The following is a 1,080,861-nucleotide window of genomic DNA, read 5'->3' on the forward strand; positions in this document are numbered from 1 at the left end:
ACTGCAGCGGGCATGCTGACACTGGGGAGAACTGACCTGGTGTCACTGACATCCCCAGTGACACCAATACAATGATCAGTGCTAATAAAAAGCTGGCACTGTACTAATGGCACTGGGAAGGAAGGGGTTAACATCTGGGGCGAACAAAGGGTTAACTGTGTGCTATTTCACTATGTGGGCTGTGTGTGTGCTTCACTGTAAGCATACTATGCAGAGCTATACAAAGCAGTGTGTAGGAGCTGACAGGGGAGAGATCTGTGTTGTTTATACACAGGTCTCTTCCCCGTTGGTAATACTTGGCGACCACTGGCCGGGACTCGGTGGTTGACAGCCAAGGCCGTAAATGGCCATACGAGTAGGGCTCGCAGTCGCCCCCTACCCAGAAATGCAAAAACACGTATATATACATGATTTTGCACACCCCTGCCATCCTGAAGCAGTATTTCTGCTATAGGGCGGAGTGGAATAGAGGATGAATTGTTTTTTTACAGTCACTCATACTTGGAATGATCACAGGCTGATATGTGTATGACCAGATAAAGCTGTAAGGAGCCAATCAATTGGCAAAGAGAGGCATAAGAGAATCTCCTGTATATAGATACATGAAATTATAACGCACATATATCAATACAAACATTTATTTTTTCAATTGAATTGACTAACAGTTGTAAACAACAGACTAAAGTTTGATCGACTTAGTGAGCATTCGAACAAATGTGATGCTTGTGGTGGCTAGTCAGTCAGCGTGTGGTAATTATATTGATCCTTTCTGATCAATCAAAAAAATATCCTAATGTGTGTCAAACAATCAATCATAATAAAGTTCAAATAAATAATAATTTCTAACAGATCCTTTCTGATAGATCGTATTTTTAATCAATACCATATATATTGCATGATTTGATATTTTAATTGATGATGAATTGCTTGTTATTGATTGGTTGTACATAGAGGAGATATCGCTCCTGCACAAATTAATATGTGAATGGCCACCTACAGAGATGAGCAAATAGATTGACAAATAAAGAGGATCTGCAAAATTATATATAAAAATCGTGAACCACAGACCCTCCGTTCAATCATTTTGCTGAGTTCAAATTCAATTTCCATACTGGCGAGTCAATCAAATGTGGACGCTGTTGCCATTGTTTGATTGATTGAACAAATATCTACAGACACCTGATCTTAACACAGATTGAGTAGAAGAGCAAATTGATTGGCAAATCGAGAGAATCGACAAATAGTTTAATTCTCCTGAATACAGTTGTGTGAAATTATCACACACACACATATTGATATGACCATTCAGTCGATCATTCAATGTAACTAAAATGATCAAATTTAATAGCAATCTCTTTGTGTTCGCTCACAAACCTGGGTCGATCACAAATCAATACGTGTAAGACCACCTTTGAGTAGGAAACACATTTTGGGCTCCATCATCGTGTTGTGACTTCTGAATATTCTTCTAAATGGACAGCTGAGACCTCTGTCACCATGAAAATGGTAGAGTGGACTTCAGGTAGGTTGGCTATGCTTGCTAGCTGGGAGCTGCAGAATTCTGTGTTATGTACTGGTTTTGGAACATGTTGCTTTAATCATAGCAAAATAATAAAGAAATCACGCAGGAAAACTTGTGAAAATATTTTTTAGCTTGTTTGTATAATAGGCAACTGACAACCCAAAATATTTTTTATTTGTTATAGGCTACACTCAACAGCCACTTTATTAGGTATATCTGTTCAATTGCTTGGTAACACAAATTGCTAATCAGCCAATCATATAGCAGCAACTAAATGCATTTAGGCATCTAGACGTGGTGAAGACGACTTGCTGAAGTTCAGGTCAATCAGAATGGGGAAGAAAGGGGCTGGTCTGAGTATTAAAAATCTGTTAATCTATTGGGATTTTCATGCACAACCATCTCTAGGGTTTACAGGAATGGTCAGAAAAAGAGAAAATATCCAGTGATCGGCAGTTGTGTGGACTAAATGCCTGGTTGATGTTAGAGGTCAGAGGAGAATGGGAGGGCTGGTTCGAGATGATAGAAAGGCAACATTAACCCAAATAACTCATTACAACCAAGGTATGCGGAATACCATCTCTGTACGTACAAGTTGAACCTTGAAGCAGATGGGCTACAGCAGCAGAGGACCACACCAGGTACCAAGGTGTACCTAATAAAGTGACTGGTGAGTTTAGGTAAAGTAACACCAAGACGGTGCAACCCAGTGTGTGTTTCAGTGTTTTTTTTCTCATGTGTTCTACAGGTGAAACTCAAAAAATTAGAATATCGTGCAAAAGTTCATTTATTTTAGTAATGCAACTTAAAAGGTGAAACTAATATATGACTAATATGGTGTTATGGCTTAATTAGCTGATTAGAGTGGGACACTTTGAGCCGCGAATATTGCACCTTTTCACAATATTTTAATTTTCTGAGATTGTGGATTTGGGGTCACAATCATCACAATTATGACAAATCACAGCTTGAACTATCTTGGTTTGCATGTAATGAGTCTATCTCATATATTAGTTTCACCTTTTAAGTTGCATTACTGAAATAAATGAACTTTTGCACGATATTCTAATTTTTTCGAGTTTCACCTGTACATGTAGAGCAGCCTATTCATTTCAATGGGCTGCCCTACCTGTGAGAAACACAGAGAAATGAGTCCCCAACCCTTTTGTAAAATTGTACCACACCAAAACCGCATAATGCTGCAGCACCATGTAGTTTGGCACACATGAAAACTTGTTCATTTGTCAATGGGGGGGGATAAGAATTATTTTTGTGCATGTTCCTGACACTGATCTGAACCAAGCCAAACCAAGAGATCCTATTGGTTGATTGAGAGATCCTATGTCCCAGCATGACTTTGACTGATTTAAATGCAAAGGAAACATTTTTTAGTCTTTTGGGTCAAAGGATCTAATTGATTGATGCACAAAACATTTTTTTTTTTTTACTAAAACCTGGTTAAATCAATGCAGGCAAAATTACAGTTAATCTCATACCAGATGATACTTGACATCCAATCCAGTGTAGGTGTAGTCAAAACATCTTTGGTGATTTTATATAGCACGGGGAAGGCTCATAACCCTTATTATGTTTTTATGGCTGACTGTATCCCCACTGAGGAGTACCATCCATCACCACCGAGACAGAAAGTGATGGGAAATTCAAAATATTAAAGCTGTTACTAGAACTGAAGGTGAGGGGAAATCTTCCAATGGAAACACCTGTTCTGGTGACAACCACCTAAGGACCCATTCAGACCTTGGTGCATTGGGGAGTTTTTTATGCGTTAATGTGCTTTACATTGAGGCATACCTGGGCAAATTTTGCCCTTTGGCTGCCCCCTTCCAGCCCTCGATGCCTCCATTGTAGGCAAGTCTCTTCAGGCCTGTCATTTTCCCCACTAAAGGAAGTTGACAGGCTTAGGGAGGCACATGGACAGATATCAATGTGGAGAGCTGCAAGAACTGGAGAGAACTTGAGGAGCCAAACATACAGCAAAGAAGCTTCGCTCTGGCCAGAGAGCACTGCTTAGGTCCTAGGAGATCTCCCGATGTTCTCCAGCCACTCTGCTAGGGTCTACACGCTGCAAACCTCAGGAGATGTGAACCAGTTCTTCAGTTCAAGTCAGGATCTGCAGAAATCTCCGCTGTACTGATCTCAGGCTTTCTCCTTCCACTCACAGTGTTCTTCAGAGGGCAATTTGACAGGCAGTGAGGTGATGTTATATCGCCTATCCACCACCTGACTTGCCCTATAATTTTGCACTACCTCACTACATTGCACACGGTTGCAGCGCAGCCCTGTTGAACCCAATGTTGGGTTTGACAAGAGGTGCTGTTTGGCAGACTCTACAGCCCAAGTCAAAAATGTCACAGCCACAGCATGTGAACAGCCCTGCCAGGCTCAGTGTTTATCACCCCCGACTGCCCATCTGAAAGAGACCTATTTCATAAGCCTTTATACCCATTATTGCTGGTGTCAGGTGTTTGTTTTTTATCAACCCCACCAATTTAACAGTTTAAAAAAACAGTTACATTCCCGGCATGCCAGGAATACTAACTGTCACAACTGCTCCCAACCAAACTGTCAAGCCATCAAAAGGCTGGAGTCATAATTGATCTCGTGCAGAACCATGGCATTTGCAGGTCAGAGGCTAAGATGGCAGCTTCCTTGGCTAAAAAGGATAGGAGGGTTTAGTTTCGCTTTAAGTTCGGCCCTCCACAACAGTCCCAGTTTCTCATGTGGCTGCCTGGGAAAGTGAATTGTCCACCCCTGAATTAAGGCACCCTATTCAAATGAAACATCCAAAACCAGTGTATTCACCATTCTTTAGAAACACAATGCACTGCAGCTAGTGTGTTACTGTGTATTGTGGCATGCTGCAATGCATGTGTATTGGAGCTGCTTTGACTTAATGTGTTGGTGTGCCATTCAAAATTAATGGCACTGCAATGCAATAACGCCTGTAATGTTTTTTTTTTAACCACTCCCTGTCCTTGGGACGTACCTGAATATCCTCAGATGGGAGCAACGATATCTGGGTCATAGCTGCTGCTGCAGCCTTATACAGATATTGTTTTGTTCAGCAGGCTATTCCCTACAATTTAAAAGTGATACGAGAGACTATATACCTGCATGATCACTTTTACAGGTGGTGGCTGCCTCCAGTCACCTTTACCAGGCTCTCCCCTCCCACCGGGGAGACCCGGCATCAGATGCCCTAGACCGAGTGAGAAGAACAGAACTTTCATTGTTCCTACACCTCTGTCATGACAGAAACTAGGATTTCTTCACTTCTGGATTTCGTTTATAAAGCATATGATCAAACCAATCTTTGATTGATCAGATGTTTTGGAGGACAGAGGAGAGATCTGGGGTCTAACAGACCCCAAATCTCTCCATGAAGAGGAAACTGTCATGCTATCACAAGGGTTGTTCATCCCTTGTGATTGCAATACATTAAAAAGAAAATTAAAGGTATAGTCAAAAAATTGATCAGAACAAACTAAATAGTAAAATAAGAAAAAAATTATTTTAAAGTACCCCTGTTCCCCTGTGCTCATGCACAAATGCAAAAGCGCACATAGGCCCCGCACCAATTGTAAACAGTGAACACAAACTTCTGAGTGAGGGCAATATTTCTAGCAGCAGACCTCCTATGTAACTCTGAACTGGTAACCTGTAAAGGCTTTTAAAGGATATGGATAATTTTATGTTCCATAGTTTGTTGCCATTCCACAGGCATGCACAATTTTAAAAGCATTAAATGTTTGAAATCTATTTACTCAGTATAACATTATCTTTTATATTTTACCAAAATATTGGGTATTATATTGTGTTTGTATGTACTAAAATTCAGTAAAGTGTATTTTTACCTGAAAATTTGTTTTTATAAACCTCTGTGCAAATATTGTGCAACATAACAAATTGCAATAACAACCATTTTTTCTCCAGGGCCTCTGCTTAAAAAGATATAAATAATTTCTAGGGGTTCTAAGTAATTTTCTAGCAAAAAAATGCAGATTTTACATGTCAACATTGGCCCTGAATGGAGGTGGTTAAAATGAAAGAATATCTCCCCAGTGGAACACAGACATCAAAAAATAATCTGACAGGGATTTTAACTCTCAATTCAAAACCTAAAAAAAAAAAAAAAGAAAGTTTGGGTTATACATGCACTTCAAAGCTGAACTCCAATCAGGTATACAACATACAAATGAATACAACTCTGTGACCATTAGTACATCATTAAATGTATTCTTTGCAAGTAGTATGTGTAACTGAATTAGACTGTATTAGTGTGTTTCAATATCTGCACAACAGAGTTTAGCATTTAAGAGTAAAAAGCAACTCAGTATTGAAGCTATGTGTATGTGCTGATAAGGAACATGCTGGTAGGAGGAGAGAGCAGAGTGACAGAGAAATTAGTTCATCAGGCTTCTGCTTCTCCTTTTACTGTCCATTCACAGGCAGGGGGAGGGACAAGGCCTGAAAGTGTTACTGAACTGGAGCAAGTCGTTTGGTAGGTAAAAATGCTTCAATATAGGTATTTCATCTGTGTGTTTAGCTATTTGCCTGGAGCTCAGCCTTAAAGGATAAGTTCATCTTTCATAACACGCTGATATATTCATAACAAAATAACTAAAGAATTTAGTGTGCTTAGTGTGTTTGACACCAAAGGCAGGGTATTACTAACAACTCTGTGTTATACAGGATCATGCAATTAAAATCAATCAAATGTAATAATGAAATGAAAATTAGAGCGTGAAAATTGTAATGTAGTGCCCCCTGACCTCCAGGAGCAGGTAGTGGACCCCCCAGAGATAGGGATGGTTGACTTTTCACCTCAGGGTGTAGTTTTCAGGCAATGATGGAAAATGTGAACAGACGGACAGCAGTGACACCTGGAAGAGAGAGGTAGAGAACTGAGAACACCCATTACTTACCTACAGACTCAGTAACACAACAATAGGCTTCAGCACAGCAAAAGGGCCTTTAAGCTGAAGCCAGCAACCTGTACCGTCTTAGATGTAGCAGCAGTCTTCAATAGCAACCATACCTTCTTCACTAGCAGCTGACTTGGTGGTTCCAGCTTGATGCTTTTGTAGTATCAGGACCTGGATCTGAACCTGGGACCTCTGCAGTGTTTGGCAGTATTCTTGCCGAGCGACCTGAGATGCTGGACAGCACCCTACCTGATCCACTGCTGAACTTTGCATACCTTGTTCCTCTCATGAACTTATTATTTAAGCTATGCCTTTGCACTTCCTGTTTGCCAGATTGTTGTGTTTTCTCCAGCCAATATCAGACTCGTGTCACTCCTGCTGCCACCCGTATCTTCCTTACCACTTGTTACCAACCTTTGGCTTGTTCCTTGACTACACCTCTACATGATCCCTACCTGCCATATCTACTACTGGAACCCAAGTCACTCACCTCCTGGTGGGGCGATTGTGAGGATCGTGACCTGGTACTAACATGCAGCAAAACCCATCTCCACCATGAGGAGCTCTGGTAAACACTGGTAAGTGCCTAGACTTCGCACCATGGGTGAGCCTATCTCATCTGCCAGGGTGACCTGCTGCTGCACGTATCCAGCTAGTAGGTGGGAGCCTTTCTACTGCTATAGCTACTGGACTCCGATCCTGACCCCTGACCGTGACACCCAGCCTCTAAATGAGTTTCTCCTCCATAGGACCTCAAGCAGAGTCACCTCTGGTACTTCATCTCAAACTCATCTTGTCCTCTCCTGTCCTGTTTGTGGTTCCCTGACCCCGGGGTCTCAAGCAACAAGACCCTGTGGACCAGCAGGCTCCTTCTGCTCCCAAGTCTCTACTCAAAGCACATGCATAAGTCTCAGCTCAGCTGCTCCACACACACCCTCCCCAGGCCAGAGCCCAGGTGGAAGCGAGTGAGATCACATGGCCCTCCCCAAATATTTATACTACCCCCAGCATGCACAAGTGGCAATAATCATCCTACTGGTTGGCTAGGGTAAACATAAATATTCATAACTCAGTTTTACTGTAGCATCTCATACTTTTGCCAGAGGTACCACTGTCATCTACTGGCAGTAAAGAAACACGACAGCTCCCCTGAATTTAGAGGAAAACCAAATGAACAAATAGACTGAATGAATAAATCTGAGCTGACTACACCCAACAAGACTACATTTAGAGAATAGCCCCTGTTTAGGTCAGACTGCTACAGTAATGCTTGTTCACATTAGAGGTCAGTGGATAAGGGCCTTCCCTTACACGGGTGGTCAGTAGAATTGTGCATCTTATATTGATGGACAGTGGAGGGGGACATAAAAGTGAAGAGGGGGGCTGTGTTAGGGAAGGAAGTCAAATTTGCGAACAATTTCAGAGGCACATTGCAGGTGAAAAACAAATCAATTATGGAAAGAAAATACTGCAAGTAAGCATTTAAAAACAATTTTCTATGCTTTAACCTGCATGGTTTTTAAGTTGATGACAGAGTCTCTTTAGGCTTATTATACACATTAAATCTGATAGTACAATCACTTTTAGGGATTCACCAACAGCTATGCAATGCAAAGACCTTCCTTTCTGACTGGAAATTTAATGGATTGGAAACATGGCCACAACTGGAAGTTAGAAGAAATCTCCCAAAGTGAGGGGTATTCCACTCTTAGTTTTCTATTTGTCCCTGGAATAGGTGGCCCAATTAGAGGTTTTCCTGTTACCTCTTGCTTTGGATTTGCCTTCACTTTCTTCCTTGGTAATATTTACATAGTCGGTAAGTTGATAAGGCTGATTAAAGACACCAGTCCATCCAGTTTAACCAGAGTGTATGTTTTTGTATTTATGACACTACTATATCCTTCCTATGGACTGGTGACCAAAACTGGATAATATACTTAAGATGTGTTTTGGTAAAGGATAAAATTATAGTTTTATCTTTTGGAAAAATAGAGGGGTACGTGAGGATGGCAAAAGAAAAAGAATATGTAGGGTCTAACTCTTCCCCAATCTAAAACGTGAAAAAAAATCAAAACATTTTAACCACTTCCCCACCACGCATCTATAGACATCCTTCCAGAACCATGCCCCCTTGGGCACGCATCCAGCTTGCTCTGTGATCGTTGTGTTGTTTGGACACAGCGTGAGGAGAGGAGAATCGGTAACTGGCAATTCTGATAAGGGACATTTATACTGATAATCAGGGCACTGATTATCATTGCAGCCCAATCAGTGCTGCCTATCAGTACCCATCACTGCTGCCTATCAGTGCCCATCAGTGCAGCTTCATCAGTGCACACCAGTGAAGGAGAAAAATCTATTTTTTGCAAAAATGTTAGAAAAGAAACTAAGAAAACTTTTTTTCAATATTTTCTGTCTTTTTTCATTTTTTTAGTAAAAAATAAAAAACCCAGTGGTGATTAAATACCACCAAAATAAAGCTCTATCTGTTTTTAAACAAATGATAAAAGTTTCATTTGGGCACAGTGTTGCACGAGTCATTCAAAATGCAACGGCACTGAAAGCTGAAAATTGGCCTGGGCAGGAAGGGGGTGAAAGTGCCCAGCATTGTAGTAGTTAAAGTGGATCTTCGCCTCTCCAAGAATTCCTTTCCCCACATGTACAACGCTTTACACCATTGGATATTTAAGTTTTTTTTTCTCCAGTTTAAATAAAATTATGTTTTTTGAGGGTCCCAGCTCTGCAGATATCCCCCATCTACCTAAAGCTGTTAGGAATACTTACGTCATGCACCGCAGGAGGCATTGGGGCAATCTCTACTATATTGTGCATGTACCGCAGTATGGTGACTGCTGTCTCCTGATGACATAAGAAGAGAAGATGGTTGTGCCAGACCAGATGGGTAGGAGCAGAGCTGCAGATTACACCAGACAACGCTAGACTCACTGGGCATGTACGTTTTTGTTTGCTGTTTTTTTAATTGTCTATTTGTTGTTTTCAACTTTTACAACAGATAAACAATCCACAATTGCTCTCCATGGGAGAAATTGTTTGGCGGACAAGCAAGAAAAAAATGGCCATTAAACAGAGCATGTATTGTGAGAGAAATACATGCTCTGGTCAATGGAAAGGGGACTGTAAAGAGATTGTAAAGATTGCAATTTCTATGGCCAGTACAAATAAGCAAACTTCTTTTAAAATGTTTTTAAAATCAGTTGTGTTTTTGCACAAATATGCAAACCTGAAGAATTTTGGAAATCAATTTTTTAAATCAATGGGAATCCATGCTAGACTTCAGAAAATTGTGTAGTAGGTCTCATTCACACAGGTGTACCTATGCGTACACCCTTGCAAAGGTCGTCTTTGCCCGCACGTTATGTCCAGATGTTAGGTGTATACATGTGCAGGCAGTCCCATTCTTGTCTATTGGCCGCTGGTCCCAATTTGACAACCATGCGGCTACGTGTCCCTGAATGCACGCACACTACTCACAAAGTAGCAAATGATGCAAAACTGTGCAGAATGGTTTGGAAAGCTCCTGGCAGCTCTGCTAGTGAGATGATGGAGCTAAAAAATCAGGCGCAGACTCTTTAAAAATTCTACCAGAGATACCAAGATAGAAGGACAAGATCTGGTGGCACTGGCAGTCAAGTTAAGGGTGCTCAGACAGCAGCAGAAGCAAAAATAAGACATCAACAGCCTTTGGAGTCTTTATTCTGAATTGCCAAAATAACGTTGGGTACACACAAATGTTCAAACAAAATTTTACACTTGTGTACCCAGCTTAACGCTGAGATTCAGATTTGGCAATCTAAATCTGTGAAATTCTGTCCCAATTGAATGTGGTCCAAAATTTGGGATCAACTCTAATGCCCAGCTTCAGGCAGATCCAGGAATTCCCTGTCAAGAGACCTGTTTGCACAGCCTCTCCATCGAACGGGATATTTTTCTCTGCCTCCGAAATCTCAACTCCGCCAAAGAGACACCAGAGACCTGTGTTGTGAATTTATCATTTTCTTCATAACTGACCATCATGCAAGAGTCATTGAACCTGACTTTTTTTTCTGGCAACCCTCCAGACTTAAATATATTCTGTATACCCAGCTTGTTCCTGCATCATTTATAGGTTTTCACAAGACAAGCCGGGAGAAGGCAGGGATGGGGGTTACCATGGCAACCCATCAATTCTGGTCCAGATTCCAAAAACTGTGATTACTCCCTTCACCGTTTTGCAGCTTCGTTTGGGAGGGAAAGGTAGGGAGGGGGTCAGAGAGACAGGGAGAGGAGGGCAGGTTTTGTACAAAGGATTCATCCCCTTGTGACACGCAGAACACACACTGCTGGAAATAGATGCAGTCACTCCTAGGGAGAAGCAGCCGTGTATTAATTATCCTCTGAGTCAGAAGATCTTAACTGTTTCATTACTGCCATGTACACACGACATGTATTTTTATTTTCTTTATTGATATGGTATATGACTAATGGACCTGTAATAAAAAATTAACGTATATCTAAACCCAAGAACCCAAGAAATCTAATATATTGCAGCTTACCAGCCTTTAGATGTGATGGCTGCATTAGATTTCTGTTTTCAGGTTTTTTATTTTCACCTGGTGATCCTGCCAGTAATCTACTTCCTGTATGGATGAGGATCAGGTTTGCTGCTGTATGGGTGCGAGGCGAACCCTGCGTGTTTGAGGTTTATGGTACCAGAAAAACAATGCAATCACTTCATAAGAGTGAATTCTTAATAGCCATAATGCAGTGCATGGTCTTTGAACTTAGGTCAGCTGTCCTAGAGTGACAACGTCCAATGTATTATATCTATGGAGGACTTGCAGTGTGTTAGAACTACAGAACACCTTGACCCCTCATGATCTCCATAACATGAGGGTGTTCTGTAGTTTACAGAGGAAACAATGCAACTGCTAACAGTCAACACGGGAAGAGAACATAGGAAGTTATCAGCTCACTAGGTTTCTGGCAGGATCAATATGTACTTTTTGTACTTACTGAACTGACAGGAAAACAAAACTCTTTCAGTGGTTTATTTAAAGTGTTACTAAACCCACAACAATAAAATCAGCCTGTATATGCAGTAAAGCATGCTTGTTATACTCACTGTGGAACCACTGTGGACGGGGTTAATCCTCTGTATTGTGTAAAACTCTGATCCTGACTTCTCTGATCCTCCCCTTCTTCCAGTGCTCCCCTCTTATCTCCTGATAAGACATATTGTGTGGAGACACTGCACATGCTCAGTTTGGTGTGTATTGCTATAGAAGGTTTTTTTTTTTCTTGGGAGAGGGCATATGATCAGCACAGGGCCAATAAGCACTGTCCAGACAGAGGTCAGGGGTTCTGCTTCCTCCTAGAGCAGGGGTATCCAAACTGTTCAAACAAAGGGCGAGCTGACAGCTGATTATAACAGGGTGTTACTTAACAAAGAAAACTCCTCCCATTTCATGCTGTCAGCAATGGCACCACATGGAAGAGAAATGTCACAAGGCCTGAGAAAGAAAATCATTTCTTTACACAAGTAAACCTTTGCTGATCTTCTTGTAGCCTTCACCTTTCTTGTGTAAAGAAAGCTGTCTATTGGCTATTAGTCTGCCCATCTGAATTCTCTCTTTCAGTTTTCATACACAAGGCTTTAACTTTTCATCCTATATTATTAATAGTGCCAAAGTCAAGCGTGCTTACATATATTAGGAAGGCATTTGCTTTATTAACCGGTTGCCGACCAGTCACAGTACATTTACTGCGGCAAGGCAGCACCGCTGCGCAAAATCACGTATATATACGTGATTTTGCATTTTGGGTAGGGGGTGCATGACCACCCTACCCGCGCTGCCGATCGTGGCCGCGGGTGTCAATCACCGGGTCCCGGACGGTGATTACCCACTGGAGCCCAGCGATTACCAGTAAACACTGACAGGGAGGATGGCTGGCTCCTCCCTGTCAGTTTTCAGCACACTGTTCCCCCAGCAAAATATCTGCGTTGATAAGTCCCTCATTCATTTTTCTGGCTGCCTTGCATTCAAACAATTTCTCCCCAGCAAGCGTGCCAGATATGGGGTCAAGATGTATAAGACCTGTAGAAGGGCAACAGGCTATACTTATAGGTTTCTGATTTACGAGGGAATAGATAGTCATGTGGAGCCCCCCAGATGCCCAGACTACTTGGGGAGCAGTGGCAAGATAGTTTGGGACTTGGTGTCATCCTTTTTCCATAAGAGGTACCACTTATACATGGACAATTTTTATTTAAGCATGCCACTATTTAGACATTTGTACAATCTTGGAACTGGCGCATGTGGCACCGTGTGACCTAATGTGTGCCCACCGTTAGAAGTGGGTGGATGCAGGGCAGTATATTCTAATGGTGGGCATACCATACACTTTTTCTGGCAGAGATTTCTTCTCTTTTTTTCATTCAGTCCACAGGCTGCATACAAAAAAAAAAATACAGATGTTTTTGATGTGAACAAAAAGCGTCAGAAAAGTCTTGATCTTCAGGTGGTTAGAAGAGTGAGTGATGTGTGGCATAAACTTCTAATGTGGGACATAAAAGGGCTTTTAAAGGGCTTTATTTCCTCATTACACTTCCTCACAGTTTTGGAGGCCCTGAAATGCCAGAATAGCACCAACCCCCCCCCAAATGACCCCTTTTTGGAAATTAGACACTCCAAGGAATTTGATAAGAAGCATGGTGAGTATTTTGCAGATCTTGTTTGTTGCTTTGTGGGGTGTTTGTACTATCCTGGAATTTTAGCACCTCAAGAAATGTGATAAGCAGTCAGAAAGTAAAAGCTGTGTAAATTGCAGTATCTATACCATAGCTTGTAGATGCTTGGATTTTTTTTCCAAAAACATGTAGCAGAATACATTTTGGCCTAAATTTATGACAACATTTTAGTTTTTTTGGATATTTTTATGACTGAAATGAGAAAATATTGTTTTTTAAAAAAAAAGTTTTTTTCATCAAAAGTTTTTTGTTTATAGCACCAAAAATAAAAAGCGCACAGGTGATAAAATGCCACCAAAAGAAAATCCTATTTGTGTGAAAAAAAGGACATAAATTTCATTTATGTACTGTGTTGCATGACTGCACAATTGTCAGTAGTGCAGCACTGTATAGCAAAAAAATGGCGTAAATTGCAGTATCTATACCATAGTTTGTAGACGCTATAACGTTCACACAAAGCAATCAATATACACTTACTAAGATTTTTTTTTACCAAAAACATGTAGCAGAATACATTTTGGTCTAAATGTATAAATAACTTTGAGTTTATTATATATTTTTTATAGCCGAAAGTAAAAAATATTGTTTTTCTTCAAAATTTTTGGTCTTTTTTTGTTTATAGCGTGAAAAATAAAAAGTGCACAGGTAATCAAATACCACAGAAAGAAAGCCCTATTTGTTTGAAAAAAAGGACGTAGATTTAGTTTGGGTGCAGCATTGCATGACCACGCAATTATCAGTTGAATTAGTGCAGCGCCCAGTAGCAAAAAGAGGCCTGGTCATTAAGGGGGGTAAATCCTCAGGAGGGCAAGTGGTTAAGATTGCTTCGTTGAGGTCATTCACTTAGTGATGGAGAGGTCAATATAATAGTGCAAATTATATATGGTGACATTAGAAATTTACAGCTTCTTAACTGGCTGACACAAGCTGAGTGCTGGACATAAAGGAGGTGTGGGTAATGCATGAGCCCACTGACAAGACAGGAGATCATTAGCCTCTACCTTGGTGATAATCAATGTGTCCACAGTGCAGATATGTAGACAGCACCATAGGGGTTAAAGGGATGGAACAGAACACATTCTAATCCAATGGAAATTGCCGAAATGAAAGTGTATCTAAACCAAGAACAACAATGCAATATATTACAGCTTTACACTCCTTAGATATAATGGCTGCCTTATTTTTCTTAGTGCCAGTTCACACTAGAACATTGTGCAAGAAAGCCGCATTATGTGTGTGTGTTTCCCACACAACGATCAAAACGCACTGCAGTTGCGATCTGCAGCAGGTGTCAATGTTACGTTAAAGAGGCCCCAAACACAGGTCACAAACTCACTGTAAAGGATCGAAGAGTGGTGTTGTCAACCTAGAAAGGGAAGTGTGCTAGTACTACAGAACAACCCCCATCTCTCCTCATCTCCATAAAATGAGGGGAGATGTTCTGTATTCCCAATATACTTCTTGATAATTGTTTGAAAAAGGACTGCATAGTGTACAGAACAGAGGGCAGCACTTGATTTCTGGCAGGATCAACTGCTATTTTTTCTTCGCTCTTATAATACATAAAAGAAATACATTTTCAATGGTATATTTTATAGATCAAAAGGAATCAAACTAAAGCTTATACATACTTTTCAGCGAAACTCTACTTTTGCACTCTAAAAAATTTAGCCATCTCATTCACAGATGTTGCAAGGATACAAGCTGTTTCTGACCTCCTGAGCTGCATCAAGATGTTTTATTGGGGAAGCACAATTCTGTTGTAAGCAAATGCATGTGTTCACAAGCTCTGACACAGCAGGTTGGTGGAATTGACAATCCTTTTGGTGACATTTCCAACATTATGATCAATAATATGAATAATGCCCACTTTATGGGTTGGTCCCTCCCAGATCCTGCCTCTAAATACATGCAGAAACCACCCATCACACACACTTTACATGTTGGTCCTCCCCAATTTCCCACAATTATTGCCTATCTGCGTTTCTGTGCATTTGCAGTAATTCAAATAAGGTTGGGAACCCAGGACACAGCCGAGAATACAACATCAGCAGAAAAGAGGACAAAGATGCTGGACTGTCCCAGAAAATCTGGTACAGCTGATCTCAATATGACTGGTGTCCCCAGGAAAAATAACCCAGCATGTGATTTAGCTTGCCAACAGACACCAAAACCTGACTTGCCCATGTTATATTTAATTTATTATTGTGTAGCGCTCACCCCTGAAGGAGCCGCTGGAATTAACGGGCACTTCTGTCCTTACTTCAGTGATGAACCATATATATATTGGATCCACAGCACACCAGTACACCTTGTGGGAAGTTTTATAACAGGTTTAATAAGAGAGGTAAAACTCTGCAAATAGACTGCAAATTAACCTCCTTAGCGGTTTTCCCGAGTGTAGCTCGGGGTAAAATTTCAATACCAAGAGCGGTAACACCAAGCTACACTCGGGCTTACCATGCGGCGTTGCTCAGGGGGTCCCTGCAGCACTTACCTTGTCCTTCGCTCCCGCGATGTGTCCCCTGCAGCGTCCCCGGCCATCTCCTCCGGCCGATGCCGGCATCCGGCTTCCGTGTTCTGGTCCCTGTGACGTCGGGACGTATGGGCGCCGGAAGGTGGGAAATTTGAAATTTTTAAAAAATGTCATTTTTGCTGTCATTGCTGTTTCAATGCATTTCACATATATTTTGTCCCTACTGCTTTGTCCTGTGCCCTGCCTGCATTTTGACTGTTCTTTCTGCCTGGAAACTTAGAAAAGTCCATGGCGTCCAAAAAGCGTCCCTTTGCGTCAAAAGCGGTTTTAAACAGCGATAGTAAATCAGAACCACTTGCAGAATTGAGTGATAATGATTTGTGGGGAAATTTGTCATCAGACACTGAAAACCATTTTGCGACTTTGCTCAGCGATGTGCGAATTTGCCTCTGTATTTCAAATTTCAGTGTTTATGGTTTAATTATATTATTGAATCAAATTTATTATTATTATTATATTATTATTTTTTATGATTATTTATTAAATTATAATTTATGATTTTGTGTTTCAAGTTTTATCATATCTGGAATGTTTACTAGACTCTTGTTCGGACAGATTTCAGTGAATTATTCCTAAAAATTACAGCCTACAATAAAAAACTACATATTTCCATGCAAAAAAATGGTACCGCTTTCAGCACAAAAAATCGGAAAGAATCATACCGCCGAGGAGGTTAACTTGGAAAATAGCAGTTAAATGCACTGAATACATAAACCTTCTAGAATTGACACAATAACATCAATAAACACAATATTCATGTATATACGTATATACCGGTATAGCTATAGATCAGAACTAAGCCCCTGAAACTATAGCAGCAATATTTTCCCATCTAAACTGACATCTCTTTAGGCTCAGTCCCAAGTTCACTTGTATACTGTAGGGTTGTAACGCTGTGTGAGTCTATGTGTTGCACAGGCCTGTGTTAGTGGATCGGTGGAGCACTCTTAAGGGCTGACATGTCACTGGTTAGCAGTTGCTTCCCACATCCATGAAGAACAGTCTCCAAGGGTTAACTCCTTGAAGGGATGATGACTGGGGCTCTGTCTCTCTGCTAGTTTATTTCTGTTGTCAATTGTCGGTGCTGCACAATCTCTGAGGTGCCTCACCTGGGATGGTCACACGCCCCCTCTGCGATTTCCAACATTCTGACCTCTCTCTTTGCGGTGGGAGATGTCGTTGCTGTTGGTAACTGCCGTCGCGGGTAACTGGTACCAATGATCACAGTTGCTGCTGACTTCAGCTGCTGTAGATAACCGTTGTCCTTAGCAATCTCTGCTGTACTGGAAACAGTGTCAGTGCACTTCAACAGTAGGGGCTGCACACTAGCTCCCACATGTCCTCTGCAAAGGCACACGTGGCTCACCCACCTCCTTCCTCCTTGCAAAGCATTCTGGTCCTGTAGTCCTGTGCAGTATAAAGTTACATTGTCTGCCTCTGTAATGAAACTGCAACTCCCACAAACACTCTAGTACTACTGAGAGCTGAGCCAATCAAACCCTTTCTGACAACATGCAGTCTTAAAAGGGAAACAGTTTTTTAAAAGGGAAACAGCAATGGCCCCACTACAATTGTTTTACAAATGGGCATCTGAAAAAAAAGGCTATTTTATGGTGCACCACTAGCTTTAACAGCTAGGTACATGTGGAGAAATGTGTATTGTTGTTACGGCACTTGACTACTCCAAGCAGATCTACCCCAGGAAATAAATGTTAGTAGTGGAGTTTCTTGTCTACACATACCATAATGGGGAGTTATTGAAAAAGATACAGAAGAAGCATTTATGATGGTTAAAGGTTTTCTATTGTCACAGCATACACTTTTATTTTATAACATCAACATTGTAATACCAGTACAAACAATGGATATATGTGATGTAGCACTTACTCCCTTAGGAGCTGCTGGAAATTTGCCCAGGTTATTCCCCACTGGATTGCCCCACAGCCAGACACATGAACACATTCGATTCCTCAATAACCAGTCTAGAGATGTTTTTGTTGTTTTTATTTTTTGGAGAACTTGGATAGGGATGAGGGAATTGAGTAGGATACTCCAAAAAACAGAAACTAAGTACAAATTGAGGATTTCTGTAAGGCTGAAGCAGAAGTCCTTGCATATAACAAACTGTGAACTTGGCTTGTAGAAGAACAGTAAAAGCATACAGGCTTCTTTCTTTAGATCAAACAAGAGCAGAGTCCCTTCACAGAAAACTAGGCAGACTAAGCTCGTCAGGACATAAGCCAATGTTGCCTTTAGCAAACACACAGCTGACTCTCTAGCACCAGGCGTGTTGGTGGCAGCAGCCCAAAAAAAGTCTCAAAGTTCTCTCAGCAGTCTGTACTCACAAAAGATACAGGAACAGCTCTTGCCTCCTTCCAAGCGACACTTTCCTCCAGTGATACCAGACTAGATCTTCAGCAGACGCCCCCTCAGTCAGCTCTCAGTAACTTCAGCATCCAAGTCCTCAGGTCTCCCACCTGAGGCCTCTCGAACAGCAACCACATGGCAGGATATCCCAGGGGAGCAAACAACCCCCCTTTCTCAGTTTGTGTTACCCAAACTCAGAGAATATATATAGTTACCCAGCATCCTTCAGCTCCCTGGGATTGGCCAGGGCTGTATAAATATTCATACTGAAGTCCGCATAGCTCCACACCTATGATCCAGAAAGTTGCTGCTGTTTACGTTCAATTTCTAAGGACTACATATCCCATGGTACCTTGCTGCCTGAAAGCAGTGATTCCTGTCCTGACTCCGCCTCCTGAAACTCCTCCTCTCAGCACCTCTGTAGTTCAGAAGGCAGCCTCTGTGAAATGCGTAACACAGCAATGCTACACACTGGCCAAAGTTAATAGGTGTCACAGAATTCAAGAAAGTATATGTGTGGGGATCTTCACAAGGTAAATTTACAAAATTAAAGTCTGTTCAGATTATTAGGAGTAGGCTAGAATTAACTGAAACATAATTGACAATAGATACACCTTAAAGCATATCCAAACCCAAAAAAATAAAATTTTACACTGATTAGCCAAAACGTTATGACCACTACCACCTAATATTGAGTAGGTTCAAGTTTTGCTGCCAAAACAGCCCTGACCATCAAAGCATGGATGCCACTAGACCTTTGAAGATATTCTGTGGTATCTGACACCAAGCCAGCAGCAGCACACCGTTTAAGTCCTGTAAGTTGTGAGGTGACACCTCCATGGATCAGACTTGTTTTTCCAGCACACTCTACAGATGCTTGATTGAATTGAGATCTGGAGAATTTGAAGGCCAATTCAACACCTCCAACTTGTTTGTAGTGTCCCTCAAACCATTCTTGAATCATTTTTGCAGTGTTGGCAAGACACATCCTGCTAAAAGAGGCCACTGCCATCAATACAGTTTCCATGAAGGGGTGTACTTAGTCACAAACAATATTTATGTAGGTGGTAGCTGTCAAGTAACATCCACATGAATGGCAGAATCCAGAAAGATTGCACAAAGCACCACACCAGCTTGTCTTCTTCACTTAGTACATACTGGTAATGTCACCTCCTCAGGTAAGCATCCATATTCTCATCTCAAACATTCCTGGAATGTGCTCTCAAAAGTACTGGGTGCTGTAGACACCAGCTTGTCTTCTTCACTTAGTACATACTGGTAATGTCACCTCCTCAGGTAAGCATCCATATTCTCATCTCAAACATTCCTGGAATGTGCTCTCAAAAGTACTGGGTGCTGTAGCAACCACCAGCTCGATACTAGAACATGCACAACACAATGTAAATACTCGCCAGCAGACCCTGGATCTTCAAATAAGTCTGAACGTTTTTTGTTGAAGAAAGATGACATCACAAACAGAGTAGTGCAATGTTTTGGAGCCACACAGGACCCCATCGTCAGGCATATGATGATCGCGAGGAAGCTGATGGTCCATTGCCCTAGCATAGGGTGCACTGTCTACAGGTGGAGTGGAGGATCAGGTAAGTAAAAGTACTGTGTTTTTACTGTACACTAGACAGATCCCAGCATTTAACCGTTACAGCACAGGGGTGCATTTAACCCCAACTGCAAGGGAGGACTTTTACGTTTCCTAGAGTTGAGCTTTAAAGAGTTTGTAAAGCCAACATTTCATATTCCTGATATGTGCTTGCTGTACCACGTATTTGTATGAAAATGTGTCCTATTCTCTTTGTATTGCTTCCTTTGTGTGAAATCCCTGGTGTTCTTGTCAGTCCCTCTGCTTTCCTATAAAAACTGACTACACTAGACATAAGAGCACAGTGTAGTCAGTTCTCCAGCTGTGCTGGGAACTCAGCCTGCTCTCCTCCAATGATCAGACTTGTGCTGATATGCCCCTCTGCTGCACAGCCATTCACTGGGAAGTTCAGTGTGTTGCTGTTTCTCCTCCCCTAGCCTTTATGTAGCTGAGAACAGAGGAAATGTGATCACTTAGATAAAATAAAAGGGGGGGGGGGGTGTTTATAATTTTTTGTATACACTGCTCAAAAAAATTAAAGGAACACTTTGAAAACACATCAGATCTCAATGGGGAAAAATATGCTGGATATCTATACTGATATGAGAAAAAGGAGAGAAGCGCCTCTAAGTGCAATAAGTCTTTTAATTCAAGTCTAAATGTAGAAACACTCACATGTGTGAAGTAATCATAAGCATAAAAACCGTGGTTAACAATAGTTAACGGTGGGGTGGTAACCCGGGTGAAGAGCCGTCATCTCTCTGCGATGTGGGGAGGTTAGCTCTCGGCTGGAACAGCGTGCACTAGCAGTGCACCCTGGGATCTGACGTCATCACGGCCACGCCGCCGCTACATTCCAGCGTGCGTTCCATCCGGCTTTGAGGGAGGACGTGCATGAAGGCTGGCCTCACCACTGTTCCCCCTCCAGCCACCACGCTGTTCCAGCCGAGAGCTGACCTCCCCACATCGCAGAGAGATGACGGCTCTTCACCCGGGTTACCACCCCACCGTTAACTATTGTTAACCACGGTTTTTATGCTTATGATTACTTCACACATGTGAGTGTTTCTACATTTAGACTTGAATTAAAAGACTTATTGCACTTAGAGGCGCTTCTCTCCTTTTTCTCATCTACAGAAGTTGCTACAGCTTATTTGGAAGCCTTGCCCTCAGTGCCACACGGAATCCTACGCTCTTCATACAGTAGCCACTAATACCACCATCACCCATACTACCATTTCCCAGGACTTTGCAGTGTTTGCGCTGTTACAACCCTTCCTCATTTTTTCTGAATCTATACTGATATGGACTGGGTAATAGTTTGATGGAAATGAAAATTATCAACCTACAAAGGACTGGATTCAAAGACACCCCAAAAATCAAAGTGAAAAAATTGATGCAGCAGACTAGTCCATTTTGCTGAAATATTGCAGCAACTCATAATGGTACTCAGTAGTTTGTATGGCCCCCACGTGCTTGTATGCATGCCTCACAATGTCGGGGCATGTGTATTTCCTCCCAGATCTGGACCAGGGCATCACTGAGCCCCTGGACAGTCTGAGGTGCAACCTGGCGGATAGACCAAAACATGATATACCGAGGTGTTCTATTGGATTTAGGTCAGGCGAGCGTGGGGGACATTCAATGGTATCAATTCCTTCATCCTCCAGGAACTGCATTGTCGTGCACCCTGGAGGAACCCAGGACCCACTGCACCAGCGTAGGATCTGACCATGGGTCCAAGGATTTCATCACAATACCTAATGGCAGTCAGGGTGCCATTGTCTAGCCTGTAGAGGTCTGTGTGTCCCTCCATAGATTTTCCTCTCCAGACCATCACTGATCCCACCACCAAAATGGTCATGCTGAACGATGTTACAGGCAGCATAACATTCTCCACGACTTTGCCAGACCTTTTCACCTGTGTCACATGTGCTCAGGATGAACCTGCTCTCATCTGTGAAAAGCACAAGGCGCCAGTGGCAGACCTGCCAATTCTGGTATTCAATGGCAAATGCCAATCGAGCTCTATGGTGCCGGGCAGTGAGCACTCATGAAATCTTTTTCTGATTGTTTGGTCAGAGAGATTCACACCAGTGGGCTGCTGGAGGTCATTTTGTAGGGCTTTGGCAGTGCTCATCCTGTTCCTCCTCACACAAAGGAGCAGATACCAGTCCTGCTGATGGGTTAAGAACCTTCTACAGCCCTGTCCAGCTCTCCTAGAGTAACTGCCTGTCTCCTAGAATCTCCTCCATGTTCCTGAGACTGTGCTGGGAGACACAGCAAACTTTCTGGCAATAGCACGTATTGATGTGCCATCCTGGAGCACTTGGCCTGTGCAACCTCTGTAGGGTCCAGGTATCACCTCATGTTACCAATAGTGACATTGACCCTAGCCAAATGCAAAACTAGTGAAAAACAGTCAGAAAATATGTGTAGGGAAAATAATATCAGTGGCTTCTACCTGTAGAACCATTCCTGTTTTGGGGGTTGTCTCACTGTTGCCCATCTAGTGCACATATTGTTAATTTCATTACTTAACTGACCAGATCAATATCCCAGAAATTTAATTGACTTGATGCTATACTAATTAAAGAGTGTTCCTTTAATTTTTTTGAAATGCATATCTATACACAAATGTTTTGCCTTTCATTTCTGTAAACTGAATGGGTTGTTTTACAAGGTGAGGGATTAAATATATTTTAACCTTCCCTGGCTGTCCTTCCATGAATATGACTAAGGGGACAGTTGCCCCCTTTCTTCTCCTGCTAGCCCTTACAACAACCACATATTACTGCTTTTTGCATCTGTTCCAGCAGGGCACTAGAATCCAGAGGATCTGAGCCTTCTGTTGCAAATCACTGTGATTCTATTGATTGATCAAGGGTTTCCTCCTTTTCATATGATCTATGCAACATGCATGTAGACACATTAGGGAGCAGTAAAAACAGGCAGATCAATACATCTGTAGTTTACCTTCTGCTGAATGGACGTGTCCCTCGCTTACCGGCACTCACACTGCGGTTATATCATGGTAATATGACAAGGCCAATTAAAACTATTCAACCTTGGGCGAGTTAATGGAGGCAAACCAACTGCTGACTCTGCGGTGCCCAAAGATCAGAACTCAGTTTTTGCTTCCCAATAAGGCAAAGTATATGTTCAGCACATATTAATAGTCTCAATTTTATCTTTATAAGAGCGAATGGACCTGCTCTGCCACTGATGTCCATGTGACAAATGTGCTGTCAGACTTTGGCCACCTTTACAAACTTGTGACAAATGGCTGGTCAAAGTCACCGATATGTGACAATGACACTCTCAGCCTCACACTGCAGAAAGATTTTCCAGCTTACGGAACCACAGTCTAAGTGCCAGCAGACTGAGATCAATCGTCACTGGGTTTAGACTTTTTAAACTGCCACCAGATAGCTTGTTGGTTTATCAATCATTCACAATAACATATATGACATTTAATAAATGTAGGAAATACACACTGTCACCACAGACAGCAACTTTCCATAGATTCATAGTATAGTAGTGCTCTTCAAAGATACAAGTACATCGCTTTGCTCTTACAGATTTAGAGCGTGCATGCGTGCCCCCCCCACTGACCCCCGCTGTCATTCGTTGTAGGAGGTGTATGTCAGCAGGTCTCAGCCAGTGATTTTGGCCGGGACTCTAACGATCTCTAACAGCAAACGGAGATGCAGAGCTGTGCCTGTATGTGTAAATACAGGCACAGGATCTGGCTGGTTCTTCTCTCCCTGGAACCATTTTATTCCAGAGAGAGAAGAAATACATCACACATGAGTAAAAGCAGCATACTGCACCCACACACATTAGATAGAGACATTTTAACCCCTTGACTGCCACATTTAACCCTTTGAGTGCCATTAGTACAGTGTCAGTGTACAGCATTTTTCACTGATCACTGTATTAGTGCCACCAGCGACATCAGATAGCATCAGGGTCAGTAAGTGTCCCTCCCAGCTAGGGTCAGCTAGCGTTAGATTGCCTGCACTCACGCTATAGGTCGCTGATCACAGCCATTACTAGTATAGTGTTTGTATGGATCAATATATTAATCACGAACTAAACTATACCAATTCCCGCTATTAGTGTCCCCAAAAACGCAGTGTTAGCATCCCCGTTCACTGCCAGCACTAGCGTTTAGCCCCAATGCTCCCCCCACCCCTAACAAGAAGTGCAGTGTCAGTATAATTTCTGATCACTGTCACCTGTAATACACTGCACGCAAAACCACAGCGTTCGCAGAATCAGGCCTGATCTCTGCAAGCACTAGCAAGTCAATTTTATTGGTAGCGGTTCAAGCAGTCCCTGACAGCCAGGTGCTCTTTTTCCCACACTAGATACCTGTAAATTTAGAGTCCAAACTGTCCAACGAAAGGTACACTAGTGAAGAGGCCTACAGGATTCTGAGCATGTCAGTCGAGAGCAAAGGGGAAGACTCCCTGACACAATCCGCCTCAGAATATGAACCTGTAGACAGCAGTGGCACCCTGACAGGTAGCTCGGACGATGGGGAAGAGGTCCCTGTTAAGATGAGGCGTACCCAACCCCATGAAGCTGAAGTGCTAGGATCGCATGACTTGTCTCATATGCAGCAGAGTGCCAGTACTAGTGCCACACTACATTTTAGTGAACTGGTGAGCACCAGCGGCCTAGTATATCCTGGTCTTTTTTATACCAGCACTGCAGTATCACTTGGTGACATGGTGAGTCCCATAAGTGCAGTACAAGCTGGTGCGGTGGTGAGCACAAGTAGTGTCCCGCAGCCACCAAGAATTTGCACAAAGGCCCATAGAGCCCCTAGTATCCTTCTGGATGTGCTTGCAAATCCTGATTGGCAGCCCACAGATTCTGCAGCACCTGTACTTCCCCCATTCACTGCCCAACCCGGAATTCAGCTGAAAACAGCAAATTTAACTCCCCTTGATTTTATGGAGCTTTTTTTCACAGAAGATTTGTACAATTAGACTGTGGGCCAAAGCAATTTATATGCTCAACAATATATCTCTGCAAACCCAATTTCAAACCTTGCCAGACCATTTGCATGGAAACCCATTACGGTTTCCAAATTTAAAACTTTTTTGGGCCTAACCCTCAAAATGGGCATTACAAAAAAGAATGAGCTGTGGTTGTATTGGTCCATAGACCTGATTCATTATATGCCTGTGTTATCTGCTGCCATGACCAGGCATAGATATGAGACGATAATGCGCTTCATGCATTTCAGTGATAACACACTCTGTCATCCTCGGGGTGATCCTGAACATGACAGGATATCCAAAATTTGACCCCTCATAAGCCACCTCACTGAGAAATACACCCCAGCAAAACATCTGCGTGGATGAGTCCCTCATTCACTTTACTGGCCGCCTTGCATTCAAACAGTGTCTCCCCAGCAAGCATGCCAGATATGGGGTGAAATTGTATAACCTCTGTGAGAGGGCCACAGGCTATATGTGCAAATTTAGGGTTTATGAGGGAAGACACAGCAAAGTAGAGCCCCCCGAATGCCCAGACTACATGGGGAGCAGTGGCAAGATAGTTTGGGACGTGGTGTCGTGTTTGTTCCATAAGGGGTATTATTTATACGTGTACAATTTGTGTACAAGCGTGCCACTATTTAGACATTTGTACAATCTTGGAATTGGCTCATGTGGCACCGTGCGACCTAATCACTGGGTTTCCCACAACGGTTGGTAAATACCCGACTTAGAAAGGAGGAGAAAGCCTGCTTGAGGAATGATGAATTCCTATTTACACAGGGTCTCAAAAGATGTTAGGTAGTCAGGAAACTGGCTATCACATTTTGAGAGACCCTACAATCTGTTTTAAAAAGTTAAAGTTAAAAATAAATAAATAAATTAATTAAATAAATAAATAAAAAGTACAAATCCCCCCTCCAAAAAAATTTTAATTTTAAAAGCCAAAAATAGTTATAGTTTTTGTTGTTGTTACTGTTCTACTGTTACACTTTTACTGTTTTATTGTTACTGTTTTATTGTTAACCATTGCTGTTTTCTTTGCAGGTGTATTTTCAGCTGCAGCACAGACCTGTTTACTCAGGTTCAAATACCACAGAAAGAAAGCTCTATTTGTGTGAAAAAAAGAACATAAATTTCATTTGGGTACAGCATTGCATGACCATGCAATTACCAGTTGAAATAGTGCAGTGCTGTATAGCAAAAAGAGGCCTGGTCAGGAAGGGGGTAAATCCTCAGGAGGACAAGTGGTTAATAAGAAAAGCAATGCAAACAAAATATTTACAGAAAAAGGGTGTTACAAAGGAAAAGAAGACAATAATGCAACAGAAGGCAAAAAGGGTTGGTGTGAACTAGTCCTTAAAGCGAAAATACAAAGTCCTGGTTCTGTGAGTTCTGCAAAGTCCAGTCAATGAATATAAGATGGATCAGTGTGGCTCTTATAACTCTTGGCTGATATTCCTTGTTTGATGGTAAAGGGGAGCTCTAGACTGCCAATGCAGTCTCTCTTTTCTGGTCCCTGAGAAAGGTGTGGACAGATTTGACTTGACCAGTGAGAAGTTCTGAGGAGTGGTCAATGGGATGTCACGGTCTTTATGATCATATGGCTGCCAAGCCTTCAGATACAATTTACTAAATGTATTATTATTTCAAGTCTACCACATGTCATGATCTGGTAAAGCACATATTATCATGCAGTATGCAACTGCCATTCCAGAAATACTAAATATGATATACCTTAGATAGGCAGGTCATCCAGGAGGTGGAGGATGTCTTAGTCTTCTGTGACCTTGATCGGTTCAGTATTTTTTTTCCACATTCAAATACTAGGGGCGTTCAAGTCAAACCAGGAAATTTGAGTTGATATAATAAAAGAACAAATTTCAAGGGGTGGAAACTGCATTTATTTTTCTGGCACACTAATGATATAAAAATCGAACGACCAAGAATTTCTGCTTGGTTTTCAACCCATCTATTGCCTGCCTATGACATTTTATTGCACATCATGTACTCTAAACAGGTTTAATAACCCTGAGGTCCATAGCGTGGCAAAACTGAAATGTTTTACAGCTTTAAAGTGATAGTAAACTGCAGGAAAAAAAAAAAGTCTCCTGCAGGGTAATGTCATAATGTGCTAGTATGCATACAAGCACATTATGTAAAACTTACCTTAAAACAAGCCCTCCAGTAGTGCGCTATCACCGCCGCAGAGGCTTCCATCTTCACCCGGTCTCCCTTCTGGGTTCCTGAGCTCCGTCGATCTGACAGGCCAGACCATGATGATGTCCCAGGCCATGGCACAGTACTCTAAAGGAATGGCATGAGTATTTCAGAGCACATGTGTCGACTCTAAAAAAAGAGAGAATTTGTCCTAAACAATGTTTAGGAGATATTCATTTTACCTACGGGTAAGCTTTATTAGAAGCTTACCTGTAGGTAACAGTAAAAAAACAAGTCCACTACCACTTTAAGATGCCTGACCCCAGTACCTTCAATGGAAAGTGCTATCAACCTTTCTAGATGTTTATGGCTAACACTTGCCCTCCTGAGGATTTGCCCCCCTTCCTGACCAGACCATTTTTTGTGTTTCGGCGCTGCGTTATTTTAACTGACAATTGCACGGTCGTGCAATGCTGCACCCAAATTAAATTTACGTCCTTTTTTCCCATGAATTGAGCTTTCTTTTGGTGTTTTTTGATTGCCTGTGCGTTTTAAATTTTTTGCACTATGAAAAAAAAGGCCAACAATATTGAGAGAACAAAACAGTATTTTTTACTTTTTGCTATTAAACAGGAAAACAATTTAAAAAAATCAAATTTCATCATAAATTTAGGCCAAAATTTATTCTGCTACATGTCTTTGCTAAAATAAATCCCAATACATGTAAATTAATTGGTATATATACTGGGATTTAAAAAAAACATTCTAGTAATGGCAGCAATCAGCGACTTATAGCGGGACTGCAGGACTGCGGCGGGCCTTCTGACACTGGGAGGACCTGACTTGGTGTCACTGACATCCCCAGTGACACAAAAAAACACTGAAATTGTACTAATGGCACTGGGCAGGAAGTGGTTAACATGAGGGGTGATCAAAGAGTTAACTGTGTGCTGTGTCCGTGTGCATCACTGTGTTGTGCACAGCCATCCAAAGCAGTGTGCATGAGCTGACAGGGAGGATAACTGTTTTGTTTACAGTGCTGCCTATCAGTGCACATCAGTGCCGCCTATCAGTGCCCGTCAGTGCTGCCTATCAGTGCCGCCTAACTGTGCCACCTAACAGTGCCAGTCAGTGCCGCCTAACAGTGCCAGTCATTGCCACCTATCAGTGCCAGTCAGTGCTGCCTATCAGTGCTGCCTATCAGTGCAATATATGAGTGCTGCCTTTCAGTGCCCATCAGTGATGCCTGTCAATGCCCATCAGTGCCACCCACCAGTGCCTCCTCATCAGTGCCCATCAGTGCCACCTATCAGTGGCCATCAGTGCAGCCTATCAGGGCCCATCACTGCAGCCTCATTAGTGCACATCAATGAAGGAAAAAAATCACTTATTTACAAACTTTTATAACAAAAACTAAGAAAAAACATTTTTTTTTTCAAAATTTTCAGTGGTTTTTGGTTTTTTTAGCATAAAATAAAAAACCCAGAGGTGATTAAATGCCACCAAAAGAAAGTCTCAATAAAATTATAAAAATTTCATATGGTTACAGTGTTGCATGACCGCGCAATTGTCATTCAAAGTGAAACAGCACTGAAAGCTGAAAATTGGCCTGGGCAGGAAGAGGTTATAAGTGCCCTGTAGGCAAGTGGGTAAAATGCGCAAACTAAAAATGCAAAAATAGCTCTGGCGGGGTAAAGGTTTGGAACTAGATGCACCTCTCTAATAACAAAGTTTTAAGATAGGTACTTTTATCCCATTCCTGAGCCTAAATTAAAACATCAAAACAGCACCTTGCTTGTAATGGTAGATTTCTTTTTTGAAAGGAGTGTTTCCCCTTAATTAGTGTAGAGTGATGTGAGACAACAGACATAATGCAGATTAGTCACTCCTCTGTGTCAGTGTAGAGTGGATTGAAGAGCTGCACATAGTCCGCGGTGCATACTGTGTATAAACAATGCGTCACCTACATCTGTTCTGTACGCTTGCAGCGTAAATAGTGTGACTGGCTCTGGCTCACAACACCAGTCTAGAAGAGGAATTAGGAAATCTTGGCAAACACTTGATATGAGGGCGAAGCAGAAAATGTGAAAGTATAATTTAAGTTTTTGCATCAATATTCGAGGGTTTTGCCAATCGGCTGCTCTCGATCTGGATGCGGAGTCAGGCTGTGTACTCACAGATGTTTTTCTTTTCTGTTTTTTCAAAACAAGATCAACAGAAAAAATGAAAAATATGAGTGCTCCTATTGCTTTGGATCAATCATATTTTATTTCATGCAAATAATGGGTCTGGTCCCAAGGACTCTTGGCATTTGAGACTTTTGGTGATTTGGGAAGTCATGCCCAAAGGAATCCATAGGGTATGTATAAAGGTCTGCATTGAGAATGGCCAATACCACTCTCTGGGCCAATAGTTCTCTGGAATGCTTGTGTTTGATAGTTTATACAGGAATACGCAGAACAGCAAATGGAAGAGCAAGCAACACTTACGGCTGACAAAGGCTTTATGGTTCATGTACACTGCAGCTGATAAACTGACGTTCAGGAGCTTTTCTGTGTTTTTTTTCAGCAGCCCCTGAACTCTCCCTAATGTTTTCCTATGTGTCCATGTACACATCGTCGTTCACAGTTGTTTACAGGCAGTTGAGTTTACAGTCGTTTTTTTGAACACACCAAACTTGCGTTCAGGAGTAGATTTTATCAGTGTTTCAAATGCCAAATGCTTGTAAACGCGGCCAACCGTGTTTATGAGCATTTGTGTTTAGAAGCGTTTTTAACTGTTCCATATCCAGATGCTGCCCAGAGCCTTTTTTCATCATCAGAAATGCATACAAAGCGTTTTCCATGTATTCAAATGGACCTAGAACACCAGCACAGTCAGTTCCAGGTTTTGCGTGAAGGAAAAAATGGTAGAACGTGCTGCATTATGTTCATGATGGGATCCATAGTGAATACAACCAGAAAAGACAGGTCATCTCAACACATACTGCTTGATCTGCTTCTGCTCTCTCTATTTCTCTCAAAATGTCTGAAATAGTTAATTTTTTACTGTTTTTCAGTGCATTCTGGGCATTTGGGAAGGTCTCCTGAGGTTATCTTTAAAAAATGCTTCTAAACGCAAACACGTATAAATGCGGTATGCAAACGCGTCTAAACTGACATTTTTTAACCTACGCTTTCCAGTACTCAGTTTCCATGATTCATAAGTGTTTTCCAAACATCCCGTGTACATGGAGCCTTAAAGTTGAAGTTTATTCTGCTTATATTTTTCTTTCCTGGTTCCACCTTTCTTCCCTATCAGCATGCTAAGAAAATTTATAAATAAAATCCTGTACCTCATTCTGGACCCAGTAATATCATTACTGGGTCTGTGTTCTCTATGCAATGCAGGCAAATCATGGCTGGTGGGAGGGGACAGCATGGTACTGTACAAAGCTTCCTGAAAACATCACAGAATCCTGCCTCAGTACTCTTGGGAAGAGTTATACAAATATTGAAATGACATCAGGGTGGATGTCAGTCCGGAGGAGTGGGTGTTCCTAGGCACACCATGCTAAGCAATGCTGCAGCTCCATGATTAAAAGAAAGAAATCCAATGAATGAAAGGGGCAATCAGAGATAGGCTGAGGAGGAAAAGGCTAGACGATGCTGAATGTCATCCAACCAGAAAATGACTATCTGACTTGTTCCAGGTTTAAATGCACATTGGGAGAAACTCACAGAGTGCAGTGAAATCAAAATAAGCTATTTCTTTGCAGGAGAGGAGCCTGTATAACTGTGCAAAACTGAAGGGAAGGCTGGAGATCAACTTCAAGATGTGTCTAGGCCTTTAGTCTTGTTCGCGCTTGACTAAATTTCGAACTCTTCAAAAAGCATTTTACAAGTGTTAAAAATGCTCACCAAACGCCCTATGCGTGGTTTTGAGGTGTTTTATAAGCTTTAAAACTGTACCACAAACACCTAAAATGAACTCTTATGGTAATTAACGAGCCACAACCACACTGCAAACGCCTGCCAGGGTGTTTGAGGAGCGTCACCATAGATTTGAATGGGAGTCGTTGAAAGGCTTCAATCTCCTTCAGACTCCACATGAGGCTTAAATTTTGAAGCGACAAGACGCTAACGCTTCATGTTTTGATAATGTGTACAGCACTGTGTGCTGCCCATAGTATCATTTCCATAGGTGTTTGAGGAGCGTTATAAACGCCCCTCAAAAGCCAGTGTGAACTAGGCCTTAACTTCAGGGAAAAAGTTAAGTACATAGCTACAATGCACACATATGTAGTGTCCTCTCTGCCAAGTGATTTCTCATTATGGTTGGCTGCTTTTGTGATTCCTTCACTTCTGTCTGTCTTCTGTCCAGCTTTTGTTCACCTCACTTCCAGTGATAGAGTAGGGCCTCGCTGTGTAACAATCAAGGGCCTCCTACATACACAGCTCAACTACCTTAACTGCTCCTGTACCTGCAGCTAGGTCCCTGAGGTCTCCACTACATGATTGCAGTCCTTAGTATTTGATGCCACTGACCTCTAGGGAAGGAATCAGAGATGCGATCCTCTTGCTAAACAGAGAACCCGTCAACCATGCTGGCACAGTCCTGTCATGTCATTTCCTTAGCACAGGTTGATTTTGGTAACCACATGTATTCCTCCTCACCCATGTACAGTGGGGATCGAAAGTTTGGGCACCCCAGCTAAAAATTTGTATTAATGTGCATAAAGAAGCCAAGGAAAGATGGAAAAATCTCCAAAAGGCATCAAATTACAGATTAGACATTCTTATAATATGTCAACAAAAGTTAGATTTTATTTCCATCATTTACACTTTCAAAATAACAGAAAACAAAAAAATGGCGTCTGCAAAAGTTTGGACACCCTGCAGAGTTAATATCTTGTACTGCCCCCTTTGGCAAGTATCACAGCTTGTAAACGCTTTTTGTAGCCAGCCAAGAGTCTTTCAATTCTTGTTTGAGGTATCTTTGTCCATTCTTCCTTACAAAAGTCTTCCAGTTCTTTGAGATTTCTGGGCTGTCTGTCACGCACTGCTCTTTTAAGGTCTATCCATAGGTTTTCAATGATGTTGAGGTCAGGAGATTGTGAAGGCCATGGCCAAACCTTCAGTTTACGCCTCTTGATGTTGATGGATTTCGAGGTGTGTTTAGGATCATTATCCATTTGTAGAAGCCATCCTCTCTTTAACTTCAGCTTTTTCACAGATGGCATCAAGTTACCATCCAAAATTTGCTGAAATTTTATTGAATCCATTTTTCCTTCTACTCGCGAGATGTTCCCTGTGCCACTGGCTGCAACACAACCCCAAAGCATGATTGATCCAACCCCATGCTTAACAGTTGGACAGAGGTTCTTTTCATTAAATTCTGTGCCCCTTCTTCTCCAAACAAACCTTTTCTCATTCCGGCCAAAAAGTTCAATTTTAACCTCATCTGTCCACAGAACTTGTTTCCAAAATGCATCAGGCTTGTCTATATGTTCATTTGCAAAGTTCAAACGATGATTTTTGTGGTGAGGACGTAGAAGAGGTTTTCTTCTCTTGTATCATTTGTATTTCTTCTGTCTTCTTTTTCTTCTTCCCACCCAGCTGTCTCCATTCTTTGCAAGTTCAGTCTATCACAAAAATCTCTTATATCCTCCGGAAATCTCAGATACGCTGTGACCCCATTTTTCCAGCCAATTAGAGATGCTGAGGTACCCCATCTATACTGCACATTCTGTTTTCTCATTTGCTCCAACAAGGGTTTCAGGGATCTCCTTCTCCTTAGGGTCTCTACTGTTAAATCCACATAGATTTGGATAGTCAAGTCTCCAAACTTAATTAATGATTTTCCCTTAGTCTTCTTCCAAATCTCATCCTTGACCCCAAAATTTTGGAACTGGACAATTATGTCTCTCGGTCTTTCCTTCTCAGTAGCCTGTTTGAACTTTCCTATTCTAAACACTCCATCTAACTTGATCCCGTCTGTTTCAGGTCTATCTCTTATGGAGTTTAGGGTTTTTTTAACTAATTCATATAGTATTCCCCCTTTAGCAGTCTCTGGGATTCCTCGTATTCTAAGATTACACCTTCTTTCTTTATTTTCTTGATCTTCCATCCTATAGATCATTTTTTTCTGGTTATTTTCTAATTGGCTTATTTTTTCCCTTAGATTATCTATGTTCTGGGCCTGGATTTTAACTTTCTCCTCCATTTCTTCTAATCTTGATAGCAGATATCCTAAGTCGTTTCGAATACCTGTCATTTCATGTTTTATCATCTCCTTCTTATTTGGTATTTGTAGTTCACCGTCAGATTCTTTTTTTCCCAAGCCATCCACTGTTTGTTGGCCGCCACTGCTATTCATGCCCAATGATAATCTAGGGCTAGATCCTGAACTAGTGTCCATTTCTCCCTTTGCGCTTTGGGCCCTTTCTGGCGTAATAATTCCATATGATGTAAGTTTCTTTATTGTTCCTGTTTGGGACCCTTTGGGCCCTGCTCCCTTGGGACCTTTGTTCTTCATATCCTCTATATAACTTAATAGACTTGCAATTTTTCCTATATCCTTTATTCTCTTGGGGCACCTGGGTCTCCTCTCTTCTTCTCTTCTAACCCCTGGGAATCCACCCCTCCTTCACCCCTTGGTCGCCTGTGTCGCTCAGGGTTCCACACCACAATAGGCCCCCAACAGCTTTCACTCACCCTTCCCTTCACCGACGGAGAGTCAAGACTTGTTTGGAGGGCCTTCACTGCTGCTCAGTCCTGGGGGGGGGGATTCCTCAGGGATTCAGGATCAAACAGTCGGCCAGGAGGTACAAACAGCTACGAGCCGGCATCCCCCTGTCACATCAGATCAGCCACCCTCTAGCGGCACGAATTTCCAGCCATGTAGGGCAGGGGAAGCCAGCGTGTCACTGCCTCCCTGTCAGGAAACCGGCCAGCATCTCCACTTCCCAGTAGTCCTTTGCGGCGAGCGGCGTGCTCACACCGCCCTGCATCGATTCCCCGGCAACCCGACAGCTGCACTGGGATCTCTGCAGCGTGTTCACCTCCCGGAGGTCCGTGCCCGCTCTCCACTGCCTTCACCGTGCTAGCCTCTCCTCCCTTGGAGCCCACCTCAGTCAGGTAGGGCTTCGCACCATGAGGGTCTCGGGATGGTCAGTTTGGAGGTTACCGGAGAGCACTCACATCGTGCTCTCCGTCGCCGCCATGTTTAGGCTCCACCCCCCAGCTAGAAGAGGTTTTCTTCTGATGACTCTTCCATGAAGACCATATTTGTACAAGTATCTCTTTATAGTGGAATAGTGTACCACAACTCCAGTGTCTGCCAGATCTTTCTGGAGGGATCGTGCAGTCAAACGTGGGTTTTGAATTGTTTTTCTCACAATCCTGCGAGCTGTTCTGTCTGATATTTTTCTTGGTCTTCCAGATCTTGCTTTAACTTCCACTGTTCCTGATGACTGCCATTTCTTAATTACATTCCGAACAGAGGATATTGACATCTGAAAACGCTTTGCTATCTACTTATAACCTTCTCCAGCTTTGTGAGCGTCAACTATTTTCAGTTTCAGTTTTCTAGACAACTGTTTAGAAGAACCCATGGTGCTGATTGTTGGGGCAAGGTCAGATGAGTCTGGGCATTTAAAACCTTTGAGCTTGACATCACCTGGTCTTCCCAGACGATGATTGAGAACAATCCATGACACTGGCAGGTCTCAGCTTGGCAAAGGGGGCAGTGCATGCCATAAATTCTGCAGGGTGCCCAAACTTTTGCAGACGCCATTTTTTTGTTTTCTGTTATTTTGAAAGTGTAAATGATGGAAATAAAATCTAACTTTTGTCGACATATTATACGAATGTCTAATCTGTAATTTGATGCCTTTTGGAGATTTTTCCATCTTTCCTTGGCTTCTTTATGCACATTAATACAAATTTTTAGCTGGGGTGCCCAAACTTTCGATCCCCACTGTATGTGTAACAGGCCCTCTCCTTTAGTATAGGCCATACACCACCATGCACCCCTTTGCAGTCCCTTTAGACCAGGCATAAAACAGTTAAATAACTTTTACTGTATGTTCATGGAGTCCTCAGAGCCCATAACTTCAGCAGTGTCCTATCTCCAGGTATGGTTCCCCTTGGGGTTGCTTTGTTGGTTGCTGAGGGTCTACATGGCTCCCTCTGCCTGTTTCTGCAGTTCCTATCCAGGCAGTGGACAAAAGGCATCTTCCTTAGGGCCTCCCCCTTTTCATACTAGCACAGTATGGAGGGCAGAGCCCAAAAATGCTGGGAAAGTGCTGAGCAGAGCTTAACCCCTTCCCAACCTGGGCAGGCCAAAAACCCAGCTAACTCCAACATGCACAAACAAAAACAGCTTGTAAGCACCTGCTTGTATGTTGGTTGGACAATAAAAGTGCAGCAATACCCTCATATCTGATCATTTCTGCTAACTCTGCTCTTTCCTCCTGTCTACATGTTCAAAATCAACAGACCTCATTGGGTCCTTATGCTGCTCCCCTCTCTCCCAGTCTGTTACTGTAAGTGCTGACAGGATGCTGGTATAAAGACAGATTCAGGTGCTTATGCTGTACAAAAATAGATTGAATTATATTTGCCAAGAAATATACAACTTGGGTTAACTTGTAGCCACTTTGCCTGAATATTCTTGTGCAAGGTGTCACTAATAACCTGTAAAATTGTTTTTGCAGGTTGAGAAGTCCCAGTTTCAGCTCTTACCCCATCTCCTACTTTTTAATGTCACCCCAGTTATCTATTAACCACTTGACCTTCAGAAGGTTTTACCCCCTTCGTGACCAGAGCATTTTTTTGCTATTCAGCAATGCTCTGCTTTAACTGGCAATTGCTCGGTCATGCAACACTGTTCCCAAATGAAATGTATGTAATTTTTTTTCTCATGAATAGTGCTTTCTTTTGGTGGTATTTCATCACCACTGGGATTGTTTATATATATATTTATATATATATATATATATATGTATATATATATATATATATATATATATGAAAAAACAAAAATCTTGAAAAAAAAAGATATTTTCTACTTCCTGTTATAAAACATACCCAATATAAAAAATAAAAAAGAATAACATTTCTTCTTAAATGTAGGCACAAAATGTATTCTGCTACATTTCTTTGGTATAAAAAAGTGTATATTAATTAGTTTGTGTGAAAGTTATAGCATTCACCAACTTTGGTATATATACTGGAATTTACACAGCTATGACCTTTTACTGGTAATGGCAATGATCTGCGAATTATAGTTTTGACTGTGATAGTGTACACTGTCACTGTACTAATGACACTGGCTGAGAAGGGGTTAACATGAAGAGGAAATCAAGAGGTTAACTGTGTGCCTACCAATTATAATGTGTGTAATATGTGCTGCTTTTTCTAACAGACCTGGCTGTTTTTTCTCCCCTTAAAAATCCTCCACCAGTTAGCGTGCGTGCTCACCTCCCATCCTATAGAGTATAGGTCAAGTGCTTTTTAATATCAACCCGAAATCCAACCAGCTCTCCCCTGTAAGCGTACTTCTCCTGGCTCCTTCTTCAATTCCTCATCAGAAATCCATGTTCTCCCATTTTGACCTACAATGAATATAGGTCAAGTGCGCTTTAACCTCCCTAGCGGTATGATTATTTCAGATTTTTGGTGCTGAAAGCGGTACCATTATTTTGCATGGAAATATGTAGTTTTTTTATTGTAGGGTGTAATTTTTAGTAATAACTCACTGAAATCTGCCCGAACAAGAGTCTAGTAAACATCCCGGGTATGATAAAATTTGAAACACGAAATCATAAATTATAATTTAATAAATAATCATAAAAAATAATAATATAATAATAATAATAAATTTAATTCAATAATATAATCAAACCAAAAACACTGAAATTTGAAATAGAGCGCCAAGTTCGCACATCACTGAGCAAAGTCGCAAAATCGTTTTTGATGACGAATTTCCCCACGAATCATTATCACTCAATTCTGCAAGTGGTTCTGATTTACTATCGCTGTTCTCTAGCTGATCTAAAACCGCTTTTGACCAAAAGGGACACTTTTTGGACGCCATGGACATGTCTCAGTTTCCAGGCAGAAAGAACAGACAAAATGCAGGCAGGGCACAGGACAAAGCAGTAGGGACAAAATGTATGTGAAATGGGTTGAAACAGCAATGTTTTACTATGTAAAATTTGTTTGGAAAAAAATGACATTTTTTAAAATTTTCTAATTTCCCACCGCTGGCGGCGCCCGTACGTCCCGACATCACAGGGACCGGAACACAGAAACCGGATGCCGGCATCGGCCGGAGGAGATGGCCGGGGACGCTGCAGGGGACACATCGCGGGAGCGCAGCACAAGGTAAGCTCTGCAGGGAATCCCTATGCAGCGCCGCATGGTAAGCCCGAGTGTAGCTCAGGGTTACCGCTTTTGGTACTGACATTTTACCCCGAGCTACACTCGGGAATACCGCCAGGGAGGTTAATATCAACCCGAAATCCAACCAGCTCTCCTCTGTAAGCGTACTTTACTGGCTCCTTCTCCAGCTCCTCCTCAGAAATTCATGTTCAAAAAAACATCAAAGGACATCTCATAGTGTAATATGTCCAGGTTTAACCACTTGCCTACTGGGCACTTCTACCCCCTTCCTGTCCAGGCAAATTTTCAGCTTTCAGCGCTGTTACACTTTGAATGACAATTGCACGATCATGCAACACTGTACCCATATGAACTTTTTATCATTTTTTTCACACACATAGAGCTTTTTTTGGTGATATTTAATCGGCACTGGGTGTTTTATTTTTTGCACTATAAATGAAGAAAAAAAAAAAGTTTGAAAAAAAAAAGTTTTTCTTTGTTTCTATTATAAAATTTTACAAACTGGTCATTTTTATCCTTCACTGATGTGCATTGATGAAGCTGCACTGATAGGCAGCAGTGTAGGGCACTGATAGGCAGCACTGATGGGCACTGATGAGGTGGCACTGATAGGTAGTACTGATGAGGCGCCACTGGTGGGCATTGATGAGCAGGCACTGATGATGCACTGATGTGCAGCAATGGTGTGCACTGATAGGCAGCACTGATGGGCACTGATATGCAGCAATGATGGGCACTGATAGGCGCCACTGATGGGCACTGATAGTGGACACTTATGGGTGGCACTGACTGGTGGCACTGACTAGTAGCACCGACTGGAGGCACTGACAGAAGGCAACTGACCGGCGGCACTGCTGGGCACTGATGAGCGACACTGCTGGGCAGCACTGATGGACGACACTGCTGGGCACTGACAGGCGGCACTGATGGACAACACTGCTGGGCACTGATGGGTGACACTGCTGGGCACCGATGGGTGACACTGCTGGGCACAGATGGGCGACACTGCTGGGCACAGATGGGCGGCACTGATAATCAGTGCCCTGATTATCAGTGCATATCTCCTCTGTCACATCTGCTGTTAATTCATATGTAAAACATTATATATAACTGTGAAAATATAAATCAATAAATAGTATACATTTGGTACTGATAAACTGAATGTCCGAATCCACAAGCTTTTTTTTTTAAGTCCCAAAAGTTAAAGTAGTGATGAGCAGTGTACCACTCCAAATGACTGCTATAATATGGGAATATCTCCCAGAAAGTAGAAGGGTCCTCCACCAGGTAACACCATGCAAGGCTTCCCAGAAATGTATGACCTTCTGATTAAAGAAAGGTCAACATGCACATTATATAGAGGCCATTATGGCAATCATCTATGATGGAGTCAGAGAGTAGAAGAAACCATGTTCATCACAGAATACGCTTGGGAGAAATTCCTCAATTACGTATCCATCCTGCTGTTACCGTATCAAAGATAAAAGCAAAGAGCTGCACAAAGTGTGTACCATTCAAACTACCCCTTTATTATAAAAGTAGAATGTTCACATTAAACTGAAATAAAATCGTTTTTAAACAAACATCAGCCGGTAACATCAAAATGGCTTCCCTCAGACTTCCGGTTGCACGATGACCTCACTGCAAGCTCCATCCAATGCATTTCATCATGCCTAATGTCCTCTGGGGCACGGACGCCATGCTGCACTACTGCAACTTAAAGAGGAAGTGGGAAGCCAAGTTCACTAGAAGCTGACATCAATGCACTTTTTAATTGGGAAACTATGAGGTTTAATGTTGATAAATGTAAGGTTCTGCACTTGGGGACTAAGAATATGCATGCATCATACATACTAGGGGGGTACGACTGGGGGAATCAATGGTGGAGAAGGATCTGGGGGTTCTGGTAGATCACAAGCTTAATAATGGCATGCAATGCCAAGCTGCGGTTTCCAAAGCGAGCAAAATCCTCTCTTGTATTAAAAGAAATATAGACTCCAGATAGAGAGATATCATATTACCCCTGTACAAATCATTAGTAAGACCTCATCTGGAATATGCAGTTAAATTTTGGGCACCAATTCACAAAAAGAACATCGGGGAACTGGAGAAAGTACAGAGAAGGGCAACCAAACTGATAAGAGGCAAGGAGGGGCTCAGCTATGAGGAAAGATTAGAGGAACTGAATTTATTGTCTCTTGAGAAGAGGAGATTAACCACTTGCCTGGCACTTATACCCCCTTATTTACCAGGCCAATTTTCAGCTTTCAGCGCTGCCGCATTTTGATTGACAATTGCGCGGTCATGCAACATTGTACCCATATGAAATTTTGATCATTTTTTTCTCACAAATAGAGCTTTCTTTTGGTGGTATTTATTCGCCACTGGGCGCTTTACTTTTTGCGCTATAAATAAAAAAGTTGCAAAAAATTTGAAAAAAAAAAAGTTTCTTTGTTTCTATTATAAAATTTTTCAAACAGGTAATTTTTCTCCTTCACTGATGTGCGATGATGAGGCAGCACTGATGGGCACTGATAGGCGGCACTGATGGGCACTGATAGGCAGCACTAAAGGGCACTGATAGGCAGTACTAATGAGGTGGCACGGATAGGGGGCACTGATAGACAGCACTAATGAGGTGTCACGGATAGGCGGCACTAATATGCAGCACTGATAGGCGGCACTGATAGGTGACACTGATGATGGGTACTGATAGACGGCACTGACTGGCATCACTGCTGGGTACTGACTGGCGGCACTGACTGGCACAACCGCTGGGCACTGACTGGTGGCACTGACTGGCAGCACTGCTAGGCTGCACTGGTGGGTGGCACTGGTGGGCAGCACTGGTGGGTGGGCACAGGTGGGTGGCACTGGTGGGCACAGGTGAGTGGCACTGGTGGGCGCAGGTGGGTGGGCACAGGTGGGTGGCACTGCTGGGCACAGGTAGGTGGCACTTCTGGGCACAGGTGTGTGACACTGCAGAGTGGCACAGGTGGATGCACTGCTGGGCACAGGTGCGTGCACTGCTGGGCACAGGTGGGTGATCTGCTGGGCACAGGTGGGCGGAGTTAGTGGGCGCACTGCTGGGCACAGGTGGGCGGAACTTGCGGGTGTCACTGCTGGGCACCGATCATCAGGGCACTGATCATCAGTGCCCTGATGATCGGTGCCGATCCTCGCTCTGACAACTGCCGATTCTCGGCAGTACTTTCCTCACGATCTGACAGCGTGAGGAAAGTGCAGCCGAGAACCGGCACTTGCATTTCCCTCTGATCAGCGTGTCATTGGACACCGCTGATCAGGTGGTAAAAAGGCCGCTGTGATTGGCCTTTTACCACATCACGTGATCAGCTGTGTCCGTAGGACACAGCGATTACGGAGATCGCCGGGTGCCCCCTGGGGCGCGCAGGAGAGCGCGTTCTGGGGGGACGTCATATCACGTCCACTCAGAACTGGCCGGCCGCAGTGCAGCCGTCATTCGGCTATCTGTGGTCGGGTACTAGTTAAGGGGGGATATGATCACCATGTATAAATAAATCAGTGGTTCATATAGTGAACTCGGTGTAGAGCTATTCACCCTGATGTCATCACAGAGGACAAGGGAGCACTCTCTACGTCTGGAGGAAAAGAAACCTAATTTCCAAACATTTCTTCTTTTGTCTTTTTTCAGCCAGACTAACTATGTATCTATAATTCACCCCCATGACAAAAACGAAACATTGGCTTGGAAAAAAAAAATATGGGGCTTCTCCATTAATAGAGAGTTGTAATCCATATCCCTAATGGTGGTAACGGCTTCATCTAAAAGGCCATCCTCATCCTTGTACCCTTTTTCTAGGAACCTTTCTTTTAGAATGTCTGCCTGTCCTGTAATGAGGTACAATTGACTATAATCGCAAAATTTGCATTTCGGGACAGAATGTAGCCAAGATCGATGGTGGCAACTATGAGTTGGGATAAAGGAATTGCGGTCTGTAGTCTTAAAATAGGTAGAGGTAATAAAGTTGTTCTCGTCATGGGTTGTTTTTTTAATGATCAAGTTTACTACCGCTTTAATAAACACATTATGTTGTGAGATTGTTCATGGGTGGGTGGGAAAATGGCCTTTTACAGGACAAGTATTGTGGGTAAAAATCTTGCCTTGTGTACCTGGGTATGACCTCAACTGAGGCACATTGGCATTATTCTTTCTATATAATGTACATCATATATTCAAAACATATCAAAAATTTATTCTATGGAGTTTATAGCTGAGCTCCCAGCAAACCACTTTACATGTGGTTAAATTATAAAAAAGACAGTTATTTTATCTACCAAAGGATTTCTATTGCTGTCCATCCAGTCTTGGAATTTACACAGCAGAGCCAGGTTGGTGACCTGATTTTCTCTTCTGCAGATGCAGCCTGGTCATCTCCCTTCCTCTAGCCTGTGATTGGGCTCTAGTTAAGTAAAATATATTTTTTTTTTACTGCACTCATTGCTGTTTGTTTTTTTCCTGTCTGAAGTTAGACGTTACCATATTTTTCTATCCCCTCTTACCCTGCATTTATATCAAATACTCATCCCACACCAGTGAAAAGTCAAATCCCATTTACTGGAGAACCATACACACTGTTCTCAGCAGTTTATCTTTTCCCCATTTATCTGAAGCTTGTATACATGCCCAGGCTCTGGCATTCGGACAGACCTTGCGTTGGATGGCAATGTGGGCGATGCTGGCTAAGCTTCTTCAAACAGGAGGCAGTTGCTCTAATTCGTGTTGAATATCTTGATTTAAAGGGGAACCTTCTCTGAAGTCTTAAAAATGGGTTCCAGGGAGGACTAAACAAAACAAATTATACTAAAAAGGACAGTGATCACCAAGAAAAATAGACAGGGTAACCCTCACCAGTAGGGACAGTAATAAAAACCTGACAGATGGTCTAACCCTGTTACACTCTGTTTAAACCCAAAAAATAAAATGGTTTTGGGTTCATATATGGGTCCACTTAAAGTGACATGTAAACTACCTAGGCTTGTAATTTGTTCCTAAATAAACTGTTTGTAAAAGAAAACAATACATTTTAAATAGGCATGAGTCTGAACACAAGCTTCGCTTGTTTGGGCATTCATCCAAATGCTGGACTTTTACCTCATTCGGCAGGAACCAAATGTCATATATATAGTAACAATTTTCCAGAACTTTGCTTGTTAGAGCCATTTACCAGCAGCCGAACCTCATATATATTAGTGGGTTTTCCTTCGCTTCCTGTCAAGGTTGTTAGGGAAGCAGTGGGTGTCTGCGTCCTTAGCAACCAGTGACCTCATCCACCCGTATGCATTTACTGGCCTGGAATACTCAGCCATATAAACAAAGTGGATGGGATAGTTTTTAAAAAAAGTGTGGGGTTCCCCCACAATTTATACTGGGCTCTTTGGGCCTAGTTTGAATTTTACGAAGGACCCCAAACTCTATACCAGAATCTATAGAGGGACCCCAAACTCTGACCTAAGCAAAATAATAAATCAATGTATTTTTTGTCTACTCAGTATTGATGAGGATAAATAGAGAATCATGCTGAGGATAAATAGAGAATCATGCTGAAAATGCTGATCAAGGCGTACCTTGAGAGAGACCCTTGTAGCTGCATTTCAGTTGAAATGCACAAAGTACAAGTATGTGATGATAACAAACATTGGTTGTCAGAGATGCATCTCAAATAGAAAATGACGTCTGTCAAGAGCCAAGAAAAGATGGAGTGTATGGTATATTTTCAGGCAATTTAAGTCACTTTAAACCAAGATTTATTTACAATGACAGAACAGACCCAGGCAGCATGGAGCACATTGTGAAAGGGCAGAGGTTAAAGCAGAATGTCAGCCAAAAGGGGAAGTTCCTCGTTTGCCTCCTCCCCCCTCCACTGCCACATTTGGCACTTTTTGGGGGGGAGCGGGTACCTGGTTTTGACAGGTACCTGCTGTCACTTCTGGTCAGAAGCACCGCGGCGATGTGAGCCAAAGGTTTGCTCTCCCCTTCCCCTGCAGCCTTCTGGGACACTTCACAGGTCAGCTCGCTTTGCGCATACACAGTTGGAAACCAGCTGTGAAGCTGCAAGGCTTCACTGTCGGTTTCCCTTACTGAAGATACCTGCACCCAAAGCTGACTGAAGAATTGGTTTGGGTGAGGACATCGCTGGATCCCTGCACAGGTAAGTGTCCTTGTCATGTTTCACATGACTGTCATATTGACAGTCATATGCCTTTAAGTGTTTCTATATATTGTCTCTGCTCCTCCCTTTCCTTTGGTTTAGTTAATGCTGTATAGATAGCCCTCCCCCTTTCCCAGGAATGCATTGCAGCTCTTGCTTCATGTCATGAAGCAGGACATATTATGATTTTTTGACCTATCGAATGTTCATTTTTGTAAGATTCTCTCAGTTTATGGAATAAACTTCACAAGATCTACAAGATGTCTTATCGATTGAGTCACTGACTGTGGTATCCAGCTGAGGTTGAAGTTATCGCTATCTCATCACAACTGTACGTTACAGAGATCACACTATCAATGCTTAGATTGGTGAGACAGAACAGTCCTTATATTAAAAGTCAGCAGCTACAGGATTGGCTTGTAATTTTTTGAGGGGTGCCTGGAGCTCCACTTTAAAATCAATCCATTTTGTTATTCATGTTCAGTCTGATACTTTCAGGGGTTTATTTACTAAGGACAAACAGGCTGTTCACTTTGCAAAGAAATTTGCACTTTGAAAAACAGTTTGCCCCAAAGATTAGTGAATCAGGTGAAGATCTGCTGACTTCCACCATCCAACTGTGTACAATCTAAAATGCTGTTTTTTTTTCTTGCACTTAATTGGGTATACTTTGCAAAGTGAAACTGCACCACATTCACAAATCTCTGGGGCAAATTTTCTTGCATGTGTAACACCCTGCTGCAATGTCAGTTGCAGGATGTTGAAACAGACACAAGATGGCAGTGTCCTACAGCTCAGTGGCACTCACACTTTGCGAGGAGAAAAAGCCTCTTGGACTTTGTATGGTGCATTGCAGGACTTTGTTAGTGAGGGGAGTGTCAGATGACTACATTTCCCGAGGAGCTGGCGTGGGACAGAGACTAATATATACAGAAGCCTGGGATATTAAACGGGGAGAGAGAGGGGAGAGAGCAGGAGAGCAGAAATGGAGAGAGAGAAAGCTGTGTGGGCCGCCAGAGTACAGGACCAGACCACAGAGGAAGAGAGAAGAGGAGCCAGGAGGGATTGTTGACCATCAGCATTGCCAGCCTAGAGAGAGAGACATCCTGTCGGCAGGCGACTCAGAGTGTTGTGACTGGACCGAGCAGGAATCAGGGAACCGCAGGGGGCCTCCATCCACTGAAAGAGAGAGACCGCCAGGATCTGCTGGAAGCCACTGATGGTGTGAGAGTGTCCCATACACCAGCCAAACAAGTGAACACCAACACTCCTTTCCAATCTATCACTTTCCTGCACACAGATGCAGACATTGCATATAGTTAACATGTGTTGCGGCCTAGTTCCCCAGGGACGCTACTATTGAACTCATTTGCAACATAGTTCAATCATCAGAGCTAACCGCAGTGCACACCTTCTGCAGGCCAAACCACATCATTGTTCCTTTAACCATCGGCCCACCCTCTTAAAGGAACATCTACCACCATTGCCATTAGTTACTGCAGCCCAAAGAGGAGTTGCCCTTTGCCAGCAAGTTCTTCTGCCAACTTCTGACACCTTTTTGCCTAAAGTTTTCAACCTGCTGAGTGCATTAAAGGGACGCCACGCAAGTCAAGTGCCACTTAAAGGGACAGTGTCTGTTCTTCCTTTTTCCCTTGCAGTAAATCTTTGAGGGACTTCCACTTTCATCTCTTCCCACTTAAAAAGTCTGGATCATTATAGTGCACCAGCTGGGCCCAAATGAGAGCGCAGAAGATTCCTCACTGCATTTAAAGGGATGTTGACTATCCTAATTAAAGGCACTCCTTTCTATTTCAGAGTTAAACCTTGCCATCTGATCCTGAGCGCCCAAAGTCAGCTAGTTCCACCATTGATAGTTTCCTTGCTCACTTGGCACTAGAAGTACCACAGGTTTTGAGTTAACTTCTGAATAGTAGGCCTGCCAACACTGATTGAGATTTTGCTGTATGTGTTGTTTTCTTTCCTTAGAGTTACTAAGAGTGGTAATTGCCATTACATACACATATACCACTTCATGCTGTTTGACGGAGCTTACATCCAAGTTTATTTAAACATCCTATTAGTTGACTCCAATCTGTGTGTGAGTCTATTTTCTGGTGATCAATTACTCTGGTCAGAAGAGTACTGTGGTGTAAGCAGGGGTTGGGCTTTCAGGGAGGGGTCCAGAGCAACAGGAAGCCTGAAAATAACTCAATTATCCCTAAGGGGGTAGTGCTACACAAGTGCAACTTCCCTTGCAAAGTGGACAGCCTATTTGCTCCTAGTAAATTCATCTCAAAGCGTAGAGTGCCTTAAAAAGTATTTATACCCCTTGCAATTTTATACATTTTGTCATGTTACAACCAAAAACGTAAATGTATTTCATTGGGATTTTATGTGATAGACCAACACAAAGTTGCATATAATTGTGAAGTGCAAGGAAAATGATAAATGGTTTTCAAACTTTTTAACAAATAAATATTTGAAAAGTGTGGCGTGCATTTGTATACAGCCCCCCCAAATCAATACTTTGTAGAACCACCTTTCGCTGCAATTACAGCTGCAAGTATTTTTGGGGATGTCTTTACCAGCTTTGCACATCTAGAGAGTGAAATTTTTGCTCATTCCTCTTTGCAAAATAGCTCAAGCTCTGTCAGATTGGATGCAGAGCATCTGTGAACAGCAATTTTCAAGTCTTGCCTCAGATTCTCAAATGAATTTAGGCCTGGACTTTGACTGGGCCATTCTAACTTATGAATATGCTTTGATGTAAACAATTCCATTGTCGCTCTGGCTTTATATTTAGGGTCATTGTCCTGCTGGAAGGTGAATCTCCACTCCAGGCTCAAGTCTTTTGCAGACTCTAACAGGTTTTCTTCTAAGATTGCCATGTATTTGGCTCCATCCATCTTCCCATCAACTCTGAACAGCTTCCCTGTCCATGCTGAAGAAAAGCATACAAATAACAATAAGCTGCCACCACCATGTTTCACAGTGGGGATGGTGTGTTCAGGGTGATCTGCAGTGTTACTTTTCCGCCACACATAGTGTTTTGCTTTTAGGCAAAAAAGTAAAATTTTGGTCTTCTGACCAGAGCACCTTCTTCCACATGTTTGCTGTGTCCCCCACATGGTTTCGCACAAACTGGAATTCTTATGGCATTCTTTCAACAATGGCTTTCTTTTTGCCACTGTTCCATAAAGGCCAGATTTGTGGAGTGCACGACTAATAGTTGTCCTGTGGACAGATTCTCCCACCTGAGCTGTGGATCTGTGCAGCTCCTCCAGAGTTACCATAGGCCTCTTGGCTGCTTCTCTGATTAATGCTCTCCTTGCCCGGCCTGTCAGTTTAGGTGGATGGCCATGTCTTGGTAGGTTTGCAGTTGTGCCATACTCTTTCCATTTTTGGATGATGGGTTGAACAGTGCTCCATGAGATGTTCAAAGCTTGGGATATTTTTTTATAACCTAAACCTGCTCTAAACTTCTCCATAACTTTATCCCTAACCAGTCTGGTGTGTTCCTTGGCCTTCATGATGTGCTTTGTTCATCAATGTTGTCTAACAAACCTCTGAGGGCTTCACAGAACAGCTGTATTTATGCTGAGATTAAATAACACACAGGTGAACTCTATTTATTAATTAGATGATTTCTGAAGGCAATTGGTTCCACTAGATTTAGTTTACCCCCAGATATCCCTCTCCCCCTCTAAATCATGTCCCAGTGCTATTTTTTTTTTTTCATTTACCTTGTTCATGTAGCAAGAAGTAGCATTTTGTATGCCCTGTGACATCATTAGTACACTTATAAAATTCTTGCAGGGGCAGCTGGTTGGAGGGCAGTTTCTACTGGCATGCTCTCCAGAGCTTCATCTTCCAAGAGCTCTTTCCATACACACAGTGGCTTTGTTATTTGAGAAAGAAATCAATGTAAGGAGAAGAAGGACAAATAGAGGCAGGCATAGGCAGAGTTCTGTAGTCTGGCAGCCGGGGCTGATAATGCTGGTTGGGATTTCAGTGCAGTAGAGCAGGGGCAGACTGACAACTCATGGGGCCCCCGGGCAATAGGGGATCATGGGGCCCCTGTGTCCTTGCCCAAACTCAAAAAAGCCTATGAAAGGTACCAGGTGCATCTCATGGGACCCCCTACTGGCCCCGGGCCCTTGGGCAGTGCCCGAGTTCCCAAATGGTTAGTCCGCCCCTGCAATAGAGTCACTGTGCTGTCAGCCCAAAAACAGGAAGTTAGGAGGTCACCAGATTTACATAAGATTAACTAGTATTTTTGAATACTTGCAGCATGTTTAAAGGGATAAAACGAGGAGAAATATGCACGCATTTCAATGCAGATCTTTTTTTTCCAGACCTACACTTTAAGGAAGTGGTGATCAACCTGTGGCCTGTGGGCCATATGTGGCCCTTGGAACCCTTTCATGTGACCCTCAACCTCAAACCAGGGCAGTGTACTTTTTTTATATCCTGCGGGTTTGGTGCACTTCCTGAAAGTGCACCAAAACTTCTGAATACAGGAGTTTTGGTGTACTTTCAGAAAGTGTGCCACACCTGTAAGATATAATAGAAGTCTATGGCATGGGCTTTATAGGAGGCTTAGGACAGTAAGGGCTCCATTACATTTGAGGTTTGGGAGGTGGTAAAAACCCACAGATGTGTTTTTTCTACAACCCCTAAACCACTGGTGTAGCATCAGGGGTCCCAATGGTGACCCAGCCCCATGCTCCTGGGGGCCTTTGTGGCCTCCCTGTCACATTCTACATTACACTTGGACAGGCGGGGCAGCAGGGGCAGCATATACAGGAAGCGATCCTCCCCATTTTCCTCCTGCAACTGCTGAAAGCCAGCTTCTCTTCCTCTCCCTCCCGCCGGCAGGAGGGAAATGTTCATTATGCTATTAAAAATGAAAGATTCAAAATTTGGAACCATTTCATGTCATTGTGGCCGGTGACCGTTACCAAGTCACTTTGCTCTTCAAAAGGTTGAGCATCACTGGTTTAAGGGGTGTATTTATAGAGCAGTGAGTGTGGCATTTACCAAACATTCACCGCAGGTCAATCAATCACTGTAATTTAAATAATGTGCATCAGGAAAATTCCCCCGCAGTGAGTAATTGGTGATCACTGCTTAATTAATACGTCCTTAATGGTTATAAATATTTTTTTTATTTTCATGCCATAATTTCTAACATTTCTTACTTTTTATACATACATTTTGCTGCATGCTTCCTTGCTCCCATATATGAATGTATTTCCATCACGGCCTAATGCAGAGCTTGTGTGTGATGTATTCATTCATTAGGCTGATGTTACCATAACCATGTTGTACTGGCCGCAGTGAGTCAATTCTCCACCATTCACTCTAATTTGTTTTGCTATCCATCCAGAATTTCCCTAGGGACTTTTGTCATATGACCTCTGCAGGCTGCTCAGAGAGGAGTCCTCTCCACCATAGCCTCTATGGGTCATTAATGAAAGAAGAGAAGTGCAGATCTCAGTGAACTTGCTAGTACAATCCTTCCAGCTCAACCATACTTAATGTACAGCAAATGTGCAGCTTGGGGCCGTCAAAAGTTGTCAGTACGTCACTGAGCAACTGGATGCATGTCTTTCTATACACTTATCCAGTTAGATCACAGCTTTCATCTTTGCAATTTCAGAGCTTCATTTGTAAAGTGTATCTCTAAACGAAACATGTCTTTTTAGGTTTGAATAGGGAATAGAAAGAGATTTCAATGCTTCACCACCATCCAAAAGAAAAAAAAACTGTTACACTTTTGCAAAGCACAGGTCTGCTAGTTTATCTAAACTCAAGAACAAATATGTAATATATTGCAGCTTACCAGTCCTTAGATGCGGTGGCTGCATTCATTGTCCTTTATTTTCACCTGGTGATCCTGACACTAACACTCCCTTCCCTAGGATGACAACACTTGTATTGTATCTGGATGTTAGGTGGGTGCAGCATGATGCAGTGGCAGTGAACACCCAGAGTCCCGGATAGCAGCAAACAATGTATTGTAGAACTTGGAACACATCCCACTAAGGAACTCGCAACAATCAGAGTGGAGAGTCAGCAGGGAATAGGCCCGAGAAGGAGACAGCACCTGTCAAGTGTGGCCAGGTTGGTCCAACCCAAAGGGAGCTTGGTCAGATGTAGATATAAGCTTTTCCTCCTCTTCTGGATCCTCTCCCTGCCACCAGTGTTGTCTCTGACAGACGGGTATGCTGTCCCTACACTAGTCAACTCGCAATAGTGCGCCAAAACCTGGGGGCAGTGACTTAAAAAGACTGTGTGTGAACCAAGATGGCCACCAGGGTCACCTTGATGTAGCGTAGCCAACCGAAACGCTGCCCCAGGAGACCAAGGGAATCATAGACAACCCCAGTTTCTCATGACTTCCTCCCCAGCTGCATTGCCATTCCAGATGGGTGCCACCTGCTGTGGAGAATGCAAACTGCACCTGCCTACAAGGACAACAGAAACAGGACTAAACCTTCCCCTTCTGTTCTTCCCGAAATAAGGAGGGGGAGGGTTTCTGTAGTCTTCAGAGATTGCTGGGAACAATGTATCTGGGGCAGCACAGTGGGTAAATGGTTAGCATTTCCACCTTGCAGTACTAGGGTGATTGGTTCAAATCCCAACCATGGCACCACCTGCCTGGAGTTTGTATTTTCTCTCTGTGCCTGCGTGGGTTTCCTCTGAATACTCCGGTTTTCTCCCAGAGTCCAAAGACATGCCGGTAGGTAATTGGCTCCTGTCTAAATTGGCCCAGTATGTGTATGAATGTAACTTAGGGACTTTAGATTGTACACCCCTTGAGGGCAGAGACTAATGTGAATGTACAATATATATGTAAATTGACAGCACCATATAAGTACCTGTAATAAATAAATAAATAATAAAATGCAGCACAGGAACTTATCAGCAGACAAGATTTCTAGCAGGATCAGCAGGTAGTTTTGCACTTATTGAACAGATATCACAAAAACACTTCTTTGATATATTTAATTGGCCAAAATGGAGCAAGTTAAGGGTGTTCTTTGCTTCGGTGCATGGGACAACAATTCTGCAGAAATTAGCAACAGGCTTGAAGATGAACAGATGTGTAATATCCATTCGTTCTCAATGAAACATATGTCACTATAAATGCCATGTATTCCTAAATTATAAAGCCGTGCAAGCAAAACCTTCATTTCAGCAAGTCAATATCACTGTGTAAATCCAGTGGCGTTGTTGTTGTTTATTACTGTAATTATTACCTTTGCTGTAAATGTTACATTGCCCTCTATGAAGGCTTTCTACATTGATTATTTTTTTTAGTGTTCATTGTATTTTTCTTATCCTTTTCTGTGTATTTGTTCATTGTTTGTGTACTGTCACTTTGAATTTTTTAAATTTACTTTTATTTCACAGCTTTTTCTTACCGTGAAAAGAACATAAAATAACAAATTTAGAAAGGGGCTATATTGGCATAAGAACAGGTCCAGGGTAGTGAAGAGGTGCTTCTGTAACCCTCAGGAACCCATTAAAGTACATTGAACCCTTAAAGCTGAATCCCAGACAAACAGCCAAATACACAGATGAAACATATATCTGGGAGCTGTTTATCTGCCAAAAGATTTGTATTTCTATCCATCCTGTCCTGAGATTTTCACAGCTCTTCCACATAGCATAGCTCTGTCTAGCAGGCGAGAGGACCAGATCCTTGCTCCAGGAGAGAAGAAGCTGGTGAAACTAGCCATGGTGAGGACACCGCTGGACCGAGGGACAGGTAAGTGTCTGTATTTTAAAAGTCAGCAGCAACTTTAATTTTTTTTTTCAGGTGGAACTCCGCTTTAAGGATTCTCAAAACACAGTAATATGAACATTAACCATGACTATGCATTGTATTATATTTTTACACAAGTGTAACAGCACAGGTACTTTTACTGCTTGTATTTGAAAAAAAAAAACAAAACACGCAATCATGCATTAATGACAACGCTACATTAAGATGTGCCTTTTATATCTGCTTTCAGTTCAGCTGAAAGACAACCAAAAAACACCTTAAAGGAGAAGTATGGGTTTAAAAATTAAACTTCCATACTCACTTCTATGAGTGCCACCTCGGCACTAAGACCAAAAACTGAGTGGTCATGTGACCACTGATCACTCAGCTCTCAGTCTGCTCTGAGTGGCAGTTACTGCTCTCCTTTCTGCTCCTCCAGCGTTCCCTGAAGCTCGGGGCGGGGGTTAGGTGCTAGGTTAGGTGTTAGGCTCCAGATCTCAGCTGTGCTCAAGAGAAGTGGAGCCAGATGTCAATCAGGCAGATGGGTGGATCCAGACAATATTGTCAGGATCTTTCTATAGCCTGGAGTGGCTCTGTTCCATGAACTGATAATGGGCAATAACTCACTATATTCTGACTCTCACTCACAGGAGAATGGAAGTATGAGTACTCTTGTGACCCACAACAAGAGAAGTATGGCCAAAAAAGGTTTGATCATATTTCTATTTTAAAGTGGTACTCAACCCCCAATTTTTTTCTCAGTTAACTGTGGTGCTACATTCTCTTCCTGCACAGTAAATCCAGCATTGGCTCACTGGGATCCGCTGGTTGTAGGACATACACCAGGTCTTACACCATCAACATGGTGCTCTTCAGCTGGCTGCTTCTTCAGTCAAGCATCCAGCCTGCCCCTCAATCTCTCTGTGTGCCTGATCATGCAGCCTCCTGGTCTCTGTGATGTAAGTATGCCAAGAGGCTGCAAAACCAGGTACACATCATTCTGTCCTAAACACACAAAAAAAAGAAAATCCTTCTGCCTTGCAGTTGTTTAAATCGAATTGGCTCCTTTTTGGGAGTTAAGTTCCACTATAATTAAGCCTTCCCAATTGGTTCCAAAGTAATTAGCCAGAATGGTGTAATTTTTTGCAAATTCTCACGTTTCAGTTCTGGAGAGATGAAAACTCGCAGTTTCCTTTATTCCTGTGTGTGAAAGCCTATGTCTTCCATACAAACCTCTCCGCTATAGGCAGACCCCCCTCCCCCAACCTATGCTCTCCTCCCCGAAATATTCCACAGTGCTGGACTAATTTGATAAAGATGGTTCATTTCAATGAAGTGTTTACTTGAAGCGGTCACAAACACGTAAATAGGATAATGGAGGTGCTCCACTCGCTTGAAAAGCCAACGCCGATTGCTGCCAACGCGGGGGAGGGGATAAAGCCTGAAATAACACAGGAATGGGAATCTCTGTTAATTAGTAATGACTGTTTTGTAGGGGACTGAACTGAATCCCAGTGTTAAATGTCTGAGGCCCAATCCACAGTGCGGTCATTCAATGGACAATGGTGGAGGTGGACTGTTCCTGGGAGAACACAGATGAATGTACAGTGTATCTGGATTGGATTGGCAGCGTTAAATGTTTATTATGCGGTAATATATGATAACAACTGATAGGCAATAGAATCTGTCTGTGATTACAGCCAAAAGTGTTCTCAGAATAACCTGATTTATTATTAATGTTGCTCATTAAGCCCTGGCACTGGAGGCTAATTCATTATTCAGCCCAGAGAGGAGTCAGATCTCCCACAGAGCTCCATACCAGGGGTGGCATGCAGATGTGACGGGTTATGACAGGTGCACTTAAAAGGGAAAGAAAAAACATCTCTGTCCTTGATATGAAAATACACATTATTACCATTATGTTCAACATAATGCTTGCAGAAGTGTTCCCCGAAACAGTAAAATGTAGAAAAAGAAGTAAAACTGTGTAAGAAAATAAAAACCGTAAGTGTCTGAAAAATTGAAATGCAACAAAAAAAAAGCTAGCATTCTGCTTTAGGTCTCATTCACATGGCTGCAGAAGTCCATACAACATATAAAGGAGCGATTTCTGTGCGCAGAAGTCACAGGTTTGTGTACAGCTGTGGGCAGCAGCCTATACGAATCAATGACAGGCTGACAGTGCCTTCCTATGCCTTTCTCTTCTGAAGGATGGTGCCATCTTTGTTCAGGTGTCATCCAGAATCTCTATCCACTTCCTGGACTGAGATATCAGCTCCGAGATAATATGCATCTGTAAATCTGGTGCCTGGGCAGTTCTTGGTTGTGTTCACAAATGTCAGAAACAGATCTTCCACTGCTGCAGCTACTCAACTGCAAAGTTGAAATGTTACAGTCTGATCACTGGGGAGAGGAGGAAATGTTTAGTTCTGACTACAGCAGACAAGCCACTGGACTGGAGTCTAAGGATAACTTTATATTGATAAAAGGTGGAGCTTTTCTGAAAAATAATATTGTTGCTGTATTTTGTGACCTGTTAAGAATGTATTCATTATTCATGCAAACTTGTAAAGTTCCTAAAAGGACAGCTTTAAAGATGCAGGTTCTATGGTTGGCATCTTGATCATCCCTCACTACCTAGTAACAAGCCACTGACCAGTAACAAGCATGTAGCTAGTAAAGTCTAAAGCTGTCTATACACAGATCGGCATTCGGTCAGTGTCAGTGGTGTAAGTAGACTTTGTGCTGCACTAGGCAACACAAACATTTTGCGCCCCCCCATGAGAGAGCGAGAGTCAATAAGTGTGTGTGTATATACTGTATATATATATATATATATATATGATTCTCTCTCTCTCTCTCTTCCCTCTCTCCTTCTCCCTCTCTTCCCCCTCTCTCGCCCCCCTCTCTTCCTTCTCTCTCTCTTCCACCTATCTCTCTCCTCTCTCTCTCTTCCCCCCTCTCTCTCCCCTCACTCTTGCCCCCCCACCTCTCTTCCCTCTCTCTCTCTCTTTCCCCCTCTCTCTCCCCCTTCTCTCTCTCTCTCTTTGTTCCCTCGCTCTTCCCCCTCTCTCTTCCCTCTCTTTCTCTCCGTTCCCTCTCTCTTCCCTCTCTCTCTTCTCTCTCTCTTCTCTCTCTCCCCTCTCTCTCCCCCCTCTTCTCTCTCCTTCTCTCTATTCCCCCTCCCCTCTCTCTCTTCCCTCTCTCTTCACTCCACTCTGTCTCTCTTCCCCCCCCTCTTCCCTCTCTCTCTCTTCATTCCCTCTCTCTTCCCTCTCCCTCTCTCCCCTCTCCCCCCCCCCTCTATCTCTTCCCTCTCTCTCTCTCTTCCCTATCTCTCTCTCCCTCCCTCTCCCCCCCTCTCTTCTCTCTCTCTCCCCCTCTCTCTGTCTTCCCTCACTCTCTTCTATCTCCCCCATCTCTCCCTCCCGCCCCTCTCCCCCCCCCCCTCTCTCCCTCCCTCCCTCTCCTCTCTCTCTCTCTTCTCCCCCTCCCTCACTCTTCTCTCTCTCTTCCCTCTCTCTCTTCTCTCTCTCTCTACACCCCCACTCTCTCTCCCCCTCTCTTACCCCCCTTTCCTCTCTCTTCCCTCTCTCTCTTCCCCCTCTCTCTTCCTCTCTCTCTCTCTTTCCTCTTCCCTCTCTCTTCCCCCCCTCTCTCTCTTCTCTCTCTCTTCCCTCCTCTCTTCCCTCTCTCTCTCTTCGTTTCTCAGATCGTATGGGACTGCACACACACACTTCCTCCAAGGGCTGCTGATCTCCGTGCAGCAGGAAGGGGGGGGGGGGGGGGCGGGGGAGGTGTGTGCAGTCCCATAAGATCTGTCAGTGTAGGGAGGGAGGCAGGGAGATCCCACAGAACACAGCATAGTTCACCTCCTCCGGGTTCTCTCCTCTCCCTGCTCCAGGCTGTCCCCTGGTACTGGCTCGTCAGCTGCTGGAGGGAGAGGTACGAGCATCGCTCTGCAACTGCCCTCCCCTGCATCGATCCTCCTGCTGTCCGGGCCACTGCAAGAGTACTGAAGGTACCCCTCTGATGGCGGCACTGCACGGCTCTGTCTGCCGCTTCTCAAAAGGTCCCTTCTTCCGGAGGGTGGTGCTGCCCCCTAAAATTGCCGCCCTAGGCAAATGCCTTGTTTGCCTCACGGTAGATACGCCCCTGGTCATTGTGTGGCAGTCCTTGCTCAGCACAAGTTGACCATTTGATCAACTTCTGTCAAAGGGACATGTTGAAATTTGATTCCTCCATCCAAGTGTATGGGCAGCTTAAGAAGTTTAAAATCCCATCCTGTCAATTTGTTGCAGCTCAGTGACTCTCTAGGCAATGATGCAAGGACAAGGTTGGACCTCCTGGAGCCTGTACGTTTACAATCAAGTCATCAGTGAATGTTCCCATATTTCCATCCACAGGTAGTAATGACTTCATGTATTGCCCTTTAAAGTGATTGTAAACCCTCACCTTGTAAAAACAGACCATTAAGATTACAAAATAAAAATGGAAGATAACACAATTGTGTATAGATATGTAGCACTATCCCCTTAGGGATTGCTGAGTAATTTTTGGGGTTCCCTGTCAATCTGGACCTCTAGTTCAAAGCCCAACCTCTGATGACACCACCATGCTCTGGTGACCCAGATAAATCACTCCGGTAAAATGGAGTCAGATGGACACACAGAGTAGTATAGACCAAAATGAAGTTTATATTGGATTTGGAGGTAACGGAGTCAAGAATAACAAAACAACACTGGTATTGGCAGCAAATCTGATCACTCTTGCAGTTGTGAGCAAAAGTAACACCATTCATGATTAAAACAACTGTATCTGTTAGCAGGCCTGCTTTCAGAAATAATCCACTGCTTCCAGTCTGAGGGGACTTTTTGAATCCCCAGTGAACAGGAATGACTATCAATAACAGATAAGCTCACTGTGGGTCCTCAGAACCAGATAACAAGGATATGTGAAATAGAGAGAATTCTCAGTTATAATTGAAAGTGTCCCTATTAAGAGCTCTATTATGTCTTCTGCATGACTGTTGGGGCCCAATTGGTGTGAAATTGCGTAAAGGGGGGAGTGACTCAGGGTGGTCACATAAAAGATAGTGAGGGAAAAGGAGAGGATTCAACACTTCCCTGATTGATGGTAAAGAATTAGTGCAAGGTTCCCTTTAAGAGCTCTAATCATGAATTGAGCTTGAAGTAATAAATAGCAACAATTGACATAAATGTCTATGGATAAAGACAACTCCTCTGAACTTCAAAGGCAAAAGGTGAACAGTAGTAGGAATCCTGCTCTGCAGAGAGGGAAATGGACTTGTTGATTTAGTTGGCACTGCTGTATCTTGGTCTGTAATTGTATGTTTTGCAGTCAGCTTGAATGATAACTGTACTGCAGATATATTCCAACAATGGCGCTGGTGCAACTGGGGCAACTGTATGTAATGTTCATAGCTATGTGCAGGCAGATAACTGAGGTGAAGAACTATCAATGTTCACTTTGTTAGTAGATGCTTGGGCCTCTCTCACCTGATCAATGTGGTTCGGTGGATTGCCGCTATCCATCTTTTCCCGATGGATAAAGACAGTCCACGGGCCCTCTGGTTCAGACTTGGCATCCTGCTCTATCTCCTGCTGCCAGAGTGGCTTGCTTAGCAGCTTGGCAAGCTCTCTCCAATCCTGGCTATATAATACAGCCTAGTTGAGCGCTTCAGGCATCAGCACACGTCCTTCCCCCTTCAATCTCCCTCCACACTCCCCACGCCAATCTCCTGAGCTTTGATATTTATATGCCCCAGCCCACATGCTACTTCTTCTGGAAAATGTAGTCCGAGGCACTCTGCTTATCAGCCAAGTCTTGCTGTTTAGAAACACAAGTTCCAGAGAGCTGTTCTGTCAATGTTAGTAACCCTGAATAACAGGTCACCACCATCTAATGTCCACTTTATTGTATTGCAAGTGATAACATTTCAATGGATTACAGATATATAAAAATATTATAAATACATTAAATACCTTTTTTCCCCTTTTTTTATAAATAATCACATACCCACTGTTCTCAGCAGCATAAGAGCTGGGGAAAGAGAAACAACAACACACTGATATTCCCAGTGAAAGGCTGTGAGGGAAAGGGGGGGGGGGGGGGTATCAGGTGTCAGAATAAGTCTATCATTGGAAGAGAGCAGGCTGAGTTCCCAGCACAGCCAGAGAACTGACCATGCTGTGCCTAGCATGGTCAGTCTTGAAAACTCTCAGGAACACCAGGGGTTTCACACAAAGGAAGCAATACAAAGAGAACAGGATACTTTTTCCTACATGTACATGGTACAGCAGGCACATATCAGGTACAGCAGGCACATATCAGGAATATGAAATGTTGGGTTTACATATTCTTTAAATAGAATCCTTCAATATCTGTAATAAAGTTTCTAAAGCTTGGTTCCTGCATACTTTCCCGTAACCACAGCATTGAGGAAGACGTGTGATTGCCAATAGGAATGCACAGCATGATCTGTATTTCTAATCCTTTCTTCCCTCCTATACTCTCAGGGGAGTATTTATTGATGTAACCATTTACATAATTACTGTGTATTGATGGTGGTGGCAGAGTCACTGAACGGCATTAGAAAAAATGCTGGAATCTGCTGTGCTGTCCTGAGACTTCCTAGTGGTTCTTAGTGACAAAGAGACCTAATACTGCTACTGTGGTTATTATATCCAAACAAGATATAGAACAAGTCTGCTGGTCTGTGCATTCATCAAGGACTAAACTGTAATTAGGTAGTGTACTGTTCCTCTCTAAGGCTTTGTATTAGTCACTTAAATTATAGGAAATTAACTCTAGGATTTTGGTTTATTACAACATTTCTCAACCAGGGTTCCTCCAGAGGTTGCTAGGGATTCTACCATTTTACTGTTCTTACCATATTCACCAGTTGTTCCATTTAGGGGTGGTAGATTGACCTCAAGCCTTAGGGTGCCTGCTTAGTTCTGGGGACAAGGTCACTTGGCAGAGCCATTGGAGAAGGACCAGTGGAGCCTCTCCTCTTGTGTCTTAGATAAGTAACTAAGAGACAAGCGGCTGGTCCGGTATTTCTGCCGCCACCATCTCAGAATACCGGGCCGGCCGCTCAGCTGCTCTATGCGGCAGGAACTCACAGCGCTGTAGTCTTCCCGCGCCAGCTTCTTCCCACCCCGGCATCTGTGACTGCGCATGCGCGAGAAGCACTGCGCTTTGTGAATGGTCCGGTGTCTTCTGGGACACATGACAGGTCCCAAAAGAAGCTGGACCATTCACAAAGCGCAGCGCTTCTCGCGCATGCGCAGTGGGCACCCGGCAGTCAAAGTCGAGTGCCCACAGTATAGGAAGGAGAACTCCGCAGAAGAGGGTACCTGTCAAATTCAGGTACCCGCTCCCCCTCCCTCCCTAAAGGTCCGCAGTGTCTGGTCATGCCCTGTACTGTCTGCAGTCTCTGGTCATCCCCTGTACTGTCTGCAGTCTCTGGTCATCCCATGTACTGTCTGCAGTCTCTGGTCATCTCCTGTACTGTGTCCGCAGTCTCTGGTCCATCTCCTGTACTATGTCCGCAGTCTCTGGTCATCTCCTGTACTGTGTCCGCAGTCTCTGGTCATCTCCTGTACTATGCCCACAGTCTCTGTTCATCTCCTGTACTATGTCCGCAGTCTCTGGTCATCTCCTGTACTATGTCCGCAGTCTCTGGTCATCTCCTGTACTATGTCCGCAGTCTCTGGTCATCTCCTTTACTATGTCCGCAGTCTCTGGTCATCTCATGTACTATGTCTGCAGTCTCTGGTCCATCTCCTGTACTGTGTCCGCAGTTTCTGGTCATCTCCTGTACTATATCCGCAGTCTCTGGTCATCTCCTGTACTATGTCCGCAGTCTCTGGTCATCTCCTGTACTGTGTCCGCAGTCTCTGGTCCTTCTCCTATACTGTGTCCACAGTCTTTGGCCATCTCTTGTATTGTCTGCAGTCTCTGGTCATCTCCTGTACTGTGTCTGCAGTGTCTGGTCACTTCCTGTACTATGTCTGCAGTCTCTGGTCATCTCCTGTACTGTGTCTGCAGTGTCTGGTCACTTCCTGTACTATGTCTGCAGTCCATTATTTCAGAATATTTTTTTTCTTGTTTTTCTCCTCTAAAACCTAGGCGCGTCTTATGGTCAGGTGCGTCTTATGGAGCGAAAAATATGGTAATCTTCCTCCTCACATGAATGTAAGGGGCGTTCTTCACTCTCTGGCACCAGTAGAAAAGTCATTGTTCCCACCACTTACTACCAATTTAAGGGATATACTTCCCTCCCTGGTACCAAATTAATTCTTCATCGTCCAATAGTAACATAGGTGTCAGAGTAATTAACTACAATGTGTGAGCATAGGGGGGAGGGGGAACACAGGCATCTGACGATCTCAGGAATCCGATGGAAGACTGTAGCGCATAAACTGAGCAAAGATGGTGGCACATATAATGCCCCCTCTATTACATGAGATTGTGTATAGCTTGTTTTGGTTTTTACAGTGTCATGTTAAAACCTAACAGATGTTCTAATAACGACCCGATCTATTGAAAACTAAAAAAAAAAAGGAACTGAAGTTGCAGATCACTCCTTATACAATCCCTCATAGGCAGGTGCACCTACTTCTGCTACTAGGACAGGGTTTCAGGGGTTTTTTTGGCCAGTTTAAACTATTTATTCTAGATAGATATCTACTGAAATAACAAAAAGAAACAGTGAATCTCAAGGCAAGTTCTTTTTGTTAAACATTGTAATTCTCAAGAATGAATATTTCAAAGCCTGTCAGGGAAAGTTCATATGTTTTTATTAACCTGGCAGGCTGTTTTACTTCTCCACAGGCCTTCCACATTAGATTTACAAGCATGATATTAAAACTCAGTTCCTTGCTGTGAATTAAATTATTTGAAATACAGAGGAGGGAATTCAAATACCCAAATTCTGTGCAATAGCTGCAAAAATAGGAGCATGAAAATTCCTGTCTAATCATCAGGTGGGGGTGGGAGATACAATTCACCTAGGATACATTGCAAAGTTGAACACTGCCATCCAGTGGAAACTGTAGGAATTGCCATGATACACTCCATGTCCAAAAATATGTTGATACAGCTCCAAATGAGCGTTTCTAGTGAAGTGTACTGAAAGCGGTAGTGAACCACCACAAACAAATTAGCCCCTGTGCAGGTTTAAAGTGGTAGTAAACTCATTAAAAAAAAGTTTCCTGCTGCAAGGTGAGCATACTAGCACATTATGAAAGACTAACCTTAGAACTAAACCCTCCAACGGCGTGCTGTTACCGCTGCAGAAGGCTTCCATCTTCGACCGGTCTTCCTTCTGGGTTCGTGGGCTGTGGATGCTTGAATAGCCGAGCTGCTGTATGCCGTCCCTTCAGAGCACATGCGCTGGTGACGTCACCGGCTGCATCCTGATCCTGTGTGAATACCTCCTAAAGGGTGCAAGTTGAGGAGATATTCACTGTACCTACAGGTAAGTCCTATTATAGGCCTACATGTAGGTAAAAGTTAAAAAGTAGACATTACTTCCACTTTAATGCTACAGTAAACAAGACATATTAGACAATTGTGCACTTCCAACCTTGTGACAACAGTTGGGGGAAGGCCCTTTGCTCTTCCAGCATAACTGTACCACTGTTCACAAAACCAGTGTCATATAGACATGGCTGGACTAGTTTGGTGTGGAGGAACTTGGGTGATCTGCATAGAGCCCTGACCTCAACCCTACTGAATATCTTTGGAATTAATTAAAATACTGACTGCAAGCTAGGTGTTTTCTTCCAACATCAGTACCTAACCTCACAAGGCTGAATAGACACAAATTCCCACAGGCAAACTCCAAAATCTTGTGGAAAGTTTCTCAAAGGAGTGGAGGTTGTTATAGCCTCAAAGCGGGCACCAACTCAGTATCAATCTCCATGGTTTTGGAAGGGGATGGGGATGTCCATCAAGCTCCTGAAAGAGGAGTGGTGGCCAGAAGCTAGAGCAGTGAGCCTTAAGGGGATGACACTGGAAATCAGATGAGTCTAGCAGTTGTAGCTACATTTTAAATTTAAGGAGCTCTGGGCGACCTATTACTAATTTTTTGGTCAAAGTAGAACTGGCTTTATACAGTAGTTAAAGAAATGAGATGCACTTTTGGACTACAAAGCTTCCAGCTATTACTAAAAGGGAACATCCCCTTTCCTTTACTTTTTTCCTACATTATAGTAGGTGGGTAGTTTGAGTTCAGGACATAACACGTAGATCATTGCTATGCTTTCATTGATTTTGCGAAGTCAAAGGATCACTGACCTGAAATGTATGAACTTGGAGATGGAGATTTTTAGAATTTTGCAATCCTTGATTCTGGTTTGGGTGTGCGTATTGGTGAGAGAGATGGGGTCATCATCCACAGCTGCTGATAGTTGTGGTTTCCTGATGTCTAATACTTTTATATCATTACTAGGAAAGAGCAAATCTGCCTGGTTCTAGTTCAAAGACCATTTTGTAAAGTTTGGAAACTATGTGGTGAACCCTATTGAAGTCTAGGGGCAAACCTTGTTATTTACTGCCTCCTATGTTTGACTTCTATATGCCTGTGCAGACAGGAGGAGAGCATTGGATATAAATAAACAAGGGAGGCTGCAGAATTCAGATCTCAGCCTACATCTGTGGAGGGGGAGAGTGGGATTGGTTAGCTCAGGGCAAAGGGGTAAAAAGAATAAGTGCACTTTTTCTTTAAAAAAAAAAAAAAAAAAACAATCTTTTTCTTTAAAATCAAATACATCTGTAAGTTTTACAAACCTTGATGATCTGTATTACTCAGAAAAGCCACAAGATTTCTACTGATTTCACACATTAGTACACTCTAAAAAATAATGTTTTGGCTCAACAAAAAAAATTAACGCAACAGTTTGCATCAAGCTTTTTAAGTTATGACAATGTCTGGTAAAATTAAGTTGAAGCAACAAACTACATTGCATTGAGGTAATTAGCTTTTCTGATAGAAATGAATGCATTTTTATTTACCGCCAACTTAATGACTGGCATTATAAACACATGTTTTTAAGTTGAGTACTTAAACATATTAAGTTAATTCAAATAGTTTTTCCAGTTTTTATAAGAAACCTTCAAGTCACGTGTACTTAATTGCTACAATTATGAGCACGTTTTTTAAAGTTAAAAAGCAGTTAAAAATCAAGTTGATCCAAATTGATTTTCTGTATTAGTTTTTAGCTTTGTTTTTTTTATACTAGCTTTCAAAAATGAATTAATCAGTTTAGGCTTACACTAGAATGTGTTGCAGAAACCCCGCAATCTGTGTGCATTTCGCGCACCGCATTCAAATCGCACTACCCTTGCAGTCTGCAGTGGATATCAGTGTTGCAAACACAGTGCATTTGCCGGCATCAGATTGCATGGTACAAAACACAACATGCAATCTGGTTGCACTGTGGTTCAAAAATTGGTGCATGCATGTCTTTGGTGCGATGTGGTGTGATTTGAGCTCATTCAAAATGAATGGGCTCAAATTGCATTACACTGAACCACATGTGAATTGCACAGGAATGTGTTGCAGTTCCTTGTGATTCACATGCACTTCATTGTGTGAACCAAGGGCCAACAATCCAATTGTTAAACAATTGACATTTTTTGCACGCCAAAATCAAATCCTTAAAGTTGTACTGATGAATGAGTAAGCACTTTGCAGTAAGATTTTTTTAATATTGTCTGTCTGGTGCAGAAACTGTTTCTCTACAAGACCTTTGCTATATTGTGCAACAAATTGTGGCAATATAGTGAAGCTATTGGAGGATATTGAAAGTTGATATTTTGTGAGCTTTCTTACAATTTGCTATATTCTTTCCTCATTACCCTGCGACAACCATTTTGTGAACTGAAATAAAAGTGAAAAATGTCATCTGAGTATGACTGTGCTATGGAACACATACGTTCTTCAGAGAATACTGTACTTGAGACCCATTACTTTAGCACTGGCTTTCAGTCCATCAAGTTCAAGGAACAGTTTTTGAAACAACTGAGACTTGATTTGTGTTAAGTGAATGGGGTGGAGACTTGCAATGCAGCTCTCAATGTAGAGCAAAATTAAGTTACCAAGTCAAATTTATTAAGGTACCTTAACTTAAATTTCATTGTACAACAATGAATGCAGAAATGTAACTGTACATGACACACAATATTAAGTTGATGTAATTTCCAACATTATCATTTCAACACAACTCATGAAAGTAGGTTTTTAAATGAAAAAGTTTATTTAAACCAATAAATTAGGATTTTTATCTTGGAAATACACATTTAATTAAGTGGTGGTAACAGGTCGCTTGAGTTATTGTTTAGAGTGTAATCTTAAATATGTATCATCATTGAACTTCCCTAATCTGCAAACTACTGAAAAAAGAACAGTGAATTGAATGTTTATTGCATTGACCATAGGGATTTCAAGATATTTTAGTCATTTGCTTAGTTATCTAATTAATTAGATGGAAAAAAATCCATAACAAAGGGTGAAGGAACTGATTTGTGAATAATAACTTTGGAAAATTGCACTTTGAGAAGCTTCTGAATGGTGTGATCAGTCATTTAGCGCCTAGGGCAAACACGCCAAACTATACCCCACCAGGATGTATGAGCATTAGGTGTCAGCAAAAATGCCCCCCCCAAAAAAAAAAATATTGAGCACTAATCTGCATGCTAAGCATAAATTCTCCCTCCTCTCAGTACAAATCAGCGCCCTGCTAAAACCCCTCCTCCCAGCAGAAATCTTTGCCCCCCCCTCCCAGTTCAAATCCTCTCTCCCTCAAAATTCCCCCAGCAAAAATCCCCCCCAAACAAAATCACTCCACTTTGCACAATTCCTCTACCCCTCAAATTTCCCCTCTGAGCACAAATCCTTTCCTCCCTTCCTAACATAAACTTCCCCAATCCACTCTTCTGGCACAAATCCCACCCCCAATCCCCCCTCCTAGTACAAATTCCCTCCTAACACAAATTCCCCCCCCCCCAAAATAATTCCCCTCCTAGCACAAACACCCCCAATCATCCCTCCTAAAACAAACCCCCCAAAAAAAAATTCCCTCCTAGCACAAATACCCCCAATCATCCCTCCTAACACAAATCCCTCCCCCCAAGTTTCCCCTCTTACCACAAATACCCCCCAATCATCCCTATTAGCACAAATCCCCCCCCCAAAAAAAAATCCCCTCCTAGGACAAATCCCCTCCCTCCTCTACCATATGTCCTCTTCCAGAACAAACCCCCCAAATCCTCCCTCCTAACACAAACCATCTTCTCCCATCCCCCCTCCCAACAGAAATCCTCCCAAATCACCACTCCTAGAACCTCCCCAAATTTCCCCTCCTAGAACAATTCTTACCCTTTGTTGTGCCCCAAATTCCCCCTGCCAACAAAAATTCCCTCCCCCCAATTTCCTTTCAGCGCCCCCCCCCACACCTCACATGATACCACAGTATCCAGGGCAGCTGCCCCTCCTGCCCACCCATTTTCCCGGCCCTGCCTACAGAAAACCATTGCACCCAGGGCAGCCGGCCCTTTCTCCCACCTCTTGTCCCAGCCCTGGGTGTGATTTCTGGAGGTTCTCTGCATGTAATAATATATCCTGCAATTATAACTTTAAAATGACCTACCTTATCATTTCAATAGCCTGGCACATCTTAGTTAACCTGCTTCTTATTTATTTGACATGGAAAATCACAGAACCTGCAACTCTCAATTTTTCTTCTACTCAGTTGACTCTACATTGTATCAATGTACCGAAAAAGTGGCAGTAGCCAACCCCCATTAGTACGCAGAGCAATATTAAACCCAAAAGCAAACGTTTATTATACTGCTGCTTATCATTTCTTAAGTGGAGGCACTCTAATACAGGAGGTGTGGTACTGACCAGATCACCAGATGAAAACAGAGGGGGGATAAAGCCTAAAAAAAGAAAACTAATGCAGCTACCACATCTAGGGATTTGGTAAGCAGCAACATATTGCATTGTTGGTTTTGGGTTTAAACGTTACTTTATATTGTAGAAATTGACTGATCACAGAAATAAGCTAGTTTACAGAAATGGCACAACATACGTTATACTGCCACTTGGATCCCCAAAGTCTTTGCAGATTTTCTGGCTGATGGTGGGAGACAGTTCCAAGAAGCTGGCAGAAGGGATAGCTTGGAAGGAGAAACCTACTCTTTCCCTCTTCATCAGGTACCTTTACCTAATACTGCTCCTACTCTATCTTTAACAAATAGGGCTTTATCTCTTATCTGCTCTTATCCTCCAGGCACACAAAATGAAGCAGAAACTGTTACTTAGCAACTTCTGTGTCAGTATGGCTTCCGAAATCTTGCAGGATTTCGCCGCCATTATGCAAAAATCTGTCTCTTCTTTGAGAGCACTCCTGCTCTCCAGTGTACCTCCTCAGATCCCAGATGAATCCTTCTCTTCACCCAGCAGTACTAAGGGTATTCCATGGGAAAGGGATCCAGAAACTGCCCAAACTCAAGCAGTCCCAGCTGAGAAGCTAGTTGAGTTCTCCACCTGACTCCCCTTATCCAGCCCAGGGGATTCATGGTTACTCACACTATCCTTACTGATAGTTTTATGGGTTGTTGGCTACCTTCAGGCCTTCTGCTGGGCTGGCTCCTTCCCTGATAGATGGTGGCACATTTGAGGCCCCCTTTTCAAGCATCTGCCTGTAGGTAGGCTCATTCCCAGGGCCTCCTCCTAGGCTCCACACTCCAGCCACCTACTCCATCTTCCACCCAACACACTCTGACTCACTTCCTGACAATCAGGCCCATTTATATCTAAAGGCAGTCCTGACCCCAGGTGACCTGGCTGACTCATGCTCAGGCTGACTCATGCCCCGGCTGCTATTCAGCCTCAAACCTCGTCTATCTCTCCCTGGCTAACTGGAGGGGCGCTACACTTACATCACTGTAAAAAGGACAAAGAAAACCTTCATAGGTTTTAGAGGAAGTTAGCCTGTATATTAGATGATTTATAACTGAAGACTACAACATATGTAATTGTTTAGATTATCAAAAATTGCAAAACAAGACATTTTAAAATTATTTTAAGTCAGATTTCTGTTCCAATATTTTCCTAAAACCGACAAACAATTCAAAAATTGCTTCATAGAGGGTGTGATAACAAGGTTTGGGGGGCAGTTTGTGGACAGAATGCCCCCTGGAAATGAATTTCCTGCTTGTATAATTGGCTTTATTGGCTAAATTCCCTTATTTTCACCTGATAATCATGTGAATAGCACATTTCCTGCCCCTTGGTGGCTATGCATACTCATTCACTGGACCTGTGGAAGGAGCCATGGTTGTTAGCCTGTCTGGACTTCAAACATGTCTGCCTTTGTTCATTAGATAAGATTAGTAATCTGCAGAAGAAAGATAACTTGGTTTTTGTTAACAGAAAGTGACAGGGAACTGCATTTTGGGAAGATCAATAGGTATTTTCTTTACTTGATGAAAATATTTTAAACCTGAAAAAAGCGAATTAATGTAGCCAATGTTAGGACTAGAATAACCCAACGGTTCAGTTCAAATCCCCCTGACAAGGCACACCCCTCGTAAGGGAATGTAACCTGTTATGGTTCAAGGAGGATGGGCCGGATGCATGCTTTATGCCCCCTTTCCTGGCCAGCCAGGCTGCATGCTCAGATTAAGGGTCTTGAATTAATTTTTAGGGGGACCTCAGTTTTTTTTTTTTCATGGAGCCCCCCATAAAATTCATACCAAACCCGATTTTTTTTTCTTGCTGTAAAATATGCTACACTTACTAAAAATAGCATTTTAATTGCAATATTATTTATTTATTTATTTATTTTTAAACAGCACTCAAACCCCTCCAAATGTCCCTAAAAATACATAGCAGGCCCTTTGAGGGATCTGTGTGCTATATAAAAAAAATAGGATCACCCATTGCCTCCCACTGATATCCATCAGGCACTCTTTAATGAGGGAGACACAGACTCACAATACCACAGGACAGCTGGACACTCTTTTCACAACTTCCACCAGGTATGCTTCAGCAAGATCTCCACACCATAAAAATCCCAGACTAGATTTCTTGGAAGTACCCCCCCCCCCCAGCTCAAGCTACAGCTGGGGCCTTGATGACCTTCAGGCAGCATTTCCAGTAGACTGCCCTTAGGGTCAGAGCCCCTAGGCAGGGGACTTCTCTTGTAGGACTAGACCCACCACACACTGCTTCAAGCCTCAAACTATTTATGGGCTCTCCAGCTATGTACTGGACACATCTCCCCAGTGATTGGCTGGACCCACATTAATAGTAAGCCTGCCTCTCTGTCTTTTTTCCCACTGGGATTCTAAAATCCTCTAGAATGCATGGGGAAATAATCAGAGCAGCACCCTGTGAAACATGGAGCAGACTAAAGTAATCAACCAAAGCTCCACTGGTTACAGAGAAGCTAATTAAAATTTGCCTAGCAAATAGGAGGGTACTATACTGGTAACACAGGAAGTGAGTACTGGATAAAGGGCAATTCTGAATTTCTGATATGATCATTGGGTATTTTTTGGTATATTGTAAACTGCCATAGTACACAACATAGCAATGGCAAATGGAGGACAAATCTGGCACTTGAGTCAATGATTTGAGCACATATGCCTCATTCTTCCAGAAACTTATATCTTGGTGGGAAATCTCTGTGTAGTCTAGATAAACTGATGTTGGACTACTCTTGTCCATCAGCATGTCTTATGATACAGAGTGACAAGCCTACTGCTCGAGAGAACTGAATATGTTTCCCTATCAATCATTCTTAGCTAGACTTTTACCTGCCTTTGGTCAGTTAAAGCAGTGCTTCTCAACCTTTTTTCAGTCAAGGCACACTTTAAAATTCTGCCCAATCTTGCGGCACCCAATTCTAAAACATAAAAATTAAACTAATCATTTTACATATCACGGCAACATCCACACACATAGGATACCCAACATTAGAGGTGATTTATTCTTTCAAAGCAAATACACCTTTGCACACTGTTACTGGCTAGTATTTCAATTTTTCTCCTCTCCTTCAATTGCCCTCATTCAGTTAATGTGAACTTCTGATCAAGAAGGGCAGGGGCAAACAAGGATGCTATGCAGTTGCTCAGACGTTCTCCTTATCAACTGATGAAGTCATTGTTTTTTAGGACACCGATGGCTAGATGGTTGTAATGATGTACAATGAAAACCTGTGACTTTGTGGAAATAAAAGGCAGGCTTGATCTACCCACTGGCTTGTATACAATTTTTAGGCAATTTATATGCATTTTTGCCAAGGCATCCCTGAAGAAACCTGAAGGCACCTCAGGGTGCCTGGGCACCCTGGTTGAAAAAAAAACTGGGTTAAAGTTAAATGATAACTAATAGTTATCATTGGTTACGTAAAGTACATTAAGGGTTAATAACTAAAACTAAAGGGTGCAAAATCTGGTGCAACTCTGCATAGAAACCAATGAGCTTCCAGGGCTATTTGCCAAAACATAATTGAGCAAGCTGAAGTTAGAAGCTGATTGGCTACTGTGCACAGCTGCATCAGATTCTGAATGCTCCAGTTTTGTTAACCACTTGAGCCCCAGAGGATTTACCCCCCTTAATGACCAGGCCTTTTTTTGCTGTTTGGCGCTGCACTAATTCAAATGATAATTGCGCGGTCATGCAATGCTGTACCCAAACAAAATTTACGTCCTTTTCTTCACACAAATGGAGCTTTCTTTTGGTGGTATTTGATCACCTGTGCGCTTTTTATTTTCGGCGCTATAAACAAAAAAAACACGAAAATCTTGAAAAAAAACCAATTTTTTCTACTTTCAGCTATAAAAAATATATCGTAAACTCAAAGTTAGTCATAAATTTCAGCCAAAATGTATTCTGCTACATGTTTTTGGTAAAAAAAATCCCAATAAGTGTATATTGATTGCTTTGTGTGAACGTTATAGCGTCTACAAACTATGGTATAGATACTGTAATTTATGCCTTTTTTTGCTATACAGCGCTGCACTAATTCAAATGATAATTGCGCGGTCATGCAATGCTGTACCCAATCGAAATTTACGTCCTTTTTTTCACACAAATAGAGCTTTCTTTTGGTGGTATTTGATCACCTGTGCGCTTTTTATTTTTGGCGCTATAAACAAAAAAACACGAAAATCTTGAAAAAAAAACAATTTTTTCTACTTTCAGCTATAAAAAATATATCGTAAACTCAAAGTTAGTCATAAATTTCAGCCAAAATGTATTCTGCTACATGTTTTTGGTAAAAGAAATCCCAATAAGTGTATATTGATTGCTTTGTGTGAACGTTATAGCGTCTACAAACTATGGTATAGATACTGTAATTTATGCCTTTTTTTGCTATACAGCGCTGCACTAATTCAAATGATAATTGCGCGGTCATGCAATGCTGTAACCAATCGAAATTTACGTCCTTTTTTTCACACAAATAGAGCTTTCTTTTGGTGGTATTTGATCACCTGTGCGCTTTTTATTTTTGGCGCTATAAACAAAAAAACACGAAAATCTTGAAAAAAAAAACAATTTTTTCTACTTTCAGCTATAAAAAATATATCGTAAACTCAAAGTTAGTCATAAATTTCAGCCAAAATGTATTCTGCTACATGTTTTTGGTAAAAAAAATCCCAATAAGTGTATATTGATTGCTTTGTGTGAACGTTATAGCGTCTACAAACTATGGTATAGATACTGTAATTTATGCCTTTTTTTGCTATACAGCGCTGCACTAATTCAAATGATAATTGCGCGGTCATGCAATGCTGTACCCAATCGAAATTTACGTCCTTTTTTTCACACAAATAGAGCTTTCTTTTGGTGGTATTTGATCACCTGTGCGCTTTTTATTTTTGGCGCTATAAACAAAAAAACACGAAAATCTTGAAAAAAAAACAATTTTTTCTACTTTCAGCTATAAAAAATATATCGTAAACTCAAAGTTAGTCATAAATTTCAGCCAAAATGTATTCTGCTACATGTTTTTGGTAAAAAAAATCCCAATAAGTGTATATTGATTGCTTTGTGTGAACGTTATAGCGTCTACAAACTATGGTATAGATACTGTAATTTATGCCTTTTTTTGCTATACAGCGCTGCACTAATTCAAATGATAATTGCGCGGTCATGCAATGCTGTACCCAATCGAAATTTACGTCCTTTTTTTCACACAAATAGAGCTTTCTTTTGGTGGTATTTGATCACCTGTGCGCTTTTTATTTTTGGCGCTATAAACAAAAAAACACGAAAATCTTGAAAAAAAAACAATTTTTTCTACTTTCAGCTATAAAAAATATATCGTAAACTCAAAGTTAGTCATAAATTTAAGCCAAAATGTATTCTGCTACATGTTTTTGGTAAAAAAAATCCCAATAAGTGTATATTGATTGCTTTGTGTGAACGTTATAGCGTCTACAAACTATGGTATAGATACTGTAATTTATGCCTTTTTTTGCTATACAGCGCTGCACTAATTCAAATGATAATTGCGCGGTCATGCAATGCTGTACCCAATCGAAATTTACGTCCTTTTTTTCACACAAATAGAGCTTTCTTTTGGTGGTATTTGATCACCTGTGCGCTTTTTATTTTTGGCGCTATAAACAAAAAAACACGAAAATCTGGAAAAAAAAACAATTTTTTCTACTTTCAGCTATAAAAAATATATCGTAAACTCAAAGTTAGTCATAAATTTCAGCCAAAATGTATTCTGCTACATGTTTTTGGTAAAAAAAAATCCCAATAAGTGTATATTGATTGCTTTGTGTGAACGTTATAGCGTCTACAAACTATGGTATAGATACTGTAATTTATGCCTTTTTTTGCTATACAGCGCTGCACTAATTCAAATGATAATTGCGCGGTCATGCAATGCTGTACCCAATCGAAATTTACGTCCTTTTTTTCACACAAATAGAGCTTTCTTTTGGTGGTATTTGATCACCTGTGCGCTTTTTATTTTTGGCGCTATAAACAAAAAAACACGAAAATCTTGAAAAAAAAACAATTTTTTCTACTTTCAGCTATAAAAAATATATATCGTAAACTCAAAGTTAGTCATAAATTTAAGCCAAAATGTATTCTGCTACATGTTTTTGGTAAAAAAAAATCCCAATAAGTGTATATTGATTGCTTTGTGTGAAAGTTATAGCGTCTACAAACTATGGTATAGATAATTTGAAATTTACACAGCTTTTACTTTCTGACCGCCCATCACATCTCTTGAGGTGCTAAAATACCAGGATAGAACAAACACCCCCAAATGACCCCTTTTTGGAAAGCAAATCTCAGGGAGGGGGAGGGGGGGCCATTTTCTCCCGCTGCTTGTAAAGGCAATTCTGCAGCTAATTAACCACTAGGAATGCTTTTACATGAAAGCCCATTTCCGGCTGAAAAAAATAAAACCAGGATGATGCCTGCAGCTGCAGGCATCACCCTGGTATAACCATTCAAAGTCCAGTGATGTACCAGTACGTCACTGGTCCTTGTTGGGTGTATATGCTATGTTCTTTTTTTCTTTATGCAGCCTGTGGGCTGAATGAAAAAAAAGAGAAGAAATCTCTGCCAGAAAAAGTGTGTGGTATGCCCACCATTAGAAACCTCCCTCAATCCACCCACTTCTAATGGTGGGCACATATGAAATGTGCCAACAAATATAAAATATATATGCCGAAGCATGGGGGCCATCCACCCACTGGCCACCCCAGGCCCCCATGCTTTGGCATATATTTTCTTTTTTTTAACTGCGGATGAAAAATCTCATCCGACAGCACTGTACACACCTACTTATGTCTATTCTGAAAGCAAGACCCTGTTGCTGTCAGAATAAACAGGTCAGTGCTGCAGTTTGACGTTCCTGCAAAGAAATCAACAAGGGTTAACAATAAAACATAAACTCAACAACTTTATAATGAAAAGTGTGTGGTGGTATGCCCACCATTAGAAACCTCCCTCAATCCACCCACTCCTAATGGTGGGCACATATGAAATGTGCCAACAAATATAAAATATATATGCCGAAGCATAGGGGCCATCCACCCAGTGGCCACCCCAGGCCCCCATGCTTTGGCATATATTCTCTTTTTTTTAACTGCGGATGAAAAATCTCATCCGACAGCACTGCACACACCTACTTATGTCTATTCTGAAAGCAAGACCCTGTTGCTGTCAGAATAAAAAGGTCAGTGCTGCAGTTTGACGTTCCTGCAAAGAAATCAACAAGGGTTAACAATAAAACATAAACTCAACAACTTTATAATGAACAGTGTGTGGTGGTATGCCCACCATTAGAAACCTCCCTCAATCCACCCACTTCTAATGGTGGGCACATATGAAATGTGCCAACAAATATAAAATATATATGCCGAAGCATAGGGGCCATCCACCCAGTGGCCACCCCAGGCCCCCATGCTTTGGCATATATTCTCTTTTTTTTAACTGCGGATGAAAAATCTCATCCGACAGCACTGCACACACCTACTTATGTCTATTCTGAAAGCAAGACCCTGTTGCTGTCAGAATAAACAGGTCAGTGCTGCAGTTTGACGTTCCTGCAAAAAAATCAACAATGGTTAACAATAAAACATAAACTCAATAAAACAACTTTATAAGGAAAAGTGTGTGGTGGTATGCCCACCATTAGAAACCTCCCTCAATCCACCCACTTCTAATGGTGGGCACACATGAAATGTGCCAACAAATATAAAATATATATGCCGAAGCATAGGGGCCATCCACCCACAGGCCACCCCAGGCCCCCATGCTTTGGCATATATTCTGTTTTTTATAACTGCGGATGAAAAATCTCATCCAACAGCGCTGCTCACGCTGACTTATGTCTATTCTGAGAGCAAGTTCCTGTTGCTGTCAGAATAAACAGGTCAGCGCTGCAGCTGAAAGCATTCCTGCAAACAGAAATGGTTAACAATAAAACAACAATAAACCAGTGAAAGTCGAACAATCACAAAAATGACAACAACAAAAAAAAACTATAACTATTTTTGGTTTTTACATTTTTTTATTTTTTTGGGGGGTATTTGTACTTTTATTTATTTTTTTTATTTTTTTAAACTTTTTTTTCCAAACTTCAAACATTTAAACAGCTGGTAGGGTCTCTCCAAATGCGATAGCCAGTTTCCTGACTACCGAACATCTTTTGAGACCCTGTGTAAATGTGCCCTGATCTGTGCCGTGCTGTACCCTATACTAATAGTTCACTAGTGTATGGTAGAGGCGGAAGCAGGGCTTGATGCAGAGGCCAGGTTGGCCAGGACAGGAGGGACAACAATAGCGGCTGTCACGCCTAATTCCACGTTTGCTGCAGACACGACATCTTTTTTGGGGTCTTCTTTGGGTTGGGGTACCAGGAATGGTATCGAGAAAATGTCTCTCATGCAGACGGCTAACTGCATCTGGGAGAGGGATTTGGGCACAGCACCTTCTGGATACAAAAGGGCCCTGATGTTCTCTAACTGGAAATTTAGGTATGATCCACTATGTCCAGTTGCTTTATAGAGAACAAAAGCATTATATAGAGCCAATTGAAATAAATAAACTGACACTTTTATGTACCAGCGTTTGGATTTTCGGGAAACTAAATACGGCTGCATCATCTGGTCATTGAAGTCCACCCCTCCCATGTTAAGGTTATAATCGTGGACACAGAGGGGCTTCTCAACAACACCAGTTGCCGTGGTAATTTGGACGGTCGTATCTGCATGAATGGAAGACAGGAGGTAAACATCCCGTTTGTCCTTCCACTTCACTGCGAGCAATTCTTCATTTCTCAAGCAGGCTTTTTCCCCCTTTTTAAGACGGGTATTTACAAGCCGTTGGGGGAAGCCTCGGCGATTAGATCGCACAGTGCCACATGTGCAAATTCCCAAATTGAACAAATGTCTAAATAGTGGCACGCTTGAATAAAAATTGTCCACGTATAAGTGGTACCCCATGTGGAAATAGGATGACGCCAAGTCCCAAACTATCTTGCCACTGCTCCCCATGTAGTCTGGGCATCCGGGGGGCTCCAAGTAACTATCTTTTCCCTCGTAAATCCGAAACTTACATGTATAGCCTGTTGCCCTCTCACAGGTCTTATACATCTTGATCCCATATCTGGCACGCTTGCTGGGGAGATATTGTTTGATTACAAGGCGGCCAGAATATTGAATGAGGGACTCATCGATGCAGATGTTTTTCTGGGGAGTATACACATCTGCAAATTTTTGGTTAAAGTGATTTACGAGGGGCCGAATTTTGTGGAGCCGGTCAAATTCAGGGTCACCCCGAGGACGACTGAGTGAGTTGTCGTAGAAGTGCATAAAACGCATTATACTCTCATATCTATGCCTGGCCATGGCAGCAGAGAACACGGGCATGTGAACAAGAGGGTCGGTGGACCAATACAACCGCAATTGATTTTTATCATTAATGCCCATGTTGAGGGTTAGGCCCAAAAAAACTTTAAATTCGGAAACCGTAATGGGTTTCCATGCGAATGGTCTGGCAAGGTTTGAATTTGGGTTGGCGGCGATAAATTGGCGTGCATATAAATTGCTTTGATCCACAATCAATGCATAAAGATCTTCTGTGAAAAACAGCTCAAAAAAATTAAGGGGAGTATTTAAATTTGCTGTTTCCACCTGAATTCCGGGTTGGGCAGTGAATGGGGGAAGTACGGGTGCTGCAGAATTTGTGGGCTGCCAATCGGGATTTGCAAGCACATCCGGAAGGACACTAGGGGCTCTACGGGCCTGTCTGCGAATTCTTGGTGGCCGCGGGACACTACTTGTGCTCGCCACCGCACCAGCTTGTACTGCACTTATGGGACTCGCCACGTCACCAAGTGATACTGCAGTGCTGGTATGCCTACGACCAGGACGTACTAGGCCGCTGGTGCTCGCCAGTTCACCAAAAGATACTGCGGCACTAGTACTGGCACTCTGCTGCATATGAGAGTCATCATGCATTTGTACCACCTCAGCAACCTGTGAATGGGATCGGGTACGCCTGACCTTAGCAGGGACCACTTCCTCGTCGCCTGAGCTAGCTGTCAGGGTGCCGCTGCTGTCTATAGGTTCGTATTCTGAGCCTGATTCTGCCAGTGAGTCTTCCCCTTCGCTCTCACTTGACATGCTCAGAATCCTATAGGCCTCTTCACTAGTGTACCTTTGCTTAGACATTTTGGCCACTAAATTTACAGGTACCTAGTGCGACTCACGGGAAAAAGAGCGCCTGGCTGTCAGGGACTGCTTGAACCGCTACAAAAAATTTACCGACAAGTGCTAACAGATATCAGGCCTGATTCTGTGAACACTGCGGTTTTGTGTGTAATATGTATCAAGTGACAGTTATCTACTGACACTGCACTTGCCGGGGGAGAAGGGGGGGGCGTAGGGGCTAAACGCAGGTGCTGGCAGGTGTTGGGGCTGATCCCGCTAACACTGCGTTTTTGGGGATACTAAAGTAATGTGAATGCTGGTATAGCGCTGATCTGATCAAAGATATTGATCCAATCAGACACTATACTAGCAATGAAGGTTTAGCGTGCAAGTAAGCGTGTTCCTGGCAATCAAGGGGTCAAATGTGATTATCTGTGTACTAGCGGGCAAACTGATGCTATCTGGGAGGGGCGCTAACACTATTGGAAGTCGCTAGCGACACTGATACAGTGATCAGTAAAAATTGGTTCACTGAGCAGTGACACTGGTGACAGGGCAGTGAAGGGGTCAACTCAGGGGGGAGGGGGGGGGGGCGATCAAGGGGTTAGACGGGATCACTGGTGTATTAGCGGGCAATCTGGCGCTATCTGGGAGGGGCGCTAACACTAACGGAAGTCGCCAGCGACACTGATACAGTGATCAGTAAAAATTGGTTCACTGATCAGTGACACTGGTGACAGGGCAGTGAAGGGGTCAACTCGGGGGGGGGGGGCGATCAAGGGGTTAGACGGGACTACTGGTGTATTAGCGGGCAATCTGGCGCTATCTGGGAGGGGCGCTAACACTAACGGAAGTCGCCAGCGACACTGATACAGTGATCAGTAAAAATTGGTTCACTGATCAGTGACACTGGTGAGAGGGCAGTGAAGGGGTCAACTCAGGGGGGGGGGGGGCGATCAAGGGGTTAGACGGGACTACTGGTGTATTAGTGGGCAATCTGGCGCTATCTGGGAGGGGCGCTAACACTATCGGAAGTCGCCAGCGACACTGATACAGTGATCAGTAAAAATCGCTTCACTGATCAGTGACACTGGTGACAGGGCAGTTAAGGGGTTAACTGGGGGGGTGGGGGGGGAAATTAAGGGGTTAAATGGCTTTATTGGTGTACTGGGGGGCAAACTGGCGCTATCTGGGAGGGGCGCTAGCACTATTGGAAGTCGCCAGCGACACTGATACAGTGATCAATAAAAATCGCTTCACTGATCAGGTACACTGGTGACAGGGCAGTGAAGGGTTAACTGGGGGGGGCAATCAGGGGGTTAAATGTGTCCTAGAGTGTGTTCTAACTGTTAGTGTAGTGTTTTACTCACGTTTAAATGTCTCTTCTTCTCTGTCTGGAACGGAATGTGTCCAGGCAGAGAAGAATGACATCATATCCTGCCCTGTGTAAATATCAACACAGGACAGGATAGGACAGGGACCGATCATCCGATTTCAGCCAGAAATCACTGGCTGAAATCTAATGATTGATCCCTCCTGGATCGAATCGGATCACCCGCGGGTCGGCGGGCGCGTGCGCGCGCGCCCCCTGCCCGCGAAAGTGTCGGGAGCGCGGAACCCGTTTTTAAACGTGGTTTTGCGCTCCACTGCCGCCCTGCACACGTATAAACACAGTGGCAGGGCGGCAAGCGGTTAAATCGGTCCCATTGTGTTATTGATCCAGGGAGTAAATACAACTACAATTCTTGAAGTCAGGAATGGAATTTATGTTCCCCTATGCAAAAACATTACCATTGCAAAGTTATTTTTATTAACTTTTTTTATTACCAGTCTATTTATAGCTAATTTTAAATGCATATTTTTATTTTTAAAAAAGTTAATTTTTTTATATTTTTTCCTCTTTTCACACTTGCTAAAAATACAAACGCTGACAGTAATACTAACCAACCACTAAAGAGTTAACAAGCATTTTTTTATGTGTTTAAGGCCTGTTAAAAAAAGAAATCCAAGACACTCTCCATTTTTTTTCCACTGATATTCCACCTTCCACCTCATTGATATTTGATTACCGCTTCTCAAATGCACTGTTAACATGCTGCAAACACTACAGGGGCATTTATGGTGCATTACCATTGACTTGAATGGAAGGGTTCAACAGATTCAACATACAGTACACTGTATATCTTCATTTCTGCTATATAGCAGCTTGAAGCGACGCAAAGGCAATAGGTTTTTTAAAATGTGAACAGCTCTGTCTGCTGTCCTTATTATCCAGTGCAGGCTGCGTTTGAGGAAACTCCCAAAGTGAACTTCATATTTTAGCAGTGGTTACAATTTAGAACTTTTGCATGCATTTCCTCTTTTAAAAAGTAGGTTCCTCTTTTTTATAAAGTAGGCTTTGAACTTCTTTAATAAAGAAAAGCATGTTTTAGACCATCTATTGAGCAGTTTGAGGTAAAGATACCCAACATACAGGCTTGTCTATTCAACCATGGATTTGTTCAGCATAGCCGTGGCATGGCTTCTCTGCTTGTTTTCTGGTGGATTGTTCTGCCGGGGCCTACTAAGGAGGAAGTGCCAAGTGCTGGAAAAAAAAAAATTTGAACCATTTATGGATCTAAAGTTCAATAAGTGTGAAGAATTTGAGGATCTGAATTTCACCATTGCAGTAAATTGTGACATGGTAGACAGTCTTAGTACAACCCTAAAGGAGATACCCTTGGACACAGACTGGCTTTGCATGACAAACTGCCAAGGAGTGATAATGGAAGCAGAAGTCTTCAAACAGTTCAAAAGCTTGAAATTTCTTTATATCACTGGAAATATTGAACTTCTGCGAGGAGCCTTCATTGATCTATTTGGACTTACCACTCTCTGGATAAAAGTGGAAAACACTCACTTCACTTTTTATGAAGACACTTTCTATGGTTTAAACTCACTTCAAGAACTAAAATTATCTAGTATAAATTTTTCATTAATCAACTTTTCAATATTTAACCATCTGCATCAGCTGGAGCATCTGATACTCTACAACAACAGCATAATGCATCTGTCTAAAGTAACAAAATCTCTAGGAAAATGTAACAATTTACATAATTTACGAAAACTATCAGTCATTTTCAATGACATTGGTTATCTGACAGAAGATGATTGCTTTACGTCACCATATCCTGCCAGTGATGGACAAACTGCACAGTATATAGATTTTAATATTAGTTATCTAGATTTAAGCTTAAACAGGTTGGAGAAAATTGATAAGCATTCTCTCTGCAACTTTCCACATTTGGAGCTGTTCCAATTAAAACTTAGTATTCATCACATTGGAGATATCCTGACATCAGGAATTAAAACAAGTAAGACCATTGTACTGTCGTCTACTGCATATCACATATTTGACGTCTGCCTGTATGCATCCCACTTTAAAGCAGAAGAGCTTCTAGTGACAGTGTCCACCATGAATGGAATTACCACTTCCAATGGCTCATGCGAAAATTTAAGAAAATTAGATTTAACGTTCCATTATATAAACAATATCAGCTTAGACCAATTCCAGAGCCTAAACAAGTTATTGGAACTAAATTTATCAATTAATAAATTAATAAATTTGAAGATTTGTGCAAATAAATCTTCACTGATAATGGAGTTGGTTTCTCTAAATGTATCTTATAACTATTTAACTAATCTTCATAAAGGTCAGTTTGCATGCTTAAAAAAGCTTCAGATCCTGGTTTTAGAAAACAACAAGATTAATCACATTGAAGATTTTGCATTTGATGGATTATCCAAGTTAGAGGTATTGAATCTCCAAAATAATAATTTGTTCCACATAAGTGAGTTTACATTTGCCAATCTATTTTCTTTAAGACATTTAAATTTATACAAAAATAAGATAGAAGAATGTCATGAGAAAGCTTTTCGTTGTCTTGGGAATCTTACTGAACTCCAATTTTCATATGATGAAAGAAGTGACATTTTTATGTGGAAGACGGTTCTGACATCTCTGACACATCTCTCAGTAAATTCTCTACTTTTCGTAACTGAGGAAATATTTTCCTACAATTTTCCACAGCTGCAGGTTTTGGAATTGGATGCACCCTTTGCAATTTTGAAATGTCCATATTCTCAGTTTAGCAAAGTTAATGAACTGCACTTGAGAAACATTATCCATTTTGAGTTTTATTGTCTTGAGAAACCATGGAACCCTCTCTTCAATTTCACTAATCTTGAAAAACTGTACTACATTGCAAACCCACATGATTATACAGACCTCACACTTAACAACTCATTGAAAAATACACCATTAAAATTTCTTTATCTCCAAGATATGGAGAAACTCATTAAGAACAGTAGGATAAATATTTATAAGATTTTTCAAGGGTTGTCACATCTCATGGTTTTACATTTAAAGAATTCTGGAATAGAGAATTTGGATTCCAAAGATATTTTTAAAGATTTACGTGAACTGGAAATTCTTATCATTGAAGATCAGAACATTCAAGAAATGAATGAGAATGTATTCACTTATATGACTAATTTAAAGTATGTTTATTTAATACAAACCACATTTCCATGTAGCTGTAAGTTCAGTGGTTTGTTATCCTGGCTAGAATCTGGCACAAGGGTTTCCATTAATTTTCCCAATCAGGAGTGTCAGATTAATCAACAATCCTTCAAACTTGTTTCATTTATTCACAGTACCTGTCACAGTGATATGGATCTGATCATCTTTATAGTTACCTTTGTGTTCACACTGCTATTCATATGTATGTCTCTCCTCTATGAAAGTATCTGGTGGTATATCCTCTACTTAATCTTCACAGTTAAATGCTGGATGAATCACAGCCACCAGGATGGAGAGCATTATGAATATGATGCATTTGTCTCTTACAATACACACAATGAATTGTGGGTTACTGAGCAGCTTCTTCCCAACCTGGAGCAGAACGGTCCTCCTTTCTTTCGAGTGTGCATCCATAACCGGGATTTTGAGGTTGGTAGAGACATTATGGACAATATCATGGACAGCATCTACAACAGCAGATGGACATTGTGTGTTATCACCCGTACTTACCTGCACAGTAACTGGTGCTCCCTGGAGATGAGGATGGCCACGTATAGGCTTCTAGCAGAAAGTGAGGACTCCCTTATTCTGGTGTTCCTTGATAGGATCTCTAGAGAAGAACTCCAACATTACCATAGATTGACTAAGCTGGTAGACAAGAAGACCTACCTGGACTGGCCAAGCGATGAGAGAGGACAGCTGCTCTTCTGGGCCAGACTACGGAAAGTCCTTGCTAAGTCTGGTAGACGGATCTCAATAAGGTAGTCCTGAGTTTGGAATCGCAGACTTACAGTGGGATGAAGTATGAAATCTGTATAAACAGAAGACATTTAAAGTGGAACTATGGCTTTATAGCAACATACTAGAAAAATATTTCTAAAGTTCCTTTCTTGTAGAATGTTCATTATTCAGTGACCTTTGAGAGATTATAAGAGATAAAGATGTAATTGTGCCACCAGCTTCCTTTACAACAATACAGTCTTGGACAAAATAATTTACCCTAAATCTATTTTGCAGTAGGTTTGGCATCAATGCAGTTTTTGTAAACAAATTGTGTTTTGTGAATCTGTTGCAAACTTTCTAAGTTGGACTTCATGCCAGTAAAAGCACTTCAAGTTGCAGGTGGACAAAGCAAAGCCACTGATTTAATTAGCAGCATTATTTTTTGACTGTCATGCAAGACCCTTTATTTGGCCTTTGTGTTGCCTATCTGATGGACAGTCCAATAGCCAACTTAAGGAGTACACACAGTATGCTGACAACCCTGCTGCTAATTCTCAGTCAGTGGCTTCATGTTGTCAAGCTGCAAAATGAAGTGCTGTTACTGGCTAAATCTCCAGGTAAACAGATTTACAAAAAACTATTTATGGAATAAAACTAAATACAGTGAGGCGCCAAGGCAGTGCAAACAGTAATAATATAAGTACAATTCATAGAACTCAGAAAATATCAGTTCATGTATAGACTGTAAACTGCAACACAGATAACTATTCTTAATTACGACAGTTAATGACATTTAGTAGAAGATGAGTTGAAATTGAAGAACCAAACCACTGCTAAGAGGTCCAGAAATAACTTTGTCTGCAATGATGTCTGCATATATGTTTACATTCATGTTTATGATCGCATGTAAGAACAGCTCATGTGACGTCAGTCTCTGCCTCTGGTGCAACCGGGGATGGCCCACATGTGTTTTTAGAATCTGCATTAGCTAGCATATATAATAGAAGTACAGACTGTCAGTTTGTTGGCTCTGAGGAAGAGGCTGAGCCCTCTAAACGCGTTAGTCTGTTTGAAGTCCAGGGATCCATTTTTGGACTTATATGCAATGTGGATTGGATACCACTGTTTAGTGTGATATGCCTTTGACCTGTTTGTCAATTATGAGCATGATACTTACTTTTTATCCTTCCAATTAATATTGTTCATGATAATGCACTAGGTCGGTGCGCCCTCTGTTTGTTTTTCTTTGTATCCAGTGACATTGGACTACCCCGGTCTGTTGAGGTCAGCAAAGATTGCATTTTCCAGGATATCTGAGATGTTACAATAACCCAAGTCGAGTCCATCCCTAAGTGCAGGAGTACAGAGTTTGCTGTGTTTTTGTATATTTTGAAAGAATGTCAAAAGCTCCTGCGTCATGGGTGGGCTAGGATCAGAAATATTCGGTGGAACTCAGATGTGTGAGAAACTCCAAAAGGTGGGCCAAGCCTTGCACCTCTCATATGAGACAGGGGGAGTCCAGATCTGCAACTGCAGAACGAATAAAAGAAGAGTGCACTGGCCTAGCACATTATTCCAAATAACGGTTTATGAAAACGTGGATAAAATATTATACTCACAAACAAGTGGTGATAGATCACATATAGATAGACAGCCACAATGAGCCAAAGACCCTGACGTCAATGAAGTGCCATCTAGGGGCCAAATCCGGCTGACGCATTTCGAGGGTAACCCTCTTCCTCAGTACCTGTGATTAATGCATCTTGTGACTGTCTATCTTTATGCGATCTGTCACCACTTGTTTGTGAGTATAATATGTTAGTCATGTTTTAATAAACAGGTATCTAGGACGAATCACTAGGCCAGTTCGCTCTTGTTTTATTCCTTCTGCAGTATGATTTGAAAAGTAGCCAACGTGTTTCGGGGGTCTAAGTGCCCCAGTCATCAGGGCTAGAAAGAACATAAGAAAATTTTCATCAACCTGACATCAAGACAATGTCCCCTCCTCCACAGGGTCATAATTACATAAAAATGAGAACATGAGTGTTGAACAAAAATGAGAATATGGGTGGCAAAAAACAAACCTATATATATATATATATATAAATAATATATATATATATATATACACATATACAATATATTACCAAGGGTATTGGGACGCCTGCCTTTATACACACTTTCATGTCATCCCGGGCTTAGTCTGCAGGGTTCAATATTGAGTTGACCCACCCTTTGCAGCTATAACTTCTTCAACTCTTCTGGGAAGGCTGTCCACAAGGTTTAGGAGGGTGTCTATGGGAATGTTTGACCATTCTTCTAGAAGTGCATTTGTGAGGTCAGGCACTGATGCCGGACAAGAAGGCCTGGCTCGCAGTCTCCATTCTAAATTAGGTGTTTTTTTTCGGGTTGAGGTCAGGACTCTGTGCAGGCCAGTCAAGTTCCTCCACCCCAAACTTGCTTTGTGCTCTGGTGCACAGTCATGTTGGAACAAGAAGGGACCATCCCCAAACTGTTCCCACAAAGTTGTGAGCATGAAATTGACATGTCCATCGGATTGCCAGACAGAGAAACGTGATTCATCACTCCAGAGAGCACGCCTCCACTGGTCTAGAGTCCAGTGGCAACATGCTTTACACCACTGCATCTGATGCTTTGCATTGCACCTGGTGATGTAAGACTTGGATGCAGCTGCTCGGCCATGGAAACCCATTCCTTGAAGCTCTCTACACGCTGTTGCTGTGCTAAACTGAAGGCCACATGAAGTTTGGAGGAATTTAGATATTGACTCTGCAGACAGTTGCCGATTTCTGCTTCCACTTTGTTATAATACCACTAACAGTTGACTGTGGAATATTTAGTAGCAAGGAAATTTTAAGGATGGACTTATTTTACAAGTGGCAGCCTATCACAGTACCACGCTTGAATTCACTGAGCTCCTGAGAGCGACCCATTCTTTCACAAATGTTTGTAGAAGCAGTCTGCATGCCTAGGTGCTTGATTTTATACACCTGTGGCCATGGAGGTTATTATTATTATACAGTATTTATATAGCGCTAAAAGCTTTGCTCAGCGCTGTACATTATAGTGGGGGACAGAACATGAGACAATACAGTAACAAAACAATACATGAGGGGTTCGAGGGCCCTACTCTTTCGAGCTTACAATCTAGGAGGGAGGGGATAGTGGTACAGGAGGAAGTGGCTGTGGGGATGGAGTGGTAGGAGCAGTGGAGGAGATCGGCTGTTAGGTGAGGGTGGGGTAGGCTTCCCTGAAGAGATGGGTTTTCAGGGTGCGCCTGAAGGTGAGGAGGGTAGGTGACAGTTTGATGGATTGGGATAGTGAGTTCCAGAGGATGGGGGAAGTCCTGGAGAAGTCCTGCAGTCGGGCGTGGGAGGTGGAGACCAGGGAGCTAGAAAGTAGGAGGTCTTGTGAGGAGCGAAGATTATGGGTAGGGTGGTATTTGGGTATCAGGTCGGTGAGGTAGTTTGGGGCAGCATTATGAATGGCTTTGTATGTCTGTGTTAGTAGTTTGAATTTAATGCATTGGGCAATCGGGAGCCAGTGGAGGGAATGACAGAGGGGGGTGGCAGAAGCGGAGCGGTTGGTAAGGTGGATGAGTCTAGCTGCTGAGCTCAGGATAGACTGAAGTGGGGATAGTCTGCGATGAGGAAGGCCGGTGAGAAGGGAGTTGCAGTAGTCCAGACGTGAGATAATAAGGGAGTGAACGAGTTGTTTAGTAGTGTCTGGGGTTAGGAACGAACGTATTTTGGAGATGTTGCGAAGATGGAGCCTGCATGAGTTTGCCAACGATTGGACATGGGGTTGGAAGGACAGGTTTGAGTCTAGAGTGACACCTAGGACATTGGCTTGTGGGGTGGGACTGATGGTGGCATTATTGGTCATGATGGAGAGGGTGGGGGGGGGGCACAGGCTGGGGGGAATATCAGGAGCTCTGTTTTGGAAAGGTTCAATTTGAGGAAATGGAGCGACATCCAGTCTGATATGTCGTTCAGTAGGTGGGTGATACGGGCGGAGACTGAAGGGGTGAGGCGAGGGGTGGAGAGGTAAATTTGCGTGTCATCAGCGTAGAGGTGATAGTTGAAGCCGTGGGAGTGTATCAGTTTGCCGAGGGAGGAGGTGTAGATGGAGAAGAGAAGGGGCCCGAGGACCGAGCCTGGGGGGACCCCAACAGAGAGGGGGAGAGAGGGGGAGGTGGTAACATTACAGGTAATGGAGCGTTGGGATAGATAGGAGGAGAGACAGGAGAGAGCGGAGTCTCTGATGCCAAGGGAGTGTAGTTTGTTAAGGAGGAGGGGGTGGTCAACTGTGTCGAAGGCCGCGGAGAGGTCGAGGAGTAAGAGGACTGAGTAGTGGCCATTAGCTTTGGCGGTTAGCAGGTCATTAGTGATTTTGAGTAGGGCGGATTCGGTGGAGTGTAGGGGACGGAAGCCAGACTGTAGTGGATCGAGGAGGTTGTTGTCAGTGAGGTGGGCACTTAGGCGATTGTAGACTAAGCGCTCAAGAAGTTTGGAAGTAAATGGCAGCAGGGAGATGGGTCTAAGGTTGTTCAGGTCGGTGGGGTCCAGGGTGGGTTTTTTGAGTATGGGGGTGATGTGCGCGTGCTTTAGGGGGGAGGGGAATGCGCCAGTAGAGAGGGAGAGATTGAAGATGTGGGTGAGGGAGCGTAGGATGGAGGAGAAGGGTGACTGGAGGAGTTGTGTGGGGACGGGGTCAAGGGGGCAAGTGGTGAGGCGGGCTTCTGAAAAAACCTTAGTGACCTCCTCAGTGGTAGCAAGGCTGAAGGAGCGGAGTGTTGGGGAGGTTATAGTGTGTGGGACGTTAGGTGTGGTGAGGGGTAGGGCAGTTGTGAGGTCAGAGGAGGGAAGAGTTGGTGGGGTTATGGTGGGAGGGAGGCTAGGTGGGGAGGTAGAATGAGCATTGTCGATGTCCTTACGGATTGCGTCGATCTTATTTTGGAAGTGATTGGCAATCTCGTGGGTGGTGAGTGAGGTACTGGGTGGGGGGGGGGGGGAGTAGGGAGTTCAAAGTGGAGAAGAGCCGACGAGGACAGGTGGAGAGGGTGTTGATGAGGGTTACGAAGTAGGCTTGTTTGGCGGCATAGACGGAGCAGGAGTAGGTGAGGAAGGCGGATTTGTAGAGGGAGAAAGCTCGAGGGGATCTGGTTTTACGCCATAATCGCTCCAGCGCATGACTGCGTCGTTAAGATTTTTAGTGTGGTCGTTCTGCCAGGGTTGAAGCGGTCGGGGTCTAATGCTACGTGTGGTTAGGGGAGCTAAAGAGTCTAAGGCAGCTGACAGCGAGTCGTTATACACAGTAGTAGCCAGTTTAGGGCATGACAGTGGAAGGATACTGTCGTACAGACGGTCAGCTGCAGAGTGGAGAGGGGCCGGGTTCAGGTTGTGGAGGTTACGGCTGGTGATGGTTTGACGTTTGGAGGGGAGGCGTTATAGGACGGGGAGATGGAGAACGTAATGAGGTTGTGGTCAGAGAAAGGGGTGTTTGTGAGGTTGTGGAGGGTGCAGAGATGGGAGAAAACAAGGTCCAGGGTATTCCCATTGGTGTGGGTGGAGGACTGTGTGCACTGTGTGAGTGCAAAAGAAGAGGTTAAGTGGAGTAGTTGGGATGTAGCTGAGTTGTTGACATTGATAGGGATATTGAAGTCTCCAAGGATGATGGTGGGTAGCTCAGAGGAGAGGAAGAAGGGCAGCCAGGCAGAAAAGTCGTCAAGGAAGCGGGATACGGGTCCAGGAGGCCGATAGATTACTGCAATCCTCAGAGGGGTGGGAGAGAAGAATCGGATGCAGTGGGCCTCGAAGGAGGAGAAGGATAGAGAGGGGGGGTTTGGGAGGACCTGGAAGGTGGTCAGCGGTGACAAGAGCACGCCGACCCCACCACTTCTACGGCCGCTCGGTCTGGGTGAATGGGACCAGACGAGACCTCCATAGGAGAGTGCCACAGGGGAGGCGGAGTCAGTGGCTTGGATCCAGGTTTCGGTGACTGCTAGGAGGTTGAGGGTGATTGGAACACCTAAATTCAATGGTTTGGAGGGGTGACCAAATGTCTATTAATAAAATTATATATTGTGGGGGATAGGTTAATCTAATAAAAAGTAACATTAAATAAATAAATAAATGATAGGTGAATAAAAAAAAATAATTCTTTAAAATTAATTATTTACCTTTTATTTATAATTTCTTTATTTTTTAACATTTTACGATTCTACAATCAGATTGTATAATGTATGGTTCAATTTATAGACCTACCAGTTTTAAGAGTTCACCCAATTTTTTTTCTTCTCTTTTTTATTATGCTAAAACAAAGTCTTTACTGCATGTTGGTAATATGTTCCCATTTTAAAAAATATCTCCCAGCTGCATCATGTTAAAATGTAGTTTTACAGTGTATACAGTGCTTAACTGAATATATTGTAATGTATGTACTGCTTAAATGCATATTGCATTGTACTTGAGTATTTATCATTTCTGTTTGCAAGCTGCTGACTGCCAGTAAGTTAATAAAGTGAATATTTTATGTTGATAATAGTCTTTTCTTCTGATATTACTTTTCAGTGGCCTAGGTGCAAAACTCAAGTATGATGTCTGTGGAAGCCCCCTTTCTCCAAAACTTTAATTTACTCAGCTCTATCAGCTGCACTCTGGTCTGTTACTTATGATCTAATTCAATCTAACAAACCAGAAATCACATTCAAAATAGTCCAAGAAGAAAATCCTCAAAACAGCATCTTGTGGCTTTCACATGTAGTGGCCCTTTTCATGCCTACATTTCTATAGGCTTGGTTTCTTAAGCATGGTATATATTTTCGCTCTTTATTTACTGTATATTAGTGCGTTCTAAAATTAAAATTAAAAATAGATTTTCTTTACTATTAAATCAAACATTGCAGAACAGTTTGTAAAACAACATTTTTATATGTGTACAAAAATAGTTATGAAATATCAGTTTAAAAATATATAAACTAAAAAAAAGAAAAAAAAACCCAAAGGGGAAAATACTTATCTTTGAATTTAATCATTGGATTTGCACTTTAACCACCTCTTGCTTGGCCATTAGTCAAATGACAGTGAGAAACCTCTTATTCTGGTAGGATGTCATATGATGCCCTCCCAGACGTGCTCCTTGTGCACCCTAGGGGCTGCTCTGCAGTGTGAAATGTCATTTGGTGTGTCCCCTGGACACGGGGAAGGCTGATCGTTGTACCGGGCTGGCCCCAGCACCATGTGATCAATGTGACCAATCACAGTGATCACATCAGTTGTACGCAATTAATGTCATGCATAGCCATTGTGTACTATTGTGATGATCTCTGTGATCGATCACACTGATCACATGGTACAGAAAGGGCTAATCACAATCACAGCAATCACAATAGTACACAATACCAATGAATGAATGCCGTTCATAAAAATGATTGCTTATAACAGTAACCATCACTGTTATAAGCAATCATAGTGTAAAAAAGTAACAATCCTGGTCACCTCCCCAGAGTAGTACAGTGCCACTTTGATAACACTGCAGTGCTCTGATCACAGTATGTATAATTTAAAAAAAAATGTGAAAAAAGAAAAATGTTTTAAAAAACATTGTACGTTCTCCCTAAGATGGCGTCTGGTACACTGAGGCACAACGTTGGCGTGATGACGTCAGGGACCAGCATTCATTGTGATGCATTTCGGAGCATGCGCTGGCCTCTATTGGCGGAAAGCGCGCTCCTTTGTCAAGCTGGGCCCGTGCTGGTCGGCTTTCTCTTCCGTCTTCCTCCTGTCACCACACTTGTTTGGGCGCAGACGCGGATGTCAGCCACCTGCATACAGCCGTTCCTTACTGGATATTTTCTCTCATACATGCTTCCACGTGTGAGTGTTTATACATTTGTGAATTATTAAAGTGGTTCTGCTGCACTTAGAGGTGCCTCTTTTTTTCCCCTTTTATTACCCAGAGTTCTGCTACAGCACTATATGAAGCCTGCCCAAAGTGCCCTACAGACTTTTATCCACTTATATTTCATTATAATTTATTGGACTTTATGGACCTTTTTGGTATTTGGTGTTAGGGTTTGCAGTGATCATCATTTTTTCTTGTCATCTAAAGCAGTGTGCTGGAGCTGACAGGGGAGAGAACTGTATTGTTTACATACAGTTCTCTCCCCCATCGGTATTACTTGGTGATCACCGGGTGGCGGCAAGTAATCACCGGGCAGGACAACACGGTGACTGACAGCCTAGGCCGCGAATGGCGCCCCCTACCCGGAAATGCAAAATCATGTACATACAAGTGATTTTGCGCACCCCTGTAGCAGTATTTCTGCTATAGGGCAGTGGTAAAGTGGTTAAAAATCAGCTACAGTCCAAGTAGAAGAGCCTGTCTCCTGACAGCATGCTGCAGAGAAGGGCCCTAGCTCTCTGTGTGGAAGCAGTGGTATCTCTGCAGGGGCCTGGCACACCCCTGGTGCAAACCTGGTGGCCAACTACAGGAAACGTCTGACCTCTGTGCTTGCCAACAAGGGATTTGCCACCAAGTACTAAGTCATGTTTTGTGAAGGGGGAAATACTTATTTCCCTCATGAACATGCAAATCAGTGCATAATTTGTTAGATATGCATTTCTTTTGAATTTTTTGTTGCTATTCTGTCTCTCGGTGTTACAGTACATAGTTGGCAATCACAGAGGTCAGACATTTCCTGTAGTTGGCCACCAGGTTTGCACACATCTCAGGAGGGATTTTGGCCCACTCCTCTTGGCAGATCCTCTCCAAGTCATTAAAGTTTGGTGGCTGACGTTTGACAACTCAAACGTTCAGCTCCCTCCACATATTTTTAATCGGATTAAGGTCTGGAGACTCCAGGACCTTAATGTGCTTCTTCTTGAGCCACTCCTTTGTTGCCTTGACCGTGTGTTTAGGGTCATTGTCATGCTGGAACACCCATCCATGACCCATTTTCAGTGCCCTGGCTGAAGGAAGAAGGTTCTCACCCATGATTTGATGGTACATTGCCCGTCCATTGTCCCTTTGATGCTGTGCTGTTGTCCTGTCCCCTTAGCAGAAAAACACTCCCAAAGCAGAATGTTTCCACCACAATCGATTTTGGTCTCATCTGACCACAACACTTTCTACCAGTCCTCCTCTGCATCATTCAGATGTTCAGTGGCAAACTTCAGACGAGCCTGGACATGTGCTTTCTTGAGCAGAGGGACCTTGCGGGCACTGCAGGATTTCAATCCTTGTAGGCGTAGTGTGTTACCAATTGTTTTCTCGGTGACTGTGGTCCCAGCTGCCTGGAGATCATTGACAAGATCCTCACATGTAGTTCTGGGATGATTCCTCACTGTTCTCCTGATCATTGACCCTCCACGAGGTGAGATCTTGCATGGTGCACCAGACCTAGGGAGACTGACAGTTGTGTAGGTCTACAGTCTTGTCCCTGACATCCTTGGACAGCTCTTTGGTCTTTGCCATGGTGGAGAGTTTGGAATCTGATTGTTTGATTGCTCCTGTGGACAGGTGTCTTTTATACAGGTAACAAAATGAGATTAGAAGCACTCCCTTTAAGAGACTGCTTCTAATCTCAGCTTGTTACCTTTATGAAAGACACCTGGTAGCCAGAAATCCTTCTGAATGATAGGGGATCAAATACTTATTTCCCTCATAAACATGCAAATCAGTTCATAACTTGTTAGACATGGATTTCTTTTGAATTTTTTGTTGCTATTCTGTCTCTTAGTGTTACAACACACCTACCATTAGATTTTTAGCCTGATCATTTATTTGTGAGTAGGCAAACAAGTCAGCAGGGGATCAAATACTTATTTCCTTCACTGTAAGTCTATGTGTGTGTGTATTTTTGGGATGTTGTAGTGAAGAGCAAAATTGCATGGGGGGGGTTCAAGAAAATGTTTGCCCAGGGTCTAATCCATGTTAAAGTTAGTCCTATCCCTACTTGGGCTGCTTTATGGAATAGAACAGAAAATAATAGAATACAACAGAATAGAATACAGTAGAAAAAAACTGAATAGAATAAAGAAGTAAATAATAGAATAAAACAGAAAAGCATAGAATAGAAAAGAATTGAATTGATTAAAGTAAAACAAAATAGAATAGAAAATAAAAGAATAGAATACAATATAGCGCCGGGCATAAGAGGGGAGGGAGCAGCTGGCTCAGGCTGTCAGCAGAGACATTATTGTCAGGATCCCTTTAGAGCAGGGGTGGGCAAACTTTTTGACTTGAGGGCCGCAATGGGTTCATATATTGGACCCGGGGGCCGGACCAAGAGTAGATGAATGATGTGTATGTGTCATCCATAGTAAGTATAGTAATATTCCCCCATAGTAAGCATAGTAATTAATCCCCCATATAGTAATTCATCCCCCATAGTAATTCATCCCCCATATAGTAATTCATCCCCCATATAGTAATTCATCCCCCATAGTAATTCATCTCCCATAGTAATTCATCTCCCATATAGTAATTCATCCCCCATAGTAATTCATCCCCCATAGTAATTCATCCCCCATATAGTAATTCATCCCCCATAGTAATTCATCCCCCATAGTAATTCATCCCCCATATAGTAATTCATCCCCCATAGTAATTCATCCCCCATAGTAATTCATCCCCCATATAGTAATTCATCCCCCATATAGTAATTCATCCCCCATAGTAATTCATCCCCCATATAGTAATTCATCCCCCATAATAATTCATCCCCCATATAGTAATTCATCCCCCATATAGTAATTCATCCCCCATAGTAATTCATCCCCCATATAGTAATTCATCCCCCCTATAGTAATTCATCCCCCCTATAGTAATTCATTCCCCATATTAATTCATCCCCCATATTAAGTCCCCAAGTCCCCCCTGTGTCAATTCACTTACCTTTGCTCCGCGCGTTCCTCTCGCCGTGTTCCCGCGCCGTTCTGGTGTAGCATGAAAATCTGTCTCCTATGAGGATCTGTCCCCCTCGACGTATCTGCGCATGTGACAGTTTCAGGCATTAGCAGCCGATCGGCGATCTCCGGCACATGCGCAGATACGTCGAGGGGGACAGATCCACATAGGAGACAGATTTTCATGCTACACCGGTCTTCAGGGCAGACTGTGAGAGGAGCCTAGCGGGAGCCTAGCTCCGCGGGCTGGATTAAAAGGTCCGCCGGGCCGTAGTTTGCCCATTGCTGCTTTAGAGTCTGGAGCAGGTATGTGATGTCAACCAATAGCAAACTTTAGCCCGCTGTCAGCTGATTCTGGGTCACAGGAGAGCATAAGTTAGTGCACTGCTATGACCCACATGACCACAGGAGCTTTAGCCATGACTAGGGTAACCCATATGTCTCCAAGTCCTTCTACATTTTACTAAAGATACCCTTCCCAACTTATACTAATTAAGAAATGACCAAAGACACAATCTGGATAAAATTGGCCAGCTTGGGCATTTACTAACAAATAAACCAAAATAACATTCCTTAAAACAGAAAACATATTCATAAACCAATTACCAACACATACAGGGTGCCGGTCTTGGGAGGCACTTGAGAACCAACATCAGGTTGTGTATCTGCGTTACTACTTCACGATCCCCAGCCACAAACCCACTTCTCTGCAGATACCAACTGGCTACCACTTCTCAGATAATACTCTATTAACTGGGATCCAACAGAGGACACCATACCTTAGATGGGTCACTGCTATGAACTTTTCCGAAAATGTTAACACCTCCAAAGTCCCCTACAGCCAAAGGCCCTAAAACCCAAACGAAAACAAACAACAGGAGGGCGGGAAGATTCCTTCACGCCCACTGCTTCCAAGGATTTTACCTCTCTTTGTGTCTCCTTCTCGTGTACCTCCCAGCAGCTCCACCTACTCTCCGCAAACTCTCCAATCTGGTAAGTGACCGCCTTTCTGACCAAATGTAACCTAACCCTATCCTGCCTTGTATCCCCTGACCCCTAGTCATGTAACCTTTCGCCTATATTTTTTTTTTTTGGCTTTGGACTTATCTTACTTCTTTTTTAAATAAATCATAAAATGCAAGAGGACAAAAGCATTTAAAGTAGACCTGCAAAGTACTAAACATTTTGTAGCCTTTCAATTCCTCTCTTCACCTTTTTTTTAAAGTATAAAGGGTTGAAAATTGATGGTCTTATTAATTTATGTGAATAACATTTATATATGAAGGACATTAGAGTAAATATTTTGTAATTATTAAGGATTATTTTTTGTTTCTTTCATCATTTCTTTTATATCAGTCTACTGATTTCATCAGTGTAGTAAGTTTTACTGAATTGATTCAAACAAGACCTCAATTTGAAAATGCTTCAACTCTTTAAACATACCGAAAGTTGTATTAGTCAGAAAAGCAGAAATTCTTACTGATTTTACAAATTGGTAATCTAAAAAATGGATCATCTTTAAACTTCCTTCATCTGTGAGATACTGGCAGAAATTAATCAGATAACAATGTGCATAATGTATGAAAGGTCAGAGTCTTACACTTAAAAAAAGTATCATTCTATTTATAAAATAGCAATCCAAACAACTGAATACATGAACAACTGAGATAGAACACTAGGCTAACACATTCAAGTAGCAAACAAGAGATTTAAACAGCTTTGCAACAAAGCACAGGCTTGAAGGGTGGGGAGAAGGCCTTACTTTGTTCTCCTGCAGCTCAGTAACACTTACAGGTCTAGTCCCTCCCCCAGCCTGTGACTGGACAGTGAAAGGGAAATCAGCAGTCTGATAAGCTCATTGCTCTGCACTCTGTCCTCTCCTATCCGCATTCTATTACATGTTCCTTGTTGGCATATAAGCACTGCAGCACAACTGACTACCTACTTGTGCTGTTTCTCCCTTCCCCAATCTGAGCTCCTCTGTACAGGGACTGCAAGAGATTGATACCAAGTCATAATTAAATACTTACAAAGAACTGTCCCTCACCTTGGACTCCTAGGAGAACACTGCGGAGAGCAGAGCTATGGCATGACATGGGTGTAATAGGAAGAAGACTGAACCCAGAGTTGGACTTTAATGCATGTCTTTTATATCTTCCTGGAGTTAGGATTTCAACGTACTGAGAGTGGAGTCCATCTGTAAGTTGTAAAAACTTGAATATCTGTACTAGTCAAAAAGCCACAAAATGTTGTACTGATTTCACACGTTAGTAATCTACAAAATGCGTCATTAAAATTCCTGCATCTGCTAGAAACTGATAACAAACACATAAACATGTTTATGAGATGTTTTAAAGGTCATTTCATCTTACATTTGACTTCTAAGAATTCTGGAACAGACCACAGCATTCCAAGTCATATGCACCAACCTTGCGCATTACCTCAGTAACCAAAAATTTATTGATAAAGGAATGGTACTCACAAACAGCGAATAATAACTGGACTAGAGAGTGTTCGCTCCCATTTATGCCCACAGACTGAAATTTGGCCCTCCCCTCTGGGTTGGGCAGTCTCAGGCTGGGAGGAGGGGCTAAGATGTCAACAAGGTATAATAACTCATTCAAAGAATCAGATACAAAATCTAAAATATATATATATATACTGTATATACAATATCACATCGAATTAAAATGCATAAAACCGTGCAATGCTAAAACTAGTGGTAAAAAACACACTAACAAGAGAAAGATGAGAAAGAAAAAATTAGAAGCTCAATAAATGACAATTGAAAAATATATTGAATGGGCAATTCATCCAGAGTGCTTTGCTAAAAAAACTAGAAAAGACTAGAAAAAGGACAGATATTACATCGATTTATCATAATTGGGTGTAAAAAAATGTATAAACATTTATATATCTGAAAAGGAAAAGTATATATTCACATACATTACCAAGCAAGGCGTGCCTAATATAGGTAGGAGGGTGGAGATATGATATTTCAAAAAGATCGGCTGGATCAATCATACTTCTTAATCGGCAGCAGAGGGAGATCTTGTGTCATATAGTATGACTGCAGCCTGATCCTAGCCATGGAACGCACACCAGTGTTTTTTACCACTAGTTTCAGCATTGCACGGTTTTATGCATTTAATTCGATGTGATATTGTATATACCGTATTTGCCGGCGTATAAGACGACTTTTTACCCCTTGAAAATTTTCTCAAAAGTCGGGGGTCGTCTTATACGCCGGTATACGGCATACTGACACTTTTTAGGGGGGCGGCGCGTTGCCACCGCCGCCCCCCCCTTCCCCCAATGGAAGGGACACTAAGTACAGGGGTGGGCAGCGGCTGTTTCTTACCTGGTTCCGGTCCCACGACGATCCGGTCCAGGAAGCGCGGCTGCGCCTTCAGTTCGGCCACTGGATGTTCGTGCGGCTGCTCGGCTCCGCCTCCTCACCAGTGATTGGCCGCCAGAACTGTAGCTCAGGAAAGGCACACAGGCGGCCAATCACTGGCGAGGGGGTGGAGCGGAGCGGCCCCGCGAAAATCGAGTGCAGGACCAGCAGGTAAGTGGTCAGTGTAGAGGTGCTGCTGCAACCACATATGCTGGCTGCAGCAGCACCATATGAGAACAGGGTCAGCAAGTGTCAGTGGGAGGAATAGTGCCCCATCATTGGTGTCACTGATACCAATGATGGAGCACTATTCCTCCCACTGATACCAATGATGGGGCACTATTCCTCCCACTGACACCAACGATGGGGCACTATTCCTCCCACTGACACCAACGATGGGGCACTATTCCCCCCCCCCCACTGACACCAACGATGGGGCACTATTCCTCCCCCCCACTGACACCAACGATGGGGCACTATTCCTCCCCCCACTGACATCAACGATGGGGCACTATTCCCCCCCCCCACTGACAACAATGATGGGGCACTATTCCACCCCCCACTGACACCAATGATGGGACACCATTCCTCCCACTGACACCAATGTTGGGACACCATTCCTCCCACTGACACCAATGATGGGGCACTATTCCCCCCACTGATACTAATGATGGGGCACTATTCCTGCCACTGATACCAATGATGGGGCACTATTCCCCCCACTGATACTAATGATGGGGCACTATTCCTCCCACTGATACTAATGATGGGGCACTATTCCTGCCACTAATGCCAATGATGGGGCACTATTCCTGCCACTGATACCAATGATGGGGCACTATTCCTGCCACTGATACCAATGATGGGGCACTATTCCTCCCACTGATACCAATGATGGGGCACTATTCCTGCCACTGATACCAATGATGGGGCACTATTCCTGCCACTGATACCAATGATGGGGCACTATTCCTGCCACTGATACCAATGATGGGGCACTATTCCTGCCACTGATACCAATGATGGGGCACTATTCCTGCCACTGATACCAATGATGGGGCACTATTCCTCCCACTGGTGTGCATTGGAAGAGGGGTAGTCTTATACGGCGAGTATAGCTCAAACACTAAATTTTAGCAGGAAAAGTAGGGGGGTCATCTTATACGCCGGCAAATACGGTATATATATATATATTTTGTATCTGATTCTTTGAATGAGTTATTATACCTTGTTGACATCTTAGCCCCTCCTCCCAGCCTGAGACTGCCCAACCCAGAGGGGAGGGCCAAATTTCAGTCTGTGGGCATAAATGGGAGCGAACACTCTCAGTCTAGCTAGCTCTGATGAAGAAGGCACAGCCTTCGAAATGTGTCAGCTTTACTGAGTGTCTACCCCCATGATGGGATTCGCGCTGGCTCCCTGTCTCTGAAGTCCCCCAGAGGACTTACATGCCTGTTTTTATGCGCTGTTTGTGAGTACCATTCCTTTATCAATACATTTTTGGTTACTGAGGTAATGCGCAAGGTTGGTGCGCTTCTCATTTTTTGTTTCACTTTGCAGTATTGGTCGGGCTTCCCTAGCTTTGTTTGGAGCTGCACAAGCTTTTATACACTGGTGGTCGTTCTTCTGATTTTGGTTCTATCCACTTGCCACCAGCCTGGGTCCTGGAGTGCAGGAGAAATCGCATTTGGTCTATTCCAAGTCATATATAGTGATCAATTTATTATTGTTTTTTGCCAATATTTACATAACTTTCACCCAGGATTCATACATTTTTCTGATGAAATCCTATGATGGAATGGATAGATTTTGGGTGAAAGTTGTTTGGGTAAAAACATTGATAAACAGATCATTATACTGTATATGATTTGGAATCACTGTGGGTGTGCTGTAGTTCTCTTGTGCTAACAAGGAACACGCTGGTAGGATAAGAGGGCAGAGTAACAAACAAGCTTACTCTGCTGCTTCTCCTTTCACTGTCCAGTCATAGGCTGGGGGAATGATAGGACCTAAATGTAGGTGCCATAGTGAAATAGCTAACCAATAGAAAAAAAGACTCTTGACTTTTAAAAGAGAAGTATGGGTTTGTAAAAAAAAAAAAAAATATATATATATATATATATATATATATATATATATATATATATATACTTAACTAGGTGGATACTGCATCTGTCCCCCGTCAGCTCCAAGACTGAGAGCTGAGCGATCAAAGACTGCTGATCACTCAGTTCTCAGTGTTCAGTGAGCAAAGAGCTTGTGACTGTCAGTCACTGGCTTTCTGCTCTGCCCTTCCAGCGCCCTGTGGAGCGCCAGGCTATGTAGAGGGTGGGAGCGGCTGGCTAAGCTCTCAGCGGCTCACTGAGAGGCTTACCCTGTTGCCAGTCCAGACATCTGGGTGAATTCTAACCATATAATAGAATATTTTCACAGCTCGGACCAGCTGTGTGATGTCAGTCGACAGTGCAGAACAAGCAGCATTCCTGTGAAGAAGTATAGCCAAAAGAGCTTTGGCCATACTTCTCCTTTAAGTACACCCTTTGAACTGTAATTTTGTGTCATTAAAACCCAGAACAGAAGATGAAGAAAATGGTCAGTAAATCTGATCACTTTGGTAAATCACACTGTAAGAAAAGGCTTACTGATATAAAAGTCAGTGTTATTACTATGTAGCACTGCCCCCTTAGGAGTCGCTAAGTTTTTGGGTCCCCCCTATCTTCCTGCACAGCCAGGCAACACGCATCTTTTTCCTCCACACTTGCACACTGAGACAGTAGCCAGTTCTTAGGCTTGCTTTTGTGATTTTATTAAGAGGTATTGAATTTGGATGGGGTTGAGGGAATGATTGCGATGCCCAAGGAAATGTGACTGCGAGGACAAACTGCTTATCAACTATGTACAAGTCTATGGTCAAAAATATGTCTTTTGGAGAGCCCTCCAGCTCCCCAGTGTACCTCCTCAGACCCCAGATGAAGCCTCCTGTTCACTCAGCAGTACTAAGGGTATTCCCTGGGCAAGGGGATCCAGAAGCTGCCAAAGATTAAACAGTCCCGGCCGATGAGCTGGTTGGGTTCTTCACCTGACTGACCTCTCCCCTTATCCAGCCCAGGGGGTGTAAGGTTACTCACACTGTCCTTCCTGATAGCTTTATGGGTGTAACTGCCTTCAGGCCTTCTGCTGGGCTGGCTCCTTCCCTGCTGCTCAGGCTGTCCCTCCTAATAGACGGTGGTACATTGGAGATCCCCTCTTCCAGAACCGGCCTGTAGGAAGGCCTCTTCCTGGGGCCCCCTTCCCAGGCTCCAAACTCCAGCTTCCTACTTCATCTTCCACCTGACACGCACTGACTTCTTCCTGCTGATCAGGCTCAATCATATCTGAGGGCTGTCCTGACTGCATGCCAAACCTTCTGCTTGGGGATTGATCAAGATCCCTTAGACATGCAGATCAGCCACTCCTCACCCCCACCCACTGCCGTTTAGAAACTTCTCAAGCTTCTAGAGCAGGTGCAGGTATCAGGGAACTGACCTGCAGAGCCCTCAGCCCTGACCCAGAGTAACCTGTTTGACCCATCTCAGGCTGCTATTCAGCCTCTGCCTAAAAAATTGTGGCTAGCTTCCACTGGCTAACTAGAGGGGCACTACAACTACATTGGAAAAAAAATCTATAAAACAAAATAGAGCCCTTCAATGGTCATACAGTCTGATTTTAATGTAGTGCTACCCTTGTGAGGGCCACTGTGCAATGAGTATCACTAAGCTTCCCACTGCACAGCCATCCAACAGGTATTTTTCACACAGACTTGTATCGAAAGACAATGACCAGCCCATGGGCTTGGTTTTGTTATCTTATTAGGGGAATTCAACTTGGATAGGGAATTAGGGATTATAGGATGCCCAGTTGGGCTTGAATCAATGGAAGGGGGGACATTTCCTATATACAAAGGCAGATCCTGGACTATTATTTTCCTGAAAGCAGTCAGTCGTGGATCAGTAGCAGCTGCCCTTTATGGATGAGGAACTAGTAACCCCTCAAAAATCAACTCAACTTCTCGTAGCTACATGCAGAGACATCTTCTCTCCCTCTAAAGCTGCTCCCAGCTCCACAGCTTGCAAGCACTACCAGCCCCCCTGGCTTCTCAGAAGATCTCCTGGGACAAGGATAAATGATTGAGCTTAGCACTGTCCTTAGAAAGCTTGCTATGTGTGGCAGTCTTTGCCCTTGTAGATTACAAAGAGTGCTGCTGTACTCACACTGTGCTCTTTGTTCCCTGCTGCTCCAGGTCTCGATCCCATTCATGCCTCATTGCTGAATGTATCTTCCTGAGCTAGCCTCAGCCCAGCCTGGAGGCCCCCCCCCAGACTCGGGGGACCCCTCCTAGACACCGACAGTCTCCTCAGCACTCCATCTTCCACACGACTCCTCTGTCAGCCTGACTCTCCCATATTTGTGGGCCAGTCCACCATTCTATCAGGGCCCCCAAACTTGAACATGCATATCAGTTCTCCACCCCTTCCTGCTTACCAACTTCTGGAAGGTTCTATGGTCCTCCAGAGTCAGGAGGAGGTGATAGAGCCACAATCTGTTGAGACTGCTAGCTGACCTGCAATAACCCGATCTCAATCACAGACTCACACAACTACCATGAGTCATACACAATGATTTTACCTACAGTACACTACACTATTCTAGTAGTACGTTAGAGGGTGCTACGCTAGTTAGACTGTTTCTTTTTTTCTTCCAGCAATATCATTATTTTAAAACAGAAAACCCCAACATTTTCAAATGTTATGATTTTGTAAATTCCATGGTTACTGTTGTGCTATGTATATATAAAGCTGCTTATTTAAAGCAGAACTCCAGGCAAACAGCTACATACAAAGGTTAAATATGTGGGGTTATTTTACTTGCCAAAGATTTTGTGTTTCTGTCTGTTCAGTTATACAATTTGCACAGCTCTGCCCCATAGCACAGTTCTAACTGGCAGGGCAGGAGGATTCATTTTTCTCTGCTGCAGTTCAGTAAAGCTTACTAGGAACATCACAATCTGATTGTACAATTTCCTTTTGATCTAGCAACAACTATGTAGTGCAAGGGTAACCATACAGTCAGATTGCATCTTATTTGGTGCTGCTAACACTTACAGGTCCTGTTGCTCTCCCAACCTGTGACTGAACAGTGAAAAGAGAAGCAGCCAACTAATGAGCTCATCCCTCTTTCACTCTGCTCTCTCTTCCTGTGAGCATGCTGCTTATATTGCAACAAAACACACTGATTCCTTGTGCTTGTAGCAGAGGCTTAATACCCTGTTAGTGTGCCCCGCCTTTCAGGGTGATGTAGTCTCTTGTCTCTCTGGCAGAGGGACCTACAGTGGGGATCGAAAGTTTGGGCACCCCAGCTAAAAAGTTGTATTAATGTGCATAAAGAAGCCAAGGAAAGATGGAAAAATCTCCAAAAGGCATCAAATTACAAATTAGACATTCTTATAATATGTCAACAAAAGTTAGATTTTATTTCCATCATTTACACTTTCAAAATAACAGAAAACAAAAAAATGGCGTCTGCAAAAGTTTGGGCACCCTGCAGAATTTATAGCATGCACTGCCCCCTTTGCCAAGTTGAGACCTGCCAGTGTCATGGATTGTTCTCAATCATCGTCTGGGAAGACCAGGTGATGTCAATCTCAAAGGTTTTAAATGCCCAGACTCATCTGACCTTGCCCCAACAATCAGCACCATGGGTTCTTCTAAGCAGTTGTCTAGAAAACTGAAACTGAAAATAGTTGACGCTCACAAAGCTGGAGAAGGCTATAAGAAGATAGCAAAGCGTTTTCAGATGTCAATATCCTCTGTTTGGAATGTAATTAAGAAATGGCAGTCATCGGGAACAGTGGAAGTTAAAGCAAGATCTGGAAGACCAAGAAAAATATCAGACAGAACAGCTCGCAGGATTGTGAGAAAAACAATTCAAAACCCACGTTTGACTGCACGATCCCTCCAGAAAGATCTGGCAGACACTGGAGTTGTGGTACACTATTCCACTATAAAGAGATACTTGTACAAATATGGTCTTCATTAGAGATGAGCGAATCGAACTAGGCGAACCGGAATTCGAGTCGAATTTCAGGAAATATTCGATTCGTGTCGAAACCGAAATTTTGCCTACTTCGGGTGCGCGAATCGAACATTTCCCGATCAGCCGGCAAAAGTGTCCCTGCAGTGAGCTCCGCTATTTCTGACAGTTCTCTGACAGAAGGAACACATGTTTAGCGGTTGAAACATTGTATCTATTAGTTTACATTTAGGATACAGATGTTTCAACCACTGTACATGTGAAGAAGTTGTGAGAGAACTGTCAGAAATAGAGGAACTCTGCACATACACTTTTTGCCGGCTTGGAATTATTCTTCTTTTCATCCTACTTCTTCTTCTTCTTCATCCTCAGAAGAAGAGGATGAGGATGAGGATGAAGAAGAAGAAGAAGAAGAAGAAGAAGAAGAAGAAGAAGAAGAAGAAGAAGTAGGATGAAAAGAAGAATAATTCCAAGCCGGCAAAAAGTGTATGTGCAGAGTTCCTCTATTTCTGACAGTTCTCTCACAGCTTCTTCACATGTACAGCGGTTGAAACATCTGTATCCTAAATGGAAACTAATAGATACAATTTGTATCTATTAGTTTCCATTTAGGATACAGATATTTCAACCGCTGTACATGTGAAGAAGCTGTGAGAGAACTGTCAGAAATAGAGGAACTCTGCACATACACTTTTTGCCGGCTTGGAATTATTCTTCTTTTCATTCTTCTTCTTCTTCCTCATCCTCATCCTCATCCTCATCCTCTTCTTCTGAGGATGAGGATGAAGAAGAAGAAGAAGAAGAAGTAGGATGAAAAGAAGAATAATTCCAAGCCGGCAAAAAGTGTATGTGCAGAGTTCCTCTATTCTGCAGATACACTTAGAGGAGCTCTGCAGATACACTTAGAGGAGCTCTGCACATACACTTTTTGCCGGCTTGGAATTAATCTTATTTTCATCCTACTTCTTCTTCTTCTTCTTCTTCTTCTTCTTCATCCTCATCCTCAGAAGAAGAAGAGGATGAGGATGAGGATGAAGAAGAAGAAGAAGAAGAAGTAGGATGAAAATAAGAATAATTCCAAACCGGAAAAAAGTGTATGTGCAGAGCTCCTCTAAGTGTATCTGCAGAGCTCCTCTAAGTGTATCTGCAGAATAGAGGAACTCTGCACATACACTTTTTGCCGGAAACCGCTGTATGGAGTGAATGTCCCAGAACTGTCAGAAATAGACTATTTATGACAGTTCTGGGACATTCACTGCATACAGCTGTTTTAACCGCTGTATGGAGGGAATGTCATGGAACTGTCAGAAATAGACTATTAATGACAGTTCTGGGACTGTCCTTCAATGCAGCGGTTGAAACATTGTATGTATTTGTTTCCATAAATGGATCCATTTATGGAAACAAATACATACAATGTTTCAACCGCTGTATGGAAGGACAGTCCCACAACTGTCATTAATAGTCTATTTCTGACAGTTCCATGACATTCCCTCCATACAGCGGTTAAAACAGCTGTATGGAGTGAATGTCCCAGATCTATCAGAAATAGACTATTTATGACAGTTCTGGGACATTCACTGCATACAGCTGTTTTAACCGCTGTATGGAGGGAATGTCATGGAACTGTCAGAAATAGACTATTAATGACAGTTGTGGGACTGTCCTTCAATGCAGCGGTTGAAACATTGTATGTATTTGTTTCCATAAATGGATCCATTTATGGAAACAAATACATACAATGTTTCAACCGCTGCATGGAAGGACAGTCCCAGAACTGTCATTAATAGTCTATTTCTGACAGTTCCATGACATTCCCTCCATACAGCGGTTAAAACAGCTGTATGAAGTGAATGTCCCAGATCTATCAGAAATAGACTATTTATGACAGTTCTGGGACATTCACTCCATACAGCTGTTTTAACCGTTGTATGGAGGGAATGTCATGGAACTGTCAGAAATAGACTATTAATGACAGTTGTGGGACTGTCCTTCCATACAGCGGTTGAAACATTGTATGTATTTGTTTCCATAAATGGATCCATTTATGGAAACAAATACATACAATGTTTCAACCGCTGTATGGAAGGACAGTCCCACAACTGTCATTAATAGTCTATTTCTGACAGTTCCATGACATTCCCTCCATACAGCGGTTAAAACAGCTGTATGGAGTGAATGTCCCAGATCTATCAGAAATAGACTATTTATGACAGTTCTGGGACATTCACTGCATACAGCTGTTTTAACCGCTGTATGGAGGGAATGTCATGGAACTGTCAGAAATAGACTATTAATGACAGTTCTGGGACTGTCCTTCAATGCAGCGGTTGAAACATTGTATGTATTTGTTTCCATAAATGGATCCATTTATGGAAACAAATACATACAATGTTTCAACCGCTGCATGGAAGGACAGTCCCAGAACTGTCATTAATAGTCTATTTCTGACAGTTCCATGACATTCCCTCCATACAGCGGTTAAAACAGCTGTATGGAGTGAATGTCCCAGATCTATCAGAAATAGACTATTTATGACAGTTCTGGGACATTCACTGCATACAGCTGTTTTAACCGCTGTATGGAGGGAATGTCATGGAACTGTCAGAAATAGACTATTAATGACAGTTCTGGGACTGTCCTTCAATGCAGCGGTTGAAACATTGTATGTATTTGTTTCCATAAATGGATCCATTTATGGAAACAAATACATACAATGTTTCAACCGCTGCATGGAAGGACAGTCCCAGAACTGTCATTAATAGTCTATTTCTGACAGTTCCATGACATTCCCTCCATACAGCGGTTAAAACAGCTGTATGGAGTGAATGTCCCAGATCTATCAGAAATAGACTATTTATGACAGTTCTGGGACATTCACTGCATACAGCTGTTTTAACCGCTGTATGGAGGGAATGTCATGGAACTGTCAGAAATAGACTATTAATGACAGTTCTGGGACTGTCCTTCCATGCAGCGGTTGAAACATTGTATGTATTTGTTTCCATAAATGGATCCATTTATGGAAACAAATACATACAATGTTTCAACCGCTGTATGGAAGGACAGTCCCACAACTGTCATTAATAGTCTATTTCTGACAGTTCCATGACATTCCCTCCATACAGCGGTTAAAACAGCTGTATGGAGTGAATGTCCCAGATCTATCAGAAATAGACTATTTATGACAGTTCTGGGACATTCACTGCATACAGCTGTTTTAACCGCTGTATGGAGGGAATGTCATGGAACTGTCAGAAATAGACTATTAATGACAGTTCTGGGACTGTCCTTCAATGCAGCGGTTGAAACATTGTATGTATTTGTTTCCATAAATGGATCCATTTATGGAAACAAATACATACAATGTTTCAACCGCTGTATGGAAGGACAGTCCCACAACTGTCATTAATAGTCTATTTCTGACAGTTCCATGACATTCCCTCCATACAGCGGTTAAAACAGCTGTATGGAGTGAATGTCCCAGATCTATCAGAAATAGACTATTTATGACAGTTCTGGGACATTCACTGCATACAGCTGTTTTAACCGCTGTATGGAGGGAATGTCATGGAACTGTCAGAAATAGACTATTAATGACAGTTCTGGGACTGTCCTTCCATGCAGCGGTTGAAACATTGTATGTATTTGTTTCCATAAATGGATCCATTTATGGAAACAAATACATACAATGTTTCAACCGCTGCATGGAAGGACAGTCCCAGAACTGTCATTAATAGTCTATTTCTGACAGTTCTATGACATTCCCTCCATACAGCGGTTGAAACCGCTGTATGGAGTGAATGTCCCAGAACTGTCAGAAATAGACAGAAACTGTCACAGAACTGTCCTTCTTCTCATCCTTCTCCTTCTTCTCATCCTTCTTCTCATCCTTCTTCTCATCCTTCTCCTTCTTCTCATCCTTCTCCTTCTTCTCATCCTTCTCCTTCTGCTCATCCTTCTTCTCATCCTTCTCCTTCTTCTCATCCTTCTCCTTCTCCTTCTTCTCATCCTTCTCCTTCTCCTTCTTCTCATCCTTCTCCTTCTCATCCTTCTCCTTCTCCTTCTCATCCTTCTCCTTCTTCTCATCCTTCTCCTTCTTCTCATCCTTCTCCTTCTCCTTCTTCTCATCCTTCTCCTTCTCCTTCTCATCCTTCTCCTTCTTCTCATCCTTCTCCTTCTCCTCATCCTTTTTCTTCTCATCCTTCTCCTTCTCCTTCTTCTCATCCTTCTCCTTCTTCTCATCCTTCTCCTTCTTCTCATCCTTCTCCTTCTTCTCATCCTTCTCCTTCTTCTCCTTCTTCTCATCATTCTCCTTCTTCTCATCCTTCTCCTTCTTCTCATCCTTCTCATCCTTCTTCTCATCCTTCTTCTTCTCATCCTTCTCCTTCTTCTCATCCTTCTCCTTCTCCTTCTTCTCATCCTTCTCCTTCTTCTCATCCTTCTCCTTCTTCTCATCCTTCTCCTTCTCATCCTTCTCCTTCTCCTTCTTCTCTTCCTTCTCCTTCTTCTCATCCTTCTCCTTCTTCTCATCCTTCTTCTTCTCATCCTTCTCCTCCTTCTTCTCATCCTTCTTCTCATCCTTCTTCTTCTCATCCTTCTCCTTCTTCTCATCCTTCTCCTTCTCCTTCTTCTCATCCTTCTCCTTCTTCTCATCCTTCTCCTTCTTCTCATCCTTCTCCTTCTTCTCATCCTTCTCCTTCTTCTCATCCTTCTCCTTCTTCTCATCCTTCTCCTTCTCCTTCTTCTCTTCCTTCTCCTTCTTATCATCCTTCTCCTTCTTCTCATCATTCTCCTTCTTCTCATCCTTCTCCTTCTTCTCATCCTTCTTCTTCTCATCCTTTTCCTTCTTCTCATCCTTCTTCTTCTCATCCTTCTTCTTCTCATCCTTCTCCTTCTCATCCTTCTCTTTCTTCTCATCCTTCTCCTTCTCCTTCTTCTCATCCTTCTCCTTCTTCTCATCCTTCTCCTTCTCCTTCTTCTCATCCTTCTCCTTCTTCTCATCCTTCTTCTTCTCATCCTTCTCCTTCTCATCCTTCTCCTTCTCATCCTTCTCCTTCTTCTCATCCTTCTCCTTCTCCTTCTTCTCATCCTTCTCCTTCTCCTTCTTCTCATCCTTCTCCTTCTTCTCATCCTTCTCCTTCTTCTCATCCTTCTCCTTCTCCTTCTTCTCATCCTTCTCCTTATCCTTCTTCTCATCCTTCTCCTTCTCCTTCTCCTTCCTCATCTCCAAGGGCATTTAAATTAAAGGTACAGTGTTCTGCACTAATTTAAAGGCTCTCTGAAGCCTAGAAACCCTTTAAATAAGTCATCTTCGTAGCGGAGAAATTCGCATCGAATCGAATTTCACACTGGAATTCGCCGAATCAGCCGAATCGAATTTTTCATTTCTTCGCTCATCTCTAGTCTTCATGGAAGAGTCATCAGAAGAAAACCTCTTCTACGTCCTCACCACAAAAATCATCGTTTGAACTTTGCAAATGAACATATAGACAAGCCTGATGCATTTTGGAAACAAGTTCTGTGGACCGATGAGGTTAAAATGGAACTTTTTGGCCGGAATGAGCAAAGGTACGTTTGGAGAAGAAGGGGCACAGAATTTAATGAAAAGAACCTCTGTCCAACTGTTAAGCATGGGGTTGGATCAATCATGCTTTGGGGTTGTGTTGCAGCCAGTGGCACAGGGAACATCTCACGAGTAGAAGGAAAAATGGATTCAATAAAATTTCAGCAAATTTTGGATGGTAACTTGATGCCATCTGTGAAAAAGCTGAAGTTAAAGAGAGGATGGCTTCTACAAATAGATAATGATCCTAAACACACCTCGAAATCCACGGGGGATTACATCAAGAGGCGTAAACTGAAGGTTTTGCCATGGCCTTCACAATCTCCTGACCTCAACATAATTGAAAATCTATGGATAGACCTTAAAAGAGCCGTGCGTGACAGACAGTCCAGAAATCTCAAAGAACTGGAAGACTTTTGTAAGGAAGAATGGGCAAAGATACCTCAAACAAGAATTGAAAGACTCTTGGCTGGCTACAAAAAGCGTTTACAAGCTGTGATACTTGCCAAAGGGGGCAGTACAAGATATTAACTCTGCAGGGTGCCCAAACTTTTGCAGATGCAATTTTTTTGTTTTCTGTTATTTTGAAAGTGTAAATGATGGAAATAAAATCTAACTTTTGTTGACATATTATAAGAATGTCTAATCTGTAATTTGATGCCTTTTGGAGATTTTTCCATCTTTCCTTGGCTTCTTTATGCACATTAATACAAATTTTTAGCTGGGGTGCCCAAACTTTCGATCCCCACTGTATCTATTATCTATATAAGGGTAGGGAGGTTCTAAATTGAGGGTGGTTCAGCAAAAAATGCAAGAGAAATGCAACTGTAAGGCTCATGCAAGCTTTTCTTTTGGGGGACAAGCAAATAGGATTTATACCTGAGTCCGGGAAAGGAGAGCAGATGTAATCAGGACTATCACCTTTGCACAGCATTGTGAGCACCACAGCACCCCTCTAACGATACCAGCAATTGGGAATGGTTAGGTAGAGTTGACTGCCATATTTTTGGACATAGTTAATCCATGTTTTTGGACTGTAATTCATAGTTGTTGTAATCTGCTTATTTGTTCAGTAAAAAGCATAACACTAGAAAGTGATGTTTTCATTGAAGACAATCAGCATATAAAGTGAAACGTGACTTAGTAATAGTCTTTTAGCAGCCAAATCTGGTGACACTGCTAGTAAATATGGTAGACTGGTCACGTGGTCTCTTTGACAAAGGCAAAGAACAGTCAATATCTGGGGAGAGTGACATTTAGCAGCCAACCAGATCAGATCAAGTGGTGATTTAATGACAGAAGGTTTGTCAGTGGTGTCTGGGAAGGTTTCCCCTTGGGTACGTGTCTCCCATCTAGGCCCCATTCTTATTGGTCTTAAGCAGCACCTCCTATGCACTAAACCTAGAACTACTGATTAGTCGATGCCTCATGAGCAAAGTGTATGTCATGACTACTGATCAGGCCTAGTGCAGCAGTGACGTGAAACCTACGTGTGTTTGGAGCCGGCGGGATGGTGTCAGAGTCTCAGTTTGCCACCTTTGCAAAGCTGAACCTTGGGATCCTGTACTAGCAACTGGCTTAAAAAACCCAGATGCCAGGTGGCTTTTTTGCGTAATGCTTCTCCCTCCCCCAGTCTGAACTCTACCGTACAGGGACTGCAAGACGCCATTACCAATTCAAACTTAGGTACTTATACTTCTTGCGTTTAACAAAGAAAAAAAAATACTTTGTATTAATGACTACAGAGCTACATGAATTTGTACATGTTATATTTGCCTGGAATTTAGCTTCAAGGTGACCCTTTCCATTCCTCAAGTATGTAAACATGATGGTATCCTCATAATGTGCATCCTCAGATTTTGGCTTTCCCCATAAATGTGCAGTCTAAGCAAACAAAATAGAGATTATGCGCAGGTACAAACAGATTTCCAGCCTGTTTATGTTTTGGTGAGCTGCCAAACAAACTGGCTGGCAATTTGTAGCAAATATACAATGTGACAGACCCAACCAGGATAGGGACTTTTGGAGGGGACTAGGGGCTAGCCTTCTACCCACTGATCATGGACCATGGAGGAGACTGGGGATTTTGTCTGCATCTCCTAGTCAGAGCATGGAAAAGAGCTCAGTTTAGCCTCTGATCCCATGGAGAGAGCAGATTATTCTCTAATGATGGACAACAACGTGATGAATGCTGAGAGTGATGCTTTGATTAATTCTCTGAATAAAAGACGATAAAGCTTTCCTTCTAGAGTGGATGGAGAGGTGTAATATTAATCTCGGACAGGTTAATGGTGAGAGGAAATATGGGGCCCTCCTGTAGTCTGGGTTGGAGAAGCTCCTTCACTTGTGACAGAAATATTTATCAACAATCTCCCTCAAGAAATCTATAAAGATAAAAATCATTCCACTTTTTCAGACTGCTGGAACATTGTATTAGTTTTGTCTAATGATGACTTTTCTAGTGTCCAGATTGCACAAGTGGGAGCCAAGCACCTGAAAGACAGCAAGTGTACTGTACTTTGTGTATTCATTGTTGTTGTTGTTGGACTGTCTGGGGTGGGCTCCTGGCTGGCCTGGGTGCTTGGCTGTTGATTAGCTTACTGTTAATTAGATAACTGTTAGCTGCTAGCTGGCTAGCTAATTAGATCACTGCTAAATGTACTCATGATATTACTGTTTAAAGTTTGCATCATTTAGGATCATGTGATCAAGCTTATATCTGATCTTGTGAGGTATAAAGTCTTTGTAAATTTTCTGTTGCAATATTTTTATTGTTATATAGCATAACGAAGAAACAGTTATAGAACAATAGCCCTTGTAGGCCCTCCGAAGGCTCACAATATACCTCGCAAGGCAGGCGAAGTGCGTAGTTACAAACACTCTACATATAATAACATAGAAAATACAGATGAAAACACAATCCAGTATCTCAGACTACCTGTGCAAGAGGAGTCCGCAAAGTGGGTTTCCAGAAGACTCAAGGAGGCAAAAGACTGGGACCATAAAAACAAGCCCAAGGTACCAAGCTACAAATTCTCCTACAGCAGGTATAAAGAAAAACACCATACCATTCAATGTAACTATAGCCTGCAATAAGACAGTAATCCATCAGAGGGCCAAGTGATCAAAAATAGCAAAAGACTAGGAAAAAAAAAAGGGCAGAGAGTGAAATAAAAAAGAATAGGAAAGAACAGAGGCCACCCACGCTACCAGCCCCATAGAACCCAAACACAACACCTGTCAAAATTAGAACCCAGTTTGCAGGTAATCAATCCATGGGTTCCAGACCCGTTCGAACCTAGCAGAAGTGTCCCGCAGGATGCTGACCATTTTCTCATTGACCACAATCCAAGAGAGTTTACATTTCATCTACGCCAAATCAACCACTGGATCCTTCCACGCAGTAGCAATTGCAATTTAACCGCTAGGAACATAAAATAAAGTAAGCTCTGAGCGGACCTGGAAACACCAATAATAATAGATTCATTAAGCAGAGCAGTTCTGGGATCTTTAGGAACATTAATCATGGTCACCGTAAAAATCAAGGAGTGAACTCGAATCCAGAATATTCTAACCTTAGGGCATGACCACCAGATATGGAATATCGTGCCAACTTGCCCACACCCCCGAAAACAGAGTGGGGAGGAGCCAGGGTACATCCATGATAATCGATCCAGGACTAAATACCAATGAGAAAGTCTGTGTGAATTTTCAGTAAAGGAAGTTAGAGTTTCTGTTGCACCTAAGCTAGTATCGTCTAGTCCTTGGGTGCAATACCCAGCTATAATACCATGGTCCTGTGTCCAAATGGCAAGGATGCAGTTCTCTGACGGAAGCACTCAGGCAGGGTGCTAGGCGATCATCACATACAGTATATACAGTAAATATATATATATAGATAGAGAGAAAGAGAAAGTACAGTTTAGGGGGCCAGGGATTACCAGCACAGCCATTTATTTCCCCAAAATGGCCTTTCTTCAGCACAATGACAAAATAAAGTCTGCTATCACAACACAGCAGGGGCATATTTACAAAAAGGCAAACAAAGCATTTGCCATATTTTAGGGGGGCAGCACTGATCTGAGAGAGGCTGTGGGCTGCTTGATGGTGTATGCAGAGCCCAACTGTTGTTCCTGGGGATGCCCAGAGCTGTGAAGGTGAATGTCTTTCTCTGTCACCGGGGGGGAGGGGGTTTGGGGGTGTTAGTGAAACGCTCTCCTGGGTGGGGGGGAATGATGGAGCAGGGGTGTTGTTGGTCACTGTCAGGCTCTTTTCGCTGGGGCGAAAGGGGGTCTGGTGTTGGTCGGTGTCTCTACGCTAGGGAGGAGGGGCGTCCGATTTTTGTGTTGCCTAGAGCAGCATAAAAACTAAATACACCACTGCAGCACAGTACTGAGAAAGATTTACTAAAACTGGTGCACTCAGAATCTGGTGCAGCTGTGCATGGTAGCCAATCAACTTCTAACTTCAGCTTGTTCAATTATGTTTTGACACTTGAGTCTAAGAACAACAGTCAACAGTGGTAAGCAGTTCAGCAGCTCCATGTACTCTGTGGAGATATCTGCATATACACTACCCCTGTAGTTCCATTAACTTCCTGCTACCCCCTAAAAAGATCATAATCCAAAAAAAAAGGGAGGTATAGATCCTGTCCAGGACCTATCCCTGGTGTCCTATACAAACCGGAGGTGGTGAAGGTTCCAAGAGATATCCTACAGTGGACATGAGAGAGGGTATCAGCATTTTGATGCTGTTTCCTGGGTCTGTGCACAAAATGATATTCCTGGAGAGACAGGAATCACCAGTTCACTCTGGCAATTGCATCCTTGTTTTTCCTCATTCAGGTGAACAGGGTATGATCTGACACCAGGAGGAATCTCTGGTCCAGAGCCCAATTAATGACTAGGTATTCTTGCTGCACCACAGCAGAGTTTAGTGGCCATCAGCTTTCTACTGAGCAAAAAACACCAGTTGCTATTTCCCATTGATCTCTTGAGACAAGACTGTTCCCATAACCCCATTCAAAAGCCCTCTGTCTGTACAATAAACTACCTGGAAAAATCGCGAGCAGCCATCACTGGATGTTTGCATAATGCAGCTTTAAGCTTCAGAAAAGCTTCCTTGGCATCACCTTTTAACTGCAACATCTCTGTCTTCTGGCCCTTTGTCAGGGTGTTTGGTGACGCTACTACGGAGAAAAAGTTGGGTACAAACTACTAGCAATACCCAACTATGCCCAAGAATGCTCGGATATGTTTCTTCGTTAGGGGATGAAGCCAATCCTGTATGGTTTCTATCTTACTGAATTGGGACATCACCAGACCCCTTGCCACAATGTACCCCTGGTACCTTGCTTCCTACATCCCAATCACACATTTCACAGGCTTAACAGTAAAGCCTTCTCTTTTTAAAGAATCTAACACTGCTTGTACCTAATAAAGATGAGACTCCCATTCTGTGCTGAAAATAGGCAATCCTACTCATGCAGTTTAACTTGCCCTTGGGAGTGAAGAATGCTGTTTTCTCCCTATCTCCCTGGGCCAAGGGTATCTGTCAGCACTCCTTGGTGTATTGGACTTGTTCCATTCTCTCTATTAACTCTTCCACCATGGGGATGGGATAATTATCAAACTTAGAAACCTTATTATGGTTTTCCAAAGTCATCGCAGATTCACATGTGCGATTGTTCTTCAGTACAAACGCAAATGTGCTGCTTATTCATTCTAGGATTCCTCAGTGACACTAGCATTTTCCTAAATTCCACCAATACTGTCTTTCTATGAGATTCCAAAATGCAATATGGTTTTACATGAACCTCTGCACTGGGTTCCATGACAATGTCATGTTCAAGGACATTCATGAGACTTGGCAGATCGGCAAAAATCTCCATGTCTCTATATAATAGCACACCATCCCTTTAAATGTCAGTTTTGACAATTTAAACTGCTTTCCAGGCTGTAGTGCTGTTGTCTGCATCTGAGCATCAAATGTAAACCTCACAGGTCATGGATCACTAGCACAGCCATATAACAACAGAAACTGGCTTTATTTTTCCCAAAAAGACAAAGAAACAATGTTTCCAGCAGCAAACAGAAAATAGATTTTCTTCAGCAAAATGACTAAACAAAGTTCACTTGTCTTAAACATAATAACACAATATAGTGTCTCACCAACTCAAGGCTTTCACTAACATATTACAGTCCCAGAACATTTGGGTATTTTAAAGCAGAGAGTCAGACAGTGCTCAGCAGTTCCACTACTCAAACTGTTTTTTAGACACCTGTATCACGCCCAGTTTCTATTAACACATTTACTCTGAAGTTATCGGCATATACTGTACACCCCTTCTGCAGGTTCAATAGCCCTCTGCTGCCCCTTAAAGAGACCATAACTCAAATAAAGGGGAGTTTTAGCAGTCATTGCAGGACCAATCCCCGGCGTCCTTTACAATTTTCATCTCCAATTCCAAAAAAGTTGGCATGCTGTGTAAAATCTACATAAAAACAGAATGCAATAATTTGCAAATCTCACAAACCCATATTGTATTCACATTTTATTTATCCCTATGTCACTATATGTAGCACTCTCTAGTGTGCTACTAGGGTAGTGTAGGTAAATTTATTGTGTATGACTCATGGTAACTGTGTCAGTCTGTAATTAGGCTGGGTTACTGCAGGTCACGCTGGATGGCTTAACAGGTTGGGACTCTATCGCCTCCACCTGGCTCTGGAGGACCATGGAACCTTCCAGAAGCCAGTGGGTGGAAAGGGGTGGAGGCCTAATCTACATGTTTATGGGAGTCTAACCAATCACAGGTTTGCAGGCAATGGTAGAGTGGTGAGACCAGCTCATACCAATGGGAGAGTCAGGCTGGCATGGAATTTGGGTGGAAGATGGAGTGCTAAGGAGACTGTCAGTGGCCTGGGCAGGGTCCCTTAGGGCTAGGGGGGCTGGCCTCCAGTCTGGGCTCAGGCAGACTCAAGAAGGTCCATTCAGCATCACGGCATGAACAGGATCAATGCCTGGGAGCAGTGGGAGCAAGGACAGAGTGAGTACATCAGCACATCCAGGGATTCACAAGGTGAGAGATTGCCACATGTAGCAAGTGTTCAAAGGACAGTGTTGTGCTTAATCCTTTATCCTTGTCCTGGGAAATCTTCAGAGCAGCCAGGAGGGCTGATAGTGTCTGCAGGCTGTGGAGCAGTTCTACAGGGGAGAGGAGACATATCTGTATGTAGTTTGCAACAAGGTAAGCTAACTTTCAGAGGGGCTGCGAGTCCCTAACCTATAAGTGGCTGTTGCTACTGATCCGCAAAGACTGATGGTTTTCAAGGAAAAGAACAATCCAGGAAAAGTTTCTGTAAATAGGAAGGAAGTTGTCCCCATGAATTGATAAAGTCAAGTTGGGCATCACATAATCCATTTTACCCTATCCAAGTTATTTCCCCTAATAAAATAACAAAAACCAAGCTCATGGACTGTCCATTTACTTTGGAGTGTGGAAAATGCGTGTATATATACACACCACTCATCCATAAAATTATGACCACTTACAGGTTAAGTGAATAACATTAATTATCTTGTGACAATAGCATCTGAAAGTGGGTGGGATATATTAGGCAGCAAGTGAATATGTTGTCCCTGAAGTTGATGTGTTGAAAGTAGAAAAATCGACAAGTGTGAGGAATTGAGCAGCTTTGAAAAGGACCGAATTGCAATGGTTAGACGACAGGATGAGAGCATCTCCAAAACTGCAGGGCACGTTCCCAGTCTGCAGTGGTCATTATCTACCAAAAGCGATGCAAGGAATACAATGGACATGCAAACATCAGAACTGGACCATGAACCAATGGAAGAAGGTGGCCTGGTTTGCTGAATCACATTTTTTTTTCACATTATGTGGATGGCCAGGTGCATGTGCATTGCCTACACTTCTATTTCTGAAAGCCCTTCATATTTACAGCAATTTTTCACAACTGCTTATACCTTTTACACAATACTATGTGTAACATTATGACCACCCACCTATAAAAGGAGTAGGTCCCCCTTTTGCCACCAAAACAGCCTTGACCCATTGAGGCATGGACTCTACTCGTCACAGCTTCGCACTGCATTTGGCTTGCCTTCTTCCAATAGTGCATCTTGATGTCATCAGGCCTTCTGGGCCAGTTATGGATTCCATCCTTCCTGCCTGCTGGATACCATACTTGAAGCTTCAGTACCCGAAGTACAAGACAGACTTACCTTTGTACAAGACAATTATCAAGCTCTCCAAGAGTCTGTACAAAAGGCTCAGGCAGACTATAAAAAGTACTTTTAGAGGAAACGAATGGGAAACCCTTCTCTGAAGGCTGGAGACAAAGTTTGTCTGTCAACAGTCTACTTGAAACTTGCCTGTCACGGATGTTGGGACCAAGGTACATTGTTCCTTTTCAAATCAAACGGTGAACAGTTGTGTTCAAAATAATAGCAGTGTGTTGATAAAAGTGAATAAAGCTCAAAATCCTTCTAATAGCTTTTATTTCCATACACACAAATGCATTGGGAACACTACACATTCTATTCCAAATCAAAACATGAAGAAAAATATATCAAATTTGTGTTGTTCCTCTAAACAAAATTGAAGAAAAGTGAATATTAGACTGTTCAAATAAATAGCAGTGTTTGTATTCTTCTTTACAAACTCAAACATTCACTATATAAACTGAAAAAAGTTTGAAGATTTTGCTTTCTTTTGAATCACTTAATTAATATTTAGTTGTATAAGCACTGTTTCTGAGAACTGCTGTACATCTGTGTTGCATGGAGTCAACCAACTTCTGGCACCTGTGATCAGGTATTCCAGCCCAGGATGATTGGACTACATTCCACAGTCCTTCTCTATTTCTTGGTTTTGCCTCAGAAATTGCATTTTTGATGTCACCCCACAAGTTTTCTATTGGATTAAGATCCGGGGATTGGGTGGGCCACTCCAAAACGTCAATCTTGTTGGTCTGGAACCAAGATGTTGCACATTTACTGGTGTGTTTGGGGTCGTTGTCTTGTTGGAACACCCATTTCAAGGGCATTTCCTCTTCAGCATAAGGCAGCATGACCTCTTCAAGTATTCTGATGTATTCAAACTGATCCATGATCCCTGGTATTCGATAAATAGGCCCAACACCGTAGTATGAGAAACATCCCCATATCATGATGCTTGCGCAACCATGCTTCACTGTCTTCACAGTGTACTGTGGCTTGAATTCAGTGTTTGGGGGTCGTCTGACAAACTGTCTCCGGCCACTAGACCCAAAAAGAACAATCTTACTTTCATCAGTCCACAAAATGTTGCGCCATTTCTCTTTAGGCCAGTCAATGTTTTCTTTGGCAGATCGTAACCTCTTCAGCACATGTCTTTTTTTCAACAGTGGGACTTTTCGGGGGCTTCTTGCAGATAGCTTGGCTTCACATAGGTGTCTTCTAATTGTAACAGTACTCACAGGGAACTTTAGACCTTCTTTGATCTTCCTGGAGCTGATTGTTGGCTGAGTCCTTGCCATTTTGGCTATTCTTCTATCCATTCGAATGGTAGTTTTTCGCTCTCTTCCACGTCTTTCAGGTTTTGGTTGCCATTTTAAGGCATTTGCGATCATTTTAGCTGAGCAGCCTATCATTTTATGCACTTCTTTATATGTTTTCCCCTCTCCAATCAACTTTTTAATCAAGGTACGCTGTTCTTCTGAACAATGTCTGGAACGACCCATTTTTCTCAAAATTTCAGAGAGAAATGCACTGTAACCAGCATGTACAACATTTGCTGCCTACCTTCCTTAAATAAAGGCAATAATTGCCACCTGTTTTTCAAAGAATGAATGACCTCACTAATAGAACTCCACACTGCTATTATTTTGAACATACCCCTTTCAATTAGTGATTCAATTACACAGAATCAGCAGCATGCATGTCATGACTGTTGGGTCTGTTGGTTTTCTATTACTCTACTACACCTGCTACTAAATTATTTGCCATGTAGAAATATCATTTCTACCAAAAACAGTGATTGATAAGGTTAGTGAAGTCTGACTGCTATTATTTTGAACACAACTGTATGTGATATCATCGTACAGTCTTTTAAGTTTGTGATGAACAAACAATAAGAGTATATGATCAACACATTTTGCTGCATTTTCTTCCTCAGGATCCATGCTTGTGATACAACACTAAGCCATATCAGATCACCTAGCATGAAAAGATTTAAACAGTATACATCCTTGTGGGGGAGAAGAGGATCACATTACCCAAACGGAATCAAATGGGAGATATTAAGCAAAGAGCAGGATCAAACTCTGATCTGGCTCTAAACGAGGAAGTGCAGGGATCAGCTTGAAATTAGGTCCATAACATTCCAGGCTGTTCTCATACGGCTCGTATCCTAGACCAAATCACACACTGCTCATATACGCATGGCCGTCCAAAACTCTCCACGATGTTATCCACAAGTATAGGATCAAACCAATAGTTGGTAACAGCCAAAACTGCTTAGACCATCATCCAAAAAGGGTTGATGGTCTATGCAGTTTAGTTTAGTAAAGTTGAAAAACTGTACTATATTGCAAATCTTCAGGAGTCTTCAGATCTCACCCCTAACTTACTGAAAAATGTACCATTAGATTTTCTTTATCTGCAGAATACAAAAAATCGGGTAACATAAATGTCAATAAGATGTTTCAGGGGTTGTTACATCTCAAAATTTTACATTTAAATAATTCTGAAATAAATAATTTTTTCAAATATATAATCAAACCTGTATACAAACTGGAATATCTTGTCACTGGAAACAGAACATTCAAGGAGTGGAGGAAAGTGTATTTGATTTGACCCCAAATTTGATAAATGTTTCCATTTTTTATTTATTTTTCCATTTTTTTCCATATTTTTGTGTACATTCATTTTTTTACGGACGTTTCCCTGTAGTTGTAAACATATTGGGTTATTATGGCTGAAATCTAGAACAGGTGTGTCCATCAATAAATTCCACAACCAGAAATGTAAGATTAATCAAACAAATATCAATCTGGTTTCATACTTACAGACTAGTTGCACAGTGGCAGCTCCTGCCATTAGCTGCTGGCAGCATTTGCCACCACTTGTCAAACTTCAAATGATTTAAAGCCTAACTTTAGTCATTTTTAAAATCTGTCAAGGATTTATTTCTGTCTGACACCACTCCCCAATTCCTGTCCCTCCCTGTGTCACCACCTGTACAAAAAACTGTGAAGAGCAGTTCTCAACAAAACAGGAAGGCACAGACAGCAACACAAACGCTACCAGAAATGTAAACCCTTCCTCATTCTGCTAAAACAAAATTTCTGTTCTGTGTTCTATTAAAAGAGTTTAAGCCAGGCAGCAAGATCTTTAAGCAGATCAGCAGTAGCAACCTCTGTATTTCATTTTTGAAAGTTTACCAAGGTGCTGGATGAATTCCACTAATTGGCTGGTTGGGTCTGTCCTAGTTTATCCTTGGATAAGGGAATCTAAAGTGTTCTTTGGCTCAAAGCAACAGTTCCTGTAGATGTGCAACCTACAATATACAGACAAACAATGATTCATGGAACAAAATTTTCTACATGTAAAAGGAAACCATTTTTTTCAGCAAGGGCTAGAAAACATGATAAAGTGAATTTGTGCAGAAACTTGGAAAATTTCAAATTAATATTTTTTAATATTCTTGGTGCTGTCATGTAGGCTGCAAATTACTACTTTGATGTACAAAAAATATTATTCTATCTTGGAAAGGCATGGCACCATCTAGTGGTTTGCGACCATAGTGCAAGAGACTTGCCTATTGTGAGTAACATCTTCCAGGTTGGCTTTACCAAATCACCCTGTTGTCATTACGGAGTCACTTTCTGCCCTGAAATCTCTCCAACAAGGATATAGATGGCAATAAAATAAACTGACAGATTCTATCAGGCTCCACTTTATATTAAAGTATACTAATTGTTTATTAAGAACACATACACTCATACAAATGAAACAAAACAATATACACTATATTGCCAAAAGTATTGGTCGGCCTGCCTCTACACGCACATCATCTTTAATGGCATCCCAGTCTTAGTCCGTAGGGTTCAATATTGAGTTGGCCCACCCTTTGCAGATATAACAGCTTCAACTCTTCTGGGAAGGCTGTCCACAAGGTTTAGGAGTGTGTCTATGGGAATGTTTGACCATTCTTCCAGAAGTGCATTTGTGAGGTCAGGCACTGATGTCTGAGACTGGCTCGCAGTCTCCGCTCAAATTCTTCCCAAAGGTGTTCTATCAGGTTGAGGTCAGGGCTTTGCTTTGTGCACTGATGTGCAGTTATGTTGGAACAGGAGGGGGCCATCCCCAAACTTTTCCCACAAAGTTGGGAGCATGAAATTGTCCAAAATGTCTTGGTATGCTGACGCCTTAAGAGTTCCCTTCACTGGAACTAAGGGGCCAAGCCCAACCATTGAAGAACAACCCCACACCATAATCCCCCCTCCATTAAACTTTACACTTGGCACAATGCAGTCAGGCAAGTACCGTTCTCCTGGCAACCGCCAAACCCAGACATGTCCATTGGATTGCCAGACAGAGAAACGTGATTCATCACTCCAGAGAACACATCTCCACTGCTCTAGAGTCCACTGCATCGGAGTTTGAAGTTCTTTAGCTATTGACTCTGAAGACAATTGGTGACTTCTGCTCTTCAGCATGCGCTGACCCCGCTCTGTCATTTTTCATGGCTGAGTTCCTGTTGTTCCCAGTTGCTTCCACTTGTTATAATACCATTAACAGTTGGCCGTGGAATATTTAGTAGCAAGGAAATTTCATGGATGGACTTATTTTACAAGTGGCAGCCAATCACAGTACCACGCTTGAATTCACTGAGCTCCTGAGAGCGACCCATTCTTTCACAAATGTTTGTAGAAGCAGTTTGCATGCCTAGGTGCTTGATTTTATACATCTATGGCCATGGATGTGATTGGAACACCTGAATGCAATGATTTGGAGGAGTGGCCCAATACTTTTGGCAATATAGTGTATATTACAAGAGTATTTCATGTACAATATAATGAATATAGCGCAGGAGTCTGAAATGTACAATATAGTATATATACAGTAGTGCAGGAGTCTGTTAAGCTGGCCATAGACGGTTAGTCTTTTCTTGTTCAGATAGTGGGCTGAATGAAAAAAAAAAGCAGAAAATTAGGTGGATGGCGGAATTCCTCCCATCAGCACATTTTCTGTCCTCCTCCCAGGGAATACAATCTTCCCCAGGTCAGTCTATCCCTCAGTACAATACACCCAGGTCAGTTTGTCCCCGAATACAACCTCTAGGTTAGACTTTCCCTCAGAACAATCTTCCCCTCAGTACAATTCCCCCCAGGGCAGTCTTTCCCTTAGAATAATATCCCCAGGTCAATCTGTCCCTCAGTACGATTTCCCTTCCTAGGTCAGTATGTCTGCCAGAACAATCTCCCCAGGTCAGTCTTTTCTATAGTACAATCCCCACCCACCAGGTCTTTTTGTCCACCAGCCTCCAGTACAATATCCTCCCCAGGTCAGTCTATCTCCCAAGACAATCATTACACACACGCCAAGATCAGTCCCCTAGTATAATCATTACACCACCCGATCAGTCCCCCTGTACAATCATTACACACCCCCCCGATCAGTCGCCAATACAATCATTACACCCCCCAGATCAGTCCCCCAAAACATTCATTATACCTTCCCCCAGCTCAGTCCCCCAATACAATTATTATACTGCCCAGGGATGTCCCTCAATACAATCGTTACACGCCCCAGATCAGTCCCCCAGTACAATTATTACACTTCCCCAGATCAGTCCTCCACAGGGGCGGACTGACCATTTGGAAACTTGGGCACTGCCCAAGGGCCTGGGGTCAGAAGGGGGCCCCATGAGATGCTCCTGCTAGGCTTTTTTGAGTTTGGGCAAGGATACAGTGGCCCCATGATCCCCTATTGCCCGGGGGCCCCATGATCCCCTATTGCCCGGGGGCCCCATGAGTTGTCAGTCCACCCCTGGTCCTACCATACAAAAAATACACCCCCCAGATCAATCCTCCAATACAATCATCACACTTACCCAGATCAGTCCTCCAATACAATCATTACACCCCCTCCCCAGATCAGTCCTGCTGTACAATCATTACACCCCCCAGATCAGTCTACCAATACAATCACTACACCCCTCCCCCAGAGCAGTCCCCCAGTACGATCATTACATCTTCCCCAGGTAACTTTGCACAGTCTCCCATTCCCCCCTTTCAATTCACAGACTTCTCAATGGGAAATTTCCTTTTCCCCAGGCTCCCGGTGGTTAGGATAACAACACCAGTGTTCTGCCCCCCCCCCCCAGTAATGCCAAACCCACCCCCAGACAGCTAGAGGATATGTGTGTGAGTGTGGGAGCACAGTATGCTCCACTTTTCTCGGGGCCCATGTGTACTGCACACATGGATGATATGCCAATGTCCTTCCTGCCTATGACAAGCACAGCTGCAGTTTAGACAGAAAGGGTAATATTGTTTCTCCACACTTGCTATGCAAATGTTTGAGGGTACAATGGGCCCCACCCGCTGTGGGCCCCCTGTGCACCGCACACACTGCTCACATGGAGGATACTGCACTGCCTAGCAAGCAAATCTACTGGCAGCTATAAGTGAAGCTCTGCTTTACTCCAGATTTTATCAATCTGGAGGAACAAAGTGAAACTCTGCCAAAATTCTGCAAACTCTACTCTCCTTGAGTATGCTATCTTGTGGTATACTGGAATGATCTAATAGTTTTTTTTTTTAAGTTTAATAATTTCTTCCATCAATCTCCTGTGGATTGATGACAAGAAAGTCACAAGAAAGTAGATTAATCAGTGAGGGTGATGGTAGTACTATCAGTGTTGATGGCAAGAATAGTGAATGGCGATCCAATGCTTGATATCACAGGCTGGCCTGTCAGAACATGCACCCTTGAATCATTTGGATTAAATTATGTCCACAGGTTAGCCCACAGCAAGAGGAATTTCTTTTCAAAATGAAAGTAATACCCCTCTTATACAATTGTCATCAGAACAGTGGAACCCATTGGAAAATTCTTTTCTATTCCTCTTCTTCCTCAATGACAACTGTAAGATTTTAGTTTTCCTATTACTTTCAGTCCTAGTTACCATCAGAAAAATAAAGGGTGAATGTCCCCAGTGGGGATGAGACAGCAACTTGGCTGGGGTATCTAAAACTTAAAAACAAACAAAAAAAACTTTAAAAATTCAGACCTGGGAATCCATAGGAGCTTTCACTTTATACGTATAATTGCTGGTGTCACACTGAAAGGAACAGCGACTCTCACTAGTACCATACATGAGAAAAAAAAAGTACAATTAATTCCGAGCCACAAACTTTATTAATGAATATCTACCAATTAATCCATAGATAATATATTCCTTCTAAAAAGAGTTTCAAAAACATATTAAAACACTAAGCCCCTATGATAATGTTGGCTTGAGAATCTGGGGTCCTCAGGGTTAAAATACGCTGAAGTCAGAATAATATGTGAAGTGAAACTGCAAAATCAGTATAATACAGTATTATTATTTATAGACAAGGGGAAGAAACACATTCAACACAATAGGAAATACTATTGCATACACCATAATTTTCAAAACCATACCCTAAACAACTAAAGTGATCTTAAAGAGAAAAACTAGTTAGTGTGGCTGAAAAAAGACAAAAGTCCATCCAGTTCAACCATTAAAAAAAAAAAGTTATAATCCTACACCCACAGAGGAAGACAGAAAAACCCAGCAAACCATGATCCAGTTTGCTTCTGCAGGGAAAAAAATCCTTCCTGATCCCCTGAGAGGCAATCAGATATTCCCTGGATCAACTTTAACTATAAATGTTAGTATCCAGTTATATTCTGTGTATCTAAGAAAGAATCCAGGTCTTTTTTAAAGCAATCCACTGAGCTAGACAGAACCAACTCTTGAGGGAGTCCATTCCACATTTTCACAGCTCTCACTGTGAAGAAACCTTTCCATATTTGCATTTCAATAATTTTTATTAATTTTAAACAGTTTAACACAGGAGCAACAAATCACGCCCACGCAGGGGCTATCAATTGCACATCAACACCACATCATTGCAGACCAACAGAGCAAAAGGTGCGCCACGCAGGGGCTATCAATGGCACTTAAATGACAAAACATTAGTATAACACTGATAGTAACTCAAACTAAAGGCAGCTATCCACTGCCACACCAAAAAAAAAAAAAAAAAAAAAAAGGAAGTAGGAGTACAAAAGAAAAAAGATAACAAAACCAAGAGCAGGGGTCCAAGAACGCCAATACCGAACAACATCACATCCCCAGACTAGCCGGGGGGAGCGTGGGAAAGGCATATTGCAACCACGGAAACCTTTCCATATTTGGAGATTAAATTTCTTTTCCTCCAGATGTAAAGAGTGCCCCCTTGTCCTCTGTGATGACCTCAGGGTGAATAGCTCTACACCGAGTTCACTATATGAACCAATGATGTACTTATACATGTTCATCATATTCCCCCTTAATCTCCTCTTCTCAAGAGAGAATAAATTCAGTTCCTCTAATCTTTCCTCATAGCTGAGCTCCTCCATGCCTCTTATCAGTTTGGTTGCCCTTCTCTGTACTTTCTCCAGTTCTTCAATGTTCTTTTTGTGAATTGCTGCCCAAAACTGAACTGCATATTCCAGATGAGGTGTTACTAATGATTTGTACTGGGGTAACATGATATCTCTCTCTCTGGAGTCTATACCTCTTTTAATACAAGAGAGGATTTTGCTTGCTTTGAAACCGCAGCTTGGCATTGCATGCCATTATTAAGCTTGTGATCTACCAGAACTCCCAGATCCTTCTCCACCATTGATTCCCCCAGTTGTACCCCCCCCCAGTATGTATGATGCATGCATATTCTTAGCCCCCAAGTGCATAACCTTACATTTATCAACATTAAACCTCATTTGCCACATGGGGCCCTCCTAACCCTCTGCTATTGAACTGTATTGATGCTGTATTGTCTCCCTTTATATTGTAAAGCGCTGAGCAAACTGTTGGCTCTAATCCTATATAATAATGATAATAATCATTTTCCACATAGTTGCCCAATTAAACAGTGCATTGAGATCGGCTTGTAAGTAAGCAAAGGTTGGTGTCATCTGCAAAGACTGAAATGGTATTTTTAATCCCAGACCCTATATTGTTTATAAACATATTAAAAAGTAAGGGTCCCCACACTGAACCTTGGGGTATACCACTAACAACCCTAGACCATTCAGAGTATGAATAATTAACCACTAATCTCTGAATACAATCTTTTAGCCAGTTTTCTATCCATTTACATACGGATTTTTACAGCCGTGTATGGGGAACTGTGTCAAACGCTTTTGCAAAATCCAAGTATACGACGTCCACCGCCACCCCTCTGTCCAAGGTTTTGTTCACCTCCTCATAAAAAAAATCAGATTTGTTTAACAACTTCTATCTTTCATGAAACCATGTTGTCTGTTGCTTAAAATATTTTTTTCCAGCATGAACTCATCTATGTGGTCTTTTATTAAATTTGCAGTATCTTCCCAACTATAGATGTTAAACTAACAGGTCTATAATTACTTGGTAAAGATTTTGACCCCTTTTTAAATATTGGCACCACTTTGGCCTTACGCCAATCCAGTGGTACTATGCCAGCCATTAAAGAGTCCCTAAAAATGAAAAACAATGGCTTTGAAATTACAGAGCTCAATTCTTTAAGGACCCATGGGTGTATGCCATCCTATCTAGGTGCTTTATTCACCTTTATTCTGTCTAAATATTTCTGGATATTATCAACTGTGAGCCAATGTGTATCATCTGGAGCTGTGTCCATACCATGCCCATTATGGACAAGTGCTCCCCCATGCTCCTTTGTATACACAGAGCTGATGAAGGTATTTAATAAATTTGCCTTTTCTTTGTCCCTAGTCACCCACTCTAGATTATTTTATAAAGGGCCTACGTGCTCGAACCGGATCTTTTTACTATTAATATATTTGAAGAATTTTTTGGGGTTGGTCCTGCTATTTTTTGCAATCTGTTGTTCGTTTTCAATTTTTGCGGCCTTTATTTCCTTTTTGCATATTCTTTTATATTCTTTGTAATGTTTAAACGATGATAGCATTCCTTCATTTTTATATTTAATAAAAGCTCTTTTCTTATTATGTATAGCTTTTTTAACTTTGGCCGTAAGCCACATAGGTTTAATTTTTAGCCTTTTAAACTTGTTGCCCATGTAAATATATTCTCATACAGCCTTTTTAAAGAACTCAAATTTTTGTGTTGTGTTCATCTATGCCAATATTCCCTCTCAGGCTTAGCCTTTGTGTCCTTTGGACCTGAACTTGGGTTTGGAGGTTTTGCAAAAGCCACCATTTGAACCTATTAGAGAGATTCAACTGGTCATGTTGACTTGTAAGGTGTTGTTTCTAGTGTCAATCACTTCTACAAGAAGGGTGTTTGAGCTGGCAGCTCTATCTTGCAGAGAACCATTTCTGGTTTTGCATCATGAAAGCGTGGTGTTGGGACCTCATGCATGCTTTTTACCCAAGGTGGTTTCTGGTTTTCATCTCAATCAAGACACACTGTAGTTCTGCTTTCATTCTTTCCTAGGCCTCAGTCAGAAAGAGAACAATCTCTGCATACCTTAGATGTGGTTCGTGCTGTAAGGGTCTTCTTGAAGGAGACAGCACAGGTCAGGAGGTCAGATGCTCAATGTGTGTTGCCAGAGGGGCCTAAGAAGGGGCAGGCAGCATCCAAGACAAATATTTCTCATTGCCAATTGATCATTCAAGCCTATGGTTTGAAAGGTAAAGTCCCACCCTTTTGGGTGAAGGTACACTCCATAAGGAGTGTGGGGGCATCTTGGGCAATCCACCATCAGGCATCAGTGGCTCAGGTTTGCAAGGCCGCTACATGGTCTTCGGTACACACATTCACAAAATTCTACCAGGTGGAAGTCAGAGCCACATAGGATTCTGTCTTTGGCCGCAGTGTTTTACAGATGGCTGAGTAGGTCCTAAGGGATTATTGATAGTGGCTATCATGGTGTCACCCTCCCCTCAAATTTCTTATTGCTTTGGGACATCCCACATAGTCATGAATAGCCTGCTCTGTGTCCCATGATGTACGATAAAGAAAATTGGATTTTATTCTACATACTTACCAGTAAAATCCATTTCTTGGAGTACATCATGGGACTCAGAGGTCCCTCCCCACTTTCTGGAATGTCATTGCTTGTTACAAAAACTGAGGTACTTCCTGTATAGGAGGTGTTATATAGAGGAGGACTTCCTCTCTGATTGGTTGGCCAGTGTCTATTCACCTATAGGTGGCCTATAACTCACAGTCATGAATAGTCTGCTCTATGTCCTGTGATGTACTCCAAGAAATGGATTTTACAGGTAAGTATGTAGAAAAAAATCCAATTTTTATTCACAATAGAAAATAGAAAACACATCAAATGTCTAAAACTGAGAAAATGTACCATTTTAAGAAAAAAATAAGGTAATTTTGAAATTGACGGCAACAACATGTCTTGTCTCAAAGAAGTTGGGACAGTGCCATGTTACTATGGTGTAGCACCCCCTCTTCTTTTCAGAGTTGCATTGTCAGAATTCCTTCCCCCACCCCAGCAGCTGCACATAATCATCTTTTCTGTCCATCCTTACTTCTCCATTCAGTCACCGGTGTCATAGAATTCAGTACACCCTCTGTGTTTGCCTGGAGCAATAACTGACAACACACAGGACAGATGCTAGAAAAGTGTAAGTCCTCAGATAGAGGATCAGAGCAAATGGCAGATAGTTAGTAGGCTTAAAGCAGAACGGAAGACCTATTTAGAACAGACTGCGATGAGGCAAGGTATTATCACAGAAGAGACATGCAATACACCTACCTGCCTGTTTACAGTCTTCTGTGTCAAGTAAACATGTTGGCTCACATTGCTGGCATTGGTCCCTATGTGCAGGGGTGACTGACACCTGCAGATATACAAGAGTTACGTCATCCTGCACCAGGTATTGAAGATGCCAGAAGATTGGCACCTGGGGAGAGGACGCAGAGTACAAACTCAATCCAAACAGTTCACAAGTAAATCCAAGACATGAACATAGACAGCAGTCAGAGACAGACAGACAGACCTCTATACAGAACATGAGCACACAGTCAAACCTATTGATCAGGTATGGCCTTGAAGCTATGTCCTTGCCTTAAAGTACACTAATGATGCCATGTGTGCAAAGCAGATACCTGAAACGTAGTGCTAAGTAATGAACTGCAGATGACAACATTTCAAGGCTGACTGTTATAAATTCTAAATTTGAAACAAACCTTTACTCACCTTAAACCCTTTATGAGCGGAGGTCATTAAAGGATAAGTGCACCTTTTGTAACATGTTACATGTTACACCTGTATTCAGCGTGTAACATGTTCCTGTTGCGGAAGCCCACCCACTCTCCACCCTGATCCCTTGTTGTAACAGCGAGCTGGGGATTCTTTCCCCGCACCTGCTGTCACAATTTGAAATAAAATGTGCCCACCCAGTCGCTTTGTTCATTCACAGAGTTCTGAGAATGGGAGAACTACAAGTACTGACAGCCTTTGTGTCAGGGATCCTACAGCGGTAGCCTCTAGCACTCCACAGACCGGACTCCCCCAAGGCGAGGAATCTAAGCTCCGACCTGCTTGTTCACCAGGGCCCCTGATGGTGGGGATGGACTTGGAGCAGGCCGAGACCAGGTCGCAGCCCCTGGGTTCACCCAGCTGTGGTAGAAGCACCGCTGGAGGTGTATAGCAGGTGAGAGTCTGATGTGAGGAGGTAACAAGAGCAGCGTTAGGCAGGCCGGGTCGGTAACAGTGGTGGCGGCGTAGTACAAAATCAGCAGGCAGAGGGATAAACAGGTCACAAGCCGGGTTCAGTAATAGGAGATCAGAATGTGCAGGGTTAAGCAGGAGAATGGTCAGACAAGCCAGGGATCAGAGCAGGAGACGGACAGCAAATCAGGGTCAGGCAGGGTCGGCAACAAGACAATCTACTAATCAGGAACTCAGGAAACAGGTAAGACCATACGGCAATTTAATGCAGTCCTAACCTGTTTTATTCTTCTATTGTTGTGACTTAGATGATGTTCAGAGCACATTTTATGCCCAATTCATGCAAAAATCCACGTAATCCCAAGGGGTTCACATACTTTTTCTTGCAACTGTAAGTCTCTCATATTCCAAGATATGAGACATAGGGGAAAAATGGATTTGAGAAGTGTTTATCTGATTCTATCACCAATGCTGAGCTAGGTTTATTAGCTTGGAATCTCAGCTTCTGGGAAGGTTTGCCTTATCTCTCCCGAGGTGTGAAATGGCACAGGTTCTTGGGACAGTGGGGTACCACTTGGCTCCCTGCTGGGATCTCAGGAAGGGAGGGGGGAAGGAGAATAAGGGAGAAATGGATACTCTTAACAAAATGGAGTCTGCATCCTTCACTGTGTGTTGCGCACGTTTGCGACACAAGGTATGAGCAGACTGCATACACTGAAAGTCTGCAGGAGCTTCGCATTACACCCGCTATCTGCTTGTTGCAGGTGCAATGCTTTGCAGGCTGCTATTAAAAAAAAAAAAAATAAATGTACATTTTTTTTTACCTGCAAAAAAATTGTGCATTCATTATTTTTTTTACAAATGTTAACTTATCCTTTAAAGGCTAGATACTGAAATCAAAAGTAGCATGCATTGGTTCAACTGAAAATAGCTCTATTAATGATTGCCACCGAAATAGTTTTTATGTTTGATTTTTTTTAGGACAGATAACTTTCTTATTTGATATGCAGTTTTAATAATTTACCCTGCTACTGCCCTGAAAATGTTTTTTTGTTTTGCTAAGAGCTGACAAATGGACAAAAATATAGGGAGAACATTGCATTTTGGTTATTTACAGGCAACAGTTTGAATCAAATTGACCTGTGTGTGTTTTTTATCAGTGTAGCACCCTGAGTGTTACTAAGTATAGGTAAATTTAGTTTGGCTCCTCTGCAGGCAGAGGAGCAGGGGTTAATTTGTGCTTTGACTGCAGTGCTTCAAGGCTGTGGCTTTGTTACCTCCCGCTGGCTTCTTCAGGTACTGGATAGTACTAGAGTCTAGTGGGTGGAGGAGCAGAGACTGCAACCTGAATACAGTTCCCACAAATCCCTGTGGGTGGCCAGTCTCAGAAGGGGTGGAAACAACCCATAATTATTTATACGTTTGCTATGTTTCTGCACCTGTTTAAACATAAACCCTACAAGTTCCATGCTGCTATTCAGAATAGTTTCCATGCCTGCTTCCCCCCCCCCTCACCCCCGTTAGATTTTTATAATTTTCCTACATAAAATATATATATATTAGTAAAAATATTGCCACCTTTTAAACGGCATAGTTGAGCTATGTTCCCTGCTTTTGGAAACAGTCTGGTGGTTGGGTCAAGTATACATTATTGTAAATCAACGGAGCATGGCAGTTTTGTCACAAGCCTTTTATAAGAAATTTTTTTTATTGCTAAAATCTAAAGAATACAACCACTTAGGACCAGAGAGATCTATGTGACTGGATCAATTGTTGAGCAATGTACTACAGAGGTTGTTGAAAACACTGTGAAAACAAAAGTTTTATCTCAATTTTCTTCATAGGTCAAGAGTATGTTTAGAGAAGTGTTATCCAAATGTTGGTCATTTTAAGGGGTTGTTTGTGTTCTAGTTTTCATCGCCTCCATTTGTTTTAGTAAAAAAAAGTGTGGTTGGGAACTGAATGGAATAGCAGAGATATGTGTATTTTGAAGGAATGTACACATGGGGGTTCACTACTGAACTTTTCCTTTTTGTTTCTCTCTTTTATTTCTCTATTATTTTGACAAAATGTGAAAGGGGGAGAGAGAGTGCATTAAATTGCCTTAAACTCTGGTTAAAATAAACCTGTGCTGTGAAAATACCTAGGCTGTCATTGCCAAACTCTCATTTTGTAAGTACTAGTTTCCTAACATCTGCTATGGTGTTTTCGGTCATTTTGACTGGCTTTACTGGCTGCATGCTAGTTCCAGGACAGTGACTTGGTAAGTGTTTTAAGGTCAGAGCAACAAAAGGCATATTTTGAATTTCTGTCAGTACAGATTTCCTTTAAAACCCAGGTCCAGCTCAAGATAAAAAATAATTGCTGTGCAGAAATCAAAATAAAGAACTCCGGCTATATACTTGCCATACTTGACCCATGCTCCCTGCAGACTCTGCAGTACAACACTAGCCCTTTCTCAGGTTGAATGTTGCCCAATGTCATTTTACCCACTTCCTTGGCGCCTAGGGCATCAACAACCTGCTCTTTAAGGGTGCTTTATGAAGGCGTTCTGGGCTCACAGGAGAACAGTGTAAGAACTGGCACCACTTCAGTTCATTTCACTCCCTAATGCAGTATTCAGGACCCCCTGGCTGCAGAAGGAAGAAAGAACTCATGATGTCACACCAGATCTATAACTAGGATTTTAATTGTGTATTCTTTGTTATCCAAGTCATGGCATAACTAGTTGGTCACATTCCAACGGTACTTGTTCTGCAGAGTTAGATAATTCATACCTTCTCAAAGCCTCTTCAGCTCCAATGATGTCCCAGAAATTATATCCACACAAATTAATCATTCCCTCTTGTATTGAACTGTATTGTTGCTGTATTGTCTCCCTTTATATTGTAAAGCGCTGAGCAAACTGTTGGCGCTATATAAATCCTGTATAATAATAATAATAATAATAATAAATATTCAGAAGCCTGGCAGTCTGGGAGCAGAGTTCAGGGTCCAGTCACCTGGAGGGGACCTTTGGGTAGAAGGAAGGTCAGAAGAGAGAGAGAGTGAAAGGGACAAAGAGAGAAGAAGCAGCTGGAAGCCTCACATCCTTTACCAGCCTCAGTTAGGCTTAGCTGAAGACCCCCTGAAAACAAATCCAGGCCTGTACAGCAGTATGCCACTACAGCAGCCTCTTGGATTCCAGGATTTACTTATAGGGACTGAGTGAGTAACCTCCACTTCTATCTACCCCAAACCTGTATAGAGAAGAAAGTAAGGCGGCAATACATGCTTGGTTAGAGATGTAAACATTCTGGAAATTTTAAAGCCATGGGAAAAAAATGTCAGTGCATAGTAGTTTTACAAATTTAAAATAATTTTGTTACACTGAGAAAGTGAAATGCAGTGCATATAAAAGTATTATGCTTGAAATAAAGTACAGCTTATTCAGTAAATTATCTAAACTTGCTTTTTAAAATCAAATTTTTTATTAGAAATGGAGTAACAAGGACTGTATATGTTAAGAACATTTCAACTATACATGAAAACTGGTAACCATCCCCCTTTCCTTCAAATCAACATAAAAGCAAGAAACCATCAACATAAAAAAAAAAATCAGAATTTCCCCTTAGCAGCAATAGCAGAAAATATTTTTGGAATGAGAACTCTGGAGGGAAATGTTATTTGAACTTTCATTATGTTTCTCATCATTTAATTCCATAAAGTATTTTTTAATGTCTTTAGGGAAATTCTGTCATGCACGGATGTGTTAATTCATAATTGTAGCATTTGGCAAAGAATATTTCTTCTTGCAATATTTACATATTGCTGCTTTGCTCTCAGCAGAAATTGCACTGTGGAAATATTTCCAAACTCTAGACCAGGGGTGTCAGACTCAAATTCATTGCGGGCCGCATCAGAATTATGGTTGCCCTATAAGGGCCAGTTGTATCTGTAAGACTAGATGTCAAGTGCACACCACCCTTTCTTACATCAGATGTCAAGAGCCCCCCACTCTCCCTGATATCACAGTACTCCACCCTTACGTTTTGCTGTTGCTGGGGGTGGAGCTGGGAAGCAGAAAGTGCAGGATCTGGAGAAGGACTAGAAGGGGGCTGGAGTCAGCTGATGGAGTCTGTTGAATGCTGAGACCAGGGGAGGCACAGACAAGGAGGTGCTGCAGCTGCACAGAGAGGTGTAGGATCTGCAGGCGAAGTTCTGTACTCCTCTCTGCTGCTGACTAGTGAGACAGGGGAAGGCAGAGATGAGCCTCTCTGCTTCTGCACAGAGAATCACAGGATCTGTAGGAGGAGTTCTGTCCTCCACTCTGCTGCTGACTGCTGAGACAAGATGGGGGCAGAGATGAGGGGGTGCCAAAGCTGCAGGAAAGGTGTGAGGGACACATGAAATGTTCTGATGGGCCAGATTTGGCCTGGGGGCCTTGTGTCCGACACATGTGCTTTAAATGTTGGTCTTACCATTTTACTGAGAGGAGGAAAATCAAAAACAATTTACTGACCAGACTATAGGTAAACATTATGCTGTGATGGTGGAGAACATTAATAAGAATCATTTAAAGGTTATAAAGATGAACTAATTTGTTAAAATAAAATTACCCTCTTACCTGTCAATTAAGGCATGAGAGCTGGACAGAAACTATCATCTACTGTATCCCAACAGTCAACCAACTGTAGGAGGCACAAGATGGAGCCCACAAGGAAACTGAACTGGAGCCTATTTCCCATGCAGTGCCCCTTGTATCAGAAATGCATGTTTATCTTGTTTGAGAACTGCATTGAGAAGTACAGTGTTACTTGCATTGTATTCCAGGGTTTGCTTGTCTTCAGCTGAGAGAACTTGCAATAATTTAGGGCTTTAATTTACATAAAGTCTCAGAAATCTTTCATTCAAGGTCGTCATTTTGTATAGTTTGAATACAATGTAATATATACACTGCTCAAAATAATTAAAGTAACACTTTTTAATCAGAGTATAGCATCAAGACAATTAAACTCCTGGGATATTGATCTGGTCAGTTACGTAGCAGAGGGGGTTGTTAATCAGTTTGAGCTGCTTTGGTGTTAATAAAATTAACAACAGGTGCACTAGATGGGCAACAATGAGTCGACCCCCAAAACGGGAATGGTTTTACAGGTGAAGGCCAATGCCATTTTTTTCCCTACTTATCTTTCCCGACTGTTTTTCACTAGTTTTGCATTTTGCTAGGGTCAGTGTCACTACTGGTAGCATGAGGTGACATATGGATGCTACAGAGGTTGCACAGGCAATCCAACTACTCCAGGAAGGCACATCAATATGTGCCATTGCCAGAAGGTTTGCTGTGTCTCCGAGCACAGGTGACACATGGATGCTACAGAGGTTTTACAGGCAGTCCAACTCCTCCAGGATGGTCCTCCAGAAGATTTGCTATGTCTCCCAGCACAGTCTCAAGAAGAGTATGGAGGAAATTCAGGCAGTTACTCTAGGAGAGCTGGACAGGGCCATAGAAGGTCTTTAACCCATCAGCAGGACCAGTATGTGCTCCTTTGTGCAAGGACGAACAGGATGAGCACTGCCAGAGCCCTACAAAATGACCTCTAGCAAGCCACTGGTGTGAATGTCTCTGACCGAACAATCAAAAACAGACTTCATGAGGGTTGCCTGAGGGCCCGTCATCCTCTAGTGGGCCCTGTACTCACTGCTCGGCACCAAAGAGCTCGATTGGCATTTGCCATTGTACACAAAAATTGTCAGGTCCGCCACTGGCGCCCTGTGCTTTTCACAGAAGAGTGCAGGTTCACCCTGAGCACATGTGACAGACATAACCTCATTCAGCATGACCATTTTGGTGGTGGGTCAGTGATGGTCTCGGGAGGCATATCCATGAAGGGATGCACAGACCTCTACAGAGTAGACAATGGCACCCTGACTGTCATTAGGCATCGGGATGAAATCTTTGGACCCATTGTCAGACCCTGCGCTGGTGCAGTGGGTCCTGGGTTCCTCCTGGTGCACGACAATGTCCGGCCTCATGTGGCGAGAGTGTGCAGGCAATTCCTGGAGGATGAAGAAATTGATACCATTGGATAGCTCGCAGGCTCACCTGACCTAAATTCAATAGAACACCTCTGGGATATCATGTTTTGGTCCATCCGACACAGCCAGGTTGCACCTCAGACTGTCCAGGAGCTCAGTGATGTCCTGGTCCAGATCCGGGAGGAAATACCCCAGGACACCATCCATTGTCTCATTAGGAGCATGCCCCGATGTTGTCAGACATGCATACAAGCATGTGGGGGCCATACAAACTACTGAGTACCATTTTGAGTACTGCTGCATCATTTTTCACTTTGATTTTTAGGGTGTCTTTGAATTCAGTCCTCTCTAGGTTGATCATCTTCATTTCCAAACGATGGGGCATCCCTACGTTCCTAACACATGTTCCTTTCATTTTTTTTTAGTAGTGTATATTATTTATCATTGTAGAACATTTTCCACGTTCTTTTTTTGTTAAATTTTTCTGTTTTTTTTCCAGGCTTTCCCATCTCTAGTCCAGGTCCAGGAGACAGCTTAGTGCAAGTGCAAAGCAGCCAGAGTTTGGTACAGTTGTAGCCAGGTGCTTTGGCATTCCTGCAAGGAGCAGCACCTCCATCTTCAGTTTAGGAACTTTTACTTGTTAGTGGTTTGTTGCACCATCACTCCCGTGGGTGAACAGCACATTTAAAGTCAGTTTGCAGTAGCCAGAGACATTAGCAAGTCCTCAAGATTTATCCAAGTTCTTCAGTTCTGGGCATCCCATGCATCCCTTTTCCCTATCAAAGTTCTACACAAAAATAAAAAAACAAAAAACCCATAGACTGTTTTCTGGAGCCTTTTGGATTGTTTGGAAAATTCTTCCTGCCTTGCTGTGTCTTGGAAATTCACTTTAACGAATTTCTCCTTACCGTGAGTACTCGCAGTTGGATGCGCAGAAATCCCCCATAAAGCTGTGCGAATCTCGCTTACCACGACTGCAGCTAAACTACACGATTCCTGCCCATCCAAATGGGTTAGCTTCTGTTGAAATGTGGGTGATTGGAGCTCCGTTACCCTAGAATCATCACACGACACTCTAAGGCTAGTGTTGGAATTCACATAAGGGTCGGCTTCAGACTCAGCCCCCGGTTTTATTACAAACACACACGCCCCCCACATGAATAAAGTCAATCCCCTCGCACCGAACAATGCAATGGGGAGTGCCTATACACAGGATATACATTCCGATTGGAGCATAGCCTTTCCTATTATCGATCACTGGTCCTCCCCCATGAGCCTTCTGAGGTCAGCAGACTTCCTCCCCTTCCCCCCATGAGCCCTCTGTGGAGAGCATATCTCCTCCCCTTCCTCCCATGAGCCCTCTGTGGAGAGCATATCTCCTCCCCTTCCTCCCATGAGCCCTCTATGGAGAGCATATCTCCTCCCCTTCCCCCCATGAGCCCTCTATGGAGAGCATATTTCTTGTTCCAGCTCCTAGCAGTATGTTCATTCTCTGTACAAGCATCCCCCAGGCTAAATACCAGTCTGTACCCGGATGGGCCCGATACGATCTTTATTAAAACACATCCATCCGGATACAGTTTCAGGTTGGTAATGGGTTGTAAGATATGCATAAGCCTACACGCGGAGTTCGTACCGCTTGGCGCCTTGCGTTATGAAGTCCATGTGGTACTATGCTGCTGATATGTGGATACAGGCCCGCGGTCTACTGCCAGCGGAATTCGCATCGAATGCCGTGGTGGTATACACGCCGGTCTATAAGCGCAGATCTGCCATCTCATCCATTACCGAGCTGAGTACTGTAATACATACATTGTACATGCGCATGGCCCAATTGCAGCCTTCAGAGCTTTAATTAAGCCACACGAGAGACATATGAATAACACTCATATATGACACATTTAAAGTTCGACCAACAATACAAAATTTCCATGACATTCCCTCCTGTTTTATCATATTCTCCTCGTGTCCCTTCTTGATCTTCTTCAGCTTGATGGGTGTAGTCTCAAAACCTCAAAGAGTTCCTGTAGTTGTCCCTGAGAATAAAGCTCCACGGGGTACCTGAAACAACAAGACCCGACGCAGACTCGACGCAAACAGGCTTGATTGAAGCAATGATCCTCAAGAGCGTTGGAACCCTCACTACAGGAAGGTTCTTGCAAAAACCACAAACAGACTTGTAATATGAATAAGGCTTGTGATCCCACGGTGGTCTGGGGAGATCCAGCAGCAGATTCTCAAATTGCCCCTGCAGACGGGGCCACACAAGGCTGGTCTCGACCCAGACAGTTTTCCAAATCGCAGACACAAACCATGATGAGGCTTGAAGCTTGCTTGGAGGTCTTGGAGAATGTGGTCTTCAGGGAGATAAATTAGAGGGAAGCCAGGACGTAATCTGTAGAGAAGGTGGTTGGTTGGTGAGGTCTTCCTCCGATCAGTGGTTGGAGTGGGATCCCAGGAGCGGGCATGGAGATGTGGTCGTCTGCCCGAGCTTGGCTTACACGGTCGATGAGGCAACAGGAACATCTCACCGCGGCATATAAGAGGCAGAGGAAAAAGAGAAGCATCAGGACATACACTCCCACTTCCTTCAACCAAGATCCGATGGAGAACAAGAAATCTCCCAATCCTCCCAAACCCTTGAACGGATTCCAACCCTCACTAGCTATAGCTCTAGCTTTTCCCTGTAGTTCACTAACTTTGTCCATATGGGCCTGGACCTTGTCATCGGTGTCTTCTATCCAAGTACAACAATCCTCTCCGATGAACTCACAGAACCCCCCTTTGGCGGCTAAAAGATAATCAAGGGCCATCTTCTCCTGAATCACTAAAATTCCCATCTGCCGTTGTTCTTGGGCAATTTCTCTGCCAGCCTCTACGGTCTCGTTAAACATACTATCCACAATGACAGAAAAATTGTTCAGGCGCTTCATAAGTTCTATTCCCCAACCTGTCCATGAGGGGAACCAAGCCCATGCCTGGTCGCCCTCAGAGAACAGCTCCCTGCGAACTCTCCCTGCCATCCTTACCTTCTTGTGGACCATCAACTCTTCATGATCCATCACTACATAGGATGCGGGGACTAGCTTTATGAGGGCACACGAACCTTTCGCGTTCTGGGGAAATGTTCTATAGGCTGCCGAACCACACAGAAAATAGTATGGACCTGTCAGAGCAGAGCAGGAGGAGTTCCTCGTTCGGCCTCTGGCACTGAGCAACAGTTGCACAGACTGGGGGATTGCTCCCTCAGTCTGCACATCACATCCGTCCTTCCAACACACGTGGTCTGGTCGGTCAGTGTGGTTACTCAAAAGGGAAGTCTGGTTAGTCAGATTGACAGTTATACCTCCCTCACAGGTGGTAGTCCCAACAAACTTGTTACCTGTACCAAAGCTGATGTTAAAGCACACCTGAGGGCTGCCTAGCTGTCTAGTTACCCATAATGGACTGGTGAGGGCCCTACAGGAGCTAGAGCTAATATTGGTGCTAAAACTGATGTTACCTGCTAAAAATGTGTCATTAAGTTCTACAGACAAATGTCTACGTGGGGGCTGACCAGGGGTCCCTTGCTTTTTCATGCCGACGCGGATGTCATATAGGGCATGAACAGCGGCCATTGCAGACATGTGATGACTGGGTGGGGGCTTAGAGCATACCCAACAGTTGGTTTTGTTGGCGGTTCTGGCTAAACGCAGATGCATTTTAAATAAAAGGTTGGGGTATCTGCCGTCTTTTCCTCCGTTCACACACATGTAGGACATACAAACAAAAAGAAAAAGGAAAATGACACCCCTCATTCTCTGGTGTAGCTGAAAAGCTTCTTGCAGTGGCTTGCGTGCACCCAGTTGTCTCGTCCCTCGAGCTTGAGTGAGATAGGTGTCGTCAGCTGGACTTGGTATGGTCCGGTGAACCGTGGCTCGAGTCCGGTTCTTTGATGTTTCTTTAGGATGACCCAATCACCTGGCTCAATAGAAAGAACACCTGTTATTGCATTTGGATCGGGGAGCGATTTGCGAACCCGATGGTGTATCTTCTGCAGCTCCCGTTGCAGAGATTGCACATAACCTGTAAGCTGTGAATACAAAGACGACAACTGTTGAGGAAAGTACAACCCTGTTTTGGGAGGTCCCCCAAACAACACCTCGTAGGGTGACAGCCCATGTGGTTGCCGAGGGGCATTCCGGATGGAATAGGGGGCAATGGGGAGACACTCAGGCCAAGGTTTTTGGGTATCGGCCGTGATGTTGGAGATCCTGTTTTTAAGGATTCCGTTGAGACGTTCAACCTTACCGCTACTCTCGGGGTGATATGGGGTGTGTCGTCGCTGACTCCAGTTCCACCAAAGAAATGCAGTCGTGTCCTTTGGAAGAGAGGTTAGTAGTGGACAAAGAAGACGTTAGCAGAAGAGGTGTTAGTATTGTTAGTCGGGTTGCAAAATTCAGCACTGTCGTTGCTGTCCCCCCCCCCCTTCTCATCTTCCAACACAGGAAGAAGAGAAGCTGGGTTAAGAATAGTGCATCGTTTGATAGTGAGGTTAGTAGGGGTTAGGAGGGCTTTCCCCTGAGAGGGGTACCTTGCCTTGGATGTCCTGTTTTCGCAAGACCGTTCTTGCTGCACTGGTGTCGGTGAGGCAAGGGAGGGGATATTTTAATTCCTCTAGAAAAAGATGGATCTGGGCCGACACCGATTTGTCAACTTCCTATGAGGATTCATAGGAGTTACTTACCATAGTGGTCACTGGGGCGGAGGACTCATCAGGAATGAACTGCCACCGACCTTTAGGTAATTGGGGACAGCTCCTCCTCATGTGCCCCATTTGGTGGCACTGGAAGCACCTGGGTGGGGGCCTATCCTTCCTGTGACCCAGATCCCTTGGTTTTTCGTGTGGGGTCTGGGACATAAGAACTTTGGCCTTGTCCTGTTTTCTTCTATCCATTTCCCTCTCTATTGCCGCAAGAGTGGAAAGGATAGCAGGGATAGACATCTCATTATATTCGGGTCGGGCCAGAACCAGCCTTTCCCGAATTTTAATATTGATGCCTTCCAAAAATTTGGCCCGCAACAGAATGTGCGTCGCGGTCACCTTTACCCCTTCAGTTGGAGCATCAGGTCCAACTTCCAGATCCGCATCCAGTGCCATCTGCTTGAGACGGCGCCAGAAGCAGGCGCTTTCCTCATTAGGACCCTGGGTGAGCTTCATCATGTCCGTAGTAGAGGTAGCACCATACATTTCTGGAAGCTTTGCCTTTAGCTGTGTACAGAACTCTTTGCCCCCTGAAGTCATCTCCTCATGAGTGGTTATAGAGCACCCTGCAATCACTGTAATGTCCACTTCCATGCCCACCTTCGCCCGCAGGATCTGCGCACAATCTGACCCGCTCATACCATAGCTGAACTGGTTTTGTCCAAACATTCGAGCAAATCCTCTCGGATTGACTCGATAGTCCGGGAGCTCAGCCAGAATAGTGCGGATCTCTGCCGGGGTGAAGGGGACATGCCAAACTACCCGTTCCCCTAAAGTCCATTCCCCCTGTGCATTGGGAGGACCTTCAAATTGCTGCACCCTGACTGGATAGGCCTCGGTCCGGGAAGAGTGCAAGGGCTGACCCAGCTTCATCGGTGGGCTTAGATTAACCACCTCGCTTACTGCACCTTCAGGTTTGAGGTCCCTCAGATCAGGGTATAGCTGGGGGGCAGGGGTCTGATCAGTGGTTCGTAGCGCTTTGATGCAATCCGCCCTGTTTCTTAACCGGGTGTCTATTCCCTTTGATTCACAGATAGTCTGCAAATCGGTTGTTGAGAAGGCTTCATAGTTGGAAACAGAAGGAGCTGGGGTGAAGCAGGGAGAAGGGAGAGGTAGAGGTAGAGGCTGAGGCATAGAGACAGAAGACACGGAAGGTACGTCAAGAGTGACGTCACTAACAGAAGAGACGGGTGCAGTTATACTTCTCTCAGCCACTGTTGGTTGTTCGGGAACCCCAGCAGACCCTGATCCTGCCTGCCTTAGTAGAGTCAGCCCTGAAAGAGCTTCCTCCACCTCTGACACCGGATCCTCCTGTTTTATTCCCTCTGGAGGCCAGGTATACATCACCTGGTTCTTCCGGACAGACACCAGTTTCTGTATGCCCTGCTTCCCTAATTGGATTGACCTGTGAAGCCATAGCTGTGCGATCTCTAGTTCTGACGCCTGCATCCGTGGTTCAAATTCAGAGATTAATTTTTCCCACCTCCATGCGTCAAATGTACCTTCCCGGGGAATTTCCCATCTGGTACCCTTCGACCATTTATTCCACCTTTTGAGGGGTTCTGTAGACTTCCCCCCCAAACTCACCTTCATCAGTTGTGCAGCTGTCCTTACCCTGAAGAGGGCTGGTTCCCCCTCTCTCTTCATGGACTGACTACTGCCCATCGTGACTAGTCACTGGTATATATCCCGCGTCCAGGTACCTGTTTACCCCCTGGAGCACTCGGTGGGATCCTACCGAGAGGCCTGATTCCACCACTTTCCCAGCACAGCGTAATTTATGTGATACTTATCGATCACCCGAAGCGCATCAAGTGGCGGTCAGACTGAGAGCACACCTCCCACAGTGCAATTTATGTGATCCTGACCACCCGAAGTGTTTGTGGTAACCAGGCTAAGCGTTACACTTCCCTGGACCGCCCACTCACACAGCGTAATTTATGTGGTTCTCATCACCCACTGTGTTTGGCAGGCCACACCGCACAATGATGAAAGTGGCTTTTTTCTCCCTGCACACAGTAGCTAACACAAGTCAAAACAAAAAGAGGGGTTCTTGGATGTTACTTAGGGGTCACTGGTTGGCCGGAAAGCTGCTAACTGACCTTTAGGAAATTTGTGTAAAGGAAAAAAACTTTCCTAATACACACAGAAAAACCCCTTTTCAACCTGAAAAACCGTTAAGGACAAAGTGGATCCTTAACGGGAAAAACACGGGACGTTTTGCAGTAAAACAATTACACAGAGGTAAACCGAAAAACTGCTCCAAGAATAACCCGTTGCTGACGCGAAAATCAATCCTATCAGCGGCGCTAAACGATCTGCGCTACACACGCAATCTTCGCTGCAACCACCTAAAACCGTTTACACAAAAAGTCTGCTGGACGCGAAACACGCAACGCAGCAGCTTTAAAACAAACCCGCTTTACAATAAGGAACTACTTTTAACAGGAAAAACACAAGAAAAACATAATCACTATACAAGAAATCTATGTGCAAAAACCCAGACTTCACCGCGCTCACTAAATGTGGAACACGTGAGGGGAAAACTCGCTTAACACACTTTAAATTGGCTGGCAATACGCAAATTTAAAGCTAAAAGCAAACAACTTAAACTGTAAAAATTTGGATTAAAAACATAAAATGGGTCAAATGCATATAGGAAACTTCATGCACATTGCATAGAGATTACTGCACATGTGGTAGTCAACAAAATGGCCACCCTACAGGGAACACATGTGGTAGTCAACAAAATGGCCACCAACAGGTAAAGCACATGTGGTAGTCAACAAAATGGCCACCAACAGGTAACACATGTGGTAGTCAACAAAATGGCCACCAACAGGTAAAGCACATGTGGTAGTCAACAAAATGGCCACCAACAGGTAAAGCACATGGGAACACTAGCCTCAAAATTGCCTCTAACCTCTTACATAAAACAGACTTTTGGACAGAACATACACTGGACAATTACACAACAATATACAGCACACATACAATACAATTTGGCACAATCACAGGACAGACATAAAACACCAACATATCACACTAACATGCACATGTAACAGAGAGGACCCCCTGCTGCATGCTTGCTGGGAGCAGTAGTACCACAAAACATTGCACAGACTACATACACACAAAGATCTTACAACAGTTAACAACCTAAACCTTTCAGCACTGTAATAATTACCTCACGTGGAGGGGGGTAAAGCAATCACCACAGTACCTACAACCCACAAATACTTACCTAACACTATGCAACAACTTTTACCCACTAAAACATATACCCGTTTAATTTTTGGTTGGAAGATTTTTAAACTTAACCAAATCCAGCCAACCAAACCCACCCCTCTGCTGCTCTCCGCAGAGACAAACCCTTGTCTTTCACCCACAAATCAAGATTTTAGGACAAAACTAGGTCCTTGCTAAGCGGTAATTCTTGTTAGCTAACAGAGAGCGAAATCAGCCACACGAACACGCAAAAAGCGATCCTCCTAATGGCAGAGAGACCTGAAATGTGCCGGCATACTTTTTGCTAGTTCATGATGGCTCATTCCCCCCTTGTGCTCGGTTAGCTATCCCAGAATACGCGTTAGTATCCACCAGGCTCGCCAAACTGTCTTGGAAATTCGCTTTAACGAATTTCTCCTTACCGTGAGTACTCGCAGTTGGATGCGCAGAAATCCCCCATAAAGCTGTGCGAATCTCGCTTACCACAACTGCAGCTAAACTACACGATCCCTGCCCATCCAAATGGGTTAGCTTCTGTTGAAATGTGGGTGATTGGAGCTCCGTTACCCTAGAATCATCACACGACACTCTAAGGCTAGTGTTGGAATTCACATAAGGGCCGGCTTCAGACTCAGCCCCCGGTTTTATTACAAACACACACGCCCCCCCACATGAATAAAGTCAATCCCCTCCCACCGAACAATGCAATGGGGAGTGCCTATACACAGGATATACATTCCGATTGGAGCATAGCCTTTCCTATTATCTATCACTGGTCCTCCCCCATGAGCCTTCTGAGGTCAGCAGACTTCCTCCCCTTCCCCCCATGAGCCCTCTGTGGAGAGCATATCTCCTCCCCTTCCTCCCATGAGCCCTCTGTGGAGAACATATCTCCTCCCCTTCCCCCCATGAGCCCTCTATGGAGAGCATATTTCTTGTTCCAGCTCCTAGCAGTATGTTCATTCTCTGTACAAGCATCCCCCAGGCTAAATACCAGTCTGTACCCGGATGGGCCCAATACGATCTTTATTAAAACACATCCATCCGGATACAGTTTCAGGTTGGTAATGGGTTGTAAGATATGCATAAGCCTACACGCGGAGTTCGTACCGCTTGGCGCCTTGCGTTATGAAGTCCATGTGGTACTATGCTGCTGATATGTGGATACAGGCCCGCGGTCTACTGCCAGCGGCATTCGCATCGAATGCCGTGGTGGTATACACGCCGGTCTATAAGCGCAGATCTGCCATCTCATCCATTACCGAGCTGAGTACTGTAATACATACATTGTACATGCGCATGGCCCAATTGCAGCCTTCAGAGCTTTAATTAAGCCACACGAGAGACATATGAATAACACTCATATATGACACATTTAAAGTTCGACCAACAATACAAAATTTCCATGACAGCTGTGGGTGCTGTGTGGGGGAAAAGGCCTGAAATCCAGGGGTTCCTACGGGATTGAGCACCACATCAGTCTAACCGATGTATGTAAAGAGGTTGCACATTTAGAAAAATTATATTAATCACCTATATTTTTTGCATGGGTTTTCTTCCTTAATTATCCTTTACCGCATGTTTCTATTTTTCCTTTAGTTCTACTTTGCTGTTTTAAAAGGGAAGTATGCCAGTAGAAAAATTCCTCTTTTGAAAAATGTGTATACAGTTTGATGTAGAGAGAAAACTTTGTACACTGACTTGTCAACTTAACCATGGATCTATTCTGCATGAAAGTGGCATTGCTCCTTTATTTAGTTTCTTCTGGCATATCATTCTGCTTGTGCCTGCTAAGACGGAAATGCAAAGTGCTTGAAAAGAAATATTATGCACCATTTCTGGATCTAAACTTCAATAATTGCGATGAATTTGAGGAGCTGAATTTTACCATAGCAGTGCATTGTGACATGGTGGACAATCTTACTTTAACCCTGAAGGAGATACCTCTGGAAACAGACTGGCTTTGCCTGACTCATTACCAGGGGTTGGCTGTACAGGCAGAAGCATTCTCCCAACTCACAAGCTTGAAATCCCTCTCTATCTCTGGAAATGCTGAGTTCTTACCTGGGGCCTTCACTGGTCTTTCTCAACTCTCTGTCCTTTGGATAGAATCAGAAACTTTTCGTGCTGACAACACTTTTCACAAGGACACATTCCATGGTTTAAGATCACTACGTATACTGAAAATCTCTGGAATAAATTTATCATCATTCAGCTTTTTAATATTTAACCACCTCTCTCAACTGGATCATCTGATACTGGAAAACAACAACATGACACATTTGTCTAAACTAACAACTTCGCTCGGAAAATCCAGAAATTTGCCCAATTTACGGAAACTATCAGTATTCAATAACATTGATGATCTAAGAAAAGAAGATTGCTTTAGACCACCATATCCAATGACTGATGGGCAGATTGCACAGTATGTAGATCTCAATATTACTTTTCTAGACTTTGAGAAAAAACAATTAGGACAAGTTGAAACAAATTCTTTGTGCAATTTCCATCATCTGGAGGTGTTTCAAGTGACAATGCTTGATGACATCGAAAAAATCTATAAGTCAGGTATTAGAACAAGCAAAGTTATTTCCCTGTTAAAATACTTGAATGATTCAATTGAAATTTGCAAATGTGCATTGCAGTTTAAAGTTGAAGAACTTCTTGTAGTAACCTCTGGCTTACATGAAATCGATACTTTTACTGGCTCATGTGAAACCCTAAGAAATTTAGATCTTTCATATAATTTTATACAACAATTCAGTTTAAAGCAATTCCAAAGGTTAAACAACTTACTGTCACTAAATTTACCATGCAATGATTTAGAAAATCTAAACATTTGTCAGGATGAATCCACACCAAGGATGGAATTAGTTTACCTCAATGTATCTAACAACATGTTAACTAGACTTTATAAAGGACAGTTTGCCTGCTTAAAAAAACTTCAGATCTTGTCCTTAGAAAAGAACAACATTAATGTTATCGAAGATTTGTCATTTGATGGATTATCTAATTTGGGTGTGTTAAATCTTCAATATAATAACTTATTTATGATTAGCAGTTCCACATTTGCCAATCTGTTTTTATTAACATATCTAAACTTGTATGGGAATATGATATACAAGCAGGGCTCCCATGTTTTCAAAGATCTGGAGAAACTCCAAGAACTAATGATGACATGTGATGTAGACAATTACATGGAGTGGTTTAATCTGTTTCGTTTACCTTTGACACATCTGATGGTAAAGACAAAATATATGATACTTGACAGTGATTTTTACACTGGCTTTTCACAATTACAGGTTTTTGAAATGGATGTATTAGAGATATTTCCAAACTGTTCATCTCAGTATGTGTTTCGTAAAGTTAATGAGCTGCACTTAAAAAACATTAGAAATTATGAATGTTTTATGCCTGAAACACACCCCCTCCTATCATTTACTAATCTTGAAAGACTGTACTACATTGGAAGTTCACAAGATTTTTCAGACACCACACTGAACTCACTTAAGGATGTACCCTTAAAGTTCCTTTATCTGCAAGATACTGAGAGATTAATTAAATATGGTAAGGTGATTGTTCATAAGATGTTTCAAGGGTTGTCACAGCTCAAGGTTTTACATCTACAGAATTCTGGAATAAATAATTTGGATTCCATAGACATGTTTATGGATCTACATCAACTGGAATTTCTTGTGATTGAAAACCAGGACATTCAAGAAGTGAAGGGAGTTGTTTTTGAGACAATGCCTAACTTGAAGTACATTTATTTTTTGCAAACAACATTTTCTTGTAACTGTAAGTTTAAGGGGTTATTAGATTGGCTGGAATCTGACACTAGGATATCCATTATTAATTTTCACAGTCAGTTATGTCAGATGAACCAAAACACCTCAAACCTGGTTTCCTTCCTTCGCAGTAACTGTCACACTGACCTGGATCTGATCATGTTTGCAATAACGTTTGTGATCACAATGCTGTTTATGTGTATATCCCTCCTCTATGAAAGTATCTGGTGGTATATTCTCTACCTGCTCTACATAGTGAAATGTTGGCTGAACCACAGACACAGGGTTAAAGAGCATTATGAATATGATGTTTTTGTCTCTTACAATACACACAACGAACCATGGGTTACTGAGCAGCTTCTTCCCAGTCTGGAGCAGAACGGCCCTCCTTTCTTCCGAGTGTGCATCCATAACCGGGACTTTGAGGTTGGTAGAGACATTGTGGAGAACATCATTGATAGCATCTATAACAGTAGATGGACGGTGTGTGTTATCACCCGCTCATACCTGCACAGTCACTGGTGCTCCCTGGAGATGAGGATGGCCACTTACAGGCTATTTGATGAAAGTAAGGACTCCCTCATTCTGGTGTTCCTTGATGAGATCTCTAGAGAAGAATTGCAGCATTACCATAGACTGACTAAGCTCATGCACAAGCAGACCTACCTGGATTGGCCAGATGATGAGAATGGACAGCAACTCTTTTGGGCCAGACTACGGAAAGTAATTGCTAAGTCTGGTAGAAGGACTTCAGTGAAGAAATATTGAGATGACAAATATTGACTTGCAGCAAAGATGAGATCTCAAAAAAGAGCAAAAAAGACTGCAGTAAGAGTGGAGCTGTGGCACATAGTACAGTCATAGCAAACCACCCCACAGATTACAGATACTTATTTTTCTGTAAACATTTGTAGTAGTAATACTTTTTTGAACATAATCATTCTTTGCTATTTCACCCTGGCACCATGCAGCTCATATCGTTATACACATCCAAGGCAGCACAAAGAATAATGATGAGGATGTGCAAAATAACCCATAGCAATCACATAGAAGGTACCCCCAATCTACCCACTGTAAACTGCAATGTGATTGGTTGCAAGAGGTTCCTGCACTACATAATAATTACGCTTTATTGAATAAACCAGTAACTTTTGAAGGAATATGTAGTAATGCAGGATTTAGACGTGGTTGTCCTTGAGATAAAGTCGGAGGAAGTAAATTTTGACTATAAAAATACTGTTGGATTTATATATATGGCTGCAAAGCACAAGGGCACTGCAAAGGTTTTACATTTAAAGAGAACACAATAATTCCAGATTTGCTTTGGGGGACCTTTTATATTGCCTAAAGCCGAAATGATGTCACAGTAATGAATATGTACTCAGGCACTGCAGTAACAACTTCCTTTTTTTAACATTACTCTTGTGGCAGCAGTTGTGCAGAGTGTCTGAAAATAGCTGTGCAGTCCAAATGGCACAAGAGTAAGGCTCCTTTCACATGGGATAGACCCATCAATGGATACACTTGCTCAGTGGGGGATCTCTCCGCTGATCCCCGCTGAGCAAGTGGATGATAGATCCGTGTCCGCTTTGCTGCTGTAGAGTGGACACAGACACAGCCTGCTGTCCTCTATGGGCGTTTGGTTAGAAATGGACCACCTGTCATCCCATCCGATCTGATGGACAGAAGGGTAATGGATTCCCATCCATCTCTCGGATTGGATGTTGGGGGGTGTAAACAGACACATATCCATTTACACCAGCTGCTCCATAGAGGAGAATAGAGGTTCTGATCGGGTCTGTAAGGAATTCCCCCTTTCCTGGAATCCTTATATTCTTATTTCTATATTTTCTCTGTGCTGCGCAGCGTCTGGGTGTGGCACGGGCTCGATCGCGATCGGGCAATCAACATAACCAACACTCAAGTAGGATACAGGAAGATTGCAAAGTTTATTACGTACACAACAGTTTATAAAGGTAAAAACCCCAAACCCAAATTATCCAATAGTAAGACAAACTCAAATTATCCAATAGTAAAGCGTACCTTTAACTTCTACCCAGATACTAGACAAGGTGCACCTTTACTTAAACTGTTAAAATGTTAACCTCAGTCAGTACATCCTGCCATTTTGGCTGTGTTCCCAGATCTCTTATCTGAACATCTATCTATGTTTTGTTACGATATTTTGCAGACACCTGCAGTCTAGGCGTCCACCCTGTCACTTTGCGGTTGTACTTGTTACATACATATACCATTTAAAATTTCCCTTTAAGCTTGAAAATAATGCTGGCATTTCTTATAACATTTACTTAAGACATAATAATTTCATCTATTTAAAGCATCACTCTAACTCTTATCACAATGCAAGCATAATGAATACAGAAATGGTATACCTGAAGCAATAGCCCTAGCTCAGGGTCAGTAGGGGGCCCCATGAGATGCCCCTGGTACCTTTTTCATAGGCTTTTTTTAGTTTGGGCAAGGACACAGGGGCCAAATGATTCCCTATTGCCCGGGGGGTTGTCAGTCCACCCCTGGATGTGGCTGTTAATGAGCTCTGCAGTGAAAAGCCAGGAGGCAACATTTTCACTAAGAAAATGTTTTTCTAAGGCATTTCCAAGAAAATAATGGACTCAAGTGAAAACATGCGGGGGTAAAGTATTATATGGAGATATAAAGGTGTTAGAGTTAGGCTTTTAAAACACCAGCTTATAATATGTGTTATATATAATGTGTTACCTTTGCACAATACTGTATATCACACAATTGCTATATGTGTAAACAGTTGTGGACACTGGATATAATATACATGGCCAAAAATACTTCATTGAAGTACACAGGGTGTGTATAGTATGTCCTGTCCTTATGCCCTGCCAACGGACTCCCTCTCACACTTGTCAACAGTTCCGACTGTCAAAGTGACAGTCAGGAGTTGCTGTAGCTGTAATAGCTACTGCCAGGGCCGTGGATAAGGGGGTACCACTAGTACTCCAGTACGGGGCCCAGGCCAGCAGGGGGGCCCAGGCAGCTGGGTGAATCGGATGTGGGCAGGGAGGGTGATCAATATGGTGGGGAAGGGGCAATTACTGGAACTGATTCCCTGTATGGCTCTTTCTGCAACAGCTGAGCGCTTCTTCTCCTCTCCCTCCTGCTTGCTTCAGCTGCTGCAGAGAAAGCCATACAGGGGATTGGTTCCAGTAATTTCCCCCTCGCCACACCCATCACCCTCCCTGTGCACCATACATTTTACCCTGCCAGTTTCCCCTGTATGCCCTCACCTCTGCAGCGCTGACGGCTTCCCTCCTTGCCTTCCCACTGGCAGCTGCAAGCACATAATAGGATCATTCAGGATGGAGAGTGTGAGAAGGGTCAGGTAACCAAGTCACATTTACCAGCCCCTTCCTTTTCTGAACGAACACAATGAGTGATCGTTACCAATTACTCACTGTGTTCATTCATAATTAAAGCATAGTCAAGTTAGCTGTCTGGGGCCCCATGGTTTCTAACAGCAGCCCTGGCTACTGCTGTCAGAAAACACAGTGACATAGTGTTTATAAACATTTTTCAGGCAGAAAGAGGCTGCATTCACATTTTCACATAGCGGGAATGCCGATTTCGACAGGTGATTTTGTGTGTTGCATACGGCAGCCCATTCACTTGAACAGGCTGCCCTATAAGTGTTTCTTGCCTGAAAAGAAGCTCCTGATTCTTTTCAGGCCACAAGCTCCTGCTTCTTTTCAGGAAACAAGCTCCTGATTCTTTTCAGGCAACAAGCTCCTGCTTCTTTTCAGGCAACAAGCTCCTGCTTCTTTTCAGGCAACACGCTCCTGCTTCTTTTCAGGCAACAAGCTCCTGCTTCTTTTCAGGCAACAAGCTCCTGCTTCTTTTCAGGCAACAAGCTCCTGCTTCTTTTCAGGAAACAAGCTTTATGCAGTTTTGAAAGGTGTGGTTTGCCGCGATTACAGTGCGATCCTGACAATCATGGCAGAGTGGCATCACGTTTCGGGTGCCATTGAGAGACAATGGCACCCAACATATGCAGCACAATGTTACCATTCAAATTGGAATCCCAGCGATTCTGCCCTCAATCTGAAATTGCAAGATGTGAATGGGGCCAACATTGTTACTTTTGTATTTTCTGGTTCATTCTTCTGCAGATCAAAGGGATAAGCTTCGATCTGCATGCAATGTCAGTTAAAGCAACCACGCAACCTGACAAGTGACAAAAAAAAAGGTTCCTATTTAAAGGATAAGTTCACCTTTTTTGACAAAAATAATAAAAGCACATATTTTTGCAGGTAAAAAATGTGCATTTTTTATTTTTGTCTGCAGGAGCCTGGAAAGCTTTGCATTAGTGGTCAGTAGATCTCTGATGCCATGCAGGTCTCCTGCAGACCTGTCAGAATATCTGCTTGCCGGGCGGGTTGTATGAGCAAGCAGATATTCTGACAGGAAGAATGAACGAACTATCGCGGGGCTCCACAGCACCGCGGTAGTTCATTGAAAACTACAAGCCAACGGGCGCTAAGGTTGTCGGAGCTTGTAGGCACCCATTCACAGAACTCTGTGAATGAGTGACATGGCCGTGTGGGCGAATGCCCCGCACAGCCGTGCTCTTTGAAATCTGACAGTACGGGTAAACTTCTGTATTATCTGTCAGAGGGGGGGGGGCAGCGGACGCGGCTGCAGCTATGGGAACATGTTACATGTTCCACCCAATAAATGAGTGGAACATGTAACATGTTCCCAAAGGTGAACTTATCCCTTAACCACTTATTAACTCACAGTTTACCCTAATCAGCCCAAATTAATGAATTTCCATTTCTGACTTAAAAAAAAATGTTTTACTTGAAAGTAAACTTTGTTTTGTTTTTGCTAACTTTGTGTATTAATTATTTTGGTGTCAAATTAAAAAAGTGCAAAATTAAAAACATTAAAACGTTTATATCATTTGTAAATACCTTTGCAATGCTTTGCACCAGAATCATAATTTAGTGTAATTTTAAACAGGGAAAATTATAAAACAAAACGTTCTTTATAAAACAAAATATATACTTATTTCTATTTTCTAGTTTATTTCTGTTTTTCTAACCATTAATATTTAACTTTTTTCATTTTTGCATGTTAATTTGTTAGTTGAAAAATTGAAAAACAAAACAAAACATTACTTCATTTGTAAATTATTTTGCAATGTCTTGTACCAGAATCATAATTGTAGTGTTATTTTAAACAGGGCAAATGATAAAATAAACTGATCATTTTTATGTACAGTAACAATATATTTTTTAAGATTAACACTGATCAAAGTAGAAATGAAGAGTTATTTCAATTGTACTACTTTTTTTTTTTGTGGATTACATTAAAAAATCATATTTGCAAGACAATATTAACGAAATAAAGTCTTGATTGTCCTAAAAACATTATATGCAAACAATAAAATATATGAATTACTGTGTTATCTTAAGTAATGACAATGCTATTGCTGAATAAAAAGGCCCTTAGCAGATGTTTAAAATTTACTCACTCCATATACAGTAAAGATGTGAGTGCTGAAGTGGTTAAAGTGCACCTCGAGCCAAAAACAATTTTTCTAGTTTTGGATGGAGCAAGGAAGGCTGAGAACTCATCCAGAACCTCATTAGAGAAACTTATCCTCACTTCCTGCCCTGCTGACAACAGGTAAAAAGCTGTCCCAAGAACAGGAAGTGAGGGAAAATCTATCTAATGAAGTTCAGGAGGATAGCAATAAACATAAATCCCCTGACGGGTTCTAATCCTCCCCCGCTCTAGTTTACATTGCGGACTGCCAGCAGTACATTTACTGCTGGTGGGAGGCTCCCCATGCAGCCCTCAGTGAACATCCATGCGCACCCTGCTGATCTGTGCTGTGATTGGACACAGCACAAGTTTTTCAGCAGGTTGCAGCCAATGATTTTGGCTGTATACCTGCTGATAGGCTGTGGCCAATCACAGCACAGAGATCTGTGTGTTTGTAAACACAACACACAGGTTCTGGCTGGATTTCTCCCTGCTATCAGTTACATAGTTGCTAACTGTCACGAATTGCCAGGACACTCATGGATTTTTGAAAGCTGTTCCGATAGGTCCTTGTCCCTGGCAGTGTCCTGAAAGTCAGAGCAGGCTACAGACAGTAATGTGCTGGGGGTGCCTCATGCACACATGTCAAAGCAACAGACACATCAGGAAAGCTGTGACTGTGTGCTCCGTGCACACTTCCTAGAGGAGTTTGCTTTCATGCTGACCCAGGTCCTGAAACAACCTCCCCCCCCCCCCCCCCCGCATTTATGCAGAGAGAGGACAAAAGTTTCTTTCTCTCCATCCTTCAGGTGGCACATAACGTAAGACCCACCACCATACTTTCAGCATTCCTTTCTGCACATGCATCCATACCTTCCATGCCCCTTTCCTGTATATAATTGGCTTAACATCTTACCCATAACTTTCCTCACTTCCTTACTCTTAGCATTCTTCTCTTTCACTTATTGCCTTCTTTCATACCCTCCACACCCCTATCCTGTACATACTGCCCACTGTCATACCCTCCACACCCCTCTCCTGTACATACTGCCCACTGTCATACCCTCCACGCTCCTCTCCTGTGCATACTGCCCACTGTCATACCCTCCACACTCCTCTCCTGTACATAATGCCCACTGTCATACCCTCCACACCCCTCTCCTGTACATACTGCCCACTGTCATACCCTCCACACCCCTCTCCTGTACATACTGCCCACTGTCACACCCTCCACACTAATCTCCTGTACATAATACCCACTGTCATACCCTCCACACTCCTCTCCTGTACAAATTGCCCACTGTCATACCCTCCACACCCCTCTCCTGTACATACTGCCCACTGTCATACCCTCCACACTCCTCTCTTGTGCATACTGCCCACTGTCCCACCCTCCACACTAATCTCCTGTACATACTACCCACTGTCATACCCTCCACACTCCTCTCCTGTATAAATTTCCCACTGTCATACCCTCCACACTCCTCTCCTGTACATACTGTCCACTGTCACACCCTCCACACTCCTCTACTGTACATACTGCCCACTGTCATACCTTCCACACTCCTCTCCTGTACGTACTGTCCACTGGCATACCCGCCACACTCCTCTACTGTACATACTGCCCACTGTCATACCTTCCACACTTCTCTCCTGTACATACTAACCTCTGTTATAGCCCCACACTCCTTTTCCTTACATACTGTCACCAATATACCCTCCACACTCCTCTTCTGTACATACTGCCCACTGTCATACCTTCCAGACTCCTCTCCTGTACATACTAACCTCTGTTATAGCCCCACACTCCTTTTCCTTACATACTGTCACCAATATACCCTCCACACTCCTCTCCTGTACATACTGCTCTCTGTCATACCTTCCACACTCCTCTCCTGCACTCACTGCCCTCTGTTATATCCTCCACACTCCTCTTCCTTACATACTGCCACCATCATACCCTTCACACACCTCTCCTGTACATACTGCCCACTGTCATACTCTCCACACTGCTCTCCTGTACATACTGCCTACTGTCATATCCTCCATACTCCTGTTCATACTGCTCACTGTCATACCCTTCACACACCTCTCCTGTACATACTGCCCACTGTCATACTCTCCACACTCCTCTCCTGTACATACTGCCTACTGTCATATCTTCCATACGCCTGTTCATACTGCTAACTGTCATACCCTCCACACTTCTCTCCTGTACATACTGTGCATTGTCATATCCTCCACACTCCTCTCCTGTACATACTGCTCACTGTCATATCCTCCACACTCCTCTCCTCTACATACTGCCCATTGTCATATCCTCCACACTCCTCTCCTCTACATATTGCCCACTGTCATATTGTCCACACTCCTAATAACACTGTTCAACAAATTTTTATTTTTTGCCAGTTTTGGAAACAAAAGGATCCATTTCTTAATGAATTTCACATTCTGAGTTCAAATATAACAATGAAATTTGTCAATTGGCTCTAGTTTTTCTGTAAACGGAAAGTTTTCTACTATAGGCGTAATGACTACATAATGCACAATAATTATATAGATAGATGTCTTTCCACAAATATAAAGCAAGTGATATTGACTACATAACAAAGCCTAAATGGCATAATATATTGCATAGGATTACCAAGAAAAATTATAGCCATAAGCTAAGTTGAATCATTTTAATACTTAGGATTCTCACTAGTTTTGTCTTCAGTTTGTGTCGGTTTTGCTTCTCTTGGCTTTTCTCTTGTATTCGAGGAAAGGGCTATCTCTTACAACTGTCCAGCAATAGTCAGCAAGCATTGATGGGCTCCATTTACCTTGATATCTTCTTTCCATAGCTGCAATGTCTTGATGGAAGCGCTCTCCGTGTTCATCACTCACTGCTCCACAGTTTGGTGGGAAAAAATCCAGATGCGAATGTAGAAAATGAATTTTTAGAGACATGTTGCAACCCAGATTTCTGTAAGTCTGGATGAGTTTTTCTACCACTTTCTTGTAGTCTGGTGTTTTATTGTTTCCAAGAAAATTTGATGTTACTGATACAAATGCTGTCCAGGCAGCCTTTTCCTTTCCACGCAACAGAGAAAGAAACTCATCATCATGAATAAGTTTACGAATCTGTGGCCCAACAAAGACTCCTTCATTTATTTTTGCAGCACTAAGTGCTGGAAATTTGCTAATCAGGTACTTGAAACCTGCTTTATTCTTGTCCATTGCCTTAACAAAGTTTTTCATTAATCCCAACTTGATGTGTAATGGAGGTAATAAGATCTTATTGCTGTCTACAAGTGCTGGATAGTTAACATTTTTTTCTCCAGGCTGCAATGACTGGCGTAATGGCCAGTCACTTTTGGCATAGTGCATTTCTCTCGCACAACTGTCCCACTCACAGAGGAAGCAGGAGTACTTAGTATATTCACCTTGAAGTCCAAGGAGGATAGCAATCACCTTCAGGTCACCACAAATCGACCATTGTTGTTCATCATAGTTGATGCACCTTAAAAGCTCTTTCAAGTTTTCATACGTTTCTTTCATTGAAACTGCGTAAGCAACTGGAACTGACGGCAGCTGATTGCCATTATGGAGCAAAACAGCTTTAAGACTCGCCTTTGAAGCATCAATGAACAACCTCCACTCATCGGGATCATAGCATACGCCGATGGCTGAGATTAAACCATGAACATTGTTACATACAGCAATATCACCTTCCTGGACGAAGAATGGGATCAGATCTTTCTGACGATGACGGTAGAAAGACGTACGAACATCACTTGCTAGGAGAATCCACTGTTGTAGTCTTGACCCCAAAAGCTCTGCCTTGTTCTTCGGAAGATCCAGGTCTCTGATAAGATCGCTCAATTCCACTTGTGTAATGAGGTGTGGTTCAGTGGGTGTGGATGGAAGAAAGTCTGGGTCATGTGAGGTTGACGGTTGATGACTACACGCTTCAGGTTCTTCCTCACTTGACTCAACCACGAAGGATTCTGGTGCTTTAGGAATTGGTACCCCTCTCCATGAGGAACTGGACGTATTGCCGATGGAATATTTGGATAGTGCACAGATAACTTTTTCTTCTTATTTAGCCCTTTTACAATTGGAGGCAGCATACAAAAGTAACAATTACTAACATGATCTGTTGGCTCTCTCCAAATCATTGGCACAGCGAAAGGCATAGATGCCTTTTTTCCATTCAACCATTGCTCCAGTGCCGTCCCACAAGAATTGCAGCATATATGTGGTGCCCAGCTCTTGTCCTGGTCTCCTATCTTGCAGCCAAAATACAAGTTGTAGGCTTTCTTAATCATTCCTGTTATCCTCCTTTTTTGTGAGATAAACGTTATTTCACCGCAGATATAGCAGAAATTATCTGCTTTATTCACACAAGTTCGAGGCATTACTGAGTAGCCTATATAAGCATAAAACCAAATGTAAAGACGAACTCCAATCAGCTACAGATACTGCAGCTTTTATGCAGTGAAGTGATGCAATTAAAGGCTAATATTGCATCATCTCAGTATACATGCAATTTTCTATTGGTCACCAGTATCAATTGCGCAATATGCAGCTGAAGTTGCATCATAATTTTGAATGGCTTACGTCATTAGATGGGTGAATATATCATGGAAACTAGAGCCAATCAACATTTTTTAGGGTCATTTTCGTTTTCAGCACCCCAAAATTATGTAAGATTAGCTAATTTTATGCCCAAAACTTTTTACCTGTTGAACAGTGTAATGAATACAGAGCTGCACTCATTTGTCTTTTATATCTTCCTGGAGTTAAGCTGTAAAGAGATTTCCTTTTTCTTCATGTTGTAAGATGGGATGAAGTACCAATGGGTCTGGTAGAGTGCATCTTAACAGGGAAGGGAGAAACCCTCTGAAACCAGAGCACAGTCATGAATGATGACTTGTCTAATCCACCCAGCAGTGGTGGAGCGAGAAGCAGGGAACCCTTTGCAGGAGCCTTCAGGAAGGACAAAGATAGAATCTAATTGTAAAAAGAAGGCTGTAGCTAAGAGTTAAAGTCTCATGGCATGTACATTGAGATGGGAGACTGAAGGGTCTCATTTGCAAGCCTTGTGATCTTAGGTCTCCAATAGCACTGCGGTCTTGTGCATAAAGTCAAACATGGTGACAGAAATCTTCTATCTACATAGGTATGAGGGGTGTGTAGCCAAGGGAGCTGCAGAGTTTCCAGAGGAAGGCACAGTATCAGACAGGGGCAGTGGTCAGAAGATAAAATAGTAGGGCCCTTCAGAGAGAGGCTTTCCCACCAAGCTGTCAACTGTATCTGAGCTGACAAGGTTCTCTGACTCCTATTCCCTGCATTTATGATCTTCCATGTGCAGTGCTAGGTGCCTCCAACAGTGTACTTCTGCAGAGAAGAAGGGTAAAGCCTTTTGTGCCAGGAACTGTAGGCTAGTGGAAACCAGAAAGCATCCAAGGATTGCTGTACTGTACTGAGGGAGTCTGGAGCAGAGTTGCCGACTGCAGTGCAAGAAGAGGAAGAAAATGGTGTGGGAATGTGCAGTAGGCCCGGAAGATGAGGCTGCACAGGTGCAAAGTAGACAAAATACGATTCCTCCTGCGCTCCAGGACCCAGGCTGGTGGCGAGTAGGTGAAATCAAACCCAAAGGAAATGACCACCAGAGCATAGAAGGTCGTGCAGCTCCAAAACAAGGCTGGGGAAGCCCGAACAATACTGCAAAGTGAAAAAAACAAGAAGCGCACCAACCTTGCGCATTACCTCAGTAACCAAAATTTATTAGTAAAAGAATGGTACTCACAAACAGCGAATAAAAACAGGCATATAAGTCCTCCAAGGGACTTCGTAAACAGGAGGCCAGTGCGAATCCCATCATGGGGATAGACACTCAGTACAGCTGACGCGTTTCGAAGGACGTACCTCTGAGGAAGAAGGTACATCCTTCGAAACGCGTCAACTGTACTGAGTGTCTACCCCCATGATGGGATTCGCGCTGGCCTCCTTTTTCTGAAGTCCCTTGGAGGACTTACATGCCTGTTTTTATTTGCTGTTTGTGAGTACCATTCTTTTACTAATAAATTTTGGTTACTGAGGTAATGCGCAAGGTTGGTGCGCTTCTTGTTTTTTTCACTTTGCAGGTGCAAAGTAGCCCAGACTTAAACCAAAATGGTGCCACAAATTGCAACAATTTTAAAAATGCTCCCACTCTAGCAGAGATTGGAGCGCTAGCACATTGGGACCAGAAAAAGGCAAAAAGCCCATGACTTACAATAGCATGTTTTCAACACTAAAGCAGGATGTTAGAGAAAAGCTCCATCTCCACGATGCGCATACCCCTGAAGGGGTCCTTAAGGACAGGGCTCCACCACTGATGAACTACGGTCCAGGACTTGTATAGCACCCTATAGCTAACTTAACAAGATGCACCATGTTTTTACAAGGTGAGATCCAGGGCTTGAAGCAATGGAACAAGCTGACCCTGTATCTTCTTTCAGATGGGGTCCACCTCTAGTCCCCCAGGGTTCAATCAAGGAAATACAAATCCTGTGACAGATTAAACAGCTCCATCAAAGTATTTCATCTGTGTATTTACCTGTTTGCCAGAAGTTTAGTTGTTTCATGGTACCATGCAATCTTACAAGTTAAAAACTATTACTTTTCCTTGGAAGGTTTTGTTTTATTCTTGAAAGGAAAGTCTGCCATCTGCTGGGTTTGGAGATGGAATGCAGTATTCCTACCTACAAGCAAATTCCTAGTTGGCTTTCTAGGTTTTCTTTATTGGGTCTGATTTTAAAAATATGCACATACGTCATCATATCAGTGCACCCGCAAAACAGGCCAAACAACAAGATGAACATAGAGAAGCATACAAATGGATTTTCAGGTATGAATCACAATCATGTGATGCATACAGATATCCCTAAATGTGACTGTAAAAAAAACACAGAGAAAAGACTTCAGTACATGCCTCCTGGGGTATCACAATGTGCAGCACGTGCATATCATAGCCACAGCAATACACACGTACATCATTTCATTCACTGCAATTTGCAGTCAAATTTGAAAAACCTTCGCTATATGTCCGTTTTGTGTTCCCATTCACATAGCAAACCTAAAGAAATATTATTAACTTTTACAGTTGTTTCTTCGGAGCTTGATTCTACATAGGACTCTATGGTAGGGTGACCAAATGTCCTAGTTTTAGGGGACAGTCCCCAATTTGAAGAGGCTGTCCCTCCATAAGAGGTTTCCCCGAACTCACCCCACTTCTCCAATTGCACCCCTGGCTCACAGACTGCAGAATAAAACAAAAAATGTGCTAGGTAGATTACAGTAATCTACCTGGCAACATATTGGCTGATTTTGGTATTTGGCTGCCTATGCCTGTATGATGTTGAAGGGAAGGTTCAATCTACAGTAGCTCCCAGGGCACTGATGTGTCCTGGTCAGATGTTGTGAATTTTTACCAGTGGGAGGTGAAGAGGTGGAAGAAATACCATCTTGCTCCTGCAGTACAGTGGAACACCTGGACAATTGTTTGTCCCTGGGAGTTACACCAGGTGACTGAGGTAATATATAGACTAGAGTTTACTAAAGTGACACTAAACTCTGGTTTTAAAAAATAAAATCTATTCAACAATGCATTCTTTTTTTGTTTAAATCCAAACAACTTTTATTGCCAAGGTAATAAAAATAAATGGAACATAACTTACAGAATCTACAATGACATTACTGCATCAACAGGATTACAAATAAATAGAGCAATGTGGATACGCAGATGCCGTAATGGACAGAATAACAGAAATAGTAATCAATCAAAACAAAGACCACAAGGATCCAAGGCCTTCTAGACAATACCTTGTTCCTTTTTACCTTTTATTCCTTCCCGTTCAGATGTAAACATAAATGGGGGAAAGGGAGAAAGCCAAAAACATGCCTTCAAACAATAAAAAATCAACAACAAAAACTACTGGTTCACCCGAGACATCTCATCAGAGAAAATGGGGGAAGCACATGATCTCTCCTAAGGGGAGAAGTGGAGCAACACACCTGATATAAAATGTTACACCTGCAAAAGTCGCTATCAATTGAAGAGGGGCAAGACCAGGTGTATTCAGCCAACCCTGCCATACCTGCTGGAACTTCTGATAAGCATTTCGATGTTGGTGAGTTTTTCCCGTGGGAGTAACAAAGTAACATAATCTATCCATTGCTTACTAGTTGGCGGAGCCGACAATAACCAATACCTTGCTATCAACTTCCTAGCCAGATCTAAGTCTAGATACCATAATATACACTCCTGGTTGGAACAGTTCTTGGGTCAGTGCCCCCAGCAGACATTGCAAGGGATCCTGGGGAACAGTATATTGCGATACTAGAGAAATATACTGGAGAACCTCACTCCAATATCTATGTAACTTTGGGTAGTAACAGAGCATGTGAATGAAATCGCCCTGTTGGACCCTACACCTCGGACAATCAGGTGAATTACGCCTGCACCACCAGTACAGTTGCACAGGGGTCCTATACGCTCGATGGAGAATAAACAATTGAGACAATTTATGAGAGGGAGAAAGAGAAATCACCGGAACAGATTCCAGGGCAGCATCCCAGACATCTCCAGCAAACTCTCCAATATCTCGGGACCACTGCGCCCTGCTCCGGAGACTAGCTTGATACTGTACTGTGGACAGCAGCTGGGAGTATACACGAGAAATCATGCCCTTCTTGTGGGTTGCCTGAGTTACATCCTTAAGAAAAACTGAGTCTGTCAATGTGAGATTAGAGAGCGAAGACTGAGGCTGTACCGCATGCCGTAGCTGAAGATATCAATAAAAATGCTTATGTGTAAATGTAAATTCCATTTGCAGTTGTGAAAAGGACTTTAGGATTACCCCCAAATATGCTGAGATATAAATTTCAGGCCTCGATCCCTCCAGTTGTGAAAACCCTCCAGTTTAGCCAGTTCTATATAATGCGGATTGTTCCACAAGGAAGTACAGGAAATATGAAAGGATGCTTTTACCGCACTCCAGACGCGCTGCAAGAGGTCCACGGTTGGAGCCGTGGATGGAAGGACTGATAAAGCCATCTCAAGATGAGAAAGAGCCGAAATGGTGGAATCAGGAAGGGAAATCAAACTTATAATGGGATCAGTATTATCAGATGAATCCCAACCAACCAGTTGCTGCAATTGGGCCACCAGGAAATAAAGTCTAGGCTCAGGAACCGCCAGCCTCCCCAACTCCTGGACAATTTTATCCTAGCTGTCTGTTTTTTCCAAATGAAACTCCTAAACTGGGTCTCTATGTGATTAAACTATTTCTTAGGAATCCATATGGGAGAATTATGAAAGATATAAAGAAGTTGCGGGGCCCAAATCATTTTAATTAAACTGACCCTACCCACCACCGACAGAGGGAGTTTGCACCAACTGTTACACTTCAATTTCTGCTGATGGAGTAGAGGTGAAAGATTGAGAAAAATATACTGTTTAGGATCAGAAGAGACTACCACCCCCAAATACTTAAATGTAGGCACTACTTGGATGTGTTGTGCGAGGGGGTGATCTACAGGATCCACGTGCATCAACACCAATTTATGCCAATTAATTTTAAAGCTGGAAAATCTACCAAAACATTCAATAAGGGACATAACAGCATCTAAGGATGTGGAAGTATCGCCCAAATATAACAGTGTGTCATCCGCATAAAGGCATATTTTTTCCGAGAGAACACCCCTTGTAAAACCGTACGATGTCCGGAGATTGTCGCACCAAAATCGCCAAGGGTTCTAATGCCAAAGCGAACAAAAGGGGCAAGAGAGGGCAACCCTAACTTTTCCCCCTCTGCAGGCTGAATGAATCTGACAAATCCCTGTTAATCCAGATTCGGGCACTAGGGGCTGCATAGAAAAGACATACCAATAAATAAACTTGGAGCCAAAGCCGAATCTAGACAATACGTCCCATAGATAAGGCCATTCCACACTATCAAATGCCTTAGCCACATCCAAAGATAAAATTGCCCTCCCCCCAGGATTGTCCACCGGAATTTGCAAATTCAAAATTAAGTCTGCGAATGTTATTAGCCGTCGCTCTAAAAGGAACAAACCCCGACTGATCTTTATGTATGATATTACCAATTTCCAGTCTAGTGGCTAGAACCTGGGCCAACAATTTAGTGTCCGTATTCAGAAGAGAAATAGGTCGTTAGGAGTCAGGCTTTAACCGATCTTTTCCAGGCTTCAATAGTACTTTAATAACAGCTGCATTCATGGAGGGGGCAAACCATTTCCATCCATGGCGGCATTCAGGGCATTGAGCAAGGCCGGGAGGAGTTGTACACCGTATCTATTATAAATTTTGAATGGCGATCTGTCTGAGTCCGGGGATTTATTACTGGGGGTGCCTGCTAAAGCTTTGGATAGCTCCTCAACAGTAATTGGCATATCTACTGGAAATAATGATGTTGTATGGGAAATAAACAGGAGCGGTGGGTACCGGCAGTGTCACATTTCAAATGGGTTTCCTGCAAACCTACTACAGATGGTTTTAAATGTTTAAGTATATGGAAGATAGCGCCCCGTTTGGTTTTATCACCCAAGCCCCCGTACATTCCAGGATAAAAACATCAATTCTTTATGGGAGACAGACATAATACATATGGAGATAATAGGAAGGATAACACAGTCATGGACAGATATAACGCCCCTCGAGGGGAGCGGTGAGCGTATAGGCAGTAGGAGGGACCCAGATCACATGGGTCCGGGTGGCCATGAGGACAGCCGCAGGAAGCAGGGAAGACAGACCCAGCAACATGTACCCCACTAAATATAGACATCCCAGGTGAACCATAAACAAAACCAGGGGGATTACTGAAATTATTACCGACATGTAGGCCAACAGCCATAATAATAGTAACTGAAGACACTGGCAGGAGGCCAAAAGGTCCCTTCAGGACCAAAAACAGGTTGGGGTTTACACAATGTCTCCTGGACAAGCACACAGCAGGTAAATGTAAGGAAATCCCAAGAGGGGAGAAGCCCCAGCTTAAGCTGGAAAAAAGGTCAGAAACAAAAAGGGAGGAAATGTGAGAGCAATACCCCGCTGTTCTGCTCAGCTGAGTTTAAGGCACTAAGGATCGACCAGGTCCCCAAGGTCAGGTTCCAGGGGAGCTTGCCAGGCGATGTTCCGCTCCATCCAACCACTGCAAGGCTGCATTAGGACTATCAAAGAAGTGAAAAGCGTCATCCACAATCACTCGAAGTTTAGCTGGATATAGCATGGCATATTGAATGCCCAAAGAGAAGTTTTTTGACATCCAGGAATTTTGCTTGTTGCTTTTGAACTTCCAAGGAAAAATCTGGAAAGGATACTTGAACATTATCAACTGACAGGTTACCCTTGCTTCTGGCCCTGGAGAGAATGGTATCTCTGTCCCGATAATTGAGGAGTCTGGACAAAAAGGGTCGAGGAGGAGCGTCGACCGGAGGAGCACGTGCTGGGATTCTGTTCATACGTTCTACTGCAAACATGGGGGAGAATGTATCACTGCCAAAGGTAGAGGTCAGCCAAGCTTCAATAAAGGCTACAGAATTTTTACCCTCAGCGCACTACGGGATACCCACTGCACGCACATTGTTGCGGCGTAACCGACTTTCCAAATCTTCCAATCTAGAGGTATTAATAGAAACGATCGATTGCACATATCGCACATCCTTGTGTAATGGTTGCCAATCATCTTCCAGGGTACTCACTCTCCCCTCCAAGGCCACAGTGCGATCCCGCAATTTCTGCATATCTTGACCCACCAGGGTCAATTCCATCCTAATCCCCTTCACCTCCCCGGTAAGAACTGCTACAGATGAGGTGCATGTAGTGACTGCGGACAGAATTTCTCTAAGGGTGGGTTCAGGATGATCTTCAATGGAAACAGCTGGCTGTGTCACATGAGACTGGTTTGGAGGGATACTCAGTGCAGGATGGGATCTCTCGGTCTGCCAGTACAAGAGGGATCTGTGTACAGCCTGTACAGTCTAAGTCTGGATCGGTAGCGGAGTCCAAAAGTAGTTTCTGGGAAGTTTCCCCGTGAGTGGCCTGGCAAAGAACTTTTGAGCAGCCTCTCTCTGTTTCTCCTTGGATGCACGGATCGGGGTACTGCCAGCTTGTCCAGCCGACTCAGGCAGGGCCCGAGTTTCTTTCCCCCTTTTAGCCATCTCAGATCAGGATAAACGGGACACCAAGTGACAGCAGGGGGGTCGGAGCACACCTTGGGGACCCGAGATGCCATTGTAGCCGGAGAACGAGGTGTCAATCAGTTGCATCACGTTGCATCACTTACTACTGACCTCTGAACCCTGCAACACTTACCACTGACCTCTGAACCCTGCATCACTTACTACTGACCTCTGAACCCTGCATCACTTACTACTGACCTCTGAACCCTGCATCACTTACTACTGACCTCTGAACCCTGCAACACTTACCACTGACCTCTGAACCCTGTAACACTTACTACTGACCTTTGTACGTTGCATCACTTTCTACTGACCTCTGATTGTACAATCTCCTTTAGATCTACCATCAACTATGTAATGCAAGGGCCTGCCTGATTGCATAGATAGTGAATGGATAGGTAGGTGGGCCCTCCTATGCCATGGTTCTGGTAAATCTAAAGGACATTTTACAGGAATTGTACAATCAGTTTGCATAGTGTATGACCAACTTTTTACTAGTACCTAGGAGGGAGTGTCCGGAGACACTCAGCTCTCAGTCCCTGTTCAAATCCCTGTGTAGTGGGAACTCACATTCCTGCATGCGATTGTTTTGGGTTTTCTGGAGCGTTTTCGCTTTTCACGCATAGTTTATCCCGGGTGGGAGTGATCTCCTGCAGTAGGAAGGCAGAAGCAGGGTGTGTGTTAATGAGTTCAGCTAGTGAACTACTTCTTGTGTCTAAGGCTAGGTTCACACCTATGCAGTTTGCGTTTGATCCATTTCTGTAGTGCGTTTTGCGCTACGGTTTGCACATGCGATTTTGCCGAGTTTTTTTTTCTTGTTGCTAGGCAGATTTGAAATGCAAAATGCACCAAAAATGTATCAAATATGCTGTAAAAACACATAAAATGCAGCAAAAATGCACTACATGCTTTTCTGCAGTGTTTCCATTGAAGTCTATAGAACCAAAAACACAACTTTTTGCATTTAAAAAAGTCCTTGATCCTTTCCAAAAAGCGCACCGGATGAAAATGCGGAGATATGAACCTTTCGCATAGGAAATCATGTTAAATGGACTATAGTGCGTTTCTTCAAAACGCTGCATAAAACGCATAGGTGTGAACCTAGGGTAAGGCTGCTCAAAGCTCCAAAAAAGCTCAAACTTAACTAGTTGCCGACCGCAGATAGCCGAATGACGGCTGCACTGCGGACGGCCAGTTCTGGGTGGACGTCATATGACGTCCCCCCAGAACGCGCCCCAGGGGGCGCGCACCCGGCGATCTCCGTGATCGCTGTGTCCTGCGGACACAGCTGATCACGAGATGTGGTAAAAGGCCAATCATACCGGCCTTTTACCACGTGATCAGCGGTGTCCAATGACACGCTGATCACAGGGAAATGCAAGTGCCGGTTCTCGGCTGCACTTTCCTCACGCTGTCAGATCGTGAGGAAAGTACTGCCGAGAACCGGCAGTTGTCAGAGCGAGGATCCGCACCGATCATCAGGGCACTGATGATCAGTGCCCTGATGATCGGTGCCCAGCAGTGCCACCCACAAGTTCCGCCCACCTGTGCCCAGCAGTGCGCCCACTAGCTCCGCCCACCTGTGCCCAGCAGTGCACCCACCTGTGCCCAGCAGTGCACCCACCTGTGCCACTCTGCAGTGTCACACACCTGTGCCCAGAAGTGCCACCTACCTGTGCCCAGCAGTGCCACCCACTTGTGCCCACCCACCTGTGCCCACCAGTGCCACCCACCTGTGCCCACCAGTGCCACCCACCTGTGCCCACCCACCAGTGCCACCCACCAGTGCAGCCCAGCAGTGCTGCCAGTCAGTGCCACCAGTCAGTGCCCAGCGGTTGTGCCAGTCAGTGCCACCAGTCAGTGCCCAGCAGTGATGCCAGTCAGTGCCGTCTATCAGTACCCATCATCAGTGTCACCTATCAGTGCTGCCTATCAGTGCTGCATATTAGTGCCGCCTATCCGTGACACCTCATTAGTGCTGCCTATCAGTGCCGCCTATCCGTGCCACCTCATTAGTACTGCCTATCAATGCCCTTTAGTGCTGCCTATCAGTGCCCATCAGTGCCGCCTATCAGTGCCCATCAGTGCTGCCTCATCAACGCACATCAGTGAAGGAGAAAAATTACCTGTTTGAAAAAAGAAAGCTCTATTTGTGAGAAAAAAATGATCAAAATTTCATATGGGTACAATGTTGCATGACCGCGCAATTGTCAATCAAAGTGCGGCAGCGCTGAAAGCTGAAAATTGGCCTGGTAATAATAAGGGGGTATAAGTGCCTGGTAGGCAAGTGGTTAAAAAATCAATTGTTCTCTATGGTGCCTGTTTGCGTGATCAGGTTTGAACATTTTGATTGAGGAAAGAACAAACAGAGGGTGCACAGGCCTAGTGCATTACCATAAAAAATGTTTAATAAAAAATAAAGTAGGTGTTGTACTCACAAACGACAATGAAGTCAAGGCACATCATAAAAGAACAGCTGGGACAACACCGCGCTGAGCAACCGTCCGCAATAGGGAGTGTAGACATCCAATAGGCTGACGCGTTTCCAGGACTTGCCTCTTCCTCAGAGCCTTGACTATATTGTAGTTTGTGAGTACAACACATACTTTATTTCTTATTAAACATTTTTATGGTAATGCACTAGGCCTGTGCGCCCTCTGTTTGTTCTTTCCTCATTCAGTATATTTGGATTTCCCTGGTCTATTGAGGGCAGCAAGGTGTGCATGTTCTAGGACATTCTTAATGTGGTTGTAGCCTGCATCGAGTCCATCCTCAAGTGCAGGAGCATTTGTGTTTGCTGGTTCTTTGTGAACATTTTGATTGACCACTAAAGCAGGATGAGAAGAAGTTTTGCGGTAGGGACATTTTCGCTGTGACAACTGAGAGGGTATTTCCCTCACATTGTAGAGATTTGCTCTCATTTCTTGATGTGTCTACAGGATGGGAAGTGAAGGAAAATCTCCCCACTGGGACACAAATGGCAAGGAGGTGACAACTGAGAGGGTATTTCCCTTACATTGTAGAGATTTGCTCTCATTTCATGATATGTTTAAAGGATGGGAAGTGAAGGAAAATCTCCCCACTGGGACACAAATGGCAAGGAGGCAAGGAAGTGACAACTGAGAGGGTATTTCCTTCACATTGTAGAGATTTGCTCTCATTTCTTGATGTGTCTACAGGATGGGAAATTAAGGAAAATCTCCCCACTGGGACACAAATGGCAAGGAGGTGACAACTGAGAGGGTATTTCCTTCACATTGTAGAGATTTGCTTTCATTTCTAGATGTGTCTACAGAATGGGAAGTGAAGGAAAATCTCTCCACTGGGACACAAATGGCAAGGAGGTGACAACTAAGAGGGTATTTCCTTCACATTGTAGAGATTTGCTTTTATTTCTAGATGTGTCTACAGGATGGGAAGTGAAGGAAAATCTCCCCACTGGGACACAAATGATAAGGAGGTGACAACTGAGAGGGTATTTTCTTCACATTGTAGAGATGTGCTTTCATTTCCTGATGTGTCTACAGGATGGGAAGTGAAGAAAAATCTCCCCACTGAGACACAAATGGCAAGGAGGTGACAACTGAGAGAGTATTTTCCTCACATTGTAGAGATTTTCTCTCATTTCCTGATGTGTCTATAGGATGGGAAGTGAAGGAAGTCTCTCAAAGGGATGCAAATGGCAAGGAGGTGGCCACCTTGGCTACTTCAGCAGGATGGGGGACCTGCAACCTATGCTAGAGAGTAGTTCAATGCTCATAGGTGGGTGGTGCTCTTTAGCCTTTTCACCATGGGTGCTAAAGGACCTTGTCTCACCTTACAGGTTTTAACAATTCCCTACTCTATTCCCTTCATAATCAAACATGTCAGAATAACCAAAACACTTTCAATCTGGTTTTCTTCTTTCACTGTCGCTCTGACCTGGATATGATCATGTTTGCAGTGACCTTTGTGTTCTTGCGTATATTGCTCTTCTGAGAAAAGTATGGTGGTACATCCTCTACCTAGTCTACAGGCTTAAATGTTGACTGAACCAGATATCAGGATGAAGAGCATTATGAATATGATGTTTTTGCCTCTTACAATACACTCAATGAACTATGGGTGAGCAGCCTCTTCCCAGCCAGGAGCAGAACGGTCCTCCTTTCCTCCGAGTATGTGTGTCCATAACCAGGACTTTTAGGTCAACAGAAGCATTGTGAAGAACATCATGGACAGTATCTGTAACAGCAGATGGATGGTCTGTGTTATCACTTACCTGCACAGTACCTGATGCTTCCTGGAGATGAGATGGCCATGTACAGGCTTCTAGGCGAGAGTAAGGACTCCCTCATTCTGATGTACACTGGTAATCTCTCCAGAGAAGAGCATGACTAACATAGACTGACTAAACTGCTGGGAAAAGAAGACCTGCCCAGTCCAGGACTGACCCAACTCAAAAGCAGGCAACTGTTTGTTTTTGGAAAGAATACAGAAGATCATTGCCCAGTCTGGTAAAAAGACACAGAGAAGGAGCTTTGAGTTAAGGAATTCAGACTATTGTGAAATATTTTTTTAAATGCACCAAAACAAATGGAGAAGAAAGTGGAGCTGTTGTCCTTAAAGTGTTACTAAACCTGAAACAGTAAAATCAGTCTGTATATGCAGAAAAGCATGCTTATTATACTCACTGAGAAACCTAAGGGGTTAATTATCTGCATTGTGTAAAATCGCTGATCTTAACTTCTCTGATCCTCCCCTTCTTCATCTCTTGATAAGACATATGCACATGCTCAGTTTGGTGTGTATTGCTAGAGGGTTTTTTTTTTCTTGGGAGAATGCATGTGATCAGCACAGGGCCAATCAGACAGAATGAAAACTCCTCCATGATGTTCTGCTCGGCTGGACACTGATAGAAGTCACAAGGCTCCAACTGCTGATAAGAAAAGGTATTTAGCAGTTTATATTTACTAAAATAATTGCACTTCCATGTTCTGTGTACTGTCGGAGACCGGATAGAGTGAATGCAGGGTCCTGGATTGAGTAACACTTTAAAATGATTAGCTCTTTGACTGGTACTATCAGTGTCAGCTCCACTTCACTCCAGATTTATTAAATCCACCCATGCAGAGAGGAACAATATGAACTACAAAACTCTTTCTAATGACTAATCAGAGGTTACAGAGGCTCTGTTTTGCTACAAGCTTTCCTTGCACACCACTTTAAAGCCCATCTCCACCCAAAATATTTCTACTTCTTGTACTCAGTTTTAATTGCTGTCTCTGTGTAATTTAGTGGTCTTATCCATGATACTTTATAGCATTCACATCTGCTATGTAAGGACAACTAAGGACATTAAAGCAATGAAGATATGAAAAATGCAATGAGCCAACACAGTCAATCAGAAAATATCCCTGATAGTATTGAGAGGTGACATTTGACTGATTGCTCTGGGGGCTGATCTACATACATTATTGCTATTTACTGAACAAGCTGCAAAAACTAGGGGAATATATAGTCACTCAGGAATGTAGATTTTGCTTTCTTTGGGTCAATTCAGAAAATTTGATTACACAGCTCCTGATGTATATCTTCATTCTGCCAAATTACAGAAGATCTCTTTATATCTATCTATCTATCTATCTATCTATCTATCTATCTATCTATCTATCTATCTATATATATTTACAACTTACCTTTGGGTTATTACATTATTTAAAATACTGGTCTATGGTGATATGGGCAGTGAAATTGCATGAAGAGTATTCCCAGGTTTATCATGACAGGTTCCCGTTAAACGATATAAGTTCACCTTTTGCTCAAATATAATAATTGCACATTTTTTTGCAGGTAAAAAATGTGCATTTATTATTTTTGGTTGCAGGAGCCTATAAAGCGTTGCACCAGCAATCAGCAGATCACTGATACCATACAGATATCCTACAGACGGGATGTACGGACAAATAGATATACTGACAGGAAGATTCAATGAACTACCACAGCACCATGGTAGCTCATTGATAACTACAATTTCACAACTCTAAGGCTTGTAGGGACTTGTAGTTCATTCATTCAGAAAACACTGTGAATGAATAATGCGGACGTGTGGGCGGAGCCCCGCATGCCCACAGTTTTTAAAAAGTGAGTTAGTACGGGAAACTTCTCCCTATACTGCAGTCACAAGGGGTCAGGGGTGGGAATCAGCCAGTGGCTGCAGCATTGCAAGGAAGTTACATGTTCCACCCTAAAAACAGATGTAACATGCTCCCAAAGGTGAACTTATCCTTTAACCGCTTCCCGACCGCCTTATGGCAGAAATACTACTACAGGGCGGCACGGTTGTGCAAGATCATGTAACTTTGCATTCCCGGGAAGGCGGCGCGCGCAAGTCCTACCCTCGCTGTCATTCGCAGTCAATCATCGGGTCCCAGCTGGTAATTACTTGCCGTCGCCCAGTGATTTCCGAAGTTCTCTGACGGGGAGGAGGACTGTTTCGTTTACTAACAGTCCTCCCTGTCAGCTCAGGCACACAACTCTGGATGGCTATGCACAGCACAGCCATCCAAAGCAGTGTGATTACAGTGAAGCACACTAACACGGCCCCCTAGTAAAACACTCCCTGCACACAGTTAACCCTTTGATTGCCCCTCATGTTAACCCCTTCCTGCCCAGTGCCATTTAGCACTGATCACTGTATTGGTGTCACTGGTGATGTCAGTAACACCAAGTCAGTTCCCACCAGTGTCAGAATGTCTGCCGCAGTTTCACTATAAGTCGCTGATCGCTGCCATTACTAGTGGGAAAAAAAAATCCCAGTACATATACTGCCATTTGTAAACGCTATAACTTTCACGTAAACAAATTATTTTACACATATTGGGATTTTGTTTTAGCGAAGACATGTAACAGAATACATTTTGGCCTAAATTTATGACGAAATTTGATTTTTTCTATTTTTTTACTGGACATGTTTAATAGCAAATAGTCAAAAATATTGTTTTTATTCTCAAAATTGTCAGCCTTTTTTTTTATAGTGCAAAAAATAAAAACCGCACAGACGATCAAATACCACTGAAAGACAGCTCAATTCATGGGAAAAAAGGATGCAAATTTAATTTAGGTGCAGTGTTGCATGACCGCGCAATCATCAGTTAAAGTAATGCAGCACCTCAATGCCAAAAATGACCTGGTCAGGAAGGGGGGTAGGTTGTCAGGAGGGCAAGTGGTTAAACACAAATAAACACTGATTCAATAAACAAGAAACACACAGTTATTTCACAATTTTATTGCACAACTGAAAATAAACAAATTTTCCTTTAACTTATGCACAACCTTTAGAAACCCATAAAACACACAGTGTCTCTCTTCTCATCCATGCAGCATTGGAGAATAATACATAATGGTTACTCCCCCCCCCCCCCAAAAAAAAAGAAAAACAAAATGGTGTAGCTTTAACCACATGCTCCAATTTAGTATAGCCAAAAAGGATTTGTGATTGGACATTCTGGGTTACAGCCCTACGTATGTCATCACTGTTGTTTGCTGTCCCTGACGGTAAAATTCTTATAAACGCCAGCTGTGTATTTAATATAGATAAAAACTCAATTTATACAATCTCATAAATTTAGCATGTTGTAATTTCAAATGAAATTTTCAATCTTTTTAAATCAGCTTTCATTAAAAGAAACCCAGGGGATCCTGTTATGAAGGTCCCTGTTCAGACACTTCCAGTTATAGGGAAGAGGCTGGACACTGAAATGGAAATAATGGATGAAAAAATATGAAAATACATATGAAAAATGTATCAACAAAATGGTATCCTGGTTTACAGAACGAAGCAAAATAAATGCCACCCAGTTAGGAAGTACATCTTCTTTAATTCCAGCCCCAGAAGAACTGCCATATTGTGAGAAATACATAGATATATCTATATCTATCTATATATATATATATACCGTATTTTTCGCCGTATAAGACGCACTTTTTCTTCCCCAAAACTGGGGGGGAAAGTTGGTGCGTCTTATACGACGAATAGAGAGAGAATCCGTCAGGCGCGGCCACGGCCGTAGGAAAGGCTGCGGCTTTGGCCTATCTCTGGAGCGGTCGGCCATCTTAGTACACCCGGCGGTGCGCGCTGACGTCATCACCCCCTCTGCTCGTGGATCAGCCCTGAAGACCGGAACGGCGCGGGAACACGGCGAGAGGAACGCGCGGAGCAAAGGTAAGTGAATTGACACAATATGGGGAATGAATTACTATAGGGGGAATTAATTACTTTAGGGGGGATGAATTACTATAGGGGGGATGAATTACTATATGGGGGATGAATTACTATGGGGGATGAATTACTATATGGGGGATGAATTACTATGGGGGATGAATTACTATGGGGGGGATGAATTACTATAGGGGGGATGAATTACTATATGGGGGATGAATTACTATAGGGGGGATGAATTACTATATGGGGGATGAATTACTATGGGGCATGAATTACTATATGGGGGATGAATTACTATGGGGGATGAATTACTATATGAGGGATGAATTACTATATGTATTGGGTTCAGAATCTTTTTTTTCTAGATTTTCCTCCTTTAAAATTGGGTGCGTCTTATATTCCGGAGCGCCTTATATGGCGAAAAATACGGTATATATATATATATATATATATATGTGCACCTTTTTTCTTGGGCAATAGCAATTATCCATTTGCCATGCAGTGCCTATATTCTTCATAATGGAACTCAAAGGAGATGCAGTCAGTGCAGAGCTTGTCAATCAGTACGGTAAAGAAGTCAATAGCAATTATCAAATGAGGGGAATGAGCAATTTTCTGATTTTCTAGACTCATTATTTCCAAACTGTCAGATCTGTGGAGATTCACACAACTCTGGAACCCATTATACTTTGCTTCATTAACCCAAAAATGGGACAATTCGGCATGCATAAATTCAGGTGGACGAAAAAAAGTGCCATTCATTGTTTCATTTGAAATTAGAAATTGGCAATTAACAAAAAAAACAAAATCTGCAAGCCAACGTAACAGCAGCACAAAAAACAATCCAGAAATGGGAAATAGGCATATTGTATGATATTCATGTGCCAATTGTGAGACTAAATATGTTTTTGCTAAAGGGTTGGAGCTCATGCTTACAGAACAAACTCTTCATGATGAAATGACTTCCGACTGCTGAAAAAAAAAACCTACATTAAAAACAGATTCAGTGAGAAATTCACACATTGAATGAGTGAGAATGCCATCTGCAGTGGAGTGTAAAGTTCACTGACAATTGCCAATATGCCTGAATCTTCTCAACATTTTTTAGACAGCTGCCAGAATTGCCCCAGGCAATGCACAAGCAATAGCAGGAATTTTTTTTATCTAAACCCAAAAATAAAGATGTATAACGCAGCTTGTTGTAGTGTAGTGACTACATTAATTATCTTTTTTTCAGGCTTATTTTACCTTTATTTTTACCTGGTGATCCTGAAAAATAACAAACTTACGGTCCCTTCATATCTATGCTTTTCTAATCCACTGTATCTATGTGGGCAGCCATGATTGTCACACGCCTTTGTAATCTCAATTACATGGTGAATCGATGGGTTTAAAAAAGAAAATATAACAGTGATTTTGTGTCCAGTTCAGCTCACATGAACATACAAAAACACTGTATTTATGACAATATCAACTGGTATGTTCTGTACGTGCAGAAAATGTTAATTGCCAAAAAAGTGAAAACTAATACAGCCACTACATCCAAGGACTGATGAACTGCAATACTTTTAATTTTAGTTTTTTTGGTTTAGATATGCTTTAAAAAGAGACTGTGAAATAGCAAAACATGTCCTCAGAAACTTCTGATGGAACCAAACTCCTGGGCTGAGACAATGAACCTGCTCAGGACTCTGTGAGGAAGACATGGCCCTGGATGTAGAATAAAGCCTTGAAAATGAAGAACTGTTTCTATCAAAAGCTTGGACACATGTAGGACTATGAATATTTCATCTTATTTACCTCAGACCTATGAGCGACTGACATTTGTTCCTTATTGGTTTTTATGATGCTGAGGCACCTTGCCTTCTGAAAACTCCCTCTCAACTCTGACTACCGGGGCCAAAGGAGGCCTTGTTCACTTCCCGACTTTGTGACGGTAAAACAAAATGTCTCCCAGCTCCAGAGTTTAGATGTGCTGTGATTCCCAAGGCCAAGAGTTGTCCAGCAGCTGCTTGAATTCATGATGGTAACACAACGTGTCTCTCCACTTCTGGGTTTGGATAGCTCCCTGACTCTAAAGCTGGCCATATATTACTTTGCTTACATTCAAGGTGGATGGAAAAATCCTCCCTGCTGTATCTTTGCATTCTGATAGTGGGACTTCCCTGCCAGCAGGACACACTGATCAGCACTGCAACCCATTGACTGCATTCACTGATTGAGCGGAGATTTTCAAACAAGCCCCTTCATGAAAAGTCGATTGATAGATTGACTTCTCATGAATGGAAACCGCCATACTTGAATCGAAATGCTGAACCGGCCAAATTTCAATTCGTATATGTCCAGCTTTAGAAGTCAAGGGCTGTCCTGTTAACCACCTGTAAATAAGCAATAAAGCCTAGTTAAAGCCTCACTCTAAGCAGTGATTGGACAAGAAAGGAGCAGACGTCCACCAGGGAGACCATCGTTCTACTCAATCCTCCTCTTGGCAAGCTTCCAGTGTTTGACTGTATATAGGAAACAAAAAGAGGGCGCACGGGCCTAGTGTATTACCCTTAAAAATGAGATTTACAATCTTGAAACTCGTCAGCCACCAGCTATCTAGAGGTCTACAGTCCCCCACCAGACCACCTTCAGGGGTTTTGGACCACATTGCATCCCTTATGACATGTTTCCATTTGATTTTATTTCTCTTGTATTTTACTTTTTATAAATAAATCTAATTTTTAACGGTAATGCACTAGGCTTTTGCGCCTTCTTTTTTGTTTCCTATATACAGTCAAACACTGGAAGCTTGCCAAGAGGAGGATTGAGTAGAACGATGGTCTCACTGGTGGGTGTCTGCTCCTTTCTTGCCCAATCACTGCCTAGAGTGAGGCTTTAACTAGGCTTTATTGCTTATTTACAGGTGGTTAACAGGACAGCCCTTGACTTCTAAAGCTGGCCATATATGAATTGAAATTCGGTCGGTTCAGCATTTCGATCCAAGTATGGTGGTTCTCATTCATGAGAAGTCAATCTATCAATTGATTTTTCATGAAGGGGCTTGTTTGAAAATCTTTGGATTTCCCTGGACTGATGAGGGCAGCAAGGCTTGCATTCCTTTCCTACTCATGTGGGGATATTGACATTGTGGAGTTCAATGTCCAGCGCAGGAGTACACGCATTTGGTTGCTTTTTTCTTCTTTCCAGTGTTTGAATGGCTTTCCCGCTCTTACTCCATGCTGTTCTGCGGAGAAAATTACAGGACACCATTATTAAGTCAGTAAGCTATCTATGCTAGCTTCCAAAAAAACAAAAACCTTTTTATTGAATCTGGTTAAATGGCATTATTTTAATATTTGACTGCACTTTTAATCAGTTCAGTCGCTAAAAGCAAACTGCTATTAAAACAATTTCCTGTAAATAAGATAGTAAATATTTACCCCCCGATGGCTGTGCCACCAAACGCCACTGTTATAAAGACAAATCAGTACCCGGAGACTTTTTTGGAGTCAACACTTGTGGGAGTGTTGATTTCCTGGTCCCCCCACTGCACTTAGTGGTTTGATCTGCTGCCCTTACATCACTTTTGTATCCCATAGAGATGGAGGGGTTGGTGGGAGAAACCCACAGATTCAGAAGGGAACCAGGAATTCGTCTTAAGGTAGTGATTTCTCTTCATTACAGTAGAGATTGTTGCCGTGGGCAGCAAAAGAGGGAAGTATTTACTAGCTATTTTAATGGGACAGCTTTTTTGACAGTGTGATTTTAGCAATAGAATTGCTTTAATAGTACGCATAACTGGGGCATATCAAGTATTTATCCTGTGTTCTTTGATGTGTCAATATCACTTTTGAATAGGTATACCTTCAATGTACCGCACTTATCTTTCTTTGAAAAAAAAGAAATCCTTTATATCTTTGATAGGCCCTCATAGGATCAGAGGACAAGATTCTTGTAAGAGATTTTCTTCAAACAGTGTAAATGCCTTTAAAGTGGTCTCAGTAGATGTTCATTGTTCTGCTTTGCTCTCCTTATACATGTTGATGAAAAATGCAGAAAACTGTTTATTAAAGTAAAAGGATAGAAATCAATTACACAAAGGGCCTTACTGATTAGATGATGAGGTGAGGCAAGCTGAGTTCACACATCCAATGGTTCAGAAAGATACAGAGCCTCTCCTTTCAAGACTAGGGTGTTATATTTCACCTCAACTCGCACGTTAGTACATTAGACCTACATTTCCCAGATATGTGTAGCTTCAAAAAATGTAACCAAGTCCAGTTTTTAATGCTTGCAATTGTGCTCCAAAGTGCCAAAACAAAGGGTTAAATGCAAGTGTTTAGGTTTTCTGATCCTGAGTGAAAAAATTACGGACATATAATTTCAATCAGGGGTAGGCAACCCTAAAAAAGGTAGAAATCTATCTAAACAACATGGAAGAGATCAAAGGTTACCAGGGTGCAAGGAGGAGATAACCTATCAAGGTCCCATTAAAAAGTAAGGGAGATTTAGAGAGTTCTGGAGTCAGTAGTAAGTACATCAGAGTGCAAGGGTCAGGAGTAAGTAAAGCAGAGTTCAGTAGTATGTAATGAAGAGTGCAGGGGTCAGGAGTAAATAAAGCAGAAGTCATTATTCAGTGGTAATGCAATGTGCAGAAGTCAATGGTAATGCAATGTGCAGGTAACTGTAGAAATACAGAGTTCAAAAGTCTGTAGTAAATATGGCAGAGAGCAGGGGTCAGGAACAAATAATCTAGAGGTCATTAGTATGTGACACATAGTACAGAGGTCAGGATTAAGTGATGCAGACTTCAGAGGCCAGTAGTATGCAACGCAGAGTGAAGGGATCAGATGTAACTAGTGCAGAGGTCAGTATTATGGTATACACAGTGCAGGGGTCATGAGTAAGCAATGCAGAGGTCAGTAGTATGCAGTGAACAGTGCAGGTATTAGGAGAAATTTACACAGATCTCAGTAGTATGAAACATAGAGTTCAGAGGTCATTAACGTAGACAGCACGATTTCCCCCTCCTTCTGTGAAATTCTGTCACCAGACCTCAGATGTAACAGTGCCTGGCAGAGTGAGGAAAGTCTCCCCTCAGATGTATCATGTGACAGGAGTCACTTTGGGTGGGGGGCCCATGGAACCCAGCTCACTTTGGAGAGGTGGGGAGACCCCTGACTCAGCTCCCCATATCCCTCTTATGTGTAAATCACCCTGTGCCAGTTAGGGGTACAGGGTGATCTGTACTAAAATTGTGTAGACATGTATAGGTGGGGTGGGGGTTGTAGATTGTTTAATGCCATGTGGTTGTATCCCATTGTTCTATTGTGTGTCTTGCTTGGGAGCAAACTATTATGGGATGTATGTGTTTATGTGTATTAGCTTGGTGGGGGGTATCCCCAGCAGCCCTCCCTCCTGATGGGACTGTCTGTTGGTGTGTCTCTTGTTACTAAATGTAGATTGCCCCGCCCTGTGTCATTATGCAGGGAGGGGGATAGTTCCCTTGAGTGTATATATCTTGTATCTGTGTTAAAATAAACTAGTCTATGTTCTGGATTACTTTAAGATTGGTGTTGTCTAGTCTTGTATGGTCAGCTGTGGTGTCTGTTGTCGGTGTTCGGACGGGGAAGCGGCAGTCTAATGGAAGTACCCAAGTGCAGTCTGGGGTCGGTTCCGTTACATATCATATGATATGTCAGATCCAGGAAGGCCTAGGACTCCCCTTCTCTCTGCAATGCCTATTGCCACTATGATATAAGGTCTGAGAGGGCACAGGCAGGGATATGAGCTGGCGGCACTGCTATCTACCCATCACAGCGCCACAATCAACAGGTAGATCACGATTAACCCATAACCATCCCCCAAATTAAAGTGTGTATAAAGTCAAAATTTGGATACGGTATGAAAGGGTGAAATCCCTATCAAGTTTGTTTTAGCTACCTGTGTCCCACTTGGGAGATTGGATCCACTTCCTGTCCTGTAGATGCCACAGGAAATTAAAGGAGATCTTACCACAGTGAAAGAAATTCTCATCTTTGAGATTTAGGAAAGACCAGAAGCTTAGAGACAGGTGTGCCAAATGTAGGATTTTCCCTTGTTTCTTGCTCTGGTGACAACTCTAAATTTTAGTCTCAGTGACTATGGTTACCAGGAAAAATGGAGAGTGAATCTCCCCAGGAAGGACACAAACAACAAGTACCTGACAGAAGGTCCAACAGAGCTGTGAACATGGTGTTGGGATGGTAGGAAGCTTGCAAAATAGACACAACAGGTGTGTAGACCTGGGAACTTAGGACTGGGATGGTGGGTGCCACTCACAATGGGCACAGCAGGTGTACAGACTTGGGGACCACAGTTCTATCTCTTCTACCACAGTTAGAAGAGATAGAAGAGACTGCCATGTTCCCTCTCCAGCATCTACCACTGAAATATCTGTTTTGCATGAACTGTTTAAATAATACAGAAAAAACTGTAAAAACAATCTGTGCAGTTATTAATAAAGGTCCACAAACACATGAAAAATAAAATAAGACAAAAAAATCAAAAGTGATTGCTGCTAACACATAAATTAGTGCTTTTCACCACACTTCAACATAATATATAACATCCTCCACGATGCAGTGCAATCCCATCAAATAATGTGACGGTCCTTAATTCAAAACAATATAATAGACCTTCAATATCCAATAAAGCTGTAATTCCTCTACCACCGTGATATGATTTATCTCTTCCTTCCTCTCTTCTCAAGCTACATTTAAAAAGCACCCATAGTGTTATGTATGTCAGCATGAATAAACATGGGTTACAGTGACAAGTACAGCCCGTGTACTCATACCCACAGTACACGTTACGCTCCTGTACCAGGGCTTCCTCAGCAGGCCGCTGAGGAAGCACTGGTACACCATGAGTGCTTTTTAAATATAAGTGTTGATTTTAATAAATTGTTACTATTCAGAGAGCACTATTGTGGTTCCATTCTATTTTTGCATGTCATGTATCCGTGGTGATGAATACTGAGGAAGGAGAAAGAGGAATAGCTGATAACACATATGCCCAAGGCACGGCAACAAGTGTGTTATGACCTTGATCTGTAGTGAGGTCCATTGCACAAGGTGAGCGCATATTATCACTGGGTGTCTGCATGTGTCACATAGCTTGAGAAAAGAGGAAGGAAGAGATAAATCACATCACAGTGGTGGAGGAAATACAGCTTTCTTGGATATTGAAAGACTATTATATTTTTTTGGAATTAAGGACTGTCACATTATTTGATGGCATTGCACTGCATCATGGAGGATGTTATATGTTTAAATAATATATGTTTTAAATGATATAGTAGTGTTTTTTCATAAATCATTCTGTTTACTTATGTCTCATTGAACCTCACTGCTTTGAATTGATGTGAACACCATCAAACCAGAAAACAATGCAGGTAATTAAGGACCTAAACTGAATGAAAACAAGTATCACAATTTATTCCTGATGCTGCAAATGAGTGAGAAGAGGACCCGGTGTGTTTTCTTACCTCTGAGCACAAATTTTCATTTTTCAACAAAAAGCCCATCGGCTTGACTAGTGCATTAGACTTAACGTTCCCTTTGTAAACATGACAAATAATACTGAATAGTATAAAAAAAAACAGTGGTAAAGTCCTTTTAGGTTAAGCCTCCCAGTTTCACAAATAAAAAGGCGATCGATCATCTCTTGGGCGGGATGTAACCTCTGGTAGTCAATACAGCGGTCAAGATTTTGTTTGCGTTTCCACTTTTTTTTTTTTTTTGGGGGGAGGGGGGAGGGTTATAGATAACAATTATGTGAATCATTCCATTCTTTACTATCGAACTGACCAGAACTGATCGTAACAAATCTTGTTTTTCCAGGAAAACATTGCATAGTAATGTTACTCTGGGCTGTCTGGACGGGAAGGGTTACAATTTCACAAGCAGAAAGTGAACATGTCACAGTATAGATGGCGATGGCCTCATATGTCCAACCTCATCAATGTTCTGTGAGCGCTGGCCTGCTCGCAGTCCCATCTCTAATTATAGAAAAGCAGACCTGACAGCAGGACAAGGAGTAGCCAGCTTTTCCCACTGCAAACGTTTTTTTTATCTTGTGGGTGAAGTTAGCCCTCCGTCACTTCCCAAGGCGATTTGGGGAATGTCAGCTTTCGGAGACATCCCTAATTCTCAGATCACTGCACCATGTTCACTTTCCAGAGGGATTCCACAGGTGGCTAACATCAGTCGGGCCACTGCGGTCATGCGTCAGCTCTTATCGTCAACAGTAAGTTTGTTGAACAGCTAGTGTATAGATAACAAGGCATGTCTTTAATTCTTTTATACAGGGGGTGAATAAAATACAAAAATAGAAAGAAATGCCCTTTGGATCTTTACAAGGTGAACACTGCTATTATGTATATATTTATTTGTCTTTTGCATTAAGCATTAGAAACACAAGTAGTCCTTCGGGTTTGGCCACCTGCAGGCCAGCAGCAAAAGCGCATTTGCTGCCTGAACTTTAGTGCTACACTGCTCTCACACAGTCTGCTTTGGCTCTGCAGGAAAATGAGAAACAATTCATTTTCTCTCTGCGATCAGAGGCTGTTATGGCAATTTGATGGAAACTGAGAGCTTGGCCAAAGTTTTGAAGGATTGGGCAGCACTGGCACAAGCTGCCCAGTAGATCTTCAGGCCAAATCCGTCATCTGTCCCTTCTGCGTTTGTTGTTAGTCTCCTGGAGCCAAGTCTGAGAAAGTGGTTCTAATCCTTACTCCACGTGAAACCTTTGACATTTAATGGAAGGTTAAGTTGGCTGCCCTGTTAGTGACTCTCACAATAAGACAGGCGATGCTAGGTTCCTTCTTAGAAGACCATGAAAACATAAGCCTTGATTGCCAGATCCTGTGCAAAGGCAAATGTCTCAAGCCCCAGAACGTTGCTCCACAGTGATTCCCAGCTGCCTAAGCTCCATTTCAATCATCTCACCTGGGAGAGAAGGGACAGAACCTAAAGGTTCTTGAAACCCTAAATAAACAATCCAGGGTTTCAATTAAAAATGGCAACCTCCAGCCAACATGGCCGACATAATGCCCTCCAGTTCTTCATTGCAGACATCAGGCACAAAAAATCTCCTCTTCCCCAGTCTTATTAGCTGTTGTTCTCAGCAGTGAGGTATTTGAGAGCTGTGAAGCCATAACGACGGGACATGTCCTGCTGAAACTCCTCCTTTAGTGTCTTCAAACAGATTCTGTATTGCTTGTTGGAGCGGAACTTGGTGATATCGAAGCTCGGAGCATGTGGCATATGGATCATGTAGGCATTGGGCAGCACTGTGAATTCATATTCCTACAAGTGTATAGAGGAGCATTATTATTAAGTGTCAACATCTTGATCAGAGCTTTATAATCACAAATAACAAAAGATGAACTTTAGACATAGATAGAAAACAAATATATGCTCATAAAATACAATAATGCATTTGTTTATAAATACAGCTACTGCGAATTCTGGCTTTTGACTTGGTATTGACATCTTTTAATCCTTTGTACATCAGCACTAAGAGAGGGAGAGACTACTGGAAAATCAAATAAAAGGTTTAAATTAAAAAAAGAGAGAGAGAGGGAAAGCACTGGGAGCAAATTAGGTGTTTAAAGTGAGCACAAGGATAACTCATCACTGCACTGCTGCTGAGTCTTCAGTGTCCAATCACATGCTGGGGGGTGGGGAGGTGACCAGGCTGTATTGCTTAAAGTGGAATTCCACCTGAAAAAAAAAATCAGCAGCTACAAAAACTGTAGCTGCTGACTTTTAAAATACAGCAACTTACCTGTTCCTCGGTCCAGCGGTGTCCTCACCACCGCTGGTTTCACCAGCCGTCTTCTCTCCCTGACACCGGCACCTTCAGTGTGGGCACTAAGCTGTGACAGCTTGCGGCCGGGTGCCCACTGCACATGCGTGAGAAGCGCTGCACTTTGTGAATGGCCCCGTAGTCTTCTGGGACCTGTCACATGTCCCAGAAGACTACAGGAAGGGAGGACAACTTCCACTTCCAATCGCCTAGGCCATAGGTATCAAACTGGTGGCCCTCCAGCTGTTGCCAAACTATAAGTCCCATGAGGCATTGCAAGATTGACAGCTACAAGCATGACTCCCAAAGGCAGAGGCATGATGGGACTTGTAGTTTTGCAACAGCTGGAGGGCCACCAGTTTGACACCTCACAGCGAAAGTGGGAGTGGGTATCTGTCAAATTCGGGTACCTGCTCCCCAAAGGTGCCAATCCTTAAAGGGGAGGGGGGTACAAAGGCTTAAAGCGGAACTTCCCCTTTTGGGTGGAGCTCCGCTTTAACAGCATTACAGAAACGTAAGGTCACCAACTTGACTCTGCAGTCTGGTTTGGCGGTTTATGTTAGGACTGGATGGACAGAAATACAAAACCTTTTCAGGCAAAACAGCTCCCACATATGTATTTCAAAAATAGATTGAATTGTTTATTTTAGTTTTAAAGTGGAAGTTCAGACAAAACCTAACCAAGGCTAAACCTATGCCCACCCCCATTCTAAGGCTATGCTATGTAACCTTGTAAATAAAAAAGATCTATCTACTTAATACCTCTCTACTGGCTCATTCCCCTCCCCCTAAAGCACGCGCACATCACCCCCCTACTCAAAAAACCCTCCCTGGACCCCACCGACCTGAACAACCTTAGACCCATCTCCCTGCTGCCATTCACTTCCAAGATCCTTGAGCGCTTAGTCTACAATCGCCTAAGCGCCCACCTCACTGACAACAACCTCCTCCATCCACTACAGTCTGGCTTCCGTCCCCTACACTCCACCGAAACCGCCCTACTCAAAATCTCCACCCCTCACCTCACCCCTTCAGTCTCCACCCATGTCACCCACCTGCCGAACGACATATCAAACTGGATGTCACTCCATTTCCTCAAACTGAACCTTTCCAAAACCGAGCTCCTAATCTTCCCCCCAGCCCGCGTCCCCCCCCACCCTCTCCATCATGACCAACAACACCACCATCAGTCCCAGCCCACAAGCCAAAGTCCTATGTGTCACTCTAGACTCAAACCTGTCCTTCCAAACCCATGTCCAATCGTTGGCAAACTCATGCAGACTCCACCTCAGCAACATCTCCAAAATACATACGTTCCTAACCCTAGACACTACTAAACAACTCGTTCACTCCCTCATTATTTGACGTTTGGACTACTGCAACTCCCTTCTCACCGGCCTACCTCATCACAGACTATCCCCGCTTAAGTCTATCCTGAGCTCAGCAGCCAGACTCATCCACCTTACCAACAGCTCCTCTTCTGCCACCCCCCTCTGTCATTCCCTCCACTGGCTCCCGATCGCCCAACGCATTAAATTCAAACTACTAACACTGACATACAAAGCCATTCACAACGCTGCCCCAAACTACCTCACCGACTTGATACCCAAATACCACCCAACCCGTACTCTTCGCTCCTCACAAGACCTCCTACTTTCTAGCTCCCTGGTCTCCACCTCCCATGCCCGACTGCAGGACTTCTCCAGGACTTCCCCCATCCTCTGGAACTCACTGTCCCAATCCATCAAACTGTCACCTACCCTCCTCAGCTTTAGGTGCACCCTGAAAACCCATCTCTTCAGGAAAGCCTACCCCACCCTCACCTAACAGCCGATCTCCTCCACTCCTCCTACCACTCCATCCCCCACAGCCACTTCCTCTTGTACCACTTTCCCCTCCCTCCTAGATTGTAAGCTCGAAAGAGCAGGGCCCTCGAACGCTTCGTGTATTGTATTGTTACTGTATTGTCTCATGTTCTGTCCCCCACTATAATGTACAGCGCTGAGCAAACCTTTCTGGTGCTATATAAATACTGTATAATAATAATAATCTACTTGCCTATTATGAAGCTGCTTTGGTAATAGGTAAGCATACAGATCTTTTCTTCACAAGGTTAGATCGAATAGCCTTAGAATGGGGGTGGGAAAGATTTAGCCTTGGTTAGGTTTTGCCTGAACTTCCACTTTAAGTAAAAAACACGGACTACAGGTAGGACACTTTTCTCTGTAGGATCTTGTGTTCTAATGGAAATGTTGGGAAGTGAACAAGATGCTGAATGACAAGCAGTAGAAACAACACAAATAATGTTTATACCTCAACACATATACATACACTTATACAATACCAGCTTTGTTATAGGTGCACATTGTTGTACTGTAAATATTTTGCGTTAATTTTTCATTTTATTATTATTATTATTTTTATTATTATACAGTATTCATATAGTGTCAAAAAGGTTTGCTCAGCGCTGTACATTATAGTGGGTGACAGAACATGAGACAATACAGCAATAAACAATACACGAGGGGTTTGAGGACCCTGCTCTTTCGAGCTTACAATCTAGGTTTTAAAACCAATTAATTTAAAGTCCACTATATTTATAGCAAACCTATGTTTTTCCCATGCAAAGTAAGAAGTTCACTTTATTTGTGGCTTCACTTGCTGCTTTTGTTACTCTTCCTTTCTCACTCCCTGCAATTTGAGGCTTAGGGCTGAGGAGTGTATACCTCATACCTAGAACCACCATCTATGTTTTTGGATCTTAGTTCAAGGGGAGCAAAAGAAAAGGTTCCAACTGATAGGATTGCTTGGGGAAAGAGCATGTTCACTTTAAAGATTAATCAAAGCATACATTTTGCTTGAATTATGTGTAAATATATGCAAAGAAATTCCCCTGGCATACCCAACAACAATAATAATACTAATTCGCTATAGGTGTCAATTTCAGCTGCCTACATTTTTTTTTTTTTTTTTTTTTTTTTTAGCACTCCAAAATCACTCCACGGTCTCTGTACGTGATATGAGTAATAAAATCGAGACTTCCCCAAAAGCAAGGAAAAGATGTTTGGTGTTACCTGTGCATCCAGCTCCATAATATGAGCCACTTTGTTCCACCCAAACCCAACAAATCTTCGGTCATACTCTGGGCAGTTCCGCCTGACGACCACGTATGGTTCAAAATCTGCTTCCCATTCCACCCGGTAAGGGGTTGTCGCAGTCCGCCATTTGGCAAAGTTGGTGGGAGCGTGGCCTTTTGTCCATACATGGTACCTATGGAAGAAATCACAAATTTTGTAATATCAATAGAAAGAAGTTTAAAGTCCCACACTGGGCTGTGACCCATGATAAATGTTTAGTGGCCCTCGCTCAGGCTAACAAGATCTGATGAACTGGATGCCGCTGACTAGTGAGGGTGCAGTCTTGGGAAATGTTCATCCAGACCCAAAGCACTCTGTAGAAATATGAAGAGATAACCCAGCTGCCACACACCTTGCCTGGCCAAGTGGTTAGCAGGCTCAGCCCGATTCATCCAAGCCATGCCCCCAACATGTTTCGCCCCACCCCGGGCTTAAATGAAAGTGGGAGTTTGCTGGTAGTAGGGGAATGAATACCATTATCAGCCACCTCAATATTAGTGTGATTACACCACTGAAAAATGTAAATTTCTAGAGTGGTTTAATCACATTAATATTGAGGTGGTTGATGATGTTGGGGGCATGGCTTGGATGAATCTAGCTGAGGCTGCTTTTACCTGCTAACCACTCTGGCCTGGTGAGGTGTGCGACAGCCAGACTGTCTCTTCCTATTCCCACACTGGGCTACTGTTAAATTTACCCATGCAATGGGATTCTCGAGGTACTACATGAGTTAAATGTTTATTTGACTTGGAAGGAATAAGAATGTGTAGCTAGTCTATGCCAACGTTCTACCATATATGTAAAATAAAACAAAGATAAGAGAGCCTCAGCTTAGATGCCCCGATGCCATGCATACTAAAAGGACAGATTAGCCAGAAGGAAGGAGCCAGATGTGATTGACCAGGGTCCAAGCATGGCTGGCAATACAATAATGCCCCCTGGTGGAACGTTATTGGCAATATAGCAGCACCCCTGGTGGAGACGACCTACTTCCGGAAGTAATCCTACACTTTCTAATGAATAAGGAGGGCAGCCCCTTATGAGTTATGGACGCTTGCTCATTGGATGGAGAACTACACCAGGCGGGTCAAGAGTGTGTGTGTGTGTGGGAGTGCTTGAGAGGGCCTTTAAATATAGTGTGGGCCATGTTTTTGCTCTCTTTCCGCTCTGACGTGGGACCAGCTAAGAGATACTCAGCTTTGAGGACGACCAGTGTTCATTAGGGTTGAGTATTGGACTTTGTGCATGATACTCAAGTTCCTTCACACCAAACTTAGCTCTGGAAACACCTAAACTCGTTAATTTGGAAGGATGACCACTAACCTTTGTCCACATACAGTACATCTCCCCAATACAATTCTTAAGATTCAAATGTAATCACCAATTAATTAAACATGGCAACACCTACCTTAAAGAGCTTAAAGTGATAGAAAAGTTAGGAGCAGACTAACCCTTTTTTTTAAAAATAATTCAGGCACTTTCTGTTTTGTTCCATTGAGGGAAGTAAAAATTGCAGCTTCTGCTTTTTTCCCCTGTAATATTCTCTTAGACTTTTGCCAGATGTTGGAGGGAAGCAGCTAAGCTTTAATTTGTATCAGATTTTGACAACAGCATCTTGCTGAGTTGTGCGAAGAACCTGGCTGTACATCAAGGTCTAGGGAAGTAAATTGTAACTCTGTCACCTCTTCCCGCCATGCCCTGTAGAGAGCTCTGCTAATTACACACAGTGCCAGACTTACCAGCTGTAGCCCATGCAACAGAGACATTCACTGGACACACTTCGACCCGACAACATCAGGAGGGATTGAAATTTGTGACATACAACATAACAGTTTGTGCCTTCTGGGCTGTAGCTTAAGAAGGGGAAGATGTTTTGGAAGCAAAGCTTGAGAAATGTTTATCCAGAGCCAGGAATAAATGACAGCATCTGCTGCAAATATGTAAAAGTCCCAGATATTTTCCTAAGGCAAACACATTTTAGCACTGTCACTCAAAGACACTGCTGAAGTCTTAGTACTCTATGCAAGTTTCCTAATCAGTGTGACAGCATGGCTTGGATTTTGACCTTACTTAGCTTTGTGCCACTTCCTATAAAATAAAACAAGACTCGGTTAAAGGCCACCTCCACCCACAACTTATTTTAAAGTGGTAGCTGTGGGTTCAGTCCTGTAGATATTTTATCTCTTAAACTTCAGAGGTAATACTTTCCTGCTGCGGTTTGTATCCCTTCTCAACACATAGGAGGACAATAGTGAAGGTGTCAATCTCAATAATCTGATATTTCAGTTTTATGGGATTGCTGATTAATTTGGTCACATTCTAGTTTCCTGTTTCTCCAAGAAGCTTTTGTATTGAAAGCATCAACAGATTGCCATAACACCCAACTCTGTTTATGTCCACCTGGGAGTTTGGGCAGTTCCCATCTATCTTTGTGTGTGCTATTCTTCTCCCCTTACAATCCCCTTAAGTGGAAACAAGAAAAGATTTATGAAGGATGACGAGAGCCCCTTATAATGGACACAGCAGTTATACAATTTTGTTATCTTAGTGCAGAGATCACACCAACAGAGTCAACAGGACATAGAAGAGACTGTTAAGTGGTTTAACCCTCCAGCATTTACCAAACACTGAAATATCAGTTATGGCTAGAATGACATTCAAAATATGCTAAATGTCCAAAAACTTGTGCACCCTCCCCCAAAATTATTGAGTTCAGGTACACAAAGCCAGGTCCATAAAAGTAGATTGGTGTGGAGGAAAGTGTGTGGCCAACACAAAACCCTGACTTCAAACCTATGCAACATAATTGGGATTAATTGAAATGTCGATTAAAAGCCAGATCTTCTTATCCAACATCAGTACCTACCTCACAAATGTTCTTTTGGCTGAATGGGCACACATTTCCCCACATACACTTCAAAATCATGTAGAAAGCTTTTATAGAAGAGTGGAAGCTGTTATAGCCACATGAGGGGGATGTGGAGGACAACTTCATATTAATGTTCATGATTTGCGAATGGGATGTCCATCATGCTTATATATGTATGATAGTCAGGTGTCCACAAACATTTGGCCATATAGTTTACCCCCACCAAAATTCCCAGTTCAGTCTAACAGGTACTTGCCAGTACAAACTTATATTATGATGGCATTCTTGCCTGATATATTAAAGAAAACAAAAACTTTGGTATACTCGTTATCAGATGGTGACATTTCTGTTATGGTCATGAGCAAGAGACAGGGATATAAATTATAGCAATTAAATCTATCATCAAATAAAATAACATCTCCAACAAAAATAATAAACCAGCAGGTACCTAAAGAGCTAAACTTTTAGTTCACTGACCTCCAAAGAAGAATAAAGAGCAGAGTTGTTAGCCAAGCTTAGAAGGACTTCTTGTTAGGGAGAAGGGCTTCCCGTGCAGAGACGTAGCTCCTGCATGGCCACTGGGGCCCTTGGTGCTGAATATTGAGCCGGCTCTCGCAGCCCTGACGGTGGGTGCGTGGTATGATATTTGTAATGTACTATATGCTTGGTTTGTTTTTGCATCATTGTATGCAGGGCCTATTATGGATCCTGCTTGTTTAGTTTGCTTCTGTAATTAAGCGTACTGGATGTTGCTTTATCTTCTGTTTTGAAAATCTTTAATAAAGAAATATTATACAAAAAAAAAAAGAAGGAATGCTTCCACAGGATCTTATTCAGTTTTATGTATATCTACTGCAGTTCCTCCCCTAACAACCACTCAGTCCTTCTTCAGGCACCCTTAAAGCTGAACAACTTTAAGCTGTATATTGCCGAACATTCCCTCTTTTAGACTAATGCCAGCCATAGGGAATCAAGCATTTGTCTTTCTTCCAACCTGTGGCCTACCTTAGTTTAGTGGAGCGTAAGTATTGCTTTTTATAGAAGAACCTTTTTAGAGCCATATACTAACCTAAAGGTGAATAGAGTTCCCATATCCAACATGGACAATAGTTCTGCCTTAGACTTCGGGAACGAGAGCCGGTAGCGAAGTGTTTCAAAGGCTGGGATGATCAAAGCTTTCTTGGTATTCGCCATATCTAGCTGCACAATGGATTTCCTGCAATAGAGTTGAATAAAAACTTAATATGCAGCACAAGGAACTTTCACACATGATGCAACCCAACTTTTGTCATTGCTGTTATCTCATTGGACTTTAGATACTAGTGTATCAGATCCCTCTCCCACATTATAGAGCTTTTGGAAGTTTGATCATGCTTAATAGGAAGAGCTGCTGCTTGGGGCTGAATTTTGCTTGTTTGGAGGATCTGCAAATGGCTAAACTAAAGTCAAACCTCCAATGGCAGCGAGAAGTGGCACATTTAGCAGCAGTATTACTACCATTGCTTAATGTGACAGCCTCTCCTCTGGCTGGCAACCGCCAGAATCCTAACAACCATGACCCAATCCCCTCCTATCCCATCAGAAGGGGATTCCCAGCTGACACTGGTATATAAACAACAGGGCAGGGAAAAATGGTGTGTGGTCCCCCGCGATCCACAAATCAGACACTACAGGTCTGGTAAGGATTTTAAAGGGGAACTCTAAGAAAAAAAACAATTAAAAAAACCCAGTGTATTCCCTCCCACCACACCATACACTGATCTGAGCATGGAGTCTGCCTGGGGGGGGGGGTACCTTGTTGATGAGGACAAAGTCCTTTTCCCAAAAAAAATCACCTGGCAGTTGTGGGGTCTGTGGGCTAGCAGTTCATCTGAATATGGAAGCCCCCTTTAACAATAAAGGGCGTGCCCAGATACTGGCAACCCTCCTATGTGAATGAGTAAACAGTACATAGTACCCATACTCAATCTTACAAAAATAGTGAAAAGAAAAGAAAAATAAGCACAAGTTTTCTATTAAAAAAAACAATCCATAAAATGTAGATTCATCGTCATTCAAGGCATCCCATGAAGTAAATTGACAGGAATCATGATGAACAAGTCCATATGAAAGAGGAAAAATACTGTGGCACAATCTAGGATTCCCATGACATCACTAACCAAATGTGGTCATGACCATATTTGGTGAATGAAGTCACCCAAGGGCCCCTGCCCCTTTGTTTACATTTAGCATCAGGGATTGGGAGATGTAAATCAGGACGAATGGGTGACAGTGGATTGTGTCGGTGGTCTTTCTTTAGGGTGGGCATCGTTCATGTTGATTCACATAGATCTGCATTGCCGGATGGCATGACTGATAATGGATTTACATCACAGGACAATTTCATTTTTTATTTTGGTATGAAATTCATGAAGGACCCCACACTTTTGTTGGGATCCCCCTTAAAATCTATACGAGACCTAAATGGCCTGGTATTAATTTGGGAGGGACCCCACACTTTTCTTCACATTGACTGATAGCTGAATGAGTGGGGATATGTCACTTGTTGCTAGGACGCTGGCAGCTGCCAGCTCCCTAGCAACCAGGAGCCCTGAGCAGCAGTAATGCCACTGCCAAATGTTCCACTTCCCTCTACAGGTGGAGGTTTGGCTGAACACCAGTTTAGTTTGGCTGTTCGCCATACCTCTAAACCAGGGTTTGTACCAAACCAGCAGCTACTTCATACCACAGACGCATGATTTTTTTTTTTAGTGTTGTCATCCTAGTAAAGGAAGATCCTCAATAGCGGGATCAATAGGTGAAAAAACATGTCCCTCAATTGCATAGACAGAGGTTAGTACAAGAATCTTTCTTTGGAAGGTTACATACCTCAGCCAGCCACCCCCACACACAATATTCCGGACATTATTTAAGATCAGAATATATTGTAAAATCGATTAATCTGACTGAAAGTGCCGTCACCTTTACTGTACAGACTATGAAGAAATCACTAAAAATAAATTGTGATTCACCGGAGACACGCAGTTCAGGTCTATGCCCACTAGTGGGCACTCTGAGTTAATGGTATGCACAATATTGGCATACAGTTTACTTGTGCTAGACACATCGTTATATAATTATATTTTTCCCAAAGGGGTGAAGATCAAAGACAAACTGTGCCGAATAGCGTAGGACTGGCCCGAGACAATATTCAGAGGATGTGTTTTGTCTGTTCTAACTGTGATTTCAATATGTGTTTACAGACAAATTACTGCAAGTGGAAAACATCAATTTCCAAGATAATCCTTCACTAATACATTATTACAATCATTTTTTTCTGCCTACAAAGTCCCAAATCATCCTCTCTCAAGCTACTCTACATCATTGCTCTTTCTTTGAATTTCTAAGAAGGAATTGGAATGCAAGAAATAATAATGATTCACGCCACTGCAGTGCAGTTCAGCGCAGCGCATGTTGCATTTTTCCACACCGCAAATGAGCAAAACGGCATGCAAACGCACTGCAACGCACATAGAAGCCCAAGGAAAACAGAAGAAGGGAGTAGCCTCACAGGTCAAATGCAGTTAGAAAAGCGCTTGTCAATTGCATGTAAATGTGCGTCAACTGCATATAAAATGCACATCAACTGCATGCATAGGTACATGGAAAAAATGCGCAGTTACATGCAGTTTCTGGTGTGAATGGGCCCTTACTGCTTTGTAGCTTGCCCTCAGAAAAACAGGGCTGTGTGAGGTCAACACCTAGAATTGCAAACAGGACAGATGGCTGTGTGAGGTCCACACCCAGAACTGCAACCTAAGCAGAGAGCTGTACGAGGCCTGCCTTATACCGAGAACTGCAACTTGGGCAAAGGGCTGTCCATACCCTTACCTACAACCTAAGCAGATTGCTGTGTGAGATCCACACCCAGAACTGCAACCTAAGCAGTGAGCTGTACGAGGCCTGCCTTATACTGGGAACTGCAACTTGGGCAAAGGGCTGTCCATACCCTGACCTACAACCTAGGCAGATTGCTGTTTGAGATCCACACCCAGAACTGCAACCTAAGCAGAGAGCTGTACAAGGCCTGCCTTATACCGAGAACTGCAACTTGGGCAAAAGGCTGTCCATACCCTGACCTACAACCTAAGCAGATTGCTGTGTGAGATCCACACCCACAACTGCAACCTAAGCAGAGAGCTGTACGAGGCCTGCCTTATACCGAGAACTGCAACTTGGGCAAAGGGCTGTCTATACGCTGACCTACAACCTAACCAGATTGCTATGTGAGGTCTATACCTAAAACTGCAACCTGGGGAAATGGCTGTACCTAAAACTGCAACCTGGCCTTTATACAGGGTAAAAGGGCAAAGTGACAGGGTGTCTATCCTATATGAGGAAGACTGTTTTGTTATGGAATTTTATGGTAGCATCTGAGCACTGGCCTATTTTTTTTTCAACTCAGGGAAAAAGTTTAATAATAAACGTCTGTCCATTACAGTCTAGTGTATACATACGTTATTACACAATACATCCAGCCATCAAATACAACAATAGTAACAATACATACTACAACCCACAATACATGTTTACCATGTAACAGCCATTATGTTGGTATATTAGTCTTTCATATAGTAAGGTAACACCTATATGTTCAATCCATGCTTGTGGTGTGTGAGGAGTTGGGGCCCTCCAATGAATGAGGACCAGTTTGCATGCCTGAAATAGGGATCTAGAGACTGCTTCCCTTGTATATTGATCACTGACCACCTCATCAATATTTCCTAGAATACACTGCTTTTGATCCAAAGCAATCTTAGTTTGGAAACCCAGGTTAATAGTGGTGACCACTGTGTCCCAATATCTATGTAACTTAGGGAAGCTCCAAATCATATGGATCAGGTCCCCATGGTCCCTACTATATTTGCAACAAATCTGGTGTTGTCGGAGCCCATATTATACAGCTTAAGAGGGGTATAGTGCACCCTCAACAAAAGGTACAGTTGTGACAGCCTCTGGGATAAATAAAGCGAGCTGGAGCACACTGACTCCATGGCTTCCTCCCACCAATCACCGGTCAGCTTTCCTACATCCCCCTCCCATTTAGCCAGAGCTCTACAAGGGTGATTCTCATAATAACTAGTCAGCAGCATACCATACCAACTAGAAATAAACCCCTTTGTTGTGCCTGATTGCCACATCATGTTAAAAGTAGGAGTAAGAGACAGTTGCAAGGCACCAGCTTTGGTTTGGCCTTCGTTGCATGTTGGCGGTGTGTATAATAAAAGTACATGCTCTGTGGGGACTGAACCAATTTAAAGATGCAAAATGTATACCAAAAATTAAGGGAAAGTTTGTTCACACCGATACCTTATCCCCTGCTGACTATTGAGTACTAACATGCAGGCTGTTGATGCATTTAGTCTGTATTACCTGAGGCTCTCGTAGAGTCCGTACATTGGTAGAAAGTCTATGTCCGATAGGAACATATACGGAGTGCTGACGTGTTTCATGGCTACATTCCGCAAGAGGTTGACTGGATAGAATTGTCCCTCTTTGTAAACAATATGGTAGCCCACATTTCGCCGGTTGAGCAGCACCTCAGAACCCTGTGCGTAGCGGAGGAACTGCTGGGCCTCTGCGTCCGAAAGGTACAGAGCCAGGCTGATGGGACCCTCCCAGTGTTTGCAGATGGCTTCCAACATTTGAAGTCTACAAAGATAGATGAAAGAAAGAGTTAAAATATACTGGGCAGTTAAACTGTCTAAACACTTCCTGTCCTAGGGTGACAACACTTATTCTCTGTACCATAACTCTGGAGGAGTAGTAATGTCACCCTAGTACAGGAAGTGTGTTAGCACTGTAGAACTCATCCCCTTCCCTTTTCTTTGCAATATAACAGATACAGTAGGTGTTCTATAGCCCTAAGAAACTTCTTGACAACAATATTCTGGGGGGCATCCTCAAACAGAAGGTGGAGGAGCGCAAGGTCTCTAACATCCACTAGCTGCATGATGTCATCATGGAGGAGTGGAAGAGGACTCCAGGGGCAACCTGTGAAGCTCTGGTGAACTCCATGCCCAAGAGGGTTAAGGCAGTGCTGGAAAATAATGGTGGCCACACAAAATATTGACACTTTGGGCCCAATTTGGACATTTTCACTTAGGGGTGTACTCACTTTTGTTACCAGCGGTTTGGACATTAATGGCTGTGTGTTGAGTTATTTTGAGGTGACAGCAAATTTACACTGTTATACAAGCTGTACGCTCACTACTTTACATTGCAGCAAAGTGTCATTTCTGCAGTGTTGTCACATGAAAAGATATAATAAAATATTTACAAAAATGTGAGGGTGTACTCACTTCTGTGAGATACTGTGTATAGAGGGTAAGGTGCATGACCTGAAGGGGAATGGTGGAGCACTATTGGTGGTGTGATATCAAAGGTTGATGGTCACTGACACATGTGAGATTAATAGAGAAGACACTTACATTGATGTTGTGCATGAAATTTGTGAAGGAGGGTAAGAGTAAATATTATTAATGGTGATTGATGAAAAGCACAATATTCGGAATACACTATATTCTGAGAGATTGAGCACATTTTATACGTTGAGGACATACTACACTATATTTGTTTTCCTTTATTTGGAAGCACAAACAGAAGAGTAGATAGAAGAAGAGTGGAGGAAAGGGGGATTTATTTGTATACAATGCTTGATTATCAGAGGAATCTGGTGAGAGCATAAGAAGATTGAATGTCTTATATGGATTTTGAGGATTGATATTGTGCTAATCTGATAGTGAAAATACCTAAAATGTGTAATGTTTGTTTTCATACACTTGCACACCTGAAATGAATAAGGAGGAAGGAGATTCACAGCTCTGAACCTGGAAGTGATCAGAGCTGATATTTTCCAGGTTCATTCTTCACAAGGCTGACTAGTGAATCGATATTCACTTATCTTCCATTGCTCTCCATCCTGACATCTGCCTTTGAAGTTTCAGGGTGCCCAGGAGGGACAGATAAGCACCGAATACATGGCAGGGGCTGGGAGGGGGACGGGACATTACTGTGCATGAAGAAGTAATCAAGCAGCCATCCGAATCATTACTATAAGAAAAGGGTCAGTGAAAAGGTAAGCAATCTCCCGGCTGGTTGTCTGTTTACATGTTGGCGCGGTCATGGATACAGAAAGGGTTAAAGGTAGTTCTGTGATTCTCCCCAAAAGAATGATCCACCCCTAACAATGTGCTATCCTACTACGATAACTAGCACTTCTAGACACCGATACGCTTTACAGACCAATACTGACCTGTCCATGGAGAGCTGTGCCACCAGTGTAACATCTGTGTTGTCTGGGGTTGGCTCGTATTCATAGTGCAGAAAGTAGAGGTGAGTGCGGTGGACTGTGAATCTCTCTCGCCTGAACTCATAGCACAAGTCATCCTCATCCAGCTCAGACAGCTGTTTCTGGAGCTGCAGACAGAATATTTGTAAAAAAAGGATCATCATCGGTCAAAATAAGATTCTCAGAGAAGTGGTCAAATCTTATTAAGTCGTTCCGTAAGAGCTTTCCATAGTCGCCATTATTGTCCCCTATGGGAGGCCTGCACTGCCTATTGCCTGGTCTCCACCTGGCCAGTGCTTGAGTTGAGACTACCATACCAATGATTGCACTGTGTATGATATCCTCAATAATGCTGGTTCTCTGTTTGACTAGATTTAGTCAATGCCTCACCTGAATCAAAGCAAAAAACAGACTAAACAAATATTGTCTAAATACAAGAGCCATGTATATTCATGCATATTCCGAGTCAGCGACCCAGAAAGTGTGAAGATCAGAAAAGAAGTAGAGAAGTCATAAGTACGTATCTGTATATTTGCTCCGAGACAGTGATTAAAAGTATTGAAGGCAGTGGGTCAGCATAACAACCAGGCAAAATGCTTTTTCAGAAGTAATTCTGCAATTGCAACCCTAACATTTCTCTAGATAAGTTTACTGTTTAGCCCTGGTTCACACTGCTGTGACTTTAGGTGCAACATGCGATTTGCAAATCACACCTGAAGTCGCATCTAATGTATTTCTATGGCACTGTCTTAATAGATGCAATTTCAAGTAGCACAATTTGAAAAATAGTTCCTGCATTACTTTTTCACCACTTCAGTGCGATTTAACTTTCATAGATTATAAGGTAAATGGCACTGAAATCTCAGCTGTGTCTATATCAGTAAAACTTTGAAGTTGCGCTATATATGGGACCAAATCGCATCCCTTTGAAATCACATTTGGTGTGAACTAGGGCTAATACTCCAGGGATTAAAACTTTCTGTTAAATATCTTCCTCAGCAGATACAAAGTATATATACAATCCCAAATCAAAAACAAATTGGGACCCTGTGTAAAATCTACATAAAAAATGCAATGACTTACAAATCTCATAAACCCACATTTTATTCACCACAGAAAATAGAAAACATCAAATGTTTAAATTGAGAAAATGTACCATTTTTAGAAAAAATAATGTCATATTGAAATTGATGGCAGCAACACGTCTCAAAAAAATGGGACAAGGCAACTAAAAACTGGCAAAGTAAGTGATACTAACAAGAAAGAGCTGAGGTGATACCTGGACCCTACAGAGGTTGCACAGGTAGTCCAACTCCTCCAGGATGGCACATCAATACGTGTCATTGCCAGAAGGTTTGCTGTGTCTCCCAACACAGTCTCAAGAGCATGGAGGAGATTCCAGGAGACAGGCAGTTACTCTAGAAGAGCTGGAAAGGGCTGTAGAAGGTCCTTAAACCATCAGCAGAACCGGTATCTGCTTCTTTGTGCAAGGTGGAACAGGATGAGCACTGCCAGAGCCCTACAAAATGACGTCCAGCAGGCCACTGGTGTGAATGTCTCTGACCAAAAATTCAGAAACAGACTTTATGAGGGTGGCCTGAGGACCTGACATCCTCTAGTGGACCCTGTGCTTGATTGGCATTTGCCATTGAACACCAGAATTGACAGGTCCACCATTGGCGTCCTGTGCTTTTCACAGAAGAGAGCAGGTTCACCCTGAGCACATGTGGCAGACGTAAAAGGGTCTGGAGAAGCCGCGGAGAACATTTGGCTGCCTGTACCATCATTCAGCATGACCGTTTTAGTGGTGGGTCAGTGACTGTCCAGTGAGGCATATCCATGGAAGGATGCACAGATCTCTACAGGCTAGATAATGGCACCCTGACTGCCATAGGTATCGGGGTGAAATCCTTGGACTCATTGTCAGACCCTACGCTGGCGCAGTGGGTCCTGGGTTCCTCCGGGTGCACGACAGTGCCCGGCCTCAAGTGGTGAGAGTATGCAGGCAGTTCCTGGAGGATGAAGGAATTGACACCATTAAATGGCCCCCACGCTCACCTGACCAAAATCCAATAGAACACTTCTGGGATATCATGTTTCGGTCCATCTGACATCGCTCAGGAAGCACCTCAAACTGTCCAGGAGCTCAGTGATGCCCAGGTACAGATCTGGGAGGAAATACCCCAGGACACCATCCGTGGTCTCATTAGGAGAATGCCCTGACGTTGTCAGGCATGCATACAAGCACGTGGGGGCCATATAAACTACTGAGTACCATTTTGAGTTGCTGCAATGATATTTCAGCAAAATGGACTAGCCTGCTGCATAATTTTTTCACTTTGATTTTTGGGATGTCTTTGTATTCAGTCCTCTGTAGGTTGATAATTTTCATTTCCATCAAATGATGAGGAATTCTTACGTTCCTAACACATTACCCAGTCCACATTAGTATAGATATCCAGCAAGGTATTTTTCCCCATTGAGATCTGATGTGTTTTCAAAGTGTTCATTTATTTTTTTTTGAGCAGTGTACTTTACAATTCCAGATTTAGTCCCAAGCTGGTCTGACTCTTCCACACCTTCCTACTGGCCAGCATGGTCACCTAGCACAGTTACAGGCCAATAGGTTGGGTTAGCTTGGAACTTGATCAGGAAATGTCAGAGTTTTGAATCTGAACATTAGGATTTGATGCACCCAGGGTATTGATGAAGATGTCCAGTGGTATGTTGGTCTACTATTTTGACCAAATTAGCAGTTTTTTTTGTGATAGGTACACTTTAAATAAATATTATTGCAAAACTGAAATTAATGTCATTGCTGTATAAGCCATTTTTGTAATTCATAATAAAAGTAATCTTAATACTTCCAGCTGCTGTGAGCTGTGAATTTCTCACTTTGAGGGAAAATTTTGACAATTTTGCTCCCTTTATAACGGTGGCCACAGAATACTCATCCCTCTGCTAATGTAACTGGTGCACTCCATTTCCTAACAGTCTGCACTGAGGTTTAGATATATTTTTAGGCATCTCTGAGATAATCTTAGGTTTAATTAGTAAATCTTTCTCCCAGGTGCGGGTAACAGGTCATATACATGTATTTTGACTGTGTATTTAAGCTGTTTCCTCCAAGTTTAGCTTTAAATTGTCATCAAAGTTCTTCACAGTTCTTAACTTGTGGCCAACCAACCATCTCTCTTCTTTGATGTTTTATGCATGGAGAAAGATCTGCTTAAAACTGCAATAACACATACAGGCAATGCATTAATAGCTGTTCGGACCCAGAAATATCTTTCGCTCCACTTCTGTACAATTATAGGAGAAGACTTACATGAGGACATTTTTTTTTTATGTTGCGTAAGTCAGCAATTAAACTCCTCTGAACTTTACTACATCAGCTCTGGGCAATGTTTCGATCGGTCTTCATCACACACTGAAAGCAACACATAAAAATCATCTCCCACTTACAGAAACCTGTTTACATACATCTGAAATTGTTACACCTTAGTTTTTTTTATCTTTAGTATATCTAAAGCCAAAACCTTTATGGAGTGTGGAAGGGTTAAAACCTCTGTCAGGTTTGATCAGGTTTGATCACTAAGCACCAGACACAGGGTCTAAGAGTCCAAAACCTCTTAATGTTAATTACATTTTAAAACAACAAAACAAAGAATATCCAACGTGTCTTGGTTTCTTAAAGCTGAACTCCAGGCAGAAATTTCATGACATTTGTGTCATTTCTTTCCTTTAAACAATTTCTTATTGCTTTCATTACCAGACACTAAGAAGTCACTAGTTGACTCATTTTTTCGGCAAGACCAGCAGTTTTTACTCCCGCCACACCATTATTCACCAGGAAGGCTGCCACCTACTGAAGCAGAGGAGGATGCCACCTACTGGAGCTTTTTTATCAATTCGGCTTTAAACCAATGAATATGAGAGTGCAATATTGGTTTTAATTTAAAAAAAAAAATTTCAATAAATGCTACACTCAGAGTGGCGCTCTCTCTCTTTTTTGTTTTATTATTTGTACATAACTACATTGATGCTCACTGTAGTGGGAAGATCCAGGTGTCTGAACTGACCACTCTCATGGTGTTATTTGATCAACAAGCCAGGAATCTTCTAGGCTGTTGCACCCACCATGAGTCCTGTAGGCTGTCCAAATCACCAACCCAACCACAATCATGCCCATTGAAAACTACAATTCTCTTTGCATGATGATTCCTCCTTTGGTTGTCTAGGAACAGCTGCAATTTATGAATAAAACTGATGATCTCATGCATTCACAAAAGGTACCGTACTTTTTTCATAAACTGTGGAATTAAAAAAAGGTTTTTAATTGACTGAGTAGCAGGGACTTATGGTCAGAATTGCTAACTATCCTGGAGTTCAACTTTAAATATATCCCCTTTTTTCCAGGGCTATAAAAAAACAGAGAAATGGCTGTAAACATATACATTCCTAAAATAGTTCAAATCATATTAAAATTCACCCATTTATATTTAAAATAAATTTATATATTGGGCAAATTCTTAGTAAATAGAAAACTTTAATAAAAACTATTAGGCTATAGCCAATTGTAAAAAAAAACCCACAATAATTTTAGCAATAAAATGCATTGAGATTGTTTATTACTAAAAACATTATGTTTATTTCTATTTTTAATCACTTGACCTTTGGAAGGTTTTACCCCATTCATGACCAGGGCATTTTTTGCTATTCAACACGGTGCTACTTTAATTGGCAATTGCTTGGTCATGCAACACTGTACACAAATGAAGTTTTTATCTCAAGACTGGACAGACTGAAATCCAATCTTTTTGCATGTAAAACATTTAATCTCTGCATTAGACTGTTTGCCTGGAAGTCACATCCACTAAAGCAAAAAAAAAAAAAGTTTGTTTGGCAAGAAGCAGCAATTTTCATAATGCTTAAAGTGTAACATTACAAATGCTAAATTGCAATAAATAACATGTTTGGGGGTGCCCCAACTCTGCCTGTGAAATAGCACAACTTTTCGATTTATACAACTTATACGCTTCAGCAAAACTGACATTTTCAAAGAAAAAAGTGTGTTTAAATTGTCAGAAAAATGACAGTTCCCGGCCCTTTATTTTGTTTGTAAACAAAGCGGCTGGGGATTCCCTTCATCTATGCCAGAAGCAGATCTTAATGAGAATTTGTAAAAAACTCCATGTGTGTCTTTTTACTGTTTACAATTTTTTTGTGAATTCATAGGGGTACTTATATATTTCAATAGTCCCCGTTCGCCTGGCATGAATTTTTGGGATGGACCTCACACTTTTTTTCCTGATTTTTTGCTTGGGGTTCCCCTTTAAAATCCATTTGGGTCTGGTATAGATTTTTTTTTGGAAGGGGGAGTGAATTAGAAAGCGCGAGTAATCTATGGACAGCACCAAAGATGCTTTCCATTTCATAATAATCATCTTTCTTGCATAAAACAAGAGAAGGCCAAGTAGAGTTCTGGTTGCCAGGAATTAGCTAGTGGTTCTACCAAGCCTAAAAGGCAAACTCGAGATTGTACTTGAACAGGAATAGTGGTAAGATGGATAATAAACTGTACTACAGCAGTCTAATATTGGTAAAGATGAGGACACGCCCAAAGCATGTGAATATAAATAGCCAATTCCTTCCTACAACGCCAACAGGTAGGGGAAATACTCGGATAAATTCTATGAAGTCTTGGGTGCAAAAGGTAGATTATATGTAAAAGCTTGAATTGAATCTGTCGATTCCTTGCCGATACTAGTTGAAGGAAAGGGTATTCCCAAGCCTCTGACCAAACTTCATCATCCAGGTCTGAAACCTCCTGCTGTCATTTAGAGTTCAGGGACTCCAATCTTGTATGTACAGAAGGTTGGAGGGCTTTATAGATATTAGAGAGTGGTTTGGGAAGATCAGGATCTCTCGGCAGTTCCTCCAAGGGGGAGGAGAGTAAGGTAGGTGGAGACCCCCAAACGGCTAAGAATAGGCATGGCGGATCTGTGAGTCACAAATGTTCTCCAAAGTTTTGATACCTCTAACAGCCCAAATGGAGCACAGTCGGAAATTCAGATAACATGGGAAAAAGCCATAGTGGAGTAGAACGGGATCAGCAGGGCATAGTATTATTCCATTTTGGATTAGCCAATAGCAAAGCTCTAACCATTGAATGGGTGAGGGAGTGGGGAGACTTAAGGCCAAGATGGTGAAGGGCCTCATATGAACCAAGGGAAGCCGCTTCTATCACAACTGCCTCATTTGAATCATCTGAGATTAACCAGTAGTGGGCAAGGGAGAGGAGGGCAGCTAGGTAGTAAAAGTGCAAATCAGGGCATGCCAAGCCTCCATGAGTTCAAGATCTACAGAGAATTTCCATGCGAAACCTAGGAGAATACATCCCTCACAGGAAAGTGGATAAGTGGGAGTTTAATTATTGGAAAACCGATTTTGGGATCCATACTAGGGAATGATGAAGGACATATAAGAGGCCTGGTAGGATTTTCATTTTGACTAGATTGATTCTACCAATCAGCGACAAAGGCAGGCTACTCCATGCCTTTAGCATTTGCTTCATGGTTGCGAGAAGAGGGTTGAGATTCAGAGAGCAGTACTGTTGAATATCAGGGGACATACTGATACCAAGGTACTTAAGAGAATCTGTCCATTGATGGGGAGCTTTATAAGCAGCCAAACTCATTCCGGAACCAGTGGGTAGGATTACAGACTTTTCCCAATTCACTTGAAGGCCCGACACAGTAGCAAAATGGGAAAGGAGATAAAGAGTTTCTGGCAATGAGGTATTGGGGTCATTTAGGAAAAGGACTAAATTATCTGCAGAGAAACACTTTTTCAGTAATGGTAGCCACATGAAGCCCCGCTATGTTAACAAATGCTCTCAAGGCGGTGGCTAGGGGCTCCGTGACCACAGCAAAAAGGGCTAGTGAGAGCAGGCGGCCCTGTCTCATGCTTCTACCAATAGGAAGGAGGCTGAACAAACAGCCCCCCAACTTTATTTAGATTTATATAAGATCTCAGTCCAATTTCTGAAAATAGGGTTGAACCCTAGGACTGTCAGAACTGAGTTCATGTATTGCCAAGAAACAGAATCAAAAAGCCTTCCCTATATCGATTGCATACCACTTTTTTTAAAACTATCCCTGGCTCCTTTGCTTACATGGTCAGCCTTGCCCTTTGCTTACATGGATTCCTGGCCAGGTAAATGAATGGGGCTGTAGATGTCACTGATTTTTAAAGACTCAGTGTCCTTACCAACCCCTGATAGCAGGAAGCTGTTATGTATAACAGCGGTAGCAATACTCAGGAGTTCATGCTCGGGAGCCGAACAGGTAAAATGTTCAATCACAACTTGTGTTCAGATGGAACCTCAAGCACATCATTACCCCTCACCTTCACCCATTCCACTTTCAATCTACTTTTATTCTGTGTTGACTAGTCTTTTCCCATTCCAGCTCCCAGTACCTGCAATATGTTAGGTCATCAGCACTGTGCACAAAATAAATGTGTGTCCCTGACCCTATTGCAGGTGTACAGGGGATTATCGGTAGTTAGTATACTGTATAGGTTTGATTACAGGCAATAGCTTAAGCAGTTTTTAACAACATTGGCAAATGTGTCCCAGTTCATGGACAGATTAATTTAGACTGAATAGTTCTTGATCAGCTGTGCGTTGTGCGCGGTGCCCCGTCTGCTGCGCACAGCGACAGGAAGCAGAGTATAAAATCACCCTGTCATGAATATGCATTCTTGCCATGTTGCTGAGATGCCGGGGGGGGGGGGGGGCATGGCAAGCAGATGGCATCATGCAGACTCGACTCCGTCTTTGTGTAATAAAATTTCAGACGTTGCAGCTGGTCAGAAGGTGCATTTGTTAAGGCAGAGATTTGTCTGATGGCCTCGGGGGGGCTGGACAGTGGCAGGAAATTCACAGCATGTTCGGGGCAACCTGAGAGACAAATGTGATCAGCTACAAGCGCTGCTTAATTAAATTGTTACAGCAGAGGAATATCATTAAGATGGATACTCGGGCATTCTCACCTTCAGAATAATGCTGGCAGTGGCATGGCCAGTGAATGGCCTGTAATAACGAAATGCTAAATTGCATTTCTAAGTGTATATTAAGGCAAAATGTTTTCTTTAGTTAAAGTGTGGAAGAGTTGGAACCCCTGTTGAGTTTTTATTGCCGGGTGTGCAGGAAGAAAAAAAAAAGGCAAAAACCTAACCTATCAAGTCCAGAATTTATTTGTTTTAGGTTCTTGTATCATACAAACACACTTCCCTTCCTAACAAAAGTTTGAACCATTACCTGCTACCTATTATTCCCAAATTTCCCTATTAACCTTGTATACCTAATGCAGCTGCAAATCTTAGAGTGTCTTCTCAGCGAAAACCTTATTAGATTAGATAACAAGCCAGAGTTAAAAGAAGTTGGAATTAATTATACAGTATTTTCTGCACGGTGCTGATGACCTAACATATTGCAGGTAATGAGAGCTGGAATAGGAAAAGACTAAGTAGCACAGAAGAGGAGTAGATTGAAAAGGAAAGGGTGGAGATAAGGGGTAGTGATGAGCTTAAAGTATATGTAAACACTCACCTTGTGAAACAACGAATTCAGTTTAAAATGAATAAAAAAATGTTTATAGATGTAAAAAATATTACAAATACCTTTTACCTCTTTTTTTTTTTTATAGCGCATCACATTCCCTCTCAGCTGCATCAGAGCTGAGGGAGGAGAAACAGCAGTACACTGAATTTCCCAGTGAAAGGCTGTGCAGGGTAGGAAGGTGTGTCAGGACAAGTCTGATCTTTGAAGAACAGCAGGCTGAATACTGACCATGATGTGCTCTCCTGCCTAGTGTGATCAGTTTTTACTAGGAAACCAGAGGGACTGGCAGGAACACCAGGGATTTCACACAAAGGAAGCAATAAAAAGAGAACAGGATATTTTTTCATGCAAGTACATGGTACAGCAGGCACATAGGTAAATTAAATGTTGGGTTTACATATTCTTTAACACTTAATGGCACCCCCATGCACTGAAAAATGCAGTACAGTTTCCTGCAAATGTAAATCACATGGTGCAATTTACGTGCGGCCGCATTTTGAAAAAAGGTGCAGGGACCTTTTCCCAACAGAAAACACAGGCACAGCAGCCTATTCAACGGAATGCCTGCAACCCCACAGCATGATATATTATTGATCACACCCAAGGTAGATACCTCACCATTCTCCCAAACAAACAGGTATAGTGTTGAAAACCCTTTGAGGACCAAGGGACGTATTTGTCCCATGTTTTTAATTGCGTGTATCATCTGATTAAGAACTTAAAACTCTTTTTTTTTTTGGTTTGAGTCAAAATATTAGTTCTTATCAACAAACAACAAATGGATCTAGCTTTTTGCCAATTATTTCATGAAATGGCTTAGTTACAGCAACTGAAGTGTACGAACTTTAAAAACAAAAAAATTGATTCTTTTGGCGTTTCAAAATCTTACGGTCCTCAAAGGGTTAAGAAATATAAATAAAGTAGAATTTCTGACAAAACCTAACTAATTTTAAAAATGCTCCCTCACCCCTTTCCCAACACCTACTGTATGCTGGTTAATCAGTGATGTGATCCCCCCTGTGTCAACCAGCGGCAGCTGCGGGGGAAAAGAGAGAATACTCGTCAACAACTGGTAATGCATGGGATTGTTGACTGTTGGCACATCCCCCTCTCCCCTGCAGCCACCGCAGGCTGACACCGGGGAGTTGGATCACGTGACTGGCTGAAAATAGGTAAGTATACATCTTTCTTACACAGGTTAGCCAGCATAGCTGTTAGGAGGGGGGAGGGAGCATTTTTAATAAAAATCATTGACGCATATTGAGACAGTTGCCACTGGCAGCTGCTCCAGAGATATGTCGCCAGGAAAGGAGGGTATATTAAAATCCTGTTATAGTTACACATCTGACTTTCAATTTAAATTTCTACTTACATTTTCGCTGTTGACATCAGCTTCACTGGGGCAGCCGAAGAGCTCCCTCCGCAGGAGGTTCCCGTCATACTCCAGGAAGGTCAGGTAGAGGTTGCGGAAGAACTCCACATGCTTGTTTTTCACCCGTAGCTTTTTCGGAGAGTTCCAGTGGATGACCTGTGACAGTAAAATGAAAACTCAAGAACTGCAGGCACGATGCTGCTTGTCCCTAGCTGAGCATTCATAAGTGTGCACCATAAACCGATAGCATACTTTCTCCACGCCACACATACACAAAATGAATCCTATTTATGGGTGACCAGCAAGAGTTTCTGTTTCAGCACATTTTGATTGACATTTTTCAACCACTTCCAGTCCGGACACTTTTACCCCCTTCCTGTCCAGGCCAATTTTCAGCTTTCAGTGCTATCACACTTTGCATGACAATTGCGTGGTCATGCAACACTGTACCCATATGAATTTTTTTAGCATTTGTTGGAGACAGATAAAGCTTTATTTTGGTGGAATTCATTGACCACTGGGATTTTTATTTTTTTTTGCTATGTAAATGAAAAAGTCCAAAAATTTTGAAAAAAAGTGTTTTTCTTATAAAATTTTGCAAATAAATAGTATTTCATCATAAATCTTGGCCAAAATGTATTCCATTATATTTTTAGTAAAAGAAAAAAATAACCCAAATTAGTTTATAACCAAAAATTATAATTTTTAAACATTTTTTTGTAATTTTTTTTATATTTTTTTATATTATTTTTTATTTTTTTTACATACTGTCACCCTAGCAGTTTTTTACACTGATTGCTTTTATACCCATAAAGGCTGTAAAAGCAATCATTCCTCCTTCTCTCTAGCTGCATTCTTGCAGCCATTGAGAACTACTGTGTGAGCTGTGATTGGTCACAGCTTGTCACATAGTACAAGGCTGTTGTGAATAGCCTTGTACCATGTGATCTCTGTGATCATTCACAGATTTCACACGTAGTAAGCAATGATGTCAGAAGTGACATCTTGCTTACTACTCTGCATGTGATCACTGATTGACCAATCAGTGATCACATGATCGGGACCTCGCACAGAGGTCCCGTATGACGATCAGTGTTCCACTGTGTCCGGAAGACACAGCGGGCACCGGATCGCGGTGCTGCGTGCTTCCAGGGAGCATGCACAAGCAGGGTGCGGGGAGGCCGTTTATAAATGGCTACCCAACCCTGCACTGCCACCGTCCGACCGTTTATATACATGGGCCAGACGGGAGGTGGTTAAAAGACATGTTCACCTTTTGTATCATGTTACCTGATACGCCCTTATTCAGGGTGTAACATGTTACTGTACGATCGGCCCTTGCATTCCCCGATCCCCCCATTGTGACTGCTAGTGGGGGATCTTCTTCCCTAGCTAGCTTTCACGGCCGCATCATCCTGCTCCCCCCCATGCTGCGAAGGCAACAGTTGGGGGTGTACACATGCTGTGGCCTTGATATTTTGTGGACGCCGCAGAAATTAAACCCTCTGCCACTTTGGATGAATTCAATTCATTGCATTTGTGCAGTTTTAGTGCAGCATTTATGGGGTGAAAACAGGCGGTTGTGGAGGCAACATATCACTTCCTCATCACCTTTCAAATGCCTCTGAAAAGTGATCCAAATTTCAATAGTTACATTAATCCATGGCCCTATGGTCTTCCCTCCCTGCTGATTTCAGTTGCAATGCATGGTTCTTCAAAGCTGCTCTTGTCAGCAACCCTTTCACTGATGTCATCACTTAGCCCTGGTTCATTCTGATGCGGTACGGAATTCATAGCATTTTCAGTGCGAATTCCGCATCAGAATCGCACCCCGTTCATGCGAACCGCTGCGGGTGTGTATGTTAACAACACCCCGAAAGCGGTCCGCAAAATGCTGTGCAATGTGAACAATCAGATCGCATGGGTGTGAATACCCATGCAATCCAATTCTACAGTAGTGCAGACCCAAAAAAGGGTCCTGCCCATTTTTGGTGCGGGTGCGATGCGAATAGAGCCATACAAAATGTATGGCTCCAATCGCACTACACACAAATCGCATGTTATTTGCACAGGAATGCGCTGCGGTTCCTGTGGGAATCACATGCGATATACGGAGCCGCATGTAGTTGAACCCAGGCTTAATGCTGAACCACCAGCAAAAACCTCAAGAAAATTGTATAATGTATGGCCAGCCTAAGGCTGGCCACACATTATACAATTTTCCAGAGATTTTTGCTTTAGATTTACCAAAAACCATACAATATGAGGTCAAACATAAACAACACTTTCAAGTAACCTCCAAGGAGCAGGGCCCTTGAACCCCTCGTGCATTGTATTGTTACTGTACTGTCTTGTGTACTGTCTCCCATTATAATGTACAGCGCTGAGCAAATCGTTGGCGCTATATAAATCCTGTATAATAATAATACTATAATAATTGTATCCAATTAGGCAGGCCCTTGCACTACATAGTGGAAGGTAAATCTAAAGGAAATTGGGCAGAAATTGGTCAGAAAACTAAGAAAATTGCATAGCAAATGGCCAGCCTAAGACATTGGGGGCGATTCAATAACAACTCATTTTTGAGCAGTGTGGTTTTATTAGTCAGAAACCTTGCACCACATTCATGAAATCGCTGTGACATTTTCACTGTTAGACCGGCCATACATTATACAATTTTCTAGAAAATTGCTTTAGATTTACCAAAAACCATATAATATGAAGTCAAACCTGAACAACACTTTCAGTTGTATCCAATTATGCAGGCCCTTGTACTACATAGCTGAAGGTAAATCTAAAGGAAATTAGGCAGAAATTGAACAGAAAATTGTATTGTGTATGTACCAACGCTTTCAGGTAGTTCTTATTTTCAAAAATGTTACTTTATGGTGCTATGTTTGTTAGAAATTCATAAAGAAATACAATAAGGATGAGGAATAAGGAACGTGGAGGCAAGTAAGACCTCTTTCATGTTGGAGTAAATGGTCGATGGTGTAGTTGTAGAAGGTGTAGTTGTAGAAGGTGACTCCTTGTCTTGCACTGTGATTACATCTATAGTCAAGGAGCTGCATTTCCTGCATAATACAGAATAACCTTTCTGTAAGTAGAATTCAGCTGTTATGTCATTAAGGGATATTTTGCACATTCGACTTGTTACACTCGATTGTTCTGCTATCCCCCTTTGCTGACTCGAGCCAAATGGTCCTGCTGCACGGAATTTTATGGGATGCAATGACATCTTGGCAAGGAGGAAGATAGAGATGCTTGTCTTGTGATCAATTGCTAGGGCCTGCGCGGGGAGCACCTGGGACAGATTCCAATGCAGGACTTTGGGAAGGTTTCCGCTACAATTAGAATAATGATGTGGCAGAGAATGTGCTCAGCCAGCAGTGCCGTGATCTACAAGCTCTTTCGGATCAGCACTGCTCTTTCTGAAATGAACCTGCTGTCTGACAATCACTGTCACAATGATAGTGGAACTGTGAGCAACATAGAAATTCAAGGGCTTATTCACATGGGGCATCCAGAGGGTGGTAAATGCAGGATGTTGAAGCACAGATTTACCACCTCCTAACCACTCACCTAAGCAAGGGCATGCAGCCACTCATGGTGCAGCCACTCATGCAAAATCTATCTAGCTATCCATTCAGTCGTATCTGACCCTTGGCGATTGCATGGACTGTCACTCATAAGCAACTTTTTCCATGAATTCTCTTAGCAATTATTTTACAGGGTAGGTTGCCAGGTCTTTCCCCAACCCCTACCATGCAGGAGATCCCACATAGCCAGGGATGAAACTAGGACAATTTAGACAGGAGCCAATTAACCTACCAGCAGGTCTTTAGAGTGTGGGAGGAAACCAGAGTACCCGGAGGAAACCCACGCAAGCACAGGGAGAACATGCAAACTCCATGCAGGAGGCACCATGGTTGGGAATCGAACCCATCACCCATTTACTTCATGGCAGACGTGCTAACCACTAAGACACTGTGCCGCCCTCATGCAAAATATGGCATGTCACATTCTGCTGGCAGTATCACCACCGAATGCAAGTCATTTAAGTACGGTATTTGCAGCAGGTTGCACCGCATTGGGTCAGCTGCTTACGTTTGGCTGAAATCTGTGCAAATGTTTTGTAAGAGCTTGCTGTAGTCACTGATCTCATAGAAGCTGAAGCCTATGTGTTCAAGCATGCCTTGTACACACTGGCTTCAACTTGTATAAGCACAGTGTGTACAGCAAGCTTAGGCTTTCTGCATGCTTCAAGCAGCTTTGTTTGAGCCTTTAAAGAATACTTCAAATCAAATGTAAGGAGGTTAAACACAGATGTTAGCGTGAGTGCTGTCACTTTAAACAAGCTGTGCATGATATAAGCGGCTCTCCTGGGGCTCTCCTTTCTCATTGGCTGGAACACTGCCTTCTCATTGGCAGCTGGAGTCGGGGAGGGAGGGGGAGGCAAGTCGCACTCTGTGTCTCATAGACACAGAGGCAGCTCGGGGGGCACTCAGCAGGGGCGAGGGTCCAGGAGTGTCGGCAGGGCCCCAAGAATAGGAGGATCAGGGTTGCAATTATTAGTGTCACTTTAAGATCTGAGTTTAACCTCCCCGAACAATCTTACCACAGGCTTATATGTGCATTTAAGGTGTTACTAAACCCAGGACCCTGCATTCACTATATCCGCTCTCCCACAGTACACACAACATGGAAATGAAACTATTTTAGTAAAAATAAACTGCTAAATACCTTTTCTCATAAACAGTATATAGCAGTCGTGTGACTTCTATCAGTGCCCAGCAGAGCACTGGTTAAAGCTTGTAGGAGTTTTCTGCTCTGCCTGTCCTACAAAGCTGCATAACCCCTGACCCTCTGTCTGGGCAGTGCTGATTGGCCCTGTGCTGATCACATGCACCCTCCCAAAGAAAAAAAAAAGTATGGATTGGGGACAGTGAAAGAAGGGGAGGATCAGAGAAGACAGGATCAAACAGCCTTTTTACACAATGCAGAGGATTAACCCCTTAGGTTCCACAATAAGTATAACACGCATGCTTTACTGCATATACAGACTGATTTTACTGTTGTGGGTTTAGTAACACTTTAACATATTTCAGGCATGTTCTGTACCTGTAAGTTTTTGTTTATTATAAATCTTACAAACAAAATAATAAACATATTTACATATATGCAGAATAAATAAAATAAATACGTATATACAATTAAACAAAAATAGCTCACTTCAGCATAGAAAACAGGAACGGATTTTTTTTGCCGGGAAAAACAAACAAAACAAATCAAATTTTCCTATTATTTTCCTATTATTATCATCTTTATATTGCATCTCAGAAAACCCGACCATCACTGAAACACCCCCTGAGGCTAAGAAACAATTAAACATTTATGCCATGCATGCAGCCTTTTTTAAAAAATCTGATCTTACAAAAATCTAGGGGACGTGAGAGGACAGAAAGAGAAGCCACGCCCCCAGAGCCTGACAGAAAGCAGCTACAGGGACCTGACATTCCTCCACGCCTTTATCCAGGCTCCCAGCCACTACCCGTCCTTCTCAAGATGCCGAATCTTCCCAACCTCACCCAGAATGTTGTTCACCACATCAACAGGAAGGACTTCTTTGCGAATGGAAACCTGACACCGTGCATTCCACGTGTAGTAACGGACTACTAAGCTAACTAGAAAAAGTGTCTCAAAATCAAAGTCCCGGTGAGTTTGAAAGGCACCATAAGACCACTCCGCATAACTCAAGCAGGAAAGGAAAGGGATCCCCAGAGCCCCACCCACCCGCTTGCAGACTTCTATATTGAAGGGGATGGCATGTTCTGTACCTGTAAAGGCCTCCCTTGTGTAGACATCCAAAGGTCCTAAGATGTCTGTTGGATGCCATCATCTGGAATGTGATGTCAGCAGCCCCATCAGACTTAGAGCCGTCACTCAGGTGACACTATATTATTCCTCTTCACTCCTCTTCTGGCAACTACATTATATAGTTATGTAGAGTAAAGGACAGAGGAAGGTCACTGCAGGCAGTAATTAGACACTCTCAGAAGAGCAGAGGGCTATGCTAGGGAACTGACTCAGATTGTAGTAATATTTTTTTTTTAGAAAGTTGAAAGGTATACTGCAAATAAATATTGTTAATGGAAAGGAAAAATACTGCAAATAAGCATTTAAAACACTTTCCTCTGTTATTCTCTGCAGGGTGGTGGGAACCCCTAATAATGTGCACAGCAGGTGTGCAGACCCAGGAACTCAGCACAGGGATGGTGGGAACCCTTCATAATGTGCACAGCAGGTGTGCAGACCCAGGAACTCATCACAGGGATGGTGGGAACCCTTTATAATGTGCACAGCAGGCGTGCAGACCCAGGATCTCAGCACAGGGATGGTGGGAACCCCTCATAATGGGCACAGCAGGTGTGTAAATCCAGAACCGCTTAGAAAAGGCTGCGCAGATGTTTTACGTTGGTGACAGGGCCTCTTTAAAGGTTCAACTAAGCTGACTAAAGTTTACTCAGATCTTTGCAAATCTTTTCATTTCATAGCTGTACACACTGCTCCTAGACAAGATGAAGCCTGTGTGAACAAGGTCTCAGCAATGCTGAAACCAACAAGTTCTTATATATATTCTGTATTTAAGTTACAGGCCCACCATGCAGGCTTTTCGGATGCCTTGATCTGCAAGTGTCATTCCTGTCAATTCAAGGAGATCCTTGTAAAACATTGCACATTTAAAGACACTTGGTGATGTCTCATGCGTCAATGTGAATGAAGGCTGAAGCGAGGTAAAATTCACTTTCATTTATTTAGGTGGCTTTTTATTTGTAAAGAAAAAAAGATTTTCCAACATACAACAGAACTGTGGGCTTTCGAGCTGCTACAAAGCAAAAACATTGGCTGTCATAATACGTCAGGCCTCTGGATGGCAGAAGCGCTCCCTGTACGGCACACGTTCCCCTGAATCTTGAAAAAAGAAATTCAACTAACCTTCAAATCTCCCTCATTTATCTGTAAGTCACTATTATACAGAGCTGTCAACCTCAAGCTGCAAGACTGGAATCGGAGAGATTTGGGCTGTTTGACCAAGAAAATTAAAGTCATTTAACCTCTTCATGGCTGGAAGCCGAGAGGAGTTTGATTGAACGTGGTTATTTGATCAGTCAGCTCTTGGCAGCCTGTATTGATGGCTTGTAATTAGTACAAGCTGATGGTCGGTCAAATGTTCGACTGAAAAAAAAAAAATTGAGTATGCCGAGTGTTCCAGGAATTGCGTGGCTGGGTTTCACACTATCTGACTTTTTCGATAGCTGGTTTCTTGAGACCTCTGTTGTTTCTGTACAGAGAAAATTTCTGTTTTGCTTATAAAAAACATACTGAAAACTTGACAAGATACAAGATTCTACTTAACAAGTGCTCCTCTACCTTGTACAATGGGCATTATCACTTTCTTCAAAGAACACGCTGTACAGTGCGTGATTAACAGGATACCAGCAGATGCAGGCAGAGTGGCGTGCAATGTGTGTTAACCTATGGCAATGCTGCCGTTAAAGTGTATCTAAAGCAAAGCAGCTCCTAGCTTGTTATAGGTCTATACTTCCCTGCCATAATTCCCACCCATCTTGGAGTTTTGTGTGTTCTGCCCACCTTTGTGTATTCTAGCTCCCCTTTTTATTTTCTCTATAATGTAAAATACATACAAAATCCAGCAGGGATGGTGGGAACCCTCATAAGGGGCACAGCAGGTGTAAAGACCCATGAACTCACTGCATGGATGGTAGGAACCATTCATAATGGACACAGCAGGTGTAAAGGCCCAGAAACTCAGTGCATGGATGGTGGGAACCCCTTATAATGGACAGAGTAGGTGTAAGGACCCAGGAACTCAGTGCACGGATGGTAGGAACCCCACATAATGGACACAGTAGGTGTAAGGACCCAGGAACTCAGTGCACGGATGGTGGGAACCCTGCATAATGGGCACAGTAGGTGTGCAGACCCAGGAACTCACTGCATGGATGGTAGGAACCATTCATAATGGACACAGCAGGTGTAAAGGCCCAGAAACTCAGTGCATGGATGGTGGGAACCCCTTATAATGGACAGAGTAGGTGTAAGGACCCAGGAACTCAGTGCACGGATGGTGGGAACCCCACATAATGGACACAGTGTAAGGACCCAGGAACTCATTGCACGGATGGTGGGAACCCCTTATAATGGACAGAGTAGGTGTAAGGACCCAGGAACTCAGTGCACGGATGAAAGGAACCCCACATAATGGACACAGTAGGTGTAAGGACCCAGGAACTTAGTGCACGGATGGTGGGAACCCCGCATAATGGGCACAGTAGGTGTGCAGACCCAGGAACTCAATGCAAGATTGGTGGGAACCCATCATAATGGGCACAGCAGGTGTGCAGACCCAGGAACTCAATGCAAGATTGGTGGGAACCCATCATAATGGGCACAGCAGGTGTAAAGACCCAGGAACTGAGAGCATGGATGGTAGGAACCCTTCATAATGGACACAGCAGGTGTAAAGACCCATTAACCCACTGCATGGATGGTAGGAACCCTACATAATGGACACAGCAGGTGTAAAGACCCAGAAACTCAGTGCATAGATGGTGGGAACCCCTCATAATGGACACAGTAGGTGTAAGGACCAAGGAACTCAATGCATGGATGGTGGGAACCCATCATAATGGGCACAGTAGGTGTAAAGACCCAGTAACTCAGTGCATGAATGGTAGGAAACCCTCATAATGGGCACAGCATGTGTGCAGACCCAGGAACCCATCATAATGGGCACAGTAGGTGTAAGTACCCAGGAACTCAGTGCAGGGATGGTGGGAACCCCTCATAATTGGCACAGTGGGTGTCAAGACCCAGGAACTCAGTGCATGGATGACAGAAACCTCGCATGATGGACACAGCAGGTGTGCAGACCCAGGAAATGCCTTCCTGGCTGGAAGAACACAGTAACTACTGCTAGTGGCTATAGCGGCTGGCAGTAATCCAATATAAAAAAAATCTGACAGTCTGGTTTTACCCAAATTGATCGATGGATCGATTTGGGTACAATCAGCCTGCCCATACAAGGATCGAATATCAGCCAGCCCATGCTGAGCCGGACAAATTTCGATCCATGTATGGCCGGCTTTTTAATGAGAGCTGTAGATTTAAAATAATTGAAAACAACCTTTGAAATGAACTTGCTAAAACCTGAATTAGATTTTAGTGATGTTTACATCTTCTTACATTTTGGGATTGTGATATAAGTGAGACAAGTAGATATGTAGATACCTTCTGTTTTTCTGTCCTTGAGACAGTTCTACTAGCAGCATTTCAAAATGCTTTTCATGAGTCAATGAATATATAATTGCAATAAAGGAATTTTTATATTTATTATCCATATTCATTGCCACTTGCAGTAATTACCTCTTCTCTGCATTTTCACTAAACTGGAGTCTTCCCTAGATTCACAATGAAGGCCACAGAACAATGCTTAAGACTTCTATTCTTGCTGAGCCAAAACCGTGAGGTTGGCGGATGGTGCCAGACTCACCTGAAAGCGCCCCGCAGCTGGCAGGATCAGGGAAACGGTTCATGGTGTACTTGTGTGTTTGTTCATCCTGCTTCTTGTAATTACTTGAGGCTTTTAGGCAGAAACTAGTAAAGCAATTAGGCTGCCTTCTTAGCGCTGAAAAATAGGTGTCTCCAATGTGTCATTGAACGCTCTCTGTGTGACACGACGGTGACAACGAACGTCTCAGCACCTCTTAACGGGGAACTGAACCCAAAAAAAACATTTTGGGTTCATTAACTGCTTAATTTGGTACGATTACCAAGGTGAGTAATGTCTATAAAGTTGATTTTGTTTTTTTGTTATGGGATTTGTTGTATTTTAGGCTTGAATTGTGTCAAAACGGTGTGACGTCTCTGCAGATCAATACACATCCATTAAACAGAAACAATTCCACTTTCAGGACGCCCAGGTTTCTTCAATAGCTTCTATGTGGTCAGAAGACAATTATGTTTTGGAAATTGTTTTTGTGCATGTTAAGTATATATAGGACACAGCATTATGTAATGTGTTACAAGACTAAATTAGGTGACATCATTTTCGGCATGGTGGCCTAGTGGTGAGCATGCCTGCCTTGCAGCACTACGGTCTACTTTTGAACTCTTTTTACAAACTATTATGCAGGATTTCCAAGGATCAGGCCCTCCTATCCCTCCTGTATTGAACTGTATTGTTGCTGTATTGTCTCCCGTTATATTGTAAAGTGCTGAGCAAACTGTTGGCGCTATATAAATCCTGTATAATAATAATAACTTGTATAACATCCACAGTTTGCACAATACAAAAGGACAGTACTGTTACAATACAATACAAGAGAACGGTTAGAAGGACGCTGCCCATAAGAGCTAACACTCTATAGGGAGGGGCTATATAAATACTGTATAATAATAATAATTTATATAGCATCAACAGTTTGCACAATACAAAAGGACAGTACTGTTACAATACAATACAAGAGAACGGTTAGAAGGACACTGCCCATAAGAGCTAACACTCTATAGGGAGGGGCAAGTATGGAGGATGAGCTGATGGAAGAATCAAAAGTTCTGTAGTTAGGTGGAGGTGGGATAGGCATCCCTGTAGAGCCCAGTTTTCAGGGATTGCCTAATGCAGCAGTGCTCAACCTTTTTTAAGAGGCAGGGCCACTTAAGTGATTTGTTAACTTGGGCCACAATTAAATGAAATGGTTCCAAATTTCAAATTTTGAATAGCATAATGAACATTTTCCTCCTGTATCTGCAAAATGCCTATGGGAGGGAGAAGAGGAGAAGCTGTCTTTCAGCGGTTGCAGGAGGAAAATGGAGGGGATGGTTCCTGTATATGCCGCCCCCGATGCTCCTCCTGTCCAAGTATAAAACAGAATGTGATAGGGAGGCCATACGGGCCCCCTTGAGCATGGGGCGGGGTCACCATTGCAGCTCCTGGCACTACACCAGTGGTTGGGGGTGTGTTGTAAAAACACGTCTCAACTATTCAATTTTACCCCATAGTTGCCTCTCTCCTGCAGGTTAGCTGCACTTTGCCATAGACTTCTATTATATCTTGTGAGTATGGTGCACTTTTAGAAAGCTCACCAAACCTGCAGGATATAATAGAAGTGTGCTTCCCTGGTTTGAGTTTGAGGGCCACATGAGAGGGCTCTGAAGGCCACTAGTGACTTGTAGGCCACAGGTTGAGCACCCCTGGCCTAACGGTAGACAAAGTAGGAATGCAATGTAGGAGACAGATTGGGGTAGGAAGTTAAAGAGGATGAGAGAGGCTCTGGAGAAATCCCGAAGACGAGACTGGGAGGAGGATACTGCGGGTTAGAGAGTAGGAGGTCTTTAAGAGGAGCAGAGGACAGTTTGGATGATATATTGAAACAAGACTGGAGATGTAGCCTGAGGCAGAGTTGTGATGTTTGAATGTGTTAGGATTTTACATTTTATTTGTGGGATTGGCAGAGAAGGTAGACGGATAATGAGCAGTTGGTAAGGTAGATGAGTCTGTCAGCAGCAATCATAGTAGAATGCTAGGAGTCTGGCTGTCAATATTTTCTAAACCAGTGACCTGTATCAAGAATGCAAATCAGGACAAGCAGGATGAACTCTAAACTCCTGAACGGTGTATTTGGCCCTAGTCATTGCCTTTGACAACTGTCAATGGACTAGGTGTCCCCAGTGCCATGGATAAGGGGGTACCACCAGTCCTCCTGTACAGGGCCCAGGCCAGCGGGGGGGTCCAGACAGCTGGGTGAATTGGATGTGGGCATGGAGGGTGATCAGTACGGCGGGTGGAGGAAATTACTGTAACCGATGCCCTGTATGGCTCTCTCTGCAGTAGTTAAAAGCTGGCTTCTTCTCCTCTCTCTCCTCCCCTTACAGCTGCTGCAAAGAGCCATACAGGGGATCGCTTACAGTAATTGCCCCCCCGCACCCATCACCTCCATGTGCACCATACGATCACCCCTGCTGCACAGGCCCCCCTGTGTGCTCTCACCCCTGCAATGCTGCCGGCTTCCCTCCTCTCTTTTCCACCGGCAAGCACACAATAGAGTCCTTCAGGATGGAGAGTGGGAGAAGGATCCGGTAAATATCACATTTACTAACCCCTTTCTTTCCTGAATGAACACAATTAGTGATCGCTACCAATCACTTGCTGTGTTCATTTATAACTAAAGCATATAAAGCATAGTAAACAGAGTGGTGTGGTTTTTTTTCGGGAGGGGCCCTGTCAGGTTGGCTATATGGGGCCCCATGGTTTCTAACAGCAGTCCTGGGTGTCCCTACTGGATGTTTTTCCCTGATCTAATGTTCCATTGACAACTTTCACTTTTGGACAGCTGTCACCAGGACAGGAAGTAAAGGAAATTCAACCTAATGGGAACACACAAGGAATTAAAACCTTGACAGAGGATCTCAGCCTTCACAAATCTGAAGAAATACATTTTGTCCTCCTTATCTCCTCAGGCAGAGAACAGGAAGTTTTCAGCTCAAATCATTTCTGGCAAAAATGAACAGGAATTTTTTGCACATGGGCCTCTTCCAGGTGCCAGTTTTTTTGACTGGCCTGCTAGACTCCACCCTCATTTTTTCTGAAAGCTCATATATAAGCGGACTGACCCTTTAAATCTTTTATATCTAATACATAGGGACACATGCTGAGCCTCTGTGTGAAATCCAATTACTGGTTGGGTTTCATTTCACATATCTATTTATTAAGTTGCGAGTGAAACTATTCATGCTCCCCCTCATTAATCCTGCCTGAGCGTTTCATTATGCTGCTTATTAATTGCATAATATCCCTTATTAGCTGATAAAGTGTAGACTGAAGGCAGTGAAACCTACTTTAGGTGTAATAAGTCTGCTTGTTAATGGGGAGAGGTGGCATTAACATTAAAAGTGCAGATTTTCTTTTGTGCCAGGGTGTCCTAACACCAATAAAACACCTTCTAATTGGAGCCGTGCAGTCATCTCGTATTCCTTCATACCTTATTATTCTGCAATGTATGTAAATACCCAGCTAAAATGAGCCTTGTGTATGCTGTGCTATAAACACTGCAGAATTAATGACCTGGATCTGTAGTAATAAGCTTGCATCCTGATCAACTTTCTGGAATTACAATAATAAGATCTCACCTCTACAACCTGTTCGGAGCTGTAGATGGACTTATCTCAGAGACTCTATCAGGGCAGGACAGCGGCTGCTGGTATCTGGGGTCCAGAAAAAACAGACCGGGGATCTGGCTTTCAAAGATTCCCAACTACCTGGCTGGCTTGAGGGACAGACCGAAAACATGCCTTCAGGTCACTGTTCCAGGCTGCAGCTGTGCCAGGTCTCTGGGGGCAGCCTTTTCCATTAAAAAAAAAAATGTCCAAAACTATATTGGCTGGCTATGGTCACATGGTGAAGTGCAATTATGTCAACAGGGGCCAGGGTTTTTAAGGTACAGGCAGAATAGCAGCTGAGACTGATCTTTTAGGGCTCATTCACACTGGCAGCCAGTGGGCAGTAAAAGCAGGCAGTTGGGCCACGGTTTTACCGCAAACCCCACCTGCAAAAGCAGGGAGAAAAGACAGTCACATCTCTTAGTGAAAGCAGCACACAATAAACACCTTACACATTGCTAGACAAACAGTTAACCTTTTGATTGCTCCTAGATCTTAACTCCTTCCCAACCAGTGTCATTAGTATATTGACAGTGTATAGTATTATCACTGATCACTGTATTAGTGTCACTGGTGATATCAGTGTCAGTTGGTCAGTTTCCACCCAGTGTCAGTGTCAGATTGCCCACACCGTCCCACTATAAGATGCTGCCATTACTAGAATAAAAAAAACGAAAAACAAAAAAAACTCCAGTGATATATACCATCATCTGTAAATGCTAAAACTTTCACACAAACCAATCAATAGTTTACCAAAAGACATGTAGCAGAATACATTTTGACATTTTGTCCTAAATTTTTGAGGACATTTTATTTTATTTGTTTATTTATTTATATGTTTTATAGTAGAAAGTAAACAATATTGTTTTTTTTCTTCAAAAAGTTTGGTCTTTGTGTTGTTTACATAATAAAAAAAACAGTGGTGGTCAAATACCATCAAAATAAAGCTTTATTTGTGTGAAAAAACTGATTTAAATTTAATTTGGATATTGTGTCGTATGACCATGCAATTGCTAGTTAAAGTAGTGCAGTGCTGAATAGCAAAAATGCCCTGGTCATGAAAGGAGTAAAAGCTTTTGGAGCTTAAGTGGTTAAACTAAACAGACCATGTCAGGGGCGGACTGACAACTCATGGGGCCCCCAGGCAATAGGAGATCATGGGGCCCCTGTGTCCTTGCCCAAACTCAAAAAAGCCTATGAAAAAGGTACCGGAGGCATCACATGGGGCCCCCTACGGACCCTGGGCCCTCTGGCAGTGCCCGAGTTTCCAAATGGTCAGTCCGCCCCTGGACCATGTGGATACCCTTTGTTGATACACTTACCGGCCACTTTATGAGGTCCACCTTGCTAGTACTGGGTTGGATCCATTTTTGCCTTCAGAACTGCCTTAATTCTTCATAGTATAGATTTAACAAGGTGTTGGAAACATTCCTCAAAGATTTTGGTCCATATTGACATGAGTTACTGTTGCCTTTCTATCATCTCAAACCAGTCTGCCTATCTCCTCTGACCTCTGACATCAACAAGGCATTTTCGTTCACACAACTGCCGCTCACTGGATATTTTCTCTTTTCTGGACCATTCTCTGTAAACCCTAGAGATGGTTGTGCAGGAAAATCCCAGTAAATCAGCAGTTTTTGAAATACTCAGACCAGTCCGCCTGGCACCAACATCCATGCCACGGTCATAGTCACCTACATCCCCTTTCTTCCCCATTCTGATGCTCAGTTTGAATTTCAGCAAGTCGTCTTCACCACGTCCAAATGCCTAAATACAATGAGTTGCTGCCATGTGATTGGCTGATTAGCAATTTGTGTTACCAAGCAATTGAACAGGTGGACCTAATAAAGTGGCTGGAGAGTGTATATTACTACTACTGGGTCTATTTATCAATATTTTCCCCCAAGAATCACCCAACTTTTATCAAACATTTATTCATTTTTCTCAGTGAATAGTATGTGAAAAATGTGTGACTCTTGGGTAAAAGTCAGGAGATTTGGGTGAAACCACTAAGGACCCATTGAAACTTGTGCATAAATGCACATTGCCACAACACATGTCAATGCTCAATGTGTGTGTGATGTGTTGTGGTGCCATTCATTGTGAATATCACCCCAACACATTTTACAGTAAAGCAAAACACACAATGAACCGCACCACCATATATTGTGTTTCGAAAAAAGGGCCATGTTTTATCCACCTGTTGTGTTGTTTTGGCAGCCCACTCATAATGAACAAGCTGCCTTAATGCAATCCACATTAACACACGCCATAATGCACTTTTAATGCATGTGTATTAATGTATCAAAATTTCCGCCTGGCAGTACTAGCGAAATTGGTTCGAATCCCAATCACGGCACTACCTGCTTGGAGTTCGCATGTTCTCCCTGTGCCTGTGTGGGTTTCTGCAAAGAGAAACCAAAAGAAAGCACGCCAACCTTGCACATTACCTCAGTAAACTGTGATTTTATTAAATTGAGAATAATACTCACAAACAGTAGCTCTGATGAAGAAGGGACCCCCTTCGAAACATGTCAGACTTACTTTGAGAGTCTACCCCTGCGATGTGATTCGCACTGGTTCTACACTCCTAAAGTTCCTTTGAGGACCTATATGCTTGATTTACTTTGTTGTTTGTGAGTATTATTCTCAATTTAATAAAATCGCAGTTTACTGAAGTAATGCGCAAGGTTGATGCGCTTTCTTTTTGTTTCACTTTGCAGTACTGGCCGGGCTTCCCCTGCCTTGTATTGAACCGCACAACCTTCTATGCATTGGTGGTCAAGTTCTGTTTCCATCCATCCACCCTTGCTCTGGGTCATAGAGCGCAGAAGATGTTGTTTCTGTTTCCACCTGCGTGGGTTTCCTCTGGGTGATCTGGTTTCCTCCCACACTCCAAAGACATGGTTAATTGGCTCCTGTCTAAATTGTCCCTAGTATGTGTATACATGAATGTAAATTAGGGACCTTAGATTGTACACCCCTTGAGGGTTAGGGACTGATGTGAATGTACAATATATATGTAAAGTGCTGCGTAAATTGACTGCGCTATATAAGTACCTGAAATAAATAAAAGTAAATAAAACAGAACACTTTAGTGTGAATGGACCCTGTTAAACAGACTCCATTCTTTATGCCTCAGAGAAGTGTCTGGACCATGTGGAAGAAAATAGTTCTAAAACACAATAGTTTTTGTTACAGCGGGGTCACGGCTTTTTGTTAATGCAGTATAACACGGAAAAGCACTTTGCACTCACAGCAACACCTCAGCCAGTGACTGGAGTGCTCATAACACAGCAGCAGCATCCTCCTCCTCATTGCATTCACACCTCACCTTCAGATCGGAGACGTCTCGGTAACATTGCTCGGAGCGGGTGTGATCTGACAGCTGCACGTTCCAGAAACAAGGGAGCTGATGCACCAGGAAAGGGTTCTGCTTTATGACAGCGTTGAAGATGTCCTGGGGAGAGAAGACAGCTCAGCCCTCCACGCTCACAGCGCAAGCAGTGCAAATTCCAAGCTACAAATGTCTGTCTGATGTTGTCAGGATGAAAGAAATTCAGAAAGCTCTTAGCTGTTCATTTATGGTGTGCTGGACCAGGGTAAACTGTTCACTTTTTTTCAAATAAGCTGAAGGATCTTAACCCTGTGCAGACTGAAGAGCTGAATAAATGCGCAAAACTCAGACCGCATGCCTGTGCTAAAGTAGATGTGACCCCAACTGGAGGACATTCAGTTTGCTTTGTACACTATGGGGGTTATTTACTAAAGCTGGAGAGTGCAAACATCAGGATCACTTCTGCATAGAAACCAATCAGATCCAAGTTTCATTGCCAAAGCTTAATTGAACAAGCTGAGGTTAGAAGCTGATTGGTTTCTATGCAGACGTGAGCCTGATTTTTGCACTCTCCAGCTTTAGTAAATAAACCCCTATGTTTTAGACACAAATGTCATATTTTTCTAATAAAACACAAATTCTCTTCAGTTTTGCACAGCTATACAGGCCTCTTCTGTACTGAAACTGTCACTCTGATTTCACCGCACACTGTGAACTTCTCACAAGATGCATTAAAAGCTTCAGCAAGTCAGATAGAGCCTGCCTCATTTCCTGGCTGGAGGATGTCCAGCATCATCTATCGCCTCCCCAGCCTGGCCGTAGGTTCACATATGTGCGGGTGGTGCCGCTGCAGATCCGCACGAAAATCCGTTCAGCCGCACCACCCGCACAGAGAAATGTGGACCCGCGGGTGGGTGTCATTAATGCTAATGGCATGCCGCCCGCACTGGAAAACGCAACCGTACTGGGAACCGAGGTTCCAGTGTGGACTGCGTTTTCCAAAGAAGTGCAGGGACTTATTCCCTGCGTGTCATGGGCACGGGAGTCCATTCAAATGAATGGGCTCTCGTGCCTGTGCAAATCGCGGCCTGCATGCCGCATATATGTGAACCGGGGGTTACTGTGCCTGGTTTGCCCCTTTCATTCATTGGATTTCAGTTCTTCCACTCATGGAAGCTCAGCATCTTGTGCAGATGTTACCTAGGTTGGTCTGCATGCAAATACACTGTACTTAGGAATGCCCACACCACCCATCAAGGTATTTTAATGTTTGCATAATTCCTCCCAAGAGCCATCTCACTGCTAGCATCAGGGCTGGGGGCACTTTAGAGGAGAAGCAGGGTGTTGTGATGATTAAAGTGTTACTAAACCCAGGACACTGTGTTCTCTATATCTGGTCTCCCACAGCACACACAAAAAATATATATAAACTGTTAAATACCTTTTCTCCTCAGCAGTATATAGCAGTCTTTTGAGTTCTATTAGTGTTTAGCAGAGCACTAGTTAAAGCTTATAAGAGGAGTTTTCATTCTCCCCTGACTGTCCCATGAGGCTGCATAGCTCCTGACCCTCAGTCTGGCCCGTGTTGATTGGCCCTGTGCTGATCACCTGCACCCACCCAAAGAAAAAAAACCTCTCTAGCCATACACACTAAACTGAGCATGTGCAGAGTGACTACAAGAGCTCTGTACTATCAGTAGATGGTTTGGGGAAAGTAGAAGAAGAAAAGGATCAGAGAAGACAGGGTCAGATAGCCTTTTTACACAGTGCAGAGGATTAACCCCTTAGGTTCCACAGTGAGTATAACATGCATGCTTTACTGCATATACAGACTGATTTTACTGTTGTGGGTTTAGTAGTACTTTAAAGCAGTATTAAATCCAAAGGCAAACATTTATTACATTGCAGCTTACCAATTCATAGATGTAGTGGCTGCATTCATTTTCTTTTTAAGGCTTTCTTTCTAGCAGCCTTTCTCCCAAAAATGTTATACGCCTTTTGGTTACATTTTATTATAGTTTTTGGAGCAAGTCATTCCTATGTGACCAGAGGATCCCCATTACGTTCTAAGTGAATGCAGCTCAGAGTGCCATATGTTGCCATAGTTTGTTAGGAAAACCAAGCATGGCAGAGCGTTCATCCAATGTTGCATATTTTACGCCTTTCTGCGCATAATCCTAGACAAAATAATTAGTACGCCTCTTCCAAACTGCCACTTACACATCTGTGCTCCTACAGGAGCGTCTGGAGTACTCACGCTGGAACTCAAAATGAAGTTTTAAAAATTAAGCTCTAGAAATGTCTGCCTTCCCTGTTCATGGATATCAGGATAACTTTAACCTCTTAACGCCGGTGCCTCCCGGCCCTTTAAGAGGTTTCTGATTATGGGAGGTGGGGTTTCTGATCATGTGACTGCCATGATTGGCTGTCACAGCAGTCACATGATCGGAAGGTTCGCGATTGCAGGCAGAGATAGGGAATTTTTCGTTAGCCAGCGGTAACTGTGCACACACTCGGCACAGCTCAGTTTACATTCTGGTATGCATATATACTGCCTCTCGGCATTGAGGCCCATCTGCTGAGAGGCCACATATATGTGTACTGTTGGTGCAAAGAGGGTAATGGCTTCTGACGGTTAGTAAGAACTTTCAAACCCACAGAGGCCACAATCAACCCTCATGGCTCATGGCTGAGGGTACAGGTCCTTCCTATTCACTGCTCATTGAGTTTGCAGCATTGTACTTTGACTTTATTCACATTAAATATTAAATTGTTGGTTATTTTAAATCAGAACTCCAGCCAAAATAAGATAAAAATGAACAGCCCAGCAAAAAAAAAAATAAAACACCATATCAGCTTTTGTTACAATATTTACCTGCAATCCAGAGATTTCCCCTGCTGTACTTTTTTTCTGCCGCTAGGTGGCCTCAGTCTGATGTTCAGAATAATTCAACCTTCTTCCTCTGAGCCCAGCCCTTCCTCTGGACCTACCCACACCCTGAGACTGGACAGTGAAGAAGCACAGTGATGAGCTCATCTCTCTGTCACTCTACCCTCTCCTCCTATTGGCATTACACGTGTAGTAATGAATAAAGAGCTGCATTCATTGTGTTTTTTGGAGCTCAATGGAGTTCAGCATTGTACACCTTCTGATGTTTTGGTTGTTTTAACAAGGTATTAGTGTAGTTATTTTGCCTGTGTTGTTTGTTTGCCTTACCTTGTAATGATGGGCTCACATGTTGTGGTTGCTGTTTGTAGTATCATGGCTGACCAACTCCCTTATGCTCACATAGTAAATCCTCCTGCTAGTCTCTATTCACCAAAAGGACAGGCAACCTTTTTCTCTAGGTCACAATTCATCCAGTGCATGCCTCCTCATTTTTTCCTGTGTTGCATCACAAATGCTGTGAGCTCTGTTAATTGCTCTGCCTGCCTGTGTCAGTATCAGATCTAATTACTGTCTAGCTTTCACCTGCTGAACACTAGACTCAAACACCCAGATATTGTGGGATATGTAGTTTCTTCACAGGACCTGTCAGTTCTTACACTACAGACTGAGGTCGTGCACTAACCTGTGCAGCATGCTTCATGTTTGAACTTAAAGAGAACCTTCTGACACAGGAATGTGAAGATTTACTCTACCATAGGCTGTGTACAGAGCAACAAATGACACCATTAAACTATATAAGGTGCAGGTAGGAACATTTATAATGGTGGGATTTTCAAGGCACAGACAAAACCAATGACTTCATAGAGAAGATAAAAACTTAACAGATTATGTTTTATTTATACAAAATGTTAAAAAGTACATATAAAAACAAATAATGTGCCGGTAATACATAGATGAGAGAAACAGAGAGCGATTCATGCATGCACTTGACGTGTTTCTAGACAAACAATAATCTCTTCTTCAGAAGTGCTTAAAACACGCATGATACCTGTAATAAACATATAGTTGTTATCGCATCTTCATATATCTCCAAACAGGAGTTACAATTTCAAAATGTATGGATTTCACTTACATGGCCTCACATAGGGGCAGAGAACAATACAAAACCGCCAATTGGCTAAAACCATAGAAAAAGTGGATGTGGTCAATATTTCCAAAGTCCTCCCAGGCAGATGAAGAATTAGGACTTTGGACTGGGAGGACTTTGGAAATATTAGCCACATCTTGACACTCGTCAACTGCATGCATGAATCACTCTCTGTTTCTCACATCTATGTATTTATTGTGACAGCTACATAATGTATGACCGCCACATTATTTGTGTTTATATGTTTTTTTTAACATTCTGTATAAATAAAACATGGTCTGTTAAGTTTTTATCTTCTCTATGAAGTCATTGGTTTTGTCTGTGCCTTGTATATCCCACAAAAAGAGGGTGTTTCCATATATATATATATATATATATATATATATATATATATATATATATATATATTGCTGTGATGTGAAAATGCACTTTATATAATGGTGCATGAGCACAGCTCGTTTGCCACTTGCCTTAAAGAGTATTTCAAGCCAACTTGTTTTTAGTTTTGAATTTCATAGTTAAAAGTTAAAACCCACTAGTTCTTTTTTTGCTGTCTGTGTCTCACAGGAAGTGAGAAGAAATTCTGGAGTGTCTCCATTTAAAAATGTCCCCTCTATTCCTGTTCTGTAAAATTTTAAATTTCCCATCATTTTCATATGTAGAATCTTCTCACCAGGGACACAGAGAGCAATATAAACATGACAGTGTTTCTAATCCTTCCGAAAAAAAAAGTGACTATTGGTACATTTTCAAGGTCAGCTCTAGGTAAATACTGTGTAACAGGCATAAATAAATGCAACTCTGTAATCATTAATACATTAATAAATGTATTTTTTGTTAAGTCAAAAAGTGTAAGAATCAGACCTGATATAGGCCTCTTGCAGTCCTAAAGCTGGCCATAGATGGACTGAAATTTAACTGGTTCAGCAGGGACTGGCTGGACTTTGATCCATGTATTGCCGCCATCTCTCGACAGAAGTTGATCCTTAGATTGACTTCTGTCAAACAGGAATGTTGGAAACTTTTTCTTGATCAGCTGCTGCAGCCATTTGGCATGCAGCTCCTGATAATTGTATTCTGGCAGCAGAGAGTCCCACTGTCAAACTACAATGTCTCAGCGGGAGGGAATTCCTCCATCCACCTCACTTGAGTGGATGGAGGAATTTGTTCTTTTTTTCTGCTTTATTTGCAGATATAACTAAACACGTGTCCATCTGTCTCAGTCTTTGTCTGTCAAAGTGTGTTAGAATCATATTGTGCTCACAGTCACAGTCTGGTGTAAGTTATCCCACATCCAGCACTGGCGCTCTTACCTGATCAGCCAAGGAGGTAGACAGCATGCTCATTAGTTCCCGTTCAGCAGTCAGACGCCACATCTGCTCCCATTTCATCTTGCGCAGCTTGTCCAGAAGAAGAAGAATCACCCCTACAACACAAAGAAGAGAAACATGAACACTTACAGCCTCTCTCACTTATTCAGTATTAGACTGTGATCTATTATAAAGCAGGATCCTTTAATACGTATCTAAAAGACAAAACTTTTTTTTTTTATAGCTTTGGATAGTGTATGATAGTATATCTGTCTCCAATGGGGAGATTCACCCTCTCTATTTGTCTTGGTGACAATTGTCAGAAAGTGATAGGAAATTTTGCACTTGTCTGAAAAAGATTCAATGAAAACAAAGTTCAGGAGGGGATTTCCTCTCCCATCCTGTTTTGTCTCTGGGACAGGAAGTAAAGAAATCAGTCCACAAAAGGATGCAGAGAGCAAAAAACTAAAAAAGGAACACCTTTTGGCTTTAGATATACTTTGATAATACAGTATGTTTCAATTTGTGATGACTACCTACCTGTCTAGTGCACAGCACCATGGAATATGTTGGCACATTAAGGGCCCATTCCCATGTCTCAGTAATACAAGTAATGTGCTGCTGCATTGTGATGCCATTTATTTCAAATAGCTCCCTGAGACACCCTGCGTTGTAAGGCACAGCAACTCACCACAATACATGGCAGTGCATTGCGGGGTCTTCACAAAGGGCCGTATGTGATTTGTAGCACATTAATGGTGCGTTGTCACCTTAACGCAATGTACATTAACACATGACATCACACACAATAAGAAACCGCAAATAAGTAAATGAGCCCTAAAGGGAATTTGTAGCTGTCTTTTATGTACTACTGTATGGACATTTACTAACCAAAATACTAACCACAGCTTACAAAGCCATCCATAACACTACCCCTATCTACATCACCGACCTCATCCACAGATACTGCCCAAATCGCTCACTCCGCTTCTCCCATGATATCCTCCTCTCTAGCTCCCTCATCACCTCCTCCCACGCTCTCATCCAGGACTTCTCCAGAGCCTCTCCCATCCTCTGGAACTCCCTACCACAGCATGTCTGGTCAGCCCCCACCCTGTCTGCCTTTAGGCGATCTCTGAAAACTCACTTCTTCAGGGAAGCCTACCCCACCTCCACCTAAGAACTGTACTTGAATGACCTCCGCCAGATCATCCCCCGCAGCTATCACCTTTTGTATCATCTCCCCCTTCCTTTAGATTGTAAACTCCACGAGCAGGGCCCTCCTGTTCCTTCTGTACTCAAATGTATTGTAATTGTACGGTCTCCCTTATATTGTAAAGCGCTGCGCAAACTGTTGGCGCTATATAAATCCTGTATAATAATAATAATTTTAAACGTTTTTTTTCTTTTTTTTAACTGCTTGACTCTCTCAATACTGGCCAACTAGTCTGACTGCTTGAAATGACCACACATTTGATATGGCTAATTTTAGTAGGAGTTCAGCAGAGATGCTGACCACACTGCTTGATATATAGGCTACTATTAAAGCAAGCACCCACAAATCTCTATATAGTATAATCTGGAACAAAAAGTGTGTTAAAATGGAAAAGTCACATGAAAAATTGCTCCTAAGTGAACGTTAACTCAAACTGTGGAAACACATTATAGCTGCACTTAATGGAGAGAGCACAGAATGTTCCAGCATTGCCGCAAACACAAACACACCATAAACATCTGCAGAGAAAATACAAAGGAGAAAAGAAATGTTCTTTTTTGCCTGAACACTGACGGATTACCTGCATTCAAACATTTGGGTTTTATGATGTGCACAGTCCTCTATACATGCCATGCTTAACTGTGCCTACAGCGGAGGCTAGCTCCATGCTGATAGGTCACCATGGCAGAGAAATACCAAAAACAGCTTTGCTGTAGACAATTTCAAAGTAAAAAATTTATATTTACAGCTTCGTACACAGATATTCAAAAACTCAAGTAAATACATTGCTCAACATAAGCTTTTAAAGGTCAGCTTCCCTTTTAAAGAAAACTGTGCTAAAAAAAAGCCAAAATATCTCTACATAAAATCAATAATAATTCATTTTTAAACCATGCTATATAAAAATATACACTTTCCTAGTTTTTGACTGCATAAAAGGATAATTGGTGTATAAAAGCATTAATGGTTTTACCTCTTCCTGACCACAATCAGTACTTTAAAATTCACAGGCACTGTATGCCCTATGCTAAGTGAGCGTTGATCTAGGTTCCATTTTAAAAACTAGAAAAATGCACAAGTGTGTGCTCCTAGGTCAGAGACTACTCTGTTACTGACAGCTACTGGTCTTGAACTAGCAACTGGGACCCAGTCAGTGTGGTTCTTCATAATACTGTTGGCGCTATATAAATCCTGCATAATAATAATAATAATAGAATCACCATAACGGGATCACATGGGAAGCGTTTGCACGAAAAAGCCAGCTGCAGCTGTCACTGTTCCACTCTCTCTACCTGGCAGCACTAGTGTCATCTGTTTGAACCCCAACTACAGCACTACTGCATGGAGTTTGTATGTTCTCCCTGTGCCTGTGTGGGTTTCCTCCAGGTACTCTGGTTTCCTCCAAAGATGGAGCATTGTTTACTCCCACTGATGCCAGAACATTTTCAACTCCCTCTGGCCACAATCTCGCCCTCCTAAAGCCTGAAGGACAGTAAACTGGTTAGTGGTTAGCACTTCTGCCTAGCAGCACTAGGGTCAAATGTTTTTTAACTCTTCCATTTCCAAATGCTGTCCAGAGCATGAAAAATGCATGCAAAGCATTTTCCCGGTATTCAAATGGACCTAGCACACCATACTGTGAGGTTTTGCATAAAAGAAAATATGTTAGACACTGCTGCAATAATTTCTGCACAGAAATGAGTTGGAACACATCCAAACACCACAAAAAAAAGGGACAGCTAATCTCAACACATACTGGTCTCTCTGCTTCTGCTCTCTCTATTTATCTCAAAATGTCTAAAATAATTAATTTTTTACTGTTTTTCAATGCTTTCTTGGCATTTTGGAAGGTCTCCTGAAGTTATCTTTAAAAAATGCTTCTAAATGCAAACGCGCATAAATGCGGTATGCAAACACGGCTAAACAGACGTGTTTTAACCTACGTTTTCTAGCAGTCATTTTCCATCTTTAGGAAGTGTCCCGTGTACATGGAGCCTTATATGCTGGGTTTAGATGTGCTGTAAAGTAATTGTAAACCCTTGCATATACCCATTGAAGTGACTGACCTCACATGATACACAGAGATGAAACAAACCCTTCTACATAAGTTGTACCTGTTTATCTGCAGTCTTCTCCTCTCTAAATCTATTCACAGTACAGAATTTATAAAGCTTGTCTAAGCATTCAGAAAAAGGGGAGAGAGCTGAAATTACACTCTGTAGAGCTCAGTAAAGAGAGTTCTGAGAACGAATCTGTAGGAAGATCACAGTTCACAGGAACAGAACTGAGTCTGTCAATCAGCTGGAGCTCCTTCCCCTGTCACCTTTTTTCTCTTGATGTCAGGAAAACTTGTCAGAAGTGATTTAAGCTGATCGTAAAGGTTAGTTTTTAACTTTCAGTTATAGAATGCATGAACGTAAAAAACCTTCTGGGTGCAGAAGTCCCCCTAATACTTACCTGAGCCCCCTCTTGATCCAGGGATGTGCACGAGATCAGCGCCTCTCCTGGACTCTCCCTCCTTATTGGCTGAGACAACAGTGGGAGCTATTGTCTCCCACTACTGTCAATCACAGTCAGTGAGCCAATAAAGAGAAAGTTGGGGGCAGGGCCAAGTCACGCTCTATGTGCAAATGGACATACAAAGCAGCGGCTCAGGAGCAAGCCAGCTTGGGTCTCCCCAAGCTGCTTTCTCTGGGGGCACTAGGCAGGAGGGAGGGGCCAGAAGCAGAAGAGAAGGATCAGGGCTGTTCTGTGCAAAACCATTACACAGAGCAGGTAAGTGTGACATTTTTGTTATTTAAAAACAATTGCCTTTAATATCACATTAATTGATAGAAGTACATACTATAGAGGGGTATGCTTTGGATATATTTAATTTCTGAGGTTTACAACCACTTTAAAGGAGAAGTTTGGGGTCAACTCTGTGAATGAGAACTGAGCAATCACATGACTGCTGATCACTCAGTTCTTGGCCTGCTCCAAGCAGAGCAGCAGACACTGTTCTACGTTCTGCTTCTCCAGTGCTCACTGGAATGCCGGGCTGGAGAGGAGGTGGTTACAGCTGACAATATTGTTGGATCGTTCTAGAGCCTGGAGCAACTCTGCCCTGTCAGCTGATAGCAGGCAATAACCTGCTATCAGCTGACTGTAGGTCATGGTACCGGTAGGACAAAAGTAAGTGCACTCCTGTGACCCACAAGAGAGGTGTGGCCAAAAAAACACCTTAGCCACACTTCTCTTTTAAACAGATGTAAACCCTAACCTTAACTCAAAGGTCTTACAACAGTTGTAAAAAATAGACACGCATGACAAAAAATGATGGTTTCATTGTATACATTGAAAATACATATGTATAGAGGATCCGCCATTTAAGGGTCCCCTGACATCATAGGCCCAGGAGCAGTTGCTCCTCTGTAGTTATGCCCTGATAAATTACCCAGAATCCTCGGTGTTAAAGAAAATTTTGCAAATGAACTCGGAGTTTGACTTTACTGGTAGAAAATAATGACCCCTAATCAGCATTACAGTTACTCCTTATAATACCCGGCCGTGGTGTATATTCATTCTACATTACGTCTCTGTATTGATCCCTCCTGACACTTTTCTTAAGTCTGACTGCTGCTCATTCCGATAAATTCCCGTACAACCATTCAGCCCGTTACAAGTGTCATTATTATGCGCGAGGCGCTGTAAAGCTGCAGACAGAATTCCGCTCGATATCTCTAGACATTAGTCTGAGATTCTAATCTTTAACCTAATCACCAATGGGGTGATGTGGAGTATACATTGACAAACAAACAAAAAAAAAAGTTTGCTCATACAGTCGCAGAGATATTGAAATTCATTTTTGAATTCATTATTCATTAAGAGTCCTGTGTTGGAAAGCTAGCCCAGACGTAGGAAGATCTTTCATCCAACATGAAAGGTAAAAACTCATCTAATCGTTCTCCAACTGATTGAAATACACTAAAAACGGTAGCAGTTGCCCCTTTGACTTAGGTTCAGTGCAGTGCTGCCCTAAAGGAGGAAAAAAAAGAAAAGTGCTACAAATTTTATGGACTGTAATGAGTTGGGAAATGATGAAATGAATCGTTTTCTCTCACACTCAGTGAAAGTTCATCCCATTTCTGCCTTCCCATCCCATTTTCAGGGCAGCTGCATGTTCGTGGAGTAAAAAGAGCCCAGCTCCTCTATGGCATCATCAAAAGGGTATTCATGTTATCCATAGCACACACTGGCTAGAATGGTCATAAATCCTATCAAGTGATGAGGCATCTTCCTGTTCTTGAACGTCTCAAAAGCCACCTCAACCTGCAGTGACCTTCTATCTTATAAAAAAATGTCATGACTGGGGCTCAAGGACATATTTTTTAATGATAAAATGTAGACCTATTCCAGAAAATGATACTGTTGGGCCCCTTCACATGGGGCAGACCTATTCCAAAAAATGATACTGTTGGGCCCAGGGGCGGACTGGCAACTCATGGGGCAATAGGGGATCATGGGGCCCCTGTGTCCTCACCGACACTCAAACCACACCCAAAAAGCCTATGAAGGGTACCAGGGGCATCTCATGGGGCCCTCTACTGACCCCAGGCCCTCGGGCAGTCCGCCCCTGGTTGGGCCCCTTTCACAACGGCCAGACTGTGGCAGCCGATCTGCCTGTTCAGCAGGAAATTTGTCCACTGATAGCCACTGAGAAGGCGGATGACAGGTCTGTGTCCACTCCACTGATGCAGAATGGACACAGACACAGCCCTGTTCTCTATGGGGTGGTTGGATGGAAACGGACTGCCTTCCATCCGATCCTCCAGGATCCCCATCTGTCTGTTTTTAGCAGAAAAGATCAGATCAGATGTCAGAGGTTGTCAACGGACAATAGATGGCGAGCAATAGAGGGTCAGATGGGGTCCACCTAAAAAACTGACAGGTGGACCCTATCGGTTCACCTGTGTGAAAGGGGCCTTGCTGTATATTGTGACATCTCAAGAGCTTACTCTGGCAGATCTGTAAAGTTACTAAAAGGTCAACTAACACAGTCAAAGCTTAGGTTCACACAGATGGAACATAATATTCCTGCCAGTTTCAGTGTGATTTCAGGGGGTAGTTGTGCGATTTTGATTTGGCAGTGTTCTCAGTCAGTCTCTCTCCTGACATGGACCATGGATAGGAAATAAGGAACAAAGCAAAGACTTGCAGAAAGTGTACTGGAATTGTGTTAACTTAGGACAGATAAGAGATTTCCATTCAAGTCTATGTAGCTACAAATGTAGCTACACCACACTTCACTAAAGTTGCACAGGACCCTTTTTAAAAATCGCATAAGAACTGAACTGCATATATGTGAATGACCTCCATAGAAACTTATGTTACATCATTTGTTATGCAGCTGCATGTGTTCCGGAACGCATCAGAAATCGCATCAGTGTGAACTAAAGCTAAAGTGGATCTTTCGCGAAAACTGAAGGCCCATTCTATTGAAAGCCCTCACCTCCAATGTCAAATCACCTACAAATAAAAGTTAAAAATTAATAAATAAAACAATTTCATGGACCTGGCTTTCAAGACATGTGGGTGACATCATCGACACTGATCACTTTCCTTGGGGTAGCTGGAAGCCCAAAATCCCACAATAATTTGCACCTACAATGGGCTGGAGTGTATTCTAGTGTGGTTTCAAGTCTCCAGCTATCCCAGGAGGCACATTAACACCACTTATGCCTGACAGGAAGTGTTGGAAGCCACTGTGTTTTTTTTTTTAGCAACAGCTTTATTTTTCAATCGCCTTTGCAGGCGAGTTGACTTTGGGGGAGCAGAGACCTTTTAATAGAACAGACTCCCCCATTTTCAAGGGAGATCCAAATTAACCTGCTGTAGAACAATCAGGCCGTGCCAGATAAAGGCTGCCTAAAGCCGGGTCAGAGGTTCATAGAGTACATTTGACTTCAAGCGTACATACACTTTGATGAAAACTGCTTATTTCAAATCATTTGCTTCTTTAAACAAACTTGAAAAGAATAATTTCAAATGTAATATCATTTCAGCACATATGCTGAGGATGCACTTTCTACTGTATGCAGAAAGAAATGAAGTTTCTGTAAAGCAAACCTTTAATCTCTGAAATGAGGGGGAGATATTGAGAGAAGAATCCTTTCATCTATAGACTAAGATTGTATTATTTGTTAACCATGGTGGTCATTAATCAGAAATATATACAAACGCAGAACAAGCTTGGGTGTATATATGATGAAGGATCCCATATAAAATATGCAATACCACTAAAGCTGGCCGTAAACTATGCAAATTCAATTTGTCGGTGGTCCTGTTGGACCCTTTACTGCCTGACATCCTTCGACTGAAAAATCAAAGGAACCAGGTGGAAAGTGGTCAGCCAAACAGCAGCTGATAATTGGGAACTGAAGAAGCCAATTGGATAAGTGGTGAAATATCTTCAACCATAGGCTTATGTGACATGGACAACTCTACCACTAGCAACACATTACCAGCAGCAGTCACGTGGGACCTACCTCAGTGGAACATCCCCTGCTTGGCCCTGAACATAGCTCAATCTTGTTCACTAGTGCGGGGCAGTGAAAGAATGACATCTCCATAGACTTGGTAGTGCCGGAGCAAATCTATAAATAATGGCAGGCAGTCTTTTGGATACCTTGGTCACCACAGTCAAGGACACCCATTTGACACATTACTACTAGCTATACCATGACCTGCGTGAATCAAAACTTCACAGACATATTGAGAAGGAAAAAAGTGATTCAAGTATCATTCAGTTGTCGATCGTGATGACCTCGCCAGCTGTTTGTACCTTTTTATGAATTACGGTAACACAGAGAAGTCCTTCTGTTTTCGTGTTTTGCTAAGCTTTTGTGTTTTGCTAAGGTTGAGAGACACCTGCAATGCCACCTGCTGGTGAAAACAAGTACTATGAAATGGCTATGTGAACATAATCGGGGAGATTTACTAAAACTGGTGCAATCAGAATCTGGTGTAGCTGTGCATAGTAGCCAGTCAGCTTCTAACTTCAGCTTGTTCAATTTAGCTTTGGAAATAAAACCTGGAAGCTGATTGGTTTCCATGCATAGTTGCACCAGATTTTCCACTCTCTGGTTTTAGCCCCCACTGGGGGCTCTATGATGACCCCTGAATTTGAACAAGAAAATAGACCTAAACCCTAACTTGATGTCATTTAGTTTGCTAGAGCACCATTTGTCATAAACAATTGTTTTTTGTTCCCATACCATATTCACCATTTTTTCATTTTAGTACTGCTGATCTATAGCCTCTTTTAGTCTACATGCACTTGCGTCAACGTCGGCTGAACATCAATACTCTGGGCCAGCTATCTGACAGAGATAACAATGGACCATGTCTGCCCCATGTATGCTGGCATGACCACTTGTAATCTCTACTGGGAGTGCAAGTGACAGGGTGACAACACTGGAGAACAACTGGGAGACAGTTGCCACCCCAAAACCTGAACAAGAAGCTTCTTGGCAGAACCAGTATTGTTTTAATAAAAGCTTCAAGTTTAAAGAAGATCTCTGGGGTAGGCTAAAAAATGACCCATTATTATTAATATTATACAGGATTTATATAGCGCCAGCAGTTTACTCAGTGCTTTACAACATAGGGGCAGACAGTACAATTACAATACAAATTAATACATGAGGGATCAGAGGGCTAGTTCACCCACCTACACAAAACACTAAACAGTTAATACGATTTTGAAAATCCTTACCATTTAGGAGAAAAGTCTAATTGAATTTTCTTAACCTCATCTCTGTAATTCAAAAGATAAAGCATCTGCTTTGCAAAGGGGGAGGTGTAACAGCAGGGATTACGTCATATCCTCTCCTCTCTCTCGGCAGTAAAAGGAGACTACAGTTCCCATCAACCACAGGGAAGTGTAGTGAATGTGGGTGGGTACTCTAGGTCTGTACATGTTGAATGTGTCTGAGAGCCTCAGTTCGCCCACCACTGCAAGTGGGGCTGAATTACATCACTGCTTCCTGGAGAAAGAACTACAGAAGGGATGTGCCAAGACTGGTGGCTGGGGGATAAGGAAGCATAGCAGCCACCGTTCTTACAAAAAGGAAATCAAAGAGAATTAACGGTTTGATTTAAAAATGAATAAGCTCTATCAGAGGAACTAATGAGTGAACCAGAAGATAGATGACATATTCCGTGATGGTAAGGGATCAGCAACAAGGACATGTCAAGACGTTTTTTGCCTGGAGTTCTGCTTTAAAAACATTAAAAACAACTTTTAAAATGACATTATTATGTTACAGTTTCCATGCGATTTTAGTGGTTACATTTGCTTCAAGTATTTAATCTTTCAAGCAATACTGCATAGAAGAAGATATTGACTAAATATAAGAAACATGTGTATTCTTACTCCTTGGTGTGCTTTGTGTATTTCTTCTAGATCTATTCAGTAATTCAGTATGACACTTTTCCTCTGTGCAGGAACTTCCTGTAATAAAGACCGGTCACTGCTGCTCTCTCTCTTTGTGCAGGGTGACTGGTCTAGTCTCCACCCCTTCCTGTAGTTTTCTGTAATGAGTGGAGCCTGCTGGGTCCCTCTGCAGGCACAGTGATTATGTCATTGCTTCTTTTACAAGGTAACATCTGGGTTGGCAAAGGCATTTGATACAAACAATGAGGATTTATATCATTTTCAACTATTGAAGAATATATTTAATTGAAAATGTTTGTGCCTGGAATTCGGCATTAGGAGTATCACTTCTGCTTTCTATTTTCAGAGAGGGATCTGTGGATACATCTTGAGTTCCACCTGGAAAATCTCTTTAATCAATATAGCCTTTGTCATTACTGTCTGACCACGTTTAATCAGAACAAGACACTGCGCCTGCTGCAATTTACATGTCACTGAGCCAAGACATCAGAAAAAAGACAGAAGGAATATGCACTTGTTGCTTAGTCAAAGTGAATTCTTAACAGAGAATTCACTTATTAATAAAGCCGCAGGAGGCGAGGGATCTGCATTTTAAGAACAAGCTGTCCCTCTGCCTTCCATCATTAAAACCCAGAAGAGAATGATCTGTTAGGAATGATAATAGGTCAAAGGGATGTGCTATAGTGTATCTACTGCTGGAGTGCACTTAAAGGGTAACTCCACCTTTATATACTTTTATAACTAACCTGATATGCTTAGCCATGGTAGCAAAAAATATTATAAATTGTTATACCAAAAAATCAAGATAATACACTTTATGAAGTTTCTCACTTCAGCACCTTAAGCTAAACTCCAGGTACGATCTTAAAACAGTATTAAACCCAACAGCAAACATTTATTATATTGCAGTTTACCAAGTCTTAGATGTGATGGCTGCATTACTTTTCTTTTTTTAGACTTTCTTCTATTTTTATCTGGTGATCCAGCCAGTAAGTCTGTATTTCAAAAGAAAAAGCTCTCTTCCAGATGTAGTTTACAGGGATGAGACAAATCATTTAACACTGATCAACTTTTAAAAAAATGGGCGTACCCCTGACGAAGTGCGTGTGCACGAAACGCATTGGCTGGAGCTTACGTGCTGACGTCACACCGTGTCCGTGACCCCAAGCAACGGCCATCTTGATCATTCCCTGGGCTCTGTGTGGTGAGCTTTTTTCCCTCAGGACCTAATCTGACTGGTTAAGCTGCTGGAATGTGGATGACATAGACCTCATGATATACATGCTACTGACCATGTAGCTTTCTGGTGAGTGCATAGCGGTGGAGGACCTTGCACTGGATACAGAGCACTTTGTGGGACTGAGCACTATTGCTCGTGATTGACATCACAGTTCTATATATTTTTACTGGAAGAACTTTACTGTCTACAATTATGTTTGTTACACCTGTGACACATTTATTTTGTTTTATTTACTGATTTGTTTCACTTTGTCAGTTTTTTTTTCTTTATGTGCTGCACTGTTTTGTATTTACAATGATCAACTTTTGTTTGTTTATGTAAAACCTTCATTCCAAAAGGAAAAAAACAGTTTGCTGTAACGGATAAAAAGTGTGAGCTGGAGCTTGGCTTCATTTTGTTAGTGTATCTAAATCTGCTGGTACATCTAGTACTGCCCACCTCCCAGACTGACAATGCTGCTATCTGCTATGCCTCCTGTGGTCTTTTATCCAGAGTGGGGGCACTCTAACGCAGGAGGTGTGTTACTGGTCAGATCACCAGGTGAAAACAGAGAAAAAAAGCCTAAAAAAAGAAAACAAATGCAGCCACCACATCTAATGATTTGTAAGCTGCAATATATTACATTTTTGGCTTTGGGTTTAATAACACTTTCATTTCATAGTTACGGTGGGGATCGAAAGTTTGGGCACCCCAGCTAAAAATTTGTATTAATGTGCATAAAGAAGCCAAGGAAAGATGGAAAAATCTCCAAAAGGCATCAAATTACAGATTAGACATTCTTATAATATGTCAACAAAAGTTAGATTTTATTTCCATCATTTACACTTTCAAAATAACAGAAAACAAAAAAATGGCGTCTGCAAAGGTTTGGGCACCCTGCAGAGTTAATATCTTGTGCTGCCCCCTTTGGCAAGTATCACAGCTTGTAAACACTTTTTGTAGCCAGCCAAGAGTCTTTCAATTCTTGTTTGAGGTATCTTTGCCCATTCTTCCTTACAAAAGTCTTCCAGTTCTTTGAGATTTCTGGGCTGTCTGTCACGCACTGCTCTTTTAAGGTCTATCCATAGATTTTCAATTATGTTGAGGTCAGGAGATTGTGAAGGCCATGGCAAAACCTTCAGTTTACGCCTCTTGATGTAATCCCCCGTGGATTTCGAGGTGTGTTTAGGATCATTATCCATTTGTAGAAGCCATCCCCTCTTTAACTTCAGCTTTTTCACAGATGGCATCAAGTTACCATCCAAAATTTGCTGAAATTTTTTTGAATCCATATTTCCTTCTACTCGTGAGATGTTCCCTGTGCCACTGGCTGCAACACAACCCCAAAGCATGATTGATCCAACCCCATGCTTAACAGTTGGACAGAGGTTATTTTCATTAAATTCTGTGCCCCTTCTTCTCCAAACGTACCTTTGCTCATTCCGGCCAAAAGTTCAATTTTAACCTCATCGGTCCACAGAACTTGTGTTCATTTGCAAAGTTCAAACGATGATTTTTGTGGTGAGGACGTAGAAGAGGTTTTCTTCTGATGACTCTTCCATGAAGACCATATTTGTACAAGTATCTCTTTATAATGGAATAGTGTACCACAACTCCAGTGTCTGCCTGATCTTTCTGGAGGGATCGTGCAGTCAAACGTGGGTTTTGAATTGTTTTTCTCACAATCCTGCAAGCTGTTCTGTCTGATATTTTTCTTGGTCTTCCAGATCTTGCTTTAACTTCCACTGTTCCTGATGACTGCCATTTCTTAATTACATTCCGAACAGAGGATATTGACACCTGAAAACGCTTTGCTATCTTCTTATAGCCTTCTCCAGCTTTGTGAGCGTCAACTATTTTCAGTTTCAGTTTTCTAGACAACTGCTTAGAAGAACCCATGGTGCTGATTGTTGGGGCAAGGTCAGATGAGTCTGGGCATTTAAAACCTTTGAGCTTGACATCACCTGGTCTTCCCAGACGATGATTGAGAACAATCCATGACACTGGCAGGTCTCAGCTTGGCAAAGGGGGCAGTGCATGCTATAAATTCTGCAGGGTGCCCAAACTTTTGCAGACGCCATTTTTTTGTTTTCTGTTATTTTGAAAGTGTAAATGATGGAAATAAAATCTAACTTTTGTTGACATATTATAAGAATGTCTAATCTGTAATTTGATGCCTTTTGGAGATTTTTCCATCTTTCCTTGGCTTCTTTATGCACATTAATACAAATTTTTAGCTGGGGTGCCCAAACTTTCGATCCCCACTGTACATTGGTCCAGCTTGGACCAATATAAGTATGCATATTTCATACTTGATAAACAGCTGTGGAAGCTGATTATCAATCTTCTGGCTCATGTGCCGAGTGGCTTCCCCCCTGCATTCTGACCACAGGGGATTGATCGCTTGGCACTATTGTCATTCACAAGAAGCCTTGTATATTTTCAATGGATACAAGCTGTTTTCTGATTGAAAGAAATGGGGACTGTAATATCACTGCCCCGCGTTCCCATCTTGTTCACCTGGTCAGTATGCAGTAGAGCAGCCCCTTGGAACATTACCAGGAAGATGGTGGTCACTGTCGTTGTGCTGACTACTACAGTGATTGTCCTCATCAGTCCACCAGGCTGAAATATGCATACTTACATCTATCCATGCATCCATCCATCCATCCATCAGAGTTGGACCAATGTAACTATTGAATTAAGATCATACCTGGAGTTCAACTTTAGTTGGTGAACTAAGAAACTTCATAAAAATTATGTTTTATGTGGAGTTCAGCTTTAAAGGTGAAGATACACTTTAAGGACACCGTTTCTTCTTTATCTGAATCGATATTTAAGAGACTTTCCCCAAGCAACCAGTAAAATCAATTAGTGAACCTCTAATGTTATCCAGGCATGTTATAACTGCGCTAAAAGCATACAGCCTATTCAATTTGCTTAAAATCTGAGTTCATATATAGTTTATTGCCTTCAAACTCAGAAGGCAGTTTAGAGTGAATTAGAATTGCAGCCAGTTATAAAATGTTGTGATTGCTGAGTGGGAGAGACTTCAGTGGAAGGGATAAGCTGAAAGCGGGAACAGTCCTCTGCATTTTTTCAGGATGAGATCCTGAAAAGCACAGAAAATGAGAATACGGACAGTTGTGGGCAGGGGCGGACTGACCATTTGGAAACTCGGGCTCTGCCTGAGGGCCCGGGGTCAGTAGGGGGCCCCATGAGATTCCCCTGGTACCTTTTTCATAGGCTTTTTTGAGTTTGGGCAAGGACACAGGGGCCCCATGGTCCCCTGTTTCCCGGGGGGCCCCATGAGTTGTCAGTCCACCCCTGGTTGTAGGTATTTTCTGTGCAGGGCAGCCAGGGGAAGAAAATGAATGCCAATGTGTAAATTCAATCCAATTAGCAGCTAGGTTGTGCCCAATTAGTCAATTTAAAGATTATGTAAACCCAACATTTCATATTCCTGATATGTGCCTGCTGTACCATGTACTTATATGAAAAAGTATCCTGTTCTCTTTGTATTGCTTCCTTTGTGTGAAATCCCTGGTGTTCCTGCCAGCCCCTTTGCTTTCCCATTAAAAACTGACCACACTAGACATGACAGTGCAGCGTGGTCAATTATCAGACTTGTCCTGACCCCCCCCCCCCCCGCACAGCTTTTCACTTTTCAGTGTCATGCTGTTTCTCCTCCCCCAGCTCTTATGCAGCTGAGAACAGAGGGTATGTGAACACTTTTAAAAAAGGGGAAAGGTATCTATAATGTTTTCTTATATCTATACACAAATGTTTTTACTTTCATTTATATTTTAAACTGAATGGATTGTTTTGCACAGTAAGGGTTTTACTTTAAAGCAGATTTATACTCAAAAGTATGAAAGCTATAAAAGACACAAATAAATGCAGCTCTGAAATCATTAATACATCATTGCAGGCTTGTTCACACTATGTGCAGTAACCTGCGATTTTCCATGCTGGATAAATGCAATCACCATTAGAGCATAATTGTGTTCTGTTCACACTGCAAAGCTGGTGTGATGTGTGATGTGGAAAAATGCAGCATATCTGCATTCTAACATACTATACCAAATGGTACTGCATGGCACCAAAAAGCAGTGCAATGTTCCATGCTGCTGAACAGCAACATAAATGAAGTGACAATTCTCCTATCAAAAATATGCTGATAGGAGGAAAGAGCTGCGTGAGGAGCTCATCACTGCGCTACTTCTCATTTCACTGTACAGTCACAGGTAATAAGCTTTTATGGGCAGCTGACTCACATTGCATTAGAGCAGCCTATTCTCTGTGCATGGGCCTTTAAGGCTAGGTTCACATCTGTGCGGGTGGTGCTGCTGCGGATCCGCATGAAAATCCATGCAGCCGCACCACCCGCACAGAGGACTGCGGACCTGCGGCGCGTGCCATTACTTCTAATGGCACGCAGCCCGCACTGTAAAACGCAACTGTACTGAGAACCGAGGTGCGTTTTCCAAAAAAGTACAGGGACTTCTTCTCTGCCTGTCACGGGGCACAGTAGTCCATTCAAATGAATGGGCTCTCGTGCCCACGGAAAACGCGGCCCGCAAGGCCGCATATATGTGAACCAGGGCTTAATTTCTACACACCAAAAACATACCTAACCCAATTTTGCCAAAGTAGCACAGCTACACGCATTTAGTTATATCTGTTGTCACCCTACAAGAAGAAGTGGTAAGGAAGGCTTTGTTTGGTAGGAAAGCTAAAACTGAACACAATAAAAGACTCCCTCACCAGAGGGTATATTGGATGTGAGGCATGCATTTAACAAAGCGTATCTAAGGCCCAGGTCACACTGCTGAAATGTGATTTTGATGTGATTTTTAATGCAATTATGTAGTGCAAATCACTAGCACAGGAACCTTTTCCAAATTCGCATTGATGAGAACAGGTAGCATTGAATATAGTGTGTTTTCCCTTGTCATGCAACTTTGTGTGACTCAAGTCGCATCAGCATTCGCACTGGTGTGAACAAGAATTAAATCCAAAACTATTTTAGTTTCTGATAGTGTTGCCACCAGAATATAATAATTGAGATTCTTCAATGGGGACACCTGTATATGTTACATCTAGAAATCATATCAACAAATATGCTATGAACCCATGCTTAAAAGTGGATAGTTTCAGAGTGAAGGAAGGTTAGAACCCCTGTCAGGTTTTATTGCTGTCTGTGTCCCTATTAGAGAGGCTCACCCTCTATTTGTCCTGGTGATCATTGTTACTAGGACTGAAAGTGGTGGGAAATCTGATCTTCTGAGTTGTCAAAATCTTCTGATCTTCTGAGACACCTTCTAGGGCTCCATATGAAAATGATGCCTGGCTGTATCTGACTTCAGCATGTTTTAATTAAAGTCTCAGGAACAAGCATGCAATAAATCAGTGTAAGAAACGTTTCAGAACTGTATACACATTTAGGATCATCAACTCAGGGCAGACTGAAGTCAAAGCAACATATTAACAGCCAAGGAACTGGCATTCTCAAAGAAAAGTTCAGTAATGGCAGCCATTGTTAATCTCTCATGAAAGTGTCCCTTTAAAGAGATTTCTTCTCACTTTCTATTGTGTCTACAAGAAAGGAAGTGAAGGAACATCTCTCTAATGGGCTACAGAAAGGGAAAAACTGACAAGGGTTTTAAACCTTCTCTACCTTATAAAAAAATAAATAAATAAACACGGTTTAGCTTCACATATACTTTAAATAGAATTCCTGCCAACAACAACATAGAAATTAATAGTGCTTTAAAAAGATAAAAATTCAACTTCAACCAGATATTTTATTGCAGTACTTTTTTCTGTCACTAGATGTGATCTGATGGCCAGCATCATTCATTTAATCCACTTCCTCTGAGCCCAGGTCATCCTGGACCCACCCCCAACCTGTGACTTGGACAATAAAATAAGTGATGAGCTCATCTTTGTGAAATTCTGATCTCTCTTCTTATTAACATGCTCCTTGTGCTGCTTCTACCTCTCAAACTCCAGCTCTGCTGTAATGGGACTGCAAGAGGCTGATACCAAATCAAATTCAGGTAATTACACTGTTTTAAAAATACACTTAATGTTGTATACATGAATACAGACCAGCATTAATTTTTGTCTTTTATATCTGCCTAGAATTCAGCTTTAACTAAGAACAAGTTTGCCTTCATACACTTTCAGTGGAGAGGTTCTACTTCATTCCTGTCAATGACTGGCAAAAATCTGCATGGACATACAAATCATGTTTGCTTAAATATCTTGTAATCTATTTCCTGCGTTCCAACCACATAAAATACTGCGTCTGACATTGGCCACAGTGATCACCTGGATCAGATTGCAGGAAGGCGGAGCAGACTTTACCCTTTCACGGGAAACAGAAACTACTATTTCTACTCTCATTTCTTTCAGGCTGCTGTGAGCAATGGCATCTTCTTCTTTGAGAGACGAGCTGAATTGTTCTGTCTGTCTGAGTATTTTTACGGATCCGGTAACGCTGGGATGTGGACACAATTTCTGCCGGGTCTGTATCAATTGTGCCCTGGATACACAACAAGGCCTAGGAGTTTACTGCTGTCCTGACTGCAGAGCAGATTTCATGGAGCGTCCTGCTCTGCAGAGGAACATAACTCTTTGTAACATCGTGGATGGTTTTCTGTCTACTCAGCCAGATGAGAAGGAGACTGGGGTCTTCTGTTCTTATTGTGTGGACTCTCCTGTACTAGCTGTTAAATCTTGCCTATTGTGTGAAGCTTCTCTGTGTGACAAGCACCTGAGAGTCCACAGCAAGTCAGCAGAACATGTTTTAATGGACCCCACCACTTCTATGCAGGACAAAAAGTGCCCTGTCCACAAGAAGATCCTGGAGTATTACTGCATTCAGGACTCAGTCTGTATTTGCGTGTCCTGCAGTTTGGCAGGAGACCATGAAGGTCACAAAGTGGAGTTGCTGGATGAGGCTTCTGAAAAGAAGAAGAAGAAACTGCAAAGTGTTCTGGATAACTTGATCTCAGACAGGGAGGAGACTGAAAAGAGAGTAGCAAGTCTGAAGGACCATGGCAACAAAGTTCAGGAGAAAGCCGGTGTTTTAATACAGTCTTTCAATGCCCTGGTTGGGGAATTCAGAGAAAAGCTGAACACTCTAGAGAAAACAATCCCCACTATGATCTCAACAGAAGAAAATAGGCTTTCCCTTTCAGTTACTGGTCTCATACAGAAGCTGGAAATAAACAAAGATGACCTGTCCAGGAAGATCTGCCTCATTGAGGATCTATGCAGCACATCTGACCCAATAACAGTTTTAAAAGACCAGCTCCTTTGCATTTCTGATCTTAGTGAAGATGAACCCTCCAAGGAAGTGATTGACGATGTCCAGAAAGTGGGAGACCTGGATTTGACTCTCATCTCAGCATTATTGCACACTAACATTGACAATTTTTCCACACAAGCAGATAGCAGTGGGTTAAATTTTCCCCAGATTTCAGCCATAGCACTGGATGTGAAAACAGCTGGCAATGATGTAGCCATCTCTGAAGATCTAAAAATGGCTTCTTGGCTTGGAATGGGCCAGAAATACTACATAACACCTGAGAGATTCCAGTCATGTCAAGTTTTAAGCTTGACCTCTTTCTCTTCTGGAAAACACTACTGGGAAGTGGATTGGAGTGAACTGGGAAACTGTTGTGTTGGGGTAAGCTATGCGAGTATAGACAGACAAGGGGGACAGTGCATTATTGGTGAGAATGACAAATCCTGGGGACTGCGTATGTGGGATAACCACTATTCCGCAATACATAACTCAAGTGTAAAGACCTTATCTGTTCCAGTTTCCTACAGAAAATTAGGCCTGTATTTGGATTACGAGGCTGGAAAGCTGTCCTTTTATGAGCTGGGGATCGTGATGAGAAGCTTACACACATTTAGCACCACCTTCACTGAGCCCCTCCATGTCCTGTGCTGGGTGCTGGGCAGCTGGATGAGATTTAGCGCAAGAAATAGGAAAGATTAACGCACCACTGCACCGCCAGACCTACTGAGATGTATAAAAAAGCACCGTTGCTTTAAAGCAGAACTTGCAGGGAAAAACTCATACCTTTCTGTTAACCCACCCCCCAATTAGCCCAAAAAATTACCCCAACTTCTGTCTGTGTTCCCACAGGCTGCAGTGTAGCCACAGGTGGTAGTATGTAGCAGGGGCAGACTGACAACTCATGGGGCCCCCGGGCAATAGGGGATCATGGGGCCTCTGTGTCCTTGCCCAAACTCAAAAAAGCCTATAAAAAAGGTACCAGGGGCATTTCATGGGGCCCCCTACTGACCCCGGGCCCTCGGGCAGTGCCCGAGTGCTGGAATGGTCATTCCGCCCCTGGTATGTAGGCATTTATTCATTTTCCTGCAAGGTCCAACTTTCCATTAACTTTCCTGTTGTATCTTTGTGTTATAAAGTGAAGGGAAATCTCCCCAATGGTACACAGAAAACAAAAATTAACCCGTCAGGTTTAACCCTTCCCTATTCTATCTAAAACTAGCAAAAAAAGGTTTTGCTATACTTATACTTTAACTTTACAGCATCCACCAAAACCGAAATATTAGTTTAAACAATACAAAAGGTTGTTTGGGTGAGAGGGGATGATCAACTTAGTTTGTCCATTCAGGACATTAACTTTCGACCTTGATACATATTATTATATTTCATAAATTGAGTCATAGAGCTGAATTTCTACCTACTAATTATTTTGCTTTGCCTGCCTCCTCCCTTTGCCAATAACATGTTAGTTCAATTTTTAAAGTAAACCTTTTGACTTTCATTACGTACCTTATTTTAGACACAGAGGTGTAATTACTGGGTTTCTGTGCTTCTCTATGCAATACAAGCAGATCATGGCTGGTGGGAGAGGCTGGCGGGGTTTTACATAGCTTCTTGAAAACATTTCAGCATCCTGCCTCAAAATTCCTCTCAATAGCCATCAGCCCTGATTCAAGCAGTGGGCTAGCTCTTGGGAGGAGTAAAAAATTCCATGGGTGTCAGTCTTAAGGGGGTAGGTGTTCCTAAGCAAGCTTTATTTGCATACAAACTACTCTTACCCCCCGGTCACATCAAGCCTGGCTCTGAAATTGTGCGACTTACAGTGAAGTCGCATGGTTTCAAAGTCGGGTGAGATGCTGATTTCAGCTGCAATTTGCAAGAGATCTGACACAGATGTCTATGTAAATTGCACCAAAAGTGGTACATATATTACTTTAGAAATCGGTGTGGCCCTGACCAAGTCAGAACCGCACTGATTTGACCGTTCTAATTGCAGACAATAGAGGGCAACTTGGCATACGATTTGCAAGTCGCATGGCATGCAAATCGCATGCTAAGTCGCACCCGGTGTGACTGGGGTGTTAGTGCCTGATCACAACAGTGCGATTTCAGGTGCGATTTGTGAATTGAAATCACACCTGGAATTGCATCTAGTTAATGTGAACGTCAGTCTCTTAACATGTGCGATTTGCTGCAGCTTGATTTCTAAAGTAGTTCTTGCAGTACTTTTTCTGCAGTTTTGTTGCGATTTCACATACATAGAATATAATGGAAATCGCACTGCAGATTGCAAGAAATCGTTGAAAAGTGCCAACTAAATTTACTCGCACATGGGCTTGTTGGCTACACCTATCTAGACGATACAGCAAACAAACATAAAGAGACGCTCTGCCTGAACCCATGGGTGACGGAAGGCCCCCCCCCTTTTTTTTTTTAAATATATCCCTTTCCTTACTTCTACGCCTCTGCAGCTACCATAGACACAATGGCCACTATATAGGCCAGCTATTGATAGTAATACAGAATTATGTTTTCACTGCAAAGTTGGCATGTGTTCATAATTTAAATGTTTCCCTTTTTTTTTCTTTATGTTACTTTTGAATTCAACAAAAGTTCTTCTTCTCCTTTTTTTTTCATTATGTGATTCACACCCTCATTATTGTTTCTTGTTATGTTCTACCCCCTTGAATGGCCTCCCCCGGTCACCTGTGAGGGCGGAATAAGGCAGGCCATAGACGGTTTGTTTATCGGCCGAATTTTCGGACGATAAACGAAAAATCGATCGTTGCTGGCAGGGGCAGACTGACAACTCATGGGGCCCTCGGGAAATAGGGGATCATGGGGCCCCTATGTCCTTGCCCAAACTCAAAAAAGCCTATGAAAAAGGTACCAGGGGCATTTCATGGGGCCCTCTACTGACCCCGGGCCCTCGGGCAGTGCCTGAGTTTCCAAATGGTCAGTCCGCCCCTGGTTGCTGGATTTTCCAACATGACCGATAAAAATAAATGAGGAGATCCGTGAAAAAGGCCAACGGGCTGGCCCCACTAACAACGTGATTATCGGCCAATTTTTCGTGCAGATGAAAATGTGGCCGATAAATGACCCGTCTATGGCCTGCATAAGACACCCTTTGATGGACTGCTCATATGATCATTTGTATAACATTGCCTCTCTGTTCACTCCACTGTCATTGGACGGGAGGCCTGTTGCCTACTTCCTTAATGTTAATATATGTGTGTACTATTCTATTTCTGTACCTTTGTGATCCATTAAATTGAATAAAATCCTTGAAAAAGAAACTCTTCACAAGTAGCAATAAAGTCTTCAGAAATCGCAGCTGAAATCTCTCTGAAATTGCACACAAATCGCAGCGGTGTGACTGGTGACTAAGTAATGTGCACACGTGATGCTGAAGCCCCTTGATGGAAGGAGCTAAATCCAATGAATAAAATGGGCATATCAGGGACAGTGGAATGGGAAGGAAAGAACTAGATAAAGCTGTATGTCCTCCAGCAAGGAAATGAGGTGGCCTCCATTTGACTTGCTGCAGCTTCTAATGCACATTATGAGACGCTCACAGTGTGCAGTGAGTAAGAAATTTCACTACTTATAAATCTGCAAAGGTTATAATTAAAGTGGATGTAACGATGAGTTTCTCCTTTTTGCTTTTTTTTGGTTGGTTAAATTTAAAATTGAAAATTACTTGTATATCTGTTTCTAAAGTGCAAATAAATACCTGTTGATCCTACTGGAAATCCAGTAAATTTATAATCTTTTGGGCTCTCTGCAGTGTTATCGCAGATCTTTCCAGTTCACCTTTGTGGACTACAGAACACCTCCCTCTATGTTATGTAAAGGAGAAGAATTTTATAATTCTATAACACTATTAGGGGTTGCTGTACTAAAACTTGAGAATGCAAAATCTGGTGCAGCTGTGCATAGAAACCAATCAACTTCCAGTTTTTATTTTGTCAAAATGTAATTGAACAAGCTGAAGTTTGGCTACCATGAAGAAGCTGATTGGCTACCATGCACAGCTGCACTAGATTTTGCACTCTCCAGTTTTAGTAAATCAACCCCTATATGTCCTAAGGTGACAGCGTTTCTCCTCTGTAGATACAGTACAGAGAGTGAGTGTTGTCACCCTAAGACCAGAAGTGTGGTACTGGCAGGATAACCAGGTGAATATAAAGGTAAAAAAGCCGAAAAAAAAATAATGCAATCAGCACATCTAAGGACTGCAATATATTCTGTTTTTATTCTTGGGTTTAAATACGCTTTAATATTCCAGTAATCATTGCAACTTTTATCGTTTTATCTGAGAGAAAGGACATAAATTATTTCCTGACATATTCAATTTCATAATTACCGGTATGTAGTAAAGTATATCATTTATCGACTAGAGAGCAGTTAGGACCTCATACTATTTCTTTAAACCAGTCAGGGGCCATAAAGTAAGAGTGAGGGGGGCCATATTCAGGCAAATTTGTAGTATTATTAAATTATCCGTTATAAAGAGACCCTGTCACCAAAAAAATATCAGGATGATATTTTAACTAAAAATACACTAAAATCATAATTAGCGGACACAAACACAACATAACTTACAAAATTGCTGCTAAATCTAAAAGATGAAACTGTATTGAGATAACAAAAAAGCTGTGTGTGTGACTGAGGTATTGGGACTCATTCACATGGGTGCAGTGTCCTGTACAGTATACATCAGTGTTTTTTTTTATGTGGATGGAGCTGCATGTAGGCAGGCAGGCTATGTTACACTATGGGAACATAGCAGGTGTGTGAACACAGCCGCAGGATCTACTTTGACAGGCGTGTGGATGTAGGTGTACAGTCCCAAAAACACACAGTGTATAATACATTTCTCAGTCCCTTTCTCTGCAGCCTCGGCCTCACTGGACAGTGAATGAACAGAATGCTCTGTACAGAGGCTCCTATTCATTCATAAACAGAAGCACAGAAAACACAGTTTACTATGCTTCAGTTATGAATGAACACAATGAGTGATCGGTACTGATCACTCATTGTGTTCCTTCAGGAAAGGAAGGGGCTGATAAATATAGCATATTTACCATTCCCTCCCCCCTACCTCTACATCCTGAAACATTCCCTGTGTGCCTGCAGCAGCCAGTAGGAGAGGAGGGAAGCTTGCAGTGCTCTGTGGAAATAGGGGGCCCCAAGCAGCAGGGTTAAGATGATGGTGTATAGGGAGGGTGATTGGTGTGATGGGGATTGGGGGGGGGGCAATTACTGGAACATGTCCCCTGAATGGGTCTCTCTGCAGCAGCTTCTCCTCCTCTCCGTCCAGCGCTGGCTTTCTGCTACTGAGAACCATACAGGGGATTCGTTCCCCCTGCTGCCTGGACCTCTCTGCTGGCCCAGGCCCTGTACAGGAGGACTGTTTGTACCTCCTTCTCAGTGGCGCTGGGGACGAGTGTCAGACAAAATGAAGTTAAGGTAAATCACCCAAACAGGGACACAAACAGCAGTAAAAACCCAACAAACATTCTATCCTGGCATGTCAATTTTGAAAAAAGAGTAGACTGAACTGAATTGAATTAATCTTCAAAGGACCACATTATGTCTACTGAGGGGCACACTTCTAAATCTGCAAAGGTTATAATTACATATAGTTACATAGTTATTCTGGCTGAAAAAAGACAAATGTCCATCCAGTACAACCATAAAAAAAAAGTTATAATGCTATACCCACAGCTGATCCAGAGGAAGGCAATAATTAAAGTGGATGTAACGATGAGTTTCTCCTTTTTGCTCTTTTTGGTTGGTTAAATATAAAACTGAAAATGACTTGTTATATCTGTTTCTAAGGTGCAAAAAAATACATGTTGATGCTACCGGAAATACAGGGAATTTATAATCTATTGGGCTCTCTGCAGTGTTATCGCAGATCTTTCCAGTTCACCTTTGAGGACTACAGAACACCTCCCTCTATGTTATGTAAAGGAGAAGAATTCTGTAATTCTATAACACTATTAGGGGTTGATTTACTAAAACTTGAGAATGCAAAATCTGGTGCAGCTGTGCATAGAAACCAATCAACTTCCAGTTTTTATTTTGTCAAAATGTAATTGAACAAGCTGAAGTTTGGCTACCACGAAGAAACTGATTGGCTACCATGCACAGCTGCACTAGATTTTGCACTCTCCAGTTTTAGTAAATCAACCCCTATATGTCCTAAGGTGACAGCGTTTCTCCTATGTAGACACAGTACAGAGAGTGAGTGTTGTCACCCTAAGACCAGAAGTGTGGTACTGGCAGGATAACCAGATGAATATAAAGGTAAATAAGCTGAAAAAAATAATGCAATCAGCACATCTAAGGACTGCAATATATTCTGTTTTTATTCTTGGGTTTAAATACGCTTTAATATTCTAGTAATCATTGCAACTTTTATCGTTTTATCTGAGAGAAAGGACATACATTATTTCCTGACATATTCAATTGCATAATTACCGGTATGTAGTAAAGTATATCATTTATCGACTAGAGAGCAGTTAGGACCTCATACTATTTCTTTAAACCAGTCAGGGGCCATAAAGTAAGAGTGAGGGGGGCCATATTCAGGCAAATTTGTAGTATTATTAAATAATCCACTATATAGAGACTCTGTCACCAAAACTGTAGATAAAAGCACAGAAAAATCAAGTAAATGTTTAATTTCACAGTTTTTCCTTTCCATAAACGATTTCTATTCACTTACAATTTGCCTCTGAACTAGCTAGAAAATTAGCCTTCTCCAGGAACAGCCCCCTTCCTTCTTACATGCCATAGCCTGCTTCTCTGCTGGGAATGTCTAAATACTGTCCATGCTGGCCCAGCTCCCCCCCCCCATAATCTTTTAAGTAGCTGCCAGTGGAGGAGTGAAGGAGAATATTATAGAGTGTAACCTGAGTGACAGCTCTAAGGCTGGTTGTAGATAGGTGTTTTTTTCTTAGCCATACATTGACAAACGCTTTCCGGCATGTCCCTTTGACACAAGTTGAAGAAATGATTGACTTCTGTCCAACAGGGACGGCCAAACATGGATTGAAATTCAGCTGGTCCCTGCTGAACTGGCTGAATTTTGATCTGTCTGTGGTCGGCTTAAAGCAGAACTTCACCCAAAAAGGGAAGTTCTGCTTTTCCTCCTCCTCCTCTGCCGCTATATTTGGAATTTGTATTTTTTCAGGGATCAGGTACATTTTGACAGGTACCCACTCCCAATTCTTCTTGGATGGCCCATTCTATCCAAACAGAGGTTCATCTGCCCCCCAGGTCCCAGGAGGCTGCAGGGGTCCATTAAGAAAGCACAACAGGACTGGAGCCAGCTATTAAGTCACCAGCATTCACAGCCAACTTCCCACATGCAAGATGGCAGCACCTGGGCAGTGGACCTGAAGACTGGTGGAGAACTGGCCCGGGTGAGGACAGCACTGGATCCATGGACAGGTAAGTGTCTCTCTATTAAAAGTCAGCAACAACAGTATTTGTAGCTGATGACTTTTAACTTTTCCAGAACTGACTGCAGCTCTTCTTTAAAACAGAACCAACTATCTGAGCACCACAAACTGAAAATGCTACTTCATCTATTTTACCTAATATTCAGAGCACACTCGCCCATCCATCCATGTCTCCATGCTTTATTTTGTTGAGAAATCACTTTGAAAAACACCCCATTAGCATTCCTAGCTTGAGTAAGGGCAGATGATTCATGTAGCATTTTCTTGCTGTAATCCATGTGCCCTTAGCTCAGGCATGCAGGCAAGAAAGTGTGCTTAGCTGAGAAAGCCCCTCCTCTAGGTAAAAGAAATAAAATGCCAATGGAGACTCCTTGTATGTATGACATCCTTTTGGCCTAGGCCAGAACCCAGGAAGCAACTGAAGAAATGTTAAAAAAGAAGGCAAAAGAAATAAAATGCCAATGGAGACTCCTTGTATGTATGACATCCTTTTGGCCTTGGCCAGAACCCAGGAAGCAACTGAAGAAATGTTAAAAAAGAAGGTTAAAACAAGTAAATATAATGTACTTTACTATCTATTTACTAATTATATCAAAATAAGGATTAATCAAGGAAAATAGCTAATGTTGATTGAAAAAGTTTCATTCTGCTTTAAGTCAGCTGGCTCGGCTGCCATCAAATCCAAGATCCAGCAGCAGTCTCGGTACTTTAGGATGTCCACACAAGGGAAGCTTTTAAACCTAAGTAACATGGGTAAAATATTTTAACAGAGAATTATCGAGCATAGCGCAGGTAGGGATACAGCCAATCTACAACATAATCATACATGTGAATGTGCCATAGGGGTGTAGGATTATACTAAAAGTCCATGAGACTGAGGTGGATCTCAGCAATATATAAAAGAAACAGCAAAGGGTGCCAACTAAGTGCAGTATATAGGAGAAGCGATTTTGCTGTTGAGGCTAATGCAGGCCATAGATGGGTCGAAAATCGGCCGATTTTTCGGCCGAAAATAAAATCGGCCGATTTTCGGATCGTTAGTGGGCGATTTGGTCGGCCGTTTTTCGGTATTTTGGCCGTTTTTTTTTTCCGGTAAAGTTGGAAAAAAATCGGCCGATTTTGCCGATCGGCCGATTTTCGCGGCAATTAGTGGGCAAATCGGCCGATTTTTTACCGATAAAAAATCTGCGCATGAGCAGTGACCTGTAAGAGGAAGACAAAAAGAAGAAAAAGAAGAAGAGGAAGACGATGAAGAAGAGGATGAAGAAGAAGAAGAGGAAGAAGAAGAGGATGAAGAAGAAGAGGATGAGGATGAAGAAGAAGAAGAGGATGAGGATGAAGAAGAAGAAGAGGATGATGAAGAAGAAGAGGATGAGGATGATGATGAAGAAGAGGATGAGGATGATGAAGAAGAGGGTGAGGATGAGGAAGAAGAAGAGGATGAGGAAGAAGAAGAGGATGAGGATGAAGAAGAAGAAGATGAAGAAGAGGATGAGGATGAAGAAGAAGAAGAAGAGGATGAGGATGATTATGATGAAGAAGAAGAGGATGAGGATGAAGAAGAGGATGAGGATGAAGAAGAAAAAGAGGAGGATGAGGATGAAGAAGAAGAAGAAGAGGATGATGATGATGTAGAAGAAGAGGATGAGGATGATGAAGAAGAAGAATAGGATGAGGATGCAGAAGAAGAAGAGGATGAGGATGATGAAGAAGAGGATGAGGATGAAGAAGAAGAAGAGGATGAGGATGCTGATGAAGAAGAGGATGAGGATGAAGAAGAGGATGAGGATGATGAAGAAGAAGAAGAAGAAGAGGATGAGGATGAGGATGAAGAAGAGGATGAGGATGAAGAAGAAGAAGAAGAGGATGAGGATGAAGAAGAAGAGGATGAGGATGAAGAAGAAGAAGAAGTAGGATGAAAATAAGAAGAATTCCAGTCCAGCAAAAAGTGTCTCTGCAGAGAGCTCCGCTATTTCTGACAGTTCTCTGACAGTTCCTTGACATTTACAGCGGTTGAAACATTGTATCTATTTGTTTCCGAATAAAAACATCTGTATCCTAAATGGAAACAAATAGATACATTGTTGCAACTTCTATAAATGTCAAGGAACTGTCAGAGAACTGTCAAAGAAATAGCAGAGCTCTCTGCAGGGACACTTTTTGCCGGCTCTAGACGGGTAGAAAATCGGCCGATTTTTTTTACCATTGATGGTAACGTCGGCCACTTGAACAACCGATTTTTCGTTTTTTAAAAGAAAAATCTGCAGTTTTTCTCCCCATCTATGGCCTGCATTAGTGTGTCTTCAGAAGCCAGGAAGCAGATGTCACTGTCAAGAGCTGCGTAGGACATCAGAACTAAAACCAGAAATCCTGGAGCTACCCTGGTGCACGCAGAACCAAAAGTGACGTCCAGCGGCGGACTGACCATTTGGAAACTCGGGCACTGCCCGAGGGCCCGGGGTCAGTAGGGGGCCCCATGAGATGCCCCTGGTACTTTTTTTCATAGGCTTTTTTGAGTTTGGGCAAGGACACAGGGGCCCCATGATCCCCTATTTCCCGGGGGCCCCATGAGTTGTCAGTCCGCCCCTGGTGACGTCAAACCCAGGAGGGCCACAACGTGGGAAGTGTGGCTCATTGAAAAAGCTGGTCTCCTGACAGTGGCATCTGCTTCCTGGCCCCTGAAGATAAACTGAGGCTCAACAGCAAACTGCACTGAATGGATTACATGCTCTTATCCTTATGCTTCTTGTGAATTGCCACTTGTGATTTTTAATAAAGACTTTTCCTATATACAGCCCCTTAGTTGGCGCCCTATGCTGTTTCCTTTATAAAATATTTTAAAAACTACATATAATCATAGGGGAAGACTCTTGATGAAATGCATGGTCTGATGACAGGATCTCTGTATACAGTATTAGAGAAATAAACTGGTGTTTCCCCAATAACTGCAACAGAGCCTCACTGTCTTTTTGGACGGACACAGCACTGCAAATTGTACTTTACCCTATTGGCTGGGATGTGTACTCGTTTTATATGTGTTTTGTCACTGAAACTGATACACTTTTTGCAATACCTCCACTACGTCACTGTCACTGGCAGATTAGGCATGCCATGGGTTTGATAAAGCGCTGCTGATTACCAACACAAAGAGAGATATCTTTATGAGCGGTCTTGCCTGATGAGCGTGCAGTTGCTGAATCATTGCGCCTGTTGGCATATTTTTCTGCTGAAGCTCAGCATCCGGCCTGAGCCGTGCCAGAGTAACAGACACGGCCTGAGCTGGGGATGGAGAGCAGATGGTGAGATGCTCAGCTGAGTATTAAATACAATGCACTGGGGGCACTGTGCTCGCTCACTGTGAAATCGGCCCTGTTCACCAAGGAATGGACAGAGGGGAAGAGCTGGCATGGCCTGGGCGACGTGGGGAGGGAGACGCATCCATAGCAAAATTTGCATCCATATAAAAAAAATTTAATTTTTAAAAATAAAATACCGTTTTCGACTTTTTTTCATCCTTTGCTACATCTCAGTGTTGCGGTTCTCCTGCAGCCACTTCCTATCTACGTGCACTCCTGTGATAGTTGCTTGGTATTTCTAGGGGCTCATTCAGACCTTTGCATCCTGGTCGTTCGTTCACGTGTTAATGTGCTCTGTGTTAAGGCTGCCAATGCAAAATATGGGCTGGCAATGCACCAAAACTTTTGAATAAAATAACCAGATATGTATTATTTTTTTGCAATGCAGTACACAACACATGGTAATACGTTATCATGCATTATGCTGCACTGCAACACCTGTGCATTTGAACTGTATTCCTTAGTGCACTGAAATACCATTCAAAATGAATGGCTCCACATGAACATGCATTGCAATAATGCATGCCTAATTCAGGCCGCTTGCACATGGACACCTAAAAAAATGCCACATTTTTAGGCATTTAGGCCTTCTTTTTTACTGATTTAAATTCAGCCTTTTGTTTTTAATAGGTTTGTACACAAAGGCATATATACTTGTGCTGCGTATGGATCAGTAAAACGAAAAAAAAAATTGCATTGCTGAGCTGTATAATAAATGTGTGGATTTGCACGTAAAAATTCTTCTTACTTTACTTTTACGTTCGTATGCGTGTATTCACACATATAAGCGTGTACGGCACAACCAAAATAAAGACAGAAGAATTTTTATGCGCAAATCCATGCATATATTGTACAGCTCATCCTGGCATTTTCACGCAGGAAATTTCTGCTAGGAATCTGATGTTCATACATCAGTGCCATCTGCAAGTACCCTTACCATAAAGCACCGCACTGGAAAGGTGTGAATGGTCTCTAATGACCGTACACACTATAAGAAAATCAGACAAACGTATTCGTCCAACGAGCAATTTGCTGACGGTATGTACATAATTTTCGACAACCAATTCCGATCTTACAAATGAAAATTAACGACAGTGCAAACAGCTACATTTTTGTCGGATTTCGTATGTACTCTCCAGCGCCTCAGGAAATGCACAGCCAAAGGGAAGCCAAGGGAACCAGGACAGCGACAACCAAAGGAGATGCTTCAGGGGTTCAGCCCTCCTCAGACGGGGAGATCAGCCACTAGAGAATAGACAGGTGGCGCACACACCTAGTGCATTATCCAAGGTTTATTGAAAGGTATAAAAGATAAAAACATACTCACAGACGAAGCATGTATCTAAAAATCATTTGCATTATTTATTTATTTCAGGTACTTTTATAGCACCATCAATTTACGCAGCACTTTACATATATATTGTACATTCACATCAGTCCCTAACCCTCAAGGGGTGTACAATCTAAGGTCCCTAACTTACATTCATACATACACATACTAGGGCCAATTTAGACAGGATTCAATTAACCTACTAGCATGTCTTTGGAGTGTAGGAGGAAACCAGAGTACCCAGAGGAAAACAACGCAGGCACAGGGAGAACATACAATCTCCAGGCAGGTAGTGCCATGGTTGGGATTCAAACCAGTGACCCTAGCACTGCAAGGCAGAAGTGCTAACCATTTAGCCACTGTGCAGACCTACATGCATAATGACGATGGCCACAACAGCAATCAAGGTGTTTCAACTGTTATCATCCATCCATTACACATCTGCACCAGAGGCTGGTCAGTAGCTCTGAGGAAAGAGATTCGTCCCCGAAACGCATCAGGCATTTGACCGCACTGACAGTTGGAACACCTTGCTTGCCATTGTGGCCATCGTCATTATGCAAATGTTTTTTAGATACATTCTTCGTCTGTGGGTATGTTTTTATCTTTTATACCTTTCAATAAACCTTGGATAATGCACTAGGTGTGTGCGCCACCTGTCTATTCTCTACCCAGTAGCTAAATGTTTGTCGTTCGAGAACAGAACGAACGATTTTCTTTTAATGTGTACTGTTTTTGTATGAGAAGAATTGGATACATTAATCTGGGTGTACTGATAAGAGTCTACCATGTATGCCTAATATGCCTTGAAATGTCTCCTTCCTAAGCCCCTGTGACAGGGTGACAACACAGGAGTACATTTGGGAAAAGGGGCAGAACATTGCCACTCTGTAACAGGAAATGCCTGAACAAGGACCTTCATGGCAAGGTCACCAGGTGTTATTTTAATGAAAGCTGCAGATTTTGAAACGTTGTAAATGATTTTTGAAATTACATCAACATGTAAAACTTACATGAAATTTTAGTTATTACTGTATCTTTATGCACACTTAACACCAAGCACTCTGATCCAGGAGACATGGAGGCTCTGATGTAAGCGTCATGCCAAGAATTTCTGCTTAACCAAGCCAACTCTACCCAAAATTGCTAGCAGTATTGGGTGGGTGCTGTTGAGTTATATACCCCACTGGCTTTACAAAGGTAAGATAAGGTAAGGTAAGATACATTGTGTTTTTAGTCCCACCCACTCCTAAATGAACAATTTACAAAATTATGGACGTTTACTAAAACTGGGGCGCTCAGAATCTGGTGCAGCTGTGCATGGTAGCCAATCAGCCTGTGACTTCAGCTTGTTCAGTTAAACTTTAACCAAAAAAAAAAACCTAGAAGCTAAAAGAAACTAGATTTTTATTCAGAGCTGCACCAGATTTTGCATGCTCCAGTTTTAGTAAATAACCCCCATAGCATCTGGTTTATCGCAGCTGATTACTTGGCATTAGCAGAAGCCGAGTGATCTCTGCAGTGTTTCATTCCACTCCACAATACTCTAATCTTGCCTCCTATGTGACAGACTCATCTTAGGGTATAGAGGGTATTTAGGCTCAGTTTCCACCCAACTAAAACCCACCATTTCCGAATCAGCACGGAGCAAGAGAACCCCTCATCATGTAATCAGCTGCTTTACTTATTTATGGTAAAATATTCACCAGTCTGCTAAATGATCACAAGACACTATTAGAATGCACAAACTGCTTCCCCGGTGTTAATTGTATGTGATAATAATCTGTCCTTTCCTTTTACCGCAGCACAGCTGCTAATTCCTCACTTCATCTTACCAGGCTGCAGAGAACTGGCATACAAACATCAATCACTACATTAAAAGATGCAGGAACTCCTCTGCTTCCAGGAAGTTCTGTGCTAATGTGCAATTTGATTGTCAGCTCTTCAGATTCTCTGACATGATCGATCGATCAGTGGTTGAAGTGTGTGTTGAAGATTTTCACCATATGAGATAAATGTTTTTGGTTTTTGATAGATAGATAGATAGATAGATAGATAGATAGATGGATACTGTAGGTAACTAGGCATACGAATAATAGATCAATAGATAGATAGATAGATAGATAGATAGATAGATAGATAGATAGATAGATACTGTAGGTAACTAGGCATATGAATAATAGATCGATTGATCGATTGATAAATACTGAAGGTAACTAGGCATATGAATAATAGATAGATACATAGATAGATAGATAGATACTGTATGTAACTAGGCATATGAATAATAGATTCATAAGCCTAGTTACCTACAGTATCTATCGATCGATCGATAGATAGATCAATAGATAGATCGATAGATAGATACTGTAGGTAACTAGGCACACGAATAATAGATAGATAGATAGATAGATAGATAGATAGATAGATAGATAGATAGATAGATAGATACTGAAGGTAACTAGGCATATGAATAATAGATCGATTGAAAGATAGATAGATAGATAGATAGATAGATAGATAGATAGATAGATAGATAGATACTGTAGGTAACTAGGCATATGAATAATAGATCTATCGATCGATCGATTGATAGATACTGAAGGTAACTAGGCATATGAATAATAGATAGATAGATAGATAGATAGATAGATAGATAGATACTGTATGTAACTAGGCATATGAATAATAGATTCATAAGCCTAGTTACCTACAGTATCTATCGATCGATTGATAGATAGATCAATAGATAGATACTGTAGGTAACTAGGCATACGAATAATAGATCGGTCGATCGATAGATAGATAGATAGATAGATAGATAGATAGATAGATAGATACATAGATACATAGATACATAGATAGATACATAGATAGATACTGTATGTAACTAGGCATATGAATAATAGATTCATAAGCCTAGTTACCTACAGTATCTATCGATCGATCGATCGATAGATAGATAGATAGATCAATAGATAGATCGATAGATACTGTAGGTATCTAGCCACATGAATAATAGATCGATCAATCGATTGATAGATAGATACTGAAGGTAACTAGGCATATGAATAATAGAGAGATAGACAGATAGGTATATCAATAGATAGATAGATAGATAGATAGATAGATAGATAGATAGATACATACATACATACATACATACATACATACATACATACATACATACATACTGTAGGTAACTAGGCATATGAATATTAGACAGATAGATATATCAATAGATAGATAGATATGTACATACATACATACATACATACTGTAGGTATCTAGGCATATCAATAATAGATCAATTAATGGATTGATAGATAGATACTGTAGGTAACTAGGCATATGAATAATAGAGAGATAGATAGATAGATATATCAATAGATAGATAGATAGATAGATAGATAGATAGATAGATAGATAGATAGATAGATAAATACATACATACTGTAGGTAACTAGGTATATGAATATTAGATAGACAGATAGATATATCAATAGATAGATAGATAAATACATACATACTGTAGGTAACTAGGCATATGAATATTAGATAGACAGATAGATAGATTTAATACAGTAACCATATTGTTTTAAGGGCGGTGGATGCTTTGCCTTACACACGGCACATTGAGGGTAAAATGTTTTTCACTTCTCCGGAGCCACATTATCAGGTGAGAACTGAATTACAGTATTAGATTTGGATTCCGGGGACAGAAGTTTCAGCACATGGAAGATGTAATCAATGAAATCACTCTGGAACATCTAGAGCGGGTTATTACATCTCAGAGGAAGTCAACAGCACATCCAAGATTCAGAAAACGTGAATGACTCTGGCCGGGGACACTGCCAGGCCGGCGAGACCGTGTGTTGTGTTATGGCAGGACATCTCTTCTGAACTTTATGTACATTGAGCTAATGATGAGCATGCTGAAATGTAATGGAAATGCAAGCCTGGAATAAATGAGCGTTTCCGAATTAATATTACATTTAATCTGGCTCCAGGGATGCGGACTACCAGCTGACCGGATTCCATTTTTATTCAGCTCTTCACCACATGCAGCTGGAGAGCTATTTAAATAGATGTCATTATTTTCTATCTGACTGCTGGAAAATGAAGGCTAGGTGTTCCCTGGTTCTGTGGCCAAACCCTCAGCAGTTCTCAGACAGTGACAGCATACAACACAGAGTCATGGGACAGGAGACTGCAGTCCACATTGAGATGAAATTTTGTTACAAAGGATAATCTAAAATTGAAACTAAAGGGACCTCGAGTGCATATTGTGACTTTGTTGCAGCTAGACTGTTTTACAGATAAATTTAAGGTTTACTGATTTATTGCATTTTCCTGCTTAAAATAAAAAAAATATATACAATTTTGTAAAGAGTTCACATTAATGCCAGCTAATACAGCTGCTTGCAGTTACCTTCCATTTAATTCTTCGCTGTTTTGTTCACCTACAAATGACACACCAGGTACCTCTAGGCATGCTGGAGCTTATGACCCATTCTGCTTCCTCCCTTATTTGACAGCTCTGATGCTTGGCAACTGGCCCCTAGGCCCCCAGTGCTGGTACTGTCTTAAGTCCAGTATAATCACTGTGTCAAAAGGTATTTCCTTTTTTAAATTAACATGCAGAGTGCCCAATGATTGTCCATAGATCTTTATTGCTGATAACAATAAGAAGATAAAATGGTAGCCAACATGTCACCCAAATATCCCCCTTCACCAGGGTTTGGGCAAAGTTAAAGTTCCTACTGGAGCATTTTCCTGGGGTACAATCTCTGTCAAGAGTTAAAAACAAACCTTCTCAATGGAGAGAGGACTGCTGGGTGCAATACTTAACCAGTTCTCCCTGGAACAGTGCTGCATGCTTGTCTTGGGATCTCTTGCTCCAGGATGATCTTCAAAAGACAGCCAGGTGGATGGACATTTCCTAGCTGAGGTCTGAAGAGAATTCACACAGGTGCTCCTCATAGAGGCCGTGCTATTGATTAATTAAGAGACTGCCACTCCAGCTGGGGTAGAAAGTTTAGGATCTACCTTTTTGTACAGAATTAGGAAGTTTGTTCTCAGAATTATTACTGCAAGTCAAGTTGGACATCCCGTATACCCGTTAACCCTATCCAAGTTGTTTATCCCCTAAATAAAACAACAAAAACAAGCTCATGGACTGGTTACAGACTCTGTAAGATATAGGGAGACCCAATACTCAGCAGCTCATTTGGGGGTGAGCGCTAAAACAGGAACTGGCCAAAAGGGTCTAGTAGACATAAGTTGTTCATGCAAACAGGCCTAAAACATTTTGATTGGTCAATGCAATGGTGTATTTAGTTCATGTGCTGCCCTAGGCAACACTGAAATTGGATGACACCCCCCCCCACCCCACCGGCAACCTTGCAACAACCCTATCACCACCACCACAGCCCATCACTGTAATCCTTCCCCCATCCCCATGCACTGCTACCACCACCAACCAACACACATCCACCACCCCAGCCAAGACCACCTGATCCGCCCGACTAACCTTAACATCCACAATGAAAGATCTCTTCCAGATCTCATGGGAGTTGACCAGGTCTCCATCCCAGCCATTCGTTTCCCTTTATCGGGGGGGGGGGGGGGTGCCACCCCCCTGAAAATTGCCGCCCTGGGCAAACTCCTTGTTTGCCTTACAGCAAATACACCGCTGGGTCAATGCCATCTCATGTCTCAGAATTAGTTTACGGACAATGTCCATGGGTGTTTGGGCATAACTGCTTCTCTCCCCATACAAGTCAATAGGAATGCAAAAGTAGCCTAATAGAGCTTGTTGATGTACCTTAGAAGGTGGTCAAATGCAGGTGAGAAGGTCAACTGTTAGTAAATTTGCCTATCAATGAACTCTGAATGATTCTAAAAGTGTCTCAAACCAATATGAAAATGGAATGCATTTGAAAGCAAGTTTAATTTTCCCAGATACACAAAACCAAAGGCCATTGACAATAGGCCCTAAAGCGCATCCTCTGCATGTGCAAAGTAAAAGGTTTTTTTAAATTTTTTAATGCCTATTTCTGTTGCTCTCAGTATACTTTGTTTGCTTTTTGGAGCAAGGAGAACAAAAGTTGTATCCAAGAAAAAATGGATGTGAGAACCTGGACTCAAGATATTTCTCCCTTCAACCAAGCAATGGTGGTTGGATTTTGTAGCTTGACCTCGACAGATCTACAACAAGGAGGGGGTTTTCCTACAGAGTGGGGGACATCAGAATTTGGAAATGCATCAACAAACAGAACACCAAAAGATCATTTTAAGAGTCCATAATTCTTTAGTGCAGATAACAAAGCAATAACAAGAAGATAAACTGCTTCCAAAGTGTTTATCCCCAGTGGTGTAGATGTACTCACATGGTCCTTGTATTATGCAGCTCTCAGTAAACAGTGTTCAGGCCTCTCACTGAGCCAGTCTCTGTCCCCACTTGCAGGCTGTCCTTTCCCAGTGGACTGTAAGGCAGTGAAGCTCCCTCTGGCAGCTTCTTTCCTTTCCTCCAGTCTTTCCAGGGTCCCTTCCCAGGCTACACAGCAGTACCTTCAGTAATCCATCTTCCACCTCACTCTAGACCTCTGCTGAGATGGCTTCTTATATCCAGGGGCAGTCTGCTACACTACCAGAATCTCCAGCCTGGTCAGATTTCCATTAATATGCAGATCCAGGTCTCTGCTCACTAGCTTCTGGAAGCTTCCATTGGCATCCAGAGCAAGGTAGGGGCGATACAGGCCCAACCTCCTGAGCCATCGCCAAACCTTGGCTGACCTGGACTTAACACCAGCATACCAAGACATTTTGGACAATTTCATGCTCCCAACTTTGTGGGAAAAGTTTGGGGATGGCTCCTTCCTGTTCCAACATGACTGCACACCAGTCCACAAAGCAAGGTCGATTAAGACATGGATGAGCGAGTTTGGGATATAAGGAATCTAATAGAAAGGCTGATGTAAGATACTTATCCTACCTGCATCAAAAACACATTTGATTATTTTAAAACAGAAAAAAATCACTGGATTGAAGAGTATTTTCTTTGAAATATTTGCCAGGAGTTCAGCTCTAGGCCCCTTTCATACAGGGCAGATACCGTTCCGATGAGCAGGGGATCAACTCACAGATCTCCTGCTGATTGGAGCAGAGCGGTCAGATGACACCTTTGTGTCCACCCAATTTATGCAGAGCACAGACCTGACAGAGCCCGTTCTGTTCTATTGGTGGCCGGGAGTAAACAGATTCCTCTGACTACCCTTTGTTCTGCTCCCCACAAACGCAAGAAGACAGATCCCCATTTTTTTAGTGGACACAGAGGTTGGTGGGTGTAAGCAGACACAAGTCCGTGAACACCCACCTGTCCATAGGAATGTATGGACCTTTCCTATCACGTCCATCTGAAAAACTGACAGGACCTGATCGATTGCCTGTGTGAAAGGTACCTTAAGTCACTGTTTGTATATTTACTGCACTTCTTTCCCATAGCAAAGCAGAAAGCACAGCAAAACCTGATTCCATTAACAATGCACGGCAAACCCCCTCCCCCATAAAGTCTGAGATAATGGCGGGTCACCACCTACCAGCTTTGTTTGCATCGAAGAATGACTTAATCTTTCTGACTGCATTAAAGACAAAAATCAATGAAGTTACAGATATCTCAGCACATTGCAGCAAAGAGAAAAAGATTTAATATCCCAAATGGCATAATCTTTCGAAGAACGTGCCAGCTTCCTCGACGTGGCAGCATGGTTTCCAGCTACGAATTAAATTACTTGGACACCTCGCATGGTTTGATAGAGGAAATGGCCACATCTTTGTGACATGAGAGAACCGCTTGGTCTATAAATATCCGTCGTCCTTCCTGCTGCAAGCAGCCGCCACCGATATCTCATCTCAGGCTTCAATCCAGATACAGCAGGATGGCTCAGGTGACAAGGCCTCAGAGTTAGGTCCTGACAACATGAGTGTTTCTGTTTTACTGCTGTTGGGTATTTGTGAATCGTTTCCCAAGATCCGGAACACACAATTTAGATTCAGATTGTATCCGGCCTTATTAGCTTGAGTTTTTGGTTCCTCTTGCAACAATTTGGGACCTGATATAGTAATGTACTGTACGTTCATGTATGACGATTCACTAGCAAAATCTATGCTCACTGAATTTATTTTTCACCCATAACGTCACGTGCATATTTAAGGAATAGGGGTGGTTTTCTATGGAATGTTCGCCCCAGCGTTCGAACTTAAGCCAACCAAGCTGCGGCCTGCCTAAAGTAACGGCTCATACAGACGTCTGCAAGGGGGCTGTACAGAAACTGGACATAATCTTCCCTGGGAGCCACAGCTGCTGTGTACAGCCGCCCATAGAAAGCAATTACAGGATGTGGTTGTATGCAGCTGTACACTAGTACAGGGGTCTACAAACTTTCTTAACAAAGGGTCAGTTTACTGTCTTTTAGATTTTAGGGGGGCCAGACTGTAGCCATTGGGAGTAGAAAAATATATATACATTATTTCTCCCTTTTTTTTCCCTCTCCATTCTTTCTCTGGGACCTTTCTAATTTTGCCTTGCAATTCAGAGTGGGTATTTAGCAATTGGGGTTTATTATATTAACTATGTCTATGTCATAAAATTGGTGTATATGATTGCTTATAGTGCTGTGATTGTTACATGATGTCATTAACTATACATATTTTGCCCTAGTGTTTGTATAACAAGATCCAAGGCCCTGTGGAAGCGTTTTTTTTCCACAAAACACGGCAGCAATTAAGACTAGGATCATATGAACTTATACTTCAAGCAATATTATTCAGTTTATGTCTTTTATAATGTTTATTTGTGATACATGTATATGGTAACAATAAAATACTGTTTTTATGCATTGATATTCTCTTTTGTATTATAGCTCGGGAGGTACATTTATAGTCCCAATTCTAAGTGTTGTGGTTCGATTTAATATATAGGGATGGTACCTCCAGAGGGAATATTAACTTCATATCTAACCTCCACATGTGCTTCTTGATTTCACAGGACTCAGTAAGTGTTTAGGTAAGGGGGGAGTTGGCTAGGACAGGTAGTCGGGTGTTTTTACATTAAGGCAGATAATTCATTTAGGTAAAAAAAACCTTTTGAGTTTAGAACCACTTTAAATTTATACAACACACTATACTGTGGGAGCCATAGACTCCTGCTACTGTCAGTCAATCTCATGTGAGAAGGGAACAGGTGCGTGGATTACTGCCACTGTGTGTGTCTATGGACACACACCACCCTGCTTGGGAGCATCCCCGCACGGATGACCCCTTAGTATTTGGCTTGCTAAGGGTGCACTTGGAAGAAGGAGCGAAGAGTGCCAGTGGGGCTCTAGAAGAAGAGGTAATGGACCGCTCTGTGTAATATCATTATACGTATAACATCTTTTTTATAGTAAAAAAATATCACTTTAAGCTCTTGCTATTGATTTCTGCAAGCAACAAGCTTCACAAGCTTCGAGAGCCTGAAAAACATGAAAAGGCGTCAACAGCTTCACTTACTTGTTCTAAGGGCAAGGATACTTGACAATAGTAAAAGAATACAAGTTTTACTGGGGAAAAAAAATGTTTTTTGTAGTTCTTTTTTTAGTTCTGACACCTAATAAAGATATTAAAGATGCATTCCCTTTGAAATTCTGTTATCACTGATAGAAGCTGCTCCATTCCTACCTGAAACTCAGATTCAAGAAGCAAACCTATTGCTGGTTTTTGCAGCAAGAGATGATATTCTAAGTAGAATTTTATTATTCTGTCCCTGGAGATTTGTCTCACTGGTTGTGTTAATAATATTTTATTACCATCTTTTTTTTGCCAAATCCTATAAATATCCTACTTTTTTTCTGCATTCCAGCCATGCAACATTTCAGCTCCAGCCTGCAGAAAAATTAGGCAGCCACTTACACAAAAGCATTTTTTATGCTGGGCTTTAGGAACAGGAATATGCAGAAATTTTCTGCGACTAAATGGGTGACGGCTCATGAGAGGCCAGGACTGTGAAGAAGAATTGGCCTGATTACGATGCAGCTTAGCGGCTGCGGCACACAAAATGGAACATAACCTGCTTACTTTCCCAGAAAGAACGCTGAAAGATTAGCAGCCTGACAAACGACTTGCGGCTGTTGCTAGTGGCTTACACAGGCCATTTTAAGGCAACATCAATAAGTAATTAACTAATACAAACTAGCATGGATAGAAAGAGCTACATTAGCCAGCCAGGTGCTCCAATCAGTACACGGGGATGTGGCGCCACCAAAGACGTTTCCATATATTATAAAGGAAGCTGAAATATAGCCTGCTAATGGATAGGAATGTAGATATATATGGGAGCCATAGGCCTCTTTCTGCACAATGAGATTCCATGAAAAAAACAAAGGATTGCTTGATGTTTACACCACAAAACACTCCGCTTTGTAAAGGTCATTCTGACTTGGACAAAAGTGTTGTTATGTTATCCTGAGCAAATTACTTTCTATCACATCTGCCCCAATTGTTCACTACAGCTGTAATTGATGGGAAGAATTCTAGCCCTTTGGCAGCACCTGACGCCATCTTGTCATGCAGTAAGCAAGGATATAAATATAGCCATCGCAGATCATGCAACAGATATAAGGCCCATCAGCAGAATGAGAATTATGTAGGTAGCAGCAAAATTTGGCATATACTGGACATTTAAAGCTCATCTCCAGTCAAACAGCTAAAGACAAAATAAAATATATAAATACATGTTTAAACAGCTCTGTTACACAGCACAGCCCTGTCCAGTGGGGCAGGAGCCTTGATTTTTCACAATTAGAGGTTTTGTCCCCCCCCAGCCTATGAATGGACAGTGAAATGAGAAACAGCAGACTGATAAGGTCATCTGTTTGTCATTTCACTCTCTCGTTCTATTAACATACTCCTTATTAGCTCATGGTTAGAATAGCAGAAAGACAACTTTGCTCCTTGCACTGCCTCTCCCACTACCAGCCTGAGTTCTGCTGTACAGGGACTGCGAGAGTCTGACAAACATGAAAATGAGACAATGCCTCCACTTACTTGCTCAAAATGCAATGTTGATTTCCTCCTCCCTCCCCGACTTCCTCCTCAGTTCAGTGCCAGCAGTCCTCTTCTTCATGCACAACGACAGTCATGACATTCTGCCCATGCCTTGTGAGCCCAGCCTGCTGTTTATATGCCCCCTATCAAGTCCATAATCACGCAAGCTGACAGGCTCACAGTGATCCTGCTCACAGGATTTGGGGTAAAGCTAAGAAGAATGGCCACCCTTGTCACTGGAGGAAGAAGAGGAAGCTACCATAATGTCACTGTACCGGTTAGAAGACTGCAGGAAAAAAGTATGAATATGGGGGGTTTTTAGAATAAAAAAATAACATGGAGGGAAAGGAAGGGGGGATTTTGAGGGGTGTGGGTATCATGTTAAATGTCTTGAGTTCTGCTTTAAATATAGACAAACCATTTGGTGCAGTGATCATTTTAAGTGTTTTTATTTATTACAGGTGTTTATATAGCACAATCAACTTACACATTGCTTTATATATACAGGTGAAACTCAAAAAATTTTGAATATCGTGCAAAAGTTAATTTATTTCAGTAATGCAACTTAAAAGGTGAAACTAATATACGAGATAGACTCATTACATGCAAAGCAAGATAGTTCAAGCCGTGATTTGTCATAATTGTGATGATTATGGCTTACAACTCATGAAAACCCCAAATCCACAATCTCAGAAAATTAGAATATTGTGAAAAGGTGCAATATTCTCAGCTCAAAGTGTCCCACTCTAATCAGCTAATTAAGCCATAACACCTGCAAAGGGTTCCTGAGCCTTTATATGGTCTCTCAGTCTGGTTCAGTAGGAATCGCAATCATGGGAAAGACTGCTGACCTGACAGTTGTGCAGAAAACCATCATTGACACCCTCCATAAGGAGGGAAAGCCTCAAAAAAGGTAATTGCAAAAGAAGTTGGATGTTCCCAAAGTGCTGTATCAAAGCACATTAATAGAAAGTTATGTGGAAGGGAAAAGTGTGGAAGAAAAAGGTGCACAAGCAGCAGGGATGACTGCAGCCTACAGAGGATTGTCGGGAAAAGGCCATTCAAAAGTGTTGGGGACTTTCAGAAGGAGTGGACTGAGGCTGGAGTCAGTGCATCAAGAGCCACCACACACAGACGGATCCTGGACATGGGCTTCAAATGTCGTATTCCTCCTGAACAACAAACAACGTCAGAAGCGTCTTACCTGGGCTAGAGAAAAACAGACCTGGTCTGTTGCTCAGTGGTCCAAAGTCCTCTTTTCTGATGAGAGCAACTTTTGCATCTCATTTGGAAAACAAGGACCCAGAGTATGGAGGAAGGATGGAGAGGCACACACTGCAAGATGCTTGAAGTCCAGTGTGAAGTTTCCACAGTATGTGTTAATTTGGGGAGCCATGTTATCTGCTGGTGTTGGTCCACTGTGCTTCATTAAGTCCAGGGTCAATGCAGCCGTCTACCAGGAGATTTTGGAGCACTTCATGCTTCCTTCCGCAGACGAGCTTTATGGGGATGCTGACTTCATTTTCCATCAGGACTTGGCACCTGCCCACACTGCCAAAAGCACCAAAACCTGGTTCAATGACCATGGGATAACTGTGCTTGATTGGCCAGCAAACTCGCCTGACCTGAACCCCATAGAAAATCTATGGGGCATTGCCAAGAGAAAGATGAGAGACATGAGACCGAACAATGCAGAAGAACTGAAGGCCGCTATTGAAGCCTCCTGGTCTTCCATAACACCTCAGCAGTGCCACAGGCTGATAGCTTCCATGCCACGCCGCATTGAGGCAGTAATTGCTGCAAAAGGGGCCCAAACCAAGTACTGAGTACATATGCATGCTTATACTTTTCAGAGGTCCGATATTGCTCTATGTACAATCCTTGTTTTATTGATTGCATGTAATATTCTAATTTTCTGAGATTGTGGATTTGGGGTTTTCATGAGCTGTAAGCCATAATCATCACAATTATGACAAATCAGGGCTTGAACTATCTTGCTTTGCATGTAATGAGTCTATCTCATATATTAGTTTCACCTTTTAAGTTGCATTACTGAAATAAATGAACTTTTGCACGATATTCTAATTTGTCGAGTTTCACCGTTATATTGCACATTAACATCAGTCCCTAACCCTCAAAGAGCGTACAATCTATGGCCCCTAATGCACATTCATACATTTACTAGGAACAATTTAGAAAAGAGCCAATTAACCTACCAGCATGTCTTTCGAGTGTGGGAGGAAACCAGAGTACCCAGAAGAAACCTACACAGGCACATGGAAAACATGCAAACTCCAGGGAGGTAGTGCGATGGTTGGGATTTGAACCAATGACCCTAGGGTTGCCAGGTGGAAGTGCTAGCCACGTATCCACTCTATTAAGTCAACTGTTACTGTCGATACAGAGAATGAGGTTTGCTCCGGTTATAACAACACCAATAATGTGTCTTGCAAATAAATTGAAGGATTGGCTTTGTTCTTTATAAAAGTTGTATGCCTTTTTAATATTTACAAAAAAGCAATACTAATGAAAACTTACTGGTCCTGTTGAGTTTCTGTGCCGAGTGGCTCCCCCTGGCAGAGTCGTGCAAGCGATATGTGGTCACTATGCAGAGGGGAAGCAGCTCGGCACAGGACCTGGAAAATAATAGCTATCACCGACTACTACAATGATTGTCAGCTTTCCCAGAGGTCTATCAGATAAGAAATGTGCATACCTAAATTGGTCTAAGCTGGACCATTGTAAATATGCAATAAAGATCATACCTAGAGTTCAACTTTAAAGCGGAGTTCCACCCAAAAGGGGAAGTTCCGCTTTAAGGACTGCTCCCCCGCTCCCCATTAAGGATTGGTACCTTTGGGGGGTGGGGGGGGGGAGTGGGTACCCAAATCTGACAGGTACCCGCTGCCACGTCTGGTACGATCGGAAGTGGAAGGTGTCCTCCCTCCCTCCCTGTAGTCTGTTGGGACACGTGACAGGTCCCAAAAGACTACAGTACCATTCATGAAGTGCAGCGCTACTAGCGCATGCATAGTGGGTATCTGGCTGTGAAGCCGCAAGCTATCACAGCCGGGTGCTCACACTGAAGATGCCGGCCTCATGGAATACAGGACAGCCGGTGGAACGGGCTGCAGGGGACACACCACGGGACTGAGAGACAGGTATGTGGCTGTTTTTTAAAAGTCAGCAGCTACAGTTTTTGTAGCTACTGACTTTTATTTTTTGACAGGGTGAGTGGAACTCCGCTTTAATGTCTTTCTCCTGCTCACCAGACAGTGTTCATTTGTGGTGATTAGCCCAAATACTGCATCCTGGAAGGAGGTCACATTCTCCTACATGCCCAGAAGGAATGAGTATTAATCAAAGGCTCAGACAGAGCAACTGAAAATTGGAATAGTGCCAGAAAGGCTTTAGCAAGTGGGGTTTATTTAATTAGGAAAAATCTTTATTGAAACTCGAGTGGACAAACCTGGGAAAGTCAGTAATCGTTGTTGCAAATTGCACTTTACTCTTTGATAAACAAAGTGATAACCATAGTAATACTGTAAAGAATAATTCCAGGCATTGGCTTGTTATGCATAGTTACTTTGGTCAAGCTTGAACCAATGTAACTACAGTATGTATATGACACATACCTAGCTGCTGGAAACTGGAAATCACTGAACTGGAGGAGCTGGAGAGGCGGGGCTGATATCCTGCTCTCCACCTTATCCAATCAGAAAACATTTTGAAACCCAGTCTCTAAATGCACCCATGCTGAGCTGATGACCTCCAGTGTTTAGAATGCATCAGGTTGGCTGCTCAGCAGAAACAGGAAACACGTGGAAATCACTGGAGTAGCAGTGTCAGCAAGCTGGACCAATGTAACTATGTATAACATACAGATGCCTAGAATTTTTCTTTAAGTTCTGCATGTCACATCATAATATAAAGCTCTGTCAGACTTACCTGTGTTGTATCCTCTACCAAGAGCTGGCCATGGCCGATGGTTCTTCCACAGATTCCCCAAGTACCAGTCACTCTGATTCTCCACCAGGCCAAGAACCTGTTGTCCTGAAAATAAACAATAGGAGGCGTTACTGAGTCATCTCTATAGACTAACAGAATGTTTGTTGTATTATAAATATATAAGCTATCTGTCTGCTCCAGTTACAGAGGAATCCTTGACCTTTGGACATGAGATCAGCATTGAAGAGCACATAGCAGTCAGGTCCATAAATATTGGGACATCGACACAATTCTAACATTTTTGGCTCTATACACCACCACAATGGATTTGAAATGAAACCAACAAGATGTGCTTTAACTGCAGACTGTCAGCTTTAATTTGAGGGTATTTACATCCAAATCAGGTGAACGGTGTAGGAATTACAACAGTTTGCATATGTGCCTCCCACTTGTTAAGGGACCAAAAGTAATGGGACAGAATAATAATCATAAATCAAACTTTCACTTTTTAATACTTGGTTGCAAATCCTTTGCAGTCAATTACAGCCTGAAGTCTGGAACGCATAGACATCACCAGACGCTGGGTTTCATCCCTGGTGATGCTCTGCCAGGCCTCTACTGCAACTGTCTTCAGTTCCTGCTTGTTCTTGGGGCATTCTCCCTTCAGTTTTGTCTTCAGCAAGTGAAATGCATGCTCAATCGGATTCAGGTCAGGTGATTGACTTGGCCATTGCATAACATTCCACTTCTTTCCCTTAAAAAACTCTTTGGTTGCTTTTGCAGTATGCTTTGGGTCATTGTCCATCTGCACTGTAAAGCGGCGTCCAATGAGTTGTGAAGCATTTGGCTGAATATGAGCAGATAATATTGCCCGAAACACTTCAGAATTCATCCTGCTACTTTTGTCAGCAGTCACATCATCAATAAATACAAGAGAACCAGTTCCATTGGCAGCCATACATGCCCACGCCATGACACTGCCACCACCATGCTTCACTGATGAGGTGGTATGCTTAGGATCATGAGCAGTTCCTTTCCTTCTCCATACTCTTCTCTTCCCATCACTCTGGTACAAGTTGATCTTGGTCTCATCTGTCCATAGGATGTGGTTCCAGAACTGTGAAGGCTTTTTTAGATGTCGTTTGGCAAACTCTAATCTGGCCTTCCTGTTTTTGAGGCTCACCAATGGTTTACATCTTGTGGTGAACCCTCTGTGAAGTCTTCTCTGGTGAAGTCTTCTCTTGATTGTTGACTTTGACACACATACACCTACCTCCTGGAGAGTGTTCTTGATCTGGCCAACTGTTGTGAAGGGTGTTTTCTTCACCAGGGAAAGAATTCTTCGGTCATCCACCACAGTTGTTTTCCGTGGTCTTCCGGGTCTTTTGGTGTTGCTGAGCTCGCCAGTGCGTTCCTTCTTTTTAAGAATGTTCCAAACAGTTGTTTTGGCCACGCCTAATGTTTTTGCTATCTCTCTGATGGATTTGTTTTGTTTTTTCAGCCTAATGATGGCTTGCTTCACTGATAGTGACAGCTCTTTGGATCTCATCTTGAGAGTTGACAGCAACAGATTCCAAATGCAAATAGCACACTTGAAATGAACTCTGGGCCTTTTATCTGCTCATTGTAATTGGGATAATGAGGGAATAACACACACCTGGCCATGGAACAGCTGAGAAGCCAATTGTCCTCTTACTTTTGGTCCCTTAACAAGTGGGAGGCACATATGCAAACTGTTGTAATTCCTACACCGTTCACCTGATTTGGATGTAAATACCCTCAAATTAAAGCTGACAGTCTGCAGTTAAAGCACATCTTGTTTGTTTCATTTAAAATCTATTGTGGTGGTGTATAGAGCCAAAAATGTTAGAATTGTGTTGATGTCCCAATATTTATGGACCTGACTGTAGAGCAGAACTTTGTACAGGAAAAGCATTGAATCCATTCTTTTACTTTTTACAGATCCTAGAACGACTGTTAATATAGGCTTATTGTAACATGGTAATACACAGGTATGTATTATTACTGACGGAGATCATAGCACACCCCCTGGCAAAGCCTTCAGCTACATTTCTCTCCAGAAGGAACCATCTTTTATCAGGTATTATCCAGCGTTACCATCTGCTTCCTGGACTGAGATGTCAGTTCAGAGATTACATAATCAATGTAAATCCTGGTTTACGTGTAGTTCTTGAATGTGTTTACACTAATCTGACACAGACCAACCCCTGCTGCAACCTCTAACCTTGTGACTTACTACATAGTTACAATGTTGCAGTTTGTTCACTGGAGGAGAAGAGACTGAAGAAATGATTCCTCCTGCCTGCAGCCAAGGCAGTTATTTGATTTGAGGTCCGGGACTTTTGCATTATAAATGGTGGCACATTTTTGAAAAATTATATTGTGCTGTATCATGTGACATGTCAGGAATTTATTCGTGCAGACTTGTAAGGTTACTGAAGGTCCACTATGAGGGATGTATTTAAAAATACAGCATGGCCTTATCTTAAATACACATCACTGTGATTACTTTTTGGTCAAGTTGGAGACTTCTAGGGGTTTATTTACTAAACCTGGTTGACTCAGAATCTTGGGCACCTGTGCATGGTAGCCAAGCAGCTTCTAACCTCAGCATGTTCAGTTAAGCTTCAGCAATAAAACCTGGAAGCTGATTGGTTTTTATGCAGAAGTGGACAAGATTCTGAGTCAACCAGGTTTAGTAAATAAACCCCCTAATGTCCACGTCTTTAGCCACAACCCCTCCATTCTGCATTATGTCTGCCACAGGCTCCCTTTATGTAGATGGAGAATGGCCAGCTAATCCCTTTATGAGCTCCTTGTCACACTCAGCCCAGTAAACAAGTTTATTTTGTTTAAACACTGCCTGTGTTCCATCTGTCCGAGGCCATTACATTAACAAGGAGCGATGGTACCCAGCATGCTCTGCAAAGTGCTCAGTGGCATCAATTCCCAGCATTGTTGGGCCAAGTTATTCTCATCTCCGTTACCTGTCGTCCTTAATGCTGTCCTGTTTGTCTGACTTTGTCTGCAACCTTTACCGTTTCATCCCGTTGTCCCTTTCTGATTGAAACTTGGTTCTAATCCAGTATCTGCCATGGGAATCTTTCCTTCAGAATTCATATCTTGTTTTCCAGTGTGTATACTTGGAGTCTTTCATACACAATGAACTTGCGTCAAGAGTTCTATTGACAATTGGTCAGAAATGATCTTTTCCCACTTTTTCATTGGTGAGATCAGCTCTAACTGATCTTCCTATTTATAATAGAGCTCGGGATCATTCATTTCTTCATTTAAAAAGGGATGAGTGAAATTATGAATTCCACAAAATTTGACAAAAGTGTTGACATTTTGTAAAAAGGGAAAGGTGGAATTAAGATGGTTTTTGTTGGGTTTTAAAAAGGAACTCTAGATGCTGTTCACAGAAAAGGGCAGGCAGAGGGCATATGACTAGTCATTAGCAGGGCTGCTGTTAGAAACCATGGGGCCCCTTACAGCTAACCTAACAGGGCCCCCCCCAGCCCACAAAAAAATACAGTTTACTAGGCTTCAGTTATGAATGAACACAATGAGTGATCATACTGATCACTCATTGTGTTCATTCAGGAATGGAAGAGGCTGGCAAATTACTGGAACCGACCCCCTGTATGTTTCTCTCTGCAGCAGCTGAAAGCCAGCTGAGGGCAGGAGAGGAGAAGAACCTAGATTTCAGCTGATGCAGAGAGAGCTATGCAGGGGATTGGTTCCAGTAATTGCCTTGTTCACCCTTCCTGCCCACATCCAATTCACCCAGCTGCCTGGGTGGTACCCCCTTATCCATGGCCCTGGTCATTAGTATTATCTGTGGTCTCCCTGCAGCTGACCTTTTTATCATTAATGATTTACTATACCTTGTTGTTTTTCTGAATGGAGGTATCCATCTTAGTAGAAGCAGGACTTTGCTTCCTCATGTCAGAGACTCCAGCAAGGAGAACAGTTAGCAGCAACTGTCACTGCAAATTTCCTGAGACTTGATGTGTGATACAGCATTAGATCTCACACTAAAGACTACAAAAAGAGTTGTGCCTAGGCACCTTCACATATCCGGAAGTGCAGTGATAGATGAAGTTAAAAAAGGTACATTTTTCAAGGCACTGCTTAGGCCCAGTTAACATTTTTAGATGTTCTCTATAACATAGTAAATCTTCAATTTTAGAGTTCAGTTCCACTTTAAGGGCTCTTTCACACAGGTGGACAAATGGAGCTACAAACAAATGGTTAAGCTTCAGTTTTACCACTTAGCTAAATTCTACCATTGCTGCCAGATGGGACTGTACACACGCCCTGATCATGATGGTTTGCTTTACAGTCGCAACAGTTTCGGTTTGGCTTGCAAAGTTTGACTAATGCTACAAAAACTACCAACATTTTTTCCCCCAAAAAATGGCCTCTCATCACTTATAGCTTTTTTTCATGTATCCATGTATCTGGGGACAAGTGCACATGGGCCCCAAAGAGGAGAGGGCCCACTGTGTACTTACTCCATATATTAGGGATTCGATCCGGGAAGCGCTCCTTGTCGCAACACTGTCCTTTGAAATGGAGCCATGGCCATCACTTGTGTCTGCAGCACACAGGAGATCCTTGTATGCCAGCACTGCACCTACCCTCCTCACCAATTTTTCTTACTAGTCCCCAAAAACGATTCTAAATAATAAAAGGTATTTGTAAAACCTAAGAAAACCAAGTAATAATATTCGATATAAAAGTCTGAGCGATGAGGTGCACGGGTATTTATTGGGTGCAAATCAAAGGCCAGTGCTGGTGCTGACTACATATGACTGCACACACAATTGGTGTGTACGGTCAGCACCTCCCACCAAGCCTGAACATCTTGACAGCTTTCGTCAAGGGTTCCTGGGGGGCGCAACTTATGCTCTTGCACACAAACCCACTGCATTCAGAAAACAGCCTTGTATGTTGTGTGCTGCAGTGCAGTCCATTGGCACCTACTGTACTTGTGTGTTGGACTGCCAAATAAAATGCACCACAATGCATTGCACATAGATGCAATGCCAGTCTAACCATTTCTTTATAAAACTATTACTTAGTAAGAGGAATAAAATAATCGGCAGTTTAAAAGAAATTTACAAACTTCAAAAAAGAAAATTTCAAAAATGACCCAAATTCAATATAGACACCTTTAAATCCTGCTTAAAATTATTTTCTGAAAGAGCAAAACACAGCTTAGAGCTGCACTATTTCATGGACAAAGGATACATCTATAATCACCCATAATGTACATTAACAGAAATGTAACAATTGCGAGCTCTCGTGGAAGTGGCGGGATAGGAGAGGACGAGGCAGATCTATAATTTCTCATGAAAAGCTGCTGTTTCTATGTAATCTGGCTGAATGTGTTAAATTGATATTAAAACGGAAGAAGAGTGAGTGTCGTTACTGGGGATTCTGTTCTATTATCTGTGAAAAGCTTTCACTCCGCTCTGCACATTCTCCCATAGACAATAACAGGGACGAGCGTTTTAGACGTAATTGAATAAGAGATAATGTGGCATATTACAGAGAACTAAGCTGAATGATCGGGAAAAAAAGGGAAAAAAAACCCAGAAAACATACTGCTTCTAGAAAGCTGAAAATATGGCTGAATCTAACGGTGATGGCTAAGCTATTGTTATTGACAGTATAAATGCATTTCAGGTAATAATCACACCATTTACATGAAAGGCATTTGTGATGTGGCACATTTTTATTTGTCATGCCATAATTTCAACCTGACATTTCTCTTTTCAAGGTATTTTATTGATATTAGAAATACAAATAAAATAAGAAGTACAAATTGAAGTAGCTTGCATATGCATGTACTCACACATTAATCGTATATCCTTTTCTTTTCCCTCCCATGACACACATGTTGTAGTCTAGGTTCACACCTAAGCGTTGTCTATTGCGTTTTGAGTTTTGCAGAAACGCATAGCAATCCATTTAACATGATTTCCTATGGGACAAGTTCACGTTTTTATGGAAAGGGTCAGGGAGTTTTTTTCAACAGAAATACTGCTACAGGGTGGCATGGGTTCTCAAAATCACACACACACACATATATATATATATATATATATATATATATATATATATATATATGTGATTTTGCAATTCTGGGTAGGGGGCCATTCGCGGCCTCGGCTGTCAATCACTGGGTCCCAGCCAATGATTTCCCGCCGACACCAAGCGATCTCCGAGGATTTCCGACGGGGGAGAGACCTGTATGTAAGGAATACAGATCTCTCCACTGTCAGCTCCAGCACACTGCTTTGTATGGCTCTGCATAGCAAAACCATACAAATCATTGTACATCTTACAGTGAAACAGACACACAGCACACATAGTAAAACAGCACACAGTTAACCATTTGATCGCCACAGATGTTAACCCCTTCATAGTACAGTGTCAGTGCTTTTTATTAGCACTGATCATTGTATTGATGTCACTGGGGATGTCAGTAACACCAAGTCAGTTGCCCCCCAGTGTCAGGATGCCCACCGCAGTCCTGCTATGTCGCTGATCGTTGCCATTACTAGTAAAAGGGAAAAAAAATTCCAGTATATATACTGACATTTGTAAATGCTATAACTTTCATGTAAACCAATTAATGTACACGTATTGGGATTTTTCTTTTTAGCAAAGATGTCAGAATACATTTTGGCCTAAATTTATGAAGAAATTAGATTTTTAACATTTTTTTACTGGACATGTTTAATAGCAAAAAGTCAAAAATATTGTTTTTTTTTCTCAAAATTATCAGTGTTTTTTTTTAATTTTATAGCACAAAAATTAAAAAACACACAGGCGATTAAATACCACCGAAAGAAAGCTCTATCAGTGGAAAAAAAGGACGAAAATTTCATTTGGGTGTAGCATTGCATGACTGCACAATTGTCAGTTAAAGTAACACAGCGCTGTATCGCAAAAAAATGGCCTGGTCAGGAAGGGTGGTAAATCCTCTGGAGGGCAAGTGGTTAAACGCAAAACGCTGCATTTTTGGTTCTATAGGCATCAATGGAGAAAATCATGTAGTGCGTTACTGATGCGCTTTGACTCATTTTTGATGCGTTTTAATCTGTCCAGCAACAAGTTGGATAAACCCCCCCACAAAACTCATTAAAAACACGGCAAAGAGGCACCTCAAATGTATTGCAGAAACGGATTAAACGCAAACTGCATAGGTGTGAACCTATCTTTAGCCCGGGTTCACACTGATGCGGTGCGGCACATCACATGTAATTCACACAGGAACTGAAACTGCATTCTTTTGCAAATCATATGCAATTTCTGTGCGGTGCAGTTTGAGCCATACATTTTGTATGGCTCAAATTGCACCGCATCCGCACCAAAAAGTGCAGGACCCTTTTTTTGTCCACACCAGAATCGGATCGCATGGGTGTGCACCTCCAATGCGATCTGATTCTGCACCGCATTTTGAAAACTGATTTTGGATTGTCGTTAACTTAAAATACACACCCGCAGTGATTCGTATGAATGGGGTGCGATTATGATGCGGTGCGAAAAGTGCACAGAATCCGATGCAAATTCTGCACCGCACCAGTGTGAACCCAGGCTTTAAGAGGTTGAAACGCATGGACACATAGAGGTTGATTTACTAAAGCTTGAGAGTGCAAAATCTGGTGCAGCTCTGCATACAAACTAATCAGCTTCCAGGTTTTTTTTTTTTTTGTCAAAGCCAATTGAACAAGCTGAAGTTAGAAGCTGATTGGTTTCTATGCACAGCTGCACCAGACTGTGCACGCTCCAGTTTCAGTAAATCAACCCCATAATATACAAGCTATACTATTAATACATTACACATGAAGGATATAGTAAACCTAAAGGAGCTCCGCAATATCTAGGGCAGCTTCCATCCATGAACTCCATATCTTGGCAAACGTAGTTGGACATATTTCTACTGATACTCATTTGTTTATACCCAGGCAGTGTTCTATTAATAATAAAACAAAAGTCTTTGGATCTGGCGTTAATGGGCCTGTCCACTTTGGATCTCATTCACACAAGCATGATAAAATACTGATGCCTATGTAGGATCTTGCTGGTAGAAAACTTCTAGCTCTGCCCCCTAAGGAGGAACTACTTCACCCCAACAAACACCAGATGCAGAGGTACCTTTCAATACTGGTTAAATGGTTAGCCTTTCCACCTGGCAGTACTAGGGTTGTTGGTTCAAATCCCAACCATGGCACCACCTGTCTGGAGTTTGTATGTTCTCCCTGTGCCTGTGCAGGTTTCCTTCAGGTACTCTGGTTTCCTCCAACACTCCAAAGACATGCTGGTAGGTGTACTGGACCTTGTATAAATTGGCCCTAGTATGTGTATGTAAGTTAGGGGCCTTAGATTGTACGCCCCTTGAGGGTTAGGGCATGTACAATATATATGTAAAGTACCTGAAATAAACAATAAAATACTGGCCAATAAGAGCTGGAATGAAGCATGTAGATGTCCAATCCATTTGGCAGAGGGGAACAATGTTTGTTTTTCTGAGTGTGATCACTTATGCTGCCCACCCTGGCATCATCCACTTCCATGGTGCAGGCAAGCGGGCTACCCAAAAGCACCATAATAACCAATGATACCTTGTAGCCAGGGCACCTACACCAAGAAAATGCCTGCTGCCGCACAGTGCTGTTACTATTTTTTTTTTGCCTAACCCTCTACACCCTGATGTGTATGGGGGTACCACATACTCCAGGCTGGGAACTGTTGCTATAAAGCATTGCAGTCTCATGTTTCACTGCCTCTAACATCTACAATGTTGTATTTGTTGTACTTGGGATACCATGTATGACTTATCACTTACAGTTACATTCACTGATACTTTGTTCATTAAACCCAAAATCAAATATTTATTATATTGCAGCTCACCACTAGATGTGATGGCTGCATTCATTTTCTGTTTTAGGCTTTCTTTTCTTTACTTTCACCAGGTGATCCTAACTGTTTTTTAACAGAACAAGTTGCCCTGCAGATGTAGCAGTTAGAGGGTTGAGACAATCCATTTACCACTAACAGTGGTCAGTTTATTTGTATTTATGTAAAACCTTTATCCCAAAAGGAACAGAACTGCTGCTGTAGCTGCTTATATTTGTCAGTGTACCTAAATATCCTGTGTTATTAAATGTGTTACTGGCCAGACCACCTGGAGGAAACTAAGGGGAAAAAAGACTAAAGAAAAAAAAGCTAATGCAAACACCAAATCTAATGATTAGTAAGTACATTTTGCTCCAGGGCAACTGCCCCCTTTGTCCCTGTCCCACCACTGTTTATTTCCCTGTCAATGAACAAAATCAAATCTAAAAACAAATTATTTTCTTTATCACAGTTCATAGCAAATGATAAATTCAAGTCATTTGAATTCAATTTTGCCATTATTTGAAGGGGGTTCCTATGTATGTATGATAATGTAATGACATTACATGTATGTATGTAACTTACATATCATGTGTTTCTTAACAACATTATTATTGCCACTTGAACTGCATGTGTATCCTTAAAAAAAGTAGACATTGGTTGAAAATCTGCATATGCAAGATTCTTTGTGACATATGCATTAATGAATCAGGGATGTGCAATTCATATCGCCCAACGCCAGAGACATGCAGTTCCGGGCTCCGGGCAGGTAGTTTTTTTTTTGCCTTTAGCTCTGCTGTGGGCAAGCAGCAGGGCTCACCTCTCCGGTGGAAGCATTCAGGTGTCAGCGCTGCCGACCCGATTACTTCCACACAGCCCACAGTGCCAGCCTCTCCCCCCTGCTCACTATATGTCCCGGGCTCCCCTTGCCCATCTGCGCGCTCGGGACTGGTTCAATGGGTGACAGCGGGATGTGGTATAGCGGAGGTAGGAGAGTGGACACATCTGCTCCCCTTCCCTTCTTGTCCTGACCCAGAAGTGATGTGACATCACTTCCAGGTCCCCGATAACAGATTCCCGGTCATTGAGGCCGGGAAAGAATGTAATGTGGTGCGATATGCACTGCATTACATTCAGGGGAGCACAGGGGAGATATCCAGGATGTCTCAAAAAAGAGAACCTGTCACAAAAAAACACTAAAGTAAAACATTTTTTTCTTTTTTTTAAATTTAAATAAGCATATAACCCCCCCCCCCAAAACATTTTTTCAAGGCCCCCACATATATACGCACACACAAACGTAAAAGTACGCGCTGGGGCGCCCACACATGAGAACGTCGATTGCGATACACATGTTACACACCGTGCACGCCAGAATGAGAGCAATAATTCTAGCACCAGATCACCTCCATAATGCTAAACTAATGACCTATACGGGGCATTAAAAGCGCCACCTATAGAAAATATAGGGTCCTAAAGTTTGTTGCCATTTCACAAAGTGCACGCAAATTGAAGATTTGATATGTTGGATATCTATTTACTCTAAGCAACCTCGACTTTTATATTTTACAAAAAATTGGATAATGTATTGCTTTTTGTGTCCTAAAATTAACAAGTGTATTTTTTATTGAAATTTTGCATTTCCTAGACCTTTGTGATAATATCATGTGACATAAAAAATTTAAACTACCGCTATTTTATTCTCTAGGATCTCTGATTTCAGAAAATATATAATATTCAGGGTTTTGTGTAATCTTCAGGCTTTAAATGATTTTTTAAACGTGTGCAAAAAACGCAAAAACAGCTCTGGCAGCGAAAGGGATAAAGGATAAGCCTGGCACTCCCATTTCCTGACGAGCAGACAATCGGTGCTCGTTACACTGCAAGGTCTCTTCCCTCCCTGCTAGTTTCCGGGTACGGTGCTGGAGAGAGGCAGGGAGGGAGGAGGAGATAAACAGCGCAATGTTAACAATATTAAACGTTTAAGTCGCCATAGAGCCCCTTTTGTTTTTAAAAGCCCCAGACAATACTTAAAGCAGATTTAAATACGGTTTGGGTAATTTGTTTTTTTTTATCAGGACAAGTAGATTGTCATGAGGGACAAGTAGATTGGGACACCAACTTAGTCCCTGGAAAGTAGTTTTTTCAAAAATTTCCACACCCCTGATGATGTTGCAATAGATGTATGATCTTGACCAAGTACATTTAGGGCTCATGCACACTGTGTGCGGTGACCTGCGTTTTTCTGCACTGGAAGACCTAAGTCACCGCTAGGGCACATAGAAATCAATGACTTTCTATGTGTCCTATTCGAACCATAATGCTGGTGTGGTGTGTGGTGCATTGCTGTGTGGAAAAATGAAGCATGATTGAATTTCTCTAGCACTGCACTGGATGGCACCGCATGTCATGAATAAAGTGTCACTATGTGACACTTAAAATAAAGTTAAAAAAAAGCAGTTCGAAGTGCTGAAACATGCATGGCACATCTCCTTGCCAGAGCTGTCACTGCGCTAGCATACACAATAAAACGCTGTTTTGTACCATGCAGGTTAGCATGAACCTAAGCAAGCCATAGATGGCGCAAATTTCTTGGTTGCGAAAAAGAAATTTGCATAATTCAACCATCAACACAGATGATGCTGCCAGGGGAATCCCTCCTGCCGAGCTATTGTCCTCTCCCTGCAGGGGGGCAGGCAGCCCTCCCAGCTGGAAGAAGACAGTGATTATTGCTAGCAGCTATAGCAGCCACTAGCGATAATTGAAAGTGAATCCAGCAGGCTGGTTGTACCCAAGTTGATCAATCGATCAGCCTGGTACATTTAGCCTTCCCATGCTTGGTTCAAATCTGCCGGTTCAGCAAGACTATGGCCGGCCCTAGTCTTAGAACTGTATTCTGCCAATAGCACTCAGTTTAATGTGAGGAAATAAATCATTGGGCTCATTCACAGTCCAGTGACCTTTGTATTTCTTCAGTGGATAATCGCATGTCACTGCTAGGGCACATAGATAACATTGTTTTCCTATGTGCCTCATTCATACTAGAATGTTGTGTTTGGTGCAGTGCATTTTGGTAAACTACTGAAACATACAGTATATAAACTTCACTGCAATGCAGTGCATATTAACACATTTAAGTGCAAAGCAATCCAACTGAACTGACAAAAAATAACTGATTTTTTTACACTCTCCTCTCACAGCAGGATCTGGAAATGATGTAATAGGAAACAAATAGGACTTCAAATTGCTCATCAGTGGATGGACATTAAAATGCATACCAATGCATAGAAATACAATGTTTATAAATGCAACACAAAGCGCATAAAAATCTATACACTTAACATGCATTTTAGTGCGTTTTTATGTGCAGTATAGTATGAAGGGAAACACTTTTATTCATGTGTCTGTCTGCATGTTAGCATACTATAAATGCCCTCTCATTTAACTTTTTTCTGGGGTTTTGCATTACTTTTTGTGGGAATATTGTGTCCAAAAAGGTGAATTATTTCCTTTGACTTCCCTTTTTTTTATACATGTCATCTCTCTGTCATTCTGCTTTCTCTGTTGACTTCAATCAGCATGTTTCTTGTCAGTACATTAACTAATTGGTCCTTGTTCTGCTTCTTCTTCACCCTGCTGTACAGGGACTGCAAGAGGCTAATACCAGGTAATATCCAAGTTCTTACACTGCTTGCACTTAAGGGATGTATTGATCTGTTTATGTGTCTTTTATGTCTGCCTGGAGTTAAAGCAGAACGGTCCACATTTGGACCATTTTATTTTTGGGGGAGCAGATTTTGCCAGGCACCCTCTCCCACTTCCACCTGGATCACTTATGCAATCTGAGCGGAAGTTCGCAAACCCCCCCTTTGCCCACAGCCTTCTGGGACATGTCACAAGTCCCAGAAGTCTGCAGGACCATTCACAAAGCGCTGGGTGACTTGCGCATGAGCAATGTGAAGCCAGCTGTGAAGCTGCAGGGAATCACAGCCGGCTCCCCATATTAACCACTTGCTAACCACAGATAGCCGAATGATGGTTACACTGCAGCTGGCCAGTTCTGGGAGGACGTCATATGACGTCCTCCCAGAACGCACCCTCCTGCGCGCCTCCAGTGGCGCGAACCCGGCGATCTCCATGATCGTTGTGTCCTATGGACACAGCTGATCACGTGATGTATAAAAGGCCAATCACAGCAGCCTTTTACTACGTGATCAGCCGTGTCCAATGACATAGATCACCAGTAAATGCAGTTGTCGGTTATTGGCTGCACTTTCCTCACGCTGTCAGAGGACGGATCAGCACCGATCATCAGGGCACTGATGATCAGTGCCCTGATGATCAGAGCCCAGCAGCGCCACCCACCAGTGCCCATCAGTGCCACCCACCTGTACCCAGCAGTGCCACCCATCAGTGCACAGCAGTGCCGCCAGTTAATGCCACCCATCAGTGCCGCCTATTAATGCCCATTATTGTTGCCTATCAGTGTCCATCGTTGTTGCATATCAGTGCCAGCTCATCAGTGCCGCCTATCAGTGCTGCCTATTAATGCCCATCAGTGCTGCCTATCAGTGCCCATCATTGTTTCATATCAGTGCCAGCTCATCAGTGCCGCCTATCAGTGCTGCTTATCAGTGCAGCCTCATCAACGCACATCAGTGTAGGAGAAAAATTACCTGTTTGCTAAATTTTATAATAGAAACAAAGAAAAACTCTTTTTTTGTTTATAGCGCAAAAAATAAAACAACCAGCGGCAAGTACATAACACCAAAAGAAAGCTCTATTTCTGTGAAAAAAGTATAAAAATTTCATATGGGTACAGATTTGCATGACCGTGCAATTGTCATTCAAAGTGCGACAGCACTGAAATCTGAAAATTGGCCTGGGCAGGAAGAGGGTATAAGTGCCCGGTAGGCAAGTGGGTAAATATCCCAGCCCTGGGAACCCAAAGACCATCAAAGAACCAGTCCGGGTGAAGACAGCGCTAGATCCTTGCACAGGTAAGAGTCCTTTTATTAAAAGTCAGCAGCTGCAGTATTTGTAGCTGCTGACTTTTAATGTTTTTGAGGCTGAAGCTCCTCTTTAACAAGCAGAAATGTGATGATAGGCCCACTTTAAGATTGTGTTCTATGCAACAACTTTTCACTTTTACCCATTTAGCCTTTTTTGTGCTAGTCATATTTTACTTCTATTTAGAGATGCACTCAGTTGTATACCCATAAAATACAGAAAAGATGCACCACTGTAACAACAGAGATGCAAAGATGAAAAGCACAGAGCCGAAGATGGAAGATAAAAGATTTCTAGCTGGTGCTGAGAGGGAACTCAGGACTATCCTGGGAACGCCGGGGCTGTCTGGAGATACACGGCCTGATTGTGAAGTGCTATGGGAGGACTGTCATGTATTTTTTAAACACTTTTTTTAGCAAAATGTCACTGTCACCTTTTAATAAACATTTTTATAATCCACTTCATGACCTTTAAATGTCTTTATAATAAAATGGCTGCTGAGCTTTTTTATTATTTACATTTTACAAGATAAGAATATCTTTCTCTCCGCTTGTCTGCCAGAAACATTCCTCTGAACATCACTTTTAATGAGAAGAGTGAAAAATTAAAACTCACTGAATATTTATAAAGACGCTTCACATTCCATTCGTCTCCTTTGAAAAAACACTGTCTGGAGGTGGCCTTGTTTTCAGCTTGTCAAAGGGAGTTTCAGAGGATTTTTAACAGCAAATTGTTATAAAGCGGTCCCGACCCAAGTAGTTTTGGGGCCCTTAACCTTTTTTTTTCTTCCACCCTCCTCTGAATCCCATCATTCTGTGCTAACACTAACCTCAAAGATGTCATTTACAACAAAATTATTCTTGACTGATGTTATTACGAAGTATTTGAGTTACTTACCTGTCTGTCACCAATGAAATTAAATCTTCCTGGGCTCATGTAGACTCTGAGGTTGAGTTTGACCTGTCTTGCATTGCATTTCTTTGGACGCTGTAGATCCTACTGAGATGTGTTTGCTTTACAGGCAAAACAGTTTAAATGCTACATCTTATGTTCAAGCACATGTGTTCGGGCAGTGCTGCGTTCAAATGCAAAGGCCACATTTGACAGAGCCCTTCTGCTTTTTTCGTGCACAGCAATGCAATCGAGTCATTAAATTACCACCCCCCTTGTCCACTCATCTTTCCTTTGCCACCATTGTGTATGACCATCTAGAGAAAATATGGATATTGGAAGGCATGTGACCGTCTGTCCTCCCTCTCACGATGCACCCACAGGGATGATATCTTGGTACCAGAGCTGTCACATGGCTGCAAGGAGATAGTCCTTTGCCCTGCGTAAGCTATGGTCAGAGCAACTTAGGGCATACACAATGCTTCTCCAATATAGGGAATAGCAGTCAGCATTTTTAACATCCCAGAGCAATACCAAATTCCTAAACACGTGCAACAAAACTATGATTTCACCTAAAAATAAATAAATAAATTATATATATATATATATATATATATATATATATATACAGTTGCAAGAAAAAGTATGTGAACCCCTTGGGATTACGTGGAGTTTTGCATGAATTGGGCATAAAATGCGTTCTGAACGTCATCTAAGTCACAAAAATAGAAGAACACAGTCTGCTGAACATAATACTACACAAACATTAGATGTTGCCATGGTTTAATTGCACATAACATGTAAACATTCACAGTGCAGGGAGGAAAAAGTATGTGAACCTTTGGAATTAATAACTGGTTGACCCTCCTTTGGTAGCAATAACCTCAACCAAACGTTTCCTGTAGTTGCAGATCAGACCTGCACAACGATCTGGAGTAATTTTGGACCACTCCTCTTCACAAAACTGTTTCAGTGTAGCAATATTCTTGGGATGTCTGGTGTGAATCGCTCTCTTAAGGTCATGCCACAGCATTTCAATCGGGTTGAGGTCAGGACCCTGACTGGGCCACTCCAGAAGGCGTATTCTGTGCTGTTGCAGCCATTGTTTTGTTGAATTACTTGTATGCTTTGGGTCATTGTCCTGTTGCATCACCCATCCTCTGCGGAGCTTCAGTTGGCGGACAGATGGTCGTACGTTTTCCTGCAAAATGTCTTGATAAACTCTGGAATTCATTTTCCCATCAGTGACAACAATCCGTCCAGGCCCTGAGGCAGCAAAGCAGCCCCAAACCATGATGCTCCCTCCGCCATGTTTTACAGTGGGGATGAGGTTTTGATGTTGGTGTGCTGTGCCTTTTTTTCTCCACACATAGTGTTGTGTGTTCTTCCAAAACAACTCAATCTTGGTTTCATCTCTCCACGGTATATTTTGCCAGTAGTGCTGTGGAACATCCAGGTGCTCTTTTGCAAACTTCAAATGTGCTGCAATATTCTTTTTGGACAGCAATGGCTTCCTCCATGGTGTCCTCCCATGTACTCCATTCTTGTTTAATGTTTTCCTTATTGTAGATGTGTCAACAAAAATGTTAGCATGTGCCAGAGATTTCTGTAGATCTTTAGCTGACACTCTGGGATTCTTCTTTACCTCATGCAGCATTCTGCGCTGTGCTCTTGCAGTCATTTTTACAGGACGACCACGCCTAGGGAGAGTAGCAACAGTGCTAAACTTTCTCCATTTGTAGACAGTCTGTCTTACCGTGGACACATGAACATCAAGGCTTTTGGAGATACTTTTGTAACCCTTTCCAGCTTCATGCAAGTCAACAATTCTTGATCGTAGGTCTTCTGAGAGCTCTTTTCTGCAAGGCATGGTTCACATCAGAAAGTGCTTCTTGAAACCAGTAAACCCAAAACAGGTGTGTGTTTTTTAAGGGCAGGACAGCTGTCAGCAACACATCCAATATCATCACACTGATTGGAGTCAAGGTTGGCTCACTCCTGGCTCCAATTAGCTCTGGGAGAAGTCATTAAGCTAGGGCCTCACATACTTTTTCCTCCCTGCACTGTGAATGTTTACATGTTATGTGCAATTAAACCATGGCAACATCTAATGTTTGTGTAGTATTATGTTCAGCAGACTGTGTTCTTCTATTGTTGTGACTTAGATGACGTTCAGAGCACATTTTATGCCCAATTCATGCAAAACTCCACGTAATCCCAAAGGGTTCACATACTTTTTCTTGCAACTGTATATATATATACACATACATACACACACACATCACCATTTTTCTCAGTAAATATATTTCTAAAAGTGCTATTGACATGACATGTTAACCACATGTCGGTAATAACCCATGCAATCCATACATACAAAGAAACCAAAATAAATAAGTTCAGAATTAAGTTATATGTAAAAATGGAATGGCACAGGGAAAAAGTATTGAACACGCTAACTGAAATTTATTTAATACTTCTTACAAAATCCTTTGTTGGTAATGACAGCTTCAAGACGCCTCCTGTATGGAGAAACTAGTCACATGCATTGCTCAGGTGTGATTTTGGCCCATTCTTCCACACAGTCTTCTATTGGCCTTTTCTGTGAACTCTGATCTTTAGTTCTTTTCTTAGATTTTCTATTGGATTCAAGTCAGGTGATTGGCTGGGCCATTCTAGCAGCTTTATTTTCTTTCTTTGAAAGCAGCTGAGAGTTTCCTTAGCTTTGTGTTTGGGATCATTGTCTTGCTGAACCCTCATTTCATCTTCATCATCCTGGTAGATGGCAGCAGATTTTTATCAAGAATGTCTTGGTACATTTTGCCATTCATCCCTCAATGACATGAAGTTTACTACTACCGTATGCTGAAAACAGCCCCACACCATGATGTTTCCATCTCCAAACTTCACTATTGGTCTCATCTGACTATTGCTTTCTAATTACTGATAGATTTCAGCTGGTGTCTTGGCTTTCCATTCCTTTTAGCACCCTTATTTCTTCATGTGTTCAATACTTTTTCCCTGTGTCATTCCATTTTATTACACATAACTTAAATTCTGAACTGATTTATTTTGATTTCTTTGTTTGTATGGATTGCATGGGTTGTTACCGATGTGGTGAAAATTTCATGTCAACAGCACCTTTGGAAATATATTTACTGAGAAAAATGGTGACATGTTCAAAACTTATTTTACCTGCTGTATATATATATATATATATATATATATATATATATATACATTCATTCCTTGGCTGCAAGAAGTGATTGTGCCTATACTGAGTTACTGAGTGATGCAATCTGGTAGAGTTTTGTCATCAGTCTACTGCACACAGTAATGACTTAGACCAGTGGTCCCCACAGGGATGATGCAGCACTTTGCTAACCTTTACTTGGTCCTTGGACCACTATTCCTTCCATGGACACCTATAGTGGGATAAAATCCCTCTCACTGACACTAATAATGGGGCACTATTCTGCCCACTGACACCAATGATGGGGCACTATTCCACCCACTGACACCAATGATGGGGCACTATTCTGCCCAATCTCACCAATGATGGGCACTATTCTTTTGACATATACCACTGATGGGGCACTATTCATTTGACATATGCCAATGATGTGGAACTATTCCTTTGACATATACCGATGATGGGGCACTATTCCTTTGACTAATACCAGTGATGGGGAACTTTTCCTCTGACTAACACTAATGATGGGACACTCTTCCTTTCACTAATACCAGTGATGGGGCAGTATTCCTCCAACTAATACTAATGATGGGGCACTATTCCTTTGACTAATACCAATGATGGGGCAATATTCCTTCAACTAACACTAATGATACGGCACTATTCCTCTGACTAATACCAATGATTAAGCACTATTCCTCCAATTAATACTAATGATGGGGAACTATTCCTCTGGCTAATGCCAATAATGGGACACTATTCCTTTGACTATGGCCAATGATGGGGCTCTATCCTCCGAATAATAACAATTAGGGAGCACAATAACTTTGACTAATACTTTGACTAATACAAATGATGGGGCACTATTCCTTTGACTAATACAAATGGTGGGGTAGCATGCCTCCTCCCTCTGACCACAGGTGCTATGCACTTTTTTTACTCGCACTGACAGCCAAACCTGAAGCATTGTTACTCTCACTGATATGTGGACAATTTCTACTTCCACCAGCCAAAATTGCCCCCCCCCCCCCCCCGTGTGTTAAGCAGGGTATACTGAGACCAAAAATTAGCTGGTTCAGCAGGAACTGGCCAACTTTTGGTCCACCTGTAACTGCTTATGTTGAACAGTTATGATTGAAAACCAGCATCCAATCAGCGATTGCAGCCAATGGCTACAAGCGTTGACCTGTGTATTCTGGCGAGGGGGACACCCTGTTGTCAACCCGCTGAACAAAAAAAAAAAACTGAACATGTATACGCTGCTTTAAAGACAACAAACTGGCCCTTTGCATCAAGTTACAAAGTGAAAGGTAGCTAGAGGCTGATCGCGTGAGGCATGAATGCACAGCCCACAACAACAAAAACTACTGTAAGACACCAAGCTTTATATAACTGTGTCAATTTGAAGCCAGCATCTCAGTTTAGAAAGTAGAGGGTGACTTTGGATGATGCCTAAACAAAGATGGCTCCGTCCCTCTGGAGAGAAATGCAGGTGAAGACATTGTTGGGAGAGTACTGTGATCTGAGAGGTGAGAAGTAGTAAATATCTGGAAGCATTACACATTTTAAAAAAAAAGTCTGCTTTAAAGCATATATTCTCTTTCTCTTATTTTTATACTTTTTTTATGCTATGACTATCCCTCTCAGTTTCATACCTTGCCACTGACTGATTCTGGTCAAGACAGCGAAGCAGAAAAATAAAACGAAGAATATAAGCTACAATACTACTGAACAGATATTTTAATTGAAGAACAATAAGAGACGTGAGATGGAGAGGAATGGTGAGTTGAAATGAGGTCTTCCCAGGTTGTAAGTAATGTTATTACAGCGATGATTGCTAAGGAGGGACGGCATACTCTGCTCTGACGGGCTATGACCAATAATTAAGATGTGAACAATTATGCTGCTGGCTGGCTCTGAAGTTTAGGGACCTGAGCTTATTCCCAGTGAAGCACAAGATAATCGGCAGAATCAGACAGCTTGTCAGACACGGAAGCGGGGAGCTGCCGAATGTGCTGTACACCGTTCATGTATTTCTGGAAAAGGTTTACAAGGAACAGCAGAAACATTGGAGGCTCTAGTTAGAGGACTTTCACATGTCACTGCCATTTGATACCAGCGTAACATACACGGCAGCCAGCTCATCCCGCTGATGACATTAAAGTGGAACTGAACTCAAAAGGTTGCAATGTCATAGGGACCATTAAGAAACGTTAACCTACCTAAGCTGCACCCCGAAATGTTGTCTGGAATTCCTTCAGAAAATTGACAGTGGACTTTCTAGTATGTAAGTGTGCCCAGGCACTCCTGTGTCTTTAGCCTCAGAACTGTATATCTGTAGTGTGAGATCTAAGGCACTGCTGCCTCTGATTGGAAATGTGATGCTCACCATTCTCCTTGCTGGAGGCTCTGGCAGGAAGCAAATCCCTGCCCCTTGCAAGACGACTGCCTCCATATAGAGGACAACAATGTAGAACAAGACGTGGTAAGTCATTAATGGGAAAAATATCAACTGCAGCGGAACCAATACTGGTTAAATGGTCTTGTGACAGCACGTTTTTGAGTACAGCTTTGATGGTTTCGTTTGTCTTTAAAGTGGAGCTCCAGTCCCCCCCCAAATAAAAGTCAGCAGCTACAAATACTGTTGTATTAGATATTTTTGCCCTTTACATTCCTATAGCTGTAAGGCAGGGAATGTCTCAGCTGTCCATGATTGGCTGCCAGCTTTAAGCCCCGGTTCACATACGTGCGTTCCTGCGGTCCGCATTTTGCACGGGCACAAGAGCCCATTCATTTGAATGGACTCCCATGCCCCGAAACACGCAGGGAAGAAGTCCCTGCACTTCTTCTGAAAACGCAGCCCGCACGGGAACCTCAGTTCCCAATACGGTTGTGATTTCCAGTGTGGGCGGCGTGCCATTATAATTAATGGCACCCGCCCGCGGGTCCGCATTCTTCTGTGTGGGTGGTGCAGCTGCACGGATTTTTATGCGGATCCTCAGCGGCACCACCTGCACAGATGTGAACCTAGCCTAACAGTTTCCCGGCAGGATAGCTCAGGAGGGTTCTGGCTCATGTCTGAACACGCCTGAGCTCATCCCTGCTTGTAAACCACTAAGCCACTTTGTAGATTCTTTTGTAAATTTTTTTTAATCTATATAACACTATTTTTTTTAAAACTAACAATGACCTTAGTAGAAAAAAAATGTTGGTTAAATTTTCTGTTATTGGATTGCATGGATAATAAACAGTTTGCCCTAAAATGAAGAATTGTAGAGGCACGAATCTTCTAATTCCTGCTGCGGCTCTGAGCAGTTAGGTGAGGCCGCCGACCCTGTTCACCATGATGACAGATCACCAGTAAATGAAGCTATTCAAGGCTCTCTGTACAGCCAGTGATTACCTGCGGTGATTGCTGCTGGACGCACACAAAGTGCGTTCAGCAGTGATTACTGCAGGTAAATGCTGGCTGTGCGGACATCTGCAAATAGTAGCCACCGCTGGCAACCTGTTAGTATAGCGAACAGGGCCGATGGCTACACCCAGCGGCTCAGAGCCGCAGCAGGAATTTGCAGATTCCTGTCACTACAATTTGCACCGGCCTAAATCACCAGTGTGAATGAAGCCTTATTCTAAGTAGTGAAAAAGACATCACCAATTAAACAGGCCCATAGCAGAAATGTGAAAATCGCACTCATCCATAAGGGGTGTACAAGTGTGGGATCTAAAGTGGTTTTGTAATACATTTACTTTGTATCCTCACAATAGGAGAACAGCATCTGCACTCCTACTACCTGCCAACTTCATAAACTATGTGCACTCACCAGCCCATCTGCTACATTATACCTACTGGCAGTGTTGTGAATGCAAAGATGGAAGCAAACCAGAAAGTCTGTTATTTGGGCCAGATGCAATTCTTAAAGCAGTAATGTGGGCCACTACATAAAGGATGACGATGGGTCATAGGAACATAATTGTAGCAATGCTCCAGGCTCTGACTGTACACCACGGCCGGGAGGCGTTAGCCTGAGATTCACTGCCGAGCCAGGCTCTGTAATGAATTCCGCACTGAGCCATACCTGTTCTGCAATATTTCAGGCATTGATTTTGCTGTCGAATGAAAAGATGCTCCTTCCAAATGGCATTTAGCTGGACGAACCAGCAGGGGCAATTAAAGGGATAGTGCCATTTCCATTTTTTTTTAACTATGTATGTAAATATGAATAGCTTTATGTAAATAACCTTGAATTAATGATTTAGAGTCCTTGTTTATTATTAGCTTCCTATTATAACAGTACACAGGGGCAGCCATCTTTGCTCATTACCTCTGCAGGTTCTGCTTCCTGCTGCACAGAGGTGGCACTATACTGATCCAGCCTCTGGGAAAGCCTACAGGTCGGGTCACCGACCAAAAACAACGGGTTATCAACTATAGCTGAGCTTGTTGACTTATATTTCATCACTCTACAGTAGAACAGGCAGACTTATTCTATAACTTTAGCCCTGGCAGCACAGTGGCTAAGTGGTTAGCACTTCCACCTGGCAGCGCTAGGGCTGTGGGTTTGAATCCCAACAAGGGCTCCCTGGAGCTTGCATGTTCTCCCTGAGCTTGCCTGGGTTTCCTCCCACACTCAAAAGACAGGCTGGGAGTTTAATTGTAGTATGTGTATGAATGTGAGTTAAAGACCTTAGATTGTAAGCTCCTTGTTGGCAAGAACTGATGTGAATATACACTATATGTAAAATGCTGTATTAATTGAAGGCACTATATAAGGAATAATTCTTTTCTAAGGAGAATATACTTCAGTGATAAAATTCTTAGTGCAAAGCAATCAGAATCCATTCTGCTAAACACACCGGAACGTATAAAAAATGCATTAAAAAAACACACCGGAACATGTCAAAAATGTATAAAAGAACACCCCGGAACATGCCAAAAACGGGTCAAAAAAAAGCGTGTGCAGAAACGCATCCGGAGCGCAACTGGACTGGGTTACTATAGTGTGAACCGGCCCTAAAAGTGACTGCAAAAATGTCCTGTGTGCATGAAGGCTAAAAGACAGAGGGCAATCCAACAAAATCATCCCCCTGACTTTTACCAGAATAAAGTTGTATCTGGACCTTCCAGTAGTAGTGTGGTGCTTTCATTTCTATTTTTCTTACATTACACTACAAACTAAGGAGTCTGTGAAAATCCTTTGGGGTGTAGAAGCCGCCTGCCTAGGAACCAGATTATTTACATCAACATCATTACTTTAAAGTGGAAATAAACTTACCCAATCAGCATTACCTATTTTTATTCCTTATGTTGCTAGCCTTAGTAAATAGGAAGGAAAATATATTGTTGTTACTTGTTTTAGGCCCAATGTACACGGGACACTTCTGAACGATGGAAACTGACTGCTGGAAAACATAGGTTAAAAAACGGCTGTTTAGCCGCTTTTGCATAACTAGTAAATTATTAACTATTTCAGACTGTTTCAGAGAAATACAGAGAGTAGAAGCAGAGACAGCAGTATGTGTTGAGATAATTAGGTGTGAGTTGCTCATTAACATTTCTTTTGTTTCCAAGGGTGGGAAGGTGTCTGGTGGAGTGAGTCATTAAGGCCACCTGGCAAGGGGTCTTCATGAGGAATTTGAGGTGTGAATGGTCATTAACATATCTTTTGTTTTCAAGGGTGGGAGAGGTCCGAGGTGTGAATTGGCCATTACAATGTGTGACAAGCTTGGTAGGAACATCCTGTTTTCAGTGTTTTGTCCATCTGAGTACTTTGAAAATGCTTTGCATGCATTTTTCATGATGAAAAAAGGCTCTAGACAGCATCGGGGACTGGAAGAGTTAAAAAAAAATTGCAAACGCTTATAAATGCGATTTGAGTTTGAAATGCTGGTAAAAATCGACTGCTGAACACAAGTTTTCTGCATTCAAAAAAGCGACTGTAAACTCAAATGCCTGTAAATGACTGGAAAAAAAGATGTGGACATGGACACATAGGAAAAGATTAGGGTGAGTTCAGGGGCTGCTGAAAAAAATGCTGAACAGCTGCTAAACGTGAGTTTATCAGCTGCAGTGCGCATTAGCTTTAAACTTTGTTTGAAATTTTTGTGTTGCTTGAACTAAGGGCAGATTGATTCCGGAAAGTAAATGCTCCATGAATCTGCCCTTATTCAAGATGGTCATGGCTAGAAATGCTAGGGAGGTGTTTGTCCAAGTGATTTCTCAACAAAATAACTCATGGAGACATGGAGTTTGCTTTGAATATTAAATATGAATTAAATAGCTTTTTTAGTTTTTGGTGCCCAGATAAGTTGAGTTCCAATTTAAGGTAGCAATACCAGTGAGATAACCCTATGGGCCCAGCATTATTTTTCCACTTTCCCCAACTGTGCTGCACTCTTATCAGTTCCATTGTTCTCTGAGGACTACAGAATCACTCCCCTCTATGTTATAGACCAGCCTTTCTCAACCAGGGTACCCAGGCACCCTGGGGTGCCTCGAGGTTTCCTCAGGGGTGCCTAGGCAAAATGTCTACAAATTGCCCAAAACATGAATACAAACCAGCGGGCGGAACAAGCCTGCCTTTTAGTTACACAAAGCCACAGGTTTTCATTGTGCACCATTACAATCTTCTAGCCACCTACATGCTGGTAACCAGTGACACATCAGTTGATAAGGAGGATGCCACTGCATGCACAGCATCCTAGTTTGACCCTCCCCTGCCCCTCTCCATCAGTGCCGAGGTCACATTAGCTCAGTAATGGAGAAAAACTGAGGGAGAGGAGAAACATTGGAATACTACTCAGTACCAGTGTGCAATTGTGTATTTTCTTTCGAAGAATAAATCACCTGCAATGTTGGGTGTCCTACATGTGTGGATGTTGCTGCTTTATATAGAACTATTAGAATAGTTTTTCACATTTTAGAATGGGGTGGCTCAAGACTGTCAAATTCTAAAGGATGCCTCAGGAATATCCATAATTTTAAAGGGTGCCTTGACTGAAAAAAGGTTGAGAAACACTGTTATAGACAGTGGAAAGGGGCAGGGTTCGGTGATTTTGTAGCTGTTGTCCAGATACAGAAAGGTGAGTGAGCATTGTCACCCTAGGACAGGCAGGATCACCGGAAAAAAATAGATGGAAAAAGTCAGCAAAAAAAGGGAATCCATGCAGCCACCACATTCAAGGAGTGCCACATACTACATTTAGTTCTTGGTTTTAGATATGATTTCATTAGAAATCAGTTGATCACAACTACATCGATGTCTGAAAAAAAGGTAAAAAGAAATCTAGAATTAAGAGCTTAACAGAAACATGGCAAAGTGCCTATAACTCCTGATGTGAAAAGGAAGAACTTTCTAATCCATCATTGGGAATTCACAACCCATGCGAGCAGGAATTTGTATGCCGGCGGGGGGGTAGGCGTTAGGCAGCAAGCTGTGCTGTTGCATAGCAACTCCAAGTCACATTCCCGCTCAGCAACATACATCCGCTGGCGGGGCAGAGGGTAATAGAAGTCCTGTATTATGTCCTCGGGGCATGTCATACCAGTGTGTCATAAATAATTAGAAAACCTCTTGCAAGTGTTTTTTTTCCATTATTTTTTGTTTCCCATTAGAGAACCCCCAATTAATAACCCAGCAGACCTCATAGAATAACCAGCACCCTGCAGTCCAGAGAACCGCGATAACCACCAATCGACAAACGGGTAAACACAGCTGATTTGCATATCATTACCCACACCCCCCCCCGGCTGTGACATGAGCGTTGCCATCTATGTAATTACTCGGGATGTCGCATTTATCAGCATTAATGATGTAGATTTACTAAAGGGCACTGAGGGGCCAAGATTCACTACATAAATTAGGAGTCTTAGCTCACTCCTCATGGAGTGCGCATATCATAAAAATGGGCCTAAGTTGCATTAGGCATTCTACGATGGCAACCAGGCCAAGGACCTCTGGCAAGTTGTAATAAAAAAAAAATGGACATACTTTTTATATCCGTCATTTATAATTGCTGTGTCATCTGTGTTTAACATTTTTTTAGCCTGCGGTGCGCAAAAAACACAAACACCAAGGTGAACCAAAAATATGCATGACGGTGTGTTGAATGGTCCAATGGGGTACAAGACTTCTGATGGGGATAAGATACAGAATGCAAAAGAAAACAGAAAGAGGGCACACCGGCCCAGTGCATTATCGTAAAAAATATATTTAATGAAAGGATAAAAAGTAGGTATCATACTCACAATGGACATATAAAACACAGGCACATCACAATAAACAGCAGTGTCCAATCCATATAGCAGCTAAGTCCACAACAATGGAACCCTGGATTTCCAACTGGCTAACGCGTTTTGAGGACTTAGCCTCTTCCTGGTGTTGGCTCTGAGGAAGAGACTGAGTCCTCGAAACGTGTTAGCCAGTTGGAAATCCAGGGTTCCATTGTTGTGGACTTAGCTGCTATAAAATAGCAAGATCGCTTAGTAAAAGCAGCACACATTAACACTTGTTAGGCACACAGTTAACCCTTTGATTGACCCTATATGTTAACCCCCTCCCAGCCAGTGTCATTAGTATTGTTACGGCATACAGTCTTAGCACTTATCACTATATTATTGTCACTATTGGTGTCAGTGTCAGTTAGTATCCCTCCCAGCCAGCATCAGCTAGCACCAGATTGCCCGCCACACTATCACAGTCCCATTATAGATCACTGATCACCACCATTACCAGTATAGCATCATAGCTCTGTAAATACCAGTATGTATAACATAGTTTGTAAATGCTATAACTTTCCCAAAAACCAATTATTATACACTTATTGGGGTTATATTTTACCAAAGACATGTAGCAACACTAAAAGAAAGCTCTATTTGTGTGAAAAATGTGATAAAAATTTAATTTGAGTAGTGTTGCATGACTGAGCAATTGCCAGTTAAAGCAGTGCAGTGCTGAATACCAAAACATGATCTGGTCACAAAGGGGGTAAAACCTTCCTGCAGTGGTTAATATTCAAGTCCAAATACAAGTTAAAGTGTTACTAAACCCAGGACCCTGCATTCACTTTTTCTGGTCTCCCACAGTACACAGAACATGGAAGTGCAATTATTTTAGTAAAGATAACCCCCTAAATACCTTTTCTCATCAGCAGTATATAGCAGTCTTCTGACTTCTATCACTGTCCAGCAGAGCACTAGTTAAAGCTTGTAGGAGGAATTTTCATTTTGCTCTAGGAGGATGCAGAATCCCTGACCTCTGTCTGGACAGTGCTGATCACATGCACTCTACCAAGGGAAAAAAAACTCTCTAGCAATACACACCAAAGTGAGCATGTGTAGAGTGACTACACGATATGTCTTATCAGGAGATAAGGGGGGGGGGCACTGGAAGTGGGGGAGGATCAGAGAAGTCAGGATCAAACAGCCTTTTTACACAAAGCAGAGAAAGAACTCCTTAGGTTCCACGGTGAACATAACAAGCATGGTTTACTGCATATACAGACTGATTTTACTGTTGAGGGTTTAGTAATTCTTTAATTCCAATGATAAATTGTTTGCAAAGCCAACCTTGCTTGAACCAACTACTGATGGATTGGTGTGAATTATACCAATAACATCTAACTGTAGATTGATTGTTCAGCCCAGGTATATTGTTTCATTTTTCCCTAATGAAGTGGGCAGGGCTACAGTAACCGAAACGCATTGGTTTTGCAAAGAATTTATTGTTGGAATAAACTTGTATTTGGACTTGAATATCACAATGTGGCACTTCAGTTCTGAATTGCACATCTTTATCACAACCCTGAGTAATCATGGAAACCCTACAGTGTGCACAAGCTGACAGACAAAAATTCTGATTATGTGCATTTAAGGCTCTTCCGCAAAGTCCATCTGATCAGGTCCGCCTGTCAATTTATCCGGCGGAACTGATCGAATTGTCCATGCATTCCTAAGGACCGGTGAGTGTAAATGGACTTGTGTCCATTTACACCTGCCTACTTCTGGGTCCAAACAGGAAAAATAATGGACTGCGTCCTGTTCTGTTTGGGCGAATTGGATCAGAGGCAGCCGGGTGTAAATGGACAGGGGAGTCCATTTATACCCAGCCACCCATAGAGCAGAGCGGGATCTGCATAAATTGAGCAGACATGGACCTGTCATTCGCCCGCTCTGCTCTGCTCTGATCAGCAGGGGATCAGCGGACAGATTCCCATCTGATCGGAATGGAAGGCGCCCATGTGAAAGAGCCCTTACACCATTACCATACTATTGAAACATGGAAAGAATCTGTAGGGTTCCATAGCATCCATGCTTCTATTATGTCACTTTAAAGCGGAGCTCCACCCAAAAGGGGGAATTCTGCTTTAACCACTTCCAGACCGGACACTTTTACCCCCTTCCTGACCAGGGCAATTTTCAGCTTTCAACGCTATCACAATTTGAATGACAATTGCGCAGTCATGCAACACTGTACCCAAATTAATTTTTTACCATTTTTTTGAGACAGATAAAGCTTTATTTTGGTGGTATTTATTCACTGCTGGGATTTTTATTTTTTTTGCTATGTAAATGCAAAAGTCCAAAAATTTTGAACAAAAGTGTATTTTTTATAAAATTTTGCAAATAAATAATATTTCATCATAAATCTTTGTCAAAATGTATTTCGTTACCTTTTTAGTAAAAAAAAACAAAAAAACAAATTAGTTTATAACCACAAATTATAATTTTTAAACATTTTTTTTTACATTTTTATTTATATTATTTACATTTTATTATTATTTATATTATTATTTTTTATTTATTTATTTTTTTACATACTGTCACCCTAGCAGTACAGTGTCACCATGGTGACACTGTACTACTTGTGGGGGGTGATGAAGATTTTTTTTTTTTTTTTACAATGATTGCTTTTACACCCATATAGGATGTAAAAGCAATCATTTCTCTTTCTCTCTGTGTGCATTCCTGCTGTGATTGGTCACAGCTTGTCACATGGTACAAGGCTGTTGTGAATAGCCTTGTACCATGTGACCTCTGTGATCATTCACAGATTTCACATGTAGTAAGCAATGATGTCACAAGTGACATCTTGCTTACTACTTTGCATGTGATCACTGATTGGCCAATCAGTGATCACATGATCGGGACCTCGTACAGAGGTCCCGTCTGACGATCGGTGTTTCACTGTGTCCGGAGGACACAGCGGGCACTGGATCTCTGTGCTGCGTGCTCCCAGGGAGCGCGCACAAGCAGGGTGCAGGGAGGCCGTTCATAAACGGCTACCCGACCCTGTACTGCCACCGTCCGGCCGTTTATATGCAACGGCCGGTCGGGAAGTGGTTAAGGACTGCTCCCACACTCCCCCCTTTGGAGAGCGGGTACTCAAATTTGACAGGTACCCGCTCCCACTTCCAGTCCGATCGCCTAAGCGATCGGAAACAGAAGGTGTCCTCATTTCCTCCCTCCCTGTAGTTTTTCGGGACACGTGACAGGTCCCAGAAGACTACAGGAACATTCATGAAGTGCAGCGCTACTCGCACATGCACAGTGGGTACCCGGCTGTGAAGCCGCAAGCTGTCACAGCCAGGTGCCCACACTGAAGATGCCGGACTCCTGGACTACAGGACAGCCGGTGAAACGGCCTGCGGGGGACACACCGTGGGACCGAGGGACAGGTAAGTGGATGTTTTTTAAAAGTCAGCAGCTACAGTTTTTGTAACTGCTGAATTTTAATTTTTGACAGGAACTCTGCTTTAAGTTCAAGTTTTTTTGTGCCCGGAGTGCAGGTTTAAGACGTGATTCATATGCTACACAGATGAACACTAGGGGGAGCACACATAAAGAGCAATAATTAAAATATGGAACAGCAAGAATGCAAAAATGGGATAGTCACATAAAAAAACATTCCTTACAAGTAAACATCATGGTAATCACTTCAGCTTTGGCAATCAACTTTGTTGACTGACACCTACAAAGTAACGGTGTCTACAGAAAAACTGTTGATGTTAACATTATACTACAAGCTGTGCCGGGGGGAGGTTACAAGTTAATCCGGCTTTTCAGATACCCTTTTCACTCTCTGGTGAAAGCAGATGAGACGCGTTTTACCTCTGTGCTCTACTCACCTGATTTATCACCCTGGACCTCGGGCGCTCCTAAGCCGAAGTGTTTTATGAATTCCCAAAGTGTATTAACCTTTATAATGTCCCTGGGAAAAGGTATTCTATAAATCCACAACCCCATCTGTGCTTCTCGTCCTGCCGCTGTGCCGCCCTTTGGCCCATGTCGAATTGGCGGATATTAACAGGTGCTGATCTATCTTATAGCGGCAGTTAGGGGAACAATAAAGCAGAGGAGCGGTGCCGGCATAGTGGCTCCAGACCTTTACACACAGACCCTGAGGACTTATTAACAAAGTACTAAGTGTTGTTGTTTTCCCCCTCTGGTGTTTTCTGCCTGAGCCGACACCTTCTGCTTCGCGGAAAGCAGAAAACCGAAGCCAAGAGCACACGCGGGCAGGGACGGATAAATAAGCACTAATTGTAATTAGATATTATTTTCTGCTGTTCAGGCAGTGAACCTGACTTTGTATATTTTTTTTTTTACATCTGAGGTTTATTATTTATCTATTTTTTTTGGCTTCATAAAAAAAAAATCATTTACCAATCTCTACCTCCTTATAAGGCCATAAAATGATTTACAACAGACCTGAGCTATAAATTCACCTTGATTTATATTACAGCCAAACTGCAGGCAAGAGGGGAAAAAAACATGCTTCAAGCCAGTAATGTATTTGTTAAATTTGCTGTTCAAAAATGTATTTGCAGAAAAAAAAATCTTGGAAGTGTATACGAAGCCAAAATATTTTGTTACATCTTGTATGGTGTAGTAAATGGTTAAAATCCATGTTCATTTTTTTTTGGTTTGTTTTTGTCTTTGTCTTTTTTTTTGGGGGGGGGGGATTTACCTTTACTTCCTGTCCCAGAGACACATCACAAGATCTTTCTCTCTCTTAAAAAATATTTAAAGCCAACATTTCATATTCCTGATATGTGCCTGCTGTACCATATACTTGTATGAAAAAGTATCCTGTTCTCTTTGAAGTGCTTCCTTTGTGTGAAATCCCTGGTGTTCCTGCCAGTCACTCTGCTTTCCTATTAAAGACTGACCACGCTAAGCAGGAGAGCACAGGGTGGTCAGTTCTATAGCTGTGCTGGGAATTCAGCCTGCTCTCCTCCAATGATCAGACTTGTGCTGACATGCCCCTTCTGCACAGCCATTCACTGGGAAGATCAGTGTTGCTGTTTCTCCTCCCCCATCTCCTTTAGCAGCTAAGAACAGCAGGTATGTGACTTATAAAATTTTATAATTTATATTTTTTTATATATCTATACACAAATGTTGGCCTTTCGTTTCTATTTTAAACTGAATTGGTTGTTTTACAAGGTGAGGATTTACATACACCTTAAGCTGGCTATACAGTAGAAGAGTTCAGTTCAAAAACTTTACTTTCAGAAACACTTATGTTTGGTCACAGTGACAAGAAAATTTAAAGGAGAATAAGGAAATTTTTTTTCTCAAACCTCTATGGCTCTGTTCATATCATTAGAGCGTGCACGTGGTTCCACACATTTCATGTAGGCCTGCTTATTCATTTCACTGGGCTGCTCAAGCAAAAGAAATGCTCAATAGAAGTCCCTGACCTTTTTGAGATATTACATTGCACTGAAATGTACGATGGTGCAGCATCATGTTTTTTTAGCGCATGTGTTCGCAGGTGCATTGTGGTGCCATTAAGAATTAATTGCTACACATCTGCAAAAGGCAAGTTACAATTTTGCATGTGTTCCCACAAATCAGAAGTGCAAACATATCCTAATAGTTACTGTAGTCCTCATTTGTGAAATCAGTTAATGTTCACAGTTTAGCGTTGCGCACAGAGACGCGCTGCCCCATTAATTCTTCTTAGCATTTTTGTGCTCACTGAAGTGCATGGAGCTGTACTTCCACATAACTCTGGTACATTTGTCCTTTCCTTGTATGCACCCCTGCCATATTTCTTGGGCTTTGCACTTCCATCTGTTGACCCAGGACTGGCATGATGGGTGCCAGCAGGCACAAGGAACAGAGACCAATGAAGGTCTGTTTGCTAAACTCCCCTGCCTATTAAAAACCTTAGAAGCAACATGTACAATATCACTCTATATCACGTTTGAGTTCAGCTGTCACTGCAGCAGCTGGGAAAGAAGCTAATAGAGTGCGATCTGCACTCTGCTAGCTTCAATGTAGGACAGATGAGACATCAGGGGTCTAAAAGACCCCTGATGTCCCAATAAAGAAAACCTATCATGACAAAATATAAGCACGCAATGTGAAGTAAAAAAAATAAATAAAAAAAAATTTGTAAAAAGTGTACAAAAATAAAGTTACAAACAAGCACTTAAACCCCCCAAAAAAGCCCCATCCCCACATACAGTGGGGAAAATAATTATTTGATCCCCTGCAGATTTTGTAAGTTTGCTCACTTACAAAGAAATGAAGGGTCTATAATTTTATATCATAGGTGTATTTTAAAGGATAGAGACAGAATATCAACCTAAAATCCAGAAAAAAACACACAATACAAATGTTATAAATTGAGTTGCAGTTCAGTGAGTAAAATAAATATTTGATCCCCAAGCAAAACATGACTTAGTATTTGGTGGAAAAACCCTTGTTGGCAAACACAGAGGAAAGACGTTTCTTGTAGCTGGTTGCCAGGTTTGCATATTTCCCTCCATATATTTTATAGAGGATTAAGGTCCGGAAACTCGCTAGGCAACTCCATGACCTTAATGTGTTTCTTCTTGAGCCACTCCTTTTTTGCTCTTGATGGTATGTTTTGTTCTCAATAAGATTTACAATACATGGCCCTGTCCATTGCCCCCTAAATGCAGCAAAGCCAGCCTGTATCTTTAGCAGAGAAACCGCACCAAAGAATAATGTTTCCACCTTTGTGCTTGACTGTAGGGATGGTGTTCTGAGGGTCATAGTCAGCATTTTTCTTTCTTCAAACATGGCGAGTCGAGTTAATGCCAAATACCTCAATTTTGCTCTCATCTGACCACAGCACTTTCTCCCAGTCCTCCTCTGAATCATTTAGGTGTTCAATGGCAAACTTCAGATGGGCCTGTACATGTGCCTTCTTGAGGTGGGGGATCTTGCAGGTGCTGCAGGATTCAATCCATGGTGGCGTATTGTGTTACCAATGGTTTGTTTGGTAACTGTGGTCCCAACTGTCTTGAGATCATTCACAAGCACCTCCCGTGTACTTCTGGGCTGATCCCTCACTGATCATCCTTACCCCATGAGATGAAATTTGGCATGGAGCTCCAGACCGAGGAAGATTGATGGTTATTTTGTATTTCTTCCATTTGAGAATAATCTGTCCAACAGTTGTCTCCTTCTCACCAAGCTTCTTGTTGATGGTCTTGTAGCCCGTTCCAGCCTTGTGCAGGCCTACAATCTTGTTACTGATGTCCTTTGACAGCTCTTTCATCTTGCCCATGGTGGTGCCTTGCTTCTCGGCCTTTTGGCTAAGATCAAGTGTAGTATCTGTTCTTATCAGTGTCCAGTGGGGGTGCTCCCGACCATTCTAGCTTTGCGGGGATGGTTGTTGTATAGTACCCTCACTGGAATGATGGGGGTCCGGAAGGCTAGTACCGGAGGGACAGAAACCGGGGAGCGCCACGAGTTAAGCTGGGGCCCCGGGAGTAATTCCTCTGGGAAGACTGGAAAGACCCAGTACCTCCTGATTTGGACGGATCTACCTTGGTCTGGCCAGGGGCTGGGGACGCAAAAAGTCCGCAAACTCAGTGCCCCCTGGGGAAGACGCTCTCAGGGGTGTCACTAGTAACACTTGGGTGTGGGACCCCACGGTGTGAAGATGACACATGGCCACTGTTTTCACCTCTTTTTGCACAGCGCCCTAAGGACCAGGTCTTTTGGCTAAGTCCAGGGCAATTTTTGCTACGGGCCTCAGGGCCTGGTCTGTGCACAATTCGGCACAGTAGCACTTTTTTATTTTTTCCTTTACTTTATCTTTTACCTTATTTATTATGCACTCCCACGTTTTGTCACTTTTTACTTTACTTATGTGTGTGTTTTTTCACGGATGGAGGGTGTGGGTCCTCGGGCCTTACCTGAAGTCTAGGGGGAGGATGTGTGGCCCTACGGTTCCTTCCTCCCCTGATCCCTAGGGGGTTTTCTCTTCGGGAGAACCCCCCTGCCTAGTACTGGATGTCCGGCTTCGGCTGGGCATAAGGAACGGTGGTCCACCAGGCCTTTTGGCCAGGAGGACCAAATGGGAACCTTGTCCCTGTCAGGAGCTTCGTGCCCCGGGGAATCAGGCGAACGGTCCAACCCTTTCGGGGGTAGGACAAACACACCCCTAAGTGCACTTTTTCGTGTGGTGTTCGCACTTGCACATTTTTTGTGATCACTTACGGGTTTTTCGTTGTAGTTTGCACGTTTGCGGACTTAAAAAAAAAAAAAAAAAAAAATGGTGGTGCCTAAGAAAGAGATTCTGTGAACAGGTGTCTTTTATACACATAAAGAATTGTCGTTGGGAGCACCTTCTTAAATTCACAGGACTAATCCGTGTACTCCATGAGCACATAGACAGTCAGTGTGAGCCAGAATTATTGTTGGTTGGTAGGGGATCAAATACTTATTTTACTTACTAAACTGCAACTGAATTTATAACATTGGTATCATGTGCTTTTTCTGTATTTTTGGTTGATATTCTGTCTTTAACATTTTAAAATACACCTATGCTAAAAACTACAGACCCTTCATTTATATGTAAGTGGGCAAACTTAAAAACTCTTAAGGGGATCAAATAATTATTTTCTCCACTGTACATGCACATATGAACATGAACACATGCATCAGGGCACCAAGGCATTGAAACATTGATTGCGGTACACATTACATATTGCAGCACACACCAGGCAAAAATTTTAGGGCCCTAAACAGATGACCTTTGGCTCATGTAATTTTTAGCCTTGCCATGTTGGGTATTTGTTTACTTGGCACAACCTCCTACCAAAAACTAGGCAATATATTGTGTTTGTGTGCTCTATAATTAATTTTTTAAACTCATTTTTTTTACTGAAATTTTGTGCCTGATAGACCATTGTGCTAATTTTGTGTGACCTACAAACCTGTAACTACCAACATTTTATTCTGCAAGGTCTCTGCTTTCAGAAAGCTTATATTGTTTTGGGGGGGAGTTTAGGTAGTCTTCAGGCCCAAAATGATTTTTATAAATATGTGCAAAAAAATGCAAAAAGGACCCTGGCCGTAAAAGGGTTAGTATATAGTCATGACATTTTTTGATTATGTTATAAAATAAAAGACACAAAAATGTGTTTCTAGCACTGACATCACACAGCCCTGTGACCTTGTTTAAATGTATTTGCAGTTAACAACACTGGTCTTGGGCTCCCGGAATTAAAAACGGCTAAGAGGTGACAATAATATTCCCGCGGACAGATTCCCGATAAGTTCAATGATGCGCCTGTAAACTCATTTGTGAATGAAGGACGGATTAAGCACAGCTGTATAATGCCGCTTCCTCATGACCCCGGCATCAAGGAGCAGTTTATGAGATAGTAAAAAACAAGGTCTATGAGGATTCCTCCCCACACCCAGCTCCATCCCCTGCCATATAGCTGATGTACAGCCTTTAATCACAAACCGGAACAGCGCCCAACTGGAGAAACATAAATTTCCCTGTCTGTATCTCCATCGCTGACACTGAAGGCCAAACATAAACACTAGTTGGCCACCCTACGGCTAGAATAAGGGATATATTTCTAACCAATCGATTTAACTTTCACCAAACATTCACTGGTGGTACATCAATCACTGTCATATAAAACACATGGACCTGGAAGATTCCCCTGCAATGAATGTCACATTCACTGTTTTATAAATATACCCCTAAGTGTATGTATGAATGTAAGTTAGGGACCTTAGATTGTACACCCCTTGAGGGTTAGGGACTGATGTGAATGTACAATATATATGTAAAGTGCTGTGTAAATTGATGGCGCTATATAAGTACCTGAAATAAATAAATAAATAAATTAAAAAAGTGTATTTTCAAGTTCAGAAATACATTGGGACATACAGTATACTGTTAAATGGAATCTCCTGCCTTTAGGGCCAGTTCACACTTCAGTTGCTTTTTTTCTGCATCCAAAATGCACAAAAAGTACGTTTTATGGTTGTCAGTATCATAGTTCATATCAGTGCTTGCAGTTCCAGTGCATTCCCAATGCAGAAAAAAAAATTGCATTTTTCCTGCACAAAACTGTACTGGAACGCAATAAAATATATAAAAAATGCACTGGCACGCACATGTCCCTATGTAACCGCTTCCTGACCACCCTTTAGCAGAAGTACTGCTATAGGGCGGCAGGGAAGCACAAAATCACGTATATATACTCGCGCCGCTATTGGCTCCTCAGCATGTTAATCACCAAGTCCCAGCCGTCAATTCTCAACTGGGACTCGGTGATCGTGGGCGGAGCTGACAGGGGAGAGGTCTGTATGTAATCAACACAGATCTCTCCCCTGTCAGTGCAAACAGGCTGCTTTGTGTTGCTCTGCACAGCAGAGCAATACAAAGCAGCTTGTCTACACAGTAAAACACACAGCGCACACAGTTAACCCTTTGATCCCCCCGCTGTTAACCCCTTCCTGTCCAGTGTCATTAATACAGTGACAGTGCCTTTTATTAGCACTGATCACTGTATTAGTGTCACTGGGGATGTCAATGACACCAAGTCAGTTCCCCCCAGTGTCAGAATGCCCGCCGCAGTCCCACAGTAAGTCACTGATTGCCATCATTAATAGCAAAATAAATAAACCATTCCAGTATATATACCGCCATTTGTAAACGCTATAACTTTCCCGTAAACTAATTAATTTACACGTATTGGGATTTTTTTTTTAGCAAAGACATGTAGCAGAATACATTTTTGCCTAAATTTATGATGAAATTTGATTTCTAACATTTTTTTACTGGACATGTTTAATAGCAAAATGTCAGGAATTTTGTTAATTTCTCAAAATTGTCGGTCTTTTTTTTCGTTTATACCACAAAAAATAAAAAAACACACAGGCAATCAAATACCACCAAAAAAAGCTCTATTTGTGGGAAAAAAAGTATGTAAATTTCATTTGGGTGCAGCATTGCATGACCTCGCAATTGTCAGTTAAAGTAACGCAGCGTCATATCTCAAAAAATAGAAAGTACAGGGGATGACCAGAGACTGCAGACAGTACAGGAGATGACCAGAGACTGCGGACACAGTACAGGAGATGATCAGAGACTGCGGACAGTACAGGGGATGATCAGAGACTGCGGACACAGTACAGGAGATGATCAGAGACTGCGGACAGTACAGGGGATGACCAAGAGACTGCAGACAGTACAGGGGATGACCAAGAGACTGCAGACAGTACAGGGGATGACCAAGAGACTGCAGACAGTATAGGGGATGACCAAGAGACTGCAGACAGTACAGGGGATGACCAAGAGACTGCGGACCTTTGGAGAGAGAGGGGGAGTGGGTACCTGAATTTGACAGGTACCCGTCCCCACTTCTGCGGAGATGTCCTCCCTTTAGTATGGGCACCCGGCTGTGACCCGTGTGCTCACTGCGCATGTGCGAGAAGCGCTGCGCTTTGTGAATGGCCCGGCGTCTTCTGGGACCTGTCATGTGTCTCCCTAATGTTTTCCTATGTGTCCATGTACACATCGTCGTTTACAGGCAGTTGAGTTTAGTCGTTTTTTTAAACGCACCAAGGTTGCGTTCAGGAGTAGATTTTATCAGCATTTCAAATGCCAAGGGCTTGTAAACGCGTGTAAACACGGCTAACCGCGATTATAAGAGTTTGCGTTTGGAACTTTTTTTAACTCTTCCATTTCCAGATGCTGTCCAGAGCCTTTTTTCATCATGAAAAATGCATGCAAAGCGTTTTCCCGGTACTAAAATGGACCTAGCACACCATACTTTGAGGTTTCGCATGAAAGAAAATATGTTAGACACTACTGCAATAATTTCTACACAGAAATGAGCTGAAACACTTCCAAGCACCACAAAAAAAAAAAAGACAGGTAATCTCAACAAATACTGCTTTCTCTGCTTCTGCTCTCTCTCTATTTCTCTCAAAATGTCTGAAATAGTTAATTTTTTACTGTTTTTCAGTGCATTCTGGGCATTTTGGAAGGTCTCCTGAAGTTATCTTTAAAAAACGCTTCTAAACGCAAACGCACATAAACGCGGTATGCAAACGCGGCTAAACAGACTTTTTTAACCTACGTTTTCCAGCAGTCAGTTTCCAACGTTCAGAAGTGTCCTGTGTACATGGGGCCTTACAGGTCTTGTCTTTACCCCAGCCTGTGACTGGACAGTGAAAGGTGAAACAGCAAAAGGAAGAGCTCAGCTCTACTCTTTTTACCTATCAGCATACTGCTTGTTAGCGTATGAGTATAGCTAACAGGCTCTTTGTGCTGCTTCTTCTCCAAATCTCAGCTCTGCTGTTCAATGGACTGAAGAAGTGGATATCATGTCTAAACCAGGTCCTAACACTGCTTGAAATTATTCTTACATTTATGATATACTACAGTATTTGAGTCTTTTAAATCTGCCTGGAGTTCAGCTTTAAAACGCCTATAGTTTTTCTTTAAAGGGAATACACACATTCTGAAACTCTTCCCTCTCTCAGTACATTGCTCTCCATCAGGCCGAGGGTAGTAATAAGGACAGATGTTAAGATTGCGGTGCGTCGTCTTGTATAGTAACGCGTTCCCCTCGCCGGTCCTTTCTAATGGTTAATATCCCAGAACCCTCCAGTGTGTGCCGTGAGTTTAGGCGGCTTGCTTAAGCAGAGACGGTGGGAGGCACAAGCTGTTTTTTATTTTGATACTTTTGTTAGGCTAACAGTGATGGCTTGAGATTAACATTTTGCCCGGCGGAGCTGTGGGCCTGCGCAGGTCTCAGTTGGACCTCCTTCGGCTAGATTGCTTTGTGCAAACGGAAAATAAGAAAATGCTAAATTGGAAGACCTTATCTTCAAAACGCTTTTCCCTGCAGACAGAGAATTACGGGATCGGTGATGGAAGACGGCAGCTGTTGGAAGGGGATGAGTCTATCGAACATTTTCATACCGAGGACATGAGTGAAATAATGCATTTCCTCTGCCTCTGCTCATACGGCATGTCGCCTTGACATGTGGTGGCCTCCAGCCAAACTCCAGCCATGCAGCCAGATACATGCCGAAAATATACCCTACAAATGAACTTTTTACCTGCCTATCCAGACATTCTTGTGATACACATAAAGGAGATCGGAACTCAATCACTAAAATCCCATATAATCCCATATCTTTTCAAAAGTAATTTCCAATATTTTTAAATCTGCAGCCTTTATTAAAATGAATCCCAGGCGAAGCTGCTGTGAAGGTCCTTGTTCAGGCACTTTCTGGTATAGGGTGACAATGCTCAGTTTCTGTCTCCCAACTGTGCTCCTGCGTTGTCATCTTGTCACATGACCCATATACATAAAATGGTGTAGTGCTCTTAGCAAATGATATACAAAAAATAATAATACACAAGTGATAACAAAATGATTGTAAATTGTGACTGATCCCCTATGGGGTCTCCAAGTGAGAAACAAATAGATAACACAGTGAGTAAAACTATAAATCCATGGTCTCTAATTAGACCTGATATAATCCAACTACACACAACAAAGTGTTAAACCCCCAAATCTCAATTGAGATTAGTGATAAAACATGACTTGTCAATCAAAAATTACAGTGACACACACAGGGGCGGACTGACAACTCATGGGGCCCCCGGGCAATAGGGGATCATGGGGTCCCTGTGCCCTTGCCCAAACTCAAAAAAGCCTATGAAAAAGGTACCAGAGGCATCTCATGGGGCCCCCTACAGACCCCGGGCCCTCGGGCAGTGCCCGAGTTTCCAAATGGTCTGTCCGCCCCTGGACACACACATGTGATCCCAGCACTGGGGGATAGATATTCCAAATATAGTGAAAAAAAGTGCTCGGTGAAAACAGAAACACTCCAAACAACGTGTTACAAATTCAGTTATCACAATAATCCCTCACATCAAAAGCATCAAACATAAAAAATGGATATAGGACTATATACATCCCATAAATAATATAATGTAATATAAATTGCACTGAAAAAAGTCCAACAGAAATAGTGTAACACCAGTGTTCCGCAGAAATTATAACATGCAGGCGATGCTGTGGATGTGCATTGCAGCCGCTGGTGATGAATTCAAAAATAGCTAAATTGGCTCCTCACCTCCTTACCGTGACCCTAAAAGGGCCAAACAGCTTTTGGGATCACACCTGGATCCTCCAAGTACGAATTCCTCTTTATGGTATCATCCAAAGCAGAAAAATCTCACATCAGATCTGTGCGTTTAGCCTTTCAGGTCAGGATCAGCTCCAATCCCCTTTGGTTATAATCAATATAGCCAACTCCCACAGGATCCATAAAAAGAGAGAGCCTCCATAGCGTGATAATGTTTAATATAAATATATGTCAATAAGAAAACCAATAGAACACAAAGGCGTTTTAACCTCATGTTATGGGTGTACTTGCATGAAGTACCAAGATGGCGTCCACGCCGGATATTGCGTCACCACGTCACCTACACGTTGCGTCATGGCACACGTGACTTCATCAGGGTCTTGTCACATGCACCACTGGTGGAGACTATAAGCAGTCATGCTGATACATATTTTCCAGGTACAGATGTCACTATTAGGAAGCCAGGATTGAGAAATAATGGTCATCCAATAATAGAGCAACTGCATATAGACAGGAAGTGGCTGAAAAAGGATGGAGGAGCTCAGCAACAATGAGATAGGAAAAAGGAAAAATACAGGTGGACTCCTTATGATATACTGGGTTGTGGGATCTGCACACCTGCTGTGCCCATTGTGAGGGGCTTCCACCATCCCTGTGTTCAGTTCCCAGGTCTGCAAAACAGCTGTGACCATTGTGAGGGGTTCTCACCATCTCTGAATTCTGGGCCTGCACACCTGCTGTGCCCTGCACTGAGTTCCCAGTGCCACATACTTGCTGTGCCTATTATGAGGGGCTCACACCATCTTTGCCCTGAGTTCCTGTGTCTGTACACTGGCTGTGCCCATTATGTGGGGTTCCCACTATGCCTGCCCTGAGTTCCCAGGTCTGTACACCTTCAGTGCCCATTATGAGGGATTCCCACCATCTCTGCCCGAGTTCCTGGGTCTGTACAACAGCTGTGCCCATTATGTGGGGTTCCTACTATGCCTGCCCTGAGTTTCCAGGTCTGTACACCTTCTGTGCCCATTATGAGGGGTTCCTACCATGCCTGCACTGATTTCCTCGGTTTGCACACCTTCTGTGCCCATTATGAAAAGGTCATCACCATCTCTGCCCAGAGTTCCTGGGTCTGTACACCTGGTGTGCCCATTATGAGGAGTCCCCACCATGTTTGCCCTGAGCTCCTTGGGCTGTACACCTTCTGTGCCCATTATGAGGGGATCCCACCATGTTTCCACTGGGCTCCTGGGTTTGCACAGCTTCTGTAACCATTATGAGAGGTTCTCTTCATCTTTGCCCCGAGCTCCTGAGTTTGCACACCTACTATGAGGTTATGAGGCCCATTATGAGGGGTTCCCACCATTCCTGCACTGAATTCTTGGGTTTGCACACCTACTGTGCCCATAATGAGGGGTTCCCACCATACCTTCACTGAATTCTTAGTTTTGCACACCTACTGTGCCCATTATGAGGGGTTCCCACCATACCTGCACTGATTTCTTGGGTTTGCACACCTACTGCGCCCATTATGAGGGATTCCCACCATGTATGTATTGAGTTCTTGGGTTTGCACACCTACTGTGCCGATTATGAGGGTTCCCACCATACCTGCACTGAATTCTTGGGTTTGCACACCTACTGTGCCCATTATGAGGGGTTCCCACCATACCTGCACTGAATTCTTGGGTTTGCACACCTACTGTGCCCATTATGAGGGTTCCCACCATACCTGCACTGAGTTCCTGGGTCTGCACACCTGCTATGCCCATAATCGAGGGGCAAATAAAATGTCAGTGAGATCCCTCTACTGCAGTATACATGGTGTATAAGAAGCTGTCTCTTCATACCACAATCCATCTATAACTTATAAATCACTTTTACTTGTGGACTGACCCTTTACAGCAACTGGAGCCCTGCCTTCCATCCAATGGCCACCTGACCGCTGCCTAGGCACTGCTGCCATACTCTCTGCTGGAGTTCCTTAATAAACCAAAGCTCCAAAAGAATAGGTCAAATCCTGGCTCTGCCTGAACGCTAAGAACACCTTTGATCTAACTCATGCAGAGAAAACAAAAGGAAGCCCCAGCAGCCACTTATATTTACTTTCCCTTCACACCAAGAGCGTGTCACAGTGTGAACACAATGCGCATCAGAAGCTGCAGCAAGTCAGAGAGAGCCAGTCCTTATTTCCATAGGCATCCAGCATATTCTAGCTCTTTCCTTCCCAGCCAGACTGTCCCTGACCTACCTCTTGAATTCATTCCATTTTTGTTCTTCAAATTATGGCTCCATCTTTGGTGTCAGTTGGTGGAATAGTGCCCCAAGGGCCAGATAAAGGGTGGCTAAATGGTTAGCACTTCTGCCTGACAGCAATAAGGTCCTTGGTTTGAATCCCAACCACTGCGCATCCTGCCTGGAGTTTGCATGTTCTCCCTGTGCCTGTGTGGGTTTCCTCTGGGTATTCTGGTTTCCACCCACACTCCAAAGACATGCTGGTAGGTTAATTGGCCCTAGTATGAATGTGACTTAGGGACCTTAGATTGTATGCCCCTTGAGGGTTATGGATTGATGTGAATGTACAATATATATGTAAAGCACTGCATAAGTTGATGGTGCTATATAAGTATATGTACTAAATAAAGGCAAAGACCACTGCATTAGAGCGCAGAGTGGTCAGTTTTCTGACTGTGCTGGGAGTTATTCCAGTGATCAGGCTTGTGCTGACATCACCTCCCCAGCCATTCACTGGGAAGACCAGTGTACAGCTATTTCAGCTCCTTATGTAGCTAAGAACAGAGAGTATGTGATTGCTTATAAAAAGGGGAAAAATAAGTATTTATAATGTTTTTTATATCTATACACGTAATGTCTTGCCTTTCATTTCTATTTTAGGCTCCACACAAACTAGTGTTTTATAGGCTCTAGAAGCTGTTCTTAGCATTATTTTTGCTCCTAGAAGCTAACTAGTGGTATCCTATGTGTTCATTCACACAAACTTTAGGCTATTAGCATTTTTTGAGCTTCAGCATCCAGGAGCAGAAAAAAATTGTTTTTGTAGAGTTTTTTGGAGCGTTTTTCCAGCAGAAAAAAACCTAAATGCTCCTAAACACTGCTAAACACTACTAAACGCTACTAAAACACTCCTAACTGCTTTTTTCCCTAGATTTTTCCTACATGTACTATAAAAACGCTAACAAAACACTAACGCTACTAAAAAATGCATTTTTTGTCCAGCTTAAAAAAATACAAACGCTAATGTGCATGGAGTCTTAAAGTGAATGGGTTGATTTACAAGGTGAGGGTTTACATATACTTCAAGGAATGTTCATGGGATATTCTCAGTTAAACACAATGATCAGAGAGGAGGAGCAAACACTATAGAACAGATTCAGAGAAGTGGCTGTCTATGACAATAAACACAATATAAAACAATGTAACAGCAATAAAGGCCACTCATCAATAAACTGCACTGGCCAGGAAAGTGGAACTCCGATAATCTTTATTTAGATCACACAGAAAGTGAATGTATCAAGCAGATTGCTTGGAAAGTGTAGTTACACCAGCAGTGCTGACAATTATTCAATATTCTCTCCTCTGGCGCCTGCATTAGAATGAATAAACCTTTTATGGGTTTGATGCAGACTCAACTGAAAAACAAGTGTAATGTACTGCAGTTTAGCAGTCCTAAGACGTGGTGGCTGCATTCGTTTTCTTTTTTTTTTCAGGCTTTTTTTTATTTTAACCTTGTGATCCCGCCAGTAACACATTTCCTGCCCTAGGGTGACAGATATATTGCTACAGGGCGGTACGGGTGCACAAAATCACGCGTATATACGTGATTTTGCATTTCCGGGTAGGCCACACGTGCCACCTACCCGTGGCGCCATTCGCGGCCGCAGCTGTCAATCACCGTATCCCGGCCAGTGATTACTCACCAGCACCCGGTGATTGCAGAGCATCTCGGACGGGGAGGAGAACTGTATGTAAACAATACAGTTCTCCTCCCTGTCAGCACAGTTAAGCACAGACACAAGTAAAACAGCACACAGTTAATCCTTTGATCGCCCCTCATGTTAACCCCTTCCTGCCCAGTGCCATTAGTACAGTGTCAGTGCATTTTTTTAGCACTGATCACTGTATTGGTGTCACTGGGGATGTCAGTGACACCAAGTCAGTTCCCGCCGCAGAATGCCCACCGCAGTCCCGCTATAAGTCGCTGATCGCTACCATTACTAGTAAAAATTGTAAAAAATTAAAAAATTCCAGTATATATACTGCCATTTGTAAACGCTGAAACTTTCACGAAAACCATTTAATTTACACGTATTGGGATTTTTTTTTAGCAAAGAAAAAGTAGCAGAATACATTTTTGCCTAAATGTCAAAAATACCACCAAAAGAAAGCTCAATTTGTGTGGAAAAAAATTACTTACATTTCATTTGGGTGCAGTGTTGCATGACCGTGCAATTGTTAGTTAAAGTAACGCAGCGCTGTAATGCAAAAAATGGCTTGGTAAGGGGTAAATCCTCTGGAGGGCAAGTGGTTAAAGTGAAACCAGGTCAAAAAGTAAAAAAGGGTGAACAGGCAAATTCGGCAATGCCAAATCTGACTGAACTCCCATGCATGCACAGGAGGGACGTCACCCCCGCAGAGCCAATGACAGTGAAAGCCCAAATATGTAAGCAACTGGGCAGGGACATTTGGGATGCTGCATCGCTGGAGCCAAGGTGAGTAAAGTTCCACTTTAAGGCTTAAGCTTGAGCTATTGAACTAACGATAACCTGGTAAACACTGGCTGAAATGGTAAATATTCATATATAAAAATACATAGTTACATAGTTAGTCTGGCTGAAAAAAGACAAAAGTCCATCCAGTTCAACCATTAAAAATAAAAAAAGTTATAATCCTATACCTGCAGTTGATTTGGAGGAAGGCAAAAAAAAAAACCCAGCAAAGCATGATCCAATTTGCTCCTACAGGGAAAAAAATTCCTTATTGATCCCCTGAGAGGCAATCGGATAATCCATGGATCAACTTTACCTATAAATGTTAGTATCCAGTTATATTCTGTGTATCCAAGAAAGAATCCAGGACTTTTTTAAAGCAATCCACTGAGCTGGCCAGAACCAACTCTTGAGGGAGTCTATTCCACATTTTCACAGCTCTTACTGTGAAGAAACCTTTCTGTGTTTGGAGATTAAATTTCTCCTCCAGGCGTAAAGAGTGCCACCTCGTCCTCTGTGATGACCTCAGGGTGAATAGCTCTACACCGAGTTCACTATATGAACCACTGATGTATTTATAAATGTTGATCATATCCCCCCTTAATCTCCTCTTCTCAAGAGAGAATAAATTCAGTTCCTCTAATCTTTCCTCATAGCTGAGCTCCTCCATGCCTTGTGTCAGTTTGGTTGCCCTTCTCTGTACTTTCTCCAGTTCCCCAATGTTCTTTTTGTGAATTGCTGCCCAAAACTGAACTGCATATTCCAGATGAGGTGTTACTAATGATTTGTACCGGGGTAGGATGGTCTCTCTCTCTCTGGAGGCTATACCTCTGTTAATACAAGAGAGGATTTTGCTCACTTTAGAAACTGCAGCTTGACATTGCATGCCATTATTAAGCTTGTGATCTACCAGAACCCCCAGATCCTTCTTCCCCCAGTTGTACTCCCCCAGTTGTACCCCCCCCCCTAGTATGTATGATGCATGCATATTCTTAGCCCCCAAGTGCACATAACCTTACATTTATCAACATTAAACCTCATTTGCCACATAGTTGCCCAATTAAACAGTGCATTGAGGTCGGCTTGTAAATTGGAGACATCCTGTAAGGACGTTATTCCACTGCACAGCTTGGTGTCATCTGCAAAGACTGAAATGGGATTTATAATCACAGACCCTGTATTGTTTATAAATATATTAATAAGTAAGGTTCCCAACACTGAACCTTGGGGTACACCACTGATGACCCTAGACCAGTGGTGGGCAACCTTTTTTTTCAACTGAGCCAAATCTTGCCAAAACCACGATTGAAATTTATTTTGAGAGCCACATTTTTAAAACTGAAAATACATAGGATGGTACACTGTTTTTAGTTTCAATAAGTTTTTATAGAAATTCATCCCCCATATAGTAATTCATCCCCCATATAGTAATTCATCCCCCATATAGTAATTCATCCCCCCTATAGTAATTCATCCCCCCCTATAGTAATTCATCCCCCATATTAATTCATCCCTCATATAGTAGTAGTAAGTAAGTAGCAAGTAGTAAGCCAAGTCCCCCCTGTGTCAATTCACTTACCTTTGCTCCGCGCGTTCCTCTTGCCGTGTTCCCACGCCGTTCCGGTCTTCAGGGCGGACTGTGAGAGGAGCCTAGCTCCTCTCACGTTCGTCACGCTGCCCCGCCTACACACATCCTGACAGCCAATCACTGGCTATCAGGATGTGAGTGGCAGCGAGACTGGCCAATCATTGCATTTGAGCGCGCTGCCCTGGCTGTTTTTTTTTTGGATCACGCTGCAGAGTCCCTGCCGCCCGAGAGGAGGGAGGGGAGCGGGCGCCCGGCACACAAGAGCCGCATTAAAGCGTGTAAAAAGCCGCATGTGGCTCGCGAGCCGCGGCTTGCCGACCACTGCCCTAGACCATTCAGAGTACGGATCATTAACCACTACTCTCTGAACACGATCTTATAGCCAGTTTTCTATCCATTTACATACGGATTTTTTACTTTGTTTGAATCATATACACAAAGACCCTATGCATTTACTTGCATGATTCCCTCTTTTCTGAGCCTGAACAATATTCTTGAATAGAAAGAAAATCTTCAGCCGAGAAGAAGGGGCCCGAATAACATCAATGCCAACTCAGATGTGCTTTTCTAAGGGGTTTATATCTTATATCCTCCCAGGGCAGAGGCCGGATACCTGGGCTTCGTTAATAAGGGTCCTCTTAATGATTCTGCATTACCCCGTCTTGCCCCCTTTATGTGCAAAAAAACGAGATGCTGGCAGCCCAGCGGTAGGCCAAGGACTTCACAGGAATTCGTTAATGCACTGGATATGACCTTGCAAAAATAATGTTCTCACAGACCCCCGGAGACGCGGGAGGAGCGAGGAGGGGCCGTTTTGAGTGCTCAGCAGCTGGATAATTAGCCAAATGCTTCTTGTTCTCAAAAGTGAGGCTCTTCCCTGTCATTACAATGGGGAAGGGGGGGAGTACTAGGAAGAGCTGGCTGGGTGATATAACAAGAGGCTGTCTTCTGTGTTATAAGGTATGCTGACGTTAACAAACCATGTTTTAGTACATGACACGGGGTGACGGAGAAGGTTTTGCACGATAGACAAACTAGCTTTTAGAGGAAAAGGGAATATTGGGTTTAAAGTATATGCAGTCTATGCACTTTGAAAATATCTTGGTTCATTTCATTGTATCCAAGCAAATCAAACGTGGTTACAAATACACTTTTATGTTTTCTTTCCCTTGCTCTCCTTGGAGAGTCCTACTAATGTCATCAACTGGACTGAAAAACAAGTACCTATGGGAATCAACGACTTCAGGAGTCTTCATGAGCACCCCCGGAGATCTGAGAACTAGACAATCAAACATTTGAAGCTCAAAATATTCCTTGCAGTGCTGCACCCACATTACAAGGATTAATTGCTTGTTTTGTCTAGAGCACGGGTCTCCAAACTTTATATACAAACGGCCAGTTTACTGTTCTTCAGACTTTAAGGGGCCGAAATGTGAACATCAGGAATAGAAAATGTCCCAGTATCAGTGGGAGCAAAAAATGCTCCATTTTTGGTACTAATGAGAGGAAATGTGCCCCATCATTGTGTCATTGGGGAATTGTGCCCCATCATTGGTGTCACTGGGAGGAATTGTGCGCCATCATTGGTGTTTTTGGGCTCAATTGTTGGTGTCGTTGGGTGTAACTGTACCCCATCGTTGGTGTCATTGGGAGGAATTCTGCCCCTTCATCGGTGTCATTGAGAGGAATTACACACCTTCATTGGTGTCATTTGGGGGGAATTATGCCCCATTGTTGGTGTCAGTGGATAAAATTGTGCTCCAAGGGCCAGATATAAGCAAGCAAAGGGCCGCATCTGGCCCCCAGTTTGGAGATCACTGGTCTAGAGGATACAATTTTACATACCTGATCCTCCGCTTTCCCAGAAGATGGTGCTTCCCCATCCTCCAACAGTGGACTGTACCTTGGTGTCTTAACGTCTTCATGACGTCAAGAACCTAGACAAGTGGAGCGTGGGGGTGCAGAAGCTGCAGGGACTGGTCTAGCTACAGGGAGAAAAAGAGGATTAGGTAAATATATCTTCTTTTATTGTTCCCCTAGAAGTTTTTATTTGGGATTTAAACAAAAACTTTAGCCTGGGCTCTGCGCTGCACACATCCTTTCCAATATTTTATTTATTTATTACAGGTACTTATATAGCGTCATCAATTTATGCAATGATATATATATATATTAATACATTCACATCAGTCCCTGACCCTCAAGGAGCGTGCAATCTAAGGTCTCTAACTCACATTCATACATATGGTTGAACTTGATGGACTTTTGTCTTTTTTCAGCTAGACTAACTATGTAACTATGTAACATACTAAGGCCAATTTTCCAAGCAGGCACAGGGAGAACATGCACATTCCAGGCAGGTGGTGCCATGGTTGGGATTTAAACCAACGACCCTAGTGCTGCCAGGTGAAAATATTGGTCATTGGTTGCCCATTACAGTGACTGGTCAATAATGAGAAGGTGGGAGGGAGCAGCGCCTGTAAGGCAGCTGTAAACAACTCTAGGAATCAGTTTTACAGTTGTGTTGCTTTTAAATTTTGCAGGGGATTACAAGTCCCAATAGGTACAAAAATATGTGCATTGAGTTATGTCAAGGCATTCCTTGAGCCCTAACTTCTGAAAACATCTCGTGACTGACTTGCATGTATCAGCTGAGGATTCCACAGTTTAAATGATACTGAAGCTGCCTACTTTCTGTAGATTTTCATCATGGCATGGCATTTTGCTTTTGCACTTGCTTTCTGACACTGGACTGTAGGCTTGCCCTGAAAATATAATATCATATTCTAGTCTCTAGAAGAGAATGCAAGGAGTCAACCATTTTTTCCTTGTTTTAAAAGAAATCAATGGAAAACTAATTTGTACACTACTGAAAAAATGAAGTGTAGACTGGTTTTCCAATAATATTTTTTTGACTATATTTTATAAGCAAGTGACCAGACTGTCTTTTCCTTCTCTAGTATAACACAGCTTGCACCTTAAAGAGGAGCTCCACCCAAAAGGGGATGTTCTGCTTTAAGGACGGGGGGGGAGCAGGTACCCAAATTTGACAGGTACCCACTCCCACTTCCAGTCCGATCGCGTAGGCGATTATAAGTGGAAGGAGTCCTCCCTCCCGCCCTCCCTGTAGTCTTTTGGGACACGTGACAGGTCCCAGAAGACTACAGGACCATTCACGAATAGCAGCACTACACACGCATGCGCAGTGGGTACCCGGCTGTGAAGCCGCAAGCTATCACAGCCGGGTGCCCACACTGCAGATCCTGGCCTCCTGGAATACAGGACAGCTGGTGAAACGAGCTGCGGAGGACACACCACGGGACCTAGGCACAGGTAAGTGGCTGTTTTTTAAAAGTCAGCAGCTACAGTTTTTGTAGCTGCTGACTTTTATTTTTTGATAGGGTGAGCGGAACACCACTTTAAGGGCTCGTGCACATGGAAAAATGCTCCAATGATGCTGCCAGAAGTTGTCAGAAAAAAATGCCTCTAATGATGCGCTTTTATGCGCAATTATGAGCGTATTGCATTTAGTTAAGGGTAAACTCATTCTACTGGCTGGAATATTCATTTATTCTAGGCAGTAGAAAAAATGTACAAGCACAAGTGCAGGTTTAGGTGGGTTTACACGTAAAACTTCTCAGGTTTGTGGCATTTTTTATGCCCCTGAATGCTGCTCTAAATACACCTGTAAATGACACAATGGGGTGGATTTACTAAAACATCATCTTGTTCAATTAAGCTTTGACAATAAAACCTGGAAGCTGATTGGTGTCTATGCAGACCTGCACCAGATTTTGCACGCTCCAGTTTTATTAAATCTCCCTGAATATGCATATGCGTGTTAGATAACCTACAGCTGCTTTCACAGGCATAAAGAAAACGCTAGACACCTCTAACAGCTGCATTGTTTCTGCCCATGTGCATGAACCCTGTTACTGAACATATGCATATTTAACTATGGCTGAAGCCAATATATTACTCGGCTTAGGCTACATTCACATAAACCTACATTATCCCAGCATGTAGAAACATTTTGAAGAAAAAAGCATAGAAGGTGTTTTCAAACCTAAATTATATGGATTTTGTAGAGTTCTGTTATGTGCTTTTACATGTTGATAGGCCAATATAAAAACACCATTAACCTCCCTGGCGGTATGATTATTTCTGATTTTTTTGTGCTGAAAGCGGTACCATTTTTTTGCATGGAAATATGTAGTTTTTTATTGTAGGCTGTAATTTTTAGGAATAACTCACTGAAATCTGTGTGAACAAGAGTCTAGTAAACATTCCGGATATGATAAAACTTGAAACACGAAATCATAAATTATAATTTAATAAATAATCATAAAAAATAATAATAATATATTTAATTCAACAATATAATCAAACCAAAAACACTGAAATTTGAAATACAGAGGCAAATTCGCACATCGCTGAGCAAAGTCGCAAAATCGTTTTCAGTGTCTGATGACGAATTTCCCCACAAATTATTATCACTCAATTCTGCAAGTGGTTCTGATTTACTATCGCTGTTCTCTAGCTGGTCTAAAACCGCTTTTGACGTAAAGGGACGCTTTTTGGACGCCATGGACTTTTCTAAGTTTCCAGGCAGAAAGAACAGTCAAAATGCAGGCAGGGCACAGGAGAAAGCAGTAGGGACAAAATATATGTGAAATGCATTGAAACAGCAATGTTTTACTATATAATAATCATTTTTAAAAAATTGACATTAAAAAATTTCAAATTTGCCGCCGGTTCCGGCGCCGTATGTCCCGACGTCACAGGAACCGGAACACGGAAGCCGGATGCCGGCATCGGCCGGAGGAGATGGCCGGGGATGCTGCAGGGGACACATCGCGGGAGCGAAGGACAAGGTAAGTGCTGCAGGGACTCCCTGAGCAACGCTGCAGGGTAAGCCCGAGTGTAGCTCGGGGTTACCGCTCTTGGTACTGAAATTTTACCCCGAGCTACACTCAGGAATACCGCCAAGGAGGTTAAATCCAGTTATATTTGAAATGAAATAATATGTAAATGGACTCTCAAATTCTGTCCTTATTTTAGCCTTCCTGTAATTCACAGAACATAATTCTCAAACTGGGAGACAGAGGTTGGCATTCTGAGCAAAGCAGAGCTCTGTACACTGTATTGTATTGTACACTGCCATTAGACTACCTCTGGGAATATACTCATAGGAGGTGGAGTGCCCAAGTGTGCAGAGCACTTCCAATCCCCAGGCTGGGGGTGTGACAAGCCCTTTTGAACAAAGGTGCCCAGGCACCTTGGGGTGCTTTCAGGCTTCTTCAGGGGTGCCTCGGCAATATGCCTAAAAATTGTATACAAGCCAGCAGGTGGATCAAGCGTGCCCTTTAGTTACACAAAGCCACGGGTTTTCAATGTGCACTTCTATGACCTCCTAGCTGCTGGCATCCTAACCCATAGATGCCATCAGTTGATAAGAAGGATGTCTGGTGCCTACACAGCATCCTTTTTTTTGCCTCTCCTGCCCCTCCATCAGCACCGGGGTCACATAAGCTGAGTGAGGGAGAGAAATTTAGGGAGAAGCATTGAAATTCTAGAAGCCTATCCTGCTTCTATCTAGTAAACCGCCATTTACTTCCTCCATCAGCTCATACCCCCACAGCTATTACCATTTGTATCATTCAACCCTTCCTCCTCGATTGTAAGCTTTAACCGTTGGCGCTATATAAATCCTGTATAATAATAATAGTCAGTACTAGTGTGCAAAGGTATATTTGCGTTGGAAGAATAAATCACCTCTAATGTTGGGTGTACTACGTGTGGGGATGTTGCTGCGTTATGTAAAACTAGTAGATGATGAGTTTTTTACATTTTAGAATGGGGTGCCTCAAGATTGTGTAGAATTTTAAAGGGTGAAAAAAGGTTGAAAAACACTGGTCTAGACCAAGCTGTACTACTCTAGAGTGCCTAGATCAGAAAAATTTCTGAACAGTATTAGAAAACGTTTGGCAAGTAAGTCAGATCACCTGCATGTATTTCAACAGGATATTTATCAATACAGTTGGGTATACGAAAGTGCCAAAAAGAGACCCTTGGCATTCGTTAGTGAACAGCCATGGGTTTGTTCAGATCAAGTTCAGCTGCTGATTTACATTGTTCCCCACTGCATCTAGCACCCCTGTGGGGAGCAGCTATTAAAAAACTAAAGGGAACACAGCCCGAGCACTGGAGCATGGGAATATCACTGTTTAAAGATCAAAGGTGAAAATTTACTTAAATCGGAATTTCACCTGAAAGTGGAAGTTCCAATCATCCTCCTCCTCTTCCCTACACTCCACCATCAGTAACAACTGTTGCCTCTATAACTTCAGGTACACTCCTGCAATCATCAGGACTATCTTTTCTTAATAGTTACAGATCCCTTTCCATGTCAAGGAGCTATGGCATTAACAAACGCTTTTCTGTATCTCCGAATGGAGTTGTTTAGATCTCTAAATAACAATCTGATGATAATTAGAAAGGAGCCGAGGAAAGGGGCTAAGATGCCACTGTGTGCTGTCACTGATTTCAATTCTAATTGTGGCCGAGACTAGCTGGAGGGCAGGTTGTACTTTAGATACCTACAGCTACCTTTAGATACGTACAGAGACAGAATGTTAGGGTACAATTTCTAGAACCAATTCTATTACAACTGGAAAAACGGGAGCTACTAGGTGGCATGCACCCCATATTCTACCAAAACCTTTGACAAATGGAAAGTGATATCCCTGACCTTAGTGATGACGACTGGGAAGACTGTGTAGGCTCCTATGTCACCAAGATGATCTCTACAGTTGAAGTTCTTACATACAGTAGGGTTTACTATACCCCGCAGAGGTTAGCAGCCATATAGCCTTTGGTTAGTCCTCTTTGTACTCGGTGCCACTCCTTTACTGGCACCTTCTTCCGTATGGTGTGGCAATGCCCATCTATTCTCTCCTACTGGGAATCGATTGGTTGATGCTCTGAATGACTTTTTTGACTTGTCTCTTCAGCTAGATCCATGACTGGTATTACTGAGCGTTATGAAAGATAGAGAAAGTACCAGATATTTGAAATTGTGTTTGTACTTTGCACTTCATTATGCTCCCAGGGAACTAGTTCTGAGATGGAAACAGTCTGCTCCACCCATAGTTGGAAATCTGCAACGCATACGGTTCTGCCATTTTATAAGATAACCTATGAGACTAGAAACAGTCCTGAAATAGTTTGACAAAATATGGTCAGCCTGAATTGATGCATGTGGCTCAGATGTGCCTGATGATGTGTAATTAGAGGGGAGTTAGGCTGTAGCTCACACAGCTCTTGCTCCCTGAACTACACTCTTCCTTGTGATTGCTCCCTCCACCCACACACTTTTTTTCAATCTTCTCTCTACCACTCTTTTCCCCCTTTTCCTTCCCTCCTATTCCTCATCCCCTTCCATCCCCTGCCCACCCCCCCCCCCTTGAGTTGACTGGCTGTTGGGCAAATTTCCCCCTACTTAAGGCGGAGCTCCACCCAAAAGGGGAAGTTCTGCTTTAACAACTTGTCCTTGACAAACCACTGTCGTGTGAAACGTGTCGTCATGGCAATGTCTATGTGTCCTGTAGGCTGTTCCCACCAGGCTCTATTCCACTGGGGGTTCAAGACGCTTGCTCTGGTCCTGCTGTGGTTCTATTGAGGCTACTTCCAGTGTATCCATCTCACTGTGGTCCTCTTGGTTCATCTGCGGTCCATATGAGGTTGCTTCCGGTGTGCACCTGATCGTCACTTCCGATACGCGGCCCTCGCGGCTTATCACTGAAAGAGGCCAAGACCAACATGGAGTGATTTACTACATTGCTGCCCACCTTCCCAATCACAACTCCACCGGATCAGTATGTCACAGTGTACCTTTGCCACCAGCACAGCTCATAGTCTTCATCTGCTTATCACCTATGCTATATATAACTCCTCATTGTTGGACAGACATTGTACTGCTGGTCAGTCTATTACTGGACAATATATCATATAATCTTATCAAGTTTCATTAAATCATTCATATAACTTTACAGTTTAATGCGTTTCATTATATCACTGGGTCTACATATTACATATCCCAATGTGACTACTATCTTTTTGCGGTCTTCACCCATAGTGCTCTTCTTCAGTATATATGACATCACACATTGCTCCTAGTTGTTCCTAGAGAAGCTTGTGGTATTGACCCAAATACGGTTCAGCTATTATATTTATAAATTTAGACACCAGCGCCCATGAGTTAGGTCTTTTAGCAGCTTTTTTTTGTAGCTGCTGACTTATTTTTTTCACCAGAGAATAGAGCTCTGCTTTAATTTACAGTCTTGACTGGAGTGTTCTGCTGGTTCAATTGTCTGGTTGGGGGGACAACCTGGGTGACATTTGTTTTCCGTAAGGATTGCTGCGTAAGCCTTGCCATCCTTTCTATTATAGAAACTTGTAAGTATAGCTCCCTCTCTATTTTTTGTGGTACAAAGACCTGATGTATTTTTATAGGACTATCTGCGACCTACTTAACATGGGTTAAATGTTACAAAACCCAGGACCCTGCATTCACTATATCTGGTCTCCTACAGTACACAAAACATGGAAATGCAATTATTTTAGTAAATATAAACTGCAAAATACCTTTTCTCATCAGCAGTATAGAGCAGTCTTGTGACTTCTATCGGTATCCAGCTGAGCGCTGGTTAAAGCTTGTAGGAGGAGTTTTTATTCTTCTCTGACTGTCCTATGAGGCTGCATAACCCCTGACCCTCTGTCTGGACAGTGCTGATTGGCCCTCTTCTGATCACATGCACCCTCCCAAAGAAAAGAAAAACTCTCTAGCAATACACACCAAACTGAGCATGTGCAGAGTGACTCCTATGGCTCAGCAAAAGAAGAGGAGGATAAGGGAAGACAGGATCAAACCGCCTTTTAACACGATGCAAAGAATTAACCCCTTAGGGGTTTACCTGATAGAACTGGAGGCAGATGAGACAGCAGCTTAAGGAATTTTCTAAATTATATAATGAACAGTAAACAGAACAACAATGCAATAGTAATGATAAAGTATCCATATTGGCAATAAGGCACTTTTACAACTCTGTAACAAGGTAGTTCAAGTAGGCAGTGTTACATGTGGCAGTATGCACGAGGATAACTAAACAGGTTCTCTCAGATGGAAGAGGATAAAGGGGTCCTTTCTCAAACCAGGAAATTTCTCTAAACTGGTCTTCCTCCACAGGAAACTTTCCCTGTCCTAATCCTACCTTTCCCTAACCAACATGTACCTCTCCCTATCCAGATACGTCCCTCATGGCATGGCCTGCCACAACGACCCAATGGGGGGCTATATAGAGCCCCTCTGTGTTCATATCTCGAGAGAGCTCATTTTCCAATCAGACATTAGGTAATGCAAGATGTCAGCCATGGTGCCCAGTGCAGAGGACAAGGTTGTCCTTGTAGCAATTGTGCACATAGATATGGACGCGGTCATCCATCTTGCTCAAGATTCCCCATCTTGTATCATTCTCTCTCAATCCAATCCCCCTCCCTCAGGAATGCAGTGTATGTGTGTGTGTGTGTGTGTGTGTGTGTGTGTGTGTGCGCGCGCTGGAATAACAAGGACATCAGGCACAGTTGGATACAGTTCATGGTTGTAATCCCAAATTAGCTGGTGCCCGGGTGTCTGTTAGCTTCTCACTCAGAGATGATCGTAAAGCTATAAACCAGTCCTTCACTGGACATGAAACACATTCCAGAATAGCCGTAAAACATACATCCCATTTAAAAACCACGTTTCATAACTTAAAATAGGGAATACATACAATCGAACAAAGCATATATTTGGATAGCTCAGTTTAATGCGAGTCTCCTGATATCTTACACCCCTAGATTACATCTACCCGAGAGCAGAAAGCGATATCTCTTTAACCGTCACAGGTAGATATGTCATATCTGATATCTAGACGTTCAGCAGATGATTCTGCATATTATCCTACCACTAGATAGGATGCTCCATGTACCTATGGAAGATTATTGACCATGGTATAAACGTGTGAGGGATTTGGTCATAGCACAGTTCACCGCCTAAACACCCTCCCCAAATGAGGCGATTGGTTCTCTGCTTTAAGGAGACACCCTGCTGGTGGACTAGAAAATAGGCTGTCAGGCCTGAGAGAGATAAGTTGAAGAATTCTCCCTTTTTAACATCAGGAACCAACTTGGGAGAACGGTACCCTTTTGTTCATGACCTTGATCTGCTTAAACCATAACAATATATCTGGTCACCCACAGTACACACAACATGGTAATGCAATTATTTTAGTAAACATAAACTGATAAATACCTTTTCTCATCAGCAGTTAGAACAGTCTTGTGACTTCTATCAGTGTTCAGCAGGGCACTGGTTAAATATTCTTTCTGCTCTAGGTGACTTCATAACACCTGAGCTCTGTCTGGACAGTGCAGATTGGCCCCGTACTGTTCACATGCACTCTCCACAGAAAAAAAAAACGTCTCTAGCAATACACACCAAACTAAGTGTCTCCACATAGTATGTCTTATCAGGAAATAAGAGGGGAGCACTGGAAGAAGGGGAGGATCAGAGAAGACAGGATCAAACAGTGTTTTTAAACAATGTGGAGAATTAACCCCTTAGGGTCCAAAATGAGTATAACAAGCATGCTTTACTGCATATACAGACTGATTTTACTGTTGTTGGTTTAAAGTTAAAACAGCTTTCATGGCAGCTCAGAATTCCAGTCATGTGTCCCCAGAGCCCCAGGTCTTGGATGCCACTGGGTGACATATACAATGACCAGTCCACTTTAAGCAAAATCCCAACACAGAAGACAAAGGAAAAAAAATTGTCTGCCCCAGTGTAATATATACACTAACACAGCACTAACAGAATTGGACGTCCTGGTAGAGAAACCCTATAAATAGTTTAAGATATAAAAAACGTCTCTTCTGCACCTTGCCAGTGATTTATCACCAACGCTGTAATATTTAAGCTGTCTCAGCAGCACGGCCGCATCATTAGCGCTCAGGAGAAAATTTCCCAGCGGTCCGACCACAAGAGCAGGAACCAGCGGAGGAAACGGAAAACGAATGAAAAAAAATCTGGTTCCCATAACTTTGCCTAATTTTATTGTGAATGCCGCAGTCAAAAAGCTATCTATTATTGTTAGAGAAGAAAACGTCATTTATCATGGTTTTTTTTTCCTGCAAGTTTGCAGTTTGGTAGTAGGCAGTGAAGTTATTGCTGTGCGCACTGTGCAATGCTTCTCAGGAACACAAGAAACTGTGCTGGAGCAAGGTGAGGACTTTGCCTTTCCCTGCTTTACCACCACGGTGACGCCATTCACACCTCGCTTCTTCACACCTTGCTTGGTTATTTATGCTCATTTTCATCTGCGTGGGATGGAGCGCAACACTCAGGAAACATATTATGAATAACTTTTACATGTACAAATGGAAAATCCAATAGTTAACAAACATTTGCTGTCTTTACAATGCTAATATTACATTTGCAAAGCCTGATACCTTTTATGTGCTGTTAATGGCAAACTGCCAATCTTTCCAATGATTCACTGTTGACTCCCTACTGAGACCCACAACATTCAGCTCGGATTTACACTGATGCGGTGCAGCACATCGCATGTGATTTGTACAGGAACCGCACCGCTTTCCTGTGCAAATCACATGCAGTTTCTGTGTGATGCAATTTGAGCCATACATTTTGTATGGCTCAAATCACCGCATCTGCACCAAAGAAGTGCAGGACCCTTTTTTAGTCCGCACCAGAATCGGATCACTCCGGTGTTCACACCCATGTGATCCGATTCTACACATCGCGCCGTGTTTTGCGAACTGATTTCGGGGTGTCGCTAACTTAAAATATACACCTACAGTGGTTTGCATGAAATGGGTGCGATTATAATGTGGTGCAGAAATCTCACAGAAACCGGTGCAAATTACGCACGGCATCAGTGTGAATCCAGGCTCAAACACAAACAAGGAGGGGCAAGGTGACAGCATACCCTCTCCGTCTTAAATTATACTCATTTTTGTTACACTTCCTGTTCTGTTTCAAATGCCGCTTTATGCATTGACATACCGCCTTAAACCCAGTCTGTCTGAACAACATAGTCACCTGCTGACTTGGCACCATCCATAGACAGCTTAACTCTTCAACAAGACACAGAAGTTGAATCCAACACAATTTTACTTCAGCTAACTGCAGTGAAGGGGATGTCTTTCCATTCCTTTGAAATGTAAGAAGACAAATGGTTGCTTTACTAAAGGCAAATAGACTGTGAACTTTGCAAAGTGCAGTTTCACTCTGAAAGTGCAGTTACTCAAAAGCTTAGTAAATGTGCAGAAGCTCTACTGATTTCCATCATCCAATCATGTGCAAGCAAAAATGCTGTGTTTTTGTTTTTTTTTAATTTTCCTTGCACGTGATTGGGTAGTCTTTGCAAAGCAAAGCTTTACCTCATTAACTAAGCTCTGGAGAAACTGCACTTTGCAAGGTTCATAGTCTATTTACCTTTAGTAAATCAACCCCAATGACTTTCCAAAGCCCTGTCTTTGTAAATAACTAACATTGACGGAAGGAACATGGAAAAAGTGGTGAGGATGTAGCTAGGCCTAAACCAATCACGGTACATGAAATGAGGCAGAATACTTCCCCACTGCTCTGTTCCTCCATTGGAGCCAGAAGGACAAGCCATGCAATTGGTTTCCCTGGCCTGAACACCAAATCATGGGAGGATTTCAAATGCTCCCCCATTCCTGAGCATTAAAATTGCAAATGACAGTTATTGTGAATACCGAACACTGATGGAAGGATCATGGAAGAAGTGGTGAGGGTTCAAACCAATAGATTTCCACAATAGGATACTGAAGTGCTACAACGCCTAATGCATTTACCTAAGTTTGTAACTGCCAATTGGTACTGCTGCATATCTGCCACTGCATAGCTACACTGCAATTCCCAATATCAGCCAGTGGATGGTGCAAGCATACACCTATATCTGGGGTATCCAACCACAGGGATCAGGATGCAAGAAGACTCATATCAGCAAGCCAGAGGTGAGGTGGATACATTTAAGCATTTATCAGTTCTTTACTACATTTGGAGAGGAAAAGAAAGTGCAAAGGAAGGCAGTGTGGAAGGAGAATTAAAATGTGGCATTCTTAATGAAGGAGAATGAATTGGTTAATGGCAGAAGGCAGAGCTGCTGCTAATGCAGGCTGTTAGTAAGATTGATGAGGGATCTGAGTGCAGAACACTGCGGTCCATCTCACTAATATAGCAGAGATGAAGAGTATGGCCGTCAAGGTGGCGGCGAACGGTCTGCTCCAGAGGACAAGGTCACATGTAAACTTCCAGAGTGTGAAAGGAGAGGCCGCAGCCTGCCCTAGAGTGGCGTGACATGGGGCCAGGCACTGGAGACCAGGCTTGCCTGAAACATTTTCTGCAAACAGAATAGCAATGGTTTAAACAGTGACCAGAAATAGCCGAAATCTCTCTCTGCGGAAGTTCCAAAGGAGCACAATTTTCACAGTCACAAAATCAATGTAAATGTGTATTAATTAAAGCAGTCACTTCAATTTCAGCCATTTCAACCAAGCAGTTAAACAGCAGATGAAACACGTATTTAGAAATTGTTTTACCTGCCACAAGATTTGCAAGTGATGCACGCATTTTTGCGCCCCTAAAACTGCATAGCATAAAAGGGCGAGACAGTGCAGTTCTAGAAACTCCATGCTACTGCCTCGCCTACTGTCTGTTCTCTGGCTTATTGGAGAACATTGTCACACTGGCCACGCCCATGAGGAGCTCTCTCCTATCTCTATGCCTGCCTATGTTTATCTACTTCCCAGCAATCATTCCCGCTGCAAGGCTGACTTGCAGACTAGTGTGCCCAAACTCTGCTTGTTTCAGATATTTGGACTTGCTGAAGTTACCATTATATGAGCATATTATTTTACTGCCATTCATTTCTCTAGTCTCTTCCTATACTGAGAACAAAAATGAGCACTGCCATTGTTGAGATCCTTCTGAAAATGCTGACTGGATATTATGCTGATCCCTCTGTCTGCAATATTATCTGAGTCACAGAAACCAAACAAGTGTACAGGTCAGGAAAGAGGAAGAAAAGTCATTGGTCTTTATCTCCATATTTGTTTTGGATTAGTGACTCAAAGTACTTAATTCAGAGGCTTAGTATGACTAGGAATCATGAAGGAGTTCAAGAGAGTATTTTATCCTATATCAACTTTTATCATATTATTTTTTAAAAATTAGTTTTATTACTCTTAATTGACAATGCTTATTTAAAATAAATCTAAAAATTTATATATATACAGTATATATATATATATATATACAGTGCCTTAAAAGTGTATTTTGAAATTTTCCACATTTTGTCATGTTACAACCAAAAACGTAAATGTATTATATTGGGATTTTATGTGATAGACCAGGGGCCTCCAAACATTTTAAACACAGGCCAGTTTACTGTCCTTTAGACTTTTGGGGGGCCAGATTGTTGCCAGTGGTGGTAGAAAAGGTCCTGGGCCCAGCATCCTTGAAAATAAACATGGCCACGGGATTGGTGGTCAGTAGCAGGAGGAGCAGTACCGCATCATTGGTATTAATGGGAGGAATAAAGTCCCATTATTGGTTTCAGGGCAGGAATTATGCCCAATTGTTGGTGTCAGTGGGAGGAATAGTGCTCCAAGGGCCAGATAAAGGCTAGCAAAGGGCAACATCTCAGTTTGGAGACCACTGGTTTAGATCAAAGCATATTCATGTGTTAGAATGGCCCAGGCAAAGTCCAGACCTAAATCCAATTGAGAATCTGTGGCTTGAAAATTGCTCTTTACAGATGCTATCCATCCAATCTGACAGACTTTGAGCTATTTTGCAAAGAAGAATGGGCAAAAATGTCCCTCCCTAGATGTGCAAAGCTGGTAGAGACATCCCCAAAACGACTTGCAACTTTGTAGGTGGTTCTACAAAGTACTGACTCGGGGGGCTGAATATAAATGCATGCCACACTTTTCAGATATTTATTTGTAAAAAAATTTGAAAACCATGTATCATTTTCCTTCCACGTCACAATTATGTGCCACTTTGTGTTGATCTATCACATAAAATCCCAATAAAATACATTTATGTTTTTGGTTGTAACATGACAGAATGTGGAACATTTCAAGGGGTGTGAATACTTTTTCAAGGCATTGTATATATATATATATATATATATATAAATTTTATTATGTATAATACTGTATAATAATGTTAACATTTGTATGTTTTGTAGCCCTGATGAATGCTTATGGACTCCGAAACAGGTTGACAATGTCCATTCACAAGAACGCGGCTTAGGTGCGAGCCTACTCGAGTGCCCCCACAGCAAGAGGCTTGCTATTGGGGGCACTCGGTGGGTTGGGAGAGGAGCCAAGACCTCCATTGGGGGACCCAAAGAGAAGAGGATCAGGGTTGCTCTGTGCAAAACCATTACACACACCAGGTAAGTATAACATGTTTGTTATTTTAAAAAAATTCAACCTTTAGGATCACTTTAAGTTGTTCCATTCCCTAATAATCAACCACTGGAGGGAGCATTTAACAAACGTGAAAAATCCCTTCCCGTTAAAGGCTATAATAACCTCTCCCAGATTATGCTCACTGAAAATGCACTATTGTTCCCCTTTAAATACACTACTTTCATGTTCATGTACTTTTAAAGTAAAATGATTTGTCTGCGTTATATAAAAAGCCCTCACTGAGCAGTCAAACGATAATCTATTTAAAGGTGACACTGCCCCAGTTAAAGCAGTTCCTCATGTAACTTGGGAACTGCAAAAGTTTTCTTCTCCGGGAATGTAATGCTGATTGGAAAGAATTGAGGGCAGCAGTTTATATTGTGATAAGTCATTAGCAGGGATGTTTATTCCCAAATTACCAAACTTTCACAACGCACAAACCACAGTTTGTCAGATGGCATCCATCTTGTGTTTGTGACAGCTTTGTGCTAAATACTGCACAAGGCAAAAAAACAAAAAAAAAGACTTTAAAAAAAAAAAATGTGAAACTCGTTAACTGTCTTCTGGTTTGAAGCTGTGATGTCTGTACATTTTAGCCCTCATGCAGACTGGACGTTTTTACAGCGGCTGTTTTTGGCTTTTGATGTTTTTTTCTACAGCCAGTAAACCCCCCAGCATGTTATCCTAGGTGTCCATGCACACATAGACTGTAATGAACATTTTTTGGTTGGGACATTTTTTGGCTGTAAAAAAAACCCAGGACTGGTGGATTTCTAGAGGAGTTTTTTTAGCTGTAAAAACACTCAAACGCTGTAATAAGGCTGAAAAATGCGGTAAAATGCAGTAAACCGCTGCAAACCGGTGTTTTTGATGTTTTTTTGACCCCCCATAATTTTTTTTCCATAAAAAAAACCACTAAAAACAAACACTAATACAAAAATGCTAAAAAAAAAAGCAGAAAAACTCGTGTTTTTAACGTGACTTTAACGTTACCAGCGTTATCAAAACGTCCCGTGTACATGAGGGCTAATGAGTTGAAGATTTCAATGAACGTCATGTATCCTTCATATTGTTGGAGTGCGGTCATCCTATTTGCCTCTGTCTTCAGAGTACTGCGATCATGGATAGGACCGGAACCTGCCGGTGTGTTGAAGGGCTGTTTTTCTGTGTGCTCGTCTGGAGTGGTGTTTCTCTTCAATGCCTTCAAAACGGCTCTAGAAACCCTTTTAAGGACAGCGTAATGCCTATATGCAGCAGCATGGTGGGTGGGCCTTGAATGCACAAGTGGCATATATGTTTGGCTGTGGTGTTCTGGGGTCAGCCTCAAGTGATATTCTCAGAACGGTGACCAGGCAGTCCCAGACAGCTACCAATAAGCAGGAGGTGGAGGGATGCGCTCTCTCTGTCAGAAAGGGGTTAAATTAAAGGGCCAGAGTGGGTGGTACCAAAATGGGTTTAGCCTAGGTTCACATATATGCAGGTTGGAAGCACATGCATAATCGTGGGTGTTCCTGACCCACACAGAAATGAGCTGCTCTTTATCAGACACACAGGGGTGCCATTAAGAACCACGCAGTTCCATGTGCCACGTTTTTATAAAGGAGTCGGGGACTTCTGTCCCTGTGCTTCTCATGGGTACAGCAGCCCAGTCAAATGAATAGGCTGCTGTACCCATGACATGGACATATGCAGGGGCGGACTGACAACTCATGGGGCCCCTGGACAATAGGGAATCATGGGGCACCTGTGTCCTGGCCCACACTCAAACCACTCCCAAAAAACCCTATGAAAAGGCACCAGGGGCATCTTATGGGGCCCTCTACTGACCCCGGGCCCTCGGGCAGTGCCAAAGTGTCTGAATGGTCAGTCCGCCCCTGGACATATGTGAATCTAGCACAGTGGCTAAATGGTTAGCACTTCCACCGGGCAGTACTAGGGTTGTTGGTTCAAATCCCAGCCATGGCACCACCTGCCTAGAGTTTGCATGTTCTCTCTGTGCCTGTGTGGGTTTTCTCTGGGTACACTGCTGTTACCTCCCACACTCCAATGACATGCCGGTAGATTAATTGGATCCTGTCTAAATTGTCCCTAGTATATGTTTATATGAATGTAAGTTAAGGACCTTAGATTGTACACCCCTTGAGGGTTAGGGACTGATGTGAATGTACAATATATATGTAAAGTGCTGCATAAATTGACAGCGCTATATAAGTACTTGTAATAAGTTAAATATATAAGGAATAGGGCTCAGGGTGGGTGTCACCAGTGTAGTGACACTCACTAATGATCCAAAAAACAAGTAAGGTGCAGAGCGGTAACAAAGAGTCAGCACTGAAAGCTGTTACTTGGTATGCCATGGGTGGATTCCGGGTCCTTTGACCGGTGGACATGTTTTCATTTCATTGTGAATTTAGATAAAATAGGGAAGGTAGGGAACTTTAATGCATATTTCTGAATATCATTAGTAGCTCTAATACCAGCTAACTTGTATTTTAGGTTGTCATCCTCCTTTAAATTTGCATGTCATGCATAGCGGAATATGTAGAATGAGGTTTATTGTTGCTGCAGCATAAGATGAAAGCGAAGAAAAGCACGCCTGAGCCATTGTGATTCCAGCGGCTGCCGATGCGTTCTGGAGTATTTGCGTCATCACTCATGTTACAGTCTCGTTAAAACTATTTAAATGCCTCAAATCCTCTTCTCAGAGTTATTAAGCCACATTCGGCAAAGGCGGCCTCGGCTCGCCATTAAGATTCTCTACCGCAGTGTTTAATCTACTCTCTCCGCCTCGGAATGCCACTTGCAAAGTCATAATTATGACAGCGATAATAGCTCATTCGTGCAGAAGAGCGGCATCCCACACGGAGACCTCTCTCCCTGCCGACTGTGCCTCTGGACAGTCCTTTAATCACCTGGCCCACATCGAAGGGAAAATCGCTGCTTCTCCCTCCTATCTAGTGACCGCATTGTTATCCATATCGCCAATGACAAACGGCACACACAGGCAGGCGGAAGGCGGAGGGCTCTGAGTGGAGGATTATATTTTCAGAGGAGTAGGTAGTAGATCAGAAGGGTCACTTGCAGCAAGACCTGAGCCGTGTTTAAGGCAAATCGCCCATCATGCTGTGAGCAACCCGCAAAGAAAAATTGTTGCCTTTTCCATTGCAAGCCAATGGCTGCCTTTATAAAGGGAACATGAATTACCGTGCCTATGGGGGACAAAATAACAGCTTCTCTTAACCTCCCTAGCAGTCTGATTATGTCCATATTTCTGTGCTCAAAGCGGTACATTTTTGTGCATGGAAATATGTATTTTTTTTATTGTAGGACTGTAATTTTTAGGAATAACTCACTGAAATCTGTCCGAACAAGAGTCTAGTAAACATCCCCAGTATGTTACAATTTGAAACACGAAATCATAAATTATAATTTAATAAATAATCATAAAAAATAAAAATATAATAAAAATTTATTTCAATAATATAATCAAACCAAAAACAATGAAATTTGAAATTGATCACATCACTGAGCAAAGTCGCAAAATCGTTTTCAGGGTGTGATGACGAATTTCCCCACAAATCATTATCACTCAATTCTGCAAGTGGTTCTTATTTACTATCACGGTTCTCTAGCTGGTCTAAAACCACTTTTGACATAAAGAGACGCTTTTTGGACGCCATGGACAGGCAGAAAGAACAGTAAAAATGCAGGCAGGGCACAGGACAAAGCACTAGGGACAAAATGTATGTGAAATGGTTTGATACAGTAATGTTATACTATGTGATTTTAGTGAATTTAGTGAATGTCGCTTTTTGACATTTTCAAATTTCCCGCCAGTTCCGTCCCCCGTACGTCCCGACCCTCGCAGGGGACGGAACCCAGAAGACAGATGCCGGCATCAGCTGGAAGACATTGCCGGGGACACTGCGGGAGGGACATCACGGGAGCGCAGGACAAGGTAAGAGAAGAACAGATCCCGGAGCAGCGCCGCATGGTAAGCCGGAGTGTATCTCGGGGTTACCGCTTGTGGTACTGAAACCTTACCCCGAGCTACACTCGGGAATACCGCCAGGGAGGTTAAAGTGATTCTGGTTTAAAAAAAAAGTCTATTCAAATATATATTTTTAATTCCAAATAATCCCTTCTTTTGATCTCAGCCTCCTCAAAATACTTTTTTTTTTTTTCGTTGTGATCTCACTTCCTATTACAGGGAGGCTACGTTCATTCCTCATGGTCCCACTGTAAGTAGAAATGTAACATATGTGAGTGTACTGCTTTATTTAAAAAATTATGTTTTAAAGAGGATGTGTCGGGAGTGACTTTGGGTGGGGGGCCCATGGAACCCAGCTCACTTGGACCCCTGTCTTAGCTCCCCATATCCCTCTTATGTGTAAGTCACCCTGTGCCTGTTAGGGGTACAGGGTTATCTGTCCTAATATTGTGTAGACACGTCTAGGAGATACTGTAGGTGGGGTGGGGGTTGTGAATTGTTTGGTGTCGTGTGGTTGCATCATCCCATTGTTCTATTGTGTGTCTTGCTTGGGAGCAAACTATTATGGGATGTACGTATGTGTATTAGCTTAGTGGGGGGGGAGGTCTCCAGCAGCCCTCCCTCCTGATGGGACTGTATGCTGGTGTGTCTCTTGTTAGTAAATGTAGATTGCCCCACCCTGTGTCATTATGCAGGGAGGGGGGATTATTCCCTTGAGTGTATATATTTTGTATCTGTGTTAAAATAAACTAGTCTACTCTAGATTTACTTCAAGACTGATGTCGTCTAGTCTTGTATGGTTTGTTGTGGTGTCTGTTGTCGGTGTTCAGACAGGGAAGAGGTAGTCTAACGGAAGTACCTAAGTGCAGTCTGGGTCGGTTCCGTTACAGAGGATAAGGTACTATATTCTTTTATTACATTCCATGACCATTAGACTTATGGAGCAAAATCCCTAAGGAAGCAAGGAGACCCCCTGAGAAGAGGGATGTTCCTGTCCATCCATCCAGCTCCAGGAAAATCCATAAAGAAGCAAGGAGACCCCCTAGCGGGAAGAGGGATATTCCCGTCCATCCATCCAGCTTCAGGAAAATCCATAAGGAAGCAAGGAGACCCCCTAGCCGGAAGAGGGATATTCCCATCCCTCCATCCAGCTCCAGGAAAATCCAAAAGGAAGCACGGAGATCCACCTAGCGAGAAGAGGGATATTCACGTCCCTCCATCCAGCTCCAGGAAAATCCAAAAGGAAACGCGGAGATCCCCTGCTGGAAAGAGGGAACACTCCGTTCATCCATCCCAGGAAAAGAGGGATAATCCTATCCATTTTCCACTAAATCCAATTAAAGAGACACAATCCTGTTATGACCTCACTTAATGGTTTGGTCATACACACCAGGTGAGAGCACAACCGGTGAAGGTGCACAATATATTTTTTATAATTGGTGGACTGCACGGTTATTATTTCGTATCACAGCACTGGAAGAAGTGTCAAGGTCACGGACTTAATAAGGACATGTTTGCAGCAGTAATATAATTGCAGTGATATTTATATGTATTCTTTTGATGCTGGACTATTATTTATTTCAGATTTATTTATTCACAAAATTTTGCAATTGGTAGCGGAGCGCGACACTATTTCTGATTTTATTCTCTAAGACACAATGGTATGAGTATGTGTAGAGTGTAAGCGAATCACTATTTTTCACAGCTTTTATACACAATTTTTATTTTCATTATTGCATTGATTTTACCACAATTTTATTTATAATATAATTACCTAAATATTTATTAGCACTTTGTATACACCATAGTGGCTCACAAGGCCCCACACTTTAGAAATGTATTCACTTACTCTTGCTCACTCCTGAGAAGGATTAGGGACTGTGGGGTTTGTAGTGTGCATACAGCATGACCACAACTAACCTGCAATGTGCATTCCAAACAAAGGGCAGTGAGAGGTAAGAGGAGAGGTTCGGGAGCTCATGGAGGATGTTACAAAGAGGCAGAAAAACACAGAAACTATTTAATGAAAAAGGGATTACAAGGCCAATAAGTAGTGTGTATGAATGAATAGTGCATTGGTGTTGCGCTACTCAGTGCATAAATATATAAATAAACAATAAACATATACAGAAATGAATTGAATGTAATGAAGTGTTAAGATGAAATATACCCCAACCCCAAGTGTGAAGATGGAAAAATAAAACAACAACAAATGTAAAAAACAGCAACACGTGTAAAAAACGTGGCCAGAAGTACTTAATATAAACCACCCACATAGCCACAAAGTGTAATCAAAGGATCAGTGATAAACCAGTGAATGTGTGGTCAACAAATATATTAATAAATAAATAAACAAAACGTGACACAGTAAATAAGTCCCAGAATAAATGTAATTGTCCCAAGAAAAACAGATACAGTGAATCTTCAGCACAAGCCGTGAGACATCCCGTGGTCACTGCAAACAGACAATCCTCCACCAGCTAGCATGCGCGCTTACCATAGGACTTCACATTGTAGGTGCATTCCCACTCTGAGAGACAGAATTAAAAAAAAAATTCAGGAACTCACATTGTATGATTTTTAAAAAATGTATTTGTCTTGCACTGCTGAACATAAGTATTTGAACACGTAAGAAACAGCAAGAATTCTGGCTCTCAAAGACCTGTTACTGTGCCTTTAAAAAGTCCACCTCTACTCCACTCATTAACTAGCTGCCGACCACAGATAGCCGAATGACGGCTGCACTGCGGCCGGCCAGTTCTGAGTGGACGTCATATGATGTCCTCCCAGAACGCGCTCTCCTGCGCGCCCCAGGTGGCGCGCACCCGGCTATCTCCGTGATCGCTGTGTCCTACGGACACAGCTGATCACGTGATGTGGTAAAAGGCCAATCACAGCGGCCTTTTACCACGTGATCAGCGGTGTCCAATGACACGCTGATCAGAGGGAAATGCAAGTGCCGGTTCTCAGCTGCACTTTCCTCACGCTGTCAGATCGTGAGGAAAGTACTGCCGAGAACCGGCAGTTGTCAGAGCGGGGATCGGCACCGATCATCAGGGCACTGATGATCAGTGCCCTGATGATCAGTGCCCAGCAGTGCCACCCGCAAGTTCCGCCCACCTGTGCCCAGCAGTGCGCCCACTAGCTCCGCCCACCTGTGCCCAGCAGATCACCCACCTGTGCCCAGCAGTGCACCCACCTGTGCCACTCTGCAGTGTCACACACCTGTGCCCAGAAGTGCCACCTACCTGTGCCCAGCAGTGCCACCCACCTGTGCCCACCCACCTGTGCCCACCAGTGCCACCCACCTGTGCCCACCCACCAGTGCTGCCCACCAGTGCCAACCACCAGTGCAGCCCAGCAGTGCTGCCAGTCAGTGCCCAGGGGTTGTGCCAGTCAGTGCCACCAATCAGTGCCCAGCAGTGATGCCAGTCAGTGCCATCTATCAGTACCCATCATCAGTGCCGCCTATCAGTGCTGCATATTAGTGCCGCCTATCCGTGACACCTCATTAGTGCTGTCTATCAGTGCCGCCTATCCGTGCCACCTCATTAGTACTGCCTATCAGTGCCCTTTAGTGCTGCCTATCAGTGCCCATCAGTGCCGCCTATCAGTGCCCATCAGTGCTGCCTCATCAACGCACATCAGTGAAGGAGAAAAATTACCTGTTTGAAAAATTTTATAATAAAAACAAAGAAACTTTTTTTTTTTTTCAAATTTTTTGCACTTTTTTTATTTATAGCGCAAAAAGTAAAGCGCCCAGTGGCGATTAAATACCACCAAAAGAAAGCTCTATTTGTGAGAAAAAAATGATCAAAATTTCATATGGGTACAATGTTGCATGACCGCGCAATTGTTAATCAAAGTGCGGCAGCGCTGAAAGCTGAAAATTGGCCTGGTAAATAAGGGGGTATAAGTGCCTGGTAGGCAAGTGGTTAATCTAACTTAGTAGCACCTGTCTGAGCTCTTTAATAACACCTGTCCACCCCACAGTCAGTCAGACGCCAACTACTACCACGGACAAGACCAAAGAGCTGTCAAAAGACACCAGAGACAAAATTGTGGACCTCCACAAGGCTGGAAAGGTCTACGGGGCAATTGCCAAGCAGCTTGGTGAAAATAGATCAACTGTTGGAGCAATTGTTAGAAAATGGAAGAGGCTAAAGACGACTGTCAGTCTCCCTCGGACTGGGGCTCCAGGCAAGATCTCACCTCATGGGGTATCACTGGTGATAAGAAAAGTGAGGAATCAGCCCAGAACTACAAGGGAGGAGCTGGTCAATGACATGAAGAGAGCTGGGACCACAGTTTCAAAGGTCACTGTCGGTAGAACACTACGCTGTCATGGTTTCAAATCATGCATTGCACGGAAGGTTCCCCTGCTCAAGTGATCACATGTCCAGGCCCGTCTGAAGTTTGCCAATGACCAACTGGATGATCCAGAGGAGGCATGGGAGAAAGTCATGTGATCAGATGAGACCAAAGTAGAACCTTTTGGTCTAAACTTCACTCGTCGTGTTTGAAGGAAAAAGAAGGATGAGTTGCATCCCAAGAACACCATCCCTACTGTGAAGCATGGGGGTGGTAACATCATGCTTTGGGGTGCTTTTCTGCGAAGGGGACAGGACGACTGCACTGTATTAAGGAGAGGATGAATTTATTGTGAGATTTTGAGCAATAACCTCCTTCCCTCAGTCAGAGCCTTGAAGATGGGTCGTGGCTGGGTCTTCCAACATGACAACGACCCGCAGCACACAGCCAGGATAATCAAGGAGTGGCTTCGTAAGAAGCATATCAAGGTTCTGGAGTGGCCTAGCCAGTCTCCAGACCTAAATTCAATAGAACATCTTTGGAGGGAGCTGAAACTCCGTGTTGCTCAGCGACAGCCCTGACACCTGACAGATCTAGAGGAGATCTGTGTGGAGGAGTGGGACAAAATCCCTGTTGCAGTGTGTGAAAACCTGGTCAAGAACTACAGGAAACGTTTGACCTCTGTGATTGCAAACAAAGGCTTCTGTACCAAATATTAACACTGATTTTCTCAGTTCAAATACTTATGTTCAGCAGTGCAAAACAAATACATTATTTAAAAATCATACAATGTGATTTCCTGAATTTTTTTTTAATTCTGTCTCTCAGAGTGGGAATGCACCCACAATGTGAATTTCAGACCCCTCCATGATTTCTAAGTGGGAGAACTTGCAAAATCACAGGGTGTTCAAATACTTCTCTTCCTTACTGTATGCATGCTTTTTTGGACAATAAGGATATTGTTCAGTGTCACTTTAAATCAGTGGTCTCCAAACTGCAGCCCTGGGGCCGGATGCGGCTCTTTGCTTGCCTTTATCTGGCCCTTGAGGCATTATTCCTGCCACTGACACCAGCAATGGGGCACTATTCCTTTCACTCACACCAACGATGGGGCATAATTCCTTCCACTGACAACTAAAATGGGACACTATTCCTCCCACTGACACCAACTATTTCTCCCCCTAAAACCAAAGATGGGGCATTGTTTACTCCCACTGGGCACACTCCGACCCCCTAAAGTCTGAAGGACAGTAAACTGGCCCTTTATTTAGAAAGTTTGGAGACCCCTGCTTTAAATCCCCCTTACTCATCTTCCGCTCACCTGCCTGAGTAAAAAAAAAATAAAACTTCCACTTCTTGTTATGATCTATAGGGTGCAATTAAATTTACATTCCAGCCTTTCCCTTCAGTCTCAGAGTTGTACAAGCTTCATTCCTGTACTGAAATTGCTTATCTGATTTCACGGCACACTGTGATTTTCTCATAATGTGCATTAGAAGTGAGATAGAGCCCAACTCATTTCCTGGCTGGAGGACAACCAGCATCATCGAACGCTTTCCTCCTCTACCTAATTGTCCCTGCAGCATGTATAGGAATGCCCACTCCTCCAGACTAACATCCATCCTTCAGCCTGGGTTATTATCATTATTATACAGGATTTATATAGCGCCAACAGTTTGCTCAGCGCTTTACAATATAACGGGAGACAATACAGCAACAATATAGTTCAATACAAGAGGGTTAGGAGGGCCCTGCTCCTTGGAGCTTACAATCTAAGAGGGTTCACATATATGTGGTGCGGTACATCGCATGTGATTCGCACAGGAACCGCACCGCATTCCTGTGCAAATCACATGCGATTTGTATGCGGTGCGATTGGAACCATTGTATGGCTCCAATCGCACCGCACCCATACCGAAAAAGTGCAGGACCCTTTTTTTGGTCTGCACTAGCATGGAATCGCATGGGTATTCACACCTATGCGATCTGATTCTGCACATCGCACTGCGTTTTGCGGACCGATTTCAGGGTGTTGTTAACTTCGTATGAACGGGGTGCGATTCTGATGCGGTGCAGAATTCGCACAGAAAACACTGCAAATTCTGGACCGCATCAGTGTGAACCCAGGCTTAAAGGCCTTTTGATATTTGCATAACTTCTCCCAACAGCCAGCCCACTGCTTAAGTCAGGGGGTAAAGGCTTTGGAGAGGAGTACTGAGGCAGGGTGCTGCGATGTTTTCAGGACTCTGCTGGCCCCTTCAACCATGCCATGATCTTCTGGCATGGAGAAGCACAGAGACCCACTAATGACATCACTGGATCTAAAAGTATGTAATGAAGAAGGAAAGTCTTTTAAAATGTACAAAGGGAGATTTACCTATTTTAGCCCCAAGCCTGTTCTGACTCTTCTCTACATGTAAAGATCAACATTTTTTGCTAGAAAATTCCTTAGAACCCCAATATATATATATATATATATATATATATATATATATTTGAAAACATAGGACCTAGAGAATAAAATGGTGGATGTTGCAATTTTTTATGTCACACGGTATTTGAGCAGTGGTTTTTCAAACACAATTTTTTTAAAATGATTTTTAATGCACAAAAACACAATATAATACCTAATTGTTTGGTAAACTGTAAAAGGTGATGTTACGCTGAGTAAATAGATACCTAGCATGTCATGCTTTAAAATTGCACGCGCTTGTGGAATGGCGACAAACTGCAGTACTTAAAAATCCCCATAGGCAATGCTTTAAAAGCCTTTACAGGTTACTAGTTGCTACTAGAATTATTGCTCTTGCTCTGATGTTCGTGGAGATACCTCACATGTGTGGTGTGATTGCTGTTTACATATGTGGGACCGAAACATGAGTTCCTATGAGCACAGTGGGATAGAGGTGCCCTACATCTCTTCACTCCCTCCAAAGCCTCAGATCAAATCAGAATTGGTTTGATTAGATGCTTTCACGAGCCAACAATTGTTTGTTTACATGCTGGCAAAAATGGAAGTGACAAAAATACTCATCACTTCCGGTTTCTTATATCATAGAGACGATCAGGAATGTTCTGGTCCTCGATCATCTTTATGTTAAGCTGGCAGAACCCCCAGCTTCAATCCTGGGCTCCCATGTGAAATGGGAGAGCCTGAAAAACCACTGGAAGGAGGCTGGAGGATAACCCCCTTCAGCTGCTTGTAAAAGCAATCTAGTGGCTAATTAGCAGCTGGGATCTCTTTTACATTTTCAGCATTGCCAGCTGAGAAAAAACAATACTGGGACGATGCCCATAGCTGCAGGCATCATCCCAGTATAACCACCCCAACCTGAATATGTACAGGTGCTTAACCACTTCAGGTCCGGACACTTTTACCCCCTTCCTGTCCAGGCCAATTTTCAGCTTTCAGCGCTCTCACACTTTGAATGACAACTGCGCAGTCACGCAACACTGTACCCATATGAATTTTTTAGTATTTTTTTGAGACAGATAACACTTTATTTTGGTGGTATTTATTCATCACTGGGATTTTTATTTTTTGTTTTTGCTATATAGATGAAAAAGTCAAAACATTTTGAAAAAAAGTGATTTTCTTATAAAATTTTGCAAATAAATAATCTTTCTTCATAAATCTTGGCCAAAATGTATTGAGTTATCTTTTTAGTAAAGAAAAAAAAAATAACCCAAATTAGTTTATAACCAAAAATTATAATTTTTCTAAATTTTTTTAAATCTTTTTATATTATTATTTATGTTTTTTTTAACATACTGTCACCCTGGCAATACTACTTGTGGGGGGTGATGAAGATTTTTTTTTTTCTTACACTGATTGCTTCTACACCCATAAAGGCTGTAAAAGCAATCATTTCTCCTCTCTGGCTGCATTCTTGCAGCCATTGAGAAATACTGTGTGAGCTGTGATTGGTTACAGCTTGTCACATGGTACAAGGCTGTTGTGAATATCCTTGTACCATGTGACCTCTGTGATCATTCACAGATTTCACACGTAGTAAGCAATGATGTTAGGAAGTAACATCTTGCTTATTATTATTCATGTGATCACTGATTGGCCAATTAGTGATCACATGATCACACAGAGGTCCCGTACACTGGATCGCGGTGCTGCGCGCTCCCTGGGAGCGCGCAAAAGCAGGGAAGCGGGGAGGACGTTTATAAACAGCCACCCGCCCCTGCACTGCTCCCGTCCGGCTGTTTATATACATGGGCTGGATGGGAAGTGGTTAAATGTCAGTTTTAAGTAAACCCATTAATCTGTTACTTTGCAGAACACACGTTAGCCTCAGTTCACACTGTACACCACAAGTAAATCACACTGGAACCGCACTCCATTCCTGTGCAATTCAGTGCGGTGCAATTTTAAAGTATTCATTTTGAATGGGCTCAGATTTCACTGCATGTTGCCAAACATGTGCATGCACCTTTTTTGGACCCTCACTGCAATCAGATCACATGGTTGTTTTGTACCCTGCAATCCAGTGCAGGCAAATGCACTGCATTTGCGACCTGAGTTTGGGGTGTTGTGAACTTTGTACTGACACCGACAGCTGATCACTGGGGCAGTGTGGCTGGAATGTGGTGGGGGAAACGCACACAGATCGTAGAGTTTCCTGCATCGCATTAGTGTGAACCTAGGCTTAAGGTGCATCTAAAACCAAAAGCAAAAATGTATTATATTGCAGCTTACTAGTCCTTAGATGTGGTGGCCAGGGGTGTATTTACCACAAGGCAAACAAGGCATTTGCCTAGGGCGGCATTTTTCAGGGAGGCAGCAGCATTTTTCAGGTGGGCAGCACCGCCGCCCGAAAGAAGGGATGGAAGAAGGGACACACGCAACACGGGGACCAGGTGGGATCTGAGAGAGGTTGTGGGCTGCTTCATGGTGTATGCAGAGCCTGACTCTTGTTCCTGGGGATGTCCAGAGCTGTGAAGGTGAGTGTCTTATCTCTTCCCAGGGTGGGGGATTGCCAGTGTATTGGGGGCGGTGGTAGTGGAAGGCTCTCTCCTGCCACTCGAAAATGGCAAATGGCAAATCCCCCCAGACGACGTGCGTGTGCACGAAACGCGTAGGAGGAGCCAGGAACGCCGTGACGTCACGCCGCCGGAGCATCGTGGAGCTCCGGTGGCCATCTTTACCATTGGACGGTCAGTCCACATTTTATATACACTGCTGTGTACACGGACTTCTATGGTTTTAATAAATTCTTTTTAATGACCTACTACACTATGGATACGTTTTTGTTTTGACTCCCTTGGGGAGTATCCATTTTAGTCATTCATCTCTCTGCTGGGTAAGAAACGCATATAAGCCTTAAGGAGAAGTCCGCAGGTCACCTATCAAGGGGCTACACAGGAATATCCAGGAGCTCTGGAAGGAGGCTATCATACTACCACATCCTGTCCAGCTGATGATTCTAAGGGGAATCTATATTGAAAAACGCTCATTTTCCTGTGCGTTCTGGTGAGTGTGCACTTCTTCAGCACTATTTTGCACAACGCCTGATCATCAGGAGGATACGAAATAGAGGAGAGCACTAAAGTCACCTTATTCTATGAACTGTTGCATTTGTTCAGTTATCTAATATAGACTTATTCATTTGATTTATTCGTTTTCATTGTAACGTTCTGGTTCTATAGCGCTGCATCTTTTGATCTAAAAAGAATAGAATAGATTGGAAAGGAATAGAGATGTAAAGTTTCCAGAAATTTTTAAGCCATGGCAAAAAAAGTTTTTTTTCCTAGAAAAAAATAAAATTTTTTGGAAAAATTGAAAAAAAAAGAATGTGTGGAGCAATCTTACAAACTGAAAGTCATTTTGTTACACTGAAAATTTCAGCTTTGCTCTTAGCAGAAATTGCACTGTGGAAATGTTTCCAAACTCTGGATCAGGGATTTTTTACTCTTTCTACTTTTGAGGAACCCCTGCTAAAACGTCTGAGATCTCGGGGAACCCCTGAAATAATTTTCATATGTACAGCTCACGGAACATTGATGTGATCAATGAGCTGTAAATATAACAACAATTAATCTTAGAAAAAGCCTTAATTAATAGGATAAATATTAAGGCCCCTTTCACATGAGCGGACCGAGCATTGGAATAAACAGAAAAAAGAAATTCCTCTCCTCCAGTGATCTGACGGCAACATTGTAACTTTGTAACAAAGTGGAAGGTTGCAGCAGGGGCTGATCTGTGTCAGACATTTGTAAACACAGCCAAGAACCACACAGGTATATGCTTGTGTCATCTTTGAGTCCAGAAAGTACATGGTGACCCTGGATGATGCCATCCTTCCAGGGAGAAAAGAGGATGAAGGTTTTTTCCAGGGGAGTAATCTGATCTCTGTGAGAGGTAATAAATACCTGGAAGAGTTACACCATCACATTACATAGCACTGCATTCCCATATGGAAGAAAAATATATTTGAAATATATTTTAGAAATATTCTTCCCAAATATATTGCCATATATTTGAAATTCTACAGTTTGGGCCATATTCAATATATTTCAAAATATAGTGTTTTATATATATATATATATATATATATATATATATATATATATATATATCTACTGCATGTTGAAATGCGTTTTTATTAGAAAATATATGAAAAATATTTTTAAAAATACATTTCAAATATACTATATGTCTTCAAAATTACAAATCTACATTTTTGGAATGCATTTACAAATATATGTTAAAATTACTTTTTTATATGTTAAAAAAAAATCTGAAGAATATATTCAAGAAATATATATTTTTAGAAATATATATTTTTAAATATATTCTTCAGATTTTTATATAAAAAAGTACCGTATTTGCCGGCGTATAAGACGACCCCCCTACTTTTCCTGCTAAAATGTAGTGTTTGGGCTATACTCGCCGTATAAGACTACCCCTCTTCCAATGCACACCAGTGGGAGGAATAGTGCCCCATCATCGGTGTCAGTGGGGGGAATAGTGCCCGATCATTGGTATCAGTGGCAGGAATAGTGCCCCATCATTGGCATTAGTGGCAGGAATAGTGCCCCATCATTAGTATCAGTGGGGGAATAGTTCCCCATCATTGGTATCAGTGGCAGGAATAGTGCCCCATCATTGGTATCAATGGGGGGAATAGTGCCCCATCATTGGTATCAGTGGCAGGAATAGTGCCCCATCATTGGTATCAGTGGGATGAATAGTGTCCCATCATTAGTATCAGTGGGGGGAATAGTGCCCCATCATTAGTGTCAGTGGGGGGAATAGTGTCCCATCATTGGTATCAGTGGCAGGAATAGTGCCCCATCATTGGTATCAGTGGCAGGAATAGTGCCCCATCATTGGTGTCAGTGGCAGGAATAGTGCCCCATCATTGGTATCAGTGGCAGGAATAGTGCCCCATCATTGGCATTAGTGGCAGGAATAGTGCCCCATCATTAGTATCAGTGGGGGGAATAGTGCCCCATCATTAGTATCAGTGGGGGGAATAGTGCCCCATCATTGGTGTCAGTGGGAGGAATAGTGTCCCAACATTGGTGTCAGTGCAAGGAATGGTGTCCCATCACTGGTGTTAGTGGGGGGTGGAATAGTGCCCCATCATTGGTGTCAGTGGGGGGTGGAATAGTGCCCCATCATTGGTGTCAGTGGGGGTGGAATAGTGCCCCATCATTGGTGTCAGTGGGGGGTGGAATAGTGCCCCATCATTGGTGTCAGTGGGGGGGGGGGAATAGTGCCCCATCGTTGGTGTCAGTGGGGGGGAGGAATAGTGCCCCATCGTTGGTGTCAGTGGGAGGAATAGTGCCCCATCATTGGTATCGGTGGGAGAAATAGTGCTCCATCATTGGTATCAGTGACACCAATGATGGGGCACTATTCCTCCCACTGACACTTGCTGACCCTGTTCTCGTATGGTGCTACTGCAGCCAGCATATGTGGTTGCAGCAGCACCTCTACACTGACCACTTACCTGCTGGTCCTGCACTCGATTTTCGCAGGGCCGCTTGGCTCCGTCCCCTCGCCAGTGATTGGCTGCCTGTGTGCCTTTCCTGAGCTACAGTTCTGGCGGGCAATCACCGGTGAGGAGGCGGAGCCGAGCAGCCGTGCGAATATCCAGTGGCCGAACTGAAGGAGCAGCCGCGCTTCCTGGACCGGATCGTCGTGGGACCGGAGCCAGGTAAGAAACAGCCCCTGCCCGCCCCTGTACTTAGTGTCCCTTCCGTTGGAAGGGGGGGGCGGCAGCGGCACCGCGCCGTCCCCCTAAGAAGTGTCAGTATGCCGTATACCGGCGTATAAGACGACCCCCGACTTTTGAGAAGATTTTCAAGGGGTAAAAAGTCGTCTTATACGCCGGCAAATACGGTAATTTTACGGTAATTTTAACATAAATTTTTACATATATTTGTAAATGCATTCCAAAAATGTAGATTTGTATTTTTAAAGACATACAGTATATTTGAAATGAATTTTTAAAAATATTTTTCATATATTTTGTAATAAAAACGCATTTCAACATAATATATATATATATATATATATATACCGTATTTTCCGGCGTATAAGACAACTTTTTACCCCTTGAAAATCTTCTCAAAAGTCGGGGGCACTATTCCTCCCACTGACACCGATGATGGGGCACTATTCCTCCCACTGACACCGATGATGGGGCACTATTCCCCCACTGATGCCAATGATGGGGCACTATTCCTGCCACTAATGCCAATGATGGGGCACTATTCCTGCCACTAATACCAATGATGGGGCACTATTCCTCCCACTGACACCAATGATTGGGCACTATTCCTCCCACTGACACCAATGATGGGGCACTATTCCTCCCACTGACACCAATGATGGGGCACTATTCCTCCCACTGGTGTGCAATGGAAGAGGGGTAGTCTTATACGGCGAGTATAGCCCAAACACTACATTTTAGCAGGAAAAGTAGGGGGTCGTCTTATACGCCAGGAAATACGGTATATATATATTATATTTTAAAAATAGATTGAATATGGCCAAAATTGTAGCATTTCAAATATATGGCATATATTTGGGAAGAATATTTTTAAAATATATTTCAAATATATTTTTCTTCCATGTGGGTTTCCTCACTGTACATATCAATGTGTGTCCTGTTTATCCTGTGGCAATGCCGTAGTGTAAGTCCATTTTCAGTGTAGCCGCCCAGCTATGCACTGGGGCAGAGATATGTGGACAATAAAACATTATTGAACACAAACACAAATATTTTGACAGGTAGAACAGTTGCTACAGATGGATATGATTACTTGCTTTAGCTGTGTGTCTAGGCTTCTGTACACTGAAAACAGAAAAAATAAAATTGTGACTTGACGAGGTCGCTTCCAGCGCACACAGCGGTTCTTTTGCCTGGAGCACCAGACATATGTATGGAGAACATAGGAGCGGATTAATTCATGCATGGGATTACCACCATAAACCCTCATATACGAGAATTTCCTCCTCTAAATGGAATTGTTCATTTAACATCCCCAGAGGGACATTGTTCCGGTATGTTAAATAGCACGCTATGGAAGGTTCTTCTCAGTCCTGCTGCCTCCAAAGATAATGTAATGAAGTCACGAGGCTGGGATGAACAGACGGCTTATCAGACGTGGCATTGGGAACTTCACCACAAGAAGGCATTGCTTAAAAACAGCATGCAGGAAAATGGTAGGGGGGCGCTAGCAGCAACAAGGGTTCACCTACAGAGCAGTAATCAATTAATATCCTGCCCAGGAATGACTTTTATAGCATCAGAAAATCTCATACAAAGATAAAGGAGCAATATGGGGCAGAGCTGGATATAACCCCCGATGCTGCAGATAAAAATAATGCATTTTAGCCCTAATACATACGTATATAGTGTTAAAGTTTTACTAAACCCACAACAGTAAAATCAGTCTGTGTACCAACCACAGCACCACCTGCCTGGAGTTTGCATGTTCTCCCTGGGCCTGCGTGGGTTTCCTTCGGGTTCTCCGGTTTCCTCCCATACTCCAAAGACAAACTGGTAGGTTAATTGGATCCTGTCTAAATTGACCCTAGTATGTGTATGTATGAATGTAAGTTAGGGATCTTAGATTGTACACCCTTTGAGGGTTAGGGACTGATGGGAATGCTTTCTAAGCAAAGGACCAGTTTAGTGTCCTTCAAACTTTAGTGGTGCCGGACTGTGGCCAGAGGGAGTATAAAATGTTCTGGTGTTTATGAAAAAATATTGCCCCATCATTGGTGTCAGTGAGAGGAATAGTGCCCCATCATTGGTGTCAGTGAGAGGAATAGTGCCCTATCATTGGTGTCAGTGAGAGGAATATTACCCCATCACAGGTGTCGGTGGTAGGAATAGTGTCCTATCATTGGTATCAGTGGGAGAAATAATACCCAATGGTTGAAGTCAGTGGCAGGATTGGTGTCCCATCATTGGTGTCAGTGTGCATGAAGGTGAAAAACGTTAGAACCACTTAATGCTTACCTACAATTTTTGTGATGGGGATAACATACAAATTATTCTGCCCTTTAAAGCTGAAGTATATTTTGCCTTTCCTGGTTCCTCTTCCCACTCCTCCTCTCACCAACATGCTTTCATTACATACACTATATTGCAATAAGTATTGCCTGCCTGCCTTTACACACATGAAATTTAATGGCATCCCAAGTCTTAGTCCGTAGGGTTCAATATTGAGTTGGCCCACCCTTTGCACCTATAACAGCTTAACTCTTCTGGGAAGGCTGTCCACAAGGTTTAGGAGTGTGTCTATGGGAATGTTTGACCATTCTTCCAGAAGCGCATTTGTGAGGTCAGGCAAAGATGTCAGACGAGAAGGCCTGGGTCACAGTCTCCGCTCTAATTCATCCCAAAGGTGTTCTATCCGGTTGAGGTCAGGACTCTGTGCAGGTCAGTCATGTTCCTCCACCCCAAACTCGCTCATCTATGTCTTTATGGACCTTGCTTTGTGCACTGGTGCGCAGTCATGTTGGAACAGGAAGGGGCCTTCCCCAAACTCTTCCCACAAAGTTGGGAGCCTGAAATTGTCCAAAATGTCTTGGTATGCTGATGCCTTAAGAGTTCCCTTCATAGGAACTAAGGGGCCAAGCCCAACCCCTGAAAAACAATTCCACACCATAATCCCCCCTTCACCAAACTTTACACTTGACACAATGCAGTCAGGCAAGTACTGTTCTCTTGACAACTGCCAAACCCAGACACGTTCAGACAGAAAAACATGATTTGTCACTCCAGAGAACACGTCTCCACTGCTCTAGAGTGCAGTGGCGGCGTGCTTTACACCACTGCATCCGACACTTTGCATTGCACTTGGTGATGTAAGGATTGGATGCAGCTCCTCGGCCATGGAAACACATTCCATGAAGCTCTCTATGCACTGTTGTTCTAATCTGAAGGCCACACGAAGTTTGGAGGTTTTTAGCTATTGACTCTGCAGACAGTTGGCGATTTGTGCACACTGTGCACTTCAGCATGCGCTGAACCTGCTCTGTCATTTTACAGGGCCTGTTTATGAGTTGCTGTTGTTCCCAGTTGCTTCCACTTTGTTATACCACTAACAGTTGACCGTGGAATATTTAGTAGCAAGGAAATGTCCTGGATGGACCTATCACACTACCATGCTTGAATTCACTGAGATCCTGAAAGTGACCCATTCTTTCACAAATGTTTGTAGAAGCAGTCTGCATGCCTAGGTGCTTGATTTTATACACCTGTGGCCATGGAGGTGATTGGAACACCTGAATCCGATGATTTGGAGGGCTGGCCCAATACTTTTGGCAATATAGTGTATCTTATTTTAGATCCAGAGATGTAATTACTCTGTGCTTCGCTATGCAATGCAGGTAGATCATGGCTGGTGGGAGGGGTTGGAAGGGTGCCGTACATAGAGTCCTGAAACCATCTCAGTACTCCTCCCAAGGGCCCTCAGCTCTGATGCAAACAGTGGCTTGGCTCTTGGGGGGAGTTAAGCAAATAACAAAATGCCTTGATGATTGTCTCACAGTGTGCAGCGAAATCAGAGGAAGAAATTTCAGTTCAGGAGAGGAGCCTGTACAACTGTGCAAGATAGAAGGGAAGGCTGGAGTTCAGCTTTCAGAAGATCTTTAGTACGACACAGACTGCAATATTCATCTTATCTGTGGAATTTAGAAGAGGAGAATATGTTCCCTGACAAATATCACAGTGTATACACTGCCTGTCAGCAAACATGATGGGCTTGAACTGCGGCTCTCCGTGTCTGGATAATGAAGTGCGGTTGATCGATGGACGGGCTGGTAAAGTTTTTGCGACGACGTTGATAGGATGACGAATAGCTGTGGCGTGTGATGGAGAGTGGGGTAAGTGACAAATTGAGGGTGAACAGGTTGATGGATGAAACTTGGGAGCTGAATAATGTCATAACAAGCAAAGCAGTGCGTTCTGATGTTATTCTCGGCGCATGTCTCACGCTTGGCCGCATAGTGCGAGGCAGACACATGGTATGGAGGGCTTACACGAGCAACCAGCTGCCACTAGGAAAACCGACTGCCATGCCAACTTTCTTTAGGAGCCTTGTCTAAATGGGCAGGGGGGGTATTTTTTATATGAGAGTAGAAAGGAAGTCAAAACTTTTTTTTTTATTTTGGACAGAGTAGGGGAAGGCTATTACCACTGTCACTTTTTTCCCATCAGTATCCCATTGGGAAGATTTCCCTTCACATCCTTTGCTGCAATAATCTTCTTTTCTGCCATTAGATATCCACTAGTCTAGATAAATCACCAGTCTAAGTTGAATGATGGCCAGTATCATGTAACTCACATCCTGTGTATTAGGACCAGGATCACCTGATGGTGGTACTGTGATTCCCTGGGCGGAAGATTGTAAATCCAGTGTCCACCAGTGGGTGTCTTCCAGCAGACAGCAGATACCTGTGATTAGTTTCTACCTGATGCTGGTTGCTGGGAGGATATTTAGGTCCTCCCCATTTAGTGCATTTTTGCTCCACTGTTTTGCTGCTGCCAGATCCTGTTGTCATTTATCCTGATTGAGCTCCTTCCCTGTACTCTGTACCCAGCTGCCTTGTACTCAGTCTCCCTTGTTCCTGATCCTAGTTTTGTTTCCCTCTTCTCATCTGCTCCCTGCATCTCCATGTTTCCCCTGCTTTTTGCTGCTCCCTATTGTGTTTGCATTGTATACAGTTAATTGTTAGTTAGGCTTCTGTATGTTAGTTATTAGTCAGGTGTTCTGTCAGTGGGTTTTTTGGTTCACTTGTATTTTTATGTTTGCTGTGTACTGGTGTTTGGAAGGATTTTTTTTCACGGTAAATAAATCTCACTTTAAGCATACGCAGTCTGGTCCCAGTTTCCTGAACGTAGCCACGCAGATCTGGCCATCTCTGCTACTTATTCCTGACACTGTGATTGGCTAGTGATAGGAGAAGCAGTCATGAGTTAATCTTTTTATCACTCAATTTTAGATACTTACACTACTGGCATTTAAAAAATACATTTATTTGTATTAGTAAATACAGAGCATAAAGTGGAACTTCACTGCATCTGAACACCACAAACCAAAAGTGCTGTTTATTTATTTTTTAATATTCAATGCAAACTCCCCCATCTATATTTCCATGCTTTATTTTCTGAGAAATCACTTTGAATCCCAGCCCCTTAGCATTTCTGGTGGTGACCATCTTGAGTAACGGCAGATGATTCATGTATTTTTTTTCTTCCTAGAATCCCTCTGCCTTTAGCTCAGGCATGCAGTTAGAAGGGTGTGCTTAGTTGAGAAAACCAATCCTCCCCTCCTGAAGACTCCTGGGATGTATAACATCATCTGCCTAGGCATGGAAACCAGAAAGTAACTGACAAAATGTAAAAAAAGATTAAAACAAGTAAATATGATATACTTTCCAATCCATTTATTGTAGCAGCATAAGGATTAAAAATAGTGCTGACTGACAGGGTGAAGTTCTGCTTTCATGTGTACCTTTTTATACAGTATTTTCCCGGATTTCAGCTCTTGGTATATTAATGTCCTTGGCTGTGTCTATCATGTTAACTTTGCTCTTGCGGAGTGCCCAATATTACCTCTAATACAGAGCACACTGCTGCCCAAAGTCATGAATATTAACAGAGCGGAGTCCCTGGATCTGTAGAAACCTGGTTAACACAGAGCCTAAACTTTGTTATCTTAAAACAAGGTCTTTTCACAAAGGCAGAATTCCCCGGTACAGCAATCTCACACCACGTTCCACCATCTGACAGGTGGAAAGAACCTCATCACACTAGCTTTAAGTAGGGAAGAAAAGACAACCGACAAATAAATTAAGAGTCCGCTCACATCTGTCCGCTGAGAGCACCCCGGCTGATTTTAATTCCATCCGCAGCGCCAAGTCAGAGATGGCGGAAGGAACTCGGGCAGGGTGAGAATGCGGTTGGCGTACGGTCCGTGAAGGATACGGGGAAAATAAATAGGATCGTTTAAAGAGCTCAGGATGAGCGTAGATGAAAAGAGAAGTGTGAGGGTGGAAATTAGCGCAAGAAAATAGGTCGTGTTTGTGAGCTGTATGCCAAAAATAAGTAGAGGCGACATTTTGTTCTATATCTCACCTCCACGGGGAGTTTCCTTTTACTCCTGTGCTGGATTGAAGATCCAATATACTACTCAGGAACAGTATGACAAGCCTTAATAAAGTGTTTGGAAACCCGAACTCCATTTCATGTAATGCTTTAGCAGCTGCCTAGTCTGTGTTACATTTCAAAAGTATAAAAAACAATAAAAAAATCAATAGCCTTAAACATGAAATGATAATAATAATCATGCACTTTAACCAAAGGAGTAACACTTGGCACCTTGTCAGAACACTTGGTTGTTTGGCACATGTTGATTGAAGAAGCACAAGTATATACAGTATATTGCTTTAATTTTTACATGTGCACTTTTATATTCATTTAATGTTTAAGGTTATTATTATTATACAGGATTTATATAACGCCAACAGTTTGCACAGCGCTTTACAAAATGATGGTAGACATTACAGTTACAATACAATTTAGTACAAGTGAAAACAGAGGGCCCTGCTCATTAGAGCTTACAATCTAGGAGGAGGTTATCTATTGGGTTTTTATTGTTTATTATACTTAGGGATTGTGACACGTTTTTGCACAGACTAGGCAGTGCCTAAACTATTACATTAAATTTAAACATATAGTACCCTATTAAAGCTGCAGCCAGTCATACAATAGTGAAGTTTTTGCACATGTAATTGGTTTTAAGCGTGGGTATATATCAGCAATGGGCAAACTACGGCCCGCGGGCCGTATACGGCCTGGCGGACCTTTTAATCCGGCCCGCGGAGCGTGATACATTGGCTGTCAGGATGTGTGTAGGCGGGGCAGCGTGACGCACGTGAGGGGAGCTAGGCTCCTCTCACAGTCCGCCCTGAAGACCGGAACGGCGCGGGAACACGGCGAGAGGAACGCGCGGAGCAAAGGTAAGTAAATTGACACAGGAAGGACTTGGCTTACTACTTGGGGGGGAATAGTACTATGGGGGATGAAATACTATATGGGGGATGAATTAATATGGGGAATGAATTTCTATAAGGGGGATGAATTACTATGGGGGATGAATTACTATATGGGGGATGAATTACTATGAGGGATGAATTACTATATGGGGGATGAATTACTATATGGGGGATGAATTACTATGAGGGATGAATTACTATATGGGGGATGAATTACTATATGGGGGATGAATTACTATGGGGGATGAATTACTATGGGGGATGAATTACTATATGGGGGATTAATTACTATGCTTACAATGGGGGAATATTACTATACTTACTATGGATGACACATACACATCATTCATCTACTCTTGGTCCGGCCCCCGGGTCCAATATATGAACCCATTGCGGCCCTCAAGTCAAAATGTTTGCCAACCCCTGGTATATATTTTTAAAATGAACTCCATTTATTTGTATTTGTTCTCTTTTAGTATGTTAAATGTACCACTGAAAGTGTTTTGTTATAGCTGTTTGATAACGGCAAACAAGTTGATCCTACCAGAAATCCAGAGAGCATGTAAGCACATGGGCATTCTGTAGTGTAATCTCAAGCAGTATAATCAGCTATGCCCATTTTTCTTTGTGTAATACGCAGCACAGTGGCTACATGGTTAGTACTTCCGCCTGGAAGCACTGGGGTTGTTGGTTCCAATCCCAACTATGGCACCACCTGCCTCCCACACTCCCACACTCTGAAGACATTCTGGTAGGTTAATTATCTGTCTAAATTGGCCCTAGTATGTGTATGAATGTAAGTTTGGGACATTAGATTGTACGCCCCTTGAGAGTTAGGGACTGATATGAATGCACAATTTATATGTAAAGTGCTGCGCAAATTGACAGCGCTATATAAGTACCTGTAATAAAAAATAATACAAAACACTACCCCCCCTATGTTTTGGATAGAGTGTGTTCTGTAGTCCTAACACACTTACTGTTCTAGAGTGACAATACTGCTTCTCCATAGATATGCACAGGTAATGATCAATGTCACCATAGGATAGAAAGTATGTTACCTGGTTACCAGGTGAAAAAAGAAAAAACTAATGCAGCCTCTCCACACCCAAAGACTGGTAAGTTGCAATATATATGTTTTTCTTGCATTTGGTACACTTAAATTATAACTTTTGGGCATATTGATAAAGTAGTCAATTTGACATTCACCAAACATTCTTAGTAGACAGTATATATTCAAAATGACAGTGATTGACTCGCCACCAGTGAGCATTTGTTGAAAGTCACTATCACTGCTTTATAAATATGTCCATTTGTCTTTTAGACAAGTTCCAGCAAATAAAGGGGTAAAAAAAACAGTTCATAATAAAGATAATTATTATTTTTGTCCTTTTTTCTTTAGATTTCTCCACATTGCCTGTTTTTAGTTGACTGTCTGTCATGTTGATTCACTAACTTCAATACTGTCTGTATCAGCGACCAGACAGATTAGGAAAGTCAGAATGTCCTCTAGTATGATAGACAGGGATTTTATTTTTTTCTATTAACCACTTGAAGACTGGCATGTTATCCCCCTTCCAGGCCTATTTAAAAGAGAAGTGTGTTTTTTTTTTTTCAAATTATACTTACCTAGGTGGATGCAGAATTGGTCCGATGCTGCATCTGTCCCATGGTGGCTCTAAAGGTAAGGATCTGGACCGGCTGAGTGACATCAGCCAACAGCGGGCGTCATAGGAGTGCAGAACAAACTGCAATCCTGTGATCCACAGGAAAAGTACAGCCAAAAGAGCTTTGGTTGTACTTCTCCTTTAATCACCATCGTTTTTTTAAATTTTTTACTATACAAAGGAAAAATACTGAAAATTTTGGGAAAAAAAACAGTTTACCTTAGTTTCTGTTATATAACTTTTCAAATAAATAATCTTTCTTCAAACATTTTAGGCCAAAATTGTGCAACATTTTTTTTTTTAGTCTGTGTGAAAGTTATGGAGTACACAAACTATGGTAAATATATCTGTGAAATTGATCAAAACTGATCTACTTACAGCCTATATCATATCTTGAGACCCTAAAATGCCAGGACAGTACAAATATCCACAAAAGGACCCATTTTTGGAAAGTAGACACTCCAAGGTATTGAGTAGGAGGCATGGTAAATTTTTGAGGTTGTAATTTTGGCCACAATTTTTGGAAAATGAAAAAAGTAAAAAAAATGTTATTTTATTTCACACAGTTGTCATTTTAAGTTATTTCTCACAAGCAGTATGGGCATACTTACTACTACACCCCAAAACACATTCTGCTACTCCTCCTGAGTATGGGGATACCACAAGTGTGAGCCTTTTTCACAGCCTGGCCACACAGAGGTGCCCAAAATCCAAGGAGCGCTTTCAGGGCTTCAAGGGGCATCTCTCTTCCTGACTACCTCTCATATTTCTTGAAGCCCTGAAGGGCCATGACAGTAGAAACACCCAGGAAAAAACAACATTTTGGAGTAAACACCCCAAAGTATATTTAAGAGGCATGGTGAATCTTTTGAAGATTTAATTATTTTGCAAAATGTATTTGGAAAATGCAGAAAGAAAATGAAAATGTATTTTGTACACAAAGTTTTCAATTTAATAAGATATTTCTCACATACACCCCAAAACAAAAAAATTCTGCTATTCCTCCCGAGTATGCGGATATCACGTGTGCGACTTTTCAGTGTTTGGACTGATTATTTACTAGACATTGTATCTTGTGTATCATAAAAATCAACCAATACTGTATCAAAAATGTACTGTAATGAGCACCTTTGTATGCATTGTCTGGGAATTTAGCTTTGTGTAGTGTCACCTATAGCAGTCTCCATACCTATAAGCCAAAAAAAACTGCATACTGGTATGTCACTGCGCCCAAGAATATCATGTGCACTGGTCAGGTGGTACAGGAGGCTGAGCAAAGGGTGAACAAAAGAGTTCCTGTGGTCTGAGGAGTACCGTTGTCTGCAGGGGATGGCTGAGATTGGTGTCTTGCAGAAACATAGTCAGTGGGATATGCAGATGGGTCAGTGCAGGCAGCAGGCAGAGACATGGTCAATATATAGGCGAAAAATTGGTCCAGGCAGCAGGCAGAGCCAATAATGCATTGGTGTAGTGTGATCAGGAATACTGATGCTGGCTCCACTGATTTAGTGACATTGTACTGAAGTGACCAAGAGCTTATTGCAGAAGGAGGAATGCAGGTCCGTATGGCGTATGGACCTGACAGGGGTAGACTGACCATTTGGAAACTCGGGCACTGCCCGAGGGCCCGGGGTAAGTAGGGGGCCCCATGAGATGCCCCTGGTACTTTTTTCATAGGCTTTTTTGAGTTTGGGCAAGGACACAGGGGCCCCATGATCCCCTATTGCCCGGGGGCCCCATGAGTTGTCAGTCCGCCCCTGGGACCTGACCAGCTGGAAGCAGTGCTGTAGGTCCGCACTCCATACAGACCTGGCAGCAAAAGGGCTAAAATGTTTACATATTGTTAGCAAGCAGTAAAAGAGCTTTAAAATAAGCCATCCCTTACCTTGCTATATGCTTGTACTATGAAGTAATTAATTCTCAATTATCAAAACTAAGACTCTAAAGCTGGTTGCAGTCTGTTTTTAACACCTAAGAAACACATGCGGTGTCTATACACCAGAGATCAGCCTGCCAAGATTCTACTCTCCATAGAAAATAATCCGAAAACAAAAAACTTTGAAGATTATTTTTCGCAATGCCTATAGCTACAGAGGTGAATTATGGCCTGTTTTAACATGCTTTTACTGCTTATTCAGAATATATTATTACAGCATAGTGTGGGCACGAGTTCACTTTAAACCCCACAGAACCAAAGCTTCTAGAAGTCTTTTCCACCTCCCTTGGAGAACGCTGACACACAACTTTAGCTACCCCACTGTGCACATAATTCATTCCGGATGCTGGCAGCTATCCCATTATATTTCAATAGGAGCCAATGATCCGGCACCCAAAACATCTCTGACCTTTTCTGATATTTTCATGTCATTAGCAGCATCAACACTCCCTGCTGAACTTGGGAGGTCTGCTCTTGCAAAAGTTCGATAACGAACAGTAACCTTCTGTCTAGAGAATATTTCAAAACACAACCATGCTGTCTAATCAACCCCCTAATCTGATATTTCATTTTTTGATAGATACTGCAGAGTTAAACCACCTAATAGTTACTGTATAACCACCTAATAGTTCTCCTCTGTGCCTTGTGGGATTTGCAGTCTCCTCTTTCCAGCTCACTAAGTCCCCAGTCATCGGCATGTGATGCCTTCTTCTATTATGTGAACAAAAGGAAACAACTGTGCTGGTGAAAATGTTTGCTTTCAGCTCATAACCAGTCCAGCCACAGAAAGGATTCCTGGAAATGGTAACAGCTATATAATTTCAGTGGCTTTATCGGAATTCTAGGATTCTTTCTACAACCTATTTTACAAAGCATATTTTTCTTTTCTTCTGTTGAAAACTGTAGAAAACTCCATAGAGTGGTGGTTTCTACCAGACAAAGACTTGGTTCCAATACCCCCCTCCTTGCTTTCACGCATTTTCTAATGTACCTGTTAGTGGTTCACAGCCAAGGTAGGCATGGATGCTTTAGAAACGCAGCTGTACTGCAAAATCACATTTTATCCCCACTTTTGTGGGACCAGAGAAGCCCAGGCAGCACATTCCCCGCCACCATAAAGGGCAGCACTGTCAGTGAATATGGTTCTGCTTATACCGTGAAAGAACACTTTACGGAGGAATAATTCATGAGTACACTCAGCTGGAATACAGTTAGAAAACTTAAGATTTGTACCCAGATGGAGGAATAAACATCTATGCGTTCATAGAATCCTGACATCAGCAGTTCAGGTCTGAGCTCTGCGTATGTCAAGCAAAGTCTATGGAAGGACCCTTGTTGAAGGCTGTTAGTTAAAATGGACTTTAGCAAACTTTATTACAGACCCTTAGGGCTCATGTACACTGCAGCTGATAAACTCACGTTTAGGAGTTGTCCAGCATTTTTTTCAGCAGCCCCTGAACTCACCCTAATGTTTTCCTATGTGTCCATGTACACATTTTCGTTTACAATCGTTTACAGGCATTTGACTTTACAGTTGTTTTTCTGAACGCAGAAAACTTGCATTCAACAGTCGATTTTATCAGTGTTTCAAACACAAAATGCTTGTAAACACGGCTAAATGCGGCAAATCGCATTTATAAGCGTTTGCGTTTGAAATTTTGTTTAACTCTTCCAGTTCCCAATGCTGTCCAGAGCCTTTTTTCATCATGAAAAATGGATGCAAAGCATTTTCAGGGTACTCAGATGGACAAAACACTGAACACAGGATGTTCCTACAAAGCTTGTCACACACTTGAATGACCAATTCACACCTCAGACCTCTCCCACCCTTGGAAACAAAAGATAAGTTAATGACCATTCACACCTCAAATTCCTCAAAAGAAACGTTAATGAGCAACTTCCACCAAATTATCTCAACACATACTGCTGTCTCTGCTTCTACTCTCTGTGTTTCTCTGAAACAGTCTGAAATACCGTATTTTTCGCTCCATAAGATGCACTTTTTTCCCCCCAAAAAAGGGGGGGAAATGTCAGTGCATCTTATGTAGCGAATATAAAGCGGCCGGTCCGGTATTTCTGCCGCCACCATGACAGAATATCGGGCCGGCCGCTCAGCTCTTCTCTCCTGCAGGACCTTACCTGTTCCTCGCTCCAGCGCTGCAGTCTTCCCGCGGCGGCTTTTGTGACAGCCGGGTGCCCACTGCGCATGCGCGAGAAGCGCTGCGCTTTGTGAATGGTCCAGTGTCTTCTGGGACACATGACAGTTCCCAGAAGGCTCCGGGCCATTCACAAAGCGCAGCGCTTCTCGCGCATGCGCAGTGGGCACCCGGCTGTCACAGAAGCCGCCGCGGGAAAAAGAAGGAAGGACAACTCCGCGGAAGTGGGAGCGGGTACCTGTCAAATTCAGGTACCTGTTCCCCCTCCCTCCCCAAAGGTCTGCAGTCTCTGTTAATCTCCTTTACTGTCTGCAGTCTCTGGTCATTCCCTGTACTATGTCCACAGTCTCTGGTCATTCCCTGTACTATGTCCACAGTCTCTGGTCATCTCCTGTACTATGTCTGCAGTCTCTGGTCATTCCCTGTACTATGTCCGCAGTCTCTGGTCATTCCCTGTACTATGTCCACAGTCTCTGGTCACCCCCTGCACTGTCTGCAGTCTCTGGTCATCTGTACTATGTCCACAGTCTCTGGTCATTCCCTGTACTATGTCCGCAGTCTTTGGTCATCTCCTGTACTATGTCCGCAGTCTCTGGTCATTCCCTGTACTATGTCCGCAGTCTCTGGTCATTCCCTGTACTATGTCCACAGTCTCTGGTCACCCCCTGCACTGTCTGCAGTCTCTGGTCATCTGTACTATGTCCACAGTCTCTGGTCATTCCCTGTACTATGTCCGCAGTCTTTGGTCATCTCCTGTACTATGTCCGCAGTCTCTGGTCATTCCCTGTACTATGTCCACAGTCTCTGGTCATCTCCTGTACTGTGTCCGCAGTCTCTGGTCATCTCCTGTACTGTGTCCGCAGTCTCTGGTCATCCCCTGTACTTTGTCCGCAGTCTCTGGCCATCTCCTGTACTGTGTCTGCAGTCTCTGGTCATCCCCCGTACTGTGTCTGCAGTCTCTGGCCATCCCCTGTACTGTGTCCACAGTCTCTGGTCGTCCCCTGTACTGTGTCCGCAGTCTCTGGTTATCTCCTGTACTGTGTCCGCAGTCTCTGGCCATCTCCTGTACTGTGTCCGCAGTCTCCGGTTCATCTCCTGTACTGTGTCCGCAGTCTCTGGCCATCCCCTGTACTGTGTCCGCAGTCTCTGGTCATCTCCTGTACTATGTCCACAGTCTCTGGTCATCCCCTGTACTGTGTCCGCAGTCTCTGGTCATCTCCTGTACTGTGTCCGCAGTCTCTGGTCATCTCCTGTACTATGTCCGCAGTCTCTGGTCATCTCCTGTCCTATTTCCGCAGTCTCTGGTCATCCCCTGTACTGTGTCCGCAGTCTCTGGTCATCTCATGTACTATGTCCGCAGTCTCTGGTCATCCCCTGTACTGTGTCCGCAGTCTCTGGTCATCCCCTGTACTGTGTCTGCAGTCCATTGGTTCAGAATATTTTTTTTCTTGTTTTTCTCCTCTAAAACTTAGGCGTGTCTTACGGTCAGGTGCGTCTTATGGAGCGAAAAATACGGTAGTTAATAATTTTCCACTTTTCACTGCATTCTGGGCATTTGGGAGGTTCTCCTGTGCTTATCTTTAAAAAACGCACATAAAAGCAAATGCACATAAACGTGCATAAACATGGTATGCAAACGCGGCTAAACAGACGTTTTTAACCTACGTTTTCCAGCAGTCAGTTTCCATCGTTCAGAAGTGTCCCGTGTACATGGGGCCTTACCTGCTACTTTTATGAATTTATGTAAGTAAACTTTTATTTTACATTTCTGACTAACAGCAGAAAACATACAATCCATTCTGCTACCTTATTAGCCAAAAAAAGCCTCATTCTATAACGCACAGTGGTAAGCTAAGACACTATAGAGTAAGTAGAAATACCAAATGCTTTCATTCCTCATACAAAGCAAACTATGACTTTTATGGCGATGGAAACATGTTTAAAGAAGACATCACGCCAACATATATCTGCACATGACATGCCAGAATGTTAAAGATGAACTCCAGGAATTAATTGTTTTACGTATTTATATTGGTTCAGCTTGATACAATGGTCCACATGGGAAGCTGGAAATCACTATAGTAGATGTCACTACTACAGTGATAGCTGCGATCTTCCAGGTTGTGCTGGGGTTCTGTGCAAGCGGCTTTCCCTCTGTACACTGACCACAGGGAGTTGCTCTTTCAGCATCACCACCATCCATAGAACACCCTGTAATTTTTTTTAATAAATGCAAGGCGTTCTCTGATTGGACGAGACGGAGATCGGTACTTTACCACCCTTCCTCCTCACCTCTTCCAATCTGAGATAGTGTTGTGTTGATTGAAAAAACGTAAAGTGTTCTGTAAATGATGGCGATGGCGAGCAAGAAACCCCCTATATTCTGTGTGCAGAGGGGACACTGCTCACACAGAACCCCAGCAAAACCTGGAAGATCGCAGCTATCACTGAAGTAGCACTGACTACTTCAGTGACTTTCAGCTTTCCTAGTGGCCCATTGTGTATGAGATGTGCATGCTTACATTGTGCCAAGCTGAACCAATGTACGTATGCAATAGAGATCATTTATGAAGTTCAGCTTTAAAGTGAACCTGTATACTGTTCAATACAGTTCTAACTTAACCACTCCAAACTGGGAAAATTCGGACTTTCCCACATACATTTAAAAATCAGCCTTTTTTTTGTTTTTTGCTAGAAAATTGCTTACAACTCCCCAAACAATATATATTCTGTAGGCAAAGTCCCTGGAGAATAAAATGAATTCTTTAGTGAATTTTAGTGCATACAAACACAATATAATACCCATTTTTAACATGTAAAATTTGGTGTTACGTCAAGTGAATAGATACCTAACGTGGTTTAAAATTGCATATGCCCATGGTACAGTGATAAGCTACAGTACTTAGAAATCTGTTTAGGTGACGCTTTAAAAGCCTTTACAAGTTATCAGTTTAGAGTTACACAGGCAGTTTGGCACTAGAATTATTGCTCTCACTCTGATGTTACCGGCGATACCTCCGATGTGTGGTTTACATGTGCATTTGAGCAAAGGGGGAAGAGGGTGCTTTAAAAAAAGCTTTTTTATTTATTTATTTTTATTTAAATGTATTTTTGGATACCGTTGCATTATTTTTTTATTAGCTTTATTGCTATCACAAGGGATGAACAACAACCTTAGTTGAATACCCTATTGTATAGACCAGTGTTTCTCAACCTTATTTCAGTCAAGGCACCCTTTAAAATTCTGTAAAATCTTGAGGCACCCATTACAAAATGTAAAAAAGCTAAGCAAATAGTTTTACAGAACACAGCAACATCTGTACATGTGGAACACCCAATGTTACAGGTGATTTTTTCTTCCAAAGCAAATATACCTTGGCACACTGGTACTGACTAGTATTCCATTGTGTCTCTTCTCCCTCAATTTCTCTCTCTCACTCAGCTAATGTGAACCCAGTGCTGACAGAGAGGGACAAGTAAGGATGCTGTATAGGTGCCCAATGTCCTTCTGATCAACTGATGACAACATTGGTTGTTATGTCACTGGAAGCTAGAAAGTTGTATTGGTGCACAATGAATACCTGTGGGTTTGTGTAAGTAAAAGGCAGGCTACATCCATCTGCTGGCTATTATACAATTTTTAAGCATTTTTTAGGAATTTTGCCAAGGCACCCCTGAAGAAACCTGAAGGCATCCCAGGGTGCCTGGGCACCCTGGTTGAAAAAAGGCTGGTATAGACAGTGACAGATTCCCATTACTGAAAGATCTGGGGTCTATTAGAGTGGAACAGAAATTCCTTCTTCATCTCTATGGTCAGCCAGCATGACCTACCACAGTGGCTCCAGGCTCCACGGGAGAACAGGAGAGCCTTCAAACAGTGGCTTGAGGTGGTTGGAGCCCCTTACTCTACTTGGATCACTTTTAAAGATATGGAATTCCTGGCTGAAAAGAATAATATCTGGATCATGACTGCAGCTATGATCTAGATACCACAACCAGTTCCTGAAGGTGTACAGTACATACATGTGCAATGGTCAGAAAGTGGTTATAGTCATTGCCTACGACAATACACTGCAAACTACTAGCTACTGTTGCCTTTATTAGCCAGAAAGGTCTCTTCTGTGTACCTCTCTGATATAGTTACACTCTATTGACTGGGCTTGACTTTCCTGACCTTTGTGAATAAGTCCTGTGCAACCAGTATTTCACTGGAGACTCAATGTATTATTGCTTCCTGCAATGAAAAGTACTTTATGAATGAAGGAAGTCGACCTTTCTGGCACAAATTTTCATGATTGCGGCGTCAGACCCCAGACCTTCTCACCCAAATTCGTGACCGAAGGACTAGCCGATCTAAAACCGTGATGTGACGTGCGTAACAATGCCACACCTAGCTGCACCCTGCACAACGATTTTCCAGCTAATGGGCCACAATCGATGTACCGGCAGCCTGGACGATTGTTACTGGGTCAGGTTAATTACGCAATTAACCCTTCCAACTGCCACCACCTCCTTTTTGTACAGAGAAAGAGGAAACTCAGCGTTATCAGCTATACCACTATAATGATTGAGATAATCGTCTGTATAAAATGGTCATAACACAGGCCTGTTATACAGAGAGTTAAGCAAACAGTAGCGTTCTCTTTAGAGGCAGGGATTCTTAAATTGCAATACAGAGCTATAGAAACAGTTCAACACTTTCAGAAAGAAAGATTTATTACTAAAAGGTCAAACGGGTGCAATAACAATATTTACAGAAAAAGGATGTAACTAAGATATATATATATAAATATACAAAGAACCATAGCACAGCAAAGAGATATCAGAGAGAGGTGAAAGGGTTAAAGTACTTGCCAAAGTCCTGGGTTAGCAGATCCAAGTTTCAGAGCAGAAGGGTGCTTTGATCTCCCTATGTTACGATGGTCAATGGGAAAATCTTCAACTCCCTAATCTTAGGCCTGACAGCCGGTTTTGTAGTCCCCAGCAGGGGGGTGGCTCTGCAGTCAAGGACCAATCTCCGCTTAGGGCGTGGAGAGATGGGTGGATGCTTCAACTAGAGCACAAATTTCCCATAACTCATATTTGGCCCATAACTTTTCATCTGCACAAGTGACATTCGACCCGCGGGTAGATTATTATGCAGACAAGTCTGAGGATTGATTAGATATGAATTATGAAAGTGTACACTGAATGGTTCGCGAGATCAATTTTTCTGCTTTCCTGTGTGTCCGAGACAAGGCGAGTGACCCATCAAACTGTTCGCCTGCTCATCGTCCATCTGACAATATGTTCAGTTTTTATGTAAGTCTCTCATATTCCACGATATGAGACATAGGGGAAAAATGGTTTTAACAGAGGTTATCTGATTCTGTCACCTACACTGAGTTAGGTTTATGAGGTCGGAATCTCTTTCAACTCTTGGGAAAGCTTGCCTTATCTCCTCCGAGGTGTGAAATGGCACAGGTTCTTGGGACAGTGAGGCAGGTCATGGCTCCCTGCTGGGATCTGGCCTGTGACACTTTTAACACACACACATCTGTCACTGTGCCTCTCAGAGTAAGAGGGGGGGGAAAATGAGGGAATAACATGGCTACTCTTAACAAAATGGCAGACTGCGTCAGTCTCTGGTGCGCACGTTTGCGACACAAATCACCAAACGTTCATTATTTGTGGGATACAGAATCATTGTATAAGCAAAAGCCAAAGGGCTTCTGATTCTGGTTGTACCATAGAGAAAAAAATTAATTCTTGGTGATGTGTGCTATTTTTGAGTTTTTTTAGTCCACTTTGGTTCCGTGAAAAAAAAAAGATCTGAATTTTCAGTTTTGGGTGGACCAACTCTTTTACATGAAAGAAAAGTCTGACAACAGGAGATGAGTGGCGATCTTGGCACTGAATCATGCTTCTTATGGCTCATTAGGAAGTGTCAGCTCCTGCCCTTTCTGCTGTGAGCAGATGCTGATAACACTAATCAGCAAAGGTGTTGACCTTTCTCCACACATGATTGCCACAACTTAGATGAAAAAAAAAAACACCACAAGACTCATTCAGCATGTGTTTTGGATTTTGAGAGCTGCTAACCTTTAAGCATTACTAAATAGCAGGACATTTATAAGTCTCTTGCCTTTACAATTGGCAGACTGAGTTGTGGAACTAAAGGGGCCCACCAACATGAGATGGCAGAGCCCCACTCTGGATGGTTTTGGTTGCATCAAGTGACATGCCTAAGGGTCTGGTGGATACTTGATGGCCAATAGACCCACATGTTCACAAAACTTCACCCAATCACTATTGTTCCTCTCTGCCTTTGTACGCCCCTTGTCTGACCCCCTTACCCAAAAAGTGCCATAGGAGGCTTACTGCAATAAAAAAAGTTACAATAAAGTGTAAAGTTTTGGGAGGAAGGTAAAATACAAGCAGATTCAATTTCAACTTGCACCACTTTATTCCCATGGGACCTATCTGTATGTCCTCTGGTTAAATTGGTTCTGCAGCTACAGGCATCATCCCGGCATTTTTGTTTTAAGCCGGCGATTCCCTTTAATGTAAAAGCTATCCTAACAGCTGATTAGCTACTGGATTGCTTTTACAGGAGGCAGGAGGGCAGGGGCGGATTGACAACTCATCAGGCCTCTGGCCAATAGGGGATCTTGGGGCCCCTGTGTCCTCGCCCACACTCAAACCGCACCCAAAAAATCATATGAAAGGTACCAGGGGCATCTCATGTGACCCTCTACTGACCCCGGGCCCTCGGGCAGTGCCCGAGTGCCCAAATGATCAGTCCGCCCCTGCGGGAGGGGTTGTCTCCCTTGCCCCCACCCCGCCTCCCTCAGTTCCAGTTTGCACCTAAGCTAGTGGCGTCCAGTACTTGGGTGTAATGCCCAGCTATAATACCTTGGTCCTGTGTCCCTGTTTACCCGCCCCATGCGTGCACAGCAGTGCACCTGCGTCTTTCCTGCGGATTATCCGCACTTTACCATAGATTTCTATTATATCTTGTGGGTGTGGTGCACTTTCTTAAAGTGCACCAATAATCCTACATTCAGGTGGTTTCAGAAAGCACACCAAACACGCAGGATATAATAGAAGGGTGCTTTCCTGGTTTGAGGTCAAGGGCCACATAAGAGGGCTCCAAGGGCCATGGTTTGAGCACCCCTGCTCTAAGGTCACCAAATGCCTAACATTTATCCTGTCAGCAATTAGTAGAAAAATAATAATTTAGAAATGAATCTGACAACATCCTCCTTCTCTGCACGATTTCAAAGTAAAAAGAGACCAAGTTTATCAGAGACGCTTCACCTTTTTACAACCTCACTGGCTTCACTGGCCTATAGCTTTGTAAATATGTAGGAGCACATCAGGTAAAGATGCAAATGAAAGCAGTCAAGTTCCTTTACAGAAATACACATAGAGCGAGGTGCACAGATTAGCAATCACACTTTTAAAGCTGCAAAATAGAAAAAAAGAGTCCTCTGACCTTTAAATTTGTGAAACACGGCCCACAGCTCAGCGATGTCCGTGGCAAAGGTGATGTCCGTGTCCAGGACAATGACCCGCTCCAGGCTGGCCGGAAGAGTCTTGGTAAGCACCAGCTTCATGAGTCCATATATTCCTGAGTAATGTTTGTTCGGAATCCATGATACCTCGGACTGCAGGGAGGAAAACAGAAGACAGATCATAAAGAAGAGTTTAAAGGAAACCAGCCACGAAAGAAACTTGTCACTGAGACATATGAACCGAACAAATATCAGGTTGACAGCACTCCAAGATCTCAATAAAAATGTCTTTATTCTATTTATTCCATAAAACCTGGGTATAGCAAGCAGATGGAATCTTTAGTGTTTTTTACATTTACCATCACGTAATAATTGAGTGATATCCTGAGCTGTCAGATAACATTTTACCCAGCAGTAAACGTCCTTCCGGAGACAATAGTTTTTGTTACGTGTTCTTCTGGGTCGTGCCTTGTTTCCAATCACCATTCATATCCGATTTCTCCTTTCGGAAATTTTCATTTGGAAGATCTGAATCAGATATCAAAAGTTGTGTACACACTATACAAAAATGGAATGATCGTTCTGAATATGGAATGCTTCTTCCGATCTTCTTATAGTGTGTACCCAGCTTCAAACTCATTTTACAGGGGCTGTGTCTATTCTGATCTGCAGGGGATCTATGAACAGATCCTCTCCTGAATCTGAGCTGAAGGATACACTAACAGAGCTATGTTAGGTCTATGGGCAGGCAAATGTAAACAAACGTGTCTGTTTACATCTGACTACCTCAAGTCCATTATGCTTAGGCCTCCCCCCAAAAATGGAAAAGAACACACATTTTTCTGTTTTTTTATCTTTGTGCCTAGATGGACTTGGAGGTAATTGGCTGTAAACAGACACACATTGATTTACATCTGCCTGCCCATAGACTTACATAGAGCTTCTGCTCAGATCTACTTGAAAAACCGACAGGGGGATCTGAATTGATTGGTTGTGTAAAAGGACCCTAAACTCAGCCGTCATCAATCAGAATATTATAATTCAATAACAATATTATGAGTAAACACCAACTTCAATAACAATCATTTATCAAGTAGGCTCCATTCACACCTCGTGATTTGGAATCATGGACAGAATCGAAACAATTCTGCCCACAATTTCAAATCATGTGGCAGTCGCAGCACAATGGGTTACACATGTTTGAGTGCAATTTTCCTTCAATGGTACCCCAAACGTGATGTGATTCTGCAGTGATTGTTGTGCGGCAATTCTGATAAACCGCACCTTTAAAAAAATCATGTGAAGCTTGTCACCCAAAGAGAAGGAGCTTTTTTTTGGAAGACAAACACGCATAGGGAAGCCTATTCAAGTGAATGGGTTGGCCCTATACAACATGCAGATTTGCGTGAAAGTCGTGCGGTCCAAATTGCGAAGCGGGAATGCTCGTTCCAGCTACACGATAATGTGAATGGGGTCATGGATCTGAGGACCAACAAAACTTACATATTTAACATAAGGTATCAAGCCTAAAGTGACATACATAAAAATCATTTATCTTTTTGCATGCCACTTCATACCTTTGTGTTGAAAACTGTACATTTTGTTGGTCCTCAGATCTACATTTAAAACTGATACATGGTTGGTGTTTATATGGAAAGGTTTGTTTACACTAGCGTTGCCCTCCATTTTACGTGGTGGATCGCTTTTCAGAGGGCATTTGACAGGTGGTGAGGAGGTGTTATATTGCTTCCTTACCCCTGTTTTAACCCCTAAAAGCCTGCTCTGCCATAATGCAGACAGTTGCAGGGCAGTTTTGGTCCAGCCACATTCACTTAAATGGGTGATATTTGGTTGGCTGTACTGCTCTGCTATAAATCCAACATATGGGATACTTTGGGCCGCAGTATGTGTACACTCCCGTCTGCTGCCTTTGCAGCTTAAGGAAGAGCTGAACTCCATGTTTTTACCACCCAAGTGCAAATGAGCCCTAAAACTAGGTTCACACTAGCACAAGTTCTGAAAAGTAGTTTATAATGGGGCTAATGCACTACAACCGAGAGGGAAGCATTTGGCTCATGGTTGCGGTGTGGCCCCAGTGACTTTGATAGCTGAGCTTGACAGACAGGGCTGTCAATTTGGCACATCATCATGTAACATCTGCAGCAGCCACGCTGCAATGTTATTTAGCATTAACTAGGTGGCCAGGGAGCAGTTTAAACTGCAGCTCAGACACCTGTTTTTACCATCTCCCAGCTACCCATGTGAAAGAGGCCTAAAAGTATTATGGAATCATCATATCCTGATTTATGATAGCTGAGTTTAGTATGCGAAAAGTACTGCTAGTTAAAATTGGTCCCTGACATTTCAGGATATCACTCTATGGTTAAGCGTAGGTGTAGGTGAATTGCAATAGAGATTCCATCTACTTGGTATACCCTGTTTTTATGGAATAAAGTATTCTGCATTGAGAGCCTGGAGTGCCATTAGCTTGGCATTTGTTTGGTCTAAATGATAGAGACAAGATTGCCACTACTGATCTCTTGTTCCAAAAATGCTGGTTTTCTCTCTGTCAGGCTGACCTTCTTGCCTCCATGATATTATCAGTCATTTACAGATAGGGACTGATGAGTATATTAAGGCCAATGACTCACAATTGAAGCCATGGTGACCTAATAAAAGCCAGGCAATCAGCTTTTTCAGAAGGAAGTCAGCAGCTGCAGCCCGTGAATGTCTTTTGTGGATAGATTTACTTTACAAAACACACACAGAAATCCCTGTGCTAACAATAGAACATATACAATTAAATACATGCTAACAATTTCTAGATATCACAAGCAGCTGTACAATACACAGGCTAGCCCTTGCAAAATTCATTGTTGTGACAAAATGAGTTGTTTTTTTTTTTGTGCATTGTCTGGTGTAGAGATTTTTGTACATTTATTTATCAATTCTATATGAGCATGGGTTACTGATGACACTGGCACAGCTCTCCACCAATCATCCAGCTAGATATTATAAACATCAAAGATGAAAGATCATTTCTTCCTCAATCCTTTGAATGTAAGTTTGGAAGACCCTTTGAAGAAATAAATGTTTGACAGAGGCTCTAACCCCCCCTACTTACCCTATGGAGGAAAACAATATATATATATATATATATATATATATATATATATATATATATATATATATATATATATAAAAAGTGCAGCCCTAAAATCACAATAAAAAGCTAAATTAATCAAGTGGAACAGTAAATTGCATCACATAAGTGCATTAAACCTACGAATAAAATGAACAGCAAATCAGCAAGTAATGTTTAAGCAATAATGTCCATGGGTAAAAGTGATGATGGGTGCACTACAAGTTGAAATAAAAATGATCAAAAGATAGTATTATAGTACTGATATTCATGATTGCACGTGATAATTAGTGCAACATTAAAAATAGGTAAAATAGTATGTCCATAAAAAACTCAGTGTCCATAGAGTCATAAAGTGCAGCAATCTAAAGTGCAGGACGTGAACGTGATGTTAATCACACAGGGGAATCCACCACCTCTGTCAGACATACACTCACCAGAAGGTTAATGATAACAGGCATATACTGTATGTATATCACATCTGGAGGCTTGGAGGCAGCCAGCGGGTTAAACGAACGGAGAAGTGCAATCACGCAATGGAGAAATTTCATACCGTACAGGAGAAATTTCATACCATACAGGAGAAAAAACATACCTATTTATAACCTACCAAAATTAAAGAATGCCATTTATCTCCCTTAAAATAGAGCCCACATTAGAACTTTCCAGGAGCATTTACAGTGGACCTTTCAACAACTTTAAAGATAGGCACAAACAAATTCCTGACATGAAACATTAGGGTACAAAGGGAAACCACCCCAATCTATAACTGGCCTGTGCAGTAAAGAGCACATGGAATGGAATGCATGGTATAAAACAACAAAAAAATTCCCAGCACACTTACAAGCCAGCCTGCAACAGACCAAATTACAATGTCTAACAGTTCACATTAAAACAAGGGGTATAGTGGCGTCCTATGTTGCAGATGCCTCACCCCTTTGCTTTCATGGCTGTGGCCAGGCAGGTACAGTGCTCCATATTTGGTGGTTGTGTCCAAAGGTCCGGTGTTTTTGGATACGTACATATATATTCTCTATTCTCTCACCCAGATGAACCTTAGGAAAAGCCCTAAGCAGGCCCTCCTCGGCAAACCAGTGGAGAGGGCACTGAAACCTGTGCGTTGGTTACTAACATTGATTTTTATGACAGCTAGAATCTCTATTGCGCGGTCTTGGAAGTCCCCTGTCATTCCATTCCACCTTCTGAAGACCAAGCTGACATGGATTATGATGAATGAACACCTAACGGCGATTCTTCAAGATAAGATGGTTATTTTTGAAAAAGTATGGGACCATAGGTCCCATGGTTTAGATACCTGTCAAGTTCTTGGTAGTTTGGGACCGTCCATTTACCGGAGCGGTGAGGGGGCCTCCACTTTCTCTTTTCTTACCTCACCCCTCCCCCCCTTTTTTTTTCCTTTTCTCTCTCTCTTGTCCTACTCCCACTTTTCTATATTCTTTTTCCTTCTCTCATTCTACATTTTCTTTAATTATGGTTGTTGCTGAGTTCATTGTTGACATATCATCCCGTGGTGTGCCTTTCTGTACTGTCAGAATGTTATTGCTGTACCCTTTCTTATGTTGGTCACAGTGGAATGTGCCTATATGTTTTTTTGTTTTCCTCTTTTCCTCCTGTGCATTTCAGGGAGATGTTTGTATTGTATTTTATTAATATCGAAAAATAAAATCTATTGAAAGAGAAAACAAGTGATATAGTTTGTACAAATTTGCAAACATATATGCATAAGTTGCAGAGGCCATGTCATAGCACCCCAGTGTACTGCAGTCCTAACTCTATAAATTTTGAGTGTCTCCAAAGTTGTTTTAACGTGAACTGTTAGACAGGGTTTGCTGCAGGCTGGCTGGTAAGTGAGCTGAGAATTGTTTTGTTGTTGTTTGACATGCATCGCCCTTCCATGTGCTCCTTGCTGCAAAGGCCAGTTATAGGTTGGGCAGGTTGCCATTTGTTTGTACTGATGATGAATTGGTGAGAGGACTCACTGGATATCTTCACTGCCACTGTGCTTTTACTGGGTGTCCAGTGCATCCCTTTACCTTTAAGGAGAGATGGGCTCCTGCCAGACATACCAGCTCTTAAGCTATCCATTGTTATATATGGGCTTCAACTTTGGAGACTCACAAAAGTTAGTACTGTTAGTATTGCAGATATATTGGGGTGCCATGAAGTGGCCTCTGCAGCTATTTGCAAATGTGTGCAAACTAAACCCCTTGTTTTAACGTGAACTGTTAGACAGGGTAATTCAGTTTGTTGCACGCTGGATGATAAGTAAGCTGGCAATTTTTTTGTTGTTTTTTTCACATGTCACATTTGGGTCCATGCACACTGGCTTATAAAACGCTGCTTCTACAGGAGTTTTGTATTTTGCCTGTAGAAGCAGCTCAACGTTATACTATGCGTCCATGTACATTAGGATGTTTAGAGGCATAATTTAAAATAGAAAAAATAATAAACATCCCTATACTTACCTACCGTGTGCAATGGAATTGAACAGAGCGGCCCCGAACCTCCTCTTCTCGGATCCCCCGCTGGATCAAATGAGGGCTCAGGTAAGTAAAAGGGGGGTGGTAAGTAAAAAAAGGGGTGAGGGAGTAAGGAGCCAAAACGGATGCCTAAACATTTTTTTACCTTATTGCAAGAAATGCTTTAAGCTCAGCATTTAGAGACAGAAAAAAAACTCTTCTAGCCTACACATATGTACAAAAATGCTCTATACGAAAATTTTTTACTGACAAGGGACCTTGTTTTTTTGTTTTTTGGATTTTTTTTAACCCTAGAGTGCATGGAGCTTTATACAACAACAGTATCAGTTTTTCAGAAATGATCCACCATCATTAAAAAAACATCATTGAGCTCCAGTCCAATGACTCTGCCAAGGCTGCTCCAGGCAAGAGGAAATACTGTATTTCCTCAGTCTCCTCTCCCCCCAGTGATCAGACTGCAATACTGTAACTATGTTGAGGTTGCAGCAGAGACTGGTTTGTGTCTCACACGTACACAGCCAAGAACTGCACAAGCACCAGGAGAGGAGGGTTACATGGTGGAATAAGTAGAGTCTTCTAGCAGTGCAGAGGATTTCAGGGAAGGAGAATAAAACAAAGGAAGCAGCAGAGTCTAAGAGCAGTGCAAATAATTTTTAGGAGAGGAGACTTAGAGATAGGAGCAGATCATTCCAAGAACTCCAGCAATGCAGAGTATTTTAGGAGAGGAGAATTAGAGGAAGGAGCAGAGTGCTCCAGCAGAGCCAAGTATTCTAGGAGAGAGGAATTAGAGGAAGGAGCACAGTCCTCCAGCAGTGCAGAGTACTTTAGGAGAGGAAGGAACAGAGTGCTCTAGCAGTGCAGAGTATTTTAGGAGAGGAGAGTTAGAGTAAGGAGCAGAGTCCTCCAGCAGTGCAGAGTATTCTAGGGCAGAAGAATTAGAGTAAGGAGCAGAGTCCTCTAGCAGTGCAGAGTATTCTGGGGCAGAAGAATTAGAGTAAGGAGCAGAGTCCTCCAGCAGTGCAGAGTATTCTAGGGAAGAAGAATTAGAGTAAGGAGCAGAGTCCTCCAGCAGTGCAGAGTATTCTAGGGAAGAAGAATTAGAGAAAGGAGCAGAGTCCTCTAGCAGTGCTGAGTATTCTAGGGAAGAATAATTAGAGGAAGGAGCAGAGTCCTCTAGCAGTGCTGAGTATTCTAGGGAAGAATAATTAGAGAAAGGAGCAGAGTCCTCTAGCAGTGCTGAGTATTCTGGGGCAGAAGAATTAGAGGAAGGAGCAGAGTCCTCTAGCAGTGCTGAGTATTCTAGGGAAGAATAATTAGAGGAAGGAGCAGAGTCCTCTAGCAGTGCTGAGTATTCTGGGGCAGAAGAATTAGAGGAAGGAGCAGAGTCCTCTAGCAGTGCTGAGTATTCTGGGGCAGAAGAATTAGAGGAAGGAGCAGAGTCCTCCAGCAGTGCAGAGTATTCTGGGGCAGAAGAATTAGAGGAAGGAGCAGAGTCCTCCAGCAGTGCAGAGTATTCTAGGGAAGAAGAATTAGAGGAAGGAGCAGAGTCCTCCAGCAGTGCAGAATATTCTAGGGAAGAAGAATTAGAGTAAGGAGCAGAGTCCTCCAGCAGTGCAGAGTATTCTAGGGAAGAAGAATTAGAGGAAGGAGCAGAGTCCTCCAGCAGTGCAGAGTATTCTAGGACAGAAGAATTAGAGGAAGGAGCAGAGTCCTCTAGCAGTGCTGAGTATTCTAGGGAAGAAGAATTGGAGGAAGGAGCAGAGTCCTCCAGCAGTGCAGAATATTCTAGGGAAGAAGAATTAGAGAAAGGAGCAGAGTCCTCTAGCAGTGCAGAGTATTCTAGGACAGAAGAATTAGAGGAAGGAGCAGAGTCCTCTAGCAGTGCTGAGTATTCAGGGAAGAAGAATTAGAGGAAGGAGCAGAGTCCTCCAGCAGTGCAGAGTATTCTAGGGCAGAGGAATTAGAGGAAGGAGCAGAGTCCTCCAGCAGTGCAGGCTATTCTAGGACAGAATAATTAGAGGAAGGAGCAGAATACTCCAGCAGTGCAGGCTATTCTACGAGAGAGGAATTAGAGGAAGGAGCACAGTCCTCCAGCAGTGCAGAGTATTTTAGGAGAGGAGAGGAAGGAACAGAGTGCTCCAGCAGTGCAGAATATTCTAGGACAGAAGAATTAGAGGAAGGAGCAGAATACTCCAGCAGTGCAGGCTATTCTAGGAGAGAGGAATTAGAGGAAGGAGCAGAGTCCTTCAGCCGAGTATTTCATTGGATGAGTTGTATGTGGAAGGAGCGGAGTTCTCCAGCAATACAGAAGAGCGATAAAAGCCTCCTTTATAACCATCATGAGATGATCATGGCACCAAACGCACCTCAATATGAAACAAAGGCGATCCATCATCTTCTGTACAGTAATAATAAACCTGTTACTGGTCACCTAATAATGGTGCTCCAAAGGCGCATAGTACATAAGACGGCGGACACTTCAAACAGAAGGAAATGGCTCTGAACCCAGCAGAGAGTAAATAATCAAGATCTAGGGATGGCTTCAACACAAGCAGCAGGATCATAAATATATATTACATTCACATCAAGCGAAACATTATCATATTATCCCCTCGACAGCGGCCAGCGCTGGAAATACGGAGCCAGTCTCCCTCTGAAATGGAACCAAATAGCAAAATAATGATATTTCACATCAAGCTGAAATAATATTTTATTTTATCCCCCTTCCCCCGGTACTCTGACTATATGTGGCTGTTTTCTCTAGGGTTTTTATATAGACACTATAATGTGATAGTGTTCCATCTTACACCGTTGGTGTGAAAATATGAAAAGTGGGCAGCGGGTGAAGGGCAGTAAATGATGCAAAATTGGCTGGCAGATCTGGTAAAGATAAACTCTGGGCTATTTGAAGCTTATTTTACTGATTTTACTCTAAATGTCAATATAATTTCATTGTTTATTTTGCTTTTTTATACTGCGAGATGTAATGTTGAGCGAAAATGAGGGTGGTTTTGTAAATGATCAAAAACCAGATGACATTTTTGCTTTCTGGTACCATTGTCTGTAATTTCTCCCAAATACATAAATAGAGGTAAAGAAAACATTCACTATTACAGGATATAATCATAAAGTGAACCTTTTAGCACAAATCTGCTGAAATAAACTCCCGATATGTCACATTATACAGCAACAGTACTTTTTTTTTTCAGAAAAAGCTCCACTTTTATTATTAAAAAGGAGTCCTTGGCATCCAGTTCGGTGACTGAGAGGAAGACATAATTTTGCTGAAAGTAGAACAAAAAATTGCAAGCCTTCACCTCTTTATGGACACCTACCCTCATGTCCACAATAGGTGCCTAGGAACATCCAGGGCTTAGAGGACACAAGGTTTAAAGACTTGCTCCTGACTAACCAGTTTTGGGTTCAGCATTTCTTGTTGAGGGGCTGATGATGCTCCATCCCAGAGATCCAGGACATGAAAATCCCCCCACTAGACTCATGGAGGGCTATGGAAATACATCATTTCTTAACCACCATTAGGCTAAGTAGAGTTACTCAAGAGTCAGGTTTTCCCATTGAGCTCTACATCACAGATGCATCACAGATGCATCACACAATGTCAACTTTCTACTACTTGATCAATAAACTATCTGTGAAATTCATCCCCCTCCCTTCTGAAATGGGAGCGAGACCTAGACAGGACCTTCACTCTTGCGCAGAAAAAACAGGTCTTCTGCTTTGTCCAATGGTCCTCGCTTTCCAGCAGGTACAAGGAAACAGGATATAAACTGCTGACACGCTGGTATTGGGGCCCGGGGCTTCTTCACAAGATCTATCCCTCTGTATCTGCTCTATGTTAGTGTTGCCAAAAAAGAACCTGGCACATTGTTACCTATATTCTGGTCATGCTCCTGTGTATGCTCCTTCTGGGAGGATGTAATTTGGCTGATTCATAAGCACACCGATATATCGTTGGAGGTACCTCCAGAAACGTTCCTTTTAGGGCTCATGTACACTGCAGCTGATAAACTGACATTCAGGAGCTTTTCTGCATTTTTTTCAGCAGTCCCTGAACTCTCCCTAATGTTTTCCTATGTGTCCATGTACATTAAGTCGTTTACAGGCAGTTAAGTTTACAGTCATTTTTTTGAACGTACCAAACTTGTGTTCAGGAGATTTTATCAGCGTTTCAAACGCCAAATGCTTGTACACGCATGTAAACGTGCCTAATCGCGTTTATAAGCATTTGCGTTTAGAAGCGTTTTTTAACTATCCCATATCCAGATGCTGTCCAGAGCCTTCTGTCATCATCAGAAATGCATGCAAAGTGTTTTCGATGTATTCAAATGGACCCGGTACACCAGTGCAGTCAGTTCCAGGTTTGAGTGAAGAAAAAAATGGTAGAACGTGCCGCATTATGCTCATGATGGGATCCATAGTGAATACAACCAGAAAAGACCGGTCATCTGAGCACATACTGCTCTCTCTGCTTCGGCTCTCTCTATTTCTATCAAAATGTCTGAAATCGTTAATTTTTTACTATTTTTTTAGTGCATTCTGAGCATTTTGGAAGGTCTCCTGAGGTTATCTTTAAAAATTGATTCTAAACGCAAACGCGGCTAAACAGACATTTTTTAACCTACGTTTTCCAGCAGTCAGTTTTCATCGTTCAGAAGTGTTTTCCAAATGACCCGTGTACATGGAGCCTTACACACTATTCCTCTCTCAAGACGCAAATACAAGAATTCCCTCCTGATACACTTGCTCTATGCTGCCAAGGTTTGCATTGCACATAAGTGGAAATGTACGGACCCACTGTCAATTGGTCAATGGAGAGCAGTGGTAAACAAGATTATTGACATGGAATGACCAGCAGCAGCTATGAAACGCAAAGAAGAACAATTCCGAAAAGAAGAACAATTCCATAAAATGTGGTATTATTGGCATTATTATTATTATTATACAGTATTTATAAAGTGCCAACAGTTCGCTCAGCGCTGTACATTACAATGGGAGACAATACATGAGACAGTACAATAATAATACAAGGCGATACACGAGGGGTTCGAGGGCCCTGCTCCTTGGAGCTTACAATCTAGGAGGGAGTTCCAGTATTCACAGGACTATGCCTCTTACATATCCATCCTGGTTGCACTGGCTCTATCCCAGTAAAGATCGGATACTATATAACTTCAGATATTTTGATGGACACCAGTCACTGTCCCTCCCTTTGGCCCCCTTTAGCCCCCCATTTTTTTCTCTTTCCCTCCTGCTTCTGTTGCCCATTTCTTAGGGCTCATTCCATACTCACTATACATGTGTAAATCTTGAAAATATGTTCTTTTGGATTACTTTACCAGACACCCACCTACCTACCTACCTACCTACCTACCAGCTATGAGTGTTCAGCCTTGTGATTAGACAAGTTAGTGTCCTAAGAGACCAATAAGGTAACACTGTTCTCTATGTGGACTAAGGCTAGGTTCACATCTGTGCGGGTGGTGCAGCCGAGGATCCGTACAAATATCTGTGCAGCCGCACTACCCGCACAGAAGAATGCAGACCCACGGGCGGGTGCCATTACATCTAATGGCACCCCCCTCCCACACACTGGAAATCACAACCGTACTGGGAACCAAGGTTTCCGTGTGGGCTGCGTTTTCAGAAGAAGTGCGGGGACTTCTTCCCTGTGTCTCCCGGGGCATGGGAGTCCATTCAAATGAATGGGCTCTCATGTCCACGCACAACGTGGACCGCAGGAACGCACATATGTGAACCAGGGCTTACTGTCTTCTGGTTTTCATTGCAATGAGATATGTGAATGTTTTTGTTCCTTCTGTCATGAAGGTAGTTTTTCTGTTGCTTTGTAACGAATTTAATTCCAGAGACTTCACCTAGGCTGTAATGATGTCATCAGACTGCTGCAGGCAGGAGGAAACAATTCCTTAGTCTCCTCCCCTCTCCTCCATTGATCAGACGGCAACATTGTGGCATTATAACAAGGTGAGAGTCTGCAGCAGGGGCTGATCTGTGTCAGACATTTGTGAACACGGTCAAGAATTGTACAGGAAACAGGATTTACATGTCCGTGTCATCTCTGAGCTGTCAGCCCAGTCCAGGAAGTAGAAGCTGATCCTGGATGATGCCTGAACAAAGGTGATGCTTTCCTTCTGGAGAGAAAAGCAAAGGAAGGCATTGTCAGGGAGAGTACTGTGATCTCCCTGAGAAGTAACAAATACCAGAAAGTCTTAAAGTGACACATTACTTTGCATGCTGAGCTTAAAATAAGAAATAAGAAATATATTAATGCTAGATCCACTTTAAAACATTTTACAGAGAAGCAAGGTAATAAAAAAAAAACAAACAATAATAAAAAAAAATCCTGTAGTACAAAAACAAACATTTCAGGTAAACCGTATAGATTTTATACTCAGCTATAAGGAAAGATTAGAAGAACTGAATTTATTCTCTCTTGAGAAGAGGAGATTAAGTGGGGATATGATCAACATGTATAAATACATCAGTGGTTCATATAGTGAACTCGGTGTAGAGCTATTCACCCTGAGGTCATCACAGAGGACAGGGGGGCACTCTTTACGTCTGGAGGAAAAGAAATGTAATCTCCAAACATGGAAAGGTTTCTTCACAGTGAAAATGTGGAATAGACTCCCTCAAGAGTTGGTTCTGGCCAGCTCAGTGGATTGATTTATAAAAAGGCCTGGATTCTTTCCTAGATACACAGAATATAACTGGATACTAACATTTATAGGTAAAGTTGATCCAGGGAATATCCGATTGCCTCTCGGGGGATCAGGAAGGAGTTTTTTCCCCTGCAGGAGCAAATTGGATCATGCTTTGCTGGGTTTTTTATTTGCCTTCCTCTGGATCAACTGTGGGTATAGGATTATAACTTTTTTTAACTTTTATTTTTTTATGGTTGAACTGGATGGACTTTTGTCTTTTTTCAGTCAGACTAACTATGTAACTAACTATATATATATAGATAGATCGATAGATATAGGTATGTTTTTTTCTGTCCCAAATATTCTGCTGGAGAAGCTAGCAGAGGCTCACTGGACTAGTTCAATGTGTCTGCACCGCAGCACTAGCTATAGTCACCCCTTTAGCACGGAAACTGCCTCTCAGTGACATGGAACCCCATCACACCAGAGGCATTTTGCCTTTACAGGCGGGTCCTTCCCAGGGTGCTGGCATTTTATCAAACCTCTCCTAAAGCATAAATGAAAACACTGCTGTAAACCACATTGTTATGTTTGATTAAAGATTTACTACCATTTATTGAACATTTCCACCATGAGCTTTCTTTTGGGAAACAGTTAAATCGGTGGGTTTAGTTCCACTTCAAAGAAAGATAAAGATGTTCTTAAATTGTAACTGTTGTGTTTAATTGTGCAATTACTTACGCTGTCATTGCGTCTGACATATTCAATCTGTCGAACGACAGCAATGAAATGACAAAAGTCTGTGCTACACCTGCAATGCCCAGCAGAGGGCAGCACTCCAACTTCAAGGCATTCATACAGGACACAATATTTAAGTAAGTTGTGGTTCTCGTGGCCAAAAGGTTCTCTGATAAAAGTCCAGCATTGCCTTCTTGGGACAAAAGGAATTTTTATATCCCTTCCGTCTCAAATCCACAAAAAACCTTCATGTCAACTGTGCATCCAGAACTGGTTTGTGGTACAGAGAAGGCCTAAGATAACAGAGCCAATGATTCTAAATGGCATATTTCTATTTCAGGCTTATTGGCCATCAACAGGGCAAAGTGTGGAGGTCATGGCTTCTGTGGAGCAGAGCCTAGGGGCCACAAAGGACAAAAGCACCCTTCCTTGAATTCTTTCATGGCCAGAGGTCATTAAGGGAGGACTCCAGAATTAAAAAATAAATAAAAATCTAGAGACCCGCTGCATTCAAGGCATAGTTCACCTTTGTGACCATTTTTAAATGCACACCCATATTTAAGGTGTAAAATAAAACATGGTCACATTTCCCAAACCTCCCACTGTTAAACCACATTGTGGGGTGTTTCTCCCGGCATCCTTCTGTTTTCATTAAATTGGGTGTGGCTGTGCATGGTTCCTGCCCTCACAGCCATATCCTCCAATCACAGGGATCTGTAAATGGGAAGACTACAAATCCCATCTTCCATTGCGGCAGAGAGACTCACAGATCAATGGAGCACAAATGTGGTAACGCCACCACCTTTGCATTCAAATTTTACTTCCTCCAGTCCCATAATGGTAGGTCTACACTTTGGTACAGAGCTGTCCTGCGAGAAGAGTTTGCAGGAGCCTGTGCATTACACCCTCAAATGCACTGATCACAATTGCCATGCTCTGCTGGCTCCAATGAAAAAAAAAATAATAAATGCACTTTTTTCACTAATGTAGGTACATTTATAAAAAATTTTGCCAAAGGTGAACTACGTCTTTAAACATGAAAAATAAACAGCTTTTGTGGCAACACACCTTCAGTCTGCAACTGCCCCTCGCAGTAATATATTTTCACCAATAGAGGTCCTCGGCCCTCTAAGCTGAATGACAGCCAGTGTCATTCAACCCTCTTCACTCATGGCAGGCTTTCTCAGCCTTTCTACTTCAAAGGAACCCTTAAGATAGTTTTTAGTCCTTGGGGAACTCCTACAAATACCACTTCATCAGAGGTCAGTGGGAAAAATGCTTTATATATTGGTGGCTAGTGAGAAGAATCCAACCCTTACAATGTTGGTCGGAAAGCCACTCTTACAGGTAGATAAAAAGATCATTGGTGCCATGCCACTGGATCTGTCAAGTGGCATTTGCCCAAGAACTATGGAGGGACCATTAAATGGGAGGTCAATCAGCCACAGCCCGAGGAACCCCTGGGCACCTATGGAGGAACCCTAGGGTTCCAAGAAACTCTGGTTGAGAATGACTGCTCTAGGGGATGGATATTTTGACAAACCTAGAATGTAGATGCTCAAACCAAGTTTAGCAGTATCAAAATTTTTCAGGTAACATGCTATAACTCTATAACTGGTTTGTCACTTTAGCAGTGGGGTCTGGAAACTAGGAACATGCACAGTTGCACACTTTTAGGTCCATACAGCACTGTTGTGTACGGGTTTTCACAGCATGGGGCTTAAGCACTTAGCCCTGGTTCCGATATGTATGTTCTGCCGCGTTTTGTACGGGCACGAGAGCCAATTCCTTTGAATGGACTCCCATGCCCCGGACACGCAGGGAAGAAGTCTGTGCTCTTCTTTGGAAACAGCAGCTTGCACAGGAACCTCTGTTCCCAGTGCGGTTGTGATTTCCAGTGCGGGTGGCGTACCATTAGAATTAAAGGGACCCGTCCGCGGGTCTGCATTCTTTTGTGTGGGTGGTGTGGCTGCACAAATTTTTGTGCAGATCCGCAGCGGCACCACCTGCACATATGTGAACCTAGCCTTAAAGTGCATACTCTTTTTAGTATGGAGTGGGGAAGGAGTGGAATCTCTGTCTGGTTTCTATTACTGTATTGTGGAAGTGGAAAAACCCAGATACTCCTGCACTTGGGGATGGACTCTATGTCATAAGGACCACACAACGAAAACCTTGGAATATGCATGCCTTGCCGTCCTCAAAGAACCGGGGAGTCCAAAAGTACTAATAGAGAAAAACAAAACAGAGATCGCACCGGCCTTGTGCATTACCTTTAAAAGTATGTTTATTAAATATTAAAAAATGTATTCTACTCACAATAGTAAATAAATATAAGGCACATCATGAAGGGACAGCTCTGTCCAATTCGCACTGTGTTTCTGTCTTATAAAGAGAATGATGGACATCTAAAATGCTGACACTTTTCGAGGACTAGCCTCTGCCTCAGAGCCTCTCAGGCTAGGAAGAAGCTAGTCCTCGAAATGCGTCAGCCTTTGTTTTTAGCTTAGATACTCTTTACATTTCCAGATATTTGATCCCTTGAACATCACAAATTAGCCTGTTAGAAACTTGGAGGCCAGGCCTCCAATCTGAGAAAGGAAACCAGTGTGCTATAGAATCATCCCATGCAATTCCAGCAGAAAGCATAATGATAAACCTGCTGAATCTTACAGTGGCTCCCTAAAATCTAGAATGAGTGGTCTTTCAGTTCTCAATTTAATATTTTTCTCTGGCTGCCTGAAGTTGCCCTTTAACAATTTTGGCACGGGAAGCCATCCTGATTTAATAAGCAACTGAGTGTCCAACCCACTGTTAATAATTTGGGACACTGCGTGTCCCCGGTCTAATTAGGATAAATTCAATGTTGCACAAGAACAAAGCAGCCTAATTTGCTTATGCAAATGAGACTAATAAGCTGAGGGGTTGAGAGTGTTTTAGGTGAGCGGTGCGCAGGCAGGAGGAACGCTGGGAAAGAAGTGCCGGAGACGGGAGTTAGCTGTAAGGCGGTCACCTTCATGGGGATCTGTTTCAGAATCACGCAGGTATCATCCCATGCATGTGTTATTAACACAGGGCTCAGGCCTGGTAATCTCCAGTCTTCGACCTGCAGCCGCAGAGATAATCCTCTGTTACAAACCTGATACTCGTGTGAGAAATCCTTGTCCCTCAACCTGCCCACAGCTGCTGTCTGCTAAGTGTCTTAAGGCCAAACTCCTGGCAAACAGCTAAATACACAGATCTGATACATATATGAGAGCCATTTTACCTGTCAAAAAATTGTACTTATTTCTACCCAGTCCTATGACTTACGCAGCTCTTCCACATAGCACAGTATGTCTGATGTTTCTCTGCTGCAGTTAAGTAACAGCTAAAGGTCTTGTCCCTTTCCCCAGACTGTGATCGAGAATGGGCAAGCAGCAGGTTGATTAGTTCATCCCTCTGTCACTCTGCTCTCTCCCCCTATCAGCATATTCCTTGCACTGCAGCACAACATTGGCCCTGTATTCTGCTTCTCCCTCACCCAGCCTGAGCTCTGTTGTACAGAGACTGCACAGGGCTGATACCAGGTTAAAAAACACATTTACTGGTGTATGAATGCTTACAGAGTTGCATTAACCTTTTTGCTGCCAGAGTCGTTTTTGCATTTTAAAAAATCATTTAGGCCTGAGGATTACACAAATCTGCCAAAACATTATATATTTTCTGAAAGCAGACACCCTAGAGCAGGGGTAGGCAACCTCCGGCTCTCCAGCTGTTGCAGGACTACAAGTTCCATCATGGCTCTGCAAGTCATAGCTGTAACTGTCAGTTTTTTAATGTTGCAATGCCTCATGGGAAATGTAGTTCCACAACAGCTAGAGAGCCGCAGGTTGCCTACCCCTGACCTAGAGAATAAAATAGTGGTAGTTCTAATTTTTTATGTCATACGGTACTACTGCAAAGGTCTGGGAAATGCAAAATTTCAGTTAAAAAAACACTAAAGTGAATTTTAGGGCAAAAAAAATGCAACAATTTACCACAATTTTTGGCATAAAATAATGTAAATAGATACCCAACACGGCAAACCTTAAATTTGTGTGCGCCTATGAAATGGCAACAAACTTCAGTACCCTATGTTTTCTATAGGCGAAGCTGCAAAAGCCCCTATAGGTGATCAGTTTAGTATTACAGTGGAGGTCTTGTGCTAGAATTATTGCTCTCACTCCGGGGTGTGCGACAATATGCAACATGTATCGCAATCTACGTTTTCATGAGTACAGGCCCTGACGTGTACATTTACATTCATACGTGTGCATATGTAGGGGTGGGCAGGGGTGGACTGACAACTCATGGGGCCCCCGAGCAATAGGGGATCATGGGGCCCCTGTGTCCTTGCCCAAACTCAAAAAAGCCTATGAAAAAGGTACCAGGGGAATCTCATGGGGCCCCCTACTGACCCCGGGCCCTCGGGCAGTGCTCGAGTTTCCAAATGGTCAGTCCGCCCCTGGAGGTGGGGGGTCCTCAATTTTTTTGGAGGGGGGGATGTTATGTGCTTGGGTGTAACTTTGATTTTTTGCAATAAAATTATTTTTTTACATAATTTTTTTTTAATCACATAGGGGACACATTATTTGTATAAATGTTTTTTTTTTACCTTTGGGGCATGGAATGTTTGCAAGAATTTACCAGGTCTCACTAAGGCTAAAAACCCCTTCCAGGGGGCTATCTGTTATTTCCCAGATCAAGAAGTGTTATCACTTTATTTATTATTGATCCTCAATTTTTTTTAGGGGGGGGGGGTGTTATCTGCTTAGGTGTAACTTTGATTTTTTGCAATAAAATTATTTTTTTACGTACCTTTTTTTTAATCACATAGGGGACACAACGTTATTTGTATAACGTTTTTTTTTTAACCTTTTGGGGCATGGAATGTTTTTCAAGAATTTACCAGGTCTCACTAAGGTTACAAACCCCTGCCAGGGGGCTATCGGTCACTTCCCAGATCAAGCAGTTTTATTGCTTATGATTATTAATAGCCAGTTTAAGTGCATTTAGAAACACATTCAGCATTTTTGGAAATAATCTGCAGAGTTGGCTCTGTAAATAAGATCCTTGTTTTCGCCTTTTCAGTTGTCCGCCTAGCAGAATTCTATGGGGAATTTCCCAGCAATTGGCTGTAGTGTGAAGCGCTGACAGCAGAACTATGCTATCTCCCACACCTTAGACCTGAGGATCTCTGGATTGGAGGAACATAGGGAAGAGTATTGAATATAGTTATAGCCATCTTAGCCATATTTAAAACCTGGAGTTCCTTTTTAAAGTATATTTTTCGATAAGTTTACAAATCTGCTTAAATACATTTCTGACATTTCCTAATGTACAGCATCAGTATGGTGAAAAAATAGTAAATCTCTACTTATACTGTATCCTTAAAAAGATGGCCTTGAGCTATTAGTCAGGGACTTTTCCTAGGCTAAGACAACCTCATCAATCTGCTGCAAGCAGGAGGAGGCATTTCCTCAGTCTCATCTTCCTCAGGGATCAGACTGCACACTGTAACTTTATAGCAAGCCAAAAGGTGAGAGGCTGCAGCAGGGACTGATATCATAGTTGCAAGCATTTCCAAAACATTTTTAGGGACACTTTTTTTCTGTATGTCCAGAAAGCCAGTGTGGGCAGGGCAATATTTTAATTAGGCGTTGGGCATTCATTTGTAGGTGTGGTTTAACAAGAGGGGAGAAAATGCAGTGGATGAAGAATGGGCGTAGTTTAAATTACAGTAAATATTAGGCGTGGTTTAAAGAGGGTGTGGTTAAATAGTCTGAGATGACTGACATAGTGGAGGATGTTGTAATGTTATATAAAGAATGTAGGTAGGGCAGTGTACAGAGATCAGTAGTATGTAGGGCAGTGTACAGAGGTCAGTAGTATGTAGGGCAGTGTACAGAGGTCAACAGTATATAAGGCAGTGTACAGAGATCAGTAGTGTGTAGGGCAGTGTACAGAGGTCAGTAGTGTGTAGGGCAGGGTACAGAGATCAGTAGTGTGTAGGGCAGGGTACAGAGATCAGTAGTGTGTAGGGCAGTGTACAGAGGTCAGTAGTATGTAGGGCAGTGTACAGAGGTCAGTAGTGTGTAGGGCAGTGTACAGAGGTCAGTAGGATGTAGGGCAGTGTACAGAGGTCAGTAGTATGTAGGGCAGTGTACAGAGGTCAGTAGTGTGTAGGGCAGTGTACAGAGGTCAGTAGTATGTAGAGCACTGTACAGAGGTCAGTAGTGTGTAGGGCAGTGTACAGAGGTCAGTAGTATGTAGGGCAGTGTACAGAGGTCAGTATTGTGTAGGGCAGTGTACAGAGGTCAGCAGTTGGTTGGGCAGTGTACAGAGGTCAGTAGTATGTAGGGCAGTGTACAGAGGTCAGTAGGATGTAGGGCAGTGTACAGAGGTCAGCAGTTGGTAGGGCAGTGTACAGAGGTCAGTAGTATGTAGGGCAGTGTACAGAGGTCAGTAGTGTGTAGGGCAGTGTACAGAGGTCAGTAGGATGTAGGGCAGTGTACAGAGGTCAGTAATAGGTAGGGCAGTGTACAGAGGTCAGTAGTATGTAGGGCAGTGTACAGAGGTCAGTAGGATGTAGGGCAGTGTACAGAGGTCAACAGTATATAAGGCAGTGTACAGAGATCAGTAGTGTGTAGGGCAGTGTACAGAGGTCAGTAGTGTGTAGGGCAGGGTACAGAGATCAGTAGTGTGTAGGGCAGGGTACAGAGATCAGTAGTGTGTAGGGCAGTGTACAGAGGTCAGTAGTATGTAGGGCAGTGTACAGAGGTCAGTAGTGTGTAGGGCAGTGTACAGAGGTCAGTAGGATGTAGGGCAGTGTACAGAGGTCAGTAGTATGTAGGGCAGTGTACAGAGGTCAGTAGTGTGTAGGGCAGTGTACAGAGGTCAGTAGTATGTAGAGCACTGTACAGAGGTCAGTAGTGTGTAGGGCAGTGTACAGAGGTCAGTAGTATGTAGGGCAGTGTACAGAGGTCAGTATTGTGTAGGGCAGTGTACAGAGGTCAGCAGTTGGTTGGGCAGTGTACAGAGGTCAGTAGTATGTAGGGCAGTGTACAGAGGTCAGTAGGATGTAGGGCAGTGTACAGAGGTCAGCAGTTGGTAGGGCAGTGTACAGAGGTCAGTAGTATGTAGGGCAGTGTACAGAGGTCAGTAGTGTGTAGGGCAGTGTACAGAGGTCAGTAGGATGTAGGGCAGTGTACAGAGGTCAGTAATAGGTAGGGCAGTGTACAGAGGTCAGTAGTATGTAGGGCAGTGTACAGAGGTCAGTAGGATGTAGAGCAGTGTACAGGGGTCAATAGTATGTAGGGTAGTGTACAGAGGTCAGCAGTATGCAGGGTAGTGTACAGAGGTTGGTAGTTGGTAGGGCAGCTTCCTGAGGTCTGTAGTATGTGGGCATTAGAAAGACAGAGGACAGGGGTCATCAAGATAGTGGTTCGGGTATCAGCAGGGCAGAGGACAGTGGGGTCAGTAAAGGGGTTCAGAAGCATGTAGGGCACAATACAAAAGGTTAGGAGGGCACAGTATAGGGTGCTGGAAGGGCACAGTCTATGGGACATAAGTGGTTTCCTCCACATGCAGAGCAACACAGGGAACTTGCTGTCCCATATCTAGCTATCCTGATGTGCTGATCTGTTTACACCCACCTTAGTGAATGGACCATCTGATCAGGTCCGCCAGAAAAATTGATAGGCAGACCCGATTGGACCCGCTATGTGAAAGGGACCTTAGTGATGGCACCAGCAAGCAGTGACTGAAAGAAACTTGGTTTAATGCCTGGTTCACAATAGTGCGGCCATGCGGTCCGCATTTTCTTGGGCACAGCAGCCCATTCATGTGCATGTCCCGCACATAAAAGGTACATGCACCTTTCAGAAAACGTGTATGCAAGGAAATCGCATGGTCTTTTTGAGCATGCATTTTCCCTGCGGATCCCGCACCCATAATTGCACTGCAGGCTGAGATGCATGGGAGTGCCATTCAGAAGGTGCCACCTCGTCTGCAGGTGGTTGTGGGTGCGGGAACTAATGCAATTCCTGCGCCCGCAACCAGAACGCACAGTGCGGGTTAGTGTTAACCTAGCCTAAGCCAGCACTTCCCAATTACTCACAGGACAGAGCTGACGAAGATGACGTTGCCTCTTTTCATGCAGCAAACAGCGCATTTTTACTTCTATCTAAACTTTTAGATAGAAGTAAAAAAGTTAGCTGACAAAGATGGCATCTCCTTTTTTCATGGAGCACTGTCCCGATTGTAAGAAATTGGGCAATGCAGTTTTAAACCCAATTTCTCACTGTCAGAACACTGTACTACATGAAGAAAAGGAGATCCCGACATTTGCACACTTTTTATCCAGATCCAGCGCCAGCGCCAGCCACAGATCAGTTCTTAGTGTTGCTCTGTCACACTGCAACCTGAGGCTCAGAGTCACCTCCAGCAGAAGAAGGTGGTCCAAGCGAGATCATATCCGAGGTTGGCTGCACCCTCTCTCTCCCACTCAGACAACTGCAGGACAAAGCTTTTCACGCTCTGCTCCTGAAAGCACCTGAACAGCTGTTAGGGGAGGAGGTGGTGGAGGGATCTGTCCCCGCCATGTCCGTCATCATGTGCTGCCCAGCAGCACACTTGTTAAACAAGCCCCAAAGTGACACATGTGGGCACCCATGGCACAAAGCTCGACAGTTGTGGTGCCGGCCACGGGCAATCATGAGAATGCTACTGTAGCACTGTCTGCCTGTTCGTGAGCAGCTTTGAATTTTGGGACACAGCTCGGGACAAGGTCATGTCGGGACAGCACTTTAAAATCCATGACTATCCCAGACAATTCATGACTGTTCGCAATTATGTGATATGTGTCAGACATTTGTGGACACAGCGAAGAACTACATAGGCACCAGGATTTACATGATTACATAATCTCTGAGCCAGCATCTGAGTCTATGAAGTGGATGTTGACCCTGTATAATGCCTGATCAAAGATGACATCATCCTCCAGGAGAGAAAAGCAGATGAAGGGGGAGCACAGTGATCTCTGTGAGAGTGAATAAATACCTGGAAATGTTACACTGACACTTCATAAGAGAATTTTCACTTTGATGGGGTGTTGAGCACATCAGAGATCACGTTTTTGGTGAAAATGTTTTTGAAGGGAAGATTTGGACTTTATTTATGATATGAACTGATTTTTGTCACTTTATGCACTCTTTTGGTGAAAGTGTTATTTTTATTGTAATATATGTATTCATTTATATACAATTTATTTATGTATAATTTTTGGGGGGATTGTATTGTATCTTATTAGTGAGCACTGCGTATGCTGTTTTTGCACTATTTTTTAGATTTCAAAATAAATCCCTTAGTGAAAAAATATTTAAATTAATGAAGTGTTACACTGACACATTACCGCCCCACTCCCCTAACAAAATCGAGCTGGGATGAGCGCTTCTCAGCCATTCATGGAAAGCTTTGTATATTCTGAATTAATACAAGACTTCCTCTGATTGGCTGAAAGTGAGAGGCAGGTGAATGACGTTACAATTTTCGGGAAGTCCCCGAACCGTTGTTAGAACACAGTGCGGTATACTGTATGTACCTGATACTAGATACAGTTTATACAGCGCTCACAGCAAGAACATAGGAAAATATTAAAAGATGAAGAATCTGCATACTCAGTACTTACTGGGCAAATCAACTCCTGAAAGTGGTAAAAAAAATTGAGATTTACTATCACTTTAAATTAAACTTGGGCCCACTCCATATACAGGTGCATCGCAATAAATTAGAATATCATCAAAAACCTAATTTAGGTAATTCAATTCAAAAAGTGAAACTCATATATTATAGAGATTCATTACACACAGGGTGATATATTTCAAGCATTTCTTTCTTTTAATTTTGATGAATTTGGCTTACAGCTAGTGAAAACCCAAAACGTAGTATCTCAGAAAATTAGAATACTACATAAGACCAATAAAAAAAGGATTTTTAATATAGAAATGTTGGTTTACTGAAAAGTATGTCCATGTACAGTATAGTATGCATTCAATACATGGACGAGGCTTCTTTTGCATGAATTACTGCATCAATGCGGCGTGGCATGGAGGTGATCAGCCTGTGGCACTGCTGAGGTTTTATTGAAGCCCAGAATGCTTTGATAGCGGCCTTTAGCTCATCTGCATTGTTGGGTCTGGTATGTCTCATCTTCTTCTTGACAATACCCCACAGATTCTCTATGGGGTTTAGGTCAGGCGAGTTTGCTGGCCAATCAAGTACAGTGATACCATGATCATGAAACCAGGTATTGGTACTTTTGGCAGTGTGGGCAGGTGCCACGTCCTGCCTTAAAATGAAATCAGTATCTCCATAAAGCTGGTCAGTAAAGGGAAGCATGAAGTGCTCTACAATTTCCTGGTAGAGGGCTGCACTGACTTTGGACTTGATAAAACACAGTGGACCAACACTAGCAGATGACATGGCTCCCCAATCATCACTGACTGTGGAAACTTCACACTGGACCTAATGAAACTTGCCTGTGCCTCTCCACTCTTCCTTCAGACTCTGGGACCTTGATTTCATAATGAAATGCAAAATTTACTTTGGACCACTGAGCAATAGTCCAGTCCTTTTTCTCCTTAGCCCAGGCAAGACGCTTCTGACGTTATCTCTGTTTCAGGAGTGACTTGACACAAGGAAAGCAACAGTTGTAGCCCATATCCTGGATACATCTGTATGTGGAGGCTCTTGAAGCACTGTCATCAGCCATAGTCCACTCCTTGTGAATCTCCCCCAAATTCTTGAATGGCCTTTCCTTCACAGTTCTCTCAAGGCTGAGGTTATCCCTGTTGCTTGTGCACCTTTTTCTACCACACTTTTTCCTTCCACGCAACGTTCCATTAATATGTTTGGATACAGCACTCTGTGAACAGCCAGCTTCTTTAGCAATGTCATTTTGTGACTTACCCTCCTTGTGGAGGGTGTCAATGACTGTCTTCTGGACAACTGTCAAATCAGCAGTCTTCCCCATGATTGTATAACCTACTGAACTAGACTGAGAGACCATTTAAAGGCTCAGGAAACCTTTACAGGTGTTTTGAGTTAATTAGCTGATTGGAGTGTGATGCCATGGGGTTTATTTACTAAAGCTGGAGAGTCCAAAATCAGACTCCCTTCTGCATAGAAACCAATCAGCTTCCAGGTTTCATTGCCAAAGCTTCATTGAAAAAGCTGAGGTTAGAAGCTGATTGGTTTCTATGCAGAAGGGAGTCTGATTTTGGACTCTCCAGCTTTAGTAAATAAACCCCCATGAGTCTACAATATTGAACTTTTTCACAATATTCTAATTTTCTGAGATACTGAATTTTGGGTTTTCACTAGCTGTAAGCCATAATCATCAAAATTAAAACAAAGAAATGCTTGAAATATATCACTGTGTGTAATGAATCTATATAATATGTGAATTTCACTTTTTGAATTGAATTACTGAAATAAATTAACTTTTTGATGATATTCTAATTTATTGAGATGCACCTGTACACATAGCACACAAATGCCACGGTCCTTAAACCCACAAAATATGCTTTAAATTACTGTGCCACAAATGAAAGCCCCACAAACACGCATAAACATCAGCACAATCAATTTAGAAAATGAAACTCTTCAATTACAGATTTTTTTCTGCACACATATAGACAGAGAGGTAACATTTTGATTGAGCCTACCATTAAAAAACCCCAAAAAACTTCATATAATAGTCACTAACTACTTAGCAACCAGCATCAAAGAAACATTAAACACTTTGGTCAAGAGTATGTAATGTACAATATAGTTCTGCATTTTTTTATTACATTATACGTTCGAGGATTTTAGAGGTTTTCCTTTATGCTAGTAGCTTTTTTATTATTTTCCAGTAAGCACTCGCTTTATTATTATTTTAAATGTACAATAAAGCATTGAGACAATAAATACTTTGGTCAAGAGTATGTAATATACAAAAGAGCATAAAAATGCAGGGGTCAGTAGCATGTAATGTATTGACTGTAATGGACAGGGGTATAAAATGTACAGAATATTGCAAGATTAGGTAACACAGAGATCACAGGTCAGTTATACGCAATGCACAGAGTTCAGTAGTCATGCGCATGTGCTGCAGAGAATGCAGGGGTCAGGAGTAAGTATCATACAGGGGATGATTTACTAAAATCATCTACTACTTGCAGAGTGCAAAGTTTGGTGCAGATCTGCAAGGCAGCCAATCATTTTTTATCTTCAGATTGTTCATTTGAGCTTTGAGATTAAAACATGGAAGCTAATTGGCTTCTATGCAGAGCTGCACCAGATTTTGCACTCTCCAGCTTTAGTAAATCAACCCCATAGACTGTAGTAATTAGGGGTAGGTAATGCACGGAATTCTGCTGTCAGCAGTAGGTGACATACAGAGTGTGGGGATCAGAAGTATGCAATGCGCAGAGTACAGGGGTCATACATTTGTACATAAGATAGTGTAGTTGTTAGGAGTACGTAACACACAAAAAGTTAAAAGCTCAGGAGTGCTTAATGCACAGAGTGATAGGTCAGCAGTGTGTACTGCACAAAGCACAGGGGCTAGGACTATGTAATGTACAAAATGCAGGGGTCAGAAGTACATAACACACAGAGATTGTGTTACGGTGCCAGGAGTATATAACATAAAGCGTGCAGGGGTTAGGAGTACATAATGAGTGCAAATTTCAGGGGTGTGCACCCCGCAGAATACAGTGGTCAGACTTGTGTGATGAACAGAATACAGTCTCTCCCTCCTCAACCCTCCTATCCCCCCCCCCCGTATAAATTATCACACAATAAATGAGCACATACCTGCAATACCCTATGGTTTTATTTTTCCAGACCTCAGAAACCATGGCAGTTTAGATCGAGGGGAGGCCTTTCCCTGGCTGTGTCACGTGACACAACAGAGCCAAAGAGCAGTCTCCCTCGGGTTTGAGCTGTAGGACTACAGCGGTATCTGAGTCTGTCGGCAGCTGCCTGTAATTGGCACTGCAGAGCCGGAAGTTTGAAATAAAAAACAATACTGGTGTTTGCAACAGTGTGGATGCGGCACACCCCACAACAGATGTGGGGTACATGCCCTTGCGCTAGCTATGCTACAAACTATACATAGACAAGCAACAGGATTTAAATGCAAAAAATGTTTATTCATCTACAGGTGACTTTCGTCTATGAAACATCCATTTTCATTATACCAGATTTGCCCTCACAAATCATCGTTCCATTGTCACACATTTTTTCAAGTCGCTAATACATATTTACCAACATTATTTACCAAAATAATCAAAATAAAACAATAAAAACAAAAAAATTCAACAACCAAAAAAACACAAATGTTAAATAAAAGACTGGACTCCATGGCCAGTTGGTGTTTTCTCTGTCATCAGTCTTCTATGTTTCTATTCTTGGCAGATAGTTAGCGTTTTCAGAAGGACAAAATGTCCGTCCCCGTGTATTCCCCACATCAGGCATTACCCTCCATCGAAGGTGACTTCCCAACACATAATCAGTGGTCGACACAGGAGCCGAGAAAACTAGGAAGAGATTTTCACGCCTGGTGGGTCGCCATCTATCATGATGACTGTACGGTAATGCTTTAATTATATTAAACGGAGAGTACACATAGTTTATATGCATTTAAGGATAATAAAAAACAAGGGGCATAATTTATCGCTACACAAGGCCGCTCGGCAAGCGTAGCGCCTAAAGGAGTTGCTAATTCCACTACATTTCATTTGTTATCACGCAGACAGCGTTTACCAGTTTTAAATTGGACTTGTGACTTACACACTATTGTGCGGTGTGATAACGGAAGAACTGGGAACCAGAATTTCTGGACAAGGAACCCTAACATACAAATTACATTTATCTATTACAGACATGGTAAACTAAAGTGGGACAAGGACGAAGATGGTGCAGGGCCTGTAGGCAAAGTAAAGTTTTTCATTACTTGTGATAAGGACAGTACATTAGAGAAAATCTCTCCAATGAGGACACAGAAAAAAAAAGAAGCAAAAAGCACATTTTGAATTGGAACTCCAGGGAAGAAAATGCCCTGCCTGCTAATTTTTGCCCAAAGGATACTGAATAAGGTGTGTGGCTAAATGGTTAGCACTTCTGTCTGGCATTACTAGGGTCATTGGTTCGAATCCCAACAATCGCACCACCTGCCGAGAGTTTGTATGTTCTCCCTGTGCCTGCATGGGGGTACTTTGATTTCCTCCCACACTCCAAAGACATGCTGGTAGGTTAATTGGATCCTGTCTAAATTGGCCCTAGTATGTGTATGTATGGATGTAAGTTAGGGACCTTAGATTGTACACCCCTTGAGGGTTAGGGACTGATGTGAATGTACAACATATATATATATATATATTTATATAAAAGTGCTGTGTAAACTAATGGCACTACATAAGTACCTGAAATAAATAAATATACAGTACATATTTACCTTATTCCTTCCTCCCCCTGCAGCCAGTGCTCTGCTCCAATCTGGAATATGGGCAAGCCTTCAGCATCCTTTGTACAATGCAGGAACTGCTGGTCCTGCATTGTATAGGATGACACCATAGAGCTGCGACCGGTTAGACAGCGAAGGAAAAAGGCTTCTGGGGACAGATTGCAAGGAGGAGGAGACCAGCGGGAGCAAGGAATAGTCAGAGTATTTTACCTTATTCATCATCTTCTGGACAAAATGAGCAGTTAACCCTTGCAATGGGAATGGGGACCCACTGTGAGGGATTTTTTTTGCCAAAGCTTTAATACAGTGGAAAACAGAAATTCTAACATCGCTTTTTAAAGAGTATGTAAACCAGGGGCGGACTGACAACTCATGGGGCCCTCGGGTAATAGGGGATCTTGGGGCCCCTGTGTCCTCGCCCACACTCAAACCACACCAAAAAAAGCCTATGAAAGGTACCAGGGGCATCTCATGGGGCCCCCTACTGACCCCGGGCCCTCGGGCGATACCCGAGTTCCCAAATGGTCAGTCCGCCCCTGATGTAAACCCAACATTTCATACATTGTCCTGATATGTGCCTGCTGTACCATGTAGTTGTATGAAAAAGTAACCTGTTCTATTGCTTCCTTTGTATGAAATCTCTGGAGTTCCAGCCAGTCCCTCTGCTATCCTATTATAAACTGATCACACTAAGCAGAAGAGCACGCCACAGTCAGTTGTCTAGCTATGCTGAGAACTGAGCCTGCTTTCCTCCAATGATCAGGCTTGTGCTGGCATGCTCTCTCTCCCCTTGCACAGCCATTCACTGGGAAGACCAGCGCACTGCTGTTTCTCCTACCCTGCCTTTCTAAACTCCTTATTCAGACCATTGCTGCAGGAGAGGTACAAGGGCCACATGAAATGACCTGCTTTTTTTCACCAGTACTTTTCCATTATACAGACTTTGCAGAATAACAAAAACCATATTTAAGAATGAATAAGCTGTAATATATTGCATTTTTGTTCTTGAATTTAGATATGGCTTTAAATAATGTATTTGTATAGCGATCTATACATTACATCAAAAAGAAGGACATCTGAGGAGGAAAGAGCAACAAAGAGCTATGGTTTCAAAAGAGGGACAATAGGGAGCTGACTGATGTTTTATTTTTATTGCAGTCCTGTGCCTTCCTGTCTCAGTGAAAACCACTTTACCCTTTTTTGATATGGATTTCATAAAGAAAAGGAAGAGGGGTAAAATATCACCAATGGGGCTACATACAGAAATAAAAACTAAAATGTAAATCTACCCCACTCTATCCAAAACTAAAAAATAATTAGTTGGTTAGTGTTAGAATATAAAATAGTTACTGAAAATGCACTATGGGGTTGATTTACCAAAACTAAAGAGTGTACAATCTGGTGCAAATCTGCATAGAAAGCAATCAGCTTCCAGGTTTTATTGCCAAAGCTTAAAGGACAAGTTCACTTTTGGGAACATGTTAAATGTTCCACCCGTTTCCACCCGTAACATGTTCCCAATGCTGCGGGCGCTGCCCCGCTGCCCTGCTCTCCCTGTGACAGAAGTATGGGGAGAAGTTCCCCGTACTAGCTGTCACTTTTTAATAAAAGCCGCACACGGCTGCATCATTTATTCACAATGTTCTGTGAATGAATGGACTACAAGTCCCGACAATAGGAAGAAGGGTCAGCCGTATACCGGAGGATAGATGAATATAGTATGTATTTATTGATCCTTAGGACACACAAAACACCAGGACATGAATACAGGACTTGTTAACCCATGGTTATGATTAAGCACGAGATCGTGTGAAACGCGCTAACAAGTCCTATATTCATGTCCTGGTGTTTTGTGTTTCCTATGGATCAATAAATACAAACGATATTCATCTATCCTCCAGTGTGCGGCTGACCCTTCTTCCTATTGCATTGTGTGTGGTGGCGAGCCAGAGCCTGCACCTGATTGATCTGGATTGTTTGCCTGAGCGGTATACCTTTTGTTCTACAAGTCCCGACAGCCTTAATGGCAGGAGTTCTGTACTGTGGAGTGCGGTGGTACTTCATTGAGCCTGGGTTCACACTTCTGCGGTGAGGCATTTCGCATGTGATTCACAGAGGATCCGCACCGCATTCCTGTGCAAATCACATGCAGATTCTGTGCAGTGCAATTTGATCCATACATTTTGTATGGCTCAAATCACACCACATCCGCAGGTCCCGCAGATGCGGGACCCTTTTTTTGTCCGCACTTGAATCGGATTGCATGTGTATTCATACCCATGCAATCTGATTCTGCACATCGCACCGCGTTTTGCAAACCGATTTTGGGGTGTTGTTAACTTAACAGCGGTTCGCATGAATGGGGTGTGATTATGATGCGGTGCAGAATTCACACTGAAACCGGTGCAAATTTCACACTGCATCAATGTGAACCCAGGCTGAATCTTCCTGTCAGTATATCTGTTGCTCATACATCCCGTACTGACAAGATTTAAAGAACCAGTTCAGCAGTGAGGCTGGAACTGAAGCAGATCTTGATGGGGAAACAGACAGAGCTGAGAAACAATTAGCTGGAAGGCTGGAAAATGTTTACTGCGTTGTTGTGCAAAAATATCCCATGTGTGGGAAGATCGACTTGGTTGAAGCCTTGGAACGCATCTTGGTGAATGAGCTGGGTCCTAAAAGCTCCCTATTTGAAGCTGATCTTTAGGACGTTTGGAAAACTCTTCTGACCGCTGGAAACTGACTGCTAGGAAACATAGGTTAAAAAATGTCAGTTTAGCCGCGTTTGCATACCGTTTTTAAAAGATAACCTCAGGAGACCTTCCTAAATGTTCAGAATGCACTGAAATATAGTAAATAATTAACTATTTCAGACACTTTGAGAGAAATAGAGAGAGCAGAAGCAGAGAGAGCAGTATGTGTTGAGATGACCTGTCTTTTCTGGTTGTATTCACTATGGATCCCATCATGAGCATAATGTGGTGCGTTCTACCATTTTTTCCTTCACGCAAAACCTGGAACTGACTGCACTGGTGTACCGGGTCCATTTGAATACATGGAAAACGCTTTGCATGCATTTTTGATTAAGAAAAAAGGCTCTGGACAGCATCTGGATATGGATTTGTCAAAAAACGCTTCTAAACACAAACACTTGTAAACACAGTTAACTGCGTTTACAAGCGTTTGAAACTCCGGTAAAATCTACTCCTGTACGCAAGTTTGGTGCATTCAAAAAAAACGACTGTAAACTCAACTGCCTGTAAACGACTGTGTGTACATGGACACATAGGAAAACATAAAAGAGAGTTCAGGGGCTGCTGAAAAAAAACATTCAACGGCTCCTATCAGCTGCACTGTACATGAGCCCGAACATTATGTATTTATTTATGATTACTATTTAGAAGAGTATATAGTGTAATATCTGTGTATCTTCTATGTAAACTATGTATATTGATTTTTGTCTTCGCACTGAAGGTCATATAACGCGTGATTTTGAATGAGAGATTAATTGAATGCCAGCTGCAGTCAGTCAGAACAAAGATTCTTTGATGCCGTGTATGGAATGTTCTACAAGATACATAAATAGACGTAACCTTATGATATGTCCTTTAAATCCTCTCACACACTTTAGATTGAGAGGGCAGTAAAATGGCACCTGCTCTGGCGTGCCTACATCTGGACGGCCCGTCATTGCCTGCGTACCTAGCGGATGGCACCATGCCCCGTGCTCTTTGATGCACTTGTTGGAAGCAGAGATCCAGCGCTGCCATAGGCATGAATTCCTATAATTAGGTGGCACGTGTTCTAAGGTTGCTGTCACCCGCCGTGCAAGGCAATCAGCGGTACAAGTGAATTCTGGGCTGTGTAAACTGTTGTCTCCACAACAGCTCTTGGCCGTTCCCTCTCGTTTCTGAGCTCCAAACCTGGCAAGGTTCGCCTTCACATTACAGTTAAAGCCCGCTCCTGCCTGTAGTATAAAATCATCTGATACCGTTTATTCAAATGGAGCTGATTAACTTGTCTTTATGTGCCTGAAATCAGCGCTATGTAGTGTAGACTATTGGCACAGCAACATGCCAACTAGGAAGGCAAAGAAAATCATGTGGACGAAGAGAAGACCAGTCCTCCGATGTCACTTCAGTTGGTAAAAAATTTATTAGGTTGCTTATTCCTGGATGAAGCTATTTTGTCTTCCCTGGTTCCTTCCTCCCCTTCATCAACAAGCAAATTACATTTTTAAATAAAACTTTTCCATTTTCATTACATACTTTATTTTAGAATCATCATTGGTTTCCTGTGATTCTCTATGCAATGCAGGCAGATCATGGCTGGTGGGAGGGGCCTGCAGGGTGCTGTACACAGCTTTCTGAAAACATAACAGCACTGTGTCTCAGTACTCTTATCAAGAGCCGTCTGCTCTGATTCAAGTAGTGGGCTTGCTCTTGGGAGGGGCTATGAAAATATCAAATTGCCTTGATAGATGGATGTCAGTTTTAAGGATTGGTCTTTCCTAGGCCAATTTCATTTGCATGCAGGTCACCCTAGGCTTCTGGCAAACAGTCATTTTGGAAAACCAGCATTCGATAGGCCCTTTCGGCAAATGGCTGCGGCATTGATCATTGTATTCTGATGGGAGAGGGTGGGAGTTTCGCTGTCAGAATACAATAGCACAGCATGAGAGATCTCTGCATCACACACCATTTGTGTTCATCCCGAAAAAAATTAACAAATAAAACTGAATGTGTATACCCTGCTTAAGAGTCTATTCCAGCATCAAACAATTCCAGAAGATAGCCCTCCCCTCCCAGCAGTAGGTGATTGACGGCCTCAGCTGTGCATGTTTCACTATGAAACTGTATGAGGGGGTCCATTCCCTCCACTCAGGTCTCAGATTACACTTAGCTCTCCTCTCTCTGCTATGCAGTGAGTGACATCCGATCTCCACTCCCAGCCTTCTGGAGCTCAAAAAGGCTGTGTAAAATGTGTGCTTTAGGAGGCTGTAGAGGAGAGAGTTGTTACAGATAAACAGGTACAACTTATGTAAGAGGATTTGTTTAATCTCTGTGTATCACCTGAGGCTAGTCTCTTCACTGGAAATATGTAAAGGTTTCGTCATAGATAGCACCATCTGCTGTCTTATGTTTTTCAGGGTGTCCCGGTTGTATATTCAAAACACTTGATACGAGTGGAAGAGGCCTAACACATTTCCTATTGGCTAGACCTGCCCCAATCTAATGGACTTAAAGTTATTGTGGTCAGTAAAAAGCTGCCCGAGTTTTGTGTGTTTCGATGGCTGAGAAGAAAGTGATATGATTGGAAATGTACAGGAGGGAGAGCAGACACAGGAGAAGGGGTGATTCATCAAACTGACTCACTCCTGTTACCCAAAGAGGAAACAAGCAAATAGCATAGGTCACCCCTCGGCCTCTGTGCAATTACTGCTGTATCTCAGTACTGATTACATCAGCTGTCTTTCAGCAATGTTTACTCTCAACAAAAAGTGTCACTGCTTACCATCAAATGCCATGTACTGTATATGACATATTAGTTATTATTTTTATTTTGTGTACATTTTAAAATGGGATTCCACCGTAAAGTAAACCCAGCAACAGATATTTTTAATGCATCACCCCACCACCCTTCACAATGCAAAGGTTATTTGCTCATTTAACTCTACGGAACGAGGAATATGGCTTAATACTTACACAAAAAAAAACATACTCGCCTAAATGGCTGCAGCACTAATCCCCACTTCATCTATCCTACCCCAAGAACTGAGCAATTAAACCACGCTGATCGCTCAGTTCTCCTCTGCTCTGAGCTGAGAATGGTGACTGTCAGTCACCAGCTCTCTGCTCTGCCCCCCTGTGATGGGGGATGAAAGGGCTGCCTCAGGCTCTCAGTGGCATGCTAAGAGGCTAAGCCAGCTGACGGTCCAGGTATCTGGGCAGATCCGGATTGTTAAGTCAGGCTCCTTTCCAAGCCCAGACCAGCTTTGTGGCATCAGCCGACAGCGGGCTTTAGCTGTCAGCTGAAAACTGGTCACAGGAGTGCAGAACATGCTGCACTTCAGTGATCCATAAGAGAAGTATAGCCACAAGAGTTTTGGTTATACATCTTTAATATACCCCTTAGTTTACCCATCCCTCTGGTAGGCTTGGGTACAATCAGCCTGCCCGTACATGGATCCAATTTTGGCCGGTCCGTGCTGAACCAGCTGAGATTCGATCCATCTATGGCCAGCTTAACTGTGACCCCATCACAAAGGGGGCCTCCCAGCTGCTGCACTCTACCTTAAGGACGTCAACCAAAAACACAGATATGGATTGTATGTAAAAAGTAAATATGCGAGCGCTATCTGAAAGAAAAATAGCCGCTGAAACACCTAAAAAGGCAACCAAACAGAACCTTTCAATGCAAATCTCAATATGAAGGTGCAGCGCTTAAAACTAAATATGCAGTATAAATCTCATCAATATTGTGAAGAAATGAGAAGATGCAGCTTTAGAAACTGTGCAGCGTGAATAAATCGATAACATATGCTCAGTATGTAGGTATAGATAATAAGCAATACCAGATCAATCAAGAAAATAGACAAATATAAATAAATGTGCATAAATGATGTCACCAATAGGTGAGTAAAGTGCAAAAAAGTCCCAGATGTATTGCCCACGTGAGGATCCTGTATGATCCCGATAAGCATGCGTGGAGAGTTAGTCCAAGTGGCAGATATTCAATGTAAATGAAATGCGCACTCACCAGAAGTGCGTGTAAACACGCAATTGAGATATAACCTATCTCAATAGGTATAGTTTAGATCATCCGCCTCCCAGGTCAGGTCAGGTCAGGTCAGGATACCTCCCAGTCACATCTGCATGGAGTACTCAGGGGTCCTTGATGCGTATCACCATAGGGGGTCACCCTTAATGCAGCCTCTGCGAATGTCCCTCATGAATAGGGACCAATAAAGGAGACCACATAGCGTGATACCGTAGGGAACTTTATTCCATCGAATGAAAAGTCCAATGACAAAGTAAAATAAAAACACTGACCGTATAATGGGAATTCAGGATGGCCACCAGCGGTGGCTAGACGTCCAGTTGCTGTAGCCCCCCTGGACGTCTAGCCACCGCTGGTGGCCATCCTGAATTTACACGCACTTCTGGTGAGTGCGCATTTCATTTACATTGAATATCTGCCACTTGGACTAACTCTCCACGCATGCTTATCGGGATCATACAGGATCCTCACATGGGCAATACATCTGGGACTTTTTTTTTGCACAGATATGGACTAGCACTGCAATCTGGCAATATGAAGGCTAAATAACAATTTCAGGGTTGAAAAATAAAAGACAAAATACCAATTTCACTTTGAGGGCATGTGTTTTGTACCAAGCACCTACCTTGTGAATCTTATATGAATTGTTGTTGGGGGCTATTAGCAGCATACAGTGATACATAGGATGCCAAAAACACCTACTGACCTCTACTGCTGGATTGTGCCTATGCAGACAAGGTGTTGGTAGGAAACAATCCTCAAACAGGATTAAGGGTATCAGTGCATTGAAACATTAATTTGATCTACCAACAATTTTTCCCATTACCAGAATTCCAAGGACAAAGATTAAGAGGCATAAAAAAAACAATATATTACCTTCAGCTCATCTGCATCATAAAAATCCACATGCACTGCAGGTACCATCCATGTCTGGAAAAGGGTGGCCAGGATCTGTTTGGCAATCGTGTCTGCGATGAGGTGGAAGTGAAGAGGGTTCCTCCTGAAAATAAAAAGTACAAAGAGGTCAAAATGGTAATGAGGTCACTTCAGTTATTCAGAAACATTTAAAACATGAAAAAATGACTCTGGACTTGTGATAAAGTAGAACTCATTTTTATCCTGTCATTCATTTTTATGGTTCTGGCTAAATCCTTGTGGAAGGTGTAAGGAGAATAGCAGCAGCATAGCAAAGGAATAGGAGTCCAAGAATATTTATTTCATCACAAAGTCTAAAACTGACAAACCATCATGTTTTGGGAACTATAAGGATCCTCCTTGATCAAGGACCCTTAATGTTTAATGAGGGGTTAAATCCACAGTGGAATAAATTGTCTTCTTTAATGCTAAAGCATGCTTAATAGCTGAACCCTGTGACTGCTGGCTTCTACGGCCGTCGAGTCTGCAAACATGCAATGTAGAGTGTTCCCCAGTTTTAGCACTCCCCCACCATTCAACTTTGGATGTCTATATCTCTGGATCTACTGTTAATTTTGGCATGAGGTTTTCCTTGATGGTAAACACCACTTGTATATTTCTTCATCATGTACTCAGTTTCAGCTTCTGGTTTTACAACACGTTCATTTCAATCATCATAATAATTATTCAAAATGTGTTCTCACTGAAAACATGCTGCTGCCTCCCTGAAACCGTACAAACATGCTTACATAACCCTCATTTTCCCCGAATTGCTCTTCTGTTGCTGCTCCTTATCTATTGATCAGGAAATGAAAACAGACATTAGTTCCACTACAAAAAGCCGCCATCTCTTGGATAAATAGAAGAGATTTTATTTCCCACCCCCTCCTTTCAGTCTAGTGGATATGTGTCACCCTTGGCATACTCCTGAGAACAAATCCTTTTATTTGATATTCAAATACTATCCATTAAAATCTTATCACCTCTCCTGGGAATTAGCAGAGCAGCCCTGCTCACAAAAGAGCGACCCGCGAGCTGTAAGTTATGGGCGCCGAGAGGATACGTGACATTGTTGCTGTGTGCAGCTATCAGTTTTGTCAAGTTTCTTAATGCAATTATGTACCTAATCAGCTATTTACATAATTGTGTTACAGAAGCTGGGACAGGAGCGGTGATATGTATATTCTGACGGAGAAAGACACACGCTCAGCATCTAATGGGAACATTCAGATGTTGTGTCAAGGCCCAGCGCTAAGTGGATTGGTTGGCTGTTGCAGTGAACAGGTATTAAATATTTAAATATTGCCTTGAACTCCTACACCCTGATGCTCTCAAGTTAGAGCATAATTTGCCATTACTATCTCATCTCTCCTCTTAATAAATTGTGGATCAGGACCTATTTACTATGTGCAGAACATAATATATATATATATATATATATATATATACATCCAGTATATTGCCAAAAGTATTGGGATGCCTGCCTTTACGCGCACATGAACTTTAATAGCATCCTAGTCTTAGTCTGTAGGGTTCAATATTGAGTTGGCCTACTCTTTGCAGCTATAATAGCTTCAATTCTTTTGGCAAGGCTGTCCACAAGGTTTAGGAGTGTGTCTATGGGAATGTTTGACCATTCTTTCAGGAGCACATTTGTGAGGTCAGGCACTGATGTCGGATAAGAAGGCCTGGCTCGCAGTATCCGCTCTAAGTCAAGCCAAAGGTGTTCTGTCTGGTGGAGGTCAGAACTCTGTTCAGGTCAGTCAAGTTCCTCCACCCCAAACTCGCTTATCCATGTCTTTGAGAACCTTGGTTTGTGCACTGGTGCACAGTCATATTGGAATAGGAAGGAGCCATCCCCAAACTGTTCCCACAAAGTTGGGAGCATGAAATTGTCCAAAATGTCTTGGTATGCTGACGCCTTAAGAGTTTCCTTCACTGGAACTAAGGGGCCAAGTCCAACCCCCGAAAAACAACCCCACACCATAATCCCCCCTCCACCAAACTTTACCCTTGACACAATGCAGTCAGGCAAGTCAAGTGGCGGCGTACTCAACACCACTGCATGCAAAGTTTTGCATTGCACTTGGTGATGTAAGGATTGAATGTAGCTGCTCAGCCATGGAAACCCATTCCATGAAGCTCTCTGCGCACTGTTGTTGTGCTAATCTGAAGGCTACACAGAGTTTGGAGGTCTTTAGCTATTGACTCTACAGACAGTTGGCAACTTCTGCACACTGTGTGCTTCAGCATGCGCTGACCCCGCTCTTTCATTTTCACGTGGCCTACCACTGAACTGAGTTTCTGTTGTTCCCAGTTTCTTCCACTTTGTTATATTACCAGTAGAGATGAGCGAATCGAACCAGGCAAAGTGGAATTCGTTTCGAATATCGGGAAAAATTCGATTCGCATTGAATCCGAATTTTAGCCAACTTCGGGTGCACGAATCGAATTTTTCCCGATCAGCCGGCAAAAGTGTCACTGCAGAGAGCTCCGCTATTTCTGACAGTTCTGACAGTTCATTTACAGCGGTTGAAACATTGTATCTATTTGTTTCCATTTAGGATACAGATGTTTTTATTCGGAAATAAATAGATACAATGTTTCAACCGCTGTAAATGTGAAGGAACTGTCAGAGAACTGTCAGAAATAGCGGAGCTCTCTGCAGATACACTTTTTGCTGTACTGGAATACTTCTTCTTTTCATTCTTCTTCTTCTTTTCATTCTTCTTCTTCTTCTTCTTCTTCTTTTCATTCTTCTTTTCATTCTTCTTTTCATTCTTTTTCTTCTTCTTTTCATTCTTCTTCTTCTTCTTTTCATTCTTCTTCTTCTTCTTTTCATTCTTCGTCTTCTTCTTTTCATTCTTCTTCTTCTTCTTTTCATTCTTCTTTTCATTCTTCTTCTTCTTCTTTTCATTCTTCTTCTTCTTCTTTTCATTCTTCTTCTTCTTCTTTTCATTCTTCTTTTCATTCTTCTTCTTTTCATTCTTCTTCTTTTCATTCTTCTTCTTCTTCTTTTCATTCTTCTTTTCATTCTTCTTCTTCTTCTTCTTTTCATTCTTCTTTTCATTCTTCTTCTTCTTTTCATTCTTCTTCTTCTTTTCATTCTTCTTTTCATTCTTCTTCTTCTTTTCATTCTTCTTTTCATTCTTCTTCTTCTTCTTTTCATTCTTCTTCTTCTTCTTTTCATTCTTCTTCTTCTTTTCATTCTTCTTTTCATTCTTCTTCTTCTTCTTCTTCTTTTCATTCTTCTTCTTCTTCTTTTCATTCTTCTTTTCATTCTTCTTCTTCTTCTTTTCATTCTTCTTCTTCTTCTTTTCATTCTTCTTTTCATCCTTCTTCTTCTTTTCATTCTTCTTCTTCTTCTTTTCATTCTTCTTCTTCTTCTTTTCATTCTTCTTTTCATTCTTCTTCTTCTTTTCATTCTTCTTCTTTTCATTCTTCTTCTTCTTCTTTTCATTCTTCTTCTTCTTCTTTTCATTCTTCTTCTTCTTCTTTTCATTCTTCTTCTTCTTTTCATTCTTCTTCTTCTTTTCATTCTTCTTCTTCTTCTTTTCCTTCTTCTTTTCATTCTTCTCATTCTTCTTTTCATTCTTCTTCTTCTTTTCATTCTTCTTCTTCTTCTTTTCATTCTTCTTTTCATTCTTCTTCTTCTTCTTTTCATTCTTCTTCTTCTTCTTTTCATTCTTCTTTTCATTCTTCTTCTTCTTTTCATTCTTCTTCTTCTTCTTTTCATTCTTCTTTTCATTCTTCTTCTTCTTCTTCTTCTTCTTCTTCTTCGTCGTGCCCCGTGACTGCCCAAATGAGTGAAGTGTGCGGTGATTCTAAGATCGACGGCACTCATCTGCATGTCATACTGACTGACAGTATTATTTCTCTTCCCCAGCAGACTCCAAGGGCATTTAAATTAAAGGTACAGTGTTCTGCACTAATATAAAGGCTCTCTGAAGCCTAGAAACCCTTTAAATAAGTTAAATTCGCGGAATTCATCGAATCGAATTTCTCCCGCAAATTCGGCGAATGAGCCGAATCGAATTTTTGAATAATTCGCTCATCTCTAATTACCAGATATAATCATACAGGATTATACAAAAAAATAAATAAATAAATAAAAGGTTTAACAGCAATTACCAGTTGATGATACCAGCACATTCCCAGATGGTTCATGCAAAGTATAGAACCTGTCAATCATATCTGGATGGAACGAGGGGGGCCTCCAGCAACTACAAAGGATGATCATCGATCAACAAAGAATCTATGTCCACTTGTAGACTTGTAAAACAGCAGAATCGTCATTCTAGGGATTCACAAAATACTATAATTCTGTATGATTATATATTGATTATATGTCTTTGGTTCTGTTTTTGCTTGCTGTATGAATTTGTGTTTTGTGTTCCCTGAAGAAGCGGGTCTTGTCCCGTGAAACGCATTGGAATTTTGAAACAAAGTGCCTATTCATGGTCCTAAGTGAAAACTATATGTTTATATGTTCATTAACACCTATGATACTATCTGTTTAGGTGTTCTATACCAACCAATTCACTACGTTTCCATTGTTAGCAATGTACCATTATGTCTATCTTTTTCCACAGCCTAGCCTTCATGTCTTGAGGCTATAGCTGTTGGTTATATGTAGCTGATGCCTGTAACGCCCTATTGCTTCTAAGACATCAGTAACATTTTCTGTGGCCAGGTCTCATCAATTGTATTTTATGATTTTCCATGTATATGTTTGATGATCATGCTCCACCTATTGGTGGTTCTTTTTAACCTATTAAAGGTGTTCAATTTTACAAACTGTCATTACATTTTTGCATAATTTATGCTTATTGATATGGTTTGGTACCTCTAAAGCCCTACTAGTTTTTCTTGGTTAGGGTCCTATTCAATATAAAGCTTGATTTTATACACCAGTGGCCATGGAGATGATTGGAATACCTGAATCCAATGATTTGGAGAGGTGTCTCAATATTTTTGGCAATGCAGTGGCAATATAGTGTGTGTGTGTATATATATATATATATATATATATATATATATATATACACATCAATATAGAGTGCCCCCCTTTCCCTCCAGGTAAAACAGCCTCCACTCTTTATTTCCAAAGTTCGGGGACAGTACTTTCCTGTTCATGACTGTGCCCTTGTGTCCAAAGCGAGCCCCATAGAGTTGTGGTAGAACTAATTTGGCCAGCAAAAAGCCCTGAGTGCGCCCCTGCTGAATGCCTTTGGGGATGAATTGGTGCTCCAATGGCAAGCCTTATCCTCCTCATCCAACATCAGTGCCTGACCACACAGATGGGCACAAGTTCCCAAAGACATGCTCCAAAATCTTGTGGAAAGGCTTCCCCAAAGAGTGGAGGCTGTTACGTGGTGAGGGACTTATGGTTTTGGAATGGGATGTTCAAGAAGCTCATGATGATGGTCAGGTGTGCACAAGTTTTGGCTATTTTTGGCAAAACACTTTGGATTACTTGAGATTACTACACAAAGGTAAATTTTAGTAAGCTCAGGTTACAAAATTGCTTGCACTGATACATTATATCTACTTTTTTTCTGAAAGTGGAGTTTTCCTTTAATTAACAGGGTATGTATAAACTTTTCTCATGTGCCTGGAAATAAAAGTGACCAGTCTTTCCTTCCATTCTGGAGCAGCAGGTCCTTTAAATTTGAGAAAGCCTTTTGCTAATCCACGGAAATCTGTCTGGAAGAGCTCTGGGGTCTGCCTGAAATTCTTCCTTGGTTCCTCTGCGGCGAACCTGCAGCCCCTATTGAAGTGTCAGCAGCGTTTTCATCTTAAGAAAGCCTTTGCTTTGTATTCTGCACAATTCTCTTCGGCAGCTTTTAGACAAAGCTGTTGCCTCAGCAGTGTCATGATTATGTCTTCTGAGCTTTAACATATTTATTACAGATCTGTGTTAAAGAACCCTTTACGCCAGCAGGAAAAACAAAATTGCCAAAGACGAATTCCAAGGTCTCGAGAAGGCGGCTGTGTGATAGCTCCACTGCTGGCGTCAGGTGAAAGAGTTTACAATGCTGCCCCAGAGACCAATCAGGGGGCAAATCACTGCTCATTAACATCAACAGTAAGTCTGCAAACCCTTGGGGTAAGTCGATGGACGCAGCATGCAAACAGATCGTGTAGTGACAGAGACAGCCTTGTTATGGAAATGTGACAAAGTAGTACGCTGTGCAATCAATTTATAACGAGTAATAGGGAAAAAAAATACAACAGCATTTTTTACAAAAGAAAAAAACTGATTTTACCATGCTCAATTTCGCAGGTTAGTCACAACACAAGCTAAACTTATTTGAAGGACAAATCTAACAAAACAGCTATAAACACACTTCAAACACAATTAAAAGAAATGTTTTACCTGTCAAGTGAATTGTACAATAATGCACTTTCCCTGGTGATCTCAGGGTGACAACACTTGACAGCCTGTGGTTCTAAATACTTTGTGACACTACCTCGCCTTCTGCCTGCTTACCCACACCACACCTCTCTTCTTACCATGTAAGCAGTTCTAGGCAGACTTGTTACTGGCTTTAAGCTGGTGTCACAACATCCTCTCATTCAGAGAAAGCAGGATTTGGTCTGGCCTCCTGACCAGTGGAAGAGTATCGTGCAGACATTGGTGAATGCAGGAGGAGAGTGGAAGAGCCGTGAATAATGCAGGGGGTGGAAACAGTAATAGGAATGGGAACACTAGGAAGAGAAGACGGGAAGAGAGTGGCAGATGGCAAGGGTAATTGTCATCAGAGTAATGGCTTAGCCTTTGGTCCTCCATGAAGATTAGGGCTTCATTCACATTAGTGTGTTGTGGAAATGGGCGCAAAATGGAGTGCTTTTCCACAACGCACAAAAACACGCAGGCAGTGCCATTAATTCCACACATCCACATTCCACACATCATACGCTTGTGCGCACCAAAACACACGGTGCCACAGAGCCATATGGTTTGGTGAACCGTGATGTGTAAAATTGTGCATGGACCTGTGCATAGGGAAGCCCACTGAAATGAATGGGCTGCCCTAAACGCAACGCACAGGTACATGCACAAAAGTGCACAGGCTTGGTCACACCTCCTGGTGTGAACAGAGTCTAAACACTGGAAGTGGGAGTCAAGAATACACCACCCACCACACTTGCTGACAAGTTGGTGTTTCCACAACATCAAGTTAATGGAATTAAATAAATGTATGCCAGTGGGTTTGCTTAGTGCATGACAAAATCACCTAGATAGAATGGTATGTATTATCTCTTATACAGATCACAATACAGGTGTACCTCGGTTTATGAACGCCTCGGTTTATGTAATTTTCGGTTTACAAATGAAAATCCATTCAAAATAATGCCTCGGTTTACAAATTTTTTTTGCAATACGAAGTAAGTTTTCCCAGGATGCACTGCACCTGGGAGGTTTATAGCGCCGTCCCCGTGCCTTTAAAGTGCACATTATAAAGAGTTTTGAGCAGATAAAACTTTTTTTTACTTTTTTTTCTACCTCCGGAACAGATTAATTGGTTTTCAATGAATTTCAAAAATGTTTTTTAATCATGTCCCTGTACAGTATTTATGCCTTTAAAGGGCACTTTATAAACACTTTGGAACAGATAAAACTTTTGACTTTTTTCTGACCTTGATTCTTTTTCAATGCATTTACAAATTAATTTTTAATCATGTCTCTGTACAGTATTCATGCCTTTAAAGTGCACTTTATAAAGACTTTTGAACAGATAAAACTTTTTTTGACTTTTTTTATTTTACCTCCGGAATGGATTAATTGGTTTTCAATGCATTTACGAATTATATTTTAATCGTGTCCCTGTACAGTATTTATGCCTTTAAAGTGCACTTTATAAAGAGTTTTGAACTTTTTTTTACTTTTTTCTGACCTCCGGAACAGATTAATTGGTTTTCAGTGCATTCCTATGGGAAACCGTTTTTCGGTTTACGAATTTTTCACAATACGAAACGTCCCAGAGAATGCATTAAATTTGTAAACCGAGGTACTTCAATGGACAATGTCTGCTTTTCTCTTCAGAAGGATTGAGGAATCTTTGTTCATTTCTTATCACAATCTACTTCATGGGCAAAGATGTTGTCCCAGAGAAGACAAAGTCATGTAAATCCTGGTGTCTGTGCAGTTCTTGGCTGTTTTCATAAATGTCTGATGCAGATCAGCCCCTGCTGCAGCCTCTCAACTCCCACAAAGTTACAGTGTTGTATTCTGGTCACTGGGGGGAAGGAGACTGAGGAAATGCTCCCTCCTGCCTGTAGCAGACTGATGACATCATCTCAGCCTAGGCAAAGTCAAGGAGAACTTTTTAATAATGAAAGGTAGAGCTTTTTGGAAACATGATACGACTGCTGTATATTGTGACATACTAGGAAATAATGAATGCAAAATAGTTAAGTTAATGAAAGGTCTGGTTTTAGTAAGCATTTTAAAGCTCAAAGGGGAACTCAAAAGATAAATATGAATCCACTGTTTGGCATTTTTATATATTAGGATATCCCCACAAAACCCAAGGAAATAAGGCAAGAGAGAGATTGTGTATTATGAGTCAATCAAACTGCACTCTACAGTATGCTGCCAATCCAACATGATTCAATCATCGGTAGCTGGAAGGAGGAGGAGTAAAATACTGGAAGGACTCCAGCAGTGTGATGTTGTTCCCTCATAGTCCATTGAGAGGGCATGTGGCTTAAGAAATTGTACATCCATAATATTGTAATTTAGTGTCATCCTTTCTTACTACAGAATTGCCAATAGTTTACTATTTGAGTTTCAAATGTGTATTAAGCTGGTTTATTTGTACTTTTAGAGGAAGTGTTCCTTTGAATTAAAAGTAAAACTTTGACTTATCTATCTATTGTAGGGTAGGCAACCTTTGAGAGGTGGAGATCTAGCTGAACAATATGAAAGAGAATAAAGGTCACTAGGGTTGGTGCCCTTTTTTTAAAATGGAATTAACTAGCGAAGCCTAACTAAATAGTAAGGAAAATTATAATAAAACAGAAATATGCTCATATTAACATAAAATGACATTATAATTATATTAAAATTAAAATAAAGATGAAGACACAGTTAAGCCAAACCCCCTCTTCTCCCCCCCCCCCCCCCGCAAAAAAAGAGGCCGTCTCATTTACAAGGGTATCTCCCTGTGTTGGTTATGGATGTTGTATGCCTTTTTTACTGCTACTCTTGTGAGTTTAATTTATCAATAAATTCATGAACTGTTTACTGAGGTAATGTGCAAGGTTGGTGCGCTCTTTTCTTTTGTTCTCTACTACAGTCTATATCAAGCTTCCCCAGCTTCGTGTTAGAGCAGCACAACCTTTGATCAGTATTGAATGAACATTACCATTTTATTGGACTAACCTTCCTCTGATCTGAGCTCGTGAGCGCAGGAGGTTGTGGATGTGTGTCAGAAGCAGTGGACAATGTCAGTAGGTCAGTGGACAGTGTGTGGACAGTGTCAGTAGGATAGTGTCAACAGAGCAGTGAATAGTGTCAGAAGATCAGTAGACAGTGTCAGTAAAGCAGTAGATGATAACAGTAGGGCAGAGGTTGGTCTCAGCAAGGCAGTAGACGGTGTCAGCCAGTAGAACAGTGTCAGCCAGCAGGACAGAGGACAATGTCAGCAGAGCAGTGGATGGTGTCAATAGTTTTTTATTTTTAGTTAATTTTCTTGTTATTCTTTACAATTTTGTTTTTATTCTTTTTTTTACAATTTTTCAGCAGCTCTGTTGGAGGGCTTTGGTGAAATATCAGGGGTCTAATCGGTACCAATCACTCAACGTGTCGATTCAGAAAAGGATGGGGCCAGTAAATGTCAGGTTTCCATCCCGAAACATCCCTGCAGCATGTCAGGAGAAGAGAGGAGAGGAAGGAAAGCCAGAAGTGTTGCAAGGAGGAAGGCACAAGGGGCCCAGGCAACAGAAGGAAGTGGAACCTGGAGAGGAGGGGCAGCATTTGCTGGTACCAATCCCGTGCATTTTCTTCTTGCAGTCGCTGAATGCTGGTGAGAGGGAGAGGAGGAGAAGCTGGCTTTCAGCTGCTGCAGGAGGAAAATACAGGGATCTGTTTCGGTAAATGCTGCCGCTCCTGTGCAGGTTCCTTGGGTCCGCAAGGAAGGGATGCAATCTACCCATCACCTCCCAGAATTCGACGGGTTGCCAACTCCTGCTCTATTCTATTGGTTTAAAGTAAATCTATGGTTGCAGCATACATTTTCATTTTATAACATCAGCATCAAATGCAATACAAACAATAGTTATTTTAGGCCTGGTTCACACCAATGCAGTTTGCGTTTTGTCCATTTTGCAGTGCATTTTTCGGTGCGCTTTGCGGTTTTTTACGTGCAATTTTTTATGCATTTTGATCTTTTTGGGCCAACTTGTTGCTGGGCAGATTAAAAACACAAAACATGTCAAAAAAGCATCAAAAATGTGTAAAAAACGCACTACATGTGTTTTCTGCTCTGTCTCCGTTGAAGTCTATTGAACTTAAAACATAATGTTTTATATTTAAAAAAGTCCCTGGCCACAGCTTAGACAATCTAATATAAGCTTACTTGAAAAATCTCTTTTCATGTTGTGAATGCTGTCTGTCTGCTGGTCATCTCTTTCCACAACTTCCTGGATTCCCTGAATGCTTTGCAGCTTTTCCTCTGCTATTTACTTTCAATTTCTAGGGACTACATATCCCATGGTACCTTGCTGCCTGCAAGCAGTGATTCCTGTACTGACTCCTGAAACTCCTCCACTCAGCACCTCTGTAGTTCAGAAGGCAGGCTGTGTGCAATGTGTGACACAGCAGTGCCTACTCCAGGGGTGTCAAACTGGCGGCCCTACAGCTGTTGCGAAACTACAATTCCCATCATGTGTCTGCCTTTTAGAGCCATGCTTATAACTGTCAATCTTGCAATGCCTCACGGGACTTGTAGTTTGGCAACAGCTGGAGGGCTGCCAGTTTGACACCTGTGGCCTATTCACAGGACATAATGAATAGGTGTCACAGAATTCAAGAAAATAAATGTGTGGGGATCTTCACAAAGTTTACAAACTTCAAGACCATTTAGATTAACAGGAGTAGGCTAGAAATAAATGAAATATGTGGAAATTAATATTTTTTTCACATTTTGGCCATAGATACATTTTAAAGGATAAGTTCACCTTTCATAGAATCTTACATGCTACACCCATATTCAGGGTGTAACATGTAACATGTTATGAATAGCCTGGCATCCACGCCTCCCTGCTCCCCCACTTTGACAGCTAGTGGGAGATCTTCTCTACCGGCTGTCACAATTTTTTTAAAAAAGTTTAAAAGCTTTAGTTACTGTCGGCTTGTAGTTTTCAACGAACTACGCTGTGGGGCGCCGTGGTAGTTCATTGAATCTTCCGTTCAGTATATAGTATCTGCTTGCCCGTACATCCCATACGGACAAGCAGATATACTGACAGGTCTGCAGGAGACCTGCAAGGCACCAGTGATCTGCTGATCGCTGGTGCAATGCTTTACAGGCTCCTGCAACAAAATTTATTAAACGCACGTTTTTTACCTGAAAAAATATGTGCATTTATAATTTTTTAGCAAAAGATGAATTTATCCTTTAAAGAAGATCTTGAGGAAAATAATAGAACACTACAATTATTGCAACTCTGTAATCATTTATACGTCATTAAATTTATTTTTAAAATGCAAGCTGTGTAAGTACCTGAATTTGACCTGGTATCAGCCTCTTGTAGTCCCTGTACAGCTGAACTCTGACTAGGGGAAGGAGAAGCAGCACAAGAAACCAATCAGTTCTACTGAAATGTTTATGTGCTAAAAAGGAATGTGCTGATAGGAGGAGAAAGCAGAGCGACAGAAAGATGAGCTCAGATGATCAGTCACCTGCTTCTCCTTTTACTGTTCAGTCACAGGGTTGAGGATGGACAAGACCTTTAAGTGTTAGTTAAAGTTGACTTTCAACTCTCCCCCTCATCTGGCGCTGACATGACTTCTTTCATAGCTGCTGCAAAATAAACATATTTATTCAGTTATTCTTAATTGCTAACATCATTAAAGCAAAAGGTCCATTTCAACTGCAGCACAGAAAAAAATAAGGTCTCCTGCTCTGCTAGACAAAGCTGTGCTGTGTGGCAGAGCTGTGTATATCTCAGGACTGGATGGCCTGAAACACATGTATTTCTTTGCAGGTAAAATAGCTCCCTTATATGTATTTTATGTGTGTAAAAAGCTACAGTTGTGGCCAAAATTATTCAACCCCCAATGCTGTAAAGGGGTTTAGGGACTATAGTGTACATTTGGAATTGTATTCAGAATCAAATCCTACAAGGACGTTGTAACTACCCAAATGCAACTAAAATGACATCAATTGTTTATGTAATACAGTAGTAAATGGTTCTTATGTGGTTTCTTCATTGCCACAATTATTCAACCCCTTAAAGACTACCACTCTGAAGAACAGAGGTTCATACAGGTGCTTTCCATCAGGTATTGAAAACACCTGTGGATGTCACCGAGCAGCAATCAAGCATAATAAGCACCAATTAGGCAGCTTTAAAATGACTGTGATACTCAGCTCCTTCTAGACATTTACTGGTGTGGTTACAAACATGGTGAAGGCAAGAGAATGGTCCAGGAAGACAAGAGAAGAGGTGATTTCTCTTCACAGGAAGGGCAATGGCTATAAGAAGATTGCAAAGATGTTAAACATACCAAGAGACACCTTAGGAAGCATCATTCGCAAATTCAAGGCAAAGGGCACTGTTGAAACGCTACCTGGTCGTGGCAGAAAGAAGATGCTGACTTCGACTGCTGTGCGCTACCTGAAGCGTAGAGTGGAGAGAAGTCCCCGTGTGACTGCTGAGGAACTGAGAAAAGATTTGTCAGATGTGGGTACAGAAGTTTCAGCCCAGACAATAAGACGCACACTGCGTAATGAAGGCCTCCGTGCCAGAACTCCCAGGCGTACCCCCTTGCTGTCTCCAAAGAATAAGAAGAGTCGACTGCAGTATGCCAAAAGCCATGTGGACAAACCACAAAAGTTGTGGGATAGTGTTCTGTGGACTGATGAAACAAAATTAGAACTGTTTGGGCCCATGGATCAACGCTATGTTTGGAGGAGGAAGAACAAGGCCTATGATGAAAAGAACACCTTGCCTACTGTGAAGCATGGTGGAGGGTCAATCATGCTTTGGGGCTGTTTTGCTTCTGCAGGTACAGGGAAGCTTCAGCGTGTGCAAGGTACCATGAATTCTCTTCAGTACCAGGAGATATTGGATGGAAACGTGATGCAGTCCGTCACACACCTGAGGCTTGGGAGACGTTGGACCTTTCAACAGGACAATGATCCCAAGCATACCTCCAAGTCCACTAGAGCATGGTTGCAGAGGAAAGGCTGGAACATTTTGGAGTGGCCATCGCAGTCACCAGACTTAAATCCGATTGAGAACCTCTGGTGGGACTTAAAGAAAGCAGTTGCAGTGCGCAAGCCTAAGAATGTGACTGAACTGGAGGCCTTTGCCCATGAAGAATGGGCGAAGATACCCGTAGATCGCTGCAAGACACTTGTGTCAAGCTATGCTTCACGTTTAAAAGCTGTTATAACTGTAAAAGGATGCTGTACTAAGTACTAAGATTGAATGTCACTTGGGGGTTGAATAAAACTGATAATGCTGTGAGCACAGAAAAGACATTTGTGGTTATTTCATTATAACTGTTATGTTATATTTGTCTGACCTACAAGTGCCTCTTTAATGTAAATGTAAGCAAGATGACTGAATGATCAAAAGCAATGTCAAACTGGCCAAAACACTCAATTTCAGTGGGGGTTGAATAATTTTGGCCACAACTGTATAAGCTTGGAGGTCAGCTTTAATAAAGTCATATGGTGAAGGTCACCATACCACAGTGGCCAAAAAGATAAACCAGCCTCTGACCGAGAAGCAACGAACCCGCCAGCTGTATCAATATCTCTAAAACCAAATGAAATATTGTGTAGTAAATAGTGCCACAATGGGGGAGATCATAAGCCTCTATATCCAGTGTGCCTCTGGGCAGTTAAAAACAAGGCACAATAGAGAGATAAGGCATCTGTTCGTTTCCCCAAATACAATCTAAATTAAACATCTTTCAAAATATAATAAAAAAGGTATTACATTTGCAAAGATGTTTACTTTTATACAAAATGGTACATTTTTTTCACCCCCAATCCTGTCTGCTTTATGATCACTGATATGGTAATAAACAAAAAAAAATGACATAAAAATGTTAAGCTTATCTGCCATTGTAAATATAAATTAAACATCATTCAATGGCAGGATCTGCAGAGCCGAGCACGTCTCCTCATGGAATCACCGGAACATATCGGATACGAAGAGGCGGCTGACAAAAAAAATGCATGCCTCCCGCATGGTACACACGCATTAAAAGGATTACAATAAAGAATACCATTTAAAGCCAACAAAGAAATTGCATCTGAGTAGATGACTTTCTTTTTATTAACTTGAATGTTTTCCTCTTCCTGCGAGTCTGTGATTACCATACCGAATCCCCCTCCCTGCTGACTTCATCTCTTTTCTCTCTGCCATCATCTCTGACAGCCAGCAATCTTTGCATGCACAATGTATTCTATAGGCATACAGGCTTGCCATTATAAATATACGCGAGTTTCACAGATTTCACACTATTGGGGGTTAAACCTGAACTTCAGCCTTCCTGTTGGTCTTGCACAATTGTACAGGCTCCTCTCCTGTAATGAAATTGAATACCCTGATTTCACCGCATACTGTGAGCTTCTCACAATGTGAATTAGAAGCTGCATAAAGTCAGAGCCTGTTTGACTGGCTGGAGGAGGTCTAGCGTCATCTACCTGTTTCCTCTCCTGCCTGACTGCCCCTGGCACACCTGTTTCATTCATTGGATTTCAGTTCTTCCAAAAAAGGAGGCTCAGCATCACATGTGGGCATTACCAAGGCAAGTCTACATGCAAATACAGTTTGCCTAAGAATGACCAATGCTTAGGAATGAAATCCACCCATCAACCCATTTTGCCAAACCAGCTGCTGACAAGACCTGTGCATGTAACCACACTAAAGGAAATACAGTACCATTATTATTATATTATTTCAGGAACTTATATAGCGCTTTCAATTTACACATCGCTTTACATATATATTGTACATTCACATCAGTCCCTAACCCTCAAGGGGTGTACAATCTAAGGTCCCTAACTTACATTCATACATACACATATTAGGGCCAATTTAGACAGGATCCAATTAACCTACCAGCATGTCTTTGATGTAGGAGGAAACTGGAGTACCTGGAGGAAACTCATGCAGGCACAGGGAGAACATGTAAACTCCAGGCAGGTGGTGCCATGCTTGGGATCCATTAAAGTGGAAGTTCAGTTAAAAGCTAACTAAGGCTAAACCTACTCTCACCCCGATTTTAATGCTATTCTACTAACCCTGTAAAGAAAAGATCTGTATACTTACCTATTCTGAAGCCACTGTGGTCCGGTCTCCAGCAGTGGCTTCAGTGCAGAGGCGAGATTGCCGACAATGGCTGGAAATGCCTGGGAGAAGACGTCACACATAGGCTTTCTATGGGACATCTGATGTCGACTGCCCCTCCCTCCTCTACACAGAAAGTGCCGCTGACAGTTGATCCTGGGACTGGAGTGGCTTTAGAATAGGTAAGTATACAGATCTATTCTTTACAGGGTTAGATAGGATGGTCTTAGAATGAGGGTGAGAGTGGGTTTAGCCTTAGTTAGGCATTGCCTGAACTTCCACTTTCAGGCCACATGCATGCGCATTCACACGATTGGCGTTAATGCATTCTATTGGCCAGAATGTTATCCTGGCCATTAGAATAGATTAATACGCAAATGCACATAAATGCTCCTAGCATTAATGCACGTCTATGCGCTTTAAGACACTTTTGAGTGTTTTTTTATACTCAAAAACTCCACTCTGAGCTTTAGTGGGGGGGGATGTTCTGTCTCTAAATAAAGCAGAGAAGGTTGCAGTCTACCAAGAACTACCTGTCGCTAGTACAGAGGTACTCAGTGACGGGAGAGCTTTACAAGGATTCCACCCACCAGGAAAAAAAAGCTGCATGTATTATGGAATCGAAGGTCTTTCTATCCACTTCCATACTGGGATAATGTACTTATCATTAGCTCAGAGAAGAAATGTCACACTGATTTTTAATTAAAAAAGAAAAACTCTCATAGATATGTAGGGATGGCACCAGTCTCGGATTTACCTGGACAGTCTGGATTTTGAATCATGTGTCTGGGTTTCAGTAAGGCTGAAACCCAGACACATTGTTCATACAGGACTGTGGCTCCCCAAGTAACTGAGATACCCATACACAAATCTGTTGCCATTGGGGAGCTAGAGGCAGCTGTCTGGGGATGGGTTCTGCATCACTGGGAGGGTTGGCGATGAGCTGGTGGATTAATGTACTGAGGGAAAGACTGACTTTGGGAGAGGGGATCATACTGGGGACATGATAACCTGGGGGTGGGGTGAGGGGTGGGGGGTATTTTACTGGAGTCAGATTGACTAGAGAAGAGGATCGTACTGGGGACAGGCTGACCTTGGGGGAAGGGGGGGGGGGATTTTACTGGGGGCAGATAATCACACACAAATCTGTTGTTGTTTGGGAGCTGCTGGTGACTATCTGGGGGCAGGTTCTGCATCACTCAGGGGCCCGGGAGGAAGGAACTCTATTATGCATGATGCTGAGGTTCTGTAGAGAGAGGGGAGTTGTGCAGTCTGTGATTGAGTACCCGGGGGGGGGGGGAATGTACTGGGGGACAGACTGACCTAGTTTTTCTGTCCCCCAGTAAATTAAACCACCTGTGGGGAATACTACTGAGGGACAGACTGACTTTACGTGAGGGGGGATTGCACTGGGGACAGGCGGTGGTGGTGACATGGTGGTGGTGGGGGGGGTTACTCGGGTCAGACTGACCTGGGGGTGGGGATTTTACTGAAATCACACTGACCTGGGGTGGAGGGATTGTACTGGGGACAGGCTGACCTTGGGGGAATTGTACTGGGGACAGACTGACCTGGGGGGATTGTATTGGGGGACAGACTAACCTGGGGGGATTGTATTGGGCAACAGACTGACCTGGGAGGGATTTTATTGGGGGACAGACTGAACAGGTGGGTTAATGTACTAAGGGACAGACTGACTTGAGGGGATTGATTTTGCTGGGCACAGACCGACCTGTGAGGACTGTATTGGGATAAATATCGACCTAGGGGGATTGTACAGAGGGACAGTCTGAGCGGATTATACTGGGGGACAAACTTACCTGGAGGGAATTGTACTGGGGGACAGACTGACCTGAGGGGGATTGTATTGGGGACAGACTTACCTGGGGGGTTGTACGGGGGACAGACTGACCTGGGAAGGTTGTACTGGGGGACTGACTAACCTGGGGGGGATTGTACTGGGGGACAGACTGACCTTGGGAAGTTATATTGGGGACAGACTAAACTGGGGGGTTATACGTGGGACAGACTGACCTTGGGGAATTGTACAGGGAGATAGACTGACCTGGAGGGATTGTACTGTGAGACAGACTGACCCGGGGGAGAGGGGATTGTACTGGGGGACAGACTGACCTGGGGGGGATTGTATTGGGGACAGACTAACCTGGGGGGGTTGTACGGGGGATAGACTGACCTGGGACGGTTGTACTGGGGGACAGACTGACCTGGGGGAGGGGAATGTACTGGGGGACAGACTGACCTGGGGGGGGGGATTGTATTGCTGACAGACTAACCTGGGGGTTGTACGGGGGACAGACTGACCTGGGAGGGTTGTACTGGGGGACCGACTGACCTTGGAGGATTGTACAGGGAGATAGACTGACCTGGAGGGATTGTACTGTGGGACAGACTGAGGGGATTGTGCAGGGGGACAAACTGACCTGGGAGGGATTGCACTGGGGGACAGACTGACCTGGGGGAACTGTATTGGGAACAGACTGCCCTGGGGGGGTAGTACTGGGGGAAAGACTAACCTGGGAAGGTTGTACTGGGGGATAAACTGAGCTGGTGGGATAATGTACTGAGGGACAGACTGATTTTGGGCGGCTTGGGATTGTACTGGGGGCAGGCTGACCTGGGAGGAGAAATTATAGTGGGGACTGGATGTGAATTGCAGTCGGTGTTCGTCCAGCTCTGGTCCCGGATGGTGTTGGTGTGGATGAGGACAGAGGATGATGGACACAGAGTGGACTGCTATTTCAAGTACCAGAGGAAGAGCCCGCGTCTGGCTGGTCGAGCCTGATGTGGATAAGATGTATGGTGATCGGTTAGGCTGTGTGCTGGGGCTCGGGATCTGTAGCTGGGATCCACTAGGATCGGTTCTGAGATTAGGGGACTGTCAGGTGTAGGGACCACCCCGCTGAACCAGCCCAGATACCCCGATGTACCTGCTGTTCCAGGCCAGTGATGAAGGGGAAGGAGCCTCGTGGTGTGGGTCAGGATGGAGCAGAGGGGCCCCAGGAGGCTGAGAAGGAGCGTGAACAGCAGAACAGCATCCCCCAGTTTCAGCTTCACAACTAGCAGGCTTCCAATCCCGAGAACAAGCCTGCGGAGAACCGAGTGATCTCCGTGACAGTCACTGATCAAGACCCAGGGGAGGCAAGCCGGATGGAATACTTCATGGAGGCTTTGCCACTTCATGTGTATGGGCTGTCCCCCCTGGCTGCACTCTAGGAGGCAGTGCGCCCTAGGCAGCTGTCTAATTCGCCTAGTTGTAGCACCAGCTAGAGGAGACTGTAGGCCCTAGGCAAAACTTAGACATGAGGCCTCACTCATGCCCATACTGGAAAAAATAATTCAAGAGATAAAAATTAAGAATACATTGCACTGTACAGTGTACATTGAACTGATGGCAATTTACCCAAGGCCAGTCGTGAAGGATTCCAGCATGTGATTGGATCATATCACACCAGGATATGCACTGCAACACAAGCATGCTCTGTATAGTGATCATCACTTACTAGACAGCTCTCCATTATACCTGCATTTCACATTACCAAACAAAGGCCACAGATTCATCATCTATTTTCCTAAACCTATGCCCTATACCTGCTGTGGGGTTATGCATTCCCTGCTTCCTCACACTGGCAAACTAGAACTTCCACGCTGAGCCCGGTAGGGGAGAGGGAGCAGTGTCAGGGAACAAAAGACAGGTGTTATAAAAATCAGAATCCCCAAGCAAATACATAGTTCCTAACATTTAAAAAAAAAGTTCCAGGGACTTTTTTTTTGCTATGAATTCAACAAGCCATTGACTCCTGGGGGTATGTGCATGAAAAGAGTGCGGAGAGTATGACAGTGGGTATGTACAGTAGAGGAGTATGTCACAGGGGCCAGGGAGATGTGTCCAGGTGGTATGAAAGTACATGGTGTGAATGAGCCCATCTGAAGGAGGCCTTTGTGGTGACAGGTCCACTTTAGGGCAGAAAGTGCTTGATTTGACTCTCATATACTCCAGTTATATCGTGGACATACAATATAGATTGTTTTGAGACTACATACCAGTATGGTCACCTGATGAGATTTTGGGGGCCTCTGCAGCCCCTGATACACCAAAGGGTTGTGCATATTATTTAGTGCTAGATGTACTACAGGAGAATGTCAGAGACTGCAGACATACTACATCAGGAGTCTTCCTTTACATTAGGAGTCCACCTTTACATTAGGAGCTCTCTAGTTAGAATCACGAGTGCCCTTATTAAGTCAGAGTCTCTGTTTACATCAGGAGCCCCCCCTTACATCAGGAGTCACCCTCTTTACATCAGGAGCCCCCCTTACATCAGGAGTCACCCTCTTTACATCAGGAGCCCCCTTTACATAAAGAGTCCCTCTTTCACATCACAGTCTTCCTTTACATTAGGAGTCCCCCTTTACATTAGGAGTGCTCTTGTTAGCATCAGGAGTCCCCTTATTAAATCAGAGTCGCCGTTTACATCAGGAGCCTCCCTTACATCAGGAGTCACCCTCTTCACACCAGGAGCCCCCCTTACATCAGGAGTCACCCCCTTCACACCAGGAGCCCTCTTTACATAAAGAGTCCCTCTTTCACATCACAGTCTCTCTTTACATTAGTGGTCTTAGTTTACTTCAGTACCCCTTACATCTTCACCTCAGAGTTCCCTCTTCACATCAGAAGTGGCTCTTTACATCAGGAGTCCCTCTTCCTCAGTAGTCCCCCTTTGCATAAGGAGCCCCCCCCCCCCCTGAGATCAGCAGCTTATAATAAAATTGTTCAAAATTGTTCACCAACATGAAGTCTAAGGCCTCGTTCATAATAAGAAATAATGTGTCTTATCAGTAAGAGTAACAATGCCCCAGGGGCCACATAAAGGCAAGCAAAGGGCTGCATTCGGCCCCCGGGCTGCAGTTTGGAGACCACTGGTATAGGACAACCTTACTTCATAAGGCGCTATTGATCCTTCTTGCACCTTTCCCATCCAACAAACAGACCAAGCATAAGCCTTACCTGTGAAATAAGACAGACTTCACCAGGGTGACAACATCTCGACTGGCATTGTAGCCAGCGCACACAATTGCAACGTGGATTGTCTGCAAAGAAACAAAAGAAATGGTGTTATATTGAATGAACAATACCAGAAAATCCTCTGCAGCGAAGGTAAAAGTTGCAGAAAAAACTATCTAAGGCTTTCATTTTATTTTTCTAAAACCTATACTGAGAAACAGTCCACACTCTCCTGCACCTACCTATTGAACATCTTTATTGGCCAGTAGGACAGCATGAGATGAGGGACAGGCCACAACAGCTTTCAATGCTGCCTGGAAGGGAAAGCATTGGGATTCAGATCTAAAGGTATCTCTTTAGTGCTAGTATGGACAGGTGTAGCCAAAAGTAGAAATTCAAGTATCTACATATTCTTATCAATGATTGCAGTAGAACAAAAATACAACATACTTTACTTTTTTTCAGCTAGTGTTACACAATGCATGGTAATGCATGTCAGCACAACGTAATGCACATCAAAACGTGGGAAAAACAGCAGGCCAGCACAAGTTTTGCCCCTCTGCCATGTTGTAGACCCTTTGCATGTTCTAGTAAATGAGGAGCATGTTAAAACAAACCACATTGCAGCATGCCAATACACATCCATTTATCTGCATTCAACGCACACGTTGTGGCATGAATGGAACCTAAAAATGAATTTCTCTATGTTGGTTGGAGCTACAGAAGTCAGTGAGGAAATATTAAAGCTCACTAATTACTTATAAAGAACATGGAACTACTTGAGTGTTCATAGCCAACCCACAGATTTACCTTACAATGGAACACCAGAAAATCTTTTTTTGCCAACTTAGATTGATCCAGCTTGGCATGTAATTAGGAACGTATTCATCAATATCTTATGTTGGGGATGCTGATAACTATAGCCGTGATCTTCTGGGTCCTACTTTAGCATGTTCCCCTCTGCACAGTCAACCCATGAGGTAGCTAGGCTAAGCACAGCTAATACTGAGTGAGCTAAATGCCAGTCTGAAGAGCAGCGTGTATAGCAAGCATTTACAAAGCACTTACAAAGCTTTCAACAAGCTTCCAGTGCCTTTTTTAAAGCCCTTCAGTTCTCGCCAACAGAGCTGAACGCAGCTCAAAATAGACATGCTGGCTATAGCTAAAGCAAGCCGTTAGCAGGCTTTCAGCAAACTTCAGTATCAATGGAAGGTGAGAATGACGGCACAAAAAGGCTGCCTAGAACAACAAAAAATTGTACACCAAATGTGGGGTTGATTTTCTAAAGGCAAATAGACTGTGCACTTTGCAATCTGCGAGCTGCTCCATTGCTTGATAAATGTGGTAAAGCTTCACTTTGCAAAGAATACCCAATCACGTGCAAGGAAAATAAAAACAACAGCATTTTTGCTTGTACATGATTGGCTGATTAAAATCAGCAAAGCTTTTGCTCATTTACTAAACTCTGGAGGAACTGCTCTTGCAGAGTGCAACTGCACTTTGCAAAGTGCACAGCCCATTTGCCTTTAGTAAATCAACCCCTAAATGTATTTCCTGGTAGAGCTGGATACAAGTACTGTCACTTGCAGGTTTCAAAGGGGCATGCAACTTGAATTATGGGTAACAATCAAAAAAAACACAAGGATTTTGCAAGACACAAATATTCACGTAATTAATTAAATTAATTACAAACAAGGAAAGTTTTTTCCAGGACGCAGGCAGCCACCCACTGCAGCACAAGTAATAGATTTCCAGATAATTACATGGCTAAAATCCACTACCCTATTTGTCTCTAGTCTTACTCTTGCCCGATAAGCCCTTGGCATTTTCTTGATCCATTAAGGGACAGTCTGCATTGAAGGTGTTCCATAAGCCAACCAAGAAAGTCAGTAACAGGCAATGGTGATCCTGCCATCCCCACATTTCCTACTGCCTAACAGCTGAGGATGCAGCCCACCAAAGAAAAGAAATATGGCCTTACAGCAGCCTGTGATGGATTGGAGTGACATAAGTGTACCGTCCACCATTCTTCCTATGCTGGATGATCTATCCATTGCCTTCTACAACACATTAAAGTTTATGCATAGCAAAACTATTTTTTATTACTTTTGGATAGAATGTATAAGTGTTAGAAACCCTTGTCGGGTTTTTAATGCTCAATAATTCTTCAATTGATGAGGAGCTCAGGATTGATTGGTGTATATTTATAAGACTATGAATTTATTGGAATTGGCAGGCAGCTCAATTTGTCCTAGGTCTTCTAGGACTTTAAAATTGCAAAGGAAAATCCAAGGCGTTTCAGGGTTTGTAGAAATCCCCCTTCTTCAGGGCTGTAAACATAAGACATAGATATAATCAATGTATCAGTAATATCAATAAATAATTTACAAAACTAATCAATTGATTATATTATATTTCTTTGGCAATTTGTGCTCTTTTGTTAGTTCCTATCAGTGGCTGTGGAAAAGTGATGACTCTTGTACCCTTCAAGGTGTCCCTCCTTACTAATCTCAAATGTAAGCAACTATGCATGATCAGCTAGTGCCGAGTGGCAGCATGTTGCCAGAACTGTGGTTTTGTCTGAAGTGATTTCCACACAACAGTAGAACTTTAGTCCAAAACCACCATGCTGAGGAGAGAGATGCAGTGCAGGATTGTGTGATCAGGAAGGAAAAACCACTGGCCACCAATGAAAGGGGTGTGGGGATTAATTATCACTACTCATGACAACCAAAGAAAAAAGGGAGGGGGGGGTAATTATCATTGCCACTGACCACCAACAAAAGAAGGGGGTTAAAAACACTGCCACTGGTCACTAAGGAAAGGGAGGGCTTTAATAATACTTTCCCTGACCACTTATTTTGGATTTTAATATTGCTCCCACTGACAACAATGTTGGGGGTTATTATTACTGCCAGCAACAAGGCTTATTTTACTGTTTCTTCAGTGTACCCGCAGGTCCTATTTTGTCTAAAATATATCATTGAAAATAGGGAAAGGTGTCCCATTACCAGCCATACGCTGTGAAGTAACCCCGTTTTTGGCCATACCCACTTTTTTGACCACACCCACTTTACTATCAAAAAGTGTGGCTATTATTTTCTGTAAGAGGCAGGGGTGTATAATGAGGCTGCCCATGGGGCGAACACGAACTGTTTACTAATAAAAGCACTGAGTATTGCACGCTCCTTGGATGGAGGTAGCCCTGCATACAAGGATTGGATTGGCCTGTTTTGGTGGGCTAAGGATCCTCGCATGGCTATCACATGCTTAGGTCCTGTCTGTATGATGCAGCCCCAGTGGGACTTCCCACTATGGTCATCTTTTGTTGCAATGCTAGTCAGCAGTGGTAATCAACCAACATAATGCTGCACGAACAAAGTTAATTTTATATATTTGGTTACTGTTAGTTTAATGTCAATAGATGGTGTAGTTATTTATGTCATGGGTTACCATTAAAAAAACACTGTGGCCATTTAAGCCAGTAGACTATTCTTCTGTGTGTGTTTATTTAACATGTATTACTATTATTGGTGTTTTGGCTCCCTTGTCTTGTGTCCCATGTGTCCCTTTTGGACACCAGCCACCAGGACAGAAAGGGAGGAGAAATCTCCCAAAGCGGATATAGATTAAAACACTCTATTGAAAATTGGTTTGATTGCCCACGGTCCCTGTTTGGGCGATTTCCTAACTTCCTGCCTTTGTGACCAAGAGAAGGAATAAGCAGATGTTCCTCTAATGGAGGGATACATATCAAGAAAAATCAAATTTTAGAACGTCAATCGGGTTCTTACATCTAGAAATGTAGAAATTCAACAGGACTCCGAAACATTGTTTACACCTCTTTATTGTAAAGGCATCATGTCACAAGAACAAAGCCAATGTTTCAGGGGCCTTGCATGGTTGTCAACCTGTGGCGCACTCGTGTTAATTTGGCCATTGGGCTGAATATCAGGTCTGCCAGCTGTAGGAGTGGGCACAGCAGGCCGACAACACTGCTGCTTAATTGCAAGGCAGCAAATTACAGGAAGTGCTGTAACTGGGAGGATGTCCAGACAATAAACGTAGCAGATTTCCCAATAATATTTGCTTGATAAAACTGTATAAGGTGAGACATGAAGCCAATCACACTGAAATATAAATGCTGGACTTCCGTACCCTTTAACCCTATATGTACGACTGTCTTAGGGCACCCAAAACACTGCACATATGCAAAAAGGATGTCCACTTAATGACTGTTCCTGATCAGTGACGGGGCTGACGGGGGGGGGGGGGGGTTTGACTTTTTTTCCTACTGTGACTGCAAATCATGAACGGAATGACATTTGAGTTTCAGATAATTCCATTTCACTAAATGATGGCCTGAACTCCCTCCAGAGGCACAGCTGCAGCTAATCAGCCATGGAAACAGACAAAAATAAAATAAAGCTGTTTTTTTGCCAGGGATTGCCTGAAGGTTCACAATCTCGGTGTGACGAAAGATGTCTGTTTTCCGGGAACCTCAGATCTAATTTGGGCAGCATAATTGTGTTTGGAAGACCCACTTCTCCTTCATAGCATGCAAATATTAACAGTTTCGGCCTCACAACGGACTACAATTACTTCATTGATCAAGTGTTTGTTTCTGCTTGGGGCACAAGCTCTTTGTCGCCTTAGAAACTGATGGGGAAAATTGGCCGCTATAGGTCAGGCATGAACAAAAGGGTGTATGTTGAGCAAACATGAAGGGGGATCTCATGGCATCCATATTGATGTAACGGTGGTGGGATGAGGAACATTGCCACCCATTCCAGTGAACCTTTAAAAGTCTAATCCAGCAGGCCAAGAAAATGATACATCAATGTACTGCTGAGAGAGGCTCTAGAGTTTATTCTGGCATTCATTTTACACCTAGTAGTCTTCTCATTTTTTCCCTTTGGTTGCTAGCATCTTAAAACTCTGTACCACCCACTACCAGCTAGTTGATGCATATTTAACCATGACAGAAATGTTGTACAATTTATATCATCATCCAATCACTTAAACCTAGTTTACCTTATCATAAATCTTAAACCTAAGCTTTAGTCTCAACCTAACCTGACACCAACCCTTAACCTTACACTAACTTCTAAACCTAAACCTTAAATTCGAACTCTTAAACCAAACCCTTATTCTCACCCTAACTCCTAAATCTAATCCTTAATCCCAACAGAGCGCCTAAACCTAACCCTTACTCCAACCTAACTCCTAAACCTAACCCTTACTCCAACCTAACTCCTAAACCTAACCCTTAACCTCAGCCTAACTCCTTAACCTAAACATTAATCCCAACTTAACTAAAATGTAATCCCAACCTATCTCCAAAACCCAATTCTTCACCTAAACCTAACGTCTAACTCTAACCCTTAACCCCAATCTAACTCCTAAACCTAATTCTTAACCCTTTGACGCCGACGTAACACAAATATGCGGCCACACAGAACTGGGCTTTTTTCCGTGGGGCCACATATTTGCGTACTTGTCTTTGTGCTGGGAGCACACTGCATAGCGCGCTCCCAGCACAAAGACCACGGTGTCACTGAGAGCACCGGGACTCCCGATTCACATGATCGCTGTGATTGGCTATCACAGTGATCAGTCACTGTACAGCCCGGCCCCCTTGTTTTTTTCTCTCTCTATGAATGGAGGAGAGAGATACATTGTATCTCTCTAACTCCTGGCATAGAGGTAAAACAATTTTGTAAATAAAATAATAATAAATAAATATTAAAAAATAAAAGAAGAAATAAAGAAAAAATACCTAGATCACAATTTGATCTAGTTCAATGCCAGGATTAGTGTTTGGGTCAAGGTCAGGGTCAAAGCTCAGGATTTATAAGAAAAATTTGGTATCAGTGTCAGTTAGTGTCAGTGTCAGTGTGTTTTAGGTAATAGACAAAAACTAAATGTGCACTATTGTTTCTGGCCTGTACTATGGGTACAAACAAGGAATAACATACACATATAAGGTATCGCTGCGATCGTCAAGATTTGGAAAATTGATTTTGGGTTGTTCTTTGGTGGTAGGTTATGGTAGTAACAAGAACCACAGAGCTAAATTTAAAAAAAAATGATTTTTTTATTACTATATTGGGACAGTTTTCCTTTGATAATATAAAAAAATCAGGAGATATCCTTTACCATTTACCACCAAATGAAAGCCCAATATGTCCTGAAAAAAAACAAGGTATAATTCACCTGGATGTACAAAGTAGTTGTGATGATATGTACAGTTTTACTAACACATGTCAACATTGCAAAATTGTGCTTAGGCATTTAGATTTGTTTTACCCTTAGGTGTGAAGGGGTTAACTACCACCTAACTCCTAAACCTAACCCTTAACCTCATCCTAACTCAATAACCTAACCAGTAACCCTAACGTAACTCCTAAACCTAAGATGTAAATCCCAATTCTTAAACTAAACCTAATATCTAACTGTAACCCCCTAACCCCAACCTAACTACTTAACCAACCCTTTGCCTTAAAACAACTCTAAAGTCCTAACGAACAACTGGAGACAACTAGAGGCAAAATCAATGCTTTTCAAAAACAAAAAACTTTTGCACTGAGTTTTTACTATTCATTGTTGTATTACCTCTCACAAGGCAAAGGCAAAGTATTGGGAGTCTTTAATCCTGTAATATCTACACTGTCAGTCAGCATGATATACTGGAGGGGGTGGGCACAGACACATGATTGGTGAGGGTGGTCGGCTCTGCCATTCTTCTGTATCTTCATCACACACAGTATCTTTGTACTTTCTCTGCGAGGAAAGTGCAGCCACCTCTGGAAAGAAGTCTTCTTTGTCGGTGAAAGTCATTCTTTATCAGCGTTAATTGAGGCGAGGTGGAGGCGCTCCGCAGCTGTTTGGAGGCCCACTGGAGACCGTTTTGTTCAAACTATTTTAATTGAGGTATAATACAATTATGGCGTTAAGCCGTTATTACGGGAAAATTGCATTCCGGTAGAGGAGGAGATGCGTTTTGCATCCACCATAATGGGCTAAGCTAAAAGAAAATGAGAATCACGCCATTTACATAACGATTATGGGAGGAAATAAAAGGGAAAAAAGGGAAAAGCTGGAGGTATTATAAATGAAAGAGGGCTGAGAGTGTGCGTGACTCCTCTTACTGCTGCTAAACGTGAGATACAATTAACCTCCTCCATACAGGAAGGATGCCTGCCTAAAAAAGGTTGAGTAAATTAAATACATTTCATATAAAAACACTTTCAGGAGATAGACAAGGATGGGCAGAGACATGTGTTTTGCTGATCAGTGTCTGTATTTCACAGCTGTCAATCACTGGATGCACATCTAACTTGCCTTTCTGCTAACGATAATTCATTATGAGGGAATCACGAGGAGAGCATAAAGAGCAGTTCATGGAGAAAAGAAATAGAAAGGAAATAAATTATCTTCACGAGAATCTGATTATATGTAGCACGTTCATTCTGAGGTCGTCTCTGTAGTGCACTTCAATGGAATGCTGCATAATGCTGTATACAAAAGCCACTATTTATTTATGGCTTGAAAATACCGTAACGTTAACTTGCATATACAATAGCAGATAGTATACTAAAGTATATGTGAACACTCACCTTGTATAACAATCCATTTAATTTAAAATGGAATTGAAGAGAAAAACATTGTGTATATAAAAAAAATATAAATACCTTTTCCCCTTTTTTTATAAGTGATCATACACCCTCTGTTCTCAGCTGCATAAGGAGCTGAGGGAGGAGAAACAGCAGTACACTGATCTTTCTAGTGACTCTGCGGGGGAGGTGTGTGTGTGTGTGTGGGGGGGGGTGATCATCATCATTGGATCAGCTCCTAGAACAGCCAGAAAACTTGACCATGCTGTGCTCTCCTGTAAATGTTGTCAGGTTTTAATAGAAAAGCAGAGGGACTGGCACCAGGGATTTCACAAAAAGGAAGCAATACAAAGAGAACAGGATACTTTTTCATACAAGTACATGGTACAGCAGGCATATACCAGGAATAAGAAATGTTGGGTTTATAAACATAAAGTGTCACTAGAACCACACAATAAAAAACTATCAATAAATGCTGTACTATATGCTGTTCATAATCACTCAGTAACTATGAGGTTCGTTTTCTGTATTCTGCAAAAACAAACCTGGTTGATCATGCTGCTCTTTATCTCCACCTTCTGTTCATGTCCCCAATTCAACCAGGGATTTTGCAGCTGTGGTAGCAACTCTGCACATGCTCAGTTTTCAGTGAGTTTCTATGCTGAGCACTTCCTCCCTATCACATCTGAGTAACCCATGTTACAATAGAGTCACACACAGCGGTAAATGACATCCCACAAACTCCCCCCCCCCTCCTCCAAGCCCACTAACCAGCTAAACACAATGGGAGGGGGATATTACATCTTGATGGATGGAGGCTTCACCTCCCTCTTATTCGAAGACACAGGTTGGAGGGGCATGACGCAGAAGGAGACTGGCAGAAATCTGCCCACACCATGTTATTGCCAAAAAATAGATTTGATTTCAAATTTATATTTTTATGGTGATTTAAAACAGTTTATTGATATTACTTATTTATGTTTACACCGTATCCCAAAGGCTGTATTTATATTTTGAACATGCGACCAGCAGAAGAGGACTAGAAGCTCCTCCTGCTTATGTTGCTTCCCTGCAGACAAGCTGGGAAAGATCTGGGTTATGTGACAGCTGTGTATCAATTAGGAAAAGGTACTTAGATGTTTTTTGTTTATGAATATAATTACAGTGCCATCATTGACATACAGAAAGAAAAGGGATATTGTAAATAAAACAGTGAATGCTTAGTATCATGTAAGCCCTGGTTCACACTGAATGCAACTTTGATATCATGATCTCAAAGCCACAGAGCAGTGCGATTTGTACCTTCAATTACACTGTGGCTTGTGACTTCATTTAACTGAAGTCAATGCAAGTCGCAATGAAATCGGAAAAAGTAGTGCAGGAACTATTTTTGAAATCGCTCTACAAATTGCACTGATTAAGACAGTACCATAGACATACATTAGATGCGACTTGAGGTGTGACTTGTAAATCACATGTCACACCCGAAGTCGCAACGGTGTGAACCAGGGCTAAGGGAGAGTTCAACTTTCAACAAATAAATGCAAAAACTATCTGTGGACTTACACACTGCTCAGAGAGGACTAAAGATAACATGTGGCCCTGGTTAGTACATTAAGAAGAGGCCTCTATGACCAATCCCTATGTCTGCGCATAATGTGTCAGTTAGGAGCCAGTCTGGCGGGATGTCGTTATGCTGAAGTGAATACAATTGCTGAAATAAGTAAGGCTACATGTACACGGGACGTTTGGAAAACACTTCTGAATGATGGAAACTAACTGCTGGAAAACGTAGGTTAAAAAACGTCTGTTCAGCCACGTTTGTATACCACGTTTATGAACGTTTGCGTTTAGAAGCGTTTTTTAAAGCTAACCTCAGGAGACCTTCCAAAATGCCCAGAATGCACTGAAAAACAGTAAAAAAATAACTATTTCAGACATTTTGAGAGCAATAAAGAGAGCAGAAGCAGAGAGAGCAGTATGTGTTGAGATGACCTGACTTTTCTGGTTGTATTCACTATGGATCCCATCATGAGCATAATGCAGAACGTTCTACAATTTTTTCCTTCACGCAAAACCTGGAACTGACTGCGCTGGTGTATCGGGTCCATTTGAATACATGGAAAACGCTTTGCATGCATTTCTGATGATGAAAAAAGGCTCTGGACAGCATCTGGATATGGAACAGTTAAAAAACGCTTCTAAATCCAAACGCTTATAAACGCGGTTAGCTGCGTTTACAAGCTTTTGGCACTGATAAAATCTACTCCTGAATGCAAGTTTGGTGCGTTCCAAAAAACGACTGTAACCCCAACTGCCTGTAAATGACGATGTGTACATGGACAGATAGGAAAACATTAGGGAGAGTTCAGGGGCTGCTGAAAAAGAAACGCAGAAAAGCTCCTAAAATGTGAGTTTATCAGCTGCAGTGTACATGAACCCTAAGTAGCCACAGTATTGCTCATTTCTTTCTGGATTTTACATGAAAATGTGTCATTCTGGCAATACATGGAAGTGATATAGAATTTTAAAAGGGATGTCACAACGCCATTATCGCCCATCACTTACTGATAACAGCTAATAATTATTTGCCGAGAAAGATTGCAGAAATTTTCATTAACTCAAACATAACATCTTTTGATCTACGGTCAGTCTAAACTATTGATTAGATTAGATTGCATTACATTAATCTACTCTAATACAAAGACACAAAGATACAAAGAAAATTGTGTTCTTCTAACTTTGTGGCAACAATCTGAGGAAGCCCCTTTTCTGTTCCTGCCAGTTTGGTGTAGGGGAACTCAAGTGCACACACCCCTGACCTCAACAACTACTGAACACCTGTGGGATGAATTGGAATACCGATTGTGAGCCAGGTCTTCTCATCCAGCATGATTACCTGACCTCACAAATGTTCTTTTCAGCTGAATCGGCATAGATTCTAACAGACACGTTCCAAAGTCTTGTTAAAAGTTTTTCCATAAGTGCGGAGGGAAGTAAAACTCCCATGTTAATGCCCATAGGTTTGGAATTGGATGTCCAACAAGCTCATATAGGTGTGATGGCCATGTGTCCATATATTTTCAGCCAGGAGCTCATCTATAAAGTTGAGTGGATATCAATATGTTAAATATGTTATGCACCACTTAAGCGTTTGCCCCACCGCCCTATAGCAGAACTACTGCTACAGGGAGGCAGGGCTGCGCAAAATCACGTATGTATACGTGATTTGCATTTCTGGGTAGGGGGCGTGTGCGTGCACGGCCCTACCCATGCCGCCATTGGCAGCTACGGACATCAATCACCAGGCACCGGCACCCGGCGATCGCCAAATAAAACTGACAGGGGAGAGATCTGTGTGTAAACAACACAGGTCTCTCTCCTGAAAGCAATAATATGCTGTTGTGTATTTCCCTGCACAGCAGAGAAGTACACAGCAGCATGTTTCTCTTGTAAAACACACACATCACACAGTTAACCCTTTGATCGCCCCAGATGTTAACCCCCTCCTGCCCTCCTGTACAGTGTCAGTGCTTTTTATTAGCACTGATCACTGTGTTAGTGACATTGGGATGTCAGTGACAGTTAGTCAGTTCCAACCCAGTGTCAGAATGCCCGCCGCAGTCCCGCTATAAGTTGATTGCCGCCATTACTGGTATAAAAAGAGACGCCGAGGCCTGTACTTTATGAATGGGCCATGTGTTTATGCGGATTGGGCCGCCAATCCATTATTATTAGGTACTCAGATACTTATATAGAGCCATCAAATTACGCAGCGCTTTACATATACATATTATACATTCACATTACTCCATAACCCCCAGGGAGTGTACAATCTAAGATCCTTAATTCACATTCATACATACACATACTAGGGCCAATTTAGAAAGGAGCCAATTAATCTACCAGCATGTCTTGGGAGTGTGGGAGGAAACCCACACGGGCACAGGGAGAACATGCAAACTCCATGCAGGTGGTGCCATGGTTGGGATTGGAATAAACAACCCTAGTACTACCAGGAAGTGCTGGAAGTGATAACCACTTAGCCACTATGCTACCCATGTAAGTGTATGGGGATGTGGCGGATGCATGGACACAGCAGCTTTTCCCAAATTGACAAGTGTGTTGGTGCAGTTGAGCATCCAAGAATGCACACTCTGCATTTGGAGATGCTCACCTGCACCCGCACGTTTGCCAAATTGGGACGTAACCCCTTCACGCCTAAAGGTAAAACAAATCTAAATGCCTAAGCACAATTTTTCAACGTTGACATGTGTTAGTAAAACCGTACATATCATCACAACTACTTTGTACATCCAGGTAAATTATACCTTGTTTTTTTCAGGACAAATTGGGCGGTAAATGGTAATGGATATCTCCTGATTTTTTTTTTTATTATCAAAGGAAAACTGGCCCAAAATAGTGTGTTTCTTGTTACTACCATAACCTACCACCATAGAACAACCCAAAATAAATTCTTTAGCTCTTGACAATCACAGCGATACCATATATGTGTGTTATTTGTTGTTTGTACTTGTAGTACAGGCCAGAAACAATAGTGCACATTTTGTTTTTGTCTTTTTTTTTTACCTAAAACACACTGACACTGATACCAATTTTTTAAAAAAAAAAAACCCTGACCTTTGACCTTGACCCAAACACTTACCCTGGCACTCAACTTGATTAAACCTTGATCTAGGTATTTTTCTTTATGTATTTATTATTTTATTTTAATATTTATTTTTTTTTTTTATTTTTTTTTTTACAAATTTTATTTATCCTCTATGCCAGGAGTTAGAGAGATACAATGTATTTCTCTCCTCCATTCATAGAGAAGAAAAAACAAGAGGGCCGGGCTGTACAGTGACTTATCACTGTGATAGCCAATCAGAGGCTATCACAGCGATCATGTGACTTGATCGTTAGAACAGGACCCGGTGTTCTCAGTGACACCGCAGTCTTTGTGCTGGGAGCACACCGTGCGGCGCGCTCCCAGCAGAAAGACAGGTACGCAAATATGCGGCCCCATGGAAAAAAGCCCAGTTCTGTGAGGTCGCATATTTGTGTTACGCCGCTGTCAAGGGGTTAAGGTTGTGTTCATGCAGTTGCTGCATCCCCATACACTTAGGCTGGCCATACATTATACAATTATCTTCCAATTTTCTGCCCAATTTCCTTTAGATTTACCTTCAACTGTGTAGTGCCTAATTGGATACAACTGAAAGTGTTGTTTAGGTTTGTCCTCCTATTATATGGTTTTTGGTAAATCTAAACCAAAAATCTCAAAGAAAGTTGTATCATGTATGGCCAGCCTTAGTGTCCGGTCATACTGGTGCAATTTCAGGTGCGATTTGCGGATTAAAATCGCACCTGAAATTGCATCTAATAAATGTGATTGTCAGTGTCCTAACGTGTGATTTGCTGCAACGCGATTTCTAAAGTAGTTCTTGCATTACCTTTTCTGCAGTTTTGTTGCGATTTCACATAAATAGAATATAATGGAAATTGCACTGCAAATTGCAAGAAATCGTTGAAAATCTTCACATGTAGCAATAAGGTCTTCAGAAATCGCACCTGAAATCATGCTGAAATTGCACACAAATCACACGATTTTAAATTACAGCGGTGTGAGCGGTGGCTAACATGGGCTGTCTGCATGCAGCACCTGGCAGCTCAAGCTGCAAAAACACATCGCCCATTTGCAGACTACAGGTCTCAGTGTCCATGTAAATGGGGCCTAAAATACTTATCTGTGCGGCCCTTTTTTTCTTCTACGGAGCAGTATGGCTTCAGGGCAGTGCTTTTGAAATGAACCCCATAGTGTATCTGTTTTCCAAATGTTGCAGCTGGCTTTACCTGCAGTTCTGCTAAAGCCTCTACTCACTGGCATGATTACACACTGCGTATTTAGCAGGTACTTCTATTTAAAAAAAAAGCCTAGAGCAGTGCCTATGGCGTTATAAATAAACATTCTATAATTCCTCTTTTTTATTCCTTCCTCTTTATAACCCACGTAAAGGTCAGTCTAACATCTCCCTGCAAGAAATACTTTATTCCCCGTACAGAATGAACAATTCTGTGACTCATCATTTAAATAAAAGTAGAAATAGGTATTCTATATATAAATCCTCTGGATTCTCTGATAAAAAGGCAGCTGAGCTTTAGCCATTGTGTGATAGAATTACAGAAAGATGTATTTTGTTTTCCTCTACGTTGGATTTCCCTGAACATACAAAACTCAGAAATGCTAGTGCAATTTTATCCATAGCGCACGGCTGCACGATCATAAATGCATCGTTTTCTCCAGATTTTGTAGGAAGATGTATACATCCCGGTGCTTGCACCTGAACAGTACAGTAGAGTTATAACTGTTCTTTTTCTGCAAACATGATCTGTACATCAATATCAACGCAAAGCAGAATGTGTAAGGATGCAGCTGCTGGTGAAAGTCCTGCCAGCCAGGAGAGAAGCCATGCTCCAGGGGCTAAAGCTCATTATAGCAGATATAAACTCCAACTGATGGCATGTGGTTTGCAAAAGCACTGTGTATCATAAACAATTGCATTGGATTTCTTTTTCCTGTAAAATCCTTTTTCTAATCCTTTGTTGTGTCTCAGTGATGCTGATCTACTGCAGCCTTTAAAGCCACTTTCTGTCTACTGCAATGGCTGCAATTCATTTCTCTGGGCACGTATCCTGACGGTGACAACAGTGGACCATGTCTGTGTAAAGTGTGATAAAACAGACACTTGCAACTTCATTTGGAGGTCCATGTGATAAGGAGACCACAAAACAACAATAAGGGCTCATGTACACTGCAGCTGATAAACTGACGTTCAGGAGCTTTTCTGCATTTTTTTCAGCAGCCCCTGAACTCTCCCTAATATTTTCCTATGTGTCCATGTACACTATGCTGTTTACAGTCATTTACAGGCAGTTGAGTTTACAGTCGTTTTTTTTAACGCAGAAAACTTACATTCATGAGTAGATTTTATCAGCTTTTCAAATGCCAAACACTTGTAAACGCATTTGTAAACGCTGTTAACCGCGTTTATAAGCATTTGCGTTTAGAAGCGTTTTTAACTGTTCCATGTCCAGATGCTGTCCAGAGCCTTTTTTCATCATCAGAAATGCATGCAAAGAGTTTTCCAAGTATTCAAATGGACCCGGTACATCATTGCAGTCAGAAGGAAAAAATGGTAGAACGTGCTGCATTATGCTCATGATGGGATCCATAGTGAATACAACCAGAAAACACAGGTCATCTCAACACATACTGCTCTCTCTGCTTCTGCTCTCTCTATTTCTCTCAAAATGTCTGCAATGGTTAATTTTTTTACTGTTTTTCAGTGCATTCTGGGCATTTGGGAAGGTCTCCTGTGGTTATCTTTTAAAAATGCTTCTAAACGCAAACACATATAAACGCACATAAATGCGGTATGCAAACATGGCTAAACTAACACTTTTTAACCTACGTTTTCCAGCAGTCAGTTTCCATCATTTAGAAGAGTTTTCCACATGCCCCGTGTACATGAGTCCTAAGGAAACAGGGACAGGATGTTGTCACCTTGTAACAAGAAGTGCCTGAACAAGATCCCCTGGTATTATATTAATGGAAGTTGCAGATTTAAAAATATTGAAACTCAATTTTAAAATTATTTTAACATGTTAAAAGGGAACTGCATTGCACCTGAGCATCATCAATAAAACACACTGTTTATTCATTTTTAATATTCAAAGCAAACTCCCCTATCCATTCATGTCTCCATGCTTTATTTTGCTGATAAGTTGCTTAGCAAAACAACTCGTAGCATTCCTGGCCTTGGCTATCTTAAGTGAGGGCAGATAAGTCATGTAGCATTAACTTCCTGGAATCCATCTGCCCTTAGCTCAGGGATGCATGCAGGAAGGTGTGCTTAGCTGAGAAAACCCCTCCATCCCCTCTGGGATGTATAATGTCATTTGGCTAGGCCTAGAAACCAGAAAATAACTAAAGAAATGTGAAGAAAAAGATTAAAACAAGTAAATATGATTTATTTTCCTACCAATAGATTAATGCTAGCAGCATAAGGATTAAAAATAATCAATGTTGACTGACAGAAGTTAAATCTGCTTTTATTTTGCCTTCTCTGATTTCTTCTCGCCCCCCCTCCCAATCAACATGCCGAGGAATTATTATTAAAAAACTTTCATTTTTTATTACATATCTTATTGTAGATCCAGGGACAACATCGTTAGGTCTCTGTGCTTCTCTGTGCAATGCAGGCAGATCATGGCTGGTGGGAGGGGCTAGCAGGATACTGTACAAATCTTCCTGAAAACACCACAGCACCCTGCCTCAATACTCCTCTCAAGAGGAGTTATGCAAATATCAAAACACCTTGATGGGTGGATGTCAGTCTGAGGGAGTGGGCGTTCCTAGGCAGGTTGTATAGGTAATATTCTAGGTAACATCCACATGTGATGCTGAGCCTCTATGATTGAAAGAACTGAAATTAAATGAAGGAAAGGGGTGGGCCAGGGACTTCCTGAATTTTCTGATGCATATTGTGAGAATCTCACAGTGTGCAGTGAACTAAGAGTAAGTAACTTTAGTACAGGAGAAAAGTCTGTACAACTGTGCAAGCCTGGGAACGAGGGAAGGCTGGAGTTCAGCTTTAATTGAGATTTTAGGGCCACTTGGCTGCCAGGTGGCCGGGGAGACCTTCCTGGATCAACCCTAGGTTGCATGTCTACATTATGAATCACTGATGGCGCTAGCAGGACACTGTTTGCACTGACTGTGTTTTTGACAATATCATTTTTAATTTTTTTTTCATCTTTCCTGTTGTGTCTCAGGTCAGCCCACCAAGCTGCTTTACTCTTGTTTTCATAATATAGATGATGTGTGCCTCCTTTGGCTGAGGGATTGCAGCATTGGAAGCATAGTGGTTGCTGTGATAGTAATGTTTCTATCTGTAACCATTGGATGAGATGTGTTCTAATGGATGCTGACTTTTTCTTTGCTTTACTCTTTGTACTGTTTGAAATTAAAATAAAGATTACATTTAAAAAATTAGATTTTAATTGGGGGTTGGGGTTACTGTACGCTTTATGATATTCTGACTTGGGTGGAGTATGGCTCCTGCTGAAGGTATCTTTGACATTTGCTCTCTTGCTGTGGAATGAAGGTTATATAAGTCACCCTGTGCAAAGATATACTGTGGGTATAGAAAAGAATCGCCCAATCACATTTTGTTGTTTTGCATGTCAGAATGAATAAAAACAATTCAAAAACAGAATCACTGAATTGGAAAAAGGATCACCCCCTCCTAAAAATGACTTGAAAACTCAATCAAGTGTAGCTAATCACGTTCTCAATGGCGTGCAAAGCCATTTGACTTTCAATATGATCAGCAGTCATCATTTTGATTAGCTCAGCATGAAAAGAGCTTTCCTTGAGCATTTCAGTCCCTGGTAGTGCAACTGAAGCAAACAATCAGCCATGGGTGGCAAGACACTGTCAAAATATCTCCAGGATAAAATTGTGGACAGGCACACAGGTCAGAAAATGGATACAAAAAATGTCTAAGGTTTTATCAATGCCTAAAAGCACAGTGAAGTCTATTATTAAGAAGTGGGAAGTATTTGGTACAACACAGACCCTCCCTGGATCAGGACATCACTCCAAACTGGATGAAAGAGCCAGGATGAAACTTGTCAGAGTGGCTACAAAACCGCCTACAGCTACTCTGAAGCAGTTGCAGGAATTTATGACAAAGATTGTATGCATATGACAACAATATCACAAATTCTCCACAAATGTGGCTTGTATGGGAGGGCTGCAAGAAAAAAGCTCCTCCTCACGAAAGGACACATGTGGTCACAAAATCAAACTTTGCCAAAACGCAACTTGAAGATTCTGAGGCCACATGGAAAAAGGTGTTATGGGCAGATGAGACTAAAATTTTATTATTTGGCCTCAACACTAAACAATTTGAATGGCGGAAATCCAATACAGCTCACCATCCAAATAACACCATTCCTACAGTAAAGCATGGAGGTGGTAATATCCTGTTATGGGGGTGTTTCTCTGCAGCTGGGACTGGAGCACTTGTCAGGATAGAAGGAAAAATGGATGGGGCAAAATACCGTCAAATTCTTGAGGAACATCTGCTGCCCTCTGCCAGAAAGTTGTGAATGGGAAGAAGGTTTACCTTCCAACATGACAATGACCCAAAGGTAAATTATTGGTGCCCGCTTAGCTGGTGCCTCTGTGACTGAAGTTGGTAATTTATCTGCGGTGTTGTCAGGTACAGTATCAAAGGTTATGATGGCATAAGTTCCCAGGAAAACGTCATCTAATAAGCATAGGACGGTCAGCATGATCAACTGACTAAAAAAGACAAAAGGACATTGCACAAGATTGTGAATAAGAAAACAGCTGCTGCTCAATCTCAAAGCCCGTGTCCACAACAACTGTGCAGAGGGAACTCCATAAGCAAAACATTCACGGGTGTGCTGCAAATGCCTGTAATATGGTCCAATGAAGTGGGCTTCACACTGTCCCCAACCACCAGATGTGTTTATGTGTGGGGAACACCGTTCCAAGTTTATGACCAGGACTGTCTTATGCCAATGATAAATCATGGTGGCAGCGCAATTATGGTTTCGGCACCCATATCTTAGTATTTTGCAGGCCCCATCATCACCTTGAAAGGTAGAGTCACTGTCAGCGACTTTATACAAATTTTTCTGACCTTGTGCACTTCATGGTGTAGACATTGTTTCCTGAAGACAGTGCCATTTACGTAGATGCTAATGCTCCAATTCAGACAGCTTTCAGTGAAATTGAGCATTAGCAGTTTTCAAATCATGGTTTGACAGGCATGCAGATGAAGTCATGCACCTTCTCTGAGCACCGCAGTCGCTGGACCTCTATATCATAGATCCACTATTGGAGAACAAGGTTTGGGCTCGTTTTCTGCCTCTGGCATCTCTGCGAAAACTGGAACAGTTTTTGCATGAAGAGTGGTATCTGATTCCATAATCCACCATCCAAGACTTATATTTGTCAATTCCCATCTTCGATGCCAAAGGTGGTCCAACAACATATTAGGTAACGATTTAGTTCTTTTAACTGGTATTTCCATATTTTTACCCAACCCCTGTAAATAACTACAAAAAGTGTTATACTACACCAATCACTTCATCCAGACTCTAAATAATTGCATTTCTGATTTTATGAAGCCAGTTTACAGGCAAAGTAGCGGCTAAAAAAGCCCCCCCTTTTTTTACTCACCTTTTTTGGTGTATTATAATAATATAACACACTTTCTATTGAAAGATGTTCCTCCCTGTCATCTCAGAAATTTGGTATGTATGGAATTTGGATGAATGTGGAGTCTCTTCCCACATTATTATGTCCCCAAATCTATTGCATACACAGTTTGAATTATTTTTTCTCACATGACAGTAATTGGGAATACATGAGATGAAGAATTCTGCTGGGCACACCCATTGCACATCACAACACATTAAGTGGTGGAATGATTCTCTACTCTATTGTACATGTTTGAACTAATCACTTCTAATCCAACAATAAATCAGAGGCACCAAACAATACAGCGGAGTTCACCTATTTTATTTTAAGGCATCATTTTAGTGCAAAATTAACTTGAGCCCGTTCATCTCTCTATATCAGTGTTTCCCAGTCAAGGCACCCTTTAAAATTCTACACAATCTTGGGGCACCCACTCTAAAACTTAAACAATGAAACTAATAGTTTCACATTTTTTCAGCATCCACACACATAGGACAGCCAATATTAGAGATGATTAGAGGTGATTTATTCTTTCAAACAAATACACTTTTGTTCACTGGTACTGATTATTCCAGCATTTCTTCTGCCTCATTTTCTCTCCCCGTGTAGTTAATGGGACCCCAGTGCTGACAGAGAGGGGTGGGGTCAAACAAGGACACTGTGCAGGTGCCCGATGTCCTCCTTATCAATGGTGTCAGCGGTTGATAGGACGCTGGCAGCTGGCTTGCACAGCGCCCAAGGTTGTAATGTTGAACAATAAAAACCTGTTCCTTTGTGTAACAAAAAAGCAGGTTCGAGCCACCAACTGGCCTGTACACATTTTTGGGCAATTTTTAGGCATTTTGCCAAGGCTCCCCTGAAGAACCCAAAAGGCACCCCAGGGTGTCTAGGCTCTTTGGCTGAAAAAGGCTGTTGTATAGCATAACATCAGCAATTCCTTTGGATATCTCCTACTCTGCCCACTTTTAGACAATCCCTGAAAACCATTCTCTTCAGAAAAGCCTAAAACCATAAAACCAAACCTAGAGGGCACTAGCCTAGTGAATTATCCTCAAAACATATGTTTTATTGATTAAACGGTGGTAAGTGATATTGTCACAGAGCTGGCCCTTCCCCCCCATCCTCTAGGCTTGCTGCCTGCCATCCCCCACCCCTCAGCAGCCCCTCACTCTTCTGCCCCGTCCATGCTGGGACTTCTAGTCCTCCGTGTCCCTGACACAGGCAGCCCGCAGCAGCCCCTCACCCCCCTCGCTTGCAGTCTGGCCCCCTGCTGAAGGAATCCACAAACAGGCCCCCTCCTCCCTTCCCCCTTATGCACATCTTTCCAGGCTCCCTGGGTGGGGACCTGGGAGGCTGGGCCCATTGCCATGGTAACCCGACAGGAAGTCTCCGGTTACCAACAAGGCACACAGCTCTATACTTGAGGGTGAGCAGGAAAAAAGCCCCTTCTGTTCTCCTGGCTGCGTGTGCTAGAAAAGGCTGCGCTGAGTGCCAGCTTCTCTCATACGACCATCCCCCGTCCTCCTCCTCATCTCCTGGACTGTCTGTGCTGCCTGGAATCCCTGCACTGTGGAGGAATCTTCTGCTGTCCCTGTGAATCTGCCTGGCGGGATCTATCCCCTGCCTGGACTTAACCCCTTGCTCTCCGTGAACCTGCCTGGACCTAACCCCTTGCTCTCCGTGAACCTGCCTGGACTTAACCCTTCCCTGCCTGGAGCCTCCTGTGTGGATTAACCCTGTGGATTACCATACCCCTGTTGTTCCATATTGCCTTCCAGAGAACTGTACTGTGTTGCTGTGTCTGGTGTGGATCTGTGGACTAAAGGAACTGTTACCTGTGCCCCAAAAACCTCCCCAATAAACGCCCACACATCGGGTTCCGTGCAATCTGTCTCTGTGTGCTCTCTGGCCCTCTTGACTGATATACTCACAAACAAGCAGGTGCATCAAACCTTATAATATAACAGCAACTTCCACGATACAACACATCACATGACAGAACAGTGGAAATCCAACAGGCTAACACATTTCGAGGAATTGCCTCTTCCTCAGAGCCCTGGGCGTGCTTTGAAGTACCTGTCGGTTTGTCAATATATCACTTACCAACGTTTTATCAATAAAATATATATTTTGAGGATAATGCACTAGGATGGTGCGCCATCTATTTTGTTTTAAGGTTTCAGTGTATCCAGACTTCCCCAGTCTTAATAGGGCAGCAAGGTAAAGAAAATTCGGAATCCACTGCATTCTTCAATCTTTATTCGTTATTGATAAAATCCATATCACAAACAGTGTCTGGGACAAAAATGTTAACGCGTTTCACGCTCAAAACGACCGCTTATTCATCCAGACTTCAGTGTATCCAGACTTCCCTAGTCTTAATAGGGCAGCAAGGTAAAGAAAATCCGGAATCCACTGCATTCTTCAATCTTTATTCGTTATTGATAAAATCCATATTACAGACAGTGTCAGGGACAAAAAGGTTAACGCGTTTCATGCTGAAAACTAACGCTTATTCATAACCGCTGAATAAGCGCTAGTTTTCAGCATGAAACACCTTAACCTTTTGTCCCTGACACTGTCTGTGATATGGATTTTATCAATAACGAATAAAGATTGAAGAGTGCAGCTGATTCCGGATTTTTTTTACCTTGCTTTGAAGTACCTCTCGGTTTGTCAATATATCACTTACCAAGGTTTTATCAATAAAAGATATGTTTTGAGGATAATGTACTAGGAGTGAGAGTGCCTAGAGAACTGAAGCTCATGTAGACATTGCTGGATCAAGAGGAGGCTCAGGTAAGTGTTGGGGGGGGGGGCTGCTACACACAGAAGGCTTTTACCTTCATTCATTAAATGCATGTAGGTAAAAACCTTGAGCCTTTAGAACCACTTTAAAGGAAATCTCCCTAATAGAAACCTTTGAAAGGAGTTTAACTTTAAAACAAGAAGCAACTGAAATAACAAATACAAAGGATAAGTATATTCCTTCTTATCCTCCTTGCTTTGCAGTGGGAGACCAATGCATGAGATCTGCATACATTTCATGATGCTGTAAAATGGCAGCTCATGCAATAGACAAGAAAGTAAAGGTCCCAATGCACCAAGGATGCAATAAGTAGAGTTTTCAAAGTGATAGCAATAATTCTAGCATCAGACCTCCTGCATAACTCCAAACTGGTAAACTGTAAAGGCTTTTCAAGCGTCACCAAGTAGTTGGGCACAAGTATACACAATTTTACCCTAGGTACACACCTATGCGTTTTCCGCAGCATTTTGCAGAAATGCAGTACAGTATATTTAACATGATTTCCTATGGGACATGTTCACATTTTTCACCCGGTGCGTTTTTTGGAAAGGGTCAAGGACTTTTTTGAATGCAAAAAAACGTTTTGGTTCTATAGACCTCAATGGAAATGCTGCAGAAAAGCATGTAGTGCGTTTTTGATGCGTTTTTGCCACGTTTATGATGCATTTTGTGTTTTAAATCTGCCTAGCAACAAGAAAAAAAACCCTGCAAAATGCATCAAAAACCACATGTGCAAAAACGCAAAACACAATGCAGAAATGGGTCAAACGCAACCTGCATAGGTGTGTACCTAGCCTTAAAGCATCACTTGTTAAGTATCAATTTACTCACCGTAACAACATCTTTTATATTGTACCAAGCAACTGGGTATTATTTTGTGGTTTTTATGTATTTAAATTCATTAAAGTGTACTTTTCCCAAAAAAACTGCGTTTGATAAACTGCTGAAAATCTGCACAAATACTGTGTGACATAAAAAATTGCATAACCCACCATTTTATTCATTAGGGCCTCTGCTTAAAAATATATAATGTTTGGGGGTTCTAAGTTCTCTATGATAATTTTTTTACATGCAGGAGAAGAATATTAGAATTGGACCCAACTGGATGTGGTTAAGAAAATATATAGAAAAACACAATGGGGAGATTTACTAAAACTGGAGCACTCACAATCTGCTGCAGCTGTGCATGGTAACCAATCAACTTCTAATTTCAGCTTGTTCAATTACGCATTAACAATAAAACCTTGACGCTAGGTTCACATCTGTGTGGGTGGCGCCACTGCGGATCCGCATGAAAATCCACATGAAAACCACCCGCACAGAGAAATGCGGACCCGAGGGCGGGTGCCATTAGTTCTAATGGCACGCCGCCCACACTGGAAAACGCAACCATACTGGGAACAGAGGTTTCCATGCGGGCTGCGTTTTCCAAAGAAGTGCAGGGACTTCTTCTCTGTGTGTCACGGACACGGGAGTCCATTCAAATGAATGGGCTCTCATGCCCGTGCAAAACGCGGCCCGCACGGCCACATATATGTGAACTGGGGGATAAGCTGACTGGTTTCTGTGCAGATCTGCACCAGATTTTGCACACTCCAGATTTTGTATGCCCCAAGATATCCTTTAATGTGGCTTCTGCCAAAATAAAGTTTTCTTTACTCCCACCTGCCATAAACAGCCACATGAGCCCAGCTCATCTTTGAGTGACTTCACGTGTCCACTGTATATCTGTGATCCTAATGCAATGATTTTTCAAACAGTGGTGGCGAGTGACACCCATGTTATTCGGCCTGGCATGACTAATTCAGAGAGTGGGGATTTGTGTTTGGGAGCTGAGAAAACCACAGCTTATTAATGGCTTGCAGTGTTATTGATCGCGTTCTTTATTATTTAACAAGGAGACAGGTTGCAGCAACATTAAAACTTCTCAGAGGGCCATTAAGACTTTTTAAAACAGTGGAACATCTAGATCACGAAAAACTTTATGACAGCCAGGGTGCATCATTTTAGCTTCTCAAGCTCAATTTACTAAAGCAGTCCTTCTAATGCAATGGTAAAGTGGAGATTGTACCAAACAAATGTGCCTTAGAAAGGCAGGGAAGCTACAAATGAATGTTATATCAAATAGATGAAGGGACTGGCTACAGTTCTCCAGAGGGGGATAGTCCTTAAACAGATGTCTATTTTGTATTGAAGGGTTTTAGGAACATAGAAACAAAGAGGTGGGAAGATGTTTCCCACTTGATAGACCAAGTGGTCCAATGTTTCTCTCTATATTTATTTTTTTTGCTGTTGTTTTTGTTTGTTTTACTTTATTTAACCTTTTAGTATGAGTATATGCTTGCCCCAAGCATGTACTGTACAAGGACCAGTTGATATGGACTTTCTGCTCAGGTCCACCTGCCCATTTTTCAGGTGGACCTGATCAGTAGCTCCATGTGGGTCTAAGGGCAGGCTGACGTAAACTTGTATCTGCTAACACCGGCCTGCCACGTCTACCTAAGACCAACAAAGGTCCAGAAAAGAACATGAAAAAGGCCCTAAACATGACATATTGTAGCCTAAAGTAAATGGACACAAGTCCGTTAATATCTGGCAGCCCATTAAGCCATTATAGTACAGCCTCTGTCAAAAAACTCAGTCAGCAAGCTAATCTCATGGATCTCCTACAGAACGGAGCACAGTGTGAAAAGACACTTAAGCGGTGAAAAACCCTACACAAAAAATTGCATATAATGCAGTTTTTTTCCTTTATTTCTACCTGGTAATCTGTCCAGTAGCACACTTTTTGTCTTAGGGTGTCTCCATTTTGGATGGGGAAGCAATGGAGACAACTTTGTTAAAATGGGGAGAGGGTAGTACAATCGTCACTATACACGTTATATGACCATAAAATCTCCATACAGTAAACTTTAGATTTACCAAAAACTATGTATTATGAGGACCTAGCTAACCTATCCAATCAATCTATACCCAAGCAGGCCCTTGCACAACATAGTTCCTGATCTAAAGGAGATTGTACAATCAGATTGTAACACATGGTGGTGATCTTTAGATGCACTAGCAGATCTAGATGGGCTTAGCTAACAAATTAAAGCCAAAAAAGGCAAAGGTTTAACCTATGTACATGCTACTTTTGATGCACAACTATCAAGGAAGATGAAAAATAATTTTTAATGTATTTTAATTTACTAATTAAGGCTCGTTTACACTTGCAGTCAAGGGGAACATGGGGGGGGGGGTGGATGAGGATGTACACATATCGCAACTGCAATGCTTTGTGGCCATAGCAAATATGGTACCCTCTCTTGAGTTCGGAATAGGGCCATGCCGCAACAGAACTGAAACTGTGTGCAATGCACACAGTTGCAACATGGTGGCCCAGGCTTTACAGGGTTAAAACAGGAGGTGAGGAGGCAACAGATCCACAGCTGATTGCTTTTCAGGGCTTTTGGATGTCAACACATGGAAGGGAGGCTTTTAAAGATAAATAATATGCGTACAATATGTCAAATGCACATATTGTTACATACTGTAGTTGGTCAGGTTGAATAGACACTGGTCCATCCAGTTCAACCTTAGTGTGTATGTGTTTATGTCACTATCATTTCCAATATCTCTGTACATTGTGCTAGCTAAGAAACACATCTAAAAAATTCTTTGAATTTATCTACATTCCCTACTGACACCGCCAACTGTGGAAGGGAGTTCCACATACATACCGCTTAGAACCCCTTACGCAGTTTAAGACTGATTCACTTTTCATCCAACTTCATTGTATGGCCACGTGTCTTTTTTTGAGATCTTAGGTTAAAACTAGAGATGAGCGAATTATTCAAAAATTCGATTCGGCCGATTTGCCGAATTTGCGGGAGAAATTCGATTCAATGCGAATTTATTCGCCGCAAATTTAACTTATTTAAAGGGTTTCTAGGCTTCAGAGAGCCTTTATATTAGTGCAGAACACTGTACCTTTAATTTAAATGCCCTTGGAGTCTGCTGGGGAAGAGAAATAATACTGTCAGTCAGTATGACATGCAGATGAGTGCCGTCGATCTTAGAATCACCGCACACTTCACTCATTTGAGCAGTCACGGGGCACGACAAAGAAGAAGCAGAAGAAGAAGAATGAAAAGAAGAATGAAAAGAAGAAGAATGAAAAGAAGAATTAAAAGAAGAATGAGAAGAATGAAAAGAAGAATGAAAAGAAGTAGAAGAAGAATGAAAAGAAGAAGAAGAAGAATGAAAAGAAGAATGAAAAGAAGAAGAAGAAGAATGAAAAGAAGAAGAATGAAAAGAAGAAGAATGAAAAGAAGAAGAAGAATGAAAAGAAGAATGAAAAGAAGAAGAAGAAGAATGAAAAGAAGAAGAAGAAGAATGAAAAGAAGAATGAAAAGAAGAAGAAGAATGAATGAAAAGAAGAAGAAGAAGAATGAAAAGAAGAATGAAAAGAAGAAGAAGAAGAATGAAAAGAAGAAGAAGAAGAATGAAAAGAAGAATGACAAGAAGAAGAAGAAGAATGAAAAGAAGAAGAAGAAGAAGGAAAAGAAGAAGAATGAAAAGAAGAATGAAAAGAAGAAGAATGAGAATGAAAAGAAGAAGAAGAAGAATGAAAAGAAGAAGAAGAAGAATGAAAAGAAGAAGAAGAAGAATGAAAAGAAGAAGAAGAATGAAAAGAAGAAGAAGAAGAATGAAAAGAAGAATGAAAAGAAGAAGAAGAAGAATGAAAAGAAGAAGAAGAAGAAGAAGAATGAAAAGAAGAATGAAAAGAAGAAGAAGAAGAATGAAAAGAAGAAGAAGAATGAAAAGAAGAATGAGAAGAAGAATGAAAAGAGGAATGAAAAGAATGAGAAGAATGAAAAGAAGAATGAAAAGAAGAAGAATGAAAAGAAGAAGAAGAATAATGAAAAGAAGAATGAGAAGAAGAATGAAAAGAAGAATGAGAAGAATGAAAAGAAGAATGAAAAGAAGAAGAAGAATGAAAAGAAGAAGAAGAAGAATGAAAAGAAGAAGAAGAAGAATGAAAAGAAGAATGAAAAGAAGAAGAAGAATGAAAAGAAGAAGAAGAAGAATGAAAAGAAGAATGAAAAGAAGAAGAAGAAGAAGAATGAAAAGAAGAAGAAGAAGAAGAATGAAAAGAAGAAGAAGAAGAATGAAAAGAAGAATGAAAAGAAGAAGAAGAAGAATGAAAAGAAGAAGAAGAAGAATGAAAAGAAGAATGAAAAGAAGAAGAAGAATGAAAAGAAGAATGAAAAGAAGAAGAAGAATGAAAAGAAGAAGAAGAAGAAGAATGAAAAGAAGAAGAAGAAGAAGAATGAAAAGAAGAAGAATGAAAAGAAGAATGAAAAGAAGAAGAAGAAGAATGAAAAGAAGAAGAAGAAGAAGAAGAAGAATGAAAAGAAGAGAAGAAGAATGAAAAGAAGAAGAGGAATGAAAAGAAGAAGAAGAAGAAGAAGAATGAAAAGAAGAAGAATGAAAAGAAGAAGAAGAAGAATGAAAAGAAGAAGAAGAAGAAGAATGAAAAGAAGAATGAAAAGAAGAAGAAGAAGAATGAAAAGAAGAAGAAGGAGAATGAAAAAGAAGAAGAAGAAGAATGAAAAGAAGAATGAAAAGAAGAAGAAGAAGAAGAATGAAAAGAAGAAGAAGAAGAATGAAAAGAAGAAGAAGAATGAAAAGAAGAAGAAGAAGAATGAAAAGAAGAATGAAAAGAAGAAGAAGAAGAATGAAAAGAAGAAGAAGAAGAATGAAAAGAAGAATGAAAAGAAGAAGAAGAAGAATGAAGAGAAGAAGAAGAAGAATGAAAAAAAGAAGAAGAAGAATGAAAAGAAGAAGAAGAATGAAAAGAAGAAGAAGAAGAATGAAAAGAAGAAGAAGAAGAATGAAAAGAAGAATGAAAAGAAGAAGAAGAAGAATGAAAAGAAGAAGAAGTAGAATGAAAAGAAGAAGAAAAAGAATGAAAAGAAGAATGAAAAGAAGAAGAATGAAAAGAAGAAGAAGAAGAATGAAAAGAAGAATGAAAAGAAGAAGAAGAAGAAGAAGAAGAATGAAAAGAAGAAGAATGAAAAGAAGAAGAAGAATGAAAAGAAGAAGTATTCCAGTACAGCAAAAAGTGTATCTGCAGAGAGCTCCGCTATTTCTGACAGTTCTCTGACAGTTCCTTCACATTTACAGCGGTTGAAACATTGTATCTATTTATTTCCGAAAAAAAACATCTGTATCCTAAATGGAAACAAATAGATACAATGTTTCAACCGCTGTAAATGAACTGTCAGAACTGTCAGAAATAGCGGAGCTCTCTGCAGTGACACTTTTGCCGGCTGATTGGGAAAAATTCGATTTGTGCACCCGAAGTTTGCTAAAATTCGGATTCGATGCGAATCGAATTTTTCCTGAAATTCGAAATGAATTCCACTTCGCCAGGTTCGATTCGCTCATCTCTAGTTAAAACGTTTTCTCCCAATGCTAGTCACCATTTAAAGATTTGTATATCGCAATTCAAATTAAGCATCTCTTCTCCAGGGAGAATACATTTCATTTTTGTGGGTTTTTTTCCTTATAATGGAGGTCCTCCAGCTCCCTTATTAGCTTTGTCCTTCTCTGGGCTCTCGCTAGTTTTAGCACATCCTTCCTGAAGACTGGGGACCAAAATGGACACCATACTCAAGATATGGCCGAACTAGAGTTTTGTAAAGTGATAGAAATATAGTTTTGTCTCTTGAGTAAATACCCTTTTTAATGCATTCTAACAGTCTTCTGGCCCTGTTAGCTGCTCTTGAGCATTGCATGCTATTGCTGAGTCTGTGATCTTCTAAAACCTCCAGATCCTTTTCCATCAACGACCCCCCATTAGTTCTCCACCTAGTGAGTAATTTGCATTCCTCTTTTTAGCTCCCAAGTGCATTACTTTACATATTTCAATATTAAACCTCATATGCCAGAAAGCTGTCCACCCTTCTATTTTAACTAGGTCAAGTTATTGCCCTGCTTAGTTTTGTATCATCAGCAAAAACTGAGATTGAAGTATTTACTCAAACCTCCATATGGTTTATGAACAAGTTAAACAGAATTGGTCCCAGGACAGAGCCATGGAGCACACCGTTTGCAACTCTAGACCATTCAGAAAATATTCCATTAATTACTACTCTCTTAATATGCTCCTGTGTTCCACCCAGGCACATACAATATAATCAATGTATATAAAATATAATCACATAACTTGTAAATCAAGTATTTATGGGGTACCATATCAAATGCCTTAGGCCGGCCATAGACGGTTCAAATCTCGGCCGGTTCAGCAGGAACTGGCTGAGATCCGAACGGTGCGTGGGCAGGCTGAATGTACCAAGTTGATTGATTGATTGATCAGCTTGGGTACAACCAGCCTGCTGGATTCACTTGCGATTATTGCTAGTGGCTGCTATAGCCACTAGCAATAATTACTGTCTTTCCCTGATGGGGATCGGATGTAAGCCATCCAATCCTGGTGATTTATTCACAAGAAGTTTTTAATGTCTCTTTTGAATACTGGTTTCTATCAGTTACAAGTACATTCAATACATTGTTTTTTAACTGTATCTTATATTATACCCCCCTGTATTTAAAACAGCTCACTTCTTCCAGTCAGGAGGTGAGGAGGCAACAGATCCACAGCTGATTGCTTTTCAGGGCTTTTGGATGTCAACACATGGAAGTTTTCAACTTCCCCTGATCATCTTTTATCGGGCCAACATGTTCTGACCTCGTGTTATTAATATATTTAAAAGCATTTTTTGGGCGTTTTTTCCTCTCCTCAGCAATGTGTCTCTCTTAAATTTATTTTAGCTGCCCTGATCGGTCTTCTCCATTTCATCCTGAATTCTTTGTAGTTTTAAAATACTAATGGTGACACTTTAGTCTTATAATTTTTAAAGGACAGTTTTTTCTCATTAATATGCCTTTTTACATTAGAATTTAGCCAGCCAGGTTTAACTTTTCTTCTTTTATATTTCTTACCCTGTGGAATGCACTGACAAGTGGCATTGTTTAGTATGTCTTTAAAGCACTCCCATATTACTTCAGTGTTCTTTGATGCAAAAATGTGATCTCGTTTCATATCATGTAGTATGAAGAACAGCATAGTAAAGTTGGTTCTTTTGAAATGTAGTTTTCTTATCATTCCCTAGAGTCTCCCTTTACCATAATTAATGGCAAATGTAATTACTCTCTGAATACTGTTAACTAAATTATCCTTTACTTCCATATCTGGAATCAGCTTTCTGTTATTTGGATTTAGTAGATCCAGTAGAACATTATTTCTAGTTGGGGCTTCCACCATTTGACTCATGAAATTGTCCTAGGTTACATTCAAGAAATGATGAACCTTAGTTGAGTGTGTAGTTTTGTCTGCCCAATCAATATCAGTAAAGTTAAAGTCCCCCATGTTTATAACATTGGCCTGCCTTCTCACCATTTTTAACTGTGAAAGAGATGGGTCTCCTCTTCATCTTTAAGGTTAGGGGGTCTATAGCATACACCCTCAATTAATGAACTGTTTGCTTCACACATATAGTCTTTTTTTTTAATTCTTTATTTAATTTGACGAATTAAAGGGTAGACATTTAAGCATATAAAGTATGAAACAACCTATTGGAGTATAACATTGGACAAATCCAAACTACGTTATGCTACATACCAAGCAAGAGATTAAATATTAGTTTGACATAGAGACATGTTAAATGGAAAGCTTGAAGGGGGTCTCTGCAATGACAGGTAATTTCCCTGCCAAGGTCTTTTTTTTAGTGTTACAGCAGATTAGTGAGTGGGATTTTGTGGTGAAAGAGACAAAAATAGGGGGGAGGGAAAGAGAAAAAAAAAGGGGGAGGAGGGGTTTGGGGTTGGGAGAGTAGGGTGTAGACATGGTGAGAAGGAGGGGGAATATCACCTCCCTCCAACTGCAGTCTGACACTGATGTTTTTCAATTTGGAGAGAATTCGTATACATTAACCAGGGTGTCCAGATGTTAAAATGTTTTTCAGATTAATTCTTTAGGAATGCTATAAATTGTTCCATTAACTGAATGTCAGAAACCCTGTAATGCCATTGTTCCAAGGTTGGCAGGTCTGTCTTTTTTCAAGAGAGCCAGTATACACGCTTTTGCAGCATTTAATAGGTATTTTCTAAGAAGTGAGTTATTCGTATACATATAATCTTATGAGAAAGCTGTTGAAATTAATGGTCCAGAAACAGGGTCTTGTTAAAAGGGTTTATGGTTTGGCATACCCAAGGGGAAGAAAAAGTCTTTCTTTGCTTCCCCCGTGCATGCCATGGTTCTATCCCCTGACCCTATGTCACTGCTGGGTCCTACAATCATGTAGGGCTCGGAGGAATGAACCATGGCACATGATGTGGGCACACAGGGACTTAACACTTCCAGAGAGGTTGAATGTTGAATAGACCAAAAGAGGCTGCAGAGCTGGAATAGAAGGGAAGAAAGAGGCATGTGCCCTCAGAGAGCGGAGAGGTGAATATAAAATCTCTTTCATTGCATGTACCTTCCTTTCAGAATTTTTTTTCTTTTTTTGTTACTGCCACAGTGTTGCTTTAAACATTATGTTTTTGCCAAAGTTTTTTTGTAGCTACAGCAATGAAGAACTAGTTACATAGACTTAAAAGGAATTCCAGAGAAAAAGAAATGTGGTCAGCTAAAATTTTCCTTCATACTAAATGCGCAAAATGATTAAACCTGCAAAACTTTCTTCAAATGCAGAGCCAGACAGAAAAGGCAAAAAGATAGTAATGTGCTAAGACTTGGACAGATGTTAGACTGGATTCAATGAGTTTTGAAAAGTAATGGATACTGCGCCAGTAGAAAAGGCAAGAAAAAGGCCATAAATGTGCCTGATATATAATTTACTTATTGTAAAGGTGAACTGCCAAAAAGAACTTGAGCTCCGGAAGATTTTACCTCCTTCATGATTAGGCCATTTTTTTCTATAACGCACTGCACTACTTTAACTGGAAATTGCGCGGTCATGGAACGCTGTACCCAAACGAAATTTGAGTAATTTTTTTCATACAAATAGAGCTTTTTTTGGTAGTATTTGATCACCACTGGGTTTTTTATTTGTTGCGATATAAATGAAAAACATATCGAAAATTTTAACAAAAAAAAAACATTTTTCTAGCTTTCTGCTATATAACATATCCAATAAAAAAAAACAAATGTCTTCATAAATCTTGTCCAAATTGTATTCTGCTACATGTCTTTGATAAAAAAAATTCCTAATATGTGTATATTGATTGGTTTGCATCAAAGTTGTAGCACCTACAAATAATGGTATACTGTATATATTGGAATTTTTATTTATTTATTTTTATACTACTAATGGCAGTGATCAGCAACTTATAATGGGACTGCAATACTGCGGAGGGCACTCTGACATTAACTGACATTGGGGAGAAACTAACTGCCACTGACATCACCAGTGACATTATTACAGTGATCACTGATATTTTGCACTGTCACTGTACTAATGACACCAGCTGGGAAGGATTTAACATCTAGGGTGATCATGGGGTAAATGTGTGTATAACTATGTGTAATGTGTGTATTGTGTGTTGATTTTACTAATAGATCTCTAAGTTTATCATCCCTGCTTTGCAGGGATAAGAAACACAGAGATTGATCCCTCTGTACAGAGCTCTGTGTTGATTGAGTTCTTGGCTGTGATTGTACCCAGCCAATCAGCAGGTCCCAGCTATAAATCATTGGCTGGGACTTGCTGACAGGCTCCCAATGCGATTGTGATTGGGGGGGTGGGCATGTGCGTGCCCCCCCCAATGGGATGGCCATCCATCCACAGTACACTGAAGGTGAGCAGTCACTAAGTGGTTAAAGTATATGTCCAGCCAACACTTTTTTTTATCTTTGAATAGTTTGGAGAGGTTAGAAACCCAGTTGCATGTTTACTGTGGACCGGGGCTCTATTAGATTTTTCCCTCCCTTATTCTAATGGTGACAACAGTTCCTCAGCACAGAAATAGGGTCTCCATCAGGGACACAGACAGCAATACAAACTTGACAGGGGTTATAACCTTTCCCACTCTACTAAAGAAAAAAACATTTTTAAATCTGTTTGTGTTGCGGTTGGGAGGTTCTCCATGTTTTATCCATTTAAGTCCCCAAAAGCATATATGACCGTACACAGTGTGCAATAGTGCACTGACAATACACAGACACAGTGGTGTCAGCCCTGGCCAATATCGTTTGCTAAACTACCTAACAAGTCCCATTGTCTGCATCTCCAAAGTATAGGCAATAGCAAACTTTAAGACCTAAGAAAATAATGTCAATCGACTTCTGTACAACCAACTTTTTGGAAAATGTTCCTCTCAATCAGTGCTGCCAACTATGACTGGCAGTGCAGATTAGCGTATTCTGATGACAGGAAAGTTTGCGCTGTCAGAATACAATAGCTCCACTGGAGGGATTCCCCCATCCACCTCAAATGTGTGGATGGGGGAATTGATTTATTTTCTTTTGTCCAACCTGCTGGTTGAACGAAAGAAAAATAAATCATGTATGGCCTGTCTAAAAGATCGTACATGCTATGAGAATATCGGACAAGTGATCGTCCATTTTTTTTTGCACGCTAGTCTAATATCGAAAATGAATAGGTTACTAAAGTTATGAAAATTCTCCTAAGACAGAATACAGCTTCGGAAGTCATGTAATGTATTCTTTTGTTTCTGAGCATGCGTGGTCTGGGTTGCTCGATTTTTTTACAAACTAATACTGTACTGATTAAAGGAAATCATTCATTCTTGTCACTTCAGATATTTTCACATGAACTGTCGTGATCATGTCTCGAAAGCTGTGTACTAACAATCAGATTATCGGGCGACCACTTTGAAAGTGGTATTTTTTGTCTGATTTTCTCATCGTGTACTAGGCTTAAGAGTGGTTAATTGTTTGTGCTTACATACACTTTTAGCTCTGAATTCTGTGAAATCCACTGGAATGCCACAGAGGTGCAAGAAGCCAGAACCTCATTCAACTTGAAGCACATTTGTAACAAGAAGCTGGCTTTTGAAAAGAGATAAAGAGTTACTGAACCCAGGAACATGCATTAACTGGTCTCCCACAGTACACAGAACATGAAAATGCAATTATTTTAGTAAATATAAACTGCTAAATACCCTTTCTCATCAGCATTTAGAGCAGTCTTGTGACTTCTATCAGTGTTCAGCAGAGCACTGGTTAAAGTTTGTAGGATGAGTTTTCCTTCTGCTCTAGGAGGATGCAAAACCTATCACCTATGTTTGGACAGTGCTGATTGGCCATGTGCTAATCACATGCACTCCCCCCCAAAAAAAACCTCTCTAGCAATACACACTAAGCTGAGCATGTGCAGAATGGCTATGGGTTCAGTCTGTCTTATCAGGAGATAAGATGTGGACATTTGAACAAGAGGAGGAGCAGAGAAAACAGGATCAAATGGCCTTTTTACACAATGCAGAGCATTAACCCCTTAGGTTCCACAGTGAGTATAAGAAGCATGCTTTACTGCATATACAGACTCATTTTACTGTTGTGGGTTTAGTAACACTTTAAAGCCTAACTCTGGGCAAATAAAAATGCATCCCTTGCAGTGGGAGTGTTACCACACTACAAGGGTGAATTGCCCATTCTAGGGAGGAGAAAACGTTTTACTTACCTGATCCTCTGCTCCCCTGGCAGGTGGCTCTTCACCATGAGCTGGCATCCTCACGTCCAGAGCAGGTCCATGAATCCTGCTCTAGTCTTAATAATCTATGATGGTGGAGTTTGAGGGTGCAGAAACTGTGGGGACCAGTCTAGATACGGGCAGGAGAGCATCGGGTATGTAAATCTCCTTTTATTTCCCCCCCTAGGCATAAACAAACAATTTACCCTTGCAGTGAAGGCACTGCCCCTTTGGAAGGGATTTTTTTTATTTGGCTTGAGTTGGGCCTTAACTTGTAGCATAAGGTATTTTAAATCTAACGTGGTCACATAAAATACTCCTTTATCACTTTAGAAAAATAAGAAGTCATTCAAATAAAAAAAACCCCCACAAAGTTTTACGGTGTAAGAATTCCTCTAATTGCCAGACACCCAGATTTAAACCTTGCCTTCTTGTGTTCACCTATTCCTTTCTTGTATATCACAGCTATGCAGGAAAGAAAGAGAGAAAAATGGTTCAGCTCCAGTGACGCAACAGCATCTTCCCTACCCATCCATGCTAAATGTACAGCCCATGTGTGCAGTCAGTCACCATGTATTATGAGGATGGGGGAACGTACACATAATTCATGAGGGTGTCAGGCCAAAAAATTAACATTATCTGTTCCCAGTAACGTGTTTTTGTATTTAGGTGTTTTGATATCTCACCACTAATATCCTGTTTTCTAATTAGGTCAACGTTACCCTGAAATGAGCTAGAGACATGAGAACTGGCTGGATGAGAGAAATGACCGAGGAAAATACACAGGTGTGAGCAGACAGAAAGTCTTCTCTGGAACTAATGATAAAAATGAATCCAGAGTTAATACCGACCTGCAGATCGGCACACTAACTAATCATTAGGCAGCAGACGGGAATAGCAGATTAGTTGCAGACTTGTAAACACAGAATGATATGCAGGATCCTGATGTCAGCTGCTGCTACAGACAATTCAGAGATAAACATTGGTCTGATTGTAACGGTGAAAACTGGTACAATAAAGGAAACAGGTTTCTATCTATCTATCTATCTATCTATCTATCTATCTATCTATCTATCTATCTATCTATCTATCTATCTATCTATCTATGTATCTATGTATCTATCTATCTATCTATCTATCTATCTATCTATCTATCTATCTATCTATCTATCTATCTATCTATCTATGTATCTATCTATCTATCTATCTATACATGGCTTACATTTTCTTGTATCATGATGTTTAACCATCTGGAGGCAAAAAAGTCTTTATATTAAACTTGGTTTAGGAGTCAAATCTAGCACAGAGACCATAGAACCTTTCCCCTTTCAAGTATTCCCTCTGTTCATCACTCGTTCTCCCTCTCCTTGTTTCCTAATAGTTCTCCATTTGAATCTTACCCTCTCCTCTTCTTCCTGCTATTTGTTTTCCTCATAGTCGCTCTCCTTGATTTCTTCTCTCTCTCTCTCTCTCTGCCTCTTTCCTCTCCTCCTAGTTTTTCCTATTTTTCTTTCTGTGTTCTCCTCTTTCTCTCCTGTTCTCCCTTTAACTGTTCGCCCATACAATATCCTCCACCCTTCCCTCTGCTTACGTCCTACAAGTTCTTCATTCCTCTCTCTCCTTCTCCTCTCTTTCCATCTCTTCGCTTCCTCCTTTGTCCTTTTCATTCATTCAATATCCTACACCTTTCTCTCTCCTTACGTTCTACATATTCTTCAGTACTCTCCTCCTTTCTCCTGTTCTCCCCTCATAGTTGTTCTTCATCTCTCCTTATCTCATCCTTTGCCTGACCTCTCTTTTCTCCTCCTAATTGTTCTCCTTCTCATTCATCTCTACATTTCCTCCTAGTTGTTCTCCCATCTTCTCTTCACTTCCCCTTTCCTCCCTTCTCCTATCCTTTTTTTCATCCATTCTCCTGCTACTCATTTCCTAGTTCCTGGTTATTTTCCCATTCTCTCCTCCCCTCTTTCTTTCTCTCTGCCCTTCACCTAGTGTCTCTTATCTACCATTCTGTTTCCTGACCCTCAAGTTGTTCTCCTTTCCTTTCCTGCCACTACTTCTCCAGTTGTCTCCTCTTTCTTCATTACTCCCCCCATCCTCTCTCCTGTGCTCTTTTCTTCTCTACTCCCCTCTCCTCTTATCTTTTTCCCTCTTCTCTCTTCTCCTTTTCTCTCCTCACCACTTCTATTCTCTCCTCTGCACCCTTCTTTTCTTCCCTCTCCTCTTATCTTTTCTCCACTTCTCTCTTCTCCTATTCTTCACTTCACCCCCCCCCCCCCACCACCACCACCACCACCCTATTCTCTTCTCTCTTCCACTTTCCTAGCCATTGTCCTTTTCTCTTTTAACCTCCTAATATGGAACTTTAGAAAAAATGGCAAATGGCAATTTTTAATTCAGAGCAGACTCTTCCGAATTAAAAAGTTTCTTACCTGCCTGATCACCCTACACACTGAGCTTCACTCTAATTTATCCCAAAGGTGTTCTATCGGGTTGAGGTCAGGACTCTGTGCAGGTCAGTCAAGTTCCTCCACTCCAAACTCACTAATCTATGTCTTTATGGACCTTGTTTTGTGCACTGGTGTGCAGTCATGTTGGAACAGGAAGGGGCCATCCCCAAACTCTTCCCACAAAGTTGGGAGCATGAAATTGTCCAAAATGTCTTGGTATGCAGACGCCTTAAGAGTTCCCTTCACTGGAACTAAGGGGCCAAGCCCAACCCCTGAAAAACAACCCCATACCATAATCCCCCCTCCACCAAACTTTACACTTGGCACAATGCAGTCAGGCAAATACCGTTCTCCTGTCAACCGCAAAACCCAGACACATCCATCGGTTTGCCAGACAGAGAAGCGTGATTTGTCACTCCAGAGAACACATCTCCACTGCTCTAGAGTCCAGTGGCGGCGTGCTTTACACCACTGCATCCGACGCTTTGCATTGCACTTGGTGATGTAAGGCTTGGATGCAGCTGCTCGGCTATGGGAACCCATTCCATGAAGCTCTCTGCACTCTTGACTCTGCAGACAGTTGGCGTCTGCTGAGCACTGTGCGCTGACAGCATACTCTGTCATTTTACGTGGCCTACCCAGGGCCATCTTTAATATTGATTTGACCCTGGGCAAACATTTTTTGGGGCCCCCCTAGCTGCCACCCCCCAAGCTCCCCACTCTGAGACATACTGTAAATAGTAGCTAGACTCAAAATCAGTTTACTGCAGCAGATCAGGCAGCAATTGGTTGCCAGAGGTTACAGCATATCATTACTGCTCACTGATTCCTAGAGGTTACTGCACATCATTACTGCTCACTGATTAATTGCTAGAGGGTACTGCACATCCTTACTGCTCACCCATTGGTTCTTAGAGGTTACTGCACATCATTACCACTCACTGATTGGTTGCTAGGGGTTACTGCACATCATTACTGCAAACTGGTTGCTAGAGGTTACTGCACATTATTACTGCTCACTAACTGGTTGCTAGAGTTTATTGCACATCATTACAGTTCACTGATTGGTTGCTAGAGGTTACAGCACACAATCTCCTCCCTTCCTGCACACCACAGACTGCATGGGGGATGACCCACCAATAGACAGAAAATTATAAAACTTGTTATTAGCATTGAGCATAGCAGAGAATACACAACTATGAAGCTTGACTGAGTGCAAGTAAGAACAGAGCCCAATGTGAGCAGCATCTCCGAGGATAGGCTGCCAAAGTACATAAAGAGTACAGGGTTGAAGGGGGCACTACGTATAGACTGCAGGGTTGAGGGGTGCACTTTGTACGAAGCGCAGGCTTGAGGGGTGTGCTGTGTACAGAGTTCAGGGTTGGGCTGTGTATGGAGTTCAGGGTTGCACTGTGTATGCAGTGCAGGATTGAGGGGTGTGCTATGTATGCAGTGCAGGGTTGAGGGATGCACTATGTATGAAATACAGGATTGAGGGGTGTGCTATGTATGAAGTGCAGGATTGAGGGGTGCGCTATGTATGAAGTGCAGGGTTAAGGGGTTTGCTATGTACAGATTGCAGGGTTGAGGGGTGCGCTGTGTATGAAGTGCAGGGTTGAGGGGTGCACTATGTATGGAGTGCAAGATTGAGGGGTGTGCTGTGTACAGAGTTCAGGGTTACACTGTGTATGAAATGCATGATTGAGGGGTGCACAGTGTACAGAGTGCAGAATTGAGGGGTGCCTTCTGTTCAGAGTACAGGTTTGAGGGGTGTGCTATGTACAGAGTGCAGGGTTGAGGGGTGCGCTGTATACGAAGTGCAGGATTGAGGGTGACCTGTGTACACAGTACAAAGTTGAGGGGTGTGCTATGTATGGAGTGCAGGGTTGAGGGGTGCGCTATGTACGGACTGCAGGGTTGAGGGGTGCAATGTATATGGAGTGCAGGGTTGAGGGGTGCGCTATGTACGGAGTGCAGGGTTGAGGGGTGCACTATGTATGGAATGCAGGGTTGAGAGGTGCGCTTTGTACAGAGTGCAGGTTTTATGTATGGAGTGCAGGGTTGAAGAGTGCACTGTGTACAGAGTTTGGGTTACACTGTGTAGGGAGTGCAGTGTTGAGGGGTGCGCTGTATACAGAGTGCAGGATTGAGGAGTGCGCTGTGTACAGAGTGCAGGGTTCAGGGGTGTGCTGTGTACATCCAAGTTCTCTCCCCCTCACAAGTACAAAGCACTCACAAGTACAAAGCCCCACAAAATTTTCACAGTGTGGCTGCAGAGGAATACTTACAGTGTGTCTATGCAGGCTGCCAGTGAGGAGGAGCTTCTGCCTATGTGGAGTCCTGGTCCCTCCCTCCTATGCTCTCCTATGGAGATCAATGTGTAGAGCAGGGAGGGTTCAGAGCGGCTGCCGGGGGAGCTCCTTAGAACTTGTCACTTGTAAATACAGACGTGACCACTGCAGGAGGTGGCTGAAAAAAGAAAACTCAGGTGGGCAGCATGGGCTCAGGGGGCAGCTGCATTGGGCCCCACAACAATGACTGGGTCCTGGGCAGCTGCCCCTTTTGCCCCACGTTAAAGATGGCCCTGGGCCTACCACTTTGTGGCTTAGTTGCTGTTCTCAGTTGCTTCCACTTTGTTATAATACCACTAACAGTTAACCGTGGAATATTTAATAGCCAGGAAATTTCACGTCTGGACTGCAACCTATCACGGTACCACTCTAAATTCACTGAGCTCCTGAGAGCGACCCATTCTTTCACAAATGTTTGTAGAAGCAGTCTGCATGCCTAGGTGCTTGATTTTATACACTTGTGGCCATGGTGGTGATTGGAATACCTGAATCCAATGATGGGTGAATCCCATCGCTGGATTCCAATCCATGGGTGTCTCAATACTTTTGGCAATATAGTGTATATACAAATGTTTTGCCTTTCATTTTTATTTTAAACTGAACGAGCTGTTTTACAAGATGGGGGTTTATATATACTTTAATAAGAGATCAATAATTAGATAGGTAAAGGGCAGTAACCCATGGCAACCAATCAAATTTAGACTTATCAGCCAGAACAATGAATTAAATGATTACCCGTTGCCATGGTTACTGCACTCTGCATGTTGCATTTGGTCTTATTAAAAAGCCAACATGTTCAACAATCCATTTTCAATCAATCTGCACTCTGGAAAAATATCCATATGCTTCAGAGCATATAGCACATCTCAGTGACCGACACATTACACCGCTTCCCTGAACAGCCTGTGTGCGCTACGACCCAGGACATCAGAGTGCATGGGTTTTTTTTTAATGCATTCATCCACCAAGTCAATTTTTGCAGCACTTCATCCATGCAATAAGAGGTGGCGGAACAGTCTTGTGATTAGTAACAGAGTCGGTAATGGAAATGAGGTGGCTGGGGACACGCACGCACACACACATACTCCATAGGACTTTACACTTTCCTGGAGCCGGTGGGAGGCTGCGCTCTTATACTGGCGCACTGGGGCCAGAGCATAACGCGTGAAGCCACATAAACGTCTGTCACGCTTTTCTCCACTTTCGCAGCCATCTGAAATGCAGACTTTGACTAGGGGGCAAGTGGGACTAACCTGACTGGGTTATTAAGTACAGAAAAAAGGATTTAAGTGCTTCAAATCCATTATGCAATTCCACCTGCAAGAATTCTACTTTATCGTATTATATTCCACAATGCAAAGAGTCAGTAAGTTGTTTTCAATGCATGAAATCGTATAAAAAAATAAGGTTTGCAAGGCATGTAATGCTGTGGGAAAAAAAAAATGAATATTCTGCCTGTGAATTTTCTTCCATTTACCCTCCCCAAGAGACAGGCCTGACTCACGCTGTCAATCTGAGTTTCACGGCCCATTTGAACCGCGCATCACGTCCTACTGAGAGATTCTTATGTTTAAACACAACACAGTCAGCATCAGGGGAAAACAAACCGTTAACCCATAAGAGAGCAGAAGGCGAGGTGCTGAAACTCTGCGAAGTCTTTGTTATCACGAGGGAAGGAAAAAAATTCCTTTATACAAGTGGCAACAAAATGGGCCTTTTGTACGGTTATTGCTTGGGAGGAAGAAAATAAGATAATTGCATAGTTACATGCCTTGAAATACACATGTTTTTTAGAGCAATGCACTTTGAAATATTCCTAATGGCAGTTTCTTTGAGCGGTTTCAAGGCTGACTTGTGTTTGGGGTTATGCATTGTTCACTTTTGTATGTCCTTTAACAATATGGTTGCTTATATTGTTGCTACCTGTCAAACCTCAATATGGACCTTTTACGTGCACCTTGTACTCCAAAGGTAAAGCACAAACGAGGTTTAGAAAACAGAAAATTATAATTAAAGTGGTTGTAAGTCTCAGACATCAAACACGAACAAAGCATTTCCTTCTATAGTGTGTACTTGTCTCAATACAGATCATTAAGTGCCATTTCTGTCTGCTACCTCTTTCCTCTGTATGAATCACTTCTGACAAGTTTTCCTGACATCAAAAGAAAAAGGTATCAGAGGAGGGATCTACAGCTGATTGACAACCTCAGCTCTGTTCCTGTGAATTGTGTGGAGGGGGTGTGTCTCTACCCTCCAATCAGCAATCAGACCTCTCCTCCCTGAGCTCTGCAGAGTGTAATTTCAGCTCTCCGCCCCTTTTTTCTGAACTCTCAGACAAGCTTTTTAAATTCTGAACTTTGAACGGATGTAAAAAAGAAAATACTGCAGTTAAAAAGGTACAACTTATGTAGAAGGATGTGTTTCATCTGTGTGTCACCTGAGACCAGTCACTTCACTGAGTATATACAGTTGTGTTCAAAATAATAGCAGTCAGACATCACTAACCTGATCAATCACTGTTTTTGATAGAAATTATATTTCTACATGGCAAATAATTTACTAGCAGGTGTAGTAGAGTAATAGAAATCCAACAGACCCAACAGTCATGACATGCATGCTGCTGATTCTGTGTAATTGAATCACTAATTGATAGGGGCATGTTCAAAATAATAGCAGTGAGGAGTTCTATTAGTGAGGTCATTCATTCTTTGAAAAACAGGTGGCAATTATTGCCCTTATTTAAGGAAGGAAGGCAGCAAATGTTGTACATGCTGGTTACAGTGCATTTCTCTCTGAAATTCTGAGGAAAATGGGTCGTTCCAGACATTGTTCAGAAGAACAGCGTACCTTGATTAAAAAGTTTATTGGAGAGGGGAAAACATATAAAGAAGTGCAGAAAATGATAGGCTGCTCAGCTAAAATGATCGCAAATGCTTTAAAATGGCAACCAAAATCTGAAAGACGTGGAAGAAAGCGAAAAACTACCATTCGAATGGCTAGAATAGCCAAAATGGCAAGGACTCAGCCAACAATCAGCTCCAGGAAGATCAAAGAAGGTCTAAAGTTACCTGTGAGTACTGTTACAATTAGAAGACGCCTATGTGAAGCCAAGCTATCTGCAAGAAGCCCCCGTAAAAGTCCCACTGTTGAAAAAAAGACGTGCTGAAGAGGTTACAATTTGCCAAAGAGCACATTGACTGGCCTAAAGAGAAATGGCGCAACATTTTGTGGACTGATGAAAGTAAGATTGTTCTTTTTGGGTCTAGTGGCCGGAGACAGTTTGTCAGACGACCCCCAAACACTGAATTCAAGCCACAGTACACTGTGAAGACAGTGAAGCATGGTTGTGCAAGCATCATGATATGGGGATGTTTCTCATACTACGGTGTTGGGCCTATTTATCGCATACCAGGGATCATGGATCAGTTTGAATACATCAGAATACTTGAAGAGGACATGCTGCATTATGCTGAAGAGGAAATGCCCTTGAAATGGGTGTTCCAACAAGACAACGACCCCAAACACACCAGTAAACGTGCAACATCTTGGTTCCAGACCAACAAGATTGACGTTATGGAGTGGCCAGCCCAATCCTAGGATCTTAATCCAATAGAAAACTTGTGGGGTGACATCAAAGATGCAGTTTCTGAGGCAAAAACCAAGAAATAGAGAAGAACTGTGGAATGTAGTCCAATCATCCTGGGCTGGAATACCTGTTCACAGGTGCCAGAAGTTGGTTGACTCCATGCAACACAGATGTACAGCAGTTCTCAGAAACAGTGCGACTACAACTAAATATTAACTAAGTGATTCAAAGGAAAGCAAAATCTTCAAACATTTTTCAGTTTACATAGTGAATGTTTGAGTTTGTAAAGAAGAATACAAACACTGCTATTTTTGTGAACAGTCTAATATTCACTTTTCTTCAATTTTTTTAGAGGAACAACACAAATATGATATATTTTTCTTCATGTTTTGATTTGGAATAGAATGTGTAGTGTTCCCAATGCATTTCTGTGTATGGAAATAAAAGCTATTAGAAGGATTTTGAGCTTTATTCACTTTTTTCAACACACTGCTACTAATTTGAACACAACTGTATAAGGGTTTACAACCACTTGAAAGTGGAACTCCAACAACAAACCACCCACCAAGCCCTGCCTTTCCTAAAGCCCTTTGGATATTTTTTTTTAATATTTACATATTTCTGCTTCTTTGGTATTTAGCTCAGTCTAGTGACGTAACATGTTCCTCATCTTCTTCCCTGGCAGTTGAAGTATACGGTACATTCTCCATAAATGTATGGTGGTGGAATATAATAGAGCCGAGGAACCTGTCATATGTACCCATCAAGAGTGACAACTATGAGTGCTCTCTCTGCCCAGGGCTCTTGGCTTCAGCAAAATTAGAACTATGCTGGACACAATTTACGGCACACATTAAATTTGGCAACATAATTATTAATGTGGAATTTACGCTATATTGCTAAAAGTATTGGGTCGCCTGCCTTTACACACATGAACTTTAAAGGCATCCTAGTCTTAGTCTGTAGGATTCAATATTGAGTTGGCCCACCCTTTGCAGCTATAACAGCTTTAACACTTCTGGGAAGGCTTACCACAAGGTTTAGGAGTGTGTCTATGGGAATGTTTGACCATTCTTCCAGAAGCATTTGTGAGGTCAGGCACTGATGTCGGATAAGAAGGCCTGGCTAGCAGTTTCCACTCTAATTCATCCCAAAAGTGTTTTATCGGGTTGAGGTCAGGACTCTGCAGGCCAGTCAAGTTTCTCCACCCCGAACTCTCTCATCCATGTCTCTATGGACTTTACTTTGTGCACTGGTGCGCAGTCATGTTGGAACAGGAAGGGGCCATCTCCAAACTGTTCCCACAAAGTTGGGAGTATGAAATTGTCCAAAATATCTTGGTATGCTGACGTCTTAAGAGTTTCCTTCACTGGAACTAAGGATCCAAGCCCAATCCCTAAAAAAAACAACCCCACACCATAATCCCCCCTCCACCTAACTTTACACTTGGCACAGGTACCATTCTCCTGGCAACCACCAAACCCAAAAACATCCATTGGATTTCCAGACAGAGAAATATGATTCGTCACTCCATAGAACAAGTCTCCACTGCTCTAGAGTCCAGTGGCGGCCTGCTTTGCACTACTGCATCTGATGCTTTGCATTGCAATTGGTGATGTAAGGCTTGATTGCAGCTGCTCGGCCATGGAACCCCATTCCATGAAGCTCTCTACATGCTGTTGTTGTGCTAATCTGAACGCCACATGAAGTTCGGGGGTCTTTAGCTTTTGACTCTCCAGACAGTTGGCAACTTCTGCGCACTGTGCGCTTCAGCATGCACTGATCCCGCTCTGTTATTTTACGTGGCCTACCACATCATGGCCGAGTTGCTGTTGTTACCAGTTGCTTCCACTTTGTTATAATACCACTAACAGTTGACCATAGAATATTAAGTAGCATGGAAATTTCACAGATGGACTTATTGCACAGGTGGCAACCTATCACAGTACCACACTTGAATTCACTGAGCCCCTGAGAGTGACCCATTCTTTCACAAATGTTTGTAGAAGCAGTCTGCATGCCTAGGTGCTTGATTTTATACACCTGTGGCCATGGAGGTTGTTAGAACACCTGAATCCAATGATTTGGAGGGGCGTCCCAATACTTTTGGCAAAATAGTTATGCTTCTTGCTAAGAAAATTCTTTTTTATTAAGTTGTTATGGGTAAACTTCCACTTTAAGACAGGAACTGCAGAAGATCTCTCCAGAATGAATTGTACATATATATATTTACAGTGTTTTCCCCTTCTTTGAGCCCCTGAAGAAGCCAACTTGGCGACATGCGTTGGAACTTATCATCATATCATCTTCCTGAATTATTACAATGTATTTTGGTGACCTTTTGGTCATGGCTGGTTACTACACAAGAAGGTGTAAAGTGGGATTCACTGTATGAAAGGGTTTATGTTCTTTTGTTAATAAAGAATAGGAGGGCTTAGATGCATGTTAAGTATTACACAGGGAAACGTGTAGCGAGGACAGAACACCTCCACAGTTAGGCTGGCAACACATTATACAATTTTCTTGAGATCTTTGGTTTAGATTTACCAAAAACCACATAAAAGGAAGTCAAACCTAACAACACTTTCAATTGCATAGTTTCTCTACATAGTTGAAGGTAAATCTAAAGGAAATTGGGCAGAAATTGTACAGAAAATTGTATAGTGTATGACCAGCCTTAACAGAAGCAGCATGTACAGCAGGCTGAGAACACTGGTTCTAAATGTGCGGCAGTGGATTAGTTTTGTGAACTTACAACAGGAAGTACTGTTACTGGCAAAAATTTCAAGTATGCTTTACAACAAAAAACACAAAAAAATTGCTTAAGAAAACTGTATACAAATATGCATGATGTCAAACATACTGATAAACAGATTAAGGATTACATATACTTTAAATTGTAAATGCCTTTGGAAGCCAATGACTAATATTAATGGATCTGCAAAATGCTGAGCATAAAAAAAAATCATGGCTATAAAAATGAGTAAAATAAATGAATAATTCATTAGTAATACCTCGCACTTCTCCACCACTGGTTGCTGGCCGCACTCAGAGCTGTTCCCAGCCACAATTCCTGCTCGCAGGCTCTCGCTGTCACCGGTCCCTTCCTCCATGGAGTAGGTTTTGGAGCGGTTGCTGAGTCGATGTGAAGGGCCGCTTTTCTGGAGCAGACTGAGCTGCTTGCGCAGGACGCGGTTTTCCTCTTCCACTTCCCGCACACGCACCTCCAGGCTCTCTCGCTGGCTGGAGGAGGAATAGCGGGGACTGTGAGGCTGGGTTTCCAGCGGAGACAGGGAGACGGCCTTCCCATCTGCAAAAAATGGACAGAAGATATCAGAGAAGAGAAAGCAAATGGAGACATTGCAACAGAAGGCCTAAATTTATGATGAAATTAATTTTTAAAAATTTTTTTATTAGCAAAATGTCAAAAATATTTTTTTCTCAAAATTGTCGGTCTTTTTTTTTTATAGCGCAAAAAATAAAAACCTCACAGGCGATAAAATAAAAGAAAGCTAAGTTCGTGGAAAAAAAAGGATGTAAATTTAATTTGGATGCAGCATTGCATGATCGCGCAATTGTCAGTTAAAGTAACACAGCGCCGTAAAGCAAAACAGACCAGGAGAAGTCTAGGACAGCTCGGCCACTGTGCTGAAAACGTGCAGTGAGACCCCTCCCAGCACAAGAAACCTCGGACTGCCATGGATGTATATGTGCGGCCCACTCTCCATGCTGCCCCACATACAGTATGTGTTACCTAGTTGCAAGAGGTTAAACCCAGTACGGATGTTTCCTATGTTACATGCATAGATACCTTAGTTAACCCAAACAGTTCAGAAAAGCATTCACACTTTGCTCAGCCTGCAACATCATCAAGGGCAGACTGTTACTTTGGGCTGTTTGTCAAGATCAATACATTTATGCAAAATTTTGGGAGTTGGGCAAGGTGAAATTAAATCTGTGCAGATAAAAAAGCACACATTAATTCAGCTCTGTACTCGTTATTACATCCTTAAATTTTTTTTTTTTTAAAAGTCAGCAGGGTAAGTACCTGAATATGACATGGTATAAGGCCTTTGCAGTCCCTGCACAGCAGATCTTAGACTGGGAGAAGGAGAAGCAACAAAAGAAACCAGATATGTTGCAGTGCAAGTATCATGATGGCAGAAGGAGAAAACAGAGATGTATTAATCAGTTTGCTGCTTTGTTTTTCACTGTCCAGCCACTGGCTGGGGTTGAGGAGGGCACCTGAAAGTGAAACTGCAGAAACTACACAGAAAGATCAGGTCTGCAACCCTATTAGGCAGGACTGTGCTGTGGGGCAAAGGTCTGTAAATCCAAAGACTAGATCAGGGTTTCTCAAACAGGGTTCCCTGGAACCCTAGGGTTCCTCCAGAGGCTGCTAGGAGTACCTTATACCCTTCTGGCTGCAGCTCCCACCCCCAGCCCCCCCCCCCTTGTACTTACCTTAGCCCCATCTTTTTTTTTTTTTTTTTAATTTAAATATTTATTAAATTTTTCATGTTAATACAAAAACCCATAAAGGGGAAAAGATTCTCATACACATAAATATTTATAACATTTCTACCTTTCCCTTTCTAAAAACTCTTTACTTTCCCCTCCCACTGCCCCCCCCTTTCCCCCCCTCCTCTTCCCTCCTCCCCCTCTGCAGACTCTAGCCCATTTTACTCTCTTGAGGTTTATTAATTTTTTACTAACATCCTAGTTCATATTTTCCTATATTTTTCTTTCAATCCTGCTCTTTCCCATTTTTCCCATCTCCTGAAATAAACTCTCATCCTATCTTCCTGCATATGGTATGTTCTTTCCATTCTACTTATCTGGTTCACTCTGTTGATCCAGTCATCCTCCTTCGGTACCTCAGATTTCCGCCAAAACTTGGGTATCAACCCCTTTGCCGCATTCAGAAAGTACCATATACCTGAATCTTTATGTTTATTTACAGATGTCTCCACATTGTGTAGGAGGCACATCATTGGGTCTGACCCTATGTCAGTTTCAGTTATATCTTTGATCAATTTGACTATTATCTTCCAGAAAGCTTGGATTTTCGGACATTCCCACCATATGTGGAACATCGTGCCTATCTCTTAGCCCCATCTTAATCCAGCGATGTGCATGAGAGCAGCAGCTCTCCCGGGTCTCTCTCTCATTGGCTCACAGAGCAGCGGGAGTCATTGGCTCCCCCTGCTGTCAATCCCAGCCAGGGTGCCAATAAGAGGAGAGCAGGGGGCGGCGTTGAGCTGCACTCTGCGTGTCAATGTCCATTTACAGGAGTGTGGCTCAAGAACGAGCCTGCTTGAGTGTCCCATAGCAAGAGGAGCCAGGACCTCCAATAGTAGACCCAAAAAGAAGAGGATCAGGGCTGTAAGAGTATAACATGTCTGTTATTTTTAAAAAATACAACCTAGAATCACTTTAAACAGTAAGAAATTTCTGCCTCTCAGATAAGTTCCCACTGATCTTTTTGGCTATCTGTAGGGGGGGTAATTCTGACCACACGAGTAAGGAGCATTCTTCCCACTGACCATCACACTAATGCATCATGAGTTGTAAATATAGTCATTTTTAGCAGGGGTTCCCTGAGACCGGAAAGTTTTTCAAAGTTTCCTCTGTGTTGGAAAGGTAAGACAGTTTTCAAACATGTATTTTATTAGTAGATTTAGCTGTTTATCCAGAGTGCAGCTTTAACGAGTTTTGTGGTGGTTTTAAAGAGTGTAGTGGGCTTTAAATGGCCCCTGAGGGTTATGGAAGCTCCTTTCAACTATCCTGGACCTGTTTTTGTGCTAAAAAAAAGGCCACTCATTATCATAATTTCTTGTCTTTTTTATATAAATAATTTAAAAAACAGACAACGGGAAAAAAAATGTAAAATAAAAAAATGAAAGTGACAATGCACAAAGTGCAGAATACACCGAAAGGGAAAAACATCAATACAAAGAAAAGTGAAATAAATCTAACTACTCTAAATACACACCCCTCTCTCCCGCTGCACAGAACAGGTAAATATGACATGTTTGTTACTTTTTTAAAAAACCTGAACCTTTAGTATCACTTTAGGAGTCCTGCCATATATACTCATCCATTAATACATGATAGTTATAATCACTACACTTCCAGTTTCCTGTGACATCACCCAGCTCCGACCAACACTCTGCGTCATTGGTAACGTGACTTCATCAAGGGATGGGGTAGGGTGATTTATCCATTCTCTGATTCCCCCTGCAATTAATGAACCCAGAAGAAACATGTATTATTTCACTTCAGAGCTGTTATTCCCCAGATACTGTAGCAATATGTGCTTGATTAGCTGTAGTGGTCCAAAAGACCCCCAATTTATTGATAAAGAGAACCTGTCACCTGCCTATGCTATCACATGGAGGGCTGGTTAGCCCCCTTGTGACAGCAATATATATATATGGAAAAAATAAAAATTATTTAAACAATTATAGTAAAAAAAGTTTTAGAGCACCCCTGCCACCCCCGAATGCAGACGTGCAGCGTAGGGCAAGCACAAATATTGCTGCGAATGTTGGAGTGAGAGCAATAATTTCAAGGCCATAATTCATTGTTAACTCTAAATTGGATACCTGTAAAGGCTTTTAAAGTGTTGCCTATGGAGAATTTAGGTTATAATTTCTTTACCAAAATAATTGGGCATAATATTGTGTTTGTTTGCACTATAATTAAGTGTTCTTGCATGGCAGACCACTTACTGTTATCTCACATATATATTCTTATTATTATAGCCAAATTTACCACCCTAACTCCTCCCACAGTATTTACACTACATAGACAGTAATATACCGAAATGTGTGGATTGTTCCCGATTGGTGCGCTATTACTTTGTGGAACGTTTCGCTGAATGGTTCACGAAATATCGGCGTTTTTGTGGTAAAATTGGTCCCATAGGAATGAATGGCGGAATGTTCAAAACTAGAGTGGGAGCTGACAAAAGCTAGAGTGGGAGCTGAAAAATCAGGACATGATTTCTAAACTGCCATCACTCCCTCATTTTCAAGCCCACCTACACAAATCTTATATCAAAATGTTCAGCTATCCCTGCTGCCACTAAAAATGTCCTTAGCTAAGCCATAGTCCTGATAGTTTTCACAATATGACCATTTGTTTGCAACTCACGCCGCCCATTGACATTCATTGAAACTCCACTCTAGCCACCTCAAATTTGAAGGGCAACTTCTAAACTGTGACTGTGCCTTCATTTTTAATATTTCAGAGACATACTATACAACAAAATGTAGGTCTGGGTCTTGTGATTCTCAAAAAAGCTCTTTGGTGTCAGATTTATAATTTTTAAACTACAACCGTTTGAAGATGGCAACCGCCAGTAAAGTGAGCAAGTTGGAGCAGTTTGTTTTTAACCGCTCTTCTCTGCCCTTGCTGTAGAGTGAGTTGCCATAGGAACCCAGGTGTGTGAGCAGGCAGCAGAGTAACAAAAGCTAGAGTGGGTCGGGAAAGAAAAGAGTTTTTAGAAGGGGAAATGTAGAAATGTTATGAATGTTTATATGTGTTGAGTCTCCTTTTATGGATATTTGTAATAACATGAAAAATTAATAAATATTTAAATTAAAAAACAAAAGCTAGAGTGTGAGTTTTAGACTACTGGTGGAGGCAAGAACACTTCACACAATTTCCCCAGAAATTGTAGCTTTTCTAGTTTATTTTATTGTATATTTTCCTGAAAATATGAGTGATAAACAGCTGCGCAAATATTGAGAAACATAAAAAGTTGAGACTGTTATCATCTTATTCTCCAGGGTCTCTGCTTTCAGAAAATCTACAATTGTTTGTTGGTTTAAAATCATTTCCAGCAAAACAATGTAGAAAAGTGGTTAAGTAATGCTTTGTTGGCAGCTGGACTAATGATTAATGTATGTTTTTTACTAGCCATTGTATGAAAATGTAGTTCTGACCGGAGTTCATCTTCAACAGCCTCACTCCGTATCCTTTTCTCTGAAAAGCTTTATACTCATAATCTCATAATTCATAGCATGTACACAAGAAAGTGAAAAAGCAAACATATTCCACAAGATATACGGTGCTGAGATCATAAAATGCTACTATCTGCATACATATACTGGCACCTTGCTTTTTAAATATGATTAATGGTTGATGTTATGTATATATCAACACAATTGCCAGCAAGCATATTTTTTTATGTTCCTCTTATTCAAAGTCAGCTCTTTCTAAAAAGAAAATGGGGGAAAAAAAACTATTCGAATAGTGACGGGAAATAAAAAGAAAACAATAAATCCCTCATCAGCTGTAACTTCGTCTTCTTGGCCTTTTCTGTAGTGCGTGGAGGAAAACGACTCCTTTGAACCCTGGGGAAATCGCCAGGTCCGTTAATTAAGGCCACTAGCGGATTGGTAATTAAAGCTGTACAACTGAAAAAGCCTTTGCTCTTTTAATTTGGCTGTTTGCTGCTTAACTGATCTGTTAATTAAGAGCAAGGGATGTAAGCCACTCGTTTAACGCCTGCATGTGCCTTCAATGCGTCTGAATTCTCATAAAAGGTTTCAAATAAAGGCTGGGAAGGTAAGTGAATTGTGGGAAGTGATAACAGGCAAGCAGGAGCCTCACAGTTGCTCGGTCAGTTTCTTTGGCCATTATGGTGTGCACATAAATCATCTGCCAAAAGCTGTAAACCATTTTCAGTAATACGCAACTGACTGAATACAATATATGAGCAATTTCTGAGTTTGCTGGTTTTGGCTAAAGCACACGACTCCCCCTGGCTGGAAGAGGACATGGTTCTTTGTTTGGATTGTAAGAAAATGCAGTAGAGTTCCTCTTAAAGGTCAGTACTCCCAAAGCAGATGTTTTTAGAGTTTGGTGGACACTAGAAAGGTAAACTACCTAACAGTAGCATCTGTCTTTTTGGAACTCTATTGGACAGATCTCTGAGCTAAATTCCCAAATCTGCAAATCTGTTTTGTTCATTATGAGGGATTCCCACCACCCCTGCACTGAGATTCCGGGTCTGCTCCCCTGTTCTTCCAATTATGAGGGCTCCTTTCATCCCTGTGCTGAGTTCCCGAGTCTGCACACCTATTTATGAGGGATTCCTACCATCCTTACATTGAGTTCTCAGGTCTGTACATCTATGTGCCATTATGAGGGGCTCCCACCTTTCCTGAGTTGAGTTAAAGGGTCTGTACACCTGATGTGCCCATTATGAGGGGTTCCCACCTTTCCTGAGTTGAGTTCATGGGTCTGTTCTCCTGATGTGCCCATTATGAGGGGTTCCCACATTTCCTGAGTTGAGTTAATGGGTCTGTACACCTGATGTGCCCATTATGAGGGGTTCCCACATTTCCTGAGTTGAGTTAATGGGTCTTTACACCTGATGTGCCCATTATGAGGGGTTCCCACCTTTCCTGAGTTGTGTTCATGGGTCTGTTCACCTGATGTGCCCATTATGAGGGGTTCCCACATTTCCTGAGTTGAGTTAATGGGTCTGTACACCTGCTCTTCCCATTATAGGGGCTCCCACCATCCCTGTACTGAGTTCCTGAGATTGCACACCTGTTGTCCCCATTATGAGGAGTTCCTACCATCATTATGCTGAGTTCCTAGGTCTGTACACCTATGTGCCATTATGAGGGGTTCCTACCTTTCCTGAGTTGAGTTCATGGGTCTGTACACCTGATCTGCTCATTATGAGGGGCTCACACATTTCCTGAGTTGAGTTCATGGGTCTGTATACCTGCTGCTTCCATTAGGAGGGCACCCACCATCCCTGTGCTGAGTTCCCAAGGCTGCACACCTGTAGTCCTCATTATGAGGAGTTCCTACTATCCTTACGCTGAGTTCCCAGATCTGCTGTTCCTATTATGAGGGCTCCCACCATGGCTGCACTGAATTTCCAGGTCTGCACACCTGTTGCCCCCAACATGAAAGGTTCCTACAATCCTTGTGCTGAGTTCCCAGGTCCTTACACCTGCTGTGCCAATTTTGAGGAGTTTCAACCATCCCTGCTCAGAGTTTCCAGGGGTGTACACCTGATGTGGCCAATATAAGAGGTTCTCACCATCCCTTCACAAGGTTTCCATGTCTGCAAACCTGCTGTGCATATTCTAATGGGTTTCCATAATTCCGGTACTGAGTTCCTGAGTCTGTACACCTGTTGTGTCCATTATGAGGGACACCCTTCATCCGCGCATTGAGATCCCAGGTCTGCACACTTGCTATGCCCATTATGAGGGATTCCCACTGAACCTTTTATTTATTTTACAGGGAATGTAACAGAGGCTCTGGAACACTCAGATCTCCGAAGTGGACAGGAACAGAACTGGAAATTTAGGCATGGAGATCTCACTGCTGGAGCATCCATAAAAAGCCACAAGCTCACTCAGCTTACCAGGCTCCACTTACTCTTATCATGTTTACATTCATATTATCAATAATTTTCTTACACTTATAAATAAATATTACCTTTTGGTAGATTGATCTTTTCACCTTCTTCAACCTGAACCTAACCTCAAAAGTCTGGTATACTGGTACTGGTGACCAGCCTGCGACCCATGGGCCACGTGTGGCTCTTTGATTTTTGTTGCGCAGCCCTCAGACCCTATCAGTCTGTAGTGGGAATAAAAGCATTGATTTGTAATGTGATAATTCTGCTAGCCTCATGTAACATGTCCCAAGTCTATCAATGGACACTGCGGCATGTTCAGTCTCCAAGCAAACCTGTAGCATCGTGTAGGGAAACAATAGATGATCCCAGTCTCCCAGACAGTCTCTGACCATCATATCCTCTATTATGTCTGCAGTGTTTTCTAGTATTACATATACTGAATATTATATGCAGCCATTTGGTGATGTCAAGGGCCACATATGAGATCTCCTAAGTCCAAAAGGTTGACAACCAGTGTACTAGATTTACCTGGAGGAACAGATATGTCATGTTTTTATTTATATTATAGACATTTATAGTTATATAGTGCTGACAACATATGCATCACTTTGCAAAATGTGCATTCACATTAGTCACTGTCCTCAAGGACAAATCTAAGGTCCCTGCTTCACATGCATACATACACATACTAGGGCAGCAGCCAATTAACCTATGAGCTTGTCTTTGGAGTGTGGAAGGAAACCCAGGGGGAACATAAAAAATGCATGCAGTTAGTTTCCTGGTTGGGATTCAAACTAGAAATCCCAGTGCTGCAAGAACAAACTCAAGCTAGCAATTGCAAAATAAACAACTGACAAATGAGCCACATCCTACAGCTCCACTTATCTTTATCCTCATCCAATAAAAGTCCATTTTAGGTTCTCTCAACAGTGTCTAAACTTGCCATATGGCACCACTGGTGCTCCATAAATCCTATTGTCAGACAATGGGGTCTTGTACTTATTGGTAGGGCCTTATATTGGGCCTGCAGTAGACAGTCTGACCATCTCATGTAATAAAAGATTAATTTCCAATGTCTACCTTTTAATCCTATAATGTACAGAGCTGAGCAAACCTTTTGGCGCTATATAAATAATGTATAATAATAATAATAATAATAATCCAGTTGTACTCAATTTATGCCTTTGAGTTCCTCCATTTCTAATCATTAGTGGGGTAAAAAGGATGTTCGCAGTGATGAGAAAATTCAAAGGAATATATTGGGAAATTTATACCTTATATCGGGCCTACAGTAGACAGTCTGACCATCTCATGTAATAACAGATTCCTTTCCGATGTCTACCTTTTAATCCAGTTGTACCCAATTTATGTCTTTGAGTTCCTCCTTTTCTAATCATTAGTGGGGTCAAAAGGATGTTCGCAGTGATGAGAAAATTCAAAGGAATAGATTGGGAAATTTTTCTCAAAGGTATGAATTTCTAACAGGTATGTGGTTTTTGTTCTCGAAAATTCATTTATTCCAAAATCAAACTTTTGAACTACTTTCAAACAACATTCAAATTTACTGAGAATCTGTCGTACATTGTTACAGTGTAAAAGAAAATTCAAATAACATTAAAAAATACTTCTTTAAAGCGTACCCGTTCCACCATTCTTGCACACAAAGAAGGCGAATACATGTGTTGGCCCCGCATGCAAATGTAAACAGTGATTACACCACACGTGAGGTATCGTTATCACTGTCAGAGTGACAGTAATAATTCTAGCATCAGAACTCCTATGCAAATCTAAACTGGTAACCTGTAAAGACTTTTAATGCAAGAAATGTTTAAGTACTGTTGTTTTTCGTCATTCCGCAAGCATGCACAATTTTAACCCCTTCACGCCTAAAGGTAAAACAAATCCTAATGCCTAAGCACAATTTTGCAACTTTGACATGTGTTAGTAAAACCATACATATCATCACAACTACCTCTTTTTTATATTATCAAAAGAAAACTGGCCCAAAATAGTAAAAAAACAATTTTTTTAATTTAGCTGTATATTTCTTGTTACTATCATAACCTACCACCAAACCCAAAATAAATTCTCCTGTTCCTGACGATCGCAGTGATACCACATATGTGTACATTATTTGTTGTTTGTACCCGTAGTACCGCCCAGAAACAATAGTGCACATTTTGCTTTTTTTTTGTCCTACCTAAAACACACTGACACTGACACTAACTGACATTGATATTAATTAAAAACAAATCCTGCCCAAAATATACTGACCCTGACCTTTGACCCTGGCCTTAACCTTTCACCTTTACTTAAATAAACAAAAGAGGGTAAAACGAGCGCTGGATGATATTAGAACAGAATATAAAGCAGCTCGCATGAAAGGCAAACCTCAAAACGCCTCATAAGATAACAGTCACAAAGAGAAAAAGCATGCAGCGCTAGAATATTGAGATTACCTCGTAATGCAATATGACAAACTCAATAGAGATAAACGCAGCTAGCATATAAGTACTAGTATTTACAACCCATTCTGAAACACACTCTTAATCAAACTAAGGTGTACATGGTGACATGGGTGTCAAAGTCAATACATCAATGGAGTAACATAAGGAAATCTGTGACTTTTGTGGTAGGTAGTGTGGCTGTGGAATGCACTAACCAGATAGCGCATTTGATAGCGCATTGGAGTAAAATGACCTACTCCTGGTCACTGGATTGGGAACTCTGCCGGAGTGTTGGTAGTCTCTGCCACAGTCACCAGAAACATCTGTATCGATAAACGTTCATCCGATATGTTGTGGAATCCTTTCTGACAGCAACCTCCAGGGGGTGCAGTGCACGCTCATAAGACAGGAGTCACCTTGAAGGCTCGGAAATAAACCCAAAAAGAGAGGCCTCCGATAGTGTAGTAACTTTTATTAAGGGGTGTAAAAACAAATGAAGCACTTACATGATATATTCACAATTCCAGGTAGGTACAAGAATGGCCGCCCGTATCAAGGTGTGGACCATGTGGACAGTGGTGATAAGTCAAATAGCATCTCCCTAACGCGTTTCGTGGCAATGGCACGTTGTCAAAGGGCCTACCTGGAATTGTGAATATATCATGTAAGTGCTTCATTTGTTTTTACACCCCTTAATAAAAGTTACTACACTATCGGAGGCCTCTCTTTTTGGGTTTATTTCCGAGCCTTCAAGGTGACTCCTGTCTTATGAGCGTGCACTGCACCCCCTGGAGGTTGCTGTCAGAAAGGATTCCACAACATATCGGATGAACGTTTATCGATACAGATGTTTCTGGTGACTGTGGCAGAGACTACCAACACTCCGGCAGAGTTCCCTATCCAGTGACCAGGAGTAGGTCATTTTACTCCAATGCGCTATCAAATGCGCTATCTGGTTAGTGCATTCCACAGCCACACTACCTACCACAAAAGTCACAGATTTCCTTATGTTACTCCATTGATGTATTGACTTTGACACCCATGTCACCATGTACACCTTAGTTTGATTAAGAGTGTGTTTCAGTATGGGTTGTAAATACTAGTACTTATATGCTAGCTGCGTTTATCTCTATTGAGTTTGTCATATTGCATTACGAGGTAATCTCAATATTCTAGCGCTGCATGCTTTTTCACCTTTACTTGACCCAAACACTAACCCTAGCACTGACCTAGATCAAACCTTGACCTAGGTATTTTTTTATTTTTTAATTTTTATTTAATTTACACACCTGTTCTTTTTTTTCTCTCTCTTGGAAAGGAGAGAGGGAGATACAATATATCTCTCTCCTCCATTCAGAAAGAGAAAACACAGGATCGAGCTTCACAGTGACTGATCACTGTGAGAGCCAATAAGAGGCTATCACAGTGATCAGGTGATCCGGAATTGGGAATTCCGGGTCCCGATCATTAGGATGGGACACAGGGTTCATGGTGAGAACCTGATCTCTGTATTTTGAGCGCACCGCACAAGAGATATGCAAATATGCGGCCCCATGGCACAAAGCCCAGTGCAGTGAGGCTGCATATTTGTGTGAGGTTGGCGTCAAGGGGTTAAAGTGTGACATGTTAGGTATCTATGTACTCAGCATAACAACATATTTTACATTTTACCAAACAGTTGGGTAATATATTGTGTTTCTGTACATTAAAATTCATTAAAATGTATTTTTTTCCTCTACTTAAAAAAATATATAATGTTTGGGGGTTATACATAGTTTTCTAGCAAAAAAATGCTGATGTTTATATGTAGGAGAGAAGTGTCAGAACAGGCTTGGGGCTGAAACAGTTAAGCCTTCCAGTGGGGGTACTTGTTCTGATGACAACTGTGTAACAAGGGAATTCCTTCACTTTGTAGATATTTCCTCTCCCTTCCTGTTGGATCTCAAGACAGAAAGTGAAGAGAAATCTGTCCAGTGGGACACAGACAACAAAAAATGAACAGTTTAGGAATTCCCTACCTTATCCAAAAGTTTAGGCAATGCAGACACTTTAATTTTATGTTGGATAGTGCAGATGCCAATATTTCATTCCCCTAATTATAAATAAAATGTGTTATATCTTCTTTTAATGATCATTAACATTTCAGTTATATGACAGTAATATACTTTTAGCATGTATTCCAGCTGCCATATGGCAGATAAAGCATCACTATTGCTCTGCTGATTTATGAAGGTATATATATTGATCATACAGCAGTCTGAGAACAGTGATGAAATATCTGTGTTGGTTTAAAGACAAACACAATCGGAATTGATCTCTGTTTGATAAGACCTGCCGTGCAAAGCCCAGAACCATCCAGATCTTCTCATCTCAAGAGGCAAAGCGTCACAGAGCAATACAGGACACTGTGTCCTGCTCACAGCTCTAGATCCATTTATCTTTATTGGTAATGCAGGCAGTAGGGGAATGAGGGGTTTATCTTAGGAATTACCATTATGGGGACCATTTATCATCTGGTGTAAAGAAAAGATTTTTCATCTAAGTATAACTCTAGTTTCAGAGAAACAATATGCAGCAAGGGAGATGGTGGAGCAAGGTGAGCAGTACTCAAAGCAGAACTACACATCTGCATCTGAGCACCACAAACCAAAAATGCTATTTATTTGATTTTTAATATTCAAAGCAAACTCCCCCAATCATCCATTTTTCCATGGTTTATTTTCCTAACAAATAATTTTGAAAAACAGTCCAAAGCATGTCTGGCAGTGGCCATCTTGAGTAAGGGCAGATGATTAATTTATCATTTACTTCCTGGAATCCATCTGCCCTTAGCTCAGGCATGCAGGTAGGAAAGTTTGCTTAGCTGAGAAAATCATTCCTCCTCTCCTGAAGACTCCTGGGATGTGATGGCATCATTTGCCTAGGTATGGAAACCAGAAAGTAACTGAAGAAAAATTTAAAACAAGTAAATGTGATATAATTTCCTATCAATTTACTAATGTTAGCAGAATAAGGATTAATGGTTCCGCTTTAAGCGGTTTTAGGCTACATGCACAAAGACAGAAAAATTACCGTTTTTATAAGAATTTTTCTTTTTAATGCCTCTAAACACAGCTCAGTATTAGCCAATGGGGTTGATTTACTACAACTAGAAAGTGTAAAATCTGGTGCAACTCGGCATAGAAACCAATGAACTTCCAGGTTTATTTTTGTCAAAGCTTAATTGAATAAGCTGACGTTAGAAGTTGATTGGCTACCATACACAGCTGCACCAGATTTTGCACTCCCGATTTTTAGTAAATCTACTCCATGCGTCCCTGCACATTGTGGCATTTATATTCGTATTTTAAAGCACTGCTTAGCCTTGGTTCACATCTGCATGCGAATGGCACAGGGCTCTCACTGCATTCTTTTGCAATTCAAATGTGATTCAGTGCAGTGCGATTTGAGCCCATTTGATATTTTGTTCTTTTTTTGGAGCCGCACTGTAACCGGATTGCATAGTTGTTTTGTACCATGCAATCTGGTGTAGGCAAACACACTGCGTTAGCAACCTACTTTGGGGTGCCATTAACTTTGTATTGATACCAGCAGCAGATCACAAGGGTGGTGTGATTGGAATGCAGTGAGAGAAACGTGCATGGATTGTGGCGTTTTCCGCTCTGCATTAATGTGAACCAGGGCTAAAGGGCATAAAAAAAGCATACTGGCATAAATGCACGCATATGCGAATAATTTCAGCCTAGTGGCTAGAACAAATTAATGTTTTAGCCAACAAAATGAACTTATGTGCATGAACGCACTTACACACACTCATCAAGGCATTCAAATATGCACCAGATCAAACATTTTCTACGCGTAAGCAAAAGCTTAAATTGACATTTTTAATACACGCGTGTGCATGAAGCCTTAGCTGTCAAGCTACCAGAGTGTTACTGGAAGGGTGGCATTAAAGCATATGATTACTGTTTTTTCTAGTTTTGGATAGAAGAAAGACTGGGGAGGAATGGGCTAAAAAAAAATTCTGCCAGAAATCTCGTACTGTAATATCTTTCTGTACTCTCTCTTACAGTATGCTCTTTTGAGAACTGTTTCCAGCTGTCTCCCTTGGACCTCCCCTTATCATGAAGATGAGAGGCAGAGGAGTTCTGTAATCCCAACACACTGTCCCAGGATGACATCAATGATCCTGTTCATACACTGCTCAAAAAAATTAAAGAACACTTTGAAAACACATGAGACCTCAATGGGGAAAACTATCATGCTAGATAGCAATAGTGATATGGATGGGGTAATGTGTTAGGAATGTACAGATGCCCCATTGTATGATGGTAATTAAAATTATCAACCTACAGAGGACTGAATTCAAAGACACCTCGAAAATCAAATGGAAAAAATGATGCAGCAAGCAAGTCCACTTTGCTGAAATTTCATTGCAGCAACTCAAAATGATACTCAGTAGTTTGTATGGCCCCCATGTACTTGTGTACATGCCTGACAACATTGGGGCATGCTTCTAATGAGACGGAAAGATGGTGTCCTGGGGTATTTCCTCCCAGATCTGGACCAGGGCATTGCTGGGCTCCTGGACAGTCTGAGCTGCAACCTGGCTGCGTCAGATGGACAGAAACATGATATCACAGAGGTGTTCTATTGGATTTAGGTCAGGCGAGTGTGGGGGCCATTCAATGGTATCAATTCCTTCATCCTTCAGGAACTGCCTGCATACTCTCGTTACATGAAGCTGGGCATTGTTGTGCACCAGGAGGAACCCAGGACCCACTGCACCAGCATAGGGTCTGACAATGGGTCCAAGGATTTCATCCTGATACCTAATAGCAGTCAGGGTGCCATTGTCTAGCCTGTAGAGCAGTGGTTCTCAACCTTTCTAACGCCGCGACCCCTTAATACAGTTCCTCATGTTGTGGTGACCCCCAACCATAAAATTATTTTCGTTGCTACTTCAGAACTGTAATTTTGCAGTGGGAGGAATAGTGCCCCATCATTGGTATCAGTGGGAGGACTAGCGCCCCATCATTGGTATCAGTGGGAGGAATAGTGTCCCATCGTTGGTATCAGTGGGAGGAATAGTGTCCCATCGTTGGTGTCAGTGGGAGGAATAGTGTCCCATCATTGGTATCAGTGGGAGGAATAGTGTCCCATCGTTGGTGTCAGTGGGAGGAATAGTGTCCCATCATTGGTATCAGTGGGAGGAATAGTGCCCCATCATTGGTATCAGTGGGAGGAATAGTGTCCCATCGTTGGTATCAGTGGGAAGAATAGTGTCCCATCGTTGGTGTCAGTGGGAGGAATAGTGTCCCATCATTGGTATCAGTGGGAGGAATAGTGTCCCATCGTTGGTATCAGTGGGAGGAATAGTGTCCCATCGTTGGTGTCAGTGGGAGGAATAGTGCCCCATCACTGATGTCAGTGGGAGGAATAGTGTCCCATTGTTGGTATCAGTGGGAGGAATAGTGTCCCATCGTTGGTGTCAGTGGGAGGAATAGTGTCCCATCGTTGGTATCAGTGGGAGGAATAGTGCCCCATCGTTGGTATCAGTGGGAGGAATAGTGCCCCATCATTGGTATCAGTGGGAGGAATAGTGTCCCATCGTTGGTATCAGTGGGAGGAATAGTGCCCCATTATTGGTGTCAGTGGCAGGAATAACACCCCATCATTGGTGTCAGTGGGAGGAATAGTGTCCCATCGTTGGTGTCAGTGGGAGGAATAGTGTCCCATCATTGGTATCAGTGGGAGGAATAGTGCCCCATCATTGGTATCAGTGGGAGGAATAGTGTCCCATCGTTGGTATCAGTGGGAGGAATAGTGTCCCATCGTTGGTGTCAGTGGGAGAAATAGTGCCCCATCACTGATGTCAGTGGGAGGAATAGTGTCCCATCGTTGGTATCAGTGGGAGGAATAGTGTCCCATCGTTGGTGTCAGTGGGAGGAACAGTGTCCCATCGTTGGTATCAGTGGGAGGAATAGTGTCCCATCGTTGGTATCAGTGGGAGGAATAGTGCCCCATTATTGGTGTCAGTGGGAGGAATAACACCCCATCATTGGTGTCAGTGGGAGGAATAGTGCCCCATCACTGATGTCAGTGGGAGGAATAGTGCCCCATCATTGGTATCAGTGGGAGGAATAGTGCCCCATCATTGGTATCAGTGGGAGGAATAGTGCCCCATCATTGGTATCAGTGGGAGGACTAGCGCCCCATCACTGATGTCAGTGGGAGGAATAGTGCCCCATCATTGGTGTCAGTGGGAGGAATAGTGCCCCATCATTGGTATCAGTGGGAGGAATAGTGCCCCATCATTGGTGTCAGTGGAAGGAATAGTGCCCCATCATTGGTGTCAGTGGGGGGAATAGTGCTCCATCATTGGTGTCAGTGGGAGGAATAGTGTCCCATCATTGGTGTCAGTGGGAGGAATAGTGCCCCATCATTGGTATCAGTGGGAGGAATAGTGTCCCATCATTGGTGTCAGTGGGAGGAATAGTGCCCCATCATTGGTGTCAGTGGGAGGAATAGTGCCCCATCATTGGTGTCAGTGGGAGGAATAGTGCCCCATCATTGGTGTCAGTGGGAGGAATAGTGCCCCATCATTGGTGTCAGTGGGAGGAATAGTGCCCCATCATTGGTATCAGTGGGAGGAATAGTGCCCCATCATTGGTATCAGTGGGAGGAATAGTGCCCCATCATTGGTGTCAGTGGGAGGAATAGTGCCCCATCGTTGGTGTCAGTGGGGGGAGGAATAGTGCCCCATCGTTGGTGTCAGTGGGGGGAGGAATAGTGCCTATCATTGGTGTCAGTGGGGGGAGGAATAGTGCCCCATCGTTGGTGTCAGTGGGGGGAGGAATAGTGCCCCATCGTTGGTGTCAGTGGGGGGAGGAATAGTGCCCCATCGTTGGTGTCAGTGGGGGGAGGAATAGTGCCCCATCGTTGGTGTCAGTGGGGGGAGGAATAGTGCTCCATCGTTGGTGTCAGTGGGGGGAGGAATAGTGCCCCATCGTTGGTGTCAGTGGGGGGAGGAATAGTGCCCCATCGTTGGTGTCAGTGGGGGGAGGAATAGTGCCCCATCGTTGGTGTCAGTGGGGGGAGGAATAGTGCCCCATCGTTGGTGTCAGTGGGGGGAGGAATAGTGCCCCATCGTTGGTGTCAGTGGGGGGAGGAATAGTGCCTATCATTGGTGTCAGTAGGGGGAGGAATAGTGCCTATCATTGGTGCCAGTGGGAGGAATAGTGCCCCATCGTTGGTGTCCGTGGGAGGAATAGTGCCGCATCGTTGGTGTCAGTGGGGGGAGGAATAGTGCCTATCATTGGTGTCAGTGGGGGGAGGAATAGTGCCCCATCGTTGGTGTCAGTGGGGGGAGGAATAGTGCCCCATCGTTGGTGTCAGTGGGGGGAGGAATAGTGCCCCATCGTTGGTGTCAGTGGGGGGAGGAATAGTGCCCCATCGTTGGTGTCAGTGGGGGGAGGAATAGTGCCCCATCGTTGGTGTCAGTGGGGGGAGGAATAGTGCCCCATCGTTGGTGTCAGTGGGGGGAGGAATAGTGCCCCATCGTTGGTGTCAGTGGGGGGAGGAATAGTGCCCCATCGTTGGTGTCAGTGGGGGGAGGAATAGTGCCCCATCGTTGGTGTCAGTGGGGGGAGGAATAGTGCCCCATCGTTGGTGTCAGTGGGGGGAGGAATAGTGCCCCATCGTTGGTGTCAGTGGGGGGAGGAATAGTGCCCCATCGTTGGTGTCAGTGGGGGGAGGAATAGTGCCCCATCGTTGGTGTCAGTGGGGGGAGGAATAGTGCCCCATCGTTGGTGTCAGTGGGGGGAGGAATAGTGCCCCATCGTTGGTGTCAGTGGGAGGAATAGTGCCCCATCGTTGGTGTCAGTGGGGGGAGGAATAGTGCCTATCATTGGTGTCAGTGGGGGGAGGAATAGTGCCCCATCGTTGGTGTCAGTGGGGGGAGGAATAGTGCCCCATCGTTGGTATTAGTGACACAAATGATGGGGCACTATTCCTCCCACTGACACCAATGATACTTACCTTGCTGACCCCTGCTCCAGCCTGGGCTCGCTCTCTCCCTCTCCCATCTACAGCCTGCAGAAGCAAAATTTGCACTTACCTGTCAGCTGTCTTCCTTCTCTGGCCGCTCTCCTCTTCACTCGGTCCTGCAGCTCCCTCGATCTTCTTCGATCTGTGCGCTCTGCCGCTCGGCTCCTCCTCTCCAAGCTCCACCTCCTCGCCGGTGATTGGCCGCCTGTGTGCCTCTCCTGAGCTACAGTTCCGGTGGCCAATCAGCAGCGAGGATGCGGAGCTGTTGAGTGATCCCGGAGGTGTGGCCAGGTTACAGGGGCAGCTTATCATCCCGCCCACAGATCGCGAGACAGAGCAGCGGTGTCTCGGTTCCTAAGACCATCGGAAATATGTGTTTTCCGATGGTCTTAGGCGACCCCTGGGAAATGGTCGTTCGACCCCCAAAGGGGTCGCGACCCCCAGGTTGAGAACCGCTGCTGTAGAGGTCTGTGTATCCCTCCATGGATATGCCTCACCAGACCATCACTGACCCACCACCAAAATGGTCATGCTGAACCATGTTACAGGCAGCATAACGTTCTCCACGGCTTCTCCAGACCGTTTCACGTCTGTCGTGGTGCCGGGCAGTGAGCACAGGGCCCACTAGAGGATGTCGGCCCTCAGGCCACCCTCATAAAGTCTGTTTCTGATTGTTTGGTCAGAGACATTCACACCAGTGGCCTGCTGGAGGTCAATTTGGAGGGCTCTGGCAGTGCTCATCCTGTTCCTCCTTGCACAAAGGAGCAGATACCGGTCCTGCTGATGGGTTAAGGACCTTATACGGCCATGTCCACCTCTCCTGGAGTAACTGCCTGTCTCCTGGAATCCCCTTCATGCTCTTGAGACTGTGCTGGGAGACACAGCAAACCTTCTGACAATGGCACGTATTGATGTGCCAACCTGGAGGAGTTGGACTGCCTGTGCCACCTCTGAAGAGTCCTGGTATTGCCTCATGCTACCAGTAGTGACACTGACCCTAGCCAAATGCAAAACCAGTGAAAAACAGTCAGAGAAGATGAGTAGGGAAAAAAATGCCAGTGGTCTCCACCTGTAAAATCATTCCTGTTTTGGGGGCCATCTTATTGTTGCCCATCTAATGCAACGGTTGTTAATTTCATTGACACCAACGCAGCTGAAACTAATTAAGAACCCCCTCAGCTTTTTAACTGACCAGATCAATATCCCAGGAGTTTATTTTAACTTGATGCTATAATCTGATTAAAAATTGTTCGTTTAATTTTTTTGAGCAGTGTATATATATAATTCAGAAATATATTTTGTCACCTTGGTACAATGTATTTCAGTTAGAGCTTCTGTAATGATAACTCCAACTTTCTGCCTCACACCACATCTCCCCCTTATTACAGGTTATCCATGTAAACATTGCAACCTGGAAAAATGTGGTTTAAGAAAGAAGGCAACTACAGCTGAGCCATGTGAAGGAAGGCCAGACAGGCCCCAAAAAGGTAAAAAGCAGTGAGGGAGAGGATCTACTACAAAGTTGTGACAAGTATGCTTTGAAAAAAACAAACAAAAACTTTCCAGACTGAACAAGTCCACTTTATAACTGATGAGGCTTCTGGAAGAGGAACATTTGACATTGGCCTAGAAGCAGAATTGCTAAAGTGTACACAATCTGCCCATCTTCTCCTTTAGCAGAGCGGTGAAAGACTGATAGGTTGTCAGCCTCCGTAACTTGAAAGATCTTGTAAAAATATTGGGTGAGTGTCTTATTTTTTTACGGCTTCCATGAGCCCAGCTATCAGGTGCCGAGAAGTGGATAATATAAGTGTCATAGAGAGGAGAAAAACAGCCTCTCTGATTGAGCTCTTGCATTATAGAAAATATACTTAGGCCAAAGAACCGGTGGACTTGATAAAATGAATTGCTTGAAGCAATAAAACTCAGCAAGCTTTAAATTTCCACTACAAGTTCAAGAGTATACAGAGAGCTACGATGCATAAAAAGATGCCGTGACCCTTGCCTATTCGGGACACCTTGCCAGTGCCTATTAAAAGCCCCACCACTCCCTCTACAACAAGGTATACTACCTTGCTGCTTTGTTAGGGCTCTAGCTCTATTGTTCTAATGAAGCATGGGTTCTATGTCTTCTATATGTTAGAGGGGGGAAATTGTGTCTTCCTCCATGTGACAGTAGGCAGTGACACCATCTATCTGGGTAAGCTTTGACACTAAGTGGACAGCTGCAGTAGGGAGGTGGCAAGAAAGCAAGTATGGGTGAGTGTACCTTGTTAGCAGGATGGGCTATCAGCAGACACTGTCACTTTTCCCTAAACTGGCAAAGAAAAAGTAACCTTTCCTGGGATACGTTAGGGCTGACATTTTATTCTCTAGAGAGTTTCAAAATAAAATTACAATTACATTTCTTCCTTTTTTAGTCCCCTACCCACCTATTTAAAAAAAATATTTCCAATTTCTACTAACCCTCTCCATGCGTCAGCACTTCCTACTCAGTTAAGCAACAGCAATCCTCTTTGAGTAGAACAAAAATCATGTTATTCTGCTTATTTCCTGTGAACCCAGCCTGTTGTTTATACACTACCATAGGGTAACGCCAAAATGTAAACTTGACTTGTTGCACTCCAGGACTGAGCAGCACTCAGGAAGAATGCCAGTCCTCCACTGAGGACAGGCATTCCTTCTGAGGAGGCGGTTGTCATGATGTCACCAGACCCGCTAGAAGACTGCAGGACAAAAATATATAGGGTTGTTTTTAACCCCTTGGCGCTGGTGCCTCCCAGCCCTTTAAGGGTTTCAGAAGCCGGGAGGCGGGGCGGGGTTTAGAGTCGTGACCGCCCTGACACGACATCATGGCGGTTACATGATTGGGAAAGGTCCCGACCGAAAGAGGAGATCGGGACCTTTCCGTGAGTACCGGACATGTGTGCTGGGAGCGCACAGGGCGCGTGCTCTCAGCACGTCTTTTTTTAATAGAAAGCAAATGTGCGGCCGCTCGGCGTCTAGGTCCAGATGCCGGGAGGCCGCACATTTGCGTTTGGCCGGCACCAAGAGGTTAAATAAGTAGCACCATTCTAGTTAGTGTAGGCTGTAAGGTAAAGTTAGTTTAGCTCCTCTTTACTCAGTGGAGCAAGGTTTGATTGCTCTAGCCTGGCTGCTGATCTAATTACTTCCCCCTGTATTCTAAAGGTTTCTTGAATTATAGTGGGAGGAAGACTGGAGGAGGCAGCCTGAACATTTATGGGGATTCAGTCAATCTCTGAGGAGGTATGTCCAGTAGGTGGTCGGAAAGCCCATAAATAGTCTGAGGCCTGGGGCAGGGGAGAGAGATTCCTGGGTCTAGTTCTGCCAGAGGTGTCCCCTGTGGGAGGTTGCTGGAGGTGCCATACAGGAGTCATCAAGGTCCCATTTGGAGCCTAAGCTGGGGGCATATTTGCAAAGTGTAGAGCTTCTGGGTTGGGACAGCTCATTGAAGAGTACCTGGTGGAAGTTGGGGGGAAGAGTGTCCAGCTGTGCTGTGGCATTGTGAGTCTGTATCTCCCTCACTGAGGACTGCCTGATGGTTATTAGAAGAAGGCAACTGATGATCCTGTGGCATTGTGAGTAAGTGACCTGATGCTGGGCTTTAGTGACTGTGTGTGTAGTGCTCAGTTCTTTAGAAGAAGTCATAGTCCCTTGTCAGCAGTAGAGAGTTGTGGAGGGGTTTTTGTGCAGCTCATTGTGAAAGAGAAGAGTCCTCAAAGAATTAAGTTCAGAAGTTCTGGGGTATCCCAAGCTCCCTTCACCCCATCCAATTTCAACTTTACAATAAAGCATCAAAAAGACACCCCTAGATTGTTCTATGTGAGCCAGTGGGGAAAGAATCAGTTCACCAGCGATTCTTTTGGGAATACTAGTGGGCTTTGGAAGGCAGGTGGAGGGTTAAATTCCCTGGGTTCTGCTTCAATTATTTGAACTTCCTCCACTCTCCCTCTTACACTATAACAGATAGTTTGTTTATTTTTGGAAAGGAAAATTCCTTTTTATTTCTTCGAGAGTGGTGCAGCCTGCAACTTCCTGAATCCTGTACTACGAGGATGACTAACTATCACCTGAGATGTCCACATTACACAGGAAGACAGTGTTTCGGTGACAGATGAAGTATCATGTGATTTCAATTCTGAGTGCAATTGAAGTATTTGAGACCTGGCAGACACCTGCAGTATGTCTGTGCATTTGCGAGGTCTCCCGCGTGTCATCAGGGGGGCTGGTTGTGAAAATCAAGAAGCAACAGCTGTCTCCCGATGACAGGAGTTTCAAGATAAAGTCCCAATAGAAGCTGCACTCCTCACAGTACTTGACTTTTAAATACTTGGTGGGTGCTCAAAATAATTGCTATGAATAGTGCCATGATACAAAGATACAGCAAAGTCACAGCACTCCAAATTAATGAGTTTCACATATTTATTGTGAAGACAATGTCATGTAAGTCAAAAGAAACCGATGTTTTGGAACCAAGCAGGGTCCCTTCCTCATGGCAATATAATGCTATGTCACTCTGTCACCTTGATGAAGAAACCCTGCAAGGTCCCAAAGCACTGATTTCTTCCTACTTATGTGATGTCCTTAGAATAAATATGTGTAACAGATTTATTGGAAGTTTTGGTCACTTCATATTTTCTAAAGCAGTTTCAAGATGGCAGCATGGAAGCAGAGAAGGAACACTTAGAAAGGCTGCACTTGGCTTTGCATAGGTATAGATCCTCTTCAACACCCCTAATCTATTTTTTTTTACAAAACTATGTTCTGTAATAGCAATCCAAGGTGAAAACAACTCAAAGTGCTGCCCTATATAGTAATACATAACCAATCTGTATCCAATATCTGTGCAGACACCAATCAACTTAAAGTTCAAATAAGTGTCTATAGTGGCGTTGTGCAACCTTCTTCCAAAACAATAAGAACCTCTAAAGATGCCCTGTGGGAGGGGCGAAAAGCAATAGTAACGTCAGATCTGGCTGGTGGATTGCATGTTGGAGCGTAACTTCTGGTCCACCGGTTTTCATGATTTGAAAACTTTATTTTTGTAAGTGCAACTAATTTTATCTGAGTTTATAATAAACGGAATTATGCTATGTGGGCCCTTTTGCCATTCCTTTTTCCATGTGAGAGGACATCAACCTTCCAACTATAGGAGATGTTGTGGAGGAGCGATGGACCGGGGGGAATACAAGTCCCAGCAATCACAAGGAATTTGTAACACAAGAACATTAGACTAATACATAAAAGTCCACAACTGTTGGTGAATGTGGGAACAAAGGAGGAGAGCACTGCACAGTAATTCTGGCACTTATTGTTTTGGAAGAAGATTGCACAACGCCATTATAGACTACACAATTATTTGAACCTTAAGTTGACCGGTGTCTGTAGAGATATTGGATACAGATTGGATATGTATTACAGTATAGGGCAGCGTTTGAGTTGTTTTCATCTTGGCTTGCTATATAAGGGGGTAAATCCTCAGCAGCAGCCCTAATATACCTAAATGTTTATGACACAATAATTTGTAGGGATTTAGACATCACTGTTTTTGTCACATTTTTAATTTTTTTTTATATTTTCGTAATTTTTTTGTAACACTTAATAGTCCTAGCACGGCTAGCTGTGGTATATAGATGTTCTGTAATAATCATGAAATTAAACGAATAATAACATTGGCCAGAAAATAAAAACAGTGAAATTTGTACTGACCTCTGAAAGAACCTTGGGTGAAAAAAGGGAATTAGAGTTTACAAGTGCCTTAAATTGATTCTGTCCCCATCAAAAAAGAGAGAGAATCTTTATCATCCACTTCTCTGGCTGCCCAATCGTGGAAGCTTCAAGCTTTTCTTCAAGCTACAGCCACCAAAGAATTGTCAGCATCTAACACATCTGGAAGGGTTCCCCCCAGACTTTGCTATGGATTCTGATGCTGGCCTTTATGTCACTACCATGTTCTGTAGTGACGTAGGGGCCAACAGATGGAACTATAGCATGCAGCAGGAGACAAAAACATCCATAACACAGGATTTTGGAAGCGTTTGCTGGAAGCCTTAGCTCTCAAAGACTGTGCATATTCATTCTTTTTCAGGTTGCTTCCCATTCATTATTTTTTTGGATAGTGATAGAACTACTTTAGACTTGCCTTGAAGGCAAAGAGGGTCTTAGAGGGCACGCTATTACAATCTCATGCTAAAGAACTCATCAAATACGTCAAACTTTCGAAGGAAGCCAATGAATTCTGCAGATTTTGCTGTGTCTCTCCCTCTCTGGGCTGCTAGAGCAGCTTTAATTAATCAATCTAAATATCATTTAGCAGCATCAGTTTGCCAAGGCAGATATTGATTGCAAGAATCTGTTCGTCGATTTGGGCATCCATTCTAAATACCACTTGACCGATACTCGCATCAATCTTAAAAGCCCATAAGCCAACCACGCTCTTTTCAAATGCAGGCTAATTATTGAATTCATCATTTTGGAATATTACAGATTGCTGATCGTTTCCAAGCAGTGCAAATGGTGTTACTGCTAATGAGAAAGAAACACAGGTGAGGTTAAATGAGCTGATAACAGAGTGTAACAGGCTTCTAGGTTGCAAAGATACTCTTGCAGAAATTGTTGATCTGTCCAACAGCAAAAAAGTATCTTCCCACTTTCAGAGCAAGCCAATTCCCTTTGCAACTGGTGCACAATACGTTTGTATTTTTTTTTTCTGGAATGGATATGTAGCAATAGAACTGAAAACATAATCTTTTATTTTGGGCCACTAAACCAAAAGTCTAGTTATTTGGCAACATGATCACTGTTGAGAAGAAGGATCAAAATGTAGACTGGCTGGCGCAAATTCAGTAAAGATCATATGATCAATTGCCTAGGCTAGTTATATTGCTGGCAAAGGAAGGAACCTAGAGAACTGTTCAGTTTAGCCATGGGGACAGAAGAAAGTCAGCCCTGTGTTACCAACTTGTAGCTTAGAAAGGGCTATGGATTTTCTCCGGCCCTCATGTGACAGGGTTGAGTGCCTCAGCAGCCAACCACTAAGCCCCAGCGCTATCATGCAGAAGACAGGGGTTGAGTCATATTCTCCTTCATACATGGAAGTCTCAGAAAGGTCCCTGTGACTAGGTGGGGTGGCAGCAACCAAAGATCCGAAGAACAGAAGACAAAAGTTGAAAATGACAAAAGCTGACTTTATTGGAAAGTGCACTCCAAGTAGCATTTATATTTGCTGGACAAAGCCGACCTTAGCTATATACAAATGTGGTTGCATTCAACCATTTTTGACAAACTTGCCCCTATTTATATATTCCAAGCTGGCCATACATAGATCAAAATCTGGGCGGTCCATGCTGATTTTCGGTCCGTTTATGGGCACTGTGGTCATACAGATGTTGATCGGTTGGTCGATTTTTACAACCGCCTTGATGGGTTTTCCCCGCTTGATCAACGGTGCAGGCTAAAGACTGCAGCACTGATCCATGTATTCTGGCAGCAAGTAAGTCCCGGCTGTCAGAATACAAAGCTCAGTACAGAGGATTACCCCATCCACGCATTCAAAGTGAACCAGGAGCTGTTTGAATCAAATGAAATAACGAAAAAAAACAACTACTGTATGGGATGCCAAACTATGTGTCTTCTAGTGAATCCTTGAACTATATAATTGGTGACAACAATACCTTAGCTGAAAAACTGATTCTTTTAGTGCTCTAGCCCCAAACCAAGAAAATAATTCTGAAAGGAATTCCATCTAGCGTTCACCTGCACACATTCCAATCCATTAGCGGAATGTCTGTCCCTACAGAAGAATGGTGTGCCAAGCTGGCACAGCAGCAGTGAGAAAAGATACATAGAGAGAAATGGCAGAGGACTGTCTTCCCTTCGCACCTCTCTCGGAAATACACCATTATGTTTAAATTGGACTCGGTGCTGTTCTTTGCTTAGCACACATACAGCTTTCCTATGGAGGGGAAGTGCCAAAAATAACACAGATTTCCAGTTGATTCATATCTGTTCATTTCCTGAGCGCAAGGAGCAGGGTGTAAAAAAAAAAAAAAAAACAAAATTAAAAAAAAAAACAGATTTGATGCAGTATATGCCTGATAAGTAAGATCTTATCAGAGACAGACTGATGTTGATAATGTTTCATCAAGAGAACGGACTCATGAAATGAAATTACGGGGAAAACGCAGGCTTTGTGTCTACAAGAATAACATGTTCAAAGGCAGGTAAGACAGTGTGGAGTGGTGATGCTGGAGGACAAATGACATATTACATTCTTTGTGTCAGTAAATCCACTTTTGCCTCTAATATACTGTACATTAAACAGAATCTAATACATATTTTCTCTAGTATACTATATAAAACAATATAACAATATAGTATTTATTCTTTTAATTAGCTACAGAAAATATAAAATCCTGCATACATATATACATTTACCACTTGTGGGCAGCAGGTGGTGCCATTTGCAAGGTCTGTCCCCTTTCTTTGAGCAGCTGCAGTGCTAACTGATGGACCTGAGTGACTTAAAGGGGAATTCCACTGACAAACCAGTGTACCCATTTCCTGTAAGCCCTGACTGTAATAGACATATCACTGAGAAGCCTCACTATGTCAGCCTGTGCTCACAATACTGAAGAGAGTGGCGCTAACATCATTAATCCCTAATTTAGGAAGTTCAACTTTAAAATGAATGGATCAGCTGGTATTTTTAATGTGGACCTTGACATGTCCCTATATATATAGCAATAGTATAATTTTCCCCACCAGTGCTCCTGAACCCTTCCTCCTATAAAGTGCCCCAAGAGCAAGCAGTTTGTTATGGGGGCAACCAAGCAGGCTCACTCCCTAGCCACTGCTCTGCATGTCCATTCACACACGGAGCGTGGCTCTGCCCTGCCCCGCTCTCACCTCATTGGGTCACTGGCAGTGATTGACAGTAGCGGAAGCCAGGGGGCTCAGGTAATGGAGCTGCTGCACACAGAAGATTTTCTTATCTTCATGCATACAATACATAAAGGTAAAAAACCTTGAGCCTTCACAACCACTTTAAGATGGAAAATATATGTGATGCTGGGTCCACTTTAACTGGATAGCAATGGCAGCCAAAATGCTTCCTCAGTACACATTTCTTTTATTTGCCCTTGAGCTCAGAAGCCTGTCTGTAAGGGGGGTCTAGATCCGGACACTGGCAGAAGAAAATGTCAAATGCTTTGGCAGGTAAGACAGTCCATGTGTATTTCAATAGCATCTTTATTTGGTTTCCAGGGGTTCAGCTCTACATGAGGCTTCTCCAAGGCAATCAAGGATTCTCTGATCCTCAACGGGTTAACACTTCATTCTCAGGGAGGGAGCAAAATTTTGTACATTTGCACGGATGATTAGTTACAGCTGTGCTTGAAGAAAAATTTCAGTCCATAATTAAGTTAAACTTTTAATGCCTTCAATTTGCATATGACAAAACGCACATCACTTGTGCAGAGAACAATGCAGAAGAGATCCATCTCGCGATTGTCCCAGGCCCCTCATCCATGCCGACAGCCCCACATTTGCATAGTATTTTAAATAAAATAGACAAGACAATAATTCTATTAAAAAAAAAAGAAAAGAAAAAATATAATTAATATGGAAAAATGGTTGATAACAAAAGCTTAAAAAATGGGAGTTGTGTGTACTTTAAGGGAGAATGTCACCAGCACACCGAGGATCACCAATATGGGTCCAAAAGTTTTAATGAATGATCACAAAAACACAAAAAAAACATTATTATGTCATGCAGTATCCATTTACTCCTGTAGGACATTAAAGGCAAACTATGCAGTTTGATTTAATTAAATGTTTATAAATTGATCTTTTTTCCATTGATTTTTTCCATTGTTTATATGCACATTTCTTTATTGTTTATATGCACATTTTTTTCTTTTTGCAAAAAAAATATAATGCAAACTGCTTCCGTGACAGTTTTTTCTCAAAGCATACTGGACTCTTTAATAAAGCCTGATGCAGCCTGCTCACTTCCTTGTTGCCTATGACTTACTAAAAAAAAAAAGATGGTAGTATGACCTGCAGAGGAATGGGTGAGAGGTTGTTCCACCTCTGACTCTAATTCAGTTATGTTAAATGGCATGAGAGTAAGTTACACAGGCTAATCACAACATAGTAGTAAATGACTCCAACAAGTGGTTAAAAATAAACTTAAAGTGGTAGTGGTAGTTCAAGAAAAAAACAAAACCTTGGATCCCTGGCAGTTAAATCATAATGTGCTAGTATACACCATATACTAGCACATTATGAAAGACTTACCTTAAAGGAGAAGTACAGCCAAAACTTGTTTGGCTGTCTCCTGTGGATTACAGGAGTGCAATTTGTTCTACACTCCTGTGACCCGTTTTCAGCCAACAGCGGGCTAAAGTCTGCTGTAGGCTGACATCACTCAGCCAGTGCAGGCTTGGAAAGATCCTGACCTTAAAGTTGGGATCCACCCAGATGTCTGGACCGGTACCTGGCTCAGGCTTTCAGCGATTCACTGAGAGCCTAAGCCAGACACTCCCACCCCCTCCACAGCCCAGCGCGGGGCAGCGCAGACAGCGGTGACAGCTCAGAGTGGCAGGGAGAACTCACCAATCAGTGGTGTCTGATCGCTCAGTTCTCAGCCTTAGAGCCGAAGGGGGACAGATGGCTCAATGAATCAGCCTGTGTAGCCACCATATGGTGAGAAGCTGAAGGATTAACTTCACAACATTTTAATGGTGAAAATGCTTCAGTAGCCTCCACTAAACTGTCATTGTTCTCCTTACTCTCTACGAATGCAAGTGTGCCAGGCAATTACATTTCCAATGCATGAATATAGACGGGGGAGGAGATACAAAAGATACATTTCAGCTGTTACCTCTTGCCATTTCCAAAAGGAGCTATGGCCCTTGGAATAGATCAAACATAATGGCCGAAAATTCTGCTTTAATCAGACAGGGCGCATGTTGTGTCTGTGAGGAAGCCAGGAATTAGGGAGAAGGAGGAATGCAGTGCTATTGTAGGACCTTGCTCTGCGACAAGGGAACAGCTGTCAACTTGAGAACGTATTGTTCTCACGGACTGCAGCAGAATTCTTGATTTTTGTCCCGTATGCTCCAACTTGTTCACAGGAATAAGGTGACAGTACAGTCCCCAGGAGGGAGGAGTAGGAGAGTGCCTTGCCATCCTAAGCTATGGGGCTGTATGTTTCTATAGATGCACACAGTGTAGAGAGACACATGCAAGGATAGTTCCATAGGATGCTGCATAAGAAAGGGACCACCATGAAACAGGAAACATAGGGCAGTAGTCATGGCAGCTGTTGAAACTGAAGCAAATTCAAGGATTAAAAGATAAAGAAGCCACATACTTAGTAGAGGAATAAATCAGCTGCTGAAAGTGCTTAAAAAACTGAGGGATTATTATCACTCTGATACTTTGCCTTGCATGGCCATCCCACAGATCCACTTCATGATGGCACCTTTCATAAAAAGGCAACCGTGAGAACAGTAAATCATTATATAAAATGAGAAGAAGAGCATAAAAATGCTCAACAATTTCTAAAAGAATGCAAATGGAACAGCAGATATGATGAAAAGGTTAGCATTACAGAGTGCGGCTAATTCGTGCTGCCTTATATAACAGCTTTGTCAATGCTTGTTAATGGAGACTCAGTTTCAAATTTGCTTTTAATGCAGCCATAGAATAAAATAAATTACAGTTACTTTTGAAAGTTGAAAAGAAAACATTTTTGTAATTGAAAAGGAAATATTTCTTCCATTCAGAGCAGGGTGAGCACTGGACATAAGAGAGCAATTAAAGCCATAAATGATAGGAAAGACTCGTAGAGAGAGGTCATTGAGCATGCTGTTCAAGTGTTCTGTATGATAAAATTTAGCATACCATACATATTTGTAGAATATTGAGTGTTCAACACATTGAACAATCTTCCCATGGAATGTTATTTAATTTAAAGTACATATGTTCTTGTAGAATATGGTTTAGCTATTGTAATATACACTGCTCAAACACTTTGAAAACACATCATATTGGTAAAAATATCATGCTAAATATCTATACTGATATAGACGGGGTAATGTGTTAGGAACATAAGGATGCCCCATCGTTTGATGGAAATGAAAATTATCAGCCTACAGAGGACTAAATTCAAAGACACCCCAAAAATCAAAGTGAAAAATGATGCAGCAGGCCAGTCCACTTTGCTCAAATAGCATTTACAGCAACTCAAAATGGTACTCAGTAGTTTGTATGGCCCACACGTGCTTGTATGCATGCCTGACAACGTCGGGGTATGCTCCTAATGAGACCACGGCTGGTGTCCTGGGGTATTTCCTCCCAGATCTAGACCAGGACATCACTGAGCTCCGGGACAGTCAACCTGGCACCAGGTGCATTCTGGCAGCAGTGGATGGACCGAAACATGATATCCCAGAGGTGTTCTATTGCATTTAGGTCAGGCGAGCGAGGGGGCCTTTCAATGGTATCAATTTCATTCATTCTCCACGGACTGCCTGCATACTCTCGCTACATGTGGCTGGGCATTGTTGTGCACCAGGAGGAACCCAGGAGCCACTGCACCAGCGTAGGGTCTGACAATGGATCCAAGGATTTCATCCCGATACCTAATGGCAGTCAGGGTGCAATTGTGTAGCCTGTAGAGGTCTGTGCGCCCCTCCATGGATATGCCTCCCCAGACATCACTAACCCACCACTAAAACAGTCATGATGAATGATGTTACATGCAGCACAAGGTTCTCCATGGCTTCTCCAGACAGTTTCACGTCTGTCACATGTGCTCAGTGTGAACCTGCTCTTATCTGAAAAGCACAGGGTGCCAGTGGCGGACGTGCCGACTTCCAATAAAATCTGTTTCTGACTGTTTGGTGAGAGACATTCACATCAGTGGCCTGCTGGAGGCCATTCTGTAGGGTTCTGGCAGTGCTCATCCTGTTCCTCCTTGCACAAAGGAGCACTTCCCGGTCCTGCTGATGGATTAAGGACCTTCTACGGCCCTGTTCAGCTCTTCTACAGTAACTGCCTGTCTCCTGGAATCTCCTCCATGCTCTTGAGACTGTGCTGGGGGACACAGCAAACCTTCTGGCAATGGCACGTATTGATGTCCCATCCTGGAGGAGTTGGACTGCCTGTGCAACCTCTGAAGAGTCCTGGTATTGCCTCATGCTACCAGTAGTGACACTGACCCTAGCCAAATACAAAACTAGTGAAAAACAGTAAAAAAAGATGAGTAGGGAAAAATGTCAGTGGCCTCCACTTGTAAAACCATTCCTGTTTTGGGGGTCGTCTCATTGTTGCCCATCTAGTGCTGTTGTTAATTTCATTAACACCAATGAAACTGATTAACAACCCCCTCTGCTACTTACCTGACCAGATCAATATCCCGGGAGTTTAATTTACTTGATGCTATACTCTAATTAAAAAGTGTCCTTAAATTTTTTTGAGAAGTGTATTTTTATAGAACATCAAGCACTTAGTACGCCCTGCAACTGTTTTTGTAGACTACTTCTTAAACTGAACAGAATTTTGGAAGACTATGAAAAATGTCCCATATTGTAGACATTTTTTAGCACATGAAAAACCCATTGGACAATGCTTCTACAGAGTATGTAGGCTGGGTATAGGTGGACTCACCTTGAAGAAAGCCAGCAATTTATTATTATTATTATTATTATACAAGATTTGTATAGCACCAACAGTTTGTGCAGCGCTTTACAATATAAGGGAGACAGTACAATTACAATACATTTCAGTACAGAAGGAATGTGAAGGCCCTGCTCATGGAGCTTACAATCTAAAGGAAGGGGGAGGTGATACAAAAGGTGATAGCTGCGGGGGATGATCTGGTGGAGGTGATTCAAGTACAGTTCTTAGGTGGAGGTGGGGTAGGCTTCCCTGAAGAAGTGCGTTTTCAAAGATCGCCTAAAGGCAGACAGGGTGGGGGCTGACCGGACATGCGGCGGTAGGGAGTTCCAGAGGATGGGAGAGGCGAGCGTGAGAGGAGGTGATGAGGGAGCTAGAGAGGAAGATATCATGGGAGGAGCGGAGTGGGCGATTTGGCCGATATCTGTGGATGAGGTCAGTGATGTAGCTAGGGGCAGTGTTGTGGATGTATTCCTAAACCCAACTCATGCCTTAACGTTTCCTAAATTCGACCTATCCCTTACCTATTTTCAACCCAACCTATCCTCTACTTATTGCTAAACCCAACTCATGCCCTAACTTTTCCTACATTCAACCTATCCTTTACCTATTCTTCAACCCAACTTGAGCTCTACCTATTCCTACACCCAAACTATCTCCAATCTGTTCCTAAAACCAACCTATTCCCTACCTCTTCCTAAACACAGTACCAATATTACTTTTGTGCCAAAACTTTCTTGAGCTAAAATAAGGCTATAATGTCAAATCAATGACAAACATTTTGGAGCCAGCTTGCAACACTCCATGAAATGAGAGCAGAAAACCCACACTAAATGTCTGTGAAAAACAGCTAATCTGTTGTATAAGTTGTGGGAAACAAATGCTTACCAACAACTCTATTCCTGCAGTCCTACATCAGTTCAGGGCGACTTTTCACATGACGTGTCCCCCAGCATGACTCGTGATCCAAGAAAACAAATCAGTTTCATACGTCACTGATATATCGATAAAGTCTTTCACAATAAGAAGCCGGGTTACTACGTGGTGCATTGAATATTTGTATCTACAGCTTTCAACATTCAGCAGAACCCGCAGCACACTATGCTCCAGAGACGTCTCAATGAACGACATTCTAAGGTTGCCGAGGAAACTAAAGATGAATGATGGGGTGTGTTAGCTGTTATTTATTAAGTTTCGAGGGCTGTGAACATGCATTAAAGGGGTATATACAATTATTTTAGTTGTATACCTTGTTTTACATTCATTGGCTTTGCCAGACTGAATGCTATAGATTTTGATACTTTCAGGTGAATACATCTTAATAACTACAGATAAAAAGATCTTATTTTGTTTGATTTAAAGCACACCTATGATTTACCCACATAGAGGCAAAGGAAGAGGTTTCATTTAAAACTCAGTCCCCCTGAAACACATATATACCTTTCCTTCATTCCTTGTCACTGTTTAGGCAATGGCAGCAATGGAAATACCTGGAACTTCCAAATTTGAATGACAATGTGACTTAGGCCCCATTCACACCTGTTTTATAGCTTGAAGCTCAAAGCTACAAACCCCTTACCAAACAAAATCCTATGTATTTAAATGGTAGCTATTTACATATGAGCACTCTGTTTCTGTAGTCCAGCCTGAAGTTTCCAAAGCCACCTGGAGATACTTTTGAGACCAAATTTGGCATTTTGAGCCTCATAAATCTGAATGGTTATTCCTGTAACAGTGCACATTGAGTGTTTTTACATGCTTTTTCAGACATATTTTGGGTGTTTTTTTAGCACATAAGAACAAGTCTCTACTGCTTTCCATTGGCTAAAAGAAACACACAAATGCTTGGAATACACTTGTTTATGCATGCACAAATGAAATCACCTGAAAATCACTCAGCTCAGGTGTGAATCCAGACTAAGGCTGGCCATACATTATACAATATACTTGAGAATTTTTCTTTAGATTTACCAAAAACCATATAATATGAGGTCAAACCTAAAAAACACTTTCAATTGTATCCAATTAGGCAGGCCCTTGCACTACATAGTTGAAGGTAAATCTAAAGGAAATTGGACAGAAAATTGTATAGTGTATGGCCAGCCTTACTTTCTGGCCATGACAGCCAGTTACCATTCTTATATGATGCGTATGCCAACACATCTTCAGGCTCAGTTTTTACAGTTGAACTTTAGGCAAGCAGCTAAATATACAGATGAAATACAAATATGGGAGCTGTTATACCTGCAAAAGGATTTCTAGTTCTGCCTATCCATCATTAAGATTTGCTTAGCTCTGCCACACAGCACAGCCCTGCCTGGAGGGGCAGGAGACCTGATTTTTCTATGCTGCAGTTACAGGTCTTGTCCTTCCCCCAGCTTGTGATGCAGAAGTGTCGGGAAGCAGCAGACTAATGATCCTTATCACTTTGTTATCTCTTCCAATCAGAATGCTCCTTACATTGCAGTACAACTGAATAAATCCTGTTGCTGCCTCTTCCTCCTCCAGTCTGAACTCCGCTGTATAAGCACTGAAAGTGGATTGACATTGAGGTTGATTTACAAAAACCGGAGAGTGCAAAATCTGCTGCAGCTGTGCATGGTAGCCAATCAGCTTCTAACTTCTGCTTGTTCAATAAACTCTGACAATAAAACCTGGAAGCTGATTGGTTTCTACGCAGAGCTGCACCAGATTTTGCACTCTCCAGTTTTAGTAAATAACCCCCATTGAGTCAAAACAAGCTACTTACACTGCTTGCATTTTAAAAAAAGACATTTATTGATGTATTCCTGATGACAAACTTGCATTAATGTTTTATATTTGCTTAGAATACAGCTCTAATTAATTATTGAGTTATCTCTCAACCTGCACAGCGTGCAGCAACCAGTGTGAACATGCTCATTGTCTTCCATGGGCAAACTCTTTGAGAACAGACAGTTGCAGTGATGAATTGACACTCATTTTAGGCTACCTTTTCAATATGAAGCCTAAAAGAAGGGCGGCGTGATAAGAGTTGGGTTCAAACTTAATTTAACCCCTTTGCACTGACCGCCTCCTGGACGTTTAAGGGCTCTAAAAGCTGGGAGGTGGGCCTTTGGGTCATGTGACCGCTGTAACTGGTTGTCACAGCGGTCAAATGATCGGAAAGGCTCCCGATCGCAAGTATGCATTGGGAGCTTACTGATCACTGTCAGCTACTGCACTGGGAGGGAGTACGTAGTTTTAACAGAGCCGCATATATGCAGCACTTGGTGTTAAGGCCTACATGCCAAGCGGTCGCATATGCGCGCGCAGCCAGCGTCAACGGGTTAAGGAATCAAACTGATTTTTTTTGCACCTCATTTTGGCTAGAGTTTTTTGGGGCGCTTTACAATTATCTTGGCAAAGGTAATGTTAGTTTAAGAGCTGTCTTTATTACTCTCATCCAGGACCTGGAAAAAGGTATCCAACACCATAAGGCCTCATGCACACAGGGCATTTTTGTTATCTCTTCTAGACGCCTTTTCTCCTGGCAGCGATCTTTGGGGAAAAAAAGATTGAGGCCTATAAACACGTGTAATTTGTTAAGGTGCATCAAGTGCTCAGGCGTCCATTAATTTTATTGGCCAAAATAATAATTATTATGGCCATTAAAGTGAACTAATGTGTAAGCGCTAAATGCACCTATCTATAATGCGCGTCTTGATGCGTTAATGAGTATTTACAAGCGGCAAGTGTTTTTTTTCTGCCAAAACGCCACTGCTCCTGGACACGCTGGCAGTGGGGTTTTCTTTCTGCTTTTAAGCTCCTCTAAACTCCTATGTGTTCATTGCCACAAGGGGGTTGACTTACTAAAGCTGGAGAGGCTAAAATCTGGTGCAGCTGTGCATGGTAGCCAATCCACTTTTGACTTCAGCTTTCAAGTAAGCTTTGACATAAAATACTGGAAGGTGATTGGTTTCTATGTAGAGCTGCACCAGAATTTGCACTCTCCAATTTTAGTAAATCAATCCTATAGGCTAACATGTGGGGGCATTTAGAAGCAAAAAAAAATGCCAGACGCCTCTAAGAGCAGTGTCACAAATGTCCAGTGTGTATGAGACCTTATGGATAAAGTAAAGAACAGCTTGTCATTACATTTCCTTCTACATAATGCATCCCTACTCGGGGCTCTCTGGCAGAGCAGAGAAGGCTGCACATTACTTCTTCCAAAAGGTTTTTATTTAACTCATGAATTTCATCTATTTCTGGCAATCTATAGGGCAAGATTTTGATGCATTATTTTAAGGAGTGATAAAAAGTAGACTAATTTACTTTTGTACATGTAAAAAAAAATGAATAAATGGTTCCATATGATATTATTCAATATACAGGGTGTCCCTAAAGTCTGGACACATAGGAAATATCACTATATGTGTATAATATATCACTATAAAACGGGGCTAGACAAATCCCAGATGCCAGGTCGCAATGGCGACTAGGAATTGTGTCCTGGCACCAGGGTTCACACACATTGCCTCCCATAAACTTCTATGGGAAGTCGCGACCCATAAACTTCTATGGGAAGATGCGCCCCATAGACTTCTATGGGAAGTCACGCACCATAGACGTCTATGGGAAGTTGCCCCCCCCCCATAGACTTCTATGGGAAAACACCTCCCATAGACTTCTATGGGAATACACCTTCCATAGACTTCAATGCAAAAACTCCTGTTAATAATCCTATGTGAACACTTATCTCTGCATGCCACTTTACACTATCACTTGAGAGTCTGGAATGCACCACCACAAACTCGAACGGGACCCTTTTCATAATGGCACTCCAAACACGATGCGTGTGGATCGCATCTGTGTGAACCACCTGAATAGGAACACAAAATATCTAGCCTGTTATGCGAATCTGTGAGTTTCAAAATGAATTAAGAATTGCATATGTGTGAACCAGGGAGGTTCCATCCACACCTGGGCGTTTTGGGATTGCAGCAGAAACGCTGTGATCGCAAAACACAGGTTCAGGTGCCATTCATTTCAGTGGCACCTAAAACGTGGTGTGGTTTTGCCGTGATTGTCACGTGGTAAATCGCATCGCGTGAAGTCCCGGAGCTTGACATCCCACGCTATGCTAAAAAAAAACTGTCTCCTAACTTTTTAGCTGGTTCCTAGATTTAAAGCAATTTTGTGAAGCCCTGCTATATAATCTCACCAGGCCTTTTTGGGGTATGCTAAAGGTGAAGGTGTACTCAATACATATCACAGATATGAATCTCCTGAAGGAACTCATCATGAACGAATGTACTCAAATTGACAGAAATGTGAAGTTACTGAATCAGGTTCATGTGAATCTTGCAAAGCACATGGAAATTTGAATCACAAATGGTGGAAATCACATTATTGATTAATATTCCAATGAAATAAAATGTTGAAAAATGTATTGAAAATATGCATTTTGCCTATGTGTCCAGCCTTTAGGGACACCCAGTACTATGAGTGTCCTTTGTTTTTTCAAATACTTATAAGTATAAAACACTTGTTGATCCTGCCAGTCTTTCCAATATCCTGCTGCACGGTAACAATGCTGTCTACAGTTTTCTCTAGCTGATCGTTGTCTGATCCAAACTCGGTTCGAAACCCAGCTTGCCCGAAGCTATCAAATGGTCGCATCCCAGCCCCATGTGTCCATATTAGGTCAATGACAACACAGGCTTCCCTCTCTCTTTGTATATGTGCAACTGCAAGACGGGGAATCTCCCACTCACAGCTGGTTATGGCTAGCAATACAGCCAACCTCCAGATTTGGACTGAACCCAGACTCATCCCTGGTCACCTTGGAATGAACCCCCTCTCTCTCTGTCCACACCCATGTCACAAGCTTGCCAAGCTGGCAGTATTTGAGATCCTGGGCTCACAGGAAGTGAAATAAATTATGCTGGGTGAGTACTGCTCATCGAACTGTTCTTTAAAATGGTAGTAAACTTTCAGATGAAAAAAAACTTTCCTCCTGCAAGGTAATGGCATATTGTGCTAGTATAAATTACATACTAGCACATTATGAAAGACTTACCATAAAGCAATTCCTCCAGCAGAGCACTGTCACCACTGATAACTCCAGCACATATGTGCGGGAGCCACGGCTGCGGCACAGCGTATGCCCCCTCCTGCAGAGCTCAGTGCACATGCGCTAGTGATGTCACTGGCTAAAGAAGTCATGAATATCTCTTAAATGGTGGAGATATTCCTATGTACCTAGAGAGAGCATGTGGTGTTTACTACCGCTTTAACCTCCCTGGAGGTATCCCCGAGTGTAGCTTGGGGTAAAGTTTCAGCACCACAAGCGGTAACCCTGAGCTACACTCGAGAATAACTTGCAGCGTTGCTCTGAGATCCCTTCTTCACTTACCTTGTCCTTCGCTCCCACGATGTCCCTCCTGCAGTGTCCCCGGCAATTTCCTCCGGCCGATGCCTGCATCTGTCTTCTGGGTTCCGTTCCCTGCGACGTCAGGACGTACGGGGGACGGAACTGGCGGGAAATTTAAAAATGTGAAAAAGTGACATTCACTAAATACACTAAAATCACATAGTAAAACATTACTGTATCAAAGCATTTCACATACATTTTGTCTCGAGTGCTTTGTCCTGTGTCCTGCCTGCATTTTGACTGTTCTTTCTGCCCGGAAACTGAGAAATGTCCATGGCATCCAAAAAGCATCCCTTTAGGTCAAAAGCGGTTTTAGACCAGCTAGAGAACAGCGATAGTCAATTAGAACCACTTGCAGAATTGAGTGATAATGATTCGTGGGGAAATTCGTCATCAGAACTGAAAACGATTTTACGACTTTGCTCAGTGATGTGCAAAATTGGCGCTATATTTCAAATTTCAGTGTTTTTGGTTTGATTATATTATTGAATTACATTTATTATTATTATATTATTTTTTATGAATTTTTGTTAAATTATAATTTATGATTTTGTGTATCAAATTTTAACATGCCCAGGATGTTTACTAGACTCTTATTCGGACAGATTTCAGTGAGTTATTCCTAAAAATTACAGACCTACAATAAAAAAACTACATATTTCCATGCAAAAAAATGTACCGCTTTGAGCACAGAAATACTGACATAATCAGACCGCTAGGGAGGTTAATACAGGAATGGCAGTTTAATATAGGTGGGTGGTTTGATAATAAAAAATTTGCTCAGATTTCAAAAATTTTCATTTTACTGGAAATGCTTCTAATATGCTTATTCACAGATCTCCTAAACCAGACACATAGTTGGGAGTCAGTAGAAGTTGAGATAATTATGACACAGCGAGAAGAACGAGAAGCCTATGCGTTTTTAAATTGTTCCACATCTGACAAACTGGTAAACTAACCACACACCTTTGAACTAGACCAGGGGTGGGCAAACTTTTTGACTTGAGGGCCGCAATGGGTTCATATATTGGACCCGGGGGCCGGACCAAGAGTAGATGAATGATGTGTATGTGTCATCCATAGTAAGTATAGTAATATTCCCCCATAGTAAGCATAGTAATTAATCCCCCATATAGTAATTAATCCCCCATATAGTAATTCATCCCCCATAGTAATTCATCCCCCATATAGTAATTCATCCCCCATATAGTAATTCATCCCCCATAGTAATTCATCCCCCATATAGTAATTCATCCCCCATAGTAATTCATCCCCCATATAGTAATTCATCCCTCATAGTAATTCATCCCCCATATAGTAATTCATCCCCCATAGTAATTCATCCCCCACAGTAATTCATCCCCCATAGTAATTCATCCCCCATATAGTAATTCACCCCCCATAGTAATTCATCCCCCATAGTAATTCATCCCCCATATAGTAATTCATCCCCCATAGTAATTCATCCCCCATAGTAATTCATCCCCCATATAGTAATTCATCCCCCATATAGTAATTCATCCCCCATAGTAATTCACCCCCCCTATAGTAATTCATCCCCCATATTAATTCATCCCACATATTAAGTCCCCAAGTCCCCCCTGTGTCAATTCACTTACCTTTGCTCCGCACGTTCCTCTCGCCGTGTTCCCGCGCCGTTCCGGTGTAGCATGAAAATCTGTCTCCTATGAGGATCTGTCCCCCTCGACGTATCTGCGCATGTGCCAGTTTCAGGCATTAGCAGCCGATCGGCGATCTCCGGCACATGCGCAGATACGTCGAGGGGGACAGATCCTCATAGGAGACAGATTTTCATGCTACACCGGTCTTCAGGGCGGACTGTGAGAGGAGCCTAGCTCCGCGGGCCGGATTAAAAGGTCCGCCGGGCCGTAGTTTGCCCATTGCTGAACTAGACGGTACAATCTGCAGTTGAGTATATCAATTATATAGATGGTTTTGGTTGGCCTTCACACTATATAGTTTATGGTAAATCGAATTCTTCAATCAGACTGTATCAGACAAGGGCAGCTTTAGAGGTATGGGGTCACATAGCTGCAGTAAGCACTTTCTATTTTCAATAGTATATACAATGATCATTAAATAAATGAACAAAGGTATTCAGCACTCACATAATGATGACTAGGATAGTAATGATTGAGTGCACCTTAATGGATAAGTAAAGAAATAAAACTGACTGTACAATAGGTGTTAACACAATTGTATGTCAAAAAGTCAATACATCATAGGATGAGCAGAATGGGGAAGAAGTAGACCAAAGGAACAAGGCACATGCAATGGGACCGGCAGCTCCTTGCCAAGGATTTGGGGAATCCCTTGAAGACAAGCAAAAGAGAAAAGAGGGTGCCAAGTCAGTGTAGGTTAAAACATAGAAACTTTATTTTCAGATGACTTACATCTAGGACTCCTCCGGTCATGCAGGATGCATGCAGGATGTGAAGATAAGGCAGAACAGTGGGACCACAGTTCTCTCAGATGGTAGATCTGATATTAGCTGCATAGCCTGGGAGGGAGCAGCTTGTGTATATACCCCTCTGCTTTATGGGCGGACCTGCTTGACAAAGGAGGCAGAGCTTCTGAAACGCGTTGCAGCCTGCCCACGCACCATTCATGGCATCTGTCACATCTCCCCTCCACTCGGTGGGAACTTTTGGATGAACCTCGTTGAGTACATGAGTGGCTCCCTCCCAGGCTATGCAGCTAATATCGGCTCTATCATCTGAGAGAACTGTGGTCCCGCTGTTCTGCCTTATCTTCACATCCTGCATGCTGACCGGAGGAGTCCTAGATCTAAGTCATCTGGAAATAAAGTTCCTATGTTTTAACCTACACTGAACTGGTGCCCACCTTTCTCTTTTGCTTTCTATTTTCAACAACGTAACTCAAGAGGAGTCCTCAATTATGTGTGCTTTGGGATGCGCCTTTAAGCAAATCACACAAATCCATTCCACCCACAAATCATTAGCGAGGAACCAGTATTTTGTATAATGAAATGAATACGCATTTATTCAAATGAACACAACAGACGATGTTGATTCAGATCACAAACAGCTGTTTTGATTTTAATGAATCTATATTCATGTGTTTGACTGCCTGGAATATAAGTGATTGCAAACAAGTATATATATATATATATATATATATATATATATATAAAATATCTTTAAAAGATTCACGCTGCTGTACAATTCCTCCTGTCAATCAAAGCTAAAGAATAAATATTCAGCTGGTTGAGCTATCTCTGTCTCCCTTAGAACATTTCACCTTTAAAGTGTAAATTAGAACCTTGAGAGATATGTATTCGGTGAACAATCAAAGTTTGAAGCAGGGATATCTGTTCTTGCCTTCTCTGGTCCTCGTCCGGGGAGAAATTTTGCATTTACAAACTGAAGCGTTATATCGGATACTGTTGGAGGACAAAAGTCTTTCATTAAAAAAAAGTTTAACATTTTCCCTTGAGACGAGGTATTTAAGGGGGAATATGATCATCAAGTATAAATACATAAATGGTCCATAAAGAAACCTTGGTGCAGTTATTCACTTCAAGGTCATTGCAAAGAATATGGGAGCCCTCTTAGCGTCTGGAGGAAAAAGAGGTTTAATCTCCTCATACAGAAAAGCTTCATCAGTAAGAGATGTGAAAATGTGGAAAAGAGTTTGTCACGAGCCAACTCTGTAGATTATTTTTTTTAATGGATGTATTTTTAAGCCTTGTTCACAGGAGCACTGAGATCCATACAGCGGGAATGAGGTGTTTATTTATACATCTAGAGCTGTCAAACTTGGATGTGCAGTTGTGGCTCCATTCACTTATGCAGGCTGCATACACGCAACCCTAGACATGTAAACATACACGACTGAACATTACATACTACTGATCCCTGCACTCTGTCTGTTACAAACTACCAACCTCTGCGTGTTTCATATTACTGACCATAGCACTCTGTGTGTTACATACTACTAACCCCTGTACTCCTGTGCATACTACTGACCCCTGTACTCTGTGCTTTACAAATTGCACACTCATGCACTTGAAATGAAACAAACAAGATGTGCTTTAACTGCAGACTGTCAGGTTTAATTTGAGGGTATTTACATCCAAATCAGGTGAACGGTGTAGGAATTACAACAGTTTGCATATGTGCCTCCCACTTGTTAAGGGACCAAAAGTAATGGGACAAAATAATAATCATAAATCAAACTTTCACTTTTTAATACTTGGTTGCAAATCCTTTGCAGTCAATTACAGCCTGAAGTCTGGAACGCATAGACATCACCAGACGCTGGGTTTCATCCCTGGTGACGCTCTGCCAGGCGTCTACTGCAACTGTCTTCAGTTCCTGCTTGTTTTTGGGGCATTTTCCCTTCAGTTTTGTCTTCAGCAAGTGAAATGCATGCTCAATCGGATTCAGGTCAGGTGATTGACTTGGCCATTGCATAAAATTCCACTTCTTTCCCTTAAAAAACTCTTTGGTTGCTTTTGCAGTATGCTTTGGGTCATTGTCCATCTGCACTGTGAAGCGGCGTCCAATGAGTTGTGAAGCATTTGGCTGAATATGAGCAGATAATATTGCCCGAAACACTTCAGAATTCACCCTGCTGCTTTTGTCAGCAGTCACATCATCAATAAATACAAGAGAACCAGTTCCATTGGCAGCCATACATGCCCACGCCATGACACTACCACCGCCATGCTTCACTGATGAGGTGGTATGCTTAGGATCATGAGCAGTTCCTTTCCTTCTCCATACTCTTCTCTTCCCATCACTCTGGTACAAGTTGATCTTGGTCTCATCTGTCCATAGGATGTTGTTCCAGAACTGTGAAGGCTTTGTTAGATGTCGTTTGGCAAACTCTAATCTGGCCTTCCTGTTTTTGAGGCTCACCAATGGTTTACATCTTGTGGTGAACCCACTGTATTCACTCTGGTGTCTTCTCTTGATTGTTGACTTTGACACACAAATACACCTACCTCCTGGAGAGTGTTCTTGATCTGGCCAACTGTTGTGAAGGGTGTTTTCTTCACCAGGGAAAGAATTCTTCGGTCATCCACCACAGTTGTTTTCTGTGGTCTTCCAGGTCTTTTGGTGTTGCTGAGCTCACCGGTGCGTTCCTTCTTTTTAAGAATGTTCCAAACACTTGTTTTGTCCACGCCTAATGTTTTTGCCATCTCTTTGATGGGTTTGTTTTGTTTTTTCAGCCTAATGATGGCTTGCTTCACTGATAGTGACAGCTCTTTGGATCTCATCTTGAGAGTTGACAACAACAGATTCCAAATGCAAATAGCACACTTGAAATGATCTCTGGACCTTTTATCTGCTCATTGTAATTGAGATAATGAGGGAATAACACACACCTGGCCATGGAACAGCTGAGAAGCCAATTGCCGCATTACTTTTGGTCCCTTAACAAGTGGGAGGCACATATGAAAACTGTTGTAATTCCTATACCGTTCACCTGATTTGGATGTAAATACCCTCAAATTAAAGCTGACAGTCTGCAGTTAAAGCACATCTTGTTCGTTTCATTTTAAATCCATTGTGGTGGTGTATAGAGCCAAAAATGTTAGAATTGTGTCGATGTCCCAATATTTATGGGCCTGAATGTATGTGCAATTCATTTCATTACAAATTGAAATGCAGACAAAACAGTCGTTATTTGGAGATTCAGATATATCCAAATCTCCAAATCCCAATAGTAACAAACTTCAACAAATCCAAAATAAATTATAATGAATACAACAAATGCATTCATATCCATTTGTTTCATTCGTTTGCGACTTCAGAGTGTTTTGTAAGTTTACTAATATGTGTCACACTCTGCATTGTCATAATTGGCCAAGCCAAAGTCACAAAACTTCAAAGTTGCAAGAAAGTCACATCGAAATCGCAAGCAAGTTGCAAGGAATCTAAGTCGCATCAAAGTCAAGTAAGTCGCATCAAAATTGAAAGCAAGTCGAAAGGAATCCAAGGCCATCAAAGTTGCAATTAATCAAATTGAAAGTTGCAAGCAATTCACAATGCAAAGTTGCACTGGAAACAAAATGAATGAATCTGAATCTTTTGAAATAACTTCTGAAAATATTAATCAATTCGGAACAATGAATATATAGAAGAAATCTGAATATATGAAACAAATTCCGAAAGTGAATCATTCTAACATAACGAATATCACAAAACAAAATGAACGATTGAAAGAATGAATCCGAAACAAAACGAAATACAATTTTTTGTCATGAACATCTCTACTCTGCACTCTGCACGTTCAGTACTCCATTACACTTCGTGTTATATACCCCTGAACTATGCATTATATACTACTGACCCCTGCACTCTGTGCATTCCATACTACTGACCCCTACACTCCATGTATTACATACTACTGACTCCTGAACAATAAAAAAACACGAGGAAAATAATGTGTGGAGAAGATGAAGAAAGAGATATTTGGGACTGATTAGGATAAACTATGTAGGGTTAATATGGGGTATAAAAGAAAAAAAACATTTTATTTGTAAAAGGATAAACCTTTTTTCTTTACTTGTCAGGTTGCTTTGTCTCACATCATATGCAGATTGAAGTTAATCCCTTTTATCTACAACGAATGAAATAGTAGATGCAAAATAATAATAAGTTAATTTGTATCTCTCTACCTTATGTCTGAACAATGTTTCTAAACACTGTGTCCCATGCTCTATCTTCTGTTAGTAGCGGCTACTACAGCTGCTGTATTCATACAGCAGCTCCTAGCTACCATTTCGACAGTTGGGAATTGCTGTCAAGTGCACAGGGTGGAGTACCAGTGGGCAGAAGGACAGGGTGCTACAAATGCTCTCTGTACTTTAATTATGTTGTTTTTTTGCTTTGTTTTTTTTTTATGGCAGGGTTGTGTAGTATGCCCAGTGTCCACAACTGGTTAATATTTATTATGGTGGAACTTAATGTTCCTTTCTTTACCTCATTACGTAATTATGTAATTCTCTTACATTCTAAAGCTGCTGAATACACATTTGGAATGCATATATAGGAATATTTTATTCTGCCAAAGTATCTCTGGTTTTCTTTAGCCAGTCTTCTAATCTAGCCACCTCTGGCAGACAGCATAGCCAGGTCCCCAAACTCCACTGTAGCAGAGAAGATTGGTCAAAAACACACCCCAGTCTTCTTATTAGACAAGCAAGATACTGAAAAGGTCTAAAAGAAATAACAGCCATCATATTTGCTAAGGACTGGATGGTTGAAATACTTTATACTACATTATTTTTCTTTTTTTTTTCTTGGGTATAGATACACTTTAAAAATCTTTCCATGGATAAAAGTTAACTACTTTTTTAAAAGGTGTCTTCAGTTAATAAACATTAGTAAAGATTATACATTGTATTCACTGTATTTGTATTCTTTTGACAGCATGGTGTCACTTTAATAATCTCACTGAAGTTCCACAGACAAAAGACTTTAATAAAGACAGAAAGCAGGGTCATGTCTCGAGAGTGCAAGCAGAACTTGGGCTGCTACATCAAAATGCAAGGCAGACATGAGTTCAGCGTGTGCGAAATGAACATCGTCGATCGCAGGTCAGGTCACTTGTAACATATGGAGCACAGCGTGCATCTGAAACTGTGTTTGACGTACAAAATGGACAACCTGTTATGTACATTGAATGGAGCTCAGTTCAGACTGTCCCCAAGCTTTTGAATACTGCCAAGTGAAACCAGTAGCAACATCAATAATTGTTCACTATTTGTACTCAAAAAAGGAAAAAAAAGAACAAAAAAAAAGATTTAAGGCTGCAAATAGATGAGAACAAATGAAGTTCAATGTATTTAGGGTAACAGAATGAGTAAGTACTTTAGATCTATATTAAAGGGAATGTAGAGTATTTTTGTATAGATTTTTTTTAATATTTGTGGCTTAAAGCACATGTAAGTCCAATCACTAAGAGTTTGTTCACATCAGTAGCCGCACTGATCGAATAGCTGATGATGTGTGCTGGGGGGAAACAGAATTATAAATATAGAGAAAAGTCTGCACAAGGCAGCTAGTAATATGGATTGATATATACATCCACTAGATAAAAATATGCAGTGCCAAAACAGGATGTATATAAATCTAATGACAGAAGCATAATTTCATAAAAACAATATGTTGCGCTCCTTCTTTGAATATTAAATCAATACATATTTCCAATAAATATATAAAAAAATCAATATTAATAAACTTGTGAAAAACAGAAAATCATGTGAAATCAAAATGTCATCCCGTGCTCATCATACAAAAAATATATAATATAAAAAATATAAAAATTAATCAGTCTTCAATGAAAAATATATGTGACTTTTCCCAGTGATTCAAATGAAATCAATAATTCCAGGTGTAAAAACCGCTTTTATATCACCAACAATACATCAACAGCATGCCATACACAACCCCCTGATGAAGCCGCGTGACCGGCGGCGTAACGCGTAGGGGAGGGGCTATGGCGTCACTGGCCATTCGAGTATGACAGGTCTATACAAGGCAGACAGTGTTTGGCATGCTGTTGATGTATTGTTGGTGATATAAAAGCGGTTTTTACACTATTTAAATGTGAGTGCAACTGGTACTTAAATAAAGCACTGTTTTTTAAAAGATAAAGCACTATTTTTGGCAATTTTCTTTCCACTGAGGGCACTTGCCAAGGAAAGGAAAGCAGGAGATAAGCAATATAAGAGTTTGATCCCAGCAGGAGTAGGAGACGGGAATCAGCCTGAGAGGGACCCACCACTCTTCATATGGTGCTACAAACATCAGTCCCATTAAGCAGACAAAAACGTTATTAGTCTGTTACAGGCTAATCTGGAGGTGAGCGCACATCTTATACTCATTAAGGAAGTCACCTGGAATTACTGATTTGATTTGAATCACTGGGAAAAGTCGCATATATTTTTCATTGAAAACTGATTAATTTTTATATTTTTTATATTATATATTTTTTGTATGATAAGCACGGGATGACATTTTGATTTCACACAATTTTCTGTTTTTCACAAGTTTATTAATATTGATTTTTTGCTATATTTATTGGAAATATGTATTGATTTAATATTCAAAGAAGGAGCGCAACATATTGTTTTTATGTTTTTGAATTATTTGCACATTTAAAGAGGATGTGCTGTATGTTTGCGATCCTGTAATAGCAGTGAGTGGCTCGCAAGTTACATCTTTGTTTTTATTAGAATCATAATATCAATAATAAACACTATAATACAATAAGAATGTCCCAATGTGATGTGATTTGTATTGTGAAAAGATCCTGTGCACAACTGATATTTTTTAGCAGTATAAAACCAAGCTTCTCCAGTGCAAACCCATTACCAGCAACTATAAGTCTTACTGGAAAAAATACCCCACTTATAGAGGTATATTGCACTCAATATGACTTATATGACAATATGGCTTACTGGAAAATAAGGCCGTCAAATCCAGTTGCCAGCCACATTTTCTGTTTCCTTGGATTTTGGTGGATTGGGGACAGTCATTGAGCCAGAGCACTCGTTTTATGGATTCCATGTCTGATTTACGGATCTGTTACCTGTAGTGAGAGCAGCACCTTTTCTCAATTCTACCATCTCCAATGTGTATTGGGGAGGTGGGGGTGCACAAGGTTGCTGGCCTAGGGGAGAAAGAAGTATAAATCTGGCCAAGGCTGTAGTGGACAACAGCTCAATACACAAGCTACTAAGGCAGACCATAGATTATGTTTTTTTTTTTAATTTACCAAGTGATTCAATTGCCCCATCAACACACTCGGTGATGATAGGGAAATCCCTCCCACTGAGCTATTGTGTTCTGACAAGAGAGAGAGTACCCAGCTGGCACTCATCAAGCAAAAAAAAACCCCACAGACTGGCTGCAAAAGAAGTCAACCGAGAGATTGACTTCTGTACAATTCTGGACAGCAGTCTGCCCAAAGAAGGATCGAAATTCGGCCGGTCCCTTGTGAACCAGCTGAATTTCAATCCATCTATGGCCAACTCAAGCAGGCCATAAATTAGGCTTTTTTTTTTCATTTACCAAACGATTCAATTACCCCATCAACACACTCGGTGATGATGGGGAAATCCCTCCAACTGGGCTATTGTGTTCTGAAGACAGAGAGAGTACCCGGCTGGCACTGATCCAGCAAAAAAAAAAAACAAATCCCAACAGACTGGCTGCATAGAAGTCAATTGGGAGATTGACTTCTGTACAACAGCCTGCCCAAAGAAGGATTTTTTTTTAAATTTACCAAATGATTCAATTGCCCCATCAACACACTTGGCGATGATGGGGATATCCCTCCCAATGAACTGTTGTGTTCTGACAACAGAGAGAGTACCCAGCTGGTAGTGGTCAAGCAAAAAAAAAAACCCCGACAGACTGGCTGCATAGAAGTCAACTGAGAGACTGACTTCTGTACAATTCTGGACAGCAGCCTGACCAAAGAACGATCGAAATTCGGCCGGTCCCTGGTGAACCACCTGAATTTCGATCCATCTATGGCTGACTCAAGTAGGTGATAGATGATGCTTTTTTTTTTTCATCTACCAAATGATTCGATTGCCCCATTAACACACTCGGTGATGATGGGGAAATCCCTCCCACTGAGGTATTGTGTTTGTTCTGAAGACAGAGAGAGAACACAGCTGGCACTGATCAAGCAAAAACAAAAACAACAGACTGGCTGCATCGAAGTCAATCGAGAGATTGACTTCTGTACAACAGCCTGCCCAAAAAAGGATTGAAATTCGTCCGGTCCCTGGTGAACTGGCTGAATTTTGATCCATCTATGGCCAACTCAAGCAGTTGACAAGTGTTTCACCATAGAGCAACATGAATATTTCAACATTATGTTTTGAGCGTATTTCAAAAAACAATAAACCCTAACTCATCAATAATTTTTTTATGAACTGCACAAACAACAAGCGAAACAAGTGATGTCTTCTGCTCCTATGGATAACAGCCATTCACATCAAGAAACCTTTCCGCTCTATTCATCAGGGCGATTCATTTAACAAATTTCTAGTGTAGTCTTTTCATAATACACAGCGTGGGTTTGGTGCCATGATTAAAAGAAAAGGGAAACAAAACAGAAACCCAGATAGAAAGCAATATAAATGTTAATGAGTCTTCGGACCAAGAAGAGCAGCCAAATTTATAGGCTAAATCAACACGAATCAAAATAGCGAAGAAGCAGATAGGATTATCCGTTCTGCTAATCAAGGAAGTGTCTGAGATGAATTTGTTGGGGTAGTGAGGCTGCCAACGCTAAAAACAAACTTTCTTGTCTGAATAAGAACACACCGCCTTTCACTGCAGATGGTGAAAGCTTTGTTTGCGCATAACCTGGGTCACATGGGTAGGCAGCAGCTCAAAGAGGTGAAAATGTCTCAGTCACTTGTAGTAAATTCTGAGATTACTCAGCTACATTCCACAGTGCAATGGCTGGGCCTATCGACAGGTTATTAAGATGAAGCACCCTCCAAGTTTGGTAAGGTGCTAGCTAGAGTTAGTTGGTTACTCTGTATTTTGAGAAGAAGGGCTTAATTGTGTTAGGAGCTGTGCAGAGCCTTACAGGTTGCTGGCCTGCTGCTTTCCCCTGTCTTCAGGAGGGTTCCAGAAGTACAGTGGGAGGAAGAACAGAACAAGCAGCCTGAGTATTTATGGATCTCCAGCCAGTCCCTGGGGAGGCTTACCCAGAAGGTGGAGGGAAAGCCCATAAATACTCTTCAGTCTGGGAGCAGAACCCAGGGTCCAGCCATCTAGAGTAGATCCCTGTGCTGGGGGTTCTGCCCTTGGGGCAGAGAGAAAGGAGAGAGGCTTCAGGAGTCCGGTGCAGCCGTTGGTCTGAGCTGGACCTAGCTGAGGCCTCAATTAGAGACAGATATAGACTGGGTCAGCAGGGAGTAAAGAGCCAGGAGTTCTGGAGTAAGGAGTCTCCATGTTTTGGGACTGATTGACTACTTAATCCAGCCATTTGAAGGAGAAGAGACAGCAGAGTGCAATACCCTACAAGTCAGGACTGAGTACAGCCAGGTGCAATACACAGCAGCCAGGAGCTGTAGTACTACTACTACTATTACTACTATATACAGTTGGGAGAAAGTACATTGCAGCCTAAAGTTCTGCAATACAGCTTGCATTCTGTAAAGACAACCAGAAGTTGAACCATCCTCAAGTTGTTCAAGTTTTACAGTTAAACTAATTACAGTTTAGACTAATTACTGAGCCTGTAGAAGTGTGCCAAAAATGCAGTGGGGGAGGGAAATAGGCCCAATTGACAGCAGATCCTTCAGGGGTAGCACTAGAAAAGGCATAGTCCATCTCTACAAAAATGTGAAAAATGTACCCACATTAATACAACAAAGAATGTGAATTTGTTAAAGCTGAGGTTTAGGTATGGCAATTTTTGCAAATTTTCATTTTTCTATCTTGGACCAATGTAAGTATGTATGTGCCATACCTGTGGAATTCCTGTGGAAGGTAGAAAGCACTGTAGTAAACACTGCTAGCTAGCTTCTGGGTCCCATGCCTAGTGGCTGTCCTGCTGAATTGTGAACACAGGAGGTCACTTGCTGGGCACAGGTGCCATTCAGCAAAACTTTTAATTTTCTCAATGAATACAAAGAATTCTCTGATTAGAAGAGGCAGAAAGGTGAATTCACAGATCCAGAAGGTAGTGGTGATCACTGTGCGGGTGATCATGACTGTGGGTGAAGCCACACACAGCTGATCTAAATTTGAATATCAACAGACAAGAAGCACCCCGCGTTTCAGGAAAGTGGGAGGGTGGGCAGTTTAAAAGAGGGGGGTTGGGGAATGTGATTAAATTTATACATGGTCCCAAAAGTAGACTATGCCTTTAGCCAAGAGTACAAGGAAAAACAAGGAATTTGGGTATAAATACAGCATTTTTGACCATGAAAATTTTGGCTTGGTGCTTCTGAGGTTCATCCAGTGTTGGCACCAAGAAATCACACACCCAAGAGCAACCTTAAATTAGCAATTATACTATATGGGCAAAAGTATGTGGGCAGTGGAATATTTAAGTAACATGTAAAAGTCTCATCATCAGTAGTCTTGGAAGCCACTGCATCTTATTGTGGGAGAGTTTATGTATAATTTCAGAGAGTCATGCAAACCACTACCTATATGAATCTTTCATGATTTTTTTCGGTGCGCTCATTGAAAGGTGCCAATGCCTTTACCAATTGCTGTTCAACTCAAAGTTGTAAAGGTACTGCAAAGAGCAGCTTCAAAACTCATCTTCTGGGGTCCCCCGCTGGTGCTCCAGGCTCCTCTTCATTTGAGTATATCCATAACAAGCCACTTGCTATGGGGGCACACGTGTGGGCTGTATCCCCATCCGGGCTCTGTGCATCTAGTGAACTACAGCTCCGTCCCCTACTGCTCACAAGATTTGATTGGAAGCCAATGGCTCCCGCTCCTTCCTCCATGTCCTGTGAGAAGACAGAGAGCAGCGTCGCTGCTTGTGGGCACAGTGCTGGATCGAGATTTGGCATAGATAAGTATTTAAGGGGGTGCTGGTGGGAGCTGACAATGAAAGAATGCATTGGGGAAAATACATTTCCCTTTAGAACCACTTTAACTGCTGTAGAGAACATTCAGATCTTCTGCCCTGCAATATTGGGCTGTGCTGTGTGGCAGAACTGTGTAATTTTCAGAACTGGATGGACAGAAACACAAATTATTTGTCAGGTAAAACAGCTGCCTTAGGGTTCATGTACATTGCAGCTGATAAACTCACGTTTAGGAGCTGTTCAGCGTTTTTTTGAGCAGCCCCTGAACTCACCCTAATGTTTTCCTATGTGTCCATGTACACATCTTCGTTTACAGTAGTTTACAGGCATTTGAGTTTACAGTCGTTTTTTTGAACGCAGAAAACTTGCGTTCAGCAGGCGATTTTACCAGTGTTTCAAACACAAGACGCTTGTAAACATGGCTGCGTTTGCATTTGAAATTTTTTTTAAACTCTTACAGTTCCCGCTTTTTCATCAAGAAAAATGCATGCAAAGCGTTTCCAAGGTATTCAGATGGACAAAACACTGATAACAGGATGTTCCTACCAAGCTTGTAACACCTTTGAATGACCAATTCACACCTCAGACCTCTCCCACCCTTGGAAACAAAAGATATGTTAATTATCATTCACACCTCAAATTCCTCATGAAGACCCCCTGCCGGGTAACCTTACTGACTCACTCCACCAGACACCTTTCCCACCCTTGGAAACAATAGAAATGTTAATGAGCAGCTCACACCTAAGCTAATTTCAACACATACTGCTCTCTCTGCATCTACTCTCTGTATTACTCTGAAACAGTCTGAAATAGTTAATAATGTATCACTTTTCAGTGCATTCTGGGCATTTGGGAGGTTCTCCTGTGCTTATCTTTAAAAAACGCTTCTAAACACAAACGCACATAAACACGTTATGCAAACGCGGCTAAACAGACGTTTTTTAACCTACGTTTTCCAGCAGTCAGTTTCCATTGTTATGAAGTGTCCCGTGTACATGCGGCCTTATATGTATTTTATATGTGTACTTAGCTGCTTGTCTGGAATTAAGCTTTAACTTTAAAACTGTTCTTTAATGCTCAGATTTTTTGTGATTCACCCAACCCTTCCTATGGAGGGTGACAATACTTCCCGCGGGTTCTCCAGTGCATCTTCTCCTCCCACCCCACCAGTTCATAGAACCAACACTCCCTTTGTAAGCTTACTTTCAAAATTTTAGCTAGCATGTAACAACTCCCTAAAAAGAATTTCACTAGCTGAATTGAAAAGTAGGATTTCATGATCTAAGAAGGAATGCACAGGCACAATAAAGGGAGTTTCCTTTGTGGTCTTTTTAAGTATTTAATGCGTTGCCAAAGTATAGAGGTGCTAAAATATACATTGTTTTTAAGGCCTTTCAATATTTTCTCAGTTTTTATTCTTGGCTTAGAGGTCGATTAAACCTAATGTAGACAAACAGTAGACTGAGAATGTTCATTTTTTCTGAAATATAGCTTTGAATTTGCAGTATTTTTTTCCAGTCTACAACTGGGCAGCGCACTTGCGTCTTACCCCGTGTGGAGATTCCAAACTTTTATCAGTGGTGAGCAAGTCTCGTCGACACTAAATGAAAGAGGTCTGGGGCTATTGTGATAGCCATAAAAGAACATATTTAAAAAGGAATACTTGAAAAGATTCCTTGATAAAGACACGGTGGGGAACCATCTGGTCTGTTTTATGGATAAAACAAAATTTAAGAACAAAATATCTGTCTGTTCCATAGTATTAGGAAAGTCTAGCAGGGCTTTAAGTTACCACTGTTAGGAATATTTTCTTTTCTTTTTTTCCTAGGGAGTAAATCCTTTGTTTGAGTTTTATGGATAATTCTTGTCTTTGCTTTACACAAGGTGACCTATACAACACAATAAATACAGTCTCTACTAATCTTCTTCTGCAAATTTTCACTTACCCATTTTGCACTACATTAGATTAGCAATGTGGCTACATACAATTAAATATTTATTGGTTTTTAGCAAGAAATAAATAAGCTTTAAAATAAGCCCACATTGACCTATGTAGCTGCAGGCACTATGTATCAATTCATCCTCAAAACTGACTGCAGAATATACTTTCACTATGATATAAAGTGTATCTAAATTCAAAACATTTATTTTAGTTTTAGATACACTCTAATAATTTGTTCTGGTGACCGCTCTAACTAGGACTGAACGTGTGGGCAATACCGCAATTTTGAGTTGCCATCAAAAGTGGAATAGAGGAGAAATCTTCCAATGACGGCACATTTTCTAGGGACAATTCTCTAAGAAGGCAATTCTCTCACTTTGGAGCGATTTTCTCTCACTTCCTATTGTGTCTACAGAACAGAAATAAAGGCAAATTACTAATATGAGCATAGATGAAAAAAAAAACATACAAGGGTTTTCACCATTCTCTGCTCCATTTATCCAAATCTAGTACCGAGCTGCCCCACTTGCATAATCACATCGCATTGACTTGAATGGGACGTACCCATCTAGAGGGTGCAATATCTTATTCAAGTCAGTGGGACCTTAGTGCGCTGGGCTGCCCACGCCTGTGCACTAAGGTGCCATAGACTTGAATGGAGCATTGCTCCTGCCATACAGGTTATAATGTTACAGTCTGATTACTTGGGAAAGGAGATTGATGACATGCTTCCTCCTGTTGGCAGCAGACTGATGACACATCACAGCTTAGGCAGAGTCACAGATTGGAGCTCATGGATAGCTTTTTAATAACTAGATTTTTTATTGAAAAAATTCAAATGGGGCTTTATGATTGGATGTTTAAAGCAAGCGCAGGTTCCCTTCACCGTGAGGGAACATGTCTTCTATGGTTAATGAACCATTGTAAGTGGTTTGACAAAACAGGACAGGTAAAGTGGATCCATTAGAGTATCCTCCATGCCTTCACCTTGTTTTATGGCCTTCAATTCTCTTCTTGACAGCCACTTGCTGCAGAAACACAGGCAACAAGTTGAGCATCTCTCACAGCCTTACCAACGTCGTCCCTGGATACAGCTCGAGAGATTATCGTCTTCCTACAAAAGGACTTAAGCAAACGCAGAATTTTTTAACACATGATGAAATATTTATGCTGGGAGATGAAGGAGAAAAATACTTCTAAATATAACACAGGCTGGATGTGGGGAGATGAGGCATGTGTGCGGGAACAAGGTGGAGGAGGTGCAACAGAAACCACTGCTATTTAAAGGCTGAGCTTGTATTTAGTTATGAAACCTTGCGATAGGTAAATGAAAGACTGTTTGGCTGCAAATATTTTCACAGCAGAAATTCTGAACTGCAAATACAGAGGGTGATAAAGAACTGACGAGGCATTACAAGAGAAGACAGCCATGATCCAATTAAAGCAAGGGCAGGGTCAAACCTTCTGATATTCCCTTCAAGCTGCTCTGACACTGACTCCACCCCTGCCTATAAAGGATGTCTCCACCCCTTAGGAACACAACTACAGTATTGAATCTACCTTGTACAGGCCAAGCAGCTAAAACAGGAATTAATTCAGTTTGAAATGAAAAAATTGATAGTTATACCAAGTTCTAAAATGAACACAGTTTTTCTGCAAGGCTTTATGCACCGATGTCTCCTGCAATAATTCTGTTTTTCTGGCATCCACCGCCAGTCTTCTGTTTCGGTCATACAACCCACTTCCTCTGAGTCCAGGTTGTCAACAAGCCACCTACTGGAGCATTATCATGAAGTTATGCTCCTGGACTGCTCATGCATCCATCATTATGGGAGATCAGTCGAGAGGCATTGCAGGGAAGAAGAGGAAGGTCTCATGATGTCACTGGACCAGCCTAACAAATGTCTGAAATGTGTTTTTTTTTATTTTAAAGAAAAAAAAAAGAGAACAGATCCAAAGGGGGTCTGTGTGGAAAACAGGTCCAAAGAGGGGGGGGGGGGGATATGGGGTAAATCTTCCAATCAGGACACTGATAAGGGTTTTTTTATTTATGTTTTAGGGATTTCCTCTCACTGACAGGGGTTTTAACCCATCCATACTCTATTAAAGAAAAAGAGAAAAAAAATAAAATTTAGCGTTGGATATACTTTGAATAGAAATACACCAATTCTTTTACAACACCTTACCTAAGCCTAACATACAGTTAGGTCCATATATATTTGGACACAGGCATAATTTTCATACTTTTGGCTCTGTATGCCATCAGAATAAATTAGAATGGAACAATCCAATTGTCTGAAGTTTGGAACCCATGGGCATTACCAAAAACTGGGTTTCCTCCTTTCTGATGCTTTACCAGGCTCTAACTGCAACTGTCTTCAGTTGTTCTTTGTTTGTGGGTTGTTCTACCTTTAGTTTTGCCTTCAGCAAGTGAAATGCATGCTCAATTGGGTTGAGATCAGGTGACTGACTTGGCCATTTCAGAATTTTCCACTTCTTTTCCTTCAAAAGCTCCTGGGTTGCTTTTGCAGTGTGTTTGGGATCATTGTCCATCTGTACTGTGAAGCACCATCCAATCAACTTTGCCGCATTTGGCTGAATCTGGGCTGACAGTATATCTCTAAACACTGCAGAATTCATCCGGCTGCGTCTGCCTTTTATCACATCATCAATAAACACCAATGACCCAGCACCACTGGAAGCCATGCATGCCCATGCCATCACACTGCCTCCACCATGTTTTACAGATGACGTTGTGTGCTTTGAATCATGAGCTATTCCGAGCCTTCTCCACACTTTTTTGTTCCTGTCATTCTGGTACAGATTAATCTTAGTTTCATCCATCCAAAGAATGCTTTTCCAGAGCTGGTCTGACTTTTTTAGATGTTTTTTGGCAAAGTCTAATCTTCCTTTTCTATTCTTCAGGCTTATGATTGGTTTGCTCCTTGTGGTGAACCCTTGTATTTGCTCTTGTGAAGTCTTCTCTTGATTGTAGACTTTGACAATGATATGGCCACCTCCTGGAGAGTGTCCTTCACTTGTCTGGATGTTGTGAATGGGTTTTTCTTTATCATAGAGAAGATCCTACGATCATCCACCTCTGTTGTCTTCTGTGGACGTCCATGCCTTTTTATGTTGCTGAGCTCACCAGTGTGTACTTCTTTCCTCAAAATGTACCAAACTGTTGATTTGGCCACTCCTAATGTTGCTGCTATCTCTCTGATGGATTTGTTTCATTTTTGAAGACTTACAGTGGCCTGTTTCACTTGCATGGACAGCTCCTTCGAATGCATGATGTAGGTTCACAGCAATAGATTCCAAATGCAAATAACACACTTAGAATCAACTCCAGACCTTGTACCTGCTTAACTGATGAAGAAATAACAAAGGAGTAGACCACACTTGGCCATGAAACAGCTTTTGATTTAATTGTCCAATTACTTTTGGTCCCTTGAAAAAGGGGGGATGGCTACTCTTAAGAGCTGTAATTCCTAAACCCTTTCTCCAATTTGGATGTACATACCCTCAAATTAAACCTGAGAGTGTGCACTTTCAGCCCATATCCATTGTAGAACTATAGCTTGAATATGTGTTGGTGAATACCTGAAAAAATCTAAAATATATATGGACCTAACTGTATATCTAAAGTACACCAGAACAGTTTTATCATTTTGGAAAATAATTAGACTAGGCTGGAGAAAGGCATTAAGGAAAAGCAAAGTATGTCGATTTGTTCTTTTATTCAATTTTTTTTTTTCAGAACATCAGTGTAAGAACATCTAATCCTTGCAGCAATTACCGCTCTGTCAATATGTGTAATTATGATTTACTGTGCCAGCAATGGTTTGGATATCTCCAGCCAAAACTTTTTCCTGTTTAGGTGAGGGTAAAAGATCACTGGACCCTAAATTAAAGCAATTATTACTGGGTATTATAGACTTTTAAAGTAGTGTTAAACCCTAATCACTAAATTAATATTTGGCTTAATATCAACTGTTTTTTGGTGCGATATGATTTGTTAAAAAATATATATTTTATCAATAATTTTTTACCTTTATGAAATCTAGCACTTACCAAAACTTCTGCCAGGAGTATGTCTTGATACCACAAAGCACACCATCTGTCAATTGCATAGCTAGGGATGCTCCTAGCAACCCCTAACCAGGACTCCAGCCCCATATAGAGATGCTCTGTGAGCAGACTTGGGCAAACAGCTTCCCTAGTAACCTTTTACTAGGGAAGCGGTCTGCCAATGTCTTCTCACAGAGCATCTCTATGTGCGGCTGGAGTCCTGGTTAGGGGTGGCTATTCTGATGTTCCAGGGAACAACGCAAGGCCCCTTATATACAAAAGTTTACTTTACGAGATACTGAAGTTTTTCTTCTGCAGAATAGATGGTCCTGAGATAGAAATCCATCAGAATATTTTAAAGCATATAAGTGATGCTAACATAATTAATGTCTTATGGGTTTAAAGCCAAACTCAAGGCAGATATAAAAGACTCTGTAGTCATTAATATATCATTGAAGGTATTTTTAAATAGGTTCCAAAATTTGACCTGCTATCTGTCTGTTACAGTCGGGCCCAGATCTAAGGGGTGCTGGCGTGGGCTATGCTCCCCCCAGAATTCAGTAGCACCCCCCCCCCCACGGGTATCTGAGAGTGCATCCACTGATGCATGAGCCAGTCTGATGGGGGCAACTGATGTAAGAGGGTACTCCAATGGTGGCAATTGATGTAAGATGGCATTCTTGTTCAAATATTTTGATTTTCAAACAGGGAGGAAAAGGGAGGACAATGGAGATATAAATTTTGTAGACAAAAAAATTGCAAACATAGGTAACAATGACAACAGAGTCTATACACGAAAGGGGAGTGGGGGGTATGGTGGTTTTGACAAAAAAAAAAAACAGATTTAAGGAATAGATGGTGAGAGAAGCCATTAACTTAGATGTATACAAAGTTTTAACAAATAGATAGGTACACTCCCCAGTGTAGCATAGGGGAGTCATAACATAGGAGTGTAGAATAAAACAAAATGGTCAGGGGGAGAAAATCATTTAAAAAAGGAGGAAAAAAAGGGTGGGGGGGATGGGTTGGGAATGTCAGAGGGAGAGTGGGGAGGGGTAAGAGGGGGTAGGTGACTCCACAATTAGCAGCAATAGGTGAAGGAGTATGTGTGATGGATAGGGAATGGTACCAGAGTAGCATGGAATAGTCGTTATGGGTTGAGATGTAAGTCATCAAGGTTTGGCGGGAGGAAGTGCTCTACCCAGGGGTTCCAAACATTCCTGAATTTAGGGATGGTGTCTAGAATTGTAGCTTCTATTTTGGCATGAATCATAGCCTGGGTAACTTTATTTTTAACTACTGCAATGCATAATGAGGGAGATTTCCAAGATTTAGCTATGACCTGCTTGGCAGCCATGGTAACTTGTAGGATAAGTTTGAATTGTGAGTTTGAGATATCAGGGGGGCATACGTTGAGCAGTGCAGTGGCCGGGTTTGGTTGGTGTGTTTTTGCACTAAGCTTAGATAGTATACTAAAGACGTCCGCCCAGAAGACTTGGGCGATTAGGCAATCCCACCATATGTGGAAATGTGTACCCAGGTCTACACAGCCTCTAAAGCAAGTGGAAGGGTAATTAGGGGTATACTTCGCAATTCTTGCTGGCACCAGGTACCATTGAGTCAGGACTTTGTAATTGGTTTCTAGGGCTACAATATTGTGCGATGACAATTTAGTATTGGACCAGATATGATCCCAATCAGAAGGGTCTAGTTGCTGGCCAAGGTCCGTTTCCCATTTGCGTATGTATGAGGGAGGTGACATAGTGGTGGAGGTTGTAAGGAGGGATTACAAATATGATATGACGCTTCGTATGTGGGGGTCTTTGTGACAAGCCCGTTCAAAAGGGGTCATGGTGTTCATTAGGCTGGATGTTGTGGTATATGGTGCGTAAAAATGTTTCAATTGTAGGTATCAAAATATTTTGGAAACCGGGAGTTCATAGGTTTCACGTAGTGAGGTAAAGGGTTTAAATATGTTCCTAAGCATAAAGTGATGGGCCCAGAGAAAGTTGGCTGAGGTCCGGTGTTTGAATACGTGTGGTGAAGACCAAGCCGGAGGAAAGGCTGGGTTTCGGAGGTATGAGAGCAGGGGATTATGTGGCGATTGTAGATGATATTGGGATTTCAGTTTATCCCAAAGCAGCAAAAAGTGAGAAGTGATGGGGTTTGTAACCGAACGGCGGTCAATAGGTCTTAGTCATAGAAGGTGAGCAGCAGATAAGGGGTCACACTCTATAGATTCGAGAATAATAAGATGGAATTCTTATTAGGACAACTGATGTAAATGGGCAAAATAATGGGGACAACTGATGTAAAAGGGGACTCTGATGGATACAACTGATGTAAGGGAGCATTATGATGGGGATATTTGATGTAAAGTGAAATTCTGATAAGGATATTTTATGTAAGGGTGCACTCTAATGGGAAACCTGATGTGACAGGGGATATGTGATGTAAAGGGACACTAGACTTGGGCAGTTGATGCAAGGGGGCCCTCTAATGGAGGCAAATGAAGGAAAGGGGCACTCTGATGGGTCATCTGATATAAAGGGGTATTCTAATGGGGACAACTGATGTAAGGAGGCACTCTGATGGGGACATTTGATGCAAAGTGAAACTATGATGAGAATATTTGATGTAAGGGTGCATTCTAATGGGCAAACCTGATGTGAGGCTTACTCTAATGGGGATAACTGATGTAAGATATTTAAGTACTTGTAATAAATAAATAAATGGGCTCTCTGATAGGGACATTTGATGTAAAGCGAAGCTCTGATGAGGAAATGTGATGTAAGTGTGCATTCTAATGGGGAAACCTGATATGAGGCTGACTCTTATGGGGATATTTGATGTAAACAGAAAGTATACTGGGGCAGTTGATGTAAGGGGGCCTCTGATGAGGGCAATTGATGTAAGAGAGCACTCTGATGCAGGCATTTGATGTAAAGGGATACACTGATGAGGACAACTGATGTAACTGGGCACTCTGATGGAGATAATCCATGAAAGGGGCCACTGTGATGAGAACACTGATGTAAGGGGTCATTCCGATGTAAAGGGGGACTCTAATGACGACTCCTGATGTAAAGGGGGACTTTGATAGGGACACCTGATGTACAGAAACATGCCAAGTGAACAGAGAATACTAGTTCCCTTCATCTCTGTCACATTGTGTGACAGACTGTCGGTGACTCACACAAAATGTGGACATAATGCCACCTGATTTTTTACTGCACCCCCAGATCAGATAGGCTAGATCTGGCCCTACTTACAGTCCATCTACAGCAGGGCTGGAATGCAAAGAAGCAGCACCAGGAATTCAGGTCAGTTCACGTGACAACAAGGAGCAATGCTGACAGGAAGAGAGAGCAGAGAGACATAGAGATGAGCTTATGGTTGTGCTGCTTCTCCTTTCATTATCCAATCACACACTGGGGCAGATCTCAGACAGCCTGTACTCAGTGGGTTAAATAATTCAGGACTGAGGACATCTAGTAGAGGAAAGAAAGTACTTTGGGGAAAAGCTCTTGATTGAAGGTGAATATTGTAACAATATTAATGAGCTATTCATTGTAATCCTGCCATTTTTGGCTGAAGTTTCACTTTAACAACATTCTAATTTACAAAACAAGAAGATACTGCTGAGGACCTTGAAGTGGGGTCAGGTGTAGGGGGTGATGTGAAGGGTTGGGGGAAGCAATTCAACATTTATGTATGGAATAAAAGAGCTTTGGCATTTATTGTCCGCCAGCCAGAGGCTTGTATACTTCCTCTGAATCCCAAGAATATAGTGTTTAGTGGAGTTTTCCATCATGCTACTGTGCAACGCTGTATGTTATAGATTACTCTCCCACATAATTTAGGGCACAGATAAGTGCTGCAGTGTCGCACAGTGGGAAGTTTTATTTATCCAGAGATTTAGATAGACATTACGGAGAACCACAGGATCTGGTTTTATGTGGCATGTCTCCACGTCTCTGCGTGAGATGATGTCGCTGCCGGAGCGGCTGTGCGGCTGTCAGATAGCGGTTTTCAGACTGGTAACTCGGTGGGGAAGTTGCTTCGAAATATATCAATGTTTACATCTGTTGTTTACACAATAGGCTAGTTTGTGTACGCCAAATATAAATTCTCCACCAGCACTGGAGGGATCTGATCTCTCTGCGACAGAATCACAAAGTTGCAACAATGGAAGTACACCGCTACATATGTCATCACCACACAACTCCCAGGAGCCTGCAAACCAGCATGCCCAAAAAAATTAAATACAGATGCCAGTTATTTTTAGAGCTGGTTCTTTTGTTATTTGTAAACATAAGACATATATAACCTGGGTCCTTAAAGAGAAATAATGCTGTAGTTTCAGAGAGTACAAGTTCAGAGTTATTCTAATCTCACAATTTCACCTGATTTTGTTCCATGTTTTGAATGCTGTAAAAAGAATTTTAAATTCTCCTTCTTCTGATCACCTGTGTAAGCTGACCTGTCATTAACTTTACAAGTCTATATGATTGCATTCGTTCCTTGAGACAGATTGGTGGTTAAATGGAAATAGTGGGAATTGAAGCTAGGGAACACAGTGACGACACTCAGAGGGGCCCTGCATTGTTAGCAGTCACCTCTCCTCCTTATCTTACACCTGTCAGAACGCCAGCGGATGAAGCTCTGGCAGGTTTCTAGTGCTCTTTCTCCCAGGGATTCCTACCCTGCAACAACTTATACGAATTCTGCTTGGCTGTGCAAAGAAGATTATTAATACCATTGTTCACTTGGATGCAAAACTGGAAACTATTTGATCAAGAAATTGACAGCAAGTGAATAAGTTTGTTACATTTATTCTTTTGCAACACCACCAGATCCTTTTGTAACAACTGCAGTGATTACTGTGTTTTAAAGTGTTACTAAACCCCGGACCGTGCATTCACTATATCTGCTCTCCCACAGTACACAGAACATGGAAATGCAATTATTTTAGTAAATATAAACTGCTAAATACCTTTTCTCATCAGCAGTTAGATCAGTCTTGTGACTTCTATCAGTGTCCAGCCGAGCGCATGTTAAAACTTGTAGGAGGAGTTTTAATTCTGCTATAGGAGGATGCAGAACCCCTGACCTCTGTCTGGACAGTGCTGATTGGCCTTGTGCTGATCACATGCACTCTCCCAGGAAAAAAAAAAAACCTCTCTAGTAATACACACCAAACTGAGCATGTGCAGAGTGACTTCATACATATGTCTTATCAGGAGATAAGAGGGGAACACTGGAAGAAGGGGAGGATCAGAGAAGACAGGATCAAGCAACCTTTTTACACAATGCAGAGGATTAACCCCTTAGGTACCACAGTGAGTATAACACGCATGGTTTACTGCATATACAGACCGATTTTACTGTTGTGGGTTTAGTAACACTTTAAGTTGCACATGCATCTATTATTACAATAGGAGTGGATTTATAGCATACGCTTTTGGAATTGTTAGGAAATGTTATGCATTTTTGTGAACCCTGACTAAATTTTATTTACTCATAAATACTTTTCTGACATGTCACAAAATATTAAAAAGTCAAAGCTAAAGGTATTAACTTCCCTAGCGGTATGATTATGTCCATATTTCTGTGCTGAAAGCGGTACATTTTTTTGCATGGAAATATGTATTTTTTTTATTGTAGGCCTGTAATTTTTAGGAATAACTCACTGAAATCTGTCCGAACAAGAGTCTAGTAAACATCCCGGGTATGATAAAATTTGAAACACGAAATCATAAATTATAATTTAATAAATAATCATAAAAATAATAATATAATAATAATAAATTTAATTCAATAATATAATCAAACCAAAAACACTGAAATTTGAAATAGAGCGCCAAGTTTGCACATCGCTGAGCAAAGTCGCAAAATCGTTTTCAGTGTCTGATGACGAATTTCCCCACGAATCATTATCACTCAATTCTGCAAGTGGTTCTCTGTTCTGCAAGTGGTTCTCGCTGTTCTCTAGCTGATCTAAAACCGCTTTTGACCAAAAGGGACGCTTTTTGGATGCCATGGACATTTCTCAGCTTCCAGGCAGAAAGATCAGTCAAAATGCAGGCAGGGCACAGGACAAAGCAGTAGGGACAAAATGTACGTGAAAAGGTTTGATACAGTAATGTTTTACTATGTCAAATTTATTTCTAAGAAAATGACAGTTTCTAAAAAATTTTTAATTTGCTGCCGTTCTGGCCCCCCTACGTCCCGCAGGGACCGGAACACGGAAGCCAGATGCCAGCATCGGCCGGAGAAGATGGCCAGGGACGCTGCAGGGGACACATCGCGGGAGCGAAGGACAAGCTAAGCGCTGCAGGGAATCCCTGAGCAACGCCGCATGGTATTCCCGAGTGTAGCTCGGGGTTACCGCTTTTGGTACTTAGCTACACTCGGGAATACCACCAGGGAGGTTAAAAAAAATAGCTCAGGCTGCAATACTCAACTTTAATTTGTATCTATTCCATGCTGTACTCCCTCTTTGCCAGAAGATGTCCTCAGTCATCTGTATTGAATGACGCCCAGTGTCATTCCACTCAAAAGACCAAGGGTATACTATCAATGTAGGGTGTCATGGGACCACCCCTTGAGGGGGCATTGCTACTTTGCCCTTCGTTCACTTTGTATTGTCACAGAGAGTGGCGCTCTCTGCATCTTTAGAGTATCTCACAGAGCCAAAGCTGAAAAAAAGAAGAGGAACATCATGCCATATAACTGGTCTAAAGAGGTCATAAAAAAGAGGAGAGGGACCTTCAGGAAGGGAAGGGGGTGACTGAGTGACAGAGGCTGAGCTTGCATTTGTGGAATGACTATGGAGTAGGATTTACTAAAGGCAAATAGACTGTGCACTTTGCAAGTGCAGTTGCACTCATTTTCCCCAGAGCTTAGTGAAAGTGGTGAAAATTCGTGTTAAAAAGAATACCCAATCAGGTGCAAGGAAAATTTTTAAAAAATGTATTTTTGCTTGCATATGATTGGATGGTGGAAATCAGCAGATTCAACACATTAACTAAACTCTTATGTAAATGAGTGTCTTCATGCCTTGAAGGAAGCATTTCTTCAGTCTCCTCTCTGTCAGAGGTCAGGCTGCAACACGATACCAAGTCAGAAGGTAAGAGGCTGAAGCAAGGGCTAATCTGTGTCAGACATTTGTGAACACAGTCAGGAACTGCACAGGCACCAGGATTTACATATTCATGTCATCTCAGTACAGGAAGTAGATAGTGAACCTGGAAAAATATTAGGTTGGGCATATTAATCAGAGTTATAGTCGAATTAACTGACATACTGCTGTTGGTAAATTCCTCCTAGGATTCTGAACCCAGGCTGAGAAGGGTTAAAGGCACATGTTCTAGCCATAGCGATTTTATTCCACGTGGATGAATCCCTCTGTTGCTGAAAGGTTGCAGTAACTAACAATCACTACAGCTTAGTAACTTGAGTCATTTAAAACTGTAAAATAGTTTACAGATTCTGTCCTGGAAATCACCCCATCATGTTGCAAAAAAAACAAAACGCAGGAGCCAGCGCCTGCCCCGTAGCTGCAAATCTCTGCTACGTCTTGGTGTTTCCTGTTGCTTGCAGGGTGCGGGGATAGTGCTTTTTTAATTATTCAAAATTTCAAAGCAAAGTTTGATTAAATATGCAAATGAATTGCAAAACTAGCCTTTACAAACAGCGTGACGCTGGCCTTAAGAATAAAGTCAGAACGTGAGCTGCGAACAGGCTCCAGAATCCCCCCCTCCTCTTCCTCTTTAATTACGTCTTTGCAGACGGCAGCTCGAATATGCTCCGCAAAATCTTCCAATAAAAGACCATTCCTTCGCGCCTTGGGCCCAGGTCTATTATAATTAGCATTATGTAACAGAGTCCCTTGGGTCACCCAGCCGAAGAAACCACTTTAATGCCAATTAGAGGAATCCTTGAACTCCTGGTTTTTTCAGTTTCATTTTAACCCATGATGTGAGATTTGGTTTGCAGAGAAACATGGCTAAGTGTTTGCATGATTTGAGCAGGGTTCAAATATTTCCTCTACCCAGAGATATGGTACTAGGTGCTGGTTCCCTCCCCTGAGCTTCCCTGGTCTCTGTCTCAGCCCACCCCTCCCCACTTTGCTTAGGAGAGCATGGAGAATGGTGAGTGGGGTTAAATTATCTGACATGCGGCGGTCGAGGACAGAAGCCGACTGCTGCATAAACGGCAGAAAATGCTGGTGGCACTATCATTTGGAACCCACAGCACTCACCAGCAGATATAGAGTGTGCTCCAGGTGTCCAGCGACAGTGATGCTCAAGGGAAGCATGCAGTACAAAACCAGTGCCTGGAGGTACTGCTATCCTACACTGCCAAGTTCCAGCAGAATAAAGGCGTATTCTAACCACGTTTTCTTCTACTGTGCTTTAAGAGCAGACACAGGCCCAGATCAATGGAAATTGTGCTTTGTTTACATATACCCTCTCTGCACTTTGTGCAATGTAAAAGACAGCACATGACTGCAGGCCAAGCCCAAGAACAAGAAAGACCTCAGGGATTCCTCTGTGCATGTTGTTTGTACACCTGGCTGTCCAGAATGATGTGGGATGAGGTGCACAGGGTTTAGATGGGCCCTCTTCTTTGAACAGTTTGTGATCTGTAACTCCAGTTATATGAATGCATTACACTATAAAATGCATTTATTTATTATTATTATTATTATACAGTATTTATATAGCGCCAAAGGGTATGCTCAGCGCTGTACAGTAGCAAAGGGGACAGAACATGAGACAAGACAGTAACAATACAATACACGAGGGGTTCGAGGGCCCTGCTCTTTCGAGCTTACAATCTAGGAGGGAGGGGAAGGTGGTACAGGAGGAGATGGCTGTGGGGGATGGAGTGGTGGGAGGAGTGGAGGAGGTTAGTTTTTAGGTGAGGTCGGGTGTTAGGTGAGGTTGGGGTAGGCTTCTCTGAAGAGGAGGGTTTTCAGGGTGCGCCTGAAGGTGAAGAGGGTAGGTGACATTCTGATGGATTGGGGTAGGGAGTTCCAGAGGATGGGGGAAGTCCTGGAGAAGTCCTGCAATCGGGCGTGGGAGGAGGAGACCAGGGAGCTAGAGAGTAGAAGGTCCTGTGAGGAGCGGAGGGCACGGGTAGGGTGGTATTTGGGTATCAGGTCAGTTATGTAGTTTGGGGCGGCGTTGTGAATGGCTTTGTAGGTCAGAGTTAGCAGTTTGAATTTGATGCGTTAGGCAATCAGGAGCCAATGAAGGGATTGGCAGAGGGGGGAGGCAGATGTGGAGCGGTTGGTGAGGTGGATGAGTCTAGCTGCTGAGTTTAGGATCGACTGGAGTGGGGATAGCGTTCGTTTTGGTAGGCCAGTGAGAAGGGAGTTGCAATAGTCCAGGTGTGAGATGATGAGGGAGTGTACGAGTTGTTTGGTGGTGTCTGGGGTGAGGAATGTGCGTATCTTGGAGATGTTGCGGAGGTGGAGCCTGCAAGATCTAGATAGCAGTTGGATATGGGGTAGGAAGGAGAGGTGGGAGTCCAGGGTGACACCCAGGACTTTGGCGTGTGGGGTGGGAGAGATGGTGGCGTTGTTAGTAGTGATGGAGAGGATGGGGGAGGGGGAGCACGGGGTGGGGGGAAGACCAGGAGCTTGGTTTTGGATAGGTTAAGTTTGAGGAAATGGAGCGACATCCAGTCTGATATTTTAGGTACTTGCATAGAGCTGTCAATTTACGCAGCACCTTACATATACTGTATATATGGTACAGTCACATCAGTCCCTGCCCTCAAAGAGCTTACAATCTAAGGTCCCTAACTCACACTTATACTGGGGCCAATTTAGACAGGATCCAATTAACCTACCAGTGTGGGAGGAAGCCCAAGCAGGCACAGGGAGAACATGCAAACTCCAGGCAGGTGGTGCTGTGGTTGGGATTCAAACCAATGACCCTAGTCCTGCTAGGCAGAAGTGCTAACCTCTAACCAGTTTACTGTCCTTCAGACTTTAGGAGGGCCAGATTGTGGCCAGTGGAAGTAAATGATGCCCTATATTTGCTGTCCTTGTGAAGAATAGTGCCCTATCGTTGTTGTAAAAGGAAGAAATTTTTGACCCATCATTAGTGTCATTGCTCCTAATTCCTTCCTTTGCCACCAATGATGGGGTCCTATCGTTTCTGTACTATCATTGGTATCAGTGGGAGGAATACCTGGTGTCAGTGACAGGAATTGTGTCCTATTGCTGGTGTCAGTTGATGGAATAGTGTCCCAAGGGCTGGAAAAAAGTAAGCAAGGGGCTTCATCTGACTCCTGGGCCGCAGTTTGGAGATCACTGATTTAGAGTATGTCTCCTGGCTGTGAACATATGGAATCATTAAGGTGTGTTTGTCTTAGTCTGCAGTTTTGTTTTCTATTCTGTACAGTGAACACTACAGACAAGCTCAAAGTTGGTGCTAACAACTCCCAAAGAAAAAAGAAAGAAAAGGTAGGGGTATAAAAAGGTACACAAATAAAGTTCCTTTGGTTCCCTGCATATGTTAATCACAATAATGTACACTATGTCACTGCTAGGCTAGAGGAATACACTGTCTCGTATGATCTATCCATCAGTGTCCCATCATGCACCCAAAAATTGAAAGGGAAAATATGATTGGATGCTTCTGGCAAAAACTGTTTTTCCTTCGGGCACTCTGGTGCATAAGGTCAATATTAGCTGGCAGAACTCCATGTCCCTCCACTTCAACCAGACACAATGACATCTCTCCTGCCCTTCTATCAATCAAAGCCGTCCTTGACACATATTCCAATAAGCTGACTTTCATCATTCTATTCGATGTTCATTTCTACACAACAAAGAGACCCTTTTATGGGCCATTTCTAATTTTCCTGGAGGTTCGGAGGTCACCAGTGTTGTCTCAGTTCAGTTCCTGTCAAGGGACATATAAGAGCTTGTTCATTCTACCTATGTCTTTTCTGCAACAACCCACATTTATTCAAGACAGTAGGACCAGGTCATATGTTTATGTAACTGCCGACATCCAACACCAGGTTCAGGTTCCCCACCTCCCATACATACCCTTTTTCTATGCATGTTCAGTCCAGTCTTGTGAAATCACAGGTCCTCTTCATCTAGTTCTTTCTGTGACAGTGGGGTGGTCATTAATGCTGCAGAGAGTTTTACCAAGCAATGACATGGCACTGTTTTTAGCAGCATTTTTCTTTGGGTCCAGTGACTCTGCAGAGGATAGCACTGGAGACAAAGTAAGTTTTCTTCAAAGCATCCGGGGAATACTTTTCTTTCCAAAAGCTGGACTGTGGTTTTACGTTTTCACAAATAATGCCAAATGCCTTGAGAAAGTTAAATAATTCCAGGTATGGCATTTACATTAGTCCAGCTTGGACCAATGTAACTGTGCATATATCTAGGGTTGCCACCTTTTCTTCAAGCCAAATTCCAATCGCTTTAGCAGTGCACAGCAATTTTTTTTAGAGGGAATGCTGTGGATTCTTGTGTAAAGGGAACTCTGTAGGAGGTTTCTGTTCACCAAGACCCGCCCCCCCTTACATCAGAGCCAGCATTCCCCCTTAAATCAGTACCGATCACTCACTGTGTTTATTCAGAGAAGGAAGGGACAGGTAAATTATATATTTACCAGACCCTTCCCTGCATTCTATCCTGAAACAATCCCCCACAGCAGTTGGTGGGAGAGGAGGGGAAGCAAGTTGGGGGGCACGGAAGCTGAAACCTAGACACGATTCAAAATCCAGATTGTCCGGGTGAATCCTGGACAGGTAACAACCCTACATATATCATACCGGTGGGATTCCTCTAGAAGCTGGAAATTGTATCTCCTACACAAACCGTAGTGGGCACCACTACCGCAGTGATCTTCACTAACGTCCTGTTCCAGTGCCAACAGGCTGCCTGGCTGCTCTGTGAGCACAAGAAGTCGGCTGCACAGCAGAGACACCATTCAGAGAATGTATTTTATTTTCTCAAAGAATGCAACGTGTTCACTGGTTAGACAGGGTAGAGAGTTGGGGAGGTGATGTCACGCTCACCACCTCGACCAATGCCATACCTGGGAATCTTCCTTAATTAACGCTCCAGCTGAGGACTAGAAATGCTTAGGTCTCAGTTCTCACCCTGCTACGAACTGTAGCGTAGTAAAGCTGCCATATTTAGTCTAAGCATCTAAATTTCACTGACCTCTGGTCTTGAACGGTTTAAAGATAAATTCTATTTGAAAAGAAAAACACCAGTGAATGCAAATTTATTTTCATTCAACTTTTTTTTTAAATACAGCTAGTGAATGTAGCTGAATTAGTATAATACCATACACATCAGTATTCAGAGTAGGAGAAGGCGGGGCAGCACTAGCAGCCAATCAGAATCTGCTGCACACACATGTGCTGACAGGGAATTTGTTGAGAGTAAGCAGAAGGACTTTAACACTGTGCGGCTGCATCATTGTCCAGTCATCAGGATGAAGATGGGTTCTTCCCTATGCTGAGCTGGAGGTGAAGAACCAGTGTGTCCCGTCAAGCAGAGGTTTCTACATAAAGTATGCACCTAAACTGTATATCTAGTATTTAGTAACCTGATAACAAGAGATCATGTGGTTACCTGTATAGCCGTTGTTGCGAAATTAGATTAGACAAGTTCCTTCGGTACAGGGACTGATGTGTTTGTATAGATTTATTCAGGTTCCTGCAATAATAAATTCCAAATGATCTCCAGTTATTAGAATTTACATTCTTCTGGGGTGGGACTGATGTGAGAGGTCCTCTATACCAGGGGCGGACTGACAACTCATGGGGCCCCTGGGCAATAGGGGATCATGGGGCCCCTGTGTCCTTGCCCAAACTCAAAAAAGCCTATGAAAAAGGTACCAGGGGCATCTCATGGGGCCCCCTACTGACCCCGGCCCCTCGGGAAGTGCCCGAGGTTCCAAATGGTCAGTCCGCCCCTGCTCTATACTCAGAATGGCCTCTTACTTTGCCATGTATGTGCAGATAAACCTGCAGTCATTTTGGCAATATTATATTGCACAGGCATAGTCCATTGTTCTATGAACATGGATTGTTTCTCATCAGTCTCTGCCCTTGAGGAGGTGGCATTAGTATTTTCCTATCATGCCCACATAGGAGCTCACAGAAAGGCCAGTTTGGTCAGATGCCAATTAAGTTCCTAGAACATCTTTTTTTAGATTGCAGGTGAAGCTTGAGCACCCCTACACGCCATGCAACCTGGAGGATTGTAATATAGCAGTGGTCTCCAAACTGCGGCCCTGGGACCGGATGCAGCCCTCTGCTTGCCTTTGTCTGGGCCTTGAGGCATTATTTCTGCTAGTGAGACCCACAATGGGATCTAATTCCTGCCACAGACACCAACAATTGAGAACTAATACTTCCATTGACACCAACGATGGAGTATTATTCCTTTCACTGACAACAAAAATGGGGCACTATTTCTCCTCCTAATACTAAAGATCGGGCATTGTTTATTCCCACTGGGTACAGTCCGGCCCCCCTAATGTCTGAAGGAGAGTAAACTGGCCCTTTCTTTAGAAAGTTTGGAGACCCCTGCAATATGAGCCCAGCACTACTGGCCAGTAATGGTAATCACTCTGTGACCGGATTCTAAACTTTACAGTCATGCTGGCTTAGGTGGAAAAGGGCAGGGTCATAAATATCTGGCCTTCATGTTCATATGGTACTAGAGTTGGTGTTCCCAGTACAGTGATTTATAGACGCTGAGGAGATGTTGGCTGCGGCTTTGGTCTAGTACACAACAAGCTAGCAAAAAACAAATCGATAAAACACTAAAATCATTTCAGGATGTGTGTACAATCACCAGCTATTCTAGTTTAATAAATGACGCCCACCGGCTCATAATTTTCTGCCATATCTTTGGAAAATTTCACTTACAGCTTTTCAGGAATGATAATTTTATCCTGAGAGCAGCAGAATGCGCAGAGCTTCCGTGCAGTCAAACATCCGCTACAGACAAGATTTTAATATACTGTGTGCGTGTTAATAGCACGGAGTGTTGTGTACAAACAAATCACGCCATTCCCTACATGTCATTCAATCAATCACATCCCATTCCCCTCCTTTTCCCAATAACACAGAAGGATCGTTCTCCATGCAGCTAAGTAAGGACAGAGCAGGTCTGCCTGGCACGGCGTCTGCTGCAACAGATTAAACTAGCCCCCTGCCGACAGCTACCACGGCTTAGCCGGAGAGATGAGCGGAAAATTAAACTTTTCATCCGTCCTGATGAAGATTAATATCTTTTCTCTGACGAGCGGAGAGCGCTTAATCTGTGCTATTAATATGGAGTCACTGAGGTGTAAGCTCTGTAACATGCTTGTCAACCCAATACAGTCTTGACCACATGCTCCACTGCAATATCAATGTGCTGTACACAGAAAGGACCTACTAAACATGCGTGCGGAAGGGTCGGTCAGCCAGAACTGACAGAAAACACCGTCATTTTTGTATCAACTTAGATCACTCTTTGCATTTTAGCTATCAAAATTATCCGTGATCACTGGTGGTACTATTTGATGAAGAAAAAAACCCAAAAAGTTCCATGAACATTTATTTCTATCACAATAAAAAAGTCCAATTTTCACCACAGTCTCCTAGTATCCAAGGAATAGTAGTAGGGAGGCAAAGGTTGTGAGTGCAGCTAGACTGGTGTCTCCTAGTGAAAGCTGAATTCCAGCAAAACGACTAAACATACAGTCTGTACAGCTAAGGCTGCACAGGTAGAGATTGAGGCCTGTGTCCTCAATCTTCTTTCTGTGAACTCAAAGGTGAAACATCAAAATGGTAAAAAATAAAATAAAATGGTAAAAAAATAATATAAATAAACAAACTACTTACCCTGTCCCATGCTCTGCCTTACTGAAAAAAAAACACTGCTATACTGACCCCGTCCACTGCCCTATTGACCACGTCCACCACATTACTGACAAGGTCCACTGCTATACTGACTGACACCATTCATAGTCCTACAAACACCAATGGCAGAACTACCAGGATCGTAAAGGTTACCTGCATTGGGGGAGAGGCCCTAAGACGGCAGGAAGGGAGCCTCTGCAGAACATGTAAAAGGGTCCTGCAATGGGAGTAAAGGGCCTGTTATCAAGTGGGAAAAGCACTGAGAACTGAGGAAAGGGCCCCGGGCTTGAAGGGAATGGGGACAGGAGGGCCCTTCATGGTTTCTTGCACCTGAAGGTTCAAGTTATGCCTCTGATTGAGCCGGTACTTTCTTAAGGGGGGGGAGCATGTGACTTTCTCCCATATATATGTATATAAAATACATTCAAGGCAGATGCATAGAGTTGCCTGTATGTATTCTTAGATCTCCTCAGAAATGGAATAGAAACCCAAAATACTCAGGCACTTAGATGTGAAATAAATTCTGTTCCTTAAAGGAAATCTTTCACTTACAAAGAAACCCTAACTCCACCCCCCCCCCCTTTACTCCTTTGCGCTGTCTGGGTACAGGGGAAACGATTTGGGCTTCTAGGTAAGGTGATGCAGGTAACCTCCTCCCAAGATGCAGAGCTCAAACCTTAACAGCCAATCAATATCACCACACCACCTCTCCACCTTGTCCAATCACAGAATGTTTTGCATTCTTTGAGAGAGTTAATTGAATGGCACCCATGCCAAGCAGACAACCTCCTGTATTCACAATGTAGCAGGGCAGCCGATGGGTACTGGACCCGACATCTAGAGATGACCACTGTCATAGCTGTGCCTATACAGTGAGTTCCAGTTTCCGCAGAGATCTTCCAGAAAGGACAAATGCATATTTACATTGGTCCAAGCTGTACCAATATAACTATGTAAAAATATGCATATTTCTTGTCAGATATATAAACTGTACCCTCCAGATATGGAGCATATTAAATCCCCACATTTGCCACCAATCCATATATAATCCATCACCCTAATCAAGATGTCACCAAGCCAGTTTGCCTCACTTCATAAATGTTATCTAACTTTTTTCTACTTTTTCTCAACTTCTCTTCAACATTACATCTTTTCACTTGTTATGGCTATTTCACAGATCCTTTGTCTCATGCATAAAGTCAATCCATATCTGACAACTGCAAGTTTCAGGCCCTAATGGAAGATGGAGGAGGTTTTGATTGTCAGGGGTGGGGTTGTGATACATAGCTGACAGTTTGGATATGGTTTAACACTCTTTAAGATACATCAAAGATTTGATATGGTGGTAACTCATAGAAGTGAGTACTATTTGCAATTAAAAGGAAAATATTATACAACCAGGTAGTGTCTGATTGCTTAAATATAATTTGTGGAGCGTTTAAGCTCAGAGGCGGTGCAGAGGCGTCGAGAGAGGTGGAAGGAAGTGTGTAGAGCACCGCCTGTTCAATAAATAGAGCACAATGCCTTTACATGAATACTGCAACATGTCAAATGTTTCCAATGTGGGTTCAGGTTTAATAAAGAGGATATAATTGGGTCTGTGGGGAATTTGGTCACTTGTCCCACTACAGGAGCCACAAGGTAGAAGAGCAGCAATGACTGACAATGAGCCAGAAAGCAGAAGATGTCCCCTTACGTTGTGTCCTTCAGTGGTTAAGGCAAAGAGAGGCCATGAAACTCCTGACTCAAAGAGTCACCAGAGTACAACTATTTTTTTATGGGCAGTTAGAGTGCTTTTTTTGGTAATATTCATATTTTGAGGTTACCTTCACGTTTGAACTTGCTGTTTTATATTCTGGATTATTGTGAAGATTTTTAAAAGCTCCCACAAGTGGTTATCTGTGTACTGGGGAAGTGATTAGCATCAATGCTTTGTGACAGCCGATAGGCTCAGTTAGCCTTAACCACTTCAAGTCCGGACACTTTCACCCCCTTCCTGTCCAGGCTAATTTTCAGCTTTCAGCGCTATCACACTTTGAATGACAATTGCATGGTCATGCAACACTGTACCCATATGAATTTTTTAGCATTTTTTTGAGACAGATAAAGCTTTATTTTGGTGCTATTTATTCACCACTAGGATTTTTATTTTTTTGCTATATAAATGGAAAAGTCCAAAAATTTTGAAAAAAAAGTTTGTCTTATAACATTTTGCAAATAAATAATACTTCATCATAAATCTTGGCCAAAATTCATTAAGTTGTCTTTTTAGTAAAAAAAAAAAAAAAAACCCAAATTAGTTTATAACCAAAAATTATAATTTAAAAAAAAATGTTTTACATTTTTATTTTATTTTTTTACATTATTAATGCTTTTTTTTTTTACATACTGTCACCCTAGCAGTACAGTGTCACCACGGTGACACTGTACTACTTGCGGGGGGGGGGGGGGGGTGTTGAAGATTTTTTATTTTTTTACACTTATTTCTTTTATACCCATAAAGGCTGTAAAAGCAATAATTTCTCCTTCTCTCTGGCTTCATTCTTGCAGCCATTGAGAACTACTGTGTAAGCTGTAATCGGTCACAGCTTGTCACATGGTACAAGGCTGTTGTGAATAGCCTTGTACCATGTGATCTCTGTGATCATTCACAGATTCCACAAGTAGTAAGCAATGATGTCAGAAGTGACATCTTGCTTACTACTCTGCATGTGATCACTGATTGGCCAATCAGTGATCACATGATCGGGACCTCACACAGAGGTCCTGTACGACGATCAGTGTTCCACTTTGTCCGGAGGACACAGTGGGCACCGGATCGCGGTGCTGTGCGCTCCCAGGGAGTGTGCACAGTCCAAAATGGCGGGTGCCGTTTATGAACGGCAACCCGCCCCTGGACTGCCACCGTCCAGCCGTTTATAAACAGCGGCCAGATGGTAAGTGGTTAAAGTAGATTTAAACCCAATCGTAAAATCTAATATAAGCTTTTAAATGTTGATTAGTTGTTTTCAGACGTTTTACCTGATTATCCTGCTAAGAAGGCCCTTACTCAGGTAATTCTTTTTACGCGGTGACAACTATTTGTCAAACATGTTCTTGTGTTGCCACCATACCACATGCACCCTTGGTGGAGACTACAAGCGACTGTGATTACATACATTACACAGACATAGACCACCATTGTCAGGAAGTTGGTCCAAAATGATGTACAGCTAGGGTTGCCACCTGTCAAGTTATAAATCATGTGTCCGGGTTTCAGGCAGATGTTATTCAGATTGTACTGTGGCTCCCCAAGTAACTGAATACCATGGGTGTGCAGCCTGGACAGAAGGGGTGCCATTTACAAGAACTGATCCTCTGGATTTTCCTCCTGCAGCAGCTGAAAGCTGGCTACTTCCCCTCTCCCTCCAGCAGGTATTCAGCTGCTGCAAGAGGAGAATACAGAGGACTGGTTCTAGTAAATGTTGCCCCTGCCACCACTGCAGCCCCTCCTGTTCACCTTCCTCTTCCTTCTGCTGAACACCCCAACCCACTCACCCACTACAGCGCTGCCGGCACCTCTCCACTCTTGCTGGCTGCTGCAGGTAAAGTTTCAGGATTGACAGTAGGGCAAAGGACCAGTAAATATGTAATTTACTAGCCCCTTCCTTTTCTCAATGAACACAGTGAGTGATCAGTACTGAGACTTATAACTGGAGCATAGTAAACTGTGTTTACTATGCTTCAGTTTGTGAATGAACAGGCAGCTGCTCAGCATAGAGCACTTCCTGTTCATTCGCTGTGCAACGCAGCTTAGACTGCAGAGAAAGTGACTGGGGAATGTCCTCATTCCCCCTCTCTGTTTCAAAAGTGAGCATCAGGGGTCTGTTTAGTCCCCTAATATTTCACAAAGCCCTACAACAGGGCTGTTAAAAATTGTAAAAAATGATGTACTGCATATCTGGTGGTCATGCCCGAGGTTGGTTCGTTTTTGGTCTCGTGTGTTTGGCCTCCTTTTCACTTTGTTTCATCTCTCCATATGCCGGGATGCTCGGTATGCTTTGCTTCATTGCCCCATACTGGGCCTCTTGGCTCGTCAGCAGCGGTTGGCTTCCTATTTGTTTTTATCGGCCACTAGGACAATTGCTCAGGCCTGGAAGAGTCCGTTTGTACTTTTTCAGGAGGTGCGGGATCATATGACTACTATGATGCTCAACGAACAGATGTCGAGTATATGCAACAACTCTCAACGTAAATTTTTGAAAATATGGGAGCCGTGGTTGCAATATGCCTTTCCCACGCTCCCCCTGGCCAGTGTGGGGAGGTAATGGAATTTGGTATTGGCGCTCATGGACCCCTGCTCTTTGGTGTGTGTTTTTTGTTTTTTCTTCTCTGCTCTTCTTCTCTCTTTTTCTGTTTGTTTTGGTGTGACAGTGGACAGCTGTCTTTAGTTGCGATAGTCAGAGTTTCACTGATGTTATTGTAACCTATGTGCCATTGATAGCCCCTGCGTGGGCATACGTTTTGCCTTGTTGGAATTAGAGCGTTGTCTTCTCTATTATGCCTTTTTTATAGGTGCAATTGATAGCCCCTGCGTGGGTGTGTTTTATTGCCTCTGTTTTATACTGTTTAAAATTAATAAAAACCATTGAAATACAAAAAAAGCAGTAGAAAAAGGAAAAAAAAAAAAAAATTGTAAAAAATAATTAAAAAAAAAAAATGCTAATAATAAAAAACTACTAACACCATCCTCTACTCTACTGACAAATTCTACTGTCTTACTGACACCAACCTCTGCCCTACTGACACAGTTCACTGCGCTAATGAAAATATATGCATAGTGTATACTATAAAAAAAAATTTGCTGGGCGCCCCTAAAGTGTTCAGGTTTGTCTTGAAGAAAAGTTGGTAACACTATGTAAGAGAAATAGCTGAATAAGGGTTGCAGGAGATAAACAGAACTGAAATTAAAAAAGAATGAAAAATATTTTGTATGAAAAATAAAAAATCACATCCAGTTAGGGTTCATACCCACTTTAAGGTGACCCTGCTTTTTTTCTAAAGTAACCCAAGCAGCTGCATGCTTTAAAATGGAATAAGTTTATAAATAAAATTTACCTGTAGGTAAAATTGATATCTCCTAAACGTGCACCGTTTTGGAGATATTCGCTCTTTTTGACAGACTGAAGGAATGGCATGCTCGTGCTGTTCCTTCAGAGCACTGTGCCATGGCCCAAGACACGCATTTAAGGTAAATCCTCCATAATGTGCTAGTATGCAATGCATGCTAGTACATTATGACATTACCTTGTAGGGATTTTTTTTTCTTCAACTTGTGGTTTACTACCACTTTAATACAAGAGGCTGAATATTTACCTCTTCAGTGGGTGGCAAGTCCATTCACTGGGAAAGGTATTTATTAATGAAAATCTCTCCAATGGGGCCATGGACAGAATGGAAAACTTGTTTGAAGAGGAGGCTAAATTTTAACCTTGTAAATAAGCTACACATGCTGGTTTTGAAATACGTTATACTGTACAACTGTTATCAATAGGAAAATACACAGCCTTCAAATACAGTATTTTAGTATGGGAATTAAAAAAAAGGGCTAAGGTATCACACAATATTTGTAGAAATAAAATTAAAAAAAATATATTTCTCAGACAAAAGATTCTTGTTCTAATAGTGAAACTTAAAAAGAAAGAAAAAAAGCTACACAATTTTCCATAGGCAACCTTATGTGGACTACTTTTGAGAAAGAGGCTTTTTAAAGTGTGGCTTTTATTTTTCAATTTCTTGTTTTTTATTCTAAAGTGGTCAAATTTGGCTATTAGAACAAGAATGTTTTGTGTGAGAATTAAAAGATTTTGTTTTTATTATTTCTACTGTTATTGGTGTGACACTTTAAAGTAGAAAGAAAGGTTGAATTAATTCACATTTTTTTACATTGCCTCCCCACTGCTCTTACACTTGCTGCACACAGATTGTAAGAAATCTGAATGGGAATGCCTTTTTTTAATCTTCTTTCAAGCGATCACATGACCACAAAGCTTTGTCTGTTGGCACAGCTGGTGGGGGTTAACTCTTTCAGGGCCATTGTTGGGCCTCCTTTGCAGTCACATGATCACTTGGAAGAAGATTAAGAAAGGTATCACCAAAGGTATCAGAGCAGCAGGGAGGCAACTTCTAAAACATGCTGTAGTTTAACCTTTCCTTCTACTTTAAGCCTTTCTCAAGAATTTGCGGTATGGATATTTTTACTTAGTTACATTGGTAAAGTTTGGACCAATGTAGCTATGCATATACCATACCTGTTGGATCCCTCTAGAACAGGGGTCTCCAAAACCATGGGCCTCCAGGTGGTGAGGAACTGAATGTCCCCTGAGGCATTGCAAAACTCTGACACCACAGACAAGACTCCCAGAGGCATGATGGAACTTGTAGTACTTCAACAGCTATAGGGTTTTTCCTTCAGCTATATTTTTTCACATGATTCCATGTTGAAAAAAAAATGATGCCTGCTTTTCCTTAAGCCAGAGTTCTTCTTAAAAGGAAATTATTTCTGTCTTTTCCACAGAGAGATCCGGAGAGTGTATTGAAATGTCCTCCTCTCCATCCATTCATTCAGCTGCCTGTGCTATTCCAAGAGATTCATTCCATACAGTTGGAAACATCTGTTGGAGCCAATAACAGTCTAGTAGGATTGTGTACCAGCTGCAGAGTCACAGTGTGAATAAATGTGCGGTGTCAGCCGGTGAGACAATGCCCGCCACGCTTGGAAGGCCGCAGGTACACAGTATGTTCGATAATGCTCGAAAAAAAAGCACGGCCAATAGTGATCAAACCTGAGACACAATATCGTGCCAATACCCCAAATTGTACTTAAAGTTTAACTGCAGGCAGATGGGAAAATCACTTATAATAAAGCAGACCTAGTACTTAGTATTTCTTCATGTTAAATTGGTTGTAAAGGCAGAAGATTTTTTTACCTTAATGCATTCTCTGCATTAAGGTAAAAAACCTTCCATGTTCAGGTCCCCCCCCAAATGCTTACCTGAGCCCGATCTCAATCCTGTGTTGTGCCTGGAAGCAGTGGTGCTGCACTCTAACTCTATCCTCACTGGACGTGAAGGCAATAGCTATTGGCTCCTGCTGCTGTCATTCAAACTGTGTGAGGAAGGAGTAGAGGGCGGGGCTGAGCCGCGTTGTGTGTGTCTATTGGTTATTTCATCTCGGAATCAGGGGCGGACTGACAACTCATGGGGCCCCCGGGCAATAGGGATCATGGGGCCCCTGTGTCCTTGCCCAAACTCAAAATAAGTCTATGAAAAAGGTACCAGGGGCATCTCATGGGGCCCCCTACTGACCCCGGGCCCTCGGGCAGTGCCCGAGTTTCCAAATGGTCAGTCCGCCCCTGCTCGGAATCAATCCTGCATGTGTGACACCATAGGAAAAAGTTTTTTATGGTGGCACACACAGAAGAGGAGAAGCCAAAACCACCGACTGGATACCCCAGAATAGGAGGTTCTGGACTGCTCTGTACAAAACCAGTATAAGTGTAAGGATAACATGTTTGTTCTTTTAAAAAAAAACATTTTTAACTTTATAATCACTTTAGGTGCATACATGCTAAGTAACATAAGAGCAACACTCCCAGGTATTTATTACCTCTAACAGACAGGGCTTTTTTCAGCGGGAACGCAGTTCCGACACCTCCATCACTGAATGTACGTATTGGCAAGGTGTGGTGGAGGGTCCATTGATGCTGGCTCCTGGGAAATCTATTGTCACTGGAGGGGATCTATTGTTGAGGGAAGGGTTCATTGTATCTGGGGGGTCTATTGTTGATGGGGGGTACTGTTGCTGGGAGGGATCTACTGTTAAGGGGGTGGATATCTTGTTTCTAGGTGCTGGAAGGTCTAATAATGCTGGCTAATAGATCTATTGTTGCTGGTGGGTGGTCTATTGTTGCTAGGGGTTGTTCTATTGTTGCAGGAGGTCAAGATGATACAACCATGTACTATAAATTCTGGCACCTGTGCAGTTTTGGCAATGTTCACAAATGCCTCTCAGCCTCTGCTGCAGCCTGTCACCTTGTGACTTGCTACAAAGTTATAATGTTGCAGTATGATCACTGGAGGAGAGGAGACTGAGGAAATGCTTCCTCCTGCCTGCAAAAGACTATTGACATCATATCAGCCTAGGCAAAGCCACCAGAGTGGAGCTGAAGGATGGGTTTCTGTATATGTACAGTATATATATATATATATATATATATATAGTTGTGTTTAAATAATAGCAGTCAGACATCACTAACCTGATCAATCACTGTTTTTGGTAGAAATTATATTTCTACATGGCAAATAATTTACTAGCAGGTGTAGTAGAGTAATAGAAATCCAACAGACCCAACAGTCATGACATGCATGCTGCTGATTCTGTGTATTTGAATCACTGATTGAAAGGGGCATGTTCAAAATAATAGCAGTGTGGAGTTCTATTAGTGAGGTCAGTCATTCTTTGAAAAATAGTTGGCAATTAGCAAATGTTGTACATGCTGGTTACAGTGCATTTCTCTCTGAAATTCTGAGGAAAATGGGTCGTTCCAGACATTGTTCAGAAGATCAGCGTACCTTGATTAAAAAGTTGATTGGAGAGGGGAAAACACATAAAGAAGTGCAGAAAATGATAGGCTGCTCAGCTAAAATGATCGCAAATGCTTTAAAATGGCAACCAAAACCTGAAAGACGTGGAAGAAAGCGAAAAACTAATATTTGAATGGATAGAAGATTAGACAGTTTGTCAAACGACCCCCAAACACTGAATTCAAGCCACAGTACACTGTGAAGACACTGAAGCATGGTTGCGCAAGCATCATGATATGGGGATGTTTCTCATACTACGGTGTTGGGCCTATTTATCGCATACCAGGGATCATGGATCAGTTTGAATACATCAGAATACTTGAAGAGGTCATGCTGCCTTATGCTGAAGAGGAAATGCCCTTGAAATGGGTGTTCCAACAAGACAACGACCCCAAACACACCAGTAAACGTCTTGGTTCCAGACCAACAAGATTGACGTTATGGAGTGGCCAGCCCAATCCCCGGATCTTAGTCCAATAGAAAACTTGTGAGGTGACATCAAGAATGCAGTTTCTGAGGCAAAACCAAGAAATAGAGAAGAACTGTGGAATGTAGTCCAATCATCCTGGGCTGGAATACCTGATCACAGGCGCCAGAAGTTGGTTGACTCCATGCAACACAGATGTACAGCAGTTCTCAGAAACAGTGCTTATACAACTAAATATTCATTAAGTGATTCAAAGGAAAGCAAAATCTTCAAACATTTTTCAGTTTATATAGTGAATGTTTGAGTTTGTAAAGAATACAAACACTGCTATTTTTTTAAACAGTCCAATTTTCACTTTTCTTCAATTTGTTTAGAGGAACAACACAAATTTGATATATTTTTCTTCATGTTTTGATTTGGAATAGAATGTGTAGTGTTCCCAATGCATTTGTGTGTATGGAAATAAAAGCTATTAGAAGGATTTTGAGCTTTGTTCACTTTTTTCAACACACTGCTATTATTTTGAACACAACTGTGTATATATATATATATATATATATATATATATATCTTAATTTATGCAAACTTGTAGATTAGCTGAAAGGTGAGCTTTAAAGAAAACCTCTGCTGTGAAAAATAGGGAGATGGCATTGTGCTTGAGTGCTAAAGGATATAAATCACACAGTATAGGAGAGTGTCCACCCCTCAGATTGGGGAATCTTCACACAGTACTAAAGTCAAACAAAGAGAGAGTGCATCACCTCCAAAGAACAACTAAACCCAAAAAACAAAAATGCAATATATTGCAGCTTACTAATCATTGGATGGTGATCAGCCAGTAACACACATTCTGTTTTAGAATGGTTTCATTGACTCCTCCAATGTATTTATGAAGCAGCAATGTAGCCACCCTTGGAAAGCAGTATTGTCAATCAGTAGAGAGAGTAGCATTAGGTGGACTAGTAGATTTAGATCAGGGGTGTCCAACCTGCTGCCCATGGGACACATGCGGCCCAAGACGGCTATGAATGCAGCCCAACACCAAATTGTAAACTCACTTAGATTAAACTCAAAGTAGATTTTTTGGGGGAATTTTTTTTATAAAAATGCGCTTAGACTTAGTGAACACATGCAGCCGAAGAAAATTTTGACAGTGTCTCTTTACTGGACTTTTATGAGTTTGATCTTCCCAAATAAAAATCTCCCACTCTTCACAATCACGCTTCATTCATGTCATCATTTTTCAGCAGCACCGTCATTTATAGGTGAAACTCAAAAAATTAGAATATTGTGCAAAAGTTCATTTATTTCAGTAATGCAACTTAAAAGGTGAAACTAATATATGAGATAGACTCATTGCATGCAAAGCAAGATAGTTCAAGCCGTGATTTGTCATAATTGTGATGATTATGGCTTACAGCTCATGAAAACCCCAAATCAACAATCTCAGAAAATTAGAATATTATGAAAAGGTGCAATATTCTCAGCTCAAAGTGTCCCACTCTAATCAGCTAATTAAGCTATAACACCTGCAAAGGGTTCCTGAGCCTTTAATTGGTCTCTCAGTCTGGTTCAGTAGGAATCGCAATCATGGGAAAGACTGCTGACCTGACAGTTGTGCCGAAAACCATCATTGACACCCTCCATAAGGAGGGAAATCCTCAAAAGGTAATTGCAAAAGAAGTTGGATGTTCCCAAAGTGCTGTATCAAAGCACATTAATAGAAAGTTATGTGCAAGGGAAAAGTGTGGAAGAAAAAGGTGCACAAGCAGCAGGGATGACCGCAGCCTGGAGAGGATTGTCAGGAAAAGGCCATTCAAAAGTGTTGGGGACTTTCACAAGGAGTGGACTGAGGCTGGAGTCAGTGCATCAAGAGCCACCACACACAGCGGATCCTGGACATGGGCTTCAAACGTCGTATTCCTCTTGTCAAGCCGCACCTGAACAACAAACAACATCAGAAGCGTCTTACCTGGGCTAAAGAAAAACAGACCTGGTCTGTTGCTCAGTGGTCCAAAGTCCTCTTTTCTGATGAGAGCAACTTTTGCATCTCATTTGGAAACCAAGGACCCAGAGTATGGAGGAAGAATGGAGAGGCACACACTGCAAGATGCTTGAAGTCCAGTGTGAGGTTTACACAGTCTGTGTTGATTTGGGGAGCCATGTCATCTGCTGGTGTTGGTCCACTGTGCTTCATTAAGTCCAGGGTCAATGCAGCCGTCTACCAGGAGATTTTGGAGCACTTCATGCTTCCTTCCGCAGACGAGCTTTATGGGGATGCTGACTTCATTTTCCAGCAGGACTTGGCACCTGCCCACACTGTCAAAAGCACCAAAACCTGGTTCAATGACCATGGGATTACTGTGCTTGATTGGCCAGCAAACTCGCCTGACCTGAACCCCATAGAGAATCTATGGGGCATTGCCAAGAGAAAGATGAGAGACATGAGACCGAACAATGCAGAAGAACTGAAGGCCGCTATTGAAGCATCCTGGTCTTCCATAACACCTCAGCAGTGCCACAGGCTGATAGCTTCCATGCCACGCAGCATTGAGGCAGTAATTGCTGCAAAAGAGGCCCAAACCAAGTACTGAGTACATATGCATGCTTATACTTTTCAGAGGTCCGATATTGTTCTATGTACAATCCTTGTTTTATTGATTGCATGTAATATTCTAATTTTCTGAGATTGTGGATTTGGGGTTTTCATGAGCTGTAAGCCATAATCATCACAATTATGACAAATCACAGCTTGAACTATCTTGCTCTGCATGTAATGAGTCTATCGCATATATTAGTTTCACATTTTAAGTTGCATTACTGAAATAAATTAATTTTTGCACAATATTCTAATTTTTCGAGTTTCACCTGTATGAGCAACTATTTTCAAGGCTGAAGCACACAAAGGGCAAAATTAGAACCGAAATGTTTGATGAGCACCTTGAGAATTCATTGATAATTGCTACTCTGTCCTTCGAACCAGACATTGATGCATTAGTTTATCAAAAAACAGTCAAATATTGCACTAGTTTTATGTTGCCCTCTTAGACTTTTATAATAAAAAATATCACAACAAATGAAGTATTATTACTCAGATAGGTACATTATCTATATCAGTGATCTTTAACTTGTGATCTGTCCGATTTTTTCTGCTCATCAACTATCCTTATTTTTAGTGTGGCCCAAGAGAATTCCTCTTCTTGCAATGTGGCCCAGAAAAGTCATAAGGTCGGACATCCCTGATTTAGATGGACTTTACATAAGTGAATAACAATTTAAAACCCGACTCCAACTAACACTTTTTAAAAGAGAAGGATGGCAAAAAAAAGCTTTTTTGACCATATTTCCCTTCTAGGTCACAGGAGTAAACTTTTTTCTGCACTTCTGTGACCCAGAGTGCTGGAGGGGCAGAGCAGAGAGACGGCGATTGACAGTCACCACCCTCTGCTCAGTAAAGACCGATAACTGAGCAATTAGCAGTCATGTGATTTCTCAGTTTTCTGTCCTAGAGTTGGCGGGGGGACATCTGCAGCATTGGACCGATGCTGCAGGCATAAAGGTGAATGGTTTGTCTCAATCCTCTAACTGCTATTTTTGCTGGACATCTTGGTTTGTTAAAGGAAGTTGAAAAACAACAGACTTACTGGTAGGATCACCAGGAAATAAACTATGTTACGAGGGGACTTAGAAAAACAAAGATTGCAGTGATAATGCTAGTGACAGACTGCATCATATAGGGTTTGTTTAGTAAAGCTGGAGAGTGCAAAATCTGGTGCACTTCTGCATTGAAAACAATCAGCTTCCAAGTTTTATTGTTAAAGCTTAATTGAACAAGCTGAGGTTAGCAGCTGATTGGTTTCTATGCACAAGTGAGCCTGATTTCGCACTCTCTAGCTCTAGTAAATAAACTCTTATGTGTCATTTTTTTAATTTGACCCTAGTTACACTTTTATTACCAAATTATTTATAGAATCCAAAAATACAAAAGTTTTAAAAAGACAATCATATAGTCATTTATCACTTCCTATAGATGGGACCTCCTCAAATCTCCATCATTAGAATGACCAACAGAAGTACGCATTCAACAATATACAGCAGCAAGGTGACACAAACAAAAATACGGTCCTCAGATAACCTATTCAGTAGCCAGCCCATTCCAAGACGGCTACAGCGTGGTCGGCTAGTTGTGGGAGGGCGTCCATGGACGTCATTCCAGAACCAAGCCCACTGGGGTATGCAGCGGGTGCGATCTGTAATGGCTGTGGCCTTTGGACACAGATCAAGATAAAGGGCCAATCAGAGCAGCCTTTTACTATGTGATCATCTATGTTCAATCACAGTGTAAACAGGAAATGCCGGCTATCAGCAGTCCTCTCCTCAAGCTGATAGCATTCCTCAGAGGGGACATCTACACTGATCATCAGGGCACTGATGATCAGTGTAGCCCCATCAGTGTCCATCAGTGCCGGTAATAGTGCCCACCAATGCTGCCTAAAATGCCCATCAATGTTTGCTATTAGTGCCCATCAGTGCTTGCTATTAACGCACATCAGTGCCCGCTATCAGTGCTGGCTATTAGTGCCCAACAATTCTGTCTATCAGTTCCACTTCAGTGCTGGCTATCAGTGCCCATTGATGCTGGCTATCAGTTCCCTTTCAGTGCTGGCTATCAGTGCCCATCAGTGCTGGCTATTGATGCCTCCTCAATGCTGGCTGTCAATGCCCATCAGTGCTGGCTATCAGTGCCCATCAGTGATGCCTGTCAGTGCCCATCAATACCCTGCCACATATCGGTGCAGCATCATCAGTGCCGCCTCATCAGTGCCCATCAGCGCCGTCTATCAATGCCACATATCGGTGCTGCTTCATCAGTGCCTCCTCTTCAGTGCTGCCTCATTAGTGTCCATCAGTGCAGCCTATCAGTGCCCATCAGTGCAGCCTCATCAGCGTACATCAGTGAAGAAGAAAAATCACTTATTTACAAAACTTTATAACAGAAACTAAGAAAAACTTTTTTTTTCAAAATTTTTGGACTTTTTTTTGTTTATTTAGCAGAAAATAAAAAATCCCAGTGGTGATTAAATACCACCAAAAGAAAGCTCTGTTTGTCTAAAAAAAAATTATAAAAATTTTGTTTGGGTACAGTGCTGCATGACCATGTATTCAAAGTGCAACAGAACTGAAAGCTGAATTTTAGGGAAAAGTGCCTGGTAGGCAAACGTTTACACCCGCAGCAGTTCACATGAACAGAGCGCGATTGTGATGCAGTGTGGGAAATGCACAGGAATTGCCTAGAATCCCACACCGCATGACTGTGCACTGGGCCCAAAATGACAACAATTTTGGTACTTTTGCTGCCACCAAACCAAGTTGTAAAGCCCAATAAGTATGTGAACGCCTCCATTAATGTCAAATTGGCAAATGGCAGCCACATCAGTCAGCCAATTTACAGGCCGCTCCTAATGCAACCCACCATAGTTATCTCCAAACCATCACCCCTGCCAATTCTCAATCCCCCTGACATCTGTCTCTTTTTTCATTTTTGGGCAGGAGGTTCTTATGAGCAAAATTCTAACTCTCAATGTTTTTGTATACATTTTGTTATAAGTCCTGAATATCTTCACTGTGTAGAATGCTGCAGTAAATGTTGGTTCTGTGTATATTATAAAATACTAACAGCAATAATAATACTAATACATCTACCAGAATAGCTACTGACCTTTTCTTTTTCTTGTTTACAGAAAATTACAACTGTTACTTTGTAAAAACCCAATATTTTTCACATAGGTCAGCAGTGAAGTCTAGAGAAGGAAGGAGGGGAGGAAAGGGAAAAAAGGGATGGAGGAGAGGAGGAGAGAGAGAGAGAGAGAGAGAAAGGAAGGAAGGAAGGAAGGAAGGAAGGAAGGAAGGAAGGAAGGAAGGAAGGAAGGAAGGAAGGAAGGAAAAAAGGAAAAAAGGAAAAAAGGAAAAAAGGAAAAAAGGAAAAAAGGAAAAAAGGAAAAAAGGAAGGAAGGAAGGAAGGAAGGAAGGAAGGAAGGAAGGAAGGAAGAAAGAAAGAAAGAAAGAAAGAAAGAAAGAAAGAAAGAAAGAAAGAAAGAAAGAAAGAAAGAAAGAAAGAAAGAAAGAAAGAAAGTTGAATATATAACTAAAATAATTCTGATTTGTTTCCCCTTTCCTATTCATATTCTGCACTTTTCTTGTGTAGGTGATACATATAAAAAGGGGTATCTGCACTCCCCCCAACCCCAGCTCTGTAGCACAGGATAAGACCCCTCTCCTGCCACTACTCTATAACATGAACACTGCAGGACAGAGCATGGGGCCCTGCAGAGTGTGATTCCTGTGTATTTATTTCTGCAGAATGCCATCCCCAGGACACCACGGATTACAAATAACCTGCACCATATCTGCTTTCAGCATTAATAGTTCAGCGCTCCAGTTCTGAAGATGAGGGATGGACGACCTGTACAGGCATCTCTCTGGATCATGGTGGAATAAGGGACAGTGATTCTCTACACAGACATAAAGGGAACTCAGTTTTAATATTCTGGGTTTATGAAGTTTCCTTTGACTGCGGTGCAACACTTCTAGCTATACTTCAAATATTGTTGTTTTTATCTGGAAAAATCCATTGCAGCTAGGAAGCTGCCATGTAATAGCACTCTATGGGTATCCATAAACATGAGACAATGGTCTTAAAATTCAGTGTCTCATTTTTCACTATTCTGCTGTATTTGTTATAAACGCAAAAACAGAACATAAAAAAAAACAAAATCAAATTACAAACGCTATTCAGGTTATTTACATTCCAGCAGTAAATCACTGCCAAAAAAAAAAAAGCTGAGGTCTTGATGTTCTATCTGGATAGTTTCTGATGAGTTCATATTATGCAATATGACTAAAAATGGGGGTACCCCGATATAAGGGGAGGTTTACTAAAGCTGCTGCACTCAGCTGTACATGGCAGCCAATCAGCTTCTAACTTCAGCTTATACAATTGAGTTTTGGCAATAAAAGCTGGAAACTGATTGGTTTCTAGGCAGAGCTGCACCAGATTTTGCATCATGTAGTTTTAGTAAATAACTCCCATTGTGTTTCATGTGACAGGTCTGTCATATTTCAGTAGTTGGTGGTTTAACCAGTAGTGTAAGAATGATAGCTAGTTTGAATGTAGACAATATTCACACCTTTGCGAACTGTCATGTTTTTTTCTTGTGTTTTTTTTATACGTTTGACGTGCAACAGTATAGGACAGCCCATTCACTTAAATGAGCTTCCCTATGCTTGACAAGTGCACCAAAGTAGCTCATGTACCTTTTTGGCACTGAATCAAGTGTGTTTTGCATTGCGCATCTTGTCCTCCAGTGGGAAACCGTGTAACCGTTGCTTCATCAACCCTCACTCAGTAGCCAGCATCAGGAAAGACCAAAGTTTCTGGTAAGACACTGGAGAATATTTGGAGAGACGCACTACAAATCATCCACAGAAAAAGGGACTGATACTGCATCCTGGTAATGGAGCATCTAAACTAACATGTTTCGGGGCCATGATCCTTCATCAGAGTGCACCCTGTTAATGTAGCAATAGTTGCTCTGTTCTGGTTTTCCACAGGTGGAGGAGGAGCAACATTTATAATTTTTATTTATTAAAAGAAGTTTTATCTGTATTATTCAGCACACTCTGCTTTGCTCTTACCCTCCTGCCTCCTCTCCACATCTCAATTTTTTGTTAGTATTATAGGAGGATGGATGTCTTTTCTTCATCTTTGCTGCTGTAAAAGCTAACCTTTGATTTTTTTTCTATCAACATTTTTCTTCTTCAATAAAGAATCTTCAATATTATCTGTTGTTGGTGATATTATCCACAGACTTGAAACTATTCAGGGAGGTCATCCACAGAGTTTTGAGCTATTTTCCAACCAGACCCCAATGGACTGGACAATTGCAGCATGACCTTGGAAGTGACCTTCAAGCTACGCAAGACCTTGGGGCCCACGTGGGTGATTTACATGCTGGTTCTGGTAGGATAGCTGTACAGCGCTCTCCAGATCAAGAGCAGGTGGCATTGCCTCTGTGTTTCTGAAGATCCAATTGGTAAACAGGCAATTTGGACTGGCCAGCATGAGCTTTCTCACTTTTATTGGTCACTGGATAACATTATTTCCTGCAGCTTTGCTGTGGAAGAAGATAGCACAGTGCGGCAGAACACAATGCCATTTTACTGGGTGGAGTGTAATGCAATGCATTCAGAGCTCTGTCCTGAAGGAAGCATCTCTCTACTGGTACACCTGCTGAACAAAGCCATGTGGAACTTTGGCTTTCTGTACATGGTTTCCGCCTATTGTGACTTAGTCACTTTTTGCTGCCCGAACCTCCTGGTCATAAAGCTTCACCTGCTACCAACTGTCCAGTTTTCCTGTTTGCTCAAGTCCTTGCGTTATACTTTGAACCTTTAAATTGTTTACTACACTGTCTGACTCAAGACAAGGGGAAAGGAGGGGGAAAGGGGACAGACTGTCTTGCTGTGTAGGGTGCCCCCCAGCATGCTCTCCACTGCTTGTAGCATTCCCCAGAAAGTAGCAATGTCTGTATCCTGGACCTTTTGCTGCTCTCTAATTTTGGAGTCTATTCTTTATTGGAGTCCTTTTTGGTATCTCCAGTGTTGCTGGGTCCTCTGTCCACTCTGCTGAGTTTTTTACTATGGTTATGCAAGACTTTATCACCCAAATTACCCAGAATGCCACCACGTCTTCCCTAGAAAGTTCTATCTCTGATGTAACTGAAGCCTTAGCAGCTTTTGAGCAATCAGCCCTACAGAATCTCTGTGACACAGAATCACTCAAGTCTTTATCCCATGAGCTTCACCCTGAAGAGTTGCAGACCACTGCTATTACATTTTTTCAGTGCTGTCTCCAGCTTTGGGTCTTATATGGCCCCTAAGGCTGCAAGGGTCTTCCCTTTTCCAGGTATTTCTATATGAGGACTCGAAACACTTTGATAGGCTGTTTGCTCCCCTAAACACTTGCAATCCTTGTACCCTCTTAGTGAGTTTTTTCTTTAAAAAATTACCCATTCCTACTGTAGCTCTGGCCTTTTTTCACCTTAACAATGCAGCTACCATACCATTGGATGACCCCCCCCTACTTCCGGGATCCAATGGAATTCTAAAACTATATTATCTTTAGTGGGTTCACCTGTACATCTGTTTACCTGTAATTCTACTTTGCCATTCCATGTCTGATTGGTCCAAATCCCTTTAAAGAGACTTAACCACTGCTGCTGCTCATTGAGTGTGTAGGGCCTTTTGCCTAAAGTGCTGGACTCAGGGGCGGACTGACCATTTGAAAACTCGGGCGCTGCCCGAGGGCCCAGGGTCAGTAAGGGGCCCCATGAGATGCCCCTGGTACCTTTTTCAGAGGCTTTTTTGAGTTTGGGCAAGGACACAGGGGCCCCATGATCTCCTATTGCCCGGCAGCACCATGAGTTGTCAGTCCACCCCTGGCTGGACTGCAGAGCATTCTTGTAAAACTTGTCTGATCAACATGGCCTTCAAGGAACAATGTCTTCTTGGACTATTTATATCAATCAGGATGCTACTGGGGCAAAAGCATATATCTTATTAGACTGCCAAGTCATCTCCATCTGTTTCTGCCAAGAAGCATCCCTTTCACTTCCATTTGCCTTCACCGTCCATTTCACGGCCCCTCAAAGGTGCCTCATCTGCCCATCCACAAAGTCTGGCATTTCAAATCTGGTCCTTCTCAGCATAAAGGTGTACTGTTGACATTTACAAATGCTTCAGCGTTTTGCATTCCCAATGCCTTGGTAGACGAGGTGGTGTCCTACAGCTACAAACCAGTGTTTCATTCCCTGGCCCTCTTCAGTGACTGACAGTCACCGATCTCCACTGTGAGCAGACCGAAAGCTGAGTGATCAGCGGTTATGCGAGCACTCAATTCACAGTCTTCGAGCCAACATAGGACAGCTGCTCATTCAGTGTGTAGGGCCCCTTGCCTAAAGTGCTGGACTGCAGAGCTTTCTTGTAAAACGTGTCTGACCAACATGGCCTTCAAGGAACAATGTCTTCTTGGACTATTTATATCAATAGGGATGCTACTGCTACAGCTGCAGCTGCTCATTGAGTGTGTAGGGCCCTTTGTCTAAAATGCTGCAGCATAGAGGTGGGTATGAAGGTTTGTTTTTTTCACAATCTCAAACTTCTCTTTTAATCTTGATGGCAGGTTTCAGTTCGTGAATTTGAAGTTCTAACTTTTTTTTTTTTTTACATCAGACTTCTGTATGTAAAATACAGCAAGGAGGTTATACCTGAGAATTATTTTATGAATCACAAGCAGTGGTTCCCAGATTACCAGATAATTGCCGCAATTGACTAGGGTGGCTGCTGCCTTAATGGGAAACTGAAACCCCAGGCAAAGAGGGTGGGTTCCCTGTATTTCAAGGCGCAATGTATTTGTTCAACCAAAAAGTATTAATTAAAAGTGAGAGTAAGTGAGGAAAAACCTTTCTAACAGAGCCACAAACAGAAGTAAAAGCCCAATAGGGGTTCTTAGCATTGCCCGTTCCATTCAAACCTAAAAAGGAATAAAATAGACGTTTTGGCTGGGCATACACTTTCATTTTTAATTTTAACAGAATGTGCCTTCAAACCAGAAGAACATATATTATGAAAATGTTACACTCCGTAAAATCATGCTTGTCTGCGTTGTGATATCACTTCCTGCTCCGTCTTTTATGGCAAAATAAATCAATCTCGTTAAAAACTCATGCTTCCCAAATTAATCTCACTCGGCAAATTTAGTGCCTTCAAATAACATACTTAAATATCCATTATAAACTATCCACAGTCATAACATTTTGTTTACATGCTTAATGGTCTAAACAGTCATTTTTGCGAGAAAAGTGAGTTTCTCTTTGATACGTTTCATAAAATTATGGTACTTGTACCCATTAAAACCCACATCTAAGCAGAGCTTTAATTGAACGTTTCACTAACCACTTTCGAGATGACAGCAGGACACAAGAAAATGGCACTCATTATAAATAAGGGGGTAGCAGTGGGTGTCACCCTACCTTGGCTGTGCCTGCTCAAGGACATGTCAGTTTAGAGGTTGATGCCGTAGCTGTGCAAAAAGATGATAATTAACGCGTTTCACCCTCATTCTGACTGAAGCTTTCCTGTAACTCTTAGAAGCAGCAGATAATGTATGGTTACAAAGTATTCTACAAATAATGTATATAATAATTACTGCCCACTGAGCCATCCTTTAGGCCCCAGTCACATCTGACCAGTTTTTAGTGCTGCAATACAGCAGCTTGTGTGTTTTTTTCAATAATTAAAGGACATAGTGTGTGCATACATACACACACACACAATGTGGTCAAAAGCATGTAGACACCCCTCCAAAATATGGAGTTCGTGTATTTTCAGTGAAGAGCACCATTAATACTAGAGAATACAAAGACAATATAGACAATTGTGCACTTCCAATCTTGTGACAGCAGTTTGGGGAAGGCCAATTTTTGCTGAGGAGGAACTTGAGTACCCTGCACAAAGCCCTGACTTTAACCGTACTGAACACCTTAGGGATGAACTGGAACTCCAAATCAACCCATGTTTGCTTGCCCAACTTCAGTACCACACTTGACAAAGCTTTTCTTGCCAACAACGTTTAGCTATATGTTGTGTAGATATGAGAGCTCTGGCTTCCTTTTCACATATGTAAATAACCATGATACATAGGGGTTGATTTACTAAAGGCAAATAGACTATACACTGTGCAAAGTGCAGTTGCTCCAGAATTTTGTAAATTAGGTAAAAATCATGTGCAAGCAAAATAAACAAAACAGCATTTCTGCTTGCACATGATTGAATGATGGAAGTAAGCAGAACATCTGCTCATTTACTAAGCTCTGCAGCAACTGCAACTTTGTAAAAAGCACAGTCCATTTGCCTTAGTAAATCAACCCCAATTGTGTTCTTTCAGCTATACTGAAAGTGGTTCTAAAGCCAGAAGGTTTTTTTTACCTTAATGCATTACGGTAAAAAGCATTCCACTAGTTGTTTCCCCCACCCCCCTCCCTAAACACTTACCTGATTCCTGTATTGATCCAGAACTCTGCCCATCTGCAGCAGTGCTAGTTCACTCTCTCCTCTCTCACAGGCTCAGAGATAGCAGCAGTGAAATGTGGCTCCCGCTGCTGTCAATCAAATGCTTTGTGAAGGGAATGGGGTGAGGCCAAGCTGAGCTGTGTGTGTAAATAGACGAACACAGCCCTGCTCGAGAACAAGCTCACAGGTGCACCACTATAGGATGTGGCTTCCTATGGGAATGCACTGAGAAAAGGAGAAGCCTGGAGCACTGACGGGGGACCCCAGAAGATGAGATTTGGGGGTCTTTCTGTGCAATACCATTGCACAGAGCAGATACGTATAACAGGTTTGTTACTTCTTAAAAATATACATACAGTGTATACATGCCTGTACAATCACTAGAAGGTAGTCACCTGTTTGCAGAAATCCAATGAGTCATCTCAGCAGTGGCTCCTTCCTTATCAGATATCTCAGTAAGAAGCTTCAATCACACACAGGGGGTATCAAAGCAAGCATTGTCTGCTCCATCTCTTTACTGTAGATAAACTATAGTGTAGTCAATCCACAGCAGGAGCTTAGGAGACAAGTGCATTTCCAGCAGATCAACAGATATTTTACTATACATGCAGGGTCTTTAAAGGGATAAACCCTAGGGAAATGTGCATGTATTAGGAGATGTACCGAATGTTTTTTTTCATTTTGTTTTTTAGACTGGCTCCTAAATGTATAGTTTTCCTTAGCATGTCAACCTGTGCTTTACCCATCTAATACATGTCTTGTAATAATGGAATGTCCAGTGGGTGGAGTCAGAGAGCTAAATGGGTGACTCGAGTGACATCTGGTACACCCAAAGGAGTGGGGCACGTACCTTGCTACTGGACAGGTATTTAAAATCATATTACATTTTTTTATCCTAGTGACAGGAATCACTTTGAGTGAATTATCGACACTTCAGTTTTATCACAATTAGCATAAATTCCATGAGGTTTGCTTTCCTAAACTTTGAATGTCACAACACATTAAAGAAAACAAGGTTTCTAAACATATCTCTTGTTTGTTAGTTGTTAGAGTGTGTTTAAAAAGGATTTTCTTCATCTTATTACTGCACGGATACCGATGTTGGATATCAACATAAGTCAGACGACGATAAGGTTGAGTTCCTGCAAATATAATTATTCCCCCCCACCCCCTACTCCTGCCCTAGCCCATGTTTTTATCTGCAAAACATCTTTCTGATTTCTCTTCCAGATGTGAGCCCAGTGCATGTCCTGGGAAGGAAAGGAAGATGGAGATTGATCTCCTGGGAGCGAAGGGCGATGGAGTCAACTAGAAAATAGACTGCAAATTTCTGATAATAGGATCAAAGAAGAGAATCAGTTTCCCTGCTCAGAAACCTGCCAAAGCCTTTTTACTTGAAAATTTCTGTTGCTTGTTATATGAACGGGGAATTGCTGGGGACACCTTCCAAGAGGTAATGGCATTACTTGCCAAAACATGTTGTATCTAACTTGTCTTTTTTTTACTGGGGACCTACTTCTGACTGCAGAATCAAACCAATGTTCCCAGAGCTTTCAGGAAGAAGATCAGGGCAAGGAGAAATGTGCAACTAACACCAGGAGGTCCAAATTACCATGCAATTGAGATTTAACATTCATGAAGTTCTTTCAAGTATTATTAAACCCTAATAGTAAAACTGCCCTTTACATTTATTTCCATCCATAGAGATTGAAAGCAGTAAGAGCAGCTGCTGATGTGCTTGTCCGGCGCTTGTGCATTAGGGGCCACTGGTGCTGTGCCCAACCGGTGACTGCATAGTATGGGGCCTAAAAAATCAAATGGTTGTACTGTGAATAGTGACTGCACAGTGTCAGTGGTCCATTACTATGCATGCACTAGCTGGGCACAAGGCCAGAGTACAGAAAGGCAGTGACCCCCTACTGCACATGCACTGGCCAGACACAGTTCCTATTGAGCATGCATTCCACACATGAGACACGTTGGGATAGCTACTGTTAGATTCTATATACACACTATTATATACTATTATATGTTGGTTATATTTAGTTTTTTTTACACTTAATAGCAGTGCCAACACAAGATTTGTATTATTTATGTTGGGATAGCACCAATAAGATGATGAAGATAAAGGAGACATCTTATAGGCTAAAGCTCAACAGAGGAAACTTCATAATGCTATAAAGACTGCACAAAACTGGGGACAGAAGACAATGGGGACAAAAAGTATACAGCTCCATTTTTTCATTTATTTTTTCAAGGAGCACTTAACATCTTAAATTTAAAAGCACACACACTACAACTCATATTGGGTAATCAGAGTGCACAAGAAAGCAGAATGGATGGCAAGGAGAAGGGTTGAGTTAAATTACCTCTGTTCTACTTCTTAAACGGAACTCAGCATCCTATATGTGTGTTTTTCATGGTTTTTCGTGATATTTGCATCCTACGTATTGTGCAGGTAAAACACTTTCAAACATTGCCTCAATCTGCTTTTTTTTATCTCCAAAAATATGGTGCCATCTTTGTTCAGGTACCATCCAAAGTCACCATCTACTTCCTGGACTAAGATATTAGCTCAGAGATGACACAGATCAGCACCCCCTGCAGCCTCTCAAATTGTAACTTTCTTCTCCTGCAGCAGCCTGATGACATAATCTCAGCCTAGGAAAAGACTTGGGACTGGAGCTCAAGGATGGCTTTTTAATGATAAGAGATGGAACTTTTTGGTAAAATTATATTGCTCATTTATGTCAAGTATTAATTTTTGCATGATTGTAAACTATTACTGCTACTAAGAAGATCATATTCAGATCAGATACCTCAAGATGCCTGCTTTTACCTTTATCACCCAGAAAATCCTTCATCTGTTGTTGGCTTCAAGGGACTTTAATAATGATCACCATATTTTACTGGTGTCACAAGGCAGTCAGATGTGAATTGTTGGTCAAGCTGGGAGTCAAGGAAAATTGATGTTTTTTTTTAATTAATAACAAGGGTGCATATTATTAACACTGCAAATTTGGGCTTCTGTCTAGAATTCTGCTTGAGAGGACATCTGTCAGTTTTTAAAAAGATTGATGGAACCACCTTAAAGCTGAATTCCAGCCTCATGACTTTTTAAGTTATGAGGAAGAAGTGATAGAAGAATCTTGTCTGTTTTCAGAAAGTGATGCTCTGTTGTATAGTAGCTCTGCCAAAGGGCTTTTTTGGTTCTTCTGGACTTGCCATAAGCATCATGGTCCTTAAATATTTCATAAGACAGACTATACATTTATTGAGATCTATAAGAAAGATGGAAATATTGAGGCTCCAGGAGTACTGTCTAGAAAGAACACCTCTTGACCTTGTATTATGAGTGACCTAAATGAAATAATCCTTTTTTTCCATGACCTCTGACCTCAGCTAATGGAAGATAGGATTGTACAGGTCATCTGATTGCAGAATATGTCATTTCTTTCGTATTAATGAGTCAGGGCTTCAACTGGCTCCCTCTGGCGCTGACTGTGTCCTCAAGTCCATTTTTAACTGCCAAGCTATGTATGCTCAAGCAGAAAGGACTGGTTAACCAATTCAGCTCTCATACCTATATACCACTTATGAACCAAAGCAATTTTTACATTTCTTTTTTAATTTTTCATTTTCTTTTACTGCAAAATGAAAACAATAATGAACAAAACAAATAAAAAGAAAAATAAGATTAATGATTAGAAAAATAGAAATAAACAACAAAATCAGCAGGAAAGGAATAGCTAAGGGGAAAGAGGGCAAGAAGCAAAGCATTAGGGTAAACCAATAATTAATATGGAGTAACATAGGAGCATATTTAAAAAAAATGTAAAACAACAAAAGATTTTTTACGTATTACATTGCTTTGACTGATATCATATGCAGACTGAAACTGGCCTCTTTGATCAATGAAACAGAGTAGATACAAAAGTAACACTGTTACTAAGTATCACTCTATCTCCAGTCTGGACAAAGTTTACAAACACTGTCAGACTGTTCATTATTTCACAGCAGCAGCTACTACAGCTGCTGTATTTACACTGCAAATCCTGGCTGTCATTATAACAGTTGGGAATTTCCAGCAAATGTAGGGAGAGGAGTGGCAGCAGGGAGTTGGCCAGGGTGTACTACACATGCCCTCTATAATTCTGTGTATCTCCAGCCAAAACCTTTTTTTTAAAAACATTTTAGATGTAGCAATGGAGTGTTACAATCTCTGTTGAGTTTTTATTTCTGTGTCGCCTTTGAAGAGGTTCATTTTCTCAATTTGCTCTTCTGATCATTGTAACCGAGAGAGAAAGTGATAGGAAATAGGAAATTACAGCTGTCACATAAACAGGAGGTGAGGGAAACTCTTCCACTGGTGACACCTAGTTGGGTGACAACCAGGGTGTATTTAACAAAAGGCAAACAAGGCATTTGCCTAGGGCGGCATTTTTTGGAGGGGCAGCACTGCCCCTTGGAAGGAGGGATGGAAGAAGGGACACAGGCATCTGAGAGATGCTGTGGGTTTCATGATGGTGCACAGCCCGACTCTCATTCCTGGGGATGTCCGGAGCTGTGAAGGTGAGTGTCTCTCTCTCTCGCCATGGGGATGGTGTGGGGGGCAGTGGTAATGGAAGGCTCGGGTGGAGGGCAGGGGTGCTCTTGGTCAATGTCAGGCTCTTTCTGCAGTGGTGGGGGGGAAATTTTTGTGTTGCCTAGGGCAGCACAGAACCTACATACACCACTGGTGACAACTAAGAGAACATTTACCCTCATTTGACAGAGATTCCCTTCACCTTCAGGACAGAAAGTGATGGTATACCTCCCTAATAGGGCACTAAGGCCTCATGCACACTGGAACGTTTTTCAGCTAGCGGCAGAAAAACGCTAAACATGGCAAAAAGTAATGTAAACGCAGTACCGCGTTAAGTACTTAGATGTTTATTCATTTCATTAGCCAGAGTACTGGCCATTGAAATGAATAAAAGCCCAAGCACTAAATGCAGTTAGTGCTTAGGGATAATTTATTTATTTATTTCAGGTACTTATATAGCGCCGTCAATTTACGCAGCGCTTTACATATACATTGTACATTCACATCAGTCCCTAACCCTCAAGAGGTGTACAATCTAAGGTCCCTAACTTACATTCATACACACACATATTAGGGCCAATTTAGACAGGATCCAATGAACCTACCAGCATGTCTTTGGAGTGTGGGAGGAAACCGGAGTACCCGGAGGAAACCCACGCAGGCACAGGGAGAACATGCAAACTCCAGGCAGGTGTAGCCCTGGCTGGGATTCAAACCAGCGACCCTAGTACTGCCAGGCAGAAGTGCTAACCACTTACCCACTGTGCCGCCCTTTAGATGCATTTACACGTTTTTGCAGCATCTTGTGTTTTTTCGGCAAAAAAAGTTCCTCTTCTGAACGTGATTCTTCTGTGTTCAGGAGAGGGATGTTTCACTGGCCTTAAACTCTGCTGCTGGTAAACTCTGATAAAAGCGTATGTGTGCATGAACACATAGACTTTTATCGAGTTGAGTTCAGGGGCTTTGGCAGAAAAAAATGCCAAAAGCTCTTGAACTCACGTTCATAATCAGCAGTGTGCATGAGGCATCACAGTAAAAGAAAATCACAGACCTAACGAAAACTAAAGAATACGTTTTTGACTACAGATACACTTTAACTATGAAAAAAAGAGATTGACTTGGACTGGCTACCCAAGCAGATTAAAATTTTACGTATAAAAAAGAGGGTTCACTGCCACTACTACCCTTTATTATACTAGAAAACTAGTGCCACACTATAACATTTTCTACAGGTTTACTGTCAGCTGACATCCACCTTACAATAAAAAAATGGTAGGTTCCATTGATCTTCTAAAATCTATTAAAGCAGAGTTATAGCCCAAACTTTATTTTTTCAGTTTGGGGATTCTTTTACTTTCACTTTTAATGATCATGGTAAACAGGACAAATAGGGTGAATCTCCCTAACAGGGACACAGACAGCACTAAAAACCTACCAGGTGTTTTAATCTATCTCCACTTTATCCAAAACTAAAAAAAAAAAAAGTTTTGCCTTTAGTTGCACTTTAAACTTCCTTTAGGATAGCCTGACATCAAAGATTAAGGGATATGTGCAGTCATTACCAAAATTTACCTCCAAGCCCCCCACTCCTACACCATGTCCAATATATTTTTTTTTCCTTTTACCTTTTTCTGTAGCAAAAAACAACTTTTATTTCTCCATGTGACATCACCACCAGGCCTGTAAAATTCTTGCAGGAGCAGCTGCTGGGAGGTCAGTGCCTACTAATGTAGGTACAACCACAGAACTATATCTCCCAAGAGCCCTTTCCCTCCACACACAGTATGCAGGCAGGCTCTTGCAAATCAAAGTAGCAGCCAGGGGCAGACTGACCATTTGGAGACTCGGGCACTGCCCGAGGGCCCGGGGTCAGTAGGGGGCAACATGAGATGCCCCGGTACCTTTTTCATAGGCTTTTTTGAGTTTGGGCAAGGACACAGGGGCCCCATGATGCCCTATTGCCCGGGGGCCCCATGAGTTGTCAGTCCACCCCTGGTAGCAGCATTGTGTAGATAGCAAAGAAATCAATATACGCATGCAGAGTGTCACTAAGTCTAAATTCACATTTGTTTGATGCGTTTCTGCATTGCATTTTGCGGTGCATTTTGTGTTTTGCACTTGTGTTTTGGCTGCATTTTTGATACGTTTTTGCATTTTTGCTTTTCATTTTTTTTTTTATTCTTCTTGTTGCTAGGCAGATTTTAAATGCAAAACGCAGCAAAAACACAATACATGCTTTTCTGCGGTGTTCCCATTGAAGTTCAAAAAAGTCCCTGACCATTTCCAAAAAAACTCACTGGGTGAAAATGCAGAGATGTGAACCTGTCCCATAGGAAATCATGTTAAATGGACTGTACTGTGTTTCTGCAAAACACAAAATGCTGCAGAAAACGCTTAGGTGTGAACCTAGGGTAAGAGGGGAGGCAGATAGGCAGAATTTTGTAGTCCAGCAGGTGGCCCAAACAGGTAGTTAGAAATCCAATGTATATCTGACAGTGATTTTTTCTGTACTTACAGCATTTGTAAAGGGATAAAACATAGGGAATGTGCTTTTATTTTTGCCTAGACATTCACTTTGATTTGCTACTCACCGCCAAAGTTTCCCGTGAATAAGTAAATCCAGGTAATGGCTGGAACAAAAAGGAGAGTGAGAGAGGCAGCCAGGAACTTTCTTCTCCCCCTGCAGAATCCCAGCATTCTCTCAGAATTGGGCTATCCCAAAACCTCAGGGTGGTTCCTATGCCGGAAGCATCGCCCCTTGTTATGCCAGCATGTTAAACTCCTGTAGGAGAGAGGTAAAACACTGTTAGCCTGGGGGCAAAAGGTGACCTTGCAGTATGATCACATACAAAAATAATCAGGAGATCATTCAAACATGATACCAGATCACTTCCTACCAGAGTTACTGATGACAACATTTTTCAACAAATATGCCATTTTCTAGGCATAAACTGCATTATCGAGCTATCAATTTTTTTACGTGGAAGTTTAAGGCAAAAACCTACTACCATCCCATTCGAAGACTATTCTATCTATCCATATAAAGAAAAATCTTTATACTTACTTATTCTGAAGCTGCTTCAGTCTGGTCCCATGATCAGCTGTCAGCAGCGGCTTCAGTGTAGAAGAGAGACAGCCGACAACGGATACCCCATAGTAAGCCTATCGGTGATGACATTGCCCAGGCATTTGTAGCTGTTGTCGGCAATCTCTCCAATACACAGTAGCCGCCGCTGGAGAGATCATGTGACCGGACCGGAGCTTTAGGATAGGTAAATATACAGATCTGTTCTTTACAGGGTTAGATAGAATAGGCTTGGAATGGGGGTGGGAGTAGGTTTGGCTTTAAATTCACTTTATTAAGTGTTATTTTTATTGCTATCATACCGTATTCATACAATCAACCATTAAGATCTTACAGACATTGACCTTGTCTCTTAGAGGTCTAGTTATAAATGTTTTCACGCGAAATTCACATATTTTTTACTAATTGGAGTCAATCAGCAAAATGTGTGAATTCTGGGTGAAAATTGTGAACCCTGTGCAAAAAATTTAATATTTCATTTGCTCCCTTTTGGTCTGCTAAATTAATGATTGAAATTGATTTCTTATACTGTATATCCGTTTGACAAGTGTAAAAAACACCTGTTGATTCCGACGGATACCTTGTGAGCTGATAGCTTCCTGTTATCTCTCCATGTGCTGAACACTTATCAGTTACATATCCTCAGCTCTCATAGACTAAACACATACCCCAAACCCCTCCAACCCCAAGAATAGAGCAGTGGAGATAGGTATTCTGTTGTCTCGTCCAGGGGTGGCAACAAGTCTCCTTCATACATACAGTACAGAGAAATAAAAAAACAAAACAGAGGGTGCATTAGCCTAGCATTAGACTAGCGCAATATACTTAAAACATATATTCTATTGTTAAAAAGGTGGTAAGTGTTGTACTCACAAACCAACAAATGCATCAAGGCTTGTCATAATACCACAAAATCCTCAAAACCCGATACATCACGTCTCATCTCATACCAGGACAATAAAGATCCAGTTGTTTAATGTGTTTCAAGGGGCTTCCCTCTTCTTCAGAGCCAAAGAAACTGTGCTTTGTATCAGCACTTAAATAACCAAATGGTATGACAGCTATTGGTTGACCTTCATCCAACACCTGTCATACCATTTGGTTATCTAAGTGCTGACACAAAGCACAGTTTTTTGGCTCTGAAGAAGAGGGAAGCCCCTCGAAACATGTTAGCCAGCTGGATCTTTATTATCTTGGTATAAGATGAGACGTGGTGTATTGGGGATCCGAGGATTTTGTTGTATTATGACAAGCCTTGATACATCTGTTGGTTTGGGAGTACAATGCTTAGCACGATTTTACCAATAAAATACATTTTTTAGTGATAATGCTAGGCTGGGGCACCCTCTGTCTTGTTTTTCTATTTCAGTGTATCCATACTTCCACAGTCTTGAGAGGGCAGCAAGGCACAGCAGGTCTATAATAGCCTGGATGGGAATTTAGAACACTGCTAACTCTGGGGTCCACTCTTAAAGCGGAGCTCCACCCAAATGGGGAAGTGCCCCTTTAAGGACTTCTCCCCCGCTTCCCATTAAGGATTGGCACCTTTGGGGGGCGTGGGGGAGCGGGTAACCAAATTTGACAGGTACCCGCTCCCACTTCTGGTCCGATCGCCTAGGCGGTGTCCTCCCTCCCTTCCTCCCTGTAGTCTTTTGGGACATGTGACAGGTCCCAGAAGACTACAGGACCATTCACAAAGCGCAGCGCTTCTCGCACATGCACAGTGGGTACCCGGCTGTGAAGCCGCAAGCAGTCACAGCAGGGTGCCCACACTGAAGATGCCAGCCTCCTGGAATACAGGATGGCAGGTGAAACAGACTGTGGGGGACACACTGCAGGATCGTGGGACAGGTAAGTGGCTGTTTTTTAAAAGTCAGCAGCTACAGTTTTTGTAGCTGCTGACTTTTATTTTTTGACAGGGTGAGTGGAACTCTGCTTTAGGTACAGGAGGTTTGCATTTGTTGTTGGTGTATACAGTACAACCAGTAAGCGTTGTCATCCAAGAACAGGAAGTGTGTTTCTGTCAAAATGACCAGGTGAAAATAAAGGAAGAACACATTTGAAAAAAAAGAAAACGAATGCAGCCACTATACATAGGAACTGGCAAGCTTCCATACATTACATTTTTGCTTTTGGATTTAGATATGCTTTAAGAACACCTACCAACCCTTCAAGGAGTACAGACACAGTTTTTAGCTCTTCAAAGATCTTTTCAGCATGGACAATTGCTCCTGTTACCATGAGCCTCTGTTCGGGTAAATGGAGGGCACCATGGAGTAGGCTCTTTAGAGAAAAATGGGCTATTTGGACTCCAAGATTAAAATTGAGTACTGCCTAGCAGTAGACACATGGCAGCACTTACAAATTAAGTTAAAAAGTTCTCTAAAAGTAAATCTTCAATGGGTACCACTGAAAATAAGGTACCAGGTAAGGTAATCTCCTAATAGGGACATCTTTCCCACTGACAATTGTCTAAGTGGAGATTTACTTCACTCTGGAGAGATCTGCTCTCACTTCCTGTTGTGTCTACAGGACAGGACATAAATGTAAAACTCTTGAACGGGATACTGATGGCAAAAAAAAAATTGACAGGGGTTGTAACCATTTCTTCCAAAATGAAAAATATAGTTTGGGCTACTATTTTACTTTACATGATGTCCTGATTTCTATCACCAGATGCAGCCCAGTAAACAGTGGAGTAGCCCCTATTGCTGCAACAGGCATGGGGTTATAGGGACCACATACCAGGCAGGTTTCCATCATTCAAAGATCCCTTTTCTTTTTTCATCCCCTACATTTCTCTCATGACAGTTTCTTTCCACCAGCCATCATTTATTTTTCTTCGAACAAAAGAATATAAACCCTTACAAGCATTTTTGTAACCAAAAGGAGATATAAAACTAATTAGAGCACATTGAAGGCCATGCCTCGAATAGCTTTTTTGTAGCAACCAGACAAAGGAAATCCAGGCACTGCGCATGCTGCTCAAATTGGCATTAAGTAGTGACATTGCTAGCTGCAAGAATTTCTCAAAAATAATTTAGAGGATGGATAATATATTCTGAGAATAATTGCCTCTATGAAGATATCTCGATGCTCCGCGCTGGGCAAAGCGCTCAGTCCTGCTCCAAATTATCCAGCTAAAACATGCGCTAATGATTAGACTATTTCCCCTACAGACACCGAAATAAAGTTCTCTAATAGGAAAGCTTCAACGGATAACCCCAAAAACAAGACTTTTATTAGCTCCAAGGAGTTCTCAACTTTGATCAGTTGTTAAAAGTTGTCAAGACGTAGGATGATGTTAACCTGGCTGCCCTACTCCTCTGGCTAAGTGGATATGCAGCAATGAGCCTCATGTGTCTCATCTATCGGAAAGTACTAGTATAACCTATCTCTTCTGCAATTCTAGTGCTAGCATGCGCTCTGATTAAAGGAAATGTCTTTGAACATATTTTCTTTCTTTATATAAATGTATAGCCACATTTTTCTTTTTGTTTTGGATTGAGAGATAGAGGTTCAAACCCCTATCAGTAATTTTTTGATAGCTTTCATGAATAAGAATCCACGTATACGTTTATTAAGAGAAAATCTCTTTTGGTGAACTCTAGAAAGGGAAGTTGATTCTGATTAGACTGCCACTTTCTGGGTCCACATTTATTGTTTCATATTGTACAGGCTCAGTCTATATTTATATGTGTATTGGTCCCCTTTTTTGTGTGAGATCCTTTTTTTAAACATTGCTCTATGTGAGCTAAATAAAGAGTGTAATTTATTATTTTCTTTCAGATCACACTCTAGTTAAATTTTTGTATTTTAAAATTCCTTGTAGTATTTAAAGTTTGATGTCAATAGGAACCAGGAAGAGTTCAATATTAAAATATTAACCAAATCTAAAACGCTCTGACAATTTTTGCTTGTCCTTATTTACTTTAATTTTTAAAGTGTCACTAAACTCACATCATAAAAAAAAAACCTATCAATAAATGATGTATTACAGTACATGCTGTTCATACTCACTCAGTCACTATGATATTTGTTTTCTGCATTCTGCAAATAACCTGGTTGATTCTGCTGCTCTCTATCTCCAGCTTCTGTTCATGTCCCCAATTCAGCTAGGGATCTGGCAGCTCTAGAGGCAACTCTGTACATGCTCAGTTTTCAGTGATTGTCTATGCTGAGCATTTCCTCCCTATCACATTTGAGCAGCCCATGTGACTATAGAGTCACACATGTGGGCATATACACAGTGGTAAATGACAGCCCATATGCGCACTAACCAGCTAAACATAATGGGGGTGGGATATTACATGTAGATTATTGGAGGAATCACCTTCCTCTTATTCCAAGACACAAGATGGAAGGGTGTGACACAGCCTGTGACTGGCAGGCATCTGCCCACACCATGTCATTTCCACAAAATAATAAAGATTTTAGTTAAAATATATATTTGTATGCCAATTTATAAGAGTTTATTATTTATTTATTTTTACTCTGTATCCCAAAGGCTTCTTTTTTTTTTTTGAACATGTGACCAGTAGCAGAGGACTACAAGCTCCTCTTGCCACTGTTGCCCTGCAGACAGGCTGGGAAGTAGCTAGGTTATATGACAGCTGTATATCGATTAGGAAAAAGGTACTTAGATGTGTTTTGTTTTTATTAAAATAATTCCAGTGCCATCATTCATATACAGAAAGATAAGGGACTATGTAAATTAAACGGTGTGTGTTTAGTATCCCTTTAACGTAGCCACCCCCCATCTTCATTCTCACCTAGGAGAGAATGATGTGTTCCCACTCCCAAGGCCTCTTGGAACACCAATATCATATAGTCTTGGAGGCTGCAGAAGTAGAACACAGAATGGCCAATGCATGAACCCTGGAGAGGCAGCTGACCAAGGAAGACCAAGACGGCAGCACAGGAAACCTTAACAGCAGGTCACAGCAGGACAATGCTGGGCCCACTTGGCAGGTAAGTATGTGAATTGAGCATAGGCTAACTCAACAGTAAGGAGGCTTAAAAAAGAATGGGAGTCAGTCAGTGACTGATATAAATGTAAAATAAACTGCCAAAATTTTCTGAATGAATCAATAAAGGACATCCCCAGACATATCCAAACTCTCATATTTTATATCTTCTTAGTGGTTAAAATGACCATTACTAAAGCATGGAAATCTTCTGTAGTCAACATAGCCACAATGAAGAACAAAATTTCTCAGATAATATTGCTTGAGAAGTTGGATAGCATCCTTCAGGACAAACAAACCAGATTTGAAAAGATCTAGAGCCCCTGGTTCTGTTATCTGCCACCACCAATATCACCATGGAGTCGGGGAGGGGTGCCAGAACCTCATCTTCCTCTTCTTTTTCCTTTCTTTTTCTATGTAACAACTGGTTCTCCATTTGATGATGTGGGCTACACCACAGTATAATATGCTGACCACTGATTAGTGGCGCTATATGCTCCGAGTTTGTAATGTAAGAACATTAAATGGAAGTCAACAGCTTCTATTTTGCCAAGTCATCTAGAAACATTATCTGGTCTGAATGTTGCATATACTGTATATGTTCTGATATATATAAGACTTAATGTGATTTACTGCTTTCTTACTGCCCTCTGATCCACATTAATGTTTATACTTTTGTAAAGAACGGGAGGAGGAACTGAAGTTCCTCTTCAAATAAGATAAAAATTAAATATTGTTACGTGAACTGTATATGTGTATATCAAGGCTCTACTTACCTTCTATGTCAAACAAAAATACCCGTGTTGTGAGTGAAAAATAATCCACAAATGCCCACAGGTAACAGCACTACCTCTCCTAATACTTAGTGTAGTATACACTATAATATCAAACCAAGGTGTAACATAAACTATAATATAAAAATAACAATTAAAGAAAGTCCACAAGTTAGTGTGCTTAGTGACATTTCCAATTTATATACAATAGTACTTCAAACAAAAGGAACTCCAAAGTGTTTCTTCTCCAAGAAAGACAAACCACCTCTCCAGATAGAATTTAATCTTCTGACACAAAAGTTCTTTCAATACTGACAGTTGAGACACGCCTTAACTACCCAAGCCCACACATATAAACTAGAAGAAAATAAAAACCCACATTTTACAGTTACTCGAGCAAACTGATTCTAATAAAGGGCTCTTTTCCAAACTATACGGGACCATGATGGTGGAGATACATACATGCATCTATATTCCAGCTAGATGGGGATGGGAGGAAGATATAGGCCCATTAACAGAAGAACTACGGGAGCCAGCCTTACAATCTTTGGTATCTTTGTCACAGACGCAGAGACTTACCCAACTTTTTATTCTTCATAGGGTTTATCACACCCTGGTTAAATTACATACAGTAGATCCTAGAGACACAGATCTGTGTACAAGATGTGACAGAGGTCCAGCAGACTTTATTCAGATGATCTGGAGGTGCCCAAAACTCCAAAGATATTGGCAAGATATTGTTTCTCTTATATCCTCTATTTACCAGGTTAACTTAACAATAGAACCTAAAATATGTCTTCTTAACATGCTTGATGAGTTTGAGCTGGTACCTCCTGTCACCAGATTGCTTTGAATGGATAGTGCAAAAATGGATGTTGCCCAGCCCTCCCTCAGTAACAGAGTGGAGAAATCAAGTTAAAAACGTAATCTCCAAAGAAAAACTGATATTTCAACGTAGAAACTGTGTTAGAAATTTCGAAGCTATATGAAACCCCTGGTTGGCAACAACCAGTTTGGCTCCATTCCATATGATCGCAGATAGTCTGTTTTCTCTACAACAGTGAGGGGAGTTCTATATTGTAACAGCTGAAATTTGCACATATGTAGATAGACATATGCAGCTTGACATTAGTGGAAGAGATAACAGACATAGGCCAACTTATGCTGGTTTAGCAGTTTTAGTGTTTTAAGATATGTTCATACGGTGTATATTTTTGATTGGAAAGTTACTATATATTTTATATACAATGCCAAGAGAATGGTAGGAATACTGATGATTGTTTTTGGAAATGATATTGTGACACTGCCCATATACCTATGGACTGGGACATATATCTTAGTTACTGATTGCTGCTTTGTCACTGTATGACCAATGTTATTTGATTTGTTTGTCACGCAGAACTTGTGCATTTGTTTGTTTAAAAACAAAATGCAAAAAAAAAACCTAATAAAAAAGATCTGATTAAATAAAAAAAAGAAAGACAGACCACATAGATTTCATACCGAACGCACCAGATGTTTTTGACTCCTTGTGTTGGCAAGGGAGTAAAAAACAGCATATGCATACAGATACAAGGTATCACTGCCTCCGTATACCCCACAAATCTTCCTCCAGCTCTTGGGGTAAAGGCACAGTCTCCCCTATAGGTAGCTCAGAGTGTGTCCTCCATACGTAGGTAATAAGGAAGAGAAGGAATCCCACAGAGTGAAAAGTACCATTTTTATTTTATTAAAAAGTAAAGTATATTGCACTTACATAGGTAAAAACAATGTTAGACTTGTAAAACCAAATATATGCCCTCAAAGATGGCCGCCGCACATTTCCAGATGTGACGTCAGCCAGAAGTGGTGGAGAGCGGGCCTCGTGTCCCCCAAGGCAGTGGAGAGCGGGCCTCGTGTCCCCCAAGGCAGTGGAGAGTGGGCCTCGTGTCCCCCAAAGCAGTGGAGAGCGGGCCTCATGTCCCCCAAGGCGGTGGAGAGCGAGCCTCGTGTCCCCCACGGCGGTGGAGAGCCGGCCTCGTGTCCCCCATGGCGGTGGAGAGCAGGCCTCAAGTCCCCCGCGGAGGTGGAGAGGGTGTCTTCTCTCAGCGTAGTAGAGCGGACCTCTCCTGCATATGTCCCTTCAGTGGCGCTGCCACTGTAATTGTGGTTCTGTGGAAACCGGAAGTTGTAAACCAGAACTCGGCTTGACAATGAGGCTTGGAGCGCATGTGCAGTCGCTCCATGCTTCTTCATCTGTGCTCGCCGCTTGCAGCCGCTCGCCACAGAGGAATTTCTCCTCGCATTTGGCGAGCGAGTGAGCAGCTTTTTCAAGCCCTGCTATAATGTATATTAAAGTGTTACTAAACCCACAACAGTGAAATCAGTCTGTATATGCAGTAAAGCATGATTGTTATACTCACTGTTGGACCTAAGGGGCTAATACTCTGCATTGTGTAAAAAGGCCATTTGATCCTGTCTTCTCTGCTCCTCCTCTTAATCAAATGTTCATGTCTTATCTCCTGTTAAGACAGACTGAATCCATAGCCATTCTGCACTTGTTCAGTTTAGCGGGAAAGCAGTTAAAATCACATTCTTTTTTTATAAACAAACCCCTAAAGCCTCTTCGACATGGGGCCATCCAGCTGCAGTGTGTCCCTGAACCCACAAGACCATAATACCACTACCACTTGGTACAGTGTTCAGTCCTGTCCAGCTGCAGTCTGCCACAGACTTTGACAGGCTGCAACGGGGCTGGATGCTGCACCTTGTCCCTCCATGCACACTAAGATGCAAAGAAGGATGCACTGCAGCAGGACAGCTCCATGTGCAAGGGGCCTAAATGATTAATTCCTTTTCATATAATATACAGTACACACCAGTGGTGCACCGAAATGAAAATTCTGGACTAAAACCGAAAATCCAGGATGTACTTGGACGAAAACCAAAACTGAAATGGATAGTTTTTTTAAAAAAAATATATCTTTTTTATATATAATTGTAATATATTTTACTTTTTAATTATTCTCATGAATTGAAATGAATATGAATTTTAAAAATACAATCCAGGAATGTAAAATAACTTTTATTTAAAGTAACACACAAAAACTGGACAGAAAACTATATTATATTTATAAAATTAAAAAACTTAAAGAGAGGCATTTTTGCATTGAAGTCAATAGGGGGCATTTTTGCATTGAAGTCAATGGAACGTGATTTTGCATTGAAGTCAATGGGTCACGATTTTGCATTTAATTCAATAGGAGGTGTTTTTGCATTGAAATCAATGGGATGTGATTTTGCATTGAAGTCAATGGGTTGAGATTTCGCATTGAAGTCAGTGGGACACATTTTTGCATTGAAGTCAATGGGCCGCGATTTTGCATTGAATTCGACGGGCCGCAATTTTGCATTGAAGTCAATGAGTTGCGATCGTGCATTGAAGTCAATAGGGGACGTTTTAGCATTGAAGTCAATGGGACACAATTTTGCATTGAAGTCAATAGGACACAATTTTGCACTGAAGAAGGTGATTTTGCATTGAAGTAAATGGGATGCGATTTTGCATTGAAGTCAATAGGGGTCGTTTTATTTGCATTGAAGTCAATAGGGGGCGTTTTTGCATTGAAGTCAATGGGATGCGATTTTGCACTAAAGTCTATGGGACACAATTTTTCATTGAAGTCAATGGGACACAATTTTGCATTAAAGTCAATTATTATCGGCACCTTTTTTTTCCATCGGCAAAACACCAATAACCCTATTTTTTGGCCCATAATTTTCATTGGCCGATATATCGGTGCATCACTAATACACATTCTAAAAAACGCCAGGCAAATAGGATAATTTAGTTCAGTTAAATAACGATTGAACAAATAGTATCATTTTAAAAGCCCAAGTACAGGAAATATCTGTGTATATTATCTCTCTATAAAGCTTTCATTTTCAAGAGAAGCTTTTGAGAGATGCCATCACTTCATGAGGTCAGAGTAGCGCGTACTGCCTTGACCTGATGAAGAGTGCATCTCATGAAATGATCTGCTAAAGAAAATTACTGTTATTGCAGACAAAAAACACACCATGTACACTACTGCAGCTGTATAACTCCCAGGTGTCCCTGATTTAAAAGGATTTTTTCTTTTAGAACCAAATCCCCTTTTTGGCCCTTTTTTTACATCTATTAAAAAAAACCATACTATTTAACTACCTAAAGTGCTTTACTACTCTAAAAAAAAACTAAACAAAAAGCAAACCAAACAACTACCGGTACCTAAAGTTCTATTCTACACTACACTTTTTGTTCAACCTTCAAATAATGCATGTGTTATATTGAAATGCATTAAAGGAAAGTAGAAGTGGAAACAAAGCACTTGTTGGTTTATAGCAGATCAGTACACGCATATCAACACCAGGCTCTTGTATACTGATGTCCAGCCGCGGCTCACCCACCCACTACGAATAATTCCAACAGCCACACTTTCAATTATAAACCTACGTTGTACACCCATCAAAGTCAGCAGTCACCGGAAACATCAGACACGCTATTCTGTAGATGTTTGTGCTACAGACTCCCGATCCTCTGTTCTCCAGGTCTTCACCAGTAACAACGGCAACTGTTTTATCTCCTCCAAGTTCTCGGACCACTCCTGAGATCCACTCCGGCGCAGACAGAAAGGATTACAACGTCACTCACCAAAGCCCTTCCATCTCCCCCCGGTATATCAGACAAGAACTTGATACACAGCCAGGTTGTTTAAAACAAAAATAAAACCAGCATAGCATATCTCCAGTTTGTTTAACCACTTGCCCTCCTGAGGATTTATCCCCCCCCCCTCCCCTTCCTGACCAGACCATTTTTCGTGATACGGCGTTGCGTTACTCTGACTGCCGATTGCACAGTCATACAACACTGCACCCAAATGAAATTTTTGTCCTTTTTTTCCCACAAATGGAGCTTTCTTTCGGTTGTATTTGATCGCCTGTGCGGTTTTTATTTTTTGCGCTATAAGCAAAAAAATACTGACAATTTTAAGAAAAAAACATTATTTTTGACTTTTTGCTATTAAACATGTCCAGTAAAAATAAAATTTAAAAAATCAGGCCTGCCTGTTGAAAGAGAACGCCTGGACTCATCTCGTCCTGCACATGCTCAGAAACGCGTCGCATTTTGATGACATCAGACGCCACATGTGCTGATCCCGGACATCTTGGAGACTCTGCCAAGCTCCACCATCCATGCTGCATATACACGGTACCATCTGCTGGCAGACACCTTGGAGATTCCACCAGGCTTACCATCCATGTTGCACACGCACAGCACCACCTGCTGACGGACTCAATCGATCTCCTCTCTGGATCAGACACACATCATCTGGCTACAGACAACCTCCTCGATCCCCTACAGTCCGGCTTCCGTCCCCTACATTCCACCGAAACCGCCTTACTCAAACTCTCCAACAACCTTCTAACCGCCAAAGCTAATGGCCACTACTCAGTGCTCCTACTCCTTGACTTCTCCGCAGCCTTCGACACTGTCGACCACCCCCTCCTCCTCAAAAAACTACACTCCCTCGGCCTTCAAGACTCTGCTCTCTCCTGGCTCTCATCCTACCTGTCACAACTCTCTTTCAGCGTTACCTACAATGCTACCACCTCCCCCTCACTCCCCCTCTCGGTTCTCGGTTGGGGTCCCTCAAGGCTCTGTCCTCGGGCCCCTTCTTTTCTCCATCTACACCTCCTCCCTTGGCCAAGTCATACACTCTCACGGCTTCAACTATCACCTCTATGCCGATGACACACAAATCTATCTCTCAACCCCCTCAGTCTCCACCCGAATCACAAACCTACTGAATGACATATCAGACTGGATGTCGCTTCACTTCCTTAAACTGAACCTCTCCAAAAGCGAGCTCCTAGTCTTCCCCCCAGCCTGCACACCACCCCCTACTGACTTCTCAATCACGTCCAACAATACCACTATCAGGCCCGCCCCGCAGGCCAGAGTACTTGGTGTCATTCTGGACTCCAACCTATCCTTCCAGCCCCAAGTCCAATCTTTAACAAACTCGTGGAGACTCCACCTCCGCAACATCACCAAAATCCGCGCGTTCCTAACCCCAGAAACCACTAAACAGCTCATCCACTCCCTCATCATATCACGACTCGATTACTGCAACTCCCTTCTCACTAGCCTACCTCGCCGCGGGCTATCCCTGCTTCGGCCAACTCATTCATCTTACCAACCGCTCCGTTTCCGCCACCCCCCTCTGCCAATCCCTCCACTGGCTTCCGATTGCACAACGGATCAAATTCAAAATCCTAACACTGACGTACAAAGCTGTCCACCATACTGCCCCGTACTACATCACTGACCTAATATCCAAGTACCGCCCAGCACACACACTCCGCTCCTCACAAGACCTCCTTCTCTCTAGTTCCCTGTTCTCCTCCTCCCATGCCCGCCTCCAGGATTTCTCCAGGGTGTCTCCCATCCTCTGGAACCCCCTACCCCAACCCATCAGACTATCACCTACTCTCCTCTCCTTTAGGCGCACCCTGAAAACCCACCTCTTCAGGGAAGTCTACCCCACCCCCTGCTAATTTCAGACCTCCTCCACTCTTCCTACCACTCCATCCCCCACAGCTATCTCCTCCTGTACCACTATCCCCTCCCTCCTAGATTGTAAGCTCGAAAGAGCAGGGCCGTCGAACCCCCCTTGTATCGCATTGTATTGTTATTGTACTGTCTCATGTATTGTCTCCCATTGTAATGTACAGCGCTGAGCGAACTATTGGCGCTTTATAAATACTGTATAATAATAATAAAACAGACGTCTCACCCTCTTACCCATGAGCCTGTTTTTAAATTCTAAGATGTGAGTTACTATTTATCTTTTTATTAAATACCTTCACAGTGCAGACTTAGAGGCTCTGTGTTTCTTTGTTTTCCCTTCTGCAGAATTATGCTTCGCTCCTGCGCAGCTTGTCCTTAGTGCCTACTGGACTACCTTCACCCCTGCCCATTTGGAACTCATCAAACATACATGGACTGCCGTACCATGCGCCTGTTATCCCTTTTGTAAGGAATAATGCTCCACTGTTTGTATCAGGGATTTTTTTTCAGCGGGACCGCGGGGGGGGGGGGGGGCACAATTCCGGCACCTCCAGCACTGAATGCATGTTATGGCAAGGGATGGTGAGGTGTGCTGGAGTGTCTATTGTTGCTGAGAGGTCAATTGGTGCTGGATGGGATCTACTGTTGATGTAGGGGTCTATGGTTGTTGGCTGCTGGAGGGTCTATTGATGCTGGCTGCTGGGAGATCTATTATTGCAGGGAGGGTCTATTGTTGTTGTGGTGAATCTATTGCTACTGGTGGGGGTATTTTATTGCGGGGGAGTCTATTGTTGCTGAATGGGTCTTTTGATTCTGGGGGGATGTATTGTTGAAAGTGGGGTGTCTTGTTGCTGGCTGCAGGGAATCAATTTTACAGCTAATCATTAATAACATTTCATACAAATTGCCAAAAAATGATACTTGGTTCTGTATTCTTTAAAAGAGGCCTCATTGGGAGGTAGACACGGGTAGAGCCAAGGGATGGTGTTTGGTGGTGGTAGGGGGTGGAGATAAGGGGCGGCTCATAAAGGAAAGTTTCTGCACCTATTCTCCGAGAAAAAAGCCCTGGTTTGTATCATTGGAAGAATAAAGGCCCATCTATGATGTCAGTTGGAGGAATTGTGCCCTGAAGGCAAGATAAGGCAAGCCAAGGGCCACCAGGATGCAGTTTGGAGACCACTGGACTAGAAGAACAGGTTTAGGACGAGCTTGCAGAATGTTACAACACGTGCATAGCCGTTTAACCTACCAATATGTCACACGTCTTTGGCATGTGGGAAGAAACTCACACAAGCACATGAAGAACATGCAGACTCCATACAGTTAGCGTAAAGGCCTAAATTCAAAGCAAGGATCCCAGTGCTGCAAGGCATAAGTGCTAACCACTAATCCATTGTGCTGTTCCTTTGCCCACATACTTTGAGCTTAAGTCCCCTATCACACAGGGCGGAATCCATTTTGCTAAACAGGGGATCTGTCCGCTGATACCCTGCTGAGCAGTGCAGCTCTGCTCTACGGGTGGTGGAATGTAAACGGACCAGTTGACCATTTACAGTCGACTGCCCTTACGTAGGGGAATGGATCCCCTCCTGTTTGCTTTAAGCAGATTGGAGGTAGGCAGGTGTAAAACGAACACAAATCTGAAAACATCTGCCACTTTAAAGATGTGAATGGAGGGTCTGATAGGCTCCTCCTGAAAAATGGACAGGGGGACTCAATTAGACCGATCATGTGAAAGTGGCCAAATGGTGTCCCTGTTCCTCTGTGTTATCTCAGAAAGTTTTAAGGTATGCAAATGTTTTATTACAAGCACACTACTATGCTTAAAACCACCTTGCACAATCCTGGTGTCATATTTTATAACCAATCCAACAATCTCTAAGCGGGTAAACTGCAAATAATGCAGTGACTTTCAAAACAGCTGTGACATGCATATAATTCTTTGCCAGCAGTTATACAGTTACAAGGACCGGGCTGGCAGCATGATGGGTTGGTATTCTAAAGCTTCATTGGGCACATGATCGTGGTGCCAAGAAATGACTGTACAGCAAACACCATTAGCTGTCAAGTCAGAGAAAATCACATTCGTCCTGATCACACGAAGCTAAATTCCCGCCAATTTGTCCTGATTTGTGAATGCTTTTAAGCTGCCTGTCACACCTCATCAGTGCACACACCAGATAAGATCCCAATTTGCCGAGTTTATTAGCATGCCTTGAGAAGAGAGGTCACCCCAATTATTTATGACACCCCCTCTCGCAACGCGCCACGCACACGTCTGCTGTCAAACCTAATAAAATGGCAGACGGCAAGGCACAAGCAGGCCAGGGATGAAAGCTGCAGCAATTTGCCTATTTACTCCCAAGCCAGCAGGCAGCTGAAAGATAGCAACGGCTGAAAAATGACACTTTTCGTAGGGTTCTACGTTCTAGCCAAGCCGATCCAGCCAAGAAGAAGAGATGGCACAAGCCGGATCCAGAAGTCAACATTATGGCGGTAGATCACTACGAAGGCAAAACATCAACAAAGTTTTTAAAGTTGAACTCTAGGAAAGCTGCTGAATACACTGAAGAAATACATATATGGGAGATATTTTACCTACAAAAGGATTTTTTTCTGTCAATCCTGAATATTCTACTGTACAGGTTGGCAGATGAGTTGTAGGCCTGCATGAGTTCTGGAATTCCAGGTCCCCTTTCATTTCCTCTGCAGTCTACCTTTGGTTCGGAACAGCATCTTTAGTTACGTATTCTTGTAATATTTTCTAATATTATTGTCATCTGTATCTGCCATTACTTTTATTAACTGTTATACTTATAAGAATTTGTGTGATCTCTCTTTGCACATATCGAAAGCAACCCCAAAAAACATAAACTATCATGTGACAGTGATAAAATAGGAATAGGAACCCACTTTGGAACCTTGGAGACACTGCCACTCAACCACTTGTTTCAACAAACATCTTCCAATAAGATTATATGTGCATTCAACATACAAAATGATCATAAGAATAGGTAGCATAAGAAAAATAACATGTATCTATGACATGGCATAGGGGAACCAAGCCCTATGGTAAGCCGTGCGTAGACTTGGGTTATTTGTAAGAAGTGTATGCACACTGCGGTACAAATGTTGCAGAGGCTGGATGAGCTTGCAAATCCATGCCGCAGAGTACTAGGAAGTCAGAATGACTGGAAGGATAATCAGTAATTTATCAAAAAGTTTACAAAAAAAAAAAAACATAAAGAGAACTAATACATTACAAAAATTAGGGAAGCTTTACTGTTTCACTGTTTTTTCTTTTCTTTTTTAGATTTACAAGTCATCAATCAGTTTGATCCAAGTTTTGAAATTCTAATACACCCTAATTGCTGAAAGTTGCTATTTAAAAAAAAAAAAAAAAATTCTTACTGCCCTGATAAGGAAGAGTAGCACTTACCCCTAATGAGCCGGTGGCATTTTTGGGCTCACCTACCCTTATACTGGCCATACACTTTACAAAATTCACTAATTGGATGGCCCTATCAGACACCTCCTGACTGACATTTCCCTATTGAAAAACTGAAGGAGCTGGATGAAAAACTGTCAGCCAAAAAGACCATGCATTAGGAGATTTGTCCATCTGCACTGTATAGGCCCGGCAGATTGAACAAAAAAAATATCAGTGCATGCCCAGTTTCAGTTTTGGTGCACAGCAGCAACCGAATAACTGACATTCACTCTTTTTTTGCAAATTTTTTTGCTCATTGTCAAGGGGAGATAGGGTGAGTGAAGGACATCCAAAAGTAGTAACAAATGATTCCCTCCACTCCAGAGGACTTCTACAGCCCCCCTCACAGGCTAGTGGTATGATTTTAGGCCAAGTCTTCAATTGGGTGCCTTTAGCTGCTACTGCCAATGGGTTGAGCAAACCTTTCCATAAAGTGCTCCCCTTTAATAGCCACCTTCCTGTCTTCCAGATTCTGGCATAGACCCATTTTTGGTCCTTGGTACTTGAATCTGGAATAGTTTCCTTCCCAAACAGTACATCTGGAAAGCAAAAAGGCTACTTCTTCAGCTACCTCCTACCCTGGTAGTGGACCTGGGAGGCTATGGCAGCCTATGAGTCAGCAGGTTAAACTAATAAAAAACTGACCCAATTAACCCATACTCATAATCAAAATGGATAAGGGAATCCTGTATTGTAACATTCCCCACCAGCAGAATACACTGACCAGTGTTGCTATAGTATGCAGCGCTGATTGGGGAAAATATCTCAGGGCGGTTGTATAGAAGTTGACTGGTAGATAGAAGCTAATATACTTAAGGATAGCATTAATATACTACTTCTTTTTTAAGTCATGTACATCATTATGGGTGGCAACCTGCTCATATTCCCATTCACCCTGGACACAGGGAGCCATTACAGCATATACTTCCTTTGGTGAGAAAGCTTGTTGCCACCAGTGCCAGAAGAGAAATGGTAAGTTGTATCAGGTTCTGCGGCATACCAAACCTTCAGCTTTTTTAAATTATTATCATACGGGATTTATATAGCGCCAACAGTTCATGAGGAGCTTTACAACGTGAGGGAAAACAGTACAGTTACAATACAATTCAATGCAGGAGGAATGAGAGGGCCCTGCTCCTTAGAGCTTACAATCTAAAAGGGAGGGTCAAGTGATACAAAAGATAACAACTGTGGGGGATGAGCTGATGGAGAAAGTGGAGATACAGTTGTTAGGTGGAGGCAGGATAGGTTTCTCTGAAGAGAAAAGTTTTCAGGGATCACTTAAAAAGAGTAGGAGACAGTCGGAACAGATTGGGATAGAGAATTCCACAGGATGGGAGAAGCTCGGGAGAAGTCCCAGAGGAGAACATGGGAGGAGGTGACAAGGGAACTAGAGAGCAGGAGGTCTTGGGAGGAATGAAGAGATCCCTGGACTTGGGTTGAGCAAGTCAAAAGGTTTGGTTTCGGAAGACAGCAGATCTGTGGCACAGTGAAAGAAGAGGTAAATATTTACTACTTTCTTTGTAGGAAAAAAATGTTTTCATTTGCAGTTTCATTTTAGCGACCAAGCCACTTTAAGCAGCAAAAAACATAGTAATAAACACAAGAGGGATAGTATATAATTTCATGCCGTCACCAGTGAAACAAATTAGGTCACCTTCGGACACTGTGCCAAATGCAGGGGACCTTTGGGCATCTTCATATTGATATTGCAGGCAGTGACCATCAAAGCAGAGCCGTTTTCATAAAAGGGCATCAAAGGGCATTTGCCCTGGGCTCAATAGGATAGGGATCATCAAGAGAATTGCAAATAATATAACCTTCACTGGAGGGCTCAATTTCCTCATGTACTAGAAAGCTATAAGAGTATCAGCTACGAATGAACTTATATAAAAAAAATGAAACCTGCAGACTTACCTAAAATGGATCTTTCAGTAACTACAAGTCTGCATGAATACATTCCTGATGTTACAATATAAATCTGCAGTATCACCTTTCAAAAAAGCTTTATCATTATAAAGCCATTCAGGGATGCTGATAGAAACCAAGGGGCCCCATACAGTCAACCTGACAAGCCCCCCTTAAAAAAAAAACAGTTTACTATGCTTCAGGTATGAATGAACACAGTGAGTGATCAGTACTGATCACTCATTGTGTTCATTCAGGAAACAAAGGGGCTGGTAAATGTGACATACTTACCAGGCCTTTCCCCCACTCTCCGTCCTTAAGGATCCTATTGTGTGCTTGCAGCTTCCAGTGGAAAGGAGAGGAGGGAAGCTGGTAGCACTGTGGGGGTAAAGGGAGGATGATGGGTGTGGTGGGGGGCAATTGCTAGAACCGATCCCTTGTAGGGCTCTCTCTGCACCATCTGCCAGTAGGAGTGAGAGGAAAAGAAACCAGCTTTCAGCTGCTGCGGAGAGAGTCATACAGGGGATTGGTTCCAGTAATTGTACCCTACCATGCTGTTCACCCTCCCTGACCACATCCGATTCACTCAGCTGCCTAGGCCCCCTTGCTAGCCTGGGCCCTGTACAGGAGGACTGGTGGTACCCCCTTATCCACGGCCCTGAAGCCATTCTTTGGCTCAGTCATGTGACTTTGCTAGGCTGCCTAGGTTGAGATGTCATCATTCTGCAATTCCCCATTCCTCTTTCCCCCACTGGGCCTCGTGTACACCAGCGCTCTTCTAAACTATAAAACAGCTGCAAAAGTGCTCATAAGCAGTGTTTTTTCAAGCACGTTTAGGAGCCTCAAACGTTTGTACGTTTATTTATTTCATGAAATTATTCTGCCCATTAAAATGGAAAAAAAAACACTCAAGCGCTAAAAGCACCTAGTGGTAATGCGCATGTACACACGTTTAGGTGTATCAGCCATTTTTTATGCTCAAAAGCCCCTCTGCTGGTTTTCTTCTGCCTCTAAATTCCCGTCTCTAAACCTCTGTAAATGCCTATAGTTTGCACAATTAGGTTAACATCGAGGTGAGTTTAGAGGAAAAAAAAATGCTTAAATGCCTGTAAAACAGCATTTGTGAGCTCAAGTATGCAAGAGGCCTTAAAGTATATGTAAACCCTCACCTCATGAAACAACCCATTCATTTTAAAATAGCATTTTGAAAGCAAAAAAAAATGTGTGTGTAGGTATAAAAAAAATTATACTTACCCTTTTCACATACACTCTGTTCTCAGCAGCATAAGAGATGGGGGAGGAGAAACAGCAGCACAATGATCTTCCCAGTGAATGGCTATGCAGCTAGAGAACTGGCCATGCTGTGTTCTCATGCCTAGTGTGGTCAGTTTTTAATAAGAACGCAGAAACGAGGGACTGGCAGAAACATCAGGGATTTCACACATAAGAAAAAATACAAAGAGGTCAGAATACTTTTTCATACAAGTACATGGTACAGCAGGCACATATCAGACATATGAAAAGTTGGGTTAAAGTGATACTAAAGACATAATTAAAAAAAAAGAAAACAGATCATACTTACCAGCTCTTTGTAATGGTTTTGCACAAAGCAGCTCCAATCTTGCTCTTTTCAGGTCCCCCGTCAGCGCTCCTGGCCCCTCCCTTCTGTGGGGTGCCCCCATAGCAAGCAGCTTGCTATGGGGGCACCAGAACAGACGCTTTCCCGAGCTGTTGCTTCATGTGTCCAGTCACACACGGATCCGCGGCTCTGCCCCGTCCCCTCTCTCTTCTCGTTATCTCACTGGCTGTGTTTGATAGCAGCAGGAGCCAATGGTTTCCGCTGCTGTCTCAGCCAACGAGGAGAGGGAGTCCTAGGATAGCCAGAACTCCATTGTGAGGGGGTTTAGGTGAGTATTGAAGGGGGTTTGGGGAGATGCTGCACACATAGCATGCATGAAGGTAAAAAATCTTCAGTCTTTACAACCACTTCACGCATTCTTTAATCAGAATGAAACAATGTAACTTTGTAGTTGGGAGGCTTCAGCAGAGGTTGATCTGTGTCAGACATTTGTCACCATAGCCAAGAACTGCAAAGATTTCGGGCTCATGCACATGGGCATACAAACGTGTTCATATTTGTACTGCAATACAGTTATATGTGGATCTTAACGCATTGGTATTGTATGCAATAGGACCCATTCACGCAGCTGCATTTTGATTACTATTCACCCATAGCATCTAGCTGTGTAAACCTAAAGTAGAACAGCTTTGCATGTGCAGTCCAGTTTTGACCATATATTGTATGTGGTATGCATGTAAATATGTGTGCTCCCCCTGGCCCTGAATAAATGATTTTGTACCTGCATTAATGCCACTAATTAGTGATTGACTCATCCAGGGCCAGGGGGATATACAAACATCAACAATATGTAGGCAGCGGTAGCGGTGTAGGTACAGAATGACCCTGGCATTCAGTCATTTTGAACAAATCAATTTGTATATAGTACGTATCTCAGCTCACACTATAAAAACGCAGTCCACATTCGTACCAAATGCATTTTTGCATGCACGTTTTTTACATGTTCTGGCATGTTCTGGTGCATTGTTGATGTGTTTTTTATGCATTCCGGTGCATTTTTTATGCATAATTAGTTAATTTTCCCTCCTCCCTTTTTCTTCAATTTAAATAGGGACATGTGCATTCCAGTGCATTTTTGGTCCAGTCCAGTGCATTTTTTATGCGTTTTAACGTGTTCCAGTACAGTTCTGTGCAGAAAAAAATGCAGCATGTTCTACTTTTTTTTCTGCATCCGGAACGCATTAAAACTGCAAGCACTGATGTGAACTATGACACTGACAACCATCTAACCTACTTTCTGTGCGTTTTGGATGCAGGAAAAAACGCAACTGAAATGCATGTAGTGGGAACTGGCCCTAAAGCTGGGTACACACCATCAGTTGTTTTTTTTTGTTCAACTCAAAGACTGAATGAAAAAAACTGCCCCTCCAGAACACACTGGTTAGTGCTGGCAGCCATCAGATGCCAATCAGATGTTGTTTTTCTGTTCTGCTGGCTTCTGTTGGATGGGCAGGTGGGTGTACACATGAGCTGAATGTATACGGAGTTTAAGAGGACATACACATGTATGTCTGTATGGGTTGAGATGCACTACAGACCTCTTTTTATACAGTATCCTACTGTCAGCATTCCGTAAGCAAGATCCAGCGTAAATTGCTACAGTTGTGTGCATAAAACCGGCCATACATGGATCAAAATTTGCCCTTTTCAGTAGGGACTGGCCAAGATTTGGTCCATAAATGGGCAGGCTGATCAACTTGGGTAAAACCAGCCTGTCGGATTTTTCCACATGGCTATAGCCGATAGCAGTAATCATTGTTTTCCGCCAGCCTGAAAGTCCCCCAGCAGAACATATTAGTTCTGCGGGAGGGATTCCCCCATCAACACTGGCTATGCTGATGGGGGAATCAAGTTACATAGTTAGTCTGGCTGAAAAAAGACAAAAGTCCATCCAGTTCAACCATTAAAAAAAAAAAAAGTTAAAATCCTATACCCACAGTTGATCCAGAGGAAGGAAAAAAAAACCCAGCAAAACATGATCCAATTTGTTCCTGCAGGAGAAAAAAATCCTTCCTGATCCCCCGAGAGGCAAATAGATATTCCCTGGATCAACTTTACCTAAAAATGTTAGTATCCAGTTATATTCTGTGTATCTAAGAAAGAATCCAGGCTTTTTTTAAAGCAATCCACTGGGCTGGCCAGAACCAACTCTTGAAATCTATTCCACATTTTCAAAGCTCTTACTGTGAAGAAACCTTTCCATGTTTGGAGATTACATTTCTTTTCCTCCAGATGTAAAGAGTGCCCCCTTGTCCTCTGTGATGACCTCAGGCTGAATAGCTCTACACCGAGTTCACTATATGAACCACTGATGTATATATACATGTTGATCATATCCCCCCTTAATCTCCTCTTCTCAAGAGAGAATACATTCAGTTCCTCTAATCTTTCCTCATAGCTGAGCTCCTCCATGCCTCTTATCAGTTTGGTTGCCCTTCTGTGCACTTTCTCCAGTTCCCCAATGTTCATTTTGTGAATTGGTGCCCAAAACTGAACTGCATATTTTCTTTTCTCTCCACACGTGGTGGAAGGAATGAAAATTGATCCATCTATGGGCTGCCTAAGCCCTTACATGACGGCATTGTCTCTGAGTCAGCATTGCAGTTCAGGAAGTAGAGGTGACCCTGGGTGATGCCTGAACAAAGATGGCTTGGTCCTTCTGGAAAGTATAACAGATGAAGGCATTGTCAGGGGGAGTACTGTGATCTCTGTGAGAGGTAACAAATAACTAAGTGTTAAGCCCAGTACACACAGGCCGAAAATCCAGCTAACTTTAACTTTTGTTCTGTGTGTACAGCAGTCTATCAACCAGCTTCTGTCCAACAGGCATGCTGGAAAACCAGCCAATGGCTGCATGTATTGATCAATGTATTCTGGCGGGGGTGGGGTGGTGACACAGTGGAAGAGATCCCTGCATTTACATCACTTGTGTTGATGGAGACATCTGTCTGTATCATGCTGCCCATGAAATGAAAAATACATCTGATGCTAGGTCTGCTTTAAAAAGGTTTACATTTAGCTTTATTTACTATGAGTTATTACTTGATAGCCTGAGAAGTCAACAGAGACATTTGCCACATGACCTCACCCGCTGTCTCCAAGCTCTGGAGAGTGCATAACCTAAGGTGAACCTTTCCTCATATAAACACAAATGTAAACATCATATCAAGCGCTAATCCCATCTCTCTCATTCCCTTCCCGGTTGGCTGTTTATTTATTTGCGTTAGATATGTATGAACACGCTAGAAATTTTAGTCTTGTTTCGGATGCATTCGAAGAATTTCAATTCCTCATATTTGTTATGTTAAACTGATTGATTTTCGGGATTCATTTCATTACTTCTGCATTCATTTTGTATATTTGTTGGTCCGGGTGGATTCAAAACATTTAGCATTTTTGTGGCCATTTGTTTTATATTAGTTTCCAGTTTTGATATTTCAGGTGGATTCATTATTCATGTCAATATCAAAACTATTCAATATACTCATACACAAAGGAATAAATTATGCAAAATTCGTCAGGCCCAAATATTTCTAACCTAAGAATTGTATTAGACTGTGTAACGGAACGGACTGACCATGACATTTACGAATTAAATTTAAATCGCAAATTTACTCGAATCTGAATTACTGAACAAATTTGAAAATTGAATTCCTTTCCCCATGGGCCCAAACTACTATCACATCATGTCATGTTATATGAACAAAATGAATGAAACAAATGCATTTGGTAAGTTTGTGCCTTTTTTGGATTTTTGACATTCATTACTATGTCCATTCGGAGATTCACATACATTTGAACCTCTGAAAATTGATTTTTTTACAAAACTAAACTCTTTTGTCTAATTGCATGATAAACCTTCATGCACTCTGGTTTGTGTGATTTGTTCAGAGCAAGCCCCACTTTGGTACCCACAGTTCTCAATTGCAATCCCACAATCCCTTGCACCTAGTGCTCACACCATGGGGTTGATTTACTAAAACTAGAGAGTACAAAATCTGGTGCAGTTCTGCATAGAAACCAATCAGCTTCCCTGTTTTAGGCTAGGTTCACATACAGCCAGGTCCATAAATATTGGGACATCGACACAATTCTAAAATTTTTGTCTCTATACACCACCACAATGGATTTGAAATGAAACTAACAAGATGTGCTTTAACTGCAGACTGTCAGCTTTAATTTGAGGGTATTTACATCCAAACCAGGTGAACGGTGTAGGAATTACATCAGTTTGCATATGTGCCTCCCACTTGTTAAGGGACCAAAAGTAATGGGACAATTGGCTTCCCAGCTGTTTCATGGCCAGGTGTGTGTTACTCCCTCATTATCCCAATTACAATGAGCAGATAAAAGGTCCAGAGTTCATTTCAAGTGTGCTATTTGCATTTGGAATCTGTTGCTGTCAACTCTCAAGATGAGATCCAAACAGCTGTCACTATCAGTGAAGCAAGCCATCATTAGGCTGAAAAAACAAAACAAACCCATCAGAGAGATAGCAAAAACATTAGGCGTGGCCAAATCAACTGTTTGGAACATTCTTAAAAAGAAGGAACGCACCGGTGAGCTCAGCAACACTAAAAGACCCGGAAGACCACGGAAAACAACTGTGGTGGACGACCGAAGAATTCTTTCCCTGGTGAAGAAAACACCCTTCACAACAGTTGGCCAGATCAAGAACACTCTCCAGGAGGTAGGTGTATGTGTGTCAAAGTCAACAATCAAGAGAAGACTTCACCAGAGTGAATACAGAGGGTTCACCACAAGATGTAAACCATTGGTGAGCCTCAAAAACAGGAAGGCCAGATTAGAGTTTGCCAAATGACATGTAAAAAAGCCTTCACAGTTCTGGAATAACACCCTATGGACAGATGAGACCAAGATCAACTTGTACCAGAGTGATGGGAAGAGAAGAGTACGGAGAAGGAAAGGAACTGCTCATGATCCTAAGCATACCACCTCATCAGTGAAGCATGGTGGTGGTAGTGTCATGGCGTGGGCATGTATGGCTGCCAATGGAACTGGTTCTCTTGTATTTATTGATCATGTGACTGCTGACAAAAGCAGCAGGATGAATTCTGAAGTGTTTCGGGCAATATTATCTGCTCATATTCAGCCAAATGCTTCAGAACTCATTGGACGCCGCTTCACAGTGCAGATGGACAATGACCCAAAGCATACTGCAAAAGCAACCAAACAGTTTTTTAAGGGAAAGAAGTGGAATGTTATGCAATGGCCAAGTCAATCACCTGACCTGAATCCGATTGAGCATGCATTTCACTTGCTGAAGACAAAACTGAAGGGAAAATGCCCCAAGAACAAGCAGGAACTGAAGACAGTTGCAGTAGAGGCCTGGCAGAGCATCACCAGGGATGAAACCCAGCGTCTGGTGATGTCTATGCGTTCCAGACTTCAGGCTGTAATGGTTGCAAATCATTTGCAGTCAAAGTATTAAAAAGTGAAAGCTTGATTTATGATTATTATTCTGTCCCATTACTTTTGGTCCCTTAACAAGTGGGAGGCACATATGCAAACTGTTGTAATTCCTACACCGTTCACCTGATTTGGATGTAAATACTCTCAAATTAAAGCTGACAGTCTGCAGTTAAAGCACATCTTGTTTCATTCATTCATTCATTCTAACAAATGTTAGAATTGTGTCGCTGTCCCAATATTTATGGACCTGACTGTATGTGCGGGTGGTGCCACTATGGATTCGCACAAAAATCCATGCAGTCGCACCCCCCACACAGAGGAATGCGGACCCACAGGTGGGTTCCATTCATTCTAATTCTGCGTGTCCCTGGGCACGGGAGTCCATTCAAATGAATGTGCTCTCTTGTCCGTGCAAAATGGGGACCGCAGGAACGTGGATATGTGAACCAGGGGTTATTGTCAAAACGTAATTGAACAAGCTGATTGGCTACCATGCACAGCTGCACCAGATTTTGCACTCTCCAGTTTTAGTAAATGAACCCCAATGCCCATTGAGCGGCATAGGTCAACACAGACTCCATGCAATGTAACAATTGTTTTCTGTATGTCCTGTTCATACCATACATGTGAGTTGGTGTACACTGCGTAAAAATGCAGCATAACTGGCAACATAGCACATCACCGCAACTGTGGTTTAAAACGTTGAATGAAATATAATTTCTTAACACCTAAAGTGCAAGAAAACCATAACTATTCTTAAAAATGTCCCCCCCACAAACCTCTTCCTACCATAGGATGCCTAGCCTGTATAAAAAGTCATGTGTACTTAGCTCTTTTCAATCCACTCTGGTCCATTCAGGTGATCCTGTAGCTCTGTGTAAGGCTGTGAATTCTGGAAGCTGTTACATCACCCATAGGCTTCCATGGCCCAGCTGTTGATGGTGTTCCCTCCTCTCCCCTGCAGCAGCCACCCACTAACACAGCAAAGCTGCAAGATCACGTGATCAGAGCAGATTAAAAATAGGTACGTATACACATCTTTTTTTATGCAGGTTAAACAGAATAGGTAGGTGAAGGGGGGAGGAAACATTTTAAGAATAATTACAGTTATGCTCAGTGGCAGACTGACAACTCATGGGGCCCCCGAACAATAGGGGATAATGGGGCCCCTGTGTCCTTGCCCAAACTCAAAAAAGCCTATGAAAAAGGTACCAGGGGCATCTCATGGGGCCCCCTACAGACCCCGGGCCCTCGGGCAGTGCCCGAGTTTCCAAATGGTCAGTCCGCCCCTGGTTAGGCTTTTCTTTCACTTTTAAATGTAAAAAAAAAAAAAATGACACTGCCCCTAACAACATGCATGTGTTTTAGAGTGTGAGCTGGTGTTATCAAATCCTTACTTTGTAAAGATCGCGACTTTAGGTCTTGCCTATGACATTTACTACTACGATTCATCTACATGGCATACAGTACAAATAGGGTCTTACCAGTGCAGCATGCAGCCACAATGTATCCCAGGCAGTACATGTATTCTGTTTGTTGGGAACATCGGAGCCACAAAGGTTATACGTCGCCCAGTCGTTAATCGTAAATCACGTGCCAAGAGCCAGCTTGTCAGTTGTGCTATTTTTGGTGTCTGGTAACCACTTGCCATGGAATCCCGGCTCAGATGTGTCTTTTTAAACCCAGCTAGCAATCTATTAATAGCCACAGTGACTGTTCGTGCTGATTAGTAATGAGGCCTCTGCAGGTAACTAGCTGGGACACTTCACACATAATGCCAAGCACGCAGGAGTCAGCGGATCAAAGGACAGAAGGCTCTCAGTTATTCACACCTCGCCCCGGCCCCCGCTTACCACTGTCTGGATGTAAATAAACTGCAAGTATTATTGAGCCGGGGATATAATGAGCAAAAATGATGCTGTTATTTACTGCAAATGTGCACTGACAGTTGCCACAGCAGAGCACGCTTTCCGTCTTTACAGCTGTCAAGATAATTTAAAAAACACAGGGTGCCTCCTCGAGTCTCAGCACCAGGAGGGGAAGGAGAGATTTTGCACGTCCCCGGCTGTAATCCCAGGTCGTCCTGAAGCTGATGTTTTCTCAATGGACCCTGTGCTAAAAAATACAATTTTTGGTTTCCTGAAAATACTAGGTGTCTAGTTGTCATGTACACCCTATGGCTTCAATGCTTTCCAGATTACTGACCTGAGACGCGTTTACAGCTTGTGAAATCAGCATGAAGGCAGAACTCCTACCCTGTAAATGTGTCCCACTTAAAGCCAGTGGTTCAGTCTTCATCTGACTGTCTCTCCAGAAGGATAGAGCCATCTTTGCCCAGGAATCATCCAGGGTCATCATCTACTTCTATGGCTTCTATGGTGCCTGCAGTGGCGTCCCTAGGTGGGTGCGGGGGGTGAGCACCACACCGGGTGACACCTATCGCATGGGGTGACACCAGACCCTCTCCACAAGCTCCACGAAAAGGAAAGTTTTAAAGCAAGCCGATGATCCCCGCAAGATGGATCGGATCTGCGGATTTAGCATAATGGATCAGAGTCCAATCCATTATGCTCTCCAATCTGCAGATCTGATCCATCATGCGGGGATCGTCGGCTTGCAACCTATACGGGGTTAACTGATCTAGGTAAGGCTGTGCAAGATCTGGGACTTGTCTGTAACCAGGAAATACAGCCACGATAGCAGGAACCTCCTCCATCTGACATCACTTCTCGAGCATGTCCCGCGATGTCCCTCCTGCAGTGTCCCTTGCAATGTCCTCCGGCCGATGCCAGCATCTGTCTTCTGGGTTCTGTTCCCTGCGACGTCAGGGCGTACAGGGACGGAACGGCGGGAAATTTAAAATTATAAAAAAGTGACATTCACTAAATACACTAAAATAACATAGTAAAACATTACTGTATCAAAGCATTTCACATACATTTTGTCCCGAGTGCTTTGTCCTGTGCCCTGCCTGCATTTTTACTGTTCTTTTTGCCTGGAAACTGAGAAATGTCCACGGCGTCCAAAAAGCATCCCTTTAGGTCAAAAAAGGTTTTAGACCAGCTAGAGAACAGCGATAGTAAATCAGAACCACTTGCAGAATTGAGTGATAATGATTCGTGGGGAAATTCGTCATCAAACACTGAAAATTATTTTGCGACTTTGCTCAGTGATGTGCGAACTTGGCGCTATATTTCAAATTTCAGTGTTTTTGGTTTGATTACATTATTGAATTAAAATGTATTATTATATTATTATTTTTTATGATTATTTATTAAATTATAATTTATGATTTCGTGTTTCAAATTTTAACATACCCGGGATGTTTACTAGACTCTTGTTTGGACAGATTTCAGTGAGTTATTCCTAAAAATTACAGGCCTACAATAAAAAAACTACATATTTTCATGCAAAAAAATGTACCGCTTTGAGCACAGAAATATGGACATAATCAGACTGCTAAGGAGGCTACAAAAAAACAAACATCTGTACTCACCTTTTCTACAGCACTGATTTGATCCTGCAGCTGTCCCACATTGGCTCCAAGACCAAGAATTGAGTGATGACATGACCGCTGATCACTCAGTTCTTGGTCTGTTTGGAGCAGAGAACTGTGACTGTCAATCACTCCAGTGCTCACTGGAGCGCCAGACAGTACAGGGGGTAGGCGCAGTTGGCTTGAGAGGCTGAGCCAGCTGTCAATCAAGCAGCTGAGTGGATCCTGGCAATAAGATCAGGATCCTTCCAGAGCCTGCAGCAGCTCTGTGTTGTCAGGTGCCAGCGGGCTTGGCTTTGGCTCTCCTGTATCACAGGAGAGCAATAGTAAGTGCACTCTAATGAGCCAGAAGAGAAGTAGGAGCAAACTTGCTTTGAGCTTATTTTTTTTTAAAAGGTGTCTGTTTCTGAAATTTGCCATGTATGATTTTGGTGAACTCATTTTTTTCTTAAATAGACATATTTTTTAGCATAGTCACAGCCACTTAAAGGAATTTAAACTCCAAATATTCTTGAAACCCCTCTGGACCGCATTGCACGTATTGGCTCTAATGCCCTATGCTGACCTGTACTGCTTTGAACACCAAAACACACAGCCCCAGAGTAATGCAAGCCATAGATGGGTTGAAAAATCGGCCGATTTTTCGGACGAAAAAAAATCATTTTCGCACCGTTAATGGGTTAATTGGTCGACCGTTTTTCTGGATTTTGTCAGATTTTTTTGATCGGTAAAGTTGGAAAAAAATCGGCCGATTTTCGAGGCAATGATGGGCAAATCGGCCGATTTTTTTACCAATAAAAAATCTGCGCATGAGCCGTGACCTGCTAGAAAAAGAAGAAAAAAAAAAAGAAGAAGTAGAGAAAGAAGAAGAGAAGAGAAAGAAGAAGAAGAAGAAGAAGAGGAAGAAGAAGAGAAAGAAGAAGAGAAAGAAGAAGAATTCCAGTCCGCTATTATATTTGACATTAAAAAGTATTGCAGTTGCAACAATGTATCTATTTGTATCCAAAATGGATACAAATAGATACAATGTTGCAACCGCAATACTTTTTATTGTCAAATATAATAGTGGGGCTCTCTGCAGGGACAGAAGTAATTAAATGCCGGCCCTAGACAGGAAGAAATTGGCCGATTTTTTTTAATGTTGGTGGTCTTCTCTGATCCTCTCTTTCTTCCAGTGTTTCCCTCTTATCTCCTGGTAAGACACATGTGAGTCACTCTGCACATGCTCAGTTTGGTGTGTATTGCTAGAAAGTTTTTGTTTTTTTTTCATGGAAGAGTGCATGTGATCAGCACAGGGCCAATCAGTACTGTCCAGACAGAGGGTCAGGGGTTCTGAATCATCCTAGAGCAAAATGAAAACTCTTCCTACAAGCTTTAACATGTGCTCGGCTAGATAATGATAGAAGTCATAAGACTACTCTAACTGCTTATGAGAAAAGGTATTTAGCAGTTTATATTTACTAAAATAATTGCATTTCCAAGTTCTATGTACTGTGGGAGACCAGATATAGTGAATGCAGGGTCCTGGGTATAGTAACACTTTAAATAGTTTTTAAGCATCAAGATGGTGACTAGGTTTGAAAGCAGAAATCTCGCAGGAAGTGGGGAAGCTGGGCAGGAAAAGGGCAGTTTGGCAGGAAGTATGGCAAACGGCCAAGAAGTAGAGCAGCTGGCAAGGTCTTTTTTATCTAGTAAGACTTGGACAGGCAGAGGTGGTGCTCGAGATACTGAATTTTGAGAATTCTGCCCTGAAGGATACTTAGCTGCCTCTTACATTGTCAGCAACATATGACTCTACAAGAGAACCCCTGCTGTGCTAAGCTATAGGGGGTTAACATTTTTGCTGTATGATCTGATTCATTTACAGATACGTAGATCACATGTCATCTCTAATTACCCCCAACTCTCATCTCTTGTGACGTGGAGTTGCACACCTTGAATCTTTATGATAAAATGGTGTTAGACGACACCGGAACATACTCAGTTCCTCTGACATCCTGTCACACCAAATTATTAGTGCATCAACCATTTATCTTTTTTCTCTAAAGGTATTCCCCAGGGAACAATTAAATTCAATTGTGCCCTTTCTTTTTCAATTTGCTCATTATACTATCACTTAAAGATGGAGATATGGTGTGCCTTCTCGAAGAAGCAGCAGGCAAACTGCAGAGTCAGAGGGAGAGCACCTCAGGACATCAGTTGTGATGGCTGTATTGTGATGGCTGTATTGTGTGCGTACAACAATGGGATGTGAAAGTACAACTAAAGGCTCCTGTATGACAGTTTAAACAAGTACCAAATCCAGTTACTATTTGAAGCCAAAGCCTCAAAGTGAACAAAAAACTTTCTTTCCTTCCCTGACTGAACCAAATCCTCCTTCATTAGTGTCTCACACTCTCCCCCTCCCAGACACTGCAGCTCACAATGGGAGGGTTTCAGCAACAGAGGCAGTACTGTCGACCAAAGAGCAGTAGGTAGAACTAGGTGTGGCCAAGTGCTGAGTGACAAGCAGTGACAATCCTGATAGCCACGCCCCCTGCAACATCTTCTCATCCTACTGTAGTGTAAACAGCCAGCCTACATGAGAGTGACAACTTTGCTCTGAATTCGTTGACACCATCACAGGAAGCTGCATTATATGGAATTCAATGGCCAGACCAGCTGGTATTTGTGGAACTTTACGGCTGGACTAAGAAAAAGCTGAAAGTATAGATTCACTTACAATTAAGTGCTGCAGCACATATTTTTCATTGGGGGGGCATAGTTTTACTTTAACCACTTGCCGACCGTAGATAGCCGAATGACGGCTTCACTGTGGCCAGCCATTTCTGGGAGGGCGTCATATGACGTCCTCCCAGAATGCGCCCTCCTGTGTGCCCCCGGGGGGTGCGCACCCAGCAATCTCCATGATTGCGGTGTCCTATGGACACAGCTGATCACGTGATGTGGTATAAAGCTAATCACAGCGGCCTTTTAATCAGTCATGTCCAATGACACAGATCAGTGCCCATCAGCGCCACCCACCTGTGCCCAGCAGTGCCACCTGTCAGCGCCCAGCAGTGCTGCCAGTCAGTACCCAGCAGTGCCGCCAGTCAGTGTCGTCAGTCAGTGCCACCCATCAGTACCCATCATTGTTGAATATCAGTGCCAGCTCATCAGTGCCGCCTATCAGTGCCCATCAGTGCCACCTATCAGTGCCGCCTATCAGTGCCCATCAGTGCCGCCTATCAGTGCCCATCATTGTTGCATATCAGTGCCAGCTCATCAGTGCCGCCTATCAGTGCCCATCAGTGCTGCCTATCAGTGCCGCCTATCAGGGCAGCCTCATCAATTCACATCAGTGAAGGAGAAAAATTACCTGTTTGCTAAATTTTATAATAGAAACAAAGAAAAAAAATGTTTATCAAAATTTTTGCTCTTTTTTTGTTTATAGCACAAAAAATAAAACACCCAGCGGTGAGTGCATACAACCAAAAGAAAGCTCTATTTGTATAAAAAAAAACTATACAAATTTCATATGGGTACAGTGTTGCATGACCGCACAATTGTCACTGAAAATGCGACAGCGCTGGAAGCTGAAAAGTGGCCTGGACACAAAGGGGGCAGCACGGTGGCTAAGTGGTTAGCACTTCTGCCTGGCAGTACTAGGGTAGCTGGTTCAAATCTCAACCACGGCACCACCTGCCTGGAGTTTGCATGTTCTCCCTGTACCTGTGTGGGTTTCCTCCGGGTACTCCAGTTTCCTCCAACACTCCAAACACATGCTGGCAGGTTAATTGGCTCCTGTCTAAATTGGCCCTAGTATGTGTAAGTATGAATGTGAGTTAGGGACCTTAGATTGTACACCCCTTGAGGGTTAGGGACTGATATGAATGTACAATATATATGTAAAGTGCTGCATAAATTGATGGCGCTATATACTGTAAGTGCCACGACTTTTGTGATTTAACAATGCAGTCTATGGTACTCAAGTCACACCAAAGTTGCAGCAAAGTAGTGCAGGAAGCTTTTTTTTTGTTGCTGCAACTTGAGTGGGATTGATTAAGATGGCACCCATTGAAATGATGGTGCCTTTTTGTTTCATAAATCATTATTTTCATTTTATTTGATCCTTGCTTTGCATTTCTATGCTGCTGATCACCTCCATTCTTTTCTAGATGCTTCCTGTCTTCATGCACTCGCTCCAGCATTAGCTGCACATCTTTGCTCTGACCTGAACTAACCCATGGTAATGGTGGATCAAGCATGTAGAATGTGTTTTGGCACAGCTGCTTCTAGTGGCATATAACAGTGGTGAATGTGACAGCAAATGACTGAATGAATACCTTCATGGCAGGACAATCAGGTATTCTTTTAGCAAAAGCTGCAGATGTTAAGGGACTGAAAACAAATTTTGAAATAATATTAACCTGTAAAGTTTAAATGATGTTTTAGGGTTCATGTACACTGCAGCTGATAAACTCACGTTTAGGAGCTGTTCAGCGTTTTTTTCAGCAGCCCCTGAACTAACCCTAATGTTTTCCTATGTGTCTATGTACACATCTTCGTTTACAGGCATTTGAGTTTACATTCGTTTTTTGAACGCAGAAAACTTACGTTCAGCAGTCGATTTTATCAGCGTTTCACACCCAAAATGCTTGTAAACACAGCTAAACGCGGCAAATCGTGTTTATAAGCGTTTGAAAATTAGTTTTAACTCTTCCAGTTCCCGATGCTGTCCAGAGCCTTTTTTCATCATGAAAAATGCATGCAAAGCATTTTCAAGGTACTCAAGTGGACAAAACACTGAACACAGGATGTTCCTACCAAGCTTTTCACACATTGTAATGACCAATTCACACCTCAGACCTCTCCCACCCTTGGAAACAAAAGATATGTTAATGACCATTCACACCTCAAATTCCTCATGAAGACCCCCTGCCAGGTGACCTTAATGACTCCCTCTACTAGACACCTTTCCCACCCTTGGAAACAAAAGAAATGTTAATGAGCAACTCACATCTAAGGGAATTTCAACACATGCTGCTGTCTCTGCTTCTACTCTCTGTATTTCTCTGAAACAGTCTGAAATAGTTAATAATTTACCACTTGTCAGTGCATTCTGGGCATTTAGGAGGTTCTCCTGTGCTTATCTTTAAAAAACGCTTCTAAACGCAAACTCTCATAAACGCACATAAATGTGTTATGCAAACGCGGTTAAACAGACGTTTAACCTAAGTTTTTCCAGTAGTCAGTTTCTATCGTTCAGAAGTGTCCCGTGTACATGGGGCCTTAGTGATTGGGTTTACATCTACTTTAAAGTTGTATTAAACCCAAAACCCGAAGTGTATTATATTGCAGCTGAGCAATCATTAGATGTGGTGGCTGCATCAGTATATTTTCCTTTTCCTTCTGTATTGAACTGTATTGTAATTGTACTGTCCCCCTTTAAATTGTACAGAGCTGTGTAAACTGTTGGTGCTATATAAATCTTGTATAATAATAATAATAATACATTCAGGTGCGACTTGCATAGATATCTGTGCATGAAGTTACACAAATGTCAGGCAAGTCACACCTGAAATCGCACTGGTCTGCAGCTTTGAAATCGCACTACTTCAAGTGAAGTAGCACGATTTCAATGTCGCATTCAGTGTTAACCAGGGGTTAAGGTTTTGCATGAAAAAGAAACTTATCATTTTACTCACCCCTGCCATTGGTAAGTGGTTTGTCTCATCAGGGATGTGCAATTCAAGTCGTCTGACGCCAGGAACCTGCAGTTCCGGGCACCGGACAGATAGTTTTTTTCTATCTTTAGTCCTGCTGCGGGCAAGCAGCAGGGCTCACCAGTCAGGTGGAAGCATTTGAGCAGAAGCTGCTGCCCGATTGCTTCCACACAGCCCACAGTGCCAGCCTTCCCCCGCCCACTATATGTCTGGTTCAGTGGGTGCCGGCGGTATAGGGGAGGGAGCAGAGCGGACACATCAGCTGCCCACCCCTTCTTTTCTGGACCCGGAAGTGATGTGACATCACTTCCGGGTCCCCGATAACAGATTCCCGGTCACTGAGGCCGGGAAAGAATGTATTGCGGTGCGATGTGCACCGCATTACATTCAGTGGAGTACAGGGGAGATATCCAGGGTCTGTCTCAAAAAAGAGAATAATGTTTTTTTTTAAATAGAAGTTACACCCAAGCATATAACACCCCCCCCCCCCAAAAAAAAAAATTTTTTTTTTCAAGGCCCCTCATCCCCACATATGTACGCACGTACAAACGTAAAAGCATGCACTGGGGCGCCTACGCATGAAAACGTCGATTGCGATACACATGTTACATATTGCCGTGCACGCCAGAATGAGAGCAATGTTTCTAGCACCAAACCTCCTTCGTAACACTAAACTGATGACCTATACGAGGCTTTAAAAGTGCCACCTATAGAAAATATACTGTACTAAAAATTGTTGCCATTTCACGAGTGCACACAAATTTAAGGTTTGACATGTTGGATATCTATTTACTCGATGCAACCTCGTCTTTTATATTTTACAAAAAAATTTGATAATTTATTGCTTTTTTTGTGCCCTAAAATTAATTCAAGTGTATTTTTTACTGAAATTTTGCATTTCCTAAACCTTTGTGATAATATCGTGTGACATAAAAAATTGTAACTACCGCTATTTTATTCTCTAGGATCTCTGATTTCAGAAAATATATAATGATTAGGGGTTTTGTGTCATCTTCAGGCCTTAAATGATTTTTTAAACGTGTGCAAAAAATGCAAAAACGGCTCTGGCAGCGAAAGGGTTAAAAGCTAAGACTGACACTTCCTTTTCCTGAGGAGCAGCTAATCAGTGCTCATTACACTGCAAGGTCTCTCCCCCCCCTGCTAGTCCCTGGGTGATGAGCTGGAGAGAGGCAGGGAGGGGAGGAGGAGATCAACAGCGCAATGTTACAATTATTAAATGTTTAAGTCACCATAAAGCCACTTTTGTTTTTAAGAGCCCCAGACATTACTTAAAGCAGATTTAACCACGGTTTTGGTTAAAAAAAATGTTTTTAGGACAAGTAGATTGTCATGAGGGACAAGTAGTTTTTACAAAAATTTCCATACCACTGCTCATCCATGTAAACTGATACATGCTGCTGGAGAGCTTAAGCTTGTGAAAAACAACAGACTTTCTGGCTGGATCACCAGATTAATTCAGAAGAAATAAAGCCTAAAAAGCAAACTAATACAGCCATCACATGTAAGAACTGGATCAATATTGCAATATAATAAATGTTTGCTTTTGCATTTAATATTGCTAGGGCCTATTTATAAAAAGTTGAAATCTATATTCCTCATTTTTTTTCTTTTCAAATAAATATTGATGCTATCAATTATGCCATTAAAATCCCTCACTGGGAGATAATATCGCTAACTCAGTTTTGGCATACTGTGAGAAAGGGAAAGATAATCCAAAAAAACTGTGGAGTTTTCTTTTGAGCATAATGACTACATCATTTTGTCCTTCTTTCATCATGAATTTAAAGCCATGGTAAAGAATCTCTTATGGATTTTAGTTATTTGCTCGTGCCCTAAAGCTTTTTAAGACCGAAAGTAGATATTTTCAAAAGGGCAACATTCAGGCTTAGGTTGCGGGTAGACCATGCAGGCGTTTGCCCAAGGCAGCAAGTGAAACAGGTCAATTGGCAGCGTCCTAGCTTGGAGATGATTTAGATCTCATCCGTCACCTGCCACATGCTATCTGTTGTAGCCAAGGGGATAAATATGATGACATTGCTCTTGCCATTAAAGAATAACTAGCCTTTCCTTATTCTCGTTCCAGGATAATCCTGAATGGCTGGTAACTGAAGACAAAGAACTAAAAAAGTCAACAGAGGAGAAGAAGGATTCTAATTGTGATAGCTTCTCCCAGAAAACAATTATCCCAGTTCTGTGTTCTAATAAAAGCCCCATTTAAAAGTGCAACTGTACTTAAAAAATTACAAGACAAAAGCAAATGCCCTCAACAAAGAGGGCTTAGCAGTAGCTTTGGTTTGGCTTAAAGAAAAACGTTGCTTTTATAGAAGTTGTCTCCTAAATATTGTCCCCCAAAATGACTATCACCAACCAAAAGACTTACCTTCAGCCCTACTCCTGGATTCTTTACTGTTTGGCCATGACCAGTGTGACACAGTTTTTGCAGAGGCAGCTGTGTCCAACTTCTACCAAACATGTGCGTCCTTTTAATCCCTATATGGCTGGCCTGTACCCATGGCAGCCCCTAACCATCCAGAGGTGTGCGGTCCCAAACAGCTCCTAATGCAGGCAGCTGGAATCTAATTGGTCAATATAAGCTTCATAGTCATCTTATTATCCAAGACATTTTATAAACCATATCTGCCACATAGAAAAAAATATGTTTCACCTGAAATCCAATGTACTTCTACAAAGTGTCTTACATAAAAAAATGACAGCGCTGAGTGATGAACAGCCTGGAAGATAGGAGTCACTGAAATATTAAGAAGTGGTCATAAAGAGAATGAGACAATATCAGGCAGTTTAGAGATCTTGTATCTAATGTCATTTCCAGCCAAGCCATATATCTCTTGCAAAATCTATTTCTTGTCTGCTTGTAGAATAAATCCATCACAACTACAGGATAGTCAGTAAGATCAGGAATATGGGAGGTCATACAAGGAGAGGAGAAAGATAATGAAGGACACAAGAAGGAAAGAAAGAAGAAAGATGGAAGGAAGGAAGGAAAGAAATAAGAAAGATGGAAGGAAGGAAGGAAGGAAGGAAAGAAGGAAAGAAATAAGAAAGATGGAAGGAAGGAAAGAAGGAAAGAAATAAGAAAGATGGAAGGAAGGAAGGAAAGAAGAAAGAAAAAGAAATTGGAAAAGAAAGAAAGAAAAGAAAGAAAGAAAGAAAGAAAGAAAGAAAGAAAAAGAAATGGGAAAAGAAAGAAAGAAAGAAAAGAAAGAAAGAAAGCGAGAGAGAAAGAAAGAGAGAGAGAGAAAGGGGGGGGGGAGAAAGAGGGGGGGGGAGGGGGGAGAGAGAAAGAGGGGGGGGAGAAAGAGAGAGAGAAAGAGAGAGAGAAAGAGAGAGAGAAAGAGAGAGAGAAAGAGAGAGAGAAAGAGAGAGAGAAAGAGAGAGAGAAAGAAAGAAAGAAAGAAAGAAAGAGAAAAAGAAAGAAAGAAAGAGAAAAAGAAAGAAAGAAAGAAAGAAAGAAAGAAAGAAAGAAAGAAAGAAAGAAAAAGAAATGGGAAAAGAAAGAAAGAAAGAAAAGAAAGAAAGAAAGAAAGAAAAAAAGAAAGAAAAAGAAAGAAAGAAAGACAAGGGAAAAGAAAGAAAGAAAGCAAGCGAGAGAGAAAGAGAGAGAGAGAAAGAGGGGGGAGAAAGAGGGGGGGGGAGAGGGGGGAGAGAGAAAGAGGGGGGGAGAAAGAGAGAGAGAGAAAGAGAGAGAGAAAGAAAGAAAGAAAGAAAGAAAGAAAGAAAGAAAGAAAGAAAAAGAAATGGGAAAAGAAAGAAAGAAAGAAAAGAAAGAAAGAAAGCGAGAGAGAAAGAAAGAGAGAGAGAGAAAGGGGGGGGGGGAGAGAAAGAAAGAAAGAGAGAAAGAAAGAAAGAAACAGAGAAAGAAAGAAAGAAAGAAAGAAAGAAAGAAAGAAATGAATGGGAAAAGAAAGAAAGAGAGAGAGAGAGAGAAAGAGGGGGGGAGAGAAAGAGAGAAAGAAAGAAGGAAAAAGAAAGAAAGGAAGAAAGAAACTACTTGGTTCAGTGTTCAGCCCTGTCCACACACAGCACATTTAAAATTGTCATAGACTTTGACCTGTGCTTCCCAGGTGCACTAAAACTCCAGGACTGGATGCACACAAATTAAACCACTAGTGTGCAAGTAGCCAACAGCATAAATCAGCATGTGATAAACCTCAGCAATGAACACAACACACAGAAATATCAAGTTTGGGTGGGGGTGGGGGGGTAACTGGGCTTTCACAAAGGCCTGCACCTTCAATTAAGGGCAAGAGGGCTTCAGCAGCCAGCAGCCAGGACCATCAAAGAGAGAACAGCAGCCGAGTTCAGAGTGAGATTCTGCCAATAGATAAATAAAGCACATAAAATAAAAGGAGGGCAGTTCCAGTCGAAAAAAAAGAGGAACATATTGTCATTTATATGGAGATTAATAGAAAGGCAGAAGACGGATTTGAGGAGATCAGAGGCAGATAAATGGATTTGAGTGAGCGGTTCTAGCTGAAAAGCTCTGAATAGATTGAGCAGGATAGAGGTGTCCCACATAGAGGATGGATGATAATACATTCCGGCAATCAATACAGAAGAAAATGAGGACATAAATTAGTGTTTGGCCAGTAAGAAAAAGACTCGACTCCATAAGAATGTGTAAAATGTAGAAGTGTCATTTTAAAGTGATCCTGTCCTGGCAGAAATGTAGGAGCTGCCGCTAAGTTTAGATGTAGAGGCGCCACAGCTGTCCCAGACCTGGAAAGAGCATGTTTTGAAGGTGCTTGTCCACACAGAGCAAACTAAATGTCATTCAGGGCTTATATTTACTTTAAGATTTAATTTTCAATTTGAATTTAATCTGCTTAGATTTTTGCCTTCCCTAGTTCTTTCTTTCCTCCGTCATCAACCTACAATGACACTATTATAGAAAAAACCTTTCCATTTTAATTAGGCACCTTATTTTAGACCTAGTGATGTCCTCAGTGGGTTTCTGTGCTTCCCTATGCAGTGCAGGCAGATTATGGCTGCTGGGTGGGGCCAGAAAGATGATGTACATAGCTTCCTGAAACCATCAAAACACCCTGCCTCAGTATTCCACTCATGATCCCTCAGGCCTGATACAAGTATGGGCTGTCTCTAGAGAGGAATAATGCAAGTATCAAAATACCTTAAAGTGGAAATATCAGTCTAGAGCAGTGGTTTCACAACTGTGGCCCACGGACTGGATGTGGCCCTTTGCTTGCCTTTATCTGGTCCTTAGGGCACTATTCCTCCCAATTACACCAGAAATGGGGCACCATTCCTTCCACTGACACCACAGATGGGTCAGTATTCCTTCCATTGAAACCAATGATAGGAATTGTTCATCCCACTAATACCAATGACTGGGCACTATTCTTCCCATTGATACCAATAATAGGGCACTATGGGCAGCACAGTAGCTAAATGGTTATCATTTCTGCCTGGCAGTACTAGGGTCGCTGGTTCGAATCCCAACCATGGCACCACCTGCCTGGAGTTTGCATGTTCTCCCTGTGCCTGCGTGGGTTTCCTTTGGGTACTCCGGTTTCCTCCCACACTCCAAAGACATGCTGGTAGGTTAATTGGTTCCTGTCTAAATTGCTCCTAGTATGTGTAAGTATGAATGTGAGTTAGGAACCTTAGATTGTACGCCCCTTGAGGGTTAGGGACTGACGTGAATGTACAATATATGTGTAAAGCGCTGTGTAAATTGATGGCACTATATTAGTACCTGAAATAAATAATAATAAATAAATAATTCCTCCCATTGATGCCAATGATGGGACACTATTCCTCCCATTGATACCAATGATGGGACACTATACCCCCCATTGATACCAATGATGGGACACTATTCCTCCCATTGATACCAATGATGGGACACTATTCCCCCCATTGATACCAATGATGGGACACTATTCCTCCCATTGATATCAATGATGGGGCACTATTTCTCCCACTAACACCAATGATGGGGCACGCTTTCTCCCACTGATACCAATGATGAGGCACTATTTCTCCCACTGACACCCATGATAAGTCACTATTCCCCCCACTGACACCAATGATGGGACACTATTCGTCCCACTACTACCAAAGATGGGGCACTATTATTTCCATTTACACAAATGATGAGGCACTATTCCTCCCACTGGTAACAATGGGGCACTATTCCTCCCAGTAATACCAACGATGGGGCACTATTCCCCCCACTAATACCAATGATGGGGCACTATTCCTCAAACTAATACCAGTAATAGGACACTTCTCCTCCCACTAATATCAATGGTGAATTTTCTACTCTCACTGGCCACAATCTGGCCCTCCTAAAGTCTGAAGGACAGTAAACTGTCTCTTTGTTTAAAACAATTGGAGACCCCTGATCTAGAGGAGAGGGTTGTATATACCTATATGTAATTCTGAGCCTCCATGATTAAAAGAACTGAAATGCAATGAATAAAAAAGGTGGTCCAGGGACAGTCAGTCTGGGGAGCAAAGAACTAAATGATGCTGACATCCTCCAGCCAGGAAATGAGGCTCTATCTGAGTTATTGCAGCTTCTAATGCATATTGTGAGGATGTATTTTTTCAGTACAAGAGAGGAGCCTGTACAACTGTGCAAGACAGAGAAGGTTGGAGTTCAGCTTTAAAGTCTGTGGTGTCATTCACATAAGGTCTACTCCTGGAAATCTAGTACTTCATTGCTGCAAGGCAATACCTGTAATCACTGCACCACCGTAAATGGGAAACACAGAATTATATGCGTAGAACACTGTCAATTAGTGGTCTATTATTCTAACTCCAAAACATCAACCATGCTACTGTGAATTCGGCACGGGGGAAACAGCCTCCATTAACAGCAGCCATTTTGTGTTAATGGCTTCTTCAGGTTGTCAGTTAATTTCACTGTTCGGGCCTTTCTGAAAGTCTCCAGCAGACTAAACTAATTGGACTTTCAAGCACTGAGTCCTGGTTAACTCTCCATCCCAAAGGTGTCCTTCTATCTACATCTGTCTTCTCTCCTGCTACTGCCACTTTATCTCCTGAACGGCCGCTTGGCAATTTCCTCCTGGCCTGCTAGGAGAGCCATGGAAAGAAAAGAGAGGAAAAAAAATCCGGTTTTCTTATCTCTCCTTGCAATGCGATTCCCCGTCACGACTGGAGCCTGAATTGTCTGGAGTGTGAGAGCACATAACTGAAGGTTTAAAAAGCTGCCACGGTGTGAGGTGTTTCTCTTTGCCGCCTCGCAGAGCAGCACCTTTTTTCCTCTTTCTTTTAAATAGCTCGGCAATTCAGCTGCTAGGTGGAGGGCCACGGGTACCTAACCGAAAATTAGAAACACAATGCTGAGAATGGGCAGGATTAAACCATATGGAGGCATGGGGTTTAAATATGTGCAGTGTTTATGGGGCTGCTTAGAGGCTTGTTAACATGTCATTGAAACTTCTGCCAAACACACTGATAAATAATGTGACCTTTCCAAACAGCCAAAATATCCAGTTAAGCCGGCCATTTCAAATCTTGGCCAGTTCACCAGGGACCCGCTGAGATTCCATCCATCTATGGGCAGGCTGATTGTAACCAAATTGATCCATCAATCAACTTCAGTACAACCAGCCTGTCGGATTTTTAGCATTCGATTACTGCCCGGGGCTATAGCCCCTAGCAGTAATCATTGTATTCTGCTGGCCAGGAAAGCTCCCCCCCCGAGCCAGCAAAAAACAATAGTCCTGCAGGAGGCATTACCCCATTAACACTGACTGTGTTGATGGGAATCAAGCGATTTTCTTTTTTTCCACCCATTCCACCTATGGCTTGCCTAAGTCTTGTGATTCAACCAACCCTGGCAGACAACATAAATGGCAGTTTTTCACTACTGCAGTGTACAAAATTAGCAATGTACAAAATATCAATGAGGGGAACTCTGAACTGGCCAGTAAGTTAAAAGTATACAATGTATCAGTGTGGAAATGTTCTGCCCTGAGCTCAGGAATGAAAATAATTTGTAACATTTCACCAGAGGGAGATCATTCTGGGATGCAAGCATGCTGGAATGTTTTCACGGTTTTTAATATTTGTGTGTGCATTTATCTCGTCTTCTGGTGCAGTGTTGGTATACAAAATAAAATTGTGAAAAAAAGCCAAAAATAACACTACACGTAAGTGATAAATATCGCAAAACATAAATATGTAATGCATTCAGTAAATAACACGTTTTTAGTGAATTGACTGCTTTTGAGTTACTTTAACTCAGAAATGCATGTGGTATTTAACTCTTAGGTTTCATGTACACTGGCAGCTCCTAAACCGTTTGGCATTTTTTTGCCAAAGCTCCTAACCTCAACTCCAGAGTGCAAAATCAGGCTCACTTCTGCATAGAAACCAATCAGCTTCCAAGTTTTATTGCCAAAGCTTATTTGAAAAAGCTGAGGTTAGAAGCTGATTGGGTTCTATGCAGAAGTGAGCCTGATTTTGCACTCTCCAGCTCTAGTAAATAAACCCGTGTCCATGTATACATAGGCTTTTAGCAGAGTTTAGGTGCTACAGCGCTTAGGTGAGGTTCTATCTCCCTCTCCTTAATGTGGAAGAATCATGTTCAGGATAGGAATGTTTTGCCTGCCGGCTATAGGAAAACATAAAACGCGTCAAAAAGCGTTTTTGCCTCGTTTGTGTTTTCCTGCGGCCGTGGCTGCAATAAGATAGTTTACATGTAGTCTTAGTGAACTGACCCCTTTGTCTCCTCAATGTAATATAAATACATATCTAAAGCAGAATTAAAGTGGTAGTAAACCGCATCAAAAAAAAGAAAAAGAAAAAACAGCCCCTGCAAGGTAAAGGCATAATGTGCTAGTATGCATTGCATACTAGCACATTATGAAGGGCTTACCTTAAAACAAAGCCCTCCAACAGAGCGTTTTCAAGGCTCCCAAAGGGCTTCCATCTTCATCCGGTCTTCCTTCAGGGTTCACGAGCTCTAGCTGGCTGACTGGCCGAGCCGCGATGACGTCACGTGTGGAAGTCCCAGGCCACGGCACAGTGCTCTGAAGGAATGGCACGGGTATGCCGTTTCTTCAGAGCGCATGTACTGGCTATCACAAGAAGGCAATATCTCCTAAACCGTTCATGTTTAGGAGATATTAATTTTAACTGCAGATAAGCTTTACCTGCAGATAAAATTATTCAAAAAGAGGTTACTACCACTTTAAATTCCAGTGGGGAGAGTGGCCAGCATTTGCCATAATGTGCAAGAATGCACAATAGTAATACACATATTTCAGACAAAAAAATATTATTCTAAAAGGTCCTCAAAGCCCTCTATCTACAAAAAAAATCATTAATTTTGCATACTCAACGAAGAGTCACCGATGCATTCTTAATTACTAAATTAGAAAAAAAAATAATCGATAAAACATTCTAATCCACAATTTTCAAACTATTATGTAAAAAATGCTAGCTGCAAAAACAGACTAGTACCACCATATAGAACTTATTCAATCTTGAGTGTAACAGGAAGAAGGGTCAGCCACACACTGGAGGATTAATGAATATAGTGTATATTTATTGATCCATAGGACACACAAAACACCAGGACATGAATACAGGACCTGTTAATGCGTTTCACACGATCTCGTGCTTAATCTTGAGTGTAATGTTATTAGAAAACCTAAGGAAACACACAAATATAAACATGACAATAAAACACAAATGAGTGGCCAATATTAAAAGAACCAAACCCCCACTCTCCCCTTTAGGTCGTAGTAGATATGTATAAATCCTGTATTATAATAATAATACAAATATGTACAGAGGGATCTACATTTAAGTAGTGGGCAATGCAAAATATGTCTTCCAAGTCCCAAAGATATGGCGTGCCAAACTTAAATGTATGTCTTTCCATATTAGGGAAATCATATTATAAACACTCCACAAAACTGTAGACACCAAAACCATTTTGTCATTTAGTTCCTGGATGTAAAAGAAATGCTGCAAATAAAATATTCCACCATTCAATTTGAATTTAATGATTTCCACCACCATCTAGTAAAATCTAGTCCACAGAGGAGGTCACATACTCAGTTTCCATACAACTATATAATGGGATTGAATCAGAGGGGAGCAAATGGAGAATGATATGCCCCACATTGGGTGTACTACAAACAGACAGTTCCTCAAAGGGAGTGCAGATGATCCAAACCCTTCTCAGGTTGTCCACACATGTCTCCCCCTATAGGCAATGCTTATAGTACACAGTGTTGTGTGCACCATACAAGAAAATCCAGCTATAGCCCCAATTTGGGAAAAATTGCAGCAAACATCCATACAAGCCTAAACATCCATACAAAGTTAAATACTTAGCTAGTATAAGTCCAAAGGTTGTGGTCTTTGTGAATGCCACTGATCAGTTTCACCAGTAAGCTGGCTGCATCAGAATGCTCTGATGGCACTATAACTACCTTGTGTCTTCTTTCTGTGCTCACTCTTGCCATGGTGTATGACCCATTACATGAAAATGTCTTCCACAATGTCACCCTAGTAGCAGAGTCTGGCTGTTTCTCATCCAGTTTTATGCCTCCTGCACAGCTGTTTCAGTTAAAGACTGTGTTTCAAACTACATACGATATTGATGATCATTAGCACCTGTTTTGTAGAAATGGCTAATCATAAACTTGTCTCTAATCCTACAAAATCCCTGTAATTTGTTCTGTGTTTTTCATTTGTATTTACAGTTGCTGCTATGGCCATTGACCTCCAAAAGAAAGAACAGTTGTCGTCTGGTCAATTTGGGAGGGGGTTGGGGTTTTGTGTTAGTAATTGTGGGCTTTGAGGGAAGGTTTGGAAGCCTGAAGATCTGCAGTCCCTCAGTCATGTTCAGTTAAGTGATGCATACTGACACTGCTAAGCTTAGGCTGTGTACACACTATACAAATTTTGGCCGAGTCCTGAGCAAATAGCCAAAATGTACTACCTGGGTTGCCCTGTTGACTAAAAATTAAAAAAAAACAATCAGATGCAGCCACTGTTGTGGTATTCTGACAGAATAAAATAGCCGCAGTGGGAGATTCCTCCTTCTGTGCTGTATAGTGTAGATGGGGAGCAGTGCTGTTACTAAAAATCATGGGACCCCATACAACCTACCTGATGGGGCCCCTTCCCTCTGAAAATATCAATTTCAATGATATTTTTGCTAATTTTCCACAGTTGCCGTGCACTAGTTTTTTTTCCCACATTTTTTTAGAATTTTTCTTCTTTTTTCATTTTGTAACTGCCCTGTTGTGGGCCTTTGCTGAAATATCAGAGGTCTAAACAGTCCCCTGATGTTTCACATTTGAGTCAGATAAATGGTTAAGGACAAATATTCTTTAGTCCCTTTCTCTGCAGCCTCAGTTGCACTGGACAGTGAATGAATGGGAAGTTCTCTGTCCTGAGTGCCTTCCTGTGCATTCAGAAACTTAAAGCATTGTAAACATACAGTATTTTACTATGTCTCAGTAACGAATGGACACAGAAGTGATTGGCACCAATTGCTCACGGTGTTCATTCAGGAAAGGAAGAGCATATAACATATTTACCTGCCTCCAAACTCCTCCCTCCCCTACTCTCCATCCTGAAACAATCCACATGTGTGCCTGCAGCAGCTGCTGGTGGGAGAGGAGAGGAAGGAAGCCTGCAGCATTGCAGGGGAAGAGGGCACACAGGGGAGCCCAGGCATCAGGTGGAAGGGGGCACAGATGCCACAACTGATCCCCCTGCAGCACAGCTGGAAGGAGAAAGATGGTTAGAAGCTGACAGCACCGCAGGGGGATCCACAAGAGTCACAAGTTTCAGCAATAAGGCAGTACAGCCAGGTCTCCTGCTCAGCAGGTTCCTGGGTCCCCCTTTTGAACTGATGGGGCCTGGGCCAAGTACAGTATCAGCGGCCCTGATGGGGAGATCTGTTAAATTAGAACATAATCTACTTTATATGTGTATACCCTGCTTTAGTCTGAGCTTCTAAGCTTCAAAAATAGCTAGTCACAAAAGGGTTAAACTTCTTTTACAAGGTGCTTGAGTTTGACATTTTTCAACGCGTTTGTTAAAGGTTAAAAATAAAAGACACCGCATTCAGACGGGTGCCACATCCCAATTATTTGGATTCTAGTCAGGCGGCGAAAGCTCGATGTGTTTGCACGGACAACAGCAACAGCAATGTGCGGCTCATCAGTTGACATTATATATATATATATATATATATATATTCAGCTTCAAAATGTATACATTTTGATTTTAAAAAAGTGACAGTTTCCCTAAAAATGCTAAAAGATATATTCCCAGGCACATTAAAGTATAGACTGACCTTCCAGCCAGCCTCAGGTTAAATAGTAATTTCAGCACTTTCTGTGTAAAAATCAATGTTTCCATTTTGTTCCAGTGATATCATAGTATCTCCAGCCCCCGGTGCCCTGGGTCTACTGTTCAGGCCAGCAGCTCTTAACCCCTATTTGCGGCAAGTGCAGATGTTTTCGTGAACTGGGTAATAGACTTTTCAGTAAAATACAAAATATTGTTATCACTCTTGATGGGCCAAAGAACATTGACAGATGGTCAGCCATGCTACTCACTGTGCCCCATTGACATCACTGTGCCCCATTGACATGTGGTCACTGGGTGTGGAGAAATACATATTACAAACCAGCAACTGGAGCCTGTTCACACTTGCTGGTTTTTCTGCAGTAAACATGCAACTTACTTCAGGAAAAAAGCCATAATCCCATTCTCTACTATGTGACTAGTTCTATAGCCTGCTGCTGTGTTTGTGTGTTTTTAAGGCCTTGTTCACACAGCGTGTAGATAACTGCACTCCCATGAAGGGGCCCCCAGTTTACCCACACAGGAATACATAGGTGTTCTGTGCACCCCATGTAGGAAGTGCCATTGCTGTTATTTGGGATGCAGCGGCTGCACGTACACAACCGCCGCTCCCACTGTGACATAAACCACTGCTCCCACTGTGACATCAACCACTGCTCCTACTGTGAGATCAACCACTGCACCTACTGTGACATCAACCACTGCTCCTAATGTGACATCAACCACTGCTACCACTGTGACATCAACCACTGCTCCTACTGTGACATCAACCACTGCTCCCACTGTGACATCAACCACTGCTCCCACTGTGACATCAACCACTGCTCCCACTGTGACATCAACCACTGCTCCCACTGTGACATCAACCACTGCTCCCACTGTGACATCAACCACTGCTCCTACTGTGACATCAACCACTGCTCCCACTGTGACATCAACCACTGCTCCCACTGTGACATCAACCGCTGCTCCCACTGTGACATCAACCACTGCTCCCACTGTGACATCAACCACTGCTCCCACTGTGACATCAACCGCTGCTCCCACTGTGACATCAACCTCTGCACCTACTGTGACATCAACCACTGCTCCCACTGTGACATCAACCACTGCTCCCACTGTGACATCAACCACTGCTCCCACTGTGACATCAACCACTGCTCCTACTGTGATATCAACCACTGCTCCCACTGTGACATCAACCACTGCTCCCACTGTGACATCAACCACTGCTCCCACTGTGACATCAACCACTGCTCCCACTGTGACATCAACCTCTGCACCTACTGTGACATCAACCACTGCTCCCACTGTGACATCAACCACTGCTCCCACTGTGACATCAACCACTGCTCCTACTGTGATATCAACCACTGCTCCCACTGTGACATCAACCACTGCTCCTACTGTGACATCAACCACTGCTCCCACTGTGACATCAACCACTGCTCCTACTGTGACATCAACCGCTGCTCCCACTGTGACATCAACCGCTGCTCCTACTGTGACATCAACCGCTGCTCCCACTGTGACATCAACCGCTGCTCCTACTGTGACATCAACCGCTGCTCCTACTGTGACATCAACCACTGCTCCCACTGTGACATCAACCACTGCTCCCACTGTGACATCAACCACTGCTCCCACTGTGACATCAACCACTGCTCCCACTGTGACATCAACCTCTGCACCTACTGTGACATCAACCACTGCTCCCACTGTGACATCAACCACTGCTCCCACTGTGACATCAACCACTGCTCCTACTGTGAGATCAACCACTGCACCTACTGTGACATCAACCACTGCTCCTAATGTGACATCAACCACTGCTACCACTGTGACATCAACCACTGCTCCTACTGTGACATCAACCACTGCTCCCACTGTGACATCAACCGCTGCTCCCACTGTGACATCAACCGCTGCTCCCACTGTGACATCAACCACTGCTCCCACTGTGACATCAACCACTGCTCCCACTGTGACATCAACCACTGCTCCTACTGTGACATCAACCGCTGCTCCCACTGTGACATCAACCGCTGCTCCTACTGTGACATCAACCGCTGCTCCCACTGTGACATCAACCGCTGCTCCCACTGTGACATCAACCACTGCTCCTACTGTGACATCAACCACTGCTCCTACTGTGACATCAACCACTGCTCCTACTGTGACATCAACCACTGCTCCTACTGTGACATCAACCACTGCTCCCACTGTGACATCAACCACAGCTCCTACTGTGACATCAACCACTGCTCCTACTGTGACATCAACCACTGCTCCTACTGTGACATCAACCGCTGCTCCCACTGTGACATCAACCACTGCTCCTACTGTGACATCAACCACTGCTCCTACTGTGACATCAACCGCTGCTCCCACTGTGACATCAACCGCTGCTCCCACTGTGACATCAACCGCTGCTCCCACTGTGACATCAACCGCTGCTCCCACTGTGACATTTGTGTGGGTTTGCTGCCCTGAATGCATCCGGGATGTGTATGGGGCCAGGCCTGCATTGTCAATTGGGACACAGCGGATGCTGCCAATGTGACATTTGTGTGGGTTTGCGGCCCTGAATGCATCCGGGATGTGTATGGGGCCAGGCCTGCATTGTCAATCGGGACACAGCGGATGCTGCCAATGTGACATCATTGCAGGTGCATGGCCCTGAGCATATCCTGGATGCATTCAGAGCCGTAAACCTACACAAGTGTCACATTGGGAACAGCGGTTGTGTCTGTACAGCCGCTGCATTGCAAATGACAGCAATGGGACTTCCTATGCAGTGTGCATTCCTCTGTGGGTAAACGTACGGTTTTGTACACTCCGTATGAACGAGGCCTAAAAGCTAGGACCTGTCGCTCTTTTGTGAAATTTAAAGTTTGCATAGTGAAAGTGCTGTGTCTAACATGTTAAATGCTTATAAAATAAGCGTGTTCTATGATTATTGTAAAACACCGTGCGGCTATGCACAGCTTTGCAGGGGAAAGCGGCCTATAGGCAGAGGCCTACTGTGGCTAATTGTAATTGCAGGCCTGGTGATTAGTGTTCTTTAAATGAGCATAAAATGAAATCTGTGGAATTGGTTCACAGGGACTCAGGGCTTTCGTAGAAACAAAGGAGAGATTTGCAAAGGTCGGCTTCCCATTTTATGTCTTTAGCTGCGATCTATACCATGACAGACTCCTACACAGTGATATGTATAGAAACACAGTGTGCAGCGCTCCAGCTTACCTTCGGGATTCATTGTGACACTTGAGTTTTCATAAGCCTTGGATGAAGAACACTTAGCTAATTTCTGTGAATGTATATAGGTCACCACTGTGTGCGTCTGTCAGTAAATAAACGTGCCGCACTGTACACATGGAATTAATCAAAGGTATAGCACTGGGAAGCCTCTATTTAATGCCTAATAATGCCGTAAACACAAATAGGACTCACTGGTACTGATTGTAAATAATAGTATTAATAGCTGCCTTCAGAGGGGCATTATGCACAAACACTGCTCATTGTGGAAGGAATATATTCTATATCTCTTCATGCTGAGAGCAGTCATACCAGGGTGTGTCTAAGCTTCAAATGACTTTAAAGGGGATTTAGAGTCTAATGTAATACGTTTAAATAATCTTATCAATGCTTGTTAATGTCTTTAAAGCTGAAGTTTAATCTGCTTATATTTTGCCTTCCCTGGTTCTTCCTTTCTCCCCTTATCAACATATAACACTGACACTTTTAAATAAAACCTATTTTTATTACAGACCTAATGACACTGGGTCTGTGTGCTTCTCTATGCAATGCAGGCAGATTATGGCTAATAGAAGGGGTTAGCATTGTGCTATATGCTCTGAAAAACATAACAGCACCCTGACTCAGTACGTCTCTCAAAAACCCTCAACCTAGATACAAGCACAGGGCTGGCTTTTAGGACGTATGCAAATATCAATATGCATTGATGGGTGGATATATTTCCATGCACAGGGCCCTTAACCACTTGCCCTCCAGTTTTTGTTTATATTTTAATTAACATATATGTGGGTTAAACCCACAATTCTCAAATGCATGAAGGCTCAGAATCACATCTAGGTGTTAGTTAACTGCTTCCCCACCGCCCTATAGCAGAAATACTGCTACAGGGTGACACAGCTGCGTAAAATCACGTATAGATATCCTACCCGCACCGCCAATCGCGGCCTCGGCTGTCGATCACCAGGTCCCAGCCGGTGATTCCCCATTGGCACCCAGCAATCGCCGAGTATCACTGACGGGGGAGAGACCTGTATGTAAATACAGATCTCTCCCCTGTCAGCTCCTGCACACTGCAGAGCCATACAAAGCAATGTGCTTCCCCACCGCCCTATAGCAGAAATACTGCTACAGGGTGACACAGCTGCGTAAAATCACGTATATCCTACCCGCACCGCCAATCGCGGCCTCGGCTGTGGATCACCAGGTCCCGGCCGGTGATTCCCCATTGGCACCCAGCAATCGCCGAGTATCACTGACGGGGGAGAGACCTGTATGTAAATACAGATCTCTCCCCTGTCAGCTCCTGCACACTGCAGAGCCATACAAAGCAATGTGCTTCCCCGCCGCCCTATAACAGAAATACTGCTACAGGGTGACACAGCTGCATAAAATTACGTATAGATATCCTACCCGCACCGACAATCGCGGCCTCGGCTGTCGATCACCAGGTTCCGGCCGGTGATTCCCCACTGGCACCCGGGAATCGCCGAGTATCACTGACGGGGGAGAGACCTGTATGTAAATACAGATATCTCCCCTGTCAGCTCCTGCACACTGCAGAGCCATACAAAGCAGTGTGCTTACAGTGTAAAGCACACAAACAGCATACAGTAAAACAGCACGCATTTAACCCTTTGATCACCCCAGATGTTAACCCCTCCCTGCCCAGTGTCATTAGTACAGTGTCAGTGCTTTTTATTTTAGCACTGATCACTGTATTGGTGTCATTGGGGATGTCAGTGACACCAAGTCAGTTCCAATGCCAAGTCAGTGTCAGAATGCCTGCCGCAGTCCCGTTATAAATCGCTACCATTACTAGTAAATAAAAAAACAAATTCCAGTATATATACTGCCATTTGTAAATGCTAGAACTTTCACATAAACCAAATAATTTACACGTATTGGGATATTTTTTTAGCGAAGATGTAGCAGACTACATTTTGGCCTTTGATTTTTAGAATTTTTTTACTGGATATGTTTAATAGCAAAAAGTAAAATATATAGGTTTTTTTCAAAATTATCAGTCTTTTTTTTGTTAATAGTGCAAAAAATAAAAAATACAGAGGTAAATACCACCGAAAGAAAGCTCTATTTGTGGGGAAAAAGGACATAAATTGAATTTGAGTGCAGCGTTGCATGACCGCAAAATTGTCAGTTAAAGTAAAGCAGCACTGTATCGCAAAAAATGGCCTGGTCAGGAAGGGGGTTAAATCATCTGGAGGGCAAGAGGTTATTTACACCCAACTGCCCTCTGAACTCATCCTCCTAGATAGAGGAGGACAGATCCCCTTCCGTCTTTTTTTTTTTTTTGAGGACTGTACGTGTCTTCTACATTAAAGACTGTACAAAAAAGGAGGAACCACCCCTCTAGCCTTTGCAGGTGCACATGGCGGGGCAACACACATTACAAATAGAGATTTAACAGCACACTTACCAGTTGGCCTACAAAAAAAAAACAAGTTGATCTTGTCTAACAATTCACATTACAACAGAGGGTTTTGTTTGCAAACATTTGCAGATATATGCGTAAGGGGAAGTGCCTACGTCAAGACTCCTCTGTGTACTGGAGTCCTACATAGTTACATAGTAGTTGGTAGGGTTGAATAAAGAGTCCATCAAGTTCAACGTGTGTGTGTGTTTATGTCAAAAACATTGTATCCCTGTATATTGTGTTCATCAAGATACCTGTCCAAGAGTTTTTTAAAACTATCAATGCTTCCTGCTGACACCACCAATTGTGGAAGTGAGTTCCCCATCCTTACCGCCCTGACAGTGAAAAACCCCTTACACAGTTTAAGGTTAAACCGCTTCTCTTCCAATCTCATTGAGTGGCCCCGTGACTTGTTACATTCCCTGAGAATGAATAGTGTATTCCCTATACTAGAATCACCATTAATACATGTATATCGCTATCATATCTCCTCTCAAGCATTTCTTCTCCAGGGAGAATAAGTTTAGTGTTTGTAATCATTCTTCATAACGGAGGTACTCCAGTCCCCTTGTTAACTTTGTTGCCCTTCTCTGGACTCTCTCCAGTTCCCGTACCGCCCTCCTGAGGATTGGTGGCCAGAACTGGACAGAATGCTCCAGATGTGGTCCAACCGGAGTGTTGTAAAGTGGCAGAATTATAGTTTTATCTCTTGAGTAAATTCCCTTTTTACTGCACACTAATATTTTGTTTGCTTTGCTTGCTGCAGCTTGGCATTGCATGCCATTGCTGAGCCTGTCATAGACTAGGACCTCCATATCTTTTTCCATCCTGGATTCCTCCAGAGGTTCTCCTCCTAGCGAGTAATTTCCGTTCATATTTTTAGCCTCCAAGTGCATTACTTTACATTTTTCAACATTAAACCTTATTTGCCATGTATTTGCCCACCCTATTATTTTAATGAGGTCTTCTTGTAAAGTTTCTATATCTTCTTGTGAAATTCTTGCCTTAGCTTTGTATCTTCAGCTAATACTGAGATTGAGCTATTTATACCAACCTCTATATCATTTAAAAAACAATTAAACAGAATTGGCCCCAGGACAAAGCCTTGTGGTACCCCGCATATCACTTCAGTCCAAGTACTTGCTATCTATCACCACCCGTTGGAAGCGTCCCTGGAACCAGTTTTCTATCCGTGAACATACCCTGTGTTCCATGCCTATAGATCTTAGTTTGTAAATTAAACGTGTATGTGGAAATGTATCGAAAGCTTCTGCAAAATCCAGATACACCACATCCACCACCCTTCCTTTATCTAGATGGCTGCTCACTTCCTCATAGAATGTTAACAGATTGGTTTGGCAAGAACAACCTTTTGTAAATCCATGCTGATTACTACTAATTATACTGTTTTCTTCAGCAAATTCTTAGATATAGTCCCTTTACATCCCCTCAATTAGTTTACATACTATTTATGTTAGACTGACTGCTCTGTAGTTCCCAGGTGAATGTCTCTGCCCTTTTTTGAATAGTGGTACCATGTTGGCCCTTTGCCAATCAGTTGGTACTATTTCTGTCAGTATGCTGCCCATAAAAGTTAGGTATAGTGGCCTGGCTATAACCTGACTTTAACTGAGTTCTTTGGGGACTCCTGGGTATAAGTCATCTGGTCCTCGTGATTTATTTTTGTTGAGATTTTCTAGTCTTTTCCAGACATTATCTTCTGTTAGCCACAAGGGTACATTCTGTGGTGTGTTACTAATGATACAGTCCTTTCTCCTTGTCATTTGTAACCAGCTTCTCTTCATCATCCTTTAGGGGGCCAATATTTTCAGATCTTGCTTTTTTACTATTAATATATTTAAAACATTTCTTGGGATTCTTTGTACTCTTCTCTGCTATGTGTCTATTGTAGTCTATTTTTGCCACCCTGATTGCTCTCTTACACTTTTATTTCATTCCTTGTAGTGTTGGAATGCTGACAATGACCCCTCTACCTTATATTTCTTGAAGGCCATTATTTTCTCTTTAAAATGTCCTTTTAAATACAGTTTAACCTCCCAGGTTTAACCTTCACTCTTTTATATTTATTGCCCATTGGAATACACAGGATAATACCTTTATTTGATATGTTCCTACAGTATTCACATTTTTCCCCAGTGTTCAATGTTTCTAAGATTTGGTCCCATTTAATTTCCTGTAGTATTGAGCGTAGTTTAGAAAAGTGGGCTCTTTTGAAGTTTAGTGTTTTTGTACTACCCCTTTGATTTATGCTGAATGTTCGCTGATCCTATGATCGCTGTTTCCCAAGGTGTCCTGTATTCCCACATCTGCGACTAGATTTGTGTTGTTTGTAATTAATAGATCTAACAATGCATTCTTTCTAATCGGGGAATCCACTAACTGGCTCATGAAGTTGTCCTGTAAGACATTTAAGAAATGACTGGCCTCATATGAGTGAGCTGTTCCTTCCGCCCAGTCAATATCTGGGTAGTCCCCCATTATGATGACATTGCCCTGCCTTGCTGACATTTCTAACTGTGATTGGAGATCCAACTCTTCCTCATCCTTCAGGTTAGCGGGCCTGTAGCATATCCCCACTATTATTTTCCCACATGTCTCTTCCCTTTGGAGTTCCATCCACAGGGATTCCACCTCACCCCACACCCCATTTGCCATGTCATCCCTCACATTTACTAGCAAATAATTTTTGATATACAGGCAAACCCCTTCTCCTCTTCTGCCCTCCCTGTCCCTCCAATACAAGGCATACCCCTGCATAGATGCTGCCCAATCATGTGAGCTATCAAACCAAGTTTCTGATATTCCTATGAAGTCAAAATCCTCCTTGTGTATCAGCAGCTCCAGTTCCTCCATTTTGTTAGCTAAACTTCCCCAGCATGTCATCGTATGTGTCCATGCACACTGTAGACTGTAATCAGCATTTTTTGGGAGAGGCATTTTTTGGCAGGGAAAAAAAAACAGAACTAGTGGGTTTCCAGAGGAGCTTTTTAGCTGTAAAAATACTCTTTCACTGAAAAACGCAGTAAAACGCGGCAAACCAGCGTTTTTGGACTTTTTTTTTGGAGCAAAAATAAATATTTGGCTTGGTTGCCACAAACAGCTGCTCCAGATTCCATTTGCTACAGCTTTTTTTTTTTTATATTAATTTCTTTATTTTGCAAAAGACATGGGTTACCTATCTTAGTGTACAGCCACTTCAATCAGCACAAGACAGCTCAGACACAGTTGTGGGAACGTATACACGTCAACAAAAACAGTTAAAGAGAAATAAAAAAAATCAAAGTCATGAGCTATAGACAAAAAGGCCTTGATTGGAAATTTGTAATATAATAAACAACAAAAAGGCAAGATCCGAATATCAAGCAACCTCAGTTCACAAAGCAAAAAATGCAAAATAAAAGGAGAGGGCAAAAAAAGTGGGGTGGGGGTTTGAATGCGCCAGGAGGAAAGGAAACCACAGCTTGCAGAGGATACCAAGGGTAATAAATGAAGGTCAAACCATAGTCATCCAGGTTGAATTCTGCCGGACAAGAGCTGGAAGGGGGTCAAAATTTCTTGAGAAACTTCAAACGCCTTAGGAATTCATCAGTTCCTGATAGGTGTCAGAATAAAAGAAGAGTGACCACAAATACCACGTGCCATGAACTTTCTCCTCCCTCTGGAGGAGAGAAGCTATTAAGCTTTCCATATGTTCATAGTCTTTGATTTTGGATAGCCACAGAGAAATCAGAGGGATAACCGGCTGTTTCCAGAGAGCTGGAATACACATCTGTGCTGCATTCAATAAATGCACCGTAAGGAAAGATTTATACTGTGAGATTGGAACATTGTTAAGATAAAGCAATTACTTTGCAGGGTTATTCCCCAAATCTATTGATGTGAGATTGAGCACCAATTGCTACACCTGGTCCCAAAAAAGGCGTAATTTTGAACAGTCCCAAAAAATATGCAGACCACACTTCCAACAGGTTTCAGAGGTTAGATACCTGTGGAGAGATTTTATGAAGCGTCACCGGGACCCAATACCATTGACATAAGATCTTATAGCCTTGCTCTTGAAATCTGTTGGCAATGGAAGGTTTGTGAGCAAACAAGATAGCTCAGTCTACATGGGCTGCGGAAAAAGTAATGTGCAGGTCTTCCTCCCACTTACAGATATACGGTGGGATGAAGACTGCCAGGGGAGCCACCAAAAATTTGTACAGTTGAGATAAGAAGTGAGGGACATAAGATGTGTCCAGACTTAGTTCCTCAAAGGGAGTATGAGTCCTCAGCTATCCATATTTAGCGATGGTGGATTTACAGAAATTATAGATTTGCCATGCCGACCAGCTGTCTCTGCTCCAGTTTTGATAAATTGTCCCTGAACAGCTGTTAAAGCAGACCTAAACCCACACATTTAACTGTTTCCTATAACAGTTACTGTCACGATATGCTGGGAATGATAACTGTTGCAGTTACTAGGATGCATATGTTAGCTCATAACTGAACTGTGAAGCCATCAAATGGAGTCATAACTGATCGCATGTGCAGCACCGTGGTAACGGTAGATCAAACAGAGGCTAAGATAGATGGCAGCTTCCTTGCTGTAAAGAATAGGAAGGTTTAGTTCCACTTTAACTCCATCCACTCCAAATTCTTAGGAGGAAGGAATTGCAAATTAGCACGACAATGCAACCACCTAACACTACAAAAAATGCACCTCTACGCATGCACAGCGATCTATATGGGCCCTGAGTAACTGTTGAAAAATAATTTCAATGTGCCGCCAATGTGGCTATAGAAATTCAGTATAACCCAATAAACTTCTTGATGCAGAAAGAGCAAAAAAATAAAAATAACAACCTGATGGTTTAATCCATCTGCACCTCCATCATATTTGCTCATTTTCATTACGGATGCCTGCACATTCACAGCACATCCATGCAATGCTCAACCCCCCACATGGCGTCATTTAACCCACAATGCCCCCATTTTGTCCTTCTCTCTCTGTCCATCGTGGCTGCCTGCTTTGTGTGTCTGCCAGACAGGGAGTCGCTGCTTTTGGACCAAGGAGAGACGGTGCTTAAAATTCACCCTGACCAGCACTGACCCCGGGATCGGGCCTGACAGTTGCCATGGTAACTAGAAGCCTAGGTATTTATTTATAAATCCACGGCTTCGATGTCTAAAAAGATGAGCTGCCGTGCAAATCCGGACAAAAAATTATTTAGCAAGCCCATGGAATAATACCCCGTTTCATTATTTTAAATCCTACAGATAGAGGATTCGTATTCTCCCACATTAGAGGCAGAAATATAGACACAAGATAGAGAGATGAGTGCACAGCTAGAAATCCATGTCACGGCTATTTGCCCAATCCATTTTCGTCATCCAATCCAGGAGGTTCTAATCCGCTGACCAGCCAGTGTTTTATTTTTCTATTTCCTCTTTTCTTTTTAACTGAGCTCCAGACTGTTTACATATCACTTAAGTAAAAAACATAAATATGATGTTTTTCCTGTATAAAGGATGTTTAATTTTGTTCAGCCAGTCATGTGATCCAGACACTCCTGACAGACATGACAGCCAAGTTAGTGACCTCACTTTTCTCCACTACAGTTAAAGAATGTTGCCCCAACATTTCTTATTCATGATATCTGTCTATTGTATCTTGTATCCTGTTCTCTTTGTATCCCTTCCTTTGTGTGAAATACCTGGTGACCTTGCCAGTCTCCCTGCTTTCCTATTTAAAACTGACCATGCTAACAATGAAAGCACATGCATTTCAGCGTGGTCAGTTTTATGGCTGTGCTGGGAGCACAGCCTTCCTGTCCTGCAGTGATCAAACCTGTGCTGACACAACTCCCTCCGCATAGCCTTTCATTTCTATTTTAAACTGAATGGGTTGCTTTACAAGTCAAGGGTTCACAAATACTTTAAGCAATAATGCTTGGTCAGACCTTTCCCTGGTTTCGTCATCACTCTACTCTTTCTGATATCTATGTCAGCATTGTGCAACAGAGGCTGATTGGCCCTCCCTCTTCCATTCTGGGTATAAAATGCTAACACAAAGCCAGATTTGCATACATATACTGCCTATAGAAAATAAATAGAGAGATAAAGAGCTCATTTACACAGCATCTCAATACTATGCTCTGTGCTAAAACATTTTAGTACATTTTTGATTTTTGGGAAATCCATGGAAGTCAATGGCAAAGCATCAAAATGCCTATAATATGCATTTTGCTACTACCTTTTGTATCACTCACCCTTCCTCTTAGATTGTAAGCTCTCAGGATCAGTGCCTTCTGTTTCCCCTTGGGCTAAATTGTATTCTAATTGTAATGTCTACCTTCATTTTGTGAAGCGCCGTGCAAACTGTTGGCGTTATATAAATCCTGTATAATAATAATAATTTTGATGAGTAGGCAACAGGTATTACCAAGCTTTACTCAATGGCTGTTAACTTTGCCTATCCCAAAGCCTGACTACAAAAACGCATTGGAAGTACGTGTCAACATAGCATGTCAATGCACAAAGGGAACGTTTGTTGAAACATAACGATGCACCTGCCTAATGCTACAAAAAATGCATCTCTATGCACACACATTCTAATTTGGCCCTTAAAGTTGACAATTTTTATGACTCCCACCCCAGCCCCTCCACTAGCTTCCAAAACTACACTCCTCCCCCATGGTGAAAACCTACATTGTCCAATGGCGACAGCCTGTACTGCTGAAGTACCTAGGGGAAGAATGTTCAACTGTGTGTAGGGAACTGGGGGGGGGATGTATGCTTTTTGTAGTGTTAGGCTAGGTTCCCACCTATGCAGTTTGCGTTTGAACCGTTTCTGCATTGCGGTTTGCGTTGTTTTTTACGCATTTTTGCCGCGTTTTGCTTTTTTTTTTCTTGTTGCTAGGTAGATTTAAAATGCAAAATGCAGTAAAAATGCTGCAAAAATGCACTACATGCTTTTCTGCAGCGTTTCCATTGAAGTCTATAGAACCAAAAACGTCCCTGGCCCTTTCCAAAAAATGCACTGGGTGAAAATGAAGAGATGTGAACATGTCCCTTAGGAAATCATGTTAAATGGACTGTAGTGCGTTTCTGCAAAACATTTCAGAAAATGTTTGGGTGTGAACCTAGGGATAGGCAGGTGTGTTAACAGGTGTATCCTTTGTACAATGGGGCATTATTGATGTGCATTGACAAGTGTTTCCAATGCATATTTGACTTTAGGATTTAGATGTGTGATTCAAATGTATTTTGACATTAGGTTTTGGATTGGCTAGAGTTATTAAAGGTATCCCTGTTAAAGAATGGATTAGTGAAGTTGTATATCTGCCTGGATTTTAATTATAAATTATACAAACTGATGTGTCCTCCCCCCCTGGCATCCCGCTAAACAATTTGGAGTATACTATATAACACACAGCTTTCTACATGATAATACCACCCAAGCACTGTCGCACCCCAGTGTCATAATTACTTGTTTTAACATCATTAGTAAAGTGTTAGGCCTCCTTCAAGCGTGTGATTAGGATTCCAGCGGTAACAATCAGCAGATTCTTGTGGCTCTGATGACAGGTGTTTGCTAATAGCTGTGGCTGCTTAGCCTGTGCAAAGTAATGACAGGCTGGGAGGTAACCTGCAGTTATGGATGAATGAGCAGCCCTAGATGCAGAAAGATGCATCCTCGCTTGGACATCCATCCATAAGTGGATGTAACCGTTGGCTGTGTGGATCCATGTTATCAGCAACGGCTCCTCTCAGTCTGTCAATATTTTGCAAAGGCTGAGTGGCCGTCACGGTTTCCATACACGGTCATCCCAGCAGCGCATGTGGAGGCCTGTCCAGAATTAGATCATATACCACTATGGTCAGTTTAGTTATGTTATACACTTATTAGATGCACCTTCTAGCACTGAGTTGGACCACCTTTTGCCTTCAGAACTGCCTTAATTCTTTGTGGTATTGATTCAACAAGGTGTTGGAGACATTCCTCAGAGATTATGGTCCATATTGAGTTACTGTTGCCTTTCTATCATCTTGAACCAGTCTGCCTATTCTCCTCTGACATCAACAAGGCATTTTCGTCCACACAACTGCTGCTCACTGGATATTTTCTCTGTTTCGGACCATTCTCTCAACCCTAGAGAAAGTCCCAGTAGAACAACAGTTTTTGAAATACTCAGACCAGCCCGTCTGGCACCAACAAACATGCCACATTCAAAGTCACTTAAATCCCTTTCTTCCCCATTCTGATGCTCAGTTTGAATTTCAGCAAGTCATCTTCACCACATCTAGATGCATAAATGCATTGAGTTGCTTCCATGTGATTGGCTGATTAGCAATTTGTGTTACCAAGCAATTGAACAGGTGTACTTAATGAAGTGGCCGGTGAGTGTATGTCTGTAAAGAAAACTGATATTGTGCCGATCTTACTTTACCAGAGTGAATGCTGAATATTTGCTGTTGGTTACTGCACATAAAGTGCATGGAAACCCAGTAACTTAAAGTAGCACTAACCTTAGATTTTTGCCCAATCTATTCCTCTGATCCGATTTAGAAATCATTCTAAAATCCCAAGCATACCATGGATTTTTTTTTTTTAATTTCTTACTGTTCTTTGCAATCTTTTTTTATCTGTACACACTCCTAATCCTCCGCTGATGAGTCCCAGTGCAACTAGAGTGGGGCAAACAATGCCGTTGTTTCTGATCACATGCTCTACCTGTGCATACTACAATTCCCATAGCACTGAATGCATTTGCACGTAGATGTGTAGCCCACCACAGGGATGAGTAGGAAAGGGTGGCTACGTTTACATACACAAGGGGGGCCTGGAGAACAAACCTAGCCATCCTAGAACAGGAAGTCTGAGAACAGCAGAAAAAAAGCTTTGAGAGATGAAAAGAAGGAGAGAGATAGGAGGTATATTCTTCTTTTATTTAAACATATTGCTTTTCATTTATTAAAAGTATGTGTGAGTTTAGCATCACTTTAAATCTCATATCATTTTTAGCTATATTAAAATTACCCCCAGAGGTCTATGCTTATACAAATAATGTGATTTTCTTGAACCAGACCTTATTAAGGAATGGGGGGCATATTTCTGATATCTACTCTTTGAAATGGATAGATATTATCATACAACAAAGAGAAAGAAAGTTTCAGAAATATAAAGAAGTAGTGCTTTTAAAGAGATACCAATCATGTCTTATTTGGAAAATTGATCTCAGTCCTAAAGAACAGAGTTCACAAGGCTGAAGATGATACAGTAGCTACTAAAATGAAAAAAATAGAAAGGGACCTCCAAGACTATCAGGATGATAAGAGTCTTTTTTGGGCAGAACATAAGAATACTCTTCCTCTTCACCATACTCTTCCATCTCTAATGAGTCTGAAACCCAGATCCAATTTTAACATCGTGAATATGAGGAAGTATAAAAGATCCATGTCTTTCAATACTCTACACCTTAAAAATCGTAATAAGTCCATGAAGAGAAATTCAGCCACTAGAATCATTTCTAACTCGGACCCTTTAGTCCATAGTGCTTTAACAAGTCTCAGCAGAACTCTACATGGCTTTTGGGAGAGCACCATTCTGATATTGTGACCCCAATATTATCTATCAGATCCTCCCCAATACAGACTGGCCCCATAAACTTGGTATCTTCTTCAAATATTAACAAAATAGGGACCAGTCCCATCTGTGGTTTCTCCTAAGGCCTCTAACTCATTGATATGTCCAGAGGCCATTACAGTGGCGTATCAAATGCCTCCAAAGTTTGCTCATCTAAATTTGTGATCTAATCCCTCTTTGGCACTAGATCACAAAGTGGCTTATTTTATGGCAAAGTGGCTTACTTTATGTTGGATATCCACACTGTGTGGTCAGTATAGATCACAGTGTAGGCATTTCAAGTTGAAACATGACCAATCTACGGCAGGTCTCAAAGTATGGGTACTGCAGGACATCGCTAAGTGTACATCCTTTACTGGACAATATCAGAGATTATGCCATAGATAAACCTATTGGATTTTTTTCATTAAAAACATTCATTTGACCTAGGTTTTTTTGGTATTTTTGGTATTACTATACAGGAGCTCACTTGGTATACATGTGTATACAATATGTAAATTATTCTCATTTGTTCATTTTTATTTCAAATTTACTTGCACTTACAATAAATTATTTTATTAATATGCATTATTGGTACTTTTTTATTGTCAGTTATCCAGTATAAGTTATGCTTTTTTTTAACTTTGTGAATGTTTTTTTTTAAAGTTTTTTTGTAATCAGATGCAGTTCCACTTCACTCTACCCAATTGTTAATAACTGTCAATTTATTATTATTTTTTTTTTTTTTATAGTTTATTATGGTGTTTTTTCTTTGATACAGAATGTTTTGATTGGAATTTCTATACCCCCCCCCCACCTTTTGATGTCCACAATTTAATTCATTTTCTCTACACATCGGCTTCTGGGTTGTGGGTTTGTTTCTCTTCACATTTGGTTTTTTGATCTCTCTCCTTGTTTCTGTCTATAGATTCCATCCCCTCTTCTGCTGTCAACAGTTTCTTCTTTGTAGGGCACACCTTGTCTTCTGCCCCCTTCTCTGTCTTCCTTCAGCCCTTCGCATACAGGTCCAACCCTGATCCTTCTCTGCCCTGTCTCCTCCCTATGTAAAATGTCTGTATCCCCTTCTGTATAAATTGCCCACAGTAAATCCCATTGGGCAGGCTTGAAAAAGGAGGTGTCCCCTAAAACATTTAGCCACGCCCATTTTCAAATTCCATTTGTGACACTTTTGGCATTTCCCTGCTGTACTCTGCTGGGCTGTGTGTGATCTGAACCACCACAGAAGGATGCCAGTTGTTTCCATCTGATGTGTTGGGCCCTGTGCCCTGGAAAAGCATCTGGTTCTGATATGGGCTATTCTTCTTTATGTTTGTGAGTGGCCATTTTTTAATCACTTTTAAAGCACCTTTATACTACACTTAGCTGTGTCCTTCTGGTGGTTATTTTGGATACAACTGTTCCAGTGACAGCTTTCTAAGAAGGGATTTCCATCACTTAGAGGAGAGATTTCCTTTTCCTTCCTGTTTTGTCTCTGGGACTGGAAGCAAAGGGAAATCATAACGGGACAATGACTGAAAAAAAAACTTATGGGTACAAACCAATCCTTACTCTACCCAAAATTAAAGAATAACTATAGGCAAAACTTTTTTTTATTTTGGATAGAGCAAGGGAGGGTGATAACCCCTGTTAGATTTTTTTTCCCATCTTTGTCCCATTGTGGAGATTTCTCTTCACTTCCTGTCCCATAGCCAAACAGGAAGTGAGAAGAAATTCCTGCAAATTAAGGGAATTCCTTGGGGGACCGCCCATGTTACCAGTACCAGTGTCACCATTGGAAGATTTCCCCTCTATTACTTTTCTGGGGACAACCCAAAATTTGGGATTTTCTTTACTTTCACTTTCAATGATAATGGAAGCATGACAAATGGAGAGGGTGTATCTCCTTAACGGGGACACAGACAGCAATAAAAACTGACATGCTTTCTAATTCCTCTCCACTCTATCCAAAACAAAAAAAAAGTTTTGCCTTAAGTTATACTTTAAATAAAAAGTTTTGTCTAGAAATATATTTTAAAAAATAAAACTTTTTACTGGAAAAGGTCAGAAGAACTGCAAGCAGAAATAAAAGGTTTCTGGCTCGGCATCGTAATAAGTATTTTTTTTTCTTTTATTGAGTTTCCTTTTAGGGATACCTCCGCGTTTCAGAAAGCAAAGTCCAGGAAGATTTCATTGAGTCGATTTCTCATTGCTGAACACAAGGACGGACGACTGTGTACTTCGGCAAACGCAGGTTCTTGTTTATTGCTCTGTAGTGTTCTGGCATGGTTTTAAATCGGAATTTAATTTCCTGCCATCTAGGCTCGGATTGGGGCGAAAAGGGTCAGTGCGTGCGCAAAGGAGGGTGTTTGGTATTCCAAGCCTGGCGGCGGGGACTGACAGCTGAGGAGATAACTGGGGTTCAACTCTAGAGAGAGCGGAGGATAGTCCAGATAACGGTTATTAAATGGCGTTATTACACGTCACGAGAAAGACTGCGGGCTTGATGTATTGATCTTATCCCTTTGCTGTTAGGAATTTAAGAATTGGGGAGATATGTGTAATAACTGTGAGGCAGCAAATGGGGAATTAAAAGCACAAAAGTGCTATGGGCCCTTATATAAAGGCGAACTCCATAAAAATCAAATATTGTCTACAGTATTGTCTAAGAGGCATATGTATTCCTACTAGAATCTTTGTGTGCTTTGTGTATTCCTTCCAGATCTGTGCAGTAATCCAGCGTGAAACATTCTCTCTGTGAAGGAGCTTCCTGCTGCTTTCTCTCTTTGTCTAGGGTGAGTAGTCTTGTCTCCACTTCTCCAGTACTTTTCTGCAGACTCCTATTGTGGGTGAAGCCGCTGGATCCCTTCCATAGCAGTGACAATGTCACTATTTTTACAATGTAATATCTGGTTTTGCAGAGGCATTTGGTGCATACAAAGTAGATTTATGCACTTTGTCATTATTGAGGAATATACAGCCATGGCCAAAAATATTGGCACCCCTGCATTTCTGTCAGAAAATGCATTACTTCACCCAGAAAACTGTTGCAATTATAAATGTTTAGGCATGTTTATTTCTTTTGTTTGTATTGGTATGACACAAAAAACTGGAGAAACAAAAAGCCAAATCTGACACATTCTACGCAAAACCCCAAAAATAGACTGGACACAATTATTGGCACCTTCTCAAAATTGTGAGAAATAATTGCGTTCCATGTTTGTAATGTTCCTGTAATTTGTAATTAAATTCACCTGTATCAATTAACAGGTGCTGACAATATAGAAATCACACCGACAACCAATTAAATGAAGAAAAATTGACTCAACCTTTTTGTTGTGTGTCTCTGTGTGCCACATGGTGCATGGAGAAGAGAAAGAACAGCAAGGAATTGTCTGAGGATTCGAGAACAAAAATTGTGGAAAAGCATGGATAATCTCAAGGTTACAAGTCCATCTCCAGAGATTTTAATGGTCTTGTGTCCACTGTGCGCAACATTGTCAAGTAGTTTACAGCTCATGGCACTGTAGCTAATCTCCCTGGATGTGGATGAAAGAGAAAAACTGATCAGAGATTGCAACAAAGGATTGTTCAAACGGTGGATAAAGAACCTTGATCAACTTCCAGACAAATTCATGCTGACCTTCAGACACAGGGTACAACTGTGTCAGCTCGCACTATACGTCGCCATCTGAATGAAGAGGGACGCTATGGTAGGAGACCCAGGAGCACCCCACTGCTGACACAGAAACATAAACAAGCCAGATTGGAGTTTGCCAAAACTTACCTGAGGAAACCAAAATCCGTTTGGGAGAAAGTGCTGTGGACAGATGAAACTAAATTACAGCCTTTTGATAAAGCCCATCATTCTACTGTTTACAGAAAAATCAAAGAGGCCTTTAAAGAAAGGAATACAGTCCCTACAGTCAAACATGGTGGAGATTCACTGATGTTTTGGGCTTGCTTTGCTGCTGCAGGCAGTGGATGTCTTGTCTGTGTGCATGGCATTATGAAATCTGAAGACTACCAAAAAATTCTGGGGTGCAATGTAGGGCCCAGTGTCAGAAAGTTGTGTCTCCGTCAGAGGTCATGGGTCATACAGAAGTACAATGACCCAAACCACACATCAAAAAGCACCCAGAAATGGTTTTAGACAAAGCACTGGAGAGTACTGAACTGGCCAGCAATGAGTCCAGATCTCAATCCCATAGAGCACCTGTAGAAAGATCTCAAAAAAGCAGTTGGGAAAAAGGAACCCTTCCAATCTGAGAGTCCTGGAGCAGCTGGCGAAAGAAGAGTGCTCCAAAATTCTAATAGAGAGGTGTAAGAAACTCATAGATGGTTACAGCAAGCGATTGGTTTCAGTTATTTTTCCCAAGAGGTGTGCTACCAAATATAAAATTGAGTTTGCCAATAATTTTGTCCAGTCTATTTTTGGAGTTTTGTGTGGAATGTGTCAGATTTGGCTTTTTGTTTTCTTTTTGTGTCATACTAATACAAACAAAAGAAATAAACATGAGAATGCCTAAACATTTGTAATTGCAACAATTTTCTGGGTGAAGTGGTGCATTATCTGACAAAAGTGCACAGGTGTTAATATTTTTGGCCATGATTGTATGTAAAGGAAAGTGCCTAGAATTCAGCTTTAAGGAGGTTTTCCATCTTTAGTATGAAAGTGGTAAAACATTCCACTTGCCTCTAATTTGCTGTCTGACTGAAGTTGGTGCATGGTAATACTGCTCAGATTCTTTGCAACCACTTTCTGTTTAAATGCTACCTGCTGCAAATTGGGTTTCCTGATGGTAAACCATACCTGCACAACGTGCATCAGCACGACCACTTGTAGTATCCATTGGAAGTACATGTGAGAGGGTACTTGTGAGAGGGTAATGTGGAGGAGCACAATTAGGAGACAAGGACAGGACAATGTCACCCTTTTTGGCAGGATCCACAGGTATTATTTAGGGAAAGCTACAAATGTAAAAATACTAGATTTTATTTTTAAAATACTTCCCCCTTGATCCACGTTCTTTTTTTTTTCCACCATTGCAGTCAAATCTGAGAAATTTCCACTACAAGTCTGTTACGTGTTCCCATTAAGACAGCATACCTGATTTTTTAAAATATTTCTTAAAGTGCTAGTAAACTCTATTTTTTAAATTGTACCGATACGTAAGCTTACCATCAGGCTTACCCGTAGGTACAATGAATATCTCCTAAATATATACCCTTTAGGAGATATTCACATCGGCAATGGCCGATGACATTACCCATTCATGCGCAGTGACACTCTGCATTCAGGGCATACATATTTCTTTGGAACACAAATATTATTTGCATATAACAGGTATAGTGCCATGGTTGGGATTCAAACCAATGATCCTATTGCTGCTAGGAAGAAGTGCTAACCACTTAGCCACACGGAGTAATATAGGCTGCTTCCAATGTGCAATTAGGGGAAAGACAGAGGGACAGCTGGTTTTAAATGTATTAACATATAATCCACACCCCAAGCCTTGAGATTTTTAACCCATTGTTAACACAGTGTACAATCCAGTTTACAACTGATAATGAAGACCTGCCAGCACAGTACAGACTGGTAAACATATCTCCCCAACCCCACCTAATATTAAATAGAAGGGGAAAGCTAGGTAAGATTTTTATATGATTTTTCAGGGAATAAAAAAGGTGAGCAGCATTTTAAATATATTTGGTTGGTTCTAAAGGCTCAAGGTTTTTTTACCTTCTGTGTGTACCAGCCTACCCAGCCCCCCCTAATACTTACCCAATTCCCCTCTTGATCCAGCGATATCCACGAGAGCCTCAGGTCTCCAGGGACTCTCACTCCTGATTGGCTCCAGCTGTTAATCACAGAAAGTGAGCCATACGGGAGTGGGAGGCACCTAGCCGCAGCTGTGTGTGTGAATGGACACGTAGAGCCACGGCCCAAGAGCGTGACTGCTTGGGTGCCCCCGGAGCACTCAGAAGATGGGAGGGGCCAAGAGAGCTGGTGGAGGACCCGAGAAGGAGGATCCAGGTTGCTCTGTGCAAAACCACTGCACAAAGCAGGTAAGTAGAACATGTTTGTTATTTTTATTTACGTTAATATCACTTTAAGGCTTCATGCAATGCTTTTGGCAGAAAAAAACACTAATTTTGAGTGTTTTTTGTACTAGCAGTTAGGAGCATTTAGCGTTTTTTTTCTGCCAGAAAACACTCTCAAAAAAAGCAAAACAGAAGGGTTTTTTCTGCCTCTAAATGCTAAGCTTAAAGCGGACTTCCAGTCACACTGTGAAAAAATAAAAGACTTTTAAAAAACAGCCACCCACCTGTCCCTCGATCCCTCAGTGTCTCTCCTGCAGCCCGGTTCATCGACTGCCCTGTGTTCCCGGCGCCAACATCTTCAGTGTAGGCACCCGGCTAGTGGTGTATTTAGGTTTTATGCTGCCCTAGGCAACACCAAAAGTTGTCCCCCAACATCTCCCACAGAGAGATCCTGACACCGACCAACACCCCCCCCACCCGAGAGAGCCTTCCACTACCACCGCCCCTGATACACTGGCCACCCCTCCACCCCGCCGAGAGAGAGAAGACACTCACCTTCACAGTTCTGAACATCCCTGGGAATGAGCATCGGGCTCTCCATGCACCATCAAGCAGTCCGCAGCCTCCCTTGGATCCCACCTGGTCCCCATGCTGTGTGTCTCTTCTTACATTCCTTCTTCTGGGGGGCAGTGCTGCCCCCTGAAAAATGCCGCACTAGGCAAATGCCTTGTTTGCCACACCTGGCTGTGACGCACATAGCGCTGCACTTTCTGAATGATCTCGTAGTCTTCTGAGACCTGTCACGTGTACCAGATGACTACAGGGAGCAGGGGAGGGAAAGGACAACTTCTGTTTCCAATCGCCTAGGCAATCGAAGAGGAAGTGGGAGCTGGTACCTGACAATTTCACCCCCTTCGCTCCCCAAGGTGCCAATTAACGGGGCGTGGAGGACCAGTCTTTAAAACATAACTTCCCATTATGGGTGGAGCTCCGCTTTAAAAACGCCTCTAGAGTACCTAATGTGCATGGACACACAGGATAAAAGTAGTTGCTTCTACAGGCAAAACACTAAACTCCACTAGGAGCGTCATTTCTTTAAGCCAGTGTGCCAGTGTAGAGCCTAAAGCAGTATTAAACTCAAAAGCAAACCTCTATTCTGTTGCAGCTTACCGATTCTTAGATGCGATGGCTGCATTAGAAAGGCTTTCTTTCTTCTATTTTCATCTGGTGATTCAGTCAGTAAGTCTGTTATTTTTCAACAGAAACGCTCTCCTGTAGTTACAGGGATGATACAGACCATTTACCACTGGCAGGGGTGGTTAAAATGATCAGCTTTTATTTATTTATGTAAAACCTTTATCCAAAAATGAAAAAAAAACTGCTGTAACTGATTATAAAGTATTAGCAGGAGTTCAGCTTCAGTTTGTTACTGTAATTAAATCTGGTAGCAATTCTAACTCTCCCCTCCCCCCAGACTGACAATGCTTCTGTCCAAAGGTGCCCCCTGTGCTCCTTCATCCAAAGTGCTGTCTGTATAATACAGGAGGTGTGTTACTGGCCAGATCAAAGGGAAAACAGAGGAAAAAGTCTAAAAAAAAGAAAATGAATAGAGCCGCCACAGTTAATGATTGGTAAGCTGCAGTATATATTACATTTTTTATTTTTGGTTTAATACCGCTTTAAGCAATGCTATGTGAATGGGAACATGTAAGAAATATAAAGTAGGTGTTATCTCAATTTTGCTGCAAAAGTGGTCATACACTTTAAAGCAACCCTCAGGGAGGCCGCAGACCGATTCACTCAAGAACAATGGACAATGATATCTCCTTTGCTGACAAGCTGCTACCCACCACGATTCTACATTAGACGGGGGCTGCATGTAGGGGGATTGTTCAACAAGCTGGATATTATCCCTCCAGGGAGCAGACTACCCCTTGAAGACCAGACAGAGCCTGATTAATGTAAGTCATATTCAAAATTGAGGCTGGGTTCTCACTTGTGCAGTGCGGTATATCGTATGTGATTCACACAGGAACCGCACCGCATTCCTGTGCATATCGCATGCGAATTGCATGCGGTGCGATTGAAGCCATACACTTTGTATGGCTCCAATCGCACCGTATCTGCACCAAAAAGGTGCAGGACCCTTTTTTCGTTCCACACTAGAAATGGATCGCATGGGTATTCACACGATTCTGCACATCGCACCGTGTTTTGCACACGGATTTCGGGGTGTTGTCAACTTAACATACACACCCACAGCGGTTCGCATGAACGGGATGCGATTGTGATGATGTGCGGAATTCACACAGAAAACGCTGCAAATTCCGCACCACATCAGTGTGAACCTGGACTCAGAGTGATGTTTTCTATCTTAGAACCATTTATTGCCTGCCTATAGCCCATGACACACTAGCGGCAACTCATCAGCTACAGAATCGCAACAGATTGTTGAAAAAACACTTACCTGTTCCTACAGCATCACTCCTTTCCTGGCCAGCTCAGACAGGCAGCACTCCTTACCTGTCGAAAACATTGCCGAATTGCCATCAAACACCCCACTGGTCCAGCAAGTGAGGGCTCTACATCATAGAAACAGGAGAGTTGTTTCCTTGCCCTTTCAGGGGATTCTGTGGCTGTCAAATATTTGTTAGTGGAGTGATCACCAGTGCGTCAGAGGCCTACGCGGTCACAAGTCTTTTTTTTTTTTTTTAAACATATGTTGACAATTCTATAGCAAAACACAGAGCCAATCATGGGCCCTTGATACTCAGACACCACGCGGTGAAGCGAGCACCAACATAGCTGAGCTAGCAGTAATTAATTGAGTTTATTTACGGCATATTAGCAGTTTACTCACAGCTACTCCGTCTCCTTGGTTGGGTAAATAAATCAGTGTTTTCCAGTAATCATAATGCTACATTACCCTACGGCAATGGTAACGGCGATCCGAGGCTCTTCTTTACCAATGTCATATTTGTGTGTAATTATTTTATTGAACATACAGCCTCAGTTCCCAGGGGACAAGCAACGTCAGCTCCCCTTTTTCATCCGAATGCGGTCCTTAGGGCGCCTGTCTGTGCAGATTTGTAAACATACCTTTCCAATTAAAGGCTGCCCGCAGCACAGACTCTGTTTGTGTGTATAAATACAGTTGCGTTAATGTTTGGGAGTCAAATCTTGAATGATTTGTCTTTCACCGACAAAGCCCGGCTCTTGCGGCCCTTATTAAAATATATTACTTTCTAATATGGCATTACCACCTTATTTTTTAATGGGGACCTGTCATGGCTGATATAGCATCAAATGATACTGCTCAAGTGCCAGTAGTCTCTCCTAGCCGATTAAATGACAAGAAGTGGGATTAGACAGGATGGGGGTGGAATTTAGAGCAAACTTGAACAGAAGCCAAAGGGGCTGATTTACTAAAGACAAATAGACTGTGCTCTTTGCAAAAGTGCAGTTGCTCCAGAGCTTAGAAAATGAGCAGAAGCTCTGTTGACTTCCAACATCCAATCATGTGCAAGCAAAAATGGTGTTTATTTTATTTTCCTTCCACGTGATTGGGTATTCTTTGCAAAGTGAAGCTTTGCCTCATTTACTAAGCTCTGTCGCAACTGTCTATTTGCCTTTAGTAAATCAACCCCAAGTTCCTGCGTATAGCAAGTGTTTGGAAACGTTCAAGGCAGACAATTAATTGGGACCTACCAGATTAGGCCTCCTTGCAGTCTGATCACTGGGGGAGAGGAGACTGAAGAAATGCTTCCTCCTGCCTGCAGCAAACTGATGATATCATCTGAGGTTAGGCAACGTTTCTGTGCTGGAGCTCAAGCAGAGTTTCAAAGGCTTTTGGAGGGCTGTATTTGCTTGAAGATGGGCTTTAATGGGTGTTCCAGTAAATGTTCCTGTGATTTCACAGAGGTTACTGGGAATATACAGTATGTGAACTTAAAGTGGAACTACACTGCATCTGAGCACAACAAAACATAAACACTATTAAAGTGGTTCCAAAAGGCTGAAGGCTTTTTACCTTCATTCATTCTATGCATGAAATTAAAAACCCTTCAGTGTGCAGCTTCCCCCACAGCCCCCCTAATACTCTCCTGAGCCCCATCTCCATCCAGAAATGTGCACAAGAGCAGTTGCTCTCCAGGGGCTCTCTCTCCTCATTGGATGAGACACAGCAGCAGGAGCCATTGGCTTCTGCTGCTGTCAATCACAGCCAGTGAGGAGGGAGGCGGAGACTGAGCCACACTATGTGTGTCCCATAGACACACAGAGCTGGCTTAGAAGCAAGCATGCAAAAGTGTCCCCAGGGCAAGCGGCTTGCTATGGGGGCACTCAGCACGGTGGAAAGGCCAGAAGCTCTGCAAGACCATTGTAAAGAGAAAAGCAAACTCCCCCATCCATTCATGCCCCAAGCTTTATTTTACTGAGAAATCACTTGGAAAAACACCCCCTAGCATTTCTGGCTGTGGCCATCTTGAGTAAGGGCAGATGAGTCATGCAGCATTTACTTCCTAGAATCTATCTGCCCTTAGCCCAGGCATGCAGGTAGAAGGGTGTGCTTAACTGAGAACCCCCCCTCCCCACCTAAAGACTCCTGAGATGTATGACCTCATTTGCCTAGGCCAAAAACCAGGATGTAACCAAAGAAATGTCACAAAAAAATGTTTAAAATAAGTAAATATAATATACTTTCCTATCTATTTGCTAATGCTAACAGCATAAAGATTTAACATAATGTTGATTGAGAGAGTGAAGTTCCGCTTTAACAAGGTGTATACATGCTAACGATTACATAGGAGGAGACGTAAACTGATTCACATCAAGTGGTACTCTTTAAAAATGTCTTTTATAAAGAGGAATATACTTCAGTAGAGAAGAGAAACACTGTTGTAGATAACTTATAACAGTAGGGTAATTTGTACATAGCCAGCTTAGTCTTCACAAAACCTGTGCTGCCAGTATGGCACCCCCATTGTACCCTCTCTTCTGTCAGCCTCCCATGGGACCCAACAGCAAAACTCTGCAACGAGACAGCTCATTGTTCTCACACAATTGCACGCCATCTCTTCTGACTTTTGAAATCACAAAAGTCAAGCAGGTTTTAAGACTTATCTGGAATAGGCAGAAAGGCGAGGAGAACAAAGGGACTTTGATTGCTAGAAAAAGAATCTCCTTTCTTTCCTCTCCATTTTTTCCTGAAGCTCAAATAATTGGATGCAAGCGTAGGACCCTCCAGAGCGTAGGTTGGACTGAAAAACTTTAAGAACTTCTCTGAAATGTGGAAGAACTACATTTCATATCATGCATCGCTTACATTCTGCAAAGGTTTTTCCTTTTTTTGCTTAAAAAATTCTACTCAACTTCTTCCAAGTCCTTCCAAATTGGGCAACACATTTATTATCTCTTCCACCCTTCCTCCTCTCTAGGTACCCCAAAAGCAAGGATCCACTGAACAGGTTTAAATGCCCCCCTCAAAAAAAAAATTAAAGTTAAAAAAGGTGTAAAACAACACATACAAATGCCCAAAGTAAGGAGCCACATATGTATTAGAACGTAGGTATTTACGTGCATACCATAAGTAAAACCTTTTCAGCTTAGCCCCTTGATGCTGGCCCTTTAAGGGTTTTTAGATGCCAGGAGGTGGGGAGGGGTTTGTGATCATGTGACCGCTGTGACAGCCAATTATGGCGGTCACATGATCACAAACCATGTGACCGCTGTGACAGCCAATTATGGCGGTCACATGATCGTAAAGCTCCTGATCGTAAGTAGAGATCAGGAGCTTACCATGAGCCATCAGTACAGTACGACTCTCGGCGCAGTTGTTTTTTTGGGTACGCGTATATGAGGCCTATCAGCGTAACGACCCACCCACCAAGAGGCCACATATATGCGTGCGGCCAGTGGGAAAAAGTTAAAGCATTTGTGAACACACTACAATAAAAGCCCATTATATCATAGCAAATAGTATGTTATGGCTGTAGTTGCAGTGCAGCCCCTTAACTACCAGTCAGTGCTGCACATAAGTGCCCATCAGTGTTGCCTATAAGTGCCTCCCCATCACTTCTGCCTATCAGTGTCCATCAGTGCCACTTTTCAAAGCCGCCTATCAGTGCCCATCAGTGCTGGCTATCAGTGCCGATCAGTGCCGCATATCAGTGCCCATCAGTGCTGCATATCAATGCAGCCTCATCAGTGCTTCCATATCAATGCACATCAGTGCTGGCTACCAGTGCCGATCAGTGCAGCATATCAGTGCCCATCAGAGCTGCATATCAGTGCAGCCTCATCAGTGCTTCCATATCAATGCACATCAGTGCTGGCTATCAGTGCTGATCAGTGCCACATATCAGTGCCCACCAGTGCTGCATATCAGTGCAGCCTCATCAGTGCTTCCTGATCAGTGCACATCAGTGCTGCTTAATCAGTGCCGCCTCATCAGTGCACATTAGTGAAGGAGCAAAAATACTTATTTGCAAGATTTTTAAAACAGAAACTTATGCAGGCCATAGATGGGTCGAAAATCGGCCGATTTTTCGGCCGAAAATAAAATCGGCCGATTTTCGGATCGTTAGTGGGCTATTTGTTCAGCCGTTTTTCGGTATTTTGGCCGTTTTTTTTTATCGGTAAAGTTGGGAAAAAAATCGGCCGATTTTGCCGATCGGCCGATTTTCGCGGCAATAATGGGCAAATCGGCCGATTTTTTACCGATAAAAAATCTGCGCATGAGCAGTAACCTGCAAGAGGAAGACAAAAAGAAGAAGAGGAAGAAGAAGAGGATGAAGATGATGAAGAAGAAGAAGAGGATGATGATGATGAAGAAGAAGAAGAGGATGATGATGAAGAAGAGGATGATGATGATGATGAAGAAAAAGAAGAAGAAGAAGAGGATGACGATGATGAAGAAGAGGATGACGATGATGAAGAAGAAGAGGATGATGATGATGATGATGATGAAGAAGAAGAGGATGATGATGAAGAAGAGGAAGAAGTAGAAGAAGAAGAGGATGATGATGAAGAGGAAGAAGTAGAAGAAGAAGAGGATGATGATGAAGAAGTAGAAGAAGAAGAGGATGATGATGATGATGAAGAAGTAGAAGAAGTAGAAGAAGAAGAGGATGATCATGATGAAGTAGAAGAAGAAGAAGAGGATGATGATGATGAAGTAGAAGAAGAGGAAGAAGAGGATGATGATGAAGAAGTAGAAGAAGAAGAGGATGATGATGACGAAGAAGAGGATGATGAAGAAGAAGAGGATGATGATGAAGAAGAGGATGATAATGATGATGAAGAAGAAGAGGATGATGATGATGATGATGATGAAGAAGAAGGATGATGAAGAAGAAGAAGAAGAAGAAGAGGATGATGATGAAGAAGGAGAAGAAGAAGAAGAAGAATGATGAAAAATAAGAGGAATTCCAGTCCGGCAAAAAGTGTCCCTGCAGAGAGCTCTGCTATTTCTTTGACAGTTCTTTGACATTTACAGAGGTTGCAACAATGTATCTATTTGTATCCATTTAGGATACAGATGGTTTTATTTGGAAACAAATAGATACATTGTTGCAACCTCTGTAAATGTCAAGGAACTGTCAAAGAAATAGCAGAGCTCTCTGCAGGGACACTTTTTGCCGGCTGTAGACGGGATGAAAATCGGCCGATTTTTTTTACCATTGGTGGTAACGTCGGCCGCTCATTTTTTAAAAGAAAAATCGGCCGTTTTTCTCCCCGTCTATGGCCTGCATAAGAAAAACATTTTTCCCCCAAAATTTTCAGTCTATTTTCGTTTGTTTAGCAAAAACATTAAAAAACAGTGGTGATCAAATATTACCAAAAGAAAGCACTATCTGCCTAAAAAAAAAAAAGGTAAAAATATCATTTGGGTACAGTGTTGTATGACCGCGCAGTTGTCATTCAAAGAGCGATAGCATTGAAAGCTGAGAATTGGTCCGGGTAGGAAGGGGGTGAAAGTGCCCGGTAGACAATTGGTTAAAGAAAATTAAGCCTCACTAGTGGGATATTGTATCCATTTAACAATTTAATAAAGCATTAATCACAGTCACTAGCTGAACAACTACAGATGTACAAGTATCTTCAAGTTGGCTCATCTCCATTCCTGTATCTGGTTACATTCTGAAATTAAAGACCCAATTAGCATTAGGTTTAACATACACAAACTGCAGCTTATTAAAAATGAACATCTAATGAACGCTATATTTTACATTTAAACTGGATTTACATATCAAGAGCCATTACAAGGACAGGAAACGAAAATGTGATTTCAATTTATTTGGGAAAGTTCAATGTAATAAGGCACCTTAAAGTAATTATATTAACGTTATCTGTCCCACGAGGGGTCTTTTAATATGAAAGACTTATTTTTAGCTGTTCCTGTGTCTGTTAATGAGGCAATAGAGAAAAGAAAACATGTCATGTATTATGTAACTTGAAAATAAAACACATTTTTCTTCATTTAAAAGGGCCCATCAGTCAGGAAGATGATAATTTTACTTGCGGCTGGGCCAACGATACATGCAAAAATTAATTGAACTGGTTAATGTATTTGCTTGTTTTCTGAAATGTAATCTAGGGCAATGCAGATCCTCATTGGTAACAATTAACTCATCCTATATTCAGTTGACCTAGTGCTGGTTCACATACACTATTTTGCCAAAAGTATTGAGACACCCTTCCAAATCATTGGATTCAAGTGTTCCAATCACTTCCATGGCCACAGGTGTATAAAATCAAGCACCTAGGCATGCAGACTGCTTCTACAAACATTTGTGAAAGAATGAGTCACTCTCAGGAGCTCAGTGAATTCAAGTGTGGTACCGTGATAGGTTGTCACCTGTGCAATAAGTCCATCCATGAAATTTCCCAGCTACTAAATATTCCATGGTCAACTGTTAGTTGTATTATAGAAAAGCAACTCAGCCACAAAGTGGTAGGCCATGTAAAATGACAGAGCGAGGTCAGCGCATATTTTGTTATAATACCACTAACACTAACAGTTGACCGTGGAATATTTAGTAGCAAGGACATTTCACAGATGGACTTATTGCACAGGCGGCAACCTATCACGGTACCACACTTGAATTCACTGAACTCCTGAGACCCATTCTTTCACAAATGTTTGTAGAAGCAGTCTGCTTGCCTAGGTGCTTCATTGTATACACCTGTGGCCATGGAGGTGATTGGAACACCTGAATCCAATGAATTGGAGGGGTCCTTCCCAATACTTTTGGCAATATAGTATATATATACAGTCAGGTCCATAAATATTGGGACATCAACACAATTCTAACATTTTTGGCTCTATACACCACCACAATGGATTTGAAATGAAACGAACAAGATGTGCTTTAACTGCAGACTGTCAGCTTTAATTTGAGGGTATTTACATCCAAATCAGGTGAACGGTGTAGAAATTACAACAGTTTGCATATGTGCCTCCCACTTGTTAAGGGACCAAAAGTAATGGGACAATTGGCTTCTCAGCTGTTCCACGGCACGGTGTGTGATATTCCCTCATTATCCCAATTACAATGAGCAGATAAAAGTTCCAGAGTTCATTTCAAGTGTGCTATTTGCATTTGGAATCTGTTGCTGTCAACTCTCAAGATGAGATCCAAAGAGCTGTCACTATCAGTGAAACAAGCCATCATTAGGCTAAAAAAACAAAACAAACCCATCAGAGAGATAGCAAAAACATTAGGCGTGGCCAAAACAACTGTTTGGAACATTCTTAAAAAGAAGAAACGCACTGATGAGCTCAGCAACACCAAAAGACCCGGAAGACCACGGAAAACAACTGTGGTGGATGACCGAAGAATTCTTTCCCTGGTGAAGACAACACCCTTCACAACAGTTGGCCAGATCAAGAACACTCTCCAGGAGGTAGGTGTATGTGTGTCAAAGTCAACAATCAAGAGAAGACCTCACCAGAGTGAATACAGAGGGTTCACCACAAGATGTAAACCATTGGTGAGCCTCAAAAACAGGAAAGCCAGATTAGAGTTTGCCAAACAACATCTAAAAAAGCCTTCACAGTTCTGGAACAACTTCCTATGGACAGATGAGACCAAGATCAACTTGTAGCAGAGTGATGGGAAGAGAAAAGTATGGAGAAGGAAAGGAACTGCTCATGATCCTAAGCATACCACCTCATCAGTGAAGCATGGTGGTGGTAGTGTCATGGCGTGGGCATGTATGGCTGCCAATGGAACTGGTTCTCTTGTATTTATTGATGATGTGACTGCTGACAAAAGCAGCAGGATGAATTCTGAAGTGTTTCGGGCAATATTATCTGCTCATATTCAGCCGAATGCTTCAGAACTCATTGGATGCCGCTTCACAGTGCAGATGGACAATGACCCAAAGCATACTGCAAAGGCAACCAAAGAGTTTTTTAAGGGAAAGAAGTGGAATGTTATGCAATGGCCAAGTCAATCACTTGACCTGAATCCGATTGAGCATGCATTTCACTTGCTGAAGACAAAACTGAAGGGAAAATGCCCCAAGAACAAGCAGGAACTGAAGACAGTTGCAGTAGAGGCCTGGCAGAGCATCACCAGGAATGAAACCCAACATCTGGTGATGTCTATGCGTTCCAGACTTCAGGCTGTAATTGACTGCAAAGGATTTGCAACCAAGTATTAAAAAGTGAAAGTTTGATTTATGATTATTATTCTGTCCCATTACTTTTGGTCCCTTAACAAGTGGAAGGCACACATGCAAACTGTTGTCATTCCTACACCGTTCACCTGATTTGGATGTAAATACCCTCAAATTAAAGTTGACAGTCTGCAGTTAAAGCACATCTTGTTTGTTTCATTTCAAATCCATTGTGGTGGTGTATAGAGCCAAAAATTTTAGAATTGTGTCGATGTCCCAATATTTATGGAACTGACTGTATATATATATATATATATATATATTTATATATACTTATTTTTATTTTGGAAACCACAAGGAATTGTTAAAAGAACATGGACAGAATGGGAATGACAATACTGTGTTCCTGTAATAAGTCTTGCCTTCCATAACCCTCATAGTTGGCAGGACAGCGGCAGGCAGACTATGGTGGCCAGCAGACAAACATATCGCTCACAGGCTGAGTCACCTCCGCTTAGTCATTAGCAATGGCAGCCAAACATTTGCTTCATTCCGTCTCTGCTAACCCAGCAGCTCTGAGAATACATCACAGCATGAGAGCCAAGGGGACAGCAATAGAGCACTGCCGGGTCAACACACAAACTTGCTTCCTTCAGGTCACATTAGAGGAACCATACATGTCTTCATTACAAAGGAGATGCACTGACAGAGGTTATCATGCTACATGTAGCATGGGACCCAGCAGGGTGCATAACTCAAGAGCACCTGCTATTTTTCAAAAAATATGTTGCAAAGGAAAAAGAAAGGAACAGAGGCCTTACCAATCAATCATTTTTTCATATTCTCATTGCAAACCTTTCATTAGAGAAACATGTAGTCTGCAATTGTTGACCCCTGCGTCTGTAATTGTTGGTTGCTTTTCTGATATGTTAATACATTGAGAAAAAAACTGTGTATATGGCAGTGCTTGATAGATTTCATAATTGCATTAAACACATAATTTAATGATTTTATCTAACTCCCAGCATGTCTATCTTGACATTTTATACCTAATATAAAAGCCATTTCTATGTAGAGTCAATTGATTGTTTTGTCTCTATCTACTAGCCCTGAAGAAGGGGGAGCCTGTCCCCCCAAATGCGTCAGCTGTATCTTTTTACCAGTTACCAGTGAAGTCTTGCACCAAACCATGTATATGTGTGAATTTTAACCTTGAGATTCTTTTTATCGCACATACAGATGTAAAATCTCTGAGTTGCCAACATGGAAAAAGTGGGCAGAAACAAACTTCTGATTGTTCTTTATCCTGAGCCCATAATCTAGGGTGCTCTTGTATGTTGTTTCCAATATCTCCTTTTTAAGTAAACAATTCCCATAACCCCTCCTGCACATCTCTAGTCAGTAAGGCCACCCATGGGCCAATAGGTATTAGAGGAGATAGGAAAGGGTGGGCCAGCTCTCGTCTGCACCAGGAGACTTTGCATATGAGTGAGCGTCTTATTTTTGGAGTGTGTGAAGATATTTTTAGTGATTCTGACAATGACAAGGCAAGATGTTTATTACCTGTCATCCTCCCAAGATGCACATACCTTTTTATTCCACACCCCTTCCATTCTATTTAATGCCAGGAGCAAAGAGAAACACCTGGAACATCCTGGTATGGAGTATGGAAGGTGCAGAAAACATGTGACTCACTCTTCTTACGCCCAGGTGGCTGTTGCTTACCCATCATTAAAATCTCACGTATGGATCAGGTATGGCCACACAGCAAAAACAAAACAGCTCCAATGGAAAAATTGCTACGCAATGATCTATATAGCATATTGGGCAAACAAGATCAAGGTTGGATTTCCACTTATGCATTTTGCCCTCTGATACAATCTCTATTGAAATCAATCATTTTCGATGTGTATTGCAATGCACTTTGTAGTGAATCTCAAAATGAATTATAACGCACACTGATGCTCTGAAAAAACACTTCCAATCCCACTGTATAAAAGCCCTGCCCCTTGTACACTACAGACATGTACTGGTGGGATGTGTATTGTCAGTGACTGGAGTAGTGGATTGTCAATCCTAAGGACTGGTTGGCTGTGTATTGTCAGTCCCTAGTACTGGTGGTCTGTGTATTGTTAGCCCCAGGTACCAGTGGGCTTAATATTGTAATATGTCTGTCCCAGATATTAGTGGGCTGTGTATTGTCAGTGCCAGGTATCATCGGTCTCTATATTGCCAGTCCCAGGTATCAATAAAATATGACAATACAAGAAAAACAGCAACACCTACAAGACTACTTATACAAGTAATAAAACCATCAACAAGTTGTGTATAATGATACAAGGGGCGTTCACGTCAAACTAAGACTTTTAATTTTACATGTATAAAATTTGATGCTAGCGTGGCAGTACTACACACAGCAGTAAATGGCAAGTGTGTCCTATTACTGATAGGCCATGTACATGTCACAGGCCAGTCCGGAGACTGTTAATCAAGATGGCAGACAACAGTGTTAGTGTGCATGAAACAGCATGTGGTGATAAAGTGTCTTGTGAACAAAGGCGTAAAACCTGCGGATATCTACAGAAGTCCTTAAGCACAGTACAGTGATGAGACGCTCAGCCAGAGTAAGACATTGGAAGGGTGTAAACATTTCAAAGATAGCCGTACGTTTATCAGTGACAATCCCGGATGTGGTGGTTTCCTGCCCATAGCAGTCATTCCTCTGAACATTCAACTCGTGGAACGCCTGATTCTGGATATTCGACGCATAACCTGTCGTGAAATTGCACAAGAGACAAATCTTTCTGTGGGAGCAGTGAACACATGAAGACGAAGTGAAACAGGCTGTCCTAGGATGGTTCAGGTGTACTGACAAATCTTTCTATGCTGAAGCTTTCCAGGCATTAGTTAAACGCTGGGATAAGTGTGTAAATATAGCATAGAAGCGTGTCAAAAAATAAATGCAGTTTCCATTCCTTGAAATATGTTCTTTTAATATACAAACTCAAAAGTCAGGTTTTGACTTGAATGCCCCTTGTATATACATTTAAAATGTCTATAATCCCGGAGGTAAAGGTGTTAATTAATAAGTTAGTTGATGACGCTGCTTGCTGGGGAAGGCTGCCTTCTGGGCAGGCCGGGGAACCCAATAGCTGCAAGAGAAGAAAGGAATGAGGAAAGAGGCACAAGACCGTCAACAGTGTAGCAAATTGTAATAGATAAAAAGAGGGGTTAAAATGCAATTTATGCACTCTCAGACATCACTGGTATTAAGCTTTGAATCAAACTCCATGTGAAGACATCAGCACAGAGTCCAGTCCATATCAGTCCCACTGGCAGGAGCGCTGTAAAGCCGAGGCAGGGATCTAAGCTGCTGGGGAGCCATCACAGGAGACCAGATCTGTCAGAGAGCTGTCAGAGGAGCTGTCAAACATCCAGGGTGCTGTGACCAATCAGAGCACGTTTCAAAGGCCAAACCACGCCTCCTTCATCAGCGCGAAGGAGGTTTGGCGCTTTCTTCCCCATTCCTTTCTCCTCTTGCATCAATAATATATGTTCTATCTGTCCCAGGTATCGGTTAGATGTGTACTGCCCAGCCCGGGTAAAGTCAGGCTGTGTACTGTCAGCCCCAGGTATCTATGAGATGTGTATTGTCAGTCCCTGGTATCAATTGTAGCACCCTCCTAGATAGGTGCTAGGATAGGTGCTAGGATTAGGTAGATTTAGTTTGGCTTACTGTAGTCAGTGTGGCTGCAATTTTTGGGTTAGGCAAATCTAGTTCTAGCTCACTGTATTCAGTGCAGCTTCATGCGACTGATTAGGTGTGTTCTGTGTCTCACAGGCTGCAGGTTTGATTGCTCTCTCCCTGTCTTTTCAGGACTGTCTAGTTAGTTCTGGAACATAGGTGTGGAACAATGTAAATGGGCAGTATGAATATTTATGCTGTTCCACCCAATCTTTGAGAAGCCCTGCACAGGTGGCTGCTGGGAAGTGGGTATAAGTAGTCTGAGACCTGAGGCAGAAGTGGTTATCCTGTAGGAGAAGATCACAGCCTCAGGGGGCTGGTTGCCCTCTTAGGCAACAATGCCATGTGTCTGCTGTTCATGAGGCCTCAGCTGGGCTAGCTGAGGGGCCTGGATGCTGAAAGTTGTTGGAAGCTGACTGAGAGGCTGTCATCTGAGGATCTAATCAGAGGTCACTTGTAGACCTATGGGAGATATTGGCCGGAGGCAACAAACATCTGAGGACATTTGTGAGTACAGACTGGCGCAAGAGATCCTAGAGACTGTGGGCTGCTGCCACCCCTCTAGTGCTAGAGAGTCAGATGTGTGTGTGTAAAGCAGTGTTTCTCAACTCCAGTCCTCATGGACCCCCAACAGGTCATGTTTTCAGGATTTCCCTCAGATGAAACAGCTGTGGTAATTACTAAGGCAGTGAAACTGATCAAATCACCTGTGCAAAATAATGGAAATCCTGAAAACATGACCTGTTGGGGGTCCATGAGGACTGGAGTTGAGAAACACTGGTGTAAAGGGACATGGCTGGTGTCCTGAAGAGCTCATTCTATCTAATTCTCTGTGAAGGGAAACTCAAACTGCCCAAAAGGAAGCTTTTGTGCCTTTAGCTATTACTACTACAAAGCCAAGTCCACCAAGGACTTTGCTTACAGTTCTACAGAAGAAAGTTTAGTACCTCATTTTGTACCTAATTCTTTTTGGAGTATCTCAGTAAATCCCCATCCAAGACACCCCTTAAATACAAACACCAAAAAGAACACCCCTGGACTGATCATTGGTGGGCAGTGTGTTGTCAGTCCCAGGTACTGGTGAGCTGTGAATTATCAATACCAGGTAATGATGGTATGAGTTTTGTCAGTCCAAGGTATTGGGGGACTGCATTGTTAGTACTTTCTGTACTGTCAATACGTCTCTGACATACTTGTAATCGAAAAGTGACTCTAGCACACCGTCACAAATGTTGCTATCTGTTCTGGATGCTCAGATATGTACAGTGCCTTGAAAAACTATTCATGCCCCTTGAAATTTTCCACATTTTGTCATGTTACAACCAAAAACCTAAATGTATTTTATTTGGATTTTATGTGATAGACAAGTACAAAGTGGCACATAATTGTGAAGTGAAAGGAAAATGATAAATGGTTTTCAAAATTTTTCACAAATACATTTATGAAAAGTGTAGTGTGCATTTGTATTCAGCCCCCTTTGCTCTGATACCCCTAACTAAAATCTAGTGGAACCAATTGCCTTCAGAAGTCACCTAATTAGTTGTGTGTAATTTAATCTCAGTATAAATGCAGCTGTTATGTGAAGCCCTCAGATGTTTTTTAGAGACCATTAGTGAGCAAACAGCATCATGAAGGCCAAGGAACACACCAGACAGGTCAGGGATAAAGCTGTGGAGAAGTTTAAAGCAGGGTTAGGTTATAATAAAATATCCCAAGCTTTGAACATCTAAAGAAGCACTGTTCAATCCATCCTCTGAAAATGGAAAGAGTATGGCACAACTGAAAACCTGCCAAGACATGGTCGTTCACCTAAACTGACAGGCCGGGCAAGGAGAGCATTAATCAGAGAAGCAGCCAAGAGGCCATTGGTAATGCTGGAGGAGCTAAATAAATCCACAGTTCAGGTGGGAGTCCCGTTTGCAGTTTGCGAAAAGCCATGTTGGAGACACAGCAACCATGTGGAAGAAGGTGGTCTGGTCAGATGAGATCAAAATTGAACTTTTTGACCTAAAAGCAAACCGCTATGTGTGGCTGAAACTTAACACTGCCCATCACAATGAACACACCATACCCACCGTGAAACATGATGGTGGCAGCACCATGTTGTGGGGATGCTTTTCTTCAGCAGGGACAGGGAAGCTGGTCAGAGTTATTGGGAAGATAGATGGAGCCAAATACATGGCAATCTTAGAAGAAAACCTTTTAGAGTCTGCAAAAGAATTGAGACTGGGGCAGAGGTTCACCTTCCGGCAGGACAACCACCCTAAACATACAGCCAGAGCTACAATTGAATGGTTTAGATCAGTGGTCTCCAAACTGCGGCCCTTTGCTTGCTTTTATCCGGCCCTTGGGGCATTATTCCCCCTACTGTGAGCAGCAGTGGGGCATAGTTCTTCCCACTGACACCAATGATGGGGCACTATTCCTCCCCTAATACCAAAGATATGGCAATGTCTGCTCCCACTGACACCAGGATATTTTCAACTCCTGCTGGCCACAGTTCAGCCCCTCTAAAGTTTGAAGGACAGTACATTGAAAGTTTGGAGACCCTTGGTTTAGATCAAAGCATATTCATGTGTTAGAACGGCCCAGTCAAAGTCCAGACCCAATCCAATGGAGAATCTGTGGCAAGACTTGAAAACTGCTGTTTACAGATGCTCTCCATCCAATCTAACAGAACTTGAGCTATTTTGCAAAGAATGGGCAAAAATTTCACTCTCTAGATGTGCAAAGCTGGTAGAGACATCCCCAAAAGGACTTGCAGCTGTAATTGCAGCGAAAGGTGGTTGTACAAAGTATTAATTTAGGGGGGCTGAATATAAGTGCACGCCACACTTTTCAGATATTTGTAAAAAAATTTGAAAGCCATTTATCATTTTCCTTCCACTCCAATTATGTGCCACTTTGTGTTGGTCTATCACATAAAATCACAATAAAATATATTTACGTTTTCGGTTGCAACATGACAAAATGTGGAAAAGTTCAAGGGGTATGAGCACTTTTTTCAAGGCACTGTACTACTTCTAGTTAGTGGTCTAAACTATTAGGCAAGCTGGAGATCTATCTAGTAGGAATTTGCATAACAGAACATCCTGGGTTTTTAGGGCTCCAGGACACTCCAGCAAGCATCCATTGGCTCCTGCTGCTGTCAATGAAATCATGTGAATATGCAGCAGGGGCGGGGCTGAGCTGCACTATTTATTTCAATAGAAGCACACAGCCCAGCTCACGGGTGTTACAACATACTGTATTACATGTGTTTCTGAACTTTCTTTTATGCAAACATTTTTTTATTCTGCTCAAGGAAGGGGAATAAGGGTGACTATCTACGAAGTGATCAGTGCACACTCCCGACTGGAAGCTTGGGGAAGCACTGCACAGAAAGCCGCAGGCTGCAGGTGTAAATACAACATATTATATGTGCTTCTGAAATTTCTTTTATGTAACATTTATTTCATTCTGCTTAATTGTTCCTTACAAATGTAATACTACTAAAAAAATGTGTTGCTGTAGTACTACATCAAGGTGGAACTTCACCCGAAAGAGGACCACCACCACCACAACATTTGGCATAGTAAAATTTCTCGTTTGATAGGCACCCTCTCCCACTGGGCAATCCGACTGGAAGTTAGGCCCCCCTTTCTTTGCCTGCAGCCTTCTGGGACACATCACAGGTCCCCGAAGGCTGCAGGACCATTTACAAAGTGCAACGAGGTTCGCGCATGTGCAGAGGGAAGCCGGCTGTGAAGGAGTCACAGCTGGCTTCCCATGCCAGCACTGGAGACCCGTAGACCAGCGAAGAACTGGCCCAGGTGAGGACAGCACTGTATCCCTGGATAGGAAAGTGTCTTTTTTAAAAAAAGTCAGCAGCTATAGGATTTGTAGCTGCTGACTTTTAACTTATTTCTTTCTGGGGTGAAGATCCTCTTTAATAAAATGACATGTTTATCATAGAATGGCTGACGAACAAAGAATATGAGAAGCAGTTGCTATGTGCAAAACAATCCTTTCTAAGAGACCACTGGAGAACAGTAATAGAATATTGCATACATCTGTGCATCATCCACTATACGGCCAAGATCTGAGCCATCTCCCTTTCAACAATCCACACATATTGTATGTGAGAAAGAATAGGTGCTATTATTTCTTGCTGAGTTGAAAGTACACACAACTTGATATAAAACCTGTTTATTTTAGCTACAAGTCATCGGCGTATTTATGCCCAGCAAGTTCAAATTGCTCTACAGAGAAAATAAATGCACTTTGTAAGAACACGGACTGTTCTTTTAAGAACATTCTCTGTAAAAAGGACATTAACAGCATTGCTTATTACAGCGCACAACACAATCATTCGACAAGGTCTTCAAAGAAGAAAGGGAAATTATTAGAACACAAGGGATCATTTTCATAGCTTCTTATTACTGGAGTTTAATACCTTTTTCGTATTCATCACATATTCACTGGTGGGGAACTGCTATGCAACTTCAGTGAAATATATCTGCACAATTTAATTGTACTCTGTGTGATCCTAAAGACTAGTAGGGGTGCCATGCAAGTGATAGTACTGTTTTGGATATATACTGTATCTATGGCCAAATCTTTTACAGACTAGCCCACATCAGATCAAATTCATGTTGGGTCAGGACAGCCATTATTTTCATCCATGGCCAACTCAAAGAGCATCATAGAATTGAATTTTAATACTATACAAAATTAATATGCCATTTATTAAATTATTTCACATATTTCTATTGTGTTGACAATTTTAATGCAGCGCTGTATATATTGTATATACAAATCCAAAGTATATGCCGAGCACTGAAAGTTCAATTAAATTGTAAGCCACTAGCGCAAAAGGTAAAGGCAACAAAACCCTCAAAATATATACAGTAGAGTGAGTGGGCATACCCCTGAGGACATGCAGGCGCAAAAAACGCGTTGGGTGGAGCCTTACGTTCTGACGTCACGCTGCTGCCGCCAGAGCTCGGAGCGGTGGCCATCTTGGTACATGTTTTAACACGTTTATTACTATTCATCCACATGGATTGTTTTATTTGTTTGTTTTAATAAAATACTACACTATACACCATATTTTGGGCTCCTGTGGTGAGCTATTCTTTTTAGGAGGAAACCATCTCTTGGTTTGCAGTCTTAATAGTGTTTGGTGGAGAAGTCCGGTCTGCACTATATGGATCTATGTGATCTTCATCGATGTGATCAACATTAATACTACTTACCAGTTAATTTGTGGTGAGTGCACATCTATTAGAGGTGGTGGATTCCTTCACTGGATTAAGAGCACTGTATATATTGTACATTTCAATTAAAATAGACCTTGCATGAAATCGCTGAGATGACAACCAGTACCCCCAAACAACACTATCTAAAAGAAAAAAGAAAATAAAAGAAAGAAAATAGTACAAAATGCTTACCTTTCATTCTGACTTTTGTTGCACTTGCCTAAATAAGGGGTGTGTCAATGAGTCTTACCATGGCCAGAAGATCCAGATACAGTTTGCTGAAATCATAAAACCAGAGACTGCGGACATAGTGCAGATGACCAGAGACTGCGGACCTTTGGGGAGCAGAGGGGGGGGGAGCGGGTACCCGAATTTGACAGGAGTTGTCCTTCCCCCTCCTTCCCCGTAATCTTCTGGGACACGTGACAGGTCCCAGAAGATTACAGGGCCACTCACAAATGTGCAGTGGGCACCTGGCTGTGAAGCCGCAAGCTGTCACAGCCGGGTGCCCATGCCGCCACTGGGAGAGAAGACTGAGGATACCACTGAACCGCGGAACAGATAGGACTGCTGGAGGTCTGCAGAGAAGAGCCGAGCGGCCAGCCCGGTATTCTAATACGGGGGGAATACCGGGCCGGCCTCTCCATATTCGCTCCATAAGACACAGACATTTTCCAACATTTTTTTGGGGGAAAAAATGCGTCTTATGGAGCGAAAAATACGGTAGGTCACATGTATGCCGGACATTGTCAGCTGCATGCACCCTCTGCCACAAGTGCTATATAGTACAACAGTGTACAGTAGTATAGTGGTGATTTTAAGCCCAGGATGTCTGGAAGCAAGCATAAAGCAACGGTCTTGCCTGTTCACTCTGTGCTAGTCCTTGTGTGCCAGCTGTTGTACTGTAATACTGTACATTTATTTTATTTACAGTATTTTTTGTGTTCTTTTTTTATGCATTATTTGTGTGAAAAGTATTATAAACCTCACTTTTTTGGACTTGCAAACAAATTTTCACTCCTGGAATGGACTTGTTCATAAGTAGGCGACTTACTGTGCAAGACTAGTAGACCAGGATCTCTCCCGAAATAAAGCTGGTATTCTCGGAATGCTGATATGTCAGATCCACCCTCTGCATTTATACCCCCCCCACACACACACACACACACCTCCTCAAAACAAATTTCTATGTTAGTTAATGTTGAAGAACTTCATATGGATATCCAAAAACTCAGCAGCTACAATTACTGTTGATGTAGGACATTAAAACAGCATACTTACCCGCCTATGAAGTCCAGCGCTGTCTTCCTCTCACCCAAAGTGTTCACAGTGTATATTTTCGGCCACCCCGCCATTTTGGATTCAGGAAATGGCTGCCATTTCCTGATAATTCCCAGCCAGCCCCCCTGCTGAAGCACCTTTGCACAAGCACAAGAATGGCAGAATGCATGGAGACTATCCTGACGCCTTCTGAGATGTGAAACGTGAGATTCCAGAAGACTGCAGATCAGCAAAGGCTATGCCAAGCAATAAGAAGTAGGTGCGAGCACCAACAAAAAAGTACTTGCTTCTCAAAAATAAACAGCATGCGACTGTGCAACAAGGAAGGGGGGAGATTATAATGAAGCTGACTGTTAGTTATAAAAGAAGGTCCACTTTTAGGAAAATAAAAAGCTAAAAACTTGTTTAAAGTCATTGTAAAGTTTACATTTAAAAAAAAAAAACATGTTATATTTACCTGCTCTGTGCAATGCCATTGTACAGAGCAGCCCCAAACCTCTTTTTCTCAAGTTCCCCACACGCACCCTAGACTCCTCTTTTTGGTGCACCACCATAGGAAGCCACTTCCTATGGGAGCGGACTTGTGGACTCACTTCCTAGCCGTGCTGTGTGCTTCTTTTGACACACACAGCACAGCCCAACTACCCCCCCCCCCCCCACACACCTCTCTACAGGATTTGTCCTGTGAGGGGATGAACAGCTAGAAGCATTGCTGCACTCAGGCCCAGAGCTGGATCAACATAGGACTCACGTAAGTATTTAGGGAACTGAGGGGGCGATATAACCAATGGGACATTTTTTCCTTAAAGTGTTACTAAACCCAGGATTCACTATATCTGGTCTCCCACAGTATGCAGAACATGGCAATGCAATTAGTTTAGTAAATATAAACTGCTAAATACCTTTTCTCACCAGCAGTAAGAGCAGTCCTGTGACTTCTATCAGTGTCCAGCAGAGCACTGGTTAAAGCTTGAACAAGGAGTTTTCATTCTCCTATAGGAGAATGAATGACCCCTGACCTCTGTATGGATAGTGCTGATTGGCCCTGTGCTGGTCATATGCACTCTCCCAAGAAAAAAAAAACAACTCTCTAACAATACACATCAAACTGAGCATGTGCAGCGTGACCCCTAGCTTCTATTCTATCAGGATATATTTATGAGACACTGTAAGAAGGGGAGGATCAGAGAACACAGGATCAAACATCCTTTTTACACAATGCAGAGGAGTAACCCCTTCAGTTCCACAGTGAGTATATCAAGCCTGCTTTACTACATATACAGACTGATTTTACTGTTGTGGGTTTAGTAACACTTTAATGCATTAAGGTAAAAAATGTCCTGCCTTTAGGGCCACTTCAAATTACCAAAATTTTTGGTCTTGTATTGCACCAGATCTTGAGACTTCTGTGTTTTTCACTATAGAGGAGTTATGTTCTTTGACATTCCATGTCACTGCTTGGGTGATATCAGGGGCGGACTGACAACTCATGGGGCCCCCAGGCAATAGGGGATCATGGGGCCCCTGTGTCCTTGCCCACACTCAAAGCACACCCAAAAAAGAGTATAAAAGGTACCAGGGGCATTTCATGGGGCCCCCTACTGACCCCGGGCCCTCAGGCACTGCCTGAGTGCTCGAATGGTCAGTCTGCCCCTGGGTGATATGGACACTTCCCATTGGCTATCCAGCAATGAGGTCCTCTCAGGCTAAAGAAAATTGCATGGCGTGATAAAATCATGAAGGGGGGACCAGTTAGTACAGACAACAAAGGTAGATCATTGATCTGCACTTGGGGAGGTGTTGGAGAGGAACACAGATGGCAGACTTAGGTGAGTACAAACCAACTTTAGAATATATATATGCTCTGACATTGGTTTGAATCTAAAGACTGGACTTGCTGAGCTAAGCACATGACGTCAGAATACAAAGCTCATTTTTAAACAATTTTTAATTACTTTTGAAATCCAAGTGGGTACCATAGATGACATTGTTGAGAATACCTTAGTCATGCAAAATTAACCACTTGCCCTCCAGAGGATTTACCCTCCTTAATGACCAGGCGTTTTTTTTGCTATTCGGTGCTGCACTATTTCAACTGGTAATTTCGTGGTCATGCAATGCTGTACCCAAACAAAATTTATGTCCTTTTTTTCACACAGTGGTATTTGATCACCTGTGTGCTTATTATTTTTTTGCACTATAAACAAAAAAAGACTGAAAATTATGAAAAAAACGATGTTTTTTACTTTCGGCTATAAAAAATATATAGTAAACTCAAAGTTAGTCAAAAATTTAGGCCAAAATGTATTCTGCTACAAGTTTTTGGTAAAAAAAAATCCCAATAAGTGTATATTGATTGCTTTGTGTGAAAGTTATAGTGTCTACACACTAAGGTATAGATACTGCAATTTACGCCATTTTTTGCAATACAGCACTGCACTATTTTAACTGACAATTGCGCGGTCATGCAATGCTGTACATAAATGAAATTTATGTCCTTTTTTCACACAAATAGAGCTTTCTTCCCGTGGTATTTGATCACCTGTGCGGTTTTTATTTTTTTCTCTATAAACAAAAAGGCTGAAAATTTAGAAAAAAACAATATTTTTTATTTTCAGCTATAAAAAATATATAGTAAACTCAAAGTTAGTCATAAATTTAGGCCAAAATGTATTCTGCTACGTGTCTTTGGTAAAAAAAATCCCAATAAGTGTATATTGATTGCTTTGTGTGAAAGTTATAGCGTCTACAAACTATGGTAAAGATACTTCAATTTATGCCATTTTTTGCTATACAGAGCTGCGCTAGTTTAACTGACAATTGCGCGGTCATGCAATACTGTACATAAATTACATTTATGTCCTTTTTTCACACAAACAGAGCTTTCTTTCGGTGGTATTTGATCACCTGTGCGCTTTTTATCTTTTGATTCTGCGAACACTGCAGTTTTGTGTGCAATGTATCCAGTGACAGTGACCTACTGACACTGTACTTACTGGAGGAGAAGGGGGGGTAAGCATAGGGGCTAAACGCAGGTGCTGGCAGGTGCCGGGGCTGATCCCACTAACGCTGCAATTTTGGGGACGCTATACTAATGTGAACGCTGGTATAGTGCTGATCTGATCAAAGATATTGATCCGTTCAGACACTATACTATCAATGGAGGTTTATTGTGTATGTGAGCGTGTTCCTAGCAATCAAGGGGTTAAATGTGATTACTGGTGTACTGACAGGCAATCTGACGCTATCTGGGAGGGGCGCTGACGCTAACGCTATCTTAAGTTGCCAGCGACACTAATACAGTGATCAGCAAAAAATCTAATGACACTGGTGACAGAGCAGTGAAGGGGTTAATCGGGGTGAGGGGATCAAGGGGTTAAATGTGTTCTAGAGTGTTCTAACTGTAATTTTTGTAGTGCTTTTACTCACAGTTTATGTTGATTCTTCTCTCTCTGGGATGGAATGTTCCCAGAGAGAAGATTTCATCACTTTCTGGTCCTGTTTAACTGTCACACAGGACAGCATAGGACAGAGATCGATCATCCGACTTGGGCCGGACATCACTGGCTTAAATCGGATGATTGATCCCTTGAAGATCAAATCGGGACACCCACGGGTCGGTGGGGGCACGCTTGCGCGCATTCTGGCCCACAAGAACCGCGGGAGCGCGAATCACATATATATACACGTGGTTTTGCGCAGAGGGGCCGCCCTGCAGCAGTAAATGTACTGTGGATGGTCCTTATGCAGTTAAACATGGACAAAGGCCATGAAGGTCCCTTGACCCCCTCCCTCCTCCTAGGGAAAGGGAGCCTTGACTGCTGGAAGCTTGGCAGCTACATGGGAGTTAACCTAAAACAGGGATGTCAAGTGGCTCCAATAGACATGAGGTGACTGGGTGGAGCCTGAACTATAGAAAAAGGCTACGCGGGGGCCCGTCCCACTACTCTGAGGACATTCAGACGTCACAAGAGTTGCCCACCCTCTCACCCATTGTGAGTTTCGTCACAGCTTTATTGGCAGTTTTACCTTGCCAGAGGTTGATTTTGCTTTATGTGCTATGCCCTCAAGTTTAATTCTGGGGTCAGTTCAATGCCTGACACTGATGGTGAAGACAGGCCTCTTAGACCACAGGTGTCAAATTGGCGGTCCTCCAGCTGTTGCCAAACTACAAGTCCCATGAGGCACTGCAAGATTGACAGTTACAAGCATGACTCCCAAAGGTAGAGGCATGATGGGACTTGTAGTTTGGCAACAGCTGGAGAGCCGCCAGTTTGACACCCCTGTCTTAGACTATCTGTGGTTTTGTTATGGATGCTCATGGTATAACCGTGACTGGCATTGTTATATGGTTTCTTTGAATGTTGTTACATTTTGGAAAGTTTAATAAAGCTGTGGCCTTTCCCTAGTTCCATCTTAACCACCTCCCGCCCGGCCGTTGTATATAAACGGCAGGACAGTGGCAGTGCAGGGTCGGGTGGCTGTTTATAAACGGCCTCCCTGCCCCCTGCTTGTGTACGCTCCCTGGGACACCGGGATCCGGTGCCCATTGTGTCCTTTGGACACAGTGGAACACCGATCCTCGTACGGGACCTCTCTGCGAGGTCCCGATCATGTGATCACTGATTGGCCAATCAGTGATCACATGCAGAGTAGTAAGCAATATTTCACTTCTGACATCATTGTTTAATACGTGTGAAATCTGTGAATGATCACAGAGGTCACATGGTACAAGGCTATTCACAACAGCCTTGTACCATGTGACAAGCTGTGACCAATCACAGCTCACACAGTAGTTCTCAATGGCTGCAAGAATGCAGCCAGAGAGAAGGAGAAATGATTGCTTTTACAGCCTTTATGGGTATAAAAGCAATCAGTGTAAAAAACTGTTAGGGTGATAGTATGTGAAAAAACAAAAAAAACAAAACATAAATAATAATATAAAAAAATAAAAACAAAATGTAAAAAAAAATGTTTAAAAATGATAATTTTTGGTTATAAACTAATTTGGGTTATTTTTGTTTTACTAAAAAGATAACGGAATACATTTTGGCCAAGATTTATGATGAAATATTATTTATTTGCAAAATTTTATAAGAAAACACTTTTTTTCAAAATTTTTGGACTTTTTCATTTACATAGCAAAAAAAAATAAAAATCCCAGTGGTGAATAAATACCACCAAAATAAAGCTTTATCTGTCTCAAAAAAATGCTAATAAATTCATATGGGTACAGTATTGCATGACTGCGCAATTATCATTCAAAGTGTGATAACACTGAAAGCTGAAAATTGGCCTGGACAGGAAGGGGGTAAAAGTGTCCGGACTTGAAGTGGTTAATCAGCCTCTGTGTCTTTTTGGTTTTTCGTTACGTTAGTGGTCAAAACGCACCTAGGCTTCTCAGCAGTCATGCACTCTCTATGCAAATACAGTCATCTGTGCAAAACTGCAGGACACCTCGGCAGACATACTGGACGCCGTAAAGTTTTAACAGTGAAGACCAATGCAATTATTTTGTACAAAAATATGAACTCATTGCTTTGCCCTACAATAAAGCAAAAAGCCTCTATGTTTATCTGTCCGATGAACCTTTCAAGTCCAACCAATCCAATTAGCTGGCCTAGCCAAGCAGAGGAGTATAAAGGGTTTCCAAGAGCGTCTGAGTATAGCCGAGCAGTACCTGTCCTGCTGTGTCCACAAAAATAAATAGAATCTTAAGTCTGAATGAAAGAACCTGGAGAATTTTCTGGCCTCTTTAAACACGGCATGAGTTATGGAAAGTTCACCTCTGCAGAGAACAGGCAGAGATCGATGCAGCTGCCAACAAAACCACTACTGCAAATCTCTCGTTTCTAATTACTAAGCAAGTGGAAAGAGATGTACCAGGCATGCCAGCCAGCTGGGAAGTCACGCCAGCCAGGCAAAACCACCCACCATATTCAGGCTGTCATCGGAATAAGAAAACTGCAGACAAACCAGCAGCTGGAGCCAAGAGCCGGCATGCTTACTGTAAATCTGAAAAAAAAAAAACCAGGAATGCACGTGGAGGGTAGCTACAGATAAATTCCAGGCATTAATAAAAAATAAAAAAGACATTTTAAAATCAATTATTTGTTAAAACATTCATTAAATGCATTTTAGTTGCAGCTAGTATACTGTAGGTACTGTAGGTTAGTATAAGTACAGTGCAGTTAGTAAAAATCTCTACAGTATATTCACATTGACTTCCAGTGTAACGCCCAGGGGCAGACTGACCATTCAAGCACTGCCCGAGGGCCCGGGGTCAGTAGGGGGCCCCATGAGATGCCCCTGGTACCTTTCATAGGCTTTTTCATATGCTTTTGTGTGTGTGTTTTGAGGACACAGGGGCATCTCATGGGGCCCCCTACTGACCCCGGGCCCTCGGGCAGTGCTTGAATGGTCAGTCTGCCCCTGGGTGTTACACTAGAAGTCAATGTGAATATATGAAAGGGTGGACTGACAACTCATGGGGCCCCCGGGCAATAGGGGATCATGGGGCCCCTGTGTCCTTGCCCAAACTCAAAAAAGCCTATGAAAAAGGTACCAAGGGCATCTCATGGGGCCCCCTACTGACCCCGGGCCCTCGGGCAGTGCCGGAGTTTACAAATGGTCAGTCGTCTCTTGGGCCATCCCTCACAGTTATTACTTCTTGTACCACCAGCCCCTCCCTATTAGACTGTAAGCTCCGAGGAGCAGAGCCCTCCTAACCCTCTTGTATTGAACTGTATTGTTGCTGTATTATCTCCCTTTATATTGTAAAGCGCTGAGCAAACTGTTGGCACTATATAAATCCTGTATAATAATAATAGCCCTAGTGAAAGGCTCATTTATAGCACCTTGAAACATCACTGTAAGGCCTGGTTCACACTGCATGCATTTCAGTGCGTTTTTTCTGCATTCAAAATGCACAGAAAGTAGGTTATATGGTTGTCAATGTCATAGTTCACATCAGTGCTTGCAGTTCCAGTGTGTTCCAGTTGCAGAAAAAAAAAGTAGAACATGCTGCATTTTTTCTGCACAGAACTGTACTGGAATGCGGTAAAATGCATTAAAAATGCACCGGAACGCACCAAACATGCACTGGAACGCACATGTCCCTATTTAAATTGAAGAAAAAGAGAGAGGGGAAAAATTATTATCATTATTATACAGGATTTATATAGTACCAACAGTTTGCTCAGCACTTTATAACGGGAGACAATACAACAACAATACAGTTCAATACAAGAGGGATAGGAGGGCCCTGCTCCTTGGCGCTTACAATCTAAGATGAACTGGAATGCATAAAATGCTGGAACGTGTCAAAAATGCATCAAAAACATGTCAAAAATGCGCATGCAAAAATGCATCCGGAACGCATCTGGACTGCATTTCTATAGTGTGAACCGGCCCTAAAGGTATGTGAATGCAGACTTCCTTTATTGCAGTCTTTCACTTCTTTTTTCTTTTTATATTTTTCTACCTATTAAGGAGAAGGACTATACTGTACCTGCTACTTCTCATTATGAGGAGGTTGTGACCCTCTCCACTGCCCCCTATGGTGCAGCAAAGGATGTTGAGGCGCCATCACTTAGGCAGCGATAAGGTCCTTAGCCCTAAATAAGCTCTAGACAGATCTTGAAACAGTGGGCTTGTTCTCTCTAATTCCCGGGGCAGAGGAATAGCAAATGCACGTTAAAATGATTGGGAACCCTTCCATATCCCCAGTGAAGTGACTGGCCTCAGGTGATACACAGATATAAAACAAATCCTGCTATTTAACCACTTCCCCTCTGCCCTATAGCAGGGCTACAGGGCAGCAGGGGTGCGCAAAATCACACACACACATATATATGTGTGTGTGTGTGTGATTTTGTATTGCTGGGTAGGGGGCACACATGAGCCACGCGCCCTGCCCGCAACACCATTTGCAGCCTTGGCTGACAATCACTGGGTCCTGCCCAGTGATTACTCGCCGGCACCAGGTGATCGCCGAGAATCTCCGACGGGGGAGAGACCTGTGTATGAACAACACAGATCTCTCCCCTGTCAGCTCCTGCACACTGCTTGTATGGCTCTGCATAGCAGAGCTATACAAAGCAATGTGCTTATAGTTGAAAGCACAGACACAGCATACTGTGAAACAGCACACAGCACTCAGTTAACCCATTGATCGCCCCACATGTTACCCCCTTCCTGCTCAGTGCCATTAGTACAGTGTCAGTGCCTTTTATTAGCACTGATCACTGTATAGGTGTCACTGGGGATGTCAGTGACACCAAGTTAGTTCTCCCAAGTATCAGAATGCCCGCCGTAGTCCCGCAGTCCCACTATAAGTCGCTGATCGCTGCCATTACTAGTAAATAATAAAATAGAATAAAAAATGTCAGTATATACTGTATACCACCATTTGTAAATGCTATAACTTTCATGTAAACCAGTTAATTGATACGTATTGTGATTTTTATTTAGCAAAGACATGTAGCAGAATACATTTTGGCATAAATTTAAAAAGAAATTTGATTTTTTACGTCTTTATATTGGAAATGTTTAATAGCATAAAAGTCAAAAATGTTGCTTTTTTCCTCAAAATTGTCAAGTTTTTTTGTTTATAGCTCACAAAATTTAAAACCGCACAGGCAATCAAATACCACCAAAAGAAAGCTCTATGTGTGGGAAAAAAAGGACGTAAATTTCATTTGGATGCAGCAGTGCATGATTGCGCAATTGTTAAAGTAACGCAGCGCCATAACGCAAAAAAATGGCCTAGTCAGGAAGGGGGGTAAATCCTCTGGAGGGCAGTGTTTAAGTTGTACCTGTTTATTTACAGCCACTTGCCCTGTACATCCTTGCAAAACTCTTAGATGAAAAGGATTTTCACAGACTCAGAAAGCAGGGGGCGGGCAGCTGCAGTTCCACACTGTATAGGAGTTCTGAGAGCTGATTGGAGGGAAGGGGCTCACCCCCTTTACACAGAACACAGGAACATAGCTGAGTATGGCCAGCCTTATGCAGGCCAAAGACGGGTCAAAAATTGGCTGAATTTTCGGCCGAAAAAAAAATAGGCCAATTTTCACACAGTTAGTGGGTTAATTGGTCGGCCGTTTTTCGGGATTTTGGCACTTTTTTTATCGGTGAAGTTGGGAAAAAATCTGCCAATTTTGCTGATCGGCCGATTTTCCCGGCAATGATGGGCAAATCGGGTGATCTTTTTACAGATAAAAAATCTGAGCATGAGCCGTAACCTGCAAGAAGAAGAAAAAGAATTACAGTCTGCTATTATATTTGACATGAAAAAGTATTGTGGTTGCAACAATGTATCTATTTGTATCCGAATAAAAACATCTGTATCTGAAATGGATACAAATAGATACATTGTTGCAACCACAATAGTTATTCATGTCAACTATAATAGCGGAGCTCTCTGCAGGGACAGAAGTAATTAAATGATGGCCGTAGACGGGACGAAAATTGGTAGATTTTTTTTTTACTGTTGGTGATAACGTCGGCCTATTGCACGACCAATTTTTCATTTTTTTTTTTTTTTTTTTTTTAAACCGCCAGTTTTTGACCCGTCTATGGCCTGCATTAGGCTGGCCATACATTACACAATTTTCTTGAGACTTTTGCTTTAGATTTACCAAAAATCATAGAATATGAGGTCAAACCTAAACAACACTTTCAGTTGTATCCAATTAGGCAGATCCTTGCACTATATAGTTGAAGGTAAATCTAGAGAAAATTGGGCAGAAATTGGACAGAAAATTTTAAGAAAATTGTATAGTGTATGGCCAGCCTTATGCAGCTTTTTCGTCTGAAAAACAAAACATTGTTCGTTCTGTAATCCAAAGTTGCCACCAATGATTTCGAAAATGGGTAATTTTTCAGGAATTTTCCAGCATGACCGTTAAACTAAATGAGGAGGAACCGTGAAAATCGGCTGATGTCATTGCCCCACTAACAGTGCGAAAATCGTCAGATTATTATTTCGGACGAAAAATCGGCCGATTTTCGAACCGTCTATGGCCTGCATTAGAATTTGATTTACTAAAACTGGAGAGTCCAAAATCTGATACAGCTGTGCATGGTAGCCAATCAGCTTCTAACTTCAGCTTGTTCAATTAAAGCAGAACTTTACCCATAAGAACGTGATAAAAAATAATGTTCTTTAGCAAGAAACATACATTGCACATTAATAATTATGCCACCAAAGTGAATGTGTGCTGTAAATTGCCTCCAGCATTGCTCCTGTCTCTTCTTGCTGGAGGCTGCCATTTTGCGGAATCCCAGAGCCCCTAAACAGCAGTAAATCATAAAGCGGAATTAAACGCATCAATTTAACAAATTCAAAAAACAGTGCTTGCTAACTGTCACATTTTTTTGTGTCCTTAATCAAACTGTCAAACTATCAGATGTCTGGTGTCATAACTGATCACCTGTGCAGCATCATGGCAGTTGCAGATCAAACAGAAGCAGCTTCCTTGGCTGTAAAGGATAGGAGGGGTTTAATTCTGCTTTAAAGCCTCAACGGACTGGCCTCTACAAATTCACCAGTGCCTAAAATGGAGATCAACTGAGCATGTGCAGAGCAGGGGGCGACAGTGTATTATCGGATTTTACACAGTATAGGCACTGATTTTTAATTTTTTACATAACTACTGTATACCTACAGAAAGAGCCAGCCTGAAGTGACTTAGCAGGGCTTCACTTTCTGACCAAAGTTCCACTTTAAAGCTGAGCTCAACCCAATAGGGGAGTGCCTACAAGTCCCAGCAGCTTTAGCGGCTGTCGGCTTTTAGTTTTCAATGAACTACCACGGCACTGTGGAGTGCCGGGGTAGTTCATCGAAGCTTCCTGTCAATATATCTGTTGCTCGTAGATCCCGTATGGGCAAGTTATACTGACAGATCTGCAGGAGACCTGCACAGCACCAACGATCTACTGATCACTGCTGCAGGCTCCTGTAGACAAAAATAATAAATGCACATTTTTTTACCTGCAAAAAAAATGTATTTATTATTTTGGTCAAAAAAGTGAACTTATCCTTTAAAGTAGATGTAAACCCTAGCTGGATCACATTTAGTTTCCTAAAGCACTGTTTTTTTTTAATAAAGGTCCTTTCACATGGGTGTTCCGTGTTTTTCATCAGTTCAGTTCAGTCACATTTTTTTCCAAGAAAATATGTATCAGTTCACATCAGTTTTTCATCAGTTTTCATCAGTTTTTCATCAGTTTAAATCCATTTTCATCTTTTTACATCTGTGTTTCATCAGTTTATATCCATTTTTTTATATCCTTTACCAACGGACCGTATGTTTATTTACATCTGTTTTTATCCATTTACATCCATTTTTTTCTCCGTTCCGTTTCTTTTTACGGAAGAAAAATAGGGTTTTCCTCCATTAAAAAAAATGGATGTTAACTACTTGGTAACTGCGCTATAGCCGAATGACGGCTACAGTGCGGTTACCCAGTTCTGAGAGGGTGTCATATGGCGTCCTCCCAGAACGCGCCCTCCTGCACACCCTCAGGGGGTGTACACCCTGTGATCTCCTACGATACACCTGATCATGTGATGAGGTAAAAGGCCAATCACAGCAACCTTTTACCTTGTGATCAGCTGTGTCCAATGACAAAGCAGATCACAGAGTAAATACAGTTGCCAGTTATTGGCAGCACTTTTCTCACGCTGTCACAGCATGAGAAAAGTACTGCTGATAACCGGCAACTGTCACAGAGCAGATCGGTACTGATCATCAGGGCCCTGCAGTGCCACCCAACAGTGTCCAGCAGTGCCTCCCACCAGTGCCCAGTAGTGCCACCCATCAGTGCCCCCCCAGCAGTGCCTCCCATCAGTGCTGCCCAGCAGTTGTGCCTGGCAGTGCCCCCCATTAGTGCCCAGCAGTGCCGCCAGAAAGTGCCATCAGTCCGTGCTGCCAGCCAGGGCTGTCAGTCAGCGCCATCAATCAGCACCACCCGTCAGTGTCGCCCATCAGTGCCGCCTATCAGTGACCATCATTGCTGCATATCAGTGCCTCCTCATCAATGCCCACCAGTGCCGCCTCATCAGCGCAGTCTATCAGTGCCCATCAGTGCTGCCTATCACTGCCCATCAGTGCTGCCTATCAGTGCAGGCTCATCAAGTGAACGAGAATAATTACCTGTTTGCAAAATGTTATAATAGAAACAAAGAAAAACTTTTTTTTTGCTCTTTTCTTGTTTATTGTGCAAAAAATAAAAAAACCCAGTGGCAATTAAATACCACCAAAAGAAAGTTGTGTGAAAAAAATGCTAAAAATGTCATATGGATACAATGTTGCATGACCGTGCAATTCTTATTCAAAGTGCGACAGCACTGAAAGCTGAAAATTGGCCTGGACATGAAGAGAGTATAAGTGCCCGATAGGCAAGTGGTTAATGGATGTGAACATTAATGGATGAAAACAGATGATCATCCACTTACATTCGCTAGTCCATAGAAATACATGGGTGTCCGTTTTTCATCCGTAAACGGACAGATGAAAAACGGACATACGGAACGCCCGTGCGAAAGGGGCCAAAAGCTGGTTCACACAGAATCAGGTGCAGCTGTGCATAGTAGCCAATCAGCTTCTAACCTCAGCTTTCTCAATTAAGCTTTAGCAATAAAACCTGGAAGCTGATTGGTTGCTGTGCAGAAAAACACGAGATTCTGAGTGAACCAGCTTTAGTAAATAAACCCGTGGGTGTCATAAAAAAATTGACATTTTTCACAAAATACAGTTTTGACCTTTTTTCATCCATTGTTATATCATAGTGATGCTGATCTCCTGCAGCCTCTCTGAGCTACTTCCTATCTTCATGCACTCTCCCCAGTGTTGGCTGCACATCACTGCATTGGTTTGGTTCCCTGATAGTGGAAATGGATCATACCAACACAATATGTATCTGCATAGCTGCTTGTAGTTTCTACCAGAGGTTCATGTCACAGGGTGACAACACAGCTGAGCATAATGGCGAGGCAGTTGTCATGACATAAGAAAAGCCTGAACATGGACCTTCATGGCAGGATCGCTAGGTATTCATGTAATGAGAGCTGCCAATTAAAAGAGATTGACAGAAACGTTTGAATTTACATTAACATGTTAAAGCTGAAGTTTGTTCCTCTATATTGCCTTCCCTGGTTCCTCCTTTCAATGTGCTGATAACATTTTTAAATAAAAACTTTAAAATTTAATTACATACCTTATGTTAGACCCAGTGATTTCATCACTGGGCCTCTGTGTTATGCAATGCAGGCAGATCATGGCTGGTGGGAGGGGCTGGCTGGGAGCAGTACACGCCTTCCCGAAAACTTGACAGCATCCCACCTTAGTACTTCTCTCAACAGCCCTCCGCTCTTGGCCTGGCTTTCGGAAAGGATTAATGCAAATATCAAAGTGCTTTTTTGGGTGGATGTCAGTCTGCAGAAGTGGGCATTCCTAGGCAGGCTGTATTTTCATATCCATATGCAGGGTTTTTTTCTGGGGGAACGTGGGAGAACGCACTTCCGGGACCTCAAGCACTGAATGTATGTAATGACGGGTTGGTGGGGTGTGCTGGAAGGTCTATTGAAGCTGGCTGCTGGGGGATCTATTGTCTCTGAGGGGATCTAATGTTGCAAGGAATCTATTGTTTACCTGGGGGTCTACTGTTGCTGGTGGTGGATCTATTATTGCTGGGGGGGTCTTATGTTTCTGGGGGGGGTCTATTGCTGCTGGGAGGGATCCACTATTTAGGGAGGGGGTCTATTGATGCTTGCGGTTGGGAGATCTATTGTTGCTGGGGAGTTATTTTGTTGCAGAGGGTCTACTGTTGCTGGGGGTGTATTGTCAAATCTTGGGTGAGAACCTTCTTCCCTCAGCCAGGGCATTTAAGAAGGGTCATGGATGAGCGTTCCAGCATGACAATGACCCAAAACACATGGCCAAGGCAACAAAGGAATGGCTCAAGAAGAAGCACATTAAGGTCTTGGAGTGGCCTAGCCAATTTCCAGACCTTAATCAGATTAAAAATCTGTGGAGGGAGCTGTAAATTCGAGTTGCCACACGTCAGCCACCAAAGTCACAAGAAGTCACAAGACTGCTCTAAGTGCTAATAAGAAAAAGTATATAGCAATTTATATTTACTAAAATAATTGCATTTCCATGGTGTATGTACTGTGGGAGACCAGATATAGAGAATGCAGGGTCCTGGGTTTAGTAACATTTTAAGTGACCCAGTTGCCTTGACCTGTGTAAGATCCACCATAAGGTTCACTTAAAGTCCAGCAGCTATGAGGTCATTAACTTAGCTGTCCTAGCTGGAAGGGACAAGTGAATCACAAAGGTAGCTGAACTGAATATCAAATCTTCAGGTGAAACAGTTTCCACATATGTATGTAGCTGCTTGCCTGGAGTGCAGCTTTAAAAATACAACATGCTGCAGTTTTTATCTTTCTTGCTTCTTTTTTTTTACTATAATCCACTGGGAGTAGATGAATAATTCTGGGTCCTTTATGTTTTGTAAGCCAAAGATTTTTTTTAAAACGGTGCATATTTCTACAATACACAGCCGCAGTACATCTTCGTCAACATTCTTCTCCAACTTTTGTGTGGCGGCCCCAATCTGCGAGCGCTCAGCGGTGTGATCAAAGCGCAGCAAAACATTGTGACTTCTGCTGGTATTAAATAATCTATCATTTCACACCAGAGATGTTTGGCACGGCTGTGATCTCTTTTCCTCCCTCTAAAACTTTTTCTCTTTTCATTTAACGTTCAGCATTTTCTTCTGGTCTCATCTGAATGTCAAGTGCTAATTATGCTTTTTCCTGTTTTTTCTTTTAACCTAATTATGATGCCACTATCAGACAAACAAAATCATGTCTGGATGAGCAAGTCTTCTGGTGTTCACATAACAGCTTAAAGCAACTCTACAAATATTCAATGGTTTAAATCTGCCAGTGTAACACAGCCAGGGATTAACCACTTGAGCTCATTCATGACCAGGCAATTTTTCGCTATTTAGCACTGCGCTACTTTAACTGGCAATTGCTCAGTCATGCAACACTGTACTCAAACAAAATTTATATTATTTTTTTTCACACAAATTATTATTATTATACAGTATTTATAAAGCGCCAATAGTTCGCTCAGCGCTGTACATTACAAAGGGGGACAGAACATGTGACAGAACAATACCAATACAATGCAAAACATGAGGGGATTGAGGGCCCTGCTATTTTGAGTTCGCTCAGCGCTGTACATTACAAAGGGGGACAGAACATGTGACAGAACAATACCAATACAATGCAAAACATGAGGGGATTGAGGGCCCTGCTATTTTGAGTTTACAATCTAGAACTTTCTTTTGGTGGTATTTAATCACCTTTGGGTCTTTTATTTTTTTGCTATATAAACAAAATATTCCAACATTTTTCTTAGTTTCTGTTACAAAATTTATCAAAAAAATAATCTTTCTTAATATATTTAGGCCAAAATGTATTTTGCTACATTTCTTTGGTGAAAATAACCCAAATCAGTGCATATTACATAGTCTGTGTGAAAGTTATAGAGTCTACAAACTGTAGTATATATTTCAAAACAAATCATTTGGTCTCATTTCCTGAGGCCCTAAATTGTTAGGACAGTACAAATACCCCCAAATGACTCCTTTTTGGAAAGTAAACAGTCCAATTTATTAAGAGGCATGGCGTTGTAATTTTAAAGTCACAATTAAAGTTGTGATTTTTTGTTACAATTTTTGGGAAAATGAGGAAATTAAATAAAATTTGAGGGGTTTTTTTCACATGCGGTGATTAAGGATTTTTGTTTATGCTTGTAACAGTGAAGTTTCCATTCACTAGAGATTAGTTTCTGTTGACATGCTGCAATTGGCTACAGCTAATCAAACGGAGCAGGTATCCAGGTACCACTGAGAGCTGTGGGCCAATCACAGCATCAAAACAGTAATCAAGCTGTGATGAATGGAAACCCATTCATGACGGTTTGCTTACATAAATATCATGCGACCGCTATGATTGGACATAGTGATCACATGATACCCTGAAAACTCATAGAGAGTACTGAGCGCCGTGATCCACAGGACACAGAGGTCATGAGATCGTGACCTAGGGTGCGTGCTAGTGCGCATAAGCCGGGCAATGTGCCAGTACGTCACTTGACCTGGCTGTGCTGCGTGCCTGCAGTAAAGGTACTGTGGGCAGGCGGCAAGTGGTTAAGTACCTCTCACAGAGGTCACAGTACTGCCCCTGAAAATGCCCTCATCTACTTTCCTCTCCAGAAGGGCAGCACCATCATTATTCAGGCATCATGCAGGGTCACATTGGAGCAACTGCTATGCAACTGCAGTGCAACATATCTGTGCAATTTTATTGTATCCTGCACAAGCCTATATACTGGCAGGGGACCTAGCATCAGATATATCTTAAAGTGATACTAAACACACACTATTTAACTGCTTCCCCGCCATCCTATATTAGAACTACTGCTACAGGGTGGCAGGGCTGTGCAAACTCACGTATATATGCGTGATTTGCATTGGTGGCTAGGCATGTTAATCACGGGGTCCAGGCTGGAGATCCCTCGCCGGCACCCGGCGATCACTGAGTAAAGCTGACGGGAGAGACCTGTGTGTAAACAACACAGGTCTCTCTCCTGCCAGCAAGGACATGCTGCTTTATATTTCTCTGCACAGCAGAGAAATACAAAGCAGCATGTCTCCTTTGTAAAACAGCACATAGCACACACAGCAAAACACTTACAGCACACAGTTACCCCTTTGATCACCCTTTTTATTAGCACTGATCACTGTATTAATGTCACTGGGGATGTCAGTGGCAGTTAGTTCCCCCCCCAGTATCAGAATGCCCGCTGCAGTCCCACAGTCTCGCATAAGTTGCTGATCGTTGCCATTACTAGTATAAAGAAAATAAAAATTCCAGTATATATACCGCCATTTGTAGACGCTATAACTTCCACATAAACCAATTAATTCACACGTATTGGGATTTTTTTTAGCAAAGACATGTAGCAGAATACATTTTGGCCTAAATTTATAACGAAATTTGATTTTTAAAATTTTTTATTGGATATGTTTTATAGCTAAAAGTAAAAAATATTTTTTTTTCAAAATTGTCAAGTCTTTTTTTGTTTATAGCGCAAAAAAAAAAATACAGACGTGATCAAATACCACCGGAAGAAAGCTCTATTTGTGGGAAAAAAGGACATAAATTTTATATATGTACAGCATTGCATGACCGCGCAATTGTCAGTTAAAGTAACGCAGCGCCGTATCACAAAAAAATGGTCTTGTCAGGAAGGGGGGTAAATCCAATGGAGGGCAAGTGGTTAAAGGAGAAGTACAAAGCTTTTTTGTCTGTACTTCTGCGGATCACAAGAGTGCAGTTCGTTCTGCACTCCAGTGACCCGTTTTCTGCTGGCAGTCGACTGTCCGCTGTCGGCTGACGTCACTCAGCTGGTCCAAGCTGGGGAAAGATCCTGACTTCAAAGTCAGGATCCACCCCAGAGTCTGAAGCGGCACTTGGCTCAGCGTCTCAGCGAAGCGCTGAGAGCCTGAGGCAACTGTTCCCTCCCCCTCCACATCCAGCGCTCCAGTGAGCCCTGGGGGGACACAGGAGACAGCGGTGACAGTCACTGCTCTCTGCTCAGAATGGTTGTGAGAACTCAGCGATCAGCAGTCATGTGAGTTCTCACCCTCACAGCCGGCGGGGAACAGATGCAGCATCAAACTAATGCTGAATCCATCTAGGAAAGTATAAGTAGGGGGGGGGGAGAAAAGCCCTCTTTTAATTTACATTGTCCTTTCTTTTTCTGTATGTGGAGGATGGCACTGTAATTATTTTAATTAAGAAAAAAAAATGAAGTACCTTTTTCCTAATCAATATATATCTGTCACATGACTCAGATCTTTCCCAGCCTGTCTGCAGGGAAACAGTGGCAGGGGGAGCTTTTAATCCTCTGCTACTGGTCACATGTTCAAAATAAAAAAAACAGTCTTTGGAATACAGAGCAAAAATAAATAATTAATATCAGTAAATTGTTTTAATTTGTCATTCAAATATATATTTGAAATCAGATCTTTATTATTTTGTGGAAATAACAAGGTGTGAGCAGATTTCTGCCAGTCACAGGCCGTGTCACGCCCCTCCAAGCTGTGTCTTAGAGTAAGCAGGAGGTGAAGCCTCCAATAATCTATATGTACTATGCCACCCCTATTGTGTTTAGCTGCTTAGTGGGTGTGGGCTGTCTTTTACCACTGTGTATACGCCCACATGTGTGACTCTGCAGTCACATGGGCTGCTCAGATGTGATAGGGAGAAAATGCTCAGCATAGAAACTCACTGAAAACTGAGCATGTGCAGAGTTGCCTCTACAGTTGCAAAATGCCTAGCTGAATTGGGGACATGAACAGAAGGTGGAGGTAGAGAGCATCATTAGCCAGTTTTTTTTGCAGAATACAGAAAATGAATCTCATAGTGACTGAGTGAATATGTAACAGCATGCAAAACAGCATTTATTGATATTTTGGTAGTACAGCATTATTGATGTGTGTTTAGTGACACTTTACTGTTAAGTACATGCATGCTAAGTATGTGTCAGTGTAAGACTTCCAGGTATCTATTACTTCTCACAGAGATCTCAGTATTCACCCTTACAATACCTTCATCTGTATTTTCCCCAGGAGAATGGAGCAATCTTTGTTCAGGTACCATCCAGAGTCTCCATTTGCACGACATGCTATATAGTGTGAAAGGAGGGTCAAGGTAAGAGCTATCTACCGTCACTCTGAACTGTTCCTCCTGGTTGCAGGATTCCTGTTACTAGGCCTGAACCAGGTCTGCAAAACGTTGTCCAGATATTCTGATCTAAGTGAAGCCTAATTCTTTTCAGTGGACCCCTATACTTTGAAAATAATTGCAAACCAATCTCTCGTATCTCACAAAACCTAAGCAAGCAGCAAATCTTTTTAAAGCCAGCAAAGAAGGAGCTGAACACAGGCCCTACTGCCTCAACAGGGAGGAGAAGGCAATCAATGCATTGTTTTCATTTGAGCTTCTCTCATAATAGCATGCCAAGGTGATGGGGGTCAACCTCTGAAGAGTCTGAGAAGACTGGACCAACGGAGAAAGCACATCAAAGACAGATAAAGTAGACAGGAGAAAAACCGAATCTGCCCCGGCGTTACATAACAAATGCGGCATGACTGAGAATCTGCTCGAGCCTCATTTACAGCTTTCTGTATAATTGAAGGTGACAGCAGAGGTCAAAGCAAAGCAAACAAGAGGTGATAAAAACCAACCGTATCGCAGCAATGACCAAATGTGGCATTTTATGATCACAGATGATACACAGGAGTACTAAACACTAAATAGGCTATTATAGAAGCTTTCGGCCGTAAACCCTCCATGTCAACGGGGACAAATAAAAATACGAGCGCCAAGTCCTATCCATCTATCAAGTAATTGGATTGGTTTGAAGAGAAAAGTCGCAGTCTCCCGAGATATTGTTAGAGGAAGAATAGGCATAGCAGCGCTAGATAGGCAGGTGAAAAAAACAAGTAACTGCAGGAGGACAGTGCTTTAATTACAGAGAGCTAGGCCATTCATGGTACAATGATCTAAGGGCTATCTAGAATTCTAAGTTCCACCTTAAAGCCCTAGTGCAGGGCAAATGGTTTTATTCATATGGCCCCCATCCAGTTTTAAAGAAAAGCTTTGGATACAGTACTAACCTGTAATCCAGAGCAGTCCCCTGCATTACTACTTTTCTGACAAGATGTCCTCAGTCTTCTGGGATGAATGATGCCATGAAGATGATACTGTGATAATGAGGTGCAAGCAAAACAGCTAGGGAAGAGAGACACCATAGGGGATGGCTCAATCTTAGGTTTTAATCAGACAAAGCTAGCCTCAGAGCAGGCTGCTTCTGCTGTCTCTTAGCTAACCCACAGCACTCTGGGAATTCTTTGTTAGGTATTAAAAATTAAATTGAATACATAAAGTAAAAACATTAAAAAATATATATTTAAACTAGAATGATACAATCATTTCCCTTAACTGAACTCTTAAAAATAACCCCTTACCCTTGATCCTAAATGTGGGTATTCATTAAAATAAAACTAAAGGCTAAATATTTTTTATTTCATTTTGAATAGTGTAAGGCAGGGTTTAAATCCTGTCATTTTTTGCCATCTGTGCCTGTATCCTTTTGGAGAGATTTACCTTAACTTCCTGTCCCATAGTAAAAACAGGAAAAAGGAGGAAATCTCTCCAAAGTGGGAGAATCCCTGGTTTTCACCAGGGTCACTAGAACTAGTGTATCCTATGAAACAGTGTCCCTCAATTCCTGTTCTGGTGATGACCCATTATCTCCCCAACGGGACAGCAGACGGAGATAAAAACATGATAGATGTTTCAATCCCTCTTCATTCTATCCAAAAAAAAAAAGTTTTTCCTTTAGTTATACTTTAACCCTTTACCAACTTTTTAGTACTAGATTAAAGATTTTGCAATGGGAAAGGAATGCCTTTGCTGAACTCTCCTTTGAGAATGCTAGTTCCCCAATTATCATGACTTTTCTTCAATGATTTCTGAATCTTAGACCTGAAATAAAAAACGAGATACGCATTTCTGATACTTTTCTAATGCTCATTTAAAACATGCTTGTTCCATGTTTGTGACTCAAAAGTACGTATGCAAGGCACAGCCAGGACACTAGCATTTTCAAAAGCAGACCAGCATTGGCAGTCCCCCATGATGGTGTCACTTTAAAGTGTGTCTGTGTGCGCGCGTGTGTGCCATTAACCACTTGCCCTCCAGAGGATTTACCGCCCTTCCTGACCAGGCCATTTTTTGTGATACAGCGCTCCGTTACTTTAACTGACAATTGCACAGTCGTGAAACGCTGCATCCAAATTAAATTCATGTCCTTTTTTCCCCACAAATAGAGCTTTCTTTTGGTGGTATTTGATCGCCTCTGCATTTTTTATTTTTATGCGCTATATGTCAATTTTGAAAAAAAAAACTATATTTTTGACTTTTTGCGATAAAACATATCCAGTGAAAAAATAAAAAAAATCAAATTTCGTCATAAATTTAGGCCAAAATGTATTCTGCTACATGCCTTTGCTAAAAAAATCACAATACATGTAAATTAATTGGTTTACGTGAAAATAGTGTTTACAAATAGCGCTATATATACTGTAATTTTTTTTTTCAATTTACTAGTGATGGCGGTGATCAGCGACTTATAGCGGGACTGCGCCGGGCATTCTAACACTGGGGGAGAACAGACTGTCATTGACATCCTTAGTGACACTAATACAGTGATCAGTGCTAGCAAAAAGGTACTGGACAGGAAGGGGTTAACATCTGGGACAATCAAAGGGTTATCTGTGTTCTGTGTGTTTTACTATGTGTGCTGTGTGTGTTTTACTGTGTAAGCATGCTGCTTTGTATTGCTCTGCTATGCAGTGTGCTGGAGCTGACAGGGAGAGATCTGTATTGTTTACATACAGAACTCTCCCCCATCAGTGTTCCTTGGTGATTGCCAGTGCCAGTGGGAAATCTCTGGTTGGGACCTGCTGATCGACAGCTGTAGCCGCCAATAGTGGCGTGGGTAGCTACCTGGAAATACAAAATCACGTATATGTACGTGATTTTGCGTAGTAGTCCTGCTATAGGGCGGTCAGGAAGCGTTTAAGGACTAAAATTTTAACCTGAACTCTGATATAAGGAAATATTGTCTGAATACAAGAGGCATGTGTAAATACAGCACTGTGATGATGTCACTGCTGATTTTACAAGGTTATAACTGCATTTGCAAAACACACAAATGGATTTATATGCTTTGTGGTTATTGAGGAATATATTTAGGTTAAATTGATACTAAAGGTATTTTTTAAAATAACAAACATGTTATACTTACCAGCTCCGTGTAATGGTTTTGCACAGAGGAATTATGATCCTCCTCTTCTGGTGTCCTTTGCTGGTGCTCCTGGCTCCTGCTCCCTGCTAAGTGCACCCATTGCAAGCTGCTTGGTATGGGGGCACTCATGCATGCTCGCTCCCAAGTCCTGCTCTGTGTATCCACAGACAAACAGAGCGCAGCTCAGCCCCGCCCCTGCTCCCTTGCTGGCTGTGATTAACAGCAGCTGCTGTCTCTTAGCCAATGATAAGGAGAGAGCTGGGAGAGCAGCTCGTCACTGGATAGAGATCGGGCTCAGGTAAGTATTACATGGGCGGGGTGCTGCACACAGAAGGTTTTTTTTACCTTCATGCATAGAATGCATGAAGGTAAAAAAAACTTCAGCCCAGAGGCGGACTGACCATTTGGAAACTCGGGCACTGCCCGAGGGCCCGGGGTCAGTAGGCCCCATGAGATGCCCCTGGTACCTTTTTCATAGGCTTTTTTGAGTTTGGGCAAGGACACAGGGGCCCCATGATGCCCTATTGCCCGGGGGCCCCCTGAGTTGTCAGTCCGCCCCTGCTTCAGCCCTTAGAACCACTTTAATGTTTTCTTGCATGGAGTTGAGCTTCAATGCAACCCTGTCAGGTTTAAAAAAAATAAATAAATAAAGATGAAAGTGTCCTACAAAAGAAGAGCTCTGATACTGACAGCTCCTATGGGGTAGGGGTTATTAAGTGGAATCAAAGCACATGGCAAGGAATACAGGGATCTGACACTCCCAGAAGTCTTGAACATTGAGCCGTTCCTTGCTGGCTGGAACAGAAGGAAGGTAGGAGACATGGGCCACTGGATAGTTGAGTATGGTACCTCTTATTTTGCTGGACGCTTTCCTCTTGATTTTTTGCTTACCTGATATGGCCGCTTTAACAGTTCTACACTGAAGATGTACCCATTGCAAAATATTCACTTTGTAAAGTAATCATCTGGCAGATAACAGGTCAAATCTTGTTGCAATGTATCTCAGCGCCAGTCGTGTTTTCCCCCATTGTAAAGTCTGGACTCTCCCAGGAGAAAGTACATTGCACTGATTGATGTCACAGCTGACAAGATGATTCATATCTCGGTCTTCAGGCCACTACTGCAATGTTATTAAGGCATATTGGGCACCACAAATAAGCATGATTTACTCGGCAATCTGACAGAATAGTAAGAAATATTTGCCTTAAAAACTATATAAAATTGTATATAGTAAAGAGGAAGTGGCAGAGAGAAGAACAAGCTGGTGGCAAACTCAGCTGCTATTTCATGTTATAACACAATAGTGAAGTTAAATTAGATTTTATACTGTGCCCAGAAATTTTCCATATGCAAACATGCTAAGAAGGGGGGGGGGGACAACGAGCAATCTCCTCCCCCCAATCATTTAAGAAGACACACGCCCTCAATATGGGGGTGTACTTTGCTGGCAAAGCTCTCTGTCCACATGTTAATCGGGACAAGAACCTCTTCCCCACAATCCTGGCCTGGAAATTGGGGGGGGGTGCTTATTAGAGCCTGGAAGCCCTCTTTAACATTAGGGGGTCCCCAGATTCCGGCACCCCCTATGTGAATGAGTAATAGTATGTCCATATATGGCCATTGTTCATTGTGCTTGACCTGGACCTGAATCCTAATTGCAAAAAATTTAGGATCTACATAAAATCTACATAAAAACAGAATGGAATACAAAGATTTGCAAATCTCGTAAACTCATATTTTATTCACAATAGAAAATAGAACATATATTAAATGTTTAAACTGAGAAAATGTACCATTTTAAGAAACAAGGTAAGTTTGAAATTGATGGCAGCAACATCTCTCAAAAAAGTTGAGACAGAGCAACAAAAAGTTTGCAAAGTAAATGTTACTAAAAAGAAAGAGCTGGAAGAAGATCATTAAACTATTTAGGTTAATTGGCAACAGGTCAGTAACACGATCTGATATAGAAAAAAGCATCTTAGAGAGTCAGAGTGCCTCAGAAGTAAAGAGGGGCAGAGGTTCACCAACCTCTGAAAAGCCGCATCTAAAAATTGTCGAACAATTTCAGAATAATGTTCCTCAAGGTAAAATTGCAAAGACTTTATAATTATCTAAGTACAAAATATTATCAAAAGATCCTGAGAATCTGGAGAAATCTCTGTAAGCAAGGGACAAGGCCGAAGCGCAATATTAGATGCCGATGATCTTCAGGCCCTCAGGTGGCACAAGAGTAAAAACATTAAAGGCATGATTCTGTGATGGACATCACTGCATGGACTCAGGAATACTTTCAAAAATCACTGTCTGTGAAGACAGTCTGTTGTGCCCTTCAAAAAATGCAAGGTAAAGCTCTATCGTAAAAAAAGAAGCCATATCTGAACATGATGCAGAAATGCTGCTGTCTTCACTATGGCAAAGCTCATTTAAAATGGTCTGTTACAAAGTGAAAAACTGTTCTGTGGTCAAATTGAAATTTTACATTCTTTTTGGCAACCATGGGCGCCGTGCCCTTCAGACTAAAGACTAAAGAGGAGAGGGACGTTGTGGCTTGTTATCAGAACTCTGTCCAAAAGCCTGCATCTCTGATGGCATGGAAGAGCATAGCTTATACATCTGGCAAGGCATCAATGCTGAAAGATATACTTAGATTTTAGAGCAGCATATTCTCCCATCCAGACAAAGTCTTGTTCAGGGAAGCGTTGCACAGTCCAGCAGGGTAATGGTAAACCACATACTGCATCTATGACAACAGCATGGCTTTGTAGTAGAGTATATTAAGACCTGGTTCGCATCTATGCAATTTTCAGTGTGTTTTCAGTTTTGGAGAAATGCACTACAGTCCATTTAACATAGTTTCCAATGGGTCACCGTCGCATCTGTGTGTTTTCCACTGGTGAATTTTTTAGAAAGGATCAGGGACTTTTTTCCTGCAGCAGACTGCATTTTTGGTTACCTAGACTTCAATGGAAATGCAGCAGAACGCATCAGAACGCAGTGCTTGTGTTTTTTATATGTTTCTGCTGCAGTTTTGCTGGTTTCTCCAATGGACAGCACCCAAATACGCAGAGCATATCAAAAACATGTGAAAAACCACAAAACATGTGTTTTCCACACATCAACCACAACCTGCATAGGTGTGAACCAGGCCTAAGATTATTAAGAGTCTGGGCTCTTAATTGACCTGCCTGCAGTTCAGGCCCTTCACCAATTGAAAGTATTTGACTCATCTGGAAACAAAAAATACAACAAAGATGACCCAGGACTGTTGAGCAGTTAGAATCCTATAACAGGCAAGAATGGGACAACAGTCCTCTCCCAAAACTCCAGTAACTGGTCTCCTCAGTTTCCAGACATTTACAGAATGTTGTTGAAAGAAGAGGGGATGCTACTCAGTGGTAAACATGGCCTTGTCCCAACTTTTTTGAGACGTGTTGCTGCCATTAATTTTAAAATGACCTTATTTTTTTCTTAAAATGGTACATTTTTCAGTTTAAACATTTGATGTTTCTCTTTTCTATTGTGAATAAAATATGGGTTCATGAGATATGCAAATCATTGCATTCTGTTTTTATGTAGATTTTACACAGTGTCCCAAAACATTTGAAATTGGAGTCGTATATTTTTAATTAAGACTTGTCAAAATCTGTCTTTGTGTTTTTATTTACATTTGTCATTTTTGGTGAACGAGTATGGGTACTATGTAAATGGATTTGCCTTGAAAATCAATTACAGCTCAACCCAGCTCAACTACTCTTTGATGCTGGTATACTACCTCTACATGCTGCAATATATCTGCAGTTTATTGTCCTAAAGGCATATGCCAGTTTTACATCAAAGTTGCATGGAAATCAATTTTACCAGCTCCAACACCTGGCAAGAATGACTTCACAGTTTGTTATTGTGACCTTTGATGATGAGTTGGTCCACAGTGCTTGTAACTACATAGGTCAGTGAAACCTTATTTTAAAACGAATTTACCGCTTGTTAAGAATGTGTACATGTTTAAACAGCTGAAGTTTTACTTCAAATATGTACTTAATTTAGTCAAAAGGGAAATAGAAAACAAGACTTCAGGCAAACCGCTAAACACATAGATCTAATATGCAGATTAGAGATGTTTTTAAGATTATAATACCTCAATTTAACAAGACATTAAGCAGCTAATCATAATGTTTGGGTATAACATACATAAACATAAATGTGTTAATAAAGACAGCGCTCTACCCCCAATGTATCATCAAATGCAATAGTGAAAAAAAATATACATAATTATAAACAATATAACAATAAAAACACACACATAAATGTGTGTCTCAGTGCATCCACACCCAAGAAGTGAAACAGTTCCAATATAACTACACAAAGTCCAATGTGAGCACCACAACTTAAATAATGCAGTGCTTCACTGTGAATTCTTCCACCTCTGCACCATGCACAGCAAGCTTTTATCAAACGCCATGCCCCTACGCGTTTCGTCAGAAGCTGATGTCTAGAGATGTTTTACCTGCCAAAGGATTTTTATTTCTGTCAGTTCAGTGCAGAGAATTACATGGCTCTACCTAACAGTAAAGCTTTGTCCAGAAGGAGAGGAAGAGCCCTGATCTCTGCTGCACTTTCCCTTTCATTTACAGGCCCCATCCCTACCCCCTCCCTGTGGCCAAACAGTGAAAAAGGAATGCATAATACTGATGGATTCATCTCCCTTTCTCTCACCTTTTCTTATATTGGGTTAATGTTACAGTACACCTTTTGCAAAGCAGATGTTGCCCTGTGTCAGGGAATGTAATCATCTCTTGGTGAATCTCAGGAAAATTTCCATTAATTTGATTTAATATATAGGATGAATTTTCACCAACGAATTGTAGGATAATTCAAAGAAAATATCAGGCAAAACCAATGATGAATATACCCTGTTTTCATTTAGGGTTTAGATAATATAAACTGTGGACGTTATGACTCATGCAAAGCTATAGTGCTTGCTGGATAATATTTGACGTTCTCCAAAGGGTTTCCCTTGTTACCTAGAACTGCCTGCAATGGTTTAAGGTCCTGGAGCCCAATCTGCAGCCTGAGGGCCCTTTGGGATTTATTATGCAGTAGTATGTAGTGGGAATGTGGCGTTAGCTATGCTTTCTGCTACCCCCCATGTAAAATGTTTCAAGTGTCTCACTGTCTTCTGCAGCATGTCTCAAGTCTCCAACCAAACCTGTTTATGTGCACTTAACCTACAACGTACATTTAAGATAAGTTTGAAATGCTTCTTGCTAGTGCTACATTGGAGTATACCACACATACCACTGAACAGCATTTCACCTAGAGCTACAGCCTCTCCCTTTGTACCATCCTCCATAGACATCTAGAAAGGCCCAATGGGAAGACGATGAAAGATTTTCCTTGAGGCTGGAAGGGGGAAGCAGCTGTTTCTGTGATGCACATTTTATTCTACAGGGTCCAGGAACTGGAGACATATGCAACTGTGAAATATGCAAAAGGTAAATTGAAGAAAGGAAACAGACAAAAAAGCCACAGAGGAGACAGGACCTCACGCTGCCTGCCTCCTGATGACTCAGTCCTTGTCACATTAGATCAATATGCTTGAACAGCTTCGCCTGGCATAGCAGGCACTTGGGACTTGAGGATGCCACGGTGCAGAAGCTTGGCATATCACAGACGACGTGCCGCTCTGTCTAGGATTATTTCAAAAGCAGAGGATGGCTCAACAGTAAACAGTGTTTGCATTTCATTGTCGAAAACTGCGGGGGGGCCCTGCGGCTTGGGGACACATCAGTGCTTTCTACAGGAGCTCCCGTTTCCACCTGCTGCTTGATGTGACACTAATCAATAGTTGCTGTAAGTCACAGCAGGAAAAATATGGACTGCTACTTAAGATATGCAGCTTGTGATGAAGGGAAAGAGCACACTAGATCTTAGGGAGAAGAATAGGCAATACTGTAGCTTTGGGACAGAATAGAGATGCCTGTACATGGACAGCTAAGCTATACAGGTAGTAGTTAATAAAATTAATATCTTGAGGTTCCTGCTTGTTTTGTCACATACCTGGCAAAGCACCCAACCTAGGAAGCTCTATTATATACATAATTCATTGAGAGCTTCAGTCAACAACTCCCAAGCATTTCTATTGATAAATGAGGTTGTCCAGCATAGTCATGGGCCATGTTGTAGCCTACATTTTGTCCGTGGTTATGGACTACCTTCAAGCAGACTTTGCATTTCCATAAAGGTCTAAGTGAATGCAAAACTCACATGAAGCAGGTCAAATGCAGGTCACAAGGAGGTCAACTGCAGGTCAAATGGACTTGTCATTGAACTCTAAAGGATCTCAGAGGCATCTCAAACTGTTGCCATTGGCAAAAGCTCATAGCTCATCGATACAGACCCAAATGTAGCCCTAAGAGCCTGTGTCAAGGAGCTTTGGGCTTGTGTCGATTGCATTAGTTTGACATCAGTCCGAGACACCTAGAAAATCATTTAGAATTCATTGACAGATGCATTTGACCTGCAGTTGACTTTCTTCTGGTCCGCTGTTTGAAGAAACAAAAGTGGTTCCAAAGGCAAAAGGTTTATTACCTTCATGCATTCTATGCATGAAGGTAAAAAACCTTCTGGGTGCAGCTCTGTCCTTGTACTTACGTGAGACTCATCTTGATGTGCACGGGAGCCTCTGCTGTTCCAGGACTCTCTCTCCTCATTGGCTCACGTAGCAGTGGGAGCCATTGGCTCCTGCTGTTGTCAATCAAAGTCAGTAAGCCAATCAGGAGAGAGTGGGGGGTGGGGTTGAGCAGTATTCTGTGTATATATGGACAATGTCCATTTACAAGAGCACTGCTCAGGAGTGAGGCACTTAACAGGGGGTAGGGGGTTGGGGAGAAGCCAGAACCACTGGTGGGGTAGCCAAAACAGAAGAGGACTGAGGCTGCTCTGTGTAAAACCATTGCAGTTAAGTATGACATGTTTGTTATTTAGAAAAAAAATAACCTTTAGAATCACTTGAAAGCAAATTTTAAATCACAGCATGTTTTTCTGTAAATGTTTTCCCATGCAAGGTTAACCATGCTTTGAGTTTGGTCAAACAATCTCAGTGTATCATGGCTGAGAAGATCTGTAACCAGCAGGAAATTTCAAAAAGGGCAGTCTACCCTATCCCACTTTCTTCCTTTGTCAGTACTTTGTGTTAAAAACAATATCTCCTAAAGTTAAACTCTGGGAAAAACAATTACCACCATGCAGTGGGGCTGTGCCCGCACTACATGGTTTAACTGTTCATTTTTGTCTAAGGGAATAAAGAGCCAAGATTTACTCACCTAATCCACCTATCCTCCCAGCGCCAGACCAGTCCCTGCCACTCCTGAACACCCCCCACCCCCTTTAATCTAGTGGTCTTGTGCATGGGACTGTTCCTGATGTCATCACACCCATAGACAGGCTCAGGACATGAGGACCGCTGGCACAGTCCACCATTGGATGTGGGGTGGCACCATTTACTGGAGGGTCAAAGGATCAGGTGAGTACAGGCTCTGTGTTCAACCCTAGATAAAACAAGCAGTTAACCCATGCAGTACGAGCACAGCCCACTGCAAGGGAAAAAACTCCCAGAGTTCAGCTTTAAGCACCAAATAAAAATTAACACTGAACTAAAGGCAAATAGCTAAATAAACAAAAGAAGGTTGTTTTAACAACCAAAGGGTTTGTAATTCTGTCTCTTGAGATTTATAAAGCTCTAATCACTGGAAGAGAGGAGACTGAGGAAATTCTTCCTCCCATCTGCAGCAGACTGATGACATCATCTCCGCCTTGGCAAAGTCACTGCACTGGAGCTTAAAGGTAGCTTTGAGTGATAAAAGGTGGAGTCTTTAAAATATGATGATGCTGCTGCTTGCTGTACAGTATATTGTGGGTTGTCAAAAATGTATTTATGACGATTTGAGGGTTCACATTAAGCTAGACTGCCATAATAACTCAAAATGTGCAGTGAATTACACTATGGGGTTGATTTACTAAAACTGTAGAGTGCAAAATCTGGTGCAGCTGTGCATCGGATCAACCAGCGTCCAGGTTTTATTGCCAAAGCTTAATTGAACAAGCTGACATTAGAAGCTGATTGGCTACCATGCACAGCTGCACCAGATTTTGCATTCTCCAGTTTTTGTAAATCAAACCTTATACCTTTTCTTGATATAATGCATATACTTTTGTGATCCCCCCATCCCTTAAAATGGGATGAAAGCCATAAGGAGGTGGGCAACTTTTGGACTCTAGGAGAACATCACCAAATTGTAACACCCACCCTCAGCACCCTCCCTTGACTTATTAAAAGACGTAAACATTTTTCATTTTTAGTGTTATATGGCGGCAGGCAGCGTGTCCTCACAGGGCAGCGTCAATCAAAACAAACAAGAAGGCAAAATGAAGTGGGAATTAATTTACATTTAATTGAACGCGCTTAATGAACACCGATACAGAAGACATGATCATTTCCCCCAGCTTTGTAGTTAACATTTTCACTTGTCTAGATTAATCAAAACGAAATATAATTCACTTACATGAGGATAATTATTCTGTAAAGCAGATTAGACGTGTCTGCCATCTCACTGTCCACACAGATGAAGGACTTTATTAATGGTAGGCATTAAAGAGCACCCTTGCCAACTTTGTTGGTGGGCCTATTAGCTCTTCACCTTGCGGGTGTGGTTATTGGACCACCTCTTTCTCAATCCTGTAGTGAACCTCCGTAGTAAGGGTACTTTCCTGTCTGCTTATTCCAAAGACAGCTGCCAACCCTCACTGTTTTTAGTCTGCCTAGAAATTGAACCCAAATACATATTGCCAGGCAACAGGTTTGCTGTCATCTCTGTTAAGAGACCTTGATTTTCAAGGACTGGCTTTGGGTTGTAAACTATCACATGAACTATGGCATGAAATCTTCTCTTCTAAAGAAGAACCCCATGACCACAGGAACTGTCTAAAGATCTGCTTATCCTGGTCTGCACATCAAGTGATGTCACTGAAGGATTCTTTGTAGAGCAACCAAGGGTCTGGAGATGCAATAATAAGAAGTGGAATGGGGCAATGGTGAGAGACAGAGAGGCAGTAACGAGAGGTGGAGTCGGGCAGACAGGAAAGACACAAGGAGGCAGTAATGGAAGGTGGAGTGGGGCAAAGAAAGCATAGTGAGAGGTGATGTGGGGCAGCTATAAAAGACACCGAGAGGCAGTTATGAGAGGCATAGTGGAGTGTACATTAAAGACAAAGAGGTTGGAGAGGCAGTAATTAGGGGCAGCTTAGGACAGAGAGGCAGTAATGAGAGGCAGATCAGGACAGAGAGGCAGTAATGAAAGGAAGATCAGGACAGAGAGGCAGTAATGAGAGGTGAAGCGGGGTGGTGACAAAAGGAAGACAGAAGCAGAAATGGAAAGGGGCCATCATAAAGGACACAGAGATAGTAATGAGAAATAGAAAGCAGTGTTGGTGAAAGACAAAGAAAGGCAGTCCTTAAAGATAGGGTTGAAAGGCACAGAGAGGCAGTATTAAGTGGTGGAGTAGGTTGACATGTAAGACAAGAGGAAGGAATAAGAGGTTAATGGAGCAGAGAGGCAGTGATAAGAGGTGGAGTCAGGCAGAGGTGCAGTGTTGTGAAATGGAGTGGGCCAGAGAGGCAGTGATGAGAGGTGGTGTTGGGCAGATGGGCAGTTACAAGTGGTGGCGTAGGGCAGAAATAAGAGGTGGAATGTGGCCGTGGTGATGGATAAACAGAGGCAGTAGTGAGAGGTGGAGATAAAAGGCACAAAGAGACAGTAATAAGAAATAAAGTGGAGAGAGAAGCTGGCAACAGTGGTGGAGTGGGGCAGAGAGGCAGTAATGACAGGTAGAGTGGGATGGTAAAGACACAGAAAGGAAGTAATGGAAAGTGGTACAGGGTAATGATGGAAAACACAGAGAGGAGGTAATAGGAGATGGAGTGATTAAGGACACCGAGAGGCAGTAATAAGAAGAAGGGCGAGCCAGTGCTGAAAGGAGGAAGGAGTAGGCAGAGAGGCAGTAAGGAGATGTGGAGTGGAGCAGAGAGGCAGTAATGAGAGGCCAAGAGAGGCAGTAATGAGAGACCAAACAGGACAGACATACAGTCATGAGAGTCCATGCAGGGCAGAGAGGCAGTAATGAGAGTCCATGCAGGGCAGAGAGGCAGTAATGATAGGCCATGCAGTGCAGAAAGAGAGTAATGAAAGGCAGAGTGGAAAAGAGAGGCAATAACATCAAGTGGAGTGAGACAGAAAGGAACTAATGATAGGTAAAGTGGAGCAAATAGACAGTAATGAGAGGTGGAGTGGATAAGAGAAGCAGTAATGAGAGATTGAGTAGGCAGAAAGGCAGTAATGAGAAGCAGAGTGGGAAAGAGAGGAAGTAATGAGAAGTGGAGTGGATAAGAGAAGCAGTAATGAGAGAGTGGGAAAGAGAGGAAGTAATGAGAAGTGGAGTGGGGCACAGAGGCAGTAATGAAAAATAGAGTGGGCAGAAAGGCAGTAATGAGAGGCAGAGTAAGATGTAGAGGATGGAACGAGAGGTGGAGTAGACAGAGAAGCAGTAATGAAAGATGGAGTGAGGCAGACAGGCTGTAATGAGCGGTGGAGTTAGCAAAGAGGCAGAGTGGGACAGACAGGCAGTAATTAGAGGTGGAATGAACAGAGAGGTGGTAATAGAAGGCAGACCAGGATAGAGAGGAGCAGGACAGAGGAGGTAATGAGAGGTGGAGTCAGCAGAGAGACAATAATTAGAGGTGTAGAGGACCGAAAGGCGGTAAGGAGAGTTGGAATAGGTTGGAGAGGCAGTAATTAGCATCAGATTAGGACAGAGAGGCAGTAATGAGAGGCAAATCAGGACAGAGAGGCAGTAATGAGAGGCAAAGTGGGACAGAGTGTAAAGAGAGATGGAGCTGGACACAGAAGAGGCTGTAATGAGAGGTGGAATGGGGTGGTAAAGAAAGACAAAGTGGAATTAATGGAAGGTGGAGCAGGGCAGTGATGAAGGACACAGAGGGGCAGTATTAAGAGATGGGGTGAGCAGAGAGACAGTAATGAGAGGTTGAGCAGGACTAGAAGTGGAGCCAGACAGTAATGAGAGGTGGTCCAAAGAGGCAGTAATGATAGGTGGAGTGAAGCAGAGAGACAGTAATGAAAAGTGGAGTGGAAGAGAAGAAGTAATGACAGGTGGAGTGGGCCAGAGAGGCAGTAATGAGAGGAGGAGTGGGGTGTTGATGAAAGACATAGAAGGGCAGTAATAGGAAACAGAGTGGGCCAATGATAAAGGACACAGAGAGACAATGATGAGATGTGTAGTGCAGCAGAGAGTCAGCAATAAGCGGTGCAGCATGAGGACCTCACTCAGTTATGCTTTGAAAAATATTTTATATTTGTTATACACATAGTGATCTTCCTTAACATTTTGTTTTCTTCAGCTATGCTCTCATTGGAAAACTGAAAGTACATTTAGTATTTCTAGGATCACAGTCAGACCTTAGATGCTAGGCATCGATTTGTATTCTGTCTCAGCTAATTCAAACCTGATCTAACCTTATCTCTTAACAATACAAAAGCCTTTGTAAATTATGGAATAGATAAGAGAACTTTCTCGCAAACATTATTATTATTATTATTATTATACAGGATTTATATAATACCAACAGTTTGCTCAGCGCTTTACAGTATAATAGGAGACAATACAGCAACAACACAGTTCAACATAGGAGGGCCCTGCATTTAGTGCATCTGTGTTCTTTTCCTGTGTACACAGTATGGCCATCTTCAGATTTTCTATATAACAAACAGTTCCTACTTTAACAGGTCAGACAGAGAGGCAGTAATGGGGAAAGAACAAAAAGAGGGCGCACAGGCCTAGTGCATTACCATAAAAAATGTTTAATAAAAAATAAAGTAGGTGTTGTACTCACAAACGACAATATAGTCCAGGCACATCATAAAAGAACAGCTGGGTCAACACCGCGCTGAGTAACAGTCCGCAATAGGGAGTTTAGACATCCAAAACGCTGACGCGTTTCGAGGACTTGCCTCTTCCTCAGAGCCCTCAGAGAGGCAGTAATGGGAGGAGTGGGGCAGTAATGCAAAGTGGAGCAGGACAAAAAAACAGTGAAACAGAAACAGCTGCAGTAGGAAAGACAGATAGTGATGATAGGTGGGAAGATCAGAGTGGCAGTGATGAATGGTTTAATGAGACAGGGAAGAAGTAAAGAGGTGGAGGTGGAGTGGGACATAGAAGCCGTAATGAGAGGTGGAACAGGACAGAGAGGCGGTTATGAATGGTGGAGCATGACGGAGAGGCAGTAATGAGATGTTGAATACGACAAAGAGGCAGTAATAAAAGGTGGAGTGGGACTGAGAGGAATTAATAAGAGGTGGAGTGGGGCAAAGAGCAATTAATGAGAGGTGGAGTGGGACAGAGAGGAACTCATGAGAGGTGGAGTGGGACAGAGAGGAATTAATGAGAGGTGGAGTGGGGCACAGAGGTAGTAATAAGAGGTGGAGTTGGAAAAAGAGGAACTAATGAGAGGTGGAGTGAGACAGAGAGGAACTAATGAGAGGTAGAGTGGGACAGAGAGGAATTAATGAGAGGTGGAGTGGGACAGAGAGGTAGTAATGAGAGGTGGAGTGGGACAGAGAGGAATTAATGAGAGGTGGAGTGAGACAAAGAGGAATTAATGAGAGGTGGAGTGAGACAGAGAGGAATTAATGAGAGGTGGAGTTGGAAAAAGAGGAACTAATGAGAGGTGGAGTGAGACAGAGAGGAACTAATGAGAGGTAGAGTGGGACAGAGAGGAATTAATGAGAGGTGGAGTGGGACAGAGAGGTAGTAATGAGAGGTGGAGTGGGACAGAGAGGAATTAATGAGAGGTGGAGTGAGACAAAGAGGAATTAATGAGAGGTGGAGTGAGACAGAGAGGAACTAATGAGAGGTAGAGTGGGACAGAGAGGAACTAATGAGAGGTGGAGTGGGACAGAGAGGTAGTAATGAGAGCTGGAGTGGGACAGAGAGGATTAATGAGAGGTGGAGTGAGACAAAGAGGAATTAATGAGAGGTGGAGTGAGACAGAGAGGAACTAATGAGAGGTAGAGTGGGACAGAGAGGAACTAATGAGAGGCAGAGTGGGATAGAGAGGAATTAATGAGAGGTGGAGTGGGACAGAGAGGAATTAATGAGAGGTGGAGTGGGACAGAGAGGAATTAATGAGAGGTGGAGTGGGACAGAAAGGAATTAATGAGAGGTGGAGTGGGACAGAAAGGAATTAATGAGAAGTGGAGTGGGACAGAGAAGTAGTAATGAGAGGTCGAGTGGGACAGAGAGGAATTAATGAGAGGTGGGGTGAGACAGAGAGGATTTAATGAGAGGTGGAGTGGCACAGAGAGGTAGTAATGAGAGGTGGAGTGGGACAGAGAGGAATTAATGTGAGGTGGAGTGGGACAGAAAGGAATTAATGAGAGGTGGAGTGGGACAGAAAGGAATAATTGAGAGGTGGAGTGGGACAGAAAGGAATTATTGAGAGGTGGAGTGGGACAGAAAGGAATTAATGAGAGGTGGAGTGGGACAGTTAGGAATTAATGAGAGGTGGAGTGGAACAGAGAGGTAGTAATGAGAGGTGGAGTGGGACAAAGAGGAATTAATGAGAGGTGGAGTGAGACAGAGAGGATTTAATGAGAAGTGGAGTGGAACAGAGAGGTAGTATGAGAGGTGGAGTGGGACAGAGAGGTAGTAATGAGAGGTGGAGTGGGACAGAGAGGTAGTATGAGAGGTGGAGTGGAACAGAGAGGTAGTATGAGAGGTGGAGTGGGACAGAGAGGTAGCATGAGAGGTGGAGTGGTACAGAGAGGTAGCATAAGAGGTGGAGTGGAACAGAGAGGTAGTATGAGAGGTGGAGTGGGACAGAGAGGTAGCATGAGAGGTGGAGTGGCACAGAGAGGTAGTAAGAGAGGTGGAGTGGAACAGAGAGGTAGTATGAGAGGTGGAGTGGGACAGAGAGGTAGTATGAGAGATGGATTGGAACAGAGAGGTAGTATGAGAGGTGGAGTGGCACAGAGAGGCAGTATGAGAGGTGGAATGGAACAGAGAGGTAGTATGAGAGGTGGAGTGGCACAGAGAGGTAGTAATGAGAGGTGGAGTGAGACAAAGAGGAATTAATGAGAGGTGGAGTGGAACAGAGAGGTAGTATGAGAGGTGGAGTGGGACAGAGAGGTAGTATGAGAGATGGATTGGAACAGAGAGGTAGTATGAGAGGTGGAGTGGGACAGAGAGGTAGTATGAGAGGTGGAGTGGGACAGAGAGGTAGTATGAGAGGTGGAGTGGGACAGAGAGGTAGTAATGAGAGGTGGAGTGAGACAAAGAGGAATTAATGAGAGGTGGAGTGAGACAGAGAGGAACTAATGAGAGGTAGAGTGGGACAGAGAGGAACTAATGAGAGGTGGAGTGGGACAGAGAGGTAGTAATGAGAGGTGGAGTGGGACAGAGAGGATTAATGAGAGGTGGAGTGAGAAAAAGAGGAATTAATGAGAGGTGGAGTGAGACAGAGAGGAACTAATGAGAGGTAGAGTGGGACAGAGAGGAACTAATGAGAGGGAGAGTGGGACAGAGAGGAATTAATGAGAGGTTGAGTGGGATAGAGAGGAATTAATGAGAGGTGGAGTGGGACAGAGAGGAATTAATGAGAGGTGGAGAGGACAGAAAGGAATTAATGAGAGGTGGAGTGGGACAGAAAGGAATTAATGAGAGGTGGAGTGGGACAAAGAGGAATTAATGAGAGGTGGAGTGAGACAGAGAGGATTTAATGAGAAGTGGAGTGGAACAGAGAGGTAGTATGAGAGGTGGAGTGGGACAGAGAGGTAGTAATGAGAGGTGGAGTGGGACAGAGAGGTAGTATGAGAGGTGGAGTGGAACAGAGAGGTAGTATGAGAGGTGGAGTGGGACAGAGAGGTAGCATGAGAGGTGGAGTGGGACAGAGAGGTAGCATAAGAGGTGGAGTGGAACAGAGAGGTAGTATGAGAGGTGGAGTGGGACAGAGAGGTAGCATGAGAGGTGGAGTGGCACAGAGAGGTAGTAATAAGAGGTGGAGTTGGACAGAGAGGTAGTAAGAGAGGTGGAGTGAAACAGAGAGGTAGTATGAGAGGTGGAGTGGGACAGAGAGGTAGTATGAGAGATGGATTGGAACAGAGAGGTAGTATGAGAGGTGGAGTGGGACAGAGAGGTAGTAATGGGAGGTGGAGTGGGACAGAGAGGTAGTAATGAGAGGTGGAGTGGGACAGAGAGGAATTAATGAGAAGTGGGGTGAGACAGAGAGGATTTAATGAGAGGTGGAGTGGCACAGAGAGGTAGTAATGAGAGGTGGAGTGGGACAGAGAGGAATTAATGAGAGGTGGAGTGGGACAGAAAGGAATTAATGAGAAGTGGAGTGGGACAGAGAGGTAGTAATAAGAGGTGGAGTGGGACAGAAAGGAATTAATGAGAGGTGGAGTGGGACAGAAAGGAATTATTGAGAGTTGGAGTGGGACAGAAAGGAATTATTGAGAGGTGGAGTGGGACAGAAAGGAATTAATGAGAGGTGGAGTGGGACAGTTAGGAATTAATGAGAGGTGGAGTGTGACAAAGAGGAATTAATGAGAGGTGGAGTGAGACAGAGAGGATTTAATGAGAAGTGGAGTGGAACAGAGAGGTAGTATGAGAGGTTGAGTGGGACAGAGAGGTAGTAATGAGAGGTGGAGTGGGACAGAGAGGTAGTATGAGAGGTGGAGTGGAACAGAGAGGTAGTATGAGAGGTGGAGTGGGACAGAGAGGTAGCATGAGAGGTGGAGTGGGACAGAGAGGTAGCATAAGAGGTGGAGTGGAACAGAGAGGTAGTATGAGAGGTGGAGTGGGACAGAGAGGTAGTAATGAGAGGTGGAGTGGGACAGAGAGGTAGTATGAGAGGTGGAGTGGGACAGAGAGGTAGTATGAGAGGTGGAGTGGGACAGAGAGGTAGCATGAGAGGTGGAGTGGCACAGAGAGGTAGTAATGAGAGGTGGAGTGGGACAGAGAGGTAGTATGAGAGGTGGAGTGGGACAGAGAGGTAGCATGAGAGGTGGAGTGGGACAGAGAGGTAGCATGAGAGGTGGATTGGAACAGAGAGGTAGTATTGAGAGGTGTAGTGGGACAGAGAGGCAATTATGAAGGTGGACTGGGCCAGTGATTAAATACACAGAAAGGCAGCGGTGAAAAGTGAAGTGAGACAGTGGTGAAAGACACAAGGTGGAACAGTTGGTCATATATAGCACAACTCTGATATTGTAAAAATGTATTTAAAAAACTACACTTTTGTTTTATATTTTTTTCATTAAAAATTGCTTTATAATCCATTTGATAACAACTAAAAATATGTACTTCCTTGAAAACGACATACTCCCTTTAAAATGTTCAGAATCATTCACAAATCGTACAACTGAAAAAAAAACATTAACAAGAGCGCTTACAATCATAACTGACCCAGGCAATAGTATTGATTATTTTGCCGCTGATCTTATTTGACAATGTCAAGGGAGGTGATGATCGCCTCTCTCTCTCTACGACATTTAGAATCACACCATCTTACGCCAAACAAGGGGACAGACAAGAGTCACAGCTGATCAGTCTCATCGGCTCATCCTGCCAGACAAGTAATGAACCAGGTCTGGGACACGAGATGCTCTGGGGTGTCAAACCACACAAATGTGCAGCGCTTGATAAGCAGACGGCTTGTCCCTCAGGTGGGCAGGGAAGACGAGTGCAGCGTTGATACAACATAGGGAATATATTGGATGACTCTGGAATGGCTGGTGCTCCATTTATCTGTAAATGCCAGCACACCATGGTTGTAATACAGGACAGCCATGACGGAGCACTGAAACGCTTGTGCTGGAAAAGTGACCCATTAACAAAATTGCTTCCATTACCGTGGCAGACATGGGCTGAAAAATACCTTCTCTGTGCTTTTTACAGTGGATAAATTAGTATCTTTCGCACCTGAAATATAATACTCTTTCCTGCTTCGTTGACTTTTTTTCTCCAAATGTAGAGGATATAAACAGCTAGGTTGGTTATTATGCTTTCCATATTTATACAGCGTCAATATATTTTGCACAGAACAATTTACAACGTTGCCATCCACCGAAGGAACTCACAATCTAATATCAGCATCGTTCATTTGGGCAAGGAAAAATTCAAGGCCAGTCCATCCAAAACATATAATTCAGATTTTGACTGATGCTGAAGGTTTAGGGTGACACTGATTTTAAAAGTTTGAATCCCAACTATGGCACTATCTGCGTGGATTTGCATATTTTCCCTGTGTCTCCATGGGCTTCCTCTCACACGCCATAGACATGCTGGTAGGTTAACTGACCCCTGCCTAAATTGGCCCTAGTACGTGCATGTATGAATGTAAGTTAGGGACCTTAGACTGTACGCTCCTTGGGGGTTTGGGACTGATGTGAATATACAATATATGAATAAACTGACAGCGCTATGTAAGTACCTGTAGTAAAGAAATAATAATCATTGTAAACAATGGCATAAAACCCTGAATCAGACAGGGTATGAAATGTTTAAAGTAGAACAACAGGCAAACTTTTTTTTCCATTTTGGATAGAGTAAAGAAAGGTTATAACCCCTGTATGGTTTATTTTTGCCATCTTTGTCCCATTGGGGAGTTTTCCCTTCACTTCCTGCCCCATATCAAAAAACAGAAAGTGAGAGGAAATCCCTGCAAATTAAAGGAATTCCGTGGGGATCCCCGGGTCAGCAGAACTAGTGTGCCCATTGGAAGATTTCCCCTATTCCTATTACTTTTCAGGGGACAACCCAAAATTTAGGATTTTCTTTTACTTTCACTTTTAATGATAATGGTAAACAGAAAAAATAGAGAAGGCGAATCTTCCTAAAAGGGGCACAGACAGCAATAAAAACTAACAAGTGTTCTGATTCCTCTCCTCTCTTTTCAAAACTAAATTAAAAATCAAGGTATGCCTACATTTTTAAAATATGAAGCATCTTAAATTTCAGCAAACCCCTTCACGGGCTCTAATTTCCATCTCTGCTGTTGATTTTAAGCAGCAAAACAAAAATTCTTGCTCTGTACCACCCTTCCGAATTTCATTGTTACTTTGACTACGTACGCCTCGTGTTCCTTCTGGTGTTCAAAAAAAGGGAGGCTGCAAGGGAACATACAATAAGAGGCCTTATCCTTAAAGTGGAACTAAGACCATCAATTTTTTTTTTCAAAATGATGACTGTCACAGTTGATTGTTCTGTCAACCAAACTGTCAAGGCATCAAATGGCTGTTTTCATAGCTGATGACATGTGCAGCACCATGGCAGCTGCAGAACAGAGGCTAACATAGCAGCTTCCTTGGCTGTAAAAGATAGGAGAGTTTAGTTCCGCTGTAACCAATAACTCTGCTAAAAGCCAGCAATATCAGGCAAGAGAGTAGTGGCATAACTTACAGTATATCTAAATCCAAAAACAACAAAGTAATATATTGCAGCTTAGTCCTTAGATGAGGTGACTGCATTTGTTTTCTTTTTTTCAGGCTAAGCACATTTTCTGTAAGTACATTAAAACACCTATTGAACCTGCAGAAATTCCAGTGTCTTTGTAACTTCCTGTGAACTGGCATGATATCTCCAACAAAGTTACCATCTTTCATAGCTATCTTCTGTGAACTATAGAACACCTTCCCTTATGTACTGGACATGAGGAGAGGGTGCGGTGTTTGCAGTCCAAATCAAGACAGCAACATAGGGTGACAATATTGCTTCTCCATAGATACAGTACAGTATGTGAGCATTGTCACCCATGACAATAAGCATGTTACTGGCAGGATCACAAGGTAAAATAAAGGAAAAAAGCCTGAAAAAAGTAAATGAATGAAGCCACCAAATCTAAGATTTGGCAAGCTTCAATATATTAATTGTTTCTGGGTTTAGATATGCTTAACCTCTTGGCGCCGGCCTCACGCAAATGTGCGGCCTACCAGCATCTGGGCCTTGACGCCACATTTGCGTGCAATTAAGAAAAACATATGTGCTGCGTGCTCCCAGTACACATGTCCGGTACTCTCGGAAAGGTTCCGATCTCCTCTTTCGATCGGGACCTTTCCAGATCATGTGATCGCCGTGACGGCGAATCATGGCGGCCACATGACCCTAAAACCCCTCCCGGTTTCTGAAACCCTTAAAGGGCCGGGAGGTGCCGGCGCCAAGGGGTTAAAAATATTATTGCTTAACTCAAACTCCTATAGCCCACAAGTGATCTGCAGCACTAGTAACACTAGGTCCATTATACATCGGGTAAAATAAGTATTGACATTTTCACCACATGTTGGTAACAACCCATGCAATCCATACATACAAAGAAACCAAAACAAATAAGTTCAGAAATTAAGTTATGTGTAATAAAATGGAATGGCACAGGGAAAAAGTATTGAACACACTAACTGAAATTTATTTAATACTTCATACAAAATCCTTTGTTGGTAATGACAGCTTCAAGACACCTCCTGTACGGAGAAACTAGTCGCATGCATTGCTCAAGTATGATTTTGTCCCATTCTTCCACACAAACAAGTCTTCAAATATTGAAGGTTCCGTGGGCCTCGTCTATGAACTCTGATCTTTAGTTATTTCCATAGATATTCTATTGCATTCAAGTCAGGTGACTGGCTGGGCCATTCTAGCAGCTTTATTTTATTTCTTTGAAAGCAATTGAGAGTTTCCTTGGCTTTGTGTTTGGGATCATTGTCTTGCTGAAATGTCCACCCTCATTTCAGTTTCATCATCCTGGTAGATGGCAGCAGATATTTATCAAGAACGTCTTGGCACATTTTTTCATTCATCCTTCCTTCAATGAAGTAAAGTTTGTCAGTACCGTATGCTGAAAAAAAGCCCCATACCATGATGTTCCCACCTCCAAACTTCGCTGTTGGTATGGTGTTTTTAGGGTGATGTGCAGTGCCATTTGACCTCCAAACATGATGTGTATTATGGCATCCAAAAAGTTAAATTTAGGTCTCATCTGACCAGACTATATTCTCCCAGTATTACACAGGCTTGGCTAAATGTTGTGCAGCAAACGTTAAATGAACTTCATGCTTTTTCTCTGGGAATAGAGTCTTGCATGATGAGTGTGCATGCAGGCCATGGCGGTTGAGTGCATTACTTATTGTTTTCTTTGAAACAGTTGTACTTGCTAATTCCAGGTCTTTGTGAAGCTCTTCACAAGTGGTCCTTGACTCTTGGACAACTCTTCTGATAATTCTATTAACTCCTCTGTCAGAAGTCTTGCGAGGAGCACCTGATCATGATGAAATTATGTTCTTTCCACTTCCAGATTATGGCCCCAACAGTGCTTGCTGAATCCTTCTGTAACCAATGCCATCAGTATGTTTTGCAACAATAAAGTTGCGAAGGTCTTGAGAAAGTTCTTTGCTTTTACCCATCATGAAATGATTCTTGTGTGACACCTTGGTAATGGGACAACTTTTTATAGGCCATCAGTTGAGACTGAACCAGCTGATATTACTTTGCACTGACAAGGGGCAGGTTTGCTTTCTAATTACTGATTTCAGCTGGTGTCTTGGCTTTACATGCCTTTTTGCACCTCCCTTTCTTCAAGTGTTCAATCCTTTTTCCCATATATAGATAAATATCGTGCTGTGCTCCTCTATTATTATCATCAAAGACACATTGATTACATGTAAAAAATAAACTAAAATAAAATCTAATATAAATAAAGTGTGAAAAAAACAAAATGTAAAAAAAACAAATGTCCACTGTGCTTATACAATCCCTTTATACTATGGAAATAAATGTATCATTGTATATCCAGAGACTGATACATAAGAGCTGATACGCAGCACGATATTTATCTATATATTGGTTGACACTATTGTATGAGTTGGTGTGAAGTGTTTGCGAACCTAAAAAATTTTTTTTGATTTAATATATGTTTATTGAATATTTTTGGGTTGTGTTTGCAGAGAATTCATTGTATTGGCTCACAGGTGGACAGTTGGTTTTGGATCAATACTTTTTCCCTCTGTCATTCCATTTTATTACATATAAGTTAATTTCAGAACTTATTTATTTTGGTTTATTTGTACGTATATATTGCATACCAACATGTGGTGAAAACTTCATGTCAATAGCACCTTTAGAAATATATTTACCTAGAAAAATGCTGATATGTTCAATACTTATTTTACCCGCTGTATCTCTATGAACATCCATCTGCAAAGGTGAATAGAATAAAAAACACTTGTATTAAAAAAAAGTCTTTTTTTTTAATCATTCAAAATGTTTCCCTAACCATTTAATTAGTAATACCGACTATAAAACCACACAAATAAATACAGTGGGAAGCATATCTTCTTCTTGGGAACAATATCTTAATTAATGGCCTCGTTAATAATCGTTACACCCCGTAGTTTCTTTAATGGACAAATTAGTCAGATGATGTCCTGTACTTGCCGTAAATTATTCATATAAAAGGATCCCACGCCGCTAATAACAGAGAAGCAAGAAAATTCTTATATGATTCCTGAAAATGCAAACTGGATCCGGAGAGTTCGAAGTTTAAATGCTTCAGAAAAGAAAAGCTGAGGTATGGTCAATGGCAACCACAATCTTTCTAGAGGTAAAGTAGATCCAAGCCCAATCATCCGAATCTCAAAAAGGCTTTAGAATGACAATGTCATTTTAAAAGTTATGTTTAAATCTGATTTATTTTTCATTTCAATAATCCCCGGAGATCCTGCCATGAAGGTTCTTGTTCAGGCACCTCCTGCTATGAACTGACGATTGGCTACCAAATGTTGTCCTGCACTGCCACTCTGTTACATGCCTCCCAATAAAGACTACACATTGCATACAGTGGGGATTGAAAGTTTGGGCACCTCAGCTAAAAATTTGTATTAATGTGCATAAAGAAGCCAAGGAAAGATGGAAAAATCTCCAAAAGGCATCAAATTACAGATTAGACATTCTTATAATATGTCAACAAAAGTTAGATTTTATTTCCATCATTTACACTTTCAAAATAACAGAAAACAAAAAAATGGCGTCTGCAAAAGTTTGGGCACCCTGCAGAGTTAATATCTTGTACTGCCCCCTTTGGCAAGTATCACAGCTTGTAAACGCTTTTTGTAGCCAGCCAAGAGTCTTTCAATTCTTGTTTGAGGTATCTTTGCCCATTCTTCCTTACAAAAGTCTTCCAGTTCTTTGAGATTTCTGGGCTGTCTGTCATGCACTGCTCTTTTAAGGTCTATCCATAGATTTTCAATTATGTTGAGGTCAGGAGATTGTGAAGGCCATGGCAAAACCTTCAGTTTACGCCTCTTGATGTAATCCCCCGTGGATTTCGAGGTGTGTTTAGGATCATTATCCATTTGTAGAAGCCATCCTCTCTTTAACTTCAGCTTTTTCACAGATGGCATCAAGTTACCATCCAAAATTTGCTGAAATTTTATTGAATCCATTTTTCCTTCTACTCGTGAGATGTTCCCTGTGCCACTGGCTGCAACACAACCCCAAAGCATGATTGATCCAACCCCATGCTTAACAGTTGGACAGAGGTTCTTTTCATTAAATTCTGTGCCCCTTCGTCTCCAAACGTACCTTTGCTCATTCCGGCCAAAGTTCAATTTTAACCTCATCGGTCCACAGAACTTGTTTCCAAAATGCATCAGGCTTGTCTATATGTTCATTTGCAAAGTTCAAACGATGATTTTTGTGGTGAGGACGTAGAAGAGGTTTTCTTCTGATGACTCTTCCATGAAGACCATATTTGTACAGGTATCTCTTTATAGTGGAATAGTGTACCACAACTCCAGTGTCTGCCAGATCTTTCTGGAGGGATCGTGCAGTCAAACGTGGGTTTTGAATTGTTTTTCTCACAATCCTGCGAGCTGTTCTGTCTGATATTTTTCTTGGTCTTCCAGATCTTGCTTTAACTTCCACTGTTCCTGATGGCTGCCATTTCTTAATTACATTCCGAACAGAGGATATTGACATCTGAAAACGCTTTGCTATCTTCTTATAGCCTTCTCCAGCTTTGTGAGCGTCAACTATTTTCAGTTTCAGTTTTCTAGACAACTGCTTAGAAGAACCCATGGTGCTGATTGTTGGGGCAAGGTCAGATGAGTCTGGGCATTTAAAACCTTTTAGAATGACATCACCTGGTCTTCCCAGACGATGATTGAGAACAATCCATGACACTGGCAGGTCTCAGCTTTGCAAAGGGGGCAGTGCATGCTATAAATTCTGCAGGGTGCCCAAACTTTTGCAGACGCCATTTTTTTGTTTTCTGTTATTTTGAAAGTGTAAATGATGGAAATAAAATCTAACTTTTGTTGACATATTATAAGAAAGTCTAATCTGTAATTTGATGCCTTTTGGAGATTTTTCCATCTTTCCTTGGCTTCTTTATGCACATTAATACAAATTTTTAGCTGGGGTGCCCAAACGTTCGATCCCCACTGTATATAAGGCTGGCCATACATCATGCAATTCAATTTCCTCTAGATTTACCTTCAGCTATGTAGTGCAAGGGCTTGCTTGAATGTATACAAAATGATAGTGTTTAGGTTTGAACTCATATTATATAGTTTTGGTAAATCTAAAGGAAAATTGTACAAGAATATTGTATAATGTATGGCCAGCCTTAAGCCTACTACACACGACCAGAAAATCGCGCAAAAAATGCCACTCCTGAAGTGATCGTATGATAATCTGGTTGTTAGTACACAGCTTTATTCTGAAATTATTAAAGACACAAGCACACAATTTTTTTCGTAGGATACCAGATCATCCCATTTTTGTTTAACCCCTTCATGCCTAAGGATAAAACAAATCTTAATGCCTAAGCACAATTTTGCAACTTTTGACACGTGTTAGCAAAACCGTACATATCATCACAACTACCTTGTGCACGCAGGTGGATTATACCTTGTTTTTTTTCAGGACAAATTGGGCTTTCATTTGGTGGTAAATGGTAATGGAAATCTCTTAACTTTTTTTTTTTATTACCTGAGAAACCTGGTCCAAAATAGTAAAAAAAAAAAACTTTTTTTAAAATTTAGCTGTATATTGCTTGCTACTACCATAATCTACCACAAAAAAACAACCCAAAATCATTTCTCCTGCCCCTGACGATTGCAGAAATACTACATGTGTGTATGTTAGTTGTTGTATGTACACGTAGTACAGCCCAGAAACAATAGGGCGCAATTTGCTTCTTTTTTTTTTATCCTGCTACTAACTGACATTGATACTAATTTAAAAATTAAAAAAAAAAACCTGACCAAAAAAAAACTGACCCTGACCTTTGACCAAAACACTAACCCTGGCACAGACCTAGATCAAACTTTGATCTAAGTTTTTTTTTTTTTGTACACACAGGTTTTTTCTTCTCTCTGAAAGGACAGAAAGAGACAATCTATCTCTCTCCTCCATGCAGAAAGAGAAAACAAGGGGGGCAGGCTTCGCAGTGACTGATCGCTCAGCCAATCAGAAGCTATCACAGCGATCAAGTGACCCAGAATCGTGAGTTCTGGTTCTCGATCGCTAGAACGCGACCTGGGGCTCTCAGTGACACCCCAATCTTTGTGCTGGGAGCATGCTGTGCAGCTCGCTCCCAGCAGAAAGATGGGGGTGGAAAATTAGCGGCCCCGCGGAAAAAAGCCCAGTTTTGTGAGGCCGCTACTTTGCGTGCGGTCAGCATCAAGGGGTTAATCAGTACAGTTTTCAGCCGTACATACATTACATCTCTTTCCCATTTTTATTTTGTCGTACAAGAATTTTTTAACTTTAGTAACCTCTTCCCTTACGATATGAGACTAGCATGGAAAAAAAAAACCAGACAATCGTTCGTCGAAAATTCTCATCATGTGTACGAGGCCTAAGTATGGTCCATTGTTGTCACTATCAGGAAGGTGATCCATATCAATGCTGTACAGCTGATGCTCCAAACAATTCATGTAAACAGAAAGTGCGTGAAAGAGGATGGAGGAAACCAGCAGTACTGAGTTGCAGAAAAAGGTGAAAACAAGTGTTTTATGGAAAAAAAACTAAAATATCAGTTGTTTTGATACAGTTCTTTAGCAAATTAAATGTTGTCCAGTTAGAATTTAGATCTCTTATACCAATATTCTGTTTTAAAGTGATTGTAAACTCTCACCTTGTAAAACAACATATTCAGTTTAACCACTAGCCTACAGGGCACTTATACCCCCTTCCTGCCCAGGCCAATTTCCAGCTTTCAGCACTGTCACACTTTGGATGACAATTGCGCGGTCATGCCACACTGTACCCATATGAAATTTTTATCATTTTTTTGAGACAGATAGAGCTTTATTTTGGTGGTATTTAATCACCTCTGGGTTTTTTTATTTTTTTTAAACCAAAAACCACTAAAAAGTTTGAAAAAAAAGTTTTTTCTTAGTTTTTGTTATAAAATTGTGTAAATAAGTGATTTTTCTCCTTCACTGATGTGCGCTAATGAGGCTGCAGTGATGGGCACTGATAGGCTGCACTGACGGACACTGATAGGTGGCACTGATGAGGAGGTACTGGTAGGTGGCACTGATGGGCATTGACAGGCATCACTGATGGGCACTGAAAGGCAGCATTCATATATGCCACTGATAGGTGGCACTGATAGGCGGCACTGATAGGCGGCACTGACTGGCACTGATAGGCGGCACTGACTGGCACTGTTAGGTGGCACTGACTGGCACTGTTAGGCGATACTGATAGGCAGCACTGATGGGCACTAATGCACACTGATAGGCGGCACTGACTGGCACTGATAGGCAGCACTGACTGGCACTGATTGGCAGCACTGATAGGTGGCACTGACTGGCATTGATAGGTGGCACTGACTGGCACTGATGGGTGACACTGATAGGCAGCTCAGATGGGCACTGATATGTGGCATTGATATGCACTGGTAGGCACTGATATGTGGCATTAATGTGGCACTGATGGGCACTGGCAGGTGGCATGGATGAGCACTGACAGCTGGCACTGATGGACACTGACAGGTGGCACTGCTGGGGCTACGCTGATCATCAGGGCACACTGATTATCAGTGCCCTGATGATCAGTGCACATGTCCCCTCTGAGGGATGCCGATTACCGTCTCTCCTCTCCTCTCGAGCTGTCAGCGTGACAGCTCGTGAGGAGAGAAATGCCGATAACCGGCATTTCCCTATTTGCATGAGATCAGCTGTGATTGGACACAGCTGATCACATGACCGAGCCGACATCTTCGGCTCTTTCCATTGACCGGTGATCTGCTGTGTCCAAGGGACACAGCGCACCGCCGATCGCAGCGCTGCACGCTCCCGGAGCCACGCATGCGCGGTTAGAATGGGACGACGTCATGTGACGTCCTCCCAGAACGAGAGAACCGCCTTGCGCCCATCATTGTACTATATGGCAGGCGGGAGGTGGTTAAAATAGAAATGAAAGGGAAAACATTTCTATATAGATATAGAAAGCATTATACATTTTTTCCCCTTTTTTATAAGTGATCATATTCCCTCTGTTCTCAGCTGCATAAGGCCTGATGTACACTGCTGCTCCTAAACATGAGCCAAAGCCCCAGAACCCTACTCAGTAAAAGCCCATGTGTCCGTGTACACATAGGCTTTTACCAGAGTTTAGGAGCAGCAAAATCACGTTCAAGAGAGAAATGGTTTGGCCAAAAAGCTCTAAGCACAGTAAAAACTTGGGCATTATTCATGTCAATGGAAAATACTCTGGCGAATCAAATGAATAAACATCTAAGCGCTAAACGCGGCTAAACATAGGTACACACAGCTAAACACAGTACCGTGTTTGTGCTGCGTTTACCATTTTTCTGCTGCCGGGAGATCTAAACGTCTAAGGAGCAGATTGAGTTATTATTATTATTATTGTTATACAGTATTTATAAAGCGTCAATGGTTTGCTCAGCGCTGTACATTACAATGGGAGACAATACATGAGACAGTACAATAACAATACAATGTGATACACGAGGGGTTCGAGGGCCCTGCTCCTTGGAGCTTACAATCTAGGAGGGAGGGGATAGTGGTACAGGAGGAAATAGCTGTGGGGGATGGAGTGGTAGGAAGAGTAGAGGAGATCGGCAATTAGCAGGGGGTGGGGTAGGCTTCCCTGAAGTGGTGGGTTTCCAGGGTGCGCCTAAAGGAGAGGAGAGTAGGTGACAGTCTGATGGATTGGGGTAGGGAGTTCCAGAGGATGGGTGATGCCCTGGAGAAGTCCTGGAGGCGGGCATGGGAGGAGGAGACCAGGGAACTAGAGAGAAGGAGGTCTTGTGAGGAGCAGAGAGTGTGTTTTGGGTGGTATTTGGATATTAGGTCAGTGATGTAGTTTGGGGCAGTATTATGGACAGCTTTGTACGTCAGTGTTAGCATTTTGAATTTGATCCGTTGGGCAATCGGAAGCCAGTGGAGGGATTGGCAGAGGGGGGTGGCGGAAACGGAACGGTTGGTAAGGTGGATGAGTCTGGCTGCCGTATTCAGGATCAACTGAAGCGGGGATAGCTTGCAGTAAGGGAGGCCAGTGAGGAGGGAGTTGCAGTAATCTAGTCGTGATATGATGAGGGAGTGGATGAGCTGTTTAGTGGTTTCTGGGATTAGGAACGTGTGTATTTTGGCGATGTTGCGGAGGTGGAGTCTGCATGAGTTTGTTAGCGATTGGACTTGGGGCTGGAAGGATAGATTGGAGTCAAGAATGACACCAAGTACTCTGGCTTGCGGGGTAGGCCTGATGGTGGCATTGTTGGACGTGATGGAAAAGTCAGTGGGGGGTGGAAGCGCGGGCTGGGGAGTAAACTAGGAGCTCGGTTTTGGAGAGGTTCAGTTTAAGGAAGTGGAGCAACATCCAATCTGATATGTTGTTCAGTAGGCTAGCGGAGACTGAGGGGGTGAGGCAAGGGGTCGAGAGAGTTCCCAGCACAGCTAGAGAACTGACCACAGTGTGCTCTCATGCCTAGTGTGGTCAGTTTTTTAATGGGACCTCAGAGGGACTGGCAGGAACACCACAGGTTTCAAACAAAGGAAGCAATACAAAGAGAACAGGATACTTTTTCATACAAGTACATGGTACAGCAGGAACTTAACAGGAATATGAAATGTTGGGTTTACATTTTATTTAATTTTTTTCATTCATCTTTATTAATGGCAAGGGAGGTACAAAGCCCTGTCCATTTGGGTTTGTGGCACTGAGGAGCTAGCAGTGACAGATCTCAGCATTCTAGACATAAAACAAATTAAAAAAAGGGATCTCCCATGTAGCCAGACCCTTAGCCAAACCTTTTCATTAACCATTGCATTTAAACCTCCACTCATGTAAACCCTAAAACCTAACCTAATCCATACAATTAACCCATAACCCTAAACACAAAAATGTACTAGAAGCCTTGTGGGCTACGGTGCCTTGAAAAAGTATTCATACCTCTTGAAATTTTCCACATTTTGTCATGTTACAACCAAAAACGTAAATGTATTTTATTGGGATTTTATGTGATAGACCAACACAAAGTGGCACATAATTGTGAAGTGGAAGGAAAATGATAAATGGTTTTCAAAAATGTTCACAAATAAATATCTGAAAAGTATTTGTATTCAGCCCCCCAAGTCAATACTTTGTAGAACCACCTTTCGCTGCAATTACAGCTGTAACTCAAGCCCTGGCTTTTTACATGTCTTGGATGCTATCTACAGCAAGATACTTATGACATTATTTTGGTCCTGGGTACTTGGAGGTTTTGGATTTTCCCACCCATATTTGCTTGTTCCCAGACCTCCTATGTTTTTTCTGCACATAATGGGTATTTCTTCACATAATGGGCTGAGTGTGAACGGGTGTGCAGAACTCAAGCACAGAGATCTCCCCATTCAAGTCTCCAAGAAGTATAAGAAATTGTCAACAGGTTTAGCTCTTCAGCATCTAACAAAAACTAAAATATCAGTTTTGAGTTTTTAGGACCATACAACCTAAACTGACACTTTTCACCCTGTCTCTAGGCCAACAGAGTAAACGCCAAGCTCCGGAAGCTCACATAGTTGCTGACATTTGGATATAAATAAGAGGGACACCTTGAAGGGCTTAAGAAAAAAATGTGATCTACCACCTGCCAGGCAGAAGAGCAGGCATAACACACACAAAAAAGATCAACTTTTGCCAGCGGGAGAAAATAAATCACATTTTTTGGTGTCAGAGAAATAAAATAATTATGGGTGTCGGTGGAACCTCTGTTTCAACACAAACTGCTAGATAAGGCCAATTTGGTTTGGTTACAAGCCAGCTGGTAAGTGTGCTTACCAGCTGGCAAAGTCTCTTCCATATGCACCTTACTTTAAAGGCTAGTTACAGATTGGGGTGATTGCCACTTATCGGTACAGACTGTTGCCTGAATTTGATGCAGGGACACATTGGATATCTACAGCTGCCACTGTGTTCTTGCTGGGTGTCCAATGTGTCCCTGTGCCTTTAAGGAGCAGTGGGCTACCTCCAGGCAAACCTGCCGTTAAATTTATCCACTGCAATATGTGCTCCAAATTGGGGACTCTCAAATCTATAGCGTTAGGGCCAGAGCATACAGAGGAACCTTGGAGAGCCACTGTAGCTTTCACATATATTTGCAAATATTTGAAAATAAAACCTCTGTTTTAACACAAACTGTTAGACAGGGCCAATTTGGTTTGGTTGCAGGCTAGCTGGTAAGTGTGCTGAGAATTTTTTGTTGATTGTCAGTGGAATAAAATAAGTCCCATCATCTGTGTCAATGGAATAAAATAAGCTCTATTCTGGGTGTCAATTATAAAGCATAAGCCCCATTGAGGGTGTCAGTGGAATAAAATAAGTCCTATCCTTGGTATCAATTGGATAAAATAGGCCCCATTGTGGGTGTCAGTGGTATAGTATAAGCCCCATTGTTAATGTCAGTGGGATAAAATAAAAACCATTGTTGATGTAAGTGGGATAAGGTTGATCCCATTGTTCGTGCATTGGTGTCAGTGGGATAAAATAAACTCAATCATTGGTGTTAGTAGGTTAAAATAAGCCCCACTGTGGATATCAGGGGTATAAAATATTCCCCATTATGGTGTCAGTGGGATAAAATAAGCCAGACTGTTGGTGTCAGTGGGATAAAATAAGATCTGTTGTTGGTGTCAGTGTGATAAAATAGGGCCCATCGTTGATCTCGGTGGGATAAAAGAAGTTCCATCATTTGTATCAGTGGGATAAAATAACCTCTATATAAATATACTGCCAGTAATTTACAGAACACACAATTATTGACACATACAGACTGTAACAATCCATGTCACCTGCCATTAAAATGTACTGTGATTTATAGTCCTAACATTGTGCATGCACCAGTCTGAGTACAGTTTAAGCAAATTGGAGTTCAGGCTGTGGCAGCAGGGGATCATAACAGCAGCACTATGCGGGGGTCAAGGAATAGCTCAGGTCAGGAGCAGAGTGTATGATGGAATATCTCAAAGTATCTCTGTCTTTAAGCATACAAAAGCCATGATCCACACAAGCCCGATGGTGTGTAATAGTGCTGGACCAATAGAAGTGAAAACTGGTTCTGATAAATGTACCGTAAAGTAATTTTTCCTTCAAAGAAGCAGATCCATGATTGAAATATGGTAAAGGTCAGGGGTCTGCAACCTTTAAGACATAAAGAGCCACTTGGACCCGTTTCCGAGAGGGAAAAAAAGACTGGGAGCCGCAAAACCATTGCAACATTTAAAACAAATCCGACACTGCATATATTGCAAAAAACGCTCTGGTCATGAAGGGGGTTTAAGGGCCCAGTAAGCAAAGGGTTAATCAGGGCCACAGTGTATCGTCATAATCACAATCATAGCCTTAGGTCAGTGGTGGGCAACCTTTTTTTTCGACTGAGCCAAATCTCGCCAAAACCACGATTGAAATTTATTTTGAGAGAAACATTTTTAAAACTGAAAATACATCCCCCATATAGTAATTCATCCCCCGTATAGTAATTCATCCCCCATAGTAATTCATCCCCCCTATAGTAATTCATCCCCCATAGTAATTCATCCCCCCTATAGTAATTCATCCCCCCTATAGTAATTCATCCCCCATATAGTAATTCATCCCCCGTAGTAATTCATCCCCCCTATAGTAATTCATCCCCCCTATAGTAATTCATCCCCCCTATAGTAATTCATCCCCCATAGTAATTCATTCCCCATATTGTGTGAATTCACTTACCTTTGCTCCGCGCGTTCCTCTCGCTGGGTTCCCGCGCCGTTCTGGTCTTCAGGGCGGACTGTGAGAGGAGAGGAGTTCGTCACGCTGCCCCGCCTACATCCGGGCTGCCCCGCCTACATCCTGACAGCCAATGTTTGCCAGCGGGCGCCCGGCACACAGAAGATCTGCATTAAAAGAGCCGCGGCTTGCCGACCCTATTGCCTGTCACCTGGTGGGCAGTGTGCTCCGGAGCCGCAGGAAAGGTGAAAAAGAGCCGCATGCGGCTCCGGAGCCGCGGGTTGCCGACACCCGGTATAGGTGGACCCTTTTCTGGTCCTAGGCTGTTACCTCTCTGATAGTGACGAAGGGATTGCTTGCCAAGAGGTACATTCTTGGATTTGTACAAAGAAGCACCAGGAACAAAGGTTCATCTAACTTGAAGGACTTTTTGAAACATTTAATGGTTAAGAACATCAAATACATCCAACCATTTCGGGGAAATAGGCAGTTAATATTACAATCACCACAGAGTGCACTAGGGGACCTGTGCTGAGGCATGATGAAGCCTTTTGTCTCTTGGAAGCAGTTTTGAGAAGTTCCCCCAAAATGCTTTGGCTGTATTTGATGCTCCTAACCAATAAATGTTTGAAAAAGTCCTTCAAGTGAGATGAACTTTTGTACCATCCGCTCCTCCGTACACATCCAACAATCCACACAAGGATTCTTTAATTTCTGCTCACGATCTTGTAGCTGTGAAATTACACTGGGGGAGTGAGTCCACAAAAGCAGTTTTCATTAGTATTGAATGCAGCAGAGCTTAAAATCTACTGTCTACAACAGAGACATTTTTTGACTGAAGCCACTGAGGCTAGTATGTAACTGCACTTTTGGTAGGAAATCAGATTGAAAGGAGAAAGTTTAGACAAAAAACTGGGTGCCCTGCCTGGATATAAACCTATGACTCCAGTGCAGCAGGACAACAATGCTATAATCACTGAGCCAACATAATGATATGAAAACAAGGTAATCCTACCATTTGTAGCTGTCTCACTGAGGAGTCCCACAAACTCCTCCCAGCAACTTCAATAGATACCTATTACATGTCATTAACCTAAGTTACCTTTGTTTGCTTTCCTTCTGGTTGTTAGGTACATCAGTCACTATAATCTGCCACTTAACAGTCTAGCTCCATTTGCTCAATGGCTCCTTAGTATAAAAACGCTGCCACTCTGCAGTATCCTAGAATGCGGGACAGCATGGGGGACAATCCCAGGACTGTCCCATACAACCGAGAACACTTGGCAGCTATGGGCTCACAAGTTCTAAAAAAAAGGGGCAATGCCCTATGTTTACACAAAAACTTCCTAAAGGCTTCAGATTTTTTTTTTTATCCCAACTCTAAGCAAAGGTAAGATCTTTGTTCTGCTATTATTTGTGAAAAAGTAATCAAATGTAAGGATCATTTCAGTTCCTACAAAAAAATGTGAATTTTCCTGCATGCTTCGTGCAAATGATACAGGGTGGAAAGGCAGAGATATAATGCATTGTCTGTTAATCTGCAGAAAGCTAGCATTCAAAAAACGGTCTATTTTTAGGTATGTTCTTAAGCAGATTTCACTTTGCCTTGGACAATTCCCACTTGAAGATATTTTAACCTGCTACACTAAATTACTACAAATTACCACTGTGCTACAATTCTGTCCATATCCCCCTGTGCACTGTATAGGTAAAGGCTGTGTTATCTAGACTTCAAAGCAGAATATCTTTGAACTGAGCATTCCAGAATGGATGGAATGTCACCTTCTGAAAAAGACAGTGCTGTTTATTATCAAAGGACGAGCCTATCATGTGTTTCAGTGACAGCAGATGCAGCTACTGCCAAATAACAGCATCAATTGAGCAGTTAAAGAGGAACTCCAGTTACTAACAGATTTATGCCCTTGAAGAGCACAGGGTAGCCTGTTCAGCACCATGAAGGCCACACACTGAAGATCTTACAGAAGTAAAGAAGTTAGATACTGGCACAGGCTGGGTTGGGAATGGGTAAATGTGTATGGTTCCGGTTCATGAGCTTTTTGAGCTTCAGCCAGCCCATCTGTGATATAAATTGGGGGAAGGCTCAGGCCCAGGGCTGCCACCCCCGCTTTGCTGCCATTGTTCCTGCCAAGACTCAGGAGAAGGAAGGGATATCTTTCTATCTTTGACACAAAGGGTACTGGAGTACTACCAGGAATGGCCTTTGTCAGTTTGGACTTTCGCCTCAAGAAGATATGCCTGGGTTGCCAATCACTGCAGTTAGTTTAAGGACAAAGACGTTCATATTGAGCTGTTATGCTGCAACTTGTTCAGTAAAAGTTACATTAACTGTTTCCTGAGCCTGGTGTGAAGTTATTCAAGGGGTGCACAGTAGTTCTGGCCTTTAAAGCACTAGAGGGGTATGAAGAACACCACACTACAGTGTCCATTCAGTATGCTAAGGAAGAGCAAGGCCTTTGCTAAGAGTAACTAAGTGCACGTTCAAGACACAAGGCAACCAGTTGTGGTACCTGGGCAGGGTGAGGTGTCCTCTGGTAGTAAGGGGGATTGCTGCTTTTGGCTCCCTCCCTAGCGGTCCTTCTCCCATAGCAACTGAGAGCAGACAAGCATCACAGAGGCTTTCAGTCTACACGCTTGGTACGGGAGCGAAAGACTTAACACAGGACACACATGAGATCTGTGCTACGTGTCTGGTGGGATCTCATTCTGTTACTGGGAGTGAGATAACAGAGGTACGCTGCTGGCTAATGGAGGTGGCGCGACTCGGTCTGCCACTCTTAATGCAACATATTCAAGTCATTGTGTGTAGAGCTATAGGACAATACTTACAGAGAAATATGGCTTTATTACTACACGTTATGAAAGCTCATCTCTATGTTGGGAGACTGCTTTAATGTTAGAATGTTTACATGACCACAGTTTCTACCTGGTGCTGAGCATTGGTGAGCACGTATTCGGGCAAAGGTATCTGCCCACAAGGGAAATATAAACTACAGTATGACCACTTCACTAGGGAAGAAGAGTAAATTCTTAGAGCTTACAAAATAACATACCCAATGCAATCACACACATTCTACCTATCAGTATGGTTTTGAGCAGTAGGAGGAAGCCAGAGCACATGGAAGAAGCCCACTCCAAAGGGAGACTTCACATGTCCTAGTTCAATGTAGGGAATTTATCAAAACTGGAACAGCTGTGCATGGCAACCAATCAGCTTCTATCTTCAGCTTGTTCAGTTAGGTTTTGAAGATGAAAGATTGAAGCAGATTGGTTGTCATGTCAGATTCTGTCTGCTCCAATTTTGAAGTCCTCTCAGTGTCTTCCAGTTCCTCCCCTGAAGTTCTGAGACTTTAGTGTCCTTGGCTTATGAGATAGAACTTGAAACAAATCCATTGCTCATAATTATATTTGAAAGCAATGGTGGCACTCCTTAAATTTCATGGTGATGCGTAGAAATCTTTGCTGAAGTCTTCTACATGGGCCAGAGCTGGGTACAAGAGATCTTCTAATCCTTCAATCACCCATGATGTATTGTAGACTAAAATATCCACTTTGAAACCTACAACAGTCATATGGCATCCCCCCGGGGATGCGCAGTTTGTGCCCCTGCAGAGCCGCGCAACGGCGCGATCTGTCACCGGCCGAGTACCTCGGACACGGCCGATGACAGATCTGAGTACCCGCCCCGTTGCAGGTACCATGTGACCTGCTGTGACCAATCACAGCAGGTCACATGACAGTTGTATACAATGCATGGCTTCATTCATGCCATCCATTGTATATTAGTGTGCCTAGCTGTGAATGGTCACAGTGATCACATGCACAAGCTGGGCCAATCACAGCCCAGCTGTGTCATGTGATTAGCCATGGCCAAATCACAGCTAAGCACAAAAAAAAAAAAAGCCCTGAATGAATCAATGTCATTCAGGTAAATGCTTGCTTATAGCAAAGTAATTCTCTGCTATAAGAAAATTGTGTAAAAAAAAAAAATACTGATTACTATGGTAACATTGTACTACTTTGGTCATAGTGAAATCAGAAAAAAAAATCTTAAAAAAAAGAAAAAAAATGTAATAAAAAATGAAAAATAATAAAAAAAAGAAAAAAAGTTTTTTTTTTCCATACTGTCTCCAGTCAGTGTCCCTGGCCACCGCCATACCAGTTATATGATGACGCTTTACTGCACTGGTGAAAGTATGCAAAAAAAAAAATAGTGAAAATTTTTTTTTTTACTTTTTCATTTTCCAAAAAATTCTGACCAAAAAAATACAACTTCAAAAAACTCGCCATTCCTCTTATCAAGTACATCGGACTGTCTACTTTGCAAAAAGGGGTCATTTGGGGGATATCTGTACTGTTTTGACATTCTTGGACCTCAAGAAATTAGACTGGCTGTCAGTACTTCAGGATTGATCAATTTTCAGATCTATACCATAGTTTGTGAACTCTATAACTTTCCTAAAAACTAAAAAATACATCCTAATTTGGGTTATTTTCACCAAAGACATGTAGCAGAATACATCTCGGCCTAAATTTATGAAGAACATATATTTATTTGCAAACCTTTATAACAGAAACAAAGAAAAATTCGTTTTTTTGCAAAATTTTTGGTCTTTTTCTGTTAATTTAGCAAAAAACAAAAACTCCAATGGTGATTTAATACCACCAAAAGAAAGCTCTAGTTGTGTGAAGAAAATTATAAAATTTTAGTTTGGGTACATTCCTGTATGACCGCGCAATTGTCATTCAAAATGTGAGAGCGCTGAAACCTGAAAAATGGCCTGGGCAGGAAGGGGGTAAAAGTTCCCGGTATGGAAATGGTTAACCTGAAAGATCCTAACCCTTATTTTAAAGGGGAACTAAACTTACCTTAGCGCCAACTTTGCCATCCCTCACTGGCACAGGCATCTTCTCCTGTATGCTGGTCTTCAGCCATCTTCATTGGCTGGCGCAGGATGACATCACTGCTGCACATGCGCAGAAGTCAGTCATCCAGGCACACAGGGTCCAGGCTGGCCATATATGCTGAGCTGCGCTTGCTGGAGAAGACCATGAGCAGCCAGGCAAGTGCATCTTCTGACGAAGTCTGCGGTGATTGGCGGACGAAATGTGTCAACGTGATGACATCATTACGCTCGGCATCTCCATAGGGCGCCTTGCCCACGAGGAAGGAAGAAGCGGTTTGCTTCAGCTCCACATTGGAAAGGCAGGAGACACTCAAATTATGATGAGGACATCATTCAAAGCAGCCCGCACATGGCAATTCTGAGTCACAGCCTACTTCCACCGGTGGCAAGTCTATAGCCGTTAGGCTTATTTAGGCGTTAGTGATATCAGCACAAACGGGTTATATAACCCCACATTTTTGAGAAATCTTGTGTCTATTTTTTTTTTGAACTCCCACAGGAGGAATATCTATATACCATGCTTCATATGTGCTGTGGCATGCTTCTACAGTCTCATACATTTTTTTAGGAACCGCATTACTTTCTCATTATTGAGCAATTTTTGGAAACCCAATTTTGGGTCTATACACTCATATATACATAGACTGTATTAATCAGTCTGGATTCTATATACCAGCTACCTGGCTGCCCACCCCCATATTCACTGGTTCATTCAGACCTGATCTTACTTCAAGAGAGGAGGAGTCCCCTTGATCTTTTTGTATGGTAAATTTTTTTGATTTCTACCCTTCCCTTTAAATTAATTCAGGTCTGTTGGTAGCCTTATTCGTGTTATATTTATATATTTTTAGAATCACTTACTATTGTGGATACATTTCCATTTGGGGTGGCTATCCAGGAAGGCCATACATCCATCTTTTCATGATGGTTAAGTTTATGAGAAGGTAACGGAATAACATATATACCGGTTATGGGGTTGTTTTAATATTGCATAGGTTCAATGCATATATCCTATGTTTTTGTTCCCTCTACTATGATCTTTTTTTCTGGTTTTCCATTTTCAGGAGGTCATTCTATTCACTGTGATGGTCACTAATACAATTTTTGAAGAATGTTCCCCTCATGCAGACACTATATGGAAACTATGGAAATCTTTTGATCTAGTAGTTAGGAACTTCACTGCCTTATGTGGATTCCTGATTGCCGAATATTAGTTGATCTGGGGACGCCAAACGCTTTTAATTCAGTGATTTTATAAAAATATGTTTACCATGTCTTTGTCTAACCTCAGTATCATCCATGTGATCGAATAAAACTTGTTTGCTAAAATTAACTATATTACTCCGCTTGGATTTTCTAATAACCACTTTGTGTGAGCAGTATTGCACTTGTCATACTGCTATGTTTTACGTTAAGCTTTTGGGTTTATAAATCCACACTAATCATTATATGACACATATTTACGTGTCATGTTAGGTGGCTACCCCCCCCCCCTTTTTTTCCAAGTGCATCTTTTTACAGAAGAGACATTGCATATATCTTCTGCAATAAAGATCCTGCCTGCTCACCGTTTGTGACAGCGTAACTTTAGTTCCACTTTATGTCTAACCATTAACCCTAATGCTGGGTACACACTATCAGTTTCTTTTTTTTTTTTTGTTCAACCCAGCGAAACTGCAGAGCTCAGGAGGAGCTTTCTGTATTAACTATCTGATTTTATCTCCCCGCTAAGCTATTGTGTTCTGACAGGGGGACTTTAGCTGCCAGCACTGATCGGCTGACAATCGAATGCTGCCGTTCAACAGAAGCCAGCCTTTCAGCCAGCTACTGTTGGACAAGTGGGTGTACATGCGGGCCGAATGCTGGCTGCTTTCTATTGAACTGGACGATACTGGCCAATATTCGGCCCATGTCTACGGGGCTTTAAAATGCTGTGCTTATCAGCTTAGGAACCAGGTCTATGGTAAATGTTATGGAACAAATGCAATTCAATGGGATTTCACTGTGAGCACAAAAGCTGCAGTTTTGTCCTGAAATCACCTTAAGCCCTGGTTCACACCACTGCAACCTGTGATGCGACTTGACAGATCAAAGTTGTATGACAAGTTGTACACTGTTTGCGGCTTTGTAACTGTCTGAAAAAGGTTCATGCGCAATGTTTTGCAATTTCATGTGCGACTGTGCATGAAGTCACACAGATGTCGGCAAGCTGCACAAGAAGTCACACAGATGTCGGAAAGCTGCACAAGAAGTCGCACTGATCAGATGCATTGCAATCACTCTGAAGTAGTGCGATTTCAAAGCCACATTCAGTGTGCATCAGGGCTAAACCCCAAATAAACATTAAACGTAACTAAACCTAAAAACTAAAATGTAATATACTGTAGTTTACCAATCATTGGATGTGGCAGCTGCACTAGTTTCCTTTTTTCACGTTTTTATTCCTTTATTTTCATCTGTAACAAACCTTCTGTCTAAGGGAGGCTATGTTCACGCCTATTATTATATTATTATTATTATACAGTATTTATATAGCGCCGACGGTTTGCTCAGCGCCTATTTATGGAGGAGAAACTTAGCCACCTTTGGACAGCAATATTGTCAATCAGTGGAGATGGTAGTGTTAGATGGACTTGTAGATTTGGATGGACTAACAATTTAAAGTTGAACTCCAACCAACACTTTCAATTTGGTTAGAGCAGTAGCTTTTCTTTCATTTTGGGATAAAGGTTTTGCAAAATGGAATAATAACTGACCACTCTATACACCTCTGTCAGTGTTAAATGGTTTGTATTAACCCTCTAACTGCCACCGTTGCTACACAGCTTGGTCTGTTAGAAGAAGTTGTTAAAGAGAGGCATTCAGAGAATGCTGTTGCGCTCTCCACCTTGTCCAATCAGAGAATGTTTTTCATTCATTCAGTAAGTGACCGATCTCCTGTGCTCAAAAGGCAGAAGGCCAGCCACTCAGCACAGGACTCAGAAGCACATAGAGAATCACTGGAGTAACGGTGTCTACATCTGTGATTTCCAGCTTCCAGGGGCATCAGCCAGGTATGGTATATACAGTACATAGTTACATTGGTCCAAGCCTGATATTTAAACTGGTTGTAAAGCCGTAAGATTTTTTACCCTAATGCATTCTATGTGTTAAGATAAAAAACCTTCTGTGGTTGGGATCCCGCCTTATACTTACCTGAACCCCATCACAATCCAGCGCTGTGCATGAGAGCAGCGGCTTTCTCATCTCTGTCCTCCTCACTGGGCAAATCAATTGCAGCAAGAGCCATTGGCTTCCAGGGCTGTCAATCAAACTCTGTGACAAGGGATTGGGGGGTGGGGCCATGCCCCACTGTTTGTGTCTATGGGTGCCAGTAGCGGGGCTCAGGAAGAAGCAGAAAGCAGCTTTCTATGGGAGCACTGGATGAAGAGGAGGAGCCAGGAGTGCCGTTGGGGGACCCAAGAAGAGCAGGATCAGGGTTGCTCTGTGCAAAACCATTGCACACAGCAAGTAAGTATAACATGTTTATTATTTATTTTAAATGAAGCTTTACAACCACTTTAAAGAGAACAAACTAACATTTTCGTTTTGATGCATGTGGAATGTAATTAGTGGATTTAAACTGAGGGTTCAGTTGGGCTTTAAAGCGCTCTTTCTTGTGTATTTGACTTGTAAGTATAATAAATACCAACATAGAAAATAGGCATCCTATCCTTCAGGGAAAAGTAGCTTTATTGCACAGGAGACAACATAAACAAAACACAAAATACTCTACCAGTAAGGTATGCCTTGCATCACAACGTTTAAAGCTGAAGTTTAGGTATGTGTACATAGTTACATTGGTCCAGCTTTGTATATAAGTATGTATGTGCTATACCTGTCTAGTCCCCAGGGGAGCAGGAAATCGCTGCTACTACGGTGATCGCGGCTAGCTTCCAGATCCCTTGTTGAGCTGCAGCTCTTAGTTAACACTGGGGTTTGCTTGCTTGGCATGGGTTCCATTCAGTGATCTCTTTGGATTCTCTCAATTAATGCAAAGCATTCTCTGATTGAACAAGGTGCAGGCGAGAGCGGTGATGTCATGATCTCCACCTCGTCCAACCAGAGAATACTTTGCATTCATCAAGAAAATCTAAAGGGTTCTCTGAATAGTGCCTGTGCTGAGTGTGCGACCTCCTGTGTTCATTAAGCAGAAGGGCTGCCTATCAGCATGGTACCTGGAAATTAGTGGAGATCACTGTAGTAGCAGTGCCTACTACAGTGATTTCCAGCTTCCAGGGTGAACTTCCAGGCATGGCACAAACATACTTACATTGGTTCAAGCCAGAACAATATAACTGTGAAAAAATAATCATTCCTAAACCTCAGCTTTAAGTACTGCTGTAACATTAGAGATTCTATAAGAAAAAGATGCCTAGTCCTGCCTAAGTTCAGTCTTCAGGACAGCAGTATATTTTTATATACAAGGGCAAGTCTGTTTGAACAGCAGGGTTTTGGGAACTGAGGGGGTTCTACATCTTTTAAAATACATACAGCAGATGTAATTACCTTTACAGCAATGTATCACGGATGAAAGGTGAGCTTCTTTCTCCCCAGGAATATGATCTACAGCAGTCAGAAATGCAGGCCCCCCCACCGAGGCGGTAACAAAATACAGGTTCACCATCAGGGCTCAGGGAAGACAAGGTAAGAGCAAACGCTATTGTCTTCAATCTTCAGGAACGCGTCCGCCCGGAGAAGTCTCATTACAGGTAGAGAGTGACATTAAACAGCAGGCTTCTCTTGAAAGCAGAAACGTCGCCTCACTTGTATCTTTCAATTACGGCATTTTTAAGTCTTGCGGAATGGCTTTTCCAGCAGGTGACTTTGGTGGAAACCGTCATAAATATGCAGCTCTGGGACTTGGGAACGTTAATGGCTCCTGAAGTTAACGGTGGGGCCCGATGCATGTTCTTCAATAGAAGGAACCTGCTGAGACTCATATCTAATCTTATATGGGTTTTTTTAAGGAAGATAGAAATGCCTAGAAACATGGAAAATCAACGCACTGGTGGAAGAGTATACAGTGGAACAGTTACTCAGTGTAGAGGAAGGGTAGGCAATCCTAAAGAGGTGGACAGTTATTTTCAAGGGCATCTATTACAGATCTGTGTCAACCTTGATTTTTTCTGTTTATTTATTTTTTAAGTATATCTAAAGCCAAATCTGGCTACTCTGGCACAGCAGGGAATGAGTAAACATGGCCATACATGGATCGAAATGTGGCCAGTTCAGCATTAAATCTAGGTACAGTACCCCACCGACCTCTCCCACCAACTATAAACTGCTTGCATTGCATAGAGAAGAACAAATATCCAGTCATTACATCACTGGGTCAAAAATAAGTTATGTAAGGAAACCAAAAAATGGTATTTAAAAATATAATTAGCATGTTGATGAGATGGGAAAGGGGGCACCCATGAAGGCAAAGTGTACACAGATTAAACTTCAGTTTTAAGTTGCACGGGAGGCGAGGTAAACTTAACAGGCTTTCCACTTTCAAGCAGAAAGCAGTAAAGCTGCATGCCCTTCTTCTGATCGATGGAGCTTTTCCCACTTGGAACCCCTGCTAATTAGCTGTCTTAATAAGGATACCAAGCAGTTTCGAGGTTACCACAGTTCAGTGTGCTGCTCTGCCTTCTTCAGCGTAAAGCAGCCCAACCTAGAAATTCTGTTGTATTTTAATTCAGGACACACTGTTCAGGACCTGCCCAACCTCAGAACAATGACCCCTTGGTCTTAAGGAAAAGAAGCTCTGACTACTGGAGGCATGGAACATCAGAGGCAGTGCAGTAAGCCTTCATAACCCCTCAAAGCAGTCCAGTGTAATTACTGTAAGTATCCTACATCTTTCAGTTCTTTTGAGTATGGTTGTTTTTTTTAATTTGTCAATGTTAAATGGTCACACATTAAATGATCAGTGAGCTTGGCCTAGTTGAACATCTCTCTGGAACTAGCAGTGAACACAGATGTTTGGTAATGTTATCATCTTAATTAGTGGGTGCTCAGAGTCGACCAGTCACAAGCATGGTGGTATTATGGTTTATCAAGGATACTGGTTATTAAATACGCTGTTTGAATAAAAAAAAACGATGGCCTTACCCTTCCATATAAACTGTCTTATTGAGGTAGAACCATAACCTTACTGGATAAGTACAACCATAATTCCAAAACAGTTGGGGCACTGTGCAAAATCTACATAAAAACAGAATTCAATGATTTGCAGTTCTCATAAGCCCATATTTTATTCACAATATAAAACAGAAAACATATCAAATGTTTAACCTGGGAAAATGTACCACTTTAAGAACAAAAGAGGACATTTTTAAATTGATGGCAGCAACACATCTCAAAAAAGTTGGGACAGGGCAACAAAAAGTAAGTGGTACTAACAAGGAAGACATGGAAGAACATTTTGCAACTAGTTAGGTAATTGGCAACAAGTCAGTAACATGACTGGGTATAAAACGAGCATCTTAGAGAGTCAAAGGGGTTTATTTATTAAAGCTGGAGCATGCAAAATCAGGCTCACTTCTGCACAGAAACCAATCAGGTTCCAGGTCTTATTGCCAAAGCTTAATTGAACAAGCTGAGGTTAGAAGCTACTTGGCTAACATGCACAGATGCACCAGATTCTAAGTAAACCTGCTTTAGCAAATAAACACCATAGTGTCTCAGGAGTAAAGATGGGCAGAAGTTCACCAATCTCTGAAAAGCTGCATCTAAAAATTGTTGCACAATTTCAAAATAACGTTCCACATCATAAAATTGCAAAGCCTTTAACGATATCATCATATACAATAGATAAGATGTATTTTGGCCTGATTTAAGGTTATTGTTTTAAGCAGCCAAACCAATTAAATCCACCATGCTGCGTTGTGCTGTAGAGTTTGTCCTTGGACAAGATTTCTTCCCTAAGACTGTAAAGACAGCAGGCGGTCACCATCAACAAAAAGTAAGTAGGCCTCTGGGGGGTTGGTTAGCTCAAAATAAGTTAAGCGGTTTTGCAGGGTGAACCAGGAGCTTAGAGCAGAGATCTCACCAACAGAATCCTTCAAAGACAAAAGAGACTATCTGGTACAGAGGCAGACATACCGCTTGTGCAAGCAGAAGCTGCACAAGCCGCTTTGGGACTTAGGAACCCATTTATACTAGATGTGGTTGAGAAGAGTGCTGGAACCTCTTGCAGTGTCAGGCAGGTAAATGTATAGCTCACATCTATCTAGTGGAATATTGATATACATTTTTCAAGAACCCTTTGTTGATTCTGGTAAGGTAGTTTATCTCTCCACCACTTACCAAGAGCCAAAAGAGCTGTGGCCCCTTAAAGTGACCTGTTGGTCACCAACTCCTGCAGCATTCTGTGGTTCCACAGGCATCAAACATTTCTAGAAGTGTCAAATACCGAAGAGAACGGTAAAGACAGCAATGCTGAAAAGGAGTGGAGGCAGGAGACAAAGGCCACCAGAGAGGTGAGTATATTACCTTTTCCATTGCAAGGACTGGGGGATGGACCCAGTGTGCAATGGACGGCACAGGCATCTGACACTCTCAGAAATGATGGATGCAGAGACTGAAGGAGGCTGCAGCACTGGAACAGAAGGGAGGTAGGAGACTACAGCCACAAAAAAGGTGAATGTAATACCTCTCCAATTGTAGGGAACCTCCATTTGGATTTTTTTGGCAACTGACAGTTGCAATAAAGTGACCCTGTGCCAAGACTATGCAGAATAAAGTACTTACATATTCAACGTAATCAGGGGTGGACTGACAACTCATGGGGCCCCCGGGCAATAGGGGATCATGGGGCCCCTGTGTCCTTGCCCAAACGTAAAAAAGCCTATGAAAAAGGTACCAGGGGCATCTCATGGGGCCCCCTACTGACCCCAGGCCCTCAGGCAGTGCCCGAGTTTCCAAATGGTCAGTCCGGCCCTGAACGTAATTGAACAATCAGTAGAAGTGCTTTAGAACAAAACCTCATTCACCTCTATAGCTACAGGCATGTTGGAGAAAGTCATCTTCAAAGTTCACAACAGAAGCAGTGAAAGCTCGGCTTTTTTCTATGGAGAGCAGAATCTTGGCTGCCTGGCAGCTCTATCATGTAAACACACAGTAGGTGTTTCTTTACTGCTTGTTTAGAAAATGTAAATTATTTAATGTCCATAATCTAGACACAGGTGCACTTTACACAAATAAATGACCATCAATAGTCCAGTGGAGCTGTGATCAAAAAATTATTAAACACATCAAAACGTTCATGTGACATGTGTCAATTACTTAGTGCATAAAAGTAAAGTCCATTGTGACAACGTGAGGAATCTTCAAAGTGTTCCCAAACCAAAAAACACCACATGTCTTTAACAAATGCCTCCCCTTCTGGGGGTGCACTCACCAAATTTACATGCCTTCCATTCTCATGGTTGGCATGTATCGCTTGTGTGTCTCCAAAAGGGGTAACTCCATACAGATTCTCCTCAAATCTCCTTTACTCCTCTCCACCACATAATGGTCATGCAAAAATAAGAGATAAAACTCCAATGGTGCAGTAACTGATAACACCTTTTTATTAAATGTATAGACAGCCACTCACAAGATAAATGGATGAAAAACTCCTGTAATGTCAAATGTAGTGGGATACATAAGCTGTGCTCACCACCACCAGATCCCAAACAATGGCGCTCATGTGTCACTTCAAAATGTCACGTCCGGTCGCCATACAGCCTCGTCCTGACGCGTTTCGTCACTTCCAACTTAATCATAGGGAATCCTTCTTTTTTCACAAATTTATGTGAGTTATTGATTCACTTTATATTTATTGTATGTGATGTATGCATTCAGCGCAAGTGTTTTTTGTTTTACTGTTTGATTATCACTTCAACAGGTTCACTTTAAGCTGCCGTGACAGTGAATGTATTAATTTAGTCAAGACAGGTTGGCTTTAATTGCACGGCGATGCGTATCTTTAGTTTCAGAAATCCAGAATTCTATATAACAAAGAGGTTTTGACAGGGCCAAGATCAAATTAATATGCAAATCAACGTACCTTTATTATTAAATAAACAAATGAACTGACAGACAACTTCATTAAAGTGATGGGATGAAATGTACTTTGTTATTTTCTAATTGTTCCCGTCCGTTACAAAAAAGTCAGTAAATTAAAGGAGCTTATCAGCTGCAGGAACTGATGTCTAATGTCCTGTGCATATTTAATGCAATAATTAGCATTACCATAAAGAAATGCATCTGCATTCAGTGACCTTTTCACCCCTCATGTTTACTTTGTACGAGCTCATTATATATGATTCTTTTCAACGTGCTGGAGGAATTGAGATAGCTCCTGCTGCAATGCATTCTTCTCAACGCTCTGATGGGAAAGAGGGACATTTTACAATGCAAATACATTAAGGTAAAACAAAACATCCTTGCCTGGATGTTATATGGAGTTCACAAGCAAGAGATGCACTTTTGTGTATTTACTCTAATTCATATCAGCAAAAAAAAAAAAAGATACAAAACACTTAAGCATTTTTCACATCCTTTTTCCCTCATACTCTCATTTAAAGTGGTTGTAAACCTCAGAAATTAAATATGAACAAAGCATATCCCTCTATAGTGTGTACTTGCCTCAAGTCATTTCTGCCTGCTGGTTCCTTCCTCTGCTATCAGCATGAGTCACTTTTGACATGTCTTCCTGACACCAAGAGAAAAATGGTGACGGGGAGGGACCTCCAGCAGATTGACAGCCTCAGCTCTGTTCCGGTGAGCTGTGTGGAGGGGGGGTGTGTCTCTTCCCTCCAATCAGCTCTCAGAGCTCTTCTCAATGAGCTCTGCAGTGTGCAATTTCATCTCCCCGCCCCCTTTTTTCTGAACACGCTTTATAAATTCAGCATTTTGAATGGATGTAGAGAATACTGCAGATAAACAGGTACAACGTCTGTAGGAGGATTTGTTTCATCTCTGTGTATCACCTGAGGCCAGTCACTTCACTGGGTATATGTAGGGGTTTACAATCACTTTAAAGATTCGGTCCAGTTTTTACCTATAGTCTGAGCATGGAAGGTTAAACCAGCCCCCTGGCTTCCTAAATGTGATATTCCAACAGCAAGATCTCTAATTTTGGGTGTTTCCACCCATCATTGTGTTACAGCTTCAACTGTTAAATCCTCCACAAAATCCAGAGGAATGGTGGGAGTGCCTTATAGTGGGCACAGCAAGTGTGCAGACTCCAGAATTCAGCACATGGATGATAAGAACCCGTCATAAAGAGCACAGCAGGTGTACATACCACAGAATTTGGAGCATGGATGATGGGAATCCCTCATAATGGGCACAGCAGGTGTGAAGACCCAGAAACTCAGCACATGGAGATTGGGATCCGATCATAATAAGCTCAGCAGGTGTGAAGACCCAGAACCCCAGTACATGGATGGTGGGAACCCGGGCACAGCAGGTGTGTACACCACAGAATACAGCACATGGATGGTGGGAACCCCTCATAATGGCCACAGCATGTGTGAAGACCCAGAAACTCTGCACATAGATGTTGGGATCTGATCATAATGGAGTCAGCAGCTGTGAAGTCCCCGAAACTCAGCACATGGATGGTGGGAACTCCTCATAAAGGGCACAGCAGGTGTGTAAGCACATGGATGGTAGCTAGAATAAGCATGCATCCAGTAAAATCAGAGTCAGATCTGTGTGTCCCATTGTGTTCTTTAGTGAGGTAGGTGCTGATGGATAAGATGCAGCAGAGAGTCCAGACACCTGGCACACCCAAAATTGTGTTGGACCTTGACAAATCTGCTGACAGCTTTGCTCTGACAGACTACTGGGAAATTTTAATGTGTAAGAAGACTCAGCAGGGGGTGTGTCAGACCTCTGCAGAGTGACCACTGCTTCCAGACAGAGAGGAATGGTCCTTCTCTACTTCATGCTCCAAGAGACAGGCTCTTCTAGTTAAGCTGGGACCATTTTCTAAAGAAAACACACTCTGGAGGAGATTTACTAAAGCTGGTGCGCTCAGAATCCTGTGTACCTGTGCATGGTAGCCAATCAGTTTCCAACTTCAGCTTGTTCAGTTAAGCTTTCGCAATAAAACCTGGAAGCTGATTGGTTTCTGTGCAGAACTGCACAAGATTCTGAGTGAACCAGCTTTAGTAAATAAACCCCTATGAGTCTTTGAACACCTTTTGTGTTGATGTCCCTGGAATGTATTGAGCTGATGTAAACTGACGGTTCAGTTGGGCTTTAGGTAATTCTAGGCAGTAATGCAACTTTCACTGATACATTTCAGCAAGGGTCATATTTTCTCACCTCATTTCCTGGATGTAAATCACTGAGATTCACAGTTTTCTATGTGTTACCCTATAGGAGAATGATTTTTGATGTAACTTTTCACGGCTCTCGTTCAGCTTCCCCAGAAGAAGAAAAAAAAACATATTTTCATCGCAGCCACTCCTGTGACACGTCGTTCCCGATTAGGAAAAACGCATTACACCAACAGGAACATTCTATAAATGTATTCATTGATCCGTAAGCCTATTCACCAGCTCCTCAGTGCAGAAAACAGCTCGGAATGTTTTATTTATAGGTAACATTTTGAAACGCAAATAAATGTTATTACACTATGATTAGATCTATGTGCCTATTGTGATAAAATTTCAACCTTGTGTATTCATAGTAGGTAGAGCTCAACCCGTGATAGCACACCCTAAAGCGGAACTTTACCCATAAACCAGCATCTTTTGCTTTTTTTCATTCCTACACAATTGGGCACTGTTCCCTTATATAGGAAAAGGCTTACTACCTTTAGGCCTCATTCACACCTGAGCGATTTGTTGCTCCAAGCTCCAAAACGATTGAGGAGAAAAAAATCAATTATTCAAGGAGATGGTTCATATCTCCATTCCAAGTCACCTGAAACCAAACGTCTGAAACTCAAACACGTTCTGGAGCTTTTTTTGTAGCGCATATTTGCGCGTTTTTTTATTCCATAGAAAAGAATGTAAATGCGTTTTTGTGCGTTTTGTTGCGTAGTTTTGTACGTTTTTCAGCTCAAATGGAACAAATATAAAGAAAAACTTAAAATAATAATAAATGAATAAATAAATGTTAAATAAATAAAATAAATACACAAAGAAAATAATAATAAATAAATGTCAAATAAATAAATAATGTGTAGTAATAAATAAATAAACCTTAACCCTCAAAACCTAAAACATAATAATACAACAACAATAAATAAACCCTAACAAATAATAAATACATTAGTATTATTATTAATAATAAGAATAGGGATAAGAATAGTAATACAATAATAATAATTAATAAATTAACACCCTAACCCTAGTATTAAATAATAGGAAGACGGTAAATAAAATATTAACCCCTAATCCCAACCCCTTTACCCTAACACCTAACCTAACCCTAACAAAAAAAAATAATAATAAATGAATAATAAAAAAATAAATAAAAGCTGATGGAAAAGCTAAAAAAGCTGAAAAGCCCAGCAACAAATGATGAAACAGATGGTATTTTTCTCTATTGGCTATTCAGTTCAAAAGCCCTTTAAAAACTCTGTACAAAAATGCGCATACAAACGCATGACAAAACACCCAAAAAGAATGCTGAAAAAAGTGACACTCAAGTGTGAATGCAGGCTTAGGATACATTCACACCTAAGCATCACGTTTTCATGCGTTTTTCAAGCGTTTTTCTCAAGCGTTTCTTTTCAGGTGTTTTTTCAGGCGTTTTGCAACTAGGAGTTTCTTATGTGGCCAATTGAAACCTGAGGAGTAGATATTTAAGCTGAAATCACATGACAAAGTGCTAGAAAATGCTTATTTTACACCTTTCAGGCATTTCCATTGCAGTCTATGGGTACAAAAACTCTCACTTCTGCCTGACAGAGCACTCAGATGTGAACAAAGGCTATTGACGGCAATTGGTTTTTGCTTGTTAGGCATTTTTGAGCTTCGAGCTGCAAACTACAAAATGCTCAAGTGGCGGTGGGCACTGTACTTCAGCACTTCCTGCTTTCTAGCCTAGGCCAGAATAATATCAGACTCGCATTGTCCTCTAGGATGTCCACGATTTGCTGCAGGATGTAAGAGCACTGCAAGATTCCAGATCCTTGGGATGTGGCTGAGACATCTGTGCACACACAAGGTGTTCCTATGCATGCATAAACAAGCCACAAGTACCTACAAGGTACACTGTCAGACCCAGCATGTATGTGCACAGAAATGCCCCTGAGAATGCACAGCTCTTTGCCAGGTCCTAAAGATATGGCAGAGACCTGCTACACATCTGCGCAAGATAACTAAAAATTGTGGTGCCAAAGCCAAAGAAGAGCTGAGGTATAACAACATCCCCCAGGTAAAGTTCCACTTTAAGGACTCCTTTGCACCAGCTAATTACAAAAAGGATAGGAAGTGATGGAAATTTTAGAGGGTTAGATATCACTGTCTGTGCCTTCCTTTCTAATAAAAACTACTACTCTCATTTCCTGTATGGGTGTCAAAAGGACAGGTAGTGAAGGATATATACCTGCTTGATTCTTCCTTCAGCTGTCCCTCCCATCTTCTCTGTGTCCCCACTACAGGCTGAGATTGTGCAAACCAGCTGGTGTCCTCTACTGAGCATGTTCCCATTTCAGTTCCCTTATAAGCTATTCATTTCCTCCCTTTTTCTCATCTATGCAGCCCACACAACTATAGAGTCATACAGTTGTGTCCAAAATAATAGCAGTCAGACATTACTAACCTGATCAATCACTGTTTTTGGTAGAAATGATATTTCTACATGGCAAATAATTTACTAGCAGGTGTAGTAGAGTAATAGAAATCCAACAGACCCAACAGTCATGACATGTATGCTGCTGATTCTGTGTAATTGAATCACTAATTGAAAGGAGCATGTTCAAAATAATAGCAGTGTGGAGTTCTATTAGTGAGGTCATTCATTCTTTGAAAAACAGGTGGCAATTATTGCCCTTATTTAATGAAGGAAGGCAGCAAATGTTGTACATGCTGGTTACAGTGCATTTCTCTCTGAAATTCTGAGGAAAATAGGTCGTTCCAGACATTGTTCAGAAGAACAGCGTACCTTGATTAAAAAGTTGATTGGAGAGGGGAAAACATATAAAGAAGTGCAGAAAATGATAGGCTGCTCAGCTAAAATGATCGCAAATGCTTTAAAATGGCAACCAAAACCTGAAAGACGTGGAAGAAAGTGAAAAACTACCATTCGAATGGATAGAAGAATAGCCAAAATGGCAAGGACTCAGCCAACAATCAGCTCCAGGAAGATCAAAGAAGGTGTAAAGTTACCTGTGAGTACTGTTACAATTAGAAGACGCCTATGTGAAGCCAAGCTATCTGCAAGAAGCCCCCGCAAAGTCCCACTGTTGAAAAAAAGACGTGCTGAAGAGGTTACAATTTGCCAAAGAGCACATTGACTAGCCTAAAGAGAAATGGCGCAACATTTTGTGGACTGATGAAAGTAAGATTGTTCTTTTTGGGTCTAGTGGGCGGAGACAGTTTGTCAGACGACCCCCAAACACTGAATTCAAGCCACAGTACACTGTGAAGACAGTGAAGCATGGTGGTGCAAGCATCATGATATGGGGATGTTTCACATACTACGGTGTTGGGCCTATTTATCACATACCAGGGATCATGGATCAGTTTGAATACATCAGAATACTTGAAGAGGTCATGCTGCCTTATGCTGAAGAGGACATGCCCTTGAAATTGGTGTTCCAACAAGACAACGACCCCAAACACACCAGTAAACGTGCAACATCTTGGTTCCAGACCAACAAGATTGACGTTATGGAGTGGCCAGACCAATCCTAGGATCTTAATCCAATAGAAAACTTGTGGGGTGACATCAAAAATGCAGTTTCTGAGGCAAAACCAAGAAATAGAGAAGAACTGTGGAATGTAGTCCAATCATCCTGGGCTGGAATACCTGTTCACAGGTGCCAGAAGTTGGTTGACTCCATGCAACACAGATGTACAGCAGTTCTCAGAAACAGTGCTTATACAACTAAATATTAATTAAGTGATTCAAAGGAAAGCAAAATCTTCAAACTTTTTTCAGTTTATATAGTGAATGTTTGAGTTTGTAAAGAAGAATACAAACACTGCTATTTTTTTGAACAGTCTAATATTCACTTTTCTTCAATTTTCTTTAGAGGAACAACACAAATTTGATATATTTTTCTTCATGTTTTGATTTGGAATAGAATGTGTAGTGTTCCCAATGCATTTGTGTGTATGGAAATAAAAGCTATTAGAAGGATTTTGAGCTTTATTCACTTATTTCAATACGTTGCTATTATTTTGAACACAACTGTATATAAATATTCTGCTTATTGATTACATTCACAAAGAAACTCGCAAAAAAGCTTAGTTTTAATATAAATCAGTATTAAATATATCAAACGTAATTCCTAATACCTGCAAGGTTAAGAAATGAGCCTTGGATGCATGTCTCATGAACAAAATGGAAGTCAATTATCTTTGCTCCGCTTACTCCATATTAATGCACAAAAAATACACATCCGATGTTCAATGAAGATTAATAGGGAGTTATAAAACTGTTTTTTTTTTAAATTTTTATAGTTTAATTTGAATTGCTCTTCAGTTTTTTCAGTCATGTGGCTGGCACAACACCAATCAGTGCTGTGTAGACAGACTCACAGTGTAGTAATAGAAACTAAAAAGAAGGAATAAGGTACTAAGAGGATAAAAAAAAAACAAACAGTGGCATGGTATATATGATTTAGGTATATGTTTTATATATATATATATATATATATATATATATATATATATACATACTCCTCTATGGACTCATTTACAAGCATTTAAAGGACCATAAAACAAGAAAAGGTGTTTGTTTATGCACCTGGCACCGCCCGTAGCTGGGTGCAGGTACCCTATATAAGTCAGTGCAGATTGCAGCAGCTGTATGGCCTCATCCCCACAGCAAAGTATGACTGGCAGTGTACATTCTGGGTTGTGTACCTGCAGGCCTGTCAAACAAAAGAGGGGAGTCTGTACAGCCACTGTGTCTGCATTCACTTACAAAGGCTGCCTGCACGCAGCTCTGGGAGGCATCAGTCACGTAAAGAAATGCCTCATTCAAGCTACATGGGCCTCTGCACCCAGGAAAACAAGTCTACCAGGAAATTTATTTATTGCTTTTAGGATTGCACTTTGAAAAATTAGTGGATCCATCAGGCAATGGAACCCCCCCCCCAAAAAAAACAATTTAGTCATTGCCAGCTCCCAATGGAAAATCGCCCTGTGTTGATGACTTATTTAAATAAATAAAGAAATAAATACCGCCAGCCTTGATTCAGCCTGATTATCTTACCAATTTGCAACACATATTTCAACAGGGAACAATTTTATCCAACAGCTAATCAATCCCAGCACAAAATGGATTGAAGCTGTGCCCGTGCGGCGGACAATGGCGACAGAATAAATATGGTTAGGCCCTAAGTGGACGCGGAATGTTAATAAAAGGGTGGAGAGGACGAATGATTGCAGGATGATAAGTGATCATGAGGAATTATTAACACAACAATGCTTGATTGGACGTTAGATGTAGAGGAAAGAAAGAGTACCGGGCTAGACGGGAGTGATAATGTGCTGGAAATGACCAGAATTCTGAAAAAGAAGAGAGATCAAGATGACAGATCGCAGGAACAGAGATTTGCAAATTATGGCTTGAAGCTGAAACTTTTTTTTTCTATTTAGTTCTAGGTGTAGACAGCAGCTGTAGATATTTTTTTCCTGGAGGGGTTCAGCCTTTGTAAATATTAGGCTGATTGGTTTCTATACAGAGCTGCACATGATTTTGTACTCTCCAGTTTTGGTAAATAACTCCCAGTGTGCCATTCAAATTATGAGTGCTGAAAAAATGCGCTTGCAATGGATGGGCTTAAAGTGCTACTAAACTCACAACAGTAAAATCAGTCTGTATGTGCAGTAAAGCATTCTTGTTATACTCACTGTGGAACCTGCGCGGTTAATCCTCTGCACTGTTTAAAAAAGCTGTTTGATCCTGACTTCTCTGATACTCCCCTTTTTCCATTGCCCCTTTCTTATCTCCTGATAAGACACATCGTGTGGAGACACTGTGCGCATGCTCAATTTGGTGTGTATTGCTAGAGAGGTTTTTTTTTTTCTTGGGGAAGTGCATGTGATCAGCACAGGGCCAATCAGCACTGTACAGACAGAGGTCAGGGGTTCTGCATCCTAGAGCAAAATGAAAACTCCTCCTACAAGCTTTAACCAGTGCTCTGCTGAACACTGATAGAAGTCACAAGACTGCTTGAAATGCTGATGAGAAGAGGTATTTAGCAGTTTATATTTACTAAAATAATTGCACTTGTTCTGTGTGCTGTGGGAGACCAGGTATAGTGAATGCAGGGTCCTGGGTTTAGTAACACTTTACATAAAGCCTAATTACTGTGTACATGATGGCATACGGCACATTCCTTGTACCCACAAAATGTGCTTTAAAGTAGAACTGAACTCGCTCAATCAACATTAACTATTTTTAATCCTTATGCTGCTAGCATTAGTAAATACAGTAGATAGGAAAGCATATTATAATTTCTTGTTTTAACCTTTTTTTTCCGTTGCTTCATGGCCGAGGCCAAAATGATGTCATGCATCCCAAGAGCATACATGGGCACTTTTTTTTTTCTTTCATCTGGAGGAGGGGAGAAAGGGCCTTCTCAGTTAGGCACACCCTCCTGTCTGCGTGCCTGAGCTAAGGGCAGATGTATTCCAGCAAATAAATGCTTCATCGATCATCTGCTTTTACTCAAGAGGGCCACAGCTAGTAATGCTAGGTTTTTTTCAAAATGATTTCTCAAAAATAAAAAATAAAATCATGTAGACATGGATGGATGAGGGAGTTGGCTTTGAATATTATAGCGGAACTTCACTCTCTCCATCATCATGGACTATTTTAAATCCTTGTGCTGTTAGCATTACTATATAGATACTTGTTTTAACCTTTTTTTGTAACATTTCTTCAGTTGATTCCTGGTTTCCATGCCTAGGCAAATGATGTCACACATCCCAGGTGTCTTCAGGAGGGGATGAGGATGGGAGTGGTTTTCTCAGCTAAGCACTGCCTCCTGCCTGCCTGAGCAAAGGACAGAGAGATTCCAGGAAATAAATGCTACATGAAACAGCTGCCCTTACTCAAGATGGCCTCAGCCAGAAATGGGGGGGGGGGGTCTTTTCAATGTGATTTCCCAGCAAATTTAGGCATGGAGACATGGATGGATAGGTACGTTTTTTTTTTTATATTAAAAATGAATCAAAGTGTGTTTTTGGTTTGTGGTATTCAAATGCAGTGAAGTTCCTCTTTAAAAAGAAATTAAATAATGTTTTCAATTTTTGGTGCTCAGATACAGTTTAGTTCTGCATAAATTACTGTGCTACAAGTGAGAGTCTGACAGACTTGTACAAACCTCAGCACAATCATTTCTATATAAAGAAACACTCCCATTACATATGCTTTTCTGCACACAACCTGCCTTCTGGAAGAACTTCATTCAACATAGTGACTAACGAATATACACTAGGTACAGTATAAAGAGTGCAGTGGTCAAGAGAATCTCATGCACAGCCCAGCATATAGAGTGCAGTGGTCAGGAGTATGTCATACGCAGTGCAATGTAGAGATTAGTTGTCAGGAGTATGTTATATACTTCCCAGTGTCCAGAGTGCCGTTGTCAGGAGTATATCATAAATAGCCCAGCATACAGAATGCATAGGTCAGGAGCATGACATATATGGTCCAGGGTATAGAGTGCAGTGGTCAAGAACATGTCATATACAGTCCAGGGTACAGAGTGCAGTGGTCAGGAACATGTCATATACAGTGCAGGGTACAGAGTGCACTGGTCAGGAACATGTCATATACAGTGCAGGGTACAGAGTGCACTGGTCAGGAACATGTCATATACAGTCCAGGGTACAGAGTGCAGTGGTCAGGAACATGTCATATATGTACAGTCCAAGGTACAGAGTGCAGTGGTCAGGAACATGTCATATACAGTCCAAGGTACAGAGTGCAGTGGTCAGGAACATGTCATATACAGTCCAGGGTACAGAGTGCAGTGGTCAGGAACATGTCATATACAGTCCAGGGTACAGAGTGCAGTGGTCAGGAACATGTCATATACAGTCCAAGGTACAGAGTGCAGTGGCCAGGAACATGTCATATACAGTCCAAGGACAGTAGACCAAACACGAATTCTTCTGCGCTCAAGGACCCAGGCGGGTGGCACATAGATGGAACCAGAACTGGACAAACACCGACCACCAGTGCTTCAAAGGTTGTGCAGCTCCAAACAAGGCTGGGGAAGCCCGACCAACACTACAGAGCGAAATAAAAACGAGAAGCGCACAAACCTTGCGCATTACCTCAGTAAACACAAATTTATTAATCAGAAAGGTACTCACAAACAGCGAATAAAATCAGGCATGTCAGTCCTCACAGGGACTTCAGAGATAGAGAGCCAGCGCGAGTCCCATCGTGGGGGTAAGCACTCAGTTCAGCTGACGCGTTTCGAAGGCCAAACCTTCTTCATCAGAGCTGACTGAACTGAGAGTGATCGCTCCCTTTTAAGTCCCTGAACTGAAATATTGACCCTCCCCTCTGGGTTGGGCAGTCTCAGGCTGGGAGGGGGGGGGGGCGGGGCCCCAGGTGTCAACACCAAGTAATGTTGCAACGTCAGACTAACGATATAACATGATAAGAGTGAATAAATGTATATATAAAGAACACATAAAAAAATCATATATACATATATATGCCCACATATCCATCTATGAAATAAATGAATAAATATAATAAATGAATAAATATAATTCTAAATATAATTTTAAAATTAATTTTAAAACCATGATGATTGTGATAAACATGCAAGAGAGAGAAAAATGTATATATATACACATAAAAGATATTAAAAATAATAATAATAATAAATTGAAAATAATGAATAGTGATAGAGTCATATCCTAGGACAAATTCATCAATCATTAGGTGTACACACATTCCCACATGTATATATGTTCATGCCAAAATAAATGATAATACAAAATATATATATATAAAAATTATTACTAGTTAATTAGTACTATCATTATTGTATATTGTATACAACCTGAGTGTTCACATGTGGCTTGTACAGATCGGGAGGTGGAGATCCCATGTATCAAATTAGTTGGTCATATTTCATCCTTAGCAGCAGAGGGAGATCTAATGTCTCCTCCTATGGCTGCAGATTGCCCATTGCGGACTGGACCTCCCTGGAACGCACGCCGAAGACAGCGTGGTGCTGTCTGCGCATGCGCCGTCCACGCTGTCTTCGGCGTGCGTTCCAGGGAGGTCCAGTCCGCAATGGGCAATCTGCAGCCATAGGAGGAGACATTAGATCTCCCTCTGCTGCTAAGGATGAAATATGACCAACTAATTTGATACATGTACAAGCCGATCTGTACAAGCCACATGTGAACACTCAGGTTGTATACAATATACAATAATGATAGTACTAATTAACTAGTAATAATTTTTATATATATATATTTTGTATTATCATTTATTTTGGCATGAACATATATACATGTGGGAATGTGTGTACACCTAATGATTGATGAATTTGTCCTAGGATATGACTCTATCACTATTCATTATTTTCAATTTATTATTATTATTATTTTTAATATCTTTTATGTGTATATATATACATTTTTCTCTCTCTTGCATGTTTATCACAATCATCATGGTTTTAAAATTAATTTTAAAATTATATTTAGAATTATATTTATTCATTTATTATATTTATTCATTTATTTCATAGATGGATATGTGGGCATATATATGTATATATGATTTTTTTATGTGTTCTTTATATATACATTTATTCACTCTTATCATGTTATATCGTTAGTCTGACGTTGCAACATTACTTGGTGTTGACACCTGGGGCCCCGCCCCCCCCCCCTCCCAGCCTGAGACTGCCCAACCCAGAGGGGAGGGTCAATATTTCAGTTCAGGGACTTAAAAGGGAGCGATCACTCTCAGTTCAGTCAGCTCTGATGAAGAAGGTTTGGCCTTCGAAACGCGTCAGCTGAACTGAGTGCTTACCCCCACGATGGGACTCGCGCTGGCTCTCTATCTCTGAAGTCCCTGTGAGGACTGACATGCCTGATTTTATTCGCTGTTTGTGAGTACCTTTCTGATTAATAAATTTGTGTTTACTGAGGTAATGCGCAAGGTTTGTGCGCTTCTCGTTTTTATTTCGCTCTGTAATATACAGTCCAAGGTACAGAGTGCAGTGGTCAGGAACATGTCATATACAGTCCAGGGTACAGAGTGCAGTGGTCAGGAACATGTCATATACAGTCCAAGGTACAGAGTGCAGTGGTCAGGAACATGTCATATACAGTCCAAGGTACAGAGTGCAGTGGTCAGGAACATGTCATATACAGTCCAAGGTACAGAGTGCAGTGGTCAGGAACATGTCATATACAGTCCAAGGTACAGAGTGCAGTGGTCAGGAACATGTCATATACAGTCCAAGGTACAGAGTGCAGTGGTCAGGAACATGTCATATACAGTCCAGGGTACAGAGTGCAGTGGTCAGGAACATGTCATATACAGTCCAAGGTACAGAGTGCAGTGGCCAGGAACATGTCATATACAGTCCAAGGTACAGAGTGCAGTGGCCAGGAGCATGTCATATACAGCCCATACTGCAGTGTGTCCCCTCTCCAGGCCCTCTGGGATTGTCCCCTCCCCTGCACAACACAACTAAACAAGCTGTGTGTACAGTGGGCTTTCCTATACGTCCAGCCATCAATGCAGCCTCCTCTTTGCTGGCCAAGCTGTCCATACATGGCTCAGGGAAGAGGAGTAAGCTGACGCAAAGATGCCCAGACTGTGTACTGTAAATGTGTGCTGTAAATGGGGGAACTGGAGGGGAAGTATTCAGGCAGTCTTACAAGGGCGGAAAGCACAGGCAGGACTTAGGCATACTAACTTATATGCATTTAAATTGGCAGTTGACACATAAAGCTACAGTAGTAACTTGTGGCATCATAGTCCTGGATAGAAGGTATGGCAGGCAGGACTGTGGAGTTAGAGGGACTTAGGGACAGAGTTAGGGGGACTCAGAATGTACAAATGTGGATATTTTGTTTTGTTTCCTTTTTTTACCCACCTCTGCACATGCATGGCCAGATTAAGAAAGGGCATTATGGAGAGGAGTCGCTTGTCTCTTTACAGTTAAAGAAACATGACATCATCTGTCCATTTATCTTGTTTAATAGTCCTGTAAATAAAGCAGACTGCAAACAGACCTGCATGGATCCACTTTTAGGGCTGGTTCACACTATAGAAATGCAGTCCAGATGCGTTTTTGCCTGTGTGTTTTTGATGCATTTTAGGCGTGTTCCGATGTTTTTCACGCGTTTTTGCCACATTCTGGTGCGTTTTTTATGCATTCCAGTTTATTTTTTCTTCAATTTAAATAGGGACATGTGCGTTCCGGTGCATTTTTGATGCAATTTATCGTGTTCCAGTACAGTTCTGTGCAAAAAAATGCAGCCTGTTCTACTTTTATTTCTGCAACTGGAAAGCACTGGAACTGAAAGCACTGATGTGAACTATGACATTGACAACCATATCACCTACTTTCTGTGCATTTTGGATGCAGAAAAAAGCAAATGAAATGCATGTAGTGTGAATTTGCCCCCAAGGCAGCGCAGGTGATAATATTGTGATAACATTGTCACAGTGACTTTCTTTAACATTGCCCCTTACTGAGAGCCATAACAACTACAGTAAAAACAATTCATGTATTATGATGTAATTAAATGCTTTTGTATGTATGCATCAAGTAAACACAATCATATCGCCTCAAGGAGAAAAAAAAACAAAACAAGTAAAGATTAATATTCCATATGCTGATCAATATCTGGATTAGTTTATCATCTTGGTAGTGGTGTAGCCACTTAGGTGGCAGGTGACTTTATTATTGATTTCATTATCTGCCTGTAATATGATGTATTCTCCCCTTAACATTTTTATACACTCAGGACAAATGGAAAGAGAGAAGATCTGCCTGGATCACTGTTCATTTGAACAGGAGGAGAGATGGCAAGATATAAGATAACAGAGGTTTTATCACGGCTCATTCAGATGTGTGGGTGACTGTAAAAGCAGACAGTTGCACCAACGTTTACAGCCCCCTCCCAGCTACCCACTTAAACAAGGCCATACAGCCATTCAGGGCTGTACACATACCACAGCAAACATTAAGGGTCAGTTCACACCATAGAAACGCTGTCCAGATGTATTCCAGATGCGTTTCCGCATGTGTGTTCTGGTACGTTTTTAATGCGTTTTTTATGTGTTCCGGTTCATTTTTCCCTTTCTTTTTCTTCAATTTAAATAGGCATTCCAGTGCATTTTTGGTGTGTTCTAGTGCATTTGTGCCGCATTCCACTACAGTTATGTGCAGGAAAAATGCAGCATGTTCTACTTTTTTTTCTGCAACCGGAACACACTGGAACTGCAAGCACTGATGTGAGATATGACACTGACAACCATATAACCTACTTTCTGTGCGTTTTGGATGCAGAAAAAAAGCACACTGAAACAAATGTAGTGTGAACTGGCCCTAAAACCCCTGTCACGCTTGGTGGGCAGTACCAGCTCCGAACATGACACATTCAAGGTAATGAGGCTGTGGTGCAACCATCCTGCAACCATGGGATGTCGCATATCTGACCCAAAGAGGTTATACTGAAATTGGTTAAAAAAAAAGTTTTTAAAAAATGCTCAGATTTTTCACCTAAATTACAGTACATACAGTATCTATTAGTGATGCACCAAAATATCGGCTGCCGAAAATTATTGTCCAAAAATAGGGTTATTGGCGTTTTGCTGATAGAAAAAAAAAATATGTATAATGGCCATGTTTTTTGTTATTTTGCAACTTATTTAAAGTGTTACTAAACCCAGGACCCTGCATTCACTGTATCTGGGCTCCCACAGTACACAGAACATGGAAATGGAATTGTTTTAGTAGATATAAACTGCTGAATACCTTTTCTCATCAGCAGTTAGAGCAGTCTTGTGGCTTCTATCAGTGTCCAGCAGAGCACTGGTTACAGCTTGTAGGAAGAGTTTTCTTTCTCCCCTGACTGTTCTATGAGGCTGCAGGACCCCAGACCCTCTGTCTGGACAGTACTGATTGGCCCTGTGCTGATCACAAGCACAAGCAACAAAAATTAAAAAATCTCTAACAATACACACCAAACTGAGCATGTGCAGCTGCCCCCAAGGCTCTGTTCTATCAGTAGATGAACTGGGGACAGCAGAAGAAGGGGAGGATCAGAGAAGAGAGGATCAAACATCCTTTTTACCCCTTAGGTTCCACATTGAGTATAGCAAGCATGCTTTACTGCATATACAGACTGATTTTAGTGTTGTGGGCTTAGTAACCCTTTACGTTTTTTAATATGTTTAATTTTATTTCCTGTCACATTTTTGTGTGTTATTTTCAAAAGTTATTTTACAATACTGGATTGTATTTTTTAAATTCATATTAATTAAAATTCATGATATTAGTTAAAAAGTCAAATATGATACATTTATATATAAAAATACATTTAAAAAACAAAAACTGTCCATTTCGGTTTTGGTTTTTGGCTCAGTGCATCCTTTAAAATTTGGTTTCGGTCCATCATTTCGGTGCACCACTAGTATCTATACAACAGTCTTTTCTCACGGGCCTAAGCCCCTCTTCTTGCAGTCTCAAATGTGGACAGCAATTGGATGCTTACCAATATGATGAATTTTGGGCATATTAAAAACAATGTGGGCGACAGTAGTACAATATACCACTTTACTCTAAAATGAGTACTTATTGGTTTAATAGACATCCCTGAGACCAAAATTCCCAAAGGCTATAAACAATTCCTTACTGGTTGATTCGAACCTGGTGAAGACAGTAGAAGTCATGACGGAGACTCAACCTCCATTTTCTATTGTTCATTTACCTACCTACAATATTAATACATTTGAAATTATTAAATAATAATCCCTTTTATCTTCATTTTTTTAATTAATTGTTCTGTACACTAAAAAAAAAATAATTTTGTGTAGACGGACTTAGAAATCAGGATCTGGATCTCTCTGCCTATAATTTCAAAAAACCCTAACAGCTCTCCATAGTCTAATATGCAGATCAAGCTAAGGCCTGGCCTGGTAATTAGCACTAGAAGAATCATTTGGCTGATTGTACTGACTGTGCCCTTCTTTTCTACTGCTATGTAAAACAATTTCCATTTTTGAAGGGGAACTTTAGTCTTTATAATGTTTTTTAGAGGCATTTTAGACCGGTGTAAAAAAAAATGTTTTCAATTAAGAATGCTTTCAAAAATAGAAGTGTTAATAGTTTATCAATTTACAAAATAGAAAGTAAACAAACAGAAGAGAAATCCAAATCAAATCAATATTTGGTGTGATCACCCTTTGCTTTCAAAACAGCATCATTTCTTCTAGGTACAGAGATTTTAAAGGAACTCGGCAAGTAGGTTGTTCCAAACATCTTGGAGAACTAATCACAGATCATATGCGGATGTAGGCTGCCTCAAATCCTTCTGTTCTTTATGTAGTCCCAGACAGACTCCATGATGTTGAAATCAGGGCTCTGTGGGGGCTAAACCATCAGTTCCAGGACTCCTTGTTCTTCTGTACACTGAAGATAGTTATTAATGACATTGGCTGTACGTTTAGGGTCATTGTCCTGCTGCAGAATTGGTTTGGGGCCAATCACACACCTCCCTGATGGTATGGAATGATGGATAAGTATCTACCTGTATTTCTCAGCATTGAGGACACCGTGGATCCTGTCCAAATCTCCAACTACATTTGCAGAAGTACAGCCCACCCTCCACCATGCTTCACTGCTGCCTGTGGACACTCACTATTGTACCGTTCTCCAGCCCTTCGGCTAAAAAACTGCCTCCTTCTACAGCCAATACTTTCAGATTTTGCCTCATCAGTCCAGACTACCTGCTTACATTTTTCTGCATTTCAGTTCCTATGTTTTTGTGCATTGTTGAGTTACTTAGCCTTGTTTCCACAACAGAGTTATGGGTTTTTTTTGCCACAATACTTCCATGAAGACTACTTTTGGTCAGGCTTCTCCACACAGTAGATGGGTGTATCTGGGTCCCACTGGTTTCCACGTGCGACTCAGATCACATTTTCTTTACCCACTCTGTGCAATGGTGAGGTGACTCCTGTGCACATGAACGGGAGAAAACATCATCGCTGACTGGTATTCAAGCAACTGGATAGCATGAACCTAGAAGGAAGGCTTGGGAGAAGATGGAATCGCCCTTTACCTGTTGCAGCGGTACAGTGTCAGCTCCGTTTGACAGGTAAGTCTGTCATAATGTGCTGACATGCAGTACATACTAGCACATTATAGCATAAACCTCCTGGGGGCCCATAAAAGAAAAAATTTGTTTAATACCGCTTTAGTTACTCTCAAATCTTCTTAGGGCTCATGTGCACTGCAGCTGATAAACTCACGTTTAGGAGCTGTTCAGCGTTTTTTTCAGCAGCCCTGAACTCACCCTAATGTTTTCCTATGTGTCCATGTACACATCTTCGTTTACAGTAGTTTACAGGCATTTCAGTTTAGTCGTTTTTTTTGAATGCACCAAACTTGCGTTCAGCACTCGATTTTATCAGGGTTTGACACGCAAAATGCTTGTAAATGCTCGTAAATGTGGCAAATCGCGTTTATAAGCATTTGCAATTTTTTTTAACTCTTCCAGTTCCCGATGCTGTCCACAGCCTTTTTTCATCATGAAAAATGCATGCAAAGCATTTTTCAGGTACTCAGATGGACAAAACACTGAACACAGGATGTTCCTACCAAGCTTGTCACACATTGTATTAACCAATTCACACCTCAGACCTCTCCCACCCTTGGAAACAAAAGATATGTTAATGACCATCACACCTCAAATTCCTCATGAAGACCCCCTGCCAGGTGACCTTAATGACTCACTCCACCAGACACCTTTCCCACCCTTGGAAACAAACAAAATGTTAGTGAGCAACTCACACTTAAGCTAATGTCAACACATCCTGCTATCTCTGCTTCTACTCTCTGTGTTTCTCTGAAACAGTCTTAAATAGTTAATAATTTACCACTTTTCAGTGCGTTCTGGGCATTTGGGAGGTTCTCTTGTGCTTATCTTTAAAAAACGCTTCTAAACGCAAATGCACATAAACGCACATAAACACGTTATGCAAATGCACTAAACAGATGTTTTTTAACCAACGTTTTGCAGCAGTCAGTTTCCATCATTCAGAAGTGTCCCGTGTACATGGGGCCTAATAGTGTTTTACATACACTCAAATCTTCCTAGAGTCAGTCTACTTCAACAGTTGATCAGGCAGGCTGAGTGAATAAAGTAAAATACAATTACAGTGATATTAAGCCCTGATGTCATGGGGCATGCTGGGTGAACTTGGTGCTAAAAGCTGAGACTTTAGAACTACTTTACCCATTAGAGGGAGAATCTATATGTTAAAAATTCTGTAGGGTTTTTAAGGAAGTGTTGTGCTTTCAGGTACACTAAAGAATTGCTCTGGTCCATCCCAGAATCCCCAAAAAAAGACGGAGAAGAGTAGGGATTTCAAAGCCCGGGTCGTCTACATGAGCTGTGTGGGCACTGACAAATTATCATCCATGAAGTTAAGTGGGGACTGTGGGGGTGGAGAGGGTGTATGGCACAGGTGTCAAACTGGCGGCCCTCAAGCTGTTGCCAAACTACAAGTCCCATGAGGCACTGCAAGATTGACAGTTACAAGCATGACTCCCAAAGGCAGAGGCATGATGGGACTTGTAGTTGTGCAACAGCTGGAGAGCCGCCTGTTTGACACCCCTGGTATATGGTGTTAGTTCACCTTTTTATTTTTTCTGAAAAGGTAAACTTATGCTTCAATTATCTGTGGAAATGTAGCACGGGTCGCAATTTCTTCTATGACTGACCCTACCACTAACACACATTCTAACAGGAGTCAAACCCAACTGCAGTCATGCTGTCATCTCATACCTTCCCGTCTCTCTACCTGTTCAAGCAAGCAGCAATCCAGGCAGATCATCTCTTTTCCATAATGAGGTCAGTTCAGAGTTTATAAACACTGAGGCAAGCAGCATGGTCAGTATGAAATGGACAAGAATACATAACAGAGGTAACCATCAGTGAAAACCTCTTGTCAAAACAATCAGTAGATCCAGATGTGTAGACAGCTGAAGTTACAATGAAATCACTACTTTTCCTGTAGAAATCTAGCTTGGTTCCACCCCTTCCAACCTCACAAGCCTTCCTGTTGGTCCTTTAATGTAACTGGTGGGTTGTTTGACCAATACAAAGTTTGGGAGGTAGGAGAAGCTGGGACCAAGATGAACTTTTACAGGGCAAGTTGAGATTTATTATTAATATTATACAGGATTTATATAGCGGCAACAGTTTGCTCAGCGCTTTACAATATAACGGGAGACAATACAGCAACAATACAGTTCAATACAAGAGGGATAGGAGGGCCCTGCTCCTCGGAGCTCACAATCTAGGAGGGAGGGGCTAGTGGTACAAAAGGTAGTAACTGTGGGGGATGGACTGGTAGGAAGAGTAGAAGATTCCATTATTAGCTGAGGGCAGGATAGGCTTCCCTGAAGAGATATGTTTTTAGAGATTGCCTAAAAGTGAGCAGAGTAGGCAATAGTCTGATAAATTAGGGTAGAGAATTCCAGTAGATGGGGGAAGCTCTGGAGAAGTCCTGGAGATGAGCATGGGAGGAGGAGACAAGGGAGCTAGAGAGCACGAGGTCGTGCGAGGAGCAGAGAATACGGTTTGGGTGATATTTGGAGACAATATTGGTGATGTAATTTGAGGCAGAGTTATAAATGGCTTTATATGTATTTGTTAATGTTTTGAATTTTATCTGTTGGGCAATGGGAAGCCGGTGGAGGGATTGGCAGAGAGGGGTGGCAGATACAGAATGGTTAGTAAGGTGGATGAGTCTGGCAGCAGCATTCATGATAGACTGAAGAGGGGATAGCCTGCGATGAGGTAGGCCAATGAGGAGGGAGTTACAGTAGTCAAGGCGAGAGATAACAAGGGAGCGAATAAGTTGCTTAGTGGTTTCCGAGGTTAGGAACGGGCGTATCTTGGAGATATTGCGGGGGTGAAGTCTACAAGATTTGGACAGTGATTGGATTTGGGGCTGAAAGGACAGACGGGAGTCTAGGATTACACCTAGCAAACTGGCATGAGGGGAGGAACTCATGGTTGTATTATTGATCTTGATGGAGAAGTCAGGGGAGGGGGGCACGGGTTGGAGGGAATACTAAGAGCTCAGTTTTGGAAAGATTGAGTTTGAGGAAGTGGAGTGACATCCATGCCATAGGTTAGCAATGTGAGAGGAGACTAAAGGGGTGAGGTGAGGAGTAGAAAGACAGATTTGTGTGTCATCAGCATAGAGATGGTACTTAAAGCCATTGGAGATTTAGTCATAACTGCAGCTCCTTCCATTTGGAAATGCTCACTCATATGCTGCATTTGATTGGTGCAGATTCCTACCTTCTGGTATTCTGAAGAAAGAGCTGTTTGTTTGTCTGTGTCCATGTGGAAAGTGAATCTAATGGGAGTAGTTTCATTATTATCAATACGCTGCTACACCTGCAAGGCTCTATTGAAGAAAACTGCAGGGTCTGCATCCCTTTAGACATGATTTCCTATTGGGAGTATTTCACCAAAAATGACAATTTTGTTGCAGGGGATGCCTGAAATCTGACTTGTATCTTAGTGCAGACTTCTGGGAAAATTAGTGAGCCAATCACATAAGCAGGAAATGATGTTGCTGTTGAGCATTCTGTATATGTTATTTGTGCAGAACATCTCCAGGTAGCCATATTACATTCCTTTTTACAGAAAATCGCAGAGCTGCAGTTTGAAATGGAAAGTTATTTTTTTTTACTTTGGTCGCAATTGTATATGATATATTATTTTTCTTTTATTTGCTATTTGTTTTCCCCACAAAAGTGGAGTTACACTATAAATCTGCATCTATTGATTTTCAGTTCTAAGAGAGATCTGTTTTCAGCATTCTGGGCAAAGATATGGAAGAGCGCAGAGTTTACCAAGTTAGTGAAAATACCGTCATTGTACTGTGCGTTTACTTCAGGGACACCATCAGGAGTCGGAGTGGGAAGCCTGTATTGAAGCCTTGTCAACAGATACATTGTTTGGGTTTAGACATCTATGCGCACGCGTTTACCAAATCATTCCAAGGGTAGGACTTCTAAATGGACAAAGGAGAGGCAGTTCCTGCAGAAAGAACACTGAGCTGGTCTCCAGCAAACATTTTGATATCCTCTCTGAGATGAGGGAGGGGATGCGTTTCCCAGATGCCATTCCAGCAGACAATTATGGTATTTTAAGAAGCACCTTGTAAGCAGCAATTATTCTGCATGTCTCTATATCATCATTGACGCCCTCCACCATCCACAAACCCTCTAATCATCTCCCTCACACCTTTGAAAGCTCTAATAAGTCAAATTTGTTTCACTATAGCCTATGCCAAACCATTATTTTCAAAGCCTCGCGTAGAGGAGATAAAAGCTTACTCAAAAGGCTTGCTTCATTTTGCATCAGTCACAGACAATGCATGAGATATTAAAGTGGACCTGTCATTAGATTTGCCAAGTTAAGTGCATGTATGCTAATGAAAATAGAATTTATAGGGCTGGGGGAAGTACCATACATGTATGCTAAGTAATTAACAAGTGTCACACACCCATGTATATATTATCTCTCAAAAAGATCACAGTTCTCCCCTTACAATCCCTTCATTTGCTTTTTCTAAAAAAGATGGTACCATCTTTGTGTAGGCATCATCCAGGATCACCATCTACTTCCTGAACTACTTCTTGGAAGAGTGCAGCTATCTGCTTCAATACAGAACCCTGACTGAATGTTGTCATCCTAGAAAGAAAGTAAGCAAGTTTGGTGAAAAAAAGAAAAAAGCCTGAAAAGAGAGACTAATGCAGTCACCATATCTAAGGACTGGTAAACAGCAATATATTAATTTTTTTTGTGTGTGTTAGATACACCTTAAAAAAGAAGTTTGGTCATACTTCTCCTGTAAGTCACAGGAATGCACACACTTTTGCTCTCCTGTGACCCAGAGCCAGCTTATAGCAGGCCATAGCCCATGATCAGCTGACATTGCAGAGCGGCTCCAGGCTCTGGAAGGATCCTGACTGGCAGCCAGCTATGCTTGCCCTCTATCCAGCCCGGTGATCCGGTGAGCGATGGGAGAAGCAGAGCAGAGAGCAGTGACTGACAGAGACTGAGAACTGAAAGATCAATGGTCATGTGATCATTCAGTTCTCTGTCTTAGAGTCAATGTGGGACAGCTGCACCATAACATCAAAGGTGAGAATGAAAGATTACTTTTTATAAACCACAAACGTCTCCTTTAAGCAATGTACAGGCCATAGGATGTCAACACCAAAACTGATCAAGTGGCCATAATGATGGCAGCCCCTCCAACCTAGCAGTCATAAACATTCTGGCAAAGCAAATATCAATACCTTTGAGTTGGCCAAGAACAGTCCATGCAATGTGCATAGTGGAATGTAAAGGGACTGTTGTTTTTTGGAATTTTACTTATTTATTCAACATGCTCATAACAGTCTATCAAGACCAGGCTTGTTCTTGTACAAAGCCACTTTCTTTTGAATTTTATAACTGAAGAAGACTGGAACCACAGATATCTATTGATCTGGGTTAACCCTTTCCAACAGTGCCTCCATCTTGAAACAAAGGTATATGGCTGCTCCAAAGTACATGGCGAAATTGTTCCACAGAGCCAGCTGTGTGTAAATGGACACAAAAATAAGAACTTCCATCTGTTGTATACAATTCAAGCAAAGTTGCTTTCTTATGCTTGCATTTAATACGCATAATTATAGCTTGCCATGCAAATACCAGCAAAAATAAACATTAAGTCTGACCTTTACTTTGAATTTTTAAAAGCATTACTACTGAGCTCTGGAAACAGTAGCTTGGAGAAAGGTACCAATAGACCGGTTATGTATTTAACCCACAAAAACCCAGCAATTCATTGCAGTCATTTCTACTTTAGCAGCATTTAAGCTGTGATACGACTTGATGCGTTTCACGCTAATATGGAACAGTCTTGACGCAATTTGAAGTAATACATGTAACTATGGAGCTCACAGCATCTATAACGACCTTACCCTTCTAATAGTCAGCGCACTTTGAGTCCATCCTCGTTACTGACGTAAATCCATATAAATTGCCAGCAAGTCTATTCCTGGCAAACGGTTCATTGCATGTACATTGTTTATCTGCTAGAGATTCTACTGGCTCCTAATTCTTTATCCATCTTTTCACCATGTAGATTACCAGCCAGTGTTCAATGGCAAACCCCCTCCTAATTTCGTCTTTACAGGTAGACTAGGTTATGATAAGATATGGGTGTATTATTCCGGTCACTGGGCGTGCAGGCGCTTTCTTTGATTAGATGGCTTCTCCACCTGGTAACCCGGATTACTCTTACAGTTTTCTCGTTGCCCCCTAAAAATGTTCCAGAGATTGAGTGCAAGAACGTCTCGGAAGATGAAACTGTAAGCTATGCTTAAAGCTGAACTCCGGGCAAACAGCTATACACACATATAAAATATATTTTTCTGAAGATATGAAATCTACTGACTAATCTCTTTGACACATAATGTGGGGCACCTCCACAACACTCAGCTGACTGTGATCTTTGAGATGCAATACTTCCATGAAAAAGGATAAAATACCTACATGGGAGCCTTTTACCTGCCAAAGGATTTGTATTACTTTCCATCCAGTTCTGTGATTTATACAGCTCTGCCACACAGCACCACCTTGTTTGGCCCTTATGTTTCTCTTCCGCAGTTAAGTAACACATAGGCCTCTTTCCCGTGGGGCGGAATCCTCTTGAATCCTCTTGCTTAGCGGGGAGTCTGTTCACTGATCCACTGCTGAGAGCAGCAGAGTGGGTCAGATGACAGGTCCGTGGACACAGCCCGATCTGCTCTAAGGGCGGTTGGATACAAACAAACCAGCTATCTGTTTACATCTGACTGCCATCCAATCCGCCCAGACGGATACCCTTCCATTTGTTTTTAGAAGATCAAATTTTATGTAGGCGGGTTACAAGGACATAAGTCTGTTTACATCCACAACTCCATAGAGGAGAACAGAGGGCCTGATCGTGTCTGCCTGAAAAACAGACAGGGGGACCCGATTGCATCGCTAGTGTGAAAGGGTCCTTTTAGGTCTTGTCCATTCCTCAGCCTGTGACTGAACAGTGAAAGAGAAACGGATACCCTTCCATTTGTTTTTAGAAGATCAAATTCTATGTAGGCGGGTTACAAGGACATAAGTCTGTTTACATCCACCGCTCCATAGAGGACAACAGAGGGCCTGATCGGGTCTGCCTGAAATACAGACAGGGGGACCCGATCGCGTCGCTAGTGTGAAAGGGTCCTTTTAGGTCTTGTCCATTCCTCAGCCTGTGACTGAACAGTGAAAGAGAATCAGCAGATTGATCAGCTCATCTCTCTATCACTCTGCTCTCACCTACTGATAGCATGCCTCTTTCTAAAACAGCATCACATGTGGTTAGCTTTGCTGTGTGGGGACTGCAGGAGGCTGATACCAAATCAGATTCAGGTATTTATACTGCTTGCCTTACAAAATAATAATAATGATGTACAGGAATAGTGAATACAGTATTACAGCAACTTATGTCTTTTATAGCTGCCTGGAGCATTAAACAGGGACTGCTGTGACTTTCTGGAGATCTACAGCAAAAAAAAGTGAAATACATAATAACAATCAGTTGTATGATAGTAAGCAATGCATACAAAGCAGTTTAGCTTTGTCAGGTGAAGGCATGGAAAAAAAAATCTACAAAATATGTTATTATGTTATTAGGGAACTACATAGTCTAATGCACCTTTAAATGTAACTTATGTTAAAAATAAGAGCGCTCCCATTATCTACTGGTTTTTGCAGGTGTAGACTCCAGAGCTGTAATCCTTACCATTGCCTGACTACTTACTGAGTCACTGACTTGAAACAAGCATGTAGCTAGTGAACTGTCAAGATGCCCAAAGTGCATATACTTGCTTCAAGCCAGTGACAGACTAGGAGGAGAAAAACATCCCTGGAACCATTGCCTTCAAAAATCAGTTAGCAATAGCAGCTCCCCTGATATCAATCACAGCAGATTCTTTTCAAGGTGCTAAAATAACTACGCTTCCACTGGCACAGAGAGAAAAGATATACATTTCAAGTGCATTAAACAACTGACTTATACATGAGAATATTACAGGTAGTCTATTGTTGGGTAAAGGGAATGGCTATATACACACACACCAAAAAAAAAAAAATATATATATATATATATGATCAGGACTGTGCAAATCCCAGGAAGCAGGTAGCTAATGCAGCAAACAAAAAAAATACTCAAGAAGTCTTAATTATTATTATTTGTTCAATACAAACGTATATTATCCAGGGACCCATGAAATAAGCCCTTTGTATGTAAACGCAGACATGATTTATGTGTTTATATATATATATATATGTGTGTGTGTGTGTCTCCATGCAGACTCTAGAGTCATTTTGACACACGTAATGCAGATGGTGTTCTAGGTGGGAGCCCAACCCAGAACCCCAGCATTGCAGGTTAACGTTACTAACCCTGCAGCAGATAGTAGAATTCCCAAGCTGCTCAGTCCAGTCTAGATGCCAGTGGGCACTTTTTTGAAGCCACGGCTCATCGACTTCCACTGGCAGCAATAGGAAATCACTACTGCAATCCATCTAAAACAAGCACCCTGACTATTAATATCTTGGAGTTATAATTATCATAGAATCCAAACTCCATACGCCTTAGCCTGAAAGACGCCAAGTCATTAGACCGCTGCCGATGTGATAAATTTGAGTGTAGTTCAAACTTAGCAACAGCTGTTAAGTGTTGATACAGTGTCACCATGATTGGCACAAAATGGATACTATTGCTAAGGAACCAAAATTGAAGAATTATCTGCACACCTGTGCTCACACCAATGTGTAAACTATTAAATATTTACAAGTATTTATACTACAAATATCAAAGCACTTGGGAGTACAATGACCGAACAATACGATACAGAAACTGCCACTACCCACACCAACTCTTACTTTCTGCTATATTATTTTCCTACAGAAAACATTCACATATAAGGCATGATAGTAATAAAAAAAAGACATAGATTGTGCCTAGTACTACCAGGAGAACCAAAGAATGATTGATTTAACTTGTTAAATGTCATGCAAAAGACATAAGAGCTGTAAAGGGGAAGGTTGTGTAGAGCAATCAGTTGTACATGATGTTTGAACCTTTGACATTTAGGAACTCAAAGAACTGTCAGATATAACATAAATAACAATTCTTAATAAATATGTTTCAGGAGTCTAAAAAGGACCTCAGACTCTGCATCTGAGGCAACACAACTGGTTCTTTTTTTTATTTCTGAGCATCATAGGATTTGGGATGACTGGGAAATAACTCAGATACATTTTAATCCTGTTTTACAAGAGGCTGCTCTTGGCCAAAGAAGGCTGCCATGGGTCAAGATGAAGAAAGTTAGGTCTTGGCATACATCTCTGGACAAACATGCTCTGGATGAACAAAAACAGCCGTGGTGACATTTGATCAGTGCATATTCTGCAAAATAGAATGTGCAAATCTTTTAAACTGGATGAAATCCAGAGACAGATGGCAGCTGGGGTTGTCCAAGTATCTATTATCCTGAGACAGACTGAGGCAACCTGTAGTTCTCTATTAGGCACCTACAGGTCCCAGAATGCCGGCGCCTATTGTTCTACATGACTAGATCCCACACATTCCTTAGAAGCAAAGACTTTCTCTTACCTTGTTTTAATCTGCTGAGAGAAGGTCCTCTGGTGACTGTATGCTGTCCAGGTGCTAGGTGCCTGTATCTGGAGGGACGGACATTGCCATGTTGATAGATCTCAGGGGGATTGACTAAACCACACTTGTCCTTGGAGAAAGTTCTTCAGGATCTAGATGAGAAAATCAAAAGCAGTGACAATGCCTCTGGTCCTGATGCAAGAGTGTTAGGCAATAGGTTGGCAGCTGTACAGGATGATTCTCAAGAATGGGAAGTCTCAGGGGAAGTCAAAGGTAAAGTCTCTCTGCACATGAAGAACATTGGGATGGCTTAGCAAGGAGGAATTATGAGACGTAAGGGTGCATGCTAAATTTTCTTTTAGGCATCGTAGCAAAGGCTGGAAACAACAAAGGTCTCACTGATATATTTTTTAGTGATGTACGGGTTTGAATTACCTGTGTGACCCTGAATTTCCTTCCTAGGACCCTTTTGGTTGTCCCTTTTCCTTTGATGGAGAAAAGCTTGTGTCACCAACGTGGCAAGTTACTTAGCTGAAAGAGGCTCTCCATAAAACAATGTCCTCTCATGGCATGTAACAAACAGTCCATTTCCTATAAGGTAAACATAGACAGGACGATAAGAGGGGCTCTGGCTAGGCTGAACCCTCCCTGGAGGCTTTACCACCAGTCCACAATTCCATGAAAGTGTGAGGAGCTCTTAAGTGCCTTTAACCCAGCAGTCTCACAAAGACAGATCAGCTTCTTGTAGATCTCTCTGAAACAAAAGGGTGGGTGAGTGGGGGGTTCCAGAGAGTATCAATATTCCTGAAGGAGCGCTGTGATGGTCTCACCAATACCAAAATCTTAGTTCTACAAGGAGGAATACCCCTGCGGCCTTGGGATCTCACAAACAGGGTCCACTTTTTGAGGTCTCATCCAATTCAGCAGGTGAGCTTCTCCAGGATAGGGGGCCTGAGTCTTCTTTGGAAGGACTCACCAACAAGCCATTTCAGCAAACTTTGAGGGACTCTGGAAAGTGGGGTGCCCCTGCAGTTTTGGGGTCTTGGTCATTTCCTGAGGTGTCTTTCACAAATAATCTGCTCAGGGTGTTTCTCACAAAGACAAGAGAGTCATCTCTAGATCAGAGCTGTCCCTATGGTCCTTCCTCAGGGTGCAGAGTGATCCCACCAGACAGGCTGTCGCCAAAGTTTTAACCGGTCTCTGGGAAGAGATGGTCCCTGCAGCACCGGTGCAATTACTGTGGGTGTCAGTGTGCCCACTGAGGGGGTGCAGATTGCTGTGGTGCCTGTGTGGGGTGCAGGGTGCTGCCAGGCATGCCAGCCTTTGGAGTGACGTCCTTCCAGAACCGAGCTCTGCAGTACAGCTCCGGGGTTCTCCTGCTGCCGGCGGTTCAGACGGTCACCGAGCAGGCCTGCTCCGCACACACAGCCTGCCACTTCTCCTGCAGAGCCGGCTTGTAGCAGGGCCCGCCCGGGGACCGGCCCAGATTTCAGCACCACGGAGAGCCGGCGGGAGGAGGAGAGAAGAGCCGGCCTGGAGGAGAGAGGCGCCGGGCTGGAGAGGAGCGAGGCTTCCCCGACCAGAGCTCACACAGCTCTGCCTGCTCCGCTCACTGCATCCCCCGGACTTCTAGCAGCAGCAGCCGCTTCTCCCCCTCCCTGCCTGCCTCAACCACCTCCCTCCCACCACCGGGGACCGCCTTCATCTCCATCCCTCCCTCCCTCCATCCTTCCTTCCATCCCTGTACAGAGCTCCATCCTTCCATCTCTATCCCTTCCATCTCCATCCCTCCCTCCATCCTTCCTTCCATCCCTGTACAGAGCTCCATCCTTCCATCTCCATCCTTCCTTCCATCCCTGTACAGAGCTCCATCCTTCCATCCCTTCCTCCATCTCCATTCATCCCTTCATCTCCATCCCGCCCTCCATCCTTCCTTCCATCCCTGTACAGAGCTCCATCCTTCCATCTCCATCCCTTCCTCCATCCTTCCATCTCCATCCCTCCCTCCATCTCCATTCCTCCCTCCATCCTTCCTTCCCTGTACAGAGCTCCATCCTTCCATCTCCATCCCTTCCTCCATCTCCATCCATCCCTTCATCTCCATCCCGCCCTCCATCCTTCCTTCCATCCCTGTACAGAGCTCCATCCTTCCATCTCCATCCCTTCCTCCATCCTTCCATCTCCATCCCTCCCTCCATCTCCATTCCTCCCTCCATCCTTCCTTCCCTGTACAGAGCTCCATCCTTCCATCTCCATCCCTTCCTCCATCTCCATCCATCCCTTCATCTCCATCCCGCCCTCCATCCTTCCTTCCATCCCTGTACAGAGCTCCATCCTTCCATCTCCATCCCACCCTCCATCCTTCCTTCCATCCCTGTACAGAGCTCCATCCTTCCATCTCCATCCCTTCCTCCATCCTTCCATCTCCATCCCGCCCTCCATCCTTCCTTCCATCCCTGTACAGAGCTTCATCCTTCCATCTCCATCCCTTCCTCCACCCTTCCATCTCCATCCATCCCTCCATCTCCATCCCTTCCTCCACCCTTCTATGTTCATCCTTCCTTCCATCCCTGTACAGAGCTCCATCCTTCTATCTCCATCCCTTCCTCCACCCTTCCATCTCCATCCATCCCTCCATCTCTTCCTCCACCCTTCCATCTCCATCCTTCTGTCCATCCCTGTAGAGAGCTCCATCCTTCCATCTCCATTCCTTCCTCCACCCTTCCATCTCCATCCCTTCCTCCTCCCTTCCATCTCCATCCATCCTTCCATCTCCATCCATCCCTCCCTCCATCCTTCCTTCCATCCCTGTACAGAGCTCCATCCTTCCATCTCCATCCCTTCCTCCACCCTTCCATCTACATCCATCCTTCCATCTCCATCCCTTTCTCCATCTTCCATCTCCATCCCTTCCTCCACCCTGCCATATCCATCCATCCTTCCATCTCCATCTCTTCCTCCACCCTTCCATCTCCATCCCTCCCTCCTTCCTTCTCCAGCCCTCCCTCCATCCATCCTTCCATCTCCATCCCTTCCTCCATCTTCCATCTCAATTCCTGCCTCCATCCTTCCTTCCATCACTGTACAGAGCTCAATCCTTCCATCTCCATCCCTTCCTCCATCATTCCATCTCCATCCTTCCCTCTTTCCTTCTCTATCCCTCCCTTCAACCTTCCTTCATCCCTGTACAGTGCTGCATCCTTCCATCTCCATTCCTTCCATCTCCATCCATCATTCCTTTTCCATTCCTCCCTCCATCATTCCATCTCCATCCCTCTCTGCCTCCTTCCATCTATATCCCTCCCTCCATCCTTCCTTCTATCCCTGTACAGAGCTCCATCCCTTCCTCCATCCTTCCATCTCCATCTCTTCCTCCTCCCTTCCATCTTCATCCATCCTTCCATCTCCAGCCCATCCTCTATCCCTCCCTTTCCATCATTCCATCTCCATCCTTCCCTCCCTCATTCCATGTTCATCCCTCCCTCAATCAATCTCCATCCCTCCCTTCATCTCCATCACTGCATCCATCCTTCCATCTCCATCCCTCCCTCCTTCTATCTCCACTCCTCCCTCCCTCCTTCCATATTCACTACTCCCTCCCTCTTTCCATCTCCATCCCTCACACCATCCTTCCATCTCCAACTGTCCCTCCAACCTTCCATTCCAGTACAGATCTCCATCCTTCCATCTCCATTAAACTATCCATTTTTCCATTTCCATTCCTCCTACCATTCTTATCCCTCCATTCTTCCATCTCCATTTCTCCTTCCGTCCCTCCATCTCCATCCCTCACTCTATCCTTTTATCTCCAACCCTCCCTCCATTCTTTCATCCCTGTACAAAATCCCATCCTTCCATCTGCAACCCTCCCTCCATCCTTCCATCCCTGTACACAGCTCCATCCTGCCATCTTCATCCCTCCCACCATCCTTCCATCTCCATCCCTCCCTCCATAATTCCATCCCTGTACAGAGCTCTATCTTTCCATATCCATCCTTCCACCTCCATCTCCATCCTTTCCTCCCTTTATCCTTCCATCCCTGTACATAGTTCCATAGTTTCATCTCCATTCCTTCCTCTATCCTTTCTTCCTTGTACAAAGCGTCATTCTTGTACCTCCATTCTTCCCTCTATCCTTCCATTGCCTTAATTCCCCTCATCCTTCCATCTCCACCCCTCCCTCCATCTTTCTATTCCTGTACATAGTTCCATAGTTTCATCTCCATTCCACCCTCCATCCTTCCATCCTTGTACAGAGCTCCATGCTTTCATCTCCACACTTCCCCTCATCCTTCCATTTTGAACCCTCCTTCTACACCTACAGAACTTGTTCCTTCCATTGCTATACCTCCTTCCATCCTTCCATACCTGTACCTCCTTCCATTTCCATCTTTCCTTCCATACCTGTACCTTCTTCCTTTTCCATCTTTCCTTCCATCCCTCCCACTTTCTTCTTCCCATCTCCACCTCTTCCTCCTTCCTTCAATCTATTTACAGAGCCCCATCCTTTCATCTCCATTCCTCTCTCCATCCTATTATCTTCATCATCATTCCATACTTGGTCAAAGTTCCATCCTTTCATCTCTGTGTATATTTCTATCCTTCCATTCATGTACAGCAGTCCTTCACCCCCAACTCCAACCTCCCCTACTTTCACCTCTGAGAATAGCTCTGTCCTTCCTCCAGCTTTCTCCTACTCCTTCCATTCCTGTGTATAGGTTCTTTATTTCATCTACTGGCCTCCCTCCTTTCATCTCTGTAAATTCTCTGGATGAATCCCTTTCCTTTTAGTTGTGTGCAAATCAGCGTCCAACTCTATTCGCCCCTGGCTTCCATCTTGCTCTGGCTTAGGCCTTTTAATTTCTTCCATCTTTTGGTCTTTCCACCAAATCCAGGCACCCTTCTATCTGTGTATAGAGTTCTAGCCTTCCATCTCCACCCTTTCCTTCCTCCGATGTTTCTATATAGCTCCATACTTCCATCTCTAGCCTTTCCTCCCTCCTTCCATATCTGTATATACTCTAGCTCCATCTTTCCATCTCTGTCCATCTTTAATCTCTCCTGCCTATTTTAGTCTCTTCCATTTCCTGACTGTATGTCAGTCCTTCCATCTATCTCAATCACTCTTTTCCTCCAACTCTACCCTTTTGCCTTTATCCTTACATCTTCATCTCCAACCCCAGTTCCTTACCTCCAACCCCTTATTCTTCAAGCCCATCCTTTTATCTTCACCTCTTCACTTTTTCATAATCATCCTCTATCTCAAATTTTCACTTTTTTATCTCCATCCCCCCTTCTTTATCTTAAATCTTCTCTTTTTTTAGCTCCATACTTTTGATTTCATCCCCTTCTTCTTTATCACTGTGTCTTTTCCTTCTTCATCTTAATCTTTCTGTCTCCAGCCTTCTATCTCTACCCTTTAGCTTCTCATCTCCATCCTTCTATCTGCATCTTCAACAACTGCATTTTCAATCTTTTATTACAACCCTCAAGTTCTTTATCTCCCTCCTATCTGCCATCTCCTTTTTCTTCATCTCCATCCTTCTATCAGAATCCTTAGTTATCAATTTACATCCAACATGGTCCATGCCACTTCTTCATGTCCAACCTTCCATCTCTATCCCCCACATCTTCCTCTCCATCTGTCCATGTCTGCCCCCTGCTTCTTCATCTCCATTCTTATATCTCCTTGACTTTTTTAATCTTTTTTCTATTTCCATCCTCTTCTTATTTATCTATTTCCATTCTTCTACCTCAAACTCCCACCTCTTCATATTTTTCTTATTTCTCCATTCCTACTTTTCCATCTAAATCCTTCTGTCTCCATTCCTCTCTTCCTCTATCTGTATCTCTTATTTTCCTCCTAATCTATCTTTTTATCTCCATCCCTCTCTTCCTCCATCTATCTGTATATATACATATTTTCTTCCAAATTCATACTTCTATTTCCATCTCCTACTTTTTTATCTACAGCTTTCTATATCCACCCCCTCTCCTCCGGCATTCTTCTATATGTATACCACCATTCCTCTATCTCTATTCCTCTTTCTCTATTCCTTTCTCTATTTTTTCCATCCTTCTATAAGTGATCTTTTTCCCTGCAACACTCTTTTGTTACATTCAGGTTTTGTATCCTTATCTTTATCAACCTTCTCTATGCTGTTTATCATTCCATCTCTTCTTGGTACATTATCCTTCTCTATACATCTTCTCTTTATTGCCATTATCATATCTTTCATTCATATCCCTGTCTGCCAGTCCCTTCTGTCCCCCAGTCCCTCTTATCATTGCTATATTTTATTATAACTTCTCTCTCTCCCTATTTATATATATTTATCATTATTCCATTTGATTTATTCTCCTTCCTCATTCCATTTGTGTGTTTATGATCCTGCAACCCTTTACATTCTCATAACCTTCTTTTACTGCCAGTATCTGCCATCACCTCTATATTTGTGTCACATTAGTTTTGTTGCCTCTCTAGTCTTTGTATATCATCCTTTTCCTCATCTTTCTTTATAGATATATTACTTACCACCAGCATCCAACCAGCTGGATTGTTTGCTTGTAATTCATGTACTGTATGTCTTTCCAAATGCCTGCATTGCTTTATCACACTGCTTCTGTTATTATATTATTTGCTTTTATGCTGTCCATGCATGTGTAAGTAGAGGAAAAATGGGTTGGGGGGGGGGCATTTGTTCCTGGGTCAGTACCAATAAGATATTTGCTGCTGGTAGCTTGAAGTGGAGATGCTTCACCATTCAAAAATTGATCAGAGAAGGACTGACAGCCTGCACACACATGCTGGGCATTATATTGTTACTAAATAACAAGCTACAGTGGGGAAAAAAAGTATTTAGTCAGCCACCAATTGTGCAAGTTCTCCCACTTAAAAAGATGAGAGAGGCCTGTAATTGGCATCATAGGTAGACCTCAACTATGAGAGACAAAATGAGAAAAAAAATCCAGACAATCACATTGGCTGATTTGGAAAGAATTTATTTGCAAATTATGGTGGAAAATAAGTATTTGGTCAATATCAAAAGTTCATCTCAATACTTTGTTATATATCCTTTGTTGGCAATGACAGAGGTCAAACGTTTCCTGTAAGTCTTCACAAGGTTGGCACACACTGTTGCTGGTATGTTGGCCCATTCCTCCATGCAGATCTCCTCTAGAGCAGTGATGTTTTGGGGCTGTCGCTGGGCAACCCAGACATTAAACTCCCTCCAAAGGTTTTCTATGGGGTTGAGATCTGGAAACTGGCTAGGCCACTCCAGGACCTTGAAATGCTTCTTACAAAGCCACTCCTTCGTTGCCCGGGCGGTATGTTTGGGATCATTGTCATGTTGGAAGACCCAGCCACGTTTCATCTTCAATGCCCTTGCTGATGGAAGGAGGTTTGCACTCAAAATCACACGATACATGGCCCCATTCATTCTGTCCTGTACATGGATTAGTTGTCCTGGTCCCTTTACGGAGAAACAGCCCCAAAGCATGATGTTGCCACCCCCATGCTTCACAGTAAGTATGGTGTTCTTTGGATGCAAGTCAGCATTCTCTCTCCTCCAAACATGACGAGTTGTGTTTCTACCAAACAGTTCTATTTTGGTTTCATCTGACCATATGACATTCTCCCAATCCTCTTCTGGATCATCCAAATGCTCTCTAGCAAATTTCAGACGGGCCAGGACATGTACTGGCTTAAACAGGGGGACACGTCTGGCACTGAAGGATCTGAGTAGTGTGTTACTTATGGTAGCCTTTGTTACGTTGATCCCAGCTCTCTGCAGGTCATTCACTAGGTCCCCCTGTGTGGTCCTGGGATTTTTCCTCACCGTTCTTGTGATCATTTTGACCCCACGGGGTGAGATCTTGCGTGGAGCCCCAGATCGAGGGAGATTATCAGTGGTCTTGTATGTCTTCCATTTTCTAATTATTGCTCCCACAGTTGATTTGTTCACACCAAGCTGCTTGCCTATTGCAGATTCAGTCTACCCAGCCTGGTGCAGGTCTACAATTTTGTTTCTGGTGTCCTTCGACAGCTCTTTGGTCTTTACCATAGTGGAGTTTGGAGTGTGACTGTTTGAGGTTGTGGACAGGTGTCTTTTATACTGATAACAAGTTCAAACAGGTGCCATTGATACAGGTAATGAGTGCAGGACAGAGGAGCCTCTTAAAGAAGAAGGTACAGATCTGTGAGAGCCATAAATCTTGCTTGTTTGTAGGTGACCAAATACTTATTTTCCACCATAATTTGCAAATAAATTCTTTCCAAATCAGCCAATGTGATTGTCTGGATTTTTTTTCTCATTTTGTCTCTCATAGTTGAGGTCTACCTATGATGCCAATTACAGGCCTCTCTCATCTTTTTAAGTGGGAGAACTTGCACAATTGGTGGCTGACTAAATACTTTTTTGCCCCACTGTATATAGTGAGCGCTCAGAATGTGAAGCAGCTATTGCACTAAAGGTGACCATAACACCTCCATAATAACATCAAAATTCAAAGAAGTACAGCGCTTAAGATAAGTTCCATCAATAAATATATAAAAGTTCAATGAATAGCAATAGACCCTAATAAGGTAGGTATCTCAGTACTTCAAATGCTGGCATAAACAGCATCAATAAATATATAAAAGTTCCATCAATAAATATATAAAAGTTCAATGAATAGCAATAGACCCTAATAAGGTAGGTATCTCAGTACTTCAAATGCTGGCATAAACAGCCGACCAAAATAGCAGAAATGCGCACTCACTGGAAGCGCATATTAACAGCGCATGTAGTAATAAATGATAGGTGGTGGGCTGCCCATCTGATCATCAAGACTTGGAGAGTAGTGAGATTCTGCCTGGTCCAGAGGTCCCCCTTAGCATGAACAGGTATTCTGCTTTGGAAAGGGCTCCCTTCTCTGGATACTGGATATCACAGGGATTTTCTGCAGATGTAATAGCTCGCATAGGAGCTCAAAGAACAGGTGCCCAATAGTGTAGTATTTCAGGAAAAATTTATTGAAGCATAAAACAAACAAAGGGCAGTATGCATCATATATCAGTTACAAAAAATTGCAATACTGACCCCTTTAAAGATGGCCGCCGAGCCTCTTCGTGACTCCAGTGGCATAAAACGTCACGCTCTGTACAGCTCCTCCTTCCTAAGGCCTTTCGTGCTAAAAGCACATCATCAGAGGGGAGGCTTGATCAGAGAAGGACTGACAGCCTGCACACACATACTGGGCATTATATTGTTACTGGCTTCCTGTTCAGACCTTCAATTGCAGGACTTGCAGCCTCCTTTGCCACTCAGAGATGTCATGTGACCAAATTATTTCTTTTGGCAGCATCCTCCTTTCACCAAGCCCGCCAATCAATACAGCACCATGGTATACTTTCCTGATCCTATAGAAATCTGTCATTGCCATGAAAAAGCTGGTTGGTTGTATTTGCCCCCACAAGTCAAAGGTCAGTCCACGTACTTTTCTGTTTCACTGCAACAAGGAAAACAGGAAACTTTATTCAGAGGAAAGACATAGAACCTACCATAGATGCAGCTGTAAACTTATAAATACTGCCATCTAATGGTTGAATATATATATTGAATATTGATGTAGTTGTTGCACATAATACAGGAACACTGTATTCCAAAACCCTCATTCAACAACTGCTCCTTATATTAGTCTCACTTCGGATCTTAGTTCTATAAATCTGTTTCTTGTAGGTTGGAAGTCTTTGCATCTCATTCCATGAATCTGGCTCTGGTTTTAATGCTAAGCAAGCAAAATAGGACAGAGGTTTGGCTGGGATGCCTTTATTGCTTCTGGTGGATTTCCTGATTGAAGCCTCTAGTGGCCTGGTTTCTTCTCTTGCAGTATTTTGATTGTCTACATAAATTTCTATTTCTGTGTCACTTTGTTGCATATCTTCAAGTGACACTGATGTGGAATTTAATTTACATTGTTTGTGTTTTGGTGTGGAATTCTGTATTCCTATTGAAATTCACTGTACCCTACAAGTACATCTTCATTTGCATAAGAATCCTATTGTGTACATTTTTCTTTTGGGATGTGCACATAGGCTTTGCTTCCAAAAATCTTTAGATGGTTAAAATTTGGGATCTTTCCATTCCAGAGTTCATATGGAGTTTTCTCAGTTGATTTTTCTGGTAGCGATTTTGGAGATAGCATGTGGTCACAATTGCCTCCCCCCAGTATGTGGTTGGCATATCTGCATCAAACAGCATGGTTCTTCCACTCTCACATAGAGTGCGGTTCATTCTTTCTGCAACCCTCTTTTGTTCTGGGTTGTATGGTACAGTAGTTTGAAATATTATGCCATGCTTTCTGAGAACTGCTTGTGTCTTAACACCTATATATTCAGTTCCATTTTCTGTGCACAATACACTTGGCATTTTGCCCAATTTGTTGCTTACTTGAGCCAAATATTGTTCATGTTTCTTTTGAATTTTTCTATTGGACAACAAAGATCTGAATGAATTAAGTCCAGAGATTTTTTTTAGTTCTGCTGTTACTCTGCTTTGGAAAGGCCTTTCTTGTCATTTTTCCTTTTAAACAGCCGATGCATTTAATTTTTTGATGACATGGATTAATTTTTTTTACACTTGCATAGTCATTCTCATTTAAAGTGTTACTAAACCCAGGACCCTGCATTCACTGTCTGGTCTCCCACAGCACACAGAACATGGAAATGCAATGATTTTAGTAAATATAAAATGCTAGGCACCTTTTCTCATCAGCAGTTAGAGCAGTCTTGTGACTTCTACCAGTGTTCAGAAGAGCCCTGGTTAAAGCTTACAGGAGTTTTCTTTCTGCTCTAGGAGGATGCAGAACCCCTGACCTCCGTCTGTACAGTACTGAATGGCCCTGTGCTGATCACATGCACTCTTTGAAGAAAAAAAAACCTCTATAGCTATACACACCAAACTGAGCATGTGCAGAGCATCTCCACACGATATGTCTTGTCAGGAGATAAGAAGGGTGGCACTGGAACAAGGGGAGGATCAGAGAAGTCAGGATCAAACAGCATTTTTATACAATGCGCACAAGAAGATTATCCCCTTAGGTTCCACAGTAAGTATAACAAGCATGCTTTACTGCACAGACCCACCACTGCCGTGCAGAAAGGCTCCCCCACACTCTCCTCTCACACCAGCCAATCCGTGCATACTGTGGCCCACCCCTTCTCATCGCCAGTCCCCTATGTGGCACTAGAGGCGAGCAAAGTCCAGGCCACACAGCATGCCACACACACATCAAAAACCTCAGCACCCCAAAACCTCGGCTCCAGTCCCCTCGAATATAAAGCCATTATTCAAAAAAGAAAACTGGCTCCTAACTTTTTTAGCTGGATCCTAGATTCAACTTTGTTAAGCCTTGAGCTAGTCAAAAGTAAGGTTCCAAGCATCAACCCAAGCTGATCATATTTTCCTAAACTTTTTAAGGCAATTACGACCCATATAGGTGAGCTGGTAGAGAGGAAGGACTGTATTGATCATAGAACTCTAGAGCTGACACTGTCGGAGGGTCCGCCAACTTCCACTTTGAGAGGATTGTCTTCCTAGAATAGTATGCAGCATAAAATAAAACAGATTCTGGTGAGAAGCAGCATGGAGATTATCAGTAATGCCCAACAACAGTAATAAAGAACCTAGGGTAATAGGAAGAGCACTGATCCAATTTATGTCCGCAACCACCGCTGCCCAAAAGTTCTGAATGTGAGTACAGGAGCAGACCATATGTAGGAAATTACCCGCCTCCACTTGACATTTAGGACAATTCGTTTGACCAGTACGGTAAATGGCTGACAGTCTCTGAGCAGTGTAATACACTCTATGAAAGGACTTGAGTTGAAGTAAGCGATCTCTGGCTGAAATCATTTGGGGAAGATATTGCTGGAGCCCTTCCTCTAAGTCCTCACTAGTCAGTGCAGGCAGGTCACAATACCACATACTGTATTATATAAGCTTGAGGATTTTTCATCTCCAGCTGCAAGTCTAAGATATATAGAAGACAATGGTCTATGTATATTTTGAGCAGTTAAATGTCTCTCCACTGAATGAAAATCCAAAGTGATAGAATTAGGGAACTGCACCCGCACTGCATGCTAAAGCTGTAAGAACCAGAAGAACATCCAGAAGGGTAGGTGGAATTGACTTCTTAACTCATCAAAGGTGAGGAGATGGCCTTCAGGAATGATATTGCGCATAGTCCTTATGCCATAGCTAGCCCAGACTGCAAATGAGCCAAATTTGGGTTTCCCCAAAGGGGAGTGTGAGGAGAAATAGTACCCAGTGCACCCGTGACCTGCCTCCAAACCAGAACAGTGGCCTTCATGGGGGAGGTGATATTAGGACTATATCAAGGCCCTCTATACACTAGATTGCTAAGCTCTGAATAGGACCCCAATAAAGCTTCCCAAGTTAACTGCCAGGTCAGATTTAATTTGAGCTAACCATCACCGTACTGTTACCAGCACTGCGGCCCAATAAGACATTGTAAAACAAGGCATAGCCAACCCCCCACCAGACAAGGGAAGTTGCAGGGTAGTCTTAGCTTCTCTCTGAGTGGATCCCGCCCATATAAAGGATGTAACAGTCTGTTCTAGTATTTAAAAAAAATAATTACTAATGGACACCAGTGTGTGGCAAAATATATACAGAAATTTGGGGAGATAAGTCATCTTGATAAGATTCTCTTTACCAACCAGAGTGAGCGGCAGTGATTTCCAAACCGAACATTTTTGTATAAGCTGGTGTAGGACTGGATGAGGGTTATCAGTCAGGTATGTGGCTAAGTCCCTTTGAATCTTAAAACCTAGATATTTAAAGTGGGACACCCACACAAGCAGGTCCGGCAGCGTCAGAGGGGGTCCTGAGGGTGTTAAAGGATACAGTACAGATTTATCCCAATTCACTCTGACCCCTGAATAGGTACCAAAAGTATTCATAATATCTAAGGCTGCAGCCATTGACTGGTGGGCATCCTGCAAATACAGGAGAGGTTCAACCAGTATGCCCTGGACCCGAGGAGACGCTCTCAGGAGCAATGCCATGGGCTGAATTGCCAGGGTGCCCCTGTCTCGTACCTCAGCGGAGCAGTAAAGAGTCAGATAAAAAAAGTATTGGTCTGAACTCTGGCAGTAGGAGCAGAAAAAAGAAGTTGAACCCATGAAATGAAAACTGGCCCAATATCAAATTTACACATAAACAGCCATAAATATTCCCACTCCATCGATTCTAAAGCTTTCTCGGTGTCTAGAGAGGCCACCACCCCCGTGGCCCCAGCTTTTTCAGTATAAGCAATAATAGTAAATAACCTCCTTAAATTTATGTCAATCCCCTTACCACGCATAAAGCCTGTTTGATCCCTATGAACCAGGGAAAGGATTTCTTTAATAAGTGGGGTAGCCAAGACCGTAGCAAAAATGTTTGTATCCACATTCAAAAGAGATATGGGCCAGTATGAAGAACAGAGTTCTGGATCCTTACCAGGCTTGGGCACCACTACTATAATGGCTCTCAGCATAGACTTCGGAAGGGTGGCATTATCCAAAGCAGTCATAAAGACTCCCTGGAGCATTGCCACCAGGGGGTCACTATAGGTTTTAAATAATTCGGAGGGTAACCCATCGTCTCCTGGGGTTTTTTGCATCAGGGCCCTTTGAATCTCTTTAGGGGCAATAGACGCATCAAGGAGCTGTCACAAGCCAGCAGAGAGAACAGGAAACTCAGTCTCATCCAGAAAAGAATGCAGCCTCTCGGAATCATGAGCGGAGACAGAGGAATATAAGTTAGCGTAATAGTTCGCAAAGCAGGCATTGATGGCATCCGGAGTAGTCAGTAAACTGCCATCAGCATCTCTAAAAGCAGCAATATGTGAGGAGGCAGATTATTCCTTGGATAGCCATGACAATAGTAGCCCAGTCCTCTCCCCCTGCTCAAAAATCCTCTGAGATTGATGTAACAGCTGCTTTTTAACCATAGCAGCCCGGAGAAGCATCACCTCTCGCAGGGCCACCTTCAGGTCTCCATACACTCCCATGTCACCACTATTTGCAAACCTAGTCTCCAAGTCCCTAGACCTGTTCTCAGCAGCAGCCAGTGTCACTTCAGATTGACTGCAAACCGTGCCAATAGTGGTCTTATAGTAGCCACAGACATAGGCCTTAAAGGCTTCCCAAACCACCTCTGGGCCCGCTGTGTTTGGGTTGGTCTGCCAATAGTCTTGTAAGGCTCAGATAAAACAGGCTCAACACGTTCATCAGAGATCCAATAGCGAGATAGAAGCCCCTGGTCACATCAAAGCCGATTTTGAAATCGTGGAACTTACAGTGAAGTCGCACGATTTCAAAATCGGGTGACCTGACGATTTCCTTGCGATTTGCAAGACATATGACACAGATGTCTATGCAAATCGAATGAAAAGTAGTACTTGCACTACTTTAGAAATCGGTGCAGCTCTGACCAAGTCGGAACTGCACCAATATGACAACTCTTATAGTGGACAATAGGGTGCGACTTGGCCTACGATTTGCAAGTCACCTGGCAAGCAAATCGCAAGCCAAATCACACCCAATGTGACCGGGGGTTAAAGCACACTCTGTGACAGAAGCACCGTCACTATTCACCGTCACTATTAATGCTTACTGTTTTTGCTTATATTCATCCACACCCTTCCCCTATACATATTGCAATGTCAGTTCATCATCTGGATGTGCATAAAGTGCTGTTACAAGTGTTTCATAACATTCTGGTAAACCACCAAGTAAAAGTGCTGCAACATGAAAATCTTTTATTTCTTCTCCTGTTTCTCTCAGGCATTCCACCATTTCCAAAGTGTGCTTTATTTAATCTTGCAAATCATGGCATTTCAACAGCTTGGTTCAGTGTAGTTTTCTAATCAGTTTATTGCTGAGATTAGCTCTTTCATGCACCTTTTGCAATCCTTCCCACATTTCTAGAGCAGTTTCACATACATATACATAGTTGCCAACTGTCATGGATTACCCAGAACAGTCCTGATATTTTGAATGATGTTCCGCCATTGCTCAGTTCTGGCCAGTGTCATGGAAATCTGAGATCAGGGCAGGGACAGCCGCAGATAGTGCTTCGTAATTCTGTGTGAGCCTAGGGCAGTAAAAAAAATTAAAAACTTTCCTGTTGCCATTTGCTATGCGGGAAGGGGGACTATTTTTTCAATAGAGGGACTAATCTGTAGTGCCGCTGTTTCTTATTGATGAATGAAACTCCTGGCCACTTTTGTATCAATCAGCCAGATTGCCCCTGCAGATTGATGTAGAAAAGGTCGGGACATTAGCTTAATTCACAGGAGCCTCTGCACTGGAGATTAATCCACCGGGCCAGAAAATGAAAAATAGTCCGTAGTCTGCTGCGGCCCCCCTTGCTGCATAGCAAATGGCAGCAGGAAAGTTTTTTTTTTAACTGCTCTAGGCTTGTGCAGAGCCACGAAGCACTATCTGCAGCTGTCTCCCCCAAATCATGAGACACAGGACAAACTGGACCAGGGGATTGATCACTTCAGAATTTTTAGCAGGGAACAGAATGGACTGGTGAACTGCATTGCTCAGTGTAAGTACCTGTCACCATACACAGATTGACACACATTTCTGCATGTTGCGCATAGGACAGCCCATTCACTTCAATGGGCTGTCCTATGCATGCTTGTCCCCAAATAGAAGCTCCTGCTCCTTTTTGGGTGACAAGCTTTGCACAGTTATTAAATTTGGACCCTCTACTGTGGTACGTCTGCAGCCTCTGACCCTCTCCTGTGGTACGTTTGCAGTCTCTGACCCTCTCCTGTACTATGCTTGCAGCCTCTGACCCTCTCCTGTAGTACGCCTGCAGCCTCTGACCCTCTCCTGTACTACGCCTGCAGCCTCTGACCTTCTCCTGTACTACGCCTGCAGCCTCTGACCCTCTCCTGTACTACGCCTGCAGCCTCTGACCCTCTCCTGTACTACGCCTGCAGCCTCTGACCCTCTCCTGTACTACGCCTGCAGCCTCTGACCCTCTCGTACTATGCATGCAGCCTCTAACACTCTCCTGTACTATGCTTGCAGCCTCTGACCCTCTCCTGTACTACGCCTGCAGCCTCTGACCCTCTCCTGTACTACGCCTGCAGCCTCTGACCTTCTCCTGTACTACGCCTGCAGCCTCTGACCCTCTCCTGTACTACGCCTGCAGCCTCTGACCCTCTCCTGTACTACGCCTGCAGCCTCTGACCCTCTCCTGTACTACGCCTGCAGCCTCTGACCCTCTCTTGTACTATGCATGCAGCCTCTAACACTCTCTTGTACTACGCCTGCAGCCTCTGACCCTCTCCTGTACTACACCTGCAGCCTCTGACCATCTCCTGTACTACGCCTGCAGCCTCTGACCCTCTCCTGTACTACGCCTGCAGCCTCTGACCGTCTCCTGTACAACGCCTGCAGCCTCTGACCGTCTCCTGTACTATGCCTGCAGCCTCTAAAACTCTCCTGTATAACGCCTGCAGCCTCTGACCCTCTCCTGTACTACACCTGCAGCCTCTGACCGTCTCCTGTACTATGCCTGCAGCCTCTAAAACTCTCCTGTACTACGCCTGCAGTCTCTGACGCTCTCCTGTACTTCGCCTGCAGCCTCTGACCATCTCCTGTACTATGCCTGCAGCCTCTGACCCTCTCCTGTACTACGCCTGCAGCCTCTGACCGTCTCCTGTACTATGCCTACAGCCTCTGACCCTCTCTTGTACTACGCCCGCAGCCTCTGATGCTCTTCTGTACTATGCCTGCAGGCTCTGACCCTCTCCTGTACTATGCCTGCAGCCTCTAACACTCTCCTGTACTACGCCTGCAGCCTCTGACCCTCTCCTGTACTACGCCTGCAGCCTCTGACCATCTCCTGTACTACGCCTGCAGCCTCTGACCCTCTCCTGTACTACGCCTGCAGCCTCTGACCCTCTCCTGTACTACGCCTGCAGCCTCTGACCGTCTCCTGTACTATGCCTGCAGCCCCTAAAACTCTCCTGTACTACGCCTGCATTGGGGGACCAATGGGAGACCTGGAAACACAATATCGGAAATTAGGCCACCTAATGGAGAAAAAAGTGTCCCTTTGGTGGGACATAGTGACACATGAAAAGTATATAAAAGATCGATTAGTGCCCAGAAGAATTAGATGGGATATACCCATTTGTGATGGATTAACAGATGGAGAGTCAGTTGATGAGTGGTTCAATTTCTTCCACGAAAAGGGTCTTGAACTAGTCATGTTCTTATTAAAAAGGAAACAAAGGAAATTAAGAACTTTAGATAAACAAATAGGTGAGATAAAAGAAAAAACTCTACCATTTAAAGAGACAGTAGAGATGCAAAATCTAACCAATCGACTCAATAAAGATCTAGAAAGGGTGGACCAAGAGGTGAAGTACAGAAAAATTAAAAAATATCAGAGAGATCTTAATGATATGAAAAGAAACCAAGTATTTAAATGGCAATCAGAGGATAATGAGATTGAATTAGCGTCGGCTAACACAACCCCAGTTAAAGAAAAAGTGGTAAATAAAAGCGATCCCACACCTACTTACAAGAATCAGGATAGAGATTCTAATCAAGTGCGATATAACACTCAGAATTATAGGACACCAAAAAATGGATACAAACCTAAGCCAAATGGAAACGGTGGATATAGGGGACCCAATAATAAGAAAGGCCCACCATATAACAATAGACCATACTATCCAAATAATAGACCATATTATCAACCAGGGCCTAACCCTAACAACTATCAGCCCAGACCCTATGTGCCTAGACCCTATGGACCAAGATATGAGGGCCCGGATACATATGGACAATGGGACTATCCAAGATTTGAATATAGGAGTCCCGTATACACCTATAACAGATTTGAGCCATTAAGGCAGGAGTTTAGACAAGGGGATTTTTTAGAGAGACACCCAGAAGAGAGGAGCCCAGAGAGAGAGAAGAGGAAAAGCCCAGGAAAAGGAGGGGATGCAGGGCAGGATATAAAAAACAAAAGAAAAAGAGAACAATAGGAGAAGGAGTTTTCAACCTCAGTGGCTCCACATTAACGAAAGAGGAACTCATGGCATTAGATAGAGGTTTGAAGTATGCTCCCCCTGCATCCATGAATAAATTTAAAGTATATATAGATGCTCAAAAATTCATTAGGAGATTAAATGTGAAAAAGTATTTTTTAGGACTACCGGGAGCAAAGAATTGTCTAAATAGTGCCCCGAGTAGCAGTTTTACTCATACTGATCTTAGAAATAAATCAGTTTTTAATCCGCAGATTAGTAATAACAGTCATATTGAAGTTTTTAAAAAATTAGTTAACCAAGATCTAGAGAAATTAAGTGTTCCCAAAGTTAAGAAGAACATAGGAGTGGAAATTGGGATTAAGAGGCTTTCCAAACGGGAGGATATTGTTGTAAGACCAGCAGATAAAGGGGGTGGAATAGTGGTGCTGTCAAAAGACTACTATGTTAAGGAACTTTCCACTCAGCTTAACGACATATCCACTTACCAAATTTTAATGAAAGATCCGACAATTACATATAAAAAGGAATTAAAATCATTGGTAAAGAAAAGAGTAGATAAGAAGATCTTAAACAAGAAAGAATCTAAATATTTAGTACCGGACCTATGTAGGATACCAATAATCTACACTGTCCCAAAAATACATAAAAATATGGAGAACCCACCGGGCAGACCCATTGTTAATGGGATAGAATCAGTATTAGCAAGGATGGGGGAATATATTGACGAATTCCTACAGCCAGTGGTTAAGAATACCAAAGCATATCTGAGGGACACCAAACATTTACTACAAATTTTAGATACATATAAGGGAAATAATAGAACATATATAGCCAGTGCTGATGTTACATCACTATATACTATTATAGGGCATGATGATGCCATGAAAGCAGTGGATTGGGGACTTAGAGAATATAGTGGCTTGACATGGACCCAAAGGAAATATTTACTAGAATGTTTGGATTTTTCCCTCGATCATAACTATTTTTGGTATAGTGGTACATATTACAAACAAATAAGGGGTGTGGCTATGGGGGCACGGTACGCACCAAGTGTGGCGAATATTTTTATGTCATGTTGGGAAGAAATGGAAGTGTTTAATAATTGTCCAGAAGAACTGAAAGTTTACAAAAGGTTCATTGATGACGTTATAGTGATATGGGAAGGAGAGGAAAAATCACTAATAAGGTTTCTGGATAAACTTAATGTGAATAATAAAAATATAAAGTTTACATGGGAACACAGCAAGGATCAGATTAACTTTTTGGATGTCAATATAGCAATAGTAGAAGGCAAATTTATTACGAAAACATTTTTTAAAAACGTCGATAGGAATGGATATATACCAATTGGAAGTTGCCATTACCCGCCCTGGTTGTACAATATACCAAAAGGGCAGATGGTAAGAGTTAGGAGAAATTGTACAAAATATGAGGATTATTTGGAACAAGCAGGAGGATTGGCAACTAGATTTGTAGAAAAGGGTTATCCAGAAAGTATGATAACACAAAAAATCATAGAGGTGGGTAATATGGATAGAGATATACTTCTGGAAGAAAAAAAGAGAGAAACAACCCAGGAGGATAACATACCTATTATTATGGACTATAATGTCCATCACAAAAAAATTGAGTCAATATAATACAGGATGTCTCCTGTACTATGCCTGCAGCCCCTAAAACTCTCCTGTACTACGCCTGCAGTCTCTGACGCTCTCCTGTACTTCGCCTGCAGCCTCTGACCATCTCCTGTACTATGCCTGCAGCTTCTGACCCTCTCCTGTACTACGCCTGCAGCCTCTGACCGTCTCCTGTACTATGCCTGCAGCCTCTGACCCTCTCTTGTACTACGCCCGCAGCCTCTGATGCTCTTCTGTACTATGCCTGCAGGCTCTGACCCTCTCCTGTACTATGCATGCAGCCTCTAACACTCTCCTGTACTACGCCTGCAGCCTCTGACCCTCTCCTGTACTACGCCTGCAGCCTCTGACCGTCTCCTGTACTACGCCTGCAGCCTCTGATGCTCTCCTTTACTATGCCTTCAGCCTCTGACCCTCTCCTATACTATTCATGCAGCTTCTAATGCTCTCCTGTACTAAGCCTTCAGACTCTGGCCCTCTCCTGTACTATACCTGCAGCCCCTGAACCTCTCCTGTACTACACCTGTAGCCTCAGACCCTCTCCTGTATTACGCCTGCAGCCTCTGACCCTCTTCTGTACTATGCTTGCAGTCTCTGACCCACTCCTGTACTACTCCTGCAGTCTCTGACCAAGTCCTGTACTACACCTGCAGTCTCTTACCATAGTCCTTGTAACGTACCTGGGGGTAGAACCTACAGTGCAGAGGAAGGCCTCCCTTACAGCTCTGGCTCAGGGGCCCTGGTAGAGTAACAGGGAGTGCTGGAACACAGGTGAACGAGTGCCCGGCAGGACTTCTGCAGATGAATGTTGACGTGCATCTGGAATGCAGGAGCAGCTGGTAGATGGCACACTGGCAGAAGAGCAGGAGTCACTGGCGGATGGTGCGCTGGCAGAAGTGCAGGAGTCACTGGCGGATGGTGCGCTGGCAGAAGTGCAGGAGCAACTGACAGATGGTGTGCTGGCAGAAGTGCAGGAAAAGCTTGGCAGACAACATACTGGCAGAGGTGCAGGAACAGACTGGCAGATGGCACATTCGCAGAAATGCAGGAGCCAGACATCAGCAAGGATCAGCTGGTTCGGGTGTAGGAGGCAGAGTAAGGCAAGCCACACCCATTAATACCCCACCCCTAATTAACATACTGCTCCACCTACGCTGTCTTTCTGGACATACAGGAATAAAAGTGTCCCTAAAAATTGTTTTGAAATGCTGGCAACTATGCATTTATGTATGATTTGATAATCTTCCATGCTAAGATAGATTGTGTTCTGAGCTTTGTGATCTTTCTCTATCCACTTATCTGAAGGGTGTTCTGGCCTGACTTCATTTATAAATTTCCACACACCTTCTCTTATTAGCAGCATTTTCATCTTGAATTTCCAAGACCGGTAGTCAGATTTGCAAATGATAACTGTTGCAACTGTGCTAATGGCCATTTGCTTTTATTCCTTTGCAATTTTCTTTTTGTTGCTGTATCTTGCACGTATTTGTTATAACAGGCTATGACTGGGCCCATAACCTTTTAGAATATTTATATATAGCCCTACAGAACAGACAGTGCACAGTCCACATGTGCTTTTTTTGTTTCATTGCAACAAGGAAAACAGGAAACTTTATTTACTGAAACCACATAGAGTTTACCATAGATGCACCTAGCTGTATCTGATTTCCAGTCAGAGATTTGGGGTCCTGCGCCTTGAAAACTGATTTATTTATTTATTTTATTTATTTCAGGTACTTATATAGTGCCATCAATTTACGCAGCACTTTACATATATATTGTACATTCACATCAGTCCCTAACCCTCAAGGAGCGTACGATCTAAGGACCATAACTAACTCACATTCATACATACACACAGGGAAAATTTAGACAAGAACCAATTCACCTACCAGCACGTCTTTGGAGTATGGGAGGAAACCGGGGTACCCAGAGGAAACCCACGCAGGCACAGGGAGAACATGCAAACTCCAGGCAGTTGGTGCCATGGTTGAGATTCGAACCAACAACCCTAGTACTGCCAGGCGGAAGTGCTAACCACTTAGCCACTGTGCTGCCCCATGTGTGTTTGAGAAGTGCCTCTTTTTTTTTTAGTTCAGACCAGCTGCACCTATTCCACACATTTTATGAAATTAGTTCTTATTCTTCAGGTGCTGAAAATTAGTACCTGTAAAATAATGACATACATTTTAAAATAATTGCATTATGCCTTATTAAATAGGTCGCAATTGCCTGGCATTGGACAGTGGCTATGAATTTTTTTAAATGAAAAGCCAGCTAATGTATTGTGCTGCACAGGGTGAAGGACTTGGAACTTGGTTCTTGCTGTGTCCCTACTGGGTGAAGTTTCCTCAATTTCCTCATTACCTGTCCGATTGTAATGACAGGTAATGAGGGTAAATATCTCCTATATACTGTATATAGATAGATACATTAAAGTGGTTGTAAAGACTGAAGGTTTTTGTTTTGTGTTCTTTTTTTCACTTTAATGTATTTTCCGTATTAGGGTAAGAAGTCTGTTGTCAGTTCCCCTCAAAATAGTTTCCCGAGCCTGATTTCAATCCAAATTATCTCAAATGTGCATGAGAGCAATGGTGCTCTTCTCTCTATCCCTTCTCAGTGGACTCAGTGAGAGCAGTGGGAAACTTTGGCTCCTGATGCTGTCAGTCAAATCCAATGACAAAGGAGCTGTACTCTGTGTGTCAATAAACACACAGAGAGCGTGGCTTGGGAACAAGCCTGCATATGTGCCACCATAGGAAATGGTTTCCTATGGTGGCACACTGGGAAGAGGAGGAGCCCAGAGCACCAGTGGGATACCCCAGAACAGGAAGATCGGGGCTCCTCTGTGCAAAACCATTACACAGAGCAGGTAAGTATAACTTGCTTGTTATTAAAAAAAAATAACTTTAAAATCACTTTAAGTACTGGCCCTCAAAAGGTTTTACCCCCTTCATGACAGACCATTTTTTTTTTCCTCTTCAGCACTGTGCTATTTTAACTGGCAATTGCTTGGTCATGTAACACTGTACCCAAATGCAACTAGAATATTTTTTTCACACAAAAAGAGTTTTCCTTTGGTGGTATTTGATTACCACTGGCTTTTTTATTTTTTGCTAAATAAATGAAAAAAAGAGTGAAAATGTTGAAATTTTGGAAAGTAGACAGTCTGAGGTATTTAGTATGAGGCATAGTGAGTGTTTTGAAGTTGTCATTTTTTGTCACAATGTTTTTGAAAATGAAGAAATTAAATAATTTTTTTTCACAATTTTTTTTTCTACATACTGTCACCAGTGCAGTACAGCGTCACCAAATGATGGTGTGGCGGAGATAAGGGAGACTGACTGGTGATAGTGGTGATAGTATGTTAACCACTTCAAGTCGGGTAGGAGTAAAAAAAATGACATAGTGCTTGTCAGTGAAAGGTGGTGAATAAGAGGAATAGTGTCCAATCATTGGTATTAGTTGGAGGAACAGTGCCCCATCATTGGTGTCAGGGGGAAGAATAGTGCCCCATCATTGGTGTCAGTGGGATGAATAGTGCCCCATCATTGGTGACAGTGGAAGGAATGGTGCCCCATCATTGGTGACAGGGGAAAGAGTAGTGCCCCATCTTTGCTGTCAAGGGGAATAATAGTGCCCCATCATTGGTGTCAGTGGGATGAATTGTACCCCATGATTGGTATCAAAGGAAGGAATAGTGCCCCACCCTTGGTATTAGTTGGAGGAATAGTACCTAATTGTTTATATCAGTGGGAGGAATTGTGCCCCATCATTGGTGTCAGAGGGAGGAATAGTGCCCCATCATTGGTGTTTTGTGGGATGAATAGTGTCCCATCATTGATGACAGTGGGAGGAATGGTGCCCCATCATTGGTGTCAGGGGGAAGAATAATGCCCCATCATTGGTGTCATGGGGAAGAATAGTGCCCCATCATTGGTGTCAGTGGGATGAATTGTACCCCATGATTGGTATCAAAGGAAGGAATAGTGCCCCACCCTTGGTATTAGTTGGAGGAATAGTACCTAATTGTTTATATCAGTGGGAGGAATTGTGCCCCATCATTGGTGTCAGAGGGAGGAATAGTGCCCCATCATTGGTGTTTTGTGGGATGAATAGTGTCCCATCATTGATGACAGTGGGAGGAATGGTGCCCCATCATTGGTGTCAGGGGGAAGAATAATGCCCCATCATTGGTGTCATGGGGAAGAATAGTGCCCCATCATTGGTGTCAGTGGAAGGAATAGTGCCCCCTCATTGGTGTCAGTGGGATGAATAGTATCCCATCATTGGTATCAGAGGAAGGAATAGTGCCCCACCCTTGGTATTAGTTGGAGGAATAGTGCCTAATTGTTTATATCAGTGGAAGGAATTGTGCCCAATCATTGGTATCAGTGGAATGAAACATGCCCCATAGTTGATGCCAGTGGAAGAAATGGTGCCTCCTTGTTGGTGTCAGTGGGAGGAATAGTACCCCGAAGGCCGGATAGAGGCGGTAGACAAAATTTGGCCCCTCGTAAATCACCTTAACCAAAAATTTGCACATGTCTATACTCCCCAGCTAATAATCTGTGTTGATGAGTCCCTCATTAATTTTTTTGGCCGCCTTGCATTCAAACAATTGCTCCCCAGAAAGCGTGCCAGATATGGGTGTGAGAGGGCAACAGGCCCAGGCTACATGGGGAGCAGTGGAAAGATAGTTTGGTACTTGATGTCATCCTTTTTCTATATGAGGTACCACTTATATGTGGACAATTTTTATTCAAGTGTGCCACTATTTAGACATTTGTACAGTCTTGGAAATGGCTCATGTGGCACCTTGCAATCTAATGTGTGCCCACCATTAGAAGTGGGTGGATGCAGGGTGGTATATTCTACTGGTGGGCATACCACACACTTTTTCTGGCAGAGATTTCTTCTTTTTTTCATTCAGCCCACAGGCTGCATACAAAAAAAAAGAACTTAGCATATATACCCAACAAGGATCAGCAACGTACTGGTACATCACTGGGCTTTGAATGGTTATACCAGGATGATGCCTACAGCTGCAGGCATCATCCTGGTATAATTGTTTTCAGCTGGCAATCAGCTTCATTGTAAAAGCAATCCTAGCAGCTAATTAACTGCAGAATTGCTTTTACAACCAGCGGGAGACAATGCCCCCCCGCTGCCTTCCATAGCCTTCTTGGGCAGTCCTGTGCCATCGGGGGAACTTGAGAATGCAGCCGGTGTTTCTGTCAGCTGACCATAGAGCAGGTTGGAGACCGAAATGGTGCCAATCATCTCTATAGTCTAAGAAATCGGAAGCTACGAGCATTTCATCACTTCAGTTTTGCAGGATATAAACAGCACCATTTGTAAATTGGGAAAGCATCTGATCACACCGATCTTGGTGATATTAGATAATGTAAGGACAGAGGAGATATCTAGAGTCTGATAGACCCCAGATTTCTCAAAAAAGAATATATGACAATTCCCATTAAAGTTATAGGGGATATTTGCATTCCCTGTGGTAGCTTTAAAAGTAATTAAATAAAATTAAAGGGACAGTGTAAGATAATTAAAAAAATCAAAATAACTTAAAAAAAAGCACCCTTGCGCCCCCCCCCAACCCCCACGCACCTGCGTGCGCAAGCATTGACCCTGTGTCGGTATGTAAACAGCAGTTGCATCATGCTTGTGAGGTATCGCCGTGAACGTCAGATCAAGGGCAGTAATTCTAGCACTAGACCTCCTCTGTAAATCTAAAATGGTAGCTTGTACAGGCTTTTAAAGTATTGCCTATGGATATTAAAAATGTATGCAGTTTGTCGCCATTGCACGGAGCATGCACAGTTTTAAAGCATGTCATGTTTGGTATCTATTTACTCGGCATACCATCATCTTTTATATTTTACCAAATAATTGGCCAATATATTGTGTTTTTGTGCATTAAAAGTACTATGTGACATAAAAAATTGCAGCACCCACCATTTTATTCACTAGTGTGTCTGCTTTATAAAAATATATAATGTTTGGGGGTTCAAAGTCATTTCCTGGCAAAACAATACAGATTTTTCTCATGTGAACAAAAATTGTCAGAAAAGGCTTGATCTTCAGGTGGTTAGAAGAGTGAGTGATGTGTGGCATAAACTTCTAAGGCTGGGCATAAAATACCCCCACCCACCAAAACGACCCTTTTTTGGAAAGTAGACACCCCAAATTATTTGCTGAAAGGCATATTGAGTCAATAGAAGAATTTATTTTTTTACCACAAGTTTTTGGAAAATGACAAACAAAAAAGTTTTTTTTTACACAAAATTGTCACTTAAATGATTTATTGCTCACACATGCCTTGGGTATATGTGAAATTACTCCCCAAAATACATTCTGCTACTTTTCCCGAGTATGGGGGTACCACATGTGAGAGACTTTTTGGCAGTCTAGCCAAGTACAGGACCCCAAAATCCAATAAGCACCTTCAGACTTTTAAAGGGCTTTATTTCCTCATTATACTTCCTGACTACCTAACCCAGTTTCAGAGGCCCTGAAATGCCAGGACAGCACCAAACCCCCCCAAATGACCCCTTTTTGGAAAGTAGACACCCCAAGGAATTTGATTAGAAGCATGGCAAGTATTTTTCAGATCTCGTTTGTTGCCACAAGTTTTTGGAAATAAAGAAAGAAAACAAACACATATTTTTTCTTTTTTTATATTTCAAAACCCTGTGAGAAAAAATTAGATCTGAAAAATACTCATCATGACACTTTTTAAATTCCTTGGGGTGTCTACTTTGGGGGTCATTTGGGGGGGTTTGGTGCTATGCTGGCATTTCAGGGCCTCCGAAACTGTGATAGGTAGTGAGGAAGTGAAATGAGGAAGTTCAAAGTGTTCATTGGATTTCAGGCTCCTGTATGTGGCTAGGCTCCCAAAAAGTCTCACACATGTGGTATCCCCATACTCGGTAGAAGTACCAGAATGTATTTTGGGGTGTAATTCCACATATACCCATGGCTTGTGTGAGAAATATATCATTTAACCACATGCCGCCCAGCCACTGTAGAAATACGTTGGCAGGGCGGCACGGCTGGGCAAAACCACGTTTTATAATGTATGTTTTCAAAACAGGTAGGGGGTGCGCGCGAGGCGCGCCACCACTCCACTTGTCCCGCTGATCACAGTCAGTCGCCGGGTCACAGCCGGTCGTTACCGGCTGTGTCCCGCCGATTAGCGGCGATCACTGACAGAGAGAAGGGCTGCAGTAGCTTTGCTCTCTGTCAGTTCCCTGACAGCTCCTGACAGGCTGATTAGGAGAGAAGAGTTTATCTCTCCCGATCAGCGTTTCCCTGTGCAGTACACACCCCCGCCCCCTAGTAAAACACTCCCCTCACACAGTTAACCCTTTCACTAAATAATAAAGTTAACCCCTTCCTCTCCAGTGCCATTAGTACAGTGTCAGTGTTTTTTTTTTTGCACTGATCACTGTATTGGTGTCACTGGGGATGTCAGTGACCCCAAGTCAGTTCCCCCCAGTGTCAGAATGTCCGCCGCAGTCCCACAGTCCCACCATAAGTCGCTGATCGCCGCCATAAGTCACTGATCGCCACCATAAGTCGCTGATCGCTGCCATTATTAGTATAAAAAAAATTAAAAATCCCAGTATCTTTCCCGCCATTTGTAAACGCTATAACTTTCACGTAAACCAATTAATTTACACGTATTGGGGTTTTTCTTAGCAAAGACATGTCGCAGAATGCATTTTGGCAGAAATTTATGACTAAATTTGATTTTTAAATTTTTTTTTTACTGGACATGTTTTATAGCAAAAAGTCCAAAATATTGTTTTTTTTCCTCAAAATTGTCAGACTTTTTTTTATAGCGAAAAAAAATAAAAAATGCACAGGCGATCAAATACCACCGAAAGAAAGCTCAATTTGTGGGAAAAAAAGGACGTAAATTTAATTTATGTACCATTTTGCATGACCGCGCAATTGTCCGTTAAACTAGCGCAGCGCTGTATAGCAAAAAAATGGCGTAAATTGTAGTATCTATACTATAGTTTGTAGACGCTATAACTTTCACACAAACACATGTAGCAGAATACATTTTGGCCTAAATTTATAACTAACTTTGAGTTTACTATATATTTTTTATAGCTGAAAGTAAAAAATATAGTTTTTCTTCAAAATTTTTGGTCTTTTTTTGTTTATAGCGTGAAAAATAAAAAGCGCACAGGTGATCAAATACCACCGAAAGAAAGCTCTATTTGTGTGAAAAAAAGGACGTAAATTTCATTTGGGTGCATCATTGCATGACCGCGCAATTATCAGTTGAATTAGTGCCGAGTAGCAAAAAGAGGCCTGGTCATTACGGGGGTAAATCCTCAGGAGGGCAAGTGGTTAAATGACAACTTTGTGTAAAAAAAAATGTTTTTGTCATTTTCCAAAAATGTGTGGAAAAAAATAAATCTTCCATGGACTCAATATGCCCCTCAGCAGATAGCTTAGGGTGTCTACTTTCTGAAAAGGGGTGATTTGGGGTGTTTGTACTGTTCTGGTATTTTAGCACCTCAAGAAATGTGATCAGCAGTCAAAAAGTAAAAGCTGTGTAAATTCCATTATCTATACCATAGTTTGTAGACACTATAACTTTCACACAAAGAAATCAATATACACTTATTGGGATTTTTTTTAACCAAAAACATGTAGCAGAATACATTTTGGCCTAAATCTATGACGAATTTTTAGTTTTTTGGATTTTTTTATGACAGAAGTGAGAAAATATAGTTTTTTTTTCAAAACTTTTTTTGTTTATAGCGCCAAAAATAAAAAGTGCACAGGTGATCAAATACCACTGAAAGAAAGCTCTATTTGTGTAAAAAAAAAGGACGTAAATTTCATTTATGTAATGTATTGCATTACCACGCAATTGTCTGTTAAACTAGTGCATTACTGTATAGCAATAAATTACCTAAATTGCAGTATCTAGGATTCCTGATGAAGCTACGAGGGGCATGGCGTAACGCGTAGATATGACATAGCAACGTGGTGACGCACTTCCGGTCCGGTGCCATCTTAGCGAACCAGAGGACTATCAGTACACCCATGTGGGATGATAACCAAATGCATTGTATTTTCTGCCCAAACGTGAGTGTTCACTTGGCGGTTTTATTTATCTAATAAACAAGTCATATAGGTTTACACTATGGAGGATTTTCTGTGTTCTCATTCCATGAACTTCATGAATTTATATGTGTATACTGGTACTGGCTCGTGGAGGACAAGTGGAAGGTAGAGGCGAAAATTTAGGAGCCTGTGGTGTATCCTCTAGCCTGGAGAGAGCTGTGAGGTAACCTCTAGCCTGGAGAGAGCAAGCAGGATCCGGAGGTGATCCGCAAGGCATTTTGGCCCCTGGGGGCCGCAGGGGGAAGGTGAGCAGGCACGCTAGTCATTCTGGATTCTCACCTATCACCTACACTGGCGAGAGGAGCATGTTTTGATTAGTGTTTGTGGTGTGCCTAACACTAAGTTTATGGACATTATTATCACGCATTTGTGTGCCATGTACACCGAATTTTATTGATATTTTGCACTTTATTTATCACGTACTTATATCCCTGTATAGGGAATCACTGATTGCCACGGTACTGTCACCATCATTTATGTTTATTATTGCACTTTATGTATATATGATATTTGCCTGGCACACAGAGACAATTTTTGTTCCTGGATATACCTGGTATATGTACAGTATATAGCGCTACACCACCTATGGTATTTATTTACTTATTTTTCACTCTTGAGGAGAGGATAGGGTGTTAGCGGCTACCTTATATTATCTATATATAGCAGCGCAGGGGGATTTAAATATTTATTGAGTTTACTATATATTTATTATAGCCAAAAGTAAAAAATATAATTTTTCTTCAAAATGTTCGGTCTTTTTTTGTTTATAGCGTGAAAAAATAAAAAGCGCACAGGTAATCAAATACCACTGAAAGAAAGCTCTATTTGTGAGAAAAAAAGGACGTAAATTTAGTTTGGGTACAGCATTGCATGACCGCGCAATTATCAGTTGAATTAGTGCAGTGCAGAATAGCAAAAAGAGGCCTGGTCATTAAGGGGGGTAAATCCTCTGGAGGGCAAGTGGCTAATAACAGCTTTGTTGACAATATGATCATGTGATCTCATAGCGATCGCAGGATCCCCGGGCGCTGTGCACCGCAGGTGGAATAACATACATGTACATCGTGTCGCCTGCCCGCAACAAATATACTGTGGGCAGACGGCAACGAGTTAAACAAAGGCACCTTACTGACCGCTCCGTATCCGCCACCCCCCTCTGCCAATTCCTCCACTGGCTTCCGATTGCCCAATGGATAAAATTCAAATTACTAACATTGACGTACAAAGCTGTCCATAATACTGCCCCAAACTACACCGACCTGATATTCAAATACCACCGACCTGATATCCAAATACCACCCAACTCGTACTCTTCGCTCCTCACAAGACCTCCTACTCTTTAGCTCCCTGGTCTCCTCCTCCCATGCCCGGCTCCAGGACTTCTCCAGGGCTTCCCCCATCCTCTGGAACTCACTACCCCAATCCATCAGACTGTCACCTACCCTCCTCACCTTTAGGCGCACCCTGAAAACCCATCTCTTCAGGGAAGCCTACCCCGCCCTCACCTAACTGCCGATCTCCTCCACTCTTCCTACCATTCCATTCCCCACAGCAGTTTCCTCCTGTACCACTATCCCCTCCCTCCTAGATTGTAAGCTCCAAGGAGCAGGGCCCTCGAACCCCTCATGTATTGTATTGTTATTGTACTGTCTCATGTATTGTCCCGCATTGTACCGTACAGCGCTGAGCAAACTTTTGGCACTATATAAATACTGTATAATAATAATAATTCAGTCCATTCCTCTTCTATTTTATCCAAAGCAACAACAACAACAAAAAAATGCAGCAGTTCAATTGAAATGCCAACCTTAATACCAACTGTAATACTTAAAGTGGTTCTAATGCAGGAAATGAGGGCAGATCTCTCCTACACACACAGACACAGACAGATTAAAGTGGTTGTAAAGGCAGAAGGTTTTTTTACCTTAATACATTCGCTACATTAAGGGCTGCCCTATGCACGCTTGTTGCCAAAATTGCACCGCGTTTTGGATGACACCCAAATGCGCGTCACACTTTTTGCCCTTTTTGCTCTTGCAATTTTGAATCGTGGTCAGAATCACAGCGATTCTGTGTGCAATTCCAAATCACCAAGTGTAAATGGGGCCTTATAGGTCTTGCCCCCCCCCCCAGCCTGTGACTAAATAGTGAAAGGAGAAGCAACAAACTGATGAGCTCATCTCTCACTCTGCTGTCTCATCCTTGCTAGAACATGACTATTGCAGCAGGAAGGACTGATTAAATCAAATAGGGACCTCCTGTGCTACTCACAATGGACCAATGACAAGTCGGGGGGGGGGGGCTGCTATCACCCAACCATAAACCAAATGGATAATGTGCAAAATATAAAGTGAAATTGGTGAAATCCTACACTACTCCTACACTAGCTTATCTAAAAAAACCATCAGATAGACAAATACCAATATACAATAACTTGGTAAATAGAATAGAATGCACAGAACACCAGTATGAATCATCCAAACATGATCTAATGGCTCGTATCACCGAAAATATATGTGACTAATGTATGCCACCAGTGCAATTCAGTGAATACAAAAACAGTCACTCACAAATCATAAAGTGAACTGATCCACTAGGGAATCCATTGTGAATCAATAGTGTAATAAAGAAACGCCAGTGAAAGGAATAAACAGGAATAAAGGTAAAAAGTCTTAATGGGACTCCAAAAATTATGAACTATAATATTCTATGATGAAACTCAAATCAACATATAAAGTGAATCCCTGAAATGTGGGATCAATTAGGAAGGACTGATTGGCTCCTTGTGCTGTTTCTACCTGTCCCAGTCTGAGCCCTTGTGTACAGGATTGCAAGAGGCTGATGTAGCAATTGTACGTACAGAGATGGATGCGGTCATCCATCTTGCTACAGATCCTCCATCTTGTATCATTCTCTCTCCCTCAAATCCCCCTTCATCAGGAATGTGGTCTGTATGTATGCTGAGATCACAGACATCAGGCACAGCGGGATAGCTTCATGGTTATAAACCCCAATTAGCCTGGGCCCAGTATGTCTGTGAGACTCTTGCTTGGAGGTGATCGTAAAGCTATAAACCCGTCCTTCACTGGACTTCAAATGCATTCCGAGATAGCCGTAAAACAGGCATCACATTTAAAACCCACTTTTCCATATAATTTCATATCTTAAGATAGGAAATAATTACAATGAAACAAAGCATATATTCGGATAGCTCAGTTTAATGAGAGTCACCTGATATCTTACTCCCCTAGTTAAAGTCTACAGGAGAGCAGAAAGCCATATAGTTCTAGCTGAAATAGTAGGGTATGGCATATTTGATGTCGGGACGTTCAGGATATCATTCTGCATATTAATCTACTAGTGGCTAGGCTGCTACATGCACCTAGGGAAGGTTATTGACCATGATATAAACTGGGAGTGATTTGGTCATAGCCTGAGTTCCCCGCCTAAAACACCCCTCCCCAAATGAGGCGATTGGTTCTCTGCTTTAAGGAGACACCCTGCTGAGTTCCTAGAAAAGAGGCTGTTACTGTATGCTTGGAGCAGAGAGTTGAAGAGATCTCCCTTTTAACACTAGGAACCGACTTTGGGAGAAAAGGCACCCTTTTTGCTCAGAACACTTGAATCTGCTTAAACCATGGCTAACGGCAAGTATTCTACCTCTCTAAATTTCTTTCTGTTATCTCCATGTTGTGTTATTGCTCTCTGTATTTATATATATAGATATATATATTGGCTACATCTTTGTCTGTAAATACTTTTATTGCACCATTTTGACCTTTTTAGTAATAAATCTTATTTTCTGAAAAGTGTTGAACTGTTTCTAAAGCTCTTTCATGCAAACTAAGAATCCCTGCCTCTGAAGAGCGCTACTGTGTGTTTTTAAACCTCTATATACATCTGTCTGCGGTGACAGTGTGTATACAGACGATTATTCAAACATCATAGTGTTATTGCTAATATTGGCGAGTTTCCTCTTTCTCTGTAAAAAGGTGGTGGCGGCAGTGTAAAGTGTTAATTGCGTAATTAACCTGACCCAGTAACAATCGCTCTCAGGTTGCAGGTACATAGATTGTGGTCCATTAGCTGGAAAATCTTTGTGCAGGGTGCAGCTGAGCGTGGCACTGTTACGCACGTGACAGCGCGGTTTTACATTGGCTAGTCCTTCGGTCACGAGTTGGTGAGAAGGGCTGGGGGTCAGACGCCGCGATCGTCACAGCTGATATCAAGTCAAAATTAGGTACTCTCACTGCTTGCTTAAAATACATTTAATGATGTGTTACTGAATACAGAACTGCATTAACCACTTCCCTATAACAGAAATACTGCTACAGGGTGGCACGGGTGCGCAAAATCACGGGGCCCCGCCCGGTGATTACTCGTCGGCACCCGGTGATCACAGAGTATCTCCAACAGGGGAGAGACCTTATGAACAACACAGATCTCTCCCCTGTCAGCTCCTGCACACTGCTTTGTATGGCTCTGCATAGCATTACAGTGGAAAACATTCACACAGCATATTGTGAAACAGCACACAGCCCACACTTAACCCTTTGATCGTCCCTCATGTTAACCCCTTCCTGCCCAGTGCCATTAGTACAGTGTCGGTGCTTTTTATTTACTGTATTGGTGTCACTGGATGTCAGCGATACCAAGTCAGTTCCCCCCAGTGTCAGAATTCCGCCGCAGTCCCACTATAAGTCACTGATCGCCGCCATTACTAGCAAAAAAGAAATAATAAAACAATTCCAGTATCTATACTGCCATTTAAACCTGCTATAACTTTCACGTAAACCAATTAATTTACACATATTGGGATTTTTGTGGCTGCAATTTATGATGAAATTTCATTTTTAAAATTTGTTTTACTGGACACAGGTGCAGCGTTGCAAGACCGGCAATTGTCAGTTAAAGTAACGCAGTGCCATATCGCAAAAAATGGCCTGGCCAGGAAGGGGGGTAAATCCTCTGGAGGGCAAATGGTTAATTTGCGTCTTTTATATGTGATTGGGTTCAATTTTAATGTAAATAATCTAATATGTGTATGATAAACTAGAACTATGGCAGTCCATTTTGAAAAAAATGCTGCAGCATTTTATTATAAGTGCATCTGCACTTACAGTTTTCTCTTTGTCCCACTGCAAAGTCCCACCTGTTGATCCTGCCGATGAAGTCCATCTATTGGAGCACAGTTGTCACACTCATGCAGGATGTGCCTGCTTGCTCTACAGGAGGATAAGAAGATGTTGTAGGGGGCATGGCTATCAGCATTGTCATTGCTGATTCATAAGTCTGTAGTTTGTCAGTCAGTACCTTACCACACCTAGACCTGCCACTGCTCTTTGGATTGACGACACTGCCTCTGTTACTGATACTCCTCCCACTGAAAGCTGCAGTGTCTGGGAGGGGAGCGTGTGAGACACAAATAAAGGAGGATTTGGCTCAGTCAGGGAGGGTAAAGGGAGTTCATGTTGACTTTATGAGAATTGTGCATCACATAGTAACTGGATTTGGTACTTTTTTAGACTGCAATACAAGAGCCTTTAGTTGTACTTTAAAGCTTTAAGAAACCTTGCTTTTGTTTATGCTATGACATCTGTTGCGCTGATCTCTCATCGCACTGTACACTTTTTTAAACACAAATATTATTGAAATATCATATTTCAGTGTACCCTTCACATAAAACGTTCATAAAAAAGTGTTGGCTTGCTCATTTTATTGGTTTGGTCATTTAGGCCTCATGCACACTGTGCGTTTTTACAGCTGCTGTTTTTGGCTTCTACAGTCAGTAAACTCCCCAGCATGTTATCCTTTATGTCCATCCACACATAACCTTTAATCAGCATTTTTTGACAGGGGGCGTTTTTTTTTTTGTGTGTAAACAAAAACGCTAAAAAACACTAACGTGGAAAAACGTGGCTGAACATGACAATATGTGGTTAAATGCAAAAACCCCAAAAATGCAGACAAACTTGCGTTTTTTTAACCGCATCACTACCGCCCTATAGCAGAACTACTGCTACAGGGTGGCAGGGCTGCGCAAAATCATGTGTCTGTGTATATATACAGTATATATATATACGTGATTTCGCATTTCTGGGCTACCTGCTCCGCCATCGGCGGCTACAGACGTCAATCACTGAGTCTCGGCGGGGGATTCCCTGCCAGCACCTTGTAATCACTGACAGGGGAGAGACCTATGTGTAACAACACAGATCTCTCTCCTGACAGCAAGAACATGCTGCTATGTATTTCTCTGCACAGCAGAGAAATACACAGCAGCATGCTTCCCTAGTAAAACACAACACAGTACACAGTAAAACAACACAGCACACAGTTAACCCTTTGATCGCCCCAAATGTTAACCCCTTCCTGCCCAGTGTCATTAGTACAGTGTCAGTGCTTTCTATTAGCACTGATCACTGTATTAGTGTCTTTGGGATGTCAGTGGCAGTTAGTCAGTTCCCGCCAGTGTCAGAATTCCCGCCGCAGTCCCGCTATAAGTTGCTGATTGCCGTCAATACTAGTAAAAAAAAAAAGAAAAATCCCCCAGTATATATACCGCCATTTGTAGACGCTATAACTTTCACATAAACCAATTAATATGCACTTATTGGGATTTTTTTAGCAAAGACATGCAGCAGAATACAATTTATGAAGAAATTTGGCTTTTTAATTTTTTTTACTGGATTTTTTTTATATTAAAATCAAAAATATAGTTTTTTTTCAAAATTGTCGGTCTTTTTTTGTTTATAGAGAAAAAAATAAAAAACACACAAGTGATCAAATACTATCCAAAGAAATCTCCATTTGAGGTAAAAAAAAAAGGACATAAATTTCATTTGGGTGCAGTATTGCATGACCGTGCAATTGTCAGTTAAAGTAACACAGTGCTGTATCACAAAAAATGGCCTGGTCAGGAAGGGGGGTAAATCCTCTGGAGGGCAAGTGGTTAATGGTACACACTTACTAGAGCCAGTTTCACAGGAAACAGTTTACCTGTGTACCAATGCAACTTTATTAAGCGAACGCTACCAGCATTTTTAAAACGCCTACTGTGCAGAAAGCCTTAAAATCATTTTGATACATAATAATTATTAAATCTCACACAAAAATGATTGCATCTATGGTTAGCCTTCGACTCTCAGACTTGCACTGAAGGGGCAGTATACAGTCACTGTAAAGCACTGTTAAGCAGGAAGCTGAGGTTGCATATGTAATAAAGAAATATGGATACCCTATGCTTCTTTTTTATTCTTTGTTACATCTCAGTGCTACTTATCCCTGCAGCCACTTCCTGTCTACATGCACTCCAGTGATGGCTGAATAGCACTTTTCAGGGTGATGGTGACAACATTGTACAATGTCTGGCTAATGTGGGTTTAAAGGATCACTTATATCAATCTGCAGCCTGTTTGCAGGGTGACAATGCAGGAATACAATTGGGAGACATGGACCTAGCTTTGTCACTCCACAACAGGAAGTGCCTGGACAAAGACCTTCAAGGCAGGACTCTCATATAAGTAATATTTTAATGTAAGCATCAAATTTAAAAATACTGAAAATAAGTTTTGAAATGGCATAACATGGTAAATATGAGATTATTATTATTATACAGTATTTATATAGCGGCAAAAGGTTTGCTCAGCGCTGCACATTATAGTGGGGGACAGAACATGAGACAATACAGTAACAAAACAATGTACGAGGGGTTCCAGGGCCCTGCTCTTTGGAGCTTACAATCTAGGAGGGAGGGGAAAGTGGTACAGGAGGAAGTGGCTGTGGGGGATGGAGTGGTAGGAGGAGTGGAGGAGATCGGCTGTTAGGTGAGGGTGGGGTAGGCTTCCCTAAAGAGATGAGTTTTCAGGGTGTGCCTAAAGGTGAGGAGGGTAGGTGACAGTCTGATGGATTGGGGTAGTGAGTTCCACAGGATGGGGGAAGTCCTGGAGAAGTCCTGCAGTCGGGCGTGGGAGGTGGAGACCAGGGAGCTAGAAAGTAGGAGGTCTTGTGAGGAGCGAAGATTACGGGTTGGGTGGTATTTGGGTATCAGGTCAGTGAGGTAGTTTGGGGCAGCGTTGTGAATGGCTTTGTATGTCTGTGTTAGTAGTTGAATTTAATGCGTTGGGCAATCGGAAGCCAATGGAGGGAATGACAGAGGGGGGTGGCAGAAGAGGAACGGTTGGTAAGGTGGATGAGTCTGGCCATTGAGTTCAGGATAGACTGAAGCGGGGATAGTCTGCCATGAGGTAGGCCGGTGAGGAGGGAGTTGCAGTAGTCAAGTCGTGAGATAATAAGGGAGTGAATGAGTTGTTTAGTAGTGTCTGGGGTTAGGAACGGATGTATTTTGGAGATGTTGCGGAGGTGGAGCGTGCATGAGTTTGCCAGCGATTGGACATGGGGTTGGAAGGACAGGTTTGAGTCTAGAGTGACACCTAGGACTTTGGCTTGCGGGGTGGGACTGATGGTGGTGTTGTTGGTCATGATGGAGAGGGTGGAGGGGGGGGGGCGGGCTGGGGGGAAGATTAGGAGCTCGAGATATCAGTGACTGGATTTACATACATCTTCCCAAATCAGCTGTTTTAGCCATAGACAAACTGAGCTTATCTCAGGAGTCAGCAGTACTGGCTGCGTCCACAAATGTCTGACACAGATCAGCCCCTGCTTCAGCCTCTCACCTTGCTACAAATGTTTGATCACTGGGGGAGAGGGAGTGGGGAAATGCTTCCTCCTGCCTGCAGTGGACTGATGACATCATCTCAGCCTAGGGAAAATCATTGCAGCTAAAGAGCTACTTTTCAATGATACAGGGTGGTGAAAACTGACAGTGTCCCTGTATATTGCTACTTGTCAGGAATTTATTTATGAAGATTTGTAAAGTTACTAAAAGGTCTGCTTTAAATATGGAAAAGCTGAATGAGGATGTGCATGATGCAGTAAGCTTCTTGCAACCAAAACAAGGCGTCATTGCCTCCAAGGCTACCACGCTAAGCAGTGGGCTACGTCGTTCACAGGCGTATTTCTGAGCCTGTGTGTAGGCAGCTGTGCTGGACCCGGCGCGGCTCAGTGCTTCTCCTTTGTAGGCGGATGTGCAGCACACAATGTGCCTGCCTAATCAGGGTGCTTCACCAGCACTGTCACTCATGGTGCATGTGTATATACAGCTGTCTCTCTGTTTAGGTGCTTGTCAGTGTGGCTGACAGTCTGGGATGAGCCTCCTTTGTTCCCAGTCTGTCTCTTTTTCTCACTAGCTCCCTAGCCCCTATCAGTAAATTTCATTTGCCGCTTGTCTCTGCACATTTTCCCATTACCACTCGTAGCCTGGCTGCAATTATGATTTTTCTGTCTCTTTTCTCCCTGGTGACAGTCCCCTTAACACCCCCTCCCTCGCAGATCTCTCGCAAGCCAGAGGCTCCGCAATTGTGCCCCTCTAAAACAACGTGCAGCTACATCCCAAACATGTGCAATCACAGACCACAGGGGGAATTCAGCGCGCTATCTCCCGCTGTCACCTTCCCCATCTCACCATTCTCTTCCTGCACCTCCTGCCAATCACTGACATGTCAGACGGGATCCCACCCCTCCGCCTCCATCTCTCAGCACATAGCGGTGCTGTCTGCAGCTGCGGGAGCCTTCTCTCAGGCCTACATTGTCCTTGTGATGTGCCTAACCCTTTCAGGGAAGTGTCACAGACACAGGTCTGCGGTCTTAGGCCTCGTTCACACCATACATGCAGAAAATCTGATGGAAACTGATGCACAGATTTCACTTGCAGAGACATCAGTATTCATGTTCGTTTCAGTGAGTTTTATACACGTTGCAGATTCCTGCGCAGAACAAAAATCTGCACGTGATACTAGTGTTGTGGTGTGAGCAGGGCACACAGAAAACAGTTGATTTCATTGTGCCCTTGCAGAATGCGTGCAGAAAAACTGACGTGTCTGCCCCATGGTGTGAACGAGGCCTTAGATGTAAAATCCTATCATGAAAATCTCAGATAAGCTTTAACCGCTTTCCTGGCGCCCTATAGCAGAAATACTGCTACAGGGTCGCAGGGGTGCGCAAAGTCACGTATACAGATGTGATTTCACGGGTAGGGGGCGCGCACTCTGTACCTGCGCCACCATTGGCGGCCTCACCTGTCAATCACCGGGTCCTGGCCAGTGTTTCCCTGCCGGCACCCAGCGATCACCGTGTATCACCAACGGGGGAGAGACCTGTATGTAAACAATACAGATCTCTCCCCTGTCAGCCCCTGCAAATTGCTTTGTATGGCTCTGCATAGCAGAGCCATACAAAGAAAGTGTGCTTTCACATTACAGTACACAATTAACATTTTGATCGCCCCAGATGTTAACCCTTTCTTGCCCAGTGTCATTAGTACAGTGTTAATGCTTTTTATTAGCACTGATCACTGTATTGGTGTCACTGGGGATGTCAGTGGCAGTTAGTCAGTTCCTCCCCAGTGTCAGAATGCCCGCTGCAGTCCCGCTATAAGTTGCTGATCGCCCCCATTACTAGTAAAAACATTTTTAAAAAAATCCAGTATATATACTGCCATTTGTAGACACTATAACTTTCATGTAAACCAAGTAATTTACACATATTGGGATTTTGTTTAGCAAAGACATGTAGCAGAATACATTTGGCCTAAATTCACGACAAAGTTAGATTTTTAAAAATTTTTTTTACTAGAGATGTTTAATAGCAAAAAGTCAAAAATATTGTTTTTTTTTTCTCAAACTTGTCGGTATTTTTTTTTCATAGCGCAAAAAATGAAAAATGCAGAGGCGATCAAATACCACCGAAAGAAAGCTCTATTTGTGTGAAAAAAGGACATACATTTCATTTGGGTGCAGCGTTGCATGACCGCACAATTGTCAGTTCAAGTAACGCAGCTCCGTATCACAAAAAATGGCCTGGTCAGGAAGGAGGTTAAATCTGGAGGGCAAGTGGTTAAAGAGACCCAGTCACCAACTTAAATAATTTGCATATAAAAGCACAAAAAGAATTGAGTATTTTAACCACTTGCCTAGAGGACACTTATACCCGCTTCCTGCCCAGGCCAATTTCCAGCTTTCAGCGCTGTCACACTTTGAATGACAATTGCGCGGTCATGCAACACTGTACCCATATGAAATTTTTTATCATTTTTTTTAGACAGATAGAGCTTTCTTTTGGTGGTATTTAATCACCTCTGAGTTTTTATGTTTTGCTAAACAAACCAAAAACAACTGAAAATTTTGAAAAAGACAATTTTTTCTTAGTTTTTGTTACAAAATGTTTTAAATAGGTGATTTTTCTCCTTCATTGATTTTCGCTAATGAGGCTGCAGTGATGGGCACTGATAGGCTGCACTGATGGGCACTGATAGGTGGCACTGATGAGGAGGCAGTAGTAGGTGGCACTGATGAGGAGGCACTAGTAGGTGGCACTGATGAGGAGGCACTAGTAGGTGGCACTGATGGGCATTGACAGGCATCACTGATGGGCACTGAAAGGCAGCACTCATATATGGCACTGACAGGTGGCACTGACTGGCACTGATAGGTGGCACTGACTGGCACTGTTAGGCAGCACTGACATGCACTGATAGGCGGCACTGATGCGCACTGATTGGCGGCACTGACTGGCATTGATTGGCAGCACTGATAGGTAGCACTGACTGGCATTGATAGGTGGCACTGACTGGCAATGATACTGTAGGTGACACTGAAAGGCAGCTCAGATGGGCACTGATATGTGACATTGATGTGCACTGGTAGGCACTGATATGTGGCATTGATGTGCACTTTTAGGCACTGATATGTGGCATTGATGAGGCACTGGCAGCTGGCATTGATGGGTACTGACAGGTGGCACTGCTGGGGCTACACTGATCATCAGGGCACACTGATCATCATTGCTCTGATGATCAGTGTACATGTCCCCTCTGAGGAATGCCAATTGCCGGCTCTCCTTTCCTCTCGAGCCGTCACTTCCCTATTTACATGTGATCAGCTGTGATTGGACACAGCTGATCACATGACCAAGCTGACATCTTCGGCTCTTTCTGTTGATCGGTGATTCTCTGTGTCCGAGGGATACAGCGCACCACCGATCGTCGCATGCTCCTGGAGCCGCGCACGCACAGTTAAAGTGGGAGGACATCATATGATGGCCTCCCAGAATGATAGAACCACCTTGCGCCCATCCTTATATGGCAGGCGGGAGACGGTTAAATGCTTACTTTCCATCAACAATAATTTTCATTGACTTGCAATGCGCATGTGAACCTGCTAGAGAATTGACACTCCAGCATCTCCTTATGCATCATAGCCCTCTCCTCTTCTGGGAGTGTCTAATTACTGTCTGTGCTGGCCCAGTTCCTCTGCCCCTCCCCTCACCTCCCAGCATAACTTTACGGTATATGTAGCATCCGGGAAGGAGCAACGGTGAATACTACATAGTGTCAAAGTGACAGCTCTGAGTCTGCTGGGGCTGCTCATCACATCCCAGATGCTGGCACTCAGCAGAAGTGTGAGGGATTTTGGATCGATACACAAGGGAGGCTTTTACAGGTAAATAACATGCATAAAACATGTTAAATGCCCCGCCCCAACTCATCACCATAGTTAAAACAAAATCAAAATCTTTTTAAATGCCCTTTTTAACTTACTTTATAAGTTACTGATCTCCTTCCCAGTCTGAGTGCTGCTGTGCAGTGTATTTTAAGAGGGTGAAATAAATCAAATTCAGGTATATATTTAGTTTTCCTTAAAAAATACAAAATTGCATTATTTTTTTTATATTGCTCCTCTCCAGCCCTCCTCGCTCTGCTTCTCCCAACCTGACTCTCTCTCCTTTTTTTTCGTCCTGCTTTTCTCTCTCTCCCTCCCTCCTCTCTCCCCTTACCTTTCTCCATCCCTCTATATGTCTCTTTTACTTCCTCTCTCCCCTCTTTCCCTCCCTCTCCCTTCCCTCTCATCTTCCCCCCCTTTCTTTCTCTCCCTCGCTCTCTTCTCTCTCTCACCCTCCCTCCTTCTCCCCCCCCCCACTCTCCTTCCCTTGCTTCTACTTGCTATCTCTTTCCCTCTCCTTCCCTCTTTATCACATACTCTTGTCCACTCTTTTCTCCTTCCCCTTTCTTGTCTCCCTTCGTCCCTCCCTCTCCCACCCCCTCTTTCTTCTCAATTTCTCTTTGCCATGCTTTTGCCATGGGTTAACAACTACTTTAACCCCTTCCCTCCATCTTTTTCTCCCTCCCCCATCCTTTAAATATCTCTCCTTTTTCTCACATTCTCTTTCCCATCCTTTTCTCCCACTCCTTTCTTGTCCTCCCCCCTTTCTTCCTCCTAACTTCTATTTTTTTTCTTCCTCCTTCTCACATTCTCTTTCTCGACTTTTTCTCCTTCTCCTCTTTTATCTCTATACTTCCTTGCCTGCCTCCCTCCCTCTATCTCTCTCCCCCTCCATCTCTATCTTTTTCTCCCTCCTCTTTCTCCCTCCTTTCTTCTATCTCTCTCTCCATCCATCGCTCTATCTCTCCCCCTCCCCTCTTTCCTTCTCTTCTTCCCTCCCTCTATCTCCCCCCTCCCCTTCTCTTCCTCCCTCCATCTCTCTCTCCATCCCTCTATCTCTCCCTCCTCCCCTCTTTCCTTCTCTTCCTCCCTCCCTCCCCCTCTCTCAATCCATCTATCTCTCCCCCCTCCCCTTCTCTTCCTCCCTCCCTCTATCTCTCTCTCCATCCCTCTTTCCTTCTCTCCTTCTCTTCCTCCCTCCCTCCCTCCCTCTTTCTCTCTATCTATCTATCTATCTATCTATCTATCTATCTATCTATCTATCTATCTATCTATCCTCCTTCTATCAACCTCTATCTCTCCCTCTCTCCTTCCCCCCCTCCCTCCCATCTTTCCTTCTCTTCCTCCCTCGCTCCCTTCCTTTATGTCTCCCGCCTTCTATCTCTCTCCCCCTCCATCTCTATCTTTTTCTCCCTCCTCTTTCTCCCTCCTTTCTTCTATCTCTCTCTCCATCCATTGCTCTATCTCTCCCCCTCCCCTCTTTCCTTCTCTTCTTCCCTCCCCTTCTCTTCCTCCCTCCATCTCTCTCTCCATCCCTCTATCTCTCCCCCCTCCCCTCTTTCCTTCTGTTCCTCCCTCCCTCCCTCTCTCTTAATCCATCTATCTCTCCCCCCTCCCCTTCTCTTCCTCCCTCCCTCCCTCTATCTCTCTCTCCATCCCTCTTTCCTTCTCTTCCTCCCTCTCTCTCTCCCTCCCAGCCCTTACCTCTCACTCCTTCTATCTCTTTCTCCCTCCCTCCCAGCCCCTACCTCTCACTCCTTCTATCTCTCTATCCCCCCCCCCTTCATCCCTCCCCCTACCTCTCACTTCTTCTATCTCTTTCTCCCTCCCTTTATCTCTCCCTGCCATCTTTCCTCTCTTCTTCCCTCCCTCTATCTCTTTCCCTCCTTCTATCTCCCTCTATCTCTCCCTCACTCTCTCTCCTGCCTTCTATCCCTCTCTCCCTCTTCCTCTCTCTATCTCTCCCTCCCTCTCTCCCTCCTTCCCATCTTTCCTTCTATTCCTCCCTCCCTCTATCTCTCTCCCGCCTTCTATCCATTGCTCTCTCCCTCCCTCTATCTTTCTCCTGCCTTCTATCCATCCCACTCTCCCTCCATCTTTCACTCACCTTCTATCCATCTCTCTCTTTCTCCCTCTATCTTTCTCCCGCCTTCCATACATCTCTCTCCCTCCCTCTACCTCTCTGCTCTCTCTATATCTCTCCCTCCCTCCTTACCACCCATCTTTCCTTCTCTTCTTCCCTCTATCTCTCCCTCCCCCTCTCTCTCTCCCTCTCTCTCACATTCTCCCTCCTTCTATCTCTCTCTCCTCCCCTCTCCTCTTTCCTTCTCTTCCTCTATCTCTCCCTCCTTCCCTCCCCCCTCTCTCTCTCTCCCTCTCGCTCACATTCTTTCCCCACCATTTTCTCCTTCTCCCTTCTTACCTTTCTCCCTCCCTTCCTCTCTCATCTACCCTCCCTCTTTCTGTACCCCCCGTCTATCTCGGCAGTACATAACTATCTATACCTAAGTGGAATGCAGTTATGTGACAGTCTAGATTTTGGTCCCTATGAATCTTGTCCAGTACCAGTGGCAGTTTGTACTGTAAACTGCGTCCTTAAATAAGAAGAGCACTGGGGGAACTGCTGGCTGTGCATGTTCACCTTCTGCTCCGATGCACCTGATGGCTCTGTGTACATCTCATCCTGCATCCTCCGTCACGCCACCTCACTTACAGGAAAATCCTGGAATTAGTCTTCAGTTTCCCCATTGCTGAACTGAATGTGTGCCTCCACCTCCAGGAACTGAGGGTGACGCTCACTGGACTGGAAGGTGGCAGATTTAAGCATTGTCCTTCTGCTATGTGAAAGTGACCCACAAGTCTTCCTACAGTCCAAGCAAATATAAAGTGGCCCTTTTTTCCTGTTCATATGGGGACAGCATAATATCAGAAACATCGTAAGGCACTTTAAAGGTCATTAAATTTGTTGTATACCTCAGACATGAAATATAAACAAAGCATAATCCTCTATAGTACCGATATGTACCTGCCTCAATTAAGGTCACTAAGGCCTGTGATCAGTTGGGATGTAATGTCAAGCAGATATACTGACAAGAAGCTTCAATTAACTGCCATGGCGCTCCACAGCACCATGGTAGTTTACTGAAAACTAGTGGACAGCCACTAAGGCTGTTGGGACTTGTAGGCACTCATTCACAGAACACTGACGCGGCCTTGTGGGCGGATCCCCGCACAGCCGCGCTGTTGTCAAATTTGACAGATAATACGGGGAAACTTCTATCTGTACTATCTGTCAGAGGGAGGATAGCGGCGAGTGCGGCTGCAGCTATGGGAACATGTTACATGTTCCACCCTAAAAATGAGTGGAACATGTAACATGTTCCAAAGGTGAACTTATCCTTTAAAATTCAGCACTTTGAACTGTTGTAGAGAATAGAAAACTGCAGATAGACAGGTACAACTTATGTAGGAGGATTTGCTTCATCTCTATATCACCTGAGGCCAGTCATTTCACTGAGTTTATGTACGGGTTTACAACTACTTTAACCCCTTTCCATCGACAGTACTCAGATATGCATCCTCACTGAAGTGTGTTCCCAACATACTAGCGACCGGGACCTGGGACTGCAGTCACTGTGCACTCGTGTTTTCTTCTCTTCTGAATGAATACATTGTATCTTTCTCTCCTTGCATGAGAAAAAGGTGTAAACAAAGTGTGTATAATTAATAAATAAATAAATTAAAAAAAAAAAAATAATAATAATATATATATATATAGATCAAGGTTTGCTCTAGGTCAGTGCCAGGGTTAGGGTCAAGGTAAAGGTAAAGGTATAGGGCAAAGGTTGGGTCAAGGTCAGTGTATTTTGAGTTGAATTTTTTTTTAAAAGCATTTTTTGAATTACTATTCAGTTAGTGCCAGTGTATTTTAGGTAGAATAAAAAAAAGCAAAATGTGCATCATTGTTTGTAGTACGGGTACAAACCACAACTAACAAATACATATGTGGTATTGCTGCGAACATCAGGAGAAGGATAATTTTATTCGGGTTGCTCTTTGGTGGTAAATTATGGTAATAGCACGAAATATACCGTTAAATAAAAAAATGATATTTTGCACTACACTGCTCAAAAAAAAAACACATCAGATTTCGATGGGGAAACATATCATGCTGGATATCTATACTGGTATGGACTTGGTAATGTGTTAGGAATGTAAGGATGCCCCATCATTTGATGGAAATGAAAATTATCAACCTTCAGAGGACCGAATTCAAAGACATACCAAAAATCAAAGTGAAAAATGATGCAGCAGGCTAGTTCATTTTGCTGAAATTTCATTACAGCAACTCAAAATGGTACTCAGTAGTTTGTATGGCCCCCACATGCTTGTATGCATGCCTAACAACGTTGGGGCATGCTCCTAATGGGATGACGGATGGTGTCCTGGGGTATTTCCTCCCAGATCTGGACCAGGTCACCACTGAGCTCCTGGACAGTCTTAGGTGCAACCTGGCAGCGTCAGATTGACTGAAACATGATATCCCAGAGGTGTTCTTTTAGATTTCAGGCGAGCGTGAGGGGCATTTAATGATATCAATTCCTTCATCCTCCAGGAACTGCCTGCTGACTCTTGCCACATGAGGCCAGGCATTGTCGTGCACCAGGAGGAACCCAGGATCCACTGCACCAGCATAGGGTTTGACCATGTGTCCAAGGATTTCATCCCGATACCTAATGGCAGTCAGGGTGCCATTGTCTAGCCTGTAGAGGTCTGTGCATCCCTCCACTTATATGCCTCCCCAGACCATCACTGACCCACCACCAAAACGGTCATGCTGAATGATGTTATAGGCAGCATAAAATTCTCCATGACTCCTCCAGACCTTATCACGTCTGTCACATGTGCTCAGGGTGAACCTGCTCTCATCTGTGAAAAGCACAGGGCACCAGTGGTGGACCTGCCAATTCTGGTGTTCAATGGTAAATGTCAATCGAGCTCTATGGTGCTGGGCAGTGAGCACAGGGCAAACTAGATGACCTCGGGCCCTCAGTCCACCCTCATGAAGTCTGTTTATGAGTGGTCAGAGACATTCACACCAGTGGCCTGCTGGAGGTCATTTTGTAGGGCTCTGGCAGTGCTCATCCTCTTCCTCCTTGCACAAAGGAGCACATATCGGTCCTGCTGATGGGTTAAGGACCTTTTATGGTCCTGTCCAGCTCTTCTAGAGTAACTGCCTGTCTCCTGGAATCTCCTCCATGCTCTTTAGACTGTGCTTGGAGACACAGCAATCCTTCTGGCAATGACACGTATTGATGTGCCATCCTGGAGGAGTTGGGCTGCCTGTGCAACCTCTGTAGGGTCCAGGTATCGCCTCATGCTACCAGTAGTGACACTGATCCAACCAAATGCAAAACTAGTGAAAACCAGTCAGAGAAGACAGACAGGGAAAAAAATGTCAGTGGCCTCCACCTGTAAAACCATTCCTGTTTTGGGGGTTGTTTTATTGTTGCCCATCTAGTGCACTTGTTGTGAATTTCATTAACACCAAAACAGCTGAAACTGATTAACAACCCCCTACTTAACTGACCAGATCAATATCCCAGGAGTTTAATTGACTTGATGCTATACTCTGATTTAAAAGTGTTCCTTTAATTTTTTTGAGCAGTGTATTTTGGGCCAGATTTTCTTTGTTAATAAAAAAAAAACAGGAGATATCCATTATCATTTACTATCAAAAGAAAGCCTAACTTGTCCTGAAAAAAAAGAATAATACACAAAGTAGTTGCGATGATATGTACAGTTTTACTAACACATGTCAAAGTTGCAAAATTGTGTTCAGACATTAACATTTGTTTTACCCTCAGTCACTAAGGGGTTAAGAGTGCTTACAGGCAACTAATGAAACTGGTTGACACTGTCTAGGAAACACTGCAAGTTTCTGTAGTATTTCAAATATATGTCACTATATTTGGGAAGAATATTTTGAAAATATATTTCAAATATATTTTTCTTCCATATGGGCTTCTGTTACATATATGCCCAACATGGACCAGCAATGTACTGGTACATCGCTGGACTTTGAGTGGGTATACCAGGATGATGCCTGCAGCTACACTCATCATCCTGGTATCGTTTTTTTCAGCTGGCGGACGGCTTTCATGTAAAGGGAATCCTAGTGGCCAATTAGCTGCTGAATTATTTTTACAAGCAGCGGTAAGGGACAAACCTCCCTCCTGCTGCCTTGCACAGCTTTCTTGGGCTTTCCTGTCCCACAGGGGAATCCGAGAATGCAGCCAGCAGTTCAACTGGCTGACCATAGAGCTGGTCAGAGACCAGAATGTCTCCAATCATCTCTATAGGCTAAGAAATCAGAAGCTATGAGCATTTCATCACTTCAGTTTCGCAGGTTATAAACAGCGCCATTTGTAAATTGGGAAAGCATCTGATCACACCAATCTTGGTGAGATTAGAAAATGTAAGAGCAGAGGAGATATCAAGAGTCTGATAGACCCCAGATTTCTCAAAAAAGAATATATGACAATGCCCATTGAAGTTACAGTATATGGGATATTTGCATTCCCTGTGATAGCATTAAAAGTAATAAAAAATCTAAATTACAAAAAAAATTAAAAAAAAAAAGCACCCTTGCCCCTCCACACGTGCACCTGCATGTGCAAGTGTTGACCCCGTGCCGGTATGCAAACAGCGGTTGCACCATGCATGCGAGGTATCGCCGCGAATGTCAGATTGAAGGCAGAAATTCTAACCCTAGACCTCCTGTGTAAATATAAATTGGTGACCTGTAAAGGCTTTTAAAGCATCACCTAATGATAATAAAAATGTATGTACTTTGTTGCCATGGCACGGGCATGCGCAATTTTAAAGCATTTCATGTTTGGTATCTATTTACTCAGCGTAATATCATATTTTATATTTTATCAAACAATTGGGCAACATATTGTGATTTTGATCATTAAAATTTTCTTTTCTTTTTCTCATTTTCAAAACCTTGTGACAAAAATGTTATACTGTATTTTTCACTCCATAAGACGCACTTTTTTCCCCCCAAAAAAGGGGGGAAAATGTCAGTGCGTCTTATGGAGCGAATGTAAAGCGGCCGGTCCAGTATTTCTGCCGCCACCATGTCAGAATATCGGGCCGGCCGCTCAGCTCTTCTCTCCTGCAGGACCTTACCTGTTCCTCGCTCCAGCGCTGCAGTCTTCCCGCGGCGGCTTCTGTGACAGCCAGGTGCCCACTGCGCATGCGCGAGAAGCGCTGTGCTTTGTGAATAGTCCAGTGTCTTCTGGGACACATGACAGGTCCCAGAAGAATCCGGGCCATTCACAAAGTGCAGCGCTTCTCGCGCATGCGCAGTGGGCACCCGGCTGTCACAGAAGCCGCCGCAGGAGGAAGAAGGAAGGACAACTCCGCGGAAGTGGGAGCGGGTACCTGTCAAATTCAGGTACCCGCTCCCCCTCCCTCCCCAAAGGTCCGCAGTCTCTGGTAATCTCTTTTAATGTCTGCAGTCTCTGGTCATCTGTACTATGTCCGCAGTCTCTGGTCATTCCCTGTACTATGTCCGTAGTCTCTGGTCATCTCCTGTACTATGTCCGCAGTCTCTGGTCATTCCCTGTACTGTGTCTGCAGTCTCTGGTCATCTCCTGTACTGTGTCCGCAGTCTCTGGTCATTCCCTGTACTATGTCCACAGTCTCTGGTCATCTCCTGTACTATGTCCGCAGTCTCTGGTCATTCCCTGTACTGTGTCTGCAGTCTCTGGTCATTCCTTGTACTATGTCCGCAGTCTCTGGTCATCTGTACTATGCCCATAGTCTCTGGTCATTCCCTGTACTATGTCCGCAGTCTCTGGTCATCCCCTGTACTGTGTCCGCAGTCTCTGGTCATTCCCTGTACGATGTCTGCAGTCTCTGGTCATCTGTACTATGTCCACAGTCTCTGGTCATCCCCTGTACTATGTCCGCAGTCTCTGGTCATCTCCTGTCCTATGTCCACAGGCTCTGGTCATCCCCTGTACTGTGTCCGCAGTCTCTGGTCATCCCCTGTACTGTGTCTGCAGTCCATTGGTTCAGAATATTTTTTTTCTTGTTTTTCTCCTCTAAAACCTAGGCGCGTCTTATAGTCAGGTGCGTCTTATGGAGTGAAAAATACGGTATGTAAAATACTCACCATGCCTCTTACCAAATTCCTTGGGGTGTCTACTTTCCAAAAAGGGGTCATTTGGTGGTGGTGGTGGGGGGGGGGTGTTTGTACTATCCTGGCATTTTAGAGCCTCTGAAACTGTGATAGGTAGTGGGGAAGTGATATGAGGAAATATGCCCTTTGAAAGCCTGGAGGTGGTCATTGGATTTTGGGGCTTGTATGTAGCTAGGCTGCCAAAAAGCCTCTCACATGTGGTATCCCTATACTCAGGAGAAGTAGGAGAATGTGTTTTTGGGTGTTATTCCACATTTACCCATGGCATATCAATATATCATTTAAGTGACAACTTTGTGTAAACAAAAAAATAAAATAAAAAATTGTCATATTAAAAAAATTTGTGGCAAAAAATAAAATGTTCCATGGACTCAACATGCCTCTTTGCAAAATTCTTGGGGTGACTACTTTCCAAAAAGGGGTCGTTTGGGGGGGGAGTGTACTGCCCTGGCACTTTAGCACCCCGAGAGATGTAATAGGCAGTCAGAAAGTAAAAGCTATGTAAATTCCAATATATATACCATAGTTTGTAGACGCTATAACTTTCACACAAACCAATTAATATACATGTATTGAGATTTTTACCAAAGACATGTAGCAGAATACATTTTAGCCTAAATTTATGCTTAACTTAGTTAATTTATTGGATATTTTGGATATTTTTTAAAAACAAAAGTGAAAAATATCAGTTTGTTTTCAAAATTTTCAAAAATAACAGACTTGCTGGCGGATCAGTAGATGAAAATAGAAGAAAGCTTAAAAAAAGAATCTAATACAGCCATCACATCTAAGGATTGGTAAACTGCAATAAAATAAATGTTTGCTTTTGGGTTTACTAGTTCTTTAGGAACTGAAAAAGCCTACTCTAAGTTAAAATAGAAAGAAACAGGAATTATTTATTTAGGGGTCAGTTCACTAATGTGCTGTTTTGTACTGACACATTTTCCACTGAAATTGACTGCAATTAACTTACATTGTAATGCATATTAATTTCCTGCATGATCACGTGTAAGGCAAAGTACATGGCAGCATGCATTCCAGAGTGCCAGCAAGCCACTCCTGTACAGTTCTCTGAAAAGCGATTCACTGTGGATCACTTTTCAGAGACCGGAACAGGTCTAAACAAGTCCTTAGGGAGAAGAGACTGAGGAAATGCTTTGTCCTGCTTGCAACAGACTGATTACATCATCTCAACCATAGAACTGGGGAATATGGATGCTTTTAAAATGATAAAAGGGGACTTTTTGAAAAATGACACTGTTGCTATATACTGTGACATGTCAGGAATTTATTCATGCAGACTGAAAGCTCCACTTTAGTAACATTCTAACTGATATGATGCATCTATGATTTTCTTTTATAATTTCAACACAAAGACAAAACCTTCATTTGAAATCCTTTCAGCAGCTCAGGCTCCCTTATGAGTACAGCTCCAGGTTGACGCTGATACGTTTTAGTCCATCTTCAAAGATAACGCAATTCCAGGCCGTTTTAATTAAATAGGGAAATGTAGCAGTCGACTCTCACCTCCTCCGTCAGCGTTCATGTTTCCGTCTCATGTGAGAGAATATAATTTCATGCTATGTTATTTTATGGGCTGCTTTATCAAAGTGTCTGAGAAGTGACTGGCTGATGGATTAACCTCGTGGCATGACAGTGTCAAGTGACAATGCCTGGTATGAGCCGAGGAGCGTCTGAGTGATTAATCTGCCTGTATGTGCCGTGGGTTCACTTCCCGAAGCAGCGCTCAGACAATATTGCGCAGGAAATGAGCTGGGGGCTCTGTGTGGACCCTGTAGGAGAGGAGATCTGGACATTGCTGTGTATTCATTTAAAACAGGATATGAGCTCCTGCTGTAGAATGATATCACCTTGTAATAATTGTCCTGAAAGACTACTCCGCCACTATGGAAAGATGAATATAAAATAAAACCATAAATGCCCATCTGAAGTTTCAGTTTAAATACGCTCAATACAGTCCAGCTGCATCAAAACAAGGTGTGCAAAGTCTTACCGTTGGTTTCCTTTAGAATGCAGCCACAGCCTGTCCCCTGCCAGCATGTAGGCAGATGCAGTCTATTTTCTCCACTGTAGGTGGCGCTTGACCCAGGTGGTATCACAGTCTGGAGAGGAACTCCAAGGGAAAATGGTTTCTCTATGGTTTCCTGAGTCAATGGAGCAGCATCCCGGTTGGCTATGCTGCGGTCATGTGATCCTTGGTGGCCATCTTGGGTCAGCAAGGTATATTTAAGTCCCTGCCCCTGGGGTTTGGCTCACATTTTGTGAGTAGCTAGTGTAGGAAGAAAAGACCCAGCTTGCTAGTGAAAATAACTAGCATTAGGGAAAGGTTCCTGATGAAGAGGAAAAGACTAGAGACCTGCTACCTGGAAGAAGGCTCCCCTCTTGGGACTGGACCGGCCAGGCCACACTCCTTTTGAGCCAGATACTGATGGCCTCTCCTCAGCCACGTCTTTGACTGCATTAAACATTGAGTTATTTCCCTAAGTGGCGGTCTCCCACTAGGGTGTTTGTAACGTTGGAATTCTATTCAATACAAATTCCAAGTGTTGCAACTGAATTCCGTGTATTTAATACCCGCACCAAACTTCACTTTCCCACAAGCATGCTGCAAAGAAGGACCCTTGTTATCTGTGTTGAAGCAGTGATCTCTCTGCAGAGGTCCAACATGCCCCCTGCTGAACATATAGCTCTGGTATCAGTAAAGCTCATGCTCCCTAATGATCAGAGAGCTCCATCTCTAATTCACAGAGCATGTGGCAGAGCAATAATGTGCAGCCAACACTTGTGCGAGTGCATGTAATAAAGAAGTGGCTGAAAGAGTTTCCAGGAAATCAGCAGGAAGAGAGAAGGATGAACAAAAAATATATTTTACAAAAACAATTTTGAAAAACAGCACTTTATTAAACTAAATGTCACCCACTTAGAGTTATAGAGTTTATATTAACTTTTTACCTTTATATGGTGTGTCAGTAATTTCCTCTTTAAAGTGTTACTAAACCCACAACAGTGAAATCAGTCTGTATATGGAGTAAAGCATGCTTGTTATTCTCACTGTGGAACCTAAGGGGTTAATCCTCCAGATTGTGTAAAAAGAAATCTGTTGTATACACCAAATCGTAGTCATGTGGCCTTGAAACATGGTCATAACACAGAAAGTATAGGGTTTGCAGCCCTGGAAAGGGTATTTGAGGACCCTTGGGGAGGAAACTTTGACCAGAAAGTATTGCAAAAAGAGGCAAGATGGATTTACACTCTGAATGCTACTTCCCCTCCAGGTCTTAGTGAGGCATTAAGTTATACACCCTGTTTGTAAGAAATTGATATAGTCATGTTATTTTTTTTATGATATATATCCAACATATAGAAGTTTTTGTATGGGGCTCTATCTACATGTAACTATATGTACTGTATTTTATTTTTCTATGTTTTGATATACTTAATGATTCTCCACATTGGTGTGACATGTGCCATGTGTTGGGTGGGCTGCAGCGTCTATCGGTGGTCTGGCTTAGGTGGGGGCTCATGCCCTTTGCTCCTTTATTGACTCCATTGTGGATATAGAACATCTGGAACTATGGGGAATATAATTGATTAGAATTTTGTTTATTCTGTTTATGGTATTGATCGCCTATAAGCCTAATGGAGGCCTTCGGCTATGGATTACATCTGGGAGGCTGGACTGTTTAAGTCCAGGGTCTCCCAAGGTGGTGGCTGCTGGGCATTGGCTTCATTTGGCCGCTGTGTGTCGCCGTTTAGATGCAGTTTATTGTTGTTTCTTATTAGCATGGAATGATGAGGCTGCACAATATGTTGAGGAGGGCGCGCGTGCGCTGTGGGCGTTTCCGGTGTGAAAAGAGTGCACTTCCGCCCATTGGCTTGTCAGGGAAAAAGTGCTGTGCAGACGCATGCGCGATTACCACTTGTATGTGCACTTCATTCTTTACCCTGCGGATCACCCACCTGGGCGGAAGTGTTGTCTTTTATTGATGACAACATTTAAGCGTCCTGCCGCATGCTGTTTTTGGCACAATTGGGGAGACACACACAGTGGGCGGTAGACGTGACACAGTGAACTAAAGGTATGTGATATGGTGTTTGAGCTAGTTTGATGAATGGAGGAGTTAAATGAAGGGGTTATTAAGCATGGCTACATGTTATGTGATTACAGGAGCCACACTCAGGAGATTCCATGTACTGACATATAGGAAACACTTGATATTGAAAGGAGTATATCTGTAGGACTCAATTAGTGGCCGGTTTTGCATTGTCCTTACATCTTTCTTTTGGATGGAATAAACAGGTATGGGTTTGGTATTGTGCCAGACATTGTTATGATTCTTTGGAATATGGATATTTCTACTGACCCCCATATATATTGGTATATCCAGATTATTTTGTGGAACGTACTTATGGTTTGCATTACGTATGGATAATATCTGCATACGAATATATCTGTTGCCTGTCTCCTGTGTCAGTGAGTGATTTATTGCGAATTACACTTGGGATGTAATATCCCCTCCCTTCTTTTTCCTTCTCCCTCTTTCCCCTGCCCCTTTCTTTTCTTTCTGTAGTGGAACCAGGTCTGTTGTTTTTTTCTGCAGGATTCCCCCTAATTGGGGACGAGGGGAGAGGGATTTGGATGTGGACGCTCACCCACGACCATATTCTGACCTTTGTGTGGGTATTGCTGCCCGGCATCAGCGTTCATGTTGACATGTGAGTTTGCGAAGAATAGTTTCTACAAGGTGTAATATGTTATGTAACACTATATTTATTTGACTAATGATCTATATGTATACACATCTGCCAGTTAGGGCATCTGATTTCTTTGCCTCTAGTTTCGGGGTCCTGAAGAAGCTAACAAGTGAAACGCATCGACCTCTGGAGGATATTGATGCCACAGAACAATATGCTGTGATTTTTTAGGGCTCACTAGCCAAGTACTGTTTTTATACATTGTGTTTGGAAGATGTATGTCAATAAACATGTTTTATGTATAACATGAGGTTGTCTGCTTTATGTACCAGTAAAGTCCCATCAGGCTTGTTTATTTTTGTGTGTAATAAGGCTGTTTCCCAATCCATCTGCTGATAGTACAGAGATCTGGGAGTGTTGATTTCACCTCTGATGAAAGAACATGGAAGCAACATGCACTGTATTACGTCACTTCTTGGTTCAGCACTGTCATTTCCTGGCTGCTGTGGCCAGGTAAGTGTAAAATGGAGCATGGTCTGTGCTCTGTTAGCTCCAGAGGAAACATCATGGGTCTGTTAAACCCCTGATGCCTCAAAAAAGAGAACCTGTCATTACAGAGTGCTATCACTTAGGGGGTAAAAAAAATCAATAGTATTAATATTAAAAATATATACAGTATATAGTAATTAAAAAGCAAACAAGAGTGTTTAAGTCCCTCTCCTTCATGAATATACACATAAGAACATACATGCATTTGCTGGGTGCTCTAACTTACAAAAACAAACATTGCGGCTTCACAGCCAGCTTTGCGCTTCTTGAATTGTCCTGCACGTTTCTGGAACCTGTGATGTGTCCTAGAAGACTGTGGAGAGGAAGGGTGGGAGGAACACTTCTGCTCGGACCACCTAGGAGAGAAGTGGAAGCGGGTACCTGTAAAAACTAGGTACCTGCCCCCCCCCCTTAAAAAAATGGCTTTCCAAATGTAGAAAAGGAGGGGGGAAGAAGACTTAAAGTGGAACTTCACACTCTCAATCAACATTGACTATTGTGAATCCTTATGCTGCTAGCATTAGGAAATAGATAGGAAGGTATATTGTATTTACTTGTTTTAAATAGTTTTTTTTACATTTCTTTAGTTCCTTCCTTGTAAATGGAAGGCAAATGATGTCATACATCTCAGAAGTCATCAGGAGGGGAGGACTGGGTTTCTCAGATAAGCATACTCTCCTGTTTGCATGCCTGAGCTAAGGGCAGATGGATTCCAGGAAGTAAATGCTACATGTATCATCTGCCCTTACTCAAGATGGCCATGGCCAGAAATGCTAGGGGAGTGTTTTTGAAAGTGATTTCCCTTCAAAATAAAGCCTGCATGAATGGATGGGAGAGTTTGCTTTGAATATTAAAAATTTCTTAAACAGTGCTTTTTGGTTTGTGGTGTTCAGATACAGTGTAGATCCACTTTAAAATGGACCTTCTCTTATGGGTGAAGTTCCTCTTTAAAGAGGAGTTCCAGTCTCCCTCCAAAAAATTAAAAGTCAGCACCTTTTGGGTGAAGTTCAGCTTTAAGTAATCTTCAGACCTAAAATGTGCTAATGTGTACAAAAACTGAAAATGGCATTGGTGGCAAATTGGTTAAAAATAAGCAGGGACGAATGGAGATTTTTTTTTTTTTTTTTTTAGACAGATGCATACAAGAACAATGTCATTTTTAAAATGGACAATATTTAAAATGACAAGTTTATCTATGATTAAATAGAATCTGAATTTACTTACATGTCCTCCCTTCATTGTGATAGTTCATGATGGGCAGCCAATGTCTCCCTCTAGTGGTAGCAAATAGCAATTCTTCCCATGAGCCCAGTAAATAACTATATTTTTGCATCCTTCAGAAGATATCCTATGGACGTTAGAACATACATAGGTCATTGATATGTTGTCTCAGTCACCAGGCACCCTTTGATCCTCTATCAATTATACAATTTAAATTAGGCTAACAGGGATAATATTTTTTAAAGGAAAATTATTTGTTACATTGTCACTACAAAGCAACTTTGAGGGAATAGATGGATCCCAACCTATTAGAGTGGAATGTCATGAGTTATTACAGTAACGAGACCTAATGGCAGATTCTGTGCATAGAAAGCATGATCTATCTATCTATCTATCTATCTATCTATCTATCTATCTAACGTCTATCTTTCTACTATCATTCATCTTTTTTTTTATTTCTATTGTCCTCTCATCTTTCTTTCCATTAATTTGTATCTATAAAATTGTCTAATATCTATCTTATGCATGTATGAACACTATATTGCCAAAAGTATTGGGGCGCCTGCCTTTTTACGCACATGAACTTTAATGGCATCCCAGGCTTAGTCCATAGGGTTCAATATTGAGTTGGCCCACTCTTTGCAGTTATAACAGCTTCAACTCTTCTGGGAAGGCAGTCCACAAGGTTTAGGAGTGTGTCTATGGGAATGTTAGACCATTCTTCCAGAAGTACAGGCCAGTCAAGGTCCTCCACCCCAAACTCACTCATCCATGTCTTTATAGACCTTGCTTTGTGCACTGGTGTGCAGTCATGTTGGAACAGGAAGGGGCCATCCCCAAACTCTTCCCACAAAGTTGGGAGCATGAAATTGTCCAAAATGTCTTGGTATGCTGATGCCTTAAGAGTTTCCTTCACTGGAACTAAGGGGCCCACAACCTCACACCATAATCCACCCCCCCCCCCACCAAACTTTACACTTGGCACAATGCAGTCAGGCAAGTACCGTTCTCCTGGCAACTGCCAAACCCAGACATGTCCATCAGATTCCCAGACAGAGAAGCATGATTGGTCACTCCAGAGAACACATCTCCACTGCTCTAGAGTCCAGTGGCAGCGTGCTTTACACCACTGCATCTGACGCTTTGCATTGCACTTGGTGATATAAGGCTTTTATGCAGTTGCTTGGCCATGGAAACCCATTCCATGAAGCTCTTTACGCACTGTTGTGCTAATCTGAAGGTCACATGAAGTTTGGAGGTCTTTAGCTATTGACTCTGCAGACAGTTGGCAACTTCTGCGCACTGTGCGCTTCAGCATGTGTTGTCATTTTATCTGGCCTACCACTTTGTGGCTGAGTTGCTGTTGTTCCCAGTTGCTTCCACTTTGTTATACCACTAACAGTTGAACATGGAAAATTTACTAGCAAGGAAATTTTGTGGATGGACTTGTTGCACAGATGGCAACCTATCGCTGTACCACGCTAGAATTCACTGAGCTCCTGAAAGTGACCTATTTTTTCCCAAATGTTTGTAGAAGCAGTCTGCATGTCTAGGTGTTTGATTTGATACATTTTTTATTTGAAACATGTGAATCCAATGATTTGGAGGGGTGTCCCAATACTTTTGGCAATATACTGTATCTATCTATCTATCTATCTATCTATCTATCTATCTATCTATCTTCTAAATTTCTGTTTACTATCATTCATCTATCTCTTTATCTATTTTCCTATCTATATTTATATTATGTATAAATCCATCTGTCTACAGTATGTATCTCATGATCTATCTTTTCATCCACTCCCCTTTTTTCCGTTTTCTTCTCTTCTCTTCTCTTCTCTCATTTCTATCATCCTCCCATCTTTCTCTCTATTAATTTGTATCTATAACATGAAGTGTAGACAAGATAGTGATTTTTTCCACTGATAACCCTGAAAATTGACCAAGGCCAATAGAAGTATTGACCCAACAGCCATTCCAGAGAAAATATTGTTTCTTTACAATTGAAAGCTTCCAATGTTAATGATCCAGGCATGAAAAAAATGACAGTCTTACAGAAAGACACTTGTGTGCTCCATGCATAGAACAAATATTTTTTCCCGATAAGAGCTCTACAGGGTACACCAGTCTACAAAGCCCCAGCACCACAAGTCCTTACCGCTAATCTAATTGTTGTGCTGCATGCAGAGAGAAATAAATTAGCTTGTCCAAGGTCATTGGGATCCCAGAAGGATTTTAGGCCATGTGACATTCCTGAACGCTGGCAGAATTATCTTTAAGTAGTTCTCCTATGTTGCCGTGCATTAGCGATGTGCTTCTCTCTTCGTCCAGAAAGGCCCGCCAGCAATAAGTGCTTACCGTCCTGCTCTCTTTATCTTATTAATTGCCTTTTTCATTTCTCCGGAGCAGAGTTGCTGCATTTTTACAGCAGGTTCATGGAAGATTTTCATCATGAATTGTTGGGGTCATGATGACATTAGTTAAAAAGCAGAATATGTTTCTGCCTGCCTGCCTGTTGCAAACTTAAAGAAAAAACTTTGTTTTGTAATTATAACTCTTATCTTCACATAATATTTTCCAGCCTAAAGAGTGAGTGTTCTGGATCTGGGCTTGAGAGACTTCACCTGACTTCAGACTTCACGTGTGTGAACTTGTGACCTAAATTGCAGGGAGAGCTGTCAGCCTCTGACATACCTGAACGTGTCGGAGATGTCACACAATAGAAGAGGCACTTACTCTGCAATTAGACAATTATTAAGCATAATCAAGGGAACAACTGTATCTACTTTTATTTATTTTGCTAAACCATGATTGTAAGTCCTGGTGTCAAGGTCACATTAAAAATTATGAGGTATTTTGTAGGTAAAAGCTGAAGTGGATGTAGAATCAGGTATAAGTAACACTTCCATTACTATGTATTAATACATATATCTTATCACTACCGTACTTCTCACAGAGATCACAGTACTCTCCTTGACAATTGTTTCATCTGCTTTTCTCTCCAAAGGGACAATAACATCTTTGCTCGGGCATCATCATTCAGGGTCAGTAACTTTAAGAAGAGATTACATCCACAGGCACTTTTGGCATTTATCACTCTTTATTGGAAAACGTCAAAGGCTTAAACCATTTAAAAGCAACAGCCTTTTTGGGCGATCTTAGTTTATTATACTTTGTGTTGTTGGCAAGATATTTATAAATGTCTTTAGCCTTTAATGTTTTGCAATAATAATAGGAAAAATAATAAATGCTAACAGTGCCCATGGATGATATTTCTTCTAAAAACCTTTGAAATGCAACTATGGACAGGTGAACACTGGGTCAATACCTATTAATACGGTGGAAATGTGGCAACCTCTTTTTGGCAGAAGGCATTCCTAATAACTCCCTTGGGAAACTGAGAGTGCCATACAATTCTTTTACATAATCATCCAGCAGCATCTGGGCTAGACTGAGGTGCCAGCTCAGAGATGATACATCCATCTTGGCATGGGGCATCATTTAACCCATAAAAGAATGTGCTGGATTGGGGAGCTGTGAGCCTATGTGGGATAGCACTGGAGAGGTGGTGAGTGGGTATGAGCTTTGGGTCAATGAAGTGCTTTACCCAAACTCTAGCTGTTCGAGGTTCACCAAATGAGCGGATAGGAATGAGCTTTGGTTTGGTCTGAACCTTTAAGGAGGTTGTCAGTGCCAGGCCAATCAGCTGTTGGCCAGGGATTCCCAGCCCATGGATGCATGTAAACAAAGGGGTAATCAAAGGGGTGGGGAAATTCATGGGATCACTGTCCTGTGGCCATAGTAATTAAATTATGACTCGAGTATCCTTGCTCCGTATGTACATGGGGTCCTCTACCCACAGCTGATTTGGCCCTGCACTGACAGCTGCCTTCCAGCTTCGGACTGAACCCAAGCAGAACCTAAGCTCATCCCTTCAAACAAACTAAGGGGTCAGATTTGGCCTGTTCACATGCCTGAACCTATGTTTGCTGCTGCAGATGAAAGTGATTAATGAATGACCTCCCTGCCCACCCACTAGTTTAAACTGTAAAGAAGCAAGTCAGTATCCTGAGTTACGTCATTGACCAAATATATTCACAACCATATATGGGCAATGTTGTCAGCCAGCATCACCAGCCAACTTGTTGACATTCAGCAGCCAACTAGTGAGTTGTCATACTCAATGAGTCTGCCAGAGGAGTCATTCATGTAAGGAGGGACGGATTTTTGGGAGCCAGGGATGTGAGGACAAGGTGCTTTGGGGGTAGGCCTGGCAAGGTACCCTCCCTATGTTGAATCCATGTGGCCTGGTATGGCTCAGTAGGTATGGGGGGGAGGGGTCCCACACTTGCTGCTCCTAACTCTTCTGGCCAGCAATGCTGCATTCTTGGATAAGGATCTGGTATGGATTTTGGGGAGTTCCTTGGTTTCTTTGGTAAGGTTCTGGTATAGACAGGGGTGGACTGACAACTTATGGGGCCCCCAGGCAATAGGGGATCATGGGGCCCCTGTGTCCTTGCCCAAACTCAAAAAAGCCTATGAAAAAGGTACCAGGGGCATTACCAAATGCTCCTCGTGGCAGTGCCTAGCTATCCATGCCCCTTTTAAAAAAAAGCTTGCAAAATGGCCTTGAGAAAATAATTTCGAGGTTCCACTCCCACAGACTTCAGTGAGGTTTGGACGCTGTATTCTGTAACTTGTAACTTTGCTTGGTTTGCTTATCGCTGTTGGTGAGTATTGTAAGCAGGACTGCTTTTTAATTTTTCACGCCTACTGAGCTTCATTTTTTAAAAATGAGGCTGTGTAATTTTACATTGCAAAACAATTGTGAGAGAGGAGCATTATTAGAACAGGCACTCTACAGGGAAGATCTTAATGCTGAAGAACCCCAAGGACAGAATAATCCCAGTAGGTGTCTCAGCCCACTTGACATCACTTATAACTAAAACACCTGCTGTTGGTGGGCTGACACTTTAAGTGATTGATCAATGTGGGCAATGGTTAAAATTCCTCTGTGCTTCAGTAATCTCTGCCTCCTCTCTGGGCAGTTTTGTCTTGCAGGTTCCTAGAAGCTTCCCACACACGATCACAAAGTTCTGAGCTATGGGTGCCACACACCCACATGACAGAAAGAATTGAGGGGGACTGTGATCACTCCTCTATACTGCAAGTCTTTCTAATACACAACTGTCAAGCTTCTTCCATATGGTCACAAACAAGTCTGACTGCAGAAAAAAAGAAAATTCACAACTAATATAGAGGAGGAATGATTAGCTGGCTTGCTAACCCTGTCATCAACTTAGAAAATGTAGGTAAAATCCCAGAAAATCTAAGTATTTTAAATGTTTATTGCAGTGTTTTTCTTTTCCATAAATGTTTGTTATTCACTTGCAAATTACTATGAATACTCTATAGTTACGTGATGCCCCCTCCCTCCTTCCACATCATAGTCCTGTTTTCTTCTAGGAGTCACTAGTTACTGTCTGTGCTGGCCCAGCTCCTGTGCCCCACCTCTTACTTTACACAGACCAAAACTTTACATGTACATGTAGCCAGGTGCCGGCTATATAATTATGCCTTTTAGGGACATTTACAGATGAGACTATGGTTAATCATTTTCTGCCTAGTGTCCAGGGACTGTTACATTACGTCCTGGTAACAGTCCTGGGACCTGTAGTCCTACAGCCAATACATACTGTATTTCTGAGTGCTGATTGAACTACAACTACCAGAGAGCTGCCAAAACAAAAGGATGCTGGGAGAGCAGATATATTCAACAGCAAGGGGACTGGCTCTGTTCTCTGGGTGCGAGATTCAAAACTGAACATAGGGGGATTGCTGTTCTTCTCCATAGACAGATTGCTGGCCTACTGCTGCTGGACTCTGCATACCAGTTCAGCACATCGGTGACACCGATCACAACATCAGGATCACATCAGCTTCTCTGCGTCAGGACTGTCAATATCCGGTCTTCACACAGACATCTCTGCTTACTGCACTGACAGGCCATCAGGCAGCAATCCCTGCAAACATCCAAGAGTCTGGGCAAGAACTCTTGTTCCTAGGAGGCCGTGCTATCCATAGGATTGGTGAGCAGGCAGATGCCCAAACTCTTTCTGTCATCACTCTAGAGATGCTGCATGCAGACACCTTTACACCTCAGTTACCTTTGCTTTGAGCAGTACTGCAGCTTATCTGTTTACCTTAATTCAATTTCAAGTATTCACTAATGCCTACGGGGCCCCACCATTGCTAGCAGAAGACAACAGATAACACCATATCAAGAACCTTAAACATCGCAGGACTTAAGTCACAAATTCTAGTTAAAGGACCTTTTCTCTTCTATGGCCATTTTTATTCAATGTAGGGTATATATTTGTGTCAGAGTATGCATTTACATAATTCTCTGCATTCCCTGTTGCGGCGCCGGTGGCATGAAGGGAGCTGGTAAGTCAACAAGCCTTTTCTCCCCCCTCCCCCTTGCTGCTGGTGTTGCAATTAAATAGTTGAAGTTTACTACTCATGACTGTGTAATTTGTTAAAGTTTGCTAATTGATTATTCCTATTTTTTCAGTGTTCTGATTTTGTGAGTTAACTGGGGATGTATATCCTAAAAACCCATTATTCCTGTAGCCTATTCTTATGAACAAGTCTAATATAGAGGTTTTACTAAAAAATTGTGTCTCTTGCATTATCATAGGAATGCACTGAAAACCAATTAATCCGTTCTGGAGGTCAGAAAAAAAAGTATTTTATCTGTTCAAAACTCTTTATAAAGTGCACTTTAAAGGCATAAATACTTTACAGGGACATGATTAAAAATTAATTTGTAAATGCATTGAAAACCAATTAATCCATTCCGGAGGTCAGAAAAAAAAAGTCTTTTATCTGTTCAAAACTCTTTATAAAGTACACTTCAAAGGCATAGTATTGTACAAGGACATGATTAGAAAAACATTTGTAAATGCATTGAAAACCAATTAAGCCGTTCGTATTGCGAAAAAAATTCGTAAACCAAGCTATTATTTTCAATGGATTTTCATTCGTAAACCAAAAATTATGTTAACCGAGGCTTTCGTAAACCGAGGTATGTCTGTATATATATTGGCACTTATGGAAAATGTAAAATGTGTGATCTCAGCTTCAAATGCACTTTTATTTATTGAATATTCCAATGAGTTTTTTGGAATCTAGTAAAAAAATTTGACTAGGAAAGAAAAAAAACTCAAAAAGCTGCTCTCATTGTTAATTCCTCTGGCGATCAAATGAAACGGAATGGATTAGACAATGTGTAAAATAGGTCATTGTCGGCTACTTGAAGGTTTTGCACTTTTTAAAGTTCAATGACCTTCTGCAGGTGACATTCAGCATTGTTACAATGAACGCCACTTGCTATTAGAGCCATTCAGGTGTCAAAAGAGACGGCCAAGAGGAAGATTACCGCAGGTTGTACACAAAATGTCAGCAGAGGGAACTGAGCAATTATTGATTGTGGGAAGATTTTCAAGTTTGCCGCTGTATAACTCGTAACTAGGAAGGGACGAATCAACCGAGGTTTAATTCGCCAAGGGTTCGATGATCTATTCAAACCCCATGGGTGGCACATTTTAATGAGCTATTGAGGAGCTGCAGGGCAAGCTATTAGCACAAAATAGCATAAGGAATTGGGTGCCACTGTGGGGGACCTATACCAATACATAAAAATGCGTAAAAATAAATGTAATCTGTCAAAATGTAATCATATTTCAATTATTTCTAGCCTACTACTATTAATCTGAATGATCTTAAGGTTTGTAAATTTACTTTGTGAAGATCCGCACTCATTTTCTTCCTTCTGTTGACCTGTAGTCACTATGCCCTATGAGTAGGTACTGCTGTGTCACACATTTCACAGAGCCTGCCTTCTGATCTACAGAGATGCTGAGAAGTGGAGTTTCAGGAGGTGGAGTCAGTATAGGAATCACTGCTTGCAGGCAGCAAGGTACCTTAGAATGGAAAAGTAAACCTCAGGGGAGAAGGAGAAGCTGCAAAGCATGCAGGGAATCCAGGAAGTTGGGAAAGAGAAGGCCGGCAGGTAAGCAGCACTCACAACATGGAAGTCACTGATTGGATTGTCAAATCTAACTAAGGCTATTGCAATGTTGATGTTATAAAATGAAAATGTATGCTGTGACCATAGAACTCCATTAAAAGTACCGTATTTGCCGGCGTATAAGACGACTGGGCGTATAAGACGACCCCCCTACTTTTCCTGCTAAAATGTAGTGTTTGGGCTATACTCGCCGTATAAGACTACCCCTCTTCCAATGCACACCAGTGGGAGGAATAGTGCCCCATCATTGATGTCAGTGGGAGGAATAGTGCCCCATCATTGGTATTAGTGGCAGGAATAGTGCCCCATCATTGGTATTAGTGGCAGGAATAGTGCCCCATCATTGGCATTAGTGGCAGGAATAGTGCCCTATCATTAGTATCAGTGGAGGAATAGTGCTCCATCATTGGTGTCAGTGGGAGGAATAGTGCCCCATCATTGGTATCAGTGGCAGGAATAGTGCCCCATCATTGGTATCAGTGGGAGGAATAGTGCCCCATCATTGGTATCAGTGGGGGGAATAGGTGCCCCATCATTGGTATCAGTGGCAGGAATGGTGCCCCATCATTGGTATCAGTGGCAGGAATAGTGCCCCATCATTGGTGTCAGTGGGAGGAATAGTGCCCCATCATTGATGTCAGTGGGAGGAATGGTGTCCCATCATTGGTGTCAGTGAGGGGTGGAATAGTGCCCCATCATTGGTGTCAGTGGGGGGTGGAATAGTGCCCCATCGTTGGTGTCAGTGGGGGGGGGAATAGTGCCCCATCGTTGGTGTCAGTGGGGGGGAGGAATAGTGCCCCATCGTTGGTGTCAGTGGGAGGAATAGTGCCCCATCGTTGGTATCAGTGGGAGGAATAGTGCCCCATCATTGGTATCAGTGACACCAATGATGGGGCACTATTCCTCCCACTGAGACTTGCCTACCCTGTTCTCGTATGGTGCTGCTGCAGCCAGCATATGTGGTTGCAGCAGCACCTCTACACAGAACACTTACCTGCTGCTCCGGCACTCAATTTTCACGGGGCCGCTCGGCTCCGCCCCCTCGCCGGTGATTGGCCGCCTGTGTGCCTTTCCTGAGCTACAGGTTCTGGCGGCCAATCACCGGTGAGGAGGCGGAGCCGAGCAGCCGCACGAACATCCAGTGGCCGAACTGAAGGAGACGCCGCGCTTCCTGGACCGGATCGTCGTGGGACTGGATCCAGGTAAGAGACATCAGCCCCTGCAAACCCCTGTACTTAATGCCGCAGCCCCCCTAACATCTGTACCGGCGTATAAGACGACCCCCGACTTTTGAGAAGATTTTCAAGGGTCAAAAAGTCGTCTTATACGCCGGCAAATACGGTAACATGAAAAGTGTACAAATCTTTAAATTACACATTTAGGTGATGCCTTAAAGCTGGTGATCCGGAACAAGACGATTCTCAAAGGCAGTGTGCATAACAGCGTACTTTGGCAGTAGATTTTTTTTTATTACCAGCATTCCTTGATCTGACTGGATTGGCCTGCTACTTGATGTGAGGACTTACCATGGCTTTATCCTGCAGGACCTACTCACTTCCTATTACTTCCATGTGCAGCATTTCTGCCTCTCATTTTAGGCCTTTTTTTTTTCTCTTTAGTGTGGTGATCACCTAGACAGATGTGCAGTCGGGAACAGGCTGGAGTTAATGGCTGGTACAAGAACAAAGCAGGTTGGTACAGATACAGGGTACAGGATACTATCAGAGCCATTCAGGTGTCAAAAGAGACGGCCAAGAGGAAGATTACGGCAGGTTGTACGCATCAGGAAATTGTCAACAGGTACACATGGAGATGTTCATACTCAAATATTAATGTAGATTTTTTACAGCTTACTGACGGTTCCACTGCACATTTACTGCGGCAGGGCGCTCACCACCTTTTCTGTGCTGTGATTTGGTAAACAACACAGAGCTCTCTACACTGACAGGCGATCTTACTGTTTTTTTATTCTCTGCAAAGCAGGGGAGAAAAAACAAGATCACTTACAGTGCCTTGAAAAAGTATTCATATCCCTTCAAATTTTCCACATTGAAATACTGCACAACTTTATCCCTGACCTGTCTTGGCCTTCATGATGCTGTTTTTTCACTAATGTTCTCTAACAAACCTCTGAGGGCTTCGCAGAACAGCTGTATTTATACTGAGATTAAATTACAAACAGGTGGACTCTATTTACTAATTAGGTGACTTCTGAAGGCAATTGGTTCCACTAAATTTTAGTTAGGGGTATCAGAGTAAGGGCTCATGTACACTGCAGCTGATAAACTCACGTTCAGGAGCTGTTCAGCGTTTATTTCAGCAGCCCCTGAACTCACTCTAATGTTTTCCTATGTGTCCATGTACACATCTTCGTTTGCAGTCATTTACAGGCATTTGAGTTTACAGTTGTATTTTTTAACGCAGAAAACTTGCATTCAGCAGTCGATTTTATCAGCATTTCAAATGCAAAACGCTTGTAAACGCGGCAAAATGCGTCAACACGCGGCAAATTGCGTTTATAAGCGTTTGCGTCTGAAATTTTTTTTAACTCTTCCAGTTCCCAATTCTGGCCAGAGCCTTTTTTTCATCATGAAAAATGCATGCAAAGCGTTTTCAATGTACTCAGATGGACAAAACACTTAACACAGGATGTTCCTACCAAGCTTGTCACACATTGTAATGACCAATTCACACCTCAGACCTCTCCCACCCTTGGAAACAAAAGATATGTTAATGACCATTCACACCTCAAATTCCTCATGCAGACCCCCTGCCAGGTGACCTTAATGACTCACTCCACCAGACACCTTTCCCACCCTTGGAAACAAAAGAAATGTTAATGAGCAACTCCCACCTAATTATCTCAACACATACTGCCGTCTCTGCTTCTACTCTCTGTATTTCTCTGAAATAGTCTGAAATAGTTAATAATTTACCACTTTTCATTGCATTCTGGGCATTTGGGAGGTTCTCCTGTGCTTATCTTTAAAAAAAGCTTCTAAACGCAAGCTCACATAAAAGTGCATAAACGCGTTATGCAAACGCTGCTAAACAGACGTTTTTTAACCTACATTTTCCAGCAGTCAGTTTCCATTGTTCAGAAGGGTCCTGTGTACATGGGGCCTAAAGGGGACTGAATACAAATACACGCCACACTTTTCAGATATTTATTTGTAAAACATCTTGAAAACCATTTATCATTTTCCTTCCACTTCACAATTATGTGTCACTTTGTGTTGGTCTATCACATAAAATCCCAATAGAATACATTTACGTTTTTGGTTGTAACATGACAAAATGTGGAAAATTTCAAGGGGGATGAATGTTTTTTCAAGGCACTGTAGTAAAAGCAGCACATTTACACACATCACACATAGTTAGGCACACAGTTTCCCCCTTGATCGCCCCTAGATGTTAACCCCTTCAAAGCCAGTGTCAGTACAGTGACAATGTATAGTATTAGCACTGATCACTCTATTAGTGTCACTATTGATGTCAGTGTCAGTCAGTTAGTGTACCCCCCAGCCAGCGTCAGTTAGTATCAGATTGCCTGCCACACCATCCCACTAAAAGTCGCTGATCACCGCCATTACTAGTATAAAAAAACAAATAAATAAAAATTCCAGTATGTATCCCATAGTTTGTAGACACTATAACATTCAAGCAAACCAAATAATATACACTTATTAGGATTTGTTTTTACCAAACACATGTAGCAGAATACATTTTGGCCTAAATTTATGATTTATAAAATTAGATTTAAAACTTTTTTAATTGGATATTTTTTATTGCAGAAAGTAAAAAACGTATTTTTCCCCAAAAATTATCGGTCTTTTTTCGTTTATATAATAAAAAATAAAAACTCAATGGCGATCAAACACCATGAAAAGAAAGCTCTATATGTGTAAAAAAAAAAAAAGATGAAAAAATTAAATTTGTGCACAGTATCGCATGACCGCGTTTTGTCAGTTAAATTAGCGTGGTGCCAAATAGCAAAAAATGGCCTAGTCATGAAGGGGGTAAAATCTTCCACGGAGCAAGTGGTTAAAACATAAATTTCACCTAAGCAGCTGAATGGATGAAAAAACACTTGAGTAATATATTGCAAAATATCATTCTGCCTTCCCTGGTGCTTAGGGCAAGCAGGGTTACAAGGGGCAGCATGAAGCTGCAAAAATTACAAATCCCAATAACGTTCCTTGTTTTTTCCCTCTTCTCCATACTTCTGGTCATTTATGGCGCAATTCAGCAAGAAAACTGTAACGGGGAAATGAGGGCAGGGAATGCTGAGAGGAGTCAGAAGACTCTCTACAAATGAAATCATATCTTTTTTCTATAGTTAGTTGTCTCTACAGTTGAAATGCATGTCTGCATATAAAGCAGAGGGCAGCTGTAGTTTTTACTAAAATAATCACATGACACAAAGGTTGGAGCTTACACAAAAGGGCTTTATCATTTGTCTCCTAATATGGCCCTGATCACCTGTACAGACTCTTAGTTCATTTACTTTTGTAAGCAGCTACTGAATGGAAAAGCCTGCCCCCTGCCAGCATGCTGCAGAAAAGCACCTGTGCTGTCTGTGTGGAAGCAGTGGCCTCTCTGCAGAGGTCTGGCATGCCACCTGCTAGCTAGCACTACCCAAACAGCAGGCAGCATGAACTTCTGATTATAAAACTGACTCCGCATACATCTTAATGCATCTTTAATGCATTTAGCTGTAAAAAAAAAGGTTCAGATGGGCTTTAACCCCTTCCTGCCACCCTCTGGTAGCCGCTTAACTGGGTCTTGACAATGGGAGGCAGGGTGGATTTTATGGTAAGGTGATCAATGTGAAAGGTTGTCACAGTGGTCACATGATTGGCAGACTGTCCCACCACCTCCCAATCTTGGACAGAGACCAGGAGCTTTCTGTGACAGTTCCCCCGTGCCGCCACACATACGTATGCATTACATGGTTGGTTAAATGATATAAAAAAGAGTAATGTTTAAAAACAGTAATATAAATAAAATAAAGGAACACATTGGAATAGTCTCGGTTCTTTTTTCATTCTCTAGGGTTCGCTTAAGTGATCCCTCTTCAAAGGCATCACCTATCAGATACAAGAAAACAATGGAACTATTTCATCTTGCCTTTCGAGTTTTCTGGCAGAAACCTAGAGCTAAATTAAACCTGATGTTTAATCTTTAAAATCAGGAAACAAATAAATAAATAATAGCCGAACAAACTTAAACACCTCCCAAGTGAATCTGAAAGTGCAGCGGCGTGTATTAAATCAATGTGTTATATCCATGCCTACTATGTATCGATTGAACGTAGCTGATTATTTAAATGCAGCTGATATTTTCAAGGAATCCCATGGATTGATTTAATACGGCTTATTATTTTTTCATTTGATCTGGCCAGGGACTGTCTTTTGTTTGCTTGGAGGTGATTTAGTTAAGTTTCCATTCATTAGACTGAGGAGAAGGGAGAAAAGATAGATACCACAATCAGCTTTATTTCAGTTCATTATTGCAATAAGGCAAAGGAAGCTATTAGAGAGGAGGGTATGTCCTCTGGCTTCAGCATCTTCTAATAGATCAGAGACGATGGGTAACTTACGGTGGGTCTTTAAGCCTACATAAATAAATTCCTGACATGTCTTAATATACAGTGACAGAATCAATCTCCACCTTTTATCATTAAAAAGCCATCCTTGAGCTCCAGACCAGTGACTTTACCTAAACTGAGATGATGTCATACATCTACTGCAGACGGGTGGAGGCATCTTCTACATCTCTTTTCTCCCACTCAATAGACTATAACATTGTAACTTTGTAGTAAATCACAAGGTGACAGACTGCAGAAAGGGCTGATCTGTGTCATACATCTGTGAAATAAATGGTTACCTTGAATGATGCCTGAACAAAGATAGCACAGTCCTTCTGGAGTGCATGTGGGCACAGCCTCTCGCCATGCACATGGTGGTAGCTTTCACCGAGCATGCACTCACCAATGCCCCAGACCAGGCGAGGACTGCGTTCATGTGAAAATCAAACATTATGGAGATATCCCGACTTAGAAAAGAGCTGTACACTGTGTTGTGTAAAATGCAGAGTTCCTTTGTAAATCCTTCCGTCTCATGTCTCTACACACCTTGCTTGTGTAATGTTGCATTTAAGAAGGACACCGCTGAGCCTGTGCCTTCTCCACCCATCCAGCGCTCCTCTGCCACCTCACTCCTAGTGACAGAATGGGGTTCCGCCATGCACATAGCATGGACCTCATGCGTGCACATGTTAACTCCTTCACTCCTGTACCATATGGCTAGGTTATAGATGTCCATAACCTGGGTCCGGTCCTGTTGTTTTGGGAAACCAACCCCTGGGGATGGAGCCAGATCACCGACCCCCTCACTACCAGGGGAACCATCACCTACACCAGGTACCATGCTTCATGACTGGCTGCAATGTACCTTGCACTAGTTCTGGGTTGCCCATGGTAGCTGCATGACTCCTACTGACCTTTTGTAGAGGCTTTCATACCCCACATGTGCTTTACTGACCCTAGTTTTTTCATATGCCAGGCACCATCATGCACCCCTTTAAAGTTACTTCAGACCAGGCTTAAAACAGTTGATGCACCTTTGCTGAATATTCTGAAACAAAGTCCAATGTGAACAATTGAATGCAACATTCCCTAACTATATCAATTAGACTGCCCAGGCATACCTCAGCAAGGTGGTAGTCCATAACTGGTGTTTTCTCAGGCTTGGTGGTTCTCCAGACTCCCGATGCCTTCCAACGGACTGCTGGACACAGCAGTTACCCCTCTTGGAGCAATCACAGCATCTTTCTGAGGGGGCTGAAGCTCTGTAACTCAGCCTTCCCCATTATTTATATCACTGGGCGGATAGGCTGGATCCAAAAAGCCTGGGTTAATATTCTACAGAGGTGTAGAATATTAACCCTTTCCCTAGTTTGGGCCAGCCAACTGCCTAGCAAACACACTGTAGGCAAACTACCTATGTGCAAATACAGACATTGTCAAAGGCATTACTGTGATCTTTACAAGAAGTAATAAATACCCAAAATTATTACTTAGGATGCATACAGCAAAAACTTTTGGAAGATGGACTGAGAGGCTAGAGTGTGGAACCGGGGAGGGGTTCTAGGGAAGGGGCCTACCTACAGACAGGTGCTGGAGAAGAGGATCTCCACTGTACCACTGTCTCCATGGAAGGATATTCTGAGCAGCAGGGAAGGAGCCAGCCCAGCGAAAGGCCTGAAGGCAGCCAGCAACCCATTAAGCTATCAGGAGAGGGCAGTATGAGTGTTCTTACACCCCCTGGGCCGGTTGAGAGGAGAGGGCAGTCAGGTGGAAAACCCAGCTAGCTTCTCATCCAGGTTACTGTGCTGAATTGGCAGAATTAATTTGAGATCTGAGGAGGTACACCAGAGAGCTGGAATGATCTTAAAGGAGAGACTATATTTGTTCACATCTGTACATAGTTGCTAAGGTGTGTTCCACCACCGTGTTTGGCTGAAATGTGAACTTGAGCCACACATCACATCTGGTTCCTCTGACGTTACATCCAGGCATTGGAATGCACACCAACCGCAGGACTGGCAGCGGTGTGGTAGGAGAGATCCCCATAGTGAGCTGTTTGGGTTGGTGGATCACATTACATCTACATAATTTTGTAAATAAAATTTTTCTACTGTGAATATCTTCTTGGCCTTTTTCTGAGATACTGATAATGGAGAAGGTGGTGTAGTATCATTTGATTGGAAGAGGCTGAAGAATTCTGCACCACTCCTAAGGTATAGAGGATCTGTATTTACAAGCTTGCTGGCTACTTTGTTGGTCAAGTAGATTTGGTGAGTTCTCATTTCAGCCATACACGGTGATGGAACACAATTTGGAGCTACAAGAATTAGTCACCAGTTGGACTGTCACATTTGAATGGTTTTTGGGATTTTGGGCTTCCCGTTTTTTTTACACAGTATTATATGTTATGTTGATTTATAATTATTGTGTATGATCATCACGATTGCACTATTTTGGTGAGTGCCTACTTTTATTAATCGCACATTATGTTGTTGTTTTGCTTAAAGGGGTAGCTACCTATTTAATATTTTATTTTTTACATATTTGCAAAACTTTTTTAGTTCACTATCTGGTTGGGTTTTGTGCTGCTTCATTTTTTTGATTGGGTCACATAAATATTTTCAACTTCATGACTTTATAACCTCCCTTTCTAAAATTACCACACTCCAGATTGACTTGGCCCCCTTTGAATAACAATAATAATATTAATAATAAACTTTATTTTATTTAGTGCCTTTAAAGGTAGCTTCTCAAACTGCTTTACAAAGAAAACACAAGAAATACATAGGATAAAATAAAGGAAAAAAGGGACAATTACATCAAAGCTTGTCTAAAGAAAAAAATTTTTTAGAGTTGATTTAAATGAGTTTATAGAAGATGACTCTCTGATGTTCTTTGGAAGTGAATTCCAGAGTTTTGGGGCATAGCAGGAGAATGCGCTGTCTCCCATCAAGTGTAGGTGAGTAGGGGACACACACAGAAGACCAGAATTTGAGGAGCAGAGGTTACAAGGGTGGAGAGTAAGATGATAAAAGTTCAGAGACATAATGGGGTGCCAAGCCATGAACAGCCTTATGGTGAGCAAGAGGATCAGTCCTGTTTTACTCCAACCCTCCAGAGGGTGAGGATTGTGGTGGCACTGGTCTATTGTGGGAATCCTTTGAGCACATTAAAGAATTTAGGAGTGCTGAGGAGTCACACTACTAGGACATCTGGGACAATAGAGAGTGTCTGCTGGATCTATCAGAGGCAACAGAGCTGGCACCTGATATGACAGAATCTGGCCAGCTTGGAGTGGGAGTTGGAGCAAGCCTACATTAGATTGTTTCCTTTCATATACCAGCAGAAAAGAGAGCTACAAGGGGAGAGTGCCAGCAACCTCTTTCCCCAGCCACAGATCCCAGAAAGCATGGATTTGACTTTTCATCGGAGGATGTAACATTTAGTGAGCTTCCAACTGAAGTGCTGGCAACAGGATAGAGCTCTGCTAGCTTCTGCCCAGCACTGGTAACATCAGCTGGGTTCCAGGGACAGGAGATAGTGAGACTTTATTTTCAGTTACCAGATGCAGATTCGGGGGCTTAATAGAGTATTTTGCTGAGGAGAGACAACCCAGTGAGCCTCTAGCAGAAGAGCTTGCACCAAGGCAGAGCGCTGCTGGCCTCTGCCTACAACAATCAGTAGCCCTGGAGGATCTGTGTGAGGCCACTGAATTTTTATTTTTATTTCCCAGAGGGAGAGCTGTCATCAGGGTAGAGCCCCATTGGTCTTTGCCCAGCACTGGCAATACCTCTAGAGCTCCAGGAAGTAAGGGCAGGCGGCTCCTCACTCCAATGGCAGGCCATTGCAATGGAGCTCCTACACCAAGCTGAAGCGGTGGCATCAGTGCAGAGCACCACTGGCCACTGACCAGCACCAGCAGCACTTCCGGAGCTCCAAGGAGCCAGGGCGGCATGCCGATACAGTGGAATTCCTAACCCCAGCTGGCAGTGGGGCAGAGTACTGCCAGTCTCTGCCCATACACAGTCCCAACAGAAGTGCTGGCAACAGGATGCAGGGTCCACTACTGCTGCCCAACACCTACAGTGACATGGAAGCTTCAGGGATAAGTAGTCAGCTTTTCTTCTCCCCAGCAGCAGTGTAAGGACTAGGGAGGTTATGCAGCTGGTATTCTTCCCCAGCGGCTGCATGGATGTTCAGGAGAAAACATAGACCTTGTTTCTCCCCAGAGGCAGATGTGAGAGGTCCCATGAACAGAATGTGTGGTGTTCTATTGCCTGACTAATGCAGGTCCAGACCAGTTGGGGGTCTGGGACCTGGTTAGTCTATCTTTGGGGGTGTCACGGAAACCACTGACCTGGGGCCAGCCTCTTACCCACTGACTATGGACACAGGACTATGGAGACCTCTCTCTGACCTTTTGGGTTTACAAAGAACATTTCTACTACTTTCCCCTGGCATTATGTTTAATCCACACTGTGCCAATAATAGGTATAGGGTGTGAATCAAGCATGAAAGATTTAATTTTGGGACCTATTCCTGTTTTGTGAATAATGGGATTAACCTGGTTGATTCTAGATGATAATCTCTTCACTCAAACCTAACTTATTCTCCTTCAGAGTCCAGACTGTTAGGTGCCAGAAAGGAACCCATTGTTCTCCTGAGTTTGATTGTTTGTTTATGTAATTTAGCTTTCTCCTGATGTGTGTCATACCTGAAGGTTGTATAAATGTTCTGTGGTTTCTCTATAAAGTCAGTCATGTTTCACTCCAACATTGGTTCTGTCTGATGCTTGGGGTAAATTTGCTATATACAGTCCTAAACTAATATACTGGTCCTGTCTGGTAATTAGGGAGGCTTGAACTGCAATTGCTATATTCTGGTTTCAGAGTGGAGAAAACTGTAGCTTGGCAGAGATACCCAACTGGGGTGTCAGGCAGTCCATCACACAGATCTATAACATATCAATGGACCACTCTCATACAGGGACCACTACTAAATCACAGCATGGGAGAGAGACCTGATTATACAATGTTTGAATGAGGACCTCCATAGAATCTTTACTCTGCCACATAAATTATGTGTCTCAGTAGCAATACAAGAAAAGAGCCACAAATTACGCATGCCCTGGTATTGGTGTCCTGTGACTTGACACAAAATTTTCCCCTCCTCCTCCCCCACTATGTTGGAGGTGTGGGGTTTTGCAGGGCTCTGTGCTTCATATCTGGTGGCTATGCCCTTCAATACATGACTTTTGGTCCTCATATTATTTACCTCAGGAAAAAATTTCTCTTCCTTACTATAAACCATGTGGCTATGCTGAGATACTTTCTCTTCTTTGCTTACATTTGTTTATACAAAACTTGTACAAAATGTATATAATTGTCCAATAGTAATGGATCATTGATGTGCAATCTTTGTTTCTTCTTTTCCTACAAGTGTACCTAATAAAAAAATATATATATAAAGTGCACTTATCCTTTTTGCCCTCTTACCCTAACTGCTTACATCAGTGCCATAATTTTTCACTGACCTGGCCTTGCCTGCCTATTGCAGCCCCAGAGATGTATATGGGGCTGTGTCTCAAAGCCAGAGAAAATCTGATGGTCCAATTGTTTCTACATTGCCCTTTTCCAAATTTTTTTTTATACGGCTACTGTAATTTTAAATACTAATTTATCAGACTATCGCCTACTCTACTCACTTTTAGGTGATCTCTGAAAACCTATCTCTTCAGGGAAGCCTATCCTGCCTTCAGCTAATAATGGAATCTTCTATTCCTCCTACGAGTCCATCCCCCACAGTTATTATCTTTTGTACCACTAGCCCCTCCCTCTTAGATTGTAAGCTCCAAGGAGCAGGGCCCTCCTAACCCTCTTGTATTGAACTGTATTGTTGCTGTATTGTCTCCCATTATATTGTAAAATGCTGAGCAAACTGTTGGCGCTATATAAATCCTGTATAATAATAATAATAAAAGATACCCTGTGACCTTGTCCATGCAGGTGTTGCTCCACCAGTTATTCTTACCTTGCCTGTGCTTCCTCAGGAAAGTGCTGGCAATGTGAGTATAATGGGGTTGGGGAATACCTTTGCAAAGACACTGTCAATTTGCCCTCCATGGGCAAAGTGACAGTGTTTCTTTATAGCTGAAATCTGGGCACAAAAACTATAATTTAAATATATTTCTTATTACACACAAAGGATATAAATCGACTTTTGTGCACCAAATGTCTGTGCACACCCAGACATTATCTTGTACAAGTAGTAAGTGACATAATTCCTGTGTAGTATACAGAGAGCAGAGCTGTGGGGGGACCAAGCAGCTCCACTCACTACAGGCTGCACGCAAAAAACTACAGGAGGGGGTGGAGACAAGACCAGTCACCCTCCACAAGGAAATAGAGCAGCAGAGACTGGTCTTTATTGCAGGAAAGCACATGCACAGAGACACAATTTCACATTGGATTACTGCACAGTTCTGGAATAATTACACAAAGCACACCAAGATTCTAGTAAGACACGACTCATATTTAGACAATATTTGCTTATCCCTGAGTTCAGCTTTAATGCATATATTTCTTAGCAGCAATTAGAGATAGGAGTTCATGCCAAAGACTGGTTAACAACTAAAGCTCTGTATTTCCATTGTAATTTTCTTGTATTCTTCAGGTCTTCATTTCACCCCACTTCCACGTGGGTGGATGTGGTTTGATGTAACGGTGCGGTGCACAGGGCAGTAAAAGAGTATTTGTATGCACCTTTTACCTCTCTCTATTGGGTTTTTGTGCCGCAGAAGGGGAGACACACCATATAAAAACATCTGCTGACAGAGGTGACCTGATTTAGTGTATTCCTATTGCATAAAATGTGGCTCTTGTACATAAATCTGCTTTGTTCCTCAGGGAAGTGTTTAGTCAGAGCCATATGGGAAGCATTGATTGAGTGAGGAGCTACTTTGTGTAAGAGAGGTAGAAGTCCTTTTGAACATAAAAGCCGCTTTTATATCAAACAAGCAGGTATTCAGAGAAGCTGAGACAACCTCTTCCTCACCCCTCTGAAAGGGCACGTTCATCGACTCAGCTAAGAGACAGACGAGGAATTATGAAAGGACGGTTTAACTTTTATAAAGGTGAAAAGCTGTGTTGGTTGTTTTTCTGAGGCTGTGGAAAAGCTTTGTTCCATATTGTAAACAGAAGTGGAATGGCAAATGTAGAGACCCAGACAGCTGCTGTTGGGTTTGAGGTTAAAAAAAATATCCAGAGTGGGGGCTCAATCCCTCCCACAAGGAGCCTCCTGTGCGGTCCATAACTCCCGCAGTGCTGTTCTGGATCTGTCAGTCTGCGCCAGATGGTATAAGAGAAACCAAGGAGTTTAAAGTTTAAGTACAGCCAAATCTACATTTGTAATAAAAAATAGCATAATTTCTTTTGAATCAAAAAGTATTTTGCTTGTAATTATATATTGTAAAGTCCAGAATAAAGATGGGCTGTCTCGCAGTATAATTAGGTATTTTCACGCTGACTTTCAGGATCAAATACTGAGGATTTGTTTTGTTTTGTTCAATTGTTCAATGCACTTCCCTATATATATGTGTAATTTTCCTTATTGACATTTTTAACTTTAGATGCTTGCTTTAAAAGAAACATGTCTCGAGAGAAACATAGAAGCTTCCAGAATACTTTGTGGAAATGCTGTCTGATTGTCATGTTGGCCCACTGCCATGACTTGAAAACACTGTGTCAACACCCAAAGAAAAGCAGCTATTTGTTGCCACAGGAGCTTAATGCCCTCCAAGACTTACAGTACAACCCACCCTCTTATTGTCATCAGATAGGCAGATAAAAGGGGGTAGTGCAGTCATTTAGGACAAAGTAGACTTCATGGAGGAGGCTTCTCGTTTACTTTCAATTAACACTACCTACGTTCTTCTCAAGCGCAATCCACTGCCCACATATAAAATGGAACTCAAAGCACTTGTAGAAGAGGCAGCCAGGGATGGAATATTGGATACCAATGAGAAGTCTTTCCCTATTCCTGGGTTTTTCTCTACCCCATATTTATACCACCTGCCAAAAGTCCACAATCCACCAGGCAGGCCAACAGCATCATCTATGGAGAGCCTTACAAGCAGTCTATATTAATACATGGAGAGCATTTTACAGCCTAATTACAGTCTACATCAGGGACTCTACCCGACTCCTAGAAACACTTGGATACTATCAATGGGAAGAAGATTATTATTGCATCTCCTTGGATGCCACATCCCTCTATACCAGCAAACTTCATGACAAAAGTCTTTTGGCAGTCCAGTATTTTAAGAGGGACATCTTAACTCTTTCCAATCTAATTTTGTGGTTAAGGCAGCCAATTTTATATTGAACAACAATGATTTCAAGTTCTTTCAGAATTTCTAGCTTCAGACATGGAGTGCTGCCATGGGTGAAAGTTTTGCAAATGTATTTATGGTTCATTGGAAAGATTTATTCATCTGTGCCCATGACCCTTTCTCACTCCATTTAACCTTCTCTAGATGTTACATAGCTGATATTATCATCATTTGACAAGGTAATCCCAACCCAATCACTGAGTTTTTCTGTTACTGACCTGACAATCCATTTGGTATCTAATTCACGATGGATCACACAATGTTAATCTTCCTTGATCTGAAGTTGTACAGTAGTAGCAATCTAGGCATCAAACCTCATACCCATTCCAAATCCACATCCGGAAACTCCTATCTGCACTGCAACAGTTGTTATCATCCCAGGTGGGTGTCCAATGTTCCTTATAGCCAGTTCTAAAGATTGAAATGCAATTGTAGTACCATCGAAGACTATCAGGTCCCTAGAGAAAGGCCACAATGCAGAAGTTATTGATTAAGCCATCCATAAGTACCAGTCGTTCCACATCAGCCACCATCCCTTCTGAAGCCACTCCACCACTCAGAGTGGGACCCCTTTTTTGTGACACAGTATAATGTTGAGTATGAGCCTATACGGTGTATCATGCTAAAACATTGGGGCATTCTTTTGAATGACCTCAAACTTAAGAACAATATTCCTGAAGTCCTGAATATAGTCTTCAAATATGCTTGTAACATCAAGACTAGAATAGCCCCCAGTAAATTGAACATCAGAGGTCCCTCATTCCTGACTACCATTCCTACCCTTGTTTCCACTATTGCAAGAAGTGCCTGACATGCTCCCATGTTCATCATGGCAAAAACAATTTACAGGTAAATATGGGGCATATATCCTATAGATGAATTTCTCACATGTTCCTCTAATTTCGTGATCTACTGTATCACTTGTTTTCATAACCTGGGTTACATGGAACACACTATTTGGCCCCTACACACCAGGTATGGTGAGCATAGAAGAAATGTGGAAGATAATGCTCCCCAAGTCAGTATCTCTAGACATTTCACCCAGTATCATAATGGTGACCCCTTTTTACTTAAAGTCGCAGCGCTTCAATGCATTCTTTCAACACTTGACAAGGGTGAAAGTTTAAGAAATTGTGTACTCAAGAGACATATTGGATTTTTAAACTTGATAGCCTGAAGCCTGGGGGCCTTAATCTGGATCTAGAGATTCAAGCCATCCTAAAATCCTATCATTGGCTCAGGACCCACCATCACTCCTCCCTTTATTATTGTATATACACCTTGACTTTTTGCTCTCACTTTTTCTGTTCCCTCCTGGTTAGTCATCGGTTATTGTCACTTCCAGGCTCCGCACCCCCTATATGGCACTGAGATGATGGACACTCTACATCATCTCAGTGCCAATCAGTCTACAGTTATATCAGTTCTCATTTCATTACTGATTCTGTTTATTTTGTTTATAACACTGGATTTTATTTAAAGGAGAAGTACAGCCAAAGATCTTTGGGATGTACTTCTGTAAATAAAAGGAATGCAGGTTGTTCTGCACTCCTCTGACCCATTTTCAGCTGATGTCACTCAACCATCCCAGGCTGGGGAAAGATCCTGACTTTAAAGTGGGGATCCACCCCAAAGTCTGGACTGGCACCTGGCTCAGCCTCTCAGCGATCTGCTGAGAGTCTAAGCCAGACACTCCAACACCACCCCTACACCCCAGTGTGCGCGGGGGCAGAGCAGACAGCGGTAACATCAGTTCAGGGGGCAGCTCATGTTCAGAACATGCATGCTCCTTCTTCAGGCCTTCTTCATGCTGCCCCCTCTGCTTGCTTACCTGGAAGTGATGTCATCACTCAACACACAGGGAATGCTGGAATCCACCAGTGCCACCGCTGGCTTGCCTCTTTGGCAGCAGAGTCTCTCAGTGGGTCCACCCATGATTGCATAGCAGAACTTACATCTATACAAGCGCAATCTCACCTTTAATCTGTGAGTTGCCTACTTTGAACCATTAAAGTTATTCTCTATTGCTATACTTAGATGCGCTGTTCCCTTGTGTCTCTGGCTGCTTTCGAATCTGTTAATGTCTACAACTTGAACTTACCTTTGATTCTGCCTACTACCAACCCTGACATTTTTCTTGACTCTGAATATGTTTGCCTGCCACCAACTGTAACCTCTGGCCTATGACTTAGTACTGTGTTTTGGTTCTTCGTATATTATCACTTTATAAACAATCCTTAGTGTGCATTTCTGGTGCAACATTAGCACCTTCAGCAGCTTTTAAGTTTTGTGAAGCCATTTGGTGAAGTAATTGTCACCAGGACAGCAGCTGAGGGGAAATCTCTCTAATGGCGTACCCAAAAGCAGTAAATCCCCAACAGGGGTCCTAAACCTTACTTAAAATGTGGCTTGACATTCAGTACACATTAATTATGTCAGTGAAACAACCCATATTCCACTCAATTAAAGAAGGCTTGCACTCATTACCCTCAAAGTTACTTGAGTGAAGGCTCCACCCATGCTCTAATGAATGGTCAAAAAGACCCCTCTTTCAAGGTGTTCAAGCTAAATACAGGTTTGACCAAATCCATCTGCTCATTACAGCAAAAACTCTGTATGTAGCTTGTGTGCTAACCGATCTCACTGAAAAGAAGAAAGTAAAATAAAAAAAGAACTTTGATCCCCCCCCCCCCCCCCCAATGCTGTGCAGTAGAATCTATAAAAAACTTTTGAAGTAGGATGCTTTAGTAATGCAGAAATGTCCTAATTACTGGCAATTTGGTCCAGCAGGAGAAGATGCACAATGCAACTGCTCGACAGATTAATGGACCTAAAATACACGTGTTCCATGTGCTACTTTAACAAGCCGTCAAAAAATGATTCAGACCCTGAAAAAAAAATACTGCACCAGAGGACCACTTCCCCGTGTTGCTAACAGTTAGATATGCAATTTTCATTCGCCATAAATTGGGAATTAGTGCATCTTTCTCTGGAACCGCACGACTGGATATCGATTTGAATAATTAAGAATGTCTGCTGAACAAAAGATATTATTTTCAAGATAAAATCCTCCCACAAAGAAAACAAAAATAGAAGAGAGATACCGAGATGTATGCTTGTTCCAGTGTTTTGAATGGTAGGTGAGATTGCTCATAAAGACATTGCATTCCATCATAAATTTGGTCATTAAAAGATCTTGTGAGTGCAGGATATCCCCGACTCGACCCTGACAGGGGTGCCAATATGGCACCCTGCTCTCTTATACAGTGATGCATACACTGAATCACTAAAGTGGAATTCCAGCTTAACCCCAACTTCTCTTAGTCCTTATGCACACTGAAAAAAAAATGCTTGATACACCTAAACACGATACATCAAGTGCACAAATAAATAATATTCTGGCCAATGGAACCCAATAATGCTCAAAAGCTTGATGCTCCAAAACATGAGTGCAATATGTGGCTATGTGGCTTAAGGCACAATTTTTAATCCGCTTTTTCCTGCCAGGAGTAAAAGGTGTTCAGAGGAGAAAATCAAATGCCCTGGCTGGCTGGCTGGCTGTACCAGTCGCACATGCTTAGTTCTTTTAGTTTCCCCTGTTGCTTTGTTCAGCTACTGGGAGGGCAGAGAGTGAGAGCTGTGTAAGCTCCAAGTTACAACCTGGAGCTTACACAGGACTGAGAGCTCTTTCCCTGTTCCTATGTGTCAGCACTGGGTGCCTGAGTAACCAATTAACAATCACCAAAGCTATAATGTGAACAGGAAGATGAGTGAGCCATATGTTTCTCTCTGGGTAAGGTACAGCAAGTCCCAGATTGCAGTAAATGATGTATTGCAGAACTTGTACAATAATACAATAGCCCCACAAGGGGTTGGGGGGGGGGGTGCACACCTGACCAGGAACTTACAACAGTTAAGCAGAACCAGCATTGTATATGCCTGACCTGGAGACAGCACCTGTTCAGGAGAGTGGAGTGTGGCCTGGCAGGTCCAACCCTATTGGGAACTTTCTGAGATGCAGACAAGGTCCCTAAGCTTTCCCTACTCCTGCAGAACCTCTCCCTACCGCTAGTGCTGTCCCTGACAGATGGGTGCTCTGTCCCTACACTAGCCACTATGCAAATGCACACCAAAACTCGGGGAGCAAAGATTAAATAGAATCTGCATGACTCAAGATGGCCACCAGAGTCACCTGGGTCCAGTATGGCCAAATGGAATGCTACCCCAGGGGACCAAGGGAATCATAGAGAAACCCAGTTTCTCTTGACTTCCTCCTCCAGCTGCATCACCATTCCGGTTGAGCGTCACTCACAGTGTAGAATGTAAACTGTACCTGCTTACACCCCCCCACCAAGAAGTACTAGGCATGTTTTTTGCTGGTAGGGCTAAACAGACAGCAGGGGAAGTGGAGGGAAACTGAGTGTGTGTTGATGGTGGGACCACCAAAAAAATTGAGCTCTGGGCACCTATAGAAATTCACCCTGCAGTGGGCCCCCATCCCCTACACTTCAAGGTTTAAAACAAATAGTATTTAGAGTATTTTTTAAATCCACCTAGGGCATTCATGTGCATAAATTATAAATAATAAGAGACTTTACTGTTTTGCTATAAGCCTTCCCAATTCTCTGCACAACAGCAGAAGAGAGCAGACAGTGAGCAGGCAGAGATTGTGTTTAGCTGGGCTACTGCTGTTGTACTGAAGGCAGTATTCAGGGTATGGTATATGCCTTGGGGGCAGGGGCAGTGCCAGGGGGGTGCTTGCTATAGCACCCCCAAACATTCTGCTAGCACCACTATCAGATTATCAGATCAAAGCACCCTTATTTCATTGTGAAATTCTTGATTCATGGAATCCTCTATTTAATGGCACCACATAGCGTCATGTGTTTCCATTGTACAAATGGGCCGGTCCACCCGATCTATGAAAATGCATGACACTGATCCAGGGCAGGAAGCATCCAATGCCACCCTCAGCGTTCAGAAAAGGATGAAATTCCACCTTTATCCAGGCCTGCTACACTTCCCACCTTCTGTCATGATGCCACTGTTGTACTAATTGTTATGTAGAAAACAAATGTGACAAATGCTCTGAGGACACTGATGTGGGAAAGCTCTGAGGACTCATATATTAAAGGCCTCTAAAGACTCTTGTGTGGGGGGGCTCTAAGGACACTGACACTGATGTGAGGGGGCTCTGAGGAGTCTAATGCAGTGGGCATCTGTGGAATCTGTGAAGGGGGTTCTGAGGACTTTGGTTTGAAGGATTCTGAGGACTCTGATATGAGGGGGCAGTGAGGACACTGATGTGAGTGGGGAAGGGGCTCTGAAGACTGTGATGTAAAAGGGGGGCTTCTGTTGTAAATGGGAGACTCTGATTTGAAAATTTGCTGACGCACAGAGAAGCATAAACTGATGCCAGCGATGCTGTGATGCTCACAGCAGTGCACTGTAAGCTTTGCTAAGGAAGCCTGGAGCAACTACCACACAGTGTAGAGGTGGATTAGGCTTGGTTCACACCTATGCAGTTTGTTTTTGATCTGTTTTATATTGCTTTTTGCATTGTGCTTTGTGTTTTTATATGTGCGTTTGTGCAGCATTTTTACCGCGTTTTGCATTTTTTCAGCTTTTATTTTTTGGGTGGAAATTTTGGCTTTTGCTTGGCAGAAGAAATGCATTTCAGCAGCCTTGCCATTGAACTCTATTGTAGCAAAAACACTGCTTTTTACATTTAAAAAAGTCCCTGACCATTTCCAAAAACACAGCAGCTCAAAAAAGCATAGATGTGAACATGTCCCATAGGAAACCATGGACTGTAGTGTGTTTCTTCAAAAAGCACTAAAAAACACATTGTGTGAACTAGGCCTTAGACTGCACTTAACAGCACACTGAATTAGTGAATCAACCACTCTGTGTTATGGATATATTGTTAATTAAAGATTAATGAGTTTGACTTACTTTTTGAGTTGATATTATGGTAAAATCATCTAAAATATGGGTGTCAGGTGTTTGGACAAGGGTGCAATCTTAGTGCTTGCCATAGGCACTATTTTCTGTATATATGCCCCTGGGTCAAGGGTCTGACTGCATTTAGTTCAGAAGACTGGCTGCACAAACTTTTGTTGCCAAGTATAATAGTAACCTTTTATGTATTTCATCAGTATTTTAGTTTTTCCTGGAGTTCAGGTTAAGGTTAAAGTATATGTGTGATATAGTTGGGAAACAGATATACATTTTTACCCTCGGAAGCTTTACAGTGGGTGGTACTGGGAATCCTTTAATCCCTTGTCAACAAGTGCATTCACCTATAAAGCCTAACAAAGGTGGTCCTTTTGTAGAATCACATACAGTATGTGCATGGCCATACATTATTATTATTCTTATTATACAGGATTTATATAGTGCCAGCAGTTTGTGCAGCGCTTTACAACGGGTAAACAGTACAATTGCAATACAATTCAATACAGGAGGAGTCAGAGGGCCCTGCTTGTTAGACATTTGTAGTACTACCTCCTTCAGAGTCGCTGAGTTGTGGGTCCCCCTACAGCTCTGCACAGCAAGGCAACACGCATTTTTTTCCATACCTGCACACTGGATACAGTAAACAGTCCTTGAGCCTGGTTTTGTGATTTTTAATAAGGGGTTTTGAACTTGGCTGGGGTTGTGAGGTGTATGGGATACCCAAGGAAACTGAACTGTGAGGACAAACTCCTTAGTAACTATGTACAAGTCCATGGACAAAAAGTCTCTCCTGTAAAGAGCTGTCCACTTCTCTGGTGTACCTCCTCAGACCCCAGATGAATTCTCCTCTTCACCCAGCTGCCTAAGAGTATTCCTGGGCAAGGGGACCCAGAAACTGACAACTTAAGAAACCGTCCCGGATGAGGAGCTAGCTGGATTCTCCACCTGACTGCTCTTTCCCCTTATTTGGCCCAGGAGGTTTAAGGTTACTCACACTGTCCTTCCTGATAGCTATTTGGGTAGGTGGCTGCCTTCAGGCCTTTTCCTAGGCTGACTCTTTCCCTGTTCAGGTTGTCCTTCCTGGAAGATGGTGGTACAGTGGAGACAAATGGCTTGCTATGGGGGCACTCAGCAGCTGGTAGGATCCAGGAGTGCCAGCGGGGGATGCGAGACATTGAGGATCAGAAATTCTGAGGACCCTCTGCACACGGGTATATACCCTTTCAAGCAGACTATGCAATAAATAGGGATATTTAGTTCACATATATTGCAATACATGCTTGAGCTGGCCAACTGCGTCAAAGTAATCCCTCTATGGCCAGTCCTACTCTGCTCTGCCTACGCAAATGCTACTGTGGACACAATGCTAGCATAGGGGAAAAGACACAATGAGGAGAGCTACAAGGTTCAGGTCTGGCTACTGACTTAATATGTGGTTACACCCCTTTAGCACCTGATGGATAAATGCATGCACTAGCTGTTGGGATTTGAGCTTAGGGATCTCTTGTTTGTTACATTGAGGATCAGGACTGCTCTGAACAAAGTGATTGCAAAGAGCAGGTAAGTATACTTTGTTTGTTATTTAAAAAAAAACCTAAACTTTACAATCACTTTAAATTTGAGAGCTTGAAATTATGTCAAAATAACCAATAAGAATAAGAATCTGTGTAAACACACAAAGCTGGAAAACTGATTGATAACAGTAACTCAGGCTTTTCTTCTGATCTCCCTCGCTGTTGTACGTTCACATCTGTGCCGATTAAAACATTGGCAGCATTCTCCCGTCTAAATAAGTGGCATCCTGGGCTCCTTCCACTCAGCCAGTGCCAACATGAGAGAGTGCTGGGTCCCGGTTCATCCATCTGTACTGAGCCAGCTTCCCGAGCAATGTTTTTCCTCTCTTCATCTAATATCCCAAAGAGTCTCTCTGCAAGACTGTTTTTGTACTTTTTTCCCCCAAAAGCAAAAATGTACCATTATCTGTGAGATGAAAAGATAGTCGCATCCAAAAGGAAAATCTCTTTACTGGCAGCTGTAACAGCCACTACAAACCTATAAAATGTTATTACAGAAGCTTGCAGCAAGATCCTACACAAACGCACTCTGCACAGTGTGCTCATAAGCAGAGGTTAGTACCCTTTTAGCGAGGTCCCTCCTTTGGGTAGAACTAGTGGGTGGAGTATTGTACCCTTATATAATCTAGTGTTCAAGGAGTCTTGGGCATGCGTAATGGGAACAGGTTACCCCATGACAGACTATGTACAATGTGTAAATCTGTAGCCTGAGGAAGAAAACCCTTCAGGTTAGGTCTGGATAGATTCTGGAGGAGAACCTACTGCTTAGGGAACAGTGCTGTATTTACATTTTGTGCTGCCCTAGGCACAGAGACAGAGACTCATCATCACAGCTCTCCGGAATCCCAGCTCCCTTCCCAGGGTCTCACGGCCGTTCCCCCCGGCTCTCCTCGCTCCACTCTGCCACCCAGCCCGGTACCCCTTGGAGCCTCCTTGGCGCGACATCACCACAACCGGCGCAGGACAAGCAGTGTCCCTTCTTCCTAGGGCCGTCTTTAATACTGATTGGACCTTGGACAAACATTTTCTTTGGTCTCCCTCCCGAGACATACAATAAATAGCAGCTAGAATCAAAATCAGTTTACTGCAGCAGATCAGGCAGCAACTGCAAGAGACTGGAGAGAGAGGGGGGTGTGAGAGACCCCTAGCCATGTCCCTTTCTACAGTCACTCCTGTGCCCCCTTGTCCCAATCTCTGTCTGCAGATAGGTGTGTGGGGTGCCTGGTACCTTCCAGGCCAGCAGTAGGATGCTCATGATGGTCAGTTGTAGGCATCTGGGTAACAATGGGGGTGCTCTGCTCCTTCCAGCTGATCCACTTGATGTGACAGATGGTTGCCCCAGGTAGCAGTGCCCTGGCTGCCTGCTCCACTCTCCCATCCTCATCATTCAGGGCCACTGGTCAGCCTGTGTTCCATCACTGTTGATGTCAGAGTGGAGGTTGGAAATGGAGTCCAGGCTCTGGGAGGCACCGTGGATGTTGTGCCCACTGCTGCTTGCCTCTTCGGGAGTCAGGCAGGTGATGGCTCTAGGTCCTAGCCACTCTCTGTCTCTGGGACCACCCACTCACAGTGTGGGAATGATACGAGGAGCAAGGCACTATACTCCTGCCCGCACCCCGAGGACACCGCTGTCTACACCAGATTTAGTCCCACAGTATCCACGGCCTTCTGTCCTGCTCCCACTGCCCTGCTTCTAATGGGGGGCGGTGCCATCCCCCTGACCAATGCTGCCCAAGACAATTGCCTTGTTTGCCTCATTTCAAATATGCCCCTGTGAGGGAACCTATATTGAGGAGTGTGGGAGAGGTGGCTGTGATCATGTATTACTATTATATGGTGAACTGTATTATGTAGCACTAACCCCCTAAGGAGCCACTGGATTTTTGGGACACCCTCCCTATCCCTGCACAGCCAGGCACCATGCATTTTTCCAACTTTCTTGCAGAGGCAACAACTTGGATAGGGATTGGTGATTATGGGATGCTCAGCTTGAGTTGGTGAAACAACTTGGACAAACTTCCTACACAATGTACAAGAAAAAAATCGATCCTGGACGTTATTCCAATGGGAGTGGTATCAGTGCCTTTAAGGATCAGAAGCAATGTTACTTTAAGTAGCACTAGGTCCCCTTGAATGAGCTCTCATAGCCCAGGTAAGCAATACCACCAGCCCATCTACTTGCCTTGAAGAGTGCCCCAGAGCAAGGGATTTAGGTAGCTGTGACACTGTCCTAATGAAAGCCTGCTGGATATTGCATTTGGCAGCCCTCATACTTGTAGGCCCTGGAGGTGTAGAGGTACTCGCACTGTCCCTTGTATCTTGCTGCTATAAATGAGACTGCTTCCAGACCTTTTGCTGTGCTAGTCTTCCCAGGCTAGGCAGGCTTTCCCCTCCTTTAGGCTGCAGGGTAGTGGGGATCCCTCTTTCCAGCTTCCTTCCTCAACTTCTGCCTGGAGGCAGAACCCCCTTCCCCGGCGGCCTCAACACTCTATCTTCCACCCGATCACCAGACTCCCCTACTGGCCAGACTCCTCAATATTTATGGGCTGAGCCAGCCACCTTTCCAGGCCTTCTGCCTGGGGGTTGGCCAGATTCCCATACACATGCAGATCACAGCCTCTTATCCTTCACCCACTGGAATCTTCTGTAAGACTCTAGAACCAGATACCTTACCGGTAGAGCCGTCCAGTATGTCCTACAGTAAACCTAAAACAATTCACCAGGCTCACCACACTACTGTGAGCCATTCAATTTTTCTAAGTCTAACTGCACACTAGAGGATGCTATAATTACTACACATGAAGGTATGGACCTGATAAGTGTGATGTAAAGACCCATAATATGTTGCTACCATAGTAAAATTGTGGAGATTCTTTTGGAGGTGGACTTCAGGTAGGAGAATGTGAGTAGCTAAGATGGTGGATTTTTTACCTATATAGGTGTGTACATACCCTATTCCCTCTCTGAGCATGAAGGAAATGGGAAGAGCACTTGGCCAGCTTGGTGAGAGCTGGCAGCAAATTGGGGATGCCTGGTGTAGTTGGCAGAATAAGGTATGTCACTGCTTGAAGAAGTGTCTGCTCTGAAGGTTCAGATTCTGACTGGTGGTGGCCAGGGATTTAAACAAATTTAAACAAATCGTGTGCTGTTAGTACTTAATTACTTCGGAAACAATGCAGGGGAAACAAAAGGGGTCAAATGGATTGAGCAGAGAAATGCTGTAATTATTATTTCTACTGTTCCAACGTTTCACACATCCCATCACATACTTTACATTCATATCAGTCCCCGTTCTCAAGGCACTTATAAATCAACTAAATATTATGGTCAACCTCTTGCTCCATTGTACACTCTTTAACTCACAACTTCAATCTTTCCCTCTCTACTGGTGTCTTCCCCAACCCTCTAAAACATGCACTGGTCACCCCCATACGTAAAAAGCCCTCACTGGACCACACCAGTCTTAACAAACTCTTTGCTTTTTTTAACCTCCAAACTCCTGCCTAGTCTACAACCACCTGAGCTGCCACTTGATTGAGAATAACCTTCTTGATCCCCTTTAGATTGGAGGTCTCCACAGAAACTGCTCTCCTAAAAGTTACAAACAACTTACTAATGGCTAAAACCAATGGTCACTATTCTGCACTCTTACTCTTGGACCTCTCTGCTGCCATTGATACAGTTGACCACACACCCCTAATCAGAAAAGCTCTATTCCCTTGGTCTCCATGACGATACTCTTTATTGGTTCTCATCTTATCTATCTCAATTCATTTTCAGTGTCACAACTCTACCTCCTCCTCTCCAATTCCTTTTTTCGTTGGGGACCTCTCTTATTCTCAATCTACACCTCTTCCTTGGGTCAGCTGATAGCATCCAATGGTTTCCCCTCAACTCACTCCATCAGTCTTCTCACACGTCGATAATTTACTAAAAGACATCGATATGGATGTCACACCACTTCCTCAAACTCTATCCAAAACTGAGCTAATAATATTTCCTCCCCATGTGTCCCTTCCCAACTTCTCTGTCGAGATTGATGACACAACTGTCAGTTTGTCCCTGCATGCCAGAGTGCTAGGTGTAACCCTGGACTCTGATCTCTCCTTTCGGCCCCACAAAAAAATAAAGTGCATTGTGCTGCTGCCTTTAGTTGAAATCTTCCTCTGATTCCCCCCTACACCTGCAATCTTCTGGTGTGGTAGGGGCTAATAAAGCTGAGGAAGCTGTAATATGCACATATTGAGACTGTGCCTGCCCTTTCCAACCCCTCCTCCAGTCATAGAATTTGTACTACAGCTTCTATGAATGAAAAATGATCTATGCATGGAGGAGTGGCTTATGAATGAAGAGTCTACCTCCTCAGTTCATAGATCATTTTTGATTAATAGAAATGAATGTTGTTGTGGTAGCTCACCCTTACCCCCTCTGTTCAGGAGGTAAAGATTCACCATGATCTCTAGAGCACCACCTCATACTCCTGAGGCTCTGATATAATGCCAATTTTTGATACTATACCATATGCCATATCACAAATAACAATTAAAAAAAAAGAGTAAATGAGGGCTCTCCTGACACAAGGCAGAAGTGCAAACGGGCTTTTTGCACTTTTTGATACCATATCATATACCAGAAAGTGATTTTCATGCAGTGGAAGTGTTCATGAATGGAGCACAATATGCTAAGTTGGTCTGAGCAAGAGTGTATTGTTTTGTTCCTTTTTTTCTTTGTAATCTGCATTGTTTTTTAAAAAGAACAAAGTGTGAATGACAGCTCACAGGACACAACTCTGAGGTGCAAATAGGCTCATTAGGATTCTTAATCTTGAACATTGTCCTTCTGCAGGAACTGGTAACAAAATGCTCAGGTGTGAATGGGGGTTTTTGACTAAGTGACACAGAACCTAGCTAGCCAAAAGCCTGCACAGAGTATGTAGATGCTTTCCTCTCTATTACATGCTACCTGCTATTTTTGTAATTGCCTCTTTAAACTAGAAGAACAATACAATGCAGCATAGAAAAATGTGACAACAATGATGCCCACTGTGTCAAACTAAGACCAATTAGTGTGTAATGAGTTTTAGTGTATATTTATGAAATCCATTTAAATGAATTTCTCTCTGTTTTATGGACATTAAAAGAACTGTGTTATAAAAATTATATGGTTTTGAAAACATCCATATTATTCCTTATACATGAAATCATTTTTTACACATCAGAAGATTTTGTTCCCATAGGTTTTTGGCTCTGAATAATCTGCAAAAAAAGGCAGGACGAGGCAATTTTCTTGTTCTTACAACTCTTTTGATAAGCTGTAATCATACCTATTCCCCAGCACTTAGCTCTTCCATAAACACTGCTAAAAGGAGAGAATAAATTGAATTATTGGCGAAGGAATGACAGACAAGGCCCCTTTGTCACGGCAGCGCCTTGTCTTCCCGCGCCCATAATTGTATCTGACGTTACATTAGGCTGTCTCGAGTGCATTAACAAGGACTCTATTCTGATTTCAGAACAGGCCGCGGAAATGTAAGGCATGCTGGGCTTCTCCGTAGTTCCAATGCCCTCTAGAAAATCTTCTCCGCTGCCCTTATCGCATCTCGAAGATTATTTCCATTTAACTCTGGGTATCAGGGAGCACAATCTGACATTCTCTAAAGGCTCATAAGTCACAGTGATGATTTCATATACATCCATTCATATACCATAATTTGTATCAAATATGGTAGAGTGGTGCTATCAGAAAGATATATGAGAGGGGAGGCTTAACTGCAATAAGAAAAATAGCTGTGATTTAGAGATATAGTCCCGTCAATGCTGAAATTTAAGGGTTGAACTGAATACAGGGCATTTGCTCAGGTTGTAGTTTTGATTTTTCCTCCACGTATAGTTGTAGTGCACCAGGCCACTCCTCTACCTAAAGTCTCATTTCCTCCAATGAATTGGTGTTCTGGGAACACCCGTTCTTATGCCATGTAAACTTGAAGGTCAGATGTTCTCAAATCCCCATTCTGGGCTCCATGCTGTATTTTAGGCAGAGAACAGGAAATGTGAAAATCTAGTGTGAAATATTTTTTGTTGTACTCACCAATGTACACCAGTTAAAAAAGCAGTCTTGTTTAGTGTTGGTCTGTGGGTAGATGCAGCGGGGTGCAACAGCAGTGAAGACACAGTCCAGTTGCAGATAACCTCAGAACTTGTATTGCAGAGAATGCCAACTACAAACAACCACAGCAGGAGAGTGCCGCTTAGGGTAACACTCACAGTTCAGTTCAAGGCAGAGAGGCAGCAGGTAAAGAAGCGTCTGACTTCAGAGGGTGGAATGTGGTCTGCCCAGTCCGGTCCAAAAGGGGAGGCTACAGTACAGGATTATGAGTCTCTAGCCTGTCCCTACTCATCTGGAACCTTTCCCTGCCACTATAATTTTACCTGTCGGGGGTGCTCCTTCCCTTCCATAGCCATGTTGCAAAATGTGTGCCAAAACCTGGGGGCAGGCACTTATAAAGACTCTGCTGACCCAAAGATGGCCACCATAGGTCACCTGGATGTAGTGTAGCCAACTGGAGAGCTGTCTTCAGGAACCAGGAAACCACATTTCTACTGATTTCCTCTCTAAGCTATGTTACTGCTCCGCTTGTGCCCCACCTACAATGGAGGAAGCAGATTGCACTTGCCAACAGGTCCAACACTAGCCATATTTTTATGTTTGGTCAGTGTAGGGAATGGTTGGAACATCTATCAGGTATTTTTGCTGTCCTACTCGAGAGTATTTTTCCTCGACTTCTTCTCATGGTGCACCATAACAAGAATCAATACTCTAATAAAGTGTGTTTGTTGGTTTCTCTACCTCCTGAGAGTTTTCCTTTTCTGGGGGTCACTAGAACAGGGAGCATCATGAAATGCAATGCAAAAGACAGGGGTAAGTCAAATATATTTCCGTATTTGTTTACAGGTATTTTTAGACCTTGTAACATCAAATGAATAATATTAATATATTCTCTGATAGTACACAAAAATATACCACAAACAACTTGGGAATTAATAAGATGAATGTATTATTGAAGGGTAAGCAAATGCAAATGCAATTAAACAGGACAACAGAATATGTTTTAACTGATGGTCAGGTCAGATTAACTGATGGTCAGTTAGCTTCACCTATTGCCATTAACTTATGCTGCAAATAAGGCTATGCCCCATTTCACTAGTCCTCACACTATCAGTAAGAATAGCATCATCTGTGAAGCATGAATGGCTTAAAAGAAACCTCAATGCAATTTGTGGTAACAACTACTCAAAAAATGTCCCCGAGTACACTCTGCACATACAGTCCTAATAGCGGTTGGGTGTATGTGCTATTGACAAAGGGTACCCCAGAAGTGACTACAAGTATCTGGCGCCTAATATTCCGTGTTGGCCAGCTGTCACTGGGGCCCTTTTCTATGTGGTGCACATGCAGCTGTCCCTTTAGAATTGTACACAAGGGATGGCTGAGGGGCTGCTAAGTAGGGGCGGTCTCAGTTGGCATTAACTGTAGGCAACAAGGGGTTACATTCAGTATTTCTGCTCACCACTCCCGGTATACAATGGACCAGATCCAGTATGCTTGGTGATCAGTTGTCCCAAAAGTCTAAGTCTTCACAATCAGGTCCTCACAATGCTCAGTCCCTCACTAGTGAACAACAGCTCCAGTCCCAGTTCAGTGAAAGCTGAAGCTCTCTCTTTCCCAGGCTCAGTCTCTCTGGATGCGGGCACAAACAGGTGCAGGAGCTCTGTGCCCACAGTTTGGAGCACAATAGGCTTTCAGTGACTTAGTCCTCAGCCTCAATCTCATGCACCAAACTTCTGTGGCTTTCCCTTTGGTCTTTAATTGATCTTTACACCACAACGCATGTCCACATTCCCTGGATCCCCACTCTGTTCTCCCAGCTCTCCACAGATTTGCCTGGGAAAAGATGTCTCCTCCTTTTGTGAGCAGGGAATCCTGGGTATTGAAGTCCAAGTCCCTATCCACTATACAGTGCTGTGCTCCTGGTAACCTTCAACTCCCATGATTCCATGCGGCTCCATACACAAGTGCTCCTTGCCGCTGACTGGCCTACCACCATTGCTAGGAGGGAGCGGGGAGGAGGGGGCAGAATGCTCACACCCCTCTCAATAGAACAGTGGTGCTGGGGGAGAAAAAATGAGAGCAGACACAAACACAAATACAGCTGCTCGGACCTCTCTGCAGTGCTGCGGGGGGGAGCCAGCAGCTCAGCAGAGAAGAGGCACAGACTGGTGCTTCTCTCTCACAACACAGTGGCATGGGGGGGTGAGCGGGGAAATCACACCACACAGCCAGCGGGCACCCGGCTACACTTGAATTCACACCAATAAAGGCCTTTACTACAGTAAAGCAAGGCGTTGCAAAGGAAGCAAAGGTAAGGTGAACATATAGGGGTTAGGGATACCCTTTCCAGACACACTGTCGCCAACATCGGAAAGGTGACAGTTTCTCTTTAAAAGTACAAGAATGTCAAAGTTACTTGCACTGTACTATTACCATATGTACTTTCCTTGAAGAAGAGAAATTCCTTCTTGTGGCACCAAAATGTTGTATCCATTTGTACCTATGATCATTGGGGACGTTGGATTAACGTTTATTGACTTGAAAATTTTTCAGTAAAAAATGTTCCTCAATATCCACTAAAACTATAAATTCACTGTGTACACCAACATCATTTTAGGGAGGGACTCAGACGCTCCACCCATTAATGCCATCTGTTTAAAACTACAGTAGGGGGTGGAGACAAGACCAGTTGCCCTGCACCAGGAGAGAGAGCAGCAGTGACTGGTCTTTATTACAGGAAGCTCCTGCACAGAGGCAAAGTATCACACTGGATTATTGCACAGATCTGGAAGAAATACACAAAGCACACCAAGATCCAAGATACACATTCCCTGTATATTTAATCAATATTTGCTTATTCCAGAGTTTAACAACAGATCGGCACGGACATAGGGTTGCCAATTCAGTAACAAATACAGTACTTCCAGGTCCTCTGTCTGGGCCTGAGAAAACCACATGCAATGTTCCCATAAGAAAACCGGTTTGTATGCTAAATAACTTTTACCATACTCCTTGCAATCCTTTATAAACTGCAAATACAAAGGGACATTACCATCCAGCCTCGAAGAAAAATAATAAAAATAAATCAATGCAAAGCAGAATTGGATTTCTGTCAGTCTGCATTTGTCATCCCTTTTCATCTAGTTTTATGTGAAGCCTCACTCCCCAAATCATGAATGTCAAAGTTTACTTTTTCACAGCTGTCTTGAACAAGTCCACAATGTTGCTTAAAGCTGAACTCTAGGCAGACATAATATACACAAATTAATGCAGCTCTGTATTCATTAACTACTTGCCCTCCAGAAGATTTACCCCCCTTCCTGACCAGGCTATTTTTTGAGATATGGCACTGCGTTACTTTAACTGACAATTGCGTGGTCATGCAACGCTGCACCAAAATGAAATTTATAAAGATTGACAATTTTGAAAAAAAAATATATTAAAACTAAACTAAAAGTTATAGCGTTTACAAATGGCGGTATAGATACTAGAATTTTTTTTCCTGGTAATGGCAGCGATCAGCAACTTATAGCGGAACTGCAGCGGGCATTCTGACACTGGGGGGGGGAACTGACACCAATACAGTGATCAGTACTAATAAAAAGCACTGACACTGTACTAATGGCATGGGGCAGGAAGGGGTTAACATGTGGGTCGATCAAACGGTTAACTGTGTGCTGTTTATGGGGGCTGTGTGTTTCACTGTAAGCACACTGCTTTGTATGGCTCTGCTATGCAGAGCCATATAAAAAAGTGTGCAGGAGCTGACAGGGGAGAGATCTGTATTGTTTGCATACAGGTCTTTCCCCCATCACAAATCCATGGAGATCACCAGATGCCGGCCACGACCTGGTGATTGACAGCCAAGGCAGCGGAAATATACATACCCGGAAATACAAAATTACGTATATATATATATATGTGTGTGATTTTGCCCACACGTGCTGCCCTGTAGCGCTTTTCTGCTATAGGGCAGCGCGGAAGCAGTCAATATCCTTAAACAGAACTCCAGCAAAAAAAAACAAGATGAATATGGGACAGCATAGTGGCTAATTGGTTAGCACTTCCGCCTGGCAGTACTAGGGTTGTTGGTTTGAATCCCAACCACAGCACCACCTGCCTGGAGTTTACATGTTCTCCCTGTACCTGCGTGGGTTTCCTCTGGGTACTCCAGTGTCCTGCCACACTCCAAAGACATGCTGGTAGGTTAATTGGCTCCTGTCTAAATTGGCCCTAGTATGTGTATGTATGAATGTGAGTTAGGAACCTTAGATTGGATGCCCCTTGAGGGTTAGGAACTGATGTGAATGTACAATATATATGTGTAAAGCACTGTGTAAATTGATGGCACTATACAAGTACCTGTAATAATACATTAAAAATATATAATGAAAAACAGATTTTGCTGCCATATTCACCTTCAGTTCAGAGATTACATCATGCTGTAGATTTTTATACTGCTAGATGTCTTCAGTCTACTAGCCATCATTGAACCCATTTCCTCTGAGCCCAGGTCATCCTGTATTTGTCCATGCTGATGATCTTATCTCTATGTCACTCTGATCTCACCTCCTATAAGCATGCTTCTTGTCAGCACGTGAACCAATTAGCTCTTGTGCTGTTTCTTCTTTTGCCCCCCCAGCTTTTCTGTACAGGAACTGTAAGGCTAATGCCAGGTTAAATTCAGATGCTTAAACTGCTTGCATTTGAACAATGCATTTCATTGTGCATTAATAATGAATTAACTCATTTGTATCTTTTATATCTGCCTGAGGTTCAGCTTTAAATGTATTTGTAAATGCAAGTTGTGTGAGTATCTTAACTGGATTTGGTGTAAACCTGTAGCACCCTCTAGTGTAGATAGTTGTTAAGTGTAGCTAGATGCTTGCTAGATGTCTGGGTGTGAGCCAGCTGGTTACTTCAGGGCAGGCTGGAGGGCTCTACAGGTCAGTCCTCTGGTATCCCCTCCTGCAATAGAAACTTGGAGAAGCTTCTAGAAATCAGTAGCAGAGTTGAGGAGGGGCTGATCTGCATATTAAAGGAGTCTGACCAATCACAGGCAGGAGGCCTGGCAGTGTGGCCATATTGGTTCCTAATAATATGACAGAGCCTGGCCAGCAAGGGGAGTTGGGTGGAAGATGGAGGGTTGAAGTGCTGCTGTGTAGCCTAGGAGGGGGCCCTGGAGAAGGGGGGTTATGCCTCCAGACTGGAGGCTGAAGGAAGGAGTAAAGATAAAGGAGGGAGCTCTACTGCTCTGCAGTCCACCAAGGAAGGACAGCCTGCACAGCCTGGAAAAGAACTAGCCCGGTGGAAGGCCTAAAAGCAGTTCTATCCACAGTTGCAGGATATTGTAAGTACCTTTACACCCCCAGGGCCTATAAAGTAGAAGTCTGCTAGATGCTAGTGTAGCACTACCCCCTTAAGAGCTGAAATAGTTTAGGGTCCCCCTATAGTCCTGCACAGCCAGGCAACACGGATGTCCACATAGACTTGCATTCAGGAGTCAGTGGCCAGTCCTTGAGCTTGTTTTTAAGTTTAATTAGGGGATTTAGAGCTTTGATGGGGTAAGGGGTGTACAGGATGCCCAAGGGAATTGAGAAACCGAGGACAACTTCCTGAACTATGTACAAGTCTTTACACAAAAATCCTCTTCGTGGAGAGCTATCCAGCCTCTCCTGTTGTACTGCCCCATACCCCAGATACTCCTCTATCCGGCTGCCTAAAGGAATCCCTGAGAAGGGGATCCACTGCCTGGCATTTTAAAAGAAGACAGTCCAAGGTAGTTGCTAATTTGGTTTCCCACCAGAGTGCTCCTTACCCTCTCTGGCCCACGGGATGCAGATCTACTCACTCAGTCCTTCTCCTGTGTTGTTGATGGGTCGGTGGCTGCTACCAGGCCTTTTAGCTGGTCCGCTCCTTCCCTGCCTCACAGGTGGTCCTCTCTCAGGGAGGCCAGCGAAGTCCCAAGCTTTTCTCATTACATGGTCCTCTGCCTGTAGGTGAGCCCCTCTCCATCTGGGCTCCCTCACAGGCTCCTGCTTTCCAGCCTCACATCCTTCTCAACTCTCCTCCAACTCCTCTCCAACAACTCCCTGCTACTGAGCAGGCTTGGTTACTCTTAAAGGCTGTCCTGGTACCTTGCCGAGCCTCCTGTTGGGGATTGGCCAGGATCCTCTAAGAGCACAGACCAGCCACTACTCAGATCTACCTACTACTTCTAGATATTTGTCAAAAGTCCTAGAGCAGTGGGAAATTCCAGAGGGCTGGTCTGGAAAGCCTCTCAGCTCTGACCACAATTTGACCCCTGCTAGCTATCACACCCAGGCTACTACTCAGCCCTAACTAACAATTAGAGTCTAGCTCCTCCTAGCTGACTAGGAGGGTGCTACACACGTTACTGGCAAGTCAGGGGACAGTTTAGTGCTTACCCAACCATTTGCCATGGGATCAGATACTGTGGCCAAGTGGACTGGTATTTATTTAAGGGGACACACAGCTCCTACAAGTTGGGAATTTGCTAAAAATCCACTCAAGGGGACACCAGAGTCCTAGTAAGGGATCTCTTTTCTAAAGATTGTTGCTACTTCAGAGGGGACACAATCAAATGTCTGTTGTAGCAGGCCAGAGAGGGTCCCTGTACAGAAGAGCTCAGACAGGGAGTAGGAGAAGCAGCACACACCAATCAGTTCTGTTGCAATGCATGGAACATGCTGATAGGAGAGAGCAGAGTGACAGACAGATAAACTCATCAATTCACTGCTCCTTCTGTCACTATCCACACCTGTAAGTGATATAGAACTACAGGAAATAATAAATCGGTATTTTCCCCTGCCAGACAGGGCTGTACTGTGTGATAAAGCTGTGTAATTTTCAGAACTGAAGTGAAAGAACTACAAATCTGCTGAAGGTAAAAAATGTGTAGGTATTTAATCTGTGTTTCTAGCTGTATGCCTGGAGTTCAGGGTTAAAAGGATACCTTCCCTTCTTTTATAAGTATCCTTTTTGCATCACTCTACCAAATATATGAGGTTTTAATGGGTACTGGACATTTAAATACCCAACATTTTCTCCTACCCCTCAGGGACTCCATTAATGAGACCTCTGGTCTGCACACCTGCTATGCCCCCATGAGAAGCTCCCAACATCCCTACGCTGAGTTCCCAGCTCTGTACACATGCTGTGCCCATTATGAGGGGTTTTCCATCCCTGCTGGATTTCATTTATTTTATACCATGGAGGATGTCATAGGAGTAAGTGAGACACGCAAAAGGGGACAAGAACGGGAACACCCAAAACTCACAGACATGCAGGAACAGGGTCAGGGGTTATGGTAAGGAGTTCTCATTCACAATTATTTTTCTCCAGCTGTGTCACCTTCCCTCTTGCCGACATCCAGGACCAGATAAACTAGCATTATAGTGTGCTGTCACTTTTTTTTTGGCCAGCCAGAAGTTTGTTTTTAAAGTGGTTGTAAACCCTTATATACCCAGTGAAGTGACTAGACTCAGGTGATACACAGAGATGAACTGCAGCCCTGGCTCTTCTACAGCCTCCTAATTCACACATTTTATACAACATTTCTCAGCTCCAGAAGGGAGGAGGATCTGATGTCACACACTGCACAGCTTAGAGCTGTGAGAGTAATATGAGACCTGAGTGGAGTGAATGGTGACATCCCTTCTACACAATTTCATAGGGGAACATGCACATCCGAGGCTGTCAGTCACAGGCTGTATGCTGCAGGGGGGCTAAGCTGTCTCCCAGGATTCCCTGTTGTTGGCGTAGATAGACTGTCAGAAATGACTCATGCAGATAGCAGAGGAACAAGTGAGAGAAGGCTATGTGCTTTAGATGAAGTACACACTTTAGAAGGATATACCGGTACTTTGGTTATTTTTCATTTCAGAGGTTTGCAACAATTTTAATTCTTTTTCAACCCAATGGTAAATTTATTATCAGTGATCTGGTGGGTGTGTTCTGGACACACATTGGGAAAAGTGCAGAATCGAATGATTTACATTCTCTGCCCATGATCTTAAAATTTTTAAATTTTTAATATAAGTAATGACATGATATTACCTAACCCAATTGGCCTCTGCTGTACTAAAATAGGAAAAAAGACACATAAAACAGCATAGATTTTTTAAAATAAATTCACACAGCTACACTATAATTCTTAGCAGCCCAATCTCTAAGTATCCTGGATGAAAGGAAAGAATAGTTTAGCACTGGAGACACACAATAAGGGATTGATGTTTCAAAGGAAATGAAATTGGATTGTCCTGCATCAAGTCTACGTCTACATATAGTTTTCTTCACTCGTCAAAATGGCACCCCTTAGATACGACAGGATCTCTGTGTCAAGGCTCATTCATCAGAACAGTGACAGCAATGGGAATTCTATTATTGAAAGCAAACCTTGTATGTATTAAATTGATCGCGTAGCTCTGGATATCTAACGCACGCTCTGCAAAATGATGTCTGACAAGGAGCTTTGTAATAAAATACCCAGTACTGGAAATTCACTGGAACTGCAGACTGATGAGGAGGATTTTTTTGTGTGCGTGTAACTCACTTTAATCAATTATTGTTTCAATTTACTTGATGTCACAATGTCAGATCCATGGCATTATTTTTCTGCTCCGACTTTGGCTGGGGTGAATATTATACAATGAATATAAAAAATGAGAACGGAGGTGAAAATCTTTAGAAGTATCGGAAGCTTGTCTGTGCCGAGAGTATTTGACTCAAGTGGAAAAAGAATGTGTTAGAAGAATGAGCTTTGGTTGAAGGTCAGCTGTGTGCAAAAATATAAAAACACCCTTAGATGTCCCTTCAAAATTCATGAAATCTTTTTAATTCCAGTGGAGTTAATGTAAAAGACTGCTTGCCATGTGCCAGCTATAAGTAGAAATCAGGCTGGTAGTGGGTGGGGTACTTAGGTCAGCTTAAGGCGGTAGTAAACTGCTTTATGACTTGTACATACAGGTAAGCCTACAATAAGGCTTACCTGTAGGTATAGTGAATGTCTCCTAAATGTGTACCATTTAGGAGATATTCACATTTGTAGAAGCTGGTGATGTCACCAGCGCATGTGCACTGAGCTCTCAATGGACTGGATAATGGAGTATGCTGTCCATTGAGAGCAATGTACCACAACTATGACTCCCACGCATGTGCAGGAGTTATATAATTGTGGCCCGGCAATTCAAACAGCCAAAGAAAGCCGTGAACCTGGAAAGAAGACCAGGTGAAGATGGAAGCACTGACAGTGGAGACAGTGTGTGGCTGGAGGGCTTTGTTTTAAAGAATATGTAAACCCAACATTTCATATTCCTGTACTTGTATGAAAAAGTATCCTGTTCTCTTTGTATTGCTTCCTTTGTGTGAAATCCCTGGTGTTCCTGCCAGTACCTCTGCTTTCCTATTAAAAACTGACCATATTAGGTGTACAGTTAAGTACGTCTGTATGAATGAGGCCTAAGTGGAGAGTTCTTGCTTCATTGAAGAGGTTTCTTTTCATCTTTTCATTTCCTGTTGTGCCACTGGAACAGGAAGTGAAGCAACATCCCCAACAGGACACATACAGGGAAGAAAAAACTGACAGGGGCTCTATTCTAAAAATAAAACAAAAGATCTGGCGTTACGTACACTTTAAATGTAACCTGTTATGAGTGCAATATGGAAGTTGAGCTATCCATCTGAAAGTAGCACTACCACCTTTAGGAGTTGCTGAGATTTGGGTCCCCCTACAGCTCTGCACAGCCAGGCAATACGCATTTCCTTCCACAGGTTGCACTCAGAGTCAGTAAACAGTCCTTGAGCTTGGTTTAGTAATTTTTTTAAGGGGTTAATAACTTGGATGGGGTTAAGGGGTGTGTGGGATGCCCAAGGAAACTGCAAACCTTAGGGCCAACTCCTTAACAACGATGTACAGATGTGGAGAAACATAGTCATTCCAGCTCTCTGGTGTACCTCCTCAGGCCCAGATGAAACCTCCTCTTCACCCAGATGCACTGAGGTTTTTCCCTGGGCAAGGGGACCCAGAAATTGCCAGTTTAGCACAGCAGCCTCGGATAAGAAGCTAGTTGGGTTTTCCACCTGACTGCCCTCTCCCCTTATGTGGCCCAGGGGGTGTAAAAGTACTCACAATGTCCTTCCTGAAAGCTTAATGGGTTGGTGGCTGCCTTCAGGACTTTCGCTGGGCTGGCTCCTTCCCTGCTGCTCAGGATTGTCCTTCCTTAGAGACAGTGGTACAGTGGAGATCCTCTTCTCCTGCACCTTCCCGTAGGTAGGCCCCTTCTAGGGGCCCCCTCCCAGGCTCTACACTCCAGACTCTCACTCCATCTTCCACCCGACACTGACTCACCCCTCCTGCACTGGCTCTGCCACTTTTGAGGGTTGCCCTGAACACCATGCCCAGCCTCCTGAAAGAGGATTGGCCAGGATCCCTCAAACATGCAGATCTGGGTCTCCACCCCACTTTCAGAAAGTTCTCTGGAAGGATGGGAGGGCTCCAGAAGCCCTGACCTGTTAGAGCCTCCCAGCTTGTCCTGAGGTGAACTCCAGTCTCATTCACAGGCTGACTTATCCCCAGACTGATACTCATCCTCTGCCTATAAGCAGAAAAAAACAAACAGCTATCTAGCTAACCTGGAGGGCATTACACGAAGATGCCAACTCACTGGCTGTCATGCCGATTCATTTGCTAGTTGTTGATCTGAAACAAGCATGCATGATCTCACTCTGACTTTCCAGATTAGCACTCTTGTATTGGAAAAGGGACTCAATAGAGAAAGAGCCAGAAAACTAGCACTTTCAGAACCAGGTCTGCAATAACATCCTTTGTGATTCCTTTAAAAAAGAAAACACCTGGCGCTCACCATAGTATGTCACACTGATGATATGGTCTTGTTTAACTGAATCTGTGGCAGTAAAGTGCTTGCACTCTGTCATATAGAAAATAGCTGATAGAGAAATATACTGACTTTAAAGACTTATTACTCCTCGTTTTCACACCTTTCCCGTTATACATCACCCCGCAGTTACAGTAAATTAGCCAGAGTTAAACTGCAGCAGGGAGAGCTTGTCATTGAATTACCGCGCTGTGCCAGACACTTAGCAGAATATACTGCCGTGTAGTCCTGTGTCAATGCACTCTGCTGGACCCTCTGCTGGGGTAGGGGCTTATCCCAGGCTGCACCATGCAGAGTTCAGTAAAGTCAGGGGGTTCAAGGACAGTCAATCTCATGTAAGCTAGGGGTCACCACCAATGGTGTATCTAGGTTTTGTGCTGCCCTAGGCAACACAAAAATAGGCTGCCTCAACCTTTCCCGTGGAGAGAGCCTGATGCAGACCAACACATCCCCCCCCCACTCTGGAGAGAGCATAACACCGACCAATAACCCCCCCAAAGGAGAGAGCCTGATACTGACCAACACCCCACCAACCATGGAGAGAGCATAACGCCAACCAGCAACCCACCCCCCTAAAGGAGAGAGCCTGACACCAACCAACACCACCTCCCTGGGGAGGCAAAGAGAGCCTTCCACTACCACGCCTCCCCTATACACTCACCGCCACCCCCCTCCCATCCCTGGAAAGAGAGAGAAACTCACAGACACTCACCTTCACATCTCCGGACATCCCTGAGAATGAGAGTCAGGCTCTGCATACACTGTCAAGCAGCCCGCAGACTCTCTTGGATCCCACCTGGTCCCCATGCAGCGTGTGTTTATTCTTCTAGGGGGCAGTGCTGCCCCCCTGAAAAATGTCTCCCTAGGCAAATGCCTTGTTTGCTTTGTGGCAAATACACCCCTGGCCACTGAAAGGATCTAGATAACCTCCATATTGTTGATGTACGCCATTTTGAGTATTAAGTTAGCTTTTTGCAGATATATTAGAAGTTTAATGAAACTGTTTTAGTTGTTCAAGGATGTATCAACAGAAGCTAACATGACCCTGACAATGTCTTTGTCTGGTTGTTTCTCAGAAAGCTAGCCAAAACAATTTTTACCAAGAAATGTACAGTCAGGTCCATAAATATTGGGACATCGACACAATTCTAACATTTTTGGCTCTATACACCACCACAATGGATTTGAAATGAAATGAACAAGATGTGCTTTAACTGCAGACTGTCAGCTTTAATTTGAGGGTATTAACATCCAAATCAGGTGAACGGTGTAGGAATTACAACAGTTTGCATATGTGCCTCCCACTAGTTAAGGGACCAAAAGTAATGGGACAATTGGCTTCTCAGCTGTTCCATGGCCAGGTGTGTGTTATTACCTCATTATCCCAATTACAATGAGCAGATAAAAGGTCCAGAGTTCAATTCAAGTGTGCTATTTGCATTTGGAATCTATTGCTGTCAACTCTCAAGATGAGATCCAAAGAGCTGTCACTATCAGTGAAGCAAGCCATCATTAGGCTAAAAAAACAAAACAAACCCTTCAGAGAGATAGCAAAAACATTAGGCGTGGCCAAAACAACTGTTTGGAACATTCTTAAAAAGGAATGCACCGGTGAGCTCAGCAACACCAAAAGACCCGGAAGACCACGGAAAACAACTGTGGTGGATGACCAAAGAATTCTTTCCCTGGTGAAGAAAACATCCTTCACAACAGTTGGCCAGATCAAGAACACTCTCCAGGAGGTAGGTGTATGTGTGTAAAGTCAACATTCAAGAGAAGACTTGAGAGTGAATACAGAGGGTTCACCACAAGATGTAAACCATTGGTGAGCCTCAAAAACAGGAAGACCAGATTAGAGTTTGCCAAACGACATCTAAAAAAGCCTTCACAGTTCTGGAGCAACATCCTATGGACAGATGAGACCAAGATCAACTTGTACCAGAGTGATGGGAAGAGAAGAGTATGGAGAAGGAAAGGAACTGCTCATGATCCTAAGCATACCACCTCATCAGTGAAGCATGGTGGTGGTAGTGTCATGGCGTGGGCATGTATGGCTGCCAATGGAACTGGTTCTCTTGTATTTATTGAAGATGTGACTGCTGACAAAGGCAGCAGGATGAATTCTGAAGTGTTTCAGGCAATATTATCTGCTCATATTCAGCCAAATGCTTCAGAACTCATTGGACACCGCTTCACAGTGCAGATGGACAATGACCCAAAGCATACTGCAAAAGCAACCAAAGAGTTTTTTAAGGGAAAGAAGTGGAATGTTATGCAATGGCCAAGTCAATCACCTGACTTGAATCCGATTGAGCATGCATTTCACTTGCTGAAGACAAAACTGAAGGGAAAATGCCCCAAGAACAAGCAGGAACTGAAGACACTTGCAGTAGAGGCCTGGCAGAGCATCACCAGGGATGAAACCCAGCGTCTGGTGATGTCTATGCGTTCCAGACTTCAGGCTGTAATTGACTGCAAAGGATTTGCAACCAAGTATTAAAAAGTGAAAGTTTGATTTATGATTATTATTCTGTCCCATTACTTTTGGTCCCTTAACAAGTGGGAGGCACATATGCAAACTGTTGTAATTCCTACACCATTCACCTGATTTGGATGTAAATGCCTTCAAATTAAAGCTGACAGTCTGCAGTTAAAGCACATCTTGTTCGTTTCATTTCAAATCCATTGTGGTGGTGTATAGAGCCAAAAATGTTAGAATTGTGTCGATGTCCCAATATTTATGGACCTGACTGTATATGTCATGTTTCATGTAGTTAGCTCATGATGGAAAGTTACAAGTTACAGTTTTAGAACTCGCTCCCCCCTCCCTTAATTTTTCTGTAGTCTATATAATCTTAGTAATGTCTAATAAACTTTGAACATCTCTGAACATAAGCTGCCAGTATTTCTGTGTTCAAGGGTTGTTCCCAGAATTCTGCTGATAAACCAGGAATCTCTCCACAGACTGGGGGTCTCTGAGGGGATAAAGAAAATCATCCTTTCAGCCACCACTCCAAAGTTGGCTTTAAGCCAAATCTCAGTGAGCTGCACTTACAGACTGGCTGGACTTTATAGGCCCCCTTCCAAGCAGAAGTAGGTACGAACTGAGAACTTTTCCATTTATGTTTGAAAATGTTTCTACCCCTGAATCCTGTAGACACACAACCAATGGCATCCAATGCTGGGTGTACCACCTGTACAAAGAATTTTGCAATACATACATGATAGCTCAAACGATTTCTAGTTCTGTGCATCCAGTTAGGGATGAGCTTCAAGCTCATCACTATTAGGGATTGGTGGAGAATCTTGTAGATTCAAGATTTGAAGTCCAGTGTTTTCTTTTGCACAGACCTATCCATTTTGCTTGCCGTGTTTGGGATGCCATTAACAATGAATGGCACTGCAAGTGTGCATTATTTTTCGCATCGCCTTATGTAATTAAACAAAAAAGAAAGAGGAAGAAGGAAGAAGAAAACAAAACCAGAAGCGGGGATCCGGGAATGCCAATACCATCAGTGTCCTAACCCAAGGCTAGCCGGGGGAGCGTGGGAAAAGCATATGTCAAACCACGGCTCCCATATTTTCAAAAATTTTCATTGGGAATAATTACAGATACTCGACATCTGAGCATCAGAGTGGTCATATGGTCCCACACCCCCTGAAGAGGGACAGATGGGCTCTTCCATGCCTGGGCAATTGTTCTAGTGGCCAACAGAAACAGATAGGAAGCCAACTTCTGCTCATGAGCCAACAGGCCCGGTATGGGACAGTGAAGCGCCTGACCATTTTTTAACCACTTGCCGTCTAGCCGCTGTATATAAATGGCCGGATGGTGGCAGTCCAGGGGCAGTTTGCCGTTCATAAATGGCGCCCGCCATTTTGGACTGGGAGCGTGCAGCACCGCAATCCGGTGCCCGCTGTGTCCTTCGGACACAGTGGAACACCAGTCGTCGTACGGGGCATCTGTGTGAGGTCCCGATCATGTGATCACTGATTGGCCAATCAGTGATCACATGCAGAGTAGTAAGCAAGATGTCACTTCTGACATCATTACTTACTATGTGTGAAATCTGTTAATGATCACAGAGGTCACATGGTACAAGGCTATTCACAACAGCCTTGTACCATGTGACAAGCTGTGACCAATCACAGCTCACACAGTAGTTCTCAATGGCTGCAAGAATGCAGCCAGAGAGAAGGAGAAATGATTGCTTTTACAGCCTTTATGGGTATAAAAGCAATCAGTGTAAAAAAAAAAAAAATCTTCATCACCCCCACAAGTAGTACAATGTCACCATGGTGACACTGTGCTGCTAGGGTGACAGTATGTAGAAAAAAAACAAATAATAATATAAAAAAAATAACAATGTAAAAAAAAGTTTAAACATTATAATTTTTGGTTATAAATAGAGATGAGCGAAGTATTCCAAAATTCGATTCGACTGATTCGGCGAATTCGTGGAAAAATTTCGATTCGAGTCGAATATATTCGCTGCGAATTTAACTTATAAAAGGGTGTTTCTAGGCTTCAGAGAGACTTTATATTAGTGCAGAACACTGTACCTTTAATTTAAATGCCCTTGGAGTCTGCTGGGGAAGAGAAATAATACTGACAGTCAGTATGACATGCAGATGAGTGCCGTCGATCTTAGAATCACCACACACTTCACTCATTTGGGCAGTCACGGGGCCAAAACCAGAGTGTGGAGCCACAGTGTGGCGGTGGAGGCAGCAGCAATGGGAGGCTATACAGCACCCTATGACAAAAATGGAAACCACCAGCAGTGTGAGGAGACCTGAAAGTGGCACATGGCAGAGTGTGGCGATGGAGACAGCAGCAATGGGAGGCCGTACAGGGACCCATGACACACTCTGGACCTGGCAGCAGCATGAGGAGGCGGTACAGGGGCCCATGACAGATTACGGGCCTGGCAGCAGCATGAGGAGTTGGTACGGGGGCCCATGGCAGATTACGGGCCTGGCAGCAGCAATGGGAGGCCGTACAGGGACCCATGACACACTCTGGACCTGGCAGCAGCATGAGGAGGCGGTACAGGGGCGCATGACAGATTACGAGCCTGGCAGCAGCAACTTGGACAGGAGGACGTTCAGCTTCTGCACCGTCGGGTGCGTGCTCGCAAACTGTTGTCTCTTGGAAACGGATTCCAAGAAAGACTGCTGACGGAATCCGTGAAGAGGAGTAGCAGGAGAAGGAGCATCTGAACGAGCGGAATATGCCAACAAGCGACAACAGGGGCCCATGACAGATTACGGGCCTGGCAGCAGCATGAGGAGTCGGTACGGGGGCCCATGGCAGATTAGGGGCCTGGCAGCAGCTATGGGAGGCCCGTAATCTGTCAGCACCCTATGACAAAAAATGGAACCCACCAGCAGTGTGAGGAGACCTGAAAGTGGCACATGGCAGAGTGTGGCGATGGAGACAGCAGCAATGGGAGGCCGTACAGGGACCCATGAGAGACTCTGGACCTGGCAGCAGCATGAGGAGGCGGTATAGGGGCCCATGGCAGATTAGGGGCCTGGCAGCAGCTATGGGAGGCCCGTAATCTGCCAGCACCCTATGACAAAAAATGGAACCCACCAGCAGTGTGAGGAGACCTGAAAGTGGCACATGGCAGAGTGTGGCGATGGAGACAGCAGCAATGGGAGGCCGTACAGGGACCCATGACAGACTCTGGACTTGGCAGCAGCATGAGGAGGCGGTATAGGGGCCCATGGCAGATTAGGGGCCTGGCAGCAGCTATGGAAGGCCCGTAATCTGCCAGCACCCTATGACAAAAAATGGAACACACCAGCAGTGTGAGGAGACCTGAAAGTGGCACATGTTTGGGGCATGATTCATGGCGGATTTAGTCAGTTGTGTCAGGAACTGGTGGTTTGAAATCCAGACTAATCCACGCCTGATTCATTTTCACAAACGTGAGTCTCTCCACACTTTGGGTGGACAGTCGTGTCCTCCGCGGAGTTGCAATACCTCCTGCCGCACTAAACACGCGCTCCGATGCCACGCTACTGGCCGGGCATGACAGCCTTTCAAGGGCAAATTCAGCTAGTTGGGGCCAAAGGTCAAGTTTCGTTGCCCAGTAGTCAAGGGGATTGTCTACCTCGGTTGGCAGGGTGCTGTCCAAGTAGGCCTAAGCCTGTTGTTTGAGGTCCTGCTCCAGGTCCACCTGATGCTGCTGCTGCGGCTGGTTAGTAGTTTCCTCACTGCGCTGGTGAAGAAAGCTACTCATCATCGACTGCAGACTGAGGCAGCTGCTGCTGGTGGAGCTGCCACTGCTCCTACCACCCCACCCCTCCCCTGCTGCCATGGCAGCGGAACGCGAGCGCACAGGGCCCACAGTGTCTGAGGATGGACGTTGGTGCAGACAGGCAGAGACCAGCTGACTACATAGGTGGTTTTTATAGTACGTTATTTTGGCCTCCCTCTCAGCAAAAAGGCCACCATTTTTGAACTGTAGCGAGGGTCCAACAAGGTGGACAGCTAAAAGTCATCTATCTGTCTGATGGTTATTATTCGGCTGTCGGTACGCAAGCAAGCGAGCATGCTATGGGCCATTTGTGCCAAGGAATGCGAGGGACTCCCTGCCTCCATCTCCACAGCATACTGCCACGGTGCGTCTGGGTCCTCTGTCTCCTCTTCCTCCTCCTCTACCAGATGCTCCTGCTCCTCCACTCCTGTCCGCTGAGTGGAAAAACCACCCATTTCACTCAATAATTCCTGAGCACCAATGTCCTCCTCTACCTCCTCCTCTTCTTCCTGTCCTGCCCCCACAGGGGTCATGTGGCGTTGTGATCTGTGCGCCACGTCTACCGCACCCTGACCAGCCATTGTTAACAGCATTTGTTCCAGGACGTGCAACAGAGGAATGACGTCGTTCATCCCATAGTCCTGCCGACTCACGAATAGCGTGGCCTCCTCAAAGGGCCTGAGCAAGCGCAGGTGTCACGCATGAGCTGCCAATGGCTGACATCTAAGTTACACAGGGAGTACCTTTATCCGCTTTTAACATCAGGAAATCTGTGATGGCCTTTTGCTGTTCGTAAAGGCGGTCTAACATATGTAGGGTTGAATTCCACCTTGTTGCAACGTCACAGCATGAGGAGTCGGTACGGGGGCCCATGGCAGATTACGGGCCTGGCAGCAGCAATGGGAGGCCCGTAATCTGCCAGCACCCTATGTCAAAAAATTCAACACACCAGCAGTGTGAGGAGACCTGAAAGTGGCACATGGCAGAGTGTGGCGATGGAGACAGCAGCAATGGGAGGCCGTACAGGGACCCATGAGAGACTCTGGACTTGGCAGCAGCATGAGGAGGCGGTATAGGGGCCCATGGCAGATTAGGGGCCTGGCAGCAGCTATGGGAGGCCCGTAATCTGCCAGCACCCTATGTCAAAAAATTCAACACACCAGCAGTGTGAGGAGACCTGAAAGTGGCACATGGCATGAGACACTGTGGACCTGGCAGCAGCATGAGGAGGCGGTACAGGGGCCCATGGCAGATTAGGGGCCTGGCAGCAGCTATGGGAGGCCCGTAATCTGCCAGCACCCAATGTCAAAAAATTCAACACACCAGCAGTGTGAGGAGACCTGAAAGTGGCACATGGCAGAGTGTGGCGATGGAGACAGCAGCAATGGGAGGATGTACAGGGACCCATGACAGACTCTGGACTTGGCAGCAGCATGAGGAGGTGGTATAGGGGCCCATGGCAGATTAGGGGCCTGGCAGCAGCTATGGGAGGCCCGTAATCTGCCAGCACCCTATGTCAAAAAATTCAACACACCAGCAGTGTGAGGAGACTTGAAAGTGGCACATGGCAGAGTGTGGCGATGGAGACAGCAGCAATGGGAGGCCGTACAGGGACCCATGACAGACTCTGGACCTGGCAGCAGCATGAGGAGGCGGTATAGGGGCCCATGGCAGATTAGGGGCCTGGCAGCAGCTATGGGAGGCCCGTAATCTGCCAGCACCCTATGTCAAAAAATTCAACACACCAGCAGTGTGAGGAGACCTGAAAGTGGCACACGGCATGAGACACTGTGGACCTGGCAGCAGCATGAGGAGGCGGTACAGGGGCCCATGGCAGATTAGGGGCCTGGCAGCAGCTATAGGAGGCCCGTAATCTGCCAGCACCATATGTCAAAAAATGGAACACACCAGCAGTGTGAGGAGACCTGAAAGTGGCACACGGCATGAGACACTGTGGACCTGGCAGCAGCATGAGGAGGCGGTACAGGGGCCCATGGCAGATTAGGGGCCTGGCAGCAGCTATAGGAGGCCCGTAATCTGCCAGCACCCTATGTCAAAAAATTGAACACACCAGCAGTGTGAGGAGACCTGAAAGTGGCACATGGCATGAGACACTGTGGACCTGGCAGCAGCATGAGGAGGCGGTACAGGGGCCCATGGCAGATTAGAGGCCTGGCAGCAGCTATAGGAGGCCCGTAATCTGCCAGCACCCTATGACAAAAAATGGAACACACCAGCAGTGTGAGGAGACCTGAAAGTGGCACATGGCAGAGTGTGGCGATGGAGACAGCAGCAATGGGAGGCCGTACAGGGACCCATGAGAGACTCTGGACCTGGCAGCAGCATGAGGAGGCGGTACAGGGGCCCATGGCAGATTAGGGGCCTGGCAGCAGCTATAGGAGGCCCGTAATCTGCCAGCACCCTATGACAAAAAATGGAACACACCAGCAGTGTGAGGAGACCTGAAAGTGGCACATGTTTGGGGCATGATTCATGGCGGATTTAGTCAGTTGTGTCAGGAACTGGTGGTTTGAAATCCAGACTAATCCACGCCTGATTCATTTTCACAAACGTGAGTCTCTCCACACTTTGGGTGGACAGTCGTGTCCTCCGCGGAGTTACAATACCTCCTGCCGCACTAAACACGCGCTCCGATGCCACGCTACTGGCCGGGCATGACAGCCTTTCAAGGGCAAATTCAGCTAGTTGGGGCCAAAGGTCAAGTTTCGTTGCCCAGTAGTCAAGGGGATTGTCTACCTCGGTTGGCAGGGTGCTGTCCAAGTAGGCCCAAGCCTGTTGTTTGAGGTCCTGCTCCAGGTCCACCTGATGCTGCTGCTGCTGCGGCTGGTTACTAGTTTCCTCACTGCGCTGGTGAAGAAAGCTACTCATCATCGACTGCAGACTGAGTCAGCCGCTGCTGGTGGAGCTGCCACTGCTCCTACCACCCCACCCCTCCTTTGCTGCCATGGCAGCGGAACGCGAGCGCACAGGGCCCACAGTGTCTGAGGATGGACGTTGGCGCACAAAGGCAGAGACCAACTGACTACATAGGTGGTTTTTATAGTACGTTATTTTGGCCTCCCTCTCAGCAGGTGTGAAAAAGGCCACCATTTTTGAACGATAGCGAGGGTCCAACAAGGTGGACAGCCAAAAGTCATCCCTCTGTCTGATGGTTCTTATTCGGCTGTCGCTACGCAAGCAACCGAGCATGCTATGGGCCATTTGTGCCAAGGAATGCGAGGGACTCCCTGACTCCATCTCCACAGCATACTGCCACGGTGCGTCTGGGTCCTCTGTCTCCTCCTCCTCTACCAGATGCTCCTGCTCCTCCACTCCTGTCCGCTGAGTGGAAAAACCACCCATTTCACTCAATAATTCCTGAGCACAAATGTCCTCCTCTACCTCCTCCTCTTCTTCCTGTCCTGCCCCCACAGGGGTCATGTGGCGTTGAGATCTGTGCGCCACGTCTACCGCACCCTGACCAGCCATCGTTAACAGCATTTGTTCCAGGACGTGCAACAGAGGAATGACGTCGTTCATCCCATAGTCCTGCCGACTCACGAATAGCGTGGCCTCCTCAAAGGGCCTGAGCAAGCGGCAGGTGTCACGCATGAGCTGCCAATGGCTGACATCGAAGTTACACAGGGGAGTACCTTTATCCGCTTGTAACATCATGAAATCGGTGATGGCCTTTCGCTGTTCGTAAAGGCGGTCTACCATGTGTAGGGTTGAATTCCACCTTGTTGCAACGTCGCAGATCAGGCGATGCTGTGGAATTCCGTTCTGCCGCTGCAGCTCAAGGAGGGTGTGCTTTGCGGTGTAGGAATGGCTGAAATGCATGCAAGGTTTACGTGACATTTTAAGGATGTCTTGCAGTGGGATGGTGGATTTTAGGAACCGCTTGACAACCAGATTGAACACGTGAGCCATGCATGGCGCATGGCACAACCTTCCTTGACGCAGAGCAGACACCATGTTCTTTCCGTTGTCGGTCAACATGGTTCCGATTTTCAGTTTGCGCGGAGACAGCCATCTGTCGATTTCTCTGTTCATTACACTGAGAAGTTTCTCCCCTGTGTGACTACGTTCGCCTGGACCTGGCAGCAGCATGAGGAGGCGCTATAGGGGCCCATGGCAGATTAGGGGCCTGGCAGCAGCTATGGGAGGCCCGTAATCTGCCAGCACCCTATGTCAAAAAAATTGAACACACCAGCAGTGTGTGAGGAGATCTGAAAGTGGCACATGGCAGAGTGTGGCGATGGAGACAGCAGCAATGGGAGGCCGTACAGGGACCCATGAGAGACTCTGGACTTCGCAGCAGCATGAGGAGGCGGTATAGGGGCCCATGGCAGATTAGGGGCCTGGCAGCAGCTATGGGAGGCCCGTAATCTGCCAGCACCCTATGTCAAAAAATTCAACACACCAGCAGTGTGAGGAGACCTGAAAGTGGCACACGGCATGAGACACTGTGCACCTGGCAGCAGCATGAGGAGGCGGTACAGGGGCCCATGGCAGATTAGGGGCCTGGCAGCAGCTATAGGAGGCCCGTAATCTGCCAGCACCCTATGACAAAAAATGGAACACACCAGCAGTGTGAGGAGACCTGAAAGTGGCACATGGCAGAGTGTGGCGATGGAGACAGCAGCAATGGGAGGCCGTACAGGGACCCATGAGACACTGTGGACCTGGCAGCAGCATGAGGAGGCGGTACAGGGGCCCATGGCAGAGTAGGGGCCTGGCAGCAGCAATGGGAGGCCCGTAATCTGCCAGCACCCTATGACAAAAAATGGAACACACCAGCAGTGTGTGAGGAGACCTGAAAGTGGCACATGGCATGAGACACTGTGGACCTGGCAGCAGCATGAGGAGGCGGTACAGGGGCCCATGGCAGATTAGGGGCCTGGCAGCAGCTATGGGAGGCCCGTAATCTGCCAGCACCCTATGACAAAAAATGGAACACACCAGCAGTGTGAGGAGACCTGAAAGTGGCACATGGCAGAGTGTGGCGATGGAGACAGCAGCAATGGGAGGCCGTACAGGGACCCATGAGACACTCTGGACCTGGCAGCAGCATGAGGAGGCGCTATAGGGGCCCATGGCAGATTAGGGGCCTGGCAGCAGCTATGGGAGGCCCGTAATCTGCCAGCACCCTATGACAAAAAATGGAACACACCAGCAGTGTGAGGAGACCTGAAAGTGGCACATGGCAGAGTGTGGCGATGGAGACAGCAGCAATGGGAGGCCGTACAGGGACCCATGAGACACTCTGGACCTGGCAGCAGCATGAGGAGGCGGTACAGGGGCCCATGGCAGAGTAGGGGCCTGGCAGCAGCAATGGGAGGCCCGTAATCTGCCAGCACCCTATGACAAAAAATGGAACACACCAGCAGTGTGTGAGGAGACCTGAAAGTGGCACATGGCATGAGACACTGTGGACCTGGCAGCAGCATGAGGAGGCGGTACAGGGGCCCATGGCAGATTAGGGGCCTGGCAGCAGCTATGGGAGGCCTGTAATCTGCCAGCACCCTATGACAAAAAATGGAACACACCAGCAGTGTGAGGAGACCTGAAAGTGGCACATGGCAGAGTGTGGCGATGGAGACAGCAGCAATGGGAGGCCGTACAGGGACCCATGAGACACTCTGGACCTGGCAGCAGCATGAGGAGGCGCTATAGGGGCCCATGGCAGATTAGGGGCCTGGCAGCAGCTATGGGAGGCCCGTAATCTGCCAGCACCCTATGACAAAAAATGGAACACACCAGCAGTGTGTGAGGAGACCTGAAAGTGGCACATGGCATGAGACACTGTGGACCTGGCAGCAGCATGAGGAGGCGGTACAGGGGCCCATGGCAGATCAGGGGCCCATGGCAGCAGCTATGGGAGGCCCGTAATCTGCCAGCACCCTATGACAAAAAATGGAACACACCAGCAGTGTGAGGAGACCTGAAAGTGGCACATGGCAGAGTGTGGCGATGGAGACAGCAGCAATGGGAGGCCGTACAGGGACCCATGAGACACTCTGGACCTGGCAGCAGCATGAGGAGGCGCTATAGGGGCCCATGGCAGATTAGGGGCCTGGCAGCAGCTATGGGAGGCCCGTAATCTGCCAGCACCCTATGTCAAAAAATGGAACACACCAGCAGTGTGTGAGGAGACCTGAAAGTGGCACATGGCAGAGTGTGGCGATGGAGACAGCAGCAATGGGAGGCCGTACAGGGACCCATGAGAGACTCTGGACTTTGCAGCAGCATGAGGAGGCGGTATAGGGGCCCATGGCAGATTAGGGGCCTGGCAGCAGCTATGGGAGGCCCGTAATCTGCCAGCACCCTATGACAAAAAATGGAACACACCAGCAGTGTGTGAGGAGACCTGAAAGTGGCACATGGCATGAGACACTGTGGACCTGGCAGCAGCATGAGGAGGCGGTACAGGGGCCCATGGCAGATTAGGGGCCTGGCAGCAGCTATGGGAGGACCGTAATCTGCCAGCACCCTATGACAAAAAATGGAACACACCAGCAGTGTGAGGAGACCTGAAAGTGGCACATGGCAGAGTGTGGCGATGGAGACAGCAGCAATGGGAGGCCGTACAGGAACCCATGAGACACTCTGGACCTGACAGCAGCATGAGGAGGCACTATAGGGGCCCATGGCAGATTAGGGGCCTGGCAGCAGCTATGGGAGGCCCGTAATCTGCCAGCACCCTATGTCAAAAAATGGATCACACCAGCAGTGTGTGAGGAGACCTGAAAGTGGCACATGGCAGAGTGTGGCGATGGAGACAGCAGCAATGGGAGGCCGTACAGGGACCCATGAGAGACTCTGGACTTCGCAGCAGCATGAGGAGGCGGTATAGGGGCCCATGGCAGATTAGGGGCCTGGCAGCAGCTATGGGAGGCCCGTAATCTGCCAGCACCCTATGACAAAAAATGGAACACACCAGCAGTGTGTGAGGAGACCTGAAAGTGGCACATGGCATGAGACACTGTGGACCTGGCAGCAGCATGAGGAGGCGCTATAGGGGCCCATGGCAGATTAGGGGCCTGGCAGCAGCTATGGGAGGCCCGTAATCTGCCAGCACCCTATGTCAAAAAATGGAACACACCAGCAGTGTGTGAGGAGACCTGAAAGTGGCACATGGCAGAGTGTGGCGATGGAGACAGCAGCAATGGGAGGCCATACAGGGACCCATGAGAGACTCTGGACTTCGCAGCAGCATGAGGAGGCGGTATAGGGGCCCATGGCAGATTAGGGGCCTGGCAGCAGCTATGGGAGGCCCGTAATCTGCCAGCACCCTATGACAAAAAATGGAACACACCAGCAGTGTGTGAGGAGACCTGAAAGTGGCACATGGCATGAGACACTGTGGACCTGGCAGCAGCATGAGGAGGCGGTACAGGGGCCCATGACAGATTAGGGGCCTGGCAGCAGCTATGGGAGGCCCGTAATCTGCCAGCACCCTATGACAAAAAATGGAACACACCAGCAGTGTGAGGAGACCTGAAAGTGGCACATGGCAGAGTGTGGCGATGGAGACAGCAGCAATGGGAGGCCGTACAGGGACCCATGAGACACTCTGGACCTGGCAGCAGCATGAGGAGGCGCTATAGGGGCCCATGGCAGATTAGGGGCCTGGCAGCAGCTATGGGAGGCCCGTAATCTGCCAGCACCCTATGTCAAAAAATGGAACACACCAGCAGTGTGTGAGGAGACCTGAAAGTGGCACATGGCAGAGTGTGGCGATGGAGACAGCAGCAATGGGAGGCCGTACAGGGACTATGAGAGACTCTGGACTTCGCAGCAGCATGAGGAGGCGGTATAGGGGCCCATGGCAGATTAGGGGCCTGGCAGCAGCTATGGGAGGCCCGTAATCTGCCAGCACCCTATGACAAAATATGGAACACACCAGCAGTGTGTGAGGAGACCTGAAAGTGGCACATGGCATGAGACACTGTGGACCTGGCAGCAGCATGAGGAGGCGGTACAGGGGCCCATGGCAGATTAGGGGCCTTGCAGCAGCTATGGGAGGCCCGTAATCTGCCAGCACCCTATGTCAAAAAAATTGAACACACCAGCAGTGTGTGAGGAGACCTGAAAGTGGCACATGGCATGAGACACTGTGGACCTGGCAGCAGCATGAGGAGGTGGTACAGGGGCCCATGGCAGATTAGGGGCCTGGCAGCAGCTATGGGAGGCCCGTAATCTGCCAGCACCCTATGACAAAAAATGGAACACACCAGCAGTGTGAGGAGACCTGAAAGTGGCACATGGCAGAGTGTGGCGATGGAGACAGCAGCAATGGGAGGCCGTACAGGGACCCATGAGACACTCTGGACCTGGCAGCAGCATGAGGAGGCGCTATAGGGGCCCATGGCAGATTAGGGGCCTGGCAGCAGCTATGGGAGGCCCGTAATCTGCCAGCACCCTATGTCAAAAAATGGAACACACCAGCAGTGTGTGAGGAGACCTGAAAGTGGCACATGGCAGAGTGTGGCGATGGAGACAGCAGCAATGGAAGGCCGTACAGGGACCCATGAGAGACTCTGGACTTCGCAGCAGCATGAGGAGGCGGTATAGGGGCCCATGGCAGATTAGGGGCCTGGCAGCAGCTATGGGAGGCCCGTAATCTGCCAGCACCCTATGTCAAAAAAATTCAACACACCAGCAGTGTGTGAGGAGACCTGAAAGTGGCACATGGCAGAGTGTGGCGATGGAGACAGCAGCAATGGGAGGCCGTACAGGGACCCATGAGAGACTCTGGACTTCGCAGCAGCATGAGGAGGCGGTATAGGGGCCCATGGCAGATTAGGGGCCTGGCAGCAGCTATGGGAGGCCCGTAATCTGCCAGCACCCTATGACAAAAAATGGAACACACCAGCAGTGTGAGGAGACCTGAAAGTGGCACATGGCATGAGACACTGTGGACCTGGCAGCAGCATGAGGAGGCGGTACAGGGGCCCATGGCAGATTAGGGGCCTGGCAGCAGCTATGGGAGGCCCGTAATCTGCCAGCACCCTATGACAAAAAATGGAACACACCAGCAGTGTGTGAGGAGAGCTGAAAGTGGCACATGGCAGAGTGTGGCGATGGAGACAACCCACCGACTGTTTTGCTCGCTGCCAAGCTGCCACCCTCTTCTCCTAATGATGCGGAAGCAATAGCCTGATGACGACGAGGCTGCCAAGTGCGATCAGCCTCATCATCATCAATTAGGGTCTCCGCCTCACTACTAGCCCCCTCGGCTGCGTGTGGGTCAGGAGACAGACCTGTCTCTAGACCGGCTACCGAGCCACTCTCCTCGCCACTACTTCTTCGCCTGGCTGCTGAAGAGGCGGATGTCTCCCCCCGTTCCTGACCGCCCTCTGTTAGCTCTTCCTCACTGTACTGGATGACACCGGGAGCACTGGCCTCTGGCTGCGAATAGTGCTGCCTCGACCCCTTCCTCTGCTGCCACGTCTGCTCGCTCCTAAAACATTGCCTCCTCTGCCACTCCTCTGCATGTTGTCTGACATACTCTTTAATTCAACGATTCTGTGTCCCTGAGTAACAATTCTGTGTCTGTCCCTGAGTAACAATTCTGTGTCCCTGAGTAACGTTTCTGTGGCCCTAAGTAACAGTTCTGTGGCCCTCAGTAACAATTCTGTGTCCCTCAGTAACAATTCTGTGTCCCTCAGTAACAATTCTGTGTCTGTCCCTGAGTAACAATTCTGTGTCTGTCCCTGAGTAACAATTCTGTGTCCCTCAGTAACAATTCTGTGTCCCTCAGTAACAATTCTTTGTCCCTCAGTAACAATTCTGTGTCCCTCAGTAACAATTCTGTGTCCCTGAGTAACAATTCTGTGTCTGTCCCTGAGTAACAATTCTGTGTCTGTCCCTGAGTAACAATTCTGTGTCCCTAAGTAACGTTTCTGTTGCCCTAAGTAACGTTTCTGTGGCCCTAAGTAACGATTCTGTGGCCCTAAGTAACGATTCTGTGGCCCTCAGTAACAATTCTGTGTCCCTCAGTAACAATTCTGTGTCCCTGAGTAACAATTCTGTGTCTGTCCCTGAGTAACAATTCTGTGTCTGTCCCTGAGTAACAATTCTGTGTCCCTCAGTAACAATTCTGTGTCCCTCAGTAAAAATTCTGTGTCCCTCAGTAACAATTCTGTGTCCCTCAGTAACAATTCTGTGTCCCTGAGTAACAATTCTGTGTCTGTCCCTGAGTAAGAATTCTGTGTCTGTCCCTGATTAACAATTCTGTGTCCCTGAGTAACGTTTCTGTGGCCCTAAGTAACAGTTATGTGGCCCTCAGTAACAATTCTGTGTCCCTCAGTAACAATTCTGTGTCCCTCAGTAACAATTCTGTGTCTGTCCCTGAGTAACAATTCTGTGTCTGTCCCTGAGTAACAATTCTGTGTCCCCGAGTAACGTTTCTGTGGCCCTAAGTAACAGTTCTGTGGCCCTCAGTAACAATTCTGTGTCCCTCAGTAACAATTCTGTGTCTGTCCCTGAGTAACAATTCTGTGTCTGTCCCTGAGTAACAATTCTGTGTCCCTCAGTAACAATTCTGTGTCCCTCAGTAACAATTCTGTGTCCCTGAGTAACAATTCTGTGTCCCTCAGTAACAATTCTGTGTCCCTCAGTAACAATTCTGTGTCCCTGAGTAACAATTCTGTGTCCCTGAGTAACAATTCTGTGTCTGTCCCTGAGTAAGAATTCTGTGTCTGTCCCTGAGTAACAATTCTGTGGCCCTAAGTAACGTTTCTGTGGCCCTAAGTAACGATTCTGTGGCCCTAAGTAACGTTTCTGTGGCCCTAAGTAACGTTTCTGTGGCCCTAAGTAACGGTTCTGTGTCCCTCAGTAACAATTCTGTATCCCTCAGTAACAATTCTGTGTCTGTCCCTAAGTAACAATTCTGTGGCCCTAAGTAAAGTTTCTGTGGCCCTAAGTAACGTTTCTGTGTCCCTAAGTAACGATTCTGTGGCCCTAAGTAACGATTCTGTGGCCCTAAGTAACGTTTCTGTGGCCCTAAGTAACGTTTCTGTGGCCCTAAGTAACAATTCTGTGGCCCTCAGTAACAATTCTGTGTCTGTCCCTAAGTAACAATTCTGTGGCCCTAAGTAACGTTTCTGTGGCCCTAAGTAACGTTTCTGTGGCCCTAAGTAACGATTCTGTGGCCCTAAGTAACGTTTCTGTGGCCCTCAGTAAGAAATCTGTGTCCCTCAGTAACAATTCTGTGTCTGTCCCTAAGTAACGTTTCTGTGGCCCTAAGTAACGGTTCTGTGGCCCTAAGTAACGGTTCTGTGGCCCTTAGTAACAATTCTGTGTCCCTCAATAACAATTCTGTGTCTGTCCCTAAGTAACAATTCTGTGGCCCTAAGTAACGTTTCTGTGGCCCTAAGTAACGGTTCTGTGGCCCTCAGTAACAATTCTGTGTCCCTCAATAACAATTCTGTGTCTGTCCCTAAGTAACAATTCTGTGGCCCTAAGTAACGATTCTGTGGCCCTCAGTAACAAATCTGTGTCCCTCAGTAACAATTCTGTGTCTGTCCCTAAGTAACAATTCTGTGGCCCTAAGTAACGTTTCTGTGGCCCTAAGTAACGGTTCTGTGGCCCTCAGTAACAATTCTGTGTCCCTCAATAACAATTCTGTGTCTGTCCCTAAGTAACAATTCTGTGGCCCTAAGTAACGTTTCTGTGGCCCTAAGTAACGATTCTGTGGCCCTCAGTAACAAATCTGTGTCCCTCACTAACAATTCTGTGTCTGTCCCTAAGTAACAATTCTGTGGCCCTAAGTAACGTTTCTGTGGCCCTCAGTAACAATTCTGTGTCTGTCCCTAAGTAACAATTCTGTGGCCCTAAGTAACGTTTCTGTGGCCCTAAGTAACGATTCTGTGGCCCTCAGTAACAAATCTGTGTCCCTCAGTAACAATTCTGTGTCTGTCCCTAAGTAACAATTCTGTGGCCCTAAGTAACGATTCTGTGGCCCTCAGTAGCAAATCTGTGTCCCTCAGTAACAATTCTGTGTCTGTCCCTAAGTAACAATTCTGTGGCCCTAAGTAACGTTTCTGTGGCCCTAAGTAACGATTCTGTGGCCCTCAGTAACAATTCTGTATCCCTCAGTAACAATTCTGTCTGTCCCTGAGTAACAATTCTGTGTCCCTAAGTAACGTTTCTGTGGCCCTAACTAACGATTCTGTGGCCCTAAGTAAACGTTTCTGTGGCCCTATGTAACGTTTCTATGGCCCTAAGTAACGATTCTGTGGCCCTAAGTAACGTTTCTGTGTCCCTAAGTAACGTTTCTGTGTCCCTAACTCTCTCCCTGCATACAGCCAGGTCTGCCTCTGTTGAATGACTGGAGGCAAATGGAGAATTCTAAAATGGCCGCCATTTATAGCTCGACCATTACACTGTGCTGGCTGGCTGGCTGCTGATTGGCTAATGCGATCACATGTCATGAATGAATGCATTATGGGTCAGCGCGCCTTGTCTGCGCGCCTTCCCAGACATCCCCGCTCCGTCGCCGCACATGTCGCCGCCATTTTAGGAAAAATTTTGATTCGCGCATCCGAAGTCTGCTTATTTTCGGATTCGACGCGAATCGAAATTTTCCTAATATTCGAAACGAATTCCACTTCGCCTACTTCGATTCGCTCATCTCTAGTTATAAACTAATTTGGGTTTATTTTTTTTTCACTAAAAAGATAACTGAATACATTTTGGGCAATATTTATGATAAAATATTATTTTTAAAATTTTATAAGAACAACACTTTTTTCTAAATTTTTGGATTTTTTAATTTATATTGCAAGAAAAATAAAAATCCCAGTGGTGAATAAATACCACCAAAATAAAGCTTTATCTGTCTCAAAAAAATGGTAAAAAATTCATATGGGTACAGTGTTGCATGACCGCGCAATTGTCATTCAAAGTGTGATAGCGCTGAAAGCTGAAAATTGACCTGGACAGGAAGGGGGTAAAAGTGTCCAGACTTGAAGTGGTTAATAAAGATCTACAGGGAACCCAATGTATCTGTATGGGAGGGATGATTTAAACCGATGTGTCCCTTTACATTCTAGTCAATTTAGATCTGCAGAGAAATGAATTGTATGAACACTGATACAAATGAACATACATCTCACGTCTGCACGCCCATGAAAATTCTATGTGTCTGTTTATCCTCCATCACTAGCTGAATGAAAAAGCAGAAAAAACATGGATGTTACAAAATGTGACATCGGTCCTGTTCTGAACTGACTCAGCAGAAGACCTGTTCACTGCCATGAAACAGGACATTTAGGACACTGGAAGTATGGTCATTTTAAAATATCCTGCACCAAAGTCATAAAAGCCTTGCAACAATTTTGGAATGACACGTATGACAGATTCCTATCTGAATTACTTCACTACTGAATTACTAAAATCTGTCGCTATGGCTATGACAGATTCAAATGATAATGAAACTGTAGTTAATTAGGTTCACAGACAGGCCAGAGTTTTGGGGTGACGGTGGTGGGGGTTGTTTATTAACTTTATTATTCTGTTTTTTTTCTTAATTGGTTGCTAGAAAGCAGGCTGCCAGGGTCCTAACAACCGATGACATGGAATTGTACTTTGGGAGTGGATGAAGCCTGATGGCGATGCTGACTAGAGATGCGCACAACGGAAAAATTTGTTTTGTTTCTTTTTCATTCGTTAACCACCTCAACACTGGACACTTTCACTCCCTTCCTGCCCAGGCCAATATACAGCTTTCAGTGCTCTCACACTTTGAATGACAATTACTGGGCCATGCAACACTGTACGCATATTAAATTTGTTAGCATTTTTCTCACACAAATAGATCTTTGTTTTGGTGGTATTTAATCACCACAGGGCTTTTAATTTTTTTGCGCCATAAACAAAGAAAGACCAAACATTTTGAGAAAAAAAACTTTTCTGTTGAAAAATAACTTTTCTGTTATAAAATTTAGCAAATGAGTAATTTTTCTTCATAAATTTTGTTATACTGCTACACTTCTTTGGCAAAAATAACACAACTCAGCGCATATTATTAGGTCTGTGTGAAAGTTAAAGAGTTTACAAGTTATGGTACCTGTCATTGAAAATTGATCACACCTGATGTACTGACGGCCTATCTCAATTCTTGAGGCCCTAAAATACCAGGACAGTACAAATACCCCCCAAATGGCACCTGTTTGGAAATTAACAGTCCATGGTATTTAATAAGAGAAATGGTGAGTTTTTTGAAGTTGTATGTATTTCCCACAATTCGTTGGTGATTAAAGAAATTAAATAATTTTTTTTTTCACAAAAATGTCATATTAACCTCCCTGGCGGTATGATTATTTCAGATTTTTGGTGCTGAAAGCGGTACCGTTATTTTGCATGGAAATATATAGTTTTTTTATTGTAGGCCTGTCATTTTTAGGAATAACTCACTGAAATCTGTCCAAACGAGAGTCTAGTAAACATTTTGGGTAGGATAAAACTTGAAACACGAAATCATAAATTACAATTTAATAAATAATCATAAAAAATAATAATATAATAATAAATTTAATTCAATAATATAATCAAACCAAAAACACTGAAATTTGAAATATAGCGCCAAGTTCGCACATCGCTGAGCAAAGTCGCAGAATCGTTTTCAGTGTCTGATGACGAATTTCCCCACAAATTATTATCACTCAATTCTGCAAGTGGTTCTGATTTACTATCGCTGTTCTCTAGCTGATCTAAAACAGATTTAGACCTAAAGGGACGCTTTTTGGATGCCATGAACTTCCCAGTTTCCAGGCAGAAAGAACAGTCAAAATGCAGGCAGGGCACAGGACAAAGCAGTAGGGACATAATGTATGTGAAATGGTTTGAAACAGCAATGTTTTGCTATGTAATAATCGTTTTAAAAAAAGACATTTTTTAAAACTTTCAAATTTGCCACCGGTTCCGGCGCCCGTACGTCCCGACGTCACAGGGACAGGAACACGGAAGCCAGATGCTGGCATTGGCCGGAGGAGATGGCCGGGGACGCTGCAGGGGACACATCGTGGGAGTGAAGGACAAGGTAAGCGCTGCAGGAAATCCCTGAGCAACGCAGCATGGTAAGCCCGAGTGTATGTCACAAAAATAGAGCAGAAACAGGCCACCTAGAATGACACGAATAACTGGTGTCATAATGATATCTCCGACTCACTTAGTATATAAGTGTGGATCCATAAACCCAAAGAATGCATACTGAACAATATGGTAGTGTGACAAGAGCACCCCTACCTGAAAAAAAGAAGGTTACTAAGAGATCCACGCGGAGTAATATGGATTCAAAAATTACAGGCAATACTTTATTTGATCACATAGATCATAAGGAGGTTAAACATGAGCACGGTGAACATGTCAAGCAAATAAAATCATTTTAAAAGCACTTAGCGTCTTCATATCAGGGTCATTTAGGCAAGTAGAGTACCATATAAGGCAATATACGGTAATGGTGATTTTTTGATCCTAGGTTTCCATGAATTTCCAGCTTGTATTAGAGTGAACCATAGATTCAGCAAATATGTTCCCAATATAAGTCAGGATGTGTGGAATAGCCTCCTGGTGTATGGAAGCTGGAACACAAAAATACACAAAAAATGTATGAAAATATAAGAGCTGAATCACATCCAGACCTCACCAAGCCTCCCTCTACAGTAATTAGTGGACACCTTCATTACCTTCTTAGTTGTAAAACTGTCATACCCGCTTCTCAAATGTAGTTCAAATGTATAGTTCAATAAAAATTCCTTTCCATTATCCTCTTTAAAGATGATCTGATTTACAATAATATGGTCCCCCTTTTTATTGCCAGCAGTCAATTTAAATTTAATATATGTGTTTTAATTCACTTTGGATCTTTCGAATGTAGTGATACTCTTTCAACACAAGATGGCGAGGTGGAGACTCTTTGGTATGCAATTAGTGCACCATATAAGGCAAAGGATTGAAGTCCCCTCCCAGTTCTGACGAAGTCTGCGGTGATTGGCGGACGAAATGCGTCAACGTAATGACGTCACTACGCTCGGCGTCTTCATAGGGTGCGGCGCCCACGAGGTGGGAAGGAACGGCGGTGTCACAGCTCCTTGCTAGGAAGGCACGAGGCCCTCTGAAAACTACCAAAAAGTCTACTACTACAGCGGTTCGCAAACGGCAATCCCCTAGGGGAATATACCTTCCACCGGTGGCAAGTTATTTAAGCTTACAGCTGTGTAGATTTATAGAGTATATCTGGAGCTAAGAGGGCATGTTATACGGGCCTCATCTACCCTGTATACTCGGGGAATTTTTTGGAAATCCTCTTTAGAGGATAATATATACATATATATACTTATATGCTATCCTACTTAGGCATTGTATGCTGTGACAAAGCCATATCCTATTCAAACCGCTTCAATTTTCTTAGATTGAGTAATTTTTGGAAACCCTTCAGTGGGTATACAGACTCAGGTATTCACGGCCTGCTATATACACAATATATGCGTTTGGAATCTACGTATTGTGACTACCTGGCTTCCCACCCCCATATGCACCTTTGAACAAGCATCAAGGACCTGATCCTATTTCAAGTCGACGGGAGTCTTCTTGATCTCTATTGATGGTAATATACCCATATTTTGTTTTTTGCTTTCAGGGTTTCACTTGATGCCTGTGTTCTATACAATAATTTTTATATATATCCCCAGAATCATTTGGTACTGTGGACTGTGTTTCACTTGGGGTGGCTATCCAGGAAGTCCCTACATTTGAGAAGCGGGTATGACAGTTTTACAACTAAGAAGGTAATGAAGGTGTCCACTAATTACTGTAGAGGGAGGCTTGGTGAGGTCTGGATGTGATTCAGCTCTTATATTTTCATACATTTTTTGTGTATTTTTGTGTTCCAGCTTCCATACACCAGGAGGCTATTCCACACATCCTGACTTATATTGGGAACATATTTGCTGAATCTATGGTTCACTCTAATACAAGCTGGAAATTCATGGAAACCTAGGATCAAAACCTCACCATTACCGTATATTGCCTTATATGGTACTCTACTTGCCTAAATGACCCTGATATGAAGACGCTAAGTGCTTTTAAAATGATTTTATTTGCTTGACATGTTCACCGTGCTCATGTTTAACCTCCTTATGATCTATGTGATCAAATAAAGTATTGCCTGTAATTTTTGAATCCATATTACTCCGCGTGGATCTCTTAGTAACCTTCTTTTTTTCAGGTAGGGGTGCTCTTGTCACACAACCATATTGTTCAGTAAGCCCGAGTGTAGCTCGGGGTTACCGCTTGTGGTACTGAAATTTTACCCCGAGCTACACTCAGGAATACCGCCAGGGAGGTTAACAAGGTAATTCGCACACACAGGTGCAACATCCAAGGAGCACATACATTCAGGTATTATCCACTTTAAGACCAGGTCTTCTTCTAATACTTTTTGTTTACAAAGCAAAAATTTGTATTTTTGCTAAAAAATTACTTAGAATCCCGCAAACATTATATAATTTTTGGAGCAGAACCCATAGAGAATAAAATGGTGGATATTTGCAATTATTTATGTCACAGGGTATTTGCGAAGAAAAAATAAATTTTAATGAAGTTTAAGGCACACAAACACAATTTAATACCCAATGTTATGGGTAAAATATAAAATATGGTGTTGTGATGAGTAAATAGATACCAAACATGTCACGTTTTAAAATTGCGCATGTTTGTAGAATGGTGCCAAACTACGGTATTTAAACATCTCCATAAGCAACGCTTTATAAGCCTTTATAGGTTATCAGTTTAGAGTTACACAGGAGGTTTGGTTCTAGAATTATTGCTCTTACTGTGACATTCATGGCAATACCTCATGTGTGGTGCGATTGCCATTTATGTATGTGTACGGGAGCAACATATGTGTTCGCCCTTGGAACACAAGCACAGGGGATGGGGAACATTCATTTTTTCTTTATTTCTAAGGATAACCTTGATTGAATCTAACTAATCATTATTTATATATTTTATTTTTTTATTTTTACACTGTTTCTAAAATATAAAAAAAAGATCACTTTTATTGCTGTCACAAGGAATGTAAACTGAAGAAAGCACTTAGAACTTCCAGTTTCATATACCATATGGGTCATTGGAGACTTTCCAGTCCTTCGTGGTCTCTATGGTAATCTGGCGAAATCGTTGGCTTCAGTACTGTGATCTCTGGTGGGATGGAAATTCTGGAGAGAGGCTGCAATGGGTGGTGTGAGATCAACAGATGTTGATGTTGCAGTTGGACATTATTACAGATGTTGATGGGACACTGGTACACTGTGACAGATGTTGACGAAACACTGGTACTCTGTGACGTACTGTATGTTGATAGGACAGTGGTACACTGTGACAGATGCTGATGGTACACTGTGACAGATGCTGATGGTACACTGTGACAGATGTTAACGAGAACCTGGTACACTGTGACAGATGTCAATGGATTACTGGTACAATGTGACAGATGTTGATGGGACACTTATACACTGTGACAGATGTTGATTGTCCACCGACAGGTGATGACAGTCCACTAGGGACACTGACAGATGTTGATGTTGCAATGAGACACTACTGCAGATGTTTTTTGCACTGTACACTAACAAATGTTGATGGGGCACTGGTACACTGTGACAGATGTTTTTGTGCCCTGATTATCAGTGCAGATCTCCTCTGTCACATTTGCCAGTTATTGGCAGTATTTTCCTCAAACTGTGAAAGCTGTATTTATTTTGTGATCTGCTGTGTCATTGGACACAGCTGATCACATGGTAAAAGGCCGCTGTAATTGGCCTTTTACCTTGTCATGTGATCAGCTGTGTCTGTAGGACACAACGATCACCGACAGCGCCAGGAGCTCACTGTGCGTTCCAAAAGGACGTCCATGGATGTCCTCCCAGAACCTAACATCCGTGCTGTAGCCGTCTTTCGGCAATAGCGCGGTTAATATATTTGGGCCTAGACATGCTCGTAAAAATTGTCCTGCTTCTGGCCCATTTTACACTGCTGTGTCATATGCGGTCCTAATGAGAGTTTATTAGCTTTAGTAAACTACTCATCATTTTCCCTCTGTTAGTTAAAGTGGGCCTATTACTATCTGATAAAAAAAGCACGTGTCACTGTTAAAGCTACCAGAAAAAAAGCCCTTTATTCAAACTGAAATAATTCAGATTGGGGTGCTGCTGCTGTATGTAAGCCAAGCTAATTGTAAAAAGGACAAAAAATCAATTTCACAGTCAATTATGTGGAAACAAAAATTTGCGCACAAAGCTAAAACTATATAACACTAAGCGGCAAACACTAAAGGGGAGATTTACTAAAACTGGTGTACAATGAATCTGGTGCAGCTGTGCATAGTAACCAATTAGCTTCTAATTTCAGCTTGTTCAATTTGACAATCAAACCTAGAAGCTGATTGGTTACTATGCACGGCTGCACTAGATTGTGTGCACCACTTTTAGTAAATAAGCCCCTAAATGACCAAATATCACTAAATAGTAAACAAATTTAAAAGTGTTGCACTAAAAATAAAATGGTATTACAAATTCATATAAATTAGAATAATTTGTAATAACAATTTATTTTTAGTACAAAAATGTTATATTTGTTCATTTTACAGTCAATCATGTAAACATGTACATATACAGTTTGCTGTCACCGAGACTGTACATGAAAATCATACTGTTTTGTAATACCGCCTACAGCTTTACAGCAGTGTTAAATCCAAAAGCAAACATTTATTATGTTGCAGCTTACAAATTCTTATATGTGGTGGCTGCATTAATTTTCTTACTTAGGCTTTCTTTCCTTAATTTTCAAAAGAAAAAGCTATTCTGCAGATGTAGCAGTAAGAGGGTTAAGACAAACCTTTTACCACTGATGGGATTGCTTATAACGATCAGCTTTTATTTATCTATTTGCATGAAAGTTATAACCTTTACAAATGGCGGTATATACACTGGGATTTTTAGTTTTTTTTCATTTTTACTGCGGCAGACATTCTGACACTGGGGGAACTGACTTGGTGTCACTGACATCACCAGTGACACCAATACAGTGATCCATGCTAACAAAAAGCACTGACTCTGTACTAATGGAACTGGGCAGGAAGGGGAAAAAAGTCTAAGTAAAGTAAATGAATACAGCCACAACATCTAAGGATTGACAAACAATACATTATATTTTGGGTTTAATACTGCTTTAAGCCATCCCCCAAACGAATGTTGCCCTCAAAGCCACATGGAAAGACTGTCTCCCTGCTGAATGGTATTTTTTATTTTAGCACTGGTACATGTTCCCCATTCCTACATTCAATACTGAGATTTACACAGCTGTGTCACACAACACTTCCGGCCTGAAGACCCCCACCCCCCAGTGTGCTCTGTGGTTCCCTCCTCGGTCACTATTGGCTGTAGCGACAGGGCCACTTTAAGCTAATCATTGCAAAAGTTTCTCCTTTCCTCCAGTTCTGTAAGTCCTTAGTCTCTGGCTCCAGAGAAACGCACACAGATTTGAATAATTTGATTTATCCTAGCACATGTTTCACTCAGTGTCTGCAGTCGCATGATGGGGAATGTAAATGGTCTCATTAAAGGGTATTTACTCTGCCTGTGGCAACTGCAAACTCTGTATTTAGTAATTGCAAGCCATTTTATTGGCTGTTTTTAGCTGGGGGAACAGATGGAGCAACAGCTATCCCAGTTTGGTATCTTAGGCTGTGCCGGACTGAAATCTCCATTGACCATTTATGTACCGGCGGGCATGATTCACCAAGGAAATCCATGTGTTTCAAGGAAATCTATGCCAACAGAATGCTGCCGATCCTCTGGTCTTTTAAAAATGCAAGATACTTGGCTGTGGTTCTTTTCTCTGAATGTACAGAAATGGGCACCAGCCACTTTTAAACTAGAAAAAATGTTATTGCGTATGCAGAATATGAAGAGGATGAGGTCTGGATTGGATAGGATAGGATAGCTGTGCTGGCTGGACATTTCAGAATCCTGGCTCCTAGGCAGTTGACACTCTAGTAGAACTAGTGGTACATTATTTAACTTTTAGGGAAGGCAAACCTAGGAAGGTTCCTATGTATAATATTCCCTCTCAACCAGTCACTCACCACATATCCATATGTGGGAATAGTTGTAACTTGTTAACCAAAGTCCATATGCTTTTTTTCTCCAGCAGCCAACACTGTTGTGTATTCCCTCCAGGAGGGGAGATCCCTGCATCTTTCCCTGTGTGGTTCAAGGCTTAAGAAAAACTAGCCTCTAACTTGACATCCTCTCAGGGCAAAAATCCCAGGAGGGAGACAGAACTGGAAGTGTCTGAGATATTTTATGGTTCTCTTGAAATGCATTAGAGGATTCCCCTGGCACATTGACTGGCTAGTCCATCAAACATCCATAACATAGAATGATACCTCTTTGGCATACCCTGCTGGAGCATGCTCAAATAACACTTGGCACAGAAAATACACTCTATGTTTACAGCATCATTCCTTTTGAAGTACACCTAGGCTGACTGCAGCCCACTGCTGGCTACATCATTCACGAAAAATGTAAAAAAGCAATTTAGCAAAAAAAACCCCCAAAAACCCTACACGTGCTTGTTCCAGATCAATCATTATGACAGTCAATCAAGTAGCATTTTCAGAGGGAGGTTAGAAATGGGAGACTGGCTAGATCTATGATGAAGTACCAACCACACACCAGTGATCTCAGCATTCAATAAAACGTTATTATTCCAGAGATATCCACATCAAAGCCCCATTTGGGACATCCCCCAACAGGCTCCACTGTAGACACAAGGTGAAGAAGTAGAGGAGGATTATTGATACAACAAGCATGAAAAGCATACAAGAGACCTTAAAGTAACTTATACAGCATATGTCAAAGGATCTATTGGATGTATATGTAATTCCATGTGATAGCCACATTGGAATGAATTATCACCTGCTACAAAATGTATTTATAATTTATTTAGTAATGAAAGCCTTCATGTTTCTCTCTAGAATGGCCATAAACAATCCAATAAAATGCACAAGTTGTTAGCGCATGTATCAAAAAGTGTAAAAAGCCCACCTGTACTCCACTGGAACACCCACACAACTCCGCAATTACCCAGACCTATGGCTGTGTGCAGAATAAAAACACATCCCCCCCATCCTATAAAACAGAGCTCTGTGCCTGAGAGACCTATTATAAAGCGCATAATGCTTTGCACGCAAATGGCCAGGCATAAGTGACCAAGGCTATCCAAATACTGACTTTTGGTATAGTTGGCATTTGGATTTGAACCTCTGGGAGCTCGTATGTTGAACCGGGATGCAAGGATATTAACAAACAGGTAATATTTGGCACCTTTTGAAACCTGCTATGTAACTCAAGTTAATTTCTTATGGCTTTCATGATATGCTTTAACCTTAAAGAAATACTCCACAATCGTTAAAGCCTAACTCCAACTCAAATTGTTTTCTATGATTCTGGAGAGGGTTGGAAAAAATTAAGTTCTGTTAGGGTTTCTTTCTCACTGTGACCTCATTGGGGGGAAAGCATAGTTTTGTTATTAGAACATCGGGACTGATCATGTGATTAAAAAAGGCAGACCCTCCCACCTGACAGTCTTCTTCAGGAACACTATTACCACTCTTGGAATTCTCAGATATTGAAACCCTCACAGGGGTGGGCACAACAACATGCATGAATGTAAATATCTATTTAGTCATTTCCAATACTTAGAAATTTGCAGGGCACCTTCTCTGAGCTTTTTCCATCAAATTTTCTTGGCAATTTTTAAAGAAGTAGCTTTTTCCTCAACTCACATTTAATTGGAACACACATACTAAGGCCAGTTTAGACAGGAGTCAATTAATGTCACCACAGGGTCACTTTTAAACTAAGGGCAAACAGTAAAAGAAGAGGAAATATACTTACCTTTATGGTGGCCCACATCTTTAGACTCTGCAGCTTTCTTGCCACATGGCCACTGAAGGTTTTCTATTCCTGTGTGTATGATAACCTGTTCCTCTTGCCACTTGTATTTCCTTGTGCCAGCATTATGGGAAGGGCAGCATTCGGATCTAAGTAGATCTCCACTTCTTTTCGCTTGTTCATCCAATCAGCAAACTGACCGTGCTTATGGAAGTAGAGAGCAAAATAGTAATCTCTCCTTCATTGACCAATCAAAGGTTGGGGAGGGGGTGGGTTGGTGACCAAGTTGCATTGCTTAACTTCAGTAGAGAAAATTAGGTCACTGTCTGGTGGGCTCACCTGGATAACCTGCTCCTCCCAACACTTGTATTTCCTCCGGCCAACTTGTACGTCAGTGCAGGAGGGGCAGCACTGGGATCTAAGCAGATCAATCACTGCTTTGCTCTAATTCATCCAGTCAGTAAATGGACCATGCTTATGGAAGTAGAGAGCAAAATACTAATTTCTTCATCATTGTCCAATCACAGGTTGGTGGGACAGGTTGGTGACCAAGTTGCATTGCTTAACTTCAGTATTGAAAAAGAAGTCACTGTCTGGTGGGTTCACCTTGATAAACTGCTCCTCCCAACACTTGTATTTCCTCGGACCAGCTTGTACATCATTACAGGAGGGGCAGCATTGGGATCTAAGCAGATCAATCACTGCTTTGCACTAATTCATCCAATCAGTAAACTGACCATGCTTATGGAAGTAGAGAGCAAAATAATCATCTCTCCTTCATTGTCCAGTTACAGGTTGGTGGGACAGGTTGGTGACCAAGTTGCATTGCTTAACTTCAATAGTTAAAAATAAGGTCACTGTCTGGTCGGTTTACTTGAATTACCAAGTGTGGCTAAACAAAACAAAAATCTTGTGCCAGGCAAACCAGTTCATGAGTTTAGCTTTAACTTCATAAAGGACAGACGGAACACACACACGTAATTACAATTATGCCATTGTGCTAATTTGCCTAAATACCTCTAATTCCCCCTGCGCTGTGAGCAATCTTTGAAGTCGCCTGGCATGCTCACTGAAGCTGGTTTCTGTTCGTTGCCATTGCTGCCACACTGACACTTACATCTGGGTGGCCAGGGATGTTTGGGAACTTTTGTACCAGACGCACTGCTGATCACAGATGACCATAACTGAATCTGACAGTCCCTTATTGCTCAGGGCCATCTAAGCAAACTTTAAAAGGAAGAAGAAATGAGTGTTGTTCCAGGGAAAACTGCTGGAACTCTATGTACAGATGTCTCAATCTAGAGACGAAGAAGGGGAAATACTGCAGATTTATTGTTTGGCTGGTTGAGCTTAAGGGAGGGAAATGATTTTGCAAGCAGCTGAGGCCAGAAATCAGTGAACCACACCAATCTGTTTTATAGATGGGGTGTGGGTCTTCTTTCAGCTGGGCCCTGAGATTGTCAGTCACAGCCAGTTTGTCATTCGTGATTGACATATAAAACAATTTTTAGCGCAGGGCCAAACGGGACAAATGCCCTAGGCTTCAGAATTCAGAATAAATACAGAACATAGGCTGCACAGCAAGTTACCCTGTTTGTATGCAGGCAAACATCAGATACACCTACTTTTCCCTTTTCAAACACGTCTAAACTAAAAAAAAAAACATTTGATATTATGTAGGTTACAAAACGTATTAATCCAATTTCTGTGCAAAAATATTACCTTGTAAATTTAGTAGTGACATCATCAATATGTGGTACATAGTCTGTGCAGTCAGCAGAACTGTGGGAGGGCCCAGCAGCTCCACCCACGGACTACCTGCAGAAAACTACAGGAGGGAGTGGAGACAAGACCAGTCAACCTGCACATGGAGAGAGTTGTAGTGACTGGTCTGTTTTCTGTTTTGTTTCACTTTTTTAACCACTTGCGCTCCAGAGGATTTACCCCCCTTCCAGACCAGGCCATTTTTGCGATACGGTGCTACGTTATTTTAACTGAAAATTGCGCGGCCATGCAGCACTGCACCCTAATTAAATTTACATCCTTTTTTCCCCCACAAATAGAGCTTTCTTTCAGTGGTATTTGATCGCCAGTGTGGTTTTTATTTTTTGTGCTATAAATAAAAAAAGAGACAATTTTGCGAAAAAAAACAATATTTTTGACTATTTTTGCTATTAAAAATGTCCAGTAAAAAAAATTTAAAAATCAAATTTCGGCATAAATTTAGGCCAAAATGTATTCTGCTACATGTCTTTGCTAAAAAAAATCCCAATAAATTAATTGGTTTACGTGAAAGTTGTAGCGTTTTTAAATGGCAGTATATCTATATTGTACACCGCTGAGCAAACTTTTTGGCGCTATATAAATACTGTATAATAATATAATAATAATATACTGGAATTTATTTATTTATTTATTTTAGTATTGGCGGTGATCAGCGATGGGCATTCTGACCCTGGGGGATACTAACTTGGCTTCACTGACATCCCCAGTGACACCAATACAGTGATCAGTGCTAATAAAAAGCACTGACACTGTACTAATGGCACTAGGCAGGAAGGGGTTAACATCGGGGGTGATCAAAGGGTTAACTGTGTGCTGTTTCACTATGGGGGCTGTGTGTTTGTGCTTCACTCTAAGCACACTGCTTTGTATGGCTCTGCATAGCAGAGCCATACAAAGCAGTGTGCAGGAGCTGACAGGGGAGAGATCTGTATTGTTTACATACAGGTCTCTCCCCTGTCAGAGATACTCAGTGATCACTGGGTGTTGGCGAGTAATCACCAGCCAGGAACCCGTGATTGATAGCCGAGGCTGCGAATGGCGGCGAGGGTAGCGCGTGCGTGCCCCCTACCCGGAACTTCAAAATCATGTATATATAGAGTGATTTTGCACACCCGTGCCACCCTGTAGCAGTATTTCTGCTATAGGGTGGAGCAGAAGTGGTTAATGATGCCCTTAAAGTAGAACTATAGGCAAAAATTATATTCTATTTTGTATAGAGCAAGGAAGGGTATTATAATCCCTGTCAGTTTGTTTTTACCATCTGTGTCCCATTTCAGAGATTTGCCATCACTTCCTGTTTCATAGCCAAACAGGAAATGAGAGGAAATCACTACAAATTAAGGGAATTCCTTGGGAACCATAACTAATGTCACCACTGGAAGATTTTTCATCTATTATTTTTCTGGGGACAACCCAACATTTCGGATTTTCTTTACTTTCACTTCCAATGATAATGGTAAAAACAAACAACAAACATAAAAAAACACAATAAACATAAAAAATTATAAAAACGGACAGGGGATCTAATTCCCTCTCCATTCTATTCAAAACTAAAGAAAACATTTTTGCCTTTAGTTATACTTTAATGTGTCTGTTGGAAAGGTTTTCATTAACCTGAGTTATATGTAATTACTGCAGTACTAGTGTGTATGTGTATTCTTCCTTGAATTTCGGTGTGCTTTGTGTATTTCTTCCAGATCTGTGTAGTATTCCAGTGTGACACTTTCTCTCTGTGCAGAAACATCCTGTAATAAAGACCGATCACTGCTGCTCTCTCTACTTGTGCAGGGTGACTGGTCTTGTCTCCGCCCCTGCTGTGTTTTTGTGCAGGCAGCATGTAATGGGTGGGTCTCACAGCTCTAATCTTTGTGTAGACTATGTACAGCACAGTGATGTTTCACCTGCTTTTACAAAGTAATAACTATGTTTTTAAAGGCATTTGCTGCACACACAATGGATATATATCCTTTATGGCTGTTGAGGTATGTTTTTAAAAAACTTTGTGTTGGAGTTCAGCTTTTATTAAGGGAAACTGGGTGAGCACAATTTATTTCAGCACAGCTGTATGTTTTCTGGGCACAGCAGTTGCTTTCTCTTGTTGCCTGGAATTGCCTTTTAAGCTCAAGGTAACCTTTACTATACTTCACTGTGTTGTAACAGCTTGAACCTTAAAAAGTGGAGCTCCCAGTTCAATCATCAGACACTTGTATTCCCCATAGCTGGTCCTTGTAGTGCCTAGCTGGAGGAGCATTGACCATCCCCATAAACTGTGTTCAAAATCTACAGGTACTGTCATTTTTTTCTTACTTCAGTATAAAATACCTAGTCCTTAAATCTTTTTTTTTGCAGACTCACAAAAAGCAGCAAGCTTTGTCTAAGTACTAAACAGTTTAGCATACCTGTAGAGTCTCCCCACCATGCTGCCTTCACCAGGCAGATCCTGATAAGCGTTTTGGCATAATTTATGCTGAATATTGCCTTAGGTCTAGTCACTTCAAGGAGCGTGCCTCACCCTGCCTCAATGTTCATGGGTGACCTCACTTTTCTCTATAAGAGTTAAACAATATAAGTTGGTCACCAACCTGCTCCAACCAATTACTAGACAATGATGGAGCAACAGCAGACTGATGAGCTCTTCCCTTTCATCACTTGCTCTCTCCTCCAGTCTGTGTGCTCCTCTATAGGTCTGATATGCTCATTGGGCTGTGTGAGTTCAGGGGATTGAATAAAAAGGCAAAATTCAGGTACTTACTCTTAGTGCATTACAAATTATTGGTTGAACTACATTGTAGATCAGGGGTCCTCAAACTGTGGCCCGCCGAGCACATTCATCCTGCCCGCCGGCAGGGGACACTAAGTACAGGGGCAGGCAGGGGGCTGCTGTCTCTTACCTGGCTTCGGTCCCAGTCCCACAACAATCCAGTCCAGGATGCGCTGCTCCTTTACTCCGGCCGCTCCCTCACTCGATGTCCACACTGCCGCTCGGCTACGCCTCCTCACCAGTGATTGGGCGCCAGTACTGTAGCTCAGGAAAGGCACACAGGCAGCCAATCACCGGCGAGGAGGCGGAGCCGAGCAGCCGTGCGAAAATCAAGGGAGGGAGAGGCCGAAGTGAAGGAAGGAGGGCAGCTGACCGCCCGGTAAATGTGCCGTGCAGATGGTGCTGCTGCAACCAGGTATGCTGACTGCAGCAGCACCATGCCTGAACAGGGGTTGGCTAGTTAAGTGTCATTGCTGTCAGTGGGAGGAATAGTGCCCCATCATTGGTGTCACTGATACTAATAATGGGGCATTATTCCTCCCACTGACACCAATGATGGGGCACTATTCCTCCCCCCACTGACACCAATGATGGGGCACTATTCCTTCCACTGACACCAATGATGGGGCACTATTCCTCCCACTGACACCAACGATGGGGCACTATTCCTCCGACTGACACCAATGATGGGACACTATTCCTCCCACTGCCACCAACGATGGGGCACTATTCCTCCCCCCACTGACACCAATGATGGGGCACTATTCCTTCCACTGACACCAATGATGGGGCACTATTCCTCCCACTGACACCAACGATGGGGCACTATTCCTCCCACTGACACCAACGATGGGGTACTATTCCTCCCTCCACTGACACCAATGATGGGGCACTATTCCTTCCACTGACACCAATGATGGGGCACTGTTCCTCCCACTGACACCAATGATGGGACATTATTCCTCCCACTGACACCAATGATGAGGCACTATTCTTCCCACTGACACCAATGATGGGGCACGATTCCTCCCACTGACACCAATGATGGGGCACTATTCCTCCCACTGACACCAATGATGGGACACTATTCCTCTCACTGACACCAATGATGAGGCACGATTCCTCCCACTGACACCAATGATGGGGCACGATTCCTCCCACTGACACCAATGATGGGGCACTATTCCTCCCACTGACACCAATGATGGGACACTATTCCTCCCACTGACACCAATGATGGGACACTATTTCGCTCCATAAGACACACTTGGGGGGAAATGTCTGTGCGTCTTATAGAGCGGCCGGCGCAGTATTCTCGCTGCCGTTGTATGTCCGCAGTCTCTGAACAAATGCGGACACAGTACAGGAGATGACCATAGTTTTTTTTTTAAAACTATAGTCCGGCCCTCCAACGGTCTGAGGGACAGTGAACTGGCCCCCTGTTTAAAAAGTTTGAGGACCCCTGTTGTAGATGGACGTGAGTCTTTTATCAACTAGAATAATTTGTAAAAACAAATGTAAGTTTTTAATAAACACAAAACTGTATATACTGTAACAAACACATACTTTGTATTCTTGGAGTTAATCTTCAGTCAGCCTTATTTGCAGGAATACCAGTTCTAAATGGCCGCCTGGAGACTGACAGGAGCTTCTTGGATCAATACCTTGACCCACCCGAGGAAACCAGCCAACCCCAGTTCCAAGATGCAAGACAATACACAAACTAAGACAAATCTCTCTTGAAAAGTCAGAATTATTCAGTCTTTGTCAGCAGAAATGGAAATAGAAGAATTTACACAGCAAAGTCATTTCCCCGACACATGCAAGGGCAAAAGAGTCATCCGTGTCAGAACGCCACATAAATATCATAATTCATTAGAATGGTGAAGTCGGACCCAGATAAAAGTCTGTTCCCAAAGCTCTGCCGGTTTATGCGGTGACACTGAGATATGGCCTGACCTCTCTTTCTTCTTATATTGAGCAGATGGTATAAGAAATTTAGGAGACATCAAAACTTTTTTGTAGACAGGTCGTTTATTAGAATGGCCCTCTTACTAAACTTCACATCGCACATGAATCAATAGGGCTCTTATCAGCCTAACAGCCTGTTCAAATCATATTTTCACTTGAGTGAAAAATATGGCATTCTTGGCATGAATAAACACTCAAGTGACCCAAGCTAAAAATCACATGGCCTATGACTTCTACTGAGCACTGTGGCTGTTTTGTGCCATGAAAGACTTGTACAACCAATGTGGAAGACTACTAAGCAGAACCTAAAAGTGTGCTTAAAGCAGAACTCAGGCAAAAACTTCTTTACGTGTCCTTATTGCTGATTTCCTACCTTCACTGAACAGGTCATCCATCATCTGGTTCACTCAGTAGATGCTCTGAAATAGCCAATTCATTTTCAGATCAAGCTGTTAATTCTCTTTGGTTTCCTGTTTGTAAGACTGGTGGCTGCTATGCCTTCTATTCCCCGAGTAAATGGTCTTGGCACATCTCTTCTGTAGTTCTTTCTCCAGGTAGCAGTGATGTAATTCCACTCCAATTTCTGTGGTGGGTGGACCGAGACTCTCAGACATATTCAACATGTACTGGTCTAGTGTACCCGCCCACATTCATTACAATTCCTAGTGGTTGATGGGAACTGTAGTTTCCTTTTACTGCAGAGCGAGAGGGGAGGATATGATGTAATCCCTGCTGTTGTTACACTTCCTTGTTGGCAGAGAAGATGCTGTTATCTTTTGAATTACAGAGATGAGGTAATGAAAATTAAATTAGACTTTACTCCTAAAATGGTAAGGATTTTAAAACTTTTATTACCTGTTTAGTGTTTTGTGTAGGGGGTGTACTAATGGGTGATTTGTTTGCCTATCCCAGAGTTCTTCTTTAAAGTGTAGATAAACTCTAAAACAGAAATGTAATACATTGCAGTTTCTCAGTCCTAAGATGTAGTGCTGCATCAGTTTTCTATTTTCAAGATCTGTTCCCTTAATTTTCACCTAGTGATTCTGCCAGTAAAACACTTCCAGTCACAGGATGATAACTCTGAATCCAAATTATCTTTCTGTGCCAGGACAACAGAAACAAGATAGTATATTAGTTTTGTCTACAGCACAGCTTTAAAATAAGTGAAAACACGCTAAAACAGGGTGTTATAAATTCAGAAGGTGCAATCCATCACCCATACATGATATTCAAGTGATATGTATTGAATAAGCACATCGACAATGCTTCAAATAGAAAAATGAATATCTTTTTCATGGCTCAATGGTATAAGAAGTATCTGCAGTATATATGGCATAAATATAGTATGGATTACACTAGGGGTGCTCAATTTGTGGTCCTCAGGCCAAATGTAGCCCTCGGAGCTCCCTGATGTGGCCTTCGACCTCAAACCAGGTAAGTGCATGCTTAGAGTCGGCAACCCGTTGATCACAATCTGGGCTTGCCAATCCACCATCCCAGACCATCAGAGTACATCAAGCTGGTGCCAGCAGCAGAGAAAGTAGGCGGCCATGGAGGGAGCAGGAGCCGCAAAAGCTGATGCTTCCTCTGTAGCCCCGTCTCTTGTCCCAGGCAGAGTGAGTGCACTTAGCCTGGGACCAGGGGCGGACTGACCATTTGGAAACTCGGGCACTGCCCGAGGGCCCGGGGTCAGTAGGGGGCTCCATGAGATGTCCCTGGTACCTTTTTCATAGGCTTTTTTCAGTTTGGGCAAGGACACAGGGGAACATGATCCCCTGTTGCCCGGGGGCCCCATGAGTTGTCAGTCCGCCCCTGCCTGGGACCTTTCCAGCAGCCTAGAGAGTGATGCCAAGAAGAGGAAAAGGTTTGTGTATTAAACAACACATACACTGCACTTTTGCAGTGGGCATATTAGCACCTATAAAAGGGTTAACAACTATTAGGCTGCTTTCACACTGATCCATTAGTGCAGTGTACTTGCAGCTTTCCTGTGAGTTAGCTGCACTGAGCCATAGACTTCTATGATATCCTGCTGGTGTGGTGCAGTCATGTCTATGGCAAAGCACCCATGGTGCTGGTAAACTGCAATGCATCAGTGTGAAAGCAGCCTTTCAGGAGTAAAATATAGGAAAGGATGGTTCAGTGCTCCTGAAGATGTGAATGTGCACAAAACGCGTTGGAAGGAGCTACCTGCTAACGTCACGCGCTTTTTCTGCTTCTGGGACTGTCGGCAATCTTAGTAAATGAATGTCCCCACATGTTAGATTTACGCTCTGCTATACCTGTAAACTTTGGTGCATGGATTTAATGGATGGATAGAAGCTGATTTCATGAATAAATTACTACACTATACAGTATACCTTCTTCTGTGGCTCCAGTGTGGTGAGCATTCCTCCTAGACTTGATATATCGGTGGAGCTGGCGGCCCCCTCGTGTGAGTGGAGGATTACAATGTGGATAGATTCCCATATTGTGAATCCTTGTCGGTGCTAAAAACACTCTCTGCCACCTTTCTGATGCAACTTAATAGCTGATATGTGTGTAAAGGTGGTGGTTTGGAGCAACACATGGTGATATATTTGGACTGTTGACTGAATACTACGCAGGCAGGGGCAGACTGACCATTTGGACCACTCGCCAACTGCTCCAGATCTCTGTGATTGGAAGGGTTCCTTTTAGAAACTGCTGTTTTGAGATCTCTCCACAGGTACTCTATGGGATTGAGATGTGGACTCTTTGCTGGCCAGTTCAGTATTCTCCAGCACTTTTGAAACCATTTCTGGGTGCTTTTTGATGTGTGCTTTGGGTCATTGTCCTGCTGTAAGACCCATGACCTCTGACAGAGACCCAACTTTCTGACACTGGGCCCTACATTGCACCCCAAAATTCTTTAGTAGTCTTCAGATTTCATAATGCCATGTACATGGTCAAGACATCCACTGCCTGAAGCAGCAAAGCAACCCCAAAATATCACTGAACCTCCACCATGTTTGACTGTAGGGACTGTGTTACTTTCTTTAAAGACCTCATTTCTTTTTCTGAAAACAGTAGAATGATGGGCTTTACCAAAAACCTGTAGTTTTATTTTGTCTGTCCACAGCACATTCTCCCAAAAGGATTTTGGCTTCCTCAGGTAAGTTTTGGCAAACTCCAATCTGGCTTTTTTATGTTTCTGTGTCAGCAGTGGGGTGCTCCTGGGTCTCCTACCATAGCGTCCCTTTTCATTCAGATGGCGACATATAGTGTGAGCTGGCAAAGTTGTACCCCATGCCTAAAGGTCAAGCTGAATTTGTCTGGAAGTTGATCGAGGTTCTTTATCCACCATTCGAACAATCCTTCCAATCTTTGATCAAGTTTTTCTCTTTCATCCACATCAAGGGAGATTAGTTACAGTGCCATGAGCTGTAAACTTCTTGACAAAGTTGCGCACAGTGGTCACAGGAGCAATAAGATCTGTTAATTGATACAGGTGAGTTTAATTAAAAATTACAGGAGCATCACAAACTTGCAATTAAATTATTTCTTATAATTTTGAGAACTGCCAATAATTTTGGAAAGTCCATTTTTGGGGTTTTGCGTGGAATGTGTCAGATTTGGCTTTTTCTTTCTCCACTGTTTTGTGTCATACCAATACAAACAAAAGAAATAAACATGAGATGCCTAAAGATTTGAATTTGCAACAATTTTATGGGAGAACTAGTGCATTATCTGACAGAAATGCAGGGATGCCAATATTTTTGGCCATGACTAAATGCATAAATGTGCACATGTTAGCGGGCATAGAAGCCTAACTAGAATGTACAGCGCTGAGCAAACCTTTTAGCGCTATATAAATACTGTATAATAATAATAATAACTGGAGGTGCAACATAGTGTATCACAATGTATGCACAAATGTACTGACATGTCCACCACAGTTACTGGTGCCAAACAAGCAATTTAAGTGTAGCACCCTCTTAGTGCAGCTAAGGGAAGCTAGAGCCTAATGTTTAGACAGGAGCTATTGTTGTCAGGGCAAATAAACTCTGAAGGCAAGCCCCTCTGGAATTTCCCCCTGCTCTGAGGCTTTTGGAGGAGGGCCTTGGAGGCAGTGGGTTGATCTGAGGAGTGGCTGGCTTCACTCGAGGGGTCCTAGCCAATCCCCAACAGTAGGCTTGGCAAGGGGCTGGACACCCTTAAAAGTATAAAGAGCCTGCTCAGTAGGATAGGAGAGAGGAGAACCGGTGTATGTGGGGAGTAGGTACTATTGATAGGTTATGCCACTGGGGGGTATCATGCCTTTTGAAACCATAATCGTAAGGAAGCACCAAATGATGGGACTTTAAATACCCCTCCAAAAGGTCAAATATACTCATAACAACCTTATTAAAAATATTTTACAATGCTTTATTCGACTAGTATAAAAACATGATTACATTAAAAACATTAGTAATATAGGACGTAGTAGAGTCTGTCCCTCATCTCCCACAGATAGTGAAGGAGGGACTGTTATGTTGGAGTCCTATGGAGATCTGAACTGTAGGTAGACGCACTTCCTCAGGACCTTAGATCACAAAGAAGAGGATATGGTAATCACTACAATATTAAAAATATGAAAAAATTAGATTACATTATCTATACACATAATGAACTTTATTACATAGCTAATCCTAAAAGAAAAAGGAATAAAAGAGGGAGGAAAAAGAGGGGAAGAAAATGTATTATATATATATATATATATATATATATATATATACACATACATACATACACATATACATATACACACACATATACATAATAGAAAAATATATATTAATAAATAAATATTGACATACATATATGTTTCTATGTGTCCCTTATTGCACTCCAAGGTGCCACGAAATGAAAACTGATGGAGAGGCCTAGCCTGGTATGTCCTGCTGGCCCATGAGAAGACCACTACCAGAGAGGACTAAAAATGAGGAAAAATCAATATATATATAAAATAATGACAAAAGACAACAACATATCCAACTACCTAACATGATCATACCGATTATTAAACATAATACATCACCCCACAGTAGATTAAATATATTCATGTAGACATTAGCGGTATAAAGTAACAACAAAAAGCGCCTATTGAGATAAAGTTACCTTAAACAGCACTGAAATGCTGAATGTATGGGCCAGATATATGTCTCATATGTTCTCCCTGAAAGAAAATGCCATGCAATTGAAGCTAACCATGTGCATCAAACAATGCCTCCGGCAGTGAATTAAATATAGTCAAGTAAATGTTAGGGTTATAGAATGATAGCAAAGACCCAAAATAAGAAAGAGTATCATAGAGTATCAAGGCTTACCATAAACAGTAGTGAATTGTTGAATATATAGACCAGATATATATCCCATATGTCCTCACTAACAAGAGGAATCAGGGAAAGCAGGAATGTAGTAGTTGTAGTGATTACCATATAAGCGCTGAGCAAACTGTTGGCGCTATATAAATCCTGTATAATAATAATAATAATATCCACTTCTTTGAGATGTAAGGTCCTGAGGAAAACATGTCAAACTATAGTTCAGATCTCCATAGGACTCCAACATAACAGTCCCTCCACCATTATATGTGGAGATGAGGGACAGATTCTACGTCCTATATTACTAATGTTTTTAATGTAATCATGTTTTTATATCAATGGAATAAAGCATTGTAAAATATTTTTTAATAAGGTTGTTATGAGTATATTTGACCATCATTTGGTGTTTCCTTATGATTCAGGAGAGAGGAGTGTGAAGAGTCAGGTGGAAGATGTGAGGCTGGAGGAAGGAGGCTGACAGGAGGCCTAGTGGGAAGGGGCAATGGTGGAACTACCAAGGTTGCAAAGTCGCACTTGTGACTGGGCCCTAGAGTTCAGCCACTCTGGGGGGCCCAAGAGCCTGGACCTTGTCTTTCCAGTGTTGCTGGCTGCAGGGCTCTAAGGTGAGATTCTCCCACAGGCAGTCCAGAGCCAGCGCTGACAGTTCCACTCTGCACGAACAGGAGAGGAGAGCGAGAGCTGGCTCTGCTCCTCCTCCTCCTCCCTCCCTTTCCTTCTGTGTCTGCCCCACCCACACTCCCTGGCAGTTTTTTTGCAATGTGTGGGTGGGAAGTGGGCTGGGAAGATAGGAGGAGAGGGCGGGAGGAGGAGGAGGAGAAGAGCCAAGGAAGTTTCACTGAAGCCACACAGTAGGATGAGGAACAGTGCCAACAGCCCATCCATTCATCTATGCATCCTGGGAATAAAGTCTCCCGACTCCCTCCCCTCTCCTGCCTCCCAGGAAAATAATGTAAGAGGGACTCTGATGTAAGGGGTGCTCTGTGGACTCTGATGTAAGGGGGTCTCTGCTCACCAAAGCCCCCCTTACATCAAAGTTCCCCTTTACAGCAGAGTTCACAGCAGTCCCCCCTTACATCAGAACCCCCCTTTAATCAGAGTTCCCCTTTACATTCCAGAGTTTACAGAGATCTCCCTTACAGTGTAAATGGCAATTCTCTGTAGAGGAGCTCTGTGGACTCTGATGTAGGGGGGCTCTGCGGACTCTGATGGTGGGGTTCTCTGCGGACTCTGATGGTGGGGGAGCTCTGCGGACTCTGATGGTGGGGGGCTCTGCAATCCCTGATGTAGGGAGGCCCTGCTGACTCTGATATAAGAGGTGCTCTGAGAGCCCTGATTACAGGGGAATTCTGGGAAGTTTGATGTAAGTGGGGGTTCTGGTTACCAGAGACCACCATATTTCAGAGTTCCCCTTATACCAGAGTCTGCAGGGTTGCTTCTTACATCAGAGTTCTCAGTGTTCCCCCTTAAATTAGATTCCTCAGAGTTCTCCCTTATGTCAGAGTCTGCAGAGTCACCTCTTACAGTGTAAGGGAACTCTACGAGTTCAGATGTAAGGGGATTGCTGCGGACTCAGATGTATAGAACAACTCTGTGGATTCAGATGTAAAGGGGAAACTCTGCAGAATCAGATGTAAAGGGGAAACTCTGCAGATTCAGATGTGAAGGGGAAACTCTGCAGATTCAGATGTGAAGGGGAAACTCTGCAGATTCAGATGTGAAGGGGAAACTCTGCAGATTCAGATGTGAAGGGGAACCCTGTGGACTTTGATGCAAAGGGGGACTCTTGTGATTAAATCCATATGATTAGAAACATTATTTTTTCACAAAATATATGTATAGTGTATACTACAAAAAATTTGCTGTGCGCAACTATAGTGTTTGGATTTGGCTTGAAGAAAAGGTGGCAACCCAACCCAAGCGGCAGGAAGGGAGCCCACTGCAGAACATGTGGAATGGTTCTGCTGCAGGACCGTAATAAAGGGGCAGTGATTGGAGTAAAGGGCTCTGGGCTCAGAGGGAAGGGGTGGAGGGAGTTAGGGGGGCCATTCATGGTTTATTACACCAGGGCCCTGAAGGTTCTAGTTACACCTCTGGGATGGGGCCTGCCTGTGAGCTTGGAGCTGGGAAAGAGGAAAACTCAAGACTCACTGGCCCCCTGAGAGAGGACCACCTGTATGGCAGGGATGGAGCAGCCCAGCTGATAGGACTGGTAGCAGCAGCCAACACAAGAGCGGTACAGAATAGGATCTGAGTGAGTACACTGCAACCCCTGGGTGGATAGGGGAAGGAACACTCTGGTGGGAAACCAGATTAGCCCCCTACTAATGACTGTTCACCTCAATTAAAAGGACAGGAGCCAGATCTCCTGCTCAAGAGGAAAGTCTCCAGATTGCTGGGTGAAGCGGAGTTCATTTAGGGTCTAGGGTGGTACAACTAGGAGCTGATGGCTAGCACTCTAACAGAGACTGCATCAGAGAAGAGAAGCTTGTGAATAGTTCAGGAAGTTGTCCTCAGATTTCGGTTCGCTTGGGCATCCTATACCCCCCTTACCCTATCCAAGTTCTAATCCATCTCAATAAATAACAAAACCAATGCTCAAGGACTGGTTTCTGTCTCTGGATGAAAGCTTGTGTGGAAAATGCTGAATGACTGGCTATGCAGAACTATAGGGGGACCCAAATTTATCAGCAATCCTTAAGGGGGTAGTGCTACATAAGTTTGAGCTCTGCATAGGATCATTGCTGAATGTTTTTTCAGTCTGAATTCCTGCAATTCATGATCCCAAAACTGATACTTGACATTGTTATTGACCTTGTCTACATCTGACCTTCTTCTGGATTATCCTTGTCTGCCTATTTTTGCTGCTCATATTTGTTAGTGATCTTGGCCTGGATTCTGATTAGGATTTTGCTCAGGGATGAACTCAGTACATTGCTGCCTGCCTGTTGTCATCCTCTGCTTGTTCCTGACCATTATTCTGCCTTCTTGTTCTGCTGTTGCTGAAACCTGGTTATGACCTGACTCCCCTCCCAACTGAACTTGGTGTATCCTGATTGTCCTACCAGCTGTACTTCTGCTCATCTGATACAAGCACTCTCAAGTTCCAGCCTTCATTTTTAGCCCCCTGGCACTTTATCACCCGTGCAGACCCTGTTCCAACTTTTAGGGGTGCTTGGACAGGAATTGAGCAAGAGGCCACCCTTGGGACATTGGACACTGAGCCAGAAAAACACCTGCTATTTAGACACATCACAATGCCCCTGTCCTTCCAGTGCCTGGTTGGTCATCACATGGGAGCAAAGTAATTGTGCATACAGTGAGGAACAGAAGTATTTGAACACCCTGCGATTTTGCAAGTTCTCCCACTTAGAAATCATGGAGGGGTCTGAAATTCACATTGTAGGTTCATTCCCACTCTGAGAGACAGAGAGACAGAAAACTCAGGAAATCACATTGTATGATTTTTAAATTATTTATTTGTCTTGCACTGCTGAACATAAGTATTTGAACACCTGAGAAAATCAGTGTTAATATTTGGTACAGAAGCCTTTGTTTGCAATTACAGAGGTCAAACGTTTCCTGTAGTTCTTGACCAGGTTTGCACACACTGCAACAGGGATTTTGGCCCACTCCTCCACACAGATCTCCTCTAGATCTGTCAGGTTTCGGGGCTGTCGCTGAGCAACACAGAGTTTCAGCTCCCTCCAAAGATGTTCTATTGGATTTAGGTGTGGAGACTGGTTAGGCCACTCCAGAACCTTGATATGCTTCTCACGGAGCCACTCCTCGGTTATCCTGGCTGTGTGCTTCGGGTCGTTGTCATGTTGGAAGACCCAGCCACGACCCATCTACGACCCATCTTCAATGCTCTGACTGAGGGAAGGAGGTTGCTGCTCAAAATCTCACAATAAATGGCCCCATTCATCCTCCCCTTAATACAGTGCAGTCATCCTGTCCCCTTCGCAGAAAAGCACCCCCAAAGCATGATGTTACCACCCCCATGCTTCACAGTAGGGATGGTGTTCTTGGGTTGCAACTCATCTTTCTTTTTCCTCCAAACACGACGAGTGAAGTTTAGACCACAAAGTTCTACTTTGGTCTCATCTGACCACATGACTTTCTCCCATGCCTCCTCTGGATCATCCAGATGGTCATTGGCAAACTTCAGACGGGCCTGGACATATGATGACTTGAGCAGGGGAACCTTCCGTGCAATGCATGATTTGAAACCATGACGGCGTAGTGTTCTACCGACAGTGACCTTTGAAATTGTGGTCCCAGCTCTCTTCATGTCATTGACCAGCTCCTCCCTTGTAGTTCTGGGCTGATTCCTCACCTTTCTTATCATCAGTAGTACCCCACGAGGTGAGATCTTACATGAAGTCCCAGTCCGAGGGAGACTGACAGTCGTCTTTAGCCTCTTCCATTTTCTAACAATTGCTCCAACAGTTGATCTGTTTTCACCAAGCTGCTTAGCAATTGCCCTGTAGCCCTTTCCAGCCTTGTGGAGGTCCACAATTTTGTCTCTGGTGTCTTTTGACAGCTCTTTGATCTTGCCCATGGTAGTAGTTGGCGTCTGACTGACTTTGGGGTGGACAGGTGTCCTTAAAGAGCTCAGACAGGTGCTACTAAGTTAGATTAATGAGTGGAGTAGAGGTGGACTTTTTAAAGGCACAGTAACAGGTCTTTAAGAGCCAGAATTCTTGCTGTTTCTTAGGTGTTCAAATACTTATGTTCAGCAGTGCAAGACAAATAAATTCTTTAAAAATCATACAATGTGATTTCCTGATTTTTTTTAAAAAATTCTGTCTCTCAGAGTGGGAATGCACCTACAATGTGAATTTCAGACCACTCCATGATTTCTAAGTGGGAGAACTTGCAAAATCGCAGGGTGTTCAAATACTTCTATTCCTCACTGTAGCCCATGTGTATTTTTTAGCTTGAGAGGCAAGTCAATATATAGGAAATTTAAAGTGACTTAGCAATAGATTGGGTACTGGAGAGGGGAAGGTATGCAGACAGGTGCAGTCTGTTTTCTCCACTGCAAGTGGCGATCAACTGAGTGGTACCACCGTCTGGAGAGGAAGTCAAGGGAAACCTGGTTTCTCTGTGGTTTCCTGGGTCATGCAGCAGCATTCCCGGTTGGCTGCACTGCATCCATATGATCCCTGACGGCGATTTTGGGTCATCATCGCCTTTTAAGTCCCTGCCCCTGGGTTTTTGGCGCACTTTTAAAAAGTGGGTAGAGTAGGGAGAGATGCCCCATCTGACAGGCAGATCTAGTGGCAGGGAAAGGTTCCTGATTAGTAGGGACAGGCTAGGGATTTGCTATCCTCAAAGAAGGCATCTCTCTTTGGGACCAGACCAGCCAAGCTGCACTTCACCCTCTGAAACAGACACTGTCAGTGCATCTCTCCCTGCTGTATCTCTGCATTTGGACTGAACTGTGAGTGTTTTCCCTAAACTGCACTCTCCCGCTAGGGTGTTTGTAGTTTGGCACTCTCTTCAGTACAAGTTCTAAGTTTCATTGCAACCGGACTGCCGTTGCACCACACTGCACCTTCCTGCAGGTAAGTAAAAGATTTTAAGGGTCCCTACAGTCAACAGAACCTATTACTTGTACAGGTTTGAATTGACAACTTCTAGCTGTAATCAATCCAGTGACAAAAGTGTAAGCTATCCTCTTGCCATATAGTTTAGTTATTAATGTGAAACACAAAAGTACATTTCCTAGTTTATTGCATTTTAGGGTCCAATTTCTTAATATTTTTTAAAGACATTTTTTTTTTACTCAAATACCTAAAGAGTCCCAGATTTGGTCTTAGTATTAAAAAGAGCCAGGAGCAAGGGCTGATAACTTTCCTGTAGCTATGCTTGCATCAGTGATAGATGACTCCTTGTCACTCTGTCATTTTTTTTAAAATTATGCAGCATGAACAGATTACCTTAGTCATAAAAATGAATACAGACTTGCAAGGTATTTTATACCAGAGTACAGCAAGAATCAGTTTGGAGATAAGTGTAGAATTCTATACACAAGATGTTCTTGGAATTATTTAGAGGATGTAATGTTCTGACAGGTACTTTAGGTGTGATGCACCATTGTTATGCACATTTTTCCCCAGAAACATGTTATACAACATTGATGTAAAAATAAGTTCCTAAAAGTTCTGTTTTCAATCTATTTAAAGTGGATCTAGTGTCAAAGGTATTTTTTCATGTTAAAAGAGTACAGCCAAAGACACAGTGAGTGTGACCTGTTTTCAGCTGACAGCGGGGTGAAGCACGCTGTCAGCTGACGGCACTCAGCTGGTCTAGGCTGGGGAAAGATCCTGACTTTAAAGTTGGAATCCAGAGTCTGGAGCCGTACCTGGCTCAGCCTTTCAGCGATCCACCGAGAGCCTGAGCCAGCCACTCCCACCCCCTCCACAGCTTAGCGCTCCAGTGAGGGGACGGGGTACAGAGCAGACAGCGGTGACTAACAGTCACTGCTCTCTGCTCACAGTGGCTGTGAGAACTTAAAGGCTGGGTACAGATGCAACATCAGACCAATGCTGCATTCACCTATGTAAACATATTTTGGGGAAAAAAAATGAAATCCCATACTTCTCTATTAAAGTTATACTTGGCATAGTTCTTGTGTGTATACATGATTCACATTCGCTGTTGTCTTGTGACTTGTTTCACACACACACACACACACACACACACACACACACACACACACAAACTTTTTTTACACTATATTATTTGAATATTTGTTATATACAGTGCCTTGAAAAAGTATTCATACCCCTTGGAATTTTCCACATTTTGTCATTTTACAACCAAAAATGTAAATGTATTTATTTGGATTTTATGTGACCAACACAAAGTGGCACATGATTGTGAAGTGGAGGGAAAATGATAAATGGTTTTCAAAATTTTTTACAAATAAATATCTGAAAAGTGTGTCATGCATTTGTATTCAGCCCCCCTGAGTCAATACTTTGTAGAACCACCTTTCACTGCAATTACAGCTGCAAGTCTTTTTTGGGGATGTCTCTACCAGCTTTGCATATCTAGAGAGTGAAATTTTTGCCCATTCTTCTTTGGAAAATAGCTCAAGCTGTCAGATTGGATGGAGAGCGTCTGTGAACAGCAGTTTTAAAGTCTTGCCACAGATTCTCAATTGGATTTAGGTTTGGACTTTGACTGGGCACATGAATATGCTTTGATCTAAACCATTCCATTGTAGCTCTGGCTGTATGTTTAGGGTCGCTGTCCTGCTGGAAGGTGAACCTCCGCCCCAGTCTCAAGTCTTTTGCAGACTCTGACAGGTTTTCTTCTAAGATTGCCATGTATTTGGCTCCATCCATATTCCCATCAACTCTGACTCACTTCCCTGTCCCTGCTGAAGAAAAGCATCCCCACAACATGATGCTGCCACCATGTTTCACGGTGGGGATGGTGTGTTCAGGGTGATGTGCAGGGTGTTAGTTTTCCACCACAAACAGCATTTTGCTTTTAAGACAAAAAGTTCAATTTTGGTCTCATCTGACCAGAGCACCTTCTTCCACATGTTTGCTATGTTCCTCACATGGCTTCTCGCAAACTGCAAACGGGACTTCTTATGGCTTTCTTTCAACAATGACTTTCATCTTGCACTCTTCCATAAAGGTCAGATTTGTGGAGTGCACGACTAATAGTTATCCTGTGGACAGATTGTCCCACCTGAGCTGTGGATCTCTGCAGCTCCTCCACAGTTACCATGGGCCTCTTGGCTGCTTCTCTGATTAATGCTCTCCTTGCCCGGTCTGTCAGTTTAGGTGTATGGGCATGTCTTAGAAAGAGTATGGCACAACTGCAAACTTACTATTTTCGGATGATGGATTGAACAGTGCTCCCTGAGATGTTCAAAGCTTGGGATACTTTTTTATAAGCTAACCCTGCTGTAAACATCTCCACAACTTTATACCTGACCTGTCTGGTGTGTTCCTTGGCCTTCATGATGATGTTTGTTCACTAATATTCTCTAACAAACCTCTGAGGGCTTCATAGAACAGCTGTATTTATACTGAGATTAAATTACACACAGATGGATTCTATTTACTAATTAGCTGACTTCTGAAGGCAATTGGTTCCACTAGGGGTAAGGGAGCTGAATACAATTGCATGCCACACTTTTCAGATATTTGTAAAAAAATTTTGAAAACCGTTTTTTATTGTCCTTCCACTTCACAGTTATGTGCCACTTTGTGTTGGTCTATCACATAAAATCCCAATAAAATAAATTTACGTTATTGGTTGTAACATGACAAAATGTGGAAGATTTCAAGGGGAATGAATACTTTTTCAAGGCACTGTATTATGTTTAATTAGATTTGTATGATTAAACGCAACAGGTATATTTTATAGGTTTTTATATTTATAAGGTTATTATTGCTGCCACTGACACCAAAAACAAGGCTTTTTTTTTCTCCCACAGATTCTTCAGTGTAGAAGAAATTGTGGCCCTATGTTGTGACCCCAGGCCCTATGTTGTTTAATCAATAGCAAAGTACAGGGGGAAGGGTAGCACAATACAAGTCATACACTGTGAAGCAGCACCCAGTTTTATGACCTCACAACGTTTTGGGCAACACCCACAAGTGGGAAGCTGGCTACATATGCCGCATCTCGCTTCTCATCGCAGCCCACAAAGAGCACCACGCTTTTCTTCTCAATTCCTCTAAAGTGTCACTCCTTGTTCTTTTCAAATGTTGTCAACTCTGGTATATTTGTATACCCACTGACATAAAACTGATTTTTGCACTTGCTCACTAGCAATGTAAGGACACTGTTACAAACTTCTGACCACTGCACTCTGAACACTTTATTGTGTGTAAAAGGGGCTACAGTCTGTGTCCTTATTATACCATGAATGTGTTTCTATACAGCATTGCATCTTTCATTTTCTAGCAAAGAATTTTTCATTGTGGTAGGTCTACTTTTATTATAACATGGGATTCAGGGTTTGGGACTTAGCTATCCTCCACTTATACTCCTAGCACCAACATAGCACTCACAAAAAATAATTGCCTGGAGTTGTTCCGTTCAGAGGGGTAATATTGAAACATTCCAAAGTTTGCCATCTCTCAAAGAATGTGTCCATTTGTGTTACTGTGAAATGTATGTAGAGCTCACTCCTGCAAGAGCACTCAGTTTGAGGTCCCTGGGGTCTTTTTCTGTAGTTGCACTCACAGCCAGGCACAAAGTCATAGTCACTCATTTGGCTCAAAGAACAATCAAGGGGTATGCCATTCTGATGCTTTAATGTAGAACTTGAACTTGGATAGGTTTAGGCTAACCGTGTGATACTCCAGTAAATTTGGTAGCAACTTGAGGACTCTAATCTTCCCCATATTTTTTTGAGCAGAGTCCTTGAACAAGCATATATACTGAGCTACCGTATATCAGGACACCAGGCACAATGTCTCCGTTCTGAGCAATGCTGACTCTAGCAGCAAAGGGATAGCCGCAGCACACAGCCTCAAGAATCTCTCACACCAGTCGTATTATCCTTGCAGAATTGGACATCTCTTTCCAACATCTTCCAGACACCTCTCCAGTGATACCAGGCCAGATCCCTGGATGAAAAGTCCCTCAAAGCTCCAGCAGCTTTTGGGAGACTAGGCCCCCCAGCTAGCCTAGCTGGGACCAAGATGAATCAAAAAACATTGTAGGACTTCCCAGAAGGGAAACAGCCCTCCAGGCCGTGATCTCCTCCCAGGACAAGACACCTGTTTTGCAGGCCTCAAAGTATTTTTACACTCTCCCAGTCACCATCTGAGCATCTATCCCCAGGGATTGGCCAGAGCTGCAAAAATATTCATCTGCTGATTTAACTCTCCCAGCCCACTATCTTCCAGAACATTTCCAGTCAGACAGAGGGAAGCAGTCAACCCTGCAGCCAATGAAACACAGAACACACCAAAATTATCACATGCAGCTCAACTGGTTACAGTGATCCAGTAAATACATTTACCTAACCTAGCAACTATCTAGGAGGATGCTACAGGTAAAATGTCACAAGTCAAAGTTCCAAAAAACTTTACTGACATCAGCAGTCTTGGGCAGAACTTTTCCATTCTGCTGTTTTTAAATATCTGTCTGTCTGTCTGTCTGTCTGTCTGTCTGTATATCTCCTGGTCCCCTAAATTCATTATACAACCAAACAACCATGTAACTAATGCAGCATGTAGGGGCGGCAGATGATGACGGGCCTTTCCTCCATGTTTCCTCTACTCGAAAAATAACCAGATCTGGGTCACATAAAAGTCCTGCCCTCAGGGTGGGTTCTTCTGGGCTATGCTAGGCACCTGTAACAGGATCACTCTCCTAGCACATGGGTACCTATGCTCTGTGCAGTTTTCATCAATGCCCTGGGACAAGGATGAGGCCACCATGGGGGAATACTCAACTTTCATGTGGGCCTCCACTCTGAAATGAACATACACTATGTACACTATGTGCACCATAACTGTCCTCCATTTAACTCTCAGGTCCCTGTGACTATGTACACTTTCACTGTAACTTACATTTAGGAGGAACATGCTGAGCTTTGTCCACATCCACCTGTCCAGTGTTCTCCACTACCCCTCTCAGTAGCAGATTGGGGCCCCACCATGCACCTAGCGCAGGCTTCATATGTGCAATTAACTTAACTTTTGAGCTGCCATACCTCTCTACAGGATAGGAACCTCTGCAGTGCAGAGCTGCTCCTGTTGCTATGGGAGACAGGCTGCTGGCAGAAGGAGTGCTGACAACATCTTCCTCGCTGTTAGAGGCCATTCCATCTGCAACATTTACACACTAACTACAGGCTGCTTAACTGACTGTTAGTTTCCCCTTGGTAACCACTTGCTGTACTGCACCATGATGACTCTTTAAGTGCTATCTTCATACCCCAATGTACATAGTGAACCAAAGCTTTAGACTAAATGTGAAATGTGCAATGCACTCCTTTAATAACATACTAGGTAGAAAGAAAAGTTTCAATGCTTTACTTATAAAAGTGCAAAACATGACAAAGTCCACATGCACAAGAACAGTCCTTTTCCTGTTCCTAGTCCCAAACTCAGGCTTGTGTGCTGCCCCAGCATACCTGCAAAAGGTGGAGACCATCAGTACTAAAGTCCATGGTTATCGGTAGTATTCAGCAGCTGGTGTTTTTAGGGAGGACCATGGGTCCCAGCGGCCCCCCCTACATGATGGAGAATTTTTCAGACCAGGACAGATAATCCCACGGCATTCACATGTGTGCACCAGGCTCTGGAACAATGTCCCTTATATATCCACAGGATCAATGGGTTTGACCCAAAGAGACCACCAAGCAAAAGACCTGGGAAACATATTAATCCTAACCCTCCGGGGAAGCACCTAACTCAGCTCAATTTCAACCTGCTTACAAGCATTGAGGAGTTGATGCAGATGCGGAGATATCTGATTGGGTCACATAGCTCATCACTGTCCAGACTCACATAACGCCCTGCAGAAACATTGGGTGCAGGATATTCAATGGACGCAAGATGGCAGTGCTCTGCAGCCCAATTAGACAGACTCTGCCAAAGAAAAGCTTTGTGGGATTTGTAAGCTGCTAGCAGGACTTCACTGTCTATTGTGGAGATGATAAACTACATTTCCAAGAGGAGCTGGCTGTGGATGGGGGCAGATAAATACCAAAGTCTGGGAACCAGAGGGGGAGGTGGACAGAGAGACCTGGAGAGGAAAGCTGTGCGGGACACCAGAGGTCCGGGCTGGGCCAGAACCACGGAGAGAGAGTGTGAAGGAGGGAGAAAGAGCTGGAGACCACTGGCAAGCTGGACTGGCAACCTAGTGAATGAGCAGATTGGAGTTCTGTCATCTGAGTGATCAATGTCACAGGAATCTGGAGAACACAGGGGGCCCCCATATGCAGTGAGAATATCCGCTATGTGACCACAGCCACGGATTGGGTGAGAGAGTCCATACCCCAAATTATCTAAGCTACAAAAGAAATTGCTAAACTCAGTTACTCTTTTCTCAGTTTAGTATTCTCCATTCTACAAGTTACAAGTGTTACGGCCTAGATTGTTTGGCCCCTCTAGCCTTGCGGCCTACTAATTATTACACACTCTCAACATACTGAATCACTGGAGCCTACTGCAATATCTGCACCCTGAGAATCAAGCTGCCTTGGTGCCTCAGACCCAGCTTACACCCTTCAACAGGGAAGCTTCCCATTCTACTACAGAAGTGTGTTCTGCCCCCACTTTTTTCTTATTCTCAGCCTAATTCTATGGTTTTGCCTCAGGAGTATTAAACACCATCTTAATTCAGCATCACTTAACCACTTGCCCTCCAGAGGATTTAGCCCCCTTCCTGACCAAGCCATTTTTTGCGTTACGGCACTGCGTTATTTTAACTTACAATTGCGCGGTCATGCAATGCTGCACCCAAATGAAATTTACGTCCCTTTTTTTCCACAAATTGAGCTTTCTTCTGGTGGTATTTGATCACCTGTATGTCTTTTATTTTTTGCGCTATACAAAAAAAGACAGACAATTTTGAGAAAAAAAACTATTTTTGACTTTTTGCTATTGAACATGTCCAGTAACATTTTTTTTAAAAATGTATTCTGCTACATGTCTTTGCTAAAAAAAATCCCAATACGTGTAAATTAATGGGTTTACGTGAAAGTTATAGCATTTACAAATGGCGGTATATATACTGGGATTTTGTTTTTAATTTTTTTACTAGTAATGGCGGCGATCAGCAACTTATAGCGGGACTGCGGCGGGCATTCTGACACTGAGGGGGAACTGACTTGGTGTCACTGACATCCCCAGTGACACCAGTACAGTGATCAGTGCTAAACAAAGCACTGACACTCTACTAATGGTACTGGGCAGGAAGGGGTTAACATGAGGGGCGATCAAAGGGTTAACTGTGTGCTGTTTCAGTATGTGCTGTGCCTGTGTACTTCATTGTAAGCACATTGCTTTGCATAGCTGTGCTGTGCAGCTATGCAAAGCAGTGTGCGTGCCCTGACTGGGAGGAGAACTGTTTTGTTTACAAACAGTTCTCCTCCCCTTCGGAGATGCTTGCCAATATATATGCAATTCTGTGCACTCGTGCCACCCTGTAGCAGTATTTCTACTATAGGGCAGTCAGGAAGCAGTTAAGGGAGCAACTTCTCTTGCTTTATCTTCACTTCTCTGGAGAACTCCTACCCTTGAATCAAGAAAGATTTGTGTGCACCAATCAGGGCCCCATCGAGTGCATAGAAGATTGAACATTACAGTTTAAAAAGACATTGATCCATCCTTTTACAGAGCTCTTCCTCTTCAAAATTGAACCCAGCCACCGGTACCTGAAGGCCCAAAGTGAGCTAGTCTGTCAATCTGATTACTTCTCATTCTGCTCACTTGGGAGAAAATGTCTCAGGGCTGAGGGTACTATCTGAATTCTGAATTGCAGGACATATAACAGGACTGATTGGTGTGTGCTGTGTTGCAACCCTTTGTTTGAGTTGGTTAAGAGCGTTAACTGTCATTCTCTTGCACATACCGTCTTGTCATCTTAATGTGTTTAATATTACTTTGCTAACCATTTAAACAAAAAAAATTAATCAAAGTGTCAGTTTACTCTAACTTGTGTGTGATTCTCTTTTAAGGTAAAAGGCCAGAGGGTTCTCCTGGACAAAGGTTTAAAGAGTGATGTCAGCAGGTTGGGCTTCCAAAGCAGGCTCAGGCAGACAGGGAACCCAAAAACAACTCAGCAGCCCTCAAGGGAGTTAAAGTAACACCATCCTAATTCAGCATCACTTAAGGGAGCACCTTCTCTTGCTTTATGTTCACCTTCATTGGAGAACTCCTACCCTTGCATCGAGAGAATTGAATCTTTATGTGCACCAACCAGGGCCCCATCGAGTGCGTAGAAGATTGAACATTGCCGTTTAAAAAGACATTGATCCATCCTTTTACAGAGCTCTTCCATTTTAAGAATTGAACCCAGCCACCGGTATCTTAGGCCCCAAAGTGAGCTAGTCCTTCAATCTGATTGCTTTTCATTCTGCTCACCTGCTAAGCTTCTCAAACTAAAAAAATAATCAAAAGGTGAGCATTCTGCTTATCCTCTGAAAAACATTTAAACAAAAAAATAAAGTGTCAGTTAGCTCTAACTTGTGTGTGAGTCTCTTTTATGGTAAAAGACCGGAGGGTTCTCCCAGGCGAAGGTTTAAGGTGGTGTCAGCAGGGGATGGTCTTCTAAATCAGGCTCAGGGAGACAGGGAACCTGAAAGCAACTCAGTAACCCTCAAGGGAGTTGTGTTACACTCATAATCCATATCTATCCTGATCTCCATCACTGGAGATCTTGTCTTGTAAAAAAACAGATTGATTTATTATCATGCATAGGCATACTGGTCATACTTCAGGTACAAATGCCTGATACAAACCTCAGGAGGCTTTATTTCTGCTATGTGACTGATTTCCTTTCCAACCTAAATTGCACATCCCACTTCATAGCAGTGAGTCAACTTATTGATCTGTAATTCTCAGTAATGTTGCCTGAGGCAAACTCTGCTGATAAAGTTGGTCATAGACTTGAGTTAATTGTCAGTCAATCCAGAAATGTTCAAGAGGATTCACTCCTGGTTGGACTTTTGGCCCTAGAATATTTTGTTCCAAGAAATGTCTCAGTAGCTTTTTTTTGTTTCTTGTCATAGTTTATTAAGTTATATCTCTGTGATTGTGGTCCTGGCTATTTGATTTGTGACAGCTGACATTCAGTTATCTTTGTAAGTATACTAGACGTGTGGACGGGATAAGTGCACAGAAAAGGTTCCTGGCATCTTCTAATAAAATACAAGAAAATTTTCCAACCAGTGAAAGATGCTTCCTATCTACTATTTCCTATCCCTGTTTTTATAGAGGTACTGTATATATACTGTACATCCAATAAACAATCAAAATCCATCTCCATCCACATTTTTTTAGTTTAGGAGAGTAGAGAAAAATATCAATTTATGTAAGGATCCTATTTTGATTGGGACCAAGTTGGGGAGATTTTCCTCCATTTGCTGTTTGTGTAATGCCAGTACAAGAGATGTGGGTACGAGATATAAAAGCAGGCACAGCAATAACAACATTGTCAGCAGTTATAACCCTTCATCACACTACTAAAAATGTGTTTTGTCTGTGTCCCCTTTGCAGAGATTTGACATTTTTCTGTCTTGACCTTAATTTTATTATGATCAATATAACATATTAATGGTTTGATGATGGTCTTTTGTATTGTAAGAGGTAGTTGTTTTTCTCTGTACATCCCACCTGTTTTGCTGGAAGTGATGCTGAGGTTAATCTATTCCTGCTAACACCTGAGGCGGTGAGATAATATAACATTATCTGTTAGCATTCATGTATCTCAGGTCTGTTCCAGCACTTCGCTGCCCCATGCTGGGCACAAAAATGGAAATTTAATTAAAATGAATAATTAAAGGAACAGAATAATTGCTGTCTTGGAGTAAGCGATGGTCTCAGCTCATTGTCTCATGGATATAAATGTCGGTAATTTTGTCAAGTGCAGGTTTCTTTCTCCACCTCATTGTGTTCTGGAACCCCCAGTACCTCTGCTTCTCCTCACCACCACTGATCAAGATGACTATGTTGTGCTCTCTGGTTTCAGTAGTTTTTTATTATTATCAAGCTCAAGGAAACATTATAAATACATTATAATAGGCATATTGGTGAGTTTTGGCCTTTAAATGAAGGTTTCTATAGTTGCCTGTGCACCCATTAGGGAAATTCATCTGCTCTATTTGTCCTGTTTGAGTGAAAATGCAAGAAATCTCAGATTTTGAGATGTCACCAGAACAGATATAGAGGGGAAGTCTTCCAATGGGGACATTAGTTCTGGTTACAACCAAAGATTTCCTTACTTTAGATAGATTTTTTCTTTTATTTCTTCTTTTATTTAATATGGGAAAGTAAAAAAACTCCCCAATTGGACACAGATGGCAAAAAAGCTGAACCCTCCCATACTCCAAAATGGAAAAAGAGTTTTGCTTTTAGTTTTACTACAACATTTGCATATAACTACAGATATTACATGACCAAAGTGTGCAATTAAAGCCTGCCATAAATGTAGTTAATCTTGGCTAGGTCAGCAGTAGGGACAAGAGGTGTGTACATACTGTATAATGGTTATGATGGAGGGCACTATTTTTGTAAGGCTAATATGAATGGTGCATTCAGGAAAAAGGTATTGCGGTGGATTGATCATTGTTTCCACTGCAATGATACAAGGGAAAAGTAGAGTGCGGGTTAATGGGTTATTGGGTTAGAGGAAAGAAGGGAGGGTGAAGAAGAGGGAGATACTGTAAGCAAAAAGCAGAAAAGGACAAGCAAAAAAAAAAACCAAACAGACAAAGACAAAAAAGAAACCTTTTTTCTCAAGAGGGATTTAAGCCATATTTTCAGTGAGTGATTAGTGCACCATTGCACAAAAATAATTTTAGGTCTGATGGCTGTTACACATTGGGGTTGATTTACTAAAGCTGATGCAGTTGTGCATGATATTCAATCAGCTTCCAACTTTAGCTTGCTAATTGAGATTTATATTTGAGACTTTTAAATAACATTTGACAAAAAAAATGGAAGCCGATTGGGTTCTATGCAGATTTATATTTCATGCCACCCTAGCCTAGGCCAACGGTCTTCTACCGCCCAGCTTCTAACCCACTCACTAACAAGATTAGATTAAATCAGCTGAAGGCTCAGTAAAGCAGCCCATAGATTATGCAATTGTCTTTCCAGCAACCAAAGGTGGAAGGGAAGAAACTTGCTCAATTTCCCCATCAACACAGCCAGTGTTGATGGGGGATTCCCTTCTGCAGCGCTATTGTGGTCTGCCAGCAAGGAGCTTTCCTGGCTGGCAGAACACAATGTTGACTGCTAGCAGCTATAGCTATTGTCAGTAATAGCATCTAAAATATTTGACATGCTGGTTGTACAACCAGCTTGCACATAGATGAATCAAATCGTGGCTGGTCCCTGCTGAACCGGCCGAGATTCGATCCATCTATGGCCGGCTTAGGGCTGGAGGTGAAAAAGCTGTAAATCATACTCTGGGTTAATTTGCTAAATGCCAACAGACTGCTCACTTTGCAAGGGTAGTGAACACACTTAAAGTGATTCTAAAGGTTTGATTTTTTTTAAAATAACAAACATTATTTTTATTATTATATAGGATTTATATAGCGCCAACAGTTTGCGCAGCGCTTTACAATATAAGGGAGACAGTACAATTACAATACATTTCAGTACAGAAGGACTGTGAGGGCCCTGCCCGTGGAGCTTACAATCTAAAGGAAGGGGGAGAAGATACAAAAGGTGATAGCTGCGGGGGATGATCTGGTGGAGGTGATTCAAGTACAGTTCTTAGGTGGAGGTGGGGTAGGCTTCCCTGAAGAAGTGAGTTTTCAAAGATCGCCTAAAGGCAGACAGGGTGGGGGCTGACCAGACATGCTGTGGTAGGGAGTTCCAGAGGATGGGAGAGGCTCTGGAGAAGTCCTGGAGGTGAGCGTGGGAGGAGGTGATGAGGGAGCTACAGAGGAAGATATCATGGGAGGAGCGGAGTGGGCGATTTGGGCGGTATCTGTGGATGAGGTTGGCGATGTAGCTAGCGACAGTGTTGTGGATGGCTTTGTAAGCTGTGGTTAGTATTTTGAATTTTATACATTGGGTTAGTGGAAGCCAGTGGAAGGATTGGCAGAGAGGGTCAGCAGTCGCTTATCGGTTGGTAAGGTGTATGAGTCTAGCAGCAGCATTCATACTGTAATAGACTGAAGGGGGGATAGCCGGTGTAACGGTAGACCAGTGATGAGGGACTTACAGTAATCGAGGTGGGATATAACCAAGGCGTGGATAAGTTGTTTTGTGGTGTCATTGGTCAGGAAGGGGCAGATTTTGGAAATGTTCCGGAGGTTGAGGCGGCAAGATTTAGTCAGTGAGTGGATGTGGGGCCCAAAGGAAGAGGTCAGAGTCTAGGATTACGTCTAGCACCCTGGCATGAGGGGAAGGACCAATGGTTGTGCTGTTGCTCTAAATGGTAAAGTCGTGAGTGGGGGATCGGGGAGGAGGAAATATTACAAGCTCAGTTTTTGAAAGATTGAGTTTAAGGTAGTGATGTGACATCCATGCTGATATGTCGCTTAGTAGCTTTGTGATACGTGAGGAGATTGAGGGGGTGAGCTGGGGAGTGGAGAGATAGATCTGGGTGTCATCAGCATAGAGGTGGTATTATAAGCCATGGGAGGTTATCAGTTGGCCCAGAGAGGAGGTATAAAGAGAGAAAAGGAGGGGCCCAAGAACAGAACCTTGGGGTACCCCAACAGAAAGGGGAAGAGGAGCGGAGGAGGAGGTTGTATGTGAAACTGAAAGTGCGCTGAGACAGGTAAGAGGAGAACCAGGGGAGAGCAGAGTCACGGAGGCCGATGGAGTGGAGTTTACTGAGGAGGAGCGGGTGGTCGACTGTGTCAAAGACAGCGGAAAGGTCAAGGAGTATGATTATGGAGTAATGGCCGTTGGTTTTAGCAGTTAGTAGGTCATTAGTGAATTTTAGTAGGGCAGTTTCTGTGGAATGTTGTGGGCAGAAGCCAGACTGTTGGGGATCAAGAAGGTTGTTGTAGGTGAGGTAGCAGTTCATACGGTTGTGAACAAGGCGCTCGAGAAGCTTGGAGGCAAACGGGAGCAGGGAGATGGGTCTTAAGTTATTCAAACAGGTGGGGTCCAGCGAGGGTTTTTTGAGAATGGGGGTAACCAGCACATGTTTGAGTGGGGAGAGAAAGGTGCCCATGGAGAGTGGGAGGTTGAAGATGTGGGTTAGAGAGTTTAGGATAGAGCAGGAAGGAGGCTGCAACACTCATGAGGGGACAGGATCCAGGGGACAAGTGGTGAAGTGGGCCTTGGAAAGGAGTTCGTTAACTTCCTTGGTGGTAACAGGGTCGAAGGAGGAGAGTGTTGAGTTTGGTGTTGAGCCTGGTATGTTGGTTAGAGACGGAAGCTTGATACTGGAGATCTGATCACGAATTGTGTCGATCTTCTTCTTGAAGTGACTGGCAATCTGCTGTGCAGTAAGTAAGATGATGGGTGGAGGCAGATGGGGGTGGAGTAAGGAATTAAGGGTAGAGAAGAGTTGATGAGGATTGGATGAGAGGGTCTTGATAAGAGTGTTATAGTAGGTTTCCTTAGCAGCGTGGAGGCTGGAGTTGTATTTGAGAAGAGCGGATTTGTAGAGGGTAAAGTCTTTCAGAGATTTGAGACTTCTGGTGTCATCTGTTTGCCAGGGTTGTGAAAGGCGAGCCGTGGTTCTGCGTGTAGAAAGAGGAGCAAGAGCATCCAGGGAGGATGATAGATAGTTGTAGGCAGATGTGGCCAGCTCTGGGCAGGACAGGGGTGCAATTTCATCATAGAGGTGCTCAGTAGCGGAGTGAAGAAGGTCAGGGCTGAGGTGATGGATGTTTCTACAGGTAACGGTTTGCTGGTTGGAGGCATGGGAGGTAGGAGGCAGGGAGAGTGAAGCTGATAAAGTTGTGATCAGAGAGAGGAAAAGGGGTGTTAGAGAGGTTACAGGGAGTGCATAGGTGGGTGAATACAAGGTCAAGGGTGTTGCCATTGGAGTGGGTGGAGGATTGTGACCATTGTGTTAGGTTAAAAGAGGAAATTAGGTTGAGTATTTTAGAGGTGGCAGGGGTGTGAACATTGACTGGGATGTTAAAGTCACCGAGGATAATGGCAGGCACCTCAGAGGGGTGAAAGTACGGTACCCATGCTGAAAAGTCATCGAGAAAGCGTGAAACTGGGCCCGGGGGCCGGTAGATGACTGCGATCCTCAGACAAACAGGAGAAAAGAGACGAATACAGTGCACTTCAAAAGATTCTAAAGGTCTTCTTAAAGTGATTCTAAAGGTTTGATTTTTTTTTTAAATAACAAACGTCATACTTATCTGCACTGTGAAATGGTTTTGCACAGAGCAGCCCCAATCCTCTACTTTTCTGGTCCCCTGCTGGTGCTCCTGGCTCCTCCCCCTTGACCAGTGCCCACAGTAGCAAGCTGCTTGCTATGGGGCACTGGTGCATTCTCGCTCCTGAGCCCTGCTCTGGACACAGAGCCACAACTCGCCCTGCCTCCGCTCTCTCCTCACTGATTGTGATTGACAGCAGTGGGGTCCAATGGCTTCCGCTGCTGTCTCAGCCAATGATGAGAGAGAGAACCGGGACATTGGAGGCTCCCGTGCACAATGCTGGATCGAGAGGGGGCTCAGGCGAATATAACATATGCTCTGTGTGGACTGCAGCACACAGAAGGTTTTTTAAAAAACCTTCAGCCTGCAAAACCGGATGCACAGATGAGACAAATATATGTGATGTTTTACGGTGAGTCATCTTTTAAAGAAAAACTCGTACAGTTGCAAATACATTAAAATATTGAATCTTTATTTACATGTAAGCTCAAAATCATAGGTACAGACCATCCCCAATATGTTTAAAATCAGTCATACATCATATGTTGATTGAATGCAGCTTTGGAATATAAACCCCCATAAATCCTTAAATTCTTATGCCACTATTATTACAGAAACACCCCAACAATCCTATAGGGAATAATGGATAACATACATCCTTTCTAGTTGGTTGAATTCAGGAGTTGACAAAGGAGGAGCTTTTGTTATGCTGTGGATGGATGAAAGAGTCCCAACGCATTTTGCCCTTGGGGCTTCTTCAGGGGAGCAAATGAGCTATGTTCCAAATATCAGAGCATGATATTCAACAGTATGTCACTGCCTATCAGCCTGGAAATTTCAATACACAAGAGAACAGGAGTATGTCACATTGGCACATATAGAGATGGGTCAGGGAAACATCTTGAAGTAATCAAGAACATGTAAACACCATTCAATGGAAGGGCCCTCTGTTTAAGTATTCCTTCACATGACACCCTTACAGGTCTTCACTAGCTAGGTGGTCCAGTCCACAGAGATCTTCAGCACTGATCTATGTAGTATCTCTTGCATACATATGGCTCCCGATGTAGCGTAGTCCAAGCAGCGGACAGGGACCCAGCTTTGGGTTGCTGAAGAACTACGGCAAAGTACTGCCTCATTAGATAGCTGCTCTACTGGGACTTCATTTGCTGCCACAAGTAAGGGGAAACTTCAACTGTAGGACCTGGATCTCATCATAGTTATTTCTAGAATGCACTCTAACAGCACAGTATACTGGTTGCATAAAGGTTATAACAGCATCATTCACCATCATAGTTATTTTCATTCATGCCTTTCCTTTGTGTATAGAGTACATCTGTTACCTAGTACTCCACACCAACCTGCTACAAGTTATTGATCCTATTGTCTAGTGAATGGCGATTAACTGCAATTTCCATTTAATGAAACTAAATTAATTAAATTTTCCATTTATGACAATGCTGTCATTTACCTCAATCTGTAACAATATATTAAGTTCTGTTTTCAATAACCTATCTGATGTCTACTCTCTGACATTGAGTTATAGTTGGGTGCAGAGTATCTATCTTTGTACTCTCAACAGCTTTGCAGTCTGTCTCCTTAACCTGGTGTGTCAGCAGGGTTGAGGTTGTCTAAAGATCAGAGATCCCAAACTATCAAATAGTCCCTTTGGGGGTACTGCTTCATCTGCAACAGAAGAGCTGTGATACTCTTCAGTAAGGCTGTCCGTGTCTCCTACCATTGCTCTATTCCAGCACTGCAGGCTCTCCAGCACTTTCAAGAAATGTCAGATGCTTTTTATCTATGAAGGGGTTGAAGAAAGGGACCAGCGTGCCACAGGGAACACAGGCATCCAAAACTTCCAGAAGTTCTACATGTCAGTTTTCAAAGGCTTCAGAGTCATGGAGGTGAGATAGGAGGCACAAGCCTCCTATCTCAAGGTGAGTATACATTGTCTTATATTGCAGGGAAGTGAACGGTTTACATTTTAGAGACCTGATAGGGTCTCTTTAACTAGACATTAAATCTAGGTCACTGATAAGTCAGTAAAAATATCTCACCTGTTTTTAAGAAAAAGCTTAAAGTTTGGTGAACTTGCGTCAGGTTCCTTGAGGGTGTTGATCCTGAGTGGTGGCTTTCTTCTGGGACTTTTGTTCTAACTTATGGCCATTTCAGAAATGTCCACATCTATACTAGGATTTTCATGATTGGCTACCATCTCCTTCTGGCAGAACATTCCAATAATGGCACTAACTGCACAGACTTTGCATGGTCCCCCTGTGTCTGGGTGGGTTTACTCTCACAAGCTGGTGGGTTAACTAGCTTCTGTCTAAATTGGCCCTAGTATGTGTGTGAATGAATGTGAGTTAGGAACCTTAGAGTGCAAGCACCTTGAGGGTAGGGACTGATGTGAATGTACAATATACGTGTAAATTGCTGAGTAAATTGTCAGTGCTATATAAATACACATAATAAACATAGGTTGATTGGAATATTGCAAGAATAAGGCAGTTTTCCCCACACCTGTTGTTCTCTAAGTAGACATTGATATATAGTCTCAGCCCAAATTATGATAGCAAATATAAGGTTTACAGGTGAAATGAGTGAATTTATCTCATGACTCTGATCTATGTATATATTGGAAAAAAATGTGATCTATGTATATAGAAAAAAAATGTGGGTAGACAGCACGCTCCTGATTCACTCTGCCTGCATCCATAGATACAGACAGGGCAGCTCGGCCCCACCCCCTCTTTCATCACAGAATATGACTCACAGCAGCAGGCACCATTGGTCCTTGCTGCCTCAGCAAAGCAGTTGAGACCAGGAAGTGAGAGAGGGAAAGAGCTGCTACAGATGGGTACAGAACGGGATCAAGTGAGGACTCAGGTAAGTATTTGGAGTGGTGAGGGGTGATACTACTGCCTAAACATTTTTTACCTTACTGTAGGGAATGCATTAAGGTAAAAAGTGTTTAGGATTTAGAACCACTTTAACTCTTTGCACATTGCTATATACCTTTGCACACTTGCAATTTGAATAAAAACAGGTGTTCTTGGTTTACCTTACAACACACGTTCAAGCTTATCAACTACACCAAAGTGATCCTTCTATAGCCATTCCATGCTCTGCTAGTAAATACCACAACCTTTGCAAGTACATAGCATACTTTAGAGGACATATACAACCACCGGCCACTTTATTAGGTACACCTTGCTAGTATTCAGTTGGACCCCCTTTTGCCTTCAGAACCGCCTAATTCTTTGTGGCATACACTCTAGTGCCAAAAGTATTGGGACACCTGCCTTTACACGCACATGAATTTTAATGGCACCCCCATCTTAGCCCGTAGGGTTCAATATTGAGTTGGCCCACCCTTTGCAGCTATAACAGCTTCAACTCTTCTGGGAAGGCTGTCCATAAGGTTTAAGAGTGTGTCTATGGGAATGTTTGACCATTCTTCCAGAAGTACATTTGTGAGGTCAGGCACTGATGTCAGACGAGAAGTCCTGTCTCACAGTCTCCACACTAATTCATCCCAAAGGTGTTCTATTGGGTTGAGGTCAGGACTCTGTGCAGGCTAGTCAAGTCTGTCCACCGCAAACTCGCTCATCCATGTCTTTGTGGACCTTGCTTTGTGCACTGGTGCAGTCATGTTGGAACAGGAAGGGGCCATCCCCAAACTGTTCCCATAAAGTTGGGAGCATGAAATTGTACAAAATGTCTTGGTATGCTGATGCCTTAAGAATTCCCTTTACTGGAATTAAGGGACCAAGCCCAACTCTTGAAAAACAACCCCACACCATAATCCCTCCTCCACCTAACTTTACACTTGGCACAATGCAGTCAGACAAGCACCGTTTTCCTGGCAACTGCCAAACTCACACACGTACATTAGATTGCCAGACAGAGAAGCATGATTCGTAACTCCAGAGACCACATCTCCACTGCTCTAGAGTCCAGTGGTGGCGTGCTTTACACCACTGCATCTGGCACTTTGCATTGCACTTGGTGATGAAAGGCTTGGATGCAGCTGCTTGGCCATAGAAAAACATTCCATGAAGCTCTCTACACATTGTTGTTGTGCTAATATGAAGGCCACACGATATTTGGAGGTCTTTAGCTATTGACTCTGCAGACATTTGGTGACCTCTGCGCAGTGTGTGCTTCAGCACTCACTGACCCCGCTCTGTCATTTTACGTGTAACTTTGTGGCTGAGTTGCTGTTGCTCCCAGTTGCTTCCGCTTTATGATAATACCACTAACAGTTGACCATGGAATATTTAGTAGCAAGGAAATGTCACGGATGGACTTATTGCACAGGTGGCAACCTATCACGGTACCATGCTTGAATTCACTGAGCTTCTCAGAGCGACCCATTCTTTCACAAATGTTTGTAGAAGCAGTCTGCATGCTTAAGTACTTGATTTTATTCACCTGTGGCCATGGAGGTGATTGGAACATGTGAATCCAATGATTTGGATGGGTGTCCCAAAACTTTGGGCAATATAATGTAGATTCAACATTCAAGATTTGTTGGCTGCACATCCATGAACAGTTGATACAAGGCAGGATGGATCCATGATTTCATGTTATTTTCACCAAATTTTGACCCTACTATCTGAATGTCCCAACTGAAATCGAGACTTATCAGACCAGGCAACGTTTTTCCAATCTTCTATTGTCCAATTTTGGTGAGCCTGTGAGGATTGTAGCCTCTCTTTCCTGTTCTTAGCTGACAGGAGTGGTACCCGGTGTGGTCTTCTGCTGCTGTAGCCTATCTTCTTCAAGGTTCGATGTGTTGTGCAATTAGAGATGGTATTCTGTATACCTTGGTTGTAACAAGTGGTATTTGAGTTACTGTTGCCTTTCTATCATCTCAAACCAGTTTGCCCATTCTCCTCTGACCTCTGACATCAACAAGGCATTTTTGTTCACACAACTGCTCACTGGATATTTACTCTTTTTCAGACCATTCTCTGTAGATCCTAGAGATGGTTGTGTGTGACAATTCCAGTAGATCAGCAGTTTTTGAAATACTCAGACTAACTTGTCAACAATCATGCCACATTCAAAGTCACTTAAATCCCCTTTCTTCCCCATTCTGATGCTCAGTTTGAACTTTAGCAAGTTGTCCTCACCACATCTAGATGCCTAAATGCATTGAGTTGCTGCCATGTGATTGGCTGACTAGTAATTTGTCTTACCAAGCAATTGAACAGGTGTACCTAATAAAGTGGCAAGTGAGTGTAGATCTACTATGTTATAAACTGACAACTGCAGGCAAGCTCCTGAACTATGTCTGGTTACTGACCTACCCTAATAGAATTTCTGTGCTCAGTCAAGTGTTAAAACACAAAAAAATCAACTAGAATAACAATGCATATTCCAATAACCTATATAAAACACTACTGCACATGAGAAAAAAAACAGGAATATCCAATAAGATATGCATCAGAAGCAATGTTGAAAGGTTTAAAGAAAAACTAAAATTCATCTGCAATTTTTCAGTTCCTAACCAATAACAGAATGCTACATGCAGTTTGAGATTTGGTTTCCCTAGTGTCTGGTAAGAAACAAATTGTACCAACATTCTGTTCTCTTTTGAAATGTAAAATAATATTCAACAATGATATTGTGGGTCCTTTGTGAGCTGGGAAATTCTATCCTGCCTCAAGAACTCTGCATCTGGAAAAGTACAAAACTTGAAAAATCACGAGTTATGTTTTCACTCTACATGGTAATTACATAAGAAGTCTTCAAAATGCTGTGCCTTTCCTTGGTGAAGAAAAAGAAAACCCCAGAGCAGTTAAAGTGGAACTGAACCCAGAAAATGCAGATTTGTTACGTTATAGTAAACATCTAGAAATTTCAATTATGGCTAAGGAGTACCTTGAAAAAATCATTTTTGCCTTGAATTCTTCCTAAGAAATAAAAGTACCCTTCTTGGTATGTGAGGGTGCCTAGGTACTTTTGTGCTTTTAACCTTGGAGCTGAATATCTGCATTGTGAGATCCAAGGCACTGCTACCTCTGACAGCTAGTTTTGGGAGATTTGGTGTGATATTTGGTGATGTCACTGCTGGGCTCACTGCTCACTGATCTCCTTGCTGCAGGCTCTGCCATCAGGAAGGAAAGCCCTGCCTCCACCAAAATGGCCACCTCCATACAAAGACACAGTGCAGAACAAAGCATGGTAGGACAGTAATACAGAGAATATCAGCTGTAGGAAGACTACATGCAATACTGGTGACTAGTCCTTCATCATCTGTCTGGATATCGTATGTACTCTCCAGCGCCTCAGGATATGCACAGCCAAAAGGGAAGACAAGGGTACCAGGACAGCGACAACCAAAGGAAATGCTTCAGGGGTGCAGCCCTCCTCAGACGGGGAAATCAGCCACTGGATAGAGAGAAAACAGGTGGCGCACACACCTACTGCATTATCCAAGGTTCATTGTAGGAGTGAAAGAATAATAAAAACATACTCACAGACAAAGCATGTATCTAAAAAGCATAGAAAAATGACAATGGCCACAACGGCAGGCAAGGTGTTCTCACTGTCAGTGCGGTCAAATGGCTGACGTGTTTCGGGGATGAATCCCTTTCCCCAGAGCTGATGACCAGCCTGTATGGAGGTCAAGTAGTAAATAACCAGGGCTAGATGCCTTGGGAGCAAAGCTCCACCTCCTCTACTTGTTATAAGATGAGGGGTTGGAGGGGGTTATTTTTCAGACCATTTAAAGTGCAATCTTTTGTAGTTTTTATAAACGCATATACATACATATATACACATGCATATACACACATACAAAGATACATACATGGACTAAGAGACAAAGCAAATAAAAAATTATTAAAAATACATGAATATAGCACCTGCAAATGTAGATAAATAAAAAAAAATGTTTTTAAATAAAATGTATAGAAATAATCGTAGTAGTAACACTGGCAATGATGATAAAAATAATAATATTAGTAAACATCATAAAAATAAAAGTAATAAGACTAGTGCAGTGGTGGGCAACCTTTTTTTTCAACTGAGCCAAATCTCGCCAAAACCACGATTGAAATTTATTTTGAGAGCCACATTTTTAAAACTGAAAATACATAGGATGGTACACTGTTTTTAGTTTCAATAAGTTTTTATAGTAATTCATCCCCCATAGTAATTCATCCCCCATATAGTAATTCATCCCCCATAGTAATTCATCCCCCATATAGTAATTCATCCCCCATATAGTAATTCATCCCCCATATAGTAATTCATCCCCCATATAGTAATTCATCCCCCATATAGTAATTCATTCCCCATATAGTAATTCATTCCCCATATAGTAATTCATCCCCCATAGTAATTCATCCCCCCCATAGTAATTCATCCCCCCCATAGTAATTCATCCCCCCCATAGTAATTCATCCCCCCCATAGTAATTCATCCCCCCCATAGTAATTCATCCCCGTAGTAATTCATCCCCCATATAGTAATTCATCCCCCATAGTAATTCATCCCCCATATTAATTCATCCCTCATATAGTAGTAGTAAGTAGCAAGTAGTAAGCCAAGTCCCCCCTGTGTCAATTCACTTACCTTTGCTCCGCGCGTTCCTCTCGCCGTGTTCCCGCGCCGTTCCGGTCTTCAGGGCGGACTGTGAGAGGAGCCTAGCTCCTCTCACGTTCGTCACGCTGCCCCGCCTACACACATCCTGACAGCCAATCACTGGCTATCAGAATGTGAGTGGCAGCGAGACTGACCAATCATTGCATTTGAGCGCGCTGCCCTGGCTGTTTTTTTTTTGGATCACGCTGCAGAGTCCCTGCCGCCTGAGAGGAGGGAGGGGAGTGGGCGCCCGGCACACAAGAGCCGCATTAAAGCGTGTAAAGAGCCGCATGTGGCTCACGAGCCGCGGCTTGCCGACCACTGGACTAGTGGATAGTGGATGCACTTAACCGAGGTGTTCGTAAACCGAGGTACCACTGTAATTAAAATATGATCATAAAATGCAACAAAGGAAACAAAAAATATTTTTCATCATTTTATAGCATTGTATGTTACCTTTGTTAAAGTCGAAGGCAAGTCAAAACCTAACTATACCTAAACTTGCTCTCACCCCCATTCTAGGACTATTCACTCTACCCTGTAAAAGGAAAGTTCTATACTCACCTATTCTGAAGTCGCAATGGTCCTGTCACATGATCAGGTCCCAGCGACGGCTTCCCCATGGACCCCTATCTATGCTTAACATGAATGGAGATATTTTCCATGCAGATTATTGTATTGTGCCTACTTCTGGTTGGGTGCAGGTGCTGTTCAGCCAAGCATTTTCTGCTTGGGTCTTTTAACAAAAGTCAACTCAATTTTTGTCAAGCTGGGTTGTATAACTCTTGGTTGTATTTGAAATGCTTATCTCCTCACTCTCGTAATGAAGTGCAATGCAAAACGCATAGAGTTATGACCACATCCACAACCAATTTATCAACATGTTGTTATTTGTCTTAATGTACTTATATTTCTAGATGTATTATATGATATGTAGTACTTGTGGGCTGGTCACTAAGGAGGTAAATTACATTGCTGTGAAAATGCAACAGCCTTGTTTTTAGGGTTTAGGATTTTAATTAAAATACATTTTGATAATGTTAATAAAATGTGGATGTTTTTAAAAACATTTATATGTCTTTTAGTGTTTTTTGAGAGGTAGCACCTTTATTAAGTTCCCATTTTCTTTTGAATGTTCTTATTATACATTTTACTTAAGATGAGGTGCTCAAGTGATCCACCATGATGCCTGTTAATATACATTCAAGTTGGGTGGTCAGGACCACCAAGGGGAAAAATTTATGCCATTCCAGCCAACTTTTGATCTGTGAATAAGCAGGAATTCTTTGTGTGAGCTACATGGGGTTGTGATTTCGGTGAACAGTAACCTATCAAATAGGAAGAAGGCTGAGTGTGCAGTCTACCTAAAAATAAACAGGCATCTCCATATGCCTGTGAAGGCATTCGAGTACATAATAAAGGTATCAGCAGTAGTGAAATGTGATGAAAAAAAAAAGAACACAATGTATCAAATAAAAGGTCAGCAACGTTGTATTCCCTGGGGTTAGTTTTCACAATGGTACACAAACTAACTTAAAATCAAGCATTTTATCTAACAAACACAATTTAATTATGACCCTCATTTAATTTCTTCTGCTGCTCCTCAGGAATTATTGTTCTCACAGTCTGACCTCCCAGACCACACTGTTTCTCTATTGTATGGCGTATTGAGAGGGGAAACTTCCAAGATGGACCCATTGTTTGATAGATGGGAAGCCTCTCTACATAGGACATTCTCAGCAGACAACTGGCAGAAAGGGTTTATATTCACTCATAAACTTACTGTCTAAAGCTACAAAATCCTATAGTATCCCTCTGGTACAGTACCCTGGTAGACCTACATCGTATGTTTCCTTCTTTACCTACAACCTGCTGGAAGTATGGGGAGAGTTAGGGATCTTTCCTTCATATTTGGTGGGGATGCCACCTGATCTCCATATTTTGGCAAAAAGTCTTTATTTCTCATAATGCAATGTTTATCTCTGATGTTCAGGATTCCCCTGATATTGCCCTTCTGCCAATGAATCCCAGCATCAAAAAGAGAATTCTACATCACTGCCTGTTGGCTGCACGTGTAGCTAACTGCAGCCATTGGAAACCTACTGAGCCTCCTCATATCATATACAGTGGGGCAAAAAAGTATTTAGTCAGCCACCAATTGTGCAAGTTCTCCCACTTAAAAAGATCAGAGAGGCCTGTAATTGGCATCATAAGTAGACCTCAACTATGAGAGACAAAATGAGAAACAAAATCTAGACAATCACATTGGCTGATTTGGAAAGAATTTATTTGCAAATTATGGTAGAAAATAAGTATTTGGTCAATATCAAAAGTTCATCTCAATACTTTGTTATATATCCTTTGTTGGCAATGACAGAGGTCAAACGTTTCCTGTAAGTCTTCACAAGGTTGGCACACACTGTTGCTGGTATGTTGGCCCATTCCTCCATGCAGATCTCCTCTAGAGTAGTGATGTTTTGGGGCTGTCGCTGGGCAACACGGACTTTCAACTCCCTCCAAAAGTTTTCCATGGGGTTGAGATCTGGAGACTGGCTAGGCCACTCCAGGACCTTGAAATGCTTCTTATGAAGCCACTACTTCATTGCCCGGGCGGTATGTTTGGGATCATTGTCATGTTGGAAGACCCAGCCACGTTTCATCTTGAATGCCCTTGCTGATGAAAGGAGGTTTGCACTCAAAATCTCACATGGCCCCATTCATTCTGTCCTGTATGTGGATCAGTCGTCCTGGTCCCTTTGCGGAGAAACAGCCCCAAAGCATGATGTTGCCACCCCCATGCTTCACAGTAGGTATGGTGTTCTTTGGATGCAGCTCAGCATTCTCTCTCCTCCAAACACGACGAGTTGTGTTTCTACCAAACAGTTCTATTTTGGTTTCATTTGACCATATGACATATTCTCCCAATCCTCTTCTGGATCATCCAAATGCTCTCTAGCAAACGTCAGATGGGCCCGGACATGTATTGGCTTAAGCAGGGGGACACGTCTGGCACTGCAGGATCTGAGTCCCTGGCGGCGTAGTGTGTTACTGATGGTAGCCTTTGTTACGTTGGTCCCAGCTCTCTGCAGGTCATTCACTAGGTCCCCACGTGTGGTCCTGGGATTTTTGATCACCGTTCTTGTGATCATTTGACCCCACGGGGTGAGATCTTGCGTGAAGCCCCAGATCGAAGGAGATTATCAGTGTTCTTGTATGTCTTCCATTTTCTAATTATTGCTCCCACAGTTGATTTGTTCACACCAAGCTGCTTGCCTATTGCAGATTCAGTCTTCCCAGCCTGGTGCAGGTCTACAATTTTGTTTCTGGTGTCCTTCGACAGCTCTTTGGTCTTCACCATAGTGGAGTTTGGAGTGTGACTGTTTGAGGTTGTGGACAGGTGTCTTTTATACTGATAACAAGTTCAAACAGGTGCCATTGATACATTTAATGAGTGCAGGACAGAGGAGCCTCTTAAAGAAGAAGGTACAGGTCTGTGAGAGCCAGAAATCTTGCTTGTTTGTAGGTGACCAAATACTTATTTTCCACCATAATTTGCAAATAAATTCTTTCCAAATCAGCCAATGTGATTGTCTGGATTTTTTTTCTAATTTTGTCTCTCATAGTTGAGGTCTACCTATGATGCCAATTACAGGCCTCTCTGATCTTTTTAAGTGGGAGAACTTGCACAATTGGTGGCTGACTAAATACTTTTTTGCCCCACTGTATCAATGGGCCCAGATACACAATGACATTATGGCAATGGAGACCCATGCAGCGAAACATAGCACAGTCCCAGAGAGAGGGTCTGCGCTACTTAGACATGCTGGAGGGCTTATAGTGACTCCGGTGACTTCTAAGCTATAGTTTCTCAGTAAACCTGTAATCCTTTTTGTTTATATTTTAATGTTTCTGGGTACTAGATCCCCCTTATGGGGCCTTTTTTTTTTACCTATTTCAATGATGGGCTAGTTCTCCTTTCTGATAATTTCCCTCCACTCTACCCCCCCCCCCCCCCCAGTTAGTGCCTATTACTAGCTGGTGATATAATACCACTTAGGTGATCACTTCTAAAATATAGCAGCTTGGCTGCACATCCTATCTTTTTTTGGTACTGTTTAATTATGTTTTTATCTTTTTCTTATTCCTGCTTCTAATTCATTTATGTACGATTGTAGTCTCCTTGTTGTTATGGGCTTAAGCTTCTAAACATCCCAGTGTGCCAACTGTGCCTTCTATTGTCTATTGCATGAATCTCTTCTTGGCATTCTCTTTGACTACAATGTAATGTTTCCTATGGTCTTGCATTGCAAAATGTTTTTTATTTCTTGTAATATTCTGAATATCTCCTGAATAAACATTTGACTAAAAAAAAAAATTACACAATCTCATTACCGAAAGGGCCAAATCAACTTTTTTCAACTCTCCATTCTCATCTATTATGTGTACTCAGTCTGAAGTTCTGAAATGCTCCAAAACTGTTTTCTCTTATCTTTAAAGGGACTCTGTCACAAATTAAAAAAATGCACAAAAAAGCACAGAACAAATCAAGTATTTGAAATGCTTAGTTGCAGCATTTTTTCTTTTGATAACATTTCTTTTATTCACTTGCAATGTTCCTCTGAACTTGCTAGCAAATTTGACTTCTTAAGAAGAAGTCAACTGTCTAGCACACTTCTTTCTTCTTGCTTGTTACAGCCCTCTCCTCTTCTGGATGTGTCTAGTTATTGTCTGTGCTGGCCCAGGTAACCTGCCCCTACGAGTACCTCCCTACATAACCTTTTTGTAGCAATATGTTATATGCTATGTATGGCCTCTAGAGGTCTCACTACTTAGATACTGGTACAACTTTATTATTGCCTCTCTTTGGTTGTAGTTCTGAGGATAGACACATGTTTAATGGCAGCTATGTGCACCTAATAAAATGTCTCCTGTTAACTACAGTGTGTGAGCATCTGAGCAGGATCGACTAACAGAACATGGTGGCAGCTGGGCACTGGACCTCTGAATAGCAAGTCTTCTGTCTACAAATACAGATTGTGTGACACTAGAACTGTACAGAGAATCAGCAACTGTAAGTACAGAGTCCCTATCAGACTGCACTATGGAGAGTGGCCTGAAACCCCCTCAGAGACTGGATGTCACTTCTTCCAATCTCTCACAGACATGGAGACACTGGAAGGAAGAGTTTACTCTGTATGTGGACCTGACAGTGGCACCCAGAGATGAGCAGAGGGAAGTAAAGCTGTTTTACTACTTGATTGGGGAAAAAGGCAGAGAACTAGCTGAGACCTTGCTCACAGACAGCATGGCACTGACAGACATACTGCAAGCATTTGATAAGCACTGTGACCCCAAAAAGAATGAGACAGTGGAGAGATACAAGTTCTTCTCAAGGAATCAGGAGAATGGGGACAGTGTGGACAGATATGTGACAGAGCTGAGGAGACTGGCTGCAACCTGTGGATTTGGGGACATCAGGGACTCCCTTATCCGAGACAGGATAGTGTGTGGCATCAGAGACTCTCACCTCAGAGAAAGATTACTGAGGGAGGAAGAGCTGGCTTTGGAGAAATGTATACAAATCTGCAGGGCTGCTGAGCTGACTAAAGACAGGCTGAAGATGATGGAGGGCACCAGTGATGCCTCAGTACATGCAGTATCTGTGAAAGGCAGAGCAAGGTCCAGGCTCCCTGTGAGCTCAGTCCAGTGTAAATACTGTGGCAAAAGACATGAAAGAGACAAAGAGAAATGTCCAGCGTATGGGAGTCCTGCAGGACTTGTGGCAAGATGAACCACTTTTCAGCTGTGTGCAGATTCAAAACCAGCAAACAGTACAGACAAGTCCACACAGTGACCCAGGACACAGACGAGGACAGCACAGAGGGCATCACATGGCTGCAGCTGAAGTCTGCAACAGAGAACGTCAATGTAGTCAAACAGCCAGTAGCGAATGATGCAAAGCAGCTCTTTGCCATATTTATGGTGGATGAACAGCCCATAAGATTTCAGCTGGATTGTGGAGCAAGTTGCAATGTCATTCCATTTACTCTGCTTAACAAACAGGTTCCCATTGAGCCCACTGATAAGGTACTGGTCATGTACAACAAAAGTGTTCTGAAACCCATGGGAACATGCAAGCTAAAATTAAGAAATCCACGTAACAGAAAGAGCTACAGAGTGGAGTTTACTGTGTTGCAGGAGGACGATCACATTCCTTTGCTGGGAGTTAAAGCAGTTCAGGCTATGGACTTAATAAAGGTGCAGTCCCATAACATCATGGCTCTGGAAGTTTCTGAGAATACTCAAAATCCTAAACAAAAGGCAGAATACATTTTGGATTTTCACCACATAAAAACAGAGTATGCGGATTTATTTGAAGGTGATGGGTGCCTGGAAGGTAAATACAAACTAGAAATTGATAATACAATACAGCCTACCAGACTGCCTACAAGAAGAGTACCTGTAGCCTTAATGCAACCGCTTAAAGAGGAACTGCAGGATTTGCACAGCAGAGGTATGATAGCACCAGTACAGGAAAGCACAGACTGGATAAGCAGTTTGGTGATAGTGAAAAAACCATCAGGCAAGTTAAGAATATGCATTGATCCTAAGCCACTGAACAAGGCCCTTAAAAGAAATCACTATCCAATGCCAACAATAGAAGATATTCTACCAGATCTATCAAAGGCTAAAATATTTTCGGTATGTGATGTGAAAAATGGGTTCTGGCACGTGGAACTGGATAAAGAATCAAGTTTATTAACAGCATTTTCTTCCCCATTTGGACGCTATAAGTGGCTTAGAATGCCAATGGGAGTAAGCCCGGCTCCAGAAGTGTTCCAACAAAAATTGATGCAAGCTTTGGCAGGACTGTCTGGAGTAAAAATAATAGCAGACGATATACTAATAGTTGGGGAAGGTGATGATCTAGAATCCGCAACAAAGGATCACGATAAAAAGATGATACAATTCTTAGACAGATGTAGAAAAAAACAAATCAAACTGAACCTGGAAAAATTCAAACTAAAAATGACAGAAGTACCATATATTGGACATCTTCTTACCTCAAATGGTGTTAAAGTCGATCCAGAGAAGGTGAGGGAAATACAGGACATGCCGACACCTACAGATATACGTGGAGTACAACGATTCCTGGGCATGGTGAATTATCTTTCCAAATTTTGCAAGCATTTATCAGACATGTGTGAGCCACTGAGACAGCTAACTCACAAAGACGTACTCTGGGAATGGACAGAAAGCCATGAAACTGCTTTTCAGTCAGTGAAAAATGCTATTGCAGATGCAGCAACGCTAAAATATTTTGATCCAGATCAAGCAGTGGTAGTACAACGTGATGCCTCAGAAACCGGCCTTGGAGCCACACTAATGCAGGATAAACAGCCAATCACATATGCAAGCAGAGCGTTAACTCTAACAGAGCAAGGATATGCTCAAATCGAGAAGGAACTACTGGCGGTAGTATTTGGGTTAGAGAAATTTCACCAGTACACCTACGGTCGACAAGTGGTGGTGCATTCAGATCACAAGCCTTTAGAAAGTATTACAAAGAAGCCACTACTGAATGCCCCAAAAAGACTGCAGCGTATGCTGTTAAGGCTTCAGAAATATGATTTTAACATTTGTTACTGTCCAGGGAAGGATTTACTGATTGCAGATGCCCTAAGCAGAGCTTACTTACCCATCACAAAGGAAGAAGAAAAAGACATTGAAAGCATCAATATGTATGAATATCTGTCTGTCTCAAAAGACAGACTGAAACAAATACAGACCTGCACAGCGGAAGATATAACTCTACAGATCCTAAAGACTGTCATCTTGAAGGGATGGCCAAAACACAAGCAGCATGCTCCAATGGAGGTTTCTCCATTTTTTCACATAAGAGATGAACTCTCTGTGCAGCATGGAATCATCTTTAAAGGAGAAAGGGCTGTCATACCAAAATCCCTTAGAAGAGACATTATAGAAAGATTGCACTCGTCTCACTTAGGTGTAGAAGGATGTCTACGTCGTGCACGAGAATATGTTTATTGGCCTGGAATGAATGACCACATAAAAAACTTTATAGCACAGTGTGAAATATGTGCATCGTGGAATGATAAGCAACCAAAAGAGACATTGCAACCACATACAATTCCAAACAGACCATGTTCACGTGGAACGACAAGGAATATCTGGTAACTGTGGACTATTTTTCCAACTTCTGGGTGATAGACTACTTATAGGACACAAGGGCCAAAACAGTAATTAAAAAAACTCAAGGCCCATTTTGCCAGATATGGCATTCCAGATATTGTGTTCTCTGACAACGCTGCTCAATTTACATCGGAAGAATTCAAATAATTCAGGGAGAGGTGGGAATTTGAGCACCGGACATCATCTCCTGGATATCCACAGAGTAATGGTAAAGCCGAGTCAGCAGTAAAAACAGCCAAAAGACTCATGCAAAAGGCAAAACAGGCAGGTACAGAGATATACCTGTCTATACTGGACCACAGAAACATACCCACACAAGACCTAGACACCAGTCCAGCACAGCGGCTTATGAGTAGACGTACAAGGACTCTCCTACCAACTGCAGGTCAACTACTAAAGCCAAAGCTTGTGGGCAATGTTAAAGCCAAACTAACAAAGAATCAAGATAGGCAAGCTTTCTATTATAATAAATCTGCAAAAGATCTACCTGTTCTCCAGAGCAATGAAAATGTATGGATTCAGCCAATAGGCAAATATGACAAACACTGGAAAAAAGCGAAGGTTGTACAGAAATTGGACCACGGTCCTATGAAATTATAACAGAGGAAGGAAGAAGATGGAGGAGAAATCGGAGACATCTGAGAAAAACACAAGAAGGAGATGATACAGGGCCCTGGGAACAGTATATGGACACTCAAAGCGAGGAGACTATGAATACCAGCAACAAAGAAACAGGGACTGCTGAGGAGCATAGGGAGGACACAGTCCCAGAAAATAGACTGCCAGAATCAGAAGAACACCAACATTTCTGTGAAGAAACCTCATATGTTACGCGAGCTGGCAGAACAATCAGAAAGCCGGCTCACCTCAAGGATTATATCTAACTTATAGCTATGTTCTACTTCACCAATTTGTGTTTGTTATATTTCATTGTTCTTTTATTTAAAAGAGAAAGGATGTAGCAATGTTATATGCTGTGTATGGCCTCTAGGGGTCTCACTACTTAGATACTGGTACAACTGTATTATTGCCTCTCTTTGGTTGTAGTTCTGAGGATAGACACATGTTTAATGGCAGCTATGTGCACCTAATAAAATGTCTGCTACGAGCTACAGTGTGTGAGCATCTGAGCAGGATCGACTAACAGAACACTTTTAACCGAGGACATTAATTGTGCATAGAGATGAACTGATCATTGGGTTCAAACCTTGGCTGTCCAGGCACATGCCTGAACTTTTGCCTATTCGTCCCACTGTGTGGCAGGACCTGAGCATCGTATATAGAAGCTGTATTCCTACCTATTTCCTCTGCTTCTATATTTGACAGCTTCCCACTGTCAATGGCTCATAGGGAAGCCATGATATTTTTGGTCAATTAAATCACTACTGTCCCCACCTTTTCCTGATGACAGCTCAAAAATGCTTTGCCAGGGGGGTCTGGAGCTGCATGCTCCAAGTAAGGGTCTAGCATGGATCTTAGGGGAAACTCACAAATGTCAATGGTTTAAAAAAATCACTCAAATAGAACTTTATAAAACATTGCACTGATACATTGACTAGGGCAGTGCCAACCCTCCATACTATTTGTTGACAAACCTTTGCCTAGTATCCCAAAAATTGGGCTATTTTGATTCAGCTCCCTGATTTCAATGGGTTTCAGGTTTGGCACCTGAATGTCTGAAGTTTGCCAAACCCTGCTCAAACCAAACACAGGCCTTTTGGCACCCGAAGACACCTCCAAAATATACATGTGCTGCAACATACCACAGTGCAACCCGTGGCACAGTGTCCTGCAATAAATGCAGACTGCATTCATATTTTTCATGCAATGAGGTGTGCTGCAGCCTATTAATTTCTAATAAATTTTCAAAACGGTTTAATTGGGTCTTTTCTGCTAACTAGCTGGATCAAGCACTGGAAAAATTTTGTATTATTCTGATTGATCAATTTCCAGTCTGATAGCTCTTTCTTCCTCCTTCAGTCTTTTCAACAATTTCTCCTTTTTCTTGTGTGACTTCAAATTTTCATGAGTAATTATATAATTTTTCAGCCTCATGGCTAAGGCATGGCATGCACTAATTACCACTGTATCTTTCAAATTCTCTAATATAAAATACAGTTATGTATATATTAAAAATATGTATCAATAATATATTTTAAATTCAACTAGTATAATTACCTGAAATTGACTTGAAGGCTTCAAAGTTTCTATTACCCTATTGTAACTGCCTTTCCAGAAATGTTGATGGGAGAAGGAGGAGCAGTAAATGGGGTCAATCGGATGTTCTGTATGTGCTAACAAGGAACACATCGACAAGGTGAGGAAGTAGAAATATAATATGGTGAGAACAATCCCCTGTGCTTAAATGGATAATCCTTACTCTAAGCTGCTAAACACCTTCCTTCAACCACAAAGTGTAATTAAATTAATAAATAAAATGGTGTAGCGCTAAATAAATACTACCATGTGCATCAAAAATATAAATAAATAGATAATACTACTAATTATACCGTGTTAACATACAAAGTAGAAAAGTGATATATAATAGTGCAACAACAGCAACCTATCAGATAGGTAGATAGGTAAGCACAGAACAATATACAAGTGAAGGAATCAAAAGCAGCATGGAGGATCTCTGTTTATTTCTGGTATGAACTAAAAGTACCAGGGGATTGGAGAACTAAGGAGGATCACTGGTCTGTGGGATATCCAGGAGGGTCCATCTGGTGGTGACGAGGCTATTCCTGGGAAAGCGTGGCTTACCCTTAAAGCGAGCTGGCCCTTGTGGTCACTGTAAGGAGGTGAGGGGGCACTTTGGCTATTTTTGGATTCACGAGTTGTATTGGTACTGGATTCACTTCACATTGTGCTGAATTTACACGCGATTTATATTTTTGTGGAGCAGTATTCAGTATTATTTGTGCAGCGTGTGGACTTTGATTGGACATTTATTTTTTCACTGAGTGTGGTGTTGTACACTTGCACTGTGTTTTCTATAGGGATCATATTGTTCAAATTTATTTGATCCCCCAGGTTGGGGGAATCATTTACATACATTCATTGCTGTTGTTGCACTATTATATATCACTTTTATACTTTGTATGTTAACACGGTATAATTAGTAGTATTATCTATTTATTTATATTTTTGATGCACATGGTAGTATTTTTATTTAGCGCTACACCATTTTATTTATTAATTTTTTTTAGAAATATAATATGTTTCTGCTCCTTCAGTGGCCAGTCACAGGCTGGAGGCAGGGATGTGACCTACTGTAGCTGTGTTGTTTAGCTGCAACAGAAAAAATGCAGGTCACCATCCTCTCTGCGTTGATAGCAGTACAGGGTAAATCCCAGGCCAGCATAAATCCTTAGTCCAGTAAAACAGCCATTTGACTACAGATTTAGGGATTGGTAGTCTAAAATACAGAGATCACTAGTGTCCATATCTCTTTCTTTTGGGGCAACGTTTTTGTCTTAATATGCTGTCAACAGTTGTCTGCCATGTCATGCATCACACATGTTCATCAGCATTTTCAGTCCCTGCAATTTTCTTACTAACGCCTTCTATATTACCCTGCAGTAATCTACAATTGTATGCAAAACACTCTGAATATTTAATTTATTTGCCATAATTAAATCTCTTCTGCTTGGCTCACCAAATATGTAAGATCACCCTTGAAAATATTCCCTTGTAGGTGGATGGAATAGCAACATAATGACCACATATAAAACAAAGTTTTACAATATTAATATAAAAACGAGATTAAAAGTATTTACATACAGATGAAAATACCCCTTGCAATGATCACAATGAAAAGAAGACAAGAGGAACCTGATATGTCTAAGTGTATCCAAGACCATACATAACTGTAGGCCCTAGCGCACTGAAAAATACTGTAAATAAAATAATATCTCTTCTAATTTGAGGTGACAGCTTAGGGGCTGTTTCCCTCAGAGGTCAAAGATTGTAAAGATCTGGTATCAGGATCAGAGTTCAGTTGCCAAAACAGCAAAGTTTATATTCTAAGAGCGGGCTGGGTTCAGTATACAGCAAGTGATAGAAATGAGGCAGATGTGTAGTCAATATCAAGCTAGCATGGGTAGTTAGTGGTATCAAATATAAAGTGAAGGGCAATGTTGACTAGTTAGTGGTCATCCAAAAGTAATAAATGGGTGGAGTTCAGAAGTTTACAGTTCAGCTGGAAGTTAGGTATTTGTGAATGTTGACATGCAGACCAGGCAGGAACTTATCCAGGACTTAAGGGGGCTCAATGAGATGAGCAACTGCCAATCATGGAGGAATAAAGGCCTCATCCCTCCCAAGACACTTTGAAGCCTTCAAGTTTCAGGCTCCAATCCGTGATGACAAAACCCAGAGAACACCGACAAGCCAGTCTTCTCTATTCAAAAACAATGCTCTGAAGCTTTGCACTGTGCTTTAATGCCTTTTCCCTTAATGCCTTTTCCCTATAATCACACAGTGGCAGGGTCTAGCACTGTCACAACGTGCTTAAACCGGGCCATTAACAGTTCAAATCTTGGCCGGTTTCTGCTGTATGTGCAAGCTGAAAGTGTAATGATCGATCAACTTGGGTCAACCAGCCTGCCAGATTTTACAAGCGATTATCTCTAGCAGCTGTTATAGCCACTAGGAATAATCACTGTCTTCTCCCGACTCCCCCCCCCCACCACCAAGAAAACACAATGGCTCCATGGGAGGGATTTCCCTGTCAAAACGATGTGTATTGATGGGGAATCAGGCACATTTCTATCATGCAACCACAGGTTCCAGGAAAGAAATTTGCACCGTCTATGGCCCACCTAAGTCTGGAAAGTTCTAGCTATACAATGAGCCTCAACCTGTAATTGTATTTCTCTGTAGGGAATCATTTATTTGAAGGAATATGTTAACTCCGATAGTTGTAAGTTAATTATATTTAAAGCAGAATTCTAACTTTTTGCGGTTCTCTCTTTTCCTCTGTGTTTAAATAAGAATACTACTCACCCTCTATGTTCCTGCACTAGCCCTGGCCTATATCCTTCCTTCCTCTTGTCTGTAGCAGTTAATATTGTACCTGAACAATCATGGAGTCATGGAGACGGTAGGATGTTGATTACAGAAAATTTCCAGAAGGTGCAGGAATTGTTGGCTGTCTTTGGACAAAAAAGAACCATGCCAGTTGTGTAACTCCTCTCAGGTGTACTGTTCCTCTCAAGTTTTTTTCCTGCAAATAGGGTTTAAGGGTGCCACATAGTTGCTTGCAAAGGTTAGCGATTGTCAAGTTTAACAATATGATTTAATATGGCCTGTAAGCACAGGTAAGTTGGCTATGTGACTTTATGAAAGGTACACATTTGCTGTGTTCAGCGTTTGGCATAATTGTACATTTTGTTCCATATTTGTGGAGTGACAAATTGTAAATTGTTGACCTTGTGATAAGAATACAATTAAATGTACAGCAAAATGAAAAAGTATAAAAATGTAAAATGAAATAAAAAAAAAAATGTAAGCACCCTGTCACCCCTCACTCACACATTCAAACACAAACAAGTATATGGCAAACACGTGCATGTAAACAACAATTGCACAACACATATTGTGCATTGCTGCGCATGCTGGAGTGAGACAAATATTTCTAGGTTTCTCATTTACAGTTAACTCTAAACTGGTTTGTTGTAAATGCATTTAAAGCATAGCCTGTTGATAATTTTGAGTACCGTAATATTTCACCATCTTGTGGGTGCATGGCACATTTGGGATCTATTTACTTAACAAAACCTCAACTTTTACTTTGTTCCAGAAATTAGGGAAACATTTTTTGTTTGTGCTAAAATTAGTTTTAGTGTATTTTTTCTGAAAATATTGCTTTAATAAACAGTTTTGCAAATAATGTATTGCATATGGCAATTGCAACTAACATATTTTTTTATTATATGGGGCCTACAGAATTCTACAGAAAATATATAATGTTCTGGGGGTTTTAAAAAATCTCCTAGCCAAAAAATTCAGATCTTACCTTTGTGTGCAAAAAATTAAAAAATTGCTCCAGAGGGGAAGTGAATAGTCTGCGAGTGTTGCTAAAAAAACAAAATAAATGAACTTAATGTTTTGGGTTTTTTTACTATTTCATTCATATGTAGATCTGTATCTGCATGTGACATCACATAAAGAAAGCTTACACTTTTTTTTAAATAGAATTTCTTCTTGTTCAACTTCAGGCAGCACAGTAGCTAAGTTGTCAGCACTTCTGTCTGACAGCAGGTTTTCGGTTTGAATCCCAATAATGGCACTGCCTGGAGTGTGCATGTTCTCCTTGGGCTTGTGTGGGGTTCCTCACACACTCCAAAGACATGCTGGTAGGTTAAATGGCTTCTCTCTAAATTTGGCCATAGTAAATGAATATGAGTTAGGAACTTTAGACTGTACGCTCCTTGAAGGCAGGGACTGATGTGAATGTACAAAATATATTTTAGCAGTGCATACATTGTTGCCATATAAAGTGCCTGTAATATCATAAATAATAAGATTGTTTTTATTCTTTTTATAAATTTGGTTTGTTACTTTTGGTGTTGTGTCACAATAAAATGTACTTTTTTCTCATTTTCAAATATCTTTGCCAAGTTTTGCACCAGAAACTAAATTTTAGTGTCAATTTAATGAGGACAAAATTATAGAATAAAATGTATACTTTTTATTTGCAGTAAAACTAGTTTTAAAAAATGAAAAATGTTCCTATTCCCATTTATTTTATTTTTAACAATAATATTTTTTTCCTATTTTCATTTATTTGGTTTGTTTGACTCATAACAAGGCAGACTATAGAAAAAAGTATGCATTTACTTACTATACTGTAGTATAGTAAGTATATGCATACTGTAGTATAGTGAGTATACTATACAGTACTATAGTAAAGTATTTTTTTTAAAAACACTGTTTAAAAATTAAATGAAAAAGGATTTTTTCTTTTGTGTGCATTTTTCTCTTTAGATTCCAATACAGTACAATACATTACAATATTGCCCAATATGTTTTATTACTATTTTATCTTGAGTAATCATCATACCCATAGTGGAAATATAAAAATTGCTCAGTTTCATAAGGGATATACAATAGGGATGAAAGGTTTGGACCAAAGAACCAACATTATAAATATATAATAGTGGATTTTTTATAATTACATGTGATCGCTTCCTTCCAATGTCAAGGTAGTTAAGGAAGTGTTTTTAGCGACTAGTGACGTCACCTGACCCCATTCATTTACTGGGCAGGAATCCCCAACCATGTAAACAAAGCAGTTGGCAAAGGAAAAAAAAAAAAAAAAAAAAACAACAACAAACGACATGCAGTTCCCCCAATAATTCATGCCAGACCCTTCAGGTCTAATATAAAATTTAAGGGGAAGCCTAGGCAAAAAATTGGGTCTCCATAGCACCTTCATCTACAGCTTGTGTTTCTGTAAGAGATAGTACATGTGGAGGGTGTGAAGTCTAATTTGAGGATTTACAATTCATGTTTGATACAAGAATAATATTTAAAGCTACAAATTGTTTTACAGGTGCTTTATAAATACAATTGGTGCTTTATAAATACTGTATAATAATAATTTTGGTTGCTTTATTCTAATTCCATCTGAACCTGCCTGACATTATCAAATATTTGGGATAATGGGATTTGGGATAATTTCTTGAACAAGCTTCACCTTAAGTTTGATCCTAGCTGGACCTTGTTTGCTGCTCATTTATATATACTGATTTAGGCACTGATTATTCTTGGTGTGAACATCACAAATGACATGTATGTGCTTTACAGAGCAAATTAAATGTTTGAGTTACATATACTCATTCTTCTGTTTATTACTGCAAATGGACTTTTCTGATTTCCCCCTTCCTGCTATTGAGACATGATTGACCTTTTGGAGTAGCATCCATCATTGGTATATTTTTTTTATATGGAGCAGGCACCTTCATGTAGCTGCAGAGGAAATTGTCTGTTTTGGCAGTCTTTGAGCCTACATTGCTGCTTTGTTAAAATAAAGATCTTGTGATTAAAGTTTTTTGTCATTATTTTTTTTTGGTATTATTTTTGTGATGGCTATACCTTAAGCTTTGTTAGTTAATCTCTTTGTATTAAAAATCAAAATTGTTCAGCTGCTTTAAATTTCTCCATTCTTTCTGTCTTAAAGTGGTGAATCCAAGTATTAGCCTTATAACCTATATCATAAATGTGCTTTGGAAATTTCAGGATCTTCTTGAAACCAATGAAAATTTTTTAGTAGAAATTAATGCTCTTTAGATCAATTGGCAAGGGCTTGGGTTGTAATCATGAACAGACTTTTAGGTAAAAGGATCATTATATGACAATTCGTGAGCAACTCTGTCAAGGCCTACACAATGTACAACAATGTACTAACATCCCTCCCTAGTTAGTAATATTTTCAGTCTACCCAAATATAAACTGACAGAACTTGTAGCGCCCAGCAATCTTCCAAGAAATAATATTTTCACTTTTTGGACTAGACTGCTTGTAAGGCCCCATTCCTGGGCAGTGGGAGACCATTATATCAATCCCTGAGGGTCTTCCTTGAAATGAAAAGAGGGTTCAGTGACATGTTTGCCCACATACTATCACCTCTTCCAAAATCGAAGTGGGAGTTTCAGGCAGCACAATTAGCCAGTGTTCCCAGGCTATGCCCTACAGAATTAAGTGGGCTCTCTTAATCCTATCCTCCACAGACCTGGACGGGCTTTCATCAAGTGGTCTGACGTCTTCTCATGGGAGGCTTCTTACTTTGCAGAGCACCACATGTGAGAGGCATACTGCCTTTTTTGATGTAACTACTTCTTCATGGCTGCTTTACACTTTGCTTCAGGCTCAACTTCCACCCCAAGCCAGCACTCACTACTTTTCCCACAATACAGATTCTTTGATAGCAACACTGGAGATTTGGGACACTTACTTCACTTCGCAGGCCAAGTAACTATTACAAATATCTTCTTAATGTAGAACAGAATGATATTTAAGCACTCATTTGTACAAAATAACATTCATAAATTTTGGTTAAGTCATTATTCCTCATCTAGCAGGTTTTGCTCACATAAGCCTTTGTAAGCTCTGCATAAAATATGGAATACCTGGAGAGACACAACCCTTGCCCCATGTTTAGACCTTTCCAGTTTTTTTCCCCAGACTGTAGTACAAGGACATAGTTAGTAGCTGCTGTTGGCTGCCTTAGTACCATGATGGGCTTGATGCTAGAACTGCTGGATAGTTGTGGTCCTGCAATTTCTAGACTGGAGGCCGCAATTCCCTGATGGAGAGACTGAGCTGTTAGATTGGGGTCTGCAATTTCTGGATGGAATGCTAGAATTGTTGGAATAGGGGCTGAAATTGTGGGATGGGGTGTAAAAATTGATAGATGGGGACTGGGATTACTATATTGCATGCTGGAATTGTTGGCTTCAAAACTACAGTTAGGATAGATATAATTATTGCATCTGCTATGTACACTATAATTATCCCCACAAATCCACAAATCATCTTGATTAGCCCTTCTCCTTGCCTTGAACCCCCCCCCCCCAACTCCACAATCTCAGGATCATTAAGTTCCAAATCCAAGGAATTTATTAAATCACATTATTAAAAGGCAGGCCTGGGTGTCTCTGGCACATGTGAAAATGTAGTGTTCCAACAACTGCCTTCAAAAAAATGACCATTATTATCCAGCAACTGATAAACTTTCTCTTGATTAGAGGAAGAATTCATAGACCAAGACCTGTGCTGCTAGACTACAATGGAAGAAATAGTCGGCGCCGTCCTAATAGCATCATAGGCCCTTGGCAAAGTAATGCACTGGGGCCCCTACCAGGGAGATGGCAACCTGCAGCATGCTTAGCGCACTGAGGCAAAAAGTGGGTGTGGCAGGGGGAGGGAGGTTAAAGTTCACAGCAATGACCACAAATGCAGGAGGGATGATAGGTTAAAATTTCACTACCATGACTACCTGCAGGTGGGAGGGTTACCTCTCACCATCACTGACCACAATGCACGGGGGGGGGGGTCATTGGCATTAAAAGTTAACCCCCATCCCTCACATGAATTGGTGGTCATGGTAGTGAAAGTAAGGCCCAATCCCCCACTCCTGTATCAATGAGAATGACAATGAATATTAACTCTTTCCTCAGTCACAGCCCTCTCTCCCATTGGGATCACTTACAGTACATGATCACAGGCTCCTGCACCTGGCACCCCACTGCCACTCTGTGTGTTGGGCACCATACAGTATTGTAGATGTTCCCAGGGCTCCAATCCTGAGACATAGGTTGGGACAAAGCTGCTGCAGTACACCTGAATAAAAAACAAGACAGCTGGCAAATATGTCATGGGTCACCCATGCACATGGGGCCCCTGGGCAGTGCCCAGAGGTGCCCTTGCATTAGGACAGCCCTGGAAATAGTATCAAACTTTTTAACTACTCTTATGTTATCCCTTTGACCGCCACTACAACCAGACAGTTGGAAATTATTGATTGAACCAATGGGCAATTAATAAAATATACCCAGTAATGAATGTGTGTTCTTGGTTCAACCTTTATCAGCAGGTTTATGAATATATATATGTACATCTGTCATCTAGACTCTCCAATCACAGCATGGTTTCCCCATTGTAGATAGCCTTATGGTATGGTGTGTGGACACCTTAAGCATGAAACTTAAAGCTGCTGCTTCATTTCCTAAATAAATTAGGTGCTGAAGACAGTTCTCAGTGTGATCATAATTGTTCTTGAAGGGGCTCTTAGCTCCTGCCGGGGGCACCAATTATTTGGAGACACTTCTCCAGATGAGAGACTGAGATGCTTTGATATTTTTTCACCCTATCTTCTTCTGTGTTGATAATAAATCATTGTGAGCAAAGCGTAACAAACATCAAAGTCATCTCTAGATTGTCAATTCTCACAAAGAGCAACACATTGTGGAGTGTGTTGGGCATGCTATTGTTTTACAGTAAATTAGTTCTGTGAGAACTAAAAAAAACTTAAAAAAGTATCTATTGAAGGATTATTCCAGGTGAGCAAATATGATCCTGTGTCTTGTATATTGTCATATAGCCTGTAGGATCCTGTGTCTTGTATATTGTCATATAGCCTGTAGGAGGTGCTATCTGTTATCACCACTCTATAAGAGCTGCATCAGAATCAAGATTATGTAAAAAATGTTTATCCAGTTATTTTTGTTCTGGTTACGTGGTTAAAACCTTCACTTCCCTCCACTGGCTTAAGTAGTCTTCAGGACCCTGAGAGAACACTGCTGATGGATATCCAATAGAAAATGTCCATGGCATGCAGACAGTGATACCCAAACCAGGACCTTCCTGAAGAGGAGAACACTTGGGCTAGCGGTGTCACATGATTGCAGCTTCAGGTGAGTAAAGAAAGGACATTTTTTTGTTAACTAAAGTGATCAGTTAGATGGGGTGGGGGAAGGGCAGCATTATCCTGAACAGGACAATTAGGCTGAATTGTCCACACCTGTACACCCCCTATGGACCAGAGAAGTTTCTACATTTTTGCTTTGGGTCTGTTCATTTGGCAATACTTGTTTTTTTTTTAAGGTCAAACAAGGCTTTTGGCAGCGACAGAGGGGCACCTCACACTTTAAACCTGTATGCAGGCCCAGTCCTCCATGCACACTGGGCTTAAAAAAAATGCCAGTTTCCTTAGCAGAAAAAAATGCTAATATAGAGTGTTTGTGTACACAGTTTAGGTGAGTTCAGGAGACTTTAGCATTTTTTCCACCAGAAAGCTCCAATCAAAAACACAAACCAGAAGGGTTTTTTTTCTTGCCTCTAAACGTTGAGCCTAAAATACGTCTCTAATCATCCTAATGTACACGTGGGATAACACTGAGCTGCTTCTACAGGTAAAACACAAAACTCCTGCTTCGATTTTTAAGCCAGTACGCATGGAACCTTCCTAAGTTCCAAATCTATATTGAAACAAAAAAAGTTCACAGAAATATAACAAAACAAAACCAAAAAAAACCCCCAAAATAATCAATGGATCATAGACCTTGGCTTTTTAATAACTTTTCTGTTTCTATGATTTCTATGTTTCGATGATGACAAGTCGCTGTGACCTTGTGGGTGCTGCAAAGGTGCACTTAACTTAAAATCAAATAGATCTCTTACAACCCAAGCTTTATTCCTAAAATGTATTTGAACTTAATCATTAAAAATATGTAAACCCAAAATTTCATATTCCTGGTACAGTATGTCCCTGCTGTACCATGTACTTTTAGGAAAAATATCCTGTCCAGTTTGTATTGCTTCCTTTGTGTCAAATACCTGGTGATCCTGCCAGTCGGTCTACTTTTCTATTTAAAACTGGCCACACTAGGCATGAGAGCACAGCATTGTCTACTCCAACGATCAGACTTTTCCTGACATGCCTCCCCCCTCCCCTGTACAGCCATTCAGTGGGAAGACCACTGTTCTGCTGTTTCTCCTTCCCCAGCTCTCTGGGGGATTGCAGGATTGAATGGGCTATGAAAATAATGGAGAGAGATTGGATTGAACTGAACATCAAGTTCCTGAGGTGAAGCCTCAACTGGTGATCAAGCATGTTTTCCTGTTCTATTTGCATGGACAGCAACAGAATTTGGTGTGTGTGCACTTTTATCTAAGGTGGACGTTCAACACAATTCAAGTCACCATATGATTGAACGTTTGAGATACGTCACTGAAGAAGCGTTTATATTGGGATTCTTATGTTTTATTGCTCTACATAAATATGTATGCTACTGTTTTGGTTATTGTTGGATTACATTCTATGAATATTGGGTGTAATTTTCAATATCTCTTCTTATTCTATATGTATGGACTCTGCACAGTACCACTTCTATTCTAATATACTGGGTGTAATTCTCAGTATCCGTTCTCATTCTAGATGTATGGACTCTGCACAGTACCGCTTCTCTTATATTGTGTGATGGATGTAATTCTCAGTATCTGTTCTCATTCTATATGTAAAGACTCTGCACAGTACCATTTCTTTTCTATTATACTGGGTGTAATTCTAAGTCTCTGTTCTCATTCTATATATATGGACTCTACACAGTACCACTTCTCTTATATTGTGTGATGGGTGTAATTCTCAGTATTTGTTCTCATTTTATATGTATGGATTCTGCACAGTACCGCTTCTCTTATATTGTGTGATGGGTGTAATTCTCAGTATCTGTTCTCATTCTATATGTAAAGACTCTGCACAGTACCACTTATTTTCTATTATTCTGGGTGTAATTCTAAGTCTCTGTTCTCATTCTATATATATGGACTCTGCACAGTACCGATTCTCTTATATTGTATGCTGGGTGTAATTCTCAGTCTCTTTTCTTTTTCTATATATATATGGACTCTGCACAGTACCACTTCTGTTATATTGTGTGCTGAGTGTAATTCTCAGTCTCTGTTCTTATTCTATATATATGAACTCTGCACAGTACCACTTCTCTTATATTGTGTGCTAGGCGTAGTTCTCAGTCTTTGTTCTCATTCTATATATATGGACTCTGCACAGTACCACTTCTTTTCTATTATACTGGGAGGAATTCTTAGTCTCTGTTCTTATTCTATATATATGAACTCTGCACAATACCACTTCTCTTATATTGTGTGCTGGGTGTAGTTCTCAATATCTGTTCTCATTTTATATGTATGGACTCTGCACAGTACCGCTTCTCTTATATTGTATACTGGGTGTAATTCTCAGTATGTATTCTAATTCTGTATGTTGTTCTGTATGCTGGAAGATGCTCTGCAGCACTACTCATTATGTATGCTTATGTACTGTATATATTATTCTAGGGTCTACTTATTAATGTATTAACCAATATTCAAACAATACTGACAAAAGATTAAACCATTTTCATATAAGATTCCAGTAGAAAAATGCATGAATCTAAAAAAGAAAAAAAAAAAAAAAAAGCTGTGTGAATCTTAAAAAAATAGACCCCTAATGTTTTCAAGGAGTCATGGAGAAATGAAACAGCATGGTGTCACTTCTTGAAAATGATTTTTGTGATATGTTCTAATTCATTAAGTGCACTGCTATCCTATGTCAACTCATTATCTTTGTATTGTGTGCATCCATACGACCCATATGTACTGTGTGCATTAAAATACGCCTATTGTACAACACATTCATGCCTAGTTTTTCCTGCAGAGCATGCCACTTCATCCTCTCCCTATAAACTGTTACATCTCTGTAAATGTTCAAATGGTATTTAATGTAATGTATTGCAGCTTACCTATTACTAGATGTGGTGGCTGAATTATTTTTTAGTTGTTCTTCCCTCTGTTTTCACCCGGTGATTTGGTCAGTAACAAGCCTCCTAAATTAGGATGTCTACACTCTGGATGGAGGAGCACAGGGAGCATCTTTGGACTACAGTATTGTCAGTCTGGGGGAGAGGAGTGTTAGATGTATTAGCAGATTTAGATATACTAACACTTTGAAGCAAAATTCCAGCTCACACTGCGGTTACAGCAACCATTTTTTATTCTGAGATAAAGTGTTTACACGAATGAATAAAAGCTGCTCATTGGTAAACTGGGTACACACACACAGATGTTTTTTGCTCGATCAGACAGTTAAAAAAAACAAAAACTTACAGGTCCTTGTATCAACACAAGTGATGTTGATGCAGGTGTAGCACTGCCCCTTGGGACAAGCTGTAATATATTATGGGTCCTGCGCTCAATAGATCCAACCCTAAGCAAACCCAATCCCTCTGGCACAACTGGTAATGAATAGCAAATACCCCGCCAAGAAATTTGCTGACACAGGGTTAAATGAAACAAGAACAATTTTATGGAGACTGAAATGCAGTGTAGAAGGGTGGGGTTCCCCTTTCAACTTCAAAACTTAGTTTTCTTCTTTTATGCAATGCAGTAAATTTGGTCTGCCACTAGAGGGCTTCACAGCCAAGAGTCTCCGGATGGCAGAGTTGCACTTTAAGCAGAATACAACTGATATCAAACAAATAAACTTACGTATACTCTATCAATGAAATGTATTACCCACACCGGTGTATGATTCTGCTTCTGAGGGGCGTTAGCCAAAAATCACCTCAGAGTCAGAACAGAATGCAATAAAGAGGTACCTCTTATAAGGCTACTAAGCCAGATTACCCCACTTCAGTCCTTGTAACAGTGGAGCTCTAGTTGGTGCACGTTTAGTCCTTATAATGAAGTAAATAGCAGCTGAAGACTTCTTTGGAGTTTCAGCTGGTGTGGGTTACATCAGATTTCACTAGGTTTCTGGGCTGAGAGGATCCAACCTCAGTGTCTAGAAGCAACACAAAGCACCCCAAGACCAGGGGCAGTCGCAGGATGCAATCTCCCAGTATGTGTCAGTCCCCGGGGCGGACAGTCTCAATTGCACTGGTGGTGAGGGGCAAAGCAGGCAGAGGGATCTGTGGCTTGCACAGGGCCCCGGATGGGTGAGATCCCAGCAGTGGGGTGCGGATGTCCCAGTCTATATGCAAAGTGTAAATGGTGTGTCTTACTCTCTCCAGTGGGACAGCTCACCAGACTCTGAACACACAGCAGGGTCCCTCTATCCACGCTGAGTGCTGTAGTGCCTCCTCCTCTGCTTGGACGGGCTCCACATGTCCCTGTCTTTTCTCCAGCCTCGTGTCTCTCTGTTCTCCCCTTCACTTCCTGCTTCCTCCCCTTCCCTGCATTCTTTGCTGTGTAGTGGATGAGTCATGAACTTGGCAGAATGCCCTGGTTTTACAAATAGGGGAGAGAGAGGAAGGACTGACTGCTCAACATGTGATTCCTTCTGAATCCTCTTGTACAAGGAGCCTGCTACACAGGGATCTCTCCTGCTGTACAATTGTATTCTGACAGGGGGACTCCCCACCTCCCCTGCCAGAATATGCTGATCAAATTCTGGTTTTCCAGCATGACCATTCGACAGAAGCTGGTTGTTAGACTGTCTACACACATTTCAAAATTTGGCCATTCCTGCTAAACTGGCTGACTTTTGATACAGGTGTACCCGGCTTAAGCACCCCTGTCAGTGGTAAATGGTTTGTCCCAACACTCCTAACTCATACATTTGCAGAAGAGCTTGTTTTTTTCGTAGCTGCTGGTTATATTAGGTCCTTTGTTCTTACCATCACTCTGATAAATGCCTCAGCACCGCTGACACCTCAGGTTACCCAACTTAACAGAGGCATGCTAGTAATTTTCAATACATTAAGGCAGTGGTGTATTTAGTTCATGTGCCCTAGGCAACACTAAAATCGGGTGCCCGCTCACTCCACCACCATGTATAGTCCCTAAATTTAGTCTTCTGATAGCTACGTTGGGGCCTTGCAAATGTTGGCACTCTTAGTAGTGTTGGATAATCCTGCACTCAATGGGATAGTACTAAGAAACAATGAGCTCCTTAGCACACTGATGTGGGAAGGGGCCAGGTAAAAGATTAAGGTTCTGCGGTATAGACCCCGGACAATCTCCGGGGTTCTGCCTTTCTTCAGATACAATGGATCTTGTAATAGTCTTATCTATAGCTTTTTTAACTTTGGCCGTAAGCCACATAGGTTTGATTTTTAGCCTTTTAAACTTGTTGCCCATGGGAATATATTTTGCAGTGTGTTCAGATACAGTCTTTTTGAAGAACTCCCATTTCTGTGTTGTGTTCATTGATGCCAATATTCCCTCCCAGTCTAAGTCTTGGAGAGCAGCTCTCAGCCTTGGAAAATTAGCTCTCTTAAAATTGAATGTTTTAATTTTTCCCTTATATGCTTGCTGTTTACAGCTAACAATAAATGAAATCATATTATGGTCACTGCTACCCAGATGTTCTTTTATATGGACATTTGAAATAAGCTCGGCATGATTTGAGATTACCAGGTCCAGCAGATTATCATTCCTACTTGGGCCCTCTATGAACTGTACCATAAAATTGTGCTGTAGTAGGTTTAAAAATTTTTGCCCTTTAACTGTACCAGCAGTACCATTACTGCAGTCAATTTCTGGATAGTTAAAATCCCCCATTAATATCACTGTCCCAGCCCTTGCAGCCCTTTAGATCTGTGCAAAGAGCTGAGTCTCCACCTCCTCATTAACACTGGGTGGCTTATAACAAACTCCAATGATTATCTTTGCAGTATGCGCTCCCAAGTGCAGTTCCACCCATAATGCTTCAGCCTCATCACACTCTCCATCAACTAGGTCCTCTTTCGCATTCGCTCTGAGATCACTTCTCACATGGAGACAGACATTACCACCTTTCCTATTTACACTGTCTCGCCGAAAGAGAACATAGTCAGGAATATTAATGGCCCAGCCATGTGAAGAATGAAGTCAAGATTCAGAAATACCAATTAAATCATAGTTTTGTTCATGCATCAAAGCTGCTAACTCACCTAATTTGCTTGGCAGAATTCTGGCATTTGTGAACAAACACTTTAATTCATTGACACCTTGTGCACATGTATTTTGCATATTTTTTATTTTCATACAAATGGTACCAAATCCACTGGTTGTTTGTAACATGGGAACCTTCGTATCATCTGCCATAGCCCTCCCCCCATCTCTCCCCATTCCACCCACAAATAAGTACTGACCCGTCTGATCTGTCTACTCCTTTATAATCCAATTCTCCCTCCCCCCTCGATCCTAGTTTAAATACTCCTCCAGCCTTCCCATAAACCTCTCCCCCAGCACAGCAGACCCCCGTCCATTTAGGTGCAAACCATCTCTAGCATATAGGCTGCCCCCCAATGAAAAGTTGGCCTAGTGCTCTAGAAACCCAAATCCTTCCCTTTTACACTAGGTCTTCAGCCATGCAATATGTTCTCTAATCTCCCAGTCCTTCCTGAGTTGTGCATGGCACAGGTAATATTTTAGAGAATATCACCTTGGAGGTCTCTCTCATTAACTTGCAGCCAAGTTCTTTAAATTGATTCTTATGGAGCCTCCACCTTCCATGTATTCTGTCATTGGTTTCAACATGGACCAAGACAGCTGGGTCATGCCCAGCCCCTCCCAGTAATTTATCAACCTGGTCCACCATATGCCGAACCCTGGCACCAGGGAGATAGCAAACCATTTGGTTTAGGAGATCCTGGCGACAAATTATTCTATCAGTCCTTCTGATTATAGAATCCCCTACTACCACCAGCTGTCTAGGCCTTCCTGCACTACCCTCACCACCCCTCCCAGATGGTCTGCCCTCCCAGCTGTTGGGGATAGCAGTGACATTCAAGGCTGCTACCCCTGAGCTTGCCACCCCCACATCTTCACCCAACTTGGCAAACCTGTTTGGGTGCACAAACCCAGGGCCAGCCTTCCTTTTCTGTAAGCCCCTACCACTCTCTATCATTACAGTAACCCATATTCCTACCTGATAATCCTGATTAACCCCACCACCCTCTACATCAATCCCATTAGCTACCTGCTCAGGGAGCAGAAGACCCCTTTCAAGGTTTTCAGTTCTGCCCAGTGTTGCAACTTGCTCCTCCAGATCTTTATCGCAAGTTTCCAGAAGGGCAACCCGCTCACATTTGTTGCAGCGGTATCCATCCTGGAGCTGTTACTCCATTGCTGCATACATGTGGCACGCTGTGCACTGCACAAAACCTTCAACCCTGCTAGCACTCATTATCCCAGTTACAATATTAATAGAAAATATCAGTTGTCACTTACAGGTTAGTAGACTCTTGTTATAATCTGTTTTCCACTCCTGTTTTTTAACTCCACTTATCAAATGTCCACTTAGTCAAAGGTCCAGCAAGCAAAATACAGGCAAGCTCAGAGTGAGCTCTACAGAAAATTATATAGTACCTGTATCACCTGTGACCAATTAACCCCTCCCCTTAATTAGCAGAGTGAATCAAGACAAGGAAAGGAAGAAAAAAATATGCTCTTTACAAAGTGACAGAAAAAGTGATTTAAAAAAGTTAAAAGCTTTTAGCAAGACCCAAAGAAGAAAATAAAACAACTACAAGCACCAGCAGTCAGAAGTAGAACGTTTTCACTCTCCACTCAAATTTCCTACTCTTTTTAGCTATAAGCAAGCAAAAAATGCCACGAATGGCACTATTCATAGCCCAAATTACATCTCCCAGCATTCAGTGAGCTTTGTTTGAGAATGAGGAGCTCATAGAAGTCCATAGAAGCTCCATCTTGTGATGAAAGAAAGGAACTACATTATAGAATCTGCATAGTCCTGTAACAACAATTCTGGCTACATGTTGAAAAAAACTGACTTAGTGGCTAGATCACCAGATGAAAATAAAGGAAATAAAGCCTTAAAAGAAAACAAATGCAGCCATTACATCTAAGAATTACTACACTGAATTACACTGCTCAAAAATTAAAGGAACACTTTTTAACCAGATTATAGCATCAAGTAAGTTAAACTCCTGGGATATTGATCTGGCAGGTTAAGTAGCAAAGGGGGTTGTTAACCAGTTTCAGCTGCTCTGGTGTTCAAAAAATTAGCAACAGGTGCACTAGATGGGCAAAAATAAGATGACCCCCAAAACAGGAATGGTGTTACAAGTGGAGGCCACTGACATTTTTTTTCCCCTAATCATCTTTTCTGACTGTTTTTTTACTAGTTTAGCATTTGGCTAGGGTCAGTGTCACTACTGGTAGCATGAGGAGATACCTGAACCCTACAGAGGTTGCACAGGCAGTCCAACTCCTCCAGGATCGCACATCAATACGTGCCATTGCCAGAAGGTTTGCTGTGTCTCCCAGCACAGTCTCAAGAGCATGGAGGAGATTCCAGGAGACAGGCAGTTATTCTAGAAGTGCAGGACAGGGCCGTAGAAGGTCCTTAACCCATCGGCAGGACCGGTATCTGCTCCTTTGTGCAAGGAGGAACAGGATGAGTACTGCCAGAGTCCTACAAAATGACCTCTAGCAGGCCACTGGTTTGAATGTCTCTGACCAAACAATCAGAAACAGACTTCATGAGGGTGGCCTGAGGGCCCGATGTCCTCTAGTGGGCCCTGTGCGAGCTTAACTGGCATTTGCTATTGAACACCAGAAATGGCAGGTCCGCCACTGGTGCCCTGTGCTTTTCACAGGTGAGAGCAGGTTCACCCTGAGCACATGCAACAGACATTAAAAGGTCTGGAGAAGTCGTGGAGATCGTTATGCTGGCTGTAACATCGTTCAGCATGACCTTTTTGGTGGTGGGTCAGTGATGGTCTGGGGAGGCATATTCATGGAGGGATGCACAGACCTCTACAGGCTAGACAATGGCACCCTGACTGCCATTAGGTATCGCAATTAAATCCTTGGACCCATTGTCAGACACTACACTTGTGAAGTGAGTCCTGGGTTCCTCTTGGTGCAAAACAATGCCCAGCCTCATGTGGCAAGAGTCAGCAGACAGTTCCTGGAGGATGAAGGAATTGATACTATTGAATGGCCCCCATGCTTGCCTGACCTAAATCCAATAGAACACCTCTGCGATATCATGTTTCAGATCATCCGACACAGCCAGGCTGCACCTCAGACTGTCCAGCAGCTCAGTGATACCCTGGTCCAGATCTGGGAGGAAATACCCCAAGGCACCATCTGTCATCTCATTAGGAGCATGCCCCAACGTTGTCAGGCATGCATACAAGCATGTGGAGGCCATACACACTACTGAGTACTATTTTGAGTTGTTGCAATGAAATTTTAGCAAAATGGTCTAGCCTGCTGCATCATTTTGCCACTTTAACTTTTGGGGTGTCTTAGAATTCTGTCCTCTGTAGGTTGATCATTTTCATTTCCTTCAAAACAATGGGGCATACTTACGTTCCTAACACATTACCCACTCCATATCAGTATATATATCCAGCATGGTATTTTTCCCCATTGAGATCTGATGTATTTTCAAAGTGTTCCTTTAATTTTTTTGAGCAGTGTATAATAAATGTTAGCTTTTGGGTTTAATATCAGTTTCATTTGGGGTTTCCCAATTGCTATTTGCTAAAGAGGCTAAAGGGCTAAATATATAGCCAGAAAACTCCATTGCCGGATGAAATATTTGTAAATCTACCCAGTCAGGATGGTGGTTCATCCACACTGCATAGCCAGTAGTGTGACTGCACTTCAGTCAGTGACCTAAGAACAGTACAGTTTGGTCACCTCCCCAACCCTTTGAAAGAAGAGTGATTACACTGGTGAGCTCATCTTTCAGATTTCCTTCTGAACTCCAATAACTGGTCACTTTTTTCACACCAGAACACTAGTTAATAGCAGAGTGCAAGAAACTTGATCCGATATTTAGGCAGCCTGAAAACTGCTATTGTGAGCTAATAGATTTACTCAGGACCTCCTTTTCCTTAGCAAGCTGACTTAATTAGCTATCAAACATTCTATTGCTACTCGTGCACCAAGCACCTCTACTATTGTATGACAGTTTATTGTTTCCTCAATTAAAAAAAGTGTTTAATAAAAAGAAACGAAAGAAAAGCCAACAGAGAACAATGCTTTTCCTTGAGTACTTCTGATTCTATACTCATAAATATCCCCGTATCACACTTCCGTGCAGAAGGAAGGGGGGTTTGTTCCTTGTGCAAGAGCTCTTTCTTGTTGATTTTTAAAGATATACAAGTTTCCATGGCAACAACAGATATGTTTGAATGGAGATGTGGAACGCCTCTGCACTTTTAGGAAAATGCATAATGGTATCCTGTAATCTATGACTAAAAATGGCAGAATTGGGCCCATAGTTCTCATGAAATGGTAGTTATGGTAAATGGGTGAAAAGTATGCACAGAAGTTTTGTAGGGTGGTAAAGGGAGCAGTCATGAAAAGAACTACATGGGTGGTGGGGTTCCAGTACAAATCAAAGAGTCGGGATGGCCTTGGTGCAATGGAGGCAGATAATAGCATAGAATGTGAAACAAAGGGGTCATAGTCCATGTAAGCAGCACATTCTCTTTCATGCATCTCCTTGCATTAAGACCTCTTTGTGACACACAGGCACATACAAACACATACAGATATACTGGGGGTGAATCTACACCTGGATGAAAAATAATGAAATACTTTACATGTAGATTAAATTTGATCGGTATTTGTTTTTGTAATATTGTGTTTACTGGATTATTTTTTTCAGGTTATGATTAGTCTTTGATGATTTTCCACACTGACCAGTTCACATTGGGAGGGGTCATATTATTTCTAAAGGGGACTTTTGAATTCTGATAGGTTCCCTGCCTCCCATCAACAAAGGAACAAGGTGTTTTGCAAGGGGTTTCCCACTGGTAAGGTATCCCCCCCATGCTGAGGACTTGGTATTGTTCAAGGAGGGGGGGGGGCACACTCATCCCTCCTCCTTTTCTGGCCTGCCAGGTTGCATCTTGGATAAGGATCTGGATAGTTGAGGGGGGACTCTACACTTTTTTTTGCTTGATTTGTGTTCAGGGTTCCCCCTATAAATCAATACCAGACCCTAGGGGTCTGGCATTGAGGTTTTGGTGACCTGACAACATTTTTTTTTAATGGAGTCACCCTTAAAATTCTGACCTGAAGGGCCAGGTATGAAGTGGGGGGAACCCCATGGCATTTTTTTTTTTTGTGAATGAGGGTTCACAGCCATCATGGAAAAGGGTATGGCACAGATTAAGGTAATCATGGGCCTCTCTGTTTGCAAACAAAATGAAGCAGCTAGGAGCTGCTGACAATTTAATTGCCCTGTTTTCTTTGTAAATGCCAGTTGTGCTGTAGTAAATTGTATACATCACACAGATGAGCCACTTCACAGGCAGGGTCGGGGCATCCCCCAGACATGTCAGACATGGTATTTAATGGAGTTTTGCATTTTTAACCAAATTATTTTTTTTTCCGCTTCAGTATGTTACCCATTGCAGTGCCCAGCCCCCCATGCTATTTGTTTAACAGTTCTTTGCCTGGTAACCTAGAAAATGGCCAGAACTGTTTTTAACATTCAGCTCCCATTGGCTTCAATGGAGTTCAGATTCAGCACCCGAACTTCATTCATGTTCACTGATCCTTGCTCTCACCAAATCCTTGTGTGCTCGGCTTGTCACTAGCGTTGATAATGCCACAGGGAGTAAAAAAAATGGTTTCTTGCTACAGAAATAGGGTAAGTGATAATAAAGCTACTTGAATGTGCTCTAGAGAAAATTTGGGTGATGCCTGGACATACTCTTTATTGAAAACTGTTTTATATTTTCAACAGAAGGTCTTTTCACACCTTCTCAGTTCCATTCTACAGGTCTTTATTCATTTATCTATTTATGTATCTATTTTTGCAATACTTGTAAAATTCTTAAAGAACAAGTGAAGTACAAAACTAAGGTCCCATTCACGCCTTAGTGATGCTGCTGTGTCGCATTTTTCATGCTTTTTTTTGCGTGTTTTTGAATAATTTTGAATGGGCTTTCTTCCACTCCAAAAATGCACTGATGAAGCTCATGTAACAAATCAGCTTGAGTTTTCATGCAACAATTGTGGCAAAACCACACCGCATTAAGAATGAATGGCACCCAAACATGCTGCATGCAATTTTACCATGATTTGGAATTGCGCACAGAATCACAATGATTCTGCTAGTGATTCCAAATCGCCAAGTATGAACGGTTCCTTAATTCACAGTTGAAATGCATATGCATCAATTATTTTTTTTTAATTAAAAAACAAATGTCATTGATTGATGGACCGGCAATAGCAGCCTCTATATCTCTCTCAAAATATATTTTTTACTTTTTTTTTCTTTTTGGGGAGTCTTTTCTTCAAAACTTAGAAGAGTCACTGCTTTTCACTGTTATAAAAATCTCCTTAATATAAAAAAATGGGATCTGTCCAGTTTGCTACATACTGCTGTGGTTGGCAAAATTTTGACAAATCTGAAAAGTTTTAATTTGACAGAGCTGACTGTGGCAAAAATTACTTTATACATTTAATTGGATGTTGCTTTTTTTCTTTAGCGCAAGGGGCGTTTAGAATAGTTTTTATTTTATTTGAGGTTCATTTGTATGTTCATTTTCATTTTTTTTGTGTATTTGAACATTGTTCTGTACTTTCACTTTAATGCTATAACTTTTACGTGTTCTTTCTTTGTGTGGAAAAAAATAATGAAGCTCAATTCAAGTTGTTTTTTGGCACAAAAACAGGTCTAGGATAGTTAAAAAAAGTTTCTGTAACCCCCAGACCATTGTATCCTTTAAAATCCACCTTAGTTTTGCTTTCCCCACTAAGCCCAATGCATTTTGCCAACATTTTGCAAAATGAGATGTCTCATTTTTGCTTCTCCCTATTCACCAAATTAAAAATTGTCGGAAGTTCCACAAGGCCTGTTTTTAGCATGAGACGCTTGTGGGTCAGTGCCTAGGGTGGCAGGGTTGGGAGTGCAGTGTGTGGGCACGGCCCCCTCGCCCATGCGTATAGAGCCTTTTGCTCTCTCCTGTTTACTAATGCATGGGCACCAGGCTGCACTGCGTTCATATGAACTCAGCATTAAGGTGGCTCTCTGTATTAGAAGTGCATCTGTGTTATACCCTGAGGCTTTGCTGTACAGTCTGCACTGTCCCATGATAGGTACACCTGTGCTTGGAATGGGAGATCTTGAAGGAGATACCACCAGTCCAGAGCACCTATCACCTCAGTTATATAGCCTGAGGTCCTGCCACATCCATGTATGAACTCACTTGCATGCATACTTGTTTAACTCCTTCCATACTAGCGGCTAGGTTCCTAGGGTTTGCACCATGCAGATTCGTTTTCTGGGACACTGATCACTCTAAGGGAAGGAGCGAACCTATGCATGAAACTCATCATCTCTGCTGACACTTTACTTCCAGTGACTGGCTGTCATTACATTCCTCTGTGTTGATTACTCTTAGCAATGGTTAGTCCTACACTTCAGCCTGTGTGTGTATTACAAGTTTTCCAATACACCATGTACCACCATGCACCCCATGTAGTAACCTCAGACCAGGCATTCAACAGTTAATGAAACTTTACATGAAACTCTTCAGCAGTACCATTCATGAACATACAAGTCCCTTACTAACTAATTATCCATAGGCTGCCCAGGCATACCTTTACAGGTATTGGCCCATACATGGCAAAGTCCTTAGCAGGCAAACTCCCTTGGGGATGTGGTTGCTGGTTGCTCCTGGTTACATCCTCTTCTTTGGACCTCTCACTCATCTCCCATGCAGTCCTCTGGAACGCCCCATGGACCGAGTCTTCCCCCTTTCTATATACATCACAGGGTGGAGGCCGGAGCCCAGAAAATCCTGGGAAAATGGCAGAACCAGTATTAACCAATTCCCACATGGGCAGCCTAGAATTCCTGTTTAGCAGCAGCTAAACTTGTAAGCACCTGCCTACAAGTGTATATAAAAAGAAAATGCACACAGGCAGACTCCCTGGTTAGTTTGCTTACATTTTCTCCCCCCATTTGGAAAGTTGAAATTTCCAATTACAGTGACTGATGTGTTCCCAGTGACTTATTTTCTAATACATAAAACCAAATGCAACCTTCTGTTTGCATTTCTAAAATGAGCTGCCATAGCTGTAACCCTGCATGCTGAAAAAACTTTATATATTAAGTTATGTGTCATACGCACCGCGTGCATGATTGACAGTCCCAGTCAATAAACAGTCCATGCATATCGAGCTGTAAGAATGACCCGGAGTCGGGTAAAGCGACCTCCCAGCTGGTTAACAGGGCCGAGAACTAATCAGCATATTGTACAGAGCTTGTACTGAACAAGGGAATTACACTGTGATTGGTGATTGGAACAATTCCGCTGCTCTGCCGAGGACAATTCCAATCTGCCTACAGCTGAGTTGATTGCACAGACAAGGCTCGCTCCTTGCGAAGGTGGTGTATAGAGAGGATGCTGTGTAAATTCCACAGCTATATATAGATGCGCCGTGATTAATATTAACTCTGCCAGTGATGAGCTGCTCACACCAAGTTTTTTTCATGCTGACATTTTTCGACCAATTGAGACAAAGAGCTGAATGGCACAGCTTCATTCTTTAATGCACCGAAGAGAACAAAAATCACATTTCAGGCAAGGCGAAGAAATGTATCTGAGTAATGCACAGTGTCTGTTCGTTTTTTTTATTTTAGTTTAGATTTCCCATTTTTTTTGGCAAGGCATCCAGAGCAGGTGACAATAAACTTTGTAGCTGGCAGAATTACAAAGCAGCTGCAACGGCTGCACTTTTGTCAAACTTTTACTATTTATTATTAATTAAATATAGTGGTGCCATGCTTCTTTGTGAAAGGGTAAAAGGATATTTATATTCTCTTCCTTATGTGGTTTTAGATGCCTTGGATGACTGTGAAAATCAGTCCACCTAAACCCTGTCCTGTGTTGATGCTGCATGCTGTCTCTCAACTCCTGAGTGTGCATTATGGTTTAGTGCAGTGGTTCTCAACCTTTCTAATGCCGCGACCCCTTAATACAGTTCCTCATGTTGTGGTGACCCCCAACCATAAAATTATTTTCGTTGCTACTTCATAACTGTAATTTTGCAGTGGGAGGAGTAGTGCCACGTCATTGGTGTCAGTGGGAGGAATAGTGCCCCATCACTGATGTCAATGGGAAGAATAGTACCCCATCATTGGTTTCAGTGGTAGGAATAGTGCCCCATCCTTGGTGTCAGTGGTAGGAATAGTGCCCCATCATTGGTGTCAGTGGTAGGAATAGTGCCCCATCATTGGTGTCAGTGGGGGGAATAGTGCCCCGTCATTGGTGTCAGTGGGAGGAATAGTGCCCCATCATTGCTGTCAGTGGGAGGAATAGTGCCCCATCATTGGTGTCAGTGGGAGGAATAGTGCCCCATCATTGGTGTCAGTGGGAGGAATAGTGCCCCATCATTGGTGTCAGTGGGAGGAATAGTGCCCCATCATAGGTGTCAGTGGGGGGAATAGTGCCCCACCATTGGTGTCAGTGGGAGGAATAGTGCCCCATCATAGGTGTCAGTGGGGGGAATAGTGCCCCATCATTGGTGTCAGTGGGAGGAATAGTTCCCCATCATTGGTGTCAGTGGGGGGAATAGTGCCCCATCATTGGTGTCAGTGGGAGGAATAGTGCCCCATCATTGGTGTCAGTGGGAGGAATAGTGCCCCATCATTGGTGTCAGTGGGAGGAATAGTGCCCCATCATTGGTGTCAGTGGGAGGAAAAGTGCCCCATCACTGGTATCAGTGGGGGGAATAGTGTCCCATCATTGGTGTCAGTGGGAGGAATAGTGCCCCAACACTGGTGTCAGTGGGAGGAATAGTGCCCCATCATTGGTATCAGTGGGAAGAATAGTGCCCCAACACTGGTGTCAGTGGGAGGAATAGTGCCCCATCATTGGTGTCAGTGGAAGGAATAGTGTCCCATCATTGGTATCAGTGGGAGGAATAGTGCCCCATCGTTGGTGTCAGTGGGAGGAATAGTGCCCCATCGTTGGTGTCAGTGGGAGGAATAGTGTCCCATCACTGATGTCAGTGGGAGGAAAAGTGTCCCATCACTGATGTCAGTGGGAGGAATAGTGCCCCAACACTGGTGTCAGTGGGAGGAATAGTGCCCCATCATTGGTGTCAGTGGGAGGAATAGTGCCCCATCATTGGTGTCAGTGGAAGGAATAGTGCCCCATCATTGGTATCAGGGGAAGGAATAGTGCCCCATCATTGGTGTCAGTGGGAGGAATAGTGTCCCATCGTTGGTATCAGTGGGAGGAATAGTGCCCCATCGTTGGTGTCAGTGGGGGGAGGAATAGTGCCCCATCGTTGGTGTCAGTGGGGGGAGGAATAGTGCCCCATCGTTGGTGTCAGTGGGGGGAGGAATAGTGCCCCATCATTGGTGTCAGTGGGGGGAGGAATAGTGCCCCATCGTTGGTGTCAGTGGGGGGAGGAATAGTGCCCCATCATTGGTATTAGTGACACCAATGATGGGGCACTATTGCTCCCACTGACACCAATGATACTTACCTTGCTGACCCCTGCTCCAGCCTGGGCTCGCTCGCTCCCTCCCTCTCCCATGGTACAGACACTTACCGGTCAGACGTCTTCCTTCTCCGGCCGCTTTCCTCCTCTTCACTCGCTCGATCTTCGCGGTGCCGCTCGGCTCCTCCTCTCCAAGCTCCACCTCCTCACCGGTGATTGGCCACCTGTGTGCCTCTCCTGAGCTACAGTTCCGGCGGCCAATCACCGGCGAGGATTGATCCCGGGGGTGTGTCCAGATGACAGGGACGGCATGTCATCCCGCCCACACCTGGAGACGGATAGAGCAGCGGTGTCTCGGTTCCTAAGGCCATCGGTAATATGTGTTTTCCGATGGTCTTAGGCGACCCCTGTGAAAGTGTCGTTCGACTCCCAAAGGGGTCGCAACCCCCAGGTTGAGGACCGCTGGTTTAGTGGGTTCTTTTGGCACTTGGATCTCCCTTATATAGGAAACAAAAAGAGGGTGCACGGGCCTAGTGCATTACCTTTAAAAATGAGATTTATTTATAAATAGTAAAATACTCACAAGAGAAATACAATCAAATGGAAAGCATGTCATAAAGGATGCACTGTGGTCCAAAAACCCCTGAAGGTGGTCTGGTGGGGGACTGTAGACCTCTGAATAGCTGGTGGCTGACACTTTTCGAGTCTGTGCCTCTTCCTCAGTCTGGCTCTAATAGCTGGTGGCTGATGCTTTTCAAGGCTGTGCCTCTTCCTCAGTCTGGCTCTGATGAAGAGGCACAACCTCGAAATGCATCAGCCACCAGCTATCCAGAGGTCTACAGTCCCCCATTAGACCACCTTCAGGGGTTTTTGGACCACATTGCATCCTTTGTGACATGCTTTCCATTTGATTTTATTTCTCTTGTGAGTATTTTACTATTTATAAATAAATTTCATTTTTAAAGGTAATGCACTAGGCCCGTGCGCCCTCTTTTTGTTTCCTATATACAGTTCTCTTTGGATTTCCCTGGTCTGTTGAGGACAGCAAGGCTTATATTCCTCTCATACACATGTGGGGATATTGACATTGTGGAGTCCACTATCCAGCGCAGGTGTACATGCATTCGATTGCTTTTTTCTTCTTTCCACTTGGATCTCTGTACCTGTGTTCTGTAGGTGCATAGGGTCCCGATTTAGGATGAGTAAGCAATCAGTCTTACTGTTAGAGGGTGGCAGCGTTCGTTCTCCATAATCCCACTGTATGTAGGAACATAACCAACCTCTCTTGCTCGAGATGGACTATGGGTTTTGCATAGAGCAGTACACTTGACCACAACGGCTCATTCCAAACAAATGGAAGTGAGAGGAAAAAAGAGAGGTTTGAGAGCTCATGGAGAATGTTACAAGGAGACAAAAAAATGAAGCAAGAAATGAGTTTATGAAAAATAGATTACAGGACTATTAAGTAGTCTATGTATATGAATTATTATCATTGGAGAATAACTATATCGTTTAGTGTCACTTTTGGTTAGATTAGTGTCAAGCTTAGTGGTTCAGAGTTTAAAGAGTTGAGTGTTGTGGGAAGTATAAGCAGACCTAACATCAGATTTGTTTTTAGGTGTTGGGTGAATGCAAGTTGAGTAACTCTCACAGAGATCACAGTACTCCCCCTGACAATGCCTTCATCTGTTTTTCTATCCAAAAGGACAGAGCCATCTTTGTTTAGGCATCCCTCAGGATCACTACCTACTGCATTGGACTAAGATACCAGCTCAGAGGTAACACAGCAATGTAAATTCCTGTCTGTGCAGTTCTTGACCGAGGCTTAAAAGAATACATTTTTTGTCAACTAAGACAACTCACTTTTGAGCCAAATATATACATTTCTATTAAAGCAGTAGTCAAGGGCATTTCTAGACTATTTTGTGCCCTAGGCAAAACCAGCTACTTTTGCCCCCTCCAATGCGTAAATAAATAAATCAACATTTTTAAAAACAGCAAAAAATAATAAATCAACAAAACGTGAAACTGCTAAATGTCTTTTACTTTGCAAAAATAAGTGCCATAAGATGCCACCAGCACCAATATTAAAGACAAAGTCAGTGTCACAGGCAGACTGTATCTGTAACTGGCAGTGGCAGGGTGACAGTTGCAGTGAGTGAAGGATGATGGATCCACACTCTGACAGATTCCAGGCTGGAATTCCCCAGGTAATGGCACAGATCAGCAGGCACTAGAAGAGCAGGCTGTGAGATTGTGATGATGTCATCACTCACTGACATATTGCACATGTGATGGATGTCTAGACAGGAGGGCCACACTCACAAAGACACGAGACATTAGAGTCAGACATTGCCTTCCTCTGCAGGAGCAGCTCCACCTTCACTAATGAATGGGAAGAGAAGGCTGGAACTCTGCAGTGATCAGCAGCCACCAGCCAGCTTGCAGTAAGGGACTGAGTCTGAGAGGAACACTGGAAGGAATGGCAGATCAGCTTCTACGCCGGCCCTAGAGACCCAGCATCTTCCTCTCTCCTTTCTTCCTCCCCTCTGCCGCCAATCCTGTCAGCTGAAGGATCATTCATGATGTGGCGGTGTCCACACAGAGAGAATACTGGCCTGTGCTGCGCCCAGGCACCCTTAGGTGGCAGTGCACCCTAGGTGCCCACCTAGTTTGCTTAATGGAAGCTCCAGCCCTGGCAGTAATAAACTGCACAAAATAAAACTAAATATTCTTCTATCTGCAAGGTAATATCATAATGTGCTAGTATGCATTGCATACCAGCACGTTATGAAAGACTTACCTGAAAACGGAGCCCTCCAGCGGAGTGCTGTCACAGGCTTTCATCCTCACCCAGTCTTACTTTCAGGTTTGTGGACTGCAGCTGTTTGACAGGCCAAGCCACAAAGATGTCACTCATGTGCATACGTGCGGTAGTCTGGGCCACATAAGGGTTTTCTCAATGGTCAAGTGACATTGTCAGCGCTGCTACAGTAAATACTTTCTAAACAGTGCATGTTTAGGAGATATTTACAGTACCTACAAGTAAGCCTTATTAAAGGCTTATTTGTAGGTAAAACATAGACTTTACTACCACGTTAATGTTCAGTATGATGTCATTGAAAATACAATAAAATCCCCTTAAATCCAATACCTAGAAGTATCAAACTAAATATTCAAACATTAATTTTACTGACATTTTCTTATAGATTATTTTTTGTACATCAATGGAGGATTTCTGAACCATGTAATCCCAGTGACTACACAATAAGGAAGAATCTTACCCATAAGGACACCAACAATGACAAAACATGGGGTCAAAGGCTTCCTCCTCTACTCAAAACTAAAACAAAGTTTTGTCTCAAGCTAGGATTTAAAGCTAAACTTCAGGCATTTACATGTAGCACTACCCCCTGGAGGGCTGCTGAGTTATTATTATTATTATTATTAGCGCCAAAGGGTTTGCTCAGCGCTGTACAATAGGGGGGACAATACATGGCACAGTACAACAACAACAAACAACGTACGAGGGGTAAGAGGGCCCTACTCTTACGAGCTTACAATCTAGGAGGGAGGGGGTAAAGGTACAGTAGGAAGTGGCTGAGGGGGATGAAGTGGTGGGAGGAATGAGGGAGGATGGCCGTTAGGTGAGGGTGGGGTAGGCTTCCCTGAAGAGATGGGTTTTGAGGGAGCGCCTGAATGTGAATAGGGAAGGCGACAGTCTGATGGATTGGGGCAGTGAGTTCCAGAGGATGGGGGAGGACCTGGAGAAGTCCTGCAGTCGTGCATGGGAGGAGGAGACCAGGGAGCAGGATAGAAGGAGGTCCTGTGAGGAGCGAAGGGTACGGGTAGGGTGGTACTTGGTGATCAGGTTGGTGAGGTAGTCAGGGGCAGTGTTGTGAACGGCTTTGTAGGTCAGGGTTAGGAGTTTAAATTTGATGTTATTTTTGGGTTCCCTGTCTTCCATGAGCCCACCTTGGAAGCCCAACCCCTGCTGACACCACCTTAGACCTTTGGGCAGAAGAACCATCTGGCTGTTACCATAAAGTAGACTCACACACAGGTTAGAGTGAACTGGCACTTTGATTCTATTAAGATCTAATGGTAAGCACTGTAAAATTAAGCACAGTAAGATGACAAGAAAATATGTACATGAAATGACAGTTAACACTCTTAAAAAACTCAAATAAGGGTTGCAACACAGCACACTCAAATCAATTTTTGATGCCCTGCAATTCAGAATTCAAATGGTAACCCCAGACCTGAGAAGTTACCTCCCAATTGAGCAGAATGGGAAACAATCAAATTTAAAGACTAACTCACATTGGGCCCTCAGATACCAGTGGCTTGGTTCAATTCTGAAAGAGGAAGAGCTCTGTAAAAGGATAGGTCAACGTCCTTTTAAACTGCAATGTCCAATCTTCTGTGTGCTTGATGGGGCCCTAGTTGGTGCACATAAAGATTTAAATCTCTCTTGATGCAAGGGTAGGAGTTCTCCAAAGAAGGTGAACATAAAGTAAGGGAAGCTGCTCCCTTAAAGTGTTTCTAAACCCAGGACCCTGCATTCACGATATCTGGCCTCCCACAGTACACAGAACATGGAGGTGCAATTATTTTAGCAAATATAACTAGCTAAATACCTTTTATCATCAGCAGTTAGAGCAGTCTTGTGTCTTCTATCAGTGTCCAGCCAAGCACTGGTTAAAGCTTGTAGGAGGAATTTTCATTTTGCTCTAGGAGGATACAAAAACCCTGACCTCTGTCTGGACAGTGCTGATTGGCCTTGTGCTGATCACATGCACTCTCCCAAGAAAAAATAAAACTCTCTAGCAATACACACCAAACTGAGTTTAGCAATGTGCTTTGTAACTTAGATAATTTGAGGTATGGAGCTTTGTCTGTGGCTGCGCTCAGGTAGAGGACAGTCTCTCTGCAGATGGGACTCCCGTGTTCTCCGGATATCTCCAACACAGATTACTCCAGATGACAACACTCCGGTCCGCCTGCTGATGAGGTTGCCAGTCCAACTTGCCAGTGGTCAGCGGTCATCAACTCTTCCTCACTCATTCACCTTCTGTGGTTCGGGCCCAGTCTGGACCTCCGCTGTCCTGCACAGCTCTCCTCTTGCACACTTTCCCTCTCCTGCTCTCACTGTCTACTCCCCCTTCGGGGTCTTCTCTGCTCCTGCCCATCAACCAGCTCCCCTGGGAAATGCAGCTTGTCAGCTCCACAGTAAACAGTGAAGTCCTGCTACCAGCCTACAATTCCCACAATGATTTTCTTTGGCAGAGTCTGTATGACTGGGCTGTAGAATACTGTCACCTTCTGTCCATTTAACATCCTGCAAACAGTATTTCTGCAGGGTGTTTCATAAAATGACACACATATATTTATTTATATATCGCTAAATGTATGTTTTAAATGTAAGCAATGTAAGTACATGAATTTGAATATGGGATCAGTCTTTTGCAGTCCTTGTACAGCATAACTCACACATAGAGAGAGAGAAGCAGCATGAGGTGCCAATACGTTTATGGGCTGACAAGAAGCATGCTGATAGGAGGTGAAAGCCAAATGAAAGAGATGAGCTTAATCACTGCAATGCTTCTCCTTTCACTGTCCATTTAAAAGCTGGAGCATACCCATAGCAGCCTGGGCTCAAAGTGAGTAGAATGATGCTGGATGTCTTTAATAATGAGGACATCTTGTGGACGACAGGAAGTATTACAGGGGAGCTCTAAACTGGTGAGTATTGCACCTTAAAGTGTAACTAAAGGCAATTTTTTGGGGGACAGATTGGACAAGGATTGAACATCTGGTCAGTTTTGTATTGTTGTCTATGCCCCCATTAGAGAGATTTGCACTCTCAATTTGTCTTGTTTACTGTTATTGTTGAAAGTAAAAGAAGTAAAAGAAAAAGAAAATCCCAAATTTTGGGTTGACATCAGAACAGTAGTAGAGGAGATATTTTCCAATGTGAACACTAGTTCTGGTGAAGTGGATCAAAAAGAAAGCGCACCAACCTTGCGCATTACCTCAGTAAAATGTGATTTTATTGAATTTGAAAATATACTCACAAGCAGAGAAGTAAAACAAGCGTGTAAAGTACTTAGTGAGACTTAAACAGTCAGAGACCAGCGTGAGTCTAACCACAAGGGAAGTTCTCAGTCAGGCTGATGCGTTTCAAAGGGAGTCCCTTCTTTCTCAGAGCTCTGACTGTTTAAGTCTCGCTAAGGACTTTACACGCTTGTTTTACTTCTCTGTTTGTGAGTATATTTTCAAATTTAATAAAATCACATTTTACTGAGGTAATGCGCAAGGTTGGTGCGCTTTCTTTTTGTTTCGCTTTACAGTATTGTCCGGGCCTCCTCAGCCTTGTTTAGAGCCGCACAACCTTTGATGCTTTGGTGGTGAACTTCTTCAAGTTCTGGGTCCATCTATACACCCTTGTTCTGGGTCATAGAGAGCAGGTGGTGTTGTTTTTTTGTTTTTACTAGTTCTTGTGACACCCAGGGATCTCCTTACCATGGAAAGATTTCCTCTCATTTCCTGTTTTGACTATGGGTCAGGAAGTGAAGGGAAATCTTCCCAATGGGACACAGATGGCAACAACAAATAAAACGTATAGGGGACATAACTCTCCCTTACTCTATCCAAAATGAAAAGTTACACTTTAAGTTGTCTTTTAATGATAGCTTTTAATTATCTGTTCATTTTTGTTTGTTTCTGTTTTTAATATACAAAATATTTTTTTGTGATTATTCCAGGTGATCATATTTTTTAAACCTGAAAACAGGAGTATCATTTAATACTTAATGGAGGTGCAGTGCTATGTGTTTAACCTTTATGCAGCCCTAATGCTGAGACTCTGCCTGTAAATGCTTTCGTCTTCCCATAATCAGCATTAATATTCCACTCTGAAACCCGTAGCAAATGAGATTTTAAATGTCTTGTCACCTCATTCAGCCTTCTTCATCATTCCATGCTCCATTTAAATGTAGGGCCTGCAGCTGTGGCAGACAAAAAAGAGGGGAATTAAGAAGGAAGAATTAAGTGTGAAAGGAATAAAAGGTAAGGAAATGAGCCTGAGGTAGGTGGACACCTCGGATTAGACATATTAGGACATGGCATGTGAATTAGAGGACCTCCAAGCAACAGCAGAGCTCCACTCTGGCTGCAAAAAAAAATGATGTTACAATGTTGTAAATCCCCTTACAGCTGCCAAGAATAACTTCTAATCAAGGGAAGTGGATGGAGGAAGAATGCGTTGTCTGATGGATCTGCACTGTGTATAATAACTACTATGCTGTCTGTCTTTGACAAGTTTCTTTGGCCACTATGGGCTGAGAATTTTTTGGTACACAATTGTTTTCCTCAAAAACAGTGCACTCAGAAACAAAAAGCTATGGAAGAGAAAAAAACTATTAGGCCTCATGCATACAGGGCTTACAAAAATTCCTATTTTACAGCTGTTTGACTTTTTTTTCAGCCTGTAAAAGCACCTCTGTGTAAGCCGATGTGTCCTTGCACACAGAGGGAGTTAGAAGAGGAGTGTTTACAGGCTGAAAAGAAAAAAAAATGACTATTGCGTTCAGGAGAGGGGCATTTGGGTAGAAAAAATGCCCGACACATCTAAGCTCGACTAAACGCTAGAAACATTAATTAATTTCAAAGACTAAAGTAAACTAATATGGAATCTATAAATGCTTGACGCTTCTAAAATGTGTGCAATAGGCTTGTTTTCTTTAGACCAATTTTCCTGCTAAGAGTAAAAGATGTTCAGAGGAGAAATTCAAACAATTCTGTGATAGTTTGTCAGAATTCTGAGTTATCAGAAGGACAAGGACAGAAGGAGCTTCAATACCCAAAAACTAATTTATTTCTTCAGTCTGGTACATTCTATTTATGTTTCCATTGCATTTCTAGGGGAAAAAATAACATTGTCAGAACTTGGAATATTGATGGAAATGGTGAATAGACTTTGGGAGTGAAGAGAAGAGTAAATCAAGATGCAATCACCCTAACCTGATTGTAATGGCCAACCATGCAGTGCAGCTCAGCAGAGAGGCAATGTACCTGTGTATATTAAAGTGAATGCAAACCTTAACTGGATGACATTTAATTTGCTGAGGTCCTGTGTATCCTATACTATTTACATATTTTAAAGGAAATCACTTGCTTTGACCATTCCTTGCCACACCTTAGTGCTGCTAATCTCCTGCAGCTTCTTTACAAGAACGTTATGTCTACATGCATTCCAGTGATGGCTGTATGATATTTCTCTGGGGGGTTTCTTGATGATCACAACAGTGTACCAAGCCTGGATGATGTGTGTTAAAATGGTACTTGTAGTCTCTATATGGGAAGTGAATGGAAGGATCCCCACTCTCCCAATCAGCCCTTGTAAACAAAAGATGAAAGGCAGCCTTAGCTTGCATGTCTTCATCAACCCCTCCCCCGATGCATTGGGCCCCACCCACTGGGGGCTTAGTCCATAAGACTGAGCGCCTGGTGGGTGGGGGCAAAACACATCATGGGGTGTGGTTTTGACAGAGACATGCAGGCTAAGGCCACCTTTCATCTTCTGTTTACCTGATCTGATCAGGAGAGCAGAGGTCCTTACATTCACATTAATTAGCTTTCTGGAGTAGCACGTCAGCACCCTGTCTTTCAGTGGATCCAGGGAAGTGGTCCCCTTTGACTTGAGTGGCACCACAATCTTTGCTTATCGGAAGTATTTCATGTCACATTGCAGGCACAGGATTTATTGGCAGACAAATGCAGAGCGTTGTCACCCTATAATAGGTAGTGTCTGAAACAAGACTTTTTTTGCCAGGACCACCAAGGATTATTTTTATGAAAGCTGCAGATTTAAAATGAATGAAAATGACTTTTGAAAGGAAACATAACTTGTTGAATCCTATGTGATGTTTTAGTGGTTGTGCGCATCTACTTTAGGGATTACCCACAAAACATCAGAATTAGAAAAAAAATGCAGACACAAAATCTTGATAGAATTATTCTATAAACATTTAAGTCATTTTTTTTTCATTTGTTTGGGGTCAGTGAATTAAAGTGTGATAGCTATTTGAACATGACAGCCAGACATTTTTTTAGGAGGAGGTCAGTACTACAAGCCTCAGGGGTCGATTTACTAAAACTGGAGAGTGCAAAATCTGGTGCAGTTGTGCATGGTAACCAATCAGCTTCTAACTTCAGCTTGTTCAACTAAGCTTTAACAATAAAACCTGGAAACCGATTGGTCTGTAGGCAGAGCTGCATCAGATTTTGCAATCACCAGCTTTAGAAAATCAGCCCATAAGTATTTACAGTGGTAGTAAACTCTTTTTTTTAAAAATTTTACCTACAAGTAAGCTTATAATAAAGCTTAATCACTTGCTATTGTGGATTCATTTCCACTTGGGGTGGTCACCCAGGAAGGCCTTGCATTCATCATTTTTTCATGATAGTCAAGCTCATGAGAAGGTAATGGAACTATTAGCTTACCATTTTGTTTGGCTGCCTTGTTCTAGTACATGACTTGTGCATACATTATTCTTTTTATGTTTCCACTACTATGATCCTTCTTTGATTTCCATTATAGGAAGTCATTCCGCTTATTGTGGTGTTTACCAAAGAATATCTTTGAAGAATGTTCTCCCTATCCAGATACAATGTGGAAACATATGGAAATCTATGATCATGTAGCTAGGAAACTTCATTGCCTTATGTGGATTCCTGCTTGCCTATAATTATCCAGATTTGAAGACGCTGAATGCTTTTAATTTTGTAATTTTATCATGATTTGTTCACCGTGTCCATGTCCTACCTCTTTATGATGGGATCAAATAAAATATTTTTGTAGCTATTGAATGCAGTTATATTACTCAGCTTGGATTTTCAATTAACCACTTTTTGTAGGCAGTGTTGCCCTTGTCATACTGCCATATTTTCTATTATGTACTTTGGGTTTATAAATCCACATTTATACTATAAGTGTGACGGAGATATTACTTTGTCACGGATATATGTGTCATATTAGGTGGCTCTTTTCTTTTTGTTTTATAATAAAGCTTACCTGTAGGTAAAATTAATATCTTTTAAACGCGCACCTATTAGGAGATAGTCTCTCTTTTTTTAATCCGGCGCATGTGCTGTATAGGAACAGCATATCCGTGCCATTTCTTCAGAGCTGTGTGCCCTGGCTTGGGACTCCCGTGCGCATGCACAGTCCGGCCTGGCAGACATCATCGCAGTCCAGCCCGTCAGACGGCCAGAGCTCGCGAACCCAGAAGGAAGACTGGGTGAAGATAGAAGCCTCTACAGTGGTAATACGCTGCTGGAGGGCTTCCTTTTAAGGTAATTTTTATATAATGTGCTAATATGTGATGCATACTAGCACATTATGACATTACCTTGCATGGAATTTTTTCTCCCTTTTCCTATGGTTTACTACTGCTTTAGGGTTTTGCTTACAGTACATCTCACTTGGCAAATTGGAGAGCTACTAAATGCATTGCTTTCAGGACCCCGGACAGCAGCAATGACTATGGGAGTCATCACACCTGTTAAGGGCTCTACATTACAGTATTTATTCACCATTAAAGTGATACTAAACACACTGTTTAATTAACATTGTCCCTTCTCTTTCTGTATGTGGATGATAGCACTGTAATTATTTTACTTAAAAATTTAAAATGTAAAAAAATAACCTTTGGGATACAGAGTAACAATAAATTATAAATATAAATAAACTAACATTTAAATTGTCATACAAATATATATTTGAAATAAAATCTTTGTTATATTTTGTCAATAACATGGTGTGGGCAGATTCTCTCTTTTGGTGTGCCCCACTGGCGCTCCTGGCTCCTTCCCCCACCGAGTGTCCACCATAGCAAGCCGCTTGCTATGAAGGCACTTACATGTGCTCGCTCCTGAGCTGGCTGTGTGCACAGGGAATGAATTAAGGTTAAAAAAAAAGTTTAAAAAAAAATAGCCTTTGGGATGCAGAGTAAAAATAAATAATTTAATATAAATAAACTAAAATTTGAATTGCCATACAAATATATACAGTATTTGAAATCAAATCTTTATTATTTTTTGGCAATAACAAAGTGTGGGCAGATCTCTGCCAGTCACAGTCATACTAGACTGCAGACAGGGGAACATAGAAAATAGCAGGATTGACTAGGTTTTTTTTTTCAGAATACAGAAAATGAATACTATAATGCGTGAGCATGAATGGCATGTAATATGGAATTTATTGAGAGTTTATTATGATGTGGGTTTAATGACACTTTAAATTCTGTATCGTCATATGTTACATTTAAGTGAAGCTGTAGATTTTGTTGATTTAAAAATCATATACAGGTTTACCAACATACAGCAAGGACACCGGACAGAGGTACACTTCAACATTCTACCGAAAAAAAAAATGTATTACTGTCTGTGCTCCCATGGAGAGATTTGCCCACTTTCACTCCTAGTAAACACGTAGAAAGTGAAGGAAAATCTACATATTGACTAATAAAAATCAGTAAAAAAAACCCAATAGACATTCTAAGTCTTTCACACTAAACTAAAGCATATACTGTATTTTGTCTGGAATTGGGCTTTATCTACTAGAAGGGTCTTTAAAACCTCTAATTATTTCACTCCAAAAGTCTTGCTGCAGGCTTCTTGAGTCCTTGCCTCTGCTCCACACCTTGTAGATTGGTTAAATCGCATGGATTACATATATACTGTATGTGATGCACACTAGTACTTGCTTACATTGAAATGTTGTGTAGTACTTTCTTACTGAGTAAATTACTAACTTGTATCAAAGTCATTAATGAAGTTATGTAACAAAAAGGATCTGAGAGTGAAGCATCATGCTACAGGTTAATCATTCAGATACAATGTATTTTAATATACAATAGAAGAGAAGAATTTATAATAGAGTCAACATATTCCAGGGGTCAGAGGCCCGAGGATGTGATGAAGGGGACTCTGATAAAGTCGGTATTCTCTGCAATGCTTACTCTTTGTTATAAAGCCTTCTATTCTATCATGTATTGGAATACATTTTTATCTGGACTCTTAAAGTGATTGTAAAGGATCCATTTTTTTTTAAAGAAAAAAACTTACCTGCTCTGTGCAATGGCTTTGCAAATAGCAGCCACAATCCTCCTCTTCTGGAGTCCCCTGCCAGTGCTCCTGGCTCCTTCCTCGATGGAGTGCCCACCATAACAGCCCACTCGCTATGGGGGCACTTGTGTGCTCGCTCCTGAGCCAGCTCTGTGTGCACAGGGAATGCATTAAGGTAAAAAAAAAAATTCTAACTGAACCATTTTAAATCACTTTGTCCATTTCTAATAAGGCCGCATGACACGTTCCAGGACTAAGACTGGTCTTTTTTACCAACTATCTAGAGGGAGATAGGAGGAGCCAATTGATCTACCTGGCAGACGGAATGTTCTTCACATATAATAAACTCTCGATCTAGGTGGTTCAGTCATCTCATCTCTTGTAATGGATTCCATTTACAATGTTAATTATCTGAGTGCCCTGACTGACAATATCAAGTTTCACCAAAATGTGTAGACAGCGCATATGCTTTGATGAATACTGACAACCATGTGTATTAATGCAAAGTACAATAACGGCACAGGCGCTAAAAGCTCTCTGGCTAAGCACTGCCATAAAACTCTGCCGGCGTAGTTATTTTTGAGACGTGCCGGAGCCGCAGGAGCATACAATGCCAACCAACGAGAAGTCTGCAGAGTGTGCCTGGCTGATTAATCCTGCCCATGGCACGAAATGAAAAGGGAGAGAATTATGTGCGAGAAGATGAAGAAAGACAGAGAGGACGCTTTGTGTCAGGGGAAAAATGTGATTCTGTTCCCGGCTGTGTGTATTTCACTTATTGTGCATAATGAAGAGGGATTGATTGTCGTATTCTGCTAGAGGAATAGTTCATTCCAAGAAGTAAACATTCTAGCGGACGTGCGGAGGGGAAAACATTGCTTAAAGCAAACCTAACAGCAAAATGCAGCCAACCATTTCAAGGGCTTGTTGAAGGAAACCACCCAACACTCTTTTTGCCTTCAACTGGCACTGGTGTGGATGAAACACACATCTTCCTGTATATGTAAGAGGCTCCAGTGATAGGTATTTCATGCAGAAAGGAGGCCAATACAAAGGTGTCATGTGGTAGTTGGTAGTAGTGATCAGACTGCAATGTTGTAACTTTGTATCAAATCACAGGGGGAGAAACTGCAGCAGGGGTTGACCTGTGTCAGACATTGGTGAACACAGTCAAGAAGTGCACAGACACCAGGATTTACATAATTGTTTAATCTCTGAGCCAGCATCCCAGTTCAGGAAGTAGATGTGCCCATAAATGATAACTGAACAAAGATGGCACAATCCCTTCGGAGAATAGAGCGAATTAAAGTACTATCAGAGGGGAGTATGGCAAGACTGTGATCTCTGTAAGAGGTAATAAATACCTAGAATGGGTGTGTTTGGACTTTGGTCCCTTTATGGGGGACATGAAGAGAGGCAGCTTTGACTGCTCAGGATTATCCCACCTGTGAGGCAGGCCTGCAAAGAGCAAGAAGCAGTCAGAAAGTGTCTGTGAGGTATTTTGTGGAGTCCCTGAAATTTGTAAAGACTGGTGCAGACAAATTTTATGAAAGTGTCTCACATGCATCCTAAAAGTGGTGCAGCATGTGCCAAATTCATGAACTTGTACTTGAATTTGATACATTCAAGATACTTTTTGAACATACGCAAGAGACTTTTGCAAAATCTGTCTGTGCTAGGGTCTCTATCTAGAAAGGTGAGTCAAAAGGCATTTATTGAAAATAGAAAAAAGTATGAGTCAACACGTTTCGGGGGAACAAGGACTCCCCCTTCTTCAGGGCTGTTGCTGCATGCTAAAAGATAAGGAAAGTTCCCAATCAGGCAAGTTAATAACAAAAAATCAGAACAATTACTGTCAGACTGTTGGTTTTAGTTGCAGGGGCAGCATGGGAATTCCACCCACCTTTCTAAATCTACATGTGGAAATGACCATGAGGCCATACCAAAAAGCAGCAGCCCAAGCCCCAAGAGGGCTCACTGCCAACATCCACAAACTGGGCACAAACCACTGGAAGGGACTTCTTCCGACTCGCTCACGCTATCAATCACCCACAACCAGAAATTGATCAAGTCAGTACAGCACACTCTCCAGCCCTAACGGGGTCACTATGTGTACACCTAAAGAGACTTGGTCTTAATTAGCTCAATTTTAGTAAGATAAAAACTATTTTATCTTACTTTGAATTTGGTATCACACCACAATGTAAAAATGGCATATTTCAGAACTACCTGAGTTTGGCGCATGAGTCGTTCTCAAAAGCAAAAGTGTTGCAGATGCTATATGAATTTGGCGCAACATATTAATGCCAGAAAAGTGATGCAGCACTGTCCCCCCAGTGTGGTGTGAGCTGCCCTTTGTTGAGACACTGCTTGGCTCTGTGACCTTTTCAGGACAGTGGGAACTGAAAACTCTGTCAAGGGACAGGTCTGTACTGGGGGTGAGCTGAATTGTTGTTTTGTAGCAGAAGCATATGGACTGAAGTATGTTTGTTTTATGCTGAACAACCTACCTTGTTTTGCTGTTGGACAAAAAAAGACTGCTTTTAAAAAGTTGGCTTGATTGTGCTTCTGGGCTACCCCATATTACAATATATACTGTGTGTATATATATATATATATATATATATAAATATATATATTTCTGCTGCTGTTAGATAGGTCTACTTTAACAGAAGTATAGTAAACCTGCATCCCCTGGGCCAGATAGTCTGGGCCAGATAGTGGAAGGAGTACTCTGGAGGAAATCAGATTACCGATTACCTGGGACTGTCTTACTTTAAAGGCACTGCTAAGCAATTCACCCAGATAGGCTGGATTAGAAGAATCTAGAGTCTGGCATGGTACAACCTGAGATGCTGGTGAACTCTCCAAGTAGAGGATTGTGCTGTAAAAACTTGTATATAGTTCAAGGAAGTTGTCCTCAGTTTCACAGTTCCATTGGTTGTCCCGTACACCCCTAACCCTAGCCCACTCCAAATCCCCTAATAAAATCACAAAACAAAGCTCAAGGACTAGTTACTGTCTCCTGGATGCAAGTTATTGTGGGAATGTGTGTTGCCTGGCTGAGCAGGATCGAAAAACTTAGCAACTCGTAAGGGAGTAGTGCTATACTACTCAGGCTGTGAATGATTTAGAAATTAGTGAACTGTAATGCATTGAACACAATCATAGGAGACAGGAGAATGTACACTACGCTCATGTGACCCGACAGAACAGGACAACAGGCTGTCTATTGTGGCACTAGGGGGAACACTCGTCCTAATAGCTGTAGGTCCTAGCTGAGTTGCTACAGCTTTTATCGCAGATTCACAGTGTGCAGCGAAATCAGAGCAAGCAGGAAAGGAGCCTATACAACTGTGCAAGAATGAAGGGAAGACAGGAGTTCTGCCTTAATGATTTTACTTGGGGCCCCATCACACATAGTTAAAGCCCTGCGTGCATGCTGTGTAAACTGTGCACTGCTCAGTTGCCTAGATCTCACTTCAGGTGGAAAATCCGTCCCTATTTCTGTAATCCTTCCAATATTACTCTCCCCGTTTTGTTGTTCCCTCTCCTCTGCCTGTGAATACATTCTCCGAGCTGTGTACATTACGTCTATCTGCTCCACTGCACTACTTCCTATTTCTACTGATTAGGAAGGCAAATCTCCCAACTCTTAGACCTTGTGTAAACGGACGATGGAAGCTGACGCAAGCAAAAGCATCCCTCTGTGTAATCCTGAATGCGTACATTTTGGGAAAAAAAGATAAGCTATTAGGCTATGCTTAGACTGTGAGTGTTATTGTTTTTTAATGAAAGTTAAATTTTTAACCACATGCCGCCCAGCCACTGTATAAATACGGCGGCAGGGCGGCACGGCTGGGCAAAAGCACGATTTAAAACGTGTGTTTTGTAAACAGGTAGGGGGCGCACACGAGGCGCGCCACGGCCCTACCTGTCCCACCGATCACAGCCGCGGATGTGATCGGCAGCAATCGCTGACATAGAGCACAGCTGCAGTAGCTGTGCTTTCTGTCAGTTCCCTGACAGCTCCAGGACACGCTGATCAGGACAGAAGAGTTTCTCTCTCCCGATCAGCGGTGTTCCCTGCAGTACACACCCCCGCCCCCTAGTAAAACACTCCCCTCACACAGTTAACCCTTTCCCTGAAAAATAAACTTAACCCCTTCCTCCCCAGTGCCATTAGTACAGTGCCAGTGTTTTTTTTTTTTGCACTGATCACTGTATTGGTGTCACTGGGGATGTCAGTGACCCCAAGTCAGTACCCCCCAATATCAGAATGTCTGCCGCAGTCCCGCCATAAGTCGCTGATCGCCGCCATAAGTCACTGATCACCACCATAAGTCGCTGATTGCCGCCATTATTAGTATAAAAAAACCTAAAAATCCCAGTATCTTTCCCGCCATTTGTAAACGCTATAACTAGAGATGAGCGAATCGAAGTATCCGAAGTGGAATTCGAGTCGAATATCGGAAAAATTTCGATTCGTGCCGAATCCGAAAAACAGCCTAATTCGGACGCGCGAATCGAAATTTTTCCGAAAATGGCGGCTGACATGTGCGGCGACGGAGCGGGGATGTCGGGGAAGGCGCGCAGACAAGGCGCGCTGCCCCATAATGCATGCCTCAACGACATGTGATCGCATCAGCCAATCAGCAGCCAGCCAGCCAGCACTGTGTAATGGTCGAGGTATATATAGCGGCCATTTTGGAAATCTTCATTTGCCTGCAGTCATTGAACAGAGGCAGACCGCTCTGTACTAGGGACAGGGACAGAGTTAGGGCCACAGAAACGAGAATTGGGGACAGAGAGAAGTTACTTAGGGACAGAGAACCATTACTCAGGGACACAGACTTGTTAATGAGGGCCACAGAATCGTTATTTAGGGACAAAGAAACGCTAGTTAGGGCCACAGAATTCATACTCAGGGACAGACAGAATTTTCACTCAGTGCCAGAGAATTGTTACTTAGGGCCACAGAAACGTTATTAGGGCCACAGAATTTTTACTCAGGGACAGACAGAATTGTTACTGAGTGCCAGAGAATTGTTACTCAGGGACAGACAGAATTGTTACTGAGTGCCAGAGAATTCTTACTCAGGGCCACAGAATTCATTCTCAGGGACAGACAGAATTGTTACTCAGGGACAGACAGAATTGTTACTGAGTGCCAGAGAATTGTTACTCAGGGACAGACAGAATTGTTACTGAGTGCCAGAGAATTGTTACTCAGGGACAGACAGAATTGTTACTGAGTGCCAGAGAATTGTTACTCAGGGACAGACAGAATTGTTACTGAGTGCCAGAGAATTGTTACTCAGGGACAGACAGAATTGTTACTGAGTGCCAGAGAATTGTTACTCGCACAGACACAAAATTGTTACTTGCACAGACACAGAATTGTTACTCGCACAGACACAGAATTGTTACTCAGGGCCACAGAATTCATACTCAGGGACAGACAGAATTGTTACTGAGTGCCAGAGAATTGTTACTCAGGGACAGACAGAATTGTTACTGAGTGCCAGAGAATTGTTACTCAGGGACAGACAGAATTGTTACTGAGTGCCAGAGAATTGTTACTCGCACAGACACAAAATTGTTACTTGCACAGACACAGAATTGTTACTCGCACAGACACAGAATTGTTACTCAGGGCCACAGAATTCATACTCAGGGACAGACAGAATTGTTACTGACTGCCAGAGAATTGTTACTCAGGGACAGACAGAATTGTTACTGAGTGCCAGAGAATTGTTACTCAGGGACAGACAGAATTGTTACTGAGTGCCAGAGAATTGTTACTCGCACAGACACAAAATTGTTACTTGCACAGACACAGAATTGTTACTCGCACAGACACAGAATTGTTACTGAGTGCCAGAGAATTGTTACTCATGGACAGACAGAATTGTTACTGAGTGCCAGAGAATTGTTACTCAGGGACAGACAGAATTGTTACTGAGTGCCAGAGAATTGTTACTCAGGGACAGACAGAATTGTTACTGAGTGCCAGAGAATTGTTACTCGCACAGACACAAAATTGTTACTTGCACAGACACAGAATTGTTACTCGCACAGACACAGAATTGTTACTCAGGGCCACAGAATTCATACTCAGGGACAGACAGAATTGTTACTGAGTGCCAGAGAATTGTTACTCAGGGACAGACAGAATTGTTACTGAGTGCCAGAGAATTGTTACTCAGGGACAGACAGAATTGTTACTGAGTGCCAGAGAATTGTTACTCGCACAGACACAAAATTGTTACTTGCACAGACACAGAATTGTTACTCGCACAGACACAGAATTGTTACTCAGGGCCACAGAATTCATACTCAGGGACAGACAGAATTGTTACTGAGTGCCAGAGAATTGTTACTTAGGGACAGACAGAATTGTTACTGAGTGCCAGAGAATTGTTACTCAGGGACAGACAGAATTGTTACTGAGTGCCAGAGAATTGTTACTCAGGGACAGACAGAATTGTTACTGAGTGCCAGAGAATTGTTACTCGCACAGACACAAAATTGTTACTTGCACAGACACAGAATTGTTACTCGCACAGACACAGAATTGTTACTCAGGGCCACAGAATTCATACTCAGGGACAGACAGAATTGTTACTGAGTGCCAGAGAATTGTTACTCAGGGACAGACAGAATTGTTACTGAGTGCCAGAGAATTGTTACTCAGGGACAGACAGAATTGTTACTGAGTGCCAGAGAATTGTTACTCAGGGACAGACAGAATTGTTACTGAGTGCCAGAGAATTGTTACTCAGGGACAGACAGAATTGTTACTGAGTGCCAGAGAATTGTTACTCGCACAGACACAAAATTGTTACTTGCACAGACACAGAATTGTTACTCGCACAGACACAGAATTGTTACTCAGGGCCACAGAATTCATACTCAGGGACAGACAGAATTGTTACTGAGTGCCAGAGAATTGTTACTCAGGGACAGACAGAATTGTTACTGAGTGCCAGAGAATTGTTACTCAGGGACAGACAGAATTGTTACTGAGTGCCAGAGAATTGTTACTCGCACAGACACAAAATTGTTACTTGCACAGACACAGAATTGTTACTCGCACAGACACAGAATTGTTACTCAGGGCCACAGAATTCATACTCAGGGACAGACAGAATTGTTACTGAGTGCCAGAGAATTGTTACTCAGGGACAGACAGAATTGTTACTGAGTGCCAGAGAATTGTTACTCAGGGACAGACAGAATTGTTACTGAGTGCCAGAGAATTGTTACTCGCACAGACACAAAATTGTTACTTGCACAGACACAGAATTGTTACTCGCACAGACACAGAATTGTTACTCAGGGCCACAGAATTCATACTCAGGGACAGACAGAATTGTTACTGAGTGCCAGAGAATTGTTACTCAGGGACACCTAATCGTTGAATTAAATAGTATGTCAGACAACATGCAGAGGAGTGGCAGAGGAGGCAATGTTTTAGGAGCGAGCAGACGTGGCAGCAGAGGAAGGGGTCGAGGCAGCAGTATTCGCAGCCAGAGGCCAGTGCTCCCGGTGTCATCCAGCGGTCGTGTCTCCACCGACAACCCTGCCGTCATTGATTGGTTGGCTCGGTCGTCTTCCTCTTCCCAGGTCACCTCTGACACCTACAGCCAACGGTCGGTGGGTACGTCAGACACAACCGTTAGTTGGCATGGCCCGGGACCAAGCCCACTGAAATCACGTGTCCTCTACCTGCCCCTGTCCTTTGCTGTTCCCTCACCAAGCGAAGTATCGCATGCTGTGGGCTCAGCCCCACTGTACAGTGAGGAAGAGCTAACAGAGGGCGGTCAGGAACGGGGGGAGACATCGGCCTTTTCAGCAGCCAAGCGAACAAGTACTGGCGAGGAGAGTGGCTCGGTAGCCGGTCTAGAGACAGGTCTGTCTCCTGACCCAGACGCAGCCGAGGGGGCTAGTAGTGAGGCGGAGACCCTACTTGATGATGAGGAGGTTGATCGCACTTGGCAGCCTCGTCGTCATCAGGCAATTTCTTCCGCATCATCAGGAGAAGAGGGTGGCAGCTTGGCAGCGAGCAAAACAGTCGGTGGGTTGCCCAGGAGACAGCAGCAGGGTCGCATCAGTGTCAGTGGAGCCAAACGTCCACGGAGTAGAGCACCAGCTCCACTGCAGCCTACCACCACGGCCAGTAGTGGTGCCGGTGCGCACGGAGGAAGTAGCAGTCAGCCAGTGAAGAGTAGCGGGGGCAAAGTTTCCTACTCGGTGGTGTGGCAATTTTTCCTCAAGCCGCCCGAGGAAGTAAACGTAGCCGTATGTCGACTATGTGGCCAGAAATGCAAGCGTGGCCAGGGGGCCCATGTTGGGACTACAGCGTTGCGTCAGCATATGCAGCGTCACCATTCGGTGGCCTGGGAAAACCGTGATAAACATACGGCGGTTCTGCCTGCCCCAGCCCCCATTCCATCACCCGCTCCGTTACTTGCTCCGTCACCCGACGTCGTCAATCGCCCTCTATCAGCCAGTCAAGGCTCCAACACCTCTGCTGAGGGGAGTTGTCGCTCGTTGGCATCTTCCGCTCGTTCAGATGCTCCTTCTCCTGCTACTCCTCTTCTCGGATTCCGTCAACAGTCTTTCTTGGAATCCGTATCCAAGAGACAACAGTTTGCGAGCACGCACCCGACGGTGCAAAAGCTGAACGTCCTCCTGTCCAAGTTGCTGGTGCTGCAGTCCCTCCCTTTCCAACTGGTGGACTCAGCACCTTTCCGAGAAATGATGGCTTGTGCCGCGCCGCGGTGGAGAGTGCCAAGCCGTCATTTCTTTGCCCAAAAGGCAGTGCCAGCCCTGCATTCACATGTAGAAGAGATGGTGGGCCAGTCTTTGAGCATGTCGGTCTCTGCCAAAGTGCACGGCAGCGCCGACGTGTGGAGCTGTAACTACGGTCAGGGACAGTACATGTCATTTACGGCCCACTGGGTGAACGTGGTGCCGGCACAGCCGCACCAGCAACTTGGACAGGTCACGACGCTTTTGCCTCCACGTTTGCACGTCCTTGGTCCAGCAAGCATGTCCGCCTCTACCACCTCTTTTTCCGCCGTGTCCTCAGCCGCCACCCCCGTGCCAAGTCCCATTACCCGACCGGCATATCACATGTGCAGGGCGCAACGGTGTCACGCTGTGCTGCACCTGGTATGCCTTGGCGAACGTAGTCACACAGGGGAGGAACTGCTGAGTGTAATGAACAGAGAAATCGACAGATGGCTGTCTCCGCGCAAACTAAAAATCGGAACCATGTTGACTGACAACGGAAAGAACATGGTGTCTGCTCTGCGTCAAGGAAGGTTGTGCCATGCGCCATGCATGGCTCACGTGTTCAATCTGGTTGTCAAGCGGTTCCTAAAATCCACCATCCCACTGCAAGACATCCTTAAAATGTCACGTAAACTGTGCATGCATTTCAGCCATTCCTACACCGCAAAGAACACCCTCATTGAGCTGCAGCGGCAGAACGGAATTCCACAGCATCGCCTGATCTGCGACGTTGCAACAAGGTGGAATTCAACCCTACACATGTTAGACCGCCTTTACGAGCAGCGAAAGGCCATCACCGATTTCCTGATGTTACAAGCGGATAAAGGTACTCCCCTGTGTAACTTAGATGTCAGCCATTGGCAGCTCATGCGTGACACCTGCCGCTTGCTCAGGCCCATTGAGGAGGCCACGCTATTCGTGAGTCGGCAGGACTATGGGATGAACGACGTCATTCCTCTGTTGCACGTCCTGGAACAAATGCTGTTAACAATGGCTGGTCAGGGTGCGGTAGACGTGGCGCACAGATCTCAACGCCACATGACCCCTGTGGGGGCAGGACAGGAAGAAGAGGAGGAGGTAGAGGAGGACATTTGTGCTCAGGAATTATTGAGTGAAATGGGTGGTTTTTCCACTCAGCGGACAGGAGTGGAGGAGCAGGAGCATCTGGTAGAGGAGGAGGAGGAGGAGACAGAGGACCCAGACGCACCGTGGCAGTATGCTGTGGAGATGGAGGCAGGGAGTCCCTCGCATTCCTTGGCACAAATGGCCCATAGCATGCTCGGTTGCTTGCGTAGCGACAGCCGAATAATAACCATCAGACAGAGGGATGACTTTTGGCTGTCCACCTTGTTGGACCCCTCGCTACCGGTCCAAAATGGTGGCCTTTTTCACACCTGCTGAGAGGGAGGCCAAAATTACGTACTATAAAAACCACCTATGTAGTCAGTTGGTCTCTGCCTTTGTGCGCCAACGTCCATCCTCAGACACTGTGGGCCCTGTGCGCTCGCGTTCCGCTGGCATGGCAGCAGGGGAGGGGTGGGGTGGTAGGAGCAGTGGCAGCTCCACCAGCAGTGGCTGCCTCAGTCTGCAGTCGATGATGAGTAGCTTTCTTCACCAGCGCAGTGAGGAAACTACTAACCAGCCGCAGCAGCAGCAGCAGCATCAGGTGGACCTGGAGCAGGAGCTCAAACAACAGGCTTGGGCCTACTTGGACAGCACCCTGCCAACCGAGGTAGACAATCCCCTTGACTACTGGGCAACGAAACTTGACCTTTGGCCCCAACTAGCTGAATTTGCCCTTGAAAGGCTGTCATGCCCGGCCAGTAGCGTGGCATCGGAGCGCGTGTTTAGTGCGGCAGGAGGTATTGTAACTCCGCGGAGGACACGACTGTCCACCCAAAGTGTGGAGAGACTCACGTTTGTGAAAATGAATCAGGCGTGGATTAGTCTGGATTTCAAACCACCAGTTCCTGACACAACTGACTAAATCCGCCATGAATCATGCCTCAAACATGTGGCCACTTTCAGGTCTCCTCACACTGCTGGTGTGTTTAATTTTTTGACATAGGGTGCTGGCAGATTACGGGCCTCCTATAGCTGCTGCCAGGCCCCTAATCTGCCATAGGCCCCTATATACCGCCTCCTCATGCTGCTGCTAGGTCCAGAGTCTCTCATGGGTCCCTGTACGGCCTCCCATTGCTGCTGTCTCCATCGCCACACTCTGCTGCCATGTGCCACTTTCAGGTCTCTTCACACTGCTGGTGTGGTTAAATTTTTTGACATAGGGTGCAGGCAGATTACGGGCCTCACATAGCTGCTGCCAGGCCCCTAATCTGCCATGGGCCCCTATATACCGCCTCCTCATGCTGCTGCCAAGTCTAGAGTCTGTCATGGGTCCCTGTACGGCCTCCCATTGCTGCTGTCTCCATCGCCACACTCTGCCATGTGCCACTTTCAGGTCTCTTCACACTGCTGGTGTGTTTAATTTTTTGACATAGGGTGCAGGCAGATTACGGGCCTCACATAGCTGCTGCCAGGCCCCTAATCTGCCATGGGCCCCTATATACCGCCTCCTCATGCTGCTGCCAAGTCCAGAGTCTCTCATGGGTCCCTGTACGGCCTCCCATTGCTGCTGTCTCCATCGCCACACTCTGCTGCCATGTGCCACTTTCAGTCTCTTCACACTGCTGGTGTGTTAAATTTTTTGACATAGGGTGCAGGCAGATTACGGGCCTCACATAGCTGCTGCCAGGCCCCTAATCTGCCATGGGCCCCTATATACCGCCTCCTCATGCTGCTGCCAAGTCTAGAGTCTGTCATGGGTCCCTGTACGGCCTCCCATTGCTGCTGTCTCCATCGCCACACTCTGCCATGTGCCACTTTCAGGTCTCTCACACTGCTGGTGTGTTTAATTTTTTGACATAGGGTGCAGGCAGATACGGGCCTCACATAGCTGCTGCCAGGCCCCTAATCTGCCATGGGCCCCTATATACCGCCTCCTCATGCTGCTGCCAAGTCCAGAGTCTCTCATGGGTCCCTGTACGGCCTCCCATTGCTGCTGTCTCCATCGCCACACTCTGCCATGTGCCACTTTCAGGTCTCTTCACACTGCTGGTGTGTTTAATTTTTTGACATAGGGTGCAGGCAGATTACGGGCCTCACATAGCTGCTGCCAGGCCCCTAATCTGCCATGGGCCCCTATATACCGCCTCCTCATGCTGCTGCCAAGTCCAGAGTCTCTCATGGGTCCCTGTACGGCCTCCCATTGCTGCTGTCTCCATCGCCACACTCTGCTGCCATGTGCCACTTTCAGGTCTCTTCACACTGCTGGTGTGTTAAATTTTTGACATAGGGTGCAGGCAGATTACGGGCCTCACATAGCTGCTGCCAGGCCCCTAATCTGCCATGGGCCCCTATATACCGCCTCCTCATGCTGCTGCCAAGTCTAGAGTCTGTCATGGGTCCCTGTACGGCCTCCCATTGCTGCTGTCTCCATCGCCACACTCTGCCATGTGCCACTTTCAGGTCTCTTCACACTGCTGGTGTGTTTAATTTTTTGACATAGGGTGCAGGCAGATTACGGGCCTCACATAGCTGCTGCCAGGCCCCTAATCTGCCATGGGCCCCTATATACCGCCTCCTCATGCTGCTGCCAAGTCCAGAGTCTCTCATGGGTCCCTGTACGGCCTCCCATTGCTGCTGTCTCCATCGCCACACTCTGCTGCCATGTGCCACTTTCAGGTCTCTTCACACTGCTGGTGTGTTAAATTTTTTGACATAGGGTGCAGGCAGATTACGGGCCTCACATAGCTGCTGCCAGGCCCCTAATCTGCCATGGGCCCCTATATACCGCCTCCTCATGCTGCTGCCAAGTCCAGAGTCTCTCATGGGTCCCTGTACGGCCTCCCATTGCTGCTGTCTCCATCGCCACACTCTGCTGCCATGTGCCACTTTCAGGTCTCTTCACACTGCTGGTGTGTTAAATTTTTTGACATAGGGTGCAGGCAGATTACGGGCCTCACATAGCTGCTGCCAGGCCCCTAATCTGCCATGGGCCCCTATATACCGCCTCCTCATGCTGCTGCCAAGTCTAGAGTCTGTCATGGGTCCCTGTACGGCCTCCCATTGCTGCTGTCTCCATCGCCACACTCTGCTGCCATGTGCCACTTTCAGGTCTCTTCACACTGCTGGTGTGTTAAATTTTTTGACATAGGGTGCAGGCAGATTACGGGCCTCACATAGCTGCTGCCAGGCCCCTAATCTGCCATGGGCCCCTATATACCGCCTCCTCATGCTGCTGCCAAGTCTAGAGTCTGTCATGGGTCCCTGTACGGCCTCCCATTGCTGCTGTCTCCATCGCCACACTCTGCCATGTGCCACTTTCAGGTCTCTTCACACTGCTGGTGTGTTAAATTTTTTGACATAGGGTGCAGGCAGATTACGGGCCTCACATAGCTGCTGCCAGGCCCCTAATCTGCCATGGGCCCCTATATACCGCCTCCTCATGCTGCTGCCAAGTCCAGAGTCTCTCATGGGTCCCTGTACGGCCTCCCATTGCTGCTGTCTCCATCGCCACACTCTGCTGCCATGTGCCACTTTCAGGTCTCTTCACACTGCTGGTGTGTTAAATTTTTTGACATAGGGTGCAGGCAGATTACGGGCCTCACATAGCTGCTGCCAGGCCCCTAATCTGCCATGGGCCCCTATATACCGCCTCCTCATGCTGCTGCCAAGTCCAGAGTCTCTCATGGGTCCCTGTACGGCCTCCCATTGCTGCTGTCTCCATCGCCACACTCTGCTGCCATGTGCCACTTTCAGGTCTCTTCACACTGCTGGTGTGTTAAATTTTTTGACATAGGGTGCAGGCAGATTACGGGCCTCACATAGCTGCTGCCAGGCCCCTAATCTGCCATGGGCCCCTATATACCGCCTCCTCATGCTGCTGCCAAGTCTAGAGTCTGTCATGGGTCCCTGTACGGCCTCCCATTGCTGCTGTCTCCATCGCCACACTCTGCCATGTGCCACTTTCAGGTCTCTTCACACTGCTGGTGTGTTTAATTTTTTGACATAGGGTGCAGGCAGATTACGGGCCTCACATAGCTGCTGCCAGGCCCCTAATCTGCCATGGGCCCCTATATACCGCCTCCTCATGCTGCTGCCAAGTCCAGAGTCTCTCATGGGTCCCTGTACGGCCTCCCATTGCTGCTGTCTCCATCGCCACACTCTGCTGCCATGTGCCACTTTCAGGTCTCTTCACACTGCTGGTGTGTTAAATTTTTTGACATAGGGTGCAGGCAGATTACGGGCCTCACATAGCTGCTGCCAGGCCCCTAATCTGCCATGGGCCCCTATATACCGCCTCCTCATGCTGCTGCCAAGTCTAGAGTCTGTCATGGGTCCCTGTACGGCCTCCCATTGCTGCTGTCTCCATCGCCACACTCTGCTGCCATGTGCCACTTTCAGGTCTCTTCACACTGCTGGTGTGTTAAATTTTTTGACATAGGGTGCAGGCAGATTACGGGCCTCACATAGCTGCTGCCAGGCCCCTAATCTGCCATGGGCCCCTATATACCGCCTCCTCATGCTGCTGCCAAGTCTAGAGTCTGTCATGGGTCCCTGTACGGCCTCCCATTGCTGCTGTCTCCATCGCCACACTCTGCCATGTGCCACTTTCAGGTCTCTTCACACTGCTGGTGTGTTTAATTTTTTGACATAGGGTGCAGGCAGATTACGGGCCTCACATAGCTGCTGCCAGGCCCCTAATCTGCCATGGGCCCCTATATACCGCCTCCTCATGCTGCTGCCAAGTCTAGAGTCTGTCATGGGTCCCTGTACGGCCTCCCATTGCTGCTGTCTCCATCGCCACACTCTGCCATGTGCCACTTTCAGGTCTCTTCACACTGCTGGTGTGTTTAATTTTTTGACATAGGGTGCAGGCAGATTACGGGCCTCACATAGCTGCTGCCAGGCCCCTAATCTGCCATGGGCCCCTATATACCGCCTCATCATGCTGCTGCCAAGTCCAGAGTCTCTCATGGGTCCCTGTACGGCCTCCCATTGCTGCTGTCTCCATCGCCACACTCTGCTGCCATGTGCCACTTTCAGGTCTCTTCACACTGCTGGTGTGTTAAATTTTTTGACATAGGGTGCAGGCAGATTACGGGCCTCACATAGCTGCTGCCAGGCCCCTAATCTGCCATGGGCCCCTATATACCGCCTCCTCATGCTGCTGCCAAGTCTAGAGTCTGTCATGGGTCCCTGTACGGCCTCCCATTGCTGCTGTCTCCATCGCCACACTCTGCTGCCATGTGCCACTTTCAGGTCTCTTCACACTGCTGGTGTGTTAAATTTTTTGACATAGGGTGCAGGCAGATTACGGGCCTCACATAGCTGCTGCCAGGCCCCTAATCTGCCATGGGCCCCTATATACCGCCTCCTCATGCTGCTGCCAAGTCTAGAGTCTGTCATGGGTCCCTGTACGGCCTCCCATTGCTGCTGTCTCCATCGCCACACTCTGCTGCCATGTGCCACTTTCAGGTCTCTTCACACTGCTGGTGTGTTAAATTTTTTGACATAGGGTGCAGGCAGATTACGGGCCTCACATAGCTGCTGCCAGGCCCCTAATCTGCCATGGGCCCCTATATACCGCCTCCTCATGCTGCTGCCAAGTCCAGAGTCTCTCATGGGTCCCTGTACGGCCTCCCATTGCTGCTGTCTCCATCGCCACACTCTGCTGCCATGTGCCACTTTCAGGTCTCTTCACACTGCTGGTGTGTTAAATTTTTTGACATAGGGTGCAGGCAGATTACGGGCCTCACATAGCTGCTGCCAGGCCCCTAATCTGCCATGGGCCCCTATATACCGCCTCCTCATGCTGCTGCCAAGTCCAGAGTCTCTCATGGGTCCCTGTACGGCCTCCCATTGCTGCTGTCTCCATCGCCACACTCTGCTGCCATGTGCCACTTTCAGGTCTCTTCACACTGCTGGTGTGTTAAATTTTTTGACATAGGGTGCAGGCAGATTACGGGCCTCACATAGCTGCTGCCAGGCCCCTAATCTGCCATGGGCCCCTATATACCGCCTCCTCATGCTGCTGCCAAGTCTAGAGTCTGTCATGGGTCCCTGTACGGCCTCCCATTGCTGCTGTCTCCATCGCCACACTCTGCCATGTGCCACTTTCAGGTCTCTTCACACTGCTGGTGTGTTTAATTTTTTGACATAGGGTGCAGGCAGATTACGGGCCTCACATAGCTGCTGCCAGGCCCCTAATCTGCCATGGGCCCCTATATACCGCCTCCTCATGCTGCTGCCAAGTCCAGAGTCTCTCATGGGTCCCTGTGCGGCCTCCCATTGCTGCTGTCTCCATCGCCACACTCTGCTGCCATGTGCCACTTTCAGGTCTCTTCACACTGCTGGTGTGTTAAATTTTTTGACATAGGGTGCAGGCAGATTACGGGCCTCACATAGCTGCTGCCAGGCCCCTAATCTGCCATGGGCCCCTATATACCGCCTCCTCATGCTGCTGCCAAGTCCAGAGTCTCTCATGGGTCCCTGTACGGCCTCCCATTGCTGCTGTCTCCATCGCCACACTCTGCTGCCATGTGCCACTTTCAGGTCTCTTCACACTGCTGGTGTGTTAAATTTTTTGACATAGGGTGCAGGCAGATTACGGGCCTCACATAGCTGCTGTCAGGCCCCTAATCTGCCATGGGCCCCTATATACCGCCTCCTCATGCTGCTGCCAAGTCTAGAGTCTGTCATGGGTCCCTGTACGGCCTCCCATTGCTGCTGTCTCCATCGCCACACTCTGCCATGTGCCACTTTCAGGTCTCTTCACACTGCTGGTGTGTTTAATTTTTTGACATAGGGTGCAGGCAGATTACGGGCCTCACATAGCTGCTGCCAGGCCCCTAATCTGCCATGGGCCCCTATATACCGCCTCCTCATGCTGCTGCCAAGTCTAGAGTCTGTCATGGGTCCCTGTACGGCCTCCCATTGCTGCTGTCTCCATCGCCACACTCTGCCATGTGCCACTTTCAGGTCTCTTCACACTGCTGGTGTGTTTAATTTTTTGACATAGGGTGCAGGCAGATTACGGGCCTCACATAGCTGCTGCCAGGCCCCTAATCTGCCATGGGCCCCTATATACCGCCTCCTCATGCTGCTGCCAAGTCCAGAGTCTCTCATGGGTCCCTGTACGGCCTCCCATTGCTGCTGTCTCCATCGCCACACTCTGCTGCCATGTGCCACTTTCAGGTCTCTTCACACTGCTGGTGTGTTAAATTTTTTGACATAGGGTGCTGGCAGATTACGGGCCTCCCATTGCTGCTGCCAGACATGTAATCTGCCATGGGCCCCCGTACCGACTCCTCATGCTGTGACGTTGCAACAAGGTGTAATTCAACCCTACATATGTTAGACCGCCTTTACGAACAGCTAAAGGCCATCACAGATTTCCTGATGTTAAAAGCGGATAAAGGTACTCCCTGTGTAACTTAGATGTCAGCCATTGTCAGCTCATGTGTGACACCTGCGCTTGCTCAGGCCCTTTGAGGAGGCCACGCTATTCGTGAGTCGGCAGGACTATGGGATGAATGAGGTCAAATCGGCCATGGGCCCCCGTACCGCCTGTTCACGCTGATGCTGGTCCCACAGTGTGACCTGGGTCCCTGTACGGCCTCCCATTGCTTCCACTCTGCCATGTGCCACTTTGAAATCTCCTCACACTCCTGCGGTTGTCCATTTTGTCATAGGTTGCTGGCAGATTACAGGCCTTCCATAGGTGCCACCAAGCCCCATATCGGCCATGGGCCCCCGTACCGCCTGGTCACGCTGCTGCTGGGCCCACAGTGTGACCTGGGTCCCTGTACCGCCTCCCATTGCTCCCACTCTGCCATGTGCCACTTTCAGGTCTCCTCACGCTCCTGCTGGTTTCCATTTTGTCATAGGTTGCTGTATGGCCTCCCATTGCTGCTGCCTCCACCGCCACACTGTGGCTCCAAACACTGGTTTTGGCCCCGTGACTGGCCAAAGGAGTGAAGTGTGCAGTGATTCTAAGATCGACGGCACTCATCTGCATGTCATACTGACAGACAGTATTATTTCTCTTCCCCAGCAGACTCCAAGGGCATTTAAATTAAAGGTACAGTGTTCTGCACTAATATTAAGTCTCTCTGAAGCCTAGAAACACCCTTTTTAAGTTAAATTCACAGCGAATTTATTCGACTCGAATCGAATATTGTCCACGAATTCGCCGAATCAGTCGAATCGAATTTTTCATTTCTTCGCTCATCTCTAGCTATAACGTTCACGTAAACCAATTAATTTACACGTATTGGGTTTTTTTTTTAGCAAAGACATGTCGCAAAATGCATTTTGGCAGAAATTTATGACTAAATTTGATTTTTAAATTTTTTTTTATGGACATGTTTTATAGCAAAAGTGCAAAATATTGTTTTTTTTCCTCAAAATTGTCAGCCTTTTTTTTTATAGCGCAGAAAATAAAAACCGCACAGGTGATCAAATACCACCAAAAGAAAGCTCAATTTGTGGGAAAAAAAGGATGTAAATTTCATTTATGTACCGTATTGCATGACCGCGCAATTGTTTGTTAAACTAGCGCAGCGCTGTATAGCAAAAAAATGTCGTAAATTGCAGTATCTATACCATAGTTTGTAGACGCTATAACTGTCACACAAAGCAATCAATATACACTTATTGGGATTTTTTTACCAAAAACATGTAGCAGAATACATTTTGGCCTAAATTTATAACCAACTTTGAGTTTACTATATATTTTTTATAGCTGAAAGTAAAAAATATTGTTTTTCTTCAAAATTTTTGGCATTTTTTTGTTTATAGCGTGAAAAATAAAAAGCGCACAGGTGATCAAATACCACCAAAAGAAAGCTCTATTTGTGTGAAAAAAAGGACGTAAATTTTGTTTGGGTGCAGCATTGCATGACCGCGCAATTATCAGTTGAATTAGTGCAGCACCGAGTAGCAAAAAGAGGCCTGGTCATTAAGGGGGGGTAAATCCTCTGGAGGTCAAGTGGTTAAAGGAAATGAATGAGCAAAAGAGTTTCAATTGCTTTCCTACAATTGCCTATTCACTGCAATTTGCATTATAACCTAGAAGTGCAGTGAGTGGAATTAATAAAAATTGGAGCTGTACAGGCCAACCAATCAGCTTCTGTCTTTTGTTTTCAAAGCATAGCTGAAGAAGCTGAACATAGAAGCTGATTGGTTGCCATGCACAGCCGCCACAGATTCTGTCTGCTCCAGTTTTGATCATTTCTTCCTACTGTGCCTATAAAGGATAAGGTATGTTCCTAAAATTCCAGTACACCCTAAAGGAAAACAACAAAAAAGGAAACACAGATCTACAAACAAAATGTCAGTTTATCCTGCACTACAGGATTCCACGGTCTTTCAAGGGAACTTGTGCTTAGCCCGTACACAGTAAAACAACAGGCTCACTTAAAGTGTAACTAATGGCAAAACTTTTTATTTGTATAGAGTGGAGAGAGCTTAGTACATCTGTCAAGTTTTTATTGCTATCTGTACCCCCATTAGTTAGAGTCACTATTTAATGTTTTCATCAAAAGTGAAATTTAAAAAAAATAAATAAATAAATAAAATTTTGGGTGACTTCAGAACACAAATAGAGGGGAAATCTTCCAATGGGGACACTAGTTTTGGTGACACACCCAGATTCCCTCACTTTGGAAGGATATCCTCACAGTTTCTGTTTTGGCTATGGGAAAGGAAGTGAGGGGATATCTTCTCCATGGGACACAGATGGTAAAAAAAACAGACAGGGGTTATAATCCTCCCTTACTCTAGCCAAAATTAAAAAAAAAAAAGTTTTGCTTTTAGTTACACTTTAAACCCCAACTCCAGGAAACGTACACTGTTATGCCATACAGCAATGGCCCTGTCTGGCACAGCAGACCTGACTTTTCTCCTCTGTTGCAGATAAATAACACTTGCACATCTTGTCCCTTCCACAGCCTATGACTGGACAGTGAAAGGAGAAGCAGTACACTGATGAGCTTCTCTCTTTGATGCTCTGACCTCTCCTACTATCAACTTGTTGCACATAAACACTGTGACACAGATGACTGGCTCTCAGTTCTGCTCCTTCCTCTTCCAGTCTAAGCTCTGCTGTACAGAGACTGCAAGAGACTTATATTAGACCAAATTCCAGTATTTACACTGCTTGCATTAAAAAAAAAACCCCCATAAAGATAACATTTAATCTGCTTATATTGTGTCTTCCCTGATTCCTTCTTCTCCCCTCATCAACAAGCAAACTTTTACCATACCTTATTTTACACCCTGTGACATCATCAATGGGTCTCTGTACTTCTTTGTGCACTGCAGGCAGATCATGTCTTGTGGAGTGGGGGGGGGGGGGGCAGCAGGGTACTCTATATAGTTTTCTGAAAACATCAAAGCATCCTGCCTCAGGACTTCTCTCGAGAACTGTCAGCCCTGATGCAAGCACTGGGCTGGTTTTTGCGAAGAATAATGCAAATATCTAGATGCCTTGATGGGTGGATGTCAGTCTAGGGGAGTGGGTGTTCCTAGGAAGGAATCATTTCCAGATAGACCACCCCAGGTAACACCCATATGTGATGCTGAGCCTCCATGATTGAAAGGACTGAGATTCAATGAATGAAATGGAAGACTGGAAATCTTCTTTAATATTTATCTATCTATCTATCTATCTATCTATCTATCTATCTATCTATCTATCTATCTATCCAAATACAGAGTCGCATTAATTTGTGTCTTTTATATCTACCTGGAGCTTTGCTTTTGTATTTCAATGTTTTTATTAATTTATAAACAGTTTAAGACAGCAGCAACAAAACATGCCCATGCAGGGGCTATCTCAATTGCACATATAAAAAAAAACAAAAAAAACACAGTGCTCTAACACCAACAGAGCAAAAGGTATGCCCACACAGGGACTATCAATGGCGCATAAATGACAAAAACATTAGGATAACACCGCCAGTAACTCAAACTAAAGGCAGCTATCCACTGCCACACCAAAAACAAGGAGAAAAAGAAAAGGAAAGAGGAGTACAAAAGGAAAAAGATAACAAGACCAAGAGCAGGTGTCCGAGAACGCCAATACCGAGCAACATCACAACCCCAGACAAGCCATGGGGGGGCATGGGAAAGGCATATTGCAACCACGGCTCCCATATTTTCAAGAATTTCCATTGAGAGTCATTACAGATACTCGACATCTGTTCATTGAGCTCATAGTGGTCATACGGTCACGCATCCCTGAAGAGGGACAAACGGGCTCTTCCAGGCCTGAGTTATTGTTCTAGTGGCCGACAAAAATAAATAGGAGGCCAACTTCTGCTGGTGAGTCAAGAGGCCCGGTATTGGACAATGAAGCAAAGCATACCGAGCATCCTGGCGTATGGAGAGATGGAACAAGGTGAAAAGGAGGCCAAACACACAAGACCAAAAACGGAACAGTCTCGGGCATGACCACCAGATATGCAATTCTTCACCACAATGGCCACAACCCTTAAAGCATCGATCACTGCTGGCAGGGTTTGCCTGGGCCAAATGAGCCGTAACCGAATACCAACAAAACAATACCTTGTATGCCACCTCCAGCGTGGTCGTATTAAATGAACATTTAGCTATAAACAACTGGGCCGTATTCCAGTCCTCCAGATCCACGACTGGGAGCTTGGCTTTTAAACAGGAACTAGGTTTAATGGAGAGCAGTACTGTAGTATTGGGTAGGAGCTGTCCAGTGCTGATCTTGCATTCGTATATAATAAAGTCTACGTAAAAGATTTTGAACACAGATTTTATCACATCAGATGTAGTGAGACTCTATGACAATGTTAACACATTAAAAAGATTAAACGATATGGTGTAAGCTCGGTGGGCAACACATGGTGCGATAAAATGTTTTATAGTTCTTTTTTTAATCAAAGCATGTGTTAGCAGCACCTAATAGGAAATCTCACCTCAATATGATGGCAAAACCTCTGAGCCCTTCCGCACATCTGCATGCAAGCAGGTGATTTCTTGTGCATGTGCAAGGATGGTATGGGGCTTCCCTAAAAGCCGTCTTCGTACATGCATTGGAAACCCTGTGCATGCACAGCTGTGCCGCAGGGCTATCTCATGGGTGAGGGGGAAATCCTCGCTAAGCAAGAAACAAGGAAGTGCTGCTTTGCAGTACAAATAAAAGATATTAGCTAAAAAATGTGTCCAATTGTAAGGGAGGGAGGGGCAGAAAGCTTGGCAACATAACATGACCTTTATTTTGAAGGTCTGCTTTAAAAAATACACAGGATACATACTTTATATAGTGGAATTTGAGAGCCATTCTGTGTAATGGTACTGTGACTCTTGGGCAGTATGATGATGAAACCACAGGGTCCGTGACTACCTGGCTCATGGGAAATGGGTTGAATGATATTGGATGTCCTTCAGCCTGGACAAAGAGCACCATTTGGAGAACAAGTAGCGTGACCACGGGGACAATGCCAGAGAAAGGGTTCATGTTTATATTTTAGATCTGCTGGGCATATTATTTATTAATTCTTTTCATAAAAATGTGGAGTTTAAACCCAATAAATATTAGTGTGAACCTCCACTCCACATTCAACCTTTAAAGGTAAAAGCCATGCCTAAAAGCAGACCCCACAGAAAGCCTACGATTACCTTTGTTATAAATAGAGATGAGCGAATCGAACTTGGCGAAGTGGAATTCGTTTCGAATATTAGGAAAAATTCGATTCGCACCGAATCCGAAAATTAGCAAACTTCGGATGCGCGAATCGAATTTTCCCCGATCGGCCGATTTTTATCCCTTCTACAGCCGGCAAAAAGTGTCCCTGCAGAGAGCTCCGCTATTTCTGACAGTTCTCTGACAGTTCCTTCACATTTACAGCAGTTGAAACATTGTATCTATTTGTTTCCATTTAGGATACAGATGTTTTTATTCGGAAACAAATAGATGCAATGTTTCAACCGCTGTAAATGTGAAGGAACTGTCAGAGAACTGTCAGAAATAGCGGAGCTCTCTGCAGATACACTTTTTGCTGTACTGGAATTCTTCTTATTTTCATCCTACTTCTTCTTCTTCTTCTTCTTCTTCTTCTTCTTCATCCTCATCCTCATCCTCGTCTTCTTCTTCTTCTTCTTCATCCTCATCCTCTTCTTCTTCTTCTTCTTCATCCTCTTCCTCTTCTTCTTCTTCTCCTTCTTCATCCTCATCCTCTTCTTCATCCTCATTCTCTTCTTATTCATCCTCATCCTCTTCTTCTTCTTCATCCTCATCCTCTTCTTCTTCTTCTTCTTCTTCATCCTCATCCTCCTCTTCTTCTTCATCATCCTCATCCTCTTCTTCTTATTCTTCTTCTTCTTCTTCCTCACCATCACCCTCTTCTTCTTCATCCTCATCCTCTTCTTCATCCTCATCCTCTTCTTCTCCTTCTTCTTCTTCTTCTTCTTCATCCTCATCCTCTTCTTCTTCTTCTTCTTCCTCATCCTCATCCTCTTCTTCTTCTTCATCCTCATCTTCTTCTTCTTCTTCTTCTTCATCATCCTCATCCTCTTCTTCTTCTTCTTCTTCTTCTTCATCCTCATCCTCTTCTTCTTCTTCTTCTTCTTCTTCTTCTTCCTCATCCTCTTCTTCTTCTTCTTCTTCATCCTCATCCTCATCCTCTTCTTCTTCATCATCCTCATCCTCATCCTCTTTTTCTTCTTCATCCTCATCTTCTTCTTCATCCTCATCCTCTTCTTCTTCTTCTTCTTCTTCTTCATCATCCTCATCCTCTTGTTCTTCTTCATCCTCATCCTCATCCTCTTCTTCTTCTTCATCCTCATCTTCTTCTTCTTCATCATCCTCATCCTCTTCTTCTTCTTCTTCTTCTTCATCCTCATCTTCTTCTTCTTCATCCTCACCCTCTTCTTCTTCTTCTTCTTCTTCTTCATCCTCATCTTCTTCTTCTTCTTCCTCATCCTCATCCTCTTCTTCTTCTTCTTCTTCTTCTTCATCCTCATCCTAATCCTCTTCTTCTTCTTCATCCTCATCTTCTTCTTCTTCATCCTCATCCTCTTCTTCTTCTTCTTCATCATCCTCATCCTCTTCTTCTTCTTCTTCTTCATCCTCATCGTCTTCTTCTTCTTCATCCTCATCCTCTTCTTCTTCTTCTTCATCATCCTCATCCTCTTCTTCTTCTTCCTCATCCTCATCCTCTTCTTCTTCTTCATCCTCATCCTCATCCTCTTCTTCTTCTTCATCCTCATCTTCTTCTTCTTCTTCTTCTTCATCCTCATCCTCTTCTTCTTCTTCTTCTTCATCATCCTCATCCTCTTCTTCTTCTTCTTCTTCCTCATCCTGATCCTCTTCTTCTTCTTCTTCATCCTCCTCCTCTTCTTCTTCTTCTTCTTCTTCTTCTTCTTCTTCTTCATCATCCTCATCCTCTTCTTCTTCTTCCTCATCCTCTTCTTCTTCTTTTTCTTCATCCTCATCCGCATCCTCTTCTTCTTCTTCTTCTTCCTCATCCTCATCCTTTTCTTCTTCTTCTTCTTCTTCATCCTCATCCTCTTCTTCTTCTTCATCCTCATCTTCTTCTTCTTCTTCTTCTTCTTCTTCTTCATCCTCATCCTCTTCTTTTTCCTCATCCTCTTCTTCTTCTTCTTCTTCCTCATCCTCTTCTTCTTCTTCTTCTTATTCTTCTTCTTCATCCTCATCCTCATCCTCTTCTTCTTCTTCTTCCTCATCCTCATCCTCTTCTTCTTCTTCTTCTTCTTCTTCATCCTCATCCTCTTCTTCTTCTTCTTCTTCTTCATCCTCATCTTCTTCATCCTCATCCTCTTCTTCATCCTCATCTTCTTCATCCTCATCCTCTTCTTCTTCTTCCTCATCCTCATCCTCTTCTTCTTCTTCCTCATCCTCATCCTCTTCTTCTTCTTCATCCTCATCCTCATCCTCTTCTTCTTCTCCATCCTTATCTTCTTCTTCTTCATCCTCATCCTCTTCTTCTTCTTCTTCTTCTTCTTCTTCATCCTCATCCTCTTCTTCTTCAATTGAAGCTGCTTCTGCTCCGCCACTCTGCCATTGGACTCTTGATAGTCGTCTCCCCACACTGCTGCTGGGGGGACTTTTTAACATAGGCCTCTGTATGGCCTTCAATTTAAGCTGCTTACGCTTCGCCACTCTGCCATGGGCCCCCGTACCGACTCCTCATGCTGCTGCCAGGCCCGTAATCTGTCATGGGCCCCTGTACCGCCTCCTCATGCTGCTGCCAGGTCCAGAGTGTGTCATGGGTCCCTGTACGGCCTCCCATTGCTGCTGTCTCCATCGCCGCACTCTGCCATGTGCCACTTTCAGGTCTCCTCACACTGCTGGTGGGTTCCATTTTGTCATAGGGTGCTGTATGGCCTCCCATTGCTGCTGCCTCCACCGCCACACTGTGGCTCCACACTCTGGTTTTGGCCCCGTGACTGCCCAAATGAGTGAAGTGTGCGGTGATTCTAAGATCGACGGCACTCATCTGCATGTCATACTGACTGACAGTATTATTTCTCTTCCCCAGCAGACTCCAAGGGCATTTAAATTAAAGGTACAGTGTTCTGCACTAATATAAAGGCTCTCTGAAGCCTAGAAACCCTTTTAATAAGTTAAATTCGCAGCGAATAAATTCGCATCGAATCGAATTTATTCCGCAAATTCGGCGAATCAGCCGCATCAAATTTTTGAATAATTCACTCATCTCTAGTTATAAAGATCGCAACATTTGTGCCCCTCTCTTATTTCATTTCTACTTGTTACTGAACTCCACTTTGGTGGCTAAGCCCTGACAATTACCATCCCATGGTGCAATGAGATTGTCTCTGTGATGGTAGGAGCACAGGTGGATGGCATGAAGGCATGAAGGCCAAAAGAGCAAATTAAACTAAATCAGAGGGGCACACAGCTGAGACTTTTTTCTGGTTAAATGGCGATGGCAGTGTGTTCTCTTAGGCAGGACATTAACGGTTAAATTGTATAGAGATTGCCTTTAACATTCAATCATATTAGAATACATGAAAAAATATGTTTTTTAAGTGTAGTTGCACATTGGTGACAGGTCTTCTTTAAACATGTTTCCGTCCCTAAAAGGGACATAGTTTATGCTGTATGAGAAATGAATGGATTTGTTATTTTTACTTCTTCCTTTGAGATGTGTTAGTTAGACACTGGGGATTGTAGAGCCCCAGTTTAGCATCCCATCAATGCTCTTTGGAAACACATCCCCTCCTTTGATCACGGACAATGCAGACAGCACAATCCATCTGCACTGTGTATTGCTGCAGCAGAATTAATCCTGCTGGTGCCAGACTTGTCAGCTACACTATGAGGATACTATTAATAAAGTGAAATACAGAAAGATTAGCGTTGTCATTGAACATGTACAGAGTAAGTGCCCAAGCTTTTCCTGAGATGCCAGCACTGCTCTTACAATGTATTGCTGGCATGTGACATGACACTATAGAACACTGGATGGAAAAGAAGGGTCCAGATGCAGCTTCAAGTGACATATTATTGGAAATCTAAAGTTTTCTCAAAGTTTTCAAATATACACTATTTTGCTAAAGGTATAGTGACACCCCTCCAAATCATTGGATTCAGGTGTTCCAATCACCTTCATGGCCACAGGTGTAGAAAATCAAGCACCTAGGCATGCAGACTGTTTTTACAAACATTTGTGAAAGAATGGGTCACTTTCAGGAACTCAGTGAATTCAAGCATGGTACCGTGATAGGTTGTCACCTGTGCAATAAGTCCACCCATGAAATTTCCTTGCTACTAAATATTTCACAGTCAACTGTTAGTTCTAACCTACTTACATGCAGATCTGTGCTGGAGCAGCTGTACTGATGGGGGGGGGGAGCTGGTGCTGGGGGGGGGGGGGGTATTATATATGAGGGGAATCTGTACTGGGTGAGATATGTACTGGAGAGGGACCTACGTTGGGAGGGCTGAACTGTAGTGTAGTGGTGGGAAGAACTGTACTGGGGGAAACTGTAGTAGTGGGGAGAAGATGTACTGGGGAAGGATCTGAACTGGGGAGACATCTATATGGGGAGGAATCTGTACTGGGGGGGGGGGGTCTGTACTTGGGAGAGATCTGTACTTTGAGGGAGCTGTACTGGGGGGAGACCTGTACTGGGGTGGGAGCAATACTAAGGGAATCTATATTGCAGAGGGAGATCTATTTTGTGGGGGGAGAAATATATAATGGGGAGATCTTTACTGGGAGGGGATGTGTTTATATTGGGTTAAGATCTAAACTGGTGGGGGTTTTGGTCTTGGGAAAGAAGGATTTTTTTTTGTGCTCTGTCTACTGACCTGTGCGTTATGCAGTCCTGACCCCAGCACTCTGTGCATTATACACTCCTGACCCCATGCTCTGACCTTTGCTAGACGTCTGCTTGTGGCACAGTAATTAAAGAATATTTTTGGATACAAGGATTGTGCCATATGTTACCATGCACACAGGGAGTAGACTGTGCCCCCCTCCCATAAAAAAACATATATATGGCCCTGAAAAGTTGAACTTGGTTCTCGACTTCTTATTTGCTGAAATGCTGTAATGTTATCAGTTTCTTCCTGCATGTTATCCGTAAGGAATCCATTCCCTCTAAATCTTCTTTGGTCAGCAGTTCCGTTCAGTCCTTTTCCATTACCATGGAAGAAGGCGTACAAGCTGTTTTTATATTAAAAAGAAGACAAATTGGGAGGCATCTTCACAACCTGATGACTCCGGAGTGCTGCTGTTGGTGCATGTAAAGGAAAACAAGAGACAGGCGGCCCACTCAGCGTCTGCTGGGGCGAGAAATGGTCATTTGTCTCTGTCCTTTTCTCTAGCTTAACTCTTGCTGGGCTTACAACGCAGACAACCCCATCATTTCTGTGCCACTGAGTAAATACATGTTAAAGCTGAACTCCAGGCAAACAGGTAAATATGACATTGTAATACCTGTATGGCAGTTATTTTACCTGCCAAAGAACTTGTAATTCTGTCCATCATATCCTGAGATTGAGATTTTTGTTGACCTGTCTTTGCAGCAGTTAATCAGAACAGCCTGGTCACCTCTCCACTTTTAGTCTGTGACTGAATATTGAAAGAACAGCAACAGATAGATGCAATGATTGCTCTGCTTTCTCCTCCCATCAGCATGTTCCGTGTCAGAACATGTGCCTGCACCACAGTGTGGTCATCAAAGTGGGAAATTGTATTTATAACCTGCTGGCCCTCTTCAGCTATAGTCATACAGGCTGTAGAAGCAGACAAGCAGGGTTTATTTCGAGGATAACTGCTCTTATGCTATAAATCAGATATAATATATGGCCAAACATTTGTGCCAAACTGACCATAACACTGAACTGTTTACTAGATGGCCAAAAGTAAAAAAGTAAAAAGTAAAGTAAAAGATAACCCTCAAATGATTAAGTTTAGGTGTTTCCAGTGTAGGGTACTGTTAATACTACAACATACAAAGACATTTTATCCATTTGTACACTTCCAACCTTTTACTGTTAATACTACAACATACAAATACATTTTATCCATTTGTACACTTCCAACCTTTTACTGTTAATACTACAACATACAAAGACATTTTATCCATTTGTACCCTTCCAACCTTTTACTGTTAATACTACAACATACAAAGACATTTTATCCATTTGTACACTTCCAACCTTTTACTGTTAATACTACAACATACAAAGACATTTTATCCAGTTGTACACTTCCAATCTTGTGGTAGGAATTTGAAGTATGGACTTTTCTGTTCTAGCATGACTGTTCCTCTATGTACAAAGTCATCTTCATGAGAACTTGGTTTGATTAGTTTGGTGTGGAAGAACTTGAGTGGCCTGCACAGAGCCTTAACCTCAACCCTAATGAGCACCTTTGGAATGAACTGAAATACAGCTTGCAAGGCTGCATCAGTACCTGATCTCACAAATGTTCTTTTGGCTGAATGGGCACAAATTCCCAAAGACACCCTCCAACATCTTGGGGAAAGCCTTTGCAGAAGAATGGAGTCATTTTATAGTTGCAAAAGGGGGTAGGGAACTCAATATTAATACCATTACCCATGGTTTTGAAACAAAGCTGCAAGAACCAGTTTGTGGTGAAAGTGGAGTCATCTTTTAAGCAGGCATCGCTAAGTGCAATGACTATACACAAAGTTTTTTTGGTGTTTTCACTAAGTTACAGAAACAGAGGTATTTTTGCATTTTCACTACAGAACGTTCCAAACTGCTGGTGAGCTGTACACCAGTTGAGTTTTGCTCTAGTTGTTTTGATCAACTGCCAAGTTCATATCTCTTATTGTTTTTGGCTACACATATGCATGGAGCTCAAAGCACTATGGGGTGGCTGATAATTAGGATAAGGTAAAGCATAAAAGCAAGTAGGAGCACATAAAAACCTACTCTTCAAAGCACTGGCATAAGGTTGAGGTTACCAAACTCTGTAATGGTCTATACTGCATTACCCACAGAGTCTGCTTTTTCCCTTTATTTCTAGAAGCAGCTACCAGAAAAACCAGCTGAGGTATTTAAAAGTAAATACATAAAATAAGTAATTATTCGTGGGCAATTTTAATGTACTCTATAAAGCAGTGTTATGGATACCGATAAAAACAAGGCTTATAAATTGATAGCTGCATTAGGATTTCCTATGAAATCATGCACTATAAAATGATAAACTATAAGGGAGAATTTTTAAGTCAGGTCAGGCTAGAGGACAGAGAGTCCACTGTGGGTCACGATCACCCACCACAGGATCGAGAAATAAAATCTTTTATCTAATAAACAAACTTTTCCCCATGTAGCAATTATAATATACATCTGCAGTGAATAATTTTTGAAACACTCAGCAGAAATACTTTTGCAGGAAGTTAAATGGACAGAAGATGGCAGTGTCCTGCAGCCCTGAATTGCAGGATTTCACTGTTTGACAGGGAGCTATTGAACTACATTTCCCAGAAGAGCTAGCTAATGGGTAGAGGCAAATAAATATAGGAGCCCAGGAACCAGAGGACAGGAAGTGGATAGAGAGAGAGAGAGAGAGAGAGAGCGAGCGAGAGAGAGAGCGAGAGAGAGAGCTGGAGAACAGTTGGGAGGAGAGGACCGGGCAGGACACTGGAGGTCCCAGCTGGGCCAGACCACAGAGAGTGAAGGAGAGAGGGAGAGTTGCTGACCACTGACAAGTCAGGTGGAATGCCCTGCGAGCTGGAGCGCTGCTATCCTGAGTAATCTCTGAAGGAGGAACCACAAGGAAATGGGGGCCTCCATCTAAAGAGAGACTTTCTGCTACCTGACCAAGACCATGGATTGGGTGAGAGCATTCCATAATCAAGCTATCAAAGTTGCACATGACATTACCAAGTTTAGTCCTTCTCTACTCAGCTTGATTACTATCGTCCCTCAAGTTACATGTGTTAAGGTCTAAGTTGTTTGGCCTGCTAGTTATTACTGTTCCAGCATATCCAATCACAGAGGCCTACTGAACTATCTGCCATCTGCAGACCCGACTGTATTATTGCTCCCATCACAATCTGCCCATTTGCCAAGGAGCTCCTGCATTGCTGCAGTTTGCCACTGTGGTTTAAGGAAGAACCCATCTCCACAGAAGTGTGTTTTGCTCATTCCTAATTATTGCCAAATTTTACACCTTACCCTGTGTGTGGTAAAGGAGACACCATCCAAATTCAACATCACTTAAAGGGGTGCTGCCCAAGCTGAATATCACTTAAAGGGACAACGCTTTCCCTTTGTATTCACCCTTTATTAAGGAACTTCTACCTTTGCTCCCAAAGAGATCTGAATCTTAAAGTGGCACACAGAGCGCACAGAAGACCTTATACTGTAGTTTAAAGGGACATTAACCTATTCAATTTAAGAGCTCTTTCTTTGCCTCAGAATTGAACCCTGACATCAGCCTCTGAGAGCCCAAAGTGAGTTAGTCATACTGTGTGGTAGTGTCTTTGCTCACTGGGGAAAATATATCTCAGGACTGGGGCTACTGGTTAAATTCTGAATTGCAGGACCTCTTGAACTGATTGAGATTATGCTATGTTGTGACCTTTACTTGAAGTTATTAGAGTGACAGCTGTTATCTTATGCACATATTTTCCTGTTGCTTTACTGTTCCTACAATTGATCCCAATACACCCAAAATATTAGTTCACTTTAAACTGTGTCTGAGTCTGTTTTTATGATTGCAGCCAGAGAATTATTCTGGCCAGAGGTTTTCTGGTTCAATATTTTTATTAAGAAAGGTTTGTTTTAAGAATACAATACGCAGGGGCAGAGCAGAACAATAATACATCTGGCCAGAGGTTTGAAGGTGGTGTCAGCAGGGGTTGGGCTTCCAGAAAGGGGTCATCAAGACAGGGAACCCAAAAATTACTCAGCGGCCCCTGAGGGGGTAGTGCTACATTTTCATCTGTTATATATGTTGGAAAGAGATAAAATTACTTTTTCTATATTTCACTTGTGTCAGGGGTAAGAATTTAAAGCCAGGGAACAACAGGTGATATTTTGTTATGTTATGTGACACGTCTGCCACTGATTTGAATATGAGCTACTGGTACATGCAGCAGAGTACTAGGCTGGAGGGCATTTGACCCTTGGGCAAATATTGATAAAATATGGTGGACTGGTGGCCCTGAGTCAGAGGGGAACCATAGTCAGTAACACATGCTGTGTTATATGTCTACCTGATCCTTGCCCAAATCTGATATTACAATCCTTGGTGGAGGGGAGTCTTTGCATACCAAATTATTTTAGGGCATTTGGTCATTTGACCAAATGCCAAGAGCTGAAAAAATGGATTCTGGGAGATGGCCAAGTGTGTCACAATAAATCTTGTTCTTTAGGAACACCCAACTTTCACCATGCCCACCAAACAATGCAGCACCATGGTATAGTGTGCATGATGTATTTTCTTTAGCCCAAGGAAATCTGTCCCAACCATGGAAGGGCTAGTTGGCTTTATTTACCCACCAAACCACAGCATTACACCCCTAACCTGGGTACAGGTATATAATATCAACCTATGTGCATTTTAGCTTACAGTACAGAAAGCAATAAAGGCCTAACAAGAATTTTTCCTCTTTCTTTTTCACTAGAATAGAGAAAAGATAGAACACCTTTAGTTTTTTATTGCTGTCTGTGTCCCCACTGGGGAGTTTCATCCACTTTTCTTTCCTCTAGAGACTTCACTGGGGCTGAGCTAGAAGAAAAATCCATAATTTTAAGTTGTCTTTAGAACAAGGATAGAAGAGGAGTTTTTTAATGGGAACACTTGTTCCAATGTCAACTAAGAGGGGATTTTTTTCTCTCTTCTTGTTATGTCTACAAGACAGGAGATGAAGAAAAGATGAAAGTCTCTCCAGTAGGACACAGCTGGCAAAAAAGACAAGAATTTTAACAATTCACAAAAACATGCTTGAAGGCTAATTGGTTCCTTTCTGGCCCTGACATACCGACCTAAGATTGTAAGCTCCTTGAGGACAGGGACTGATGTGGTGAATGTATAGTATGTAAAACATGTATACTACAGTATGTAACATTTTTGCGTTAAAGATACTTTATTTTGCAGGACAGACAGTTGCAAAAGATTAATGTTAAGATGAAAATTGGAGACACTTAACAAGCAGAACGCATCCCATGGGTGAGTTTAAACGTGCAATTTTCATGTCTGACTGGCGTGTACTTTTTAACATGTACATCAGGAAAAAGAAAGCCGATCTGCATTTCAGATTTTCAGGACCGTGAACAGCTCTATCTAACAATTCATCAGCTCTGACACCCCCGAGACTCATCATCTCTTACAGCACCGGAAAACGCTGCTTGGAATTGGGCCAGCAAGCAGCTTGGTCAGCGGTATACTTCCCGCTGTCTCCTCTGCTTCCTCTTTCTGCAGCGCTAACATTACCTTCACCCTAGCTTTTGGCATTCCCTCCTCTTATTTATATGTCCATAACAATAAACCGAGATGGAACATGAACTTGTATCACAGAGAAGTAAAGCTAAAAGCATGAGTGCTAAAAAGATGCCCACCGTGTAGAAACTTGGCGAGAAGAGCTTCTGTGGAACTATTGGCTCAAAAAAAAATGCAAAATCATGTCTGGAAGGTGCATCTTGCTGGTTTATCTTCTGACATTGGTTCGTTTGTATGGAAAAATGGTGAATAAATTAGGCAGAATACTTCATGATGTTACATTGTAGGACCCTGTCCTTGAAGATGCATGAGAAAACTCATAAGGTGCTGGACAGCCACATCCTGAGTTCCCAACTTTACATTGCCTCACCCTTTCCCTGTTGGAACACCCTCCACTGTATTTTTTTTTAAATACGTTAGTTTTTTTTCCAAAGTTTTCAGACTGGCAGTCCTGTAAGCTCTCAGATCTTCTCTAGGTGTTAGGTGCTATTATGATAACCTGTAAATAATAAAAATGTGAAGACAACCAACCACAAATAATAGCGCAACCCTACACCAATAAATAAGTAAATAATTCCCTTCTGCGGGAAGAAGTCGTCTGACGAAACGTGTTAGGGTATGGCTATCGGTGACGTAATCACGCACGCACGCTGTCCCACGTGTCCGGATCACGTGGTTGCACCATCGCCATCTTGGATGAGGGCGGGCGGGTGAGACACCGGAGACAGAGCCTGTGGCTCTTTAACAATCTATGCTCTATCGTTTTATACTCATTGTGAGTGCGGTTTTAAGGGGGGATTTGCTACTTTATTAATAAATTAGTTGGATGATATTGCACAATGGCGAGTATGTTTTTTATTCACATGTACTAATTGGATATGAAAGGATTTCCTTTAAACCGGAGCATTGTGGTGGATTGCTGGATATTTAAAGTTACGCTGGTTTATCACCAGCACATGGTGAGTGTGCATTTTGATGGGGTGTTCTGAGCACTGGATGTCACGTTGGTGAAGGAGGATCTCATTATTTCATTATTTCATTTATCAAAGGATCATTTATGGACATTTTAATGGACTTATTTGTTTTTTATGTGCACATATGTGGTGGTGGAATTATTTATTTATTTATTAATTTATTGATTTATTATTTATCACTTCATATGAATATTTATTTAAATATTTACTTATTTATTGGTGTAGGGTTGCGCTATTATCTGTGGTTGGTTGTCTTCACATTTTTATTATTTGCAGCGTACTATTATTATTAATAGCAGCTCCTACCGTGTATATTTTGAATTGAAGCACATTGGCACAATGATGTTGGTTTAATAAGTGTTCTGTGATATATCTATACTGACACTGGTGGTGATCAACCTTTTGGTATACATTATGATAACCTGCTTTTGGGTAGATCCATGACACCATTCACAATATTTCCTCAGTCTTGAGGGTTAGATGACTCTGAGCATCATTCAACTCATAAGACTAAGGACATCTTGTGGTGGAAAAGAGGTACTACAGGGAGCTGCATCATGGAGGGAATTAGTTTCGCAGCCATAGCTTCTTTTTTATTTTAAACTTCTCCTGGGTCTGCTTTTTTTAAAGAGGGTGTGCTCCACACCTGCTCTGGGTCCAGTGAAGGGTAAAGGCAATTATGAGGGTTAAAAAAAATCTGCACATGTCTGCAATTTATGCATATTTTTCCATGTTGTTTTCCTTTAAAATGAAAATGCTGCAAGTACAGAACATACCTACTGCCAAAAATCAAATTAGCTTCTAACTTCCTGTTTAGGCTGGCAACTCTGCCTTTGCTGCTTTGAAATCCCAAGTAGTGTTGGTAGCACTGCCTTTAGACTACAGAAATCTGCCTATCCCCCACGCCTCTATGTCCAACATGCATATATTCATTTATTTACAACCAACCAATGCTGCTGCCTTAACTCACTCGCACATTGTGTGTAGGGGAAGGACTCTTGGGTGATGTAGTTCTGAGGGTGTGCCTATGTCAATAGGAACTGAGCCCAAGCAGCTGCTCTTGCAAGGACTCTACATGCATCGTGATGAGGGATTGTAGGAACAATGTAGGAACAATGTTAAAAAAAACATAAAAGGGCATGATCTAGAGGGGGATAGGAAAATATGGGGGTACATTTGGATAACCGGACATTCCCCCCAGCCTCCGCTGCTCTCATCTTTCTTTACTGAAGAGCAGAGAGTGGGAGGCAGCATGGCACTGCATGGAGGGCGGGAGCGGAAGCTGCCATAGTTAACCTTTTGAGTTAACCAGCAGGTGATTGGCTGTCCAAGCAACCAATCACCAGCTTGTTATTATGAAAAGTTAACTTCAACAGTTCCCGTCCTCCATCCAGCACATTCTGCCTCCTGCTCTTCAGGCCTCCTACTCTCCTCTCTGTTGTCCAGGCCTCCTGCTCTCCGCTCTTCTATACACATGTTGTCAGGTAGGAGAGTGCTACCTACAGCACTGTGTGTGTGTGTGTGTGTGTGTGTGTGTGGGGGGGGGGGGGGGGGTGATGTGAAGTGGATAGAGAACACTACTTTGGGGGGGGGGGCAGAGAAGAGAAAACTGCTTTGGGGGGGGGCGGAGGACACTACAATGAGGGAGTGATGTGAAAGAGACAGGGGACACTGCTTTGGGGCGTGGGGGGCAGGGGATGCTGCTTGGGGGGCACTGCCTTAGGAACTGGGGCAGAGGACACTGCTTTTGAGGGGTAGAGGGGCAGAGAGCTCTTTGGGAGGGGGACAAAGGACACTGCCTTGAGGAGGGCACAAGACACTGCTATGGAGGGGGCAGAGGACTTTACAGCGGCTATGTGAAGGGGGGCAGAGCGCATTGCTTTGGGGAAATAAGGACACTACTGTGGGGGGAGGGGGGCAGAGGACACTGCTATGAGGAGCAGAGGGCACTACAGTGGGGAAGGGGGTTATGTGAAGGGGGCAGAGGACACTGCTATGGGAAAGGGGAGAGAGGACACTACTGTATTGGGGGAAGAGGACACTACTGTAGGGATTGATGTGAAGTCATGTGAAGCAAAGCAGAGCATACTACTGTGTGTGGGGGGGGGAGGGGTGATGTGAAGGGGGGCAGAGGACACTACTGTGACACTGTGACTGTGTGTTCTTCAAGCTGTCTTTTTATTGGGAGCTTGAATGTGTTGTTTTTTTAAAAGAGTGCTGCCCAGCCAACCCCTCCATCTTGTCCAGGAAGATCTCAACCTCTGAAAGGTTGCCTACCCCTGCTTTAAACTCACTAAACATTACCTACCTACTTAATGACTTTACAGAAGTTTTTGTTTTGTTTTAGATAGAAAGCGGATGGGTTAGACCTGCTGCCTGTGTCCCCTTTAGGTAGATCTCCAAAAACCCTCATGGAGTCGCTGTGATCCCTTCCCTGGCACTGAATCCAGGGCTGTGCCAAACTCCTACAGCAGCGGGAAGATTAAAGTCCTCACTTTCAATGATGCATTGCACATGCCTATTTCTATCAATTACATTCCGTCTGCATGAATCATTGACATTACTGGGAGTCTTTACAGAGCGCCGCAGTGCGAGAAGAGTTATTTCTCAAGTGCATTTTAATAATGGAAGCCAAGGGTTTCGTGTTTTGCAGACGTCTTCTATATTACATTGACACATCTGAGCCAGAGGGAATCTTATCTGCCACGGGTCATGGGACTTCCCAAAATCCAGGATAATAACAAACTCATTGTCACTCTTGTAATCGGGGGTGTAATTGAAGTCCTGCTTTAACTTTATCACATTTTCTGCTGTAACCTATTTGCCGTGCATTTGTCACCTCCTATGTTATATTTAATGACATTTCCTCCTTCTCTTCACTTTGCTGTGTCCTTCTGGTCTTGCACGTTTTACATATGCTGCTTTTTCTTTTTTTTGTAGGAGCCCCTATGTAGACAGAGTGGTAAAACCTGGTCGAATGAGCTACACTTAATCACCTTTAATCATGCAAAATTTAGCTCACAATCCCTTTACCCATTTCACTGCCAGAGCCATTTTTGCATACATGTTTAAAAAAATATTTTAGGCTTGAAGATTAGTTAAAACCCCGAAACATTTTCTATTTTCTGAATACTGTGGAGAATAAAATGGTGGTAGTTCCACTTTTTAATGTCACATTATATTTGTATCAGTGTTGCCAACCGTCTGTAAATTTACGGACAGTTTGTAAATTTCAACCGATTTACAGACTGTCTGTAAATGCTCGTTATGGACAGTGGCCACCATAACAAATATGGCTGGGGACGGCTTTGGAACTGCTAATGCACAGTTCCAAAGCCTAATAGGCTCAGTAGTACTCGGACAGAGTCAAATTGGAAGGGAGGGGGAGAGCCAGGCCCAGCGCGCATGCACAGTGATTTCAGTGCCTTTTACAATCGACTGAGGGGGACGTGTCTGGCGACAGGGGATGAGATTAGTGAAGTGCTGGAGCTGCCTCATCTGTCCTTGCCTGATCCTGCCAACATAGCATTTTGGCTCAAAGCTACCATCCACAGGATACCTGAGGCCATCCCTTCTTACCTGCCATCACAGCGAAAGTTGGATATACTGTGCCCAAACCACTGGGAGAACGGTCCCCTAAAGGATCCTCAGGACTGGAGGCACTAAAGATGGTGACTGAGCAGCAGTTCTATGTGCGCACATAAAAGACAACAGGGGGAGTCCATTGTCACCACAAAAGTCCTTCCTTTACTAAGCCCAAACCTCCTAGTACCATCAAGTAGCACTTTGCTGGCCCCCACTGTCCCTCTGCCCAGCAGCTATTGCTACAGCCTGCTGCTGTGGATGGCATATAGGATCCCTCCTGGCAGTCTCGGACCATCTCCTGTAGTATGTCTGCAGTCTCTGACCATGAATACAGCAAAGTAGCAAAGTAAGGGTGGGCACTGATATAAATATTCCCCACATATATCAGTAACTCCCCCCTTATCTTAGTGTATTCACTCTGCAGAAAGTGGTTTGTGGTCACCCCACATCAGATTTCCTAGTGTTCCCTCCCCCCTCCTTAAAGCGGTAGTAAACCGTAGACATAAAAAATTATAATAAAGTTCCCTCAGGTGGGACATTGGAGCCCAGGAAGTGTAGCGGAGCACAGTTCTGGGGGATCATAGAAGGAAGTGTGTGTGTAAACCCCTCTTCCTGCTGCAACCACCATCTGATATATGGTAGTGGGAGTAAAAGGGTTAATACCCTTGTAATCAAGTCCTCCTGCAGTACAAGAGTTAAATGCTCTTCATGTCTAACATGTCCAGTATGGTCCCTCCAGTGGTACAACCTGGTCCTTGCTGCCTTCTTTCTAATCCACTCATGACCCCAGTTGCACATATGCCTCCTCTAGATACAATGCAGGGTTAACAGCTGTCTTTGTACATGATGATGCCATGGGATTACCCATAAAATGGAGCTTTTGGCCTTGTGTAGACTAGCGGTTGGAGGGGCAGCAACAATGTGCGGATGAGATGCTTTGTTGCTGCCCGCCAACCCCCCCATCCCTTAAGCTGAAATAGAGAGCAGACGGGGATGTTTGTACTCTGTGGTTGTGATACTTCGCTTCATGACCATGGCAGTGTTGACCTGACATGGATCATTCAGTGGCCGTGCTACACATGCAAGTCAATGGGAAAGCACCACAAATGCCCCAGAAACGCATGCAATGCACGTCAATGCGTTGTCAAAAGAAATGGGATTAAAACAGGAGGTCATAAGGCGTCGCATTGCTTCCTCACCGCCCGTCAGTAGCCTCTGGAGCACGATCCTAACGTGGGTCAGGCTTTAGAGGCAAGGGAGATTTAGACTCACATCTAAGTCTGCCCTTTGGGTGAGGTAGAGAGTGCTGTAGTGTCGGGGGTTAGGTAAAGTAATATTGCCTCTCATTCTACCCCTTAGACATAACAAGCATTTAACTTTTGCACTAGGGTGGGGTTCCCACTGCAAGGGTAGATTTTGATTAATTTCTGGAAATGGGTTTTAAATCAGACATTTCACTTCAGGCAACGTCTGCTTATTAACTTCGGTCCCCTCCTCTCCCATTCCAAAAGGCTTAAAAGAAATACAATATCTGTCGATCTGTAGGGAGTGAAATTATTAAATATCCTTACCTTTTCTTGGCTTTCATTCTGCAGGGGGTGGCATCACCTTCCTTCCAACATGTTTCGGGGAAATGCTGAGTAGCCCAAATCTTGTGATTCCAAAAAGGCAAGCTTCTGCACTGTCTTTGAGCATCGTTTTGTGAGATTTGGGATCTTGCCAGAAGTGGAATGGTATCACCCTCACCTAGGTACAATCGGCAGACGTCAGAGAAAGGTAATTATATTTAATACATTTTTCCCTACAAATTTGTTTTCTAATTATATTTTGCTGCATTTCCCCACGGGGGGGAGCACAGTAAATATGTATATTTTTACACACGTTGCATGCTCATTTTTGGCTTGAACAAGTCTTAAACCCCCCCCTACAAATTATATATTAAATAAAAAGATGGCAGTTTTTATATATTATTTAATGTTATGATTTTTAGTTTGGTATGATATTTTGCAACTGTTCATAAATGTATAAATTAATTTTAGTGTACACAAATATATAAATTAAGGCTAATAATTTCATGATTAATCTAATTATAGATCCTTTTTCTAATATTTTCTACATGTCTGGATAAAAGCTTACCACTTGATGAATACTTGTACTGTTGACATAGGAGTGTCGCATAACCCATTTTGCATCTACAATTTGATTATCCTGACATTTACACGATATGTTAATATAGATATGATCAATCTTTACTCCAAGACCTGCTTTCAATCCTCTATGATGGAAGATTCTTTATTACGATTATGCCTTTCCTGTTGAGTGCTTTGTTGTGTACAGAAAACCCTGCACTTTTCCATACTTATCCTACTTAATGTGACCTTTGTATAGAACTTGTATTGTTGTTATTACTCAAAAGTATTATTGTGCAAAAAAAATAATATAAAGCTACATTTTTTTGTTAAGTAAATAGATACCAAAATAGTCAATCCTCAAAACTGCATGCACCCACATAATGGCGAAAAACAACATTACTCAAAAGTATCAATACAAACTTTTAGTTTTGCATTATGTGCTTTACAATTGACATTTACATTGCTTGCGATTGAGTTCATATATCCATGCATGAGGGGGATTTTAAGAATTTTTCATTCACAGTCCATTAAGGGTGACCTACAGGCTTCTCTAGGCTCTGTTCACACCAATGCATTTTTTAGTGCTTTTTGCAGAAACACACTACAGTCCATTTAACATGGTTTCCTATGGAACATGTTCACATCTATGCTTTTTTGAGCTGCTGCGTTTTTGGAAAGGGTCAGGGACTTTTTTAAAAGAAAAAAGCAGCATTTTTGTTACTATAGAGTTCAATGGAGAAGCTGCTGAAATGCATGGTAGTGCATTTTTGCTGTGTTTTTGCTGCGTTTCGCATTTTTATTCTGCTCAGCAACAAAGAAAAATCCACTTTAACGAAAAAAAAAAAACCCCAGAGCTGAACAAAACACAAGACGCACTAAAAATGAGTCAAAAACGCATGTAGAAAAATGCAAAAAGCACTGCAAAAGCAGACAAAAAGCAGACGGCATAGGTGTGAACAGAGCCTCACAGGTCAGTTTTGCCTGAAAGTTTGGATTTGCAGAACAAAATAGAAACAGACTAAGGAATTTTTCATTATGTCTCATGCATGCCACAAATTCCACATGTGCTATGGCCCATCTGTGTAATCTGATCTCCCTTGCTTTTCAAGTCTATTTAAACAGCTATAGGAATGGCACAGGAGGTCCAGCACCTACTGGTTCTGATTTACAAAGGGATATTTGTGTATGCTAGAAAACCGATTCTCGTGGGAAATACTATGAAACTGTGACACACAGGGACACATGAGCACAGTCTATAACATACAGCAGTATATGGGCAGAACTTATTAACAAGCATGGTTTGCTAATGAGGGTATGTGCCAACATCTGAATGTATGTTAATCCCTGACAATCCTCCACTGGCTTCCACTCGCTCAACGAATAAGATTCAAAATACTAAGAACAACTTACAAAGCCATCCACAACTCTGCCCTCAGCTACATCACCAACCTGGCCTCAAAACATCAACCAAACCGCTCTCTTTGAGCCTCCCAAGACCTCGTGCTCTCTAGTTCCCATGTCACCTCCTCCCATGCTCACCTCCAGGACTTCTCTCGAGTTTCTCATAAAGGCTGTAAAAGCAATCATTTCTCCTTCTCTCTGGCTGCATTCTTGCAGCCATTGAGAACTACTGTGTGAGCTGTGATTGGTCACAGCTTGTCACATGGTACAAGGCTGTTGTGAATAGCCTTGTACCATGTGACCTCTGTGATCATTCACAGATTTCACTGGTATTAAGCAATGATGTCAGAAGTGATATCTTGCTTACTACTCTGCATGCGATCACTGATTGGCCAATCAGTGATCACATGATCGGGACCTTACACAGAGGTCCCGTACGACGATCGGTGGGCACTGGATCGCGATGCTGCGCACTCCCAGTGAGCGCGCACAGTCCAAAATGGCGTGCGCCGTTTATGAACGGCAACCCGCCCCTGGACTGCAACCGTCCGGCCGTTTATATACAGCGGCCTGACGGCAAGTGGTTCAGTACCACAGTTTGGCGCCAAAAATTTTTCCAAAATATTGGCTTATTATATATTTATTTATTTCAGGTACTTATATAGCGCCGTCAATTTACGCAGCGCTTTACATATATATTGTACATCCATATTGTTTCATTATATGGTTTTTTTGTTTTTTTTCCCCCCAAGGTTTTTATTCTCCAAGGTTTCCTTTATCTCCCCCTCACTTTTTCCCCCCAGCGACCAACTTCCGCTGTGAGTATTACTGGAATATCCTTTTTAGTTTCATGTGTATATAGCCTTGTTTTTTATGCATGTCGTTTAAGCTTTGTAATCCTCTAATCCGGCACTCTTGGTGTTGGTGTTTGCCGTGTGATGTAACTGACTGATCAGCCCCACCTACTGGCTTTGCCCATACAAGCCCACACAAGATGGCCACCAGATTGGCCTCATGAAGGAGTGAGCATGCTCCGAACGCGTGCCATCTTGGAAACCCGGTCCATGTGGTGACACCATCCCTGCGCCCCTCTGATACTCCTCGAACCCTGGACACTACCGGAGCGGCGGGATTACACTCAGAGCATGGCCAAAGGAACTGATGCTCCCGCTGGATCTCCATCACTTGACATGCCTACCTGTTACCTATCTATGTGAGTGCAATTTTACTATTAAATCTGCCTGATTTTAACCGTATACACTTAGAGTGGCGCTGCTGTCTCTCTTCTCTACCTGCATTAGGAGTATCTACAAGCTCATACAGCCGGCTGCCTCCTCAGACAAGTCCATACTACTACAAGCCCCCACTGCAGATGGACTTGGACACCACCTCCACATGGACTTTCTACTAACCCCCATTGCTGATGGTCCATCCCCAAATACACACAGGGTAGATGCATCTTAATGCTCCCTCCCCCCACTCACCTCCAAGTCTTTATTGACCTTGCTTTGTGAACTGGTGCGCAGTCATTTCGGCACAGGAAGGGGCCATTCCCAAAAAAGTTGGGAGATTGATATTGTCCAAAATGTCTTTGTATGCTGACACCTTAAGAGTTACCTTCATTGGAACTAAGGGGTCAAGTCCAAACCCTGAAAAACAACCCCACACCTTAATCCCCCCTCCACCAAACTTTACACTTGGCACAATGCAGTCAGGCAAGTACCATTGGCAACCGCCAAACCCAGACACATCCATTGGATTGCCAGACAGAGAAGCGTGATTCGTCACTCCAGAACACATGTCTCCACTGCTCTAGAGTCCAGTGGCAGTGTGCTTTACACCACTACATCCGAAGCTTGGCATTGCACTTGGTGATGTAAGGCTTGGATGCAGCTTCTTGGCCATGGAAACCCATTCTATGAAGCTATCTACGCACTGTTGTGCTAATCTGAAGGCCACATTTTGGAGGTCTTTGGCTATTGACTCTGCAGACAGTTGATGACATTTGTGCACTGTGCGCTTCAACATGCGCTGACCCCGCTCTGTCATTTTCTGTGGCCTATCACTTCATGGCTGAGTTAGGGGTTTGTCCTGCTATCTTTGGCAATATGTCGTTTGTTTTCAATTTTTGCTGCCTTGATTTCCTTTTTACGCATTCTGTTATATTCTTTGTAATGTTTAAACGATGGTAGCATTCCTTCATTGTTATATTTAATAAAAGCTCTTTTCTTATTATTTATAGCTTTTTTAACTTTGGCTGTAAGCCACATAGGTTTTTTTTTAGCCTTTTAAACTTGTTGCCCATGGGAATATATTTTGCAGTGTTCCCACATACAGTTTTTTTGAAGAACTCCCATTTCTGCGTTGTGTTCATGCATGCCAATATTCCCTCCCATTCTAAGTCTTGGAGAGCAGCTCTTAGCCTTGGAAAATTAGCTCCCTTAAAGTTGAGTGTTTTTATTTTTCCTGTATGTGCTTGTAGTTTACAGCTACCAATAAATGAAATCATGTTATGGTAACTGCTACCCAGTGATTATATTAAAAGTATTGATGATTATTTGATTTTAATGTGTTCCTGTTATAATTGCCTAGAGTTCAGCTTTATAAAGTATCATTTCCCTTTAAGGCAAAAGACCAGCACTTTAATCCTCATCAAAAAGAATCTACAGGAGTCATGTAGGATTGTTTATCTTCATAACAAAATCCAGGATTTATTCAGGTATCACATGTAACATATCATAGTGCTCCGTGCTGGGTATTGTACTCTTGTCAGCACTTTGTATTAGAAAAAATGTGATTATTATGAAAAGGTGGAAAGGCACGAAGGAAAAATAATACGTCGAGCAAAAAATGATTTTCTCTCTACCGTCTGTAAACTAATGCAGCATAAAAAGAAATTACTAGAGGTAAAAAATCGCGGTTCTTAGCTCTTAATGGAAAGCAATCAAGCAATCGGAAGTGCAGAGGGAGGGTTGGAGGACAGGAAAGCATACGGTCTGCCATGAATTCAGCAAAGACGATACAAGATATAAGGCTAAAAATAAAATGTTTATCAGCCTAAGAATCAGGAGCAGCAAAAATCAGAGCATGTCGAAAAGACTGTTTATTAACCTAAACAAGATCAGCAATTGTCCCCAATTTTCAAGGGCAGTTTCAGCTAGAGTTTGGACATTTGTCCCTAAAATGTCTGTCCTCATTCTGAATTTGAACATTGCTTAGCCTAAAGTATACACTATATTGCCAAACGTTTTGGGACACCTGGCTTTACACACACACAAACTTTAATGGCATCCCAGTCAATATTGAGTTGGCCCTTTGCAGCTCTAACAGCTTCAACTCTTCTGGCAAGGCTGTCCACAAGGTTTAGGAGTGTGTCTATGGGAATGTTTGACCATTCTTCCAGAAGCACATTTGTGAGGTCAGGCACTGATGTCGGACAAGAAGGCCTGGCTCGCAGTCTCTTTATTCCAAAGGTGTTCTTTCAGGTTGAAGTCAGGACAGTCAAGTTCCTCCTACCCAAACTCCCTCATCCATGTCTTTATGGACCTTACTTTGTGCACTGGTGTGCAGTCATGTTGGAACAGGAAGGGGCCATTCCAAAAACTGAATGAAATTGTCCAAAATGTCTTGGTATGCTGACACCTTAAGAGTTCCCTTTACTGGCCAATCCCTGAAAAACAACCCCACACCATAAAACCCCCTCCACCAACCTTTACACTTGGCACAATGCATTCAGGCAAGTATCATTCTCCTGGCAACTGCCAAACCCAGACATGTCTATCAGATTGCCAGACAGAGAAACATGATTCGTCACTCCAGAGAACATGTCTCCACTGCTCTAGAGTCCAGTGGCAGCGTATTTTACACCACTGCAACCGGCGTTTTGCATTGCAGCTGCATTGGATGCAGCTGCTTGGCTATGGAAACCCATTCCATGAATCCCTCTACGCACTGTTTTGCTAATCTGAAGGCCACAGTTTGGAGGTCTTTAGCTATTGACTCTGCAAACAGTTGGCGACCTCTGCTCCCTGTGCCCTTTAACATGCACTGACCTGGCTCTGTCATTTTCTGTGGCCTACCACGTCATGGCTTTGCTGTTGTTCCCAGTTGCTTCCTCTTTGTTATAATACCACTAACAGTTGACCGTGGAATATTTAGTAGCAAGGAAATTTCAAGGATGGACTTATTGCACAGGTGGCAACCTATCATGGTACTGCGCTTATACTCACTGAGCTCCTGAGAGCGACCCATTCTTTTACAAAGTGTTTGTAGAAGCTGTCTGCATGCCTAGGTGCTTGATTTTATACACCTGTGGCCATGGAGGTGATTGGAACACCTGAATCCAATGATTTGGAGGGGTGTCCCGATACTTTTGGCAATATTGTGTATGTAAGCCCTCACCTTGCTATATAACCCATTCCGTTTAAAATAGAAATGAAAGGCAAAACATTTGTGTATACCTATAAAAAACAGTATACATTTCCTTTTTTTTTAATAGGTCATATTCCCTCTGTTCTCAGTTGCATAAGGAGCTCAGGAAGGAGAAACAGCAGCACACTGGTCTTCCCAGTGAATGGCTGTGCAGGGAGGGGGGCATGTCAGCACAAGTCTGATCATTGGATTAGCTCCCAGCACAACTAGAAAACTGTGCTGTCTTGAGTAGTGTGGTCAGGGACTGGCAGGAACACCAGGGATTTCACACAAAATAAACAATACAAAGAGAACAGGATACTTTTTCATACAAGTACATGGTACAGCAGGCACATATCAAAGTTGGAATTATATTCATTTTAAGGTGGACTGTTTTGCTTCAATGTAGAAGTAAACCAAATCACTAAAATCTCATATATCTTATATTCATGGCATTTCAAATGTAATTTCAGTATTTTTTTTGCAACTTTCAATAAAATAATTATAAGTGGTCCTGTCATGAAGGTCCTTGTTCAGACACTTCCTGTTATAGGGTGACAACATTCTGTCCATATCTCCCTTTTGTGTTCCTGTGTTGTCACCATGTCCCGCAGGCTTCTGATGGAGAACACATTGGCCATTTTCACATGCATTACTTAGACATGGTCTACTGCTGTCACCATCAGGAAAGTCACTCTGAGAAATGTCATGCAGCCATCACTGGAGTGCGTGTAGATAGGAAGTGGCTGCAAAGAGACTTCAGAAGATCAGCAACACTAAAAAAAAAAGGTAAAACAAGTATTTTATTTTTAAAAACTTTTATAGTTCAAAGTGCTTTAGCAAAGTAAATGTCATTCATTTGGAGTTCACATCTACTTTAAAGGGTAATCCCATTTTAGTTACAACACGCACAAGCTCACAGTTATATAACTATTAACAAATCATCCTTTTTATGCTCAGCAAAGACAATTTAAATGATAGCACACTGCTATTTTAGCAGTCTTGCTGCAATGGATAAATAAAAATGTAAAAAAAATGAAAGTGAAGCTGTAGGCTTCCAACACCCCACCTTCCTAGTGCTGCTAAAATACCCAAATGCCAGAACATTTTGTTATGTGGTCTATGCTAAATACAGGGTATTGCCCTCAATATTGATGACATTTCCCCTATGTTTTTGGTCACTTGACCAAAAGGGAACACCTTGTGCACTTGACCTTCCTGTTTTCTCCATGATTACAGCACTGTCAACTATCTCTTTGGCCTGATTTACCTAAACTGGAACAGAAGAGGGAGGTTGTAGAAAACAGAATTATATTAAATTCTGGGCAATCCTGCCTAGGAGCACCTGAAGCACCAGGACATCTTGCTGCATCTGGCTATGGATTATATAATACAAGGATTAAAATCTAAACAAGAGGGTATTCTGGCTTGAGCACAATGGCAACACTTACTGGATACTGTGAGCATCTCCCAGATTGGGTTTTCGTGTAACCTGGAGGTGATCCTTTAGAAAAGTTTCCTCATTTGCTCATGACCACTTGGAAAATACCCTGTGAATTCATAGAACTAAGTCCCTGATGGGTGTTCTTTCTTTACCAGCTGTTTCCCAAATTTCTCCATCTAGCTTCTTATTTCTACCATCCTTTGTCTACCCCTCTAATAGACAGGGAGCCCCTACAATTTCCAAACAACGACAATAGAGGCTTTCATCACACCATGTTATTATATCACAGAGAAAATGAGAACAGCATAAAGAGCTGCAGGATGGAGAGGGAACGTAGCAATTGATTATTTAGTAAAGTGCCATTATGGCAATTCATGAACAGACTGCCACAAGTATGAGACTTCTGCTTTCAGAATAAATCATTATGAAGGAACAAGTAGATATGGTGACATTAAATTTAGCCGCCAATAATGAATCAGTCTTCCAAAGGAGATACATGTTCTAATTGCCCTTAAACGCTAGGTAGGGCCTCCCTTTAACCCAAGGAAGGAGAACCTGGTTGCTTTGGGAAACTAAGATGTCTTTTCTGTTTTGCTAAGACAGTAGCAGCAGCATTTTAAAGAAGCTATTTTTTGTTGTCTGTGGTGACCAAACTGATTCCTCAGCTGAGCTGTGAAAATCAGTCAGGGAATGTGCATACCTATGTGCAGGCGCAGAATCCCTGTGATCCCTGCTCATAAGGGATTACCAGGTATGCGATCGCGCACACAGGTGTGAGAAAGTGTGCATGTGCAACAGTGCATTGGCACCAGGAGGGCTATTTAAGCTGCACTAGTGCCTTGTATCAGTGCCATTTGGTCTACTACGTTCTAGCATCTGTGCACTCTGTTCCTGAGTTATCTCCTGTTGCTGACCTGACCTGTTATTGAGTCTACCTAAACGCTGCCTGTATCGACCCCTGGCCTGTCCTTTGACTATTCTTCTGCCTGCTGTTTGTGTTTGATCTGCCTGCTAGATGCCAACCTGGACTGTCTGACCTTGCATTTACACTGCCTCCTGCACCTGAACCAGCTTTTTCCTGCTGACATCCAGCTCCTGCACTCCTGCCTACGTTAATCTGCCAGTTGCTCCTGCACTTCTGTCTGCGTGTCATCTGGCAGCTGCTACTGTACTTCTGCCAGCTGCTCCTGCACCATTGCCAGCGTGTCATCTGCCAGCTGCTCCTGCACATCTTCCAGTGTGTCTCCAGCCAGCTTCTCCTGCATCCCAGTCGCACATCAGCATCCATCAGCAGAAGTCTTACCAGGCACTTGTGCCCCTCTGTGCTCCAGCGTTCCCTGTTACTTTACCAGGGCTCCTGAGCCAGAGCTGTAAGAGAGGTCTTCCTCTGCACTTCAGGTTCCACCACCAGGTATGTTACAGTACCAAATGGCTGCACTGACTCAGGCCATCAAGGATCTGCAAGAGGAATATACACAGTTCGAGAGCCATTTCCAAGCCCTGCCTGCACCTTCAACTTCGACTACGACAATTTCCACCAGCTTTGCCTCAGCTCCTTCTACATCCCAAGCCAGTGCTCCTGTATCTTCTACAATCATGATTCTTCCTCCTGAGCCGAGGGTTCCCACGCAAGATACCATTGCACAATTGTACGATGCTAGGCCACATTCTACTGCTTGAGACAGATGCTGCTGGTGCACCTGAGACCTACTGTTATACTCTTTGCTGCAACATTCTGTGAGTGCCCTTGTTTGGGTTGTCTTCCTGCCAGGTAGTTATGCTTTATTGAACTATAAATTCAATACAATTCTGTTGTTGCAACTGGACTCTTGAGTGTTTACTGCCATGGCACCACGCTGCACCTCCCAACACACTGACTACTAAACCACAATGTTCAGCACTTACTAAGGGCTAGGGTGTTGAAAGGAGTAGGAGGTCTTAGGATTTACAAAAAGAAGCCCTACTATTCTACACTCCATCAAAGACCAGTTGATGCTGAAAAATGTTGATGAAGCTTGAGTAGTTAGCTGGATAATTAAGGAAACAAATTGATTCCCTGCACTGCTGCTCTTCTCTGGAAACGTCTATCCACAGAACTGGTTAGACATGTACAGTTTGTTTTGTTCTGAATAGAATTGTGGAAGACTTTTTCATTATTTGGAGATTCGGATATATCCAAATTTCCAATTTCCAATAGTAACCAATACCAAATAATGATGGAAATTCGGACAAAATTCAGACAAAATTTGAATTCAAATTGAATTTCACTGGAATTCGAATACATTTGAATATGAAAAGAATAGAATAGAACATAAAAGAATATAATAGATTAGAAAAGAATAGAATAGAAAATAAAAGAACAGAATAGAATAGAAAAAAACAATAGAATAAGAATAAAATGGAATATAACTGTCTTCTGAAATTCAGATTTCAAATAGAATACATTTGAATGCCAATTAAATTTTTCTGAATATGGTCAAATTGAATTTAAATCAAATCTGAATACAAAACAAAATTAATTCAAAAAGCGGAAAAAGAATAGAATAGAAAATAATAGAATAGGAAAACCAATAGAATAGAATTCAGTAGAATAGAATAAAATAGAAGGAATATAACACTCTTCCGAAATTCAAATTTCAAATAGAATGAATTTGAATCTGAATAGATGACATTAGAATAAAAAAAGAATAGAAAATAAGGGAATAGAACAGAATAGAAAAAACAATAGAATAAAATAGAATATAACTGTCTTTCGAAATTTTAATTTTGAATAGAATAAATTAGAATTTGAATGCCGATTTGGTTGAATTGAATTTGAATCGAATTTTAAAACTAAATGAATTCTGAAAATTAATTAAACAAAACAACATTATTTAAATAACAAATCAAAACAAAACAAATGTTTTCGTTCTGCACATGTCTAGCCCTGGCCCCTAGTAGTATACTGACTATGCTAACAGCTCTTCTGCTGCCTGTCTTTGATTTATATACAGCATATTAGAATCAGTTGCTCTATTGTCCCAATTCATATTGCCAGCTGTTACAGAGCGAGGTCCCTGGATGCTCCATCAAAGTTTTGCTATATGGTCCAGTCCAATAATTGTAGTTGTGCTTCAGACCTGAGAAAATAAACAAATTGAATTATACATACCAGTTTTATGATTTGTCTCTTAAGGCATTCCTTCAATTGAACATCCAAAAGCCAAAAAACAGTCACTACACACCCACCCCCTGGACCCCCCTAAGCCACACCTATGGTGATCCTCTGGATTCGGTGCTTTAATACAAACAGTATTAAAGCTAAAGGATTAGTATGAAAACTGTCATTTTCAGAATAAGGGGGTCAGCTTAGATAGTTCTCATTTGACAGGTTTCCTTTACGGCCAATAAATTAGACCAATGCGTAGACAAGATTATGGACCTTATGTGCACATGCGCAGCAAAGTCAAGTTAAGAGTCACCAGAGCTTTGGTCTCTAGGTCATGCAAATATGCCTTTTCACACACATAAATAATTGCAGTTGTAAACATGGTGATAATAAGACAGCATATACAGCATTAAGTTTTCCCCACACCTCGGACTATTTCACTTTTACTGTACTTTCCAATTAGAGTTTAATTTCCCTTAACAGCCATAATCTTTATGAATGCTGTTCGCTGCCCATTGATCGCATCCTGCAGTTTGGAAAAATAATGATCCCCTGGTCACTGCATAACCTTGTTTGTTATTAAGGTATATTTTTATTTATGGCCTGACCTCTCACAAATCCCAACCAATAGGCTTCCATCCGTCGATACAAATATTTTGCAGGAAACCTTATGTTCTTTCTTTTCCTTTATGTTTCGTTTGTCTTTATTCCTTGTAACTTTTCAAAAGTATTGAAAGGGAGAAGAAAAAGTTGGAAGATTCCGTAAAAATGACCATAGAGAACACAAAAGACTGTGAAGGAGTCGGGAAAAGCTGTGAAGTTATATTGTACAAAATCCTAAACAGTTCCAAAATAGAACCTTCAGTTCTTCTTAGACTTTACTATATTTTTCCTGGACTCGTTTTGGAGATAAAAGCCTGCCCAAGAGCTGAAGGTAGCAGAACTGGCCCTAGACTTTAGACAAGTATATACTTTTATAAATATACTTTTAAAGGTATTTCAGGTAATTCTCCTCCAACACTCTTTTAATATTACTAGTGATTTATATAGTGTTAGTGTCTCCTGTCACAAAGTAGGAGATATATAATGCGGGCATTTTAAAGAAAAACAAAGACATCAGATGTATGTTATAGACTTGAAAGGGTCTGCTTTGCAGTCCTATTATTACTTTACTACTTTTGAACTATGTACAGGTCTATTTTACATATTCAGCTGGCAAACCATTTCCGTCACTGCTGAGTTCTACATTTGAAACTACTTATTTCCTTGCTGTTATTTTGACCTAAAGGGTTCCATAGTTTCTGTGTGATTGAAAAGGCAGATCTGCCAAATCTTTAAATTCACTAGACACATACCCTTGCTTTGTGACTCAAATAGAATTAAAACAGTACTCTAGGCAGTAAATAACAGGGAACAACCTGTTTTGACAGTTAAATGGACCCTGAATAATCAGACATTGCCAAGGTAGAAGGCTGAATGAAAACAGATAGGTTTTGCCCACAAATCGAAAGAGTTTCCAATCAGTCAGGGCTCCTATAGACTATGTGTGTACTAGCATTGGAAACCACAGTATTCATCTTTATCACATCAAGTAAAATTTAGGTTCACTGCAAGTCATTGACTCTTTTTAAATGCACAGAATGAAGGTCATAGCCAGAGTACAAAAGGCAAATGTGTTGCTATCTCAGACATGGCCCTTTACCCATGTATTACGGTTGTAGCTCTGGGAGAATGGCTTACCCCTCCATAGACACTCTGTTGGATGTCATATAGTGGTTATATGTTTAGGCACATTTTGTAGTGTTTAGCATGTTCTGCTAGAAAGCTCCGATCAAAATGCAAACCAGAAGGGTTTTTTCTGCCTCTTAATGCTCAGCTTAACCCCTCCCGGTCCTTTATGGTGGTTATGGGGTTTGTGGTGGGATTTAGGGTGATGTGACCACCATTATTAGCTGTCACATAATCGGTAAGCTCCCGATCGCTACTTTCTGTTAAGCACCGGCACATGTGCCGGGAGCGTGCAATGGACACTTGCTCTTGGCATAGCTTTTGTTTACATTTGGTACGCAAATATGCAGCCCCTGGGTGCCAAGACCCAGCCACCAAGAGGCCAGATATTTGCTTGCGTTTGGCACCAAGGAGTTAAAATATGCCTCTAAATGTCCTAATGTTCATAGATACATAGGATAACACTGAGCTGCTTCTACAGGCAACACACAAAACTCCTGTAGAAGCAGTGATTTTTAAGCCAGTGTGAATGGACCCTAAAGAGGGAGTAGAAAGGTAAGCCAGGACTGTTAAAAGTTTGCTAAATCCATGCTAGTGCTATATCTCTGAGTCAGGCCAATACATTGTTGCCAACTCCAAACTAAGCTTTGCATCAAAAGTGAGTGTTTCATTGTGGATAACTTGTTACATATTAGCAAAGTGTGCATACTTGTAGATGCAGATAATTAACACCTTGAATGAATTGATAGGCGGAGATCCAGCGAAGATGCATCCTTAGCTAAACATATAAACATGATATCCGACCCAGAAAGCTTCAAAAGTGGATTTGGAATTTGCATGTCAAGTATATTCTTAGGGAAAAAAAGACTGTTCATCACAAAGAAGAGAGACTCTTTAACCAAATTTATACATCAAAAGAAACCAATGCCATATAAGGAAGTAATATATTACTGACTTCATATAAGGGTCTTTATCTTGTCATTTAAACATAGTTTTTGATTGGTTCCAGCCCCAATGGATACATCCTTAATAGCTTTCTCTTAAGGGAATTTTCAGTTTCAGGATTTAGAAGGGGTGGAATACGTTTAGTTAGCCTGGGACTGGGTGACCAATGTTATTTTAGTTTACTTTTGAGGGAAGGTGGGCTGTAAAATTGGATTTTTATATAAAATTTATATTTTTAGGATTAAAATGCCTTCTTGATCAAATGGAACACATGTATATGATGCCTATGTAATGGTTTCTTCTTTTCCATATTGATTCCTGTAGAGCCAAATGCTACTGAACCAGACCAATGTCTGGTACACTTAGGGGTGTACTCACTTTTGTTGCCAGCGGTTTAGACATTAATGGCTGTGTGTTGAGTTATTTTGAGGACAGCAAATTTACACTGTTATACAAGTTGTACACTCACTACTTTACATTGTAGAAAAGTGTCATTTCTTCAGTGTTGTCACATAAAAAGATATATAATAAAATATTTGCACATTAATGTGTGTTCTGCTTTTGTCAACACTCCACAACGCACCTAAAACTGGAGGTGTGCTACACCACATATGACAGATGGTTCCCATTTGTGCCTTGTGGTATACTGCAAGGCATGTGCATTTGGAATTGTCTGCAGGTGCATGGGGGGCATTCAAAATGAATTGTGCCACAATGCACAGTGCCACTGATCATACATTTCAACTGTGAGGTTGAAAGCACAATTTACTGTAACACATAGATATAAAGCTGACCTCACAAGTGACAGAAACTCTTGGGGATCACTGGAGGCAATAGAAACCATGACATGTCGCAGAACAGTGGTTAAACACAGCAAATACTATTTGGAATGTGTTTTATTTCTAGAGAGCAAGTGCCCCCCCCCCCCTTCCATAACAACCTGCCTCCTTTTTTTCAACAGAAAGGGTTTTTTTTCATTTGCACTGGGTTTAGGTTTTGTGGCTTTGCTGAGCAGAATGTAGCGGAGTTCTCCTTTAGGACTGTGAGCCATGCTTCACACAGCTGAACCCCGGCATTATCCTTGTCAAGATGATGAAAATTCAGTCCTTCAAGGACACCATCAAAATCCTTTCTCCTCCGCAGCAAATGGACTTGTTTGTCAGCTCAACAAATTTAAGGCTCAGGACTATAATTTATCAGACTTATATTTAGTGACCAAGCTGCGTTGGCGGGATGTGTGGGCTTCAGTGTCGTATAGACAAAGATAAAATAGAATTTTCAGTGGATTGTGAAGGAAATGCTTAAATGTTGCAGGTAAATAACATATTTGGGTAGTGGCAGGTTTATATAATGCACACCCACAGAATGGAAGATGGGTGAATTGGTAACCCACGCTCATGACCCACTGGTGACAGTCCATTTCTACAACTGCATCAAAAATCTAATTCTGTTAGAGCATTAAGAAGCATCAGGTTGCTATTGAAACCAATTAGCAAGCTTATAATATTTTCCAACAATACTCTGCAGCTGTGCTAATAAAAGGGAGTCCACTTGATTTTAAAGTACTGTATATGTTAAGCCACATTTTTTAAGTTCTGGATAGAATAGGAATTGGTTAAAATCCATATCAGTTTTTCTCTGTTTGTATCCATTTGGGAGATTTCCTGAACAAAAGGTGCATCTGGAAGTGAGAGGAAACCATCCCGAGTAAGGGGAAACCCCTTTAGAAAGAGTCCCCTCCATTCCTTTTGTTGACAGCCATAACATCTTAAATTTCCCTTCACTCTATCTGTTTCAGTGTTCACCTTGTGAGCAGGTGTAGTTCATCCTCCATTTGGCTGATGGTGCTGTGCTGCTGTGCATTGTTCCTTTGCACACTCTGTAGATGTCACTAGGAAAGCAATGGTCTGATTGGCCTTTGGTGGCCATGTTTAGTATGGTCAATGTCAATAAATACTGGTGGATTTGGCATGCTTTTGTGAGTGGAAAGAGTAGGGAGAGAAACCCCACTTGTCAGGTACAGTGAGTAAGATTTTAGGGAAACGTTTCTGTATCAGGTGGGAAAGATTAGGGACACTGCTGTATGCTTTCTATTCACTTGTATGCAGACTTGTTGCACAGGATCTGTTCACCTTCCTCAAGAGCTACTTGTGCAGCCACTCTGCCAGTCAGCCACCCCTTTTCCAGATGCCACCCTGGTAATGGAGGCTATGCCTGTGTGATATTGTGTGATACTGAAGACTTACAGTGTACCACCAGCATTACTGTGACTTCTACTACCAGTATTTCTGCATCTGTACTGTCAGCATGCAAGCAGGTGCTTGTGGAGTGTCACTCTATGTATTTCAGCTGTTGTATTCATTGCACTATGCAGCTATACAGACAGTTACAGGCTGCCTAGGATGGGAAGGGTTAACTGTGTCTAGACTCTTTTCCCAGGTTTTCCGAATCCTGCCCCCTGCTGTAAGTATTTCAGAAGAAGGACTGCTGCAACATGTAAATCTAACTGAAGCACATGGCCCCGGTCATGTTTCACATGACTGTCATATGCCGTTAAGTTTTCTCTGTAATTTGTCTCTGCTCCTCCCTTTCCTTTGGTTTAGTTAATGCTGTATAGATAGCCAACCCCCTTCCCAGTAATGCATTGCAGCTTCTAGCCTCATGTCATGAAGCAGGTCACATTATGATCATTTGACCTATCAGATGTTCATTGTTGTAAGATTCTCTCAGTTTATGGAATAAACTTCACAAGATCTACAAGATATCATCTCCATTGAGTCACTGACTGTGGTATCCAACTGAGATTGGAGCTATCGCTATCTCATCAGAACTGTAAGTTACAGAGATCACACTTTCAATGCTTAGATTGGAGAGACAGAATAGTCAAAAGATCAGTGAAATGTATTCATTGGATCCTTGCTAGCTTCAAAAGATCAGTCAAAGGATCAGTGAAATGTCTTCATATGATCCTTGCTAGCTTTGAATACAGAGTGAGATGTTATATGGACAGCTAACAGAGTGCAGCCATCTCTACACAAGCCTGTTCATGTCTGAAAGTATATCTCAGCATAACACTCATCAGTATCAGCACAAATTATTGATGTGAATGTCTTACATCTGCAAGTTTATACATTGCATCTGTATGCATTAGCACATGGCTTGTCTGTGAAATCATAGAAAGTGAAAGAAAACTTTTCAGCAACCATTGCCTAGGAAACCTGAGCTCACTGACAGAAAAATTGATACATTTCTCTGTAAACTTTCTATCAACCCTTCTCCTTGCTAACATGATGTTTCAGGAAAGTAATATACAGTCTGGGGAAACTAATACACAACCACAATCAGAGCTTAATGCTGACAAGGAAGAATTGCTGTCTAATATTAATGAATTATGGTCTAATACTGTTAAATGCATGTCTGCTCTCTCCCAACAATCTCATGAGCCAATACAACTAGTGGGCGCTATCCAGCAATTGAATATTGCTTATGAGAATTATCAAAGTCTGTGTATTAAATATATTGCTCTCTTAAAGTGGTACAACACTCAAAGGTCATTGGAAGAAATAATGAGTTTTGAAGAGCTCAATCTTGAAAGAGACAGTTTAGTGGTGCAAACAAAGACAAAGGCAGAAGTGAGAATAACACAGCTCCATGAATCCAGATCTTAACACTCTGCATCTATTAGAAGCTCCTTAAGATCTTCCAAATCCCTACAATCAAGGTCTTCTACACTCAGTCAACAACTAATAAAAGCCTGTGCTGATGTTGAAGCTTTTAAAATTCAGGCAGCTTTTGCCCAAAAGAAAGCAGAAATGGAGGCTCAGGCCGCAGAAATGGAGTTAAGGCCGCAAAAATGAAGGCTCAGGCCGCAGAAATGGAGGCTCAGGCCACACATAAAGCAGAAATGAAGACTCAGGCCGCAGAAATGGAGGCTCAGACCGCACATCAGAAAGCAGAGAAAGAAGCTGAAACTACATGCCAAAAGAAAAAAATTGTAGTTTTGGAAAAACAATGTGAGCATGCCACAGCCATGGCAAGGTTAAGGGTCTTAGAACAAGCCGCTAGTGAAAACAAAAGAGGCAACAATTCCAGACACTCAGTTGTATCTTATGTCTCAGATTCTTCACACACCTCTCCAGAACATCAACTCCCTGTCACAGCAGCCAATGTACTCAATCAAAGTCTCTTCTCTGCACCTACTGTACCTCAAGATGATTTGCCCTTATATCCTCCAATACATCAGACTGCAGCATCTCAGCTAGCCGCAGACACTGGTATGTATTTAATAGACCATCCATCATACTTTGGAACCAACAGAGTACCTCCTAGCAAACGTACTACTCTACAAACTAACATGCCAATGGACTTTAAGCCAGTTCCGGCATTGAATGACTTAGCAGCAACATATGTTCCTAAGTCACTCCACGTAAGTCCACCAACCGTCACAACCAACTCTGTTCCATCTGCAGTCATGCGCCCAAAATATAAAAACACGGACATGTCACAGTTTGCTAAATACAAGCCCCGCAGAGAGCTTGTTAAGACAGGCCTCACCAAGTTTGATGACAAGCCTGAAAATTACAGAGGCTGTAAATCCACTTTTAAGGCCATAATGAGTGACCTAGACATCAATGCCACAGAGGAATTAGATCTACTCATCAGATGGCTAGGTCCCCAGTCCACTGAACGCATCAAGAGGCTCAAAGCTGTTCATATTCACAACCCTGCTGCAGGCCTTAACGCTGCTTGGGGCAGACTTGAACATACCTTTGGCAGCCCAGAAGCCATTAAAGATGCTTTATTCAAAAGGTTTCAAAGCTTCCCAAGGATTTCTGCTAGTGACAATCTAAAGTTTCAAAAACTCAGCAATGTTCTATTAGAGCTTCAAATTGCTAAGGCTGACATCAACTTACCTGGTCTCAGTTACCTTGACACTTCTCACGACATCAAATCTATTGTTCTCAAGCTACCATATGGAATTCAAGAAATATGGGCAGTGCTTGGATCAAAGTATAAGGAAGAACATAGAGTTGCCTTTCCTCCTTTTTCCTATTTCTGCGAGTTCATCAAAAGACTTTCAGACACTAAGAATGACCCAAGTTTCTCATATGGGGACTGTAACTCTCTCAGTACACTCTCTCCAAGACCTACGAACACACATATGTCGCACACAGACCGTAGAGGTCCAGCGTTAGTGAAAAGGACTAATGTTCTACCTGCGCCTGCTACAGTTCTTGAAAAGACTGATCAAAACAAGAAAACTGAGGACCCAAATCGGCAATGTCCAATACATAACAAACCACATCCACTTAAAAAAAGTATCGGCTTCAGAAAGAAAACCCTCCAAGAATGTAAGGAACTTTTGAATAAATTTGGGGTTTGCTACAAATGCTGTGCCTCCACAGAACACTTTGCAAAGGACTGTAAAGCGATCATCAAATGTATAGAGTGTGACAGTGATGACCATGTTCAAGCTCTTCATCAATATTCACACAACTCTGCTACGCTCACAAACAATCTTCCTGAGGCAAAGCAAGGCGGGGAGCGCAAGATCAAGCAGCACCTACCACCCCAGTGTTCTCTACATTTACAGAGTAACAGATCTCTTGCAAGAACTCAGTTTTGTGAACTGTTGAACATAACTGGAGAGGCTCTGCCTTATACTCTAAGCACTTGTTCCGGCACTACAGAAGTCTTAGGAAGGAGAGCCCGTGGTCTTGTAATTGCTCCTCTGAATGACAATGTGGAAATATTTGTCCACTATCACTGAGTGCAACCAGATTCCAAACACCAAAGAGGAGATCCCTACTCCTGAAGCTGCTTTTCACCATTCTCACTTAAAGCACATAGCCAACCGAATACCAGCCCTCGATGAAAGTACTGATATCCTGCTGTTACTCGGTCGAGACATCCTAAGGGTGCACAAAGTTCGTCATCAAATCAACGTCCCACACAATGCACCATATGCTCAGTGTCTGGACATAGGATGGGTCATCATAGGCAATGCCTGCCTAGGCAAGGACAGAAGGTCCTACTCAGTCTATTCCTTTAAAACACATGTCCTGTCAAATGGGTGAACAACTTGTTCTGCACAACGCCCACATAAATATATCGTGAAATAAAGACTGTTTGAAAAAGGTGCACAACGGCACATCATACAAGACAATAAGAAAGCTCTTAATCTCTGGGATGACAACATCGGCAACACAGTGTTCGAAGTAACCACTAAAGACAATGAGTTTGCAGCCACCATAGAAAACAAAGAATTCTTGAAAACCATGAGTAAAGAGTTCTAGAACTTGAAATAGATGTTGAAATAGACTCCTTTGACTTTTATACAGACAGCAAAACAGTGCTAGGATATACTGTATACACAATTGCACAAGACAGTTCTACATGTATGTCGGCAACAGAGTGGAATGCATAAGGAAGTTCTCTACGCCTGAACAATGGCACTATGTTCCCATTAGTCTCAACCCTGCTGACTGCGGCAGTCGTTCAGTACCTACTACTACATTTCGTGACACATCTTGGCTATATGCACCATGAAAGAAGGTTATGCACACCTTTACTCCAGGCCTATAAAGGAACTAGTACTTCTTTTGCCCAAAGAGGAAGACAAGTCATTAACTTGATTTAAAGGGAGGTAAGAAGGAATAGTGCATGTTGCTGCCTTCCCCTCTGAATATGGATTTCCATGTCTCAGCCTGGACTTTTGAGATCAACATCTACAAGTATTATGCTAAATGTTTGCATTGTTTTCCTTTGTTCTTCCCTTCCCTCTTGTTTTGCAGATGTTCCTGGAAAAAATCTTCATTTCTTATATTGGTTTTATATTGAGTTTATTATACTGTAATAGAAATCATAGATTTCGACGGGGAGTGTCCTGTTTCACATGACTGTCATATGCCGTTAAGTTTTGTCTGTAATTTGTCTCTGCTCCTCCCTTTCCTTTGGTTTAGTTATTACTGCATAGATAGCCCACCTCCTTCCCAGTAATGCATTGCAGCTTCTAGCCTCATGTCATGAAGCAGGTCACATTATGATCTTTTGACCTATCAGATGTTCATTGTTGTAAGATTCTCTCAGTTCATGGAATAAACTTCACAAGAGCTACAAGATATCATCTCGATTAAGTCACTGACTGTGGTATCCAACAGAGATTGGAGTTATCGCTATCTCATCACAACTGTAAGTTACAGTGATCACACTTTCAATGCTTAGATTGGAGAGACAGAACACCCCCCTTCTGGATCACTCTGCTGCATTCCTCCCTGGACTAGTAACCTACCATCATTAGACTTTTGCTGAATGGACTTTGCTTCCCTGGAAGGTATGAACCTCGTAGCCTGCATTAGTTAGGGCTGGATTCTGATTCATGCGTACTATGGTGTTGAACTGTGTTTCTGAATCTTCAGTAAAGCGGTTAACCATTTCAAGTCTGGTCTAAAGTTTGCTCTAAAGGGGAGCATGATGATTTCTGGTGTATGAAAGAACAGGGCTAGTAAAGCACATGTGGGGTATGAAGCAAGGCCACTACAAAGGGTCAACTCAGCAGAAGGTGTGATATAAGAGAACAGTTGCTACAGGTAACCAAAGACTAGTGGAGAGTGTACAGTAGCCTGTCATGAATCATGGTACCTGGCATGGTGGAAGGTCCTCTGGTAGCGAGAGGGTCAGTGATCTGGGTTCATCCCCAGTGGTCAGTTCCTCGAAGGCATCAGAAACAAACCCGCGATATGGAGACCCACGGCCTAGTCGTATGGTACGGGAGAGCAGTAAGAGTTAATTTTGTGCATGCGTGAGGGGTCCGCACTAAGTGCACGACCAAACCCTGTTCTGTTACTGTGAGTGAAGTAGCTGAGGTACACTAGATGGATGGAGAGGACACAGGCTCAACAGTGTCCCTCGTAAATGCAGCAACTCACAGGCAAGGTGTGTAGTAACATGGGACAACATGTTTCACAGAGGGACTCTGTACAATTTACTACTACACACAGTGTAGGGCTCATCTGTAAGTCGGGGTACCACCATAATGGTGATTCCCACATGAATGCAGCCCTGCCTGGTCTTGGGCATTGATGAGCTCATCTATGCAAAAGGTATCCCTACTTGCAGAAAAGTGTTACTGAGGTTGCTTATAAAAGAGTGTCTGGAACTGTTACCTCTGTTCTGCTGCAGTTGGCACAGCTCTAATGCTAGTGCTAGTGATTGCAGACTGCTATTTGCCTTCTTATCTGTTTTACCTACAACTCAGCAAAACTGTTTAATCATATTCAGGACTCTGTGTGTTATTCCTTCAACTTGCGAACCAACCTCCTAGCCATGCCCACAATCAGGACACATAGAGAACATTCCGTACTGGGGGGTTAATGGTTTCAGGTCTAACACTGCAGTACATTATGAAAGGTCAGGGTGTTGGAACATCCCTTTCATCCCCATCCTCAATTGACAAAAGTCCATGGCTTTCATTGAATGTAACTTGCTCTGTGATTGGGGAAGGGTGGATGAATGACAAGTTCCTCCCCCACACTCACAGAACATGCTATATTATGTGAAAAGAATGCAAGGATTTATGTCAATGGAGAAAGAGGGGGGAAATGGGGTGGGCATGCTGGGACCTTTTTCAGTGTCTATAATGTTAGATTTGAAGCTATTAAAGTGTCACTAAACCCACATCATAGAAAACTATCAATTAATGCTTTATTACATGCTGTTCATGGTCACTCAATCACTATGGGATTTGTTTTCTCTATTTTGCAAAAAAACCTGGTTGATCCTGCTGTTCTCTATCTCCCCCTTCAGTTCATGTCCCCAATGCAGTTGGTGATTTTGCAGAGCAGTGTTGCCAGCTACTGCACATTCTCAGTTTTCAGTGAGTTTCTATGCTGAGCATTTCCTCCCTATCACATCTGAGAAGCCTATGTGAATATAGAGTCACATATGTGGGTATATACACAGTGGTAAATGACAGCCCGCTCCCTCCTCCTCCTTTTTCACTAACCAGCTAAACACTATGGGGTGGAATATTACCATCCTGATTGATGGAAGCTTCACCTCCCTGTTATTTTAAAGCAAAGGCTGGAGACTGGGACTGGCAGAAATCAACCCAGACCATGTCATTGTCAACAATTATTAAAGATTTGATTTCAAATTTACAGGTTATCCCTAAAGTATGGACACATAGGCAAAATGCATATTGAGAAAAAAACATAGTGGTATTTCCTATGTCTCCAGACTGTATATTTGCATTTAAAACAGTTTATTGATATTAATTACTTATTTTTACTCTGTATCTCAAAGACTGTTTTTTTATTTTAAACATGTGACCAGAAGCAGAGGACTACAAGCTCCTCCTGCCACTCCTCCTGCCACTCTTTCCCTGCAGATATGCTTGAAAAGAGTAGCATCATGTGACAGCTGTATATCAATAAGGAAAAAAAGGCACTTAGATTTTTTTTAAACTAAAATAATTACAGTATCATCATCCATATACAGAAAGAGAAGGAATCATGTAAATTAAACAGTGTGTGTTTAGTATCACTTTAACCTCTGTAGCCTTAAAAGTTCAGCACTGTGAAGAGGACCGGGCATCAGTGGAGAGAAAATTTTTATAGGAAGCATCAGCCTGCAGGACTTACTCTATTACAGAAATGTTAAGTGACTATAGAATTTTTTTAAATTATCATTATTAAACTTCAGCTTTAACCATGCAGTGGGTGCCATACTCTGTCCCATTCCAATCCCCCCCAACCCCCCACACAATGCATAGGTTAAATTTTCCTCTCATCTATGGGAACAGAAGTAGGTGGTAATACTCATGATATACTTACTTCTGCAGCCTTCCTCCACAGTGTACAACCCAACCTTCAAAATAGCTTCTTCTGTGGCTCTGACAGTCACTGGCTATCCATTGTCATGTATAATGCAATACCTTGTGACCTGCCCTGTATTTGAGGGCTGCGGGGACCCACAGCATGGTAAATTGTACACCAGCATGGAGTTCAGCTTTATAAAGGATACATGCCAGCCCACAGGCAAAGCAGCCTACTTAAAGAGACCAATCCATTTATTTAACCAACAATATTCTTAAGAATATATGTGCATCTACCTGTAAGAGCCCCCTTGTGTAGACATCTAAAATCCCTGAGACTGCTGCTGGGCACCACCATATTGTATGGGATGTCAGCAACCCCAGCAGATTAAAAGGGATACTCATTCTATACTATTCCCTTTTGCTCCTGTTCCAACAGCGGGATGAAATTTATGTAGGAAAGAGAAGGGAGGGGTGGAGGATCTGGGCCAGCACAGACAGCAGTTAGATACACCTAGAAGAGGAGAGGACCATGATGTGCATGAAGGGAGGGGGCTGTGCTAGGGAATTGATTCCTCGATTAATCAAATGTTTTAGGAAGTTCAGAGGCACTTTTCAAGTGAACAAAAAGATAAATTATAGAAAGGAAAAACAACTACTCGATTTTCCTGTTTTTTACCTGCATTTTTTTAAGTTAGTGACAGGTCCCTTTAAGCGTGTCCATACATGAAGCTAAATGTATGTTGTATATTATGTTAAAGCCAAAAACTTTCACTGAATGCTACAGTTTAGCTAAAAAGAAGCTAAAAAAATCTCTCTACAGCCTTAGTGACCTAACTAACTTATAACACTGTATGTCCCACACTATTCAGGCTGTTGGATCCTGTAGCAATCTTCTGTGCTCGATGCCGGTCCTCTTCCTGGTGCTGAACATTTGGTGCTGCAATAGATAATAATTTTGGGTCTTCAGGGAGAACAGCAGTGATCAATGTCCTGATGGGGAATCACCCCCTCCTTCCTCCATATCTTCAACTGAGAAAAGTTTTTTCATTGTCTCCACTGAATGTAATACAATTGTTGAATGGGGGAGATAATGACGCAGGACATGATTACCTTCTTATTCACAGATCTTGTTACAGAGTGTATAGGTTTTTCTCAATAGAAGAGGCGGGAGCAGGTCCCCCTTTCTCACTGCAGTTCTGACTGAAGCTATTAACCATCACAGAACCAGAAGTTCAGCAGCAGGAAGAATACTGGCATCCATGCACAGAAGATTTGTTCACGATCCAGCAGCCTACACCAGTGTGACAAACTTCATTACAGATAAGTTAGGTCACTAAAGTGGTAGAAATGTTTTTTAGATTAACTTCAGCTTAAAACATATTCCTCTATGCTCACAAAGGGTATAAATATATTTTATGTGCATGCAATGCCTAGATATTTGCTCCTAAAGTGACATCATAATTATACCTGTGTACCTGTGCCGGGTATAGAATTGTGGAAGGGACCTAGTGGGTTATATCCAACCCAGCTGCCGCCAATATGTGATAGCAGCGGGTAGGATCTCACCGTGCTGCCACCAATACATGACGATGACACTTTCAGCCTCATCCTGCATTTTCCAGCTTGCGGAACCAAAATCTATAGTAGGCGCCAGTAGATTGAAAGTGATTGACACTGGCTTTAGTTAACTATGTAGTTAACCTGGTACACATCAAACAACTTCCTCAATGTGTTTTTTTTGTTTTTGTGGAAACACAATATCTGAATAATTATGACTTTTAAAAAATATCTAATACACACTGTCACGACAGACAGGAATATTTCCGAGATTTACAATATAGTAGCTCTTTTCATCTTTAGTAAGAAAAAAGGTAAAACGGCATAAGCAAAATTTTTACGGAAAAAGCTATTACAAAAGAATAGAGACAATGGTCTCCAGTCACAAAGCGGTGTCTACTGCTTTACGATCCATGATAAAATACCTCTTAGTGCTTTTTAAAAAAAGTTTTTGCAATTCACTAAAAAAATGCTACCAAAATACCACATAAGCTATTTTTTTAAGTGATGCAGCATTATATTAGTGAAAACTAGCGGTATTTTAATTCCAGTGAGTAACTGGTTGTTAAGGAGACGGCAGCCGCTGCGCCCTTACCCACCATAACTCATCTGCTATCAGCAGGCTTTCCTGCTGACTGCATAATGTAAAAAAAGAAGTGCCGGCATTAAAAAATTATTTTGCAAAAACAGCATGGGGTTTCCACACCCCCCCAATCTCTACCAGACCTGTATCTGAGCATGCAGCCTGGCAGGCCATGAAAGAGGGGATGAGCAAGTGCCCCCCCCCCTTATACCTGTACCAGGCCACATGCACTCAACATGGGGGCAGTGCTTTGGGGGGAGCTTTACTGCTCTGTTGGGGGCATGTTGCTGAGGACAACTCAGGCCCGGTGGTTCTGGGGGTGCGGGGGGGTGATATATTGGAATCTTGAAGTCCCCTTTACCAAGAGGGCCCCTAGATCCTGGACCCTCCCCATGTGAATGAGTATGGCGTACATAGTACTCCTACTCATTCACCAAAAAAAATGGGCAAAGTAAATAAAAACACAGAGACAGTTTTTGACAAGTCCTTCATTTAAAAAAGCCACAAAAAATGTCCCCCCCGAAGTAAATCCAGTCTCATTTGCAATGAATGCTGGTCGCCAACCCGCACAAAAAAAAAAACCCAACGCTTAGCTCCCACTGAATCACAGCTCCACCACCTACCAGCCACTAAATAAACAAAAGGGCGGGGCCACCCCTTAACATCACCAGGAGACCCTGCCCCGTGTGACATCATCGGTCCGGGCATGCTGAGTTGATGACATCATAAGTGGCGTGGTCACCCAGTGACATCATTGGGTGGCCCTGACCCTTAGTTTATTTAGCACTGGGTAGGCAGTGGAGCTGTCATTTGGCAGGAGCCAAGCATCAGTATGGGTTAGGGTTTTTTTCTTCAAGCAGGTTAGCGGCAGGCATTCATCGTGCTTGATGTTGGATTTACTTAGGGGGACATTTCTTTTTTGGTTAAAAAAAGGTTTCCCTGTATCTTCTTATACAGTTTTTGGGTGCCCAGTCCTCAATTGCATTACACCACCCACTATAATCAGCCTGCAGAAAACTACAGGAGGAGGTGAAGACAAGACCTGTTACCCTGGACAAGGAGCAGCAATGACCAGTCCTTATTGCAGGAAGCTTGAGGTCAAGTTCCACACTGGATTACTGCACAGATATGGATGAAATACACAAAGGACACAGAGATTTGTGTAAGGATACATATGCATCTTGTACTTTGACAAGATTTGTGTATCCTGGCGTTCAGCTTTAAATTAGCTATCTACAGGTGATACAAAGCAGTTTTGTTTTGCCGCCAGTACAGACACTGGAGAACTTTGGAGCGTTTGCAATATAAGGGGCAATCTTTTCTGGCCTTCCTGCGCTTGCAGTAAATTCTTCTTGCTTACACAAAGGGTATGTTTAATTCATCTGACAAGCACCCAGATAAGAATACATAAATAAACATGTGTGTGGGAGCTGAACAGAGGAAAGATCTTTTGCAGATCTGAAGTGTGAATTTGAAGCATTAAATCACAAGCAGAGAAGCATCACTGCTCGTTCTTCGTGCTCCCCTGTTTCCTTCCCTTGATCTATGGAGCCATTTAAAAAGTCTTTCTGCTTCTTGTGAAGCTTGCTGCTTTTCCAGTTTTCTTCTTAACACCCGGAGGAATTTATGTGCATTTCGCTTTCTCGTGATGTTTTGCCTATTTAGTATTGTATAATTATTACTATGGTTATATAGTTAGTAAAGCCAAACTGCAGCTTGATGTAAAAAAAAAAAACCCATAATATATACTTTTTGATGAGGTAAGTATTGTACTTATATATGTAAACCCAACTTAAAAAAAAAACAAAATGGCTGGAGAAGGTTTATAATCTCTATCAGGTTTTTATTGCTGGAACATGAATAAATGAGGCACCATATACAATGAATCAATATTTTATTGTAACATGAACTGCAGATGATAACTGCTATGGTATTTCTTCCTTTGTTGCTGCTGAATTATCCTTCTGCAGTGTGGACAGGGTTAAACTAAATATTCACTAATGCAAAAATGCAGTGGCCATTTTTAAGGAGACCACCTTGCAATGCTCATTTTTGGAGTGTCCCCAGTGCAGGGGGCAGCCACCTTGGCTGGGTCTGATTCTATCGTGGAGGTGATTAGCTGATGCAAAAAAGCAAGGGCATGGGTCTTCTGCTGAAAGAGAGGGCTCCAAAAGGTTGGAGAGAAGGGGGAAAAGTGGTGTGTGACCAGAGTTTGCTGGAACTATCTAATGCTGCGCTGCACAGGAGACGAGTGTTGATCAGAGACCGTTGCTATCATCATACTGTGTGCAGTGCTACATGTGGAGGGACATGGATCCTGAGAACCCGCATTGGGGATCAGTGGTTCACTTGTTGGCAAGTGACTGCGATCATCACCAGACTCCTGACCATTTGGAGAGGGCCAATGGCTATTATTGCTGGGTGCTAGCTTGCAAGGGAGGACCCTCTCACAAACCTATGTGGAAATGCTTGGAGTAGACTAACATAATACAAGTTAATCTGTTGTCCGCTAGGAACTCTTGTGTTTTCTTCAAGGGCCCCAAATTTGTCAGCCAATGTTTTTTTTATCATTCACTGGACAGAGGGATAAAACTGGGACTGTTATAGCAAGTTAGGACTGTCTTTACATACTGTTGCTAGGTAAATTCAGTTCTGTTAATTACTGTTAATGGTTAGTAAGTAAAGTACACTTGCTAACCATTTCTCTTTAGGATTATGCTCGGCTTAATACATTCTTGGAAATACCTCAGGATGTGCAGAGAGATCACAAAATAATTCAGCGATTCCTTGGGGGTTGGTTGAAGAAATCAGTTGGATTCATACAGGACACAGATTGAGGAGAGCTTGATGTTTTTCAACTGGTATACGTGGGGACATATTATGTTGGAAAAGAGGCACTACTGAGAACAGCTCCAGATTGAAGGTAGATATTGAAATCTGAGCTGCTTTTTTATTACCTTGAGTTGGGATATAGAATTTACAGGGCACAGTGGCCCCTGCGAAGCCACACTCAACAAAACCAGGGTTCCTGTTGACTAGAGTACCCAAGATCTACATTTAACTGGTGAGCGTGATGGTATCTTGAGGAGAAGAGGCTTTGCTGAGGATAGCTCTAGACTAAAGATGAGGATTAAAGCTTAAACTGTGTTTTTATACCTGGAGTTGGGTTTTATGTTACACAGGGCATAGTGGATCAGGTGATGCCTGAGCACCACAACAAAACTGTGGTATCACTTGACTAGAAGACTCAGGGTTTGGAATTCACGTGTTAAAAACTCAAGTGAGAGCACCAGACCAAAATCTTTTAGCGCTCATTAATATTATGTCCACTGAGCAACTAACCTTGATGAATGTAACTGCAAACTGTAAGTGTGAGGACATCTTGTGACAAACAAGAGGTCCTACTAAAGACAGCTACAGCCTGAAGGTGAATATTGAAGCCTGAGCTGCTTTTTATGCTTGAAGTTGGGTTTTAAAGTGATACTGAACCCAGGACCCTGCATTCACTATATCCAGTCTCCTACAGTACAAACAACATGGAAGTGCATTATTTTAGTAAATATAAACTGCTAAATACCTTTTCTCATCAGCACTTAGAGCAGTCTTGTGACCTCAGCTGAGCACTGGTTAAAGCTTGTAGGAGGAGTTTTCTTTCTGCTCTAGGAGGATGCAAAACCCCTGACCCTCTGTCTGGACAGTGCTGATTGGCCCTGTGCTGATCACATGTACTCTATCAAGAAAAAAAAAACCTCTCTAGCAATACACACTAGAGAGACAGTACAGGGGATGACCAAGAGACTGCCGACAGTACAGAAGATGACCAGAGACTACAGACAGTACAAGGGATGACAAGGAGACTGTGGACCTTTGGGGAGGGAGGGGGAGCGGGTACCTGAATTTGACAGGTACCCGCTCCCACTTCCATGGAGGTGTCCTCCCTTTAGTGTGGGAACCCGGCTGTGACAGCCGGGTGCCCACTGCGCATGCGCGAGAAGCGCTGCGCTTTGTGAATGGCCCGGCGTCTTCTGGGACACATGACAGGTCCCAGAAGACGCCGGCCATTCACAAAGCGCAGTGCTTCTCGCGCATGTGCAGTGAGCACCTGGCTGTCACAGCCGGGTTCCCACACTAAAGATGCCGGCACGGGAAGACTACAGCGCTGGACAGAGGAACAGGTAAGGTCCTGCTGCAGAGAAGAGCTGAGCGGCCGGCCGACCCAGTATTCTGACACGGTGTCCGGAAATACCGGACCGCCGCTCTATATTCGCTCCATAAGACGCACTGACATTTTCCCCCCTTTTTTGGGGGGAAAAAAGTGCGTCTTATGGACTAAAAATACGGTACATTTTAAGTTAGGCATATAAGGATTTATTTAGTATGCAGTTTTAACAAATGTCTTTTTATTTACATTTTTCAATGTTTTAAAACTTTAGCTAATCACTTTTTCACTTTGTCTTTTTTCAAATTCTGTATTTCCTTTTCTGTGTACAGAGAAAGTTATAAATACATAATAGGGGAGCCGGAAGAATTGCAGCCTGGTAATTCACAATAGCGATAGCACTATATATTGAGACATGAAAATACATTTCAGTGCTGTCCTACACCTAATCTAGCTGTGAATTCTGCACTCACTTTATCACTGGAAATGATACAGAATTACATTTTTCAAAGAAATACGGTAGGTGATATAAAATAACGTCAATGTCGTTGAGGTACATAAATCTCCACCGTTGGAGGAGACAGTATAGAACTGTTTCTATGTAAAATGAGGAATCACTAAGATAGGCTTATTCAGAAGAGTAGTTGGAAAGAGCAAAGATTGTCTCAGATGATGTTGAAGTGTAAAGGTCAGTTGCTCATGACCACCAATCAGATAGCTCACTACAGCTAGATCAGTAAAAGGTTGAGGCTGGATTGGTTTCTGGGAGTTAATGGCTCAGAAATCAGTAGTAGGGATGGCCATATCTGTATGGCTAAACTTAAGAAACTGAGACCAGCCTGTGTATGATAAGATTTGGTATGATTTACTTACAGGAAACTAAAATCCATTCAAACACTAGCAAACAGGAAACACAGCAAGCAGGGAATACCTGAGATGCGAGAAAGGGAAACCAAGAATTGAATCAGGAACAAGAGGAGCAGGTTCAAGCCAGCATGGTTCAAGACAGAATCAAGCTATAGGTGCAAGGCAGGAGCAGGCTTAGGATATAATAGCAAGCATGCATCTGGCTGGCAGACAAAGCAAAACACTGACACGAGAGGCACTAATAGTGGAGAAACTAAATACCCACCCAGCAACCAGCACCAGGTGAAAGACTGATTACTGGGATCTGCTGGGAGACATCACCTGCTGGTGGACATTGGAACTACAACTCTCTGCCCAAGGAACCATAGTGCCACCAGCAGGTGGTCCAGACACTGGCACTGCAGTTCATACCTTGTCATTGCTCTCTACAATGCTTATAAAAATCGAAAATATGGTATTAATAATTTGTAGATACTACTTCTAAGGTGTATAAAACCCTGCTGGCAACACCATGGGGATTTCTTCCCTCCTTTATTTGGTGTTCCTGCTGGGGAGACATGAATGGCACATGGCTGCGACTGCCCCCTCCCCTTTTATTGTTCCTAACCACCCAACATAACATTTTCAGATATCCTACAATACCCTCCTAGACTCTCCCCTCCTTCACACTCTATCGCCTTCACCCTGATTTCCTAAACCCCAGTGACATGGTGTGGTTTCACATCTTATATGTTGGAGGACTTCCATACTTTGATTCCCTTCCACTGGAGGGTTCATTATATTGCCAGTGTAACCGTTACCTGGAAAACCACATTCACAATTTGTCTCTTTTTCTCCACTACTGCAGTTATAGGTATGGTGTTCCTAGGTTACAGTTCTATACTGTCGCTGTACCCTGTTGGATGGAAAAAACATTAATTGAAGAATTAACTTCCTCTAATTCTTACCTATCCTTCTCCTCTCTACATTTAGTTCTACATTGGTACCAATGTCTTGTGTTTCTGGCACCAATAGGACCAAGCAACCGAAAACTCATGATTCTTTGATGGTCTCATTACAAAGCAATGTTGTGCCTTGTTGTACTCTATATATTAAAAAAAATAAAATTCCTGAAACAGAATTCATGAATTTCTTGTTTAAACATTTTATTGAAAAGTTGTACAGAGCGTATTAAAGAAATATAGTCAAATGCAAGAGGAAATGAAAACCATTCACAGGCAGAATACAATAAAAGGGGAATAAGCATAAACAGTGTCCAGTATAGTAACATGGTGCATAGGGTAAAGAGAGGAACGTCATAAACCTGTACATCAAGGTAAGCTGGTAGTTTGAGTGCACAAGTTTGGGTGTGGCAAGTTAGAGTGAATTGCCCCAGTAGGGCATTTGAATATCAGCCTCCGGAGAGGGGACAGGGCTGTGACACTGATCTCCTATCAGGGAGGTACTCAGGGAACACATGTGAGAACTGGAAGAGTTCTAATAAGAATAATCTCGATCCCCTACAGTCCGGCTTCCGTCCCCTACACTCCACCGAAACTGCCTTACTCAAACTCTCCAACGACCTGCTAACCGCCAAAGCTAATGGACACTATTCAGTGCTCCTACTCCTTGACCTCTCTGCGGCCTTCGACACAGTCGACCACCCCCTCCTCCTCAACAAACTACACTCCCTCGGCCTCAGAGATTCTGCTCTCTCCTGGATCTCATCCTACCTGTCACAACGCTCTTTCAGCGTTACCTATAATGCTACCACCTCCCCCTCACTCCCCCTCTCTGTTGGGGTCCCTCAAGGCTCTGTCCTCGGGCCCCTTCTCTTCTCCATCTATACCTCCTCCCTTGGCCAACTCATACACTCTCACGGCTTCAACTACCACCTCTATGCCGACGACACACAAATCTATCTCTCAACCCCCCACCTCACCCCCTTGGTCTCAGCCCGAATCACACACCTACTGAGCGACATATCAGACTGGATGTCGCTCCACTTCCTTAAATTGAACCTCTCCAAAACCGAGTTTCTTGTCTTCCCCCCAGCCCGGACACCACCCCCCATTGATTTCTCCGTCACATCCAACAACGCTACCATCAAACCCGCCCTGCAGGCCAGAGTACTGGGTGTCATTCTGGACTCCAACCTATCCTTCCAGCCCCAAGTCCAATCTTTAACAAACTCGTGCAGACTCCACCTCCGCAACATCGCCAAAATCCGCACGTTCCTAACCCCAGAAACCACTAAACAGCTCATCCACTCCCTCATCATATCACGACTCGACTACTGCAACTCCCTCCTCACTGGCCTGCCTCGCCGCTGGCTATCCCCTCTTCAGTCCATCCTGAACACGGCTGCCAGACTCATTCACCTTTCCAACCGCTCTGTCTCCGCCACCCCCCTCTGCCAATCCCTCCACTGGCTTCCGATTGCGCAACGGATCAAATTCTAAATCCTAACGCTGATGTACAAAGCTGTCCACCATACTGCCCCGAACTACATCACTGACCCAATATCCAAGTACCGCCCAGCATGCACACTCCGCTCCTCACAAGACCTCCTTCTCTCTAGTTCCCTGGTCTCCTCCTCCCATGCCCGCCTCCAGGACTTCTCCAGGGTGTCACCCATCCTCTGGAACTCCCTGCCCCAACCCATCAGATTATCACCTACTCTCCTCTCCTTTAGGCGCACCCTGAAAACCCATCTCTTCAGGGAAGCCTACCCCACCCCCTGCTAAATTGCCTCCCTCCTCCACTCTTCCTACCACTCCATCCCCCACAGCTATCTCCTCCTGTGCCACCACCCCCTCCCTCCTAGATTGTAAGCTCGAAAGAGCAGGGCCCTTGATCCCCTCATGTTTTGCATTGTATTGGTATTGTTCTGTCACATGTTCTGTCTCCCTTTGTAATGTACAGCGCTGAGCGAACTATTGGCGCTTTATAAATACTGTATAATAATAATAATAATAATAATCAATGCCTCTGGATAGAGGAGGACCTGTGACCTCCGTGAGATTATTCTGGAAAGAGTAAAACTAAGCACAGAGTAGGGAGGGAAAGAAAGGGGGGGGGGGGGGTTGGAAGCCAAATACCTAAAAAAAGATAGAGAAACAAAAACCTCAGGGTTCTGGGGAGAATTTATGAATTTCTAAAAAAGAAGCAGCATTTTTAGGCACAGAGCATTTTTGGGCAGAGAATAGTGATACATTGTGTACCTATAAATAAGGGTTACAATTTATTATTTCCATGTTCATATGTTTAACCTTTCAGATATATTGATGTGGTGCAATAGTTCAAACAACTCAAAAGCAGTATAATAAAAAAATGATTTACTTAGTCTGGTTTAAAGATGTATTATTGATGATAAAATAGATAAAATACTGCATCATTCAAGTCCAGGGGAGCCCATAATTTCATTCATAATTCCTAAACCTGTTGTCCATCTATTCTTTGGGACCTCTGTGGATGGTTCTTGTTGGCTTGTTTTTAGAGCGTACAGCCTCCTAATCAATTGAACCCTCCCCATCCCAACCAAGAGCAGGATTTACAAATGTGATTGCCATCTGAAGAGCAATCTGTGGTGGTTAACTTTTCACAGGACATATTACATGCCTGTTTTAACCCCTGAATGTCCACACCACTGCAATGCAAGTGGTTGCAGCACAGATCCATTCACTTGCTCACTTGGTACTGCCTACTAAATGAGATGGGTGTGGCTAAATACGTTTTACTGTGGCATGTATATACCCCTATATGGCTATCTTTGCGGCATAGCAAGGTGGTTGGCTGACAGCAGAAATGCACCTCAACCACCTTTTTTTACCACCTCCCAACCACAAATGTAAACTAGACCTAATAGCATGAATCACCCACAATGCTCTTGACTGCCAAAGATCATATGATGTAGGCTGTCTAGGCTTTTAGTCACATATGGGAACTAAAAAGCAAAAGGTTGTTATTGGAATATATTCCTATTTCTTAATTATATAATCTAATTAATGACTGCAGTGTATCACATCCCTAAATGCTACTTCTAAAAAAAAACAAAAATTATATGGGGCTTTAATATGATACAAGGTAGGACAAACACATGTATGTACAAAAATATAAAATGTATTCCACATTAAAAACCACAGCTTTAAAAACAACCCATCTCATAGCCCTTGTATAGGCATTAATGTTTGTTATTCTCAAAAATATTATCCAAGAGGTCGACGCGTTTCACATTCTTTGCTTCTTCAGGACCTTGTGTTCTTGGAGGCTGAGAAAAATAGCCTAACTAAAGAAAAATATACAACATGAATATTTATCTTATACATTTGGCAATGTGCTTCAGATATTATGGGCTATGATCAACACCACTTACATATTGCCTCAAATTGGAGTGCAAAGCGGTAACATACAGTGGGTGCCAGCTGGAAAATTCTGGGTAACCATCTTTCAATATTTTACTAAGTGCAAATATTCAGAGGTGCCATAAGTTTCTGTTCTACCAGTTAGAATATAAACTTATACCACCTCACAGAGCACAGAGAATAACAAACATTAATGCCTTTACAAGGGCTAGGAGCCAGAAATTGCTTTTAAAGCTGTGATTTTTATGTATGTGTGTGGAATACATTTTGTATTTTATACATATATGTGTTTGTCCTACCTTGTACCAGTAAAGTCCCATATAATTTTAGTTTTTTTGAGATTTCTTAATTTTAGTTAAAATGCTACTTGGCATTTGTAGTTTTGACACATAATCTAGTGACATGATGTGGCATAAGGTGAGGTCTTTTTTTTTTTTGCATATTTGTCTTTTTCAGCTGTCTTGCGGCTGGTCCCCTTCCTCCTATTTTTTCCTATTTTGTTGTCTAGTGATGGGCAGACCTCAGTGATACAGAGAACATTGCTGATATAATAATGTCACACTGTTCTCTGTATTATTTTACTTTAGGGGGTTTGGTCCATGACTCCATGGGAAGCGTGATGAATGCACGCTGAACATTATTTAACCTCGAAGAAGAGCTACGCTAGACTGTGGAGCAAAAACCTACAGCAAAACATTTTTGAAATTTGGAAAACTGCTTAGTAATGTATTTTTAAGATTAAAGTGGAACTACATTGCATCTGCAATGCTATTTCATTCATTTTTAATATTCAAAGCAAATCACCCATCCATCCATCCGTGTCTCCATTCTTTATTTTTCTGAAAAATCATTTTGAAAAACACCACCCTGGCACCTCTGGCAGTGGCCATCTTGAGTAAGGGAAGATAATTCATGTAGAATTTATTTCCCGGAATCCATCTGCCCTTAGCTCAGCATACAGGCAGGAGGATGTGCTTAGCTTAGAAAGCCCTCCTGAATACTCGTGGGATGTGTGACATCATTTGCCTAGGCCAGTAAACCAGGATGAAATGTAAAAACAAATAAATAAACAAATAAAACAAGCAGTTTGATATACTTTCCTATATATTTACTAATGCTAGCAGCTTAAGGATTAAAAATAGTTAAAGGTAACTTCACTTTTGTGGGAAAAATAGCAAATAATAATAATATACCATATACAATTGTAATACAAGTCATATTCTAAATGAATGTTATTAAAAACTACTGTTTCTATCAATCTGCAGCCACTGTACATTTCTGCAAAATGCAATAAAATATAGCACCCTGGAGGCATTCTGTACACAGATGGTGTACAGAACACCCCCCAGAAATGTCATTTCCTGATTGGCTCAGAGATTTTCCCAAAGGTCTGCATTAAGAGACAAGTCATATTTTGGGCATCTCTTGCAACTGAAATGTCATTTTGCTGAGATATTCCCAAAAAGAAATTGAGTCTAAGAGGATGCAGACCCTGCCACTTTTTTCATTGGAACTCTGCACACGCAGCAGCTGATTGATAATTATAAAGTCACTTCCATTCACATTCACTTTGTAAATGGACACAGACAAACAGCTATTTCTTCAGATTAACTGTCAGGTACCTGATAGGAGAATGAAATGACGAGGTCAGCCTCACTTGTGTCACTAGCCCTGACCCTGCTGGAAGTGGAACAGAGGGTGCTGAGGGACCAGGGGAACAAGAGTGCCAGCAGGTGTTGCCTGAAGAGCTTGCAGATGGAGTCCTGCAGAGACTGGCGAACCACCGGTTCAGGAATGGAATGTTTCGGAATCCCACCTGGGTTAAAAGGGCACTCATGATCAGGATAAATGATGTGTCAGATCTCCCAGCTGACTTGAAGCAGGAACAGTTTATGGTGTGCAGAGCTGGTTAATAGACAGCCAGTTGGGCACTCGAGCAGGACAGGAAGCTGTGATCGGAGACAGTAGCAAGGTCACAGGAATAGCCAAGCTCATCGACGGGCAGACAGCGAAGTACCAAATCATAAGCAAGCCGGAGTCAGGAACAGATCCAGGATCAGGAACGAGCAACAAGGCAGGAGAGGAATCCGAAGTCAGGCCAGGAAGAAGCCGGGTCAGCAACAAGGGGATCATATAAGAATACAGCAGGACACATGGAAACAGCTGAAGCCCAGTCAGCACTAAGCACAGGCAGAAGCATCCTTTAACTAGTCCGTCTGGCACCAATATTCACTGTGCGTGTGTGCGTGCTTGTGCTCGATCGCGCAGATCTGTGTTTAAAGGGTTATTCAGTCTATTTGGTCAACATTAAAAGTCAGCAGCTACAAAAACTGTAGCTGCTGATTTTTAATAAACAGACTCACCTGACCAAGGATCCAGTGCCGTGCTCTCCCGAGTCATTTCTTCACCTGTCCCTGGAGCCGACATCTTAACTGTGGGCAGCCAGCTGTGACTCTTTACGGCTTCACATCCGGCTACCCACTTTGCATGCCGGGCTGCGCTTAGTGAATGGTCATGCAGATTTCTGGGAACTATGACGTGTCCCAGAAGGATGCATGCAGGCAGACCAGGGGGGATTGGCAGAACTTCCACTTGGATTGCCTCGCTGATCCCAGCTGACATCTTAACTGTGGGCAGCCAGCTGCGACTCTTTATGGCTTCACAGTTGGATGCCCACTGTGCATGTACATGCTGGGCTGCGCTTAGTGAATGGTCATGCAGACTTCTGGGACCTATGACGTGTCCCAGAAGGATGCATGCAGGCAGAGCGGGGGGGGGGGGGATTGGCAGAACTTCCACTTGGATTGCCTCGCTGATCCTAGCCGACATCTTAACTGTAGCAGTCAGCTGCGGCTCTTTATGGCTTCACAGTTAGATGCCCACTGCGCATGCACATGCTGGGCTGCGCTTAGTGAATGGTCATGCAGACTTCTGGGACCTATGACATGTCCCAGAAGGATGCTTGCAGGCAGAGCGGGGGGGGATTGGCAGAACTTCCACTTGGATTGCCTCGCTGATCCCAGCGGAGGTGGGAGTGGCTACCTGTCACAACCAGGTACCCCCCGCCCCCCCAAAAAAATGTGTGCCAACAGGCAAAGGGGCGAGGGGAGGAGGAAGAGTGGATCTTCCTCTTTTGGGTGAAGTTCTGCTTTAATACCTCCCCAATATTGAAATAAATATAGAAAAGAAGGCAGTGTGTAGGAGCAGCTGTTACCTGACAGAGTTAACAAACCGGTGTGTGCTGCCAAGCAGTTAGCTGCAAGCTTGCAGTCATTAATAATGCATCTAGCTGGTTATAGGATTTCCATGCTGGCTATAATAGAATCATTTCTTTTTTGCTAATGTGCATGTAACATTAAACAGCTCAGCAGGCTGGGGGGGACGGGGCAGCAAGGCCACTTATTGAGGTCTCTGCATCTAATGCAGAACGTCAGGATCAACACAGCAACGACTCTCACTTGCTTATAAACAAAATAAAAATAGAGGTTCACTCCGCAAGGTCATCAAGACCATAGGGGTTTTTTTCTTTCCCTTTCCTCCCTCTACAGCATGAGCGAATGTCAAAATGAACAAGGAGTTTATGACTGTCCCATCTAAACACATTTTGCTTTCTTCATTTTCCTTTCTGCAATTCCTTTTTTTTCACCCTCCAGTAAATACGAACATCAACAGCAACTCTCAAAGTGAGAAACTAATAGTCTTTTCAGCTGTACTTGTAATTTATGAAGTTACAGGCATTAGACATAAAGCTATTAAGCAGAAGCAAAACCTTTGATCATTGGGCAATGAAAGCAGTGAGGTTTTTTTTTCCTTTTTTTAGCTCTTTAATGTATTTTGTTGATGTCTTTAAAGACAAACATGAAATTGGAATTTCATGAATGGGAAATGTTGTTAGTAAAGCAATTTAGTATGTCCTTATGTCATCCTATTATTTGGGGTTCAACGTCTTGTTGACCACAGACGTTTTCAGAAGGTCAAGAATGGCAGCTTACACATTTTTTAATTACACATTTTCTTAAAGCCTTAAAGCAAAATTAAACTCCAAACAAAAATGTAATATATTGCAGCTTACCAATTTTTAAATGTAGTGGCTGCATTTGTTTTCTTTTTTCATTAAGCTTTTTTTCCCTTTAATTTCATCAGGTGATCTGGACAGTAAGTCTGGTATTTGTCAACTTCCTATTTCAGGGGTCTCCAAACCTTCTAAACAAAGGGCCAGTTTACTGTCCTTGAGAATTTAGTGGGGCTAGGGTCAGTGGGAGTAGAAAATGTCCTGGCATCCAGTGGGTGTAAACAATGCCCTATCTTTGTCAGTGGGAGGACTAGTGCCTCATTGTTGTTCTAAGCGAGAGGAATATAGTGCCCCATCATTGGTGTCAATATAATGTATTCTGCTCCATCATTGGTGTCAGTGGGAGGAATAGTGCCCCATCGTTTGTGTCAATAGAAGGAATTCTGCTCCATCGTTGGTGTCAGTGGGAGGAATAGTGCCCCATCGTTTGTGTCAATAGAAGGAATTCTGCTCCATCGTTGGTGTCAGTGGGAGGAATAGTGCCCCATCGTTGGTGTCAGTGGGAGGAATAGTGCCTCATTGTGGTGTCAGTGGAAAGAATACTGACCCACTGTTGGTGTCAGCGACAGAAATTATGCTCCATTGTTTGTGTCAGTGGATAGAATAGTGCCCAAAGGGCCAGATAAAGACAAGCAAAGGGCCACATTCAGCCCCCGGGCCACAGTTTGGAGACCAATGTCCTATATCATGGCAAGCTGTCCAGCAAAAGTAGCAAATAGAGGGTTGAGATTATCAATGTATCCCTGACATGAGTGCTTACAATAATCAGCTTTTATTCATTTATGCAAAACCTTTATCCCAAAAGGAAAAAAGGTGTTAGCTTACACATTTTTTTATTTCACATTTTCTTGGCCTTAAAGCAGAATTGAACTACAAAACAAAAATGTAATATATTACAGATTAACAATTCTTAAATGTAGTGGCTGCATTTGTTCTTTTTTAAAGCTTTTTTTCCCCTTTAATTTTACCTGGTGATCTGACCAATAAGTCTGGTATTTGTCAACTTCCTGTATCATACCAAGCTGTCCAGCAAAAGTAGCAAATAGAGGGTTGAGATTAACAATTTATCACTGACACGAGTGCTTACAATGATCAGCTTTTATTCATTTATATAAAACCTTTTTCCCAAAAGGAAAAAAATGTCTTAGGTGGAGTTTGGCTTTAAGTTTGTACTCAAGTCTATCTAAATTCACTAGTCTAACACTACGCTCCCCCCAGATTGATAATGCTGCTGTCAAAAGATGTCTCCATTGCTTCTCCATCCGCAGTGGAGACACCTAAGATATGAACTGTGCTACTGGTTGGATAAGCAATTGAAGATAAACCACAAAAATCCTAAACACGGAAAACTAATGCAACCACCACATTTAAAGTGAAACAATACTCCCCTCAGTTCCATTGATGCATCGTTCTTCTGCTACCCACCTGGCCACTGACATCTTTGAGTGGCTCGCTTCCGGGTCTCGATCGTCAGCTGCTGTCATTGACCAGGTGGGGATGACATCACTCCCACGCATCCGAGTTCAGTCAGATTCAGCATTGCTGAATTTGTACGGAGAGCTGCGCATGCACGGTTAAAAAAAAAAAGAAATGGTAACCTGCAAATTATTAAATTTTTGGTTTTAGGTTTAATACTGCTTTAAGGCACTTTTCTGCTATGGTGCACAGAATTCACACTTAAAACTTTAGTCAAAAAATGAAGTCCTGCTAGATCACTTCAGGCCCCTTATGCAGGTATAGCTCTGTAAAACATTCAATACAAGTGTCTATACTGTTTAAAATCCAGTAATACATTGTCTCACCCTGCTCTGCACATGCTCAGTTGGTCTCCATTTTTAGGTATTTTTATGTGCTGCTGAATCTGTAGAGGCCAGGGGCGGACTGACCATTTGGAAACTCGGGCACTGCCCGAGGGCCTGGGGTCATTAGGGGGCCCCATGAGATGCCCCTGGTACCTTTTTCATAGGCTTTTTTGAGTTTTGGCAAGGACACAGGGGCCCCATGATCCCCTATTGCCCAGGGGCCCCATGAGTTGTCAGTCCGCCGCTGGTAGAGGCCAATCTGCTGACAGCCTTGAAGCGGAATTATACCTTCTTATCCTTTACAGCCAAGAACACGGCTTCTGTTTTAGTGTGCAACTGCCATGGTGCTGCACATGTGATTGGTCGTGACACCAGTCATTTGATGGTTTGACAGTTTGGCTGAGAACACAAGCAAATGTGACATTTAGCAAACCTGGCATTCCAGGAATGTGACGATTTATGATTTACTGCTGTTCAGGGGCACTGGGCTTCAGCAAAATGGCAGCCTCCAGCAAGCAGAAACTGGAGGCAATTTACAGCACACACTCATTTTGGTAGCATAATTATTAATGTGGAATGTATGTTCCTTGCTAAAGAACATTATTTTTTAACAAGTTGTTATGCGTAAAGTTATTTATTTATTTTTAATGCAGTCAGTGAAGGCACATATATTTGACTTGGTGTCAGCGTCTTGTATTCCTCTGTATAGCAGAGCTCAGACTGGGAGAGAGGAAAGCTGTATAAGAAGACAGTCAGGGGCGCTGCAGTGCAAACAGCATGCTGAAAGCAGGAGAGAGCAGAGTGGCAAAGAGATCCGGAAGAACGGTCTGGATAAAAGCGCACAGATGTGTCCCAAATAAGTGAATGGTATATGTCAACTGTGATTAGTGGGGAAAAATCTCACTGCTGCCATGATAAAAACACATCGGTTTGTGGAAAGTATGAACAGGAGCCAGGCACTGTGTAGTTTTGTGATAAAAGTAATACACCTTATATGGAGGTGTGCCTTTAATAATTCATATGGTAAAAAATAGATAACCAGCCTGTAGCTTTAAGAAGTCAGGTTCCAAGATAGACGGTCCGTCCGCTCAGAGGGAAGCAGTGGAGAGTAGAATGCCTGTCAGTGCAGGGACCACGTGTCCATATGAATTATTAAAGGCATACCTCCATATAAGGTGTATTACTTTTATCACAAAACTACACAGCGCCTGGCTCCTGTTCATACTGACAGAGAGATCCGCGCATCAGACCACTGCTTCTCTTTTCACTGTCCACTCACAGGTTTTGGAAGGGCAAGAACTGTGAATGTTAGCATCACAATTGCGTCTCCTGCCTTGCCAGACAGGACTGCGCTGTGTGGTAGAGCTGTGTAAATCTCAAAACTGGACTGACAGAAATGTAAATCTTTTTGGCAGGTAGACAACTCTTATATGTAATTTATATATAAATATGTGTAGTTCGCTGTTAGAGTTCAGCTTTAAGAGTGAATGCTGAAATTCTTGCATAAACCCAATCTCTCTAAAATCCACTTTGATTTTTTTTTGTTTTACCTGTAACATCTCTTCTGTGTATTGGTTGAGTTGCCCTTTAAGTTAGTCTCCCTCAGACAGACAGCTGGGAGTGTATGGAACAAGTGATAAATGACCACATAGTAAAGGGCTGCAGGCCTACCTATAATTCAGAGTCTGATTCGTCTCCATAAATCTTTGGCCCCACTTGTAAAATGCCATGAAATGAGGGATGAATAGAGAAAAGGCTTCTGTATCGGCATCTGTATCTTATTTACTGCAAATCTTACGGCTAGTCCAAAGCGTCATTCTTCCTGAATGCAAAAATCTATTAACTCCCAGCTCCAAGCACTTTTATGGAAAATATAGGTGTTCTTCTTTTTTTAACCTAGTGATTTATGTTTTTAAGCATGTTGGCCTCCATCAATTATTGAACTGCGTGTGGTATTTTATTGGGCTACACTGTATGCAATAATGATGAGATGGCACAGAGTTGAGCTTGTTAAAGTAAAAAATCTGCTTTTAGTAAAGAAAAAAAATGATACATTGTATATAATCACTGGTTGAACTCTTTTGCAATTTAGTGCTATTATAGCTGAACTCTGGGAACACAATCTTTCATTTATATACATTGCTCAATAGCTACAAAAATATATAAATCCACTTTGTGTGCACAGGTTGTCTTTACAAACACAAATGATACCTTGAAAAAGTAGTGGTGTACTTCGCATTGTCTGTGTAGAGAGCAGAGCCATGGGAGGAATCCAGCAAGCCCCACCCACTTCAAGCTGCCTGCAGAAAACTACATAAGGGGGCGGAGACAAGACCAGTCACCCTGCACAAGGAGAGAGAACAGTAGTGAGCTGTCTTTGTTACAGGAAGCTCCTGCACAGAGGTAAAGTTTCACACTGGATTACTGCACAGATCTGGAAGAAATACACAAAGAACACCAAGATTCAAGTATGAATACACATGGATCTTGCATTAAGACAATATTTGCTTATCCTGCCTGGAACTCAGCTTTATAGTATAATTGTGGGGAAAATGTAAAAAATTACATTTATGATGCTGTCTGTTGGTAGCATTAATGCAGCAGTTTTTTTTATGTCCTTCCTGTAACATAGTTGTATTATCTGTTGATCCTGCCACTAGATATTATTTTTCACTGCCTGTAATAGGAGGACAATGCGTTCATTCTGCAGTGAAATTGCACAGCAGCGTTGTCACCCTGGGGACAGGTTAGTCTTAGATGGACATGTAGTTTTAAATTAACTTTATGAAAGCAATAAACAAGTTAATGTGCATATAAACCCAATGGTGTATTTATGTTTTGTGCTGCCCTAGGTAACCCAAAAATCAGCCACCGCCACCCGCGCAGAGAGCCTGACGTTGACCAACAATACCCCAGTCCCCCCACCCCACCTGAGAGAGCCTTCCACTACCACCCCCCATACACCACCCCCCCCCTCCCCACCAAGAGAGAGCAAGACATTCATCTTCACAGCTCCGGACATCCCAGGGAACGAGAGCTGGGCTCTGCATACATCGTCAAGCAGCCTGCAGCCTCTCTTGGGTCCCACCTGGTCCCCATGCTGCATGGGTCCCTTCTCCTGTCCTTTCTTCTGGGGGGGTGGAGCGGCCCCCCTGAAAAATGGCAATTGCCTTGTGGTAAATACGCCCCTGTGTAAACACAAAATCTCTTTTGCAGTATGTTTGGTGTAGCGCTCATAATCAAAAGGGCCCGCTGATTTGGTTCCAAGGTTCCTTCCCCAATACATGCACAAGTAGCCAGGCACACAGTCTCAATCAGTCTTCAGGCTCAATGATTAGTCTAGGGGTATACTTTTTTATGCTTTTTTTGAAACTTGAACTTGGATGGGTGTAGGGCAGGAGTCTCCAAACTTTGCCCTCCAGATGTTGAGGAACTACATGTCCCATCATGCGTCTTCCTCTGGGAGTCTTGCCTGTGGCTGTCAGAGTCTTGCAAGGCCTCCTGGAACTTATAGTTCCTCAACACCTGGAGGGCCATAGTTTGGAGAAACCTGGTGTACTAGTGGGATACGCCAGTAACCTTAAGTAGTAACCTGAGGACACCTACTGTATCTTCCTCCATAAAGATTCTTAGCACAATCCTTGCAGCAACGTATGATGGAGTGAGCTACACAGGAACACCATAAGCAATGTCCACTTTTAGTACAAGCTGACTCTGATGCAAGATGGATAGCAACAGCACACAGTCACTGGGTTCTAACACACTGGTTTGTACTCACAACTGCCTCTGGATAGTTGGATGCCTCCTTCCAATATCAGCCAGACATTTCTCCTGTGAACTCTTCAGACCAGTTCCTCAAAAGGAAATCCCGCAGTCTTCTCCATCAAAGTTCAGCAGAATAGGCCTCCCAGCTAGCATAAGCACATAAAGAAGCACAGCTGGACTGCCCCAGTTTTACAGCTTCAACACTGTTTTTGGCTCTCTATGATTTCTGCGTTCAGAATAAACAGCAACAGCAATCGCATCCATCAGTACGTTACGTGGGAAGTCATAAAGTCGGGTCTTCAGGGGTCTCCTTAAAGATGCTGTCATTAGTAGATGAGAGTCCAGTAATTACTGAAGATAATTAAACTTGGAAACAGCATAGGGGAAAGAGCTTCACTGATGAGGAGGGAGGGGGGCGGCAGGAGGAACGAACAGGGGACACATTAGAGGAAGTCAGCTCAGCCAGGTAGTGAAGTGCCCCATAAGTGGTTTCTTTAAAAGTACTCTATAAAATGTAAGACTGGAGCTGTACAATTGATTGCAGAACATAATAAAAGCTATGAAGTCACATAGAGTCAGCCAAGCAGATGTAAACATAACAAAGCTATAATGTCATATTTTGAGTGGATGTTACTAAAGCTGCTCCGATCAGGGCCTCTATGATTTAGCCATTAGCTGAACATATATTAGCTTTCTTTGATATGAATCTATTTGCTTTTTTTTTTTGTTAAAAAGGGAAACAGAATAGAAGAAGGAAAGAGAACATAAAGTACTCCATAAATACTCCATGTTGGCTGTATAGAAATCCTGCATAATAATAATAATAATCATAACAATCATAATAATCATAATAGTAATAAAGGAAAATATCAAGGCCATAGGGATATAACACATGAAAGCTGCCAGTGTCGAATCTTGCTTACCCACTTGAGTTCCAGAAGATTTTACCCCCTTTATGGCCAGGCCATTTTGCTTGGTCATGCAATGCTGTACCCAAACAAAAATTTATATCATTTTTTCACACAACTAGAGCTTTCTTTTGGTGGTATTTGATCACCACTGGGTTTTTTATTTTTTGCAATATAAACTAAAAAAAACCCTATGTTTTCTACTTTCTGCTATAAAACATATTCAATAAAAAATTTTAAAAATCAAATTTCTTCATAAATTTTGGTCAAAATGCATTTTGCTACATGTCTTTGTTAAAAAAAAATCCCGATAAGTGTATATTAATTGGTTTGTGTAAAAGTTATAATGCCTACAAACTATGGTATAAATACTGGAATTTTTTTTTTTTAAATTACTAATGATGGTGATCAGCGACTTATAACAGGACTGCAATAGTGCGGTGGCCAATCAGACACTAACTAACGCTGAGGGAAACTGACTGACTGTCACTGACATCACCAGTGACATTAATTCAGTGATAATATTATACACTGTCAATGTGTTAATGAGAATGGCTGGGAAGGGGTTAACATCTAGGGCAATCAAGGGGTCAAATGCGTGCCTAACAATGTGTAATGTGTGTATAGTGTGCTGCTTGATCTCTACGTTTCTCATCCCTGCTTTGCAGAAACACAGAGACTGTTCTCTCTGTACAGAGCTCTGTGTTGAATGTCAACACAGAGCTCTGGGCTGTGAATGTACACAGCCAATCAGCAGTTTCTGACTGTGAATCATTGGCTGGGCCTTGCTGATAGGCTCCTGCTGTGTACAAGCTGGCCACACCTCATCGCTTTAAAACCAAACACTTATTAAATTACACATGATCTGTAGCTGATTGAGGTGGTAATTAAACTCACCTAGTGCCTTATCTGCATTAACCTCTCTGGCGGTATTCCTGAGTGTAGCTCGGTGTAAAGTTTCAGCACCACAAGCGGTAACCCCGAGCTACACTCGGGAATACCATGCAGCGTTGCTCCGGGATCTCTTCTGCGCTTACCTTGTCCTGCGCTCCCGCGATGTCCCCCTGCAGCGTCCCCGGCATGCCGGCATCTGTCTTCCGGGTTCCGCTCCCTGCGGCGTTGGGACGTACGGGGGACGGAACTGGCGGAAAATTTTAAAATTTTAAAAGTGACATTCACTAAATTCACTAAAATAACATAGTAAAACATTACTGTATCAAACCATTTCACATACATTTTGTCCCGAGTGCTTTGTCCTGTGCCCTGCCTGCATTTTTACAGTTCTTTCTGCCTGGAAACTGAGAAATGTCTATGGCGTCCAAAAAGCGTTCCTTTAGGTCAAAAGCAGTTTTAGACCAGCTAGAGAACAGCGATAGTAAATTAAAACCACTTGCAGAATTGAGTGATAATGATTTGTGGGGAAATTCGTCATCAGACACTGAAAATGATTTTGCGACTTTGCTCAGTGATGTGCGAACTTGGCGCTATATTTCAAATTTCAGTGTTTTTGGTTTGATTACATTATTGAATTAAATGTATTATTCTTATATTATTATTTTTTATGATTATTTATTAAATTATAATTTATGATTTGTGTTTCAAATTTTAACATACCCGGGATGTTTACTAGACTCTTGTTCGGACAGATTTAGTTAGTTATTCCTAAAATTTACAGGCCTACAATAAAAAAAGTACATATTTCCATGCAAAAAAATGTACTGCTTTGAGCACAGAAATACTGACATAATCAGATTGCTAGGGAGGCTACATTAGCCTCAGAACCTGTGTAATTAATATATGTAAGATTTTTGAAGGATAAGGTGGCACCCCAAGGGCCAAGAGGCACGCATGGTGGGTGGAGTTCTACTTAAATGCACACAGTACCTAAAAATAAACCTAAAAATATTGAATTTATATTATATGGCAAACATTTGTAGACACCTCACCATCACAACTACGTGAGCTTGTAGGACATCTACTGGTCAAGTAAACGATTAATTGAAACAAAAATTGCGAGATCATTTAACATCAGTACCTGACCTCACAAATATTGTTTTGGTATAATGGGCACCAAAAATCTCACAGACACACACCAAATTCTTTTGGAATGCCTTCCCAGAAGAGTGGAGGCCATTATAGCCACAAAGAAAGGGGGAGGGGGCAACTCCATAATGCCATTCTTTTGGAATTTGATGTACAGCAAGCTGATATAGGGTGATGGTCAGTAAGGAGAGAAGAAGAAGCGCCTCTAAGTGCAGCAGACCACTTTAATATATGATGGTCAGACCTATATCAGCTTGTAGGACATCTCATTCCTATTAGACTCACGGTTAGAATTTAGGAGTCTTTTTCTGTGTGAAGCAATGGATTAAATAAAAATGGTCACTCCTCCTAAAATCCTTATGCTGCAAGCCTTAGTAAATAGATACACAGAAACAGAGCTGAGGCTGTCAGTCATAGACTGTGTGCTGGAGGTCCCTCCTCTGTCATTTTTTGTCTTGGTGTTAGCAAAACTTGTCAAATGTGACCCATGCTGATGGAATGAGACAGCAGAGGAAAATGACAGTTAGTATTCTGGATTCAGATAAGTACACACTGTAGAGGGATATGTTTTGTTCATGTCTAGGTTTAAAAGCAGTTTAAGCAACGCAGTAGCCAGTAATAGTGGCAGGTTAAAGACCTGGCATGGCTCCCAATCACACAAATAGTAGGCTGGGCACAGACACCAAACAGTTCAGGTTGTCTGTTTTAGGAGGTTGGCTAATTTGCATATCAGCAGCCCCTCCCTAGCTTCAAAAACTGGAAAGAATTACTTATAGGTTATATAGAGTTCTAAGCAGCTCTTCTATTAGAATCTAGAGAGAGCTTCCAGTTTAGAATAGCCGGTATGCTGAATGAGGCACGTTTTTTTTTTCCACAGACTGATATTTTTCAAACTGAGGCGATTATTCAAGGCACATTTCCTAAAAGAGATCAAAACAGCGGCTTTACGTTCCAGTGGCCGTTCTTTCAGACTCTGATACTCAAGCTCGGGGACTTGAGTTATTGAGCAAGTCAGCTCAACAATGTCTGAAAGCAGATACCGTCCAGATTGCTGGCACTGCATCTCTCGGCGGTTCCCAACAGGATCCGGTAAAATGAGTCCATAGGAAAAAAAAAAAGTAACCTAATTAAGCAGAAACCGCTGCTCGTCTCCTTCCCATCAGTAGCTATCATTGGATGGATTTTATCAGCGTCTTTCCGCTCCTCTTGGGAAGGCTGCATTAATCCTCCCGTAAGACCCAACTAATACGATTTATTTGGCAGCACGGCAGCCGGTTTTAATTGCCTCAGACTTTTGGAGTTAACACTTTAACCACCATAAGGGGAGCGGTCAAAACTCTGCAGACTCTGAGCTCCTTTGTCCTGAAAAACACTTTATACAATGCCTTTAAAGAAGAACTCTTACCATGTTCATTTTCTTTTTTTTTATTATAAAAATTTATCATGGTTGCTAGATACATCCAGTTTTGCTGGCCACACTTAAAGCCTAACTCCAGTCAGTACGTTTCATTTATTTTTGCATAGAATGGAGATGGATCAAAGACGTGCTCCACAAACATACAGTTAGGTTTATATATATTTGGATACAGACGCAATTTTATATTTTGTCAGGTATTTACCAAATCATATTCAAGCTATAGTTATATAATGGATATGGGCTGAAAGTGCACACTCTCAGGTTTAATTTGAGGGTATTTACATCCAAATTGGAGGAAGAGTTTAGGAATTACAGAGCTCTTAAGAGTAGCCATCCCCCCTTTTTCAAGGGACCAAAAGTAACTGAACAATTGAATCAAAAGCTATTTCATGGCCAGATGTGGGCTACTCCTTCATTATTTCTTCATCAATTAAGCAGGTAAAAGGTCTGGAGTTGAATCTAAGTGTGATATATGCATTTGGAATCTATTGCTGTGAACCTACATCATGCGATCAAAGGAGCTGTCCATTGAAACAGGCCATTGTAAGGCTTCAAAAATTAAACAAATCCATCAGAGAGATAGCAGCAACATTAGGAGTGGCCAAATCAACAGTTTGGTACATTATGAGGAAAGAAGAACGCACTGGTGAGCTGAGCAACATAAAAAGGCATGGACATCCATGGAAGACAACAGAGGTGGATGATCGCAGGATAATCTCTATGGTAAAGAAAAAACCATTCACAACATCCAGACAAGTGAAGGACACTCTCCAGGAGGTGGGCATATCATTGTCAAAGTCTACAATCGAGAGAAGACTTCATGAGAACAAAATACAGAGGTTTCACCACAAGGTGCAAACCATTCATAAGCCTGAAGAATAGAAAGCCAAATTAGACTTTGCCAAAAAAATCTAAAAAAGCCAGACCAGTTCTGGAAAAGCATTCTTTGAATGGATAAAACTAAGAATTCCCAGAATGATGGGAAGAAAAAAGTTTGGAGAAGGCTTGGAACAGCTCATGATCCAAAGCACACAACGTCATCTGTAAAACATAGTGGAGGCAGTATGATGGCATAGGCATGCATGGCTTCCAGTGGCACTGGGTCATTGGTGTTTATTGATGATGTGACAGAAGAAAGAAGCAGCTGGATGAATTCTGCAGTGTTTAGAGATATACTGTCAGCCCAGATTCAGCCAAATGCAGCAAAGTTATTGGACGGTGCTTCACAGTACAGATGGACAATTTTCCAAAACACACTGCAAAAGCAACCCAGGAGCTTTTGAAGGAAAAGAAGTGGAATATTCTGCAATAGCCGAATCAATCACCTGATCTCAACCCAATTGAGCATGCATTTCACTTGCTGAAGGCAAAACTAAAAGGCAGAAAGACCCACAAATAAAGAACAACTGAAGACAGCTGCAGTTGGAGCCTGGCAAAGCATCAGAAAGGAGGAAACCCAGTCTTTGGTAATGTCCATGGGTTCCAAACTTCAGGCAATCATTGCCAGTAAAGGATTCTCAGCTAAATATTAAAAATGAACATTTTATTAAGGATTATATTCATTTATCCAATTACATTTGTTAAAATTTGTACTTGATAGTTATGTTTAACCCTTGAATTAAACCTGAAGTCTGCACTTCAATATAATTTATATTGTTTCGTTTCAATTTATTCTGGTGGCATACAGAGCCAAAAGTATGAAAATGTGCCTGTGTCCAAATATATATGGACCTAACTGTACATACAGTATATACTTAACTGCCTTGGGTAGGCTACAAATTGCTGATAGACCCAGCACCTTTAAATCGTGCGAGTTACATGCTCATTCATACCTGGAAGTACTGGTATAATCTTCAACTCCCCGTGCCAAACAGAGCAGTGGGAGAGCGAAGGTAACTAAGTATATAATGGGCAGGGGAGATGAAACATTACTTTGCATTCTGGAAACACTAGTTGGCCATCTGTTATGCTGGCATGCTAGCTATAATACTAAAGGCCTCCAGTTTACTCTGCACCACTTCCCTGAATATCCAGCCAAGCAGTGCACACTAATATTGTCATTTAACCACTTGTCATTTAACCACTTTACCCCCCTTAATGACCAGGCCTCTTTTTGCTACTCGGCGCTTCAACTGATAATTGCGTGGTCATGCAATGCTGCACCCAAATGAAATTTACGTCCTTTTTTTCGGTGGTATTTGATCACCTGTGCGCTTTTTATTTTTCACGCTATAAACAAAAAAGACCAAAAATTTGAAGAAAAACAATATTTTTTACTTTCAGCTATAAAAAATATATAGTAAACTCAAAGTTAGTTATAAATTTAGGCCAAAATGTATTCTGCTACATGTTTTTGGTAAAAAAAATCCCAATAAGTGTATATTGATTGCTTTGTGTGAAAGTTATAGCGTCTACAAACTATGGTATAGATACTGCAATTTATGCCATTTTTCTGCTAGTTTTCTGCGCTAGTTTAACGGACAATTGCGCGGTCATGCAATACGGTACATAAATGAAATTTACATCCTTTTTTTCCCACAAATTGAGCTTTCTTTTGGTGGTATTTGATCGCCTGTGCATTTTTTATTTTTTGCGCTAAAAAAAAAGGCTGACAATTTTGAGAAAAAAAAACAATATTTTGGACTTTTTGCTATAAAACATGTCCAGTAAAAAAAATTTAAAAATCAAGTTTAGTCATAAATTTCTGCCAAAATGTATTCTGCGACATGTCTTTGCTTAAAAAAAATCACAATACATGTAAATTAATTGGTTTATGTGAAAGTTATAGCGTCTACAAATGGCGGGAAAGATACTGGGATTTTTTTTTTTAATTATACTAATAATGGCGGCAATCAGCGACTTATGGCGGTGATCAGCGATTTATGACAGTGATCAGCGGCCTGTGGCGGGACTGCAGGACTGCGGCGGACATTTTGACACTGGGTGGGAACTGACTTGGGGTCATTGATATCCCCAGTGACACCAATACAGTGATCAGTGAAAAAAAAAAAACACTGACACTGTACTAATGGCACTGGGCAGGAAGGGGTTAACTTTTATTAGGTAAATAAAGGGTTAACTGTGTGAGGGGAGTGTTTTACTAGGTGGTGGGGATGTGTACTTCACAGGAACATGCTGATCCCTAGAGATAAAGTATTCTCTCAGGTTCAGCGTGCTCTGAACTGACAGATAGCACGGCTGCATTGTTTTCTGCTATCTGTCAGTGATTACTTGTAATCGCTGGCACCCGGCGAGAAATGACCCGCTGGGAGCCGGTGACGGACACCCGCTGCCACGATCGGTGGGACGGGTAGGGCAATCACGTGCCTCGCACATGCCCCTACCTGTTTTGCACAGCGATGCTAAAAGACGGCGCTGTGCGCACAGGTGCCGCCCTGCCGCAGTAAAAACACTGCGGCGGGTCGGCAAGCGGTTAAACAAATCTGATCCCTTTCTTTGAGACTACATACCATAATGTACTCTCATGTGCATGGACACCCCAAATGAGCTGCTGTCGATAGGAGGAGGATCAGAGGTTTGCCTTATTATTTCTAGTGATTTCTGGTTGCATGTGTCTGTTGGCGCAGACAACATCCTAATGTTGGCCTGTAAGTCTTCACCTGGAAATACGCACAAACAGGTGGATCCTTATGACCCAACATAGGAATGTAGTCACACCAAAACTGGAAAGCAGGGGCAGTGACCATGGCGACAGCTGAAACTGGATGAAAGGCAATTGTTCAAGGTTAACTTTAAAACATTAAAGAGTTTTTCTCTGAGGAAGGGGGCATGTCCCCTGAAACACGTCAACTGGTGTTATCATCTGCTTGAACCAGACAAGTTCTTTTAATGAGCTGGATTTTGGTCCCTGGGTTACATATAAAGCTGTTATTTACAAAAAAGAGTGAGTGTATTTTATACCTTTTTAACCTCCCTGGCGGTATTCCCGAGTATTAGCTCGGGGTAAACTTTTAGTACCAAAAGCGGTAACCCTGAGCTACACTCGGGATTACCCTGCAGCGTTGCTCCGGGATCCCTCTTGCACTTACCTTGTCCTGTGCTCCCACGATGTCCCCCCGGCAGCATCCCCGGCCATCTCCTCCGGCTGATGCCGGCATCTGTCTTCTGGGTTCCGTTCCCTGTGAGCGTCAGGACGGGATGTATGGGGGACAGAACTGGTGGGAAATTCAAAAAGTGACATTCACTCAATACACTAAAATCACATAGTAAACCATTACTGTATCAAAAGCATTTCACATACATATTGTCCCTAGTGCTTTGTCCTGTGCCCTGCCTGCATTTTTACTGTTCTTTCTGCCTGGAAACTGAGAAAAGTCCATGGCATCCAAAAAGCGTCTCTTTAGGTCAAAAGTGGTTTTAGACCAGCTAGAGAACAGCGATAGTAAATTAGAACCACTTGCAGAATTGAGTGATGATTCGTGGGCAAATTCATCATTATACACTGAGAACGATCCTGCGACTGAGCTCAGCGATGTGCGAACTTGGCGCTCTATTTCAAATTTCAGTGTTTTTTGTTTGATTATATTATTTAATTAAATTTATTATTATTTTATTATTTTTTATGATTATTTATTATATTATAATTTATGATTTCGTGTTTAAAATTTTATCATACCCGGGATGTTTACTAGACTCTTGTTCGGACAGATTTCAGTGAGTTATTCCTAAAAACTACAGACCTACAATAAAAAAAAAAAATATTTCCATGCAAAAAAAAATTACCACTTTCAGCACAGAAATACTGACATAATCATACCGCTAGGGAGGTTAATGGGCTGGATTTTGGTCCCTGGGTTACATATAAAACTGTCATTTACAAAAAAAAGTGAGTGTATTTTAAATCTTTTTAATGGCCTGGATTTTGGTCCCTGGGCTACATATAAAGCTGTCATTTACAAAAAAAATGTGAGTGTATTTTATATCTTTTTCCTTTTAAGATAATGCTGTAGATAATATACTAGGCATTTGCTCCATTTTTTTTATATTGTTTGTACATTTTAAAAGATGCAGCATACATGATGTATGTTGACTTGAGCTGCTGAAATTGATGAGAAAATGTAGGTTTATTATATCTAAAAATAAAATTGTGCATGGGTTCAAAGGAATGGGGTGCCCATTCCAAACATTAATTGGCAGACATCCCCACTAGGGACAATATTCTTTACACACGTGGCTCTGATTACCACACAGAGCATAATAACTCACTTTAATATCACTTTAATCCACAATAAGTGTGCAGGACCGAAAATGTGAAGGTCAAAGGTCCTCATTTGCATTCTTGCTCTAAGTCAGTAATTAAAAAGTATTGAAGCATCAGGATGAGGATGACAGCTAGGCAGCTGGTATGTTCCAAAAGAGAGCGCAACAATGGCAACTTCTATGTTTCTCTCATGACAGATTCCCTTTAGGAATAATGGTGGCAAATTTATAGCTGCTAAGTATGCAAAATGAAAGGAAGGTTTTTTTTGTTCTTGTTAAGAACAGCCTAAAATGAAGCGGATCAGAAGATATTCCGACTAGAGTTGGAGCTAGCTAATCTAATTTCTAAATATAATTTCAGCATCGCCAGGATATGAAAGGCATTGCGCTGTGTTTCCTTGGCAAAGTTAGTGGAAAAGGCACCCCGCAGGATGGAGGTCACTCCGCAATGAGGGAGTTGTTCAGTCCTCTCAGTGTATTTTTCAGCAATTACTGACTCACTGTACTGCACAGGAAGAGATAGCTTTGTTTGCTCATTAACACAGGCAGAAAGCATAAGTCACGTTTTTAATATTCAGCAGCTAATAGTGTCAGTTGGTTGGTAATCCAATAACACGCTCTGGATAATTGTGCAGTGAGTGTAATTCGGTGCTGGGGAGACAAGACACAGAGTCATCAGCAGGAGCAAATCTGTCAGCTTTCCCTTTATTACAGGAGCTGCGGATCACTTGCGCAGGCTTCGCTCTTGTTGCTTGCGTTTTCCTTGTTTTTTTTCCAGTAGCATGTAATGAGTATGATGTTTACTGCAATCAACATTAAGGGAGGATTCATTTTTTAGAAAAGTTGTCTGCAGAAAGCAGATTGCTTTCCTTCTGTAACACCCTCCCAGAAGGGTACTAGCATTGGTTAGATTTAGTGCTGCCTCACTGTGTTCAGTGGAGTGGTGTGTATTTTTGTCAGGTAAATTTAGCTTGCCTTGCTATAATCAGTGTGGCTGCAGTTGACTAGTTAGGTCTGTTCAGTATTTTCAGCAGCTGCTAGTCTGATAGCTCCCTCTGCTTTACAGGAAGCTGTGAGAACCTTCTGGATCATAGATGTGGAGTTACACAAATGGCAGCATAAATATTTATACAGTCCTGGCCAATACCAGGTAGCTGGGCCCTAGTGGCATGCTAGGTAACTGTATATATTCTCCAAACACACTGGGCTATCCTGCCATGTCCTTGCTGCTTGAGAGGCCTCAGGTGGATGACCTGAGGGCCTGGATGCTGAACTTACTGAGAGCTGACTGAGGGGATGTCTGCTGAAGATCTAGTCTTGTATCACTTAAGGAAAGTGTTGCTTGGAAGTTGGAAGGAGGCAACCAGCTGTCCCTGTACCTTTTGTCAGAACAGACTGCTGAGAAATCTTAGAGACTTTTTTGGGCTGCTGCCACCCCAGCCCTCATGTGCTAGAGAGTCAGCTGTGTATTTGCTAAAGGGAACATCGGCTGGTGTCCTGACGAGCTTAGTCTGCCTAGTGTTTCTTTCTGTAGGGGTCCCTCAAGGTTTTGTCCTTGGACCCCTACTTTTCTCCATCTACACCTCCTCCCTTGGTCACTTGATTACCTCTCATGGCTTTAAGTACCATCTCTATGCTGATGACACACAAATCTATCTTTCTACCCCTCACCTCACCTCTCAGTCTCCTCTCACATTACTAACCTACTAAGCGACATATCATCATGGATGTCACTCCACTTCCTCAAACTCAATCTTTCAAAAACTGAGTTCCTACTATTCCCTCCAGCCCGTGCCCCCTCCCCTGACTTCTCCATCAAGATCAATAACACAACCATCAGTCCCACCCCTCATGCCAGGGTGCTAGGTGTAATCCTAGACTCCCATCTGTCCTTTCAGCCCCAAATCCAATCGCTGTCCAAATCTTGTAGACTTTACCTCTACAACATCTGCAGGATACGCCTGTTCCTAACCTCGGAAACTACTAAGCATCTTATTCACTCCCTTGTTATCTCTCGCCTTGACTACTATAACTCCCTCCTCAATGGCCTACCTCAGCACAGGCTATCCCCTCTTCAGTCTATCATGAATGCTGCTGCCAGACTCATCCACCTTACTAACCATTTTGTATCTGCCATCCCTCTCTGCCAATCCCTCCACTGGCTTCCCATTGCCCAACGGATAAAATTCAAAACACTAACAATAACATATAAAGCCATTTATAACTCTGCCCCAAATTACATCACCAACCTTGTCTCCAAATATCATCCGAACCGTACTCTCCGCTCCTCGCACGACCTCCTGCTCTCTTGCTCCCTTATCTCCTCCTCCCATGCTCATCTCCAGGACTTCTCCAGAGCTTCCCCCATCCTCTGGAACTGTCAACCCCAATTTATCAGACTATCGCCTACTCTGCTCACTTTTAGGCGATCACTGAAAATCTGTCTCTTCAGGGCAGCCTATCCTGCCCTCAGCTAATAATGGATTCTTCTACTCTTCCAACCAGTCCATCCCCCACAGTTACTACCTTTTGTACCACTAGCCCCTCCCTCCTAGATTGTAAGCTCCAAGGAGCAGGGCCCTCCTATCCCTCTTGTATTGAACTGTATTGTTGCTGTATTGTCTCCCTTTATATTGTAAAGAGCTGAGCAAACTATTGGCGCTATATAAATCCTGTATAATAATAATATAATAATAGTGTTCTGTGAAGGGACTCTGCTCTTGTTTGATCTAAAGAAAGAAGCTTGTGTGCACTATTTCATATACTGATACCAACAATTGGATATAGTATAGATCAGTGTTTCTCAACCTTTTTTCAGTCAAGGCACCCCTTTAAAATTATGGATAATCTCAAGGCACCCTTTAAAATTCTGCACAATCTCAAGGCACCCCTTTCTAAAATGTAAAAAACTATTCTACAAGCATCCTTTACACCCAACATTAGAGGTGATTTATTCTTCCAAAGCAAATACATCTTTGCACACTGGTATAGACTAGTATTCCAGTGTCTCTCTCTCTCTTTTTCTCCCTCAGTCTGCTAATGTGACTCCAGTGCTGGTGGAGAGGGTCAAACAAGAATGATGTGCATGCACACCACGTCTTCCTTATCAACTGATGTCATTGGTTGTTAGGATGCAGGCAGCTAGAAGGTCATAGAAGTGCACAATGAAAACCTGTTGCTTTGTGTACTAAAAAGGCAGGATTGATCCACCTGCTGGCATGTATTCAATTTTTGGGCATTTTGCCAAGGCACCCCTGAAGAAGCCTGAAGGCACCCTGGTTGAGAAAGGCTGGTATAGATCAACCAAAAGAAGAAGGCCAGAAATTTGGACTTTACAGGCACTGCAACAATATTCATTAAAATCATTTATTTACACAATTACGCAACGGTACATAAAAAAAAATCTGCTGAGAATGTAAGACCCCCATTGGGGTGGTACATATTATGCAGTTACAAATCTCGTAGATACATAAAATCTTGATCCATACAAAAATACTGTGTCCCGGTAAGGGTGTCAGGGAACATGAATCAGATGTCAATAACCATAGTGACTCAACATGTTTAGCAAAAATATTGCTTTTTTTTTTTTATGTACTGTTGCTGCTCATCTTCCTGCTGCACCACAGTGCACACCAGATGTGATGTCTGCACCAGACACGTCCAGAATATGTACACAGGAACTGGAAGTGACTGTTGGTGATGTCTTTTTAGTTAGCTTGTTGGTTTCCCAATGCATCGTGGGATATCTCATAACCTGCAATACCTCCAAAACAAATCAAAGCAAACTGAATAAATGCCCCTCAAAAATTGGAGGTGCGGTCATAGAATTCTATGGAGGCTTTAGAGACACTTGTAGCCTCCCTAGTGGTCTGATTATGTCAGTATTTCTGTGTAAAAAGCGGTATATTTTTTACATGGAAATATGTATTTTTTTTTATTGTAGGCCTGTAATTTTTAGGAATAACTCACTGAAATCTGTCCGAACAAGAGTCTAGTAAACTTCCCAGGTATGATAAAATTTGAAATACGAAATCATAAATTATAATTTAATAAATAAATCATAAAAAATAATAATATAATAATAAATTTAATTCAATAATATAATAAACCAAAAACACTGAAATTTGAAATAGAGCGCCAAGTTCATACATCAATGAGCAAAGTCGCAAAATCGTTTTCAGCGAGTGATGACGAATTTCCCCACAAATCATTATCACTCAATTCTGCAAGTGGATCTAATTTACTATCGCTGTTCTCTAGTTGGTCTAGAACCACTTTTGACATAAAGGGACGCTTTTTGGACGCCATGGACATTTCTCAGTTTCCAGGCAGAAAGAACAGTAAAAATGCAGGCAGGGCACAGGACAAAGCACTAGGGACAAAATGTATGTGAAATGGTTTGGTACAGTAATGTTTTACTATGTGATTTTAGTGTATTTAGTGAATGTCACTTTTTGACATTTTTAAATTTCCCGCCGGTTCCGTTCCTGTACGTCCTGACTTTCGCAGGGAACGGAACCTGGAAGACAGATGGCGGCATGCCGGGGACGCTGCAGGGGGACATCGCGGGAGCGCAGGACAAGGTAGGTGCTGAAGGGATCCCGGAGCAATGCTGCAGGGTATTCCCGAGTGTAGCTCAGGGTTACAGCTTGTGGTGCTGAAACTTTACCTCGAGCTACACTCGGGAATACCTTCAGGGAGGTTAAGCACCAAGAAAGCAAGCAGAACCAAAAGCAACAAGTGAACAGGACTGTAAACTGTAAACTTACCAGTTTATTTAGAGACAGGTGCTTCGATTGGCATTCAGAGTGCATTAAAAAAGTGTGTAAAATGCCACAATTTGAAGCAAGTGTAAATGAGTCCAAAAAGTTAATTAGCTGATTTTTTTCAACAGATGTAAGAGTGTTCTGGGGGTAGGGGTAATTGGGAGGAAAAACGTGGAGGAAAAGGGAAAACCCAATCCAAGAAATGAATCAGTGAGACCCAATCCTAGAAATAAACATAGTATAATATGTTACCATATGATTGCAGTTTTGCTTTAAAGAACTCATTATTTTCATGGAGTATTCCACTGTACGATTTTTGCAAATATCCAAACTTTCTGACCTATCGACATAAGAGAGAAATATACGCACCTCATAAACATCTGTTATCTTTTTCGTTTAATGGGGAATCGGTAATGTTGCAATGTTATATAATATAATGTTCTATTACTGAGAGCTGCCTTGACCAAATGTCTGGTAATTAAAATTATGGCCGAAGAAGAAACATTTCTCTGTTTAGCGGCTGGCTTTATTTTATGGCCTTGTGTTTATTCTGCATACCTCGGAACGGGCTCATTACTTTTTGCAGCCGTTAGAAAGACGAAATGAAAATGATACCGCTCGAAGGAAATTTTGATATTTTTAACTACTTAATGGGGCAATCAGTCGGCTTTGAGTCTCTTTCAGGAATCAGACACTGCGTAAGAAAATTATACGGCATAGTGTTTATGGCTACTTCCACCTACACATTGTGAGTGTAGAAAGTCTTATTACATTTATTTGTTTTGATATTCTTTTAACAGAATACCTTCAGAAAAAAAAAACAGAATAACTGACAGTTTTCAACCATATTGTAAGAAACTTAGTTCCGACTTTGCTTCATGGTGAGCGTTTTGTGACTGTGCTCAGCAGGCATAAACTTTCCAGGGCAAACAACACATGGGCCGTGGCATATCCAAAGCTGTCCTGATTGGCCTCTCCTCCTGTTTAAAAAAGAAGTAGACCTAATCGCTAAAATCTCATATAAGACTTAACATGTTAATGTAATATCAAAATCATTTTTTTTTTTTAAATGTGAAGCTTTTATTAAAATCCCTGCTGATTATGTCATTAAGCACTTTAAGCTATAGGGTAGCAATAGTCTATCGATGTTTCCGAATTCTGCTCTTGCGTGGTCACTGTTGTCACAGGATCTTTCATTGAAGACTAAAAGTGTACATTCCAAGCACTGTGTAACATAGTTGCCTTTAAATGAGAACAAAAAAGCATAATAATTGTTTTCGCTATTTGTTTATCATTTGTTGCATCTCAATGCTACTCATCTCCTGCAGTCTTTTTTCAGTTTTCTTTTGTGGATAAGGCCTACTCATCTGCACATGGGGGTACCTCTTATCATGTACACACTCATAAATGCCCCAGACCCAGGGGTGGGCTGACCATTTGGAAACTCGGGCACTGTCCGAGGGCCCGGGGTCAGTAAGGGGCCCCATGAGATGCCCCTGGTACCTTTTTCATAGGCTTTTTTGAGTTTGGGCAAGGGCACAGGGGTCCCATGATCCCCTATTGCCCGGGGGCCCCATGAGTTGTCAGTCCGCCCCTGTCCAGACCAGATGATTATTACACTTAGGAGGAACACCGCTGAGCCTGTGTGCTCTCCACCAGTCCAGTATGACTCTGCCACCTCACTCCCAGTGACAGAATGGGGTCCCACTAACGCGGACCTCATGTGTGTACATAATTAACTCTTTATCTCTCCTGTACCATGTAGCTGGATACACAGGGTCACTGTACTGCATGTCTGGTCCCAATTACTTTTGGGGAACTGACTGCTAGGGAGGGAGGCATCATGCTGACCCCCTCACTGCTGGAAGACCTGTCACCCAATCCTGGTACTGCACCTCACTTGCTGTTTAGCTGCTATTTATTCACACCAGTACATGGTTACCTGTGGCAACTGTTCTCTACTGCCAAGATAACCCTGTGTGGTGGCCTCTCTCTTGAACTTGTGTGCTTTACAGGCCCTATTCCTCTGATATACCACGTACTACCGTGCACAGCTTTGAGTAACTTCAGACCAGGCTAAAGAACGGCTAGCAAAACTTTACTTATAGGCTGCAACAGTACAGTTCCCAGACATTTCAGGTCCTAACTAACTAGTTCTCAGCTGCCCAGGCATAGCACTGCAGGTAGGAGACCATAATGCCAAAAGTCCTTAGTAGGCTTATTCCCTTCAGGTCATGTTGATTGAAGGTTGCTCAGACTTACATTCTTAACTGGCTTGGACCTCCTCTCCTTCCCATGCAGTCCCACTCTCCCCAAGCCTGGCCTTCCCCTAATTTTATAAGCTGGACAGGATGGAGAGTAGAGCCTAAAAAGCCAAGGAAGCCGGCAGACCCAGAGTTAACGCTCTCCTGCCTGGACAGCCCATACTCCCCAGCTCTAAGTACTCCACCATATAGGCACCTGCTTATAAGCTACTTTCTGTCTAATGTACTCCAGCAATGACTGAATGGCATTTTCAGGGTGGGTTTCCTGATGGTGACAACAGTAGACCATGCATGCATGATGTCTGTTTAAATGGCCACTTATAGTCTTCATGGGAAGCCTGTGTGATAGCTTGACAATGCAGGAAAACAACTGAGAGACAGAGTATTGTCACTCTGAAACAAGGACCATCATGGCAGCATCACCTGAGATCATTTTATTAAAAGCTGCAGATTGAAAAATATTTAATTATTTGAAATGACATTAGCATGTCAAAGCTTACTTGAGATTCTAATTATAGATTTTTATGTATAATTTAATGTCTTGTTATGACATGAAATACAGTATATAATCACTTCCGTCATCACTCCTGGCTTGTTTGGAGTGTTTGCAAAATTCCTAATTGTGAAATGGTCTATCTACCATGGAAAGTTCTAGAAGAACCATGGATAGCTTTCTCAAAGAACATTAGTAGACTGTGGCTTAAATGAACAACAATCCTTACAACACATTCTGTCTCCAGCCAAAAAGATTATTCTTTGTTTCACATCTACACTACTATCTCCATCACCATTATACAGGGGGCCACTGACATGCTGCCAGCACGTCATTTATCTGCTCCTTGTACTGAAGCATGCAGTCTAAAAACAGGTTGCTTGTGTTTTTTAACATTTAAAAAAATCGTGTTGTCTGTCCTTTGCCACATACACTATATTGTCAAAAATATTGGGACACTAGCCTTTACACGCACATGAACTTTAATGGAATCCTAGTCCTAGTCCCTAAGATTCAACATTGAGTCGGCCCACCCTTTGCAGTTGTAACAGCTTCAACTCTTCTGGGTAGGCTGTCCACAAGGTTTAGGAATGTGTCTATGGGATTGTTTGACCATTCTTCCAGAAGCACATTTGTGAGGTCAGGCACTGATGTTGGACGAGAAGGCCTGGCTCACAGTCTCCGCTCTAATTGATCCCAGAGGTGTTCTATCAGGTTCAGGTCAGGACTCTGTGCCGGCCAGTCAAGTTTCTCCCCCCCAAACTCGCTTATCCATTTCTTTATGGACCTTGCTTTGTTCACTGGTGCGCAGTCATGTTGGAACAGGAAGGGGCCATCCCCAAACTGTTCCCGTAAAGTTGGGAGCATGAAATTGTCCAAAATGTCTTGGTATGCTAATGCCTTGAGAGTTCCCTTCACTGGAACTAAGAGGCCAAGCCCAACCCCTAAAAAAACAACCCCACACCATAATCCCCTCTCCACCAAACTTTACACTTGGCACAATGCAGTCAGGTAAGTACTGTTCTCCTGGCAACCGACAAAGTCAGACACATCCATCGGGTTGCCAGACAGAGAAGTGAGATTTGTCAGTCCAGAGAACATGTCTCCACTGCTCTAGAGTTCAGTGGTGGTGTGCTTCACACCACTGCATCCGATGCTTTACATTGCACTTGGTGATGTAAGGCTTGGATGCAGCTTCTTGGCCATGGAAACCCATTCCATGAAGCTCTCTACACACTGTTGTTGTGCTAATCTGAAGGCCATACAAAGTTTGGAGGTCTTTAGCTATCAACTCTACAGGACAGTTGGCGACTTCTGCTCACTGTGTACTTCAGCATGCGCTGACCCTGCTCATTTTATGTGGCCTGCCAGTTTGTTGCTGTTGTTCCCAGTTGCTTCCACTTTGTTATAATACCACAAACAGTTGAATGTGGAATATTTAGTAGCAAGGAAATTTCATGGGTGGACTTATTGCACAGGTGACAACCTATCACGGTACCACGCTTGATTTCACTACGCTCCTGAGAGCAACCCATTTTTTCACAAATGTTTGTAGAAGCAGTCTGCATACCTAGGTGCTTGATTTTATACACCTGTGGCCATGGAGGTGATTGGAACACCTAAATCCAATGATTTTGAGGGGTGTCCCAATACTTTTGGCAACATACAGTAGTGTATCAAAAATAGTTGTGATATATTTTCTTACTGGAGTCATTGCAGTGAAACTGATGCTCAGCAACAGAACGCCCAAGTTATCTAAAGTTGTGATTACCATAAGGTGACGTGAGCCAGGCATCTTCAGAAATCTTCAAAAACAGTCCCCACTGTCTTCATATATGAGAATTCAAAAAACAGGTAAAATATAATCCTTATGGATCTAGCAAAATTAAAAGATTCGTTTATAAAAAATGGGTATTTCAGTATTTGGTAGATGCTGGTGAGTTAAACCCCTGAGAGTCACATCTATGCTCCAGAGACTCGATAGGATAGATCTCTTTGCTGAGTTGACTCTGCACACCTACTGTGCCCATTATAAGGACTCCCGCCATTCCTGTGGTGAGTCCCCAGGTCTGCATACCTAATGTGTTCTTTTTAAGAAGCTTCAACCATCTGTGCATTGAGTTCTTGGGTCTCCACACCTGGTGTTCTCATTATGAGAGGCTCCCATCATCCATGTGCTGATTGCACACCTGTTGTACCCATTATGAGGGGTTCCCACCATCCTTGTGCTGGGTTCCAGGGTCTGCACACCTGCTGTGTTCATACAAGGGGTTCCCACCATCCATGTGCTGAATTCCCAAGTCTGAACACCTGTTGTGCCAATTATGAGGGGTTCTCACCATCTCTGTGCCAAGTTTCCAGGTCTGCATACCTGCTCTACCCATTTTGAGCATCTGCCACATCCCAGTTGGAGGTATTATTTATTTTATATTATGAAGAAAGTAAAAGGAGATGCTGGAACACAAAAGTGGGTGGAAACATCAAAAACCTTCCAGGTGGATTTTGGCAGGAAGATATCACTGTTGGGATATCCAAGGCATAAAAAAAGCCATGGGCTAACTCAGTCCACCATAATCTACCTAAAAGATTTTCTGAGTTTTGGGTGGATTGGCCCTTTAACTCAAAATATATATCACCGCACTTAATCTGTGAGGGTTTTATATATAGTTCATATATTAACTCTAGGTCCGCTTTAACAACTGTTGAGATAATATGCCATCCACAACAGAAGTGCATTGTTTTCAGTAAATCACCTGACTCATAGATTTGCTTTGTGAGAAGGAGCAGTAAAATACAACCATTATGTAGAGGAGTTGTGTATTAAGCAAATATGACTGCCCCATGTTCCTATAGAAGTACAGATGGTACATAGAAACAAGATTTTTAAATTATTAACACATTTAAAAGATGATCTTTTTTACATGCACAAAAAATGGAAGGAGGATTGCACAATCTGCAAATATTTCCCTTCAATTCCAGGATTTCCTCTGCAGCATTTTTTGTACCACTGGATGTCCTTAGTCTGATGACCAGCATCATTCAACCCAGTTCTTCTGAGCCCAGATCATCTCGGACCCACCCCCCAGCTTGTGACTACATAGTTAAAGGAGAAAAAGCACAGTGATGATTTCATCTTTGTCACTCTGC

At 42.6% G+C, this 1,080,861-nt stretch overlaps 4 protein-coding genes, 1 long non-coding RNA gene and 1 pseudogene across 6 annotated transcripts; 5 read left to right on the forward strand and 1 right to left on the reverse strand.

The window, feature by feature from the left end:
- The first annotated feature begins 77,966 nt into the window (after positions 1-77,966).
- On the forward strand, positions 77,967-80,801 carry LOC149459687 (uncharacterized). The gene has a single exon (XM_089680813.1). The coding sequence runs from the start codon at positions 77,967-77,969 to the stop codon at positions 80,799-80,801; it is 2,835 nt and encodes a 944-aa protein (XP_089536939.1).
- A 62,532-nt stretch (positions 80,802-143,333) lies between these two features.
- On the forward strand, positions 143,334-147,199 carry LOC149459688 (toll-like receptor 12). Its single transcript, XM_089680814.1, has one exon. It carries the CDS (start codon positions 143,334-143,336, stop codon positions 146,172-146,174), a length of 2,841 nt encoding a protein of 946 aa, XP_089536940.1. The 3' UTR covers positions 146,175-147,199.
- A 31,618-nt stretch (positions 147,200-178,817) lies between these two features.
- LARGE1 (LARGE xylosyl- and glucuronyltransferase 1) lies at positions 178,818-758,937 on the reverse strand. Its single transcript, XM_089680649.1, has 16 exons — positions 757,727-758,937; positions 757,292-757,443; positions 573,785-573,975; positions 472,948-473,243; positions 427,119-427,201; positions 406,514-406,637; positions 371,239-371,410; positions 271,857-271,961; positions 226,476-226,588; positions 221,123-221,248; positions 204,550-204,705; positions 194,513-194,676; positions 192,631-192,909; positions 188,288-188,434; positions 184,287-184,482; positions 178,818-180,710 (listed from the first exon to the last, which is right to left on the reverse strand). Exons 3-16 carry the CDS (start codon positions 573,888-573,890, stop codon positions 180,513-180,515), a joined length of 2,265 nt encoding a protein of 754 aa, XP_089536775.1. The 5' UTR covers positions 573,891-573,975; positions 757,292-757,443; positions 757,727-758,937; the 3' UTR covers positions 178,818-180,512.
- LOC149459690 (E3 ubiquitin/ISG15 ligase TRIM25-like) lies at positions 243,778-248,414 on the forward strand. Its single transcript, XM_089680648.1, has one exon. The coding sequence runs from the start codon at positions 243,778-243,780 to the stop codon at positions 245,359-245,361; it is 1,584 nt and encodes a 527-aa protein (XP_089536774.1). The 3' UTR covers positions 245,362-248,414.
- On the forward strand, positions 305,438-305,553 carry LOC149459691 (U2 spliceosomal RNA; annotated as a pseudogene).
- Positions 758,938-810,855: 51,918 nt separating the features above from the next.
- Positions 810,856-811,966, forward strand: LOC149459692 (uncharacterized). 2 transcript variants are annotated; one of them, XR_016313218.1, is made up of 4 exons: positions 810,856-811,043; positions 811,133-811,264; positions 811,566-811,680; positions 811,775-811,966. It is a non-coding gene; the product is annotated as an uncharacterized LOC149459692 (long non-coding RNA). The 2 variants fall into 2 exon arrangements; XR_016313217.1 differs by having other exon boundaries at positions 810,857-811,043; positions 811,803-811,966.
- The last annotated feature ends 268,895 nt before the right edge of the window (positions 811,967-1,080,861 follow it).

The sequence above is a fragment of the Staurois parvus genome, unplaced genomic scaffold (genome assembly GCF_062004578.1).
Source record: "Staurois parvus isolate SC_StPar_1 unplaced genomic scaffold, SC_StPar_1.0 ptg000249l, whole genome shotgun sequence".
NCBI classification, from domain to species: Eukaryota; Metazoa; Chordata; class Amphibia; order Anura; family Ranidae; genus Staurois; species Staurois parvus.

Coding starts and splice junctions, on each gene's coding strand:
- LOC149459687 (XM_089680813.1), top strand. CDS start 77,967: ATGGATTTGTTCAGCATAGCCGTGGCATGGCTTCTCTGCTTGTTTTCT.
- LOC149459688 (XM_089680814.1), top strand. CDS start 143,334: ATGGATCTATTCTGCATGAAAGTGGCATTGCTCCTTTATTTAGTTTCT.
- LOC149459690 (XM_089680648.1), top strand. CDS start 243,778: ATGGCATCTTCTTCTTTGAGAGACGAGCTGAATTGTTCTGTCTGTCTG.
- LARGE1 (XM_089680649.1), bottom strand. CDS start 573,890: ATGCTGGGATTCTGCAGGGGGAGAAGAAAGTTCCTGGCTGCCTCTCTC. Junction 371,411..406,513: donor ATGATGCAGATGAGCTGAAG/GTAATATATTGT, acceptor TCCTCCCTGCAG/TCCGAGGTATCATGGATTCC. Junction 184,483..188,287: donor GGAACTCTATTCACCTTTAG/GTTAGTATATGG, acceptor TTTCTTCCATAG/GTACCATGTATGGACAAAAG.